At 30.3% G+C, this 1,153,433-nt stretch overlaps 56 protein-coding genes, 5 long non-coding RNA genes, 1 other non-coding gene and 2 pseudogenes across 140 annotated transcripts; 28 read left to right on the plus strand and 36 right to left on the minus strand.

Annotated features, from left to right (window-relative positions):
* Nucleotides 1-2,275: 2,275 nt before the first annotated feature.
* On the plus strand, nucleotides 2,276-16,312 carry LOC107166448 (fatty acid synthase-like). Its single transcript, XM_089227782.1, has 32 exons — nucleotides 2,276-2,423; nucleotides 5,758-5,895; nucleotides 6,053-6,205; nucleotides 6,321-6,494; nucleotides 6,567-6,767; nucleotides 6,854-7,092; nucleotides 7,149-7,379; nucleotides 7,447-7,644; nucleotides 8,378-8,506; nucleotides 8,575-8,811; nucleotides 8,898-9,317; nucleotides 9,433-9,737; nucleotides 9,819-9,963; nucleotides 10,109-10,222; nucleotides 10,360-10,468; nucleotides 10,538-10,786; nucleotides 10,845-11,021; nucleotides 11,091-11,242; nucleotides 11,312-11,467; nucleotides 11,531-11,842; nucleotides 11,904-12,106; nucleotides 12,178-12,399; nucleotides 12,482-12,569; nucleotides 12,638-12,814; nucleotides 12,879-13,058; nucleotides 13,133-13,316; nucleotides 13,514-13,688; nucleotides 13,751-13,875; nucleotides 13,933-14,180; nucleotides 14,253-14,498; nucleotides 14,612-14,852; nucleotides 15,726-16,312. The coding sequence occupies exons 2-32, from the start codon at nucleotides 5,760-5,762 to the stop codon at nucleotides 15,899-15,901; spliced, it is 6,102 nt and encodes a 2,033-aa protein (XP_089083908.1). The 5' UTR covers nucleotides 2,276-2,423; nucleotides 5,758-5,759; the 3' UTR covers nucleotides 15,902-16,312.
* An 18,432-nt stretch (nucleotides 16,313-34,744) lies between these two features.
* Nucleotides 34,745-62,989, plus strand: LOC107166447 (uncharacterized). Of its 4 annotated transcripts, none has more exons than XM_089226350.1 (2): nucleotides 34,745-35,117; nucleotides 59,021-62,989. In XM_089226350.1, exon 2 carries the CDS (start codon nucleotides 59,038-59,040, stop codon nucleotides 60,145-60,147), a length of 1,110 nt encoding a protein of 369 aa, XP_089082476.1. In that variant the 5' UTR covers nucleotides 34,745-35,117; nucleotides 59,021-59,037; the 3' UTR covers nucleotides 60,148-62,989. The 4 variants fall into 4 exon arrangements, with proteins under 4 accessions (XP_089082476.1, XP_089082475.1, XP_089082473.1 ...); XM_089226349.1 differs by having other exon boundaries at nucleotides 34,746-35,117; nucleotides 59,018-62,989; XM_089226347.1 differs by lacking the exon at nucleotides 34,745-35,117 and adding an exon at nucleotides 43,448-43,998 and having other exon boundaries at nucleotides 59,018-62,989.
* A 3,571-nt stretch (nucleotides 62,990-66,560) lies between these two features.
* Amnionless (amnion associated transmembrane protein) lies at nucleotides 66,561-78,820 on the plus strand. 2 transcript variants are annotated; one of them, XM_089226352.1, is made up of 8 exons: nucleotides 66,561-66,585; nucleotides 67,461-67,724; nucleotides 71,848-72,047; nucleotides 73,066-73,315; nucleotides 74,629-74,859; nucleotides 76,540-76,684; nucleotides 77,763-77,931; nucleotides 78,508-78,820. In XM_089226352.1, exons 1-8 carry the CDS (start codon nucleotides 66,576-66,578, stop codon nucleotides 78,607-78,609), a joined length of 1,371 nt encoding a protein of 456 aa, XP_089082478.1. In that variant the 5' UTR covers nucleotides 66,561-66,575; the 3' UTR covers nucleotides 78,610-78,820. The 2 variants fall into 2 exon arrangements, with proteins under 2 accessions (XP_089082478.1, XP_089082477.1); XM_089226351.1 differs by lacking the exon at nucleotides 66,561-66,585 and adding an exon at nucleotides 66,592-66,821.
* An 8,986-nt stretch (nucleotides 78,821-87,806) lies between these two features.
* Nucleotides 87,807-129,965, plus strand: toc (toucan). Of its 4 annotated transcripts, none has more exons than XM_015515122.2 (14): nucleotides 87,807-88,199; nucleotides 100,247-100,912; nucleotides 100,982-102,054; nucleotides 102,121-102,308; nucleotides 108,301-108,408; nucleotides 108,491-108,601; nucleotides 119,477-119,688; nucleotides 123,364-123,445; nucleotides 123,688-123,798; nucleotides 123,904-124,241; nucleotides 124,316-124,533; nucleotides 126,211-126,365; nucleotides 126,443-126,533; nucleotides 127,686-129,965. In XM_015515122.2, the coding sequence occupies exons 1-14, from the start codon at nucleotides 88,191-88,193 to the stop codon at nucleotides 128,203-128,205; spliced, it is 3,882 nt and encodes a 1,293-aa protein (XP_015370608.2). In that variant the 5' UTR covers nucleotides 87,807-88,190; the 3' UTR covers nucleotides 128,206-129,965. The 4 variants fall into 4 exon arrangements, with proteins under 4 accessions (XP_015370608.2, XP_015370609.2, XP_015370611.2 ...); XM_089225408.1 differs by lacking the exon at nucleotides 87,807-88,199 and adding an exon at nucleotides 90,106-90,123; XM_015515123.2 differs by lacking the exon at nucleotides 108,301-108,408.
* A 6,933-nt stretch (nucleotides 129,966-136,898) lies between these two features.
* LOC149055636 (signal recognition particle RNA) lies at nucleotides 136,899-137,200 on the plus strand. Its single transcript, XR_016191830.1, has one exon.
* A 1,023-nt stretch (nucleotides 137,201-138,223) lies between these two features.
* Nucleotides 138,224-145,446, minus strand: LOC107166445 (uncharacterized; annotated as a pseudogene). Its single transcript, XR_016191556.1, has 7 exons — nucleotides 145,142-145,446; nucleotides 144,075-144,295; nucleotides 142,750-142,959; nucleotides 139,194-139,201; nucleotides 139,009-139,100; nucleotides 138,688-138,881; nucleotides 138,224-138,460 (listed from the first exon to the last, which is right to left on the minus strand). The product of XR_016191556.1 is annotated as an uncharacterized LOC107166445 (transcript).
* Nucleotides 145,447-149,459: 4,013 nt separating this feature from the next.
* On the minus strand, nucleotides 149,460-149,996 carry LOC149055637 (histone H2B). Its single transcript, XM_089226677.1, has one exon. It carries the CDS (start codon nucleotides 149,857-149,859, stop codon nucleotides 149,479-149,481), a length of 381 nt encoding a protein of 126 aa, XP_089082803.1. The 5' UTR covers nucleotides 149,860-149,996; the 3' UTR covers nucleotides 149,460-149,478.
* Nucleotides 149,997-150,003: 7 nt separating this feature from the next.
* On the plus strand, nucleotides 150,004-150,940 carry LOC149055638 (histone H2A-like). Its single transcript, XM_089226678.1, has 2 exons — nucleotides 150,004-150,063; nucleotides 150,214-150,940. The coding sequence occupies exon 2, from the start codon at nucleotides 150,282-150,284 to the stop codon at nucleotides 150,657-150,659; it is 378 nt and encodes a 125-aa protein (XP_089082804.1). The 5' UTR covers nucleotides 150,004-150,063; nucleotides 150,214-150,281; the 3' UTR covers nucleotides 150,660-150,940.
* Nucleotides 150,941-154,322: 3,382 nt separating this feature from the next.
* LOC149055639 (E3 SUMO-protein ligase ZBED1-like) lies at nucleotides 154,323-157,684 on the plus strand. The gene is made up of 4 exons (XM_089225832.1): nucleotides 154,323-154,525; nucleotides 155,256-155,361; nucleotides 155,816-157,231; nucleotides 157,311-157,684. Exons 2-4 carry the CDS (start codon nucleotides 155,265-155,267, stop codon nucleotides 157,682-157,684), a joined length of 1,887 nt encoding a protein of 628 aa, XP_089081958.1. The 5' UTR covers nucleotides 154,323-154,525; nucleotides 155,256-155,264.
* A 322-nt stretch (nucleotides 157,685-158,006) lies between these two features.
* LOC149055640 (histone H3) lies at nucleotides 158,007-158,833 on the minus strand. Its single transcript, XM_089226676.1, has one exon. It carries the CDS (start codon nucleotides 158,782-158,784, stop codon nucleotides 158,374-158,376), a length of 411 nt encoding a protein of 136 aa, XP_089082802.1. The 5' UTR covers nucleotides 158,785-158,833; the 3' UTR covers nucleotides 158,007-158,373.
* Nucleotides 158,834-159,047: 214 nt separating this feature from the next.
* Nucleotides 159,048-159,804, plus strand: LOC149055641 (histone H4). Its single transcript, XM_089226139.1, has one exon. It carries the CDS (start codon nucleotides 159,090-159,092, stop codon nucleotides 159,399-159,401), a length of 312 nt encoding a protein of 103 aa, XP_089082265.1. The 5' UTR covers nucleotides 159,048-159,089; the 3' UTR covers nucleotides 159,402-159,804.
* Nucleotides 159,805-162,670: 2,866 nt separating this feature from the next.
* LOC149055642 (histone H1-like) lies at nucleotides 162,671-163,375 on the plus strand. Its single transcript, XM_089226138.1, has one exon. The coding sequence runs from the start codon at nucleotides 162,711-162,713 to the stop codon at nucleotides 163,320-163,322; it is 612 nt and encodes a 203-aa protein (XP_089082264.1). The 5' UTR covers nucleotides 162,671-162,710; the 3' UTR covers nucleotides 163,323-163,375.
* Nucleotides 163,376-164,931: 1,556 nt separating this feature from the next.
* On the minus strand, nucleotides 164,932-165,349 carry LOC149055643 (histone H4). Its single transcript, XM_089225768.1, has one exon. The coding sequence runs from the start codon at nucleotides 165,305-165,307 to the stop codon at nucleotides 164,996-164,998; it is 312 nt and encodes a 103-aa protein (XP_089081894.1). The 5' UTR covers nucleotides 165,308-165,349; the 3' UTR covers nucleotides 164,932-164,995.
* A 219-nt stretch (nucleotides 165,350-165,568) lies between these two features.
* LOC149055644 (histone H3) lies at nucleotides 165,569-166,075 on the plus strand. Its single transcript, XM_089225962.1, has one exon. It carries the CDS (start codon nucleotides 165,613-165,615, stop codon nucleotides 166,021-166,023), a length of 411 nt encoding a protein of 136 aa, XP_089082088.1. The 5' UTR covers nucleotides 165,569-165,612; the 3' UTR covers nucleotides 166,024-166,075.
* Nucleotides 166,076-167,916: 1,841 nt separating this feature from the next.
* On the minus strand, nucleotides 167,917-168,830 carry LOC149055645 (histone H2A-like). The gene is made up of 2 exons (XM_089226246.1): nucleotides 168,775-168,830; nucleotides 167,917-168,624 (listed from the first exon to the last, which is right to left on the minus strand). The coding sequence occupies exon 2, from the start codon at nucleotides 168,554-168,556 to the stop codon at nucleotides 168,179-168,181; it is 378 nt and encodes a 125-aa protein (XP_089082372.1). The 5' UTR covers nucleotides 168,557-168,624; nucleotides 168,775-168,830; the 3' UTR covers nucleotides 167,917-168,178.
* An 84-nt stretch (nucleotides 168,831-168,914) lies between these two features.
* Nucleotides 168,915-169,416, plus strand: LOC149055646 (histone H2B). Its single transcript, XM_089225761.1, has one exon. It carries the CDS (start codon nucleotides 168,979-168,981, stop codon nucleotides 169,357-169,359), a length of 381 nt encoding a protein of 126 aa, XP_089081887.1. The 5' UTR covers nucleotides 168,915-168,978; the 3' UTR covers nucleotides 169,360-169,416.
* A 2,867-nt stretch (nucleotides 169,417-172,283) lies between these two features.
* Nucleotides 172,284-172,974, minus strand: LOC149055647 (histone H1-like). The gene has a single exon (XM_089225753.1). It carries the CDS (start codon nucleotides 172,946-172,948, stop codon nucleotides 172,337-172,339), a length of 612 nt encoding a protein of 203 aa, XP_089081879.1. The 5' UTR covers nucleotides 172,949-172,974; the 3' UTR covers nucleotides 172,284-172,336.
* Nucleotides 172,975-177,531: 4,557 nt separating this feature from the next.
* LOC149055648 (histone H2B) lies at nucleotides 177,532-178,069 on the minus strand. The gene has a single exon (XM_089225762.1). The coding sequence runs from the start codon at nucleotides 177,967-177,969 to the stop codon at nucleotides 177,589-177,591; it is 381 nt and encodes a 126-aa protein (XP_089081888.1). The 5' UTR covers nucleotides 177,970-178,069; the 3' UTR covers nucleotides 177,532-177,588.
* A 4,807-nt stretch (nucleotides 178,070-182,876) lies between these two features.
* LOC149055649 (histone H2A-like) lies at nucleotides 182,877-183,443 on the plus strand. The gene has a single exon (XM_089226294.1). It carries the CDS (start codon nucleotides 182,937-182,939, stop codon nucleotides 183,312-183,314), a length of 378 nt encoding a protein of 125 aa, XP_089082420.1. The 5' UTR covers nucleotides 182,877-182,936; the 3' UTR covers nucleotides 183,315-183,443.
* Nucleotides 183,444-185,415: 1,972 nt separating this feature from the next.
* Nucleotides 185,416-185,922, minus strand: LOC149055650 (histone H3). The gene has a single exon (XM_089225957.1). It carries the CDS (start codon nucleotides 185,876-185,878, stop codon nucleotides 185,468-185,470), a length of 411 nt encoding a protein of 136 aa, XP_089082083.1. The 5' UTR covers nucleotides 185,879-185,922; the 3' UTR covers nucleotides 185,416-185,467.
* A 219-nt stretch (nucleotides 185,923-186,141) lies between these two features.
* On the plus strand, nucleotides 186,142-186,793 carry LOC149055651 (histone H4). The gene has a single exon (XM_089225770.1). It carries the CDS (start codon nucleotides 186,184-186,186, stop codon nucleotides 186,493-186,495), a length of 312 nt encoding a protein of 103 aa, XP_089081896.1. The 5' UTR covers nucleotides 186,142-186,183; the 3' UTR covers nucleotides 186,496-186,793.
* A 2,379-nt stretch (nucleotides 186,794-189,172) lies between these two features.
* LOC149055652 (histone H1-like) lies at nucleotides 189,173-189,877 on the minus strand. Its single transcript, XM_089225751.1, has one exon. The coding sequence runs from the start codon at nucleotides 189,835-189,837 to the stop codon at nucleotides 189,226-189,228; it is 612 nt and encodes a 203-aa protein (XP_089081877.1). The 5' UTR covers nucleotides 189,838-189,877; the 3' UTR covers nucleotides 189,173-189,225.
* A 3,218-nt stretch (nucleotides 189,878-193,095) lies between these two features.
* LOC149055653 (histone H4) lies at nucleotides 193,096-193,513 on the minus strand. The gene has a single exon (XM_089225767.1). It carries the CDS (start codon nucleotides 193,469-193,471, stop codon nucleotides 193,160-193,162), a length of 312 nt encoding a protein of 103 aa, XP_089081893.1. The 5' UTR covers nucleotides 193,472-193,513; the 3' UTR covers nucleotides 193,096-193,159.
* Nucleotides 193,514-193,732: 219 nt separating this feature from the next.
* On the plus strand, nucleotides 193,733-194,239 carry LOC149055654 (histone H3). The gene has a single exon (XM_089225756.1). It carries the CDS (start codon nucleotides 193,777-193,779, stop codon nucleotides 194,185-194,187), a length of 411 nt encoding a protein of 136 aa, XP_089081882.1. The 5' UTR covers nucleotides 193,733-193,776; the 3' UTR covers nucleotides 194,188-194,239.
* Nucleotides 194,240-196,080: 1,841 nt separating this feature from the next.
* On the minus strand, nucleotides 196,081-196,996 carry LOC149055655 (histone H2A-like). The gene is made up of 2 exons (XM_089225764.1): nucleotides 196,939-196,996; nucleotides 196,081-196,788 (listed from the first exon to the last, which is right to left on the minus strand). Exon 2 carries the CDS (start codon nucleotides 196,718-196,720, stop codon nucleotides 196,343-196,345), a length of 378 nt encoding a protein of 125 aa, XP_089081890.1. The 5' UTR covers nucleotides 196,721-196,788; nucleotides 196,939-196,996; the 3' UTR covers nucleotides 196,081-196,342.
* Nucleotides 196,783-197,580, plus strand: LOC149055656 (histone H2B). The gene has a single exon (XM_089225759.1). The coding sequence runs from the start codon at nucleotides 197,143-197,145 to the stop codon at nucleotides 197,521-197,523; it is 381 nt and encodes a 126-aa protein (XP_089081885.1). The 5' UTR covers nucleotides 196,783-197,142; the 3' UTR covers nucleotides 197,524-197,580.
* A 3,951-nt stretch (nucleotides 197,581-201,531) lies between these two features.
* LOC149055657 (histone H1-like) lies at nucleotides 201,532-202,236 on the minus strand. Its single transcript, XM_089225752.1, has one exon. The coding sequence runs from the start codon at nucleotides 202,194-202,196 to the stop codon at nucleotides 201,585-201,587; it is 612 nt and encodes a 203-aa protein (XP_089081878.1). The 5' UTR covers nucleotides 202,197-202,236; the 3' UTR covers nucleotides 201,532-201,584.
* Nucleotides 202,237-205,451: 3,215 nt separating this feature from the next.
* On the minus strand, nucleotides 205,452-205,869 carry LOC149055658 (histone H4). The gene has a single exon (XM_089225769.1). The coding sequence runs from the start codon at nucleotides 205,825-205,827 to the stop codon at nucleotides 205,516-205,518; it is 312 nt and encodes a 103-aa protein (XP_089081895.1). The 5' UTR covers nucleotides 205,828-205,869; the 3' UTR covers nucleotides 205,452-205,515.
* Nucleotides 205,870-210,224: 4,355 nt separating this feature from the next.
* LOC149055659 (histone H3) lies at nucleotides 210,225-210,825 on the plus strand. The gene has a single exon (XM_089225755.1). The coding sequence runs from the start codon at nucleotides 210,363-210,365 to the stop codon at nucleotides 210,771-210,773; it is 411 nt and encodes a 136-aa protein (XP_089081881.1). The 5' UTR covers nucleotides 210,225-210,362; the 3' UTR covers nucleotides 210,774-210,825.
* A 1,841-nt stretch (nucleotides 210,826-212,666) lies between these two features.
* LOC149055660 (histone H2A-like) lies at nucleotides 212,667-213,583 on the minus strand. Its single transcript, XM_089225765.1, has 2 exons — nucleotides 213,525-213,583; nucleotides 212,667-213,374 (listed from the first exon to the last, which is right to left on the minus strand). Exon 2 carries the CDS (start codon nucleotides 213,304-213,306, stop codon nucleotides 212,929-212,931), a length of 378 nt encoding a protein of 125 aa, XP_089081891.1. The 5' UTR covers nucleotides 213,307-213,374; nucleotides 213,525-213,583; the 3' UTR covers nucleotides 212,667-212,928.
* LOC149055661 (histone H2B) lies at nucleotides 213,368-214,166 on the plus strand. Its single transcript, XM_089225758.1, has one exon. The coding sequence runs from the start codon at nucleotides 213,729-213,731 to the stop codon at nucleotides 214,107-214,109; it is 381 nt and encodes a 126-aa protein (XP_089081884.1). The 5' UTR covers nucleotides 213,368-213,728; the 3' UTR covers nucleotides 214,110-214,166.
* Nucleotides 214,167-217,072: 2,906 nt separating this feature from the next.
* On the minus strand, nucleotides 217,073-229,820 carry LOC107169583 (nose resistant to fluoxetine protein 6-like; annotated as a pseudogene). The gene is made up of 12 exons (XR_016191406.1): nucleotides 229,335-229,820; nucleotides 226,670-226,890; nucleotides 225,485-225,703; nucleotides 221,193-221,287; nucleotides 220,894-221,087; nucleotides 220,465-220,634; nucleotides 220,101-220,269; nucleotides 219,699-219,892; nucleotides 218,737-218,878; nucleotides 218,470-218,659; nucleotides 217,525-217,667; nucleotides 217,073-217,390 (listed from the first exon to the last, which is right to left on the minus strand). The product of XR_016191406.1 is annotated as a nose resistant to fluoxetine protein 6-like (transcript).
* Nucleotides 229,821-231,820: 2,000 nt separating this feature from the next.
* On the minus strand, nucleotides 231,821-244,972 carry LOC107169589 (nose resistant to fluoxetine protein 6-like). Of its 4 annotated transcripts, none has more exons than XM_089225742.1 (14): nucleotides 244,844-244,972; nucleotides 244,058-244,571; nucleotides 243,305-243,525; nucleotides 242,358-242,575; nucleotides 241,944-242,038; nucleotides 241,625-241,818; nucleotides 240,312-240,472; nucleotides 239,080-239,248; nucleotides 236,668-236,861; nucleotides 235,146-235,287; nucleotides 234,857-235,046; nucleotides 233,528-233,670; nucleotides 233,251-233,360; nucleotides 231,821-233,186 (listed from the first exon to the last, which is right to left on the minus strand). In XM_089225742.1, exons 2-14 carry the CDS (start codon nucleotides 244,560-244,562, stop codon nucleotides 233,183-233,185), a joined length of 2,346 nt encoding a protein of 781 aa, XP_089081868.1. In that variant the 5' UTR covers nucleotides 244,563-244,571; nucleotides 244,844-244,972; the 3' UTR covers nucleotides 231,821-233,182. The 4 variants fall into 4 exon arrangements, with proteins under 4 accessions (XP_089081868.1, XP_089081867.1, XP_015374863.2 ...); XM_089225741.1 differs by having other exon boundaries at nucleotides 244,737-244,849; XM_015519377.2 differs by lacking the exon at nucleotides 244,844-244,972 and adding an exon at nucleotides 244,625-244,837 and having other exon boundaries at nucleotides 244,058-244,537.
* A 4,542-nt stretch (nucleotides 244,973-249,514) lies between these two features.
* Nucleotides 249,515-258,694, minus strand: LOC107171916 (medium-chain acyl-CoA ligase ACSF2, mitochondrial-like). The gene is made up of 13 exons (XM_089225749.1): nucleotides 258,116-258,694; nucleotides 256,591-256,780; nucleotides 256,235-256,363; nucleotides 255,593-255,816; nucleotides 255,348-255,450; nucleotides 254,729-254,836; nucleotides 254,467-254,621; nucleotides 253,938-254,112; nucleotides 253,710-253,817; nucleotides 252,808-252,956; nucleotides 251,964-252,105; nucleotides 250,825-250,935; nucleotides 249,515-250,737 (listed from the first exon to the last, which is right to left on the minus strand). Exons 1-13 carry the CDS (start codon nucleotides 258,181-258,183, stop codon nucleotides 250,609-250,611), a joined length of 1,791 nt encoding a protein of 596 aa, XP_089081875.1. The 5' UTR covers nucleotides 258,184-258,694; the 3' UTR covers nucleotides 249,515-250,608.
* A 5,366-nt stretch (nucleotides 258,695-264,060) lies between these two features.
* LOC107169584 (medium-chain acyl-CoA ligase ACSF2, mitochondrial-like) lies at nucleotides 264,061-280,146 on the minus strand. 6 transcript variants are annotated; one of them, XM_089225744.1, is made up of 16 exons: nucleotides 280,123-280,146; nucleotides 279,904-280,047; nucleotides 274,601-274,689; nucleotides 274,441-274,529; nucleotides 272,143-272,323; nucleotides 271,791-271,919; nucleotides 270,948-271,171; nucleotides 270,763-270,865; nucleotides 270,198-270,302; nucleotides 269,940-270,094; nucleotides 269,578-269,752; nucleotides 269,353-269,460; nucleotides 268,854-269,002; nucleotides 266,147-266,288; nucleotides 264,864-264,974; nucleotides 264,061-264,759 (listed from the first exon to the last, which is right to left on the minus strand). In XM_089225744.1, the coding sequence occupies exons 4-16, from the start codon at nucleotides 274,506-274,508 to the stop codon at nucleotides 264,619-264,621; spliced, it is 1,791 nt and encodes a 596-aa protein (XP_089081870.1). In that variant the 5' UTR covers nucleotides 274,509-274,529; nucleotides 274,601-274,689; nucleotides 279,904-280,047; nucleotides 280,123-280,146; the 3' UTR covers nucleotides 264,061-264,618. The 6 variants fall into 6 exon arrangements, with proteins under 6 accessions (XP_089081870.1, XP_089081872.1, XP_089081869.1 ...); XM_089225746.1 differs by lacking the exon at nucleotides 280,123-280,146 and having other exon boundaries at nucleotides 279,912-280,107; XM_089225743.1 differs by lacking the exon at nucleotides 280,123-280,146 and having other exon boundaries at nucleotides 279,904-280,107.
* Nucleotides 280,147-283,734: 3,588 nt separating this feature from the next.
* nompC (no mechanoreceptor potential C) lies at nucleotides 283,735-298,854 on the plus strand. 2 transcript variants are annotated; one of them, XM_015519380.2, is made up of 27 exons: nucleotides 283,736-284,422; nucleotides 286,364-286,551; nucleotides 287,502-287,603; nucleotides 287,954-288,055; nucleotides 288,139-288,255; nucleotides 288,360-288,560; nucleotides 288,666-288,771; nucleotides 289,016-289,311; nucleotides 289,626-289,719; nucleotides 289,840-290,048; nucleotides 290,363-290,626; nucleotides 293,244-293,507; nucleotides 293,582-293,688; nucleotides 293,767-294,013; nucleotides 294,083-294,289; nucleotides 294,368-294,512; nucleotides 294,608-294,807; nucleotides 294,914-295,111; nucleotides 295,186-295,392; nucleotides 295,478-295,609; nucleotides 296,419-296,625; nucleotides 296,707-296,967; nucleotides 297,037-297,445; nucleotides 297,532-297,746; nucleotides 297,875-298,010; nucleotides 298,077-298,205; nucleotides 298,302-298,854. In XM_015519380.2, exons 1-27 carry the CDS (start codon nucleotides 284,275-284,277, stop codon nucleotides 298,559-298,561), a joined length of 5,151 nt encoding a protein of 1,716 aa, XP_015374866.2. In that variant the 5' UTR covers nucleotides 283,736-284,274; the 3' UTR covers nucleotides 298,562-298,854. The 2 variants fall into 2 exon arrangements, with proteins under 2 accessions (XP_089081864.1, XP_015374866.2); XM_089225738.1 differs by having other exon boundaries at nucleotides 283,735-284,422; nucleotides 297,875-298,205.
* Nucleotides 298,855-300,692: 1,838 nt separating this feature from the next.
* On the minus strand, nucleotides 300,693-304,751 carry LOC149055662 (PIH1 domain-containing protein 1-like). Its single transcript, XM_089225750.1, has 7 exons — nucleotides 304,432-304,751; nucleotides 304,265-304,346; nucleotides 303,982-304,167; nucleotides 303,389-303,535; nucleotides 302,860-303,089; nucleotides 302,638-302,784; nucleotides 300,693-300,880 (listed from the first exon to the last, which is right to left on the minus strand). The coding sequence occupies exons 1-7, from the start codon at nucleotides 304,492-304,494 to the stop codon at nucleotides 300,842-300,844; spliced, it is 894 nt and encodes a 297-aa protein (XP_089081876.1). The 5' UTR covers nucleotides 304,495-304,751; the 3' UTR covers nucleotides 300,693-300,841.
* A 1,387-nt stretch (nucleotides 304,752-306,138) lies between these two features.
* On the minus strand, nucleotides 306,139-317,006 carry FIG4 (polyphosphoinositide phosphatase FIG4). Its single transcript, XM_089225740.1, has 14 exons — nucleotides 316,629-317,006; nucleotides 316,345-316,540; nucleotides 316,054-316,261; nucleotides 315,700-315,761; nucleotides 315,085-315,332; nucleotides 312,638-312,833; nucleotides 312,246-312,444; nucleotides 311,959-312,184; nucleotides 308,720-308,945; nucleotides 308,500-308,635; nucleotides 307,725-307,928; nucleotides 307,514-307,660; nucleotides 307,232-307,402; nucleotides 306,139-306,631 (listed from the first exon to the last, which is right to left on the minus strand). Exons 1-14 carry the CDS (start codon nucleotides 316,713-316,715, stop codon nucleotides 306,418-306,420), a joined length of 2,520 nt encoding a protein of 839 aa, XP_089081866.1. The 5' UTR covers nucleotides 316,716-317,006; the 3' UTR covers nucleotides 306,139-306,417.
* A 2,050-nt stretch (nucleotides 317,007-319,056) lies between these two features.
* Nucleotides 319,057-339,390, minus strand: Ufd4 (ubiquitin fusion-degradation 4-like). The gene is made up of 37 exons (XM_089225737.1): nucleotides 338,990-339,390; nucleotides 336,284-336,450; nucleotides 335,985-336,219; nucleotides 335,517-335,904; nucleotides 335,304-335,410; nucleotides 335,083-335,141; nucleotides 334,770-334,990; nucleotides 334,405-334,704; nucleotides 334,192-334,339; nucleotides 333,984-334,122; nucleotides 331,984-332,160; nucleotides 331,619-331,832; nucleotides 331,486-331,521; nucleotides 330,933-331,108; nucleotides 330,693-330,863; nucleotides 330,508-330,630; nucleotides 330,100-330,339; nucleotides 329,907-330,038; nucleotides 329,301-329,834; nucleotides 329,004-329,241; nucleotides 328,765-328,941; nucleotides 328,580-328,687; nucleotides 328,022-328,185; nucleotides 327,740-327,902; nucleotides 327,509-327,675; nucleotides 327,270-327,420; nucleotides 326,725-327,009; nucleotides 325,039-325,205; nucleotides 324,826-324,978; nucleotides 324,393-324,713; nucleotides 324,203-324,333; nucleotides 323,328-323,545; nucleotides 321,504-321,717; nucleotides 321,143-321,432; nucleotides 320,801-321,071; nucleotides 320,204-320,731; nucleotides 319,057-319,778 (listed from the first exon to the last, which is right to left on the minus strand). Exons 2-37 carry the CDS (start codon nucleotides 336,421-336,423, stop codon nucleotides 319,496-319,498), a joined length of 7,569 nt encoding a protein of 2,522 aa, XP_089081863.1. The 5' UTR covers nucleotides 336,424-336,450; nucleotides 338,990-339,390; the 3' UTR covers nucleotides 319,057-319,495.
* Nucleotides 339,391-347,339: 7,949 nt separating this feature from the next.
* On the minus strand, nucleotides 347,340-349,327 carry LOC149055663 (histone H3-like). The gene is made up of 2 exons (XM_089225833.1): nucleotides 349,320-349,327; nucleotides 347,340-347,689 (listed from the first exon to the last, which is right to left on the minus strand). The coding sequence occupies exons 1-2, from the start codon at nucleotides 349,325-349,327 to the stop codon at nucleotides 347,392-347,394; spliced, it is 306 nt and encodes a 101-aa protein (XP_089081959.1). The 3' UTR covers nucleotides 347,340-347,391.
* A 1,249-nt stretch (nucleotides 349,328-350,576) lies between these two features.
* Nucleotides 350,577-351,229, plus strand: LOC149055664 (histone H1-like). Its single transcript, XM_089225754.1, has one exon. It carries the CDS (start codon nucleotides 350,618-350,620, stop codon nucleotides 351,227-351,229), a length of 612 nt encoding a protein of 203 aa, XP_089081880.1. The 5' UTR covers nucleotides 350,577-350,617.
* A 3,579-nt stretch (nucleotides 351,230-354,808) lies between these two features.
* Nucleotides 354,809-355,310, minus strand: LOC149055665 (histone H2B). The gene has a single exon (XM_089225763.1). The coding sequence runs from the start codon at nucleotides 355,244-355,246 to the stop codon at nucleotides 354,866-354,868; it is 381 nt and encodes a 126-aa protein (XP_089081889.1). The 5' UTR covers nucleotides 355,247-355,310; the 3' UTR covers nucleotides 354,809-354,865.
* A 114-nt stretch (nucleotides 355,311-355,424) lies between these two features.
* On the plus strand, nucleotides 355,425-356,110 carry LOC149055666 (histone H2A-like). Its single transcript, XM_089225766.1, has 2 exons — nucleotides 355,425-355,450; nucleotides 355,601-356,110. Exon 2 carries the CDS (start codon nucleotides 355,669-355,671, stop codon nucleotides 356,044-356,046), a length of 378 nt encoding a protein of 125 aa, XP_089081892.1. The 5' UTR covers nucleotides 355,425-355,450; nucleotides 355,601-355,668; the 3' UTR covers nucleotides 356,047-356,110.
* Nucleotides 356,111-359,009: 2,899 nt separating this feature from the next.
* Nucleotides 359,010-359,502, minus strand: LOC149055667 (histone H3). The gene has a single exon (XM_089225757.1). The coding sequence runs from the start codon at nucleotides 359,453-359,455 to the stop codon at nucleotides 359,045-359,047; it is 411 nt and encodes a 136-aa protein (XP_089081883.1). The 5' UTR covers nucleotides 359,456-359,502; the 3' UTR covers nucleotides 359,010-359,044.
* A 216-nt stretch (nucleotides 359,503-359,718) lies between these two features.
* LOC149055668 (histone H4) lies at nucleotides 359,719-360,298 on the plus strand. The gene has a single exon (XM_089225771.1). It carries the CDS (start codon nucleotides 359,760-359,762, stop codon nucleotides 360,069-360,071), a length of 312 nt encoding a protein of 103 aa, XP_089081897.1. The 5' UTR covers nucleotides 359,719-359,759; the 3' UTR covers nucleotides 360,072-360,298.
* A 9,541-nt stretch (nucleotides 360,299-369,839) lies between these two features.
* On the plus strand, nucleotides 369,840-434,303 carry Dscam1 (Down syndrome cell adhesion molecule 1). 50 transcript variants are annotated; one of them, XM_089226044.1, is made up of 35 exons: nucleotides 369,840-370,120; nucleotides 380,005-380,186; nucleotides 381,971-382,109; nucleotides 384,989-385,150; nucleotides 392,290-392,439; nucleotides 393,446-393,569; nucleotides 401,478-401,659; nucleotides 402,381-402,638; nucleotides 402,697-402,841; nucleotides 402,896-403,158; nucleotides 403,220-403,381; nucleotides 411,023-411,310; nucleotides 421,822-421,941; nucleotides 422,007-422,189; nucleotides 422,254-422,401; nucleotides 422,520-422,668; nucleotides 422,775-422,906; nucleotides 422,984-423,151; nucleotides 423,208-423,430; nucleotides 423,655-423,896; nucleotides 423,964-424,119; nucleotides 424,187-424,326; nucleotides 424,459-424,615; nucleotides 424,680-424,949; nucleotides 425,011-425,242; nucleotides 425,320-425,496; nucleotides 425,559-425,725; nucleotides 426,075-426,263; nucleotides 426,812-426,973; nucleotides 427,124-427,270; nucleotides 427,833-428,020; nucleotides 428,161-428,326; nucleotides 428,833-428,982; nucleotides 430,225-430,288; nucleotides 431,378-434,303. In XM_089226044.1, the coding sequence occupies exons 1-35, from the start codon at nucleotides 370,066-370,068 to the stop codon at nucleotides 431,448-431,450; spliced, it is 5,913 nt and encodes a 1,970-aa protein (XP_089082170.1). In that variant the 5' UTR covers nucleotides 369,840-370,065; the 3' UTR covers nucleotides 431,451-434,303. The 50 variants fall into 50 exon arrangements, with proteins under 50 accessions (XP_089082170.1, XP_089082199.1, XP_089082185.1 ...); XM_089226073.1 differs by lacking the exons at nucleotides 393,446-393,569; nucleotides 411,023-411,310; nucleotides 426,075-426,263 and adding exons at nucleotides 393,751-393,874; nucleotides 409,929-410,216; nucleotides 425,861-426,040; XM_089226059.1 differs by lacking the exon at nucleotides 393,446-393,569 and adding an exon at nucleotides 393,930-394,047.
* An 862-nt stretch (nucleotides 434,304-435,165) lies between these two features.
* On the minus strand, nucleotides 435,166-523,578 carry LOC149055669 (uncharacterized). 5 transcript variants are annotated; one of them, XR_016191452.1, is made up of 5 exons: nucleotides 523,194-523,578; nucleotides 512,537-512,686; nucleotides 441,566-441,634; nucleotides 435,394-435,554; nucleotides 435,166-435,314 (listed from the first exon to the last, which is right to left on the minus strand). XR_016191452.1 is itself a non-coding variant. In XM_089226080.1 (4 exons), exons 1-4 carry the CDS (start codon nucleotides 459,676-459,678, stop codon nucleotides 435,286-435,288), a joined length of 381 nt encoding a protein of 126 aa, XP_089082206.1. In that variant the 5' UTR covers nucleotides 459,679-459,992; the 3' UTR covers nucleotides 435,166-435,285. The 5 variants fall into 5 exon arrangements, 1 of the variants encoding a protein (XP_089082206.1); XR_016191453.1 differs by lacking the exon at nucleotides 512,537-512,686; XR_016191455.1 differs by lacking the exon at nucleotides 441,566-441,634.
* LOC149055670 (uncharacterized) lies at nucleotides 441,621-453,199 on the plus strand. Its single transcript, XM_089226079.1, has 3 exons — nucleotides 441,621-441,789; nucleotides 451,755-451,984; nucleotides 452,421-453,199. Exons 2-3 carry the CDS (start codon nucleotides 451,778-451,780, stop codon nucleotides 452,658-452,660), a joined length of 447 nt encoding a protein of 148 aa, XP_089082205.1. The 5' UTR covers nucleotides 441,621-441,789; nucleotides 451,755-451,777; the 3' UTR covers nucleotides 452,661-453,199.
* On the plus strand, nucleotides 460,709-538,066 carry Msp300 (Muscle-specific protein 300 kDa). The gene is made up of 94 exons (XM_089226081.1): nucleotides 460,709-461,297; nucleotides 468,484-468,801; nucleotides 473,535-473,596; nucleotides 473,668-473,763; nucleotides 473,831-473,914; nucleotides 474,004-474,096; nucleotides 474,334-474,491; nucleotides 474,579-474,774; nucleotides 474,847-475,044; nucleotides 475,132-475,278; nucleotides 475,352-475,516; nucleotides 475,574-475,735; nucleotides 475,901-476,320; nucleotides 476,392-476,532; nucleotides 476,617-476,781; nucleotides 476,845-476,974; nucleotides 477,559-477,752; nucleotides 477,817-478,002; nucleotides 478,100-478,234; nucleotides 478,301-478,438; nucleotides 478,505-478,666; nucleotides 478,728-479,042; nucleotides 479,109-479,333; nucleotides 479,421-479,948; nucleotides 480,077-480,359; nucleotides 480,572-480,822; nucleotides 480,909-481,211; nucleotides 481,287-481,486; nucleotides 482,102-482,333; nucleotides 482,406-482,698; nucleotides 482,774-485,990; nucleotides 486,046-486,189; nucleotides 486,261-486,400; nucleotides 486,457-486,655; nucleotides 486,729-486,890; nucleotides 486,961-487,125; nucleotides 487,190-487,349; nucleotides 487,421-487,709; nucleotides 488,433-488,753; nucleotides 488,828-489,023; nucleotides 489,121-489,379; nucleotides 489,447-489,624; nucleotides 489,693-489,888; nucleotides 490,047-490,121; nucleotides 490,341-490,487; nucleotides 490,560-491,369; nucleotides 491,445-491,605; nucleotides 492,424-492,586; nucleotides 492,670-492,819; nucleotides 493,055-493,222; nucleotides 493,534-493,704; nucleotides 493,836-493,991; nucleotides 494,932-495,084; nucleotides 495,151-495,472; nucleotides 495,534-495,709; nucleotides 495,811-495,942; nucleotides 496,003-496,197; nucleotides 496,258-496,542; nucleotides 497,635-498,012; nucleotides 498,079-498,261; nucleotides 498,366-498,572; nucleotides 498,913-499,101; nucleotides 499,163-499,390; nucleotides 499,464-499,670; nucleotides 499,737-499,829; nucleotides 499,900-500,546; nucleotides 501,170-501,354; nucleotides 501,503-502,148; nucleotides 502,211-502,523; nucleotides 502,975-503,148; nucleotides 503,377-503,478; nucleotides 503,678-503,959; nucleotides 504,977-505,258; nucleotides 505,426-505,798; nucleotides 505,882-506,060; nucleotides 506,156-506,279; nucleotides 506,360-506,556; nucleotides 506,683-507,012; nucleotides 507,081-507,347; nucleotides 507,412-507,735; nucleotides 508,390-508,701; nucleotides 508,769-509,104; nucleotides 509,178-509,465; nucleotides 509,531-509,682; nucleotides 519,582-519,756; nucleotides 520,262-520,375; nucleotides 527,281-527,475; nucleotides 531,014-531,193; nucleotides 532,213-532,359; nucleotides 532,449-532,607; nucleotides 532,680-532,892; nucleotides 537,081-537,230; nucleotides 537,312-537,422; nucleotides 537,839-538,066. Exons 1-94 carry the CDS (start codon nucleotides 461,144-461,146, stop codon nucleotides 537,947-537,949), a joined length of 23,577 nt encoding a protein of 7,858 aa, XP_089082207.1. The 5' UTR covers nucleotides 460,709-461,143; the 3' UTR covers nucleotides 537,950-538,066.
* Nucleotides 538,067-539,307: 1,241 nt separating this feature from the next.
* LOC107168302 (uncharacterized) lies at nucleotides 539,308-599,511 on the plus strand. Its single transcript, XM_089225836.1, has 31 exons — nucleotides 539,308-539,424; nucleotides 540,179-540,427; nucleotides 540,746-540,904; nucleotides 541,039-541,119; nucleotides 541,211-541,369; nucleotides 542,216-562,723; nucleotides 562,781-577,051; nucleotides 579,498-579,827; nucleotides 579,956-580,264; nucleotides 580,332-580,613; nucleotides 580,732-581,025; nucleotides 581,140-581,412; nucleotides 581,483-581,734; nucleotides 581,806-582,141; nucleotides 588,777-589,292; nucleotides 589,686-589,853; nucleotides 589,916-590,410; nucleotides 590,524-591,086; nucleotides 591,156-591,462; nucleotides 591,521-591,655; nucleotides 591,833-591,978; nucleotides 592,055-592,250; nucleotides 592,319-592,648; nucleotides 592,781-592,987; nucleotides 593,065-593,438; nucleotides 593,520-593,694; nucleotides 593,772-593,972; nucleotides 594,303-594,437; nucleotides 594,544-594,816; nucleotides 595,925-595,980; nucleotides 597,938-599,511. The coding sequence occupies exons 2-31, from the start codon at nucleotides 540,236-540,238 to the stop codon at nucleotides 598,152-598,154; spliced, it is 41,940 nt and encodes a 13,979-aa protein (XP_089081962.1). The 5' UTR covers nucleotides 539,308-539,424; nucleotides 540,179-540,235; the 3' UTR covers nucleotides 598,155-599,511.
* Nucleotides 599,512-603,189: 3,678 nt separating this feature from the next.
* Nucleotides 603,190-609,896, minus strand: LOC107168297 (pancreatic lipase-related protein 2-like). Of its 2 annotated transcripts, none has more exons than XM_089227279.1 (7): nucleotides 609,596-609,896; nucleotides 606,390-606,516; nucleotides 606,130-606,281; nucleotides 605,681-605,929; nucleotides 605,252-605,434; nucleotides 603,955-604,123; nucleotides 603,190-603,416 (listed from the first exon to the last, which is right to left on the minus strand). In XM_089227279.1, exons 1-7 carry the CDS (start codon nucleotides 609,684-609,686, stop codon nucleotides 603,386-603,388), a joined length of 1,002 nt encoding a protein of 333 aa, XP_089083405.1. In that variant the 5' UTR covers nucleotides 609,687-609,896; the 3' UTR covers nucleotides 603,190-603,385. The 2 variants fall into 2 exon arrangements, with proteins under 2 accessions (XP_089083405.1, XP_089083404.1); XM_089227278.1 differs by having other exon boundaries at nucleotides 605,252-605,440; nucleotides 609,596-609,895.
* A 3,886-nt stretch (nucleotides 609,897-613,782) lies between these two features.
* LOC107172368 (pancreatic lipase-related protein 2-like) lies at nucleotides 613,783-626,484 on the minus strand. Of its 3 annotated transcripts, none has more exons than XM_089226478.1 (7): nucleotides 626,242-626,484; nucleotides 618,090-618,213; nucleotides 616,064-616,215; nucleotides 615,196-615,444; nucleotides 614,881-615,069; nucleotides 614,008-614,170; nucleotides 613,783-613,924 (listed from the first exon to the last, which is right to left on the minus strand). In XM_089226478.1, the coding sequence occupies exons 1-7, from the start codon at nucleotides 626,303-626,305 to the stop codon at nucleotides 613,882-613,884; spliced, it is 984 nt and encodes a 327-aa protein (XP_089082604.1). In that variant the 5' UTR covers nucleotides 626,306-626,484; the 3' UTR covers nucleotides 613,783-613,881. The 3 variants fall into 3 exon arrangements, with proteins under 3 accessions (XP_089082604.1, XP_089082603.1, XP_089082605.1); XM_089226477.1 differs by lacking the exon at nucleotides 626,242-626,484 and adding an exon at nucleotides 619,760-620,386; XM_089226479.1 differs by lacking the exons at nucleotides 618,090-618,213; nucleotides 626,242-626,484 and adding an exon at nucleotides 619,760-620,381.
* Nucleotides 626,485-631,518: 5,034 nt separating this feature from the next.
* On the minus strand, nucleotides 631,519-641,342 carry LOC107168299 (pancreatic lipase-related protein 2-like). The gene is made up of 7 exons (XM_015517658.2): nucleotides 641,156-641,342; nucleotides 638,322-638,445; nucleotides 638,086-638,237; nucleotides 632,835-633,083; nucleotides 632,539-632,727; nucleotides 631,804-631,966; nucleotides 631,519-631,720 (listed from the first exon to the last, which is right to left on the minus strand). Exons 1-7 carry the CDS (start codon nucleotides 641,235-641,237, stop codon nucleotides 631,678-631,680), a joined length of 1,002 nt encoding a protein of 333 aa, XP_015373144.2. The 5' UTR covers nucleotides 641,238-641,342; the 3' UTR covers nucleotides 631,519-631,677.
* A 4,066-nt stretch (nucleotides 641,343-645,408) lies between these two features.
* On the minus strand, nucleotides 645,409-650,190 carry LOC107168300 (pancreatic lipase-related protein 2-like). The gene is made up of 7 exons (XM_089226483.1): nucleotides 650,014-650,190; nucleotides 648,583-648,706; nucleotides 647,383-647,534; nucleotides 646,807-647,055; nucleotides 646,504-646,692; nucleotides 645,632-645,794; nucleotides 645,409-645,548 (listed from the first exon to the last, which is right to left on the minus strand). The coding sequence occupies exons 1-7, from the start codon at nucleotides 650,093-650,095 to the stop codon at nucleotides 645,506-645,508; spliced, it is 1,002 nt and encodes a 333-aa protein (XP_089082609.1). The 5' UTR covers nucleotides 650,096-650,190; the 3' UTR covers nucleotides 645,409-645,505.
* Nucleotides 650,191-652,939: 2,749 nt separating this feature from the next.
* Nucleotides 652,940-661,476, minus strand: LOC107168301 (inactive pancreatic lipase-related protein 1-like). Of its 3 annotated transcripts, XM_089226480.1 has the most exons (8): nucleotides 661,243-661,469; nucleotides 658,399-658,494; nucleotides 657,663-657,780; nucleotides 657,423-657,574; nucleotides 654,716-654,964; nucleotides 654,346-654,537; nucleotides 653,510-653,672; nucleotides 652,940-653,429 (listed from the first exon to the last, which is right to left on the minus strand). In XM_089226480.1, exons 1-8 carry the CDS (start codon nucleotides 661,304-661,306, stop codon nucleotides 653,387-653,389), a joined length of 1,077 nt encoding a protein of 358 aa, XP_089082606.1. In that variant the 5' UTR covers nucleotides 661,307-661,469; the 3' UTR covers nucleotides 652,940-653,386. The 3 variants fall into 3 exon arrangements, with proteins under 3 accessions (XP_089082606.1, XP_089082607.1, XP_089082608.1); XM_089226481.1 differs by lacking the exon at nucleotides 658,399-658,494 and having other exon boundaries at nucleotides 661,243-661,459; XM_089226482.1 differs by lacking the exon at nucleotides 652,940-653,429 and having other exon boundaries at nucleotides 653,509-653,672; nucleotides 654,339-654,537; nucleotides 661,243-661,476.
* Nucleotides 661,477-664,867: 3,391 nt separating this feature from the next.
* Nucleotides 664,868-683,314, minus strand: LOC107168298 (pancreatic lipase-related protein 2-like). Its single transcript, XM_015517657.2, has 7 exons — nucleotides 682,988-683,314; nucleotides 673,069-673,192; nucleotides 669,968-670,122; nucleotides 668,834-669,082; nucleotides 666,326-666,514; nucleotides 665,412-665,580; nucleotides 664,868-665,218 (listed from the first exon to the last, which is right to left on the minus strand). The coding sequence occupies exons 1-7, from the start codon at nucleotides 683,049-683,051 to the stop codon at nucleotides 665,185-665,187; spliced, it is 984 nt and encodes a 327-aa protein (XP_015373143.1). The 5' UTR covers nucleotides 683,052-683,314; the 3' UTR covers nucleotides 664,868-665,184.
* Nucleotides 683,315-683,528: 214 nt separating this feature from the next.
* LOC149055671 (uncharacterized) lies at nucleotides 683,529-689,816 on the plus strand. Of its 3 annotated transcripts, XR_016191526.1 has the most exons (4): nucleotides 683,529-683,590; nucleotides 684,526-684,779; nucleotides 684,846-685,060; nucleotides 689,456-689,816. It is a non-coding gene; the product is annotated as an uncharacterized LOC149055671 (long non-coding RNA). The 3 variants fall into 3 exon arrangements; XR_016191525.1 differs by lacking the exons at nucleotides 684,526-684,779; nucleotides 684,846-685,060 and having other exon boundaries at nucleotides 683,542-683,590; nucleotides 689,456-689,632; nucleotides 689,699-689,816; XR_016191524.1 differs by lacking the exons at nucleotides 684,526-684,779; nucleotides 684,846-685,060 and having other exon boundaries at nucleotides 683,542-683,590.
* Nucleotides 689,817-692,042: 2,226 nt separating this feature from the next.
* On the minus strand, nucleotides 692,043-699,204 carry LOC107168303 (uncharacterized). Its single transcript, XM_015517664.2, has 2 exons — nucleotides 698,624-699,204; nucleotides 692,043-695,526 (listed from the first exon to the last, which is right to left on the minus strand). The coding sequence occupies exon 2, from the start codon at nucleotides 695,495-695,497 to the stop codon at nucleotides 694,031-694,033; it is 1,467 nt and encodes a 488-aa protein (XP_015373150.1). The 5' UTR covers nucleotides 695,498-695,526; nucleotides 698,624-699,204; the 3' UTR covers nucleotides 692,043-694,030.
* A 450-nt stretch (nucleotides 699,205-699,654) lies between these two features.
* On the minus strand, nucleotides 699,655-727,520 carry LOC149055672 (uncharacterized). Its single transcript, XR_016191527.1, has 3 exons — nucleotides 727,015-727,520; nucleotides 722,481-722,599; nucleotides 699,655-701,159 (listed from the first exon to the last, which is right to left on the minus strand). It is a non-coding gene; the product is annotated as an uncharacterized LOC149055672 (long non-coding RNA).
* A 23,799-nt stretch (nucleotides 727,521-751,319) lies between these two features.
* Nucleotides 751,320-756,238, minus strand: LOC107168296 (uncharacterized). Its single transcript, XM_089226484.1, has 2 exons — nucleotides 755,061-756,238; nucleotides 751,320-752,913 (listed from the first exon to the last, which is right to left on the minus strand). Exons 1-2 carry the CDS (start codon nucleotides 755,454-755,456, stop codon nucleotides 752,578-752,580), a joined length of 732 nt encoding a protein of 243 aa, XP_089082610.1. The 5' UTR covers nucleotides 755,457-756,238; the 3' UTR covers nucleotides 751,320-752,577.
* Nucleotides 756,239-801,170: 44,932 nt separating this feature from the next.
* LOC149055673 (uncharacterized) lies at nucleotides 801,171-801,608 on the minus strand. The gene is made up of 2 exons (XR_016191707.1): nucleotides 801,397-801,608; nucleotides 801,171-801,338 (listed from the first exon to the last, which is right to left on the minus strand). It is a non-coding gene; the product is annotated as an uncharacterized LOC149055673 (long non-coding RNA).
* Nucleotides 801,609-823,101: 21,493 nt separating this feature from the next.
* On the minus strand, nucleotides 823,102-867,084 carry LOC149055674 (uncharacterized). Its single transcript, XM_089227646.1, has 3 exons — nucleotides 866,551-867,084; nucleotides 824,376-824,532; nucleotides 823,102-824,045 (listed from the first exon to the last, which is right to left on the minus strand). The coding sequence occupies exons 2-3, from the start codon at nucleotides 824,527-824,529 to the stop codon at nucleotides 823,843-823,845; spliced, it is 357 nt and encodes a 118-aa protein (XP_089083772.1). The 5' UTR covers nucleotides 824,530-824,532; nucleotides 866,551-867,084; the 3' UTR covers nucleotides 823,102-823,842.
* Nucleotides 853,714-879,210, plus strand: LOC149055675 (uncharacterized). Its single transcript, XR_016191734.1, has 3 exons — nucleotides 853,714-853,929; nucleotides 878,162-878,328; nucleotides 878,902-879,210. It is a non-coding gene; the product is annotated as an uncharacterized LOC149055675 (long non-coding RNA).
* Nucleotides 879,211-1,037,519: 158,309 nt separating this feature from the next.
* On the plus strand, nucleotides 1,037,520-1,038,096 carry LOC149055676 (uncharacterized). Its single transcript, XR_016191790.1, has 2 exons — nucleotides 1,037,520-1,037,874; nucleotides 1,037,951-1,038,096. It is a non-coding gene; the product is annotated as an uncharacterized LOC149055676 (long non-coding RNA).
* The last annotated feature ends 115,337 nt before the right edge of the window (nucleotides 1,038,097-1,153,433 follow it).

Below are 1,153,433 nucleotides of genomic sequence, written 5' to 3' on the forward strand. Positions count from 1 at the left end.
AACTAACATTGTACAATTAATACGATTTTACACTTTAACATTTGAATTAGTTTTATGAATATTTTACGCATTGATAATAAGATATTATGACGTATAATTGTCGTATATCTACTAATTTATGACCTTTTTGTTAAATTTTTCCCTGTTAATAACAAAATAAACTTAATTTTGAGTTTTTATAAAATATTTTTAACGTCAACTGTTTGGACATTAAGATGATCGATAAAATATTTATTTATACGATACATACATAACTAAAAGTTAATAGGTACTTTTAAGTTATAATCTTATAACATATAAGTTTGTTGAACAATTTCAAATATTTAAAAGTAAGAATATATGATTAGATATCGTCGATATCGATCAAAAAAAGAGAAGAAAAAGTTAGATTTGCAGTTATACATTTTGTTATTAAATAAAAAAATTGTTTATGAAACATTAAAATGTGCATATCATTATTTTTAGTTTTTTACAGTGATATATGTTGTAATAAAGTGAAATTATATTCAATATTCTGCATTAAATATCATGATTAAATGATAAATACAGCTAACGAAATCTATTTCAAACGAAAGGTGCATACTTTTTGACACATATGTATTAGTTACCTCCAGACTCCAATCGCAATATTCTATGAAAAGAAAAATAATATCCAACTAAATATGGCTAAATATAATAATATTACATATCGATTGAAATATCAATTAGATTTCTGTAAATTAAAATTGTTCATGAGATAAGAACTGTTGTTGTGAATGACTAGGGTAAACGACTTTTTAATCAAATGCACGAGTACGTGGTCTTTATTATCGCATTAGAGAAATCCGTAAACACGTTTGTTTTTAATATTTTAGCAATATTAACAGTTTTCCAGATTACAAACCTGAATTTATTTTACTTGGTGAGTTAGGCTGTATGTAAACTGCGGCAAAAAAAAATTAAGATTATACAATCTGCGGCAAAACCGATAAGATACATTATACAAACTGTGGAAATTAATTTTATATACCTTCTATGTGTACTAAATTATATACATATCGTGTATAATATGAATTATGACATCTATTTATCTAGAGACTATTAGAGTATTAGGCGTAAAAATAAAGAAATACCAATTTTCAAAATTGAATATAATTTAAAAAATTTTTATTTATATAATTAATTTTATTACTAATTTTATTTTTAATAATCGCAAAATTGTACTATTTTATTATTAGATGGCATATCTGCAATTAAATCAAAAACAAACGAATCTTCGACTTCGTCAGGGTCAAGGAACGGGAGACCAAAAATATAATTTAAAAATTTTCCTTCATCTGTGTCTCCTTCAATGTAAAGTTTAGATAGACACACATTTTGTAATTTTCTAAACCACTAGTATTGTCAAATGTAAAGGAACCGATATTACCGATATGCTTCGTTAAATCTTAAAAATACATTTGGATTTACCTTACCAATTTGTACGCAAGATAAATTAAACGATTTACGTATATGGTAGGTATATACATAGGTATATACATAGAAGGTATATAAAATAAATTGTCGCCGTTTGTATTATGTATCTTATCGACTTTGCCGCAGATTGTATAGGTATAATCTTAATTTTTTTTTTGCCACAGTTTACATATCGACTTTTAGAAAAAGGTTAATTTTGCCGCAGTTTACCATCTTCCGTGAGTTAATCCCGTACCGATCCTTACTTTCGTAACACCCATCAGTAAGGTACCAAAATATTGGTATACATATAGGTATACGAAATACATGATTACTAACAAATATTTACAGAAATTTCGGGTACAGGTTGATGCAGCTACCTCGACCACCACTAAAAAAAAAACATCCAATCTACTCTCCTAGTCACACCACATCCGACCATCAAATAATTTAAAACGAAATGAGTACGTGAAATTCGCTGATATTTGATCATTGATTAATTGCAACAGATTGGTCAATGGTCGTATAAATGCATATGCAATAAATATAAACCTAATTTATATAAGCACTTATAGAATAATGAAATAATTTTTTTCAGATATGTTGATAATAATTTTATTAAGATAATATTAATATTATATTATAATACCTAATATTATTAAGTTATATAATATATTATGCTTTAGGCCAAAACTAATTAATAGTCAAAGACTAGTGTGACCTTTGTTATCGAATAAAAGAAGTCCATAAATGTTTGTTTCTACAATATAATCATAATACCTATATGTAAAGCGTGAATAGGTGTCAGATAAATCGTATACATTTATTAGTTTTAATTTTTATGTAGATGTGGTTTCTCATTTTAGTGTTCAATCGCCATTTAGACATCAAGTCAGATTTAATTTTTCTAGTAGGTAAGTGTTAATCTCGAGTCGATTTTCAATTCCGTGGCATTTTATTTATAATATATTTTTGAACTACAAATAAAGGTTTGTACAATTTTAATTTCATAACTAACATGACATTTTGACCAAATATATGTATTTTATTTGGCATATCATGGTTTAAAAAAAATAATATTTGGCTCTTATTTTAGAGCAATAATCAGACGTAAGTTTTCAATTTTTTATTTAAGTTGATAATATTATTATTTTTGGGTAAAATTTACCTAGTACTATGTGCTTCGCCACAGTCTTTTTTCAGCTATTTAAAAACATCGATGATACAGATTTATATATATATATATATTTTTTATAAGCGTCTGAAATTCAAATTTTAACAAAATCTCAGGATATCTAAACTTTTAAACGTTAAGTAGGTATACCTATCGTCTTTTTCTGAAATAATTTTAGTTATGTTGTTGTTATTCAAAATATAATATCTTGAAACTTTTCTTCGGAATAACGACTACCACAAACTACATCATTATTTTCTACGCTCAATTAGTTTAAGAAGCACATCCATTTCATGACCTATTAAATTACGATAGGTCATACTACATTACAACCAATGTTTATAATCCTGATAAATAATTTAAATTTGTACATAATTTATGATTAATAATTTATAGTGTGTTTAATATGTATGTTTTAATTTTTTTTTTTGCATAATATTCATAATATATTATATTTATAAATTGCATTCATTAGTACCAAAATTAAGCAGTGCATTGTAATCGATCATTTTCGCGGTTCTGGTGCTGCTTGTAAAATTACAGCTTTGTATATTCAAATACCGATGTATAAAATTCAAACAAATTTTTGTTGGGACTCATAACCATTATTATTTATAGGTCAAAAGATGTAGTTCAGAAAAATATAAATTTTGAAATTATAATTCTAAATATATAATGTATGTAGGTTAGGTTTTTAGATTATTAAACTTCTTATAGAATATTGTTTTAACTCGTAAAATATTACTGATAAAGTGATAAATGATGAATACTATATGTATAATATTATTGAATGAATAGATTGGAATGCAGAAAAGTTCATAAAAATGTTGTTGATAACGTGAAATATTTATTTGTTAAAATTTTTATATTTTATTGTTTAATCATTATTAAACAACTTATCACGAAACTAAAGTAGCCGTAATAAATTCATTAAAAATGACATAACAAATTAAATTTGCAAAATAAAAACGTATTGTAGATTTCGAGTGCATCTATCGTCATTTTAGTGAGTCACTGAAATGAAGTAATTCAAAAACCAAAAAAATATTGCAACCAAAAAGAATTTCTTCTGGATACTGTTCCCGCTTATATATCTAAGGCAATTTTTATCATTTTGAAATCTCTCCATATTTTAACTGCCGTGTAGTTTAGTTTTAATACTGGTATAATTTGTGTAGATCACTAATTGTAACTAAAATATTCCTTACATTTGAACTAAATTCTCAATGTGGTTTCGACTTTGTTTTTAATGCTAATTAAATAAACCTATAGGTTTGTAAAATATGACAACAGATTTAATATTTAATATAAGTTTTTTTTTTAGTATCGTATGTTGTTATGTGTAATCGATCAATAGTAGATCATTATAAATAACGTTATGTAGTTTTGCGTCTCTAATATTACTATACAACATATGAATATGCTTAATAAAAATAAAAATAAATTAATAAAATAACATGTTAGAAATTAAACAAATCATTGAAACAAATTTAATACAAATTACTGATAAATTATGGCCGTTGATATATAAATAATAATAATCTATAATCGGGAATATAAAATAATGCTGAACTCCGGTGGTAAAACGTTCAATGTGAGCGATAACATTGGAAATCTTTTGACGTCACGATATGGCACCAGCTACCGGCAAACTTGAAACTTATAACGGAATTTTCTGAATTAGAGTTAATTCAATAATATTCAATTCTTGGTAAAGTATATTATAAAATAAATATTATACCTTGAAAGATTCGATATGGCTAAAAATTTAGAAAATTTAGTGAAAATGACTAGTCTATAAGGGTGATCTACTTTTCCGCCAAAATCGACCTTTCCGTTTACCGCCAGTACAATAATATATATTTCCTTTTACCGCCACCACAAATTTCAGTTTCTATATTTTGGTAACCCCTTGGTAATGATTTTTTAAATAACAAAAATAATTAGTTAATCAATTTTTAATTAAATATATGATTTTACAAAAACACATTCAAGTGATTACTTGAAATTAAAATTATATAGAATATTGTATAGTATATTACAAAAAAGTCAATATTACGACGTAAAATACAATATCACAGTCAAACATTTATTTATATTATTTATTTATTTCTTATAGTTATACTCTATTGATTAATGTTATAGATATCGTAAAATCTATAAAAGATCAAACCAGACAAGCGTTATATTTATTGTCAGTTGTCGCATAAATTTCGAACATAATCTTATTAATAGAGAAAAACATGATTTTGAACATATTATCTACGTGATAAATATACGTAGGTATATATGTAATGTAATATCTTAACACTTTCAATCATAATTTTAAGTATCACTTGAATGTTTTTTGTAAAATCATATATTTAATTAAAAATTGAGTACTTACCTAATTTTTTCTGTTATTTTAAAAATAATTACCAAGGGGTTAACAAAATGTAGAAACTGAAATTTGTGGTGGCGGTAAAAGGAAATATATATTTTTGTACTGGCGGCGGTAAATGGACTTGGTAGTAAACGGAAAGGTCGATTTTGGTGGAAAATGGTGACGCCCGTCTATAATATTATCATTTTGAAGAGTACTGTGATTCTAGGATGACGTCATGTGGGCACCAGGTATCGATAATTGGAGTAGTTTTAACTTTATGCATATTCCAAAAGCAGATATCGTAGTTAAATTGAATTTCAATATTTTGTGAAATTTTGGTGAATAATTCGTAAATTTGAGGTTTTGTTTTATCTAACTAGCGTGTATATATTAAATTTTAAGTTATTTTTACGACGAAGTATTTATTTGTATTGGTTATATTATCTAATTATCATTAGAATTTGCAAATAGTTATATATGCTTTTGATTTTGATTACAAAACAAAATTGTATGTTAGTTTTTCTCCTCACTCATTCATTAATAATGAATCTGTTATCAAGGGATAAATCAATTAAAAATTAATTATAATATCTAATATAACAGAATTTTTTAAGATGATTAACCTTCACTATAACTATGGCTATCTAATTAATATTAAAAATAAATAAAGATTAAGAAATTATTCTAGGACATAGTTCATCTTAATCTCCATAATTTTTATCAATTAGAATGCGTGTAATAGGTACTATATCAATGTAATTAATTACAATTTATTAATTTGCAGGCATGCCGGAAGCATACGATTTAGTGATATCGGGTATTGCTGGACGATTTCCAGAATGTGTTTCTACTGAAGAATTTAAACAAAAATTGTACAATAACGCTGATTTATTAACTGACGATAACAGAAGATGGTCTCCAGGTAAATTAAATTTCAGATCGTAGTGTTGCTTACACTTCTAAGTACTGTACTATTAACTTGTTCTTTGATAGTGTGATTTTCTCGTATAAACAATTATTTACCATTAAATTTAAGATGAAAGAATTAACAATATATATTAATATGACTTATAACTTAGGAATGTATGGTGTTCCGTCAAGGTCAGGAAAATTAAAGGAAATAAACAAGTTTGACGCAGAATTTTTTGGGATTCATTCAAAACTAGCAAATGCCATGGATGTACAACTTAGGATTTTACTTGAAGTTACCCACGAAGCTATAGTTGATGCAGGTAATTTCATAATTACATATTGTTGTGTAGTACTAGAAAAATATGAAAAATGTATTTTGTAGAAAAAATTTAAGTTTTATTTATGGGCTTATGGCATACAATTTCAAATTAACAGGTGTAAACCCACATGATATACGTGGAACAAGAACGGGAGTGTACGTTGGTATGATGACCAATGAATCAGCAGATTATTTTGAACGTACACCTGAAAAATTGACTGGATATGAAACTATTGGTGTAATAAGATCTATGTTAGCTAACAGACTTTCATTTCAATTCAATTTTAACGGTATTAATAAATTAATACAATTTTAAATTTAATCCAATTTGTTGGTTACAAAGATTTGAATAAATTAAACAGGTCCAAGTGTCGCCGTTGATACAGCATGTTCAAGTGCGCTATTTTGTTTACATGATGCCATAACTGCAATAAAAACGGGCCAATGCGATGCTGCAATTGTTGCGGGAACTAACTTGCTGTTAAAACCAGCGACTTCAGTCATGTACCATCGATATAACATGCTTAGTCCTACCGGGACAAGCAGACCTTTTGACATTGGCGGTTAGTTGAGTTGACGGAATGTACTGAAGTTTATAATGATCTAGAATTTAAAAAAAAACTATACTGTTTATGTGTTTTACATTTAGCTAATGGTTACGTCAGAAGTGAAGCTATTGCTGCACTTTACATAAGAAAATCATCAGACGCAAAACGTATATACGCGACTATTGTAGGAACGTCCACTAATACAGATGGGTTCAAAATCGAAGGAGCCACATATCCATCGCAAGCTGTGCAAAGTAGGCTAATTAAAGATACTTATGCCCGTGTTAATTTAAGTCCTAATGATGTCCATTATGTCGAAACCCATGGAACAGGAACAGGTGTAAGTCAATAAAATTTATATTAACGAATAGTTTTGAAATTATCTCAATAACGTAGGTTGGAGATAAACAAGAATTGAATGCCATATCGGATGTGTTTTGTGTTGGCCGTAAAACTCCTTTGCTAATTGGTTCGGTGAAGTCAAATGCAGGCCACGCTGAACCAGTATCAGGTTTAGTATCAATAGCCAAGGTGATTTATGCATTGGAAACAGGAATTATTCCGGCTAATATTAATTTTGAAACACTAAACCATAATATACCAAAACTTGTTAGTGGAGAACTGAAGGTAACATCACATAAATTGTTTTATTTATTTAGTTAGATTGAATGTTAATTCGTTTAAATGTATTTAGGTTGTTGATAAGCAAACACCATTACCAGGTAATAAGGTTTCTATTAATTCATTCGGCGTTGGAGGTACAAATGTCCATGTGATTCTAAGAGCTAATGATAAAAAAACCCAATCAATATCATTGCCAGCACTCGAAATTCCAAGACTAGTATTTTTGTCAGGACGAACTAGAGAAGCATTGACTGAACAATTTGAGACAGTGAGTTGAATCATACATACCTACTTTACATTTTAATAAATAATTTTTTCGTATGATAAATAAAAATAGTATATTTAAGTTATGCAGGCACTATTTCAATTTAATATAAAAAAGCGAGTAAATTGTGGATGTAACTCTGCTGTACAGTAGGCTACAAGTGGGTTACTGTAATGGGTGGAATTAAATTTGAATCCAATGATATTATATCATTGTATACGAAAAACGATTCTGAGCGGAGACGGTTTATCTGTTATTATAGATTATTAAAAAATTTCAAATCTTGGATTTCAAAAGAAAAAGTCGCTCAAATGTTTTTAAAATTTTGTCTAAGTAAGGCTAATATAATTAAACAAACCAAATTTCAAGTTTTTACAAATGTTTTTAACCGAATTACAACAAAAAAACTCCCAAAATTAAAATGTCTATAAATAGCTCAAAAATGGCTATAATTTTCCGAACTTTTAACAAAATCTAAAATACCTACAACAAGAATATCTTTTGTCATTTTTTATTTGAAGCAATATTTCTGGTAGAAAACGTCGTCCGTAATTATTTAATATACTAAACTCATGAAATCGTTATTGAAAAAGTTTAGAGGGAGAAAAAGTGATTACAGAACAAAAAAGAATAAGGAAAAGAAAAAGAAATAAACATCATTCGCTCCGTTCAGAATCTAAAAGTAAACCGTACAAATAGTATTTTTGATTCAATTTTTTTTAAATTTCTTTTATAGATAGAAAATTATGCGGATAACAATGATCTTTTAACTTTAATTGATGATATTTATAAATCACCAATACCAGGTTATAAGTTTTCTGGATATTCAATTCTTGGGGAAAATCCTCGAAATGTTGAAATAGCTGTAAGTTATTAAGTACATAAAAAAATGAATAAAAACCACAAAATTAAACTCAATTATGATCATTCTAGCAAGGAAATATTTCCGGCGATAAAAGGCCTATCTACTTCATTTTTCCTGGAATGGGAAGTCAATCGATGGATTTAGTCGCAGATTTAGTGAAGTTTAAAGTTTTCAAACAAACTGTAGATAATGCACATTCAATTCTAATTCCATATAACTTTAGTGTTTATGATTTATTTTACAAATCCAATGAAAATACGTTTAGGAGTATAAAGAATGTTATGTTCACAGTTATTATTGTCCAGGTAACTTCAGCTGGCTGCTAATGCAAAGTTTATTATATCTATAATAATTATTTATTGTTTTGCATAAATATTGCAAATGTGTTTAGATAGGTCTTGTTGATATCTTACGCTCGCTTGGTATCAACCCCGATGGTATCATTGGTCATTCAGTCGGTGAACTTGCATGCGCATATGCAGATGGTTGCTTCACTTTGGAAGAAGCATTAATGACGATGTACTGGAGGTCTACGATTTTGAAACAAATTGACGTTCCTGCTGGAGCTATGGTTGCAGTAGGGCTGTCGTGGGAAGAGATTCAAAAAAGACTTCCTGAAGGTATAATAGCTGCTTGCCACAATAGTGCAGACAGTGTAACAATTTCGGGAATAAAAGACATAACATTAAAATTCGCTGAATCTCTAAGACAAGAAGGTATATTTGCTAAGCCCGTAGATTCAATGGGATATGCTTTCCATTCGCCATATCTACCAGGATTTATATCGTCGTTGAAACCATACTATGAAAAGGTACCTTCATTTATATTTGAATCCATGAATATACTTTAATAATTAAATGCTTGTTATCATTGAAGCTGATACATACTGATTTCAATGCTAAAATTAAAGCTAAATATGTTAATAGGTGATGGTTAATCCTAAACCAAGATCCAGTCGTTGGAAGAGTACAACATATCCAGAACACGAATGGAATACACCCGAAGCCCAGTACTCATCAGCAGAATACCATTTACATAATATTAGTTCTCCAGTTCACTTTCATAGTGCAATGAAACATGTACCTGAAAATGCTATAACTATTGAAATTGCTCCCCATTGTTTGTTACAAGCTATTTTGAAGAGATCACTACCCTCTACAGTGACAAATGTTGGTTTGACCAAAAAAACTGTTTCTAATCATGCGAATTTCTTGTTAGAAGCTATTGGAAAGTAAGTGTTTATCAGTAGTCTATCAGGGTTCTAAAATTGTTCAATACTATTTTCATGCTGAAAATGCGATTATATTCTAAGGTTATATATTGCCGGAGCAGAGCCGCAATTGAAAAATTTGTATGGCAATGTTGAGTATCCAGTAGTGAGAGGTACTCCAATGATATCTCCAATGTTAAAGTGGGATCATTCAAACGACTATCTAGTGCCCAATTTTGTAGAAAAAGTATGTAAGAGTCATTAAAATATTAAATGTATATTAAAGTAACTATCTATTCAATTAAATGGATGAAAATAAATAATTAAATATAATTGATTCGAATAAAAACTTAATACTTTATATTAAATATTAACTTAATATTTATTTTTAGAGTTCTGTGTCAGATGATAATCAAATCGAAATTGATATAAAAATAGATCAAGATAAATATTTAATTGGCCATACTGTTGATGGGCGTATACTCTATCCAGCAGCTGGATACATAGTATGAATACAAGATTTTATATTTTCTTGTTAATTATTTTAATATATTGCCTAAAACATAACACGCATTTATTTTATAAAAGGTATTTTTGTTATTATTATTTATTTATTAATATTTGTATTGTTAAATAATTTCAGACATTAGTATGGAAGACTTTTGCTAAATTACAAGGAAAATGGTTTGAAGATGTTCCAGTCATTTTTCAAAATATAAAATTCCTTAAGCCTACTGTCCTAAATTCTGAGGGTATATAAACTCATAATGAATCGATATATTTTAATTAATTTAATACAATAAACTCATTATTACATGTAGGCACTGTTAGGTTCAGTATAAGCATTTTTCATGGATCAGGTGACTTTGAGCTATTAGAAGGAGGGTCATTAACAGTTTCGGGTCGTGTAAAATTATTAACCGAAAACTCTGCAGAAAATCAAATGGAACATCTTACAACCATTTCAGAACAAATGGATTTAAATTCTGACGATTTTTACAAGGAGTTGAGACTTCGTGGATATCAGTATAAGGATGCATTTTTAGGTTTTGTTGAAGCGAACGGCGAAGGTAAATTCTAATAACAATTTGTTTATAATAGAGTTATTACAATTTTTTTGCTTTTCAGGTTCGAAAGGTAAAGTTGCATGGACTGGAAATTGGGTATCGTATATTGATACCCTTTTGCAATTCGAACTTATATCTATCAAAACTAGGGAACTTCGTTTACCAACTTACATTAAAGAAGTTATTATTGACCCAGTGTACCATAAGCAAGTGGTCAATGCATCGGAGAACACTAAAGGTAGTGCTTACAAGGTCAGATCAAAATGATACAGTAATTTTATGATTCTTTTATTCGAATTATGCTTAGAAATTGAAGTAAACTATTTTGGTTATGCAAAAACTACGCAATCGGGTGGAGTTACTATTTCGAATTTGAAAGTGACGCCTGCTCCTTTGAAAAAGAATGCACAACTCCCAGCCACTCTGGAACGTCACACATTTATTCCATACAAGTACACAGTAGGTGTTTAATCAACTCGATAATTCTACGCAAATACAACAAATGTGTTCTCTGTTTTGTTTTATTAGTCAAAAGACTTATCTACGTATGAGGTTCTTTATTCTTTGATTGGTTTGTTCATGGAAAACATAGGGGTACACTATGTTAAAGCAGCAGAAATTCACAACGAGAGCGTATTGGCAGTCGAAATTGTACAAATAATTGAAGCAGAAGCCAATTTTTATGTAAGGAACTACTACAATACGAACGTTTTTAAGTTATATAAATTGTCATTGACGTGGAATTAGGTGGAATACACAGTTCTTTCGAACAAGTCAGTTAACATCGAACAAAGCAAATTATCGTCATTAGATATTGAGATTGTTGACTTCAATATCCAAAATGCTTCGTTACCTGATGGATACCATTTGATCGTTGCCGATGATATTCAGTTCGAAGCTACTTTATTGAGTAAAATTTCAGCGGCCTTAGCTCCAAGAGGATTTGTTCTTTTGGTTGAAAATGCATCTGCAGTAGCATCTTCAACATTGAAATCATTTGATCTACAAATAGTGACTGTTATTGAAAAAGATAATAAGAAATACTTCCTCCTGAAAAGAGTGTGTTAATATTCATAAACATTGTTTAAATTAATTTATTCTAAATCGTATAAAATTTTAGATTTCTCCTAAATATGAGTACACATTTTTGAAAATCGAGGATGAACAGTTTTGTTGGGTGGAGTCATTGAAAAAGGAACTAGCCAATATTAAAGAAAACGCAAACAAAAAAGTTGTGCTTTACAGTGACACAAAAATCAACGGTGTTCTTGGTCTGTCTAAATGTTTAATAGAAGAATTTAGCGGTGAAGAAAATCCTATAAGGTAGTAAATTTATTTCACAACAAAGTTATTTGTTTGCCATCATACATGATAAAATAATATAATTTGATTAGATGTATACTGACAGATCCTGGTAAAAATTATACTTTGAAAGACTTAACCACACTGCTTGAAACCGATTTGTTTTTTAATGTGGAAAAAGATGGGATTTGGGGTTCCTATAGACATTTACCAATTGATGTAAGACTTGCTTCAAATGTTCAAACCACTAATGCTAAAGTGTCCGTACTTTCTAAAGGAGATCTAACAACACTTCAATGGGTTCAATCGTCAAAGTAGATATCTTACGTACTAAATTTTTAACAAAAAACATTTCGTAATCTTTTTTGCTAAATACAATTTTATTCTTATTTTCAGATATTCCAATAGTTATGACAGTAGTGAGTCTATTAAAATATCATATGCTGGTGTGAATAATGTCGATTTAACCGCAATTTCTTCAATGGTAAACGATTTATGATCCAATTTAGTTTTTTGTACGTTTTTATGAAGAAAAAAAAAATGTTTTTTTAGAAAACTGATTTTGGAGTAGAATTTTCCGGTATTAAATCAAATGGCCAAAGGGTAATGGGGTTGGTTAAAACCGGTGCTCTATCAACGTTTGTCAATCAGAATAACGCTATTTTATGGAATGTACCGCCTACTTGGACTTTGAGTCAAGCCGCAACTGTCCCATACTCTTATTATGTGGTAATGTTTCTTGCATTTCAAAATCATATGATTTGAGATAAAATACAATTTCAATATTTATTAGGCCACATACGCTTTAATTCATAAAGGATATTTATCAGAATCCAAAAATGTGTTGGTATTTATAAGTGAAAATAGTATAAATTACGCGGTTATTCCTATAGCACTGTCGCTCAAGTGCAAAGTGTTTGTCGTAGCTGAAACTAATGAACAACTTGAAGTTATTAAAACCAATTACCCAGAAGTGAGTTGTGGAAATGTTTGTTAGAATAAAATTTATTTCTGGGTGTTTAATATTATGTTTTTTATTAAATAAAGGTTAGTCAGGTTTCAACTACAAGGTTTGATTCAAAGTTCATTCACATGATATCAAAGTTGACTCTAAATCAAGGAGTAGATTATGCTATTCTCTCCAAAAATTGTCCCAATCGTCTGCCAGAATTGCTTGCCGATGACGCAAAAATTATCATTACTGAAAATACAGATGTTTCAGTTTTATCAAGTAAATTTCTACATATTTATTTTTTAATTTAGATAACAATTAGCCATGAATATTATATTGATTTTTAATTAACGTTTTATGAATAATAATGATAATAATAATAATTGATGTTTATTTGTGTAGATTTATTTTTCTTGTACAACAATTTGGCATGGGAATATATATTATAAGAATCTAATTTTATTATTATTATTTAGATTCACCAAATGGATTTAGAGTTGTATCAGCTAAATTCGAAGATATTCCTATTTTAAATGATGCATCTATAATTGACAAAATATACTCATTCATAGAGTCTAGAATAAAACTGGGTGTTGTAAAACCGCTACCGTTCACTATTTACCATCATTCTGATGTCGAATCTGCTTTCAGGTAAATTATAATGATATTTAAAATATTTATTCATGATTCGATAAAATATGGTGTTCATATAGATCATACGCCAATAATAAGATTGGAAGTAAGATAATTGTTGAAGTAAATGGGGAGTCTCTGAGCACGAATTTTGCAGCATACCAACGGGTGTACTTTGATCCAAGAAAAAGTTACATACTTTCAGGTAATTCTAAAACAAAGGTATTTAGATTATAAATTTAATGATTGAAATCGATTGTAGGTGGTCTCGGTGGATTCGGTATGGAACTTACCGAGTGGGCTATAGAACGCGGGGCAATGAATATTATTCTCTGTTCTCGGAGTGGAATTCAAACGGGATACCAGAAATATAGAGTAAATATTTGGAAAAACCAAAATATCAAAGTGGAAATCAGCACATTCGACCTCACAACATTGTCGGGAGCCAAGAACACTGTACAATTGGCCCTCACTCTAGGACCACTTGGTGGAATTTTCAACTTAGCCGGGGTACGATTTTTAATAAATTTCATTTCGAGTTTAAAAACATCACTGTCTAAAGAATGAAATTTATAAATTTAGGTATTGAGAGACGGAATCTTTGAAAACCAAACAGTTGCTAACTTCCAGACAGTGTACAACAGTAAAGTCTTAACTACAAAATATTTAGACGAAGCATCGGAAGGCGCTAGCAAGGATCTTGAATATTTCGTCACGTTTTCGTCCATTTCGTGTGGTCGGGGCAACAGGGGGCAAACCAATTACGGTTATGCAAACTCTATTATGGAAAGAATTTCAGAACAAAGACAAAAACGTGGTCTGCCAGCGGTAAGAAAAAATTGTTTCTACACCGCGTTCCATTGTATCCCATGCATTTTCAACATCAGTGCCAAATAGGTGTTGTAGAAACAATATTTCTTTACACATTTTTAATTTTACAGCAATCTATCCAATGGGGAGGCATCGGTGACGTCGGTATGGCTTATCTTTTAACTCGTGGAAACGAAGAAAAAGAAATCAATGGAACTCTTGCACAAAAAATATCGTCTTGCCTAGCGGCGTTGGATACATTATTAACACAAAGTTCAGCCATCGTTGCTTCGCATGTGATACCATCCAAAAGGAGACTGACAGAAAATTCAAAATCAAAATCGCTCACAGAGATCGTTTCCGAAATTATGGGTAACTTCACATATACCATTAATAGTGATAGTTTATATACAATATACCAAGGGTGGCCGACTGGTGGCTCTCGTCATAGTCGTATGCAACTCGCATCTTGTTAAAAAAATCCAATATTTACTAATGAACGATAAAATACCATAAAACTATGTTATATAAAATCGCTCACTGAGATCATTTCTGAAATCATTGGTAATTATTTGTATCATTTTATACATAAATTATTAAAAGCTTCTTCTTTCTTGTTGAATTTTGATCGATAGTAGATAATTATGAAAATTAAATTATAATCTAATTGTCATAAGTGACTCATAAAGTCATTACAATAGTTGTTTTTAAAAATTGTGAGTTATGTTTTATTATTGCTTTAAGCTATAGACATTTTCGACAATATTTTTCCCCCATTTAAACTTTTTTTGAATCTTTATGAGTGGAGAGAGGAGTTACCCGTTTCTGCCAAAATAATATTGGCCGTTTCCGCCATACCCCTTTTCCGCCAAAACGAAAAAGGTACGATTCCCGTTTCTGCCAAAAGACATTTCCGCAAAAAAAAACTTTGGAAACCAATGGTCTTAATTTTTAAGCAATATATACGAGTATGTTGTGGTATATATAAATTAAAATATTTACTTTTTAATGAATGAATTAAAAAAAAATTATAAAATGTATTAGTAAACATTTTGACTTTTGATATCATTGTACGAGTATTTATCCAAGTCCTTCTTGGACGTATTCGTTTTGCCACCCCTGCAATATACTATAAAGATGAACTCTTTTAAATTTAATGTATTATATCGTAATTTAGAATATTACAGTATCGGCAATCTTCCCATCATATTTTGATGCTTCAATTTTTTTTTTTTTATTGTTCAGGTATTCAAGATCCACTCTCAGTTAAACCTTCATCTACCTTAGCTGATTTGGGAATGGATTCCTTGATGGGAGTTGATATAAAACAGACGATTGAACGTATCTTCGAACTCTCTTTGAATAATACCCAAATTCAACAGCTGAAGTTTAGTGAATTAGATAATTTGGGTGCCAAATGAAAACATATTGACAAATTTAACATCTACATTGTTAAAAAACTACATTTTTGATTCGATTCATCATATCTAACCTATATTTTAAGACTATATTTAACTACTTAGTAACTTGAGTGAATATAAAAATGAATAATATGGTTTTTAAATGGGCTTTTTATGGACAATAACATATAATATACAGTATAAAAGTACATAAGTATATAAGTTACCTAAATGATGCGAGATTTGGTGATGAGGGCGCATGGCTGTATACGAAACACAATAGTATTTTATTCTAAGTCAGAAAATATAATTGATACTTTTTTTTATTTTCTATTTTTATATTTACTTACTTACTTTTTGGTTTTTACTGTTTAACATGTATGGTGTATGAAGAAGTTTGTGAATAAATATAAAATCATTTTAATATTAAAAGTTAAACATCAAAAATTATTTATACATCAATAATTGATGAACGATCACTTAATACTTTTCATCCATATTTCCATTTATTATTATTTATTATCATCGTAGTTATTGTATTTAATTTTTTTCACCTGTTTTACTTTTTATTTATATTGATCTTATACTTTTACTTGGACCATTATGACATGAATTGTGTATTTATTTGAATTTTGAGCACCAGTGCGTATACCTACATTATGTAAGGAAATAAGTTTAAAAGTGAATTCTATAAGTATGGCCCTTCAAGCATATTAATAAATTCTACCATCGTTCTACAGAATACTTAAGTAGAAATGATTTAAAGAATATGGGTACAAGATGGTGGATAAAAATATGATAATAGGTAAGTATTTTTGTCATATTATATAATTTTGGTTCCATACCTTGAACCACAAACCACGGACTTCTACGATATATTACTATTTGTAAGAATAGGTAAGTAAGATAAAGCTAGTTAAACCTTATAGAGTGATAATATTACTATAAAATTATTAAAATTAAATATTTAAAAAAAATTATGATTTTTATAGTTATAAATTTCAGTGTTTTAATTTTTTAGGGGGAATATTAAACCGCATATTTCTAATTTTTGGATGCAGAAGTGTATATTTAATGATTTTTTAGAGCATGGAAGTCTTTGCTCTAGTTATCATGTTAATTGCGAGAAAATAGGCTTGATAATACAAAAAAAAACGTGTGTTAGGCGTTAGCCACAGATTAATAGTGACAAACTGATAAAGTTTCTTTACATTACCAATTATCGAATATAACTTTAAAAATATAATACATGATGAAAACAACACTTAAATGATAAGCATTTCAGTAATAGATTATTTATTAAACTAGCTCATATTATCCGAGGTCACTCGATACTTGACGTATTATACGTCCGAAGTCACCCATTTAGTATAGGTACCCTTAGCATTACATGATTGCGAAGAATTATTTCATCTAAAATCAAAGTTTTATGATCAATAACGGTAACAACGATTTTAAAAAAGCGGCTAAGTCCCGGATGTCGCTCTGCTGAATAGGAGCTGGTTACAAGTGGGTTACTTTAATGGATGGAATTAAATTTGAATCCAATAATATTATAATATCATTGTATACGAAAATCGATTCTGAGCGGAGGGGAATTATCTGTCTAGAATATATTATTATAGATTATTCAAAATTTTCAAATCTTAGATTTAAAAAAAATATTTTTTTATGAATTTCTAGCTTAAAATAATTTGCGACTATATATTTATTTTATTTTTCAACTGCTATTGTAACAATATGTTGAGAGTCCTGTATTAAATTTTCAAGCTTTTCTACCTAACAAATAAATTGTTATCGTTATTAATTAAAAAAAAAACTAATAATTATCGAAAATTGCATATACTTATGAATAGTTCAACTGAAGTCGAAAATTTTTGAAAATTGCATGGTGGTTTGGAATATACTTATATATACATTCTGTGAAATTTTCTTGTATTTATGGTCATTTGTTTTAAAGTTACATCAAAAACCAAAATCGATTTATTGAAAACTGATAGTGTGTAAAATTTCCCGTTTTTCCCTTGATTTTTAGTTTGTTTATCCCGATTATTGAGAAAGATATTGAGAATTTTTTACCACCCAAAATACCAACTAGATTCACTTTTTGATCGAACGAGTTACTGAAGTCGAAAATCGAAGCACTTTTACTGCCTCAAAACGTGATGATAAACACAAAAAAAATAATAAAAAATAAGAACACACATAATGGTAAAATCAATACATTCCTCGCTCCGCTCAGAATCCAAAATACCAAATTTCACAATTAGATATTTTTAATATTTGTGAATAGGTAATAATAATTATGTACACTCCCTATCGCCTGATCGTTTTTGTCAGTCACGGTGTTCATTCGTAGGTACCGGATTACAGATTGCGTCTGTTATAAGTTTGTGTGATAGATGTTCTACACTTTCAGCGTTCAATTATTTAGGTGAATGACGTTTGTCACCTGGCAGACGAGCACTTTTCATACGCGCACACACTCCAAATGTACAATAGATTTTTACCATCATCTATACAGTGTACACACGAGCATAATATTGTTATATTATGGACGAGGTGCACGTGAAATCCGAGAGAGGTATTTATCGATGATATAATAACAATAATAATAATAATAATAATAATAAACATAGCTCGTTTTTCATATTATGAGTCATATTTTGCTATCGTGTAGAATGAACACTTGTGTTTTTCAATTTGCAATAACAAATGAGTGTGGTGTCCACGACCTTTCAAACGAGGAACAGATTGGTACCACGAATAATTATCATAATAAAATATCGAGAAGGCCATTCAATATGTGTAATTTTTAAAGTATTTTTATTCGGCGATCCGCCAATAATATAATATTATGATAAACGCCACCGGTCAAAATACGCCGATTAATATTATTTACAGTTCTAATAATTGTTTAATATTTCTAAATTATATAAGTTTATAAATCGCAAATCACAATATAATAACAGTGGTATATATACCACTGTCCGCATACCATAATATATGTATTAAGATAATAGGTCTGCAAAGTATCTGACCCCTAGAACTAAATTTAATGAAAGGATGAATTATTCCGCTTTGAAAAAATTATGCTATTTTACAAAATTATTGTGCGAGTAATAAAAATGATAGTTGGCACTTTACAAAAATATGCCGTTAACATGAATATTATTAAATAATTATAAAAAGTATCAATATTCAACAGTATAGATACTTTTAAATTTAATTATGAATAATTGATTTTTCAGTAATAAAAAAAAATTAAATATCCATCATACAAACTAATAATGTTTAATTTAAAAAAAAGACGGGTAAGTGGATGTCGCTCTGCTGTACAGTAAGTTATAAGTGGGTTACTGTAATGGATGGAATTAAATTTGAATCTAATGATATTATATCATTGTATACGAAAAACGATTCTGAGCGAAGACGGTTTATCTGTCTTGGATATATCATAGATTATTAAAAATTTTCAAATCTTAGATTTAAAATAAATTTTTATGAATTTCTAATTTGAAATAATTTGCGAATTTTCGTGATTTTCGTGATTTTTACATATGTTGTCAAAATTCAAACTTTGAATGCTTGTAAAAAAGTGTTGACTACGCATTTATTTTATTTTTCAGTTGCTATTGTAAAAATATGATAGGAGCCATGTATTAAATTTTTAAATCTTAGATATAAAAGGAAATTTTTTTATGAATTTCTAGCATAAAAAAATTTATGAATTTTCGTGATTTTTACGTATGTTGTCAAAGTTCAAATTTTGAATGCTCGTAAAAAAAAATTGTGACTATGAATTTCTTTTATTTTTCAACTACTATTGTAACAAAATGTTAAGAGCCTTGTATTAAATTTTCAAGCTTTTCTAACCAACAAATAAATGTTTATCGATATTAATTAAAAAAAACTAATAATTATCGAAAATTGCATATACTTATGAATAGTTCAACTGAAGTCGAAAATTTTTGAAAATTGCATGGTGGTTTGGAATATACTTATATATACATTCTGTGAAATTTTCATGTATTTATGGTCATTTGTTTTAAAGTTACATCAAAAACCAAAATCGATTTTGTCGAAAAATGAGTGTGCGTAAAATTTCCCGTTTTTCCATTAATTTTTAGTTTGTTTTTCTCGATTATTTAGAAAAGTATTAAGAATTTTTTACTTTTGACCCCCCCCCCAAAGCACCAACAAGATTAACTTTCTGATCGAACGAGGTACTGAAGTCGAAAATCGAAACACTTTTACTGCCCCAAAACATGATGACAGACACACAAAAAAAAAAAAACACACATCATGGAAAAATCAATACATTCATCGCTCCGCTCAGAATCTAAAACATAAAGCAGGCTGTTGTACTTACAATTTTTCGTACATAAATGTACATATATTGCCATATTAAAACGCCCTAAAATAAGGAATAATGTAGTCGGATTCGCAAATGAAAATAAATTAGATAAAATTATAACTCGAGGATTTAATTAAAAATATCATTTGTTCTATAAGAACAACAATATCGCAGTATTACAAATAGTTGTCGCTTAATCAAATAATTAATATAACATATTACAATTTACACAATTGTATAACAAAACCTATTCAATATATTCAACACAAAAGAAGTATTGCATATTAATTGAAAAAGGACGAAAATATTGTGACATGGTGTGATTATTTTTGTTGATTATTCGTTGGGATAAAATAATGATGCATAAAGCTGTATTATAAATTTTATAACTTTTGATACCAAAACCTTAACAATTAAAACTACTTTAACAGCAGATTTTATGAAGTAATAGGTAGGTATACGTTTGATAAAAAAATATACTTAGTTGAAAATTCCAATTAATTTAATTTTAAAATTATTAAAATAAGTAATAAAAATTATAATTAGCAAGGTGTGAAAAATCATAAATTATTATTGCCATTTATTAGCCATAGCCTATAGATAATATCATCAGTGATCCTTATTAAAAAAATATTTTTCATTTATGTTTAATGTAGATAAATGATAATATAATAGTTCACACTGTAAGTATAAGGTATATTCGTGTTTACATTGGTTGTTACTTGGGAGACGATTGAAATTAAATTTTTCTTAATTTTCGTGCATGCCTTTATAATGGATGTTTTATATTTGAATTTAATGATAAATTATTCATTATTGTACATGAAAAACGATCCTGAGCAGAGACGTTGGGTAATTCAATCATTTTATCAATAATAATATGTGATACTTAAAAAAAAAAATTAATAAAAGTAGAAAATATTTCATAGTTATAAATAGCGTAACCTTACGGTAAATTTTTTTTAAGAATATTTCATAAGAATTTCTATTATAAACTATGTTAAGAGAAATGTTTAAGAATTTCCAACTGAAAAATAATGTATAAAATTAGAAAAATTTCTCATGAAGGCTGATTTTGCTAAAAAATTATCATTTTTTTTGTTTTTCCCGATGTCAAAAATCACTGGGATTTTTCAATGTTAATATTTCAATAAAATTAAGTTAAATTCACTTTTTTATCAGAAAAGATGTCAAAAATCGTGGCATTTTTACTGTCATAAATGTTGGTGTCAGGCGGAGAAAAATACTTATCATTGTATCGCTTCGCTCCATTTCATAATACAATACAGGTACTAGCAGTATACACTACTGCAATATCAATCACAAATTGCTCGGACCATGGACAGTCCATAAAATATATTATTATCCACTTTGTTACCGGATGTAATATGTTACTTTATAAAATAGGTAGGTACATACGGAAATGCGCATCATGGGAGACATAGGATGATTTTAAAATAGTTGAAACAGCTGTGTACAATATTATGGTGATTTCCATTTGTGTACCTTACAGCGGTGGTGGAATGGTATCGTACAACCAAGAGACGACCGCAGTCCGAGAGTGGTCGATGATAAAAAAAAAATAGTAATAATAATAAGTAATAATAAATTTATGAAATAAGTACATGCCCTTTTATATAGAGAAAAAAAATTGTAGAGGAAATCCGCCTCTACGCGATTGTGGCAGCTGTCGTCGCTTATGTATGATATTATTAAGGAAGGAAACTCTATATTATACTCTCTCTCGCCTGCACGCGGTACAGTCCGCAAGATACCGCGGTATACTAATAATAATACGGACATCACCCGGAAATAAAAGGGGGACGGATGAGTATTTTTTTTCTTTTAACACATACACATTACACATCATGGTCGATGTACCGTGGAGTGGCAGAGGGGAACAGGGTTATTATTATTATTGTAGTATAGTCGCGAGCAGAGAAGTTTCGTTCGATTTGATTTACGTGTGCGAGTACCGCGTGTGCTATACGACGCGTTTTGCCGCTGTAAAATATTCGACGGAGTCCTGCAACCATGCAAGACGTTGATGGGCAAGTAAATGAAAATAATGAATCGCGACACTAAGTTAAGCTAAGAATCTAAGAATCGCCTTCAGTTCAAAGGTGACAAAGAAAGAAATTAAACTCGATAAGTTTAAAGTTATGATGGAAAATAAAATAAACTTAATTAGGATAAAATTTTTTCGACGTTTAACACTGTGCATACATACATCCGATGTATTATTTGGTATAATATTATTAGAAAATAAATTGTCAAAATCGATCAGTAGGGTTTGGCTCTGCATGATACGAAAATTAAATCAATTTACCTGCACCATAATGACAGTTAACTATAAAAGTTGAAGTAAAAAAAATAAAAATCTTAACTGAATAAGGTAATAACTTATTTACAAAAATAATTAACTATATAGGTATATATAGTTGAAAAGATAAAAAAAAGTTAAACCTTTTAACTTAGTTAAAATACCCACACCTTTGGTAACTTGCAGTGACCACGATATGACCACTATACGACATGCACAACAATAATGGTAATATTAATAATACTAACAGTGATCGTAATAATAATATTATTGTAACCCGTGATCGACGGTGTCGCCGAAACAGTCGTCTCGGGTCGGTCTGCTCGCGCGACAGACATATATATACGTACGCGCGGATGTCCCAATTAAAAATATAAACAACCTCTGTCCGCGGTGCATATACAGAACTGGTTCAACACAGCCATAAACATATGTATTATATATATTGTTCAGGTATACTTCCGCACTTATATATGTATATAATATATAAACATCGCGGGTACCTATATATAAGAGTATAGGTAAGTTTTAGCCGCCGTGACTTTCGAATGAATTGTCCTTTTCCGTAAGTGCGCGTAGTATTATAAACCTATATACGACGATTTTATATTAAATATTTAATGTGTGTGTGTGTGTGTGTATATCTATATTTGTATCGATGTCGTTTTCTTTTCTTGCCGCGGACGAACGGAAAGAAATTTTTAAACAGATATTGTCATCAAAACCCGGGCAGAACTCTACTATACGTTTCCCGGAAATACGAAACGTCTTAGTAACTTACCTATAATATAGTTAAAAGTTTGAAAGTTTCTTGAAACATTATAAATTTTAGGCGATAAATCATAGAACGTTTTTGAGAAAAAAAAATATGATATTTTTTACTTTTGCTATCGTAATTATTTGTATTCTTATTTTTGGAATGACAAAAATACAAAATACATTTTTCGTTCAATCTTTCCTAGTAGAATCTTTGTTGAGGATTATTTTAACACACGAATATTGAATTAATAATTAGTTATAAGATCGTTCAATCACTTCAACCTGTACTCATATTAATGAATAATACTTACTGTACGCGGTAGAAGCTATCATTTGTTGTCTATAAATTTAAAAAAAAAAGTAAAGCCGCCACTAAGCAGTGGCGTTTATTATAGACATCATTAATAGGACGCCCCACTAGGATATTATTTTTCGTCTTACAAAAGTACAATATGGCAAATTTACGTTCACAATAATACGTTTTACTCTGTAATTTTAAAAATTAGAATGAATTTATCTCTAATTAAATTTAAAACAAGAATATTATCTAAGGCATCTCGGCAGATTTAATTGAAATTATTACTCTTAAGTAAGTTATGGCCCATTTTTAAACTGTTTTTTTTTGTTGTAAATTTTAAAACTATGAAACTTATATAAAAAATAATAATATCAATATGATCCTCCGAGATGACCTAGATGATACTATTTTTGTCTGTACATTTATTAATTTAATTTTAAAATTTATGGACTAAAATGTATTATTATGAACGTTAAACTTGCCACGTTGTACATTTGTAAGACGGAGACAACAAATGCCCGTGAAATGTCCTCTTAAGCAATTCACTTGCGTATTTGAATGAGTGGGTTAATCTCACGCCCATGCCTACCAATAGCTCTTTTTATTTAATAATAATAATTATATATATTATAATCATCAGTTACGAATAGGTTTAATGCTATAATAATTTTACTAGACATTTTATACGGATAAAATATTATGCTTTTATCAACGAGAATATTTTTAAAAGAAAACACGTATTTTGTAATCTCAATTTTGCTAAACCCCCTCCCCGAAATAAACTCTTAATGACGCCACTGGGGATTTCGGCATGTCGGGTCGTTAACATTTAGCGAACGTCTTGCGTCAGCTTTGAAACGTGTTCGCTTTCACTCGTCGGGGCCAAAATCCGTTAAAATAATTCAAAACAATAGCGCGCAGTCATAAACTGACGGTTTTCAATTAATTTTTTGTTTTCGGTCTATAAACATTATCTGACTGTTCGTTAGTACTCAACTCAATTTTGAGAGTGCATGAGGCAATATATCAGATGCATTTATGGACATTTTCTAGGGAGTGCAGCAAATTCAATAAAATATGTTATTATTTTGCGAGAGACAAATTATTCGTACCGCCGACTAATTGACTTCGACATTTTTTGTTCGTGAACAATTTCGTTAACATAAAGTTGTGCTGTTTGGCAAGCAGCACACACTTAAAAAAGCTCAACAGGCGAAAATCAAGTCCAAAAAATGCTGAGAATATAACCCGACAACGTCAACAAATTACTAACAAATTTTTAGGGATGTATTTCATGGATGTCTGATAGTGTTGTACTGCTAAGCTTATGGAGGTTACCTAATATTCGTAATATTGTATCCGTAGTTAGTACCTACACACGATAGACGTTAATCGCGATATTTTTTGTCAATAAACCCATTATGAAAAAAGTTGTCGCCTCAGTACGATTCCAATTTAAAAAAGGACGAGTTTTATAGGGGATGATTCATTCGATTCAAATACTTGAGTACAAGGCAATATGTCGAGAAATAAAATAAATTTTAGAATCGTTTAAATGGCGATTTGTATTATTATTATTATTATTTTTTTTTTATTTCAAATAAAACGTAAGAAATAGTTCTAAACAATATTCATTCTAAAAGATACCGATAGTTTGTGACCGATCAATGTATAATATTAGGTAAATAAATAATAATAATATATTTTCTGATTAACCACCTCATAAACACGTTTTACATCTAAAATATATGATAATACAGGATGATCCATTTAAGTGGGTACACAAATTATCTCAAAAAGTAATAATCTTTTTTTAAATTAATTTTTTAATTTTTTAGGTTTATGTTTTCAAAAACCGTATAATATTTTAATTTTTTTCATCCTTATATTTGTTGGTGACCCACAATCAACTTTTGATGTTCAAATGGTAACATAATATAATTAAAATATCATGAATTAATAAAACCATTTTTTTCGTGAATTCACGTGTTAATATTTTAATTTTTGTTGATTGGTTTGTGAGATACAGCTCCTATCAAAGTATTAGTGATTTTTACTATTTTTCTAATAATTTTTAAGACCAATTCAATAAAAATGGTTTTATTAATTCATGATATTTTAATTATGTTACCATTTGAAAATCAAAAGTTGAAAGTAGTTTCACCAATAAATATAAGGGTGAAAAAAATTAAAATATACGGTTTTACAAAAACATAAACCTAAAAGTTAAAAACAAAATTCAAAAAAAGTTAATATTTTTTGAGATAATTAGTGTATACCCACTTAAATGGACCACCCTGTATTTTATATTCAGGGCTCGGATTTTAAAGCATTGAAAACAACTGTAACATGCGCTGTAATATGACCTAAAAAATCTTAAAATAAACGCTCAAGACATGAAAAATAGCAAAAATCTAAATTTATTCTGTTTGCAATTTATATAAAAATACGTACGAATGTACTACAGAATATTCTACACAATATATATATATATATACTTTATACTATATAGTCATAATTGTTTACTAATTATACTAATTCGCCAGACTACTTTAAAATAGATTTTAGTATGAACAAAAATATGAGTATTTACATTTATCCTATGGACTTAAACAAAATATAATTTTAATAAATAACAAAATTTTTATTTTTCATACCACATAAAATAGACTAGATTCATGAAAATACAAAATAAAATGTTATTTAATGCAAATCAGCAAAAAATAACACTCAAAACTTTAAAAATAGCACTAAAAATCTAAAATACTTCAAATGTGCAAAAACTGCATCAAAAAGTCTTATATATTTGGAGTCCACGATGCATAAACCAAATGTATAGCTCATTCTGATATTTTTATCTGTACGGCTATCCTATAACAATTAGCTAACGCTATAAAATCCGAGCCCTGATTATATTTGATAGTCTTGGGAATACACCCAAATCGAATATGCAATTTGTCTCTCTTCAAATTGTATAATATAGTAATTAAAACATATGCTGGGTATTATGATTATAATATTATTATAGTTATATACAAAAAATACAAAAGTCGATAAATATGTTCCTACTGTTTCATAAAATAACGGAAGATCTCTGAAGACGATGTTTTATCAGGCAGTAGGCATATGACTCATGAATTGTAATAATTGTATATACCTAATACATACCCAGTGGTTATTTATTGCACAATAATAATATATTATTGGGATATTGTCGTAATGCGTGGACGTGTGCAGATGCTATTAGAACGGTGCCTCCTCTATAGTCGGACGGGCACGCGATAATTACCGGTTGCCCGGAGAATATTATAATACATTATATTATACCTAACTGGCATAAAATGAGAATATTATTAAATCCACGACGGCGGCGGCGCACTTAGGTACACACGATATCATTATTATTATTTATACGCATATAATATATTATAAATGAGCTGCAGTGTAGAAAGCGTTCCGGCCGCGGCGACGACGCCGTCGAAAATTATCAAAAACGTGTATAAGAATATAATATGTGTTGTCGGTATACATACAGGGCGATTCGCCAAACAATATGCGCTCACCCCCATTTTTCGTTTCATAATGAATTTACCTAAATTCTAATTTTAGGAATTTTTATAAATACACTTAAAGGCCGTACCTATACAGTTTTAAATTATTGAGATTGTTTGTACACTAGATACCTGAACAATGTCCTTTGCAGGTGATCCAAACTCGCCTCCAAACCCTTCCTGTTATTCTACTGTAAAAATTATTGTGCGGATAGTATTTTGGAAATTTTATTGCACCTGTCTCATTATAAATTAAAATGAGCAGTTTTTTTAATTAATAAAATGTTTGTATCAAAGATAATAGTTTTTTTTTACAAACACAAGAAATATATAGGTATGTAATATTGAATCTAATATTTATTATGCTTGAACTATTTTCATCAATGTAAATATTAATAATGAACTACTTATAAATTACTAAACTTTTCAAATTACCATAACCCCCTCATATCTCTCTCCAACTCATTATAATGAAACTATTATTTTTAGTACACTAAGTTAAATAACTCAAAAGATTATGGTTCGAATTTTGATATTTTAATACGTCAAAATTTTCAGAAAAATTATCTGCTAAAGTGCAAGAAAATGGGAGTTTTCATTTGAAAATCAGAAGTGTCACTTGACAGAACTAAACAATGTCAAGAATTTTATACTACGTTCTTTAAGAATATTCGAAAATTTTAAATTTGCGATTTTGAGTAACTTCATTATTTAAAAAGACGAAAAAGAGGGTGAGAGACTAAGAGTGCATGCTCGCCGCTCGATGAATCAACCTGTATACAGCGCGTGTGCATAATATATTAGGTATATTTCGGTAATCGCGCATAGTACCTATGATTCCACTTATTGTACAGCGAAGGGTAATATTTTTGTTTATAAATTATAATATTATATAGATACTATAGAAATGTGTACGACATAATATATAATGAACATAACGTCTCTGCTTAATATACGATTAACGACGCGCCGAGCTCGTTATAGAGAGGTAAATGTCACGACGATTTCTCTTCTCATCGCCAAAAATTATCCACAATAAATGCGGACGTCGCGGTGTAATTATATATATTATTATATTTCATGTACATTGATATACGTATTTTATTATATATATATATTTATATCGTGCATCTGCAAGCCGCCGCCGCACCGCTGCCACCTCTCATAATAATGTTCTCGATATAGATTTAAGTGAAACTTATTGGCATTGTTTCGATTCGATTCCGGCGAGCGTTAGACAAGCAAATCACGTACCTATATGTATATGATAATAATAATAATAATATAAAAATATATAACGCGTATTGGGCATCGCGTGAAAATAATGTGTTCAGTAATACTAATAATATGTGCATAGGTATCTGTATTATATATATATATAAAATATATACAGTGACAGTGTATAATGTTTTATTATAATATAATATAATATTATAATATATTCTTCGACCAAAAAGAAAATGATATTGTATACGACAGTCGCGTGTTGGTATCGAAACTGCTGCAAATAAATCAATAAACTGCGTGAGGTGAATGCCGATGATACCTACGTGTTATATATATAATGTATGTACTATATGCACAGAATATTATTACAAGTATCGACGGACCTATATTATTATGTGGACATTCTCGTTGGAACGACAATATCATTATAGTACTGCAAAAATCCATTTCACTTTATATAATATATTTTATTATTTCACCCGTTAGCAGCAGGTACGTATCGAATTAAATCCTATTCTAAACATAGAGCTTTGAACGTTATTTTGCTTTATTTGCGTTTTATTTTTACTGAGATATTTTTTATAATTCTCTTGGCTACACTACGCTTATGCACGCACATAACGAAACACTTCCAAAGCAGTCACAGTAATTATAAATAATAAATAAGAATGATAGATTATAGGGGGCCCCTCTATATAATCTAAGTTAATAAACTGGCGATTTTTTAATGATTGCATGTGACGTACATGCCATTTTACAACTTACACTGCAGACTATTGGTATTCAATATACTTCTTATTGTAACTGTGAGTACAGATTTTTAAATTATTTGACATAAAAAAAAAAATATATATATAACAAGTTCATCAGCTTTACTATTAAGGGAATTCAAGGTTTTTTGTACGATATTAGGATCGTATTTTGAGTCTAAAAGTTGACTCTGCTCTTATATTAAAATATTAAATAACTTATATTAAATTTTATGCTAAACAACATTCTAGGAGTTTACAATGTATAATTTGAGTGTATTAAAAGGTTTATTTTTAATAATTTTTACTACTCTCATCGGCCTTCACATAAAAAAATAATAAAATTCTAGATCCATCACTCATGAGTACACAGTACCTAAATATATTAATTAGTACGCCTTGTAGATGTTGTAAATGCATTTTTTTTATTTCAGGTTCCTAGGTGATAAGGAGAAACAAAGTTGCACGAACCTAAGTCTATTATCTTACTTATATCTACTCAGGCACGTACACAGAATACAATTTTAGTGGTATAAATTGTACAACAACATAATAAATCAATTTCTCCCTCCTCACTTATTATTTTTAATGTGACTATTGTTATGCTAAATATCAAAATTTTATGTTGCCATTTGTTCAGAAGTAAGTATATAGGAATATTACTATATTAGGAATATATTTTTATTTTTTGGGGATGGGGGGGGGGGGTTAGAACCCCCAAAATCTCCTTGTATATGTGCCTGAACCTACTACGTTTGTTTCCATATAGTCTATAGTCTCGTATTTTTCATTCTAGACCTTCGCTCGTTTATAAAGTGCTTATTAATTTATTATAATAGAGGAGGAAAGTATATATTTTTATTTTATCGAAAACATTTTATTTTATTTCATATTCAAAAATTAATTACTAAAATCATTTAAAAACATATTATCGGTACATAGATAATAGATATATGTAGATATTATGAATTTATAAATTTCCTTTTTCGGTTTCACTAATTTTATTGTAAAGGAAAGTTCATTAAATTTTGTTTCTAGTAGGTTAACAATCGGATAATTTGTGTTTGAATATACATCTAAAAATCTCGTAGTTGGGCTCAATCGATGGTAACAACTAGTTTAAAAATATCCTGTTCAATGATATTTTAACCTTTAGACAAGTATCTACACTATACGGATTTTAAGAAAAACGTGTTTTTTTTCTTCAAATATCTTGTTTAGTTGTTTAATTAATTCAAGCGAAATCGTATGCAAGTAATGTATTGTCAATACATGATATTTAATATTGATATGAAACTAAATAAATATTTATTGCATAAAATAAACAGCTAATATTTTTTACAGTGTAATTCAAATTTAAAATTTAGTGTTAGGACGTTAGGTACAACAATATCGTTGTAATTAAGTATTTGTATTTTATAATCAATGTATTTTCTTGGTGTGGTGGTGATTAGTTCAAAAATGAATTATTATATTATACTATTGACGAGATTTTGAGAGGAACTTTCGACCACCTAGTAGTTAATACCTACATTTAGTCATTTAGACCCAACTGTTTTACAAAAATTATACATTTAAAAGTTATAATTATATCATATCAATTACACGTCTCTTATTATTACTTGATCCACCACCATAGAGTGCGAAAAAATGTTCTCCGACAAAATATCATACCTCGATATTCCGTCTTATAATTTGACCTTAGAAACACTAGATGATACATGATACCTATACCATTTTTATAGAAATTACACTATGCAGGCACTTTGCCAATGATATCTTATTATAAAAATATTTTTATTTTAAAAACGGTGAAGGTATAGGTACTTTTTTCTGCTATTTACTTAAAAAATAATATGATGTACTTTCATATCATCATCAATCCACAAAATTGCATTATTGGTATATCGGAAAATAATATGTGGCCATGTAGGTAACAAATAAAAAATGATTATATTCACGACAATGATTTCCGAATTAAAACCATCGACAAACTTCAATCAAGTGCCAACAAAACTCTCAACTGCAGCTGGCTTACAAAAACACTTATGAACAATTCGACTAGACGCCTCGAACTCATGAGACATTTTGATCGGGGTTAAACCCGTATTTTGGTCCGCTGCAGTTAGACAGAATTTTTATTTAAGCAACAGTGCCTTGTTTCTGTTATGCTCGCGAGAGTTTTCGCCCATAACTGTCAGCTATTTCCTTTGAAATTCAGTTGTCCATAGAAGCTTTAGGTTGTGGGGAACTACCCTGTACTTATACCTATATTATAATGTAAGTACCTACAAAATAATATAGATGATACGTTTCAAACGTTTGTTCGTTCAAATCAAATACAGCGGCACATTGATTCAATTTTAATGAATATATCATACATGAAGATAGTTGAGTCGTCATTACAGGACGCACAATAGTCGATAATGATTATCTTACTATTTTAATAATTTTTAACTTAAGTACTACAGTTGTGAGTATGTTACATGACATACATATTAACACAATTTTTTTTTTATTGGCTTCTAGTGTAAATATGATAGCTCAACAATTATCAAAACAAAACAATGATAATATAAAGTTACATTACAAAATAATATTTGTGAACATTGTGATTTAGATTGTGATAAAAGAGTGCTAGGTATATAAAATAATAATGGTTCGAAAACCTATGAAAATATACAGTTACAGATAACGTATTCGACAATTAAAATTATTAGAATAAAGTTAATAAATTAATAAACATTGGAATATGGAATAAGTTGTTTGTTTAGAATAGTTGTTATAAGGAGCGTGATTAGAGGATTAATTAATGAAGAAAGTGCAGAAACTTCTCAAACACAGCAAAACGTCTCATTTAAAACTACAAAATCCGAATACTGTATTCTCGTCTCATCATCTCAAAACAATTACTTTTATAAATAAGTCTTTTTTTATTTAACTGTGAAAGTAAAACATAAATGTCGTTTCAAATTAAAACATTGGTGAGTTTCGAAGATTTCACATTCAATACTTTATCGATGGTACGTTTAACGAATTCCAAATTCGGTGTATTTATAAATTACGATTAGTGTTATAATAAAATATAGCTTCTTGATATATTAATATTTAAAGCAATATACAACATAAATATAAATAAAAATAAAAAAAAAAAAAAAATTTATTTAAAGATACCACAAAGTATATGCTGGTACGCTTACTATATGAGTTAGTCAGAATTACGCTTAATAATCTGATAATTTTTGTAGCTAGATAGTTTAATAGTATGTTTCACATTAAAATATTTAGTAAGCGAAATCGGGATTGGTAAATTGAGTCCCGGGGAAAAATTAGTAGTAGGTAAGTTGAGTCCCGGAAAAAATAAGGTAGTAGGTAATTTGAGTCCCAAGGAAAAACGATTTATATGCATTATGCATTCAAAATTTAAAAATATGCACTATAAAATTTTTATTTGTGATTTGTGGACATTCATGACTGCATGTATATGATTTTAAAAATAGCAACATGCATTTTTATTAATTATATAATTACTTTTTTCTCCAACGATAAAATAACGATACACTCTTAACAATACTAAAGCTCTCACAGTCAATAAAAATCGATAACTTTGTAACATCGTACCTTATAGGGAAAAAAACCTAAGAAGGCAAATAACCAAAATACGCCAGTAATGGTATTACCCGATTTGAGTTTATTAAATCAATATCAATGGAGTTTTTACAAAGTACCTACATAGGTATGTATATATATATATATTATTATTATATAATAGTAATAATTTTTTTTGATTAACTTGTAAATAAATGGAGTGTATAATAATGTGATTTAATGTATAATAATAATGACATTTATTTTAATTTAATTTTTATTAATTTATATTTTTAATATTTTTAATCAATATAAATCTAAATATTATTTCTATATATAAATATAGATTAACATAAGTCAAAATATTTACTTACTACTTGTTTTTCCCGGGACTCAATTTACCTAGCCCTAGTGAAATTACCATGATCATAATATATTAGAATATACTAAAAATTTAATAAACATACACCTATTACATAATATACATAGGTTAGGTACGAGAGTACGACGTAATGAATTTATTGTATATTATTTTATACAATAATTGTAAATTATTTGTATTAAATTTGTTATCACTTTTTTTGCTCAGAAAATAAAATAACACTATAAAAATAAAACAAAAAAACCAGTATTTAAGGAGTTTTTCAAAGTAAGCAAATAAATGGTATATAATGAAATACAGGGGTTATTATCAATATGGTTCATCTGTTGCATGAAAACTAGCCTGATATTGGTCGCCTGATCATACTCCACGTGACTATTTTATTTTTGACAGTAAAATGTCAAATATCTAAACAAATTGCTTGTTCCGCGTACAATTATTAGCATAATTGACTCAATTACAACGGGTATGCCGGTTCTAGTGCACAGCATATATCTGACAACGTCGATAATATAATATATATTGTTCGTGTAACTTAGGCAAGGCATGGCATATCATAGAACATATTTTATAAGTGTCACGAATTAAATTAAATTTACAGTAGGTATTATTATTTTATTTTATGTATCAATTATCACTTATCACTTATAACCATTCGTAACTGTTTTTTTTTTGAATAACCCTATATATTATACATATACTGGCAGATAAAAAAATCACATTTAAAATAATTTATTTGTTACAAGATAGTATTTACAATGTAACAACCATTACAGAACATGAGTACTAAACGCTTACCTGACATATATATATACATATATATTATAATTTATAATTTATAATATGCAATATTGCATTAAAATAAGATTTTATTTAATATATTCGCATTGCATCGGCGAACATTGTACAACATAATTTTCGTTATTAATAATAATAATTTTATTGATATATATTATTTGTAGGAAAGTATTTTTTTTATTTTCTTAGTAAATCGTAGAATCGGAAACAGTGACATGACTAACGCTGAATATTATCAACAGTTTCTATATAATAGTGCAACCAGATTAGTGTCTTACAATAATAATAATTAATAGTAAGTAGGTATATCGTATATGATTAAATGCAGTCTATAGCATGATAAAAAACATAATTTATTTTGTTTTTTTATTGTATTATTTGATTTAATTATCTAACTATTTTAAGGTTTGGATTAAGAGTACTTTACCTATTACGTTTTATTACATAAGTATAGTTTCTTATTAATTATTTGATTTTTATATTATACTTAAATGAAGATAATATATGAATAACATATTAATGAGTTTATACATTAAAGTATTAATAAGCTCGCCATGATAATGTTCAATCACAGAATGTTTTTTTTAACTACTTCGTTTCATTTGAATCACTTATCAGTTATCATAGACAATCAATGTTTACAAAAATACTTGTCATGATGTTAGTTTATATAGTAATAAATGATCAAAGCTTTAAAATATTCATTCATTCAACTCGTTAAGAGTTCAACGAACATAATATTATACAACTTTGACAGTAAATTGTTAATATAAATTAACAGTTTTAATTTTTTCACATCTAATTTTCATTTTATAGTTCGATAATTTTTTTTGATTGTCGAAATTCTTTATTATGCCAGACACAGTGGCGACAACCGAGAGTTGTATTTTCGTATTTAAATAACTTGCACAAGTTGTTTCGTTTTTAACATGGTTATTAATGGATTGGTTGGTCGTATCTATCATCTGATTACCAGACCGCTTGGCGCTGATAACCGGTTAGGGTTAGGTATTAAAATATAACAGCATTACAATTCACATTTGAGTGGTACACACGCACAGTTATGTAGGTTACCTCATACTGAGCGATGTTATGCTTTCTATACGCTTCCAAGTAATATTTCATTGACAGACTACCAGTCACGTGCTACTAGGCCCTGGGCTATAAGTGTATTACAATTGATTATTCATTCATCCCGACGTAAGGTAAGAATTATTACCATCTAACTTTTGTAATTTTTTTTTTTTTTTAACTAATAAACATTAACAGTTTGTCTGTTCATATAATATATAATATATGTAGTTAGCTAAATCGTAAGCTTTATTTTAGGTAGTATATAGATATATAATACACATTAAATATATACTAATGTCTAATTGTTTAAATAATTTAGATCAGTTTAATGTTTGAAGTAAAAATATTGTATACAACTTATGTTGAGAACTTAAATATTTTCTTAGATTTTGTACTTTGATCGTATTTCATACTAATGTACAAAATCAACAACCAAATAATTTGGAATTTTAAACATTATTCTCAATGCATATTAGATATAAATAATATTTATTATGACAGTTAGCAGAGGATAATTTTTGAGGACCAATAATTATAATGCGTATGGCCGTGGATTATATTTTAGTGACCGTTAATTAATATTTTTAAACATTATAAAATTTATCATTTTCAACCTAGTAGATTAACGAACTCTCCAACTACCTACCTATATAATTAAAATATATGATAAGCAATAAAAAATATTAAAAATATCGAAATTTATAGATATTGAGTAGGCCACTGTAGTAAACCACATAGTTTGGGAGAATTATTATGTGAATAGGCGTGTCTGAGCTGTTAGAGACATTAACCGTTCTAGTTAATACACAATTTAAAGCGATTGCCGTAAAATTCTAAAATGTATGTTCGAAATAACGTTGTTTTTTTGCAATATATATATATATTATATTATACATTATGTATATACCTATATATAAAACTAATTTGAAAGTTCACATACAAAATTTATTTGCAAGTATATAATTATATTTAATTTAAATTTAAAAATCTCTATACTTATACGAGTTAATCATATAAGTTTGTTCCGACATATCATGTATTCGAGTACTTTAGGAAAATAAATGACTGACTATATAGAACCTAAATGGTCATAGATTATCAATACTTAGTATACAATTAATAATTAGATACCTATAATAATAGTTATCCACTATAAAATGAAACTGCATATTATTATAATATTGTGTACCGGCGTAATAGCGCTAAAATAATATTATTATTATTATTAAACAGCTGTTATAAAATTCATCAATATATATATATATATATATATATAATATAATATAATAATATTATTATTATGATCACTCAACTTCCGTCGTGCTTTCTATGCGCAGCGAAGGCGATGGCGGCATTAACCTTTTAATATTTTACTCGACGCCCGTGCACGTAATTTTTTTTTATGATATTCCGACGTAAACGGCGTATAATATATACGATTCAGATACTTTTTGTTTTGGCCTATTGACATGGTCAAACGGTATGTAGACTACACACACATCATACGTGTGGATGTGTTATTAAATATGTGTTAAAAATACATTTTCTCTTTCTACGGGCGAATAATACCGTTTTGTATAAACCATAATATTCTATAGGTATAGGTACCAAAAGTCTCTCTCACTAGTCGTAGACTTTCGCTTTTCTTTTGTAACCTCAGTCAACAATATATGTAATACATAAACATAATAGGTATATTAAAAGCGCTAACGTTTCCGGCTAGACTGTTGCTAGTTATATTGTACGATTTGTACGTATAATATTTGTATACAAATGTGTAATATAATAATAATAATATATATGCATTATGCACGTATTATACCGTGTTGAATATTTGTAATTTTAATCCGACGTCATTCCTATATCTGCAACTTGCTATTAAATACTGACTAGTTCAGGAATATGTGACATATATAGATACACACGATATTATGTAAATCACGAGTACGATAAAGTATAGTGAAACCTATTAACTTGAGTGGTTAACGATGAAGTTAAGTTTAAGACAAATGCTTTAAGTTATAACTCATATTTTAAAAGTTTACCAAAAAAATAAATTCAACTCGTGATGAATACAACGAAAAGTACTAACTTTGATAAATATCATGTTAAAAATAATACGAATAATACTGAGATTAATACAGAATATTAATATATAATAAATTATAATATTATAATATATAAAATTATAATAATTTTACCATACCAGGTAGATTTGCGGAAACGAACGATGGCGGAATCGGTCACTTCAAATTTTGGCGGAAACGGTACATGCCCGCCATCCGTGGCTTAGGCAATAGGCATATTATAATTGTGTCTATTAAATAATTCACGCTCATATAAATTCCACTGATTGCGACCTTTTAAGCCTTTTCTTCATGTAAATTTATTTTACCAAAAAAAAAAAAAAATGCTAAATCCACTGGTATGTCTTGTTTACCTGAAATAAAAGTATCCAAATCCAATCTAATTAACTAAGACAACATAATTTATTTGGGTACAGATATATTATATAATATATTTATTGTATTAAAATACAATAATTTAAAAAAAAAATGATTTAATAATCAAATAGAAAAAATGGAAATTGTTAATAATAATTAACATTTCGTAGGTAATTCGTACCTACATAATTTATATACAGATTTATTAGTTATACATATTATATTTAGATACTTATATTTTTTTTTACCCAATATTAAAATAAAATATATAATAATCAATTTTGATCACTAGTTAATATATGAGAGTAGTCAGTATATAAGTATATGGTATTATCTGCGGTCTTTAAGATGAAGTTCAGATAAGTCAGTCGAAAGTTGATTCGTAGCTATACTAAAAACAGTGTAATCTGTGGATTTACCATTGGTGGAGTTTACGTGTTTTCAGGTCAAAAATACGTATCGGTGGAATCAAATTTTTTTTTTCAGGTAAAAATATGTATCCGTTAAATTTACATGTTATAAATCCGACTCTAAAATCGACTACCTGTAAATTGGTGGAATTTTCAATCGGCCAATAATTTAATATCAATGAATATTTATTTGTTTATTTGTATAGATAAAACAAGCGTTTATAAACGTGATTGAAAAATAATTGATTAATAAGACTTAATAAAAAATATGTGTTGATGTATAAACATGGTTTTAACTTAACGTATTATTTTTGATATGAATTGGAAAAAGCCAAGTTATTACAATACAATATAGTTTAACTGGGTAGTTAAATTTGAAAGTTTGAAAATAGTTAACTTTTGAACTATTTAGTTAGTGCCCCAATAATAAATATGAAACAATAACATTATGAACTCAATAATTTATCTATACTCTAGCGGTAAACTGGTTGATATTATTAAATTTAGAAAAATTTTCAAAATATAAGCTTGCATACCGTGCACTGAAAATAATGATCTACAACGCGTCTTGTTACATCCGAGATATGAACGGAACCCAAAGTAATCTTCTGTGAATGCCGCCGAAAGCGTTATTTATTCGCTGGTTGTAGGCCTTATACGAGTGGATAGGTATAGATAGCCCAGATTGTGTTGGAGAGGACAAAAGATAAATACTTTGGGTTAGGTTAGGTTGTACGAGGATAGCAGCAGTCGAGAAAACAATGTGGCAATAAAACATTTATAGAACTGACACGCACACTCGATAACGCCATATATAATACCTGCAATACCTGTAACGGAAATAATAATATTCAATTATAATATTGCTATAATATGTATTTTTTTGTTTCGCGCACACACACAGACATAGTGATTAGATATTTTCGGTTATATAGACTTTCATCGTTTACTAATTGTAGTTTAGCGTACATTTAGGAGTGTCTAGAAAAATATTTATTAGTCTAGTAAACTTATATAGTTATATATATATATATATATATATATTACATTATATTATATACCTATACTATATGTGTATAGGTAGGTACATCTAAAGGACCCGCGGGGGCAATCGCTAAAATTTCGGTCGTATTATATTCAGAAATGCAGTTTGACAAGTTTCGTTGCTCGCAAGTCCAAATGTGTTTTTTTTCCCTCTGCCTCAGTCGTGTTACAATTAGCATGTGGATCATCTGCTGCCACTGCTTCTGCAGTTGATGTTGCTGCGGTTATACCTATCGAGAGTCGTATAATATAGGGACGCCGTCACTGAACCCCATGCGCGCGCCCACCACTTTCTCTCCGTGCGAACATTCGGTTTCGTTTACCAATACATATTTTTTAGCCGTTATGCTTTCTCGCTCGAATCCTGTCGGTAGTCGTAATCGTTTTAATGTTTTTTTTTTTTTTTTTGGATACATTTCAGTGCTCTACGATTATCCGGTCATCGGGGTCACGCGATCGAGCTATTAAAATATCCGACGCGTACAAAATGCGTCTGCATATTATGAGGTATTATAGATATATAATATATCTACTCGTTTCGGTTTCGTGGCTGATTATTAATATTATTACTTTAGATTTTTGCGTGACTTACTAAAGCTTATTCGTTGCGTCGAAAAGAAAAACACCTGTCGGTAGGTACCTGTACAGAAATTGTTATCTACGGCGCTTATCGTGAAGCATATGATCCTTATTGGAACTACGTATAAAAAAAATGTATTTTTTGACTACCTATTATGTCTATCTACATAGGTACTTACTTCGCTGTTTTATAAGAACTTTTATTTACGCTTTTGAAACAATTACGTGGTAGCGAATCTATGTTTGTCGATCTCAATACATGATAGCGAACATAGTTTTAGTTTTAATACGACATTTAAATTGTTAACGTTCAAACGTATTTCAAGAAACCTTTTTTTTTTTTCGTATAAAATATTTTAACCTCAAAAGTATATAAATATTGTATAATATTATATAACACACCATTAAATACTGTCTGAATTTTTAGATCGAATTAAAAGATATTTGAGTCAAATTATTATTCTCATCACCTCAGATTATCTTATACAATCGTACAACAAATAACAATATGTACAAAAAAATATTCCTAAGAACATACAACCACGTATTTATACATTTAAGGATTATATAATTACAGTGTTAAGAGCATTTAGTTTTGATTTGTTTACAAAAAAAGTTACATATTATAAATTTTTTAAATTAATTGAAATATTCAAAATACTGTTAAGGTTTTTAATTAAAAGCTTAAAATATCAAAAACTTCTATTAAATGTTAAATGTTAACATAAATATATTTTTTGATTGGATACAACTTTTTTTTTCTAACAAATTTTGAGTAATGGTTTGTTTATTGCCATACAGAAACGCAATTTAACAATACAAACCCATATAGGTAACTCTGATTCCTCGATTTTCCTCGCAGATGAAATATATCCACTAGCATGTTTACTTAGGTACTTTTACTCTATATCTGCTCGTTTAGTCTTCATTATTCGTTGCAGAACTGTTAACCTAAACTAATTGATTGAAGATTAAAAATAAAAAGTATGTAAAATGAATAATTGACTACCACCTATTAGGACAGACGATGAATTTTCTGCCATTGCTAAAATTTCTAGTAAATTTATTTGATATAAAAATCTTTTTACTTTTCTACAATATCCAAAAATGTATTTTAAAAAAAAATTTAAAAAACAACCCACACATCATTATATTATAACGACGGAAAAACCTTCGCTTTACTCAAATCAATAACCTTATAATAGATATTGCAAACTTTTATCGATTGTAAAAATCTTCGTTCTCAAAACTTGTGAAAAAAATTTTATACAAATAAATAGTTTCAACTCTTTTATTGGAATGTAATTGAAAAAAGTACGATACAAAATATCAGGTTTTTTTAGGTCATGCCTCATTAAAATACAGGGGAAAAATACTCAACCACTTATTGACATATCATTATTTTTATTCTGACATCTTTGATGACAGTATAATAAACAAATAATGATCCATTTCACACTTAACAGTGGTTTGGTTATGACTATGAAATTTACGTTTTAGGGTTCTGATTTTCCAAAGCTTTGTTACGCGTGTGTATTTTCGTAATTTAGAACATTACATTTAACGCATAACATATGAACAAATTTAAAGTTGTATCTTCCGATACCATTTCAATATGTGGTTGAACTAGTTCAGCTAGGTAGTTAAAATACTATTTATTATCGGCCAGTCTTTAGATCGAACATTAAGAGTACGCTACAGTGCTACACGACCATTTGTTGTCTCCGTCTTACAAGTGGATAATATAGAAAATTTATGTTTAGCTTCGTTAGTCTAAAAATTAGAGTGAATCGACCTATTATGAAATTTGATATTAAGAACATTAACTGTGTTTGTATGTGGCAAATTAAAAATGCTCATAACTCACTTAAAAACTATGAAATCGTATAAAACCTACATATAAACACAGATAATGTTCTTACCATAAATATTCATAATCGGTCAATTTACTCTAATTATTGAGTCTAATTTTTAAACTAACGGAATTGAACGTGATCTGCTAATCGTAAATCGCTATGTTAGTATGTTACGCACGTGTAAAACGGAGACAACAAATATGTGTGTAGGGTCCTCTCAAGTCAAATATTTTCAATATATACGTACTTATAATACACATTATACTCTGACCAGTATAGAGTATAATTTATACTTCAGTACACTCAATATAACTACATTTTTTTTTTACATATAAAATAAATTGAACTACAACTTTCAAGTTTGACAATAGATGGTTTCATTTTTATTTGATCACTGTCAGAATGATTGACGGTCAAAAATATGTACTTCAAAATAAGGTTTTTCTTAGTCAATATAATTTGAAAATATTATGGTAAGTTGCAATATGCTTTGATCATTAATTTTACAAGAGTCTAGCTGTATGTATGTGTTGCAGTACGTGGGAAATATAGAACAAAGTAATATGACAGTAAAACATATTATCCAAAGTTAATTGTAATTGATTTATTGTTTGAATTTTAGTTCTCAAATAAAATATCTTACTAGAACATATCAAATAAAAAATGATCATAGTCCTAATATCATAAATTCATAAATAGTTTTTTTTTTTTAAATTTATTTAGACGACTACAAAATTGACGGACAAATCAAAAATTTTAAAATTAAAAACAAATCAATTTACTTATGTATTATACGATATATACCTATTTGTACATATAAGAAGTTTTTTTTTTTAATTTTATAATATAAATATATTTACAATCTGTAACATAACAAAACAATAAGTAAATATGAGATTTTTTACCAGGTTTGGAGGCTTGACTGAAGGGTGCGTCCATTGACACTATATTAGAAGTTACAGAGGTTTTAAGTCCATAGCACATAAAATTATTATTTTTAAAACAATGCAATTAATTTTTTAGCTTAAGAGACAAACACCAAAAAATATGCACTTCTAGTGAAGAGATTTGTTATTTTGTCAATGAGTTTTTATGTAGTATTTAAAGATTGTTGTAAAATAAACAGCAATCTATTACCTATATCTACGTTCATCAAGAGTGCGACTCGTATTATTTTCTTACCTAGAATATAGGTATTAAATTCACGAACACAAAGTTATCGTAAAAGTTAACTGACATACATAATATTATTAACTCATTCAAGCTGCATCGTAAAGATTACGAGAAAACGTCATATCAAATAGTAAATATACGCATGTTATGTACCTTATTAACATCACCTACATATTTTGACGTTGAAAATGGCTTATATTATAAATAGAAAAACAGTTATTGTGTTATTGATAATATTATACCTATGTTTTATATAGAATATAATAAAAACGATGCTCGCCGTGGATCATTCATTGAAAAACAAAATAAAAAAACGTTTCTGCTTTCCAACAATATCCATTTTAGTATCAGGCAGAGGTCATGAGTCGGCCGACAGCAGATTCATATACGCACATACCTACAACACACACTCATTCGCATATCTATCACCACATACCGGGTATATACCTAGCTATACGTTCAGCGTGAGTATTATCGTCGCCATATAGAGAAGAGGAGAGGCGAGTAAGTATCGTATCCACGCCAGTAACGATTTCAATTTCTATTAAAAAAAGCACTATACGACTGCGCGTGTGTATTGCAAAACCAGTCCAGCAGAATGATTGAGTGAGTGAGTGAAAGATGTGGAATGAGAGAGAAAGAGAGACGGAGAGAAGGAGACTTAGACGAACGGCAAGACAGACATCATGGAGTGTGTACCGCACTGCAGGAAACGCGGAGAAGAAAGAGAGTCCTCCGCCCGTCGTAACCGGTCGAACGTTCAATTTCATTCACAAATCCGTCGACGTTCCCCCTCTCCCGGGAAAATATGGATCCTCCTCCCACCCTACTACCAAAAACATCACCTCCACCATCACCCGGCCCAGCCAACAGGTTCCCCCCGCAGACGTGTCTGGGAGCTTTACCCCCCCGTCGTGGCGCGCGAGCGAACGATACTCTCCGGGGCCGGACCGAAAGCATTATTCATCATTGCCCGGCAATAAGTGGCTCAGTAGAGGTGTGCGTGAGTGTGTGTATATTTGTGTGTGCGCGCGAAAAATCAAAATCAAAAATGCCGGTAAACCTATCGTGGCAGCACGGCGCCCCGTACGACAGCAATCCTCCACGCGACTCGTGAATAATAATATATTATTATATTATTATGTTGTAACCCTCCGAAAACGATAACAATATAATATATACGGACACCCCGATTCCAAAACAATAATTGTTATTATTTTCGAAATCCGTTTTGTCTCCGAACGTTTATTTATTTCATTGTTGTAACTCGCTCGCCACTAAATCGTATTGGGCATACGACATCAACGTCGCCGTTGCAGACACGTCATAGCAATAATACTATAATATTATATTATAGTAGTCACATCGAATAATATTTCGTTCGCGAGACGATGGCCAAAATGCGGTGCTTATTCGTAGCAGTTAATGTGCTCATGTTGAAAACTATCGTCGGTGCTGCTGAAACTGCATCGGACAGTCAATCACCGTGGATTCATAAGGACACCGGTGAGCCTAACCTATATACTATATTTTAACTGTTTTTAAAACAATTTCTAGTTAACATGTTCTATACAGCGGTCGAGTGTGTAACGAATGAATACATATAATATAAATATAAGTATTATCTGCGTTTTATTATTTTTTATTTACAAACGCGACTATTTTGTAAATTTATGACAAGACATAAACTGCTGTCGTATGCATTTAAATGAAAAAGTGTTACGTTATTTACTGAAAATTTACGATAATGGTACTGTTCAACTATATATGCGTATATAGTAGATAAACTATAGAGAATTAGCGTGGACAAATATGAATACTTGTAGTGAATTAATAGTCAGATTTAGTTGTTACGGAATATAAAAACTGTCAGGACAAACGATTAAAATTTTAGTTGTAAATGTGTAAAATTATGATTATTTCAAGAATTTTTTTTTATTATATAAATTATATTGACACTGCAGCTTAACATTTTCATAAAACCGGTTCATCGATTAGCGTTATAATGTCAACTAGTAGTAAATTTTGTTTAAATTGATCACGGCACGAATATACCTATTTTGTTAATAAAATAACCTATAGGTGGTCTATATACTTCGTGAAATTTTTGAAATCATGGAAAGTATTAATTCTCAACTCATTCGTTATTATTTCAAACAATGATGATCGTAGATCATATTATTATAATTTAATAATATCGATGAGTTGAAAAAATTATATTTTTAATGATCGAAGTTGAATTTTATTTATTTTTTTTATAAAATAATATGTTGAAATAAGATAGAAGCGTTTTTAGAAATTATATACTCGTAGAAGATGAGTACGAATATGAGGTAATATACTAATGCTGATGATTAGATATCTCATCCAAAAAATACTTAATCTCAATATACTATACTCGAATTTGTGGTTGAAAGAAAATGTCTAACCACAGATGAAATTAAATTTTTAATGAACCTACGGGTTCACCGGTGACTTGACCGTCTTTAGTAATTTTATTGCGAATTTCAAACTTGATTTCTCTAAAAACAAATACACTGGCCTGAATTTCAATTCACGAAGAATATTAAATGTAAAAGTTTATCATTACCTTTGTTGTTGAAGCTTTAAATAATAATAATACTAAAGTGCTTATCAAATTGTATGTTATATGTACCTATTATTTTAATTTTATTTTATATTCTAACGTTTTGTGTGATAAAGTTTCAACCTATTTATTTTTACTTTTACTAAATAGATACATATAACTATTTTCTTCATAAATATAAGCAATTTAATATTTAAAAGTGAACATAATATAGTAGGATATTTATAAATTGTATACAATACATCTGTAATATATCTGAAAAATAAAAGATAAATCATGGAGACATGTAATAATTCATAGAAACCATATAAAAAAGTCTCCTTTTTAAAAAGTACTCTTAAGTTTATTAAGATATAATGTCTTTGTGTAATAAATATGTGTCATATAGACTATAGAGTATAGCCGTGTAGGACATAGGTACCTAATAGAACTTAAAATATAATTATTTTGCTTAAATAGGTACTTTGATTATTACGTCGAATTAATAACACATTATTATTATGTATAGGTAACAACATTCATCTATTTCTATTATATTACCTATAAATTGTTATTGAACTTACTTCGTATTTTTTTTTTTTTTTTAATAAGTGAATATAACAAATAATCACATAAATGAGCAGGTATAGAGATTGACTATATCAAATGTTAATTAATTGTATGTGGTTAATTGCTTGAAAATATATTTATGATAAGAAACGTAATTTTTTGTAAGATTTAAAATTATGTATTTATTATTTTTAGATATATATTTTTAGTGACAAATATTTATGTATCTATTGTAACATTATACATAGGTACAACTACGACTAATGATACGCACTTTAGAATATTAATTTATTTATAATATTCACGCAGTATTATGTTATTTAGATGAATCGCTGGATTTTAAATCAATGATGTATAAATGGTACATATCACTATAAATTGTAAATTTTAATATGATTAACTCTCGGGACATTTGAAGTTTAAAAACAAAAAAAAATTATAGAAATTGATTTAAAATATTGAGAATTTAGATTTATACCAACGATTTTTAATAGTCTAAAATATTAATAATATATACTTTTTTTTTTATATAATATTGATAAGCGTAATTCAATTAAAATAAATAGAATATACAACACAATTACCATATAGTACTTATAGTTAAGAAAACGATCTATAACTAAGCTTTTTCATATTATAAATAATGTAAATTGAATGAACTAAATGTCAACTAATATTTTTAATTATACTATATAAACGTGGTGAAATTATTTTGGTACCTACCTATTCGAATATTATTATACTGCTCTAAGCACTAAGCATTTAAAACTCTGTAATAAAGTTACTCTGGAATATTTCAATAACTGTACATGATCGTGTGTAAGGAAAGTGAAAGATCGATGACTACTCTATAAAACTAAATCGTCAAACCAAGAATTTATTAATGAAAATTGAAACTTGTCAAACAACATAATTAATGTTAATTAGGATTTTTTTTAAATTGATTATCTAAACATTCATATTGAACATAAGATACACAATACAATCTAAGATTTGGCATAACTATATAGGACATTCGAGAGTTGAGACCTTTTACTTGGCAACAATTGATATCGATACTTAGAAATGTAAGATAGGTATAAAATACAAGACTCTTATGTAAATATATTACATTACCTAAACGTAGTTATATTCTATTATGATATTTTTATAAACGTATAATGCCTATGGAAAAACGTTTTATTAATATTTTTCGGCTGTTTACGTCGTGATTTATTTGAAATCAGAAATAGGTTAGATTGTCTGTTAAAGTAATTACAGCGATTAGTATTTGTAATAATATTTTTTTTTTATTTTATTACTCAGGTTAGTTAAATTCTATAATATAAGACAAGTCTTATGTCAGTTTTCGGAAAATTCGAGAAACAATCAATCGGACTTTCTAATTCGATTTCGAACTTTTAATGTTCGTTAACACACAGTTTACGGTTAACAACAAGTTATTTTATTAATTTTTCTATTCACAGTTCTATATATGTTATATACATTTTAATATAAACATTACGTCTTATCTGTGTTCGATACAGTTGTATGATTTTAGTTGGGTCACATATACCTACTAACATTAAATTATTATTAGCTTAATTAAATATTTTTTTGATTATTCGTTGGTGAAAAAAAAATATTTATTTTTATTCGAATTAGCCTAGAAAGTAGAAGCCATCTATCAAACCAAAACTAACAACAACAACCAACTATAGGTACTAGATTCCATATAAATGGATGTTTCCCACCATACGAAATGTAAATATTAAAATGTAAACATATTCCGTTAATTTTTTTTATATTATACCTATAGTGCACAGTTTGTTAAATTCTTAAAAAAAAAAAAAGAATAAGTACTCTTAAGACCGTCGGGAAAGAGTGCTAGCGAACTGTGTGTGCACTGCACTGTGCAATGCTATCCAGAGTAATTAAAAAATAATTAAATAATTAAAACAATAAGAATCAATTCTTAAAAAACAAAGAAGGTACCGATATAAATTAAGGAGAGAAAAAAGAGCAAATGCTCATTGCTCGTACGAATATAATAAATATAGACAATATTATAAACAATCGTGATTGGTTTACATTATATATTAAGCTTGTGATCGATAACTAAAAAAATACGCGAGTTATTCGGTCAACATTCTTAATAATAGTTGCTACAGTGAGTGTAGGTACGCACCACGATTGACGACGAATCAATTTCCTGTCATGTATAATTATCATTATTTATAATACGCAAATAGTGCTGCAGGCTCGAATCCTAGTCGGAAGACGATTTCGATCATTTTTCAAAAACATAGGTAAACATAGATGGATACTATACTTAATAAATTACCTATATATACCGACGTGAATCATCGTCTGCAGAGGATATAGATAGATATATTGTTATGCGTATTTTATCGCGTTACGCCTCTATTATTATATGAATAAATTTAATATTATTATTATATCACATTATGGTATGGTGCCTTAATTTTTTTTTTTTTTAGGTTTTCGTCCGTGGGGGGGGGGTGAGGAGGGGCGATTTCGGAAATTTATTGTAAATCGAGTATGCAGCCATCAGACATGATAATAAACCTCTCTAATAATATTATATTGCTATAAAATATCGTAATAAATTGATAGTTTTCGTTTTCACGAAAAAAATTAAAAGGTCACCGTTGTAAAAAATCTGTTAAATTCACAAATTATGACGTCATGTTCTACTCTATGAGTTATTAAAACTTGCCCCCGGGCCCCTATAATAGATATTCTGCTGGCCCCTGTGGGCAATTATCAGTATCTTAGGTTAGGTACCTCTACAGGTACCCGCTATATGATCAATATTAAAATATTTAAAAAATTCTTTTTCGTTTACGCGCTTCGGAACGCGTACGTACGTATAGAATAGCCAATATTGACCGCCACCGTGTAGTTATCGTGGCGGTAAATGACCATCGGTGGTGGGTCACGGGCGGCTTCTTTGACAACTTTCACTGCGAGTGCGAACACGTCCGGTGAATGATTTCGCTGGGATATTACACGCGCGTACCTCTGCAACGTACACACTCGGCAAACACGGATTATACTTATGGCGAATCCGCCGAATATACCGGAAGATAAAGAATCTGAATGTGTGTGTACGATACTGGTGCGCGTTTGATTGAAATTCTAACGAAAATCGATGGTATTATACTCTTGAGTGTTGAATATTATCGTATGATAAAATTTCTATGTAGATACACTATCAAAATATGTGTTTTAATTCACATTGTCAGGTAATACCTATACTTATTTTATAGTGAATAATATCGCCCGCGTATACTAACATTACTGCTCGAACAATGCGTCGGACAATAATATTTTTATCGCCCGCAGATGATATAATGATATAATAATAATTTGTAATTAGTTTATATAAAATTATAACATCCAATTAATAATCGTAATAATTAAATTTTTCTTAGTTTTCTTTTTTTATTCTTCAAAAATATAACTGGAGCTTATAATCATATTATGTTGTTGGTAAAACAATTAATATATGTAACGTTATCAACAATATGCAATTATTAAAAGATTGTATAAAATAAAAGATTTCTTTTATTGGAAATTTTCCATTCCAAAAAATAACTCTCTTTTGGCAAAATAACTATTACAAAAATGTATACGAGAATACTGCCAGAAAATTGTATTTATACAAATTATGATATAATAAATTACAATGACACATATTTATTTTTCATTGGTTCATATAAAGTGTATAATAAAAAATAATAGATAACGAGTGATTTTATTGTACAAAATAATAAATTGAAATACATATAAATGACTGAAAATAAAATATTATCGAGTTGCCATCAAATCGCTAAAAAAGTAATTACATTGCAGTAATTTGTATCTTAAACTGTTATACTCTACACTACAACACTGAATCTTAAAAACGGTTCATGCCGTATAAGCCTACGAGTATTATCATAGATTCTAGATGTGTATAGGTACTGTACAGAATACACGTCATCGTGATTCAGGAGTACATTTTTGTGAAAAACAATACATTTTTTTACAGGATATAATTATCTAATATAATGCAATATTTCTGTAGTTGTTTCTCGCTTTTTTCGTTAAATGAGTGACGCGTATAATATACCAGCTATGTATTATAGTACTACAGTGGTAAATCTGCAATTTTTTTTTCGCTTCAAAAGTCGACCGAAAATCACGCATTACTCAGCTCGTTCGCTGTAAATGGTCCGTTCTGCAAGAAATATAACAAATACACATCATAATAATTATTGATTGAAGGAGCATATAATAATATAATATATAAGTATAGGAATCCCGCGTGTCCCGGGGGATAGTCTCGAAGTGTTGTAAATTATGTGTGTGTGCTTGCAATTGGTCCGTATTGGCCTATAGGTCGTAAACTAGAAATCGGATAGTGGTGCGAATTTCTGTAATTGATAGGTCCTTCACGCAGAGTCTAGACCATAATTCTTCACATGCGTGTATACATATATACATATTTATTATAATATGTAAATTATCATTACTGGCTATTTTTTTGATATATTATTTCGTACTCACGTGATACATATATATATATATTATGTATGTATAAGAGAGGTCCTATTATATTAGATGTATATACGATGTGCGCGAGTGTGAATGTGCTAGATGCGGTGGAGGAGAATTATTGGAGTGTCGGTGAGAAATCCCCGGAGGAGAGGACCTCACAAGTGGGAAAACGAACCACGGTCGACAATAATCATAAAATAAAGTATTATGATAATACGATATTATTTAAATCAGAGCTTATATTTTTGTGTTATATTATTATTATTGATATAATAATATTATGTATGGGTACCAAGACCCAAGACAAGCCGCAAACGGCATACGCAGCAGTGGAAAAGGGAGGGGGTTAGAGTGGCATTTGCCAACCAACCGCCACATTCACGAGGGTTTTATTTTAGACAGGTTTAATAAACTGTACGCATGTCATAGTATTTGTATATTATATAATTTTAATATCCGGATAAATTATATACTCGTAAACCGCATTCATATACTTTATGATTTTACAATTCGATTGAGAATGCCACCGATTTAATTAGCGTAATATATCATACTATCTATTTTTACTTTTTTAACTAGACTTTACTCAGGTACACCGTCACGTTTATTGCCCAGTTAGCTTTTTCCCCCGAAAACCGAGAGCAGAGACTGACCCATTTAGTATAGTCATACAATATTATATTTTCTAGACCAGCGGTTCCCAACCCATGGGCTGCGGCCCACTTGTGGGCCCTGAGCAGCATGGAACTGGGCCGCGAGCCATAGGTATAATATTAAATATTATATATATATATATATATATATAGGTAATATAATTAAGTTTTTTTTAAATTTTTTATTCCTAATAACTGTATATGCATGTATATATGTATATAATATAAATTATAATTTTATAAAATCGTATATAGATATGTTATGGGTGGGCCTCAAATAATTTTTTACAAAATTAATGGTCCGCGAAACTAAAAAGGTTGGGAACCGCTGATCTAGATTCTAGACAATTCTATAGTACCGCGCATTCGAATATCTACCTCACTTATATGCATAGCTGTAATCGGGGGGGGGGGTATTTCCCTCTGAGATATTTATATGGTTGTGAAATATCACCCCTCCCCCCCCCCAATAATTTACCCCAGATTACCCCATGCGTACCTTTATAATACAGTAAATACCTATAATAACTCACTCGGTCTACAAATAAACAAGGATCTTCAAAGCGGTGTTGTACGATTTAGAACGTTTTACCTTTTTAGCAACACGAAATGGGTTGTAAATAAATATTAATTTTTTAAATTTTGATCTTAAAAAAATGCCTTAAGCTGAAAAATAAGTGATAAATGTATTGATTTTACAATGATGTGTGTGCTTATTTTTATTTATCAAATTTAATTCTACGTAAGTTTGCTCTGTAACCAAAAACTCAAAGAAATATAGTAATTGATATCTATTATATCTATCATATATTTTATATTTTTAATTAATGTGGCAACGTTGCATAAAAGTTGGCAGGTAAAAACGTTCTCAATCGTGTTATTAAAAAAGGTACAGCCGATAAGGATCGTTCTCAATCGTGTTCTACCCCTTCAAAGAGCACACACGCAGTATGATGGTTATGATGATCATAATATACATTGTTCGACCCACACGATTCCGCCACTTCAGAGGACGCCACACCCGTTTTGTTGTCTCAGTCTTACAAACGCGTAATATGGCACATTTATATACGGTCAATAGTTTTACTTTGTTAGCTTAAAAATTGGAGTGAAAATAAACTTATTAAGAAACTTGATGGTAAGAACATTATCTGCAGAGTTTTGTTGTAAGTATTTTTACGATAATTCAGTTTCCAAGTGAGGTATGCGCGTATAGTAAATTGAGAATTAAAAATGCTCATAACTCACTTAAAAACTGAATTATCGTAAAAATACTTCGAAACAAGATAACACAGATAATGTTCTTAACATCAAGATTCATAATAATAAGTTGTGTTTACTCTAATTTTTAAGCTAACGGAGTAAAACGTGATCTGCTGAACGTAAATTTGCTGTGTTACGCACTTGTAAGACGGACACAACACATACGGGTGTGGCGTCCTCTCAATATAATATAATTGTCACGTTCGATCGAACACGCATTTGCAGTCATTTGCGCTTCATTTATTTTCACTCCAATGAAAGTAGGCATATGCGCAATAAAATTATTATTTTTAACCATTCGTCATTTTCACTGTCAATACGTTCCGCGTGTCCTGAGTTTTCTTCTCGTATCCTTTCTGGTGCTGTGTCTTCCAATGTCACAGTCGTGATACTAAAATTTCTGAAATGTATAGGGATCTAATGATACCGGCGATCGGATGTAATATAAGAAGGCATATCATAATCAAATGAGATCGATTTTGTGAAAAGTAGATTTGAGGTCCGATATAAAGATATTTTTTTTGTAAAAAAATCCACGTAAAAAAAAAAAAAATAAGATAATATTATACGATTCGGAAAATACAAATATTTACAATCAATAAAAATAAATTAGAAGTTAATCGATGTATTTATGAATAATGATTATATTTAGTGTATAAAAAAATTGTTTAACCAGTGTGTTTCTAATTATTCATAATGAAAAAAATTAACATAGGTAGAAATTCACTATTTTTATATGTCAATTTTTTTAATCGTTTTAGTGGCTCACATAAATTCATAATATGTAAGTACTTATATTTTTACAGAAAAAAAAATTATCTTATTGTAGGTATTGGTGGTTTTTTTTTATGTGCGTAAAATAAGTGATGCATAAGGTGTATAGTATTATCAGAGAAAATAATCGTTATCGCAAACAAAATATGAATAAAATAAAAATGATTTGGATAAATTACTTAGGCCCTCGTTAACATTACACTATATTATATAAACGAATACTTTTATTGTCTGTACTATAATATCATAATATCTTTAAAATGAAAAAATCCAAAAATATTCCAATTAAGTCCAAACCCATTATGTTAATTTTTGTAAAATAAAATTCCAAATCCGTAATAAATTGGTATCATTAATAAATATCAATACTTTATCATGATATAAAATCAGCACATATTTTGTGACTTGCTTAATACATACTTAGTAGGAGTGAAAGCAAATTAATTATATCCTCTCAAATTTGTATTCCTAACACCTTAGCAACTGTAATAGTGTTCACAATCGTAACCAATTTCAATTCTGGACAGATCACACGAATTGATTATAAAACAAATTAGGTGTGGATAGAAACTGAAATCAGGAATTCGGATTTTACTTTTTACCATATCAACAATCATACCGCGATATGTTTGAAATAATATTATTATTTATTTTATTTTATGCGGCGATGTGTTTTTATAGGTTTTGTTTCTGGACTTCTGGTTGCATACCATATTTCATTTATGTTGTTTTTACGATACCTACGTATTTATTGTTCTGTACAATTTTTGCGATGAAAATTACTGTGAAGTACATTAATTTTATGATATTATTATTCAATAGTCGTAATTAGTTATGAATGTATATATATATATAAAATATTGCGTTATTGTTTTATACTATTGTCATTTGTCATATGTTTATGTATTTTATCTTGAAACTTGAATTCATGTTAATAATATTTTACTCGAATTATGTATATTGGTATCAAACTTAGGTACCGCTACTACCTACTTGTGTTTTGTTCGCAGTATTTTTTAATTTCAATAACATTATTGAAATAATTGTGTTTTTTTTTATTGAAACGATCATTATATTATAATTTATAACACGTAATACGCACCTGTATAAATTCTAATTAATACGATAGTAATAATTTTATCATTAAAAATTGTTTGAGCTACAACTACTACTATGAAGAATGGTTTTAAAATGCTAAGACAATAACAGTTTATTTTTATATCAGTAAAAGTAGTAAGGAAATACAAATTAACAAACTCTCTATTTAATACACTTTTTATGTCGAATTTTTTTTTTTAAATATATATTATTTTATATTAGTTTTATGGTATATTGTATATATATTTCGTGCATGTTTTGTGTGTATAATTTTGAACTCGTACATAACTGACATATATGCCAAACCAATAATTATAAATGTAACCACATAAAGTTCATTGTAATTAATCCCAAAATGTTTTCATTCTCGATGATTAGTAGGTACCTATAGCTATGAGGTAGCTGCAGGTATATACTTATAATAGGTACTCAGATATTTCGACGAACGAATTCGATTTGTATTCGGTCGAACGACAGTACCACAATATGTATAGTACATAGCCGTATTAATGAATTATTGCGTTGAAAATAAAACAAAACGTCTCCCGTATAATGCTTGTCTAGTGCGGCGCCACACCAGCTAGACAAAAACATCAACCGATATATGCGAGACAGTCGAATCATCGCCGTGACCGCGCGATTATGTGGGAGTCGTCCGTAACGCGCGCATATTTTTATTATTATTTTTAAATATTTAGAGTTGGACATAACCGAAAATAATTCACCTCGAGGTATACACAGTTGCCACAGATGGTAAAAAAAAAAAATAATAATCGTCTTTCCTGTGTTTCTATTATAGTCATTCTGCAAACGGTAAAAAACTCGTAGTATAGCTGATATTAGGTACTATAAAACAATACGCGCCACACACACACACACACACACACACACTCGTAGCACGTGCACTTAATATAATACGCGACGAGCTGTAACTACGCATAGGACTTGTAATGTTATTAAAAGCGAATCGGTTTGCGATCGGTCAAAAGAAATGCGTTTATTATTATTATTATTATTTTTTTTTTTATCCGCTTGCACTGCTATATATATATATATATATATTATATACGCTCGGCGTATTATGACCGAGAGACGGCGGCTGCAGAGGTATAAGTGGTATATATACCAGATACGCGTATTGAGGTATAGCGCGGTTGCGGCCCCCCGAGGCACTGTCGGTTTTTTAAAAAATATTTTTGGCGGCAGCGATTGCGGACCACCTAATGGGCGTACGGCGCGATCACTAATTTGTGGCGAGCCGGCGGAAACGACGGGAAACTAGTCTCAATATAGTACACACACACACACACGCACATTTATATTATATATTTATGCACATATATGTATATAACTAGGAATAGTTTATATATACAGTACCTATGTATGTATTATATTATATACGCACGCACTATTCAGGTGGTTTATATATATATATATAATATAGGTTTCAACGTGACCGAAAACGTTCGCACACATACACACACGCGTACATATATGTATAGAAAATCGTAAACGCAAACCATGTAACATATAATAACATATAATACGGTATACGTCATATGCGACTTGAAGTGGGCGTGTTGATGGAGAAATAAATCGCATTTTCGTCGTCTCTGCGTCACATATATAATTGCCGCTGCGGTAAAACTATTTATTATATGAGACCGCAGCAGTTCGTTAATTGTTAGAAAATACACTTTTCTTCTTAAAAAATTAAAAAAAATTCTCGGCCGGGGAAAAAACGGCACGACCCCGGAATTTCAATTTCCTCAGCGTTAAATCAAATTTGTATGTTTATGAACCGGTCAAAATCGCGCCAATGTCGGACACGACTGCGTAGGTAATCTCCTTAAAAATTGGGAAATGTTGAAATCGTATAGGTACATTGTCATAGCTGATAACTAATTTAATAAAAATCAAATCCAATGCATCAATAGGTGTACGACTTATAACTAAGCATACACTTCCAACCCGTAATCGAACCGAGGCGATAATTCGCAAAAGTTGAACGTCTATCTGTTATCAATACAACTGTCTATATACGCATAAGACATAATTAAATCCAAAACTATAGCTGTAGTTGTTTATTGGTTACCTATTGCTTGTTATACCTACCTTATATACCGGTATACCAAGTATTATTTCAATCTCCTGTTTTGGCATTTTCCTGCTAATTTCGTATTTTTCGAATTAATGACATCACATAATAATCTACATAAAATATATTATTTTTAATTGTTTTAATAGAAATATTGTTATACAGACACAATCAAGCATCGAAAACTGGAAATAAATTTGAGTTATGTATTTTTTTTTTTTTTGCGTTATTTATACATTGGGTGTATGTATATAGGGATATTTTTTATGAAAACGAAAAACAATTTGAGTAATAAAAATTTGATAGTACCTACTATTTTAAAAATAAATGTGAGCTCCTCCTCTTTACGTATTTATGATATGCATGGTGTTCGGTAATGAATTTTCATTTAAAAAATTATAGAATAACTTGCGTGTGCTTCTTATTAAATAGAATATACTAAATAACAGTTTTCAAAAATGATACTTGCAGTAGTGTTGACCGGAAAACGTCCCAATATCACGCAACACGTCAACCCTGCCAGCCACTACAGTCGTGATGCATATCTCAAATGTTTGACTAAAGCTCGTCCGTCAAATTTTTCATATCCTGCTATTAATTTCGACACAACAGAATTTTAGGACTTTACATTTTTACCTGATATATCTTAACTTATATTATATAATTGTGTAATAAACACGTAGATAGCCTGTGAAATTGTACAATATATGAGTATATAGGTCAAGGATGGCAAATCCATGTCACAAATGCCCGAGGTGGCATGCTATAAGATTTTGAGGGCACGCAAAAAATTTAAATATTTGTATTAATTACAATATTTTAGCTGAATAATATTATTTAAAATTGTTCATGGCACGCTCGAAAAAGAAAAAAAAGGTAATTTTTGGCACGTAGCGTTCAAATAATTTGCCACCCTTATTGCAGGTATTGATGATACACAAAAGATTTACAGTGTACCGTTTATGTACTTTGCGTTTTGATTTACAGTTTTTTAATATTATTGTATTATAATAAGCTAATAATTACAATGAGCATAGTAGGTATTGTAAATTAGTATCAATTGCCATCATAAACTAACGTCAGTCATTAATTCACAGTGCCGCGTGCCGTGGCGGTAATTCTGAATTTTCGAGATACAGATATTATCCTTTCTATCGAAATTTTCGTTAGATATTTTCAAATATTATACTTTCTGAAGACCACATTTACGCAGGTACAGCATCACACATTTAGAAAAATGAGTATGTTGATCAGTCTATATCCTAAAATAGCTCAATCGACTACACCCGTGTCGAAAATCGTTGGCCCAATGGCGAATACGATTCAAAATAGACGAGAAAACCAATTAACAAAAATTTAAAACCAGAAAACCTGTATTATATAATTTTTGGATAAAAATTCTGTGGTTCTAGAAAAAATATCACGCCAACCTAATTTATTTTTTTTATTAATTTAAGCCTAATACATAATGTAGTATTAAATTACCTTTCACTTAGCTTGTAATTAATGTTTATTAACTACCATTTCTTTTACAGTTTTACGCTGCTAAAAACATATTTATTTCAAGTTAAACGATTTTATGATCAAAAAATAAAAATAAAAATACTATTATTATTATTATAACTATCTAAATATATCAGTTATTATGTAATACAATTATTCCTTTTTTTACGTGAGATGATTCTAATGATAAATATTTAAATATTTAAAGTATAGCTTTGGATTCTATTATTTTTCAAATAATAACAATTCAGGTACAAGTGGTACAACACTACTATAGGTACCTATACCTTTTTTTTTTTCATTTTTAACCAATGCCGCCGCAGGAACTGCTTTCTCATTGCTTCCGCGGCGCAGGTACCTATACCTACTCAAACGGATTTTAAGCGTACACATCACATCAAGATAGGAATTAATTTATATTATTATGTTATTTGATATTATTCCAAAGAACTTTACAAACTTATTAATGATATAAGTTATTATAATATTTCATGTGCATTATTCTAATCCGTGTTTAATAATATAATTTGTGTTGAGCAAATAAATTTAAAATAAATAAATATAATTACGTTTCTTCTCACGAAAATAAATTACTTTTATATTATTACTTCATAATGCTCGACTTTTATTAAGTCGCTTTACTTTTGACTTTTTAGCAGTCGAAATATTATAGCCTGTATTTTAACGTGTATATATAGTTGAACTTGTCAAAAAAAAAAAAAAACGTTGACGATGCAGTTAATTGATTATTAATTTATGAATTTATTAATGATAAAATCTAAGTTAGTTTTACTATTAGTTTCATTGATTGTATTCCGTTAAATCGTATACTATCTAGTTAGTCATCATCTAACTGTCGCGGTATACACAAAATGATAAAACCGTTAAAATATATTGTTATATAAATCAAAAATCAATGTATACAAAAAATATGTTTGATATCCAAAACCAATACCGGTCTGGTATACGTCACGACCAACAACGGTACATAATAATAATTAAAAAGTAAGATGCTCTAGTAGACAAAACAATAGAATTTACTTAAGTTAAACCTGGCTATATTTATCACTAACTACCTGCAAGTGGTACATCGCTATTTATAAATAGTATACTTACTGTACTTACTGTTGAAATAATATGTACAACTTCAACAACTTACTCCTACGTCGGGTGGCATATAGAAAATCATTAAGTTTATGGTCTCTAAAACATATAATTTAATTGCCCACGACGAGTAAATTTGTCTATCAAACCTTGTCATATTAATTGAATTTGTGACCTGACATTGTGCAGTCTCTTGTGAAAAATAGAAAAAAAAATCATAATTACATAATTCTCGCCGACACGTTACGTCGTTCGTCTTTACGACAGTACCGATCGATTTTTCTACAGCGATCGGAATATTTATTTAATTTTATAATATTTTATTAATTATTTACGTTGGATCTGTTGCAGCAGCTTCCGCCGGAACGACGATGACGGACGGTCGGAACGTGATCTCGCCACGGATGGATTTCGAAGAGTGGAAGCCGTTGGGCCGCGGCGACCCGCTGAAGAATGACCCAACGTTCGACTACCTGCCGCCGGTGCTGGACAGGGTGCTCTATTGGAAATCTCCGCCGGCGGCCACTAATCGCGCTCACTATTACTCGTCTGCGTCCACGGCGACGCCGACCACGTCACCGTCGCAAGCTGTTCACGGCGGTTACAACCGGCGGTTCTTCCTGACGGACTTTTCCAAAAGGGAACCGGTGCAGGCCGTGGCTTACGCAGCAATTAAGCGGCCGCCGCCCAACAACAGTATACTGCAGCCTCACCATCATCACCCGTACAATCACCACCATCCTCAGCAACAACAACAGCAGCAGCAGCAACAGCAGCAGCAACAAATGCAACACCACCTGCAGACGCTGCAAGCGGTGTCCGCGGCCGGTTACCACTACTCGATGCATCTGGCCGCGCCCGTGCCTAGGACCCCGTTGCCTATGTTAACTCCGCCGCCGTACCAGCAGTGGCCGGTCACTGTGGATGGTCAGGTACAGTCGTCGTCCCCGGACGTGCCGGGAAACGCGGTGGCCGAGAGCAAACAACCGCCGCCGACCATGGTCCGGGCGCCGACGCGGTTCGTCCCGCCCTCGTCCCATCACTCTTCGGTCGTCAAGGCTCTGTTGGACGAAGAAGTTGACCGAACCACGGTCACGACGACCGGCACCCCGGTTACCGGGGCCGTTTGGATGACGACCATGATGACGTCAACACCGCCGTCGCCACCTCCATCGCCGTCAATGCCGACCATCACATCGACTACGCAACCGCCACCCACCGTTTCCGCGGCCGCTCAGACCACATCACCGGTGGCCGTGACGGATCCGCTGTTCTCGCATTACCGGCAGTCCCCGGTCACCGGCCGGCCGATGTACCTTATCATACAGGGCCACTCGAAGGTTAAGACTTACGGACTGGCCAGCAAGTCGGACGATCTGACAGTGGCCGCTGTGATGCAGGACCACAACCACATCGGCAACCAGCCCCCCGACGATTCGAGCCGGAGGAAACGCGACCACTACCACGGTTCAAGCCGATGAAACCGTCGAATTTTTCAACTTTTTTGACTGGCACCAAGAGAAAGGCTCAGGAAAATCTAACGGTCATAATAGGTACACATGATGCGACGTAGTATTAAAATATAATCGAAGGGCGCAGTCCTTTAGAGATACGCTCTAGTCTCTCTTTATCTGCAGTGACGTTTTGACGTAACGCAAATTAAATTCAAACAAGTGGTTTCCTATAGTTATTATACATTATTAGGTACATATTATACTATATTATTAGGTATATAATAATATTGTATGAGATTATATTATTTAATAAGTAGGTAAACTGTTATAAGTGCTCGAAATTAAAAAAAAAAAAAATAACGGAATATTTAACCTGTACTGCTCAGTTAAGGGTACCGATGTACGCATAGTATTATGTGTAGGACTGTGAATTTAATGCACTAAAAAACCTTTAAAAAAATGCATTAAAAATGCAAACAACTAATAAAGCAAAATATGACCTAAAGATGCGAAAAAATGACCTAAAAAAATTAAAAACGTCAAAAAATGCAAAATAAAAGTTTCATAGATGGATTCGTAATTACATAATTCAAATTATATACTTACAAAGCTATATTTTACAATCACCAAAAAAAAATGCTCTTTCTTATAAATTCACAGCCCTGATTATGTCGCTTGAACAATTTTCACAAATTTATCATAAAATCTATTTATTAATCAATTTAAATCATTTATTTACATGTATAGCTTACACATTAAAAACTCAGACGACATAAATGTTGTGCATATTATTGTTGTCCCGAGTTTATAAAATTAATACATCTTATTAGCAATCGCTCGTTCTAATTTCGTTTTCAATACACCCAAATGTTCAAAAAAATCATCTGCTCTAAAATTATTCAACTGTAAAAAAAAAGAAGAGAAAACTTGTTAAAAAACAATGCTTGTATAATTCCATAGATCAAAATATCAATATTCCCATACGTACCTATACTCGATTAAAGGATAAAACGGGGTTTGGTCATGACTGCAGGTGAATCGCCCTGTATATTTATATGACAATCAGTTTCATTGTTTTCAAAATGGACCTCTGCAAATCCGTAGACAATTATTTCGGTGTTGTTTCGATGTAGTAAGACGACATTCCGATGACATTGCTTGGAAATCGTATGACCGGTATATAAGTATCTGATATACAATAGATATATGCAATTCGATTTCGCTATACATTGATCAATTTAATACGTAGGTAGATAAATCCTGACAAAAATATCGTAAATCAAATCGTATCCGACTGAGTATGATGACTACTATATTATACAACGGTTCACTAGGTCTCAGCCAAAACGACAAAATCGTGGTCAAAGGATTTAAAAATGATCTTCATTTGATACAAATGACACAAACGTAAATTTGTAATCAAGTATCTATTTGAATATTCACCGCTATAATACAGCTGGATACTTGCACGCATAAATCAAAAATGAGGTCATCAATTTTAAATTATCCGCGCGATTTTATACAGTATAGTAGGGGTAAGAGGTAATCTTTGGAATATTTTGAATCTCTGGAATCGACACGGTAATTTTGGATGCATTATTTAAAATGTATTGTAAGCATAAACTGTAAATATCGTTATTTTTTAAAGTCAGTTTGAATATTTTTTTTATAATATCTAACGGAATTAAGACGATTTTCGGGCCAAACGCATATTAATTCATATTTAGGAATCACATAATATTATAATACTCCCTAATAATAATTATTGTTTTATAGTCAATTCAGTGTTTTACTTATTATTTATTACCAAACTAATGAATACAAATAATAACATTTTAAGTATTGTAATATTATTATATAATATTTATTAAACGATAATTAATTTTGTCTAGCGCATAGATATTTACCAAAGATTAAAGGAAAGTAACACTATATACAAGTTGATTGTACTTTTTAAAGGTATAGTTAATAGTGTGTTATTAATTTATTGTAATATTATGTTAATCAGTATAATATAATCATTATTATAATATAGTTAACTTATATTTTTATTTAATAAACAATATACGAGATAAGTAAGTTATCAATCGCTTTTTAAAATTATTATTACTATTAAAATGTAGTTTATAGGTATTGGTATTCATAAACCTTAGAATAGTTACCAAAAAGCAATACCTAAATTACACTCTTTGTAACTGTATATATATATTATAAATAATAATAGTATTATATCTAAATTTAATGTGAATGTTATTAAATTATTTGAAGAATTCATCTCGCACAGCGAAATAATAATTTATTTTAATTTAAGGTATTCGCCATTATAAGGTTAATTTATTAATTAGGTATAATTGAAATCTTTCACCTATTTGTAACATAAAAAGTAGACGATAATATTGTTAAATGCTGATCGTGTAAAAATGATCGATATTATATCCATATTTATACGTAATATTTATACCATTTAAGCAAATATATCCTTTTGTTGTTTTGAAAATTGTATGGAAAAAATGCGGAAACCACTTTATAAAGTTTGTATAATGTGTTTTAATTATTTTATCCGAACAGCGTTATTATTATTATTTATTATTTTTATTAATATTATGTGAATGGCGTTAAATACATTTCAATAACATTGTACTTCTTATATTACTCACCAGAGCTACACATAATGCTATTTTATGATTTATCGATTATCCAACATGTTTCAAGTATCCCCCCTCCTTCGCATTTATAAGTTCAATTCATTTTTAGAATTTTTAAGATCAATATTACAACCGTATACATTTAATTTATGTTAAACATATTATTTGAATTTTATTATAATGTTATAAAATGTATGTAATAAAAATATTTGATTCATATTGAACTCGAGTTTTGTTTTATACCAAAGTAACATTATTTATAATATTATTTAGTCATATTTGATAGTAAGATTTTTTGAAAAACCTTTATTACCATGATTGTTTAATTTAATGTGCGTTGTTTAGACAATATAAATTATCAAAAACAAATAAATACGTCACTCAAACAATATTATTATTATATTATGTACATAATGTTTATACTACTCGGGTATTATATTGTTATGTAACAATAAAATGTATAAAATATTTAGAACACAATTTATAATTAAATAATATTCTTATGATGATTCAATACTAGGTATATTTTCAGAGCTTGGCATAATTTCAAATTTTGGATTCATTATTTATTTTGATAAATTCGAGATAAATATTTAATAAGGATTTTTAAAATCGTATAATTGACTAAGAGTTTTGATTTAGATTTGTCAAGTCATCCTTGTAACGATTTTGATTTTCCAGTATCACGATGTTTTCCATGCTATAGATATGTTTCATGTACCCCATGTTATAATCAAAATATTTCTTGTGGCATATTTTGAATTTTTAGCAGATTTTCGGAACATTTTAACATTTTTTTTTAAAAATGTATCAACATTTTAGTAATTTTCGCATGTACTACATAATAATATAAATCATTTTTGTCGATTGTTTAAATTTAAAAGTATTAAAGAAACTATCATTGTATAGGTTGTAATAAATAATAAATTGCATTGCAATTATGCAATGTATATAATTTGTCAAATTAAATTAAATGTTATACTTATTTTTCATATTTATAAACGTATACCTGCACTATTTTTTTTTTAGATTTTAAACGTATTTTTTGAAAGGGAAATTTCTTTTGCATTTTTAGGTCATTTAAATCAAAACTAGCCACTAATAACATACGGCTATGATATAACCCTGCAGCTACTTATTAATAATATAAAGTGCGAGTACAACGACATAACTGCATGCAGCAATCAGTTATTAATGATAGCGTTTGTTGAAAAATGTTGCTGTGGATATTCTCTTAATTTTGTGAAATATGGCTAATAGTAAAACAGTTGGTACACATAGTGTTGTTAAGTATAAAAATGTCAAAATATACAAAAAAAACCGATCGCCCAACGAATATGACTATACAAAAATACAGAAAATATATAATTATGCGGTTCCTGACATCGTACTAATAAGTCGTGCAGCACTGATAACTAGAGCCCGGATTTGTATGTTTTTGCATATTTTTTCTTTTTCACTTTTTAATATTTTTGTTTATAATCTTCACGAATCAAAGTGTAATTAGAATTCACTGCAAAATTTTTATTTTGCATATTTTTGCATATTTTATCGTAAATGCATATTTATTGCATATTATTTCAATGAATGTGTTGTCGCGAAAAAAATTTGATCGGTAGGTTTTTTATTTATAGCTATATGATATAAACATTTGAAATAGTTGAGGTAATCACATCGTTATCATCGAAAACTTATCGATGAATAATACGTTTAATTTAATTTATGGAAAATATACCTTTACCTACTGCCGCGGTAATATCAAAGTGGGGAACATGGATAGCAACTGCGTAGGAATATTTTATAAAATACCAAAAGATAATTGAAAAGCTCGCAGAAGACGACGGACTGTGACAAATTCTCGGAAACCTATTAAAATTGCAACAAACACTTGACGAGGAAAATTATTTCCCTAACATTGGTCTAGCAAAACTTCTGTAAAAACAAAAACATATTTATATATACATGTATACTATAGCTAAACTCGTGCACTTCGTAGCCCGTTAAAAATCCTACCTCTTGTATGTCTCAAATTCGATGTTAAATTCTTTACCTGTATTGACATTTTCTTGAGGCGTAGAACTACCGATCGATCTTTTTTTTTTATAGACATAACTCATAGAAATGGCGTTATTATAACAAAAATATCAATAAAAATTGTAATTCCATCGGTGCACATAATATACCGCGGAAACAAATAATAACAAATTCAGGGATAACAATTTCTTTTGCATAATAATGATTATTATTGAAACTAAAAGCAACCATTTAAAAACAGAAATTTCCATCGTAAATCTCAAAATGTCTGTTTAAGGGAATTTCATCAGATCATAGTATGGTTATGTATTATGCCGTTATATTGTACAAATTTGTAGGTATTTTAATTTTTTAAATACTGCAATATACGTTTGGCCATGTGTTTAACGTCGATGATCAAAATCCTACTACCGTTGTCATTTCCCGACAAGGCGTCGACTGCTGTTGAGGATAAAATATTATAGTCTAATATGACATTTGACATTTTGTTTTTTATCATATGCATACAGCGCGATTGCCGTGATTCGCCAAACATATAATAAACTCACTCCGATTTGAATGATTTGAAAATTAAAACTATCCTTATTTGTATTGATTCAAATTTTGATATTTTATTATAATCAAATGAAAACAGTTTTTTTAATAATTGTAAGCTGCTTTATAGTTCACTACGTTCACTGAGGATAATATATTGGTTTGTGAAAATTGTAGGTATGAAATATATATATATGATGGGGACAAAATTGAAATAAAACAGTTTGTATCATACCAGGACTGTTGCTGGTATGGTATATAAAATCTAATAGTGTTAAAAAATACAGTGATTAATTATGACTAGGACCCGGAATTGTATGCATTTGCACATTTTTAATTATTGAATTAAAATGTAGCTAGGTAAGACACAATTTTGAATCTTAACCTGATTAGTTGGTATGCAAAATTAAGTGATGCATAGTTTTGCATATTTAGAACATTTTTAATTTTTAAACATATCTTAGCAATTTATTAAAATACAATACATATTTATGAAAAAATAGTATCAAGTTATTAAAACTAATACGTAACGTTATGTCCTATATGTAAAATCTACCTGCAATGTGAAAAGAAAAAACTCTGCTAAGAATCGACGTGCATTTTTATTTGAAAATTTATTCAAGTATTTAGTAGTTGACTGTATAACACTCCTGGTAACTTTGAAATATTTTATTATAAAAATCTATTAAATTTTTTTAAATTGATTTTTGTTTATGAGTTTTTATTTAGATGAGTGAATGTTCAAAACGCAACATATGTATACAATTGAATACATCATACAAAATGTAATTAAATTATATCAACTAGCCATTTAATACATTTTTTTTGTTCCATATTATAATTATTTAATGGATTATATACATACTTATACTAAATAAATTTAATTAGAATGCATTTTTGTATTGATGCATATTTTAAGTGTATATCTGAATGAAAATCATTCCATATAATATGCATGTATATTTCGTTCATTTTTAGTGCATTATAATATTCCGGGCCCTAATTATGACGGTATATCTGAAAATAGAATTCAAACGAATGAGTTTCATCAAAATATATGATGAAATGGAGGTGACCGTGATTGGTGAAGCACTCTGTATATCATACTGCAGTGGATCGAGCCCTGTAAAAGTGTGATGCATAATAATAATTGTATGCATTGCCAATTATCGTGTTTTCTACTGCTGCGGGCGCGATCGACACCCACAACTGGTCAGGCTAAAAACCCATGATGATCATAGTATGCCGTTCAGTGAGTGTGTGTTTGAGCCCAAAGCGGCACTATTATAATATTATTTCAATAACGTTCTCGATCCGCGTTCAAATATTACAATATTTTAAATAATCATGTCGTCGTCGTAGCCGTACATATTTTGTTGCATTCTCTGTTGCTGCGTCGCGATCGCAGCATATAGAACAATAATATTATTATGACGTCATCGTCGACGGCAATCGTCGTAGTCGCTGCAGCTCTCCTTTCGTTTTCAGGTTCGCTTCCGTGTATTAGTAGTCCGAAAAATGTAAATCGTCTTACACAAATCGATACTATTATTATTATTATTATTACTATACGTCGTCCACTCTGAAATCCATAAAATGTCAAGTAATAATTGTTTATAGTACACGTCATATACTGCAGTGCTCGGACGTTTTTGAAAGTCAAACTAGATCAAATATGTACATAAATGTAATAAATTAAAAAAAAAACAACAAATTATTCACAATCCATATTCTAAATGATTTACTAGCTATATAATAAAGTATACCATAATAAAAACGTATTTTTTTAAAGTATTCTCCAGGGCAGGTCAATAGGTCATCAGCATTCGAAACCATCTTCTGCAGCACTTACAAGACGTTCAAAATATGAAGCTGTCTAAACGCTTTGGATACTTTTGAACTAAATATAGTTAGGTACCAAGTAATTGCGTATAACCAGCTGCCTAGCATAATTTAGTGTTTTATGAAAACCGTTTAAACGACGTTCCGACCGAAATTAAATTTTTTTTTGACGGAAATCCTATTCGAGTGAGACATTTTACGACGGCCCGTGACGACGATTTGACAATCGATATTTTATAATATATTTGACCTGTTAAAATACTTCTTCACACAAATCGTTTGCAGGCGGCGCCGTGGACGCCGTGGCCAAGCAGTGGACGCCCAACGTAGACTTTGAGGCACCCCGCAACTGGGACGCGGGACACGTCCCCACGCCCGTGGACGTGGCCGCATTCCAGAAGGACACTTTGGTCCCGGTGGTGGTACCGACCACGGGTGTAGACGTGTGCGAGGTCGTGTTGCCGTTCAACGGTCAGCTGATCTTGGAGCCCAATTCCCGCGTTGTCATTTCCTCGTCGTCCCAAGCGATGGGTGGTTGCACGGGACAGAGTGAGTATAATCTCATAATAAATTATGTGCAGTGGTTCTCAAAATTTTGATCTCACGGATACCGAGTTGTACGTTGCGGAACAGCCATCCCAATAACACTTATACATTATACCAAACGATGAATCGTTAACATTATTATGGTCGACGTTTTTTAATTAATATAATATATATTGATTTCTTTCCTGCACCAACGCCGATTTCGGCTTCCCACGTATGAACTTCGAAGTTGAGTCAACATTATCAATATTATGTTAAGCTGTAGATTAATATGATTAGCAAAAAATAAATTTAACTCGAAATGCTCTACTTACTGAACTCAACCTTTAAGTTAGTTGTTTTATTACCACACCTGGGCCACGTCCATAGTGATTATTTATGTTTGTTTTGTTTATTTTGTTTATAGTGAATATTTTTACCTATAACGTATACTATTCCTTTTTATTGCACAAACTATAGCTAACACGACCTGTAGTAGTTTCAAAAACAATTGCTCGTTTGTGTCAACTAAGTTATTAAAAAATAACTATTAATTTGTTTATTTTTATTTCAAATGATTGTGTACTCTGTACATTTAATGGCATGATTTAACAAATAAAAATAATTAATCAGTTCATTTTAACTGCAATTATATCTATACGTATCGACATGATTTAAACTAATTAACTAATAAAAAAAATTAAATTATACAGCGAAGACTTTAAAAATAGTCATATTGTTTAGTTTAGACCAACCTACTATGCCTAATACCTTAGTGGCGGACTACGCAGATGACAAAGCAATAATATCAACAAGCGCATACCCTAGCTGTTTCAGCTTCCACTTATCTTCAAAATCATCTATCTCAAATGGAGGATTAGTACAGGAAATGGTGGCTTAAAGTCAACCAAACCAAATCACTTCATACAACATTCACCCTTAAATAACCCCAATATCCGGCTGTAACTCTCTATGATATCCAAATTCCCTCAAACTCTACGGTTAAATATCTCGGACTCACACTAGATAGCCGTCTCACTTGGGCACACCATATTAAAACTAAACGGTTGCAGCTGAATTCCCGGCTACGCATGCTTAAAACACTCCTCGTTAATAATAAACACACAAACTTAAACACTAAACTACTAATGTACAAATCCCTAGTCAAACCTATATGGACCACGGTATACAACTATGGGGCAAGTCCAAAATCTCAAATCTCAAAAATATCCAAACGTTTCAAAATATTATTCTAAGAAAAATTACAAACTATCCACCATAAATATCAAATCACACCCGTCTAAAAACCGTGCAAGAAGAAGCAAAACACTTCTATAAGCGTTTTCATGATCGTCTAATAGCCCACACAAATCCATTGATTTATGAATTAGCATCAAACGAAATTCCTGAAGGATTACCATGGTAATCCTCACCGACGAAAATGGTGCAGAGACATTCTAAACGACTACAAAACGTTAGTTAAAAAAGAAGTTTGAAAAAAATTTTTTTTTTTAAAGTCAATAGGAAGTGATCACTACTAGGTGGCTTCTTCCAACAACTCATTCATGTCATAAATTAGCCCATATTTTTATTGTGCCGCAGGGTACAGATTGTATATTTCATATAAAAATAAAAATATTGTTTAGTTTTATTAAACTATTAAACTACGAATAGGTACTTAAATCAGTTTTATTGCGTATTTAATTAGTAAACTAATTGAATATTTAAGTTAAAAAATTGATTTTGAATTTTTGAACAACCTAGTTGTTTTCGATACTAACCTTTACATAATATGTTATGAATTTAACTCTTTTGTTTTGAAATTTAGATATATTTTAGTTATAATAAAATATAAATTATACCAAATAAATTGCATTTAGTTATAAATTATTATATAAATAAATTGTAAATTATAACTACAGTAGAACGTGGATTTATATGCATATATTCATTTATTCTGGTTGATATAGTATGATATGTTTATAGTGAGCATAAAACGATTTGAAAAATGAAACTTTTTACTGAATATTCTAATATTAATTTGTCAATTTTTTTATATTTTAAAGGCTTATTTTATCATTTTAATTGCATATTTTATTTTTTAATGCATATTTCGATGTTTATTTTTAAAAAAATTTAAAAAATATTCTATATTAATGTAAGAAAAAAATATTACATTTTTATAGTTTCGATTAATATCAGAATAAATTATTAGTCATATACGTGTTGCCGTTGTAGGTATAAACTACTATAAACGGTTTTCACAAAGACCTTTAATATTTGATCAATAATTGATGAAATAAAATAGGTACGTATACCAAGATAAGAAAATATCTTCTACTATTTTATTTTTCATACATATTTCAAGGTTATATTATATTATAATGGTGCATATTTAAGAATTTTTAGCACATATTTGGTTGGTTTTCAATGTATATATATTTGCGCTCTAGTTACAAATTATAATGCTACATTGCAGGATACTACTCAATACTTATTTGAAAAGTTGAAAATATGGCCATTCGGCTTTCAGTATATAGGTTATATAGGTATTATACTTATTTAAAATTTCCAAGATTCAAAATTTTAACAAACGCATTATTATTTATTAAAAGGTTAAATAATTTTATCAAAAGGTAAAAAAAAAGAAAAGACATGCTTAGCGAATCACCCGGTATATAATGAGTGAGAAATAATATACTGTTACTGTTATAATAATATATTACATAAAAGTTTAAACTTTGTGTTGTAGTAATAATTTATTTTGACCGTAAAGTTTAAAATCAACATTCATAAATTTAGTTTATACTTAATAATTATTCATGTATTCCGTTTTATCCGATTAATTTTTACATAATAAAATGTGGTGTTCATGTGTCATATAAACTTGTTTATCGTTTATGTATATTGTCATTAAAACATATGAGTAATGGCAAATGACAGAAAACACTAATGTTCTAAAATAAATAATAAATAACCTAAAAAATGTATATTTATAATCTAGAAGTCTCCTATTGTAGATAAAGATTAATTAATAGTCGTTAAAAAAAATGTAAATAATCGTTTATAGTATAAACTTTATACGTTGAATTCAGAACATTATATATCTTAATAAAAATAAATTAAATGTGTATCTGCTGCTGCTGATAATGTATTATTATCACATTAGTTTGATAAAATACGTCACGTAATTTTATGTTTAGACATAATAATATAAACAAAAATTTGCAGTAATTAACACAATATTTGTTTGCATTCATGAGCACAATTTACAAGTGCAATAATAATAAGAAAAGGTTGGTCTTCGAATAAAAAAATATCAAATAATTATTATTAGAATCGACATTCGAGAAAAATAAACAAAAATTATGAGGCCAATCATCACGGTTATACCATATGTTTTATATAAATATATTTTTAAATAAAAACGTATAATTATTAAATTACGAACAATAAGCTTAAACGAGATTATTTGAAGAAAAAAAATATGCACCATTAAATAAAATAATATGCAATGTTCTCAAATTTCAAATGTACATAAACATTTTGTGAAATTTGTTTGGTAGTGCACAATAAGTTTATAGTAGTGATAAAAATGTTGACGGAATTTATGAGTTCTTTGCAAAGTAATAATAATAATAAATAGACAATAACAGGAAAAGTAAAATTTGAAATTGAATTCATTGTTGTAGAGAAAACGGTTAAGATCCAATATTTCCATTAATGAATAATTTATGGGTTTTCATGGATTCACATTTTATAACTACGCTGTTTTGAATATGATAACAATAATAATACTTATTTGAATAATGTAATATATTATTATCGTCATTGTTGAATGTGACCAGAGTTCCAATTTTCAAGCAGGTGTCCTGCTAAATAATGTGATCAAATCGGAACCGTAAAATCAAACGACTTTCACTAAGCGTCAAGCTCATGTCCCGAACAAATCGTATTTTTACATGATGTTTAAAAACATGTATAGATTAAGGCACTAACATTATCTAGTTATTACCGAAGTATCTTAATATTATTATTATTATTTATTATTATCATGTAATCAGAATATATATTTTTATTGTATGTCCTGCACTTTGACCCAATCACAGGATTTTTATTTAGTCTCTTTGTTATTATTACATTTCAGCTGTGACGTTTAAGCAAAATGCCCCAATGGAATGGGTTGATCCGGACAACTGGTCAATTGAGAATTTTAACATAGCAACGCCACACGTGGAACGAATACCGTGCGTGCACGATACCGTTGTGTTCAACCCCGGTCATTCGTTTTCAGTCATTGTGCCCGACGATCCGATCACAATCGGATCAATGAAGTACGGAAACCAAGTGAGTTCAATTCGACTACAGCAGTTAATCGTCGTTTAAAAGGACATAATATTTAATACTGACAATCGTTATTCGTACGATATTGCAACATTATTTAGATATAATAATACATGAGTAGCAGTAGTAGCACACAATTTATCATATCGGGTGTGTAGGGATAACCAACATTATTAGTATAAACGCATAGTCTGTGAAGTGGCTAAAAATGAAATTAAAAAAAATTATTCTCCCATCTACCAAGTAATATGATTTTTTTCTCGCACAAAAATACAATCCTTGACATAATATTTAACAAAAATCCTGCAGACCCAATGGTGCAATATCACGGGATCTTATATTAAAAGAAAGCCTAATTTCTTATATAATATTTAAGACGTTTTAACGATGGACACTTTTTCGCTGTCGTGTAACCAGTTGTTTATGGTAATTATTATGATATGTACCTAAGTAAAATTTTATTGATACACCCAAAGTCCCAAATTGATATTATTTTTTGCGGCTCATTATTACACGTAAAAAGTTATGATCTAATTTATTATAATTATAATATATGCATATAACATCCATATTCTACTGCGTGTCTGCGTATATATATAGGTATATAATATATAGCTTTGAATACGTTATTGCAACATCGCGAGATTTTCGGAAGTATATTAATATATTCATAAAATGTATATCGTATCTTTTCGCGGTACTCAACTATACAGGCTCACCATAAAATGGGCGAGCAGTACTTATAACAGTACCTTATTCGTGTTATTTATTCGCGTTATACAACTCGCGCACAATTCGTCGTTATAATTTAAACTATTTATGTCTAATACAATGCATAAGTATAAAAATATGATACAAAATATTGTGTTTGTTTTGAAATAATTTTGATTTTTAACAGCGATAATGTGGTGAATCTGTATTCTGTACACACATAATATTATATTAGATTGGTACACATACTATATACGAATATATATATAATATATTATATTATTATCATATTAATATAATATTATTGCAGACGTTCAGTCAAAACGAATTGAACGAATTTCTTTTGTCGGACGTCGGCGATCAGGAACTGAAGAGTTCTTCCACCGACAACGATGTATCCATTACTCTGACTTCGACTTCCTGCGAAGACAACACAGGATGTGAATGCGGTACCCAACAACTTTTCGACCAAGTATGCAAAGTGGCCTCAAAACGCTGTGATAGTAAATTGGGCTGCATAAGTCCAGTGAAACCGATTGGCCATTGTTGTTGGACTTGTGGTGAGATTTTTAATAAACAATACAATATGATTGTCATACTTTGTACAGTGATACAATTATTTATTCGATTTGAATTAGTTGTGAATTTAATTTGAACGTAATATATTATTATTGCCTATTGCATGTATTATAATATATTATTATTATTATTAGGTAAATTATATATTTATATTATAAGGTTTGTACACAACACAATTCTTTTAAAAGTAAACGCTTTAAAAAGTATTAATTTGTATGAAATATTTGTTTTAGTATCAAAAATGTAATGACAATAAAATATAAAATTTTTTTATTTTTATTTTACACAATATATATACAATCTGTACAATTTTGCACAATTAGCATATTTGATAAGGGTTAAAAATATAATACATGAGTACTTGAGTAAGAAGCCACCCACTAATGGCACTTAACAAAATATAAAAATTAAAATTAGAAAAAGAATAATATATATTTTTTCATTTTTTTTTTGTACTAACTTCATATTTACACTTTATGTAAAAAAAAGATATTTCAATATATTTAATACTCTTTGAGAAAATAATTGTATACCTACCTTTAAAATATAATTGCCGTGATATACAGGTTGATTCTTTTAAGTGAGTGCACTAATTATCTCGAAAAGAATTTACTTTTTTCAAAATATTTTTTTACATGGTTTCAACTTGTTAAAAAACCAACGTTTTTATTAAAAAATTATATTTTTAAATAATTTTTATCCTTATCATTTTTAAAGTTTTTTACTATTTTGAATGACAACATAGAGTTTTAATTTCATATTCCAAAGCAGAATATTTTTCTAAGTATTTTGATTCATAAAAATCGAGTTTAGGATGAGTAGTTTATGAGTTATATGTATTTAAAGTTTGGACAAGCGGAGTTGTGGAAAAACATTTTGCGGGGTAACCCCGTATCACACCACTCTGCCAATCTAAACTTTAAATACTTATAACTCAAAAACTACTAGCCCTAAATTCGATTTTTATGAATCAAAATACTTAGAAAAATATTCTGCTTTGGAATATGAAATTAAAACTCTATGTTGTCATTTAAAAAAGTAAAAAACTTAAAAAATGATAAGGATAAAAAATATTTAAAAATATAATTTTTTAATAAAACCGTTGGGTTTTTAACAACTTGAAACCATGTAAAAAAATATTTTGAAAAAAGTCAATACTTTTCGAGATAATTAGTGTACCCACTTAAAAGAATCGCCTTATATAGGTACTCTAAATATAGTCATATATAGCAGTAGTAATCAATCAATCCTCGTTCAAAAACTATGTTTATTATTGCGTGTGGTTTGATTCCAGGAGCTTATTTTTTAATTAATTACAATCCAAATAATTTTGTCAGTGAACAATTCAGCAAAGAATTCAAAAAAGACGTGGACAAAATGAAACTAGCGTTTGAAAAACATCAACTTTCTTATTATATGAGTAAATTGTTAAACGGAAAAGTACAAATCGTAATGGCCAGTGGCACAAAATATGTGGACGAAATAAATGAAATAGCTAAAACCATACACTCGATGCTATCCACTTGTGAGTAATTATTTATAATTGCTATTCTTATAATATCATATACATATTATATACCTATATAGATATGTAATCACAATTTTAAAAATTGCAATTCTAGTATAAGAATCTTAAACGTAATTATTTGGTAAGACATAATCAAACTATCAAACTATTCAACCATCGAAAATTCAGACAATAATTCATTGATTAATAATAATTAATTGTCCTTTGCACAATAATAATTATAATAATTGTAATAAATTATAAATAAATAAATAATAAATATTATTAAATTATTATAATTATTATAAAAATATTAGCCGTTTAAGAAAATCCGTCACTCTGCAATACATTATGAGTGTCTAGAAGAGTTACTGTAATAGATGTGTTAAATTTTAATTTTAATTCAATGATATACAATTTTATAAAATTATTGTATACGAAAAAGGATTCTGAGTGAAAATTACCTGGTCAATGAGTATATTTTTCGTGATATAATTAAAAAATTTTTTTTGTTAAAAATGTTGCTTCGAGACACTCAATAATTAATAACTTTTTTCTAACTATTGATATTATGAAATATGATTTTGGATATTGTTTTTTTCATTTTTCTAAACTTGAAATAATTGGTTTTTTGCTCTCGCTTTAGTCCTGATATGGAAATCAAATTATTAATTATATATAGGTAGAGTTTATACAAATATAGAGTTACATAAAGTTTGAACTTTATGTAACTGGGTGGAATATTTATACGAGAACGAACGTGATGAAAAACTATGGACCTAATCTACATGTATAATACTATCTACAATATGACGTCAATAACTCAGGCGCCGGAGTTCAAAAAACTGTTTATGACATTGAAACTAGAGCATTATTAAAATTTAAAATACCATCATCTTTTGAATAACAAGTATTTTACACCATAAAATATGTCTTATTTTGTACTATTTAATATTATATAAGAATATATTTCACATTAGCTGATAATGTATTGCTTTTGTAGGACCATTGACTGCTTTTTAAGTGGACTTTTTTCAATTTGAATAAGTAGGACATTTATACATGCCATTTAGCACCACTCTTCAATTTTATCTACGGCATTAGCCACTACAAATAGATGTATCTAATACCTAGTACCTACCTATTATATTATATAGTTGGTACTAGGTAGATTAATTAATAATTTAATCAGATATTTAGTGGAGCTTTCAGTATACAATGTAAAATTGGTCTATACCAGAATTTTAAAATAACAGATTTTTCAACATTTTAGTTATTACAGTATTATTACTTATATTATTAAAATATATCAAAAAACAAAATATTAACTTGATCTAATAATCTAGTCTTTTTTACTTTATTTTTATTTACATATTTGATATGTTTGTCAAATTGTTTAAAATATAAAAAATAAAAATATAACGAAATATTAGTGAAAAATTGAATTGCAAATGTATGTTTATTTCTTTGCAGTTTAGAATTTCTCATCGACAACTGTTTATGTAACCAGATAACCTTTGAAAACGTTTATTGTATATAACAGTGTAGATATATAGGTAATGTTGTACCTACTCCTGTACCTGCATTGTTAATATCACTATACGTCTATATACACGTGTATTATTTGTGTAACTATACCTTTTTAGTGATGTTTGTCTTGTTGTTTACACACTGATGATGACGTGTTATTTTTAACAGACCGGGGCGTGACAGACGTGAAAATGTTCAGCTCAGGACTGTCCTACGACGCGGACGGTATGACATACGGCCAAATAGCCCTAGCCACTTGCATCGTCATCTTTTGCTGCATGTTGGCAATTATGTTATACTACAACAACGACTGGTAAAACACAGTAATATAAAAATAAAATGTTATGTCTTAATACTATCCAATGATTTTTAATGGGCAAACTAACAATGAAAACCCGTCAATGGTCGTGTCGTTTGTCGGAATAATATGTATATAAGTATGCTAGTCGCGAGTCCTATTAAAATACTTTGCAGCCTGCCGGTTTATGGTCAGTGTCTCTCGAACTTTGTGACACCTTTGTATAAATTATTAACGTGTATATTATTATATTGTATATAATTCTTAATTTCGAATGTGATGTATTATGCGACAGCAAAATAAAATTCATATATTCAGTTCTATCGATACGACTTTATGTCGTGCCTATCGGATACGGATGTTGGAATATAGGTACATAGCTAATATAAAATGTTCTTTTTTTTATGCATCGGAATACGTTAAGAACTATCGAACTTATAAGGGAACACTCAATTGTTTTTTCAATAAAAACATACCTTATACCTTATATCTTCTATCCTATAATCTAGATTTTTTTCCTTATCGTCAAATAACACCTGCGTCCTGCAAGCATACAACTGTTTCGGTAAAATATTATATCGGATAAAACAGCAGGAAACGACCACTGGTGGGCATGGATTGCGAGTTGGCGCGCGTTTACTGACTTGTGTCATATTAATATACTATACTTCCCACTCGCATTGAAAGGGTTTGGCGTCACAGAGTCGCTATAAAAATCTGGTAAATATTGGGTCATAAATATAAGTCACAAAGGTCGAGAAACGGCGGCTTAATGGTTTATTTATATGGTGTATATATGCAACATGCGTATACGTAAAGAGGATTATTTAAAGAAGAATATCTAGAGTAAGCCAAGAAATATCTTATGAAATACGAAAAATATTTTGATTTGTAATGTTTGAATGTAATTTAATTTAATGTAATGTTTTACGCGTTTATCTACAAAACTACCAGTATTTGTTCTTAAGATAAAAAATAAAATTTTGTTTTCTAAGATGATGACTGTTTTACTAATAATCATCTTGCATAATAAATCTTATATAATAATGTACTATGCACTAATAATAACAAAAAATTGTATTTTCTTGGATAGGAATACACTATTGTCCGGATCCAGGTCTAGTGCTGGAGCTGTGTTCGTCAAATTCAAAAATGATACCAACGACGCTGTGGAACTAATCGACGAAGACGTCCGATTGCAGCGTAAGACTTCGTTCGACAACCCCACTTATGGAGCTGTGGAGAGTATGAACAAATCGCAGGTAAAAGCTTTATACCACATAATAATGTAGGTACTCAACTACAATGGCGGATTTGGGATTTTTTTCGGGGCGGAGCGTAAATATTTCTCAAAACAATATATTAAATACATATTTATAAAAAAAAACACTCTTATATTAGCTATCAGTACCTAAAGGAATTAAACATTATTAATTACAATGTACAATGAATGTAAATACTTGTAATAGTATGCCATAAAAGACTAATCTTGCAAGTCTGCAACCGTCAACCGATGGTTAATTTAAAAATGAACGAAAATTATATTTTCGAAGAAGTCCTGCCCCGTGCGCAACTTATATAATAATATGGCCTTTCGCATAAAAATGTTTCGGTAAAAAACCATTCCACTTTGAACTCAAAAGCTAATTTACCCGTAACGTAACCCACCAGTTATATTATGTCCTGTACATGGTAGTGACTCAAATAAACTTCACAGTTCACAGTGTCTCTACTCCTCCGATTGAGAGAATATTATTTACCATATCGTCTCATATTATAATAAAAATACATAATTTAATATATGCATTTTTTACCACCCACTTATAATTTGTTTTCAGACGTTTAGGAAAATGCATTCGTATTCGGATCTATCTGTTTCGACGTTAATGAGTAGCGCGATGGATGTTGAACTAAGAGAAACTGCTGGCGAACAAAAGTAATGATGTTATAAATCCGTCAAAATATGACGTGTTCGTTTATTAATAATTGGTTCATTTATTTGTATAAAATAATGTAATAATATTTTATTCTTTAACTTCACTATGTTTATAATTTAATCCATTTGAACCGAATACGGACCAGACTCAAATTATGTTTCAACCATTGTCGTACTTCACGATTATTTAAATAAAACTTTTAATATTATTCAAATCGAATGAAAACTAGTATTAAACACACACACACACACACACACACTAGCGGGCTTAATTTAAATCAAAATAATGATAGATATATACGTTTGCACGTGTATATCTATCAGATCTCCCGACAAACAGTTTTTAATTTGTTTTATTGCCGACATGGTTCAATATTTTATTACAATTCCATTAGGTATTGCTTTATATCGTAGATGCGTGATTACCCCGAGAGACTCGCCATAAGTATTCTAATATACGAATAGAAAAACCATGTAAATATTACGATGAGAACGAAACAACGACGGCAACAACACAGTACACGCCACACGGTGTATGTTTTGCTAAGGTGACACTGTGTGCCTACGACAGTAACTTCCACGATTAACTTATGATATACTTAAAGCAGTAATTGATATTATATTATTGAATTACCACGCGAAAGCACTGTGAAATCATGCAAAGATCAAGAGGAGATTCAAGTGATTTGCTCCACCGCTTTGCATTGAAATTAATCACGATGATTCGAAACTGCAAAATATGTATAGAAAATATATTAGGTTATAATTTTGTAGATTATTGCCAAATATATTACGTTATTCCCTTGTTATAGGTATAATATAATATATAATAATATGTATATTAAATACTCCGTTTTATCTCAAATAAGCAAAAATAAAGAAATATTGAAATAGTCTGTTTTATAATATTTATTAATGTAGCTTTACAGTTTTATAGTCAAACATTTTATTATGCAGATAAAATTACACAAAAGAACTTAGTATTCAACTCGAAAAACATAATATAATTTAGAAAATATACTGCAGCTTATTACTTACAGCTGCAGATCATCAAAGCGATTTTATTATATACAACACACTTATGAAGAATGAGAGTTGAATACATTTAATGTAAACAATTTAAAAAATATAATATTTAATTAGTATGGTGATATATGACGTGTATTGTTCACATTATATTATTTATTAATGCTGTTGGAACGAAACGTACAATTTACACACTATAATACAATTCTTCACAAATAATTCAAACGCTACTTTTTTTGACTTCAAAACGTGTAATTGAAAAACAAAAAATATTGAACATACTTTATTGCTGTGGACTGTGGTTAATTATTTTATTCAGACGAAAACTTAATTAAAAAGTTTTTATCCGATGTACTCACGCAAAGCTCCGACTCGTTGATCATAAGAAAAATAATCATTTTAACACTAATAAGGAACCTCGAGTAGGCAAACATTCTATGCGTGATGTAAATCATTAGCAAAAAGTCAGGCGGAATATTATCGGTAGTAAATCTATTAAAATGCATTATCTATTTAAATAAATAAATGCTTATAATATTATTATACACATACATTTTGCATTATTACTAATTATTTATTTATATACTAATTCACTACTAATATCGTCTCAACTTGAAACAAACTCAATCATTGGCGTAATTACAATTTTTAATTTTACGCAATTCTTTGATTTTAAGTGATAAGTATTTATTTTAATTTAATAAATTTCCGTATTAATGGATAAAAACTAATTGAGAACTGTACACAGTGATCACATGTGCAATAATTAAAGAGCGGGTAAGTGGGTGACACTCTGCTATACAGAAGGTTACAAGTAGTTCACTGTAATAGGTAGATGGGATTACATTTAAACTCAATGATATAATATCATTATACATATATTATACGAACATCTATTCTGCGCGGAAACAGTTTGTCAGCCATGAATATTTTATAATATAAATTTGTATTTTTATTGTTACTTCTGTAATCGGTAGGTGAAATTAATATTATTTGCATCTTATCATATTACATTATAATATACCTAAATAGTTTCAAGTACTCACGAATAATATTTTTAAATTACAAATATACCTATAACTAAAATCGTTATTCTTGGTTATTTTATATGTAATTTAATTCAAATTTGAGTTTAAAATAACTATGCGAAAAAACTGTAATTATATATTTTTTTTTTTAGATTTTTGATTACGGAATGAACTACTTACATAAAACCTTTATTTTTAATTTTAAATTCCCAGCAATAAAAGTTTAAAGAAAATGGTAAAATAAATACTTGGAGTAAATTTGATGTATCTGCAGATATTCGATTTTGAATATCAACAAAATGAAAAAAGTGTATCATGAGAAATTGAGTAAATATCCAATGCTGTAAAACTGTGAACCTAATAAAAATGTTATTTGACTTTCAATTAAATTTTTTTGATAAATATATACAACCTTATGAGGAATCTTGTAATATATTTTTAAACCTTTAGTTATTTAGAAATTCAGATGCTCATAATTTATTGCAAATTTACGCTCAACTAGGATTTATACTAAATGTTAAGATATCGAAAAAATTAAAACAAAGATAATGTTATCAACTATATTGTATATGAATTTGAGGTCTTAACTATCAATACAGCTTGAAAAGTTCGATCCCACATAAAGAGTTTTTACTATGTTCAATGTTGTATACATATTTTGTAAGACGAAAACAACACATGTGGTTTTAAAGCGTCTGCAGAGTGGTTACCTACTTTCCCCATTTTTACGCATATTGTTTAATGTTTACTATAAATGCATTATAATGAACATCGCATCTCAGCCAATTGACATCCATGCATTATTGTATATGCGTATATCCAGTATCGACTCAATAAGAGACAGACGCACAGTATGGAAAACAGTAAAACAAAAATTAGTTATTTTTACTGATTTATTAGTCAATACTTAATGTATTCCACATAATAAATAATATTAAATATCGTTAATGATAACCATTTCTATTTAGTAACCGTCAAAGTTCCGTTCAGTACTTCAAGTACTTATTTTATATAAACATTATAAGCTTATATGCTGTATAATAACAGCACCATAAGATAATATAAACGTAGGTAATATGTACAATAATATAAAGTTAATACAAATCCAGTGCTAAATTAAGTTCTAATTGTTTGTTAATATTTATGGTAAATGTGATTGTACACAACATACTAAAATATAAACATATTTATAGGATATTGTATACTATAAATTATATTATAGATTGTTTTGTATTATCTATTAGTGCTCAGAGCCCAGAGGAGATAATTTTATGCTCAGAGCTAAGTTTTCTAAAGTCTCCTAATTGCACAATTACATTTTAAAGTTAACAATATAAATACAATAAACAAATTATGAAGTACCTACCTAATTGTTTAAATAACATGTTATTACATAATGACGTACCTATTACCTACCTATAAGTAGTAACAGACAACAGTCTACTTATGAACATTCTGTCTTTTATAGCTATGAGTGATATGAAATTACAGCAAATTCGATTAATGTGAACAAAATGTATTCGCTATAATATTATATTATATGAAGTAAATGTGCAGTAAGCCAGTAACAATTTTTTTGTAACCTGCTACAAGAAAATAAATATTGTAGATAAAATATAAATAATCCCATGCCTATAATATGTATATGTATATCATTGTAAATATTTTAGATATCGATTTTATTTTTATAACAAGAGACGGCACGATCAGGTATAACAAGAAATAATTTAATAATACCTAGGAAGGTACATCAAAAGCATCAAATTATCAATTAAATTATTAAATTACACTGCTGTATCGCCTGTATCATAAACGAAAGCTGCAACGGAGGGTACCTAATCTGCCGCAGTCCATTATTTAGTGATCGAGCAATAGGAACAAACATATTTGAATATCCTATAAATATTTTTATTTTATTTTTATACATACGCTTAAGTATATATTGCAATGCAGTCAAAGTCAAATGTTCAACAGAGAAAAGTTTTTTAATGACATATAAAATATAAACTTATTTAAAATCATAATTTAGTGTGTATCAATAAATTATAAAAATATTATTTTTTTAAATATTTATCTGACATTAAGTAAATAATATAAATACATGATTAGTTACACATTACAATATAAATATTTTGTTATACATTACAAATAACATTAGTATTGGTAAATCAATGTTCAATCGATTTTCAAAAACAAATACAATAAACAACAATCTGCAATTGGTAACTGTAGTTAGGTATACGTTCAATATAATAATCAATATACATTTTCTTAAATAAATATTTGATCATTAGCTATTATAAATAATCTTGACTTTACATTTACTAATGTTTATTGATTTTATAATTATATAAGTATTATTTTTTAACAGCACATTTTCAGTATCTAAAAAAATATTAACATTTTTGAAAATATAATTATTCTATACTATAGAGTGACACATAGGTACTTCGTAAAATATCGATCTACTATAGTTCAAATCTAAACATTAACTTTAACCTTTATAAGCTATAAATGAGTTTATAACTTTACTGATTTAAAATTCTATTTTTATGTATTAACATTTTTAGAAAAACATTCTGCCTGTAAAAATATAAAATTAATATATATGCTATCGTTAAAAAAAGTAAAAACTGTAAATGTTGTTTTATTATCAATTCAAAGTATAAATATATATATAAACAGTATATTTTCAAAAATGTTAATACTTATATTTTGAGGAAATGAGATAATGATCATTGTTAAAAGAATCATCCTGTATTAACATTTTTTTTTCTTGAAATATAGTATTATTTTATTTAAATAGCAAATTTAGGCACTATTAATCAAAATATAACTTTAAAGGACATTTAAATGTTATTTTTGGGGAAGCGTATAATGTCACAAGTCATAAATAATGAAGAAACCTTGAAGAGAAATAATATAATACTATTAATACTAATGACTAATGAGTAATGAACTCAGATATTGTAACAATATTTAATGTTTTTTACATAATGTTCATAAACTTCATAAGGGGTAACTATATTATAATATTATATTAATCTAAACATTCTAAACATATAACACTTATTATAAAATTTTTTTCCATATTTTAATGCATTATTTTAAAAACAAAGTAATAATAATATTGTCAGCATTTTAGTTTAAATGCACCTACCTACACAATTTTAAATTATCTTTTCTATTTAGATAATTTTATAATCCGTAATTCTATGTGGATTATGTTTCCTGCTGTATAATATTTAATGTATGATTTATATGGCATATTCTATCACAATATTATAATATAAATCATTGGTACAGAGTGATTAATTAAGCATGTGCATCTCCATTCTTTCTTTTAATAATTTATATTATTTATTTAGTATTATTTTTTTAGAGATTTGAGATTTAAAGTAAACTCAGTAAGGGATTCTATTCCATTCCATATACTTGTTAGCAAATATACGTATACCTTATGACATTTTTAAGTATCGACTATTCCAGTCATGGGATAGAATCTTCTGAACATATTATTTGAATTTTTAATGATGCTTACTTGAAAAATACTTCTCCACTTTTTTTATAAATTGAATTAAATCTTTGAAAATTAGATTTAAAAATTTTAAATTCTATTGAATTCAATATCTAATATTGAAGTAATAATAATGAATTAAAAAATGTAAAAAAGTCGTTTCAATTAAATTTCATGACGAATTCAAATATGTTTTTAGAAATAAATAAGTTAGTTAAAACAATTAGTAAAAGATTGATAATTTTTTTTTCTTAAATATTAGGTAAATATTTTAAAAACAAAATAATATTAATAATTGAAAGTGGTAATACGTTATTGACATGTGTGTGCAATGCTCCGCTATTTATTTTACACATACCTACCTACACAAATTAATAATTATGAATTACTACGCACACAATATATACACGACCTGAAAGAAAACACATAGGAAATTGCCTATATTAAACTCCTTAAAAACTGACGTATCGAATTTCTTTAGTATCTTTAAATATTTAGATTATTTTATATCATCTAAAGAGTGCCATCCTGTGATGATACACCCTTATTTTTCCAAGTAAACCACATATTTCTCGATAAATTGTTAATCAGATAACTGTTGAGAATGTTGATTGAAATTTCAACGATCAAATTTTGAATAGTTTAACTCTGTGTAAGTGTCTACGATATTATAAGACCTATCACCTCAGTTAACCCATAACATAGAAAAATAATAATAGTTTTGGAAGACATGGATTGGGAGCCATGGTAATTTAAAAATTGTTGTAATTAATAGTAATCTATCAATTATTAAATAATTTGTAAAAATGGTCCAAGTTTAATAAATACGATATTCAATATTACTCCTTTTTATATTTTTCTAAAAACATTTAAAATGACAAATATTTTTAGTTTAATAATTTAAATTAATACACGAAATTTGAACTAGGTATTTAAATCAACATTTATAAAAAATAACCACTAATTAATCTACATTTAAAAAAGAGGGTGGTTTTCATTTTCTTAGGTATTGCAAAAATGTTTTAAGAGCTTAAAAATATAATCTTAATAAGTTAAAAATTCAAAAAATCAGATTTTGAAAAACTGTCACTGTGTTTAATATGGTTAATCAATCACCAATAACATATTTTATTTAAGGAAGGTTTTTCAAATGTTAATAAAAATATCTCAAACCGAAGTTAATTGATTATAACATATTTATTTATAATTATTAGGTAGGTATATGATTATTATTAATTACGTTTACAGTTTTATTGCAATTTTAGATACCTAATAATATTTGTTTCAGATTTAATTCGAAACGACTTAATTTTATTATGTTTCAGTAGCTTTTGTGATTTTTTCGTAATACTACTGGGAAATAAAAAATAAATTGAAGTCCCAAGTACTCTCATTAATTTTCTAATCTACTTATTGGATAAGTCTGGAACATTTGAGATACTGGTGGCCACAATATCAGACATAATGTTTCGAATAATGAGATAATATAGTAATTTAAAAAGATTAAAACGCAATAGCAGCTGCTATTCCTCTCTTCAGGATTGCTTTGTATACTGCGAATAAAACTATTGCAATATTATATTATTATATATATTTTTAGTTGAACGCGGTGAAAAAAAAAACGACACAATATTATCATCATGCACGTATAGTGTAGACTGTTGGCTAATAAATAATAATATTCAGAAGAGAAAATAAAAACCAAGTAATAGGTACATAATATTTTCGTGTGGAGCCATGGAGGACGAAGATATCTATAATAATATTATGCTATACGCATTTACCTACTTGTTACATGTACCTACATTATTATTTATTATATACATAACTTATAATATAATATTTTATTAAACACGCGTACATATTGGTAATAATAATTGATCGGCATGAAGGACACCTTACGCGTGGAGTATATAATGATATATATATTATATACCTAGTGCCTACCTATATTATGTGAAAACTAGAGGATAATTTTTTCTTAAATTTTTTCGATTTCTCCGGCGTTTTTTCATATCATATTGTTATACAAATGAATTTAAAAAATGCGACGTTGTCGTCGTTTGCATAACCATCAGTACGCCATAGTAATACGTGTAACTCCTAAAGGTTATTATGCAAAATCATTTGTTGTCAATGTGCCTATAATATAGTACCTCAACGTGAAAAGAAATTTTATTGTAAAATAACGATTGACTGTAATCGTTTAGAGATCGCATAAAATTACTATTGCACCGATTTAAAATAACACGTCTGCAAGTTGCCTATCGCGGACCGCGGTGGTTGTTCACTCGTCGTAACTCCTTAATCGTAAAATCACAACGACGCAAGACGAGACGACAAAAATCGAAAAACGACGGAGTCATAGAATAAATTATTTATAATAGATAGATACATATAAAATATAGTATATAGTATATACTATATTTTATATGTATCTATGTAGGTGTATACTATATACCATACAGACATAATAAATTTATAATTTTATAAATTTATAGCTATTAAAGTATTAACCCATAATATTTTAGACATAAGTATGGTCCTATATACTGTACGCGTCTGTAGTATATGTATCAAATAAATAGTCTGCGTGAAGGGTGGGGGCAAAGCGTTTTGTCCAAGGGCATTTGTCTATAGAGCCTCGTGCATTCAAGGGCCTAGTCGCCTAGTGCTTAAAATTTACATTGAAAACTATTTTACATGGAAACCGTATAGATTATAGGTTAGCGCTGACTATATACTTTTTTGGTTGAATAAGTTTTGCCCAGGGCTTCGCAAAAGGTAGCGCCGGCCCTGCAAATACATTTTGACAAGATATAAATACGCCTGTTCGATTCCATCAGTCATATTATTGTACTAGTGTAGGTCGTTGGATTTGTTGGAGAGTCACTTCATGTTTTTAATTTCCAAATAACTGTAATAAAATTACTTTTTAAGTGATTTATACGCAATATAAGTTTTTAGTAGAATAATGTATTACTAATTGTTGGTTAAATAATATATATTTACATATGAATAAATATATCATAATATATTAATATATACGATTTATATGTTGTAACTCGAAAACAATGTGACTTGTCCATGCAAAAGAGTAGGTAATTTTTGAATAATATTGAATTACGATAATTTTGAACGGTTTTTCCATAATAAATGTGATTCAATTTGGAGAAAAAAAACTAGTTTATCCAATATCACTTCGTTATTGTACTGTTTATGCCGTTTCTAATTGGCAGTTGGCACGTAAATTGCGTCTGTCCAGTGTATTTTGCGCCGGAAGGTTTCTCGTTGGAGCGTGGACCGCGAAAAAGGGACTTGCTTGTCCGCCCACGTCTCGGTTGTCCGCCCGGAGCGCTGATCCCGGATAGTGTTCGGTGCGCGATCTATGACGATCGTTATTATATTGGCGGGAAGAGTTGCGCGAAAAACAGAAAAATAATGTTATCCTATAATAACAATACGTAAAGGTATATTATTATTATAGACGCATACGCTCGGCGCGCGCTAACATCGCCGCCGCCGTTTTATTGATCGTCGAACCAGCGCGCCGCCGCCGACCCGCCCCACCCCGCCGCCGTTCGCTACAGCTACGACGACGGACGCGACACGACGCGAGACGCGACCGCCCTCAGTCTACCGCCGTCAGTGACAGTGTCGATTGTTGTTCTGTGATCCGTTGTTTCCACCTCCGATAGTCATAATTCATAGCTACAGCGCAAAACCTTCCCCGCCATTCTGTTCGCGGATTTTGTTTTTCAATCTGGAATTATTGTGATAAGAAAAACTTTTGTCGTGGCTCACCCGCGGTAGTGCGATATATTTGTCGGTGTTCGTCAAGACAGCTGATTATTTTTTTAATCGCTCCCGTCACGTCGCTTACTGTTTTTTTTTCTCGTATGTTCGCGATCTTAGCCGTCTTCCACCGCGGTTATCCGCAGCGGAGACACCTGCAGTCGTCGTAGTTCGCGAACCGTCGCCTCGCCACGACTTCCATTGCTACACCTCGGCATAATGGCGAAGGTAAGCAAATTGACAAACAATAAAATGCAATATTATAATGGCTAGTTGTGATAAAAAAAAAAAAAAAAAAAAGCGGTTATATGAAAAAAACAAAACAAAATAATGACAATAATTACGTCCGTCCGTCCCATTGTTTTCGAAAATCGAGTCGGATCTATGACGCGACGCCGTGACAAAATGTAATAGGTACCCGTTACAATTTACAATAACGAACGTATGAAATAACGATTGTCGCGACACTTGGTAATAATAATCATAATCATAATACTACGTGCATTGTTATCGTCTCTCGCGCGTGTCGGACGACGACGTCAAAATCGTGTAATTTCAGTAGGTACAGTATTATTACAATAACTCCGGCGTGCTGTCGGCTATTTTTACATATTATTCGGGTCAGGTGTCCGCCGTCCGCGTGCGGTTTTCCGCGCGCAAGAGCTCGTGGTGGCCGGCGCGGCGCGGAGGGGCCCCTCGAGTCGCGCTCACCTGGTGGCCGCTGTTGCAGTAGCGCGGCCGGCGGAGGTGCTTCACCGCTGGAACGTTGCGGATTTTTCGCACGGTTCTCGGAAGCGAAGAGTTCACCGCGGACCGAACCACCAGCGTGTGCCGCATTTGTCGTTCGCTGAAATTATATTTTACTATTCGTTAACCACGAACAGATCGCGACCGTATCGTACGGTTTTGCGGAATCAGATGAACGATTATAATAATATAATTTATGACGTCGATTAAAATTGTATGTACCTACCTACTTAATCAACGATATTAGGTACTATAAGGATGGCTGTCCTCTATGCGGAACAAAAAAGAAAAAAAAAAGTTTATAAACGCTGTTAACGTCATCGCGGTGTACAAATATAACTCCCGATCGTAGGCACTAGGCATTCTAGCTCTCTCTGCGAAAGTCTTATCTTAACAAAACCGTTGGTTTCGGTTTTTCTGTACAAGAATCTAAATTTTACCATTTTATCATCGGATATGTTACATTGTGTGATTCGTGTTCGTCAGTGATGATAACCTTGGTAGAGAGAGCCCGCTCAGCTAGCCATTTCCCAATATATAATTAGTTACCAACGATAATAATAATACACGTACTCAGCTATATAGGTGTAGATATCCAACACCATAATAATTGTCAAACATAATATGTACGTTTTTTTTTTTTTTTAACGTGATACTAATTGACAATAGGTACTCATTATAACAATATTATATGGTTTGTGGTTTGTACTATCGTCTATGCGCAACGTATTATAGCAGCCCGTATGGGTGTTGCTTTTATTTTTTGAATTTATTTATTATTTTTTTGAAATTAGTACCTATACCTAAAATATGTTTAGTATTTACCATCGTAACCTATTTTAAAATTTCGAACAATAAAATATATTCTATGTTATTTATTCTATACTCGAGTAATGTTTACCTGAAACACAAAACCAACAGTTCAAATGTTACGGCATACCCTATTTATTTACTCAGGTGAATCCTCCTGTGTTTGAGTAGGTACACCTGCGTTTGCGAATTGATTATTTATGATAGGTGCCTATTCTTATTTAGGACATTTAGGTAGGTACCTACGATGTTACAGCAAGTACTTATAGCTTATAGTTACCGGTTGTGTTACTTAAAATATGCGTATGGTTTTGAAAGTAATTAAAATCGTTGTTTTAACTTAGATTGCTAAATTTCAAAAATATATTAACCTAATAAACTTATTATAAGCATTACGTATAATACGGTTAATGGTATTCGATTTAGTTTTTAATTTTTTAATTTAATTACTGACAGAAATGTTGAGAATTTTTATAGATTTATAATTGTAAAATATATTTGTATGTTTATCTATTTCTTTCTAGTATTCTCGCTAATGTTTTAGTACTATGATGTGTAGGTCTATAAATTCCATGTTGGTAGTTGATACTAGTGGGTAAGTGAGATCTCACGTAATTATCACGTAACTAGTCTACGGCATTAAATAGATTTCTAACATTATATGTTAGATATATACTATACCTACCTATTAAATGTTTTTAAACAACAAATTATAAATACATTATTATATACCTACTTCAGTTTTTGTATTCTGTTATTTTTCTATCATTTAAATTATTATTTCAATGAATATTTTACGAGATATTTTATTAACAAAGAGTTGCGAATTCATAATTAACTGTAAGCAACAATAGTAAAAACAACATTAATATAAGTGAATTATATTACTACCTAACATCTTGGAAGAGATATTCCCTAATGGCTGAGTTTCGTAAGAAAGTATGTGATCTTGAGTCATGTAACAAGTCTTCAGTTTGACACATTGACACTGATGACTGATATATAGGTAATATGCCGGGTAATATATAAAATAATAGTAGGTAATTAGTTATTTATATTTAAGTTAATTCTAAATCAATTAGACAATAAGACATCGCTATTAAAATATTTACACAAATAGTAGGTTAAGTATCTATTAGGTACCTAGAGACTTAAAATGTTTTCTTTTTTTCGGCAAGTTTATAATGTTTGTACATAAAACGTATTTTATGGTATAGTCTTAAAACTAGTCGATTTTGTTTAAAGCAATTTAACTGAATACTGATCAGTGATCATACAATATTAGGTATAAATCGAGGTATAAATTATATATTAGTTAATATTTTATAAAATACAAATTTCGGTGTAATTTTTTTTTGCGAGCCCGCAGTAACAATTATATTATTGACTGTTATGTTTCCATTAGTTTCGTATTTTTAAAATGTTTATATTATCTTGATTCAACGTTTGAAACTATCATTTAAGTCATTGTCTAGAACCATTTTTTTTTTAAATTTCAATTTGATAATTATTGTCATAGGAGATAGAACTCCTATGTAGTTAATTCATACTTTAAAAACTATTTTCACACGGCCACAATCAATTAATCAGAAATTTATTCCTATTGTATACAACATAATATATTATATAATAACAGCTAGTAGATATATTTTATTCACTCAATATAAAATTTTTCCCCAAACGCACAGTAGTTTTTTTTATATAATACAATTGTTTTCAAACACATTATATTTTGAAAGGTGCGATCAAGTTAAAAGATATTTTTTATGTAATGACACTGGTAGAAAATTCGTTATATTCTTGGTCATTAATTATTTTGTATTACAAAATTATTGATTGTTTTTGAGTAAACCTTAAATATAATTATAACATATATGTTTAATATTATACATAATATTATGATAGGTTAGGTTAGGTTATGTTTAATAATATACCTTGGGCAGTGTTCTATATAGGTTCAACTATGTAATGCATTTAATTTACGTACACCTGAACCAGTATAGTATGCCAATCTAGCTAGTAGGTATAGGTACCTAATTATTTAAATCTTATTCTAATAAGCTGGAATTGAATACTTTTAGATTCTGAGCGGAGCGAGGAATGTATTGATTTTACAATGATGTTTATTTTTTTTATTTTTTATTCTGTAAACACTTTTTCTCCTTCTAAACTTGCTCAAAAGTATCAAGTGTAACATCTTTTCTAATAGGTTATGTTCTTGAACTGGTACTTTTTTTAGCAGGTCATTTTTTGATTTTCGAAACTGTACTCAAAATAAAAGCGGTTAAAGGAGAAAAAGTACGATTTCACGATTTTATAATATTAAATAATTACGGACGACGTTTTCTACCAGAAATATTGCTTCAAATGAAAAATGACAAGAGATCTTTTTGTTGTATTTTTGATTTTGTCCCTTACGGTTTAAAGTTCGGAAAATTTTAGCCATTTCTGAGCTATTTATAGACATTTAAATTTTGGTAGTTTTTTTGTTGTAATTCGGTTAAAAACATTCGTAAAATCTTGAAATTTGGGTTTGTTTACCTATATTAGCCATACCTGGATATTGTAAATTTTTCAAAACATTTGAGCGACTTTTTAAATCTATGATTTGAAATTTTTTAATAATTTATTATAATATATTATCCTAAACAGATAAACCGTCTCCGCTTAGAATCGTTTTTCTTATACAATGATATTACATCATTGAATTCAAATATAATACCATCCATTATTACAGTAACCCACTTGTAACCTACTGTACAGTTGAGTGACATCCACGACTTACCCGACTTAAAAAAATCAATTTTCTTGATTAATTAATGTTTCCTATATAAGTTAAAGGCTAGATGAATCCATTAAAGTACCTATAAAGATTTTCATTTATAAATTTATAGTATAATTTGATTCTTATACGTATAAATCAAATAATAATATCAACTAACGTGTTATTCACGTTCGTATTTATCCGGTTGACTCCAGTATTAGATGCTTAAACTAAAATAATCAAATGGAAAATATATGTAGGAAGTGCAAAATAACTAAAAAATTGAAATATTTTATGGTAGAATATAGGCGTTCCATATTGTTATTACGATTATTTTATCGTAACAAATAATCTAACTTTTAATAACTCTTGAGTCTTGACAGTACGTGTGACCGGTAGGTATTATTAGCAGATAAAATATGTTTGGCCAATTTACATATTTTTGGTACTCTTGTACTATTTAGAATTCGTATAGATAGGTATAACTTAAAGTTTTTACGGTTATTTATATATCGGGTTTAATGTAAATAATCTACGAGAATCTGTGTAAAAACTCCGTGGGTTCATATTACTATTCCTAGCTTCGGCTGGGTTAAGTTTAATGCTGATTAATAAATCATAATATCATTAATATAACTAACATAATACAAAATTCACTCATTAAATAATAGTTGGTACATCGCAGTCAGATTAAATATTAATGTATTTATATTTTTTAAATTTTAAGTTTATTGTAGTAAGAACCCTTGTAAGAACCTCATCTTGTCTGGTATTTACCGAAACTAATTTTGTATCATACTGACTCAATGCACTTTTTACTCGACTTTTTAAGTATGTTCAAAATTAAATGCGCCACTTTTTATACAATTTCCATGGCTTATTTTTTCATACCTATTTTTATTTTATTTCTTCGAAAAATTAGAACCAATAACCTATAATAAGAGCCGATTAGAGCTATTAATCTAAATATAAATGAAGTATTAAATAATATGATTATAATACTCGCTATAATATTATGACAAGTGTCAATGTCGAATAAATCTTTTAAGTAAACAAACTTAGTCTTAAGACTCTTAAGTTTTTGGGTGTAATTAGTGTGGGTAGAGCAATAATTTTTAAAGTTTGGATAACAGAGATAAAGATAACTGTTTATTATTTGACCATATATTTATATAGGTGCATAGACGCATAGTCGGTTGTTGTAAAAGATGATTTCAATTTAATTAAAAACCTACACCAAATACCTTTTGGCTTTTGGTATTATAGTTAAGGAAGACTGCAATAGATTACGAATAATCATAGTTTCTCAAGACAAATATTTATTAAATTTGATTACTATAATCAAGTATTTAATATGGTGCTTACTTATCTAGAGTACATATTAAAATAATCATTTATTTTCAAATGAAATTTATAATATTGAGAATTTAAGCTTGGTTATTTTATTTTCTATTAACAGTACTTGGAAAAGTATATTAGATTTCTGGATATACATATAAGCACCTTTTAGAATATGCATTATTTTGGATAGGTATTGTAAGTATTACCAGTATTACGACTTACGGGTATCAACTGATTTCTTATTATTTAGCGGATACCTATTAGTTTTTTGATAACAATATTGTGAATTGACATTAGATAAATTAACTTATACAATGCCGATATAGTGATATTACGTTAGATTGCTTATGACGTTTGAATTTTGTCTCGTTTTCAATATTTATTTTAGTATTGGTACAAATTCTTTTTAGTCATTTAGATATTCTAGGTAAAAGTTATTATAAACGTCGTGTTCTCTTGTAAGTCCATTTATAAAATATGAAAATTGAATAAATAATTTTAAAATCTTTTTAGGTAGGATATGAGATTTAAAGCAAATTATGCATTTAATTGAGTTGTACCTATAGGTATAATAATTAATTATGTATTTAAAAAATATTATTTATTACAAATATTAACATACAGTTGCTACAACTTTACATTTAGTAAAATAATATAATGGCTAATGTATAAAATTAATACAATTAAACTTAAAAACTTGATACCAATTAATATTAATGACAATATACTCTTCTGTATTAGTTCTGATATTAGTTTATGACAAGTGGTTGGTAGCTCATTAAAAACGTTCTGAATAGCAAATTGTTTCATTGCGTTATAAAACGAATAAAGAGGCTATTTGACGTTTGCTCCTTCATTGAACACGCACAAAGACTTTGGTTATAAAATATAACTGTTAAATATTCGGCCTATTTAGTACGATGATTATTGTTGAATATGAATAGAATATCGTGTTGTACATTGAATATAGTTTAAAATATTTAAGTTCAACTTTTTTCAGACTTGTTTTTTTTCTTTCAATTTATATACTACAAATCTGTTGTTATTTTCATTATAGCTCAATAAATCATGAAATAGTATTATTATTGATATTTATACTTGCCTAATAAAATTGTGTTTAATTATATATCTAGCATTTTTTTTTTTAATTTAACGGTTAGGTTAGGTATAATAGTAATTAGTCCCTTAAAAGAGAACGACTAAGGAACCAACGTCAATGAAATATCGGTTTTGAATTTAGTTAAGTTTAACTATTGTAGGCTGAATGCCAATACCAGGGCGGTTAGAGGCCCCCTATTTGTTTTAATCGTCGATCATCGATGCATATTTCCGTTATAATATTTTTATGCATTTTTAATTTTATTTGTATGCAATAAACGATGTGGCTAGGGTAGGGAGGCAGCAATGGGAATCCATATTTCTCTCCCTATTCACGATTCCAAATCTGAAAAAAAGGTATAATACCTAGTAATTAAAAACTCTTCTTAATTTACTTGTATGGTCACAAGAAATTAGTGTTTCTTTTATTAGTTTTACTGGCCTATTTTTATTGTAACTGAATATAAAATAAAATAAGTACTTTTATTCTCCGTCCTCAGTAAAAAATATCTTTTAGTAATAATCTTCTTCTTCTTTTTCTTCGCCTTCTCTCCCAACTATTGGGGGTCAAATCATCTCTTTTTCGGTCTTCCTCTTCCTCTTTTTTCATCCACACTCATGTTTTTTGTCACTGAAACTATCTCAGTTTTTTCTTTTCTTAAATGTCCTAGCCATCTCAGTCTATTCTCAAACAATTTTTCAACTATATTGGAGCCACTCATCCTATACTACCTCTTATATACTCATTTATATTCTGTCCTCTCTCGTCACTCCACTCATTCACCTTAACATTCTCATCTCCGCAACACTAATTTTCTTCTCCATTGTTTACTCAATCTTTTAGTAATAATCTATTAGTAAAATATATAAATTGTAAATTTCTTGAATTAGAACTTGATAAAAATAAAAATAAATATTAATTTAATACCCAAATTAGAAGGCTATAATTATTATTGAATTATTTGATGTTTGATTCTGAATCAAATTTTACTTCCCCAATATAGTAGTTATAACTATCATAACTTCTATGCTGCTAAGTTATTCCCAAAAACTATCTGTAATATTCTTTAATGTGAATGATGCCTATTTATATGTTTAAATATTTGAATTGTTTTATTTATAGAATTTATAATAGTTTGCAAGAACTATGATTTTTAGAAGTTATTTGAATGAATTTCTCAAAATTCACACCCATGAAATTTAATTTTTTGCATTCCTGAACTGCGTAGGTTTTGTAAACATTTAGATCGTGCTTTATAAGCCATATGTTATTATATAAATGGTTGTTATATGCTTTGATAATTAGTATTTTTATTTTGGCATACTTCCATGCTGTTTTGTGTCTGTTGGTGCACACAGCCACACAGGTATACATCAGTAATTTACATAATACTACAACTTACTATTTCACATTGTATTATAACATTTAGCTTTAATTTATTCAGCTCCCGAGGTGATATGCGTACATACCGTGTGTTATGTGTTGTCGGTACCGTGTTTTTTCCGCTCGAAAACTCGTCCCATTGATATGTATCAATGATGTTTTATCCTTTTAATTTTGATTGGGCGTCACCTAACTATATAGGCATGGTGCGGGTAATGTGTGATGCGATTTGTAATAATATTATATTAGTAAAACGTAATAAGTTGTTGGATATTGCAGTAAGTCATTAGCGAAATTAAAAACTATCATCATATAATGTTATGTTTTACTTTTAAGCAAACCACAAAAAAATGTTTAGACGCAGTAAATTAAGCGAAGTTTGTTTATTTTAGATGTCATGCACATATCCGTGATAAATTGGTGGGCTTTACAAAAGATTATTGTTCCGATTATTGTTATATTTTGTATTTAAACTGTGGAGAACCTATATAATGTAATATACTAGGCATTTTCAAATATTTCATATAGTCTTTCGAATTTGTTTCTTTGTTAGAAATGTTGATTTAAAAATTATTTTGCCCTCAACTTCTGTTCAGTACTTCAGTACCTACATCATCTTTCACAGTTTCTTGATGTACAAGATGACTTGCTCCTATTGTGATTGATGTTAATCTTTATTTTCTTAGCTTGTTCAAACTATATACATTACAGTACGTCAGTACTCCTACTATGCTATAAACATATTACCTACTACATAATGGTATAGATACCATTATAATAAAAAATACATTATCACGGTCCGCTGATGTATATAATGTTACGCTTGCACGATTCGTTGTTGGGGACATTCCAAGGTCTTCTTGGGAAGTTTGGGGTCGGATGTGTATAATAATACAAAGACCAAGCAAAACAATAATAAATTATGATATTTATTTTGATCTACCTATATAATAATATATAATATAATATAATAATATATTTTATACTATAGGTAATAAATAATATTATTTAAAAATGTTTATTTTAAATCGTTTATTATTTGAATTTACGAAGTCTTACCAAGTTAGTTATTTGTGTTATAAACACTAGTAACCTAACAAAAATATGTTCACGAAAATCGGTCATATTAAATTATTGTTTATTTCTTTTTCTTTTTATTCTGTAAAATATACTTTTTCTCCCTCTAAACTTGCTCAAAAGTATCAAGTGTAACATATTTTCTGAAAGGTAATGTTCTTGAGCTAGTACTTTGTTTAGCAGGTCATTTTTCGATTTTCGAAACTGTACTCAAATAAAAGCGGTTAAAGGAGAAAAATACGTACAATTTCACGATTTCTTAATATTAAATAATTATGGATGACTTTTTTTTTTTTTTTTTAATTATAACAATATAATTAATATAGTATAACATATCCTAGACTAATAAACCGTCTCCACTCAGAATCGTTTTTCATATACAATGATATTATATCATTGAATTCAAATTTAATACCATCCATTACAGTAACTCACCTGTAAACTACTGTACTGCAGAGCGACATCCACTTACTCGCTTTTTATACTCAAATTAACAAAAATATTTTTTAGATTTTAAGTGAATGAAAAATTCTTAAAATTATATAACACACTTTCTATCATCGTAATGGAAACTAGAATTACAATCTACCTAAGTGTCCTTCGAAAATTATCTTTAAATTGTTTTAAATATTTATAATTTATTAGTTGTTTGGTATAAAACACTATATTTCCTAATAATTTATAATTTACAATTATTATATCTAGGTACCTACCAATAACCGTGAACATGTTTTAGAAACAAACCTTGAAAATTTGGGTTAAGAGGACCTTAGTGGGGATCTTAATTAGTTACGTATTATATAAACGTATTTTATAGTTATTAATAATTAACTAAGTACCCGCTATCTACAGAAAATAAAGTAAATACTTATTCTAAAAAAAAAAAGATTAATATTCCATTTTACAATTGTATTATTTAGAAAATGTACAAAATGAAAGTAAATTATGCTCTGTACAGTGTACGTATCTACAAATGATTTTTGTATTTGGTAGATTGTGCCTGTACTACTTTCTAATACATCTAGATGGTACTCTATACATTGTTATTATGTTTCATTTTACCACGGAAAATTATTTTAAAAATAATGAATATTATGATGTTATGGTTTATTTCTTATATGTCTTATCATATTCATGTTTTTACTAAAACATTTCACGATATAAGTACTTACACTAATTGGCAACACATAACTGCGGTTTTCCTTTTAAATATTTTACATGACAAAAATTATTAAGTGTCATAAGTTGACTAAATATTGACTAAATACAATGTCGAGTTTTAATTAAAATACCAATCCAAAAAAAAATGTTTCAATAAATGTATAATTATTATTTATTAATAAAATTATTTCGTTATGTAATTAAACATAATTTATTATCAAATGTTTCAAATATTTTTATTTTTTCATTTAAGATTTAACATTTTTATGCTTATGCCCGTGCTTATGTAAAATTGATAATGGTTATTTTTAATGACATTGATATCCGTTTTACCTTCGTAGACTTTCCTTAGGCCCATGAATAATTTGATTGTATAAGTAGGTAGTTGACATGTATTTAGGATTGGTACTTGCTTGTGTATACGGTAACCTATTGTTAGGTAGCAATTGTTGTGAGTAATTTTAAATTGTGATCTCAATTTTTGAGGCCTATAGCCTGAAAAATTAGGTCGGTGAAAAATGAAGCCAACATTTTTTTTTTGGGTTCTAGCCATTTTACAACATTATAAAAACACAAATTAGAGTTATAGTGTTAAAATCTCTATAATCGAGTTGTCTAATCTATTTCTGGTACTAGAAATCTGGCAAAATAAATATTTTATGACATTTTGGTTTTAAAGTACTGTATATTAACTATATTAACTACATTAACTACATTAACTACATTAACTTAATCGCTAAAACTAAAGCTACTAAATGTTAGGTATAAACTATTGTTTTTAATGAATATCATTCCAATGATTGTTCATTTCCTAAATTTATTATTGTAATAGTTCATATTTAATCAATATGTTTTGGTGTTATTTCCAAATTTGAAATTTATTTATAGTATGATTTTTAGTTTTTCTTTCAAAATCATAAAAAAATGTAAATCAATGATGGTTCATATTGTCAGTGATTTTATTTATTTAAAAAAATCATAATTTAAGTACCTATGTTGTTATTTATTGTTGACTTTTTGGCTATTAAAATTATCTAGACTTTATAGGTAATTTAATTGTTTATATTAAATTCAAGACTATATTGTACCATTTTAGCATTTTAGTTTTATATAAAAGACAATTAAATTAATAAAGAGTTGTCATGGTTATGCTGTATATATAAAAATGAAGAGGAAGTGACGCACCTGTTAACAACCAAATGGGATTGTTCACATGTATAGGCACTGTGTTTGTAGACAGTGTAGTTCCTGCTTGCCCCTCTGTGTTCTAAATAAATATGTATTATTTTGTGTAACAACAAAAAAATAGATTTTACCTGTTTAATAAACCAGCTCTATTTTAGTTCATTAACAAATGAATTAAATTCAATGTATACAAATAATTCTAATTTCTAAGCATAATATTCTGACAGTAAACATAATTATTCCAGTAAAATATTAAAGAATTATTATTCTTCCAATCGTAGGTGGTATTAGGTACATTTTTAATATGACACATATTGTATAAAAGGTTTAAAAATATTTAGAACTTTTAGTGAGAAATTATTTATAGGTATATGCGAGCATATGTATTATTTTGTAAATTTAGTGTTCTTGTATGAAAATTGGAAACTATTAATGATGTTTTGTCTTTTGTGTTTTTAATTTTTGATGCTATAATTATGGATTTTACATTATTATTATTTATTAAATTATAAACTAATTGATAGTATACAGGAGATTTCAAAAATATCTAATTTTTTTATGTGGTGGATGAATAGGTTATTCGACATAAACATAATAAATATTCATGGAACACATCATTTTGTATATATCTACTTATGTTATAAAATAAGTAGTTTTTAATTTTATACAATAATATTTTACTAACAATTATATTTATTTATGTTTTAGGCTCCAGGAGAAAGCAAGATACCTGTGCTTCATTCTAACCAACTGAGATCTCGATTTTCTAATATTTCAAGTAAAGTCCGTTCACATCTTGATGGTTCCTATCGCACGTCGTCTCCATCTATGCTGTTTGGACTTTTTAGCAATACTGAAAATAAAGTGCATCCACCCACTCGTCCATCTTCACTTTTTAAGCCTACTAGTCGTACCACAGTGACTGAAAAAGATGTCGGAAGTTATGTTGATTTGACTCGCCATTCGAAAACCGGTATTCTTAGGTATTTTGGTAAAACTGTCCTGGGTCCTGGGGATTGGTGTGGAGTAGAAGTTGAAAATGGACATGGAGTTTGTGATGGATCTATATGTGGAGTAAGATATTTTTCTTGCCGTGATGAATGTGCATTGTTTGTCTTGGCACATTTGGTACGTATATCCAAATGTCAAAATGTTATTGAACACAAAACAGAAGCTGAAATTATGTTTGACAATGGCTGTACCTCCACTTTGGAAAATTTGGATTCAGATATTCTTAAAACAGAATTTCCATTTGAATGCACTGACAGCCTTGATATACTATCACCGGATCAAATGGTTGAATTTAGAGGTGATGAGGCAAATTATGACGTTCCAGGTCTTCTTTTTAAGATGTCACCTCATCAATTAACAGAAGTATGTAAATTAATTTAAAATATTATTCAAAAACATTAACTTAATAATTATATTTGTATTATGTTTCAGTGTATTTCTGACGGAGATGTCACTATGAATGATTTAGAAACGATTTCTATGCCTAAAGATGACGATTTAGTTTCTCCAGTTCTGTCTTCAGAACCCTCTAATCATACTATATCTGAACATGATAGTGCAAGTGCCTATCCAAAACGCTCAACTGTTTCTTTTGGACATGTTTTTTATGATAATTTTACAATTGATCGGACTCCATCGTTAGAAGATTTGCCCATGGATGATTTTTCGTCAAAAACAACAACTGAAGTGGTACCAGTCCCTAGTATTCCTACAATAAACACAGTAGTTACAAGCATAACCAGCGTTAGTAGTCTTGATACTGGTTATCAAGGTGATTGTGAAACTAGTCGTCCTACCAGTCGTGGAGCTATGGTTAAACGAATTGGACCAACCGAACCAATGACAGATTCAGACTTTTTCACTGAGAGTGAAGCAGAAGATCATTGTCATCGTAAAGCTATAGTTATTGATGGTACATTATACTCTGGCGATGGTATCAAACCTGAAACTCAACCAGATAATCAAAACCATCCTGGTCCCACTATTGAGGAAATGGACTCAAGCGGTATTTACTCTGATTTTGACAGAATATTTGAAGAGCCACCTGCGTTCAAAGACAATTCAGAACCAGTTTCTTCAAATAATTCAACTTCTCCCTCATCTGTTAACAGCCAACAAATTCATTCAGTTTCAATTGATCAACCATCTACTTCAACCATATCTGAATGTACAGAAGATGCATCTAGTCCTGCTAGTAAACGTTACAAACGACCTACACCTGTGAAACCAAAAACCTTGGAGGTACGACAAGATCAGGAAAATAGAGCACCAAGAATTAGAAAACCAGCAGGCCGTTGGGATGCTGTAATGAATAAAATAGAAAAAAGTAAAACTGATCAGAAAAGCCGTGTCAATCGGTTGAAGGATGTCAAAAGCAAGATAAATTCTATTAATCCATTAACAGTACCATTTACTAACAGGTTAAAAGATTCTCCCACTAATAGTGAACCATTGCCTGTCAGATCTCATCTTCATAGAGAAAATACACCATTGAAAGCTAAAAGGTATTTAAGTGTATAATAACCTAACTTTTATAATTAATCTAAATAATATTTAATATTATTTTCCAGCCGTAGAACTAGAGGCCGTGGGGGATCAGAATCCAATTTACCAATGTCAGACCAACCACCTAATTCTTCTAGGCAGAGGTGTATTCCTAAGAGTTCTCAAAACAGTTCGAGAGATAGTTCTTTTAGCGATCTCAGTGGAGAAACCAAAATTACTTTGAAACAAGCTACATCACATCCTTCTCTAGCCAGTAAGTAATACATATTATAAATTTGAATGGTAGGTATAAAAAAGTATTAATATATTAATATACAGAGTGTAAAATAAAAAACTCACAAATATAATTAATTACATTTGTATTCATTTTTACCCTAATCAGCGGGAAAAAATTATATAATCATTTTTTCAAATAATTTTATTTAAAGTAAAAGTTAGGTACTTTATGTTTAGTTAATTAATAATTATTTTAATTAGTTTATTCAGTGGCGATTTATATTATGTTATAAAGGACGATATTCTAAACTATTTAAAAAAAAATGAGGATTTGTTGAATAGAGAGAATGAGAAAGAGTGATAAATTTTAAGTTATATTATTTTTATTGTTTGAAAATATATTATTTAAGATTACCTAAAAATTCCTTAACATAAAATAGTAGATAAACTTGATCAACCTTACTATAATATTATCAAAAACAATAATTTAATTTTAGAAAATTGGTTGAAAAAAATTTTAAATTGAAATCATTTATATTTGGCGAAAAATTAATTATTAGCATTAATATTAAAAACATTTACATATTATATTTTATCTTGTTGAATAAACACAATAATAGTTGTTACAAAATTAAAATCTTTCATTTTTATATAAATGCATATAAACTTATGATGTAATATTATTCAAGTAAATTGAATATTGAATGATGGTTATATATTATAATAATATATAAGGTGCTCGTGATGTCTAATTATTAATAAAGGGCAATATGTAATCTCCTTGACGCCGACCGTGGTCTTTGTGTCAGCCGTAAATGATGATTGGTGCACCAATTTTAGTGCAGTTATAAGTAATATTGTGTAGGCAGTAGATATCCTTTTATCTATGCACGCGTGCACAAATAATCACAACTCCACTGCGAACAAAAAAATGAATGAAAATGTTTGTTTATAAAATAGTGTTTGCAAATAAATATACCTGCGCTATAGGCAACCTAACATACTTTAGTAAGCTTTTTGTAGTATATCTTTATTTGTAGTGGAACTTACTATACTACATATTGTATTGTCAATATATTTTATTGAGCGGCTTGCTGCAAGTGACCTATTTTTTTTGCTTAAAAACATACTTTACAAAAAATACTCTTCCGTCTTGTAGAGTGATCTAATTTCAACATTTTTTTTTTTTTGTCAGAAAGAGAAACATTTCTTACAAGGCGCATTGGATTTTCAAAATACTATTACCATATTAAAATACGATTTTGGAGTTGGCCATTTTTCGCAAACTTTTATTATTTTTATCATGTTTGTTTTAAGCAATAAAATTAAAAATTGAAGTTCAATGTCTCCTTAGAAAATTATCCTTTTTTTAACGGAAAAAAATTAATCATACCTGTCTACTTGACGATACGTGGGAATTTTTTTCTGTAAAGCGTGTTTTGAACAAAAAATAATGTATTTCATTTTTGGTTGAAGTTGCTGTTGACTTATATTTGGATGAACAGCGTATGCATAGATATCCACGGTCGGCGGAAACGAAATTGCATATTGCCTAAGTATTGCCCCTCAATAAAGACACATGAGCAGTCTCCTAATTATTAAGCCCAAGTTAATGCGTATAAAAAGTAAAAATATGCACTGAAAATGTTATTGAAAAAAATTGTTAACTCTAGATATAATTTGACATTCATATCAAATGTGAAAAAAATACAAATAATATGTGATAATTTTTAAATTATACTATATAGCTTGTTGTATATGCGGTAAAAGTATTTTTATTTATTCAATTTTAATTAATAAGATACAAAATAAATAACATAGCCTTAATGGCTAAAACGTAAACTCACATTTTTTCAATAATTCATTGATAATTTTTATATTTAAATTATTTCATTTTTAGTTTTAAGCTGATGTGTTTTTATTAAGGGGCAATATTTAGGCAATACTTGTGGTAGTAGTAAATTATTATATTAGTCTGAGTGTAATTTTATTGTATGTGGGTACCTACCGGTACAAGTAGTAAGCTTCGCGTACATACAACATGCAAATGTTAACGGCGCTGCCCACCGAAAATGGCAAGTGTGATTTTTTGTTGAAAACACGTTTTACAATAAAAATTCTAACGCATCATTAATGGTCCGATTCATTAAATTTTTTTCGTTAAAAAGGGGATAATGTTTTGCAGGATGCATTTAAATTAGATTTTAGATTCTGAACGAAGTGATTTACTAGTCGAAAATAATGCTTCGATTTCAAACTTTGGTTTCCGATGTAAAATTGAAGATCCTTGGTGCATTATAGAGGTCAAAAGTAAACATTTTCCAACAGTTTTCAAAAAAATCGAGAAAAACAAAAAAAAAATGACAGAAAAACGGGAATTTTTACGCAAAATCAGTTTTCGACCAAATCGATTTTTTTATATGGTTGTAATCCAAAAACTAATCACTGTAAATACTTGAAATTTTCACCAAATGTTTATGTTAGTGTTATCTATATACAGTTTAATTTTCAAAAAAGCGAGTTAGTCGTGTATGTCGCTCTGCTGTACAGTAGGTTACAAGTGGGTTACTGTAATATGGATGGAATTAAATTTGAATCCAATGATATTATATTATTGTATACGAAAAACGATTCTGAGCGAAGACGATTTATCTGTCTAGGATATATTATAGATTATTAAAAACTTTCAAATCTTAGATTTAAAAAGAAAATTTTTTTATGAATTTCTACCTTCAAATAATTTGTGAATTTTCGTGATTTTTACGTATTTTGTCAAAATTCAAACTTCGAATGCTTATAAAAAAAAGTTGTGACTATGAATTTATTTTATTTTTCAACTGCTATTGTAACAATATGTTAAGAGCCTTGTATAAAATTTTCAAGATTTTCTGCCTAACAAATACATTTTTATCGATATTAATTTTAAAAAAACTAATAATGATCGAAAATTTCAAATGCCTATGAATAGTTCAACTTAATTCGAAATTTTTTGAAAATTGCATGGTGGACAGAATATACTTATATATAAACATTCGGTGAAAATTTCATGTATGGTCATTTGTTTTAAAGTTACATCAAAAACCAAAATCAATTATGTTGAAAAATGAGTGTGCGTAAAATTCCCCGTTTTCCCATTAATTTTTAGTTTGTTTTTCTCGATTATTTAGAAAAGTATTAAGAATTTTTTACTTTTGACCCCCCAAAGTACCAACTAGATTAACTTTCTGATCGAACGAGGTACTGAAGTCAAAAATCGAAGCATTTTTACTGCCCCAAAACGTGATGACAGACACAAAAAAAAAAAATCACATCATGGTAAATTCAATATATTCATCGCTCCTCTCAGAATCTAAACTTTTGACTTTTTTTGAGATATTTATTGACGACTGAAATTTTCAATTTGTCTGAAAATTTTTTTTTGAAGTGTCGATAAAATTTTTATGGCCCTATAAAAATACTTGAAAATTTAATACAGAGTTCCTCATAAGTTATTCTTATAGTGATTAAAAAATTATAAAAATACACAGTTACGATTTTTTTTTATTAGCATTTGAAGTTCAAATATTGACTTAATACATAAAAATTACGGAAATTTTCAAATTATCTTAGATCGAAATTCATAAAAGTTTTTCTTTTTATACCTAAGATTTGAGAATTTAAAATTTAAATACTTGTAAAAAAAAAATGTGACTACATTTCTTGTATTTTTCAACTGCTATTGTAAAAATATTTTAGGAGCCTGGTATTAAATTTTCAAATCTTAGGTATAAAAGGAACATTTTTTATGAATTTCTAGAATAAAATAATTTACGAATTTTCATGATTTTTACGTATGTTGTCTTAATTTTGACAACATGCGTAAAAATCACGAAAATTCGCAAATTATTATAAGCTAGAAATTCATAAAAAATTTTCTTTTTAAATCTAAGATTTGAAAATTTAATACAAGATTCCTTATAAATTTGTCAATCTTTATCACAAAAAAAAAATGTCCACTGGAAATTCAAATTAAATTTTTATTAGCATTTGAATTTCAAATATTGACAAAAATTCGTCAAAACCATGAATATTTTCAAATTATTTTGTAGTTCAAAATTCATAATATTGTTTTTATTTATATCTAAGGTTATAAAATGTAACACCAAGTTTTCCATAAGTTTTGCTTCAAATAGCTATAGAGAAAAGTTGAAGCGTCATTATAGGAAAAATGTTTTGAGCGTTTGATTTTTAAATTTTTATGAAATCGCGTAATGATAACGATTTATCCTCAAACCAGGTATTCGTATATCTAATATAAGGTATTATGAATTATGATAACTACACTAATTTATGAACCATGCCTTATGCAAAATGCGTCTTAATTGAAAAATAAAATATTTGTTTCAAAATAGAATATATGACAATATTTAAATATAATATATCCTAGACTGACAAATCATCTCCGTTCAGAATCGTTTTTCGTATACAATGATACCTATCATTGCATTCAAATTTAATCCCATCTATTACAGTACTTTGCTTAAAGCAAACAAAATACAAATAGTAAAAGCTTGTAAAAATTGGCTAATTCAAAATCGTATTTTACGATTTAGAAATAGAATTTCAAAAATCCAAGTCTAATGTGTCCTGTTAGAAGTGTTTTCTTTCCGAAAAAAAATGATTGAAATTAGATAATTCTACGAGTATTGAAAGTATGTTTTTGAGAAAACATTAGGTCACAAGCAGCCTCCTTAATATTCTTTGTTTAATATTTGATAACAATAAAATATGTTTTATTTGTGAGAAAAGTTATATTATAATTAAATTAACTTTCGTCATAACTTATATATTTAAATATTTAATATAGGTATTATATTGACATCATAATATGATATTATTATTATATACAGGGTGATTTTTTTATCGAAGAACACTCATTATTTAAAAAAGTATGAGTGTATGAGTATGAGTGTTCTTCGATAAAAAAATCACCCTGTATATTATTTTGATCAAATATTTTTATAAATATTTTTTTTGATAAAATAGAATTAGTATGGGAAAATTTCTTAATGTATGAGAAAAATTAACATTTTTTCCATTATTATTTTCACAACTAATTAGTTATTAGTGTTATTACATAATAATGTTTCATATTAGGATAATATATTTTTCCATAGAAAACTAATACTGAGTTGTATTATTTATTCTTTTTACATTCTACTATTAAATTATCATATAGCTGATATATTCAATATTTTGATTATAGGGCAATAATGTGATGTACCTAAAATAGATATATAACAATAATTGTTTGCGGTTAATGTTTTCTTAAACTATAAGTGAAAATAATTACACGATGATAAATCGGTGTGAACATTTAATGGAAAGATTGATTTTACGAAATTACTTATACAAAATACAAATACAATAAATACATAAATTCTTATAATAAATCTGATGACTGATACCATCTTATATATCTTTTCAAAATGTAATTTAATAAAAAAAAAGTTTGTTCTTTAGTATTTATAGGGAAAATATATTTATTTATTTTCTATTTATTGTTTACGGCATCAACAACGAGGTTATTAGCCGACCATACATTTTTTTTTTGAATTTACATTAAAGGGAAATATAATATTATTACCTATATGTTTTGATGAAATTTTTTTATTTTGTCAAACTTTTATCTATTTAATTTTCCTAACAGTTATTTTAATATATTGTTACTATTTCCTTCTTAAAAAAAATTCCACCACAGTGAACCGTATGCAACACTGCATTAGAAAGTAAAATGTGGTTTTCATTTATAATATTTTACTTAAAAAAAAAATGTTTTTTGTTCCCGTCATTCACTCTGCTACACATATCATATTTTATTGAAACTGTTTAATAACCAGTGTCTAATGAAGACGTATTGTAATCTCGTCTATCCGTGTTAGGAGACTTTAGTAAAGTAGTGGTAATAATTTTCATTTTATAAGGAAACCGAGGCCAACTAGAGCGAAAATATAACTTATTCTTCTAATACATTTTTATTTAATTGTTAGTCTTTAAGATGATACGCATACTGCAAGGTATTTTTAGTTTTTTCAACCGAGTGAAAACTCTTATAATTGGAAATTATGGTCACAATTATTTTGAAGAATTATGTTTAGGTTAGTTTTGATTATCTTAATTAATTATACCTATTCTTAAAACGCTTATAACAAAAATATACGATGTGTATTTTTTTTGTAGATAAAAATTTTAATCTGCGCTCATCGTCTGTAAATGTTGTGGTACCATCTGTGCGCAAACATTTGACTACGCCCTCAAAAGGAACTCCTCAAAACCGAAGATTAAACTCAGGTACAAGTTTAAAAAATACATTTTAATTTTTTTAATATATATTTATTATTGTTTATGAGTGTCTGAGTATGTTTATCAAATAATATTAGGTTAGTATTACAAAATTAAGTATACAGTCACTATCATTATTTACGATCAATCTATAGGTAAATAAATTCAGTCAGTCGTACATATATATTACATTGTTTTATTAATATTTCGAAAAATTTATTTTGGTTAATGATAATTAGTTTTTACGTGTGTTGTATTTTTTATACGCATGATACGATGATTTTATTTTTATTTATTTCAATCATCACATTTATCTAACTTTGAATTCTGATACAATTATTTGGTTTATAAAATATAGTTGATTTACATTTTGGCTGGTATAGGGTGGGAGGAGGATTTACACTAGTCACTAATAACCCACTATGCATTTAGTATATTAGTATATAAAGAAATAATATAGACCCTAAAGAAGAATACATTTTGGCTTAGGTATTTTACATTCCAGGCCGATACTGTAACTCATCTGAAAATTGTAACTATTTGAGAAAGCTGTATACGACATATCAACCTGCGCACATTTTTGTGGTTATTGCAGTGTTTATAGCCGTTTAGGTATTGTATACAATATATATAATAGTCATATACAGAATGAACACAGTGGCATTAGTAGACTAATGATATGTAGACTACAATATATGTTATTTTTCTCTTCTATCATCATCTTGCGATTAAAAACAACTTGCAATTATTTTTAACCATAAAAAACTACTACAATTTTAAAAAAGGTTCGCGATGCCAATGAGCGCGTTGAACCAATGAAAATCAATGCCGATAACTAGTTTTACTTGCGGAAGCTCTGTTTTCTGATATACGTGTATACTGTGTAATTCTATCTCTCTGATGTTGTCTCATTCATGTTGGGATTATTATTTAATAGATCTTCTGTTTTATTCTTACACTGATGCATGATATTTTTTTATTCTTTAAAATATATGTTAATTGTTTCTATTATGTATACCATATGAAAATATGATATATATTGATATTTCAGTATAAAAATATGCACAATCAATATTATCATTTAAGTTGTATACCGTGTATTGTCATATACTATAAATTCTTGGACTTTTATGCTGAAAATTTATTGATTTGGTCGAAAAAAAGTTAAAACTGTTATTGATAGGTAACTGCCTTATATTAAATTAGAATACATCATTAATAGTTTAATAATTTAATAAAAGACTGCAATTATTGTAGTTCTAATTTCTAAGTCTGGTAAATAGATTTTTTTGTTTTATTTTAAATTATAATTATATCACTAATATTATTTGTATTGATAGTTCAGTCAGTTTAGATGGTTGTTGGTACAATGGTACCAATATTATCAACTATCTTATTCTTATACGGTTATATATTTTTATAGTATTATGGTTATCGCCTTATAATATAAGACGATATTTTTTTTAACGATATACGTTTTATAGAGCTCTTTGGTGACGAACGCGATAATATATAGGCGCATATAGATCACTCGATGGATTTCTCGACGTATAGTCACGTGGTTCGATTTCGTGGGGGGCCGGACTGTAGGAATATTAGAGTATGATAATAGAAGTGGTGGAGGTCTGTGGGAGTCATTCATCGTGACACCGAAACACGTGCGCGTTACCCGTTTATGTTGTAATAATAATTACGCGCAGGTATATAATGCGTACATCACTATAATTTATAATTTATTATTAACCGTTGTACTATATCGATACGGAGGTCGAATCCTCCGATAGTGTCGACATGCATGCGTATGTGTTCGTTAGTCGTAACGTTTTGTGCGAATCGTATCAACCGAAATTAAAATATAGTAAACAAAAAAATTTTAGCCATCACTGTGTGGGTGACTGGAACGGTTGCCAACGACAGTTCAGCATTCGAAGGTCGGGTACTATAGCGAAGCCGGCCCGTAGCGGAAGTTCTCTTCGAGATGTTACTACTATTAGTTTTAATCCGCCGGTTTTCGTGAGAGCTCGTACGCGCATACGTGTACCGGTGTCTTATCAATAATATCGCCGCTTCATTCGGATCCGTATTTACGCTGTTCTGGAGCAACATTTTTACGCTGTTTGATATTTATTAATAATCTGCATTCATGGATTACATGTCGGTAAGGTAAAATTTCAATATAGGTATTGACTCCCGTCAGAGACTATTAGGAACTCATTGACCTTATTACAACGAACTTGCCCTTTTCTCGTTATACAATGAATACTAGTATAAATATATTCCGCATATTATTTCGTATTATTATAATACAAATAGTACAATATTATTATTATAGTACAATAGCAGGCATAATTTTTTAACAAGTCTCTGTGGTATCACGCTTTTTAAATTTTAAAATTTAGAAATGTATTTAAAATTTATAACTACCGTGTTTTGATATAAATATTTACTGTAATATTAGTGTTAAAACAATATCATTTTAATCTCATGTTTGTTTTGTAATTATGTCAATTTTCGAAATGTGTTTTTAGTTATTGAAAGTGATAAAAATTGAGTAAGAAATAAAACCAATATAAATAATATGATAACAATATAAATTATATTATATTAATATAATCTTCTTTGAACTCGAGATAAAAAGTAGTAAAATTGTTTTCGTCCATCACAAATTAAAATAATAACGACTTAATTGAAAATGAATAATGTCGTTTGGATGTGTCGTGTAGGTAATTTAATATTGATACGTAATTTATATCATATTTTTTTCACTATTAATATAACAGGGAGCACTCAAAGTATAGTTGTGTACAATGTACATACTGTACAACCACTTATAAAGATGATTTTTTTCCTGTACAATCAAAAATTATTTGTCGTCAATTAAAACATGTTGCTATAAATTTGTTCAATTAATTTATTCGAAGCTGCATAAATGTACCTATAATTATAATTATTGTAATATTTCGTCAATAGTTTAAAATATACCATATATATGTAATATATATAATATGTGTACCACAGACACTACTTAAAAATTCCATTAAATCACCTTTAGCCTTTCTCTACATAATACAGCATGTACAATGTACGCATGCTTTCACCTACTTAGAATATTTCACACAAACTTCTGGACCAAAAACCTGTATGTTAAACAGTAATATCGAAAAGTTTTTAAATGTTTTAAGGTTTTGCGTTAGTTTTATATGATATGTATCCCATATCTATCTAATATTCAGATTTGTATTACAGGCTGTTATAATAAATCGTTATTCTTGCTGCAGTATTATATGCGCCTCAGGACGTAGGTAATTACAACGGTGTATCACGATCCCGGGTCAATGATTCCTAATGTGGTTTCAGACGTGAATAATATTTTTTCGTATTTTAGTATTCCATGCATAATTCACATGTGCACCCGTCGTACATAATGTTTCGATTGAATAATGGCTAGAGAAAAAAAAACCGACAAATTCGCGATTTGATAATTAATCGGTTTGAGCAATCGGATTGGATATGATGATTTACTCCTATGGTTGTCTGTGATCGATCGGCCCGATGAAGGAGAGACCGGACGTGGCTTGATTGAAAATACAATTTGGTTATCCGACTATTATTACGAGCACAATAAAATTATGGTAGGCACTTTGGGCAAGTTGACGGCTCTATTTCACGGTAATTCTAGTTCGAAATCGTCTAATCGACGACCGAGTGTGATTTCAACACCACCGACGTCGGTCGTACTCACCGACAAATCGGACGTGCCACATTTGCAGAGATGGTCATCATTACGATTACATAGGCGTAAAGCTCGGCAACAGGGTAAGTAAATAATTTCTTATCCGCGAGCCTTCAAAAAAATTTAAAAAAAAAAACTTCAGTCATGGTTTAAAGAATCGCTACACTTAATAATAATATAATATAGGTATTTTAATGACTCATTAATTATGAGTCTGCATCATTCAATACTCTATAATGAGTATAATATTATATGTTTTGGATTTTAAGTATATACAATACCGAATTTCTTTTAGTTGTGTTGTCCGAGAATGATGTTAATCCGAAATTATATGTAGTATCCTCGACTATCGTATAATGTTTTGAAAATAAAACTTATTAATATTTTAGCACACTATGTAAGGTATATAATATTAACATAATAGGTACCTGCGTATTTGTTCTGGTCTATGATTGTTATAGATGCTTTCTCAATAGTTCACTTAGTCTTATCGTTTTTCTTTATAAATATTAAATACGCTTTTTTTTTAAATTAAAATTATTGCTTTTCCAATGTTTTGCAAAAGTATGTATATTTTCTAAAATCTTGTAACTCAATTTTGCGATTTCGCCAAAGTACAATTAAACGAATAGAGCATAAAAACTAAACTCTCTTATTTTAGCGGGCTTTTTGCCAGAGTGTACGGGTCGACAAATTAAAATTCGGACTTACTCGTCCGAGCGGAGAACTGGGCTAATCGACAGACTGTATCAATATAGATTATTGCTAAAAATACATCTTTGATCTTTGCATTCCGCAATGTTAGTATGAATGTATTGTATAGATTAGATTATAATATTTTATTTAGATTAATTTTGTTTTTGTTCTATGTAATTTTTTTTATATTTGATATACAACAGCATATATCAATGTGTATAATACGTATCATAAAATTAAACGGCTCCTAAATATTATTTTTTTTGGCAACATTACTGACGTTACCAAAAATATACCAACATAATTAAATTGAATAAAAAACAGTATCGTCCATTTAATATTCACAAGTGGGATATACACCTCGTATAAACGTATTATTTATATTATTGTCAATTATAATTTATCATATTTGTTGTTAAAAGCTTATTACTTATCGAAAGTTTTCCAAGAAAATTAATAGGTATTATAGCATTATTTTATAAAATATTCTAATTCATAAGTCATATTGTATACACACTTGAAGTATGGGTTTTTCGGAATCGACAGATCGCTGTTTGCTGCATTGTTTTATTATACTTTTAAATAATTAAGTTTAGGATAAAATCAAAACTAGTAATTTATCATATATTACTCAATTTCAATCGAAAGAGTGACCTATTGCTTCAGTTTGCTTTAAAAACAAATTACATTAAATTTATACAGAAACTTGAGTTATTAATTGATTTTAATTAGGCAATTTTTACAATACCTCATATGGTTTATCGTACATTAAGTAGTTTTCATTTTAATATTTACTGTGTATCACTTATTTGTGTATTGAAACTAATATAAAATATCTGGCATTTTTTTTGTAACACTCAAATTATTAGTACTTACTGATAAAATTATATTGTTTTAATATACTTTTGAGTTTTAGCGGTCGTTGGCATTAATTATTTGCCACGTCTTGGCATAATAGAAATAATTGTTGTTTTGATTCTGAAACGGTCTGTATGATAGTTGCCCCTAGTTGGTCAAAGTTTGGTCAAAAATTTAAAATTAATTTTATCACACACAATATTATAGACTAAGATATAGTTATTTTTTTCAAAAAATTGTAACAAAACAAAAATATCAGACCATGTTCATTGCAAATCATGTCTTTGTGAGGATACCTCTTATTGAAATGTATATAAGTGATTAACTCATATTTATATTGTAGTTCGTAATAACGATAGTCCGGACATACGGCCAATGTTATACGTGTGCGATTTTTAGGTTTTGCCGTCGGGGAACGATGACTGTCCTGCAGTTATCTCATCGTAATTGATCGTATCTATATATATAGATAGATATACGCTTTATAAAATTATATTGTGTCTATGTAGTCGAATTATTTAATATTGTCTTAGACATTATATGTAGAATAACTTCTATTACAGACGTATGAAAATTTAGAATAACAAACTCCAGTAGTCCAACTTAAAACCGCGGGCGAACAAATAATTGTATATGATGCGGGGTGCATCACGCTTTAATTTAGACGAGAATAAGTATAAGTAATATAATAGTCGTGTCGTCTACCTTTAGGTATCTATAAGAACGAATCTATTCGAATTCAATTTTATACGCGTAGTAGGTACCTATATGTACTACATATACAGAAAATGTTTATAGCAGGATTGCACTTGATGGATAACTGCAGCGGCGTGGCTGAGCAGACTCCAATCGCGGCTCGTCTGTGTAAGCTTACAACCGACTCTCAACCTGTCCGTTATGTGACCCGCCGCCGTCCCGCTCCCTTAATAGGAATCACATTACTTTTCTAGTTCCCCGACGATAAAATAATAATATTAAATTGTATTATATTATTATGTCCACCGATAAATTTGTAACGATGTGCTATGCGGTTCGATGCTGGTTGCTGCTCACCACTTCCGCGCCTCACCGTATATACAACTGCAGCCGTCTATTTACCATTCTTGCGCACCAGACCATCGAGTCTTACGTAGTTGTGCGCTCACATATACTCTCAGAATTGTCGAAATAAAACTATATTATAAATTATAATATATCATGAGAGATCCAGCGTTGTCCATCACTGCGCTTCTAAACAGACTGAAATGCTGCAGAGCTCTCACGAGACGCTGCACTTAACGATAATAATAATAATTACCATATTACGACGTGTCTAACAATAAAACAAATTCGTGTGGGTAATGTTCCAGAAGCGAAAAGCTCTTGAGTCTCTTAATGTGGCAATTCGGAAGCAAAAAAAAACAAATTTAATATAAGCTCCTCTACGCACACATCCTCTCCTGGAAGTGTATTTTGGATGTACCGGCGCGGCGGCGGAGGACTCAATACTATACGTATAATATAATGTACTTGTTTTTTTGGCCGACGGCCAGCGGTTGACATGTATTATTTAAAAATAGGAATAATGTCCACTTGGTTATAACCATATATTATATACTTACCTTTTGCAGCCGACTATATTATGTACCCGACGGCCGCGGCACATCATATATTATGTATAATATGGCCGAATACTACTCTTCGACGACGGACGCGTGTGTTTAATTATCCGTGTAATTTTATCGATGTGTTGTGTAAATGCATCGACCGCGATTTAAAGTTTTTATTTTACCGAAGAAACTATGTTTTTAATGGTTTCATATACCTGTTATAATTTTATACGTATAAATAGCATATTTTGCCGATATGACGACATATTTTGTATTTACAAGTCATTTGCAATGCGCATACGATTAATAATCCCGTTTCGATACTATGTACAATTTTTAATGTTTACGTATTAATTAAATATCATTAATTTACTATGCTGATGTATGCACTTCAATCGTTTTCAATGTCGTCGTGTCTACTTCAGGTATAGCATGCTCTTATATGTTATTTTTTATTTTTCAAATTTTAAATCTTTTAAATTTATATATTCGTAAACTAGATATAGGTCATTCATGTATATTATTATGATGCGTAAAAGATCAAAACCTTGAAATATTCTACCTCATGCAAGAATTAACCGGATTCCCTAAGTATACAAAGGCTATATTATATACAATGACCATTTAGCATTCAACCTGTTCTGAACTGTTAATTTTCTATTTATTTTCAAAGTAAATTAAGTAAATTTTTTCAACATTATGTTAGTCATATTTTGTTTAGTATACGAAAAATTTTTTTCAAAAATTAGACACATATTACAATAAATTATCACCCCCTCCCGTTTTGAGAAAATAATTTTCCGTGCGCTATACCGATTATTGGTTTAAAGAGTTCAGCCACTAATATTATAATATTATAGTTATTAGGTATAGTTATTATTCAGCGATACTGCAATTATTATTCATGCTATAATTATATTAGGTATAAATAGTAACTATAGGTATAATATGGTCGAGACGTCGCCCTGTATTTAATCCATTATTATCTACTTCTTCTGGACACGTTTAATAAATACTGGTTTGAAAATGTTTTCTGGTCTATTTACAATTTATGTTATCGTTTCTATCGTTTTAACAGATCTATGACCTGAATTTTACTGTAATAATTTTAGCTGTGTCCGCAATTTGTTCGAGTGAGATTCTTATTTCTAGGTGTGAATATACTCCTTTAATAGGTGTTTTTTAATAAATGTGTGTGGATCAGTTGCTTTTTTTATATAATAGGTATAGTGTTTTAAAATGTCTTAACATATTATACATTATGTGTCCATAATACATGGTTCAACTGTCGAACGTCGTTAATTATGTATTATATTATTGCTAAAAATAAAACTTACACCTTCAACCCTTCAACAGCATACAAATATATATTTTCGATTATTATATGAAATCTATAAAATGATGGAGATATCAAATAATTGGATACATACTATATTATTGTAATTTGAGTGGACCTATCTATAATATTCGGTCTGACACACATGATAAAATATTATGTTGTTGTTTTCATTGAGTAATCTAAAATTTGTATGTACAACTCCTCTTTATATTGATAGGAAACTTAATACGTATATTATACTGTGTAGACAGTCGTGTGATGAAGGGGTCATTTTTCATTTTTCTCAGAAAAAAATTACTGTGAAGAAAATGTAAGACTACTGACTAGGAATTAAGCTCTGACCTATAATAAAATATTTTCTGATTCAATTCAGAATAATTTTAGAGTATTATAATCTTGTTTTTGAATTTTAATATTGTTTTTTGTACATATGTATGCACCATTATTCAAGTTTGATGTATTTTATTTGTATTCTTGCTTACGTTTTAATAATTGATTAAATATGACTTTAAATGATAATTAATATTATATATAATGTTATGTTAATATAATAATTTAAAAATAATTATTCATTGGTATTTATTTTTTATGAAATTCTTGTCAAACGCTTTAATCTATAATATTATAAATAATTTAATTATATTGATCGTTATTATTTTCGATTTTAATATTCAGATAAACAACTGTCATTATTCGTGTTAGTGTTACCTACGTTATATATGATTATTCAATTTATATCCGTTTTTTAATTTATCGATACTAAATTAACAATAAATTATTTTAACACTTCATTAAGATTATATCTCTGATTCAAAACTCATTTCCTTATCAGCCATTACATAAATTTATTTAAATTTAGATACAGTTTATATATAGATTATTCCGTATAATAATAAAATGTATATCTAATGGTAATTTTATTTTTCCCTTTTAATTTGTTTTGACTTTATTGCCAACTATAAATTAATGCTGTAAAAATAATAGCTTTCGAGATGTCTTTTAACTAAATAAAATATGTTTTAACACATTATTATACGATATTTTCAAAATATATTGAAATTATAATCCCCGTGATTATGTATTACGTTTTAAATATTAGATTAATCTTTACTGTCAATTATTATATATTGGGTAGATACCTATATAAAATTTAAAACTTCTGGAAAACTTTTGAGTTATAAACTAAAAACTTATTAATCATAAGTTATTATTTAAATTTTTTAATTTTAAATTTATTAAAATTAGGAATTCCTTGTTTATTGCTTGTCTATCTATATGAACGATAATTGTTTTACTAACTGCAATAAAATAATATAATTATTATTAATAATTATGACGATGAAGTATAGTACTGTTGTAGTAATTAAGTAATTATAAGATTAAACCAAAAGTTATAGTGGTGTTTAAAAAAAATAAAATACCTAATTAGGACGTCCGTGTCTTAGGTGGCATTTTAATATGGGTATTATGTAAACGATAGTGCATTGAACCTGTTGACTTGTTAGTCGATTTAAAAAAATTTTCAGTCAGATTTTAAGTTCTTTACGTTTTGGAATTTTGTGGTCCTTATTTGTATCTTTAAATAGTTAAAATTTGCTATTTATTTGAAAATGTTTATGTACATAGGTCCCAAATAAGACAAGTATAATATGTGTAAGTAGTAGGTGCTGTAGAAGTACATCATGATTGGATCTTGCCTTTATTTTTTTCCTCGATTGCGCTCCATAAAATATAGGTGTTGTGTTTTTCCTAATTTTCCGTCCCAATTTTACAGGCTATAAGGATTGAAAATTAAATTGTTGGCTTGATTAATCTGTTTCTTACATAGATATATTAGAACAAATAATACACTATATAACAAATATATTGGATATATAATATAATATAATATATAGTTTTGCAAACTATGCATGGAAAAAAACTACAAATAACTTTTTTAAATTATAATACATATTTTTCCAAATCAATATCAAATAACTCAATAAAATTACGAAAACTGAAATTCAATTTTATGGCATGAAACTGTGGTTCCATTACTTAAAATATATTTTAGATAGTAGGTACCTATAGATATTTAATTTTGTTGAAGTTTGCATTATAAATTTTAATTTGTCTTCTTGTTCATTTCAAAATCTGATTATATGATTATTTTCAATAGGTAACCTTAATTCTTTTTTCTAAATAAATAAAACTTGTTTAATATAATAGGGAACAATATTGCTATAGGATTTGGTAATGTTGTCAAGCCTGTTAAGGTTTAGATACTAAGTATACAGCCACTAAATTAATCTTTTATCCAATAGCCAATGCTACACCAAGATATTTAACATTCAGTTTCAGTTCTCAAGGAAAGTGCTTGTAGAAAATGAGCGCGGGTGCAGGAACACGGCCCCGTAATCCGTTGTAGATTCATTAATTGTTTTATCAACGCCTATAATATGGCATCAAAAAACGTTATTATTCTAAGCAATAAAACTTTTCGAATTATTGTGTACCCGATAATATGACGTATTATTGCTTTTAACAGTATGTGTTGTACAAGCAATATTATGTATATTTTAAAAGTTAACACTTGTAAAGTCATAGTTCTTCAGATAATCGTAATGAATGTGGATCGACCATCGTTATTAGTGTAACTCAAAATAAATATCATAATTAATCTGTTACAGATCACAGCCAAACGGTAACGAAACCCGATGGCAAAACCACATCGTCACAAGTTGGTAAAGCTGCAGCCCCTGCAGCAGTGACGTCAAAAGTCAAAGAAGTTAAAAGAGATAATGTGGACCGAGAAACACTGCAAATCGTTGAGACACAGCTGGACCATGTCACCAAGGGGTTTGAAGCGGTATCAGTACTCTTCCAGTACCTCGTCAACGACGTGAGTACAACACGTAAACGATTTTGTTACGATCGAGCACGTCCTTGATGATACCTGTATACACATAATAATATAATCGCTATAGACCACACACACACACATATATATATATAAATATTATATATATATATATATTCGATAGTAGTTATAGGTATGTAGTTATACAGTGTGATTCTTTCAACAGAAAATTATTTTTTCTTTCGAAAAGTATAGATTTTGTTTGTGAAATTTTCTTCTAAAAACATTTCCTAAACATTTTATTGCCTTAATTTTATCTCACTATGCTTAAGTTTGTCAGCGAAATCGCCATCACTGTGGACTTTTGATTTTCAAGTGGTAACCACTATATCGCTTATAATATGTACTTATGTATTTTTAATTCTGTGATCTGCAGCAGGCATACTTTTGTAAGCATATCGTCATGTAAATAAATATTGACCGAAATTTATTTTTATTTTTAAGCATTTATATTTTGATAAGCTATGTGTGTGGTATACTTAGCAAAATGTGTGATCAAACTATTAAAACGCTTATATTAACGTATAAAAAAAACAATTTTGAATGTATTAAATAAAATATTATGTTAGCAAGTCTAGAAAAGTATTTTGGTTCGAATTACAAAATTTAATGCATAAAGAGTTATTTGGATACATTTAAGGTAACGCTTAACAATCAAAATTCGTTTGTAGGTTCACCAACTAACGATACTGTACGGTGAAAAATTATCAATGACAATTTAAAATGTTAGAGTTGTGTTTATATTGTACTTATGTATATATTATATCTTAGAGTTCTGATAAAGTTAGTTGCAGTTAATAATAATAATACTAATAATACTTTTCGAAGTAATGAGTAATCGTTGTTTAAAGAATCGCTCTGTATGTATTTACCTACCTATATGGTAATAATGTGGTATAAGTATATTATATATATTTTAATAGTAGGTATAGGTATAGTAGGTATAACCTACCTAACCTTTATAGTATAGTTGTTTTTGTTTTTGTTGTTGTTGAGTTATATGCCACCCCGCCCATTCACTCTTCTACCCGACCACCTCCCACCCCTAACCACAACTTGTTACTCTTGTCCTGACTTCGAAGTACAATGATAATAAGGAAAACGATTCTTTGCTATAACAACTGGATCCCAATGTATAATAAAATATCATAAATTCTTCGGTGAAGATAAGTCGTTTTCTCGTTATTCTTCTTCTTTTGTATAATTTTACAAAAAAAATTCTTGAAAACCTGTCGTGGTATATTATATTTAGCTTTGCGGTCGAGATAAATATAACGGGGCGAGTTATGTTTACCTTTCCTCGCGAAGTGTCGTTGTACCTATATAGTGCTTTATTATTTCTATCTTAGTCGTAAACGGTTTTAATACAATGAAAACCATATCCGCTGTTCTTGTGATAGTCCAATTATTAATTAAAGAACATTTAAAATTTAATCAACATTTTTAAAAAACTAGAAATAATACATACAAGGTATTATGTTGCATAGATTTGAATATTTTATTTTATGTATTCGAATTGTTATACCTAACAAAAGAGTAACCAAATTTACAAATTCTTCAACATAAAATAACTAGAAATAGATTTATAGATATATGAGTGACTGAAAAAGCTAAAAAAAACGTTTTAAGATACATAATATATAATAATAATATATAATACATAATAATAATTATATGGAAGGAAAGGAATTTTAAAATTAGGTATTTTATATTTTTGTTCTATATTTTCAAATATATTGACTTATTACATAATTTATTTTTTTACTGTATTAGTAGGTACTGTCCATTTCACTGGTCATACTATTATTTTATTGAGTTTTACTACTGCTCATTTTCGATAAAATATATCACCATATTGCATGCTTTGGACCTAACCTCTTACATCGACTACATAATATACTCGATCATTTTTTGTTTGTTTTATAGTCACAACAATATTTTGAAGTTTCCCATTTTACAACGTTCGTCGATCGATGTTTTTTTATACACATAAATTATAGCATGTAGAAACATGTATACCGTGTCTTAAACTATATTATTCCATATCATACTAGTTGTGATTCAATTTTTTCAGATATATTAAGTTTTTTGTGTTTCCTGAAACGTTTTAAAACTTGGACATGTGCCCTTTCTGCATTTAGCGATTCATATATTTGTATATAATATATATATATATATATTTTTGTACCGTAATTAATTTGATTCCTATTATAAACGTTCCCTGTTATTGATGAGTTTGACAGTATAATAATATATAACCATCGTTTCTTAAAATATACATAATATAGTCACTAGAAAGGCTGAGTGGTCCCTTTACAATTAAACTATACTGCGGACTATTAGCTTAAACAAATCGGTTGCATCATTGCAGTCATTGGTAAAAGTGTATGTTGTATACAATCAAATATTAATTTTAAAACTACAGTTATTATTAAAATAATATTATCCAAAAATTCTATTATAATTTGTTAGGGTGATTAACCGTTCAATTGAATATTTTTATAATCTGACAAAGATGTTTCTTTAGTATTCTAATAAATTAATTACTGTTCGTTAAACAGTTTTTTTTTACAAGATCATTCAATGGTGATTTTGGAAATCAAAAGTATTAATATTATTATTGTTGTAACGTTGCTTTCAATAGTTTTCGCTGTAATCATAATATATATATTACGAGAAGATAGAAAACGTCGCCTTCAAGTTTTGTACTATTTGGTACACCGTTATATAGCTGTTAAAGCGTCCGTGTTAAATTATTAATGGAACGAATTCGTTGAGGAAACATTTTATGCGGTGTGTGTATATATATATATTATATATAATATGTACATCCGTAAATTTGAGTTATACAAAATAATATGCCCTAACAACTTTTGTTATTATTATTTTTTTTTTCAACATCGCTCGATTGTTTTTTTTCAGTCTTATTATTTTTGGATATGCCGTGCATATATTAGGGGGAGTGAGAAAAAAAATAATTATTAATCTCGTGTATATTCCGGTTACGACGATGGCAGCCCGACTTCCGGGAACTATTTTAAATGTTCATACCGTAAACAACAATAATAATTTTATAATATTATAACCTGAGAAGCACATCACTATGACGGATGTGTCAGTAACACTGGAAGAGAGGGAGTGGGATTCTAGTGGCTTTTTTGAGCTTGTCTCACTGTGCAGTCAATAGGATCGTTCGTTGAGCACGGTACGCGACAATGATGATGGTGGTTTACTATCATCAATATACCGTATTCGTGGTTTCTAATTATATAATCGAACAGCTGTAGCTGTGCCGTCTAACGCCGAGTGGACCTGTACGGCGGTATTTATGTAATATACCTATATACACGCATTAAACGCGTATTAATGTCAATCGGTACAACTTCGAACGAAGTTTAATATTCTCGAACCATCCGATGATAGTCGTTCCGTTTTGATTCGCGGCATTTTATATACTACGCGTACCTACCTTATACCTACTTGCTGCTATTACGACCACGGAGCTTAACGCGAATATTATGTTAAGTTTGTTTGCGTACAGTATTAACATGGTAATTGATTTCGTTAATTTGATTAGTCACGCGTGTGTTTTATATATAATTTATCGTGATATCATAAATACGTCAATACAACGTTATTTCGCATTATTTTTTCCAGATGGACGCTCTGTCCACCACAAGGCTGAAACAACAATTGGACGCAAATCGCAACGAATTAGTATCCACTAAATGTTCATTGGGTTTGTAATTATTTTTCTATGTATCATCCATAACGATGTAAATTTTTGAGTTACGTTACACATAGTTAATAAATTATTATGCATGTTTGACAGACACAAGTTTCCCTATCAACCAATAAAATAGTAAATAGAAATGTATAGCGTAATATACAATACATACTTATAGATAATATTACATCGTTTGTGGTGTTGGCATCCAAAACGTTATAATTCAACGAATTTCAATAATAATATTGTTACAGATGAATCTCGGGAGAAATGTAATCAGTATCAAGAAGAAATTAATAAACTCCAAAAAGAAATCGAAGACTACAAGAAAAATTTAGAAGTTAAAGAAAAACTCGTTGATGAAAGTAAGAACGGTTGCACCCACTTTATTACTAAGTATTTTTACTGTAAAATACGATCTCATATAATGTTATATGTGCAGTTAATTTAAGTAATGTCATGGTTTATAGTTACTTCTCTAAAAGAAACAGAAATCTATGGATTAGAAAAGAAGCTCGAAGTACAGGCTAATAATTTGAGATTGCAATTCGATGAAGAACTCAACAGACACAAGAATGAATCAGATGAGGATAAAATGAAACTGATAATTTCGCATGACCAGCAAATCGTCGAGCTGCAGCAGACCAACAAACTCGAACTGTCCCAGGTGCAAAAATCGGCGACGGAAAAACAGATCGAGCTCACCCAAAGGGTGTTGGTGTTGGAGAACGAACGTGATCTGTTAAAGTCTGAGAGGGACGCACTGAAAGAAGAGAACCAGCGGTTGATCGAGGACAAAAAGCTACAGGTATTTGTTTTGTTCAAAATTGATTTTTGTTGAGTATAAATTAATTTCTATACTTTTATCCTATATTTATATAGAACACAAGTCAGGGTTACCAAAAACTATTAGACGAAGTAGAATCGTTAAGGACTGTACTAGAATTGAAGAGTTCTGAAATGCAAGATCTCCGCAAGCAAAACGAAAAATTGCAGAGAGAAGGCGACGATTTACCAGCGATCTTACAAAAATTAGAAGCGGCCCAGTCTCGAGTTGAAGATTTAAACGTACAGCTACAGAGAAAGTCAGAAATCGAAATGTACGTATGTTATGTGAGGCATATTATTATAGTTTTAAAGTCGTACAAAATTTATTACATATAGTAATTGTTATGACTTATCTCATCGTAAAGAAAAAGTTATATATGTACAAAAACTGTTGATGGGCGTTGGCTTATAAAAATAATAACCTGCAGGGTTTGAGATTTTTAGTGCTAAAACCATTATATTACACCCTAATTAATGTGTGTAAAGAGTAAAAATTTAAACAGTAAAATATTAAATTATAGATATGTTATTTCATAACAATAACAATGAAAAAAATACTAATAATATGTCATAATTTATAAATTATAATATAAAGCTTATCGTTTATGTGAAAAAAGTATTTTTATTTATCAAATTTCAATTAAAAAGAAAATAACTAAACCGTTTTTAATTTCGTTGCTTAAAACAAATATAATATAAATAACAAAGCTTGTGAAAATTAGACGAATTCAAAGTCGTGCATTATATTGAGTAGATTAAAATTTACTTTGTTCATTGCATGTATATATTCATTTAATCTTAACATGAGAAAAAAAAAAAACATAAATATAAATAAATCATGCTAAGTGTTGCCAGTGGGTGGCTTCTTACTCAATTTTTCATGCCATGTATTCTCTTAACACATAAGCTTATTGTACTTTTTTTTGTATAGATTGTTTATTTCTAATAAATATTTAAAAAAAAAAAAATAAAAATATTGAGTAGATATATAATTTTTAAAATCCAAGTCCAATGCACTCTGTAAGAAGTATTCATCTTTCCAATAAAAAAATAGGTCACACGCATGCCTCTTAAGGTTCTTGCAAACTTGTAATTTTTAAGGAGTTATGCTTAGGCAATTAATTTGTTCCTCGCGATTACGGTTTGTCTTTTTTGTGTGTATAGTAAATAATCATTAGTGTGTGTATACTCTCCACCAATCAACCGCATCATACATTACGCATGCGCAAACAAATTTAACTATGTCATAAAATCAAAATAATATTCAAAACCAATTTATAGACGTAATTTACGCCTGACAACAATTTATAAGTACTTTCAAAGGTTCGATTTAAATAAAACGAAAGGTGTTTGATTGCATAAACATGATTACTTTGCTTCATTCAGAACACTTTTTAAATTTTAGCGAATTCTTGATGGTAATAAACATTTTAAATTTTATCATTTTTTTTAATTTTATACGATTTCTGTTCAACACTGTTTTTGATTAAAAACAATAATAACAAAAATACAATACACGCATATTATACATTGTTTGGGAATATTGTAATGATATGAAATGCTATTGAGTTAATTATTTTATATTAAATACCTGCATTAAAAACAATTAAAAATATTGAATTTATGCTACGAAAAGTTATATGCACTGACCCCGTATACGCAAAATATAATCTCTTATTATATTGTACGCTCTAAACTCTGAAACCTATCACTCTGCTGTGGTTTTTGTATATAGATATACGAATCCTGATTTAGGAAGAAACTGTATTAAGCTTTTAAATAATCATAGGCTTATAATATAGTGTTTGCTAGTAGGCTTCATGTATTATAATATATTATATGAACACTTACTGTGGTGTTATTTTCTTAATGAAGAATCGCGTAAATCGATGCTTTTGTAATATCAAAAATGTAATTTTAATAATCGTTGCTGTTTACGTCTTATACAGGCAACTCAGTCAAGAAAAAGATCAAATGGCTCGGGAAATAGACTTGGAGAAACAAAAGAAGAAACGGCTTTCATGTCACAACGAAGAACTGCAGTGGAAACTGAAAAAGAGCACCGAAGTGGCTAACCATTTAGCTGTGTCAACAAAGAGATTGAGTAAGTAATCTGAACTTATCTAAACAATGGTCTGTTTGATTTGAGGTTTTTATAAATAAAAATGTTTTATTTCGCAGGCCAAACGCCTCAAGACCTTGCGGCTATGAGGGAGGCACAAAACAACTACCAGAAACTCTGCAGCAGGGAGAGCTCAAATTCGGAAAACAGGTATTATTATAATGTTATTATAATTTATATGTATGTTTATTATTTGTTCGATGCTTAATGAGCGGTCCTAAGTCCTAGTTTGGCGTGTTTTTAGGGGCGATATCTAAACATCTTTGTAAAGTAATTTTTCTGTAGTGGAAGTTATCCGCGATCGATATTATATTTTCACTCTATCAAATGTTTTCGCAGCGATACCAATTGTACCTACTGTCCTATCTGTAGGAAGTATACTTGTATTTCGAAGACTTTGCATTAACGAGTCTAACAGTTTGGGCGATTTAAATTAGTTTAATTAGTTTAACGTACTATCATTTTAGTTTTTTTATTAACTTAATTTATTTGCCCTTGTGTTATGTCTTAAAGTAACGCGATACATTTCTCAACTGTTCCAATTTTTCATTAGCAAAGATATATCTACATTTTTTATGTTTGTTATCTGAGCGTGAATACTGTTTTATTTTTTAATATCATTGCTTATATGTACTATACTGGTATTAACTGCAGGGCCATATTTAGGAATTTGATACCAAAGAGCAAAAAAAAAAATATACCTCAATCATCATTATACAAAATACAAATTTAAATAATAAAAAAATTAGCCGCCTGGGGCAACAATACCCTAGCTGTAGCGGCTGTAGCTCTCCCCTAAATACGGCACTAGGTATTAAGTGAATTATTTTTTAGTGAAAACTTATCAATGAAAGATGTTAAAATTTCTATTAACTTCAATAAAAATGCTAACTTGCACTGCAGCCTTGTGAATATCGCTCAACATAATATTATATTTCTGAATTTTTCCGATTTACACTACATATTTTAATACCTACGTGCCCGGTGGTAGTCATGTTCAAACCCTCTCCCTCCCTTATAACCTAAGAAGTTTCTAAATGTATTGTATTATATGTAATTAATAACTATTATGATAATCTCATGTACCTATTAATTTCCTGTCTATTACACTAACTATACGTAGGTATATTGTAAAAATCGTGTATTTTTCATGTATTCGAGTACAAAAATATTTATCCAACTTAGCTTTGCCTGCAGCTCTCCCCTCCCTCCAACCTAGTCATCAATTTTACCACGATAAAAATGTCAACGTGTATCATATTATTATGACTAATGATATGCTGTCGGCCGTGTGTTATTCAGCGGTGACGAGGACACGATGATCAGCCAACTGGTGGAGGTAGACTCGGAGGCACCGGCCCGAATACTGGGCGTGATGAAGAAGAACGATTCGTTGTCTTACGTGTTCGAGGTGGAAGAGGAACCATCGGAGATCGCCACCCGGCTGGTGCGCCGGGCCAGCAGCCTGCGGTCGGTGGGCAAGTCGCGGACGCGCGCCCGCGGACCGGCTGGCGGTGAGAAGCGGTCCCGGGCCAGCTCGCAGTCGGGTGGCGGATCGTCCGACAAGTCGGTAGAACTGGACTCGGCTCTCACCCGGAACCTGGACGAGCTGTTCGCACCTGGCCCGACCGACCGGTACATGAGTGACTGTTTCACGTGCAGCTCGGATTCGTCCAACTCGTCGCCGGAACACCACCACCACGTGGTGCAGGCCTACGAACAGAACCACCACGGTCCGTCCTATGTACAGGTGGTCGCCGAGCAGTCTGGTGGCGGCGGCGGTGATAACGCACCCCAGGGTGGTGGGCTGGCCATCGTCTGAAAACATTTTAGTCGTCGTACGCAATGGGTGACGGGGGCATGGAAGGAAAGTCCAAAGCGATATAGATCCTTAAATATCATGTTCGCGCACAATACACATTCTCTGTTAGAATAATTTTTCTCTCGTTAGATTGTGCCAAAAACCATACTGATGTTCTTATTATATCCACAATTCATATTTATATTATAATATTATTATGTGTGTTTAATATAAAAATCAAAATACTTTTTAATTTTTATCGCTAACGTCGTTTTGAATTTTTATTACGATTTTATTTTGTTTTATAAAAGCGCGAGCGTGTGTGTATTTTTTTTTCTCTAGTAACTCTTAAGACTGAATTCTTTAAAAAAAAAATTGACCGAGTCTTGAGGAGAATTTTTTTTTGTTTTGAAAATGTGTCAAGAGAATTTAATAATTATTAATTTTTAATTGTATCGCTTACACAGTGTAACTATGTTTTTATTTTAAGATTTAAATGTTTATAATGAAGTCTAACAAAACCGTTTATTTCTTTTTACTATTTTCTGCGAGATTAAGGTGTAACACATACATTTTTTTTTTAAATTCCCTGTGACAATTATACCATATAACTTAAATCTTGTGACTTATGCGTCTAACTGCGCTGCGTCATTGTTAGTTCTTACTGTTGTAATTTATTTATATTTTTTAAACAATACTGCACAAACGAATCGTGTAAGTTAACTGATCACCTAGCGTTTCATTTGTATTATTTAACATTACTTGTCTGACCAAAATATATGTAATCTGATGCTTGTGTGTCAAACATAATACATTAGTCATGTAAAATGTAAATAATTTAATGTTTCATTCTTTTTTCCCTGACGTTCGAAAACATTTTTTCGAAAAATATGTATGCATTTATCTACACTGTCTATAGATTAAACTATATTTTATATTTTTCTCAAAATACCTTGTACTGTCCTTTTCCTATCTTGTGTACTGTTGAACTCTTTTACCTTTTCTCTTGTACTTAAAATGTTATTTTTATAATTTCAGTTGTAATGTTCATTTACAAACATTGTAGATACCTGTACAATTTGTCCAAAGAGCTTTGACATATTTTTTTTTGTCATTTTGGAGTGTGTATGATTTTTTTTTATTAGTTTTTAGTTTATTTTGTGATATGTTTATAAGTATATTTTATGTATAATTTATATATTATATATTGTGTAATGTATATAAAATGTTTTGTTTGATTATTATTATTATTATTATTTTGTTTGTTTGTTTGTTTGTTTGATTGATTTCTAAAGATTTTGTTACAAAATGTTTATGCCGATAAACCGGGTATGTATTTTAAATTTATCCTATTGAATGTTTATTAATATATTATTATACAAAATGAGAAATCTATTGTAAGCCGACTACATATTTTATTTTTTTTCTGTAAAACAGGTAGTTTGTACACGTCAGTAGGTTTAGCCGTGTCCTTTATAAACACAATGTTTATATCATGTGTATACACATATAAACGTTACATTATATGTATTGTAAGTGGTATCATTTGTGGCTTTGAATGATCTCAAGTATCATAAACATAATGATGTTAACAAATTGAGTAATGTATGTCCAGTAAAAATAAAAATAATATAATTATTATTAATATTAATTGATTTAGTGAAAACCATAAATATTTTATTTTGTTGCTGTTTAAAAGCTATTTTAAATGTGTTTATCGTCAGGTTTTGTGTGTAATAATAAATACGTGTTGGATCCCTAATGGCACGAGAAATATTTTATCTAATTTTTTTTTTCACTTTAATATAGTTAAAAAAAATAGTTTGTTATGAAAAAAATATTTTAAATTTTACAATAACTCATTTGTGAACCATTATGATAATGGGCTGAAGACTCTTATGATATTACATTTATTTACAATTTATAAGTAGATGCATTATGTTAATTCTTGAAAGTATTCTAATATTCATATATTATTACATATACCTTTACTAGAAAGTGGTGGCCATACATTTTAGAAGTATGATAGTAATACAGCTGTTTAAAAAAAAAAAAGCAAACAATAAACATAATACTACCTAGCTATTGTCTAAATGATAGATATATTATGGTACTTCTATATATCTTTGGTACAAATGTACCAAAAATGAGCCCTTCATGGGTTAGTTATTTAGATATGCTTAGCAGCACCAGCTGTAAATAAACACTCATAATTTGTGCCATCAATAGTTCGTATTGGTTTATAATTTTATAAATAATATTTTATTTGTGATTAGGTATTAAAAGGATGATTTGGTGGGCAAAGTTGCTCAATGTGTAATCCATGATTCATTATCATAATACTTTTACTGAACAAATAGAGAGCTTCAGCACCGCCATTTCGGTATTTCACTAGGTATATAAAAATATGAAAAAATAGTTTTTTTTTTTAAAATCTAACGCTCTTTACTCCCTTCTTTTGATATTCTGTAAACTCTGCAGCGGCGTGTATGTGTTATGATCATTAGGCTAAATTATACATTTTCATTCCATATAATATCCAACGACCTAATTATTTCAATTATTCGATTTTTATAATAAAAACAGTTTTGAATGGCTCAAAATGCTTACCTACTCTGAATTCTACTTACACTTTATGTACCTGTATTTACCTAATCAACTAAATGTTTATAAAAGTATTTTGCACATTTGAATATTTTAAAGGTCAAAAATGCTGACAAAAAAATACTAATTTACCTCAATGTGTAATATCCATTTAAAATCTAGATAAATAGTTCAAAGTTAACCATCAATGTAATTTAATCAGAAATTTGATTTATTTAACAGCAGAAATTAATTATGACAATGTTTTATTTTTTTCGTTTCCGGCAGCCTCAAAATCGCGTAGCTACGAAAGTATCGACGTTGATCGACACAATAATCATTATAAACAATATACGATTTTCGAATAAAATTCAGTATTTCACTGACAGTCAGACGGAAACGTTCAAAATGGATTTCAATCTGACGTTTAACTGTGCCTATAAAGTGGTCATGCTAATTTTGTTTGTACAGGGCACCCGACGAAGAGATGACCAAACATCAACCAAATAATATATCTATATCGTTCAATAATAACTGCGAACTATACCTACTTTAAATTTCTAATATCAAATGTTTAATCAATGCTTGCTCTTTACTGAACGCCTTGCACTTACTTTTTGTAGGTTTAACTTGATTCACCAGTATTCGTGTGGAGTACTGTCAACACACCAGACTTATGCGCTATTAGTCAGGTCGTATTGTTTGTTTAGTACCTATCACTTGACCACATCTGTTTTGGTTTAGGACTTTAACTAGTACCTGTGTATATATATATTAAAATATGTGCAGGTCGACCAAAAAAGACATGAACGAACGTTATACAAACACCATGTAATGAAGATATATAATATAAAATATGATGATTGATGAGCAACACGACTTAAATTTTTAAATTTCAAATATTTTTTTAATTGATGTTTGCTTTTTACTAGACGTCATGCATCACACATTTTCTGTAGATTCATCGACTAATGCACGTTGGTCTTCATGTCAACGAACCATAATAAGACTATATATTTTGTCAGGTCGTATATGCAGTTTATTAATTAGTACCGCCTGATAGGAGTTTGCTGACTATAGGATTTTCGATTTTGTATATATATATATATATATATATATATATATATTATCTTATAATAATATTATGTACAGGACAAACAATATATATGACATGGAAAAACGCTATGCAAGTACAATATGATGGATGATGTATGATAACATTGAAGAACAGCGCCACTTGCAGGAGCTTTTAATGTTAAATATTTGGTGTTGATTTTTATCTTAACTTCAGGACGCCACGTGCATAATTTTTTATAAGTTCAGAAGTATTACAAGTAGGCCTCCATGTCTCAACGCAGCATAATATCATACTTGTACACTATACTTGTCTGGAAGTCATCAGGTCGTATAGTTTATTTAGTACCGCCCGATAGAAGTTTGCTGGCTAGGACTTCCAATAAATTTCTTGTTCATACATAGGTATATCTTTTAATATGTACAGGACGACAAATAAAGACTTGGCAAAACGTCATAAAAATAGAACGGAGATTAATGAAGAACGCGACATACATTTTCAATTTCAATTCTAGTTTGGTCGATGTCTACTATTTATTACTGCAGAACGCCTTGCATAATTTTTTTGAATAGGTTATATTGTGTAATTATTGGATTTTCGTATCGCAACGCAACCATAGTAATTACAAAGAACTATTTGTCTGGACGTCAGGTCGTATACAGTTTGTTTAGTACCGCGTGCTAGGAGTTTGGCTATAAGACTTCCAATTTTGAATATCATCGTGTACCTATATATATCTTATAATATGTACCTACAGGACGATCAATTAAGACATGATCAAATGCTATACAGAATAAGAATCATGGATTTATGATGGTTGATGAACAACGCCACTTAGATTTTTAAATTTAAAATATTTGGTGTTGATTTTTGGTCTTAACCGAACTCCATACTCATATTTTTCATATTTTTCAACAATGCAAATGCGGTCTTCATGTCCTTATGCACCATACCTACTTGTCCAATGTTTGCCAAGTCGTATAGTTTATTTTGTATCACCTGACCACAAATTTGATGTAGGACTTCCATTTTTCATTTATATATGTAAATATTATAACATGTGCAGGACGACAACATAAAAACATATTACACAAACTATACAAACATATTAAGTTGAAGATATACCATCTATATGATTAAACTAAAGAAAAACTCGACTTGATGTTCTAGTTTTCAAATATTCTGTTGATGTTTGCTTTTTACTGGACACCTTGCACACCTTTTTTGTAGGTTCAAATGTGTACATGGGTCTTCAACACACCTGCATATACTTATGCAATGATTATCAGGTCGTATAGTTTATTTAACATCGCCATGAGCGCAGTTTTATTAGGGTTAATTTTTAAGACGTATCAAACCTATATATTTATTATATTATATTTATTATGTAAAATATGTGCAGGACATCCAATACAGTCATGACCAAACTCTATACGAGTAGAATGTGTATATGTGTGATCCTAAACAACATCGCGACTTCGCAAAATACTATTTAATTGTCTGGGCGTCAGGTCGTATAGTTAATTTAACACCGTCTGATAAGAGTTTGGCTAGGACTTATATTACTTATAATTTTGGATATATAAAATTTAATATTATTATATTATTATATGCATACTTACGTACAGGACGACAAAATAAAGACAAAGCTTTAAAATAAAACGAAGACGTATAATATTAAGATATAACTATTAAAAAACAATGTCACCTATATTTTAATATGTGAGGGACGTCCAATTAAAGTCTCGTTCAAACGTTAAACAAATAAAACGAAAATAAATAATGCATTATAATTAAAGAGAAACACTATTTAAAGTTTTACATTTGGTTAACGTTTGCACTTTACTGGACGCCCTTCACATATTTTAATTTCAGTAACCGACTTCAGAATGTGCGTGATTCACCGCCTGCAGAAACTGCACTATAATCATGTATTAATTTAATCGCGTGTGATGTATGCGTAGACATTATTTGGTAATAGATATGTGGACAACGGAAGCCCGAATCACTTCCGGTATCGAAATCGTCTTTGACGATTTGTTGAACTTTAAAATTATATTTTGAGATTATTTAAAAAAAATATTTCATTTTCACAGACAGGTGTTTCCTGGAGCACCTCATTGCGTCTCATTCCAACTTCTTGCAGCAGTTTCTGGACGCGCCAACTAGTTGGAAGTCCTTCTGGCTTCCGGTAAATGAATTAATCACACTAATTTTTTAATTTACATACGAGTAAATCTTTGTTTTAATTTGTTTACCGGTGCTGCGATTGTTTTTGACATCGGAAATTGTGAAAAAGGAGACCTACTCGACGCGCAACGTAATGATCAGAGTGCGGACTGTAATCTGACTGGCTGAAACGAGAAAAATTATTTATTAATCTTAAAAGTTTGTAGTCAGCAGATTAAATCATCAAAAACTTACAAGTGTATAATTTGATGGAAGTATTTAATAAAGAAATTTATTTGGTTAAATATATTATTGACATTCTATGACGTATTCGATAAGTATACTTATTGTACATTAATATAACTATTAAAGACGACTTCAACCTGAGTAGTGTCGAAGATTTGGTTAACCACAATATGGTTTGGTTAGTGTTTGATGTTTATTCATCTGCAGTGGTATTCTGTATGTGAACAATTTTACAACCTATAGTTTTAAATTTTTAAATTTTGATTAAAATGAGTTCTAAAAGTATAAAAATGTAATATTAAGATCGCAAATCTAATAATAAATTACATAGCGTTAATGAAAGTTGCCCACAACGATCCGAAACAATAAATAACAAAAAAATTGTTTAACTATTAAAAAGAGATCGGATGTGTTGGGTTCGTTCACTATACATACCTATTTGAATAATTTCCTGAAAAATGGTAGATATATCATCAATTATTAATTGTATAGCTATAGATAATTTGTATATTGTTTTCTACGCTACTTATAGTTAACTTCTACATCCACTTAGTTTTTATTTAGAAACAGTTTTTGATCAATTATTTTTAAACTATAAAAATTGTAAAAGTTGTAAAAAAATTATCTGTATCGATAATTGTTTTCAAAATTCTTGTGGTTCTTAATTTTTAATGTAGGTAAATACTCGAAATTATAACTGTGCGCACGTCCAGGAGATATAATATTATGATGATTAGAGAATTAACGAAACGTGATATTTTCAATTTCAAATTTTTGGTCGATTTTTGCCCTTTATTGGATACTCTGCACACATTTTTTGTTGGTTCAACTGTGTACGTGGATTTGTTCATTTCATATCGCACCATATTTATACACTGTATTTATCAGGTCGTATTATAGTTTGGTTAGTATACCATCTGGGCGTGACTAATATCTAGAACTTTCACATTTATGTAAAATATGTTATATATAATGTATAATATAATATGTACAGTGTATGCCCAGCGCCCAGGGTCGGAGTTATCCTGTAAAACTCAGTGGGACCGTTCAAGACACGAGGGGCTGCGGAACGAAACTATGTTATTAAGAATTAAATAAATGGTGGCTAAATGTTAAACAGGCCATAGTTTATACGGTTGAGGGTTGTTGATATTAAGCTCGTAAGTGGACCGACAAATTACGGAAAATTCGGTGCATCGAATTTGTCCATTCCAGCCCCGAGGACGCTTGATTTAAACATATGGCCAAAGAATAAGGTGGACTTGATTTTTTTGATTCTTAATGTTTATAGTTAATGTTTGCTCTTGGCTGGATGCATTGAATTTATTTTTTGTAGGTTCTAAAAATATATATTAGTCATGTACCTACCTGCAGTGTGATAATATCTCATTATTTCTTAAATATAATATTAAGTCAAAAAATATTTATTTTTTCGCATAATATGAATCCATCTGAACCTATGACCATTGTTTAAAAAAAAACAGGTACATTATACAATCCTACATCACTAACATTTATAAGTTGTTCAGGTACTATTATAATATATGGAATGACAATATACATTTTTATATAGTTTCCTAATAAGAATTCTGTTTTAGAAAGAAAAATTTAAACTTAAAAATCATAACAATAAAATATATTATGGTAAAAAATACAAATTGAAGTGTTAACCACGTTTTACCATTACCATTATTAAAGTACCTAGTATTACAAAATTAAAGTTAAGTTAACGCAAACTTCAAATTAATCAAAACATAAAACCTAAAACTTGATCTATTTCCGATTTTGAATAAATATACTATGCTTTACATTATTGTAACGGATATTGTTTTTGTTCTTCGCATCCAATATTCCACGGATGTCAATATTTATTACAATTTTTCATTTTTCCACATCTCTTTCTTCCGTATCATTGTCAAACTTATTGACTATTATTAGTTAAACTGATTATTAAATTATTAAACACATTATCATTGTATCAGAAACTAACAAATTTATCAATAAATATATTATTATATTATGCATACTTATAATTAATTATAATAGGAATAAATAGAGAGACGTCAAGACAGAATTGTTTTTAACAAAATATTAAAATGTGTTGGGTGTTCGTCGAATTCTTACTTCAAGAGGACGTCACACCCGATGAAGACCGCGTTGTTTCCGTCTTACACACGTACGACATACAAAATATCAGTTTGCTATTTTCAATAGAGTTAATATTGATGTTAGAGTGAATTGACCTATTATAAAACTTTTAGGTAAGAACATTGTGTTCCCCGTACTGTTTTTTACGATATTTTAATTTTTGAGTGAGTCACGAGCATTTTAAAATATTAATATTTCAAAACATGGTTTATCCTCTAAAGACTGCTTTAAACGGCCCACTGCCCCACTATATTATTATAATAATCGTCTGCAATATTTTCTTCCCGTCAATAAATTGAACAAAATATCTAATATAAGTAGTGATATTTTCTCTTTTACGAATAACAAAAAAAAAAAAAAAAATGTGTAAAACGTGAAAAACGTGCGACTTCTATAATATAAGAGTTACAATGATATTAATAATAGACACGACTATGTTGGCACGACGTATAAAGCATCAACTCAAATGGAAGTCATTCGCACCGGCTTATCGACGGGGAGTGGCGGCGCGCTCCTGTAATCCGGCTGCTCGGAGGTCGGACTGCGTGGATGGTTTGAGGTGGGGACAACTGTGACAGGTCGGATCCGCGTTGAACGGACGTCCGCGCTAAGCTTGTCGTCAATATGGTACCCGTGGGGTAGCCCGCGGGACCCAGGTTAGCTAAGGAGAGGCGGACCGGGCCAGGGGGGAAACCCAGCAGCCAAAAAAGTCTCCGCGGTGAGCAGTAGCGGGATAGCGTCTGCGAGTGGGACACCTGTCCGCAGCCCCGCCAACACAATCAGACCGCAGTCTAAAATTTTTTGCATTTTTTCTGAGCTTTTTTTTATTCAATACAGTTCGACATCAATAATTGTCTATATTTAAACATAATATATTGTGTCTGCATAGTGAAATTAACTTTTTTTTTCAATCCAACAATAATTAATGTTATCTGATTAAACCGAATTTCCAAAGAACACAAAACTTTCCGAACATGCATTTCTTGTGTATAAAAAGATACCAAAAAAGTCAAGTTTGAAAACAATGTAAGCTTATGCGTGTTATTGCCGTGACTGTGCGATACATAAAGAAATATAATATTAAACGCATAGTAAATTTATTATTTATTAATTTTACTATTATTTAATAAAATTATGTACATCATATTTGTTTATTGTATAAACGGTCACGATACGCCATCGTCATAATCTAATAATTGCAGATTCCGATAATTTGTAAGTCTGCAGTATAACCAGGGGTAATTTTTACTTCTCGTTTCGGGTTTTTAATCTTATTTAGAAGTTTTATTTAATCATTAGAAAATCTTTTTTTTTCAAAAGAGAAAAAAGTTCTTCAAGAAAAACACAATTTTTATTCTAGCTACTACTATAACGTAAAATTAGTGTTTGAAGTATGAAATATTTCACAAAAACGTGGAAGATTGAAATTTTTTACTGTACAAATAACAATTATTTATCAATAACCTAATCAAAGAAATCTATCCCTATAATGAGTATTTAGTGATTGTTTCCCTAATAATATGAATGTACACTTATCGATAACTTAATATTAATTAACTCAATCAGAATACCATGACTGTTATATTTGATAGATAATTATAAACATATTATGAGTGTCCGTTAATGTGTTAAGCGTTGGGGTTTATATATTATATATTTTATAATATATACTATAATATATTGCATGCATTTCAAACATTCGCTCATCTAAATAAAAACTCATGAGCAAAAATCAATTAAAACAAATTTAGTATATTTTTATGATATAATATTTCAAAGTTACCTAGAGAGTTATACTATAACTACTAAAGACTTGGATATATTTTCAAATGAAAAAAAAAACGTCGATTTTTAGCAAAGTTTCTGCTTTGTATAAATATACCTGATTATTTGTTGGATGATTGGCATCGAGAGAATCTTCCAAACCGATTCGGCCTTTGGTTTTCGAAATTCTCGAGAAATGTTCGAGTACGTCATGATGAAACCACTTATGATGAAAAATGGGTCAATGGCGTTCATACCAGTCAATAATATAGCTGGTCCGTCGAGAAATATCTGTGATTGTTAACATAAATCAATATTGATTATAATAAAAACAAGATAAAATTGTGTCTTTATTCATTTTAATTGAATGTATATTATAAAATATGTTTTTGAACAAGGAGCATAAAACAATATAACATCAAACTGCAGTAGGTACTTGCTGCTTTCACGGGGAATATCAAGGTAGAGCATAATATATTATATGATTTTTATTATTAGCATTATATTTCTCAACTTACATTTTCGATGAACTTGGGATTACTTATAGGATTTGACATCAAAATAAAAAATTTATGTCCAAACAAAATACCAAGCATGGTCATTACTTTTATGGTATAGAGAAAATTTAATTTATTGTCTTTGTCGAATTTGGACAATGTTTTGATTGATTCGATAAATGAAAATTCGTAGAGAAATGATCTTGATACTTCACCTAAATATGGAATAATGATTACTAAATATTATGTACAGGGGTGTAGTTAAAAATATTTACACATTAAAAATAGTCAAACTTTTGGCATACATTATAAGATTGGTAAAAGTATTTGTTTATTACTCACCGTTTTCATTTGTGTTTTTTTGGTACAGTATTTTTATAAAATGGTTTAACGTCGCACCGCAACAAATAAGAACTAGCATTGAGAATATCCACCTGAAAATAGAATTTTATAATTATATTTTATAATATTATGATGATTTACATAATAATGTTAAATATTTTAGTTATAAGAAGTATTTTCAAAGCCATGTAACCTAACCAAACCTAACCTAACCTATATGTAACTACATCACCTTTATGAAATGCTCTATTGCGATTTAAAATTACTTTTTTCGCTTGTTAAGAATATGTTCCTATTCGGGACCAGAACTAAATCAGAATCACATTTTTCTAAGAGCCATAGGTACTAAGCTGAGTTAAAATACGTCTCCGAATCATATAAAATCAAATTCTGAAAGGGCTTATGAATAATTATTATTTGTCTATTTTAATATATTACTTTTATAAATTGGGTCCTAGAGATTTTATGTTCATATAGTATTATGCTTATCACGGAGTGATAGTCGATTTACGCAACGGTGATTGGTTGTACTATATGAAAATATTCCTTATATAATGTGCAGTCTATCGGTTTCAGATACATAGATAATAGCTACGAATTATTTTAATTACATACAAATGAATGTACCTAAGTAAATAAAAAATAAGAGATCTTTTCATGATATATAATTGTGCGAACGATATTATAACATAATATTCCATGTGGAAAGAGTCAGGGAAGTATTTATTGGGGGGGGGGGGGCTTCAACCCCCGAAATCCAGGAATTGTTTATGAAGTCTGCTTATTATGTCCTATCAGATGTAAATGTTCTAACTCATATAGGCTGAATTGAGAATTTCAGTTGGAGAAAATACCACAGCCTCCCCAAAAAAATATCTAAATACGCCCCTGGAAAGAGTTATTTTGACTTTTATTAATGCAGGTACCTATACACGTAACAAAATTAAAACAAAACCAATCAGTTATAATAGGCCTTACAGGCTCGCGCGCGCAGAACAGGATAAGCTTAAGGCACAAATTGAAAAGTAAGAAGTAAATGGAATTATGATAAGAATCCTAGGAGTCATTGGGATTCTCCTGTTAAACTAGTAGATACGAACAAAAAGTAACAGTTCAGGTAAACAAAAATTCAGAATCGTGGTTAGTATCGTTATTTGTTAATTATGTCGACTCTCCTTTGATTTGGACGAGACACGTGTGATGCGGATGTACTTATGAATATTAAAATCTAATGTATGTTTATAGCTAATTCGTGACTTAATTACCAATTTCTTGTTGTATACAATTATAATAGTATATAAAGATAACAATTTATGTATTTTTATTAGGTTATTATTTCATACGTTAATATATTCTATTATTCGTTATGATCGTTTGAATAAGTTCGTAGGGTTCAATGCCTATGACAGATAACTTAATTTGAATTTTTATGCATTTCCTATAATATTTATAGTCCCCATATTATGCCAGCGTGCTTAATTCATAGTGTCTGATATAAATAACTCATCGTATAGGCAGGGCCGTGGCTAGTAATTTTTTATGGGGGGGGGGGGGGTCCATACCTCTTTCATACTGCCTTTTAAAATAATTTCCTAGTAACCACATAGTAAAATGTATTTGATGATTGGAAGTAATTTTTCTCTATTTTGTTTTACTGTTCAAAACTCTTATCAATTATTACAATTAGAGCTTCCTATTTCACGTGTAGGTATACGCTTTCACGTATTCACGTGAAATTAACATCCGAATATATAAAACCGTGTATTTAAAAAATCCGAGTACATGTGTAATTATTGACGTGTACACGAATATTCACGTATTCACGTATTTTAGTGTTTAAATATATACTTTATTATAAGCCATAGAATTTACTTTTAAAAATTTACGAAATTTACAGAAAATTTAACAAAAGCTTACAACAAATAACCGCACAATACAACAATATTAGATATAGGTACCGTATACGGCTGCATACGAGTTGATTCCCGGGTACCTGTTTACCTGCACCAAATTGGTGCCACCAATACCGTTTAGTTGATTACTGGGTCATTAAAGGCGCGTTCTCATGAGTCAAGTTTAGTTGACCGATTATAGTTGAACAACAAAAATTGAATAAAATCTGTAGTGAGAACCTTTGTTTCAATAAAATTGAACAACTAATTAGTTGATCAAAAAAAGTTTGACCCAGTCAAACTTTATCGTTCAAGTAACGAGTTGTTTTCCAATTCCTTTCAAGTTGAAACCCGTCTTGACACGTGGGAACAACCTATCACTACAGTTGATTCAAGTTGAACCTTCAGTTTGTTTTCAACCGGCAGTCACACGTGCATTTTATTTTGTCAGTTGTGTTTTTTTTTTACTTTTTAACGTGTTAAATATTTTTAATTTTAAAAATGAGCCTCAAGTGGTCTGAAAGCGTGATGTTAAAATTCAGTGATATCGTGTCGACCGCGGCTTTTCAACTGAGTTGAAAATAAAATTGAAACATGTTCTGTTGAAATGTGTGAACAAAAACTGATTCGACTTATATTCAATTTTTGTTCTTCAACTATAATCGGTCAACTAAACTTGACTCATGAGAACGCGCCTTAAGAGGTAGTTATGTACGAGTTGATTCCCGGGTCATCAGGAAGAATGTACGAGTTGATTCCCAGATCATTATGTGTTTTATTTAATATTAAGTAAAACATTTTTGAATAAAAATTTAGTTTTTTCATATTTTGAAAATCATTCAATTTTTATTTATTAATTGTATTATATTTATTATTTATTAAAAAATTGATTAGTAAAATATTATTTTAAAAACATTTAGTAATTATAGGTAAAAAAATGTAAAATTTTTAGTAATTTGGTAAAAATGTGTAGCTCACTGTTTTTATAAATTGGTATCTGGTAATCTCATTACCAGTATACCGAGACATCACTTAAAATATACATTATAATATATAAACGTAGATAATAATAATGCATGCGCGTGGTCTCGGTGGACAAGAGCGAGTTGTGTGTGACGGTCGAACTCTTTACTTGTGCGTTGTGCAATCTATTGATAATTAATATACAACAATAGGGAATCAACTTGTACGTCCCTCTTAATGACCCGGAAATCAACTCGTACATACCTAATAATGACCCGGGAATCAACTAATACATAAAATAGGTCTCGGGAATCAACTACGAAAACAGGTTTCTTTATCTATTATTCTAATATATAGCACAAATAGTAATCAGTTAATTCGCTCGACACGTGCAGTTCATAAAGGCTGGTCACCATATAAAATATAATATATATCCGTGAATACGTGAATAACTTTGAAATACGTGAATACTGAGTACGGATATTAAGTTCACGTATATTAAGTATACGTGAATACAAATTTTTCGATCACGTGTACACGGACTTCATGTTCACGTTTCCAATCGAGGCCTCTAATTACAATGCACTACAGGCACTATCAATAAACCTTGGGCACTATACTATGCATTTTCTATAGTATTATATTAAGTATATACATATACTCAGTTAAAAAAAAAAGATATATATAAATAAACATTTTAAATTTTAGAATATACTAGACATTTTTACATTTTAAGTGTGAGGGGGGGAGGGGGTTGAACCCCCTAAACCCTCGGCCCTGCGTGTAGATGCTGTAATTATAAATTATAATATTATAGCTTTGTTGAACGATGTCAAATTTTTATTACCACATTAATCGTGATCAATGATGGCGTAATAATAATCACATTGCTAGTAGTATCGTAGGAATACATGTCTTCGCGAATCCTGCACATTATCGGGTCTACTCTAACGACGGTTTTGAACTGTTCGGCGGGAAACACCTCGTCGAACTCGCTTTGTAGTGACGTCTGAAGGTCTAACGCCGAACAAGCGTCCGGTATACATATTCCCCAATTAAAAATGTTTCGTTGCATTTGGTCCTGGTAATTGGCCCACTGAAGCAGAGTAACATATTAATTTATTATATGGATTAAATTATACAAAAGTTTAAAATGTACAGTAACTGCAGAATACTGCAGAACTATAATAATTGACAAAGGCGGCAATTGCCTAGTAATGTTAATAAGATATTCAATAGCTAAACAACTTATTAAACTCAATCAGCAAGTTTTCTTCTTATTTAGTAATAATTATGAATTTAATAACTCCACTAGTATACGAATCCGTTAAAATATTAACAACTTTCACAGTTAATTAAACAAATTAGTGTACGCGTTCAGTTATAATCATGTTTTTACAGTGTTCGAATTGGGAATTATAAAGTAGAGAAGCTCAATTCAACAACATAAAAACTGCATTCCAAGTTAAAAATTATTTAACAAAGATCCGCGAGAGGGCTTTGCCCCGACGCTCATCCGTCCTATTCCTAAATTTTTAACACTACATTTCAGCTATACCTTTTTTATATTCCAAACACAATATATTTAACCATGTAAAATGTAAATGTGGAATATAAACACGTGAATATGGATTTATATTTTATATTCACCTTATTTTTCAAATTTTTTCTTTCCCAATTACCTACATTTCATACATTTAGTTAGTTATTTAAAAAAAGTCATTTTTTAATATTATTATAATTTCCATTTCATTTCGATGGTAATAATATCTATACATGGTTATATATTCAGTAGGAAATAAAATATTTATAACCATCGGTATCTTAATTTACGGTTCAGACGCATACCGCCGCCGCCTATATGTCTATGTTCAACAACAATAGGTTACAGATATTTGATAATACAATAGTTTATTGCACACATCTGTAATCTATGCACTCTAATAAACTATGAAGTTGTACAATCGTCAATCACCATAATATTATAATTATGTGATCCACGTGCAGGTAATTAAAAATGCAACTGGGGAAGTAACTTTGCTGTGTAACACACCAGTAGTGTACCTCACATATAGTCATATAGAGTACGACAGCGGTATATGTATTGAAAAGTTCACTAAAAATGTGGACAAAAAGAGAGTGATAAAACGGTTAGCTTTATGTAATAGACATAGTTCTTAAAACACGTAACTTTAAACAGTTTAAATTTACCCCGAGTACGGTTTTCCACGCATGGTTGTTACCAAAATCGTCTAAATCTTCCGTTCTTTTGAATCTGTAATCTCTGCCTGCCGGCGGAATTAATTTTATTTCAGCCAAACAATACTGTCCTTTCACTGGTTAACGTATGTCCACACATTCGTCATAGACTCCCATCTGATATGTGTTTCCCGCAAGTAAACCTACTGGATATCGGTCCCAGGATTCTGACACTGAAAATAAATATATTATGCGGTGTTATTGGTCGACACACAAAGATTAATTTATAATTAATAAAAAGTTAATTCATACGATTTTTTTCCAAAGATAATGAAAAATGTTTAGAATCTTAAATTTTAATTAATTGTCAGATTACAAAGTTCATTGGTAATTTAAACAAATTAACAAAGGTATAAAGAATAATTTTGTTTTTCATGCACTATCAGAATTTATTAAACGAACTAAAGTAAACTATTTTGTTGATCGTACATTTTCGGCCATACCTAATCAGCGAAAAAAAAGTATGAAATATATTCTAAAATCAGACAATTTGTCAAAAAAAAACAGTCTGCATATTTAAAGTATCTATACATATAGGTACACACGAAAACGATGAAAATATTATCATCGTCTGCGTGGTAAGTATACATTAAAATAAAATAATATATTATATGTTACGAAATAATATTAGTAATAAATATGATGTACTATACAAGACTTAAAATATTAATATGATGTATATGTGTTTTTGATTTTTATGATTTAAAACATTTTGAACTGTATTTAATACACGCACTAAATGTCTAAATGTGAATAATTATGTAGCTATATAAATAGGTAGTTGAAAATGTATAATTTTCGATATTACATAATGTATTGAAAACTCTCTTGCACCTACAACTACTTGCAGTTCATCAGATGCACGCGGTTGCAACATTTTTATTACAAACTCTCACTTTAGTTCTTATTTTTATTTTTATTTTCAAAGTGAGTTCGAAATCTAAATACACTTCACTGAAAGTGTTTGCAAAATAATATAATTACAGTATAACTCAACATAATATATAATAATCACCCACTTCTGACGGCCCAACTGGTGTGGTTACTCAAATGTCTCTCGTACACGGCGGTTTGGTGGCGGCAAGCCGTGCCACCCGCCCGCCGCAAGGTGAAGTTGGCCAGCGCCCGGTAAAACAGATCGGACAACCAAATACCGGGTATTGGGTCGGTATCATTCCGCTGTAAAATACCGTCACCGACGTCGTCGGTTTCCGCATTGCAGTTGGCCGACTGCAGCAGAACGGTCAGCAACGCCGACGCAAACAAAGCGATCTTCAGCAGCGACGGCCGTGACATACTAATATAATGGGTTTGTATAAAATTTTTATTATTGTATTTGTTAATGTCGTATTTTTACTGAAAATCAAAACGCTCTAACGGAAGGATTGGGGGAAAAAAAAAATCAAATTTATATTTTACACACAACTTTATTCTTATTGTGAGTGTAACACCACAAGTGGTCGCTATAATATACATCCGGAGAGGAGCTCGCGAGTGGTTGAAATTCACAGTTTATGAGTAAATTATAGTTTATACGTTAAATATTATCATCACGATTGCAGAATAATAATATTGTATGGCAGGAAATGCGAATTGTGATCTGTGAAGTAGTATATGGTAATTTTTTTTTAAATTGGGACCTAACTGTTTCTTAAGAATATATTACTTTAAATTATCTAACCTTTGGGTGATGAGTAATCGAAGGTCCGCGAATAATTTATTTTCACACCTTCAAATCAGACGAGGCATTTTTTTTTTTTTTGACCTGGATACATTTGATATTACTCGTACACACACACATATATTTTATATATATATTTTATTTTTTTTTAGTGTCTGTGTACAGCATAACTAGTCGAAATAATGCTTCAATTTCAAACTTTGAGGGTGGTTTCCGATATAAATGTGAATATCTTTGGTGCATTATAGAGGTCAAAAGTTAACATTTTCCAACAGTTTTCAAAAAAATCGAGAAAAACAAAAAAAAAACAGACAGAAAAACGGGAATTTTTACGCAAAACCAGTTTTCGACCAAATCGGTTTTCTTATATGGTTGTAATTCAAAAACAAATCACTGTAAATACTTGAAATTTTCAAAATTAATTTTGAAGTTTAAAAATCATAAAATTTTTTCTGTTTATAACTAAGGATTAAAAATATAACACCAAGTTTTCCTTCAAATAGCTATAGAGAAAAATCGTTATAGGAAAAAAAGTGCGTTTGAATTTTAAATTTTTTCGAAATAGCGTAACGATAATGATATATCCTCAAACGATTTTAAACACTTGTTATTATTCAAAAAGTATAAGTCGTAGATACTTGAAAATTTTACCAGTTATTTAGATTGGCATTTTCTTTGAATGATTTAATTTTCAAAATATTTTGACTTTTTTTGACGTATTTATAGACAACTGAAATTATAAATTTTTCTGAAAAATGTTTTTTTGAAGTGTTGATAAATTTTTTTTGGCCCTATCAAAATACTTGAAAATTTAATACAAAGTTCCTCATAAGTTATTCATATAGTGATTAAAAAATTACAAAAATACATAGGCACGATTTTTTTTTATTAGCATTTGAAGTTCAAATTTTGACTAAATACATTAAAATTACGGCAATGTTCAAATTATCTTAGATCGAAATTCATAAAAGTTTTTCTTTTTAATTCTAATATTTGAGAATTTAATACAAGGCCCATAATATATTTTTACAATAGCAGTTGAAAAATAAAAGATATATATAGCCGCATTTTTTTTTTACATGCATTCAAAGTTTAATTTTGACAACATACTTAAAAATCATGAAAATTCGTAAATTATTTTATCCTAGAAATTCATAAAAAAATTTCCTTTTATACCTAAGATTTGAAAATTTAATACACAAGGCTCCTAAAATATTTTTACAATAGCAGTTGAAAAATAAAAGAAATGTATAGTCACACTTTTTTTTTTACAAGCATTTAAATTTAAATTTTGACAACATACGTGAAAATCGCGAAAATTCGCAAATTATTATAAGCTAGTAATTCATAAAAAATTTTCTTTTTAAATCTAAGATTTGAAAATTTGAGTTTGAGTTTTAAATTTTTATGAAATCGCGTAATGATAACGATTTATCCTCAAACGAGTCAAACGTATTTAAATATTATTTGTTATACTTCAAAAATTATAAGTCGTAGATACTTGAAAATTTCACCAGATATTTAGATCGGAAATTGAAAAATTGAAAATTTGTTCAATAATTGTACCACAGATTATAACACATATATTAGACGAGATGATTATATTGTGATTACGAAATGTTTTCATGGATATTAGAGAAGAATTTGTTTGAAAATTTAATACAAAGTTCCTCATAAGTTATTCTTATATTGATTAAAAAATTATAAGAATACATAGGCACAATTTTTTTTTATAAGCGTTTATAGTTCAAATTTTTTGTGTTTATAACTAAGGATTAAGAATACAACACTAAGTTTTCCTTCAAGTAGCTATAGACAAATCTCGAAGCGTCGTTATAGGAAAAATTTTAAGTGCGTTTAAATTTTAAATTTTTACGAAATAGTGTTACGATAACGATTTATCATGAAACGATTATAAATATTTGTTATTATTCAAAAAGTATAAGTGGTAGATACGTGAAAATTTTATAAATTATTTAGATTGGCATTTTATTTACATGATTTAATTTTAAAAATATTTTGACTTTTTTTGAGATATAAATAGACAACCAACTGAAATTATCAATGTTTCTGAAAAATTTTTTTGAAGTGTTGATAAAATTTTTTTGGCCCTATCAAAATACTTGAAAATTAAATACAAAGTTCCTCGTAAGTTATTCTTATAGTAATTAACAAATTATAAAAATACGTAGGCACAATTTTTTTTTATTAGCATTTGAATTTCAAATATTGACTAAATACGTAAAAATTACGAAAATTCGCAAATTATTTTAAGCTAGAAATTTATACAAAATTTTCTTTTTAAATCAAAGATATGAAATTTTTTAAGTATCTATAATATATTCTAGACTGACAAATCATCTCCGTTTATCGTTTTTCGTATACAATGATACCTATCATTGCATTCAAATCTAACCTACACTAGTCAGAGGACCACTCCTGATGTACCTACCACCTAATGTACAGCAGAGCGACATTCACTTACCAGCTTTTTTTTATCTGACTTTTGCGCTAGACGTTCCTATACTTTAGCCTGAATGGTTTCGTTTTTCTAAATAATTTTCGAATTATTTATTCTGCGGCAGCGATTTTCCAAAAGCCCCTTTCAGGGCCGCTCCCAATTTATATTTCACCACCAAAATATTACTATGTTTTTCATTAGTAATACATTTTGATGAAATCGTAAATCTTGAACGTCTCGCGCTGTCGTACTTTTGGCCACCCCGTCACTAACCACTGTCGTACTTGCGTTACTCGGTTACACTGCAGGGTGTAACTAGAACATTATTTTCAATAAATCACGAACACGTCCGAGTATAAATGGAAACTTACGACCATAATTAAGACTGCGTTAATCAAATCTTTATGTAATTAAAATTCATAATGACTACCTAAACTTGTCTTCGTAAAAGAAAAATCTTACCTGTCTAGTAACATTTTATTTTATTTTTTAATCTCGATGAAATTGTATCGCCACTACTGGAATATGAGTTGTAATAGAAATTTGCGAATATAACGTTGTTTAAAATTTTTTTGGTCCAATGTTTAGTGAAGATTTTAATATGGTCGTGCTTAAAACATATTAAATTAAATGTGCTGTTGCCCATTCTTTCCTTTTCCTCCAACACGCTGTATCGCTCTATTTTTCCATAGTCCAATTGACCGGCCTTCATTTCTGTTGTAAATGACTGGTTAAATTGCCAAAACAATCGCATTTTAAAATATAATTGTGTGTATCGTATCGTCTAACAAATTTTTAATAACTCAAATTATTGAAACATGCAAATCACAATATTTGAATTGGACAACCCATTATTCAGAATTATTTTAGGTATTTAATTGATGAGTTATTTTTACTAAATTTCCCGTCATCGACGGTAATACCCGGACAACGGCTAATAATAACGATATTAATGCCCATCGTGTTTATTGTATACTGCGCAATCATAGGAACAGTTATTTCTAGTATTCTAGTAGTCCTTTAATAAGGGCCTCGCCCAATTTATAATATTTCACCATCAAAACATTACTATGCTAACTTGCACGCCCACTGTAAACACGTCAATATACACACAATGCGACACGCCGCCGGTCTAAAAAAAAAAAATTGAGAGAAAATTGGTGGCCCTGAAAAGGGCCGTTTTAGTTGAATGATATTATTTCAAAACGAGAGACTTATTTGGAGCTGGTGTACTTGGTGACGGCCTTAGTTCCTTCACTGACGGCGTGCTTGGCCAATTCACCGGGCAACAAGAGTCGGACGGCAGTTTGGATTTCCCGGCTGGTGATGGTCGAACGCTTGTTGTAGTGAGCTAAACGACTGGACTCGGCGGCGATGCGCTCGAACAGATCGTTGACGAAACTGTTCATGATGCTCATGGCTTTGGACGACACACCGGTATCGGGATGTACTTGTTTCAACACTTTGTAGATGTAGATGGCGTACGATTCTTTCCTCTTTGGCTTGCGCTTCTTGTCGGACTTGGCGATGTTCTTTTGTGCCTTGCCGGACGACTTCTTCATTGCTTTACCTGCTGATTTTCCTCCTGGAGCCATTTCGAATGATAATGTAGTTATACTCGTGTGGACGACTGTACCGTTGGAAACTGAATGATAAAGTGAACGCGATGACGGTGGGTATATATTCCCAAACGCAAGCGATAAGTCGTTCGTTTATTGGTCAATATAGTACAAAGATGAACAGTATAAGGAGGATCGTCGATTAAGCCACTAGAACTAAAAACGGTAGTGTATCCACGAGTATGTTTCACGATTATGCCGAATGAAAACCACATGGTTGGGTAACGAATGCCGAACAGACGTTGTGACGTAGCATCGTCGTACCGTTTGTTCCTCTGTCCAATCACAGAGTTGTCATTCACATTTTTACTATATATACCGAAATTTCAGGGGTTTTACACATCAGTTTTGTTTAGTACCGAGTTTGAACTAACGATAAACTACCACCAACCACAATCATGAGCGGACGCGGAAAAGCAGGAAAATCCAAGGGAGGCAAATCCAAGACCAGGTCGTCCCGTGCCGGACTCCAGTTCCCGGTCGGTCGTATCCATCGTCTGTTGAGAAAAGGAAACTACGCGGAACGTGTCGGAGCCGGAGCACCGGTATACCTGGCCGCCGTCATGGAGTACTTGGCAGCTGAAGTTTTGGAGTTGGCCGGTAATGCCGCCCGTGACAACAAGAAGTCCCGTATCATCCCCAGACATTTGCAATTGGCCATCAGAAACGACGAGGAGTTGAACAAATTGTTGTCCGGAGTGACAATCGCTCAAGGCGGTGTGTTGCCCAACATCCAGGCCGTTCTCTTGCCCAAGAAGACCGAGAAGAAAGCCTAATCCTCCGGCGATACCATATCCCAAAAATTACAATATTTTAAAACGGCCCTTTTCAGGGCCACCAATATTTATGAATATCATCCCTTCGAATTCCAAAAAATATACTACATGATCTAGATAAATATGTATACCATCAAAATATTGTTCTTATAATCAGATTCACAAATTGGCTATTTTGAAAAAAAACAATTTATTGAATTAAATTTTTTTTTTTTTTATTGTATTTTCAGTACTAACATATAAACAGAGGAAAAATTGGGTCACTTAATGAGCAAGGGAGAAAAATTTTAAATAAATATTAATTTGAACAAAAGTTATTCCAAAGTCAGTTCTATCTGTTACACCTTGTATATTATGTGTGTAATGCAGCCGCCCTGGTTGCTTTGAGGTGATTGTAAACATCGAACATGATATTACAATATACACTTAAAGCGAATAGATACCTCTTAATATTCATTTACAGCCTGATCATCGATAAACGTTCTCACACAACGATGGTTGCACGACAAAATGGGATAAGCGGATTTTTTGTTATTATTAGCTGGTATTAGATTTGCATTTAAGTCAATTAAAATAAATTATCTAGATAGTTTACTTATAGATAACTAGAATTTTATATAGATGAAGATAAATAAAACAGAATTTAAATTTATCTAGATATTTCCCAACACTGCTTATTAGCCCACGAGAAAACGGCGTTGTGGCTGTTAACAATACATTTTTTGCCAATTACCAACCGACTAAAATTGGTGAACAATAAATTATACAATCGTTGTCCTGTGTGAACAGATTTCGCGTGGAAAGTGTTCGGAAATTTCAATGATGGCAAAACAATATTAAGGGAGTCTTGTTAATTTTCAACAAAGGAAAACGTTAACATCCACAAGGGAAAATTTATTTCATCTTTCACCAGTAAAAAATTACAAAGAATATGATTAATTTGCATTAATCACATCCATATCAACAATATAGTATTTTTTTTTTTTTACCGTTCAATAGAATAAAATGTATTATTAAATTGTATTCGAAGAACGTTCACCGTTACCGACTTTTAAATCATTTTAAATTTAAAATCAGTAGTATTACGATCGAATGCGGATATCAGAATCGATCGAAAATACAATTCATTTTTCTTTCGATCGTATTTGTTTTTATCGAAAATTACATTTGACTGGTTTGAGAACAGACACACAGTATTGCAAGATTTTGGTGAACAAAATATAATAATGGATTGACCAACATTGAATTCAATCGAATCAGCATTGTAAAAGTGCTGATTATTCTCATATTTATCAAATGATAATACTAATAGGTACTATACCTAATTTTAGATTATCAAGTTGCATATAAACTCAAACCTTGGATAATTCATTATCTGTTTATATCGCTTAAAATATAAGGATTATTAAATTATAATTCTTATAATTAAACTTCCGTAATTGTAATATTGCACAACTACTCGCTGATTGACTATTCTGAATTAAAGTGACCCACTCCATCTAATTAATATCCACATACTTCGAGGAAGCCGTCACAGCTGGCCTTAGTATCTTACTCCAAAACCCTTCTACAGAATATCAAAATAATCTGACTCGTCATTAAACATTCTAAACGCTCATATTACTCAAACATCGCTACCATGAGAGTATGCAACAACATATCCGGTTCCCCGGGATCCTTTATTCCATATCGATGCCAAATTTAAAATCACCTTACCCACACACAAAGAATTATGGCATACCAGGCCTCGGAGACTCCGAATGGCGTATGCAATCCATACATTATTCAACCGAAAACAAAAAGCCTGTAACTTTCAAAAGTCCAGCGGCCGTCGTGTCGTGGCAATAGTACCTTAATGATAATGACAATCGAAATTCGGGGGAAAAAAAAAATGAAAAGTAATATAATATTCGTTGACGGGTAGTTTAAAAACTGAATAAACCGGGACAAAGTACTTTAAACTTTTCCAACCTAACAATCGTACGCAAAAATCTATTTCAACTTGAAATGGTATTTCTAAACTCGAATAACATGTTTATTAACAATTGATTTTAACCATAACATCCACTCGGACGACTCCATATCATATGGTTAATATATTTGGTGGCCCTGAAAAGGGCCTTTTTAAGGTATAGTATAGGTCACTATTGAGTATTAGAGGTGGGCAAAATACATCGATTTTTTAAAAACATCGATGTTTCTGACCGATACATCGATATTCATCATCGATGTTTTCATTTCAATATATCGAGAAAAAAACCGATTTTTATCCCGATGTCCGATGTTTTTTTTTTTTTTTCAAAAACGTATTTATTTAAATTTTTTAATTATATTCATAGATTGCCGATAATATTGTTATTTTTATTAATTATTTCCATGATGTCCTCGCCTCTCGGGCATAAATTTGGGCTTCTAGTGAATTGGCTAGTAAATTTCTCGGCCTCTTCAGTAAATTTTTCGATGTTATCGTCTGCTGTACAACATCTCCAAAACCACGAAATTATACCTTTATCGTGCATCATTCAATTGAATATATTAACTTTTGTACTACACTACTTCCTAATTCCTATTTCCTATATAAATAAGTACTTAGTAGTTAGTACTTACCTTATACATACATAATATTATTATGTTCCCACTTCCCAGCTATACAAATATTTTGTATTATGAAGTAATTATATTTATCTAATGTCTGTATTATGTACAAATATATTATATAATATGATACAACTTTATAAGTTGTAAGTTATAACATTTCACATATACATAGTTATTTGTGGTACAACAATTAACAATCATTATTATATATTTATACTTTACAGCCGAACATGCTTAATTCAAACTTCTTTCTCGAAATCAAGAAATAAGTGGTGTGGTGGCAAATCTGCCACGGGTCTGTGAGTTCCTCACTTTTTGTGCATCCACAAATTATTTTTTATTATAATTGATTATGACATCATTATAACACTTAATATCGGACATAACTGTTGTTTATACAATATAATATACCTATACGAATGGTTTTTATAATAATAAAATATAATGTAATATGATATAATTTATTGACTAAAATTGCTATATTTTTGTATATAGAACAGTATAGAAAATTATCTATATGGTTATAATAAAATAATAATTTTGTTTTATAATAATTACACAAAGTACACGATATAGGTATTGTCCATTTCATGAAATGGATTTCCAAATAATGTACCTATTTTCGTCAAAATTCATGAACTGGACAAATTTCACTATCTGGATATCCAATTCATGAAATGAGCAGTTTCACTATGTGGATGCGACATATACATATTATTATTAGCTATGCGTAATATTAAGACTTTTAGAATTCCAATTAATAAATACCTGGAACACACGACTGTAATAGACCGCTATTGAATTCTTATAACCGGGTGCGGGTCCAATTATATACGTACTATATAATGTACCTGAAGATTATTGTCCCTTTAATCTTTATTGACTCTTTAGTCTTTTGTCTCATTGTCTCTACTGAAATACTAAGAAGTAAGAATAAGAATATTCTATATAACACTAGTATTACATTTAATTAAGTGGGGTAAATTGTTTCATTATATGCATATTGCATAGTATATTTATTATTTTGTAATTTTATATTTTATAATTCATTTTATCCTTCGACTTCGTAGTTCGTGCAACATGCGTCGCTCAGTAAAAAACGTTTATATTAAATAACATTTAGTATTCGTGATTTCTGTGTGAACTATTTCTAGTTCCAAATACTTTTCAGTTTTTTTCATTTTCTTCAGGCATCAGAGAGAGAGAACACAGTACATTTTTGTTACTACTTATTTGTTATTCTAACAAATTTTGTATAATACCCAAAGGTAAGTAAATAAATAAAAATAATTAAGTTAGTTTAAAGTAAATGAGCACAAGTTCGTTATATTAATTGTTGTATTGGGGTTTACCAAAGATTAGTAGGTGCACTCATTTTTTTTTCTTTATATTAGGCTATTAAAGTTCAAGTACAGGGTCCTTATAACAGTTTTCGCATCAGGGCCCCACAAAACCTAATTAAGGACTTTTCTTGACTTTTATAAATGATGTATGAATGTTGTAGAAGTTAGGCCTGTTAGGGAGTAATTTAATTTATTAATTTAAATAAAGTAAGTAATTTAAATGTAATTTAAGTAATTATTTCTAAATTACTCGTTACTTTTTTTTGGTTTGATACATTTTTAGAACTTAAGCTCCAGTGTTATTTTTGAAGAAATAAAAGAAACTTCTTTTGTAATTGAGATTCTTTTTTAACTCAAAAGTAATGTAACTTGACCAGATAAAAAAGTAACTTAAAAATAATTTAGTTACATTTTGATAAGAAATTAGTAGTGTAATTTAATTACTTACCCGAAATAAGTAACTACTAACTACTAACTTCCTACACTGGAGAATGTAGAATGTATTAATAACAAAACTTAATGTACACTTAATTTAAAATTTAAATATTTAATACAAGGGATGATATATTGTAATGTATAATACAAATCTTAGTTATAATAATTATTTATAAATAATATGTATTTAAAATAATATACATTGTAAAATACTTTTTAGGTAAATAACATGACTAATAGAACTAGCAATGTGTGGAAATTTTTCACTAAAGACAATGATAAAACTGCAACATGTTCACTATGTCAAAAAAAGATCAAAACATCAGGTAAAGTATCTGAATTTTATTGTATAATCAGAAATCTTATGAACACTAAATTCCTGCTTATTTAATAATTTTATGCATTCTTAAATTAATCAATTTACTTTTTTTATCTCAGCTAATCTTTTTTTTTCTATGGAAAAATAATTTACATATTTAAAATAATTTGTATTTTAATAATATTAAATATGTTTATTTATTATACAGATAATTCAGATAAATAGTTATATTTTTTAATTATTCATCAATACCTTCTTGACTTTATAAAACGATTTTTGAATATTATAGAATGTAGACTAAATTAATAGGTAACAACTGTAATTAATTTTTTAATTGAATAATATTATTATAATAATATTCAATTAAATTTTTTAATAAAAAATATCTTTGTTAAAATAATTAGGTATTTGTAAATTATATTATAATGTTTGTAATAAATAATACTGATTAATGATTTTAGGTAACACATCTAATTTGAACGGCCATTTAAAAAGCAAACACAAAAATGCTTTGGCTAATATTGCTAATAAGGATAATCTGGATAATCCTGAACCTGAGGCATCGACTTCTAAGATCCCTGATGTACCTAGTACACCTAGTACTAATGAAAAAACCAAGGACAATCATGTATCAAATGAAACGTTTATGGGCTCATTTAAGCGGCAAAAAACAATTGCTGAATCATTTGGTGTTATGACAAGTTTTAAAGAAGGTGGAGTAAAATCGGATAAACTTATTCATGCTATAATGTATATGATTTGTAAGGACAACCAGCCTATAAGTATTGTTGAGGATGAAGGATTCAAGTACTTAATGAAAACAGTATCTCCAAATTTCAAAATACCTAGTCGAAGATACATTTCCCGCAAAATTTATGACAAATATGATACTATGAAGGAGATTGTTATGACAAAATTCAAAAATATTCAATATTTTACTCTTACAACCGACATTTGGACTGACATTCAAACCAGAAGTTACATTGGTGTAACTATTCATTTTGTTGAAGAATATACACTAAATTCTGCTTTGTTAGGAGTTTATGAATTAGATGAAAGGCATACAAGTGAATACATAGCAACCAAATTAGTGGAGGTCTGTAAAGAATGGAACATTTCCAAACAAAAAATAATTGCTGTGGTTACTGATGGAGCAGCTAATATGTTGAAAGCAATTGATTTATCATATGGAAAAAAACGCCATATATTATGTTTTGCTCACACGTTAAATCTTGTTGCACAGCATGCCATTTCAAGTGTCCCTGAACTCACACATTTAATTTCAGATGTAAAAAACATTGTGAGATGGTTTAAACAAAGTGTTGTAGCAAGTGATGAATTAAGGAAAGCGACCCAAGGTGAGGGAAAATTACTCCAAGAAGTACCTACAAGATGGAATAGTACTTTTTACATGCTTGAACGTTTCATTAGTTTAAGCAACATAGTTAATGATATTGTGCATAGACACATTGCAGCTCCACCTATGATTTCAGCCAAAAAAATTAAAGATATTTCTGAAATAATCGACATTTTAAGACCAATAGAAGCAGCTACCAAACAACTTTGTGGCCAAAAATTTGTGACAACCAGTATGGTTATTCCCATGATCTACATGATGACAAAAAACATTAATCAATTTAAACCTACACAGCAGATAGGTACTCAGCTTAAAGCAGAAATTTTGTACTGCTGTGAACAGAGATTTTGTGCAGTGGAGAATGTTGCTCTTTTAGGCATGTCAACAATTTTAGATCCACGTTTCAAAAAAATTTATTTCAAAGATCCATTAGCTTTATCTAACATGCTAAAATATATTTCTGATGAGATAAAGCAAAACAATTATGTTAGTGAGAGCTCTTCTGATGATGACATCATAGGTATAAAAAATTCAAGTCAAAATAATAAATAAACTGTATTATAATATATTTAATATATAATATATATAATTTTTTTTAGAGCATGATGTGGCAAAACCATTCGATTTGTGGCAAGATCATGAACAAATTGTACAACAATCTTCTGGTCGCAGGGGACAGCGACAGTCAGATGAAATAGGATTCCCAAGCGAACTTAATTTATATTTAAAATCCAGTGTTGCACGGTTATCTGACAACCCTCTCCAAATTTGGAAAGAAATGACAAGCGTCTATCCAATTTTATCAAAAATTGCGATCAAATACTTATCAACAGTAGCTACTTCTGTTCCTAGTGAGAGATTGTTTTCAAAAGCTGGACTGACATTAAATAAACAAAGAAACCGTCTTACTTCCAAACACCTGAATAAATTATTATTTTTGCAATCCATTGATAACGCATTGTGGTCATTATGAATAGGTAATTGTTTTTGTTTCACAAATTAAATAATATAATGTTATAATTTTTTTTTTTATTAAAATGTTTTTGTAATTTTTAATACATTTATGAAAATCAGCTATGTTTTAAATATAATAGTATATTATCTTTAAAAAAAATGTATTTGTGATTTTCTAATAAATTTATATTCAAGAAGTTATATTTTAATCTTTAAAAAAAATTTATTTGTTGTTTTCTCATAAATTTATATTCAACCAGTTATGTTTTAAGTATAATAGTATATTATATTATTATCTTTAAAAAAATGTATATTTTGTTTTCTTATAAATTTATATTCAAGGAGCTATATTTTGAATATTATGTTATATTTTAATCTTAAAAAAAAATGTATTTGTTGTTTACTTATAAATTTATATTCTAAGAGTTAATATTTTGAATGTATGTACTAATATTAATATGAAAATTACAATTAAAATACAAATTTTTCTTTCTTATAAGATGATGACTATTCTTAGAATTTTTAAAATTTAGATGTTCTGTGCATTTTTTATATTAAGTAAAACATCGATGTTATTCCTATGAACATCGATGTTTTCACTATTAGAATCGATTTCAAGAACTAATCGATGTTTTAAATTTCGATATATCGATACATCGAACATCGATGTTCACAAAATGTTGCCCATCTCTATTGAGTATTATCAAGTTAAGCGCGCTCGCCGCGGATACGACGGGCCAACTGGATGTCCTTTGGCATGATCGTGACACGCTTGGCGTGGATGGCGCACAAATTGGTGTCTTCGAAAAGACCGACCAAGTAGGCCTCGCTAGCTTCTTGCAACGCCATAACGGCCGAGCTCTGGAAACGCAGGTCGGTCTTGAAGTCCTGGGCGATTTCACGTACCAGACGTTGGAATGGCAATTTGCGAATCAACAGTTCCGTACTCTTCTGGTAACGACGGATTTCACGGAGAGCGACGGTTCCCGGACGATAACGATGTGGTTTCTTCACTCCTCCGGTGGCGGGCGCACTTTTACGTGCGGCTTTGGTGGCCAACTGTTTCCTGGGCGCCTTTCCGCCGGTCGACTTACGGGCTGTCTGCTTGGTACGTGCCATTGCGTGCTCTACAGTATCGGGATACACTGAGTTGTACTGAAAACGTAAATATCAGACGACTGATGCGGCACGAACGCACTGCCGACCCGTATATATACACAAATCGGTGCTGTATACGTCGTGCTCATTGGTCGATGTTTAACGGTTAGGCTGGTAGTGTGGAGGGGGGGGGGATAACCAGCGATGGTTCCGATTGGTGATTCCGTCGAGCAGAGCGCTTAAAAGGGACATCGTACAGAGGAAAAGTATCAGTCAACGTTCAGTTCACACACAGAACAGGTCGACTACTACTTCGAGAAATCAAAATGACAGGACGAGGCAAAGGAGGAAAAGGTTTGGGAAAAGGAGGCGCCAAACGTCATCGCAAAGTGCTCCGCGATAACATCCAGGGTATCACCAAGCCTGCCATCCGTCGGTTGGCCCGACGCGGTGGTGTCAAACGCATTTCTGGTTTAATTTACGAGGAAACCCGCGGTGTCCTGAAAGTGTTCCTGGAAAACGTGATCCGTGACGCAGTCACATACACCGAGCACGCCAAGAGGAAGACCGTCACCGCCATGGACGTCGTGTACGCTCTTAAACGACAAGGCCGTACTCTGTACGGTTTCGGAGGTTAAGAACCAACGATACTTTACTTGTGAATTTTACATAACATCTTAAAAAGGCCCTTTTCAGGGCCACCATATCGATTTACCTATAACTACAAATATGAAATAGAAAATCACACCTGAACAACCGTCCGAAATTAAACGTGACTGTGTTCCTTGAAAACGTGTTAAAAGAGTATTACACTGGGCCGTTGTAAACAAAACATGTGTAATATTATTAATAGCAGCTGTGCGGGTATTGCCGTCGATAACAAGCTTCTTACTATCGACGAATCAAGAAAAACCATTCTAAAAATAAACTCATTAAATAGAAGTCTCGCAGTTTACTAATAATTCGTTTACGGAACGAGACAATTACTGAGACAAAGTGAAATAGTAAATCGCTACTTTCAAAAAGCAGAGTAATTGATCGCCGAGCTATTCAGCACACTGGGACTTAATCAAATAATAACATAGTACAATATGAACGTTATTCCAACATTATCCGAAAAAAGTTAATGTCTACTTGGAATAAATGCATTTTTTTTTTTTTTTTTGGTAATATTGAATTCAATATCCCGCAATAATATTATGTTATCTCGACGTCTTGCAATGTTATTTTTAGAATATTAATTATTTTATGTTTTGAATTGATTGCATTTAAAATTATGGAAAGAATAATTGTACACATTAAACATATTATAGGTAGAATAATTAAATCGAATATTATTTTAAAAAAAACACGAAACCATTCTGAGCTAAAGCATAGAATCGTCTCGCACAAATGCCGGATAAAAATAAAGTAACGAAAAAAAAAAAAATTCCGGTTATTAAAGGACTACTAGAATACTAGAAATAACTGTTCCTATGATTGCACAGTATACAATAAACACGATGGGCATTAATAGAATTATTATTAGCCGTTGTGCGGGTATTACCGTCGATGACGGGAAATTTGGTAAAAAACATTCTAAAAATAACTCATCAATCGAAAACCTCAAAGCATAATATCGAAAACACTGATAATAATGACGGCCAATATACTATATAGTATAAAATGTAAATGTTGAATTAGTGATTATCGTAACATTGTATAGAAAACAACTGTTGGAATATAAAAACATTAAATATAACGAGTGGTAGTGTAGCGAAATGAAAATATCGATACGTTTATTAATAGTTTGTAGTTCCATCCTACCCGACGTTAAAACCAATTGTTAATACCATGTACTATCAATCTTGACGTGCGATAGTAAAATAAATAACAATAGATTATTAAATAGCCCCTGTACTTCCCGGAAACAGATATCATAATATTAAAATAAATCTTTCTTTTTTTTCAACGCGGTTTGTTTACGATTTTATATTTCAAACACGCCACCCTGAGCGATTGTCACGCCGGACAAGAGCTTGTTCAACTCTTCGTCGTTCCCGATGGGCAATCGCAAACGTCTGGGGATGATATTGGTACTCCTGGGAGTTAATAATTTTACGGGCGTCTGATTAATGGCGCCCCTTTTGAATAACCACTTTATCAAGTATTATAATATTATACAATCTGTCGAAAAATATCTACCTATTATATTATATTACGATATCCGTTTACTGGGCTTACACGAGCTATTTTAGTTGTTCATTCTTATTTGTTTTATTATAGCACGTCAATTTTAATAGTATGTTATGGTATTAATAAATGCATCTATAACGTCGTGGAAGTTGTCGACTTGAAACTATTGATAAACGTATTGTTTTTTCGTTAGTTAATATTTTAATTTGAAATTTAATATCACTCAATTAAAATAATACCACCAGTTATAGTCTCGAAGGCAATGATATTCATATAGCCATTAATAATTCAACTAACACTAACATGTCGATATATTATAATTATTGCCTGTGTCGGCATTTCTATGGAAGCGAATTGTCTCAATATAATATGTTAATGTAGCCATTAACTATTAATAATAGAACATATTTTACGTTTTCTATTTTATCGGATTTCAGTATTTTCAATATGGTTTGAGGTATTAAAATTTTCTATTGATGAGTAATTTTTAAAAATTTTTTTCCTATGTATTTTAATCAACGGTATCACCCCTTACGATTGCTATTAATAATATCGATATTATCCATCGTATGAAATGGCGCCGAAGTCCTAAAAATCTACCAGGGCGAAAAATATTTCAAGAGGCCCAACATCTTAATATCGGAAAAAATGGCATACCGTGGAGAGGAAAATGGTCAATATGAAGCGGCCCTATCTTAAATTTTCAAAATATGTCGGGCCATGGCCCGACCTTAATATAGGGTTCGGCGCCACTCGCCACTACTATCTATTATGTTTGTAAAAAACATAGTACGAACGGTTATCTCAAACAAAATTTCAAAAAAGTATCCCGATCGATCCCAAGTAGACATACGTAATAACGAATTCAAATCAGTTTCCGATAGTCTAACCAAATTATCTGGTCCATCGGTATGTTTGACAAAATATTGGTACATTTTGGTTGAGATAGTTGTCTATTTGCAATCACCTTGAATAAATAACGGTTAGGCGTTTGTTTTCACACAGTAATTTTGTTTTTTAAACAGAAAATCATTTTTTGAATTAACATTATGGCACGCGCCTAAATAGATTATACGCACGCCGTTCAATATCATAAATTATCAGCCACAAAAATAAGTTATACCTATTTGGTTCGTTTCGAATTGAGTGCCGACCGAAATCCTTTAACAATGTGTTTTTATAAGTATTTATCAAAACTAATTAGGTCGAGTATGGTCAATACGAGATTTATTGATAAAGTCTGCCTCGTAAAAGTTTCAGATATGGAAACGACGGTAACGCCGCGCCGTATCGGAGTCCTAAACCCGTCATTTTCGAATAGCCACCGTTCGTCGGAAAATCGATCGATTGGAAATCTGCAAACACTATGGTCTCGGGAAACTCGTGGAGAATTCGTCCAAAATATTTTTGACAGTTTTCAACAAGTTCCAATCATACGGAATAGTTTCTTATACGGACAACGAAAACCCCGTTGGAAGCGTGGAAATGACGGCCTGCGGTGGTTTCGTGTTACAGCGTGTCGATACAACAATCACCGGCGATCGTTGAGAATTTAGTTGGCTTTCAAAAAAGTTCAAAACCAGATTTTTACAACCATTTCCCGTTGAGATATTGTAATAAATGATTGTACAACCATAGCCCAGAGAACGACGCGAATCGCTATGGTTTAATAGTCGGTACGGCGCACAGTATATATGTACAAATGTTCTAGCTCATTCGGCATCACTGAAGTTATCAGTTCAATTTTTTACCAGTACAACGTAGTCCTCGACATGACAGACACCGTCACAACAACTCCGGCTCCAGTAGCCGCGTCGCCGGCCGCGAAGAAGTCACCTGCCAAGAAGAAGTTGGCCGCTAAAGCCGCGAAGCCCGCTGCATCTCATCCGACCACATCCGTGATGGTTACATCGGCCATCAAAGAGCTCAAGGAGAAGAAAGGTTCGTCGTTGCCGGCCATCAAAAAATACTTGGCTGCCAACTACAAAGTCGATCCCGCAAAGTTGGCGCCATTCATCAGAAAGTTTTTGAAAGCCGCCGTCGCCAACGGTACCGTCGTTCAGACAAAAGGCACCGGCGCCTCGGGACACTTCAAGTTGCCCGTCGCCGAGGTAAAACCGAAAAAGGCCGCTGTAGCCAAAAAGAAGAAATCCATCGTCAAAAAAGTCAAAGCCGCCGGAACACCGAAGAAGAAGAAGCTCGCAGCCGCCAAAAAACCCGCGACCGGTGAACCAGCAGCCAAAAAAGCGAAAAAGACCGCTACAACCAAACCCAAGGCGACTACACCAAAGAAGGCAGCAGCTAAAGCGAAGAAGCCGACCGCTGCCAAACCCAAACCGAAGAAAGCTCCTATCAAGAAAACCACAACTCCCAAGAAAAAGTAGATATTCACTCATATTCCCCTTTCTTTAAAACGGTCCTTTTCAGGACCACCAATTTTATTCAACATAGGCGTTTAAAGACTTTCATAAGGATATGCCGTCGAGATAAAGGTGATCCCCGAATATGGGTAGTTGACAATCTTAAATTAATTTACCACGTCTGTCCGTCGTAGGTCATTCGGACGGGCAAGCGTTTGCGGTATTTCACGATAACGAAAACAATTCTAGAACATTACCGCAGCAAACTGCAGAACGCATCACAATATTCTATTGTATTCGCTTTATCCGGAAATACCTGTGAGAAATCTGATATTTTATCAACTGTAGGTATATGTATATCATAATATCACGGATTTTTTAAAAAAGATTTATTTTAATATTATGATATCTGTTTCCGGGAAGTACAGGGGCTATTTAATAATCTATTGTTATTTATTTTACTATCGCACGTCAAGATTGATAGTACATGGTATTAACAATTGGTTTTAACGTCGGGTAGGATGGAACTACAAACTATTAATAAACGTATCGATATTTTCATTTCGCTACACTACCACTCGTTATATTTAATGTTTTTATATTCCAACAGTTGTTTTCTATACAACGTTACGATAATCACTAATTCAACATTTACATTTTATACTATATAGTATATTGGCCGTCATTATTATCAGTGTTTTCGATATTATGCTTTGAGGTTTTCGATTGATGAGTTATTTTTAGAATGTTTTTTTTTTTTACCAAATTTCCCGCCATCGACGGTAATACCCGCACAACGGCTAATAATAATTCTATTAATGCCCATCGTGTTTATTGTATACTGTGCAATCATAGGAACAGTTATTTCTAGTATTCTAGTAGTCCATTAATAACCGGAATTTTTTTTTTTTTTCGTTACTTTATTTTTATCCGGCATTTGCGCGAGACGATTCTATGCTTTAGCTCAGAATGGTTTCGTGTTTTTTTTAAAATAATATTCGATTTAATTATTCTACCTATAATATGTTTAATGTGTACAATTATTCTTTCCATAATTTTAAATGCAATCAATTCAAAACATAAAATAATTAATATTCTAAAAATAACATTGCAAGACGTCGAGATAACATAATATTATTGCGGGATATTGAATTCAATATTACCAAAAAAAAAAAAAAAAAAAAAAATGCATTTATTCCAAGTAGACATTAACTTTTTTCGGATAATGTTGGAATAACGTTCATATTGTACTATGTTATTATTTGATTAAGTCCCAGTGTGCTGAATAGCTCGGCGATCAATTACTCTGCTTTTTGAAAGTAGCGATTTACTATTTCACTTTGTCTCAGTAATTGTCTCGTTCCGTAAACGAATTATTAGTAAACTGCGAGACTTCTATTTAATGAGTTTATTTTTAGAATGGTTTTTCTTGATTCGTCGATAGTAAGAAGCTTGTTATCGACGGCAATACCCGCACAGCTGCTATTAATAATATTACACATGTTTTGTTTACAACGGCCCAGTGTAATACTCTTTTAACACGTTTTCAAGGAACACAGTCACGTTTAATTTCGGACGGTTGTTCAGGTGTGATTTTCTATTTCATATTTGTAGTTATAGGTAAATCGATATGGTGGCCCTGAAAAGGGCCTTTTTAAGATGTTATGTAAAATTCACAAGTAAAGTATCGTTGGTTCTTAACCTCCGAAACCGTACAGAGTACGGCCTTGTCGTTTAAGAGCGTACACGACGTCCATGGCGGTGACGGTCTTCCTCTTGGCGTGCTCGGTGTATGTGACTGCGTCACGGATCACGTTTTCCAGGAACACTTTCAGGACACCGCGGGTTTCCTCGTAAATTAAACCAGAAATGCGTTTGACACCACCGCGTCGGGCCAACCGACGGATGGCAGGCTTGGTGATACCCTGGATGTTATCGCGGAGCACTTTGCGATGACGTTTGGCGCCTCCTTTTCCCAAACCTTTTCCTCCTTTGCCTCGTCCTGTCATTTTGATTTCTCGAAGTAGTAGTCGACCTGTTCTGTGTGTGAACTGAACGTTGACTGATACTTTTCCTCTGTACGATGTCCCTTTTAAGCGCTCTGCTCGACGGAATCACCAATCGGAACCATCGCTGGTTATCCCCCCCCCCTCCACACTACCAGCCTAACCGTTAAACATCGACCAATGAGCACGACGTATACAGCACCGATTTGTGTATATATACGGGTCGGCAGTGCGTTCGTGCCGCATCAGTCGTCTGATATTTACGTTTTCACTACAACTCAGTGTATCCCGATACTGTAGAGCACGCAATGGCACGTACCAAGCAGACAGCCCGTAAGTCGACCGGCGGAAAGGCGCCCAGGAAACAGTTGGCCACCAAAGCCGCACGTAAAAGTGCGCCCGCCACCGGAGGAGTGAAGAAACCACATCGTTATCGTCCGGGAACCGTCGCTCTCCGTGAAATCCGTCGTTACCAGAAGAGCACGGAACTGTTGATCCGCAAATTGCCATTCCAACGTCTGGTACGTGAAATCGCCCAGGACTTCAAGACCGACCTGCGTTTCCAGAGCTCGGCCGTTATGGCGTTGCAAGAAGCTAGCGAGGCCTACTTGGTCGGTCTTTTCGAAGACACCAATTTGTGCGCCATCCACGCCAAGCGTGTCACGATCATGCCAAAGGACATCCAGTTGGCCCGTCGTATCCGCGGCGAGCGCGCTTAACTTGATAATACTCAATAGTGACCTATACTATACCTTAAAAAGGCCCTTTTCAGGGCCACCAAATATATTAACCATATGATATGGAGTCGTCCGAGTGGATGTTATGATTAAAATCAATTGTTAATAAACATGTTATTCGAGTTTAGAAATACCATTTCAAGTTGAAATAGATTTTTGCGTACGATTGGAAAAGTTTAAAGTACTTTGTCCCGGTTTATTCAGTTTTTAAACTACCCGTCAACGAATATTATATTACTTTTCATTTTTTTTTCCCCCGAATTTCGATTGTCATTATCATTAAGGTACTATTGCCACGACACGACGGCCGCTGGACTTTTGAAAGTTCCAGGCTTTTTGTTTTCGGTTGAATAATGTATGGATTGCATACGCCATTCGGAGTCTCCGAGGCCTGGTATGCCATAATTATTTGTGTGTGGGTAAGGTGATTTTAAATTTGGCATCGATATGGAATAAAGGATCCCGGGGAACCGGATATGTTGTTGCATACTCTCATGGTAGCGATGTTTGAGTAATATGAGCGTTTAGAATGTTTAATGACGAGTCAGATTATTTTGATATTCTGTAGAAGGGTTTTGGAGTAAGATACTAAGGCCAGCTGTGACGGCTTCCTCGAAGTATGTGGATATTAATTAGATGGAGTGGGTCACTTTAATTCAGAATAGTCAATCAGCGAGTAGTTGTGCAATATTACAATTACGGAAGTTTAATTATAAGAATTATAATTTAATAATCCTTATATTTTAAGCGATATAAACAGATAATGAATTATCCAAGGTTTGAGTTTATATGCAACTTGATAATCTAAAATTAGGTATAGTACCTATTAGTATTATCATTTGATAAATATGAGAATAATCAGCACTTTTACAATGCTGATTCGATTGAATTCAATGTTGGTCAATCCATTATTATATTTTGTTCACCAAAATCTTGCAATACTGTGTGTCTGTTCTCAAACCAGTCAAATGTAATTTTCGATAAAAACAAATACGATCGAAAGAAAAATGAATTGTATTTTCGATCGATTCTGATATCCGCATTCGATCGTAATACTACTGATTTTAAATTTAAAATGATTTAAAAGTCGGTAACGGTGAACGTTCTTCGAATACAATTTAATAATACATTTTATTCTATTGAACGGTAAAAAAAAAAAATACTATATTGTTGATATGGATGTGATTAATGCAAATTAATCATATTCTTTGTAATTTTTTACTGGTGAAAGATGAAATAAATTTTCCCTTGTGGATGTTAACGTTTTCCTTTGTTGAAAATTAACAAGACTCCCTTAATATTGTTTTGCCATCATTGAAATTTCCGAACACTTTCCACGCGAAATCTGTTCACACAGGACAACGATTGTATGATTTATTGTTCACCAATTTTAGTCGGTTGGTAATTGGCAAAAAATGTATTGTTAACAGCCACAACGCCGTTTTCTCGTGGGCTAATAAGCAGTGTTGGGAAATATCTAGATAAATTTAAATTCTGTTTTATTTATCTTCATCTATATAAAATTCTAGTTATCTATAAGTAAACTATCTAGATAATTTATTTTAATTGACTTAAATGCAAATCTAATACCAGCTAATAATAACAAAAAATCCGCTTATCCCATTTTGTCGTGCAACCATCGTTGTGTGAGAACGTTTATCGATGATCAGGCTGTAAATGAATATTAAGAGGTATCTATTCGCTTTAAGTGTATATTGTAATATCATGTTCGATGTTTACAATCACCTCAAAGCAACCAGGGCGGCTGCATTACACACATAATATACAAGGTGTAACAGATAGAACTGACTTTGGAATAACTTTTGTTCAAATTAATATTTATTTAAAATTTTTCTCCCTTGCTCATTAAGTGACCCAATTTTTCCTCTGTTTATATGTTAGTACTGAAAATACAATAAAAAAAAAAAAAAAATTTAATTCAATAAATTGTTTTTTTTTCAAAATAGCCAATTTGTGAATCTGATTATAAGAACAATATTTTGATGGTATACATATTTATCTAGATCATGTAGTATATTTTTTGGAATTCGAAGGGATGATATTCATAAATATTGGTGGCCCTGAAAAGGGCCGTTTTAAAATATTGTAATTTTTGGGATACGGTATCGCCGGAGGATTAGGCTTTCTTCTCGGTCTTCTTGGGCAAGAGAACGGCCTGGATGTTGGGCAACACACCGCCTTGAGCGATTGTCACTCCGGACAACAATTTGTTCAACTCCTCGTCGTTTCTGATGGCCAATTGCAAATGTCTGGGGATGATACGGGACTTCTTGTTGTCACGGGCGGCATTACCGGCCAACTCCAAAACTTCAGCTGCCAAGTACTCCATGACGGCGGCCAGGTATACCGGTGCTCCGGCTCCGACACGTTCCGCGTAGTTTCCTTTTCTCAACAGACGATGGATACGACCGACCGGGAACTGGAGTCCGGCACGGGACGACCTGGTCTTGGATTTGCCTCCCTTGGATTTTCCTGCTTTTCCGCGTCCGCTCATGATTGTGGTTGGTGGTAGTTTATCGTTAGTTCAAACTCGGTACTAAACAAAACTGATGTGTAAAACCCCTGAAATTTCGGTATATATAGTAAAAATGTGAATGACAACTCTGTGATTGGACAGAGGAACAAACGGTACGACGATGCTACGTCACAACGTCTGTTCGGCATTCGTTACCCAACCATGTGGTTTTCATTCGGCATAATCGTAAAACATACTCGTGGATACACTACCGTTTTTAGTTCTAGTGGCTTAATCGACGATCCTCCTTATACTGTTCATCTTTGTACTATATTGACAAATAAACGAACGACTTATCGCTTGCGTTTGGGAATATATACCCACCGTCATCGCGTTCACTTTATCATTCAGTTTCCAACGGTACAGTCGTCCACACGAGTATAACTACATTATCATTCGAAATGGCTCCAGGAGGAAAATCAGCAGGTAAAGCAATGAAGAAGTCGTCCGGCAAGGCACAAAAGAACATCGCCAAGTCCGACAAGAAGCGCAAGCCAAAGAGGAAAGAATCGTACGCCATCTACATCTACAAAGTGTTGAAACAAGTACATCCCGATACCGGTGTGTCGTCCAAAGCCATGAGCATCATGAACAGTTTCGTCAACGATCTGTTCGAGCGCATCGCCGCCGAGTCCAGTCGTTTAGCTCACTACAACAAGCGTTCGACCATCACCAGCCGGGAAATCCAAACTGCCGTCCGACTCTTGTTGCCCGGTGAATTGGCCAAGCACGCCGTCAGTGAAGGAACCAAGGCCGTCACCAAGTACACCAGCTCCAAATAAGTCTCTCGTTTTGAAATAATATCATTCAACTAAAACGGCCCTTTTCAGGGCCACCAATTTTCTCTCAATTTTTTTTTTTTAGACCGGCGGCGTGTCGCATTGTGTGTATATTGACGTGTTTACAGTGGGCGTGCAAGTTAGCATAGTAATGTTTTGGTGGTGAAATATTATAAATTGGGCGAGGCCCTTATTAAAGGACTACTAGAATACTAGAAATAACTGTTCCTATGATTGCGCAGTATACAATAAACACGATGGGCATTAATATCGTTATTATTAGCCGTTGTCCGGGTATTACCGTCGATGACGGGAAATTTAGTAAAAATAACTCATCAATTAAATACCTAAAATAATTCTGAATAATGGGTTGTCCAATTCAAATATTGTGATTTGCATGTTTCAATAATTTGAGTTATTAAAAATTTGTTAGACGATACGATACACACAATTATATTTTAAAATGCGATTGTTTTGGCAATTTAACCAGTCATTTACAACAGAAATGAAGGCCGGTCAATTGGACTATGGAAAAATAGAGCGATACAGCGTGTTGGAGGAAAAGGAAAGAATGGGCAACAGCACATTTAATTTAATATGTTTTAAGCACGACCATATTAAAATCTTCACTAAACATTGGACCAAAAAAATTTTAAACAACGTTATATTCGCAAATTTCTATTACAACTCATATTCCAGTAGTGGCGATACAATTTCATCGAGATTAAAAAATAAAATAAAATGTTACTAGACAGGTAAGATTTTTCTTTTACGAAGACAAGTTTAGGTAGTCATTATGAATTTTAATTACATAAAGATTTGATTAACGCAGTCTTAATTATGGTCGTAAGTTTCCATTTATACTCGGACGTGTTCGTGATTTATTGAAAATAATGTTCTAGTTACACCCTGCAGTGTAACCGAGTAACGCAAGTACGACAGTGGTTAGTGACGGTGGCCAAAAGTACGACAGCGCGAGACGTTCAAGATTTACGATTTCATCAAAATGTATTACTAATGAAAAACATAGTAATATTTTGGTGGTGAAATATAAATTGGGAGCGGCCCTGAAAGGGGCTTTTGGAAAATCGCTGCCGCAGAATAAATAATTCGAAAATTATTTAGAAAAACGAAACCATTCAGGCTAAAGTATAGGAACGTCTGGCGCAAAAGTCAGATAAAAATAAAGTAACGAAAAAAAATGTTTTCCGGTTATCAAAGTACTACTAAAATACTAGATATAACTGTTCCTATGATTGCACAGTATACACTAAACACGATGGGCATTAATATAATTATTGTTAGCCGTTGTGCGGGTATTACCGTCGACGACGGGAAATTTGGTAAAAAAAAAATCATTCTAAAAATAACACATTATGAAACTCATTGGTTGTAAAACCTATATATACATATATGAAATAGAAAAATACACCTGAACAACCGTCCGAAATTAAACGTAACTGTGTTCGGTACGCTCTGTTCCATGAAAACGTGTTAAAAGAGTATTACACTGGGCCGTTGTAAACAAAACATCTGTAATATTATTAATAGCAGCTGTGCGGGTATTGCCATCGATAACAAGCTTCTTACTATCGACGAGTCAAGAAAAACCATTCTAAAAATAAACTCATTAAATAGAAGTCTCGCAGTTTACTAATAATTCGTTTACGGAACGAGACAAAGTGAAATTGTAAATCGCTACTTTCAAAAAGCAGAGTAATTGAACGCCGAGCTATTCAGCACACTGGGACTTAATCAAATAATAATATAGTACAAAATGAACGTTATTCCAACATTATCCGAAAAAAGTTAATGTCTACTTGGACTATTTCGTAAATGCATTTTTTTTTTTCGGTAATATTGAATTCAATATCCCGCAATAATATTTTGTTATCTCGACGTCTTGCAATGTTATTTTTAGAATATTAATTATTTTATGTTTTGATTTGATTGCATTTAAAATTATGGAAAGAATAATTGTACAGTTTAAACATATTATAGGTAGAATAATATCGAATAGTATTTCAAAAAAAACACGAAACCATTCTGAGCTAAAGCATAGAATCGTCTCGCGCAAATGTCAGATAAAAATAAAGTAACGGAAAGAAAAGTTTTCCGGTTATTAAAGGACTACTAGAATTAACTGTTCCTATGATTGCACAGTATACAATAAACACGATGGGCATTAATAGAATTATTATTAGCCGTTGTGCGGGTATTACCGTCGATGGCGGGAAATTTGGTAAAAAAAAAAAACATTCTAAAAATAACTCATCAATCGAAAACCTCAAAGCATAATATCGAAAACACTGATAATAATGACGGCCAATATACTATATAGTATAAAATGTAAATGTTGAATTAGTGATTATCGTAACGTTGTATAGAAAACAACTGTTGGAATATAAAAACATTAAATATAACGAGTGGTAGTGTAGCGAAATGAAAATATCGATACGTTTATTAATAGTTTGTAGTTCCATCCTACCCGACGTTAAAACCAATTGTTAATACCATGTACTATCAATCTTGACGTGCGATAGTAAAATAAATAACAATAGATTATTAAATAGCCCCTGTACTTCCCGGAAACAGATATCATAATATTAAAATAAATCTTTTTTAAAAAATCCGTGATATTATGATATACATATACCTACAGTTGATAAAATATCAGATTTCTCACAGGTATTTCCGGATAAAGCGAATACAATAGAATATTGTGATGCGTTCTGCAGTTTGCTGCGGTAATGTTCTAGAATTGTTTTCGTTATCGTGAAATACCGCAAACGCTTGCCCGTCCGAATGACCTACGACGGACAGACGTGGTAAATTAATTTAAGATTGTCAACTACCCATATTCGGGGATCACCTTTATATCGACGACATATCCTTATGAAAGTCTTTAAACGCCTATGTTGAATAAAATTGGTGGTCCTGAAAAGGACCGTTTTAAAGAAAGGGGAATATGAGTGAATATCTACTTTTTCTTGGGAGTTGTGGTTTTCTTGATAGGAGCTTTCTTCGGTTTGGGTTTGGCAGCGGTCGGCTTCTTCGCTTTAGCTGCTGCCTTCTTTGGTGTAGTCGCCTTGGGTTTGGTTGTAGCGGTCTTTTTCGCTTTTTTGGCTGCTGGTTCACCGGTCGCGGGTTTTTTGGCGGCTGCGAGCTTCTTCTTCTTCGGTGTTCCGGCGGCTTTGACTTTTTTGACGATGGATTTCTTCTTTTTGGCTACAGCGGCCTTTTTCGGTTTTACCTCGGCGACGGGCAACTTGAAGTGTCCCGAGGCGCCGGTGCCTTTTGTCTGAACGACGGTACCGTTGGCGACGGCGGCTTTCAAAAACTTTCTGATGAATGGCGCCAACTTTGCGGGATCGACTTTGTAGTTGGCAGCCAAGTATTTTTTGATGGCCGGCAACGACGAACCTTTCTTCTCCTTGAGCTCTTTGATGGCCGATGTAACCATCACGGATGTGGTCGGATGAGATGCAGCGGGCTTCGCGGCTTTAGCGGCCAACTTCTTCTTGGCAGGTGACTTCTTCGCGGCCGGCGACGCGGCTACTGGAGCCGGAGTTGTTGTGACGGCGTCTGTCATGTCGAGGACTACGTTGTACTGGTAAAAAATTGAACTGATAACTTCAGTGATGCCGAATGAGCTAGAACATTTGTACATATATACTGTGCGCCGTACCGACTATTAAACCATAGCGATTCGCGTCGTTCTCTGGGCTATGGTTGTACAATCATTTATTACAATATCTCAACGGGAAATGGTTGTAAAAATCTGGTTTTGAACTTTTTTGAAAGCCAACTAAATTCTCAACGATCGCCGGTGATTGTTGTATCGACACGCTGTAACACGAAACCACCGCAGGCCGTCATTTCCACGCTTCCAACGGGGTTTTCGTTGTCCGTATAAGAAACTATTCCGTATGATTGGAACTTGTTGAAAACTGTCAAAAATATTTTGGACGAATTCTCCACGAGTTTCCCGAGACCATAGTGTTTGCAGATTTCCAATCGATCGATTTTCCGACGAACGGTGGCTATTCGAAAATGACGGGTTTAGGACTCCGATACGGCGCGGCGTTACCGTCGTTTCCATATCTGAAACTTTTACGAGGCAGACTTTATCAATAAATCTCGTATTGACCATACTCGACCTAATTAGTTTTGATAAATACTTATAAAAACACATTGTTAAAGGATTTCGGTCGGCACTCAATTCGAAACGAACCAAATAGGTATAACTTATTTTTGTGGCTGATAATTTATGATATTGAACGGCGTGCGTATAATCTATTTAGGCGCGTGCCATAATGTTAATTCAAAAAATGATTTTCTGTTTAAAAAACAAAATTACTGTGTGAAAACAAACGCCTAACCGTTATTTATTCAAGGTGATTGCAAATAGACAACTATCTCAACCAAAATGTACCAATATTTTGTCAAACATACCGATGGACCAGATAATTTGGTTAGACTATCGGAAACTGATTTGAATTCGTTATTACGTATGTCTACTTGGGATCGATCGGGATACTTTTTTGAAATTTTGTTTGAGATAACCGTTCGTACTATGTTTTTTACAAACATAATAGATAGTAGTGGCGAGTGGCGCCGAACCCTATATTAAGGTCGGGCCATGGCCCGACATATTTTGAAAATTTAAGATAGGGCCGCTTCATATTGACCATTTTCCTCTCCACGGTATGCCATTTTTTCCGATATTAAGATGTTGGGCCTCTTGAAATATTTTTCGCCCTGGTAGATTTTTAGGACTTCGGCGCCATTTCATACGATGGATAATATCGATATTATTAATAGCAATCGTAAGGGGTGATACCGTTGATTAAAATACATAGGAAAAAAATTTTTAAAAATTACTCATCAATAGAAAATTTTAATACCTCAAACCATATTGAAAATACTGAAATCCGATAAAATAGAAAACGTAAAATATGTTCTATTATTAATAGTTAATGGCTACATTAACATATTATATTGAGACAATTCGCTTCCATAGAAATGCCGACACAGGCAATAATTATAATATATCGACATGTTAGTGTTAGTTGAATTATTAATGGCTATATGAATATCATTGCCTTCGAGACTATAACTGGTGGTATTATTTTAATTGAGTGATATTAAATTTCAAATTAAAATATTAACTAACGAAAAAACAATACGTTTATCAATAGTTTCAAGTCGACAACTTCCACGACGTTATAGATGCATTTATTAATACCATAACATACTATTAAAATTGACGTGCTATAATAAAACAAATAAGAATGAACAACTAAAATAGCTCGTGTAAGCCCAGTAAACGGATATCGTAATATAATATAATAGGTAGATATTTTTCGACAGATTGTATAATATTATAATACTTGATAAAGTGGTTATTCAAAAGGGGCGCCATTAATCAGACGCCCGTAAAATTATTAACTCCCAGGAGTACCAATATCATCCCCAGACGTTTGCGATTGCCCATCGGGAACGACGAAGAGTTGAACAAGCTCTTGTCCGGCGTGACAATCGCTCAGGGTGGCGTGTTTGAAATATAAAATCGTAAACAAACCGCGTTGAAAAAAAAGAAAGATTTATTTTAATATTATGATATCTGTTTCCGGGAAGTACAGGGGCTATTTAATAATCTATTGTTATTTATTTTACTATCGCACGTCAAGATTGATAGTACATGGTATTAACAATTGGTTTTAACGTCGGGTAGGATGGAACTACAAACTATTAATAAACGTATCGATATTTTCATTTCGCTACACTACCACTCGTTATATTTAATGTTTTTATATTCCAACAGTTGTTTTCTATACAATGTTACGATAATCACTAATTCAACATTTACATTTTATACTATATAGTATATTGGCCGTCATTATTATCAGTGTTTTCGATATTATGCTTTGAGGTTTTCGATTGATGAGTTATTTTTAGAATGTTTTTTACCAAATTTCCCGTCATCGACGGTAATACCCGCACAACGGCTAATAATAATTCTATTAATGCCCATCGTGTTTATTGTATACTGTGCAATCATAGGAACAGTTATTTCTAGTATTCTAGTAGTCCTTTAATAACCGGAATTTTTTTTTTTTTCGTTACTTTATTTTTATCCGGCATTTGCGCGAGACGATTCTATGCTTTAGCTCAGAATGGTTTCGTGTTTTTTTTAAAATAATATTCGATTTAATTATTCTACCTATAATATGTTTAATGTGTACAATTATTCTTTCCATAATTTTAAATGCAATCAATTCAAAACATAAAATAATTAATATTCTAAAAATAACATTGCAAGACGTCGAGATAACATAATATTATTGCGGGATATTGAATTCAATATTACCAAAAAAAAAAAAAAAAAATGCATTTATTCCAAGTAGACATTAACTTTTTTCGGATAATGTTGGAATAACGTTCATATTGTACTATATTATTATTTGATTAAGTCCCAGTGTGCTGAATAGCTCGGCGATCAATTACTCTGCTTTTTGAAAGTAGCGATTTACTATTTCACTTTGTCTCAGTAATTGTCTCGTTCCGTAAACGAATTATTAGTAAACTGCGAGACTTCTATTTAATGAGTTTATTTTTAGAATGGTTTTTCTTGATTCGTCGATAGTAAGAAGCTTGTTATCGACGGCAATACCCGCACAGCTGCTATTAATAATATTACACATGTTTTGTTTACAACGGCCCAGTGTAATACTCTTTTAACGTTTTCATGGAACAGAGCGTACCGAACACAGTTACGTTTAATTTCGGACGGTTGGTCAGGTGTATTTTTCTATTTCATATATGTATATATAGGTTTTACAACCAATGAGTTTCATAATGTGTTATTTTTAGAATGATTTTTTTTTTACCAAATTTCCCGTCGTCGACGGTAATACCCGCACAACGGCTAACAATAATTATATTAATGCCCATCGTGTTTAGTGTATACTGTGCAATCATAGGAACAGTTATATCTAGTATTTTAGTAGTACTTTGATAACCGGAAAACATTTTTTTTCGTTACTTTATTTTTATCTGACTTTTGAGCCAGACGTTCCTATACTTTAGCCTGAATGGTTTCGTTTTTCTAAATAATTTTCGAATTATTTATTCTGCGGCAGCGATTTTCCAAAAGCCCCTTTCAGGGCCGCTCCCAATTTATATTTCACCACCAAAATATTACTATGTTTTTCATTAGTAATACATTTTGATGAAATCGTAAATCTTGAACGTCTCGCGCTGTCGTACTTTTGGCCACCGTCACTAACCACTGTCGTACTTGCGTTACTCGGTTACACTGCAGGGTGTAACTAGAACATTATTTTCAATAAATCACGAACACGTCCGAGTATAAATGGAAACTTACGACCATAATTAAGACTGCGTTAATCAAATCTTTATGTAATTAAAATTCATAATGACTACCTAAACTTGTCTTCGTAAAAGAAAAATCTTACCTGTCTAGTAACATTTTATTTTATTTTTTAATCTCGATGAAATTGTATCGCCACTACTGGAATATGAGTTGTAATAGAAATTTGCGAATATAACGTTGTTTAAAATTTTTTTGGTCCAATGTTTAGTGAAGATTTTAATATGGTCGTGCTTAAAACATATTAAATTAAATGTGCTGTTGTCCATTCTTTCCTTTTCCTCCAACACGCTGTATCGCTCTATTTTTCCATAGTCCAATTGACCGGCCTTCATTTCTGTTGTAAATGACTGGTTAAATTGCCAAAACAATCGCATTTTAAAATATAATTGTGTGTATCGTATCGTCTAACAAATTTTTAATAACTCAAATTATTGAAACATGCAAATCACAATATTTGAATTGGACAACCCATTATTCAGAATTATTTTAGGTATTTAATTGATGAGTTATTTTTACTAAATTTCCCGTCATCGACGGTAATACCCGGACAACGGCTAATAATAACGATATTAATGCCCATCGTGTTTATTGTATACTGCGCAATCATAGGAACAGTTATTTCTAGTATTCTAGTAGTCCTTTAATAAGGGCCTCGCCCAATTTATAATATTTCACCACCAAAACATTACTATGCTAACTTGCACGCCCACTGTAAACACGTCAATATACACACAATGCGACACGCCGCCGGTCTAAAAAAAAAAATTGAGAGAAAATTGGTGGCCCTGAAAAGGGCCGTTTTAGTTGAATGATATTATTTCAAAACGAGAGACTTATTTGGAGCTGGTGTACTTGGTGACGGCCTTGGTTCCTTCACTGACGGCGTGCTTGGCCAATTCACCGGGCAACAAGAGTCGGACGGCAGTTTGGATTTCCCGGCTGGTGATGGTCGAACGCTTGTTGTAGTGAGCTAAACGACTGGACTCGGCGGCGATGCGCTCGAACAGATCGTTGACGAAACTGTTCATGATGCTCATGGCTTTGGACGACACACCGGTATCGGGATGTACTTGTTTCAACACTTTGTAGATGTAGATGGCGTACGATTCTTTCCTCTTTGGCTTGCGCTTCTTGTCGGACTTGGCGATGTTCTTTTGTGCCTTGCCGGACGACTTCTTCATTGCTTTACCTGCTGATTTTCCTCCTGGAGCCATTTCGAATGATAATGTAGTTATACTCGTGTGGACGACTGTACCGTTGGAAACTGAATGATAAAGTGAACGCGATGACGGTGGGTATATATTCCCAAACGCAAGCGATAAGTCGTTCGTTTATTGGTCAATATAGTACAAAGATGAACAGTATAAGGAGGATCGTCGATTAAGCCACTAGAACTCATTCAGTCATCGATCAGCAGCAGTCAGTCAGAAACAGCCAGCCTGTGAACACCTACTCTGCCATTCAACACTGCATCCAGCTTCTGAATCAGTACCTTCAACAGGGCAACAGCGCCCACGGGTCAAACCCGATCGCCAACCGTCAACTGCCGGTTCACTCCAACAGGACATCAGCGTCCAAAACAAGCCGCCGCGGAAGCGTCAGCAACGCAAACAGCCGTTTTCACCGCTCTCAACAGGGCAACAGCGCCCACCAAAGCCGCCGCGGAAGCGACGTCGTAGTCCAAATCAACAGCCGTTTTCACCGCTACTCCGACAGGGCACCAGCGCCCAAGGTAAGCCGTCGCGAAAGCGACGGGTATCCACCTCCCACCGTTTATCTGTCGAGGGGCCGCGCCCTCTCATTGCCGCAGAATCCCATACCTGACCAAACCAAACCCCCCCTAAACCCACCCGTCACACCACCAGAAAATCGCTCTTTTCAGAGCTACAGTGGAAAAACCCTGAGTTTGTTACGGTCTTGCCATGGGCAAAACAGCTAACAAGCGGAAGGGCCCCGCGCATACACCCGGGAGTTCCAAGAAGGGACGTCCACGTGCCTCACCATCCCCACCGTCCACCATCCAAAAAGGTCCACAGAGGGATTCCCCCCCCTCTCCAACTCCGACGACCGACTCATCAATGTCGTCATACTGCTCCTCTTCCGACACCGAGTCAAACAAATCTGCCCAACACTCCGCCCCGACTACTAAACCTCCACCAGCCAAAACATCCGAACAACAAATCCCGACATCAGCCAAACCCAAGCAAATCAGGCCACCCCCCTTAATCTTAAACTCTGCGTCCTGGCGAAAAATCGCACCAACCATCTACAAACTTCCGAACTTCACTCCATCGGCAATTACAGCCAAAACCACATCCAATGGACAAATAACTGTCCAAACTACCGACCCCACCCACTTCCGACAAATTCAGAAAGTCCTAGTTGACAGCAAAACTGAATTCCATACCTTCAGCCTCCCTGAAGATCGTTCCCTTAAGGTCGTTCTAAAGGGCATACCGACCGACATCACCACTGACGATCTAAAATCCGAACTAGAAACCCTAAACTTCCAAACAAAATACATTCGCCGTTTCGGTACTCCCGAAAAACCGATGCCCATGTGCCTCGTACACATTGCGGCAACCCCGAACGCCAAGGATATCTTCCTTCTCAACTCCCTATTTTATCTTACAATCTCGGTAGAAGCCCTTAAACCTTCCGGCCCGGCACAATGTTTTTCGTGCCAACGTTTTGGACACGGTTCCCGTAACTGTGGCCACCTACCCAGATGCGTCAAGTGCGCAGGAAATCACTTGGCATCTGAATGCCAAAAAACTCCCGAGCAAACCCCGACATGCTGCAATTGCGGCGGGCCCCACACGGCTAATTTCCGCGGATGCCCACATCTCTTGACGATAAAACCCAAAATCGCACCACCAACAACCAAACCTCAAACCCTGCCGCCGACAACTCAATCTTTTACACCACCCCCGCCCCCACCAACAACTACAATAAAACCTCAAACCCACTCGTACGCTGCAGCCACCACCGGCCAAGCGCCCCCACCACCACCACCAAAACCGACCAGTCCCGAAGCCCCACAAATTAACCTGTCCCTCATTTTAAACCTCCTGACCAACCTCTTAACAGCCATAGTAAACAACCAGGACCCCAAAACCCTGATACAAACAGCAATACAATCATTCTTAACCATACTATCCCCCCAAAATGGATAACTTAAAAATTCTATTTTGGAACTCAAACGGCATTAACCACAAACTTGACGAACTGCGCTCTTTAGCACTAAAACTGAAAACCGACATAATCCTACTTAACGAAACCCACCTAAAACCCTCTGCCAGACTTCACATTCCTAACTTTTTTACGTACAGGAACGACCTGCCACCCGTGCGGGGCTCGCCCGCCCACGGAGGCACGGCCGTTCTCGTCAACCGACGTATCGTCCACCAACCAGTTACCCTAAACACAACCATCCAAACCTCTTCCATCCTCGTACAACTCAACGGCCACGAAGTACTTATTTCAGCCGTATACAAACCACCCGGAACCCTACTAACGACAAACGACCTTGACCTTTTGACAAAGAGTGCCGAGTGGCAAATTTCGGCAGGCGACTTCAACGCCAAACATCCGCTGTGGTATAGCTACACGACTAACGCTGCCGGCCGTGTCCTCTTTGACCACGTACAACAATCGGACTACTCTGTAACTGCTCCCTCTTCTCCCACACATTTCCCGACATGCACACGATACAGACCTGACATACTCGACATCGCCCTCGTACGACTACCCTATCAAACCCAAATCACTAACCTCAACGAACTATCTTCCGACCACAACCCCATTCTTCTAGATACACTCTGCACTCCGATCTCTTCTTCTCCACCGGTTACGAATCGGTTTATTAACTGGAAAAAATACACGACAACTCTCGCGAACTTACCGAACTCAACCACTCAACCGACCAACGACCGTGAGTCTATCGACCTGGCAATCGAAAACCTCACAAAACATATCCAACAAGCGGTTGAATCCAGCGTATACGTACCGACACGCAATCACCCGTCCACTGTAGTACCAGACTACATTAAACTGGAAATACAAGACAAAAACCGTATACGCCGCGAATGGCAAATAAACCGCGACCCGACAATTAAACGACAACTAAACGCCAAAATATCTCTCATACGTACCTTACTCGCAACGCACAATACTGACCAATGGGACATCTTTCTTAACTCACTAGACCACCAAGACGGTTCAATATACAAACTCAACAAATGTCTCTTACACAAACGTCCAGCATCTCACCCACTAACCGGCCCCGACGGCCTAGTTTTTCCGGCCAACGAACGAGCAGAGCTGATAGCCGACTCGCTCGAACGTCAATTTCAAACAAACCCCGGCCCCGACTTACCAGACGTAACCGCTCACTCCCAGTACCTACAAGGCCTTGACATCACCCGATCTAACCTCTTTACCACTCCCGGCCAGATACAAGACATAATTCGCAACCTTCGCAAAAAGAAAGCCCCAGGTGAAGACCTCATCACCAACACGGCTCTTAAATTCCTACCGAACAACGTTATACTGTCCCTTACTCGGATCATCAACAGCGCCTTCAGAATCTGCTACTTTCCCCTTGCCTGGAAAAAAGCAGTCATCATCTCCATTCCCAAACCAGGCAAAGACCATAAACAACCCGAAAACTATAGACCAATCGCCCTCCTCTCCTCCCTGTCCAAAATTTACGAACGACTCATCCTCACCCACCTACAAGACAAACTCAAAAACAAAATCCGTCCCGAACAGTTCGCCTTCAGACCAGAACACTCGACCACACTACAACTGACCAAACTCACCCACCAACTGAGCGAAAACTTTAACAACGACTTAAACACTGCTTCCGTCTTCCTCGACGTGGAGAAAGCCTTCGACCGCGTCTGGCACGAAGGCCTACTCTACAAACTCTCCAAACTCAACATCTCGTTAGAAATCGTAAAAATCATCCAATCCTTTCTCACCGACCGTACTTTTACCACTAAAATCGAACACTCCTTCTCTACTACCAGACACGTACTCGCAGGAGTCCCTCAGGGCTCCTGTCTCTCACCGACGCTATACTTGACGTACATTAACGACATTCCAACGACTCCTAAAGCCAACCTCTCACTCTTCGCTGACGACACAATGTTCTTTACTAGTAATAAAAACCCCAAACGTGCAACCATACAACTACAACACCAACTCAACCTCGCGTCCAACTGGTTCCACAGGTGGCGAATCAAAATAAACCCGACCAAAACAGTAGGCGTCCTCTTCGGGCGTTCTGATACAACCCACATTCCACCTCTAACCATCGATAACCAACCCGTTAACTGGTCAAAACAGGCCAAATACTTAGGCGTCACGATTGGACGTAAACTTACATTCAACCAACACATTCAAGACGTAACCAAAAAAGCTACCCGCGTCCGTGGTATGCTTTACCCCTTACTTAACCGTACTAGTCCCGTTCCGCTGAAAACAAAACTTAACATACTTAAACTTTACGTGACCCCCATACTTACATATGCTGGCTCTTCCTGGGCACCCTTTATCGGCCCCTCCCATTGGAGACGTATTGAATCCGTCCAAAACATCGGCATACGCACGATAACCGGTATGCCCTCTATCGTTAGAAACTCGGCCCTTTTAAAATCAGCCAACTTCAAATCTATCCAAAATTCCATTTGCTCTCAATCAAAAACAATGTTCTACAATAACTCTTTTTCCGACTACGATCATATCCGCCTCTTAGGTAAAACCCACTCCCCTCCAACCACCAAACGTTTACTCAAACCATACCCATTAAATTGGACTGACTAACATAACTGAACCTACCAATCAACCCCAAAATCCATCCACTAGTAGAGGCACAAGCCTGGAATAGTAAACGGCATAGCCACCCCTCCCAAAGCAAAGCAAAGCCACTAGAACTAAAAACGGTAGTGTATCCACGAGTATGTTTTACGATTATGCCGAATGAAAACCACATGGTTGGGTAACGAATGCCGAACAGACGTTGTGACGTAGCATCGTCGTACCGTTTGTTCCTCTGTCCAATCACAGAGTTGTCATTCACATTTTTACTATATATACCGAAATTTCAGGGGTTTTACACATCAGTTTTGTTTAGTACCGAGTTTGAACTAACGATAAACTACCACCAACCACAATCATGAGCGGACGCGGAAAAGCAGGAAAATCCAAGGGAGGCAAATCCAAGACCAGGTCGTCCCGTGCCGGACTCCAGTTCCCGGTCGGTCGTATCCATCGTCTGTTGAGAAAAGGAAACTACGCGGAACGTGTCGGAGCCGGAGCACCGGTATACCTGGCCGCCGTCATGGAGTACTTGGCAGCTGAAGTTTTGGAGTTGGCCGGTAATGCCGCCCGTGACAACAAGAAGTCCCGTATCATCCCCAGACATTTGCAATTGGCCATCAGAAACGACGAGGAGTTGAACAAATTGTTGTCCGGAGTGACAATCGCTCAAGGCGGTGTGTTGCCCAACATCCAGGCCGTTCTCTTGCCCAAGAAGACCGAGAAGAAAGCCTAATCCTCCGGCGATACCGTATCCCAAAAATTACAATATTTTAAAACGGCCCTTTTCAGGGCCACCAATATTTATGAATATCATCCCTTCGAATTCCAAAAAATATACTACATGATCTAGATAAATATGTATACCATCAAAATATTGTTCTTATAATCAGATTCACAAATTGGCTATTTTGAAAAAAAACAATTTATTGAATTAAATTTTTTTTTTTTTTTATTGTATTTTCAGTACTAACATATAAACAGAGGAAAAATTGGGTCACTTAATGAGCAAGGGAGAAAAATTTTAAATAAATATTAATTTGAACAAAAGTTATTCCAAAGTCAGTTCTATCTGTTACACCTTGTATATTATGTGTGTAATGCAGCCGCCCTGGTTGCTTTGAGGTGATTGTAAACATCGAACATGATATTACAATATACACTTAAAGCGAATAGATACCTCTTAATATTCATTTACAGCCTGATCATCGATAAACGTTCTCACACAACGATGGTTGCACGACAAAATGGGATAAGCGGATTTTTTGTTATTATTAGCTGGTATTAGATTTGCATTTAAGTCAATTAAAATAAATTATCTAGATAGTTTACTTATAGATAACTAGAATTTTATATAGATGAAGATAAATAAAACAGAATTTAAATTTATCTAGATATTTCCCAACACTGCTTATTAGCCCACGAGAAAACGGCGTTGTGGCTGTTAACAATACATTTTTTGCCAATTACCAACCGACTAAAATTGGTGAACAATAAATCATACAATCGTTGTCCTGTGTGAACAGATTTCGCGTGGAAAGTGTTCGGAAATTTCAATGATGGCAAAACAATATTAAGGGAGTCTTGTTAATTTTCAACAAAGGAAAACGTTAACATCCACAAGGGAAAATTTATTTCATCTTTCACCAGTAAAAAATTACAAAGAATATGATTAATTTGCATTAATCACATCCATATCAACAATATAGTATTTTTTTTTTTTACCGTTCAATAGAATAAAATGTATTATTAAATTGTATTCGAAGAACGTTCACCGTTACCGACTTTTAAATCATTTTAAATTTAAAATCAGTAGTATTACGATCGAATGCGGATATCAGAATCGATCGAAAATACAATTCATTTTTCTTTCGATCGTATTTGTTTTTATCGAAAATTACATTTGACTGGTTTGAGAACAGACACACAGTATTGCAAGATTTTGGTGAACAAAATATAATAATGGATTGACCAACATTGAATTCAATCGAATCAGCATTGTAAAAGTGCTGATTATTCTCATATTTATCAAATGATAATACTAATAGGTACTATACCTAATTTTAGATTATCAAGTTGCATATAAACTCAAACCTTGGATAATTCATTATCTGTTTATATCGCTTAAAATATAAGGATTATTAAATTATAATTCTTATAATTAAACTTCCGTAATTGTAATATTGCACAACTACTCGCTGATTGACTATTCTGAATTAAAGTGACCCACTCCATCTAATTAATATCCACATACTTCGAGGAAGCCGTCACAGCTGGCCTTAGTATCTTACTCCAAAACCCTTCTACAGAATATCAAAATAATCTGACTCGTCATTAAACATTCTAAACGCTCATATTACTCAAACATCGCTACCATGAGAGTATGCAACAACATATCCGGTTCCCCGGGATCCTTTATTCCATATCGATGCCAAATTTAAAATCACCTTACCCACACACAAATAATTATGGCATACCAGGCCTCGGAGACTCCGAATGGCGTATGCAATCCATACATTATTCAACCGAAAACAAAAAGCCTGGAACTTTCAAAAGTCCAGCGGCCGTCGTGTCGTGGCAATAGTACCTTAATGATAATGACAATCGAAATTCGGGGGAAAAAAAAATGAAAAGTAATATAATATTCGTTGACGGGTAGTTTAAAAACTGAATAAACCGGGACAAAGTACTTTAAACTTTTCCAATCGTACGCAAAAATCTATTTCAACTTGAAATGGTATTTCTAAACTCGAATAACATGTTTATTAACAATTGATTTTAATCATAACATCCACTCGGACGACTCCATATCATATGGTTAATATATTTGGTGGCCCTGAAAAGGGCCTTTTTAAGGTATAGTATAGGTCACTATTGAGTATTATCAAGTTAAGCGCGCTCGCCGCGGATACGACGGGCCAACTGGATGTCCTTTGGCATGATCGTGACACGCTTGGCGTGGATGGCGCACAAATTGGTGTCTTCGAAAAGACCGACCAAGTAGGCCTCGCTAGCTTCTTGCAACGCCATAACGGCCGAGCTCTGGAAACGCAGGTCGGTCTTGAAGTCCTGGGCGATTTCACGTACCAGACGTTGGAATGGCAATTTGCGGATCAACAGTTCCGTGCTCTTCTGGTAACGACGGATTTCACGGAGAGCGACGGTTCCCGGACGATAACGATGTGGTTTCTTCACTCCTCCGGTGGCGGGCGCACTTTTACGTGCGGCTTTGGTGGCCAACTGTTTCCTGGGCGCCTTTCCGCCGGTCGACTTACGGGCTGTCTGCTTGGTACGTGCCATTGCGTGCTCTACAGTATCGGGATACACTGAGTTGTAGTGAAAACGTAAATATCAGACGACTGATGCGGCACGAACGCACTGCCGACCCGTATATATACACAAATCGGTGCTGTATACGTCGTGCTCATTGGTCGATGTTTAACGGTTAGGCTGGTAGTGTGGAGGGGGGGGGGATAACCAGCGATGGTTCCGATTGGTGATTCCGTCGAGCAGAGCGCTTAAAAGGGACATCGTACAGAGGAAAAGTATCAGTCAACGTTCAGTTCACACACAGAACAGGTCGACTACTACTTCGAGAAATCAAAATGACAGGACGAGGCAAAGGAGGAAAAGGTTTGGGAAAAGGAGGCGCCAAACGTCATCGCAAAGTGCTCCGCGATAACATCCAGGGTATCACCAAGCCTGCCATCCGTCGGTTGGCCCGACGCGGTGGTGTCAAACGCATTTCTGGTTTAATTTACGAGGAAACCCGCGGTGTCCTGAAAGTGTTCCTGGAAAACGTGATCCGTGACGCAGTCACATACACCGAGCACGCCAAGAGGAAGACCGTCACCGCCATGGACGTCGTGTACGCTCTTAAACGACAAGGCCGTACTCTGTACGGTTTCGGAGGTTAAGAACCAACGATACTTTACTTGTGAATTTTACATAACATCTTAAAAAGGCCCTTTTCAGGGCCACCATATCGATTTACCTATAACTACAAATATGAAATAGAAAATCACACCTGAACAACCGTCCGAAATTAAACGTGACTGTGTTCCTTGAAAACGTGTTAAAAGAGTATTACACTGGGCCGTTGTAAACAAAACATGTGTAATATTATTAATAGCAGCTGTGCGGGTATTGCCGTCGATAACAAGCTTCTTACTATCGACGAATCAAGAAAAACCATTCTAAAAATAAACTCATTAAATAGAAGTCTCGCAGTTTACTAATAATTCGTTTACGGAACGAGACAAAGTGAAATTGTAAATCGCTACTTTCAAAAAGCAGAGTAATTGATCGCCGAGCTATTCAGCACACTGGGACTTAATCAAATAATAATATAGTACAAAATGAACGTTATTCCAACATTATCCGAAAAAAGTTAATGTCTACTTGGAATATTTCGTAAATGCATTTTTTTTTTTTCGGTAATATTGAATTCAATATCCCGCAATAATATTTTGTTATCTCGACGTCTTGCAATGTTATTTTTAGAATATTAATTATTTTATGTTTTGAATTGATTGCATTTAAAATTATGGAAAGAATAATTGTACACATTAAACATATTATAGGTAGAATAATTAAATCGAATATTATTTAAAAAAAAACACGAAACCATTCTGAGCTAAAGCATAGAATCGTCTCGCGCAAATGCCGGATAAAAATAAAGTAACGAAAAAAAAAAAAAATTCCGGTTATTAATGGACTACTAGAATACTAGAAATAACTGTTCCTATGATTGCACAGTATACAATAAACACGATGGGCATTAATAGAATTATTATTAGCCGTTGTGCGGGTATTACCGTCGATGGCGGGAAATTTGGTAAAAAAAAAAAACATTCTAAAAATAACTCATCAATCGAAAACCTCAAAGCATAATATCGAAAACACTGATAATAATGACGGCCAATATACTATATAGTATAAAATGTAAATGTTGAATTAGTGATTATCGTAACGTTGTATAGAAAACAACTGTTGGAATATAAAAACATTAAATATAACGAGTGGTAGTGTAGCGAAATGAAAATATCGATACGTTTATTAATAGTTTGTAGTTCCATCCTACCCGACGTTAAAACCAATTGTTAATACCATGTACTATCAATCTTGACGTGCGATAGTAAAATAAATAACAATAGATTATTAAATAGCCCCTGTACTTCCCGGAAACAGATATCATAATATTAAAATAAATCTTTTTTAAAAAATCCGTGATATTATGATATACATATACCTACAGTTGATAAAATATCAGATTTCTCACAGGTATTTCCGGATAAAGCGAATACAATAGAATATTGTGATGCGTTCTGCAGTTTGCTGCGGTAATGTTCTAGAATTGTTTTCGTTATCGCGAAATACCGCAAACGCTTGCCCGTCCGAATGACCTACGACGGACAGACGTGGTAAATTAATTTAAGATTGTCAACTACCCATATTCGGGGAAATACAAAAACTGTTTAGAGACATTCGCTCGAGGAGTGAGTTAGCTAAGTTATCACTTTACATTATGTACCTAGTTAGTAGAATATTAGATGGGTTGATATTTTATAATAGTGAATTGATCTAACCTAAGCTATGTAAGAAACTATAAAAACGCCTGATCTAAAAATAAATTTATAAATTTATCAAACGACTGCAAATATCCTCTCTGGGTGTGCATGTGTATGTAGTTTTTAAATTTAAAAGTAACATTACAAACATACCTTTTAATTATAATGTGTTGTTTCATACATTTACCTTCAATAATTTTAGTTATTATTACTTCTAACTTAAATGCCAAACTATTTTTAAAGATAAATAAAAAATCCCTTGCTTCTTGATTAAGTAAAATTATCTTTGTGATTTTTTAGCATGTCTCGCAATATAACCAATTAAATATGTCAAATATGACAAGTCAATACTATTGTTTATAGAATAATTAGATATTGCCAATATTTTTAATAATTATTTTAACAATGCTTATATTCCATTTACTAATACAAATACATAAACTAATTCTCCCTTTCAAAACATTGTACATTTAAATTTTTACTAAATAAAGAGTGTCCTATTTAAATTTGTGTGTTTTAATGTTAAAATAACTCGAATTGTTAAAATCGTGTTGCTATAGAAATACCGAAACGGGCAATAATACGCCGACGTAATTATTACATATTGTTAAATACAATTCGTTAAATCGTTATAAATAATATTGCATTTGAGAATCACAAAACTGTAAATGTTAGTTTAATTTTCATAAATCACCGAGATCCGTTTAAATCGGCTGTTCCCGGAACAACCGTGATATTATGATATACATATACCTACAGTTGATAAAATATCAGATTTCTCACAGGTATTTCCGGATAAAGCGAATACAATAGAATATTGTGATGCGTTCTGCAGTTTGCTGCGGTAATGTTCTAGAATTGTTTTCGTTATCGTGAAATACCGCAAACGCTTGCCCGTCCGAATGACCTACGACGGACAGACGTGGTAAATTAATTTAAGATTGTCAACTACCCATATTCGGGGATCACCTTTATATCGACGACATATCCTTATGAAAGTCTTTAAACGCCTATGTTGAATAAAATTGGTGGTCCTGAAAAGGACCGTTTTAAAGAAAGGGGAATATGAGTGAATATCTACTTTTTCTTGGGAGTTGTGGTTTTCTTGATAGGAGCTTTCTTCGGTTTGGGTTTGGCAGCGGTCGGCTTCTTCGCTTTAGCTGCTGCCTTCTTTGGTGTAGTCGCCTTGGGTTTGGTTGTAGCGGTCTTTTTCGCTTTTTTGGCTGCTGGTTCACCGGTCGCGGGTTTTTTGGCGGCTGCGAGCTTCTTCTTCTTCGGTGTTCCGGCGGCTTTGACTTTTTTGACGATGGATTTCTTCTTTTTGGCTACAGCGGCCTTTTTCGGTTTTACCTCGGCGACGGGCAACTTGAAGTGTCCCGAGGCGCCGGTGCCTTTTGTCTGAACGACGGTACCGTTGGCGACGGCGGCTTTCAAAAACTTTCTGATGAATGGCGCCAACTTTGCGGGATCGACTTTGTAGTTGGCAGCCAAGTATTTTTTGATGGCCGGCAACGACGAACCTTTCTTCTCCTTGAGCTCTTTGATGGCCGATGTAACCATCACGGATGTGGTCGGATGAGATGCAGCGGGCTTCGCGGCTTTAGCGGCCAACTTCTTCTTGGCAGGTGACTTCTTCGCGGCCGGCGACGCGGCTACTGGAGCCGGAGTTGTTGTGACGGTGTCTGTCATGTCGAGGACTACGTTGTACTGGTAAAAAATTGAACTGATAACTTCAGTGATGCCGAATGAGCTAGAACATTTGTACATATATACTGTGCGCCGTACCGACTATTAAACCATAGCGATTCGCGTCGTTCTCTGGGCTATGGTTGTACAATCATTTATTACAATATCTCAACGGGAAATGGTTGTAAAAATCTGGTTTTGAACTTTTTTGAAAGCCAACTAAATTCTCAACGATCGCCGGTGATTGTTGTATCGACACGCTGTAACACGAAACCACCGCAGGCCGTCATTTCCACGCTTCCAACGGGGTTTTCGTTGTCCGTATAAGAAACTATTCCGTATGATTGGAACTTGTTGAAAACTGTCAAAAATATTTTGGACGAATTCTCCACGAGTTTCCCGAGACCATAGTGTTTGCAGATTTCCAATCGATCGATTTTCCGATGAACGGTGGCTATTCGAAAATGACGGGTTTAGGACTCCGATACGGCGCGGCGTTACCGTCGTTTCCATATCTGAAACTTTTACGAGGCAGACTTTATCAATAAATCTCGTATTGACCATACTCGACCTAATCAGTTTTGATAAATACTTATAAAAACACATTGTTAAAGGATTTCGGTCGGCACTCAATTCGAAACGAACCAAATAGGTATAACTTATTTTTGTGGCTGATAATTTATGATATTGAACGGCGTGCGTATAATCTATTTAGGCGCGTGCCATAATGTTAATTCAAAAAATGATTTTCTGTTTAAAAAACAAAATTACTGTGTGAAAACAAACGCCTAACCGTTATTTATTCAAGGTGATTGCAAATAGACAACTATCTCAACCAAAATGTACCAATATTTTGTCAAACATACCGATGGACCAGATAATTTGGTTAGACTATCGGAAACTGATTTGAATTCGTTATTACGTATGTCTACTTGGGATCGATCGGGATACTTTTTTGAAATTTTGTTTGAGATAACCGTTCGTACTATGTTTTTTACAAACATAATAGATAGTAGTGGCGAGTGGCGCCGAACCCTATATTAAGGTCGGGCCATGGCCCGACATATTTTGAAAATTTAAGATAGGGCCGCTTCATATTGACCATTTTCCTCTCCACGGTATGCCATTTTTTCCGATATTAAGATGTTGGGCCTCTTGAAATATTTTTCGCCCTGGTAGATTTTTAGGACTTCGGCGCCATTTCATACGATGGATAATATCGATATTATTAATAGCAATCGTAAGGGGTGATACCGTTGATTAAAATACATAGGAAAAAAATTTTTAAAAATTACTCATCAATAGAAAATTTTAATACCTCAAACCATATTGAAAATACTGAAATCCGATAAAATAGAAAACGTAAAATATGTTCTATTATTAATAGTTAATGGCTACATTAACATATTATATTGAGACAATTCGCTTCCATAGAAATGCCGACACAGGCAATAATTATAATATATCGACATGTTAGTGTTAGTTGAATTATTAATGGCTATATGAATATCATTGCCTTCGAGACTATAACTGGTGGTATTATTTTAATTGAGTGATATTAAATTTCAAATTAAAATATTAACTAACGAAAAAACAATACGTTTATCAATAGTTTCAAGTCGACAACTTCCACGACGTTATAGATGCATTTATTAATACCATAACATACTATTAAAATTGACGTGCTATAATAAAACAAATAAGAATGAACAACTAAAATAGCTCGTGTAAGCCCAGTAAACGGATATCGTAATATAATATAATAGGTAGATATTTTTCGACAGATTGTATAATATTATAATACTTGATAAAGTGGTTATTCAAAAGGGGCGCCATTAATCAGACGCCCGTAAAATTATTAACTCCCAGGAGTACCAATATCATCCCCAGACGTTTGCGATTGCCCATCGGGAACGACGAAGAGTTGAACAAGCTCTTGTCCGGCGTGACAATCGCTCAGGGTGGCGTGTTTGTAATATAAAATCGTAAACAAACCGCGTTGAAAAAAAAGAAAGATTTATTTTAATATTATGATATCTGTTTCCGGGAAGTACAGGGGCTATTTAATAATCTATTGTTATTTATTTTACTATCGCACGTCAAGATTGATAGTACATGGTATTAACAATTGGTTTTAACGTCGGGTAGGATGGAACTACAAACTATTAATAAACGTATCGATATTTTCATTTCGCTACACTACCACTCGTTATATTTAATGTTTTTATATTCCAACAGTTGTTTTCTATACAACGTTACGATAATCACTAATTCAACATTTACATTTTATACTATATAGTATATTGGCCGTCATTATTATCAGTGTTTTCGATATTATGCTTTGAGGTTTTCGATTGATGAGTTATTTTTAGAATGTTTTTTTTTTTTACCAAATTTCCCGCCATCGACGGTAATACCCGCACAACGGCTAATAATAATTCTATTAATGCCCATCGTGTTTATTGTATACTGTGCAATCATAGGAACAGTTATTTCTAGTATTCTAGTAGTCCATTAATAACCGGAATTTTTTTTTTTTTTCGTTACTTTATTTTTATCCGGCATTTGCGCGAGACGATTCTATGCTTTAGCTCAGAATGGTTTCGTGTTTTTTTTTAAATAATATTCGATTTAATTATTCTACCTATAATATGTTTAATGTGTACAATTATTCTTTCCATAATTTTAAATGCAATCAATTCAAAACATAAAATAATTAATATTCTAAAAATAACATTGCAAGACGTCGAGATAACATAATATTATTGCGGGATATTGAATTCAATATTACCAAAAAAAAAAAAAAAAAAAAAAATGCATTTATTCCAAGTAGACATTAACTTTTTTCGGATAATGTTGGAATAACGTTCATATTGTACTATGTTATTATTTGATTAAGTCCCAGTGTGCTGAATAGCTCGGCGATCAATTACTCTGCTTTTTGAAAGTAGCGATTTACTATTTCACTTTGTCTCAGTAATTGTCTCGTTCCGTAAACGAATTATTAGTAAACTGCGAGACTTCTATTTAATGAGTTTATTTTTAGAATGGTTTTTCTTGATTCGTCGATAGTAAGAAGCTTGTTATCGACGGCAATACCCGCACAGCTGCTATTAATAATATTACACATGTTTTGTTTACAACGGCCCAGTGTAATACTCTTTTAACACGTTTTCAAGGAACACAGTCACGTTTAATTTCGGACGGTTGTTCAGGTGTGATTTTCTATTTCATATTTGTAGTTATAGGTAAATCGATATGGTGGCCCTGAAAAGGGCCTTTTTAAGATGTTATGTAAAATTCACAAGTAAAGTATCGTTGGTTCTTAACCTCCGAAACCGTACAGAGTACGGCCTTGTCGTTTAAGAGCGTACACGACGTCCATGGCGGTGACGGTCTTCCTCTTGGCGTGCTCGGTGTATGTGACTGCGTCACGGATCACGTTTTCCAGGAACACTTTCAGGACACCGCGGGTTTCCTCGTAAATTAAACCAGAAATGCGTTTGACACCACCGCGTCGGGCCAACCGACGGATGGCAGGCTTGGTGATACCCTGGATGTTATCGCGGAGCACTTTGCGATGACGTTTGGCGCCTCCTTTTCCCAAACCTTTTCCTCCTTTGCCTCGTCCTGTCATTTTGATTTCTCGAAGTAGTAGTCGACCTGTTCTGTGTGTGAACTGAACGTTGACTGATACTTTTCCTCTGTACGATGTCCCTTTTAAGCGCTCTGCTCGACGGAATCACCAATCGGAACCATCGCTGGTTATCCCCCCCCCCTCCACACTACCAGCCTAACCGTTAAACATCGACCAATGAGCACGACGTATACAGCACCGATTTGTGTATATATACGGGTCGGCAGTGCGTTCGTGCCGCATCAGTCGTCTGATATTTACGTTTTCACTACAACTCAGTGTATCCCGATACTGTAGAGCACGCAATGGCACGTACCAAGCAGACAGCCCGTAAGTCGACCGGCGGAAAGGCGCCCAGGAAACAGTTGGCCACCAAAGCCGCACGTAAAAGTGCGCCCGCCACCGGAGGAGTGAAGAAACCACATCGTTATCGTCCGGGAACCGTCGCTCTCCGTGAAATCCGTCGTTACCAGAAGAGCACGGAACTGTTGATCCGCAAATTGCCATTCCAACGTCTGGTACGTGAAATCGCCCAGGACTTCAAGACCGACCTGCGTTTCCAGAGCTCGGCCGTTATGGCGTTGCAAGAAGCTAGCGAGGCCTACTTGGTCGGTCTTTTCGAAGACACCAATTTGTGCGCCATCCACGCCAAGCGTGTCACGATCATGCCAAAGGACATCCAGTTGGCCCGTCGTATCCGCGGCGAGCGCGCTTAACTTGATAATACTCAATAGTGACCTATACTATACCTTAAAAAGGCCCTTTTCAGGGCCACCAAATATATTAACCATATGATATGGAGTCGTCCGAGTGGATGTTATGATTAAAATCAATTGTTAATAAACATGTTATTCGAGTTTAGAAATACCATTTCAAGTTGAAATAGATTTTTGCGTACGATTGGAAAAGTTTAAAGTACTTTGTCCCGGTTTATTCAGTTTTTAAACTACCCGTCAACGAATATTATATTACTTTTCATTTTTTTTTCCCCCGAATTTCGATTGTCATTATCATTAAGGTACTATTGCCACGACACGACGGCCGCTGGACTTTTGAAAGTTCCAGGCTTTTTGTTTTCGGTTGAATAATGTATGGATTGCATACGCCATTCGGAGTCTCCGAGGCCTGGTATGCCATAATTATTTGTGTGTGGGTAAGGTGATTTTAAATTTGGCATCGATATGGAATAAAGGATCCCGGGGAACCGGATATGTTGTTGCATACTCTCATGGTAGCGATGTTTGAGTAATATGAGCGTTTAGAATGTTTAATGACGAGTCAGATTATTTTGATATTCTGTAGAAGGGTTTTGGAGTAAGATACTAAGGCCAGCTGTGACGGCTTCCTCGAAGTATGTGGATATTAATTAGATGGAGTGGGTCACTTTAATTCAGAATAGTCAATCAGCGAGTAGTTGTGCAATATTACAATTACGGAAGTTTAATTATAAGAATTATAATTTAATAATCCTTATATTTTAAGCGATATAAACAGATAATGAATTATCCAAGGTTTGAGTTTATATGCAACTTGATAATCTAAAATTAGGTATAGTACCTATTAGTATTATCATTTGATAAATATGAGAATAATCAGCACTTTTACAATGCTGATTCGATTGAATTCAATGTTGGTCAATCCATTATTATATTTTGTTCACCAAAATCTTGCAATACTGTGTGTCTGTTCTCAAACCAGTCAAATGTAATTTTCGATAAAAACAAATACGATCGAAAGAAAAATGAATTGTATTTTCGATCGATTCTGATATCCGCATTCGATCGTAATACTACTGATTTTAAATTTAAAATGATTTAAAAGTCGGTAACGGTGAACGTTCTTCGAATACAATTTAATAATACATTTTATTCTATTGAACGGTAAAAAAAAAAAATACTATATTGTTGATATGGATGTGATTAATGCAAATTAATCATATTCTTTGTAATTTTTTACTGGTGAAAGATGAAATAAATTTTCCCTTGTGGATGTTAACGTTTTCCTTTGTTGAAAATTAACAAGACTCCCTTAATATTGTTTTGCCATCATTGAAATTTCCGAACACTTTCCACGCGAAATCTGTTCACACAGGACAACGATTGTATGATTTATTGTTCACCAATTTTAGTCGGTTGGTAATTGGCAAAAAATGTATTGTTAACAGCCACAACGCCGTTTTCTCGTGGGCTAATAAGCAGTGTTGGGAAATATCTAGATAAATTTAAATTCTGTTTTATTTATCTTCATCTATATAAAATTCTAGTTATCTATAAGTAAACTATCTAGATAATTTATTTTAATTGACTTAAATGCAAATCTAATACCAGCTAATAATAACAAAAAATCCGCTTATCCCATTTTGTCGTGCAACCATCGTTGTGTGAGAACGTTTATCGATGATCAGGCTGTAAATGAATATTAAGAGGTATCTATTCGCTTTAAGTGTATATTGTAATATCATGTTCGATGTTTACAATCACCTCAAAGCAACCAGGGCGGCTGCATTACACACATAATATACAAGGTGTAACAGATAGAACTGACTTTGGAATAACTTTTGTTCAAATTAATATTTATTTAAAATTTTTCTCCCTTGCTCATTAAGTGACCCAATTTTTCCTCTGTTTATATGTTAGTACTGAAAATACAATAAAAAAAAAAAAAAAATTTAATTCAATAAATTGTTTTTTTTTCAAAATAGCCAATTTGTGAATCTGATTATAAGAACAATATTTTGATGGTATACATATTTATCTAGATCATGTAGTATATTTTTTGGAATTCGAAGGGATGATATTCATAAATATTGGTGGCCCTGAAAAGGGCCGTTTTAAAATATTGTAATTTTTGGGATACGGTATCGCCGGAGGATTAGGCTTTCTTCTCGGTCTTCTTGGGCAAGAGAACGGCCTGGATGTTGGGCAACACACCGCCTTGAGCGATTGTCACTCCGGACAACAATTTGTTCAACTCCTCGTCGTTTCTGATGGCCAATTGCAAATGTCTGGGGATGATACGGGACTTCTTGTTGTCACGGGCGGCATTACCGGCCAACTCCAAAACTTCAGCTGCCAAGTACTCCATGACGGCGGCCAGGTATACCGGTGCTCCGGCTCCGACACGTTCCGCGTAGTTTCCTTTTCTCAACAGACGATGGATACGACCGACCGGGAACTGGAGTCCGGCACGGGACGACCTGGTCTTGGATTTGCCTCCCTTGGATTTTCCTGCTTTTCCGCGTCCGCTCATGATTGTGGTTGGTGGTAGTTTATCGTTAGTTCAAACTCGGTACTAAACAAAACTGATGTGTAAAACCCCTGAAATTTCGGTATATATAGTAAAAATGTGAATGACAACTCTGTGATTGGACAGAGGAACAAACGGTACGACGATGCTACGTCACAACGTCTGTTCGGCATTCGTTACCCAACCATGTGGTTTTCATTCGGCATAATCGTAAAACATACTCGTGGATACACTACCGTTTTTAGTTCTAGTGGCTTAATCGACGATCCTCCTTATACTGTTCATCTTTGTACTATATTGACCAATAAACGAACGACTTATCGCTTGCGTTTGGGAATATATACCCACCGTCATCGCGTTCACTTTATCATTCAGTTTCCAACGGTACAGTCGTCCACACGAGTATAACTACATTATCATTCGAAATGGCTCCAGGAGGAAAATCAGCAGGTAAAGCAATGAAGAAGTCGTCCGGCAAGGCACAAAAGAACATCGCCAAGTCCGACAAGAAGCGCAAGCCAAAGAGGAAAGAATCGTACGCCATCTACATCTACAAAGTGTTGAAACAAGTACATCCCGATACCGGTGTGTCGTCCAAAGCCATGAGCATCATGAACAGTTTCGTCAACGATCTGTTCGAGCGCATCGCCGCCGAGTCCAGTCGTTTAGCTCACTACAACAAGCGTTCGACCATCACCAGCCGGGAAATCCAAACTGCCGTCCGACTCTTGTTGCCCGGTGAATTGGCCAAGCACGCCGTCAGTGAAGGAACCAAGGCCGTCACCAAGTACACCAGCTCCAAATAAGTCTCTCGTTTTGAAATAATATCATTCAACTAAAACGGCCCTTTTCAGGGCCACCAATTTTCTCTCAATTTTTTTTTTTTAGACCGGCGGCGTGTCGCATTGTGTGTATATTGACGTGTTTACAGTGGGCGTGCAAGTTAGCATAGTAATGTTTTGGTGGTGAAATATTATAAATTGGGCGAGGCCCTTATTAAAGGACTACTAGAATACTAGAAATAACTGTTCCTATGATTGCGCAGTATACAATAAACACGATGGGCATTAATATCGTTATTATTAGCCGTTGTCCGGGTATTACCGTCGATGACGGGAAATTTAGTAAAAATAACTCATCAATTAAATACCTAAAATAATTCTGAATAATGGGTTGTCCAATTCAAATATTGTGATTTGCATGTTTCAATAATTTGAGTTATTAAAAATTTGTTAGACGATACGATACACACAATTATATTTTAAAATGCGATTGTTTTGGCAATTTAACCAGTCATTTACAACAGAAATGAAGGCCGGTCAATTGGACTATGGAAAAATAGAGCGATACAGCGTGTTGGAGGAAAAGGAAAGAATGGACAACAGCACATTTAATTTAATATGTTTTAAGCACGACCATATTAAAATCTTCACTAAACATTGGACCAAAAAAATTTTAAACAACGTTATATTCGCAAATTTCTATTACAACTCATATTCCAGTAGTGGCGATACAATTTCATCGAGATTAAAAAATAAAATAAAATGTTACTAGACAGGTAAGATTTTTCTTTTACGAAGACAAGTTTAGGTAGTCATTATGAATTTTAATTACATAAAGATTTGATTAACGCAGTCTTAATTATGGTCGTAAGTTTCCATTTATACTCGGACGTGTTCGTGATTTATTGAAAATAATGTTCTAGTTACACCCTGCAGTGTAACCGAGTAACGCAAGTACGACAGTGGTTAGTGACGGTGGCCAAAAGTACGACAGCGCGAGACGTTCAAGATTTACGATTTCATCAAAATGTATTACTAATGAAAAACATAGTAATATTTTGGTGGTGAAATATAAATTGGGAGCGGCCCTGAAAGGGGCTTTTGGAAAATCGCTGCCGCAGAATAAATAATTCGAAAATTATTTAGAAAAACGAAACCATTCAGGCTAAAGTATAGGAACGTCTGGCTCAAAAGTCAGATAAAAATAAAGTAACGAAAAAAAATGTTTTCCGGTTATCAAAGTACTACTAAAATACTAGATATAACTGTTCCTATGATTGCACAGTATACACTAAACACGATGGGCATTAATATAATTATTGTTAGCCGTTGTGCGGGTATTACCGTCGACGACGGGAAATTTGGTAAAAAAAAAATCATTCTAAAAATAACACATTATGAAACTCATTGGTTGTAAAACCTATATATACATATATGAAATAGAAAAATACACCTGAACAACCGTCCGAAATTAAACGTAACTGTGTTCGGTACGCTCTGTTCCATGAAAACGTTAAAAGAGTATTACACTGGGCCGTTGTAAACAAAACATCTGTAATATTATTAATAGCAGCTGTGCGGGTATTGCCATCGATAACAAGCTTCTTACTATCGACGAGTCAAGAAAAACCATTCTAAATATAAACTCATTAAATAGAAGTCTCGCAGTTTACTAATAATTCGTTTACGGAACGAGACAAAGTGAAATTGTAAATCGCTACTTTCAAAAAGCAGAGTAATTGATCGCCGAGCTATTCAGCACACTGGGACTTAATCAAATAATAATATAGTACAAAATGAACGTTATTCCAACATTATCCGAAAAAAGTTAATGTCTACTTGGAATATTTCGTAAATGCATTTTTTTTTTTTCGGTAATATTGAATTCAATATCCCGCAATAATATTTTGTTATCTCGACGTCTTGCAATGTTATTTTTAGAATATTAATTATTTTATGTTTTGAATTGATTGCATTTAAAATTATGGAAAGAATAATTGTACACATTAAACATATTATAGGTAGAATAATTAAATCGAATATTATTTAAAAAAAAACACGAAACCATTCTGAGCTAAAGCATAGAATCGTCTCGCGCAAATGCCGGATAAAAATAAAGTAACGAAAAAAAAAAAAAATTCCGGTTATTAATGGACTACTAGAATACTAGAAATAACTGTTCCTATGATTGCACAGTATACAATAAACACGATGGGCATTAATAGAATTATTATTAGCCGTTGTGCGGGTATTACCGTCGATGGCGGGAAATTTGGTAAAAAAAAAAAACATTCTAAAAATAACTCATCAATCGAAAACCTCAAAGCATAATATCGAAAACACTGATAATAATGACGGCCAATATACTATATAGTATAAAATGTAAATGTTGAATTAGTGATTATCGTAACGTTGTATAGAAAACAACTGTTGGAATATAAAAACATTAAATATAACGAGTGGTAGTGTAGCGAAATGAAAATATCGATACGTTTATTAATAGTTTGTAGTTCCATCCTACCCGACGTTAAAACCAATTGTTAATACCATGTACTATCAATCTTGACGTGCGATAGTAAAATAAATAACAATAGATTATTAAATAGCCCCTGTACTTCCCGGAAACAGATATCATAATATTAAAATAAATCTTTTTTAAAAAATCCGTGATATTATGATATACATATACCTACAGTTGATAAAATATCAGATTTCTCACAGGTATTTCCGGATAAAGCGAATACAATAGAATATTGTGATGCGTTCTGCAGTTTGCTGCGGTAATGTTCTAGAATTGTTTTCGTTATCGCGAAATACCGCAAACGCTTGCCCGTCCGAATGACCTACGACGGACAGACGTGGTAAATTAATTTAAGATTGTCAACTACCCATATTCGGGGAAATACAAAAACTGTTTAGAGACATTCGCTCGAGGAGTGAGTTAGCTAAGTTATCACTTTACATTATGTACCTAGTTAGTAGAATATTAGATGGGTTGATATTTTATAATAGTGAATTGATCTAACCTAAGCTATGTAAGAAACTATAAAAACGCCTGATCTAAAAATAAATTTATAAATTTATCAAACGACTGCAAATATCCTCTCTGGGTGTGCATGTGTATGTAGTTTTTAAATTTAAAAGTAACATTACAAACATACCTTTTAATTATAATGTGTTGTTTCATACATTTACCTTCAATAATTTTAGTTATTATTACTTCTAACTTAAATGCCAAACTATTTTTAAAGATAAATAAAAAATCCCTTGCTTCTTGATTAAGTAAAATTATCTTTGTGATTTTTTAGCATGTCTCGCAATATAACCAATTAAATATGTCAAATATGACAAGTCAATACTATTGTTTATAGAATAATTAGATATTGCCAATATTTTTAATAATTATTTTAACAATGCTTATATTCCATTTACTAATACAAATACATAAACTAATTCTCCCTTTCAAAACATTGTACATTTAAATTTTTACTAAATAAAGAGTGTCCTATTTAAATTTGTGTGTTTTAATGTTAAAATAACTCGAATTGTTAAAATCGTGTTGCTATAGAAATACCGAAACGGGCAATAATACGCCGACGTAATTATTACATATTGTTAAATACAATTCGTTAAATCGTTATAAATAATATTGCATTTGAGAATCACAAAACTGTAAATGTTAGTTTAATTTTCATAAATCACCGAGATCCGTTTAAATCGGCTGTTCCCGGAACAACCGTGATATTATGATATACATATACCTACAGTTGATAAAATATCAGATTTCTCACAGGTATTTCCGGATAAAGCGAATACAATAGAATATTGTGATGCGTTCTGCAGTTTGCTGCGGTAATGTTCTAGAATTGTTTTCGTTATCGTGAAATACCGCAAACGCTTGCCCGTCCGAATGACCTACGACGGACAGACGTGGTAAATTAATTTAAGATTGTCAACTACCCATATTCGGGGATCACCTTTATATCGACGACATATCCTTATGAAAGTCTTTAAACGCCTATGTTGAATAAAATTGGTGGTCCTGAAAAGGACCGTTTTAAAGAAAGGGGAATATGAGTGAATATCTACTTTTTCTTGGGAGTTGTGGTTTTCTTGATAGGAGCTTTCTTCGGTTTGGGTTTGGCAGCGGTCGGCTTCTTCGCTTTAGCTGCTGCCTTCTTTGGTGTAGTCGCCTTGGGTTTGGTTGTAGCGGTCTTTTTCGCTTTTTTGGCTGCTGGTTCACCGGTCGCGGGTTTTTTGGCGGCTGCGAGCTTCTTCTTCTTCGGTGTTCCGGCGGCTTTGACTTTTTTGACGATGGATTTCTTCTTTTTGGCTACAGCGGCCTTTTTCGGTTTTACCTCGGCGACGGGCAACTTGAAGTGTCCCGAGGCGCCGGTGCCTTTTGTCTGAACGACGGTACCGTTGGCGACGGCGGCTTTCAAAAACTTTCTGATGAATGGCGCCAACTTTGCGGGATCGACTTTGTAGTTGGCAGCCAAGTATTTTTTGATGGCCGGCAACGACGAACCTTTCTTCTCCTTGAGCTCTTTGATGGCCGATGTAACCATCACGGATGTGGTCGGATGAGATGCAGCGGGCTTCGCGGCTTTAGCGGCCAACTTCTTCTTGGCAGGTGACTTCTTCGCGGCCGGCGACGCGGCTACTGGAGCCGGAGTTGTTGTGACGGTGTCTGTCATGTCGAGGACTACGTTGTACTGGTAAAAAATTGAACTGATAACTTCAGTGATGCCGAATGAGCTAGAACATTTGTACATATATACTGTGCGCCGTACCGACTATTAAACCATAGCGATTCGCGTCGTTCTCTGGGCTATGGTTGTACAATCATTTATTACAATATCTCAACGGGAAATGGTTGTAAAAATCTGGTTTTGAACTTTTTTGAAAGCCAACTAAATTCTCAACGATCGCCGGTGATTGTTGTATCGACACGCTGTAACACGAAACCACCGCAGGCCGTCATTTCCACGCTTCCAACGGGGTTTTCGTTGTCCGTATAAGAAACTATTCCGTATGATTGGAACTTGTTGAAAACTGTCAAAAATATTTTGGACGAATTCTCCACGAGTTTCCCGAGACCATAGTGTTTGCAGATTTCCAATCGATCGATTTTCCGATGAACGGTGGCTATTCGAAAATGACGGGTTTAGGACTCCGATACGGCGCGGCGTTACCGTCGTTTCCATATCTGAAACTTTTACGAGGCAGACTTTATCAATAAATCTCGTATTGACCATACTCGACCTAATCAGTTTTGATAAATACTTATAAAAACACATTGTTAAAGGATTTCGGTCGGCACTCAATTCGAAACGAACCAAATAGGTATAACTTATTTTTGTGGCTGATAATTTATGATATTGAACGGCGTGCGTATAATCTATTTAGGCGCGTGCCATAATGTTAATTCAAAAAATGATTTTCTGTTTAAAAAACAAAATTACTGTGTGAAAACAAACGCCTAACCGTTATTTATTCAAGGTGATTGCAAATAGACAACTATCTCAACCAAAATGTACCAATATTTTGTCAAACATACCGATGGACCAGATAATTTGGTTAGACTATCGGAAACTGATTTGAATTCGTTATTACGTATGTCTACTTGGGATCGATCGGGATACTTTTTTGAAATTTTGTTTGAGATAACCGTTCGTACTATGTTTTTTACAAACATAATAGATAGTAGTGGCGAGTGGCGCCGAACCCTATATTAAGGTCGGGCCATGGCCCGACATATTTTGAAAATTTAAGATAGGGCCGCTTCATATTGACCATTTTCCTCTCCACGGTATGCCATTTTTTCCGATATTAAGATGTTGGGCCTCTTGAAATATTTTTCGCCCTGGTAGATTTTTAGGACTTCGGCGCCATTTCATACGATGGATAATATCGATATTATTAATAGCAATCGTAAGGGGTGATACCGTTGATTAAAATACATAGGAAAAAAATTTTTAAAAATTACTCATCAATAGAAAATTTTAATACCTCAAACCATATTGAAAATACTGAAATCCGATAAAATAGAAAACGTAAAATATGTTCTATTATTAATAGTTAATGGCTACATTAACATATTATATTGAGACAATTCGCTTCCATAGAAATGCCGACACAGGCAATAATTATAATATATCGACATGTTAGTGTTAGTTGAATTATTAATGGCTATATGAATATCATTGCCTTCGAGACTATAACTGGTGGTATTATTTTAATTGAGTGATATTAAATTTCAAATTAAAATATTAACTAACGAAAAAACAATACGTTTATCAATAGTTTCAAGTCGACAACTTCCACGACGTTATAGATGCATTTATTAATACCATAACATACTATTAAAATTGACGTGCTATAATAAAACAAATAAGAATGAACAACTAAAATAGCTCGTGTAAGCCCAGTAAACGGATATCGTAATATAATATAATAGGTAGATATTTTTCGACAGATTGTATAATATTATAATACTTGATAAAGTGGTTATTCAAAAGGGGCGCCATTAATCAGACGCCCGTAAAATTATTAACTCCCAGGAGTACCAATATCATCCCCAGACGTTTGCGATTGCCCATCGGGAACGACGAAGAGTTGAACAAGCTCTTGTCCGGCGTGACAATCGCTCAGGGTGGCGTGTTTGTAATATAAAATCGTAAACAAACCGCGTTGAAAAAAAAGAAAGATTTATTTTAATATTATGATATCTGTTTCCGGGAAGTACAGGGGCTATTTAATAATCTATTGTTATTTATTTTACTATCGCACGTCAAGATTGATAGTACATGGTATTAACAATTGGTTTTAACGTCGGGTAGGATGGAACTACAAACTATTAATAAACGTATCGATATTTTCATTTCGCTACACTACCACTCGTTATATTTAATGTTTTTATATTCCAACAGTTGTTTTCTATACAACGTTACGATAATCACTAATTCAACATTTACATTTTATACTATATAGTATATTGGCCGTCATTATTATCAGTGTTTTCGATATTATGCTTTGAGGTTTTCGATTGATGAGTTATTTTTAGAATGTTTTTTTTTTTTACCAAATTTCCCGCCATCGACGGTAATACCCGCACAACGGCTAATAATAATTCTATTAATGCCCATCGTGTTTATTGTATACTGTGCAATCATAGGAACAGTTATTTCTAGTATTCTAGTAGTCCATTAATAACCGGAATTTTTTTTTTTTTTCGTTACTTTATTTTTATCCGGCATTTGCGCGAGACGATTCTATGCTTTAGCTCAGAATGGTTTCGTGTTTTTTTTAAAATAATATTCGATTTAATTATTCTACCTATAATATGTTTAATGTGTACAATTATTCTTTCCATAATTTTAAATGCAATCAAATCAAAACATAAAATAATTAATATTCTAAAAATAACATTGCAAGACGTCGAGATAACAAAATATTATTGCGGGATATTGAATTCAATATTACCGAAAAAAAAAAAATGCATTTACGAAATATTCCAAGTAGACATTAACTTTTTTCGGATAATGTTGGAATAACGTTCATATTGTACTATGTTATTATTTGATTAAGTCCCAGTGTGCTGAATAGCTCGGCGATCAATTACTCTGCTTTTTGAAAGTAGCGATTTACCATTTCACTTTGTCTCAGTAATTGTCTCGTTCCGTAAACGAATTATTAGTAAACTGCGAGACTTCTATTTAATGAGTTTATTTTTAGAATGGTTTTTCTTGATTCGTCGATAGTAAGAAGCTTGTTATCGACGGCAATACCCGCACAGCTGCTATTAATAATATTACACATGTTTTGTTTACAACGGCCCAGTGTAATACTCTTTTAACACGTTTTCAAGGAACACAGTCACGTTTAATTTCGGACGGTTGTTCAGGTGTGATTTTCTATTTCATATTTGTAGTTATAGGTAAATCGATATGGTGGCCCTGAAAAGGGCCTTTTTAAGATGTTATGTAAAATTCACAAGTAAAGTATCGTTGGTTCTTAACCTCCGAAACCGTACAGAGTACGGCCTTGTCGTTTAAGAGCGTACACGACGTCCATGGCGGTGACGGTCTTCCTCTTGGCGTGCTCGGTGTATGTGACTGCGTCACGGATCACGTTTTCCAGGAACACTTTCAGGACACCGCGGGTTTCCTCGTAAATTAAACCAGAAATGCGTTTGACACCACCGCGTCGGGCCAACCGACGGATGGCAGGCTTGGTGATACCCTGGATGTTATCGCGGAGCACTTTGCGATGACGTTTGGCGCCTCCTTTTCCCAAACCTTTTCCTCCTTTGCCTCGTCCTGTCATTTTGATTTCTCGAAGTAGTAGTCGACCTGTTCTGTGTGTGAACTGAACGTTGACTGATACTTTTCCTCTGTACGATGTCCCTTTTAAGCGCTCTGCTCGACGGAATCACCAATCGGAACCATCGCTGGTTATCCCCCCCCCCCTCCACACTACCAGCCTAACCGTTAAACATCGACCAATGAGCACGACGTATACAGCACCGATTTGTGTATATATACGGGTCGGCAGTGCGTTCGTGCCGCAGTAATCACTCAACATCAGTATCATCATCATTCATCAGTAATCAGTCAGTCAGAGTCAACGTTCAGCGTTCGAAGCAGCAGCAGCTTACAACGACAATAAAACAGCCGTTCTTACGGCTAACTCAATTCCAACAGGGCAACAGTGCCCACATCAAAACATTGTTCAGTGAAAACGTACCGTCTACCGCCAAAAATCACTGCACACACTCACGTAAGTAGAACAACTCAAAAATCCCCCCAATCTCGACCCCGAGGCAAGTGCACCCGAGTGGTCACGCGGCCGGGTCTCGCTGCGAGCGAAGGTAATCCCAAAAGCTACCACAAACATCAAACACGCACCATGACCAAGAGGAAAAAGAAATCACCAATCCCATCATCAAAAAGAGGTCCTCAACGAACTCAATCTAAATCACCGACTCCACCATCTGAAATTATGAACTCCGAAGACAGCTGGCCCAGCAGCCCAGCATCAACATCACGATCACCGACACCAGACCAACTTCAAAACAAAACAAACAATACCGCTGCTAATGGAATAAAAACGACCCGCATACCTCCCATCTTCGTTCAAACTTGCGCTATATATCCATGGCGGAAGATAGCAAAGACCATGTACACAATACAAGGCCTAGACCAAGTAACTGCGAAAACTACATCAGTACCACTACAAATTCAAATAAACTGCCCTGAAGAATCCTCATTCAGACTCGTCCAACAATTCATGACCACTAACAAAATAAACTTCCATACTTTTCCATTACCAGAAGAACAGTCTCTCAAAATCGTAATAAAAGGTGTTCCACTTGATGTTACTGATGAAGAACTCATGGAAGAACTCCAGGATATGGGGTTCAAACCAAATTTTGTTAGAGCTTTTGTAAAAAATAACAAGAGACTTCCGATCCACATGATTTCCTTAAAGCGCACAGAAAACGTGAAAGAAATTTACGAAACAACCGAACTATTCTACGTCCGAATCAAAGTAGAATCATACAAATCAACAGGTCCTGCGCAATGTTTTTCCTGTCAACGATTCGGCCACTCATCGCTTCAATGTGGTTTCCCACCAAGATGTGTAAAATGCGGAGAAAACCACCATAGCAAAGAATGTAAAAAACCAAAAGAAGAAAACCCAACCTGCTGTAACTGTAATGGTAAACACACTGCTAACTATAGGGGTTGCCTCTACTACGTTAATACTTGCAAAGAAAAGACTGACCACTCCAAAGACATAAGAACCAAATTAATACAAAAATCCATGTCGAAAATACCGCCAACACATGCACCAGTATCCACAGCACACGAAACAATCGACGAAACAAAATTAAAAACATACGCAAGTACAACAAAGCACCAAACAGGAAAAACCGAACCCACGATCAACACATCAAAGCTCTTACAAATAATTAGAGACCTTCTAACTACAGCCCAAAAATTTGAAGACGTCGTATCAAAAAATGCAGTCATCACAACAGTTCAAAAATCATCAGTACCATATCCTATGATGAATGACCTCAAAATCATCTCATGGAATTGCAACGGTATCGGAAACAAAATACCAGAACTCACCGCATTTATAAAACAAAACAAAATCGACATAATCCTACTTGGTGAAACTCGCCTAAACCCCAAAAATACAATATCAATACCAAATTATCATGCATACCGAACTGACCGCCCAAAAGCACCAACCGCTCCCCCTTCAGGAGGTACGGCAATTTTAATACGGAAAAATATAATCCACCAACGTATCACCTTACCCACCACTGTAGAGTCTACCACAATACAATTGAAACTCCAAAACAAAATTACACAAATCACGGCAGTATACAAAAGTCCTAACGCAATTCTTCATCACAATGATCTAAACATCCTAACAAGCCACAATGGACCCTTCATAATAGCTGGAGACTTAAACTCAAAACATCCGAGCTGGAACAGCTTCTCAACTAATACTGCAGGCAAAAAATTACTTCGCCACTCAGAGGCGAACAATTATACGATTGTCGCCCCTGATTCACCGACACATTATCCATATATTCCAGCACATCGACCAGACGTACTTGACATCATACTACTGGATCTACCATCAATTCAATATACGGTAATAAACCACAATGATCTGTCGTCAGACCACAATCCAATCCAACTAAATCTAAACGCATCACCAATCTCAAGCAACCCACCTAAAACACTCAAGAGAACAAACTGGGCCAAATTTAAAGCTGAACTCTCTCAAATAAAAAACGACCGCGTCCACACGCCGGAAGAAATTGACAACAAAATTGACAAATTAACAGCCATCATTCAAAATGCACAAGAAAATGCTTCTTATTCCCTCAAACCAAAACAAATCACATCTCAACTTCCTGATGAAATAATGCTAGAAATAACAACCAAACGTCAACTTCGGAAAATGTGGCAATCCACCAGAGACCCGAGAACAAAACGTCTATACAACGCGCAAATTGCATACGTTAGAAATTTATTAAATGAACACAGACAAACGCAATGGAACGCATTCATAGAAACGTTAAACTTCAAAAACAAATCACTATACCAACTAAATCGTCGGCTCCTCAAAAAGAAAGCAGCAGATACGCCGCTACAAACAACCACTGGCCTCAAAATATTTGAAGCCGACGAAAAAGCAGAACTATTTGCAGACACCATGGAAAGCCAATTCATAGGAAATGCAGGAATCGACTTACAAGAAGTAAACGAAACCATCACAAATATAAATCTAGACCAGACTACATCAAACATCTACATCAATCCCAAGCAAGTCAAAGACATTATTAATAATCTACCGAATGGCAAATCACCAGGATATGATAACATATCGAACACAGCGCTCAAAAACTTACCAAACAACATTATCACACAAATAGCACACATTTTCACGGCATGTCTTCGAATTTCCTACTTCCCTAAAATATGGAAAAAAGCCACAATCGTCATGATTCCAAAACCGGGGAAAAACCACTCTATCCCAGAAAATCACCGCCCAATATCTCTACTCTCAACCATCTCAAAAGTATTGGAAAAGATTATCCTGAAAACACTACGAATATACATAAAACCTCGGGCGGAGCAACACGCATTCAGAGAAGGCCACTCAACTACCACACAACTTGTCCATCTACTCAAAGAAATAAAAAATAACCAAAAACAAAAGAAATACACTGCTGCAACATTCCTAGACATGGAGAAGGCTTTCGACCGCGTGTGGCACGATGGTTTAATCTACAAACTAAAAACAAACTCTGAACTTCCAATAAGTATGATAAAATTAATTAAATCATTCCTGTCAGATCGCTCGTTCCAAGTACGAGTAGTCGACAAAAAATCAACAACAAGACAAATACAAGCAGGAGTACCACAGGGTTCGTGCCTATCACCTCTACTCTACATCCACTATGTAAACGACCTTCCACTTCTTGATAGAATTCAAACATCCATTTTTGCAGACGATACCATGTTTCATACGGCCCATCCAAACAGAAATTACGCAATATGTCAACTACAAAGACAAATGGATCAAACCGTGATCTGGATAGACAAATGGAGACTTAAATTAAACATAGAGAAGACCGAAGCCATTATATTTGGGAAAAGACGGAGAAAACACCTTCGACCAATAAAAATCAGAAGCCAGGAAATCAAATGGAAAAATAAAATAAAATATCTCGGTGTCACGTTGGACACAAAACTGACTATGAACGAGCACATCACTACAACAACGCAAAAAGCAAAAGGGGTCAGAGCTTCACTCTACCCGGTGCTAAATCCGAGGTCACCAATTCCACTGAGAACAAAAATCCAAATTTATACCATCTACATCAAACCGATCCTTCTATATGCATCGGTTGCCTGGGCGCCTCAACTGAGCCAATCAAATTGGCGGAAGTTAGAGGTTGTCCAAAACACCGCATTACGAACCATTACAGGAGCATTCTACCTCACAACAAACGCTGAAATTAGACAGTCAGCTGGTGTACTGTCCATTTCAGAGACAATACGGTTGATAATAAGTTCGTTTATGCATAGGGCGTCTGTGTCCAAGTTTAGTCACATCCGGGCTTTGACACAGTAAACAGCGCTGAATGACAGACCGTCCATAACAGTGAGGGTGTGAGATCAATCTAGAGAGTAAAGGCAAAGCCTGGAGCTCTATATAGGCCATAGGCCGTCAAACAAAGGCAAGTCCAAGTCCAAGTTCGTGCCGCATCAGTCGTCTGATATTTACGTTTTCACTACAACTCAGTGTATCCCGATACTGTAGAGCACGCAATGGCACGTACCAAGCAGACAGCCCGTAAGTCGACCGGCGGAAAGGCGCCCAGGAAACAGTTGGCCACCAAAGCCGCACGTAAAAGTGCGCCCGCCACCGGAGGAGTGAAGAAACCACATCGTTATCGTCCGGGAACCGTCGCTCTCCGTGAAATCCGTCGTTACCAGAAGAGCACGGAACTGTTGATCCGCAAATTGCCATTCCAACGTCTGGTACGTGAAATCGCCCAGGACTTCAAGACCGACCTGCGTTTCCAGAGCTCGGCCGTTATGGCGTTGCAAGAAGCTAGCGAGGCCTACTTGGTCGGTCTTTTCGAAGACACCAATTTGTGCGCCATCCACGCCAAGCGTGTCACGATCATGCCAAAGGACATCCAGTTGGCCCGTCGTATCCGCGGCGAGCGCGCTTAACTTGATAATACTCAATAGTGACCTATACTATACCTTAAAAAGGCCCTTTTCAGGGCCACCAAATATATTAACCATATGATATGGAGTCGTCCGAGTGGATGTTATGATTAAAATCAATTGTTAATAAACATGTTATTCGAGTTTAGAAATACCATTTCAAGTTGAAATAGATTTTTGCGTACGATTGGAAAAGTTTAAAGTACTTTGTCCCGGTTTATTCAGTTTTTAAACTACCCGTCAACGAATATTATATTACTTTTCATTTTTTTTTCCCCCGAATTTCGATTGTCATTATCATTAAGGTACTATTGCCACGACACGACGGCCGCTGGACTTTTGAAAGTTCCAGGCTTTTTGTTTTCGGTTGAATAATGTATGGATTGCATACGCCATTCGGAGTCTCCGAGGCCTGGTATGCCATAATTATTTGTGTGTGGGTAAGGTGATTTTAAATTTGGCATCGATATGGAATAAAGGATCCCGGGGAACCGGATATGTTGTTGCATACTCTCATGGTAGCGATGTTTGAGTAATATGAGCGTTTAGAATGTTTAATGACGAGTCAGATTATTTTGATATTCTGTAGAAGGGTTTTGGAGTAAGATACTAAGGCCAGCTGTGACGGCTTCCTCGAAGTATGTGGATATTAATTAGATGGAGTGGGTCACTTTAATTCAGAATAGTCAATCAGCGAGTAGTTGTGCAATATTACAATTACGGAAGTTTAATTATAAGAATTATAATTTAATAATCCTTATATTTTAAGCGATATAAACAGATAATGAATTATCCAAGGTTTGAGTTTATATGCAACTTGATAATCTAAAATTAGGTATAGTACCTATTAGTATTATCATTTGATAAATATGAGAATAATCAGCACTTTTACAATGCTGATTCGATTGAATTCAATGTTGGTCAATCCATTATTATATTTTGTTCACCAAAATCTTGCAATACTGTGTGTCTGTTCTCAAACCAGTCAAATGTAATTTTCGATAAAAACAAATACGATCGAAAGAAAAATGAATTGTATTTTCGATCGATTCTGATATCCGCATTCGATCGTAATACTACTGATTTTAAATTTAAAATGATTTAAAAGTCGGTAACGGTGAACGTTCTTCGAATACAATTTAATAATACATTTTATTCTATTGAACGGTAAAAAAAAAAAATACTATATTGTTGATATGGATGTGATTAATGCAAATTAATCATATTCTTTGTAATTTTTTACTGGTGAAAGATGAAATAAATTTTCCCTTGTGGATGTTAACGTTTTCCTTTGTTGAAAATTAACAAGACTCCCTTAATATTGTTTTGCCATCATTGAAATTTCCGAACACTTTCCACGCGAAATCTGTTCACACAGGACAACGATTGTATGATTTATTGTTCACCAATTTTAGTCGGTTGGTAATTGGCAAAAAATGTATTGTTAACAGCCACAACGCCGTTTTCTCGTGGGCTAATAAGCAGTGTTGGGAAATATCTAGATAAATTTAAATTCTGTTTTATTTATCTTCATCTATATAAAATTCTAGTTATCTATAAGTAAACTATCTAGATAATTTATTTTAATTGACTTAAATGCAAATCTAATACCAGCTAATAATAACAAAAAATCCGCTTATCCCATTTTGTCGTGCAACCATCGTTGTGTGAGAACGTTTATCGATGATCAGGCTGTAAATGAATATTAAGAGGTATCTATTCGCTTTAAGTGTATATTGTAATATCATGTTCGATGTTTACAATCACCTCAAAGCAACCAGGGCGGCTGCATTACACACATAATATACAAGGTGTAACAGATAGAACTGACTTTGGAATAACTTTTGTTCAAATTAATATTTATTTAAAATTTTTCTCCCTTGCTCATTAAGTGACCCAATTTTTCCTCTGTTTATATGTTAGTACTGAAAATACAATAAAAAAAAAAAAAAAATTTAATTCAATAAATTGTTTTTTTTTCAAAATAGCCAATTTGTGAATCTGATTATAAGAACAATATTTTGATGGTATACATATTTATCTAGATCATGTAGTATATTTTTTGGAATTCGAAGGGATGATATTCATAAATATTGGTGGCCCTGAAAAGGGCCGTTTTAAAATATTGTAATTTTTGGGATACGGTATCGCCGGAGGATTAGGCTTTCTTCTCGGTCTTCTTGGGCAAGAGAACGGCCTGGATGTTGGGCAACACACCGCCTTGAGCGATTGTCACTCCGGACAACAATTTGTTCAACTCCTCGTCGTTTCTGATGGCCAATTGCAAATGTCTGGGGATGATACGGGACTTCTTGTTGTCACGGGCGGCATTACCGGCCAACTCCAAAACTTCAGCTGCCAAGTACTCCATGACGGCGGCCAGGTATACCGGTGCTCCGGCTCCGACACGTTCCGCGTAGTTTCCTTTTCTCAACAGACGATGGATACGACCGACCGGGAACTGGAGTCCGGCACGGGACGACCTGGTCTTGGATTTGCCTCCCTTGGATTTTCCTGCTTTTCCGCGTCCGCTCATGATTGTGGTTGGTGGTAGTTTATCGTTAGTTCAAACTCGGTACTAAACAAAACTGATGTGTAAAACCCCTGAAATTTCGGTATATATAGTAAAAATGTGAATGACAACTCTGTGATTGGACAGAGGAACAAACGGTACGACGATGCTACGTCACAACGTCTGTTCGGCATTCGTTACCCAACCATGTGGTTTTCATTCGGCATAATCGTAAAACATACTCGTGGATACACTACCGTTTTTAGTTCTAGTGGCTTAATCGACGATCCTCCTTATACTGTTCATCTTTGTACTATATTGACCAATAAACGAACGACTTATCGCTTGCGTTTGGGAATATATACCCACCGTCATCGCGTTCACTTTATCATTCAGTTTCCAACGGTACAGTCGTCCACACGAGTATAACTACATTATCATTCGAAATGGCTCCAGGAGGAAAATCAGCAGGTAAAGCAATGAAGAAGTCGTCCGGCAAGGCACAAAAGAACATCGCCAAGTCCGACAAGAAGCGCAAGCCAAAGAGGAAAGAATCGTACGCCATCTACATCTACAAAGTGTTGAAACAAGTACATCCCGATACCGGTGTGTCGTCCAAAGCCATGAGCATCATGAACAGTTTCGTCAACGATCTGTTCGAGCGCATCGCCGCCGAGTCCAGTCGTTTAGCTCACTACAACAAGCGTTCGACCATCACCAGCCGGGAAATCCAAACTGCCGTCCGACTCTTGTTGCCCGGTGAATTGGCCAAGCACGCCGTCAGTGAAGGAACCAAGGCCGTCACCAAGTACACCAGCTCCAAATAAGTCTCTCGTTTTGAAATAATATCATTCAACTAAAACGGCCCTTTTCAGGGCCACCAATTTTCTCTCAATTTTTTTTTTTTAGACCGGCGGCGTGTCGCATTGTGTGTATATTGACGTGTTTACAGTGGGCGTGCAAGTTAGCATAGTAATGTTTTGGTGGTGAAATATTATAAATTGGGCGAGGCCCTTATTAAAGGACTACTAGAATACTAGAAATAACTGTTCCTATGATTGCGCAGTATACAATAAACACGATGGGCATTAATATCGTTATTATTAGCCGTTGTCCGGGTATTACCGTCGATGACGGGAAATTTAGTAAAAATAACTCATCAATTAAATACCTAAAATAATTCTGAATAATGGGTTGTCCAATTCAAATATTGTGATTTGCATGTTTCAATAATTTGAGTTATTAAAAATTTGTTAGACGATACGATACACACAATTATATTTTAAAATGCGATTGTTTTGGCAATTTAACCAGTCATTTACAACAGAAATGAAGGCCGGTCAATTGGACTATGGAAAAATAGAGCGATACAGCGTGTTGGAGGAAAAGGAAAGAATGGACAACAGCACATTTAATTTAATATGTTTTAAGCACGACCATATTAAAATCTTCACTAAACATTGGACCAAAAAAATTTTAAACAACGTTATATTCGCAAATTTCTATTACAACTCATATTCCAGTAGGGGCGATACAATTTCATCGAGATTAAAAAATAAAATAAAATGTTACTAGACAGGTAAGATTTTTCTTTTACGAAGACAAGTTTAGGTAGTCATTATGAATTTTAATTACATAAAGATTTGATTAACGCAGTCTTAATTATGGTCGTAAGTTTCCATTTATACTCGGACGTGTTCGTGATTTATTGAAAATAATGTTCTAGTTACACCCTGCAGTGTAACCGAGTAACGCAAGTACGACAGTGGTTAGTGACGGTGGCCAAAAGTACGACAGCGCGAGACGTTCAAGATTTACGATTTCATCAAAATGTATTACTAATGAAAAACATAGTAATATTTTGGTGGTGAAATATAAATTGGGAGCGGCCCTGAAAGGGGCTTTTGGAAAATCGCTGCCGCAGAATAAATAATTCGAAAATTATTTAGAAAAACGAAACCATTCAGGCTAAAGTATAGGAACGTCTGGCGCAAAAGTCAGATAAAAATATGTATGTCTACTTGGAATATTTCGTAAATGCATTTTTTTTTTTTCGGTAATATTGAATTCAATATCCCGCAATAATATTTTGTTATCTCGACGTCTTGCAATGTTATTTTTAGAATATTAATTATTTTATGTTTTGATTTGATTGCATTTAAAATTATGGAAAGAATAATTGTACAGTTTAAACATATTATAGGTAGAATAATATCGAATAGTATTTCAAAAAAAAACACGAAACCATTCTGAGCTAAAGCATAGAATCGTCTCGCGCAAATGTCAGATAAAAATAAAGTAACGGAAAGAAAAGTTTTCCGGTTATTAAAGGACTACTAGAATTAACTGTTCCTATGATTGCACAGTATACAATAAACACGATGGGCATTAATAGAATTATTATTAGCCGTTGTGCGGGTATACCGTCGATGGCGGGAAATTTGGTAAAAAAAAAAAACATTCTAAAAATAACTCATCAATTATATATTTCAAAGAATACTAAATAAAGAGTGTCGAATTTGAATTTGAATGTTTGCATGTTAAAATAACTTGGTTTGTTAAAATTGTGTGGGTATAGAAATACAAAAACTGTTTAGAGACATTCGCTCGAGGAGCTGAGTTAGCTAAGTTATCACTTTACATTATGTACCGAAAATGGATCGTGTGAAGACGTGAGGTAGATGGAAAGAAAGCGGTTAAATTAATCAAAAAGTTGTTTATTATTAATTGTAATAATTTTTAAATGTTGGAAAAATCAAAAAAAATTATTAGTAGTCATTGGCGTGGAGGGAGATAATTGATCCCAGACACACCCAGAGAAATGTATTATTCTTTACTCTATTCAAAATAAGAAACAGTCGGTGGCGACAAGTTTTCGTTTCCGACGGTCAGGTCAGTTCAGGTCCCATTGCCTACGGTCCGTGGTACATGTATACTGCACGACTACAGATACTATAATATTCAAATATATAGCCGTGATGTAATGAAACTACGCCCATGCGCAGAAGTCGACCGCCGAATATGTATTTCTTATTTTGAATAGAGTATAGCTGCTTGAATTTTGTCGTAGGTATTAATTATACGCGAATTAAAAAAAATTTAAAAAAACCTAATATTACCTACTGATATATGGGAATGGAATCAGTTTTCTCCACCCTAGTGTCCATGACTTATAAATTTCTTTTTTTAATTTTTCAACATTTTCAATTTATTTAACTTCGGGTTAGGCTTTATACGTGTCACCATAGCAATGGTGTTCGCAATGGTAGGGTTCTATGGTTCTGACCTACCCTGAAAATCGTATTTACCACCATTTAAATACACCGAGTCGATCAATTGTTAGTAATTTTTAATAGATATAAAATAAATTGTTAATTTATTATTTATTATAATTTTTATAACTAATTATATAAAAGATGTTTAGCAAAAAATAATATTAATTTTATACTTATGTAAACCTCTAACCGAACTAAAATCCTGCGTACACTACTGCCCCATAGTATATAATATACTGTATATTGTATTCAGAGCTAATATAGTCATATTTATAAATTCTTATTTCTTAACATAGTGCAATATTACACAAAAATGTAAGCTGTTTTTTTTAAACAAAATTTACTGTATTTTCAAATTTACAATTATATAAATGTAAAACAGTGACGCTGAAAATGGTTATTAATAATAACCATTTTCATAATAACTTATTATTAATGATACTGTAAAATTTATATTTTACTTCAACGAGAGTAAATTTTAAGATTCAAAAAAAAAAAAAAGAAAAAATGCATTTCCAACCCGCTTGGTATTTTTATTTTCAATTTTGTAACTAAATGTTTAGATGAACAAAATAAAAAAAATATATATTTTGATATGCATATAATTATGCTTATGCGTATAATCAATTTTTACATATCATCTACCATTAAAAATGTCTGAGTTAACTTTATTAACTAATTTTTTTACAATAGAATAACAGTTATAACACAATAATGTTAACTCTTCGTCAAATCCATGGCTTAACTAATTTAGCGAATGGTGCTTCGACAACCAAGTATAACGCTAAGCCCATCACATAACTCTTAAATGTATCATATATCCAAGCATCGATCTGAAAACGAATGAGTTTCATACCATATATAATTATTATGATTCAACGGTCCGTTATCCAAATATGAGATCTGAGACGGGTTATGATTAAATTTGAACTAATTTATCAATTTTCAATTTCAAATGACAACTTACCACAGATTTTGGTGAAAGATAAACTGGCAATCTCTGTGAACCTTGAGACATCATCATGACTGTGACGTTCACCAAGAAAACGGAGTACGAGAGTCGACCCAGAGTCACAACAATTCTGTTGTTAAATAATTTTAAAAGAGGACCTGTAAAAAAAAATGATTTTATTTGATTTTAGATCCTGCGTGAAGCGATAAATTTATGTAAGAAAGGTGTTGAGGTATTTTATTAAACCAATCATTGAGTAGGTCACTGTAATTGATGTGTTTGATTTAAATATTTTAAATTAATATAATATAATACATTAGTGTAGGTACTAAAAACGGCTATGAGCCTTCATGACTTACTTCAAAGTATACTTGATAATTTTTACGATCTTGTAAATATATCGACTATCATCGTTTTTCATCGTTATTGCAAGCGATGACATAATATGTCAGCTTGAGTGGGAGCTTAGCCCTTTCAACTATAATATAAGGCCACCCCTAAAAATCACACTTGGCCTAACCTATATATTCCTTATAAGGAATATAAGAACTTGCACTTTGTAGAAAATATTTTATAATTTGTCATAATAAAATATGCATTCATATGCATAATTAGTAGGTATAGGTATTATATTATATTTGGTATATTTATCTCACAATAATGCGTATTTTCATTTCTACGCCTGAACACAACTTTTATACCAAGTTAATTCGTTTGCGATTAGTTATAGGACCTGACCTAAATTATTTTATATTCATTTAAACATTAATGCTTATGAAAAAAATAGAGCCTCGGGCTTCAGCGCCTAGAAATACTTTTTGAATGTAATTGTACATACGTTATATAATATACAATTTTAAAACGAGCTCAACTGATTTAGGACATTCTTCGTTCCAACTATTTTACTTTATTTTTGATAATTTTGTAGAGAAAATACTTATTTAATAAAATGTATAATACCATATTCAGACGTGAACAAGCAAATGACAATCCACATGCTTGGAAGTGTCCACGTACAATGACTAGCGATTGAGTACAAAGCATGTTCCAACGAATAATAAGGTAGCCTTCGAATGTAAAATTTTCTACCGTAAAGTTGAGTAGAAATACCAATCATGAAAGCAATGAATGTTCCAATGTAGACTGTCATCTATATACGAAATAAACGAAATTCAAATTTTTTTCATCAATAAATATAATATGAGAGTTTTTAAAGTATGGCGTTACTCGTGAAAATGTAAATTTATTTTCCTTCAACTTTTCCACAACTAAGCTCATGGCTAAACCGGAGAAGAAAGGCGTGGCACGCATGTAACTCAATCTATATGATTTATTTAACGATATGAAAATCCTTAAGTTTTCTAAATATCTGAAATTAGTTTAATAATTAATAGATTCGTTTTTAGTTTATTACATATTAATAGCTGGTATATCTATACCTATAATTGAACAACATTTTTATAGTTATAGTTAAACATATAAATAAAAATATATCATAATATCTAGATTAGATTTTACTATACGTAAATATTAATTTAATATTAAACTAATATTAATGTTGTGTACTATAAAATAGCTAACGTTGGGACACATTTAATGTTCTGTAATAGTTATGCAAATTCACTCTTATATTAAAATTAATAAAACAGAGTTGACTCTGCTAAACGTAAATTTACTATGATGTGTGCGTACATAATAATTATTAGACAAAATTATAATAGATTAGATTTATATGTATTGGATGTCAATAAAAACATTTTTTTTACTATTAGTTTCGACAGTAATTAAAATATTGATTTACTAGATTGATAGTAGGTAATTTTGATAAATAGTACATTATAATATTATTCATATATTGTCGGCCTAATAACTGTAAAGTACTAATGTTTAAAATATTTAAATCTCATTGTTTACTTATCTTGGTAGGTGTATTATTATTTTATAATAGAACGACAGTTGCATAGGTACATACAATTTTTTACGGTGGCAGCTTGCGACGGCTCTAAAATCGTACCGCTGACATTTTATTATTATGAAAATAAATCTTTGATCTCTAGACATTTCATATTTATAAGTACCTATAATAATGTATATATAGGTACTTTTTTAGCACCGATTTCAATTTACGATTTCATAGAGTATTAATCATCTATTACTATTTATTATTATTAATGTAAATTTTTACTAACGGAAAATACATTTTGTCTGTCCCGTCTGTTTTTGACGAAATCGTTACTAGAAATGGCACACATAAACACAAACCCAGTATTATTCCGAGCAGTACAATCCCGTTTTTGGCGTTCTTCGTGTAAACGTAAACGATTATGACTCCAACTATGAAAAACTGAACGTCACATGATACGTACCAGCTTACTATGAGACACTGCATCATTGTATTTAAAATTAGAAATTAGAAAATTAAATACATACAGGTATCAATACATGATTAATAAAATTTAGGTATCTAAGTATCCGTATACCTACTGCTAGCCGATATGAATAATAGTAAAACACGATGGTTCTTAATCTATACAATATAGAAATAATAATAATACTAATCGATAAAAGTAAAATAAATAGTTACGACTTACCGCATATTTTACATCGATTAAGTTGTTTATAAACAACAAGTTGGTCCACCAATACTTTTTGCATATTTCGGCTTCGTTCCACATTTTCTGTGGCCACAGTGGTCCGTCTCCTAGGTGGGGTACGATGTGCGCCGTGATTGCCATCATCGCGCAATACGCCGGTAATATTCTGCAGGACAATTTATAAATATTATTTTACAATACGTCAATTTAGCATTTATAGTCAGTCAGAGACGTATTTGTGAGGCCCCCCTCCCCCCGGGTGATAACAATTTTTTGTCGTGTCTATACCGCGGTTTTCGGGTATATCGTTTACCGTAAATTGTGCATTTTGCGCCCAATTAAATGTATTGTTTTAACTTACCTGATTACTCGATGAATAATTGGTGATGCAATTTTCTTCAAAGCCGATTTACCATTTGATTTTTGAATTGACCTATAAATATTCAGGTGCATGAGGAAACCGCTTATGAAAAAAAACGGGTCGACCATGTTCGTACTAGTCAATATAATACTAGGCCCATTGAGATATATCTGTAATTTTTGAAGTGATTAATTAACTATCCACAATACGAAACATATAATACCAATCATTGTATTTATACATTTTGTAAAATGATTTGCTACAATTCTACCTAATGTAAAAAAAAATTCTTCCAGAACACAAATATCTGAAATAAAGTTCCTATATCTTGGTACTGTCACTGGGACCTATACTGACAAGGATGTTAACATTGTTAACTGACTTAATTCTAACATAATAATTTGTTTCATAAATATTTTTTTGACTTACATTTTCTACGAATTTAGCGTTATTCATAGGATTTCCTATTAAATAAAACAATCGATGACCAAACAAAACGGCAATCATTATAAGAAATTTAAAACCATACAGTGCATTTAATTTGTTGCCCTTATCGAATTTTGACAATGCTTTGCTTGACTCAATAAATGAAAATGTTTTACAAAATGAATTTAAATCTTCATCTGTTGATAAAATAAAATAAATTAACTCGTGACGTGCATTGTATATAAATGTACTGAATAAAAATATAAAAACGAATTTAAAATAAGTAAAGGATAATCACTTACTGGTGGTTGCTTTTGAACTTTTAAGGCATGTCATTCTTATTAAATGATACAACGTCGTGCCAAGACAAATCAAAACAATCAGCAAAAATAAAAAACTGAAACAATATAATAAACAACAGTTTTATTACGAATCATATACTATAAATACCTATTTGAAAAAAAAAAATTGTAAAAATTGTATAGTTTGATGTTGGTAACGTACGTTAATCCTACAGGTGCAGGGGGGAGGAGTAGGGTTCATTACAAGCGCCTATGACACTAAATAATGAAGAGATTGATTTTTAGTTGCTTAAATATGTTCGTCAATAATTAGTTTGAATTACATATTTTATATCTATTAATTAAATATTTAATAGCGATCGGATAAGATTACAAATCAATTTCCTCACAACGAACAGCAAATGATCGATTTGATAGAAATTATTTGATTATTAGAAATAAAGAGACAGGAAGAAAATAAATTTTGTGTAGAAGACCTTCATGCCAGACGTGGTCAAACGCCTGAGATTATTAATATCATACAAAATCTTCTTGCAAATTTCGCACAGACATCTAAAGTCACTATAGAATAGATATTATTATATAAAAATATAAATATATATGAGCGTTCATTTTTTATCACTCGTTATTAATTAACCCAAGGGCTCATTTAGAGCGAAGGGATGCAATGGTTACAACTATTTACTATTTTTTTTTTTTTTAAGATCAATTTTGTATATTGAAAAAATATAATAATAATTTGCGTAGCTTATATAGCTACCTATATAATAGTATTAGTTAAGTACATGTATTGTAATCATACACGGTAATTTAAAATTGCTAACATATCACATTTTTATTTTTTTTTTTGTCATTAATTATTGTCCAGATGTATAAATATGTTCATTAACAACATGTTTAGATAACCAGTAGCGGCTCGCAAATCTAACTTATCCTCTTCTGACAGTAGCCTCTGGAGCAGGGGTCGCCAACCTTTTCAAACAAGTGAGCTACATTTGAAATTTTTAGCCCCAGGTGATCGACATCTAGGAGAATTTAGGTCTTTAGGAAAAGATTTGTTTTATGAGCAAAAAAAAAAGGTCTAAGCTCCAAAGAATAAATATTTATTGTTTCTTCATGATGATAATAATAATAATAATTTAATATATTGATAATATTGATAATAAAAATTACATTATCCGATTATTTATTATTACGCGATCGACCGATAATGGTAAAATTAATTTTTATAACGATCGACCTATATTCCTAGAAAGATCGACCAGTCGATCGCGATCGATTGGTTGGCGACCCCTGCTCTGGAAGGAAACAAATAAACTCTTACAGTACAAATCTAGTTTACTACCACTAACCAAAATTGACAATTCTGTTGCTATAACTGATGAGGACAAGGCTGAAACGTTTCGTCAACATCTAGCGGAAATATTTAACTTTCTAGGAATATAGGTCGATCGTTATAAAAATTAATTTTACCATTATCGGTCGATCGCGTAATAATAAATAATCGGATAATGTAATGTTTATTATCAATATTATCAATATATTAAATTATTATTATTATTATCATCATGAAGAAACAATAAATATTTATTCTTTGGAGCTTAGACCTTTTTTTTTTGCTCATAAAACAAATCTTTTCCTAAAGACCTAAATTCTCCTAGATGTCGATCACCTGGGGCTAAAAATTTCAAATGTAGCTCACTTGTTTGAAAAGGTTGGCGACCCCTGCTCCAGAGGCTACCGTCAGAAGAGGATAAGTTAGATAGCTTTTGTTCGAATATATCTAATTTGTATTTTAGAAGTTGTTTCTTAAGCGAATTAGACAGTTTATTGTAAAGTGCTTTGTGGGAGGGTATACGAGAAGTTTGATAACGTGCCCTAGCTCTCCTTTTATCCGTAATTAATGAACGTATACGTATCGGTAATAATGGAATGCTATTGAAAGTTGGAGTAAACTTAGATTGGGATGCCCATGCAGCCGATTTAGTAAATTTATCCACTGCGTTATCGATATCCTCATGTGTTTTTAATTTAACGTTCAGGGTGATCTCTTGATCTACTAAGTTATGGAACTTAATATGATCTGTTGAAAAGGATAAAATAATTTTGGAGCTGTCATACGCAATGTTGGCGATGCATTTATTGTGAGAAGTACAGATGAGTGGTCAGAGTTTAGATCCAAGATGTTTTCCGAAGTGCAGAATAAATTACTTGGTATTTTGGCAATGAAAATATCAAGGATGTCAGGTTTTTTACGTAATGAAGTTGGCCAGTAAGTTGGACCTGGAGGGGCTAGTATTCAGTATTTTTTCGCATTGACGAAATTGTATAGAACATTGCCACGTGGGTTGCCAGCTCGACAGCCCCAGGTTTGATGCTTCGCATTTATATCTCCACCGACTATGAAATTTGAAGTAAATGATGAGAAATAGTCGAGAAAAAGAGTTGAAGATATGTTGTGTCTTGGGGGGCAATAAACTGCAGAAATGGTAATAGGTATATTATTCAGCTTAATAGATACAGCACAGAATTGAAGATAATCTTGTGAGAAGTTTGGCAGTGGAGCAAAGGACAAAGTAGATTTAATTATGACGGCAACACCACCATGAGCTTTGTTGTCTGGATGATTGGATTTGAGCAGAGTATAGCCTGGGATAAAGACATTGGAGTATTTGGTAAAGTGAGTCTCAGTAATTAAGGCAATATCGATACGTGTTTCATATAGTACAGCTTGTAATTATTCATTGATGCGGTTTTTTAGGCCATTAGCATTGAAAATAACGATGATGATTGATTTTGAGGTGGTCGATTTATTTGTCATTTTTGTTGTTTAAGAGAAAAGAGATAACTTGTGTTAGGAGTGTAATTAAGGGGTTAATTACTGATTTAAATTCATCAAGAAAACTTGACATTTTTTTATCAAAATCTAGTACAGGGGGAGTATGGGTGGTATCTCTTGACTGATTTGAAGTAGCATGGGCATAAGTTCTCTGGGATGAAGAGGGAGGGAGGGTGCTGGGGTTAGTTTTCACAGGCGGGTGGCTTTCTTTTATTGTAGAATTATTATTAGCTCTTCGATTTTTACCTTCGTATGAAGAAGGGAAGATAAATGATATATTTCATAGGAGTGATCGGTGGGCTCCAAGTCAATGAAGAACAATGGGAGTGGGCGTTTAGTAATCTTGTTCAGCACTTTTGTGACTTGCCTAACCTCGTAGAGACGTGTTTCAAGTTCAGATTTAATCAGTTCCGTAGGTGTGGTGGGGTGCAAATTTCGAATAATCACTCTTAATGGTTTGTCCTCTCTCAGTTGGAAGGTGTGGTATTCTGCTTTTTGGTCCTTAGTGATCTATATTATTCGGGGTTTGTAGTCTGTATTTTTAATCGATCGGTAGAAGATTTGCAGTAAAAATCGTCTACTCCGATCAGCTCAATTAGGACAGAGGAAAAACCAGGGAAGTTTAAAACTCCTTTCATGAAGATTGGAGGTGAGAGTTTTTTATGATCAGTGATGATGGATCCTTCGGAGACAGTGTCACCTTCAATTATTGTAGCTTCGGTTATTGTAGAAGAAGGTTCGATTTGAGTAAGCACTTCATAACGATTTGTCGTTATAAATAATTTATTATTTTTTTTTTTTTTTTGAGTTAGGATCGGGAGATTTTGGTTCAGATGAAATTGAATGATTTCTTTTACTTGTCTTTTGTGTCCAACCGGCATTCGTGTTATCAACCTGGAGTGAAGTTGGATCTGTAGAGTTCAGCATAGGATTATTTGTAGAATTTTTGATTAGGCGAGCTACTTGTATATTGTTGCTGTTTCTGATTTTATCTGCATGTTTATTCATTTGTACATTCGGCGATGTGGGTACGCGATTTTTTGTTCGTACAAAGTACGACAATTTTGGACACGAAAATTGGACGGGATCACGAAAATTAAGCGGAGCGTAATTTATACGTGTGCGACGAGCGACGTGCAGACCGCGACTAAAAGCGTATTTTAAAATTTTATATTTCTTGTATATCTCAAAATACTCATAACTCGTTTTAATATTAAAATATAATAAAAAGCCTATTGTGCAGCCCTCGATAATAATGCTACCTTTAATTTTTATAAGAGATCAATTCATTCTAAATTTCAAACTAACGGAGTTAAATGTGATCTGCTGAACGTAAAATTTGCCATGTTACGCACTCGTAATCACTGAGACAACATAGGTAATATGCGGGTGTAATAGTGTCCTCTTAAAGTAAATTATTATCATGATGTTATTAATATTACAATTAAATGACCTGGTCACGTAGTACGCGAAATTGTAGGGGTACATGTCTCCTCTGACCGTGCACAATTATTGGGTCTACTTTGACGACGGCCATAAACTCCTTAGGCGCGAATACCGAGTCCAGTTTGTTTTGCAGCGACGTTTGAAGATCTAATGCCGAGCAAGAATCCGGAATGCATATCCCTAAACTCAAACTGTTTCGTTGCACTTGGTCAGGATAATCACCCCACTGAAACAATATTAGGTAGATATTTAAAATCAATATCGAACAGAGCATTTTTGTGGTCGCGGTCAATAACGTATTATTTTTAAAAGAGAGATAACTAGACTTTTAGGGATATTAGAGATTTACAAAATTATACCCAATAATAATAAAAATTCAAAGTATTTTTAGTCTAGGTACTTAAAATTTAATTACAATAAAAATTTAATTCATTGCTTTTTTGTTTCTTAAAATACTGAGATGATTAACATTGTTCGATATTATTCAATATTGGTATATAATATATTTATGTATAATAGTACCTATAGGTACATACTTCCGGGTAGGTATTATATTATTATATTGACATTATTCGACAGGAAAATATATTTATGAGTCACTAGGAATAATTCCGAAATGTTTAATTCTTTTGTAAAGAAGTTAATTATACATTATAATTTTCATCATTAAACTGAAATTGATGTTAGATTAGATTTATATAGATACAAATTAAATATGTTTTTGAAATTGTCCAAAAATCTTATTATTCTCCTGTAATATTTTTGGGTAGTTATAAAATATTAATTTGTCCTACGGATGGCTTACAAATATAAGCTCAATAAATATTAGACATTGAAACATATAAACATCAATTCAGTAAAATAAAATGTTATGATATTCCCGATAAATTCATGATTTTAATTGGATTAGTTATTATTAGTATTATAAAATAAGCAAACCATGCTGTTCAACTGATAATTCGAAATCATTATCGTCTATAATTTATAAAAACGTTGTATTTAGTGAATTATAATTTCATATACCTACTTATTATTTTAAGTATTATTTTATATTTTATATTTCTAAGTATTATTTTATATTGGCACTTTTAAAAAGTTTAGTTTATAGCACTAAAGCATACTAAATTATGTACTTTAATACTAAAACGTGTTATTTAATATAATACATTTTATAATATTTGATTACACATACTCCGAGTACGGTTTTCCACGCATCTTTGTTCCCGAAATCATCTAAATCTTCCGTTCTATTGAAACTGTAATCTTTGCCCGTCAGTGGAATTAGTTTAATTTTGGACAAGCAGTACTGTCCAATCAACGGATGACGCACGTCTACACATTCGTCGTAAGTTCCCATGTGATATTGGTTGCCCGCTAGTATGCCGGTCGGATATCGGTTCCAGGATTCCGCCACTGAAAAATAATGGTTCAATCAGACGCACGTGAAACTCCTTTACGATGTAATAATATATTTATACGACTTTGAGTCTGAGTGCTACAAAATACCTTACAGTGCAGTGCTTCTAACATTTCCCCCTAACCTGGGGGAAGGCCTTAATTTTTTTACAGTTTTTTAATGAAATAGAATACTTATATCTCCTTTTACTTTATGACAACATTGTTCATAATTAAATGTAGGGAGCAATTATTGCCCCCATTGCTCAATACCACTGGCCACTACGCGCGCGCCGCCTACGCCTCTGATATCTAGTAAACCGTGTTAGAATCTTGCTTTCTTATTCCCTTCGTTAGACGAAAATCCAAATACTATTCCACGTGTTTATACGGTTATTTTACCGGACAAATTTTTATTATTTTTCGATGTTCGTTATGTTTAAAAAATTTCTTATTATTTGTATATATCATCAATTCGTCAACCGTGTATATACATTGCGATAATACTCCCATAAAATAACAGTAATACGATTAGGTAGACACAGATTTAAAAGGATGAGAATTGGACAATCGCCATTAGCACTTATTTCTTTATCAGTGTTATAACTTTAAATTATATAAGATGATATTTTAATACAAATCTTGACTAAAAAATAATGAAGAGAGGCTACAAGCTACAACGAAAACGTTTAAAAAGCTCTGGAAATGATGCTTTAAATTTTATGATATTAATACATATGGTTCACACAAATACGAATTATACTTTTTTTGCAACATAGATAAGACGGAAGTGGTATAAAATACATGGTTTTTTAAATACAAGGTTAGGTATTAAATAACATATATTATTGTATATTCAATGAGTTCTTAATAATATACAAAACGTATATATACTTTATAGTTTCACCAATAATAAACATAATAAAATGCATTTCTGAATGAGAAATTATTCAGTTTAGCTATACAAAACATCATTACATAATATTTTAATGCTAAATACGGCCATGGTAGTTATAGTATTATCATTATTGAAATTTATAACGTTCTGTACTATTATTATTTTCACTAATGAGTTTAAATTTCAAAGTAACAAAAAACTTGCAACACAATATCACAATCAATTGAAATAAAACTCTAGACATTTATACATAAAAATCCTATAATATAATAAAACGTGAAACAGTTTGTTTACTATACAATGTGTGTTTACGTGTGAGTTAGTATTACTACAATATATTGTGCCATTGTTTATTAACCATCCTTTTCACAAGAATTTCGAAAAGATTTAGCCTATTCTATCCTATTGCAGTTGCATACGAAAAATTCTTGACAGGCAAGATAAACATTAGGTATATCGAATTTTATTTGGTGTTCAACATTAGTTAGTTAAAGAACCTTGAAAAAATAATTAAAAGCTATTCTTTTCATCCCAAAAATCTAGTCGTAAAAGGTAAATCGCAATCGAATTTGAAAAATAATTTTAGAAACGTTCAATAACCCATAAATTTGTATGAAAATATCCTATCAAAAAAAAACCTAACCACTTATCTGACAAATGTTTAAAAATCAACTTTTAAGGAGATAAAAAAGTTGTTAATGTAAGCAAAAAATTCATCTATAATATAATAAATATTATAAGGATCAATTTTTTATATAGAATTTACACACGTTCGACGATTATGTTTAGCCACGTTGTTTTTCTTTTTTAATGAATTTTTTCAATTTCTTGAAGTAAATAAATTGCATCCTTATAAAAAAAAATCACAGTCATATTATTAACATTAACGGCCATAAACGGCCCGGGAAACTTCCTATTGACCAATCGCCAGATATTACCTCAACTATTAACAACTTAATTGCTAAATTTAAATCAATCATCAACCCAATCCCTATTGTTCCAACAACAGTCATCATACAACTTCTTAAAAGAAAACAAAGTTAAATAATACTACCGAAAAATCTATTTTTGAAAATGCAACCCAATGAAAGGGGGTCGTGGTCTGATTCTTGATTAATCTTTTAATACATTTCAATCGTCGATGTGTCATCAGTGGACAGCTTCTCTACTCATGTTTCTCTATCTTGTAAATCTATCCTTGGACAATCTATTATTATCATTGCACTAAAATTGCGTAGATAGTAATGGTATATGAATAAAAAAACAATAAAAAATATTATTATTTATTTTGATGGAATGTAAAAATGTAAAAATGCTATCGGCAGTTACAGAGTCGTCACCTTTCAAGGATATAAAGCATTCACTAAATGTAACTGCTAATAAATGTGTTACCATATATTTTTTTTGATAAAAACCTATATAATCTTTTTCTTTAACATAATTAATTGTTGATTATACAATTATCTGTAACACATCTCATAATTTTTTGAACTTTCTCGTTTGGTATTTCTCTTTCCACTTAGATTTGTTTTAATTATGCTTAAATATATAAATAAATACTCACTTCTGACCGCCCAACTGGTATGGTTCCGCAACTGTCTGTCGTACATGTCAGAATGGACCCTACAAGCGGAGTTACCGATGTGCCGAACGGTGAAATTGACCAGTGCCTGGTGGAACAGCTCGGATATCCACAATCCCGACCAATTATCAATGACATCAACTGCAGGAATTCCGGGAATTCGTTCAACTTGTCCGTCGGACGACGATCTGTCGGCCAACTGCGATAATACGAGCAGTCCGACGACGATCACGGTCGACATGTTGCAGCAGACGGTTTCTATAATAGGTATAAATTTGTAGGTATCCGTTTTTGACACCACCGACACCGGCTCCAGCATTATATGTCCTCCTCCGAGGAGGTAGGTAAAATCGTGTGTGACTCCGCGAAATTATCTTCCGTGGCCAACAATATAATATATTTCAACCTGACTTATACCCGCTGATGAAATTAAATATAACATACTATCAAAAATATTCCAATGAATTATGGAACTACATAATAATTAATAATAGATATATAAATCGAAATAATACAAAAATATCTCTGCAGTGAACTGTTTTGAAAAAATTTAAAATTTCCGAAAAAAATGTATAATAATATGATAAGCTAAAAACTTAAAACGCGCCACGGTCGCGACGATAATACCTTCATAACCTTATAATTTACTGTAAAGACATCAACGCTCGTCGTCACTGCACTAGCAGGCGTAGTAGTATAATATGAGAAAATAGGTAACATTGCGCGAGTTTATCAATCGTCTCCGGTGTAATAGCTGATGAGTAGGCGGGGCTTACCACAAACCTCTGGGGGTTGAATATATTCGATACTGCTGATGATGATAAGTCGACTCGATTGCATTTCGAGGATTTGACCTTGGCAAGTTTGCCGTGACATCAGGTACAATCAGGAAGTTTTACGATGATAAACGCTCATTATTTAACATTCGCTGGCATGAATACGATTTTTTCCCAGACTTCCACCTTCTCCTCCCCACTTGGGCTTTAATAGTATATTATTGTTTCACTCTTATACATTTATTTTCATATTTATATGATTTAAAAATATATAAATTGTGCTAAGTATTGAGATATGCATAATAATAAATTGATGGTTGTGATGTATTACGCGAAAATAGGCAATATGACTTGTAAAATACTTTCCTTTTACTGATTAGGTGTACCATTAGAGTCTATAATATATCTATATTTTAAACTAGTTCATAAAAATATGTAATTTCAATAAATTATTGATTGTATAATTATCTATTGCTATTTAATCATTGTAATAGTAGGTAAATTAAATTCTTAATTTATTAGGTACCCAAAATTATAAATAGGGTGCGTAAACATTTCGTACTTCTTTCCTCAATGTATTTATCATTTTATAAGATGGATTGTTAAAATAGTTATGTTGCAATAACAGATATTATTTTGACTGACTTTTGATAAATATTAACAAGTTCTGAAAATCTACGACAGCCGATATACGCTACACAATCATGAAGTGGAGTCAGCTCAAAAAAATGTATCGTCAAGTTCTCAGAGGAAGTTGTAAAAGAAAAGCGCGATTCAATTTTAAATTGACCAGGAAAAGTCCTAATCTGAATATAACACAAAACATTGTGTAACAGGAATAATAATAAATTATTATATTTTACTCTGTATAAATAAATATTCTATAGTTATGGTTACATGTTAGTGTGTTACACACACTTGTATTGATAAATCCTAATCATATCCTATTCATATGAACATTTTAGCAACGTTAGATTAATTTTTTTCGTAAGCGATCGTAATGTTTTTAACGATCAGATCTGGGGTAGATATTTTCTAACTCTCGAAAACAATATATTGCAGTATTAATAAAATTGTTTAGGTACTTAATCAAATAGTCAACTACATCGTTATAATTAGGCCCCGGAATTATATGCACCAAAAATTTATGAAATATGCATGCATATATGCACTGATTTTCATTCAAATATGCACTTAAAATATGCAAAAATATGTGAACAAAAATACATTTTAATTGAATTTATTTAGTTTAAAAATGTATATAATTAATTAAATAATTAATAAGGTATATTAATAACAAAAAATGTATTAAATGCCAATTTTATATAATTTAATTGTATTTTGTATCTTGTATGATATATCCAATAATATGTTGCATTTTGAACATAAACTCATTTAAATAAAAATGCATGAACAAAAATCAAATAAAACAAATTTAGTATATTTTAATAATATTTCAAAATTACACGGAGAGTTACAGTTAACTGCTAAAGACTTGGATACATTTTTAAATAAAATTGCACTTCGATTTTTAGGCAAATTTTTTCTTTACGCATCCATGGATTTTACATATGATATAGTATTAAGTATTAGTATTAATAACATAATAGGTACTATTTTTTCATAAATATGCATTTTATTTTAGAAAAATTCTAAAATATGCGTAAAAATTAAAAATGTTCCAAACATGCAAAAATACGCAGCATTTAATTTTACACACCAAAATATTAGATTAAGATTCAACTTATTGTATCTTACCTAGCTATTTTTTAATTTAATAAATAAAAATATGCAAACGCCTACAATTTCGGGCCCTAGTTATAATAATATAATTTTATAATGGTCGGATTGCGAATACCAATACTACACCACAATATTTCGATACCTACTTAATTAGATATGATCAGCTTAAAAGTAAAACATCTATATTTAACGAAATTACAAGTTTATCTTGAAAAAAATACTGTTCTCGGACAACTCAGCATTGTAATTCATACCAATATAATATATTAGCATACCTAGGTATCTACGTAAATATAAATATACGTAATTATATAAATTAATAGAAAACAATAATATTGGGAAAAAAAAAACATTCACAACAGATATTTTTTAATTCTGTGGCCTTACACTCCTTACAGGTGCTGGGTAAAAGCTTACAAATGATTTTACAAAATCATAAATATATTTTGTGCGCTATTTACATCCTTAATATATAGGATAACTGGATAAATGTAATATATTATAATTATTCCATTAAATAAAACTAATTCTGTATATAAACAAATACCTATATTAAAATCTACGTTTCCCCTACTTCTCCGGCTGATCCTAGGTGGTCGGTGCCTAGCTTTATAGCGTGTCAATAGTCTCCGACCGTAGATGAGTAACCTCACAAAAATTTTTTTTTAACTTAAGTAACACTATAACTAATTGTGTTTAAGTACTCACTATTCATATATTATGGTGATATTTATATATTATATTGTTAATTTTTTACGTGACCTATCACTAATTTAAACCAATAATATGGTTTATAACAGTAATATAATTTGTAGTACCATTATATTATATATTTGCGTAAGTAACTTATACAGTTTATACAATGATATAAAAGTGTTGCCTTAAAAATAAGTTTTAAATCGATAAATTCAAGTAATACAAGTGAAATAATAACATTTGATTTGACTATAAGCTAGCTAGGTAAAACAATACCTATTGATGTATTAAAATAAAGTAAAATTATTTTATCCGAAATACATTTTGATATAAATTACAAATTACTAAAAGCTACATTCAACAGTGAATTATTAATAATTATATTATAAATAATTAACCAAATATAACCGATGATAAAACCATAAATCTAAAAATTTTCAAAATTCTAAACATGAGCAGTACCTATTAACAGTGTAATCAGTTATATGTGATTTTAAAAAAATACATAGCTGCAGCAATTGCTATAAAGTATAAACTAATCGAATAATTTTTTATTGATGACTCGATTTAGGCACTAATAATAAGCTTTATATTTAAGTACTAAGTTTTTCTTCTTTACCTAAAATAAACATTTAATGAAACATTAGTCGTGCATGATACGGAAGAAAAAAAAGTATGTTTACCCTTGTTCAATCCATCGTTTAATAATTTTATTAAATGGTGCTTCAACTACCAAGTATAATGCGAAGGCCACCACATAACTCTTAAATATATCAAATATCCATAAATCCACCTGAAAACACGCACGAAGTACAACATATAAAATCCATGCCATATAATAAATTCATTAATTTATTGTCCATTCGTGAGGATTGGAAAATGAATATAAATTATTATACGGTTTTTAACATTTTGATTAGTTTAAATGTTCTGACACGAAAATGCGTCTTGACGTCTTACCACGGACTTATCCGAAAGATAAAACGGCGATCTCATTGTACTATGAGACATCATAATGACAGTAATATTCACCAAAAAAACTGAGTACGATAGTTTTCCCAAAGCCACAGCAAGTCTGTTATTCATTATGTATTTAAAGGGACCTGTAAAATAGTACAGGGCTTGAACAATATAATATTTCCTATCATACATTATATGTATTATTTATAAACAACGATAATAAAATAATATGAACGAATTGTATAAATTTGATTCGTTTGATCTCTGAAAATGATTAACGTATATTACCGTTTAAGTGTTGAATAGTTAAAGGTTATAAAATATATCTATTTATATATGATGAAATAAAATACGTTTCTGCCTTTAATTCGAATCCTAGACTGATAAACCATCTCCACTCAAACTCGTTTTTCGTATACAATGATATTACATCATTGAATTCAAATTTAATAACATCCATTACAGTAACTCACTTGTAACCTACTGTACTACAGAGCGACATTCACTTACTTATCCTCTTTTTTTATAATCATTTCGAGTTCAAATTATGATAAAAACGACAGTTAATATAATGTGATTTTGATAAAATGTTTGATTTTTATAACTTATTAGTTATTCTTGAATTAAATAATACAAGGTAATTCTTCATTAATAATATTTAATATTAATAGTTGATACCGTGGCCAAAAAATCACTGATCATTTTGGAAAAATCGGTAGCCAAACACAATGTTTTTCGCATAAATTAATAGTTTTATTACTAATAATATTATAAGTAAATTATTACTTTTAGTCTATATACAGTTCGCCTTCCCATATAGATTTGTATTTAGTATACAATAGTTGAATAGTATAATATAATATTATATATTATTATGTATGTTTCATCGAATTATTCCATAATATTTGATTTATGAAGGCTTAGCAATTAAAACATATATGCATTTACGTTATTGTTTATTATACAGTTGAAACTTGATAAATATATTTTAGGAAGATTTAGAAGCCAGTTAGGGTCAGTTAGGGTACCCCCTGCATTGGACAATGTTAGAGACAGTCAACAATCGGTATAACAATAACAAGTAGGTAATAATTTTTAATATTATATTTGAGTAATTCTAAAATATTATTATTATTATTTAATAAATGACTAACGTTTTCCATGTGACAATTAACAGAATCACGAGTAGGTAATGTGCAAAAGTCTACATAGTTTGGTTGTTTTGGTAACGGGTAATATAATAATACGACCATCAACCATTTTTGTACACTACTTATTGTAATAACATTAATACAATTAATTGCAATAATATAATGAAATTTGGATTACCATATCCAGTCGTGAACAAGCAAATGGAACACCACATGCCCCATACCGACCACGTACAATGACTGACAACTGAGTACAAAGCGTGTTCCACCGGGTAATAAGGTCTATGCTGAGAGTAAAATTTTACACCGTATAGCTGTGCGTAAAGACAGACTATGAAAACAATGAGTGTCCCACCGTAGACAGTAATCTATGGGTGGTACACGAAATTAACGAAATTCAGTTATTTTATTTTTAATATTAAAATGTATTGAGAGCGCGAACGTCCGTTAAAAATAAAAGCACTTACATGAGAAAATTTCACTTTGTTTTCCTTCAACTTTTCCACGATAAAGCTCGTGGCTAAACCAGCAAAGAAAGGTGTGGCTCGCATGTAACTTAATCTGTACGACTCATTTACCGTTAAGTAAAACCTTAAACTTTCTAAATATCTGAAAAATGTTTTATTAATTAATTATTTCCTATATAATATAATCATTATATGTATGACAAAAGTATATAATAGATACCTAATCAAATAGTGTTAACTTTAAGTGTATTATTGTTGTACAAAACTACAAAATACAGTTTAATAATTTATTGGCTTCTATACCTGAAATTTCTAACAAAGAATTTGATTAGGATTCCCTGTGCATTTCATTTACATTTTCTTAAAATTAGTTTTTATGACTAAAAATTGAAAATAAGCGGGTAAGTGAATTCAACACATCCATTATGATGATTTTTCAAGACATAGGTATAATGTCCTAAAATATATCATGTTTCAGGGAGTGTTAAAATGACAAAACTTGGATGATTTATTTCTTTAAAAGAAAATTGTATTCAAATTCTGATTTTTAGGCTTTTGAATATACCTTAAGTCTAAATACTATATTTTTAAATCTCTGATATTTTTTTTCTACTTACAAGAGTCCTGTGGCGATAAAAACCTTATATTTTTTATATTCTTCAAATGTGATCCTCCCAATTTATTGCAAATTATTCAGTGAATGAATTTCTTAAAAAATGTTTATTTGTCTTGATTAAAATTATAATAAATAGGTAGTTTTGAGTTATTAAAAACTTATACTTAGAATAACAGTCCTTAAAAATGGTTTTAAAAATATATAAACTATACGCAATACTAGGTATAGTATTTATTATAATTGGATCATATTTACAAAATAATTATATTGATAGTTATTAGGACTTATTACTTATTAGTTATTACAAACTCTCAAATCATCTAAGCCCCTATATCTACTTAATTCATTATTCATTACACTAGGTTGTTATAGTATCATCCTTATTCCTTAGTACATAAAATTAAATAATTAAAAAACTGATTGCTCAAATTTTGATTTAGATACATAAAAATTCTCGACAAAAATAACTGCTTAAAAATTGAAAGTGGAAGTAACTCGGAAGTAACCCGTCTTATTAGAAAAATATAAATTTATATTGTTATATCATCATCCTTAAGTGTTACAAAAAATCTCAAGTATTCGAATAAATATGGTTTGAAAATATATTTGAAAATTCAAAACACCAGAATTTGAATATATGCATAATTTAAGTATACAAATATAGAAAGTATGATTAGAAAATCATCTTGTTGACCTAATGCTAAAATCGTCAGTATTCGTTAAAGTTATGACTTATTCTGGAATCAGGAATTATTTATAAGTTCTAAAATCTTTCAATAACATAGTAAATAAAGTATAATCATCTACAATTTCTGAATATTTCTTATATTTAAGTACACATATGTAGGTAGTTAATTGACTTAATATCTGAGCACTTAATTTTAATAAATTTTAGATTAGACTTACGAAACATAAAATAGGTCAATCCCGTTTCTTTCCATCATAAACGTGACCAGAAACGGCACGGATACCGATAAAGTCAATACTATACCGAGTAATCCGATGCCAAATTTGGAATTTTCCATGTAAACATAAACAATTATCACTCCAACTACAAAGAACTGAACGTCACATGACACATAATAGTTAACCAGGAGGCACTGTAATATTATTAAAATTTATACAGAAGTCAATGGGTATTTATTATACATCTGAATACAATTGTATTACACACATGGTATACAATGATATTATTATAAAGGGACTTTATAAATTATACTTATGTGGAAAAAAAAAAATTATAATAATAATAATAATATTATTATTTATTATTGCTATTAATATTTATTACAATTTTTTTTCGTATCATGTTGTTTTCCGTAACACCTGCTTTCCGAAATTATTAAAAGTTTTTGAAATTGGTCATTAGTTTTATATGCATGTGCTCGATTGTCAATAATTTAAAGAACAATATGGTTTCATCATTAAATACTATATCAATATCATTATTAGAGATATCATAATTAGACATAAAATATGAAAAAAAAAATTACAATAATTAATTAATGTTCGTATTTTACCAGTTAACATTATAGATTGGTGTAAACCAGGGATCGGCAACCTTTTCACCTACACGGGCCATAATTTGTTTCAGTTTTTTATGGGGGGGCCGCACACAAAATTAAAATATTAAAAGATATAATTTTAACATATAATACAAATATATTTACAGATAGCAACAATCATAATATTATGTGTTTAACATTTTGGTTGTCCTTATTAAATAATTTTTAATTAAAAACATTAGTATAGAAAATTTAAAAGTTTAAAAATAATTATTAATTAATTCTTGAGTACATTATAATATATAAATATTAAGTTACTATAGTGTGAACTTTTAAAATTATTATTATTTAAAATTATTTTAATCTGTCTAAGATCACCAGTAAGATTATCAAATTTTAATTTAATATGCTTTGTTCCACAGTGACGTTTAACATCGTACTCTTTTACAGATAAAATGGTTTTTTGGCAAATTAAACATAACAGTATATTATCTTTATATCTTCGATAAAAAAAAACACAAATCCGTTCATGATTCGTTGAATCGTTGAATGAACGATTTTACGTTTTTTTGACATTGAATTGGTAGGTTATTATAAAATAATTGAAATTTAAACTTCACGTTGGAATTGTTTAAGCGAACTGCACTTAGACTTAGCACATAACCAGTTTCGTATTTGTCGTAATCGACGATATACATATACATTATTACGATATCACTCATAGCTTATTGTTCTCGCATTGTTATATAATAGTCGTGATCAAATATTATTTATAACAATTTAAGCTATAAAATTGAAATTTTAAACACCATTAAATATATTTGGAGTGCCGCAGCAAGAAGTCCCGTGGCCGTGGGTATCCGGCGCCTGGTGTAAACGCAAAATTTACCTGACCGATAAAATTTTACTAGGGATATCTTCACTAGTAAATATTTTTATCATTTTAAAAAATCCACCGAATTTAACAAATTTTTATATTTAAAAATAACATATTTGATTTAGGTAAATATATTTTATTTTGTGTTTGAAATATTTATCTTATATATCCGCAATGTAGCCATTAACAAGTTTAAAATATAGGCACGTAGTACATTAATCTTTTACGTTAACTAAATCGAATAATATTTAAAATATATTTGTAAATAACTTTTGAGTTTTTATCTGTCAACTTAGGATAAATGTATATTCAACTATTGCAATATACGTGGATTAAGTCGGTGTCTAATTAATGTTGGATTTTAAGCTGAGAGATGAAAACATTGTTTTACATTATATTTCATCATTTTTATTTTTTGGTGTGTAAAAGATTATTTTTTTAATTAGAAAAAGCTGCAGGGTAAATGGACCTTATTCCTAATTAAATTGATAGATGATATTAATTTATTTAAAAATATTTTAATATTATGTAATGATAAATTTAATTTATAATTGATGATCTAGTGAGTTTTTATCGAGAGTAAATATTTACTATTGAAATTTACAAGATTTAAATCTTATAGGGGTGGGGGAGGGTGAATTATCCTTAGTGGAATATCTATTTGTTAAGTATATTTTATACCCCTAACCTAACCTGTAACCTCTGGTGGGATATTGAATCGCACCCCGTAAATTTACCTATAATATTATATTCATGTTATTTATAAATAATATTTACCCTTCCTCTCTAGTAACTGTAGGATTAAAATTAAAACACACCGTTTAACCGGTTTAAGCAAAGCACAATAAACTACGCTGGTTATAATATAATAATAATTGATTAAATAAAAATTATATTATATATTATATAATAATATATAGTATAGTCACATCTTACTCCGTATTTGTTTTCGAGAAAATTGGTTATGAACAACAAATTCGTCCACCAATAATTTTTACAAATATCAGATTCTTCCCATATAATCTTTGGCCACAGTGGTCCGTCCCCAAGGTGAGGTACGATATGCGCCGTGATCGCCATCATTGAGCAATACGCCGGTAACATTCTACACACAGGTCAACAGTTTATTATTATTATTAGAGCTCGGATGTTTATGAATTAGCATATTTTTTTCTCGAAACCATAATTATACCCGAATATGATACAAATTCTATTCATGAAGTCTAAATTAGGTACTAATATGTAAACTTATTTTGCATATTTGAGCATATAAAATATAAATCCATATATTGATTATTTCTAGATTATTTAGCATAATATATATTATAAATTATAAATTAAATAATAAAAATTATCCATAATTATCATCATTTTTCATTGTTAATTTGTTATATTTCAATAAAAAAAATAAAATCATCACTAATATTATTGAGTTTATGAGTAAACACGCTTATAAAATTAGGAGATTAGAATTAGATATTTATAAACCAGCGGGCAGCGGCGCAGTGGCTCTGGAAACTGAAGACATTGTTGGATTTAAGTTTGCACTGATCAACTTTGTAGACACGGAGCGGTCGTTTTGGATTTATGAAAACATATTATCGGATCGTTGAAAATCTTTTAAATTTTGAAATAACAAAAAAAGTTCTTAAAGTAAGAATAATTGTTTTACAGTGTAATCATGCAGGTTCTTGAAGTACTAAACCTATGTAAAATTTAATTTGAATAGATCAGAAACTAATTAATCATATTATTTTTTTTCGGTACTTTTTATGTTATCCCTACTACCGCGACTCTCAATTCTGTTATTTTGACTACTATAGTATTATCCAGATAGTTACGTATTTTAATACATAATACACGTCATGAATTGCCATTTATGTAATAATGTATATTAGTATAACGCTTACGATTGAGATTCATAAAGAAATATTATTAAAATAATGTATTTGTAATGAACTAAAAAAGGGTGTCAAATATTTCACTCGATAACGCCCCCCTCCCCTCCCAATAAAAAATAAATAATAAATTAATGAATAAAAAAAAAGTACGGTGAGCAGTAAGGCAGTAATCATTGATTTCTCACAAACCATCATCACCTTGTTCTGAAAATGTGTGCAATGAAGTTCTATGCATTTTTGCATTTTTAAATAAATCGTAAGACTCACCTTAATACTCGGTGAATAATTGGCGATGTGATTTTTTTGATTCCAACTTTGTTTTTAGATGACCGAGAGACGTTTAAATACATGATAAAACCACTTATGAAAAAAAATGGGTCGACCAAATTTGCAACAGTCAATAGAAGATCAGGACCATTGTGATATATCTGTAATTGTTGCGGAGATTAAAGTATAAGACGTGATCTTTTTAAAATTTAACTTAAATTTGTTTGCGTATGTATAGTAATAGTGTATTTATACTTATCGTATAAAAGTTGTTAAATAATGCTTTGGTTTTAAACTACGAGGTGGTTTTTAATAGAATATTGAATCTAGTTGGTAGTTTTAAGAGGTTAAAGTAATTTTTAATAAACAAATGTGAAAAAAAAACATTTGTAGTTTTCATCATTGATCACATTTTGGAACAGTAAAAATGTAAAAATGCATAAATTTTCAAATTCCATATCTTTTCTTAAAAAGACATTCAATCTTGTTGATAGTTTTAAAAGAAAAAGAGTCAAAAGTAAATAGTTCCTAGTACCTACTTATTTAATTAAATAATTTTGGAAAAATAAAGCTTGGTAAATATAATCAATAGGTATAAATCCGATTTTTTTTATTTTGATATGTTTTTGAGAAACGAGTAAACAAACAATCGTAGATATATGAGACTTTCACCAAATGTTTATATTATAATTATCTATACTTATTTTATAAATGTATTATTCGCAAAATATTTTGACTTTTTTAGAACTATTTAAAAATATTTTTGAAAATCAAAGCATTATTACAAGTACTTACTATGTAGTATACATATTTACATACACAAAAATAACCTACCAATTTAAAATTTAATCCCATATTAAAACAAATATGTATGTACCTAGGTAGCTTTACGGATTTTTTTCATGAAAATAAAAAAAATCTTATGTGGATATATCTACGGGTTAAACTTTCATTATATTTTAAAGCTTTTTATTGAATATTTTTTTTTTCAATAATTTTCTTTCAATTTGATTTTCAACATTAGTGGTAGTGTCTGATAGAATATTGAATCTATTCTTTGTTCAAAATAAGAAAAGATCTCGGCGGCCGGCTTCTCCGCATGGGCTTTGATCCAAAACACTGCGCTCGAGCGTAGATTTGGTAAGGGAAGTGACTGACAATACGTCTGACCACCGACGAGGAGGTAAGGCTTATCTTGAACAGAGTAGAGATTCATGTTTGGTAGGTTAAAATTTAAAATTCCCCAACACGCAATTACTATATTTCAAATAATTTTTAGGTAATTTAGTTTCAAAAATATATTCGTAACTTACACTTTCTAAATGTTTAGGATTACTCATGGGATTTCCAAACACATAAAATAATCTGTGACCCATTATAACGATTATCATCATTAGTACTTTAAATCCATAGAGTGAATTTAGATTGTTGTCCTTGTCGAATTTTAACAAAGCTTTGGTCGAATCAATGAATGAAAATGTATTGTAAAATGAACCGAAACCTTCACCTTTAAATAATAATATAAAATATATTTTAATAATAAATATTATAATGCACATGTATTTTAACAATAATTGAGCTCAGATTATACAAATAAAAAAAAATAATTTCCGTAAAATCGTTATCACTCACTGGTGGTTTCTCTTGGATTTTTATTGTATGATATTTTTATGTAATGATACAACGTTGTGCCGCAACAAATAAAAACAAGAATTAAAAAAAACATTCTGGAACAATGTAATAACAAACAGATGAATGAGTAGGTAGAATATATTAATATTACACGTAGGTATCTATATAATTTACACTGCAGTATTTATAGGTAATATACACATTTTTAACAGGGTCTTATTATTTTGATAACTTATTGGGTATACATTGATACACTCTAAATCATATTATAATATCTCCAAAAATGTCTGCTAAATCTAAAATATTTCTAGGAAAAGATTTTTACTTGGAATCCAACTATTTTTGATCATCAATGCTAATCATCGGACATTAATAATAAAACTAAAGTCTAAAGTAATAATAATATTGAATGACCTGGTCACGTAGTACGATGTGTTGTAGGGATACATGTCTCCTCTGACCGTGCACTTTATCGGATCCACTTTCACGACAGCTTTGATGTCTTCTGGTGTGAACACCCTGTCCAGTTCGTTTTGCAATGAAGTTTGCAGGTCGAACGCCGAACATGAATCCGGAATGCATATTCCCAAATTCAATTTGTTTCGTTTCACTTTGTCTGGATAATTGCCCCACTGAAACGATTTAAGTAAGTAGTAAACCTCAACTTTTAGTAAGTATGATTTTAATAAAATTTATTTTATCTTTATTTTAGTAAAATGTATTTATAATATTATGGTTAAAGCACTTAAATATGGCTAACAATCAAGGGGTAAATATATTATTACTAAAAAGATGAAAATGTTATTAATAATAATAGCATACATATTAGTTCGATATCTAGAAACATCAATTCTACATACCAATATACAATAAGTTATATATTTTAAGCGCGTATAAGTAGTAAGAGTATGTTTAGTATTTAAGTTTCATATTATACAGGTTTGATTTATGGTCCTCGATATCACATTGCTTTTTAAGATGTTTACTACCTACCTAGCTGTTTTAATATTAATAATAGGACCCGCTATTGTTCAAAATCAAAAATATTTTTTTTAGTCAGCTATCTAAGCTCAAAGTAAAAACCATTAAATCGTTATTTTCGTATTTATTAACTATGAAGTATTCAAAACCGGCTAACATTTTAATATTATGATTTATACTTAGGTTTTTACGTTTATTATAATAATGTCTATACCTTTGTTATAGGTATATATTATTCAAAATTTAAATTCCGTATTTCCGCAATAAAAAAAATGTAGTTGACCAAGCAGTACCTATGATATCATGTGTATAATATGTACATAATTGTTAAATGTTGTACTGTGAATCATTTTATAACTGTAGGATTTGATTGAGCGTACCCCGAGTATCGTATTCCAGGCATTTTTATTCCCAAAATCATCTAGATCATCCGTTGTATTGAAACTGTAATCTCTACCGGTCAATGGACTTAGATTTATTTCGGACAAGCAATACTGTCCTATCACCGGGTGACGTACGTCAACGCATTCGTCGTAAGTTCCCATGTGATATTGGTTGCCCGCTAATATGCCAGTCGGATATCGGTTCCAGGATTCCGCCACTGAAAAATGAAAGTTCAACCAGACACACATAAGAGCAAGACTCCGTTACGATATTAAATGTGTCTATCATAACTTATGAGTCGGCGTAATACCAACATAATATAAATTATAGGTATACTATATATTACTAGTGCACCGAATTAGAATTTTGATTTTTTGTTCGTTCTTTAATTGTGGATAAAAAAAGTCCAACTGTTTAAAAAATCATTTTATTTAAAAAAAATATATATATTTATATTTGATTCAATATATTTAATTAGTTAATCAACTAGAAACACTAAACATGATTAATGAACATTAAAAATACACAAGATATTTTTAAAAAAAAAATGTAAATTATAAAATTAAAGTTCAGTGATTATTTCATAACGAATAATTACTTTAAAAAAATCGAATTTGTTTAAACATGACTATAACGCCAAACAACTATGAATCATTCAACTTACTTTTTGTATACATTTCTATATAGTTGTAATGGTATGGGTATTACAATGTTGGGTAACGTCTAATATAATTGGAGTGGATGCTCACTTCTAACCGCCCAACTGGTGTGGTTCCGCAAATGTCTGTCATACATGTCGGATTGGGTCCGGCAAATGGAGCTGCCGACGTGCTGAATTTTGAAATTGAATAGTGCCTGGTAAAACAGGTCGGATATCCACGGCCCCGGCAGACCATCCTCGATTGCCACTTCGGGGCTTCTGTCGACTTGATCGTCCGCACTCGCCACTGCAAGAATTCGGTTGACACCGTCGTCCACGGCCCTCACTTCAGGAATTTCGTCGACTCGACACTCCGCGACCGCTTCTTTAGGAAACCGTTCATCTTGACAGTTCGGAATCGTCACCGAGAGAAGTTGGTCGACTTGACCATTGGATGATTGGGTGGCCAACAATAGCGCAAGTAATCCAACGACGATCACGGCCGACATATTGATCCCTTTAGCATACGATTTGTTTCTTCTCCACGTCATTGTTCCTCTTTCCACGGTGGGCAATACATTCTTCGTACCTGCCACAGATGCATGGTTATGCATTTTCTTCCGCTTGAAAAAAAAAATTTTAAATGGATATAGTTAAATGTAGTCTGTAGTATTACCCCTTAGATGCTTGTAATAATGTACCTAACTTTGGTTTTTCTTTTGATTCACGACTCAAATTAAAAAAAATAATTGATAATGGACATGAATATTAGTTAAAATTAAACCTACATGCATTTATTGTATTTTATTACATATAATATTATGTAGCTGTACTCTTTACCCATTTTGAGTGTTAAAACTTTACATTAATAAATATTAAATAATAGGTACTTTACTTTAATATATATAATTATAAGTCTTTAATATATTCACAACAACTTTGATGATGCACTATATTACACTATGATCTTCATCTAAACAACTGCTGGGGACTGTTAGGAATTTGTTCATAAAAAAAAAAGCTACTACGTGATAGAACTCGTGAAAATAATATTGCAGTTGCAAAATAAATACCTGATAAGCAAGTGATTTGCATTAAATCCCTACTTAATTGTATTATTTATTGATTGTCATTTGTCACTGGTAAAATATATGAGCTATAGAAAAAGATCATCGGCAATGGCCTCTTACATCTAAATGGCTACATTTATGCTGACAGAAAATTGAGTAAAATTATATAGTATGAACTATCTTATTAATAAACAGGGTAATTCACCTAGCATATTCACACTTTTTTTTCTTAAAATGCAGTTATTTAAAATTTGAATTTTGAAATATTTTTAATGATTATATTTTAAAATTCAAGAGATGTTTTGTATAACTTAAGGAAAATACTCTAAATTATTTTTTTTTTGAAAATATTGACGTATCAGAATCAAAACTTGAACGGGTTGTTTTTGAGTTATTTAATTCAACTATATATTGATACCATATGGTTACTAGTCTGTGATAAATGATAATGGATTTATAAGATATTGGGGATATAGTGATTACTGATTTGAATATTTGTAGTTATTGATATTAATCCATCAACATTAATAATTTGTAAAAATTGTCCTAGTATAATGAATACTAGACCCAATATTACAATATATTATATTTTATATTTTTTAAATAATTTTTAAGGACTATTATCCTTAGCAAAAACATTTTAATAGCTGAGAAACTAGGTACCTGTTCAAATTTTGAATGAGGTATCTCATTAATTTTTAAAAAATATCCACAAACTAAATAATTGACTGTAAAAAAGAGGATTTTAATTTGAAAAACATTAGTTTGTATCACCACATAAATTCATCATCAAATGAAAAAATTGGAGTGAACAATAAATCACCCTATATATTATACGATCAGAAGAGGTAAACCCATAATAGTATTTGAAACCGTTATCGATCACTTAGCACGATTTAATTGGGCTTCTAGTAATAGAAATTGATATTTGATCTCACCAAGGGTCACTGAATAATGTAATATTTTAACAAACTTTTATAATTTACGCTTTTTTGCTCATAGTACATAGTGCCATTAAAGTGAACGATTTTTAAAGTAACACGGAGCTAAATACAACAGGTCGTATTAATATTATACTTTAATATTTATGTTAAGTATATCTATAATATACCTAACGTTCAATAAACGAGCAATAGTAAATTACAATTTATCATATACCTTTATGGCTTTATATAATATATTATATGTATAATGTTGAATATGTTTAATGTACATCGATAATGATTAGGAGTTTTTCAAGTTAATAAATAATTCATTATTATTTAATAGTAAATTCTAATTATATAATACAGTAAGCAGCAGTCCACATTAACCAGTAGAAGAGGTTACGCAATTTTTTCAAAAATTATGCATAAAATATAATTTATTATTTGTCATAGAATATGGTAGCTAATAATTAATGATTTAGAACGATTAAACAAAAAACAATATGTACTGTATACTACCAACATAGTATTTAACTGGCAGTGGTTACTAAAATACCGCTGTGAATAACAACACAAAAAAATAGCAAAAATATGGTTTTGGTATGACACAACTACACCCCAAAGTAATAAAATATGAAATACTAAATAGTATGGCATTAGGTAAGTATTATTATGAATTACATTATGTTGTGTATAAATTACAATAGGTATATTACTATATAACGTCACATAACAAATAAAATAATGTTTGAATAAATGCATTAAAAAATAATAAAATATAATTTATTTCTATAAAATTAATTTTCCGTTTAAACATTATAAATTTCTCTAAACCAACTGAACTGCAGATAGCGCCAGAGTATATTTCTATTTTACCGCTCAGTTTTCCAGGTGTATCATCATTACAGACAAAATTTTAAAATATTATTACTATAACATTCTAATTTTGAAATTTTCGGTCGATGTCCGAGAAAAGAAATCGCAAGGTTAGACGTATACATATATGATATATGATCATTTCCTTGAGATTTTTTAAACAATGGTGAAGACGTCAAATTCAAAATCGGTTTATTGTCGTTTTTATAGTTTATTGAGGACAAACAAAGTATACGTTGTCTAAAATATAATATTTATACATTATAGAAGCACAGATTTCTTGCTGCTCACTTCGATGCGTGATTACTGACAGTAATACATGGCCAACATGGCCGGCTTGGAAAATATCGAATCTATGTGTTAACAGTTTTTTGCAAAACTCCCGGGGCCTCCTTCCATAAAGTAGCCTGTCGGTTACAACTAGCCAAGTTTCTCAAACCTTAGATCAATTCCCTTTTAGATCTAACTAAAACGGATGAACCTATGTGTGAGTATTGTTTTGTTTTTCATATATTATTATATATGATATCAAAATGTTTGTAAAATAAAAATTAATTAACTTGGTATCAAAAACTGTATATGTAATTTGATAAAAAAATGAGAGTGTGTGCGTTACACTCTGGTGAAGTAAAATTTCTTTCATAAATATTGGGTCCGTTAAATCATAAGTGAGATAGGGAAGTAGTGTAAAAAATCAGTACGAAAAAAAACACATAAAATACACACTGAATAACATTTAACCATTCAAGCGATTTCTGTCGCAGTCATACACACGCATTCATACACAGTTACATTTTTTTGTGACGTTTCAATCTTTCGTGGCATTTCATTTTTCGTGACGATTTTTTTCTCCATCCATACCTCAAGAAAGAAGTTTTACTTCAAAAATATTTTGTTAATAAAAAAATGTTAAAATTTGTAATGTCAAAATGTTTAAAAATTGATTTAAAAAAATATGTAACGCAATTTTTTTCTTATTTCAATGATAATAATATGGAAGTAACTCAAGTAAGTCCCCGTAACTATTTATATTCATGAATATATAAATCTATACCATTTCAATGTACAAAAAAATGCGGGATACGAATATTTATAAAAAAAAATGAAACAGATAAGGCAGTAATTAGGCTCAAGCATCGCAATTAATATTTTTGAATATTTTAGGTAATTTCAATATACCATGCCAAATTGATTGAATGGATGTTTATTTGCGAATTAACGATATGTATAATATGGTTTTTACCTTGAAAACAACATACCTACCTATTTTCTCAAACAGCTAAACATTCAACTATAATATTTACTAGGTAGTCAATAATAAATACTTTATGAAAAAAATGCTTCGCAAAAACACCTTTTTATTGAAATATATACTATTGCTGCAATGCCACCTGTGTAGAATAATATGATATAATATGTATATTATGTACCAAAATACGATAACGACGTAATTTAATTAAGAATACATTTTTATTATTTTATCACACTTAATTGCCATTACATGGTTGAAAGGTAATGAAATATATACTGCAATCGTTCGATAACGTTCAATTTATTAGTCTTACAGAAATAAGAATGACGGTAGGTACAATATTTATTGGCATGTATACTATGTATATACGTATTATTATATTAGTGTTCTGTAACAATCGTTGCAGGATGTTTAATGTGATGGTGAATGATGTATCCACTAATATCATTTAAAATATTAATACATAATTTAATATTTTATGAAAAATAAAGGAAAATAAACAAGCGTAATTTTATTTTGAATAATTTAAAAAAATAAAACATACCTTTTTTCAATTTCTTAACTCTTTGGAAACAAAAGTATCTCTGACCTCCCAGTCCCCAAAACTCTACATGAATAGCAAAATACAACATACCTTTGAATACTGTATTCAAACCATGGAAAATCATTAAGTAATGTAGAAGAAAATCCCTTATTTTGTTTTCCTAGCAAACGATAACGTTTGGATACGTTTAAAATTAATAATTATTAATTAAGCACATGAGCTATAACTAGGTTATCAGGTACTAAATATGTTACTTCTAACATTAGTCACCATTTATCACTTATACGTTAGAACTTTATAAGTAAAACATTAAAACTAGTAAGTATAGTAACTACCTATTTTTTTCATAAAAATAAAACATAACTTTCTGTATAATGAGTAATTTTTATGAATAAATTATATGTAAGCATAGCTGTAACTTGCAACGAATTGGACCTATATTTAAAATATTTAAATCAATGATTTCAGATAATAATTTTTATACTTCCGGTAAAACAGGTGGATCATCAGAGTCAACTTCAACGACTGAATTATTTTCAAGCGCTTCATGAGGTTCAATATTGGTACATAATTCATCATTTTCACATAAGGATTGATTTTAAAATTGAAAATACTAAAAACTCTATTTTTAGCCATGTGTTAATATGTATATTTGATAATTTATAAAGGACTCTATACATAAATTAAAATAGTGAAATATACAACAAATAACCCGTATTATTATAAGATAGGCAACTTAATTTACATATCTACCTACCACTGGTTAATTTTAAAGTAGACTGTCGTCAAATGTAATGTCTACCAAGGTCCACCGTTGGTAGATAATCAAGATAAAGATAAGGCGTATTTATATATTTGGGTGGTCGCAATACTGTAGTATGTAATTAATAACTATTAATGCAATCAAATAATCAATGTGTTTAATAAATTAATAAATCCCTAGTAATATAATTACGTTACACAGGTTTAGCAGTTAAAAAAAATATAATTACAATACGTTTATTTAGCCGTTCACCCATTGAACCTTTTAATTCCTGTTTATACCTATATACAGAGTGACGGGTGTCCCCCGAGAATTTACGCATTGCGATATCTCCCGAAATAATGGAGATAACTAAATTCTTGTTTTGTTATAAGACTCTGCAAGTGGATAATAACTACGATTATTTCATATTTAAACTTATTTTAATGTTTTGGTAAAAAAAAGGATATTTTTTTATTTAATAATTTCCAAAAAAAATTATTGACTATAGCCATATTGTAGAGTTTATTTTTATGAAAATATCGGCGTTTCGGCATTTTATTTTCATTAATTTCCTGATTTTAATTTTTTTTTTTAGTTTTGAGAAAAATCGCGAATTATTTTTTTTTCATTTTTTATATTTAAAATGTGTCAACATATTACATGTTATTACAAGTTTATATACAATTTATGCGAATTATTTAACACCATAGTATTATCAAACATGTGGAACGCGCGGCGCGCGTGCTCGTACGACCGGCTGAGCGCTTTCAGTGTGCTTAGTAAGGTATAATCATATTTTATTTCTTCAAAATTAGAAAAAATATTAAAAATCAGGAAATTAATGAAAATAAAAGTATGAAACGTCAATATTTTCAGAAAAATAAACTCTATAAAATGGCTATCTTTAATTTTTTTTTAAATAATTAAATAAAAATATATATTTTTTGCCAAACCATTAAAATAAATTAAAAATTAAGTGATTTTAGTTCTTATCTCTGTGAGTCTTATAACAAAACCAGAATTTTGATATCTCCATTATTTCGTGAGATATTTCAATGGGTAAATTTTCGCGGGACATCCTATATAGTTGCGATATAGTAATATTATGATAAAATACAACTCAGGGTAATAGTCGCAAAAATTATCAACCCCCATGGCATTGAACACATACAACTATACCTATATTGATAATACAATAAAATAATTAAAAATACAATTCATCACAGATTTGTATTATATTATTATAACTAGACAAGGCTGGAAATCCGTTGCATCGCCATTTCTCTTAATCTATACTTCTGCACTTTGCCCGATGCCGTCATCGGGAACGCGTCCTTTTCGATGAATATGTGTTTAGGGATCTTGAAATGGGCGATCTGAAAAAAAAAAAACATAAACATTATACGAAACTGTAGAGGAGTTATCTGTGGCTCCATCAAATGAGCCGCGGCCCGAACACAAACCTTTCCTTTGCTGTACGCTTTTATGTCGGCTTCGGTGACCGTAGCCCCTTTTTTAAGAATTACGCTAGCACACACTTCTTCACCCATCCGATGATCGGGTATACCGTATACCTACGACAAAAAGCGATTATCCATCTATTGTGTTTGTATAAAATATGTGTTAAAAGTATATTGAAATACAACAATAATAATAATAATTATAGCCAGAATAGTAATAGTACATGGTCTCAAATGTATATATCTTGCACTTATTTAGCGTTCGAGTAAAAAGTTCAAACATCACAACAGTTGATAATACAATATTATTTACTGTAATAATGTATTTCATCAAACATGAGCCATGTACCGTGTAACGAGTTAAACATTAACATTTTCAAAATTTTGCTTTACAAAGATAATATTACTGTATTATGTTAGTAACAAGCATCGCTGGATGAAAACACTCAATGATTCTCGATTTTTTTTAAACTGTTGGAAAATGTTTACTTTTGACCTCTATAATGCACCAAGGATCTTCAATTTTACATCAAAAACCACCCCCAAAGTTTGAAATCGAAGCATTATTTCGACTAGTTATGCTGTACACAGACACAAAAAAAAAACACACATCATTGTAAAATCAATACATTCATCACTTCGTTCAGAATCTAAAATGATTAGTGTGTATACTTTAATTTTTAAGTGTGAAAAACTTGTATTTTTAGGTAAATCAATTTTTTGATTGCAAGTAGGGAAAATTTCAAATCTTTATACCTATTAATTTTTGATTTAAAAACAAAATCAACTTTAACGACCACTGATTTTACGAATTCTTTTTGTTCTATGATAATTTTTTTTGTTTTTCCCAATTCGTCAAAAGTATTACTTGAAATTTTAAGCTTTTGACACCCAAATAGCATCAACTATAGTTGTGATGATCTATTCATAAATCCGATTTGCTACCAAAAACGGTAAAACAACCCTAAAAGTTTAAAATAGGAGCATATTTACTGTTCTAAAAGGTGATGACAGATACAATATTTATAAAAATCACTCATTATACTGTAAAATCAATAAATTAATTGCTTCACTCAGAGATTAAAATATAATTTTAACTATACTAACTATACTTTAGTATTTTATCTTTGGTGTGTAATTACTTGAACTTGGGAAATCGACGGATGAGACTCCAAAAAGTATTCTATCTCTTTAGGAAAAAGGTTTTCACCACCACGGATAATCATTTCTTTTAATCTGCCAACGTGATTGCCATATCCGTCTTCATATAAAACGAATTGGTCTCTATAAATAATAAAGCCGTCAACAATATTATAAACATTGTAGTATCATATCACATACTGAGCCTCACATAGATAATATACAATTCCCTTAAATGCATATTATATACAGATTAATTCTTTTATCGATAGCAACTGCAGGGAATGCCGTAAGAATCGACACAACAAAAGACAAGACAAATCTGATTATTAAACGAAGAGGTATTATATAAAATTTATATTATAAATGATATATTATAAACTACAACATTACTGTCTAAGAGACGTGTGGTTTTATATTAGTACAACAACCAGACATCTTTATTTATATTATATTAAAAATGGTTGTGACTGGTTTTGATTTTAGTGCAACAAGATCTTAGACATCTCCAAGTTTTATTTTTTGGTTTTAAGAATATAGGTACATAATTTTATTTTAACAATATTTACACTAACTACCTACCTACTACTTATTCGAATTGAAGTAGGATTTAAATACATTTTTTGTTAATTTTTAAAACATTGTAAAGTGGCTCCTGAACAATTATTGTATTAATAATATATTGGAGATGTATATTGTCGTTACTCTCATAATGTCTTAATTTAAACCCCTACCATACACAAGTCGATTCTTAAGATTCTTTTATCGCAAGTATTTAGGCAATATCACAACGATATACACTACAAAAGAATCACCTTGCAGCAATTCGAATAGACAATAGTTTACCCTGTGTGTAACCACCCGTTCGAATCAATCGTCTCCTTTGTCTTCTCTTCATCATTAAAGTAACCGTTCATGTTCAGGTAACCGCGAATCAACAGTTCTCCGGGAGTTCCGAACGGTACCATATTGCCATTGGTATCGACCACTTTTGCCTAGAAATTAACAACGCACGTGATCGAAATTAAATAGTTCATATATAATAACAATGATCGACTATTGCAGTCTATAGTCGACATTAATACATTCGTTATTGTATGAAAAATTGTGAACTATATATAGTTAAAGAGAGCTATAATAGCAGCTTTAACTTAAGAGGATGTCAGCACACTGTAGTTTGTTTTTTCTCACTGGCCCACGCGTAACATAGACAAAACGCATTTACGCAGAATAATTTTTTTTTATGTTTATGTGTAATCTGAAAGTATAATTTCTGGGTGATCACCGGATGATTTGCACTCATTGCAAAAACTATAAGGAATAATATTTTTTATGACATTTCAATATTTGTCTAAATACTGTCTCAAAACAATTTAAACATAATTTAAATTAAATTTTTTTTTTTCTTTGAAATTCGATTACAAATGTTAATAATAATAATAATAAATATAAAACCAATATGACGCCTTGGTGTTATACCCTCAAAAATATTAACCTTAATGATTTTTGTATAAGGTGTTTTCAATCTAAGATTACTTAAAAATCATTTTAAAAAAACGAAAGCGTTTTATCCATGTTAGGCATGGGTTTGAAAAAGAAAATCAAATTGAATTATAATCCTCATAAATCTAAGACAAACTTCTTGCTGAACAAGGTTAATTATTATTTATTGTTATAATTATAGCTCCTCCGCTATTATGCGTCTGTGTCATAATATGTTTTATTACATTGTTAGAAAGCCTACTGACCTCCACGTGATCTTGTATAAAACCCATCGTCGACTGTACTCGTTCATCTGAATCGCTTAGAAAATTTTGAAACGTACAGGGACTAGTTTCTGTCATCCCAAACAAACTCTAAAACAAATACATTTAATTTAATTATATTAAAAGTAAAAACCGTTTCAACTGTCGAGACTGAATAGCTACGACGAATTCTGAAAAAAGAAAATAATATTCTAATCAATTTTAAAGTACCAATATTTTAGCGTTTGGAAACATGTTCTTGAACTTAGACATCAAAATCGGAGAACACGGGGCACCACCGGTGATTGCGAGCTTAATGTCGTTATCTTGTAATTCTGGTGAAAGTTTTTCGAAAGCGGACATGGTGTCCACATGTACCGTAGGCGTACCAAATATAAATGTACATCTATTATAATATTTACATATTATTTATAAAAATCACTTGAATTATATATAATATACTTATTTTTTCAGATGATATATTTTATGCTAATATTTTGGTATTTAATAATGTATACTGTATAGGTACAAATATTAATAACATACATAATATAACTTTTTTTTGAGATTGTTATAATTATACATTTTACACTTTCTATACCGCAATTCATTCTGTATATAATAATAGCTAACAATAATAATAGGTACACTATATATTAATATTATGTATATTGTATAAATATTTTTATATGCAATGAATAATATATTAATTTATTAAAAATTCATTTGGAATATAAAAATTTAAAATTTGCAGTATTACTTTTCTTTCGTAAGAACATCGACTGTAGCTTTCGGATCGAAATGGGCTGACGGTAAATAAACTGTTGATTTGGTAACCATAGGTGCAACGACGGCAATGGATAAAGCAAAAGCATGAAACAAAGGCATTGGACAGCAGAATTTATGTAATTCACCCTAAACGTAAATGATACTCATAACATATTCACATAGTATCGGATTAGTAAGTAATAATATAATATTTACAACCAAAATGGATGGTAAAATATTTATGATAATATTACTTTATTGATATTATCATCGTAGATCCCTAAACGCTTCATAATAAAGTAGGCGTTGTTAATTAGACCAAAGTGATTCAACATTGCTGCTTTTGGCTTTCCAGTAGTACCCTAAAAATAAAAATAAAATCACCAATGTATTTTGAAATGCATTTTGTTGCACGAACGGTTGACAGAAAGTTTTATTTTATTCACAATATAATTGTTTGTTGATTAATTGTTTAGGTATTTCCAAAAATTCACTTTACGTCTTAACATTAATTAAAATGATTTATATCTTATTCTATTAACTATGAAAGCATTATTAAATGTACAGACTGTTCATAACTTTATAAATTATAACCGTGTATAATGCATATGAAGTAATAAATTTCATTTAATATTATATAACTTGATATATTTTAACTACGAGAGTTGATGTTAAAAAAACACATTGGTTAGTAAAAATAATGTTTTTTTTTTTTTATAACCGAAAAAATTCTATTGCAAACGCTACTTCATGAAAAGTCTGATTATAGAAGCTGTGTTCATGGATTGATAACATATTATATATAATAAAAAAACCAATACTCTAGCATATAATAAAAACCTAAACAGACAAACAGTAAATTGTTTTACTTACTGAAGTAAACTGAATATTGCATCCTTCGTCTGGTTGAACTTTAGGAATACTATAGTTTGTATTTGAACCCAGGTCCAAGAACGTTTGTAAATTAAAGGCACCGCTGGTAACACAAGTTATATGATGATATAAATTATTATTATTAAATCAATTTCAGCTTACTAAGTATTGAATATATGGGACAAATATATATATACTTCAATTATTTATCAAAGTATCAAATGTAATAATATGCAATTGCTAACTTAAAACGGTTTTCGGAATCAAAAATAACCGATTCCAGCGTGGGCAACGTTTTTGACTCAACCCGTGTATTGGGTGGTCGCTTCCAAATGTCCGGATCTACCTTTTCCAATATTTTTGGATAATTTTGAGTCTTAAACTTCTCTAAGGTCACCAGGCACTTCACTTCAGCCAGCGTTAAGCTGTGTTTCAGTTCATCGCTCTGATAAGCTGGATTGACGTTTACCTACAATCATAATAATATACATTCGACTTAAGTGGTATACTATTACCTACTCCGATAACTATAATATATAGGCTCAAGGGGAGAAGGGGGGGCTTTGTGCCTAACTCGCGAATAACGAATTTGTATCCGTTAATATAATTTGAGAACACTGCAGAGTAATAACATATATTATTATAATATATGATATCAAAACTAGCAAAACCGTTACACACAATAAACCCCTTATAACTTGATAGAACTACAGGATCTGTTGGAAATTTTAATTTAAAAACTACTAATTTATAGAAAATTAAAAATATATAAAATACATTAAGACACTGCAGCACCAGTAGCAACAAAAAGCTTAATAAATATTCATATTATACATTTTGTTACAGTTAGGTAGTGAAACAATGACAAAAAATGGATAAATATTTACCAAAATTAGTCCAAGACGAGCTGTTGCGATAATCACCGTATAGTAAAATGCGCAATTTGGCATCCATATTCCGACTCGGTCACCGTGCTTGAGGCCAATGGCATTAAAGCTCCTGCAAAGCTTATCCACCTGCGGGAACAATATGAATCAATTAGCGCGCAAGTTTACAATACCTATACCTATTTAATTAATATTTTTTCAAAATGTCGCAATTATTATTGTGTACCTAGCTACATCAAGGTTATAATGTCGTAAAATATCATAAAAATGGATAGTACAAAAAATCATAATAATTATGTCATAGCTTTCGGCGGCGAAACCATTAATATAATTTTATTTTTTGAGTTTTTGCTGACCTCGGAATCCACGGCAGCGAACGTGTATCGTTTGTTCTCGTGCCGGCTAACGAGAAACTCGCGGTCCGGAGTCTGTTGCACGGCGTCATTGAAAATTCCTCCGATCGTATAAGCTTTGAGCGGATCACTCGAGGCCCCGTTCACGTAACTGTACTTCGACCAGTGATTATTCCTCGAAAATTTGTGATAACTGCAGAAAAACGCGAACGATGAATTAAAAGATACAATATAATTATAATTGTGCGATATATTATTACAAGACTACAATATTATATATTGTGTTACGCATGCATCATGTTTATTACTCGCAGTGTTTAAAATGTTTAAATAAACACGTCTATTATGTATAGGTATGTAGGATTTTTCTGACTTTTTTTCTGAAGTAGATGAATAGATTACTTTTACATAGATTACTGTTAAAATGTATAAAAACCTTAATTTATTTTTGAAGTTAATTTTGCCACCCCCCCCCCTCCGCCGCCCTCCCTAGAAAAATGTCTGGGGATGTCAGCATGGAATACAAACTATAATAGTATACTGCAGTGTATCATCACTGTATTCGAGATAACATTTATCTGAAGCAAGGCAAAGGTATACAGTTCACATAAACGAACTTATATTTTGATATTATACATTACATATATAGTATAATAATATAAAGTTGGAACCCGAGACTATATATTATTATAATTATAATATTTTTATAATTTTTGGACACATTTATTGTTTATCCTTTTACAACGTATATCCTGCAATATGTGAGATACGCCTAACATTGCACGTGTGATTTACGTATTTAACCGTTAAAAAATCAAAGTGGTTTTCATTCATTATACCTACCTATTATTATTATTATTATTATATCATCGCTTTGAATACGCTGTATACCATATTATATTATACACTAGAAGCTCTGTAGGTCATGACTCATGGTCAATCGTTCGAAAATGACCTAGTTGCGTGCTAAACCTGGTTTGCATGCATAAATATATATGTTCATGTAGTTCTTATACTTGTCCAGTTTTTTAGCCTAATAAAATGGCTAAGGCACTAGCAAATATCGGAGGGCGAACGCGTGACAAGTGACCTACCCTCTACAGTCTTTATTACACTTTGTAGTACTGCAGCTTGATATTCGTTTTTGTGTATGCAATTAAAATAGAACAACACGATATGCCCAGTTATTTGCTGATTATCATATTTTCGTATTTTACCATATTATTTTCAACCACTGCAGATACAGTACTGTTTGAATTGATATTTTATAATAACATAAAACGTACAAATCAATCTAATTGCTATATATTATAATAAAATATAAATCATTACGTCTGTGATGATTATAATATTAAAACTAAAACCATTTCTAAATTTTCAAACTCTGAAATGTATATTGCACAAAATATACAAAATAAATATAATGATATTTTGTATTTATTTTATATATCGACGATAATTAATAATGCATATTATAAGTATATATATAAATATGGATAGGTAATTGCAATAATAGGGTAGTACTTACATTTTATGTCCATTGATAGCACGTAGTCCTTTCAGATTATTTATTTTGAACAACGAACCATTTGTCATTTTATATTAATTACAATCACTTAGCTCACGTGAAATAAAATTATTTAAACTGTATAACTGTTATTATATAATAAATAGACGTACTAATACATCAATGCGTTGATTGACAACTGTCAATAGTGTTAAAAAAATCAGAAAATAATGTTATTATCTATATAGGAACCTATTATTTGTGATATTGAGAATTTAAACGCACAACAAATTAAATATGGTTTAACACAGTACACGCAAAGAAAGAACTAAACGAATCCGATCGTGGGAGAGGGACGTGATCGATGAACGCTAATTGTGATTGGTCGTTGACTGAAAATCATATATTTGTATTAAACGATGAAATACATTGGTATAGGTTTACGATACCTATAAGATGTTTATAATATGATACAGAAAAAATAAAAACACAAGCTGTAAAAAATAATTTTATACAGTTCTAACCGAATCATATTTTCAAAACGTTAATCAAAAAGAGTTTAAGCGTACAGGTACAACTTACAACCAGTGTAAAATAAAACATTTTGATTTCAAGATTTATTCATCACCAACGGTGAACGAAAGCAGAATTAAACTTATAATCAGACTTAATTTAAATCACAATATTATTTTTCAGTTAAAATTGAATAATTCATTAAGACTTATTGAAACGTAGCCGTCTATTAATACCCCTTCCCTCGTCGCAGCCAACACAAAAATTATGAGTATGAATATTTATATATCTTGTTACGTGTGCACAGAGCCTATTTATTACATTTACATATTATTATTCCCGGTTCGAATAAGAAAAAAAAAACGAATCATCCAATAAAAATAAGATCTGGCACTATATAAGGATGGTACATTTCTGGGAATGTGTGAAAATTCTCGGGAATCATACAGTAACTGATCTAAAGGATTATTAGTTAGTTTACGCATCATTTGGCAACTTAATGACATTTTTCATTTAAATATTAAAATGCTAAATTGAAATTGAAAAAAATAATTGAAATATGTACCTACCCGCATACTGCAGGTGGCATTAATGCTATATTGGAAGGAAACAATTTGAAAAACTTTAATTATTATTTTTTAAATTACAATTGTAATCATTTAATTTAATAAGATGGTATTGTGTTTGTTTAACATTTAAAAGTATAAATACACATTTTAAATGTTTTCTTTCCATAACAATAGCGTATGCTGTTTAATATTTGTAGCTGTTGAAACTGATAATTACTATAGGATCCAATTAGTATTTATTGCAAGAGGTCGTGAGGGGAGTGACTTTATTTTTGACCTATTTCAGGGGTCGCGACACTAAAAAAGTGGAGAAGCAACGCCCTAGACAATAGTCCATATTATTATTATAGTTACACTTATAAAATATACACTACATTGGCATCCATAACAAGAAAATAGATAAAATTAGTAGAAACTATTTACTTAGTGAACCTATTTCATGATTATTTTGTTGGCGTTTCTAGTGTTCGATAACGTTGAATACCCAATCAATAAAATATTAATTGTTTGACTTTAAAAAAATTGTATTTCCTCATTTCTCTGAGCATTTAAAAAACTATTTAAAAATGGTTTCATCAGTAGTTGAGTATTGAGTATTATATAATATAAGTATACTTATATATTAAACTCTGAACAAAATTACTAATTTTTTAGCATATTATAACTGCATTTAACGATGAAAAACTATCCTAAATGTTCTTTAGCAAGATTGTTATAATACTATATCATAATTTTTATATTATGTGATATACATATTACGTGCAAAAATACTGTGATACTTTAATACAAACAAAATTAGATCAGTATGAGAAATTATTGCGTATGACATTCAATTGTTTTTTTTTTTTTTGTTAGTTTTTGATATTTTTTGTTATTTAGAGGTCTTCAAAGATCTCTTGGGATTTACGGTGGAAATTTAATTTTTTTTTTTCATTTATAAATGGTTTCCATTGGTTACTTGGACACACATGAGGTAAAAGCGTGTATCAAATCGTCACGTTTACATAATATTATGATCTGATTTAAGAAATTATATCTTAAAACTAAATGTATGTGGCCAGTGTATAATATCTATAACAATTCCCAAGTCGTTTCTCACTAATTTAATATTAATACTTAGTAAAAAGTGCTGAAGTTTTTTTTTCTCTGATCAGAATTCAAATAAATTGTTACAAAAAACAGATTTTACATATACGTAACCTACATTAAGTGCTCGAGAATATTACTTACATATTATATAAATTTATTTTTTTCATAACAAAGTTCAACAATAAATTAGCGATATATCTTCAAAGACATAGTCATAGGACCTCCAATATAATAATAAAACATGTAAGAATAAATATAATATAATCATTGAACACTAACCAATAAATAATAATGTATGCTTATTTTTTATCTTAACAGTTTCTTATAAAAGGTTATTTTTTTCATTTTTATATCATTATATTATACTTACATAATGGAGGTTTATTGTTACACTTGAAACTCATTTTATCAAAAAGTAGTGACTTTTTCTAATTTATATTAATTTATAATAAATTACTTTTATTTTATAAAATATTTAACCATCATGGTACATTTTTAAAATAAATATATTTTACAACTTTTTATATTAATTATTTACTTTTTTTTTAACGAAACATACATTTGTATGTATGAACAATTTAAACAAAAATCTAATTCCGTAAAAGTTCATACAGGTATAGTAGATTTATTATAAATTCACAATCATTCAAAGTTTATGGATGAGCAGAGTGGTTGTTGCAATAGGCACAAGTATATTAGACCGGTATCTTTTATGATGAACATTATTATCCCCTCTATACTTCACTCATCTGTACCTACTTTAAATACATATTTGGAATTAGTAGTTTGGAATTTTTAAGAAATTATAGAAAATAATGTGCCTGGTAATATGAAACTATAGATTTAAGTATTTTTTCGTAAAAGTAAAAACTAAAAAAATATGACCAAAAATAGTGAAAAATATAATAAATAACTAATTCTTGTTACGCCAAAAAAACATAATTTTTAAAAATTTTCATACATTTCGAGATAATAAGTTCACTGTTAAACAAAATATAATCCCGTGCATACATTGGAGAATATGTGGCTTATAAGTAGGGCTAGGATTTATTTGTAAATACATATTTTTACTGTGGCTTGATGAATTAATTTAGGTAAGTAATAAATTCGTTTCAAGGGATTTCCATTGTAATGAACTATATTTTATTTTACATAATTTGTCATAAATATACATATTTTTACATATTTCTCAATAATTCCATTTTTCCCTACATATTCGACAATTTACGATTTATTAATAGTTGTATACGATATATTCGATTTCCCATGTTTCAAAAAGTACTTAAACAAAATAATACCTATTACCAAAACAGCGTATTGCATAAAAATCCTGGTTTAGATTGCCTAAAATTAATTAGAGATACACATTGCGAAATGAATAGGGTAATATTTCCGGCTGAACTCACTGCTTTGGACATTGCAAATATGAAATTTGCATCCATTGCCTCGGTGGAAGTCGAACGCTCCTTCAGTCGGTACAAATCTGTGTTACGACCAAACCGTAGATCATTTAACTTTGATAATTTAAGCATGTATATGGTATCTCATTGCTTTCAAGATCAAGATCAAGATGAATAATAGTAGAAATATAAGTAAATCAGATAATTATGTGATTTATATAAAGCTATTTTTATTTTTATTCCATATTTTCATTTTTTAATCACATATAAAGTGATTTATTATTACATATTATATATTTAAATATTTTGGTTTTTTTAATACATATAAATCTGAGCCCTACTTATAAGTTATAACTGAAACTGTGGTTACATTTATTTTTACATATACCTACCAATAAATACCATTTTATACTTCGCTTATTCACTATATTTCATTTTGTATTCAATATTTTTTTTATAAAATATATAATATGTTGTGTACCTTATACATGTTACTAGCATATTGTTCTCATGTCATTCTTTATTATTGGTTTTATGACTTTAAGCAAATCCTGAGATATCTGTAAAAACCGTTTTTTTCTTACGACTTTTTTTTTTTCTATGTACCATTTTTAAGTACACGCGTAAGAATAACTGTAACGTATACTCAAACCATTAGACTTATAACTGTATTGTATACTCAAACCATATAACTTATAACCGTAATCGAACAATAACAGTGCTTGAATTAGCAAACAATTAGAAGAGACTAGAGAGGGAAGTGTAAATGTGTAAAAAGTTATATTTAAATTAAATTTTAGAAACTATTACGATTCTAATCATAATGAACAACAAATATTGTGAACGTAAAATGTGCTATGTTGTACATGAGTCAGAGAGAAAAAATTACGCTGACATTCTATTAAGCATTTATTTTACCAAACCTTGTATGTATGAATATGATAAAGTATAATAAAATATTTGAACCCTCATAAAGTTGATAAAAGGATCTTAACAGACACTGAAAATGAAATAGAAATATCGAACAAATTTGTGGTTGACTTTGCAACTAGTATTGGGTTTAATATTTTAGTCAGAAGAGCTTATTTAACTTTTGTGCTACGTAATAATGTTATAATTCAACAGCTCAACTTAATGTGAGCAACATTTTTCTCGAGTAAAAATTTTACTGCTCGTTTTGTTGAACACTGTTGGAGCAGTTTAATTTACCTATATTCTCTAATACTTGATCAAGCATGATGGTTTTTAACTTTTAATAACTGTTCAACTTATAGATATAGGTACAATATAGTTAATTAATCAAAAGTATATTATTATATTTGTAAATAAAATATAATAATGTTGTATTTATTCAAAGTTTAAACAGCATATTGTATTATTGTATAATCTTCCGGCAAGGGTACGGGTAGTAAAATGAGCTGGTATTTCAATCGTGGCGACGTGTACGGCACGAAAAGAAGGTGAGGGCTACATTTCTTTCAAGACTGAAATTGCCAATTCCCGCACGAGCCACATGTGTTAATAATATTTTTCACACACTTATCATCTTATATAGATAGCAGGTAATACAATTTAATCAAATTAAATAAATAAATAATTATGATAATTTTATTCTAGCTCTATTTAGTATTAAAAATTAAGGTTGTATGTGATCCCTTCTAAGTAACAACGGGATGGTAGTTTCATTGAATTTCTAAAATATAATTGTTAATATAATTTCGTCATAATTCAAATTAATTTTTTTTTTTTGGACTATAAGCTCCCAAGAAATAATTTTTTTCAATCTCGCCTGTTAAAAATATAATTTATTTTACTTGTGGTGCGATCGTACACTCAACTGCGGAAACACTCTGAGTGTACGTACTAGCCAGCGTTGTTGGCTCCCGGATGGGTGAACACCTGGTTTTTTAACACGAGTTCCAAACCAACCATTCCTCCTTATAAAAAAAAAAACAGCTAGTGCCCATAGTTTCTGGACTTATAATTATTATTATTATTATTTTTTTTTATATTATTAAAAAAAAATATTTAACCCAATATTCTTAATTTGTACCTACTTACCTATAACTTATAAGTAGTTATACTTCTTGTAAAATATGATATTCTTGCTTTGAACATGTGCTGAACTTCCAAATATTTATGTGATTATTACTTTTAAGGCCGAATTCAATGCGTGGTTGTCAGCCTTTGATTAAGGCTTAATCAAATAGCTTAATCATAAAACTATTTGTGTGAGGTTTATTTTTTAAAACTCTTATATTTTTACCTTGATCTTATTTTATTGATATTGTACTGCAGGAGATATATTTTACTGGAATTATTACGATGGAGATTTTTTGACGCATCACTTGTAAATATTATCGTAATTTATATTAGTTCAATCAAAAAAACAATCTGTATTATATAACTATATATTATATAAGTATAAAATAAAATAATATATTTTGGATAGTATCTGACTAACATTAGTTGTAAATTTGTAGACGTGTATAGTAAAAGGAATATAATTATTAATGAAAACATTAAAATATACTTTATAGCCATATAGATCTCGGTATGTGTAATTTTTAATCCAATTAAATAATCGATCTGTTTAATGATATAAGTATATAACTAATAACAATACACACGATTAACGTAAAATAAATAATATTAATTAAAAATTATAATATGATTATTTAGCATATTTACCTAATGAACTTTGTAAATATAACTTCCTGTTTACGTATATAGTTACAGTATTTGTTCTATATATTATGATAAAATAAATTTCAGTTGATATTATATAATTTTACAAATTCACAATCACCACAGAAATACATAAAACGATAGATTCGAATGCCTAAAGAATAGAGCTGATTTATCACTGTTTTGTGTAATATTATTCATTGGATAAGAGGCATATATCGGTCGTGATAAAATAAATAAATAAATATTACGATTTATGACTATATTAGGTGGTATTGGTAGTAAGACTTGAAATCCGTTGCATCGCAATTTCTCTTAATCTGTTCTTTTGCACTTTGCCCGTTGCCGTCATCGGGAACCCATCCTTTTCAATGAATATGTATTTAGGTATTTTAAAATGGGAGATCTGAAAATAAAAAAAAATTACAAAAACAAAAACGTAATGAAGTGTATACCTCTGTGGAATGTGGTTCTATCAAATAAAAAACAAGCCACAACCCAAAAACAAACCTTTCCTTTGCTATACGCTTTTATGTCAGCTTCGGTAATTGTAACCCCTTCTTTGACGATGACGCTGGCACACACTTCTTCACCCATCCGATGGTCAGGTATACCGTATACCTGTAATAAACAGTGATTATTCGCATATCTTGTGCGTGTAAAATATGTATTAGAAGAATATTGGAATAATATTAAAAATTTATAAACATTATAATAATAGCCAATAGTACCTATATACAGCAATGGGGTGCGGTTTTTTAGCGTACAATTTTTGAGTTTATACACAGCATTTGACGGTAATATATTTCATCGACCATCATATTTTATCGTAAAGAGTATTAAAAATCAAAAACGATAAAATTTTTAAAGGTATACATTATATTATGAAAGTAGGTACCTACCTAGCAATAAGCAGAGCTAAACCTGAAATACACTTTATATTATTATGATTTATAGGTAAGTAGATATTAAAAAATACATTTATTTATAGTTCACGATTTATTTAAAAAACTGATGAGTTTAAATAAAAATATAAGTTAATTACTAATCTATTAAGATGAAATATTATTATTTTTTAGTTTAATTCTTCACTAAACGTTTTTCTAAAATTGTTTGTATCTCTACGAACATCATATTATAGCTTGTTCGTAATTGGTTCCCATTTTATAATTTATTCATATAGTTAACTAAAAAATTTCCAAAAATTTAACTAATTGTTAAAATATAGATACCTATAAACAAATTAAAATTTAATTCTATAAGTATCCACACAACATTACTAATCAGCATTCTGCTGTTGATTGATGTGAAATACATTTAATCTGTGTGACATCAGGGCTAACAAATCAAAAATTATTCGAATATATTTTGTGGGATGTGTCGAAATCAGAAGAAAAAATCATGTCAAACGTTTTTCGTTCTAGTAAAGTTACAAATATCATCGAGAATACAAATGATCACTGATCAAATTTTGATATTATACGCGATATACTTCAAGAATAAGTCTCCAGGTTTTCAGGTAAACTAAATAGTAAATACTTATGGTTAGGTTCTTCGTAACCGTAATTCTCCCCTCTACAAAAATACTGATAACAAATCTTTGTAAAAAATACGTTGTTAAATTAGTCAAATTACATTGCATTTATAAAAAAAAAATTATAATAGAACCTAGGTACTATGGATGACTGATAATTAACGGATTACATACCTAAATAATAATACTCAATTTATGGAATTTTTATTTTCCCAACTCGTAGTAAATATAATAAGTAGATATATGCATGTATAATTACTTGAACTTGTAAAATCGACGGATGAGATTCCAAAAAGTATTCTATTTCTTTGGGAAATAAGTTTTCACCACCACGGATGATCATTTCTTTTAATCTACCAACGTGATTGGCATATCCATCTTCGTACAAAACGAATTGATCTCTATACAATTATAAATAAAGCCTTAAACAATATAAACAATTTAGTATTTTATCACACTAACACACAGGCGTGGACTGGTAAAAAAGGGCTGACAAAAATGTTTGGGTCAAATTTAATATATATAGATGATGTATAATATGTATATTGAAAATACGTAAAAATCGTAAATATGTACCAAATCACAACAAATATTCAAACAAAATTGTTCAATATTAGATTAAAAACAAATTAGATCAAATATATTTTAGAGCAATGGTGGGCTCTATAGCATCCCAGCATCCCAGCCAGTACGTGCATGTAAACACATATATGTATACAATTGAATACCTGAGAGCAACGACAAAATATCTCCATATTGATCATATTTTGGTCAAAACTAGTATGGTCGTTTGGCATAAAAACCAGAAAAATTATTAAATAAAATTAATTAAAAATAATTAAACCAACTTATTTTATTATTATGTTGGCTGGAATTAAGTAAACAAATTAAAAACTGTGCTGGCTATTATACACATATTTGCATTACCTATTATAACGAAAGTATGTTTATTTTGTTAAGTTTTTTGTGACTTTCGGTTATTGTAATTTTGTACATAGTTATTAATTCTATTTATTTTATACTCATACTTTCAAACATGAATATAATATTTTTATTTAATACTTTTAGAGTCAATTTTTCGTTTAAATAGTTGTTTTAGGAAAATGTATTTTAATGTTTTCTTATTCAGTTATTGCAGGGAATTATTTTTCAGATACAAGAATATATCATAATAAGGCACGATTATATAATTCAGATGTATTGCTTTTTCTAAATATACAAATCATCAAGCTATGGTTTTATTGAAAAAAATTTAACTGGATTAAAAATGGTACGTGAATAAAATTTTAATTATATAAATAACGTTATAAAGCTTTGCAGGATAAAAGAAAAGCAATTGCCAGTTATAATAGTGGTAGTAGCCAGACTAGCCGGTATAGGTAAGCTATAAGTTTAATTTATTTTTAAAAATAATATGCAAGCTCAGCAATTTTGATGAAATCGATTACTCTTTTTTCTCGTCCGGAGCCGAATGCTTCTTTGAGTGAGGTATTATTTATATTTTATTGTGTTCGGGTCTTCTTACACATAAGAAAGAATCTGTGAGTCTAGTTTGTCCAACGCGTACTCTGGTAACCATGATTTCCTCGTGTCGTGTGAACTTTATTACTGAGTTTGATCATTTTTTGGTAGATGATAATTCTATTTGTTTAAGTTTATTGTTATTGTCGGTTTGTTTTTTCCAGGAATAATATTATTAACTGTAATTTACAACAATTAGCTATAAGTAGTATAGCGTAATACTATAGATAAAGTATACAATAATAGTAGCTATACCTACTTTATGTTTTTAATATAATGTATAATCTAAATTATGTATAGGTAGAAATATAATATTGCCGTGTTAAATTCAGTATATAACTAATTATTTATTTTGTGTATATAGAATACATTTATTTTGTAATTATTTTCTTTGGTCTCGCGTTAAGCGTTTTAAGGACTATCGATAACGATATCCACGTTTTGAATTTAATACGGTACAGGGGACATTGGGAGAATTGTGGTTAGCAAAAAGATACATTATTAAATCATCTTTATATGTATATTAATCTGCATTATTATATTGGCTGAAATAATGATATGACATAACACATTTCTTACGGTTTCTCAGTTTGTCTCATTTGAGTTGGCCGGCAGTTCACTCCCATTCTCCTCTTTGTGGAATAGGCCTACATGGGGACACCACAATAAAAAAAACGCGCCTCTTGCAATACCTCATGTGACATTAAATGCGACATATACATTGTCATCGTTTAATAAGCTAAGGTGGTGTGGAAACTTGCAATACATTACATTACAGTCTGCAGTAAATATTATGCTAAAATTACCAAACTAAATATTTATGGTTTTTATTAGAGAACATAATCCTATAATTTATTTTATTGTACAGTCGTTGTAGTAATAATACATACCAACACGACTAACTAGTTTTCTTTAATATAATATAATGTATACACATACACGATTATGTTTTCAGAATTTAGAACCCCTAATACTTCTATGCGTCAAAATATTCAATAATCATGTGCGCAGACTTTGTTTGCACTGTTTGCAGGGTACCTATAGGTATGCGGTTGATAAAATATGCCCCTCTCCCATAGATATAAATGATCCTAAAATTAATGAGAATGATATTTCATCTTACACTTTTGGTTACTTTAATTTGTTGATGTGCTCCCAAGCGTCTGCCTGCAGGGTATGCAAACGCATACCCTGCATACCCCGTGCGCATGCCTGTGGTCTGATATAAATATATTTTTTGTTAATTTTTAAAACGTGGCTCCTGAACAATTATATTAATATGTACTGGAGATATATATTGCCGTTGCTCTCATGCCTTCATTTAAACCCCTACTATACACAGATTGATCCTTTTATCGCAAGTATAGCCAATGCCATAGTGATATATACCATATTATGCACAACAAAAGAACCACCTTACAATATTCGAATAGACAATAGTTTACCCTGTGTGTAGCCACCCGTTCGAATCAATCGTCTCCTTTGTCTTCTCTTCATCGTTAAAGTAACCGTTCATGTTCAGGTACCCGCGAATCAACAATTCTCCAGGAGTTCCGAACGGTACCATATTGCCATTGGTATCGACCACTTTTGCCTAGAAATTAACAACACACGACGGTAATAATATTGTTCACATAATATCAACAATTGAGTAATCAATGATAATCTATTATAGTAGTAGCACGCAGCAAAGTTGAATTCACTGTTAATATGTAAGTTCGCAGTATACGTATCACGTATATAATATTATACCCTCATTGCATGCATGTAGGGTGGAGGAAGTGTGGAGAGACTGCAAACTACAGCAGATAACTAAAATGTAAGACAAACGCCTTCCCAAATGAGGTTAATTAATTATTAATTATAGCCCCTCCCCTATCAAGCGTTTATATCATAAATTTATATAAACATAAAATATAGTTAGTATACAGATATCATACTGACCTCCACGTGATCTTGTATGAAACCCATCGTTGTCTGTACTCGTTCATCTGAATCACTTAAGAAACTTTGAAACGTACATGGACTGGTTTCTGTCATCCCGAACAAACTCTGAAACGAACAAATTATATTATTAATATTAATTAAACCGTTTCAATTGTCGAGACTAAATTTCCACAACAAACTGAAAAAAAAGAAGTTATTTATAATCATTTTAAAATTAAGTACCAATATTTTAGCACGTGGAAACATTTTATTAAACTTAGTCATCAAGATCGGAGAACACGTGGCACCACCAGTTATTCCGTACTTTAAATTGTTGTCTTGTAATTTCGGCGAAAGTTTTTCGAAAACGGACATAATGTCAACGTATACAGTCGGCGTACCAAATAAAATTGTGCATCTAAAATAACAAAGTGGTAATATTCGTGTTAATAGTTAGGTTGGATATTATTATATAATTAAGAATATACCGTTTTATATTATATCCAAATCATGAATAATACTAACTAGAATAATTACAATTAGAAAAATAAAATTTTAAATTAACTAGTATTTTTTAAAACTAAAATAAAATAGCATTTTCTAACTTTTCTTCGGTAAGAACATCGACCGTGGCTTTTGGGTCAAAGTGGGCTGACGGTAAAACAATAGTTGATTTGGTAATCATAGGTCCAAGAGCACCGATTGATAAACCCGAAGCGTGAAATAAAGGCATTGGATTGCAGAATTTATTTATTTTTCCCTATATACGCATATAATATTCACAGTATTAGATGGGTTGGTTGTAATATAATATAATAATCATAATCAGACAAATTTTAAAAATATTTCTCATAATTATATACTTTACTGTTGTCATCGTTGATCCCTAAGCGCTTCATTATAGAGTAGGCGTTGTTCATTAGACCAAAGTGATTTAATAATGCTGCTTTTGGTTTACCAGTGGTACCCTAAAAATAATTTCAATTAATAAATTGAAAAATGCTGTTTTTTTAGGTTTTAAAACGCTTAAACTATATGTGCAATGTGCACTGTTCCAGTCATGAGAATCATATTTAAGATCTATACTGTGCAACAAAATCACTTAGAATGTTTATCTTTTCAATACGTCCCTATAATAAATTTACATTTAAATTAAACACTTTCACAATTGAATTTAATATTAATTTATAATATAATATTATAAATTTTACAAATTATCTACTCAATCTTACTCATTTTTATGATAAGTCTCTTATTTTGGTATGTATTTGTGACGACGATAGATAAAATAACACTGATCGCGCGGGTAAAACTTTATTAATCGATTATTTGTACAAAAAATACCGATGTATCACACAATCATAATAATATCATAGAGTAATAGAATATAGTTTAATATAAACATAAACGGTTAACTGTTTTACTTACTGAAGTAAACTGAATAATACATCCTTCGTCTGGTTGAACATTAGGAATGCTATAATTTGAATTGAAGCCCAAGTCAAAAAATGTTTGTAAATTATAGGCACCGCTATAACAAATTCCATTATATACAATATTAAACATTTTATTGTATATTACGATACTAATTGCTATCATAATTTGACGCTAACTTTATATGGTTTTCTGAATCAAAAATAACTGATTTAAGCGTGGGCAACACTTTCGACTTGATCGGTGTATTAGATGGTCGCTTCCAAATATCCGGATCGACCTTCTCTAATATTTGAGGATAATTTTGGGTCTTGAATTTCTCTAAGACCAATAGACACTTTACGTCAGCCAGTGTTAAAGTATGTTTCACTTCGTCACTCTGATATGCAGGGTTTATGTTTACCTGCAATCATAATAATATAAAATATATATGTATAGACGTTGATCATAAGCAACACAATACCACATTACACCTCTACCAACTATAATTTATTTATTATACTGTTACCTATCAATCAGTGCCGTATCCAGGGGGTGTCTCAGGTGAGATATTTTCATATCATAGTAATAAATAATAGTATGTGTAATGTGTATATATATGTTAATAATTATGAATGTTTAAACCCCCCCCCCCCCCCGAAAACAAATAACAAATCCTGAGTACGGCACTGCTATCAATTTTATGCTATAATATTACTGTAAATATAAACGATAACGTACTAAGGGGTGGAGCTTAGTAAACGGTGGTTAATGAATTGAAATGCCAAAACACCCTAATTTTATTGTTCTAATTTGTAATGGTTTGGCACAACCCCATATTTATTTATTTATATATTTTTGATAGCCTATACTATAAAGTTTTTTTTTTTATTGATTTTAAATATGAACTCCAGATGAGACGTTTTTAGTCTAAGATCAGGCTAAATATTTAATTTCAGTCTAAATTGGAATTTCTATTACCCCGAGGCCCAAAGTGAAGGTCATGAAAAAAAAACTGTTATTTTTTAACAATAAATAACTACCAAAATCAGTCCCAGGCGAGCTGTCGCGATAATCGCCGTTAAGTATAACACACAATTGGGCATCCATATTCCAACCCGGTCCCCGTGATTGAGTCCAATGGCATTAAAGCTCCTGCACAGCTTGTCCACCTGTGAAAAAAAAATATGAATCAATTAACATGCACGCTTACAGTATTATGCGAGTACACATTTTTCTGCGTGTTGAGTGTCGTGCCCAGCTGTATTTAATATAATGGGTGTAAATTGTAAATATATGTAGGTAGGTAACGATAATAATATAATCTAGGACAAATCAAAACTGTCGCTTTCAATGAAACCGATAGTAATATTGTGTTATTTAGTTTACGCTAACCTCGGAAGCCATTGCGGCGAACGTGTATCGTTTGTTCTCATGTCGACTAACTAAGAACTCTCGGTCAGGATTCTGTTGCACGACGTCATTGAAAACTCCTCCAATCGTATAAGCTTTGAGTGGGTCACTGGAGGCCCCGCACACGTAGCTGTACTTCGACCAATGATTATTTCTTGTAAATCTATGATAATTGAAGAAAAACGCAAACGATGAATTAGGAAAAATTATATTGTACAAGATTATTACTGGATTATAATAATTTAATATTATTTTTGTTTAATACACTAAAAATTCCAGATTGCACGAAAAATCAATAAATATTTAACTGAACCAATAGGGAGGTGAAGATGTCTTACATATGAGTTAGTGGTCCATTAAGTTAATTAATTTTCTTATGCAACTCGACATAAGCGGCCGTGTTTATACAACTTGTGTCTACTGCAGTGGCGTAATTAGGAATTTGTCTTAGAGGGGGATAAACATTTTTTTCCACACAAAATATTTGGATTTTCATGTACAATATCTAGGAAAACTATTTCATCAAAAATTCTTAAACTAATATATATGTACACAAAATGTATTAATAAATGTGCTTTAAAATTCTACACAATTTAGTACCTATACAATATTATAATAATTTCTTCAAAATGTACATTTTGAATATATTAGAATTAAAATTTACTTTTAAATTAAATAATAATTTATAGATTTCTTGATATTAATTATATTTAATATATTTCGTCGTGATGTCAGCACGATAAAACATATAATTCCATAAGCTTCAAATTAATATATTATAAATATACACATTATATAGGCTCTAGGGGGGATATATCCCCCTCATCCCCCCCCCCCCTTAATCACGCCCCTGGTCTACTGTAATATTAAGTAGTAAAAAAGATTAAGCCTTTTTTCCGTTATATTACAATTAATGATACAACATCATAATGGATAATTAACTATTAATAAAACCAACTATCATTTTTTTTCTGTTCTGTGTCTTGAGTAAACATGTTTAAATTATTAAGAAGCTCGATCACACTCCTTATTTTAAAACTTTCAGACAAATCACCAAATCTACCTTCTATTTAAGTAATTAATAATTCCTTACGTTACTTGGTACAAATACATTATATCCTTCACGTTTGAACGTTCCCGTCATATCAGTAATACCTGCACTTAAATGTAAATAAATATCTAGCAAAAAAAAAAAAAAAAAAAACACGTGTTGTGATATACCAATTACTAATGCAGTACCTAACCTACGACCATACAGTTCACTCAAATGGCAGATTATTTTTTAATTATATAATAAATTCGAAACTCGCGGCGACAATAATAATAATTTATATTAATAGCAACTATTATTATTATTATTCTATTATCAGCATTATCTATACATTATACAACGCGTTTTACAATGATCATACAATGGTCATACAAGTAGGTATACCTTGAAGGTGTAATACACCTTATTTTAGGGTGGTTTATTTAATCGTTCAAAGATTAAAACTGTTTTCATTCATTATATTATGTTGCACGAAAAAACCATAGACTTAAAGACCTAGAGGTCATGGCCACTCGTTCTAAAATGACCTACTTAGTTGCGTGGTAAACATTATAGACTAGTACATTTAACTGAAAAAAAATCCAATGGTCTAAAAAGTCGGAGGGTGACGCATGATAAGTACTATAATATTATACCCTCTATATTCGGTAACATATTTTAGCAGTTAAACACTTCTGCTTGATATTCGTATTTGCTGGGTTTACAAAAAATTACAATTTGAAATAGAAAACAAATCAACATGCTCAGTTAATAGTTAATAGTACTTATGATGTGCCTACTGCCTACGCGACGTAATGCGTGAGAAATTATGTAACTGATCATATTATTGACTTCACATGAGATTTTGGACATTTGTTGGCAAACTATACTTCTCCTGTCTCCTAAATTGTGTTGTACTGAATTGATACAGTGATTGTATAAAGCGTTTTGTTACGGCTTTAATTATTTTATAGTCGATTGCATAAACGTTATGTTTGAATAATTATTAAACTACAAAAAGCTAATAATAAAAAAAAGAAAAAATTCTTATATATAATATATGTATAATTTTATAGTAAATTATAAACAATTGGCGATTGCAGCGATAATAATAATAACAGTTTTGAGATGTTTTGAAGACTTCGAAACGGATATTGTAATACATATTCAAAATAAATAATAATACTCTGTACATTTGAATATCAACAATTGTAAAATAAATATAATATATAGTTCAATTTAATACTTACATTGTATATCTATTAATAGCACGTAATCCTTTTAGATTCATTATTTTAAACAACGAGCAGTTAGTCATTTTGTCAATGATTCCAAACCCCTACAACGAAAAAAAAATTGTTTGAATGGTATAACTGTACATACAATTTTAAAAACTAATTCGTATTTTACCTCTTTCTATTCCATATAATAATAATATAATGCTGTGTATCTATAGACGTTATGAAATGTATTATCAAGTATCTGTTTTATTTAATAATCTGAAAATAATATACTTTATAATGTTATTATATCATCACTGATATTGAAAAAATATATACTCAATAATAAACATAAGCTGCAGGTTCAACATTAACATTAAGTAGGTAAATGAAAAAAGGACTGAATTAATTTGATCATGGTGAATGCAAGAGGCAAGTAAGTGAAAGTTTTGAGGTTAGTTGATTGACAATATTTTATTGCATAGTATTTTATTAGATACTTAAGTATACTTATAGAATATAATTATACATTTAAGATGTTTTTATGATACCTACAAAAAAATAAAATAAAAATATACATGAACGAAAAAAAAACATATATAGGTGTACAGTTCTGAGTTTCTGACCGAGTTTTACTTTTTAAACGTTCGTGTTCGCGATTTTATCTAAATGAATATACGTGTATACAACTGTAAAATAAAGTGTTTTACTTTTAAGATTTATTCATATATTATAAACAATAGAGAACGAAAGTAGAAATAGTTACATTTATTCAATGAAAATCCAAACGTATTCAGATTGATTTTTATAATATTGCAGGAAGTTAAATTAAACAATTCAAAAGATTTAAAAATGTTCTCTGCCCCCTCCCCCCCTCCATTGACTATATCGAATTGTTAGTAGCAGACTTATCGAAATTAATTTACTATGTAGGAAAGAGGATTAAATGAGATTACATTTTATTTTATTTTCAGTGAAGATATAGCATACTAATACGAGTGCCAATAAAACGTATGGTGTTAACATTTTTCTAGATTTCTATAATACATTATTATTTATTACTGTTATTAGTTATTACTTAGTATAAGTTATCACAAACTTCTTAATTATCGTTTCGATAAATGTGCAACTATTATTTTTAAAGGTTTAATAATTATTGTTGATAGTAAAAACATGAGCTGGTTATCAATCCACATACAAACAATGCTGTACCTAATATTAATAATGTAATATAAACATATTATATAACATTATTATAGAAGGTAGAACGCACTGTATGCACAATTGTTTACTAAAAATACGGTTAGCCGGAAAACGATAAAGAGCTGATTAATATTCCAACTAAAACTTTTACTTATTTATTACTACGGTATGATCCTTAAAAATAAAATATTTAATAATATAAGTTTTTTAAATTATTTTTACTATCGTTATGCGCAAAGATCTAAATTCATCATTAAATAATATTTTATTATCGTTGTTTATGTTAAAATATAGCTATAGCTATAGCCGGTTTAATTACCTACCTATAATATTTTTGATATCTTAACGATTTAAATATTTTTACAGTTCAAAATTCTCAGTGATTTATGTTAATTACATTAATTAATATGCGTGTCAATAATTTATTGGGGGGAAATCATGTTGGTGCAGAAGTTCATTCAGCAATATAATCAAATTTAATTTATGCTAGTGTTTTATATATAATTATAGTTAACATCAGTGTTTTGAAAATCATATTTTACGAACAAAAAATAAGTCTAAGTTAGTAATGCGAGTTATTGTGTTTGAAAATATCCCATTCGAAACTAGTAACATTTGTTACATTATAGGTATCAAATGTGTTAGATGGTTTTGAATAAACGATGATATTGTTAATAGCACCATTATTCGTCGGTATTTAAATTTATTCAATTGTTTCGTATTATGACCAAATTATTTTAATATTATGTAAAGTGGTTCTCAAGAATTTAATTAACAATTTGTAAGCTCGATCAATAATTAGTATAATGTTAGGTGTATAATTAATCTTCACGATTTTTTATTTGTATTTATATGTATTTATTTTTTCTTTTAACTAAGGCCCACAGTATTTCAATAGAATAAAATATTAAAATAAATAATTATATAATATACAGATATTGTTTGTAGTTAAATATAATATACAAGCAATAATTTAAATGATAAATAAAGTATTTTTATTTTAAAGTTTAGTTTTGTCTAAAATCGCTAAATTATAATAAATGTATTAAACTATAAACCTACAGTAACTTAAAATATAATATAGTACAGTTTTGTTATTATTATATCGAAATTGGTAGTTAAGCGGAACAAGTAAAATAATAAACCACACTATAAACAATGAACAAAATACATTATATCTTATAATATTCGTGTTTCCTTACATAAAATCCTTCATCGCACACGTGACGATATTGTATATAGGCGTATATATTATATTATTATCTAGATACCTATAAAATGTAACACAGCTGGGGTGAAAGTTGATCATTTTAAACAATAAAAATAATAATAACAATATAAAGTATGATGGTTGCTCAGGTTTGTAGATCAAATAACAATAAAAGGGTAGTACCTACTACCTATATTATCCTAAAACAAAAACAAAAAAACAGCTCTTATTATAATATTAACTGCTGTATAATAATAGTGTATTGTGATATTGCATTCAGTATTTACGGCTTACGCATTTACCTATACGTTTCAAACTATACACCCGATGTTACACTACTCGTATTATACTTCTATATAAACATTATCTACATTATTGACTATTGTGTAGGTACACTATGCATTTCTGTGCTTTTTGCAGTTAATCGCAGAATACAAGGTCGATAACATCATATATATAAGGGCATGGCATTGAGAGAAATCAATGCGAAAACAATAAACAATAGTTAATAACAATATATATTATGCATAGTTTTATATCATTATAATATTAGGTATTAGGACTATATAATGTTATTGTACCTCCATTACTATATTTATTACATGTTATAATGAGTGGATACACATAGGCAAATAAAGGTGTATAATATTCTAAACGACAGGTAATAATTAGTTCGATTTTATGTACATAAACCATCATAATGTATAGCAAAATTTAAAGCATAAAGTTATTATAATAACATAATAATTGAATGATGTAACCTCTTCGTCTATTCGAGATGTTTTGCTCTATATTATAATATACGAATACTGCACGTGGTTGGGGAGAGGTGCATCCGGTATACACATACAAACCGAACGCAACTATAGAGTATAGGTATAGGACAAGTAGGTATAACTGGTATTATGCGTTATTAAATATTTTTTTATAACACGTCAAATTTTATAAGTATAACACATTCACATATACTATATTATAATATTATATGCGATATACCTACCTACTTAATAAGTAACAACGGTAAAATATTATGTAAATATACGCAAAGAATCGCGATTCGACGTATATAGATATATTATATGTCGTAGATATAATATTATACTCACGAATACGTAATATTATTATTATTATGTATAGGTAGTATGATATTCGACGTACCGACCGGGTAATCGTTTGTTTGAACGCACGAAACGCTTGGGGGTTGTCAAAGTTTAATTTCTTCGGGGGTGCCTTGTGCACACCACGCGCCGTTCGGGTGCATAGCAGGGGATACGCTATGATATACATACATGTGCGTATATATTATAATATATCATATATATATATATATATATATATATTCATAATATAAAAGTGTATGTTATGTATAATGAACATACCAGCTATAACGACAATATATATACGGAATGATATCAAGCTCGGATTATACTTGTAGCTGTCAAACATTGCATGCGTATCGAGGGACGGTTTCCTGTAATTGCATGTTATTAGGCCTTCGAAACAAAAATTATTGACAAAACAACACGTACATTTAAAACACTTTCGTATTTCCGGATGAATTTTCGGATAATACAATAATATTGCAGTTATTGTTAAAAAGTATTATGCATCATACTATTATTATACTATATGACTGCGGCGCCCTAAAAAATTGTTTAAAAAGTAAGGTCCCATTAAGTCACAAAAAACTGGAGCTTAGCATCTCCTTGTTCAAATGTTTACAGTTGCGTCGATGTGACAGTGCAATATTCCACCTATATACCTACCTAATTTATACTGGTTACTTATATTTTTATCAATATAATGTTATAGTTTAGTACGTGTCGATCTAATCACTGCGCGTTCAATACAGATGATGAAATAATCTCGAAAGCAAGGTGATTAGGTCCGCGCCTGTTTTTAGACTCTGTGTGAAACGATTGATGTACTAGTGTGTGTGTATGTTGTTTTATGCCGTTTTATACACACGTACGTTTTAGTATAGAAAAGTGTTTTAATCTTCTACTCCGAGAGTGGTTTCTGGTAAAATATAATTGATAAACTATATTAGGCGACCACCGAAAGTAAAACTACCTAGTACTTTTTGAAATTATTTTGGAAAAACAAAAAGAAAAATGGGAATTTTCACGCTAAACCCATTTTAAGGTTAAATCCCTATCGTAATTGTTTATTAATTTTAATTCATGATTCAAAAACTTTAAGACTTGAAATTTATGAATGATGTGACTATTGCAATAACTCATTTACTTAATGACAAGGTACCGGCTTGACACATACACTATGAAGTGAAGCGAGTTTCCGGATATTTTTTTTAGAACTGGTTGACTGAGATAGCTAATAATATTATCAAACCCAAACCAACGAAAATAGAGGTATAATTGTATAGGCCATTGACCGCAATATTATTTTACAGAAATTAAATATTAAGATAAGTATTATGAAATCGAATATATTATTATAATCCCTATTGTTATACCTATTAAGGTATTACGATAATTATAATTATTAGTTGTAATATTTTTAGTTATGTTATATTTAAATTTATTTAAAAAAAATTTAAATTATTTTTTGTAGTAGTGTTAATTTTAATTTATGATTATTTGATAACAATTGACAATTTTATTCTGAATATTATACCTAAACACGTATACAATATTTCTCCACCTCCGACTAATTTATATTATGTATTCTAATGTGTATATAGATATCACCTTCTAATTCAGTATGTCATTATGATTAATTGAATGAAATGGAACTATGGGAGTAAGCCTTTTTTTCATTTTAAAACTTATATAAATGCGCTAGATTTATCACGCGTGCTGCTTTTTCGCCGAATCTAGCACACGAATATGATAGTCGGACTTATAATCTAGGTATTTATAACAATATAATGTATCCAGTGAAGCAAATTCGATATCATTATGATTTATGGCGATGTATGATGGTTATTAGTTCTAAAAGACTATACACTACTCCTGCCCGGTAATATGTATATTATATATATTTATATATACGAAGCACATGGGAAATTACATAATAAGTAATAACATACATAGCATTATTTATAAGTAGGTACTTACCTAGTTACCTATATCGATCTGCAAAATGTACAATGTTTTTCGTTCGAAAATCCCGTCATTGTTTAATGAAGCATTGTGCACGAACTGATATAGTTGAAATGCACTCATGAAAAATTATTCATATGATAAATTGCTATACTAAATCTGAAACAATTATCAATAAAAAAATGTAAAAATTTATTAGTCTAACCATCAATCATTTATTTATACATGACTGACTAGCGTTTCCTAGTTAAGACATTTAAGTACTTTACCCGTGGTTATACATATCTACTTTTACTAACTATATACTGATTACTGATTAGCTTCAGCCGTCATTTATCAATATAATACACTTACCTATATTAATACGTGCAGTATGAATGTACAGTTTTAATCTAGGTAATATTATTGATAAGAAATAAATAATAATATAAAAAAAGTAATTTTATACTAGTTATTGGAATATAATAGGTGAAAGGATAACATTTCACGAACACCATAGTCCAGAAGTATATTCTTAATTTAATTCAACTACTTACTAGGTACCTATATGGTTTTTATTTCGGTCTATCAATTATCAAGTATACTAACACAAAAAAAAAACAATTAAAAATTAACAAAAATATAAAATTACCTACTATAAAATATGTTCGTTATAATTAGGGGTTAGGATATTTATGCACTAAAAAATGTATAAATATGTATGCAGTAAAAATCAGCTAAATATGCATGAAAAATTTGAAAAATATGCATTCAAAAATAAAGAAATTTTTGGACAAAAAATTCAATAAACATTTATTATTATAGACAAATTGAAAAAACTGAAAAAAATTAAATAAAAAAAAAAAAAATTAAAAAGAGTTTCATTGAATAATTAAAGTTTGTTTTAAATGTTCTACTGTAAATCTTCGTCTGTTTGGTGCTAATACGTTTTTGAATCTATTGAACAAAAAATCTCTATGTAAAAAATTGTATTTATTTAAATTATAATTTAATTTAAATTTATTATTATTTAATTATAATTTATATAATAATTTAATTTAAATAATAATAGTCACCTGGGAAAGCTCCTCTCCACTTCAACAGACGTAATTGGTGAAAACATAAAAAAAACGAAATCCTCCGCTGTTAATTTCTCTTCGATCCCCTCAATGATTTCAAGTTCTCCATTAAGTACTTTCGAAATTTAACTGTTTTGAATCCACCGTTTTTCTATAGAATAAAATTTTAATGGATCGCAGTTTTAAGATAAGTTTTGACTGTGACAATTAACTAGGCTTATCGAAAATTTTATTTAACCTTTACTCCGTATAGGTATAACCATATTGAATTCTCAACAATAAATAAGTGATAAATGATAATAAGTGAAATACAGATTAATCAAACTTATATAAGATTCAGTAAAATATAAAATTACAGTGTTTTTCAGCACTTTGCATCGAAAACCGTCAAATATGCGCTTAAAAAACAGAAAAAAACACAAATTATGCACTTTAAAAAAAAAAATGGTAAAATATGCAATTATATGCAAAATAAAATTTTGATATTTTGAATATAGATATCATGAAACATATTTCTGTATAAGAATGGATGCTATTGGAAAACCTAAAAAAAATATACAAAATCATAAACATCATAAACATCCTAACCCTAAGTTATAATATAGGGCGTATAATAAATATAACGAATCAAACTGCACAGGACATTCATAAATGGAAGCCAGGTACCAAGGTACTAGCCTATATCAAGACCTGGAAGTATTTGAAAATTCCACGAATATGATGGCTGGTTATCGAACATAATTGAATTAGCCCTAACTCTTCAATAACAAACCAAAATGCTGTCATAAGTTGTCTTCTCAACAGTTTTACCATAGCTAAGAAAAATAAGTCAAATTTCATTTCCAAAAATATATACATTCTCAGTCTATACTCAGTAATAACAGTGAACATTACAAAAATCTCAAAAATCTAAAATTCATAACAGTAAAACATTACCAACTCAATAAAATATTGAGTTGGTATCACATTTAAACAACTGAGAATGGCTTCTAATTTTGAGGAACTTACATCTGTCGACTTCAACTGTCGATATCAGGACTGATAAAATAGGCGAACTGAGCATATTAGCTGTTCAGCGTGTAGATCGCCTATTTTTTTAAAAATAAAACCACCTTCTTATTTGTAGACTTTGAACATGTCAAACTATTAAATGGTATTTTCAATTTGAGCTACTTATCTCATACAAAAATGAAAGTCTAGAAACCGCATAAACCACGATAAATTGTCCAATATTTAGGTCTATGGTCTAAGTACCAAGAATATGGCTGCTCAAAATCTTACTATTACTCGGCCTTTTAAATGTCTGCTACTTCTCATCCAATGTCATTGTACATCAAATTTCTCAGGTATAAAAATTAACCTGCTCCATATGGCTGTACAATATACAAAAATATACAACGTATAGACATGTATATGTGTACATTATAACCACGGTAGAAAGTAGATAACTGTGATTGTAACACAAGTAGGTTATACCCCAAGATAGTATCAATAAAAATATAAATAACATTATAGATCAGGTGGTTCCCCAACCTGCAGCTCCGAAGCCGCATACGGCTCTTTAACATATTGTAATCTGTGACTCTTAGAAAAATTCATCAATATATTGAGACTCGTAAAATACAAATTTTATTTTAAAAAATGGTAAAATATTACCTGGATGTTCCTGGATCGAACAACATGTGCGGCTCTCTGGAGATCATGGTTTAGTAACTTTTTAAAAAGGATGGCTATTTCCCACGAAAAGATCCTGACTAATACTCTTATAGATACTGAAGATCGGACAATTATGAGTTGATTACCAAATATTCTCCGAGATTGTGTACAGGTAAAATACAAATTGGTTTCGATGAACTTAAGTAATGGTAATACAACTATGTTAAATTAACTTTTTTAATTACTATGATATACTCAACCAACAATTTACTTCCTGTTTTACACTGATTTCTCCTCTCCAATCAATATTCAAAAAATATATGTTAGAATTGTTTGAATTCTGAATTTATGTCACTGCACGTCTCCCCTTCATACTATTTTTGTCAACAAATAAATAAATAAACCTACATAATATTATATGTTTAATCTAATATCTATAATATGCGCTTTCAACAAATTGTTTTACTTTATACGTAATATATATTATAGATTAGATTGTAATCATTCTGAAGTAAATTAAAAAATAATTCTCTGACAACTTCTGAAAAATATTTAACGAAATGATAATTATAGGGTATAGCATGTATAATACAGTCGTATAGGTTCACATGTTTATGATAATAATACGTGTATGCCTAAACTAGTCAATGACCAATGATAGAATTATTCGAATTAAGAATATTAAACGAGTCGAATCACGCGCACGCAGAAAAAAGTAAACTGAGAAACATATTGTATACATGTACCTATGATGGAAAGCTAAAATGAAAAAAGGGTGTACATTCACTCCTAACCCAAATTAAGTAGAGTTATGTGCTGCAGACGGAAGAAAGGCCGCGTGGATAACACGCGGGTATATAAGTATATAACGTTAGGTTTAGGTATATATATATATGGATCGTGCGGTGACGGAGACGGGAAAAAGCTATCGCGCGGGGGTAGGGGACGGGACCTCACAGCCCCAGCGCCGTGGGTGACTGGCCGGGGGGGGGGGGGGTGTCGTATAAAGGAGCACGTAAGCATGCGAACTTCCATAGGTATACATGCAGGTACGCCACCACCTATTCCGTCCGGACAAGTTTGCTTTCATTGGTCTGCTGCGAGAGACATGCAAATCCCGAGACCACGCCGTAGCGGGTGCACCTATAACAATATTCGTACAGCAGTATACCCTATCGCACTGCACGAGCGCGGTAATAATATTCGTATTATATTATTATTTCGTCGTCGACGTTTGTAATCGTCCAGAGTGCCAGTTACGGGGCAACTCGGGGCGCGGACGACAAAAAAGTTGCTCGCCGCATCGGAGCTCGTAGATTCGCGGCGTCGTCGGCCGACTATACGGTGTGTGTGTATACCATATACCTAAACACGGGTATACGTAGTAACCAATAGTCGTTTATTATTAGGCGCATCTGCAGCAGTCTGCTGTCTTCGGATTCCGATTATCGTCAGCTAGCTGCGTACCAATAATTTGTCGTGATAGTAGAGATCGTCGTCATGTCCGCCCGAACGATCTATCGATCAGCCACGGCTGCCACCGCCGTCGGTGCGCGCGTGTTCGTGAAGAAATTCCGCGTCGATTTCTCGCGTACAGTGCCGTCGTCTGTTGAGATGTAGACCACTCGCGAGCACATCGCCATCGCTGTTGTTGTATCGTCAACGGAAAAACATGATCGGCGGGTCCGGCAAGAGGGGCTCGGCGGCCGGCAACAGCAAGCCTCCGTCGTCCACGGCCACTGCCGTGGCCGCCGATGACAAGTCGGCTGCTGCCACTGGCAGCACGTCGAAAACCGACGACAAAAAAGACGAGACCAAAGGTGAGCTTACACATCCCCTATACCCCGGCATCCCGGGATTTGAGTTTATACGAGATTATAGGTAGGTACTATAAATTATATTATATACTGATATTATGAAACCCAAATAAGATTTTATGAACAATTTATCCTCGACGAATACTGCGACTTTTATACGGCCATTGACCAATAATCTATAATAATTAATAATTATATATACCAGAGAGTGGTGATGGTGCGAGATCTCAAGTCGAAGGTGACTGAATCGAAGAGGTATATATTTTATGTGTTGGGTACTTGAATATATTATATATTAGTATTTAGATATAATATAATGATAACAAAATTCAGAATTTTCTTTTTTATGCTTATCCCGTTGTGTTCATTAAAATAATATTATCATACAGATAAAGTATTTTGATTGTTATTAATTTATTAATAATCTTTGACATAAAATAATTTTTATTGATGGTTTTCCACTTTTTTTGATCGAATTGTACTTTTTTTTATAAATTTTAGTGTTAAAGATTTTGCTTAACGTGTAAATACATTTTATTACTTTATTACGACAATGATTTTAGTTTGCATTACCTATGCTTTTTGAGAAATAATGCTGAGATGATAATATTATATGTACCTAATATACATTATTTATCTAGTATATCTATTCAAATCGTAAGGCCAATAAGTGAAGTATATCAATGTATTATAATTTAATAATTAGAAATTAGCTATATTATAATCAATACAACCTATAATTCATATTTGAATATAAATTAGTTTGTAACAATATATAGGTACTTATCATTGCAATTACATATTTAAAACCTTAACTTAGTATTTCAGTACTGACAGGACTTATTTCTTAATCATAAATATGCTAATTTAAGACTTTAAAAAACCTCTGAATTTTCTATAATTTCTATAAATTAACATTAAATGAAATTAGTATTGAAAAAGATATATGGGCAAAAATTTCAATACAATATAAAGTGTATTATGAATATTTTATTCATAATACTAATTTAGTAGGCACATACTTTGAATATTATTTTTATAATTATTTGAGTATGTTTTTATTACAAAGACTTTTCAAAAGTAATTTGCCCAAGTCAATAAATTTGACGAGTGCCAATAATTTCATTAAAATTAATTTCTATTTTAAATTTAAATACCAACGATAAAACTACATTAATTAAGTATATTATTTTAAAGTAAAAATTTAATTTTTAATTAATGAAAAATCTCAAACAACTAATGTTCGTGAATAAAACGAATAACATGTTTGGACGTTTTAATAATAATTTTGAAAGTAAAAATTATTTAGAATTGATAAAAAATAATCACTGCAGGAACCCAAGTGGATTTATAATATTATATATATTATCTGTATTATACTATATCCATATCCTATTAAAGCTTGTGGAGTATTATTCGTTATAATTGATAAATATTTTGAGATGGAAGTTTATATTGTTATTAATAACATAAAAAGTTCCTATAAATACCGAAATTAAATTGATTTTGTTATAAAAATGAACTAGGTAATAAATCATCGGTAAAATACTAAAATAAATAGAATATGACAAGCAATTTAAACTTTAAAGGTATACTGTTGATTAATATATATGTATTCAGATATATTTTTATAATTATACTTATATCATATATTTGATGTTTGTTTTACATCAATTATAAAGATATAATGTAAAAACAATAACTATTTTATTTGGACTAATTAAAGCCTGTATAATATAATATAAGTAACTGCCATACTCATAAAGAATTACATTGTCTAATCAAAAAAATTATTTATTTTAGAAATCCATAAAATCTAGGTACTAAAAACGTATATTATGTAACTTTCTTTACATTCTCAACAAATTAAAAATGATTACTTAAAAATTAGACCATATTATATTTCATTATTATTATTTATTCGACGATGGATGTTTTTTTCAGATGGAGTTCTACCGACGACTCTTCCTAGTCCAGGATCGTCTATTCGAGATGGAGCACAACGAATTTTGCAATTATGCCAAAAGTCAGAATGGCCACCATTAGATCAGGCCCTAAAGGTGGTCGAAAAATTAGTGGCGGCCGGGGGAGATGATGTGACGTCAACGCCATTAGCCGGTGTAGTGGATCAGGTATAATTACTTTGTTTTTTATGCATTATTGGAATAATAAAATTGTACACATGATGCACAAATATATTTTTTATGGTTTTAAAAAAACCAGGGGTTGATGTCCATTCCAAAATACGCGTGGACGTTGGAAAACTAGCACAACCGGAAAAACGTCATGGTCCGTCGACACGCGATTTACCCTAAAGGCCACAACTTGAACTTAACACATACATTACATGATTAAAGTGAATTGTCTAAATTGGGCTAAACAAAATTAACAAGGAAAAATGATTTGACCTCAACGCGACGAAATGCGAACAATTATAACACATACATGATACTTAATACATTTTATGTATAAGCCATAATGCCATATTATAGAAAATCATCAATATTTTAGGTAGATTTAAAAGTTTAACGCGTACCTATTCAGCCACCTATTAATATATCGATAAAAATAAATAAAAATTATGTCAATAATTATTGTTCCGATTTCAAAACAATAAAAACCATATCAGTTTGAAAATAAAACATTAAATTTAAATTATGCTGCCAGCTAAAACACAAAATATATCATATTGAGTTGATGGCACAAAGGTATATCATTATTTATAATAAAATGTTAGTTTATGCAAACGCATCAAAGAATAATAGTATACCTAGCAATATATATCTTCCCTAATTTGTCCTTTACGAAATATAAACGTTACAATGAAGTCAACAATATAATATTGCAAAATAGTGGAGTCTTTTTTATTGAGGGCTTATTTTATAATATTGAGCAAAGTATTGTGTGCAATGTGCAGTAAAGTCTTATCGATGTGTAAAACTCACCAATAAATGATTGAATAAATAATTTAGCTAAAAAAATATTATTAAAACCAAATAGCATGTAATATTATTATACATTAGTAATAAAATATTTCTTACAGCACGAATTCATTTTATAAAATATTATATTATGTATACAGAGCAATGGAATGACACCCTTAATGTATGCAGTCAAAGAAAGCAAGACTACATTTCTAGAACGTTTGATAGACCTCGGAAGTGATGTTACAATCAGAAACTTGGTAAGCTCTATATCATACAATCATTATTTGCCTATATTGCTTGTAAACGTATTTATTACCATAATCTGAAAACTATTTTTATGTACGACTTACTAAAACTTAACTGATGACTCATGAAGAAGAATTATTACACATAGCGTATAAAACTTATCGTCAGGTTGTAAATTTATTAAGACTGTTGTGTAGATAGTATTTTTTTTATTAATATATTCCGGTCACGCGAAAATACTCGATCGTTTGTCTTCCATAAATTTAATATGACTTGTAAATATACATACAGTAAACTACGCCCCAATTTGGGAGTATTCTGCTATTATTTAGATAATAGCTCATGCGTATAACATTTTCAGGAAAATTTGAATGCGTTGCATTTGGCCGCAACATACTCCAGAGAAGACGTGATAAAAGTGTTACTGCCGAAAAAAGGGGTGGACGTTTACTCTCCAGGAGGTGTATGTTATTTGAACTTTATAATACCATATTAACCTAATATATTGGCAAAACATTTTAACTTACTGAAAACTTGCGTTTAAAGCCAAAACAGCAGACGGCCGTGCACATGGTGGCGAGTAGACAGACGGGTACAGCGACGAGCATACTCCGAGTTCTCCTGGGGTCTTGCGGTAAAGACATTCGTACCATTGCAGACGGGGTATTTTCAATATAATCCATTTTTTTTTTTTTTTTAAATATATTATTTGAAATCCAATCATTAATACTATGTTCGTCGACAACTAATTCCTACGCTCCGTATAGGACGGTAAAATACCACTGTTATTGGCCGTGGAAACAGGTAACCAGTCGATGTGCCGGGAGCTGCTGTCGACCCAAGCAGTGGAACAGCTTAAATTCAAGACAAAGTCCGGGGACATGGCCATTCATTTAGCTGCCAAACGAAAAGACATAGACATGATTAAAATACTAATTGACTATGGTGCTAGCGTAGACAGTCAAAACGTAGGTACCAGTTAAAATTTTGTTTGTCGTTTGACTGTTAATGTAATATCTACACACGCCTATTATATATCATATACTTTCGAATCGATCTTTTGGAAAATATAGGGGCAAGGCCAGACAGCTCTTCATATAGCTTCTGCCGACGGAGACGAAAGTTTGGTTAAATATTTTTACGGCGTACGAGCTAGTGCTTCTATAACAGATAATCAAGGTATACATTACTCTGCTTATTATATTATTAATACCGTTCTACATACTTTATTATAATAATATTTTTTTATAATATCATACACGCTTTATTCCAATAAAAATGGAAAACATTTTTTATTTTAACGTTCGTTCGCATCACTGAATCAGTGCTGTCGAATGTCAATTTGATCTTCTCGTATAATCATATACCTGCAGCTGTAGAGAATCGTTATATATTATTGGTTTTGAATTTTCTTCGTTTACAGACCGAACCCCGATGCATTTGGCTGCTGAAAATGGTCATGCAAATATCATCGAGCTGTTGGTCGACAAGTTCAAGGCTTCCATTTACGAAAGGACTAAGGACGGCAGTACTCTGATGCATATAGCGTCATTAAATGGTCACGCGGACTGTGCTATGATGTTGTTCAAAAAGGGTGTTTATCTTCACATGCCGAACAAGAGTGGCGCCCGAAGTATACACACGGCAGCCAGATACGGGCACGTCGGAATCATCAACACGTTGTTACAGAAAGGCGAAAAAGTTGATGTCACAACCAATGTACGCTCGTTATATCATATCGACATGGGTCAATTACAGATCATGTCATTATAATCAGTGGCATATATAGGGGAGGGGAGATTAGGGTTTCCAACTACACCCGAGAATAAAAGTACCTATACATGTGTGTAGAATTATTATTATTAATTATACTGCAAAAAATTACTACTATAAGTACCTATTTATATCAAGAGGGATGGGGGGGGGGGGTACCTCCCTCCTTTCGAAGCTAAATCTTATTCACGCCACTGATGAAAACATCGTCTAAGTTAATACGTCATAATAATAAATAACTATGATTTTTTAACTATTAGGACAACTATACTCCTCTGCACATAGCGGTCGAATCCGTTAAGCCAGCTGTGATCGAAACATTATTGGGATACGGAGCCGATGTTCACGTAAGAGGTTAGTGTTAGCTATAGGTATACGTAAATGTACAATGGACATATGGATAGAATCGGAGATCTTTTAAGTTTACTCGTATGGTACTAAATTAAAGGTTAAATAGTATTTATTTTTTTACAGGTGGGAAACTGCGGGAAACTCCTTTACACATAGCCGCTAGAGTAAAAGACGGCGACCGCTGTGCTTTAATGCTGCTCAAGTCCGGAGCCGGTCCTAATCTGGCCATGGACGACGGACAAACGCCCGTCCACGTGGCTGCTCAGTACGGAAATCTCATAACACTTCAGCTATTACTAGACGACGGAGGCGATCCTCTTTTTAAGAACAAAGTACGTTATATTATTATACCCGTGACCGACATAAAAAAAAACATCTATATGGCTACAGATGCTCAATATGAAAGCGAAAAATAACTAAATAATAATTATGGTTTGCAAATAGTAATAGTAATACTAATTGACAATTATTGTACATGTGTTTATAAATGGTCGATAAGTGGGTGGGTGGTTGGCGAGTTAATTTTGGGTTATATTAGATTCGTTTCGCCACTGTATGGCGGCAAACGAAGAAACAAAATAAAAATATTTGTCTGTAATTGTTTTTCTCTAATCCAACGTATTGCACTTGACATGGTATATTTTAGGTGGGAGAAACGCCGTTGCACTTGGCTTGTAGAAGTTGTCAAGCCGATATTGTTGGACAACTCGTGGATTTCGTGAAGTCGAAACAAGGAGGTGAAGTAGCTAATTCATACGTAAACAGCGTGAACGAAGACGGCGCGTCCGCTCTACACTATGCCGCAAATATAAAACAAACCGAAGTTAATGTGTCCAAACCGAACAACGACACTAAAGTTATAAAATTACTTTTTGAAGGAGGAGCTGACATCAATTTACGAACGAAACTGGTAATGTTTAATTTTTAATTTGACGTGTTTATTATACTTAAATACCTATTAAATTTTGTTCGTACGCCACTATTAAATTAAATAAAGCGTATTACTAGTATCAGTAATTCATTTGAATATTGATTTATTCTAATTTATTTAGTAACACGATACTTACCTATGCTATTTATATAAATGGTTAATGGTAATTGAACTATTTAGTATTTACTAACATTATACTAACTACACCTACACATAAGTCCTAAATGATAAATTTCCTTTAAACACAATATTAAACTGTTTACTGGCCACAGAATCCGATGTTTTATATAAGATCAATAAAAAAAAAAAAAAACTGTTTACTTTAACTTTAAATTAAGCTTTTATATAGTTACTGATTTGTATTAAAGTGAATAAATTATAATACTATCAAGATGATAGTACTTAAAATATCAAAAACGTATAAAAGGTATTTTTTATAAGTGGACGTCACACAGATAAATCTATCATAATTTATAATCTGTCATAGTGGTACCAAGTCATAATACACACGTTAGTTTGAATGTAATAGGTATGACACAATAAATGAAAATATAGCACTCGAAAAACAGAACATATTCTTCAATATTATGTTTTTATGTTTAAATAAAATAAAATAATTTGTATTAATTCAAATAAATTGCCAGGTATTAAAAAAATAAAACGGCTTCATCACAAATATATATTATGGGCATATAATTGTTATCTATATAAAGATAAAAAAAATAAATATTTTATAATAAACTAGCTGTACCATCCAGCATTATCCACGCCAAATATTTGTTATTTTTTATAAATGCAATCGTAAAAAAAGTATTTTCCATTAATTATTAAAATAATCTAATAAATTTAACCAACGGCAACCATTTATTTAAACAAAAATAATATTATTTTTTCATGAATTGAAAGAAAATTCATATATTGCTTGCCTTTATAAAGTACCTACTTAAAGAGAATGGAAAATAAGCTATAACACACTGCAAGCCTCAAGGATATACATAATTTTTGAAATTGATTGAAAACGATCAAGAGATTTTTGAGTCATCGACTTCGGATAAACCAAAACTATTTTCAACTGTATAATCTGACTTCTCATCGTGCAAATTAAAAAAAATATAAAATGTATTATTGGTGTATGGTATATCTTAGTTTTAGTGTACCTCAGTAAATCAGCGTCAATGTTCGGTGTACCCCGCTTTGTGAACTACTTTGACCGAAGTAAACAATTAGGAAATTGAATATATGATTTAGTATAAATCGAATGTGGTTCAAATTTCTCTCTAAATATCTATAAGACCAATTTTTAATTTTCATAAAATCAGTCAAGTTTTTTATTTGATTGTATAAGCTACGTTCAAACATGATCTATCATATTTATTTTAAGAAACAATTTCTTTATTCGAGGCTATATAACTGTGATAATTTAATACGTGCTTTTACTAAATGCCCGAGTAACCAATGGCAACCATTTATTAATATTTATAAATAAAAATAAAACTTATATTTACCATTACTATTATAATCTGCAATACGTAACCAATGGCAACTATTTATGAACAAAAAAAATGTGTATCGTAAATCCCTAAGGCTAATTGTGAGTACTTACCTACCAATCTACCCCTTTAAAAATGTGAATTTTATAAAACCCTTTCTTAATACACTCTCTACATAATGAGTGGTACGAAGGTTAAAAATGTCAAGTCTCCAGATTTCTTATTTTAGATTCTACATCGATCAGTCAGTCAAAAAGGCACTTTCAGTTTTCCAATGTAATATTTTCGATTACCTTCGTTAAGACTTAAATCAGACTACAGCAAAAAAATGAAAAAAAATGAGACAAATTGATCCAGCTGATTTAATTAACACTATTACCATTTATCAAAAAATAGCATTTCATTTTTATTTATAAGTAAAGACAGATTATTATTATTTTTGATAGGTAATCAAATTAATTTTTCTTAGACATATTATACATTAAAACTTTCCCAGAGATTCGCCAAATCTTTTAGTAACCGCTGTATTAAAATTAGATGAGTACTTTTTGAGATATGTGTGTAAATACAAAAAAAGGGACTTCTATTTCATAATATATATATATATATATATATATGAATTTAAAATTTTTTTAGATGATGTTGGTAACTGGTAAGGGCAAAAAGCGTTTTTAAATTATTTAATAACAACACAACAATCAATAGTAGCACTGACACGAGGACAAATGTAAATTACTTTTTAAACGTATTCTAAATGTTAAATAATTATTATTTTTCATAAAAATATATGTAAATTGCCTATTTAAAACCCTTTCAAACTCATGTGTACACTATAATACACCCATTATTGCTCCTTCTTAAATATACACGATCAAATTAATCATTAAAATGTATCTACAATATATTTTTATAAAATATTTAATCAATACATTAACCATTGGTGATTTAACATTTTTTTTTAATACCTAATCATAATAATAGATAATAATCAACAATTTTAGTATATAAAAAAAAAATCATAGAATTTTTATAGAAATATAAAAAGGATAGGTATAGTGAATAGTGAATACACTTATCACATTAACATAAATCATGTATTATTTTAGCACCATGAAACAGCTTTACACTTTTGTGCTGTAGCTGGTAACAACGATGTACTTACAGCAATGCTGAATGGCATGTCACCAACCGAAATACAACAATCAATGAATCGTCAGTCCAGCGTTGGATGGACCCCTTTGTTAATCGCTTGTCATAGGGGTCATATGAGTTTGGTGAACACCATGTTAAACAACCATGCAAGAGTAGACGTATTCGATAACGAAGGTCGATCTGCACTTCATCTAGCCGCCGAAAGGGGATACCTGAAAGTATAGAAATAAAAAACAACTAATACCTACCCATATATTATTATTTGTTAGCAATAAACATTTTCATTATATAGGTATGTGATGCTCTACTGACACATAAAGCATTCATAAACAGTAAATCAAGAGTTGGCTGGACTGCGCTACATTTAGCGGCTATGAACGGTTTTGCTGATCTTTGCAGGTTGACTACAGATAATTTTTTTTTAATATTAAATACAACTTACCAGTAATATTTGAAACCGATTTTTTTTTACCAAAGGTTTTTGATTCACGATCATAACGCTGTAATCGATATTCTTACACTGAGAAAACAAACGCCTCTGCATTTAGCTGCGTCAGCAGGCCAGCTAGAAGTGTGTCGATTACTGTTAGATTTGGGCGCGAATATAGACGCAACAGATGACCAAGGACAAAAACCCATTCATATTGCAGCACAGAACAATTTTCCAGAAGTTGTTCACCTATTTTTGCAACAACATCCACAATTAGTTTTAGCTAGCACTAAAGTAAATACCTAATATATTACCACCGTAGACCGTAGTTGAATTTACAATTCATTTCAATGTTTTTTTTAGGACGGAAATACTTGCGCTCATATAGCAGCAATGCAAGGTTCAGTTACTGTGATCATTGAACTAATGAAATTCGACAAAAACGGTGTGATCTCTGCTCGAAATCGTATCACAGAAGCTACACCACTTCAGTTAGCAGCCGAAGGTGGCCATGCTCAAGTGGTCAAGGTTTTAGTTAGGGCAGGCGCATCGTGTTCGGACGAAAATAAGGTGATAAAACCAACGAATTATACACTTTTTGTTTTTATTAATCACGTGTCATAAAATTCAACAATTAAAACGTTCCAGGCAGGATTTACAGCAGTTCACTTAGCAGCACAAAATGGCCATTTATCTGTGCTAGAAGTATTACGTTCGTCTCAATCGCTAAAAATTTCAAGCAAAAGGCTTGGTATGACGGCACTTCATATGGCAGCATACTGTGGTCAAACAGGTACTTACCCTATGAACGAACAATTTTACAATAAATTATAAATGTGAATAAAACACTGCGATCATAGTTATGAATTATTTTGTCGTTAATTTTAGATACTGTCCGAGAATTACTGTCTCATATACCAGCAACGGTCAAGTCTGATCCTCCATCTGGTGTCAGTGTATTAGGTGTACTGGGTAACGAATCGGGAATGACACCATTACATTTCGCTGCTTATAGTGGTAATGAAAACGTTGTCCGATTATTGCTCAATTCGGCCGGTGTTCAAGTTGACGCATCTACAGTTGAAAATGTAAGTTTTTAATTAATTATATGAGTTACTTTGATATTATTATGTCCATAGGTATGAAATTGACTTATTAAAATTATTAAACATTCCTATATACATATACTTTTAGGGTTACAACGCACTTCACTTGGCGTGTTTTGGCGGCCACGTGACTGTAGTTGGACTTCTGTTATCAAGAGCGGCCGACTTGTTGCACAGTTCCGATCTTAATGGTAAAACGTGTCTGCACATAGCCGCCTCGTATGGCCATTATGCCATGGTTGAAGTCTTGCTCGGACAGGGTGCCGAAATTAACGCTACAGATAAAGTTTGTGTTATATGAAAAAAAAAACTGAATTCGATTTTTCCATGTTTACAATACGAATAATATAAAATTAACAGAATGGGTGGACGGCGATGCATTGCGCTGCACGTGCTGGGTATTTGGACGTAGTAAAACTTTTAGTCGAATCCGGTGCCTCCCCAAAAGCTGAAACCAACTATGGAGCATCGCCTATATGGTTTGCAGCTCAAGAGGGCCATAACGATGTATTAGAATACTTAATGACAAAAGAACACGACACTTATGGTTTGATGGATGATAGAAGGGTACAAAAAACCAAAATCTAAGCTATATCTACTTAAAAACAATTAGTTGATAAAATATATCAAACATTTTTTTTTTTTTTTTTAGTTTGTCTACAATCTAATGATTTGCAGTAAAAATCATAATAACAAACCAATCGAAGAATTTATTTTAGTATCACCCGCACCAGTAGACACTGCAGCAAAACTTTCCAGTATATACATTAACTTATCAAATAAGGTATACATAGACAATAGAATAAGAGATACAAATTTATTATAATGATTTATGCGAGATTTACAATACGATGCACTTAGTCATATTTAGCGTGGTATGCTTAAGTCAAACTTACCTAAATATTATAATAATAAAAATAATAAAACTAATATGCAACTAGTTAAATTGGTAAATATATATAAGCGAAAATCATTTTGAAGTTGTACATTACGTAAAAGTATGTAACTATAAGTTCTACGCATTATGAAAATTTGGTGGAAATTAGAATTTTTTTTATTCATAAAAGATAAAAAAATATTATTTGCTAATTTTTTTTTTAAATATAAACATAGATACAACTAAACACAGAATATAACAATTTATAAATATGTATAGATTTGTGCTGCATTATTAATTTACTGTGAACAGTTTAATGATCGTTTCATCAACAGAGGTGGATACATGTCTGTAGTTTCATCAGAGTATTTTTTCTTTCAAGACCTAAAAATACTAAGTATTTTGGAATACAAAATATCTATCCCAAGTACGCTACAAACTAGGTATTAGAAGCTAAAAGTAACAAATAATAGTGTACGTTTGGTCAGAAAAACAAATTTTGGAAACACTGGTAATAATAATATATACCAGAGCTAATTATTAAAACGTATATTGTTAATGTTGGTTTAAATATTTAACTCGAGTTGAAGTATTTTTTTACTTCCCATATAATCAGGAGCCGTTTTTTAAATACGATAGGTATTCTATAAATAAGAATTGTTAAAAATACATTTTAATATGATGTGTAATCTTAACTAATACTGTATGATGATTAGGAAAAAGAGAGAGCAAAAGACTTAATAGCTGCGGGAAAACAATGTGAAACTATGGCAACTGAACTTTTAGCCTTAGCTGCAGGTCAAGACTCAGCAGGACGCATCCTAACAGCTTCAGACAGACGAAACACTGAATTTTTAGACGTCCTTATTGAAAACGAGCAAAAAGAAGTAATCGCTCATACTGTTGTTCAAAGGTACTTACAGGTTAGTCATTAATAATTAAAAATATATAATATGTGTATCAGTTAACACGTGTGTCTAAATTTAACATACGTTTAAATGTAGGAACTTTGGCAAGGAAGACTGAATTGGGCAGGTTGGAAAACACTACTCATGTTCTTAGGATTTATTGCTTGTCCTCCATTATGGATAGTGTTTACGTTACCTCTTTGGCACAATTATAGTAAAGTTCCGATTATAAAGTTTATGTCATACTTGACGTCTCATGTTTACTTGATGCTTCTATTACAAATGGTTGCCATCACGCCGTATTATAAAGCAGCGAGGCAAAATTTATTTCCATATTGGTACGAATGGTTACTCTTGGTAAGTCGTTATTCAAAAGTTAAAATATGATTTATGCAAACATTTCACGTGATTATATTGATTTATTAGGTTTGGTTAAGTGGATTGTTACTGTTTGAACTAACTAATCCAAGTGACAAAAGCGGATTGGGCTGGGTGAAGTTGGCTGTTCTCTTATGGAGTGTGATAGGAGTGGCATTTCATTTAGTCGGATTTTGTGGCCTCGTTTCCAATCCATATCTTCCTACCGTCATGTATCTTCGAAATCAAATGTTCGCTATATCATTTTTGATGGCGTGCGTCCAGATTCTGGACTTCCTGTCATTCCATCATCTGTTTGGACCCTGGGCTATAATTATTGGCGATTTGATGAAGGATTTAGCGAGGTTCCTTGTTGTACTGAGCATTTTCGTGTTTGGGTTTTCAATGCAAATTGTCGCAATGAACCATCCTATCACTAAGAAATTAGAAAAAAACAAGCCGGAAGTCTTTACAGAAGGTAATATCAGATGCGAATAAAAAAAAAAAATTATGCACCGTCTAACGAAATTAATTGATTTTTTTTTTTTGTTTTTGTTTATACAGTTCTAATGAGCCCAGTAGATGCATTTGAATTACTTTTTTTCGCTGTATTTGGTATGGCAACACATGGTGACTTGAGACAGGCTTCTAACACGGATCAGCCGCCGTGGACGGTTTATTTATTTAAAGCTGTCTTTGGTATATATATGTTAGTTTCGGTTGTCGTACTAATTAACTTGCTTATTGCTATGATGAGTGATACTTATCAAAGAATTCAGGTAAATTGAGCATGGTAGATAAAATTAGTTGAACAGATAAATAATGTCATCTATTTATATAAATAACCTGTTGACGAAACCAAGTGCACAATAAGATATGATATATAACACATATTAAATAATTATAGGCGCAATCTGACATCGAATGGAAGTTTGGATTGGCAAAATTGATTAGAAATATGCATAGAACAACTACAACACCTTCACCTTTGAACTTAATTACTACTTGGTTCATGTATTTACTAGAGATATGCAAGAAAAGAGGTAAAAATACGCGAAAGAAAAATATTCAGGATACACTTACGAATTTTTCTAAACTGTTAAATACAGTTAGGCAAAAAAAGCGCCCAAGTTTATCACAGATGGTCGATATGAAAACAAAAGGACGAGTAAGTGCCAGGACTCGAATGGGTAACAAATGGCTATCAAAAGTGAAAAAAGCTCAAGTAGTTCCTAGAGGTAAGATAAAACAATTTAATTATTGGTAAAATCAAATGGTAGCGCATAATATTCTATTATTCTGATATCGATTAAACTCAAAAACGTGCCGCGTAGAATCGATATCAGTCAGTGTTGTACACCTGAGTCCGTACGGATCGCAAATAAGCTTTGCGAGCTTGTCCAACCGCATCGAGACCGTCACAGACTGGGATTCCATTGCAAAGAAATATCGAGCACTGCAAGGGGCCAGTGAAAACGACGAGAGAGAAGACACGAAGGCTTCGAACGCGTCGATGGAACGATTAACGAGGAGCAACAGTGAAGCCCAATCAGATCCACAACCGTTCGCAAACAACATAAAGAACATTCCATAACAGATTAAAAAATTTGAAGATGATGAAACCGTGTTAGATATGTCATACGATTTTTTTTTTACATCCATATATTACCTAGGTAAATTTGTATTATATTTATGTAAAAATTATAAATGTACAGATACCTAGACTAAAATATTATAATTAGGTATTATTGATAAACGTATATGATGAATATTATAATTTATATATGGATGGATATATCAATATATATATTATACTAAACTTAAACTAATACATAAAGTAAAATAAAATATGATAAGAAACAAATACATTTATATTATTTTACAAGATATGTTTTGGTATTTTTTTTATATTTTTTTTATTACCTATTTATAGTCGGATAATCATATCGTAACATAAATTACCTATGTAGGATGAAGGTTGTAGGTATACACCTTCAATTCACATTAATTGAGATGCCATTTACACTTTAATGAGATTTTATTATTATAATTTAGGTAGTATACATTATATTATAAATCGGCATAATATTATATATTAAATACTTATTAAGTACAAATTATTTTTCCGATTATTATATAAACGACAATAATAGTTATCCATCATATAAGCTCAATTTTATAAGTACCAACTAAATAGTCTTTTTCAATAATAATAAGATAATATTAAGCCATTCGTCTGACATCGCACATAGAACCACCACATCATATTTTTGGCTCTGGTACAGAACTAAATTTGGGCCCTTCTTAAATACAAAGTAATTTTGAAACATTTTTATAATATATATTGCGAAATAATTATTTACATGAACCCCGGATCCCAGTACCATGGGTCCTTTTGATACCCCACCCCCCTTTTGGGGACCCCAAATTCCCACATAATATTGGACTTATATTGCAGTATTTGCAGTATATCTGTATGGTCGCTTAATTTGTAGTCTGTTCTTTTGTACACACTCGGACACTTCAGGTATAAATCTCATCGTTATTAATAATTTTAAATATTTTATTAGTTTATTATAACTTTTATACAAGATGTAACAGAAATATATGATAAACTAAATATACAAAAAATATGATCTTCTATCATATCTTTGTTACATACTGTATTTCCTAAAATAAAATGTTTATTGAATTGGTTGAATACCAAAACAATAGTTGCCAATTGTGTGTCTGGCAAGTGGCAAGTAATAACAGTTATGGAATTGGTTAGACAATGGGTAAATAGTTCTATTTGTATGGTTTTTCTATCAAAACAGAAGATTGAAGTTGATTTGAAAAAAAATAACATTAATTGTTAGAATGGATGGCAGTTGCTATTAATGTTAAGTTGGATACTTACAAAGTACAAGAGTCACAAAAAAATAAGCAAATCTTTTTTATCTAATTGAATATTTGAATCTTCTTTTCCTTCGCCTTCTCCCAACTATTTGAGGTAAGCCACCCTAGTCCTCAATTTACACTTACTACGATCATTCTTACAACTCTTCACAAATATTTGAATATGTCATTTATATTCAGACCAAGTAAAAGGATAAATTCCCAAAATAATCAAATAAAAATATATAATATTGTTTATTTTTACACACTAAATGTGTCAGAAATATCGAAAAAATTTTATTTATTTAACCACATTATTCCCCATTAGGTATCAAATAATTTGTATATTCATATATATATATATATAAAAAATGTAATCAACAATATTGTACCTGAATTAATACATGAAAATATTTATTAACATGATAAACAATACAATTTTCAGACACTATCACATTAGACGTTTAATGTTTAATTAAATTGAAAGAAACCATCACAAAATGGTATAACATTGAATGCTAATAATTAATTTTAATAAGGATTGTTTGCAAAAATACTTGTTATTGATTAAAATGCATTTAATATATTTTAATGTATATATTTTTCGACAAAATAATTACCTATAAAACATTAATTTTGTCTTTGTTAAATATTTACGTATTCTTAATAATGTATAATATACAAAGTAACATTGTGTGTATATAATAAAAATAATAAACATTTTTCAATTATTCTATAAAAGTATTCAATCACTAAGCTTCAATATAGGTATGGATGTATGAAGTCATAATAAATTACATGATAATTCTTTAGTTGTTTAGAAAAACTAAAAAACTAAATAAAAAAACTTTTTAAAATATTTTTTCTTTATTCAATATAACGATCTTTTAATGTATATAAACAAGAATTATTTGTAGTGCAAAAATAAAATAAAAAATAGTACATAAATTTATAAAAACACTGAACTGAAAAGTATATAACACTTACTGTGAGAAAATCAATTGCTAGGAATAATGGTTGACATTACTGATAAAAACTGAAAAATAAATATTTTATTATATTTTTAAACATATCTGTTAAAAAATTAAATAAATTCTACATGGTAAAAATTTGTATTAATTTATGTGAAATTTACTTGATAATAGTAAAATGATACAACTATTAATTAATAATTATCAGTGGCAAATGATGACTTCTAAGTATAGGGATGATTATTTATTCACAATTATGTATTATAATAATACACATTGATATTAAAATTAATTATTAAAAAAGGTATTACTTTCAATTTATCAGTCAATTTTATTTTGTTTCTAGTAAATTAATAATATACAAATAAGTTTTTGTTTATAATAAGTTTTTAATTTAATACAAATAATAATTTTAATCAAGGTTTAGTACACAATACAGTCAAACACAAATTATATCAATTATTGACTAAGTGCAATTGAATAAGCATCCCCTAGGTGGTTAGTACCACAGCTTCTTGTGAAGCGGGTGTCTTTGAATTGCCGGTATTACACAGCGACAGCAAACATTGAATAGCTGACACATACAGATATTATAATTACTCTGTCAGTAATAGTTATTATAAAATTATAATAGATACAATTTTTTTTATGCATTACAATTTAAAAATATATATATATATATATATATTGATAAAAATAATTTTAGTATTTTTAAAACGTATATTTTCATTCTTAACTATGCCCTGAGAAATTGCCACTGATAATTACAATCATTTATTATATATAACTTTTCATTAACTCTATTTCTATAAACTTTAGATCAATATTTAATAAACAATATTGTCAATTTATAGTCATATTTATGTGTATAAAAATAAACTCGGTATTTAAACATTATTTTATAAGAACCTTATATAATTTAATACTTTAATTTTCCTTGACATAAAATTAAAACATTGAAAAATAAATTTCAAATATTAACTTAAAATTATCTTTGTCTAAACTAATGTATTAGTTTTATAGCTAACAACATTTGGTTTCACATTTCAGCAAGCAGACTTGGGTAAATTACTTTTTAAAAGTATTTAGAATATGTATTTGAATAATTTATGATAATAATATTCCAAAGCATTTGGAATACTTCACAAAAAGTATTCTTAATATTTTTCGAATACTTTTCATTAGTATCAAAAATATTTTTATTTTTTTCAATTCAGGGATTATACATGAAAATTATAATAACCTGGAGAAGGGGGATTATACATATAAAAAAATTAATCAACCGGGGGGGGGGGGATAGCTATTTAATCTTTATTTATTTTTAGCTATTTAACAGAGGTTAGCCCCCCTGGTTGTGCCACTGTTCAAATTAATATTTAAAAAAAAAAATTAATCTTATCGACTGCGCTATCTCGTTGCTATAAAATTGAAAAATATTAAATAGCTTACTGTTCAAATGAAAATAGCAGAAAACAAAATAATATATTTCCATGAAATATTTTGTATAAAAATATACATAAATACAAGTACAACAGCAATTTCTTTGACGGAAAAAGAATGAAATTATTTTTAAAATCTGATTGGACGTTAAAAAAATATTCTGAATACTGTATTCAGAAAACTTGTAAAAAGTATTTGAAATACCGTATTAAATACATAAAAAAAGTATATAAAAAGTATTCGGTATACTACCTACCCAAGACTGTCAGCTAGACACAATTAAGTTTTGTACTATTCTTGTTACAATTATAAATAAATAACAATTAATTACAATAAAACGCAGTTAATTAAAAGAGTTATTATAAATATATAAATTACTTACTTTAGTAATAGTATTAAATGTTACATTAACATCTTTTTGATCAATTGTAAACGGTAAAAAAATATCCAGCTCATATTTTGTTTGTTTGTTTGTAGTTAACAGTAAACAGTCTTCACCACATTTTAAATCAATTTCTTGTGAACTTTGCTGTAGAAAAAAATAAAAATAGTTAGCTAAACACATAATGTTTGTTGTTATTAATGTAAGTTATTATAAAATTACCACATCTGGCATCCAAACATCTAAAATTATATTTTTTGGATTATCTTCTGGTTGCACATAAATCCTATACTCAGGTTTAACATGAATGTCTAACTGAGAAAGTGATGATTTTGAATTTAATTCTTGAATCAGAGGTTTTTTTTTAAACGATGATGGTCTAGGAGGTCGTTGTTGAATTCTGTGTTGCTGCAAAGAACCTATACATTTTCTATTCTTCAACACAATTGGATCTACATCAAAACGTAATAATAATCAAATTAAAAACATGTTATTTAAAGTAGATAAGTATAAGATTGTCACATAAGTTTAGTTTATTAAATTTATTTGTTATCTTCATCTATTCCTCGCTATTTTCATACACGCCTGATAAAAGTCTTACTACTTTATTATGTTTTCAAAATAAATGATTGACTATTAAATCAGACAATACTATAACACTTTAGAATAGAAAAATTGTAAATAAGAGAGCCCCCATAAGACGGTAAGCATTATAATTTATAAATATTAGATAATAAAAGCTAATAAATACTTTCTGCGCTTATATCGATTTTGAACTTTTCAGCAACTCCCTCTATGGAAGCGCAAATAATGAATGTTTGAAACACTTCATCATTTTGACACTTTTTGAAAAATTCTGAATTTACTGCTACATCGTAAACATTAACTTCTGCATTAGCTATAACATAAAAATAAAATAAAAACTATTGATATTCAATGCATTTAGAATGAAACATATTTTATTCCTACCTATATGTAGAACACTTATTAATATTGAATGTATCAATACTTATTAAAATTTAATTTTAATTAAAATATATAAATAACAGTGAAACATTTTCACAAAAAAATTTTCCATTAATTATTATTTGAATAGATTCAACCACTTAGGCAATTAAATTATATTACCCAATAAAAATAAAATAAATGAATTGATAAAAAAATAAAATTGTATCTAGGTTTTCTATTGTTTAATGTACTTACAATAATTGTAATAATATTCAGATAAAAGTAACAAATTACTAGTTAGTATTCAATTTTGAGTTGAAATCAATATTATCTTTACAAGCAGGTTCTATGTCAAAAGTTTAGTTATAATTATAAAAATGAAATGTTTAAACTTACACTTATCAGTTTCTTTGTGTTCTATACCGATACTTAAAGGAACACAGAATTTTTCAGGATCTTTAGAATTGAAAACTTCCACGAGTTCTTCTTTTGTAATATCATCTGGAGGTGGAATATCTGCATGGTGGCAAAGGTTTATGAACACTTTTGACTTATCGGTTTTTAATAATTTTATACAAAGTCCTATAATAAAACAAGATTTAAAAATATTCAATCAAATGTTTAAATGAATGTAAGTAATTTTTGATAATGAAGTAGTAAAAGATAATTAAAGTCGTACCCGGAGCTGGTTTGACCAATTTGCCTGCATCGGGATTAAGGAAGCCATTCACAAACTGTTCGAATTCTCGTTCCTCGTTGTTCTGAAAATTATTTTTATTACGTTACCCACACACATTTGTTTTAAATGCGCAAGTAGATGTTCAAATATATCGCATATGTACGTACTTGAATTAAAAGGTTTTTTTCAATTATCGATTCGTCGACATCTAAAAAATTTTTGGACGACATGATATTAATATTACTTCATATTACCTATACTGAAATGTGTTAGATGAAATGTATCGGAAAATTTAAAAATTCGTAGAGAACAAATAAATTGAAGTAATGGGAACAATAATATTATTAAAGTGAATCAGAAAGCATGAAAGATGAAAGGATGAAACTATGAATCGACAAACTTTTCAACAAACACCACAGAGGGCAGAGGCACTGTCATAGACTCTGTGCATAGACATTAGACTTGGAAATTCGAATGTCTGTAAAAGTGTAAACTTCACTTTTGATAAGAACATGTCTTCTTATCATTGTTCGTTCGGGTTCGGCCAAGGTTAATACAATTAATTGTTATTGTTATATTCTGTGGTTAATATGAATAGATTTATTCTATTAGATCTATTTATATTAATCTTGGGGTTTGGCAACCAGTATATTATTATACTGTATTATCTTTAATCTTTAATAATAATTTATAAATACTAAATCACTTTGTATATCTTTTTAAATATTAATGTAATATGTAAATATACTAATATATAATGTACTGTTACCATCCAATGGCCATAGACGCCGCGGATAGTTGTTTAATAAAAAAAAAAAAAAAAAATATATTATATTATGTTTATCATTATAATTTTCAATATATTTCATATATTCTGTGGTTCCGACGAGCACCATCGCTGGATCGAATCCTGGCCATGGGCGGCATTTCTCTCTGGGCAGGCAACTGTTTGCGACACCCATTCCCCACAACCGAGCATGGTAGAAACCCCACACGGGTCGTGCCTTGTGCCCAATTAATAAAAGAAAACCATATACATGTATGTTTATACATATCAATTTATACCTAATCTAAAATAAATAGGAACAATTTCTCATTGAATGTTTGGTTGCGTGGTAAAAACAATTCTTAATATCTCGTGGAAATCTTTCTTTGATAGTTATGGATGGCATATTGTTAAAAAAAAAATCAATATATCCTTTGATAATTCTTCAGTCAAGCAATTTTTTTTTGGGTGCGTCAAATTTGTCTGAAACATTAAATTATACTTTCATAATAAGGCATAGTTTTTATTTATTTGCATCAATTTTTTTTTTTAATCATTGAGTTAGTTTATTAAGTACCTATCATTTGAGGAAAATTATTATTATTTCTAAAAATCAGAATTTGATCAAATGTATTATATGAAAAGAATATAACGGGAGTGAGAATTTTCAAAAAATCGCTATGTATAGTCATAAGTATTCATCATGATACTAAAATAGGTAGTCTTTTTTTTTATAACAGACATTTTCAATGTTTGTCTATACATATTCAAAAATAAAGTTATTTACTAAAGTATGAGATAGACTAATACTAATCAATGGTATGATGAAAGTCAATAGTATGGCACCTTGAAGATCATTATAAATCATAATAAGGTTAAATATAAAATATACATCAGTACTTTTTAAAACTTATGGTAGTATAAAAGTTGTCAATTCAGGAACAAAAATAAAAACATCGGTTTTTTTTTGAGATTGAGTATTTCATAATTCTTCTAAGACAAAATATGTATTATTATATTACACATACGTAATTTGTTTAACATATTATTTATAAGTATGGGCAACATAATATTTTTACACAGGTATATAAATTTAATAGAGATAAAATAGTATGTACAATTCATTTTATTCAATAAAAGTATAACAAATATAATAGAATATCTAACACCAGAAACAAATTGAAAATCAGTATCTTGGATCTTCTTGATTACCATACATTATATTAGTCTATAAATACTATATATACATAACATATTTATACAGAAAATAATTTAGTTTAGCTCTATATTATGTAATATACGAACACTCTAAATATAATAATACATTTGAAATAAAATTAATAACTTGTTTTTAAAAATAATACATTGATAATGATAGTCTTATGTATTAATTACATTGAATATAATTTTTATACTGATAAATCATTTTGTTACTACAAATTGATTCACCAATTAAACCTTTTTCAATATATGATTCATATAGAGCTATATTATTTGGACTAACTTCTGGAACAGGAATACTAAATGAGCTATTGTATTTGGATTGACTATTTGGAGTTACTGTCAAAACACTTGATGGATTTATTGCCATTAGTATATATCTGTAAAGTTTAATAATACAATTCTAGTTATTTAATCAAATTTAAATAATTGAACAAGATTTATACAATATGTATATGCAGGTACAAATATTTATTTTATTCTACTTTAATAATTGATGATGTAATTTTAGATTTCTAACAAACCAAAGCAATAGTAATGAATTTTTTCATTAATTTTCTTTCTTTCTTTTTTTTTAAGAAGTCAGTTAAACGTTTATTTTGAATTTAGAAATTTAGTTTAATAATAACAAATTGTGTATTTTTTTTTACTATACCTACCGATAAAGATCTGAATAAAGTGATGTAAAAAAGTGTAAGAAAGTAAGAAAGAATTCTTTTAGGATTTTTATATAACTTAAATAATAAAATATATCCATTAAAAATATTTTTTAAGTTATCATTCAAGATCTCATCTGACAGATAAAATACATATTTAATTTTTCTGTAACTTAAATAAAATAATTACAATTTACTTCAAAATATTCTTACAAATAAGGTAAACAGCTATTCAAAATTATCAAAATTATAAAATGATTTTATAATAAACTCATATTAATACTTATGTTTCATTAAATTATTATTATATAATAATGAAATTACTTTTTATAAATAGCGATTTCTGCTGGTTTTGTGACTGATAGATTAATCCCATAGATACTCTGTTCAGCCTGTAGTGGATCAAATGTGATAGAATTATCTTTTGGTGCAATACTCATTGAATCAATACGTTTTGAAAAAGAAATATCTTCATCGCTTTCACCACTACCACAACTTAACAAAAATATAATGTTTAATATTTAGTAAATAAACATACCAATTCATAAGTTGTAAAGTAACAAAGAAATTGAATATGCTTTATTTTTTAATGATTGATATAGGTACCTGCTACTTGTGTTTACTGAATTTGTAGAGCTATGACCTGTCATGGAAGGGTTCCTAGTTTTGTCAGAGATTTGTTCACGTTTTTTACCAGGTCTAATACGCATAGAAAATGGACTGAAATCTGTTACACAGTTTGGCATAAAATCTCTGAATAAACATAGAAATAAAAATTATATTATATGGTTAATGAACTACAAAAACTAAACCTCACCTCACAGAATGGCTAATTTCAAAAGCATAACTTTCAGACATTACACTGAACTCATCTATTTTATAGAAGTGACTAAAACTATCATAGTCATCAATATTTAATGTATTAGCAGGATATATTTCTAAATATTTTTTTTTGCTTTCCATACAAGATAACGGCAAACAGTCCATTACACATTCATCCCACCATCTTGTCAACGGAACACTGAAAAAAAATTAATTGTGTTGTATTTATTAAATTAATTTGAATTTTATTAATGTGGTCAGACTACTTTGCTATAGCAATAAAAAATAATTAAAATTATGTCAGTGCATATTTGTTTTCTCTCTCGGACACACACACATCATAAATAATATGCAATAACACCAAATCATCTTTTTTTAAGTGATCTTTGAGTAAAATTACCTAATACACAAAGAGAGAATAATATTAAGGGTTTAAGGTATAGTTTTATATTTTTATTAGTTAAACAATACATTTGACTTTACACACCTCTTAGAAAATAAAGAGTGACATTTGTAAATTAAAATAGATGATAAATTGGTTTTGAAACAATATTTATTATTTAGATAGTAAATTAATGTCATATCATCAAAAATATTATACTCTATAATTTTTAAGATTTTAAGATTACTTAAAACATAAAAAAAAGTGATTTTGTTCAATGTGCTTGGTCTATACTGCACATGGGCCGAAGAGAGAAAACAAACTTATGTGCTGACATCCTCTTAATACTTAATCATTTAAGGAATTATAAAATACAATCACAATTAACCAGTCATTAGAGAGAAATGATGTTGTTTCTGGATGATGTAAATAGTAATCAAAATTTTGTTCCCAAATGGCAGGTTCATTTTCATTTGGACAAAATAATCCCAAAAATAGATTAATTGCATTTTGTTTTTCAGTATCTATACATGATTAATTTACATTATTGTATAACATGTTAAAACTTAGGTTCAAAATAAGCAATTATCATTTAGTTAAATTCTAACCAGAAAATGTATTGCTATAGTAACGACTCAATGTTTGCATAATGTCGTTGCCTTGTGATGTCCAAGGGGCAGTTTTACGATAAGTTTTTATCCGATGGATTAATTGAGATCCTCCATATTGTAAAGCTAAAGTATCTCCATGGTCTTCATATGATACTTCTAATAATCTAACACAGTCAGTATCATACTCTAAAAATGGTTCATGCAATAACCCTAAATAATATAGCTGAAAAAATAAATTATGATTAATATAATAGAGTGTACTTTCGCTAAATCAAAGTTTATTGCCTTATTAAAAATTTTGAGTTATCAAAAAAAATTTTTTTCTAAAGTTTTAACTAATTTAATAGTCTACGTTAAAGAAGTACCAAAACTTCATATTATACATATTATTTTTAAGGAATTGTTATAAATATAATTGATTATTTTTATTTAAAACATTGTTCTCTATTCTATTTTCTAAATAACCGAATGGTTTAAATAAATCTTCCATACATTTATTGGTTTCAATAAATTTACATAATATGTGTTCGATACATTTGTTCCTAACCAATAAAGTGTTAATCTTTTTTTGCTATGTTTTCCACTTAAATAATATTGGTATTTAAATATGAATATTTTATTCAGGTAAAAATTTAAAAAAAATAATTTTTTTCATTGACATTAGATATATTGTAAGGTGAATAATTTTCGAAGAGTTTTGGTAAACTATTAATCTATACTGAATAATATTTTTGAACATCTACTACTTACTAGTTTTTTTTAACCATAAAACACTGGTCCACGGTGCATATATACAGTTGACAAAGAACTAAAACTTGAATTTATTGTATGGGGTTATCAAGGTTCAACTTAAAAATGGCAAGTAATGGTTCAACCATTATGGTTGGATTTTACGAATAATCATAAGCAAAAAATAATCGTGGTAATAAACTATATAAATTTAATACTAAATTTGGATGAGAAAATTTGAAATATTGAAATATTATTCAATTCATTTTTGAGTTTACTAGATTATTTTAACATCAAGGGTTATTGTTATTTGAAGGGGAATTTTATTTATTTGAGATATCAAGAATTTCAATGTATCTAGGTTAAAGTTACCAAGAGTCGACTGTATAATGCAGCGTTTCTTAAACTGTGTTCCGCGGAACCTTGGGGTTCCACATAGATCACTTCAGGGTTCCGCGAACGAAGCTTAAGAGGACGTTTCACCCGCATGTGTTGTCTCCGTCTTACAAGTGCGTAACATTGCAAAAACTGTTTTGCGCGGGAAAGAACCGAGAAAGATACAGTTATAACTAAGAAACGAAATTTTCACCACATAAAAAGGAGATTTTTTTCTGTGCAATATCGTTTTTATTTTTTCGATATCACTTATACAAAAAAAATTCTTATTGTTTTATAATACATTAATTTTGCGTTTTTTAAGCACGAATAACTTTTTTTGTAGTTCTGATATCGAAAAAATAAAAACGATATTGCACAGACAAAATTCTCCTTTTTATGTGATGAAAATTTCATTTCTTAGTTATAACTGTATCATTCTCGGTTCTTTCCCGCGCGAAACAGTTTTTGCAATGTTACGCACTTGTAAGACGGAGACAACACATGCGGGTGAAACGTCCTCTTAAGAGGACGCCACACCCGCATGTGTTGTCTCCATCGTACAAATGCGTAGCATAGCAAATTTTACGCTCAGCAGATCACGTTTAGCTCCGTTAATTTTAAATTTAGAGTGAATTGACCTATAAATTTATAAAAATTAAAGATTATTACCGAGGGCATCTCATAAGCTTTTTATTTTATTTTAATTTTAAACCGAGTTATGAGTATTTTAAAATTGTAAATTATTTTTATATCTAAAAATACTCATAACTCGGTTTAAAATTAAAATATAATAAAAAGCCTATGAGATGCCCTCGGTAATAATCTTGCCTTTAATTTATATAATAAGTCAATTCACTCTAAATTTTAAATTAACGGAGATAATTGTGATCTGCTGAGCGTAAAATTTGCTATGCTACGCACTTGTACGACGGAGACAACACATGCGGGTGTGGCGTTCTCTTAAGTAATTTTTTTTAAATGTTTAAGAAAATTACTTTAAAATATCCATTATGGAAAATAATACTTGTATATTAAATAATAATGCATATAAGCCATATGGAATAATCTATCAGCTAACTCAATATATTCAATAATCTATACTTCTACTTAATATTATAATTTATTTGCAAATAATCCTAAAAAAAACTAAAAAGAAGTAGGGGTTCCACGATAAAAGTGGACATTAAAAATGGTTCCACGGATAAAATTTTTTAAGAAACGCTGGTATAATGTATTCAAAATAATAATTTCTAACCATATATAAGAATTGTACAAAAAGTAAGGTTACAACAATTTTATAGGCCAAAAATTACATATGTTTTATGAAATGTACAAGGGATGATCATATGTATGTAGTTTTTTCTGCATCACCAATCAAATTTATGCATTACTCATACCTTTACCTAGCACCAGATTTTGTTACTAGAGTTCAAGAACTCATACTTCATTAAGTTTCTTTTCAACTGTTTCTTCAGTATTCAATATCAGCTAAATAATTTTTAATTTAAATCTTCTTGAGCTTTATGAAAATGTAATAAGTGGCAACTAATGGGTACAAAATCCAGAAAGTAAGGGCAGGTATTCCATCCAAGAGGAGATGAAATCCTGGAAAAGGAAGTGTCGTGAGTTCTGACATTTTCTGGAAGATGACTTAATATAACTAGAAATTATTTACCCTTTAATCATTTTTAATTTTCCTTCGCAGTTTCTTAAAAGCTCATAGTAAGTTACAGAATTTTTCCTTACACTATGATTTATCATATTTTTACTAATCTCAAGGATGTTTTTAAGTGAACATTTTTTTTTTTTTTTTTTACGAAGGAGAAGTAAAAGATACAGTTAGAAACTGTTTAAAGAAGAGAGCCTGAGTTAGACATTAGTTAAAAGAATTGGTGCCAATTCTACAAAAATTCATAGATTTAAACGGTGATTATGTACAAAAATAACTATATACTTTTGGTATAATCTATGTAAATCTCATGAAAACATAATAATATGCAGTTATCAATTTGTAAAAAAATGTAATAACTTTACTCTCTGGATGATTCTTATAGTTGCTACTGTAATGCTGGACTGCAATTATTATAAGCCTAATCAGCTAAATTTATTAATACAACATAAATTCATACTTGATAAGCTAGTGCACATTTTCCAATAACAAATTGAGCAGTGTTTGTACGATCTAAACAATCAACACAATTTACTCTAATTATTCCATTTTGAAGTATGATACCATTTTTATCTTGTCCAAAAGTAGGTTTATCTATAATTCGTGGACAATTAATGTACATGCCAGTTTTAAAGATTGCCATACGAGCAATATCATCTAGACGTCTCATAACATTCACATTTTTACTGAAAATACGTACAAATTAAATTTATAGATAACAAAAACAAAAAATTAAAAAATGTTTACCTTTTGTTCATTCTTGCCATATCAAAATGTATGTACTGAATGTGATGAATAGGTGGTAAAAATCTGTTTAAATATTTTACAGCTGATACTAAATGATCACTTAGCTGTGATTCATGAACCTTTTTTTCACGTTTTTTCACAAGATTAATTATAACTGTTGGTGAGCCATATCTTTTATACAAATTATTAAAATGAGCACCTTTAAAATATTAAACCAAACATCTTGATTAGCTAGAATCTATTAATAGCAATTCAATAAAGGCTAACAAATATGAAACATTTCAACACTTTTAATCATCATAATAGATCAAAATTCTAGAACTTGATGATAATCACATAAAATATTTATTTTTTTTAAACATGATACATATTATACAAGGAAAGTTACTCACCAGGTATTTCATGGAATGGATCAATTAATTCAAATGATATTGTAGGTTTTGGTACCATTTTACTTATATCTTGGCTCCATAAACCAGGAACTGAACCTCTCATTTGAAGAAATGAACTTATATACATATTATTTTGACAACTTGCTCCATGATCTTGAACTATTTGTTCGGTTTCGACTTCATTCCCAACCTCTCCCTAAAAAAAAATATTTACATATAAACAATCAATTTACATATTATAAAAAATTGTATTTCAGAAATTTTTATGAAGTTAAAAACAACTCACTTCAAAAATCTTTTCATAGAACATTTGTTTATTAAATCTTTATAATAGACCAAAAAGAAATGTAAATATTGAATATATTCTTGAACTCTTATATGCGCTTGTACATTATATAATTATTAGTATATCAGTACATTGTTTGTTACACTAAGTTTATTTTAAGTAAACACTATGTGTACAGTTTTAATTTGAAATGAAAACTTAATATTTCTATAAATATGGGAATAAGTTTTTGAAAACTTTCTTTAACCTTGTATTACAAGTGCAATTAAATTTCCGAATTTGGTTTTTTTTTTACATACAACTCATAAATTTGTTGAACTATGACTTAATGCAACTAGAACTTCTTGTATTAGACATTTACAAATATTATTTTATACATTTGGTGTTTTTAATCATTATATTCAACACAAATAATAGGTTTAAAGTTATCTCCTTGCCTATTTGACAATTGGTATGTGAAAATATGATGTGGAATAATAATCAGTCAGCAGGAGCAACTATGTTTGTCATGATTCTACAACAGTTCATTGCGCGAAATATTCTCAACGTTTTATCGCATGCTTGTTAATTATGCAGTATTTTATTATGACTATTTCTTCATGGTTATTTTATCGTGATCATTAAGTTACTCGTTTAAGTTCACTGTGCATCATTTAATCGCGTTAATCATCGTCATTGTATGTACTATGTTGAATAGGTGTCTAATCTAGGTAATATTGGTAAGTCTAAAAGAAGGTTTCAGAATCATAAAGGATATATAATTCCATATAATATTATATTATTATCTATAATAACTGATGATAGTTACAACTCAATATCATAATAGAAAATTAGTTATAGGTAGATTACAACAAATAACTTTGGTAGGTAAAGATTTTGTTACAGACATATTTTAGTGACGGTATAACAGTATACATTGTTGTGAGTAACTATTCTGTTCACCTTTGTCAACAAGCCGTTAATTTTAATTATATAACTATTCAAATATCTTTTAAGTAAGTAGATAATTATATAATTTTTGACTAATTTAATATTATATTTAAGTTTTTTTTTACAAATAGTAATATAACTTGATTTGTTGACTCAAAAAATTTAAAATGTAATACAAGGTTTCTCATAGTTGATATAATAGTAGTTAGCAAATTTTGACATATTTATTTAATTGAAAATTTACAAAATATGAGATATGAAAAATAGGGTAAATATTCTTTTGTGTCCAAAATATGCTTTAATATGCAAAATAAATTTTTTCCTACGAAGTTGAGTTAAATTAATTTAATTATTAACGCTAGGTATGAAATTGGAGTTAGAACGTATGTGTGTATACAATAATGATCAATGAATAATGCGATAATGTGTCATGCACGATGATATGCCATGCGATGAAATGTATTCGATAAACTGTTACACGATGAAATGTTTGCGAAGGTGTTAAAAGCGATGAAGTGACACACAATGAATAAGATCGCGATGAAATAACCACAATTAAGTGACGGTGTACCATTTGTTTTACTCGAACTTGCTTCCTGTACTTTAATTAAAATTTGTTATTGCACGCCAAATGTAAAAAAATCAACTTTAAGTTACATTAATATGCTAATGTTTCAAATAACTTTATAATTCGGTTTTACAGGTTTATTAACAATAATATGAAAAGTAAATATAATAGGTGAATTCTGTGTTCACAAAAATATGGAACATAATATAAATACAAAGATTTTTCAAAAACTTTAAATTTTGGACTCAATAACACGATTTTTGGAAAAATTCAAAATTTTGAAGTTTTTTGTTGATAACTTATAAACTAAGTTTGATCGACTTTTTTTAAAGTACCATCAAATTAGGCATGCAAACACACACATTTTGAACAAAAAAAATCTAATAAATTGCTTGGGAGCTAAACTGCATTTGTTTCTAAATATAATATAGATTATAAAAGTATAATTTTGAAATCTTGAATTTGAGTAATTACTTGGTCAAAATAACTGTGCGCATGTAATGAAATTGGATGCGTGTAATGCAGGGTTAAAAACCATAGTATTGGTAAGGTGTTTGTAAACATTGAAAATCAAACCTTAAATTCTCTTTTAATAATTGTAGGAATGACTTAGTGGTATGTATATTTTTATAAACATTAATCATCAAATGAATAACTATTTACATTTTTATTAGCTCCTCTTTTCAAAAATCGTGTACCAGCATATCTATTTGATCTCCGAGCAATTAATGTAATATATATTGGACGTCCAAAAATTGAAACATTTGATTGACTTATAAAACCGTGCATTATATTTAAAATCCAATCTGAATGTAATTTGTCACGTACATCTTTTAATAAATAATCGTTCCAAACAAATATTTTATTTGGACAACTTCTGGTTACAAATAGACATTCTTCATTAGACAAATCTACAACAACAATAAAAATTATATTTACTTTTAAATTAAACATTTAAATAACATGTTTATGAACCAATAAAATTAAAAATATTTTTAAAATCAATTCAAGTTATAAATAGAAAATAGAAAAAATGCGGAGAATTAACTCTTCAAAATTTTTTGAGGTTCAAAAAAAAAATATATGTATATATATATATATCTTAAATACCTATTCGGCTATTCACATTAGTTTTTAAGAAACATATTATTTATAGGTAACTTTTAGTCATCTTAAATAATATATTATTTCAAAATAATTTATCTTTATTTAAAGAAATAAAATAATTATAACAATAGGAATTTGTGAAAAGTTACTTATTTTGAACATTAAACTAACCATTTGGAATTTGTGCAATTGACATATTGACTTGAAGTGTATGCGTAACATCATAACTGTAACTAAAAAATATAAAAATAATAAATAAGTGATTGTTATTATAATTTAAAGGTGGCATAAATATAAAAGGGAAAGAAAGATACTTCCCACAAACCTCCATAAAAATGTATATTAGTGTTCCCAAAATAATTAGATTACTAAATTTAATCAATATTATGATATATATCTACTGTTCATTTTTAAAAAAATACAAAAGATGACAGGTGTCAAACTATCAATCATTGACACTGTTTTATACAGCTGATGAAAAATAATTATACACCATTAAACTACATATTATTTAACGAATCTTACCTGAAGTAAAAATTGCTTGATAAATCTACACTTTGAAATATTTTCAAATAACGTGGTTCATTAACATTAGGAATGCGATAGGCATCATTAGGCAAGTATATCATAGACGTATCTTCAATTTTATATATGATTTCACGTCCTATTACAGCAACACGGCGACGTTTAGTGATTAAAATCATATAATAACCTTCTAGTAGTCTTACAAAACCTTAACATCAATGATAAATGGTCAATGGATGTAGTAGTATAGGTGCATTGATTATTTTAAACATAAAAATCTATTATTTTTACCAACTATGCCGAACGCTGAAGCTATTTTACTTAGACTGGTATTTCTGTGTAATCCAACATTCAAAGAATTTATCATATCTAGTTCAGTGTACTCGACCCGGTCATCCACAATTGTTAAATCATGACCCTCTGTTCGATCAATTTTAAGAATTCGATACTTGGTACGAGCATTATTGGACCCAACAACAAAATATCTCTGAAATAGAAATCAATTCATTTTCCATTAATTTGCGGGTTAGGTTTGATAAACTGAAAAATGTATGATACAATTTTAATAAAATTACATTTTTAGATTCGTACACTCCAATTTTTTGCACGCAATTTATGGCTGGAAGACATTTTATTCGAAACGTAGAATTAGATTTGTCCATACTTGCTCTATCTTAAAATATATGATTTAATAGAAAATTTTAACAATAACAATTAATTAATTTGTATATTGTGAATGAACAATTCATAAATTTTCAACAGTAATAACAACTAAACACTAATATATTATAACTTATATGGCATGAAAATAATCAGTAACCACTTCATAAACTATAGGTAACTCGTAAATAACTTGAATACATTATATTATGTATTAAGCCATTTAGGGATATAGAATAAATGAAATGATTGAAATGCTATTTAGGTATAACACAGTAAAAAAAGCTACAAAATTGTGAATATTAAATTATTTATTAAGTAAACAATATTTAATCATACTTTCATACTCTAGTGAGCAGTGATAACTGATAATGCGATAGAAGTCTATGGCAAGATAGCAACAAAGTGTTAAAATATAGTAGTTTTATAAAAAACCAGATGGTGCACTTTTTATATTATAATCTGTGCTAATGGCGTTTTCCACCTCATTTCACCGGCTGCTCCAGTGCATGTTCCATCCGCAAGATTGATGTGCGCACCGAGTGGACTTTTTTACGTTTCACTTGGGATGCACTACGCCAGTTTTTTGCACCCAGTGCAATGATTATATATAAAAAATAATAATTAATTATCATTATTATGATAATTACCACAATACCAATTAAATATTTTATTATCTTTATACATTAGTGACAAGTTTAGATCACGGCTAAACATGTCAAATATGATGGGTTAGGACTACCTAGTATGCTGCCAGGGAAAAAGTTTGGGATATGTCGTCTAGTCGTCCAGTAGATTAAGTTACAAAGTCAAAATTTCAAATTGTTTTAAACTTTTATTTTAATGACGTGACATATACAATTGTTTTTGCATGCGCCAACACATTTAAAATACAGCAAAATTTCACCAAGATGAAATTGCTTGAGATTGTTTAACCGATATGATAAAATAGGACATTTTAATTAGCTATAACTCCTTAAATAATTATTTCAAAAAGACGATTTTTATACCATCATTTTAACACAAAAAAACTGAAACTTCTGAAGGTCGTGTAAAATGCATTAGTTTCCAATCAATGTTCTGCAGCACCGTAAAATCAAATATTTGCACTTTAACTAACAGTTTGCATACAAATTACAAATCGTCGTTGATGATGTATATACATACAAACTTAATACGTGAAAACACTAACAGCATATATTAGACATGAAAAAACTCTCGGTATTCCTACCCCCGGAATCATCAACAACCCCTGACTTCAATTTACAGTATAATGATGATTAAAATGATAATATTTATTATTTTTTGTTTTTCTTAGATTCTGTACTTAAATTATATTCAGTGATTTTATCATCTCCCACAACTCATAAGACCCAAATCAATGTTAAATGAAAAATGATTCCCTTCTGTTTATTCTGTGATGATATGATAATGTGAATTTAAATTATAAGTGTTAACAAACAGCTGATTCGATAAGCAAGTAACAACATTATTTGCAAACCAAGTTTGAAGTTATTCTGTGAACTAAGTAGTAAGTAGTAAGTACATAAGTCAAAAATACTGAGTAGTGAGTAGGCCGTCTGTCATAGACTCACGTCGTTCAAATGTTATATGCAATAAATATTACAAAATGTTATTTTGTTCATGTTGTTATAAATGTATATTTACAAAAGTAACAATTGAGAACTAATATTTTAATAATATTGTGAAAGTATGAAGTATAGTTTGTTGATGCGTTCCAAAAATTACCGTTCACAAAATTTGGTGGTGGAAGTATACTTAAGTCAGTCCATTAAATAACAATTAATTTATTATTATAATTTAAATTAATTTTATTATGAGCTACACAAATTGATTTTAATTTTTTACACTCAATGGGGAATTATTTATTGTTAGTTATCATTTTTTGTATAAAACATAAATCAATAAATTTAAAATACTTATTATTTTGTTCAAAATCAAAATATAATAAAAATCTCATAAGGCCAAAATTATACTCCCACCTTTAAATGTTATAAAAGATCAATTCACTCTAGTTTAAAAACTAAAGCTAAACAAGTTCTGTTGAGTGTAAGATTTGCTATGTTACACACTTGTAAGACGGAGACAACATATGTTGGTATAACATCTTAGCAAGTAGCAACCAATATAATATTAATGTATACTAAGTTATAAGTATCAAAAAATAAATATAAATTGTTATATTTCAGTAGTATTGGTATTGTTTGCAATTTTTGCTTTAAAATACTATTTGCAATCAACTCACATTCATTTTTGTCTGAGGTTGCAATTGAAAATAATTATATTTAAAAATATGAAAAAAATAATAACAAACAAGACATATTGTATTCTACAAATTAAATTACGCATCATGATTTATATTTTAATAAATGTTTAATAATTCTGCTAACGTTCACAAGACAAACAAAAGTCATCAGTTTAATATTTAATTTCTTAGAACCTTAGATCTATAATTATGACAATACACTTACACTTAAGACTAAAAAAAAATATATATATATTAATATTTAACATCACAAAATCAATATGTATTAGATAAATCATTATACGGAAACAATAAAAAAGAAAATATGATCACACTGGTATAGATGAGTGAACTCCTAAGACTTTAACACTATTTGTTTGTAGCCACAGAAATTTAAAATTATGTATATAAAAAAAGGTGCACAACAAGAAATATAATTTTAAAGATACTATTATGCGAGAAATTTATATAATTATTTAGTTAATGATAATTACATTTTTATCAATAATAGTGTTATTAGTTGAGGTGGAACCCTTTTTCAAGAGTTGCAGCCAATAAGCGTTCTCTCAATGTAAGTTCATCAGGATACTCTGGTAGTTTCAAGTAATGGACGCAAGTGTTCACTGATGGGAAGCTACCTGCACCAGCATCAACTTTACGTACCACAGTTAGCCTTGGATATAAATTGGCGAGACCTCCTGGTGGTAATGATGAACAACCCGTAGTAAATTGTAAGAATGATTTACGTTCTTCAGAATTCATTTGTTCCAAAACATTCACCAAACGTAAGAATCCAGGACTAAAATGATATTTTACCATTGTTAATGTCATTAAAAGTTAAAGGTTTAGTAATAAATTTAAGTTTTTAATAATACAATAATTATATGGTTAATAATAAACACAACAATTTTGATGATTCAGAAATTGATTACCCAAGTTTGTGCATTAGTATATTCTACATAACATAGTTCATTTTAATAAAACTATATTAAGTTAAACGCTTATATGTACTACAATCAGTTATAATTAATTTTAAATATATTTAAACTACATATGCTGGGTTAAGTAAAAAATGAATTAATTTAATGAACAAATCATGCATGAGCCACCGAATCACGTTTAAGGGACTAATAGCTCACTGCTGTTTGTTCAATGTTTAGTGATTGTTCATGCAACCCAAAAATAAAGATTTAATATATATTAATACTTTTTCTAATTTTATACCTTTCTTTATTATATCCTAATTTGGGCTCTGTGTAATTTAATAAATCTTCTCGAGTCCATTCTGGTTCTTGTTGGCCACATAACATTCGTCTAACTTCAAGCGGAGTAAATGCATTTAACTTTTCATTTGAGAATACACGACAAAAACCTGCTTTAAGTGCATCCATTTGTCTCTTGATGCCTGTTTCCAATATAAAATCAGTCAATAAACTAACATACTGCTCTACATTATCCATGTTAACATCATGACTAAGACCCTCATCAACTAAATTAATATAGGTAAATGGAAAGCAGTAAGATGATGGTAAGTAAATCATGCTCAAACTTAGATTTTCTAAGTGCACTTTGCCGGTTTCACCACACTGAAATTGCAAGTTTTTAATTTGTTCGTTTTTATCTTCATCGCTCAATGATTGATCAAGTAAAATTTTTTCTTTTGTCAAAATTAATACTTTCAAATCTTTTATAAACATTGCTTGATCTTCGTCAATGTCAAACAAGTCTGAATCATTCAGAACTCTACCGGATCTAATTAAATAATTGCATCAATTAATATAATTTAAAATTGCATAATGTTATTATTAAGTTATCCCTTACTCATTATTCTTTGCTTTAGTTAAAAGTTTTAGGAATGGCAATGATAATGGAAGATCTATTAAGCGATTATCTTGAAGAACTTTTGCTAGGAACATGCCAAGGAACCAAAAATGTTTTACAACTCTATCACAACAAGGTGAATCTTGAGGTAATGGTGCTGGGTAAAGTCCACCAGGCCGTCTAACATAATAGCCAGGTGGCTTGGATCCTCCTTCAAGCCAAATACATTGACGGGTCTCTTCAGGCATTTCATCATTACACATCCACATGCCTATAAAATTTAAATGTTTATTATTTTTTTTAAATGTGTTTTAATATATTATTAAAATATTCAATACTTACAGAGATCTTTTCGCTGAAACTCGGCAGCGATTAATGAATAAAATTCTAATGTAGGACCTAATCCAGTACCTTCTTCACCCATGAACTCAACCTCCAATACAGTTTGACGATCAATATGAGCACGCATAAGTTGTCTACCCCAAGCAAGTATGTTTTCACCACGCGGTATACGAACACGATCATGTTTTAAACGACCAACTCTGTACTCTTCTTCTCGTCTAAGAGGTAGACTTGAACCAGTGCGATGTCGTTCCACATTCTCTCGTTGAGATTGCAACCATACAATTGATCTTTAACAAATTAATATAAATATATTTTAAATAGGAATTAAAAACACATAAATACTTATACATTTAATTACCTAGATGGCCCAAATGCAGTGCAATTAAAATACAAATGTCTTGTTTCAAATGGAAACAAAAATGAATAAGAAAGATTTAAATGTTCACACCAAGATGGAAGTGCACCTGAACTTAATACCAGAGGATCTTGAATTTGTTGAACAAGTTTGTTAGTCATTTTTTTGCTATTAAATATTTCACTGTTCATCAATTCTCCATCATCTTTAACATGTGCTGAAAATTAGTAAATATTGCAGATTAATAACAAAATCAATTATGGGTAACAAAATTAAAAAGGAGTTAGGTAGATATTTTCCAAATTTCTGGAAGAAAATGTTCTAAAATTTTTCATCTCTAAACACATAATTATAAGCAGGGCTCGAGACTTATAGCACTAAAAAATCATGAAATATGCGCTATTATATGCACCGAAAAAATGTAAAATATGCGCTATATATAATATGCACTCAAAATATGAAAATATGCTTTAAAAATTATTTATTAAAAATTTTTATTTAGACATTTATGAATTTATAATTATTAAAATTTAAAGAAAATTTTTTATATAATTTTCTACAAATAATGACTAAAAACTCTTTCCTGTTCTCATTAATTTGTATGTGTCGAATTTTACTGATTCTTCTTGTTTACGTTTAATTGCTTTTGTATGTTTGTCAGTTTTAAGATGTTGTGTTACATTGAATTTTTTTTCACAATTTACTTTAATTTCACAGTATTTGCAGAAAAGAATAGATGAATCGTGTGAAAACGTATCTGAACCGAATTCTTGTACATAACATCTTAATCGTTGGGCTAGTGATAATTTATCTTTTGGCATGGTATAAAAAATATGTTTTAATGAAACACACAAAGCTGAACAAAGAAAAATTTATAAATTCACAAATTCACTATACGGATAAAAATGTACATACGAGCACAATCAAGTCGACGTATACTAATCGATTACGTTGTTGTAGATCGGAACAGCCTATAATTATTGGGTATATAAGCAAGTATGGTCGAAGTCGATAACAGAAACAACATTAAGATAAAAGATACGATAAACACCACAATATTGTCTTGCATTGGGATATTTTAGGAATATTTTTTTCAATCGACAATGAGTTTTATAATGTCCCAAAACTGTTGATCACTGATGAGTGGCCGAAATATGTATTTTTGCAGGACTGAGTTTTTGATTTTTACATTAATTAGCAATAAATAGCAAAATAGTCGAAAAAATAGCAAAACCACTAGAATATGCAAAAATATGCACTAAAAACTTTTGGTATTGAGTTCATTTTTGTCTGAAATGGATTTATTGCTTACTCTGCTATCTTTTCTTCATAAACTACAAAAAAATATGCAAATGTTACAAGTCTCGAGCCCTGATTATAAGCTAGGAATGCTAAATATGCGATAAAGATTAATTGGTTATGAATTGGGACAAATCACAGATTTATTTAAGTGAAAATTTTGTCGTTTAGTATAGTAATTCAAAATCTAACATTTATCTCTAGAGGCAATGTTTTTTTGCCTCATTTTAACATACAATTTTTAGAACCCTCTCTTCTTGTATTGTTATTTCTACCAGTCAACTTAGGAAAAATATAATTAGCTAAAATTAGCAAAAACATGAAAGAAAATTAAAATAATTGTAGACATTTATAGTATTATACAAAAGATTTTTAGAATGTGTAGAAATAATAAAATGAAAAACTTGTATTTAAATATTTATATTTGTCTTTCCTTCCATCTTATTATACAGATGAAGTTTCACTTGCATTACCCGGCTTTGAAAATAATATATTATAAATAATTAGTTATAACATAAAACTATTTACCTTCAAAAAAGTCATCAGTGTAAGGTTTAAGTAAAGAGATCATTGGATTAATGGAAAGATTATGAAGCTGCCTTAAAAGTTGAAGTACATGATCAACAGTACAACCTGTATTACTTAATTGTGTTCTTGTTGAAAATATAGGTAAATCAGAATCCCATTGATTATCAGGACCCACACTGAGTCTTTGATCTTTGTTGGTCAATTCTTCATATATGATTCTATAAATAAGTATTTTTTTAATAATAATACAACACAGTTATAATCAAAGGTTGGATTATTAGGTTATTAAAAATATAATATGTATAATATATATGTAATGCGTTAGCTTAATATGATCTAGGCCTGACATATCATATTACTAGAATAGTAATAGTTTGAGTTTATCAATAAAAAAAAAAGAAGAAAATTATATGAATTTGAAGTTTAATGTAGGTTTTACACTAAATTTTAAATGAATTTTCATTAATGAATTGTGTAAATGATAAGTCATAAATCAGACTCTAGTTAAAAAGCTAGCAATATAATCAAATAATATATTGTAATAACTTAAATGGACTTAAAATCTGTCTGTTGACAAACATAAATGTGTTGAACTTGGAAGAGATTTATACGGACAGGGCTGGCTTAATATACAATTAATATTTTTGAAGGCACAGGTGCGCCAAAATAAGAAGGAGACATGATTTTCTGTTTATATGTTTAAAAAGAGGGTGAAGGGAATCGAAATAATACTTGCACTGGGTGCTGAAAAAGCTAGAGCTGGCCCTGTATAGAAGCAAGAAATTAGAGTTGACTCGCATCAGAAATATATTCTTATTCCAGAAATGACCAAAACCTTTTAGCGAACAGAGTATAAACTAAAATATTTTGCTCACGTATAAGTAGGTTCCCAAATTCGTCTAGATTTTTCTTGGCGACTACCAAGGTCTGCCAATTGAGCCAACTTTTGAACAGCATGAAAAATTGTCCAATTAGAATCTTTAAGTTCAACTTCAACATCTTTAATCTGTAAATAAAATTACAAATAAATATTTAACAATTTAAAAATTAAGTTGCATATCTTACTCCTGGCAAATTAGGTCCTTTTAGAGTTAACTTAATTCTTGGTAATGATGTTTGATTGTTAGTAATACTTGAGTTTTCAGCGAAAACATCAGGAATTTCATCATTTTCATCATCAGGTGGAGCGATAACTTCTAAATCAGATGTTTGATTGACATTAGTACGCCCAGGTCGAGGATCAAATGCTGGTATTAATGCTGTGAATTCTCTTCTAAGCACATAATCATCATCCCAAGAGCGCCTTTTATATGGATTACCACATCTATCAGCACCCACAATACTTTCAATGGCAGCATGCTGTTGGGCAGCAAATGCTTCATCTTCCTACAAAAAGAAAAAAGTTATATTAATATAAATTAAATATACTAGATATTTTTTCTATATAAATATAATAAAATCAATAATATGATAATGAATCAGCTCATTTACTCCTTACCATACTTAGTAGATTTCTGGAGACCATTACCTCTTCATATTCTTGTTCATCTTCGTTTTCATCATCATCAGGAATATCATCATCTTCAACAATTTCTTCATCATCTTCAAGCTCTGCAAATAAGGCTGGAGCACGAACACTGTCTAAAAAATCCTATAAAAGACAAGATGTCAGTAAATAAAATAAGCCATAATTCAATATACAGACACTAACTTCTAAACTGACTTGTTCACTATCACTTGATGTAGATGCTAAGCTCATAGTTAAAGCTTCACCAACACAAAAGGTTCTATTTGCAATGGTTGTTATAGAACACGAATTATTAGAAGTATTATTAGCCGATAAGCTAGGATAGCTTTGTGCCGTTTGGAGCAAACCACCTAAAACATTAATTTCAAAATTTACTATCCTAGTAATTTAATATTGAAAAATAATCTTGTTTAAATGTATCATAAATTATAATTAATATATATACCTATATACATATATATATATATATAAATAGATTTATTTTTAACATTTACATATTATACAAGACATGGATACATGAAAAGAGAAGTCACCCATCAGTAATACTCAGATTCAAATGATTAAATGGTTAGGATTGTATACTATACGTCTATACATTTTTATTTTATTTTATTTATAATATTTATTTTTTTATAATTGAAATATAAAAATTAAATAAACAAATTATAAATAATGATCATTATTAGAAATGCACTAATAAATGTAATAATATTTGCTTGATACTTATTTTTAATTTAAATCTAAACACCAATTTAAAATATTTTTAATTAGTCTAATTACAGTGGTTCCCAACCTATGGTCCGCGAGCCATACCTACAAAATTTAAAAAATTTTCCTTTGGGGCGTAATACAAAATTTGTAACTGTTTTTTCTGGACTTCCAACGAAGAAAGCAATAACTCATTCTTATTGTATATAATGTCTAATTCGTAAAAGTGAGGCAGTTGATAAATTTTGTGTATTCTTGTTAAAAAAAAGGTCTTCCTAGTTTTCGTAAAATTTAGGTGGTCCGCGACCTATAAAATATAGTCGAAGTGGTATATGGTGGTAAAAAGGTTGGGAACTACTGGTTTAATATAATGAGTGGATGATGATTGGTTTTATTGGAACATTAGAGAGATAAGTTTTTTTTTGTAGTTTTACAATACTAAGGAAAACTAGTTAGTTATTAATAGACCCATAATTGATGTGAATTAAGTTCAGTGAAAAATGTATCATAAAATATATTGTTTTTTAAATGTATGAGTAAAAGTACAATATTGATGGCATTGTATAAGCCTGCTGTATACCAAGTAGTTTTATATAGTTTTCATTGAAGGTTTGATCGATTAAGTGTAATGATCACTGCTATATACTTGGAAAGATAAATTATGTAAATCAATACACTTTTTTTAACATGTTAACTGCCATGCGGCCGTTGGCAGCCTCAAGAATATTTATCATGGATACGCCAAGGACATTTTCCAGTGTCATTATAAATTGGTATTTGTATATAATATACTATTGAATTTAAAAAAATTAAAAATACATAATAAATATTATTATAATATAATAATAATTATTTATTAATACAAAAAAAAATAATAAAAATATGCTCAAAATTATGTTTATTATATAAAAAATTGCAATTATTCCCACTACATCACTGAAAAGTTGATAATATAAATCCAAATTAATTTACGGCAGCCACGGCCGTAAGGGTTTCTATAAATGATATGGAGCAGTAGCCGGCGGTCTAAAAATTATCAATACCTAATTATTTTTATACGGATGCTGGCGGCCGCATGGCAGTCAACACGTTAATTTATTGTATTTTTCTTTTTTTATCCTCGAGTAACTATAACCAGATACTGTTATTAAAATTACTTACTTGGAAAATTAGTAGATAGAGCCAAACGAACAAGACTAGATACTGAAGTTGGTACACGTTGAGGCATATTATGGTTAGTGACTTGAGATTGATTATTATGACTATTGTTTCGATCAAAATTCCTGTACTTTTGATATGGAGCATATGTTTCAGCTAAAGGTTTTTGTAATGGAATATCTCCTTGTGATCTAGGTGGTGCATTAGATGCTAAATTTGGCACACTAACACTCATGTGATTTGAAGAATTATTTCGGTTCTCTTCTTTTTTATTTTCTTTTTCTAAATCTAATGAACAGTTACCAGGTTTTTAAAATAGTTCATCAGTACATTGATATATTCTGTTCACACTAAGAATAAACTGCTTTCGTACACAAAGACTGAGCCGTCAAATACTGCCTGAACACCCAGGCGATCGCTTTGAATAGGTGGTGTCTGTTTTATAGAGGGGACGTATGAACAAGATGAGTTAGTTCATAGCTAGTTTAATGGTATATTCTTAACATGAACAGAGTTTAGTTTTAAGTATTTTTAAATAATAACAATACCTAAATTGTTAGGAATACATATTTCTGTATTAAAAGCTGAATTATTTGCATTGTTTATTAAAGTATCAGTAGATAGATCTTGTGTCTGGGTATTGGAAGCATCTGATGAATTATGATGCATAATTATTATTGGCTTATCTTTTGAATTTGCCTAAAACATAAATTTAATATTGAGCATAATATGTTTAGTTTTAAGTTAAAACAACATACAGAACATTAAAAATAAATAAATAACATACTTTATTGTTAGGAGGTGTATCAATTTGAATGGATTGCAATGTGTGCACTAGACTGGTAACAGAACTACGCCTGTATGTTGGTTTCACTCTTCCCAAAGCAGGTAAAAATTCTTCTTCATAGCAGGTACTGTTTTTCTTATTATTTTCAATATTTTGTTGAGTTTCATCTGAGAAAAAAAAATAATAGGGATAAAATAGCATATTCAAATTATTTATATATCATTTGCAAACCATTTGACGTAGATTCAACAATTGTGGCGAGATCAACAGAAGGAGTTGGATGGACTACTATTCGAAGTGAATTATCTAATGAATTTGAAGTTACTGGGGTAACTGCAGAGGGTTCCATTCTCATAACTGACATTATGCTATCAGTGAATTGTTGAGCAGCTTGCTATAATATATTTAATATTTAATATTTAATTAAATATATAATATATACAATACATTTAAAAAAAAACACAAATAAATTAATATTTAATAGATAAATAATAATTAGTTTCAACAGCATACCTTTACTGCCAAATTCTCTGCAGAAGATATTTGATCTGTACTAGTTACAGAAGCAACAGAGTTATTATCATTAGATGCTTCTGGTAAAATAGGAGTGGAACTTGACATTCTTGTCATGATACTAGATAAGGTTGTATTTGGAATGTTTTTGAACATCTTTGAAGCTATCAAAATAAAAATGTATAGTTAATAATCTGGTATTTAAGATTTTTTTGATGGTTGCAAATAATTTACATGCGGTTAACACAACAGTTTTCTATTAAAGATATATATAAACATTAATATTATGTTCAACAAGTTAGCCTTAACAGTGCTTAATTGGAAAGGTGTATCACTCATTCTATTTTCATATTTTTTTTCTAATTCGAGCACTGGTTATGGTATGGTGCAAACTAAAATCATATTTTAAACAGAGTATATACGCTTATATGATAATCTAAGTTCTAGAGGATACATTTTAACTAAACATTTGTACAAAAGGTTCTGCATGCTTCAAATAAAAACACAAAACTCGCAAAGTTTTTGAGATTATACACAACTATCATATTCATCACATACAGGCAGATGTAGTTTGGGGCTCATTGACTAGCCGTAGATCATACTTTCCTTCAGCACCCATTCTGTATGAGTTTGTAACTCCATGATCCCACACAACATCTATCCAACCTAGCCCCAATAGTAGTCTTAAATTTAAGACTTAAAATTCACATAGTTATAATAAAATAATTGTAAATACAATTTACCATTATGTACATCTCCAGTGACAGTTCCAACACAAGGTGGATTTCCATCTTGATCTCTCCATTTCCAATCAATACCACGCATAACTCGAGCACCAGTCACCATTTGTTTATACATTTGAGCCTTGAACAAACGCCTTTGGCGTTTTAGACTAGCTTCTGCTTCTTTAGCTGCTTTACCTACAGTATATAATTTTATTTTATTTTATGAATAAATAATACTTTGAAATATTAAAACTCACCCAAATCTTCACATATACCAGTAACACTTCCATAGATCTCAAAACCAGATAATGAGAGATAATGTGTTTGACCTGATGCATTTTTACCATTCTGTTGTATTCTAACATGCCGCCAACCCTGAGTCTCTTCTTTATCATTTATTTCTATGGACCAAGTAGCAGTATTTCCTGGTTCATTCAATGTTGTATCATCAGCATGCGTGGATAATGTAGTCCAATTAGTACCATCTTTAGACATCTGTTTAAAATTTATAATAATTAAAAATACTAATATAAAATATAAGATGATTCTCTTACTTGGAATAACCAATTTCGTAGAGCAGAACGGCCATAACCTCTAGCATGCCTAAGAGTATAGTCAGTTGGAATTATAAATAATCCTAAGTCAATAGAAAACCATGCCTTGCTATCATCATTAGTGTGACAGTTAATCGCAACAGAATCTCTACTTAGAATATCTTCTACTTGACCATATGGTAAATTACGACCATCCGAAGACTGAACTAGCATTAATCCATATTGACCAGGGTTAACCCAATCTACCGTAGTTTTTCCGTTTGTTCCAATCCAATATAAGACACCATTTTTATCAAAATCATAATAATGTTTGAACTTCATTGGTATATTATTTTTATCTTTGAGTTTCTTTACATAATTAAATGTGATGCGTTCATGATCATACCACTGTTTTGCAACCATTTTTAATAAATGTTTTTCAAGTTGATGCACAGTTGTTAGTGGCTCCATTCTTAAGCCTCTACCTGTTCGATCAACAAGAGTGGTTTCTTTTACAGCTTTTTCTAAACGAAATTTAATACGTCTTGACAATATCTAAAATAAAAAGGTTTTGACTTCACAATATAATTTTACAAAGATCAGTAGTATTATCTAATATTATCATACTTGTAATCCATGAAAAGCACCAGGTGATTCATACAAGTACACAGGTAATCTTTCAATAGATTCTAAAACAGATATCAGTTTTTGCACTAACACAGAAGCACAAGTCTCTAATCCTTTTTCATTTTTATTTTCCTAGTTAACAATTAAAAATAAGTTAGACCAAATAATTGAAATACATAAAATAATTTTTTACCTTAAAACATTTAACAAAAATGTCGATCCTAAGTTTTTGTAATTCTATAGCTTCATCACCTTGTTCATGATTATTGACTGTTAAAAGTTTCAATAAAACTTCAACTAAACCACTGCTATATATTTCATATGCTGAAACACTGCCTTCATCTTCCATTAATAATTTTTTCAAGTCTATAACTGCCTTGCAAAGAGCTGATGCCCAAAATTCTTTATTGGAGATGTCTTTGATCACAGAAGACTGAGAAATTCAAACATATTATATATTTAACATGGGAAATGAAGAGGTTTGTATTACTAAGTTTTATCAAATTTAGAGGCAAGCACTTAGCATACAAAATTATTATACAAATGCAACTATTTACTAGGGTTTAAAGATTTTCATTTATCAAATAATAAATATACATACTTGATTATGAATAGCTAATTCAATGGCTTTAACAATTTTACTTAATCTTGCAACTACACCTCTTGGCTGAGCCTGGGCTGCTTTGAAAAATGTATCAAATATTTCTTGTGCTTGTTTACGAATCTAAAAAATTAATTTAGCAATTGTTTAAATAAATAAAAATAAAGAGGCTTTAAGTAACTAACCTTTTGTCCAACACTTTCGGCTGTTGCGGCTACTATATTTGCTTTTTTAACTGTTTCCCAACCAGAGGTAAAATCACTTTTAAGTGGTATCAAAGCAGTAAACATGTGTTGATTGCCACGATTAGATTGAAAAGAAAATCCATTGGTTCCATATATTAGTGTTGTAATTTGCTGTACAATTAAATAAATATTGTACTAACATAAATCTTTAATAAACAATTAACTAGAAAATATATTTACCTGCAAACCATCAGAGTTTTGTATGCTTAGTTCACAATCTTTTTTTGAAATAAGAATCCAGTTACCAACTGCTATTCTATTTAAACCAGGAGAACTTAAAATTGGTTGACTTACTGTGTTAAGTTTAACAAACACTTTGGCTTTTAAATATTTTTCAATGAATTCAGTTTTGTTTTCTAAAAATAACAAAAATATAATGTTAATGTAGTCATAAACATTACATAAAGCTGTAGTTATTTTCATATAATCAAAACGATCAATATTATACAATACAAGTTAATATCTATTATTAAAATTTAAAATCAGAACGTTCTCAATATTAAGTAATTACTAAAGTGCAAAATTAAGTTATACCAATGATATCACAATGTATTAATTAAGAACACAAAACAAATGTAAAAAGCAACAGAGAATTAAATTTGATTGCGATTTAAAATTTTACAATTAGTACAAACCATCAATGTTCAAATTGTTAAAGAAAATATTATTAAAATTTTTTTATGATATATGAAATTATTTGAACTTTATAAGGTCAATTAAATTGTATATTTACCATCGAAAGATGGTTGATCAGAAATTCTAGTTTTATCTATATCAAATTTAAGATGAATTTAAAATATATATTATATATACATATTGCCTTATTATAAAGTGTAAAAGAAAATAATTTGTAAGTAAAAATTTACTTGTATCAAGTTGTCCTTCAGGGCTGCCGCTGGAATACATTGTAGACAATTTATCGTTAATCATAAATCTAAACCAACCATTACTGCCATTTGACAACTCCAATACAACATAGTCATTCCATGCATAAAGGCAATCTCGACCACGACAGAAAAACCAATCTTTCCAATGATATGCATGACCTGGCAATATTTCTTTAGCATCCTCAATAGGAAACTGAATAATAAATTAATATAAAATATATTATGTGTAAAAAATTACAGAGCAATATTTGTTTACATAAGACACTAATTTAATTGTTTTTATTAGATTTTTTAATCAAAACAATTAAAAAATTGTTTTTAAGAGATAAAATTAAAACACATACATTTTTTGAATCAATTTGCAGGGCATTATCTTTTTCTGGATTATTATCAGGTCCAATAAGTTGTTGTACTTTACAAAATACTCCTAGACGTGCAAAATGGTCAAGAAATGTATCTTGACACTTATTCAAAAGATCATAAATGGTTTGTAAAGCAATGACATGTCCATCATCATCCTCCTGTTAAAAAATATTTAATTTTTAAATATGCATAATCAAAAGAGTGACATCAAAATTTATTAAACACATTATATTTAAGATAAAAATGCAAGGATTAATATATTGTTAAAGACACTTGCAAATATCTATAAAGGGGATTCGATCCTGGGTATTTTTTTTTATAAAAATAGACTTATACCAATTGTGCAGCATGTAGACTACTTTAGTGGTAAGCAAATAAAACTTTATAAAATTACTTTTGAGATTAAAATTGTTTTAAACCTTTCAGAAATTTTAAGGAATAACTATATTAAGTTAATTAATGCTACAATTGGAAAAATATTGATACGATTACCAAAAATAATGAATATTCATTATGCTATATTGATATGAATGCACACGTATGAGTACTCTGCTAATTCTTTCACACTTTAGACTTAAGAGTTTACATAATATCTATACTTCATTCAGAAAGTGATAATATTTCAATAGCTAACTTTTGCACAGTGTAGTGGCTTAGTTCTAAAACAGTGGCCTCGCAAGTCAAGTTATTGAGGGGAGGGAGAAGGGAGAGCAACTAATATTTAGGGATAAAAACTGGTCACAGAGGAGAAACAATCTTGTTCTGAACAGAATATAATGATCACTTTCTAAGCACACACATACTTAGAAAATAGCCAAAAATAAAATTTTTCAAATCAATTAGCATCGAATTCCCTTACTAAATTATATATTAACACTATTATACTATTAAATATTAGGCATACAAATACTCTTTTATAAATTAAAAACCATAACCATTAATTAAAATAACAATTGGCTTTACGTAAAATTAAAAAATAAACTTTATTTATAGCTGAATTTTATTTCAGTTGAAGTAGCGTTATTGGACACCTTTCATTACAGCTGTCAAATCACTCAAACCTCCTAACTTATTTTATATAAACAGTAAATCTGTTAAATTGTGACATCACATTAAGACAAATATATCCATACGCCCCAATCAAGTGGATTCTACTATTTATTACTTATAGCATTTGATTTAAGACTTAAGATATTTGTTTTATTTTAATAAAAAAAAATCTTTAGTTTCATCAATTTTTTGATACAAGTATACAATTCTGTTAATTCTATAATCAAAATAAATAGGTATAATAGAATTATTGTAGATATTTGAAATAAAAATTTTCTTCCTTCAGAAATTGAGAATTACTAATTTCAATTATTATTAATACACTAGATTACTTTAAAAAAGATTTAATTTTTAAATACAATTAATGGAGTTCAAAGGTCATATTAATCCATATTGGTATTACACTAAAGAATGGGAGGGCAAGGCACTTACATAGTTGCTTTATTTATGTCAGAAAGATATCCCTATAAATATAATTCATTAATATAAATTAAAAACTTTGTATGTAAAATAACCAATTTTAAGATTTACTAAACATAATATTATTATGAAAAATCAATCATTAAATTAAATGTATTATATAATATGCATAGTCCTAAAATTGTCTATGACGCGTGCAAAAAAATTAGTTATTTTACCATCAAAAATTTATAATTTTTTTTAACAATTAACATCTTGTAGAGTTTTCGAGGCAAATATTTCTGGCTCTCACCACTCATGTCACAGTAAAACAGCCAAGTCTTATCCTGGAATAAAGTTAATTTGGCAAAATAAAAGCATTTTAATTTCCTATATAGAATATAAAATAGCTAATAATTTTAAAAAACTAATGAGAATGAATGTAAAAATAAACCAATAAAATATAAAAATATAATATTCGAAAATAAAATATAAATATTGTATATATAACCCAATTTTATTTAAATATTACCTCATTATCAAGAACAGTAGCAAGTACTTCAACCAACAAAGGAGCAAGATTATTTGGACAATCAGGTCTACATATATCCTCAAGCCAATCTGGTTTAATGTAGTGAACCATTTTTTTAATTAAAGAAAGAGAAGTTCTCCTAAAAATTGGTTTGCAAATTTAATGAATTCAAAATAAGATTATTTTTTTATTTATTTAAAAAAAATACCTAATTGACGGAAGCATAGTTGATTGGAAAGTGTGACAAAAAACTGGCATTAAGCGTTTAAGATAAATCGCAGCCATTTCAGGATCACCTTTTGGTTCTTTAGATTCATTTGACAGAACAATTTCATTTTTGGAAGACATCAACCATTCTACAAAAAAATGTTTAGTGTTAATACTATTTAAATAAATGAGAACTAAATATTAAATATCTAACCAGGAGATTCCAATATGGTAGCAACTTCACGATGTCCTTCATCCATTCTTTCTCGTGCCTTATCCAATGGTGTTTTCCCCTCTTCATCGCGAAGTTCTGGATTAGCACCATTTTTTAGAAGAATTTTAGCTATGGATGGCCTTCCAAAACAAGCGGCATAATGCAATGATGATGACCTGAGACCTTTATTGACATCAGCTCCTTTAGAACACAAATATTCAACCATCTCTTGAGTACCAAATGCAGAAGCCCAGTTAAGTAAAGTCTGACCAACTTCATCCACAAAATTTACGTCAATTGCTGAGAATTATTAAAATTATATAATTAATATATAAAAAATCAATTGTAGATTCAATTTGACATACCACCAGAATTTACAGCCTCCATCAATGCTTCCGTGTCTTTACTTCTGATACAATCAATTAAATGACGCTGAGATTTTTCTGCACTAGAATCTAAACGTCGAAGTTTTGGTAATAAAGGATTATTACTTGTACATGCTACTGTACTCCATGATACTGCATCACGTCCTTCAAGAAGTAAGACTAGTAATAAATCAACTAAACGCATTGTATCCAAACAACATCTAAACATAAATTAGTATAAATTATTTATATCAATAAATAAACCAATTGAAAATAATTATTTAGAATAAAAATATAAAATTCAAATAATTACCTTTCATCGCCTTTAAGAGCTTTTTCAATTGCATCAGCTAAGTTAGATCTAAATAAATCCTAAAAAAAAGTTTTTTGTAAACTATCTTTATACTTTTAGAATGTATTATTTATTCAATTTGCATTTTGATGAAATTTAACTTTATTATTGCAACTACTGTTTAAAAGTTAACTGTAAGATAAAATGTGTTTAAAATACAGTTTTTAGAAAATAAGACATACATGCGAAACTGATTTAGATCCACGACAAAGAGTAGTTAACAAGCTTATAACCGTAGATATGGATTGAGAAGATTTAACCTCGGTAGTTGAATTGTTTGCATTTAGACCTGAAAATGGTAAGTACAAATAATTTATTGTTGTTATAAAAAAAAAAAAAATTATAGAGGAATTATTATAATCAAATATTTTTGAATTAATAGAAAAATTATTTACCAGGTGTTCCTATATTTGTTACTGTAGGTCCTGCAGCTGAGGATAATCGAAGTATCAATTCATTTAAAAGTCCATGTTGTGCTAAAGGAGCTGGGTCAATTCCACGACGTGTAAATCTATCAGATAATGAAGCAAAGCATCTCAAAGCTCCATCAGAAACATGAGAGTCGTCATGTTTAAGCATTGTAGACAAAGACTCAACACAAGTTGGTAATGATGCTTCATTAGGTTCCATTTTAGTACATAATCTAGAAACTACAGTCATAGCAGAATGTAGAGTATCTTTGTGCACACAAGATCCGACATCACTAATGAACAATAATACAGAACTTAGGCCACCAGCTTCAAAAACAGCACCTGCTTCACGAGTGCATATTAGTTCCAATACCTAAATTATCAAAAAAAAAAAAAAAAAAAAACATTAAAAAGGATTAAATACTTGGAATTCTCAGTTAAGAATCAACATACTTTGCAACACTGTTCAGCTAAATCTTTATTTGTTCTTGAAAATATATCGGTAATTACTAATCGATTGCAAATTGCTTTTAATGCACCATCAATTGCCACAATACGTCTAGTACATTCAGCAGATACATCTAAATAATAAGTGATTGCTCTAGCAGTTACTTCAAGCACACTATCGGGAGCACTTTCATCAAGAAATATTCGACAAAGTGCTGGCAAAAAAGAGCGAGGTGGACATCTAAAAAATGGTTTTATTAATTAATTAATTTTAATTTTAAATTTAAAAAAAAAAACTGTCTTACACTTCAAAACATCTGTCAACATTATCAGACATCAATAGTAACATACATAACTGTTCTAGTGCTATGAGTTGCATATCTCTTTCATCACCTTGGCCCATGTTAAGCCACTCCAGAAGAGTTTCTGGATCAACATCAGCCATCTTTTATGAACAATCGTACAATCAACTCTAAAATAATTAAGAATATATTTAATAGACAAATAAACAAAGAAAGAAACACATTTCATATTAAAATAAAAACAAAGTATAATGTAATATGGGTAGTTACAGCTATTTGGCAGAGATCTGGGTTCATAGTAAATTTATATACTTTTATATCAAGGTCATGGCAAATAATCAAAAATAACTAAATATTATTTTGAGAAATGTATTTAATCTAAAAAGTATCATTGCATACCTAATCAGTTTTTTTCTCGGTTTTTTTTTTTTGTCTTATATGCAAAAATTGAATTAAGTCAAAAAATTGTAATTAAATAAGTATAATGCTGGAACAAAAAGAATTGTTTTTTGCCTTAAATTTCTAAAATAATAAAAATATTATGATTGTTTAATGTTTATATATAACCATTTATAACTTTAATCCAATACCTAGTATAGTAGACAATAATAATAAACTTGACTTATGGACATCAAATGCTGTTATTTATTTAGATGACATCTTAATTTATAAAAGATAAGCAAATACTTAATTAGATAACTCAAATTTTACATTTAAAAGTATAGGTATAACATTTTTCTACTAAAATCAGTGTACAGTTAATAATAATAAATAATAAAAATACCTATACTCGAGAGTATTAGTTTTAAAATTGTTGAGATTTAAATTTTTTTAATTGATGTGACAAGCTTTTTTTTTTGTAAAACAAAAATGTATTACAATTTTATTATTATCTGCAATTCCTTGAGAAATGTACTTGTATTTTAATATTATAATAATAGACAAAAGCGCCTAGTGGTTATTCAACCACTAAGAAATAAATCAATTTATAAAAAAATTAGGTTACCCAGTATTAAAAGTTCAATAGGAATACTTTTGTTCATGAAATCGTTTAATAAGTTAAATAAAATAAATACCTACTATGTATGTAGGAAATTAAAAATAATAAACATTTCAAAAATAAACTTGTGATCAATGTTATATATAATAATAACTTAGATAATAAGTTAACTACTTATGTTTTCATAATATTATCATACCTTGACCTTATTAAAAAAATCAATACAAAACACTCAGATGATAACAATTTTACTGTATATTATGTACCAACTTTGAATTTATTAAAAAAACAAATTATCTAGGTAGTTATTGAATTATCAAAAAAAAAAATTATGTTTTTATCTACTACAGGTGGATGTTTGTTTGAATTATATGCAGTTTTTTATTTGAGATAGATTCTTACATACATTTTAAATATATTTGTATGTCTTCACAGGGACAGATTAAAACTAGAAAATAAAAAAATTAGTATCAATATTATAAAATGTTCCAGAAAACTTGCTTATACTTTATCCAACGCATAATTATGTGCCTATTGCATCATGTTATAGTAGGTACATACTAACAAAAAATTACCTAATACACCAGGTAATGAATTATTAATTAAAAAACTTTATTACCTACTAAAAACTCACTAAAAATGTATTGGATTTAAAGAAACAAAACTTTTATATATACCTACATATTATATAAATTTACTCTGATTTTCATCTTCTATCTACCTATAGATGTCAAGATAAAATTTAAAATAATCTTATACATACACTAAAAAAACATAAATGCTTTCATTATTTGAAGTCCTTACATCATTAATAGGTATTATCAAAAGGTAATTTCTTACAAAAAAATATAATTCATTTACCTAAAGTAGAAGGTGATTAATATTTTTGGGTGAAAATCGACATAGTTCAAATTTGATATCAGTGAGGACCGAAAACAAAAACAACTTAAATGAAAGCCAAAAGGAATTATTTATTAAGAATCAATAAAAATAATAGGTACCTACTTGTTATTCACATTTGATAATGAAATAGTTGCATTACATTATTAAAATGTTTAATACTATGAATATTAATTTGTTGTCGTATAAATTGAAAAACAATTTCTCCTCTTGTTAAGAATTGTAATAAAACAAAATAATATATTCACTTCCCAATCTCAATTTCAAATATATGTTGGTAGATGTTAAGACGTGTCAAAACAATCATAGGTGTTATCGAAACATAGTAAAGTTCTAAGAGTAATGGAAACAAACGACGAAATTTGAATGGGGAAGAAATTAGTTACATTGAAAAGTAACTAGGTATAATATGATAACTAGCGGCTAGCTGTACCACTTGACGTTAAGTACAGGCGATGCGGGATTAAAGTCCACAGAACTCATATGGTTTACGGTAAGTTATCAGATGTGACGATGATCGGTACACCACGGACACGACAGCAATTGATGGGCAAGTAGGCACGCGTTACCGAGAGGGCTCGAGATCAAAATTCGGTAGGTGACGCGACCTGGGCGTTCTACTCATGTCACGAGGTCGGTACCGGGCCACCGGGGAAATGGCGACCAAACGAAGGCTTAATATTACAACGTTCACGCGCGTAGAACAGGCGGTCGGTTTCGCCTTTTCATTTGTTTGTTTATTTATATTCATTGTTCGTCCCCCATTGCCACAACTCTGATTTCTGCGCTAGGTACGGCGGAATACTCACGTCACAATAGCGTCCAAAATTCGACCAAAATCGTCGAGCTACAACCACCGAACGTCCCACGACGCACAGCGCATATTATTCTGTACACGCTTTAACGCAGTCAGTCGCACACGGTCATAGACGAGAATGGTAGAATGTAATAATTAACACACAATATTGGTATACAACCGTCACCAGAACAGATGTACGTACGCACGCGCACACGAGCACACAACGATCCAGGTCTGGAACTCGAACGAAACTACGCGATAGAAATAGGAATAAGTGGGAAACGAGAAAATACAAAAGTAAGTATTGCGTTATAACTAAATATTCGTTCAGTTATTACGTCTAACAAGTCGCAAAGACGTGCCAACAACGATGAATCATGAATGATGATGGCCGATGGACGATCGGAGTGTCCGGGTGTCCGGGACCTGTGCTCGGCCGGTCGGTGGGTGGGGACTGGTGTTGGAGGTGGTAAATCCAGGAGTGGGGCGGCGGTGACTCGGCGGAATGTGAACTTCCTACTATCACCCAATTGCCATGGTGGTGGGAGGTGGTCGTACCGAATACCGATAACCGGCCAAAACCAAAACAAAGTATATTATGTAGTACATACAGTGGAACCTTATTAATCCGGACTAATAAGGGCTCTAGGTTGTCCGATTTAATGAAAGTCCGGATTAGACAACATAACCAAAAGACATGTATCTGTTATAGATTTAAAAATATTATATTAAACTAATTACTATATATGATATATTGCAAAAATGCAACACAATATTAGATCCAGCAAAAACATTACATATCAACGTAATGCATGTAATCATAATTATTATATATTTAGGAACACTTTCATTATCTGAGTTGAAAAAACTGGTAGTCTTTTGTTGTCTTCCTCTCGCATTTATTTATCGTATTAATAATTTACGCAAATGTCTCAAATGTTCGTGATATACAGATATGTTTTCATCGTCGTTATCTCAACATATTTAAGGACAATATTTAGATGGTCTTTAATTTCACCAAGTTTTAGCTTAGACTTGATACTATCGTCTACTTCATCTTGTTCGTATATTCACCCGTTTCAGAGTTTTCTGCAGTGGTGAGGCTTTCAAAAATCTCATCTTCTGTTAAAATGTGATAACTATTATGTTTATTTTAATCTACGGCATATACTGCGTATTTTTCGTAATATTAGACAACTGTCCGGATTAAGCGAAGTCCGGACGAATGGGGTCCAGATTAATGAGGTTCTACTGTATTATATATTATGTAATATAATATAATATATAATATAATAAAATATAATATATAATATATATATAATATATATTATACATAATATATATAATATATATATAATATTATATAATATAATATATACATAATATAAATATTATATATTATATATTATGATGTGACCTATGACCTAACCTATGAGTCTATGTTCATAATTAATGTTTTTTGCTTCTGTTCAATAATATTATCTTACAAGATATAAATAGTCGATTAAAATATTATAACTGTATAGTTTTTTTTTATTACTTAAAAACTGTCGGTTCTGATTCATTCTATTCGACAAATAGAAATTTCGAACGAATCATGTGACAGTCTTTGATGACGACTACAATCGTTATTCATTATTATAAACTATAATTTTCGTAACTCGAATTCGAATTATGACTATTGATATGCATACATATTATAATATATATCGTATAAAATAATAACTATGCCATGTCATTTGCTACTTTTTGGTGTTTTTTGATCTGTTTTGCGATTCGTACGACGGCTACAATGGATATAGTGACGGCGCGAGGGGGGGGGGCAATCGGGGCAGTTACCCCGGGCCCCGCGATTTAAAAATTATAATCAAGGCCCCGCAGTTCTTAAATGATATTTTATACTGTTCAGAGATTAGTTAGTTTGGATAATATGTAATTATTTCCCGGGGCCCCGCAAATCCTAGCGCCGTTCCTCACAACGGATGACGATAGTAATTATAATCATGGATCTTTTACAGAGTTAAATTAGTGAGAATCTTTAACGGAGGATAAAATTAAAAAAGTAGTAGACTGATAATCTATATGCACTGCGTTTAATACTAATATAGGTAATTTATATTCTGATGTGTTGAAGTCTGTAAATTGTAATACTTTGTGTCTCTGTATAGACAGCATGTACCCGTCGTGAAAGTGCGTATCGAAAACCGACCGCTGAAATATTCAAATTTTGAACCTGAACAGCTGTTTAATGTTATCACTCGTCGACTATCATTCTTATCAGCATTAATCCAATCATAAGTGATGTTTCCAGGCCAATGCAACTCAAGAACACAGATATATATAATAAACTATATATATATATATATATATCTGTGCTCAAGAATTATCGGTATGCTGACAAATAGATCCCGTGTCATCACGATTTAAGATAGTATGGTTGCCCAACGACCCATTAGAAAAATGTTATTACACAGCAACGATTTGAATCAAAAAGTCACGCGATCTGTGACTGTTTCCGCATCTAGCGCTCATAACGGTTAAAATTATAAAAACGAATTAACATTGTTATGATAAACACTTATAAATATATAATAATAATTAATAATCATATAAATCATATAATATTATTATTATTTATTTATATTATAAATTGGTTTTTTAATTATATTATTTTAAATACATTGTAGAATAACTAGAATTTGTTATTAATGTTATTATGTTTGTCTATTAATGATGAATAATATTTATTTCCATGACATAAAAAAGTTTATTATATTATATATACATGTTTATTACTATTTATTAATTAGTTTTTATTTTAATTTATAATGTGTTACGAATTTACGATGGTCATTGGTCGATGATAATTAATAATTGTTGTCATTATCATTATTGATAGTAAAATTACTTATTATATAGTATGTCATAAATACATTAAACAGTATTGACAATTTTAAAATAGTCCACCAAAAGCGCTAGCACCGGCATCAAAATTTAAGTCGTATGCCGTCTTATCATAGCTCGTTGGGCAACCATACTATCTTAAATCGTGCGTGTCATGTGGTATCATCGAGATCCCGGTAACCATTCTGATAAGAATGTATACCAGGTCCGAGACATTCAGATCTCGAGACAATATGGTCCTGCGTTATTTAGATCCACTGACATTTATAGATCCCTGTTTGTTTGACACATCTAGATCCATTTATTAATGGCGGGATTTTTAAAATTCAAGTTAGTAGAGAATTAATAATGCCTATACAGTTTACTCTCCTTGCAACAACAATTAAATAATAACTTTTAACATAGCCAGTGTCAATAATTTAGTTTTTTCTTTCGTATACTTAGCACATAGGTACACACATCACCCTTAAATTCGCTGCCTATTTAATCAAATCTGATGGCATAGCTATAAAACAATCAATGACCATATTACTTTTTGTCACTTTTTTTTTTTGTCTTTTATTTATATTTTAAATATAAAAACATTACAATTGGAGCAGAAAAACGGAAAAAAAAATATGGAATGACAAAATGTTGGTATAATTTATGTTTTAATTTATAGGTCTATGATTGACGGCGATAAGAAACTTTAAAAATAATATATTTCTTGTTGGCTGTTGTGGCTATTAGTTGTAGCTATATGCCTAAAAAATATATTTTAAAATAACAGAAAGAGAATACAATAAGTCTATCGCTGAGTCAATATGCAATACCATCAATATTGAAAAAAAAAGAAATTTCTTGAAAAATTGGCCGTCTTTCAAAATTTGCCGCTGTAGGCACGTGCCTATAGTGCCTGCATATAAATACGCCACTGAGAAGGTACCTACTACCCTACCATAACTTATAAAACTCGAGACTCGAGTTAATGATTATTAATGTCTATATCCATAGTCAATTTATGTGTCACATAAGACATAGTAAACTATATTAAACTTTTAGACATAATCAATACCTACTTCAATATAATATGTTAAAAACTAATAAAAATGTATAATATTATCTGAATCATACTAAATCTTTTTTTTCTTATACATTTATAAAAATAGTTGATTTTGCTTTAACATTAAATAAATATTTTTTACACATTATAAAGGTATTAAGGTATAATGGTAGTACATTGGTAATTTGTATGATCCCTAACGTATTTCACTCTAAGTGACTCTAAGCATATCAAATAGGCAATAGCTGACGCTTGACACCGTCGATGAACGGCTATAGCCTATAAGTAAGGCGACAATCCTATTTAATGCATGCTTGCGGTAAACCAACAGTAGCGTAAGCAGGATTTTAGTTCGGTTAGGGTTTTATCTGAGTAAATAATTTGCATTATTTTTTACTTAACAGTTTTTATATAGGTAACTAATTATAGTTATAGTCTCAAATTTAGTCTACATGTACAGTGTTGAACCTGGTCATCAGCTATAGAGCCTCCTCGGCCCATAATAAACGTGGACACGTGGTAATAATTTGATGAACGATGATACACCATCGATTATGGCAGATCGCAGACGTTATTATAAGTTATGTTCTAAATCAGTCAAAAAAAAAAAAAACAGAAACTATGATTAATCGACGTCTTAGTCATATTCAACAATTTATTTTATATCTACTAAAAATGACCAACAATAGATCTGTGTGTATCAAAATAGTGATAAATAAGTTTAGATAAATTAATAAATACATTTTTTATAGAAAAAAGAAATTTCAGGGGCCTCAGAACCCTGGAACCAGTGGTACAAATAGGAAAAATGTTAAGGGGAGGCTCCAGTCTGTGATAATGATAGTGGAAAAATAAATCACACGCATGCGCAGTATGAGTGTTTAGACGCTCCTTTGTCTAAGAGCCAAGACCCAAGTCCAAGCACCACAAAAACAAGTCAACAACGGTCATTGTATTAGCACCATAGAATCTGTAGTATTAACTATTAGTCTAAGTGACTAAGCCATGAATAATATAATCTTATATTATCTATGGACTTAGCCCTAAGGTTGAAATATACATAATTATTCATGTATTTATTGATGGAAGGTTTACTAATTTTAACATTTGGATAATTTAAATATAGACATAGGTTATGTTAGTCAGTGATATGGACTTAGTAATTTTTTCTTGATTTTATCTCCGGACCCAAAAGCCATACTTCAACTTAAGACATATAATACTTACATAAAAAATAATTTGTAGGTATCGAATGGTATTTTATTTAATTAATGAACACTATTGTACATCAAAGCCTATAAAGCCATAGAAAATTAAAAATATCTTATGATTTAAGCCATTTAAGGAATAAAATTCAATATGTTATATTGTATTAATGATTTATATGTTATACATTATCTGGATGTAAGTAATTAAATACTTTATTTTTTTTTAATACAATTATTAATATTATTAAATAGTAAATACTACCTATAATTTTAAAATTTTCTATTTCAAATATATTATTTAATTCACTAAATTTTTATATATAACTTTTTAAGTGTTACAATAGTCCCCTGACTTAGTACTTAGTACTCTCTGAGCCATCTCAAGCCCTTCCTATAATATGTAACTATATAATTAAAACACTACACACTTTAAAATATTTCTAATCATTATAATAATAAAATATTTTACCTATGATTTGGAACCTAAAAAAATTAATAAAACATACCTACTCAAGGAATCTATTGGAATAAATTTTATCTCAATAAGTTAAGTTGTTCAAAAGTTTACGATTAAAACAGAATAACTCAACTATATAGGATGACATTATTTAAATGTACAATGTTTTAAAAGGGAGAATTAGTATTAGTGTATTATGTATTTGTATTAGTAAATAGAATATAAGCATTGTTAAAATAATTATTAAAAATATTGGCAATATCTAAAAATAAAACAATAGTATTGACTTGTCATATTTGACATATTTAATTGGTTATATTGCGAGACATGCTAAAAAATTTTCAACTTTCAAACATTGGGAAAACTGATATTTATCATTGATGATAAAGCCAAATGATGTAGACATGTACAAAATTTTGATCGCAAAAATAATTTTACTTAAATCAAGAAGCAAGGGATTTTTTATTTATCTTTAAAAATAGTTTGGCATTTAAGTTAAAAATAGTAACTTAATGATAATGACAATCGAAACTCGGGGGGGGGGGGGGAGGAAATACGAAAAGTAATATATTCGTTGAAGGGTAGTTTAAAAACTGAATAAACCGGAACAAAGTACTTTAAACTTTTCCAACCTAACAATCATACGCAAAAATCTATTTCAACTTGAAATGGTATTTCTAAACTCGAATAACATGTTTATTAACAATTGATTTTAATCATAACATCCACTCGGACGACATAATATGCCGCTTATCCCCTTTTGTCGTTCAATCGTCGGTAATAATTGCTTATTAGCACTATTAGCAGTGTTGGGAATAGATAAATAATAATTTATCTAGATAAATATTAAGATAACAGTACTACATTTTATCTAGATCATTGAACTATATATGATAGGTTACATTTTTATCTAGATAAATATCAGATAATTTTGCAAATATTCAATGATAAAGGAATCAATATTAATCATATCAAAAATTGACATGATATAAACGTAGTTTATTTTTTAAGTACAAGTCATTTTCTGATTTAATTTAATAATGATAAAAAGAGGCTATTAGCTAACATTTGAAAAAAAAAAAAAATAATAATAACAGTTTTTAAAATAATAATAAGTCAAAACATGCTTGATCTACAACATAAAATCATTTAAAAAGTTGTATAATTAAACCTATTATGCCTAGGTGTAAAACTTGTATTGTCTTGCTAAATAACCTCTCAACTGTTGCTGAGGATGGAATCGTAGTATTATATTTTAGGAATACCTCTTTAATAATAGGCATACTCGTCATACGGCGGCGGGTAATAGGGATAATAATTATTGTTATCGCATTTGCTATTATTAGTTGTTCTTACTAGTTGCTTACTACATAATATTACTATACTAATTAGGTCTTTTCATTATTTACGATGTAAAACTCGATACTATAAATGAACATTCAATATTGAAATACATGGTATACCTACATACATTTTACCAAACTTTTGTTTTCCGTTTAATAGGTCTGCCGGTATACCTACAGAAAATGACATAAATATTAATATTTTAAATTTTAAAATTTAATATATTTTTTTTAAGTCAATTAAAATAAATTATCTAGATATTTTACTCATAAATAACTAGAATTTTATCTAGATGAAGATAAAATTGAAATTTATCTAGATATTTCCCAACACTGCTTATTAGCCCACGAGAAAACGGCGTTGTGGCTGTTAACAATACATTTTTTGCCAATTACCAACCGACTGAAATTGGTGAACAATAAATTATACAATCGTTGTCCTGTGTGAGCAGATTTCGCGTGGAAAGTGTTCGGAAATTTCAATGATGGCAAAACAATATTAAGGGAGTCTTGTTAATTTTCAACAAAGGAAAACGTTAACATCCACAAGGGAAAATTTATTTCACCAGTAAAAAATTACAAAGAATATGATTAATTTGCAATAATCACATCCATATCAACAATATAGTATTTTTTTTTTTTACCGTTCAATAGAATAAAATTGTATTCGAAGAACGTTCACCGTTACCGACTTTTAAATCATTTTAAATTTAAAATCAGTAGTATTACGATCGAATGCGGACATCAGAATCGATCGAAAATACAATTCATTTTTCTTTCGATCGTATTTGTTTTTATCGAAAATTACATTTGACTGGTTTGAGAACAGACACACAGTATTGCAAGATTTTGGTGAACAAAATATAATAATGGATTGACCAACATTGAATTCAATCGAATCAGCATTGTAAACGTGCTGATTATTCTCATATTTATCAAATGATAATACTAATAGGTACTATACCTAATTTTAGATTATCAAGTTGCATATAAACTCAAACATTGGATAATTCATTATCTGTTTATATCGCTTAAAATATAAGGATTATTAAATTATAATTCTTATAATTAAACTTCCGTAATTGTAATATTGCACAACTACTCGCTGATTGACTATTCTGAATTAAAGTGACCCACTCCATCTAATTAATATCCACATACTTCGAGGAAGCCGTCACAGCTGGCCTTATAGTAATATAATATTCGTTGACGGGTAGTTTAAAAACTGAATAAACCGGGACAAAGTACTTTAAACTTTTCCAACCTAACAATAATCGTACGCAAAAATCTATTTCAACTTGAAATGGTATTTCTAAACTCGAATAACATGTTTATTAACAATTGATTTTAATCATAACATCCACTCGGACGACTCCATATCATATGGTTAATATATTTGGTGGCCCTGAAAAGGGCCTTTTTAAGGTATAGTATAGGTCACTATTGAGTATTATCAAGTTAAGCGCGCTCGCCGCGGATACGACGGGCCAACTGGATGTCCTTTGGCATGATCGTGACACGCTTGGCGTGGATGGCGCACAAATTGGTGTCTTCGAAAAGACCGACCAAGTAGGCCTCGCTAGCTTCTTGCAACGCCATAACGGCCGAGCTCTGGAAACGCAGGTCGGTCTTGAAGTCCTGGGCGATTTCACGTACCAGACGTTGGAATGGCAATTTGCGGATCAACAGTTCCGTGCTCTTCTGGTAACGACGGATTTCACGGAGAGCGACGGTTCCCGGACGATAACGATAGCAGCTGTGCGGGTATTGCCGTCGATAACAAGCTTCTTACTATCGACGAATCAAGAAAACCCATTCTAAAAATAAACTCATTAAATAGAAGTCTCGCAGTTTACTAATAATTCGTTTACGGAACGAGACAACTACTGAGACAAAGTGAAATAGTAAATCGCTACTGAATATTCAAAAAGCAGAGTAATTGATCGCCGAGCTATTCAGCACACTGGGACTTAATCAAATAATAATATAGTACAATATGAACATTATCCGAAAAAAGTTTATGTCTACTCGGAATATTTCGTAAATGCATTTTTTTTTTTTTGTAATATTGAATTCAATATCCCGCAATAATATTTTGTTATCTGGACGTCATGCAATGTTACTTTTAGAATATTAATTATTTTATGTTTTGATTTGATTGCATTTAAAATTATGGAAAGAATAATTGTACAGTTTAAACATATTATAGGTAGAATAATATCGAATAGTATTTAAAAAAAAAAACACGAAACCGTTCTGAGCTAAAGCATAGAATCGTCTCGCGCAAATGTCGGATAAAAATGAAGTAACGAAAAAAAAAAAATTTCCGGTTATTAAAGGACTACTAGAATACTAGAATTAACTGTTCTTATGATTGCACAGTATACAATAAACACGATGGGCATTAATAGAATTATTATTAGCCGTTGTGTGGGTATTACCGTCGATGGCGGGAAATTTGGTAAAAAAAAAAAACATTCTAAAAATAACTCATCAATCGAAAACCTCAAAGCATAATATCGAAAACACTGATAATAATGACGGCCAATATACTATATAGTATAAAATGTAAATGTTGAATTAGTTATTGGCGTAACGTTGTATATAAAACAACTGTTGGAATATAAAAACATTAAATATAACGAGTGGTAGTGTAGCGAAATGAAAATAACAATACGTTTTTTAATAGTTTGTAGTTCCCATCCTACCCGACGTTAAAACCAATTGTTAATACCATGTACTATCAATCTTGATGCGCGATAGTAAAATAAATAACAATAGATTATTAAAATAGCCCGTGTACTCTTCCTGGAAACAGATATCATAATATTAAAATACATCTTTTTTTTTTTTTTCAACGCGGTTTGTTTACGATTTTATATTACAAACACGCCACCCTGAGCGATTGTCACGACGGACAAGAGCTTGTTAAACTCTTCGTCGTTCCCGATGGGCAATCGCAAATGTCTGGGGATGATATTGGTACTCCTGGGATTTAATAATTTTACGGGCGTCTGATGAATGGCGCCCCTATTGAATAACCACTTTATCAAGTATTATAATATTATACAATCTGTCGAAAAATATCTACCCATTATATTATATTACGATATCCGTTTACTGAGATTAAACGAGCTATTTTAGTTGTTCATTATTATTTGTTTTATTATAGCACGGCAATTTTAATAGTATGTTATGGTATTAATAAATGCATCTATAACGTCGTGGAAGTTGTCGACTTGAAACTGTTGATAAACGTATTGTTTTTTCGTTAGTTAATATTTTAATTTGAAATTTAACATCACTCAATTAAAATAATACCACCAGTTATAGTCTCGAAGGCAATGATATTCTTTTAAGTTTTAGCCAATAATAATTCAACTAACACTGACATGTCGATATATTATAATTTTTGCCTGTTTCGGCATTTCTATGGAAGCGAATTGTCTCAATATAATGTGTTACTGTAGCCATTAACTATTAATAATAGAACATATTTTACGTTTTCTATTTTATCGGATTTCAGTATTTTCAATATGGTTTGAGGTTTTAAAATTTCCTATTGATGAGTAATTTTTAAAAAGTTTTTTCCTATGTAATTTAATCAACGGTATCACCCCTTACGATTGCTATTAATAATATCGATATTATCCATCGTATTAAATGTGTACTATTATGTCTGTAAAGAACATCGTACGAACGGTTATCTCGAACAAAATTTCAAAAAAGTATCCCGATCGATCCCGAGTAGACATACGTAATACCGAATTCAAATCAGTTTCCAATAGTCTAACCAAATTATCTGGTCCATCGGTATGTTTGACAAAATATTGGCACATTTTGGCTGAAGTAGTTGTCCGTTTGCAATCACTTTGAATAAATAACGGTTAGGTGTTAGTTTCCACACCGTAATTTTTTTTTTTTTAAAAGAAAATCATTTTTTGAATAAACATTATGGCACGCGCCTAAATAGATTATACGCACGCCGTTCAATATCATAAATTATCAGCCACTAAACGTTAAAATAAGTTATACCTATTTGGTTCGTTTCGAATTGAGTGCCGACCGAAATCCTTTCACAATGTGTTTTTATAAGTATTTATTAAAACTGATTAGGTCGAGTACGATCAATACGAGATTTATTGATAAAGTCTGCCTCGTAAAAGTTTCAGATGTGGAAACGACGGTAACGCCGCGCCGTATCGGAGTCCTAAACCCGTCATTTTCGAATAGCCACTGTTCATCGGAAAATCGATCGATTGGAAATCTGCAAACACTATGGTCTCGGTAAACTCGTGGAGAATTCGTACAAAATATTTTTGACAGTTTTCAACAAGTTCCAATCATACGGAATAGTTTCTTATACGGTCTACGGAAACCCCGTTGGAAGCGTGGAAATGACGGCCTGCGGTGGTTTCGTGTTACAGTGTGTCGATACAACAATCACCGGCGATCGTTGAGAATTTAGTTGGCTTTCAAAAAAGTTTAAAACCAGATTTTTACAACCATTTCCCGTTGAGATATTGTAATAAATGATTGTACAACCATAGCCCAGAGAACGACGCGAATCGCTATGGTTTAATAGTCGGTACGGCGCACAGTATATATGTACAAATGTTCTAGCTCATTCGGCATCACTGAAGTTATCAGTTCAATTTTTTACCAGTACAACGTAGTCCTCGACATGACAGACACCGTCACAACAACTCCGGCTCCAGTAGCCGCGTCGCCGGCCGCGAAGAAGTCTCCGGCCAAGAAGAAGTTGGCCGCTAAAGCCGCGAAGCCCGCTGCATCTCATCCGACCACATCCGTGATGGTTACATCGGCCATCAAAGAGCTCAAGGAGAAGAAAGGTTCGTCGTTGCCGGCCATCAAAAAATACTTGGCTGCCAACTACAAAGTCGATCCCGCAAAGTTGGCGCCATTCATCAGAAAGTTTTTGAAAGCCGCCGTCGCCAACGGTACCGTCGTTCAGACAAAAGGCACCGGCGCCTCGGGACACTTCAAGTTGCCCGTCGCCGAGGTAAAACCGAAAAAGGCCGCTGTAGCCAAAAAGAAGAAATCCATCGTTAAAAAAGTCAAAGCCGCCGGAACACCGAAGAAGAAGAAGCTCGCAGCCGCCAAAAAACCCGCGACCGGTGAACCAGCAGCCAAAAAAGCGAAAAAGACCGCTACAACCAAACCCAAGGCGACTACACCAAATAAGGCTGCAGCTAAAGCGAAGAAGCCGACCGCTGCCAAACCCAAACCGAAGAAAGCTCCTATCAAGAAAACCACAACTCCCAAGAAGAAGTAGATATTCACTCATATCCCCCTTTCTTTAAAACGGTCCTTTTCAGGACCACCAATTTTATTCAACATAGGCGTTTAAAGACTTTCATAAGGATATGCCGTCGAGATAAAGGTGATTCCCGAATATGGGTAGTTGACAATCTTAAATTAATTTACCACGTCTGTCCGTCGTAGGTCATTCGGACGAGCAAGCGTTTGCGGTATTTCGCGATAACGAAAACAATTCTAGAACATTACCGGAGCAAACTGCAGAACGCATCACAATATTCTATTGTATTCCCTTTATCCGGAAATACCTGTGAGAAATCTGATATTTTATCAACTGTAGGTATATGTATATCATATTATCACGGTTGTTCCGGGAACAGCCGATTTAAACGGATCTCGGTGATTTATGAAAATTAAACTAACATTTACAGTTTTGTGATTCTCAAATGCAATATTATTTATAATGATTTAACGAATTGTATTTAACAATATGTAATAATTACGTCGGCGTATTATTGCCCGTTTCGGTATTTCTATAGCAACACGATTTTAACAATTCGAGTTATTTTAACATTAAAACACACAAGTTTAAATAGGACACTCTTTATTTAGTAAAAATTTAAATGTACAATGTTTTGAAAGGGAGAATTAGTTTATGTATTTGTATTAGTAAATGGAATATAAGCATTGTTAATATAATTATTAAAAATATTGGCAATATATAATTATTCTATAAACAATAGTATTGACTTGTCATATTTGACATATTTAATTGGTTATATTGCGAGACATGCTAAAAAATCACAAAGATAATTTTACTTAAATCAAGAAGCAAGGGATTTTTTATTTATCTTTAAAAATAGTTTGGCATTTAAGTTAGAAGTAATAATAACTAAAATTATTGAAGGCAAATGTATGAAACAACACATATAATTAAAAGGTATGTTTGTAATGTTACTTTTAAATTTAAAAACTACATACACATGCACACCCAGAGAGGATATTTGCAGTCGTTTGATAAATTTATAAATTTATTTTTGGAACAGGCGTTTCTATAGTTTCTTACATAGCTTAGGTTAGATAAATTCACTATTATAAAATATCAACCCATCTAATATTCTACTAACTAGGTACATAATGTAAAGTGATAACTTAGCTAACTCACTCCTCGAGCGAATGTCTTTAAACAGTTTTTGTATTCCTATACCCACACAAGTTTAACAAACCAAGTTATTTTAACATGCAAACATTCAAATTCAAATTCGACACTCTTTATTTAGTATTCTTTGAAATATTCAATTGATGAGTTATTTTTAGAATGTTTTTTATTTTACCAAATTTCCCGCCATCGACGGTAATACCCGCACAACGGCTAATAATAATTCTATTAATGCCCATCGTGTTTATTGTATACTGTGCAATCATAGGAACAGTTAATTCTAGTATTCTAGTAGTCCTTTAATAACCGGAAATTTTTTTTTTTTCGTTACTTTATTTTTATCCGACATTTGCGCGAGACGATTCTATGCTTTAGCTCAGAATGGTTTCGTGTTTTTTTTAAAATAATATTCGATTTAATTATTCTACCTATAATATGTTTAAACTGTACAATTATTCTTTCCATAATTTTAAATGCAATCAAATCAAAACATAAAATAATTAATATTCTAAAAATAACATTGCATGACGTCCAGATAACAAAATATTATTGCGGGATATTGAATTCAATATTACCAACAAAAAAAAAATGCATTTACGAAATATTCCGAGTAGACATAAACTTTTTTCGGATAATGTTGGAATAACGTTCATATTGTACTATATTATTATTTGATTAAGTCCCAGTGTGCTGAATAGCTCGGCGATCAATTACTCTGCTTTTTGAATATTCAGTAGCGATTTACTATTTCACTTTGTCTCAGTAGTTGTCTCGTTCCGTAAACGAATTATTAGTAAACTGCGAGACTTCTATTTAATGAGTTTATTTTTAGAATGGTTTTTCAATTTTCTTGACTCGTCGATAGTAAGAAGCTTGTTATCGACGGCAATACCCGCACAGCTGATATTAATAATATTGCAGATGTTTTGTTTACAACGGCCCAGTGTAATACTCTTTTAACGTTTTCATGGAACACAGCGTACCGAACACAGTTACGTTTAATTTCGGACGGTTGTTCAGGTGTATTTTTCTATTTCATATATGTAGTTATAGGTTTTACAACCAATGAGTTTCATAATGTGTTATTTTTAGAATGATTTTTATTTTTTTACCAAATTTCCCGTCATCGACGGTAATACCCGCACAACGGCTAACAATAATTATATTAATGCCCATCGTGTTTAGTGTATACTGTGCAATCATAGGAACAATTATATCTAGTATTCTAGTAGTACTTTGACAACCGGAAAACATTTTTTTTCGTTACTTTATTTTTATCTGACTTTTGCGCTAGACGTTCCTATACTTTAGCCTGAATGGTTTCGTTTTTCTAAATAATTTTCAAATTATTTATTCTGCGGCAACGATTTTCCAAAAGCCCCTTTCAGGGCCGCTCCCAATTTATATTTCACCATCAAAATATTACTATGTTTTTCATTAGTAATACATTTTGATGAAATCGTAAATCTTGAACGTCTCGCGCTGTCGTACTTTTGGCCACCGTCACTAACCACTGTCGTACTTGCGTTACTCGGTTACACTGCAGGGTGTAACTAGAACATTATTTTCAATAAAACACGAACACGTCCGAGTATAAATGGAAACTTACGACCATAATATTAAGACTGCGTTAATCAAATCTTTATGTAATTTCAATTCATGATGACTACCTAAACTTGTCTTTGTAAAAGAAAAATCTTACCTATGACCTCAAACCTGTCTAGTAACATTTTATTTTATTTTTTAATCTCGATGAAATTGTATCGCCACTACTTAAATATGAATTGTAATAGAACTTTGCGAATATAACGTTGTTTAAAATTTTGTTGTCCAATGTTTAGTGAAGATTTTAATATGGTCGTGCTTAAAACATATTAAATTAAATGTGCTGTTGCCCATTATTTCCTTTTCCTCCAACACGCTGCATCGCTCCATTTTTCCATAGTCCAATTGACCGGCCTTCATTTCTGTTGTAAATTGCCAAAACAATAGTATTTTAAAATATAATTGTGTGTATCGTATCGTCTAACAAATTTTTAATAACTCAAGTTATTGAAACATGCAAATCACAATATTTGAATTGGACAACCCATTATTCAGAATTATTTTAGGTATTTAATTGATGAGTTATTTTTACTAAATTTCCCGTCATCGACGGTAATACCCGGACAACGGCTAATAATAACGATATTAATGCCCATCGTGTTTATTGTATACTGCGCAATCATAGGAACAGTTATTTCTGGTATTCTAGTAGTCCTTTAATAAGGGCCTCGCCCAATTTATATTTCACCATCGAAACATTACTATGCTAACTTGCAACTATTTATGTAGCCCCCCATACGGTGGATATATTCTGGATCCGCCCACTGTAAACACGTCAATATACACAATGCGACACGCCGCCGGGCTAAAAAAAAAAAAATTGAGAGAAAATTGGTGGCCCTGAAAAGGGCCGTTTTAGTTGAATGATTTTATTTCAAAACGAGAGACTTATTTGGAGCTGGTGTACTTGGTGACGGCCTTGGTTCCTTCACTGACGGCGTGCTTGGCCAATTCACCGGGCAACAAGAGTCGGACGGCAGTTTGGATTTCCCGGCTGGTGATGGTCGAACGCTTGTTGTAGTGAGCTAAACGACTGGACTCGGCGGCGATGCGCTCGAACAGATCGTTGACGAAACTGTTCATGATGCTCATGGCTTTGGACGACACACCGGTATCGGGATGTACTTGTTTCAACACTTTGTAGATGTAGATGGCGTACGATTCTTTCCTCTTTGGCTTGCGCTTCTTGTCGGACTTGGCGATGTTCTTTTGTGCCTTGCCGGACGACTTCTTCATTGCTTTACCTGCCGATTTTCCTCCTGGAGCCATTTCGAATGATAATGTAGTTATACTCGTGTGGACGACTGTACCGTTGGAAACTGAATGATAAAGTGAACGCGATGACGGTGGGTATATATTCCCAAACGCAAGCGATAAGTCGTTCGTTTATTGGTCAATATAGTACAAAGATGAACAGTATAAGAAGGATCGTCGATTAAGCCACTAGAACTAAAAACGGTAGTGTATCCACGAGTATGTTTCACGATTATGCCGAATGAAAACCACATGGTTGGGTAACGAATGCCGAACAGACGTTGTGACGTAGCATCGTCGTACCGTTTGTTCCTCTGTCCAATCACAGAGTTGTCATTCACATTTTTACTATATATACCGAAATTTCAGGGGTTTTACACATCAGTTTTGTTTAGTACCGAGTTTGAACTAACGATAAACTACCACCAACCACAATCATGAGCGGACGCGGAAAAGCAGGAAAATCCAAGGGAGGCAAATCCAAGACCAGGTCGTCCCGTGCCGGACTCCAGTTCCCGGTCGGTCGTATCCATCGTCTGTTGAGAAAAGGAAACTACGCGGAACGTGTCGGAGCCGGAGCACCGGTATACCTGGCCGCCGTCATGGAGTACTTGGCAGCTGAAGTTTTGGAGTTGGCCGGTAATGCCGCCCGTGACAACAAGAAGTCCCGTATCATCCCCAGACATTTGCAATTGGCCATCAGAAACGACGAGGAGTTGAACAAATTGTTGTCCGGAGTGACAATCGCTCAAGGCGGTGTGTTGCCCAACATCCAGGCCGTTCTCTTGCCCAAGAAGACCGAGAAGAAAGCCTAATCCTCCGGCCATACCATATCCCAAAAATTACAATATTTTATTAAAACGGCCCTTTTCAGGGCCACCAATATTTATGAATATCATCCCTTCGAATCTAGTCGGTAGCGCGCGCGCATACAGAGAATGTAAGAGAAGGACCCAGACCAAAAATAAATTATTCGAATTAAACGTATGACACAAAAATTGTTTACATTATGTGTGGTAAAATTATAATTTATGAAACCAACAAAATATTGAATTTTAAAAAAATTCCAAAAAATATACTACATGATCTAGATAAATATGTATACCATCAAAATATTGTTCTTATAATCAGATTCACAAATTGGCTATTTTGAAAAAAACAATTTATTGAATTAAAATTTTTTTTTATTGTATTTTCAGTACTAACGTATAAACAGAGGAAAAATTGGGTCACTTAATGAGCAAAAGAGAAAAATTTTAAATAAATATTAATTTGAACAAAAGTTATTCCGAAGTCAGTTCTATCTGTTACACCTTGTATATTATGTGTGTAATGCAGCCGCCCTGGTTGCTTTGAGGTGATTGTAAACATCGAACATGATATTACAATATACACTTAAAGCGAATAGATACCTCTTAAAGTTCATTTGCAGGCTGATCATCGATAAACGTTCTCACACAACGATGGTCGCACGACAAAATGGGATAAGCGAATTTTTTGTTATTATTAGCTGGTGGAGATTTGCATGTATCATAATGTGTCACTGGCACATCGGTGTGACCATTTAAGAATGAGTTATCGAATTTTTCAATTTATGATACAAAAGTATATAGTCTAAAACACGGGTCTAAGCAAAATTCCCGGGGCCCAAACGCAAATGCATAAGTTATATGAAAATCGTTTTTTCGTTGTCCTGAAAACCTTGACATAATATGTCGCTTATCCCCTTTTGTCGTTCAATCGTCGGTAATAAGTGCTTATTAGCAGTGTTGGGAATAGATAACTAATAATTTATCTAGATAAATATTAAGATAACAGTACTACATTTTATCTAGATAAAGATAAAAATGATTACATTTTTATCTAGATAAATATCAGATAATTTTGCAAATATTCAATGATAAAGGAATCAATATTAATCATATCAAAAATTGACATGATATAAACGTAGTTTATTTTTTAAGTACAAGTCATTTTCTGATTTAATTTAATAATGATAAAAAGAGGCTATTAGCTAACATTTGAAAAAAAAAAAAAATAATAATAACAGTTTTTAAAATAATAATAAGTCAAAACATGCTTGATCTACAACATAAAATCATTTAAAAAGTTGTATAATTAAACCTATTATGCCTAGGTGTAAAACTTGTATTGTCTTGCTAAATAACCTCTCAACTGTTGCTGAGGATGGAATCGTAGTATTATATTTTAGGAATACCTCTTTAATAATAGGCATACTCGTCATACGGCGGCGGGTAATAGGGATAATAATTATTGTTATCGCATTTGCTATTATTAGTTGTTCTTACTAGTTGCTTACTACATAATATTACTATACTAATTAGGTCTTTTCATTATTTACGATGTAAAACTCGATACTATAAATGAACATTCAATATTGAAATACATGGTATACCTACATACATTTTACCAAACTTTTGTTTTCCGTTTAATAGGTCTGCCGGTATACCTACAGAAAATGACATAAATATTAATATTTTAAATTTTAAAATTTAATATATTTTTTTTAAGTCAATTAAAATAAATTATCTAGATATTTTACTCATAAATAACTAGAATTTTATCTAGATGAAGATAAAATTGAAATTTATCTAGATATTTCCCAACACTGCTTATTAGCCCACGAGAAAACGGCGTTGTGGCTGTTAACAATACATTTTTTGCCAATTACCAACCGACTGAAATTGGTGAACAATAAATTATACAATCGTTGTCCTGTGTGAACAGATTTCGCGTGGAAAGTGTTCGGAAATTTCAATGATGGCAAAACAATATTAAGGGAGTCTCGAAAATTACATTTGACTGGTTTGAGAACAGACACACAGTATTGCAAGATTTTGGTGAACAAAATATAATAATGGATTGACCAACATTGAATTCAATCGAATCAGCATTGTAAACGTGCTGATTATTCTCATATTTATCAAATGATAATACTAATAGGTACTATACCTAATTTTAGATTATCAAGTTGCATATAAACTCAAACATTGGATAATTCATTATCTGTTTATATCGCTTAAAATATAAGGATTATTAAATTATAATTCTTATAATTAAACTTCCGTAATTGTAATATTGCACAACTACTCGCTGATTGACTATTCTGAATTAAAGTGACCCACTCCATCTAATTAATATCCACATACTTCGAGGAAGCCGTCACAGCTGGCCTTAGTATCTTACTCCAAAACCCTTCTACAGAATATCAAAATAATCTGACTCGTCATTAAACATTCTAAACGCTCATATTACTCAAACATCGCTACCGTGAGAGTATGCAACAACATATCCGGTTCCCCGGGATCCTTTATTCCATATCGATGCCAAATTAAAAATCACCTTACCCACACACAAAGAATTATGGCATACCAGGCCTCGGAGACTCCGAATGGCGTATGCAATCCATACATTATTCAACCGAAAACAAAAAGCCTGGAACTTTCAAAAGTCCAGCGGCCGTCGTGTCGTGGCAATAGTAACTTAATGATAATGACAATCGAAATTCGGGGGGAAAAAAAATGAAAAGTAATATAATATTCGTTGACGGGTAGTTTAAAAACTGAATAAATCGGGACAAAGTACTTTAAACTTTTCCAACCTAACAATCGTACGCAAAAATCTATTTCCACTTGAAATGGTATTTCTAAACTCGAATAACATGTTTATTAACAATTGATTTTAATCTTAACATCCACTCGGACGACTCCATATCATATGGTTCATATATTTGGTGGCCCTGAAAAGGGCCTTTTTAAGGTATAGTATAGGTCACTATTGATTATTATCAAGTTAAGCGCGCTCGCCGCGGATACGACGGGCCAACTGGATGTCCTTTGGCATGATCGTGACACGCTTGGCGTGGATGGCGCACAAATTGGTGTCTTCGAAAAGACCGACCAAGTAGGCCTCGCTAGCTTCTTGCAACGCCATAACGGCCGAGCTCTGGAAACGCAGGTCGGTCTTGAAGTCCTGGGCGATTTCACGTACCAGACGTTGGAATGGCAATTTGCGGATCAACAGTTCCGTGCTCTTCTGGTAACGACGGATTTCACGGAGAGCGACGGTTCCCGGACGATAACGATGTGGTTTCTTCACTCCTCCGGTGGCGGGTGCACTTTTACGTGCGGCTTTGGTGGCCAACTGTTTCCTGGGCGCCTTTCCGCCGGTCGACTTACGGGCTGTCTGCTTGGTACGTGCCATTGTGATGCTACAGTATCGGGATACACTGAGTTGTACTGAAAAAAGTAAATATCAGACGACTGATGCGGCACGAACGCACTGCCGACCCGTATATATACACAAATCGGTGCTGTATACGTCGTGCTCATTGGTCGATGTTTAACGGTTAGACTGGTAGTGTGGAGGGGGGGGGATAACCAGCGATGGTTCCGATTGGTGATTCCGTCGAGCAGAGCGCTTAAAAGGGACATCGTACAGAGGAAAAGTATCAGTCAACGTTCAGTTCACACACAGAACAGGTCGATTACTACTTCGAGAAATCAAAATGACAGGACGAGGCAAAGGAGGAAAAGGTTTGGGAAAAGGAGGCGCCAAACGTCATCGCAAAGTGCTCCGCGATAACATCCAGGGAATCACCAAGCCTGCCATCCGTCGGTTGGCCCGACGTGGTGGTGTCAAACGCATTTCTGGTTTAATTTACGAGGAAACCCGCGGTGTCCTGAAAGTGTTCCTGGAAAACGTGATCCGTGACGCAGTCACATACACCGAGCACGCCAAGAGGAAGACCGTCACCGCCATGGACGTCGTGTACGCTCTTAAACGACAAGGCCGTACTCTGTACGGTTTCGGAGGTTAAGAACCAACGATACTTTACTTGTGGATTTTACATAACATCTTAAAAAGGCCCTTTTCAGGGCCACCATATCGATTTACCTATAACTACAAATATGAAATAGAAAATCACACCTGAACAACCGTCCGAAATTAAACGTGACTGTGTTCCTTGAAAACGTGTTAAAAGAGTATTACACTGGGCCGTTGTAAACAAAACATGTGTAATATTATTAATAGCAGCTGTGCGGGTATTGCCGTCGATAACAAGCTTCTTACTATCGACGAATCAAGAAAACCCATTCTAAAAATAAACTCATTAAATAGAAGTCTCGCAGTTTACTAATAATTCGTTTACGGAACGAGAAAACTACTGAGACAAAGTGAAATAGTAAATCGCTACTTTCAAAAAGCAGAGTAATTGATCGCCGAGCTATTCAGCACACTGGGACTTAATCAAATAATAATATAGTACAATATGAACATTATCCGAAAAAAGTTTATGTCTACTCGGAATATTTCGTAAATGCATTTTTTTTTTGTTGGTAATATTTAATTCAATATCCCGCAATAATATTTTGTTATCTGGACGTCATGCAATGTTATTTTTAGAATATTAATTATTTTATGTTTTGATTTGATTGCATTTAAAATTATGGAAAGAATAATTGTACAGTTTAAACATATTATAGGTAGAATAATTAAATCGAATATTATTTTTAAAAAAACACGAAACCATTCTGAGCTAAAGCATAGAATCGTCTCGCGCAAATGTCGGATAAAAATAAAGTAACGAAAAAAAAAAAATTTCCGGTTATTAAAGGACTACTAGAATACTAGAATTAACTGTTCCTATGATTGCACAGTATACAATAAACACGATGGGCATTAATAGAATTATTATTAGCCGTTGTGCGGGTATTACCGTCGATGGCGGGAAATTTGGTAAAATAAAAAACATTCTAAAAATAACTCATCAATTGAATATTTCAAAGAATACTAAATAAAGAGTGTCGAATTTGAATTTGAATGTTTGCATGTTAAAATAACTTGGTTTGTTAAACTTGTGTGGGTATAGAAATACAAAAACTGTTTAAAGACATTCGCTCGAGGAGTGAGTTAGCTAAGTTATCACTTTACATTATGTACCTAGTTAGTAGAATATTAGATGGGTTGATATTTTATAATAGTGAATTTATCTAACCTAAGCTATGTAAGAAACTATAGAAACGCCTGTTCCAAAAATAAATTTATAAATTTATCAAACGACTGCAAATATCCTCTCTGGGTGTGCATGTGTATGTAGTTTTTAAATTTAAAAGTAACATTACAAACATACCTTTTAATTATATGTGTTGTTTCATACATTTGCCTTCAATAATTTTAGTTATTATTACTTCTAACTTAAATGCCAAACTATTTTTAAAGATAAATAAAAAATCCCTTGCTTCTTGATTTAAGTAAAATTATCTTTGTGATTTTTTAGCATGTCTCGCAATATAACCAATTAAATATGTCAAATATGACAAGTCAATACTATTGTTTATAGAATAATTATATATTGCCAATATTTTTAATAATTATATTAACAATGCTTATATTCCATTTACTAATACAAATACATAAACTAATTCTCCCTTTCAAAACATTGTACATTTAAATTTTTACTAAATAAAGAGTGTCCTATTTAAACTTGTGTGTTTTAATGTTAAAATAACTCGAATTGTTAAAATCGTGTTGCTATAGAAATACCGAAACGGGCAATAATACGCCGACGTAATTATTACATATTGTTAAATACAATTCGTTAAATCATTATAAATAATATTGCATTTGAGAATCACAAAACTGTAAATGTTAGTTTAATTTTCATAAATCACCGAGATCCGTTTAAATCGGCTGTTCCCGGAACAACCGTGATAATATGATATACATATACCTACAGTTGATAAAATATCAGATTTCTCACAGGTATTTCCGGATAAAGGGAATACAATAGAATATTGTGATGCGTTCTGCAGTTTGCTCCGGTAATGTTCTAGAATTGTTTTCGTTATCGCGAAATACCGCAAACGCTTGCTCGTCCGAATGACCTACGACGGACAGACGTGGTAAATTAATTTAAGATTGTCAACTACCCATATTCGGGAATCACCTTTATCTCGACGGCATATCCTTATGAAAGTCTTTAAACGCCTATGTTGAATAAAATTGGTGGTCCTGAAAAGGACCGTTTTAAAGAAAGGGGGATATGAGTGAATATCTACTTCTTCTTGGGAGTTGTGGTTTTCTTGATAGGAGCTTTCTTCGGTTTGGGTTTGGCAGCGGTCGGCTTCTTCGCTTTAGCTGCAGCCTTCTTTGGTGTAGTCGCCTTGGGTTTGGTTGTAGCGGTCTTTTTCGCTTTTTTGGCTGCTGGTTCACCGGTCGCGGGTTTTTTGGCGGCTGCGAGCTTCTTCTTCTTCGGTGTTCCGGCGGCTTTGACTTTTTTAACGATGGATTTCTTCTTTTTGGCTACAGCGGCCTTTTTGGTATGAGTAGGTTGGTATGAGTGGGGATGCAAATAATGAATTTTCAAATAGTTAACACTTAACTAAGATCCCCCATAGTAGTTTAATAAGTATAGATATAGCTAGTTATGCGTTTGCAGCAAATATTACACAAATTATAATAAATTGTTATGTCAATGTCTTACTTATTACCTACGTTCATTAAACACCGAAAGTAATTTAAAATTGTCTTTAAATCTTAGGAAAGGCTGAAGCAGCCTCCTACGCCTCTTATTCTGTAGTCTATCTTCTGTTTTCCAAGGATTACGTGTAAGGTGAGTACAAAGCGTCAATATGATATCATCATCAGTGTTAAAACATTCAATAAAATTACTTTATTAATTAATCTAACTAAAGGTATATACACGTTTTGATTATTTTTAAACGTATGTTTAATTGTTTACTCACCATTGATCGATATAATTAACTCTTGAACTCTAACAAGATAATGTCTGTGGTTGATAATGTACGATTCTTAACGGCGTAATCATAATTCATAATTATTGTGAAGCGAGGTTCTTTGTTTGAGTATTGTGTATTCAAGTTTCAACAAAAATCAAAACCTCAACAGACTTGATGCTAAACCTGACATGAAAATTAAACTTTTATCAAAGCCCATTCTTTTTGTTATTTTAAGAACTTTTGATACATTTTGAAAATATTTTGTTTTGAATTGAATGCATTTTATCATTATTTAAAATATTTGTTATTTCTCTTACAAATAATCTTTATACAGGATGATGCATTGAAACTAGATATTTAAAAGAGTAGGGATTCCATAATAAAATTAGGAATTAAAAAAGTACCTACCACTGATAAAAAAAAAGCAATAAGAAATTATTAAGAAATTCTAGCCATCAGGTATCTATATAATCAAAGATTTGTTGGTGTGGGAAAAAAGATAAAATATGCCCTACAACCATATGACTGGCGTAGTGGGGTTGGATGTACCAATTTTATTGTACTTACTTACCTACATGCTGATAAATTATATAATATGTTACGATATATATAAATCAAATTAAAGCTTTTATAAATAGTATAGATTCTTAAATGTTTGTAAAAATGTATAATACTTTATTCGAAAGTGAGCATTACATAAAAACATCAAACGATCAAACCTTAAAATGTCTTTTATATAAATGGGAAGTATGCAAATTATTTCAAACACATTTTCTACGTTTTATAATAATCATATAAATTGTAAGTGTTAAAATAACGGAAGTAAAATCTCAATTAAACGTAAAATTAAAATCACCAGCTATATTTGATGTATTAATGTCTATAAATGTTTTTTGAAGTGTCGATAAAAATTTTTGGCCCTATAAAAATACTTGAAAATTTAATACAAAGTTCCTCATAAGTTATTCTTATAGTGATTAAAAAATTATAAGAATACATAGGCACAATTTTTTTTTATTAGCATTTGAAGTTCAAATATTTGCAAAAATTCGTCAAAACCATGAATATTTGCAAATTAGTTTTAAGTTGAAAAATCATAAAATTTTTTGCATTTATAACTAAGGATTAAAAATACAAAACTAAGTTTTCCATAAGTTTTCCTTCAAGTAGCTATAGAGAAAACTCGAAGTATCATTATAGGAAAAATTTTAAGTGCGTTTGAATTTTAAATTTTTACGAAATAGCGTAACGATAACGATTTATCCTCAAACGATTTTAATAATTTGTTATTATTCAAAAAGTATAAGTCATAGATACTTGAAAAATTTTACCAGTTATTTAGATTGGCATTTTCTTTACATTATTTAATTTTCAAAATATTTTGACTTTTTTGAGGTATTTATAAACAACTGAAATTTTCAATTTTTCTGAAAATATTTTTTTTAAAGTGTCGATAAAATTTTTATGGCCCTATCAAAATACTTGAAAATTTAATGCAAAGTTCCTCATAAATTATTCTTATAGTAATTAAAATATTATAAAAATACATAGGCACGATTTTTTTTTATTAGGATTTGAATTTCAAATATTGACTTAATACGTAAAAATTACGGCAATTTTCAAATTATCTTAGATCGAAATTCATAAAAGTTTTTCTTTTTAATTCTAAGATTTGAAAATTTAATACAAGGCTCGTAATATATTTTTACAATAGCAGTTGAAAAATAAAATAAATGTATAGCCACAATTTTTTTTTACATGTATTCAAATTTTAATTTTGACAACATACGTAAAAATCACAAAAATTCCGTAAATTATTTTATCCTAGAAATTCATAAAAATTTTTCTTTTAAACCTAAGATTTGAAAATTTAATACAAGGCTCCCAAAATATTTTTACAATTGCAGTTGTAAAATCAAGAATTCTATAGTCACATTTTTTTTTTATAAGCATTTAAAGTTCAAATTTTGTCTAAATACGTAAAAATTACGAAAATTCGCAAATTATTATAAGCTAGAAATTCATAAAAAAAAAAAAAAATTTTCTTTTTAAATCTAAGCTTTGAAAATTTAATACAAGGTTCCTTACAAATTTGTCAATCTTTATCACAAAAAAAATTTCCACCGGAAATTCAAATTAAATTTTTATTAGTATTTGAATTTCAAATATTGACAAAAATTCGTCAAAACCATAAATATTTGCAAATTATTTTGTAGTTCAAAATTCATAATATTGTTTGTATTTATATCTAAGGTTATAAAATTTAACACCAAGTTTTCCATAAGTTTTGCTTCAAATAGCTATAGAGAAAATTTGAAGCGTCATTATAGGAAAAATGTTTTGAGCGTTTGAGTTTTAAATTTTTATGAAATCGCGTAATGATAACGATTTATCCTCAAACCAGTTATTCGTATATCTATGCTAATATAAGGTATTATGATAATTACATGATAACTACACTAATTGATTAACCATGCCATATGCAAAATGTGTGTTAATTGAAATATAAAATATTTGTTTCAAAATAGAATATATGACATTATTTAAATATAATATATCCTAGACTGACAAATCATCTCCATTCAGAATCGTTTTTCGTATACAATGATACCTATCATTGCATTCAAATTTAATCCCATCCATTACAGTAACCTACAGTACAGCAGAGCGACATCCACGACTTACCCGCTTTTTATAGCTGAGGATTGAAAATTTAAAACGATGATTTTTGTAAATAGTTCTTACAGTATCGGAAAAAATCAAAAAAAAATTTAAACGTAATTATTTTTTACAGATATTTTAAATTCATACTTGGACGGCATTTCATATTAAATACAAGAATAACGATTTTGTTTTTATTTAAAAATATTATTAGTGGTTATATAATATTATGAAGCTTTTAGAGTTTATTATTATTTCATATACACAATGAAATTTTCAAATGTAATTTTTTAACAAAAATGAACTTAACCTGCTGTAGTGCTAAGCCTAATAGTAAAATAAATGACTTTGATAACAATTCCATCATTAGAATCGCATTTTGCATACAATGATTTTATATTTACATCATTGAATTCAAGTTTAACACATCCATTACATTACAGTGACTTTTAGTCACCTTATGTACAACAGATCATTACCGATCATTTACTAGTTTTTATTTTTTTTTAATTCCAGTTAAATTTTACACGGAATTCATCAAAATCACGAATATTTACGAATTCCAAATTCCATATCACTAATATTTTCACTTATAAGTTATAGGCGACAGTGGCGTGCGCAGGAATTTGGTATGGGGGGGGGATGTCATAAATAAAAATGTATTATGTTTATGTTGATGAACTAGAGATCCAAAATCCACTCGTTAGAAGACTAAAAAAAAGCCCATGGGGGGATATATCCCCTATCATCCCCCCCCTGCGCACGCCACTGATAGGCGATACCAAGATTTTTTGGTTGTGAATTAATTTAAAATACTTAATTTAAAATTTGAATCTATATATACAATACAAAAAACATTGTAAAACAGATTATTTAAATATGATTTTTTAATTTATAATTATTTTAGGCCATTAAAGTCAGCAAGAGTGCTGTAGTATAGTTTCAGATTATAATTTTGTAAGAATTAAAATTTAGTGCATTTATACTCTGAATAAATGTTGAAACATTTAAGTGCACTAAACTAGATGTATCTATTTTGCAATATTATTGATTATTATAAAATCAGTACAATGAAATTGGAATGACGACCTTTACATAGTAAAATATAGGTACCTATATAAGTTTTTATCATAATAAAAAATGACCTTTGCTGTAAATGATTCATTTATTGAATATTTTTATTAACTTTTTATTCAATATTTTACTAACGGCAATTTTCAAATTATCTTAGATCGAAATTCATAAAAGTTTTTCTTTTTAATTCTAAGATTTGAGAATTTAATACAAGGCTCATAATATATTCTTACAATAGCAGTTGAAAAATAAAATAAATGTATAGCCACAATTTTTTTTACATGTATTCAAATTTTAATTTTGACAACATACGTAAAAAAGTATCTGCATATAATATAAATAAATAATAAATCTGTACATAAATTATGTAGGTACGTATTACTTACGTAATGTTAATAATTATATATTTTTCTATTATTTCTATTTGATTTTTATATGATATTTTTTAAACTATTGTATTTGAATACAATAGATATACCTATTATAATTAGGGCCCGGATTTAAATATACTCAATACCATACAAATATGCTCTAAAAAATAGCCAAAATTGTCCTTAAAAAATGCATTTTACCTCAAAAAATGACCTTAAAAATGCCTTTTATATTTATTTTTTATACAATTTGTTATTTTAATTTGGAATTTATTATTAAAATAAATTTATTACTTTATTGAAAAAAAAAAATTGGAAAAATCGACTTGATGCTGCTATGAAAAAACATACCGATGGAGTTTACATTTTTTTTTTCAGGTAAAAAATATGTACCGGTGGAGTTTACATTTTTTTTTCAGGTAAAATAAACGTACCGGTGGAATTTACATGAAAAAATATCGCAATCGGTGGAGTTTACATGCGCCCGCCCATATTATACACTAGTTGCCTCCGTTAACCAGAGAGACGGTAGTTATAACCTCTCAAGAATTTTCAAATATCTGTTGTCTCATAAGATACGTTAGTATGCTCAATATTATGATGAGTTATGACTTTATGAGTATGCTTATACCATAATGTACCATCAGGATTGTAAATTATTTGAGTAAATGTATATTTAAATACTTTTATAGTATTTTATATACTTTTTAGCTTAAATATATGGAAAGTATTTAAATACTGTCTTGTATGTATTTGTATTAGAAATCAAATATTTTTGAACATTCAAACACGAGTTATTTGTCAATTGTCACATATTTTTTATTTTTTTGAAAATTATTATAGTATTTTATTTTTAATATTTTTTCGTTCATAAATGTGGAGAACTCCGGTTTCCCATTGCCAATGTCTGGTTCGTGTGATTATTACAAAATTGTAATATTTCATTAACAAGTGTTTACTTAATAATTAAATAATTGCTATAATATAACTATTTTTATTTATTTTTATTTTTCAGTGTACATTTAAGAACATGGTGCAAAAATTAACTCTAATAATACCTATACCTAATGGCTAATTGAATGTAACATAATGACAATTTTAAATTAGTAATTATATAATTTAAATATAAATTAATTAAATAAATAACAAATATTATGAATAATATTAATTTGGTGAACTGACTAGTAGAAAAGTTAAATAAAAAAAAAGTATTTGAAAAGTATTTAAATATATTCGAAGTATTTGTATTTGCATCTTACTTATGTATCAATACTTTTTATTGAAAATATTTGAAATGTATTTGAAATACTTTCTGAATGAATGTATTTGTATCTGTATTTAATACAATTTTAAAAGCATCTTTTACAAGACTCGTAGCCATTTTTAGATATTACATGTACAGCATTATATCTTTCATACTGTGTAGGTTCTAAAATTACAAATGGTTAGGAAATTCATACTTGGCAGCAAAAACAAGAGTTATTGTAGGTGTACTTCAGTAAAAATGTAATATTATAGTATATTATAGTAGTATGGTCACTATAATATATTTGGTACCTTATATCGGTGAGACGGTGACATACCACTAATTTATATTCAAAGTATCATCCGTTTTAAATTAATTATGTATGAATGGATGCACACGCGATACAAATAGTATAACTGCTACAGTGGTATCTGAGTAATACATAATAAGATGTCAAGCAGTGGTCTCGAATCTCGATTGCTGGTTAGCAATGTCGGGCAAAAACCTCAATATATCTACAATAATAGCAGTTAGCATTAGTCATTATGATTTAAGCTTATAAAGTTGTGAAAGTAAAAGTTCAAAAACTTGATACATTTTTAAACACTCTTGAAAATTGTCGGTACTAAAGCTTATATAAGTTCACCTAGATATAATAATATAATATCAATGTAAAGATAAATATTATTTACCCAGCTATAAAAAAACAAGTTAATAAAGTTAATAATAATTAATATTGTTTAGCTTTATTTGTATTAGCTAAAAATAAATTTTAAATGTCTATTATATTATAATACTGACTCGTATAAAAGGTAGGTACCTACCTAGGTACCTATTGGAAAATATCCTATACAATTCATGAATTTTAATAATTTACAAGAGAGGTTAAACATAATCCATAATATAAAATTGAAATCATGAGCTGATTGTTGAAACACTGTCATTCGCAAATGCTTAATGTGGTAAAAATATTTGAAAAGCGATTATTACCTGGATTACAAAATAAGTTATTAAGTAAATACCAAAAACATAATTTTAGGTATGGATTAATGAATAGTCGATTAAATCATAATATTATATAGTTACATATTATATAATCATCTAACTACCTATCTGGTTATCTGTTTATTTTATGGGAATAGCTATAGTAGCTACGCGTCGTTATTAGCGTAAAATATTATACGAACATAATATAAGTAATTAGTATCTAATATATATACATACACGTAAACGCATAACAGTAGTAGCTCAAGTGCAGAGTTGTAGGTAAGGCTAACTCAAAGTTCAAAAAAAGCATATTTTTTATGATTTGATCATATTAAATAATAATAATAATAATATATATATATATATATATATAATAATATTAAAATAAAAAATGTGTACACATACACCGTGCTGGTGGTCACACTGTGAACCCGTTCATCACCGCGCCCGCCGCTCGAGCGTAGTGGTAGACGGTATGTACTATGTAGTGTTTTGAGCCTTAATGCCGGCAGTCCGTGTTTTGGTGTTCGCCGTGTTTGGCGTGCGTGTGTCGCGTTTGTTACGGTGTTTCATTTGTGTGGTGCATATTATTGTTTTTCTTCATAATATAATTAATTTATATTGTGTGTTTTCCAACTTTAAGAACACTGTCGGATTATTGATTTGTGTCGAAAAATAAACTTGTGATCAAAGTTTGCCAGCTCGGCTCGAGTGGCGTGCAGAGTCCTTAAGATGGGGTCTTGCGGAAAGCTTCTGCTGGCCCTTATCTTTACGTTCGCCACAAAGGGTGAGTTTTATTATGTTACTCGTAATAGTATTTATGTAAGACAATATGTCTCGACTACAGTTAGCGAACGAGAGTCAACAGACAATTCTACTGTATGTAGTAAGTTTATTACCGAAATACTTTGATCCTCGAAACTTAAATGTTGTGCTGTAAAGAACTCTGTACTACCGTAGTGTTTCGTAAATATAGGTAGGTACTTACATATTTTTGAAAAATCAATAATAGGTACTTATAATAGGAACTTATAATAGTGGACGTTTATGTAATACAAAAATCTTAACTATCATCTAGCGTTGGTAAACTATTAAAATAAAATTGTTTGATTTAATTTTTTACGCCCGTGTCGACAGGAAGTCCCTTTTGTGCGCACAATGAACGGGGGTGAAGGAATGAGTCATGGACGTCGTCGAAATGGGGGCGTTCTGTTCTGATGCACATCATTGTCGTGTAATAGGCATTCGTGGATTCCTATATAGGTACTTCCTTCGTCAGATCTCGAAATAAATCTATACCAGTAGAATCTTATTCGGATCTTATACCATTTCTTACGCATCGATACACAAGAACGCAACTTTATACCATTGCCTATTGGCTATTCTAGGGGCTACTGTAGTTATATCTATGTAAATATAATTTTACTTTTAAAAACCACAATTGACTATAAGTTGGTATTCTCAACTAAAATATTAATTCTGTTTCAAATAATTGAATATTTCATTTTAAAATCTGTACCTAGATAATATATTATTTAAAAATTGTGTGTTAGAGAAATTTCGGATGGCCTAGTTCGAATTTTCTAAATTACATTCAATCTCTATGTATAAAAATATATATAGGTATATATTTAACGAGTAGCCCGAATGAGTTATGTTTTTATTATTTGTAAGTTTTAAAAAATTGTTAGTTACCATTTATTATTTATTTATTTTAAAGACTATAGTTGATGATAATAGGACTTTTATTATACGTATTATATTTATATAACCGTATTTATTTATTTAATATATCGATTTACCCAATGATTTATTATGACGTATTGTGAATCGGATATAGCGCCATACTGTAACGTGACCATATTTTTTTTCCTTCAAAGCGGGACATCTGTACATTTTAATAAGAAAACCATATAATTTTGCGTAAAATAACAATTTTTTTTATTGAATAAAAAACATTAATTGTTTATATGAAAAATGCGAATATTATATTAATCATAATAGTCTCCGGTTAGGTTGCACCCCTTACTTTTAAAATGTTACCATTGGCCTGCTCCTTGCTGAAGCCTAAAATAATGCACTAGCCACGAATGCACAATTATTTATATGATTAAAATCAAATTGTAATAACCGGTCTATAATGTATGGAATAATTGAATGCAGGATAATATACATATACTTATGTATATCTATTTTTATATGGCCTGGTGAAATTTCAAAATGGCCTGCTTGAAACTTCGCACACCCGAAAAAAAATCTGAAATGACGCCCCTAGATACAGTATAAATGTATGATTGTGATATGTGATCAATAATTAATACCTACCACATGTCAACTTTTCTTAAAACGGGACATTTTTAGGTTCTTTGGGGACGACGGGACACTCGAAAGCGGGACGTATGGACCGTATGGTCACGTTAGCCATACAGCATAATTCATTCAATTGTTTTATAACAATTTAGACATCTCATACAAATAAATTATAAATTATAATTCAGAAGATTACTTACATTATTCAAACTTCATATCATTAAAAACTTAAAGTATTCACTGAGTATTCATAATAATAATATGCTTATTATTATAAGAACATAATTATTCTGGAGGTAATTAATTTATGTTAATTGATATGATTTCCAAGAAACATTCACAATCATATATTTTATTTGTCTAACATCGTCACAATTTATTATTGTATATTATGATCTCAATTATTCGGGTTAATAGAATTTGACCTCTCTATAGTTTTGTAGCTGTAAAAAAAAAAAAAAACTTTAATTCTATAATAATATTTGATTATGATATAGATAGGTACATTTTCTCAAAAATTTTCTAATACTATTTTTTTCTTTTATAAAAATGTATTTTATGGGTTCTAACATGAAGACAGGAAATAATTATTGTTGTCTAATGACTACATAATATTCAAAGGATATCTGTTGTCTTATCGGCGCTACTGGTTACCGGTTACCTATCACAATTTACTATTAAATTAGGTACCAAGGTCTCTTTTTTAACCTTTATTTTGTACAGATATCTAACGTACTGTTTACCTAGGCTTTTTCAAAACGGCTGTTTCAAGGAAACTGTGTGTTTAAATTATGTACTCCGATGAAATAAATTATCTTATAGGTAGTAGTTATATTACAATAATTAAAACATGGCTGTATATTTGTTCAAAAATATATTTGCTTAAATTATTTGAATAGGTATACATATTTTAAATAGTGTGCATGTAAAATATTTTGTATCATGTATGACGTATAAGTACGAATACAACGAAAGGAGTAAAGAATATCATTATACTTATTAGTTATTTACGGTATTGTAATAGAATATAATTTTAAAATAGAAAGGAAACGATTTTCTGATAGGTAATCAGTAAAATAAATAATGATTATAAAAGTATGTATTTTTAAAACAGACCGGGATAGGCCTATTTTTAATAAATACAGTTATATTCATATCAATAATTATATAGAGTAAAAGATGTACGATTTAAAAATACTCATTATAAAAGCATGGCCTTCTTCGTTAAGCAAATATAAAAACGATAAAATTGTCTTGTTTTTTTTTTTTTAATACATTAGTCGTAACTCATAAGTCTCATAATCTTAAAAAAGGTCATATTAAAAATAGAGTATTACATTTTTATGCATGTATTTAATGTGGGTACTTAACTAAATAGGTATAGAATATATATTTTGATGATCCTCTAAAAGGTATCTACTTTGGACGATTGGTATTATTAATTTTACTTATCTTAAATAATAATTAAAATAAAATTGTACTTATTTATCTCTTAAATGAGAAACACGTTTCTGTTTGTATAATTGTTCGTCACAAAAAATGCCAACACGACCTTCTTAGGATCAAAGTTAAATTTTTACTCCAGTCATTGTTCTCGCATCGAACAAGTTTCATTTAATCAATAAAGAAAGTAAATTTATCATGAATGATGAGATTTGTTGTATTAAAATTATTAGACAATATGATGTTATTACTTGTATAATATTTTTAGTTACTAATTATAACTTAAAATATCTATTTATAATATAATTGAGTGGTAATTTTAACTAATTGATGTTGTTTAACAATTAATTTAATTATTGTTTTTGATTAATTGTGTGCTATTATTCCGATTGTTACTTATAAATTATAATAATGTATTTTGTTCTAAATCCAACTAAAATATGTATGAACAAGTTTTCAAACATTTTCTTTGATATGAAATTTTACATTACCTCAATATTATTTTGAATTATATTTGTTTGTAGTTAAAAAACAAAAGAAAGTGCGTTATATAATGTCAGAAATAATAATTAAATATTAGTGTTACGTATGTATCCCTCTCATCGATCTACGCTTTTAACGTGACTGCACCTTCTACTCGTCCTATAACCCTGTCTGGCAGCACACGCGGATTCATTGGGCCTCCCGTGTGTTGCCATGGCGACTACTGAAATCCTGTTGCCGTCCAAACAATACTCGTAAGTACTCAATAGCAGCGTCCTTTACGTCGAGGAAATCTATTTGTGCACGTGGCCGAGCTATAAACTGATGTTTCCAATATTATAAAATATTTTAGTTTGATAATTATTATAATTATTTGATAAATCGTGTGAACTTGTTTTTGATTTCCGGCTATACCCGACTAGGTACTCGTATTTGATCATTTTATTAATAACAAATGAGACATAATGACCCAGAGAGGTATCGCATATTTCCTTTACGTACGGATGTCGTTGAATATCCGGGAAATTATTTCCAATGCTTACCTACAGTTTTAATAAAATTACGGATATTAGTTTACAATTACAATTATTTTGATCTGGTAACGTCGAAGATTAATCATGAAATACGTATACTTACAAATTTAAAAAAAAATACCTTATCTTATTAAATAATAATCGTTTAATCATATTTAGGTAGATAATTTGTTAAAATCTACGTATCTATTGGTTATTAGTTATTCTTGTTAGCCTATTCAAGATTTTCTCACGTTTTGTTTTTACTTTAACTTTCACTCAGTTTTTTTGAACGGGGGTTGAGGAAAACGTGGTCGTGTTGAGCAAGGATTGGTCGCCGAGAATCCGGGAGTCAGCAACTCTTAAGATGCTTGACCTAAGCACAAATTAAGGATCAGTAGCCAACCATCACGACACACCAATACCTCTTTTTCTATGCATATATGATTACATATTGACATATTATGTAAAATGCGCCTTAGTCCTTAATTATTTATATTAATTTAAGGGAAAAATAAGAGTATACAAAAGTTTCAATTTTCTAGGCATAGTTTCTTTAATGGTCTCTCTAAAAGTAGGGTAGTTCCCATATTCCTAAAAGAACTATTGACAATACCATCAAAACATTTCTAAGAAATACCTATGAACTCCAGTGAAACCGTGAACACGAATTTTTTACCAAGTGTTAAATAAAATTATCAAATATATTATTTGTTTTAGTGAGTTGTAAGTCTGATTATCGTATGTTTAATTTAAAATTAATTATTTCATAAATTGTAATTGACTGTTAAATGTCTTGTCATGGCCCAAATTTGGACCTATTGTTTGATGACTTCTAAAGTTCTTAAAAAATGTTACAAACCTACTATTTTTAATTTCTAATTTTTTAATCGCCAACAGCATATAATTATACTAGATACTACTGTTTCTTATGTTTAAAACTAAGTGATATATACAAACTCGTAAACAAATATTTAAAAATTATTTACTACTATAAAAATAAAAACTACTTTTTTCATAATTATGCATACAGGTAGTTTTAGTGTAACCAGAATAATATTACGGTGACTGGTTGTACATTTTATATACCTTTATGACATCGTATGTGTTATACTGAGAAATGTATGTAAATACACTGTGCACTTACGCAAGCGCATTTTGGAGGGAATAACAGTTATCTGAAAGAACTTTGCCCGCGAAATAGCATCCGCCCAAATAACAGATCGATCATGTTTGTGTGGCGTAACCGTTTGTGTACCTACAGTGTACAGCCTAGTGCGTTACCACCCACGACACCCACATAACTTTACTACTAAAAATTAAATAAAAAATTAGTACCTATATTATATAACCAATGAAATAGGTTACAGGTTTAGTTAAAGGTATATATTATTTTAATTATAAGATGGAAATTTCAAGAAAATTAAAAATCCACTTCTAAATATAAATAAAAGATTCAAACCGTTTCGTTTACAACTGTGTGTGTTCAACATATATATCATAAATTACGTTATGCTCGACCGCGTTTCATGTAATCACTTGGTTTATTGTTCTTAGAATGGTTTTACGTTTACTAAAAAAAATATCGTCGTCCACGTACATTTAAATAATAACAGTAATTAGTTTCAACGACGATGCCCGTGTTACTATTTGACTTTCAAATTTGATGGAACAATAGATATTCTGGGGGAGGAGAATGAGTCTGTGAGTCAGTCGTTAGTAATTTCTCGTTAGATGATGGTAATATACTAATGTATAGTTCATATCGAACATGATATTTAAATATAGGCTGAATATTCTAAATAAAGTATGTTGGTATTCAACTTTTCTAAACTTTAAGATGTTATTAAATTATTATTCATTACAATAAGTGAAATATTAAAATATATTATTTGATAGCAAAATTTACAATCAAGGATTTTAAGTATACAACACAAACTACCATGATGCTAGGTCTGACATTGTGTACAGACTGAAATTGACTTAAAAATTAAAATATCATCGTTGTAAAAATCGATAGTTAATAATTATAAGCTTTAAGTTAAACTCCTAATATACAACAATAATATACTTGATAATATAGTTTTACCCTAAACCGAGGTGACTTTATACTTGTTGAGCCACCAAAAGAAGACTAGACGAACTTGATAAACGCCAACACTCGGTCAATTTACTTTTTTACAGAATAGTATTACTTGTCTCGTTTTTGTCACTTTTTTCTATATTTCTACGAGTATATTTTATAACAATAACACAATTTTATTTCTAGATATTTAATTTAAAAGATAAATTCATGATTCATGTATGTAATAAGTTTGCTCAAAGATTTCCCTGCAATTTGTATTCATAATATTATGAACCTAGCTGATAAATTATTTTGGTTTATTAGAACTTTGAAATTAAAATATTGTCATCAAATCATCTGTTAAAATAAACAATGTATTATATGTAATAATAACTAATAAAGTAATAACTAATAAGTAAAAATAATATTAAACATAATATGTATATTTCATAAATTATTTTTTAATATAAAATGTTATTGGTTCTATAAATAATAAAGATGTAGTATTATAATATAAACTTGGCAGTAAACATCAATATTATTAAATATAATATTATTATGCTAAATAATTATTTCTTAAAATGTCTGCTGTATAATATACTATTATAATAATATGTAACTCGCTGCATGTACCCTTACATAATAAGTACTATAATATTATATAGGTGTAATCTATTGGTTATTTGTGTTGTTTGATATATTTGGAACATCATATATATCATTTATTGTTTTTTTTTACTTTTGTTTTGAAAACTTATAACGTTTTAAAAATACTATTCGTACCTATATATTTTTTGATGACGGTGGAAAAAAATATTATTCTATTCGATAGTTTTCTTTTTATCGGTGGTTATAACTTATAAACACATTGAGATCTAAACCGTGACAGATGTTGTAAGGCTTTGCAGCTGCCACACACGTTCTTCCATCGGTATACGTGACGAGAGCCGGCCGGTAGCCAGGTGTTATTTTTTCGGCGCATGTACATGTACATTACACACCCGTGTGGCTCTTAAAATGTACTCTAAAATCTCGCTGTAGGAAATCGCAGTAATAAAATGTTTGTACCTGTTAAGTTTTTCCCACCTGACTTGGTCGTACAGCCATATTTAAAAAAATATGTTTATGTATTTTAAAACACAAAAATTGCGAAATTTTGTATAAAAGACTGTACGAACATGACTTGGTTGTGCAGTGATTATCATGTGCCTGTGCTTTGGTGTGGAAATTGTGATCGTGGGAACACCACCAACATGTTGAGTGAGGTCAATGCTAAGCGCGTTGTCATTTAATTCATCTTCATTGTGCATTTTAATTTGTCACTCGTTTGGTTAACCGTTAACAAGTGTATTGAACACAGGGTACCTAAATTATATTAAATTATTTAGTCATACATTTTATATTTGAACGTATTTATCTATAAATGTATTAATATTTAATAAAAATTAAATTTTATTAAATTATATAATATAATATATATTATTTAACCCTACATCACTACTTTGTTAATAGTAAGTACATTCAAGTAATAATATTGACACTCCATCAATAAACTTCTAATTTAAAATAAAAATTATAAATAGGTAAATAATATATTATTATACTTATAACATCCGAAAGAATCTGATGAGATTTTAATTGTATCCTAACCCTTGAATAATTTTCCACTGACCACATTTATTAATTTTAATAATTGATTTAACACTTATCTACAATATGTATATTCATTTGACAGTCGTAACAGTAAATTCCGACGTTCAATAATACGAAATTATAATATTTCAAGTCACTATATATATATGTTTTACTTATGTTCTTATGAAATATATATTAAAAATGCTTGCATTGTGAATACTATTTAATTTGTTTTTAGCCCTCGGTATAGACTACAGAGACATGCATACATACATACATATTACATAGATTATTTAAGATAGAATCCACACATAATATTATGTTGCTTTCCGTACACTTACTCTTAAACCATTCTACATTAATCATGCTTCGTGTACTAACGTCAGCACAACCTTGAAAATTACTAAATAATACCCACATAACTTTTAGATAGTATACCTATAAATTAACGTTATTAAACAATTTACTATATTTTATCAATCTATCCGCTATATTTTAAACAATAATACAATAGCTGAAAGACACATACGACATACCTATTAGTAATATGTCTGAACTTTTAAAGGCATATTTCAATGCATATTTTCCCAGCTTTTAGTGCATAAGTGCATACTTATTTAGGCACTTTTTAGAGCATGAACTCACGCGCTAGCCCTGCCTATTACTATTTCATATATTTAAATTAATATATCAATACATGAAATTATTATGAAAATTATTGTTTTTTTTTTTAATTCGTTTGATAATATTAACTTAACAATTAATTAACATGATGTAAATAATGAGTAAAACTAATTACTAATGTCTATAACTTAGATTACTAAATACAAAGTCTTAAATAATTTTAAGTTGTCTATAAAAATAATGTCGATTTTTTGATCAGAATAAGACGTGTAGTTCATTTGTATTTAAAACACGTGTTATTTCCATGTGTTTGTTACCTCATACAGAGAACATTTTTTCATAGTAATTTAATTCAATTATGATTTATGACTGGTTATATTATAATGTAACGCGCTATGGTTTTTATTTATATTTTGTTGGTACCTATTCGTTATCAATTATCATTATACTTAAATGTTTAGTTATTAGTTCGTTAAATTTATTTTTTTAAGCTAATATTTGTTATTATTTTATAGGTAGCAATAAAATATAATTTATTTTTGACAAAATTTTCAATTTTATTTCTATTAAACTTTGAAAGTTGAAGGTATTATAATTTTTATCTAATTGGTTATCTATTATTTAGTAATTTTGAAAATTTTTGTGAACAAGAGTTTTAAAATTGTTTAATTATTTACATTCGAGTATGTAACACCCAGAAGATATCACGAATACGATAAATATAGTATTTTTACCGTTATAAATTAAATTATATACCTAATAGTATTATTGTATTAAGCCACATAATTAAGTGTGTATTAGGCTATAATACCGGTGGGCGGTGATACACAGTATCCCTCAGTATACACTTATTAAGTATCAATTATAAAACTTGAAAACCTTGATAACTCGAATTTTTTTTTAAGTTATTCATATTCTCCTTAAAATTCGAGCTATTGGTACTTGGCTGTATATTATAGGACATCTTGTAATTCATTTAATTTATGTTTAAAAAACAACATAGAAAAGTAAAAAAATAAATATTGTATGATCGTTGAATCACATAATCAATTTTTTTGTCATAAATCATAATGTATTGAAAAATATTTAAATATAGTCATAGATTATAGTTTGATAAACGAGGTTAAAAAATTATATAGTTTAAGATTTAACTTCCTCCTTATGAATCAAATCAAAAAACTTAACAAAGTCATATAAATGTAATTTATAGTACATCATTACTAAAAGATCCCATTGTATTGACTATTATAGTACTGAACATACTAGTTCTTTGTTGTAATTCATTTATAACTTTCATAATACTTCAATATCGCAATGTCGGATGTTTTAAACAGTGGCGTACCCGAAATGGGTAGAGGGTAAGTATAAATTAAACCAAGTTTTTGACAGTTTTCGTGTATAAATTATGCATTTATTAGGAGGAAAATTTCGATCGGGGGGGGGGGGAAGGCGGTAAACGCCTAAACTCTCCTAGCTACACCACTGTTTGTAAAAATAGTTAAAAGCATACTTATAATTATTTTATGTTTTATTCTACTCATTTAAAATGAACAACAATTTTACGAAACTAATTTTTTTCTTATTTTATATTTCTAATAGTCTTGTGCGAAGATGATACAACCATGGGACCAATGTTCATCAAAGAACCCGAGAACAGAGTAGATTTTTCAAATACTACTGGAGCTATTGTTGAGTGTACTGCTAGAGGGAGTCCAAGGCCTGAAATTATTTGGATACGTGCTGATGGTACTGCTGTCGGAGACGTGCCTGGTTTACGACAAGTAAGAATTCTTATTTAACAAACTATTTAATTATATAATGTATGATAAAACAATTATAATCTGAACATTTTTAGTTTGCATGTGTCTACACCCATGGTTTGATAGGACGAGTAGATAGAAATCAGATATTTTCCTGGACTTTTTAGTCTTGTGTACATATATGCAATGAAGTATTTTTTGTTGAAACACTCCATAAGATAACAAAATGATCCCTAATATGCATAATCATAAACTGGAGGTTGCATAGGATTGCACTGACTTTTGAAAATAATATGTGTAATTTTTAAAAAATTAAAATGTATTTAATTAAAAAATTAAAAAACCAATGTATAAAAGTGTGTTGGTATACCTCAATATATTTTCGTGTATCTCCGTTCAGTATGATAATCATAAATGAACCATGGCCTATCCATTCTAAAATCTAGGTAACTATAATATAATAGATAACCCTCTATTTAATTGTATATGGTGTATTGGTGTATATTCTGATATTCATATTATAATGCATTAAATACTAATGTCTAATGTATATAGGTATATTAATATTAGTGCATTATTATGCATTTTAGCATTTAATAATAAAATAATATTGTTGTGATTGTGTACCTACTTCAATGTCAAATTTAGAATAATATCATATAAATATATGATTAAATCATGTGTAGGCTTTGGGGAAGAGAGGGCTAATCCCTCACAAGTTTTTTTTGCCTACAACCTTTCCGCAACACTAACAGTTAAGTCCAATTTACACCACTGCATATATATTCATTCTAGAATGATACTGGTAGGCAGTAGGCTATATTTTATCTTTTTTTGCTATTTATAGGCATAATACATTTCCCCTTCTAATAAGTATTTCTAATAATTGCTGTTATAAATTTTTTATCCAAAAAACTTGAAAATGCTTCTTAAGGACCTTTATTATAGTTGTGAGTGTAATTAAAAAAAAAGTTGAAATTAACAATAATTATTGTTTATGAGTAAAGTTTTTTTTAATCTAAAATTCGAAAATGTAATACAACATTTTTTAATAATTATATTTACTTTTACTTACAGCCTGTCTTCACTCAAAATTACTTTTTGTTTACAATGATTTTATATCAACAAATTTAAATTTAACAGATCAATTTCAGTAACCCACACGACACCTATAAATGTACAACAGGGCAGTAACCACTTTCTTACATAGGCAACATTTATAGAGTTAAAATTACTATCGAAGGTTATTTACACATACTCATTACTCAACTAAAAATTAAAAAATCGTAAAAAACCGATGATTGAACACGCAGTCACACATACAATTTTCTTACTTAAAAGTTTGACGATAAGTCAATTAATTCTAATATCAAAACTAAACAGCCCACTTTTAAACTGCTAAACGGAAATTTCGGTGAAATTTTCATTTATTTATAGATATTTTTAATTTTTTTTTGTATGAATGTCAACATACAATATTATAATATTGTATGTTGGGTTGAAATACTTGAAATTGATATTTGTAAAATCGATTTAGTATTATGTATTTTTCTGATACCAATCTGAATTATAGACATCTTAGTTAAAGTATTAATATCGTCGAGATATTTTGAAATAAAATAATATAATATAATCCATAATACATTGTATATATAATTAACAATGAAATTGTATTACAATTACTATATTTATTGACTATTCTAAAAAATATTGGTTGTGTGATAAACCGATTGTATTGATTGGTTACTGCCGTTCTCGATATGAACCAAATATAAATTTTAATTGATTGTCTAATATTTGTGTAGGTCAAAGGAGATGGAAATTTGGTATTTCCACCTTTTCGAGCAGAAGATTATAAGCAAGAAGTACATGCTCAAGTTTATATATGTATGGCTAAGAATCGTGTCGGTGTAATACATTCTAGAGATGTAAATGTTCGAGCTGGTATGTTAACTGAAATTTATTTTTCTAAACAATATAATTGATATTATTTATCTTAAATTAGATTAAGTATTTGAAATAAATTAAATACAACATTACAGTATTTAATGATGACATGCAATAAAATATTATATTACGTACAGGTATACATTCAACTAAATATAAATACGTATTAGATATTTAAAAATAAAATAATAATATTAATATAAAAATGTTTGGAGTTAAAATATATTTTACAGAATAATTAGTGCGTTTTAATTAATGCAAATAATTTTAATATTTTTAATGTTGATATTTTTTTAACTAATCCGATTCTTCTTACAAATTTGAACATCTATCTGCTGTTTAAATTTAATTTCTTTTTTGTTAATGATATAAAATTATTAAATACTAATATATTTTTCTATTTAAAATATTTTACAAAGGGATATACCTAATATTAAAACTATAAAGAAATTATTCATAAGAAATTTGATATAATATATATCATACATTTTTTAAATTTGTGTTTCTAATTGTTATTATTAAATCGTGTTTTTTATAGCACTTAAGACTTTATTGCAATTAAAGTTAATGTATTAAATGTTAATATGTGAGGTTAGTAAACATTTAGTTGATATATTGAGAGCTTGATAACTATGAATTATTTTTTTGTTTTCTCTTTTCTGGAATTGGGAACATTTCCAAAACTATTCACAGAGTTATTTTCGACTCGTTCAATGTTTTTAAAAAGTACCATTTTAATATATAAATTAATATTAACCTATAAACATTAATGTGTATGGATGAGACAGCGTGTTTTTTTCACGAATTTTCAGCTATATATAACTAAGTTAATGATTATATGAATACTATGAGTTGTAGACAAAAAAGTTAAGCGACTTTTCAAGAAAAAAAAACGAAAGTAATATTTTCTGATATTAAATAGCGGTATAATATACCTAATAATTAACATATAATAACAAATAATAATTAAATACATGCTATGAAATGAATTTAATGGAGCAAATCCATAAAAACTATAAATGTAAATATGTGCCAGTAAAGTAATATTATGCTCATAATTTACCAATGTACTCAGTTGCGTGATCAGGATTTATTTCGAAGATGGGAGCTATATACATATAATATTTTACGGAACCGTTTGGACTTTTTTTGATATTGTATTTTAATTGTTGACGTGCTAATTATAGTAAAAATGTATTTTAAATATATTTTTTAATTTTAATATTTTATATAATGAATTATTTGTACTTTTAAATATCTTATAATAATTTTTGACGTATAATAAATATAAATAGATTATTGGGGGTGGAGGGGCTAAGCGGACTAAGGCGTCGGTTGTGACCCGCGCCGTCGTCGGTTCGAATCTCGGTCACGGACGGCATCGCTCTTCGGGCATTTCACGTTGTCTGGAGAGAGTGGCCGCCGCGCGCTCCCCCCCCCCCCCCCCCAACAGGGCATGGCAGAAACCTACGTTTGCCCATTAAAAAATCTGCCAAAAACCTACGTGTTAAAATCTACAGTACCTTCCCCTACAGTTCCCCAGGCAAATGACCTCGAAGCCTATTAACCCTAAAAAAAATAAAAAATAAAATTGATTAAATATATTTTTTTTTCACGTCCAATTGTCCCCACGTCCATTTGTCCTAGATCGAATATTTTATTGTTAGGGTATTATTTTGGCTTATCACATTAAAATATAAGTGGTTTTATTTAAATGATTTCAAATTTCAAAAACTCTCATAATTTAAGCTACCTATGAAAAGTTATAATATTACCTTTTTGTTATTTTTCATTCTTAATTTAAACATATTTTTAAAAAAAATACATGATTTGTTTTTACTGTTGTTTACAATATGTTTTATTTCTTATATCCTGTTACCAAAATTCAATTTTTAAAGCCGATTTGTGTCCACGACTCAATTTCAAATTGATATTTTTTTGCAAGCGGGGGGTCTGAAGCGTTGAATGGTAAATTATGTGACTCATCAAATGATAACGATGTTTCAAGAGATATTCTATTATGTCGCTTAGCTAGTTTTGTCTTTTACTATACTCGAAATAAATCTTATATAAAGAGACAGAGACTTAAATATTCATATTTATAAATATTATATTTGTTACATTATATGTAACATGTGTTTCAATTTTGTTATAAAAAACATATGTGAATAGAAATAGAATACTAATAAAACCAAAAAATTATTTTATTCATAATGTAATATGTATCTATTTGATCTTTATATTTGATAATATTAATAATATATTATATCCTGTTAACATTAATATTACTTTTTATTTACAGCTAATGATATAGATACCTAACTATTGATTTTTAAATATACTTAATGTACTATTATTATAGTTATATCGTATTTTGTTAGTTGTCGCACAGAATTATGAAATCGATGTAATTAAAGAATTTGCTATTAAAGGCAACTCAGCTGTAATGAAATGTCAAGTACCTTCGTATGTATCTGATTTCGTACATGTTATATCATGGATAACCGAAGATTCAGAATATATTCTAGGATCTGATTATGGTGGGAAGATTAGCGTGTTATAAGTTCGAATGTGTTTTTCCTACATTCATGTCCAAATATTGATTACATTTTACGAATTTTCAGTCTATTTAAAGTTACTTTTAATGTGTGTTCGCGATGTTCTAAATCTGAGAGGAATAATTTCCAGCGTTACAGCGACATAAGTACTTCATAGTTCATATTATATATGTCAAGTATCCAGATTAATAAATATGAATGGCCACTCATATTTTTACACTGTCCAAACACGTTTAAAATTGTTCACCCCTCAATATTTAAAAAATATATTATATTAGATACCTACCTACTCTGATATATTTACTGTTTTTTATATAGTTGTTACACAGTTTTATGACACTGATGTAAATAAAGCTTACGCAATTCGTGGAAATTCTGTGATTATGAAATGTGAAACTCCGTCATATGTCGCAGACTTCTTAACTGTTTTATCATGGCATACTGATAATGGCAATGTATATTATCCAGGCGATGATTATGGTATTATATTTGGTGGCATGCATCTAATGGATTTAAATCTAACTAAAATTGGTTATATAATTGACATTGCCAGTGTTTCCTATCTAACCTTTCATACAATTACACCCAATAATAAACCCGAGTTCAATTATGTTTTTTTGTATAGTAGATGCACTTACTACAGTGTTTTAATTATTTATTTTGGAATAGCTGTAAGTCAATATTATGAAGTTGACGTGAATAAAGAACCAGTGATAAAAGGCAATTCGGTTGTAATGAAATGTGGTATTCCATCATTTGTTGCCGATTTTGTTATTGTATTATCATGGAGTACTGATAAGGGTGACAATTTTTACCCTGGAATAGATTATGGTATTTTATGGTCATATAACTTTATAATAGTATCTAGTATGATATAAAAAGTTTCCTAACGCATTTTTTATGAAATCCTATTAAAATAATATTCTCTTAGTTTGTAACTTCTTCATATTATATTGTCTATTTAGTAATAGAAGAACCGTACAGAAGTGAAGTGAATAATGAATACGTTATACGGGGTAACTCGGTTGTATTAAAATGTAGCATACCGCCATTTATCGCAGATTTTGTCGCTGTTGTATCTTGGCAGGATAATAGTGGGAATGTATACGAACTATTATTAATAGAAGAAAAACTCGTAAACTCATTAAACAATCATGGTATTTAATTTGATGGTTTTGTTGTGAATTGAACGATTATCGAAACTTACATCCTAGTATTTTAAGTGTGACGAATTTCTTTTCTATCCACTAATGGTTTGTTATAATAAAATTAATGATCTTAGTTATCGGAGAACCGTATAGAAGTGATGTTAGCCCAGAATATGCGATCAGGGGAAACTCATTATTATTCAAATGCAGTATTCCGCCTTTTGTAGCAGATTTTGTTAGTGTTATTTCTTGGATCGATGATGCTGGTAATAATTACTATAACATCAATGAAAATGGAGCTATCGATTATGGTATCTACAAAAAGTTTTAAATTTATACGATTGTTTGAGTCAAAATCTGTAATCCTTTTCAAAATCCTAAACATTTGTTCTACTTAAAATTGTTTGTATTTTTCAAGTTATCAAACACACTAATAATTTATAAATTATAGAGATTTTAATAACTATTTAGTGAATGATATTATATTATTTACTATTGCAGTATTGCTAGTTTATAAAATAAATAATAATCATTTTAGTGGTACAAGAATCATACAGAAGTGATGTCAGCTTGGAGTATGTCATTAGAGGCAATTCCGTAGTATTAAAATGTGGTATACCGCCTTTCATTGCCGATTTTGTGTCTGTTATATCATGGCAAGACGATGCCGGAAATGTGTTCCCCTCTATGTCAACCCATTATACCCGTGGTATTTGCAAATTAGACCATTATGTGTGTATGAAAAGAATATGTATCATACAATCTAAATTATTGTATTGCTACTAAATCTTCCACTCCCTATCATACTCCAGATTGTCGTTCTTTATTTTACATAGTATACTGAACAAACACTTTATACAAATTCCCTCGTTAATAATTTTCACGCAACTTTTTAATCTCTTAATATTTTACCATCCAAGTTGGCACTTCGATTAAAATCTAAATGTGGATATTATTATACTATTGTCTGATATCTTTTTTTTTACGATCAGTGGTCACGCAAAATTATGTGGTAGAGGTAAATAATGAACATGTGATCAGGGGTAATTCAGCTGTTATAAAGTGCTGTATACCATCATTTGTAGCCGATTTTGTGACAGTTTTATCGTGGAACGATAATACAGAAAACGAGTATATATTTCATCATGAATATACTCAAGGTATATTTATTAGAAAGATTTTGATGAATTTTATAAGTCACATAAATTAATTTTCTAATTATGTCCTTGTATAGACTATAAACGTACCTTTGTGATAAACATTTAAATGCTTTTTCTGGAGTAAGTAATATTGGTTTAGTTATTGAGCATTTTGAAGTTTTATTATATTTACGAACATCATAGAATAAAGTAAAATATTAAACCGTTTATTGTATTTCCATGTAATTTTATTAATTTATTCTTTTGAACTAATTTCTTTGCATGTAATGGATTTATTTTTTCTTAAGTTGTTAACCAGATGTATGCTTCAGAAGTGGTAACGGAGTATGTAATACGTGGTAATACAGCTATATTGAAATGCACTATTCCTTCGTTTGTAGCGGATTTCGTTGTTGTAAATTCTTGGATATCCTCTGATGGTCAAGAATATCATAATTTAAATGACAATTATGGTAGGTAGGGTTTGATAGACGATTCCCAAACGACTTTATACATATATTTAACTCCATCAATTCCTCAAACCCAACATCTATAAGCTTAAGAAATGTCTTCAATTGTTTATTTTTATTTTGATGAGTTTACATTTTAAACCATAATAATTTGGTATTATTTATTATTTTTAAATTTTTTTTTTTTTTTCAAAGAATTATAAACAAGAAAAATTTTGCCCATTAAATAGTGGAATTTTTAAATGGTTATAGTCTATAGTTTAGACTTGTTTTTTGTGAGTATAAAAAGAAGGAAAATTATATTTATGTAATTACGTCGAACGTTATTTAGGTATCGTTATAATTTATTCTTATCGAAAAAATCAATCAAATAATATTGATTATTTCCAGGATTATTTTTATTTCGCATTTATTGGAAATATAATTTTTCATATATAAAGCGTTATATTTTTATAGTTGTATTGCAAAATTATATTACTGGAGCTGAAGATGAATATGTAATACTTGGTAACACTGCAGTTATTAAATGCAAAGTGCCTAGTTTTGTAACAGATTTCGTTTTAATTGAATCTTGGATATCTTCTGATGGTCAAGAATACCGCCATTTAAATGATAGATATGGTACTTATTGTAATTTAAACATAGTATTTTATGAGTGTATTGCGTTCTAATGTTTACTAAAAACTCCTTTATATGTTGGAATCCGTCGGCTTTATATTTGGGTACACATTTGTCATTATTTTTATATTTATGTTTCATTGTTTTCAAAAATAGTTGTGAATCAGAACTATGAGTCCGAATTGATGCCTACAGAATATGTAATACGAGGAAACTCGGCTATACTTAAATGTAGTGTACCGTCGTTTGTAGCCGATTTTATTACTGTCGAATCTTGGGTAACGAGTGAAGGTCAAACGTTTACTAGAGATTCAACTGAAAGTAAACAAATATCTAGATGAAAAATCTTAGAAAGAGATTATACTTTTTAAATGTCTGTATAATAGTTTTCCTTATTTATGATCCAAAATATTTCAGATTTTATTATCCTTGTACCTCGTATAGTAAACACAATTACTTTTTGCTTATCTTGCTTAAGTGTTGAGTATTTTACAGTGGTAATCCAACATTATGTCACTGAAGCTGAAAATGAGTATGTAATACGTGGTAACACCGCGATAGTTAAATGTAAAATCCCAAGTTTTGTTGCCGATTTTGTCTCAGTGGATGCTTGGATAGCAGACAATGATACTACTTTTACTGCTCTCACGTTATACAATGCGAATAATAATAATTGTAAGAGCCTGTTACAATATGATAGAGATTAATATTCCGAACGTTTGTCTATATCCTGATTAACTTCCATGCATAATATGCAATATTTGTTGGAATAATTATTCGTACTATTCGTAGTCAAAGCCTTTATTTTTATTTTCTCTAAAAATTTTAAAATCGAATTGTCGTATGTTTGCTAATAATGCTTGTGTTAATTACTGACGTATATTATATTTTTGTCAGTTGTTCATCAGTCATATGAAGTCGAGGCTGATAACGAGTACGTCATCAGAGGTAATAGTGTCATTATGAAATGCGAAATACCAAGTTTTGTTGCCGATTTTGTTTCGGTCACTCATTGGGTTGACTCCACTGGAAAATCGTATTACCAGGATAATCATGATTATGGTACCTTTAAGACATAATAATATGAAAGGATGTCTGGCTAAATAAATTGTTTGTAATTACGCCTGTTATGTATATATTTCTATCCTATCTTGAATTTATTTCAATAATTTTGATTAAGTATGAATAATCGTTATTCTTTATTTTATAATATTTTTGTAAATAATGTGCTAAAAAACTATAAACCCATCTATATTATTTTGTTCGTGTATGCCTATTTATATATTTATATTTTTTTCCATATTTATACAGTGGTAAATCAGCTCTATCAAACTAGAGTTATTGACGAATACGTGCTGTTAGGAAATTCCGTTGTCTTAAAATGCCTCGTTCCGAGTTTTGTAGCAGATTTTATTCATGTGTTAGGATGGGTGGATGATAGTGGAAACAATATCGGATCAAATGTCGATAAACAGGGTACAATACCTTTTTAAATTCGAATACTCGATGTTTTTTGTATGATTGAAATATGAATGATTTTGAATTTAAATATTATAGTTCCCATCCAATTTATTATATCGATATCAGTACAAAATAATAATTGTATAGCTTAACTTTTAAATTGATAGAAACAAAATATTTACTATTAATTAAATATGAATTTAGTTGTGGAACAATCATATCAACTTCGGGTTAATGACGAGTTTGTACTCAAAGGAAATACAGCAATATTAAAATGTATAGTACCAAGTTTTGTTGGAGATTTTCTTGAAATTATAGAATGGGTGTCTGAGTCTGGAGAATCGTACATTATTAATCAACTATATAAGGGTTTGTCTTAACAATGATTGTTAAATTTTGGAATGTATGGTTTAAATTTAAAAAAAAAAATTATTTTCCATCTACTATCCTGAACCAATGAATGAGTTTTCTCAAAACCATAAAAGTTCAACATGTATATTATACTTACATAACATAAATCTATACACATTTTTCAGTTGTAAGTCAGTATTATGAAGCTCAAGTTTATGATATGTTCGTAATAAGAGGAAATACAGCTATTTTTAAATGTTCTGTACCCTCATTTGTGTCTGACTATGTTAATGTTGATTCATGGGAAGCTTCTAACGGTGAAACTTATTTTACTCCAAATGCAGATCATGGTAGTTATGTTTGATATCATGATGAATTATAATTATTGGTATACTTTTTCTATGATGTTTGTATTGAATGCATTTATATTTCCTGTCTAAATATTATTGCCACAATGTGTTTCTATACAAATTTTATTATGATATATTTGTTTTCTAATCAAGACATTTCATTATACGAGTATTTATACAATATAATTTGTTTAAAATAAAATTTTTAATAATCATATTTTAAAAAGTTTGCTGTCTGTTTCATATAATTTTAGTCGCTTCAAGCTTCAATTTTTATCTGTAAATACCTATTTAATAACAATATTTCCATTATGTATCCCTACTTTGATGTAGAAAACGTAATATTAAATTGATTTATTTCAGCTGTAAATCAATATTATGAAGCAATTTTATATGATATGTTTGTCATCAAGGGTAATACTGCAGTTTTTAAGTGTATTGTTCCATCATTTGTTGCTGATTATGTTTCTGTTGTTTCTTGGGAAGATACTATTGGAAACAAATATTTTGTGTCATCCGATAAAATCTTTGGTATTAATGTCTATTATTGTAGACTTTATAAAATAATTTTCCTTTTTGTTCTCGTCCTGCATTCATAATATTTAATTTCATCGTTGAAAATTTCACAAAAATGTAGTATACCTACAGTACCTACCAACTATTGGTATACTTTTCTCTGTTATTGTTTACCATACATTGATTTCTAATACATATCTTTATATTTTTCAAACATTTTCTGACTGTTTATTCCGATTTATTATCTTTTTTTAGTGGTCAATCAACTTTACACTGTTAATGTAATGGATGAATCTGTTCTTCGTGGAAATACTGCTATATTGAAATGTCATATCCCTAGTTTTGTTGCCGATTATGTATTTGTGTCTAGTTGGACTTCAGACAGTGGTGATGAGTATTCAATTAATGCAAATCATGCTTACGGTATTGAAATTAAAAAAATATTCTTAACTGTTTATAGTTTTATTATTAGGTTCAAATATTTTCATAAGATTCTGGTTTTTCCAATATTAAATAGGCAAGGGTACGTTGCGGTTTTCCTTTTTTTGTATCCCAATATTTTCATCGTATTTCTTTATGTTCCTCTGAATCCTGGATGAATGTGATGAATGAATGTGTTACGTAGTTAGTTAACACTGAACAATTTGATACTTTATATTTAATAGACTTATACCTAAACATAATAATTTTACATTTTGGTATGGTTTAATTAATTAATATATTTTTTTATTTTGATTTTTAACTATCTAAACAGTATATCAATATAAAGGTTCAATTATTGTTCAGTTGTTCATCGCTTTTGCTTTTTAATGAGAATAATCGATGCAAAATTATATTTAACTTTATACATACAATATAATGAATCTGTAAACTTTATACACTGTTATCAATATTAAGATTGTGCTACATGTATCATATTTCACTAACTACACAAATTCCATGAAAACCAAATTACTTGAGGTATATGAAAATTTATTTTATGCTATAACAGTTTCATGTTTGTTGCGGACATACATTTTTGAAAACTCATATTTTTTTTCTCATTATATTTATTTAAAAAAATGTAATGCTTCTAATATTGGAAGTATATATTTATCTAGTATTGGTATTTTGTTTTATAACTATATGGTTATGTTCTAAATGTTTTTTTTCTGCTGTGAATTGTGTTAACTCAATAATGATAAAACAAGTGGAGTACATTTATAGGAGACAAACTGCTATAATTTTCATACAATAATCTCTAATTTTAATTTAATTTAAATAAGTTTTTATATTGATCTTTTTAAAATTTCATGTATAGTGAAAATTGTTACTGTTGCACTTTCTTAATATCATATATTTTTATTTGGCATCGATTATGAGAGATTTCATTACTATAAATTATTACTAATTTAAACAAAATAAAATATTGATAACAGTTAAAAGTAATTTGCCTTAACAATTTATATCTATTTTTATTGTTTTATATTTATTTAATTGTTTGAAATCTCTTAAATTTTCACTAAGCTTCTGCAAAATAAATGTCTACAAATCAATTCTAATTTTATTTTATTTTTAATATTCAAGATGGTAAATATTTGGTTTTGCCTTCTGGTGAATTACATATTCGTGATGTCACACCAGAAGATGGGACTAAGTCTTATCAATGCCGAACTAAACATAGATTAACTGGAGAAACAAGGCTTAGTGCTACTAAAGGAAGATTAGTTATTACAGGTTAGTAAAATATTATTTAATTAGATATCTACTTATTCACTAAAAAGTATATTGGTAAAATATAATATAGTTAAATATTTTATGTCAAAAAGCTATTTGATGATCATAATTTTCTAAACATAAACCAAATATTTTGGGTGTGATTAAATTTTTTTAATTTTTTTTATGTTTCATATTAAATATTTTTATTAATATTTATACTAAATACATTATATGCAGTCTTCAAACAAATTTAATGAATTATACATTTAACTGACAACTTTTGGTAAATATTTTTACACATAACACATACAATTCTAGTGTTTCTAATTTTTTTAACATCTTTTAAGATTTTTTCAATACAATTTACCAATATATTTTTCTTAGTGGAATCCCAATAGCTAAATTATTATTCTTTCTTAATTTTGAAAATTAAAAGTAATAATAACAAATAGCATTTTTAATTTCAAATTAATCCAAGTACCTACTTATAAACTATTTTATAATATTTGGTTTTTTTTAAGAATTTTAATTTAGCTATTTGGTGAAATAAATCATGTATAATATTAAGATCATTGTTGCATTTATTTTAATTTTTTTATGTAAATACAATTTTATTAAAGTCAAAAATGTGTTAACATATTTTTAATTTTCAATGTTAAATGCATTAATGGTCTAAGTAAAAAATTACTTTTTTATTATTATATTTTTAAATTAATAATGTATTCAAACACATATTATTTAGTTTATCCTTTTTTAAGTCAATTTATTTATTTATTTAACATAATAATATTTTTATTGCATACAAAAAAATATGAAATATTTTATTTCATCAAAATGTAAATAAATTTGCTTACCACTGAAAAATATGTGTTTGAAAATGAAGCCTGAATGTTGGGATAGGGTACCCCTGCGACACATTAAAGCTGTGCAAAGTATTAAATCAAATAAATCAATGATACAAGTTATGTTATTTCATTTTTCTATTATCCTGACATTAGAAAATACTTACTTAATCACTTCTTAGACCCCGTTGGTAGTTCATCTCCAAAATTTGCTTCTTTGGAAACTGGTAAAAGTTATCAGTTCAGATCTGAACAAAGTCTTGTGTTAACTTGTTCTGCTCAAAGTCATCCAGTACCAACATACAGGTAAGGACTAGAATTTTAATAGAATAAATGCATTAAAATATATTGGTATAAACGATAAGCAATCAAGTTAAATATAATTAAAATTAAATTATGAATATTATATATCAAACTTTCAATGTATTTTTACAATAATTTCCGCTCTATGTATTATATACCCATAGTCTTACATATTTTATTTTAGATCCCATTACTAGTATTGCTCCAAAATTCTCGTCAACAACAAATATTCAAGGATTTAAGATTCAACGTTTTAGTTCATTTGATATGCTCTGTCCTTCACAAGGGTACCCTGTACCAATTTCAAGGTGGGTAGGACATTGTAATGATCTAAATTACATTTTTCTTTTAAAAATACACTAGAACCAGTAAGTTCGACTGCACCTAAATTTCCTATGATGGCAGAATCTTTCAAATCAAGGTTATTTCTAACTGTAGACATGTTGTGTCCCGCCCAAGGCTATCCAGTTCCCGCATATAGGTATGAAACTTGAAACTTGAAATAATTTATAATATTTGATTTATAAAGTGCATTAGTCTTAAGCTTTAATACGATTAACAGAGACCCCTGTTTGAACAATTTTGTAATTTGTTTCATTTCAAACATTATTAATACTAGTATAATGACATTTCTTGGTTTCTATTATAGAACCTATTGGCTTAAAAGCTCCAAGTTTTCCATCAGAAGCTAAATCTGTTACTTACATAAAAAAAATGGATCAAAGTATTAGTTTATTATGTTTGGCACAGGGATATGGTGTACCAACATTCAGGTAACATATTTTATCCACTTACTCTTTATATATTTTGGCATAAACAGAACCTGTAGGATTCAAGTCTCCTACATTTCCATCTTCTTCAAAGTCTAGTTGGTTTGTTAAAAGTGTATTGAAACATCTTTCTTTACTTTGTTCGGCACAAGGGTACCCAGTCCCAGATTACAGGTAACAAAATTTAGAAATTTCAACGTCTTAATATAATTTTAGAGAAATATAGAATATAATATATAAATTATAGTATACTAAAATTATCATTTAATAATTTATAGTTTAAATAATGAATAATAATAAAAATGAAAAATCTAGACAGTTTCGAAATTGAATTTATCTCTTCCAGAACCTTATAGTCTTAAAGCACCTACATTTCCATCTGAGGATGAAACATCCAGATTCAAGAAAAAAAGTTTATTCAGTATAAGTTTACTCTGTGAAGCTCAAGGCTATCCTATCCCTTCATTCAGGTACAGTTAGGTATATATAATAAAAATGTTGGTATAATTTATAGAACCAGTAGGTCTAAAGTCCCCAGTATTTTCATCTGATGCAGAAAGTGCAAGGTATAGAAAACGGTCTAATAATGATTTATCAGTATTATGTTCAGCACAAGGGTACCCTGCCCCAAGTTTCAGGTAAGGTTATTCCACAATGTTAATACATATAATGAAAATATTTTAATTGTTTTAACCCAAATTAAATATTTTAAAACATTTCTATTTTTTAAATGTTCTAATCACAAAATGTGGACTTACTTTATTCTCACATTTTGGCTGAAGATAAACTGTTTGTTCTCACTTGTATTTCCATTGTAAATTTTGTTTATCCAATCATTTTTAGATCCGGTTGGCATAAAATCACCTGCTTTTTCATCTGATTCAAAAGGAACTATATTTAATCGTAGGTCTAAATCTGATATTGTATTGTTGTGTGAATCACAGGGGTATCCAGTTCCTGATCATAGGTGAGAGAATGCTATAGATTTATTTCTATGTAGTGTGTTGAAAGGTTTATTTTTTAATGGACTACATTATAGTTGCATGGGTAAATCTATCACTGACATTTGGGCTCAAAGAAAATAATATTTAATTTCTTTAAAGATACAAAATTAACATAACCTACCTACTGAATTTTCAGAACCTGTTGGTTATAAAGCACCTACATTATCTTCAGATTTTTCTAGTACAGGGTTAAAAAAACGAGTTAAAGGACCAATTGTTTTATTGTGTCAATCACAAGGATATCCCGTACCCGATTTTAGGTGAGAACTACATTTAAATCTTATAATTTTGAATTTTAAACTAGAGGTTATTCATTGGCATACTGTGATAAATTTATATAGAGGGCTATAGACTTTTTTTTAAATAAAAAAATGTTTCTGTTCTCACAAATTGACAGAATTCTGGGGGGCTATAGCCCCCTTGACTACCCTTCACCCCTTTTCTATGTCTATAAAGTTATTGTTAAAATAAAATTATTATAGCAGTCAAAATTATAAAACAAATGTAAAGGATAATATTTTTATGACAGTTAAAGTATCCTAGAATTAAATATTTAGACATCACATGTATAAGGAAATAAAATAAAAACATATTTTGTTAAAAAAATGTTTGTATTTTTATTTTTTAAATAAGGCAAATTAATTATCACTTTTAGGTGTTATATTATATACTAATATACTATATAGGATTATGATTGAGTTATTGGTAAAAATTATAGTTATCTAATTATACATAGGTAGTATACCTATTATACATTTTTTTTTCTTTTTCATTTCTTAGGAACTATATTTTTTGTCTATTAGAATATAATAAATAAAATGTATTATTACATTATTATTTTTGTATTCAATTATTTTTAACTTGGATTATTTTATCCTTAAAATGCTTATAAATTAAATTATGAATCTATTTGTTTTCAAATAAAAAACAACTTACCTTGCTTCCAACATTCAGATTTTAACTTGATTTATATAAATAATCATTCAAGTATTTTTTTTTAAATTTGTATCCAGAACCCATAGGATTTAAATCTCCTACTCTATCTTCAGAGTTTGAAGGTACTCGCTTAAAGAAAAGTTCTAAGAATGCTATTGTTTTACTGTGTCAATCTCAGGGATATCCTGTCCCAGAATTCAGGTGAGACCATTATTCAATATTTAAAAAATGTATTTTTATGTTGTACCTTTTAGAGCCTGTTGGCTTAAAATCTCCCGCGTTTTCCGCCAAATCAGAAACATATAAATTTAAAATGAAGTCTTTTGCTGACTTGGATCTATTGTGTGATGCACAAGGATATCCTATCCCATCATTCAGGTTTGAAATAATATAATATTGATAGGTAGTGCTTTTCATTAAAGTTATCCTTATTTTCCATATATTTGGTTGGTATAAAACTTTTCCACTGTCATCTGATATAAAATTTAGTTGGATAGAACAACAAATTAATAAAGGGATTGGTACATTATTTCTAACCTAAAATTTTCCGGTTCCTTTATCTTAGTAAGGCAAAATCATAAATATACATAGGCTTATCATTGAGCTAATATATAATTTTTAACATTGTGGAATAACATTATTTTTAGGAATTATGTTTTGATCTGATAAAATAACTCCTCTTTAGACACTGTTGGTGTTAAAGCCCCTACTGCACCAGATGATAAAAGCAGAACAATCATACGCCATTCAGGGCAATATATAACACTTTTTTGCCAGACTCAGGCTTTTCCTATACCGTCTTTCAGGTCGGTAGTATTTAAAAAATATTTATTTTTTTAATGTATAGCAATTTTTTTTTTTAAAGTACCAATGCAAAAAAAATATAGATATATTTTAGGCTTTGACTAAAGTTAGATGAGGTGTAACAAAATACATTAATAATATATAATAATAATATAATATCAATTTACTAGTTAATTTAAGACAGATTTAATTATACTAGATTAATTTAAATCTATTTTTAAACTGTATAATACAGAACCTTTGGGTGCCAAACCTCCATCATTAGCTTTGGATGAAAAAAGTCGTTTTGCATTTAGATATGTGAATGAAGACGTGTCGTTGTGGTGTCAACTACAAGCGTACCCTATACCCGCATACAGGTTCGTTTAGTTGGGCTTAAAATTATTATTAAATGAGTATCCAAACAATTCCAGAACCTGTTGGTGTTAAAAAACCCACATTTGCAAGTGATGATAAAATTCATTCTTTTGAACGAGTACAATATTCTAACATAGCTCTTTTATGTGAAGTCCAAGCATACCCAATTGCAACTATACGGTATAGTAATTGATTATAATATTAGTCACAATAAAAAAATTGTATTCTTCATAAGAGTATATTTATTTATTAGAATCACATTAGTTTGCCAACTCAAAGCATAAAAAAAGGTTATAATTATTTATTAAATGTATAATAAAACAGATTATATATATATATACTTATATAAATTACACAACCTTAGTCCTCAAATAAACCTTTTCCACAACAAATAATGAAATATAAAATTATAGTAATTTGTTTTTATAATGTTAAAATAATTAAAATTCCAACTACACTTAGACCAATGTTGTTAACCTGTATAAATAAAGTTTATTTAGCTGTATTTAAAACAATTTTTTTTTTTTTTTTTTGAAGTTCATAACTATAATAAATTTGTATTATTTTATCTGTTACAAATATTATTCAGAACCAATTGGGATGAAATCTCCTAGTTTTTCAACTGATACGAAAATTTCAGCATACATTCGATCATTAAATACTAATATTGGTCTACAGTGTCAAGCCCAAGGTTTCCCAGTTCCTAATTTTCGGTAAATATTACTCAAATCTGTTATTAGATAAATTATTTTTCTATTTAATAACACTGCTCATATTAAAAACTTAGTTTTGAAAACAGATAAAGGAAAATAAATGCATATATTGAATATGATACTATTAATTAACTATTCAAGGTAAATTGATTAATTGGGTTTAAGTATAATCATTGTAGCTATTTCATTGTCTACATTTTTTTTTGTTAAAATTAAGATTGCTTAAAAAACTTTAAAAAACATTATTCGCATTATTCATAGAATATTGGTTACTTTGTAATTTCATTTTCCCAATATTTAGGTATAATATTTAATTATTTTATTAATTAGGAGTATGACGTGGTGTTTTAAAATATTAACCACTATAAACCCAAAAATAATGTTTAAAATTATAAATTTATTTAGTATCTAAACTCTACAGTATTTTATACAGTAATAATATACAGGGTGTCTCGTGAGGATTTACCCATTGTTATATCTCCCAAAATAATGATGATATCAAAATTCTGTTTACTTTTTAATTTACTTTTGTATTATTAGTTTTATCAGTATTAAATAACATTGTAACATATTAATAAATAAATAGGTAGGTAATAAGAAGATCTAAAGAAATCCTTAATAGACCCCAAACCCCATGTTTTTAGCACTCGCTTGTCACATACACCTTCACAAAAAATTATATTTGTGTATTATCAATTATCATTACCTATAAATTTGAATGAGTTGATGAATCATATTTAAAATAGGTATAATAATTAAACCATTCTAAGGAGCTCGGTTTATTACGTTACAGAACTATTAAAATAATAAATGATTAGGTACAGTAAAAATGTATAACTTACTTTATTTTACAGTTTTTAATCGCAATACCCAAAGTTTTAAAGGTTATAAAAAGTACTTAAAAAAAATAAAAAAATGAACTATTATTTAAACTTATGATTTCTTTAACACGTTTTTGACTAATGATTTTTAATTTCCCTTTTATAATTTTTTTTTCCTTGTGGTTACAATGTTTTTAAGTAATATACCTATTTGAAATTATTTCAATGTGTACGATACTACCATCAAATACAGTGCACATCAAATAAATAAAAATATTAAACCAAATGAATGGTTTTTTTGAACAGATCCAATAGGAACAATGATTCCTAAAGTACCAACAAAATCAAAATTTGACCATGTTGACGGGGTTTTTGGACAAAATATTGTATTATCATGTGAAACTCAAGGTCATCCAGTACCTGTTTTCAGGTAGATTTATAGAACTAAATTGTATCACTAACTATAAACTAATTTTAAAATGACAACAAATAATAATGTATTAATTATATTTCGGGCTTCATTAAGATATTGATGACAACTATATTTATTTCATCAGATAATTTCTTTATATTCTCATATCCATACATGTCATTTTCTTAGATCCCCAAACAAGTATTTCACCAAAAATTAAAAAAGAAGAACTTGCCATTTTAATTGGAAAACCATTTTTGATTGAAACTCATATAACAATGGTTTGTTCAGCTCAGGGATTCCCTGTTCCTTATTTTCGGTATGTAAACTGAGTATAATATTTGTGTGTGGTGTAACCAATATATGGTTAAGTGAAATGCCAATCACTGTATTATCACATTTAAATTCTATATTTTACATTAGATTCTCTGCAATTTAATATGTATATTGTATAAATAATTAGGGTTAACCCTACGCCTAAACAAAAAATTATATTATATTTATGTATTAATTAAATAGCGAGATTATATTGAGCTTATAAAACTAAAAAAAACCTAACATTTTGGTTTTTGTAATCTTTAATTTTATTTTTATTTCCTATTCTATAAAAATCACTTCGTTTAAATAAATTTACAGAACCTACAGGAAATTTATCTCCAAAAGCTCCTGGTGAAAAATATGAAGGAGGAAAATTAATAACAACAGGTTTTAAAAAAAATGTCTTTATTGTTTGCAATGTGATTGGGTTTCCCATTCCTATATTTCGGTATGTAATAATATTTATTTTAAAAGGGTACCTATAAAATAGTTGAAATTAGTCTTGGTACTATTAAGAGCAATATTACATATTGTACAAATTCTTCTAAAATCCATGTGTTTTAATGTGTTCATAATTATTTGATTGGGGTTCCCTTTCCTAATATTTCATACATAAAAATATTCAAATAAAAAGCCCAAAATTACAGAACCACGTTCAAATATTGCTGGAAAAGTTTCTAAAGAACGTTTTGAAGGTAATCATTTTATTGCTAATGGACAAGCCGTACTCTTGTGCCCTGGTCAAGGTTTTCCCATTCCCAAATATGAGTAAGTTATAAATTGTGTTCAAATATACTTTATGTCTTTATTTCTATTCAAATGTTCAGTGATAAATTGGTAATTATCCTACTGGAGTGGTAGAGTTACAAGCAGAAGTTCTTAATCGAATAATTCACATAAAATATGTAAGTGACTAGTGTTTGATATAATTCAGCAGTTCTATCCCATTCAAGAATACCCAGTTCCTTAAGTCTATGTTGTGTAGTGATTGATATTTGATACTTATTCTTTTAAGTAATTCAGTTGGCAAATGGAAATTTATATAAAATATAGGTATTAACAGACATTACACAATATGTAGGTTTATAAAAAAATGTATGAGATTTCTCCACATTTAATATTTATTTTGTTTTATTTAATAGTGTATGATTGTTACATTTCAATAATGCAAACAAATAATTTTTATTTAAAAAAAAAATAGTAATATAAACTTGTTTGTAATTATCGGTTTATTTATTCTATAAATTAAAAATTGATAAATTATGTTTATTATTTTACATTTTTTAACCGTAATGATCACACAAATCAAAATTCTAACTAAGTTAATTTTGTATAATTGTCAAGCTGTCGTTGTCTCTGACTTAGCTAAAAAAAAAAAAATGAAAAAAACCAAGTTAATGAATTTTATTTATTTATTTAGATAATTTTAATTTTAACATATTAAGTTTTAAAAAAAACTTATATTAATTATTTATAAAAGTTTTTAATAAATTATCATAATTCTAAATACCTAAAAGTTCATATCAATATTAATCTTAATTATTAATTTGTGTGAAAAATCCATTTCAAACCAATATTTTATAAACTGCCCTTTTTTATTTAAACAAGAAAGAAATGTGACTTTTAAATATTTACCAATTACTAATTTAAATATTTTAAAATTTAAAACCAGAATTCAATCAATATTAATCAGTTAATTTTTTTAAAAAGTCACACTTCTAAAATATACTATGATACAACACACAGTTATTTAATAATGTGTGTATTTGTGAACAGATGGTACAAGTTTATTGAAGGATCAAACAAAAAGCAAGCCGTGATATTGGATGATAGAATTAAACAAGTTTCTGGAACATTGATAATACGAGAAGCTAAGGTAGATGATTCAGGCAAATATTTGTGTGTTGTCAATAACTCTGTTGGTGGTGAAAGTGTAGAAACTGTACTGACAGTTACAGGTAAGTTTAGTTTTGAATTATATTTAACTTTTTAATTGCGTTTTTAAATTTTATTTTCATTGCATTCCGATATTTATAATTTAGTAAGCAAGTAAAAGTCCGGTATAATATTATATTATCAAAAAAAATCAATGATAATTATTATAATATATAAATAAATATAAAATAGAATTATATATTAAAATTATTTCTTAATCAAATTAAGTATTTATTATCGTCATATGAAATATAATATATTAATATTTAACAAAAAGTCGGAGATAAAAATAAGTCCTGTATAATATTATATTTAAAAAAAATTCAATGATAATAATAAATTATAATATATATAAAAATTCAATAATTTTAATTATCTAGGCCTTGTTCTGATATTATGACCAACTTTATCTAAAAATTCTACAAAATTCAATGATAATAATTATAATATATAAATAAATATAAAACAATAAAAATAATTAATCATACAAATAAAATATAATTATATATTAAAATTATTTCTTAATTAAATTAAGTATTAACTTTTCCTTTTACCTAATTATATGACGTACCTATATCGGACTTTTTATATCTCGGACTTTTTGACCACGGACTTTTTATACCTCGGACTTTTTAAACACGGACTTTTTTACTCGGACTTTTTTTCTTAGAATTTTTTTACCTCGGACTTTTTGGTAGTCTACCTTGAATATAATAATTAAAATGTATAACTTTTAAATTGCAGCTCCATTAAATGCAATTGTTGAACCTACCATTCAAACTGTGGATTTTGGACGACCTGCTACTCTGACTTGCAATTATGAAGGGAATCCAGTAAAAACTATTTCTTGGTTAAAGGATGGTAAACGGTTGAGTTCTCATGATGGAAGAGTATTAAGAATTGATTCTGTACGCAAGGAAGATAAAGGAATGTATCAGTGCTTTGTAAGGAATGAACAAGAGAGTGCTCAAGGAAGTGCTGAACTCAAATTAGGAGGAAGATGTATGTTGTCTTTTAATATAGGCTTTTTTATTTTTTTGATATTTTAATATTTCAACAGTTGAGCCACCCCATATCAAAGAATATTTTAATGATAACACTATGCAGCCAGGAGTCTCTTTGCACTTAAAATGTATTGCATCAGGAAATCCCACTCCTGAAATTAACTGGGAATTAGATTCCAAACGACTTAGCAGCACAGAAAGGTCCGTAGAAGGAAAATTTTAATAAATTGTATTCTACTTAATTAGTATGTTTAGGCTTCGTATTGGGCAACATATTACAATGGCAGGAGAAGTAGTTTCGTATCTCAATATCTCATCAGTTCACACTAATGATGGAGGTCACTATAGATGTGTAGCCGTATCTAAAGTTGGTACTGCTGAACATACTGCACATCTCAATGTTTACGGTCTTCCTTTTATTAGACCGATGGATAAGAAAAATATAGTGTCAGGAGAGAACCTTTTTGTTACTTGCCCAGTTGCTGGATACCCATTGGAATCGATCACTTGGGAAAGAGGTAAATACACTAAATACGCTATTAATCAATATTCAACATACTATGTTAATTTAATTATTAGATAATCGACAGCTTCCTATTAACCGTAAACAAAAAGTATTCCCAAATGGCACTTTGATTATTGAAAATGTTGAAAGATCTTCAGATCAGGCTACTTATACATGTGTTGCTCGAAATGCCCAAGGACATACTGCTAAAGGAAATCTAGAAGTGCAAGTGATGGGTATGTTAAATTGTTAACATTTTTTTACTAATTGTATACATCATTTACTCTATCTGTTCTTCATATCTATTAAAAAGAACTTTTTTTACTATACAATTTTTATATTTGATGAATTTTAAATTTCATTTTGGATTTGTATTTTATATTAATTTTTTTAAACAATTTAAAGTCACTTTGTTATATTTTTACAAATCAAGTCACCAAACTTAAGGTCACAATTTTTTTTTTCATCCAACATAACTTGAGTAAAAGCATTTTAAAGAATAAAACAACAAAACCTATTTGAGAACAAAATTAAAAATGCTTGATGGTAAAATAACTATTTAAATATGAAAAATAGATTTTAGAGTATAATTTATTGTTTCAGAAATTGTAATAATTATCTTTAACTTATAAAAACAAAATAATTTATAGGGTATGAAAATATATGAAAGTGGATCTTTCGCTTTCATTAAAAATGTATGATTCATTAATAATAATTAATGATTCCTAGTTAATTTATTGTAGATGTATTATACAGTTAGTACTTTCCAAAACACTAAAATTTAAATAAATACTATACATTTTTATTTTTGATATACCGAATAATAATATACAATAGAAATAAAAAAAAAACTCATATCAATATGAATTATTGTATATATTTAAAAAATGAAATAGTGGAATTTTTGTAGGTTTAATATCAATACATACATTATATTATTAAGTTTAAATTAATAAATTATAATTTCATAATTTGACGATAATCCAATTAAGTAAGTCTTAACACTATTAGTTTATTTTTTTACATCCAGGTAAGTGAATTTTGATTGTTTCATAAAATTAATCCAATAAGGTACAAAGTTTATAATGATTCTGATGATATAACGGGCACAATATACAATATGATTTTAGTTCCGCCTGTTATATTACCTTTTGCATTTGATGGAGAAACCAATGCTGGTGATAATGCCCAGTTAACTTGTCATGTGAGCAAAGGTGATATGCCACTTGAATTATTTTGGACATTTTTGGATGTCAACAATCATTCAGTTCCACTTCCTGAACTTACTACTATAAATAGGATAGGAAAGAAAATAGCTGTACTTGAGATACCTGTGGTGACACAGTTTCATCGTGGTACATATGTGTGTACCGCAAATAATCGAGCAGATCGAGTTTCACAATCTGCTGTTTTATCTGTGAATGGTAAACAATTAAGGAGGAAAAATAAAAAAAATAATGTACCTAGCATGTCTGCTGTACTTACTTACTCTTAACTGTTGGCAATATGGCACTAAAAGTTATTTTTTTAGATCAAAACAATACATAATTCCTCTTCATATTTTTCCTACAATATTAAAAACAATATACTTGTTATTAGAACCACCATCAATGAAACCATTTTCGTTCGAGGGTGAATCGAATGTTGGTGAAACTGCTCAGCTCACTTGTCATGTAATAAAAGGTGACACACCATTAGAAATAACATGGGTGTTTCAAGGCCCAGATGGTCGTATACAACCTATGCCACAACCAATAATAGAAAATAGAATTGGAAAAAAAATAACAATGTTAGAAATACCTACAGTAACAGAATATCATCGAGGAAGCTACTCATGTATAGCAAAAAATAGAGCAGGAGTTGTCAATCAAACTGCTCTGTTGATGGTTAATGGTATACGGAGTAGCATATTTTGAAAATTCAACTGTAACAACATTAGCACTAGCACATTATGCTTCTTATTTATATAATTCCCATTTCCCATGCATTCTTAACAATAATTGAACAATTATGTTATAATACTCAATGCTAAATATAACTTTTGATTTATTCATGAAATCTTTTCTCGCAATTTTTAGTACCCCCTTCAATAATGCCTTTTTCTGTTGATGGCGAGTTAAGTGTTGGTGATAACGCTCAATTAACATGTCATGTAGCACGAGGTGATATGCCAATTAACATATCTTGGACATTTCATAGTGCTGATGGTGGAACCGTGGGATCATTGCCTGAACCTATATTGCTTAATCGAATAGGGAAAAAAATTGTCATGCTAGAAATACCCTCAGTAACTGAATATCATAGAGGCTTTTATACATGCATAGCAACAAATCGAGCTGGTGTTATCGAACATACAGCAGAATTAATGGTCAACGGTAAAGATCTGCACAAAAGTAATATTATTAAGCTTCTAGCACATCTGCATGTCCAGATTATTGTTGCCTTGTTAGGTATTAAAGTTTTTTCCGTCCTATTATTATATTTATACCATAAAATTATTTCAATAAATTTGTTCGTATTTTCAAAGAATATTGTTTATAAAAATCTTCTTTTTGGAAAAACTATTTAATTATGAGTTTTAAAATGATTATATATCAAAGAATTGTGGTTAATTATTAGTTATTAATAATATATAAAATTAATATCCTCTTAGACAAATTAAAATCTTTTAACAATCATCTAAGATCCTTGATAATTCAAAACATAATGAGAACAAACTATTTAAGTACTGTTTTTCAACTAAAAAAATGTTTGAATTACTAGGGTACAGAATACTATTTTTTTTTTTTTTATTATATACTTTAGATATAATACAGTTTGTACTTTTATTGAATTTTTTAACTACTGTTGCAGTTGAAAAAAAAATCCATACCTGTCTTTTAAATTAGATTTTGAAACCCTCATCATTAATGACTGTTAAAAATTATCTGGATTGTTTGCTCAATATTATTGGATTTATTAATAATAATATAATATAGTGAGACAATTTTTCAGAGTATGTAAAAAAAACTATTTAATCATTTAAAAATCAATTAAATATTTTATAATTATTCTTTATTACCAACAATTTTGTCATTTTTAATCGACTTCAATGTTATTCCTGTTTTCAAATATTTCAGTATCAGTGTATCACGTCCAATATTGATATTAAGACATATTTAAGGTATAAACATTAAATCAAGACTTTTCTTCAATATTCTGTGATTTCTAAATATTATTTTGGTTTTGCTATATTTTTATTGAATTTAGTGGATATGCCTCAATTTTTAACTTCCTGAGGTGTAAAATATTTACAGTACTTCCACGCATCAGACCATTTGAGTTTGAATCAGCAGTATTCGCTGGTGAACCGGTGCAACTAACATGTTTTGTCACTAAGGGCGATAAGCCATTGCGAATATCATGGTATTTACACAGCAGAGAATTGACATCTCAAACTGGAATTACAACTAACACAATGGGAGATAGAGCAAGTAGTTTATCTATTGCTTCTGCTGGTCTTTCCAATGCTGGAAATTATACTTGTGTAGCTCAAAATGCCGTTGGAATGGATTATTATTCTGCATATTTGGAAGTGAATGGTATAAAATCGGATATTGATTTTTTATTCAAAATCTTTGTAACAAGTTAAAAGCTTTCTTTCATTGTTTATTTGGAACCACTATAATAATTTTGATGCAACTGATTAAGGCATTTGGATTTTGATGTTCTTGTAGTTAGTTTGTGAAATACCTATGCAAAATATTCCTTCATTATTTATTCCCATACATTTATTTTGTGATACTATTTATTTTATAATTAATATAATCTTAAAAGAGAATACTTATACGAACAATTATCTAATTTGTTAAAGGCTATTTTAACTTTGATCAATTACTCTTAATTAGTTGTGGATGTTAGATTATCAGTTTAAAATAATAAGACAACACATTGAAAATTCTAGTACCTCCACGTATCAGGCCATTTGAATTTGAGTCGGCTGTCTATGCTGGTGAACCAGTTCAGTTGACTTGTTTAGTGACAAAAGGTGATAAACCTTTAAGGATATCATGGTACTTGCAAAGCAAAGAATTAACAATTCCTCAAACTGGTATAGTAACTAATTATTTGGGTGATCGAGCCAATAGTTTGTCAATTTCCTCGGCTGGTATTTCCAATCGTGGAAATTATACGTGTGTAGCTCAAAATGCTGTTGGAATGGACTCGTATTCTGCATATTTGGAAGTAAATGGTACAATATAGAATGTTATGAAATAATTAATTGTATTCCTATAAACATTAAGTAATTTATTTACATTTATGCTTATCGCAATACATGTATTATTCATTCTTAATTTCCTTATAATTTCTGTTAGAGTATCTACCTATATTCCTTATAATCCTATTATTAATCATACAAATTATGAACAGTAATTATTGATAAAATTATCAATGTTTATAATATTATATTATACTCATGTAAGTTTGTAATAGAAATTAGTTATTAAAATCATGATACTCTTAGCTGAAATTGATTTTAACGGTTTCCAGTGCCTCCTCGAATAAGACCGTTTGAATTTGAATCAGCAGTTTTTGCTGGTGAACCAGTACAAATAACGTGTCTTGTGACTAAAGGCGATAAGCCTTTAAGAATATCATGGTATTTCCACACCACAGAACTTACGTCATCTCAGACTGGAGTTTTTACAAGCTCTATGGGTGATAGATCAAATATTTTATCTATTCCTTCTGCTGGTCTTCCTAATGGTGGAAATTATACATGTGTGGCACAAAATGCCGTAGGAATGGATTATTATTCTGCATATTTGGAAGTGAATGGTACAATATTATTAGGTTTAAATAAAAATGTTAGTTATTGTATGATTATATAACTTAATGACGGCATATATTATAGTTAGTAGTTTGTTTTTCAATGGATAATGGCCACACTATTTTCCTTCTTATCCTTTATAAAAATACTAAGTTAACAAGAAATTTACAACACTAAAAATTTTTTATTAAACTTAGGCTTCTTAGTCCATTGCAGTACAGAATATTTGGTTATGTATCCCAGTTAAAATGATTAAAATTATAATTGTTGAGTTATTTTGTATTGCAGATATAGGATAATTTGTTGTTGAACAATATAAGATAATAAATATTATCAATATTATATAGACAAATTATGAATTATTTATAGCACAAATGCACAATATCTGAGCATTTGTATTTAGTTAGGTACCTATTGTCGATGAGCATTCTTGTTAAGTATTCAAACACTTAATTAGTAGGTTTTTTTTTCAAACAACATGATTATTCTGTTGTTAATAGGTACATATTAAATTATTTAAACTTTATAATTTTTAATTATACTGACACACTGCGCAATTTTGTTTATTGCCATAATTTATTATTATTAACAACTCACTTAAACATTAGTAGCTATTTCTAATAATAATACCTATTAAAATATTTAGAAAATAAGTACTTGTCCGTCTAATACTTTAATGTATGTTATCTTTTAACTTTCAAAATATAAACCAAATTATGTATACTAAAAAAAAAAATCTTATTTTAAATTCAATACATTTAAATAGTATTCCTAACAAGATGGAGAATTATTCAAAAGTAAATTGTTTTTTATATTTATTTATATATATGAGAAGACTGATGAATCTATTATAATATATTTAGAAATCATTATCTTGATAAATTTTTTGAACGATTTACAGTATGCCCAAAAATCTTACCATTTTCATTTGGTGAAACACCAAGCAATGCTGGTGATTCAGTGCAAGTCGTCTGCACTGTTGTTAAAGGTGATAAACCTTTACGTATTAGTTGGAATTTTTATGGGGAAGAATTATCGTCTAATATGGGTATTACAACAACGCCTGTAAGTGATTCGATGAATGTCTTATCTATACCTTCTGTGGGGACTACAAATCGAGGAAACTATACTTGTGTATCTAAAAATTCAGCTGGATATGACTCGTATACAGCTCAACTGTTGGTTAATGGTAGCATTTTTAAATAAAATTAGTATGCTTACTGTAGATGATGCAGCACTCCTCTTCCAATAGATGTCTATCCTTGAGGTAACTTGACAATAAGTTTACTTCATTTTTTTTCGTCAATTTATTAAAGAAGTAGTAGAGTAATCACCTAAATATTCAAAATTATAAATATCTTTTTTTTTATCCGGTGGTAGAATCATAAATCGGTTTCGTTGATCATCATTACTATAACATTCAAGTTATAATAAATTAACACGTACGTTTGCAGTTCGACCACAAATCTTGCCATTTTCATTTGGAGATAATCCCAATAATGCAGGTGATAAAGTTCAAGTTGGATGTACGGTTGCAAAAGGTGACCAACCGTTGCGTATAAATTGGAATTTTTATGGCGAAGAACTATCATCGAACATGGGCATTAGCACCATGGCTGTTGGAGATTCAATGAATGTTTTGTTTATTCCATCTGTTGCTCCTTCGAATCGAGGAAATTATACTTGTGTCGCAAAAAATCCTGCCGGATATGATTCATATACGGCTCAACTTTTGGTTAATGGTATACATTATACCTAAATTCTTTAGTCTATATTATAAACACACGCAACTTTCGTTTAGTAGTGCAACAGTTCTGAATCCTATTTAATCCTTTTATCGTTTGAAAAAATATATTAACAGTATATTTAGGTACCTACTAAATAAAACAACACAACTAAATGATACTATAATTTATTGAATTAGAATTGTAATGCTGAAAAAAAATGCGCACATATTTTTACTTTCTATATAGTGCGTCCAAAAATATTACCATTTTCTTTTGGTGATATACCTAGCAATGCTGGAAATACTGTTCAAGTTGCATGTACAGTCTCAGAAGGTGATAAACCGTTACGTATTAGCTGGAATTTTTATGGCGAAGAATTATCATCAAACATGGGTGTTAGTACTATGCCGGTTGGAGAATCGATGAACGCTTTGTTTATCTCATCTGTTGCTCCCTCAAACAGAGGAAACTACACTTGTGTGGCACAAAATTCAGCTGGGCTTGATTCATATACAACTCAACTTTTAGTTAACGGTATCCATTATTACTGGATTTTAACTATTTTTTATATGCGTATACCTATAGTGCAGCACTTGTTATCCTACCCCTATCCTGATACCGTTTAAAATTTAATTTATAAGTATTAAGCTTGCATTGAAAATATAACAATTTTTTCATTGAATAGTAAAACATATATAAATATATAATTATGTACCTACAATTAATAATATTTAATTTTAAAAATTATAAAAAAAAATGTAAAATGTAATATAAATAAGCCATTTGGCAATATTACCTATATATTAATTCTTGCAGTACGTCCTAAAATATTACCATTCTCTTTTGGTGATTTACCAACCAATGCTGGAAATCCTGTGCAAGTCGGGTGCACTGTTATGGAGGGTGATAAACCTTTACGTATTACTTGGAATTTTTATGGCGAAGAGTTATCATCTAACATGGGTGTTAGTACTATGCCCGTTGGTGATTCGATGAATGTTTTGATTATACCATCGGTGGCCCCTTCTAACCGCGGGAATTACACTTGTTTAGCAAAAAATTCAGCAGGAAATGATTCTTTTACTGCTCAGCTCTTAGTAAATGGTAGTGATTTTACTCCTCAATTTAGAGTAACTATTAGATTTACTATAATATGATATGCATATACTTTTACCTAACCTAAACCTGTAGTAATTATTTATTATTTATGCATTTATTTCCTCATTTAATTCTGTTAAATCATAGTTGAAAAATCCTTTAAAATTATTAAAAATAAAATTGATTTGGGTTATAGCACATGTCGAACATTTAAATTTATTACTAAGAAAAACCTATTTCAGTATTACCAAAAATCGTACCTTTTTCGTTTGGAGACGGGCCAGTAAATTCTGGCGAATCTATTCAAGTCGTGTGTTCGGTATCAAAGGGCGATCGTCCATTGTCAATAACTTGGAGTTTTTATGGTGAAGCGTTATCGTCCGATATGGGTGTGACCACACAAATGTTGGGAGATACGACTAATTTTTTGTCTATTCCTTCGGCTGGTCCTTCAAATCAAGGAAACTATACTTGCATCGCTAAGAACAATGCTGGACTTGACACGTATACTTCACAACTCGTGGTCTACGGTATTTAATATACAAACACAAAAAAAAAAAATGGGAATAATTTTCACGTAAAAAAACTAGCAGCATGGTTAATGCATAAAAGATTATCGTTTATCACGAAAACACTAACAATAGCACTGCAGCTTAATATTCCTATTATAATAACAATAATTAGAGGTATTCATTATAAATATTTATAATCGTATAAACCATTTCATATTAAGTATATTAGTTTAGACGTAAATGTGTCTTTATAGGTACTATCATACTATATAATACTAACTGTAAAACTGAATTAATATTCATATTCTCGCCATCACTCACCTCCTTACTTGTATTATATTTATTATTTATAAAAAATGGGTTTTTGGACGTTATTGGTAATAATTTTTAGTATTACCTAAAATTTTGCCGTTTTCCTTCGGAGACGGGCCCGTCAATGCCGGGGAGTCTGTCCAACTGTCTTGCTCGGTGGCCAAAGGCGATAAACCTATGTCGATAACTTGGAATTTTTACGGCGAAGAACTGTCTTCTCACATGGGTGTCACCACGCAAATGTTTGGTGACACGACGAATTTTTTATCGATTCCTTCAGTCAGTGGCTCGAATCGGGGAAATTACACTTGTGTCGCTAAAAACTCGGTTGGGCTTGACTCGTTTACATCTCAACTAATGGTCAATGGTACAATAATGAGTTATTTTTATATCCATCGCATGTCCCGTACATAGTAAACCATAATATTTTATTATTCTCAGCACAATGCATACAAAAGGTGGTTAGATTTGTTTCCTGTAATATATCCAACTTAACAAATATACGCAATATTGTCCTCGTGATAATAATTAACGTTTTATATATACATTTGATATTGTAGACTCTAGCATTATGAAACCTTACTATACTCTACTAGTTCATTGCATATATATTTTTATATCAATATCCTTTATCCAACGGTTATTAGAATTCGAAGACAATGTCGGTTTTTTTATTTTTTCCCCCGTAAAATAATAATGTAATATATTATCATCGGTGTATATATTTTTATGTTTGACAAACTTTTTCATCTGATCAGGTCGTTTTGTTTTTCAAAATTATTGTTTTCTGTATTTATAAATTATTATTTTATGGTTTTATAGTCTTACCACATATCGTCCCATTTTCTGTTGACGAGAAAGTAAGGTCTGGCGATAGCATACAGTTAAACTGTCACGTCTCGAAGGGGGATAAACCTCTAGAACTCAACTGGTTATTCAACGACGACGAGCTATCCTCGGAACTGGGCGTGACGACAACCAAGCTCGGTTCAAGTTCTAGTGTACTTACCATCGGTACCGTGTCTGCAGCACACACGGGGAAATATACATGTATAGCTTCTAATCGAATCGGATCTTATGACTATTCAACGTACATAAACGTCGATGGTACACGTTTTAATTTTAACAAAAGTTTTGCTTGTGGTTTATAGCTAGCATTGCTCCGTAATGATGTTACCCTTAATACTTAACGTCTGATATTTTATTTGTCATCTAACTTATTCATAGCTGATAATACTAGCATATGTACTGTTTATAGTTTTTACGTAACCGTTTAATCTAGATGACTCCTTAAATAATACCAATTATTTTGATCGATAAATTTGTAGGCTATAACACATAGGTACCGAATGTATACTCAAAGGTAACCGACACATAGGTTATGTGGATTCAAATTTCAAAGTATATAAAACATTGAGAAACATTGATAATAAATGAATGATTACCTACAAAACGTTAATTTCGGAAAACAATTGTTTAAAATTTTAAAATTACATATTTTACTTACATTATTGTTTAATATTGTCCACACTTATTACGTAATGTAAAATAATTGTCTTGCAATTTGTACACATGAACAATTCCATTTCAAAGTCCCTCCCAAGATGACGCCTTTTACATTCGGTGATGATATTCCCGAGGCCGGTGAAACGATTTCTATCCAGTGCACCGTGTCTTCCGGTGATATTCCCATCGAGTTCGCGTGGACGTTCAATGGTAAATCGACCAGTGACTTGGCTAATGTTTTCGTATCGAAAATCGGACGTCGAGTCAGTACGTTAACTGTGGAATCGCTGACGGAGAAGAACGTCGGAAACTATTCGTGTCTTGCCAGAAATATGGCTGGTGAAACAGGCCATACCGCGTCGTTGTACGTGAACGGTAACTACCCGCTGATAAAAATCCAGACGGCAGGGTCGTCGTAAATGTATATCATAAATCGGTACATAAACCTAGCATGCGCAATAGTATGGCAGAAATATTTATACAGATAATTTTCATCATATCGTTTGTGGACGATCCTTTTGATTACCTACTGCGAGGGTTACAATGATTTTGAATGAAAAACCTCTTTCTTTTTTTGTACTGTTGGTAGTTGTTTCAATATTTTTTTAAATCATTCGATCGGAAGAAAAATAACATTTTCTTAAGTTGTTGATACATTTAAATATATCAAATATACTAAATATAATATAATTTATCTAATATATAACTGCAAATTTAAAGATGAGTTAACAGAAACATTTTCAGGATTGAATCGCCCGGTGCTAATTTTCCACTATTCTATTAACTTTGAATTTTGATACTACTCATTGATAAATAAAAATAACAACTTTAATTACAATTCAAAGTTCATTTAATCGAAAAAAATGTTATTCTACTTCCGACTACGAAATCAAAAATATAGTAAAAATAAGTTTTATTATTTCAATAACTCACAAAATTCTGCTTAGTCCAATTAGTGTAGTCTTCGGTTAAATCGATCATCCCTTATATTACGCCTACTTCCCGACTTGTATAGAACATTTTTTGCAACGATACATTACTTAGTCATAAACATAATATTATGGAGCGATTCTTATATCGTAGAACACTCGGTATTCGTTAACTTGACATAACCTTAATTACCCTTAACGGATCAACTAGTAGTTAGACCAATAAAGACCGATACCTCGAATTTAATTTATTATATTATACCAACACGATTCCGCACTATATTTTTATGCAATGTTGACGTTAAATTTATTAGATCTTGTTATCATAAATTAATTTAAAAATAAAAAATGACGAAATTCCTACTAAAACCTAACCTAACCGATGGTTTCCCAAAAATGCCGAGAAAACGTGTCTAGTATCTTATAAAGTTATAGTACATAACATTAAATTAATAATTTGAAAGTAAATTAATAGTAGTAGGTAATAGTATTTTTTAAGTTTTTTAACTACTTATTATTGTCATGAAATAATAGTTTACTGTTCTTTTTATAAATAGTAGGTATATAGATGATAATACTAGTATCTTACGAAAAAACACGATATTTTAGTATTAAATTAAAAATTAATATGAAAGTTTCTACAAAATTTTTATTCCAAAATACATCTCTAATCATTATGAAATATAGTGTTTTGTTCAAAAGTGTTGTTTTCGAAACAGTCACTGTAGTCGTCTATACGAAAAACTATAGTACCTATGTGCCTATATATATGTTACAACAATATTTATGTTTTGTTTAGGTAGGTACCTACGTCATGTTTTTCGGTATGGCAACGTGGCATTTAAAACCATGCGGAATCGTGTGCATAAAATTATTATAATTTGAGGGAACGTGTATATATTGTTATGCAAATAAATGACTATTGATTATTGAAATCTACACGATTTCGCTATTTTGTGGAATCGTGTCGCAGCCGGGTTGAACAAATGAGGTTCGCTCGAACTCTTCTTAGGTTACGTTGGGTCGAAAAATATTGAGTGAAGAGTGAATCGATAGAAGACAATAATAATATGCAGTGCGCTATCACATGGTTACGCACATTAAAGTACACACACACATATGGGCATTATAATATTATTTTGTTTATGTTATTCTGATGGACTTACGGTGGTCCGTTTCTTTTTTTTTCTGTTCCTATCCGTCACCTATAATACACAATATTATTGTTGTTTATGTTTTTCATTGTTTTGTTGGTCTGTCCACCTGCAGTTTTGCCGAAAATAAAACCGTTCACGTTCGGTGACACGCCGGTGTTCGCCGGGCAGTCCGCTCAAGTGGCCTGTTCGGTTTCTGAGGGAGACTCTCCGCTCGAGTTGTCGTGGACATTTGACGGGCCCCGGGACGTGTTCGGTCTGGGCGTGTCCGTGCTGAACGTCGGCACGAAAACCAGTCTGTTGTCGATCGACAACACCGACTCCGTCCACAGGGGAAATTACACTTGCCGCGTTACGAATCGCGCAGGCCGCACGTCCTATACGGCCGGTTTGAACGTGCACGGTACCTACTCACACCTACCTCCTGCATACTTACGATTGGACCGCATTTCACCCGGGTGGCGGGTCGCTATACGTTTTTCAGCATGTGGCTAATAATAAAATACTTGTCAGCTGCAAGTTGCAACCATATACCTAATATATTGTATAAAATATTTAAATATACTATTATAATAAATAATATTATATTGAAGCTAACCTTAGACCGAACAACCCGCATAAGCCCTTATCATCTGCCCGTGGTTCGGGGCTGCAGTTGAACTTTTACCGTACTTGCAGTTTGTTTTACATTTCATCGATATTTCATTCCAACGACAATAATATATTACGTATAATACCTACCATCGTGATTATAGAGTCCAGATTCTTATGTATATTTTTTATACATTTATTTTTTGTTTTTTTTGTTTTGTTTTTAGGAGAAATTTAAAGTTTTCCACTTTGAATTAAATTTACCGGAGAATCCGATCCTGTTTTCCCTCATTTTCCTCAGTTCAGTAATTATTTAATTTAACGATTATTTGATTGGTCATTTCCTTCCCCTATATAAATGGTTTCCACCACCTACACTCTTCTTACAACGCGCGACCGCTATACCCTCAGAAACGCGGTATTTTATTAAGTTCAATTTTGAGCATTTATTTTTTAGCACGTATCAATCCCCGGGCTTTACAGTATAATTATAGGTAATTGTTTACTCATTGTTTACTTTTAAGAGTTTCCTTGAGGACCTATCATCATAACGAACATGAAACCTTATAGTCGTTTTTTTTACCGTTACGATTAGGATTTTTTTTTTTTAGTACCTCCTCGTATCGTCCCGTTCGCATTTGATGAGCCTATATATTCCGGCCAGTCTGCGCAAATCACATGCTTGGTGTCCGAAGGTGACGCCCCTTTGAATATATCCTGGTGGTTTCGCAAACCCGACGAGTCCGAACTGAGACCGTTGCCCAGTGGCATATCAGTGAACAAAATGGGTAGTAAATTGTCCATGCTATTCATTGAGTCCACGTCTTCATATTTTGCCGGAAATTACGCGTGTGTCGTTGACAATCGAGCCGGAAGTTCTAAACACACATCCGCGTTGAATGTCCACGGTAAAACGACGACTACCTATATTAGCCTGATATCTATACAGCTCCGCGGCTTGAATGAATGCTTTTTTGTAATTGGAATGCGTATAAGATCCGTTATATCTACCTATATATCATATAACAGGGATTGGCAACTAGCGGTCCACTCAGCGAGTTTGAAATCTATAAGAAAATGTGTACATAAAATATCTCATCACATAAAAAAAAGTGATTCGAATGTTATTTTCTTTGGTTTATTTCCATGATGCAAAAATATTTACGAATACATATTATTTAATTAATTATTATAAATTGAAAACAATAATAAAATCCGAAATTTTTATTTTAAATGTGTATCATAATAATGACGTAGGTCTCTATAACACAAAACAAATAATTAATCAATTACATTTAAATCCTTAGATTTTCAGTATGACATTTATTTTTATTTATGTTTTGAAAATGATTTCCATATACATATACGTAGGTATAATGAATCAAATAACTAAAATAATAATATGTTTTTATAATTTTTATAAGAAAATTAGCGAAAGAATAAAAATTAAAAATTCGCATTCAAATATACATTAAACGTAGATACAACCAACGAGCTTGGAAGGTTTTAAAACTGTCGCTTTGGTAAGTTTTTGGGTTGCCCGTCCCTGTTGTTGTTATATGATATACCATTATGTTATTGCGTCCAGCTGCAGTCTTTTCCGCGCGCGCGCATATCACTCTGTATTCACGACGCATAATCCGCGCTCTCGGTGTATATACACACATACACACTCAAAAACGTTGGTTTTCATCCCGTCCTCGACGCGTGAGTGGGCATTGATTTTTTTTGTTCTGTAAAATACGATTTTAATTTCGACCGTAAACCGTTTATTTTTTTTTCAAAATTCGCCATAATTTTTATTATTAGTTCCTTATGGTAGGCAGTCATTGCATCAAGGCGATCGGAAACTACAAAATCTCGTGCGAGATGATTTAAGTATAAATACCTACTTACTGGAAATATTTTGTTATTTGTATGTTCAAAATATAAAAACTATCTATCTATAAACAATATTTAGGTACTGCTAAAATTTAAAAAAAATCCACGGGGGGGAGGGGTGTCTGGAACCCTGAACCTCTACCACGGTTACGGCCTTGACTGCAGAGTGCACAGTACTGTATGACGGCCGACCGCTTGTGTTTCAGTTGCCCCCCGAATAGAGCCGTTCAGTTTCGGCGATCCCGTGTACGACGGACAGTCGACGCAGGTAACGTGCTTCGTTTCGGAGGGCGATCCGCCGTTAGACTTGTTCTGGACGTTCAGCGGCCGCGCCGGCCCGGCCGCCTCATCGCTCCGAGGCGGCGTTTCCGTTAACAAAATGGGAACCAAGGTGTCCATGCTTTACATCGACGCCGCCTCGTCGTCCCGTCACGCCGGCAACTATACGTGCGTCGCCCGCAACCGGGCCGGTCGCGCTGACCGCACGGCCACGTTAAACGTCCACGGTAAAACTGCACGGCGGTCACTATATTATACCAATCACCCTTACCGCGGTTACGTACGACCGGTTGCCATCCGCCTACTTATTGTTTAATAAAATATTATTATCATATATAGCATTATATAATACGATCTTTAGACAAATGTTTGTCCTCGATGGCTGCAGAATCCCGTTTTATTTGAACGTGTGCCCGCAGTTGTGCTTTTGTAGACGTTGTTTACGATATTATGATGACTTCATTTTCCATTTTTTCCCCTATCGTTTCGGGAAACACATCGCCACGGCCGTACTTTTCGAATTATGCTCACCCTCCCCAATCACTATACTATTACATGGTTGATTGACTTATTATATATTAAATATCTCTTAACGACTCTGCCTAGAAATACATTTATTTCGTTACGGATTGAGGTCCCATTTTGTTCTGCGACAAGAAATTTACTAGTCAAATCCGTTTAACACAATAGGTTTAGCTTAAATGCGTGTAGTTTTCATTAAAAACAATATACAATATTATATGTTTAATTTTATATATTTTTATTAAATCAACAATAAAATAGTTGTTGCGATAATTTTTCTCTCTCGAAGATCGATTAAATTGTCATAACATTTTCATGATATATTTCTAGTAATTATTTTTAAAAAACATAACTATCTGAATACACCTAATCTAATATGCTACATTATAGTTATTTATTCAACTTTAAAAAAAATATATTATTCTTTAATGGTAGAGGTAAACTAATATTTCTTGACAAGATTGCAATACAATTATTTTACATGAATGTCATGAATATAATTTCACGTATAGGTACCGATTTAGTGTAGTCGCACCTATTCATCTGTGTGCACTTCAATATTTACGACTATTAGGATAGAGAATAATATTGTACATAATATAGGTATAGGTATCATACTGTATTCGATTCTCGGTCGGCGGAAGCATTTTTCGGTGTCATTCCAATGCAAGAACGTGCAACGCGACGGCTTCGATGTCTTTAAATAGTATTTTCGTCGTCTTTCTTCGGTTTTTTTTTTTTTTGTTTTTTTTTATACAGTATCGTATCGTATGCAATAGAGTTTAATGTTACCGTCTACATTTTTATCTTGTTTTATGATGTCCTCTGACGGTGGTTTTTTCGTGCGCGTGTGTATGTGTTGCAGTCAAACCGGAAGTCGAACCGTTCTCGATTACCGATAGTACGTTAAACGAAGGGGGATCGACGAAAATCTTGTGTTCCGCGTCGTCCGGAGACACGCCGATGTACTTCTCGTGGACCGTCGACGGCCGTCGGTTGGCGGACGCTACTAACGGTGACCGTATCAAAGTGCAGCGGTTGGACGAATTGACTTCGTTGCTTTCGTTGACCAAAGCCGCACCGGAAAACACCGGAAACTATAGCTGCGTCGCACGAAACGAAGCTGGTTCCGCCTCGCGTACCGCTACTCTGAAAGTCATGGGTAAACCAATAATACGACTGCCTATTTATGGCCGTTGCCATTTTCCTCGAAAAAATGAGATTTAGTGTATTTATCCGCATTGTTCATTTTCCTCCACAAAACAAAACAAATTTTGACCATTTTCTTCCTCTATTTTCCACTGGCATCCCTCGGCCCTACCCTATTATTTAAATAATAAATTGAAACACTCATTTCAACTATAATGGATCCATATAGTTGTCAAACTAATAGTTTGTTCCATGTTATTTTTATTCATTTATGTAAACACATCAAATATGAAATTAAATAAAGTAAAATATTTATGTTTTTTTATGATAATTAAAATATAGTAAACAAATTCATTTTTTTTTTTACTTCCATTTTACCAATAATATGTTTAATAATACAATGAGTGTTTTGAATTCACTTATACAAATTAACTAATTTGTGTCATCATTTCGCACGCATGAAACAAATAAAATGAATAATTTTAATATTTAAAAAATGAATTGAAAATGAAAAAAAAAACAATGCGTGGATGAAAATGAAAGTCGCCTTTCCCTTTGTTGGAGGAAAATTGACAGTGTAGAAAAATGATAGGTATCTCATTTTTTTTTTTGAAGAAAATGGTCCGCCCACCTATTTATATAAAACTCACGATATTGTATTTGGGTACTTCTCGCAAGTTCTTCGTCGCGTATTTATTTTGTGGTTTTTAATTGTTTCTTGTTTGTTTTGGTTTTCTACTGTATAATTAACGGTCGTTTGACGTACACAAAACAATACTGTGCCGTAAGCCACCTGCAGTCTTCTCGCCTGATTTACGCGCGCGCAATGATGTTCGTCGAGTTTTTCGATAGGGATTTGGCGCTGAAAGACTTAATAATATTCTATGTAGAGCCACGTTGTACTATTACGGATGGGAATTGTAAATTACACCCATGTGGTATACCGTATACATATATGTGTGGCGTGTGTGTACGAATTTCGGATTTTTTTTAAGTCGCAAGTACCTATACATTATAAAATAATACCTACTTTATTAGAAATAGTGTTCATCTATACAATATATCGAAATTAGCAGGAGTTATCGCGCCCATATCACTTTTTTAATGATCGCGTATTTAAAATTTAAAAGAATACTTTTCCTAAATATTGAATCCAGCCGTCATTATCCATCCTACTACACCATCCTTTATGTTGCTTATAGTGTAGTCGCTTGAATTTATCTTGATAATAATTGCATGCAATTAATACCTACAATGTATAATAACGTTATTGTTTTACGGTTTTTAATAACACTTTTGTTTTGTTCGAAAACAATTTTTAATGTGTAGACATATTTTTCAAATCATGTATTAACCCCGCAAAGCCACAATTACGTTTTTTTTTCTTAGAACAGTACACTGAACAGCGTGAAGATCATATTACTGTTTATTTAATTTTTACCTATCTATCAAATTATATAATGTCCGTGTCTTTATGTTTCTTTAATTTAAAATTATTTGCTTCTTTGACGTTTTTCAATTGATTAATTGAAACTATATTTGAAATTCACATATTATGTTCAAAATATTGTTATTGCAGACATTTTTTTTTTCAAATTTCTCCTTTGCGGGTAAATTTTACTTCACTTGAGTACATTTCTGACGTTAGTAATTATAGTATAATGTAATCTGTCTACACATTTGTATTATTTTTTTGCTGATTAATATACATAGTTAGTACCTACAGTTTTACTATTGCATTTTAATTCCTAGCACGCTTTAACGCACTAAAAATTAAGTTTATCTGTGTGATGATGAATTCAAAGTCATTAAAAGCATAATATATTAATTTTATATAATAAATACTGTTTGTTTAATGGTATGTGTATTTTAATTTTTTTTATTCATAAAAAGTAATATTTTAACTTCATCACCAGAAAAACTTTACTTTAAAAACTATTAACATCAAGTAGCAAGAGTTTTAAATTTTGTTTTTTTAGTCGTCACTACACATTTCAGATGAAAACTGTCTTGTATACTTAATCATTCATTTATTAAATATATATCAATTTATAAACAACACATACACTATGTATATAATATATTTGTATATACCTATAATGTATGTTCATTAATATTAAATTAGTATTGAACACAAATAGACTCTTGCTACTCCATTACTTTAAGTCCAAGTTCATCATCTACATAGTTATGTTTTTCTATTTAGTTCCTCCCAGGTGGATACTTGAACCTACTGACAAAGCCTTTGCACAAGGTGGTGATGCAAAAATTGAATGTAAAGCTGATGGATTCCCTAAGCCTCAAGTGACATGGAAAAAAGCTATTGGTAAATATTAAATTTACTATTTTATGACTAACAATTATTTTATTTAATATATTTACTTACTGTAGGTAATTCTCCGGGAGATTATAAGGACATTAAAGATTTAAAACCAGGCAGTGATGACATTAAAGTTGATGAAGGAACTTTATCTATCCATAATATTCAAAAAAATCATGAAGGCCACTACTTGTGTGAAGCGGTTAACGGAATTGGTTCTGGACTGTCTGCAGTGATCACTATCAGTGTACAAGGTGAGTGGTAAAAATAAAAGCATAATGGACATATTTATTTAATAACTTTGGCATTTGAATTAAGCTCCACCACATTTTGAGATAAAGGCAAGAAATCAAACTTCTGAAAAGGGACAGCCTGCTGTTTTGGAATGTATGGCAAAAGGAGAAAAACCTATTGGAATTGTTTGGAATATGAATAACAAACGACTAGATGCTAAGGAAGAAGAAAGGTATTGTATTTTCATCTGAATGTTTACAAAGAATCTTTTAGAATTAAGTGATAAAAATATCAATTACAATATTATTTTGTTGAAATAAATACACCTTTTTTTTTGCTATTTTATTTAGGTACACAATACGTGAAGAAATATTAACAGATGGAGTAAAATCGGACCTAAGCATCAAAAGATCTGAACGAATTGATACTGCTGTTTTCACATGTGTCGCTACTAATTCATTTGGAAGTGATGATTCAAGTGTTCAACTTATTGTTCAAGGTTAATAGTATACATTATTTAATCAGTTATTACTAATTGTTGTAAATTAATTTTTGTATCTATCTAAATCTATCTATCTAAATGTTGTTTTATTCAATTATTATAGAGGTTCCTGAGGTCCCTTTTGGATTAAAAGTATTGGATAAGTCAGGCCGAACCGTTCAACTGTCTTGGTTAGCTCCTTATGATGGCAATTCCCCTATCACACGTTACATTGTTGAATACAAATTATTGAAAAGTAATTATTAAACTATTAAATGTCTAAATGCCTAATTAAAATTGTTTTTCACACTAATATTATAATTTAATCATCAGACACATGGGAAACAGATATTGAAAAAGTTGAAGCTACAGGAGATAAGACTGAAATGAGTGTAGTCAGTCTTCATCCAGCTACAACATACCATTTTAGAATAGTTGCGGAAAATGGAGTTGGTCTTTCTAAACCTTCTGATCCTGTTACCATAATTACGTCAGAAGAAGGTAAATACTTTTATACATTATTTTCTGTGATTACTGATAAATAAATTGTTTTGCAGCTCCTGGTGGAAAGCCAACTAACATTCACGTTGATCCTATTGATGAAAATACTTTAAAAGTAATGTGGAAAGCTCCTGAACGTAGTGATTGGAATGGTGAAATTCAAGGATATTATGTTGGATATAAACAATCGTCATTAGTTGATAACAAATTTGTCTTTGAAACCGTCGAGTTCAGTAAAGAAGAAGGAAAAGAACATTATTTGGAAATATTCAATCTAAAGTAAGTTAATAGCTAGGTACTTATAATATGTTGTTGTTGTTTTTTTTTAAATATTTCTTATAATTTTTAATTAATGTAATATAATATTTAAGTATACAATATTCATATAGATAAATACTATGCTTGCATATTTCACATATAACATTTACCTTCTCTATGTACCTATATTTAAAACTGATATTTAATACTTAATGATAATATTACTTTTATTTTACTGTGTTTAGAACATATACTCAGTATACAATAGTAGTGCAAGCTTTTAACAAATTGGGTGCTGGACCAATGTCTGATGAGATTAAACAATACACTTCTGAAGGTGTACCAGAACAACCACCACATGATACAACATGTACAACTTTGACTTCTCAAACTATTAGAATTTCTTGGGTATCACCACCTCTAAGTACAGCTAATGGAGTTATTAAAGGTTACAAAGTAATCTATGGACCTAGTGATTCTTGGTTTAGTAAGTATTATCATTTTATTCCACAAATTTGTATATAATTTATTTATATTTTTTTCTATAAATTTAGATGAAAGTACAAAAGACACAAAGATAACAGTGTCAAGTGAAACTATTTTACATGGTCTTAAGAAGTTTACAAATTACAGTATGGAAGTTTTAGCGTTCACTGCTGGTGGAGATGGTGTCCGTGCTCCTAGAATATATTGTCAAACTGAACAAGATGGTAAAGACTTATGCAGTAAAATATACATGATGAGGATTTAGCAATATTTTGTGTATATTTATTATAGTTCCTGAAGCACCAGCCGCTCTCAAAGCTTTGGTTATGTCTACAGAGTCGGTTTTAGTTAGTTGGAAACCTCCAGCAGAGCCTAATGGAGATGTCAATCAGTACACTGTTTACATTAAACCAAGTGGTGATAATAAAGATGTATGAATGAATAATATTGAAAATGTTTTTATTTATTCAATTAAAAATTTTTGAATTTAATTAAAATAATAAAACCAATAATAATATTAAAGTTGTACAATTTCCTTTTTTGAAATTATTTTTTTATTGTAGAAAGAACCATTGGCACATAAAGTTGCTCCAAATCAAATGAGTTTTGAAGCATCTGGTCTTATTAAGCAAGATCCTTATGAATTTTGGGTTACAGCATCTACAAATATTGGTGAAGGACAACCTACCAAATCAATTGTCATTGCACCTAGTACTCGAGGTATTTACTAATTAGGTATATATAGCTTAAACAGTAGATCAATAATATTTTTATTTATTTTAAGTTCCCGCAATGATTGCATCTTTTGATGATTCATTTGTCGCAACATACCGTGAAGATGTAAAACTTCCATGTTTAACTGTGGGTGTACCAGCCCCAGAAATTTCATGGAAAGTTAAAGGTGCACCCCTTGAGAGCAATGATCGTATTCGTCAGCTACCAGAAGGTTCCCTATTAATTAGATCCGTCACTAGAACTGATGCTGGAGAATATTCCTGCTTTGTAGAAAATTCATTTGGAAAAGATAAAATCACACATCACATTGTTGTCTTAGGTATTTTACAAAGTAGGTGCATAATGTGAGTATAATAATTTATGTAAAATATATTTTACAGCGCCACCTCACAAACCAGAAGTATCTGTTGGAGCAACAACATCCAATACAATAACATTAAATCTTAAACCTCATGCTGCTGATAAAGAACCTATTCATGGATATACAATCAAATATAAACCAGAATTTGGTGATTGGCAAACAGCTCAAGTAGCAGCAAAGGCTGATAAATTTACATTAGAAAATTTATGGTGTGGTTCACGGTATCAAATAGCTGTAACTGCATATAACTTGTAAGGATATATTTTATGACTACTATAGTACAAGCTTTAGACTGAATCAATTAAATTACTCAAAACGTATATTTTAGAATCGGCACAGGTGATGAATCAGATTTATTGAATACAAAAACCACAGGTTCAAAACCTAAAATTCCAGAAGCAAGTAAATTTATTGAAGTATCAGCAACAAGTGTAACACTACATTTAAATGCTTGGTTGGATGGTGGTTGTCCGATGCTATACTTTGTAGTGGAACATAAAAAAAAGTAATATTTAATAAAAAAATTTTTGAATAATTAATATTATTTATACTTGTGTTACTATTAAGATTGCAATCAGAATGGACTCAAGTTTCAAATAATGTAAGACCTGGAGGAAATTTTGTAGTACTTGATTTAGATCCTGCCTCATGGTATCATTTAAGAGTAACTGCTCATAATAATGCTGGATTTTCTGTGGCTGAATATGAATTTGCATCACTAACATTAAGTGGAGGTAAATAATATTTTTTACAATATTTCCTTTCTTCCAAAACCGTTTGCTCACTAGATGGTGCTTAATTAGTACTTGGAACAATTTCTTTGAATTGAAAATATTATAAATAAATGCATTCCTATTTCCTTGTTCCAGGTACTATTGCCCCAGCTCGTGAGGTTCATCACAACGGTTTTGGTTCAGCTACTGATACTGCTATACGTATCATATTGGCAAATTTGAATCTAGTTATACCAGTCACATCAGCTTTATTAGTTATTATTGTGGCCATAATCTTCTTGTGTTACTTAAAGAAAAGAGGAGTGGATATCAAAGGTTAGTTGTATTTTTTTATTTTTTTTTTTTTAAGGTACTATTGCTCCCCCTGCACAAGATGTCACATCTATTTATACATACTTACCATGGATACCAAAATGGATTGATTTAAATGTTGTGGTGCCGACTGCTGCAACAATTATTGTCATTATTGTTGGTATAATTGTGGTTTGTTTTGCTTGGTCTCGTAGAGTTCATGAAAATGGACAAACTAGATTGAGAGGTACATAATATTAACTTCAACTAGATAAATTATAAATAAAAAGTATTTTCTATTTATGTAATTTATAATATACACATAATAAAAGCGGTATATTGGTATGTATATACCTGAAGTGGCTAACATGAAGATGTCTGCACCAAAAAATGTTATATAAGTAATAGTTATAAAGAATGTAAATCTTACTGATCAGCATGACAACTTAATGACACCTTTGATAATAACTGACTTAAAAATAAATATTTTTTATAAACTATTTAAAAAAATATACAAAAACACATAATTTAAATTTCAAATTATACTTAGAGAAATATAATGCATCTTTTTAATGCTGTTAGCTAATATAATCTTGGTGAGTATGTTTAGTATTGTGTGCATAAATAATATCAATGAATTTAAAGATAAAATTATGATATTTGTGCGCACTACTTTGTCAATATTTAAATGTTTGACTTGCAAAAATTATCTACATATAAACTTGGATAATTTTAAAATATCACATATTGTTAATTGTTGTGTATTGATATATTAAAATATGTAATTATTATTAGATGATATGACTGTTTATAATCAATCAATGATTATGGGAGGCAACACACTTGACAAGAGACACGCAGATTTCAATGACGAACTTGGTTACATAGCACCTCCCAATCGCAAACTTCCGCCTGTCCCTGGTTCCAATTACAATACATGTGACAGGATTAAAAGAGGTACATTGTTGTAGTTAACTAATTAAATATTTTACTGTCCATTTTTGTTTTATATTATTTTGCTTTTTATTATAATTTGAGTCCGCTCGATTTTGTTTTTATTTTGCGTTTAACTATATTATTTTTGTTCTCGTCACGTTTATCAATCAGGTTTTCCCGGCCCTTACCACGGTCACGGTACATGGAACCCTAGAGCACGTCATATGTATGAAGAACTAAATGGTAGTAATCCTAGGTGTAGGGGGCATTTGCCACCATGTCCAGGGTCCGACGAGACAATGTACACAAGGTGTAGAGGTAAAAAAGATGACAAAAGAACGATCAACTATTGCACGGCAGCTTTATTATTTAATATCAGCAGTGTGAGAGTTTCATTAACCATTTAAAAATGAATTTAGAACAGTGTGGAAGCTTAAAGCTACAAATATATTATCGAAAGCTATGTTTCAAAATAAAGCTGGTATTAATTGATATAGATTATAAATTAACACTATTGGTGTAAGCAGTAACTGTTGCAGTTAAAATATTAGTTTTGAAATAATAATTTTATATAGCAATATATTTTCTATTGAATATTCTTCAATAGTTACAAATTATTGAATAATATATTACTACCTATTTATAAAATGTTAACAATTTATGAATAGTTATATTATATCTCTGAATATGATAATTGACAATTATTGTTATTATGATATTTAAATATTAATATTATCATAATGCATATTGTGTATTAATATACATATTATACTATTATGTGCCTTCTTTCGCTGTCGCGAGTTGCTTTGGGTTTTTTAAAAAAAATTACATTTGAATTAAAAATGTATTTTTATATGGTTAAAACTGTAAATAATTTTAGGAATAGATGGTGAAGACATCTGTCCTTATGCTACATTCCACTTACTTGGTTTTCGCGAAGAAATGGATCCGTCAAAAATGCCGTTCCAAACTTTCCCGCATCCTAATGGACATTGTGGTACAATTGGACCAGGTGGAACTATAGCTAGTAATGGTCTTATGCATCAATGCCCAGGAACTCAAACTATGGTAAAATTATACAATGTTTATTTTATAAGAAAAAATTTTAGTTTATGCTTCAACTAAAATATTAATTATATACTAGTTTAAAAGTATTGAGATACCTATGGGAATTGTAATTGTTTAATTGTATAAATATTTGGTTTCAGCCTCGAAATGGACGTTATTCTCGTGTTGGTGGTGCTAATTCCATGTTTTCACCAGAGTATGATGATCCTGCCAACATGGGAGATGAATATGGTAGTCAGTATGGACAGTATGGAGCTCCTTATGAACAGTATGAAAGTCGTGTATCAATGGCTGGACGTAGTATTGGTACTAAATTATCATACTTCTTAACACAAAATTAATGTTAAATTGTTCTTCATTTTTTTATACACATACAATATACATAATATTATATACATCAAAAATTAGTACCCACATAGGTAACATATTATTTATGTTTATACTGTTTGTCAGTGCCGGATAGACAAGGTATCGGCTCACCGAGTTTTAGTTTTTTAACCGGCCCTAAAAAGGGGCCTTTTTCAAATAAAAATGTATAAATTGATCTAGATTTGACGTAGTGCACGGAGTTAAATAAATGTATTCAAATTTGTGTTATGAAATAATTGCCCAAACACTTACGATCGACTTTTTTTTTGAGCGGCCCACCGAGATTTTCTCGGTAGCTCGCCTAACCAATCCGGCCCTGCTGTTTATAGTCTAGCCTATTATAAAACTATTTTTCATGCACTTTAAATTAATAACTTAAACATTAATCAGATCAAAATTCTTTATTTTCAATATAATTAAATTTAAACATTATATGATTACAGGTAGCCCAGAACCCCCTCCACCTCCGCCTCGTAACCATGATCCTAATGTTAGTAATACAAGTAATGAAGCTAATGATTCCAAAGACAGCAACCAAATTTCTGAAGCAGAATGTGATCAGCATCAACAATCAACTCCTCAGAATTATGGTGGTAAGCTTGAAAGCTATTTCAGCATTTAGTGATTGTATTATTGATAACGCTTTTTAGAATAGTTGCAACAATGTTTTAATAGTTAATATTATGGATGTATGTAAAATAAATTATCTTTATTAAGTTAATTGCCGATGACTTGCCGATTTAAGATTATCACAAACTTGTTTTACATTAGTTATTGGTATTGTTAATCTTAATTGCATTTGTTTTTCTTTTTACACAATATTAAAACTAGGCAAACGTTTGCGGCCACATCCCACTGCAAGAGGTATTTTGGTATGAAAGGTAAATAAATTCACTATTACAATAGGCTTAACGGTGATTCATTTACATTATTCTTAAACAAAATTATCTACATAATGTTATTAATGATTTCAAAATTGACTAATACTATAATATATTTTGTTTAACCTTATTTTTTAAACTTTATTTACACTCAGGAATCCTGAAACAGAAATTAATTTAATATAATCTATAGACCTTAGGAATAAGATACCTAATACAATAATACATACCTATTAATTCATTTTGTTCCTAATCTATTGTACTTAATATTAATTTTGTAAACCACTAACAAATTAAAACAAGAAATTAGAACAAATTAATCAAATTAATAGGTTTATACTTAAACAATTTGATTGTTTCTTTGAGTATATTTATATTTATTGTTTAAAACTACTAGTTACCGAATATTACCATTACCTTTCTATATAACCAAAACTTAATACAATGTTTATGCACCAATAATTGCAATAATTATTTATAATCATAATATGCATGAATTCTATTATTATTGAAAAATTTAGATAGTTTTGCATGCACAAGGCCTAAAAGGTAAGGTTTACTATTTAAATTCAATAAACAGTTATCAATTTGATTTAATGCTGATAAATAAATAACAATCACCCACCTATAGCTATTTTAAGATCATTCCTCAACTCAAGTTGAGATTAACATTTAATTAAAATTATCATATGCTTTTATGTATGTATTAATTTTTCATCTGTATTAAATCCTAACAATTTTTGCTATTTATGCTTTCAAATTAAAAAAAAACATGTACATAGTATTTTAACATATAAATAACTGAATAGTGATAAACTAACATGGACTTGTCTGCATTATGAAAAGCATATTCTGCTTACGGTGCTTCAACACATTTCACGTTGCTTCGACAGCCATTATTTAAACTCAACATCTGAATACCAATGAAAGTAGCCTGTTAATTTTGATTTTCAGCGCATTTGAAGGGCAATACCAAGGATGGTATGACCACAGAAGAACTTCGAAAACTCATAGAAAGGTCAGTGAAATAGGCCTGTACTACATGTTCCGAATATTCTAATGCATACTGATGTACAAATAAATAACTTAATATAAGCTTAGTATTTTAAAATTATTTAAACTAATCAAAATTACTTAATAAACCTACTAAAATCAAATAAATCACTAAAATGTAATTTAAAATATATTTTGGGATTGTTAAAATTATTTATACTATACAATATTACTGTGAAGATATCGTTAGATTTTAGCCTTTAGATTTACAGTGCTTGGAAGGAATGTGTTCAAAGGAATTAGATGAGAACATTGTTCCTTTTTTGTATGAAGGAACATAATGGAATTTCATTCATTTTTTAGAGGAACATGAATGATTTTATTTATTTTCTTTTTGTTTGTTTATTCTTAAATAAAGGGTATTTAAATAATTCTAATGGTAATTTTTTTTTTTAGAAATTTAGTCTATAATATCATAATGAGCTATATTATACTACATAATGTATGCAATAAACCAATTAAACATTTTAAGAACAAAAAAATTACTTAATTAAACAATTCATTACTTTAAATTATATGGATACAATTTTAAAAAACTATTTAGTTCCTGTTTAACAACATTAACAAATTTATTTTTTAAAGAAACTTTTCAAGCACTGTAGATTTTACAATCATTTGTTAACTTGTTGTTTAATATTATGTGTGTTTAATGCATTGGTCATAACTTAGGAAACCGTAAGTATTTATTATTATTATTGCTAAATAACTATAGTGCTCTAATAAATAAATAATATTAATAATATCAAATTATCGTGCATTGTGAGTTTTATAAGTAAAAGTAGAACTGTGTGATGTGAGTTTTTAAGTAGTATACATAGAAAACAATATTATGGCATTTTAATTTGTAAGACACAGTACATGCAAACTGTCATTTTAACATTTGAGATTTAGATATAAATTATCTACTTCTACTTATTATTAAAACAATATTATTTTTAATAAAATATCTTTTTTTTTACTAATTATCTTAATAATTAATTTATTAGGTACTTCAAAAATTGTAAATATTTTATTTTATTATAGAATACTCACATATTGTTTGATTTTTTTATAGAAACGAAGCCCCAGCAGGACAGCAACGCCTCCAAAGCGGAGGGCTCACAACCTACGATACTGTGGCAGTGTAACCTCTAGTCAGCATACAACCAAAATATTACTATTTCAAATAATCTCGAAAAACAAAAATCCTGTCCCCAAAATATTTGATCTGCACTTTAAACCATACCTATTGCATTTTTAACAGATTTACTTATGCACATAATTGCGAGTAAAACAATATTAGATTTCAATAACATTATCCCAATTATGAGTGTTTTATACAATAAGAATCCTAAGTGTTGTGTCTTTTTTTGCTTTAGTGGTTTAGATATTAAAAATAATGTCCTATTTTAAAATTTAATTATAATATGTAATGATCTGTGAATATTAGGTTTATTTTATGTATTTTAGTAGACATCTTTAGATTAATGTCATTAGTTTACCAAAAAAAAAAATTAATTTATAATAATAACATTATTAGGAATTTTATAATTCCATTAAATATATTCCGCTAAAAATGTTTTTTTGAGTTCCTTTTATGCGAGTACAAAAGTATTGATGCGCCATTTATGATGTTTCAGATAAATATTAGATTTGGACTATACTACAGTAATCAATTCACTATATTTTATGTAGTTAAAATGTATACTGTTTAAATACATTCAAGTATAGTACACTATTATTATTATTTCTAAAATTCATAATAGTAAATTCTCTCTTCCCATTGTCTATGTTTTTGATATATTATTTTTAATTAAGATTTTCTACCTTTGAGAAGAATTTATTAGTGCCTAATTCGAAATTATGTCACTTAACTTCCTTTATGCTCTTCCACTTTATCAAAATTCAAACCACTAAGCGTGAGATGATTAAAATTGTGCTTCTCTGTATTCTTTGAACTGTTCAAATTTTAGACATTTATCATTAAGAATCTAATATTATTTTAGTTAACATATAAACAATAGTTATTTTAATTTTGTTAAAACTTTATTTTAATGGTGCATACAATATTATAGTTTTGTAAACGTAATTCTTCATAAACTTATAATTACCAATTTATATAATATAATATTAAGTAACCTGATATTTTATTAATTTTACTTCAGCTTTGTGTCATTGTTTTATTTTTATAATTTAAGTTTGGTGTTTATGTTGATTGTGTTGTTCGCAAAAAAAAAAAACATATGTAGTCATAATATTATATTGTGTAAGATTTCGTTGCATTTGTGGCAACCTAATGATTAAATAAGTAGTTCAGAAACATACATAAGAAATAACATTCATATTACTTGTTTGAATACTTTTCAAAACTCTAAGAGATAAATAATAATATGCAGTTTACTAATGTATAACTAGTACTTTTTTTTTTACCAAATGTTGCTCAAATTTTTTTCTTTACTCCACTCAAAATTACTTTAACAATAACAATTAAATCCTGTTTTCACACAAACATTTTTCTCTAATAATTTTATCCTTTTAACAAAATTATACTTTACTTTAGATTTTATAAATTAAAATATTAAATAAAACCTAGTGCCAAAATTTGCTTTATGATTGAAATATTTACAATTTAAAAATCTTTAAATTTATAATATAATAAGTAATAGACGAAAATTAAAAACTTATGTATTATTATAATAGTAATGAATACATTTTATATCAACTTACATTATTTGTGTGATTTTAGTATATTATTATTATTATTATTATTAGGGAGCAGATATTTTTTAAGTTAATCTATAAAATATTCAATAGATTTAAAAAAAAATATGTTATATTATATCTTGTAATAACAATAAAGTGACACTTAAGCTTAACTAAGTTTAAGAGTGCCTCTAGAGCCTTTTTAGGAGGGGGTCAAGTTAATTTCATAAAAACTTGTACCAAAAAGATTATTTATTGAATAAGTTTATATCAATTCTTATCAAGATAATATTCTTATTACTTCCTGTTATCCGTACAGAAATGTGTTCTACTGCGTAACTCATGTTTTGAACATAATAAAATAGTAATATCATAGTATATTAATATACTTTATTTATAGCCTTATAAGTCCTTTATAATATAGAAAGCAGGTAAATCATATATACCGTCATACCTCTATGGCTAAATCTACATACTTGTGTGTGTCGTGTAATAGTCAATATTATAAGATGCTTTTTTTTGTAATTTTTTTTTTAACAATCAAAATTTTTTTTTTTAAATACAGTCTTGGAGGGCCCCCCTCAGAGCCACCCATGTCTAAGTTAACCCTTAAGTGACAAGTAAAATTCAACTATTGTGTTCTAGAAAAACTATCGTGTTTAGTTGTATCTTAGAGATCATAAACTTATTCAGTGGGTTGAAAATATATTAATAAAAACTGTTATTGTGCTAGAAAAATATCTGTTCCCGAATTATTATATTTATTATTATTATAATCTTAAATAATTAAAAATTTTAAATTATACAACAACATTAAAATAATATAAACTACAGATATTATTACTACAATAAACTTTAATAAAATATGTAGATTTTGAAAAATAACATTATTTTAAATCATAAAATAATTTAAAAAAAAAAAATTGATTTTCTAATAAGTACAGAAATAATAGATGTTAAACCATATAAATTAAAGGTTTTAGAAAATGAAATTGTTTTTTTATTATACAGTAGTTAGCAATGCCATACGTAATTTTTCTCTGATAGGTATTATAATATCTCATGTTTATTATTAATTATTATTAACATAAATTTAAGATAAAACATTTTAAATAATACTTATTATTATTTATATGTATTTTTTTTTTTTTTTTTGTAAATTGTACCTAATACTCAGCTTTATCGATATATAATAATAACTACTGTATTAACTACATATTATATTAATATTATATTCGTAACTATTTGTAATGCTATTTTACTGTATGTCTATCATAATAAAATGATTATTCCATAAATTTTTTAGTATTTTTATTATTATTTATTAAAAAAAAAATTTAAAAATTATTTATGTACAATGTATTTAATATTTTAATAATATAATGGGATGAATATTGTCATGTCATATCGAGTTTAAGGATGGCATCAGATTTTCCAATGAACAAAAAATATTAATTTGAAATTGATTAATTTGGTATATCTTAAAAAAATTGTTATCTGTGGATAGTTGGCTCGATAATAAAATAAATAAATATTTTAAGTTTAAATGTTCAAAATAAAATTTTTAAGAGTTACTGTTATTAAAAAATAAAACATTATTCTTACTTATTATTTATTAAATTATAAGTATGGGATAGGGAATAAGGTAGATATTTTAAAAGATTTAGTTGATTTAGAACTGAATACAATTTTATAATTATTATTTCCTCAACTTTTCAACAAATCTCTGTAAATATTATTGTAATGAAAAATAATGCGTACTATTCATTTTTAAATAAACCACAGGGGATTGTTGAATAAGAAGTGACAAATATGTCTAACGAATTTGTTGTATGATTGATAATTTGTTAGGTCTGTCTCTAAAAACAGATACCCTGGAATAATTAAGAAATTCCATGAATAAAGTATAAAATATGGAGCATCAATGCAATACTACTTGTGATTTTTTCTAACCAACACTTCATATTTATTCCCAAAATTGTTATCATAATATCATATTAAATGCACCTATCCCAATATTAGCTTATAAAAATCTTGAAATCAAGAAAACCTTTTTTTTAAATTTAACTTTTGTTAGTTATAATATTATATTATTAATATATAATATACATAGGTATATATATATATATATATATATATATATATATATAATTTATGATATTTTGTTATTATCATAACATATAATTTTGGTTTAGTGACACGCTGGTGATTATTACTATAAACAGTAGATATTATTTCATAAAATTGCTGTTACATAGATACATCTCCAGCCTCCAGCAATCAAAGTAATTGGATTATCATATTGGTACCTGTATAGTATATATAAAAATACTATTAAAATCAAAATTAATAAATCAACATCCATTGGTTGGCTTTTTGTCAGTATACCTGCTTGCTTAAACTCTTTGGATATTTTATTGTATTGAATACCATAGGCGTGTCTACGGGGGTGGCAGGGTAGGCACCGGCCTCCCCAGTGACTTGATTCTTGGCCTCTTGGCGTATAATCTGCAGTGGTTGAAACACAGACTTCTATATGGTTAATAGTGCTATATAATTGCCATACAAAAAAAAAAAAAGTCACAAATATAAATTATAAAATACTGATCGTTGAGTAAGTAAAAAATTTTAATTTTATAAATGCCCCCCCCCCAGCCATGGAGATCTGGACACGCCTATGTTGAATACCTAATTTCTGATTACATATTAATATATTATTACATAACACGAAGCTCGTGCAGTGTCGTATTCAAGGGTTATGGCCTTATGGGAACTAGTAATGAATACTAAGTTTCGGTTAAAATACAAGATAGGTCCAAAAATTGAATTTTTTTTTTCTTAAATTTTATGGAAACTTTAAAAAAATGAAATTGTTTGGATTTTACAAGAACCATTTATAGTTCTTGTATAAATAGAATGTCACGAATTTATCCTACGCGTGAAAGATGATGGTATTTAATATTTAAATCTATAGGTATTGATTATCATAAATCTTGGCTTTACATTTTATTTTGGCAAAAGAGTTCTAAATTTCGTATTTCACCCCCTTCCTCACTCTTAGCAATTTTATGGGATCCCTAACAACTTAACTGTCATTATGAATTATGATATAAACCAATCAGAAAGATAGATTAGAGCGATGAAGATTTCTCCGATATGCTACCCATATTCTTGTTAAAATGAGCATCCAAAGAACACTGCTATTATAAGTCTATAACCGACCATCAGTAAGCCACTATTGTCAGTTAGGAATATCTTTCCTTGTAGGTGGAAAATATTATGCAAAATAAAAATTTTTACTAAATTTTTCGCACTGACTTTATTAACACCCAAAACGTTTATCCTTAATTAGCATTCCTAACAACAAAGCGATCCTTAATCATTAACATTCATTTTGACATATTCGGCCAACTATACCAAAGTTCAACGATGAGCTCAAATGTCTACAAATCGAGTTGTCGATTACTCGAAAGTATGTGTTAGCCTTTGCATTTCTATAAAAACCTATTTACATAGGCGTGCGCAGACCTTGCTGACCGGGGGGGGGGGGAGGGGCAGAATGTATATTGTATACATTATATACAGTAGTATTATAATAATATAATTGAATATTATTTTGGTTATTAGTATTATTGCCGCATATCTATTAACACATAATATCTACGCTGTACCTATCGCTTGTGGATTGAACAAAGTTGGACCTTTGACAACACGAAATTATCGTGCACCGTTTACTCAATATTCACAATATATTATTCATTGACTCAATGTAATATAAAATCATATTATAATGTTTTTTTCTTAAAGCTATATTTGGGAGAAAAAAAGTAGCCCGCAAGAGGGGCAGCTGCCCACCCTGCCTAGGTGCACGCCTATGCCTATTTATATTAATTATGGGTAGGTACCTAACTGAAATTTTTTTTTTGTCTTCGACCTATTCGAGTTATTAAGATTTCGTGCTGTATACAGTGTGTTTCCTTTTAATGGTAACACTAAATAATTCTGTCCAGTGACATCGGATTAATATACAGATTTCGGGAGAGGATAGGGAATACATAAACACACATTTCTTGATGATTTTTACATTTTTAGATTTATCCGTGTGCGCATGCGCAATACAACTTGCATTTTTTTAAATGGCAACAGGTTTTTTGAATACCAAATTCGGATAGACCGAATTTTTTTAAGTCGGTTTGGTCCTTTTTACCATAGCTCTAAAATCAAAATTGACTAAATGGCAACCAGTCAAAGTTTCGATTAATATTATTGAATTTTTCACCAATCATACTAGAATTTTATGAATTATTATGAAATTTTATTTATTATTTTTGTATCCGTAGGTTTGCAGATATTATTAAATAATTCAATAATATTAATCGAAACTTTGACTGGTTGCCATTTAGTCAATTTTGATTTTAGAGCTATGGTAAAAAGGACCAAATCGACTTAAAAAAATTCGGTCTATCCGAATTTGGTATTCAAAACACCTGTTGCCATTTAAAAAAATGCAAGTTGTACTGCGCATGCGCACACGGATAGATCTAAAAATGTAAAAATCGTCAAGAAATGTGTATTTATATATTCCCTATTCCCTCCCGAAATCCGCATATTAATCCGATGTCACTGGACAGAATTATTTAGTGTTACCTTTAAAAGGAAACACACTGTATATACTTAAATACCTACTCACAATTCATTTCTATTTTTCTAAATTAATTTATGTAATATAATATGTAAATGTAATTATTATTTATTAGTATTGGTAGAGTAACCTGCCTGGAGTATAATGGCGTTAGAGGTAAATAGTTTAATATTTGTCATCTGGTCAAACTTTTTTGTTATTATAATTTTTTTTATCAAAGGCAAACCTGATAAAAACATTTTCTCGGCATTAACTAACTGCCGATTAAATAACTGGTGTAATTTTAGCGGCAATATGTGATAAAGATAAGTTCTTTTTATGTAATATTTGAGTATTTTAAAAATTGACAAGCAAAGACGTAATCTATTGATGGTGGAGCAACTGCCCCCTCAAATATTTAACTGAATGGGCTGTAATAGTATCATTCTAGTTTATAGATCTCTAGTTTTACCAGTGTCCACCCCTATAGAATTTATCACAGATTACACCTACATCATGGTCAAGAAGAAATATTTATTAGTTAACAACACGCGTTGCTTTCATTTACTTTAGTTTAGCGCAAATAGGTGTTTATACTTTAATAAAATTAAAATATTATTATGAAAGCAACTTAATATACTACAAAATACTATTGATTAGTAAATTCATGTTGAGGCAAATATTTGTGCTCTAATTATAATTTCTCGTCTATAGCTTAATAACATTTTACTAGTCGAGTTATTTTTAAGTTGATAATTTTCTGTTTATCATATTTAAAAAAAAGTTGTATTATTGGTTTGATTTGTTTATTTTTATTTTTTGTCTTACAATTAAAGTTTTTACTAAACATTTTACATAATTTATTTTTATTGGTCATATTTTTCTGTTTCTTATTTACGAAGACGATATTGTTGAATTTTAATTCATTATTTTTAATCGCCAAGCGAATAATGAAAACAATATGATATAATCTGGTGATCATAGGCGTAACTAGACCTTAAAGTTAGGGGGGGGGCTGAAGCCCTAACATATTTAATATATATAACAAATGTGGGGGGCTCTGCCCCCCACACCCCCTATACTTATTCCTTAAATCATAACATTATTTTATTATTATAATTTTTGTAGTGTGTATCGTGTATGGCATGTATAAAACAAATTATAAAAATGTGGTATTGTGGTAGGTTAACATTAAAATAGTAACATATTATTATTATAACATTTTTTATTACATTTTATTAAAACATATATTATTCATAAAATTTAAGTTTTTGACAGGGGGGGCAAAAATATGTTTTGGGGGTGCTTAGCCCCCCCCAAGCCCCCCCCCCCTAGTTACGTCTATGCTGGTGATTAATATAATATTACTATGGTGGCCAGCAAGTTTGAAATCGTAAAATAAATAATGATATATGTGACAACTGACAAGGGAATTTACGGAGTTGGATTTTGAGAAAATTCAATCGTTATAGACTATTATATATTATGGCTAACTAGTAAAATAAAATAATTGAGTTTTAACTTTTAACGACTGTGTATTTATTGAATCAGCAACACAATGCTTTGCCATAACATAAACCTACGCAGAGTGCGATTATTACCTATTATAAGGACATAATAAGGTAATAAAGTTTTTTATATTTCAGTAAAAGTGTAAAACAGCGAATGCGACCACAAACTCGTTTGTGTTCCGATTCGATTGTGATTACTGAATATTATTAATTAATAATTATCATAGTAATAATAATATCCTATATATATATAATATATTTTTATGATCACAGTGGTCCGTCGATAATAATAATTTATAACTTCCGCGCGTGTAGGGTATCCTGTACGATACCTATAATAATGTTATACTTCGTACAATAATTCTTGCAAGATGACATATTATTAATACAAGACCAACCATTTCTGATCACCTAATTTTTGTAATGTCTATTTTATTTTATTTTTTCATCACCTGTTAAATATGCAATGCCGTGTTGCTCTAACTAAATAAATAATTTTGAGTATTACATAAAGGCATATGCTAGATACCTATAAAACTATGATGTGAAAAATTATATTTGTTCACAATATTTTAATACCAACGATTGGACATAAATGGTATAGACATTTATAGTTTTGCTGGAAAATATTATGCTAGGTAGCCTAGGTGTGCCCCACCTAAAAATTTTGTCTGACTATACAGGCCTGATTTTGCCGTTGTGATATAGGTACATAATGTCTGATATCGAACTATAACGTTAATGATAATTAATTTTGTTGTCTATATGCGTATGTGTATACCTAGGTATATAACTATTAATTAATTTACATACATCGTAAGTAACCTACTAACCTGCGGTTTGAAGGATTAGCCGCCGTAAGTAATACAGTTAAATGTCTTATCATAATTTTTTTCTTATGTATATAATATTATTATATGCATAGAAGATGGGTATGCTGGTGTACAGACAAATATTAAACTATCAGATACATATATGATATTAAGTTCAGACTATACACATTTTGAAATCAAAGACTCCCACAATGGCACAAACAGTAAAAACTTTATTTTGATCATCATACTATACACATTACAATATATAATATAATACTTAATGTATAGCCATCACATAGGTTTTATATATTTTAATATTTAGCATTTATTTTAACTTTATTGCACCGAAGTAAAGACGCGATTTGTACTGTTTATATTCGTCGTTTAGACAGCATGAATTTATGACAGATGTCTTGTGTACACGCGAATGTGCGATATATTATGAATCATGTACATGTGAATGTTTTATGTGGAACATAATTTTAGTTAATAGTTAACTCGCATTATATTCTAATTTTTGTACTGATATAAAATGTATCAACGTTATTTTAAATGTTTTACGTGATCCACCGATCCCTACTGAGAGTATCCAATATTTTGAGGGGTTATAAAAAACGTACAGTAAATAAATATACATATAAGATACGTCATAATAGTGTAAAGCTTGAAAATTGCTAATGAATTAAAAAAAACTCCAAATTTTAATAACCAACATTATGGTAATTATCTGCAGAATAAATGACGTAATCTTATTTCTTTATATAGGTAGTACATAAAATGATATTGTTAGTGCGTAACTAGAATAAAATAAGAGAACGGCCAATAAAAAAAAACATAATAAAAATTAAATTTGTATCTTGCACTATAGAGATAACTTTTTACCTACATATTATTATGCTATATAACCAGACATAATAAATTAAGCTTACTGAAATAATTACTTTTATTTTATTTTATTTTATTACAAATTTTTATTTTTATTAATTTATTACCAACAATTTACATCTTGATAGGGTATATTATTATAATAATATTATGTCTATTTAATATTTAAGACTCGTTGTAGTGGATGAAAAAATATTTCTTTTTCTAAACATTGTCATATTTTTTAAAATTACTAGCAATGGATGAAGGGGCTTGGCTCCATTGTCCCTCCGGGCTACACCACTGGATGATCTATGGTTATGGTTAAACACTGAAAACCGTCATATATGTACAGGAGTTATAAACACCTCGTCACCTCCTATTATATAACGTACTTGTGCATAATATTTATACATAATATACATATAGGTACAGTAATTATCGGTAACTCGAATCGCATGAGAAATAAAAATTAATTCTACTTTTCCGTGACATATACTATATACCCCTCAAACACAACTTAAAATACTTCAAGAGGTTAGACAACAATTATTTATCGAGACTCGAATGTATTACATAATAAGTATGTATAGAGATTTCGTAGTAATTTAATGTATACAGTTGTGCGTATAATGTATAAAATAATATAATATAGTATGTATGTATGTGTACACGCACGAAAAAAGATCGGTCGCCCGCCGAAGGGCCACGTCAGTGCCAAATGCTATATTTAAAAAAAATCAACTCACGGCTGGCAGTAACCGTGCGCGTTAAATCTTTTTTCAGTATCCTCGTGGTCTTCAGCACAATCCCCTATCCTGAAACAAACCGTCCCCGGTGTGAAACGTGTTCGTTTTAGTGCATCTTATAAAATACAATAATATATACATAATATAGTGTTTCGAGTTGATATCTTATATAGTTTTGTGATAGCGAACGATCACTGGATTATTACTTATCCCCTTATAAACTGGTGAGTAGAATATGCATTTAAAAAAAAAATATATATAATATTATTTATTATTACCTATTTAATGGAAGTCAGAAGACAATGATAATATGTATTACAAGGGAAACATTTAAAATAATTAAAAGTAATTACCCATTTTATTTGATTGTTAAGTACCTATACATTAATTGCCTGCTTATTCGTTCTAGAGGACATCATATAATTTTTTGATGTGTTGAAATAACTATTTTACCACAGTACCTACCTACTTGTACATTTTTATGATGTTATAACGGATTATGTGTAATTGATAAAAAAAGAACAATTTTTTAATAAATGTCTCCGTGCTTATAGTGGATCAAATTCTGATAACATTATGTAGTTAAAAAAAATATATACATTTTTGAGTTGGTACCTATTAGGTGGAATTGCATAAATATATTATATTCATATGACACTTACATGTTGCATTACCGTGTTCATTAAATAACATTGACAATACTATTATTTATACAATTCTACCTCTATAAAAATAAATACGTCCTAAATAAATACCTATATATAGAGATGATTAAATGAAATTTGGTAAAATATAAAAACATATTTTTTTTACCAATTATGTATTAGTGTTCAATAGATTTAAGCTTTAATGTTCTTTTAATATTTTGATTAAATGTCTAAAATATGTATAGGTTAGGTTAACTAATAATTAACTAATAATATAATCGTATTATATATAGGTACCTAAATAGTACATACGAGATATTATATATACCTATTTAAGCAGATTTTAAGACACTTATGCTTATTAATTTAAATCGCACAAATTATGTAGGTACATTCTAATTATAAGCATTGTATATATGATTATGTGATTGAAAATACGTATCGTTTTTATAATTTACGTTTATACCCTCTAAAACCCATCTGGAGCTGCTCTAGCTCCGGGGTAGTGCAAAAAATCAAACATACATAAAATTCAAACATTTCAAAACATCCCCTAAGAAAAATAACTAATGCCCCTCCCTTTGTTTCCAATCTTACACTTCATAATTATCTAAAAATAGCTACCGAACTTGATGGAGCAAAATGCTACTACAAAAGATTTCACAGCAAACTACTTTTTCATTCTAATACTATCATGGAAAAATCATCAACCTTGTCCATTTCAGGTAATCCCCCAAGACGACCTAAGCTAAGATGGTGTCGAGACCTACTATCACAAATTTCAAATATCTTAACTTATTTAACCAGAAAAAAAATTTAAAAAAAAAAACAAGTAGTGCCACTAATGGGTGGCTTCTTCTCTCAAAATATTCATGTTAATTACTTTGTGCACATTTGCTTATTGTTCTTGATAAGAACAGATTGATAATTTCTTATAAAAAAAAAAATAAAACATATAAACCTGTCAAGATGAAAAATTGACAAGGATAACATCAACGTTATAGGGGTGCCTTATTTTTTTATAATAATAATGTTCATATGTTTGTAGTATTACATGTATAATAATGATAGTTGAATCAGAAAATATAATGTAGGTAGTATGATTTTTTTTGCCCTGAGTAACAAACATTAATCTACTTAGTTTATTAAAAAATATATATAACTTATACTTAGTTTATCTTACTTGTCTAATTTATACAGTATATATACTTATCTTCTGTAATGTTATTCAGAACACGCGTAATAAAACGCTTATAATATATAATATATATTATGTAGATATATAGATAATATTGCTAAGGTATATAAATCTAAGCCTATCTAATTAATAATATCATTACAATGACGATACACTTAAAAATTCTTGTAATAGTAATTGAATAATAATACATTAATTTGAAATTTGAAACAATATGATACAATTTGTATAAATTCTCAGATGCTTTATTTATATTTACTATATGAGGTATTTGTGAATAATACACTGTCTGTTAAGATTTGGAAAGGTTTTTTCTATAGGTGCCATATAGACATGATTCTTTTATTTAAACTGATTAGGGTTTGAAAATTATTTGTTTATGAAAAATTTTACAATAGATAAAACTTATAAAGTTCATTAACTTAATTGCTTATACTGATGATTTCAAAATTGTGTACCCATATTAAAATTATCTATCAAATCTTATATCTTAGACAACTTCATCATCGATTAGTTACTACAATCGTTGATTATACAATAGTAGGTATGTATATTACCACATTTAAGTACTGTTAAAGTATTTAATCAATGCTGTTATGAACATTTTAGCTATAAATATATTTTAAATATTTTACTGAAATAAAATAGGAATAATTCTAGATTACATTTATGTCATAAAACCATTTTCTTTCCAGTATACTAATTACTTATAGTGGGTACAGTGTGTCATATTCTCATCACTCTATTTTTATGATCATTACTCACGTTTCATATCGAGGTCACTATATAAAAGCACCATCAGCGCTATATTTTTAAGTGATTTTTTTCGTACTCAACTTGGCACAAATTACGAATTAATTATTATTTTTACTACCATTAATTGACCTTATAATATTTATATTTATAAAAATATAAAGAACTAATTTTAAGTTATATTGTGTACCCAATTAAAAGAAAATAAGTATCTTAATGTTTAAAAAAAAAACATGTCCAAATATGATATAATACTACATTATATTTACTATTTATGGGATTGAAAGTGGATATTATCTGTCATCTAACACATGCGCAATACATGGGAATTTAAATATATTGTTTAAATAATATCTCCACTGTATATCAATTGATCTAGTAAAACGTCAAAATCAGAATTTTGAACACAAATTTGAATAAGTCAATAATTTTGAGAAAGTTGATCTCGATAGTAGATTGTACAATAAATTTAAATGTACTTAAAGTAATCTACTTAGAGTAAGTTATTCTCGCTTCACTATATAACTGTATATGTATAACGTATTCACTACAATACGTTAGAAATAGAATACATCTAAATTCCTATATTGTGCGTGTATATTAAATACAAAGACAGAAAACTATAACTTTCAATTCCCTTAAAATAATAATTCTCCATTGTTGGAGTATTTTTCTAAAATAAAATTTCTTATCAAAAAATATAGTCCTAAATTTTTATTGAATTTATTAATCATTATCCAAAATTAAGTTGTTTGAAAATTGAAATAAATCCATAAATTATGAGAAGAATAACATATATTTTAAAGAAATAATATTTCTTAATATCTAGGAAGTATGTTAGGCAATAGGTTAATATTTTTTATTTAGAATAAAGGTACACTCTACAAATTATTCAGTTTAAGTATATTTAATTATTGTGTACCTACTAATTGTATGTATTATTTATTGGGATTGAAATAAATATATTGCTGTGGAAGTGTGGAATAATTACAAAATTACTAAAGTTATAAGAGCATTGTCAGAAAAAATGAAAAACAGCTGGATACGTCCCGAATACGACCAGTTAAGCTATATTGGGATAAATCTCAAGCATTTCAAAATTGACTGAAATAAGTTTAAAGATTTGTTATAATTAGTTTTGAAAACATAAAAATTTTAAATGTATACCAATCAAAGAAATTTAACGAGAGACGAAGAAATAATAAGATAGTGATACGGACATGTTTTAAATTATCAGAAAAATAATATTGCAATGGAAATGCTTGGAAAACCAAGCTGGTGCTACGCACATTGATGAAATAGAATACTGTAGGAAAAATATCTTTAAAAATACCAATAATGCCATGGAACTAGGTATACAAAAAAAACTAAAAAGAATGCCGAACGTTTGGAGGCTGGTTCTAATTGGAGGAACTTTATAGAGTACAGAGAAGGATGGAGGCATAACAAGTGGCGTATTTTCAATAATTTCTTGGGGGAAGTTTTAACATTTTTAAAAATCATATGATAAAACTTATTTGTTTCATCTTATTTAAAACGCAGCGATACTCTACAACAAAATAACGCAACTGTCTATTTCGTTTAACTGACATTTCAAAAAAACCGTAATGGTAGTTTTAAAAACTATATTTTTAAAAATCAATTTAAATAGTGATGACACGGAACATTACATTTTAATATTTTAAAATATAAGTTATTTAAAAATGTATTTTATCATATGATATATTATTAGGTATATGTATATATGTATATATTAACTTCAATTTTGTTTTCATACGCAACAGATGGTTTTCCAGTTCGTAGGTGGTATAATAGTATAGTGGGTGTTGGATTTTTTCTTACATTTTTCAATTTATCAATGTAGTAATTAATGTAAATTAAACAAATATTTTGTCAATTTCTATACGGAAAATATTAATTTTTTTCACAATTTATAATATTTTTATTTAAGGAACAGCGCATAATATAAATGATATAATTTAACAACATTATTATACAACTTTATAGCGTGTTCGTTTATAAGTTTGAATATGTTATGTACATATAAAATACGAATATAAAACTAGTTGCCAAAGATCATATCTACTTTTTTCATAAGATAAAATACAAAATTAGAATATAATATTATATATATAAACTCGAGAAACACATTTTATAGACTTAAAGTTTTATAGTTTTATTTGTATTTGAATTGTATTTTTTTATTTATAGTTATATACGATTTTTATACATATTGTATATAATACCATATCGTATTATCGTAATAATTTTAACGAATTACATAATATGTCAATATTTAAAATTAATGTGCCTAAAATTACTTGGAAAAAATCGTTTACCCGTTTAGGTAACGATTGTAACATCACTTTTTCATACATGGTAGATTATTATTATTTAATTAATCTTAATTAATTATTTTTAATTTTTAGTTTATAAATATAACAGCAGGGACAAGGAATATGATGTATTAACTTGGGATTATTTTGTAATTTAGAACCTATAAAGACTACCTACGCGGCTGAGCATAGTCTGTTGTATTTACCATGTATTCTCGTTTAAAACATTTGAAAAGTGTAATATATTACACGTACATTTTCTTTAAGTCTTTAGACAATATTAATCTTATTATAATATGATTTAATGATATTATGTATGAAATTATACACTGAAAAATTACTATAATACAATTAATACTCACGTATTTTGGCAATGCAATTCATTTTAGATACTGTTTGTACATCATTAGATGACATAAATATGAAGTAGTTAAAGAAAAAATCTAAATCTTTTGTTCTATATCATATTATGTTTTGGATTTAACAAATTGCTCGTGATCATTCTAGTCTTTTAGAGCTATAACTTTATTAAGTTATAAAACTAACCATCACTCCGTATAGACTATAAATACATTTTAATGAATTGTCGGTAACAGAGTTTCAAAGATTTGCATAGGAAATCATTGCACGATTAACAGTACATCCTACATTACCACACTGTGGCTTATATTTTTTTCAACAAACGTTTGCCAACCACTTCAGGTATTATAAATTACTAAAAATTAAAAAAAAAATAGAAGCATAATTTTACTTTCAAACTTGACTTTAAGATTTAAGATTTCAATTAAATTTATAACGGTATATTTATTGCGCGTGTTAATGTTTAACTTAACAAAAGTTTTGGAAAAGAAAGGAATACATAAGTCTATTAAATATTTATAAATACATATAGGTTGGTTTCCAAAAAATTTACCTTGATTTATTTACCTAAATATAATACTATTTCAATTATTTTTTACTATACGCACTACAAACAGATAGAATTGATTCAAAACAATTAATATTTATATGCAAATGCATCAGGTATATTATATTTAAAAATGTATTGTATAAAAAAAATGAAAATGAAATCAGATTGCATGACAAACAATAATACCATAAAACACGATAGGTACACTATTATAGGTTAAAAGATCCTCTATTCAAACATTATAAGCAATTTAAAATAAAATTATTATTATTTATTTTGTCATGATTTGTATTTTAATTTTTATAACATAATATTATAAAACGTTCTTTAATTTATTATATTATGGTCACCCTCGTTATTCAACGAAGCTATAAAAAACTGTCACTCGAAATTGAATCATTTGCCAAACAACTAGGTTGACTTCGGGAAATCCCTTTGAAAAATATTATAAGTGAAAGATTTGGCTCATAAATCACTTGTTTACAATTTTAAACATTTATATATATTATATGTATATATTAATGAATAGAGCTATTAACAATTTTCTGAAAATTCTTTATGTTTGATGATTTTACATAAATTATAATAATAATGAAAATAATAAAATATCTTATAAATTATGAAAAACAGATTTAAATGAATTAATTTACAAATATATTTGCTTGTTAATATTTTTACTGATTCCGTTAAATTTATCTGTTTATAATGTTGATACAATTAAAAATTTAAAATACCTACTAAGCTTTGTATTAAACATTATTTTTACAATGTACAATATGTATGTAGCACCATTGTAGTTGGATAGTTTGAATATAGGCCTATAAATGCCAGTTTAATTGTTTATTTTTATTTACTTTCACGTTAATAATGTGATACACTGATACCATAATTTATAAACTATGTTCATTTAAAATGAAATGTATTAAATGACTTTACGGTCATCATTAAAGATAATATTTTTACGATATTTAATTTAAATATAATATATATGTACCTACACGATTGTAGAAAGAATTGTTTGAGGTATGTAGGTTGTAGGTATATGGTATATGGGTGATAAATGAGTACTTATCTAACAAATAATAGCTTATAATAGCTGTTCACTATAATGTTGATTGGTGTTGTATTATTACGAATCACAGTAAATAAAGGTTATTTAAAAATAATGAGTCTCATAACTATGTCTATTTCTGGATAAAACCATTAAAACAAATGCGGATACGAAATATTGCAAGTAACAATAATAGTTATGGAAAATGATCGTCAAGTAAAGCACATTTTATATACCTAATTTAAAATTTATAATTTATATTTATAATTAATATGCAATACCTATACATAGATACATAAATATTAAATACATTATAAATTATTTCGATGTAAATGTGTGTACATGATTTCATAATCTAGTCATTTAGTTATTATATTCTGTTCAGCGAAAGAACAGCTATATAGGCCACGCGCTGACTAAAACTGCAGGTCCCCCCACACGCAACATCATTCCATAGGAAATCGGTTTCAAAAAAAGGGCGACGAAGGGATGCGCAGAAACGTTGTGTTCATTCGTTGACCAGAGTATAGGCCTATTATATTATACAGAGTGTCCCACGGAGATCTAACATTTTGACAAATAAAATAATTTGTTCTAATCAATATAAAAAAAATGTTTTATTATAATGCATAGATAGGTATTTGCGTTACATTTTATTTTTTAATACTGAAAATAAAATACTTAAAAATTGATTAAAAAGATTTCCGAAACATCAATGTAGCCAATTTGTAAATCTTGTTTCGAGAAAAATGTATTTAAGTCAAATGGCTGATTTTTTACAATTTTTTCAAATATCAATATTTTTGTTAAGTAAATTACGATCTAGTTTAATATGTTAGAAATATTATAATTTCAAAAGATATAAATTTATCTAGGTGCTTAGGGTATTTAAAAATGTTCATATAAAATATTTAAAATTAAATTTGTAGAAATAAATAAACATCTATATTTAATTTGAAAAAAAAAAACGGTTTATTAATTACATGAGACTGAACAGATACAGAACAACTGAGGTCCGAGACTACTCGTTGTACATATGTGATAACAGTGTTATCATAACACTGATAACACAATATATTGATAATACAACAATTAATACCTATTAAGGTTAGATTACAGTGCCTACAAATTAAACTTTTTAAAATTATAATGTTTCTAACATAAACGATCGTACACCTAATTTACTTTTAAATCAGTTATAATGACAATATTGATATTTAAAAAAATCAGTAATTTGACTAAAATACATTTTTTTAGCATAGACATTTCTCTAAAAATAAGATTTATAAATTGAATATATTGAATGTTTTGGAAATTTTTTATCGATTTTTAAGTTTTTATTTTCAGTATTAAAAATAAAACATAAAAAATGTATACCGACAATGTAGCGCAAGTGTCTATGAATTATATTAAAAAATTTTTTTTTTAAATATTGATTTGAACAAAAATTATTTCATTTGTCATAATTTCAGATCTCTGTGGGACACTGTACCTATACCGGTTATACCTATATCGTAGGTTAACTAGTGACTACAAAAAAGTGTATGAAATTAATAAAAATTTAGTTTTAAGACTATAAACGCTTTAAAAACTATTCTAACTGTAATAATATATTTCAATATTTTTAAATGGAGTAAAAATAATTTATTAGGAACCCGGTATTTAATTATAAAGATTTTTTACCAAAAAATAACCTATACAAGTCAACATTTTTAAATATCTAGGAATATAGATAAGCGCAAAATTAGCCAAAATATCTTGAAATAATATCAAGTCCAAAATATGCGTATATCATATGAATAATTCAAGTCCTTACAGCTTAGTATTCATTTTTGAAAAATAGCTACAAAAAAATTACAAAATCTATTTTGTTTAAATATATCAGCCTTTTCATAATATTTATTTTTATTTTCCCCGATTTTTATAGTAGGTTAGGCACTCTTAATTTTTATTTTCGTTCCTTCAAAGTAGCGACCAAATCCTATATTCTACCAAAAATACACGCTTATAAAGAGAAACTTAAAGCTATACTACTGCTCCAATTAGTTAAAAATATATAAAATATGGTGAGTGATAAGTGACATGACAAAAAAATTAAAAAAAAAAATCATTGTTATAAACACTAAACAAATATTGCTTATTCGCTCCGCTAAGAATCTAAAACTTAACGATTAAACTAAATATTATAGATATATGTGACATGTACTCAATGATAACAGGGGTGTATTTTAGGGGGGCGAAGGGGGCGATCGCCCCCCCCTGAATCCTTATTTAAGAAATCGATTGTATGTGAAATATACAGTTAAAATTTTTTAATATGGATAATTGTATAACGAATATTGAGTTATCAATTTTGATTTTCTCTAAAAATGTTTGTTATAAAATACGAATTAGGGATAAGAAAAATTACTGTAAATGTAAATGTATATGTATATGTATATGTATATGTATATGTATATGTATATGTATATGTATATGTATATGTATATGTATATGTATATGTATATGTATATATTACTGTATATGTCTATGAGTAAAACATAATATTGAAATATAATTGAAGGCGAACGGATGCGTAATGCGTATGATTCAGAATGTATGTATTATTTAATGAATATCCATCAAGATATATTTATTGATGTAAATAAAATAATTGATCGTTTTTCAAAAAAAAAAAAGAAATCTTGATTTTGTAATTTAATAAATATATATAATTGTAAACTTTTGTTTGTTAATTCTTTAAAAATCTTTTTGATAAAATACATTAACAGGATACTATAGTTGTACCTATGATAATTATAGGTATGTTAATTTGCAAAAATTTAAAAAAGTACATATTTTAACAATATTACGAAAATAAAGTGTAGTAGTATGTTTTGGCAACACTGAAAAAATTATTGCATAATATTACTTGATATCGTATAATAATTATTCATATGGAAGACCAGATACTTATACACAATATCCACAGAGTTCTATTATTATTATTATTATTATAATAATTATAATTATAATTATTTTATTATCACATAATAACATGATTTAAGATAGTTGTTATATCATAAATCGTAGTTAATACCGTTATTACTGTATATTATAATTATATCCATTTCACGACCACGCATTTTTACTTGTAAAATTTGAGCTTGAATTAAAGAAAAAAAACGAGTCGCCCCCCCCCCCCCCCTAGAAGTTAGTCTAAATACGCCCCTGAATGATAATGATAGTACCTAATAATATATTATTAAAGTATCAGATGATAAATTATTAATTATTATTATATCACTGTTTTAGGTTAATTTCAACCACTCTGCGTAATGTCGAGGCCTCCAGCACATCCTAAAGGCTGGGCACCGGCACCATCCGTGACTTCTCCGCCTGTGTCTTTCCGACCTGCGACTCCAACACGACATTCGCCGATCCACCGTCTCCCGCCACCGTACATTCCGTGCCCAAAACCGATGAGACCCACATCATCTCCATTGCCTACTGCTGTGCCACAACCTTATAGATACCCATCACCGGTAAATTTCTCATTATCTTACATTAACTTCAGAGTACTTTTTGCATTTAATTTTTTATAATATGAAGTTATGATATCACAATCGTATGTTAGATTATAAATAAGAAAACTAACGTCATGTGTCACGCAGCATCGTTATAAAATTACATATTGTAATATTTTCCTCGGTCATTTTTTGATTACTCAGTAGTTTTCAATAAAACAATACATAAAAATGATACAATATAGTAGACCATAGAACGGTAGATACAGTTTTTAAGAAAAATAAAATGTTGTATATTTTTAATTAGCATTGTTCTAAATTGTTTCAAATATAAAATTATACATCGTGCTTTTAGATTTAAAAATCATTAATATCTTAGAGACCCATTGATGAACTACGTATAGTATCTACCTACTAGTCACCACACTTTTTTAATTAACTTTTATAATTTAAGTGTCCGTCACCGCAAGTATATGAATCGCCTTCATTGATGCCGTCATATAGACCTCGAGAATTTGTGGTGCTTGAAGCTCCATCACCACAACAGTGGTCAGACGAAGATAACACGACCGACGGCCGTTCAACTGCAGAAATAATTGCTCAACAATCTCAGGATTACGTTGATGAAAAATTGGCTGAGTATCAGGCTACGATTTATATGCTACAAGGTAATAATGATAAAAAAATAATATAGTACATTTCATACATGAACTGGTGAAAAAAATTTCGTGTGTACAACTAAACCCTTAAGAATACTGAATAGTCTTTAAATAATTTATACAGCAATAGAAAACAAACCTCTTGAGTATTTTTAAAAACAATTATGTACTCTTCTTACAATAATTATCCATTACTCATTATAGTCATTATAGTAATATTTTCGGAATAGGTACATTAACTAAGTGAGTCGTGACTGCTTAAAGTGCTAAATAAAAAAAATGGAAATGGTTGACAACAATGACTGTAATAATATGACATAAACGTTCTTGAGACGTTTACTAATAAATATTATGTTGATTCATTTAAATCGCGTATATACACAAATTCAAATGTGTTCTACAAAGTTTTTTAAACGCATATATCTAAATGAGCAAATTGCATAGTCTATATAATAATGCGTGAAGTACCTATTATAAAAACTAACAAAAGGTTATCAACAATTATTAATGAAACAGAATTCATGCAGACTTTATAATCTTATTTTCATATTTTAGGCCATTATACATAACATTTATTTTTAGGTCATAAGAAATATATTTAGTAATGATATATCTGAGGGAAGAGTATAAAAATGTATCTACCCCTTACCCTTTACTATGGAATCACGTATGTTTCAATTTATTTTCTTGAATTTATATAAGTAAAAAAAAAAACTAAAATATTAATGGTAAAAATGTTTTTATTTTAAGAAAAATAAAGATATTTTGTATCGCAATATATAAAAAGTATGTTATTATAACAAGATTAATTTGGTTTCAATAACTTAAGTCTATAGTAATATAATATAGTAACATTATAAATAATAAATAAATAATATAACAAATTAAGAAATTAAAGATTATGCCATTGTGGTATACACATAGTTTTAGAAATGTAGAATTATTTATTTACCACATGCTTTTAAATTTCTTTGGTACGTTAAAATGATATAAGTATATAGGTAACCATACTGATTATATATAATTACTTGAGTGATCTGTGATCTGCAGTGTGCAGAATATCTATATGACTATATATGTTTTATAATCGAGGTAATTATAAGATTTTTAACATTTCATATGTGCTTTTACAAAAAAAGAAATTTATAAATCCACCACTAATATTTTGATTAATAATAACTGGAAAAATAGTATAGGTACTTAAATATATTTTATATTTAGATGTACAATGCAGCTAGTAGTTTATATTTATTACAAAACAATTTTTATAATTCATCAATTAAATGGTAATTTAATAAATATTAAATTTTATTTTATTTTATTAAAAGATTATTTCCATATAATATGCGTACAATATACTGCATCTATTATTTTTCTAGTAACTATCTACATATAAACTTAATTTTTTTAAATTATTTTTTACTAATTTCATAGTTATATAATTTAATTTTTTTTTATTATTTGAAAGAAAACATGGAATTTTAATTTCTTATTCTAAAGAAGAATATGTTGTGGAATACTTCGATGAGCATGAATCATATTTCCTTAAAGTTTTGATCGGATTAGATTGAGGGTATCCTACAAAATGGTGGGTTAAACTTATCAAAAGTCGTCGGGACTTCAAATCATTTTAAGTTATAAGTTTATACTTAACTAATAAACGCTTGTTCGAAATTTGATTTTTATAAGTCCAGATACTTCAAATAATATTCTGCGTAGGAATATGGAAATTTTTTACAAATATGTTGTTTTGTGACGAATTCAAATTATTTGAAAAAAATATTTCCAATAACGACTGTTTTCCGAAATAATTAGTTTCTAGTATTAAATGGCTCCCCGCATATAATATATAAGCATGATATTCAATTAATTATTTTACTTAATCTACTGTCCACCTTAATCATAACTGTATAACATATAAGCACTCAAAGTGTAATAAAAGAACGAATTATGACAGTCCTTCAATTTATCTAATCTATTCTAACTTCGTAAATAGATAGGTACCAAGGTACCTATCAAAAACATATCAATATATCATGATTACATTTGTTTTGGTTAACTTGTTTCTCTGTCTATTTTTTATTTTGTTGCAACATTTTAAGATAATCATCGTAATAAAATTACAAAAAATATTAAAATTATCAACCTTTTAAATGATAAATAATCAATAGCAATATTAAACAATATCGAGTGCTTTCTGATTAGTTATAAATTTATTATGTTCAGATAGCAATACAATTTATATTCATAGTTAATGTTAAATTACTTTAGAAATATGTCCACACTCCGTAATATATTATTAGTAAACAATGAGTTAAAATTATTCTAAGTTTGATAAATTTTATAACCATGAAATGTATAATATACAATAAAGAATACCTAATATAAAATAATTAAAATAAATGATGTAATTCAATAAAACTTTATTTTTCAAATATATTATATTATCATGGTTTATCGTTTAAACTACATTTTTTATTTTAATAGCAATTGGTTATTTTTATGAAGTATGTATAAGTGGTGTGTTACTTAAAATTTTTTCAGTTAAAAATGTATATGTATAATTCAGAATTCTATATGAAACAAAAATAGTGTTTTAAGTTTTAAACACGTAATTACTCGATTTTTTTTATATTTCTTGAAAATGTTAGTAATCTAAAGTTCAGAAATGTAAGTAAGTATTTTAATAAATCTTCCCAGAATCGTGTTATCGTCAGTCTAGCTTATGCAATGATATGAATTTATTTTTTCATATTTATATAGGGTATGCTTTATTTTTTTATTTAGTTTGACCTAATAACGAAAATCGAATAAAACATTTGGGGAATAAAACAATTGTATTAATATATTGTATCTAAAACACGAACAATACAAATTGTTCCCCTACCAACGGTTTTTATACCGGTTGGGCTATACGGTACACCAAACACAAGGTTGTTAGTACGAATACTCCCACGTTTACAAAGTCTTATTCATTGAGCACAACAGCAATTCGGCGTCAGCTGTGGCATGATTATTACACCGCAGGCTATGTGTGAGAGACAAACTGCAGAGGCCACACAATCGTCTGTCGCATTGGCGAAGGACATACATAATTATATTATGCTATATATAGCAATATATACATATTAAATTTTATTATTATTCGTCAATACCAATATCAGAATAGCTGATACCTGTATCGGCTATACCTATGTATAATATATAATATATTCATATTAAATTTCATTAAATAACCACACTGGATATTTTATAATATTCCAAGACTGTTGGATATATTTTTAAGGTAATAAAGAGACATTTTTAAAAGAAAAGCAGAAGTTTGAAATTTTAAGGGAATTAAAAAAAAAAACTATTACTTTATTCTTTCCATACGCAATAATTATTGACCATTAAAAAAGTTAAATATGTATTCTTACCAAAACAATAAATTGCATAGCTATATAATGTTTTAATTGATTTAACATAAAAATCATATTCCCATTCCCTATTATTTAAAAGAGTTAAATTTCAATAATCTTACTAAATTGAAAGTAGGTATTTGTGATTTAACCAAAGTTCAAAATAATCTTAGATTTATACTTCGAAAAAATTGATCTAATTTTTAATAAATTTGTAGAATCAAATATTATTATAATATTATGATTTACTACAAAATATGGAACTTAATATTATGACTGTTTTAAAATTAAACTAGTATATATCTAAATATAGGAAAACATAATATAATTGGTTTATAATAAGTTGGTATTTTATAGTAGATAGGTAAGTTTTTTGAAACAGTAAAACAAAATCAATAATTAAAATATTTAGTATTTGAATCAGAAAGCTTGTCATAATTTTAAAATAATCAAAATTTTGTTGTCATTTAAAGTAATTATTCAATTATTGTATAAACCTAGTGATGATTTATAATCATAAAAAAACTATTAAAGTTTGTAATAACTGCTATTAAATTATATAAATATTATTTTATTTAACAATGGACTTACAAATTATCTATATGATGTATGTTTAATACTTTTTAACTGCATTTACAATTCAAAATATAATTTGTTTACAATGACTAGGTTTACTAGCCAAGCTATACTACTGTACTAAAAGTTTAATTGTCTGGATAATGCATTACATACAATTTTCGATGGATCTTATTATATAAGAGAACTGTAAATTTTGACGTCAACCACCGCAATTAGCTGTAGTATTACAATACAATCAATACATTCACCTTTTTTACAAAACATTCTAACAAGATTTAGTAATGAAAATTACAGAAATTATAATTAAAAAATTAATTGAAAATATATCCTTTATATAGCATCCCCTAACCTAACCATTACATATCTATAAATTAAATAACCCTTATTATTATTGTACTGATGTTCTAAACATTATGTATAGATCGTATAATTATCTAAAATTAAATGTAAAATTATTTATAATAATTACATCATATATTTATTTGATAAAAATATCAAGTAGGATACTAATACATTTTTTAAATATACCTATGTAGCCTTATAATATTATATACATATGTAACAAAATTCATTATTACTTAATACTTATGTGATGGTATCTTATACTACCTTTAATAATATAATCACAACGTTATAATAGTAATTGAGACTTCATAACATAGTAACATACCTTTAACTTTAACCTAACAAATAATTATAATACTTACTCAATAAAATCATTAAAAATTAAAAATTTTAAACTCCTACAATAAATTAGAAAACACGTGTTTTTGACCAAAATCTGCTGTTTTTTAAGAGTACATTATTATAAATATAATAGAACATTTTACTTTCTCTTCTTTTGAAATTTTAAATTAAAAGTGAAAAAACGTATGTTCGTAGATTAAAAAATTTACCTATGTATTAAAATTTGTATTCAGTTGGTAAATAGTATAGGAAATATAAATAAGGCACTTTTAAAATTTAAAATAAATATGATTTTTTTTTTTAATTAGGTACTTAGAAGTTAGGACGTATATAATAATAATATATAAGGGTTTTCTAATATTATATTATCAACTCCAAAACTTTAAATAAATATTGTATATTATGAATAATTTTTAATCATATTATAGTCGACATAAAAACTATGATATATTAATTTATAAAAAAATACAATTTGACTTTTTTTTTACAACATTGTGTATTTATTTAAATACCTACATTAATTGTAAATTTTTAAAAAATAATAATAATATATTACATTATCTACGTCGTATCCGAAATCCTACTTATTATATTATATCTATGTTGTGAACTATTCTCAGTTATTTGTAATTAATGAACTATAGATAAATTATTAAAAAAATGAATTATTAAATAATTATAAAGATCTGATTGTCGAGTGATATTCTTTTATGAACCACTACTGTCAACAAATGATATTATTATCATTATTAAATAATCCAACGATTTAACACAACATCACGTCACCACGATCGCGAATAGTACGAGGTCAAAAAAATAAATATCATAGATTCATAGAGCTATAATATCATAATCATTATAATAATATAGTTTAATTTTTAATAATTTAATATCTACATCTACCAAGCGCATTGTTTACCACAATTTTTGCTGAAATAATAAATTTAGTTCTATAATATAAGACGTTATCTTTAAACCTTAAAAGATCCTAATGAATTTTCGAAAATATTCAAGTTTTGATTTATAGATGCGTCAAAATGTTCGAAAATATCATCAGACACAAATAATGAATACTAAAAAAATAGTGATACTTATTTTAATTAATAAGTTTCTATCACTACAGAATGTAATTTAAACTATTTGCACATACATACAAATTTATAAATCTGAGTGAGAATTTGAGAATATTTTTATAATTTCTTATTATACTATTATAGATTTTTTAAAATTACAAACTTCAGAATTTGAGTAAATGTACTATTAAAGAAAATCGTTAGGGGATCATTCTGGTGAATTCCCCTTTTAAATAAGCCCAAGTTTATTTTTTTCTATTAAAATTATAATTTTGGCTAAAGATTACTCGAACTCGTGTACGTATCATAATATACGCACGAACACTTCCGACAGACTAAATAGGTATAGCAACACAAAACAAAAATAATTATTCTTATCAAATCCGTCAAAACGCACACTATACTTTTTTAATCACCAAAAGTTATTATGTAATACCTATGTAATATTATATTATGTAGGCAAAAATTATACAAAATGACGTCGCGTAGATACCTACAATAAAATTAGGTCAAGTCTTCGTACGTAATACGTGCGCGTATCATAATGGGCATAGACGCATAGTATAATATAACCTAACATGAACTCTTCGTTCGTATTAAATTACTCGTAGTGTATTATATATGGCTACGGTAGGTATAAATACTTTTTAGATAAATAAACAAACAAAAATACGCGCACTGACACTTAAATCGTGAACACTATAGTTTAATTACTCCGCGGACACGTTTAGCACCGTCGTAGTGATAACAGAGTCGAATGTTTACCAGATCGATATCAAATAGTAACATTGTAATGATACAAAATATGCGTTGTGTACTTTACGAGTTATGCCTGAAGTAGGCCTATCGTTTTTTGGGGTCATTATATGCACCGCAAACACGTGTTTCGACGGCGGCGTCGGCGTCGACGACGGCGGTCCTGCGCTTCGCCTCGACGAAAGTGAAACTTTTATTGACGTTACGCCGGCTTTCGGCCAGGCAGTGTGTACACGAACGACAACGGTATATTATCCGTGCAAAAACACGCAACCCACGAGATCACAAACTAAACGTGTGCTAGTCGAAATGTCTCGATCGAAAATATTACAACACGAACCGAGTACTGTGCTAGACGGTGGTAGAAAATAAAAACAAAAAAAACGTTTGCAATTTTTACAGTATAGTGTAAACGGGTTTATATGTTATACATACCGCTCAACGTAGTGTTTACAATAGTTTCGATTCGACAACAAACATTTCTGCGTCCGGACTCCGGAGGCCCGTGAGTAGTCGACCTTGTGTGATTGATAACACAAACACGTCTGTATCATCATAATAATTAGATATTACTAAATCACGGACCCAACGTTTTCACCATTATTTATTAATTTTTTGATCGTTAAAGATGATGGCGTTTAACTATTATCGTAATATTATTATGTATTTCATAGTTTCAAATTCCCCCGTTATCGACCCCTACATAGCAATCGAAAAACATATTGATTCTTTTTTATGAGTAGGACACGGTAGTTTGGTTCGTCATACCTCCTCGGTTGAAGTAATCACTCTAAGTTTCCCGTTTAAAAACGAAATGGATTCGGTTAATTTTCGGCAAATTAGAATTGCCTTCAGTTTCGGACTAATCGGTATACGGTCATGCTCTAATTAATACCATCGCCCTCACTACAATTGGTCACATTTCAAGCAAATGTAGAAATTACGCTATCATTTTTACTTTAAATATAAATTTCAGGAAAATACATACATAATATCATATTATACAAATAATTATTATACTTGTACTAGTGTGTAGGTACATTCAACATTCGTTTAGAATTATTTAATAAGTAATTAAATGACATATTTCTTTGTAACTAGGTAATCGCTGGAAACTTTTACGAAGACTATTATTTTCTACACGTCAAAAAAATATTAATTGAAAGTTCCTAAAAAAATGTCATTGACTTTGTTTTTCTAGTACAAAACATTTTATTAAATCAATATATGTAGGTATGCAATATAATATGATGAAAGATATTTGTTGAAGTATTCGTATCTATTCGGTGTTAGGATTTTTCACACAATTTCGCCTATTAAAAACAAATCATAATGATATTATAGTGTCATCACATTGTATTACTATTATTATTATATTGTTATTACTATACACTGGTTGATAGGCGCTAACGGTGGGAATATAGTGTGATGTAAGTATGATAATATGAAAAGAAAAGATAATAAATATCATTAATATTACGATTATCCCGAATCCGCGATCATAACAAACGTCGTCGAGTACACGTCGATCAGCAATGCATCAGCTGCTGCTGTGCTAGACATTTTGTATTTTCGTCTGTTATTATTATTATTATTTTGATGAATCTGATTAATGGGGCAACACTGTGCAAAACATAATATTGTGTATAACCGGCGTTTTACCTACACTTTGAACCGGTTCTATGGCAGATTGGCAGTCTGGCGATCCGGCTGGCGGCAATCAGACATTCAGTCGACAGTGAGTCGTTGCGTACCTACTGTAGTACTACGGGTCGCGGTTAGTGTGTAACGACGCGTTGTCAGTTTGTTTATGATATCCACATAAATATTATATTATAATAAAATTCATTAATGATTTGATACTATCGATTTTTACACCATACCTACGTTTTAATATTGTTATAAACTGTGGGGAGTTTGGGTTTGAAAACCTTATTGAGTGCAGTTGATATAACATATTATTGAAGTCATAATATTATGTCAAATATGTGCTGAGGTCGACGAAGGGGACGAGCCTTTAACATGGACAGGCCCAAGAGGCCTTTTTTTTCGTTAAAAACAACGAAAAAAGATGAACCATCGTCACAAGATAAGGTGCCTACGAAAAAATCTTTCAAGGATAAAGTAGATTTTTTCGAAAAGAGCACCGATTCTAAAGATATTCTGCAGGATGCTGGTAAATTTCGGATTATTTTTTTATATATAAATATCTAACTCTTGTCTGCTGCAGAACGGCTGTGATCAAACGTTGTATTGGTATCTATATCATTTATTGTGATATCTATATTAAATTAAATGTAAGACATACCCATCATATTTTTCTTAATATTGTCATATCAACATATTTTATATTCTGTTGAGTGGACCGAAAAAATTAATATAATTACTAAGTAGTTAGGTACTTAACATTTTTTTAGCGGTGTGTATATATTTTGAATGGAACTTTCATGCAACTCTCACCTATATTGTATAGAAAAATGTACATAAATCGTACATCTCTATAGACAGTATAGACTTAATAAAAATATCAACCCTGTAACCCTGTATTCCAGAAAATGTTGATAAACTTGAAAAACGAAATTAATGTATTATGGTATAGGACGTGGACAGTCTTAATTTAACACGGCCGTCTGTTATTCAGCTGTTGTAATTTAGAAAGTTAAAGAGACTAGAAATTTACACCGACTATTCATTTTAGTATTGTTTATATAGTAGACGTGATATAATTTCTTGCACAATTTTAAATGATTTTGGGCTAAGAAATAACAACTTTTATTGGGTAAAACAAATTGTATGCTAACAACTACTAGTTCTACTGATTGCAAGATGAGACACTATGACATAATCAAATCACTTTTATCACGATTTTTGTTGCATAATAAAAATAATAATATCAAAATTATATTAATAATAATATGTAATGAATAATGATGATTTTGAAAAAAACAAATATATCAATAGTATAAGTTTGGTTAATAAACCAATGAGCTTAGAATTTTAGATAATATTAAATCTTAAATGGCATTCATACGTAGATCGTATTAGATAAAGATAGGTATGGTATAATATTACACAAATTAATAATATAAATGAAATACCGCCAGTATTATCTTTGTTATTATCCATTTCATAAAAAATAATTAGTTGAATAATATTTTTAAAAATATTTAACTATTAATAGGTAATGTATTTATAGTAATAGTTGAAATGATGTTACAAAGCTACAAAATACTAAGTAATAAACTGTCTATCATTAAATTATGATAGAGTACCTATAATTATGTTTAATTATATGTTATACTTCTAATTAATACCTACAGATAAATATTTAATATTAAATGTGTTAGGTACACATTATCTGTAGGTATGTCATTTTACTAGCAATACATAATATTATTAAATTAATTCCAAAGAATGAACACAAATTGATTTTTTTTAACGATAGTTACCAATCAGCAATTTCTATTTTGAAAGGATTGATTTTTAGTTTTCAAAGAATTGAATGGGCTTTGAAGTATAAAAATAAATATTTTAAAATACATTTTAATAAATACATAATTCTAAAAAACTGAAAAACAGATATAACTTATATATACGATCATCATGGATTGAGTTTTGCGATAAATGATTTTTATCTTATTTTAGTCTATAAAATTGTCGTTAACAATATGTAATATTATCCTTTTAATCTATGTCAGGCAATAATTTTAGATTCTGAGCAAAGCGAGGAATGTATTGATTTTACAATGATGTGTGTTTTTTTGTGACTGTCATCACGTTTTGGGGCAGTAAAAATGCTTAGATTTTCGACTTCAGTACCTTGTTAGATTGAAAAGTGAATCTAGTTTATACTTTGTTTTTTTTTTTTTTGGGGGGGGGGGGGGTCAAAAGTAAAAAACTTCTGAATAATCGGGATAAACAAACTAAAAATTAAGGACAATCAGTTTTCGAAAAAATCGATTTTGGTTTTTGATGTAACTTAAAAAAAAAGATCATAGATACATGAAATTTTCACCTAATGCTTTTATAAAATTATAAGTATATTCTATCCACCATACAATTCTCAAAAAATGTTGACTTAAGTTGAACTATTTATAGGCATATGCAATTTTCGATAATTATTAGTTTTTTTTTTAAATTAATATCGATAAAAATTTATTTTTTGGGTAAAAAAGCTTGAAAATTTAATACAAGGTTCTTAACATATTGTTACAATAGCAGTTGAAAAATAAAAGAAATACACATTTACAATTTTTTTTATAAGCATTCAAAGTTTGAATTTTGACAAAATACGTAAAATCACTAATATTTGCAAATTATTTTAAAATAGAAATTCACAAAAAATTCTCTTTTCAAATCTAAGATTTAAAAATGTAATACAAGATTTCTAATAAGTATGTCTACCTTTATCAAAAAAAAAATAAAGTCCACCGGAAAGTCAAATATTTTAATAAGTAATAATAATCTCTAATTTATCCTTGACAGATAAACCGTCCCCGCTCAGAATTGTTTTTCATATACAATGATTTAATATCATTGGATTCAAATTTAATTCCATCCATTACAGTAACCCACTTGTAACCTATTGTACAGCAGAACAACATCCACTTTCCCGCTTTTTATATTTAGAAACACCAACAATAATATAACAACACTTTCACATTATTGGCAATATATTTTAAGAGGTCCTGATTTTAAAACAGCTATTTTAATATATAATTTTTTTTTAATTAGCCTACTTGTAAATGATATAATTATAGCTCAGTGATAAATAGTTTTAAGTTGGGTATTTTGAGTTAAAAAATACATTTTTGAAGAATTCTAAAAATATGGTTTTTTTTAAATTTATAATTACCAGGTATAAATTATTTTGTAATAATTCGCATATTTAAACTACTTTAAGTACCGTTAGGACGTTAGGTTCGTTATTGATCAATAAATATCGATTATAGAATAATATAGTATGAACCGTTTTGCAAAAGAGAAGAAATCATATTACCTATTATAATGACGCATAAATCATATACCGGTTAATAAGCCGTTATTAACCGGTTACAGATATTTACTTTTTTGTCTGCATAGAAGATATTGGAAACTATCAGGTAGGTATTTTACAATTCGCACTGGATGGTCTTTTTTGCAATTGCAAATTTGAAATTTTCATTTATTATCGTTGTCAAAACGTCAACAAATCGTTATTGTTTTTGAGTTAAACCCTACAAATACAAGACTCTCTATCGTTAACTCATTATTTTCATTTGGAAAATGTAGGATTACTATAATTAGTTAACCTAGTTAAATTAGTGCAGGAGTACAAAATTTGATGTTAGAAGCCCATTTTTTTTTATATATATATTATTATTAGCTTTTGAGCCAATACTAAATATTTATAAAAGTATTAGGCATTTTGTACTTTTCTACCCTAACACACACATACACACATTGTAGAATCAATATGTAGGTACACTCATTGCTCCGCTCAAAATCTAAAAGTCAGTATACAATTATTTCATATCATATTTAAGTATGATAAAATAGAGGTAAGAAGTCGAACGTATGTGGTATATTAGGTTTTAGGTATATAAAATACACATTCTGCAAATTTTGAAGCTGTTCTCTAAATCAGTAATTACACACGTACGTTAATCTATATGATAATCAACTGAATATATGTATATTATATTGAGTATAAAAGCACGCATTGTTTTGAATATTTTTTAATTGTTTAATTTGTGAGACTTACTTTATAATAACTAATCGAAAATTTTTTGTACCTACTCACTTTTATGTATTTCATTGGAAACGCATTACATTTAGTGATCAACATTCAACGCAACGATGCGTATTATATATACATAACCAATTTTTTTCACAAAAAATATACATAAATATTATGAAATAGTAAAAAAAATCTGACCTTTCTTAAATTTATGAACAATTTCAAAGTATATACCTTGATACATTTTTCGTGTACAAGGTACCTTAACCAATCAGCGGTGGTTAAATGATATTATCATGATTGGAGGGGACATAGTTAATTTTCTAACATGCACTATTTAATTAATAATTTATTTATTTATTGATGTCGCTTTGCTGTACAGTAGATTACAAGTGGGTTACTGTACGTAATGGATGAAATTAAATTTGAAACCAATGATTATATTATATCATTGTATACAAAAAACGATTCTGAGTGGAGACGGTTTATCTGTCTAGGATATATTATAGATTATTAAAAATTATGAATTTCTATCTAAGATAATTTGAACATTGCCGTATTTTTTACGTATTTAGTCAAAATTTGAACTTTAATAAATGCTTATAAAAAAAATCATGCCTATGTATTTTTAATATTTTTCAACTGCTATTGTTACAATGTGTTAGAAACCTTGTATTAAATATTCATGCTTTTCTACCCAACAAATAAATTTTTATCGATATTTATAGAAAAAAAACTAAAAAAGTTGAAAAATTAAAATGTAAGTAAACAGCTCGAAACAACATCAAAATTTTTGAAAATTGTATCAAATATAGAAAATGCCTATATAAGCATTCAGTGAAAATTTCAAGTACCTGCGGTAATTTGTTTTGAGTTACACCAAAATAAGAAAATCGCTAAATGTGAAATCCAGTGAAAATCTAATGTTGTAAAAATTTAAATGTCAAATGCTCATAAAAATTTAATTTGAATTTCCGGTGGACTTTTTTTCAATTATAAAACTTGACAAACTTGTAAGGAATCTTGTATTAAATTTTCAAATTTTAGATTTAAAAAGAAAACTTTTTATGAATTTCTAGCTTAAAATAATTTGCGAATTTTGGTGATTTTTACGTATTTTGTTAAAATTCAAACTTTGAATGCTTATAAAAAAAAATGTGACTATGAATTTATTTTATTTTTCAACTGCTATTGTAAAAATATATTAAGAGCCTTGTATTACATTTTTAAGTTTTTCACCCAACAAATAAATTTTTATCTATATTAATTTTTAAAAAAAAACTAATAATTATCGAAAATTGCATATGCCTATAAATAGTTCAACTTAAGTCGAACATTTTTGAAAATTGCATGGTGTATAGAATATACTTAAATAAACATTCGGTGAGAATTTCATGTATCTAAGATCATTTGTTTTAATGTTACATTAAAAACCAAAATCGATTTTGTCGAAAACGACGAAAACTGATTGTGTGTAAAATTTCCCGCTTTTCCCTTAATTTTTAGTTTATTTCGATTATTTAGAAAAATATTAAGAATTTTTTACTTTTGACTTCCTAAAATACCAACTAGATTCACTTTCTGATCGAATGAGATACTGAAGTCAAAAATCGAAGCACTTTTACTACCACAAAACGTGATAGATTGACAGACACACAAAAAAAAAATAAAAACACACATCATGGTAAAATCAATACATAAATATAAAAATAAAAACGTTTTCATTAGGAACCAATACTTTTAAGTTTTAATAGCACAATTTTTACTCTTAAATTTTAATAAATTGATCGTAATTGATCGCTCCGCTCAGAATCTTAAACATAAATTATGGTTATTAAATATTAAACATTGAAAGAAGGTCATGGGGGATTTATCCCCTTCACCCCCATATCGTTTGACTGCTATTGCTTCTAACATTGTACACGTTTTTCACTTATCAGTTGTTACTTATTAGCTATAAGGCCCGTTACTATATAATAGGTATATTTTTACTCTACACTAAAAAATACGAAATTTTTAAGACAATGTACAACTGCAGTTATGCCTATCATAACAGTTATTGTAAATTTGTAGAACTCCGAAAAGTGATTTACGAGGTTTGTGGAAACAAGGTTCTGTAGCACGTATTGGGTATAGATCACAACATTCAGCTTATTATTATAATATTATTAATTACACTGATTGCACTATTTCATTTTGTTTAAACTTATATTTGCGCATGCGGTATCTACACTATTGCTCCATTATTAGATTTTTCTTTTCGATTTTTAACACCCAGATAAACATTCATCCTTCAATTTGCAATTCAAATTTAGTCTACATATTTAGTCCGTATAAAGTTTAGTTTGCAGTTTAATACCTATTATGTTCAAATATTTTAGGCATCAGCTGGGCACTACATAATATAATATGTTATACATCTCCTTAATTCATTATACGTTTATATACGTACTTATAATTTCTAACCAACTAATTAGGTATTATTTATCGTACTGTTCGATTATCTGGCTGTAAAAAGTATAGATATTTCAATTTTATTGAACCCAAAGAATAGTACCATAATGTATTATGCTTAATTGGCTGGATAGGCTACCACTGAAATTGTATAAACAGAGTGCATACTTATCTTGTATCCACATTATTTTTATTTCGTTCTTGTAGGGAAGTTATTCTAACGTAGATGATCATTGCAGTAGTGTGCATTGTGCGTCTACTGTGTCTTAAGTTAAATTCATTGAAAGTATTATTGTCACTTAAGTGTGTCATTACTTAAGTATTCAATTGTGTTTCTTAAAGCTATAAAACAATTTCATCTTTAAAATAGGAGATAATATTTGAAATAAAAATTTAATTTCAAAAGAGCTTAACAAGAAACTTCATTGCATTTTGTTGAAAAATCATAAATCATTATTTTATTTCAAAACTATTAATAGTTATTTTATGAGTATTTTGTATCCAATATTTATAAATACATATTTTTTCTCAGAAAATTACTATAGTCCCTACCTATAAAAAAATTCTCTATTAATCTTAAATGCCAAAAAATAAATCTAACAATCGATTTTATAGGAAAAGTATTTTTATCATATAGGATAGGTAAAATATGAGTAAATATAAGATTAGAAGTTTAAATTATTATTAAAACTCGAGATTATGATATAGGCATTTAAAATTTCATTGTTCAAATGTATATTATTTGTTATGTTATAAGGCGTTTAATATAGATAACACAACTACACAAGTGCAGCTCTGTATCATTAAACACTAAACAGTATTATCAACAAGATTTTATGAAAATATTTCAAATTTATTTATGTTGTATAATTAATCATGAATCATGATATACGATATAATATGTATTTTAAATATGTTGAAAAATCTACAGGCTTGCATGTTTTGGGAGATCAAAGATCTAAGATCATTAAGAGTAAAAATTGTGCTATTAAAACTTAAAAGTATTGGTTCCTAATGATATAGTTTTTATTTTTATATTTACAAAAAATTGTATTTATTATACAAAAATACTTTGATGTTTGTCAAAATATGTACTTATATAGGTATCATATATATAACCAACCAACGATCACAGTCGTAATATTAAAAGAGAAATAAAATAAAATTTATGTAAACTTTCACCAAGTAGCTGTTGGTGGCGAGGGATTGCGTGATGGATCGGGTGATGAAACGTTTGAACAAGTACTCGAAGAACGCGATGTATATACAAAAGATGGTCGGAAAAAGGGCAAAATGGTCATTGTGAATATGGTAACAGTACACAAAAGTGTAAAAACTATTAGTAGCCCGGAAGCAAATCCCGTTGCCAAACATTCGTTATCATTTACCCGAGAAGGTTCAATGAGTAGATCTTCATCCAGAGATAGTCTCTCGTCTCCGAATACTTGGAGAAAATCATTCGTTGGTACTCAATCACAATTTGACTTGCATATTGAAGAAATAAAAAGTAAGCAATGTTCTCAAATATTAGATGTTAAAAAAAGTTATTAAAACTATTTTCTTAACACATTTTATTCTATCCACAGCTGTATACATGCCACATGGTATGGTCAATTAAAACGCAATATTAAATAATATGCATTGCACAATAAAAATACCTATATAATATAAGATAATGATATATTTCTAACATTTTGGTGGAATACCACATACTACATAGTAATAAAGGTTTTTAACAAAATAGACTTCAATGTGACTTGAGCTAATTCTTCATAAGTACCTACTGGTTTTCGAAATTTATAAAACACTCGTTAATATATTTTTACAAATTCATATTAATGTGTTAGACATAATATATTCTATTATTCTATAATGATATCGCTAGTATTAAAATGTCAACGTAATTATTACACCATTTAACATTCGTGGTTTATTCATTCTGTAATCGAGATATATCATTCATGTGTTAGAGTTTATTGTTATAGAATTTTTTTTTTTTTTTTAAATTAATTTCAGTCCATTTCCCGTCGATTTATCTAACAAACAGAACATTAGAATATAATCCATATAATGACCGCCTGATTAAAAATCCAACCGCACAACAATCTATTTATAGAGGCTGACATTAAAATAGCATCAAAAAAGTTTAATCAATTTCAGTGGACTTTCAGAAAGTACATTTTGTGCAGTTTTATATATTATCTTATTTATAGCCATTAGCCGCTATCCCGGGATGAAATATATAGGCTATTGTGAAATCATTTTCAGTCTTATTATTAATTTGCTGTCTTTAAATAATATAAAAAGTAAAAACCTGTATATTAATGGAAAATATTATTAAAAATAAAAATCATTATTTAATTTTAAATTATAATTATAATTATAATTAGCCTCGGTAAAATATAAATTACTTAGGTTATTACCTAAAAATTCATTTATTTTTTAAAATTAATCTTAAAGAGATACTTAAACGAAACGTTTTTAAAACATGTCGATGGTCCAATTTAAATTTTGTCGCTTATTACCAGATCAATTAAAATAATATTTCTATGAAGTTTCATAAACATATAACTATTTGATTGTCTAATATAACTTAATAGGTAATAACTATGATTTTAAGTCACGCGATGTCAAAATAGTGCTTTTTTAATAAATAAAACTGTTAAGGCTATAATATGGGTTTCTTGTAAAACTTATTCTGCATATCCAATTATTTATGTAGGTGGGTACCTATTTTATTACTCCAAGTCTGTATCCCATAAAACAGATTACAATATTGACGGAGAACTATTATAGTAATAAAAATTACAATTCAAAAGGTTAATTTTTAGATATTATATGTTTTTAAGATTTTTACTTTTTATAAAAAATAAATTTATATGTATATGACAGATTTTTTATGTATATCATCAATAATATAAAACATAATCAATTAGCTATATAATTTAATATCAAATAAACAAATAATATATTTTAATGTGTTCTTAAATGATACCTATTCATAAATATTAATAAGGGTTTTGTGTAGTATATACCTATGTATATTACACTATTTTTACACTGCATTAAAATTAAAATTTTTTGTTTTTTCTGCAGATGTGGAGCAAAACAAATTTCTGGGTTTTTTTTTTTAATTGACTGGCCTAATATTAAGTTTTTTCTTCTCAAATTGACTGATTGTTAGTTTCAGTTGCCATGAGCTTGTTTCAAAAAAATCATACAAAATTACATGGATATGGTGATTTTTGTAAAATCTTAGGTAGACATTTGAAAAAATCGCAATAAAACGATTTGCAGAAAATATTGAAATATTAACTCACTCTCAATCAGTTATTTTTAAAGATGATAAAAAAACTTAACATGTCAACTGTCTTATACCTAATACTTAAAATCGAGTATTTTAGATAAAAAAAAATTTTTTCTATTCATACATTCTTGAAAAATGATTAAAAATCTGAATTTATATTAAAAATTAATGTATAGTATAATACATAGTAAGTCTTTTATATGTAGTGAGTCCTTTATGTAATAAAAAATAACCTATTAAACTTTGAGGTCAAGCGTTCGAAATATTTCGTGTTACCATTATCGTTGAACACGCCATAATAATATGGACATAGATAAACTTAAATATTAAAAGTTAAAATATTATTTTATCTTATGTTAATATATTATTATATTAACTATTAATTTACATTTACTTTACGTATCGACTTAAACGTGTAATTATACCTTACCACCATTTAAACCTGTTTTGATTATAATAGTTACATACCTATTCCTATTCAATAATTTACCTACTGGCTACTACCTACCTACTGTGAAGTCGTTACACTGGTTAATTTTTGTCAGTTTAAAATGTACCTATACGAAATCTTGCAGTAATCACTGCAAAGGATTACAATGATGTTATTATAAGATCTAATATTAAATTATTGTATGCTCTACAGTCTACTTGATTGGTAAATTTTTATTTTTCACAAGTAACATCAATCTAATTTCTTGCTTAAACAAAAAGTTATATATTTGTAAATGTTGATTGCATTTATAATAATACTTGATGGTATAAGAAAGCGGAAAGCCGCCTCTTATTAAATTGTATTTATTCAGATATCCTAAAATATAAAATCGGTGTAGAACTTACAATAGTTTATGGTAAATGTACCTACCGTTTTTTTTATTTTTATTATTATTATTTTCATACCGTCTTTCCGTCGTTATTGAATGTAACATACGTATGCATGTCTTTGACTCATTCCTTATTGGTTTATTGTTGAAAAAAAGTTTTCAAACATTAAACTACCACCATTTATCTAATTAAAACATGTATTAAAAGCTTAAAGCATTATCATAAAATATATGTATGTGTAATGTGTATATTATATGTGCATGCGTTAAAGTTAAATTTCTATACTAACATTGATTCAGTGGCGGAACTACGATCATTGAGGCCTGTGGATACAATTTTTTTGGAGGCCCTATATCTGTAATTTAAATTTCTAAACATTGGGCTGTTTATTTGTGTGCAATAAAAAAAATATATACATTTATAGTAAATTAATAATTTTTTGAATTATAATTTTGGAAAGAGTAATAATAATATTTTATTTACAATGAAAATGATTTTTTTCTACTACGGTTTTGAGCAAACGTCTTCACCAATAACGATAATAATAATATGTAGTGATTCTTGATGGAGGTAAATAATATTAAATGTGAGTCAAGGAAAATAGTCAAGCCTCCGTTAAAAATATGAATAAAATGCATTTCACGAAAATCCCGCCTTCAATCATATGTAGTTCCGCCACTGCATTGATTCTAATCCAAACAATACACGTAGGTTGTGACTTAATTGTGGGTAGGGAGGTTTAAAACAATTTAGTTAAAATATCAAAATATTCAAACTATTTTTCTTTATCACTTTTGAGATTTATCTATACGCTCATTTTTCAAGATTTATTCAACATGGCAATATGTTTACATATAACAACGGGTTGCTTTTCAATTAATATCAGATGGGGGTCTACAATACCTCCAGGCCACCAACATTTTAGTCCTAGTTACGCCACTGCCCTACATATTATAATCGTTTTATTTATTTTACAGAATTTATTAATGATTATATTAATTAATAAGTCTATGACACTTGTATAAAACCTTCATAATTCGAAAATCCAAAACCTGAATAATTTTTTCCTTAAATGCCTGAATTTATCAATATATTTACCATCTAACCTATTTAATATTTGCAATGTATAAAGTTTAAATAAATAGATTTAATGGGTTCTGTTTATCGTTATCGAAATAAGAAAGTACTAAATACTAATTTGCAAATTGACTTTAAAATAATTTAGCTAACTAAAAAAATAATCAGTAATATCTCTTATACTTATTAAAAACTACTACATATTATTTTATAAGCAATTAAACCATATATCATATTATACTTTTATAAAAATGTATAAAAATATATCCAATTAGATTTAAAATTATCTAGGTAAGTATATAAGATTTATAATAATGTATTATTTTACACAGTCTTATCAATATTCTAGGAAATTTAATGGTGACCTTATTTTTATTTTTAACTATAACTTTTAAAAATTCTGTATCAATCGTATGTCGTATAATGAAAATTTAATAATTATTCTTATTTTTCCTTATTATTTATTTAGTAGACTAACGGCATTTTAGTTTTGATTTTTGCACACAAATTTTGCTAAATGTTTCAATGGTTACTATATTCTTTTTATCGTAGTATTTTTTTAACTGCTGTTCATTGTATAATGAACATATTTTTATTACATTTAAAAACTATTATTCACATATTAATGTGACATTCTATCTATGATGGTTTATGACAACAATGATGATGATTGTATCAGTAACAGTCTGGTTGATTATTTGATTTTTGTCGTTACGTAAGACTTTTAGAAATGAAATTGCAGTGCGATATTCCTAAGCCGTTTAATATATAATAGTATCGATTAAACATTTGTCCCTCTTTGCATTATTATTATGTCAGTTCAAATACAGGCACGGTGACAACCTGAAATAAAAACAAGTGATCTACTGTCCTATATATTTCATGTTTTTGAAACAATATTACAAATTACAATTGCACACGAAATCTTTATGAGTTCATTGTGTTATTATTTATTTATTTTTTCGAATAAAACAGCCTTAAGGTGCATGTAACTAATATATTGATATGGTGTTCGTGTGTTTTGTATCGTATAGACGAACAGGAGAGAGTGCAAAAGAAAACCTTTGTTAACTGGATAAACTCGTATCTGAGTCAAGTACGTTACACATAATATTAAAATAATGTACGTATATTCTTTGTATTTTTTTAATCATTGTTGTGTTGTAGAGGATACCGCCACTGAAAATTGACGATTTGATCGAAGATCTTAAAGATGGTACTAAGCTACTTGCATTGTTGGAAGTTTTATCAGGAGAAAGACTGGTAAAATATTAATTAAAAATTCACAGTTAAAGTAAAATCGTTATTTTGAAAATACAAATTGTTTAAGGCTATCGAGCGTGGTCGTAACATGAGGAGACCTCATTTTTTGAGTAACGTAAACTCTGCTATACAATTTTTACAAAGTAAACGGGTAAGTAACACACCTTATGATTAAATAATATCAATTAAAGATTTCAAAATTTGTTTATATAATAATTTATGTGTGTATACATATTTTAGATCAAATTAGTAAATATAAATTCTGCTGACATTGTGGATGGGCGACCTCCAATAGTTTTAGGGCTTATTTGGACTATAATTTTATATTTTCAGGTAATTAATTATAATATACATTTTATATTAAAAAATTACCTATTGTAAAATTAAATTCTAAGCTTCGTAAAACTGGAATTACCGTAACAAATAATGAAGTGAGTATAGATAAACATTTCGAACATTATTCACAATTAAAAAAAAAAAAAAAAAGGTCGCAACTTGTAGAATGTTAATAAATAAATTATGAATTATATTCTGATCTGTTTTTTAAACTTCATTATTGATGTCTAACAGATTGAAGAAAATACAAAAGGACTCTCGTCATTGAATTACTCTTTTAGTGGAAGCACGAGTAGCCTGGAAAGCATTCGATCTCCCACGATGGAAATTAATCGAAAAGCTGATGGTGCTAAAAAGACATTGTTAAAGTGGGTTGGAACCGTAATACCAAAGTACGTATTTGATTAGTATTGATAATAATTATACTGTTGAAATATTCTTTAGATAATTAAATTTTAATATATATTTTTTTAATTTAGGGAGAGTAATATAAAAGTAAAAGATTTTGGACCAAGTTGGAGGGATGGCATAGCTTTCCTCACTATTATAGATACTATACAAACAAATTTAATTGATATAACTACTTTGAGAAATGAAACAAACCGTACCAGACTAGAAACTGCATTTAATGTCGCTGAACAAGATTTAGGAATCACTCGTTTACTGGATCCAGAAGTATGTTTAAGATTGGTTACAATATTTTAATGTAGTTTATACTCGTGGTATTTATCTGAAATCTATTTTTAGGATGTCGATGTTGATCGGCCGGACGAAAGATCGGTTATGACTTATGTAGCGCAATTTGTGCATAAGTATCCTGAAGTTCGAAGTGAAAGTGGTGAATCAATCGATAAAATTCAAAAAGACTATAATCTTCTTTTAACATGGTTAACTGAAAAAACTCAATACCTATCTTGGTCACAAAATTTATCTCAAGATTATTTGGTGAGTAATTATAAAAATAACAAATAAAAGTATTTTTCTACCATTTTAGTGTAGAACTGAATAATATTACTTATACAATTTTATTAGGAATTTTCAACTGCCCAAGAAGAAATCGTTTCTATGAGTCATTTATATAACAGACTAAAGAAAATTTGTAATTCTGGTTCGTCAATTAGTATTTCAGCACAATCATGGAAAGAATTAGAAAAGCTTTGGACGTTATTAGATAATCTTGTAAAGGAAATTCCAGTTATTATTTAATGATGTTTAGTATCGTAATATTTATCATAGGTACCTATTCTTACAGATGAAAAATTGGCAATGGCAGTTAGACCTCTGTTTACCAGAGCCATTTAAAGTAATTGGGGAATGGATTACAAAAGCTGAGCAGCTCATAAACGACAACAATATCCCATCTATCATGAACGAAGAAACTGCGATTATAATTAGTAGAAAACTGGAAGATCATAAAGTATAAATTTATTTATATTTTAAAGACGTTTTAATTTAAACATCATCAATTATATAGACATTTTTTGCTGATTTGCCTGAAGTTCAACAAAAATTCAACGAGCTGTTGGTTAAAACTAAAAACCAAAACAAAGAAGTGCATGAACTATCAAGACGTCTCAATAACATTGAAATAGATTCACACAAACGGCGAACCTATCTAAAATTTTTAGAACACAAGGTAGGTACCTACTTTTTATAACTTATAAACCAACTAAAATAATATTTTATTGATAAAAAAAATCAAGTTAAAATTCTTGCAAGCATTAAAGCATAAATTTGATTGACTAAAATGTAACTAAAAGCATGTACCTTGTAAAAATGACAGAAAGTTTATTTATTTTAGTGTTGTTTGATTGCATTTTTAAATTTGACCGAAAATAAACTAAAAGCATGGACTGTTAAATATGGCCGTCATCAGGATGTTTTACTGCTTCTCGAGAAATACAACAATTTCGTTATAGGAAATAATATATTTCAAGAATTTAATAAGGCGTTCATAGATATGCAAAACGTTGTACAAGAGTATAAACATGAATGTCGTATAGAGTATAAAGAAATGATTGCAATTGAAAAATTCATGAGACAAACTGCTGAACAATGGAAAAGTATTGCAATGGAGCTGAGATGTGCACAGAGTATGCTTGAAGAAGTAATATCATACTGGAGACGGTGGAAATCATTATCTGAAGATATGAAAGCATGGTTTGTGGATGCTGTTGAAAAATTGAACTTGCCACACGAGCAACGGATTGATTTTTTTCAGGTATTTAAGTTAACTTTAGTTTATTTATAAATTATGAAATTGAAACTAAATGAATTATGCTTTGTCTATAGGATATTGGTGTCTGGAAGGAAAAATATGAATTACTTAATGATACTGTAAGCTTTTTAATTGCAACATGTGAAGATTCAATTTGTGCTGAATTAAAACACGAGTTCCAAAGTATTACAGCTATGTGGGAAAGTATATTTTTGGTAAATAGAATAAAATCAAATAAGTCAAATAAGTAACTTAGAAAAATTAATAGAAATTACAATATAAACAATGTTTTTTTATAGAAAGCTAAAGATTACATGCACTCTGGTGACATGATTAGAAATCGTAAAGAATATTTAGAAGGTTTGGACACATTACATAAATGGAATATACGAGCAGAACAAATTTTGTCGTCAATACATTTGAGTTCATCCCAAAAAATTAAAGATTACTTATGTGACATCCAAGTATAAAAAATATTTAATATAATAATCAGAATATTATTGTAATTTAAATAAAATGTTTTGTAGGGTCTTCAATCTCAATTGGACCAAATGGATGATCTTTTTAAAGCAATCAGTAAAAAATTTCAAGTGTTAATAAAAGATTTAACAAGGGACGAAGTCAATGAGATGATGTTAAGCGTTAAAAGAGAAAAAGGCAAGTCAATTTAATATAAATGTATAAGACATACAAAATATATTTCATTATTTTATATTTTGAACAAAAAAGAAAGATATTATGGTTTTAAAATTTTTATTGACCTGTTTCTTTTTTTAATTTAACTGGTGTTAAATAGAACTAGCTGTTCAAGGTTTATTTTTCATAACCATTTCTATGTTAAATTTACAATTTATAGAGGTACTGGTGGTAGTGGGCCTAGATTAAGACTTACATTGCTAGTAGACTATGAAAAATTTGGTTTCCCAATTTTAATTTAAAAAAAAAAAAAACATTGTGAAGACTACCCCTAAATTTCACCTTAATCCAGACATAGACTTTTAAAACTTTTTTTTCCGTTTCAAAATGTATTTTACTAATATAATATCATTGCAATTGTAATATTGTGCATTAAAGAGCACATAATTGTGTACATATTATGCAATTTTTATAAACATTTTAACTTATAAGGTATAAATGTAAGGAAAAAAAATAATAACATGACAAATTAAAAATATTTTATCACATTTACATATTGTATACCTTTATCAGTTTTTGATTTATTCTGTACCTACTGTTTATAGAATCTCTTGTCAATATTAGAGCAAGCATACCTGTACATTTAAATGCTCTTCATCATATGCTTGTTCAATATGACGCTCTTGAAACAGGCCAACAAGAAATAAATCATTGGTTAAACAATTGTGAAGAATTTTTGTCCACATTAAAACTAAGTAAAAGTCAAAAAGAATTACATGAAGATATTGAATACTTAAAGGTAAGTTGTGCTTATAGTTTATAATTATATTAAAATTTAATTCAATGTTCTATTTTAATTTTAGAGCATTTTAGTACGCATGTCGTATTATCAGTCTATGTTATCGAGCAAGAATAAAATATTCCAAAGCATTATTAAATCAATTCAACCAGAGAAAGATCAAGGAAATAATTCAGAGTTTGTACAAACAATGGCTGATCTGAACGCTAAATTTTCTAGAATAACTCAAGAATGTCAACAATGGGATATGGTATGATATGATATGGTTATATTTAAAATAGAAAATATAATATTGTAATATTTTTAGTTGTTAAAAAAAAAAATATCTACACTTTTTTTTATTTTAGAAATTACAACAAACTTTGAGATGTTGGCATAATTTTATTGAAATAGAAAAAGTTATGCTAGATTGGATTGAAACTAGTAACCAAATATTTTTAGAGGAACAAACAAGTTCAAGACAAAATTTAGAATCCCAAAAAGTAAGTTTAATTAAAAATACATTTTATCCAATGTTAGATGATGTTTATAAAAACTGTATTTTTTAGGGGTATTTTGAGTATTCAAATAATAATAAATGGATTACTGAGTTAGAAAATGTTGAAGGCGAATTACTTAGATGTATCTTACCAAGTGAACAAGAAATAATAAGAAATAGATCTAAAGAAATAAAGTTAAAATATCAAGTACCTAATATTGCATTATAGTCATTATACAACCAATTAGCAAATGTTGATTTATATTGTTTATAGGAATGTTTAAGTATGGTCCCAGCATACATGAAAAGAATTGAATTTAAAATAAACGAAATTACATTCAATCAATGTATAAATGAAGCAGAAAAAGAACTTAACATTGAGCAACAAATGATTAATAGAAATGAAAATGTAAACTTGATACTCAAAAGGAGCATTGTAAGTGGAATTTACTGTATTATTTTATGATCGATCATTAATTTTGTTAAATGGTATTTAGGAATATTTTGATAATGGTATGATAGTTAAAGAACTTAAAACATGTTTAAATAATATGTTTGTCGAAAGTAAAAAAATATCAAATCCATCTATTGATTCAAGTCTAAAGAAATCAATTAATCGAATTGAAAGCATAGAAAAAAGAACTTCAGAAATAAGACAAAAGTGTAAACAAATACCTAATCAACTTCAAGATTATAAATCTAAATTTAATAATCTAGAAAAATGGATGAATGCAGTTGATTTAAGTGTTGAAAGATTATTAAAAGGACTTTTAAATGACGAAGAGTTTGAAAAAGAAAAATCTATATTCCAAGTAAATGTTAAATTTAATTAATATTTTATTACTTTTTTTTATATGTAAAATAAATTTTGTTTTCAGGAAATTTGTCGCGATGTAGATAGTAAACGTGATGATATGAAATGGATGGTTCAAGTACTAGATAGCCTATTACCTTATGTATCTGGAGAACAGCAACAAGTAGAACAAAAAAATCTTGAAGAATTAATTGGTCGATATAAACATTTAATACCAACTATAGACATGACGATTACTAAAACTGAGATGTTCACTAAATGCTTTATATACAAAAAAGAGGTTACAGAAGTTAGTAAATTTATATATTTTATATATTTTTTATATAGGTATGTATTCAAAATTTAATTTATTTATTTACATTAATTTTGTTATTAGATTGGAAAAATTTTAGAAAATGCCAAACATGAACAATTTGCTAATAAAGGAGAATCGTTGGATGATTTAAGTGAACTCATTAAAAATCAGGAACAAATAATTGACGTACTCAATAAACAACGAACGATTGTAATGTCTACATTGCAACGAGGAAAACAATTAGTGAAAAATTCATCTTGTGTTCCAAATTTTATTCCTCAACTAGTTTCCAAATTGGAAACAGATTGGAGTCTTGTATATAACAATTCTATTGATAAATTCAATAAATTAAAAAATGCTCAAAAGCTATTAATAGAATATACAAAAACTAAAAATGAAGTTATGGAAATAATTAAAAAAGCTGAAAATGAATTAAAGACAGTATCTGATGATGATAAACATAATTCACAAGAAATTTCAATGCAATTGAGAAGTAAACAAGAACTGAGTCTTGCCTTACGGGAAGCAGCCGAAAATATGTTAAATAAATTGAGAGATATATCACAAAACTTATATATTCCTGAAAAAGAATTTGCAATTGAAAATGAAGTAATTTTATATAATCTTTTAATAATTGTTACTGTTAAATTTAATTTAAATTCATTTATTAACTAGTTTTGAATTAAATATTATTTATTGTACCTACATTTTATTTTGTTTTTGTTTTTATTTTACAGATTAGTATGATAGAAAATAAATTAACTGAAACAATTCAAACAGTAGATAAAGAAACACAAAGATTAGAAAAACTCTCAATGAAATTATGTGAACTTGATTCAGGATTAAACAAAATTCATGTCTGGTCTGTTGAATCTGCTCCTGCTGTTATAGAAAGAATACAACAAGACCAAACAAATCCTGAAGTTAAGGCTCGGGGAATTGAAGAAGTTCAAGATGAACTCCAAAAACAGCGAAATAGCTTAGAACGCTTAACAGAAGATTTACATAGTTTTGAGAAAGGTAAATTATTTTAAATGTTGATTAAGACAGATGATTGTTAAAAGTACTTTATTGATTTATAATTTTTAAATAACAACTTATATTATTAATTTCATAACCTACAGCCCATGCATATTTAAAAAGGTTTGCAAAAATATTAAGCCTCATACTACACATCAACCATTTTGAAAATAAAAACTTAATTATGAATTTATTTTATTAATTATTTTTAGAAAGTGATACTAATGAAACACAAAAACTCAGACAAGATTTGGATGAAGTAAGAATGTCAATTTTAAATTTGGAGTGCAATACTAATCGTAAGAATGAAGAAATTAATATTGATCTTAATGAATGGCAAGTTCATAAAGCAAAGTTAGAAGAAATTAGACATTGGTTAGAAAATGCTGAAAAAATAATAAATACTGATCAGATAAAACCAATTACATTGCAAATGGCTAATGATTGGCTACAAGATACACAAGTATGTCATGCTAAAATCAAAGATAGTCTTTAGATATAAGTCTAAAGATAAACTTTGAGTTCTAATATAATTTTGATATTTTTTAGTTGATCAATTTGGAGTGCCAAGAAAAAATTGAAAATCTTAAAACCATTACTTCTGAGAACAAGACACCAGTTATTTTAAATGAAGTAGATGCAATTCAGTCTCGTTGTATATCTGTACAGTCATCGGCAGTACAACAAATTACTCGTCTACAAAGATTGTTATCTAACTGGAATGAATTAAATGAAAAAGCTCAAAAAATAGAAGAAAAATTAAACCAACCGCTGTTATCTGAATTGAAGGAATTAAATTTAAATCAATCAATTTCAAAAGATTCACTCGAAAAAAAATTAATGGAACATAAGGTTTGAACTAATGATTATTTATTTTATTTTCTACCTTAAATGAATATACTTATGTACATTATGTGTTAATTCTAGGCATTAACACAAGAACTTAATGAATGTCTTAGTGACATTTCTGGTCTCTCACAAACCCTTAATGGATTAAACCAAAATTTTTCACTTGAAACTACCAGTGATATTAAGGAAAAATTGTCTACGTTAAAGGCCAAAAATAATGAATATTTAAAGCTAATGCATGAACAAATGCAAACAATTTCCAAAATTATTTCAAACAAGTACATAAATTGAATTTTTTTATATTTAATAACTTTTCTAATATTATAATGTAAAAATGATATTATGGTTAACTTAAGATTGGTATCTATATTATTATTGTTTTTTACTAAAACCTAATTCACATTATATCTGCATGTATACTGTATGTACAATATTATCTATGATAGATCTATATACATTTAATATATAATTTTAGTTAGTTCATTGTGGATAATATAAGTTTTTATTAATAAGTAATAATTTACCTAAATTATAGTTTTTTTTAAAAATAATTATTTACTCAGCATAATTTTATAATTGTTTTAAATAACTATAATTATTTATACTATCATTCTGTTATAGCTTTATTAAATGTATTTTTGAAAAATAAGATAAATTCTGGATGCTTCTGGAATTACAAATAGTATGTCCAAAGCTTTTCATAATTAAAGCTAATTATTGTGCATTCATTATTCCCTAACATAGATAGTAGATATGCTTATAACCTAATGAGGAAGAATCATTGGATTTTTTTGCCTCAATAATTAACTATTTTTTAACTTTAGTACTTTAATTATTATAACCTATATTCTGTACTCTATGGTATCGAGAAATGGAAATGTTTATATTTTTAGAAAAGAACATAAAATCAAAATAAACACATTTTGTGAATGGTTAACTGAATTGGATTCAAAAGTAAATAAATGCAATGTTGTTCCAAGTACTTCAATTGAAGAAATTTTGAAAAAGCTTCACACGTTTACTGAAGAACACTTGGAAAAACAGTCATTATTTACTGAAATTGAAGAAGATTTTAAAGATTTTGATGATAGTGATTCAGTAAAGCAATTGATTATGCAATTTAAAGTAAGTTCTATATAATTAATTTTATAATATTCTCTTAACTATTAATTTATACTTTTTATTTTTATTTTGTAGGAACTTCAAGATTTAATGCAAAAGAAAAAAATTTTACTTGAAAAAGCAAATGAATTTTTAATTTGGAATGAAACATTATTAGGAAAATTGAAGCATGTTGAATTTCAGTTTGATACAAATCAAGATAAAATTAATCTAATAAGTGATATAAGCGCATGTTCTAAGGAAGTAGAGATATGGAAAAATAATATAATTTCAATTGAACAATTATTACAACAAAGTAAAACTACTATTCCTGGATTATCATTTGCAGATCAATTTGAACAGTTGCAATTGAAATTGGAACAAATTCAGTAAGTAAAATATATTATGTTATAAGATATTAAAAAAAATATTATATTTCAATATGTATTTAATAACTATTTCAGGGGGAAACTCAAATCAAAAGAAGAAAATGAACAGAAAGTAAAGGATTGTCAAAAAATAGTCAGTGAAATAAATGATGATTTGGTGAAAAAAATTAAAATAGTAGACAGTAAAGTTAATGATCACGTATTGACATTAAAATCGTGGAAAGATATTGCTCTTGTAATTCCAAAACTACAGAAATTAAAAGACACAAGTGAACTATTTAAACAGCTTAAGACTTTGGAAAAAGAAGGTGAAATTCTAATTCAGCTAGACAAAAGTAATTCGATATTTGTGCAAAATAATTTATTGGATGTAAACTCAGAGTTGATTGATTTAAAAACTAAGATTGAACAGTCAATTGCAAATTTAACAGAATTGAACGATAATTGGTTAAATATGAACAATGTTTTAAATAAAATAAAGACAACTAAAGAAGAATGTAAAAATATTTTAGAATCGATAGAAACACCAAATGATTTAACTGAGGCTCAGGTAATAGAAGATAAATATAACAAAGCATTAAAACAATGTACAGCCTTACTGGATGTATTACCTGTAACTGAAGAAACTGTGCAAAAAATGTTGACATTAGCTGAAAATTATCCACAGTTAAATGTTAAAAAATTTAATCAAATCTACAAAAAAGACATAGAGAGTTTGGAAAAACATCATGCTGACCTTAAAGAAAAAGCTGAAATTGCACATTCTCAACAAGTAATTTGGAAACAAGTAAATCAAACCAAAGATAGTATTTTACAATGGTTATCGGATGTAAACATTGAACTTTTAGATTGCACAAACAATTTAGATGACATTGAAAAAATTAAAAACAAGCTCGTTAAATACTCAGAAGAAAAAAACCTGAATTTGGATTTAAAAAATAATCTTAATGAAAAAATAAGTAAATTACAAAAACTTAATGGAAATAAACCTATTATAACATTAGATTCATTAAGAGTATTGATTAATGATCAATTTGATGACGTTGAAAGTATTGCTTGTAATTTAGTTCGTCTAATTACTACTTTTTCTCAACGAGAAGAAGCAATAAGAGCTGAAATTAAGAAACGTACTTTTGAAATTAATCAAATACGAGAAAATGTTAATAAGTGTGATAACTTAAACAATGAATTAGATACATTATTGAATAATTTAAAATCTTGTCAAAAATGCAAAAATGAATTGATTAAAATGAATTTGAACATAGACACTGTTAACCATTCAGTATCAGAAATGACTGAAACTTTTCCTATAATTGTTGAATCAACAGCAATTAAGGAATTAAAAAGTCTTAAGAAACGATATGAAAGTGTTGTTCAACAGGTTGATAAAGTTGAAACAACATTAATGACATATTTAAAAAAACATTTGAAAGATGATTTGAATAATCTTTTACATTCGATAAAAGGTATTGATGAAAAGCTAACATGGTGTAAGCCTGAAGAAGAAATTGAGAAAGAACAAATAGAAGTTAAACTTGAATCTGTTGAGGGTATCAAAGGAAACTTATCAGTGATTAAAGAACAAAAATCTAAAATAGATCATGTCTTAGAATACCTCAATCAATATTCATCATCAGATATAGACTTGGAAGAATTAAACAACAAAGATGAGCTATTAAGTGTTAACCTCGAAAGCACTGAAAAACAAATAAACAAAGTAAAGGATACTCTTAAAAAAATTATAAATTTATGGGTTGAATATCAAAAATGTCTGGATAATATCCTTCCATTAGTAAATGTTTTAGAAAATGATATAAAAATGTCTGTAGAAATTCCTATTGACATGAATTCGTTAAATGTTATTGAAGAATATGTAAATAAATTCCAGTTCAATGTTGATACAGCTAAACAATTTTTGAATGAACTTGAAACTTGTGTCAAAAATATCAAATGCATTGATAGTAAGTCAACGTTAGATAATCAAGCTATAAAAATTAAACGAAAGTTAGAATCTTATCAAAATAGCATCAGTAAATGTTTGGAAAGAATAAAACATTTAAAAGAAATGAAAATAGAATTTAATGTTTCGTTTGAAAAAGCTAATAAGTTAACAGAAGAATTAAATAATAAATTGAAATCAATTGAAACCACTCAATCTTCTGGTAAAAAATCTATTCAAAATGCCCAATCAAATTTAGGAATTATGAAAAATCTTAATAAACAACTTGAAGAAAGTCAACAATTAGTAAATGATACAGTATCGAAAGGTGAATGTATGTACCCTGATATAACTATGGAAAATCGGGATGAAATACGATCCAAAGTTAAGCAATTAAGATTAGCTTGTGAAAATTTAAATGATGAATGTGGAAATATAACAAAAAAAATTGAAAACATTTTAGTACAAAAATCATCTTTTGATGAAAGCTGTAGTCAAATTCAAAATTGGCTTCATGAAACAGAAGAAAAATTCAATGATTGTAAAAAATTAAAGAAAAACAATGTTATAGACAAAAAAACTAACTGCCATAATTTAAAAACATTGAAACAAGATTTGATTACATATAAAGATAATATTAATCAATTGAAAGAAAAGGTAACTCAATTAAATGAACCAGACATAGATCTAAAACTGAAAGATTTTTTGAAAAAATATGACAATATTGAATTAGGAGTAAATAAATGTTTGAAATTAAACGAAACACATTTAAAAAATCATGAATCGTATTTAGAAAATGTAGAAATTTTTAAGAATTATCTCAAGGTGTTACAAGACGAATATTCAGTTACAGTGAACAATGTTTCAGAAACTGATTCTGGTGTGTTTATGAATATAATTTCACATAAATCTGAAGGAGAGTTACTACTAGAAAAATGTAGACAAATTGGAAGTACTGTATTAAAAGAAACTGATGTAGATGGTAAGACTGCAATACAGAATGAACTTGATGAAATTAAAATTAGCTGGGAAAGCTTAATGTTAAATTGTGAAAATACTTCAAAAATGTTAAACCAAAAACAAAATCAAAATGATAAAATGTTAACAAAAATTGAAAATCTGGATAAATATTTAAAATCAATTGAAACACAAATCAAAGATAGAAGCCTAAAAAATGCATTAGCAAGTAAACAACAATATTTAGAAAAATTGAAACAATTTGACGAAGATATTACAAAAAAACACAAGGAGATTTTAGAAATACAATCTGAAACTATTGAAGTTTCACCCAATGTTAACAGTGCGATTACTAATTTAATAAAAACTTATCAGAATGTTAAAACCAGAACAAAGGTATTAATGTAATAAAAGTAATGGAATTAAATAATAAAATAACAATTTATTTTAGGAATCAATATTAAAGTATGAAAATTTTGTAAGAGAACACAAGCATTTTGATTCAAGTTATGAAGAGTTTATTGAATTAGTTAAATGTTTAACAGAAGAACTAAACAATTACAGTGAAGTTGTTGGCGATTTAGGACTTCTACAAGTAAATCATAATGAAATATAATTTTTAAACTTTTAAATTTAAATTATTTTATTATTATTATTATTATTAAGGCAAGACAAAAGAAACTGTTGTCACTATCAGACTCAAAATGCCAACAAAGTGTGCATTATGAGTCTCTTATTAATATGGCGGAAAAATTATATGCCCAAACTTCTCCAGACGGAAGAGAAGTAATTCGCCAAAATATGAAGTACTGATGTAATTTTTAAACTATTAGCGAAAAATACTAATTAATTTTGATTTTAGGGATTTGAGAAATGCATGGGAATTAGTGTCAGAGACTTTGCAATCCAGCTTAAACAAACTTGATAATTGTTTATTGCAATTTGCTGAATTTTCTCTATCACAAGAACAACTGACAAAATGGCTGAAAAATATTGAGCATGCAATGCAACAACATACTGAAACAAAAGCTACTTTACAAGAAAAGAAAGCTCAACTTCAGGTATATGCTTTATGTTTAAATTCAAACTAAGATATTAACAAATATTAACCATTTAATTAATTGTTTAAATTAGAACCATATTGTTATCAACCAAGAAATATTGTCTCACCAAAATCTTGTACAATCAGTGTGTGACAAAGCTCAAGAACTCGTGAATCAAACTAAAGATAACACTTTAAACACATATTTAGAATCAATCAAAAATCTTTATGAAAAAATTGTTACTAAGTCTAAGGTAAATAGAAAAATTAATTAAAATTTTACCATTATGATAATTTAATTTGAATCTATATATTTATATTTAGGAGTTGATGAATTCACTAGAGCTTTCTGTTCAAAATCATTCTGAATTCAATCAAGTTTGTCAGAAACTTAAATTGATTTTAAAAGAACAGCGTGATAAAATTCGCGAAAATGATAGTATTGCTGCAGAAAAAGACAATATTGTTAAGAAACTTAATATATTTAAAGTAAATATATGCAAATTAATGACCTAATCATTTCCATTAATAATTTTAATATTTCTAACTATAGGAAATGAAAACAATAAATACAACTGAAAATGAATTACGAAATCATCTTGGAGAGGTATTTCAATTGGTTAGCAAAACAACCACAAAGAAAGGAATTAATGTTATGTCAAAAGAAATATCAAGAATAGATAGTGATAAATCACAATTAATAATACAGCTTGGTAATTTTTTTTATAAGTTAAAATATACCCAATATTTAAATTTATTAGTAATAAAATATATTTTATTCTAGATACCATCATTGAAAAGATGGAAGAAATACTGATTCAATGGACTGATTTTGAAAGTGAATTTGATGAGATTACAAACTGGTTTAGATTAACAGAATCAATTATTAAAGATCAACAATTACAATCAACGTTTGAAAATAAAGAAAATAAATTGAAACTTTTTGTGGATAAACGAAACGAAATATTAAGTTATGAGCCCAAAATAGAAAAGTTTATTGATAATTCAAATAACTTGTTACATACAAGTGGAGTAGAACGTCTAAAGCCACTTATACTCCAAGTTGGAAACCGGTAAGAACAATATACAAATAAAATAATTCCATTTTATTTATGCCTTATAACTAAGTCCAGGATTTCATTCCAAAGTTCATACTTTTTTGGTTGATCTTATACAATGCTTTCTAAGTACATAATTTGTTTCATTCAATGAATTTATCTTGCATTTTTGCATTTTTTGCATATTTCGATGTTTTTTTTTATTTTTTGTTTGTTAAATATACTATATAAATTTAACCTATTATAATACTGTATATTTTGGTAATTTTAGAATAAATAATATTGCCCCAAAATATCATTGCACCATCTACTCAATTTTTCTAATTTTCAGTTTTATTTTTTTAATAAAGTAATAAATAATTATTATATCTGATTTATAAATTACAAATTAAAATACCAAACTGTGTGAACAAAAAAATATAATATAGCATTTTCAGGCCATTTCTTTGGTAAAATTCATTTGTTAAGGGCATTTTTGGCTATTTTTTAGAGCATATTTGTATGGTCAGTGGCGGTCCTGGATGGAGGGATCGCCCCCCTTAGTTAAATATAAAATTATTAGATGAAATAAATTTTTTAATGACTTCTATTTTTGAGTACTTAGTAGTACTTTAGTACTTACTTTAATGTGAAAAATATTTTGCTCTCCCCTCCCCTGGAATTGGTCAAGGACCGCCACTGTGTATGGTAATATTAGTGCATTTAAATAAGAATCCTACTCATATCAATTTGTTACAGGTACCAATTAATTCTAGTTTTAAGTAAAGAAATTGTGGCTAAATGGCAAAATATTACTGATGATCATAAAAATTTCAATAACAAATTTGCTGAATTCAAGTCATGGTTAGAAACTTTAGAAAGCAAACCTGCCCAAATCCTGGATAATGATGATTTAGATTTAAATAAAAAACTATCACAATTACTAAATATTTATGGTAGTTCTGATCAAATGTCGGCAAAAATATCATTATTAACGTCTCTTGGTGAAAGTTTATACCCTGATACATCTGCTGCTGGGCGAGAAACTATTCGTCAACAACTCAAAGACATCCGGGAAAGGTATAAATAATTTAATCATTACATAGGTTTAGGTATAAAAATATATGTAATACCTTATAATTTGTGTCATATAGATGGGACACATTAGATGAAAAAGTAAAGACAGCTCAAAAAACACTAGGATTCCAATCACAACAATGGAATAGTTATCAAGAAACTCTTTTACAAACTATTAATTGGTTGGAAAGTATGGAAAAAGTAATTGCATCTAACCAGTCTCCCATTTGGTCTTCTCCACAAGAAATTAGGTTAAAACTTTTGAAGCAAAAGGTATTGACAGAAAGTAGTAAATGAATACTAGAAAATTAGTTTCCAATTTAATTTTAAAAGTTATTTACTTAATATCTAACATTTCATAACGTTATAGGCAACAATGCAAGAAATAAATTCACATAGTCGTATGATAGAAACAATAATGGAGAAAGGGAAAACAATAAAGAAGCCTAAAAACGAATCTGATTCATATATGTCATTGAAGGAAAGATATGATTTGTTGCGTGAAAAAATGAATAATTCTATTTCACTACTTGAAAACTACTTAGAAACTTACCAACAATATCAGGACTTATACAAATCATACCAAGATACTCAAAAACAGCTTTGGGACCAACTCTCAATATATACAGGTATATTCAAACTTGCTATTATATTGACTTTGTTTTATAATAATACTAATACTATACATCATTTTAGATTATTCAGGGAACAAACAAATTTTAGAGTCACGATTAAATAAAGTTAATGTTATACAAACTACTTTCAATAACAATAAAACAACTTTATTGACAATGGAACGTTTTGTAGAAAACTCTAAAGATACAGTTCCACAAAAAGCAATTGATACAATGTTGAGAGATCATACAAATTTACAGTAAAATATTTAAATTATTTATTATAAAATGATCTCAATCGGTATAACTATAATCAATTATGTTATAGATTTGAACAAGAAAAGTTCCAATCATTGTTAAATGATTTATTAGAAGGTTTACAAAGTCGAATAAATCAATGGGTTGAGTTTGAAAACTTAATGGAACAATTAATTTCTTGGCACAATGATACTGAAAAAAAATTACAAAACTATTCAGAAAAGGGTACTCTTGAAGAAAAAACTCAGCAATATAATAAATTTCAAGTAATTACTTTTTAATTAAATATCATTTATAAAAGTATAAAATTCTTTAATACAAGGTAACTTTTATTTGGTACCTACATGAAAGTCATAATTTAAAAATATTTAACAAAAAACAAATGAAAATTTAGAATAATATTCTGTCTTTTAAACATATCTAGGATTTAGAAAAAGAAATTAAAGGAAAATCTAATTTGGTGAAAGATTTAATTGCATTTGGTGATCATCTTCAACAAGTAAGACATATTTATGTGTGTATAAACAAATATTACATGAACTATGTAATTAACTAACATTGTTATGAAGTAAAATAAATATATAAAAATATACAGATAAATGTTTGATAATTAATATTATATTAAGTAAATTATAAAATATAATTTTGTTATATGATTATTAAAATTATTAAAACATATTACTTAATTTAAATTGATAATTTTCCATAAACATTTTAGTCGTTAATGGATGATATGAAAAAGAAAGTTTTAGATGTAGACAAACTTGATAAATCAAATGAGTATGAATCTACTGGAGAAAAACGACTGTCAACCAAAGTACAACAAATATCATCTCGTTATCAATCAATGCAAACTACAATAAAGGTAAAATATATAATAAATCATTTAATAACTGAAATTAATTTGTATTATATTTTATTATAATTATATCTAAAGGACATACTAAATAAATGTAATGAATCAATTAAAATCCATCAAGAATATGTGGATAAATACAACGAATGTTCAATTCAACTTTCAAATGTTCAAAGTCAATTTAAAAACTTAAATAAACACCTATTTCCATCACAAGCTCATCAATATTTAATTCAGAAAAATGGAAAATTAAATGAATTATTGGATACAAAGTCAAATGTAACATGTTTATTGAATAGCTGTATGGAATTAGGAGAAAAATTATATTTGAGTACATCTACATCTGGAAGAGAAAATATAAAAGGTCAATTGGATGAACTTCAAAATGTATTCGACACTGTGTACGATGATCTTTTGAACACCAACAGAGAAGTTAAAGATCAACTTACCAAATGGGGTGGATTTGAAGAATTGTACAATGAACTAAACCAATGGTTCAACAATACAAAAAAACTATTAAATAAGAATTTAGTGCTCAAATCTACATTGGACGAAAAGAAAATGCAGTTACAAATATACAGAGATATGCTCCAAGCCACATTAAAGAGGAAGCAAGATATTGTAAAATTACAGGACTTAATTGACAACATGCAAATGCAAGAAAATAATGATATTCTTTTATCATCCATGAGTAAACAACATGATGACATTTTAAAACAAATTCAAGATTTTGTAGACAAATATGAAGCAATTGTAAATGACCATGAACAGTATACTAAATCTGTAATGGAAATGCAAGAATGGCTTGATGCAACACATAATACATTGATGCTCTGGGGTGATACAAATTTAGAAAAGATATCTTTATTGAGCAACTTGGACAGAATTAAGGTATATAGAAATTTTTAAGACTTTTTAAACATGTTATACCTACTAAATTATTGATTATATAATCATATTGTTTAGAATTTGTTATTAAGCCTTACTGAAGAAGAAAATAGGATTTATAATATACAAAAACTAGCAGAAAAAGTTATTCCTGGTACCATTGAAAATGGTCAAGTAAATATTAGGGCTCAAATTGACTCTTCACAACAAGATTGGGAAGGACTCGTGACAACAGTAAAGTGAGTATATATAATATTATAATATACTATTATAATAAAACGCTTTTCAATAAATTAGATTTTTCGTTATAATTTGGTGAATTGGCATTTTTTTTTTTAACAAAATTATATATTACAGATAAAGAGACAGAGCTCTTATTGTGGGTATTTTAAATAATGTTTTAGAATATTTATGTTTAATTTAAAATCTGTATATTATGATTAAGTTTGCGCATTGTTACTTATGGGCTATGGTATAATACTATAATATCAAAAATAATTATCATCATTATTTATTATGTGTAATAGATTCTAATTATTTCTTGTGTACTATGCATTTAAATTTAATGTGAAGGCTTATTGTATATTTAATCAAAAGTTTGATTATTTACCTATTTACCTATTTCATATTTATCGTTATAAATAGTATAATATTATTATTAAATTATACTTATTTATAATTTATTAGCTATTAATTTATGGTTGAAATAAATATATACGTAAAATGTATGCATGATTATATTTGAATTATTTAAAAATTTAAACAATATTGTGCGATAATTTCTATTATAATAAAAAAAGGTTATGCTAAGCTTCCCACATATTTGTATGCATATAAAATATGTATTGTGACAATTAGGATCACCTTTTGAATAATCCAAATATTCTTAATATAAATAAAAAGTATTCTTTACAAAATTTCAACAAACCCTTTTTTTTTAAATTGGGAATGTTTTAGCTTGTTTTCGCACAATTATAAACAAATGACAACTAATTTGCATTTATTTTTAAACAATTATACATTTTAAAATATAGAAAATATTAATTTTATCCTGTAGAACATCAATAGAAGTTTTAGAAAATAAACTTAATAGTTGGAATGAATTTGATGTACTCAAGGAATCATGCTTAACATGGTTACGAGAAACTGATTATAAAATTCATGCTATTGATTTAAAAAACTCATTACAAGAAAAGAAAATTCAGCTTGAAGAACTTAAGGTAAAAATGTTCATAGTGAACACTTTCTATAATTTTTAATATTTTATTATAAATATTTATAACTTTTAAACTTATAATTCTAGGACTTACAAGGAGTGATTCGAGCTAAAGAGTTTGAGATTGATTCAATCACAGAAAAATCACAAAACCTATACACAATGTCAATGTCAACGAAAAATTCTCAGATCACAGAAATAGTTCAAAAATTTCATCAGCTTTCAATGAAAATAAAAGTAAATTTATTCATTGATTATAAACAAATAAATAATAATAATAATAATTTTTTGTTGAGGTTTTAAAATTGCATATTATCATTATAATAAGTTTAGGTATAACTGACAATACCCAATTGGATACTGTTTAATATGAATTTGAACTCTAAATTATTATTATTATTACTTTTTTCTGCATTTATATTTGCATTATTAATTTGTACATTTAATTATTTTAATAATAATAAAAAAAAAGGAATTGGTTGGAAAGTGGCAACTATTTGTAAACAATCACTTGGAATTTGAAAGCAGTTTAAGTGAAGCTGTTATTTGGTTAGATACTGTTGACGATAAATTAACAAGTTGTACAGACTTCAAATCTACCAGTAAAGCTGATTTAGAAGAAAAACTAATTGTTATTCAAGTAAAATCGTAAATTCATTATATTTATTCATATTAGCTTTAAGTCATTAATTAAAATATATAGTTTGGCCGAATCATTGATTTGTAACATACATATTATAATACTAGTATACTACCATATTATCAATGTTTTATACTTAATATATTGTAAAAACTATGTCATATGTTTTAAATTTCTTTCATTAGATTTATTGAATCAGAAATTTATGAAATTTATATATTTAAATTATACTAAAGCTATGGTTTTCAACGTGGAGGTTAGGTTAAAAAATAAAAATATATGGAAAATAATTATTTAATTATTTTTCTTAGGACATATTGTTGTATAAAGACGATGGTTTTAATAAAGTTCAAAATTGCATTGAAATAGCACAAATAGTTTTGGCTAATACCGCACCTGAAGGTCACAAATCAATAAATGAATCTCTTACATCTTTACAAGAACACTGGAGTATTTTAGCAACAAAGATGGTTGAAACTAAGGTATATAATAATATTAGTGTATATTTTTAGTAGTTTTTACTATTTAGTGTAATAGTAAATATATATTAAGTATTACATACTAAATAATCATAAACTTTACTAAACAATACTTGCTTAAATTAATATTATAGACAAATATTGATGAATCAATCCAGCAGTGGTCAGGATTCTTAGAACATGTCAAACAAGTAGGAAAGATAATAGACAAATTTGAGGATGCATTGCCAGAGTTGGAAGAATTTCAAGGAACTATGTCTGAAAAACGAGATCAGTTAGAAAAATTAAAAGTGAATATACTATTTTTTTTTTATATTAATTAAGTTTTAATTATTTATATATATACCTATTTTATAAATACAGTCAAATAATATGCAAGTTTTATATACCATAGGTATTGTATAGATACATGATTATATTACACAAGTTATTTTAAAATTTCTTATTAATTTTACAATGATTTATAATTTATTTTGTAGTATATTTATCACCTTAAGTTTAAAAAAATAATAAAATATCACTTAAAAATTTTCATTTCTGGGATTTAAAAAGAATTAATAAAGCCACACATTAATATAGTCTTATAAGTGATTATAAATAATTTGTAAATAATTTTGTAGCTTTAACTTTAAAATAACTACAATTTTCATAGTTAAATCTTGAAATAAAAGGTTTTTTGTAGAATCCAAAAAATCTTAATACATATTTCAAATGTTGACAAAATTTTATAATTAAATAAAAATAATTACTTTAGATTATTTGGTTTTAATTAAAAATATTATTTGTAGGTACTTAAAACTTATCACTATCACTATTGATTACCTATATATTTTACAATAAATGTTCATTGTTATTATGTTTATTATTATTTACTATGTATAACGAAATTTTCCAAACATTTAGACTAATTTTAAGCTATTTATACCATGAATCTACATTATGTTGATTTGTTTTGGTCAAAAATTAGTTAAACCTACGATATTATTAATATTAAAAATGTACTTATTGCAATATAATTAATAATATGTAACAAAATATTCTCTAGAAATTTACATTGATGACTGTCTCCACTTAGAATCATTTTTCATTAAATATAATTATTTATCATCAAATTCAAATAATTTAACACATTTATTACAGTGTCCTACTCTACAATGTAGTATACTACCTACTATTAAGCAAAATGAGTTTCTTGATTTAAAAAATGTATATTTTTATGAATTGTTTTAGCATTTAGATGAAAAAATCCGTTGTGAAAAGTTAGAAATGGATTCTTTAAAATTAAAAGCACAAGAGATGTTAAAAACAGGGCATCAAAGCAATGCTGTGGCAGAAACACAAGAAGTATTTAATAAGTTTGATCAAATTTCAGATAAAGTCAAGGTAATATATTTGATAATTTTAATCGTTTTTTATGTAATTAAACAATATTTATAATTTAAATTTCAGAAATTACTTAATCAACGTGAGCAACAATATAAAGATCATAAAACTTATAAGGAAGCGTACGAGGAATTATCTAATTTTTTGAATAGATCTCGAGATAAAATACCATCATTGAAAGAACGACCACTAAGTGATAAATTAGCAATTGAAAATGCAATAACACCATTGGAAACCCTATTAAATAAAAGAGCTCAAGGAGAATTGCTTTTAGATAACTTAAACACAATTGGAGGCATTATAATTGCAAGTACCTCTGAAAATGGAGAAAAAATTATAAAACAAGAAATTTCATCCATAGCTGATGAATTGAATAAATTATTTGATGGTATGTTAAAAAAGATAAGTATTTAAAAATATTGGTATTTCATTTTATTTTTTCTACCTAGATATATTAACTCAAAAAGATAATCTCCATGCTATTCATACACATTGGAGAGAATATAAAGATGAATATGAAAAACTATCAGATTGGTTACAACAAATTGATATATCTATGAAGGCTATTAAAAATACACCATTAGCTACTGTATCAGAAAAAACTGATCAAGTAAAACAAATACAGGTATATTGATGAAAATTACTATATTATATTTAATTTATTGTAGATATATTTTTAAATAATTTTTTACAAATAACTGTACTTAATAACTTCTTTTTTTATAGGACGTATTAGATAATTTAGAAAAAGGTAAATCTAATATTGAAAGATTTAATGAAAGTACGGGTCCACTTTTAAAATCACATCTCGAAACTTATGTCAATAATCAGTTAAGACATCTTAACTCCCGTTATGAAGTAATACTTTAAAATGGATTTAATTTTACTATTTAAAACATTGGAAATAAAATATTTTAGGTTCAAGTGAATTTGGCGAAAGATGTTCAAAGGAAAGTAGAGACTAACCTTGAACATCATGTACAGTATGAACATTATTTAGAAAGAGCTAAAACATGGATGAATGGTGCAAAAGAAGCAATTCGGTGTGGAAATGAAACAACAACAGCTAATACTAGTAAAGAAGTCTTGCAATCTCGACTTGATAATATTTTGGTAAAAATCAATTATATTTTGTATTCAGTTTAAAATATATTAAACATTAAAAAATTATAGGAATTATTAAAATCACAAGAAGAAGGTCAATTAATTATTCACTCCACTGTAAATTCTGGTGAAAAAGTTCTGAGAAGTACCAGATCGGATGGGAAAGATCTAATAAATAAGCAACTTAAAGAAATCCAAGTAGAATGGGATAGGATTGTGAAAAAAATAGCAACGTCAAAAGTACATATTGAAACAAGTCTTCTACAATGGGCTGATTATAATTCATCATACTCGCATCTAGAACAATGGATTACAGACCGTGAAGCTAAACTTGACGAAGTTTGTGAACTTAAGGTAAACACATCATCTTAAATTGGCTTTTGAACACAGGGGCAGAAGAGCGTCTGCTTGCTGCGCCCAGGTCGATCTACAAGAAAAATGAAATGCAATATAATTTTTAATAGTATTTCATGCATAATTTATATTATAGTAATATTATAGTATTAAAATCAATAAATGCAGCCAATTAAATTAAGCTCTATAGGGCTCAATAAATTTTTTTCATTGGATTTGTAAGATTTATTAATAACTATATCAAGGATTAAGTTTATCTGTGCAGTATATTATGCATAATTCTATGGAATTCTAAACCTAATTCTATTGTATCTGTGTCACTACACAATTATATATATATATATATATTTTGTAAATGAAGTTTTTGACGCCAATAAAGATAAAAAAAAAAAATAATAATAACATATAGCTATAGTATTGAATAAAATAAAATAAATACCCAAGAAAATAATACAATGTATCATATCTGTTGGTAAAAAATCAATACGTAATATGCATATTAAAAAAAAAAAGTGTATTAATTATTACTTATCAGGACACATAATATAGCTATAATATTATGCACAAAATTAAATTTTTTTTAAAATATAAATATGATAATAATTTTTTCATATTACTTAGAAAAATAGTTTTTGATTGTTATGTGTTATTTAGAAGAAAATCATAAATTTTTTTTATGTATATGAGGTATTGCTTTTTCTATCAACAATAAGTTAAAGTTTTACATAAAATATAATATTTATTAAACTTAAAGATTATAAGTTACAAATAAATAAATAAATAGTTCTATGAGCCGTTTGACAATGTGTTTAAAAAAAGAATTTGGTAAAAATGTTTAAAAAGTGTTTTTAATTTTTTAGTTTTAGTTTTTAATTAGTAACTACTCTATTAATAACTATAAAAAGTAACTAAATATTCTATATATTCATTGATAGTTCATATTCAATTCTGAATTTTACTTAATTATCAATATGATATTTTTAATTTAACAATTTGATAAAAGTGACATACAAGGTTTTGCTGTGAAGCCGACAATATGCTTTCTAAGAATTATGCTGCATACTTAATAATATAAAATTTACTTACTGTTAGGTGACAAAATCAAAAAAAACTCAACTTGGGATTGGATCCCTAAGCATTGGAGAACGTAAAGCAACATTACGTAGAACAAATAGTATCGTTCAAGACATAGTTTCATTTGAACCTATGATTCAAAAAGTGACACTTAAGGCTGAAGATTTGCAACAGGCTATACCTGCAAATGAAATCACAAATAAATATCATACCTTGAGTATCAAAGCAAAAGATCTATATGAAAGACAAAAAGAAACAGTTAGATTACATCAAGAATTCATAGACGCAGGAAATGATTTTGCTGCATGGCTACGGTCAGCTAAAGAACGTATTAGCAAAATATCTGAACCAACAGGAGATAAAGAAATGTTGAGTGCAAAGTCTGTTCAATTCAAGGTACTATCATTATAATAATGATTGTGATTATTGTTTTTACTGTAAAAATGGTTTGTTATGTTTTAGGTATTACAGAGTGAATTACCCACAGGACAAAGCAAATTGGAGATTGCTCTTGAAAGAGCAGAGAAAGCATGTTCCTTTGCTGATGAAGAAGAAAAAGAAATTATTGAGCAAGAAGTGGTAATGCTACAAGAAGAATTTGATATACACAACGACACTCTTCAAAAAACAAAAGCGTTATTAGAAGTAAATAGATAAAATTTAACTAACCAATATTATTAAATATTAATTGATGATTGTAAAATCATCTAGTCATCATAGTTAATTAACTTTTTTTTTTTTAAATTAAGGATGGAATATATAAATGGAATGACTTTGATGATTACTCTAAAGGCGCAACTGAATGGTTAAATAATACTGAACAACTTGTTCAATCATACAATAAACTGCAGCCAAGTTTAGAAGGAAAAAAAGAAGCATTAGAAGAATTTCAAACTCATTTGCAAACATTGTTTGATTGGCAGAAGGAATTGGATATTTTAAATGGAAAAGCACAGGTATTTTAAAAATAAATAAATAAAAGTAATAATGTTCTTTAAATTTAAGTCTATAAATTAAAAATAATCCCAATGTTTATAACCCTATTCAAATTATCTAAAGGTATACGATTACATGTAAGCTTTAAATGCTTATAATTTTATGAATGAGCAAAAAAAGATAGATCTGAAGAATAATTATGAATCTAATAATATTTAAAATTAATACTAAATATCATAAAAATATATTATTGTCACACCAAGATTTAACTTCATCAAAGAATTTATTATAAGCCAATATCAATAAATAATCATAATTGTTATGTATAATATTCTTTTTTTATACTGTGATTTTTGTTAGGTTTTATTGGAAACATGTTCTGATACACGTTTATCAAATTCAATCACTCAGATGACTACCAAATATAATACATTACTTTCTTTAGCTAAAGAAGTAATGCGACGTTTAGAATTACATTACCAAGAACACCAACAACATAATTCACTGTACCAGGAATGTCTGGATTGGCTTGAAAGAACACGAGATAAGGTATTTTCACTTAGAAAATCTCACTAGAAAATCATTAAAAATGTTTATTTGAATTTTGCAGTTAAATGAATGTGAAGAAATACCTAATAGTTTAAATGAAGTGAAGAGTAAGCTTCAAAGCTTAAAGGTGATTAGGCAAACACTTGAGCAAGGTCAAAATCGATTAAGATATATCATGGAATTAAAAGAAAAAGTTGTTTTAAGTACTGAACCTCAAGGTACTGTTAAAATCGAAGAAGACACAGAAAATTTAAGACAAGAATTCGACAAACTTTCTAATAAAATTCAGGTTAGTAAAAAAATACATTAGATATTTAAATTAAATAAATTTAACTACTTTTATAATTTTTATCGTTTTTAAGGTTTGTAACAATAATATGACATTGAAAGTATCACAATTTGAAGAATTAGAGAAATGCATAAAAATATTAAATGAATGCTTGGATGATATAAGTTCTAAAATCAATGGAAATGATCTTGATCAACCATTTAATTATTTAAGTGAAAAAAAATCTGCATTTGAAAAATTGAAGTCCTTGCTTCATGAGCTTACTACTCATAATGATTTAGTATGTATAAATATAAGCGTAAAACTGTATTTCAATAAGTTTTATTATTTAAATTATGATTTACAGGTTAGTCGTTTATCATCCAATATTGATCATAAGTCTTCTTCACCTCAAGAATCAATAAATTGTGTGTCAAGATATAATAGTCTTGTTAATATGGTAATAATTAATATAACAACATTAACTACCATTCATATTGTATGATTATTAATTATTATTTATATTATAGATAACTAATAAACTATCGGCTATGGAAAATCAAGTAGCAGAACACGAAACTTATAGAAATGCGTTTATAAACTTAAATGATTGGTTAAGAAAAACTCGGGTTACTGTTCAGAGTTGTGCTGATACACATGGGGATAATAAAGTTAATGCTTCTAAGATCGCTCAGCTAAAAGATATTGAAGAATCTTCTCATAGTGGTGAAGGAATGATCAAAGATGTTTTAGCACTTATTGAAACTCTAAAAAACAGTACTGGACCAGAAGGTTGTGATAAATTGAACCAAGATAAAAATCAATTGAACAGTGACTGGGACGAGCTGAAGCTTTTTATTAAAGAAGTACAATTGGCATTAAATAAATGTGCTAAGGCATGGGATGATTTTAATATAGTATATAAGGCGTTAAAAGACTGGGAAACAGATTTAATAGATAAAGTCAATACAGCTTCATTGTCTAATGAAGCATATACTCCAGATGATTTAGACCAATACAAATCGTGGTTACAAGAAATCATTAATCAAAATGTATCTATTGAAGAACTTACTGATCGGTGTGAATCGTTAATGGAATTAAGTGCATGTAATTGGGTTAGAGACGACACACTAAAAATACAATCATCATATACAACTTTATTAACTACTACTCAAGGGTTAGAATTTTTTTTTAATGAAAAACTTAGCTACAAGTGTCGTATACTATCTACTGGCGAATGCTATCTACAAAAAATGACTACTTGTGTCATATGTTATCTACATGAAAAAATGTGATTTGAACTTCCTAAAAGATTTTTATTGGAGCTTGTAGTTTTAAAGTTGTTATTGGAATTATAATAATTGTATACCAATGTGTCTTTTATGTCTCTTAAAAAACATTCAAACACTTTGGTTAGATTAGGATCTTATATTATATTTCACTTTTTCGTGTTCCATAAAATCTCAATTGTTTGTTTTTGAGCTTTTAGCAGCACCTTTATAAAAGATCATGGACCTCTTGTTATGGTCAATAGTTTGGTGAAGAAAATTGTGATATTTTAAAATGATTCATTGTTTCCACTCATTTGAATGAATTTTTGATTAACAAAGCATATTGTGCGATTACAACCATAAGACTAGTTGTTAATGTATTAAAAATAGAATGAGAAAATGTGTAAATAACTTTATTAATGTAGTTAGCATACGCCACCAGTAAATTGACTGTAGATAGCATATGACACATGTACCAAAACTTAAAACAAAAATTTTACTGATGTTTTTATTAATTACTGTTTTATAGACTCGTATCAAAAGCAGAGAAGACTTTAACTGATCATACTGAATTTATAGCGGCAAAAGAAAAAGTTGAAGAATGGTTAAATCGTGCTCATGGTACAGTTCAAGATTGCATTGGAGAAGGTGACTTAGATTGGGTAAAAGATAAACTACAAACAGTAAATCTGGTTTCTTCTAGAATAACAGAAGGTAGGTACTATTGGATTATTTATAACAAAAATGTAATTTTTTGAATATGTATTAAAATATTTTATTTTATTTTTTCCGTGCAAATAATACCTAATAATAATGTTGTTATAAAACCAAAGGTCTTAGCAATTGCATATTTAAATTTTAGGTCAGTATTTAATGAATGGTATACAGGAAGTTTTCACTAAAGCATTGAATAACACATTAGCAGCAGAAAGAAATGCTTTAGTTAATTCTATGGAAGAACTAAATAACAGTTGGAATAGTTTAAATATTGATTTAAATTCTGTTATTGCACATTTGAAATCTCTCCAAGCACGCTGGGAAGAAAACAATGAAGCAAAAGATAATCTTGAGAAATGGCTAAGTATGTTAGAATCTAAAATAACTAAAAAGCATGACTTTAGAGCAGATGTCGGAGAGATGAAAACACTTCTCGAAAGATTAAATAACACAATAAATGAGATTGATGAGAAAGAAACCGATTTCAACCATGTTATCACTGAAACTGAAGAACTCTCAAAGTTCTGTAGAAATAATAATCTAAATTCTGATATTAAACAGTTAAAAACAAGGAAAAATATTCTTAAAGAAAAAACATTGAAACGTATAGATAGTCTAGAAAATGAAATATCACAACATTCCAATTATTTACAAGCACTTCAAGAATCTGAAAAATGGTTATTACAAATATCATTTCAGTTGATGGCTCATAACTCGTTGTATATCACCAATAGACAACAGACACAAGAACAAATAAGACATCACCAAGTCTTACTCAATGAAATTATTCAGTAATATATTGTAATCGAAAATATGAAGCATAATTTTATTTATATTTCTTGTTTGTTTATAGGTACCAAGATGTATTAGATGATTTAAAATCTAAGGGAAAAACCCAAATACAACGTTATGTTTCATCTACACCGTCAATTCAGACAATAGTTGATCAGCAACTGAATAATATTCAAGATAGTTATAATTCATTGTTTAATACAGCTCAACAAATCAAAGCTAGACTTGAAGAGTCTCTATTAAAATTCAAACAATATGAAGACATGTTGGAAAGTATTTGGTCAAACTTGGATGATTACCAACCGTTTATGAACAAAACCATAGATGGTAATTGGACTCTTACAGAATCTAAAGAGCAATTAACAATTTACCGGGTAAGAATCCATTATTATAAACTATTTCGGTTAAGTCAGGTAACAAATGTTATACTTTACAATTAAATAATAAAATAATAGAATAGAACAATAGAATCAAAATAAACGACATGAAATAAAATTAAATATTTTTATAAGCTAGGTAATAACATTCATTTAGATTCCTAGGTACCTAATGGTTTATCAATAAATAATAATACAATTAATAAGAAAAATGCAATTTTTGTTTTTTATTTGACTGTGAGGAAATATGTTTTATTTTGTCTGATTTTTCAACCCCTAAATCCCATATAATCTACCTAACATTTTAATATTTTAAATCACTGAATAAACAAAATGCATACAATACCTATAACATCTAATATCATATCGTTAAATAATATCAATTAAAAACTCTAAAATATTATAATTTTATGACATGTTTTTTAAATCATATAATTTATTATTTTAGGATCTCTTGAATAAGTTACAAGGAGAAAAAACTAGGTTGGCTTTAGCTGTACAGGCTTGTGAAGCTGCAGTAGCGAGTATTTCTAGGCCTAGTAGTCCTGTAGAGTCAAGCAACTCTACAATTCCCGAAAAAGAAATTTCCATTCGTTTACGCTTAGAAGAAAACCTTGATCAGGTAACTCATTATGCATACTATAATATACTGTTACAACTATCGGAATGCAATGTTTTGATTTATAATATAATATTATTAATAATTTAATTTAATTTAATTTAATATATAATGTTTATAAATAAAACAAATAATTAGTTGTGTATTGATAAATACTAATGTTTGTAGTTTTAGATTTCATTTAACAAAGTAGTGTTGTTTTTTTTTTGTTTTGTTTTTTATGCTACATAGAAAATCAAACCGACACCAAAACCATCTGAAACACTGTTATCAATGCTTGAACAATTAGAAGACACAGGCATACCTAAAATTTTAATTCCATTTACTGATTATGTATGTAGCTACGTTTTTATTTTGATTGATAATAGTTAGAGTATATACATGTTTATAATAGGTATTTATGTTTCTATTCTTTACGATACTATGTGTTCATACAATACATATTAATATTGATTCAATACCATAACATAAATTATTAGGTACATGAGATTCCTTTTATGAATTTGTTTATAATAGTGATTATTATTTGTAGGTACAAAACTTTGTTGATGAATTGATCAATATGATATCAGTTTTGGAAAATAAACAAAACCAGCGTGAAATCATTTATGAATGGATTGAAGAAGAAATTGTTATTTTGAACAAAATGAAAGAAAAACCAACTAGGATTAACATAGATGCAACTGCTCAGGAAATAACCAATTTAAATGAATTATTACAAAATGTTAATGATAAAAAATTGGAAATAACTGAATTAGTATCAGATGATCCATCAGATAAACTTGTTACTGATTTGGACAACTTGGCAGATATGGTAAATTTAGTACCTAATTACTAGGGTTCAGATTTTATTGCACTGAAAAGTACTAAAATATACACTATAACATAATCAATAGAAACCTTAAAATACAACATAGCAAAAAAAAAAAAAAAAAAAACGGAATAAAAAAATTAATAATACACAATCAAGTAGTAAATGAATATAGTCATTTTCAAACGATATGAAAGACTGATTATATTGAATATTGAACTATGTACAGCAGTATATTCTAGAGTATGAATAATAATAATTTAAAAAATATAAAGACAGGTTACAAATAAGAAGTTATAATTGCACATAGACCTTATACCGTATAAGGTCTATGTAAATGTACAATTTTAAATATTAAATGAAAATGTAGGAATTTTTCTTATAGATTAAGGCGCGGACTGGTAAAAAAGGGCACGGGATGATACATAATTTAAATGGTAAATAACAAAAATGTTTGGGGCAGATTTAAAATTTGTAGATTATGTATAAAATATTGAAAATGCATAAAAATTGTAAATAGGTACCAAGTTAGCACAAATATTCAAACAAAATTCTACAATATTAGATTAAAAACAAATTAGATCAAATTTTAGATCAAATATATTTTAGGGCAAGGAATGCTATAGCATCCTAGCATCCCAGTCAGTCTGCACCTGTATAGATTCACATAGGTAAATAAATATCATTTTTATAAGTATAGGAAAAAGATTTTAAAAATTACAACAAAATAAAGCATTATAATGTTTATATCAACAAAAAATAACATTAAAGATCTAAAATACTTTAAATAATATGCAAAATAAAAGTTCATATTTGGCACATAATATAAATTCATAGCTCACTGATATTTTTATCTGTAACCTATAATAATTAACAAATGCTAAAAAACCTGAATCATGGTAATTACCTATATTAAACAAACTATTTAAATGTCACATAAAAAGTGTCAAACTATAAATTATTATTAAATTTAATGAATAGTATGAATTAAATAATTTTATTGTTCTCTATTTATTATAGATAAATGAAATACTCCTGAAAAAACAATCTGATCAGAACTTATTGTTAGTATTTAAACATAGCGAAACAGATTTACAAAATTGGTTTGATAATTTGTCCAAGTGTATTGAATCTTTGGAAAAAGGCAGTGGAAACACTTGTCAACAAAAACTAGAATTGTTTAATGATGCTAAAGAAAATTATATTAATAATGGAGAAAAGCATATCAATAATTTAAGGTTAAACTGTCAAAATTTAAGAGAAGTAGTCAGTATTTCAGATGCTCAGTTACTTGATGATCAGGTATGTTTGTTACCTATATTTTGTTTTCCTTTATTTTTTACAACTAATTAAATTATAACTTTAACCATGTATATAATAATACATAATTATATGATTACCTATATTATATTAACATTTGTTACTATAAGAACTTAAAAAAAAAATTATATAATATAATTTTTTTGTAGATGAAATCAGCTGATCGCCGTTATAGAGACTTTTGGACAAGAATGGAAAGAAAATATGAAATCTTGGAAAATTCCAAAAAAAATCTATTATATGCCAGATCAAAAATAGAAGAAATTAACAGTTGGATAGATGAAAAATTACAATTGTTGGATGAAAATAATGTAATTAGTTATGATAGTAACAGTATCGAAAAGAAGTTAATCGAATTAAAAAATATTAATAAAGAAGCAGAGACAAAACATATTTTCTTAACTGATTCGCTTACAGTTAAACTCAATGCTATAGAACTTGAATCAGAGCCTGTAGAGTTCAATGACCTTGAAGAAAATTTTTACGAGCCTACAATCAATAAATTGGGCAATTTTAAAACAAGTAAGCTAAATTTATTCTTTACATAATTAAGTCAATCTAATCTTTACAATAATTACAAAATCATAAACTATTGTTTATTCTAGAAATAAACGAAAGTCTATTAAAAATTAAGAATATGCATGAAGCCAGTCAAAAGTTTGAAAATTCACTTAATCAGTGTAATGTATGGTTAGATCGCAGTGAAAAAGATCTTTCTCCTGATAAATATAAACTTGAACCTTTAGAATTGATTGTAGCTGAGAAAAATGTTGAGAAAATATTGGTATGATATGTTTAATTATTTAATACAATGGCATGTATAATGAAGATGATAAATGATGGATAAGCTTATTTAATTAAAATAAATGTTTTTAATAGAATTTAAAAACAGACATTCAATGTTTTAAAAATGGAAAATTATCGGATTTGGAAAAAAGTAGTCAAGTCTTATCTACATTTTGTGATACAGACAATACTTCAGTAATACAATCATTCTTAAATGGTAAATTAATTCTGTTAAATTTAATACAACCGATGTATTTATTCTATTACTAAAATTTAATAAATTTATATTTTTTTTAGATGTTCTGAATAAAACTAAACAAATTGACAAAATGAGTGATTTTGCCGAAGAAAAATCAAAATCTGTTTTGGAAAATAGGAAAAATGTTGAAAATCATATTAATTTATGTCAGCAATGGTTTAGTGAAGTAGAAGTGATCATGTCTGCTGATGTTCGTTTATCAAGTTTAAATATTGTAGAAGATCAATTGAAAAAGGTAAATTATTTATTTTAATTTTGAAAATCATTATTATTATAATTTGTTTTTGAACATATCATAAATTAAATAAATTAAAAATAATAAACAATTTTTTCTTGATATACTCGTATAATATTATTACAGTATGATGATCTTAATAATCGCAGTTCTGAAGTTGATAATACTATAGAAAAACTTAAAATAACTAGTGAACAAATGGTATTATGTGAACCAGATATATTAAAGATTAGCGATCAGATTTTATCATTAGAAAACAGTCAAAAAAGAGCAAAATCAATGATCAAAGATAGAATTGAAATGATTGGGCAATATCTTGAAAAAATGAAAAATATTTCAAAAATCGTAGAAGAAAGTAAGAAAATGATTCATAAAATTCAGTCAAATTTGCAAGAGCTTAATCGTCCAGTTGGAAGTACTGTGGACGATGTTAAAGACATGATAAAGTCATATGAAGTAAATAAATCATAATATATTATGTTTTGAAATTTTAAATAATTGTTTATGATATTCCTTGTTTTCAGATTTTGTTAAAAGAATTAAAAGAATGGAATGATAAATTGAGTGATAATGATAATGAATCACTTAATGAAATCGTTAAACAGCAAGAAGAATTAATCAATACAATTGAAAAACAATTATCAAAACTTAGACAATTGTTGCACCTCCATGAGCAGTTTATGACATTGATTGCAGATATTGTTATGTTCCTAACAAAATATTCTAGTATTGTCAATGAGATTGGAAAATCTGGAAACACTATTCAAAACAAAATCAAACAGTTTGATGAGGTATTTTATTTTTCTTAAATACTATCAATACATTTTTTATTTATTATTGTTTAATACATTACAGGTAACAGTTAAAATTCAAGAGTGCGAAGCAACTCTCTTGTTGGCAACAGATAAAGGCGAAAGAATTGCAGAAGTAGGTTCTGCGTTCGATCATAACAACATAACACAACAGTTGCAATCATTAAAACAACAATTGCTTACTTTGAGAAAAGCTGTAGAAAAAGAAAGACAAAAACTTGAAGCTACCGCAGCCGAACACATAAAACTTGCTGCAGATTTAGAACAAGTTTTAGATTGGATACGTGAAAATGAGGCTCTCATTAAATCCAGACCGCTACTCGAAATAAATATTGAAAGTGTTGAAATCGATCTAAAGGCACATGAGGTAATATTATTTTAAACAATTTGAATAAATTTGAATACATATTCTGAAACTAGGATTAGACCATAACATTAGTTAAAAAGTATTTAATAGAATACTGCTGTTTGAATAAAATCTATTTTAACGATTCATTGTATAGTAATTAAATAAAAACTAATTTTAATGACACAAATTCAATTAAATCACAGCACCACTCTAATTTATGAATATTAATTTAAAATAAATTTCTAGATTAGTGAAAAAGAATGCCTTGGTTTCTATTTCATATATTACGTTTTATCCTATAACAAAATGCATACTTAAAAAGAAAATAACAATAATAGTTAATAGGTCCCAATAAAATGTTAATGGGCATGCCCTTAGTACTACCACTACTACCTACTTAATTGTAGTTAAATTTAAATAGTATTAAATATTGATGTTACATAATATTATAGGTAGATATGTATAAACGTTATGCCTACTCTTGAATAAGATATGCATTCCACTCGAAAGCAATATATTTTATGAATACTTTTTATACATTTTTATATTTAACAAATATAAAAAAAACATATTAATATAAATTATTAAATATATATTATAGTATGACACTGTATATATATATTGAATATAAAATTATAATTGTATAACATTTTAAATGTAATTTTTTTTTAGGAACTAAAAGTAAAAGTTGATGACAATTTGTCTCGATTGAAGACAATACAATCAACAGCCCAAAATGAAAATATTGAAGACAGTACAATGCTTGAATGTTTGAGTGAAGCTAGCTCATTTTTGAATACTATACCAAAAGAATTACAAGACCGACAAACATATTTAAACATAAATAAAGACTATCGTGTAGACTACGAACAATTAAAGGACAAATTTATAATATGGATTAATGAAGCTAAACAAAAATTAAAATCGTTCGAAGAAGACAAAAATGATTATGCGAATATGGTTTCAAATATAGAGCATTTAAAAGTATGTACACGTACAGTAGGTACAAGATGCATGTGTTCAATTTATCTGTTTATTATATTTTTTACAGGCATTTTTTGGTGATCAAACTGCTCATGACTTAGTCACAAAAAAAATCAAACATTCCATAGATAAAATAAGGCCGTCCTTAACTCCTCAGCAAAACGATGTACTGACAGATGAACAACGGGGTTTTATTAAAGACCTCGACGACGTAATAAATTTGGCTAAAGCGGTTCAGAAGAAAATGGATGACGAATTTGGTATTTTTAAAGAGTATAGAAATGCTGTCGACAAAGTAACATCGATTTTAGACCGCTGTAAATACAACGAAGATCCTATTCAGAACTTAGCTGGCTTATATTTCAATGTTGAAAAAATTACATTAGTGCAAAACGATTTACTTGTAAGCGACGTGCATTGTTAAATTATTTTGTAGTCATTAGTTAATAATGGTATCTTATGTTTTGAATTTTTAGCGTCAACAAAACGAACTAGAGTCATTGCTGAATAAATCAAAATTGATTGTTGGCAACAATGAAATCCAATCTAATGCCGATTCGCTAGCGAAACAATGGTCTGAAATAGAAAAACAAATGTCGTCTCGAATAATGCTTGTAACCAACGTGGGTGATAAATGGAAAAATATCGAAGACGAGTATAGGAAAATCGAAACTGAATTTACTCAAATTAAAGATGCTTTAATGAGCGTCGATCAAGTGATTAGATCGAAAGATCAATTAGTGGAGTCTTTAGTTACACTCCGCGTAAGTCTTGCCTGTGTATTTTAATTTTTCTAGTTGTACATTGATGGTTGTGTTTTTTTTTCTAGAAACTTAAAGAAAATTTGAATGTTTGTGGTGATAAACTCAATAGTATTAGGCCGATCGGTGAGAGCGTTCTCAACTTTTTAACTTCCGAATCCCACCCCTCGTCCAGTACATTGAAAGATGACATTAAATCGTATGACAAAAAATACGAATCGTAAGTTATATTATTTTGTATTTCTATATTTAAAAAAATATTATTTTTTTATAGGTATTATTTTTTAAATAACAGTGCTTATGCTAATGACTAATTTATAAATAAATCATTTTTAAACTTAACATATTTGATATATACATAGTTTTTACCTATTAGCTATAATATAATATATATTAATTACATTATTATACCTAATTTAAAATTCCCTTGCAGGAAAATAATTAACAAATTTTAAATTGGCATTAAACAGTTTGTAAATAATCGCAAATGCCGTTTTAGTGCATTTAAAATATAAATGTTTTTTAAGTCATTCGATTAACTCGCACGTTATGTTGACAATATAATTTGTACTATTTAAGTAGATACAAGGACGTAATGTCGTAATCGTATCATTCCTTGTACGAGTAATGTACCTATGTATAATATTATATTGACATAATCTTGGCTCGTAAAACTTTTTCGTTTATTGATATGTTTATGTGAAGTTTTTGTTGGGCAAATATTTATTTAACACAATATTCTCACTGTTTTGGTAAATAATAAATAAAAATTTTTAACGAAAGAAGGTTTCGTTTTTAATAAAAACTTATTTTTGTGATCAATTTGATTCCATTTAGAGCGTTCGCGATATTCATTTTTAATTGACTAAAAAGTTCAATATGAGAAAACGAGCCTTTACTGGGCTTTACATAAATATCTATTTTAAATTATTACCAATTACATTTATGAGTTAATTAGTTTTTACTTTTTAGTTTAAAAAATATCAAAAAGCCACTTCTCTATTAATGTCATTATTTATTAGTTTCATTATCGAATGCATTACATAGATATTCAATGCTATCAGTCACATGTTAGGGTTTTTAAATTTAAAAATAAAATGTAAATTCTTGTTTTTCCACCGTACTCCTTGAATTTTAATCGTTTTTAAATTAATTATTTATTTATAGTTAATAGGTCAATGTTACTTATTTAAACAGTTAAATTGACCTAGGTTTAATAGGTAAGGCTCATTTCAAATTGGATAATGTTATTCTATAATTTTTAACGACATAAATATATTATATATTTATATTGTCCAACGCCACAATGATTATAGCTACTTTTTATTTTATATCCAGGTACCATGAAATATAAAAATAACTTGTTATAATATTACATTAATGAAGCTAGCCAATGTTTCGGCAGATAAGGGATTATTGTTGGCTAACCTAACACTTGTTTTTATTATAAGAGCTTCAGTATATAAACATACTATTAATGTTGTATAGTATAAAAACTAATAAATAATGAACCTGTAAAAATGTATAAAGAGTGTGTAATGTGATGTGTGATGTGGGTGCAACACTATACATTTATATAATTAAGCATAAATAAATTAAAATTAAAAAATAGTTTATATAAAATAATAATTTTTTTGATCCAAACTTATTGAGGAAAAACATTATAATCAATATATTTATGTGTTTGAAATTATAAATTAAAGGTTAAATATCAATTAGTTAATTTTTCATGCATTAAAATAGTATTTATAGTTGCGTATCTATTATTTTACCAATATTTGACTAGATTTATACTAATAAAAAACATATTTAGGTGCTGTATGAGCTAATCGTGCTATAAATATGCATATGTAGGTACTAGGTACACGTTGTGGTAATTTTATGAGCAGTGGACATAATTATAATAATCTTTGAAAATATACTTGGATTTTAATTGGAACAAACAATTTGCTGCCGTTACTTATTGTTTTGGTTATTGGTTACATATTTCATATTTGTATTACTTTGATTTTATGAGATACTTAAAAGGTTATATATTTATATATATATATATATTCTGGAACAATACGTACAAAATATTGCAACTATATGTATAGTATGTTAGCCTTTTTTTCCCCTGTTCATAAACCTGCATGAAGGGGTGGGAACTGTTCATCACAATACTGCCACCTGTTTCTTATATTTTATTAAAATATAAAAATATAAATAAATTTCATTATTTCTTTTTATTTTCTTTATTTTTTATCCCGTTCGTTTATTCACCAACATAGAAATTTATACAGAAGTGGGGGCCTGTGTTGTATGTTAGCCTATATGATATAATATGACTCATCCCACGACCCGCAGTACAAACTATGCTTTCAGTAAAAAAATTTAACTCGTTGGCACGCTGCCAGATAATTAATGTATGACACCACCTAATTGATTATGTCATACTCCTCTAGTCCTCAAAGACAAAGTATTACAGCTTTTATAATTTTATATCCAAATAGTAACATGCACAATTATTCTAGAGATGGTATATATTATGTATATACATATATTATATATTTATATATACATTTTATTATGAATAAAACTCGTGCAATTTCACTAATATTAATAGTACCTATGCAATAAAATAATTTATTGCTATCCTATTAAATTATTTCTGTTTTATTTAAAATTGAATTAAGCGTTATTTCGAGAAAAAAAAATTAATATTGGGAGATAAAAATAAAATTATTAGGTAACAAAATATAAATAAATATTATTATATTGTATTATTGTACCTATATGATAATAATAATTATGAATTAACTGTTCACTGTTGTAAGAAAGTGTTTATTATAAGTTTGATTCGATATGATAATGTTTGTGACCGCACTATATTTACATTACTTATTAATGTTTTAGATTCTGAACGGAGTGATGAATGTATTGATTTTACAATGATGTGTGTTTTTTTTGTGTATCTGTGTACAGCATAACTAGTCAAAATAATGCTTCAAATTTAAACTTTGGGGGTGGTTTCCGATGTAAAAGTGAATATCCTTGGTGCTTTATACTGGTCAAAAGTAAACATTTTATATTACTTGTTGGTATTTATCGAGCTGTGAGAGACTTTCTTCCAAATTATGAGCTTGCTGTTCAACAATTTTGAACAATTTATCTAGCTGAGATAAATTGTCTTTAGATAAATGTTCAATATTTTCACTGCCTCCAAAAACAGCTCGGAAATGAATCTAAAATTCAATATAGATTGATGTATTGATTTAAAGCATAATAAAAATGTATACAATAATATTTTATCTTAAAAATCTTTACAATTTAAAATTTAAATTCACCAACCTAATTTTGGATGTAAAATTATTTATTAAGTTTATCTAGATTTTAGATTCTTAGCGGAGCGAGGAATGTATTGATTTTACCACGATGTGTGTGTGTTTTTTTTTCCTTGTGTCTGTCATCACATTTTGGGGCAGTGAAAGTGCTTCAATTTTCGACTCTAGTACCTCGTTCGATCGGAAAGTGAATATAGTTGGTACTTTGGGCCTTTGGGGGGTAAAAAGTAAAATATTCTTAATATTTTTTAAATAATCGGGATGAACAAACTAAAAATTAAGGAAAAAACGGTAAATTTTACACACAATCAGTTTCGATAAAATCGATTTTGGTTTTTGATGTAACTTTAAAACAAATGACCATATACCTACATAACCGAATGTATATACCTATAAGTATATTCTATTCACCGTGCAATTATTTGTTGGGTAGATTGGGTAAAAAAGTTTGAAAATTGAATACAAGGGTCTTAATATATTGTTACAATAGCAGTTGAAAAATAAAATAAATTCATAGTCACAATTTTTTTTATAAGCATTCAAAGTTTGAATTTTGACAATATACGTAATAATTCACAAATTATTTTAAGCTAAAAATTCATAAAAAATTTTCTTTTTAAATCTAAGGTTAGGTTAGGTAAAAGTAAACATTTTCCAACAGTTTTCAAAAAATCGTGAAAAACAAAAAAAAGTGACAGAAAAACGGGAATTTTTACGCAAAATTAGTTTTCGACCAAATCGATTTTAGATTCTGAGCGGAGCGATGAATGTATTGATTTTACCATGATGTGTGTTTTTATTTATTTATTTTTTTTTGTGTTTGTCATCACATTTTGGGGCAGTTAAAGTGCTTCGATTTTTGACTTCAGTACCTCGTTCGATCAGAAAGTGAATCTAAATGGTACTTTGGGGGGTCAAAAGTGAAAAATTCTTAATACTTTTATAAATAATCGAGAAAAACAAACTAAAAATTAAGGGAAAAACGGGAAATTTAACGCACACTTATTTTTCGATAAAATCGATTTTGGTTTTTGATGTAACTTTAAAACAAATTACCATAGATACATGACATTTTTACCGAATGTTTATATAAGTATATTCTATCCACCGTGCGATTTTTTCAAAAATTTTCGACTTAAGTTGAACTAATCATAAGCATTTGAAATGTTCGATCATTATTAGTTTTTTTTAAATTAATATCGATAAAAATTTATTTGTTAGCTTGAAAATTTAATACAAGGCTCAACATATTGTTACAATAGCAGTTGAAAAATAAAATAAATTCATAGTCACAATTTTTTTTTATAAGCATTCAAAGTTTGAATTTTGACAAAATACGTAAAAATCAAAAAAATTCACAAATTATTTTAAGCTAGAAATTCATAAACATTTTTCTTTTTAAATCTAAGATTTGAAAATGTTTAATAATTTATAATATAACATCCTATTAAGATAAAACTTCTCCGTTCAGAATCGTTTTTCGTATACAATGATATAATATAATTGGATTCAAATTTAATTCCATCCATTACGGTAACCCATTTGTAACCTACTATACAGCAGAGCGACATCCACGACTTACCCGCCTTTTTTTATATGGTTGTCATTCAAAAACTAATCACTGTAAATACTTGAAATTTTTACCAAATGTTTTATGTTAGTGTTATCTATCTACAGTTTGATTTTCAAAATATTTTGATTTTTTTTTTTAGTTATTTATAGACCACTGAAATTTTCGATTTTTAAGAGAATTTTTTTTGAAGTGTCGGTAAAAAAATTTTGGATGACTAAAAAAACTTGAAAATTTAATACAAGGTTCCTTATGAGTTTTTCTTATTGTAGCTAAACAAAATTAAAAATCGTTAGTCACAATTTTTTTTTATAAGTGTTTATAGTTCACATTTTTACGAAATCTGTCGAAAATGCGAAAATTTGCAAGTAATTTTGAAGTTGAAAAATCATAACATTTTTTGTGTTTATAACAAAGGATTAAAAATACAGCACTAAGTTTTCCTTAAAGTAGCTATAGAGAAAACTCAATGCATCATCATAGGAAAAATGGTATGTGCGTTTGAATTTTAAATTTTTAGAAAATAGCGTAACGATAACGATTTATCCTCAAACGATTTTAAATATTTGTTATTATTCAAAAAGTATTAGTCGTAGATACTTGAAAATTTTACCAGTTATTTAGATTGGCATTTTCTTTACATGATTTAATTTTCAAAATATTTTGACTTTTTTTGAGATATTAATTGACAATTGAAATTTTCAATTTTTCTGAAAAATTTTTTTTGAAGGGCTGATAAATTTTTTTTGGTCCCATCAAAATACTTGAAAGTTTAATACAAAATTCCTCATAAGTTATTCTTATAGTGATTAAAAAATTATAAGAATACATAGGCACAATTTGTTTTTATTAGCATTTGAAGTTCAAATATTGACAAAAATTCTTCAAAACCATGAATATTTGCAAATTATTTTGTAGTTCAAAATTCATAAAATTGTTTGTATTTATATCCAAGGTTAAAAAATTCAACACTAAGTTTTGCTTCAAATAGCTATGGAGAAAATTTGAAGCGTCATTATAGGAATAATGTTTTGAGCGTTTGAGTTTTAAATTCTTATGAAATCGCGTAACGATAACGATTTATCCTCAAACCAGGTCTATGTATATCTATGATAATCATCATCATCAGCTTAGTGGTCCATTCAGGACCATTGCTGCCATCAAAATCTCTCTCCACCTCTCTCTCTGATATGCTGTTTCTAATGTTACGTCTTGGTCTATCATTTCTATATCTTTGGCAACTACGTCAATCCATCGGGTTTTGGGCCGTCCTATGGGTCTCGTTCTATTTATTTTATTGATAAGTACATTTTTAATTAGCTGTCCATCTGTCCTCCATGCACGTCCGAACCATTCTAATCTTTTTTATAGTTAAATTTATAATTATCCACTACTATGGAATCTATATTTGGTGATCTTCTCGATACGACCATGTACTTATAGTTTTCCCCTCGTTTAAATGTAATCCTATTCCTTTACTTGCATTTATGAGTTTAGATGTTGAGTTGATGATTTCTTGTTTGGTTTCACCCATCAGCACAATGTCATCTGCGTAGGCTAACATAACTTGTTCATTGCTTATCTCCATCCTTCTTTCATCGTTTGTGCCTCTAATTATTTTTTCTTTGATAATATAAAGTATTATGAATTATTATAACTACATGCAATGTTTTTGGAAAAATTGATTAACCATGCCTTATGCAAATTGCGTCCTAATTGAAAAATAAAATATTTGTTTCAAAATAGAATATATGACAATATTTAAATATAATATATCCTAGACTGACAAATCACCTCCGTTCAGAATCGTTTTTCATATACAATGATACCTATCATTGCATTCAAATTTAACCTACCCTAGTCAGAGGTCCACTCGTCCACCCCAGCCCCTAATGTACAGCAGAGCGACATCCACTTACCCGCTTTTTTTTTTTTAATCATATTTTTGTGAATGTAGTATATTTTTAAAACAGTTCAATTTTGTATCTTTTTAGTCTTTTGGAGTCTCTTAGCAGGCATAACTTAAAAGATACAAAAATAAAAATAAATATTATATAACAATAAAATTAATTTATTATAGATTATTATTATGTCCAACATCGATAACCTGAATGTTTCGTATTCTCAAGATTTTTTTATATCTCATACTATTACTTATCCCATAAGTTTCAGCATAACGAGAGTCTAATGCATAAAATTATATAATATTTAAGAGGACCCCGAATATGGTCCGTTTTTATAAATATTTCAATATAGGTAATATGGAAAATACGGGAGTTTAATAATTATATATATAATTAGATGCTTAAGGTATACATTGATTCTTAAAGAAAATATATATATCAGCACATGTAACCGCACATTATGTATTAATAGATATATTATGTACCTTAAATGTTAAATTGTCACTATACTGTGCTGTAGTAGAAAAAAGTTTTTAATCAGCTTTTTTTCGCTAAATGTAGGTACCTAAACTATAAAAAATTTCATTCTAAAATAAATAATCATCCAAACCCGCTAATTTCTAACCTCTCCTCAAAGACTCTCCCGGATAACCCTCCCCGTCGACTAAAACGAAATTGGCCTCGTGATTTACTTTGCTAAATAAATAAAAAAAAAAACAGTTTGAAGTAGTGTCAATGAACGCACCCTTCACTCAAGCCAACAAACCTTGTAAAAAAATCTTAAATTTACTTATTGTATTATTATATTACAGATTGTAAATACATTTATATTATAAATAAATAAAAAAAAAAATAAGGTACCTTTTTTTTCCTTCGTACCAATTAATCTATATTATTTTGTATATTGAAACTATTCTGAAAACAAAGTTGAATTTTTCTACAATTTTACTTTTCACTGAATTGTTCTTTTCAAAAATTTTTAAAGTTTACTTTAATATTGACCGAGAAATATATATTATTATTTTAATTTTAAACAGTATATATATATATATATTTTTTTTAATAAAGAGAGATAAATTTACAATACCTAGGTAAAAGTCACTTATCTAATTGCATAACGTCAATAATGTCAATAATGCATAACGCATTGAAAAATACCGTAGAATGAGGTACTAAGTCGAACAAAAAATTAGTACATTTGTCATTAAAAGTTGTTTTTAAGAAATATGTATTTTCATTTATGTAAAATAATTATTACCTATATTCTTTCATACAGTCAAGTACCTACTTCCCTATCGATAATTTGAACCTGGATAACTTGATAGCTCCAATTTTTGTTTTACTTATTGGATTGTTTCTAAGTTGTGTTTGAGATATATAACTCAAAAACACAAAAGTCGAATTATTATTATTATTAAGATTCGGATTGTCGAGATTATACTGCATTTAGTATAAAATTATATATTTTCAATGCAAATAATTAAAAAAATATTGATGTAAGTACCTACATTATATCTACATAATATTTCCAAGTCTCAGTATTAACTGGAACTCGATCATTAATAAACTCTTCTGGTTTACCACAGTTATACATTGGGATTAAATTATAAAAACAATTTCAAGATTTAAGTAGGTATTAGATATTACATATTTAATTGACTACCTAACAAAGAATTTCATAAAATTCAGTCTTGCGTTGCTTTATTTTAATTTTGACAGCTTATACAGAGTAATCCATTTAACGTAAATCACTTATTATTTCAATAAGCTTTAATTTTTTAAATTTTTTTTTTAAGTATTGAAATTTAATGACATATCTAAATATAATTAATATTCCTAAAATGTTCACATTTTTGTTATATGATAAATATAAATCAACTTTGGATTTTTATGGTAACACCTATATTTAATACCAAAAAATTATAAAACTATTTTTTTTTTAAGAACTTCTGCGTTTGAATTTTTATTTCATATAATCAATTCAAAATACGATATAGGAGAAACTTTTTGTGTTTGTTTACACTTGTCCTTATTAGTTTTTGGTCAATCTGTAAATCAATCATTTTTTAATCAAAATAATCAGGACGGTGTGTAATATAGATATTAGATAATTAAGACAGGGATATAATGACTTATCGTCTTATCTTATCATTTATTATTAGTATATGAAAAATATATATTTATTATAGATACCTAGGTATTATGGTTATCTATTAACTTGGACAAAATATGTTAACTCCTGTTTTTACAAACGAAAAGTACAATATCACCTACAAAAAACACCTATCTTTAAAGAGCTATATTTTACTAATGGATTATTTAAAAATTAAAATTCTTATATTAAAATTCATAAAAAAAATAATTTTATACATTTCATACATTACCTCCATTATATATATAAGTTTCCATTTAAAAATCAAAAGTTGAATTCAGTGATTTCGCCTACCAAAATAAGGGTTCAAATAATAGGGTTGTGAAAAATGTTAGACTATTAAATATTTTGGTATTAAAAAATAAAAATTTGAAAAACACTTTTTGAAATAATAAGCGTGTTACGTTAAATAGATTCACTAATAGTACTCAGGCACTCACAAATGGGTCTGTTATAGACTCTGAGTTCAGGGAATCAGATATTTTTTTTTTAGAACCTTCAGAATCAGATATTTTAAAAGTTATTATTTCTAATATAAAAAAAAACCTCTAAACCCATATAAAAATGTTGCTACATTTTATGATACAATTGCAGGTACATATTTAACATAGAATTGTAACTTTTTTCTCATTCTTTTGTTTAGTTTTCACATGCAAAAATGTATGAATTGTAATCAGTGTCAAACTCTGATAAAATTACAAACATTTACAGCGTTACATACATTTATATCATAAAATAAAAACGGTTTTTCAAGTATAGTTATATGATAAAATTAACATGTAAATTAATAATACTTCATTGTTATTTACTCTGATGTTTTCCAAACATCGCGTGAGATAATTGTAAATATATTTTGATTTAACAAATCGGCGGTCATAATATACTCAAACTTAATCATATTGTCGAATATTTTAGTGCGAAATGCTACTCAAAACACTCGACTAAAATAAAACATTCGCATCGTTACAATTTAGTCCTAAATAATTGGGTACTGTCCAAAAATTATATGTATAAATATAGCACTGGAATATATGTAACCAGAATTACAATAATAAACTGTTGGTATTTTTTAGTACGCGCCTTCTAGTGTAGTTGTGTCGTAAAAGTGTGTGTTTTTGATCCAGTATATTCCAGTGCGGCAATACGCTTTAAACGTTAATTGTATTTCAGACTCGCACATCAATTGAACACCGAAATCAGTCGATTTGAAGTGAATTTGAATGATTTCACCGAGGTTGAAGCTCGACTTGACAAATTGGAGTCGTCTCTGAATAATCTTAAACCTGAAGTGGAATATTTTTACGTATTTGCACAAAATACGGAACAAACTCAAAAAGAATTTGATGTAAGTTCACAGAAGTACAATAATTTTGTTATGAAATTTATAAATATTTTTTTTCTCACATATATGTCATAAAATGATAGAAATTTATCGATTATTAAAACATTACATTAAGCGGATATACACGACAAGTCATCACGGCTTCACAAATAATCACTTTAGGAATAGTGTTATAGATTTACGTAGGTATATAAATGTATCTAAAAAAATTAAAATACAAGTGGCCTCTTGTAAGACTACCCCTTCAAAATTCAATACCTAGATTAAATTGAGTAAGGCAAGTTGTTAATAGTACCTATTTAAAAGTTGTATATTTATTTAATAACTTATACACTTATACCATTATATTTCCCAAACAAACAATGTTATTTATTATGTACACCTAATAAATTATTAAAAATAAAAAATAAAATTTTTTTGTTCTCAAAATATAAATGTGAAACATATTATTATTGAGATCTGTTAAATTTATGTGGGAATAATTCAATCATTTTCAATCAATTTTTAGGATTTGTCGGAAAAAATTAAAGAAGCCGCTGGTGAACTGAAAAAATTTATTGAATGCACACAAAACAACTACATTTCACTACAAAAATCAGTGCCAAACGATTTGTTAAATAAGGTATGTTATTAACTATTATTTATATTCGTTATATTTTATGTGTATTATTTATGCAAAATTGTATATAAAACTATTTTAATTATCTCAAAGTTAAAAAAAAAATGGACTAAAAAGTGGGTAGGTACCGCTTATTACCGCTCTGATGTATGTTGTCGAGTATGTAATTGTAATGGATGTGTTTTATACATATTTATTTGATTTTTGAAGTTAGGTATGTTTTTTTAAAATAATAATTGCATTAGTTTAAATTTATAAAATAAATTTAGTACTATTGAATGTTTATACTATTAAACGCTAACTAAATATTCATTTAATGTAGAAACCATATTGTATTAAGCTTTAAATATGAATAATTTTTGATACCAACTTACATTCATTATTTGACAAAAGAGGAACTTTATACCATGCAATACGATCTCGTGAATTAGTTGTAAAAAAAACAAGTGTTCAAATGCATATCTTTTTATGAAATGTATACAAGTATATGGTTTCTTTTAAATTAGTATTATTACTATTTGTATTGTGTGCTCAAGAAAGCATAAAATTAAACGAGAGTAAAAAAATTAATTTTACATGTTTGAATGAAATTTTGATTTTATAAGCACGTATTATGTTTTTTTTTTTAAATGTTTGACGAGTTGCAAAGTGGAAATTTATTGTTATATATCGTATACATTGTAAATATCTTATTATAATATGGACTTTTATTTTACACTTAAACTATTCGCAGTGAAGTGATCAGTTTCTTTCCTATGTATATACAAAATGAAACAAATTGAGAATTTATTTATCCTATCATGCATTATAGTATGATAAACAAGTAGGTAGGTAAAACCATTTGATTTAAATGTTGTTAAGTGTCGATAAACTTCCATGGTAAAATTTTATTTTAGTTAAAACAAGTTACCATTTATGATGGCAAACTAAACAATTGTTACCGTATTCTTCTATAGGTAGGTACCTACGAAATTTAATCATAAAAATGTTTCCATACACATTTGGTAATAATTATGATTATTATAAACTCACTATCTATAGTCTTTGGTAATTTCTGTTATAAATATATCTACGTTTTTTATGAATAATATACTATAATTTATAGTGTGTATGACTTAATAAATTAAAAATGTCTAAGTTCAAATACTAACAACGAGAAGAATATTTACCTAATTTAAATTAGATATTAAAATGATTGGTTGGTTTAGTAATTTTACAAGCAATTTATCGACAAACAAATTATTATGAGTATTATCGACCAATTTTATTCGTTTATGATTTTCGATAACAATTTATATTCTATAAATAAATAAAAAATCATATATAGTACCTACATATTTAGATAACGTGTACGTTTTAAGTGAATTTGTTCATCACTACCTTGTTATGTTAATTATGTTCATAATTATAATTAATAATTTATAATTATCAGTGGCGTGAATCAAAAAATAAAAAATAAATTGTGTTGATTAAATAATTTTTGATACCTTCTCCTCCTAATATTTTTTTACTTATTGATAAAATATTCTATTTTCCTTTTGTCAATACCCACCCATATTTAAGGCGTGGCTTGAGCCGGTGATACCCAAAAGTGCAAAACGTCTGAGCAATACTTTTAGATCTTATGTTATACGCCACTGATTATTACAGTCATATATTAATAATTAATATATTATTGCGTTTATAAACAGTAAAAATTACATCCGAATCTAAGAACACAAACGTAATGAATTGTAGTTTGAAGATGGAGCTATCACTAATCAAAATACCATTAATCTATGTTAAAATATAAACCTGTGCTGCAGTGGCTATGTGTTTTATGCAAGTTTTGGCACGTTTTCAAGTCAAATATTTTTATTTTTCGAATGGATTAATCGCTCTAATTAATTGATGAGGGTTTTGTGTCTATAAACAAACGCTGAATTATATTTTGCAATAATGTGAGAAACAATCAGTTATAAAAGTATTAGTTTTAGGTAGTTAAAAAGTTCAGAGTATATCTAAAAAACAATACGTTAATGTCGTTAATTTATGTTTAGTGAACAATTTTTAAATTTAGGTAAACAAAATATTCTATTACAGTTACATAACTAGAAAAATGTAAATGATAATTTTCCCCATGTTTCCTTTTTACTACTGGAGTTATAATGATACGAGTATACAACTATATAATAGTTAATAATCTTAGTTTACTTTGGCAGTAAATATTATGTTCAGATATGTTATAAGTCTCTAGATATTAATTTTATTTTTTGATTAACGCCTGATAGACACTTATTATATGATGATTAATTTAACAAGTATTTGCATTTTATTCCCAAATTCAGATAATATCGGTAATTGAACATTTCATCTTCAAATAATAATTAATCAGGTTGGCGAGAAAAAAAATGAAAAATTTCAAATTATAATTAATAACATTTTGATTTAAATGATAAAATGGAATTTCACAATGGTTGTGGCCTAATTTTAAATGTCTATAATTATGTGTATGGTCAAATTTAAATTGTCAATTTAAGCGATTCTATTATATTATAACTAATACCTAATACATTTAATATAAATATTATGCATTACAATGGCATTTTTTATGAGTTCCGATTAAATTTTTCAACTCTGTTGTCATTTTTTTGGATGAATTAAAACTTCAACATTTTCAAGTCGACATGAATTTTTTTCGTTAACCTGATGGTAAATGTTGTTAATAATTTTCAAATTTTTCTTTACCTATTGTCGAAAACGCTAAAATGCTTAATGTTTTTTTTTAATTCTTCAAAATCTGCTCAACATCATCTTTTAAAAAATATGATAATTTACTTACGATAAGGTAGTTGCTGTCAAGTATTTAATATAAAAATCTTGCACTTTCCAGTATCGAGGTGAGCAAAACGATACGAGTGCTCATTGGTCGTCACTGGAACTTTGTTCAAGTCTTGAATTCTGTTACTTTTTATACATATATCATGTTTCTAAGTGCATTTACTCGAAAAAAGGTGTTAAGAAAATTAAAATATTAATGTTTTGGTAATTATTATTTTATATTTTATTTAATTGATTATTATACATACATTGAAAAACCACGTAAAATAAATTATTCGAATAATAATTGTTTCATTTTACAATGATCTAATTTATATGTATAATATATTAATATAAATTATACTTAATCACATAGTTTTAATGTAATTGAATGTCATGCTTGTACATTGAACACACTAGGTATAGGTTGTAATGTGAACATTATTTCTTGTGTCCCTAAACTATATACTGTTGATAATATATATATATATATATATATATATATATATATATAACTATTTAAATTTGTCCGATAAAAACAAACGTTTAAACGGTGTAGAGTCTGTTTTAAATTATCAACTAATATTGTTATTATGTTTTACTACCATGCTATATAGGTGAATATAATACTATATATGTATATGGTGTATGAAGTTTTTTTTTCATTTATTTATGTACGATACCAGCTAATCTTGTACATTTGATCACGTCCCACTATTGATATATTGTCAGCAAATTGTTTTCAAATTTGGTCGCGCGCGCATATAGTGTTAGGTTAACCTAACCTATCAGTAATCAGGTATTTGTGATCGGAATTTATAGAAGTTTGCTACTTGTACTGCTCGCTCCGGGTATTATTATTTTTTAGTCTAAATTAATTAAATCGGAATTTTTTTCTCGATTGTTCATCGTCGTGTACTCGTGTTTAAAAACGATTCATTCCCAAGGTCTTTCTATTCTACGATGAATAAGGTACAGTACGCGATAGCTACACTATGGCACAACATGTCGTAAAGAGACAAATTACCACGCCTACCTGTAAAATTACGTTTTCTGTCTGGGCGTCTGAACACTGAACTATTATTATTTTTGTTCATTCTGTAACCCTAAATAATCCACTGCTCCACAGTCGACGAACGTTATTAGGCACTTCGTTTACATTTATTTCTGGCCCAACTGATTTTAATAATAATTTTCATACTTTTAATTTGCTAATATTGTTCACCACGAAGACAAAATTCAATTACATCAGCGTAAAAAATGTTATAAGTATTATTAACCTTTTGAACAAAATATTTTTGACTTCTACTCGCGAATGATAATAATCATGTAATTGAACTGATCGAAACCACGGTGAGTAAACTGTTTTTTTCTTGCTTTTTGTTTAGTATTATTAGTCCATCGTTTTAGAGACTAAGAGCGAGCTTCTTTCTATAATTTATTATCTAGTACTCTAGTGTGACCACTGACCATGATACCTTCTCTTTCGTGACCTTCAAAAATATTTCGTCTATCGAACGAGTATTAAATTTGCAGTAATTCTTTTGGTGGATTTTCTTGTTTCTATAAACTATCATTTACTATATAAATAATCTCTTCAAAAATAGTGTGCTAGATCATTGTCAATCAATAATATGGCGCTTATTCCATTTAAAATTTACTTTAAAAAAAGGAATAAGGAAAAATGTTTATTACTATATAATGTTATGCATTATAGTTATAATTGTGTTGTAACGGATACTTCAATAAGGACGCTCGACGTTTCTTTCTGAATAAATTATTTTAATATCACTTTGGTACCTATGATATATTATTTAAACTATAACAATTTTTTTCAATTTAATAAGTATTACAATTTTTGTACGTTAAAAATAGGGACGACTCTAGACACCTACACCAATTTTAGAAAAAACATCATCAATCATATACATCAGATTCTACTATAAAGTTAATGAATGCATACATTTAGATGACAAAACAAGTCTGTGTGTAAATTATTTAGTAATATAATGAAAGTAGGTACATATTTTTATTAAATGAAACCTCTTCAATTAGTCCAATCAACCAGAAAATAATAATAAAGTGGTAACCAATAACGAACGTCGAACATGATATTATGTTAATAAATATAGAGCAGATAGTTTTTCCTCCAATATAAAATAAACTATGTTTTCTAACCTTTCAACAATGAAACTCTCCGAGATAATGATTATTATTGTTTTTTATTTCGTCTCTTCATAGTTTTTATTGCATATTATCATTGAACATCAAGTCTAGAGTAGATCAGATAGATATAATTTATATAGTTTTTATTAAAAGTATATCAATATAATGTATGTAATTAATTTTAATTTGAACTCAATTAAACAATTTTACTACGTGCAAGTTAATATCGGTAATGCAGGTGACTACATATTATGACTGTCAAAAAATGTATGAATTGTATACACTATTTTCATAAATATTATAAAAATTGTTTATTAATCTTATTAGAAATATGAACAATTCTTACAGAATATAATATGAACCTATTATTGTTAAATAAATAAATAATATATTAAATCATTAATTATGGCTTTTGATAATCGCTGACAGTTTCGATAATTTGATCATCAAACAAATAACATATTTTGGGAACGCACTGCATCTTTGTATCATTATATAACGGTGCAAATATTGTTTTAAATATTATAATATATTTTTTTCAGAAATATATTTTACTTAATTATATTTTAAATTTAAATACTTATTGCTTGATGATTATAACGAATCTAAAAAAAAAAACATCCCACTGCAGGTCTTAAAAATTCTATGTACCAACTTATTATAATTTATGTAGATAGAATTCTTCAAGCCAATAAATTATATTATGCCGTAGATAGTCAGATAGGACAGTAGGAACCTACCTTCCTACCTACCTACCTTATAATCTTCACACATTAATAATCAATGTGATTTTTTCATTATTGTGAAAACTTAAAATAAATGACAAGCCTGCTTAGGTGTACACTATGTAGATTTATTTTATGGTAATATATTTAACAGTTTCCTTTTAATTCTATTTTTAACTATAAAAAAATGAGTAACGAGAATAATACGACTATGAGAAAAAATGACACTTATTGCTCGATTCTTTATCATACATTTATTATTCATACCTAAACACCAAATGATATTTCGATTGATGACAAATAACATTCCAATCTATACTAAGTGTTTTTTTTATTAGTTGTTTTTCATAAAAAATAATGTGTCAACCGATCGTTAACAATAAATGTGTTATAATAAGTAGTGGGATATAGGCGTCTATCTCCAAATATAATGTTTGAATAAAAATTGAACAGTATTATCATAATGGATGGTAAAAAGTAAAAATAATAATGTCTGAAGTGTGGGTGAGCAGCATAATATAGTTTGTCTCTTGTATAGTTTTGATTGGTCCATCAATAAAATTACACAATTGGAGGTCAAGCATTCGAAAATTATCTTTTAGGTTTGGTCCGTTTGATATGCGGACCGTCTCAAATGTGTTTGTATATTACCGAAGACTTATAAATAAAACGTCCTTTACTGTTGTTGTTATGATGACTAATATTACTCTTCATGTGCATAAAACCTGTTTGTACAGCATCCATGCGCAACTAAAAACCGTATTCCGTCGCCAGTGCGGTTAAACGTTCCTCCGTTTTATTATAGTTGTTGCAATTTGTTTATCCTGCCGTAAGCGCGTATTCTGTGCCACTCGACTGTTGTACTCAAATACCACAACGTTATAAAAATATAATATCGTATGTTTGTTTCTCGTCTGTGCATTATGCCATGTCGTGTTAAAAAAAATTACCCACACATAATTAATATTATAACAATTTTTTAATTATATGAAAAAATGTAATCGTAATTCTTATACCTACATCTATTTATCTACTAATAAATTAAAAGGTGAAGAAATGTTTATAAATTAATAAATAAAACTAATTATCACGTACCTGCAGCTCACTGTTTGTGGTGATTTTTTTAAAAATTGTATTTATAATTTTATTGTTCCGTTTTTAATTGAATATATTTACTCGTTTTTTTTTTTGTTTCCTTAACCGGCATTATGTTTGCAGTTTAATCCGTTAGAGCTCGTATCCGAAGAATTAACGAGCCTCATGGATTCAAACAGCAGAGGCCTAAAACGGGCCAAAACAGTTCGGACAGAGTATTTGAAGTATGTGGACGACGTGCAGAGATGGCTTCAGGAGGCCGAAGTGAAGGTTCAAGATCGCGGCAGTGAACCAAAAAAAATCAAAGAACATATACAGGTACGACCTACATAATAATTATAATTTTATTATTCTACATGCATTCATATTATACTGTATTGAAAATTATATTCTTATAATCTTATAAGTATGATATTGTTACTCCTAAATTTGTTTTCGAATATTTAAAATAATTTATTGAGAATATTATTATGCACTATATAGTTAGTATAAATACATCATGCAAAAAGAGTTCGTTCTTAATGAATAAATATAATAAATCTGAAGGTAGTTTTAATAATTAATAATGAACTAAACAATTAAAAAAAAAAATGAGGTATAATATATTATCTATATAATTTATACAATATTATCAAGTGTTTAATTAATCAGATATTTATATATTTTTTAATTTAGTTAGACAATCGTGTCTATTTAATTGTTGATATTAGGTATGTAGTAATAGAACGTACAGTATAATATTATAACCAACAATAATATGTTTATTTAATCATTATTTGAATTTCGCATCATAATAAAACTTGACAAGTTACCGGTAGACAGTGGTCACCACTCACCGTCAAAGGCGTTGCGTCCGAATAGCTTTATTTTCTCTTTAAGTAGGGGTATAAAACTCTCCATCTTCTTGTACTAAATACATGGGTGACTTTGAGCCTCTGACTGCGTACTTTCCTAATTTTTGATAATTTATTAAATAATCCATAACAAAATATTATCACAATAATATTATTGATTTCCAAATACTTGTATTGATTTTAAATTATAAAGTACTAATAAGTAATAATATTTATAATTTAAAGAACAAATTGACATTAGACACTAAAAAGATTAAAGTTATTATTTATGTATATAATCAAAATATAATAATTAAAGATTTAACAGTATTTGTATTTTTCTACAGCCTCTGTTTGATCTGGTGCTGTGATAAAATGTATTTATTTTTATGTGTCAGTGTACTATAAATTTTAAATCATATAAAAAGGTTTACTAAAAATTAATTTGGGAAATTATCAAACGGATGAGCGAAAAAAATATATAATTTATCATTTTATCTTGTAATTTCTGCCTAACATATTCCTCCGGGGGCCTATCGATTCCGCCAGTATTGACTCCGCTAGTTCAGGTAGTCTAAAAACAACCTATCGATTCCGCCACCTTCCAATTTTTACCTCAGCCTAGCAACTGCTTAAAAAAAATAATTAAATAATCAATTTTAATATACCTAAATTAGTTTAGTCAAATATATTTTTTATAATAGGTATGATATGATGAAAAACTAATGCAATGTGAATTTATATATATATAAAATAATACAATATAGTTAAATAAATAAAATGTTACAATAATAATAATATAGCTATCTACAAAATAATTCAATAATTAATTTAAATATAAATTAATTTAGTCAAATGTAGTTTTAAGTTATACAATGATATTGTTATAATATGATGATGCAAAACTAATGCAATGTGAATTAATATATATATAAAATAATACAATATAGTTAAATAAATAAAATCGATAGGTTGATTTTAGACTACCTGCACTGGCAGAATCGATGCTGGCGGAATCGATAAACCTTATCCCCAAGTATAAAACGGTCTGGCGGAATCGATGAAACCCCGTTCCTCCAACATAAATTGTTTAAAAAATGTATTAAAAACGTTGTCCAATTGAAAAATATATTGAAAAAAATCAGAACCTGGCACTACTAAACTACCAAATAGTGAGTCTGTGTCAACAGCAAATGATTTAAAGTGTATAAAAAGAATATTATCTGTGAGGTGTATTGATGAACGTGCATATTCAAAGCATTTTTCACAATTGTGGTTCTTTGCTTTTAGTATTAGGTTTCAATGAGCCAAATTTAGGCATTTAACTGAAAAGTACGGTAAAGCAAGTACTTTTCCAACAGGATTCAATTTCCACCTATTTCCATTAACAAATTACGGTTTTTAATAAAATATAATAATAACATATTGAAATTTCTTAGGCTATGACCATTTTATCGTTCAGATCTTATCAAACCAGTAATTTATTATTAGAGGTATACTTTTTTGTCAAATATTCAGTTTAATGAAAAATACCAAATGCACTAATCAGAGACTGATATTTTGGTCTTTATATCGAAAAATAATGTAATAAATGATAAACTTACACAAAACTCGAATAATATATAGGTACATTCCCTTGACTGAAAAATATTATAAATAGGGACTAAAAACGGACGTAAATAGTACTTATACTTGCTTGTTTTTTTTTTTTGTAGGAATATCGTATACCAATGTACCATTTATAGGTACTTACCTTATAAGTTCTTACTTATATTTATCATAGATACTAACTAGTGCTATAAAATTCAAAATTTTTAATTGTATTCATACTTTAATAGCAATATAAAACAATCATATTGAGACAGCTTTTTTAATCAATGGCGTTTAAGGAGAATACATTTAGATTGTTTTTCGGTACGAGAAGGGTTCAGTACTCTACTACGCTATTATTACTCACTTTTAATAGATTTGTAGAGCCTTCATTACTTAATTTAGAACTATTATCAGTAAAACCAAATTGATATGGCACCATTTTATTTTCAATTTCTACCTATTTATCGGGTGTCATAAGTTAAAATCACATTTTATTCGGTTCACAGGAATATTGGCGTTGCATGACAACACTCAGGTTATACGAGTTAAAAAAAAGATATTTTATAGTTATATGAGTTGCAGGTATTTAATGAATTTGGATGTTTAGCATAAGTTGTCTCTTGTCTAACGTATTAACTAGTATAGTTGGTGTAACTAAAGTTACTATATTTTTATGAATTGTCCACGTACCCAAGTATCTATATTATTATCATAAAACTAATTATTAATCATATCTAATTATTAATATATATATATATATATATATATATATATATATAGTGTGTATATAGGAATAAAAGATTTTCCAAAAATAATACTAAAACAGTTTACAAATATTTTGATAAAAAGTAGATTTTATAATTAGGTAGGTACTTATATAATTTAATCATACTTTAGATTAGATTATTGACTATATTTTAAAGATGAAAGAAATTATCAACAATAGACACAAAATATTTAAAAAAAAATTTATAATTAGAAATCAATATAACATATTTTTAATTAGTTAGGTATCTAACAAAATATTTTAATAATTTAATAGTGTATTCTACTAATATTAATTGGCTGCTACAAAACCTCAATAATTTTCTTTTATTTTAACAAATACCTTTTATGTATTTATTGTTATAAAGCATAACTATTTAATTATAATTATGTAATAACGTATGATAGACTTCTATGTTGATATTTAATATTCTTAATTAATTTCAAACTTGTTATTAAGTTATTTTTATTGACATTTTATAATTTTTATTCTGAATGATAATTGTTTTGTACACAAGTTAATTATTTTTATTATGTAAATATTATTTATTTTATATTAAAAGGTGAGTCGACGAGTCATTATTAATGAAATTTAAAAACACGACTTTCTACTTTAAAAATTGTTTTATATTTTGGTAATAAAAGTATTTTATTTTATTTTTCAGGCGATTGAAGATGAAATAAGTGCAATTAATGACAAACTAAATAAAGCTATTAAACACGGTAAAGAGATCATCGAAAAAACAAAAGATGAAGAAGAAAAAGAAATGATTCCAAAAACGATTGAATCATTAGTAGGAAAAATGAGCCAAGTGAAACTTTGGTTGGACGAAAAACGTAATCAAGTTAGTTAAATAGATACATGCATTTATATCATTACATAACAGTTACCTATTTGAAATTATAGGTAATCAGTACGATTATGAAATGAATAAACTATAGAGAGGAAAAATTATTAGGTACTCTATATTAAGTGTGTTGCCCGATTTTTTTATTAAGATGTTTTATATTATACTTAGGTATCCAAAAATGTATGAATTTACTTATATCAACCATATTCAACTTTTTTTTTTTATTTGGACCACATAAAATATTTAAAAATATTATGCTGGTCGCAAGTTGAAATGAACTGGGGTTAAAAAAAAACTAAAAATACTTTTATATATTGTGTTAACATTTGAAAATGTATCTGGTTTGTAATTGCAGCATACTGCTGCCAGTTTAGTGATAAAATAAAATACATCAAAATCCTTATAAAATATAAATAGTGAAAATACCAATAACATAATCATCCTTATCGAAAATGAATAGGACACATTTTTAATGTTCTATTATACCTATTTTATACTTATATTAGTTTTGATATTTTTTTATCAATTCAAGGAGTTCTATTTGGGCCACATATAAACCATTAGGAGGGTGGTAGGTTGAGTATGGCTGACCTATATCCATATAGATATAAATGGAATTCTAATATGTGCCCAAAATGTATATGTATTTCAAATGCAATAGCAATAAAAAATAAATGAAATAAATGATGATAATATAATAATAATAATAATAATAATAATAATAATAATAATAATAATAATAATAATAATAATAATAATAATAATAATAATAATAATAATAATAATAATAATAGTAATAATAATAACAATTTATACATCAAGATACGTACCTAGTTTAAATAAAAAACAAACTTATTAGATTTATATGGTACAATATAACTAGGAATCTCTACCCTTAGTTATATTTTAAATTAAATATCATATTTTTGAGTATAAAAAAATAAATAGTACTATGATTATCTTTTGCATATTATAAATCTCTTTGATCTGGTAAATTGAAAATTTTTTTTTAGATTGGTGACACTTTGGACGCCTGGCAAAAATTCTTATCTGTTTATGACTTGGTAATGGCCTGGTGCCAAAGTAAAACGAAATATTTAGAAGAACCAATAACTCTAAGTTCACTTGAAGTTGTAAAACAAAAAGCCCATGAATTTTCGGTAATAAGCTATTTATATGTTAAATGAAATGAACAAAATTGTTTGTTATGTATTTAATATTAATTTTATAATTTATTCTGTTTAAACAGGCTGCTGTGAAATCAAGCAAACAACAGAGCAAACATCTAGCTGAAATGAGCAAAGAATTGGATATCATTGCTTTGTCTACAGATGTTGGACAGTTGCCTGAAAAACTAGAAGAAGCTAATAATGCTAAAAATGATGTAGAAGGAAAACTCTCAGAAAAGGTAATCAAATTTTAATTAGTAATTTAAAATTATAATTTATTTAAAATATACCTATAAAATATAATTGTATAGAATGCTCTATTGCATGAGACATGCGAAGAATGGGAGCAATTTGAAAGGAAATTAAAAGATGTTAAATCATTTATCGAAAAGTCTCAAAATGCTATTGAATCAACTGCTAACAAAAAAAGAACACTACGTGAGCAACATGATCTGAGAGAAAAGATGTTGGCTGACATTACAATACAAAGAAACAAGATTACACTGTCGACAGAAAAATTGCAGGTTAGACACTTTTATAATATATGGAGCATAATTCGAATCATTTTATACTGTATGTTTGTATTATTTAACAATTTTAAAGTAATAACTTAAGTTTTATTTTAAACAGCTAAACAATAGACTAAATAATTTTAACTAGGTACCTATTTAATACTGAAGTGTTATTATGGTACTTAGTGTAATTTTTCGATATCCACGTTTTAACTAAGTGGAGTTTTCATTAAAAAAATCCTATTGTTAATTTAAAGTGTAATGCAGCCGCAATGATTGCCTTACTTTTTTTTTATCTAATCAGCACTAAAAAATGGAAAATTGTTCTTATTTCTAATTCTCCAGTCTCATGAATAATATAAAAACATATAAATTAAAAATGTTATAATATTTGTACGTATACATTTTAATGACGAGTGATACATATTTTATTTTATTATTTAATTAATAAATTCAAAAAATGTATGATACAATTTAAAAATGTTTTTATTAAACATTTTATTAGTGTCTGATAATTTTCATCGCGAAAAATTTGTAAAAATTAAAATTGATCACAACCGCAAAAATGGTATAAAAATAAGTGTAGACTGTAGATATACAATATAATTACATTTTTTGAAGTTTGAGAACTGGTAGTAGTTATTTTTTAAATTAAATACAGTTAAAATTAATTCATAAACAGATTTAGTTTGTCATATTTACTTAATTTATGTTCGCTTCTTCAAGCAAAAACTATAGCACGATACTTAATATTTTTCCTTTATAAAATAAGTTAATAAGTCACTATGACGATAGAAATGCTACACAAAATTGGCTAGAGTCAGAAAATCAAAATATCTGTATCCAGTCCAAAAATATATTTATATTAACTATTAAGTAATAATGGTATAGCTAAATATTTGTTCGTATGTATTAAGGATTATGTGAAAAATTTACAATGCAAGCTATAAGTAATAACTAGAGAGTGGATCTTTAGGTTTTTACATATTTTGACTGACTTTATGCAACTTTATGAGGATGAAAAATGTGGACAATTTATTCATCACAGAGTTTGTAGGAAAAATGTTTTTTTTGCGTATTAACTCATATTTTAGATAAAAGAGAATATTTAGCCTATTTTTAATACTTTAAAATATATTCTATTATTGTTCATAAAAATGTATTTATTTTGTTAATTTCTCGAATCGTGATTTTTTCTAGCAACAATTTTTTCTAGGACAAAAAAAAAAAAAAAAATTTGATTTAAGAATGATAAAAGAAAAAAAATATTCAATTATTAACATTTTTTATGTTTCAATAATTTACCTGTTATCAAAGGAATGGTACATAATAGTTATTTATTGTTTTTATTTAACTATTTTGAAAAAAATCATATTATCTGCATATTTACAAGTTAAAGGAATATTTAGAAAATATTTTATGGGTTTTTTAGAACATATTAGAATCATTTTTTAAGCATTTATGAACCTGAATATCTGTTCTTTAGTTATAACTAAAGTTTTAATATTGAAATTTATTTTTTAAATATTAAAAACTGTAATATACGTAGGTTTAGATCATAATATTATTTAATTTTAATAATCTTTTACTAGATCTTTTATTTTGATATTCGACTGATTTTAGTGGTTATGCCATTTATTTTGTATTGATGTTGCTAATGGCATGTTGAACTCATTTTTGATGAACAGTAAAAATATATATAAGAGACCCACCCATTACATTTGTCCATTATAACAATACTTCTACCACAACGAAAAAAAAAATTTACAAAATTAACCAACCAGCATATTGCTTATCTGTGTTTTCCTAATAATACAATGATGCAATCAACCGGCAACGACCATCTAAATTGGCATATTAATGTTTACTGCTTACTAATTTAATACTAATTATTAAATTTTTGAACTATAATTAACATGTTTTATGCTTTAGATTGTAGAATGTGTGTTACATATTATAAATAAAACACAAATTATACATAGTATATTTTTATTTGTATAACATACCCAATCACCAAGATGGCCAAGTATTTTGTGGCATGGAGACCACCTATCCACCAATATTTTTGAAGGAGCAATTGCTTCAAAATAATACCTTTGCCACACCACTAGATGTTTCATTAAAATATTTTAATCTCTATATATAGGCATATATTAAGCATATTCCTATAAATACTAGGGATAATTTAAATGAATTCAATGATAATATTTAAGTGAACCACACTTATGACTATTTTTACTTAATTATCATCACTTAAAATTTAACAGCAGTTTAATCATATTATATTCAAATTTATCTATGTCTCAATGCATGAAAATTAACAATCACAGGCTAAGATTAATCTTGAACCACATTACCACAATGACAATTAATTAAATATATAATAATATAAAATTCTAGGTAATGCTGATTGATGTATTTTAAATAAGCGTATAGTTTTGTTTCAATCTTACTATCAAGTAATTTATTATAATAATTGTCGTGACTTCATAAATTTAAAAAGCGGGTAAGTCGTGGATGTCACTCTGCTGTATAGTAGGTTACAAATGGGTTACCGTAATGGATGGAATTAAATTTAAATCCAATTATATTATATCATTGTATACGAAAAACGATTCTGAACGGAGAAGTTTTATCTGTTTTATCTTAATAGGATGTTATATTATAAATTATTAAACATTTTCAAATCTTAGATTTAAAAAGAAAAATGTTTATGAATTTCTAGCTTAAAATAATTTGTGAATTTTTTTGATTTTTACGTATTTTGTCAAAATTCAAACTTTGAATGCTTATAAAAAAAAATTGTGACTATGAATTTATTTTATTTTTCAACTGCTATTGTAACAATATGTTGAGCCTTGTATTAAATTTTCAAGCTAACAAATAAATTTTTATCGATATTAATTTAAAAAAAACTAATAATGATCGAACATTTCAAATGCTTATGATTAGTTCAACTTAAGTCGAAAATTTTTGAAAAAATCGCACGGTGGATAGAATATACTTATATAAACATTCGGTAAAAATGTCATGTATCTATGGTAATTTGTTTTAAAGTTACATCAAAAACCAAAATCGACTTTATCGAAAAATAAGTGTGAGTTAAATTTCCCGTTTTTCCCTTAATTTTTAGTTTGTTTTTCTCGATTATTTATAAAAGTATTAAGAATTTTTCACTTTTGACCTCCAAAGTACCATTTAGATTCACTTTCTGATCGAACGAGGTACTGAAGTCAAAAATCGAAGCACTTTAACTGCCCCAAAATGTGATGACAAACACAAAAAAAAAATAAATAAATAAAAACACACATCATGGTAAAATCAATACATTCATCGCTCCGCTCAGAATCTAAAATCGATTTGGTCGAAAACTAATTTTGCGTAAAAATTCCCGTTTTTCTGTCACTTTTTTTTGTTTTTCACGATTTTTTGAAAACTGTTGGAAAATGTTTACTTTTACCTAACCTAACCTTTAATTTAAAAAGAAAATTTTTTATGAATTTTTAGCTTAAAATAATTTGTGAATTATTACGTATATTGTCAAAATTGAAACTTTGAATGCTTATAAAAAAAATTGTGACTATGAATTTATTTTATTTTTCAACTGCTATTGTAACAATATATTAAGACCCTTGTATTCAATTTTCAAACTTTTTTACCCAATCTACCCAACAAATAATTGCTCGGTGAATAGAATATACTTATAGGTATATACATTCGGTTATGTAGGTATCTATGGTCATTTGTTTTAAAGTTACATCAAAAACCAAAATCGATTTTATCGAAACTGATTGTGTGTAAAATTTACCGTTTTTTCCTTAATTTTTAGTTTGTTCATCCCGATTATTTAGAAAAATATTAAGAATATTTTACTTTTTACCCCCCAAAGGCCCAAAGTACCAACTATATTCACTTTCCGATCGAACGAGGTACTAGAGTCGAAAATTGAAGCACTTTCACTGCCCCAAAATGTGATGACAGACACAAGGAAAAAAAAAACACACACACATCGTGGTAAAATCAATACATTCCTCGCTCCGCTAAGAATCTAAAATCTAGATAAACTTAATAAATAATTTTACATCCAAAATTAGGTTGGTGAATTTAAATTTTAAATTGTAAAGATTTTTAAGATGAAATATTATTGTATACATTTTTATTATGCTTTAAATCAATACATCAATCTATATTGCATTTTAGATTCATTTCCGAGCTGGTTTTGGAGGCAGTGAAAATATTGAACATTTATCTAAAGACAATTTATCTCAGCTAGATAAATTGTTCAAAATTGTTGAACAGCAAGCACATAATTTGGAAGAAAGTCTCTCACAGCTCGATAAATACCAACAAGTAATATAATAATTTTATATATAAAAAAAATTATTTTAATATTTTAATACTATAATATGTTGTTTAATTTGTATAATTTAGGAAATACAACATCTTCGTCAAAAAGTTATTAATGCTGAACAACAATTAAGACTGACACAAAGTCCAACGTATTTACCTCATGATAGACAAAAGGCTTTACAAGAACAAAATGTAAGTACTCTAATAAATTTAAATTTCAAAACTTAGTAATTTCTTACTATTAAAAATAAAACAATAGCGAGAGGGTATTTTTATGTGTTACATAAACATATTGAACTAGTCATGTTGTAAAGTAATATGCCTGTAATTTTACGTGTAAAGAATCGTTTTAGTTCATTTTTAACATCATAAATGGCATTTGGTAAGAAGGGATTGACATAAGCTAGAGAGAGTACATTTTATTGTGTACATAAATTATTTACTAAAGACCGAATAGAGTCTAAAGTCCAAAAGTAAAGTTTTACATCAATTAAGTGTGTGCTGCAGTTAATTTGTAAGACATTTTTGATATTGTAAAAATTAAAAAAAATACTCTTCTGAATGAAAACATTAAAGAAAAAACCGTTCCATTGATTGGAACATTGCAGGCATTCCAAGAACAAATACGAGTGCTACAAAGCAAGATTAATTCAAGAACCGAGCGAATCAAACTGATCATTCAACGAGGCTCCCCGATATCCGACCCATTACTAAATTAATTAGATATTTAAATGCATTTATATTTTATACCTTCGTACTCATTCCAAATTTCTATTTAAGCTAAAAAAAAAAAAAATCCAAAATAAAAATTAGTTTCTAAAGGCATTTATTCGGTCACGCAGGACGTTCGAAACGCACTGGAATCATATCGGCAACGTTTGGATTGTACAATGAATGCTGTACGAACGCATATCGAACATTTTATCGATTCCAATCCTTTGCTGGAATCCACGTCATGTAAAGATCCCGTAAATAATCTTAAAAATCCACCGAAACAATTAAGCTGTAGTATTATTAAAACTCCCCAAATAGTGTTGAATTTAACCGAAACCGACAGGCACCAAACGAAAGTTAGATCACGATCCCCTTCGCCGTTTTGGATAAAAGACCAAACGTCCACGTATTCGGAAGTCCTCAAAACTGGTTGCATATTGTCAAGGGATAACAGTAGGAGCACGACTCCAGAATTGAAAAGTATCGATGTTGAGGGTGGAACACGTATGAGTAGAAAGTCGAGTTTCGATAATTTTCTCCAAACACCACCGTTGACGAGAGCCAGGAGTAAATCACCAAAGGATAGATGGCACCTAAACGATTTAAAAAAAAACACTAATTTACGCGTATCATCGCTTCAGGAATCGTTGACGTCTGTAGAGTCCACTGGGGATGGGCAATTAAAGGAAGACGAGTCGAACCACGTTACTCAAGCGTCGCCAACTTCTAAACACGTAAAACGACGATCTCGGTCCAAGAGGAGCCGAAACATAACCGAAAAAGACTCCGAACGTAAACCAGCTGGAGGTGCTATATCCTCAGCGAACACCAAAGAAACTACTGTTCCACCCGAAGGACACCCAGTGAACACCACGAGTTCGTCGTCGACAGAAAAACCGGAAATCATAGTATCAGACGTGAAAACCAGACGAAACAGCGAAGATAACATCCAATCTCGAATCTCGTACGAGCAAATCTGTGGGACATACCATCCAGTGACTCACAATGGTGATTGTAAACTATTGACCGTCGACGGCGATACTGAGGCAGTACCATTGAACGCCGCATCGGTCATCGGTGACTTTTCAAAATCTCGATTGTCGTTGGATGGTATGCTCAGTAGCGCCAGATGCTCGGACAGCTGCTATGATCTTAACGAACGGTTGAAGGGGATATTTGGTTCGGTCAACCAGAAACACTACAGGCATCAACGTGTCGTCGATCGGCCGCGATCCAAGTCTGATACTCGTGACCTGAATGAACTCACGCAGATATTTACTAGCCCCAATACCGATGATAATAATAAGTACACGTGCCGTTTCGAACGTAGTGCTGGATCGGTAAAAAACTATACCAATAGGGACTCCATTTCCGGTAGACGTTCTTTTGATAATATTATTGTCTTTTCCCCTTTTGGAAACACGCAAATGCAACGGCAGTCAGATGGATTTACTGACAACGAACACGACGAGTCTGTAAGGTTACCTACCTGAGTGTTGACGTTTGTGCCGATTTTAAAATCGTTTTTGTTTGGATTTTTTTAATATATTTGTGTGATAGTTTCGATTAATAATCTCCTATTTAACTGTTTGCCACATTTTTATACATTATAAAAGATAAACATTTTTGGTATTTGAATTAATATTATTATATGACAGTTGACATAATATTTCATTCTGTCAATAATTTTCTTTTGAATATGATTTTTGCATATTACTGCTGTATTTAATAGAGTATACACAGATACATATTTCAATTTTTAATTTTTCTGTTTCCATTTCAAAGTTTTTTATAAAAAAAGGTTTAGTCTAATTTATTTCAAGTAATTTTTTAGGATGTGATAATATTTATAATAATAATAATATTAACAAGTATCAAATTTAAAAAGATCATTATATTTTAAAACAGTATTTGATATTTGTTTGGAAATACATAGTGGCAGGTCACTTATTGTATAATACTAACAAATATGTTTGTGATTGTAATTAGTTAATTTTATCTACTGAGTACTTTACCACTATGTAACAATTATATAATTATATACTCCTAATCCAATAATTTTGAATTCTTTTTAACAATGGTTTATGTGAATTTTATTGTTATTTGTGGCTATTATAATATATGTTGCATACTATAACAACTAATATTATAAGATCAGTAAATCATTCATTAATATAAAAATAATTCTTTGATATTGTAGGTACCTAGTCTAATTATTTGAAAATTGTTTTCAGAGTATTAAATCACATTTACAAGCCCTAAGTGATGAGAGTATACCATTAGAATTAGCAATGAAACCATTTGTGGCATTTAATGAAGGACAGAGTGCAATAAATGAATTAACTTTAACACAAACTATGATTACTTCATTAATCACCGATGATGGTGATCAATCGCAAAATAAGGCAGTTAAAGAACTGAAAACATATATCGAACAATATGAACAAATTTTACTAGAATTAGAATTTAATGAAAATAAATATGTAAGTATTACAAATGAGTTATAATATAGGTACTTATACCTTAAGGGGCTTCGCTACCGCCATCAAATTTTTAGCTCACAAGTCCTTTAGTTTTGAAAAATATAAATTTGCTTACACTGTTTGATTTTTATTCTAAAAAATTAATAATTATCATTCACGACTAAAACATAAATCCAAGTTATCTAAGATGGGATTAGAAATTTCCTGTTGCCTCTTAAATAATAGCTGTATGAGGCCCTTAATTACAATACTGTATAGTGTAGTGTGCACCTATATTATGGTTAAAAAAATAAATACTACATAATATATTTTCTATAGGAGACATATGATATAAATACCAAAATTATAAAATTGAAAGAAATTATAACTAGATATGAAATGTATGAAGAAATAAAAGAATTTCAGATATTAATTATTCGTCTTAGAACTGCTGTCAAAAAACTTGAGAATTTAGTAATGAACAAAAATAAAATTCAGGTAATTAATCTTAAGCAGAGTTTTATTAAATAAATTAAAGTAGTATATTTGAAAATAAAATGAATATTTATACAAATTGATTAATAATTTCATTCTGTGAAATTAGTTATAAAAACTATAATTAATTTGTTTAGAATATATTAAAAGATGCTGATGGTATAATATGTTATTATGAAGACTGGTTATTAACAACTGATGATAGTTTAAAATATGCGGTAATTATATAGTTAATTATATAATTAATCTATTATTAATAGTAAATTATAGATTTACTTTTGACTTATCTTTAATTTTTCAATATTTTAGGATAATATTGAAGAAAAAATTATTGAATTAAAAAATAAAATATATCAATTGAAAACCTATGAAGAAAATGTTGAATATGAGACACGTATTTTAAAACTACAAAATATAATTGAAAAACTTCAAAATATTAAAGATAACTTCACAAAATTGAATCAAAAGGTAGGTTTTTATACTTCTTTGATATACTTAAAAACTTAACAAGTGTAAATTAGTAGAAGTAATTTTTAGACTGTAGATTTTGTATGAAACAGAATTTTAAAATTTGAAATTTAATAAAATTAATATCACATTTTTTTTTTTAATGCATGGTATTATTTAGTTGACTTAAAGCTATAGATACAGTTAGAAGATTATAATAAACATATTAGTATAGTTGTAAATTTTTAATTTGCTGAATAAATTCTTTTGTCTAATGATGTTTAAAACTACAGTTAAAACATATAGACATATCTATAGATGTTAGAATATACAGTGTGATATTAATTAAATGCATATTATTTATTCAAATATCATAATGTTCATAATTTTGAATTTTGAAGATATTATATTATATATCTTAAAAAAATAAATATTGTCTACTATTATAAACAAAAATTAGTAAGTATTCAGAAATTATGTTAATGAAATAAATCTAATAGGATTAAAAAAAACCCCTTAAATAAATTACTGTTCAAATTTTATATATTTTTGAGTAAACAAAAACTTTATGAAGTAAATTAATGTTTAATGAGCTTTAAATAAATTAATTTAGTGAACCAGTGAAATAACATCATTTGATATTTCTAAAGAAAATTATTGTTTAAAATTTAAATTAGGAATATACATATGACATATTATTATGTATAGTTTACAAGTTAAACATGTAGGTAATTTAATCATAATAATCTAAAACAAATTATATTTAATGTGATGTTCATTAATATTGTTTTAACGAGTTCATTAATTTTAAACGCTGAAATCAAAAAGTGTAAATATTTATGTAGATCAAAAATGCTTTATTTTCAGGACACAAATTACAATTTTGAAAGCACATTTAAATCGACTGAATTATCTTGCATGAACTCACCTAAGGATTTATATAATACTAGTGTAGAAAGCATGATGATTCCAAAATTAAATTATTCATTAAATCACCCAAGTAAAGAAACACAGTCACATGAAAAATATGATGTAACTGTCCCGAGCGTCACAATAAACATTGAAAGAGAGAATGAGATAAACAAAGTAAATATACTAAAAGACAGTGAAGCTTTGAGAAGTCCAAAGTTGGTGAGGAAAATAAATCAAACATTACGTGATGAGCATAACTTTGACAAAACTGAAATAAATGTTGATACCAAAAAAATATTAGGCTCTCTAAAAAAAACCGAATTAGACACAATTAATCGTTATGAAATTGAAAAAACATTGGAGAAAAATAAATTAATAGAAGTAGACAACCCAGAAAAAAGAGACGATAAAAAGTCTAAAGGGTTTCTACGTTTTAAAATGCCAAATGTGTTCATGAAAAAATCAAAACAAGGTGAAATTGATAATGAAAGTATATTAAGCAACCCAACAGAACAAAGTGAAGGCATTGAAAAAGATAATGTAAAACTATTAATGTATAAAAGAATGAGTAGTGTAAGTAATGATACCAATATTCTACAACAAAGTGATGAAAATGATAAAACTGATAGAAAAGAAAAAGAAATATCCTATACACAAGAAGATAATAGTAATGCACTAATAAGTATTAATGATAAAGTGGCACGGATAATTGAACAAAATAAATTAAAATATCCATCTGATAAAATAATTCAACAAGTTCAAATATCAAGTAAAAATCAACCTAATATACTTAACCTCGATTTTCCGGTTAAAACTGATACACAAATTATAATGAGTGATCCTGAAGTAGTAATTAACTCTCGCAGGACAGTTAGACGTATAATGGAAATTGATGGTAATGAAATTATAGTAGAAGATATTATTGATGAACCAATGTCTGGTGAATCTGTTAAAAGTATTGTCAGAAAAATTACTAAAAATAATACAGAAGAAATTAAAAACATAAACGATCCAGAAGAAATTGAAAATATATTACGATTATCTAGAACAAACGAAAACATACAGAATACATGTGTTACCATTACTAAAACGCATAAAACAATTTTACGTAAAATTGTTGACGGAGAAGAGTCTGTTATTGAAGAAGTCTTTGATGAAACAGAAAACAAACGAATTTTAAATGAGGGTAAAGAAGAAAAAGTAAATGAAACAAAAGATAATGAACATCTAGAAGATAGTTTTGAGATGATTCCAGCACAAGATTTGGAGGAAAATGTTCAACCAATATCATTCAATAGTTCGATGAATCGCAACCAAACACAGGATGGTGATAGGCAATCACACGAACGAAAATCTATTGAAAATATGGATTTAAATAAATCATTTAAAGAAATTGAAAACTCGCATTCTTTCTTGAGTAAACTAATGCGGAAAGGATTTAAAATATCGACAACGAATAATAATAAAAAATTTAGAGACAATATTAATATTGAACATATAAATACGGACGATAAATTTAAATCAGGATTAAAAGTTTTCATTGAAAAGGAACGGGAAAACAATAAATTGCAACATTCGCTTAAATCAAATGAGCCGTCAAATAATTTAGATATAAATGTAACAAACATCGATAAACAAACTACTAGCTATGATCTTCCAACAGCCAAAGACATTGATAATTTACATTCTATTGATAAATCCCAAAACGAAATAGAAAATGAAAACCATTCAGTTCGAAAAATTCATGCAAACATAAAAACCATAACTGATTCTAGCAAAACATTCAGGAATACTCAAAATGAAGATGGTAAAGTAAAGATAGAGCAGTTAGACAACAATGAACATGAAACGCAACAGGTAAAATCTTCAAGAAAAATGACGGACGATGTTAACAATGATTATGGAAAAATGGAAAAAAAACAGCAACAATCAAAAATCAACGATGAACATAAAAAAACACATGAAAATGTATTAAACACGCAAACACTCCAAACAATTGAGCGTAAAACTTATATAGATGGAAAAGAAAAAACAGAAGTCATGAAAAATTCAGAAATGGAAAATTCAACAACCGAAAACGATACCATTATACAAGAATTAAAAAAAAAACGAATGATCAGAAGAGTAATAATCTCAAACGGAAAAGAAACAGTTATCGAGGAAGAAACAGATGACCCTAAAGAAATAAACAATACCACAAATCTAACAATACAAAATGTAAATGCAAAGGAAAATGAAGATGAATTCAACAAAGATGAAGATCTGTTTGCTACGCAAAATGCTAATTCACCTTCATTCTTAAGTAAATTGCGCAAGGGGTTGAAAATGTCACCATCCAAAACGCACAAAAAAATAAAAAATAAAAAAGACAATGAGGTATCTGAATTTAATACTACAACGAAAACGTTATTGAACGATTTCATCGAAAAAGAACGGGAGAGCACTGTCGTAAATGATTTACCAGGAACTGATGAAAATGTCGGTATCGATATTGGGTTCAATGAAAGTTCCAACGCACCGTTGTCAGGAACCAAATCTATTTTGCCGATCAGTGATGACAAACCAGATGTTTCTGAAATATTAAAACAGTCACCATCAGGAATTCAGATCAATCAAACGGGTGCGGTCACCACTTCGATATCACGAAAAATTGTTAGACGTATCATAATCATCGATGGAAAAGAGATCGAGGTAGAAGAGATCATTGATGAACCTGAACCTGGTGCACCAGTTAAAAGTATTTTGAGAAGAACATTCAGAAACGGCGCGGAAGTAGTTGAGAATATTACCGATCCGGAGGAAATAGAAAAAATCTTACAGTTGTCTGTGCTCAACGATACAGTGAAGGATACCAGTGAAAGTGTGACAACTACAACAACGCGTAGAGTTATTAGACGCAAAATTATTGTTGACGGAAAAGAGTGTGTATTTGAAGACGAAATAGACCAACCGGTTACTGACGAGAGAACAGATAGAGTTATTTTAAAATCGTTCAATGACGGACTGGAGGATGTAGGTCAATTAACAAATCTCGATATGGTTCAAACATTTGACAGTGACGGAAAAACTGACCCTAACTTAATAACAAAAACAATAACGAGGAAATTTATAAAGCGTATAGTAATAGTGGATGGAAAAGAAAAGGTTGTAGATGAGGTAGTAGTTGAACCGGAGAATCATGGTTTTACTAAACCATTGCTGGGAGAAATTCAAAAAGACGGGAAAGAATGTTATGACATTTTTGCGAACCCCAATGATGGTAGTATAAACAGTGACTCTGATTTAATAAACGAAACTCGAACCGATAACATAACAACGATAATCAAAACACGAAGAATAATACGACGAATAATTATTGTTGACGGTAAAGAGACAGTTGTAGAGGAGGAAGTTGATGACCCCGAGGAATATGATGAAACGGATTTGGTTCACAAACAAAAAGATAACGAAAAAGCATTAGAACTATTTGATAACCCGACGGAATTATATAGATCAGAACATGGTAAAACCCAAACAATAACAAGTCGTACGATTAGAAAAATACGAAAAATAATAAAGCGAATTAAAGTAGAAGACGGCAAAGAAAAAGTTTTAGAAGAAATTGTAGAAGAACCAGTAGACGACCACACGATACACAAATTAAATGAATTAAAAGATTCAGACGAAATCCCTGATGATAAACTACTAACTAATATGACTGTTGACATTCCGTCGACATTTACAACATCTGTAAATATCAAAACACCACCAATACCTAAAATGGAAGGGGAAATTAAAATCAAGGATACAGATTTACCATCTATCGATCTATCGGGAGTGAAGGCACCGAAACTTGATGTTAAAAAATCATCTGCAGGTATCAAAACACCCGAAGTTCCTACAATTGGTATTACAACCGACATCAAAACTCCAGATGTAAAGATTAAAAAAGGAAAATTACCGAAAGGATCTGTTGATATTGCAGTCGACATACAAGAAAAGGTTTCCGATCAAATTCCATCGACTGTTGATATCACAGTACCATCCATACCTAAAGTTGAAGGAGAAATTATAATCAAAGACACTGAATTACCATCAATTAATCTACCAACGGTGAAAACACCTAAAGTCGAGGTTAAAACTCCTATGGCCGATATCAAGTCAACCAAATTTGATTTGTCTGACATCAAGATACCGGGATTCAAAAACAAAAAAGATAAAAAATCGAAGCAAACTCCAGATCTGGACATCAATGTTGAAGACCAAATTTCTGTATCGGCTCCAAAAGTTGATATAGGAATGCCGTCTATACCTAAAATGGAAGGAGAAATTCAAATCAAGGATACAGATTTACCATCTATTGATCTATCGGGAGTGAAGGCACCGAAAATTGATGTTAAAAAATCATCTGCAGGTATCAAAACACCCGAAGTTCCTACAATTGGTATTACAACCGACATCAAAACTCCAGATGTTAAGATTAAAAAAGGAAAATTACCGAAAGGATCTGTTGATATTGCAGTCGACATACAAGAAAAGGTTTCCGATCAAATTCCATCGACTGTTGATATCACAGTACCATCCATACCTAAAGTTGAAGGAGAAATTATAATCAAAGACACTGAATTACCATCAATTAATCTACCAACGGTGAAAACACCTAAAGTTGAGGTTAAAACTCCTATGGCCGATATCAAGTCAACCAAATTTGATATGTCTGGCATCAAGATACCGGGATTCAAAAACAAAAAAGATAAAAAATCGAAGCAAACTCCAGATCTGGACATCAATGTTGAAGACCACCTTTCTGTATCGGCTCCAAAAGTTGATATAGGAATGCCGTCTATACCTAAACTGGAAGGAGAAATTCAAATCAAGGATACAGATTTACCATCTATCGATCTATCGGGAGTGAAGGCACCGAAACTTGACGTTAAAAAATCATCTGCATGTATCAAAACACCCGAAGTTCCTACAATTGGTATTACAACCGACATCAAAACTCCAGATGTTAAGATTAAAAAAGGAAAATTACCCAAAGGATCTGTTGATATTGCGGTCGACATACAGGAAAAGGTTTCCGATGAAATTCCATCGACTGTTGATATCACAGTGCCATCGATACCGAAAGTTGAAGGAGAAATTATAATCAAAGACATTGAACTACCATCAATTATTCTACCAACGGTGAAAACACCTAAAGTTGAGCTTAAAACTCCAATAACTGATATCAAGTCAACCGATTCGAAATTCGCCGCGATTCCTAACGTGAAAGATCTCGCAAATCTGTCTGGTTCGGATGTATCAATAATTAATGATTTAACAAAAAATATTCCCGATCTTGATATCGATGAACAAAATCTAGTCCAAGAATCGGATTCTGTTATTGGAAATGTTGAAGGAAGTTTGTCGTCAAATCTAAACGTAAATTCTCCATCGTTTTTAAGTAAATTGCGAAAAGGTCTAAAAATGTCAACATCAAAGACGAACAAGAAATCGAAAGATAAGGGTGTTACGGAAACATTAGAATCCGATGATATAACGAAATCGTTATTGAACGATTTCATCGAAAAAGAACGGGAGAGCACTGTCGTAAATGATTTACCAGGAACTGATGAAAATGTCGGTATTGATATTGGGTTCAATGAAAGTTCCAACGCAACGTTGTCAGGAGCCAAATTTATTTTGCCGATCAGTGATGACAAAACAGATGTTTCTGAGATATTAAAACAGTCACCATCAGGAATTCAGATCAATCAAACGGGTGCGGTCACCACTTCGATATCACGAAAAATTGTTAGACGTATCATAATCATCGATGGAAAAGAGATCGAGGTAGAAGAGATCATTGATGAACCTGAACCTGGTGCACCAGTTAAAAGTATTTTGAGAAGAACATTCAGAAACGGCGCGGAAGTAGTTGAGAATATTACCGATCCGGAGGAAATAGAAAAAATCTTACAGTTGTCTGTGCTCAACGATACAGTGAAGGATACCAGTGAAAGTGTGACAACTACAACAACGCGTAGAGTTATTAGACGCAAAATTATTGTTGACGGAAAAGAGTGTGTATTTGAAGACGAAATAGACCAACCGGTTACTGACGAGAGAACAGATAGAGTTATTTTAAAATCGTTCAATGACGGACTGGGGGATGTAGGTCAATTAACAAATCTCGATATGGTTCAAACATTTGACAGTGACGGAAAAACTGACCCTAACTTAATAACAAAAACAATAACGAGGAAATTTATAAAGCGTATAGTAATAGTGGATGGAAAAGAAAAGGTTGTAGATGAGGTAGTAGTTGAACCGGAGAATCATGGTTTTACTAAACCATTGCTGGGAGAAATTCAAAAAGACGGGAAAGAATGTTATGACATTTTTGCGAACCCCAATGATGGTAGTATAAACAGTGACTCTGATTTAATAAACGAAACTCGAACCGATAACATAACAACGATAATCAAAACACGAAGAATAATACGACGAATAATTATTGTTGACGGTAAAGAGACAGTTGTAGAGGAGGAAGTTGATGACCCCGAGGAATATGATGAAACGGATTTGGTTCACAAACAAAAAGATAACGAAAAAGCATTAGAACTAATTGATAACCCGACGGAATTATATAGATCAGAACATGGTAAAACCCAAACAATAACAAGTCGTACGATTAGAAAAATACGAAAAATAATAAAGCGAATTAAAGTAGAAGACGGCAAAGAAAAAGTTGTAGAAGAAATTGTAGAAGAACCAGTAGACGACCACACGATACACAAATTAAATGAATTAAAAGATTCAGACGAAATCCCTGATGATAAACTACTAACTAATATGACTGTTGACATTCCGTCGACATTTACAACATCTGTAAATATCAAAACACCACCAATACCTAAAATGGAAGGGGAAATTAAAATCAAGGATACAGATTTACCATCTATCGATCTATCGGGAGTGAAGGCACCGAAACTTGATGTTAAAAAATCATCTGCAGGTATCAAAACACCCGAAGTTACTACAATTGGTATTACAACCGACATCAAAACTCCAGATGTTAAGATTAAAAAAGGAAAATTACCGAAAGGATCTGTTGATATTGCAGTCGACATACAAGAAAAGGTTTCCGATCAAATTCCATCGACTGTTGATATCACAGTGCCATCCATACCTAAAGTTGAAGGAGAAATTATAATCAAAGACACTGAATTACCATCAATTAATCTATCAACGGTGAAAACACCTAAAGTTGAGGTTAAAACTCCTATGGCCGATATCAAGTCAACCAAATTTGATTTGTCTGACATCAAGATACCGGGATTCAAAAACAAAAAAGATAAAAAATCGAAGCAAACTCCAGATCTGGACATCAATGTTGAAGACCAAATTTCTGTATCGGCTCCAAAAGTTGATATAGGAATGCCGTCTATACCTAAAATGGAAGGGGAAATTAAAATCAAGGATACAGATTTACCATCTATCGATCTATCGGGAGTGAAGGCACCGAAACTTGATGTTAAAAAATCATCTGCAGGTATCAAAACACCCGAAGTTCCTACAATTGGTATTACAACCGACATCAAAACTCCAGATGTTAAGATTAAAAAAGGAAAATTACCGAAAGGATCTGTTGATATTGCAGTCGACATACAAGAAAAGGTTTCCGATCAAATTCCATCGACTGTTGATATCACAGTACCATCCATACCTAAAGTTGAAGGAGAAATTATAATCAAAGACACTGAATTACCATCAATTAATATACCAACGGTGAAAACAACTACAGTTCAGGTGAAAACTCCAATAACTGATATCAAGTCAACCAAATTTGATTTGTCTGACATCAAGATACCGGGATTCAAAAACAAAAAAGATAAAAAATCGAAGCAAACTCCAGATCTGGACATCAATGTTGAAGACCAAATTTCTGTATCGGCTCCAAAAGTTGATATAGGAATGCCGTCTATACCTAAAATGGAAGGAGAAATTCAAATCAAGGATACAGATTTACCATCTATTGATCTATCGGGAGTGAAGGCACCGAAAATTGATGTTAAAAAATCATCTGCAGGTATCAAAACACCCGAAGTTCCTACAATTGGTATTACAACCGACATCAAAACTCCAGATGTTAAGATTAAAAAAGGAAAATTACCGAAAGGATCTGTTGATATTGCAGTCGACATACAAGAAAAGGTTTCCGATCAAATTCCATCGACTGTTGATATCACAGTACCATCCATACCTAAAGTTGAAGGAGAAATTATAATCAAAGACACTGAATTACCATCAATTAATCTACCAACGGTGAAAACACCTAAAGTTGAGGTTAAAACTCCTATGGCCGATATCAAGTCAACCAAATTTGATATGTCTGGCATCAAGATACCGGGATTCAAAAACAAAAAAGATAAAAAATCGAAGCAAACTCCAGATCTGGACATCAATGTTGAAGACCACCTTTCTGTATCGGCTCCAAAAGTTGATATAGGAATGCCGTCTATACCTAAACTGGAAGGAGAAATTCAAATCAAGGATACAGATTTACCATCTATCGATCTATCGGGAGTGAAGGCACCGAAACTTGACGTTAAAAAATCATCTGCAGGTATCAAAACACCCGAAGTTCCTACAATTGGTATTACAACCGACATCAAAACTCCAGATGTTAAGATTAAAAAAGGAAAATTACCCAAAGGATCTGTTGATATTGCGGTCGACATACAGGAAAAGGTTTCCGATGAAATTCCATCGACTGTTGATATCACAGTGCCATCGATACCGAAAGTTGAAGGAGAAATTATAATCAAAGACATTGAACTACCATCAATTATTCTACCAACGGTGAAAACACCTAAAGTTGAGCTTAAAACTCCAATAACTGATATCAAGTCAACCGATTCGAAATTCGCCGCGATTCCTAACGTGAAAGATCTCGCAAATCTGTCTGGTTCGGATGTATCAATAATTAATGATTTAACAAAAAATATTCCCGATCTTGATATCGATGAACAAAATCTAGTCCAAGAATCGGATTCTGTTATTGGAAATGTTGAAGGAAGTTTGTCGTCAAATCTAAACGTAAATTCTCCATCGTTTTTAAGTAAATTGCGAAAAGGTCTAAAAATGTCAACATCAAAGACGAACAAGAAATCGAAAGATAAGGGTGTTACGGAAACATTAGAATCCGATGATATAACGAAATCGTTATTGAACGATTTCATCGAAAAAGAACGGGAGAGCACTGTCGTAAATGATTTACCAGGAACTGATGAAAATGTCGGTATTGATATTGGGTTCAATGAAAGTTCCAACGCAACGTTGTCAGGAGCCAAATTTATTTTGCCGATCAGTGATGACAAAACAGATGTTTCTGAGATATTAAAACAGTCACCATCAGGAATTCAGATCAATCAAACGGGTGCGGTCACCACTTCGATATCACGAAAAATTGTTAGACGTATCATAATCATCGATGGAAAAGAGATCGAGGTAGAAGAGATCATTGATGAACCTGAACCTGGTGCACCAGTTAAAAGTATTTTGAGAAGAACATTCAGAAACGGCGCGGAAGTAGTTGAGAATATTACCGATCCGGAGGAAATAGAAAAAATCTTACAGTTGTCTGTGCTCAACGATACAGTGAAGGATACCAGTGAAAGTGTGACAACTACAACAACGCGTAGAGTTATTAGACGCAAAATTATTGTTGACGGAAAAGAGTGTGTATTTGAAGACGAAATAGACCAACCGGTTACTGACGAGAGAACAGATAGAGTTATTTTAAAATCGTTCAATGACGGACTGGGGGATGTAGGTCAATTAACAAATCTCGATATGGTTCAAACATTTGACAGTGACGGAAAAACTGACCCTAACTTAATAACAAAAACAATAACGAGGAAATTTATAAAGCGTATAGTAATAGTGGATGGAAAAGAAAAGGTTGTAGATGAGGTAGTAGTTGAACCGGAGAATCATGGTTTTACTAAACCATTGCTGGGAGAAATTCAAAAAGACGGGAAAGAATGTTATGACATTTTTGCGAACCCCAATGATGGTAGTATAAACAGTGACTCTGATTTAATAAACGAAACTCGAACCGATAACATAACAACGATAATCAAAACACGAAGAATAATACGACGAATAATTATTGTTGACGGTAAAGAGACAGTTGTAGAGGAGGAAGTTGATGACCCCGAGGAATATGATGAAACGGATTTGGTTCACAAACAAAAAGATAACGAAAAAGCATTAGAACTATTTGATAACCCGACGGAATTATATAGATCAGAACATGGTAAAACCCAAACAATAACAAGTCGTACGATTAGAAAAATACGAAAAATAATAAAGCGAATTAAAGTAGAAGACGGCAAAGAAAAAGTTGTAGAAGAAATTGTAGAAGAACCAGTAGACGACCACACGATACACAAATTAAATGAATTAAAAGATTCAGACGAAATCCCTGATGATAAACTACTAACTAATATGACTGTTGACATTCCGTCGACATTTACAACATCTGTAAATATCAAAACACCACCAATACCTAAAATGGAAGGGGAAATTAAAATCAAGGATACAGATTTACCATCTATCGATCTATCGGGAGTGAAGGCACCGAAACTTGATGTTAAAAAATCATCTGCAGGTATCAAAACACCCGAAGTTCCTACAATTGGTATTACAACCGACATCAAAACTCCAGATGTAAAGATTAAAAAAGGAAAATTACCGAAAGGATCTGTTGATATTGCAGTCGACATACAAGAAAAGGTTTCCGATCAAATTCCATCGACTGTTGATATCACAGTACCATCCATACCTAAAGTTGAAGGAGAAATTATAATCAAAGACACTGAATTACCATCAATTAATCTACCAACGGTGAAAACACCTAAAGTCGAGGTTAAAACTCCTATGGCCGATATCAAGTCAACCAAATTTGATATGTCTGGCATCAAGATACCGGGATTCAAAAACAAAAAAGATAAAAAATCGAAGCAAACTCCAGATCTGGACATCAATGTTGAAGACCACCTTTCTGTATCGGCTCCAAAAGTTGATATAGGAATGCCGTCTATACCTAAACTGGAAGGAGAAATTCAAATCAAGGATACAGATTTACCATCTATCGATCTATCGGGAGTGAAGGCACCGAAACTTGACGTTAAAAAATCATCTGCAGGTATCAAAACACCCGAAGTTCCTACAATTGGTATTACAACCGACATCAAAACTCCAGATGTTAAGATTAAAAAAGGAAAATTACCCAAAGGATCTGTTGATATTGCGGTCGACATACAGGAAAAGGTTTCCGATGAAATTCCATCGACTGTTGATATCACAGTGCCATCGATACCGAAAGTTGAAGGAGAAATTATAATCAAAGACATTGAACTACCATCAATTATTCTACCAACGGTGAAAACACCTAAAGTTGAGCTTAAAACTCCAATAACTGATATCAAGTCAACCGATTCGAAATTCGCCGCGATTCCTAACGTGAAAGATCTCGCAAATCTGTCTGGTTCGGATGTATCAATAATTAATGATTTAACAAAAAATATTCCCGATCTTGATATCGATGAACAAAATCTAGTCCAAGAATCGGATTCTGTTATTGGAAATGTTGAAGGAAGTTTGTCGTCAAATCTAAACGTAAATTCTCCATCGTTTTTAAGTAAATTGCGAAAAGGTCTAAAAATGTCAACATCAAAGACGAACAAGAAATCGAAAGATAAGGGTGTTACGGAAACATTAGAATCCGATGATATAACGAAATCGTTATTGAACGATTTCATCGAAAAAGAACGGGAGAGCACTGTCGTAAATGATTTACCAGGAACTGATGAAAATGTCGGTATTGATATTGGGTTCAATGAAAGTTCCAACGCAACGTTGTCAGGAGCCAAATTTATTTTGCCGATCAGTGATGACAAAACAGATGTTTCTGAGATATTAAAACAGTCACCATCAGGAATTCAGATCAATCAAACGGGTGCGGTCACCACTTCGATATCACGAAAAATTGTTAGACGTATCATAATCATCGATGGAAAAGAGATCGAGGTAGAAGAGATCATTGATGAACCTGAACCTGGTGCACCAGTTAAAAGTATTTTGAGAAGAACATTCAGAAACGGCGCGGAAGTAGTTGAGAATATTACCGATCCGGAGGAAATAGAAAAAATCTTACAGTTGTCTGTGCTCAACGATACAGTGAAGGATACCAGTGAAAGTGTGACAACTACAACAACGCGTAGAGTTATTAGACGCAAAATTATTGTTGACGGAAAAGAGTGTGTATTTGAAGACGAAATAGACCAACCGGTTACTGACGAGAGAACAGATAGAGTTATTTTAAAATCGTTCAATGACGGACTGGGGGATGTAGGTCAATTAACAAATCTCGATATGGTTCAAACATTTGACAGTGACGGAAAAACTGACCCTAACTTAATAACAAAAACAATAACGAGGAAATTTATAAAGCGTATAGTAATAGTGGATGGAAAAGAAAAGGTTGTAGATGAGGTAGTAGTTGAACCGGAGAATCATGGTTTTACTAAACCATTGCTGGGAGAAATTCAAAAAGACGGGAAAGAATGTTATGACATTTTTGCGAACCCCAATGATGGTAGTATAAACAGTGACTCTGATTTAATAAACGAAACTCGAACCGATAACATAACAACGATAATCAAAACACGAAGAATAATACGACGAATAATTATTGTTGACGGTAAAGAGACAGTTGTAGAGGAGGAAGTTGATGACCCCGAGGAATATGATGAAACGGATTTGGTTCACAAACAAAAAGATAACGAAAAAGCATTAGAACTATTTGATAACCCGACGGAATTATATAGATCAGAACATGGTAAAACCCAAACAATAACAAGTCGTACGATTAGAAAAATACGAAAAATAATAAAGCGAATTAAAGTAGAAGACGGCAAAGAAAAAGTTGTAGAAGAAATTGTAGAAGAACCAGTAGACGACCACACGATACACAAATTAAATGAATTAAAAGATTCAGACGAAATCCCTGATGATAAACTACTAACTAATATGACTGTTGACATTCCGTCGACATTTACAACATCTGTAAATATCAAAACACCACCAATACCTAAAATGGAAGGGGAAATTAAAATCAAGGATACAGATTTACCATCTATCGATCTATCGGGAGTGAAGGCACCGAAACTTGATGTTAAAAAATCATCTGCAGGTATCAAAACACCCGAAGTTCCTACAATTGGTATTACAACCGACATCAAAACTCCAGATGTTAAGATTAAAAAAGGAAAATTACCGAAAGGATCTGTTGATATTGCAGTCGACATACAAGAAAAGGTTTCCGATCAAATTCCATCGACTGTTGATATCACAGTACCATCCATACCTAAAGTTGAAGGAGAAATTATAATCAAAGACACTGAATTACCATCAATTAATCTACCAACGGTGAAAACACCTAAAGTTGAGGTTAAAACTCCTATGGCCGATATCAAGTCAACCAAATTTGATTTGTCTGACATCAAGATACCGGGATTCAAAAACAAAAAAGATAAAAAATCGAAGCAAACTCCAGATCTGGACATCAATGTTGAAGACCAAATTTCTGTATCGGCTCCAAATGTTGATATAGGAATGCCGTCTATACCTAAAATGGAAGGGGAAATTAAAATCAAGGATACAGATTTACCATCTATCGATCTATCGGGAGTGAAGGCACCGAAACTTGATGTTAAAAAATCATCTGCAGGTATCAAAACACCCGAAGTTCCTACAATTGGTATTACAACCGACATCAAAACTCCAGATGTTAAGATTAAAAAAGGAAAATTACCGAAAGGATCTGTTGATATTGCAGTCGACATACAAGAAAAGGTTTCCGATCAAATTCCATCGACTGTTGATATCACAGTACCATCCATACCTAAAGTTGAAGGAGAAATTATAATCAAAGACACTGAATTACCATCAATTAATCTACCAACGGTGAAAACACCTAAAGTTGAGGTTAAAACTCCTATGGCCGATATCAAGTCAACCAAATTTGATATGTCTGGCATCAAGATACCGGGATTCAAAAACAAAAAAGATAAAAAATCGAAGCAAACTCCAGATCTGGACATCAATGTTGAAGACCACCTTTCTGTATCGGCTCCAAAAGTTGATATAGGAATGCCGTCTTTACCTAAAATGGAAGGAGAAATTAAAATCAAGGATACAGATTTACCATCTATCGATCTATCGGGAGTGAAGGCACCGAAACTTGATGTTAAAAAATCATCTGCAGGTATCAAAACACCCGGAGTTCCTACAATTGGTATTGCAACCGACGTAAAAACTCCAGATGTTAAGATTAAAAAAGGAAAATCACCCAAAGGATCTGTTGATATTGCAGTCGACATACAAGAAAAGGTTTCCGATCAAATTCCATCGACTGTTGATATCACAGTACCATCCATACCTAAAGTTGAAGGAGAAATTATAATCAAAGACACTGAATTACCATCAATTAATCTACCAACGGTGAAAACACCTAAAGTTGAGGTTAAAACTCCTATGGCCGATATCAAGTCAACCAAATTTGATTTGTCTGACATCAAGATACCGGGATTCAAAAACAAAAAAGATAAAAAATCGAAGCAAACTCCAGATCTGGACATCAATGTTGAAGACCAAATTTCTGTATCGGCTCCAAAAGTTGATATAGGAATGACGTCTATACCTAAACTGGAAGGAGAAATTAAAATCAAGGATACAGATTTACCATCTATCGATCTATCGGGAGTGAAGGCACCGAAACTTGATGTTAAAAAATCATCTGCAGGTATCAAAACACCCGAAGTTCCTACAATTGGTATTACAACCGACATCAAAACTCCAGATGTTAAGATTAAAAAAGGAAAATTACCCAAAGGATCTGTTGATATTGCGGTCGACATACAGGAAAAGGTTTCCGATGAAATTCCATCGACTGTTGATATCACAGTACCATCCATACATAAAGTTGAAGGAGAAATTATAATCAAAGACACTGAATTACCATCAATTAATCTACCAACGGTGAAAACACCTAAAGTTGAGGTTAAAACTCCTATGGCCGATATCAAGTCAACCAAATTTGATTTGTCTGACATCAAGATACCGGGATTCAAAAACAAAAAAGATAAAAAATCGAAGCAAACTCCAGATCTGGACATCAATGTTGAAGACCAAATTTCTGTATCGGCTCCAAAAGTTGATATAGGTATGCCGTCTATACCTAAACTGGAAGGAGAAATTAAAATCAAGGATACAGATTTACCATCTATCGATCTATCGGGAGTGAAGGCACCGAAACTTGATGTTAAAAAATCATCTGCAGGTATCAAAACACCCGAAGTTCCTACAATTGGTATTACAACCGACATCAAAACTCCAGATGTTAAGATTAAAAAAGGAAAATTACCGAAAGGATCTGTTGATATTGCAGTCGACATACAAGAAAAGGTTTCCGATCAAATTCCATCGACTGTTGATATCACAGTGCCATCCATACCTAAAGTTGAAGGAGAAATTATAATCAAAGACACTGAATTACCATCAATTAATCTACCAACGGTGAAAACACCTAAAGTTGAGGTTAAAACTCCTATGGCCGATATCAAGTCAACCAAATTTGATTTGTCTGACATCAAGATACCGGGATTCAAAAACAAAAAAGATAAAAAATCGAAGCAAACTCCAGATCTGGACATCAATGTTGAAGACCAAATTTCTGTATCGGCTCCAAATGTTGATATAGGAATGCCGTCTATACCTAAAATGGAAGGGGAAATTAAAATCAAGGATACAGATTTACCATCTATCGATCTATCGGGAGTGAAGGCACCGAAACTTGATGTTAAAAAATCATCTGCAGGTATCAAAACACCCGAAGTTCCTACAATTGGTATTACAACCGACATCAAAACTCCAGATGTTAAGATTAAAAAAGGAAAATTACCGAAAGGATCTGTTGATATTGCAGTCGACATACAAGAAAAGGTTTCCGATCAAATTCCATCGACTGTTGATATCACAGTACCATCCATACCTAAAGTTGAAGGAGAAATTATAATCAAAGACACTGAATTACCATCAATTAATCTACCAACGGTGAAAACACCTAAAGTTGAGGTTAAAACTCCTATGGCCGATATCAAGTCAACCAAATTTGATATGTCTGGCATCAAGATACCGGGATTCAAAAACAAAAAAGATAAAAAATCGAAGCAAACTCCAGATCTGGACATCAATGTTGAAGACCACCTTTCTGTATCGGCTCCAAAAGTTGATATAGGAATGCCGTCTTTACCTAAAATGGAAGGAGAAATTAAAATCAAGGATACAGATTTACCATCTATCGATCTATCGGGAGTGAAGGCACCGAAACTTGATGTTAAAAAATCATCTGCAGGTATCAAAACACCCGGAGTTCCTACAATTGGTATTGCAACCGACGTAAAAACTCCAGATGTTAAGATTAAAAAAGGAAAATCACCCAAAGGATCTGTTGATATTGCAGTCGACATACAAGAAAAGGTTTCCGATCAAATTCCATCGACTGTTGATATCACAGTACCATCCATACCTAAAGTTGAAGGAGAAATTATAATCAAAGACACTGAATTACCATCAATTAATCTACCAACGGTGAAAACACCTAAAGTTGAGGTTAAAACTCCTATGGCCGATATCAAGTCAACCAAATTTGATATGTCTGGCATCAAGATACCGGGATTCAAAAACAAAAAAGATAAAAAATCGAAGCAAACTCCAGATCTGGACATCAATGTTGAAGACCACCTTTCTGTATCGGCTCCAAAAGTTGATATAGGAATGCCGTCTTTACCTAAAATGGAAGGAGAAATTAAAATCAAGGATACAGATTTACCATCTATCGATCTATCGGGAGTGAAGGCACCGAAACTTGATGTTAAAAAATCATCTGCAGGTATCAAAACACCCGGAGTTCCTACAATTGGTATTGCAACCGACGTAAAAACTCCAGATGTTAAGATTAAAAAAGGAAAATCACCCAAAGGATCTGTTGATATTGCAGTCGACATACAAGAAAAGGTTTCCGATCAAATTCCATCGACTGTTGATATCACAGTACCATCCATACCTAAAGTTGAAGGAGAAATTATAATCAAAGACACTGAATTACCATCAATTAATCTACCAACGGTGAAAACACCTAAAGTTGAGGTTAAAACTCCTATGGCCGATATCAAGTCAACCAAATTTGATTTGTCTGACATCAAGATACCGGGATTCAAAAACAAAAAAGATAAAAAATCGAAGCAAACTCCAGATCTGGACATCAATGTTGAAGACCAAATTTCTGTATCGGCTCCAAAAGTTGATATAGGAATGACGTCTATACCTAAACTGGAAGGAGAAATTAAAATCAAGGATACAGATTTACCATCTATCGATCTATCGGGAGTGAAGGCACCGAAACTTGATGTTAAAAAATCATCTGCAGGTATCAAAACACCCGAAGTTCCTACAATTGGTATTACAACCGACATCAAAACTCCAGATGTTAAGATTAAAAAAGGAAAATTACCCAAAGGATCTGTTGATATTGCGGTCGACATACAGGAAAAGGTTTCCGATGAAATTCCATCGACTGTTGATATCACAGTACCATCCATACATAAAGTTGAAGGAGAAATTATAATCAAAGACACTGAATTACCATCAATTAATCTACCAACGGTGAAAACACCTAAAGTTGAGGTTAAAACTCCTATGGCCGATATCAAGTCAACCAAATTTGATTTGTCTGACATCAAGATACCGGGATTCAAAAACAAAAAAGATAAAAAATCGAAGCAAACTCCAGATCTGGACATCAATGTTGAAGACCAAATTTCTGTATCGGCTCCAAAAGTTGATATAGGTATGCCGTCTATACCTAAACTGGAAGGAGAAATTAAAATCAAGGATACAGATTTACCATCTATCGATCTATCGGGAGTGAAGGCACCGAAACTTGATGTTAAAAAATCATCTGCAGGTATCAAAACACCCGAAGTTCCTACAATTGGTATTACAACCGACATCAAAACTCCAGATGTTAAGATTAAAAAAGGAAAATTACCGAAAGGATCTGTTGATATTGCAGTCGACATACAAGAAAAGGTTTCCGATCAAATTCCATCGACTGTTGATATCACAGTGCCATCCATACCTAAAGTTGAAGGAGAAATTATAATCAAAGACACTGAATTACCATCAATTAATCTACCAACGGTGAAAACACCTAAAGTTGAGGTTAAAACTCCTATGGCCGATATCAAGTCAACCAAATTTGATTTGTCTGACATCAAGATACCGGGATTCAAAAACAAAAAAGATAAAAAATCGAAGCAAACTCCAGATCTGGACATCAATGTTGAAGACCAAATTTCTGTATCGGCTCCAAATGTTGATATAGGAATGCCGTCTATACCTAAAATGGAAGGGGAAATTAAAATCAAGGATACAGATTTACCATCTATCGATCTATCGGGAGTGAAGGCACCGAAACTTGATGTTAAAAAATCATCTGCAGGTATCAAAACACCCGAAGTTCCTACAATTGGTATTACAACCGACATCAAAACTCCAGATGTTAAGATTAAAAAAGGAAAATTACCGAAAGGATCTGTTGATATTGCAGTCGACATACAAGAAAAGGTTTCCGATCAAATTCCATCGACTGTTGATATCACAGTACCATCCATACCTAAAGTTGAAGGAGAAATTATAATCAAAGACACTGAATTACCATCAATTAATCTACCAACGGTGAAAACACCTAAAGTTGAGGTTAAAACTCCTATGGCCGATATCAAGTCAACCAAATTTGATATGTCTGGCATCAAGATACCGGGATTCAAAAACAAAAAAGATAAAAAATCGAAGCAAACTCCAGATCTGGACATCAATGTTGAAGACCACCTTTCTGTATCGGCTCCAAAAGTTGATATAGGAATGCCGTCTTTACCTAAAATGGAAGGAGAAATTAAAATCAAGGATACAGATTTACCATCTATCGATCTATCGGGAGTGAAGGCACCGAAACTTGATGTTAAAAAATCATCTGCAGGTATCAAAACACCCGGAGTTCCTACAATTGGTATTGCAACCGACGTAAAAACTCCAGATGTTAAGATTAAAAAAGGAAAATCACCCAAAGGATCTGTTGATATTGCAGTCGACATACAAGAAAAGGTTTCCGATCAAATTCCATCGACTGTTGATATCACAGTACCATCCATACCTAAAGTTGAAGGAGAAATTATAATCAAAGACACTGAATTACCATCAATTAATCTACCAACGGTGAAAACACCTAAAGTTGAGGTTAAAACTCCTATGGCCGATATCAAGTCAACCAAATTTGATTTGTCTGACATCAAGATACCGGGATTCAAAAACAAAAAAGATAAAAAATCGAAGCAAACTCCAGATCTGGACATCAATGTTGAAGACCAAATTTCTGTATCGGCTCCAAAAGTTGATATAGGAATGACGTCTATACCTAAACTGGAAGGAGAAATTAAAATCAAGGATACAGATTTACCATCTATCGATCTATCGGGAGTGAAGGCACCGAAACTTGATGTTAAAAAATCATCTGCAGGTATCAAAACACCCGAAGTTCCTACAATTGGTATTACAACCGACATCAAAACTCCAGATGTTAAGATTAAAAAAGGAAAATTACCCAAAGGATCTGTTGATATTGCGGTCGACATACAGGAAAAGGTTTCCGATGAAATTCCATCGACTGTTGATATCACAGTGCCATCGATACCGAAAGTTGAAGGAGAAATTATAATCAAAGACACTGAATTACCATCAATTAATCTACCAACGGTGAAAACACCTAAAGTCGAGGTTAAAACTCCTATGGCCGATATCATGTCAACCAAATTTGATTTGCCTGACATCAAGATACCGGGATTCAAAAACAAAAAAGATAAAAAATCGAAGCAAACTCCAGATTTGGACATCAAAGTTGAAGACCAAATTTCTGTATCGGCTCCAAAAGTTGATATAGGAATGCCGCCTATACCTAAAATGGAAGGGGAAATTAAAATCAAGGATACAGATTTACCATCTATCGATCTATCGGGAGTGAAGGCACCGAAACTTGATGTTAAAAAATCATCTGCAGGTATCAAAACACCCGAAGTTCCTACAATTGGTATTACAACCGACATCAAAACTCCAGATGTTAAGATTAAAAAAGGAAAATTACCGAAAGGATCTGTTGATATTGCAGTCGACATACAAGAAAAGGTTTCCGATCAAATTCCATCGACTGTTGATATCACAGTACCATCCATACATAAAGTTGAAGGAGAAATTATAATCAAAGACACTGAATTACCATCAATTAATCTACCAACGGTGAAAACACCTAAAGTTGAGGTTAAAACTCCTATGGCCGATATCAAGTCAACCAAATTTGATTTGTCTGACATCAAGATACCGGGATTCAAAAACAAAAAAGATAAAAAATCGAAGCAAACTCCAGATCTGGACATCAATGTTGAAGACCAAATTTCTGTATCGGCTCCAAAAGTTGATATAGGTATGCCGTCTATACCTAAACTGGAAGGAGAAATTAAAATCAAGGATACAGATTTACCATCTATCGATCTATCGGGAGTGAAGGCACCGAAACTTGATGTTAAAAAATCATCTGCAGGTATCAAAACACCCGAAGTTCCTACAATTGGTATTACAACCGACATCAAAACTCCAGATGTTAAGATTAAAAAAGGAAAATTACCGAAAGGATCTGTTGATATTGCAGTCGACATACAAGAAAAGGTTTCCGATCAAATTCCATCGACTGTTGATATCACAGTGCCATCCATACCTAAAGTTGAAGGAGAAATTATAATCAAAGACACTGAATTACCATCAATTAATCTACCAACGGTGAAAACACCTAAAGTTGAGGTTAAAACTCCTATGGCCGATATCAAGTCAACCAAATTTGATTTGTCTGACATCAAGATACCGGGATTCAAAAACAAAAAAGATAAAAAATCGAAGCAAACTCCAGATCTGGACATCAATGTTGAAGACCAAATTTCTGTATCGGCTCCAAAAGTTGATATAGGAATGACGTCTATACCTAAACTGGAAGGAGAAATTAAAATCAAGGATACAGATTTACCATCTATCGATCTATCGGGAGTGAAGGCACCGAAACTTGATGTTAAAAAATCATCTGCAGGTATCAAAACACCCGAAGTTCCTACAATTGGTATTACAACCGACATCAAAACTCCAGATGTTAAGATTAAAAAAGGAAAATTACCCAAAGGATCTGTTGATATTGCGGTCGACATACAGGAAAAGGTTTCCGATGAAATTCCATCGACTGTTGATATCACAGTGCCATCGATACCGAAAGTTGAAGGAGAAATTATAATCAAAGACACTGAATTACCATCAATTAATCTACCAACGGTGAAAACACCTAAAGTCGAGGTTAAAACTCCTATGGCCGATATCATGTCAACCAAATTTGATTTGCCTGACATCAAGATACCGGGATTCAAAAACAAAAAAGATAAAAAATCGAAGCAAACTCCAGATTTGGACATCAAAGTTGAAGACCAAATTTCTGTATCGGCTCCAAAAGTTGATATAGGAATGCCGCCTATACCTAAAATGGAAGGGGAAATTAAAATCAAGGATACAGATTTACCATCTATCGATCTATCGGGAGTGAAGGCACCGAAACTTGATGTTAAAAAATCATCTGCAGGTATCAAAACACCCGAAGTTCCTACAATTGGTATTACAACCGACATCAAAACTCCAGATGTTAAGATTAAAAAAGGAAAATTACCGAAAGGATCTGTTGATATTGCAGTCGACATACAAGAAAAGGTTTCCGATCAAATTCCATCGACTGTTGATATCACAGTACCATCCATACATAAAGTTGAAGGAGAAATTATAATCAAAGACACTGAATTACCATCAATTAATCTACCAACGGTGAAAACACCTAAAGTTGAGGTTAAAACTCCTATGGCCGATATCAAGTCAACCAAATTTGATTTGTCTGACATCAAGATACCGGGATTCAAAAACAAAAAAGATAAAAAATCGAAGCAAACTCCAGATCTGGACATCAATGTTGAAGACCAAATTTCTGTATCGGCTCCAAAAGTTGATATAGGAATGCCGTCTATACCTAAACTGGAAGGAGAAATTAAAATCAAGGATACAGATTTACCATCTATCGATCTATCGGGAGTGAAGGCACCGAAACTTGATGTTAAAAAATCATCTGCAGGTATCAAAACACCCGAAGTTCCTACAATTGGTATTACAACCGACATCAAAACTCCAGATGTTAAGATTAAAAAAGGAAAATTACCGAAAGGATCTGTTGATATTGCAGTCGACATACAAGAAAAGGTTTCCGATCAAATTCCATCGACTGTTGATATCACAGTGCCATCCATACCTAAAGTTGAAGGAGAAATTATAATCAAAGACACTGAATTACCATCAATTAATCTATCAACGGTGAAAACACCTAAAGTTGAGGTTAAAACTCCTATGGCCGATATCAAGTCAACCAAATTTGATTTGTCTGCAATCAAGATACCGGGATTCAAAAACAAAAAAGATAAAAAATCGAAGCAAACTCCAGATCTGGACATCAATGTTGAAGACCACCTTTCTGTATCGGCTCCAAAAGTTGATATAGGAATGCCGTCTATACCTAAACTGGAAGGAGAAATTAAAATCAAGGATACAGATTTACCATCTATCGATCTATCGGGAGTGAAGGCACCGAAACTTGACGTTAAAAAATCATCTGCAGGTATCAAAACACCCGAAGTTCCTACAATTGGTATTACAACCGACATCAAAACTCCAGATGTTAAGATTAAAAAAGGAAAATTACCCAAAGGTTCTGTTGATATTGCGGTCGACATACAGGAAAAGGTTTCCGATGAAATTCCATCGACTGTTGATATCACAGTGCCATCGATACCGAAAGTTGAAGGAGAAATTATAATCAAAGACATTGAACTACCATCAATTATTCTACCAACGGTGAAAACACCTAAAGTTGAGCTTAAAACTCCAATAACTGATATCAAGTCAACCGATTCGAAATTCGCCGCGATTCCTAACGTGAAAGATCTCGCAAATCTGTCTGGTTCGGATGTATCAATAATTAATGATTTAACAAAAAATATTCCCGATCTTGATATCGATGAACAAAATCTAGTCCAAGAATCGGATTCTGTTATTGGAAATGTTGAAGGAAGTTTGTCGTCAAATCTAAACGTAAATTCTCCATCGTTTTTAAGTAAATTGCGAAAAGGTCTAAAAATGTCAACATCAAAGACGAACAAGAAATCGAAAGATAAGGGTGTTACGGAAACATTAGAATCCGATGATATAACGAAATCGTTATTGAACGATTTCATCGAAAAAGAACGGGAGAGCACTGTCGTAAATGATTTACCAGGAACTGATGAAAATGTCGGTATTGATATTGGGTTCAATGAAAGTTCCAACGCAACGTTGTCAGGAGCCAAATTTATTTTGCCGATCAGTGATGACAAAACAGATGTTTCTGAGATATTAAAACAGTCACCATCAGGAATTCAGATCAATCAAACGGGTGCGGTCACCATTTCGATATCACGAAAAATTGTTAGACGTATCATAATCATCGATGGAAAAGAGATCGAGGTAGAAGAGATCATTGATGAACCTGAACCTGGTGCACCAGTTAAAAGTATTTTGAGAAGAACATTCAGAAACGGCGCGGAAGTAGTTGAGAATATTACCGATCCGGAGGAAATAGAAAAAATCTTACAGTTGTCTGTGCTCAACGATACAGTGAAGGATACCAGTGAAAGTGTGACAACTACAACAACGCGTAGAGTTATTAGACGCAAAATTATTGTTGACGGAAAAGAGTGTGTATTTGAAGACGAAATAGACCAACCGGTTACTGACGAGAGAACAGATAGAGTTATTTTAAAATCGTTCAATGACGGACTGGGGGATGTAGGTCAATTAACAAATCTCGATATGGTTCAAACATTTGACAGTGACGGAAAAACTGACCCTAACTTAATAACAAAAACAATAACGAGGAAATTTATAAAGCGTATAGTAATAGTGGATGGAAAAGAAAAGGTTGTAGATGAGGTAGTAGTTGAACCGGAGAATCATGGTTTTACTAAACCATTGCTGGGAGAAATTCAAAAAGACGGGAAAGAATGTTATGACATTTTTGCGAACCCCAATGATGGTAGTATAAACAGTGACTCTGATTTAATAAACGAAACTCGAACCGATAACATAACAACGATAATCAAAACACGAAGAATAATACGACGAATAATTATTGTTGACGGTAAAGAGACAGTTGTAGAGGAGGAAGTTGATGACCCCGAGGAATATGATGAAACGGATTTGGTTCACAAACAAAAAGATAACGAAAAAGCATTAGAACTATTTGATAACCCGACGGAATTATATAGATCAGAACATGGTAAAACCCAAACAATAACAAGTCGTACGATTAGAAAAATACGAAAAATAATAAAGCGAATTAAAGTAGAAGACGGCAAAGAAAAAGTTGTAGAAGAAATTGTAGAAGAACCAGTAGACGACCACACGATACACAAATTAAATGAATTAAAAGATTCAGACGAAATCCCTGATGATAAACTACTAACTAATATGACTGTTGACATTCCGTCGACATTTACAACATCTGTAAATATCAAAACACCACCAATACCTAAAATGGAAGGGGAAATTAAAATCAAGGATACAGATTTACCATCTATCGATCTATCGGGAGTGAAGGCACCGAAACTTGATGTTAAAAAATCATCTGCAGGTATCAAAACACCCGAAGTTCCTACAATTGGTATTACAACCGACATCAAAACTCCAGATGTTAAGATTAAAAAAGGAAAATTACCGAAAGGATCTGTTGATATTGCAGTCGACATACAAGAAAAGGTTTCCGATCAAATTCCATCGACTGTTGATATCACAGTGCCATCCATACCTAAAGTTGAAGGAGAAATTATAATCAAAGACACTGAATTACCATCAATTAATCTACCAACGGTGAAAACACCTAAAGTTGAGGTTAAAACTCCTATGGCCGATATCAAGTCAACCAAATTTGATTTGTCTGACATCAAGATACCGGGATTCAAAAACAAAAAAGATAAAAAATCGAAGCAAACTCCAGATCTGGACATCAATGTTGAAGACCAAATTTCTGTATCGGCTCCAAATGTTGATATAGGAATGCCGTCTATACCTAAAATGGAAGGGGAAATTAAAATCAAGGATACAGATTTACCATCTATCGATCTATCGGGAGTGAAGGCACCGAAACTTGATGTTAAAAAATCATCTGCAGGTATCAAAACACCCGAAGTTCCTACAATTGGTATTACAACCGACATCAAAACTCCAGATGTTAAGATTAAAAAAGGAAAATTACCGAAAGGATCTGTTGATATTGCAGTCGACATACAAGAAAAGGTTTCCGATCAAATTCCATCGACTGTTGATATCACAGTACCATCCATACCTAAAGTTGAAGGAGAAATTATAATCAAAGACACTGAATTACCATCAATTAATCTACCAACGGTGAAAACAACTACAGTTCAGGTGAAAACTCCAATAACTGATATCAAGTCAACCAAATTTGATATGTCTGGCATCAAGATACCGGGATTCAAAAACAAAAAAGATAAAAAATCGAAGCAAACTCCAGATCTGGACATCAATGTTGAAGACCACCTTTCTGTATCGGCTCCAAAAGTTGATATAGGAATGCCGTCTTTACCTAAAATGGAAGGAGAAATTAAAATCAAGGATACAGATTTACCATCTATCGATCTATCGGGAGTGAAGGCACCGAAACTTGATGTTAAAAAATCATCTGCAGGTATCAAAACACCCGCAGTTCCTACAATTGGTATTGCAACCGACGTAAAAACTCCAGATGTTAAGATTAAAAAAGGAAAATCACCCAAAGGATCTGTTGATATTGCAGTCGACATACAAGAAAAGGTTTCCGATCAAATTCCATCGACTGTTGATATCACAGTACCATCCATACCTAAAGTTGAAGGAGAAATTATAATCAAAGACACTGAATTACCATCAATTAATCTACCAACGGTGAAAACACCTAAAGTTGAGGTTAAAACTCCTATGGCCGATATCAAGTCAACCAAATTTGATTTGTCTGACATCAAGATACCGGGATTCAAAAACAAAAAAGATAAAAAATCGAAGCAAACTCCAGATCTGGACATCAATGTTGAAGACCAAATTTCTGTATCGGCTCCAAAAGTTGATATAGGAATGACGTCTATACCTAAACTGGAAGGAGAAATTAAAATCAAGGATACAGATTTACCATCTATCGATCTATCGGGAGTGAAGGCACCGAAACTTGATGTTAAAAAATCATCTGCAGGTATCAAAACACCCGAAGTTCCTACAATTGGTATTACAACCGACATCAAAACTCCAGATGTTAAGATTAAAAAAGGAAAATTACCGAAAGGATCTGTTGATATTGCAGTCGACATACAAGAAAAGGTTTCCGATCAAATTCCATCGACTGTTGATATCACAGTACCATCCATACCTAAAGTTGAAGGAGAAATTATAATCAAAGACACTGAATTACCATCAATTAATCTACCAACGGTGAAAACAACTACAGTTCAGGTGAAAACTCCAATAACTGATATCAAGTCAACCAAATTTGATTTGTCTGACATCAAGATACAGGGATTCAAAAACAAAAAAGATAAAAAATCGAAGCAAACTCCAGATCTGGACATCAATGTTGAAGACCAAATTTCTGTATCGGCTCCAAAAGTTGATATAGGAATGCCGTCTATACCTAAAATGGAAGGAGAAATTCAAATCAAGAATACAGATTTACCATCTATCGATCTATCGGGAGTGAAGGCACCGAAAATTGTTGTTAAAAAATCATCTGCAGGTATCAAAACACCCGAAGTTCCTACAATTGGTATTACAACCGACATAAAAACTCCAGATGTTAAGATTAAAAAAGGAAAATTACCGAAAGGATCTGTTGATATTGCAGTCGACATACAAGAAAAGGTTTCCGATCAAATTCCATCGACTGTTGATATCACAGTACCATCCATACCTAAAGTTAAAGGAGAAATTATAATCAAAGACACTGAATTACCATCAATTAATCTACCAACGGTGAAAACACCTAAAGTCGAGGTTAAAACTCCTATGGCCGATATCAAGTCAACCAAATTTGATTTGTCTGACATCAAGATACCGGGATTCAAAAACAAAAAAGATAAAAAATCGAAGCAAACTCCAGATCTGGACATCAATGTTGAAGACCAAATTTCTGTATCGGCTCCAAAAGTTTATATAGGAATGCCGTCTATACCTAAAATGGAAGGGGAAATTAAAATCAAGGATACAGATTTACCATCTATCGATCTATCGGGAGTGAAGGCACCGAAACTTGATGTTAAAAAATCATCTGCAGGTATCAAAACACCCGAAGTTCCTACAATTGGTATTACAACCGACATCAAAACTCCAGATGTTAAGATTAAAAAAGGAAAATTACCGAAAGGATCTGTTGATATTGCAGTCGACATACAAGAAAAGGTTTCCGATCAAATTCCATCGACTGTTGATATCACAGTACCATCCATACCTAAAGTTGAAGGAGAAATTATAATCAAAGACACTGAATTACCATCAATTAATCTACCAACGGTGAAAACACCTAAAGTCGAGGTTAAAACTCCTATGGCCGATATCAAGTCAACCAAATTTGATTTGTCTGACATCAAGATACCGGGATTCAAAAACAAAAAAGATAAAAAATCGAAGCAAACTCCAGATCTGGACATCAATGTTGAAGACCAAATTTCTGTATCGGCTCCAAAAGTTGATATAGGAATGCCGTCTATACCTAAAATGGAAGGGGAAATTAAAATCAAGGATACAGATTTACCATCTATCGATCTATCGGGAGTGAAGGCACCGAAACTTGATGTTAAAAAATCATCTGCAGGTATCAAAACACCCGAAGTTCCTACAATTGGTATTACAACCGACATCAAAACTCCAGATGTTAAGATTAAAAAAGGAAAATTACCGAAAGGATCTGTTGATATTGCAGTCGACATACAAGAAAAGGTTTCCGATCAAATTCCATCGACTGTTGATATCACAGTACCATCCATACCTAAAGTTGAAGGAGAAATTATAATCAAAGACACTGAATTACCATCAATTAATCTACCAACGGTGAAAACACCTAAAGTCGAGGTTAAAACTCCTATGGCCGATATCAAGTCAACCAAATTTGATTTGTCTGACATCAAGATACCGGGATTCAAAAACAAAAAAGATAAAAAATCGAAGCAAACTCCAGATCTGGACATCAATGTTGAAGACCAAATTTCTGTATCGGCTCCAAAAGTTGATATAGGAATGCCGTCTATACCTAAAATGGAAGGGGAAATTAAAATCAAGGATACAGATTTACCATCTATCGATCTATCGGGAGTGAAGGCACCGAAACTTGATGTTAAAAAATCATCTGCAGGTATCAAAACACCCGAAGTTCCTACAATTGGTATTACAACCGACATCAAAACTCCAGATGTTAAGATTAAAAAAGGAAAATTACCGAAAGGATCTGTTGATATTGCAGTCGACATACAAGAAAAGGTTTCCGATCAAATTCCATCGACTGTTGATATCACAGTACCATCCATACCTAAAGTTGAAGGAGAAATTATAATCAAAGACACTGAATTACCATCAATTAATCTACCAACGGTGAAAACAACTACAGTTCAGGTGAAAACTCCAATAACTGATATCAAGTCAACCAAATTTGATTTGTCTGACATCAAGATACCGGGATTCAAAAACAAAAAAGATAAAAAATCGAAGCAAACTCCAGATCTGGACATCAATGTTGAAGACCAAATTTCTGTATCGGCTCCAAAAGTTGATATAGGAATGACGTCTATACCTAAACTGGAAGGAGAAATTAAAATCAAGGATACAGATTTACCATCTATCGATCTATCGGGAGTGAAGGCACCGAAACTTGATGTTAAAAAATCATCTGCAGGTATCAAAACACCCGAAGTTACTACAATTGGTATTACAACTGACATCAAAACTCCAGATGTTAAGATTAAAAAAGAAAAATTACCGAAAAGATCTGTTGATATTGCAGTCGACATACAAGAAAAGGTTTCCGATCAAATTCCATCGACTGTTGATATCACAGTACCATCCATACCTAAAGTTGAAGGAGAAATTATAATCAAAGACACTGAAGTACCATCAATTAATCAACCAACGGTGAAAACACCTAAAGTTGAGGTTAAAACTCCTATGGCCGGTATCAAGTCAACCAAATTTGATTTGTCTGACATCAAGATACCGGGATTCAAAAACAAAAAAGATAAAAAATCGAAGCAAACTCCAGATCTGGACATCAATGTTGAAGACCAAATTTCTGTATCGGCTCCAAAAGTTGATATAGGAATGCAGTCTATACCTAAAATGGAAGGGGAAATTAAAATCAAGGATACAGATTTACCATCTATCGATCTATCGGGAGTGAAGGCACCGAAACTTGATGTTAAAAAATCATCTGCAGGTATCAAAACACCCGAAGTTCCTACAATTGGTATTACAACCGACATCAAAACTCCAGATGTTAAGATTAAAAAAGGAAAATTACCGAAAGGATCTGTTGATATTGCAGTCGACATACAAGAAAAGGTTTCCGATCAAATTCCATCGACTGTTGATATCACAGTACCATCCATACCTAAAGTTGAAGGAGAAATAATAATCAAAGACACTGAATTACCATCAATTAATCTACCAACGGTGGAAACACCTAAAGTCGAGGTTAAAACTCCTATGGCCGATATCAAGTCAACCAAATTTGATTTGTCTGACATCAAGATACCGGGATTCAAAAACAAAAAAGATAAAAAATCGAAGCAAACTCCAGATCTGGACATCAATGTTGAAGACCAAATTTCTGTATCGGCTCCAAAAGTTGATATAGGAATGCCGTCTATACCTAAAATGGAAGGGGAAATTAAAATCAAGGATACAGATTTACCATCTATCGATCTATCGGGAGTGAAGGCACCGAAACTTGATGTTAAAAAATCATCTGCAGGTATCAAAACACCCGAAGTTCCTACAATTGGTATTACAACCGACATCAAAACTCCAGATGTTAAGATTAAAAAAGGAAAATTACCGAAAGGATCTGTTGATATTGCAGTCGACATACAAGAAAAGGTTTCCGATCAAATTCCATCGACTGTTGATATCACAGTACCATCCATACCTAAAGTTGAAGGAGAAATTATAATCAAAGACACTGAATTACCATCAATTAATCTACCAACGGTGAAAACACCTAAAGTTGAGGTTAAAACTCCTATGGCCGATATCAAGCCAACCAAATTTGATTTGTCTGACATCAAGATACCGGGATTCAAAAACAAAAAAGATAAAAAATCGAAGCAAACTCCAGATCTGGACATCAATGTTGAAGACCAAATTTCTGTATCGGCTCCAAAAGTTGATATAGGAATGCCGTCTATACCTAAAATGGAAGGAGAAATTCAAATCAAGGATACAGATTTACCATCTATCGATCTATCGGGAGTGAAGGCACCGAAAATTGTTGTTAAAAAATCATCTGCAGGTATCAAAACACCCGAAGTTCCTACAATTGGTATTACAACCGACATCAAAACTCCAGATGTTAAGATTAAAAAAGGAAAATTACCGAAAGGATCTGTTGATATTGCAGTCGACATACAAGAAAAGGTTTCCGATCAAATTCCATCGACTGTTGATATCACAGTACCATCCATACCTAAAGTTGAAGGAGAAATTATAATCAAAGACACTGAATTACCATCAATTAATCTACCAACGGTGAAAACACCTAAAGTCGAGGTTAAAACTCCTATGGCCGATATCAAGTCAACCAAATTTGATTTGTCTGACATCAAGATACCGGGATTCAAAAACAAAAAAGATAAAAAATCGAAGCAAACTCCAGATCTGGACATCAATGTTGAAGACCAAATTTCTGTATCGGCTCCAAAAGTTGATATAGGAATGCCGTCTATACCTAAAATGGAAGGGGAAATTAAAATCAAGGATACAGATTTACCATCTATCGATCTATCGGGAGTGAAGGCACCGAAACTTGATGTTAAAAAATCATCTGCAGGTATCAAAACACCCGAAGTTCCTACAATTGGTATTACAACCGACATCAATACTCCAGATGTTAAGATTAAAAAAGGAAAATTACCGAAAGGATCTGTTGATATTGCAGTCGACATACAAGAAAAGGTTTCCGATCAAATTCCATCGACTGTTGATATCACAGTACCATCCATACCTAAAGTTGAAGGAGAAATTATAATCAAAGACACTGAATTACCATCAATTAATCTACCAACGGTGAAAACACCTAAAGTCGAGGTTAAAACTCCTATGGCCGATATCAAGTCAACCAAATTTGATTTGTCTGACATCAAGATACCGGGATTCAAAAACAAAAAAGATAAAAAATCGAAGCAAACTCCAGATCTGGACATCAATGTTGAAGACCAAATTTCTGTATCGGCTCCAAAAGTTGATATAGGAATGCCGTCTATACCTAAAATGGAAGGGGAAATTAAAATCAAGGATACAGATTTACCATCTATCGATCTATCGGGAGTGAAGGCACCGAAACTTGATGTTAAAAAATCATCTGCAGGTATCAAAACACCCGAAGTTCCTACAATTGGTATTACAACCGACATCAAAACTCCAGATGTTAAGATTAAAAAAGGAAAATTACCGAAAGGATCTGTTGATATTGCAGTCGACATACAAGAAAAGGTTTCCGATCAAATTCCATCGACTGTTGATATCACAGTACCATCCATACCTAAAGTTGAAGGAGAAATTATAATCAAAGACACTGAATTACCATCAATTAATCTACCAACGGTGAAAACAACTACAGTTCAGGTGAAAACTCCAATAACTGATATCAAGTCAACCAAATTTGATTTGTCTGACATCAAGATACCGGGATTCAAAAACAAAAAAGATAAAAAATCGAAGCAAACTCCAGATCTGGACATCAATGTTGAAGACCAAATTTCTGTATCGGCTCCAAAAGTTGATATAGGAATGACGTCTATACCTAAACTGGAAGGAGAAATTAAAATCAAGGATACAGATTTACCATCTATCGATCTATCGGGAGTGAAGGCACCGAAACTTGATGTTAAAAAATCATCTGCAGGTATCAAAACACCCGAAGTTACTACAATTGGTATTACAACTGACATCAAAACTCCAGATGTTAAGATTAAAAAAGAAAAATTACCGAAAAGATCTGTTGATATTGCAGTCGACATACAAGAAAAGGTTTCCGATCAAATTCCATCGACTGTTGATATCACAGTACCATCCATACCTAAAGTTGAAGGAGAAATTATAATCAAAGACACTGAAGTACCATCAATTAATCAACCAACGGTGAAAACACCTAAAGTTGAGGTTAAAACTCCTATGGCCGGTATCAAGTCAACCAAATTTGATTTGTCTGACATCAAGATACCGGGATTCAAAAACAAAAAAGATAAAAAATCGAAGCAAACTCCAGATCTGGACATCAATGTTGAAGAACACATTTCTGTATCGGCTCCAAAAGTTGATATAGGAATGCCGTCTATACCTAAACTGGAAGGAGAAATTCAAATCAAGGATACAGATTTACCATCTATCGATCTATCGGGAGTGAAGGCACCGAAACTTGATGTTAAAAAATCATCTGCAGGTATCAAAACACCCGAAGTTACTACAATTGGTATTACAACCGACATCAAAACTCCAGATGTTAAGATTAAAAAAGGAAAATTACCGAAAGGATCTGTTGATATTGCAGTCGACATACAAGAAAAGGTTTCCGATCAAATTCCATCGACTGTTGATATCACAGTACCATCCATACCTAAAGTTGAAGGAGAAATTATAATCAAAGACACTGAACTACCACCAATTATTCTACCAACGGTGAAAACACCTAAAGTTGAGCTTAAAACTCCAATAACTGATATCAAGTCAACCGATTCGAAATTCGCAGCGATTCCTAACGTGAATGATCTCGCAAATCTGTCTGGTTCGGATGTATCAATAATTAATGATTTAACAAAAAATATTCCCGATCTTGATATCGATGAACAAAATCTAGTCCAAGAATCGGATTCTGTTATTGGAAATGTTGAAGGAAGTTTGTCGTCAAATCTAAACGTAAATTCTCCATCGTTTTTAAGTAAATTGCGAAAAGGTTTAAAAATGTCAACATCAAAGACGAACAAGAAATCGAAAGATAAGGGTGTTACGGAAACATTAGAATCCGATGATATAACGAAATCGTTATTGAACGATTTCATCGAAAAAGAACGGGAGAGCACTGTCGTAAATGATTTACCAGGAACTGATGAAAATGTCGGTATTGATATTGGGTTCAATGAAAGTTCCAACGCACCGTTGTCAGGAGCCAAATTTATTTTGCCGATCAGTGATGACAAACCAGATGTTTCTGAGATATTAAAACAGTCACCATCAGGAATTCAGATCAATCAAACGGGTGCGGTCACCACTTCGATATCACGAAAAATTGTTAGACGTATCATAATCATCGATGGAAAAGAGATCGAGGTAGAAGAGATCATTGATGAACCTGAACCTGGTGCACCAGTTAAATGTATTTTGAGAAGAACATTCAGAAACGGCGGTGAAGTAGTTGAGAATATTACCGATCCGGAGGAAATAGAAAAAATCTTACAGTTGTCTGTGCTCAACGATACAGTGAAGGATACCAGTGAAAGTGTGACAACTACAACAACGCGTAGAGTTATTAGACGCAAAATTATTGTTGACGGAAAAGAGTGTGTATTTGAAGACGAAATAGACCAACCGGTTACTGACGAGAGAACAGATAGAGTTATTTTAAAATCGTTCAATGACGGACTGGGGGATGTAGGTCAATTAACAAATCTCGATATGGTTCAAACATTTGACAGTGACGGAAAAACTGACCCTAACTTAATAACAAAAACAATAACGAGGAAATTTATAAAGCGTATAGTGATAGTGGACGGAAAAGAAAAGGTTGTAGATGAGGTAGTTGATGATCCTGATTCCGTTGTTTTAAGATCAATGAAGGATGGTATGGAAGTTGTTAAACCTCATCATAGCCCAATCGCTTTTCTTAAATTTGAACGGGACCATAGTAGTTTTGTCGACTTAAGTGAGCATAAGTTTACAAATCCAACATCGGATTCCATTGATACCCCTCTAATTATGTCTTATCCTAAGAATATTATATTGAAAAAGTTGATTGGTGATAGTGGTAGATATCAATTTGTGATAGATAAGGTTGACGATCGACTACCAAGAGTAAACTCGATAATACTTAATGACTTGACTGTTTCAAGTAATCGCCTTAATAGTATTAAAAATAATATTTTGAGATCAGACAGTAAAGACAAATATACTTTGTATTCTGCATTCTTTGAAGAGATTTGGGAGCTATTGGATGTTATCACATTCCACATCTCAAAACATAAAGTAAGTACCCCTTATTTGTATTAGTTGGTCACATATTTAATTCTTTGTAGTTTTATTATTTGTATTTGAAGTATTGATTTTGAGTTTTACATTTTTTATACCAGTCGTTTGTATGTGTCAATTTTTTTTAGTATTTTTATGTATTATGTATTATTTAGTATAATTTTTTATTATTACTAATACTTTCTTTCTTTAAATTGTTTGTTTACATTTTAGTTCCCTAGTTTAGGTTTGGTTAGTTTGTTCAACTGTACAGAATATTTAAGCCTGAAGTTTCCTTTCTATTCTATACTTTATAATATATTTACAGTTTATATTCCTACTATAAACCAATCGGATCTCAACTCATTTGATGATGACACAACAATAATTACGTCAAATATCAAGACTGATATTGCTTCTTAAAATCAACAATTCCATTAAAGTAAAATTGTATCTCTAGGCCAAAATTTTGTAAAGCTAAAATCATTGACGAATAGTCAACTCAGTTGACTGTTTTCTGAACATAATGGAATTCCCCCCTACCAAAGTCCAATAACAATCAAATTCTACTTTATCAGTTAACCAAATATTTATGTATCGCTCTTTACTAAAATATATTAATGTAGTCAACCTTTTACTGAAATAGCCAAAGATACGAGCAACTAAACTCGACCTTTATTTACTTTAACCTCTACTTGAATGTATCTCGAGTCTCTAAAATAATTTACAGCTATACAAAACATTCATCATGTTAGTGTAGGACATTTGTTATCCAAATATCAGGCCAAGCAAAACCCACAGACATTGACCCAAAATTTAAGCCTTTTAATCAATTACCCTTATTTTGAAAAATTGTGAATTATTTAACACCGTAATGTTATCAAAAATGTGACCCGCCGCGCCACACGCATTCCCATAAGGCCGGCCGAATGCTTTCCGTGTTCTTATAGTCCAGGCAAATTAGACTCATTTTTGACAAATAGCGAAAAAAAAAGCTGGAAAGCTGAATTTTGGTATACACCTTTATTGAAGGGTACTAAGTAACATACTAAAAGTCCCCTAAGATTTGATGACCGCTACCTCCGCTAGAGCGCGCTTTGTGCAAGAAAAATCAGTTTTTCTCAAATAACTCGGTTGTTATTAAGATTATAAGAAAAGTACCTAAATACTATATTATAGAAGAGGTAATTACCTATAAAAAATGTACCTACAATATATTTCGTGGGATCAATATTTACCTTGATAATCGGACATCCAATATTATAGAATTGGTAATTTCTGTCTTACGGCGTCCGTAATTGTGACTATAACACAGTTTTTTTTTTGTATTAATTTTGTATAAATGAGCGGTTTATTGTTTTATAATTATTATCTAAACATAAAATAACTATTACATATAGAGGTAACCGGTAGGTATATAATAATAAAAATTAATATTGGTTAATATCGCGATGACACAATTTCGGTTACTACTTGACAAACAAAATATTATTTATTTATTAACTTAAACAAAACTTTATTTATAACATAATCATCTTGATTTTTATGTAATTTTGGTCGTTTTTGAACACTAGTAGTAGGTGTATCATCATCACTGCAATGTACCTATTTGAATAACACGACATCGAAATAATTTATATAGAAAAATAATCTATTATATAGTTATAAATTTATAATCATATTTTATTTCTTCAAAACTATAAAAAATATTAAAAATCAGGAAATTAATGAAAATAACATTTTGAAACGTCAATATTTTCAGAAAAATATTATTTTGTTAGATATCGCAATGGGTAAATCCTCGCGGGACATCCTGTATAGGTATCTATGCAAACAGTTGACAAGCTAAAAACCATTTAAAAAATGTTCATCCTAAATCAACTTACCATTTAAACCCTTTTATTTATAACATATCCACTCTCACATTACCACAAATTTCCAATCGAACAAAAAGAACCTTGTTAAAAAATTTTCTAAAAAAGAAAATATAAATAATAAGAAGTGATGTAAGAGATCATCTTCACACGATTCATGTTTTATATTATATACTTATTATGTGATTCTTATTATTTATTGTTTTTATTTCATAAACAGATGAAATATATTTAAATTACTAATGTATATAATATACCAATTAAATATTCATAAATAAATATATTTTTTTTAGAAGATTTTAAGGTTTGATAATATTTATTTTGTTATGATTTCCAAATTAATTGATGGGCGATCGCGTGTGAGGATATGATTAATTTAATGCAATAAAATCATTTTACTAATTTCAAATAATATTAAATAATTTTCACTAAGAACAAATATTTGTTTTACTTCAGATTTATATTGTAAAACATATTTTTATTCAAAAATAATATCGATAAGGACAATAATTAAAGTTTTTTTTTTTATTGTAGTGCATAGTAGATGGCACTATAGGATATTGATTGATAGTTTTAATATTTTTGTTTAGAAAGTTAGTGGTGCTGGCTTGGAATTTTTCTTGGAAGAACCTATAAACTCAAAACAAATTTTAAATCAAATTGAATCAGTCGTAAAAGAAGTATCAAACATAAAAGAAAAACAAACCAGTACAAATGAAGAATTTGAAAAAATTAAATCAATGATGGAAAAACTCCGAAATAAAACAAAATTAGTTAAACGTGAAATTGATAGTTTCAACGAAGATGTTAATTTGGTGGATTGGCAGAATCAAATATTAGCAATTGAAAATGTTCATAAAAAAATAGAACAATATAAATCAGATTTTGAACAATTAAAAAAAGGAAAATCATCATATCAAGTAAGTTTGTGATTATAATTTTACTAATTTTAAGATCGATGTACACAATTTTAAAAAGAATACTCAACACGTTGTTTAAATATTTTAAATTTGTTTCATTCATACTAGTGTTCCATCTTATTGTTTAGGAAAAACTTAAAAAATTGGAAATATTATTTGTTCATAATCAATTAGTCATTGAAGAATTATTGGATATTATAAGTATTTACAAAGTGAAATATAACTCAAAAAATAAATTACCAGACGACACATATAAATATTTAAGAGCTGCGATCAAACTAGATAAAGAATTGGAAAATACAACTAAATTTTTTATTGATGAAATCGAAGAAGATAAATTTACCAATTTTAACTCTAATCAGTTAGAATCGGTTTGCGGACCCGTGAAAAATTCTAATGAAAATACAATTAAATACTATAACATCAAACATATTATGGTATAGTAAACTTTAAAATATTTACTGTAATTTTTAATGTTAGTTGATGAAAATATTATTGTTATAGGAGGATCTTGACAAATATCACCACATCACTACAAAATTGATCAACATAAAGACTTTATTAGAATCTCAGAAACCTGATAAAAACGCAATAAAATATTTGGATACAGAACTAAATAGATCACAGTTAAATGTAAAAAAACTTCTATCCATTCAGAATGAGTGGACTCGTTTAGAAGATATTTTAACGGCTGAACAAAAATGGTTAGATGAAGTTGGAGTGTCAATTCTTGACCTAACGAAAATTACATCGATAAATTATGTTCAAGCACTGTCTAACACACAAGTAAAAATGTTGAGCAAATAAGCAAATAATTATATTTTGTTCCTAATAATAGCTAGCTTTGTGTTAAATATTTATAATTTAATATATTAATTTGATTTTTTTTCCGACTTTTTCATAGAGTACTATCACAGATGTGACTATTCATTACGACAAACTTATATATTTGAAGGACTCTATAGAAAAACTCCAGAATCAAATTGATGTGAAACCGTTATTGTATATTTGTGAACAGCATACAAATGATACATTCAAACTAAAAAATAATTTGAGAGCTAAGGAAATACGCTTGACAACATTCAAGAAACAATTTGATAAGTACAGTAAACTCAAGAACAACATTGAGTTGAATTTGCCACGCATTACATCAAATTTGGAAAATACTACCTCAAATCAGGAAATCATCGATAACAATGTGAGAATGCGTTACTGTTAATAATGTTTAAATATCTTAATATATAAAATGTTTTGATATCATTAATAATAATTCATACTTTATATTATATTTATTTGTAAAATTTTTAATTAGATAATTCGATATGAGTTGGAGATTGTAGAAGAATCTATTAGAACTTGTTCTGATAGTTTGAATGAATCACTCGATATTCTTGCTATCTCCGATGGACAAGGTGAAATCGAAACTATGGGGTCACTTGCAACAGAATGCAAAGCATTAAGAGATAAACTGAATAAAATAAGGTCTACTGTGGACAATTGTGATGCTTCAAAAATATTTAAACACCTTGAAACTGCTTTAGAAAAACCGAAAGACACATTAGTAGACCATATTAAGACGCTCAAAGTATGTTTACAATAATTAATTAGTTTTAATTGAATTTAAATAAAATTGAATATTTTCGTTTTATTTCCAGGGAGTTTCGTATGAAATAATCGCCATCGGGAATCTTGAAAACAATGGACAAGAGTTAAGCGCCTTCCAAAGTCAATGTAATAGCCAACTAAAATATTATTTGGATTTAAATAGCAAAACTGAAAATATGCTTAACATTATATTCGAGCTTACTAACGACATAAACAATGCTGATTACACTATGTCAGAATTAGAAAATGAATCACATAAAGACAGGCACACTTCCGAAACAGCAATATGCAAAACATATCATGTAAGCTGTAATGTATTTATATTATATTTACTTATTTTTTCAAAAATTATAAACTTTTTTTCAATTTACAGCAAGTTTCAGACAATATGAAAAACATACAACAAACGCTATCATTGACTTCTCAGCAGTTGAAACAATTAAAGGATGGTCTTAAGCCCTTTAAAAAAGACAGAAAATCATTGGAATCCAGTGTGAATGAAGTTGAAAAACGGTATAAACAATTAAAAACAAAACATCAAAATGTACTCAAAACGTTGGAAAATAAATGCAACTATTGGACAATGGTCGACGAGCTATTACTAAAAATTAGAGTAAAAAATAATCATATAATCAATTTAACAATAATTCCACAAGACTCGGACATATTAGCAGGAAAACATTTAGAAGCAATATTGAAACACCTTAAGGTAAATATTTTGAATGTTTTATTTTATAATATGTTGATTCACGATAAAAAAAATAGTATCATTTAGTAAATTCTGTTTGAGCTGATTTTTCAACATTTAGCTGATGGTACCCGGTGTCAATATAATTTTGTCCAAAAAATTACACTCTACGGGAATAATAATCCTATTCTATAAAATTATAAAAATTGATAATATTTTTGTAACTAATAGAGGCTAATATTCTACAGACCGCATTGAACTCTGTTTTTCAATATTTTAATTTAAAACTTTATAATATGTTTTCAAAAATAATACAATTTATAGTTCATTTTACAAAATATGTTATACCATTATTTGGATTAAAATAAAAATATTGGAGTTCAATATAGCTAGTGGGAAATATTTTTCTTTCAGATAAAAAAATAGTTTTTAAAATCCGATAAACCCACAAGGTCTGATTATTAATTATTCTTGTAAATTCATTTTTTCGATTTAACACAACGAATCAATAACCTATATACCAGGCGGCAGACAGTAACTCCGTGGAAAATTATTTAAATTATTGAGGTGTCAACTAAAATATATAATTGTTATAAAATTGCAGGAAATTTAATCCAGATCTTTGTTTGGCTTAATAATAATAATTTTTTAGTAACGAAGATTCAAAATAAATAATTTCATATTTTGATCGTTTACTTTTGATTTTCGAGGATACGAGTTGATCGTTTTTCTTCAAATATATGGATTATGATTTAGTGATAGATATGTAAAATAATAATAAAGATAAAAAATACGTTTGAATTGATAAAATTAAAAAATATCTGATTAAGGAAATGGATGCACCAATGCACGCTGAGGTCTTTAAGGTGATATTTTTTTTACAAATATTCGTCACTCATTCGTAAGAGTTTTATTGTAAAAATAATTGTAATTTAAATAATTTCGATTTTTATCATAATAAAATATCATAGAAATAAATATAATTCATATTCATTGATAAAAAAAATGAATTACGAACTCCTAATAACGGTAAAGAGTTTTTAAGTTAAACTAACAAAAAAGAATATTTTTAAAAATGTCACTAAGACATGACTATGAACTATACATTTTCAATATATCTACAAGATTACAGAGTATGAAGATTTTCTATAATCACGATCTGTATCCAAGTTAAAAAGTTAAACAAGTAAACATGATTCGTAATCAAAAGTATTCTTTTTCTTTACCACATAACTGTGCAAGTGATTCATAGAATGCAATATTTTGAGATTTCCCGTGCAAAACAATAATATCGCCACGATTGATAGTTGTAAATCTTATCGATTACACGCCTATAATTTCAAACTCGACTGCGTTTGAAAAGCACTAAAAAAAAAATTCTATCGCGAACGTTTTCCCCTCGATGCTTGACTTTCAATGCAGCGGATGGTGGCTAACGAATTCCGCCGATTTCCGACGGTCGTATATGTCACATTCCTACGTCGGCCAAGACCAAACGACACGTGCGTACGAAAATAAAACCATTCTATTTCCGGTGTACGTTCCCGTCCCGAGTACATAATATATTTTATAATATTATCGTCGAGCTAAGTGTTTAAGTATTTAGAGCTCGCATGCCGTTCTTCTATCACTATAATTCGGAAGACGGCGACGACAACGCCACTCACAGCGTATACATGAACCGTTGACAGGTCTATTGAACACTTAGTCGCTTTTGGCATCAAATCATCAATACACACCGATAAAGACTTATTTACATCATGAGAAATGTTACGTATATATATTAGTTTTCATAACATTTTTTATTCTTCCGATACACTATAGACTATAGTTGTAGGTCGGTAATAATCATAGTTCTTGATTCAGGGGTACGGGCGCAAGAGACTGAGTATCACATATTGTTCCAATATTTTACCGCATCCATACCTCCTTTTTTTTTAGTTGAATTAATAATATAGTGGCATACTACATAAGCCAATGTGATGATGAAGATACTAAGAATATTGAATGGATATTAAATAATTAACATATAACATAAAACATAATATTAACTCTAAATTATTCATTATAATACGTATATTTTATGTGCTACTAACCATGTTTCATACAACCATAGTTACAAATGAAATTGTATTTAATTAACTGAATATAATTTATATTGTACACCACACAAAATATAATGATTTTGTAGATCAAAAAATTGCATTCTGAATTTAAAATAAATTCGAGACAAATTTGATTCAAGAAATTACCTTGTAATGTAATCTAACATAAATAAAACATTTTAATTTTAATATTATTGTATATTTTAGACATCAGTTGGTACTTACCTATTAGAAAAATTCATACATGTTGTTTTTATTTCGTATTTAAGTGGAAAAGTGATTGATTTCACCGAATTTGTTTTAATATTTAAGCATAAATGAATTGTAGTACATAAGTTAAAATGTAAAGTTTATTTTGCACACTCTTTAAATGTTTTTTTTTATAATATAAATTATATTATATGCTTATTTATTATTTTAATGATATAATAATTATTTGTTTATGAACAAATGTATTATTTTATTCATTACCTTACAACTCCGCTTTTCAAGCCATATACATAATTATAAAAAATGTTATACAATTTATTTTGCAAATTTTAGAAGTATTAGGTACTGTATATTTTTCCTTTTTTGAGCGCATAGATGTATGAAAATTTTACGGGTCCTCAGTTCATTAAATTCACAGCCACTGAATAATTAGTACTAAATAAAGAAGATTGTACCTATTTTAAATTTTAAATTTGTAGAACGATTGGATTTCCATATTGTTGTCGCGTCAACGTATCAGCCATTCGTTTGAAATCCACAGCGAGTTGGTTTGCATTTGGAGAGAATCGATATACTCGAAAACTCAATCCGACGGGAACAATATTTTTTTTAGTTTTTTAAAACGTCTATGATGATTGTAAAAATTGGCGAACGACCGAAAATGTATCGTCAATGTCTATAGTACCTCCGCTGCGCAACACTTACCGGTCACACAGGCGTTTGGGGAGGGAAAAAACGTGGCCTCTCGATGTAATGTTTGCGTACATAGTTAACGCGCCGTTTATCCGGATATTACGACGACGACGACGCTGCAGCCAGCCGTACGCGATAGTATGGCGCAGGCAGTAGTGTACGCTAAACGTGTCGATTTATTTGTTTATTAAATTTGTTGTCGCGATCGCCGACGTAGTGCTTTTATGGAATTCGCGCTCACGCCAGCTGTGCACACTCGAAAGCTGCAGCCTGGTTGTCATAGGGCCGAATAAAAACAATAAGACAAGTGGTAACGGCACTCGTATTATATTAATATACTACGTGACAATGTGACAATATAACAACAACGTTGAATATATTATAATACGAACTATTATTGAAAACCGCTGATAACGGATTCTGTCGTAGAAATTAAATAATTTCACTCGATTTATAGTAGGTATTATCTATATACGTAAAGTTATTATTACACCACCAATATAGGTACTATACCTACTATAAGTTTTTAAGCAAAAGAAAAAAAATATATAATACATGCTTAGTGCTTAATAAATAAAAGTGTACCTTTATTATAACAATGGACAATTTACGTGAGACAGCGGGAGAAATTCCGGTTACTTTTTTTAAACGTTAACTTAATATTCGTTAATTATGACTGTCGTTGTTTTAAATTTTATGTATTTTACCCACTATTGCATAATTATATTTAAAAATTGAGTTAACAACATAACATTTTCACATTAACTATACACGTGAGTAGGTTGATAGTAAAATAATAACTTGTAATTTAAACTAATAAATTAAATATTTTAAATAATAATATTTTGGCGAGTAAAATAAGATTCTTCTTTTGTTATTTTAATATTTCACAAACATTGCTATGCGTTACAAAGTTTTAGTTCCAATGAAAACCGTAATGAATATAGTTCCACAATTTAATGATATTTCAAATTCATTTTTTTGTTAATGTGATCCTAGTTGATAGTTCCAACTATTACCTCATGCTAACACTTCAATAAAATATTTTCAATTTTTTTATTGAAATATGAATAGTATCACCTAAATGTAAAAACTCTTTAAATGACATCGATATTTAGATGTAGATGCTTAAGCATAAAATACAATATTTTTTAGAAGTTTGATAACGTACATTTTAAGATAAATAAACCATAACAAAAATTAATTTAACTTCAAGTCCTTGCAATATTTTAAAAATTATATAATGACAAAATTAGTTTAAAACTGTAATCATTGAAGGTCTCATATTTTGGCATTTCCCAATTCCCAATATAAGGTAAACAAATATTTAACTCGGAGGTCTCATAGAGACTTAGTAATATTTGTTTTACGAAGATTATCTCTAATAGTTATTTATCTTTTCATTAACCTCATTACTTCACATAAATTTCAAGTACAATAATTTATTTATTTTTTACTGTACGATTCTTATAATTGATAATTGATTACGTCACCATAGTTCAAAATCGCTCATTTTATTACTGACATACTAACTTGATAACAATACTACAGAATGATGTGGTGTTGATCGTAAAATAATAACATTTATTGAAATAACTGTTTAATGAAACATGGTTAGGTTAATTAACTATTTTACAAATATTAAAAAATCTTCCAACAAAATACAGATAATTTTATTGTTTGTAATTGTAAGTATAGATTATAGGTAATTCCTTAATAATTAAATCAATGAGTGCAATACAGTGAGTAGTGAGAGATAATATCTATTACTACTCATCTGTATACGACGAAAAATTATTGATTGGTGTACCTTGCTTAATATGTAAATATTAATATATTATTATAAATATAAGAATACACAAATAATATCTCTAAATTCTATTCCTACCTACTTGTTATTCTTTTAATAATCGTGAAATTCACGAAATACCTAACTAATTGCCAATAAAATAATAATAATTAAAATAAATTATTTATATGCGTTCATATTACTTACATTTTTGTAATAAACATTTTAATATTATTTTAACAAAAAAATTAAAAAACTAGAACTAATAATTATAGGGTATGTATTTAAATGTAATATTTTTTTAATTTAAAAGTTTATAGAAAATTGACACCATAATATCTATTTTCTATGATTGTTTTATATTTTCTTATGAACATTTCCATTTGAATTGTTCCTATAATAAAATACAATTCAAATTAACATACATTTGAATAATAGTTGAATTATTTTATTGTAATATATTCAATAAAATTCAAAAATATAAAATATGAAGAAGAACTACTTTAAAAATAATGATTGACATTAATTTATTTTGAATTTATACTTTATAATTTTAATTTTATCGTTCTAAATACTAGGTAGGTAGGTATAAAATATAAATACCTAATAACAATCTTAGACCAGATTAACAGATTTTTTTTTTTTAATTTTGTATATACCAACACTATTTTTTAGGAGCCGTTAAGTATATTACAATAATTTAACAGCAGTCTTATTTTCCATGACTATTCACCACACTTAATAAACTCAATAGCATAGTGAGTGTTTGCAATATAATTTATTTGTTGAAACGAATTCAAACGATAACTTCAGTATATTATACGCACGAAGACCACTAAAATGTATATTATGCATTCTGATCATACTAGACAACATCAGCATAATGAATAGCAAATATAATACTTCTATTTTAACTCATTCAGTGCCGTATGGTCTAACTGTATAAATAACTTGTAGTTTATTTAAGCCATAAAAACGTATAGCCGTATAGGTGCTGCTATATCATATACTTAATAAATATAAAAATAATTCATATATTTCTTAATCTACTCAAACTAAGTTACACAACATAATTTATGATTTTGTATTCCGAGAAAGCTATTTTATTAAGTTAGTAATGATTATTTAATTTTTTTTTTTTATTCAAATTGTCTGTGGTGCCTTCAAATACCAACAAATTTCATTTAGATAATATTTATTACACTATGTGCATTTAACTTCACATATAGAAAGTATATTTTTCAAACTTTACGTTAGTTTTCGAAAAATGGTAAAAATAAAACTGCGAAGACGTTGAAAAATATTGACCAACACTGATTTATAGTAAATATTTTTCATGAATATTTAATGACTTTTGAATGCAAAAAACTATCGGTGCTTATAATATATTATATTTAATGATTTCTGTCTCATCAGTCTACTCACTAATCCTACTGTATCACAATTTTTTTTAGATTTTAACGTTGAACTTAAATAAAAACATTAACAATAGATATAATAAAACATATTATACTCGTAATGTGTATGTTTTAATTAAAATATGTCCATCGACCATCATTACTTTCACTGAGTATTAGTACTTCTAAGAATCTTATAATAGGTAAATTCGCATTATTGTTACAAAATGTGACTGCAATACAGATATGAACAATACAGACATGTCTATAGTGATTAAAGTATTTTATTAAGTATTTACCTACGTATATTTGTGTGCATTGGTTACATGATTTATTTGAATTATTTGACCTCTGCAATAATTGGTCCATTTAATAGAATAAAATACGTGCAAATAATATATAAGTAATTTATATACGTATAATACGTATATATTATAATAATGACCATTGTTATGTTTATAGGATGTACGCAGCTCTTACGAAAAAGATAATAAAGCTATTTTGGCTGACATTGAATCCTTGCGTCGGAAAGGAGATAAAGAAAAAATCGACGAAATAATTAACGGCGATCAAACGCAATGGAATGACACCGGAGTGGCCGTAAAACAAATGGTCGAACGTTATGAAAAGGCATGGAAAACGCTACACAGTTATCAACAGCTAAGAGATTCAACAAATGATTGTTTGAATGCTAAACTTTTGTCAATTGAAACTACCGAAGATGTATCTGCAGATAAGATAAAGTCAATTGATATACAACAAGCAAATCTGATCGAATTACGGAAAATGATAATGGACGTGGGCGAAACCATTGGACTAAATCCAGATGACGTACCACTAAACGAAATCGAAAAACTGAGTTTGAAACTAGAGAAAGTCCAAAAAGTTCTTACCACACTCGGAGATGTTGCGGTCAAAAAGAATAAAATGTCTAACGACATCGAAGATGCGAAACGATTTTTGCATGATATCGAAAAAGTATGTTTTTAATATTTAAATGAATTATAAAATATATTTGATGAAAATGTAATAGGTATATATACAAAAACAATGGGTATCTTTACTACTTATTGATTTGCCCTCTTTACTAATAATCCGATAAAAAGTTTTTAATGGTTCCTAGAAGTAAAAACAAAGGCATTCAATTTTCAACAAAAACAATTTCCAAAAACTTTAAGCACCTTTCTTGTGTTAGGTATTACAAAAGTTTAAACGTAATTACTATTATTCTCATCTTAAAAAAAAAAAGAATGTACTCAATATTTATGTAATATACCTGCTACAATAACATTTTACATTTAAATGTATATTTAATGTTTAAATAATAATATAACTAAGCGTAATTTATAAACGTATTAATTAACTTTTCAGAATTCATCAAAATCCATTAAGAACAATGAAGAAACCCTAAAAGAATTGAGAGTTAAACTGTTAGATTTGAACAAATCGAAAAAAGCGATGGATGAAACTTTTGACATAGATAACTTTGAGATACCTCTAAATGAAAAACGAACATACTCTATAATCGAAGTATTCCAGGTAAAATCGATTAAATGATACTTTTTAATAAAATGAACATGAAAATTAACTTTTTGTTCTAGCTCTGGCAGCAAATATTCAAAGAAACGTTCAATCAATATCGTAGATTGTCATGTACTTTACTTGAAAATGAAAACAATGTCGCTGTATTTGAACTTTGGCACGACTATTTAATGTATATACAAGAATTTTTTAAATCTCCTGTTCCGGGTGACTACCATTCACTAACAAGTCATGAACGACTTTGTCAAGTACATCAAGAAGTATTGGTTAGTCAGATGGATACTATACCCAATTGTATGAATAAGCCAGACATAATATCTGAGCCAGCAGCATTGGAACGATTTACTTCTTTGATGGATTTACATAATGAAACCATGACAAAACTCGAGAGCATTCATCAAGAAGTGTGGACCAAACTAGGCTACTGGAAAGATTACCGAACGAATGTTAAAAAGGTATATGAATGGCTATGGAAGGTTGAAAAAGTACATTCAAATTTAAATCTTAAATTTATCAACACCAGAAGGCTGCCACAACTGAAATCTCAAATAACTGTAAGTTTACAATATTTTAACTTAATATTGTCTCAATTTAAATACAAAAATTATAACTTGTTTAGAACAGTTTTTCGAAATTTTTTTTCATTATTTGATATGATTTTTTTCAGAATCTATTAAATAATTTGTCTGCGGAACGTTCTCAAATAAATGACTTGGAAACACTTCAAAATACCATCTTCGCGTTCTGTGATAAACTTACGGAAACAGGCTACAGAAAAGAACTGATAGCAATTAGCCAACGAGTCAACGAAATCCAGGCATCGTTAGAAGTTTGGAATGGATATCTAGAAAATATAGAAAAACTAACCACCTCTTTTGACGTACAAAGTTCGGAAATTGATCAAGTATTGCAAGATGTGCAAATTAAACTTGATACATTGAAACACGAATTTGGTTCTCACGAGGATATAGTGCCGTCTGATAAACTAAACGCCGAGTCCAATAAATTACAGGAATTGAATAACAACTTGAAACAATTAGATTCGCAACTCTCATTTACTACTGATATACGAGACAAGTTAAAAGATTCATTAGATCCGATAGAAATTCGATCATTTGGACAAAAACTTAGGTTTTTAATATATCACCAAAAGGATTTACAGTATCAATTGTTTTTGTACTCTTGTCAAATAGACAATTTGTTATATAAACCTCAAGAATTCACTCATAGGTAATTTATATTATATAATAATGTATTTACTTGCAGTTTATTATATTGATAATATTTTTTTGTCAATAGATACACTAGATTTAGGAACTGGGCTGTTGATACCGAAACTCAATTGAAAAATTTAACAAAATCTTTGAAATATCCACAATTCGCTATTGATGTGTTGAAACCAGAATTTGAATCTCAGATTAATTCGAAACAAAAAGAATTTAATTGGTTAAACGAAGCTGGTAGTCAACTAATTGAAGCAGAATCGCAACTAAATCCTCAACTAGTACATAATACTGAATCCAACTTAAAAGAAATCAATGAAAGCTGGAATAATTTAAATGGTTCATTGTACAAATATACTGTCGAATTACCTACAACAATTTTGGTAAGTTTAAATTATACATTTTTTTAATTATCTAATTCAATAAAATATTTATTTTTAGAATACAAATAAATTATTAGATAAAATCAACATCTTCAAAGTTTGGATCAGTGACTTTGAATCAAAAATAAACAGTGCGATCGTTTTTAGCGATCGTTCAGAATACAATTTAAAAGAAGAATTGAAATCTTTAGATGTAAGTATTATTTAAATTTTAAATTGTAATTGAACTTATTCCAAATTAAATTAAAAATTGTCTACTCAATTAAAATCAGTAGTATTTTCTGATGGTTCTTAAAATCTATGTATATAATATTATCAAACTATTCAATAAATTATAAATATTTTAATATTTATAAATATAATTTTTAAGGCATTAAATAATATGTATAAAGAAAAACAAAAAGAATATAACGAATTAATGGCTAATTGCAATGAACAGTTAAAAACCGATAAGAACACAATTGATTCTGATACCACTCAAGATTTGCAATGTCCGTCAAAGACATTACCTATCAGGTAAATACTGCAATAATTACAGTTAATTAGATTATTTTGTAACTACTTTAATTATTGGTGATATACCTATTCTCAGCTGGAAGAACCTAGAAAACAAAATTAGTGAAAAACGTGTTCGTTTATTAAATGCATGGGAAGAACTGCAAACCATACTTGGTTTAATTGATGTAGAAACCAAATGGCTGAGTCGGTTAAATATTGCTGTTGAAGAACATAAGAAAAAGAAATTCATAGAACATAAAAGTTTGTCTGGTTTAATCAGCAATTTTGAAGTGAGTAAATTACGAGCCTATAGGTTATTTACTAACAAAATACTATAAAATTATATTTATCATATTAGCAGGAACAACAAACCGCTAAAGACAAATTTTCTAAGTTAGAACTCGCTGTTTCTATATCTCGTGCGACATATAGTGCAAAGTTTATTGACGAAGAAATAGAAATAATTAGTAAAAATCGAAAATCTTTGTTGGAACAAATTGATATGATACTTATCCTCCTTAAAAAATCATTAACGTTGTGGAAAGATTTCATCAATGCACATGGAAGAGCTGTAGTAACCCTGACCCAAGTCGATACCAAACTAATTCAACTCGAGTTATTAGAAAAAGGTGATAATGCTGACGAAGGAAGTGCTCGTATTATGGAAAAAGACCTTGGAAATTTACAGGTACCCGCATATTCATAATAATAAATATAATTTTTTGTTGTAATAATAATTGAAACGATTATATTAAAATTATAAACATCAATACTCGGGTCTATGATGAGATTCCATTAAGTTAAAATTATTGTATTTTAGATATTAGAAATGGAGTTAAAAAAATACGGAGGACTTCTCGAGAAAGCAGATGCATTAGGTCTGCAATTGATGACTAATAGTACTCCTGGTGATATAAAAAATATCCAAGAAATGATTGACGAGTACCAACTTTTATGGAAGGATATCAACAATCGTATTGAAAAATTAAAGGTTGCGTGTGTTCAAGAAACTTCGTGTAGAAAAAAGGTAATAAAAATTTAATATATTTTAAAATATTTATTAATTTTCAATTAATTGACATTAAATAATTGTTTGTCTAACAGCGGTCAGTAAATGAAGAAGTTCAAGTAGAAACATTAAAGTTTGGCAAAGATTCACAAGTGCAAGTCGACACTCTTCCCACAGAATTGCTCAGAAAAGACTCTTTCCAATACGAATTACAAACGGCAATAGCGAACGCCAATACCAACCTAAACGAGTTAGAATTAGCTATACAAAAATCTGACAAGAACTTATCGAAAAACATTGCGACCTGTCAAATGTCCATGGACCTGATCAAACATCTCAGCGTCATATTAAAAACACAGTGTGGAGTGTCGGAGTCCGACATAACCATAGTCAGGTCTGAAGAGTTATTGGCCAAATACGAAGAGCTCCTTGTAAAGTTCCGATCACAACAGCAAGTCGGTCAACCAAAGTGAGTAATCTAAACAGTTTGATTTCTGTACTTTGCACAATTTATCATAAGAATCTTGGTAAACACCATATTTATCTATAGAACTAGCAGTTCGGCGATGTGTCCACTTTGCTCCGAACAAAACTGGTCACAGTTCGAGAACGACATGTGGCGCTTAGAACATTGGATACAGTCAACCGAAGCTAAGCTCAGTGTCCAACCGATGGTACCACCGTCGAAGATCGAACAATTGGAAGATGTCATACAGGAGCACAGGGTACGCGTATTATACAAGAAAATCGAAGAAACGTGGACAATAATTATTAACAATTCTACTATACATTTCGTTCATAGGAACTACTGTTGTATTTGGACAGTCACCGCAATATCGTGCAGTCATTAAACGTAATTGGACACCACCTGGCTGAGCACAGCAACGACGTGGAAAGAGCAGCTCAGATTAAAAACCGTTTATCTGCTACCAACTCCAGATGGGATCGTGTCTGTTTTGCATGCACTGAGTGGCAGACCAAACTGCAAACTGCACTTATGGAGGTATCGGTCGTAACTTTTTATTTTAATCTGATATGCTAATTATATGCCAAAATTATTCGATAAAAACGATAAAAACTGTATCTATATGTATACTATTAATTTAGTATTATTTCAAAAAATTATTCAAGTATTAGAGACGTTGAAACTTGACTTTGTCTCTACATGAATCGTTGACAATAATATCATACAACGAATATCCAACACGTTATAAACGTAGATACTTATGAGTAATAATTTAGTGCTACACAAAACCTGGAAATATTCGTGATCTTAATATCATTGAATTTAACATGCAGTCCGTTCATAAATTTTATTTCACGTTTATTCTAGAACGAAGAGTTTTACGGTGTAATTGACGAACTTGTCAATTGGTTAGACGAAACGGAACGAGCGATCAAGACGACTGAACCGGTAGACCTGGCCGAGGACACGGTTATCATAGTGGACAAATTCAACAAGTTTAAGGTATATTAATATACGTTGAAAATATTGAATTGAATTGAAAAGTCCTAATGTGGAAAACGGCGTCTCTTTTACCGGGTTCTATTGCTTATTTTTATTTTCTTGTCAGAACATGCACACAGAACTGGAGAGGTGCGAACCACGAGTGGTATCGTTGCTCGAGGCCGCCGATTGGTTACGCCAGGCCAACGAAAAAACTGGCATCACGACACACTCAGCCTCCACATCGGATCAGACCATCGTGGACTCTCACGCGAGACTGTCACACCTCAGGGCCCGGCTCACGGTGTTGATAAACATGACGTCCAGTTACGCGACGAAACTTGGCACCACTTTGGGTTATGACATGACGCCAGACAGCGTTTGCGTAAGACTTCACCAGGTACGATGCGCGACGATCAGGCCCGAGCAAAATATTAAACTTTGCGCATGGCATAATAATTATTATTGTAATACATATTATTATACTACCTATACAGAGTACTAATAAAGGCAAAACTATGCATTGTGCGCGGGGGTAATATAGTTTGAGAGAGAGAGAAGGTATTGATTCCGCCCCAATTTTCTTTGCAATTTTTTCACATATCCTCCTCGTACTATTTTCTGCAGCAATCTGCTTTATAGTATTAACATTTAAATGATTTAAGAATAACACATTTGTATAATGTTATGATATACCTCTTCACCACGGCGGTATTTGGGTGTTTGGCTTAAAATTTCTTTAGCCGTCTCATAGTTTGTTCATTACATACCGTTGTGCTTATAATGATATTCTCGTTTTAGACGAGCGCAGTTCAAAAACGTGTGTAATTATATTTATTTTAGTTTTTCGGTCTCGAAGGGTAGTGATGTATACATAACAACATAACCCGACCAGAGCTCTACGATGCAGCAGTCTGTAATATTGTAACTTTTGTTCCCGGTTCACTATCGCGGTACTTTTTATTCGTTTACGATCTCTGCAATTATTAATTATATATGTTATGTAAACTAACTATACCATTATACAGGAATATTTGACTAATTTAAAACAAACATAAGTTATTTGAAAAAAAAAATTATTATTTACATGCATTTCGATGGAACTACGTTTTACACGCGTTCGCTTATATTATTATATTATTATTATTGCTTATTATGTTTGTAATACATACGCCGGACCACCAATAGATTATAATTTTATTACCTATATTATGTATTGATATTTTTCATAGGAAGTGATCTACATATTTTACTGTTGTACGTATATATATATATATATATTATATATATATATATATATATTATATATAAATTATATAGGTATTATACAGTATTTTTATGTAGACCGTAAAGTTGATTTTTTCGTTATATTTTACTATTATTTTTTAAGTATTTTTATATATTTATGTATATTATATATATTTTATTTTTGAAACACATACGACATATACTGTTTTGATTAGTCTGCACTGTTTTTTTTTTTATAATTTGTTGTTCCCGTTTTAAAGGTGGACGATACCAGCACTGCTATGAATCGACCAAACGAAGAAGAACCGACCACAAAGTAAATATCTCTGCACATTATTATTAGTATTTATTTATTATTTATTGATGACACTATTTCATTATTTTTGGCTTATCTTTAGTGTATTTTTTGATGAAAAATAATAATATTAAATACAATACAATAATTAAACTAATTATAAAACTAATATAAATAATGAGTACCTCACCGACTCAAATATGTATTCTTAAATATACTTTTAATTTAGTATGCATGGATACGAATAGAAGGAAAAGTAGTTAAACAATACGTTCAAATACTAAATATAATTCTTAAATTTTTAAAACAACATTTTTTTCTTAATCATTTCTAGTATATTTGTTTAATAGTTAATTGCATTATTACCTTAATGGATCGAATTTAATAATTAAGTGATATGTACAAGATCCATTTGGATGTTGTATCTTGTATACCAAAATTATTGAACAATGAATAGGTATTTTAAAATGTTTATCAATTTTTCACACGTGTTAACTCGGAAGATAGGTACTATGCACTAAGAGAGATACATCTGTAACATGTATAGATGCATGTATATTATGTATCATAGGCTAGACACTTTATTTTTGTGGGGTTGAAAACGTTCTGAATTTAGAATTTGGATGCAATCCAATTTTCTTAATTTAAACTATTTCCATGTTAGTTTCATTTTAGATCAGAATCACTTCAATTCTGTGATTTCTTTCAAATATAGACAATACAGCATTTACATTGTTATTTTTCTGAAAATTAAGTTGTACAATAATTAATAAGAGTATATCTTTCAATCAGTATTCAGTTGCATTAATTAATGAATATCAAATAAAAATAATATAAAACAAAAAACATTTTAAAAAATCACACAGATTTAGTTGTGCATGTGGTGATGACTTTTTTAACCTAGGTATACTTAGTATACATTTATAATACATATATATGTTTTATTTATATTTGCACTTCATAATTTAATCTAGAAAAACTACTGATGCCAATACACAGGTCGGTGTCTATTATAAAGGATTATCGTTGACTAGTATTTAAATTATGATAAGGTTGACCAAAAACCGTGGTCCAGGACCAATTTGGTGTGTTGACAATGGATAAATTAGTTTGGATGGATTTAAAACAAAAATTTTAATAAACCTGATTGGATGACGATTAAAATTAAAATATTCTCCAGTTTCATTTTGCGTGAACTAGATTGGTCAGCGTTTATGAAAATTCGTTAACAGCCAACAATGTAAACTGTTTCCTAATTATTGTATGAAATATCGTATATTATAAGTATAAGTGTTAAATAACAATAATATCTAGTGCCAGATTTAGACTTTTTTACCCAATGCAAAATTTAAAATCACGACCTAAAAAAGTAGGTAGGCGTACACCAACATAGATACACTGTCTTACCTATTAGATCTTTTGAATTTTGACCATGTTTTATTCTATATATTTTGTAATAATGAAATCAATTATTCAAATGTCTTAGACTATTTTGATTTATTGACATTCTTAGTAAAACTCGGTAAAATTTCGATCAACAGAACTTGTTACAGATAAATTTTAGTTATATTTGATAGGAATTAAGATATTGTTTTAAAAATTAGGCAATTGTTCTTTAAACGGTCTTAATTTAGTCGAAAAATTCGGTTAAAAATTATTTTTGTTCAATAATATGTGAGATCATAGAAGATATTTTCTTTATGTTCATCATTCCTGTTTCGTTAATATTAAGATTATCGTAGAAAATCACTTGAGACAAATGTCCCCCCCTACCCATGAATCTGGCGCTGATTAAAAGTCCTATATTATATTATACCTATAATGTTATCATGTATTCATGTGGACGACTTGATGATTGTTTTTCGTACTCTATAAACGACAGTTGCAAAAAGCGTCGTTATGACCTACCGTAACAATTACATAATATAGTTGAATATTATGATTATAATACGTTACGGGTCACGCGGTTTTTCCACAGTGTTGGCGGAGATGAGACGGTGCTGAGACGCGGTTACAGATTCTTCGGACGGGTGATGCGGGCGTCCTTGCCTTTCCAGGTGTTGATGCTGCTGGTCCTGGGCGCAGCCTCTTTGGTGCCAATCGTCGACGAAGAGTTCAGTTGCATGGAGTCCAACAGCATCGCCTGGAGCCTTTACCCGTTGCTCCGCTACCCCGGTGGACCACCACCTGTGTAGAACGACCCCGATGACCACCCCAACAAAAACTCGACAGCCAACTGCCACACAATAATACATGCCCCTCCCCCCTTACCACCACAATCACCCAAATCGATCAATCCTATATTGTTGTCATCATTTTTTTATTATTTTCATTCGTCTTCTTTTTACTATTATTATTGTTATATTTTACTATTATCATTAAACGCACGGATCCAGTTGAAGTCGTTTTTTGCATTATGCTATAAATCATAATTTTATTTTCCGATGTAATATTTGATATTTATGTTGTAATATTGTTCGGGGTATGTACCTCGTTACAGCCGTCTGCGTCTCTGTGTACGACGACGGCGATAAACACCTAACCTTTCCCTTTAGATTATTAATGTATTTTAGACGCACGATAAATATTGTCATGTATAACGAACGCTTTAAACATTTCCCAAGTTCATCCATCCAGTGCAGTTCTTTGGGAACCCTATTTAGTTTCTAAAGTGTATCTGCTTCGGTGGATAGTGATTTTTTTTGCAATTTTTTATTTTTTTGGTAATTTAAAGTGGTGCTTTTGCCAATAATATAATTATATAGTAATATTGACGGTAATTTATTTATTAGATTTTTACACTAATTATCAAGATATATGACGTTAAATCAAAATGAAATTAAGATGATATTATAACAATACGAGACTGTCCAAGTGCAGGGTACGAAAAAAAAATAGTCATTAATTTATTAACGAATGCCTAGTTGAAAACATATACCTATATATATTTTCTGTGTTCATTTTTGAAAAAATATAAATGGAAATCGATTATGAACACATGTGATTTCTACGTTTTAATTTAAAATTACTGTCAATTTATTATTGATTGCAATAAATATTTTATTTCATTTTTTTCGTTTTAAAGTAATAAGCATAATAATTATGTAAAATGCCAATTGCGTCCATAAAAAATACAATCATTAATACCTAATTATTATTGATACAAATGGTTAAAGCGTTGTTGTTCATAAGGTTTACTAAATTATTTAAGCCTATTATCTAGCAATTATATCAACTTAAGTTACGTGCATAATATTAACCCTACTAACTCTCATATTATTCTTGTTTATAAAAATATAAAATATTTTAACTTATGTTTAATTTTAAAATTATTATAGATGTTGTTCTTTATTTTAGCATAATATAAATGAATATATTTGATATTTTATTACATAATATATTATAATATATTATAATATATTATAATATGAATATATGTTTATGATAAAAGTTGTATTTGTGTGTTGATATAAAATGTGTTATTAGTGTTATTACATTTAATGATATATTATGAATTTATGACAAATAAAAAATACAGTTTTTAAAATAAAATTGTTGCTTAAACAACACAGTTTATATATATTATAAATTTATCATTTTTCTAATCTTTATTCAAGTTCAAAGAAGTGATAAATATTATGTTTATTAACCTCGATCGTTTATTATGTCTAAGTTTATTGTGTAGATAAATTTCTGATCAGTAACATACCTGTGAAAGTTAGATTAGAAGTAACAGAATTTTAACAGAATCATTCTAAACCGTTTATTAAATATGCTAATACAATTTGCCTTAATTAAAAATGATTATCAAACATCGAAAAATAATTTCTTACAGTACTTAAAATAAAAAAAAGCGGGTAAGTCGTGGATGTCGCTCTGCTGTACAGTAGGTAATGGATGGGATTAAATTTGAATGCAATGATAGGTATCATTGTATACGAAAAACGATTCTGAACGGAGATGATTTATCAGTCTAGGATATATTATGTTTTAATATTGTCATATATTCTATTTTGAAATAAATATTTTATTTTCAATTAAGTCGCAAATTTAAAACTCAAACGCTCAAAACATTTTTCTTATAATGACACTTCAAATTTTCTCTATAGCTATTTGAAGCAAAACTTATGGAAAACTTGGTGTTAAATTTTATAACCTTAGATCTAAATACAAACAATATTATGAATTTTGAACTACAAAATAATTTGCAAATATTCATGGTTTTGACGAATTTTTGTCAATATTTGAAATTCAAATGCTAATAAAAATTTAATTTGAATTTCCGGTGGACATTTTTTTTGTGATAAAGATTGACGAATTTGTAAGGAATCTTGTATTAAATTTTCAAATCTTAGATTTAAAACGAAATTTTTTTATGAATTTCTAGCTTATAATAATTTGCGAATTTTCGTGATTTTTACGTATGTTGTCAAAATTTAAATTTAAATGCTTGTAAAAAAAAAATGTGACTATACATTTCTTGTATTTTTCAACTGCTATTGTAAAAATATTGTAGGAGCCTTGTATTGAATTTTCAAATCTTAGGTATAAAAAGAAATTTTTTATGAATTTCTAGAATAAAATAATTTACGAATTTTCATGATTTTTACGTATGTTGTAAAAATTAAAATTGGAATGCATGTAATAAAAAAATGTGGCTATATATTTATTTTATTTTTTAACTGCTATTTCAAAACTATATTATGAGCCTTGTATTAAATTCTCAAATCTTAGAATTAAAAAGAAAAACTTTTATGAATTTCGATCTAAGATGATTTGAACATTGCCGTAATTTTTATGTATTTAGTCAAAATTTGAAGTGTAAATGCTTATAAAAAAAATGTGTGACAATATATTTCTTTTATTTTTCAAATGCCATTGTAAAAATATTTTAGGAGCCTTGTATAAAATTTTCAAATCTTAGGTATAAAAGGAAAATTTTTCATGAATTTCTAAGATAAAATAATTTACGAATTTTCGTGATTTTTACGTATGTTGTCAAAATTTAAATTTAAATGCTTGTAAAAAAAAAATGTGACTATACATTTCTTGTATTTTTCAACTGCTATTGTAAAAATATTGTAGGAGCCTTGTATTGAATTTTCAAATCTTAGGTATAAAAAGAAATTTTTTATGAATTTCTAGAATAAAATAATTTACGAATTTTCATGATTTTTACGTATGTTGTAAAAATTAAAATTGGAATGCATGTAATAAAAAAATGTGGCTATATATTTCTTTTATTTTTTAACTGCTATTTCAAAACTATATTATGAGCCTTGTATTAAATTCTCAAATCTTAGAATTAAAAAGAAAAACTTTTATGAATTTCGATCTAAGATGATTTGAACATTGCCGTAATTTTTATGTATTTAGTCAAAATTTGAAGTGTAAATGCTTATAAAAAAAATGTGTGACAATATATTTCTTTTATTTTTCAAATGCCATTGTAAAAATATTTTAGGAGCCTTGTATAAAATTTTCAAATCTTAGGTATAAAAGGAAAATTTTTCATGAATTTCTAAGATAAAATAATTTACGAGTTTTTGTGATTTTTACGTATGTTGTCAAAATTAAAATTTGAATACATGTAAAAAAAAAATTGTGGCTATACATTTATTTTATTTTTCAACTCCTATTGTAAAAATATATTATGAGCCTTGTATTAAATTCTCAAATCTTAGAATTAAAAAGAAAAACTTTTATGAATTTCGATCTAAGATAATTTGAAAATTGCCATAATTTTTACGTATTAAGTCAATATTTGAACTTCAAATACTAATAAAAAAAAAATTGTGCCTATGTATTCTTATAACTTTTTAATCACTATAAGAATAACTTATGAGGAACTTTGTATTAAATTTTCAAGTATTTTGATAGGGCCAAAAAATTTTTATCGACACTTCAAAAAAAAAATTTCAGACAAATTGAAAATTTCAGTCGTCTATAAATATCTCAAAAAAAGTCAAAATATTTTGAAAATTAAATCATGTAAAGAAAATGCCAATCCTAATAACTGGTAAAATTTTCAAGTATCTAGGACTTATACTTTTTGAATAATAACAAATATTTAAAATCGTTTCAGGATAAATCGTTATCGGTACGCTATTTCGTAAAAATTTAAAATTCAAACGCACTAAAAATTTTTCCTATAATGATGCTTCGAGTTTTCTCTATAGCTACTTGAAAGAAAACTTATGGAAAACTTAGTGTTGTATTTTTAATCCTTAGTTATAAACGCAAAAAATTTTATGATTTTTCAACTTCAAAATTACTTGCAAATTTTCGTGGTTTCGACAGATTTCGTAAAATTTTGAACTATAAACGCTTATTAAAAAAAATCGTGACTTACGATTTTTAATTTTTTTTTAGCTAAAATAAGAACAACTCATAAGGAACCTTGTATTAAATTTTCAAGTTTTTTTGGTCCTCCAACATTTTTTTACCGACATTTCAAAAAAAAAGTCGAAAATTTCAGTGGTCTATAAATAAGTCAAAAAAAGTCAAAAAATTTTAAAATTAAACTGTATATAGATAGCACTACCATAAACATTTGGTGAAAATTTCAAGTATTTACAGTGATTAGTTTTTGAATTACAACTATATAAAAATATTGATTTGGTCGAAAACTGATTTTGCGTAAAAATTCCCGTTTTTCTGTCATTTTTTTTTGTTTTTCTCGATTTTTTTGAAAAATGTTGGAAAATGTTTACTTTTGACCTATATAATGCACCAAGGATCTTCACTTTTACATCGGAAACCTACCCCAAAATCGAAGTCGAAATTGAAGCATTATTTCGACTAGTTATGCTGTACACAGACACAAAAACAAAAAACAAAAAAAAAAAAAAACACACATCATTGTAAAATCAATACATTCATCACTTCGTTCAGAATCTATAACATATATTTCTGTAATTTTGTGTATCAAACAACCATAATTATCTTGTATTTATTTCAGTCATTAAATACATGAAATTTCAAATATTTAAAAAATATATTTAATTTCAAATTCTGTATTATCTATAATTGTTATTAAGTATTAAAAATTTTAAGGATAGATAATGAAAACGTTGTTTTCTAATGAATAAAAAAATTCAAATTCGTGCGGGGGTTACAGCTACAGATGAGCTCCAGTCGAAACCAAATTTACCAAGTCCAATCGCGTTTCAATTTGACTCCAATTTCAATCTAATATTAGGTATACACAGATAAAAATAAAAATAAAAATAATATGTAATCACACTGTTTATTAACACTCAACACCGGTTAGTGGTTACGTATTCACGTATGTCGGTTTACAATTGTCGTTACAACCGGTATTTCAATTGCAATGCTTCTATATTATATTTGTTCAGGTCAAAGTGTCTGATCCAACGCGTCCACTGAGTAATAATTATTTATTATGATATAGTACCCAGTTGAATCAGATCGATAAAAAATAACTTCCATTTTGTCTAAAAAAAAAATAAAAGTTCAAACTGATAATATGGTAAGACATTTCCATGTAGGTAGGTATCAATAATTTTATATCTATGTAACATATTATTACGCAATGAAATCCAGTGGTCTTCGAATATCGATAAATTATTTTGACCAGTTTCGGTGTTATTATTTTTTTTTTCGAAACCCATATTATGCAGATATATATATATACTTGATGATAATTGGAATAAATAAAAGTGTCAAATTAACGCACACCTACTCAAAGAATTAATAAGATTTTTTTATTTTAATCTTTTTTAAATATTTATTCTTTTCGTTATTTTGCTGCCAAAAATGTGCTATCATACTATAATAACTTTAAGATAATATTATAAATTTGTTCTTATTATTCAAAGGTCATCAATTCATCATAATATATAGGATATAGGCAGGTATAGAGTGCGTATCTACACACATCACACATCGCGAACCATTGTATAGTTAAAAACCACTGGCGGCATTACGGTTTATATTTTATATTTTTTTTGGAAAATCAAAAAACATACGTACTTTTTGTCCACGTGTTCACCCATGTATGTACTTTCAACAAATTCACCACATTTGTCTTCTTGGTACTCGCTCCATTGAGTACATTTTAGTGCTTTGAAATCGTTTTTAACCAAAATGGAGTGAGCAAAATACTCGAAAGCTTTGGCGTGACTGCAAGCACCACCGGAAGCTAGAAACGATCTCAAAAAATTAATTATTATTTATTGCACTGTTTAAATAGTCTATTTAATAGTTCCATAATTAATATTGATGCGGTATACTACTCAGTAAGTATTGTACCAAAATATATTTGTGATTAAAATTTGTTGATCGTACCTATGAACTATAAGGTATAACGATAACGGTCGAGTTCTTAATATAAGCTCTATACACACCATCATTACTCTCTACTGCGCTGTTTTGGTTTGACATCGTTTGAAAATCGCCTCGAGTTGTAAAGTTATAGGTAACACTGCATGTCAATAAATGGTACGATTTTTTCCCCCAATAACTGTAATGAGGGAAAACGACATTTGAGAAAACCAAATGTTCCATCTTTACTCAGCTATACAAAAATCATGACAACAAGATTGAAACTGATTTAAGACGACTAATCTCAATAGTAATTTACCAATAATATTTTCTACGTTTTACGCATTGTAATACATTATATAATTTACAATAATGTGTGTGTTTTATTATTTTCTCATAGATCATCACGTTTCGGGACAGTAGAAACGATCCGATTTTCTACTTTATCATCTTTTCTGGTAGGAAAATGAATCTATAGTTGATACTATTGGGGCTGGAAAAAACATCATTGAAGTTTTCAAAAATGTTAGGACAAAAAACTAAGAAAAATTGAGATATTTTTACACAAAATCAAATATCAAAAAATCGATTTGTTTTTTCCAATACTTCAAAACAGAAAGAATCAAGAAATCAGTTTTCTCGGAACGGAACATTCCCGCTTGAACAAATTTTTTTACCACGTAAAAGCTGGCTGTGAACATACAAATACATACTACTTCTTTAATATTAATTATTTTAAACAAGCAAATAACTTAACTACTCAACCTAAGTAATAAAGAAGTATTAATAAAATATAAACAGAACATCAAAAACCTTGGAAACAATAATTTTGGTATTACCTATAGCTACGATCAAATCGAATATTAAGTTTTGTATAATTTATTTTTTGGTTGCGTGATCTAAAATTTAGATCCTAAATGGTAACTATTTATTTTCGAATTATTGCAATGATCTATTTTTGCCCTACTGATAATTAACATCACGTTTTACTTAAAACCCCACTTACCTGTATCTACTTTTTTGCATTTCAGTTGTGCTACTCCTCCGTTTGGGTAAAAATCGATATGACCTAGCGGCTTGATCAACCCGAGACTATTTCCGTTTGTATGAATGATGTCTACGAAGTTCGCGTCACTTTTATCGATCATGTACTCTGGACCAATATTTTCGTATTGTGGTCTAACAGGATCTAATCCTTAAACATGTCCAATAAAAACATTTTCTGTATAGTTTAATAACTAAACAAAATCAATTAATATAATCAGAGCCTTTTACGAACTGAACGGTACACTCAAAACTAAAAGAAAATCTAAATTTACGTTTCTCAACACTATGTTTGTCGCAAAAATGCATTATCAACAAATAATGTAGTCAATAAAAGAACGTTTGACTTTTATATTTCTAAAAAAAAAAATATATCAGATAGGCAACCTACCAGTTATTCGAGATATTTTACCGCTTAACTTTTTCCCAGTATAACCAACAATATGGGCTCCCAAACCGTGACCAATCAAATGAATATTTTCAGACCCTACGCTCATGTTGTTTGTTAAAATCTTCAAAACATTAGCTATATCATAACCGATGTATTTAGAATTGATTTTTGCCGATTCATACAAGATATCAAAAGAGAACTGCATCCAATCCACGCAAATCACGTTGTACAGTCCCACCTTAAAATAAGCTGCGAACAAATAGTTATTTAAGTAACAAATTTATAGATTGCCCTAAATAATATGTCGTTTATAGTATGAAAAAAGTGATCTGATTTCACCGTCAGTATATTGCTATTCACTACGATTTACCATAGTCGCATTAAAATTAAATTAAAAAAATAGTCCACTGTAGTATAGATTTACGAGCGTGAATAAACTAAACACAAACCTTTTGCTATATGTGTGCAAAAGCATTCTTTCTGGAAAAAACTTCCAAGCCAATCGTGTACAAGAATTTTCGTTGGATTTTCGGCATTGAAGTTAGTCGATTTTATCATGTTTGGATCACTTCTGTTTAAAAGTTGACCTTTGGTCTGTTCTCTGAAAATTATTAAACGTGTATATGACACAGGCACGAATATTGCTGCATTCCTGCGTTTTTAAAAATATCAAATAATACGTTATTTGACTCATATTATGAAACTTTACCTAGTATAGAGCCAATAAAACACGTGATTTGACATATTGTAGATCTTATATTTGTCGTTTAAAAAATGTACTTTGTTTAATGGTGGATCTCGGTGTTTGACCAAATCATCAACGGCGTGCACCGATTCTAAACATTTATATAAATTTGAATTTTATTGCTTCCTATAATTTATTATTTTCCAACTATTTTCTATCTGTAATAATCTCTGTAGTTAAAATTTAAATACACTGAACAAACATATTTGGTGCGTTTTCCTGCGAATATACGAGCTGTCATTATCATCAGGTGGATAAATGATCTTTCGAGATAAATATTTTTTATAGATTTTATCTTTAAAATATAATAGGTACTAATAAATGACAATACATTATTGTTATATTGTAACGAGTGCCGTGTGGTAGAATTTTGTGATGCCACTGCTGGTGAACCTAAAACATGTCAACTATAAATTTGTCTTGAATAAAACAGAGAGATGGTAAATATTTTGTATAATATAATATTACATATTATATAGCCTTAACAATTTTCAATAGACTAAATGGCACGTGGTGATGCCTTTAAAATTATTAAGATATATGTTAATAATATTATTATATAGCTAGGTAGTTAAAGGGTGGCCGATTTTTAACTCTTCCGAGTCTACTTCAGAGCTACCTGAAAGATTTAATACGTAAACTCTGGCTAACGGTGATTACTTGATAATAATTGTAAAATGTACAAAAATCTGTTAATAAGTAATATATATATATATATATGATGTTGTAAATGTATTGCTTAATTTAAAAAAATTTAAATTATCAATATCACAGAAAAAAGTGATAACAGTGCTGAGCCTCCACTGCCAACTTCATGCCGAACCTCCGGCAAAATGAAAACAAATCGATCAGCCGTTTGACTGTCACTTCTATTATATTATTCTATGCTATTCTATACTCTAGTTAATATATTAGTATAAGGTGAAGAATTATCTATACCAACGTACGGGAGTATTTTTAATTCACGATATCATTATTTATATGCTCTGAACCAGCTTATTATTTCCCCCACGATAATTACACAATAATGTTCAACCGAGAATATTTCCCGCTCAGTGAACAACGTTTTTACTTTGTCACACATCGCGGGAAGATTACACTGCAGTTGTTGTCCACCAGTCTACCACTATTTGCCACTTGCATAAATATTTTCCTCATTCTATTATTATAGGGAGATTTCACCATTTTTGTTCACACATGCTCTGCTTATACAAAATAACTACCGTGTTTTAAAATTACAGGGAGATGTGCACTCAAAATTGGTTTTGCTCCTTTTTCAAAAATATTTACCGTACAATAACCTTTTTTTTTTTTTATTACTATAAACTTTGAAGTATAAATTAAATACAAATTATTAAAGAAAAAGGAGCAAAACCGATGAAGGTCGAAGTTGCAATAAATCAGTGAATGAAAATGTATGATGCAACCATAACACTTTAAAAAAAATTTTAAGAGAACTAATTCAAAAAAATAACTGTCAACGTTAAATAAAATAGTTTTTAACGTAAATATTATGAAGTTAATTTTATTTTGTTATTGGTATGAAGGCATGCTTATGAGGATATCGTATTCACGTAGATTTTATCCGTTTTACTAACACAGAACAAACAGACATTTATTTTTATTATTTCCAGTCTTGTGTTCTTAGCTCAAATATTAAAATAAATTGACCTATTAAAAAATGTAAAGGTAAGAATATTATCGGTGCTCCCTCAATTAGTTTTTACGTTTTTTTTTTTAAGTATGGTATAATGAGCATATAAATATTTATATATAAAAATACTTTATTCAGAAATTATTTAAAAATTACAATACTAAAAAAAAAAAATACAAGACAACAAAATAATGTTCAGACTTTTAAGTTTCATTATTGATCAATTCAGTTTAATTTTAAAGCCAACAACAGAAAAATTGAACTGTTGAACACTAATATTGATGTATTGCTTATTAATTATAAGACGGAAATAATGCAAGCGTATGCGATAGATCTTCTTAAGAAACTTTAAATTTCCGTAAAAAAAAATTCCTTGTGAAAAATTTAAACATGTAATAATAATTAATATGTAAATAATATATGCGTAAACGTATATTTCTTAATTTTTTTTTGAAATTACACTTGTTTTATAATATTGTTATAACACCACGCTTATGTATAAGATATGCGTGTAGGTACTCCGTACAATATAGCATATACATAGATTATTATGTATATTATTTACTGACTGTAGATAATGAAAGTAAGTTTGACTAATTTTCCAACTATGATAAGCTCTATTAGTCTCAATAGTAACAGCGCTATAAAATTAACATAATTCTTATCGGGCAATTTTCTATACTATAAAATGTTTTGACAGTATATTTTGATGTTAATAAATATATCATACATCGATTTATAATATTTGTATGCGTATGGTGGTTAATTCGTTTGGTTGTTTTGAATATTAAAATCCACTATTTATTTTATTATATTGAATTTAAAACGTTAATATCATAATCTTTAATCTATTTGATGTGAAATTATACAGTTTTTACGTTTTATTTTGTCGTAATATTGCCTTGTACAGTTAAAAAATGAAATGTAATAGGGTTACTGATTTTCGCGTAAGTAAACCACGATAATTGATCTGCCACTATAATTTTGACGATTCGAACAAAACTTTATGTTATTATATTATCGAATCGTTGTAATATAAGGCGTAGTATAGTGTTAATTTCGAAATGTTTTCTCGAAATAAAACATAATCCACATGCACGAAAACAAAAAAAATTAAAAATAGTGTACCAGCTGTTGAACATTCTCTAACAATTATTTAAAAATAATATCATAAGAGCAGGATTTAATGTTACCAATAAACGGTTACCTATATCTTAGATCATAAAAAAACAAATGTAAGCACTAGGCAGATCAATCGTAATGAGATTATATTAGAGTCATCGGAACGGTCATTGGCCACATAACAATAATCTTTCATTCAAATCCTTAAACAATTGTCAGCCGTTTTTGAAATGGTGATAAAAAACCTAGCAATAAGACCCATTATACTCGACTGTAAGTCAAATATTTTGCCTTTGAGAAGTTTTTTCTGTGAAAACGGCGTAATAGCGTTTCCGAACGAGGCACGCGACAATTATTATTAACGGCAACTCGGCGTAAATGAAAAGTTACTCACCGCTTTGTAACACGATGCCAAATTTCAGAATAATTATGGCTAACAGCATAACCTCGCTGCAGCTCGCGAAATACTTTGATCCCGTTATCATTTTTACACAATGATATTTCGAAAACGCCAAAAATTAGTGCGTGATATTAATTAAAAGCTTATAACACAAGTGAATTTCTTGTTCTAACACACAAATAAAAGACAAACACTTATACTTATATCTGTACGTATAATAATTATTGTCAAATAGTGTGATACTATTGTACCGATATGCGACACTACACGCGGCCGGTTCGTACACTTATGAATTGTGATGAATCATATTATCTCAAAAACACTTAAACACTTCATATAATTATAAGACATAAGTACCTACGTGTGTGTGTCTCTCTGGATATAAAAATCATTTCATTTTGTTTAAGATGATAATATTGTCAAACGATGTGGCTTAATCGATTTTGGCGAACGACCGTCAACCCCGAAATACCGATCGTCAAAAATTACCACGATAAACATAAGGGTATTTCTATGTCTATACCCAGTTGTACACCAGTTACAAATACATTTTATACACATATTACATTTATTATACATATTATCAGTGTAACGTCATTCGTCAACGATTATTTACATATACAATTATTTCACAACATGTACGTATGTACTCTTTCCTGATGACGCATAACGGTACACTATATAAAATGAACAAATTACTTACACATACCTACTACACCTATAATAATAAACTAATAAAAATTCGATTCGATTGGTTTCGATATAGATGACTTTCTTTATTAAAGCCGTTTTGTTTTTACCTAAATTTAATTACAAAAATCAATTACGTACCTAATACTAAAGGTGCTAATTTTTAGTATATTTTATGATTAAAACTTCGGTAACCGACGACAACTAACTTTTATTCTTATAAACGCCTAAAAGAAAACTTTAAGCCCAATGTTATCCGATAAATTCCGATTAGCTATCATTTTCAATTTTGAAAAATACCAACACAATTAAACACGAATCACATAGGTATATGTTGGATGAAGAGGTTACCGAACGGAGATACTTTATAGTTCATTCATACAGTTCGTATACAATTATTCAACTAAATAACTGGCAAACAATAACTAAGCTAAGACAATATTAATTATTTTTTATATATTATATATTATACTCATGTATTATAGTAATCTTCGTTGTATTTTGTGCGCACTATAGAACAGATTTTATTCAGAAATCGGCAATCAAGCAAATATTTATTACAAGGGTGTATTAATTAGTACAAAAATTAAAAATATCTAATTCTAAATTGTAAAATTTAAAAAATATATAATATTTAGTTAGGACTTTTTTGTACTTATGTATATAATTTTTTAGATTCTGAGCGGAACGATGAATGTATTGATTTTACCATGATGTGTGTTGTTTTTTTTGTGTGTCTGTCATCACGTTTTGGGGCAGTAAAAGTGCTTCAATTTTTGACTTCAGTACCTCGTTCGATCAGAAGGTGAATCTAGTTGGTACTTTGGGGTGTCAAAAGTAAAAAATTCTTAATACTTTTCTAAATAATCGAGAAAATCAAACTAAAAATTAAGGGAAAACGAAAAATTTTACGCACAATCAGTTTTCGACAAAAACGATTTTGGTTTTTGATTTAACATTATAACAAATGACCATAGATACATGGAATTTTCACCGAATGGTCATATAAGTATATTCTATCCACCATGGAATTTTCAAAAATGTTCGACTTAAGTTGAACTATTCATAGGTATTTGCAATTTTCGATTATTATTAGTTTTTTTTTAAATTAATATCGATAAAAATTTATTTGTAAGGCAGAAAAACTTGAAAATTTAATACAAGGCTCCTAACATATTTTTACAATAGCAGTTGAAAAATAACAAAAAGACATGTTCACAATTTTTTTTTACAAGCAACCAAATTTTAATTTTGACAACATACGTATAAATCACGGAAATTCGCAAAATTTTTTAAGCTAGAAATTCATAAAAAAAATTATTTTAAATCTAAGATTTGAAAATTTTTAATAATCTATATTATAGATTCTATAATATATCCTAGACAGATAAACCGTCTTCGCTCAGAATTGTTTTTCGTACACAAAATATAATATCATTGGATTCAAATTTAATTCCATCCATTACAGTAACACCCACTTGTACCCTACTGTACAGCAGAGCGACATCCACTTACCCGCTTTTTATTATTTAGTGGTTTAGTGATATTGTGATAACATATTGAAAACAGTTACTCCATTATTGTACCCGTGATACAAATAAAACTATAATATTAACAACCATTGTATAAATGTATACCATAACATTATCGTACAAAAGTATTGAACAATCGGTTGTAGTTAATTAAATTAAAACCTTTTAGTACTAACATAAAGTTCGTATGTCTTTATTAAGGGACAATATCTAGAAAATATTCAATTTTGTTGCCGCCAACACATGGCGTTTGTTATAATAAATTGCAGTCAATGATGATTAGTATGAATTTAAGACGTGTATGCATTAACTGGGCTATCTACGCATGCGCGCACATGTCCGGGAACTAGTAACGGCCGATGCTTACACACAGATTACGGTTCGGTACTGAATACGACAACACGACGCCTGGCGATTTTTTTTTATTCTATGTTACACAATTTCACCAAATTAACTAATTAATTTTTATTTTACAAACCATATCAGGTAGCACGGGTATATTATACCCACTTGCGTTTTCCTATTTTTACAATTTATTCTATTCTCAATAAGCTCCACTCTAATTACATATTGACCTGTCAATTAAAACTGTGACAGAAGAAGCTTCTTGTTCGTCATGTAGACACACACATTTCTTAATTTTTATAATAAAAATACAGTCGACACGCTATTGAACAAAAATACTGAGGTACTCATTTTCATTGATCTTTTTTAACGTCAACAGAAATTACCTATTAAACAACAGATACTACAAGAACCATTTATCTTATATTAAGTAAACTTGTTGTCGAATACAGCTCATGACTAAATATTTTATAATTTATTAGCTATTAAGATCGTATTATCAATCATCTGTATTCAACTAAAACCAGAGATACTAAATTTCGAGTAGATATTATTTCATGGTTTAAATTTTTTTTAATGTATATAGGAGCTAAACTACTACAAATAAAATTAATTTAAAGAACATTTTTTACTTCGAGTTTCCGATTCTATATTGATATATTGATTCTATAATGAATAATGATAAGTGTTTTTATAACTGTAGATACTTTAAAACTTCACAAAATATATCTGGATATGACTATTTTCATTATTCTATATATTTATATATACACAATTGAACTTCTCCTGATTCACTGACTGATTCATCATCATCAAGCGGGAACCGCAGAAGTTAGAAGTTTAAGCTCAGTAGTTTTTTTTCATGTTGGTGTGTCTCTACATTATGAAACAAAAGTACTAAGAGGACAGATATTCCAAAACTGTAAAAATGGAAAACAATATTTCATGGTCAGATTTTAAAATAAAACTGCCCGGAGTAAATCCAGGTTATTCAGTGTATATGTATAATATTAAAAACGTTTTTTTCATTCACATTTTGATATTTACAAATATTTTTATAATAATTAAATTTTATTATTTATTCATGTATATGCTAAGCTAACTTACAGTCTCAGCTCACAATCATTTTTCATCATCAAATTCAAATTTAACACATCCGCTACAATGACATACCCAACTACTATTGTACAACAGAGTACTTGTTTACATTTTTTAAATTTATATAATTTATAAAATATCTAATTAGTAATTTTATTATATTTATATTTTAAAATAATTTTTTGTGGCCCATGGGTACTTGAACCTTTTTAAATATACAAGGATATTTTAACACAAGAATATTACGATACCACAACAATTTATAAAAATTTATATAAATTGAAATGTAAAAAAGCGGGAAAGTGGATGTCACAAAATGATGACGGACACAAAAAAAAATAAATAAATAAATAAATAATAAAAATACACATCATGGTAAAATCAATACATTCATCGATCCGCTCAGAATCTAAAATATTAAATAGAATTAAATTCATATTCTAATATACTATATGTAAAAATTATAATGGCCCATTGTATTTAAAAAGTAAGCACACAAATCAAATAGAACACATATAGACGTGATTTTTTATTTTTATTAAGTCCAATATATATATATACATATATCAATTAATTTGTCATTTCAGCAAAGCCAAACATCACACGTCCCTCTTCTTAGTCCTTTACGTTAGCGTCTAAATAGTAATCTTTGGTTTGCCTAAGGTAATCAAAAGAAATATTTTAATTTCAAATTTACTAAATTAATTATGATTTAAACTTTTGACAACAAACTATACAAACCTTACATCCACGTGCTCGCCCATAAAAGTGCTGTCGGTGTTGTCACACTTGTGATTTTTATATTCATCCCAACTGGAACATTTATGAGCCACGTAATCTTCCTTAGCCCATATGGAGTGTGCATAGTAATGATAGGCTTTGTCATGGCTACACGAGCCCGTAACTAAAAACGAATACAACCAAAAATTTGTATAACAAATTATATACACAAAATGTATAATTGTATATTACCTACCTAATCTGAACTTAAACCATACCATTTTACTAAAATCAACCTCTGCAATAGGTAAACAGTAATTTAAATCGAATAAAACGTAGTCACTCAGAATATGGCCATGATTTCCGTATAAAATATAAGTGTTTGTCGATCACCGACAAAGAAAGGTGATCATGGCAGTTGAAGCAAATGAAAAATAACATACAATTATTCACCTCTCATTAATTCGATTTATTTCCTTTCCCCCTAATTATTCGAGTGCTATCGGTAGATCGAAAACTTCTATAAATCAAATTTTTAGTTCGGTCACCTGAATTTCAAATTATCGAGTAACAACTGTATTAATGTGAACAATCATAAACAGTTGAAAAATTATTTTAGCATTGAAATGGTCTTTTAAAATATATTTTAGATCTGAGTTGAATATATCAGCAAACAAAGATAAATCTTTTAATTATTCAGTTACAACTTATAATAATGTTCTTTTTCTCATCTATTATATCTTTGGAGCTGCACAAATGCTTTAATATTTAACTTACATGGTGGATTCAAATATAAATTATACGTATATTATGAATTACAATTTAATTTTCAAAATATTTAAATTAATTTTAAGTCATCTAATTGAACCATAAGTCTATTTTAGAAAACATTACCTTTGTCTGAAGATTTGCAACCTGGCTGTGTTTTCCCTCCGTTTGGGAAAAAATCTATGTGTCCAATTGATTTCTCAAAGCCATTTTTGGCACTATTAGTGTGCATAACGTCTACAAAATGCGCATCAGTAATATAGAGTCTGTCTTCTGGGCCTTTGTTTTTGTAACGTGGTTTTGCAGGATCTAATCCTGAAATACATTTTTTTTAAATGCATAAACTATGTATTTATGTAATATGTAATGTGATTATTTGAAAAAAAACATTCTTTGAAAATACATTGTTAAAAACGTTTATACAGTTGTATAAGTATTTACCCGTAATTCGGGGAATCTGATTGGCCAATTCTTTCCCTACGAATCCAACAATATGAGCTCCCATACTATGTCCGATCAAATGCAAGGTATCAACCCCTTCTGTCATGTTATACGTTATCCTTTTCAGGATTTTAGCTATATCGTGAGCGATGTGTTTGGCTCGAATTGTTGCAACTGTGTAGGATAAATCAGTCGAATACTGTTTCCAATCAACACAAATCACATTGTATTTACCCACCTTAAAATACGCTGTGAAATATTTGATTAAATTAAATATTTCTAAAAATGTCATCCAAACTATATACTATACGTATAAAATTATTTTATATAATAAGATTATCCATTACAGACGAATAAATGCAAAATACTAATCAAAAAATCCTTATCAAATTTTATAAAGAAAAATAATTTTTGTAACAAGTAGTTGTCGTAAGTGTCGTAAGTAGAAATTTTAATTAAAACTAATATCACTATATAGAACACGTCATAATATATATATTTTTAATAATTATTTTAATATACAAAAATGACAAACTGAATGGTTCTCTAATATCATAATAATTATGAAATTCAACCAAATGTTATTCGAGTCATCGAAATATCTAACGATTTCATTTAGAATCTATAGGTGCATATATTTTTTAAATAGTCGGAAATTATATTTTTCTAACTATCAATATATAGTAATTAAGAAATATTACCAACTTATACAGTTGATGCAATTTAAATGCAAAATTCTATAAAATCCTAAACCTAATAGTAATTTGTAGATTATGTATAAAATATAAATGTATAAATGCAATTCAATAGTAAGCGTTCGAAAAAAAATCAAAAATTATATTTTTCTAATCACCACTAACTAACTTACATTTTACATTGTACGAACAAACGCCCGATTTTTCTTGAGTGTTACCAAGCCAACCGTGCACTAATACTTTAGTTGGATTTAGAGCATTGTACGTTGTAGATTCAATCATATTTGGTTCACTTCTGTTTAAAAGTTGACCATTGGTATTATCTCTAAAATAAAAAAAAAAGTACAATACAAATTTAATTTGATAAAAGTAGATGTCGTTCTGCTGTACAGTAGCTTACAAATGGGTTACCGTAATGGATGGTATTAAATTTGAATTCAATGATATTTTATCATTTCATACGAAAAACGATAATAAGCGGAGACGGTTTTTCCGTCTAGAACACGGACTAAGATATACCTTAGTCCGTGCCCCGTGGTCTAGAAAATTATACAGTTTTATCAAGGGCGCCCGCAGAGGGGGGCCAAAAGGGCGGCCATTGCCCCTACTGGACATATTTTAAAACTATTGCTAATTTAATGCCACGCATATTAAATACATTGTTAAAAAGCAAAAAAAAAATTATTGAAGATGTTATTTAATCATTTTGTATGCAACCAAGACGCATACAACTTCTATTTGATAATTAATATAAATATAATTAATTTGTAACATCTACATTAACATATATTCAAAAAATATTAATATTGTATTGTAAACCTACACATATAAGGGACTTATGTGATGACATAATGTTTTTTTTTCTATTTAGGTTACCTATGCTATTTTAGAATGTAGACACTAGAAATATAGGGTGTCCCGTGAGGATTTAACCACTGCGATTTCTCCCGAAATAATGGCGATATCGAAATAGGGATAAGAACTACAATTATTTCATATTTTAATTGATTTTAATGTTTTGGTAAAAAGTTAAAAGATATATTTTTTTATTTAATTATTTCCAAAAAAATTAAAGATAGCCATTTTGTAGTTTATTTTTTTGAAAATATTGACGTTTTAAAATTTTATTTTCATTAATTTCCTGATTTTTAATATTTTTTTTAGTTTTGAGAAAAATTGCGAATTATTTAACACCGTAATGTTATCAAACATGTGACCCACCGCGCCGCTCGCATTCCCATACGACCGGCCGAATACTTTCCGTGTTCCTAATAGTTTTAAATTTATAATCATATTTTATTTCTTCAAAACTAAAAAAAATGATAAAAATTAGGAAATTAATTAAAATTAAATTTTGAAACGTCAATATTTTCAGAAAAAATAAACTCAACAAAATGGCTATCTTTAATTTTTTTTAAATAATTAAATAAAAAAATATATTTTTTAACTTTTTTATCGAAACATTAGACTAATATTAGAATATGAAATAATTATAGTTCTTGTGAATCTTATTATAAAACCAGAATTTTGATATATACATTATTTCGTGAGATATCGCAATGGGTAAATCCTCACGGGACACCCTGTATATTAAAATTTAAAATAATCTTTTCGATTTGGTTTTAGAATTTTGATCTTGCTCCGAGAGGGATTTCATATTGCGGGCGTGCTTGAGTTTTATAATATACAAATTACATTGATTTTATTTTTAAAAAAATGTGTTGGTATATAAAATTAATTCCAATGTATCCGACTCACTCATTCATAGTAGATAATATGTACTATTAAGTATTATATAGTATTATGAAGTATTAATATAAGTAATTACCGACATTATAACTATTATTGTCGCAGTAATAGTATATTAGGAGCCTTGTATTTAATTTCGAAGCTGTTTTACCAAAAGAATAATATTTTATGTAATTTATAAAAAAAAAAAATCAAAAATTTAAAATGTCATAAATAACTTCAAAAGAATTGATATACTTTGAAAATATTTTCAAGTATAAACTTTCGGTGAAAATTTCATATGTCTATCATATTTGATTCAAAATTTGAATTCCCGAATGCACCAACTAGATACACTTTCCAATCCAAAAAGCTAGTGAAGTTTAAAATCGAAGCTTTATTCCGACAACTTAACACAAAAAAAAAACACTTCTATCTAAAAAACACTATTAAATTTTTAAAGAATTCAACCTCGTATAAAGCCAGTAAAACACATGTTTCGATGTATGATAATTTCCATAATTTTCAGAATGAAATTCGATATCACCAATGTTTTTTTGTCCATCATAAATTCCGTTAAAATCGGCCAACGAGTCTGTAGACAAATTTCAAGATTGATATTAATTCCACAATCATATTATTATATTTTTATTGTGGTTATATTTGATTCACTAAAAATTTAAGATGGCAGGGGATGCACCGAACCACTGAAAAATGCATACTTTAATTTATAATAATTTAATTTTATATCTATTTTGCATAATTCATACAACTATAACAATGGATATGAATTTAGATCAAATCAAAATCCCTTTTGGTTTCATAATATGTACGAACAAACAGAATATTATGTGTTACATTTTTTTTTTTTTTATTCTCAGTGCGAACGTTGTTTGTACATTTTTAAGTGGTTTGTTGTACTAGCACCTTTTGTAGCCATACAAAACCATAAATATGGGGTGTAGTGGTCGGGCGGATTTAGGCGTCGGTTGTGACGCGTATCGTCGCCTATTCAAATCCCGATCATGGGCGGCATCGCTTTCCGAGAAGTTCACGCTGTCTGGAGAGAGAGGCCGTTGCCCCCCACTCGGGCTTGACAGAAACCTACGGTTGCCCAATAGAAATTCTGCCAAAAACACACACACACGCGTAACAAAAACATACTCAACTTAAAACCTTACAGTACCATCCATAGGCGCAATTAGGGGGGTGCTTGGAGGTGCCGAAGCACCCCCAGATCAAAAACACCAAAAATGGAAAAATTATATAAAAAGTTTTTTTTGTTTTACATAAGGGTCATTAAATATTGAAAGAGATATTGTTAATAAAATTAAAATAAAAGAAAAATAGTAGGTATTAGTATAAAATAATTTAGTATATATTATATATAATATTGGATATTATGTAAACATATTATAGTATTACCTATTACCTAACCTTTGAGATAGATTGTGCCTCATGCAAGTAACTTCTAAAAATGTAAATTGTATAATTATTTTGACATCAGTTATTAAAAAATAAAATGTTATTTACCTGTTTATACTAGGTCATTATTTGAATCACCTATATAATAATATAGGTAATATACCTATTGTATTTATGAGGTGAATATTAGTGTGCTTATGTTTTTATAATGCATTTAAGATTGGCTATAGTAATTATAAAATTTAAGTACGGGTACTTGTGGTGTGGGGGCGTAGCCCCCACGGGTCTGGTTCATCTACATAATTTTAGCACCCCCAGTATTTGGCTTCTAGTAGCGCATATAGTACCCTCCCTACACCAATTACCTATGTTGCCGCAGGTTAACTAAAAATAAATATAAATCATATATATGTAATACATATATATACATATTATGAATATTTGTGTGTGTTTTTTTTAATCAAAATCTTTATGTTATTGGTTATTAGATAAAAATGATTTTTCATATCTATGTGTGTATTCAACGAGCCACTTGATAATTCGTAATTGTAATATAAATTATAGGTAGGTACTAACCTACGTATTAAATTATACATCATCATAATAAGCGATAAAATTATTGTAAAGGAGAATTAATTTATATAAATTAACTCATTGCTTTTTGTAATTCGTATCATAAAAACGTAGACATTATAAAATTAATAAGAAACACTTACCGCTCTTCAATGGAATATCGCGTGCACAAACAAAAACAACCAACAAAGTGTTTATAGAAAAACATTTCAACAAATTATACATTTCTATTCACTTAATTTTCAAAATCACAAATATAAATAATATTGTCAACTACAGAATGTAACTTTCACAGAAACCACTTACAGAAAATACTGATTTCTATCGAATGATGATTTTATACTTTAATTAACACAAATATGTACTTATCATTATGTAAATATAGCACTCACCAATTTATTTAAAAGCCATTTCATCCAATCCCAATAAATTATACAATAAAGATAACACAGTTTGATCAAATACAAATACAAATATTGTATTCTATTTTAATAAACTATGACATTAATATGTTTAAAATTAATTGGCTTCATTTTTAAAAAGGTGAGTATTTGGATGTAGCTCTGCTGTACTGTAGGTTACAAGTGAGTTAGGTACTGTAATGGATGATATGAAATTTAAATTCAATGACAATATATCATTTTAAACGATAAACGATTCTGAGCGGAGACGGTTTGTCAGTCTAGGATATTTTATACCATATTAATTTTAAGATTATTATTTCAAAAGAAAAAATTTAGATACCTATAATATAAATTCAAAATTAATCAAATCATCCAATTCAGAATCATTATATACCCGACTTACTCATTCATTCATATTATATATAATATACCGTAAAATATTAACATAATTCATTAATAACAATATTAATATTTAATATTTAATTTCGTCCAAATTTGAACTTAAATTAACTAAAAAAAAACTGCGCTTATTATATAAAACTGTACTATATTTAGATTTTTTTCATCGCAGAATTAACCACTAAGGTGGAACCTTGTTTTAAAATTTCAATCCTTAGCTATAAAAGTTAAATGTTTTAAAAAATGTTAATAATTAAATTATTTTTATATTTTCAATTTAATAAATTTTATCAACATTTGAACTTTAAATGGTTATAAAAAAAAGTACCTATGTATTTTTAATATTTTCCAACTGTTATTATATACGCGTATGGGGAACCTTGTATTCAATTTTCAAGCTTTTTAACCCAATGAATAAAAATGTTATTGAAATGTATAGAATAAAACACCAACTTCGCATAAAAATTCCCGTTTTTTCCTCAATGCTTTTTTTGTTTTTCCGGCCACTTATGAAAATATCTGGGTATTTTAAATTTTAAATCTCTTCAATGTACCAACAAGATTCACTTTCCCCCGATGGAAAGGCTACTGAATTCGAAAATGATAGCATTTTTTCAACAACTTATCGTGTACACAAGCACAAAATAATAAAAAAATAAATAAACACTCATCATTGTAAAATCAATACATTCACCGCTCTGCTCAGAATCTAAAAATGTATAGTCATACAGTGGCCATACCGAGGGGCGGAGTGGCTGATCTGAAAATGGGAATTTTTCAGATGGCTTAGACTATATATGGCCTAAACGCCCAGATATTTTATTTAAAAATTAATAAACGTGTCTATTTTTGTTTTAAAAACTTTGAAACTATGAAATTATTGTATTTGGTATATTATTAAATATTAATACAAATCGTGTTACATTGTCATATGGGTAATGAGTACGAGGAAGCATATCGGTCATCGGATATAATTGTTTTAATAAACGATGGCGGCCCGAGAATTGGTAATAATATAGTTCCTTCTCCGGTTCTTGGTACCATGATGAAAAAAAATCCATCGGCTATAAAATTACGAAATATTACATAAATACTTTAAGTTTTGAACAATTAAGGAGGTATATAAATATATTATATTGTTACACCAGACATTCGTGTTATTTTAAAACATCGCAGAGTATACAATAACGGAATTAGTAAATCAGCCAAGTATATCATAATGCCCAGGAGCCCAACTCAACATAATTAAGGTTTAAATAAAATTGACTATCAAAATTGATATAAACGGTAAAAAATTAGGAACAAAAATATCATATATGAATTTGTTGGTATCAGAATCAAGTTATGTACTTAATGAAAGGCAATATCTCTTACATATCATAGCAAAAATTCAAAATCTTAGAAAATTCCTAGACCTTACAATAATAGGTAGATTAGGTATAAACAATACACATTAATAAGCGTTAGAAAAAAGTCAAAAATTATATTTTCCTAATCATTATTAAATAAGAAAATGTACGAACTTACATTTTTTTTTACATTATATGAACAAATGCCTGATTTTTCTTGAGTAGTACCAAGCCAACCATGCACTAACACTTTAATCGGATTTTTTTGATCGTACGTCGTTGACTCAGTCATGTGTGGCTCACTTCTGTTTAAAAGTTGACCATTGGTATTGCTTCTAAAATTTGGAGAAAAAACATTCAATCAATTTTATTTAAACATCAAAAAAAAAGTTTTTATTATTATATACTATTTAACAATTAAGCCTCGTGTAAAGCCAGTAAAATTGTTATATAACATGTTTTGCTGTTTCGTATTTCTTGTTATCAGTGTCAAAGTCGTTTTTATATTCTATGTCATCGTATAATCCATCGTTAGAAACGTAGATTAACTCTGAAAAAATGTCAAGGTTAATATTCATTCATAAAATGTATTTAGTATAATACAGTAGAGCCTCGATATCGGATTATTGATTTTTCCGGATTACCGGGGGTTTTTCAAAATTGTCTACTCAAATTACTAAGATTATATTTTTAATTTCACTATCTTTATACTTATTGCATTTTAAATTACAAGAATAATAATTAAATTAAATTAAAACTAAACTAATGAATTACAAAAAAAAATGTTTATAATAATATGTAAAACTTAAGTACCTATATTAGTCGGTAATTTTTTTCTGAATAAAACTTTTAATTTTAATTTCAAAAGCGAGTTTCCTTAATCGACGTACCAACAAAATATCAGTACTATCCATGTTCTCATCTTCCGCCCATTGCAATACAGTATTCAGTGCATTCACAGCTTCTGAAGGAGAAGCTTCGAAAGAAGCATCGGTTTATTATGTACCTACATACATGTATTAGCATTGATTAAATATATATATATATATATGTATATTTAATCAATGTTTAAGCGATAAAAAATCAACTGGATTAGATGATATACCTTCAGTAATACAGAAAACCCTAGACGAAAAACAGAAAAAGACTTATTTGAAATTATCAAGAAATGCAAAAAGGAAGACTCAATTCCGGAAGATTTCATAAAATGTAAAACTATTACTCTACCCAAAACAGGATATGTTACCTATTGCTCAAACTACAGAACCAGTGCTATCTTGTAGAAGGTATGATTTTTTATTCAAACTTTTTTTTAAACTATTTAGATCGTTTGAATTTTTTCATTTTTATTCTATTTGAAGTTTATTATTTTTATGTTATTGTTCTATTTAGGTTTTTAAGTTTTTAATTTTTTTTATTCTATTTCGTTTTTTCATTTCTATTCTAATTGATTTTTTAAAACCATTTTGTTTTGGTCTATTTTAAATTTTTATTTAATTTATTTTTATATTTTTATTCTATTTATGTTTTTTATTCTTAATTTTATTTAAATTCTCTATTCAAAATCCACTATAATAATACTATCGGTAAAAAAATACTGATTTCACACAGCCCACTCCCTTTTGAGCTACGAAAAAATTGATTATGAAAAAACAATTGGAATAAAATAAAAAACCTAAATAGAATAAAAAAATCAAAAATTAAATACCTAAATAGAATAAAAAATTATAAAAAAAAACCCTAAAAAGAATAAAAACCAAAAAAGAATAAAACAAAATGATTTTGAAAATACAATTAGAATAGAAATAAAAAAACGAAGTAGAATAAAAAAATTCAAAATTCAAAACCTAAATAGAATAAAACCCAAAAGAGAATAAAACAAAATGATTTAAAAAATACAATTAAAAAAGAAATAAAAAAACGAAATAAAATTAAAAAATTAAAAATTAAAAACCCATTTGATTAGCGATCGTACTGCGAGCGAAGCGAGTAAAAATTTTTCGGGGCCTCCTTGCATTAATTTTCCGGGTAACATAAAATAGCTCTATCCACCCCTGGAGCTCAGTTAGCATTGAATATTTTATATTGTATTAAATGTTAAAATTATGACAATGAGGATATTATATTAAACTGAATAGCTCCAAGGTGTATGTAATCTTTAAGTCATTCCAACTTAAGAGGATGTCGCTAAAATAATCTGTGTTCTCTCGTTGGTTTTTTATGATATTTTAATTTTTAAGTGAGTTATGAGCATTTTCAAATATTAATGTTTAACATACCTAAAGCGGCTAAAGCTATAGGTACTCATAAATAACTTAAAAATTTAAATATCGTAAAAAACCAACGAGAAAACATAGATAATGCTTAAAGTTACCTAAAAGTATCATTATAGGTAAATTCACTCTAATATCAAAACTCAAAGCACCCCATTGAAACTAGCGAACGCAAATTTGGTATGCTGTACGTGTGAAGACGTAGACAACTCATGAAGGTGAGACGTCCTCTTAAAAGGTGCAAGCGTAGAAGCTTGTTGACAAGCGCATACAATAGACGTAACTTTAAGCGTGTGTCCCTCTAGACGGGTTATACCACGAACATTACAATGTGTTACCTAATAAAATAATACTATTAGTAATAATTTTAAAACAAATTGGTAGCTAGCGGATTTAAAAATAGAGCTGTTATGTAAAACGTGATGTGCGATTTGAAAGAATACCTAGTTATATTATATTATAACCGTAATATTTAAGACTTCCGATGTACATCAAATATGCTAAATACTTACAAAAAAATAAAAAATAAATTATTATTTGAGAACAACTAGGATAAGAATAGTTTTTAAAAGCGCAGGAAAATACAAAATAGATATAATAGTAATATGAAACAATTTTTTTTTTTGCAAGTATGCCTACCGATTTGAAAACTTTTTAATACATTTTTTTCTTTTTTTTTTAATTGAAGATACTAATACTAGTATTAAAATACTTTAAATACTGGGTATTATGTAATTTATGAATACTCACAAAGCATTTGAATACAAAGTATATTTTTTAAATGTTTATATTATCAGTATAGATACTTACCTATTATGTTACTACTTATACCTTAGATTTATGCAATTGAAAAATAGTATAACATGGCTGATATATGTCCTATTACCTAATTACTTATTTAGTTTAATTATATGAATTATATTCTATGAAACCTATACATAATATATACGAATACACTATAATATTATAGAGTATTATTCCTTTATTTAAATAACAATAAAACAATTCATTATTAATTATTAACATTAACACGTATTTTATTAGAAGTGTTTAAATACTTGTATTCGAAAACTTTACAAGACTGAATAGTTACATAAGTGTATGTACCCTTGCGAATTTTTTTTTCTGGTGGAAGGAGGGTCGTTTTCAAATTAGGCGTGCGAATTCGTGCGAAACACGTGCTAAATATGTGTATAGTTTGTTTATAGATTTTCCCTGGGGGGGGGGGGGGGGGGGGGGGGCTGGCCAAACGTACGTGGAAAAATATCCAGAGGAAGATCGCGTTATTCCATCTTTGAAAAAATCCTCAGAAGAAAGGATTGTAAAATTGTAAAATTTAAATTATCCAATTCAAATGCTATGATAATTTATTTCTTCTAACAGTCTAATTTAATGACTCACACACGTACACAAAATGCATTATTTTTTTTTGGAATTGCCTACAATTTAGTTAGCAAACACGATATAATATACCTACACTATATACTTTATTATTTTTATTTTAACAAAATAAGTAGGTACAATTTATAATTATTTTAATTTATTGATAAGATTGAAATTTTATTCCACGGTAGTTATTCTTCTTGAAATAGTATATATTGTAATACTAAAGTATAAATGGAACTCGATTATTATTATGATAATATCATTTAAATCTGTCATTAACTCAGGTTAAAAAATAAAGATGTTAATTACCTGCATAGATAATTATGTGACGGTTTATTTTAAATCATAACATTGTATTATTATAAAATTCTTGTTGTCTAACTAAATTTTTATTATTTAAAATTATACAAATCAATTTAAAGTTTTGATTTTCATTTAATTTTCATTGGACAATGTTAATAATTTAAAATTAATAGAAATTTTTAATGTATGAGTTGTTATTAAATAAATTTTAAGTTTGATTGAAGAGCATGTCGAGATAATATTTTTTTCTTATGGATCGACTACTAATATATAATGTGCTGTCACTGTTTACACAGTTGCAGAATATATCAAATCCAAGTAAAAATTAAATAAATCTTAACAATACTACTTACACGTAATGTGTTTGCATATTCAATTTATTTTAATGACTATAAATGGTTCTTAAGATATTAAATGGTAAAAATATTAATTTTTTAATTACATAAAGTAATAATATCGACCGAATTTTACGATTTATATTATCGTATAATATTATAATAAAACAACTTACCGCTTCTTGATGTCAAATCATAGGTAAAAATAAAAACAGTCAATATGCTAAACAGTATTTTCATTTTAACTGGATAATTTATTTTCTACTATCAGTAAAATTAGACACAGGTGCGTTTTCGCGATGTCTGAATAGCGATTTAATTGAAGTCAACGATAATCGAATATAGCTACAACTGCCATAAATACAACTCAATATTATGCGTCATGAATTTCAATCAAAAAGTTTTTTAAAACGCACTTGTGTTTATGTCAATATTATAAATGTATGTACTAAACCAATTATACGCACCTAAATATTTATAATATATTTTTATTGGATTCTTGCACAATAGATAATATTTAGATAACGTTATTTGATCAAACCAAGAAATATATTAAAATTTATCTTATTAAATAGTTGATAATTACTAATGCGTATTGCGTATAATGTATAAAATAATTAATTTCAAATTCTTTTCACCACAATTATTTTATAATTATGTACGTTTTATTAAGATAAGCATTGTGCATTAGTTTTACTCTACAACTACGGTGGAAAAATAAAGTAGCTAAAAGGTATAGTGGTGTTAACTATTATCATTTTACAGACATGCATCGTAAATGACGTTGCGTTTATTGGTTTGGTACGAATATAATATTCAGAAAAGATTTCCAAAAGAAAATTTGAACTCACGCGTCAGTCGATGATATATAGCCAAAAGATCTCTAAGTTAATGGACTAACCTTTTGTAGAGTTCCTAACCTAACCTGTGCTATTCTAGTCCACTGAAATAAACTTTTTATTTTTATTTTTTTTTTTACACAATAATATATACAATCTGTACAATTATGCACAATTAGCATATTTTATAAGGGTTACATATAATACATGAGTACATGAGTAAGAAGCCACCCACTAATGGCACTTGACTGGAGGTTGTATAAAACTAGCTATGTTTATATATGCTGATTTTTTATTATTTTTTAATTTTTAATTTTTGATATTAGTTCCCTAGCAAGTCACGGCACCAGCTCCTTTTTAATCGACGCTTGGGGTTGCCAGGTAATGTTAGGGTGGATAGGTTTTTAATGAGTGGGTTTTGGTGTGTTTGCAGCCGGGCATAAAATATTTTGCAGAAACGTATAGCTTCTTCTGTCACGGTTTTAATTGACAGGTCATTATGTATAGTGTAATTCGAAACAAAGGGTGGAGCATTAGTAATTTTCCGAAGAGCAATATTCTGAAATTGTTGAATTTTTTAGTATTGGACGCTTTTGCTGTACCCCATAGTTGAAGACCATATGTCCATAGAGGTTTGAGTAATGTTTTATACATAAGAACTTTTATTTTTAAACTGGAGTGTTTGTTATTTGTGAGTAGCGTTCGTAGTCTGCGAAGACGGGCGTTTAAGGCAAGTCTTTTTATACGGATATGGCTATTCCAAGTGAGGCGCTTATCCAAGTTGAGTCCAAGATATCTAACTGAGTCAGACGTGGTGATAAGTATGTTATTTAAATAGACATTAGGACAAATGGAATGGCATAAAGTGAATGTTGTAAGTACTGACTTATTGGGATTAGGTTTAATGCGCCAATCGGTGTACCATTCAGACATTAGGTTAGGAATAGGACAACTTTTTTCGGAAGACATCTAGCAACTTCTGCAGTAATTAGATCAAAGCTGGTGTTTTTTTTGGTGGAATATTTTTGTATTGCTGTTTTTAGTTCATTTGGTGTAAAACACTTTTCAGGGAGATGAAGAGGCATGGGACAATCTAAGTACTGTATTATCTTAGAGGTGAGATTTGGATTATTTATGTCGGGATGTGGCTTAAATATCTCCACTAGATGTTGACGAAACGTCTCAGCCTTGTCCTCATCAGTTATAGCAACAGAATTGTCAATTTTGGTTAGTGGTGGTAAACTAGATTTGTATTTTAAGAGTTTATTTGTTTCCCTCCAGAGGCTACCGTCAGAAGAGTATAAGTTAGATAGCTTTAGTTCGAATATATCTGATTTGTATTTTAGAAGTTGTTTCTTAAGCGAATTAGGCAGTTTATTGTAAAGTGCTTTGTGGGAGGGTAAATGAGAAGTTTGATAACGTGCCCTAGCTCTCCTTTTATCCATAATTAATGAACGTATATGTATCGGTAATAATGGAATGCTATTGAAAGTTGGGGTAAACTTAGATTGGGATGCCCATTGCCCATGCAGCTGATTGAATGATTGAGGTAAATTTATCCACTGCGTTATCGATATCCTCATGTGTTTTTAATTTAACGTTCAAGGTGATCTCTTTATCTACTAAGTTATGGAACTTAATACGATCTGTTGAAGGATAAAATAATTTTGGAGCTGTCATACGCAATGTTGGGGGATGCATTGATTGTGGGAAGTACAGATGAGTGGTCAGAGTTTAGATCCAGGATGTTTTCCGGAGTCCAGAATAAATTACTTGGTACTTTGGCAATAAAAAAAAAAATCAAGGATGTCAGGTTTTTTACGTAATGAAGTTGGCCAGTAAGTTGGACCTGGGGGTGCTAGTATTGAGTATTTTTTCGCATTGTCGGAATTGTATAGAACATTGCCACGTGGGTTACCAGATCGACAGCCCCAGGCTTGATGCTTCGCATTTATATCTCCACTGACTTGAATTAAATGATGATAAATAGTCGAGAAAAAGAGTTGAAGATATGTTGTGTCTTGGGGGGCAATAAACTGCAGCAATGGTGATAGGTATATTATTCAGCTTAATAGATACAGCACAGGATTGAAGATAATCTTGTGAGAAATTTGGTAGTGGAGCAAAGGACAAAGTAGATTTAATTATGAAGGCAACACCAGCATGAGCTTTGTTGTCTGAATGATTGGATTTGAGCAGAGTATAGCCTGGGATAAAGACATTGGAGTATTTGGTAAAGTGAGTCTCAGTAATTAAGGCAATATCGATACGTTTTTCATATAGGACAGTTTGTAATTCATTGATGCGATTTTTTAGGCCATTAGCATTGAAAAGAATGATGATGATTGATTTTGAGGTGGTCGATTTATTTGTCATTTTTGTTATTTAAGAGAGATGAGATAACTTGTGTTAGGAGTGTAATTAAGGGGTTAATTACTGGTTTAAATTCATCAAGAAAACTTGAAATTTTTTTATTAAAATCTAGTACAGGGGGAGAATGGGTGGTATCTCTTGACTGATTTGAAGTAGCATGGGCATAAGTTCTCTGAGATGAAGAGGGAGGGAAGGTGCTAGGGTTAGTTTTCACAGGTGGGTGGCTTTCTTTTATAGTAGAATTATTATTAGTTGACTTAAAATTAACATTGTCATAAGTGCACTATGTAAAAAGTTACTTTTATTATTAGGCTTATTTCAACGTTGAAGTTCTCTATAGACGTTGCATCCTCGGTAGTTGGCTGGGTGGTTGCCTGCACATAGGGCACATTTGGGAGGAGAATCTCTTGGTTTGGTGCAGCCTGAAGAAGATTGCGAGTCTCCACAGCGGACACAACGAGCTGAGTAGCCACAATATGATCGCGTGTGACCTTAGTCTTGACAATTGAGGCATTGACTGACTATCTTTGGTTTGTATGGCTCTTCGATTTTTACCTTCGTATGAAGAAGGGAAGATAAATGGTATATTTCATTGGAGTGATCGGTAGACTCCAAGTCAATGAAGAACAATGGGAGTGGGTGTTTAATAATCTTGTGCAGCACTTTTGTGACTTGCCTAACCTCATAGAGACATGTTTCAAGTTCAGATTTAATCAGTTCCGTAGGTGCGGTAGGGTGCAAATTTCGAATAACCACTCTTAATGGTTTGTCTTCTCTCAGTTGAAAGGTGTGGTATTCTGCTTTTTGGTCCTTTAGATAGCGAATTAGTGATCTATATGATTCGGGGTTTGTAGTCTGTATTTTTAATCGATCGGTGGAAGATTTGTAGTAAAAATTGTCTACTCCGATCAGCTCAATTAGAACTGAGGAAAAACCAGGGAAGTTTAAAACTTCTTTTATGAAGATTGGAGGTGGGGGTTTTTTATGATCAGTGATGATGGATCCTTCGGAGACAGTGTCAGCTTCAATTATTGTAGCTTCGGTTATTGTGGTTATTGTAGAAGCAGGTTCGGTTTGAGTAAGCACTTCATAACGATTTGTCGTTATAAATAATTTATTATTTTTTTTTTTATTTGAGGTAGGATCAGGAGATTTTGGTTCAGATGAATCTGAATGATTTCTTTTACTTGTCTTTTGTGTCCAACCGGCATCCGTGTTAGACCATGCAGACGTGCAGACCGCGACTGAAAATAAACCTAAAATAAGTATCTACCTACTTATAACTAGTACCTACCTAACCAATTAATCCCTTACTCCAACGAAATTTTATTTTTATATGTTTACATAATGCTCAAAAAAATATTCCTCTTCGGATGTTACTATGAAATTATGAAATACGAGACCATAAATGTATAATTATATAAAGTATGCTTTCATTCAAAAATGTAAATACTTAAAAATAATACCAATAAAAAAATGTAAATATATATATTAATTACTACTACTCACTAAAATATGTCGATTATTCATTATGAACTTGCATAAAATATAGTAAGACATTTCCAAGTAGGTAGGTATCAATAATTATATATATATAATATATATATAACATATGGCGTGATGAAATCCAGTCGTTTTCGAATATCGATAAATTATTTTGACCAGTTCGGGTGTTATTATTATTTTTTTTTTCGAAACCCATATTATGCAGACTTGATGATTATTAGAATAAATAATTATTGACGACTGTGTTCTAGGCTATTTAAAATGTTCGAAAATCATTATTCAATAATAAAATAATAAAATGCAAGTTCAACTGTCGATCAAAAATAAAATATTTAATTTATGTAATTATATATTAACTGTTATTGAAATAAAAAAAATTATTCCGATAGAAAAGTGCTGTATTTAAAAATTACGAAAACGAATCAAAGAACAAATCTATCACTCAAGGTGATTTTCTATATTTTCAATTTTCATTATGTCATATATGTATATATATAAATTTATTTGTCCTTTCTTCGCTGACAAGCACGTGTCTCTCTATTTATGCTCTACGTCAGCCACCAAATAATAATCTTTAATAATAATTGCCTAAGGTAAACAAAAGAAATATTTTAAGTATACAAGGATATATTAACACAAAAATAGTACGATACCACAAAAATGTATAAAAACCAATACAAATTGAAATGTAAAAATATTAAATAGAATTAAATTCATATTCTAATATTCCATAAGTAAAAATGATAATAGCACATTATATTTAAATAGTAAGTAACAAAAATCAAATAATAAATCAACGTGATTTTCTATTTTCATTAAGTCCATTATATATATATACAGGTATAACAATTCATTTGTCATTTAAGCACAGCCAAGCATCACACATCCCTCTTCTTAGTCCTCTACGTTAGCGTCCAAATAGTAATCTTTGGTTTGCCTAAGGTAATCAAAAGAAATATTTTAATTTCAAATTCACTAATGTAATTATGATTCAAACTTTTGACAACAAACTATACGAACTTTACATCCACGTGCTCTCCCATAAAAGTGCTGTCAGTGTTGTCACATTTGTGATTTTCATATTCATCCCAACTGGAACATTTATGTGCAACATAATCTTCCTTAGCCCATATAGAGTGTGCGTAATAATGATAGGCTTTGACATGGCTACAGTAACCCGTAACTAAAAATGAATATAATAACAAAATTTATATCTATAAATATTTATTTATTGCATGCTGTAAAAGTTTGAAACTATTACCTAAAATAGGTTGTAAAAGTTGTATTAAAATATTAGGTAATCGACAAACGTATTTTCGATAGAGAAATAATCAAAATTATGTGATTTAATATTAATTTAATTTAATTTTCAATCGCGATATTAATATGAATTGTCGTAAACAGTCGAAACAAAATTTTATAATTAAAATTATCTTTTCAAATATACTTTATATCTGAGATGGTTAGAACAGCAAATTAAGATAAATATATTAGTTTTACCTATAGCTATAACTATAATCAAGTGCCTTTTTTTCGTTTGTATCATCTTTTAGAGCAATACAAATGATTCAATATTCAACTTTCCTGATGGTTTGTGGTAGAATTAATATACGTATATTATAACTTAAGATACATAATTACATTTTTAAATACTATTAGGTACTTATAATTTATAATTATTTAAAATTTAATTTTGGACATATTTAAATTAATTTTAAACTATTTATACCATGAACCTATTATCGAATACATTACCTTTGTCTGAATATTCGCAATTTGGTTGTAACTTCCCTCCGTTTGGGAAGAAATCGATATGTCCAATTGATTTCTCAAAGCCATTGTTGGCAGTATTTGTGTGCATAACGTCTACAAAATGCGCATCAGTAATATCTAGTCTGTCCTCTGGGTCTTTGTCTTCGTACTCTGGCTTCGCCGGATCTAATCCTGAAATACATTTTTTCAAATACAAATATTTATGAATTTTAAAACGGAATATGATTATTTTTAAAATGCATTGCTAAAAATATTTATACAATTGTATAAGTATTTACCCGTAATTCGGGGAATCTGATCAGCCAATTCTTTCCCTACGAATCCAACAATATGAGCTCCCATACTGTGTCCGATCAAATGCAAGGTATCAACCCCTTCTGTCATGTTATACGTTATCCTTTTCAGGACTTTAGCTATATCGTGAGCGATGTGTTTGGCTCGAATTGTTGCAACTGAGTAGGATAAATCAGTCGAATACTGTTTCCAATCCACACAAATCACATTGTATTCACCCACCTTAAAATACGCTGTGAAATATTTCATTGAATCAAATATTTTAAAAAAATGTCATCAATACACTATACGCAAAAAAGCTAATTCATTATAGATGAATACAATCAAAATAGTAACGGAGATACCAAAATTAAGACCTAATTATGAGTTGCACTTGAAAAATGTGTAGTGTGTAGTTTACTTAATCAATGGTTTAACTTTTAATGAATACAAATGTAATTGTTGTAAAAAATGAATATATATTTTGTAACAATTATTTGAATGTAAAAACTGAGTTTACCTGAGTAGTTACTGGTTGTTATGAAATTTCATCTAATGATCTGCATGTAACCATATCGATATTAGTATCAATTGTATTTAGCACCAATAAGTGCCTATACATTTTTAATATTAATTTAATATTATAATATTAAATATAAAAAATTACACGTACACACACATTAATTAGCTCCGTGCTTACTTTTTGTTTTTACCGGTCATAATAGTCAGTTTTTTTTCATTCTTAAGTCCAAAAAATTATAAAAAGTTCGCGTACAGACTGGTGTCGGTGTTGAGTCAGTCTGTTTAATATATTTCCATTAAGGGCCGTTTTCCTTTTGTTCAAGAAGTGAAGGTAAATTTATATTTAATACATCTTATCGACGTTTGCTGCTCATTACAGCACAGTGCACGCGTATACACGATTGTATTATTACTCTCGTTATCTTCATTTCGTCCGCGGCACGTGACAAGGTCATCATAATTACGTTATCGTTTATATTGGAATTAGACTATTTTGCTTTAACTGATTATTCAAGGCGTTTAATTACTACTGCTGTTTGTCTTGCATCTCTTCTCATTTAAGGAGTTTTATCTGCCACAAATTCTACTATGTCTACGGATAATCTTAATTCACCTGTAGTCTCTGACCAGCAAATGTTGCTCAGATCTGCCAAGTCTTCAGTTCCGCCTCCAGTTCCGCCTTCTCCCACCCCACTATCGTCTGAAGAATTTAATCGAGTAATTTCGGTCATGCGTAAAACTCAGGATGCTACTCTTGCTCAATGTAAGGCTCTATCCCTTTCATTAAATAAAAAGTTTTGTGAACTTCAAGCTAGTGTTGACTCACTAGCTTCACAAATTGTTGATGTAAGAGCAGACAATACCTCTCTTCGTAACGAACTTTCTTCTCTCAACAATAGGATCGGTGTTATTGAATCTGACGTGGGTAAATTGCCCTCCTCATCTGGGGACAATATTCCTCAGCTTCTTCAAGAACTATCAGAAAGAGAAAAATGTTCTTTTAATGCCATCGTCCACGGACTTATTGAATCTTCTGCTACTATACCAACTGTACGTTTATCTGATGACCTACAGCATCTGTCTGAGTCCATTCTACCACTTGCTATGTCTCTGCCTGCAGATGTGAAGATGATCAGGTTGGGTCGCACTATTGGTAAGAACCCTCGCCCATTAAAAGTCATATTTTCATCAAAGAACACTTCCCAACAATTCATTAAGGACTTTTTAACCGGTATGCGCTCTCGTGCTGCTACCGACCCACCATTGTTGGTGTCTGTTGTTCGTGATCGTACATTAATGGAACGTCAACAAGTACGTCAGGTTTATGCCGATTTGGAACAGCGTAGGAAGAACGGAGAAAATAATATAATGGTCAGACATTTCAACGGCGTTCCTTCCATTGTCCAGGCAAATAAGGATTTTCAATTAAACCATACTGCTCATCGTCATGTCACCCTTGCAAAAAACTAACCAGCTTGAACCACCCAGGGACCTGTGGTGACGTCAGTCAATCTTCATCATATCTCATCGATCCTCAATGTTTTCATTTGGTACCCCTGGCTTCATGTTATCTTTGTAAATTATCTGTTAATACATCTACTGAATTTTTTGATTTTGTATACCGCTTTAAAAATAATAATCATTTGAATTGTAATCTAAATAGTTTAAACATTTTCTACCAAAATGTCCGTGGGTTAAAAACTAAATTAAGTAATTTTAGAAGTTCTATTCCCCTTTTTATTTGTTATGATGTTATTATCCTCACAGAAACATGGCTCTCTTCTGACGTCCATGACTCTGAACTTGGGCTCATTGGCTATCAAATCTTCAGGGTCGACAGAAATTATCTTAACAGTAACTACTCACGAGGAGGTGGTGTTCTCATTGCAATCAAGTCTTATATTAAAACATCTCTTATCTGTACAAACCTTAACACGCTCGAGCAAGTATATACCCTTCTGTCCATTAATTCATTTAAAATTCTTATAGGTGCAGTTTACTTACCACCTATGTCCGCGCTCCCAGATTTTGAGGCCCATACCAGCTCTATCGAACACTTAATATCATCTACCAACCCTACATCTATTCTTCTCTGTGGTGACTATAATCTACCTCTTATTAAATGGTCTAAAAGCAACCAAGGTCTTTTCGCATCTGGTACCATGTCTAACACTTCTACTCATCTTGTCGATTCTTTCTCGTACTATAATTTTTACCAGCTCAATCAAGTGCCTAATGCCCGTGGATGCCTTCTTGACCTTGTATTTTCTAGTTTTGACACACCTACTGTCCAACTTGCCAACACCCCAATCGTTTCTCCGGATTCTTACCACCCACCTTTGTTTGTATCTTTTCCATTTCCAACTCCGATAACTGCTCAAGACACACATAAATACCGTGATTATAAATCGGCTGATTATAAATCCATGCTCCGTTATCTAGGATCGTTTGATTGGGAAAATACTTTTTCGCTTTATTCGGTCGATGATTCTGCTGTTGTCTTTAACGATGCACTTCTAAGCTCTATTAATAAGTTTGTTCCCATCAAAGTTTTTTCACCTTCTAAATTTCCTCAATGGACATCCACAATTCTCAAAAATCTTATAATAACCAAGAAGAAAGCCCATGCAGTTTATAAGCGAACCAAGTCGATATCTGATTATCTTGTTTTCTCTGAATATAGAGCAAAATGTAAACGCCAATCAAAAGTTGATTACTCTGCTCATATTAGGCATACCGAGGAGGCCCTTTCATCTTCCCCCTCCAAATTCTGGAAATTTGTAAATAATCTAAAACAGAAACCTCCAATTCCGTCATCACTCCATCTCGGTAATATTGCCTCAAATACTCCAACTGAATCAGCTAATCTGTTTTCAACTCATTTCTCCTCGACGTTCAACTCCTCGGCTTTCCAACTTCCACCATTTACTGGCTCATCTGAATACTTATCCTATGAACTTCCTTCCGATATAACGTTTACTGTCGACGATGTTTTTTCCGCTCTTAAATCGTTAAAAAATACTTACTCTAATGGTCCAGATGACATATCCGCTCAATGCTTGTACAATTGTCGTTTTTCTATTGCTTATCCAATTTATTTACTATTCAGGCGTTCATTAGATTTAGGTATTTTTCCTAAGGTTTGGAAAATATCTTCTATAGCACCTGTTCTGAAATCTGGTGACGCTTCTGATATCCAAAACTACAGACCAATTTCTATTATACCACATATTGGTAAATTATTTGAATCAATTGTATACTCCAGAATAAAGCGTAGTCTCAATCATCTTATTATAAGTGAGCAGCATGGTTTTAGATCGCATAAATCAACCGTAACAAGTGGTGTTGCCTTCTCTTCCTATTTATCAGAAGTTATCGAACACAGAGGTCAGGTAGATGTAATCTTTACAGACTTTAATAAAGCATTTGACACAGTGGACCACGATTGCCTAATAATGGTGCTTAAGTCTTTAGGCATTGGGAATCCCCTTCTATCTTGGTTGCACTCTTACATCACAGATAGAAAACAATTCATAAAAATCAAAAATGCTGTTTCGGAGTTAGCTGTGATACCATCTGGAGTCCCTCAAGGAGGCCACCTTAGTCCTCTTTTATTTATTCTGTTTGTAAACTCGATAACCAAATGGATCACTAAGGCTAAACTCCTTCTTTTTGCTGATGACATAAAAATATTCCTTAAAATAGACAATCTTAATCAATGTCATATCCTACAGTCAGAACTAGATATTTTTGCAAGTTGGGCGTACTCCATAGGTCTCAGCCTTAATATAAGCAAATGTCATGTTATGTCGTTTTCTAGGCAGCGATCTCCTATCCACCACAACTATTCTCTAAATGGCACTTCTCTTAACCGTGTCTTCCTCTATAAAGATCTTGGTATTCATTACTCACCAGCATTAAATTTTGAGCACCATATAAATGTCACTGTAGGTAAAGCTTTAAAAGTACTGGGTTTTATTAAACGCAATACTAATCAGTTTTCTTCGGCTCGTTGTCTCTGCACATTGTATTTCTCATTAGTACGTTCTATATTAGAATACGGTGTGGTGGTGTGGCATCCCTACCTAGCTAAAGACGAGCTAAGACTCGAGCGTGTACAAAATAGATTTCTTTCCTACATTGCCTACATAATGAAGATACCTCACCCTACGCATGACTATTCCTTAATTCGTAGTTCATTGGGAATACCAATGCTGTCAACTCGTCGACAAGATGCTGATGAGCACTTTATAACCTCGCTCCTAGGTGGCACCTTAGATGCACCCGATCTCCTCTCTAAAATATGTCTTCGTATCCCTTCCTTCTTCTCCAGAAATCACGCACTCTTCCAAATTCCAACTCACAATACATTATATGGACATAATCACCCCTTGCACAGAATGCTTCGTACTCTGAACAATCCCAATTTTGATTTTAATAAGTAATTAAATAATATAATTGTTATAAATATGTTGTATTATAGTTTTATATTACTAAATTATGGTATTACCATTTAGTTTATATTATGTTGTGTTTTTTTTTTCCATATGTTCTAATTTTGTGTGTATTTGTATTATTATATTTTTGTTATATCTATTAATTTAAACTTAATCTGTTAATTAAAAATTGCCGTTTGGCGTTTATATATTATAAATAAAAAAAATAAATAAATAATCAGATATACTTTCTACCTAACAATCAATAGACAATTAATAAGAAAAATTACCAACTTACAATTGATGTTGCACATACAAAGACTATCCTTTTCTTTAGTAGAACCAAGCCAACCGTGCACTAATACTTTAGTTGGATTTGATGGATTGTACGTTGTAGACTCAATCATGTGTGGTTCACTTCTATTTAAAAGTTGACCATCTGTGTTATCTCTGAAAGAGAAAAAAAAATACAATACGAATTTAATTTAATAATTGAAATAAACTATTAACTATTAGAATTATATAGAATTTAACCTCGTATAAAGCCAGTAAAACACATGTTTTGATGTTTGGTACTTGCCATAATTTTCATCATGAAAGTTAATATCGTCAATGTATTTTTGACCATCATTAAATCCGTTAAAAGTGGCGACTGTGTCTAAAAACAATGTCAAGAATGCTATTTATTCCACGGTAATTGTAGGGAATGCGCAGCACCATTGAAAATTCATACTCAAGATTATATTGAATATACACAATCGGAATTATAATTTGTATAACTAAAAACGTAACCTAATCTAACCTATGAATTAGGTTTAAACCAAAATCCTTTCTGCTTTTATAAATTTTTCCTCAAACGTGTGGTGGAAGTAATTATTAGTATAAATTTCTATTAATAAACCATAGAGAATAAATCACATAGGTAAGTCGTGTTACATATTACATACAAATATATGATGAGTACAAACATATAAATAAGATATTATGCATTGCATTGTTTTAATTCTCAGTATTTTTTGTACTTATTAATGTACTAATTTGATATGGTGTACGCATCTATCTGTTATACGTATACAAAATCATATATAATATGTTACGGTAAAAGTACGAATACCAGTAAATCCTAGATTTCACCGACTACTGTTGTTAAAACATATAGGAAACACAAAATCATTTTGTCAAATCTCGGATGATTTTTGTAGTTCAGACTTTTATAAATGAGATTTGGTAAATCTCAGGATAAACAATTAGTGCTTGTATAGTCCCAAATTTTTTACCAATTATGCTATTAATTATTAATTATTAATAATATTGAAGTATATTAGGTAGTACATTAATGACTAGTAATTAGTATATTAGATACGGTTACCCGGTATTTTGCCCGAATCGAATTTCCCGAATGAATTTTTTCCCGAATGGAATTTTTCCCGAACACCTTTTTCCCGAATCAAAACTCCCGAATGAATTTTTTCTCGAATGGTATTTTACCCGAAAATCCAAAAACCCGAAACCTTTTTTTCCCGAATATAAATTATAATACATATAAAAATAAAAATTAATTAATAAAATTAATAATGATTTAATAAATCAAGTACCTAGTGTAATAGTAAAATATTTTTAAATAATTAAATTATAAAACGTATAAAATATAAACAATATAAACATTAATTAATTTAAATACTATTGTAATAATACATATAAATTGACCAATAATAATAAAACCTTTACAAAAAAAAAAAAACAAAATATAAAATAATTTCACAAAATAATATTATGCGCGATTGCCTTCAGAAATTCTAATTCATGATATACAATCTCTGATAAACGCTGTTCTTGATTTGGACCATGATCATGATCGTCTAACACTGGTTCTCGGACGAAATAATTTTTATTTTCGGAAATATTGAAAGTAGTGATTATTCTGGCTTTGCACTCTTTCCTGCGTACTTTTTGACATTCCCAGTATGTTTTGCCGTTGATTGGTAATTTAGACCGCACGTAAATAAAACTACCATAAACCAATTTTGTTTCACCCAAAATTTTAATTTCAGTCATGATGGTGAAGTAAAATAAAATTATAATAAGCTTATACAATAAAACGCACTGAAAATGAAAATGAAAGAATAGCGACAAGTGATAGTACGTGAATAACGAAACTTTACGATTACAAAAATTACAACGATTTACTTGCTATATTTCGATACAAACGATAATAATCATAATAATATTACAAGAGCGCGATGATAAAATACAAACAATTAAATGTTCATGTAGCAAAGATAGTAATAGTATATATTATAGTATACATATGTCGTTGTAACGACAGTAAATTGCGATAAAGGCAAAATACCCATACTTTTTCGTAAATACTATCTTTATCTAAGGTATCTAAGGTTTATTTAAGTATCTATAGTAGTATAGTTATAGGCATAAAATATAACACATAGAAAATACGCCAGTAGTAACAAAATTTTTAAATTTATAATTTTTTTTAATTCGGGAACAATAACCGTCGGGAAAAAGGTGTTGGGGAAAATAGGTTTCGGGTTTTCGGACTTTCGGGCAAAATACTATTCGGGAAAAAATTCATTCGGGTAATTCGATTCGGGAAAAACGGCGGGTACCATTAGATACACACATTTTTATTATTGCTTTATATTCTGACAACAAATTTATATTATTATTACATATTACAGTGGTGTTAGTAATATATTATAGATACTAAGTGCATTAATTACTAGTATATCATTTTTGTTAGAATTAAATTAATTTTATTATAAAATTATTTATTTGTACAGTATTGACTATTGTGGCATCTCGAGTTACACAATACATTTTTAGATCTGAACTTACATTATTCTGTTAGTCATACATTTTTTCATACAATCACAACTTATTAATTCTTGTTCACCACTCACCAGTCAAAGTTAGTTGCGATACTGCTTGTCGAATACCAATTTCATTATCTGATATAATTGCCAATTCTAAGATGTTTGTATCTAATATACCAATCATTAATGTACTACCTAATATCCTTCAATAATTAATAGCATAATTCATAATTGGTAAAAAAAAGTTAGATTTATGCTAACACTTATTGTTTATCTTAAGATTTACCAAATCTAGTTTATAAATGTCCGAACTACAAAAATCATCCAAGGTTTGACAACATAATTTGTACCTATTTCCAAGTTTTTACCGAAACAAATTGGTAAATGTCTGAATGTTGGACATTTAAAGACAGAAGTCGGTGAAACTAGGATTTACCGGTATATCCTAGGTTTAACCGGTATTCGTACTTTTACCATAACATATATATTTATAGTTCTAAATTTTTTTTAAATTTTTTTTTGAACAAAAAAACTCACCACTTTGCAATGGAACATTATGAGCACAAACAAAAACAATCAACAAAGTATTTATAAAAAAATATTTCAAAACATTAAACATTTCTGAAAATGTATTTTTCAAAATCACGGGTGATATTAATAATAAGTCAACTATCGAATGTAACTATAACAAAAACCACTAACGTAGAACGTCTATTGAATGATGGTTTTATATTTGAATTAACACATTATACTTAAGATCAATTAAACAACATAATATTCTTTAAAAGCTATTTTATTCAATTCCAATAATTTGTGTATTATAGATAACACTGTTTGATCAAATACAACTATTGTATTCTATATCAAAAAAATTCCTAGATATTTTACTTATGCATTTAATTTTAATTGACTTTATTTAAAAAAAAAATTCTATCGTTATACGCGACTATGAACTAAAACAGATAAATTATATATTATATCCAATACCTAATGAAGATATCGAAACAATGACGCATACCTATTATGAAAAATTCAATTGAAGAATAATAATTTTACAAAGTTAACAAGTATTTCGTATTTCTGATAACCATGTAAGTAATTAGTACCTATACAATTATTTACCACTTTGGTTAATTCATTTTTTAAATAAAAATACTTGAATTAATATCATTCGGATTTCTACAAAATATCTTGTCATATGGTTTTATATTTAATAATATTAATATGAAATTGAAGATTGATGGGTGCTGACAATACAATTTAAAGCATATTAATCCCCCCCCCCAGCATATTATATTGGATTATAAATATGACCCCCCACACCCATCCCAAAATGTTGAGACAATTAAAAAAAAATTATGGAAATCGCTAAAATATTTTAAATAGTATTTTTTAAATACATAAAAAGAAAATTCATAGCTATTTTTATTTTTTTTTCTACGTGTGGAAAAGCTTTTACTAGCGTACTTACTTACTTACTAACCTAAACTAACTTAGGTAAACCACCACTATATAAAATTTACTAGCCCCCCCCCCCCCCCGAAGAAAAATCTCACATACGTCACCGCCTAAATTGACTACCGATCTATCAAATCACTCAAAAATGAATAAGAACATCTAATCAATTACCTCTGCCATCCAATTAGCGACCGAAAAATGCTCCTATTCCGCTAATCAACCTAAAGTCACCAGTCCCCTTTTCCCTGAGATCCTACGAGACCACCAACCAGAATTTAAGGAGATATTAGCAACGAATAAGGTCTTCAAAAATAAGTAACCACGAAAATCGACAATATTTTGAGATGGTGCCTAAATCTTCAACCAACAGAAAATGGTATCAGTTCTCATTGGAAACAATGAAAACAGCCACAAAATGCCCAACCGCCAAGTCACCAAATCCGAATACAAGAGAATACAGCTAAACCAACACGCCAAGCCTGATCAGGCGTATTATACCTATTTAACGTTTAAAAATTATTTTTGAATAATTTGATCAGATGACAAAATGACAAATTCATATGAGTGTATAATACGTATGATGCGTGTACTTGGTTAGAAGTATACACATTGAATAGTACTTAATGCACAAATATGAGTAGTGACCGTGATGCACAATTTTTTATCCAAGCTCAACTCTTTAAAACATTAAAAACTTTATTTCAAATATGATGTCATGAATAAAATACGAGTATTTAAATGATATATATAGTATTAAAATTAAATACCTGAAAACTACAACAAGACATCTCAAAATAAGACATTTAAAATAATACTAAAATTAGTAAAAAATTAATTCTATTTATGTCAAATGCAAATTAAAAGTATTAGATAAAGAGAAAAGAAAATAAGAAAAAGCGATAACTTCTCAAATCATAGTTAAGAATAGATACTATTTAAAAGAAAATATTATTACTAGCTGTGCCGACACGGCGATTCCCGCGTATTAGTTTATTTTTTGTCATTTTTGTAAACCGTGTATTAATGTTATGATGTGTGAGAAAATATTTTTATTTTTTTTATTTTTAGTTTATAATTTTTTTTTAGAGATCATAGTGTATAGTAAACTATTGAGCTAGATTAGGTTATATACTTATATGTAATAATTATTCATATAATGTCAATAATAAAGATAAAATCTTTTTGACAGATCAAATAAAACGCGGGATTAAGAATAGAACATTCTTGAGAATTGATTCTTGTTGCACGACTCTGTGCTTCCCTGATTCTTTGATCTGCGTTTCTTGCAACAATTACTTCAATTATTCTTTATGTCTTATAACACGTTTGCGTCGTGCCTCATTGCTATGCGCATTATTGAGCTTAGACCTTTTTGAAGACATTAGTATTTAAGTGATGAATTTAATGGTGATGAACACTGTAACTTTTTTTTTTTCATAATTTTAAGTTGATCAAAATTGAATTTAAAAAAAATGAAACTAATTACACTACAACTAAAGACTACTTCACCACTCATCCGAATAGGCTGACTAGATAGAATATTTTACAACAACAACAATAGCGTTTCTGGAAGTTGTGGTTTTCAGATTACTTTCTAACGTTGCAACACCGTCAGAAATGGAAAAAGCCTCTTTTTAAAGAGGTATTAAGTTGAGGATCTTATTCTAATAAAAAAATGAAAATACACCACCAACCAACTGGCCCTTAGCACGAGTCACTACCGTACACCCAAGTGCACATGATCACTTTGTACGTGTCGTGACGGTCAAGACCCAAAACTCTTCATAATAAGACCCATTACCAAACTTATCCGACTTCCACTGTCTTCTGAGACTGAGCAACTTGGTGTTACTATCACAAGTTACTGAGCATATTAAAATAATCATTTTATTTGTAAATAAGAATTTTCCACTATTTGTATTTGGTACTCATAATATACATAAGTATTATCATGTACTTTATATTTTATTTGTTTGAGATTGTCGCTCAAGGAGGGTGGTGATAAGTAACATGTCGTTATCACTTATTAGTTATTATTAAATATTATTATTACTATCATTAATGTGTTAACCATTGTGTGTTATAACCCTTATAAGGTTATGCAAAAAAAAAATTTTTTTTTACATCTTGTTCGTCATGTAGACACACACATTTTTTAATTTTTATTGAACAAAAATACGGAGGTACTCATTTTCATTGATCTTTTTTAGCGTCAACAGAATTATTAAACAACAGATACTACAAGAACCATTTATCTTATATTAAGTAAACTTTTTGTCGAATACAGCTCATGACTAAATATTTTATAATTTATTAGCTATTAAGATCGTATTATCAAGCATCTGTATTCAACTAAAACCAGAGATACTAAATTTCGAGTAGATATTATTTCATGGTTAAAATGTTTTTTTTATGTATATAGGAGCTAAACTACTAAAAATAAAATAAATTTTAAAAACACTTTTTACTTCGAGTTTCCGATTCTGAGAAAAACGATAAATATATTGATTCTATAATGAATAATGATAAGTGTTTTTATAACTGTAGATACTTTAAAACTTCACAACACATATCTGGATATGACTATTTTCATTATTCTATATATTTATATATATACAATTGAACTTCTCCTGATTCACTGACTGATTCATCATCATCAAGCAGGAACCGCAGAAGTTAGAAGTTTAAGCTCAGTAGTTTTTTTTCATGTTGGTGGGTCTCTACATTATGAAACAAAAATACTAAGAGGACAGATATTCCAAAATTGTAAAAATGGAAAACAATATTTCATGGTTGGATTTTAAAATAAAACTTCCCGGTGTAAATCTAGATTATTCAATGTATATGTATAATATTAAAAACGTTTTTTTCATTCACATTTTGATATTTACAAATTTTAACTAAATTTTATTATTTATTCGTGTATATGCTAAGCTAACTTACAGTCTCAGCTTACAATCATTTTTCATCATCAAATTAAAATTTAACACATCCGCTACAATGACATCATACCCAACTACTATTGTACAACAAAATACTTGTTCACATTTTTTAAATTCAATTAATTTATAAAATATCTAATTAGTTATTTTATTGTATTTTAAAATAATTATTCGTAGCCCATGGGTAATTGAATCTTTTTAAGTGTACAAGGATGTTATAACACAAAAATAGTACGTTGCCCAAAAAAATGTATAAATAACAATATAAATTGAAATGTAAAAATAAAAATATTAAATAGAATTAAATTCATATTCTAATATTCCATAAGTAAAAATGATAATAGCCCATTGTATTTAAAAAGTAAGCACACAAATCAAATAGAATACAAATCAACGTGATTTTCTATTTTTATTAAGTCCAATGTATATACATATATATCAATTAATTTGTCATTTCAGCACAGCCAAACATCACACGTCCCTCTTCTTAGTCCTCTACGTTAGCGTCCAAATAGTAATCTTTGGTTTGCCTAAGGTAATCAAAAGAAATATTTTAATTTCAAATTTAATAAATTAATTATGATTTAAACTTTTGACAACAAACTATACAAACCTTACATCCACGTGCTCGCCCATAAAAGTGCTGTCGGTATTGTCACACTTGTGATTTTTATATTCATCCCAACTGGAACATTTATGAGCCACGTAATCTTCCTTAGCCCATATGGAGTGCGCGTAGTAATGATAAGCTTTGACATGGCTACACGAACCCGTAACTAAAAACGAATACAACCAAAAAATTGTAAAACCGTTGTATACACAAAATGTATAATTGTATATTACCTACCTAATCTGAACTTAAACCGTACCGTTTTACTAAAATCAACCTCTGCAATAGGTAAACAGTAATTTAAATCGAATAAAACGTAGTCACTCAGAATATGGCCATGATTTCCGTATTATATATAAATGTTTGTCGATCACCGACAAAGAAAAGTGATCATGGCAGTTGAAGCAAATGAAAAACAACATACATTTATTCACCTCTCATTAATTCGATTTATTTCCTTTCCCCCTAATTATTCGAGTGCTATCGGTAGATCGAAAACTTCTATAAATCAAATTTTTAGTTCGGTCACCTGAATTTCAAATTATCGAGTAACAACTGTATTAATGTGAACAATCATAAACAGTTGAAAAATTATTTTAGCATTGAAATGGTCTTTTAAAATATATTTTAGATCTGAGTTGAATATATCAGCAAACAAAGATAAATCTTTTAATTATTCAGTTACAACTTATAATAATGTTCTTTTTCTCATCTATTATATCTTTGGAGCTGCACAAATGCTTTAATATTTAACTTACATGGTCAATTCAAATATAAATTATACGTATATTATGATTTACAATTTAATTTTAAAAATATTTAAATTAATTTTAAGTCATCTAATTGAACCATAAGTCTATTTTAGAAAACATTACCTTTGTCTGAAGATTTGCAACCTGGCTGTGTTTTCCCTCCGTTTGGGAAAAAATCTATATGTCCAATTGATTTCTCAAAGCCATTTTTGGCAGTATTTGTGTGCATAACGTCTACAAAATGCGCATCAGTAATATAGAGTCTGTCTTCTGGGCCTTTGTCTTCGTACTCTGGCTTCGCAGGATCTAATCCTGAAATATATTTTTTTAAATACAAACATTTATGTATTTTATAACGGAATATGTAATATGATTATTTTAAAAATGCATTGTTAAAAACGTTTATACAGTTGTATAAGTATTTACCCGTAATTCGGGGAATCTGATTGGTCAACTCTTTCCCTACGAATCCAACAATATGAGCTCCCATACTGTGTCCGATCAAATGCAAAGTATCAATTCCTTCTGTCATGTCATACGTTATCCTTTTCAAGACTTTAGCTATATCGTGAGCGATGTGTTTGGCTCGTACTGTTGCAACTTTGTAGGATATATCAGTCGAATACTGTTTCCAATCCACACAAATCACATTGTATTCACCCACCTTAAAATACGCTGTGAAATATTTCATTGAATCAAATATTTAAAAAAAAATGTCATCCATACTACACTATACGTAAAAAATCTTATCCATTATAGACGAATAAATGCAAAATAGTAATCAAAAAATCCTTATCAAATTTTATGAACAAAAAATAATTTTTGTAACTGGTAGTAATAACCAAATATTATTCGAGTCATCGAAATATCTAACGATTTCATTTAGAATCGATAGGTTTGGTAACCTATAAAAATATAAATGTATAAACGAAATTCAATAGTAAGCGTTCGAAAAAAAGTCAAAGTTATATTTTTCTAATTAGGTACCATTAACAAACTTACATTTTACATTGTACGAACAAACGCCCGATTTTTCTTGAGTGTTACCAAGCCAACCATGCACTAATACTTTAGTTGGATTTAAAGCATTGTACGTTGTAGACTCAATCATATGTGGTTCACTTCTATTTAAAAGTTGACCATCGGTATTATCTCTAAAAAAAAAAAATTCAATATAAATTTAATTTGATAAAATTAGATGTCGTTCTGCTTTACATTAGCTTACAAATGGGTTACTGTAATGGATGGTATTAAATATGAATTCAATAATATTATATCATTACATACGAAAAACGATACTGAGCGGAGACGGTTTGTCCTTCTAGAACATTTTACAGTTTTATACTATACAAATTACATTGCTATTATTTCAAAAAAAGTGTTTATAAAATAAATTCCAAATTAATCAATCAGATTCATTAGTTACCCGACTTACTCAGTCATTCATAAAGTAAGTATGTACAATGTATTATGAAGTATCATATATAAGTATTTTAAGTCATTAACGACATTATCACTATTAATATTAGAATATAAAGTATACTCTAGAAATTTTAAGTACCTAAGAATGATATTTTTAAATTTCAATAAAATAACTCAAATTGTTATTCTTGGTTATTTAGTACCTATGTTATTTAATCCAAATTCGAACTTAAAAAAACTATAAAAAAACTATGTTTGTAAAGTTTTTAGATTTTTTTGGAACCATGTTTTAAATTTTTAATCCTTAGCTTTAAAAATTAAACATATTATAAATTTTTAACAACCAAAGAATTTTAAAATTTTCAATCAAATAAATTTTGTCAAAATTTGAACTTAATATGCTTATTAAAAACAAATTATGTCAATGCATTTTTTATATTTTTTAATTTTCATTGTAACCGTTTATTAGGAGCCATGTATTGAATTTCATATGTCTATAGTAATTTGTTTTAGAGTTATACCAGTATCAAAATTCGATTTTTTCAAAAATTGATTTTGTTCAAAAATCTCATTTTTCCTAAATTTGTTTTTTTGTTTTTTCAAGTGCTTTTGTAAAATACTGAGAAATTCAAAATTTGAATTCCCCAATGCACCAACTAGATTCACTTTCCAATCCGAAAAGCTAGTGAAGTTTAAAATCGAAGCATTATTCCAACAACTTAAGACAAAAAAAAAACACATTTATCTAAAAAACACTATTAAGTTTTTAAATAATTCAACCTCGTATAAAGCCAGTAAAAAACATGTTTCGATGTATGATAATTTCCATCATTTTCAGAATGAAAGTCGATATCACCAATGTTTTTTTGTCCATCATAAATTCCGTTAAAATCGGCGACCGAGTCTGTAGACAAATTTCAAGATTGATATTAATTCCACAATCATATTATTATATTTTTATTGTGGTTATATTTGATTCACTAAAAATTTAAGATTGCAGGGAATGCACCGAACTACTGAAAAATTCATACTTTAATTTATAATAATTTAACTTTATATCTATTTTGCATAATTCATACAACTATAACAATGGATATGAATTTAGATCAAATCAAAATCCCTTTTGGTTTCATAATATGTAGGAACAAAAAGAATATTATGTGTTACATTTTTTTTTTTTATTCTCAGTGCGAACGTTGTTTGTACATTTTTAAGTGGTTTGTTGTACTAGCACCTTTTGTAGCCATACAAAACCATATATATGGGGTGTGTGGTCGGGCGGATTTAGGCGTCGGTTGTGACGCGTATCGTCGCCTATTCAAATCCCAATCATGGGCGGCATCGCTTTCCGAGAAGTTCACGCTGTCTGGAGAGAGAGGCCGTTGCCCCCCACTCGGGCTTGACAGAAACCTACGGTTGCCCAATAGAAATTCTGCCAAAAACACACACACGTGTACCAAAAACATACTCAACATAAAACCTTACAGTACCATCCATAGGCGCAATTAGGAGGGTGCTTGGAGGTGCCGAATCACCCCCAGATCAAAAACACCAAAAATGGAAAAATTATATAAAAAGTTTTTTTTTGTTTTACGTAAGGTTCATTAAATATTGAAAGAGATATTGTTAATAAAATTAACATAAAAGAAAAATAGTATTAGTATAAAATAGTTTAGTATATATTATATATAATATTGTATATTATGTAAACATAATATTACCTATTACCTAACCTTTGAGATAGATTGTGCCTCATGCAAGTAACTTCTAAAAATGCATTTTATAATGCATTTAAGATTGGCTATAGTAATTATAAAATTGAAGTATGGGTACTTGTGGTGGGGGGGGGGGGGGGGGGTGTAGCCCCCACGGGTCTGTTTCATCTACATAATTTTAGCACCCCCAGTATTTGGCCTCTAGTATACATATTATGTATATTTGTGTGTTTTTTTTAATCAATATCTTTATGTTATTGGTTATTAGATAAAAATGATTTTCCTTATCTATGTGTGTATTCAACGAGCCACTTGATAATTCGTAATTGTATTATAAATTATAGGTAGGTACTAACCTACGTATTAAATTATACATCATCATAATAAGCGATAAAATTATTGTAAAGGAGAATTAATTTATATAAATTAACTCATTGCTTTTTGTAATTCGTATCATAAAAACGTAGACATTATAAAATTAATAAGAAACACCTACCGCTTTTCAATGGAATATCGCGTGCACAAACAAAAACAACCAAAAAAGTGTTTATAGAAAAACATTTCAAAAAATTAAACATTTCTATTCACTTAACTTTCAAAATCACAAATATAAATAATATTGTCAACTACAGAATGTAACTTTCACAGAAACCACTAACATAAGACACTGATTTCTATCGAATGATGATTTTATACTTTTATTAACACAAATAGGTACTTATCATTATGTAAATATATCACTCACTAGTTTATTTAAAAGCCATTTCATCCAATCCCAATAAATTATACAATAAAGATAACACAGTTTGATCAAATAAAAATATTGTATTCTATTTTAATAAACTATAACAGTTATATGTTTAATTTTAATTGGCTTCATTTTTAAAAAGGCGAGTAAGTGGATGTCACTCTGCCGTACTGTAGGTTACAATAAATGGGTTAGGTACTGTAATGGATGATATGAAATTTAAATTCAATGGCATTGTAAACGATAAACTATTCTGAGGGGAGACGGTTTGTCAGTCTAGGATATTTTATACAATATTAATTTTAAAATTATTTCAAAAAAAATAAAAATTTAGATACCTATAATATAAATTCCAAATTAATCATTACATACACGACTTACTCTTTCATTCATATTATATAATATATAATATTACAATATACCTATACCATAAAGTTTTAACATAATTCATTAATGACAATATTAATATTTAATATGTTATTTCGTCCAAATTTGAACTTAAATTAACTAAAAAAAACTGTGCGTCTATAGTATTTAGATTTTTCCTGTCGCAGAATTAACTACTAAGGTAGTAGTAACTAAAAGTTAAATGTTTTAAACATTTTTAACAATTAAATTATTTGTATATTTTCAATTTAATAAATTTTATCAACATATAAACTTTAAATGGTTATAAAAAAAAGTACCTATGTGTTTTTAATATTTTCCAACTGTTATTATTTACGCATATGGGGAACCTTGTATTCAATTTTCAAGCTTTTTAACCCAACGAATAAAAATGTTATTGAAATTTAAAGAATAAAAAAAACCAATTTCGCATAAAATTGTCCGTTTTTCCCTTAATGGTTTTTTTGTTTTTCAGGTGGCTTTTGAAAATATCTGGTAATTTTAAATTTTAACCTCTTCAATGTACCAACTAAATTTAGAACTAATTTCTAAGAAATAATAAGCTACAGATTTGACGCATTAACGTGTGTTGAAAACTGAAAGATGTTTATCTTTAGAGTGGTGACGTACATAATAGCAATACGACAATTCGTCAATATCTAATGGCACAATTGAATGATAATTAATAATACATAATTATGTGTTATTAGTCACATTAGTTATTGTTATTTTCATAAATAATATCCGCAGTAGGTACTGGGTTGAAGTATCAGAAGACCGAGATAAAACTACCAATTGGAGGCCATTTAAAAAAAAATTTGCTCGAAATAACACTTAATCTATTTATTTGACCCCTTTACCCCCTCTAAATCCGTCAATAAATATCTGTATTTAACCCAAACAGATCTTCATATGCAGATGTGATGTAATTGAGGCTATTATCACTGTTTTTTTACCGGTGTTGAGTATGTCGTTAATTACTAGTTATTATGATCGTTTGAATTATTTACTGGGTATTATTCTACTGAAAACAGAGCTAAAAATTGTTAAATAGATTCTTACATAATATAGTGTAATATCACTGTTTGAACATCTAAATGATATAGGTACTAATAAACAACTGAAGAATAAAAATAATCAAAAAGACATTTTATATTTCGAGTTTCCGGTGCTGAACGATAAATGTGTTGATTTTACAATGATGTGTGTTTTTATAATTGTAGATTGTTACTTTAAATTTTCAGCAAATATTACTATGAACATTTTCTATGATAAAATGTATATATTATAAAAGAACTTGTCCTAACTGACTGATTGCCTGACTAAAATTGTACACACGAAAAACATTATTTCTTAGTCAGATTTTTCGGAACAAAATCATAGGTAGGTAGAAAAAAAAATTGCAGATGGGTGAACCAGGGTTATTCAACTAATATATATTACATTCAAAATATTTCTTTTAATCGCCTTTTGAGCTATTTATAGTCATGGAAATTTAACGGTTTTTCTTGATTTTATTAAATTTTATTATTTAGTCAAGTATGCGAGGCTGACTAAATGTCTCCGCTCAGAATCAATTTTCGTATACAATTTGATTCATCATAAAATTTAAATTTGATATATCCATTACGATGACATATTCAACAATACTATTGAGCAATAGAGTGAAATCCACTTGTATATATTTTTTAATTTATTTAGTTTCTATACCAATTAATTATTTTGTCTTACTTAAAGAAAGGCCATCAATTTTAAAATATTTCTACGAATTTCCAAACTCAGAGTTAAGTCTTTTTTATTATGGAAAAAATATACGACTAACTTTGTGTGCGGTCTTGTTCTATGTGGATTTTTCACATTTATGTGGTAATGGACGATGCCCGTATAGCGAAGCACAACTCACTTGTCACTTGCCCGCCTTTTTTGAGTTGACTATAACAAGAGGAAGAAAAAACCAGCAAAAAATGCAAAAATTATTGCGTACTTGCTACACACCATACACAGTTTTGCCAAAATCGATGATGAATCTTTTGAGCAAGTAATTAAAAATTACGAATTTTGTGTCACTCCAACCTCAACTATTTATTTTTAATCGAAATTCGATGACATAAATAATTTCGTCAATTATACACGTGATTTATGAGATGTCTTAAATAATCAAATGAATAATTTTAAATGCGTAGAAAAATCATTAATTTTATAAACATTTAAGAATACTTAAGATTTTCTTTTATCTTAGATGTTCTTTTTCAGTTATGAATAAGGTTGTCCGTTTTTAAATACCAAGTTTTAAGTATTTTACATAACAAAAAATTATATATTACATAATATGAATTTATATCTTAGACCCATTTAGTATTGAGTCAACGTTATTACGAGTCTCGATAACGACTCGTAAATATTATATTAACATTCTAAATCATGATTCATTGATTCATTTGTTGTACATAGTATAAGCATGATAATAATTTAGAGTATATATTATAGACTATAGAGTAATGGTGTTCGACAGCAGCGAGTCGATCAAAAATTAAAACTAATTTACCTATAACATTGTAAGTTAAACTAAAATGTTCGATATATATATATACATTATGTATAATATAAATATTTATCATATTACATCTACCGAACATTAATATACAAATCAAATACTTTTTATAATTAATTATAATATAAAAAAATTTCCAAATATCAGAAACAGAGTTGTACGTCGCCTTGTGTATTGTGTCCACTAATCTTGAGTACTAGCATTCAAATAATAATCGCCGTTTTTCCTGAAACGAAACGATTGTATAATACATTTACTACATATTTAAGCAACAGCGTGGAAAATTTGTATGGATAGATCACGAACCCGTTCACGTATACCCATTCGCCCATCAGATTTTTGCTGGCATTGTCACACCGATACGCTTTAAAGTCGTCCCAACTGGGACACCTATATGCAATATAATCCTCTCTGGACCATATCGAGTGTGCGTAGTAATGGTAGGATATAACGTGACTACACGAACCATCTATAAAAACAGAATATATCACTCAACTATAATAACATACGTGACAATTCGCCACCACTGCTATAGCGTCAAGAGGACACCCGCTTTAAAAAAGTTTTATTTATTTTGAGATAAATTAAATTATTGAACCTCAAATATATTATTATATATAAGCTTAAATTCAGAGTTACTTGCGATTTTTCGAGAGTTAATAGAGAAAAATATTACGATAAAAATGTATCCTATTATTAAATAATCCACACTTTTTATAAATTAGATAGACAACTTATTATACCTACGTACTGATTGGGTGAACTTAATGCGTACAACGTGACAGAATATGATGGTGATAGGACTAAGTGTGTATTAAAAAAACATAATCACGAGTCATTGATCTTGGACCGTGAACCTTTTACTGTTTGTAACGTTGAGCATCAAGACACAAATTTAAAAAAAAAACATTGATTGAAATCCAATGATGAGAGGAAACTATTGAATAACATTTGTACACTATAATATAAAACTATTTTAGTATAAAAATGTAACGATCAATCTGCAGTATGGGCATTTTTCAATTTCTAGAGAAAGAAAATCTATGACTGAAAAAAGCTTAACCTATCGGCTTTCAATAGTGTTCATATTAAATTATGGAGTTTTTTTTATAATTATTAACTGATATATTCTAACTAATCACGTTTATCTGAACTTTCACTGCAGTTCGGCTGCTTTGATCCTCCATTTGGGTAAAAATCCATATGACCAATAGATTTGTTAAGCCCATTTTGACCAGCATTAGTATGCATTACATCAACATATATCGCGTCAGTCATATCTAGTCTGTCATCTGGTCCACTATTCTCGTACATCGGTTTTGCGGGATCTAACCCTGAAATAAATTGATAATAAAAACATAAAATACATCCTTGCTTCTGTCGTCGTGGTTCGGGATAGACCGGAAAAAGTAAGTATATGAAATATTCATTGACCAATCGATTTGGAGTGATATTAATTTTTTACAAACACAGATATTTTAAACACACAGCGTGCATCATGTTGTAAGTTACCTGTTATCCGATAAAGGTTGGGCAAATTTTTTCCAACATGTCCGGAAATGTGTGCTCCCATACTGTGTCCTATCACGTGCAAACTGTCATAGCAGCCCTCCGTCATATTATGCGTAATCTTCAACAACACCTTGACGATATCCAGTGCAATGTATTTGGATCTCATCTTCGCTACTGCGTATGATATATCAGTCGAATATTGTTTCCAATCAACGCAGATCAGATTGTATTCTCCCACTTTAAGATATGCTGTAAAATAATTTGGAGAAAAGTATAACTAACAATAATATTATAGTCTGGCGCTATGATTTTAAGCACAAAAATAAACATTTTAAAAAATGTGCATCTGTAAACAGCTAAAATGCTCCATACATTTTTATTAAATTAATTTATGTTTATTTTCACTAATTAAAATATAACAAACAAAATTATATTTTTGTTGCGTCATTATTGATCTTATATTGTTTAGTTAACATTTAATTTAATTTACTATCACATTACAAAATTTAGTGTCCGAGTGTACCAACCAGATTAGTCAATATTTGATATATTTCAACTATTGTTCTCTATGCTTTTTTAAAGAATAAAATATCAACATAATATTATGCAGGTCCATCAAAAATATACGCACAAATAAGCACCAGGCACATACCTAAATAAAATATTTCTAGGGTGACTGACTATAGAGCAAAATAACAAAACAAATAGGATCTCATGCATGGCCAATATTAGATTCTTACACAATAGGTATTTGCGTTACTTTAGTAATAAAAAATTTAGGTAATTTCTGTATATTTACTTGGTTTATTATGAACATTTCTAAATGGATGCCTCCTTCAAAAATGTTTTCGTTTTACATTCATATTTCATTTTAGATTCTTAGCGGAGCGAGTAATGTATTGATTTTACCATTATGTGTGTGTTTTTATTATTAGTAGTAATATCTACATAGTAGCATGGTAATAGTAAATTTATATTTCAAATTGTTGTTTGATAAAATATAAAGGCAGTTTATGTATATTTTATTTTTTCATTTAAAGGAAAATTTGTTAACAATTGTCAATTAGTTTCGATAATTATATGATTACAATAATGCTACATAAAATAATATAAAATTAACGATAGAAAACATATTACAAATAAACTAAATTTTTAAACCAGCATGGTTCAAGAAGTATATAAGTGAGGAATAGTTGCAACAATTGATGAGGAGAGAATAGATTGGGTGTCGAAAAGGACATTAAAAGAGCGAGTTAGGGTGAAAAGGATATTGATTTGGGGAGCCAGAGAGGGACAGTGAAAAAGTATATGAGAAATATCGCAGATGGCGGGGTCGTGGATATGTGACATGCATAAAGGAGAGTAGTCATTGAGAGAAAGTTTATAAGAGTGTGAAGGTAGTAGAGTGTGACCAAACCTTAGGCGTGAAAAAGAAGTAATTATGTTAAGATTTAATCTGAGGTTGTGAAACCAAGGTTGAGAGAGTATAGATGGTGAAATATTTTTGTACCAAGATACATAATTGGGGGCTAGTTCCCATTAGTAGAGCTATAAATTATAAGTATGGGATTTTAATAAGGGACAAAAATCGGTCCAGGGTTGGAGAAGGGCTGCAGTGTAAGGAGATAGATTTTGCAATGGAGTCCGATGATTCATTACCTTTTATGCCAGAGTGACCGCGCACTAAAGGTATTCAACTATAAAATCTAAAAGTGTAAGTTCATATAGGAGTTGCCAGATCCTGATAGAAATAGGATAAGGGCGGGAATTGAAAAAATCGGAGGAGAGGCTGAGAAGACTTAATAAGGAATCGGAAACAATGAGCTACTAGGAGTTAGGGTAGAAATGGTTGAAAGGGCTTCTAATATTGCGAAGCATTCCGTAGTGAGTGAAGAGACAGAAGGTGGTAAATTATTGGACATGGAGATGTGTAAATCGTAACTGGCCGAAAAAGGCGAATGGGAGCCAACGCCCAACGGTATAAATTGAGGTAAAATTGGGGAAATTTAGGGCACCAATAGTTGACTTAAGCAAGAGCTTTGGAGATTATAAATGTTTTATGTGAATAGGAAGCAGAGCCTGATAAAAAGCATCAGTAGTCTAGTTTGGACCTCATTACTGCTTTGTAAATAATAAAGAGCGTAGAGGAGTGAGATCCCCAACACGTATTGGAAATTGATCTAAGAAAAGTGCCCGAAAGAGAGGTAAATTTGGTGAGGTGTTGAAGATGGGAGTCCTTAGTAGAATTTAGAATCTAGTGATAGTACTAAATACTTTAAGTTTTGAACAATTAAGGAGGTATATAAATATATTATATTGTTACACCAGACATTCGTGTTATTTTAAAACATCGCTGAGTATACAATAACGGAATTAGTAAATCAGCCAAGTATATCATAATGCCCAGGAGCCCAACTCAACATAATTAAGGTTTAAATAAAATTGACTATCAAAATTGATATAAACGGTAAAAAATTAGGAACAAAAATATCATATATGAATTTGTTGGTATCAGAATCAAGTTATGTACTTAATGAAAGGCAATATCTCTTACATATCATAGCAAAAATTCAAAATCTTAGAAAATTCCTAGACCTTACAATAATAGGTAGATTAGGTATAAACAATACACATTAATAAGCGTTAGAAAAAAGTCAAAAATTATATTTTCCTAATCATTATTAAATAAGAAAATGTACGAACTTACATTTTACATTATATGAACAAATGCCTGATTTTTCTTGAGTAGTACCAAGCCAACCATGTACTAACACTTTAATCGGATTTTTTGGATCGTACGTCGTCGACTCAGTCATGTGTGGCTCACTTCTGTTTAAAAGTTGACCATTGGTATTGCTTCTAAAATTTGGAGAAAAAACATACAATCAATTTTATTTAAACATCAAAAAAAAAGTTTTTATTATTATATACTATTTAACAATTAAACCTCGTGTAAAGCCAGTAAAATACATGTTTTTCTGTTTCGTATTTCTTGTTATCCGTGTCAAAGTCGTTTTTATATTCTATGTCGTCGTATAATCCATCGTTAGAAACGTAGATTGATTCTGAAAAAATGTCAAGGTTAATATTCATTCATAAAATACGTTTAGTATGAAATACAATATTTTAATATTCAATCATACTATTAAAAAGAAATGAAACGTAGGTGAATTTGTTTCAAATCAAATCCATTTTTGATTTTATCTTTTTATCTTCATAAATATAATTAATTTTATTTCAAATATAAAAATTTGAAAAATTGGAAAAAAGCATAGCAAAAATTATTCAGTTTTGTTAAGTAAACACTCTAACAATATTTCTCCCATATCTCATGTTTATAATTTATATTTAATTTTAAGAATAGAAAGGATCATAGGCGTGCGCAGACTTCGGTTTCAGGGGCAGCAAAAGATTAATTCGGCCCATTCTTCATATTCACCATTAAACCCAGCCCATAGTTTTACATTTTTGTTATTGGGTATCAAAATTAAAGTTGCATTGATTATTTATTATTTGTTTATTTGGATAAATAGGTGTACTTTTCCACAAGCCTATAGCTATAATAATTATAATTTATAAACCATAAAATATAAATAAATATAAATATTTAATGATACTATGATAGAGTTAAATACTTATAATTATGATTCACCTATATAGGTAATAAGTCAAATAAAATTTACCGATTCTATCATTGGATTGCCCAACAGCATTGGTATCATATTTCGATGTAGGTACTTGGGCGTGTTTGAAAGTTTTGAATTTTTTGAAAACATGTCCTTTAAATTAAAACATTTTTGGCTCGCATTCAAAAGCAACAATCTTTTCTTTTCACGGGCTTTTTCAGCTCCACCCTTTCATTTACGGGACATGACACAACAGTTATGTTACAACTTACCTACTTACTACTATATTATAATCTATAATAAATAATAATGTAGGTATTGAGCATTTTAGCAGTGAGCACATCGCACGTAGCAAGTCGAATAATATTAAGATGTGCGACTGTGCGAGTGCAAATGTGCAATACTAGTTACGTAATTGCTAATCGCTATTTAATATCGTCATTCGTCAATCACTAATGTTGTGGCACAGAACAATGTAAAATAGACAGGAGTAGACATTAACAATATGCAAGAAGAATATATCGAGAATGAACAAAACTTGAATCCAGCTATACAAGGTACATAAATTAAAAATGAAGAATTTAATTAAACATTTAGAGATTTAAGCGATAAAAAATCAAGTGGATTACCTTCAGAAATACAGAAAATCCTATACGAAAAACAGAAAAAGACTTATTTGAAATTATCAAGAAATGCAATAAGGAAGGCTTAATTCCAGAAGACTTCATAAAATGTAAAACTATTACTCTACCCAAAACAGAATATGCTACCGATTGCTCAAACTACTGAACCAGTGCTATCTTGTCTCCCTCTTCAAAGATAATTCTGGACATTATAAAGAACAGATTGAAGCATAAAGTGAAAGAAAGACTCGACAATGACAATTTTGGTTGTAGGAAGGGTAAAGAAACACGAGAAGCTATCATAGCTCAGAAACAGCTTCTGGAAAGGATAATTGACGTGAACAAAGCAACGTTTATAGCATTTGAGACCTGGAAAAAGCTTTCGACAAATTAGACTAGAAACTCCTATTTAAAACACTAAGGGAAGCTGGAGTTTATTGGAAAGACAGGCGCTTAATATTGAACTTGTATAAAGGTCGAACTACTGAAATAGATGTAAATAGAAGCAAGAGAGAAGCGATAATTCGTCAAGGAGTAAGTCAAGAATGCCTTTTGTCTCCATACATGTTTAATTCGTTTATTGAACATGCAATAGATGGAATGAAAGACCACACTAGAGAAATATCGATAAATAAACAATTTCACTCCATCCGCTTTGCAGATGATATAGCTCTCCTATATGCGACAGCGAGGAAGAAATGAGTTTGTTGCTTCATATACTTGACTCGTCTCTAGTTAAGTTCAAACTAAAAATTAACTCCAAAAAAACAAAATGTATGGTTATAAATAAAGTTATAACAAATACTAACTTAAAGCTTAACAATGAACAATTACAACAAGTAAGCTATTTCTACTACTTAGGTAGCTTGATAACTAATGACGAAAAATTTACGAAGGAAATAAAAAGACTGATTACATTAGCTCATTAGCACATCACGCATTTGAGAAAAAAGGACACTTCTTACTAATAAACATCTAAGTATATTTTCAAGAAAGAAATTCGTAAAAGCATACATTTAGTGTATATTACTATATGGTTGTGAATCTTGGACAATAGAAAAGTATGAAAAAGATACACTAGAGGCTATGGAAATGTGGATGCTAATTGGGATATCTACTTAGAAATAATAAGTTCATTACTATCATTATGAAAGGAAAAATAGAAAGAAAAAGATCCAAAGGAAAGTCACGTTATTCCATCTTTGAAGAAATCCTCAGACGAACGGGTGTACCTCTTACCAAAATCTCAAGAATGAAGGATGGCATCTAACACACATGATTGACTACAATAACAAGGATTAGCCTTTAGAAGCTGATGATGATGAATAACTAATTACATGGGTTCTTCATATATCGATTATTTACATTCTCCAATGTTTTAGAAAGATTACGAGTGGAAGCGACATTAAAACCTAAATGTAAAATTTAAATTATCCAATTCAAATGCTATGATATTTTATTTCTTCTAATAGTCTAATTTAATGATTCACAAACGTACACAAAATGCATTCTTTTTTTGGAATTGCCTACAATTTAGTAAGAAAACATGATATAATATACATTATATACTTTATTATTTTTATTTTAACAAAATTAGTACAATGTATAATTATTATAATTTATTGATAAGATTGAAATTTTATTCCACGGTAGTTATTCTTCTTGAAATAGTTTATATTGTAATACTAAAGTATAAATGGAACTCGATTATTATTATGATAATATCATTTAAATCTGTCATTAACTCAGGTTAAAAAATAAAGATGTTAATTACCTGCATAGATAATTATGTGACGGTTTATTTTAAATCATAACATTGTATTATTATAAAATTCTTGTGTCTAACTAAATTTTTATTATTTAAAATTATACAAATCAATTTAAAGTTTTGATTTTCATTTAATTTTCATTGGACAATGTTAATAATTTAAAATTAATAGAAATTTTTAATGTATGAGTTGTTATTAAATAAATTTTAAGTTTGATTGAAGAGCATGTCGAGATAATATTTTTTTCTTATGGATCGACTACTAATATATAATGTGCTGTCACTGTTTACACAGTTGCAGAATATATCAAATCCAAGTAAAAATTAAATAAATCTTAACAATACTACTTACACGTAATGTGTTTGCATATTCAATTTATTTTAATGACTATAAATGGTTCTTAAGATATTAAATGGTAAAAATATTAATTTTTTAATTACATAAAGTAATAATATCGACCGAATTTTACGATTTATATTATCGTATAATATTATAATAAAACAACTTACCGCTTCTTGATGTCAAATCATAGGTAAAAATAAAAACAGTCAATATGCTAAACAGTATTTTCATTTTAACTGGATAATTTATTTTCTACTATCAGTAAAATTAGACACAGGTGCGTTTTCGCGATGTCTGAATAGCGATTTAATTGAAGTCGACGATAATCGAATATAGCTACAACTGTCATAAATACAACTCAATATTATGCGTCATGAATTTCAATCAAAAAGTTTTTTAAAACGCACTTGTGTTTATGTCAATATTATAAATTTATGTACTAAACCAATTATACGCACCTAAATATTTTTAATATATTTTTATTGGATTCTTGCACAATAGATAATATTTAGATAACGTTATTTGATCAAACCAAGAAATATATTAAAATTTATCTTATTAAATAGTTGATAATTGCTAATGCGTATTGCGTATAATGTATAAAATAATTAATTTCAAATTCTTTTCACCACAATTATTTTATAATAATGTACGTTTTATTAAGATAAGCATTGTGCATTAGTTTTACTCTACAACTACGGTGGAAAAATAAAGTAGCTAAAAGGTATAGTGGTGTTAACTATTATCATTTTACATACATGCATCGTAAATGACGTTGCGTTTATTGGTTTGGTACGAATATAATATTCATAAAAGATTTCCAAAAGAAAATTTGAACTCACGCGTCAGTCGATGATATATAACCAAAAGATCTCTAAGTTAATGGACCAACCTTTTGTAGAGTTCCTAACCTAACCTGCGCTATTCTAGTCCACTGAAATAAACTTAAAATAAGTATCTACCTACTTATAACTAGTACCTACTTAACCAATTAATCCCTTACTCCAACGAAATTTTATTTTTATATGTTTACATAATGCTCAAAAAAATATTCCTCTTCGGATGTTGCTATGAAATGATGAAATATGAGATCATAAATGTAGAATTATATAAAGTATGCTTTCATTCAAAAATGTAAATACTTAAAAATAATACCAATAAAAAAATGTAAATATATATATTAATTACTTCAAGTTCTATAAAAAGTATTTCCAAAATCTTAAATATTTTTCAAAAAAATTAATACTAGTAAATAGCAACTTTTAAAAAGTCATCTTATATATATATATATATATAGATGAAATAATATTTCTATAGTTTATGCAATAAACAAAAGTGAATGTACACCTATAAATAAAAATATTTAACTACAACTATTAACTACCATTATGGCTAAATAGGTATACCGACTTCATAATTTCTATCATCCATTGGCATAAAATCTAAAGACAGACGTTATAACTTTTAATAATGGATTTATTTATTGAAAGTGGTCATTGGTGAATGGTGAACATCTGGTTCTGTTTTATGATTATTGTCATGAATTTCAAAATATTAAATAGACGTGGTGCTTTATTTTTTAACTGGCAATTTTAATTTTAATCTAAATTCCATATTATCTGTTCATAATCGTTTAAAAACTACGCGTAAAACAACATAAGATATACACCCTGTACCTATATAACGGTAATAGATACTTATACAGTATATGGCATATACAAAATTTCGAAAGCTATTGAAATTCCAGCAACAGAACTATATAGCAGCGTCGATAATACACTATTTTTTGTGATAACACTGCAACACACGCATATAATACCTACACATCACGTTTTTAGAAGTTTAAAATAAAAATTCTATATCACAATCTTTCGTGATCTTATTATCACTCCGTCGATATTATTGTTATATTCTTATATCTCCGGAGTGTTTGCGCCTAATATCATGTAGTAATTTTTGTGTGAAATATAAAAATTTGCGACCCAGATATAACTTACCTGCTAAGTATATGATGTGAATGAAATTTGATTTGGTAGTTTAGTGCAAATCGGAAATTAGTAAGTTTCCAACATATAACTTATCGTATAATTTATTAGTTTCAAAATCACAGCTATGATGTAGACAATTTAAACGATGGTGTGAAAAAAGACAAATAAGTTGGTATTATATAATATTTCGACGGTGTTTTATGGGGAGAAATTTTTGAAACACTCAATTGAATTTGTTAACCTTTTTCCTGCTTAAATGATACTTAGGGAAAATGTTAATTTCTTTAATCAACCTGTTAAATTATGTTATAGGTTATGAATAAATAAGTTATGACTTATGAATAATGAGTATATTTATATATGGCCCTTGCACCGAAAGCAAAGAATGGGCAAAACTATTTTTTTATTATGTATGTGAGAAATTTTTATTATCGTTGGTAAAATATAATTTATTTTTCGAGAGCTTTCTTCTAAAATTTTTGTTTTTAAAAATGTAGATTATTCATTATGAACTTGCATAAAATACATTATGGCATTATGCGTATATAATCATTTATCTCATAGTATGTATATAACTGTATGTAACAGCTATTTATTACCTAGGTACTCACATATTTTAATAATGCCATATAAAATATATATTTTGTTTGCTAAAATTGACCTGACGTTCGAGAGCTGAGTAGAGAAAACAATGCGAAAACATTTTTTATAATGTTTAATTTAATTCCTATGACAAAACGTAAAAAAAATTGTGAATTTAATAAATACGGCAGACAATAGGGCTTGGTCTTTTGCTGAGAATACATAATATAACACACATAGGTACCTATTGCAGAATAAACCGCAGACGAGTTGATGCAGTTGTCTGTCTATAGGGTAAATCACAATATTATAATCATGATGACCTATTGGACCGGTGTCAATTTTTTTTTTATTGTTATACAGTGTACATTGTGACGGACTATATACTACTACTCGTAACTGCTATGGCAGTTCATTATAAAATTATTAAAATTCAATTACTTCTAAAGAAAAAAAGTTCGCATCTTTATATTATTATATACCTAGATAGTTAGAAGCAATACCTACAAATATTTTATCATTGTAAATAAGCCATTTTATTATATAAGTGATGTATAGTCCTCAGTTTGAATCAACAACGGACGAAACGTTGGTAACCAATCGGCCAATCCATCATTTTCATCCGAACTCATCTTTTATATTACGGCTGATACGAAATTAATGACTGTGTCACGAAACCAAAGTATATAAAAATATATTAAGTCATTGACTTTTTAAATAAATAGTAATGAAAACTGAGATTTCACTCACCGTCACCGATGTAAAGTAGGTTTCGAGTGTAGGTAGTATAAGTCACTGTAATGAACGTTTCTATAGTTTCTACATAATATATTTTGGCACTGGGCCGTATTTGGTAAGTCACTACGATATTATTATTCCGTTCTGAATTACAACAAAGAAACAAAATCAATTATACAAATCAAACTTAAAAGGTGTTGCGTATATATTCCCATTTTCCAGCTGTAATTATTTTTTTTTCTCAGTTATTCAGAAAAGTATTAGGATTTTTCTGCTTTTGTACGCTCCCGAAAAAAAAACAAAATTTGATCAAATTGTTTGCTCCAAATCGTGCTGATGACAAACATAAAAAATCATATAATTTAAATCAATAGTATACCTACATCACTGTAATACTGTGGATGTTTATGTTATTTAATATTCTATCGACCGTTAGTTGATTATAATTTATAATATGAACTTGTTGAAATAAATACAAATACTATTATTAATATTTATTTATTTATTTATATGATAAATTTGTTTAGATTATATTAGCAATGCCGATATTATAATTTATAATAATAATAAGATGTTAAATGTTATTATATAAAATCAAAACTATTAGAACACTGAAATTAATTAAAATGTAAACAATATGCTTATAAATTACAAACATTAATGTTGTACATAGTTAAGCTGTTACAGTGACTATGCGTAATATAGATACTATAATTAATACATTACAAACAAATCCAATTTGAAGGAAAAACAAAGCTGAGCAATATTTATACCATATACCGATACCATCAGTTCCACAGCTTACTCGACCGACAAATAATACTTGCCTGAAAAACTGAAAAACATTTTAAAATGTATATGCAGTGAAACTGTGCTAATAAAATGTATTTTATGTGTTAGAAGCAGTCAGAATGAATATTAATTATGTGGTTATTCGTGACAAAAAAAAAAACCGTTTGAAAACCGCAATTCGACAACATGTAAATAATACTATACAATTGTAAACATTATCACTAAAAAACGCTTACTTAGAATTTGCAAACTCGCCCATGTACGTATAATTCTCAGGATCTTCGCATTTGGACTGCTCGTAATCTTTCCACTCGTCGCATTTGATCGATTTGAATTCATCTTTGGACCGGATAGACCGTGCGTAAAACTGATAGGATCTAAAATGACTACACACCTCGCCGTACACTAAAAAATATGTCAAACTCATGGATCATGAATTCATGATAATACACAGATGATTGTTATGGTTTTTTTTATTAATGATTTTTTTAATGTATTAATTATTCGAGTTGTTATTGATTGACGACTATAATAACGTTTGAGCAATTATTTTTCTTCAAATCTGTATCTTATATTCTTTCGCATCTATAGATGTTAATACAATGTTATTTTTTCCCTTAATCACCGTATTTTTAAAATACCTTATTGTATACAAATCAATAAGGTTAGTCTTAAAAATATGATGAAAATGTTGATATTTTATGCGAACAAAGTTTTTTGCAACGCAACAAAGAAAAAATAGTGTAAGAAACATTAAGTACATAAAAAACACAAATACTATCATAAGCCAGGAAAAGTGTACAGGAGAGTTCAAATATATCCAACAATAATAATATATTTATAAACTTTTAGACGCGAAAATATAATAGAATGCCTATAGGTATATAATATATACTTAAGTAGTAGGCAAGTATGAGGTATGTAATAAACCTATTTACGCATATTCAAATTATAAAATTATTTTTGATCGATGAACACACGTAGGTATTTTTAATAGTATTCACCCTCATTTTATTTACCGTTACCAAATAAATGAATTGACGGTATATGATAAACATATATCTTGTATACCTAGTCGTAGTATTGGTTTTAGTTCAATAAAATATATTAATACTATTATTATAATTATTGTTGTTATATGCTTATCTACCGTATTCGTATCCGCAACCCGGTTGTTTCGCATTGCCACCATTCGGATAGAAATCAATATCTCCTATCGGCTTGTGCTGCCCCAACACCAAACTTGTTGTGTGCACTATGTCGACGAATTGTGCATCGGTTCTGTCGAGTCTCTCGGCTGGCCGTTTGCTGGAGAACATCGGTCTAGCGGGGTCCAAGCCTGGAACGTATGTAGGTAGTAAGTACGTCGTAAATAAAACATTTTTTTCGTTCAATTCAAAGAAAATGAACTTCCTGCGTGCACAAAATCGATACGATGCTGCAGGACTAGTCGAATAATGAAAATAATATATAATTTCGTTGGTGGCTATACTTTAGTATATATAATATATAGAGAGGGCAACCAACAATTCAAAGCTTATATTCGTAAATATTCAGAGTAAAATATGTAAGAACTTGAACAAGGTGCATATGCAAGTGTATATTACCTATTTAATTTATGTTTTATATGCGCGGTTTTCGTTTTCTTCATCTCGCGAGCAGCGAAATGAATTTGTTTGAAATAATACGAATACGGTTCCATTAAATACACGACTATCGTTCAAAAATCGTATATAATCATACCATGATATATATATATTATTGTGCAATCGTGAGATTAATAATTCTTAGGTACTTAGTACTGTTCTACGTATATGGAATTTTGATATCGCCCGTCGTCTCTCGTCGAATTGAACGCATTGTCAACGTATAAGTTTTTAAAGTTTGTCGCCTGCGTGCTGCATGTAAATTGCACACTTTATGTCTAACTCCCTTAAAGGGTACAACAACATTTGAGTTTAAACTCCCTTGTCGATCGCAGGCAAATTTATATTTACCCCAATAGCCTCTCTTGAATAGTTAAACCCTACTCTACAGCTCTTTTATTCCATGCCTTTTTTAAAATTCTCTCTCGCTTTTCACTCGCCTATCTGTTCTATATTCTATACGGGGTATAACAGAAAGACCTGACAAAAAAAAATATGGTAATTAAACGTATGAAAAAATTTTTTAGTATTATACCTATGTAAAATAAACGATTTAAAAAATATACTCATGTCAGTAAATTCTCAAAAATCATATTTTTATTTTTATTTATTACGTTCCAAATTAATTTTATCATAAAAATATTGAATTTTGAAAAAATTCTAAAAAATAAACTACCTGACTTAAATAAATCTATTTACCATCAAAATTGTTCTTATAATCAGATTCACAAACGGGCTATTTTGAATTTATCCAAATAATGTTTTATTAAATAAATTTTTTTTTTATTTTCAGTACTAAAAAATAAACATAAAAAAATATATTATACATAATATAGCGTTAGGTTCATTTAATGAAAAAATAAATAAATAAATAAAAATTTGAATTTGAATAAAAGTTATTCCAAAAGTCAGTTCTATCTGTTACACCTTGTATTTTTACTAATTATGAAGATAATGATTTTTATCTCTGGTGTATGTGATTAATTAATTTGGACCCAAATGTACTCGATTTCTATGAATTTTTCTTTTATGACACATTTTTTTCCATCGTCATTTATTATTTTTAATATTTATTTCTGTTGCATTGTTTTATATGACTTATGATATTAATTTAGGTTTGCTGTTGTGCACACCACAGCCTGCTGTAAATTTGTAATCGTTATGTCTTATATTAAATTATTACACACTAATCAATAATAGACTATATTATATGTACCTATAATAATTAATAGTATTTTTTCTTTTTTTTTTTTTTTGAAAGGTCATCGGGTAAGTGGTTATTACCCAGTCGAGTATACTGCAAACATCACCGATATAGACGTACAGTATAGGTATACAATTTCTTAATAAAAGACAAACAATGACTCATTTTGAAAACTTAAGAATAAAAAAAAAACGAACTTTAATGATTAAATATTGTTATATTAAATAATACCAGAACCACTTGTAAACGCAATTCTAAACACAGAACGTGATTTATCCATCAGTAAATTAAATCTACTAATAATTTTATTTGTGTGTATTTATTACGTTCCAATTTAAAATCTTAAACATGTGCAAGAAACCCATCCAAATGGTCTATTGTCTATATGCATCTATGTATACATAAAAATGGCAAATTATAACTATTTGAAAAATATACAGCTTTTTGAAAATTACAATTATAATATGAACATTTTCATTCGAACAAAAAACTAAAAAAATCAAAACATTCAATTCTGTATGGAATTTAACCCGATCTCATACAAAACCCACACTATTTTATACATTCATTTTTTTCTTTCTATTATTCATCATTCTTATTGAGTTGAGCAGTTTATTGATCTTTTGTCGAATTTATCCACTCAATGTATTAATAGTAGTCATGAACAATATTTTTAAGCATTGCAACCATTACACACGCACACGCATTTCGGCACAAAACTTGCTTCGAGTAATCGAGTATATTACTATATTAGTCAAACACGTTCGAATAATAACCGATATTGCATTTATGTATTTTATATTATTACCAGTGATCCTGTGCACTTTTCCCTCAAGTCGTTTACCAGCATAACCGGCGATGTGGGCGCCCATGCTAAAACCGAGTATGTGTACATCGTCGTTGCTCTGTGGCGTGTTTTCCGTCATCGTCATTATCATTTCACCTACATAGTTTCCGATTTCTTTGCACCGCATCCGGGCTGTAAAGTACGGCAAATCCACCGCAAGCATGCTCCAGTCAACGCACACCACATTGTAATCGTACAACGCGAAATACTCTGAAAAAAAAATTGAAGTGCTTCAACATTGTTTGAAAAAAATCGCAACTAAACTGCAACTTGCTGCAAACTGTCGATAATGGATCTAAAAACGTCAATTTCTATTCTATTTTGGATCTATCGCACTGAAAATAAATTATAAAACTCTGCCTCCACTCCCAACATTCCAACCTTCAAACGTACAACGTAATGTCTCATTCACAATATCCGCTTATGATTCTTATACGATGGTCTGAGCGGTACACTAAATTATTCACTGATCGATATTGCTTTGTGCGAATAGATATATTTTATTTTTATTTTTATTTTAATACTTTATATCATAATTATGCTCACCTAATTTCATAAAAAAGAAACTATAATTATGGCTACGTTCGTGCAATGTTCGAATTAAGTTTGACTACTTTTATTTTATAGTGATAAATTGGTCCATAGTGAAAATAATTTCTATATACGACACTGAAACCCAGTAGCTGTACACATCCACACTCCCACCTATCATCATTTACGACTAACACAAATGCAATTGGAGACGGCAACGAAATTCCAAATTGTCTAAATATTGGCCCTAATTAAAAAAAAAAAAAATATATAAACTTACAACAGTATGTACCTATAAAAATTCAACTATTTGATAAATAAAAACTAAGCTAAATTTATATTAGGATATAGAAACTTGTAAGTTGATACTATCGAGATACTATTGAAAACATAATCGATTTTAATTTTGGTGCAAATTACGATTCCTATTTTTTACTACCTACCTAAGGATGATGCAAATTGACTACAGCCAGTATGACTGCACGACACTCTACGAGTTACGGTCAACTAACAATAATTCATGAATTCATGATTAATTAATTTATTTACCCAATAGGTACTTACCAGTCTTCAAAATCCAACAGATGCTGTCTTTGCTTTTACTTTCACCCAACCAACCATGAATCAAGATTTTGGTCGGTTTACCACCGTCGAAGCCCGATGACTTCAAAGACTTCGGATTCTCGGGCACCAATCTGCGACTGTGGTTGGGGCGCTCTCTACGAACAAAATGTAAAGTACATCGTCAAGTACACTGAAGTTTACAACCGCTACTCATAGATGGCGCTAGTCGTTCCGAAAAACACGAAAATAAAATATTCTCCGACGTTCGTCATAATATTGGGCAACATACTTCCAACGTTCGCTTTCTACCAATTTTAAGTATCCGGTGCACTATACTGTCAAAGTTAAGAGATAGTTAGGAGAGACTATAGATTCCCAAAATATAATATTAATATGAATTATTATTTTATTTCCATTCAATCCGCTTCTCTAATATATAATAATTATAAATACTAAATTTAACATAATTCTTAAATATAATTTTTGCTTTTAAATTTAAATTTAGATTTTATACAATCTGTACAAAAAAAAAATACAATAATCATAAATCATGTTTTTTAAAATAATATACATATATGTAAAGCTTGAGTATCTTGAGGGAAGAACCAACCAGCGAAGGCACTTCGGCGTGAATTTACAAATTATTTAGGATTTTTTTTTTTTAATTTATAAGATCTTGAGGCTATTGTCACTTGAATCTTCTAGGGGGTTCCAGGGATGAAGATTATGAAGGTGATTTCTGAATTTAGAGTAAAATAGCTTGGCTGTTTCAGTGACTTTAGGAATATGGAGATCAGAATGAAGGGTGTGATTAGAGATATAAGGAGAAGCATTGGTTATGAGCAGGGCTAGGATTTGTATGCAATAAAAAATTGTAAAATATGCATTTTATTTACAAAAATATGCATTTTAATTTCTATCTTAGATTTTATATTGTACCATAGGATTGTATTTATAAAAATAAAATTTGTGTTTGACAAAAAAACCAAGTTTAATACTTTAATCAGCCGAGATTATAGAATTAAATACGAAATATTAATATTAAATTATAAATATTAATCACGAAATATACTATAAAACATGCATTTTTCGTATTCTTATAATGGAAATATGCAATAATATTAATTTTATTCAATATATGCATTAATATATTAATAAAAACACTACCATTTATCTCATCATGAGGTGATTCGTGGACATTACTGACAAAATCAACAATCAGAAGTCGCAAAAAAAACATGCTGTTGCATACAAATCCTAGCCTTGGTTATGAGTCTGAGGATTTTAGATTGGAAAACTTGTATTTTTTGAATATTCGATTTTTTGGCAGGGCCCCAAAACTGTACACCGTATAACCATATTGACTTAAGGAGGAGATTGTAGATGTGAATTTTGATTCTGACTTTCTGAGGGATAGTTTTGAGAACTTACCAAGGATGGATCTGAGAAAGTAGAGTCGTTTGTTTAATTTTCTTTTTCTTTTATGAATGTGTTTAGCCCACGTTAGACGTTTGTCGAAAATTAAACCTAGATATTTGGCTATGTCGGAATTTGATATAGGTTTGTTGTTTATAGGTACTGGGGGAAGTTGGCTGTGATAGCAAAGGTAGTGTGTACAGATTTGCTTTCATTTATTTTGATGCACCAAAAAGAGAGTACCAGTGTGATAGATCATTCAGATAGTTTTGTAGAGAGATAGAAACTAAGCCCGGGTCTTTGTGGGAGGAGTTTGTTATTTTGTCGTCGGCGTATTCGACAATTTGAGTATTCGGATTGGTGGGTTATTGATCTGCCAAGTAAAGTTAAATAGAATTGGAGATGCAACTGCACCTTGAGGAACGCCAGCTAAGATTGGTGATATACTGGAGAATTATATTCCTGATCTTACAAAGAAGTGTCGCTCGCTTAAATATGATTTAAAGAATAGGTAATATGACGGCGGTAGAAAGGATTTTAATTTGAAAAGAAGGCCAGGGTGCCAGACTTTGTCAAAGGCTTGTGAAATGTGAAGAAACACTGATGAGATGTAACCTTAGCGTCAGGATAGTACTTAAATTGCTATATTTAAAAAAAAATTACCAAGTTTATAATTTTTATTATATATAAAAAAAAAGTGTTCTAAACAAACATATTATATTATTATAATAAGTATTGTGGCTTTGGTGAGGCGTAGCGGACGCAGTTGCTAGATTCCGGATAGTTAGACATTGGAATTTTCATATCCTTGCCACACATACTCAAATACGAGTAACAACCCTATCAACTTAAAAAAAAAACAAATACACAAAAACAACCCCTACCGTACCACCCCACATTCAATGGCCTATATTGCCGCGGGTTTCCCCTAAAAAAAAAGTATATAAATAATAAGTATTGATGTATGATGCAATAATACATGATAATTATATAATAATTTACTATTAATTTAAGTAAGGTAAGTAACTACAATTTCAGATAGATCTACAACCTTATACCAATAACCACAAACTATGAAAGACTATTTATTAGAAAAGAAATGAAAACTTCAATGCTATAAAAGAAACCCATTATCATTTATGGAGTTTATCAAGAACTAATGATGAAGAAAATGTATAAATAATTTATTATATTAATGTCTTTTTACAATGTTAAATGTATTTAATATTTCTGCAGTTGAACGGTTATAACTTATAAACTATGGGCAAAACTCCCGCGTCGTCAATTTAGTCCTTGCAACTAATTATAATTTTAGTTTAATTTTAGTCATTTTAGACAAAAAAAAACTACTTATGATTATTGGCCCATTTAATACCAGTATTACCTCAATATATTACCTATAATAGTCTACCTCTCTTATGCACGCTTATGGTTGAAACTTTTTAATAATGAGTAAAATAAGCCCTATGACATATTAATTAATATTCAGTTATATTAAAACCATACGTTACGTATATTAAATAGCTAGGAACGAGTTTTTTTTTTATCATCAGAGTAACTCGACCATTTATTTTGATAGTCAAGCACTGCTTTGAAATATAATTTTAATCAATTAAATAAAAAAATTAAAAAATAGTTGCCATTGACACAAAACAACGGTTTCATTTCATCCCTATAATCCTTACTTCGTATACAACCAAAACGTCACAGATTTGTTTACGTTGACGAGAGAAGAGTCCATCATAACTTCGTTGTTTCCTGTTTTGCCGTTAAATAAATCGTCGAACGAGTTCACTTGAGTCGATGACACTACAAGAATAAAATAAACATTTCACTGTAATAGTCTCCACAATATAATATACCTCCAGAGCCGTACACTACATGAAATGTCATTTATTGTACTTAGTTAATAATATATATATTATACTATACATTATTATTAGATCGTCTTTACTCTTTAGTATATTGAGAAAATTGTGAGTAAAAATTTAATAATACATATTGCTGCATCGACATAATAAAAACGAACCTCTCGCCTTGTACACAATATAGGTACATTATATTATTATGTATCTCATCGTATAGTAAACGAGTCGTTTAAAACGACACTTGTTGAGTATTGTCGATGTCGCGTTCGATGAATGGTTTGTGCAAATGTGCATAATATGATTTATAAGATATTATGATATATCGGTACTGACAATGCGCTTACCTACATCCGTTCTAGGGATGGCTATTGACAATTCGAATTATATGAATTCAAATCATACACAGATACCCACGTGTATGTGGTATTTTTAAATAGAAAATATTTACAATGTTTTAAACATAATATGCAATGAATATAATAGGTATGTTTCGCTAAAATAAATACCACATAGGTATGCACACGATGATCACATAAATGCAAAGAGCGTTCTTCAACAGTGACACTATACTATATATACGGATAGAACATAAGATTTGATATTGAATTTTTTTTTCCTAATAATTACACGAAAGGGATCTCTAATCTCTTTTGAGGCGACCGGTGCATTTAAAAATGTACACCTCGTACACTGCAATCGTGTCAATAACAACGAAACTAATCGTTAGCTTACCAACCGTTTTATAGAAATACATCGGCGAAGCTTAACGTTTATATTTTGACGATCTCTTCGTGGACAAAACAATAGGATTTAGAGCCTAAGCGAAATAAGTTTTCCTCCCTTGTCAATAGAGGATATATATACACAAGTTTTTATGATGGTGAACGATGTTTACCTTAATTAAAAATATTTATTATGTCATACCTATGTGTATTTGCTGTGATAATTATTCAGACGACGGCACACTATCGAGTAACGCACATGGTTAAACCAGCTTTATTTTTTAATATTGAGGTTAAACGTTTCTGTATTTTCCAGGCCACGATTTTGCGCCGAGTGTTACGACTATATTATTATCTATATAATTATAATATTTAACGGCATATATATTTTATGGTTCGGAAGGTTCAGTCATGACATGATTTTTTTTCTATCAACTGTTTAAAATATGTTAGTTGACAAAATTATTATGATAATATAATATAATTTATGTTTATTTTTTAAACACGATATTCTTTATTTATGGCTTATTATACATACAATAATTCAATATTTTATTACATTTTTTGTAATTGTATAGTTATTATTTAAAACACAAAAGAAGTGAGGAAAACACAATTGTTACAATACTTCCTGGTTTACATAATATGCGTAATATATGTATTAATCTTATACGATAATAAGACTCGTGATCAATCATTAACATCATTTAGCCATTTAGGTATACATATTATGCTATTTCCAAATTGATTCAATACATTCAGTCATTCAGACTATAATAGATTATATTTTAAGCTACCCGAAACGATATAATATACAAATACGATAATAACGATATACATTGATATACAATAACATATTATATTGATAACATAGGCATCGATAAAATGTTCAAGTACATTAATTAATAATTATATTGGCTACCGAGGCGATCTATTCATAAAAAGCCAAATGATAGTAGTAAGTATACATAAAAAACATTACAATGACTCCTCTATATTGTATAAGTGTAAGAGTGTGATTATAAGGGTTGTCACAAGAGATGACTATGGGAATTGAAATCCCCCTAGATACAATTTCAAGGATTATGTCCCGTTTTTATCCGTTAATTTGCCGAAAAAGAATAGTGCAATATGTACTACTCAGATAATAATGCTCTCTATATAATAACAGCACCTAATTCTAAACATTATGTTATAACTTTATAAGTCATCCAATAAACTCATCTTGGTACTCGGCAACAGTTACGGTGGTAAAAACAGCGATCCGAAAACTATATATTATACATTGGCAAAATATCATAATCCAGATGACTATAAGATATAGATATAGAGTGTCAAGATCAACTGGACGGAGAGTTATACCTAGGTATTAGTTTATCACTTGTTAGAAGAAGTATTTGATTAACATGATTTTATCAGACTTAATAACAGGTACCTATAAGCTGCAGACATTTTGTTTTTAGGCCGTTAATGTTTTTTTCCATTCCTACAGCCTACAGTTTGTGTGCTTATATCGAGACAAATATTAAGTCCTATTTTAAAATAATAGATATATCTATATTGGTGGTTTGATCGACAACGGCATTGATGACAACTAACAATAATAATTTCACGTGTGTGATGACGAAAACAACACGACTGGTAAAAATATATTTGATGTGTTACCTATAAAGGTATTACGGTGATAAATGATTGATTATGTCAAGGTCACATACTACCATAATGGATTTACATGTGCCATGTGTGTGTGAAAAAGTGTAGTATTCAATTAACAAGTTTAATATTATGACGAATATCATATATAATATTATTATTGCTTGATATAATTTTATTAACTCACGGTTAAATATTATAGGAAAACTGAGATCAGTTTTTGTACAATTAAAATAAATAATAAGTAACAAATGTTTCAACAGAATCTATAGTAAATGCAAAACATTTTAGTTCGTAAAAAGATAATTATTATATTATTTTAATAACGTTGGTTATTTGCAGCGCGATAATTTTATTTTTGCTTCAACGTGAAATTTATTATTTAGTTCTTTGTTTACGAATCTATAAAAGTGCATATCAAAGTATAATATTGTATACTATATACGACCCTATTATCATAAACGTGCGCACGGGGTAGTCAGTGTAGGCACTTGACTACTCAGCCAACTTTCCCTCTCAATTTTCAATATCATCATAATATCATATTAATCTAAACATTAAGCAATAATGTTATTAGATATACGTACTAAATAAATTGGGTAAACAAATTAATCTTTACAACTTAGCGGCGAATATAAGAATATAGGTATTATATACGTATATTATGTGCGTGTTTTTATGTTATGTAGATGACTACCCTGTCGGTAATATCTGGGCACACTTTTTATGCTTACTAAACCTTATATACGACTATATACCTAACTTGTATATACCTTTATATTTTGTACTTAAATAGCAGCTGGTCATTGACAAAAAGCGAAAAAACACAAAAATTTGACTTTTGAAAATTGGTAGTGTTAAAATTATAAAAGGCCGGTCAAGAATTCCCAGGAATAAAACATTAATTATCGGGTCGAAAAAAATTTCAAAATTTAACCTGCTGACGTAAGTATAAGCATAACACATGTATAAACTAAACAGTACCCATGAGTGGGTACTTAATGGGGCTGCGTACGAGTTGATTCCCGCGGGTACCTATCTACTTTCACCGATGTTGAGTTGATTCCCGGGTCATTATATATTTTTTTCAATGTTTAGTTAAATATTTGGCCTATAAGCATAACTCAAGAAACACCATCACGAGGAGGTTGGCTGACAAATTTCTCAAAAATGTTTTTTTAAGTTTTTTCATACTTTTGAAAACATTCAATTTTTATTTATAAATTATTTTTGTATTATATTACATTATATTTATTATTTACTAAAAAAAATTTGTAATTAGGTAAAAAAAATACAAAACAATTGGACAAACTCAAGTTGAGTCCCAGATTTCAAAAACAGCCCGAGTTGGATCTCGGTATACTTTATACAGTACATTAATTGGGTCCCGGTATATTTTTTGAGGTACATTAGTCGAGTCCCGGTATATTTTTTGGAGTACATGAGTTGGGTCCCGGTATATTTTATGCAAAGGTGGGCAAGTTAATGAAAATAATTAACTAAAATAAATTTAAATTAAAGTTAAGATATAAAATAAAATTAACTTAACTCAGTAAAAAATGTTATACATTCTTTTTCCAAGTCATAATATTCATAAGTCATAAATTGCAAAAGTGTTTTGGTTTGTATAAACATTTACCAAGTTAAACTTTACTGTTGTAAACATAAAACTTAAAATTATTACTATAGTACATACTACATTATTACTATTTACTAGAAAATTATAGGCCACATCTATACAATAATTATAATTAAGACGTTACACAATTTAACTGAATAAGTTTATAAGTTAAAAACAAAAATAACTAACAAGTTAAGTTACTATGCAATATACTATACAATAATATACAATATATTCAGTGCCGGTGGAAGGCGTGTGCGACCGGCACTGACAATATTACCACGGAACCAACTCGTGTTTTTTTAAGGGATCAAATATCTCGGGACCCAACTCGCGTTTTCCCAAACAATTTAGTAATTTAGTGAAAAAATGTAGTAATTTGATAAAAATGTCTATCGCATTATTTTATAAATTGGTATTGTAGGTACCTAATGAAATTATACAACAATAGGGAATCAACTCATACATACCTAATAATGACCCGGGAATCAACTAATACATAAAATAGATCTCGGGAATCAACTCACCTATCTCGCTTAATGACACCGGTATCATTCATTATAGACGTAAGCAATAATATACAGTATACCTACCCGCTTTCCTCTATATTGTATATCGTCCACAGTTTATTGCGTTTTAAAAAGTCGATAAGGCGTTGGGTTACGTGCGCCGGGGTTGCCTATACATTTTTAATGATTTTTTTTTTAGGTGATAAAAAGAAGAGGAAGAGCGAGTTCAGCAGGGTCTCGACGAAAACGATGATATATAAACGAAAGGTAACATTATAAACGCATTCGGAACGGACGTGTGAAATTCCAGGTTTTATAAATAACTATTACGCGTTTAGACGGATGTTGTGTTTTTTTTTTGCGGAAAAAGACGTTTGTCAGATTTTTATCGGTACGCATAGATATAGCCACCGCGCGCTATGTATTAAAATAGTGAAAGCGGTTTCTCATCGCTGGCGCAGAAACCCAAAAAATTGATGAGCGTATAGCTACAACAATATTATATATTATGATGATAATGATGCATGCATACTAATAATTGGCAACTCTACACACATCACATACGATAATGATATTTTTTTACAATTTATGGTCGTGCTCATCACGGTACGAGTACGTTTACCTATATACATATAAATGCAATATTATTATATTATCGTCAACACAGTGATATAGTAATGTATGGAGGTGGCGGATGAGAGAGACGAAGCTTCCGACACTCGTACACCGCTCAGTGTAGATCAATAACGCACACCACACCACGGGCATTCAAATAATGGTACACAACTATCGAAAAATTTTTAACACCGTAATAATATTATTATTATTATCATCATCATAATTCATGGGGACGCGTGTGAACGTGTTGCGCCCGCGGTTGGACGTTTTTATCAATTATAGGTACATTCAATATCGCGGCTGCCGAATTTGTTATTGGATTAGCGAGGTGACGCCGATACCGTGGGCGTGTACACAAAATATAACATAATAATAATAATATACATGACATTAAAATATTTTCAGTGGTGTAGTAAGGGAGAGGGGTCAAAGTAGTCATTGCACCACATCCACCACCCCCCCCAAGTAATAACGAAGGCCCGCGTGCATTATCGAGGAAGTCAAACTGTAGAGACAGAGTTACCACAGATGGGTATGAAATAAGTACAGGAGAGATAAATTAGACACAAGACAATATGACATGCATCTATAATATAACAGTGTACCTATTAGCATAAATTTATATGAATCAAATATTTGTAGATTTTAAAAATCCATAAACATTATAAGTTAAAAGTATATGATACATTGCAGCTACTACACCCATTTCCATTGAAAGAGTTTTCCATTAAAAAAAATATATACATATATAGGGTGTCCCAAAGGGATCTGACATTCTGACAAATGAAATAACTTTTGTTCTAATCAATATTTTTTAAAAATGTCTTTTAAATATAATCCATAGACACCTGCGATACATTTTTATTTTTTATTTTTTAATACTGAAAATAAAAAACTTAACAACTGATAAAAAATTTTTCGAAATATTCAATATAGCCAATTTGTATATCTGATTTTTAGAAAAATGTATATGATAAAAACACTTATTTAAGTCAAATGGCTGATTTTTTACAATTTTTTTAAATATCAATATTTTCGTTAAGTAAATTACGATCTGGTTTATGTTAGAAATCTTGTAATTTCAAATAATAATAAAGTTTTTTTTAAATATTTTATAAGAACATTTTTAAATAAGTGCATGTTAAAATCTAATTATTTTTTTATTGTATTTATTTTAATAATATGTGATGTATAAACTATAAATTACTATAATTTACCTAACGAAAATATTGGTATTTAAAAAAATTTTAAAAAATCGTCATTTTGACTTAAATAAGTGTTTTTACCATATAAATTTTTCTGAAAATCAAATTTACAAATTAGCTATATTGAATATTTCGAGAAAAAAATTTATCAATTTTTAAGTTTTTTATTTTCAGTATTAAAAAATAAAAATAAAAAATGTAGCGCAAGTGTCTATGGATTATATTTAAAAGTAATTTTTAAAAAATATTGATTAGAACAAAAGTTATTTCATTTGTCAGAATGTCAGATCTCTTTGGGACACCCTGCATATAATTCACGATAAGCGCGTATGTCCTTCGAATACTAACACTAAGAATGGTTTCCACGTGTATAAAGCCTTTTACCATTATATTGCAGCTGCAAACACCTATATATTGATGGCTGAAAGTGCCACAACTTCCCCATGGACACACTACTCCAATCTAGTTCTAAGAAAAATATGATTCAAGAATTTAATGATATGAATTTTTATCCAAATTTCATACGTCCATAATAACACGAGCGTATATAATAATTTATAATCGCCTGTTTGAACGTACGAGTTGAATCTTGCCCCAAAATTACCATATAAGATTTGTTTGCCGTTTGAGTGAGATTATAATTTTTACCTTAGAATTACCATAGGTATAGTTTAAGCTTGATTTGTATTTGATTTAAATTGTTTAGCTACTTTATTTGAGCGTGGATTCTTACAATTCATATAAAACAAAGTATATTGTTATGTAAATGAAAAAATAATAACTTACTTCTGTACAGTATATAGATTATAAACTAATTTTTTTTCTATAAATTCTTCGATAAAACTTTTTGATAAAAAATATTATGTTTATTTAATAATTTTAGTTAATTGGCACTTGCCCAATATTAGTTAAACACTTATTCCTGCTGTTACTAAATATACATATAGCTTTTTGCAACATTTCCACCATGTACTTGATAATAGTACTTATGATTAAAATAAATTAATGACAGTTGAAATATTTTTTCTAAACGTAAACTAAACTGATAATAGTATGATAAACGATAAATATACTATAAATTATAATCATTTCCAGAGTGTGTCTAGAAATGACCTTTATTTGATGTCCTCAGAGCTTCTGGAATAAGGTATATATCACCCGAGTGTGTCAAAATATCATATTTTTTACGTAGCCGAAGTGCGTCCCAATTCATTTAACTATTTAAGTTACCCAGGATGAAACCTAACCACTACATTAAAATAGGTAGTTATAATTATTTGTTTAATTATTTTGGCTTGCACACAATTTTTACAAATGTTAAGAACACAACATAGGTAAGCGTATTTGGTAATGTATCATAACATATTTTGTTCATTTGTATAGTACCTACCTATATCCATAAAATGTAATTTAATTAACTTAACATTTTTAAAAATTAAAAACACGTCTATGTTTTAATTAACTAACATCAGTAATACTATACTCGGGAGTCATTCACATTTCACTGCAGCAGTTATTATCGAAGTAAAAATTAAAAACGGTTTCCCCGACATTTCTACAGTCGTTAATTACTTTTAATATAATAAAAATATAGAACATATTATGTATTATCAATTATCATAGTCCATCGTCGGTTCTGTGTCTATAAAAGTTTTGTCTACGGATTGAAGGACCCGCTCACCATATACAAGGTTATGCTCAATAAAAGTTGTCGATAAAACTGCGGTCAAACTCGAACTATGAAAAAGGTGAAAATTAAAAACGTTATGCACTCCGGAGTAAAACGATTTACCCTAAACCTGACATGGCACACACCAATTTATTGGTCGTTGAAATCGCGCTCATATGACTAACGGTTTTATCTAAACACTGCGTTCGACTTCCGTTTATCATGTTGTAAAATTAAGTGTAACAGTTTTTAAATAGGTATAAAACCATATACTTAAACAGGTGTATAAACATAATACGTTTAAATAATACTTAAAAATATGAATTAGTCATTCATAAATTAATTTTTGTCAAAAAATAATAAACAGAATAATCGATCGTTTTGCAAATTATATATTTATATCTACTACTATATTTACGATCGACGTCAATGGATTTTGAAATTAAATAATAAAAACTATCTTAAGTCTAGAAAATTGATACAAATAATAATAATAATTAATTGTACCTACGTAGAAAAAAAAAAGAGAAATTTATTACATGTGATACTGCGAGAGTGCAGGTGCCTAGTACCTACTTACTTGTATGTATAAAGTATACAAAAACGTATGAGGAAAATATAATCTGTGCGTGATCTACATTTTAGATTGATGACCTCTCTCGGATCTACTCGTGCCCTGATTTTTCATACCGCGAATCCCAATCGTTTCAAAATAATTTAACTTAACCCGACAATATAATAATAATAATAATAATATAATATCGTGGAACGTAACGATTGTATACGACTAGCATATCAAATATTACCTGACGCTTATATATATTTACAGTACATTATTATTATTATACACGTGGCTTTTGTGTAAGGTGGACAAAATGGTTTGAAAATGTGACGGAAAATTCACATTTTAAAAAGGTCATGCAATGCACAGTATATGTTTAATCTAGTACCTATGCATATATATAGGTACGTGACTCGCGCGCTTTATTTACTCGTACAACAAACAAACATGATAATCTCCACTCGTTCCTTCGCAGATTTATCTCTCTTCGACGAAAAATATAATATATTAATATTGTGTAACAGTGGTGAAGTAAAAATGTGTCACGCTCATTATAATGACCATGGCGGCATAATAATACATATATATAGATAGGTGATACTGATTTGGTTTCATCGACCTGAGGCGTTGAAAACAATGTCTCGTGTTTGAATTTCGTTCGTTATTGGTGACGACAATCAGGGCCCCCCCAAAAAGGGGGGTCAGAAGAACCCATGGTACTGGGACCCGGACTCTCGAGGGATCCTGCGCTGATGTAAATAAATAATTCAATACATATTAGAAAAATGTTTCAAAATTAATTGTTATTTAAGAAGAGCCCGGATTTAGTTCTGTACCAGTGCCAAAAATATAATGCGAGGGGCCTGACGACAATAATGTTGGTTTATATATTTTTTTGTTTTTAGTGGAAAATCCATATAAGTACATCAATCTCACTTAAGAGTATTTTAACTGCAAATTGTATGAGTATATAGGTATAGGTAAGTAAATTTAAAAAATTAAAAATTAATTGTATTTTCTTTGGAATAAATCGCATGATGACTTTATTGATTATAAAGAAAATCTCACGGTTACCGTTGAAGAATAAAAATAATAAACCTTATATCTTGTTAAATACCGGCAAGTATGTGTGAAGTTAGGAAAGCCAAACTTTACCATCACGCGTGGTTGTACTTACCGTGGTGCGATACCTGCAAGAAAATAAGGAGGAAAAACTGAACGCTGCCGATTGACGACAGCATCTTGCCAACAATTTCGAAGCTGCAGGTTACCAAGGTTGTAAGTGGTCTCCTTTAGAATCGCAACCAGAAAATGATGTATAATATCGTCGGGCGACTCGGTGGTTTTCTCATTCAGACTATTGTACAATCTATTATATATGTATCTATACCTATTGTTCTACCTGCTGCTCGGATCAGCACACTCGAACCGCGAAACGGCACAGATAAAAAGTCAATTAATCAACACATATTATTATACAAATCGATTACGTGTAAAGATTTATTGCCCAAAACACGGAAAATCAATTTACTGTCGCGAGTACGATCCGACGATGACTATATTACGTGTAAAAATATAGGCATGCACGCAATAACAATAATTTCGAGTGAATTTCGAGTGAATCTCGAGCGCGTATCAATGATAACCCATAGGCCATAATTGATATTATTATTATATTGCACACCATAATAGGTACGCATAATATTGTCGCAGATTATCGGCAGACGGCAGAACGGTACGATATGAGCAATCGGAAACCTGAACCACACACTCGGGTCTCGTAAGTTGTTTCATTTTAACGTACTTATAAGTTATTATAACACGATTTATGAACACTGCAGTATGTATAATAATATACAGGGTGTAACAAAAACACCTGTCTATAATATATTTAAAATTAAAAATCGATACAAGTAAAACGTATGAAAAAAAAAAACGGTATAATTTTAATTATATAATTCAAATGTATTTCATATAATGAAAATTATATGAATGATAAACAATTATACGCAGAATTTCACAAAGAAAAAAATATATTTTTAAATGTCATTACGTTTTGAATTACTGTAAATACTTCAAAAAAATATTGATATTTTAAAAATAAAAAAAAAATAAATATTACCTGACTTAAATAAACTTTTTACCATAAAAAAATTTCTAAAACTTAGATTTACAAATTTTCTACTTTAAATAAAATCCAATTTTTTTCAATTCCCAGCTGTACTAAAAGTAAAATAATACTACACTTGTTGTGGAAACATCTATATAAATGAAAAAAAAATCGAATATTGATTAAAAGTTATTTAATTTGTCAGGTAATTCTGTTACACCTTGTGAACTTAAAAGTGTACAGCGTATGCATACTATCAATGTCGCATTCACCGGCCACAATCGTATAACATATTATCTTAATGTTTATTTTGTAGTGCAGTCTTCGCAGAAACATAAATTATAAAAACGAAACGAACTGTACAAGGGATCTAATTTTCTGAGTTCTAAGCACACAAACCTGTGTTTATGTAATCATCGTATAGTAGAGTTTTAAGGCTTAAGATCGCGAGTCGTTAAGTTAAGAGGCAATAAGGCCCATAGACCAGGCCCGGCTCAAGGGGTAGGCGGCATAGGACCACGCCTATGGCGGCATTTTTTAGGGGTGGCATTTAACATTTTTGTAGTCAAATTCTAATGAAATGTTTACATTTTTATTAATTTTAGATTCTGAGCGGAGCGATGAATGTATTGACTTTACCATGATGTGTGTTTTTATTTTTTTGTTTCTCATTACGTTTTGGGGCATTAAAAATGCTTCGATTTTCGACTTCAGTATTTATTAATCTAATTAATTGTTAATTTTATGTAAATAAATAAAATGAACTCAAAATTAAGACTTTTTCAGTATTGTTTATGTAAAAAAAAAAATTTGATGTAGTATTTACATATAAGTGGCGACAAAACTCAAGTTTGCCTAGGTGAGTTTAAGCACTTGAGCCGGGCATGGCATGGACATGGAATAATATAATATTGTCACATTTCAGGAAAATACGACAGCATCATCTGCATGTACATTAATAGTGCAGTTCTACGTTTGTTCTTTGATTCTACTTGCGATGGTACAGGTAAACCAGCTGATAACCAAAGAGTTGGAGCTATAAATAATCATCAAGTGTTTCCGTGTCCTAGACCGGCTAGACGAATAACGTCGCTAACATTGAAACATAACCGCAGACAGACTGATCGGCCCTTCTAAAAAGTAATCTGAAAAATAAAATTTAAGATGAAGCAGGCTACTCCCATATTTTACGTCTCTTACCCATATATGTATATACGAGTATAGGTATAAACATGAAATTATCCAGAAAATATGTTATGTTTTTTCATTCATGTATTCGAATATTTTCCATTTCACTGCACTCCAAATTATACTTCTATACCTATTATACAACTTCAACCGCTGTAGTTCGTCGTAGGTTACAAAATCTGTTTTTTCGATCTGATTTATTTTTTATTTTTTTATCTGTACAGAAAAAAATATCAATATGTTATACACATAGACTATGACTTAGGTATAATATACCTGTTATAAAATGTACGCTATGTCGCTGTAAAAAGTCAACATATAGGTACCATTTACGACTCGATCGTTTCTAAGATGCAATTTTTACCTCCGATTAGAAAATCCTTCGTACATATTGCATATGATGTGATGTACAATATTGTACATGCACTTGTTAATTTTTTTTTTTTATTAAACGAAAATACCTTCGGCGACATAATAGGCCAATGTGTTACAAAATTTTAATTTCATTGGGTTGAGATTACATTATTTACAACTATATTATTTACAATTTTCATATTTTATTTTGTAGTACACTTGTTAATTGTTAAGGTACGTTTATGAAAATCGTTCGTAAAAATATGATAACTAAAATATAGTCAAAAAACTTCTAAATGCCCGATTTGTATGTCTCACCATACGACATTACAAGCGTTAGTATTACGCACTCAAATGTAATTTTCTAAATATATAAATACGTATTATACATATTAAGCTATTGTAAACTAACCGTTTTTTTTTTTTTCGAAAAATAATGTAGTCTAAAAGATTTTATTTACGACCCGAAATTCTTGGCAGCGTAATCTTCAAAGTTTATAAGCTTAAAACACTCGTCATAAATATTTATTCAGTTATTACTTATTTTACCGAATATATTTTTACAACCAGAACGCTGTTTCGAAAATTGTTTTCATAAAAATTTCACGGATTTTTCAGATTATAATATATACTGAAAACCAACTACTCTTTTAAAAGTAATATTTAATAGTTTAAAGGCGCCTCGTAAACGGCATAATCATAAATACCTTATAAAGTTATAAACTAATATTATTATAATTCAGGTTCTATATGTACGAATACTAAGGATAATAGTACCTATTAATAATGATGGTTTTGCAAGAACATTAAATAGATGTTATATTTAGTCAAATATACCTATTATATATATTATACTCAGACGACTTTACAAATATTATATAATATAATAATCACTATAATTTTAAAAACACCATGGAATCCCTATTCTTGTAAACTATAATCTTTAAACCTTAGTATCTACTAAACATTTTACACCTTGAAAGCAACTCGTTAAATACTATCTGTTTAACAATTTAGAATAAAAAAAATAGTGAATAAAAGAAGTGCAGACCCGCCATATTTGGCTTCATTACACTCCTTGAACGATATGAAAATCTAATAATTTGAAAATGTAGTCTTGTGTAGGTATGCCTTAAAAATTCCAACAATTTGAATTTGAATGAAAACAAAATTAAAGAAAAAATCGGAAGTGAGCATAATTAGTGTATCATCCTATACATATAAGTGCGGTACCTGAAGTTATGCAATACGATTCTTGCAATCGAAGATTCGAAACGATAATAATAGGTTCTATTATGTAATATTATAAATGCAATTACTAATAAATTGATTGTTTAAATTATTATTTAAAAAAAAATCAAATTCCCACCAATGTATTTGTGTTATATCGACAACTAACAATTTGACAAAACAGACAGAGGCGCAGACACTATTTTATACACGTTTGTGTACTTGTCCGTGTTTTGTTTGTTCAAATATTAGGTAAAATAGGTATGTTTTTGTTTTTTTTATCATAATTGTACTTGCTTTTATTACGAATTTTTCTAATCAAAAATAAGAAGGAGTAAAAAGGATACATAGAAAGAGAGTTTATAATTTTCAATAAAAAGTGAATTATTTATGGTAATACTGACCATAAAATCGATTAATTAAAAGTTGGTTTAAAAAATAATTATTAGATGATTTTTCGATAAAAATAAGCTAAAATTAGGTTGATTAATCTATATCAGAATAGAATCTTTGAATTTTTCTCGAGTATACTCTCAAAGTCTCAACTCCTTATAATTATTATATTCGCCTCAACGTCGACTTACATCGTATTTAAATATTAATTCGTTTTATTTCGAAAACAATGATAAAAATCTAAAATCAAAAGATCTTAAAGAGGTATTTTCTAATCTCCGCTTTTCCCTTTGTTTTTAAGTCCTTATTGTAGATTTTGCGTTTTCGAGGAAAAAATTTTTCAAGGCAACAATATTATACACAAATACCAAAGGTTGAAACGATACATAAAATTCTCATGTATGATTTATATAAAAACGTTTCAAGTTTTGATGAGCTGGGAACAAGGCGATGTCCGCGGGATGTCATATTTCCTCACACTGACAATAAGTCACAAAACTACCGCCATATAAATTTGCCTAAATTTTTCTCCTTAAAACATGGTCGCCTACAATCCCAAATAATATTGTATTGTATTTTTTTAGTGCTGATGACTAATGCAATTAATCAAAATATTTTTCCAGACTTTATTCATACCTTATATTACTTGGTACGTACAACGAGGATATACCTACACTGTTAAGGGGGCTCCAGCGTATCATGTTTTAAGGAGTAATATTTAGGCAATTCACATAACATGAACATTTTGGCTATGTCTATGTGTGAGTAGTAAATGAACATTAGTGTGTGTAATCCATTATCGCTTGCCACGGACATTCGGTCGTCGACAGTATTACGAATTCCCAGAACTACGTATACCTAATTAAAATGGCAATATATCATGTTCAATTGCGCGCGTTATCTTTTACCACGGTTTAAGATATATCGTATATATTATATATTAGTATTATATATATTAGTATTATATTATTATTATTATATATTAGTATATATTATATATATAGTATATCTTAAACCGTGTCTTTTACTATTATATTACCTACTAACTACTCGGCTTTCGCTGCAATTCGCAAAAATGTACAATTACATTATACTACACAAGAGAATCACTTTGTTATTTCATAGTTATTAACTATTACATTGCTTAACATTTTTATACAAATACAATTATTTAAAAAAGTAGTGTTAGAAACCATCCCCGATAGGAAAAGGAAACTCACGTTCATTTACTAAATCAATTAATTCTAAAACCATATAAAAAAATAAAAAACTTAAAAATTGATACATTTTTTTTCTCGAAATATTCAATATAGCCAATATGTAAATTTGATTTTCAGAAAAATTTATATGGTTAAAACACTTATTTAAGTCAAAAGGCTGATTTTTTAAAAATTTTTTAAATATAAATATTTTCGTTAGGTAAATTATAATTTAATTTATAGTTTATACATCACAAATTATTAAAATAAATACAATAAAAAATTAATAAAATTTAACATGCACTTATTTAAAAATGTTCTTATAAAATATTTTTTAAAAACTTTATTATTATTTGAAATTACAAGGTTTCTAACATAATCTAGATCGTAATTTACATAACGAAAATATTGATAGTGTTATTATACTTTGTATTTCCTTGAAATTTAAATATATGTGGGTTGTATTAAATTTGGAAAAATATAATTATTATTGTCGCCCATTAGTAATGTTCTATACCTATCCAATAATCTTTATCGGCTAATTGTTTCCGACTTCCGAGAATCTATGACGGCCGGTCGGCAGCCGCGAGCCGCCGCAGAAATAAACTCTCGCACGCGCAGGAACATGTCAATACTTTACGAAAAGTGAAATATAATATTCATGTTTGCAATGCTATAAAAACTACTAAAAGCGGTAGTAAATTAAACATACTTCCTGAAGGCCGATTGTAATTTTGAAAAAATGGTTGAATTTATAAACTTCTAGACTATGCTCTTTAGGAATCACTTTTTCGATTTAAAATTAGATGTGCCAAAAATAAATACAAATGTAACGTAATTATTTCATGGAATTTTTGAAAAAAAAATCGTTATTTTAAGGTCTTTTAAAATTGAAAATTGAAAATCGACTTCCTAAATAACCTAGATATTTTGTCAAAGAGTTCATACATGTATAAAAAATTAAAATCGGACATTCCAAAGTATGTGTAATTTACTACCGCTTATTGGTCTAAAACGCTTGAAAAATTCGTCTGCTGCGACCCCCTTAATACCAAACCACGGTAATCTACAGTTGGTAACCGCTTATATGTTTCACTCCATTACATATTCTAATTATCCAACTATAAACACGTTGTGCCTATATTTGATTGTTTGTGTTTTTTGTTTATAGCTCGTTGATTTCTGATCTCGTTTGTTTATTTCCGAATGCCTGCAGAGTATTTAAAACTGATGCGAGTTCATGTGCATGCAAGTCAAAAGGACGTCATCCTGGAATGTTTTGTCCCGGCCCTACAAATGCACAACAACATGAATAACTTTACATTGGGAATTGATTACCATTTAAGGGGTTTGATACGGTCACTTATCTAAATCAAAATGTACCGATGATCTACTGTCAAACATGTGTTCACAGGCGTTAAAGTGGGATGAGCGCATAGTGACTCGGCCTCCAACCTCCGACGGCTGTTAAAAAGCTACGAGTATGCTTAAACAATCACTGTTTACGTTGTTACCTATTAGTAGGTACATGAAAATATATAGGTATACAACTCTTATGAAAACTATATGGAAACTTTGGTTCCCCTGAAATATTTTTTTCCACTTTTGAGTACTAACGGATCTATAGTAAAGCAAATATACATTTTAAAACAGATTTTACTTTGTTGTTATGTCTACTTGAAATCGATATTGTAATTTTATTTCAGATTTCGTACATAAATTCGTAAAAATGTTTAATAATTAAAACAGATGATGTTTATGATTTTGAGTATCCGAAGTTTAAATCAAAAATCTTAAAATGTTGACTGATGATTGACCGGCGTTTTAACGAATTCAAATCAATTTTCAAAAATCTTTTCGGGTTATCAGTTCCATCGATAGGATTTACGAGAAATACATGATATAAATAATAGTGATAAATGAGCATTGAGCAAACATTTGAAACATTGTTTGCCGATCACTCCTTTTCGGCGGTGGTGACTTTTCACTTGAACTATCGTACTACAATCACACGTACTATATAATAATGAACACCTTGTATGCATACAATTACAAGACCCACGTGCACGCACATAACAAATTGCCTATACTGAACTCCTTAAAAACTGTCAATTTTCAATAATTTATTATATTTAATCGAGTGAATTATAAAATTTAAAGGGAAGATTATTGTCTAAGATTTGTTTTGATATTCTGATTTTGAGCTATGTTATGAGTAGGTATTTGGTATACATTTTCTAATGCTCGTGACGTGTGGGATTGACATCCTTCAAACAATTTTCCGCAATGACCGCTCGATATATCAATATTTCAATAATTATTTTATCTATGTCATGAATAGAATGTTTTTTACGTGTATATTTGTAGCACTAAATACATGATGATAATATTATGAAATTTGATTATTGAGCTGAAACTGTTCTTAATAATTTTGAATGTATTATTATTTTACAATATTTATATACTATTTCCCTAAACGTTAAATACACATTTTTCTCTTTCTTGTTCTTGCAGGTCAATGATTTTTTTTTTTGTGCACTATCATTTAATAATACCGTTGGGATTGTCAATCGCGTGTACAACTACGGTATCCGCGAAAACCGCGACGAAGTTATTTTGTTACACGTCGGGAACCAGTAGCGTGGTGAGTGATATTTTTACTCAAAACGTGGTCGGATATTAATTTTATTATAATATTATCGAATAAATATTATTAACCGATGTACCTACTGGCTACTGTGAAGTGGAGTAGATAGATGGTCAATGTTCTAAGGGCAATAAATAAACTAGGCATCTTAACTTATATTATATTTATAAAAATTCAAATATAATTATATACACATATTATTGTGAGGCACAGGGGCACTGCCACACTTGGTCCCTATGCCACTATATAAGTGAGTACAATAATATTTTGACTATTTTAGACAGTATATAATATATATTACTAGGCACAACAATTATGACGTGGACCAAGGACCAACCCTATCCTCGTGCAACACAAGTTATATTTTCCCGTATAGTTCCGGCTAAGTACCCGATTTAGATAGATTCGAGTTTACCACACCATTGCTGCCAGTTATTATGCACATTGCACAATCTCAGATGCTTGTAGTGTGAATTGAACCATTTTTTAAAACCAAAAGTAGAATATAATATATCATCTAAATATATATAGGTACCAAGTATGTGTGACACAAATGTGGCACTATGAAGATTTATATAGCGACGTATTTAATGCATATTGATATAAATTGTTATTTAGGTATCGGTAAAATCAAATATAAAGAAATAAAAAATATATATCTTTTATCAGATACTTTTTACATTCTGCTCAATGGTATTTGATTCGATCGTTCGATTAAAGAGTTGATTTTATTTTAAGCCATTGCAGTGTACAATTAAAATCAAATTTAATAAATCGTCCTCCATAAAGCCCTTATATATTGTTTATACGACTTTCGCACTTGTCTATACACATTACACACTCCCTGGTCCGTATATATCGTGATAATCATGTAATTGCGTAAATATTTTTTCGTTATACCCAAATATAACCTGCAATCACAGATCTCTGCGCCAAGATATCTTTCGTGTTTAAGACCCGTTCAATACCTATATAGGTATGTATAGTAAATATAAGCCAATAATTGACTATATGTCTATTACTAATTACTATGATATAGAGGAGAGGAAAGTCGACGGTTTTTCTCGCCGCCGCGGAAAGGTATAGCAATAAATGAACAAAACGCAACGTCTTTAAGGAATAACAAAATGTATTATATCATTCGCAATATTTTACACAAAAAAAAAGTAATATTCAATCGAAAAAAAACAACTTCTATCAGCGAATACATATGTTTTTTTTCATACATAATCAGTATAATAAAGCTCTAAAAAAAATACAATATAATATTTTTTTATTCGTATCGTAATAATATTAATAAAATATATTCATATAATTTCATTATTATATAAACGTATCTACGGTTTTATCAATTTTTTGTTTTGTTTAAAAAATTGTATCATTTAATTATTTCTTATCACCCGGGTAACATATTTTATACTCATCAATTAATATTGTTGATAATCTCACGTTTAAAAAAAAAAAAATATAATAATAATAAAAATAATAATAATAATAATAAATAAAGGAAGACTTAAGTAACGGAGCCCAGACGAGTATTTTTATTATTTTTTTTGAGAGGGGGCGCCTGTTTCGGATTTGCGAACGTACACTAAACGAACGGATTTATTAATAACACATAATCAAACGATTTAAACAAAATGCGCGAATGACCTATGCACTTTCTCCTGAACGCGAAGTGGGAATAAAGGGTTGGAATAGATGGCGTTTCTGTATTATTTTATTTGAAAAAAAACAAAAAATAAATAGACTAACGTAATACGATATAAATATTAGCCGCCCGGACAGTGTTCATGTTTTGTTTATTTATTTTCGTCTACACGCGTACCTATCACGTCTCGTTTTTATACAAAAATTTTATGCTAGAGTCGCTATTATAGTAAATATATTATTATCACACAGTTAAAAAAAAATTAAGTTTGGAAAAAGTCAGGAAGACTGTTCCTACATAGCTTAAACGTTATAGTCGCACTAAAAAAATGTTGTCTAGTAGCAGCGAAAAACACTATGAAAAAATTTTTAAACAACTCACTTTTATCATATCATATATTATATCGATATATATATAATATTATTATAATTATACAATCATATAATAATATCTGTATATACGTATTTAATAGGAAAACAATGTCTACACGGCCGCTGAATATGAAAACTCACGTAAAGTATTCCCCCTCCCTTGTGCTCCTGATTCTACTCGAAAAAAAAACGAAAACACAAAATAAAAACAATTAGTTAGAATTTATCATTTTTTTTTCTTATTTTTATCATTTTTTTTTTTTTTGTACTATCACTACCGATTAGCCTATACCCCAATCGGTTTTTCTATAAAATTGTCTACTTTAATATAATATATTGTCTATGTTGTTTAATATCATATAATATAATTAAACATTCTCATAATATTATATTTTAATTTTATACATACATATTATAATATAATTTTATACTCTTTTCATTCGATTAAAAAAAAAAGAGACCGATTGGATGAATTTAACACAGCCCTTGTTTGATTATCTACAGTTACGAAAAAACAAAAAATACAATATTCATAATATTAAATTATCATGATTATCTATGTACACGTCATTCATGATACATATGATTATGTGTAAAATGAAGAACATAATCAAATGCATACTTATTCGTATGAACATTGAAAAACGTATTAAAAACAAAACAAAAAAGATACATTTCATATATATTTATAGTAGTTATATAAAGTAATGATAATAATAATAATAATGAAAAAAAAAATAGATACAGAGAGAAAAACGAAAAAAACATTTGCGCGAATTGGTCGTTTATTGCACATAAAAATATAAAAATAAAATAAAATGGTCATTTTTTTGTAATTAATCTCCTGGACTGCATATAAAATAATAACACATATCGCACGTGATCGTGTGCACAAAAACGTAGTAAAAGGATAAGACGTACACCACACAGACGCGTCGTAAAGACAGGTATGTACTCGATTAAATGAAATAAAATATATACTTTAGGAGACAGTCGTATAAGGGAAAACAAAAATTTAATTTTTTGTTAGGTATGCCAACCACCTTTCCGGTCGTCGGAATACGACGGCGATGGCGGTTAAGACTCGAGCGAGGCGATCAGATTTCGGAACATTGCCGACTGCATCTCGCTGAACATGGACGCCTGTCCGCAAGACAGGTTCGTTGGCGACGTGGAACCGGTGGCCGACGACGATGCAGCCACGCCGTAATGCTGATGATGTTCGTCGAGCGTTGGGGGTGGTGGCGGTAGCGACAGCGACAGCGACGAACAGCAGTCTACTGATGTGGAGGTGGTGGTGGAGGTGGTGGTGGGCTGCAGCAGTACGTCCTGATGTTCGACGGCAGACGGCACCTGGCTGCCGTACAGGTCGAGCGAGTCGTCACAACACGCGTCCATCAGCGACCAACAGTCGGGCGAACAGAGGTCAGTGGCCAACGGGGTGGCGTCTGCTGGTGACGGGGTGGTCCCCGACACGACGGCAGCAACTGCGGCAGCGGCGGCCGCGGCGGCTGCCTCATCCGTTCTCAGTCTCTTGGCTGCAGGGTACTCATGCAGGTCCAGGTCCACCACGTTCACGTCCTCCTCCTCGCGCTGGTTGTTGATGAACTGCGACAGCAAGTCGTCCAACGGTTCATCCACGCACCGCTTCCGCTTGTTACGAGGTGACGACGAAGGCAGTTGCATCATTATAGACGCGATCGTGTCGTCATCCACGTCGTCATCATCCACTTCTTCGTCATCAACATCTTCGTCGTCCACTTCGTCATCATACCCATACGGTAACGGTCCACCCGGCGCAGTCACCGACGACTGCTGCTGTTGGTGGTGATGGAGGTGATGGTGTTGTTGTTGTTGTTGCTGTTGTAGTTGATGATGGTGATGATGATGGTGGTGGTTGTTATTGTGGTGGTGGTGTTGTAAGTGGTGGTGGTGTAGTAGGTGGTGGTGGTGGTGGTGGTGGTGGTCGGTCGCCAACAACTGGGACTGCGAATCCGTCAGCGGTTTATTGTTATTGTTGCTACTTAAATTGTTATTGTTGTTATTGTTGTTGTTGGCCAGGGTCTTGCCGGCTGTAACCGCGTTACCGCCAACTCCGACGCTGCCGGTACCGTTGGTGCAGGACGATTCCCTGAGGTTGGTGATGTCCACGAGCTGCGGGTTACCACCCGGGCCGCCGCAGGGTTGCGACTGCTGAGGACCATGGTAACCGTAACCGGCGGACGTCGGCGAAGGTGGAGAGGCGGGCGACGTCCGTCCCGTGGTCCGGTCGTCCCTGGTCTCGGCCTGCAGCCTCTTCACCGTGTTGTTGATCAACACCGACCGACACAGCGAACTCTCGGCGTCGTCGATCTTCTTCATCTTGTTCACAGATATCTTAAGCACCTTACGCCGCTCTTCTTTCAGCCGATACTTGGCACTGATCATCGATGGCCGCGAACCCGAGTTCCAGCCGTAACTCCTCCGGGTGCCTAACAGCTCGTCGATCTCGTCCATAATCGTAATGTTCTCGCTGGACTCAACGGGTCTCATGTCCACAAGCATTTGACGTGATTCACCAATAGCATATCATTCTGAAAACGAAATGGGAAAAAAATTGTTAAATGTCGGTTTAAAATAATATCGTTAGTTTGGAAATATCGTGTTTGTTACGAGACATTCATTCAAGAAACTAAATTTAAAATATTCAATCAGTTGTTGTAGTCGTGGCGGGACTGGGGTTGGGTGAAACAATTTACAAAAAAAAAAAAAAACGACGATCGACAATAATCAATTTTTACATCTCGAAAAGGGTTCGCAAACAGACGGATGGTATATAATATTATTCATTTTTGCCAACGGGTCAGGTATTTTTAATACACATAAATACCCCATCGGCGTCACATTATTGTGTGCCCATGCATGCCGCACCCCTATGTGCGGGAGACGACGACGGTGGTGGTTAGCACCCCTCGAGGAGGGTGTGTGGGAAACAAACCGAAATCGGACGTCCGTAATACAAATATGTAAAGAGAGAGGGAGAGAGAGTGACTACTGCTGCGTCGTGTCAAATAAACACAAGACTCTAATGCGCGCGCTGTGTGTAAATATTGTACAACAATAATAAAGAATAGGTTACATATAGGTACTTGTGACTTTAATACGTAATTTTAAGACTACGAGTAAATGCGCAGCGACGGTTGCAAGGCCTAGTCAATATTGTCGGTCAACATCTGCTGCGAAAAAATACGAAAATAAAAAATACTATGACGTAATAAAGACGGTGTAATAATGTGGTGGAAGGTTTTCTGCGTTGTTTTGTTTTATTATTTAAATCGATCACTTTTCAACTGCATGAAATAATTTCACAAAAATCGCGGCTTCGTGACAGTGATCGAGAGAGAAAATTTAACGCGTAAATATTGGTCGGGAGGTCATCGCATGTCGTCATCGCTGCCACTTGGAGGTTGCCAAGGCAAGGCCGAGACGATGTACACGACTTGCGCTACGCATCACAAACATACGCGTGCAACAAAAATCACCAACTCCGTGAAACAACAACACCATTGCAAGAATTCGTAAATGCCTACGAGTTGTGCACCAAATTGATCTATAAAGTACCCGATGAATATTTTATTTTAAGCCCGTCACCTAATGCAGATTTCCAAAGATATCGATTTAAAACGGAGTATTTCGTCGGTAGAACCGAAGACGACGATATGTTATCATATTATCATATTATATTATTACCTATTTACGGATCGCCAACGAATCAAAATGTCAAAGAAAGTAGTTTGCTGTCGAAACATTAATCGCGTATAAAAAAAAATCTCAATACACACATACGGCATGTTATTATTGTTTTTAGTTGCAAAATGTAAATATACGAATTAACCGGAAAAGCTTTTAATCGACGTTACGATATTATATCTCGGCTTCAAGGTAAACCGTAAAAGGACATGACCGCAAGGTCGTAACGTAATACTGTTCGCGAACGATACACAACTATTGGTAATTGGTACCGAAGACCAGAATATCGTGTTGAGCAAGTACGAATTGTTATTACTTATTAGTTATTACAAACGAACCAATTAGCGCTAAACGAACAGATGACAGACATGATATATTATATAAACCATCATACCCAATACGTTTTGCGCTCTACCGGTGTGGGCGATGATATTGTAAACCTACCACAACCTTATACACGGTACTGTTCGATTCGGAAATCGTTTTGGGACGCGAATTTCACGAGATCTAAATGAATACGGGTGGGCAAGTGGAATGAAAAAACAACAACAACACGGTCGCAAGTCGACAACACTTTCTCTAGTCCGTCCGAGCGGCGCGGCGCTGCGCAGTTGCCATTCCGGCGCGTGACGAATGATCCGAACAAAACGCAAAACCGCAAGTACGTGGCGGCGACAAACCGGTGGCGGTGGTAACGAGTGAAAAATCGAGTAAACGCCAAACGGGTAAACGACCGTCCGACTGACGTTTTAAGCTGCTCCGCACAGGCGTGTTTGTGCGTCTTTTTTACGAAATTCGATGCAATTTAAACACGACTGCGTATAGGTACAATATTATACTACAGGAGAAACAACAACAATAACAGTTTGAACGACACTCACCGCTGAAACGGCCGCGGTAGCCCCCCGCGCGCGACATTGACCCAGATAATAAAATTTGTCATTTTTTCGATTCCCCTTCGCCGCGGAAGGAGGTAGAAGAGGAGTAGGAGGAGGAGATATTCTCTTCTCGCGTGCCATCACTACGACGACCGTGTTGTTATTATTGTCGAATTAATATTTGGACGGATTTCCGCGAAAAACAGTCACCGCGGGGAAAGAACGCATAATATTATTATGACAATATCAAATAGGCACCTGATCTCCGCCAAAAAAGTTGTAAAGATAATATGAAAACACAACGTAATAAAAATTTTGCGGTCCGCGATCCGCGAATTTTTTCCCGCCACGAAAATTGGTCCGAATAAAAAAAATTGGAAAAAGTCAATCGACAAGAGACGTGTCGACGGATCGGTGGCGATTATGTAGGCCACCTCACCGCGGAAGACGCGGTTGACCGCAAGTCGTGACAAGACGGCGTCGTATCCGCGAACGCGGAGGGGCGTCCGGTTTTGTCGGATTACTAGTCTTTGACGGTGGCAGGGGCGGGTACGACAACGACACTGCTTTCCGCAGGCAAGGCCGCCTATTAGGCCGCCGCCGCCCACAGGTGTATTAATATAATAACATAATAATAATCGTATAGATGTCGATTTGGAAAGCGATTATACTTTTATGATTAACAAATTATATTACACCAAGTATGGACGAGGCGCGGGCCAAATTCGAATTATTCGTAATAAAATCGCTACAACGGTCAACGGAAGAAGACATGTTATTAAAATGGTCGAGACGGGAAAAATTAGCCAAAAATTCGTAAACTTGCGAAAACGTCAAATTTGCACATTTCGAGATTTAATGAAAAAAAAATTTTAATTTAAGGCGACTTAAAATTTTCGTGCGAAAAAAAAAATTCGATAGGCCAATCACCGCCACGTGCGGCTGAACTTTGACGGCGTCGGTGTAGGAGACGTCCGATACACGCAGACTCGACGGCGCGATGAACTGGTTGATATGGAAATCGTCGGAAGTGTGGGGTGTTTTAAATAAAAATTCGACTTACCGGTGAATCCGGAGCGGAAGAACGGTAATCCGAAAATGTGTCCGGAACAAACGTGCACCATTAATATCGTCAACGATCTCGGCGCGAACCGGGTATGAACAATATAATATGATTGAATTAAAAAATAAAATTACGCACAACGGCCGGTATTCGAACAAAAAAAATAATGTTTTTTGTAAAAAAAAATTATTCAAACACTGCAACACACGAACAAACAAACACACGGTTTACACAAAAAAAAAAAAACAGTAATATCAATATCAATTAGTCGTATGCGATTTTTAGCGATCGGTTGCTCGGAAACACGAAAACAACGCACCGCAAAACACCAAGACGGGCGGACACGACGACGCACACGGAGTGGCGCGCGAAATTAGACTGGGACAGATTATGGAATCAATTACACACGCGCGCGCTCTCACAGTGGGCGCGGGGCGGGGCAGCGGCGGCGGCGGCGTCGGTGGTCACGGAGCGAACAAGCGAGCGAGTAGCGACGTCGTCGTCGGGCGGCAGCCGTGTGATAAGCGAACGGAACGAGAGCTGGCACTTGTGGCCGGCAGACGGGCAGAAGGCGAACTGGAGAATGTGCGGCGCGCCGTGCGCGCGTCGTGTGCGTTTTTTTCGTTCCCTTCGCCGCCGCCCCGGCCGCCGCACAGCTGTATCCGTCGCCGAACGGTCGGTGGGGGGAACTCCGTTATGTGAGTCGGCCGCCGCCGCCGCCGCTTCGTAAGTTTGTGCATGCGTGTGCGCGCGCGTTACCGTGTGCTCTCGTGACGTCACACCAGCCGCCCGACGATCGGACCGTAATGTGGCGCTGCCCGTCGGAGCGCCCGACAACCAAACGCGACAACGGCAATGACGGGCGGACGGGCGCCGCTCGCTCCTCACCCAACCGTCCGCACCGTCATTACCATCGTCGGCAGGACGCTCGCCAAACGGATCCGGCTCGTCGCGCCAAAGACAATATTAATATATTATATTATAATAATATATTATCTTTTCATTTATTTATAAACGCTGTATGATATAATAATTAATAAATCATGTGATTAATTAATTTTACGAATAATATTTTCGCGGCTTTGCAACACACGGACAGACGTTCCGTGCAAACAATAATTCGTTTTCGTTTTTTCTTCCGTTGTTTTTCGCTGTCGCTCGAAACACGCATCACGTTTTGAAGTCAACTCTTCGTAATGGCCTTAATACGCAGAGTTCCGGGCAGTTGCTCATTCTGGCGTTTAAATTTCAAAATATTGTCTTTTATAAGCTCGTGTGTCACGTGTACAGCACACGGGCTGCTAAAATTTTGCGACCCTAGCACGTAACTATAGTAATCGCATTGTTAGTCGTTATTTCGTTAGTTACTAATAAATAATAACTGTAATAATATTACTCAATATTTAGTTTGCTATATGTTATGAAATTGAATATGATTTGATATCATATTAAGCAAATATAATTTTTTATACATATAAAGTATCATGTCATTATCGTTTAAATTATCTTTTCATTTATTTTCCCTTGTTTTATTATGAAATTTTATTCATATTAATTTCATTTTAATAACCATTTTGAACTATTGCACCCAGCTTAAACTTATGGCTTTTGGGAGAAATCCTCTCTGTGTTTTATATCGTGCAATTTTCTTAAATTCTGTACAATTATTATTATTTTTACGTTTTATCGTTAGTTTGGTAGTTATATTTTTTATACACAAGCGTTTACGACTAATTTAAAACAAAGTAAGACTTACGTTTTAAATTTTCATTTGTATACACAACATATTATCAACGAAAGATTGGCATAATGATGGGACGTCAAATGTAGTGTGTATTTCATCTGCTGCCCGTAGTTGTTTTTAATTTTTAATATGTGGTAATTGGTTGAGTATACATTTGATTTGAGATTTAAATTATCATTATTCATTAGGCATGATACGAGCACACAAATCGCAATACAATAAAATACGACGGCGAATAAAGCAAACACTTCAACGACTACGTACAATTGCACATAATAGGTACCTGGTATTATGTTTAATGTGGGTCTACTTATCTACATGAAATTGTTTTTTTTTTTTTTCAAGTGAAAGAGTCGAATATATTATATAATTATGAATAGCCATACAATAAACCTTTATAATAAAATGTTTCAATACAACAATTTTTCCCATGTATAGTGTAAAAAAAAGTCATTTGTATAAAAATTAATTTAAATTCCTGACGTGTTCGAGAAAATAAAAATTGAACGTGAATAACTGAATTATTCAAACCATATAATATACAGACAACAACAGTTTTAATGGATTTTCGAGATAAAAATCAGACTTATACTTGTTGTAGTTGTTAATCACTAGCTATATGGCGTCGTCGTCGTCATTTACCCAGTTCAATATATAAAAATAAATCTATATACAATAATATACTTACAGTATTTTAAGTATTCCAAAGGAAAAAAACACAATGGAATGCGATTAGTAATATAGCCAAGCCAGTAGTTATTTATCTTTTATCGCAAGTATCTGCGACAGTACCTACAACATAAAATATTATATTATATAATATTATTACATTATTAAATTATATTATATTGTAATCACCGTAATTCAACTAAAAATAATTCGATCGAGATGCATTCGGAAATTAGAATGTGTATTCTTATAGTTATACAATTCATTAACACATAATATACATAATACATATTATATAATAATAATTAATTAATAGTAATATTATGTACGATGCATTACAATAGTTTGTATTGTATTATCATCTAATAAGTAATAATGGTAATATAATATAGTCATATATTGTCATATAATCAAATAGAACGAAGTGTGAACGATAAATTTTGCTCGCGTGATATAAATTATAATATTATATTTATAACTTATAAGTTATTAGTACTTAGCACTAATGTCCTTGCGTTTCAACGGCAACAGTGCAACTTCGATGCGCGAATGATAATTCGGCACCGGTTTTATGGAGGACGGGATGATAACAAATGATGGAATTCGATAACCATTGTGTACTTATAAGCGTTTATCGAATTTTCAAAGACGCATAAAATATTTGTTTCGCTAATAATTTGTACGATGGCAAGGAAAGAAAAACCACAAAATTAGGAGCGGAAAAGCATTTTTTTTTTTCATTTTTCCCGCGCTGTTTTGCGCATCACACTTCCGCCCGACGCCTCGTACGCGGATATAATACGCTCTTTAGTATTTATACACACCCATGTCATTGTGATGATGTTGTTGATGATGATGATAATGATAATAATAATATCATAACGTCATACAATTAATATCCGTCGCTGCGGTGTTATTAGATATTATATTAAACGGGTAAGAAGAAACGAAAACAAAAGACATGCGTCCGACAAACGACAAATATATTATGACACATTTTAATCCTCCTCAGTCGTACATCCATTCGGTGCGTTTATGTGTATTTCTCTTTCTCGCTCTTTCAGGTCTCTAAGTTTCTCTTACACTATCCGTCTCTCTCACTCTCTCTCTCTCGAAGACGACGACGACGACAACGACAGTGTATGTATATAATATTTTTTTTTATAATATTATTCCTGTCGGCTGTCGGTTTTCTTTATTATTTTTGTCGATACACCACACTGTCCACACTTATACATTTTAATGTTAATAATAATATTCCTATTTAATCGACAGCAGCGGCACGGCATAACAACAATAATAAAAATATTATTTTATTATTTTTATTTGGTGGTCTGTCTTTCAGATCACGAAATATACCTACATCGAACACACCATACAAACTTCGATCCAAACGCAAAAAATAAAAGCCGAACGACCGTTTTCATAGACATAATTATGATTTAATATCACAATATTATTAATTTCTGTTATATAATAATATTATTGCGCTCGTGTGTGTGTGTGTGTGTGTGTGTCTGCGTGTGTGTGCACGACCAACCATGCCGCCTGAGGGTAGTCCGCCGCTGTCAGACCGACCGGCGTACACCCCTGTATTATATTATTATTGTTATTACGAAAAATCGACGACGGGTGTCATTGCTGTGGTTGTGATGGAGGGGAGTGGTGACTACACAACAAAGACGACGGCCTCTGCTCCTCTCCGAAGAGTGAATCACGTGTTTACTTTTACGACACCACAAAAAGAAGACCTGCCGCTGATCCCGCTCTTGTACCCATTATTCACGACGACAATTTATAATATTGTATTGGGGCTCGTACATTTTTGTCAGATCGAAAACCAAATTGACGGCCGTAATAGAAATAACAGATTGTGTTATACAATATAAATATCATCCAACGAGAATTAAAAGATTATTATTATTCGTTTTTAACACACATTTACACGATACGTACAACATACAGTCGACAATACCTAATGACGTAAATAATATAATACAATATACGCTTCAACGTAATATATACACAGCCACAGGCGTGTTCGCTGGCATTGCTTGTGTAGCATAATATTATTATAGTGACCGGACATACTACCTGTATGCCTGTATTGTTGGCCAATCTTTTTTTTTATTATTTTATACAGTATACACACGCCTTGTGTTTTATTAATAAAAATATTACAGATTTAGACGAATTTTTAAAGCAACTTTTAATGCAAAGCTTATTTTTTTATTTTTTTTTTAATGTTTTTATAAATAATTGTACGTATTACTAATGATAATTATCGTTTTGCACTAGCTGCGAGATTTTGCAGTGACGGGTAAACAATTTAAATTTCAAGTTATCTGCGTCACGGCCATTTTATAGTTTTTTTTTCATTTGGTCTAACAATATATGAAACTTTACGCGGATGGAAAAATCATACCGTTAGTATATAAAGTCGTTGAAAATATTATTTCGCATCATCGTACGATTTACGTCATGGCGTAATCTCAGTAAACACGCGCGTGCGCGTTTATCGACTCGTTAATATTATATTATATGCCACATAATATACGTTATAGAATAACGAATAGTGGGCGATAGTGTACGTACAATATGAGTAACGAGTGCGGCGCTAATTAAATAAGCCTACATAGGTATACAATATGTACAGTGATAATTATAATCGTATACCAGCAAAATATATAAACAGGTACTTACCAAGTAGATTACTTAGGTACTTGTAGAACATTTTACAAAGAAAATAATATTATAACGTACACAATACAATATACATGTGCATTGTGACATTGTGTGTATCTGTGCGTAGTGTACATTCGAGCTAATGGCCACCATAAATCATTCAAACGTTTTATAAAGCAACTGAAAATAATATGTTGTTCGCACCGCAGTTCGAAATATTATTTTAATATTGTTCGCTGTGCAACGTCCAAATTACGACGATTTAAATGACTTAAATCAAATCGACCATAAAACGTAGTCATTGTGGACACGATTAAAACTCATTCATTACCAATCTACTATTAGAAGTCTACTATTGCGCTGCAATAATAATGTTGTATACACACGTGCGCGATTTTAAACACAGTTTAACAATTATTTTATTATGACCGTTTTATTCCAATAGAATAGTATGATATTATGTCGAATGAAATTTTAATATAAATTCGATCATATTATAATATTATATTATATACGTGCTACGTATTATACGATCAACTTTTATATTATATAATATTATTATAATAATATGTACCTACATAACGGTGCCTGGAAATTAATATTTGCTCCCGTCTGTATGTGTGTTTTTATTGTTTTCCCGTCAAACGTGCGAGTTTGGCTCGGAAAATTAATTACAATAAAAGTAGATAATAATATATTATAATGGGTGCACAGCCTATACCTAGTGTGTGCGTGTACGTGTTAATAAAACTCGTGCGATGCGGTGAAATTTGTCGTCATCGAAGTGTTCGTTTACGAACTACGAACCACATTTAAACAATATTATCATCATACGACTAAAAAACTGAGCGCAAAACAAAATTACAGATCAAAATAAAAATCCATTATAGCGTCTCTCTCCGTGTAGCTGTGAGCCTCATAAAAATGCGACGGCGACAACAGATCAACATAGTTCGAGAGATTATCAAGACACCCTCTTGTAATTATTATTTCTGCTGGAAGACTTATATATGCCACGACGTGGTGGTATAAGGTTTCGGGGTTTATTGAACATAATAAATCAGTTTTTTTTTTTTTTAACGAACATTAAAAATGTATTCATCCAAAAGGAAGTGGTGTTTTATCGACCAACAACGTCGTCATGGTCGCCGTGACTATGGAGCAGTAGGGAAACGACGAACAATATACAAACGTAGCTCCTCCCGATATGATGACCGTCTCTGATTGTTAAAATATTTTTGAGAAAAGAAAAGCTATACAAATATATACATATATATATATAATATATAAATAAGTGATTCTTCTATTGATTCGGATTGGTGTATGTATATACCTAATTATAATCTCTTAACGTTTAAATACCAACTATGTGTCGAAAATTACAACATTTAACCATCAAAAACTTTTTGTTACAAAAAATTGTATTCCTTAAAAAAATATATACATATAATACATATGTATAACTCCTATAACCTATATAATTACGGTTGCAATTTTCAAATCTAAAATCGATACCATGGTGTACCGTTGCCCGTATGAGTGTTTGACACACGTCATATATGAGAATAGACAACGGGATTTCTTTAATGGTATGAAAAAACATCATAAAGCTGCTGTGCAATACATCTAAACAAAATATATAATAATTTAAACGTTTCGGTTAGACATACACATAAAAACGATGATACCCTTCCACATTATGTGTTTATAAAGTACATTATAATATCGAATAAAATATGTGCAATTCTAGTAATTAAACAGGTATTTCTGACGCCTGTTATTTGTATAAAATATTTAAATATGTATGTAGAATGTAATAGAATCTTTGTTAGACATTTTCGTATGTTTATAGAATGAATAAATGCAAAATAATGTAAATTGTTCATCAATAAAAACCATCACCAAACAATAATTAATCTTAATTATGTATTGAAATACCTACGTATTAAATTGATTTTTTGTAATAAAATAAATAAAATATACTTAAGTCATTTTAAACGCCATTACTGTGTTCAAAATTTAGATTATTATTATTATTATTTTTTTTTTTTGACTGTTTTTAGAGCATTTAAATTTTAAACCTTGCCGCCAATACGTAATAAACATATACAAATTCGAATGGGAATAAGTCCTCGGTAAAAAAGCCGCCGCAGTAAAAACCGGTTTTTCGCGTCTTGTACAATTCAACAACTGTATTTAATAATGCTACTAGTTGTATGTAATAGTAAAAAAATAATCCATACTAGTAGTAGTAATAGTAGCGGTATTAGTAGTAGTAATGTATAGCTATATAAAGTAGTAATATTTGATGTATATAGTTTTATAGTACCTGCATAATATCATAATAATTATAAACGAACGCGACACTGCGCGTTATTATATTACATGCCGTCGTGATAACGAATCGGACGGTTTCTAATTTTTTTTCTCGCTCCGTCTTAATTATAATTTATACATGATATATGTAGGTATATCCGAATCGATTAACGCCCTTTATATACGCGTGATAATCGAACAACGCTCGTAATAATAAAGTGTAAACACTGCTGCGGAAAGTGCGAACAAATTTTGCATGCCCGTTACACTTTTACCGATACATGTGTACATATATATATTATTACCCCACGCACGTGAAACCAAGTGTCGCATTGAACAAATATGTACACAATAATTAGCACCCAAAAGAACCTCACACATGCACACTATAATAATATATTATATGTACTTAGTAGGTATATAGACACGTACGTAGTCCATACCTACCTTTTATAATATAAAATGTATACGCCTGTTGTAGACCACCCATTTCGTTCCCGAACTTAATATTATTATACATTAGTTACCTATAGGTAATAATATGACCGACTATGTGCATCGCATTTTTTTTCTCACCATAATTTAATAATGGAAGTATTATAGATTGTTATAATAGGTATTTATGTATTTATATTGTATAATAGACTTTGTAGAAATAAAACATTAAAACAATATTGTATTACATCTTAAAGACTTAAGTATAATAATATGCACAGGTGGTTAGGTATATTGTAGGCATATGGGTTATACATGATTAAATAATATTCTTTATATTCTATCAATATGATGTGAGGCGAGTATTTAACAAAATATTATATACATGCGTGAATTAAAAACAAATATATTTAGTCAGCGTTTTTCTATAAAAATGAAAATAAAATTATCCAATTGACGGGCGTATATGAAAAGTAAAACTGAACGTAAAAAAAATGTTTATGTACGTGTGTATGTGTGTGAGAGAGCGTATACTGTGTGTATATATATTATACATCGTTATATTCGTTGAACAAACTGCGTTTGATGACGAATGGACGACCTACATGCCAAGGTTCACGGTATATACGAGGTTTCGCAATAAATAAAACCTCAGTAGTACCTCACCGAAATGACATAGTCAATCTTATAAATATATCCTTTAATAGATCCCATACTATATAATATAATGTATATATATATATATATGTTGTACACACAAAAACCACCCTAACGAAGTCAATTGTTGTGTTTTGAGATTTCAATGAGTTTATTGCAAAACCAATATTTTTAACGTCATTATAAAAATAACAATAATAATAATAAAGATACTAACAATATGGTGGTTAGACATTACGTTATACAATAAACTATAAGCACATGCATTGAGTGTTTTGCAAGTTTGTAAGCTCGACGAGTGACAACGAATAAGCGCACCCCACATATACATAAACAAAAAACAATAAACCATTATAACAAAATAACATTTTCAACGTGTTTACAAGCACATGTATAAATGTTTTAACAATAAGCTACAACTACGCGCACAAGCCGATCATGAGATAATTTAAATTTAAAACTATAGTTCGGTCTTGATACTGTAGGTATATTGTGATGTATAATATAAATAATATTCAATATAGTATACATGTATACACAGTCACAGGGTTACCTATGTTACTGGAGGGTTTAAAGTCATTTAATATAAAAATTGTAAATAAATGTTTATATGAAAATATAAAATATTTTAAACTTATATATTATGGTATAGGGTATCTGGGTATATACGAGTAGGTGTGCGGTAGTATTGCTGGCATTGGTGTATTTTTTATCAATGATTTGTTATGAAAACATTTGATGATAGTTGGCAATTTGTAGTGGTAGCTTAGAAAAATGATCAGGATCAGTCCCTAGCTATTTTTAAATGGACGTTCAATTTAATATAAAGTGTAAATATAAAAAAATGAAAATTTATAGAAAGTTTTATTTCAATTTAATTAACTTATCGTTTCAACGATACCAAATGTAGTTTCCAAGTTACTAAAAAAGTTAATAATATGTTTGTAAATAGTCTTATTCAACTCATCTCATTCAAAGTTCAAAAAGAATAAAAGAACAATTTTTCTGTGACTAAATTCTCTCTATTATCCCTTTGAAGTCTTATCAAAACTTCTACTGATAAGTGATAAAGTGATAAATAATTTTCTCTACGGAATAACATATGAAATTTATGTTGTTTTTTAACTACCACACAATACATTGATTATACAATTGAATATAAAGAGTTATAAAACAATGTATATTGTAAATAGCAATATATTACTTCAATCATCGTAAAGATATACGAGCTCTATGAGCTGATCATTAATACTGATTATAATTTTATAAGGATGTTTAATGAATGGGCTATGATGAAAATTTTTTTGGAGAACTTATTTTGAAAACAATTTAGTGGCACTTCATCCAAAAAAAAGTTTACCACAATATACATCCCAAATTTTTGGTCACGAAACTATTTTCATAAAATATGTGATGATATATAATAATAAAAAAATAATACACATATTTACTGCAACTTGCAGTCATAATCATTATAATAAATAGGTTACCACCACTGCTTTCGCTGAAACGACAAACGCATTGTACATAACATAGGTATTTATAATATTTTTATAAAATATAGTCATATATTATCCATCAGGTTCATGTTGATATGTTATAATAATGATATAGGTGCATATAACAATAATAATTAATAATTGCATTACGCGATGGTTACGTATTGGTATTATAAATTGTTCGGACGAACAATTAATACAACTATTTAACCAGTAGCAGTTATAGGCCTGACGCAATAGAGGTTTTAGCAGCCTATATATTATACGGTTATATGCGTGTGTATATAATAATACAATTTGCGTGTATATGTACGTACATATTGGGTGTATAATAACTAATAAGGATATAACTATAATTTATTAAGCATATTATTGAGCCAATAATAATCGACGGCGCGTATTCGAAACGTGAGCGAATGAGAGCGGAATGATTGCGGAATACGATCTTTGAATAAAATCCCGTTGGCCATTTGTGCGCAACCCCCTCAGCACCAACCACACAAAAATAAACCCAATTACCCACCGCCGGTAAGGCGGTAACGCAGGAAGAGCGTGGGAAAACGTACTCAACAAATATTATTGTATTTACGCATATAATTATATAATATAGTTATGATACCATATTACCTATATCAACAAAGTTATGTTTAATAATAATTAATAGTTATTGTGGACGATCGAAGCGCGTTTGACAATCTCGAACGTCGCGTGAGCGTTTAAATACGTGGATGCGGTTATTGCGTTAGAAAAATCCATAACGCTCCAACACAATGAAAACTGTTCAAATTCGAACTTTTTCCTCCCCTCGTCCCGCACGTGACACTGCAAGTACTCACCCTCTGTTTCTCGCAACACGCGTATCTCTACCGCTCCTATTCACCCTCCAAAACCAACCACCTCGTCCTTTGCAAGCAGTCGCCGCGACTGTATAGTTCAGTGGCCACATCGCCTGTACCTATAACAAATTGTTGGCGTCTTTTGCTCGCGCTCTCTCTCTCTCTCTCTCTCCCTCCTTCTCTCTCTTTCGGTCTGCCCAATCGTGTATAATATGTACAAACACGTTGGTCGATGATGCTTTATCGTCGGCGATTGAAAAACTTTCACGTATATCACCTAAAAGGAGGTATTTCTATTGAATTTTATTGACGAGGGAATTTGCTCGGAACAGTGTGTTGTCGCCAGTCCCCCGCCAATCACTATCTCTGCGGCGACGACCGTCGAGATTAACACTCCGTTTCATTTCTTCATAGCTGCGACCGGGAAACGGAGAGAGAAACAGAAAGAGAAAGAGAGGGAAAATGTAATTTAGCGAATACCCATGTACGTTTTAAAGCAATATTGAGAAGAACGGTTGTCTGAAATCCACACAGCGGTAGAGAACAATATCGGTATCGTGTATAAGCAGAAAATAAATATTATATTTTTATATCCGCGGAGAAAGTTATACTTCATGTTTTCTGCGAATTTTACGCGTGCGCAGTCAAACTGGGAGCGATTATTATTAGTTTAAAGCTATTTACAACTTCATTACTATACCTATTATATCCATTTTAAGTGCACTACTCGTATCCTAGTGTAATCGTTTTCCATTCGAAATAAATAGTTAATAAAGGTTTAATAAATGTTTGTTTAAAGGATCGGCCAAGATGCACCCGCGCTTAGGTTGAAAAATTAATAGGTCTTTGAAGAATACAATAATTACCATTTTCGATCTGTAAACTTTCCATGTTACGATATAATGAACAATAGTACATATTAGACATTAATATTATATTAGTTGCAACAGACAAGCGTTACGTCATTCCTTTAGAACTCGAATAATATTTTTGTTTTATTATTATTATATTTATTTAATTTATCTTCTAATCATTATTATTGTTTTTCGTGATAACATTGTTGTGCACAATATACATAATCATGGAAATTCACCAGTTTCCACTATTATAGTCGCTAAATCTGACACACTTGCACACACTCGAAAATCGAGTTTTGTGTTTTCCGATCGCACACAATGGCATTATATACGTTATTATAATTTATAATACCGTATACGTATACGTGTAAATAAACTGTGTAATGTAACATAGGTATAATATAAAATTAATATTTATTTTCAAATAAATAAATATTGTTATTACTATAGTATTATACTACCACCGTCATTGTCGGATCCGCAATAATCGCGTTCTCGCGTATTGTTGCATATTAATTTTTGCATTTTTTATACGTCATAAATGCATGAATATAATAATATCATGTATAGTTCACAATCGATGGTAAATAACAATATTACAATAATCGCTGCGGCTCGTCATGCGACCGTAATATGACCATTTGACCGAATGCAAAAATAATAATATCATAACATGACGATCACGACCTCCTAATAATATCATCATCATAGCCGCCGCCGCCACGTGAGTTGTAAGCAAACTATTAGCATTCGTAAGTCTGGTACGGAGGGGGAAGGAGTATCAGCTATATACCAATATACACATACCAACGATTACAAAATATTAGACGATCCACACACACACACACACTGCAGGTTACTTAATCGCGAGTGCAAACGGATGCAGAAAAAAAATCAGTGTAATTCGATGATTGTTTTCCGCAGACGGCGAATATAGTAAAAGGAGAAAAAAAACCATCAGCTATATAACCAGAGCACACAACTACCGATACTTATATGAACTATAATATACGTCCGCCGCCACACGCGCGCGTCGACTCCTCCTCGTTCACCTCTCGCTATTCCTCATCGCTGCCCACAGAGCGTAATAATTTCGCGACGGTTCCACGCGATCGATATGCGTGTACACGCACAAAGGATAGTAGCTTTTGGGAACGAAAATTGTGTATTACATCGCACAGCCGTTTCTGAGGGGAAAAAAAACATGATAACTTTGTCGGAAAACTGCTACGCAAACAGCAGCGAAGAAACGCACGGAAACAAATCAAAAAAAAAACTGTTCACTGGATACGACGATGAGGACGAGAGAAAAAAAAATGTATGTAATTAAAAGGCACTTGCGGGCTCTCTTGAGAGGGAGGGCCACTCGTTAATCCCGGAGAGGGTGATGGGGGGTGGTGTAAACTAACCGTTTCCGGTGTGACCGGCGCGGCGGCGGAATAACGTCGGCCGACTGTTGAGCGTCATTGCTGCAGTAATGGACCGTCGTCGTCGAGCTATTTCGAGGCGGTTTAATAATCGAATCGGCTGGCGCGCCGCCATGGGCCGTCGGCAAAAGTCACGCGCACAATCTGGCCGGCGAAATTCGTGAACGGATTATTGATTTTGCTTGTCATCGACTCCGCCGATCATCGAAATTATAATAATATGTTATTCATATAGGTCCTCGAGCTCTCCGACTCCATACGTACATTTGACCCCATTCGGTCACTCCTCTTTGGTTATACGCACGTTGAACGTTTCATCCTCTCGCGGTGGTCATCGACGGAAGTCCCTCGAGAAAAATATTTATTTAGGAATTTAAATTAATAATAATATTATATTAATATCATTCTGAAAGTTAATAAATTTGAAATAAATGTTGAAAGATGAAATCTTAACTATTATTGCAATCTTGCGGCATATAGTATTGACTTGAATACTTCCAAATGCCCAACATTCTTCTACCATGTATACTTTCGGGAATTTACGTGATAAAGTACCAAGAGGAGGGCATTATTTCGTCGTACGAGACACTGATCCACATTGTGCGGATTGTGTATCGGCCAAATTTACGTTTATCGAAACGTACATCGATGTAATGACACGATATCACATGATATCGTGTTCGGATCGTTCCATATGTTATGTCGTTATGTGACTTTATAATAGCTGCGAGTCTCCCCCAAAAATCGCGGAACACTCAACGAATATTCACCGCTTTGTTCGACCGGGATAATGTTTAACGCGTACCGTAAAGAAATGCGTGAACAACGACAGTGGTGGGAAAATACCGAAAATAAAATAATATGACGTACGGTAACACACGTATTAAAATAGAGTAGTAGTAGTAGTAGTACGTATAAACTATGTGTATAGGTGAATACATTATTAGAATTATGTACCTAAATTACGTTACATGTGAATATGTGATAATATGCATTATAGCGAGTGCAACGGCTCGCAGTGGGAGGCGGTGGGTAGAACGAATGCGTGCGTGCATGTGTATGTGTGTGTGCACGCGCGTCAGTGTTGCACATCGGCGGCGTCGCGACGGCGGAGGGAACACAGACGCATGCACTCACACCATCCATCACGGTAGGTGGAGGGGAGAAACGCGGTGTAAAGTGTAAACTCACTCGGCGCGGCGGCAACGAAAATAATATATAATAATGTAATAAGGCGTCCCCTGGTCGTCGTGTGTAATGGAACAGCCCGATAATGATATGAAACAACCACACACACGCATATACACGCACACGCACACGCAACAAACGCACACACACACGCAACAAACGCACACACACACACAAATGCACTGGCATATAAATGTACACAAGGCGCGAGCGATGGCACGTAGGCGAACGGCGAGACGCAGTTACAGTGCGCCGGAGGAAGAGTTGGAGGGGAACAAACACATCGCCGCGGGTCGTCAAATTTCGACCTTTTTTTTCTGTTTTTTCACTACACTCTGGGTCGTCGTGTGTCTTCTCGGCTCTCATCCTGTTTTTCGGATAAAACGTTTTTATTACTTTTATAACAATATTATATGATTATCATTATTATTATTATTATTACTATTGCTGTTATTATGTTTTTATCATCATTATCTCTCATCGTTGTCAATGTTTATTGTTATTGTGTGACGTTCAACACGCGCCTGCGAGAAATCGTTATCGTCGCGACGAGGACAGTAAAATACATTAGCAAGAAATATCGTTCACCGAACCTAACCTACATTATACAATGGTAAGACATTCTCGCCCGTTTGAGGAGGGTTTATTTTTCGATTGGGAAACAAATTTTCGCCTGATTTAACATCGAGAATATGGGCGTTAAACGTTTTACCTCGATGAACCACTTTTGTGTCCATCGTTCCTCCCCCCCTCACCCTATCAGCTCAAAATAAATATCCACCTGGTCTTATAAACATAGGTTTTTTTATTGGAAATGATGTCGCTTTCGGCAAACGCCGACAAATGTCACAAGGTGCGTCGCGCGTCAGTCGCTGTAGACGACGATTGTGGAAAAAAAGGTCAAACCTCCGCGGACGTTCTCGTAGGAAATCACGTCGACATAACAATGGAATGTCTTCCGAGGAATTACGAGGAAAGAAAATATTATAAGAGAACGAACAAAGTGACATTCCGGCCGAGAGTCGAACACGCAGTAGTGTAGTACAGTGTGTGGTGGATCGTGTCCGATTTCAATTCGAAAACCAGTTCTGCATAAAACAAAACTGCACATACATACACATTACACACCTATATTATTATTATTACCTGCCTACTCAGTCTATACTCGCGATCGATAAGGTCGACCGGTGCAGCGGTGACGACGAAGACGACGTCGCGCGATTCATATTATATTATTTTAATTTCTACATTTCACCGATTAAATAAATTGTGAACAATATTTTTGTGCGCCCCTTGAACAGTATTATTACGACCGAGTAAATAATAATAATAATAATAATTAATATCAATGGCATTAATTACTATTATTATTATTGTTATTGTTATCATTTACACAAGTACGGGGCGGCTAGGCCAGCTACCGCAACGCGGCAACAGCAGAAAACCGTAAAATTACCGTCGACAGGCACAATGCCCCCCGCGACCGGTTTCGCGCGCGACCCCCTTCCCCGCACTGCACCGACCGACAATCGTTCGGCGGCGTTCTCTCTTTCCGTTCTCCCCGCTCTTTACCGACTGTCAATCGAGCCGCAATTTTCCCGTTCGCACGAATAATAATAATGATTACGTCGCGCCCGACCGATTTTTTGACTGCGTTTTTCGTAAAACTCTCTCGCCAGCGATACGGCCTACCAACTACTAATCACTACTAGTATGGTATTGCTATTACGTTTACACTTAAGTCCGATGTGAGTTGTACGCGCCTCATACATTTAAGGTAAAAACTGAAATTGTCTTTTCGTTTCGGCGCGAATTCGAAAACCAATGTTTTTATCCATGACGGCGAGAAGGCCGAGGAGAAGCGTTCGTGACGATTGTCGTGTCAGATCCTGGGCGGTCCGAACTCTAACTGACACGTTGACCTCATTACTAAGAGTGGAAACATCATAGAGACCTTTGCACACAGATTACCAAACGTGTTGCATATTTTTGTACACGAATTGTTGTTCTTCAAGATTTTTAAATACATAATAATATATTCTGCAACTGACCTATGTTATATTATTACATACGTCACGGGTATGTAACTACACAATATTGTATTTTTGTATTTCGGTATAAATTAATGATTCAAGTATCTTTTTCAGTAATGTTGTAGTCCATGGGGATATTTATGTTATCAATCGTATTATTTCAATATATTTCATGCATTTAAAAAAAAGTAAATTTCCTCAGTATAGACGTCAAATTTCCGGAATTTTCATAAGGCTATTGTTACAGATATCAAACAAAGATTTATAGATGATGAGTAATTCAATCTACTAAAACAAAACGACTATAATGAAAAATGCAAAAGTATATTAAACGGTCACTAATTATATCAGGAATTGAAAACCTGTTTAACCATGTAAGGTTTGATTCATTATTTCGTAACGTTAATTATCGAGTTGGTATTACAATAAGGAATGAAAAAAAGAACACGGATTTGATATTATTTTTTAATTCAAAACAAACGGCTGAACTGCTCCACAAAGCATGCAGGCTCTCTAGTAAAATTGAAAAATTACGCCATTATTGACGTGATGCCAACAACGTTTCAATTTTGTACACATTTGATATTGTACAGTCGAACTCTTGAATAAAAACGATATCTCTCACTCGACATTTCGGACGACCTCTCCACGGCGCTTCTTATCAGCAAAACTATTTATATACACACATACACTCACGTATGGACGCCACTCGGTCGTTATTATCACATGAAATATACCATAACATACTTTGTCCGCCACTCAAGCGTTTTGTGCTCACCAAAGTCTGCATAGACTTATTATTCTCGCAATTATTTATAAAAAAAAAAAAAAACGATACTATTTTACACCGTAGACAATGTGGGGGGGTTGTGCTTGGAATTCATAAATTATTTTCATAGGAGTTACAGATTTCGACGTGTGAACGTCCATGCCACGATGGACGTTGAACACACTGCTTCGGTTCTCAAAACCGGACATAACATTAATAATAAATTTGATCAAAAAACGTATATAACGCAATATTATAAAGCATTGTGATACATCATTTGACTTCTTCTCTGAATTATAAATATAAAATGCATTATATATTTATATTACACTCTTTCATCGTTCGGCGTTATCGCAAATTACGTAGAAGTTTTAGCTCGCGGCTCTGTAGTCTGTACTACACACATGATATTCTACGAACGTGCCAAATCCCTGATATCTGCACCAATGTTAATTCGATTTACACACATTAACGAGATGTTTATTTTATTCGTTTGGCGTATGTGTTTGTTACGATTTGATTCGATGATATTCAAAAATAATAAAAATTTATGTTCGATATTATAAAACTATTTTTGCTATTTAAATAATAACACATTCGTCACTACACAAGTCGTTGGAATACTCGATGTTTTGTTTGGTTAAGTATAGTTCCACGGTATAAGAGATAATATAAAATATATACTAACCGTTTTTCGGTAAAATGCCAAATCTGGACGATTTGACAACGACCGAAGCGCGAGACAATGTTTAAAGAGACGTCATGTCAATAAAAAAAAAAAAAAAAAAAAAAAAAAAAAAACACTCGACAACGATTCCGAGTTCATCGTTAAAAATAAAATGGCAAATACCGACAGACTGCGATTCCGTGGAATGACAACGACGGCGTTTTTATAATTATTAATTATTATTGACGTTCGTCGAGGTCCTGCTGTCGCGGCCAACCAGTATGCAATATTTTGATAATCTGCGAATGGGTTGTATTGAATTGTTACACCGTTGTCGTATTTTCGGCTTAAAAATTTGTTTTGTTAGAAATCATTATGAATACCTCGCTATAATAATATATAACGGCGCCAGACGATTCGATTGGTAGCTATTTTCAGACTTGTTATCGAGAGGCGCAATACGTTGTGCTATTATTTTGACGTCGTTATCGCTTGTGGTTTTGGAATAATGCTCATTCGAAAATAAAAATATATAGGTATTTTAATATTTAATTATACAATATTATTATTATTAATATAATATATTATATTAATAAACAAGATAACTTATTACTTAATATTAGTATAGACGCAATCATTAAGGTTAGGATGTCTATGACCTAAAATTACAAATATTGAAATATGTATGCAAATATGCCTAATAAAATGTTGATATAAACTATCAAATATAACATGATAAAATGCATTAAAAAACAGCGGTATATCTTTATTCATTCAATATAGAATAATACCATACGTCCTTACATTTTTAATAGATTATTGGTAGAACACGTTTCACATTTACGTGTTCTTATGAGAGATGTTACACCAACAATGGTAAATATTAGATATCATAATATTATTTATTATTATTATATAGGTATTGTATCTATATCATAGGTAGCCTACAGGCATGTCGGTAAAACTGAAAAACCATGTATGATGGTGTATGTGTAGCGTCAACGAGCACCTGCACACCGTTAATATAATAAATAATAATAAAAGAAATGTTTTTTTTTTTTTAATATTCTTTGAAAACTAAATTCTAAAAAAAATAACCTGTGCTGTATACAATTTACAAAACATTAGCTGGGGTAAATAAAATTATGTAAATATTGTAATAAAATATATAATATGGGTAAAATGCCCGAGGTGTAAAAAATGTGTGAAATAGAATTGTACATGGCTGTTTTACAATTTGACCTGTATTATGCACAACTAATATTAATAATAATAATAATTATAACACGTAAAAGGCTCATATACACCGAAACCATAGTATGTATTATGTCGATAAGAAACGACGATTTAAAAACGAAACGGCAATAGGGCAAAAGAAAAGAACAGTGGCAAAAAAGCGACGAGTGCGTTTTATAATATTATTATTATTATTGTATGTACTGTCGTCGTCGTCATCCTACCCTTCCCCTCTCCAGCAGTTACGGCCCTCGTCCTAATCATCGTCGTCCGGATGAATGACGACGGATTATGATTCGCATACACACAGACCCATAAATACACAGAGACACACACACGCACACGCGCCGCGGGAGACGACGATGACGAAAATGGCTGCTGCTCGGGGAGAGCACATTGAGCACAATACACGTGCACACACACGAGGCCCGCCTGCCATTGCCGTCGATTCGTATAATATCGTGTTATTATTATGACTATTATTATTATTATTATTATTATGTGTTTTAAATAAAAAATATTGTTGCCCGACGACCCGAAACGAGTTCCAACAATATAATATTATACGAATCCTCGGCCAACGTATAAATGGTAATTTTATACGCACGTCCGAGCACTATAATACTTATACTATAGTTACCAGTTACCACTACTACCACTACTTACTACACGGTACACTGTCGTAGTGACTGCCCAACAACAATGTTATTATACCAAGTATACTTTTACACGTACCTATGCAGTATGCAACCTTGTCAGGGGACGCGGACGACTGTAACGACAGATTTTCGAAACCGATTTCCCTCGGTCCGAGAAATTGCCGTTTTTTCGCAGGCACACAAAACGATCGCGTTTCGTCTGTTTGTAAGTTTAACAACTCAACTGACCTATTATCCAACTATCTATTAGACACGAAGAATCGGACTAAACCAGTCACTTGTAGAAACTACTTTGCGTCGTGTGGAGTACTGTAATAATATCATGAAGTAACTAAAAAAATAAATGTGTATAATATTATTAATATTGTTAACATTATTTTAAGCCCATAACCATAGAAGTTGCGGCTCAATTATTAATAAAAATAAAAATCCGTAATGCCGTTTTGTGTTGCCAGCGTGGATGCATTAGTATACAGCGGTACAGATTTTGCCTTGTTAAACTAATATAATTGCTTTCGAATAAAATGTGAGTTTATTGATCTATTTTGTCGAACTTAAAGTTCTAACGATCTAACGTTATCTGTGTTGTTTTTCAACACAGATTCGATTTTTTTTCAAGAGAGTTATGATTACGTAAAAAATATGTATTACCTACAGGCTACAGTGTACTTGACTTTTAAAATGCTTGCGTAGCTCAAATGTCGAACGATGTTTTCGGCCAAGTCTCGGGCCTTATCGTTATTGTGAACCGAACAATCGAACTAAACTGCACTGCACTGCACACGTGTATGGGCCGTATAGGCGATGGCGTTTCGTAGAAATGACACAAAGAGAGCACGTCTTGGGAATCCGTTTGGTTATAAATTATACATTTTTCGAGAATCTCGCGAGTATACACTCGCAGGCCGCGTTACATAAATAAACACGGAACATTGGATCGTGAAAACGTAATCTAATGTAGATTAAGAGTTTACGTAATCGAAAGTTTCCACGGGTACTGGCTCAAAATAAAATTTAATAGCTCTCCGGTCGTATATATTAATAAGCCGTCGTCGTCAGAGACTGAATATAACATGTTGAGCGATTTGCAGTTTATTGCAGGATGGACAAACTCGAGTTGGGTCCCAGATTTCGAAAACAGCACGAGTTGGGTCCCGGTATACTTTATGGAGTACATTAGTTGGGTCCCGGTATATTTTTTGAGGTACACGAGTTGGTTACCGGTATATCTTTTTGGAGCACATGAGTTGGGTCCCGGTATATTTTATGCAAGGTTAAAATACTCAAATACTATAAATTATTACTATTTACCAAAAAGTTATAGGCCACATCTATACACAATAATGATAATTAACTATAAAAAGCTTCAGTTAAAACAATGCACAATTAACTGAATCAGTTTAGCCAGTGGAAGGCGTGTGCGACCGGCACCGACAATATTACCCAATTCGAGTATTATCAAATATTACCGCGGACCCAACTCGTGTTTTTTTTTAAGGGATCAAATATCTCGGGACCCAAATCGCGTTTTCCCTGCAGGATATTAATAAAATCGAGCATACGAAATTTAAAAAAAAAAATCCAAATACAATCATCAAACACATGCATAAACTACTTTACAAGTGAACCGTATTATAATTAAAATCGTTTGCTTAACAAACTTTGCTATAATTTTTGTCCGGTTCGGTTCATTAATGATTATTATTATTATTTGTCGTGGCGGCTCTCACATAACAAATTAGCTCGTCTCGTTCTGCAGAATTCAGGACCAGAGTGGCATTGATTTTTTTAGAGTTTTAAATTTTTCACTGTTTTTGTATTCATGTATTTATGGAGTGAATACAGGAAAAAATGAAAATAAATATAAATAGAGAAACTTTAAAAACAAATATCGTAATAAAAAGCCAATTAGTCTTTTACATCGTTGGTCGTTAGTCAACAGTCGTCCGTCTTTGTACTTTTTATCAACCCGATGGTACAATTTTTATATGACATAACGACTTCTTCATCTTATTATTAGTAATCATTCAGAAACAATGGAATGAAATACGAAATTTTTGTATTGGTCGTACATAAATCGGCGTGAATCCGAAACGGACTTGGCACCGGTGACCGTCAGAGAGGGAATTTGGACCGCTACGGAGAATTCTATTAAACGATTTATACGAATGACCGCGATTACTCCTCCGTGTAATTATTATTTATTATGCTATTAAGACTTTTCGAAGAATTTGAAAAATATGATATTGTACCTATTATTGATTACCGTGGTGATGACTAATTAATATTTATCTTTACCAAGGGCATCGTCGGTATGATAATTGTTATATAAGAAGTATTAAGTACATTATACGCGATATAAGTTATAACTACTCTTCACTGACACACTGTCCGACTCTTCGTCAAACTTCGTTTCTAGTTCGAAATTAATCGATACGTTATATTATTATTATTTATTAATTTATTATCATCCTCGAATACCAAATTTTTTTCGTTTTATGTATTTGTAACAAATGTCAATATAACTTGAACAAGTGATCGTATAAAAATCAACGTCTGCCTAATATCCTTGGCGTGATTTCAATTTTCAGAATTTTTTTTCGTACACTGTTATAGAACGGAGGAACGAACAAAATATTTGAAGTAAAAACACGTAACACTCGCACAGCGCAGACAACTTAAAAAAAACATTAAACAAAATAATATTATTGTAACGATTACGGTCCCGACAGCACGTCGTCGAAACGAACAATATTCGTGTTGCATATTATAACAGTATTAATGTGGACAAATGAGAAAAATGTACGTTAAAACATTGAAAATAATTCGACAACGGTGTGGCGGCGGCGGCGCACCAATAATGATTATAATGCAATCAAAATTATTCAAAAACAAATTGATCCTTGAATTTTTTTTTTAATAATTAAATAGTTATAAGTTTATAACTTATAAATTATATAATAATATTCTCGATTTCGTTTTCGTTTGTTTCTTCGCGGCCGCGGCGCTCGTGTATAATATTATTATATTAATAACACTCCATTACCTTGTGTAACCACTCGAAATTGTAGGTTTAACACTTCATAGTGTATATTATTGTTACACCCAGAACACACACACGCGCGCGCGTGCACGGCGGTCCGTTGGTGTTATGATTTTTTTTATAAAAATACCAGAACAATAAAAAAAAATCGGGTAAATGAGTAAAGCTCTGCTGTACATTAAGTGTCCAGAGAGAGTCGTTGTAATGGGTGTGTGAAATTTGAATTCAATGATAATATTATTGATATTATAAAATCAATGTTATGAAAAACAATTCTGATCGAAGACGGTCGGTCAGTCTATATATAATACATTACCAAGCACATTTTATGGCATAATTTCAATCACAATTACATAGGTAACATAAAAAGTAATTTATTTTACTATTTCTTATTAGGCATTAGTCGATTAAATTAATTGTTGTCAAAAAAAATGTATTGTATTTGAAAACGTCAATGTGTGTTTAAAATATTCTAATATACTCTTAAAGTTTCAAGTACCCAAGAAAAATTTTTTTAAACTACAAAAAAATAACTAAAACCATTAGTGCAAAAAAAGAACAGTTTAATTGACTACACGAGACGGTTCTATATATTATAATATTATTATTAATTACCATATTGTAACCTATAAAAGTTTATTGTTTATACAAATATAGATAGGTGTGGTATTAGTTTGGTCATTAGAAATAAAATCGATATGAAATACCTATAGGATTTGTCTCTTATTTATATACCATGCATTTTATGATAATATAATATTGCCTAAATACAAATAAATTGTGAGTACTGAGTACTACTCAGTGAGTAGTGACACAACTCAAACAAATATATTCCAAGAAAATGATTTGAAAGTTAAAGATCACCTTCACTCAAATGTTTTATCTTTTTTATTGTATAATCTAATACAAATTGAAAATATTCACTTTCTAATAAAAAGAAAAAAAAACATGCAATGTATAAATGCTTGAAAATGTAATCTGTATAATTTTTACAATAAGCAAACATTAAGCTGAATATAAATTATATTTGCACGATAACGTGAAACTAAAAGCAACCCAGCAGTTACACTTTATATTAATGAACTGTGGACTTAATTTAAGTTTAAGTTGGTAAGATTTTATAGATTTTTTTTTTACTTGTCATGAATTAAGATCTGTTCACCGTACTTTAATCTTCTTCGTATTGCATTTGAGTTAAGTTCTAAAACCTAGGGATTTAGTTGGTTATTTGTCAGCCAAAGCCATTATTCATGGACCTATTCAACATACAAATACAAATTTAGTATATATTTTTCAAATTTTCAATTTCTCATAATTTCTAAATTCATCTTAAATTCAACCGTAATAAATTGTGTGTATAGTTATAGCAGATGTGTTATAATTACTTATAACGTTTTAATATGTAAATTCTATAGGTATTCGGATACTCTAATCGATAATCATAAAATTCATCTAGCTCTACAAAAACGGGAAACAGTTTCCTTAAAAATGTTCAAATATCATTGACCTTGAGAAAAATAATTTTAATTTTTCTCATTCCAACGGCGTACAACAACGGTGATAAAAATAATAACATTTACTAATTACAACGTTATCCAAAAATAACAGATCGATGAATACGATGTATTTATATACAATATATATATATTATAAATTGCTGTACAAAGGGCCGTGCCCGTTATTAAATAAATAAATAATTAAATTCATCTAATAATATATCTAAATTGGAGAAAATATAAGTTAAAGCGATAATATTATTATGAATTATTAATTTTTATACATATTTTGGGTACCTTTTTCACAATATCTGGATACTTTTTATCGAAAATAAAATTCAAACAATTTAAAAAGGGTCGACTTGTAGAAAATTAATTAAATTATTATTTTTGATAATCCTCGTGTAATGAAAAAACAAAATTATTTATCTATATACATATATAATGATATGGTATATATTATACGTAATACGTACAACGATCAAATCGTAATACGCGCGTCTTGTTCCATACTTACAAATGTATATAAATCCGAACATAATATTATTATTATGATGGTCACGCGTACAAATTTATTTTATAAACACATATTTTGATATGGGTAGGTCACACACATTGATACATCAGACCATCAGAGCCACTCTCGGCTGTCGGGATTGGATAAACACGGCACACCGGTGTCGCCTGCGGGTGGAACGAACGGGGCTCGTCATCGGTTTATTCTCTCTTCGGCCTCCGTTTTGCAGGTTAGGTTAGGTTAGGTTAGGTTACGCTGTAAGTACATCAATAAAGCCATTCATATAAAATATTATTTTACGTGAAGCATTTGAGCTAGGTTTCCATGGACCTCTATCTAGTTGGTGATCTACCGAAGTCCTTACAATATTGTGTACAAACGCAGCAACCAGCGAGTCTCGACTTTCCGGATCCGCCGATGATGCACATTTGAATCGATCGTCGAATTTCACCGTTAATCGGCACGAACTACATACCGATAAAATCGGATAGTTTTACATGCATAATATTTTTTTACTTTGACGAATAGCATCGTCATACTCTGGGTATTTTTTTCTACGAACCGATTTTTGTGTTAAACCGACGAATTTTATACGCACAAGGTTAGAATATTGCAGTAGGTATATTGCACAATGTTGCAATATCGCATATAAAATGTACTTCCATCACACAACGAGCAAGATAACAAATTTGGACGGACAAAAGCGTCGTCTGTATATTATTCAAAACAAAACTGGTTATTACTTTATCCGTTTTTGTTCGTTATTCGTTTATTATTCTGCAGATCATGTCGTGAAAATCCAAAAACTTCTTGTTAATTGAAAAACGAGTGAACATGTTCAATATTTTTATTCGTTTTTTTCCCCAAAGAATGATAATAACGATCGCGTCACGCAAATCATTATATCAATTATTATATTTAACATGTCACGCAATTTTGTATTTATTTGTTTGTTACCGATACGATGTTATGTTTGTACAGCGATCGACGTATTATAAATTATAATAAAGATATAATATACCCACTTCAATCCGTTCATCGCGTACGGTGTACGGTTTAAAAATAATTCAGTTAAACACGTTAGGTTAGGTTAGGTTAACCAGCCTACGTGTTTTATTGTTCGTACATATTTAATATTATATTGCAGGCGACAAGTGAATATTATGAAGTGTCGGTTTTACATAATAATTCTTCTATACGGCTAGTCGGTATTGAATGTGTGTGTGTGTAGGGGGGGGGGGAAGGAAACTCTCATAATAATATTATTATATCCGACCGAAAAAACATTTTTACGCGTCTATACCAAAACGCGTATCAAATATTATTATTGTATTTTATCGAGACAATTGTTCTTGTTTTTCTACAGCCTCTAAAAGGCGACACTTTAGAGTTAAATTATTAATCGACAGTCGATTGAGCACATGGCACATACGCACTCCGATCGTTTACGTTTGAAGCGGTCGGCGACGGTAGTAGGAATTGACATGTCGTCGCGCCTGCTATCGATTTTTTTTCCTACGTCCACGCGATTCGATTGTAAAAACATTTGCAATGATTACCGCGACCATGTTAATAATAATAATTGTTGTTGTGACACAATAAAAATCCAACAACATAATGGAAAAATGTCGACAATACCTATACCTATATAGCGAACAATGTCAACGAATTCGACGCCGCCGCGCCGGGCGGCTACTGCGGCGGTGGCGGTTACACGAGCGGTGAGCGTGAATATCATTATTATACCGCCACTACGACACGTGATGACTGTTACGAAACCACGATTAATTATGATTATCCCCGCCGCCGTCGCTGAGCTCTGCACCTTGTTCGACATATTATTATTATTATCAAGACCGACTGTAACTTATACTATATGGGTACTGTCGGCGTAGTGCGCCGGAGTAAAAATGAAAACTAATTTTTATTTTATTTCCCATTCAATCACGCTGTTTGTATTTCATTACAATGTAATGTTTTTATTTTATGATGATATCATCATCGTCATTTTTTTCGTCGTTATTAAACGGATTAATATTATTTTCGGTGCGCTACCGTTTTCGCGTTTGAGAAACGGTTCCGGCGCAACGATCACGTTATTATTATTATGTGTACAGGTATTCATGGAATATCGAGACGGTATTTTTTTTGTTCCGCCGACTTCGTGCGTCGCACGCACATAGTTTGCCATTTCAAGTTATTTTATTTAGTACTGTGTGTGTGTGTGTGTGTGTGTGTGTGCCTAATATAATATACCTATAGTAACTACTATAATACACGACCACGTGTGCGTCGGAATGGATTTCGGCTCGATTCGGCCGCGAACGGGCGTTTGATTTCAATTGATCAACCGACAGTTTATTCCCGTGTACCGAAATTAACATAACTCGTTTTCGACTGGTATCGAATAGTAAAATATAATATCAAAATAGTACAAGTATATAATAATACATACATATATATTATAGTATATAATAAGTATGCGGTATGCCGCGATAAAGAAAGGACTTTCTCGCGTTAAAAATAACAATAATAATTCGCGGGGTTTCGACGGCGACCCAAGTCTTTCTTATCTCCGCCGATATAGTACTGTAAACTAATTATTATTAATGTTTATAATAATAATAATAATATGACAAAGAAAATGGATCAGTATTTTTCAACAATTATTTTAACTTTTTTATCAAATTATTGTTATAGCTATTCGAAATGGATATGCCAGGTGGATTGTGATACCGGATGTCCGGTCATTTTTCGTGTACCTATCATGATAATGTTATTATGGTTTTTATGGTAACATAGAAATAATGTAAGCCACCAACTATTGCTACTATTTAGTGTAGTGACGAAAAATTATTGACAATATTATCATTTTGACTTCATACACATAAATACAATTCAGTGTTTTTGAGCCAATCAACCGAATGTTAAAGTTTTAGGAATCACTTAAACTTTTTTTCCATTCTCTTTCTGAAATTCAATAATGTTTAAAATTAAATCATAATTTATAGTTTATACACTGCTAAATAATATTTAAACTTATTGTTTTTAAGTAACAATGTTACTTTAATTGTGTAAAAATAACTTCTAAGCATAATATCTGTACTCTAAATAAATAAATAAAATAAATAGTAGTTGGTCATTCACAATACCCATTAGTGATTAGTGATTACTAATTACACGGTCACTGAGATATAATAATGTATGAGAGTTTAAGACACTTAATATAACATTGTATAGTTTAGAAATATATTTATATATATATATAATTCTACAGTATGTGTGTATGTCACTGAACTCCTCCTAAACAGCTATACCGATTTGAATGATTTTTTTGTATGCGTTTTGAGTGACGCCTTCTGGTTTAGATTCACAAATCAATTCACCTCCCCAACCCCGGGAGGTACTCAAACAGACATTTTGAGATTTACAATCAGTGTGACTAAGATTATTACTAAGTGTATTTAACCACTATCTATCTATAGGTATGAAAAAAAACTTTAAGCACAAGTAATTCAACACACAGTTTGAGACATTTAAGAGGTAAGCTTTTTAACGGGCTACGAAGTGCACGGGTTCAGCTAGTGAATTATATTATAAACTTAAAAGTACTTAAATAGCAATTTATCTCGTGGTAAACTCTATTTATAAATCATACCGGCTCTTAGAAGAATTAGCATTCATTTTAATTTGTTCTCTTGGTCAAATTTTTTCGAATTCAGCATTCGTCAGAGCGACGTGCATTTTGCGAATGCGATAGGTTCACCTCTGCAACAGCAGGCTCGGTCGGGGAGGGGGAATAAGTCAACCGGGTCTGTCGCGCCTCAGGTCGATTAGACTGTGTTATTATTTTTGTCTGGTAATACGTGTAACCAACACGACGCATGGGATAACACATAATATTACCATTATCGTTTATCCGATACGTTGTTATAATATGTGCACCGCGCGGGGCAGATGGCCTGATCGCGCGCGTGTAAAAAGACTCGACCGCACGCGCAACACCAGACACGCGGCGCACGCACAAACACATCTGTCCGAGTACAAACGGCTCTCCGGGACGACGACACCCTCTGGAATCTGATCCCCAGACACCGTCTGCTGCAGGTTTCTTACGTTTTTCTCTTTCTTCTTCCTCTCATTCGTCGTCCCCTCTCGGTTCGATTTTTTCCACACACACAGAAAAAAAAAAAAAACTACTACTTATTATTATAAATTATAATACGCGCAGTACACGCATAACCTATATCACACTCTATATATACGATAATAATATGGCACTAACGCTGACTGTCGGCGGCGGCGGTTATTGTCCTCGCCGATGACGGGTAATGTCTGTGTGTTATTTTAATATTATTCATTGCGGACGCCATCCCGTAAGGTGGTTGGGTTGCATAACGTATCTGCCGGTCGGCCGTCCGACCGATCGGCCGACTAGACCCGACTCGATTCGACCGATTGTGTAGCGCTGCACGGGCGCGTATTGAGTGCGTATAATATTATATGTTTGTGCGTTGTGCGTGCGTGTGGCAGGGAGACGACGAACGCAGACGGTCGACGACGACGACGACGACGACGAGGGTCTCTCTAAAAATACGATAAACACATGTCGGCAGCGGTTCAATAACCGCTTGCGGTGGTCGACCGCGGTGGATTCCCCCGATCCGACGAGAAGTGTATAATACGGTCGGGCGGGCGTTCACGACGGGGTGGCGGCGGTGGCGAGCTCGGATGTTTTATTATTACTTTTTTTTTTCGTTTTTAAACATTTTACCGAAATACCACCGCGGCGTCGGCTGCAGAAAAGGGTGCTGTTTTCGTGGCAGTATTTTTTTTTCTTTTTCAAAAAATTTCATGTCATCCGTCAAACGAGCCACACCGGACGTAAACCGACCGCAAACGGTCGCGGCGCGTGGTACATAAACGATAAACCTACTTAGCGATTGCGATAACCAGCGCTTGATCCTAACCGGATATAACATAAATGTCCATCAGTACGCAATATAAACGGACAATCACCAAACACGATCACGCCCTATTTTCTTCAACAATGCAGTCGTTCAAAAATCGGATTTTTGAAATTTTCGAATATATACACTATACTTTGGGACCAGATTTTCAAATATTTGAGATTTGTTTGTTCTACCTACTCAAGGAGTGTCGTCCTGTATGGCGATCCAACCTTCGGTTTTTTTGAAAAAACATGGTCGGTGAACCAGTGAAGGTGAACCGCACTGTATAGTCGTATAGTGTATAATATATAGTTACCGTATTAAAATGAAAGGTATATTCTATTTTTAGAGTAGGCCTACGGATGAGCGTGGTGCGATAATATTAATAAGAATTAAATGATATCGTTATCGGATTGATAAATCAGTGATAATATACAATATTATTGTATTTTTTCTGGTTGCGCGACGTTAGCTGGTGTTTACAATGCGTAGCATTTCTGAATTAATTTCCAAGTTAAAATCATATTTTTCTACATTTTCCTTGACATACCTAAATGTATTTATGTAAAGCTTGTTCGACACTCTTATACACGATGACGTGCAATGCGATACGTTATGCAGCACATTACGAAAGTCCTACTTCATATTATTTAGCACCGAATTCACCATATTCACACTATAACCTATAATTTAGTATTTTCGTGTCATTTGATTTGAGTGCCGCCAAACCAATAAAATCCTTACGAGTTTTCAATCATATAAATAAATAATGTGCCGATTAACAATTTTACGTTTTGACCGTCGCATCCGGACCCGTAAAATATAATAACCAGATGCCCGCGTGATAACAACGATAAAAAGATATATCATTATTACAAAACACGCCACATCCTTGTTTAAGCGAGTGCGATGGTGTTTTGTCTACATTTTCGTGCAGCGCGTATGACGCGTGTAATAAGTCACGTCGAGTCATTAAAAACTAATGAACATTAAACAACGACATATTATTATTACTATGTATTATCATAATATATGTATACGTGTGTATGTTGCAGACCTCTGGTTACGCCCAGCGCCGTACAAATGCATTTCGCGCGTTTCGAATTAATCATACGACGAATCCTTCAAGTAATATTTCGTAATGCGTTCGTAATATGATAATAATATTTAATAACGATAATAAACTGGAACGCGCGAGCTGCAGCCTGCAGCTGTGTATAGCCTGTAGACACGTCGCACGGTTATAAAGGTCCGAGCAATTATTTTCCCCACAGAATCAGAAAATATTACATTGATCGCAATTCGCAATAATCCATCCATTTGACGGCCTATTCTATTTTTCTCAAATAATTTCTAAGAACGCGCGAAAAATAAATGTCTATATAGGTAGAAAGTATGGAAACGCTCGCGTGTAGGTACACTTGGTACCCACCTGAATTCGGGAGAATCGCATTGTTGTATAACACGATCACGATGTTATGATGACAATTAATAACGTTATTATTATTTTAAACGTGAAGTAGTTATAATATTATCATAATAATATTATATTATGTTGAGGAGCGGCCGCGTTTTGCCACTCTAACGATTGCAGTCGTTTTATGAACTGCTATCGAGCGTTGTTATCACATCGCGTCATAAAACGTTTAGTAATTTAGACTTTCTACGCACGCTGTATATAGCGGTGGGACAGTGAGTGGGATCTAACGACGTGGAGTGCCTCAACCGCGGGTTCAAACACTGTACACGTGCGCATGTGATGTATACCAAACTGTCAGAGTTGTAACCTTATAAACCAGTGACGACAACAACATTTACTGGTTTGACGATATATTACTATTGTATAGTAATTTCCATATTATATCGAAATCGTCGCGTAAAGGGCCGATGGTATTTTAGTCAGCCGGTCACCTGCAGGTTGGCGTAACCGGAAACCTACAGTCGTATAGGCAGTTGTACCGCCTGTTACATTATAGCGGGACTAACGGAAACGGGGTTCGGCGCCCGGAAAATACCGTCACAAAGATTTTTGTCGTTCAAAAAAGGTGCGGCCAACGGTCGAGAAAAAAAGAAAATGCCATCCTCGTACACTGGGCGACTTGTGGGCTCGAGCGAGATTGGTCCGAACGGGTCGTAATTGTTGTTTGAGTGATGGTTCAGTGTGGAACGACTACGAACGAAACGTCCTCTAAAATACCTATCGAAAATAACCGAGAAACGGTGAAGACACCCCGTTTCGCGGTATTCGGTATAAGCTATATTCGATCGAGTAAAACAATTAAATAAAATGAACATATTATTATAGGTACCTCTATTATCGGTTTTAAATCGTCTTGTGGTGTGAATACCACAAGTCCGGCCGCGTGTACAGCAGCTAGCTTGTGCCGTATTCAGGTACATAACATAATGCGGGTAACACAATATACCTAGGTGACCCAGTGACGTGCCACCGCCTCGTATCAATTAAATAGAAATCCGAACAAGGAACGCGACTGCAACCGCAGGTGTGATACACACACAAACACACACACGCGCGCAACAATCGACGACCACCATAGTAATATTATAATGATAATAATATTAATAACGTATCATTAATAATTATTATGAATTACGATTGCGACAAATGATGCGCACAGATGATTGATTCGTGAAATACAGACAAATTAAACACGCCGAGGTGCAGCGGTCATAAAAGTGCCTAGTCGTATGCAAAAATACGTGTGATATGCAACCGATATGGAAATATCATCTTCTCTTATTAATAACTGACGGTATAGAGCGGTTAGCGCTGAGAGTACGACGAGTCCATTAATATATGCTACATCACGGTAAATGATGGTATTATATGGTAACATGTGGTAATATCGGATTTGAAGGCCGGTAACGAGCACGCGGTGTGATTATCATTACGGCGGGTCGTAATATTTATTTATTAACAAAAATTAATTTTTAAAGCGCGGGCCATTCGTTTTCTAGACGCCGCCGCCGCTGTTGGTTTTTAATAATGATTTACGTAAAATATTCATTCGGTGTTGTTACTTGTACAATGTCATCGACACTGCACCGAGTACATTATTACGGCGAGAATTTAGAATTTCAATACACCGTGGGCTGAATTTACGGTTTGTTAGTTCTTTGTTCGGTTTTTATCGTTATCGGCATAGGTCGAGACCTGTATAATAGTTCGATCGGGAAAACATGTTTGCACACACACGCACGCACGCACTATACGCGTACGCAACACACTAATAAAATATAATAATAATAATATTATATGTACTAAAAAGTTAATGCTTGTGTATATACGATTATTGTACGCGACGTGTATTTAAAGTACGTCATTGTAGCATGACGTACATAATATTATGCGGTAATGATGAAAAATAACACTTCAAAATTGCGAAAATATCGATTTATCGTCGTGCGTTTCGATATCACCAACGATCATATATGATAACAATATCAAACACATGCCGAGTCGCATGAAAAGTTTATTAATTTTTAATGGTTCACTAAATCATGTTTAAAGGACCATTAGTCCACCGTTGGTTCGTCTATCATTTAGGAGGCTGTTCATGATGCGACCCAGTAATAGTATTATAATTGTATATTACCATTATTATAAGCATAACATGGAATAATAATATTATAATAAATTTATAAATAGTCGATTATCCGAAGTCTCTCCAAATCACAGTGGCACCGTGCATCTACTATTTTTCTGTTTAATATTTTATTAGAAAAAATAGATACAACGCGACGATTTTGACAGCATAAAATAATTTGACTAAACGGCAAACACCAACGATAGCTATTATTACGCAGTGCGCATGACGATTATTGACGATCCGGTGTACACCGAAAATCTAACGTAGAATTATTTTTCGGTCTTCCGCCATGATTTCAATAATTCTCTTCCGTTCTACCGTCGTCAAATCGACCAAGTATCGCGGAAAACGAAAATAATAAAAAAAAAAAACCGTTTTCACCGGCACACTGCTGCGCAAAAAAAAAAATCACCGGATGGTTGCCGACGGGAGAGGGGACTGGCCTACAATTACATCACGCGACGGTCACTGCAACGATATCGTATATAATAATATATAGGAGAGAGTCAGCTGCGCGAGAGTGGGTGGGAGAGAGGCAGACGCAAACCGTGCTCGGGCATACACAATATTTTAATATCGTATACACAACAATATAATATAATATGTTCTAGCTCGTAACCTTGCCGCGATTTTGGGTGAAAAACAAACGAAATACCTTTATAATATAATATTCGTATAGAACAATATTTTATACAACGTGCGTAACAACTGACAGTGTGTAATATTATATACGAACCAATATCGCGTTGTATCGGATGTTTGTGGTTTCGATCGTTGAAACGAGTCATCGCCGTTGTTACTGCACACATTATAGCTACTTATTTATTACTTACATGTCACGCACCGTTACATGCAGTCGGTACGAATTCTCTGGTTTATTGTTTCCATGATATATTAAATTATAATACATTTATAATATTGGTGTATGTGTAAAAATATACTGTATTATAACGATGACCCTTAATCCGATCACCGTCGAAACGATTGACCACAATTATATATTATATAGGTACACATTACACAATATATTAAATTGCATAGTCATCATCAGAGGTTATACTATATTCAAATCACATATTCCATTCATGGTGATAAAATTTGTTGCCTAAAAGACCATTATTTATCACATCTTTTTTCTTTTTTTTTAAACAACACCGGTAGCCCGTTTCGAGTAAACCCGATCGTTATATTATGTAGGTACGTCCACATGACCGATTACACACTATGCGTTACACACACACAGCCATATACAGCGTTTCACATCGACAATCGAATGAGAAAAAAAAATTAAACCGTTGTCCGATCTTATTACCTACGACGTGATGTGTTGTTTTACGCATGAACAGCGCGCGTTCTTGCGGCAATCGAAATACCAACCTCCAATAACGGATATGGGTACATATTATTATTATCTTAGTATAGTGAATTTAATACGTATACAGATTACAGGATGACCGAGGTAACGGAAGGGTGCGCGGTGGCATCAATGCGGGTGGACGAAGTGGTGTACTCACACAAAATATATTATACATGTATATATATATATATATATATATATGTATATATATATATATATATATATATGTATATATATATGTATAATGGCACAAAAGAGGAACCACCGGCGGCGCACCGGTGTCGGGTGACTTTAATAATATTTTACATTTGTATTTCGGGTCGAAAGTGACGTCCCGAAAAGCCCCCTCGTAACAATGGCGGCGGCCGCGGCAACAACCGTATATACAGCGCATTATTGCAGTATGATGGGAGAAACGCACACTGCACCCTCTCTCGTGGGTCGTTTCATGCTTGTGTGTGTGTGAACGTTCGTGTTTTTTCGTTATTCTGCCCACCAGAGGGGTGACTGGTGAGCGACTTGCGATAATCGTCGCGAAAAGGGAGCAGAGACAGATCCCGCGTGCATAATATTGTATACAATAAACAATATATAGTATATATAATATATATATATACATAAAGTGCCGAAACGACGACGATAATCTAAAAACAATAAGTCTGAGAAGAAAATCATTTCGTCACCACGTGTCCCGAAGCCCCGTTTAACACAGACATAGATTATATAAATAGAATATGGTAAATAACGCGTACCACATAAGCGATAGACGACTACAACCTCTGTCCCAGGAATCAGGACTCGACGAACATTTTCAAAATTTCCTGCAAATGTAAACCCAGAAAGAAGTCAGCTGTAACGACGCCTCAGCGTAGACTTAATCGAATTTCGGTCACGAATTATACGATCCAAGATACCCCTTTATAGTTTCTTACGCGTCTATATTTTGATATTAAAAAATGGAGTACACGTCAAGAATATTGTAAGTATCAAAAGACCTAATTTTATTTTTTTCCATGTCGTCGCATAATTGTTTGCACTCGCTTTGTATATATCGCTAAAGACACTGAAACCGACTTTGTAGCGACGTACCTACATATTCAGCCCTCATCCCTCACATCAACTTTTTGATCATGGTAAAATCGGGACCACCATTATATTTATAACAGTTATACCATAATCTCTACCGTTTTATTTTATTTTTTATTTATAATATAATAAACTAAATATCGGTTTTACAGCTTCTTTATTAGCTGAACATTTATTTAAAATTTCAGTAAATATATAAAATACCTTTAAATGAGTTAAAGACATCACGTAAACACCATTATATTTTTTAATTTATATTAAATTCGCTGCATTAAAATTATAAAATTGTTAAAAAGTAACGTATTATATCAGCGCGAACCTATCATGTGCTAAACATTATTTTATAGTATGTATATTTTTTTTTAAATAATGAGTGTAAGATAGTGGAACTATATTACTTTGTACAATTATTATACTAACACTATGGGGAATTAATATATAGAAAAATTAAATAATGGCCGTATGCCCGTATGTAGGAATAACACATTTTTTTTTTTTTACAACGCTTTCTGATCAACTAGGTAAGTTGCACAATATTTTATTATGTAACTGTATATAATAAGTTCTTAAATAGTAATAGGTATCAAAAAAATAGTTTATTGTCGAAGTCGAGTGAACCCGGCGTCCCAGCCCCGAGTATATTTTTCTGTGTTACTACAAGAGTACAACACATACTATTGGGATTCAATAACATTAATATTTTAATAATAGCTTCGATGGTTAAATTATAACATAATATTAGGTAACGTATGTAGTTTGGTGTAGATTTCATTAGCATAAAAACATTAAAAAGCCAGTCGAATCGAATGTGTGTAAAACACTGAAAAAAAATCAAAAATTCAGCATCCGGCCGTCAAAACGCGGTACAGCGCACCCTCCCCTCAAACACACAAGCCCACGCGCACACACACACGTCACACACATACACACACAAGAGTCTACGACGCCGCCGGTGAGGGGGCGAACACCTTGTTACACGCGCGTAAGTAATCGAGTGGCAGCGGCGCTTGAAAAAACAAGAATTATAGTATATACTTGCGTGTATAATATATATATATATATTACTATTACTATTGTATATAATATATTCAGCTCCTCCGGGGTAGTGTCCCCTGCTATAGGCTAGTTTATATGTACATAAACGTTTTATTGCCGGCTCGTCATCGTTATCGTATATAATACGATACAATATTAAATTCTTAAACGAGCGCGAGCGCATAAATATGCATAAGCGTGTGTGTGTGTGTGTCGTGTTCGTGTGTGTGTGTGTGTGTGTGTGTGTGTAACTGCAACAGCGGTAGTCGCATTATAGTATACGTATCGTATTATATTATATAGTATAAACTATAAAATAATGATAATTTTTTTCTTCCGTCTTCCGTCCCACGTGGCTGCGTGTCGTCCGGTGCGCAGTGGTTTTTTTGATTTCGTTTTATTTTTCCAACACATGCACACAAACTTATATTATATTCGAATACGGGGTCACACTTAAGTGCTCCGAAACCGGAGATTCGTGTGGCGAAATACTTGTCGATATGTAGTATGCATCGTTAAATCATTTGTATCATGTTTATGTATTCATTAATCATTTCCTCGCGCGCGTGGTTCGCCGGCAAACTTGTTCGCACCTCGTTTTTTAGGCCCAGCCAAATGTTGAAACAACGACGTGTCGTCGTATACACCACATATTATTAACGGTTCGTGCAAGTGTATATAATATGTGCAACGTAACAATAACAGAATGCTTTGGTGATGAGAAAAAGCGTACAGGAGAAGCTATGGTGTTAATGTGCGCCGGGAAAAAAAAATAAAAAAATCGTTTTTTTTCCAAACTGCTATTTGGACGACGCACGCAAAGAAACGAATAAGATGTCGTCGACCGAATTTTGTGTCGATGCGAATTAAAAAAAATGTTGAATACTCATAATACGCGAATTTGAACATACATATAAACGATCGCCACTGGACGGGAATTCGGTTTATTTTATAACGCGTCCGTCCTCCTACTGTCTACTTGCTCGCATGATATCGATTTCATTGTTTTCAGCCGGAAGCGGATATCCTGCTGCAGGCGGCCGCCCATCTGCAGTGCGTATCTCGTTCCTAGAGTCTGAAGACCGTGTATATATAGATGGGTCCAGATATTGCGGTTTCCACTTGCAAGTGTGTGAAAAAACGCATTTTTTCCTATCCAAATTAGCGGCAAAATACAAACTGTACAATAATAATATATATATGTATAGTCGTTGCGCCAAACCACACCTATTGCAGCTTCCGATGTGTGTGCAAAATGTTATGAATGATATAAGTATAGGTATTGTGATCGCATCATTCGAGTTATCCTAACGTATTAAAAATATAATTATACTCGATTAGGATGACTGAGACATCCGAACGAAAACTGTATATTATATTATTGTAGTATATATATATATATATATATATATTGCACGTCGTCACCGTTGCAGCAGCGGTATTATGGTACCTACACGTGTTTCGGTGTTTCGGGATATATTTCACTACTTCGTCCACTCCCACACACGACATCATATCGTAAAGACATAATATACTGCGGTAATGGTACTCGGGAACGGGTGTTGGGAGCAAGTTGCCAAGAGTTAATGACTTTGCGCCGTCGTGTAACGGAGACGGCGGCGTCGGCGTCGGAGTAATGCGAGTGTATATTATTGTTTATATTATGTAGATCGGAAATTAAAAAACACGGAACGCGGGCACTTGAAAAACCGTGAACGGATGACTGCTCGGAGCGCCCGTCATCCCCGTAGGTATATATTTTAATTTTATATTACTCGACGATGTAGATGACTCGAGGGGTGGACCGCGGTAGGACCAGAGGAGCCCGCCGCGGTCGAATCGTTTTTCGAGGGCGACAATATTATATTTTAATAGTCGTCTGATAATCATCGAGACATTAACGCTTGTCCCCACCACCGCCCGTCATTTCCCGTCAACCGTTGCGCCTTGCGCGTTAACCAACTACGACACACACACAAACACTACATACCAATACATATTTTAATTTTTATAATGCAGTGTATATATAGAATGCGTACGCATAACATTATTATCATGTGGGTACAGTATGTACTATATACAATAATATATACGTATATATCATGCGTGCCTGTGTATGCTCAGCAAACTCGTTGGGCTTGTCGTTCTCGTCGTCGGTCGATCTTATCGAAGGTTTTACGAGCACGCGCGCGCGTGTGCGTGTGTGGACGACGTATTCATTATAATATTTTTTTTTTTTTTTTTTTTTTTTTTATTCTTGACCTGCGCGCACCCGAGTAAAAACAAAGAAACGACCGGACCGTTAATTGCCGCGACTCGTCCGAGGTTTGTGAACCCATTTCAGTCGTCGTCGCACGACATAGTACGAGTAGTCGTACCTATATTATTATATATTGTGCGACGCTGCAGTACGGCGACGACGACAATATTATGATGTTGTGGTGATGATGGCATTAAACACATTCTCAAACATATAATGCAATAATAATAAAACATTACGATAACGCTCGTTTTGTACCATCCGTCGGAGGAGATCAAAAAGAATTTCCGGACGGCGGCCGCGAGGTAAAAATGTGTTACAACACCGAGGAGGGATCACGTAACAAACAGAGCAAACAAACAACCCATACCACTCGGAAGTCGGAAGGAAAAAAAAATGAGGGCGAAAACGACTAATTATTTTAAACGACTGATTTGGCGGCGTGTCGTTTCGTCATGTTTATTTATGTATTGCACAGTAAAACCGACGAGTGAAAAATTAGCCTCCGGCCGTTCGTGTTTTTTTTCTCGAAAACTCGAATTAGTTGTTTTCTAATTTCGGAGATTAACTTACATACGTATACTTACTTTTTAATTATATACGATTTACATATTATATTATATAATTTACGTGAGTCTACACCCAAATACTCAGATAGGTTAAGTAGCCACTGCAGCACCGGGTGGCGGCCGTGCACGCGACGAAAGCTATTATTTCAAATTTGTAATATGCTATATTATATTTTATATATAATATTACGCGTGAATAATAAAAAACCTCGTAAAACATAATATTGTTATAATATAATTATTATTATATTGTCTGTGTAAAGGAAACGAAAAAAAAAAACAGAAGAAAGAGCGGATGGATGGAAGAAAAAAAGACGTTGTGGCAATAAAACACAATACAACTTTTGGCGAGTTTGGAACCTTTATAATAAATCCAATATACCCCTCGAGGGAATGACTCGGGTACATTTTTGCCGGGCGATGAGCGTGTTTATATCACTTCCTCACCCCTCCTCGCGGACTCTTCGTGTACTTTGTATGTAAATTATTATTGACCCTAGTGGAAAATAATAATGATGATAATATAAAATAAAAAATAAAAAAGGTATACATATTGTATAATATTATAATACACAGAACGCCGCTCGGCGCACATAGGTTGGTACAATATTAAACAGTATAATACACTATATTAAATTACATATTTCGGCGAACGGTTGATTAAACGAAAAACTTATACTATATCTACGTATAACGAAAACGTAAATTATTACTATTATTATTATTACATAAAACAGCCACATGTTTTATATTATACGGATCACGCGTGGTCGACGCAATAATTATTTAGCGGTAAACGTTTTACGGACATCGCCCCTATGGAGCACCGGCGAGGGGGTGTGTGTAGCTGCTAATTGCTGTATAATAGGCTCCGTGCGGGGTCGGCGTTATTATAATAATAATACTTAATAACGCGTACTGCGTAGGTGCCCATAACATTATAATAGGTATAAGATTTATGGTAATAATATATACGGCGCATGATCGAAAGTTTAAACCATATTTGGTAGTTTTTGGATGAATAACAAAAAAACGACGGTGCAGCGGATCATCGCGGCTCGGATGTTTTGCGATCGTTGCGCGAAAAATGGTTCTCACCACGTTCGTCTGTATCTGAACACGGAACACTGGTGCAAATACTGCTGTATAAATTGTATAATAATAATAGTGACAATATTAACAAAAACATAGTATTGAGACCTGGGTTCAGACGTTTCCCCCCCGAAATCAACCATATTATGTGACGACAAAATATATATAAAATAAATTGTCATAGGTGATTTTAGTAGGTACGAGGGGTTACTTTTGTCATTTTAAATGTGTTATGATAATTGTATTATAGTTAATTGTGAACTTGCAGTCAATAATATTACATAAAAACTATACTTGATGTATAGTAAGGTAATTATAAGAAATAGGTGGGTGTAAAAATTATATTTGGAGATGTCTAATGTTATGAGTACAATTTCAGACTTTGGCGCCACTGAATGTCCACATATAATATTATGTACATCACCAGAAAAATTTGAAAACCAATAAGAGACCCTTCCGGCGTTCGATTTTCGATCCACCCTTTATATCATGTATCATCCCGTTCACCGTTTAGCAGGAAACATTATCACCGGTTTTCTGTAGTTGTGGTACACCGCATAGGTGGAAAAAAACGTTTCCTAAGAAAAAAAGCTGTAGCATAATACGTATATGTACAATGTTGACTATACATAATACTTAAAAACTGCACAAAAATCGGACCAATCGTCTCAGAGTGCAAAAAATATTAACATTTCAGTGTATTTCTGGACACCGGTATATGGGTAAAAAAAATGCATACAAAAATAGAGATGATGGAATGCGAATTGGTATACTTAGCGATGCGGTTTGCCGATTAAAAACACACTCGCCACAAGTTACACATCTGTTTATACTATACAAGATACAACTATATAATATACTATGATCCTGTGCCAATGCCCAATACTCTAACCGAATTAGACGTTTATCTGTTTCTATCGAAATGATAAATATATAGTAAAACGAACAAATATGTCGATGATGATATTATAATAATATGTTATCATAAAAATTATACTTATATACATAAATGGTTAAATATATTTATATATTATATATAGAGAGAGAGTGATGAGTGACAACCGTCGTTGTATATTTTGAGAGTATATGACTATTTTTAAAATGACCTTTAGATCACGATAAAGTCGAATAGGATTGGATTCGCATGTACCGGAGACGTCGACGATCCGCATTATATAATATATTGCACTGCTGCAGTTTTCTATTTAGTCCTTTATAGGTTTGTGCGATTTACAGTGTTCTATATAATAGATCGGTGTTTTTTTTGTCTCGTTTTGTTTTTTTTTTTATCCCGTCCATTTTCGATCGTCAGTCGACCATCTCTCGCTCTCTCTCACTCCTCCTCTACCGCTCTGTGTCTCTCGCCGATGTTGGAATTCGAGATGTCGAAGTGGGCCGCCGCTGCCGTCTTCGGTTCAATAACCATCTCTCGTATTTCGTAATGATATATTTATTATTTATATTATTGTTGTTGTTGTTGTTATCGTTACACCGGCGTCGTCTTTATTGTTATTATTATTATTTTCGATGGTGTTCGAGAGCCAAAGACGACACACCACATATCACTGATACCCGGAAGCTCCGCGTATACGTAGGTGTATATATATACACCGGTGTAGGTATTTTATTATTGCGCGCACGCGTGTAAATAGTATATACAACGTATAGTATATATATATATATATACCTGCAGGTACCTATGGACTAATAATAATATACGAAACAAAAATGTACACGCAATGTCAATTAAACGAAAAAGCCACTTAAACCCGCGGCGCGCGCTGTCCTTTTCCTCTTCGCCGGGTAAATAATTTCACCGGCACTTTACGTCCCCTTCGCGAGCAAGCGCGCGCGTGTGGGTGTGTGGGTGAGTGTGAGTGTGTGTGTTGGCAGTGATGTCCGTGTGCGAGTGAGTCGGCTATACGGGTGTTGTACGTATATATATATATATATATATATATATATATATATATACATATATATATACACGGCGGCGTAGGTACATGTACACCGCACGCCGCCGCCGGATCGATATGCGAATCGTTTTGCCGCCGGGTTGGCCTCTCTCCGCCGCCACCTCCTCCACCAACCACCTCCACCGCCTACACGCCGCACGGCAGCAGCAGCAGAAGCAGAAGCAGCAGCAGCAACCCCTCGCTTTGGGGTGTACTCGGTTCGGACCCCATTGATAAGCCAGATAAACGACCTCGGGGTATGTAACCATCACCGAAGCTACCGCCGTCGTCGTCTCTACGACTCATCTATATACAACACACATGTATACGTATTATACCATATATATATATATATATATATATATATATACATATATTTAATATATATACGACGGGAGAAACGAGTTTGTACTCGGATTTATTGTCGGCACACACACACACACACCGACCGCCCGATGGATATCTTCGACGCGGGCCGAATCCGGTATATTATATTATACAATATAAATATATATGTGTAAGCACCGTGTCTCGTCGCGTGTCTGCAGTATATATATATATATATAACGATATACCTCATATATTATATTATTACTATACGTTGTGCGATCTTATGTTTAGTGAGGGTGAGGGTGAGACGGAGAGACAGAGATCCTCTACATACGACGAGAGGTCTGCAGTATATTAATAATAATGTGTGTGTGTGTGTTTTTTACCCAAACGACCGTTGTTCGCGAGTGTAATAGCCGTCGTTTAATCTAACAATACAAGGGCGCCGGTTCCTCGTCCTGCTGCAGGAGCATCGTCCCTTTTCGACTGCCACCGCCGTGGGTATTACGTGTTTCCGGCGACGTAATTATCGCGTCGGTGCGGTAAAATACATCGAGAAAAACAATAATTCGTTTGAACACCGCACCGTCTGTTCGGCGCCGCGCAAAAAAACATTATATATTAATATAACTATTTAAAAATCGTGACCGACATTCGTCGACGCGATAACAGGTAAAGTAAATCGAAATCGGTTGTTTTCAGTGTTGGTGTTGAACATCAGCGGACGATCCATACATCGATGTCAATATGACCATCATCGACTCCTCGCCACAGTGATTTATATTTTGACCCCTGACGAATGGAACCGCTCAAAAGTATAACAAAAACGATTATTTAAGTCGGTTACTATGTACTTATACATATATGGCTGCGGTTGAACGTGGGTTACATAATATATAGAGAATACTTCGGAGATCGTCAGTGAAAATAATTTGTGCAAAATACTAATCATTCGGCTTGTTTGCTCCGTAATGTAATAAAATATTAAATTTGTCTGTTTTTGGCATCACACTGCAGATTCTCCATTGCAGCAGCGAGCCGTCACGGTCATTTGCGCAATTCCCGGCGGCGCGGCGATGTTGTTTTTTTGGCGACCTACAAGTAAAAAATAACTGTTTAGGTATCGCCACTGGTTTTTTTTTTTTTTTTTGTTCTATGAACGAAGAAAACGGATTGTAAAATTTTGTATTTGTTCAATGTGTTATGTACATCGTGACCGAACTGCAACGCTAAAAACGATTAATCCTTCTGCAGGCGCGAAACGGTTAAATATCTGTCAACGACGATGGCTGTGTATAATATAAATAAATGATTAATAAAGTTTATTTGCGCTGGGTTTTTAAAATGTCAAGCGGCAACCTCCTTCGCGACACACACAAAGTGTACAACACTACACTCGTATATATGCTTCCGCGAGACGATATAACTGAACATATTTTGGGATTTTGTAAGTTTCATTCGTCAACTTCCACGATCCCATCAGGCGAACAAAAAAAAGCCACTTTTATATCAATAAGCGGAAAAGAATAATTCAGAAAACACTATTGTTTCCCGATAATTAAAACGCTAGCCAGCCGTCGGCGTATAATCCTAATTAATTTCAAAGCGATTGAACATAAAAAACGATAGATTAATACAAACTCAATTATTGGGAAATTAAGTACCTATTTTTAGTGTTTCTAATTCTGACCAACGCGTGCTGTTTTTTTATACCGGTAAATCCGCGATGAATGTGCGTGCAAAATAAATAAAATGTTCAGATTTAAACCTTTACTGGGTGGGTTAGTGGGAGGGGGAATGCGGTCCCGGAGCCGCCGCGCATTGCTTGGCGCGCTTAAACAGAAGCGATGTATACGAAAACCGCAGATCGTTATTAATACCGTTTATTAACAGCTACCCATTCTATTGGTTTTATTTACACGATATCCAGCGTTGTTCCCATAAAATTGATTGAGCGTATACTCGCACAGTTTTAACAATTTCAATAAAAATGTTTGAGGCGTTGAACAATACGTTTTCCATAATTTATTATTACCTATAGTATTAAGTTTTAGAATTTTAACTTGGTGTTATGATAATATGATATGATGATAAGGGATGAGAAGTTTAAACGATAGCAAACAAATATTCATTTTCATTATTATTTTTATTTATTTTGTAAAATAAATGCGTAAATAAATACTCACTTAAATGTTGTATATTAATAATGAATTGTTTTAGATACTTATTCTTCCCTTCCGAATATACTGCTTCGAGTCCTTATCACGTAATGCTGCAGAGCATGCCGATCGATGCTCTCGAAGCCATGTCATATTATATCGTATAATTAGGAACGAATACAAAAGTCTTGCACGGATGGATACAGTGGAAAACCTAACATTTAAAATGTCCTAAGAGTAGGAAATTATTGTTTAAAAAAAAGTTTGGCAAGCGACACAAAAACCTTAAATGCAAAAGCCCTGCAGATATGATTATATAATATATACCTTTTGTAGTGTAACCCATCTATATATGTATTGTAATAAAACGTATAATAGGTACGTATTATTAAAGTACATTTTTATTTCAAAATTGTATTCACCTATTAAATTAATGAAATCATGAACCTCAAATTTCTTTCTCATCAATTAAAATTTTAAGTTTAGTTTTGTAACCGATGGTCAAATAAAGAATTATACCAAGAAATTCATCATCTATATATGTGTAAAGATATTACTTTTTTCTTTGGCTGCAGTAAAATAAGTATCGCGTTTTGCTATCCGAAGCTAAACAAATAGTGTTAGAGTTAACAAGTAGTGAGATCGGCAATTAGATCTTTTGTCTTTTTTTATGTTTATACAGGTTATAATTCATTGTACACAGTTTAGACTTTAGACAAAATTATATCATTATACATTTATTATAATACCTACCTATATGGAAATCCATAATAGTAATAAAATATAACTGCTTAGGGGTACATTATTAATTTTATGTACCTACAATCTACATGAATAACAATATTATTCTTTAAAACGTTTACTAAAAAAAATATAGAAACACAATGCCCGCTGGTGTGAATGCATATGTTGTTACCTGTTGGATTTTCTATTACAAATAAACTCACTTAACACATCGCACGCGATACCGTATAAAGAAATCAGGGAAACAAAAAAAAAAAAAAACGATAATAATTTTTAAGAAAACTTCTCTCTGCATTGCAATTGTATTGGGCGTCGATGATATTTAGCGTCATAATAATATAATATACTTATTTATAGGTCATCGTGCTGTACTGTTGTGTATGTGTATACATATTTTGATAATATATATTGCGATTTGCAGCTGCAGAGTCAAGGTTCCTGCGATTATTTGCCGAGTGTCCCCGCACATAACACATTTTGTTATTGTATAGGAATATACGACAACATACTATATCATTATGTGTTTTCAAATAATAATCATAAATTCATAAACACCAAAAACAGTATTCGAATTCCAAATCATATACGTAATAATATAATGGCATACTGAACGGTGCTCAACATTTACGATGAGTTCTTACGACAATGCAATATAATACAGTAATAATAAACTAAAATGAAAATAATAATGATAATATTAGAGCATCCGTTCGATTGGTCAGCCATACATGTACATAATATATTCGTAATTATCAATAATTTAACTCGATAAACGATAAGCGGCGCCTCTAGGACGACGACATCTAGGGACAGCGAGAGATAACTGTTTTAGCGGGGAAAAAAACGTCAAATATTTTCTGCTCGACACCATTGGACCAGACGGTTTTAGCGGTTTATTATATTTTAGAGGTTGTATTTTAAACACAATATTTTTAATTATTCGTTCCAGCGTGATGCGGAATGAGCGGTTGTTGATGAATTTCTAAAGAAAGTGCAGTCTCATCTCTAACAATAGTAAGAACAATCTAAAATTTTCGTCAAAATCGGCCGAGGAGTGTTTGATTCTATACAATTTACAAACATACGGATATTGCTTTTTGGTGTAGGTAGGTATATAGTACATATATGCATTAAAGTAACAAATAATACAACAAAATATTATTTATATTATTTTATTTTATTTAAAGAAAAAAATTCCATATTAAAAGTCAACAAATTGCGTGTCGGCTATATTATAGTCTACATCATTTTTTTTTAAGAATTTTATTTCTGTAAATTATTGCAACCTTAGGTAAGTACCTATATAAACAAAAACAAAAAAATGCGATTTCCGTTAGCCAAAAAAAATACACCTAACCTAATATAGCAACCCCGAATTACAAGGAATATGCGTGTAAAAATTATGGTGTCAATTGGTCCATTAAATAATATTAAAAGATAATCTTAAGATAACATAATATTTCTTTAGGAGTAGATGATGGTCTATAAAAATACAAAATAGTAATGGTAGTAGTTATTTTTAATTACATAATATGAAAGCCGTCAAATAGGTGTCTGCGCTCTACAACTGTATACTGCAGTCAGAATGTATTAATACCTATTTTGACTATTGTCAGTGAGTAGGTCATTATTTCTTGAAACGATTGTGTTTAATTTGAATTCAATGATAAATCATATTATGTACGATGAAAAATGATGCTGAGCTGGTACGGCAAAAATTTTCAGTAACCATAGTCATTAGTCATAACACAATTATTATTTTAATTATATAATATTATAATTTTAACAGAATAACGTATTTTAATTTCTAAACGTATATAGAAATGCACAATAGGGATATAATACAATAATGATCTGTGTTTTTTTTTTGTGTCAGGTGACGCTTTTTCTAATACAAAAAAATGCTTTGATAATCAACTACAATTGAAGTTTCTTGTAACTTATTGGATACTTTTGACGGAAAATTTTTATAATTTTCAGTACATACTTATTATAATAATAGTGTAAAACTGAAAAAAATATATGAAAATTAGATTAAAATAACCTTAGTTACTAAAAATAGTTAGCCCCTCTTTTTTCATAAGCTTTTTTCATCGTATACACAAAGATTTATCATTGAATTCATTAAACACGTCATCCATTACAATGCCTACCACTCATAATGGGAAGTACATTATCGACTCCTACACTGTGCAGCAAAGCGGTTACCTACATTCCCCCTTCTGCTTATATAATATTTTTTCCTGATTATTTAAAAAAGTTCTGAAAAATGTATATATTTGAATTTGCTACCAGAAATTTTCCTTAATGTTATAACAATTTTAGTATAATAGAAAAAGTAACTTCAGAGATAAAACAAAAAACTCACATCATTATACCAAATCAATACATTTATCGCTCCGCTTACGATCTAAAATTATAGCGTCCCAATAACTTTCATAATGCAAAAGTGGAACAGACTTCACGAGCAAAGCGATTGGCTCTAATTTTACTGAACTTTTAGTATAGGTAAATGTATTTTATATCTATATTATTTAAAAAAATCAGAATGATGCCAGTGCAGCATATCAAACTGGTAAAAACGCAATGCAATTAGATACGACACAAAAAACAACAGAACTATTATACGTCGCAGAAAACAAAATACATCTGAAAATATATAATAATATAAATAATAACTATTATATGGTAAAATCGTCGGAGGTCTCACGTCCGTTAAAAATCGAAATGAGAATCATGTCATCGCGGGAGTTCACTTAATGCAAACGTATATTAAGTGATATATTTTCTCAACTAAAATCATAATTTTTCTTTAAGGTATAGGTACAATTTAATCCTTATAAAATCGCACGAACAGGGAGAGAGCTGAAATCTTACATCGATTAAATTAACAAGGTAACTTATTGAGAAAAAAAATAATAATAAATGTCATCCGTGGCATAAAAAGGAAGCGTGTAATTAATATTACATTTTTTCCTTATATTTCCGTAATATTATTCAAAAAAAGCAATTGGACGCTTTTTTGATAAACATCGCGACATTTTAACTCATATTTTTTCTTCACAGAAAACCTTTGAACGTTACGTGAACTATTGCTCTATAGTCTATGATGATATCTTATCTCGCAATTATTTATAGCGCACAAATAATTGAAGACGTATACGAGCTATACTTCTGTAAATGTGTGAAATTATAGGGTGAGAGAATTTTAATAATAACTGACGATGGCTATTAAAAAACTCCAACAGTGGATAAAAATTAAATGATTTCAAAACATATTATATGAATAGCTCGAAATCACACGTAATATGTATACTATGTAGGTGTAATACATATATATGTAAATAATATAATATAATATTGGTATTTTGGTTATTTGCAAATAAAATGCGATAATACTTAAATTTAAAAATCTAAAAAAATAAACCTTAAATTCAAAACGGCCCTATAAAGACATGGGTAGAAATACTGAATTCACACGGTCCGAGAATGAACATAAAAAAAAATTAATTAAAATAATAAAAAACCATTACTCTGTTCGGGCGGCATTGAGTGAAATAAAAATGATCATACAGTTACGTAATCAAATACAACCATGGACGATGAGAAAACGAGATCTAAGCCTGCATTTTACTGGAACTTTATTATTATAAGGTGGGAGTGTAAGTGGTATTGTATATTTTTATGTTGAAAATGACTTATACTCGACGCGCGTCTTTAAGGATGACATACCGAAAAACAAACTTAATTTTGTCCATGCATATCATTTGTTTTTCGGTCAGATACTCGTATCGAGTAGCAGATGTTCCGAAAGTTGTCATTTTAAACTAAAATAAGATTACATAAAACATAGATTGATACGACTGGATTGGCACGACGCTGTTAGGAATTGATATAAATTATTATTGTATACAGATACGCAGTGGCACATAGAATATTATATTATCATAATATGGTAACGACGGAATTAATCTCGATGGTATAAAGTCTATATCAAATATTATATTATTGCAATATAATTTATGGTGTTGTAAAAAATAATGTATTGTTTTTTTTTTTTTTTTTTTGGTTAACTCCGTTCTGCAAGTAAAACATAATACGACCTTATATGCTCGTATTAAGTACATATTATTATGATAATAATACATTACAGGATTATTATACACTTCACACTCATCCGAAAAGAGGCGTCGGAGGGCTTTTCTCCCACTTCCACCTATATTGTAACCACCGGAAACACTGCACTGACAAACTCGGTATGTAAGTGAGATATTTTACGCGTATAGGACATTTTTTAACTGCGTAAACAGCCACTTGATAATTTTATACGTCCAATTTGAAATAACAAAAAAAAAAAAAAGCAATGAACACAATATTACAATATATAATTATCTCTCGAATATCCCATAAAATAATTTTGAAACCAAAGTATAATATCTACAAACAGATTAAAGGACATCAACCATTGACTTTTACGCGGTCGATATAAGATTTCCAGACCTCAGGCAGATGATTGTATAGATATTTTAATATTACATACTGTAAGGTCGGCACTTTAAGTAATGTTCGTGCAGTATTATTAATACGACATGCATGTCATAATTATTTGTGTTATATAATATATATATATATATATATATATATATACGCCTTTACGCGTGTGAGTGCATACGTGATGTTATTAATTATTCGATGGAAAATAAAACTCGATAAACCTGTTGAAAATGAATACAAATAAAATAATAATTTCCTTAAATCAACGTCGAGAAAATAACAAATGATGTGATATGTAAACAACGATTTTCCGAATACTTTATAGGTGGGGCGGGGGGGGGGGCATACTCGACTACAGCGACGGTACTTTTTATTCGACAGCATCATCAAAGGATAATAATAGTATGTAATAATAAAAATAATAATTAGGAAATTATTATTATATAATTATTTGCAAAAGATTGACATTTCGATTATTGAAAACCGAACGGCATATTGAAAATAATACTCAATTTGAAAAAGTCATCTGAAGTCGGCGGTATTATGATAGTTTGTATCGAACACACACGAATGATGAAAAAGTATTTCGGTCTTCCCTGTGCCGTGCGCTATTATAGCTGCAACAGACTTCAGCATCAGCGAAAAACAGTACACTTCCGACACGACTAACGGACGCCACACGAGATTTCGACTACGTCGCGTTCTATATATTATTATATCGGAATCTCATCGCCAGTCAATTATACGGCTATTATTGTTCACATGGGCGTATCGAGCCCTGACGTGTGCCTTCGACGGTGTGACGACCGAGGAGAAGGGAAATTAATCCTGGCAAATTGTCACATATTATTATACACAATTTCGCCGCCCGTTCGTTCGACAAAACAACCGGCAACTATATACATAATATATATGTTGATGATATTATATCGCATAACGAGTGAAATTGTACGAATAATAATATACATACATGTATAGTATCGATACAATACAAGCATACAATATGTGTGATAGTCTTCTATGACGTGGGTGCATACACTTCATAATGCTCTCGAAATTTTCTACACATTTTAATGGTCGGCAAATATCTAGGTAGGTAGAATGTGCACAATAAGAACTCGCGTGGGAGCCAGCCTGCAGTGTATATTTATCGAACACTAGCCGACTATATTATAATAGTGAACAGCAGTTTTTTTTTTAGTTCAAAGCGGTACGCTAAGCTTTTGGCGGAAGGTGTTATAAAAATACAATTTTAAACAAATATTTCTCTAATTCATTGAATAAATCAATTTACTTTTCTTTTCTTTTTTTTAACAAATGTTGGTGATTGTTTGAAGTGTTTATGAAATTGTTCAATCCATATATATATATACAAATTATAGTTGATAATGTAACGTCGATTTTGAAACCAATTTATTACGCAAATTTCCATTTTTAATGAATTTCCCAAAATATTCGCTCGACTGCAGACTAGTATTGTTATCATCTGTAGATACGAAATTGCCGTGTAAAGATGTATAGAAAAATTATCAAATGCACTTCTTGTATAACGTGAAAAATAGCTAGCTCCCTTGCATTTTTGTTTTTATTGTCAAATATTTTATCGAGAATGGGTTGATATAATATGCAATAATCTTGTATATTTCAACATTTTTTTTAGACACACGAAATAGTCCGTTCTCTCGAAAAGTCGAAAATAAATCATAATAATATTACGCAAACACGAATCGGTTTAGATCCTTTAGAACAGAAACACGTGATCTATGCATGTCATATTATGGTAAACAACATCATAATAATTTACACAGACTAGGCACACATCACAAATATACATGATTAACTTTCACTATACCTATAATTTGACGATCGTCGAGATATGTCTAGAATAATATTTCGTCATAAATCATAATTATAATCGTTTGATTTCGGCTGTGGGAAGACAATTGAATGTCATCATTTTGGCGCATTTCTACTGTAAAAGTTATATTCACGAACCATATATAGTTAACTCAAAAACATATAATATAATATGTAAGTTTTGATTGGTTAATAAACCCATAAAAAGCTACATTAATCAGTGACCTATTTTTATTCCAAAATGATACCTACTATATATTATATTTTCGCAGTATTTTTGTGGTGTGAATAATATTACCTTTTATAATAATTGCATAGTTATATATTTGTAGGATAAAATAGCAAAAAAATCGACACATATTGTGTTTGGACCTCTGATGTCATTTTTGTGATTGTTTGAGTGGCTGTAATAATATATCAACGGTTGAGCAATAATTAATAAAATATAAATAAATGACAACATTTAAAAAAATTATATAGTAATGATATAATTTATACATATATATTATATTTAATACAATAGACAATGTATAATTTAGTTATTAAATTAAAATAATATGTAATATGTAATATATATAAAAAAAAAACATCGTCTCGTTTATTTTATTGTCCGTCAATAAATCGAAAGTACAACTACACAACAGTCATAAAAAATATTTACAAACATTTTACGATACACCGCCGGGAAATAAAACAATCGATTTATACCTTTAGCTATACATGTGCCAAGTGTAGGTACGCTGCGATTGATGATGAGCGATGACAACAATATAAAATATCGTTCACCCGTCGTCGTTCGGCGCCGGTCCGATTTCATACAAAACAAAATTCATCTAAAGTTAGGTAGAGCGGTAGAGGGGACGTTGGGGGGGGGGGGGGGGGAGCTCTAGTCGATAACGCGCAGATTCAGCGCCGAGATTACGGTCCCTATCGATTCGAAAGCGTTCGCTTTGAAGTCGGAGCGGCGGCCAATTTGCGTAATGGGTATTTTTAGCGTCGCCTCAAGTCACGTCTCCGCGCGGGTTCGGATGCATGGAAAAAAATTCTTTGAATACTCGGCTCTACTACGCACAATGCGCACTGCACAACTGTGCGCGGTGTGGACTTTGCCGAAGAGAGCGATCGACGATCAACCTTTATAATATTATATATTTATCCGTTGCGAGAAAACGGAAATATAAATATATATATATATATATATATATATATATATATATATGTTATATTGTGCGAACAAAACGATCAGAAATAAAATTACGAGCCCCGCCGAATGATGTGATGCTGAAGAGTGCGTATCCCATCACTGAACGAAACAGTCTGTTCTCGATCGTCAATAGGTTTAAAATCATTGTTAACATTTTCTTGCAACACCTGGCAGGGAGGCTACCTACCAATGAACGACGTGTGGAGCACATTACGCGCGTTCGGCGTTCGAGCAGAAACCGGCTGAACGGCTGCAGAAGCGACGGCGGTTTAAGAAGGTTTATCTTTTTATATTGTATTAACATAATTCGCGCGAAACGTCCGCGGGGACGAAAATTACGTATGGTTTAATATTATCGTTAAATCGAGGAAAATCGACGATCCGTCGTTGATTGGCGGTCGGCGGGAAAACACACACGCACACACACAAATTGTGCACACCCAGGTATACCTTTCGGGACGATTTCATTTCTAAGCGGCGTATACCTAACGACGGACTTGTGGGGGACTGTTGGCGTCATCGCTGTTGGTCCAGTTGGTCGAGTTCCATGAACTTGTACTTGATCAGGACGTCGTGCACTTCCTTTTGAGCGCGCACCGACAGCCGCGGGGGCAGTGCTTCCAGCGAGGTGGCGATGTACCTGGAGAACAGCTCGGCGGACGACTGCTGTCGCTCGTACATCAGCCTCTTGGCGGGCGGCGCTTCGTCCGCCACCGATGACGACGACGAAGGTCTCTTGGTCGGACCGGCCGAGTCGTTGGCGTACGACGAGCTGTAGTCGAACTGGGTGGTGTAGTTGTTGGAACTCGCCGGGCAGCTGCTCTCGTCGCCGCCGTCCGCGTAATCGATGGACTGGACATAAAAAATACGAAACGAGACAATGGCGACGTGAAAACGAGTAATATGTTTGGCTAATAGACGACAAAATAGCGAAGGGCCGCTATAACGTCATGGGGTTATATCAACAATTATCAAAAGTATTCTGCAGTGCATCATCAACACAATAATGTATACGTTGCAACGAACGTTTTTTTTTTTTTTTTGCAGTGCATCGTAATGCAGTTTCATAACAGTGAAATAAAGGTCAACTAAAATACTTTTCAGCGAACGATGGTATTTTTAAAGTTGTCGCTTCTATTATGTTCTATGCTTGGAAGTTAATAAAATATTAATACCAACGCGATAAAGAAACTAGAGCGCACTGGACCATAATATGTTCATAATGGGGCAAAAATAAATAAGATGGTGTTTAAAAATAGATGGTATGATAGACAATTAAAGTAAACCTATAATCAGTCCATTATTTAACATTATTATCGTAAAATAAGATTAAAAATATACGAAATAACAGATCATAATTAATAAACGTATTATTAACTTTCTGTTTTCTGGTATCGTTTATACTGAAATATTAGTATATTACCAGTTTAGGTCTCGATATACGTTTTTAAATATAAAACGTCATTAATGATAAAATTGGATACATCGATTATAAAGTAAATATAGTACTAATATTTTACTTTTTTCTAAAAATATTCAATTTTAACCCAAGTTAACGTTGTTATAGTTTCTTTATTCCATAACATATTATTGATTTATTCAAAATGTCTGGTACATGCTGGAGTTTCAAATTCAACTTAAATATTTAATACATCAGTGGGTTGTATTTAAAAAAAAGCCCTTCTGTCTATAGCTGAATATTGGGAATCTATCAATTTTTTAAATAATATGAATAATTATAATAATATTGTATTAGTATCGTAATATTTACTTATGTTTAAGTCTTAGTTTTTGAATTTTATTTGACTACATTTTGGGATAAAAAGCACTTTATATTATGATTGGGAAAATACTTTATCCTATAGAGAAAGTTGTTTATAAATTGGTTCAACCGTTTCAGAGATTAGGTCAGACAGGCAGACGGACGCTTCAATTGCATTTATGTGCGAATAGATTATATTTAAAAATAAAACACAAACGGAAGCAATAAGTAAGTCATTTTTGATTTTGATTTTCAAATACCTACTTCTAAACTACTTGCATCAACAGAAAGTGCATTATTTATAAATACATTAAATACCAGGGTCATTAATTATTATAATGATTGAATATTTATTATTGAGAAAAAATGTATGTCAGACAATATAGGGGGCCCGCGTGGGTACGTTACTCTTGACAGGAAACCATTTTATTTTACCTGCGAGTCGTCCCATTCCTATATCGCGTGAACAATGGCAGTAGATGTATACGAGTGCACAATAAGTACGCAATGGTCGCTAATATCACACAAAAAAAACCCAGACCACAGGCCAGTGGTTGTAAACATTTGAGTCCTTCCGACAGGGCAGCAGAACCGGATTGGGCGGTAAGAATAAACCTTTAATAGCTTAAAGAATAATTTATAATTGTATGGGCAATTGAAATTAATAATATTCTATACCCAATGACTATGAATACAGTGTTCTATTCGATTTTATTAAACTCTTACAGTAAATTATATACTCAGACACCAATTATTGTTGACTGCAAAAATTATCTCGGCGCCATATACCACCAACCACTCATCAGCAAGCCTATAGCGCACGGAAAACCACCAGTGTAAGGCAGGGCCGCATTAACCTAAGTTTAAAAAGAGTGTTTCCTCCAGGAGAAATATTTTGAGGGACTACAAAATATTTAAACTACCTTTCTGAATAATAAAATGTAACAATGGTTTTTTATCAATATTTTTTTAAATTCCATACCTGAGAAAAATTTTTAAAATTATTTATATATTTCATTATTAACTTTGTATTTTTCACTAAAAAATGTTCTTAAAATTATTTTTATTTGTAACAATTGTTTAGGTTTCTGGGTGTATTGATTATAAATAAGTTATATACTGCTAAAATAGTTTTTAACTGTTATGACGATGGCGGGGGGGGGGAGGGTGAGTAGCCGAAATGTTTTGCTCCATGGCCGCATTGGACCTAAACCCGACTCTGGTTGAGGGTACTCACCAGCATGTCGGCGGTGGAAGGCGACGAGTAGAGGCGTTTGACGGCCGCGCCGCCGATCATCGAGTCCAGTATGGAGAACCAGAGCAGCTTGGGCACGTACGGCGACGAGGCGTCCTCCTCCTCGGACTGGACTAGGTGCCGCTGCGCCGAGTCCTTGATCTTCTTCAGCTCCTGCAGGTACGTGGACCGGATGTTCTTAATCTTGCTGGCCACCTCGGGCACGCCCATCCCCTCGACAGACATTGCGTCGGCGATTCGCCGGTACGCCCGCAACCTCTCCGCCCGCTTGTTGTACGCCTCGTGCTCCTTGTCCCACAGCACCCGCTGGTCGCGGTACAGCTCGACGAACTGCAACGTCATCTTTTCGTTGAGCCGCACGTTGATGACGGACGACATTTTCGGCAGCGATAACCACAATAATTTTATTATATATAATATATTATATCGGGTTTAATATTTTTTTCCAAAATCTCCGTGAAATCTGGGGGGGGGGGTCGAGCGAGCGAGTGATGGTACCGAAAAATAAAACAGCTGAAAAATCTGAAAAAGGACGGAACGCAAAACACACCGGACCGACACCCACGCGCTCTGCGGCCGTACTGACGCCAGTGCCGACGGGGGCGGGCGAGTGCTCGTCGAGCGTCCGTTTTGTGTGCACCTCTCCTACTCGTCTCGGTCGCTGGTTCCGCAGCAGAGCACAGTGTGCGTGTGTGTGTTTGTGTGTATGCGTGTGTGCATGTGTGTGTGTGTGTTGTGTGTGGCGCGCTGCTGCTGCCGCGTCGCCGCCATGGCCGTCCGACAAGAGGAAAAAAGTAATAATGAATACACAGTCGTCGATTATTTACACACTCACACACACATACCCACACACGCACACTCACACACACGCACACTCACATTCACACACACACGCGGGCGCGCGTGCGAGCGCTGCTAACAAAATAATATATCATAACGTTGTAGTAAAAATCGAGTGGATACATCGAGGAGAGCCGCCGCCGCCGGTTGGTTCTTCTCTGGGTTTGGGTTGGGTCGGAAACGGCCGGTGTCGGTTTTCAAAATTATTTTGCTCTCAATCGACGACGTCGTCACACTTCTGTTTTTATGTCGTTTTTTGGAATTAAATCGTTTTTAAGACCGAATTTTCGCGGCCAACGACGACGGCGACTGTAGAGAATGAACACATTATTACAGCGGAACGAGGGGGAAAACTGGTTTCGGCCGCCGTCGCCGCCGCCTTCGTCGTCGTCCAAACGGCGACCGAAATATTATTATTATTATTCTCGTAGACGCGACATTATTTTATTATCATAATATACCATTTTTACAACGAAAATGTAATAATCCTCGTGTCGAGTATAACGCGTCATGTGTGTAAAATTGTAATCAATATTTATTTTAATTTTTTTTTTTTATGTGTTAACAGCACAATAGATTTTTTGGTTCAACGACTGTTTTTGTCCGAAACGTGGCCGCACAGGTATTACATTAAAAAATAATAATATTATTCACTACGATTTCGGAATCATTACAGCAATATTACTATCATTTGCTTTGGCCTCCATTTGACGTTTCGTTATACGAGCGCGCGTACGATGAAATACGAATATGATAAAATTATAATACTATAATACTACGTCGTCGTGTGTACCGATAATATTTATGACCGTCGAATAAATAAAAATATGTGTCGTATAACAAACAGCGAGTATCGATTACACGCACCATCCGAATTTGTGTGTGGTTTATTTTTTTTCTAGTCTTTTTTTCAAATCGAAATTGAATATCATCGTAGATAATACTCCAAAGGTCCGTCTCGGTTGCGAAATAGGTACTGATTTTAAATAATATTGTTTCATAATCCCATCGAACGTGATAATAATATAAAGGCAAAAATATACAAACATATTATTATTATTATACCTCCGTTATATTTGCGTGTGCACTACCCAAGCCTACATTACCGCAGCAGAATATATTCACACAATATCGAGTATACTCTCTACTACTATAAAAAAAAACTTGTATGTTTTCAACTATATTGATTTTAATATTATCGAAAACAATATTATGTAATTTGTATACGATATCGTTTGCGTGAGCGAACGTCTGAAATATTCCGAATATTATGTTATAGTTATCGTACATAATATATTATACCTGTATAAAGGATTGAGAATAATAAAATCATAACACTATTAAATATTTATGTATTTTCTATCAAATTCTCCAACCCACAACTGCGACATGTCGCGATGTACAGGACACAATAAATAAAGCCACAATTATTCTTGGTCATCATAACATTATCCAGAAAACATAAAAATCAAAAAATTTTTGTTCACATCTAGATAATTAAATATTTATGTATATATTATATACATTTATGCATCAAATCGCGTAGTTTGATTTTTAGCAGATACATCTAGTTGGTATAGCCTTTCTCTATTTTTAGTCATATCCAACGTTAATTAATACGAAATGGTTTTAATTGGAGGCCACGTAACATACTAATTATTAATAAATTAATCTCATTAGAGAAAATAATATAGAAAAGTTGAAGAGACATTTTCGATTCATAAACGATTTTATTTAATAACAAGATGTTAAATGTTACACATTTATATATCGTAATATTTTGATTCAACAAAATTGTAAGTGTTTCAACAATACTGTTAACTTTGTACATATTAAAAAGTTTTTACTGTTAGTTATTGCTTACATATCATTATTTTATTTATGATTATATTTTATACTTAACAACTCAGCGCGTTGAATAAATCGTTTCAATACCGGTTCCTGAACAGAAAATATTACTTTGAAATGATCTATCTAAAGGTCTCTGAAGTCAACTTACAAATTACACCAATTGGCCTTTAGACGATCGATTATGTAATATTGCTTCTACAAACCTACAGCGCATGGTTTCAATAAACCTACAAATCATACACAAAGTATTTTTAATATTTAAACAACGAAACACTTTATACTGGCATAACTGAATTGTGCAACTGCAAAATATAATATCATTATAATATTATTATTATATTGCACGGGAAAATGTTTAATGATATCGATAAACCTATACAGGGATTAGAGTTTTTTTTTTTTTAATCGTTGTTTATGATTTTGTATCATTTTATTGATTTAAATAAGCCACAACTCGTGAGACAATTGCAGCGGGCCAAGCTGCAAGTGCAAACAATGTAATATGTATAAGTTTTCTCATTTTATAATGTGTTGTGCACCAAGATAGAGCATTTATTATATTTTATAATCAACGGTATATATCACATTTCACACGCCGTGTATACCGCGAGTTCACCAATTTAGGAAACACTGAATTCCTCGGCCGGATTATGTTGGAATAATTGGAATTTTTTTTACAAGCTAGTAGTAAATAAATACAAATTTTCAGATAAATTCAAAATTTTTAACCCTCTTGGTACGCGTATGCGCAACGCAACTTATTTATTTTTTTAATAGCAACCGATATTGTTGATACCAAATTCGGATGGACTGAATTTTTTTAAGCCATTTTAACCGATTAACCATAGCTCTAAAACCAAAATTGACTGAATGAGAACCATTCAAATTTTAATAAATAATACATTTTTACAATTCATTATAAAATGCATAAAACCATTTATAATTATTTATTATTGGTTACTTTTTGAATATTTTTACGTATACAGTTGTAATCAATTTTAATTAAATAATTCTATATCAGAATTATGTTAATTTTATTTATAAAGCGTATAAAAAAAAAATAACGTAAAAATATTCAAAAAGCAATTTTTGTTAATAAACGGGCCTTTCCTCGCCCTTATCATTCTGTGAGCCGTTCAAGATTCCAGACCGAGTTATGAATTGATAAGAATATAGTATAGGTATGACGAGTATAATTAATTTTTGGGCGCTTTGAAGAGTTTTAAACTTTTTCCACAGAAGGTAGGCGACGGTGGCCATGAGAAGAGAAGAGAAGAGAATTGGATGAAATGTTTTATAGCGGTCGAGAAAAAAAATTGCTTATGGTACACTTACAAACATAAATATATATTTACTAATATACTGCTGTTACTGTTCAAACGTATTTATTTCAGTCACACAAGTTTTGTAATTAAAAAAATAAAAACTAACAATAACAATAAATAAATAATAAACTGGAATAATATAAAGTTTTTATGTACTTTGGCAGCGGGTAAATAAAGGAAAATAAAAACACCGCTACGAAGAATAGTAAATATTGTTTTTTTTGCTTTATACCTACACCAAGCGAGTTAAGAAAAAAAAATGAAGGAAACAATATTGTATCATAATGAAATACATTTGCAAGTAAACGACACAGCGATTAGAAAACCATGAATTATCTTACTCAACCTTTTTTAATTAAATAAATCAGGGTAAGCTTTCATATAATATGCTAGTCCGCAGATAAAACTTCCCATAGACTATTTTAAAAAAAAGGAACGAATTCAAACACGGAACACATAAAAAATTACTCTGCTCCGCCCTCCCCACCCCAAAAACAACGTACGCTGGCTATTTTCGTGTTTAAAAATTGAATTGGACAGTATGTCAAGTACGTCACAAAATCAAATCTTAAATCCACCTAGTCACGTACACAAAAAAAAAAAAATTAAAATTAAATAATATCAGGCACTTGTAACTCAGGTGTTGGCGCTCTTGAACGAGAAAAGCGCGTCCGGCAATGATCGCTACGGTGAGCAGGAGAAACCGGTCCGAGTCGGCTGCGCATGCGCGTTTGAGAGCCCAATGTTATATTATGCGTCGGTCGACATAGCCGTACCACTGTGGTATGGTACCAGTGATTTTTATTCGTTATCGATTTCCGGAATTTCGCTGGTTATCGTTTGCACGCGTACAGGTATACAGTTTCCAAACATAATATTGTAATATAACCGTAACGTCCGTAACACAATAATATAATATCAATAAATCATATTAGTATTATGCGAACTATTTTAATATTATTGTTGAACACACGAAAAATAGCCGCCGCCTGCTGTTGGAAGACTTATCAAAGTCAATCGTCATATTTATACGTCGCCTCTCTCTTTAACATTAGCGTAACATATTATAAAAAATCTACATACCGGATTCTATGTACACGATTTATTTATTGTTAATATATAAGTTAGCAAATTTATTTATAATCAGATTCGTAGAGGAGATTATTAAGTATGAACTGAGCTCGAGCGGCGAGGGTTTTTTTTTACGTTTTATCTTACAGCGATAGTTGTACATAATGTACTTGAATAATTTCGAATTTCGAATTCATATAACTCGTTTTAAAATTTAAAACAAACACATGAAATAAACTCGTCGCTCAAGCACAGTTTATATACATAAAATTCCTCGGAGGAATGACGATTATTGTTGTATCCGTCCGATTTACGCATAACATAGAACATCTTTACGTTTAGAATAAACTCGGACCAACTTGTTTTTTAATATTTTAGAACGAATTCATCAAAATGCATAATGAGGTAAGAATATTATCTATATGTGTCGTATACGGCCAATCATAGGTTGTTTTCATATTTTAGTAATATTATATTGTAGAGCAGGTTATGAAAAATATTTAAAATTGAACAGTTAGTCGCGGGTATGATGTCGAAGGGAAAATTTAATTATTTCAGGTTTGGAGTTTTTTTGAATGGTATATCGTGAAATAAAATCGTATCCCGCAGCCGCAGCTGCTTGGCCGTTTTGAAAAACAAAAATCAAAAATATAAGCACGCGTGTTTCGTTTGTCGTGGAAAACGCAAAAAGAATTCTAATTTTTGGCTGCGATAAACGTACGTTATATATAATAATCGAATGATATATTATTAATAATTAATATGCACCCTTTGGATCTCGTTAAAAAAATATATATATATTGCAATATTACCCGAAGGACGGGTCACAGGACCGCACGAATCGTTTTCGTGGCAAACTACGATCGAGAACCGCGATTCGTTCAAGTGGCCGGTTAGGTTTGTTGTATCAATAAAATACCAAATAATGTGAATATAAATGAAAACGATGTAGAGCAATATTATGATCGTTTCAGCCATACTGTGATATTATTATTGTGATGTCTACGAAAACCGTTCGCGTGCGTCAATAATAAATTACGTCGATTTATAACGCTAAGATATGACGTGAACCTATAAAAACGTAATTTACACAGAAGTGGTTTTGACAATACTATTTTGAACTATAAGGAAGACCTATGGTGAAGAGGGTTTTACCATGGCACAAAAAAATTGCCCTCGTTTTCTCGCAGAGGCTGCCGCCCAAACGTACGCTAGGTACTTTATATGTTTTATTATTTCGTTGGATTTCTAAACTTGTATGCAAAATTCTATGAAACTGTATTACTCGCAGCCTCACCCGCGGGAATAGATGAAACGGAGGTAGGAAATCCACATGTGGTGGATAATATAGAGAATAATCATATCGAAGTGACTTTTTTCCTGTACGTGAAACCGCGATTGCAAACGGAAATAAGCGAACAAGCCTAGTCATGCTTTTGATATTATTAATGGCGAGTCGGCCGTCCTAAAATAACTTTTCCGATCTATAATTATCAAAACATTCTGAACCTTATTTAAATTTAGCCAGGACGAACATCTTCTTTTAAATACAACATATTATATTAACTAAATTATGTCAAAAACTTAAACTGTTAAAAGATACAATTTTTGGCCATAATTATTTTTAATATATGAGATTATTTTTGGCGGCCTCAAAACTGCCACTGTGATATAACACAGTATATAACACTGTGATATTTTGTACAACAAACGATAGCAGATGTAAGTGAGGCAATTTTCGATTGACAATCGAATAGCAAACATATACGAAAACGATTATTATTTATTATTTTATTATTTTCCTACAACATCGTACCTAATGATGTATAGTTTACCGACTATACTGATTTACCTAAATATATGTATCATATAAATATCGACAACGTCGTCGGACCGGTATATAATTGTTCTACAATCGTTATTATTATTTTTTCGACCAAGCGTTTGATTAACATTTAATCCGTTCGTTTTCGTTGTTTAATAATATGAACGCATGATACTTGTATACAATATTTGACTGCGACGATGTCCCGAAATAAAACCGCGAGCTGGTGCCAAAAAACGGATTTCAGCGCAACGTTTTTTTATTGCGCGGTGATTTTCGAGCGATCGCGACTAACCAAAGCGTTTGCCGGAAACGTAATGTTCAGCGTAATATGGTATGCTGCATGTGCAATCCATATAATACTAAACGCGATTTTGCGCCGATTCATTGTTACCGGTCGATTTCTGTGCAACACGATTTTCCTGTTGGTGTATATTGTACTATTATAACTTAATAATAATTAATAATATAACACTTAGCAATTGATACACGCGGGTAGTTACGTTTTCACTACACACACCCCAAAACGGCCGTTTATTATAATACAAATATATGCATCATGTATAATAAATAATAATACTAATATATTATTATCTATGTAGTGCGTACGATTTAACGATTAGATAAAGATCGATTTTATGTGTTTAATTTAAATAATCATCGCATATACGATTACATCATTATCACGTACAATTATTTATTATGGGACGACAACCGTTTTGCGCTGAATATTTGCAATTTACTTCAAAATTGATACCTTTTCCGGTTACCGTTTATACTTTATACACACATCATAATAATTGTAACTCACTATAAATAATACTGTAATTTATTACATATAGCGAAATCTAATTATTATACATTTAATAAAACAATAATTATCTGCAAGTTACGCGCGTATGAAGTTACCGAATGTATAAAATTATTTTAAAACATTTTTATGGTTTATAGGATATAAAATACATATATATATATATATTATATATGTATCCGTAAGAATTATTTGATATCGTTTTATAATAATATATACCTACCTCATAATAAAAATGTAACAAAGTAATTCGTTTAAAAATATAAAATACGTATTAAAAAAAACAACGACCAAACACAGATGATGTGCTTACTTTTAATTTCCATAATAGCGGTCAATTCATTCTCAATATTGAAACTATATCAACACAAAATTGGTTTTGCCAAAACAAAAATATGTCCTATGGTGTACAAACTGTGCGTACGTTTGTAAGACGGAGGCGACACTATGCTGGTGCAACGTCCTCATAAAGTGATTTACACTTGCAGGTACTTACAGACTATAAACTCGACTTATTTAAAATATATATTTTTGCTCGTCCGTCGCTCCTGCGATATCGTTGAACGCCCGCGCCGGTTGTCTGAAAATGTAAAAGTTAAACTATTATTATATAACAAAAAAATGATAATAATAAAAACTGTTGTAGATTATAATAACATATAATATACAGTCTACTACGTATATACCCACGTCGTCGTTTTTAGGTCGAATACTAAATAATTATTTCTCGTGACTCGACGCAATTTGAGAGCGTCCTGCAGAGCCGATCGATTTGGAAAATCGTCGGTTAGAATCAATACACATTAAAATCTATATAATACTATGTATTACAGAATTGCAATAATATAATAAAATATAAGTACGTCGCAGTGTGCGACACGCCGATGAATTTTCCGTACGAAGATTTTGTCCAAAATCTCGACGGCGACCCCTATACAGAAAATAAAAAATAATACGATTTATTCGGACGAATGACGCCAACACGTCGAAGTGAATATTATCTAACTCGAGCTGCAAACGTGTGACGCGCTCCGGACAAACCGAATGATAAGGACGAAAAAAATACGTATAGGCATATACAATACGTTTTGTATGCACATCTTTTATAGAAAAAAAAAACGTCGTCGTAAACTTACTCGTCTGCGTTGATTTTGAGTGGGAAAAAAATCGGAATGGTATTTGTTTGTAGATAAAAAAATAAATAATAATAATAAAAACCCGTTTCTTCGTGTTCTCGCGTCATCGTAATTCACGACGTACGTATATGAAATCGGTCCGAAAACCTTTAAGAGACGTACGCGCTGCTGTATGGTTGTGTTGGTGTGTATATATGCTGCAATATGCACGCCAGCATATATATATATATAATATATATATACATAATGTTATCATGTGTACGAGCAGTACGCCGCTGGGGCCCCCGCTTTGTCATAATCGGAGAATTGAACCGGTCTCTCGTGCGGCGGAACAACCGGTGCGGAACGCATCCGACAACGGCAGCGGTCCGGTATACGTTATTTCGACGTCTTGTTTTGTTATACGCGTATATTATAACGACGCGCCCGCGAGGACGACGACCGGGGCGAAACGTTTCGTCGACTTCCTTCCGACGCTCGGGGTGGCCCGTCAAACCAGCAGTGACCATCGTGACGTCATCCGACATCGTCGCGTGCCATACTGTCGGCGATCGGCGTCATCGCGGGCCGGTGATGCGTTCGAATGACATCCCATATAGTATAATAACTACTGCTTCGGGCTAAAAACGTTCATCTGGAAGTACACCGAATGACCGAATGTGCATCAACAGCCCTGCATGCTCATCCAAGCCAACCCCATCCACCTGCGCAGATCCTGCACCACAAAATGATATCATTTAGATTGGTTATAAAAATGTATGATAATATATTATTAATTGGTCTCAAAATTGTAATACGAGTAGTTATACGACTCGGTCGTTAGACGCACATCGATGAACGAAAAAAATTGTTAATCGTTTTTGATTGTTGTTGTTGTTGTATATAAACGGTATGTTGAGGGTATTATTAAAAATAATTTCGGTTAAGACGACGTAATAATATTATAGTCAACTTGTTAATCCATCCATGGATAAATAAATAGGGTTATATATCAGTTTTGACAAGTCACATTATCTTACAATATAATTTCGAGATTCTTTGCCGAATTTTCCATACGAGAGTTAAGGTTTTCAGATTAGACTCACACACGTCCCTCTAACGTTCGACTTTTTAGAAAAACAGTTGACGTCTCCGAGTAGATGATGAGTAGTACAGGTACATTAATAGCCAGTAGGTATCTATATGCGTCAGCGATTTTTAAACAAAGTAATATTCCCACGGTCAGAAGTCGAAGACGTGGTTTTATTTTTGAAATGGGATGATTTTCGAATCCGTAGATTTTGTTATTTTTGTTATTACGTTATTTTCGGAATTTTTCGAAGGATTACAAACATTGTTGCAGGTAGCGATACCTACATAGAGCGCTATAAACATGGACGCGGGGCCATGCACTTTCTGAAATTAAACGAAACATTATTAGTTATTACCCATTACCCGGACGGACAAATCGCAATTATTCGTTTATCCCGCCCACCCACCCATCACTTCTCCATGGTAATAATAGGAATGTATATATTATATTATCCTACTTTTGGAATCGTGTCATCTAAGCATGCGCATTCCGTTTTGTACGCACCACCGTGGCACTCTTGCTGTACTATCTTCGTATATTATATATAAATATAAATAATATAATTATAATATTGTATCAATGCCACGTGCAGTATTCAACAGTCTGTTGGTAGGGACAAGGTGGCGGGGGGAAAGACGTGTGTTTATACACATCGCGCCCACCAAGTGACGTCATTTTGATCTAATGACATAATTATGCGTACACAAATAATACGATAACTACTATAATATTATAACGTCGTTTGTCCCGGCGAAATCGGCGAGAGTTGACATTATAATATCATAAAACAGGGCCACGCGAACCCGACAAAACGCTTGGACCGGGTGGTGCCCTCGTCCATCACATGCCGCTGCGGTTGTCGTCGATGATAACATATCATTATCGTTATTACACACACATTTACATACAGCAGACCGTTTCGTATACGGCGCGAAGCATAACATTACACACTAATAATTATTATCTGAAAAAAAAACAAAGCGGCGGCAGTCACCCAGATGTCGGATGACGATGATAAAATAATATAATAATATTATACATTTTTTAATGACCCCATCGTCGTCTCCCGGGCCGGCATGATTTACGTACGTATATAGATAATATATTATTATTATTATTATGTGAGCGGTTCGTGTTACAAACGAAAACCAGAATAATGTCGTCGGACCAACAGCATCTTCATCATAGTCCGTGTCGGTGCCGGTGGGCCCGTATATATTATAGTACATGACGGGCGCACGTGTTGGAGGGGGGGGAGGGGCTCGCGATAAGATTATTAGGTATGCTACATTATGTGTTCGGGGCAGGGACAGCGGGCGGGTTTTGGAGCATAAAATTATTTGTAAATCCTACTACGGCGACGATTTAACGACAGCTATCACTGCAGTGTTTTACGCTCGTATACATAATAACCGTCAGTGTCCTCCCCCCCGCGCAATCGTCTGTACAACCATGTACGATCCTTCACATGTGTCCCAAAACATTTTTGGCGATAACGAGAAGAAAGCCCTTTAGCGCGCTCTCGAGCCGACGACAAACACAAAAAATGTTCAACAAATCCGGATTCGGAGTGGTGATGATTTTTTTTTTTTGGGGGGGGAGGGGAGGGGTTACCGGGTGTTCTACAGAAGGCTACAATTACTTAACAACGTCATCACATCTATCTCTAAATTGATGGTAGATCGCATATTATAATATTACGACGCGGCCTGTTGAATAATGAAAAATGTATTGATAATGAATATTTATTCATATAATCTAATTGATTGCAAACGTCGAGTGCAACAGCCGCATTCGTTATTGCACGCGGCAGCGGCGTCGTCAGTAGCGATGACTTCGACGTGTGTCATTATAATCGTTACGATTATGTCGGGAGATTACCGTTTTGATTCGACGCCCCGAATCGTACAAATCCTTAGGACATATTCAAATACTTTCTCGTCAGAATTTCTCATAACCTCAGCCGTGTTTTAAACTAACAACTATTATTGTCGTAGCGGATTACCCATATCAACGCAGAGCTTAAAGTAGGCACTTTTCATAACGTTATAATATGTCCCGATAATTATTACTATGGATAATAACACGACTAACCGATCCATAAGCAATAATGAATAGGTACTGATTGGTGGTGTTACGAACCCCTGTTTATAATTTCTAAGAATTAGCACAATAAGTACAATAAGCACTTTATGTCCGTCGAGGCAATAACGAAATACCGAAAGAGCGTCGCCGGCAGCAGTCGTATTTTATATTACACACGGGACTCATGTGAATTCGTATTCAATAAAAGTATTTAGTTAAGTGAATCAAAGACTATTTATTTATTACCTAATAAGATCCTCCGGGAATCAATCTTAAAGTAATATAGTTGTTTCCACGTCGAAGACGAACCTACAACCCACAACGGACATAACAGAAAAGGGAACACAACAGTGGCGTGCCAACTGTGATCAACCAAAAAATGTTTTGGTTCTATGCACTACTGTCTGTAGTCTATACAAATTACATTATAATTTTTTAGCAAACTATAAATAAAAATTATATGCAAATTGATCACACGCATTAATAAGGTCTTTTGCCCCCTTTTTTTGTGAGGTGCTTTGAAAAAAAAAATTGTCTAACGTTCAATAAGTACTTTTTTCGATTCGAATTCTGAAAAAATAATTTTATCAGTCGATCAGCATTTAATTATTCTAAATTATTGTTTTCACATATCGCGATGCTGTTATTTAAAAATATGTCTAGAGAACGGTACGGTGAATAACAAAATAAAATAATTGTTTGTTGTTGTAATAAACGACTGCGATAACACATGTCCTCGAGATTATGGTATGGGGGCCCATTGTGCAAACAATTACCGAAAATTATTGTCATTGTTTATATCGTCGAACGGACTACCACCGTCAAGAGCTCGAGACGCCGACGACTAAAAATATGAAAACGTTTGCAACCAACATTATTATTATTAACGAAAAAGACGACTACACTCAATTCCAACTGTTTTTACGCACATTTCGACATCAGTCTCAAATGTTTTAGAATGAGTATCGGCGTGGACAACGTCCGTTATAATCGTCAACCTAGGTCGAAGAACCTTTTTATACCATGTTATAGTTTTCCTTGCTATACGTAGGTAATAATATTACCTTTAATCGTGTTAATAGTTACAACTAACGTGTACCGAATGTCAAATACGATGGCCTTGGGGTAGAATTAAAATTTTTAAATCTTAAGCACAATAAAATTATAAAATGGGTCTGTATCAATAATGATAAACGGTGATTTGGAGAGGACACGATATACCCGTAAATACTACTGTCTCCTTCAATAATGTTAGGTGCACAGATGACATGACAGAAATTCAATTACTCCAAATGAAAATCGCTACATTCAAGATAATAAATATCAGAATTTAAAGACTTTTGGGAAAATCTAAAGAGGAAAGTCCTTTTTAAAAAATATCGAACAGTTAGTGTAATATAGTATTATACTTTAGGTATAATAGATTTGTATGGATACTATTAAATTGTAAGTATAAGGAAACGTAAAACGCTGTAACTATATATTTACTGTCGGAGAATATTTTACAAAAAGTAGGCACCTATATTATTATAATTATAAATATTTTTTTATTTTATTTTTAAACGCCATATAGCTTATGACATTATTTTGAAATAATTCTGTTCTTTTACGTTCAAATAGTCGTCATAATTTCGATTTTGCTTAGTGGGATTTCGCTATATTATGCCTCATTAGATACACGCGGAGAAAGTATATTATAATACGATATGCATACTGTAATAATGATGGTAATGGACGACATTGATCCTCTAGAAAAATATTCGAAACGATAGGTACTACCAATATTAGATCTGCCGCGGAGTTTATCCTTCCAATTTTCGTACCGTCGTTGCCAGTTTAGAAATAATGTAATACTTATAGACCAAAGCTAACGGATTTTTAACGGTCGCGATAAACGATGTCACTGAGACTGAAAACAATATTGTTTTTTTTTTTATATATATAAATTTGTCATCGTCGCCGATCCGATGCAACGTACAAGTAATTCCGTGTGCACACATATTGCTTATTCTGATACACCTGAAAACAGCTGACCCAATAACATGTGCCGCCGCAGCATTATTATGAATAATATTATAATGTTTTCATTTCTATTAGTTGTTGGTACGGATCGCGGCAATGTGCAATTCAGACGGTCGAAGGTCCAACACTATAGATCTATTATAAATCGAGACAGACGTACAGATACACACGTACATACTCACAGTCATCGCGGATGACCGAAAATCAGCACCAAGAATATATTTTCTCGTCCACTGTATTATACTTATATATTATTATTATTTGCCGAAAAACATAATTTTACGCCGTCGGCCGGCTGCGCAAACATCGTATAATTCATACCGACAGTTTATTATAAATTTATAATAATTTATTGGTACTTTCGCAATAAGCGGTAGGATCTCGCGAGCACTGAATTGTCGTCGTTATATGCGGTGCACAGTGGCGGCGGCTGTGGGAGCAGTGTACTCGGAGGCGGCGCGCGCTAAATCCGTTTGGCTTGTGTACAAAGCATATTATTATTATTATTGTTTTAAGTACGTCCGTCCGTTGTAATCGACGGCGACGACGACCTTCGGACTTGGACGTGACGATATTATATTATATTTTTCTAGAACGTTTTTACGGAGAAATCATCCTTATGGTCTATAGACGTATTATATTATTATTATATATACATCACGAGAATCGACAACACTAAACGGTCCGAGTGCGACAAAATTCATTATACTATAATATTATTGTTGGCCATTATAATATTATTATGATTATGATTTACGATCAAGGTGTGGCTCCGCATCGAAAATCTTTTAAAACATATAATTGTCCATCATACCATAATATAGGTATTACTATATAGGTACCGAGAGTGTGCGGCGATATATTATGTGCGAACGATCATATTGTACCATCGATATTATCCATATTGTTTTTTGTACTTGTATTATGCCTACTATCTATATTAATTGTTGTTGGCGATGAACGAAAATATGTGTTAGACACTTTGTCACATTATCGTATAAGGCGATGTTACCTGATAATTTTAAGACCAATATTTTGTAATCATTACAGGCCAATGACCTCGGAAGTTGAAGCCTCATTAACCCAATAATAATAATAAAAAAATAATAATATTATTATTATTATAATCACTATCGGAATACAATAATTGTTATATTATATTGCTGTACTATATACGGGTTATTTAGAAGCGTCTGTTTTTGTCGTCGGTAAGACACGAGAGAATTTATAAAAGAAACGAATCGGGGCGGACGTAATTTATTCTTTTCTAATTTCCCGACGACGACATATTATTTTATCGGCGTATAAATAACGGTAATAAATTAATTAACTGTACTGAGGATATACTGCACACCGACACAGCAGCCCCCGGGGGTGTACTGTGCCCATATATATTTATATATATATATATATATATATATATATATATTCGCACTCCACCACCGACTCACAGATCCACCAATGTGTGCCGAGGGGCCGAAGGGGAGGGAGAAGCGAACTCGGAATGCCGTTCGATAATAAGGTTGGTTTTGGGACGCACCGAGGGGATTTTCCACTTTTCCGCGTTCGTCTCGTCCGCGCGTGCGTTTCCGTCAAGTTTGTTGCGCCGCGTGCAATATTACACACACACACACACACGCATACACGCTACACACACACACACACACACACATTGTAAGTATAAGTATGGTAAATGTTGTTCTCTTGAATTATTACAATCCATTTAGCGGCCACCGCGCCACGAACACGAACGCAGACGTTTCTTCTCGACCCGTGGGTAAACTACTATTCATTATAATCATCAGAAGAACGTAATATAATAATAATAATAATAATGTCGTGTCAGCCGGCGATTCGATTCCGCATGCGATATTATAATGCGTTAAATATTATATCTAAGGACACCGAGACCCGTCGGTTTTTTTCGCAAAACAAAATGGGCGCAAACTGCAGGGAATTAAATCGACGGGAGATTGAACCCTGCATGTATAAATAACTTATTATTATTTTTTTATATATATAATAACGGACGCCACACCGACTGCACCGTCCTCCAATCTAGAACAATAACACGATTTTACATATTATATTATTTTGTAGTTCGCTACAAGAAAGCTGCTCTCTATTTATAATAGCTCGCCGTACAGGAAAACCAATGTGCGTTAGAATACCAATACGTATTTTACCATTGATTGCAGATAACGATCAAAATACTCTTGTTCGAGTCATATTATAATGACACTCATAAATATTTATGCAATTTTATGCTCTTTCAATATAATATTATAATAACATGGCGCATAAATAGCACTAAATCGTTCTTAAATGGTTCATTGTTGACCTATTACCCACATAATATACCTATATAATATAATCTCATCCGTCCTGCTGCAATTGCCTGCGATTGGTAGCTGATAACGGCGGGAGGGGGTTGATTCTTACCACTCAGGCAAAGTCGACTCGATCCTACCCTATATTTGCGCATAATATATGTGTATTATTATGGTATATAAAATTGTTATGAATATGATAATAATATAATATGGAAACACTGCAACGTCGTCGGCGGGATGCGTGGCACATACGAAATAATGAATAATAGCACACAACACGTGGACACGCATAGTGTAGTACGAATTATACGACGTTGTAATAATATAATATCGTAATATCTGCGTGTGTAAAATAAAAATAAAAAATAAAATAATGATCGCTTTGGCCGCATTATCGCGTCCGAGCGGAACGTATAATATTGTATTATAAGAGTTGTTAGGTGGTTTCATTGTGCCGCGCATGTGTACAGGTGGGTAATGTGTATACACGATGTGGTTGTATAACATGTAATATTACTGCAGTGAGAGCTGTTTAACTATTATTTTTCCTTGCCGTCAATGTGCTGCAGTGTACATTGGCACGCCGCCGAAGAAATCGACAAAACAGTGATATTATATTATATTATTCTATTTATTATTATTTTCTATTAATTATTGTTGCCATTATTTATTATTGTATCATACCAATGCGTGGTATATATATACAATATTGGTATACTATACATAGACTGCTGCAGTATATTTATATGAGCATATTTTATCGCTCATAAGCACTAATCTCGAAAAAAATGTGCAGCAATAAACCATTAACGAGTTCCTATACAATCACAACGTATTGGTGGGGATATAATAATACATGATATAATATAATATGCTGCATTCGATTCATACGGTTTTATGTATTTCGTAATAGACGTATAATAGTATTGTATCGGTTATCTCCATTTTTTTTTTTTTTTATGCTAGGTGAATAATGATATCAGTATAGGAAATACGTAAAAATAAATTGGAAAAATATATTTATGTTCGTACGTATATATGTATAATATGTTTCCAAATTCGAAAAAATTCTTAAATTAATTACATTTTTAGAAATGTAACGTCACTATATTATAGCCATATTATAAGTCTATAATAATAATTAGCATAATATTACTTGTGTAGACGATAAACTGAACGCTTAAAAAACGAACGGACGTATATAATAATCACGTGAATGATAAATGTATAGTATAATGTTGAATTAATTACGCACCTATACAATTATAAATTAAATATATATTATATAACATGTATTATAGAACAACATAACATCGTCGAGCAAGAATTATTTGAACAAATGAAATCGTTCGTAATTTGTTCCTCGCGGATATTCAGCTTTTTCGTCGACTGTAATACAATATGGTTAACACTATATGATCTAATATGTTTATTCGTTTACATATATTATTAAATATACAACTGAACGGCGGCGGCGAGAGTAAACACGGATAAACGGAAAAAAATTGGTAGGAGGTGTGGTCTATAACAACATTTTAAAATCAATCAACAAATTAATCTTTCGTGACTATATTTAAAATAACATAACATTTTTTTTTTAAACATTTCGTTGAATCCTCCCCCCTCAAACCCGTGTCTGTGCACCCCTGCAAACTGCACCGATACGGTTTTCATCTATTTGCTTTTGTCTTGAAGATACGCATTGCATATTATCAAAATAATACAATAGTACTATATGTTATCGTAAAATTATGTATGTACATTTTTGACGAGTTGTATCCGTCCGGCAGAAATGTTGTACCTACTTAGACCAGTTAAACCGCGTTCGGGTGCAATTTTCAACAGAATAACGCCCATAATAATATATTTTACGCGCCATCATCAGTGTAATACAACTTACGCCGATTCGCCGACTGTAGTTAAATAATTGAGGTTTTTCTAATTTTTTTTTTTTTTATCAAGTTATGATTGAGTTATATACGTATAAGTAAAAGACAGCGAAATGTTTATATTATTGTATTATACCGCACAAACAGATTGTCACAGAATTGCGCGGTTAATTATATATAAAAAGAGGTGTTCCCATAAATGTTTTTGAGAGTATACTATATCATCATTCCATCAAATATAAACATTTGATACAATACAAATATTTTTCTTAAGGTTTATGAGGGTAAAGCCGGTAAAGAGCGTGTCAATAATATGGGAAAAAATGTAATTATTAAAATTATTATCATCACTTTCCGGCTTCCGCGATTAAAATAATAAAACTAATTATTCTATAATATACATATATCATCGGCGTATACACATCGTAATGCGAATGTTTAGCTCCCGTGGGCAGGCTCGAGCCACGCGTTTTCGGTGGACAAACAAACAAAAAAATCTACTCGATAAAAAAACTATTACACTACGCGGCGGCTGATAAATCTATAGACGGTGTTTCTTCGGCTTAACACCTGTTGTCGTCCGTCCGTCTCCATATTATTATACTATTATAACGGCGGTGGTAGATCTTCCAAAAATCGACAATGTGCTGCACGCTGCACACACTCACACACACACATATATATAGTCTTACAGCGCGTACCTAAATAATAATAATAATAATAAATATATAAATGTGTGTGTGTGTACAGTATATACACACCACATTATATCCGCCGATCCGACGACGCACAACAATGTACGAAACAGAAAATATTGTTTTTTTTCTTTTCTTTTCTTTCTTGTTCACATTTTTATTCATCATACAGCTATGATGATGTATCCGTGAACTCTTAAATGCGATACACAAAACGTCGAGACCCCTCCTACATACACACGCACACACATATATATGTATAAATATATCAGTGCTGTGTACGATGATGATGATGATGATGTGCGTATGTGTGTTATATAGCTCTGCTGCTGCTGCTGCGGTACACGCGATAATGTTACGACGGCGGCGGGTTCCCATGAACGTCAAAAGTGAAATCTTCCTCGACGTGGAATACCACATATAGGTATATATGTATATGCATAGTATTATAATAATATTCACTCGTTTCCTCCGGTTTCTAAAATTCAAACACTTTTCGTCAATCGGTTCATCGACCATCGAGCACGCCAAATTAAAACCTGCAACCGATATTCGCTCGGTCATTATAATAATATATTTTATACATAATAGTAATATAGGTAGTATATAAAGCGCTATACATATAATATATGGACGACACTTTCCGTACGACGATAATGTTATATAACACAATACTGACTGACACTTGACAGATTATTATTATCATTTTAGTTCAGAGTTGTCCCGCAGAACATATAAATTATATTATAACATGTACATCACATATTATAATATATACTCTCAACGTATAAACAGGAACCAAATATTACGGGAATATAATATGCGCGTATATAATACGGCACGTCATGATAAACAGTGTAAATATGTAAATATACTATATAACAAAGACTATATGATATACATATACATATATATATATATATAATTTAGGCCGGGTGTCACTGTGCTGTAGTAATAAGTAAGTGTTTGGATCTCGTACAGCGTGTTTACTGAGTTTACTCGTCAATTGTCATTGAGTATAGGTCACTGTCGCAGTGATGGATATGTTAAATATGTATTATATTAAAATGGCGCGTAAATACGGCGAAAAACGATTCTGCGTCAAGATATTTTATAATATATTTAGTAGGATGTTTTTGTTTTATCAGTAATAGTAGGTCGTAATAACTTTTGTCAAAATCAAATCTCATGTTAGTTCACATAATAGTCAATATACTATACTATTGATTAAATATTTAATCAATGATACTTTACTATAGTTGCAACTAATTGGTGATACACTCGACTCACTGTATAACGTGTTAATCTTTTTTGAATGACTACAGTTAGCGCCTTGGGCCCAGAACTTCCTATATAGCTACGGAAAACAACCTTCACAAATCACAGCAAACATTGACGTGATTAAATGCTAAAAATAACTGTTATAATATTATAAACACAGTGCTTATATCCGGACAAATAGCTGTGAGACTTCATAATAATAATATGTTTAGTCAGTAAAAAAAAATATGGGAATAGAAAACGAAATTTTCTATAATTACAGTCAAAATTATTTTTTAATGAAAAACGCGGGTTACTATATAATATGTATAATAATAATAATAATAGGTTGAAAAGCATTGGGTTAATTTTAAGTTAATAAATAATACCACAACGAAGGTCGAAGCACCGACGAATAGGAACAAATAATAATAATGTCAATATATTTTGATGTATGTTAACAGTCGATGTTCAACAAAAACGAATCCATAATTTCCCACAAGAATAATAATGACTAATGAGTAATGAGTATAATGACTATTGTTTTTCAATGCCTGCAAAATGTATTGAATACTGTCCTCGAAAATATTTTATTTTTTTTTGGAATTTTATAAGAATCAATGTTCACAATATAGAACTCTTACGGTACTATATCGACCCACACGTAATCGTCGTTTTTTGTTATTTTCGATTCGCTTTATAATATTTAAATCCTAAGACATTTGTTGTGGGAATGTTCGACCTTCGTATTACAGCAAAACGTTTACAAATTACAATATTACGTTTTATAATTATTTACTAGAAATTCGTTTGTTACTTATTTTGTTTGCATTTTTAAGTAACGAATATAATATATAATGCATAAAGTTTATAGGATTTCTATAAACTTTTTAAGAAGTGCCCTGTACGCATCATGTGATTTATGCACTTTTTTAGATGTTAATATTCGAGGAATCGTTATATTGATTTGAGTAACCTTGACTCGTGTTCTCAGATAAGTGAATTATCTGGTTGTGATTCATTCATATTTTTATCCGGTTTAAAATATGATTTGAATTTTGTATTAATATTTTAAAATAGTGGATTATTAATTGTACTTTTATTTTAATAATGGTAGTCTTTATAAGTCTGTATTAGTGCATTATAGAACGTTTGTGATATTATTATTATTTCTAAAATTTAAATATTACAATTTTTATAATACAAAATATCTACCATTAAAGTTTAGTATGGTTGAGTAGTGAAGTTGAACTAGTAAGTTTTAATTATTTCTATAAGATTTATTAATTTTAAAATCATTTAATTCATTAAAATTTTTTTCTCTACCATATATAGGTAACAATAATTTCCGTTATTATTATTATAGGTAATTTTTTTTAATTATTCAAATTATTGTTGATCACCATGCAATCATTATTTAAATACGATATAATTGGTTAGCAACTAAATAAACGTTTTTCCACAGTTGCAGTTGTTCTAATATGTTCTATATTTCTACTTTAAGAGGATCGAAATTGTGTATACACTATTACGTTTGTTAATAATTGCTCTTTCAGGGGATTTCACTTAACGCAAATTATTTCATAAACCAGAAAATGAATTATTATTCTGTATTCATAAATACAATCAGCGTATAAAAGTCGGGAGGAAGAGCTTCCGAAATAAGATTGATTTTCTCAGATTCCGTCATCTAGAGTGTAATATGATGGACCAACAACTGAAAATCTGCAAAGAATCCCTAGACGCATCATTTTCACTACTATAAAATAAAAACTAAAAAAACACCCACATCATTGCGTAAAACCAATAAGTCATTAAATTAATATTGCTCCGCTCAGCATCTAAAATGACGAAATGCACTGCTCAAAGTAGGTATTATATGAAATTTGATTATCACCTAAAATATTCGAAAACATGTGGAGGAATACCTACAAAAATATATCTATTTATATGGGTGATTAAGGTGTAGCTGGTATATTGTACTAACCTATATATGCGTATATAAAAAATATAGTGTCCACATAATCTGTACGCGCACTTAAATAAATCGTTCACGTGCGACTGCAGTTAGGTATATACGTATACCTAACCTTTAAAGTGCCTTGTATATAGTGGCGTATTATAGTAACACGACTAACACGTACCTATATATAGTACCTTTATAATAATCTAATATAATACTATATTTTATTGTATAATGTATAATCATATAGTAATACTTTCGATATACCCGCGGCAATTGTGATTTCGCCCACAGTATAATAATATTGTATTTTATATATCCTTGTAATTAACTTTTCGAAAACCACCCATGTTAACCACCGACAAACAACCTTCCCCCCGTCTGTTATTACATATTATAGGTTAACACACAAAAGCACATATACACACACAAACGTACGCATATAAACACATGCGCCGTCCGCATACGACCTAATACGAGGATAAAATTCTTTTTATAATATCTCCATCCGCCTGCGTCGTGGAAAAAGGGTTTGGAACAAACGTTCCGATAGAGAAAAAAAATAATGTTATGATGTGTGTGTGTGTGTGTGCGCGCGTGATGGGAAGAAACGAGACGCACGATATAAGACGTACCTACCCGCGGTATCATAGTATCGTATAATGTAATACATTTTATACCCAATATGATGTTATTATTGTATACAGTAAAACTTCGCTAAGATGGACCTTCGGCAAGACGGAAAACCCGGTATTACGGAAAAATTTTTTGGTTCCGCTTAAAATTACATATAATTTTATCCCGCTAAGACGACGGAAACCTCGCGCGCCAAGCCGGAAACGGACACATTTTTGTAATGCAAGTTGACGAAAACCCTCACTAAGACGGAAATATAACATGATTTTCTTGTAATAAATTTATTTTTGTATTTTCGATACCCATGGCTAATCGATATACGAGCGCGTACGATGCTATTAAAAACTAATAAACTTGATATGTATACACTATACAACATTATTATCCGAGTTGCTTGGTTCAATAGCAAATCGTATATCGTTTCGTTCGTGTCGTTCGTAATCTTTAATTTAATTCAATTCAATTTTTTTAACCCCGTCAAGACGGAAACCCTAGCTGTTAACACGGAAAAATGTCATGGCCCCGTACGATTCCGTCTTATCGAGGTTCTACTGTACGTACATAATGTACGGACGCAATACACACGTTTTAATTTTCGTTAGGCCACCGGAAAATGTAAATTTGAAAAAAATAATATTATGTGATGACTAAAACATCAATTGACGCCACGATCAACGTATGAACCTCCTTCGCCCCCTCCCCCCTTAAAATGCACCCATATGTGAAAACGATAGTGATGGCGAAAGAAACACTCGCAACATCCGCGTATAAGTATTATTCGTTCGATTATAATATAATATCCGCCGCCGTGAAATGAACAATAATAATAATAATAATATGACACATCGCGGTCTCGATTCGCTCGGTTATCGGAAGGAAAGAGAAAGTTAATAGGATAAAAACGAAGTGTTTTCTCAAAAGAACCTCTCGACCCGGCTTGGCGTCATTTACTCCGCGTTGTATACATCACCGTGAATATAGCGAATCTGTCGGCAAAATCAAATGGCCGAAAACTTATTTTTCGCGTTATTGTCGTCTCGTATCTCATACCTAACATTATTATTAAAAACAAGCACACGAACGCGCAATATGCGCATATAGGTACCAGCAATACAAACAAACCGCTTTAATTCCGACAAGACTTTTCACAACCCACCGTGTGAGTCACACACACCGTTATCGTTTTGAAAACTTTATCACGACGATGAGTGATGAGGCGGGGGAAAATAGCGAATTAATATTAAATATTAAATAAAACCCTGTCCCGCGTCGAGGACACCACCTACACGCAACAACAATATAATAATATACACTAATAATATTATTATTATATTACGTAGTATGACGTACTATATCTAAATTATTATATCACTGTGCCATCGTGACGACAACGTCGTAGCCGACGATGGCCTCTGCAGAGAGGTAAATAATGTAATAATATAATAATAAGAGTTTCATATAATATTATGTGTGTACCTATGTGTATGTGAGTGTGTGTGTGTGTTTGTGTATGTGTGCTAAGCGTGGTATATATTTCGCCGCGGGGAGGTCGTTTAATGATCGGAAATCTAACACACACACTGCAGCTCAACCCCTCGTCGATTCGTTCCCCCGCGTGTGTGTTCTCAAGGGCGAGCGATGAATGAAACCCTCTTTCGCCACAACGTGAACAATATTTAGTCGGTATTTTTACGTTTGTACGCATTTATATACATACACATATATATGTATGTGTGTATGCGTGTGTGTGTGTGCAGCGTGTGAGTGCATGTGTGCGGGTACAGGCTACACCGCCGCCGCCACTGGGGCAGCAGAAAACACCATTATTGTTTCGTATTGTCCGCGACGGCAACGGCGGCCGTCGCGGAGTAATATAATAATATTTTATTATATACACTCACTGTGTGATGTACGCATGTACGACAATATAATAATATTATGTAGACTGGCTATATCGAATCAATATTTACAGAACGTCGTTTTGGAGGCCGCTCGCGTCACTATATACATATATAATACCTAATATAATAATATCATGTGCAACAGCAGCAGCAGCGCGTTACAGGTACCAGGTACCAGGTATATGCTTACACCACCCGGAATCCGCGAAAATATCAGACCTCACCAACTCCCAACTCCCGTACGTATATATATATATATATATATATATATATATATAAATAGTCTTTTTTCTCGACGCAAGTATTTACAACATGTCACTGGAGCCTGGAGGTCTTTTTCGTGATGCACAATAGGTATATATTGATATACCCCTACGAAGAATAAGCGTTTCATTATTATTATTAATTATTATTATCATTGCTGAATCCATTCGACGCTCACCGCGGACTCACCTAACGAACTACGTCCATCGCCGTCGTCTTTTCGTCCGATGAGTGATTGCTACGACTTGCAGCATTCATCACACCAGCCCAGCCCATTTTAAATTTTACAAAATACATTTTTTCTTATGCAATGCAAGCGATTCGCATTCGTTTGTGCGACAGTTCTATAGCGTTCTATAAAATTGAATTATCCAACGGTCGTACAATTTCGTGATATACGAATCGCGTGATAAATATTATTCGCAAAATTTGAAACGACTGGGGAAACGTATACGTCCGAACGCGTGTTCGCGAGAAATATTATTTCGATACTTTTATGACTTATAATTCGGGAGCATACGTACGCTGTAATATATGACGTGTGCGGGTGGACGAAAAAAAATTGTCCGCTTCGCTGACGTAATAAATTATTTAAATAATTACGGTCGCGACACACGCACCGCGCCGTTCTCGATCGTCACCTTTAAAAATATTATACACAATATTGTTATTATTATTATTATATTGTATATATCGTACGAGTAAAATATAGAAAAAAATGCAAACAATTTTGTTATCGCCACTGTATTAATATAGAATTATGTAATTTATAGTGTTCCGAGAGCATAGTCATTATGTCACTGTTATACAAGCTGTATATTATATTATACATCGTCATAGAGTTTAGATTTTTTTAGTGCCGATTTATGACTGTAATGTTCAATGCACTACGACCTACAGCAGTCGGTATAGTTGTTGTTGGGTCGTTAAACACTTTTTAAAGACAAACGAATTAATTATTTATACAAACGGATTTTATGACGCTATAATGAGTTTTGAATTTCAAAGGTAATTTCTGTTAGGTATGGTTATATATTACATGATATTGTATAATGTTCTGCAGAAGAAAAAAAATGTGTTGATAATAATAATTCCCTTGTTTAAATAATTAAATAATGAAAGTCAAATAAAATCTGATATTGTTGGTCTTATATAAAAAAAATACAAAAATTAATTGAGGTAAAATTCTTGCGAAAAAAAATCACATTAAATATTAATGATATTTACGCAGAATAAATAAATATTGTACAATGCTGCAGATTACAGTTTAACAATGTTTTCACGTTTGGTTGGATTTAATGGAAAATATTAAAGATTTCTATTTTATTACGTTTTAAGTTGAACGTTGTCCCATTATGGCGTTATACTATTATAAAATTCAGCGTCTCGTGTGCAGCACTATTATGATATTATATATAATTACATTGTTCAAAACAATACTTAGTCAACTCGGATGGAGCTGAATCGTGAAAAATAACACAGGCCGGTGTGGTTTAATTTTAATTGTAAAATAAATTTGGCGCGTCAAGCTTGTAAATTGTTTTATTTTTTATGCCGATGAGTAATCATTTAGCAATCAAATCCTTTTACGTTGTCCGTAGCGTTAAAAAACAATATATGAAAAAAGTGTCAACGAATAAATACAATAAAATGACAAACCGTTAGATTATACGACTAATGAGACAAGTGAACTTAATATATTACATTATTATATGCTTACGTCTTGTGACTCATGCACGTGTTACGCGATAATAGGTATACAGCGACACTGCTACACAACATTATTATTATTATATAAAAATATGCGTTTTTAAATGTGAGTAATTATTATTTTTTGTACTCGGAGAAAGCGACAGACAACACAACATTAATACGATACATATAGGTATACACCTATATTATTGCTGCGTTTTCAACACCGAATCGAACGCCATTTAAATCGCATATGTGGTCAAAGCGCGTAAAACTTTTGAAAATCTTATTGCATCATATATTTTATGCTTTACGCGAAGAGTGCGTATGAGGACGAATTTATGCGCATTCATTTCTTCAGGAGATTCGAACGCGTTTATAAATCATAGGTGACACTGCACAGTTTTTTTTTCGAAATTCGTAGGTATATACATATTATAATCGCCGCATTGGCACATATTTGTGTTCCGCATATTAAAATATGGGCCACACCGCCGCCTATAAGTCGCCAGAGAAGTGCAGCGTATTAACGTATATTTTGCTTAGTTATATCATTAGTGCTCATCCGTCTTGTCGCTGCGCTGCAGCACCGATTTAACGTTTTTGATATGATAATCATAATATGACGTATTTTATTTGGCTAGCCGACAAATAATCAAAAACGTTTTAAATCACTTAATGTATTATATATTAATATACATATTATATATTATAATATACGTTACGCCGTTAGATGTGAACAATTGTTCAAACCGATTTCGTTTCGAGAATAATAATATTACACAATAGAGAATATACCAAAATCAATAAGAAAATAGCAAAAAAAAAAAAATCATCGTCACGATTCGTGGACGTATAAATATAACGGCGATCCACATGTAGTAATAATTCCAACAGTAAACTGTAACGCATGCACGAGGCGCATAACTCATGATGCAGATATAAATATATGCATATATTATTATTGTATATTGTGTTATATTACACTTTGCAGCGGCCCAATAACAATGGTCGTGTTATTATTATTTTATAACTAAAACATTAAACGTTTTCATTTATACCTATTATGTTATTTAATTGTGCAGTGTAAAAGGAAAACGGCATCGGTCACTCAGTGGTATTTGCATATTATTTTGGTGTTTAGAAAACTGTCCGGTGTAATATTATAGACGACAACAAACATCTTTTATTGTTGCTATCGTTAATTGTATAATAATATACGTTTCGTGTTTCGCATAATATTTATGTTTTCGCTATTATTATTGTCATTATTTGGTCGATATAGATGCGTGAATATAAAAATATACAATCGTATCCGCGCGAAACACAGCAGAGAAAAAAAAAATAATTAAATAGAACGATAATTTTATTGCAGCTTGTGAAATCGCTGGTGGAAAAATAATTTAATCGTGATAAAACAGTCGGAAATTTGGGTCAACGCTTTTACGCCGGTTGCCGAGCTGCTGCTGTTGCTGTTGTCAAACGCACCGTCGTCGTTCACGGTTAATTATTATTTCGTGCGTTCCGCGAGAGAGCAATAATATTCAATGAAACCTCGACATTCAAATAGTATAAATTAGTGAACGATCGATTCGCTTTTTGGGGGGACGATTAGTGGCACCGTGCACATGCAGCTGATTAAAGGAAGAATATAAGACACATTACTATATTGCATAATATTGTATAGCGATGTAGTAGTGTGTATCTACAGCATGTCTATAAAAATCATAATATTATTATCGTATAACGGTTAAATTTCACGACGGTACAATGTCATCATATTATAATGTATCAGGGTCGTCATTTTAACTTTTTTATTGTTGGTGCCAAAATGTTTGCAGGCCATTTAAAATCAAAACTTTTTTTTTTTTGGGCGGGGGAGGTCAAGTGGGGAGAAAATATTTAGAATATTATTGTATAGAGTATTTGATATGATGTCACATATATGTTATGTTGAAAATATTACAATTATTACTATTTTAGTCTGACTACTTGCACTTTTAATGTATTTATATTTATACTTATTTTGTGGTTACTATAGTGGTATTTATACTTGGTAAATAAATTTACAGGGACCTTAATAATAAAATACCTAACCTTTACATTTTTTTCACGGCACTCAAAATACATACTATGAGCTAGCTTAAAAAAGCCTGTAATTTATTGTGTAAGTATCCTTGCTCACAATGGCACAATAAACAGTTAGGCATATTATTGATAAAATACAACACATTAGCATAATAATTTTTTTTAAATACTGAAAAAATATTAAATATACATAGTAATGTAAAACAATTAGATGTATTAGTGCATGTATTTATTGTTGGCAGGCCAAAGAAAGCGTTATAAAAAGGTCAGTGCAAATGTATACACCCTGCTCAACCCTTCTAACCCCCTCTTCACCTAAAAAATAACTCCCCAGTCCCCTGTATTGTATAGAAGGTACACGTTGCTAAAAAATGGAATATCGGTAACTGTTTTGAAGTCTATTAATTAATTGTTCACCGAGATTGTCAACAACGGTCATAGTTTGATAAGACTCGAGAGGGAGATGAGACGTGCGGTAAACATCAACCGAGAGCGAAGAACATTTTACTCGAACGACATTGTATTAATTCGTTGCGAACGGTACGTTGTCCTGTAAATGACAAATCGATGTTAATATGTTATTATCGATTTAAATTTTTTCAAACAACTTTTTTTTTAATACAAAACGGGAAATTCAGTTGGCGGCCGGCCGCGGGACTATCGTCGGACATTGTAAAATCGTTCGTCGGCATTATTTGTTTCTTTGCTCCACAAAGTCCGCATCGATCGCGGGGTCATCGTGAACCTCCTATAACACATCATTGCTGCTCAATACAGGAGATGAGCTACACCTGCGTAGTACCACACAACATTATTACGTATACGGTCCTGTGATTGACGATCGTTGGCTTCCCATTAGTAGCAATGACTACAACGAATCCGACCGATCATATATTATTATACTTATTAGTCGCTGCTTATTACTAAATGTTATCATAGAACATTTTACAACACTGCAATAATTAATAATTATCATCCATCATATATTTTAAAATATTTCACTGTATTATATTTTCCCACGTGCGTCCCACGCGTGAGTGTTATACCGCCGGTCGATGTACATAATATTATTATAGTGTAATGAACGCATCACAGTTCGTGTTTATATAATAGTGAATTTGTTGTACGCAATATACCTTATTACCGCGTGTATACTTATACTCCTTCATTAAATTGGTAAATAATATTATTAAATGGAGTATTCTTTAAAATGGTCCAAAGACGTATTCGGGGACCCTCCCCTCCACACACACACACTCGAGATACACACGAACGTGCCTATGGAATTTATTGTATGAATTGATATTATAATATTGTACACACGGTTTTATTGTAATAAATTGATGATTTTCGGGCCATCGATTTTCTTTCACAGTGATATCACGTTATAGTTTCAATCGCGCCCATCGAACAACAATAACTAACGTACTTTGTACTTATATTATATGACACATGTCACCCACCAATCCACCCACATGCAATATATATATATATATAACAATCTAGACTCTAGAGGCTTAATTTTGTTATTTTCCGTGCCGCTGTTTTTCTACCGACTAATCGTTGTTATTTATCAGCTATCGCCTCTACACATTATTGATCACTAATGATATTTACGGTGTGTATAGATTATTATCATTATGTATTCACGCGAGTGCAGTGTGCACGACAATATTATAAAGATGCACTATGTAGGTGCAAATGCTAACTATTATAGTATTATATGCACTGATTTAATAATATTACTATTAAATAAATGGTATTACGGTTTTAGATAATGCACATTTTTTTCGGGGGCAAAAAATTGTACTCATGTATTTTATATTTTTTATGGGTTAAAAAATTTGTCTCTATAAAAAAATCGGTGAGGAGGGAAGACGGCGTTAAAAAAATGTGTATCCGAAGGGCGAGGGCAGAAAAATCCTAAATACGGCACTGATGTTATCGTAATATCATAATAATGAATTGAGAGAAAAATTAAGAGCCGTTCGAGAATGCCAGTCTGGCACTCCGGCGGCGGCGGCGGTCCCTCTCCCCGTTCAAACCGTACCCAGCCAACGACGACGATGCCGCCGCCACTTCCTCTACTATATACGACGATTGTGGTTCACAAATTGAAAAAGACTACAAAAAACGTATAAAATACATTATACATGTATGCATAATAGTGTTGTACACACACTCACAAGCGTGCGAGCGCGATTTAATGTCACACACAGAAAAATGTCTCGAGGGCCTCTCCCTCTCTCTCACCGTAATACTACGTTATTTTTTATACGCTTCGGTCGGACGTTTGCCAGTCTATGCACACACACACACACACACACACACACACACACACACACACACACGCACACACCTCACGCACACGCGTACATATTATTATTATATTATTATAAATATAATATATACGTCGTCGTATACCTACACACGCGAAACAACATAATATTAATATCGGCTGAGAGTATATACCTATAATAATACGTATGTACAGAGCAGAGTACAATGAGCGCATTCCGCGGTCGTCGTGTATCTGGAATGAGTGAAACTATAATATTATTATTATTATTATTATTACGACGACGACAAGACAAGTATATTTATTTATTGAATACCTATCTACGGTATATACACACTTATATACATATATATACAGCAGGAGGTATAATAACAACAGCTTCGCGTTATAGAGAGGTATACCTATATCTTATATATTATATGTACTGATCGGGAACGCGTCTCTGCACGTTTTTGGGAGCACATAGTGGTTTTTCCCCAATATTTTTCCCTCGTCGTTGTTGCATAATAATATTATATATACGCGACTACGCGTGTCGAATAGCACCCGACCGATTATTTTCTTTTCTCGAAATCCGCGCATGTTCTTTTTTTTTCATCGCCCGACATATATTTTGTTTTTTATTATACTGCACTTATATCCATCACTGCCTATATATACGCTGCAATAAACGATATTCATATAATATGATGTGAAATATTTTATACGTATTTCATGTAGTAATAAGATGATAAAAATAAAAAAAAAACGCAGCGCGCGTCTGCGACGACAAAATGTACGCGGACTGCACGAGGACGGATGACATAATATTTTGCCGTGCCGACCAGTCGTCGAATTTACGAGAGGGTGGGTGACTGGGTGGGTCGATTGGACAGTGCATCATCAGTGGAACCCGACTGCGTACGATTTACCTCTCACGGTTGCTATGTTTGTATGTATAACGTATATACTATATACCTATGTATATAATTGTGCAGCGCGTGTTAGCGGAATTTCTAGAGAATTTTTCAAGCCATGTTTTCCCGAACACGGCGCCATCGCCCGTCGGAGCCGCGAGTATTTATAAAAGCCTCTGTGGCTCAGCATGACAGCAGAACTCGTCTTCGTTTCGACACGAATTTAAATTTAGAAAAACAAAATTTCCTATCATCGTCAATTGGCGTGGAATTTAAAACAGTTACGGCTATGATGTAACTAATACACGTAACGGACATATTATTTTATTAAAGGAACTTTTGATTTTTGGAGGAAGCATTTTTAACTGCTACTACTATATTATTATACAACTGAAAAATAAAGTAATATAACCAACAAGTAGTTTAAGGCGATATTAACAAAGCGATATTATAAAATATTAACTGATAAAAAAAATAAGTAAAGTAACTATTTTACATATTGCAATTTGTGTAGGTACCTTTTTTAAAAATATATATTATTGGGACAAAAATGAATCAACATTAATATTAATTCCTGTAGGTATACTGCAGAAATTAGAACTCGTCTACCAGGGGGCCGGAAATTTCCCAGTGGGCCCCCTTCTTTTTCATGCTACAGCGCCCTATCGTTTGACGTTTCATGTCAAAAAATCCAAATCCACTTATGTCAAAACTGTTTGCTTTAATGCATGAATTGAATTCATAACGTTTTGTCTTAGATGTTTTGTGGTTTATACTGAATAACATAAGAAATGTGATGTAATTTTGACAGCAAAAACTTTTATTCATTATATAATATTACTTAAATCACCAAGATTTAGGATAAATATTATTAATTATTTTCCACCCAAGCGGTTATCACTATGATTTACACTATAATACTATATAATATATAGTATAATATATGATACAGTTTTTTTTTATTTTAGTCTGTTTTCTTCGATAAAACCACGCATCAGTTAGCAAAAGCATACAAGTTTACGACTGTTGTTATTATGTTTACTGTATTATTATTTGATATAAATTTACCTGCAATTTTTGGTGTTTTATTAAATTTGAAATATACAAAAGAGCAAACAATAAAACAATAAAAAGTTGATAGACACCTTCAAAATCGAAAAGCTATAAGTCGACGTTGTATCAATGTTTCAGTTAATAGTAATTTATAAAAAAATGTTTAATGATTTTTAATTCGTGTTTAATTTTAATATTATCGATCATATTATTCAGGCATACTATTTAAACATTTTTAAATATATATTATTTTCAATATGTTGTTTATTAAAATATTTTTTTCGTGAAAAATCTTTGAATATTTGATAGATATTCACTTACTCACTTATAAGAATAACATTTTGAAAAACGTATCATTATTGCCTATTGGTATGATAAACCATCATGGCATTGTTTAGTATTATAATTGTTATGATTTTTTTTTTTTTTTAGGAAATGGGCCCATTTTAGGGTTATGAGGCCTATTTTTCTTATGGTACACCTTGTGCCGAATTCCTTCGTACGCCTAGGCATGTTTTATATTATTTGCGTCGAAGGCAATTGCGCGTTTTGCACTAATAATGAAACGTCAAGGTCAATTTAACATGGAAATAGATCAAACCGTACGTTTAATGAAAATATCACGATAATACAAGCCACAGTGGAAGTTCTCACTATTTATGCTAACAAAATTATTAATGTGCAACTCAATATTGATTGTATTTTTGAGATTGGTAAGGTTTGTACATTGGAGTCCCCCCAAAATTACATTAATATTTCGCAATAGACATTCCTGAAGTTAATGATGTAGCTTAGAATTATAGTACAATTATCAACTCATATATTGGGTATACTGTGTATATAAAGTAAAAATAAGTTTAAAAAACTGTAATTAACTATAATGATGGTAACTTTAATGAATCAATTGTTTTAATCGTTTTATTTTTCAGAATCTGATGATGGCATTAGCATCTCACGCCGCCTTAATCTCATCTCGCCGAAACGAACCAATAATAATAACAACAACGTTTAAATCTTGGAATAATTAAAATATTTAATTGGTATTGGTTTTTTAATTCTTTTTTATCTGTATATGAAGTGTGTATATCTAACAAAGTACCGGTGATACTCGAAAACTAACAAACGAAAAAAAATCGAAATCTTTCAGTGGCCGTTGTTGTTGTTCTTTAAAACAACCGTAAGAAGCTGTAGTACAGTGTTTTTTTCCGTTTTGTTTCCTCTAGTCGAACACGGTCTACGCACTGCAACGAAATAGATATACATATATAGGTATGGCATCAATAAAATAAGCGACCGTTAGTATTTTTTATTTTCATTCAACTATATTATTATAGTGGTGCTGCGCAGGTATGCGATTTTAGACATTTCTAAAAACGCTGCACTGAAGAATATAATACATATTATATTGTATAGTCAAAGAATTATGAATCGCTGCCGTTCGCAACTATTTACCATAATATTTGAAAAATACATAATATACAGGTCTGCTGCTGCTGTTACGATCGCTTTCGTTATATTATTAGACGTGTCGGACAACGAACAAGTTGCGATGTGCTGAGCAATAATAATATACCTATAGTGTGGTGTGTAATATATATATATATTTTTTACCGATCTATACGGTCGGACTGTTTTTTTTTTCCATAAAATATAATGTATACGATGTACCTATTACATGCAGGTGATGGAAACCCGGACGTCCGCGGTGAAAACAAATAACGCTCCTGTCGTCTTTGTCCAATATATAATAACATTATAATCATATCTCATCGCCGAATGAATGTTGTGTTAATTTATTGTTACACGTATTATTATAATGTTATGATATATAGGTTTACAAAGCGATCACATTTTTCGTAATAACGTGACGGATTAAACGAACACAATTATTATTATTATAATCACCCGATGTCTGCACAACAAATAACTATCCCATGTGTGTGTGTGTGTAGTAGTAGAGACGACGCGACAAACAATATAATATTGATTGTTGAACAATAATAATATTATGTAGAAAATGTTCAGTTTACGTGACCTTGGGTCAGTTCATTAGCACCATTAACGAAGGGGGTTATTTGCAATCACCGTAAACCTATACTAATGATAAAAATAATATCTCCGGTTTATTGTGTAAACATTTTGAGAACCATTGGGTCGACTACATTGTTTTTCACCACGTCGTCGACGACGACACATTTCGTACGAAATAATATTTGTATTTTTTTTTTTTTTTTTTACCTGCAGCAGCGTGAAACGCGTACAGAAACAACGCCATTCGTATTATATATTATAATGTGTTTTTTTTTTCGCTTTTAGACTCGTAGGTATACCTATTTACGCGCCACGTATAGTCGTCGGGGCCGCAATACGCGCATACACATAATATTTATTATTATTATTATGACACACATATACATAATAGGTATTATGGGTAGGTATTATTACTGAGCGATATTTGTGTATATTATAATGTACATAATTTTAAAATATTACGGGGACGGCATAAAATGCAAATATCGTGTACATCATATATACGCTGTTTGTCGTAACAACGTCAATAACAATAATAGTTACAATAATAGTATAAAATTATAACAAACCAATAATAATAATAATAATAATGGATATAATTATTGTAACATTATCGTGAACTAGTTTCGAACGAACTCTGCAGCGCAACGGTATGGGCCGACACGCGGACGACAAGCGTAAAATAATTTATGCGAATTTTTTTCTCATCGTCTTGGCCGCACGTTCACACTATACGTACACATACACAAAGCCTATTCTTCGGTCGACGGCAACAAAATTAAGTATATTATCGGAAATACGAGCAGCTGATTCTATGCAGGTTGAACATGCCTCTTCTTCTTCTTCTTGTATTATTATTATATGTTTATTATATTATTATTATTGTTGTCGAAGACTGCGGGGAGTACGGTCGGGAGGGAGGGGGGAAACGAGAAGACCTAAAAGAGCGCCCACCCTTCGTCTGGCGGCGGCTCCCGAAGGCATTCGTATACAACACACAATAATAATATTAGGTACATATAATATATTATGTTTCTCAAACAACCTACGACGACGACGCGTAAACGCGTTTAGAGTAGGGATCGATAAATCGACAATTTATTTTCGCGGTAATCCGAACGTATACGTAACTCATTATATTATTATACATTTATTAAGCCTCCAAAGGTCACCGGGGTCGTGGACCGTAGTATAGTTTGTTTTTGTGATGGTCATCTGGTCATGACGTGTGATCTGAAACGTATGATGTGTACGCTCAAAAGTAATGCACAGCGAAATAGTAGAAAAAGATAAATGGATAATGACTTTTTAATGACGCTATGTGTATAATCGACATATTATATATATGACTAATACGGAATCGAAAAATTTACTAACCGTTTACACTCGAATTATAACTAATACGGACCCGCTGCCGACTGGTTTTCAGTGCATTAAAACCCGTTTTCCAATAAGATTATAACAATATTATCATAGGCGGGTGTACGTGTTATATTTTTCGTCTCCGTATATTTAGTGTTATTTTTTCGGTGCGGTATTTTACAGATGTAAAAAATTTGTTTTGACAGTAATCGTTTCCGCAGTCGGGACCGCATGCGTCAAACTTGCGAGTGTACATCGATGTTAACATAATATTATATTAATTATTTGTTCCGGCTAACCTGTGTGCTCTTGTGTAATACCTCATACGAACCTACCCACATTTTCTCTCGCGATTTGCCAACCGAGTTCGACACCCTTTAAAGAGCAGCGATGACGACGACCTCCGTCGCACGAAGATCGTCCAAGGCCGGCCATCGACGACACATTATACTACACATACAACCCGTACCGGAAGAAGTCGAAACGAATTTCGTTCAAAAAAAAAAAATAAATAAATAAATAAATAAAATAAAATATTTCTGGTGCACGTAAAAATCGGGAAGCGTATAATTCGAGAATAATAATAATAGTTCTGGTCCACAAATGTGACTTTTGTTGCAGCAGAGAAACGCGTGGCGTGTAATGTAAAATAGAAGCACTCAAACACCTCCGATTATATTATTATAAGGGGATTGCATCAGTCACTTGTATACCAAAATGTGGTCATAAATGTGTTTTGGTCTTTTGGACTTAAAATCGTCATGAGATATTGAGATCATTTTGGTTTAGTGGCGAGGCGAGCTATTTTAACACAAGGAGCAAAGATTTTAGTCTAGGTACCCACCCACCCAATATTTTATCAAATACACAAAAAATCAGATTATTTTGTTGCTTATATTTTATACTATAGTAGGACGTAGTTACATCACTATTACACTAGTATATGATCAATTGTCATACCCACCCACCCAAAATTTGGAAGAGCGGCTGCTCCTCTAGACCCCCCCCCCCTTCACCATGCCACTGCTATATGGTTAAATCGATTTTAATATTTTTAAAACAGATTGTCATTTGATACTCGTCTTGTATGCGTTACCAACACTGAAATTCGCAGTTGTGTGTTATTTTTACCATACTTACGATTTAACTACCTATAAAATTTAATTAAATTGAGACCAACTTTTTATTACTGACAATAATATAATATTCATCGTTGTAAAATTGTATTATATAACGTCTATATTTTCTTAAGGCTTATGTATTAAATTGATTGTAACAGTTTTAGCCTCACATCGCAATAGAATATTAGTATATAAATAATACAGCGACATTGTTTTAGTTTTTTGTACGAAACGAGTAACGAGTTTGTATGTGCGTTAATTGTTGTTTGTTTTAATAGTTTAATAGTTGTTGTTTATACATAAAATATTACACAAATACACAGTTCAAACAAAACATATCGATATTTGCTTTGCTATAGGTACCTACTTCAGTACTTCGTGGAATAATAGTTAACAGTAGATAATAATTTTTAGTAGATTACAGATTACTTGTACATGATGTATAATAATATTATGTTTTGACTGTAAAATATAGCGTTAAACAATGATATTGTTGTTCGAATATTAATATTCGTCCCGATCAAAACACGCGGTAAACGTGTTAAAAATGAATCAAAATCCGTTCCACTTAAGTCCTGTACAATAAAGATAGTTACGTGTGGCGATGAGGTCTAAATACTATACCTTTTTGTACATTGACTGTTTGTACTCTCCGTTCGTTGGCTTATAATATATTACATCATATTATATACGTTTTGATTTTTTTTTTTTTTTTTTAGCGGCTTATTACAAAAGGAGAGGGGATGGATCACGACAAATAGCCGACAACAAAAGGGCCGACAGTCGAGAACCGAAATACAAATGAGCCGACAAGTATATCGTCCTATACATGTATATAATATATATATATATATATGGCGGCGCGTATACACTGAGCGAGCGACCAGACACAATGGGCAGACGTCGATAATGTGAAATTATTAGGAACCGCTAACCTCGTATACCTCGTACACAATATTATGGTATAGCGTTTCAATAACCACTCGCGTGGTTAAACCGACCGATGGGCGTTGGTAACGGTGTAAATAGCATTATATATTATTGGTTTTTAAAATAATTTCATCGACCGTATCCCACATAATACCTATAGGCCGTATATAGAGGCTCATACGTCCTCAAACACATAAATAATAATAATATATTATGTAATATCATAATAAATAACAATAATAATAATAATTATTATCATCATCATCATGATTAGCGTCGTTATGTTTATCGAACGGACGGTTTTTCGTCGCCATTCCCTCCCAGCACGCCGTTGCAGAGCGGTGCGCGTTTCTATTCGTTTTTCGATCGCATTGAAATCAATAATACGCGTCATGATATAAATTATAATAATTGTTATCGTCCCATAATAATAGGTAGTACACTTCCAAAGAAAGCCATGTTTTCATCTATACACATTTATCGTACGAGTAGGTATCAAAATTTAATATTTTTGTCTTTTCGAGTTCGAAATGCCGGACTATTCGGCAGATTATTATTGTAACTCGCCGCGTCGGTAAATTAAATTTTATATTTTGTTATATATGCTATATTACGTATATATCTATATACACACGCCCATTATGCCGAGACTGCCCACGCGTCGCTTCCTTTTTAATAACGTTAATACACTTCAACAGCAGTTGTCCGGTTGTCAACCGACTTGTCTCACTTGGCCAAGAACAACACTGTGCAGTAGCAGCAGCCACCGCCGGCGGCGCGACATCATTAGCAATTTATTCTGTGTTTTCGTTTTTCTTCTCATTACGACACTGCAAATGAAAAAAAAAAAAAAAAAAAAAACAACAACAACATGTCAGTTTCCATTTTCATTGCGATAATATTATCATCGTTGCGACAACAGTTTTCCGTGCTCCCGTCAAATAGTGTACCTATAAAGTAATTATAAATAACAACCGATGGCTATACACTTTTGTAAAAATCCTTACAACAGTTTTTACACACGTGACCGTATTGATAATTAATAAATATTATTTTGTCCGTTTATACGACACTATATTTAGTTTAGTTGCAGCTTGACTGATTATAACAATTATTTCATTTTATTTTCTCGTATTCTTGCGCGGCAGTGTGTGTGTGTAAAAGTGCAGAATCCGCTCGATATGATTTTGATGTCTGGCGCGGATCGACGACGATGACGTTTTTAATTTTCTAGGCATATTATTATTCTCATTATATAACTGTGTAGCATTATGGCATTATGATTTGATAATACGACGAGAACTATCGTTTCGTCGAAACAATTGCCGCGGCGCTAGCGCCGCCGTATACAACAAATATTTATTTAATCTTTCGACGAGTCGGTCCCGCGGGCGTATTACAATAATACAAACATCATCGTGTGTACTCTTATAATATTATAGTCTTATCGAAAGCACCACTGCAGCGGTGTATATTGTCGAGAAATCAAGTGGCGTTTATCGTATATAATATAACTATATATATATACACATGGATATACCATCGCATTATTTTATATGACTACCAATGGTTTCATAATATAATTTTATTTATTTATTTTTTATTTAAATTAATACCAAAAGATAAACAATGAAAATAATATCAAAATTATTACTTTCATCGTATAATATCAATAACACACCGGTCCGATCTATAGGTACATATTATTATTGTTATCATCACGTAAACATCTGATATTGGTGTTCACTGTTTATAAATTATGTACACTATAGACACCTATATATATATATATAGGTACTATGATCACGGGTATAATATAATTGATTATTAAGTGTTCATGTAATGGATAATATCCCTCAATATACACACTAATGTCTAATCCTGGTCAAGGCCGAGTTATATGGCTATGTACGACTATAATATTATGCATGTTATGTATATAGGTATAGTATGTTGTGAGTACGATGACTGCAATAACTACGTTTGGCTAAATATGTTATAATATGATTTTTTTTCATTTTCAAACCATAATACTGTGTCCCTCCAATAAATTCGTCGCAGGATCGTTGAATGTTGATTTAACTTAATATGCGATTTAGTTAATATTGCAACTGCACGATGCTAGAGTTTGTTATTTACATATTTCTTTTTTTATTGCATCGTATATACCATTGTGATATATTTATATGAGTAGTAGCGAGTACTCGTGTCGTTTTGTGTGCATATATTATTATCATCGCGCCGATGTGTAAAAATTGCCTGTTTCAAACGGGCTTCACAGCTATACGTGCTCTGCAAGTGTGTATGTATAAATAATTGTATACTTGTGGGTAACTTAAAATATAATTTTTGGGCGGTTGTTCTATTGACGAATATCCGTGAATCGTCGCGAATAGAAAAAACACGAATCACGAATAACGAATATCCACGAATAGTGCGTAGAGTGTTATTCGTAAATATCATAAAAAAAATGTCGAATTTATAAGAATCGCGAACCGCGAACTACGAACAACCAATACGCGCATAGTGTGCATTTAGCTATACCCGACGAACGAACAAATAATAACCAAGTCACACGGCCGTGCCGGTGAACACGCGAGACACATTAATATTACGAGTCGTATTATTATTATTTATTATTATATAATATAATATTATAAACTATGTTAAAATGTACACGGCCGTGGTTGTCCGGACGGCGGTGGCGTATATAATATTATGATATTGAATAACATGACATTACTACCTACTGCGTGTGTAGGCGTCGGCGGGTGGGTTCACGGTCAGCATCCATCGAGAGACCCGCAGCCGTAGGTATTAATCAAGTGCATCGCACACGAACTATATACAGATGATCCCGATTTATATTGTGAGGTCGGCGGTGCGGTGCGCGGGGGCCGCCCGGCGGGTCGTTACACAGTGTTACACCTCCACGGGGCGATAACGTAGTTATATTAGACGGGTTTAAGCTTTACTTATTATTATTATTATGGGGTAGGCACAACTCGGCACTCGCCAAAAAGTGATAATATTATATACATGAAGCGAAAAATATATATATTTTTAATAATAATATGTATGTTTAAAGTCCGACGATTTACATATTTTACGATTACGGGGGTTTTTTTTTCATTTCTTCGCGACATAATATTATTATGTTCAATAGAAAAATATAGAGATGTTATGTGTTGATATGATTTTGAGTGTAGAGTCCAATAAAATGTATATTATATGCATATGTAGGGACGTAGGGACACAAACTTCGCGATGTCTATTAAAATGTATAGCACATTATACTGGAACGCATTATAATATCATAATATGCACCTGCAGTTGTATAAATAAAATAATTGTGCTAGGTATGCGTGTGAATAGTAAATATACCGATTACCGGGTGTATAATATGTCGTGCACCGGATTCAATATTCGGTCGACGGCGATATCTTGACGATGGGATCGTAGAATTTAGCTGAAATACGCGATGACGATAATTATTATATTATACTAACGGAAAATCGTAAAAACACTCGGCTATAGCATACTATAAAATGTGCAGGTTGATTTTTACCGTTCCGGTTACATACCTATTATATATTTATATATACATAAACACTGAGAACGTTGGTCGAATGAGCGTGCCCGGTTGGCAAACAGAAAATTGTAAGAAGAAAAAAAAACTATTTACCGCTGTTGCAGCAACACACACGCGACACGCGGTGTCTATGTCTATGCGATGGCCATCGTCTTCGAAATGTCTGACACGTCGCCAGAACGAGTTAATGTATTATGCAGTGCTCGACTTGTATACAGAAGAAATATAGGTATTAGATATATCATATATGTAGGTAGGTACTTTGATGACACTAACACCATTATTGTGTCCCAATATTATTAGGTACTGGTTGTAATAATATGATAATATACGGAGAATTATAATAACCGTGCAGGAGGTTTCGCCTCCACCTAATACAAAATAATAGTATCGCATAAAACATCAAACATTTCATAAGATATGTTTTAAAAGTTTTAAACATTAATATAAGCGTGCGTTATGAGCGCTAGCACACTTTTGCAGGTAATTGATTAAAAAAAAAAAAATTAAGATAAAAATAATAAGTAGGTAAGTACCTATATTATAATATTGTATAGATTTAAATATATTGCAATTACCTAACTACGTTATTTATTATATGACATTATCGATTTGTATAAAATGTTTTTATGTTGTGGATTGCCAGACGGCTTAAGCGAAGATGGTGTCGGGACCTTCTGTCTCAAGATTAAAATTAGCTTAACTTAAAAATTTAAGAAGACAAAATAAGTAGTGTCACCAATGGGTGGCTTCTTCCCTCAAAAAAATCATATGTAAATACTAAATACCCTATGCACATTTGCTTATTATTCTAGTTAAGAACAGATTGTAAATTTCTTATATATATAAAAAAAAAAAAAAAAAAAATGTTGTGGATAAAATCAGTATACCTATAGGTATGTACTTGCAAATTTTGGTTATAACAAGATACATGTTATAAGGATTAACTTAGGCTCACACCGAGTACTCACAAATGCCGAAACTTTTAACGGAATCATCAAAATAAATTTAAATAAATATGTTTATTAATTTTAATTCGACCAACTCCCCGAATGAGAATATTTCTTCATTTTTACGTATTGGCTTCTATTTTGTTTTAGGACAAAAATATTCTCTGATTTTATCGACCACGATATTACGATATTACGATAGGTTGTAGATCTACCTAGTAGTTAGGTAAACATCGATGGTTAATTATTAAATCTCATTTAAATACTACGATTAAGTATAATTATTATCGTATTATCGCATGTATACCTATCACTGCATCAGATTATACCGAATGCTATTGTATATACATTTTGTAAATATATATTTTTTTTTTAAATATTAATGTTGTATAATATATTGTAAAAAATCCTAAATTAAGCATGCCATGCGTCCTATATGGGTCTTAATTAGAAAAAAAAAATTATAAAGCTATGTAGGTGCTCTAAAACGTCTGTAAAATTAATACTCAGTTCTACACCCCCACCATTACATAAATCAAGCTCTGGATTATTTTTATGATATTAAGACTAGCCGTGGCAACTATAGCAACTATGTATTTGCGAGCAACATAGAATGACCATTTTAATACTCTGACGGATAATGTCATAAAAAACTAGTTTCTGTATGGCTTATACATGTGTGATACATATTATTATCTATATGGAAAAACTGCAGAAGTTAGGTTTCGAATTATTATGTTAATTTTTATATATTAAGTTAAGCTCAGTACTGTTATTTTATGTATACACCTATACTTAGGTTTATAATCTCATAGGGATTTTGTAGTTTTACTAACGTCATAAAAACATAAAAATCACAACTATTAAATCCAGTGCCATTTTCTTTAAAATTATTTATATGTGTTGTTTCCAAATTACTTATTGTATTATGTTATACAGATTGTATATTTTTTCTATTTTAATAAAAAAAAAAAAAAATGTGTTGTTGATGATGTGACCGCGGTGTCCGTCATCATCAGCCCTCCGCAAACAAGGACAATATATAAATATATTAATTGATCGTACTGCAACCAAGTACCCAAGCATACTATATATACCTCCATGATTATATCAACCAGGTATACCAGGCGTCACGACGCGCATGATTTTTCCCATATGTATAATAACACCGTAGCCTCGTTGTTATCCATTATACCTATAATAATAGTATAGCCAATATATATATATATATATAGGTATTGTATTATTATATTATTTTGTTGTCGCCGAGAACAAAAATGGCTTTTGCATATTAACTAATATTATACATATGTATGTAACTTTTTTTTGGTTTCTATTAGTCCAAGTTTATTCATACATAATATGCGACGTGCACCAGTTTTACTTACATGGTATATATATGTTATTAAAATATTTTATTTTATCTTGACGCATATATGGTGCTGTGTGATGAGGATAATTCGCATATTATCTCGGTTGACTTATAATTATGATAATTATTATATATAGAATTTCACGTGCAAACGATATATTATAATATACACTTTGTATATAATATTGCATTATTATACATCGCAACACAAACAACTAAAACCGAATAATATTAACGACGTTGGCATAGGATTTAAAACACTTGAAATTCGATTAAGTAGAGTGAGTGAGTGAGAGAGGGTGAGTGAGTGAGTTAAACATGGTGAGAGAGAAGCTATCGATGCCGACGGCAGTGGCGGTGGCGGCGACGACGGAGGTTTGAGTGGTTATAATATATATATATATATATATATGTGTGTGTGTGTAGATATATATATATATATATGAAAACAATATCGATTTTTTTGTCCGTGGGAAATACTGTGCACACAAACACACGTAGGTAGTCGTATTATACAATTGTACATATTGTAATGAACTTGTTCAAATAAAATCGGCGTGCGGCCTATAACTTCATTTCATACGTTATTAAATATTAATATTAATAATTAATAATATTTATTGTCGTGTACGACCGTCCCATACGTAATACGTTTGATCGACATGCGTGTTGTTGTAGCAGTTTTACACGATAAATATTACCTACACAATATTTATATATATATACCAGTCATTCGAGTGCATTGTCAGTGCGTTTTAAAAACTCCGAACCGTGTAAACCGTCGCCAATTAGTTTTTTTTTTACGTGTGACAGCCCCGCGGGATAATCGGTCGGTCGTAAACGGGGGTGACGAGTTGGGAGTAAAACGGATGGGAAGGAAAGGGGATGTAATAATAATAACAATCACTAAATGTATACAATATTGTGCTCGTCGGATTCGACTAACGCGATCGATGATGATATATAACTGCAGATTAACTTTATGTATATAAGCTAAAATCTGCCACGGTTGGTCGTCGATGAAAAATAAAATGTCGGGTGGATCATTTATATTGTGGTACTATACACATATAACATATGATGTAGTCGAGGTTTCACTTGTATACAGTATTTTAAGTGGTCCGTATATATTAATTTATTACGTTCAGTCACGTGAAAAATAATTTTTAATAAAACACTTTTCAAGGATAATAATATATTATTATATATTATATTTTAACCTATCTCTAATCTCTATGTAGGTAGGTACGTCTCATATTATAACAGTTAAAATGCAAAAAATGTTTACATAATTATGTTTATATTATGTACCAACTACAAATACATGAATTTAGATTACAATATGACACATCAATAGTCGCTGACGAAAATGTCAGCATTAAAAAAAAAAAAATCGTTATTCATAAACAATATATAGGTCATAACTGACCTACATATGAAATTTTATATAATAATAGATAAATAATTACCGTCGCGAAATAGAATTGTTCATTATATTTATATATAATACTAGCTGATCCCGTGCACTTCGTTGCCCGTTAAATGTACCTAACATCTCCATATGACTCAAACTTTATTCAATTTTATTTGTTATTTGTTATTTAATTTAATTTGCATCACCTCCCCGTCACCGTACTCGTCCCGTCGGGGCAAAAAATTCTCCTGAACAGAACCGTCACCCTGGTGATATGACGATGTGAATAAAAAATAATTAAATAAAACATATATAAGCATTTAAAAGTAAGTAATCGCTTTATTGTTAATCATGTCAATCATAATTATTAACAAAAATCAGTTTTATTATCATTGCAGTGCTTTGTGATATACGATGTTTTTTGTTTGATTACCTGGCGCATAGACAAACAAATCTGATGGTTTCGCAACACGGGAACAGGCTGCAACATACAATTGACCATGTGAGAAACATGGGTTTTCCAGATTAATAACACTAACACTCAATGATTGCTCCTGGAATGTGTTCCTATTCCTGAAACCAATGAGTACAATGTGGCTCTGCAGGTGGTGGATCCAATGGTATCAATTTCACTTTACCATATTTGCGCAACACAATCCATTTGCTTCGTTTTTGTATTTCAAAGTCTTACAATATGAGCAAACCGAGTTCATAGGACCAATAACAACACAGTGGTAGTTACTGTAGTCAATTGACACATCGCAACTGAAAGCAGCTCGATTGAAACTTGCGCGATTATTAGTTGAATGTCGCGCTCGCGCTTCACGCGCTTGTGATATCCGAATTCTTTCACGTTCATTTCGGTCGTCACGTTCTTGTGCACTTTGGTTAGATCGGTAATAACCTTGGTTTGTAGCATTTCGGGTTTTCTACCTAAATTGCTTCGTCGTATAGGAGGCATCATATCAAGTATAAATTATTGTGTCACATGCAATAATTAGTGATCATAGATAACTTAACACTCTTCACAAAACACGATATACGAATTTAATTCGTGTATCAGTTGACAAAAGCAAACTCAGTAGAGTAGGACAGAAAATCCAAGAAAAACAACACTTACGACATATTGACAGTTTGCTGATGTTTCAATTTTCAACTTTTTCAGGAAAAATGTACGTCTTTATATAATATACATACAGCACGAATAATGAATAAAAAATGTAGTGGCATTGTAAATTGTTCATCTACCAAATCATTATTATTTTAATCGTTCATTAACAGAGAGCTCACAAATAATCGACCACCATAGATGATGATGTTCTTGATCAGTGATTACATTGCCATGGAAGCAATCAATATTATATTATCCATATTATAGTAAGGGCTGTTTTAAAAAGAAAAGGGCTGTTTTTAGGGTCTTCCCGGCAATTATTCGAATTTTTCTCGCTGTAAAAACCATCCTTGGACTTCAACGAACATTAAAAAAAAATAATTGGCCAAATTGGTCCAGGCGTTGTTGAGTTATGCGCTTACCAACACATTTTTCGATTCGTTTTTATATTATAGATATATGTATATATATACACACAAATATATATATTATATTTTAATTTTTGAATTGTGTCTTTTACAATATCAAACCCCAACCGAATTCCAATGCAACATGGACATATACACTACATACTTATAATATTATTAAATTTATGTTAAATGAGAGACAGGGACCTGCAGCAGCTGCAGCATTATTATAATAATGTGATATAATGTTATGATCTCTATTCGGTGATCGATCAGCGCACGATAAGACTCGGACCCGTTCGATGTCGACGTCGATATTATAATACAATATCAATCTCCGTAGAACTAACATAATATTATACAAAATAATCTTCGAATATTGATAATACGCAGAGGCTATTACAGTATTGTAATACTATATTATAACTCATAAATTTTATGGTACCTACAAAATATAACATATTATAATATTCATATGTAACCAAATCCTGTAAAAGTACTTATTTGGAATTCAATGGTTTGCACATATCAGGAGCCATTTGATTTAAACACGACAGCAATAAAGAAAAATATATATTATACTGAATAGAAAAATCGTTAGGAATTCATCTATTCTAAAACTACGTTTTATTATTACTATACACACACCGCTGTACAACTGAATAAAATAATAATCAAACTTACTTTTTACGAATGATTTTGCGATTGAGCAATTTTAATACTTGCATATTACTTCATAGTGTCATATAGTTGAATAATTTTTTCAGTTTGTGGATATTTTGTGCCACAGTCCACAGATGTGAGATATGATGCTCTATGATGAAAGCGCTGTGCACCGTGGATAATTGAAATAATGAGGTTTGCAGAGAACATGCATATATGGGCATGTAGCATATGATTTTCATCGTTTTGTTATTTTTGTTCGACGGTTAATTCAATTATTTATTGTAACAAATTATAAAAGGTTTTCGTTCCCAAGTGGTTTTTTTTTTTTTTGTCACCCTATAAAATATTTAAATTTTAATTTTTCTCCTTGACACCTGCAACATATAGGAGTAGAGAACACGTTCTGTGATTAATCGTATCAATATAGGTTTATTGTATTTTCCCTTAGGTACGGTTAATATCCGTAAATGTGATCAAATAATATTTTTATTTTTAAGTATATTATATAATATAATACGGTTCAAGCTGGTAGGTATAGTACCTATAGAACACAATGTAATATCATATGACTTTAAAACGTACAAATTAAAACAAAATGTTTGAAAACTTAATAGACATACGAATAATATTGTAACAATAATACGCGTATGTTATATTATATTATATTAAATACAATATAACATTATGCAGTCGTCGGTTAGTGTTTATACACATTGCTATAATATTGTAAATAATCGTAATAAATGTATAGGTACGCGATCTGAACCCGATTTCCCGTGTTTTTTTTTAAACAATTCGATCGACTTATATCGTTCGAGTGCGTTAAAACACAGACGTGCGAATATAATTATCGTGCATATGAATATATAGAATAGACAGAGAGAATTTCAACCGTTTTAAGCTAATCTCTTGACAGTAAGCCGTTCGGATTGTGATGGAATTTATGAGGGTTAAGCACACTTTGTACAACTCCCCTCATTACTGCACACGCGCTTCGGACGTACTTCACATTTATTTTGACAAATGAACTAAAATTATTAACTGTCTTAATTGTGGTAGATATATTATAGGTATACATATATAACGTTTAAAATCTAAATCGTGTGGAAAAAAATTGGCCATCGCGTTCTTCTGTAGACGTCGGAATGGCGGTCAATGATCATCGTAAAGTTTTGCTGCAGAAGATACACAATAAGCTTGTGTCGTGTATATATATTAAAAAATTATAATATTTAATAGTAGCATACCAATACAGCTAAGAATGGAATGTCAAGCGTGATAAAAAAAAATTTAAAAAACCAATGACGGTATACCATCATGGATAGAGTTAGATAGATAGATAGAAGTAGAGATCAAAAAGGTCGTTGATCGTTTATACTAATAATATATACAATGTTTTAAGTATATTATAATATTACGAGTTATACATATATGATTTATGACGAGTACATAATATAATTGTAATAATAAATTTATGGTAATTGCCATTTGGCAAAGATAGTGATTTAAGTATACCCATATATGCAACGAAATAAAACTCCGAGATGAGAGTTCGAAATAACGTAAAAAAATTACGAAAAATCAGCAAATGGATGTATTATCTTAAGCTATACGTCATATAATATGATGTAGAATGCATAATCGACATAATAACGAACGTGCATAACTCTGTTGGCCACAAGTATAATATGATGTTCGACATTGCGACGCGTATTTCTTATTCTGACGTGACGACCCATTTAATATGTTATTGTTGGATTATACATATTATTATATTTATATTCTATTATCATAGTAATTACGATGATTGTAGTTATGTATCACGTGTTCGTGGGTCTGCAGAATAAAATACTACGCGTATAGTCGGTATATAATAATATGTCCCTACTGTTTGCCTTTAGTGTATACATAATATTATATTTATATTATATCTTCACCACCATCTTCGGGGTGGCAGCTACCAACCTATATAATATTTTCTCGCGGTCGTTCGTCTTTTGGTTACGCGCGGCGCGGGCTCTCCCCTTCTAGAAATCCGCGCATTACGCGCCTCCATAAAATAAAATATATTATATACACACACACACACTGTACAGTATCGATGTACTGAGTAGGGGTAGGGGAGGGGAGAAGAAGCAGTGAGCAGCTGCAGATGTCCCGCGAGCATGTGCATCATGTATACGCGCGGTATTTGCACTGCACGTTTGTATAATATTATATATTATTATTATTGTATACGCTTCTTGTACACGCGTCGACGAGACGCGTCTTATTCACTGCAGCACCTATATACAGGGTGCAACACAGAGGCAGCTGTCTTATTACGACCGCATGTCCGTCGGCACACATATACCATTATGTCCGGTACCTGCCTATATGATGTCGGAAAAAGTTGTTACTGGTCATGTATGGTCGGTAGTATTCGACGATGACTTAATAATGTTTTCCTAGCCAAAAACGTGCTCATTATAATAACTGCAGTGCGTACACCAGTCTAACGTTATTTTCCAACTATACAGTATTCAACATATTTTTACCAAATCGAGAGAAAAATTACGACTTTTTTTTGATTCACGTTGAATCTTAATAATTTCAAAACCCAATCATCTTATAATTGAGTTTTAAATCTATTTATTTTACGAATATTTGATTCGTTGAATTTATTAGATCTAAGTATGTATAGATGTCAATATCTATAGTTTTATAACTTTAAAATTTAGTCGTAAAGAGCTATGTTGATGTAGTATAATATTTGTGTTTTTAGGTCATCGATTTCCGAGTCCTGGATAATGTATCGGTCATCAGCTATATGCGATACTATCGCCCGTCTATAATTTACGCCGCATAGCGTTTTCGAGTCAGTTCTACATTGACCAGAATTATTTTTGAAGTTTTTGTATATTACAATACATAATTGGATAAGTCTTGATGACGTTCATTCCACAGGTGATATAAGAGTGATAAGACACAGCGAGCACTTCGTATATATATATATATATATATATATATATATTCAGAGACGGATTTACACAATTGCCGCCCCAGTACGACTTAGTAAAAAAACAAAATAACAAAATATTTAATCTATGGTTAGTATTTAGATAATAGATAATATACGTTCCGGCAGTCGTTCGATTATTTACTTGGACGTTTATTGTTATGCATTAGTATTATAAAATAATGAAGAAATTATATTAACAAGAATATTATGTTATACAAATATTAAACATTTTCATTTTCCATCCTTCAAAGTAATCACCGTACATAAGAAAATCAAAAAGAAACCTAGAGTATATTTTCAATAAAATATTGGCCTTAAATTGCCGCTCCTAAAAATTTGCCGCCCTAGGCAACTGCCTACTTTGCCTGACGCTAAATCCGCCACTGCCTATATTATTATATGTATTGTATACATACAATCGCTGCGGCGCGATGGTTTAAGTCGAATGTTATTATACTAACGTAAATAGGTACGACTTGTACCTATTTAATATTTTCGAATGTTTGAAAACGCCGAGCCTCGTTTACTGCAGCGAAACGATTCGAAGCATCAGCCCAATGTATCGTGATAAACGGTAAAAAAATAATAAATTAGAACTGTTTAAATTTTTTTATCAGTTCTACATAAATCCAAAATTAAAAGAGACGAAATTGTTTTCCATCCAAGACAGTAGTCACGTAATTAGTTTTTAACGATAACACCTATAGTATAATTAACATACAATAAAAAGTGCTTTAATTTTGGCAATTCCATCGTGGGATAAAACATTTGGAATAACCATTCAAAACGGGGGGGGGGGTTGATATGGCTTCTACATACCTTCTATCCCCTTTAACTCCAAAATCATATATAGTTGCGTTCAGGATTTTTTGAAGCAGTGATTAAATATATGTATAATCAGGTTACATACTACTACATATATTATAGGTTATAGGGGACGATGTTGAGGAATAGCAAATCATCCCCGGCGTAGCCTGCACCCCAAAAGATATAATAATATATATTTGTTTGATAATACAGCTAGTATATCATACATGGCTGAATGAATTACTCAAGTCCCGCAAGATTGTCGATGAGAATTTCTTATATTACGGCAGGTAAAACGGGGCTCCACATCATGCTCATCAGACACAACTTACCAATCGTATTTGTTGGCAGGATACTTTGCATCCCAAACGATAATTTCGTGTCAATATGATCTTTATAATAAAATAAATAAGATGAATACCTTGCACATAAGTGCAGCGTCTTAATGAATTGTTATTATAAGAGACTTAATCCTACAATGTTTCGGGTATCTATAATAGATATATTATAATACATATTACATATATTATATTCTAAAAATGGTAACTAAAAAGTTTGAGGAGGAGGATAAACGAAATTCTAGAAGGGCTATAGCCCCCTTAGCCCACCCCCCATTCTACGCCTAAGACCTTGCACCTCCACGGCGATATTTTACATTTTAGAGACATACCTACTTGCAGCTCATCTAATATCCGAATAGTATTTATAGTTCCTTATTATACTCTTTTCATTGTTTTTATTGCAAATCAGATAAAGACCTGAATTATTATACAAAACATCTTAATAGTCTATGGACTATGAATGAAAACTGTTTGAGCCTTCAACTCGAATTTCCAGCGGATTGTATATTAATATATATTATGCTGACTTTCACAAAAAAATCGCTAGTCAAGTGTGCGGTGGCTATAACTACAGCCGACGTCAAAAGATGCGCTGCAGATTTCACCTATAGGTAGGACAGTCGTGAGCGTAGAGGTATATGGCAACACAATATTTATTTGTGGTACAATATTTTAAATGTAATATTTTTCTTTATTGGAATTGCAGTTAACTGATGTTCTTGTATAAATTTAAGCCGAAAGCATATAGCGTGGACTGCACGGATTTAACCGAACGATAATTACTGACCATATTATGCATATGTTATTCGTATATTTAACACAACCTCGTAATGACAACAACGCAGTCAAGACGTATGAGCGACTATTATCCGACGAGGTGTACGCGCATGGTAAATCGAGACGATCGCGACGCAATAAGCGCGTTTCACCTGCAAATGTATCGCCCGCTCGCGTTTTTGGAGGCGTCATCACAATAATATTATACATATAGGTAGGTACCCGTGTAGATCTGTATACGAGACCGTATACCTGGTAGCATGTATCATATTATTATATTGTTCGTTTATAAGTCACAATCGTGTGGATCGTGACGGTATATATATATAGGTCCGTATGTGGCGCGAAAGCCGCAGGACGACGGTCGTAATGTTATATACGTGTACCTATTACGGACTTCTGATTTCGCCTTTCATCGCGATATAATTATTTATATGACTTATACGATACGTGTACCATATATTGTATAATATCATATTGATAATAACGGCAACAGTTATATATATATATATATATATATATGTTACGGTCATGAAGTCGAAATCGGACAAACCTCAGAAATGCCCCTGTCAAAACGCGAACTGCCCACAATCCTTGGGCAAAATGTCATATTTCGGCTTTTGACCGGGCAAACATAGTTATGACCTACCTTATTTGGTAAAAACTGTATACTGACTAGCGACTTATATCGTAAGGGCAAAACAAAATAATCATAAATAATATAAATAATCATAAAATAAATATTATTGTATACAAAATATATAATTGAATACACTTAAATAACAATAAAAATATAATTATATTAATTACTCGTATAAAAATAAGCAAACAATAATACTAGGTACCTACTAACTCTTATAATGTTAAAATAAAGAATTAATACATTTAAAGTTCATTTGATAAAAACCGTAGCGTCTTAAATAAATTCACTAATATTATAAATACAAATAAATAATTATCATAAAACGTTGTAAAAATATAATTGAATAGGTACACATAAATATAATAATGGAAAAATAACATTTTTGTTTATTTGTTGCTACACACGTATTACACGCATTTATAATGATAACAAAATCGTACGATAAAAGTCAGTATACAGTTTTGCCCGGTCAAAAGCCGAAATACGCGACATTTTGCCTTAGGATTGTGGGCAGCTCGCGTTTTGACCAGGCATTTCCGAGGTTTGCCCGATTTCGACTTAATGACCGTAACATATTTATAACTGTTGCCGATATTATACGATATATGGTACACGTATCGTGTAAAACGTATAAATAATTATATCGCGATGAAAGGCGAAATCTGAAGTCCGTAATAGGTATAATCGTATAACGATCTGTGACGATCAAACCTGCAGCTTTGGCGGGCACCGCATGCGAACGTTTAGCGAGACTTGCAGGACAGCTTATTTTTTGAAAAATGAAAATTGCTCTGGTTTTTGTACGACAACGTGCTCGTGTCAAGAATTTATTGTTGTAATACAATAATTATTATGTAGGTAGGTAAAATCATATTATTAATTATAGTAATGGACCTGTACGTATATATAATTTAGGTATTGTTACACTACATGCGTTTGCTTTTGTCCGGCGCCACGCGGGTGTAATATTCTAACGCGACATATATATTATGTGTCTATTATATATATATATTATATATACATATTATACGCGAAGAGTGGACTTCTCTGAGAGTCGTTTATATCAGAAGTTGTGCGGCAGACTGCACGCTGTTTGTTCACGATATGATCGTAATGTATGATAATATATATATATATTTAGGTACTATTGCAGTAAATATTCTCTAAATATAATATGGAGTATATGTACATATATATATATATAAATATTATGTACACATAAAATCTTATCACGGTGAAAATCTGTCGCGTTATATATATATATATATATATATATGTATATGACTAGGTATTTATATATAAGCGCGTATTTCCATTTCGATAACAAAGTTCTATATTTAGTCCGATAGCTATTACGTATATTAACTTTACACATCCACACACGCGTGCAGTGCACACATTCTAATCATTATGTAGTCGGACTGCCAGCTGCAGTAAAACGAAATTTATCGCAAAACTAACGCACCCGTCCCCCTCTACACCGCTGTCCGTATACTGGTAAAAGTCTGTGCCATAAAACGAGGGTAGTTTCGCTGGCAGCACTCAACAATAACCGACCTCTCATTCCGAGCAGTGAGCGTCCCGATTAAAAAAGTGTACACTTGATGGAGTTCTTTTTTTTCTCTTGGATGTGGGGGAGTGGAGGAGAGGTGGGCAAACGACCGCTGGATAACAGATTTTATTTTTTATTTTTTCGGAGGCGCTACAAGTATACCTACCGAGTACCTATCTGTGACCATCAGATACCTTTATACAAGCACACCCCTCACGCACAGCCTACCCACATGAGTTTCTGAGGCTCGCAGACTTGATCGTCTCGCCGCATGACGAGTATATATAATATTATACCTATATAGACTATACTACTATAGCAATATTACAATTGCGTCGCGAAATATTCGTTCGAAGCGAAGACCTCAACGCACACGATACATACACTTATGTGCATCACGTATACGTCTCAAACGACTTACCTACGCTCACATTACATATGGGGGGGGGGGAGGCAAACAGCGTAGCGCATTATACGATATTATATTATTATTCGGCGGCGCATAACCTTCTGTCGCGCGGAGACCTACTTATAATTTTTTAGTCAATAGGAAAACATCACGTGATGGCGGTAACGTATATTATTCTATATAGTTAGAGGCGAGCGCGTGTGCGTGTAGAACCGTAACTCCTGCTTTGTTGTTCTACGTGCGCCTGTGTGTGAGTATATGATATGTACCGAAGTTGGACAGCTGAGAGAGAGAAAAAGAGAAAGAGATGTATATACTGTGTATATATATTTAGAAAGAGAGCCAGAAAAGGAAAAAATGGTTTATAAAGAACAAAATCAAACGCGTCATGCCTACGTACATAGTATAATATACACATTGCATATGTATATGCTGTAATAACACAATACTATAGGTATGTACAGAGAGATTGAACAAGCATAATAATTTTACCCCCATTTTGTCAGTCATTCAAAAACTGAGTGTTTTCAAATTCTTGAGATTTTTTTACTACTTATTGTTGAGTGTCTTCTGTGTAGACACGAATTTTGTTGCTATTTAGCGAATAATTAATTATTGAAGATGTAATCGGTGCGTCGATATATCAAATTTCGAACGATTAGTTTTTGACCTATTTGAGTTCAGATACTAAGGATACGTCCATAGAAGTTTGGTTTGGAAGACAGGTTGGTATGGCAACATTATAGTAATAAGTAATAAAATAATAGTATAGTACGGTATATTAATATTTATAATTTTTCTAGCATAATATTACTAAACATTTTTGTAAAACCATTTTTTTTTTTTTAGGATTTTTATTGGACCAATTGTTGTTTGGTATTTTAACAACTGATAGAAACTAATTTTTTGTATTTTGAATTAGGTATCTAGGATTTTCAAAAAAAAAAAAGATCCTGCAATAAATAATTTGCGGTAAAAACAGGTTATCATTTGAATAGTTTGTACCCTATACATTATTATACATAATAATTGGAAAATGTTATCTTTAAGCGTATAAATAATTTAAAAATTCAAAAAATCGCATTTTGAACAACTGCAGTATATTATAAATGGAAAAAATATTTAAAATGGGGATGAGTATGCTCGGCGAATCACCCTGTATAAAGTGCGTTGTACAATTATGGTGAGTATTAATGTTATTATAATATACTATATAAGTGTAATCGCTGTGCGTCCGCGTAGGTAAATTATAATAGTTACAACAATATAATATGATGTACCTACGCTCTGTCTGTTATACATATATAATAGTAAGTTATGTATATTATCTCAAAGCGGCCACCGGTCGAGTCTGCGAGCACATGGCGTCACCCGCTTCGATATTTATACAATACATAGGAATATTATGACGACCATTTATACTAATATGGTAATAATATATTCCTATTACGTACATTGATTTGTTCGAATGGCATAAACACAATGTACGCAATCGTCCCGTACGCGATACGAAGGAGTGTTCAAGATGAAACACGATGAAATGAGCTGTTACAATAATTATGTGTAAATATTTTTCCCATATTTTGTCGTGGTACGATTATAAATTTATAATACTTGCCTATTATGCGTGGTCAATGGTCATAATACCACGACATTCCGATGACGAGGTAAACACTCAAAACGTATTTTAATGATTTTTAATTCGCATAATAATGCGTATAATATGCATATATTAACTATACAGTTTAAAAACAAAATATTATCTCATATACTGCAGTGTAGCGGGAGAGGCCTCTGCAGCACAAAAAGCAGAAGAAAAAGTCCGCTGCCGATTTTTGCGCTCTCCTCACGTCATCGGATTGTAAAAACATACTGTGAGTATACTGCAGTGATAATATTGTATACGAAAACCTATGCGAACAATGACTTTGTGTCGTGTTGATATATATACATATATATATAATAATTACATATATACCTGTAGCACGTAGCCGGTGGCGTAAAGGTGAGAGCAATTAAAAAATAATTGTACCCGCGACTATCGCGATTGTTCGTACACATATATTACTATATTAGTTATATATATATATATATACATTATCGCGATTTCCTTTATTATATTATTATTATATTATAAGCGCTGGCCAATAAATCGGACAAAGATCCGAAAATTAAAACATCCGTTTTCGGCGGCGGAGGCGATCGAATTAAATCCGTCTCCGTCGTCAGCCCGAAACCCTTCGCCCCACTCGCCGACCCACTGCCCGCAAACTAATCATCCGCCCGATCAGTTCTCACTACCGTTTCTGGTTGACCGCAGCACAATCGGACGCGATCGAAGACGGACAAATAATACACCTCGTTATATATTTTTTTAGGTACCAGCACGGCGCGTGGTATAAAAAAAATTGAAAAAACGAATCGACGGTTTCGAAAAGGTATATAATATTTTAAACATGTATATGCGATGTTCAGAGGCACGTAAGCGTGAAACAAATGTATATATAAGGCCCAATTATTGCAGTTCAGTCAGCACTTTAAGTCGGGTGGGTGGGTTTTGATGGAAAACCAACACCGAATTTGTGTACCTAATCAAGAATTACTATATATAGAAATACCGCGATATTGTATTATAACACTATATAATATACTTTTAGGTTAAAATTGTAGCGAGTTTTTCCAAAGAATGCGTTTAACTATACGATTATACATGGAATAAATCTATTACTATATACTATTTCGCACATTTTCTTATATCGTTCTAGCTAAGAACAGATTGTAAATTTCTTATATTCACACACACACAAAAAAAAAAAGGAATCTATACTATTAATTAACTTAGTGAATCGAACAACATTTATCGGTATAAAACAATATTCTATTTAAGGGACTGAGGAATGCGCCATTTGAGCTATATATATAGCTAACATATGTTAAATCTTTTTCTTTATTCGATAGGACGGTAATACTACGGCGGCGCGTGCTGTTAAAATTATTTACGATTTTCGTGATTATCTAATGCGTTTTTGTTATAAACTAATCAAAGGACGCGCCGATATTACTATTTAAGGACCGCGTTCGATGTAAAATTAAAATAACCGTTTTCAAAATATGGTCTGTGTCGGTTATTACCATCTATCTACATGTAGGTAATCGATCGACGAAATTAGTTCAATAGCGATTATTTGGGAAGTAAAATCAATTAGAAGCTTACTGGCTGTTGTCCCCCTGCACGAGACTATAACCAATTATATTATTCACCACGCACAAACCGTTTGCACACAAGACTTAACTAATGTATATTTATACATAATGTTTTACGCAGTTATTATATTATGCTCTCACCGTCGTCTCGTGGTGTAAAAAAAAAAGGTTAGGTTAGACGGTGCGACGGCGGCTCGACCGCGGCGGTGAATAAATATCGTATTATACCGCTAACAAAGAGAATATAATATTATAATATTTTCTTCGCATGGCTTACAAAGTAGATACATGTTATTATGATTGTGTACGTATAGAAACGAACGGGGACGGGTTCTCCCGTGGATTCTGTAAAACGAAAATTCTATTCTTATTGTTATTATCATAGTAGGTATATTAAATATTTGCTTTGCTTTGTGGCGATTTCTCTGGTTCTAACGCGTGTGTGCTTCCTATACAGAGAGTTAATTGCGAAAAATCGAGAGTGAAGAGTTTTGGGTTTGAATAACTATCGATTATTTTTATATGTAAGCGATTTTTTTTTTTTTTTTTAAGCGTTCATTAGGTGGTATTTTTGTTTGAATGTCCGAGATGATATGTTTTTATTAAAACTCGAATTCAGAATTTACCGACTGAGTGCGGATTTATTTTGAATTAGTGAATCTTTTTATGACTATTGAATACCACGTAAGTATACCTGTTTATATTATAACACGAGAACTCGTTACAATATATTATTACAAATGTACGCGTCGTGCTGTGCGCATGTCGTACAACAAAAAGCAATATAAATAATATTATATAAATTAATATTATATGACTTTGGTGGAAAAAATTAAACATATTATATAATATATATATTAATATCGAATCGGTATGAGCAAAGATATCACGCTTATAATATATTATATTATTGTCATTGTACATATAATAATAAGTTCGTTTGCCGATTGTGCGATGAGTTTGCTTACCGATCGGCCGTCGAGACACAGTGTCGTAAATTGTTTTGAAAAAAAGCGACCGAGTATCTATTATATACGTTCGACAGAAAAATATATAATTAGTAGTATTTTTGTTCTGCATAAAACGCCTCCACTTAAATTCGATTAATACTGTAGGTATAAACTTAATACATTATTACTGCGATCCCAACGATTTTTCAAGAATGTTTTCGTAACCCAATTATTATATAATAGTTATTATTCTGGTAAGATATCATACATAATAATATATCGTCTAACTATACACCGTGCTGCTTGAAAATAATAATAACTATTTGGTTTATTATTTCCCATCATACAAAAAACCGGCATTGCCCGAACGATATGTGCGTATCACAATATAATATATTAAATTATATAAAATTATTAATATTTTAATAATAATTAATAATAACAAGCACACCATCGTTTTGTCTCGATCGATCGATATAAGCTGGTGCGACGTGTATACACCTGGCGTTACGCAAGACTTCCCCGTGCACACTGTACACATGAACATACATCATATATATATATATATATACGTATTGAAGCCGTTCAACTGCCCAATTGTCTATATCATGTATACATCACGTAACATAATATATAATATAAACACATTAAATACAGTGGGCGAACATCGTTTCAAATTTATTGTATAAAGGCGTGCCGTGCATTTAAGGGATGAGGTCAAATTATCTGGTTCACGGGCAGCTTATAAATAATATAAAACGAAAAACGAATTGAACGTTTCACACGACTACTATAGGTACTGCACCAAAAACCTAAATAATCAGTTCTATAACTGCAACAAGCTCTTGACGGGTTTGCCTTCAGCACCGTAGAAATGTAGAACATTCTGCAGCAACGATATTTTATATTAATATTGTATTATATTATCTAAATGTTTATAATACAATACCTACATAAAAACTGTATAACTTCGAAACGTATACATATATATATATATATATATATATTAAATCCGTGCTCGGAAAATAAATAGATATTATAATTAAACGAAATAACAGGTAAGTATAAATAATCATGCACGACGATCTTTTATACGATTCAGCGTGATGAAAATCAAATTTTTTTTATGATTTATTTAGGTATAATGATGTATACATATTTTATTATTTCGAAAAAGACGACGATCTCCGTCTGCCAACCCTCACCCAGTCAAAAACCCTAAAGCAGCAGACACAAGTATAATTATTAATCAGGCATATGTATGCTGACGCCAACGATGTGTGATTTTCGTCAATATGAATGTTTAAATATATAATGACCAACACAACCTCGCGAATGCAGTTTTATGCATAGCATATCACATATCATGTAGTGCATTAATATTTATCTGTATTTATATTCCAAATGTTAAAATGTATACAGACACTTGTAACTAAGACTATACGGGGTCGCTGATGTGAGTACTGACAGGCAGCCCCCCCCCCCCACTCCATTATATTTTTGGCCCTTCTTAAATAACAATTAATTTAGAAATATTTTTCTTGTATAATATATTGTAGTTATTATTTACACGAACGCCGGCCCCCAGTACCGAGGGTCTTTCTGATCTCCCACCCCTAATCGGAGTACTACGGTGTCACTCAGTGCCAGGACAGTGGTCGCGGGAAGTGCAATGCCGCATATATATAGAGAGACGACAGCAATTAATAATTATAAGGTAATAGTCTCCGTGACCCGTATAATAATATAATACGAAATAATGATTGTATAAAAGGCACTTGTAGGTGCTGTATTGTAATATCATATACAAAAGTACAACAATAATTAATAATTCCATCTTTGTAGGCAATTAAAATTATTTTCCCGACGTCCTCGTATACGCTCACATAATCTATTTGGTGTTGGTGGGGAGGGATGAGAGGGGAGGTCATTATCGTAAAAAAATACTATAAGTACTTATAAATACATATATTTATACTCGTTTCATGTTATAAGGGAAAATAGGGATTTGAACTCTCCCCCCCTCATTATTTACGGCCATATATATTATAATATGTATATAGTACAATAATATATGCAAATATAATGTGCCATCTATTTTATGAAACCAGTACGCGTATTTCGTTTACCTATATGTAATACGATGATCCAGTGGTTTTCGGTTGTCTGGTAATTGATATTTTTACGAACTAGCTGATCAAATTTTGAACTTAAAAATGTTCGGCGGGCTACGAGTAAAGTATAATTATCGATTTCGAAAATCTCCAAGTCACCTCTCCGCTAATACTAACGGCAATAAATGTAAAATACAAGTGTAATCTTATGTACTATCCATAGTATATTATATTATTATTTAAATGCAAAAGCGATAGAATATTATCTGGTTACGATTTTGCAAAACTTTAAAACTGGCTGAACCGATCTTGACGAGAATTCGGTGCGGAGATATTTAGGTAGCTTAAATTCTGAGAAATGACATTGGCCACTTATTTTCTAGCTTATACAATATACTTTGTCTACTGATCATCACTAAATTCAAAACATGATTACATATAGTCAGATTTGTGAAGGATGCCGCGGAAATAGGTATAACATATTATATACCTACACCAGCTCTATACATATATATCTAATATATGTACAATGTGTGTCAACATTAAGTTGTAACAAATATACTGCGCCGTTCTTTCAGACCATTCGGTTTAATGATGATGTTAATTACTGTCGATTTGAATGTTGTACAGATTTCTGCCGTCAAACAATATTTGCTTTATTCTTTCAGTGGTCATTACATTTTTTCCCTAAGACATTTGATGCAGGCGGACCGCCCGCGTACGAGCACCGATGTAACGCCCTATAATAATATTATAGGAACAGTCGCCGGGCGGGCTCGAAGGTTGCCGACCATCACTGACATATAAATCATCGTCATACGCGTACAACACATCTGCCGATTGTTGAAAACAGTTTTTTTTTTCCAATACACAAGACATAATAATATGTATATAGGTATTTTTATTATCGTTCGCGCTGGACGGCGGGAAAACTTTGACGCGCGCTCACAATATATATTACCTATACATTATATTCCAAACGCGTCGTACTACACGACATGCGCATATAATTTTACGCACGCATATACATCGTGATCGTAATATTATATGGGTACTCGTATATACATATATCTATATTTATATTGTACAGGTATGGGTCGCCGTATTATCCCGCGGAGATTTGATGTAGGCAGTATAATATACTATATATATGGATAGGTACACACGTGATAGGATGGGTGTATATATATATATAAAATATGTATGTATATATGTATGTATGTATGTATGTGTGTACATGCGGACGTTATGGAAAGCAATTTAGGTTTCCGAAACCGGTCCGGCACAATTATTATTATTGTCGTAATACGTATAATTAACACGTGTATATAATACAACAACATACCTTTTGTCGAACAACTAATCATTATATTATATAGAGGAACGGCTGCGATAATCGGGGGAAAACAAAACAAAAAAATAAAAATAAAAAATAAACGGTGAAAAAAACAAAACGAACGAAAAAAAAAACCGTGAAGAATTATCATCTCACTGTATATACATGCCTATATACGTAGTATATATGTACATGTGTTACCTATGTGTATACACTCTGCAGCAGTGTCGAAAACGTATAAGGTATAACGTACCTTATATACTGCAACACTTCTAGTAGGTATACGCAGGTCTGACATCGCGCGGACACGTCCGAGCACATTTATCTCTTCAGAATATTTTATATTATATACCTATAGTACCTATTATATAATATATGCGTAAAGGTATCTGATAAATATAATAGTGTACATACCTATACCAAGTATGCTCCGTATAGTTTGTACGGATATATTAAAAATTCCGAAATCATCGTCACCGTTGTTTTTTTTTTTTTTTACTTTTGTCCACTGAAAACATTAATTACCCACCTATATGGCTACATTATTGTTATCGTTCGAGACGAACAGTCTATATAAATGCAATGTCTCTGCAGCTTCGCGGAATGCGTATAATGCATATAACATCATATAATAATCGTACCGATGTTATATTATATAAAAAAAAAAATCAATCTATAAGGTATCCACGGCCCGCGGGCACGATCACTTCTCGAGGAGTTATATGCACCGTGTTTGTCGATATCATAATATAATATCATCGTACTATAGCGTTCTGGCACACTCGTCGCTGCAATGTTCTTCGCATCGAATACATCAAAACAAAATACATTCAATTTGGTATCGCGTAAGAAAATAATGTAAAATGGATTTCTATATAGAATATAATACATTATGTAATGACTATAATATTGTTAATATTTATACTATACATCATACAAAACGATAAGTATATTATATTATTTCACTCTTTCGGCGATAATCATCGCGATGATACTGCAGTTACCTAGCTACACTGCAGATTATGGAACGCGAAAGTGATTAAAATTACACGACAAATCTGTAACTGCAATAATTTCCAACCAGGTGAACCGTGCAGATCACATTGAACGTTTTAAGATATTACATTTTTAATGTACCATAACCGAATTTCCATAAATTAAAATTAGGAAAGAAAACTATTTTTGCACAGCGATATAATATCTACAGCAGTAGTCGACGACGTTACCGATTTAGTACATTATATTACTATTGCACCGCGAAATAAAGATTCTGTGCGATTGCGTCGAAAACGTTATGGTCGCTGGTGTAGCCTGCAAGATAGCAAAATATATCATGATGCTCGTGAGGCTATCGATATTTATATTTTTCGCGGATCAGTCATCTGTTCATCTTGTTTATAATGTCGGGCAGTCAGTTCGCATTCGACACGAATAATTGCAGTCCACCGATATTTTGCTGAAATTTTTTAACTAATCGCAGTGCTTACATTTTGTTTATACTCTGCGACGTGAGCGCTGTATGTATATATATATATGTATACATATTATATAATATACATACGTGTATATATATAGGTATATGCGTATTGATTTTACAAACACACGGTGCTTATATTTTTTTTTGTGTTTTATCAGCAAACGCCGATATCGTGGACAGAAGGCCCAGAAGGGGTACTCCAAAAGTCTCGCATTTATGCATGCGCACACATGCGTACGTCGTATCACTGGAAATCTCGATTTGAAGAAGTCATTTTTCTCGACGCCCACCGCTGTTTCACTGAACGTTTTGCAAAACCGCTGACATGATAATCATATATTATATGTCGATGAGACATATTCGACGTGCAAGCATCACTGCGCGCGGCGCAGGTCTTTACGTCACGAGATCGGGATTTATCTTTACAATATTGTCTTTTTGCAAATCACATATTTATTATAACGATACAATCACACGTCCAAGTCTCATCTTATACATACGACAACAAACTGATCGAACTAAATTCGTAAAATCGATGTCAACAGACTATACGGTCTAACTGCAGAGTCGTCTGCACGTGCAATATACCTATCGATAATTGTTCAATTTTTCTTTTCTCCCGTCCCCGGAAGCGGGCAAAGTATATTTATCGAAAACAATTATTTTTGTTGTTCTTCTCTCGTCGTACGGAGGCGCACAGAAAAGTGTTTCAAAAGACGTACCGAATATTCATATCAAATTCATATCATATAATACATTGTATGATACGTCTACATGTAAATGTAAATGTGTACCTATATAATTTTTTTTTTTTTGGTGGAAGGGGGAAATATATTGGCTTTGGACGCTGCTCTGCCGACTTTGCCGAAGTCGTAATATGCGTATACGTGTAAAATAGAATCACACAAAAACATAAAATACTCATGTTGAATGTTGAATACCACAATAAAGTCTGTGTAGTTAATTGTACCGCTACTGCAACGTCGGCGACGACGGGGCGAGGTAGAGAAATTGAGAGTGGAGGTAGAGGGGATAATAATCGAGTCTGGGATTCATAACATTACAACGTAATATTATGTTATAAGACATTATTGTGCTGTTGCTGCAGCGCGTTGCTGTTTAAAGGGAATTTCGACGACCTATTGATCCAACCGTAACAAAAAAGACCTACAAAATCAAAATAGAACTGTTGCAAGTTAACTGGCTATTAACCAGAACGTCTCGAGCACATATTTTAACGGCACAAAGCGATACATACACGCACAAACACACATACACAAATCACAAATGTATACTATGTGTGGATCACAAAAATATCTCCCGATTGCCTTGTCGTCGCACGGGCGTGTACCTACACTACGCGTACTGAAACGAGCCATATGTATTACGCGGTCGAGAGATCGTTAATTTGATAATTTAACAATAATTTGATAATTTAACATCTAAATTTGTTTAAAATAATTGAAGTTTAATAATATAACAATTGTGCCATTCGAATATTGTTTGTTTGCGTAGCGTAGCGTAATAATGAGTCGAAACATGAATAATAACACGGGAATTAGAGAGTAAAATTATTATTTTTTTCCCACTCATTTTATATCCGCAATAAATAAATAATAGTTCCTAAATACCTGTAATAAAACAATAAACGATATTATAATATTATATTTGTATAGTATATTATGTCCTCATATTGACTATTGTGTACACTGCGCATGTATACATTCACGTTAACATAAGTAATAATTTAACAACAATGACAACGAAACGTAAAATCGTGTTGGTACTTATACGACTGCAAATGTATCCATTTATATTAAGACGTATGGGTTAGGTATAGCAAAATCTGACGAATATAATATGCAAAATTTAAAAAATAGCTACTCTCAGACGGTTTGAGAGCAGCTGTCCCTGCGGTCATTATCATAATATTCAATATCATATAATTATTATATTATCACTATAATCTATTATAATATATACTTAATTGGGTTCCTCCGCTTTTCGCTATCGCGTGGAATATAGACATTTTGTTATTATTATTATTTTTTTCACGAAATCGCGATACCCTGTGTATAATATAACTAAAACAACATTGCGTGCACACACGTTGGTGTATAAATAATTCATATCGAAACACTACACATCGTGTACCTATATATATTATATAATAATAACCAACACGTCGGAAATAAGAGCAGCTCTGTATAGAGACGACTGGAGTTCGATACAATATCGCTAAAAATATGTGAAACTAGTATACGAGTATATTGTAGTATGAGAGAAAAAATATAATATATCGCAGCTAATAAACGCTGGTCGAGTGTTATATTATTATTTGGACGGTCACGGTACGCCAGGTTTTTGTGCGAGCACCGCTCGTTTGCGCTAGATAATATAGTCCTAAATTTTCCCGTGATTCCATGGCTCCATCTGCAATGGCTCGTATCGATATTATACTCTCGGTGTGTAATTATAGAAAAATGATATGCTGCAATACGTATATTATAATTATTATTATCGTTTTGTATTATGATATTGGCGCAAAAATATTACGACTATACCTACCTACGATCAGTGTTCGCGCATAAAAATATTTTTATTTATATGCAGTTTCAGTAGGCACGTTGCACACCGTACGAAAACAGCTGATGTCTTCACTCAGCACGAAACGCGCATGCAGCATATATAATATATGACAAAAATTAGACTATAATATGAAAATAATAAAGGTATTGAGTGATAACTTAGACATTGAGTGCCTAAGTCACTGTGTAGGTATGGCGGATAATAGGTGTAAAAAGAATTTAAATAATTGGTTAATTTAATATTGTTTGTGTTCTTCAACGAATTCTCTTTAATAATTTTGGCGATGTCCATTCTTCTTGTTCTCCAAGCAAATGGTCATAGCTGAAATTAAATAATGCTATCTATATGTATTTATTGATGAAAAAGATAGAAATTAATAAATATAGTAAATAATCATACCCATAAAAATAATTTAGGGCCATAATGCTGATTTTTACCTTTGCCTCTTTTTTTGTTGGTGCTGCAAAGTATAAATTAATACCAATAATAACTGATTATTTTATAAACATTTCATCTGAGTTTACATTATATGAAATATTTAAAGGAATGAAAAAAAGTATTAAAATATTAGTTGTTAATAGAATGTTATTAATTGTATGTTACAATATAAAAAAATTACCTCGTGCAACAAAAGCTTTTTTATGTACCGTATACTTACCGTATTAACGGTTTAATTTTGCCCTGGGCGCCAAATCTTAACGGCACAGCCTGGTTACATGCATTTATATCATTCACCAAAGTATCTATTTTATCTAACTAAAATTTAAAACTATGATACGGCACGCACGCTAAATGCGCTGCTGTCTCGTACAAATGAACTCGTTGGTGTTTGGTAAATAATAATCCTTTTATTTCTGTGTAAATATAATATTATATACAAAAATGAGGAATCGGGGACCGATGGCGTAGCGGTCTTCGAAACCTTGAACAAAACATGGGAACAACGTGTTTCAATATATAATAAATACTAGCTCGTGGTATGTACATAAATTGGGCGGGGAACGAGATCTGATCACGTCGGGGCCGCTTATGAAAGTTGCATCCGTTCCGTGAGTCTCATTCGGATAAGTGTGACCTAAACAATATAGAGGTTGTCCTGAAATGGACAATTTTGGTTCCACGGAGACTAGTCCTAATCGGCGTGGGGTATTCGTCGGTTGGCCATTGAGTCGACTTCAGGGTTGTGTGTCGTTGATGTGCAACTGGTTGACAACTGGCGTTCGTCGGGGTTGGGCATCAGAAACGATAACGTGCAGCAAGCCTGCATTTAAGTGGATCGGTCGTAAAGTGGCCGTTATACATGTCACTTGGTGACAATAATATAATAATATATAACAATCGAGGTATTCGCTTCAGGTATGCCGCTGGTGGCACCTGATCGTACTATTATGTTTTGAGTGTTTTGACAGTTGAGGGTTAGGATGAAAGCTGATTTAAGTTTTGTAGCTGCACCGTTATATATAATGCATTTATGGGGAATTCTGGTGCCGGTTGGTTGAGTTTATTAAGAGTGACGAGAGAATGTCGCACTTTTGCAGTGGTGCGGGTTACTTGATTGGTGCGTGCGTTTTTCCCTCATCAGCCTCATGTAACTTATTTCTTTACAAACCACCTTTGTCAGTCAAGTTTCCCTGACAAAAGTGTGAAATTAAATTGTCAACGTGTGGTTTCGTACACACTGTTGGTCTTGAAAAAGACCTTTTTACGCGGTCGTGTGTATGTGCGCCGTTATAACTTTCATTTTCGCAAAAATGTTTCAATACCCAGATGGCAAGCATATTTTTGGCGTCCTTTTTTGAAGAACCTACATAAAAAAAGCAACGATAAAAGTGATTAGTGATTATTGTTGTAACAATTTTAAATATCAATACTTTAATACTGTTATTAATCCAACTAATATTTGTCGTAAATAATCTTTTTTTTTTAATCTTAAATAGACATTTTTTTTTTTAGATTAAGATTATCTTGGCATTAATTCTTTGACAGAAAATCGTTTATATTATTATTGTACATATTAAAGTGATCAAATAAAAATCATACATCACATCTAAGTGAAACTTAAATTAAATATAATATTGAAATTAAATTATAGTTTATATTAAAATTGTCAATATCTACAATATAAAAATATTACTTTGTGCATCAATAGATTGACCATTGATGACACACCCCGCCATTATCACTGGCGGAGAGATCGCTATGACGCTGACTGTGTAGTTAATATATGGATAAATTTCATTTAATAAAAGAACTGGTCGGTACTTCAATTTGTATTCAAAGTGGTTCATCACCTAAAGTAAAAGGGTTTAAGTTATAATATTTACTATTATATCTAGTGTAATAATGAACATTAAACTGTATAATTTTATGAACATTAATGTTGCCAATACAAGCATATTTCGTAATATAAAATCAAACTCAACCAAAATATATTAAAAAATAAAAATATCTAAGTAATTGAAATGTTGTATGTGTGTAAGACGAAGGCAACAATTTTCCATGTGGCGTCTTCTTAACACATGAATGCTTAAGATTATCAATTTTTTTTAATAAAATGTCTTAAAATATTATCCAGTAATTATTAAATCTTAATCGTTCTAAAGGTTTAAGTCACAATATTTTATAAAATCTAATTGCGTATATATTTAAAAGAAATATTAATTAATTATATTCGTATTACTCTATCAGTCGTTATGAGGTTGCGGACGAAGTATGGAGTTAGTTGAGCAGCCGAAGTACTCTGTACGTTTACTAGATCTTGTTCGTTCTAAAAGTCTAAGTCACAATATTTTATAAAACCTAATTTCGTGTATAAATGTATTTAACTTCTACGTTTGTTAAAAAGAATTTATCTTTTCGATTATGCTGACATATTCGGCATAATTATGCGTACCTTTAAAAGTCCTCTTGCTTTTTTGTACAAAAATCGCCTGCTCATCCATACCAATCCTATACCGGCTATTATTGCTCCTAGTGCTATAAATGATTTTGTTTTCATCTTAAAATCCAGACAATTGAAGTTTTCAATAAGCAATAATAATTAACTCGTTCACTATATTTTGTGTATAACACTATAGGTACTATAGAAATAACGTAACGGTCCGTGCAGGCGTTAAATTGCCAAATGAATATTTTAATTGTTACGCAGATAATATATTTTTGGGTACCTAGTGATGTATTTATAAATATTATGCTGTTTATATTTTCATCTAAGTCAGATAACACGATATAATAAAAAAATACCAATGTTAATGAATCTATATTCAACCGATTTTAATAAGATTTTATGTTAAATGTGGTAGCTTTTGTTCGACTTAATGTATATAGGTCATTATTAATTCTTCGTCGGGTGGCCCTTTATTGTTTTTTTGAATACTTAATAATGGATATTGATATCGAAGGAAATTTACTGATGTCGCCTTGTTGAGTAATTTTTACATTTTTATAATTTTTATAAATTATTTTTTTTTATTTACACGAAATATATCCTCTTTGACATAGGCCATTGGGTGACAACATTTAAATTATATTGGGTTGTATTTACATTGAAAACTATATTATTTTGCAGTGTTCATATTTTATTTTGAAGTTCTGCCTAATAACTTAATTTATTATACCACTGTTATTAAATTGACTGCAATTCAAGTTCTGTTCTACACAATTTACTTAATCATATTAAATTTTTGCACATACCATGATTTTTTTTATCAAAATGTGCTCAGGTGTCTACTTCTGACATTTCAAATATTTCCATTAGATCAATTTTGATTTTAAACAGTTTCAATAGTATCAAAACCCATGACATTTTGAGAATTTTTAATAATAGTTAATTATTATATATTCGATTTGTAAGTGTTATTAGTAAAACTTCGTTAAATAAATGTATTTTGTTCTTTCTGAATTTTTTATCAAATCGCATACGTAGAAATATAGAATGTACCATTGCATCGTGCTGACTTTAATTTTATTTAGGTACCTCCACATATCCGTTTGGCGTTAATATTAAATTATTTATAAATTAATAATACCTATGTTATATTAGGTATACCGGGTGATTCTTTTATCATTGAACAATCATTATTTCAAAAATTACTAATGTTTTTGAAAATATTTTTTTACATAGTTTCAAGTTGTTCAAAAACCAACGTTTTTATTAAAAAATTTATTTTAAAATATTTTTTATCCTCATAATTTTTTACTTTTTTGAATGACAACATAGAGTTTTAATTTCATATTCCAAAGCAAAATATTTTTCCAAGTATTTTGATTCATAAAAATTGAATTTAGGACAAGTAGTTTACCCAGCAAAATGTTTGTCCACTACTCCGCTTGTCTAAACTTTAAATACTTATAACTCAAAAACTACTCGTCCTAAATTCGATTTGTATGAATCAAAATTGAAAATACTTAGAAAAATATTCTGCTTTAGGATATGAAATTAAAACTCTATATGTTGTCATTCAAAAAAGTAATACACTTAAAAAATTATAAGGATAAAAAATATTTTAAAATCATTTTTTTTTTAAAAAACGTTGCTTTTTGAACAACTTGAAATTATGTAAAATAATATTTTCTAAAACATCAATAATTTTTGAAATAATGAGTGTTCAATGATAAAAGAATCACCTGGTATAATACTTGTAGGATTTAAAACATTAATACAATTATAAACGTATATTTCGCCAGCCCCCCAAGTCTGATTTTTTAATTTTTTTTTTCTACCATACTGGTTGGGGGGGGGGGCTGGCAAAATGTACGTCAATTATAATATCTTTTACTGTACAATGAATCTAATATATTATTAAAATTATTGGATACTACCGTCTATCAATTACCAACACTACAATATCTACTTCTAGGCCTATGTCACTGAGGGTATATTTCGTTTAGTAAAAAAAAAAATAAAAAAATATCTACTTCTAAAATCAGTCTAATAATATGTTTATACCGAATTCGTTATTTCCTACTTAGTATATGTAGGTAATCGTAATAATGCAAGGTATACCTACACTCACAATTAGACTGGACTAGACATAATTTTTTTTTGATGTTTTAGGCGTATATTTAAAGTACTACGCTTAACTGACGCATATATTATATACACGACCACATGAGTTTTTGTGTCCGATTAAACAGATTTTAGAGCATCACGTTTGATCATACTTTGCCGATCCATCACATCATCGTATGAATTCGAACGCGAGTTCACTCTTTTTCAGTTTTTAAATTCTGTTGCTGTGTCTGTGCCTTCTGGTTTTACTTTTACGCTGAAATCTATCCTTACAGACGTTCCCTCTCCCACGAATCCGCCTCTATTTGTATACACACCAAGCGACCTACTCACGCAACCTTCTCGCGGTACTAATATAATAATGATATTATAATAATGTGGTTGTGCTCGTGAGTACCTATACATATGTGTATGTATCGAATGCCTACTTATACTATACCATAGATATTTCACTTTTTTTTTAACATTATTTATATTTGCCCCATCTTTTACATACATTATTATGATGTATTATAATAAACGTATACCTATACCTATAATAGACGCGCTTGAACAATAAGCTTCGTATGTGCGTAGAAATATAGAATAAACTAAAATGTTATACCTTCGTGAAAAAACTGACCTCCCTTCGATGATGATATACGTATTTGGTGAAATATTTTGTTTTTCGAAATTTTTACCACAAGAAAAACACCCGACAGTGTTAAGTATTATGATTTTTCATAATATCCAAAACACCGGTGTAAATATGTAATATACTTGTAGTATTTATAGCTCACAAAATTTAATACACCACATTTTGCATAAACATTATTAGGAATAACCACGTTTCATTAAATATTCATATTCAGCGTGCATTTTGTATACAAGAACAGTCATTGTGGATGTACACTCCTTTTCGAAATATTCTTTGGATGTTCGGGGTCGTATATTATACCCATACCTAAATTACTATATCCGGTACACCGTACACGAGTTTTATACCGTACACCGATGTGGTTTTTTACATATAGTATTTATTCATTTTATTTCGTAGACATGTGCACAAACCTCAATTTTAGCTTATAAAAGTAGAGGGTTCTACACCAAGACGAGTTCTAAATTATTATGTAGAATGTATATGGGTAGGTATCAATTAATTTTTTTTTCGCATTGTTTTACAACGTACCTACAATATAATATTAATGTATAATAATTTTTATTATAACGTTATATAAAAATTTATAATGAACGAGTGAACAACGTCTATTACTCAAATTATTGAATTCGTGCACTAAATCTTAATCAATTGTTGAAGTCATTCAATGTTCTGTAAGATATAGTGAGTAGTGTTAATAATGATTCAAACGATATTTGCTCGTGTGGTATAAAAATCTATTCAAAACCATTCAATACAATGATTATACAAAAATTTAAAATATTATAGGTACCTACATTGCATTATAACATTTATCAGCAATCCCAACATGGAATAATAATTTTACTGACAATATTTATATATATAACAATTTATTCTAGAAAAATTATATTTAGAAACAACAAATCAAATACTGGTCTCTGGGGGCACAACTTTTAAAGCCCCAATTATAAAATGTCAGGAGGTGACCACATACCAGGTACCTACCCCTCCTGCACACGCCTATATGGATATACAAAATTATGTAGGAGCTTAGAAATACTGGTGTAGGTATATAACTCATGCGCGTTTGTTCAAAATCATTCCTCGCTCCCCTTCGTCGCTTAACACTTGAATCTATACAGATGTTATATATATAATACGGTGCATTGCTGTCATCATCGATAACGCATAACATATACCTTGGACAGAGTTCGAAAAAGTCTCGTTGACGGTTAATTTGTGACACCACCGCCGCATATACAACCGCATTAACAACCACACACACACAAAAACAATATAATTATTATTAATTAATTATCGTTTATTATTTATCATATTTATTGATCATGTGATATCAATCATCAGTTATACGAGTAGGTATTTATTATTATGTGCTCATTGCATGGTGAATATTATTTGTGATCTCTGCGATGGCGTTGTTGATTGTTCTTACGACACGTATACAACCTATATATTATATTATTTATTCGACAACGCCAAACGTTGCTTCTTCACGGTTAGCCTCCACCATTATAGGTATATAGGCATTATAATATACGTAGTAGAAAATCTGCGTAGTCCATTTCAAGTGACCGTTCCCACGATCGCGCCTATTATTGTTTTCTCCGCACAAGCGAATCTATATTTTTCCCGTTATACTCATACAAGTCATACATCATTACGTTTATTAGTATCGTTATTATATAATATTAAACCACCGCGTAGGCGTATCCGACAATTATTTTTATCGAGTTTTGTTTTACGTTTTTTATGCGTGTATATGATGTATACATGCTAGCCCATCGCATATCAATTCCAAGCGTGTTGTTTTGTCGTCACCAATACATTATTATAATAGTATAATGTTGTCTACGGTTTAACTTTGAACGGGGCAAAAAAAAAAAATTGGTCATTACTCTGCAATGCTGCAACACACACCACATGATATTATGTATAGAAATCACTATTGTTATACGCCCACTGTAATATTATTATGATCACGACATTTTTATTTATTTAATTTTTGAAGTTTTTATATTTTGATTTTACTTTCGTTGTCAACAAGCGTTCTTGTCGTACTATTTGTTTATTTATTACTAAAGCGGATAATCAAATCGACTTAACCCGAAGACGGTTGGGTTAGGTTTGAGGTATAACCGGTACCTACTCCAGTTGTTTCCGGTGCTCGGTAGTCACAGCGGCCTGCGCTGCAGCGAACGAAAACAGTTTTACACTACACCCACGGTCGCGGTATGCATGCGTTTTCTTCCGCGTTCAATTTGTTTCGATAAATTTTACCCTACGCACGACACAATGTTGTGTAAAGCTAATAATATTAGCTAACCCTAAGGGTATAGTCGGCTTATGGCCAGTCATACCGACTAGATGTACGCGCGGCGTCGAACAGCCTGCTATTTAAGTATTGAACCGGATGACGATGATAGTAATAATAATAATAATAATAATAATAATAATAATAATAATAATAACAATAATATGTGCATAGAAACAATATGTAGGTCGAAAAAAAAAAAAGTAAACTGATTAGCGTTTAACGCAATTGAAAATTGGCGTTTGACGCGTCCATCGCGGGCGGGGGTGGGTGCGAGATCTCTTCCGCGGTCTAGAAGTGGCGCGCGGAACGCGGAGGGTGGGGCGGCTATTTGTCGCGTGGACGTGCGTGCGCGCGACAGAGAGGAGACAAGACTACGCCCGTGTCCGAGTGAGAACGACGCCGCCGCCACCGGCCCAACGCGTCGCCGTCGTCGTCGTCGGTCGTCGCAGCCGTCTCGGTCGGAGGGGTATTGACTCCTGCCGCCGCCGCCGCCGCGCGCACATTGTCTTCACCGACCGTCATATACGTAACGTCCGGGCGCGCATGCACGACGGATCCCCTTCCGCCCGCCCGCCGCCACCGTTGCCAAATAGAAATTTCACTGCCACTCCGCACTCGTAGAAAAAAACGATATCGTACGGCTTTCTCTCGGGTCATCGTCGCCGCCGCCGTGGCGATTCACACTCGCGTATAATATTGTACCGCGGTCGTGGTATGATATATTATAATATTGCAGTAACACGTCCTGATAATAAATATTATTTATAACATGCAATAGGTACCTAAAATACATAAAACACTATATTATCTTATTGTATTGTGTTTAACAAAACACCTGCAGCGCGTTATGCGCTTGTTGTGCGTATTATCATAAATAGTATTATAATATACGAGAAGAGATTTATCATGTTTTTATATTCGGATTGATGAAAGATCCGTTTTAAGTGTGAAACTGACAATATTATCGTCCAAATATTGACATTTCTAGAAAACATAATATACATAAGGTCTTCCAACGGTTATCGGAGTGGATATTAAAAACTATGCCGTGTAAAGCCGCTCCAGAGATCGAATCCAACGAAATCGTGCCAATCGGAAATCGACCAGTTGTTATATTATGTTATTTATATAATACGCTATATAGGCGATACTGCCGGCCGAACAAACCAAAACCTGTAGACCTTTTGCCAACAGCGTATAAATGAAAATATAATTAAAAAAGTTATATTTAAAAAATTAATATATTTAACGTCTGTATTGTATATCTATATAGCTTTCCATACTATCTATATGCTTTGTGGTTTTAGTTGTTGTAAAGGGAGAGAGGACGCAGCGAGACTCAGTCCCCGAGTCCCCCTATCGGCTATCTCTGTTTGAGCTTATAATAAGGTGTACCTTTTTTAACTCATTCTTCAATCTTTAAACTGTACGTTGCAGGTATGCTTTATCAAAATTCCTTTCTCCGTGAAATTAAATTATTTATTTGAAAAAAATGTATCGTTTTATATTTTTCAATATTTAAAGGTACCTATATACATTTATTTTATTCAAATAAAAATGTGTTGATTAAAGTTATCGGCTTGATGAGCCTCGTAACTTATTAATTATTTTATATTCAAATTTATACGTAATGATTTAAATGTTCCTTTTGGCGTTCTTTTGCTATATTTAACTTGATTAATTTATTGTATTCCAGTACTAAAACACTTTTTTGTAAGATTAAGTCCTACAAGAATAAAAAAAAATATAATAACTATAATATTTGTGTCCATTAAATTAAATTTAATACACAAAGTCGCATTATGATTCTTTATAATATGGATATTTTTGCTATCTATTAACAAAAGTTATTTATATTTCGGGCTTATGTTTTTGGTTCAACAGATTAATTCGTTGTTGTACGGGAAAACATTATACGACAAAACGTTCAAAATAAAATATGAATCATAGTAGCTACCCCTCGCCATTTTGTGCCACTTTAACCCCTGTTTATGTGAGTTGGTAATATCCACTGGGTATGTATATATATATATTGTATACTATAACATTAGGGCTTGGTATTTTTTGAATCCAGTCGTCACAAAACGGAGAAAAAAAATGAAAGAATTCTGTGAGTGGAGGACAATTTTGATATATTATTTTGGCCTGACCTACAGAAAATGTCTAGATTTGCCAGTGGTTATTAATTATGTTAACGGTTAGTAAGCGCAAAATGCATGCGCCATAATAATAATGTAGTTTTATAACGACCGACGACGTTCGTGTAATGCCGAAAACGATCTCCTATAGGTCGTTGCTTCGAACCGCGGCGAGTGCGTATACACTTACGGACAGAAAAAACATCGAAATCGAAAGTGCGTGAAATAATAATAAATAATATCCTGCAACAATAATATCGTAGCATGGACAGTATAGATAGTATTCATGCACACACATACAACGACGATATCGACTGGTCGTATTTACGATATTATTTTATTGTTGTATAGGTACTGCAGTCAAGAGTGGTTCCGACAGCTCAACGGACCACCGCTTTATGTTCCGATTGAATAATGTCTTGAACACAAGAATGGTAAATGATGATGGTAAATACATCAATATCCCTGCAACGAAAAATTAGAACGACAATATTTCAACGAGCAGTTTCACCGCGACGACTCGTTTCATTTTACTCGAGTCGTACACTGCAAAACACGCGATAATATAATTGCAGCGTTTATGTTATTGTGTATTTGTGACAGTCGTCGTAAGACTATTATTTACTCGGTGTAATAATATGCGTCGTTGGACATGAATAAAAACGACAGTGCGATGGATCATAACCGTTTACGTAGGTATACACCGTCGTCCACGACGAGACCAAGATGTAGACGACTTTTGACGGGTATCGAACCAGTTTTTAAAAATCTCTATACATTTCGATCGCCGCCGAGCAGACGTGTATAAATATTATTATGATACACGTACATCACACGTGTTTACCGTTATGAGAAGAAGAAAAAAATCGTTGCCCGTAATATGGTTTCGATTTACGTATTATACATACCATATATAATAATAATATGATTTACGCCAATTATTGGTATCACGGCAACACGTGGCTCGGTTGATATATACGCTTTATAGTTCGCTTCCTTTATTACCGTCACACCATTGCTATATGTATCAGTATGATATAGGTGTTGGTGTGTATACAGTTAACTATGTTCCAATAGTATCATTACAGCCTTTGTCTGGTAAACGTCAAGCGTATAAAATATTATATTATATATTATGTTATGGGCAAAGAGCCCCGCGCCGCCGGCTGCTCGGCGGTGGGTGGGCGTGTGTGTGTGTTTGCGACGAATAAGAGTCTGTCGAATGCGGCAGGAAAAAAAAACACGATTATTTCCGATACATTTGTTCGCGGGTGGAATGGAAAAGTGGCTGTGAAAAACGATACGGATATGCCGCCGACCATTAATTCCGAAGGAAAAATAAAATCCTTTTAGTGCGGCGCGATACCGGTTATAACGCACTATTTCACCGGTGCAACCACACGTATAGGGTCAAACACTCACGAGTCCCAACCGAAATCGTGCATTGACATTTTTACCATCTCTACCGTTTCGAATCGGGCGGATTCACTGAGGGGCGCAGATTATAATTCAAGTGGAGGTACAATAATTGTTCTCAAACTCACAAGATGTCTATTATTATACGCCGCGCGCACACACCCACCGCATATACTATTTACCCCTATATTAAAAGGTCGTTGACTACAACGTGTGCACTTTTTACCACCACCTACTGACGAGTTTTCTCTCACCGTTTCGGATCTATGGGGGAAAAAAAATGTTTGTACAAAATATAAAATACGATCGTATTCGTCGTAATATCGCTCTGCATGGGCGCGATGCAGCAGACGTTGTCGATCGATGATATTTGAAGAATGCGTCGTCGTCGTTACGAGATTTCTCGAATAAATATATACATGATTCGTTGCGGGGGTAAGCAAAAAAAAAAAAAAATCCGTAACTCGTCGATCACAACGACGTGGGGTGGTAGGCACTAGGCAGTAGGGACACGTTTAAGCGAAACCGTTACGTGTGTAAAACCGAAACCGACGACGAAGACGACGACACTATAATATTATAATAATATGATGGGACAACAACGACAATAATGATAATTAATGTCATCGGGTCCGCCGATGGTGGCAGTAATGGTTGTCATTTATTACATATATTATATTATTATTTATTATTTATTATTATTATTACATAGCCATAGTGAAACCGGTATTGTATTGGTGTTCGGCCGCGCGAGCGCTCCATCATTGTCTATCGCTGTCACACTCGCACTACACGTCATCATCTTTCTCTTCTTCTGCAGCCCACCGCTGGCTCAGTCGGGTCACAATAATAATATTATATACATTTCTCGTTCTCGTCTCCGCGATATTGTCACACACAATGGACACGGTGTGTCAGTGTGTATGGGTACAATATATATTATTTATATATATACATTGTATTATATGTACAACGAGTATACGCGACCGTCGTGTGGCCTTCTGCAACACATCATCATGACGACGTATCCGGACCTTGTCTGTCCGCCGCCGCCGTCTCTCTCGCACGCGGCCTCCGCCTGTGCCCGTCGGTCCTCGGCTCGAAGCAGCTGCAGACAAACCGTCTACCGAGTACCGTCCGGCCGCCACAGTGGTGTATACCTGCAGCGGCAGCCACCGCCTTCTGCTACCACCCTCGCACGGTTCTCGGACACTTATTATTATTATTATTATGTGTGTAAGGTCCATGTGTATATAATATACCGAGATATGCCCGCGACCTCTTGTCAACGAAGAAGATCGAATTTTTCCACACAATGCGAATAATACGATATAATAGGTTATATAAGGCATGTCCTGCAACGTGTCCGCAGGCTGCTGCAGTGGCGTAAATTCGTCGATATTTTTCGTTCGTTCGCCTCAGCCCCGCATCGACCCTCATCGGCTCCAGCAGTGAGCACTTCGCGAAGAATTACGACACGTATTTCCAATAAACATAATAACTATAATACAACATATATGTATAGTAAGACCGTAGCGTTTAGTTTGCGGTGATGTTTGTAGCTCTCGTTTATCTCGCTACGGATTCATAAAATTAATCACAACGATAATAAATAAAGTAACGTAATACTTAATATATATTTTATCGGTACTTTTTCTGGAGCAAGAGCCAAAAAAACACTATAAACAAAAATTTTATTTTGCAAAGATTATATTACGTAGTGGTTTGGCGTAAGCTGTGGAATGGCTGTTATTTCTGGCATTAAAAATTAGAAGAAAATATTTTTCTTCACTACAGACGTCCTATAGTCTGTACCTATAAATTGTAGTTATATAATATAGGTATAATACTATAATGTATATATTATATTATGCGAATTACGATTAAAAAAATATTGATCACTACGGTGGCTTATACATTTTTTCGAGTATTTATAAAGTATAAATAAAAATTCAAAATATATTTGGACTTTCACAAAAGCGTGTCTATACTCCTTGAATAAGGCACTCGCTCTAGGTGTAGGTATACATATATATGCAGGTTTTGCGTATTTTTAGAGTTCGTTTTCCAATACGATTCTAAACGGTATCCCGTGGGGTACTTAAACAATATATATACGGTGACTGCATATGTATACATAAAACTCGGTTGTGTTATAATTACATATGTATCTACAGCGACGACGGTCAAAGTGGATTTGACGGGTTTTGGCCGCGCCATCACGCATAAACCACCGAATGTTTTCCCGCACCTTTGTTCAGAGTCAAACACATAAAACGAAATAGTGGAACACTATATATATATACATTCGACGTGGTATAAATATATGGTTGTGTAACAGACGCATAACTATATTCACTGGTATATCGTTGCGTGCGATTGCCGAGTATAATATAATGTAAAATGTACGTTTACAGTGCGTATTTTTGGTAGAAGTTTTACACTACAATCCACATGAATATATCTATATTATAATGGGAATTTTTATTAACCTTGCGACTTTATATTTAATGTAAACGCCAATAAAATAAAGCTCATCGGTATATAATATAATATGATTAGTGATTACCTATTATATAATAGGAAAAACAATAAAATGTTTTTTCAGTCAACTGCAAAGACAAGACGTTATTAAAGGGCATTACTCGAGTACCTACCTAGTACCTAGTAAAAAAAGTAAAAAACCGGCAGAAAAAAAATATTATGGTATAAGACTGCGGCATTATTGAGAATACAGCTGACAACGCATTAATAATTGCCTCGGTCGGCTGCAAACGTGCGCAGACCACCGCCGACGAGGTCTATCAACCCTGCAGTAGCACCCTGAATAAAAGAAAAAAAGAACACTAAATTTAAATTAGGGGTATTTATTTAGGTTATAGATTTCGTTTTCTTTGCACACATTATCACTATACACATAGGTATAGTTGGATTATCCATAAAGATAATGAGTTGTGGTCAACAATTTACAGACTGCTGCAGTTGCGTGTATTAACAGCATAATATATTATTTATGACGTTACTCGTCGCACACAACACAACATAGATATATTATTATATAATATGTGTTATACATTGTATCGTACAGATTTTATAATGTGGACAGCACGTCTATAATATATCAACTACGATATTATAATACACCTATACTACAACACTTAGAAGTAGAATATATATTAGATATAACCGCTTGTGCGCTGTATATATTATAAGACGCGAGATTGACGAGTGTGCGCGTTATTAGCTGACTTGACGTTCTTCAACACTAGACGGACACATTATATTATTATTATTATTATTACCATGTGATATTGGTATATTATGTTACAACGTCGATATTAACACACACACACACATAAGGTAGCGAGAAATAAAATAAAATTGAGTAAAATGTAATACAATAATAATAATAATATTACAAACGTGACGCGTGCATATACGTGAAGGTCGCGCGTCGATACACGCAGTAATATTATTATTATTATTATTATTATTATTCGGGATTATAGGCCGCCCTCTCGTATATACCCACCCCGTCGTGTCGTACTTAAATACATGTGTTATATTTTCATATAACATATAGATGTATATAAGTGAGTATTTATAATAATATATATATACGCCGACAACAATCGAGTTGGTCGGACTCTTCGTCGGTGGATCGAACGCATTCCGCGAGGCTGTGGTATTGTACACAATAATATATATATATATATATACACAAACATATAATAAATGCATACACAGTACACACACAAACACACACAACACGGACGCCACGCGGTTCGTATACTAATAGGTGAACTCGTTTCTCTTGCCCTCTAGTCCCACAGTGGCGGCGGCGGCGGCACACGAACCACCTGGCAATATGCGGCGTATATTATATTACCTACACATTATCCTATATACTTCACATTTATACATATACATGTAGGTATGCTTATAACATAATATGGGAACGCGTAGTGGCGGCTATGTATAATAATAATACTATTCGGTGCGCGCAGGTCTGACATCCGTTTTTTTTCCTATTAATTTGTATTTCTTTTTTCTAAAAATCTAATAATAATATGCTCTTCCTCATCTGTTACTTCCGCCCCCGCACAAACCGCTAAACGTGTTAATCACCGAGAGGTTATCTCGGCTTGGCTTTGAACTATAACCATCGCTCGCCGATAATAATATTATAATATTATACGTCTTATTCCTATATATAGGTGTATAATACGCCACACGTACGCATCGCATAGAGTTTTAAATCTTTTTACCGAAGCATTTTTTATTAAATTTTTTTTTCTGCATAACCAAACAAATAGACTCAGCGGACTTCATCGTTCTACCTATACATGTATACCGTATACGGTGAACTGTAGTTATCGTGGTGGACTAAAACTCTTTGCGTTTGGCCGCCAAACAACATTATAGATGAATCAAAGACGACTGAATTCAATAAATTCGAACGCACTTATAACAGAAACGAACATCTTAACACAGCGTCCGTGATTCATAGATACGCATGTTCATATCGGGTTTTTTATAATTTTCGTTTTGATAATGCGTCTGGTCTTATGGTATCCAAATCTGGAGTCAAGCCAAACCATCTGAGATATGACATCTATAATACAAGCCCTGATTTTGACTAAAATCGAGTTTGCATAAAAATTCCCGTTTTTTCCTTAATTTTTCATTTGTTTTTCACGGCGCTTTTGAAAACTACTCAGAATTTTTTACTTTTGACCCCCCAAAGTACCATATAGGTTCACTTTCCTATCAGAAAAGATACTGTTGAAGAAAATCTAAGTATTTTAACTATCCTAAAACGTGATGACAAACACAAAAAAGTTAAAAAATAAAAAAACACACATCATTGTAAAATCAATACATTCATCGCTCCGCTCAGAATCTAAAAAAAAGTATTTGAATACATATTTATATTATTACATTTATTCGAATACTTAACAATTTTACAAGACTGAACTGCAGTCTGCAAGCATAAAACGTTACTTTCTATTGGGAATAATAAAAATCTAGCCCGTCTGACTAACAGCGCTCGGCAGTTTTATTCTTGCAAATTTAATCAATTATTGATAAAAAAAAAAAATCATAATATTTTAAATAATAATCATCAAGTTATAACGAGTAACGACTATAATTAATTGTGTGTATACAGTCTATGGTGGGGGGGATTGATCCCCTTGATCCCCCCTCGTAAATACGCCACTTGCCGTCGCAGACAATAACTAGAAAAAAATTGATAAAACGAAAACGACAACCATCCCCGCATAGGTAACATTAAAAGATATAGACTACTTTTATTATAATACAATATAGTCATTTCAACGTTTGTTTACATAATAATATTATACCACTGAGCGGAATGTGTTCGATCGATGATGAGGCACGCTCATGAATCGTGTCAATAAGTATAGCTCGGACAAATCACTTTATAAGAACCAAATCCAATTCCATGTATACTGCAAAACGCCGCGATTGATGTACTTGCTACGCGTGTGTGCGTTGTCGAGAATAAAAACGATTGTGTGCACAAATCGTTATGTAATATAGGTCAGGCGTATATATAACTTGTATATGTATAAAATGCGATGATGACGTGATTTATCAAGCAATAAATATTTAATTGAACGGTGCAATTGTCGTTATCGAAAACACGCGAACGCGAATATATAGATAGGTATATATATTATACATTATATATTGTACATAATGTATAAACACTTTACACTTCGGACACGACAAACGCCGTTGAGATTATAAAGAAAAGTAATTTTTATTACGTTAGATATATTCGTGTATACTAGTTACAGTGTAAATGTATATACATATATATATATAGATACTCACGGGTAGGTAGTAAATATTATTACACGACAACTTAATGTTTTATAAGATGATAGTTGTGGCGCGAGGCGCAATTAATTAAACTATTGACAAGGTAAAAAAATACTCGAAAATCTCATTAACAGTGAATAATGAATGATATTATCTAACGAAACAATTATGAACAAGTAGAGCATGTTTTCTTCGTCGATATTAGTATAAAAACAACGGCAATTGTAGGAGAAATAGTATAAATGACTAAAAAGAATAAGTTATAATAATAAAAATAAAAAGTCCGTTCTACCATGTCTTTATTATATTCCATGCGTTGAACCCTATTTTTCCATTTAAACGAATTTGTTCATCGCTTTAATTTTAATTTTTCAGTAAACAAACTATTTTAAATATCATACGGTTAACGGTTTCAAGCCCTTTAATAATCGAAAGGAATTAAATGTTTACTAAAGTACATTACCTAGTACATTACCAACGAATAAATATAATACAACTGCAATGTTACATTAAATCCTGGAAAAGAAAACGATCGTTTCAGCAATTTTAAACTGCAGCTGTATCTAAATAGCATAATAATGCATTAATAATATGGTAGGTATCTACTATGACTACACTGTGGCAGAAACATATGGTGATTCTTATAACATATAAAATGTGATTTATCAATAGTTTATAATTTGTCAATATTAAAATTATTAACTACTGTAGAGTGTGACTTATTTGTCTAGATAAGTATTTAAAAAAAAAAACCATATAGGTCTGCATATGGGTTATATATACGTATATTATATTTGTGTTGAATAATAATAATAAAAAAAAAATGATTTCTAAAATATGTTAATCATCGACTATGGTAAATATTGTATATTAATATAATCATTTTCAAACGTATCCAATAAATGTAATACATAGGTGGCGCGCCAATAAAATGTACCTACCTATATTATCATGTGTTTATAATATAATATCATTACACACATGACTGTATCCGACCTGCGTGATAATAACGACGTACACCACGTAGGCACAGTAAAATACTGAGCCAAAGTAGGTCTGCAAAAAAAACAAAAATAAAAAAATCGAACGAATTACGTAATTCGATTGTTGTTTGGTTTTATTGCCTTCCTCCGTACAACGACGTTCACGGTTGAAGTGTTCAGTGAAGAAAGAGCGTATAAATACGCGTTTCCCTCGCCATGGTCCCCTTTATATGTGTATAGAAATCGGTCCCAAAAGGTCGCTAAACTATAGGTATATATATATATATATATATATATATATATGTGTGTGTGTGTGTGTGTGTGTGTGTGCTGCCGCCATCATACCGACAACAATATGTATATATAATATATAGACATAATATAGTGTACACCAACACCAAAACACCAACGCCACACACACAAACGCATAGAAGAAGTAAAAATGCGTCATACACAGACTACTAAAAATAATTATTTCGAATCACATGTGCAGCATCCTCTCTCCCTCTTCATCGCCATCGAGCAACGTCTCGAGCAGCGGTGGTTGTTGCATTCGCGGCGGAGAGAAAGTACCTATAACAATAATAATAATAATAATAATAATAATATGTATTATTATATTATTATACATCTGATTGATATCACTGCAACGGCGGCGGCGGAGGCCACTTCGTATACAAACGTGATATGTGTTTGGGTTAGGGGAAATTATCATAATAATGTGACGAATAAAAATATAATAACGCAAGGCTATAAGTGCGGAATGCGAGTCGTGACTATAGGCCTACCGAAATTTATGTTCCGTTCAGAGCGGTGTTCCATAATCAGCAGTAAAACTCGAGCGATTATATTGTTATGTATAAATCATTTCTCGAACGACGATTTTAGCGTACACGGCGTGTACGAGGAGCACTTCTTGAAACAAAAACTAAACACAGTGTATATTATGATATATTGTGATAATTAATCCAACAGTTATTTGAATGTGTACAAATAAAATAATAAAACGTCGCTCGACGTAGGTTTTCCTGTCCCTATAATATATAGACTTAAAACATTATAATGCGCCACTGGCTGCGGTGACCGCGGGCTCGTTAGAAAGTAATTATTTTTCGATCGGATGTATCGCCTCGGATGCTGCAATAACGTGCGGGAAAAACGGAAAACGACGACGGGTAAACGTTTTCCCACGAATTCCCCGGGCGTTTCAAAAGAAAACGTAACTGGCGAATCATTATTCGAACGCTGCAGCAGTAATCCATCATCGTGGCCACCACCTGCACGCCACCGCCGCCGACGAGCTACCGCCACGGCAGCGAATCTCTATAATACTATGTGCGTATCCTATTGAATATTTGTGTTATTATTGCCTCCAAAACGGTTTCGATACACACACTTATCGACGAATATTTATACAACCATCGCCCTGAAGTATAGTTATTATGTACACGCAGTGTAGGAATACGGAGACGCGACAAACGCGGCGATCGACGAAATTATGATTTATTTATGTTTCTATACGAACCATTACATAATATTTATTAACATAATATTATGATATAAAAGTGCTCGTAAGATACGTCATGATAATGTTGGATATTAAACACACGAGCGCTGTCGCGAGTCGTTGTTAAAACAATGCACACAGCAGCTAGTCATTATTATAACAAGATATTATGATATTAGTGTGGGTATTAAATTATCCAATGTTGTACGACTATCGACGACAAACGCGCGTGCAATGATATTGTTATACTGTCGTTTGTATAGGGTACGCTAAAACGATAAATTATGATAATAATATGAAGGAATACTACAAGAGCAGTATATAACAATAAAAATCTATTAGGACATAAGTCTCGAAGATTAACAGTTGTTGTTCATTTTATGACTCTATTTCCTTGGATTCAGTGATCTGATGGTATGTGTGTGTTTGGAGGGGAGGGGGCACAGCACCAAAGTCATTAACGGGTGTTGAGATTTTAGAACACACTCAAAACGCGTTTATGGGGCTTAATTATTATTATACACGCACGGTGGAGATCGACAAAGACCATGGGTCCATTTCAATGCGCCCCCCCCTACAAATTTTTTAAATTTGAACTTCTGATCATGCCAATTATTTTTGCATCGTTTGTGCAGAAATGTGCACTAGGTCTCGATGTTTGTGCAAAAAACTTCCACCTCTATCCCAAAAACAAAATGAACGGTTCATTCATTCATCATTATGAACCTACGGATGAGATCACAGCTGACGGCGGTGTCGTACGCCGTCTATATTATAATATTATGTGCTCAATAGATATTATGCGTATTAATATTTTAATATTACGTAAAGAGGACCACCTCCGTACACCGCTGACAATAGTATTTAAACTCCATCGTCGTACGTTTGTGAGCTGATGTTCTCATATAGTATTATGCTATAATAGTGACGTGTTTTATGTCGCCGTGGCTGTCGGTTTATCGCTCACAAAACTGCAAAAGAATTCTATAATATTATGTTACTATAATAATATGTAGGTCGAGGTAAGAAGCGTAACGGACGAGAAAACCGAAAACTGCGCTGTTGCGATATCTACACAAGTGCCTACTACTATACAGTGTACACTGTATACACATAATATATTATTATTATTATTATTATGGTTAGTGGTTACCTATATATTTATACAGTTTGCAGTCGGAAATCGCAAATTTCGCGGCAACGAGAATGCACAATTTTTGTATTATTTTAATAACATATTATATTATACCGTTGACGTTTTCGGAAAGACGGCGGCATCGGCAAACCGATATCACTGTTGCGCGACAGCTTCAGTGTAAAACACAATATCAAACATTAACACTTACCTACAATTGAACAAGGTATCGCGGTCTATATTGGTAAAATAAATAATATTGTTATTCCTAATTTAAGGCAAAGTACATTTTGAAGTAATGAAACAATTTTCAGATTTTTATTCGGGAGTATGCAATAGTTATGACTTATGAATTATGATCAATTGTTTGTAAAAAGAGTTCTTTTGTTCTTTTATAATACAAATTATTTGTCAACCCAACTACGGTACGTAACGAATCGTTATTATTCAATGGCGATTTTTCTAATATAATATTATATTACATAGCTATTAGTTATTACTACGATTCATCGCCGGATGGATCAATGGAATCGTCATGTACATTCTATGTTCCTCGGATATTGAATCCTTATATGTTTCGTATTTTTGTAAAATAAAATGGACGGTCACTGTTAAACAATTATGCTAGGAAGTACCACGTTCTGTGGCGCTTGCCTCAATCGTTTAAAACACACACACACACATATATATATATTATGATATCATCATTATGATGTATTTTATAAAATATACATCAGCTTCGAAACAATAGTCCAAAAATCTGCAGTTAAAGTCGTACAAAATTTCCATAACAGCTATATAATATTATATATAATCCACTTATTAAACAATATACTAGAAACTTACATTCAAATTCAATGCATTTCAGAAAACATTTGTTTATAATTTGTATATACAGCGTTCAGAGTGTTTAGTTTGTAGATACCCCCACTATATTAATAATAGAAAGCTTATTCTTGTATAATCATTTTGTTGGCCACAACATTTGTAAAAACAAAAATTGTTTAAATACAGCCGCTCGACAGTCAACAGATGTCATCGATTTTTTTCACCACCTATATAATATGTATTTTTATAATTACGACACGCGGAATTGAAACTTTAAAGACCTCCCTGAGTTGGGTTATTCTTTGATTTTATAGGTAACATCACTACCATCTTGTTAGACGAAAATTGAAAGTAGGTCCCAAGAGTGATCGCGTTCGACAGCATCGATGAGTGGCATCAATATAAATTTATGTAATTTTATTAAACAAGACATAAGATTGTTTGACGATATCTTATATCTATTTGCTTCTAAATAACCCTACCCTCAAGGCTCCGACCACATAAAACAAATTCAAATGTAATAAAGTGCGTCACTACTGGGTGGCTGATTTTTATGCCCGCGTTTGATGAACCAATAACTATATCATGTTTAGCTCAAATCGGGAAAAAACGTCAAATGTATTTCACTTAAAAATCCCAAAAAATTAATTTTAAATCAACTATCAAGTTATAAAATTATAAATATGTAGTTAAATAATAATAATAAATCATATAAATACAGTATCGCACAAGTATTACGCATTGCAGTAGCTATTAAACATTTGTTTTGTCTTTTTACCCACTTAAATATTTTGTTACTTAACACGTTCAATGCCGCGGTCGACACGTAGTCGACAAATTAGTTATTGACTTTAATGTCTCATAACTTTTGCTGGAGTTGTTTGATTGTATTGAATTTTTCTTCTGGCCATTTGTGATTACATTACTAATTGAATGGTGTATTTGGTTTTATATTTGGTCTAAAAATACACCTGTTATTTCAACTTTTCCCGGAATGTAGAGACGGAGCTCCTTTTATTTGTTTAATACCAACATATATTGCATATCGTCGTCTAATAAAGTAATAAATATTACTTGACATTTTAATTAAAGATATTATTTATAAAATTCAATTTTTCCCGGATGTAGAGACAGAGTGGCTTTTATTACTATTAGTATAATTTACTAAATTATGTCATATTTTTATTGAAATCTAAAAATAAATATTATTTTTAAAATTTTTATTTCCATTCAATTTATAAGTCTATATTTATTTATGATTTATGTTCGATTAGGGAAGTTTTATTCAATGTGTTGTAGTCGAATGTATACATATTTATAAAAATAATAATAAAGCAGAGCGCCGGTGGCCGATGTCGACGCGTAGTCGACCGAGCATAAATTCGTTGCGGCGACGCGGTATCGGAACCACAAATAGGCATCGGCATTGAACGTGTTAAAAATCACAAACGTTAATTTTAAAATCAATTATCAAGCTATGTAAACAGTCTGCAATTATCCACTGATATTTGTGACTTAAAAGTAAAATACATTTGTCGTTTGTTTACCTCATCGTCTTTCACCCTTTCATCGGTTTTCAGCCATGTCGCCGTTCGTTACCTGTCGTTTACATTTTACCTTATAACTCACTCATATACAATGTACAATAGCTATATATATATATATATATTTATATTATAAATAGGTACGTATATTACAGATAATAATATAGGTAATAATAATAATATATAGGTAATGTTTAAAAATAAATGTTAGAAAAAAATACGTAAAAGACATCATGCGCGCGCGCGGATGTAAACCGAATGATTTTACACATACGGTACTATGTGATGTGACTATGTAGTGTATAATACGAATATATATATATATATATAAATGATACTATGTGTGTGTGTGTGCATACGTCGTCGTTACAAATTTAGATCTCCTCGACGACGGCTGCGAGAGATGCTGTATCGGCGGCGAGCGAGAGGAGAGGATAATAATATTGTGTTCCTCTTGTATTATATTATTTTACATTTATTATACGGCGGCCGCGGCGGCTAGCGGAACGTGGTTTGTGCGCGTGCGTGCGAGTGTCCGAGCTGCTGGCTGACATGTAATTATTATTATTATTATACATATATACCGCCGCCTCGCCGCCGCTGCCGCCGCCACCACCTTTTCCTCGCCGAATCCAGCTGCACTATACTATTTACCACAACCATGTATATATTTTATAATATGTTGACCGTGTTATATCATCATGTAGCCTGTAACCATGTAGGCAAGCGGGAGTTTCGGTAATTTCAAAGACTACGCGAAATGTCAAAAATATAAGGGTATTCTATTGTCGTCGTAAATGCGACACAGAGCATTCCTCGATTATACCTACAGGTACGTACCATTGTACCAACATGGTATAATACGTATAACGCTCTGTCTTTACAATTGGACACGATTTATCGACTTATCGTCATCCGAACTCAATATATACATAATATATACCTATTATACGCACCTAACCAGTTATTATAATATTACAGTGCGCTCATCGTCGTACCGTCGCCGTTGTCGTAGATGTATAATATGAGATCGGGCGGATAAAATTGAAAATAACTTTTATTACCACCAAGGTTATACCCAGCCGATATTACAAACGTGCAGCGCGCCCAACACATGACATTGAAATAATATATTCTACACATTATAATAATTTTGTCTAAAATGTAAACACGAATAATCCCAAACAACGGTCGCACGAGTCGGTGGTCAGTCCCTACAAGACGAACCTGCGAGCGATGTACTAAAATAATTTTATATTATATGCTTCAATTATTTGTGTAGACGACTGCCGATGTGCTGGTAGTCCGGTGCGGAATTCTCGGAGGATCACTGCAGGTGACGTGTTCCGTTAGACCGAGTTCGACGCCGCAGTGGCGGCGGGATACAAGATTATTTGAAGCAATTGCTTCATGTCTGAAAGCACTTTGGCCACTGATGCTTTTAAGGGAGGGGGGGGGGGTGGTAAAAATATTTAAAACATACAGTGTGCTTCAAAGCCTCCACAATTTCGTACTATGGACTCGTTTCAGTGACATCGCACTGCATATCACCATTATGGAAAAACGGCGGTTGATCGCGAGTATCCGTCGCCGAAAATGACGACCGACGGAAAACGTTACGACTATTCACCGCTAAGTATAATAATTGAGTCTAAATGAGTCCTTACACCTGAACGGGAAATAAATAATATACTAATTGAGTCCTGGATTAGGAAACTAATAGTATACGAACCGAGTCCAGAATTATTTTAAGTAAAATATAAAATCAACCATCCAGAGTCAAGACACAGCGGAAACTATGTAGCATAGCCGTGCCGCGCGTCAAAAGTCGCTCCAGATATAATATACGTAGATATACGTATCATTTTCATATCATTTTTATTTTTGTGTAATGCTATGTTTTATTCAGCCCATCCGATTATTTACCAATTTATAAACATTACGTTGGATGTACGATGCGAAACGTATATAAAAATTAGAAGTGTTCACGTATAATTAATACAAGAAATTATATAAAAGTAAAAGAAAAAGAAATTAGTGATTAAATATGCAGCTGTTGCAACCGAACACAATAACTATAGATTTGAATATATACAATGTTGATCCCATACATTTTTACCGATTTAAAAATGTTATTTTATCTTTTGCTTTGCTTTGTTGGGGTGGCTATGCCGTTAACTATACCAGGCTTGTGCTTTTACTAGTGGATGGAATTTGGATGGTTAGTAGTTTTATTGATTGATCCACGTAAATGGGTATGGTTTGGGTTTTCCTTTGATAGTTGGAGGGGTATGGAATTTCCTAGAAGTCGAATATGTGTTATTTTATCATATATGTTTATTTAATTTATCAATATGCTTGTAAAACATTTTTAACCATACCTGTAGAATTTTTTGTTACAGACGGTCCTAAATATGTAAAAATGGGAATGAAAATGTTTTTTTTTTTATTTGACGGGACACAGTATTAAAACATGGACTCAATTGGTATATACCTTTACAACTCGAAACTAAATTCGTCATAAAAGGTTATACTAGGACTCAGTTTGTATGCAGCCATATTCACGTAGGCGCGATTTGGGGTGTTGGGAGGGACTTGGATTGTTCCAGCAGCGCCCTCAGTTTTGAGTTCAGAACTTTTACTATTGTTGCCATTTATATAATAATATGATGGCATAGTTCTCATTTTATTTTATTGAACTATTAAGTGAACAGACACATATATATATATACAAATAGTCATTATCAAATGAATACCTATTTGTATATTATGACTATATTGAATCAGTGATGTGCGTAGGGGTAGAGGGAGAATTTACTCATTGTGCAATCCATGATTTTATGACCTGCAACTGAAAAATAGGGGCTTTAGCACCCCCAGAAATTGCACCACTGGTTTTATGGTTACCGTCCGCTGTATCGCGGTAACCACGGCTAACGCGTATACGTCTGCAGGTAACTTACTACCGGAGAGTCGGATTTTTTTCCAGTGATATCAATTATATAATATCATGATGATAATAACGACGTTTTACGATATTATAGACAATAACGTCTCATCGGCATCACTATATGTAATATACTTTTACGGTACCTATAGCCTGCACACAACCGCCACCGTGGAGGGGAGGAGTAAGTTAATTATTATTAAATTCACGAGCAGCGGAGGGACTGGTTTGTATTTTTTTTTACCACGCGTTGTTAATCGGTTTCAGACGCATAAATACTGCACACCGCCTGGCCACACGTTTCCCAACGGGGTTCTATTCGGAATCGCCTCTCAGTGATGTTACATTGTATATAAATATTTTATTTTCAGACCATATTTTTATGAATATTCACAGCCAGAGGGCCGCCACCGTTGTATTGAATCGACACATCGCCGTGGCTATAATGGTACAGTCACGCGATAATAAATCGCGCGGCCGACCTAAAATCTACGAGACTTTTTCAATCATAATACAAACCAAATCATATTATTATCATTGTTATTATTCGCATCCTAATCCTGCAAGCTCGACCGTGTCGTATAATTAATAACCTCCCTTAATAGTTTTAACATTTTAGTTTATATTTTAAACAAACTTTTTATTAAAACACTTTTTTTTCCCATGAAATGACTTAGACATAATAGCTTGATTTTTTTTAACAATTATTTTCCATGGGAAAAACTAAAGAGCAAATGTATGATCAGTAATCATTGATTACTTAAATTAAACATAGACATATTAAAAACGTAGTCATAGATTAAGAAAATTAAGATCACTAGTTAGTAGTACTCTCCAGACACATGTCATAATTAATTAGCTGTATATATATATTTTTTTAAATGACTTCCAAATAATTAGAGCGTATTAAGTCAGATTTCAGGGATTGAAGACCCTATATTGTAAACGTATCATCTACACGAATCTCACCTCGATATCATACGGAAAATCGAAAACGATGACAACAAAAATCAACGATAGTCGTCTTCCTTTTCGATTTATGTTTAGATGTGGATCTCCCGTTGAACAGATATTACACCGTGATTTGTAAAGAAATATAAAATAACTCTGTGTATTTACCCCCTAACGTACACCTATATATAAATCTCTCTGGAGGATTATTTATGGTGTTCTTTCGACAAAAGGACAGCCATCGCTGAGGGATTGAAAAATGTTCTAATCGTGATCGGAATATTTTTGACTACCTTTTACCAGTTAGTAGATACTCGACGAAGAAAAAAAAATATTGTACTCACCCGTCTCACCCGTATAATTTATTCTATACATAAACCGGACGACAAATACTTTATTAAAGTTCTTTGCAGCGCAACAAACTATAAATACAACGTTATATTAAACACAATAATGTCGTGACGCGCGTAGTTGAAATACGCGGTTTTTTTATTGTTTCAAACTATTTTTTATTTTTTTTCAAAACAATTTTATTCGCATTTCATCAGTCTTTGTTTTTGAAAACGAGTTTTTTTTTACACACGTCTAGTCGCAGCGTACCACTCGACAAGTGGAATGTATACGATAAGTTAAAATAAACAAATTGATAAGAAAACTCATGTTCAGCTTACAGTAATCAAACAAACAAAAAACATCGATTGGCGATTTATACAAATTATTCACAACGAGCGCAGAATGCAATGCATGATGTAATATGATGTTCGAGTTACCAGCTGTATTGAATAGGTATTCAGATAAAATTATGGTTTTTACGGTCGCATTACGTATGATTTAGAATCGTTTTATGTAGACTATGAATAATTAATGCAACCTAAACAGCCTTATATCTAAAAAAATAATAATAAACAAATCAAAATAATTGTTCAGTACAAACAAACTCATATAATATAGGTACTACAAACAATTAATTTTCAATTAATTTCGTTACCGACATCATAATCATATGTAAAAACCGATTAGAAACCGATTTGAAAATTTAAAATATACCTACACTACCTAGTGTGTTTAGATTTTTTTTTTGTAAATGTGCAATTAATCGAGTTAGTCATAACTATAATTATCGGTGTTCTATACAGTAATATGGACAATGTGGTATTTACTGACGATTAATAAATATAATAACAGTGATAATAATAATTATTAACACATTGTACACGATCGTCACGATCGCATGCAATACGTAGATTACAAACTTTTTTGTTTTTTTAAAAACATTCACGTTGAAGTACCTGCTTGTTTTATAAATTATTTTCATTTGGTATAAATTACTTTATATTATACTTACTACTGTATAACAATGGGTAAGCCGCTATTATAAGGTCTTTTTGAAACATTAACCCATATCCCTTCGACGAAGAGTCCTTGTGTATCTTTGTATTTTTCGAGTAGATAGATTATTAGTATATAAAGGGACAAAACTATATAGGTAGGTACCAACTAACCATTGAGTATTGAGTATAGGTCATTACTAGTCGTAAGAAAAACTGAAAACAAAAATAAATCCATGTGTAGTAAACCGGTAAGTTTTACGCGTTTTGAAAAAAATAATTTTGATAAAATAATCCACCGTTGTATAGATTTGCATGTAATAATAGTATTATAAGTAATGAATAATGATCAATGTAACGTTGTACGTACATTTTTCTATCGCGAATATATAGATACATAATGCCACGAGTGGCACGAGTGGTTTAGTGCTTAACTGCTATGAGGACGATATGATGTGTCATGAGTTATCGGTGTATGTTATATAATAAATTAATAAATTATTGTACCTGAGATTATGATAAGTTTAGTAGCGTATATATTATTGAGTACCGCACTCACAACCACTATCGAATTCATCAAATAAGAGAAAATCTTCATAACAAACCTATACAAATAAAAAATAAAAATAAAAACGTGCAAGTGAGTGGATGTCGCTTTGCTGTAGGTTACAAGTTGGTTACTGTAATGAAGAATAATATTGAATTTGAATTCAATGATATAATATCATTGTTTACGAAAAACGATTCTGAGGGGAGACGGTTTATCAGTCTAGAAAATATGTTATACTATATTAATTTATTGTATTACTATTATTTAAAAAAAAAAAAAAAAAATGTAGATACCTAAAAGTAAATTTCAAAAAATCAAATCATATTCAGTATATACCCAACAACCCAACTCACTTAGTCATTCATATAGTAGGTATATACAATTTATTATAAAGTATTAATATAAATCATTAACGACATTAGTTATTAATATTATAATATAAAGTATGCTCTAGAAATTTAAGTACTCACGGATAATATTTTTAAATTACAACTATAACTTAAATTGGGTTTCTTGATTATTTAATATGTAATTTTATTCAAATTTAAACTTAAACTTAAAATAACTACAAAAAAAAAACTGTGTTTGAATAGTTTTTAAGTTTTATTGCAGCAGAATTAACTACTTAAGTGGAACCTTGTTTTAAATTTTCAATCCTTAGCTATAAAATTTAAACGTTTTATAAATTTTAAGAAACCAAAGAATTTGTGAATTTTCAATTAAATACATTTTGTCAACATTTGAATTTTAAATGATTATAACAAAAATGTACCTATTTATTTTTAATATTTTCCAACTTTTACTAAATCAACTTAAGGGAAACCTTGTATTAAATTTTCAAGTTTCAAGCTCCACTCAGAATCTAAAACGTTTCAAATAAATACACAAATTTAGTAAAATACAATTGAAATCAAATTCTCTGTGTATTATTGTAAATAATACTTGTATCACAATGACCTAGTCGTGTCGCCGCGATAAAAAAAAAAAAAAAACAATATTGAGTGCATATACCGTCTATAAGTTATATAATTTATAATACTATGAAATTAGCCTAATTTCGTATATTATATACACGCATGCGCGACCGAATAATTACCATCGCATATACACTCCAGTACTGTACACTCCTGTACAGTGTCATAATGATTCGAAAAATAAAATAGTAATGATATCATTTCCGTTTGGACTATTGGAGTAAAAATTATGCGATCGCTGTATATATAGTGTTACGTGAATGCGTGTGGCAAATTTTGCGATTGAATTTGCTTACCGTTGTCGTGACAACGATACCGACATAATAATATTGTGTGCAATACAATTCGGTGTAACCCAAATTTCAAATGCTTAGACGAACGCCGCAGCTGCACTATATATATATATATAATACAATGTTACGATCTTTACGTTAACAAACTGTCGGCGGTGGATGGTGTAAGATTATTTTCTGGAAAACGTTGTCCTAGTTTGAAAATTGTCCCGGGTTGATCGTGGATATATGACGTACCCAAGTAGGACACAATTTTGTTGACCTACATATACGCGGTCAATCGTGATCTGTTTGAACACTATACAATACGTTCGACACCAAATTTCGAGTAAAGTGTATTTGTATAGGTACCAGCTATATATTATATAATATGGATGTAATGCGTTTTATTTGATTTGCAGCGATTCCAGATACTATCAGGTGCACATCCCTGTCATCCGCTCTTTTGTCCACTATACTATATAATAATATGTAGTATAATAACTGGCCAAAGAAGAATGAATAGAATTCTAAAACATATATGTTATTGTGCTTTGTCAAGAAATATAAACATTATTATGAGGATTACATACACAGACGAATCAACCACTTATAATAATTATAATATAGAATTAAAATCTTTAAAAAATAAAACTAACCTTTAAAATTCTAATTTTTCGAAAAAATAATTCAACGTTTTTAATACACTTGACTAGTTTTATAAACACAATTTTTTAGACGTATCTTTATCAATAATATATAGGTACCTACTATAATTAGGTACTGTTTGGGAAATTTTAAAAACGAATAGAATCGTAAGAGATATAATTGGTTTATCGGCCTTCGTGTAGCACAAAAAAATAATCTCGCAGACGTGAATTTTATTGGTGTCACATGCGATAAGTGTTTTTTTCATACGCGCACGCCCAACCTGCAGCTGTACGAGGGTTTTTTACATCGCAATGAAAATGTCGTAGTCGGTGTCAAGTGTTTTATCGCGAACCGCACCAACGCAGAGTGATAAAGAGCCACAAAAATAACGCTCAATTAAACGGGGATGAAACGCATTCAGTCGTCGTCGCCGTCGTCGTCGGGAAATTGGCTCGGACCCAGCAACGGATCACGGTCGCTTTGGTCGATACACATCGATTTATGTACATACAGCACGCATAAAACAGAAAACATACACGCACACCACTCAACCGCTACATTGTTTCGTTTTGTCGTTATTTTTATCTAAGAAAATTTGTTTTCATCAACAACACAACGCGACGAGATTAATTATAATTTATCGAGATAGGTATGTGTATATTTTATTATTACGATTTTGTCGAGACCAAAGATTTCTTTTATTTTTAATAGCCCCCCTCCCCCAACACACACACATAATTCGTACAATAATATTTTTTAGATATAATAATATTTGATAAAATAATATTCATTCTATGATTGTATATATTATTATTAGATCTTTATAATATACGAAATTACTGACCATATTTCTTAGGTATTCATAGCTTCAGCGGTTCCGGCTAGGTGATGATGAATCAGTCAGTCAGGACAAGTTCTTTAATATACCTAAATGTAGACAATACGTATTATTTGAACAATACGATTTTTATTAAGAATAATAACCTTGTAATTTAATCCATAAATTTTATAGGCATGCGTAACGTTTGATATCAGGTGCATCGCAATAATAATGCGTAAATTAATATTATCGATTTCCCGGTTTTTAAATTAGAATGAGAATATTTAAAACAAATTTAATCGAGTAATAATATTGTCTTACTGTGTATGTACATTTTAAGTATATAATGTGTATAGAAATAATTGACCTTCACGGCAATTTTAATTTTTATGTTGCTATACAATATATTGTAGTATTAAAATAAAATCATAATATGTTAAACCTAAACGAATTTAATAGGTTTTCAAACATTATAATATTAAAATTTTAATATATCTGTTATATTTTGAGTTAAGTGTAGATATTTATTCAACACTATAGAAACCCGTTGCTTAGATACATGTGCAATGGCTTAAATTGTCTCGTCAATTTTTGGGAGATAAAAAAACTTATTAATAAAATACAATTTTCAACTATTTGCTTAAAGTATTTTAAAACATGTTTTGTTGATCGAATAACGATTATTATTATAGTAGGTATATATTAATTAATAAATAAATTAATAACTAAATGCCACGATTTGAATTTAAAAGAAATACACTGATTATAAATTTTATATTCAAGTCGTTTTTGAATTTCAGAATGATACCAGTAGAGAAACAAGGGTCGAGGTTTTAAATAGGTTATAACTTTATCAGTAATAAAATAAATATTTTTACATAATATTATAAAGGTAATATAATACATAGTCGTAAATTGTTATGATGTTTATTAATTATTTTAATGTATGATTCTTTCCAAGTGGTGGCAAATAGTAGCAGCTGGAAATTGATTAATTACATACCAAAAACATGGTATGCCTATGTCTAAATTTATCTCAACGCCTGCAGCGTGGCAGGTGCTGATATTTATGTAGGTACCTACAGAGAAAAAAATGTATATAAGATAAAACAACAAGACATTATCATATGAATATTTATTATCAACGATTTTGGTGATCATGCTATATGGCACATAAATGAAGTGATCTAACTTCTCTTTGGACTGGTTAATAACTTGATGACTATTCGTAAATTTCATTTATTTGAACGTTGTGATGAGTTGTAAGGCCCAATGGGGATTCGATTTAACCAAATTATTATTATTTTTTTTTCATCTAATCATCATGAATATTGAACAGTAATTAATGCTATATACACCTAATAAAACAGCGTGCCGAATATAATATCGCACACAAAATTTCAAATTCAGAAACTCAATTTCAGTCATTTGGCGTGCATAAACACATGAGTGTCTATCATTCGCAAATCGTGTCGACGGACCGAATGATTATCGAATGAATTCGTTTTGGTATTGTTCCGTGATTTGGCGCCCAATGGCATTGCAACGGAAGCGATGTGATTGATCGAATATTCTTTCCCGTCGAATCCGAAAACATGCACAGACCACGCCCCCACCATCAGCTGTGACATTTTATTATCGAGACGGTCTTTTCGAACTATTTTTGTTCTGTCTCTCCGATATAATTTTATTTAATCGTTCGTTCATTATATACCGATAATTATATATTCGGTGAAACAGGATCTAAAACCCTCGAAAAAAAAAATAATAAAATAATAATTACAACACACATTTGGAGGTATACAGGTGTTGACCGTGTATAGTGTACCTATAGGTACGTGTTGATTTGGTGATGTGATAAAAAGATAAAAACAGGATTTCTATAATATTGTATGGACGAAAATATGTTTTACGAATCGGATGACAACGTCGTTAAACATACATATAGGTGTACGTACACGCACACACACGCCTCACTCGCCCGTTTACGGGCACATATATTATAGGACCGTAGTATAACGTCACGAGGGTTAAAATATGGTGAATAATAAATAGGTGCGGCGGGCGGACTAGTTGGCGAGACGGTAAGTGGTGGGCCGGAATGGGACTGGCTGCAGGAGGTGAACAAAGTCAATGATAAATATTCTTTGTTGGTGGGTGGGTTCAGAGGGGTTAACCGTTAAGTGAAAGTTTATATATAAGCGCGATAGGGCAGAAGATTACGGGACTATACTAATAAATATCGTGGCGAAATGAAGTAATTGTTTGTTCGCTGCAAAGCGTTGTGTATTATATTTTCGCGTTCTTTCGTTTTGTTTTAATTTTTTATACGACATTAATTGGTTTGAGAAAACTGGATAAAATATTATGCTATCTATTTTTTTTTTTTTTTTTTTTTTTGTCTGGGATGGGGGTGTTGAGATTTCGACAACAAGGGCCACTAGCCTGTGGAACTGTTGGTTTTGGTACTCGTGGATATTTTTGGCAGAATTTCGAATGGGCACCCGTAGGTTTTTGCCATGCACGGGTGGTGGGCTGCGGTCTCTCTTTCCAGACAGCATGAACGGGCCGGAAAGGCGGAAAGCGATGTCGCCCATGACCGGGATTCGAACCTGTGACGGTGCGCGTCGCAACCGACGCCTAATCCGCCCGTCCACTACACCCCCCCCCCCCCCTATATACTTTTATTTACCTTTATTTCCTTTATATATTTCTTTATACATTAAATTGGTTTATATTAAAATTAATTATACTTTGTGTACCTACCAATGCTTTATCATTTTTGTGTTAACGGCATCAACAAATTATAACAATACCCAACTATAAACAGATTTGAACGTTATACTCGTAATAACGTTTTCTCACCATCTCACCTATAGGTTTAACATCATTTTAATTGCCATAGCTGCAGCTGCAGTTAGACAAGTGACTGGTTGTTAGTCATAATTTTAGAAATATGTTTTAAATTCACTTAGGTATAGATGTGTCATATGGTATTGACATTCTATTCGTGACCAATAATTTGTTTTATTCCTCGTTGATTTACATCACATAAATTAATGACACAATTTTTTCAACATTTGAATTCAAATATATCTCAAATTCTCAATGATGGCCAACATTGATCTCTATTTTTCCATAAAAACTAGATGGAAAAATCACAGACTAAGATGTTATTATATAAAAATGTACCGCTTTATAAATCAGTGCCATTCAGTGGTGGACTTCAAATTGATCGGTAGAAACGAGTTCGTGGAGATTTTGAAAGAAATGCAGGATTATCAACGTAGCAATATTATCATCTGTCTTAAGTTATTTTTTATTTTTATTCATGATAAGCGAATAGACGCGACACTTCTTCTGTATTTCCAATAATTACGAAAATTGTATGACGGAAAGACATTCGCCAACTGTATATATTATATTCTCTATATTCCTCTGCGATACCAATCCAATATTTATTATATTTTGCCTACCGTGTATGTGTATACACTCTTTTGAAGCTAGCGAAACACATACGAGGTGACTTATTGTGTAATTTGTCTGCATGCAGATATAACTGCAGTTATCGACAATTCGTGGGCTGCAGATTGATGGTAAAAATATACATGCCTCAAAGTGTGTGCATCAATCATATTTGATTCAAATTATAATGCAGATCGCATCATACAAAGGTATCTATGTATATGTAATGGCTAATACCTATAAATCACCGACCAAATTTCGCAACTTTGTATTATTGATATTTTCTAACCTAACCTATGTATATGTCGATTCCCGAATAACTTAAAATATATAACAGTATAACAGTATTATAATATTAAATATTAAACGCAGCGCACTTCTCCCAATAAATATATTTAAATACGATAATACAAATATATACAGAAGAGACAGTAATATACATGAAATACACAATATGCATATGCATGACATAGGTACCTAAATATACTTATTTTTTTATTGCACTTTCCTTACCTGTGCGATAGCTATAGTAATACACATATACATACACATAATAATGATGTCACTATATCGGATTACGAAAATATGGAAATATTGCACGCGGACATTTTAATCGTAGGAAGGAAACCATTTTGTTTTTGTTTCCTCGGGAACGGAAGGGGTCTTTCACGATTCGAGCACAATATTGAGTTTTTGTTATTTGATTTTAAAAGCTTTTATTTCGTATTTCAGACTTTTTTTTCCGCTCGTTTATATATTTATTGTAAAAGTATAAATATATATATGCATGTATAGGTACCTACTGTTTTTATATTCCTTCTATTATTCTTTCAATACAATAATATCTTATCGGAAATTTCGTCGAAAGAAATTGAAAAATTATCATATAAAAACGCGGCGGAGAGTTTCCAGTTCAAAACGCAATATCCACTGTCGAACATTCGGCCGCACATAGTCTCGACTTTATTATCATTTAATGATTCGAGTTATACACGCATACGCTTTCTATTTATTTTGTTTTTTTTTTTACGAAACGGTAAAAGCCAAAAGCTATATGCGTAGGTATAGAGTGCAGCTTGTGAATCTATGTAGGCGGTCCGTTTCGAAAAATCGCGTGCCCGCGTAACACGGAAAAACGAATCCATAAAACACAATAGGTAACAGACAAGAGGCATCATTATAATCTTTTATTTTTCAATAGCGATACTATGATATATAAATACAGTTAAATATTATAATTGTAATTATTTTTAATATTTTTAAACTTTTTTTTTCTGAACTTAAGCCCGACAATTATACGGCCACATATAAGCTGTTTTTGTAGCGTTTTAGTGACAGGTATGTTTCTGTGATGAGGTTACAGTTGGTTTTCGGACACGATTTTCCACTATATATGATCTTAGATCCCATCACTAAGGAACTATATAGTAGCACTGGTTGGTGCTTACTTTTAGATCGCGTTTTGCGATTGATTGCAATCACCGGCGCCACGCCAAGCCACTGTTACACATTATTATTATTTCAAACGTAAATGTATACAAACTATATATATAAGCGTATATACTATTATTTGTACCTACCTATAACTTACCATACATACATATAAATTATAATTCGGATAAGCATGATCAATCTAATAATGTCCGCTAGATCATTATCGATATACCAGTTACCAGCTACCAATAAACCAACTATACCTATAAGTTTATTTTTGGTTTTAATTAGACCTGCACGTATCTACTTGTATACTATATTCACTTATTCGGCATACCGAAATATTTGATTCAATTCAACCGTCTCTGTCTACAAGCGTTTATATTATGCGATTGAGAATACCTCATCGATAGTCTTTTTTTTTACTTCATTAATACCTAAAAATAATAAACGAGTATAATGAGTAATGCGTTTTTCATACGACGCTTTGACGATAGAAATTATAGTGTTGTAGTGCGATTTATTCAGACTAGGTCGCGTGTAATATATAAATATAGTCGAACGACTAAGTTTTCATAGGAAAAAAAATCGAGTTAAAAAACACCAAACAGAAAAATCCAATTGAACTGCATCCTTGCTCGTTTGTCCTTGTCCATATCATTCTCGTCGTTACTTTTACTTCAGTATAATCTTATTTCGCCGTGAGTTTATTCAGCAATGCATATAAATGTAGATATCTACTATAATTACAATAATAACACTCTATATACACTGTAATCGTCGTATTTGGACCATATTATAGTGCAACAAGAATAACGAGTATAATACTCTGCAGAAACTATGGGTATATGTTTATTGGAAACCTAAGAATATGAGTGAAAAAAAAAATATAACACACAGAAATGAGTAATGACACACAATCCGGGAGTTCCGAATAGCGGGAACTTTGATGTTTTTGTTTTTGCATTTATAACAGATTATGCTTTTGTACGTATAATATTAAGATTGTAAGTTTTCGTAGCACCGAAACGAATGGGACATAATTTTTCTCACAATTATTCTATGACATGTTTCGGAAATAAAAAATATAGTAAGCACGTTATATGGCTGTATTGTGAACAGGAACGTTTTTCGTGAGAGTATAATAATATAATACGCTGCAGTCACCTCATCTGCACACTGATGCAGGTATCATTTTCCTTCGAGGGATAATATAAAATATTAGTAGTAAGTAATAATTGATAATTATTCTCACCGACGATAAAAAAGCGTATTGTTCTACTTAATGTGAGTACCGCACTTTTCCTTGCAACCTGCACCGGTCGACATTATTGTATTGAAAATCGAATTGAAGGCATCAATTACTTGAATTACATTCTGCCATCCTGAATCAACATTGTTACTGAGAGAGGAATGTGATCATTATAAAAAAGGTGGTGTTTATATACCTCATTGACTGGCAACATTTCAAGACTTTGGTTATTAGACATTTATCTCGAAAAGGGATTTAAATATTAAATTCGTAAATAAGTTTACTAGATTTTAAAATATGATACGATTTGAGTGATAGTATTTGTTTTTTCAATTTAAATATCCACAAATGAAACCATATTGAATTTTTATACGCATTAAATATACCTAAGTTTTTGAAATATTCAGAAGCGGGTCGTATATATATTAAAAATCCGTCCAGTACAAATCCTATAGGAATTTTGTCAGACGATACATATTTTAACATAATATGTTTTTTAGTACCTAAACAATATCTATGTAATGACATCACGCCAAGAAGCGAGTACAACGAACTGTGACGGTTGAAGAAAATCGTTTTATGGAAATCCAAAACGAATGAGTAATTCGTGTAATAACATAAACATCGTTGACTGTATTTATGTAGAAAATCGAAGCGTAGTATGTCCTCTGGTCATTTTCATAGGTATTTGGTATAATAATATGTATTGTAGCAATGTAGCTATTACACGACGTAACTACCTGAGATTACAATAATAAAATAAAAATTATGTTTTTTAATTAGGTACCGATGGCGATGCGATGACTGGATCGATATTCTCGCGGGGGAATCTGAAGTTTTCTGTATATTGGTAACCGAGTATTATTCTGTCGTTAAATGTATATGTATTATATTGTATAGAGCTGGTGCGCTAAAAGTCAGTCCGTTATCGGTTCAACAAAATGAAATATCGTAATTTTCAGCCGTTCGTCAGTATATATATATATATATAATAGGTACACGTTTTATACGCGCATACTTAAACATATATATTTATGTACCTATAGGTGTGTGCTGTGTCGTGTGTGTGCGTGTGCATGTATAAAATACACTATATGTGTAGCTATATATGTATAATATACGTCGGATATGCTTTGTAGAGAGAGGGTAGGAAAAGAATAAAAAGAAGAGAAAAAAACGAGAAACGAGAAAAAAGAGATGAATGCACACATCATGCGCGCCGCCGTTTATTAAACAGTGACTCCCACCTGCCCGGCGCCCGTTCACTTTTTTTCTCTCCTAAACAATATTATATATGTTTAAACCGAGTCGTCGTCTGTGAGCCGCCATAAGAGCGAGACAGAGAGAGAGTTAAAGATAGAGTGACGGGACGGCCTGCAGAGAGCCGTACAATGAGTGTGGCGGAGTGAGACCCAACGAGCGGGTGAGTGTAGTGGTACTATATATATACACATAATGGACAGGCCGCAGAAGACTGCACGCGGGCGTTATTCAATCGCGTATATAATATTATAAACTGCCGCCGTTTCGGTGTACCTACCGTTGATTATAATACGACGTCACCAATTCACTATAGCCGCTAAGTATATAACATTATCATACATCATTACAACATAATATTTATATAATAATAATTGTTTATAGTTAATAATAATAATAATGTAGGTGACAATATACATATGCGTCATCGTCGTGCGCATATTATATTATTATAATATATTGTCTGTGTATAGGTACCACCTACATATTGTATACGTGTGTCGTGGTTTATAATTGATACGGTTTTTCGCTTTTCAGCTGCAGTAAGTTACGTATATATCATGCTGTTAACGAATTATTATCAAGAGGGTGATAACTGCTGCTACATAAATATTGTGTTAAAAGTCGGGTGTGTACGATTGAGTGCCCGTTGTATACCCCCTTTTTTTTTTTGGTATATAAGATTGCACGCAGTGCGGGCACATCAATAAGAACATGATTTTGACCCGATTGAGCGTGTGAAAATAAACGCGACGTTGCCAAATTTATTATTCTATATATTGTATTACGTTATTTAATGGTTGTAATTGAATTATACGAGAAACTGTAATAAAAATTATTGAAAAAAAAAATGAGGTACCTATAATGATAAAAAAAATATTCAGTGATTTATTATTACTTTTAATATCATTAACTTGATATAGGAAAGACGATAAAAAAAAAAAATTTAATGCCACGTGATTTCTAATAAAAGCTATATAAATTATAGATATTTGTATACATTTTTGCAATTTTTTTTTCTGCAGTTAATCTTCGCATATTGACATATTGCTGACAAGACGTGTATAAATAAAATTGTTTTCCATATTTTGGTAATGGTTTATTATTCATTATTCCTTTGGAAATGAATTATGAATGTCAATATAATATTGCGGTACCTAGCCGTTTCTGTTTGTGTTCCCATAAGGACATGATATTATTATATTATAGCGACTCACAATGATCACATTGTGAAACTTTCTAGTAGATTTGTCCTTCCGAACATGTATATGTTATACTATTTTGGAGCACCTCCGCATCGAACGCGTATATGATATTATCCATCGTCCCACTGCAGCAGTCTAACGTATAGTGGCATTTCCTCACACCACTAACATAATATATTATTATTCTATTATATTATATATAATTTGTGTAGCGAAAAAAAATTAAATCACTGATACCATAAATTATAGTAGAAATCATGCGTGATCATCGTTGACATTGTGATGCGTATAATGATGGGATTTCACAATATAACTGATAATTCTTTTCTATAATACTGAAGTAAATATGATAAAATTAATTAATAGAATTGTATGTGCACGCTTACCATGTGTGCGAATTTCACAAGTATATAAAAGGTTGTACGAATGTAAAAATTATGTTTAGCTCTAAATTAAAAGGCACATATAGATTAATATATTATCACTGATCTTTACTCACAGTTTCCTATAATATGGAATTCTAACAAAGTCATTGCAAATGCCAGATAGTACCTATACATATACATACATTATATCTATGATTTTATAACTATTAATGAGGATTATTACGAACCCTCCGGTTGGTCCTGCCTCTTCTGTGATGAGGGTTTGTGGTTACCTTTATTGCGATGGCCTCTCTCCAAACCCCTGATGATGTATAAAACCTACCGGTTATTGTCTGTAACCCAACCAGACGATCAGCCATGCCGTACCAACCCTTTTTTCTTTATACACATTTCCGTTTTTATCCTATTATGGGCACGTGAGACACGATTCCAGGGCCCCCAACCAGATAAGGTCCCCGAAAAATTAAAACTACAACTTGAAGTAGTAAGCTATAACGCGTATTATGACCGTCTTATCAATAAAGTGCGTCATAATCATATGAAATAAGTTTTTGATGATTAGTTGTTTAACATTCAACATTTTTTGGTCCTACTAAAAAAAGGCCACCTGCAAACCAATAAATGGCCCTGCTTATGCGTATAAGGTAAAATCAGGCATTTTACTTAATGCCTATAGGCAAATAGTCAAAGAATAGTTACCTATACAATTTAACTAAATGCTTATTTCAAGTCAGACAAATAATAAAAATTAAACATTTTGTTCAAATAATGTTAAATGTTCCGGCAAATGCCACCAAACACATGTACTATAATAAGTAATGACTAAGAATTTACAAACATTTTTAATTATAATTTAACTTTTTTATTCATTTTTTATACTCGTACCCATGAACACATTGTAATGTGAAATATATTTAATATACCTACGTATTTTACATTATCATACCTAATATAATTTTTTATATACAAAATAGCAATATAAAATTAATAAAAAATAGACTTACAGTTAAATTTTTAAAATAATAAAAATGTTTGGTTTTTATTATTTGTCCGACTTGAATAGGCGCCAATGATAATATATAGGCACCAATGGTTTAAAAGCCTGCCCACGTGTATGCCTGTACTTATCTGCATAAGTATATAACCAACATTATACACTCTCGACTGCAGCACCGCAATATGATATGTACCTATAGTATAAGTAACTACAATATTGTCAAGGTTATCAGTTAATTTAATTAATTTACATATCAATATAGATTATCTTCTTTTTTAATTATGTAATATAAAAATAATTATACTTACTTAATCAAGTAAGTATAATAAATAATATGTATGACTTAAGATTTTTATTATTTATTTCATATGGAGAAGTATATAATATTATGTTTTATTATAATATTAAAAAATAACTATAATAGCGAAATAATATTGAACATTTTACCAGTTATTTAGATTATTTAGATTTTTATTTACATGATTTAATTTTCAAAATATTTTGAATTTTTTTGAGATATTTATAGACAGTTGAAATTTTCAATTTTTCTGAATAATATATTTTGAAGTATCGATACAATTTTTTGGCCCAATCAAAATACTTGAACATTTAATGCAAAGTTCCTCATAAGTTATTCTTATAGTGATTAAAAAGTTATAAGAATACATATGCGCAATTTTTTTTTATTAGCATTTGAAGTTCATATATTGACAAAAATTCGTCAAAACCATGAATATTTGCAAATTATTTTGTAGTTCAAAATTCATAAAATTGTTTGTAATTATATCTAAGATTAAAAAATTCAACACTAAGTTTTTCATAAGTTTTGCTTCAAATAAATATAGAGAAAATTGGAAACGCCATAATAGGAAAAATGTTTTGAGAGTTTGAGTTTTAAATTTATATGAAATCGCGTAACGATAACGATTTATCCTCATACAAGGTATATGAACATCTATGATAATATAAGGCAACGGTCGGCAACCAGAGGACCGCGGTCCGAATACGGACCGTAGAACGCAGAAAGCCTTAGGATCGTTGACATGTCTTAAAATTTTTTCTTCATATTATTATATTATAAAAATATAAAGACTTGGCAAACAGTTTTTTCACTGGACTTCATTTATTTATTAATTTAATCTTCCGGACACCAACAGAAATTACTTGCCGACCCCTGATACAAGGTATTATGAATTATGATAACTACATGCAATGTTTTTGGAAGAATTTATTAACCATGATTGAAAAATAAAAAATTTGTTTCAAAATAGAATATACCTATGACAATATTTGAATATTATAATATATCCTAGACTGTCTTTCCTGTCAATAATTTAAAGTCAATAAATGACCCGTTACTAATTATCATATAATATTAAAATTTTAAGTTAATCTACGAGTGTCTTTAATGAATGACTGCTTACTTCAAACATTTACACTCATAGTTATTAAATTATAAATTATTTTAAATTATGTATTTAAATATTAATATTCATAGGCGTGCGCAGACTCTAAAAGCAGGTAGTGCCCATATTAATTATCATCGGCCATTTAGTCAACCGTTTTATATATATATATCTATATATATATATATATTTATATATATAAAAAATCTTAATTTTATATAAGTACCTATTTAATATTATCACACATATTATATTAATTTCCTACATAGTTTAATCTAATAATAATAATAATAATAATAATAATAATAATAAATAATAATAATATAATATAATTTTAAATACCTTATATTAAACGTCATGATAGTTCAAAAAAAAAAAATAAATAAATACTAGTTCTAGTAAATTAGAATAAAGCATAACAAAATATAATAATTATGAATTAAAGATCTAGAAATAGTAGAAATCATAAATGTATTTTATGTCCTTGAAGAAATCTTCTATTAACTCTTAGTCACTCTAAGCAGTTGGAGCGTAAACTGCTATGATATTTATCCTATTTGGAATTGCTTTTAATTGTACTATTGATATTCTATCCGATATCGGTAAGAATCCGCTTAGTGCTTTGTTAATATCCTTATTAAGGATCTGTCTTTATCCTATTAAATTACAAAAACGGAAAATCTTAAAATAAAAGTCTAACGATTTGTTGGTAATAAATACAAGTGTTACCATTAAAAAATTTTGAGTTGATTCATGTATATCATGTATAAAAAATATTAATTATTTGTAGATTTCATTGAATTTCAACATTTCCGAAAAATAAATCTTTTATAAAAGTTAAAGCTTTTCGAAATAATAAGTGTATTACGTTAAATGATTAAAAAAGCATTTTGTAAAGTAGGTACGTGTACTTATAATATATAAATATTTACCATGATACGCCTTGACCTTTTCATACATATTTACAATATAATATGGACATATTATGATATGTATAAAGTACTATAAGAATACTAATTAGAATAACTAATTAATGTTTACATACCTACAGCTGGTGCCTTCAGGTTGCGTTTCTTACTTCGCCAAATGTCACGTAGTTAATCATTGATTTGAAATGAAAATCCAGTCTTTTCAGTGAACCTAAGACGAAGCGGACTATAATTAGTACAACAGCCACGGTCCAGGCGACGTTGTCCACCACCGCGGCTTAAACTGTAATTATGACGTCTAAACAACACGTGTCAGGAGTCTATTGACTCGTACGACAACGTTTCAGACGGACAGCCAATCGAATTATCACCAAGAGGTGACGGTACCGATCGAGTCGCAAAAGAGCGGTATAATCGTGCTACCCAGGTATATACCAAGACGGTTCACCGCTTTGTATATCCTGGTTACCTCTGTAGAACGCGGTGTACATAATAGCGCCCACACGGTGTATAGCTGGTGGTGCCACACGCGATGTTTATCCGTGGGTACACCATAATATGCAACGGCCGGTATACAACGGTGTGCACGATATGTCATTGCTTCTACTGGGAACCGACCAGATACCGTTCGGTGGAAAGACGTTAGTGACGAATCGCCAACCGAATTAACGCCAAGCGGCGATGGTACTGATGGACTCCGAGTTGGGCGGGAGGATCGGTGCAACTGAGTTACACATGCGGGACGGTGCGCCCCGTTGTGTAACGCAATCACCACTGTATAACACGGTGTGCATTGGTGCCCACACGGATAACTCGGTGGTGCACCACGCAACGCATAACCGGCTTCTTCATAGTTATGTACCCGGTTTACAATGGCGTACACTACTCACTCTCTCCAATTGGACAGCGATCGGATACCATTCGGTGAAAAGACGTTTTTGACGAATCACCAACCGAATTAACGCCAAGCGGCGATGGTACTGATCGACTGACAAAAGAGCGGTATAATCGTGCTACCCAGGTATACACCAAGACGGTTCACCGCTTTGTATATCCTGGTTACCTCTGTAGAACGCGGTGTACATAATAGCGCCCACACGGTGTATAGCTGGTGGTGCCACACGCGATGTTTATCCGTGGGTACACCATAATATGCAACGGCCGGTATACAACGGTGTGCACGATATGTCATCGCTTCTACTGGGAACCGACCAGATACCGTTCGGTGGAAAGACGTTAGTGACGAATCGCCAACCGAATTAACGCCAAGCGGCGATGGTACTGATGGACTCCGAGTTGGGCGGGAGGATCGGTGCAACTGAGTTACACATGCGGGACGGTGCGCCCCGTTGTGTAACGCAATCACCACTGTATAACACGGTGTGCATTGGTGCCCACACGGATAACCCGGTGGTGCACCACGCAACGCATAACCGGCTTCTTCATAGTTATGTACCCGGTTTACAATGGCGTACACTACTCACTCTCTCCAATTGGACAGCGATCGGATACCGTTCTGTGGATGTCCGGTCTGATACGTCGTTGATCATCGGGTCATGTAGATTCCTAAACTACGGTTGATTGTTGACGCAATCAGAATGCCAGAATAATTATCCGCGATGGTGGCCAACGTAGCCAAACCGATGTCTGACGGTAATAATATTCAGCTTCGTCTTACTTGTTACGCAGCGATCTCCGCACAATATAGTGTTCAATGTCTGACTGGGATCGATGGAAAAACATGGAAAACCACACCATGTCTTTTGTACATCAATTTGGTATTGTCACGTGTTAATAGTTTAGTAGTACAGACAACAGACAGACATTTGAAAATATTGTCTTTTTAAGTGTACCTTAAATTTCCAAAATTTAGATCTTGAATTAATGTACTATTAAATGATAGCGTGTTAAATAATTTACAATGTATCATCTAATTTAATGTTGGTTTTCAAATATAATATGTCAATGACTATATTTACGTAAAGGTCATAGTGGATATCACGTTTGATATATTTTATAAGAACAATTCCATTTAATGTGATCTATGGTATGAAGCAAGAGTTTCGACAGAAAAGATTTTTATTGTGTTGTGTATTACTGATTATTTTAGGATGGAAGTACGTGTTGAGGAGATAATTTCCTGGTTTGATACAAATAATGGCAATGAAGAGATTGTGCGGACACCAATATTTTGAACGGTTTCAAGTTTGTGCCAGCTTACTTCCGATATTAGTGGTCTTCATGTCTCCATCTCAACTGCCTAAGACAGAAAAGGTTTGACCTACACTTGCGGTATGATACTTTTTTTTGTAATAGTGGATACGGGGCTGTAACGGTTTAGCACTGGGTACAACATTTCACGGACAACGGTGCCTTTCTTGATTGTTGATCTTATGTGCGCGGAAAACGTCTGGTTCCTTAAAATTTTCAAATAATGTTTCTGACTTTTAGCCATTCTCTCGGACGATTTATCAATGTCTGTTAACCGAGCAGAAAATTTTCCTCGGAATTGTGATATACGTAATAAGTAGGTCGTGCATCTAAGTATCCTTTATTTTATTGGCTTCTTCATGTAATTTAATAGACTTTTTTAATTTTTACAACATTTACTTAGTTGAAGTGTGTAGCTAAGCCCTATGAGAGAGACTATAAAGTGGAACAATAAATTGACTGACACATATCTTTTGCCAGGGATTTGGCTTCTCTAGAATTATTCAAGTTTTTCAACTATATAATTAACTAATTTCAAATAATGCATAATAACTTGCATAAAACTCAATAGTTCATGTAGGTATAGTTGCACATAATAAAATGAATAATACTAAATAAAAATATATCTAACGGCAAGCATATAAATGCGGGCAATTACGATATGAGTTGAACGCTATTTGTCATGTCGTAGTTTGACGCCATTTGAGATTACCAAATTCTAAATAGGACAATTCAATGATCCGCAAAACAATGGATTTATTTATTATTATTTTTATATACATTAAAAATAACAGTTTTTTTCTAAACATTTTTACCAATACACATTAATATAGTAAAACTTTTTCTTTTCTTGACATTTAGCGGGCATCGCTCCCATGACTCCCTTTGCATCCGAGCCTGCTTAGTGCCTGGGTATGTTTTGATCGTTTGGATTGCATTTTTATATCTGTTGTTAATTAAAATGTAATCTATTTGATTCCGTACCACATGCATTTTTGTGTCAGCAGGAGATTTCCAAGTGTATAATCGTCTTTTGGGGAGTTTAAAACAAGTATTCATTACTGTCAGTTTCTTTTCTATATACAACTGAAACAGTCTTTCTCCACGGTCATTTCTTACTCCTAACACAAACTGTCCGACTACACGTGGAATTTTACTTTCACCAATTTTGGCATTAAAGTCCCTCATGATTAGAACAGTGTCCCTATCTTTAGTATATATAAGTGCTTTAATTTAGGTCTTCGTAAAAATCTTCTATTAACTCTTAGTCAGTCTAAGCAGTTGGAGCGTAAACTGCTATGATATTTATCCTATTTGGAATTGCTTTTAATTGTACTATTGATATTCTATCCGATATCGGTATGAATCCGCTTAGTGCTTTGTTAATATCCTTATTAAGGATCTGTCTTTATCCTTACTAATATTGCTGTTATTGTAGGGATTTCACTGGTTGAGGACCGAGGAAGTGCCACTTCTACTTCCACTGCCAAATCTGGGGTCCCGACATCCGTGATTAGTAATGTTTTTATCTTAATTATTTGCTAACATGATTTTAACTAGGGAATTTAATGTAGTAGTTTTCCGTTGCTTTCTACATCGCGATATTAATTCTAAGAAGTAACGTGAATAATCACGTCGGACTATCAATACTTGATTTACGCCTCGGTATTCTAGTGAAGTCGTCGCTGCCCAACCGCACTCTCTATTTGGTCCACAGGCGTTTATTGATTATTAACACTTATACTATATATCTAAAGGACATTCGTGTTGGAGTTGAGATGCTCCTGCCTACTGGAATCGTTCTCCTGAAATTTTCCTCGAGAAGGAGCTCGAGGCCCCGGGTTCGTTATAAAATAGTCCGTAGTATAAAATAATTCCCACGAGAGTGGGAAGATCCACAATTAACGTCCGCAAGTAAGTCCACAATTATAAGTTCATTATCACCGATAAGACGTTATGTGTAATGTAATAACTTATAAGTGCATGTGTATGGTTGGACAAAAATTAATAGGAACAAATGAAAAACAGCACAAAAAGTTCCTACTATATCGTATTTCGAAATGGTTACATCTCAAAATATATTGAATTAAATTACAAAAACGGAAAATCTTAAAATAAAAGTCTAACGATTTGTTGGTAATAAATACAAGTGTTACCATTTAAAAATCTAGAGTTGATTCATGTATATCATATATAAAAAATATTAATTATTTGTAGATTTCATTGAATTTCAACATTTCCGAAAAATAAATCTTTTATAAAAGTTAAAGCTTTTCGAAATAATAAGTGTATTACGTTAAATGATTAAAAAAGCATTTTGTAAAGTAGGTACGTGTACTTATAATATATAAATATTTACCATGATACGCCTTGACCTTTTCATACATATTTACAATATAATATGGACATATTATGATATGTATAAAGTACTATAAGAATACTAATTAGAATAACTAATTAATGTTTACATACCTACAGCTGGTGCCTTCAGGTTGCGTTTCTTACTTCGCCAAATGTCACGTAGTTAATCATTGATTTGAAATGAAAATCCAGTCTTTTCAGTGAACCTAAGACGAAGCGGACTATAATTAGTACAACAGCCACGGTCCAGGCGACGTTGTCCACCACCGCGGCTTAAACTGTAATTATGACGTCTAAACAACACGTGTCAGGAGTCTATTGACTCGTACGACAACGTTTCAGACGGACAGCCAATCGAATTATCACCAAGAGGTGACGGTACCGATCGAGTCGCAAAAGAGCGGTATAATCGTGCTACCCAGGTATATACCAAGACGGTTCACCGCTTTGTATATCCTGGTTACCTCTGTAGAACGCGGTGTACATAATAGCGCCCACACGGTGTATAGCTGGTGGTGCCACACGCGATGTTTATCCGTGGGTACACCATAATATGCAACGGCCGGTATACAACGGTGTGCACGATATGTCATTGCTTCTACTGGGAACCGACCAGATACCGTTCGGTGGAAAGACGTTAGTGACGAATCGCCAACCGAATTAACGCCAAGCGGCGATGGTACTGATGGACTCCGAGTTGGGCGGGAGGATCGGTGCAACTGAGTTACACATGCGGGACGGTGCGCCCCGTTGTGTAACGCAATCACCACTGTATAACACGGTGTGCATTGGTGCCCACACGGATAACTCGGTGGTGCACCACGCAACGCATAACCGGCTTCTTCATAGTTATGTACCCGGTTTACAATGGCGTACACTACTCACTCTCTCCAATTGGACAGCGATCGGATACCATTCGGTGAAAAGACGTTTTTGACGAATCACCAACCGAATTAACGCCAAGCGGCGATGGTACTGATCGACTGACAAAAGAGCGGTATAATCGTGCTACCCAGGTATACACCAAGACGGTTCACCGCTTTGTATATCCTGGTTACCTCTGTAGAACGCGGTGTACATAATAGCGCCCACACGGTGTATAGCTGGTGGTGCCACACGCGATGTTTATCCGTGGGTACACCATAATATGCAACGGCCGGTATACAACGGTGTGCACGATATGTCATCGCTTCTACTGGGAACCGACCAGATACCGTTCGGTGGAAAGACGTTAGTGACGAATCGCCAACCGAATTAACGCCAAGCGGCGATGGTACTGATGGACTCCGAGTTGGGCGGGAGGATCGGTGCAACTGAGTTACACATGCGGGACGGTGCGCTCCGTTGTGTAACGCAATCACCACTGTATAACACGGTGTGCATTGGTGCCCACACGGATAACCCGGTGGTGCACCACGCAACGCATAACCGGCTTCTTCATAGTTATGTACCCGGTTTACAATGGCGTACACTACTCACTCTCTCCAATTGGACAGCGATCGGATACCGTTCTGTGGATGTCCGGTCTGATACGTCGTTGATCATCGGGTCATGTAGATTCCTAAACTACGGTTGATTGTTGACGCAATCAGAATGCCAGAATAATTATCCGCGATGGTGGCCAACGTAGCCAAACCGATGTCTGACGGTAATAATATTCAGCTTCGTCTTACTTGTTACGCAGCGATCTCCGCACAATATAGTGTTCAATGTCTGACTGGGATCGATGGAAAGACATGGAAAAACCACCCCATGTTTGTTGTTCATCAAGTAACAGTTTTACCAATACTTGACACAATAATATAATAAATATTTTTCTTTTCTTGTCATTTAGTGGGAATCTCTCCTATTGCTCTTTTTGCATCCGAGTCGGCTGTATAGTTCATTTCGGTATGCAGGGGTTTAATTCTCGCGATTTTTATTTTCAAATAAGTTATTATCAAATTATTTTCAAATCGTGACGAGATTCATATCAGGCATTAAATTAGAAAATTAATCATTATAATGATATTATATCTTATACAGTTCTTAATTTATATTAAATTTTGAGTCGTACACTCCTGTAAAATATTGTAACTATTCGTTTTTTATAGACTTTCGACTGTTTTAAGTTGGAGTATGTGGTATAACTTTTGTTTTACTTTACTTATGTTTCTAAATTCAACAAAAAATGACTTGTACATACTATTTATACATTTTTTTAGAAGATATTAATTTCGTACTAGGTTTATGCATTTTTATATATTTATTTAGACGTATCTACATTTTTACATTGTAAATTAATTTTTTTAAACGTTGTAATTCTGTCTGAAAAGTGTTTAAAATATTTTTTTCATAAACAGTCCTCATATAGTCTTATTTAGTTATTTTATACATCAGTATACTATTTCAAGTTTCCACCATTTGAGTATTCAGTAATAATTCTAGTTAGCATTATTTATTTTATGTTTTATGTATATTGTATATTTATTACTTACTGCTTTTTAATACGCAGTTTTATTAAATATTGTATTATTATAATAATAGATAGATTAAATTATAGTTATAACTTATGATTGTTATGAACATTGCATATTATACTTGTAAAATTTTACTCGTGTGTACATATTTACATTTTTGGACTTCAATTGTTTCAATGAACAGTTATACCAAAATAAAAATAATCTTTTATACGATTAGTGACGTTACATCCACAAGACGAAATCATTTAAATATTAATTTATGCCATAAAAAGCATGAGTAATTATATTTAGTCAATTTTTTGAAGTGTAATTTCTTTACAAAGAGTACAATAAGAAGATATATAGCTAGCTAGTTATTATATATTTTATGAGCACTATTATTATTGGATTTTTAGAAGCAGATATGACAAAAATATGAATAACGAAATGCACTGTTTCATAAGCATAAGTTTTAATATTTACTATGATAACCATTGGTAGTTTTAGCCACTTTTTGAAATAAGATTTTGATATGAATTTATAATCTCATAATTTTTTTAACATAATATAACCTCCCGCTAGTAAATTATTTAACTAAAATTTTGGTTTCGAGCTTCCTTAGTTCACCTATCATTCTACAAAAATATTATAAATATCTCATTCTAGAAATATCACTAATTTCAACTATGTAAAGTAATATTAACGTAAATGAAACAGAATATAGGTAATAACACTAATAACTTAAACTATACTAAATGTACGACCTGCAGCCACAGCTTTTAGGTTGACAGAATATCAATTCACTCTTGAAACTTTGCGTTACTTTGTTGGCAGCTATTCTAAGTCGAGCAGAACAAATCGATTAATTGAATACATTGCATTTCTTTACTTTAAACACTATACAAAAATATAAAAAATAAAAATAAAGTTAAAGAATAAAATTCACTGTCGAAATATTACAATATAAATAAACTTATTAGATTCGATTAAACATTTAAACAGTGTATAGGAACAATCGTCGTCAACAATAAAATAATACACTAACCAGGTTATTATAATAATAATAATAATAATAATAATATTTATAGCCAGCACAATATTGGTGGTAGGTATTGATATATTACACATTAAATTTACATATATGTTTATTTAGATACAACTATACAAGTTACCTACTAGCCAACACAGTATATAATATAAATTTTATATGCGATATAGTTTATACATAATACTATAATAATAACATATTACGTCATTGAAATTTACAAGTAAAAAATACAGCAAAATTATTAAAACACTACCCAAAAAACAAGGTTTGTACCTTCGGGTGGATGAGTTAAATAGAGTCAATACATATAAATTTAACTTTTTACAGATCTTCAAATAAAATATATATAATATGTACCTATATTAATATTTTAATACTTACAATTAACATTTCATTTCTATTAAACAACAGAACATTTATTTTTATTTATATAACATTAGAACAAAAGTGAATGTTACAAAAAATTATTATTGTTTAGATGCAAAGTATATAATATTAATTAATTATCACGGATTTCGTTGTAGATATTGTAATATCAACAATTAATTTCCTACATAAATCTATTCCTATATTAACAGTTACACAACAGATCAGCGCACTCAGCCACTTTCAAGTTCATCACAAATGCAGAACTACAAAACAAAATTTAAACATATTGATATATAAATATTATGTTGATGCAAATAATAACCCTTGTAACCCAATGGCCTATGTCGCAGGGTAAATTTCAAATTTCTAGGATTATTCGTTTTTGATCAACAACAAAATAAGGTTATCGTTACAAGAGAAATTTAGTGAATATCCTGCTACGTTGTAAATTTGTAATTCAAATTCTCTTAATATTCTTCGATGAATGATCACTGCATCTTTGCATCTGTATACCTATAATATAGGTAGGTATATAAAATTATTTTTGTCACATATCTACTTACTGTACTCATTGGTGTGCGCGTCGGTCGTGCCAAGGTTCGTTCTGTGAATTTTTATGGGCCTAAACACCCTATGCCCAATCATATTATTCATATATTTTATGATTCATTATGTACACCGTGTAGTTTAATATATTGTGTTATGTATAAGGGATTACAGGGCTTCAAAAAACGTTATTTATAATGTTATAACTAAAAAAATTTACTTACATTTGTGCTGTATATTTTGTATAATTGTTGATCAAAGGGCCGACGAATTGGCAATGAATAGGCATTTTAGTTGAATTGCATAAAAATTAAATTCTGTGACTATTTGTCTAGGAATTCAGTGAAATGCCCAATTTGACAATATATGCCTACGAAATGTATACATTATATTATATATATATAACATATGTTACAAATTCGTATCGCTAATACAGATATAAGTGCTACAAGTACCTATACTGTTATACTGTATATTTTTACAACTCGGCGACGACCTCGACGGTCAAGAGCACGTAATTATATTATTATTATTATGATATCGTAACATGTCGCACTTTGAATATAATATTATTGCATTTCGTAGGTCGACCAGTATATATGCGTTTTAGTGTGTATGTGTGTGCGTGCGTGTGCCGTGTGCAGATATTATCGCTATACGTATCGTTACAAATATAATAAATTTTTTTTTTTTTTTTTAAGCGTACAGTAGTTTATTCGGTTTCAGAAAATGGGCGTACGACCCATAATACTTCCAACGCGATATTAATATTATCATCATAAATTCATATGATATAATATAATGAACAATACAATGCGTTATTGATGCATGACGGTGATCGTCTGCAGCAGACCGGCTGTGTACATTTTGTATAATAGCGTATGGTCCTGCACTCCTGCCGCCGGTCATTAAATGACGACTTTTTTTTTGTGTGGGTTTCCAAGTTTTTTTCGAAGACGGCCACTAAAACATTTTGTTTTTACCAACTTTTCGAATTCGAAACACGACTAGGTAAATCGTAAAAAATCGTCGGGTAACTCGGTGCCGGCGATTAATAATCGTCGCGTAAACGTGTCGTCGGCTCGTTACAATTATCAATTTCCGGTCAATCCAAAATATGTATAGGTAACTGCACTACTGCAGCTTTATGTATAGGTGCACAGTTATTATACATATAACGTATTTCTGTGTCAAACGTATATAACATAGGTTTTAGATAAAATATTCCGTGGAATGCGGAAGGAATAAGTCGCGAGTGTATTATATATTATATACGCATACCTACATCGCATAATATTATGTGTAAGTAATACTTTTTTGATAAGCGATATAAATTTAGTCTTTCCGCAGTCACGGCTATGTATACTATATTATAATATGATATTGTATTAATAATTTAATTGTGAACACAGGATTGCAAATTTTCTATGGGATATTATTTTGTTTAATTGGTGTGATCTATATTTAGATTTTCAGCATATTATTTAGTATCAGAAAACCTACTGTTTTTCAAATCTAAGTAACGCGTATTAGGTATGCCATAACAATATATTGGAATTGAATGACGCGATATCTAAAAATAACGTCACCCCTTTCATCTCCGCAGTAATGTTTGTTTTGTTTTGTTGGGTACACTATTGTTATGTCACCGCAGAACATGCCGGGTAAACATTTAGTACATATAAAAAAAAATTCTCGTTTTTGAAGATATTTTTTTGATATAATTTGAATTCAATATAAAATAACATTTTTTTTTTAACTAAAACATACATTTTTTATTTCATTTGCTGCAACTGAATACTTTTTTGGGAATTCGTATATGTATCGAATGAGCAGTTTATATATATATTTCAATTCTTGCGTTCATACTACACGCGGCTACATTATACGATTTGGTTTGGAAACGCGATAAGTCTTCGTTTATAATGTTATTGAAGCTAAAATTGTTATTTAAAAGAAAAATAATTGTGCGTACGATATAAGGACACACTTAAAGCTTTAAATAAGCGCACTCGCAGGAAACATTGCGCAGTACTATGGCAATTGAGATCTCTGTACATTGTACTAAAGTGCTGTGGATACACAAACAATAATAATAATATACGATATAAGCCGTTATTGTATACCTACACGGAGTTGTGCCTCACATCACGGCCGAACGCATCATCACCGGACATCGGACCAGATCATAATTTACGAATCGGCCGAAAACAAGTAAAGTGAAATAATGATGGCATTTTTTTATACGCTATATATCCGCCTACCAAATATATTATAATAAACATAATAGTACTATGTTAATATCAATATAATGTACACGCTATTGTGCGCGTAACTAATAATGGTTGAATAGCTTCTTTTTTTTCTTTTTCGTTTTTCCCGGCGCCGCGCTCGCCGACACTGTCACATTATCAACTAGGTAATGATGATTGTTGGGAAACACTACACGTTTATTAGTGTATCATATATTATTGTATAGCTGCTGCAGATATTTCTTTCCGACGGAACGCGGAATGAACGTGAAAAAAACAGCAGCGAAATGTATTTATGACGTCATATCAGAAGAGTATTAATTTTAGAAAAAAATAGTAAAATACAATACCTATATTAATATTATGGCGCAAACGCCGACGATGACGACGAGGTTTGTTGTTCGTTACATTTTATCGTTTACTACCTGTGTAATATAAAATACCATAAATCGTATACCACAATACCACAATACCTGATGTTTTTTTTTTTTTTTTTTAGGAAAAACAACAAGTTCAACACCAGTTCAACGTCATGTTTTCGCGTCATTCCTGTTACATATATTATGATCAAATAATACAATGTTATAGTGAATTTGACCGAGACCCGAGAATAGGTATATTATCATTGCAGCCGTCTTTTGCAGCACTGTCTTCCGTCTTAAATAGGTGGGCACAGCTTTTAATTTAGGTGCCTTCTTCTTCTTTTCCTTCGCCTTCTCTCCCAACTATTTGGGGTCGGCCACCCTGGCCCTCAATGTCCACTAAATTTTGGTACCTTAGTACGTCATTTATTAGATTCTGATCGGAGTGATGAATGTGGTTATTGAATACTAAGCTTCAATTGAAACCAATCGATTTTCAATGATTGTTTGTTTTTTTCCTGTATCTGAAGACATTTTCTCTAGTATAATAATGCTCTGATCCTCAACTTTACGGGGGATCGAATCGATTCTAATAGGTAGGTACTTTTGGACGTCAAAATTTGAAATCTTCACTACTTTTTAAAATTATTTGAAAAACGAAAACAAATACTTATATACGAATATTAATTTCTACAATTTTATTATTATTAATAAAATTGTTTTTTGACCATCATGGCTACAAAAAGTTGTATTCTCCGCTTAGAGTTCAAGACGGTATGTCTTCGTTTTTGTTCTACAATTGTCGTTAAAAAATGTTTCACTCGATTAAAATGTTTGAAAATTTAATAATTATTGTTATTATGTTCCTTATAAGCAGGCCTTATAGCCACTACGAGTCTACATGTTTCGATATGTGTCCTTGGAATTTGAACACGGAACAATCAATCAGCTAATATCTAGGAGGCGCGTGGCATATCGTTACCACGAACATAAAATTATAAGATAATTTATAACTATGTTATCGGTCAAACAAATAATATTCAATATTAATTATTGTAATACCATAATATTATGTGATATTATAATATCTACTAAGTACTAATCACTAATCACTATTCTGTATTTATGTTTTTTTTTCTTAATTCTTATTATTTATCTCGACTAATGAAACAAGCAATGAACAAAAAAAAACAACTAACCAAATCCGTGAACTAAATATTATGTCTTCATGCAAATGAATTTTAAAAGGATAAATTAAATAAACGTTTTAGTCGTGCTCTTTATTAAGATATTTTTGTATAAAATCAGAGAATAAAAGCTTAATTTAAGACATACAAAAATTAAAAGACTGCAAGATTCAGTTTTTAAAAAAAAACCAGATTGCCAGTTGTAAGTGTACGTTGAGACAAAGGTTCTTTTACATCATGTCGTTCTCGTTCTTTTTGAACGAACCTGCAACGATACGATCACAATAATATCATACTTTTAAAGGAAAATCGTGCATATTTACGTTTAGAGATAGATATAAATAATAATAATTGAATTCAGTCGGAATGGCCGTTTAAAGATGGAGGGGGGATTGCATTTTGGGTAGTATTATATAATATACCTGTTTTCGATATTGTACCATATACCTAATAATATGTAGAGACATCAATTAAAATTATTTGATGTATATTTTGTTTCGATATACATGTTTGACCTATAGCTATATCGATGAGTATGGGACTCAGAAAAATGCTGTGAGAACAATAGTGTCGGTGTTAAAATTGCACATAATATGCAATTAAATGACGTGTGCTGCAGACGGGTATATTATTATAACTACTTTAATAGGTTTCATACCAGTACCAAAGACTCATCATATAATATACTCAAAGATGAGCAAGTGTATGAAAATAATTTACCGAGTTAAGTTTTGAGGAAACATAATCGTTCAGTTAAAAGTTAACAGTTGAAGTTGGCTAATAATAAATTTAGCTCGATAAGTTAAAAGTTAATAATATGGAAAAAAATATAAAATCAACTCTGTTTGAAAAAAAGTTGATCTATTTTTTTTTAATTTGTATGTAAATCACATAAAGAGTCAAAGTGTTTATCTAATAAAAAATATCAATATACAAAATTATTTTATCAAGAAAATGAACAGTAACTGTGTTGTTATAGTGTTGGATTATTTTTATCTATATCAATATTCAATCATAAAAGAAATATGTCAAAATGTTTTTTATTTAGTGGATTATTTTTAAATCAACCGACGAATGCTAAATTATTTCAACTGTCATTTAAACTAGTTAAGTCCGTAAGTTGATTAGAAAATAAACTAACTAGTTAAGTTAACTTTAACTTCTTTACTAGTTAATTACTTGCATACACTGTATACGACCAAAAATTGATTTATCGATATTACGATGGTGTTTAATTACAGTCTCATACGGTAATAATAATTATTAGGTACTACAACAATAATAGTTGTTGTCAAGCAATCGAAGCAAACGTGTGGTTACTTTCCGCAGTCGTTCGATTGGAAACGGTTGTTTTTATTTATTTTTGGTGTACGACTCGGCACGGTCCTCGACTCGTGGAGGTCTCTCATCGGCGCCTCCTGTACAAATAAACTGCAGCGGTGCAGTACGCGTTTACCATGATACCACACTATATAACTAGGTATAACATATTGCATGCGTAATGTGCATAGTACTATGATATGCGTTCTTACTGTCGATATGGTATAATATAATATCATCGTCACACGCTCATAATATTATGATAGTTTCAGTGCGATACACATAATATGCTATGCTTTAATATAATACCTACCGAGTGTGTACTCGTTAACGAACGGAATAATTATAACGAAAGAATGAAATACATCACAAATATGATCAAACGCGTTAATCACTTTACGGTCACCGCTCCAACTGAATGCGGTATGCACCATAAATATTATCGCGTAGGTAATACGCTTCTACGACGATACCTATAAACCATTCGCTTAACAATTCACAGGAAATAAGGGTTATTCTTATTTGAAAAAAAAAAACAATTTGCTATACCGTCACTGCAGCAGTACAAGACACGATCTTTGAATATAGTACAAAAATAGGTCTTTAACATTTTGAAGACATGGCACGTACACAACGTACTAAAGGAAGAGTATAGCGAGTGAGCACGATTTGTGAATCATTCTAATATATATATATATATATATATATATCAATCTCTTATCGGTTTACAAGTTTGTATTAAAATTGTTTTTTATTTTATTTTTCTATGCTATATTTATTGTGAATTATAATTAATATTTAAGTATTTATATACCTAAACATTTAATTTTAGTTTGTATATTGCTAAAAACTATTACCTATTCATTCTTAACTATATTTCATTGATAAGATGTTATCTTCAGTGATGGATATAGTAGTAATAAAGCAGTAGTAATTTATGTAAGTACCTACCTATAACCTCTTATGTGTTTGTTATATCCACTCAACTAATCATTACTGTAATAAAAGATTTTTGATTTTAATATTTATTTTTCATTCTAACTACTCAAAAATCTGTCATCAGACGTTATTATATAGTATGATTAAGTTGTAAAATACTGATAAAATCATAACAAATATAATCAATATTTTTTTTGCCTTACATTATATTATTATATAGACTATAGACTATTTTAATGGCAATCTTAACTTTTTAATAAGGTAGATTTGTTTTATTGATTTAAAATATGCAGTCCAAATAAAATTATTTTATAATCACGTATGGTAAAATATTCAATAATGATAATATATATGTAATTATTAGATTATTAAAATTGTTAATAGAGGTATTTGTCTATTTTTATTCTAAATGTTACAGTATAGAACGTTTTGTTTGAACGATTATTAGCTAAAATAATGTTATCTATCGACGATGCGTTTTAACTTATAAATTATAACCGATGATAATTATAACTTAAAATGTTAAAAAGGTAACAGAATAGACACCTTAATTTATTTAAAGATTATTATTTTTATCGATTATTCATAATTTCGCGTGGCACCTGTAAAAGAAAAAAACAATATCAATATCATATTATCAATGGCCACGGCGGAATCTCGCGCGAATTGATTAGTTCATAATTTTAAATTTATATATATATATATATACACACACCAAGATGATGAATGATTTATACTATAATATATAGTAGGTACCTATATAATATATCGACTATACCTACGCGACATTGACGCCTTGTAAATTTTTTATTGTTTTTAATCCATTCGCTCCACCATCCATCGCGAGCGGAAGGTAGGTAAACACTATAATATACTGCCCTGCGATTTAAACGGAAATCGTGAACGGTTCCAAATAAAAACGACAGGCGACAAAGCCCGAAGAAACGGGTTTGCTTCAGAACCGACGCGAGTTGTGTGGGTAAGCGCGACGATGTGATGATGATGGGTAAAATATTGCGCCAGTCGAAGAATCCTCATCGCCTTATTTATGAGGAAACAGAACGATCAAAACTTCTCCATATACGACGAGGACGACATCGCGTCATCGCTGCAGAAGTTGTAAGAGATTCCGATTTCGACACGTACATTAGTGCGTGTTCTGAGACAATATCATTGACAAGACATGACTGAGTTTCGTAATCTAGTGGGACTGCAGCGACAAGAATAATATGGTTATTTATATAAATACATAAATTTATCGTATTGTAATTTATAACCTCTCTATCTACGATCCGCCTTAAACGACGGTGTTCAAAATATTATGACGTTGGTGCATACGTTATTGTTATTAATAATAATACATTGTCACGAATGAACATAATCTGCCCATTTATAATACCTGCGTATTACATTAATATATTACAATCATTTCCTTAAGGTTTCGTCCAAAGGAAATAGTTTGGCGGAGATAGACAAAACACTCGCACACAACATCATATCAACAATTAAAAATTCAACGATAATCATAATAAGTTTGCTTTGGGGGGGGGGGAGGGGGGGTGGCTATGCCGTTAACTATACCAGGCTTGTGCCTCTACTAGCGGGCAGGAGATTGAAGATGGTTAGGTTTATTGGTTAGTCCAAGTAAATGGGTAGGGTTTTGGTTGTTTTTTGGTAGTAGGAGGAGTGTGAATTTTGTCTAGAAGTCGAATGTGGTCATGATCTGAGAAGGAACTTTTGTAGAAAATTGATTTGGATTGGCACTGAATAGAGGTTCGGATGGATTTGAAGTTTGCAGATTTAAGAAGAACCGAGTTTTTGACGATATTGGGCATACCTAATAAGTTTATTGCTATAATTTCTTATAACTATAGATATAGACGTGCATATTTCACCCAGCGAGAAAAAATTATTAGATACCTATAAAATTAATATTTTTAAACCACTCACATATTATATCCAGCAGTTATACAGTTATTGAATTTACAATCTGTATAGGTAGGTACTTATATATTGTTATACAAAATATGCTGCAAATATTGGCTGACATGCTTAGCAACAACAACAATTATTTAATAATAATAGTAATAATAATTAAATTTAGCAATGTTATACTAACTATTGTTTGACTATCAATTTTATTGTTTTTATACATTGTAAAACAATTTTTTATGATAAAATTTGATTATTTAAAACACCTCTTATTCAGTGAATATTTGCTTACCTATTTCATAGTTACTTAGTTGAAACGACTTTTACAAAATAGGTTTACCCAAATGCATACTTAGATAGATGGCTCAATCCAACTTATCGGCCTTTAACATTAATGTTATTAATTGCAGTGATGTAGCGTGAATCTTGGGGCTACTTGAGCCCTAAGGAGTTGAGGTCCTCTTAAACACTGAAATTAAACTATTAACAAGCTAAAATTATACTTAAGCATTTAAAAATTGCTAAAAAAAATGTTAATACAAGTTTTACTACTTACTAAACACTTATCCAAGACCAAGACATAATATTGTTAACTTAAAAATGAACTTTTCGTTTAAAAATAATTTCTTAGTATTGTTTTACGCCGCGATTAAAGTACCGTGGCATCCCAGATGTTATACATGGCCTAAATTCACTCTGCATATATTAAATTTGATTTTTTTTCATAATGAGGCAGGGTCGTAGAGTTCACTACATTATTACACTAACGTTTATTGAGACGGTGAGAGGAATGCGGGAGATTGTCAGGAATTGAAGAAAAAGTTTTTATGTGAGATAAGTGGATTTGAGTGTTATAATCAGTTGAAATGGAATTTTTGTAGTTGATTTTTGTTCAATCGCCGCTATATAGTATCAATATTTAAATCTTTGCGGAGAGTTTATTAAGGAAAAAAACAAGGGCATATGATGTCATTGGACAAATTGATATTGATTGGAAAGCCTTCAGCTGTACAGCTGTATTATTTTTTTTAAATATTTTTAAGTAAGTATAAAAATTAAGGAAAACTATTCCATGATATATTTGTATATTATATAGGAATTCAGTTCGGGAAACGCCTATACTATCGTAGTATCGTACACAATCGTCGTGTCGGCGTCAAGTACCTATTTTGCTCAATAGTAAGACAAAAACCATTTGTGCACTACACATAATCATACAGCACAATATCATTGTTGTATAATATGATATCGACACTCGGCACAATGATCAAACGTGCCAAGGAATAAGGAGCGCGTGTTTCCCTCTTAATTTATAAATTTTATTTTTCTATTTCCCGTATAGTTCATGTTGATATATTGTATGCGAAGCAGGTACGCGCGCGCGCTTTTTCGTGTTTTGACCATCCGGCACATAAATCAAAACGTTACGAGTTGTAAATCTTTACGTTGGTATACACCCCATCCTCTGAAAATAAAAAGAAACTGTTTCTCCGCGCAGAGTTTGAAAAAGTTTTCTTTCTCTATACCTCTCTCTATCTATCTTTTTCTTGAATCGGGTCGCCACTCTCCTCACCACCCAAAACTTTTGTAGCATACCTATAAATACATATATATATATATATATATGTAACTAATTTTCGAGGTGGCATGCAAAGATCCATAAGCAGTCGAATGAAAAAGTGATGTTTCGCCGTCGTTAACCAAATATTTTCGCAGAATTTACACTGCACCTATAAAAAACGTACGATGACGTGGTCGCGACCACGAGGCTCTCTGTTGCACGATTTCTGAAGTAGTTGTATATACCTATGTGCGATTTCTATATATATTATTATAATTACATGATATAATGATATGCAGTGGAACGAAAAAAATTAAAACGACGACGACGACCGAGTACGAATACTAAATTAATATATTATAACACTAAATCATCGACGCCGCGTGTAGGAATATTATTATAGGTATCTTAAATTTTTAATTCGATTGATGGTACATTGTCGGTGGATTGTGCATAGACGATTGTGTCGTGTCGTGTTTTTATATGATTATTTCACGTCTATGATGATGTATATACGTAGGTAGTAATAAGTAGGTACCTATAACACGGTTACGGGGTTTGGTTCTGTTTCGACCGCGAGGGGGGTACGTACATACGAGAACCCATATAGGGAAAGTACCGGCGTGGTATACATAAAACAAACAGTTTACACGTCGTAAAGTCAAAGTAAAACGTCCGTTATATTAAAGTCAGAGTGTTTACGCATATTACGTGCACGTACGCGCATTGAAGCGACAAACGTTTAGCGAGGAAAAATCTTTTGGGTCACAACAGGAAAGTTAATAACAGTACCACTGGATGGTGGCTGGCGTGATCACAGGCTATGTCTAAAATATTTTTACCACATACCATCAATAATACCTAAGTCATAAAATTACTAAATATGCACATTAACCACTCTATAATAACAGATAATTAGTTACTAGTTCGTGCAATTTTATAATAGATGTTGTCTGTAACTTTATTACCTATATTGTGTAAAAGGAATAATTACTGTTTTGAATAGTATAATAATAAAAATAATATTTTATGTTACCTATAAAATTATATGTATATTAAAATTAAATTGTGCTATCTGAAGTGATAAGAAGTTGTTATCTCTTTGTGTAAAATCTACAACGGTTTCATTTTCGAAATTATTAATTTATCGTATGTATAATATATTATATATATATACTTACTCAATCCTATTTTCAGTCAATATTATGGCCTTAAATATTTTTTAAATCGTTTTGGAAAAAGAAAAATATGCTGAGGCAATTATTCAACGGAAGATTATAAAAGTATAGTTTTATAATAGGCGTAATATTTTTTTTAGTCGTTTCTGTTTTATTATGAAAGCACTATGAACTATATGCAATATGCAATCCATCGGCATTCGATATTCTATTAATTTTTCCACCCATCAATAATTCAGCTATTAAAAGATATTAGCAGGTATCTATCTAACAAATGCATTTAATTGAAGTTAATAATTTTCGTACATTTTCACAACAGATAAAATAATTGCTTTGTCATATTATGTATTAAAATTTGACGAAATTAAACTTGTCTTTCTAGTGGTATATAATTTATTTTAATTTTATGTACGTCCCAATGCCACATATTTTACTTTATCTACTTACATATATTATGGGTTTAAATAGAATATAGCATAGTTGGAGTATTTAGTCTATACAAATGTATTATTAATCAGACAAAGTTTTGCAAATTTAAATAAAAGCCTACATTTAAATTATACATATTATATTATAATATGAAATCTTCACAGTCAAAATGTCTCCGAAACGTATTTTTACGGGCAATCGTACTCTACAGTAGGTGCTACTAACAGAGACTTAAACAAGAATTTTAACGACTCGGAAACTACTAAATTTGGTTTTTAAACAAATATTGTAATAAAAATCGTTTATCATTTGATTTGAACAAAGTTTACAGCTTTCTTGGATGCATAAAAACTACGTTTTCGAAAATCTGATTTTTATATGCACATGGGTACTTGTACTTAAAAATTAAAAAAAATCGGAATTCGAACTTAATTTTTGTTAAAAAAAAAAAAAAATACACGATTTGTGAATCACCCAGGAGGTCAGCAGGTTTTGTTTGGTACTGCACACGTGCGTATCTACTATACATAATAAATATTTATATTGCACCGTCGTCGTAGTCGAGTTCGTATAATAATATCGTACGCGCACGCCATTATAACTGTACTTATAATATGTATAGGTAACATATCACACTGTGATATTACACACAGACAGTGGTCGCCGGCCGATTATAATATTATGTTCGTCGATATTACCTACGTTGCGGTGGTAAATCCGACGTAATCTAGTTTTAACTACCACTCGGGATTAATATTACCTACGCTACATTATTATATTAGTGTGTTTATGCGGATTATTGGACGGGAGTTGAGGAAAAAATCACGTGACTGTATATTGTATAATAATAAAATCATAACAATAAAATATATAGCATAGGTATTCAAACTTTTTCATCTAACGGCTCCTCTTTAGTCCTCTGCGTTTGTTCGCTGTATTGCTTTGACGACTATCGGATTATTCCGAAAAAATTGAAACAACCTGCAGGCCTGCAGATACAATAACATGATTAATACCGGCGATGATAACTGCGCGAATTTAGCACTAGGAATAAAACTTCAAGTGTTTTGCGATCGCGCGTTCCCATAATGATTGTACAGATAATGTTTATAAATTATACAATTGTGTTGGTTTCTGGTGCTTTGACGCGGCTCCCTTCGTCAAGTCTCGCGACGCCCTCGGGAGCAGCGACGGATAATTTAAACATACATATATAGGACATAAGTACATCAGTAGTACATGATGTCAGTCAGGGCTTGGCGAGATACCTCAAACAAAGTATCTAAATACAAGATATATTTATCTGAGATACATATAAGATATACTTTACAATACTATACTTATATCTGTAATAAATGTATAAAACGTTGTATAAACCATTATTATTTTAGGTTTTTCTTGATTTCACAAAAAGGGTTAATGTTTTAAAAATCATCAAGAAATCTTGAGAGTCGATGTGTCTATATCATCGGTAGAAAACATTAATTTACTTTAAACTAATAAATTAACATTTTGACATTAATAAATTTGGCTATTGCAAAAACAACAACAATGATCAATTTGGAAAATTGTTATATATACCTATAAATGAAATACCTATGAAACATACAATTTTGAAATTATCTGGTATCTTAATCATAAATAGATTCTATTATAGATACAAGTCAATAGAGTGATTAAATACACGATACGTGATGCATTAAAATTATTATGTTTCTCGATACTGCAAGATATATATACAATTATTGTATCTCAGATATTATGTAGTATCTTAAATATCTAAGACACTTCCCAGTCCTCTGTATAGACTGTATAGTACACGCCTATCGTTTGTATAGCATATATGGTTGATTGATACAATTCGTATTCATAGTAGATGTACTGCGCCCCTCTATGTACGTATATGAATAATATAAGAGCACTGCGTCTTCGTATAGATATTCCCATTCCGGTATCAATCGCGAACGTGTACGAATGGTAAAAAAAAAATCGTAAAAATTATATCATGTGTACGGTTTTCGTTTGCAAGACGAATAACCGATCGTAATGCGACACGCCGTACGTGTATATTATTATATGATTCGTGAGGGGTGCAAGGTAAAGCTAAGATATTGCGAGCCTTTTTCCGGATACGTACTCACACGAAAATGGTTTTACCCAGGTAACGCTTGGTTGTATATTTTTCATCAAACGGAGCTAATTAGAGGTGTAGGAGGAGGTAGGCGATATATGGCAACACGTATTACAGTGTTTACTACCTACATAATATTGCTATAATATATCGCATCAGTCCGTAATTATTATTACTACCCATTTTTATACATCGTCGTAGAGCACCAAATATAATATTTATTATTATATTACATACTTCATAGAACGGTATACCTGAATACTAATTAAATTAAATGTATTGACTATATGAAGGGGCTTAAGTACAAGGGTTAAGGGGGATGTTAGGGTCATTGGTTCACCCCCCCAAAAAACCTCTTTTATCAAATCGTAAGAAACAACATATTTTTAGAAAACGCTTAAAAAATAACGTTGTTGTTCAATGTCCAAATAATGTGTGGTTATAACTTATTATTCATTAAAAATTATATAATATATATTATAATTGGTGCAATATGTATTGTATTTGATAAGCTACATATAACTTACTATATATTAGGCTCGATTAATCTACTTTATATAGTAGGTATGTTATGTACAAAAGATCTAAAAAACACAATTTTCACTATCACTTATAAATTAAAGATAGTTTATCACAATGATTGTAAAATGAGATATTATTACTGCACAACGTAATAGACGAATACTTGGTAAAAAATAAAATAAAATCGAGTCTTATAATTTGATTATTTTGGTAAAAGTTTCTGAAATTTAGTTTGAACGTCTTTTGGTACAATCCAGAAAGGTAATTTAATATACATATAACTTTTTATGAATATAATCGTAAATTGTTACTATAATTTTTTTTAAGGCTTGATATTATAACTATATAGCTAAGAAGTTAAGTAAAAACGTCATGTGGTATAGGTATACCTATATAAATTAAATATAAACAAAGAGGGAGTGTTGTGCAGCACTATAGGTGTCGAGTATTTACCTCGTCATTGAGCAAGTCACAGTAATGGAAATGTTGAATTTTAATTCAATGATGATAAATATTATTGCATACGATTATAATTTATATATTATAGTCTAATTTATTTGCTAATCAAGGTTAGCAGGTAATTATTTAAATGATAACATTACAATTTTAACAAATGTTCTCACTTTATTTTTTCAGATCATTTAAAAAATAACTGAGAATCTCTAAATGCTGACCTAAAAAATGTACAAACTAAATTCAAATTGTTAAGAGGACGTCGCACCCGCATGTGTTGTCTCCGTTTTACACACGTACGACATAGGAAATGTTCGTTCGCTAATTTCAATAGGGTATTGTCAGTTTTGATATTAGAGTAAATTCACCTATTAACAAACTTTTAGGTAGCAACATTATCTGTGTTCTCTCGTTGGTTTTTTACGATATTTTAATTTTTAAGTGAGTTATGGGAATGTAAATGGCTCACTCTAATATCAAAACTGACAATACCCTATTGAAACTATCGAACGAACATTTCCTATGTCGTACGTGTGTAAGACGGAGACAACACATGCGCGGGTGCGGCGTCCTCTTAACGTTCATCGAAGTAGACGATCAAAACACTTTTTCTACTAGAACACTAGAACGTGTTTCTTTAAACATAAAAATAAATTAAATAAAAAACGCTCATCGTAGTAAATCAATGTAATACCATAATCGCTTCACTCTGAATTTAATTTTAAACGTAGTACTAAATGTTTTATTTTCGTTTCCCACAATTATATACGTATAGACTTGCATTCCAAATAATGATAAGTGATAATATATATAATAATGTATGCTCGCTAACGAATATTATGTGCCTACTGCGGTTCAGCGCGATACGAATAGTAATAATAATAATAATAATAATCATTATTAATTATTATTAAACATTCGGTCGATAAATAATTGCAATGTGCAGTTAAAAATCAACGCGTGGCGAATGTTTAAGTGTGTAATTAATAGAGGTGTAAGTGCACGTTTTCAATATCGAGTTGCGATTAATATACATCGGCAAATTTCATTGGGATATTTTTCGAAACCGTTCGGTTACGGCAGCGGCGTAATACCTATATATAATAGTTGCTGTATAAATGTATAATAATATTATAACTGGCGGTTAGACATAAGGTTACTCGGTCACGCCCAATCGTACACAAAAACTCGTTAATAACAGCTGAGTGTACACTGAAGTGTGAAATTTAAAAATAATCACCACTTATAGGACGTATTGTATATACGGTAGGTGTGCGTATGTAAAACACTCAAACGCGCCGCGACAACTTGTATCGTCCTCGTCGTCATCGTCGGTCGCTTAACTTTCCGGAAATATAAAAAATGAAAATACACGAAAATCGATAGCGGACGAGAGGAAAATATATGATAGGTACGTTACGATCGAATTTACGGTCATCACTATACGACGCCGTAGTCGGTCTCTATTTTTATTCAATCTCGCAGCAGTAGCGGTATGTGCGGTTACAATACGGTATAATAATAATAATAATAATATGGTTTGTGCCGCGCGCGTTCTCTCGAAAAACGGTCGTTGTTCTCCGTACGTCGTCATTTACAAAACAATAATATGATATAATGTCGTTATTATACGACTACGGCTCCGGGGGAGATATTGTGTGTTCGCTTTCGAATATTTCTCCCCCCCCCCTGTTTTCGTGTGAGAAACTACCCTCGTTAAAAGCATCGCAACGCGTCAACGTCAATAAAATAACTAATAAGCGTTCAGCACTGTTGTATAATATTATAATATATAGGTATTTGTGTAGACTGCAAGGGAGTCGACGGCACTAGAGAAAATTGAATGGATTTCGGGGAGGAGGTTCAGCTCCCCCCAAAAAATTCTCTAAATCACTTTCAATCACGAGATCGAAATAATTATTAATCGATATTTCCTCGAAAAATTATTGATATATGCATGGTAAAAATGTATACCTATTTTAATCACTTCGGGAAAACTGCAGCTCATATATAGGTAACTCGATGCTTGAACAAAAAATCACTACGAGTCTCGAGAAGTCAAGAGATCATAAATCTTTGCATAAAACAAAAATGCCCAATGTCATGTGTTCTACATTTCACAATTCGCATATTTTGTAAAAGTATTATAACAATATTATGCTTGTTTGGTCGGTTACACTTTTAAAATAGATAATATTTTCTTCAAGTTTAACATACTGGCCAGTAAAAACATTTCATTGACTTCTTCATAATATTGTAGTTTTTTACACAATATAGTACTGTCTTTTGTTTTTTTAAGTATATAGCGTTATTGTTAAGTCCGATGATTGTTTTTAGGATTGCAAGTTTCGAAAGGTTTCTTTCAAAAAATCAATTCTTGTTACCGCTGCATGGTATCGAAAAAATAACCGTAATGCTATTAATATGTTAAAAATTATCTAGGTTGTCTATGAAAACCAGAAAAATCCTGAAAAAGTGTTTGGATTTGTATTGCACAAAAAAAAAAAATGCAAAAATTAAATATGATAAATTAAAATATAATGATTAAAAACGGTAAAAAATATTCATTAGCAGTCGAGAAGTCTTCAGAGTTCAGATAGGGACAGTCACCTATAACATATTACCTATGTAATATCTAGCTACGACACCAACCGAAACTAAGTTTTTCGGAGTCGAAAACCAACTCAAACAACAATATTGGTTTGTTGGTGTGTACAATATGTAATTGTGATGGTAAATATTAAGTACAGGGTGGGCCACGGGAAGAGATCCAACAAATATTACACTATTTTTGGCTCTATTCTCGTGGCCCACCCTGTATATGATGCACTCCGTATTGACTATTGAGCGTGATGAGCTCATAACGGACAATATGCGATCGAACTATATTAGCCTGCAGATACGATGCGAAAAAGAGATACATACAACCAAACGCTATTGTTTAATTTATAACATCATAAACTCACCTTTACTGCACAGTTACGTGCCGATACGCGTTTTCGAGTTTTTTGTCGTTCACTTGGCTAAACGAACAAAAGTGGTTCGATATTTTTTTGTCTACGCAGACACGGTATGGTTAGAGTGGCAAACGGTCGACTATATAGTGGAGGAGGGCGGGAGGATGGCCACGCCACTGAAAGGTGAGAACCGTCCCATTGACCAATACCTATTCTTTTCTTTTTTTTCTTTTTTTAACCCATTACTTTCGTTGAAAAAAATAGTAAGTTGTTACAAAAGAATTGTCTCTCACTCTTAAATACATTACTATTACACACACATATATATATATATATATATTGTCTTGGAAAGTGCTCTAAGGGATTATATCATTTATACAATTTACTTTATTTTTGGTACTTATTTCACAACAATAATTAGTAGGTACTTTAAAATCGATTTCGGTAATCTTCAAAATTGACATTTGAAACAGTCGCCGGAGAGACAATAACTGACTAATGATCAGATCATTGTGCAGATATTTCGATTAGGTATCAATAATTGAAAAAAAAAAAATTTAATTCAACCTGCTATAAAAAAAGTAGAGTGACCATGTGTCTTCACTATTGTATGTATACGTGCGATATATTTAATAAAATGTTTCAAATCTACTTCGAACATTTTATTAACATTACTATTATATACTAACTATTAATAATATATTAATATATTATGTACTCGCAGCTGCGCTCAACTGTCTAAGTGCATCGGTCGGTGGCGGTGGCGGCGGTGCAACGGCTGTAGCCTGTAACACAATATCCTGCTATATGTCTACGTCGTATAATAAATTGTACAAAGTGGTCTGTACTACAATTTTTATTTAAACCGTTTTCGTTTAAAAGATTGTAAAAAAGTAATAATAATATAATAATGAAAAAACAGTGACCGTCATCGTCGTTATGTTATATGTTATATACTTATATCATATATACAATAAGTATGCGTTGTGGTTAAGTATTATACACACACGCAATATATAACACACACACACACAAACGGACCGTTTTGCGGAAGTATATATTAATGTAATATAATATTATATATAAATATATACGTAGTTTTTGTATAGGTACGTTTATGTGCGCACATGATGTAGAAGCAGCTCACTCCGTAGGTGGCCTCCGGAGACCTCTCTCACGCACTCGCCCCGAGCCATTGTATGGGCGCCCTGTTTTTAAAATTTTTTTTTGCTCCCCCGCCTCCTCTCCAATCACTGCTGAACGGATTTACCGGCGACCACGCTAAAGTTATTCCATTAAATAAATATATAAAAAAAAACAATATCACACTGCGCGGTCGTGTGTGTGTGTGTTTTTTTCTTTTATCACTACTAAATACGTAGGCCCACCGGCCACCACTTCTCCATCGGCATAATTAACAGCAGTTCCGGTGGCGGCAGCGGAACACAACTTGCCTACTTCTTATCGACCATTTCGCATCACTCGTATTTTATACGTCATATACACATGGTGATCCAACTAGTGTGCTGCAGTAATATAATAATATGCTTACCCCATTTTTATCCTTCAACAGTGTGTCGACGGTGTTTTTTTAAACGGTGATTTTTGGAACTTTTTCACGTATAAGTACTCATAAAGACCATATTTCCGTTGTCTACAAGGCCGTTATTAAGTTCACAGTTTTAACCATTCAAGGAATAAATAGGCCATGTTGTGGCGATACAAACTTTTTTTTTTTACAAATATAACAATCAAATACTTTAGATCGGAATTCACAACGAGTATAGTTTCTGAGCTTATAATTCTTATGTAAGTACTTAAATATATAGTCCTTAATAATAACCCTTTTCTACTCCACCTATTAATTGTATGCTTAACATAAAGCTTAATAATAATTTAGAAACTACTCGTTCGAATAGTAGGTTCATTAAAAAAAAAAACTCCTTGAAAACTATTACAACTAAAAAGAGTGGTTCTCATTTGATCAAATTATGTTTATATCACCGCTTGAAACTCTTAAGAGTTACTTGTAAACTTAGAAAGTGAGATTCTCGAGTAGATAAACTATAGAAAAACCCAAAATCACATTTCAAATAAATTTATTTTCAAAAGAAAAAAAAAGCGGGATTATCATATGTATGGTGATTCACGATGCATATGTATATTATATGGAATGGGAAATTAACTTTATTATAACATGTTTATTGATTAAATATAACAAAAACTGTTCGAATATTTTAACTCGTTATATATTTTAGATAGGCAGGTACCTAATAGTTATAATAGTATCATATCGATATCCGGCAACGAGTAAAAACTTGAGTGTGTATAATAATTATAATATTATTGCAATTCAATATGATCTACTAGGCAGCGACAGATGTTTTCCTATAAGCGTTTTTATGGCAGTACCTATTTAAAAACAATAAGCAAACGATGATAATATATATATATATATATGTCGTTATCTTTTTTTTTTTAGTGTTATCGACGAGGCTGCCGGAACTGCTTGCGCATTACGTAGACAGAGTCACCATCGTTTATTATATAAAATAAAATTATATGTCGTTATCTAGTCATCAGCACCGTCGTCAGTTTCTGCATAGAATTTTCGCAGTTGTTTGATTATCAAGTGTTTTAATACCGAAAAGTGGATAAAGTCATGTTTCTAGATTTTCAGTATGCTGATGTGTATGTATTATACTGCTCTCGCTGTAGATTATAAATAGGTAGGTACTTATTTAGTGGGTACCCACATAACACGAGTTGGTTACTCGACGTGCACTCGAAATCATATTAAAATAATTATTCGCTATAATTAGTGTTTAGTCTTGTGAAATTACATGATTTTTTTTTTTTAAAACCTCGTGAATATTAATTAACGACTTTATAAATACAATTATCACGAATACTAATAGTTAATACACACGTCTGCTGTTAGTTTATTGCCATGACGTCATATAATTTAGGTGTTGATTATAAGTCATAACAATAATAATTTACGTAACTTGTAGCATTTTATACGTCTTATAGATTAGTACAAAATATGCGCACGTTTGTCTGTAAAAAATTACTAACTATGTATATATTATTATTATTACAACGAACTAAAAACATTTTTCTATTGTTTTATTGGTCTTGAATAAATTTGACCACCGAGGATAACTATAGGACATTGACATGATATAGAATATATTTATGTGTACAATATAACATTTTCTTTCAATATTTATTGTTGTACAGACTGTTTTTGTTGTGTCTCGAAAATCCCGAACGCCGTCGCCACTCGTCGGATTCGATACGACACATTATAATTTAGGTATATACGTATCACGTTTTTGATTTCCCGGAAAGTAGAATCATTAGCCACAATAATTATTGGTCCGGACAATATTATAATCCGGACGACATTATTAGGAGAAAACAATGAAAGCAACGATATTTCATGGGGAATGCGATAATCCCATCATTTTTAGTGGCGCCATCGCAACGCGTTTCGGACGGATTAGACAAATCGGAGGTGGCGTTTGTGTGCGATGATATACATTCTGGTGCCTGTGCCAAGTGATTATGATCAAGCCGTCTCCGCCATAAGGCTTTTGACACGGACGTATTTATCTCTACCGTATATACATGTAGTTTTCCCCCGTCAAACTGTTGTTATTATTATTATAACGCGTCACAGACGTATATCTTGTTGTATGTATATATATATATATATATATATATGTAAAAAAAAAGTATAAATATATTTAAGTGTTATACCGTGTTGTAGACGTAATCGCGATGACTTTTGGTTTGTACAATAATTATTATCATCGACTTCGTCATCACGCCAAGCGGACAGAGGTAATTGTATAAATATTATTACACGCCATATGCGTATTATACTTGTGTTGTGTACCCTGCAGTGACGTATAGAGACCAAACGAATTTTCCTAAGGTCGTTTTAAACGTTTCATAAATGGGTTTTTTTTTTTAAATTTATACATCTATTTAAAATAATCGATATTTTCCGAACCATCATCAATAATCCGTTTGTCTACCTATTTATATTTTTTAAATTTTAACAATGGTTTTTTTTAGTCCTACCCCCTACTCCCACATAACCATACCAATAGTTTTATCATATTAAATCATACTATTTTGCATACACAGTCGTAAAGTGCACAGAAATATACAGATAGATAGATTTATCGTAAGAATAACCACATACAAACACAGCTGATAATGTTCTATACTTTAAGTTTGGCAATGTGTGAATTCGCTGAAACGTTAAATCCGACATGAATGGTTGTTCTAAACGTAAGTTAAAGCGTTATGAATAGGTGGAAAATATGAAATTAAAAATAAGTTGACGTCCTCTTAGAGGTGTAAAATGTATATTAGTCGTCAAGTGATCGACCGAGGGGAAAAAAACTCAGTTGTCCAACGTTCCCGTAAAGTTACGGTTAAAGTTTTAATCACTGCGAATCGCATAAAACCTTTCAACAAGTTCACGTCCAGACATAGATACAATCAGATCGTAATGATCGTGTGTGTGTTTGTGTGTGTATTTACTATTATACTGCAGTCGTGGACGATCGCACCGTTATATTATTTCGAATAACCGATAACTGCTTTCGATTATAACTGCTGCAGTAGCCCATAATATGTAATATACTTTCGTCGTCCAATTCAAACGTCGTTATCTTTACGACTTTAATGCATTTTATCACGTGGAATTGGTTCATTTTACGGTATCATATTATTACGCACACACGCGTAAAAATGAGTCAAGGTGCAGTATATATTGTCGAGTACTATTATTTTCACATCAATACGCAGATCATCCACTAGAACGAATCATCAAAATATCTATATACATGTGCATGTCTTGACTATAACGAATCGTAACATCATAATAATATGTTCGTCAGAAAAAATAAATGCAAAGTAAGGAGAAGAGGACGAAACTTTATTGGCTGGTCGGAAGATATTCCGCAAACTAGACCTAACAAGCAAACGTTTATATATATTCTAACGAAGCGAAAATTAAATAAATATATAATATGGACCTATTATGGACCTATTATTGAATACGAATACCTACCTAACCTTGTGGTCGTGTCAGTTCATGAGTCCAACATTGACACTATTAAACGTTGCAGCTAGAATATCGCTTTTCGTACTATCGTCATCGTAGCATATTATACTACCACAGGTGCCTACATCATAAATCACACCTTCAACCGAGGTTTGACGATGACCTCCGTATATTCATCTGGTGGAGATAATACCAAGTTTGCCCGCAAACACGAGATAAGGCTGGATCAACACACCAATCCAGCGGCAATAATAAATTCGACTAATCGATAACTCTCAATACGTGTATATATGGCGTCCCAAACGCCAAAGATCGTATTATATAATAAGCTATTAATAGTATAAAATATTAAACAATAATAATATATTATGAGATCGGTGCCTCTCCACTGGGAGTGGTAACCCATACATGTTTTTTATATCTATCAAGAATATTAATGTACATCTTTGAAATGTATTGTTAAACATCTTCAATCGTTAAAATAAAAAAGCTTTCGGGCAATTTAAAAAATATATACGTACACACGTGCATATGCCGACTGCAGTCGCAAATGATTGCATCATTATTATTTTGAATAGCCATATCATACAATAACTGCTTTCGATGATAACGTGCAGTTCATATTATAATATAGTAACGTCATCGAAGGCAATATTCAAACTTATCATTTTTATTTAATTGTATTATAATATCACGTTGGACTTGGTTCATATTATATAATAATATTACACTAGCGAGCGCGTATTGAGCCACTTGACCGGTAATGCAGTTGGGAGGTACATAATATATTATTATGATAGTGTTTTATGCGTTTTTTTTTTTATTCACCGTAGGCATACGAGTACGCTTACAGTGTTTTTTTTTTTTTTTTTTTTTTTTTACACTGAGGAGGAATAATTATATTATTGTGCGCGTAAATCATTGTTAACATAACAACACAGGAGGGCAAGGAATTCAGTTTTAAAATAGGGGAGACGGATTTCAGGTGGGTCGAACTACGCATCACCACCCTGTCCACACAGAAGCGACGGTAAAATTCGGGGGGTATCATTCCGATTTTTACACGTGTAGATACGAAATTCATTTACTTAAAGCCTACTTACCACGGTTAATTATTTTTAAGCCTTTTTCGATTACGATTACTATTTTCGGTCAACGCGGTTGTATAGTCATACAGGATAATCTACTGAATAATTGAGATCACTGTCGAAACGTTGGTAGGAATTACAAATGTTGGGAGGATGTCGGCACCATTTGTTCTATCATTCTCTCTCTGAACCACATGCAATATAATGTATTTGTGTCCAACAGAACTTGCAATCATGTGATGGTTGATTCTTTTTTATCAACGATACAGCAAACTCACGATATTCCATATTGTTATAGAGTTATTTTAACTATTTAACAGCATTTTTTTTTTTTTTTTAAGCGTTTTCAATAACAGTATAGTTTCTTAATATTTATGTACAAAACAAATAAAGGAGGAAAACAATTGTGAATCATTAAATTATATTAAATTATAGAGGCCTGTTGACATAAAAAAAAGAATCATCTTTTTGTTTTCCACAGCATTGGGTCCCAATTCGAAATGCGATGTTGAGGGTCGATCCAATCCGGTATTTTGTCGTTTTTGCTGGTATTTTAGGCATTCTGTTATGACGTATTTCACTGATATTTGAAAGGTAAAAATTATTATTAAAGATATTTAGTAATTTGGTAAAAATGTATAACACATTGTTTTTAAAAAGTAGTAATGAAAAGAACACTCAATGTCCCGGGAATCAACTCGTACATAAAGTTGGTCTCCGGAATCAACTCAAATTCGAATTGCAATCAATAAAATAAAAAATATTCAATGAACGTCAATATTAATTAATATTAACATACATATATAATTAAAATTTAATAAATAACTGTTTTAATATTATTCTATATTGCACCAAGTATATACTTTTACAAAAATCTTTATTAGTAAAAAATCTCCTAAAACTTAAGTAGCGCAATCGACCTAAAATAAAAATTTTGTTTCAGGCGCAACTGGTCTATGCCCGCAGTAACATTTTGACCTATTACAAAACAACAAAAGTATCATCTTTGTTGGTTTTTTACGATATTTCTATTTTTATGTAAGTCGAAATTGGGACGTTGCAGTATTTAAAAATGCTTTTTTTATATATGTATATAAATTAAACGGTTTATTGGTAGCATACACTGTATTATAACAATATGGTCACGCTCTGTAGTTTTATTTGTGTAAAACAATCCGAGTAACAATTAAAACATTTTATTACACATATGGTGAATTGCAGCAAGCCACGGATAATGAAAAATAATGTACGAAAATTATAAATATAAGAACTATCATCACAGGGCAAAGGACATGATGAGAAAAAGGTAGAATTTTATTGTTATAGAGGGTATAATAAAACACAGATATTACACATATAATAATACATGGAAAACACAAACAGTGCTTTATTTTCTCACAATAAAGTATGAAGTACATTTTACTCGGCAGTCAGCGGCGGTTAAAATATAATTACTTAACCTTTAAAAACCACTGATTATAATGAAACAATATAGTATAATCAGTATTTCTCTTTTGCCCTCTCGTGGTCGCTACCCCTCGTGTTGTTAATATAAGCGTAGGCATGCCTACAGCATACAACTGCCCTCCACCGCAGCAAAATGTCTGCTACTGTATATTATTTATTGTATTTAATGACTATGGAAAAACATTTTTTTTTTTTATCATACGACTATGCAAAGACTTTTGACTTTTTGAGTATTTTTTAGGTTTTCATTAATCAATCTATAATCTCCATGAAGTTTTAATAGCATTAAACTCCTATTGTGTCTCAATATACCGGTAACTGCTAGTATTGTTTTTGTGTGAGAAGCCTTTCGAGAACTGCGATCGTAAATGCATGACTATAATGTGGGTTAAAAAGGTTGAACGATTATTCCAGTATTGCACCATTGTGTTTATATTATATTTTATCAATAACAAATCAATACAGCATCAATTATATAATGCGATCATTAACATTTTTCAAACTACGCGTGATAACTAATAAGCCTAGTGGAACATAAAAAAAAAAATATTTACTTTAAAAGTTTAATTATTAAAATCTTGTTGTTATAATTATCTTATTTATAAAATAAATCGATTAGAAGTGTTTAAAATGATTTTATAAAAACTGTAGTGAAGGTTGCAGTAAGCGAATAAATGTTTCAACTTCAAGTGATTACACGACAATATATGTATATAGTACCTATCCATACTATTTTTATATTATAGAATAATACGATTTCGATTTTTTATATCAACGATGTTGAATTTAGAGGGTTTGGAGGGATTTAGAGCGGCTGATCCCCGCTCAGTTTCCTCGAGCTATTCACTGCACGCTTCCGGTGGGCTCCTTCCACCATATACCACCTGTCATATGGGAGATTTGCGCATGCCCATGTGTGCCAAGTCTATGTCTATCATATTTAATATTATGTATTATGTAATATTATACATAATGCTCATGCAAGATATGTCCGCCATATTATAATAAAGTATACCTATAATTATGATAATATATAAAATAACGAACGGAATAAGCCGTAGGGTTGTCGATCGACGTTCATCAATAATTAATGTTTACATATATTATTTCGAAATATAAATATATTTCAAACGCGGCTGACGACTGCGCTCGTGACGACGCGAATAAGTCGCCTCGTAATCTGTACACACTCACCGTCATTTAGGTACCGGCACATTTCCCACCCACAACCCCATCGAAATCGTCGGTGGGAAACAAAAAGGCCCGCGGAATATAAATCGGATATCTCCTGCACCGGCCGACGCAGTGCAAGAGCGATCATTAAACGCTGCACCAGATGAGACCGCCTCGTGCCCTTGCAGTGTGACCGCGTGAGCGTGTGTGTGCGCGCGCGTTACGTTTATCGACCTCACAGCCAGCTCGTATACACATACAGGTATGTACTGTACATGTATATATATATATATATAGGTGAGCTGTACATATGTATATAATATATACAAACCCACGACGAGGACGGCGGCGGACCGGGATGGAAGCAATGCGTGCGATGACGATTCTACGGCCACTGTCTGTTATGACACCTGGACCAGGTGACCCGGAGGTGGCATATGCCAAGCAGGGGACCTCCGCCGCCCGAGAACCCGTTTGTGGTTGCACTTATATGGACAAGTCTCGACGACAATGCATATACAATATATGCCTATACATATGCACCTTATATATATTACAATATTTTATTACATACGTGTGCGTACGAACGCATCCAACCTCCGACGCCGCTGCCGCCTTCGTCGGTAGTATAGCACAAAGGAGAAAAAAAAATTACAACCACTATCGTGGTATAAACGAGCGATCTTCGTGCAATATTGTTCGGTATACGCGTGCGTCTTTCCCTGTGTTCGATGTAATATCGCGGTAACGATGATGGAGCGGTACAAATCGCTACCGATCAAAACTCATCATTCGACCTATATCAATTGACTGGGTGGAAAAAAAAATACTTGTCAACCGGCGTACCTATAAAAATATAATACGTATTAATATATATTCTCATTTATGTGTAACACCGTAAGTGGGATGAGGCGTCCAGGGATCTCCTTGACATTTTAAAAAGTAGAAAAATATTAGCTGCGAATATTGTTTATTGACTGTATTGTGTTAAAAATAACTTAAGGTTAGTACTTAGTAGCACTATATAATAACGATAGGATAAAGAGTTTTTATATATCTGAACACCTACAAATAATGAGTATCTCGCAGTATCTATATTTAAAAAATATTGAACACCCTCCTCGCTCCCCTCTTAATATTGGTTTTCAGTTACGGACTCGTTTAGGTGCTTATATAATATTATATATTATGTTTAAAAACATATAGTAACATAGATATAATAACTGCAAGCAATCTCCAACTAAATAAAAAAGATGAAACCTAAATTTAACCGTTTCCTAATTAGCCATACACACCTAACACACAGCTACTTAACGTGTAAAGACGAACCTCCATTATGCGACGTGCTATGGACTAGTGTCCTTCTAGCGGTCAACCACGTCATCATCGAATGCCACAAATACAACCAAAATCGCAACCAATTCCATTTCTCCGAACAAATCTGCCAAGCATTAGGACCAAATTCACAGGACGCAAGAAACATAATTAAAAAAAAAAAAAAACAGAATTGTATATTCTAATTTAATCAGAAAAAAAATGTAATTAATCTTATACTATACTAATGACCCAGTTGTTGACGCATTTTTGTTCGTTGAAAAAAAAATAATAACTGCAAGAGAGAGTCTTTAAGTTTAACCGTTTCGTTAAGTTTTCGTCATTCTAAATAAATGTTTAGGTATTATAGTATTATAGTAATAACGATAATTGTAATATGTATTACAATACTATTATTATAGTGGTGTAAGTACCTACGACGAAATAATAAGTAATCTAAGACGATTGAAATCGTCGTTTCGGGTCGGCGCATCAGAGCACACGATTCGAGTCAGTTTAATATGAAAACTCGCGGTATGCACACGAAACGGATAAAAAACATTAAAACGTAATATATGTATATAATTATGTGAAGTCACTCGTGTACTGATTTTGGACACGGTGTAGTGGTGGTTCTAAGTATACCTAAGTATGTACAGCCATGTCTCTAAGTCCCGGCGCGCGTGGCCAAGGTGATTATAGTGAGCAGTATAATATACCTACATATAACTTATATTATATGCACAGAGGGTTTTCGGATCAGTTTAAGTGCTACGTGGCGACAAACTGTTAATAATTATTTATAATTATATATATATATATGACATATCGTAGGTAAAAAAATTATCAGATGAAGAGGAACAATTTAGAAATCCATTTTGTAACTCGTCGTACTTCCGTGCACTTATTATGATAATGATTTAATAAACAGTGTAATCATAAGCGATTATTCATTTAAAAGTAAACATTTTCCCGATGAGTATTATAGTCTTAAGTTATAGTTTTGTGTTTTTACATAATTTGAAGTCGATACACAGCGTTTCGTGGACAAATGTGATCAGAAAGTCTCTTTCACTTGATTTTATCGTTATCTTATTTTAAAATTTTCGGAGAAATTAAATCTGCATATTATGCTGTAAAACAAAAAAAATCTTAAAATTATATCGATAAAAATAATGACCGAAAAAATATTGTATGGTAATGACTTGATTCGTCCAAAAAAAGTATTTCAAAAATCATTTGTCTACTTTCGAATTATAATAATGAACATCTGGAGTCAAAATAATCATCATTAGTACCTATATATATATATATATATATATATATATATATATATATATATATATATATATATATATATATATATATATATATATATATATATATATATATATATATCATTTATATATACGCGAGAGGAGTCTGTACAATGTACACGATAATAATAATAATAATTAAACGTGGATATATGTATATTATATAAACTACAATCGCTATAGCTTATATATATGTATATGAAATTATGTAAATAATATATTGTATATAAAATACATTGATTTTTTTTTTAACTCGTATCCACGCGTATATTATTCGCGTCGTCCTGAAATAAATAACCGACAGGTCGTCGTCGTACGCTGCAGTTATTATATACATATATAAACGTGTATAATACCTATATGCATACTATACTTATAAGTATAATAACTCCTCAGCACCAGTTCCCCAGTGTAATAAAATAAAATACGATCTCGACGGCGGCGGCGGTACCGTTGAACGGATTCTGGATGCAACTCGAGACTTTGTGCGTGTGTGTGCGTGTGCGACGTCGCGCCGGGGAAGGGGTGTCGTCCCCTCGAGAATACTTGCCACTTCTATATAGGTATTATATATGTATATACTATATATTATGCGTATAATTTATGTTGTATTATAGGCCGTTCCCAGCGTGTCGTCGGATACAAACCGCACATATAAGCAATTATATTTAACATGAAATATTCATTATAAAATAATATACGCGTAGTATAGTAGTAGTGGTAGTAGTAGTAATACGGTCTTAAAATATTATGATAGAAGTACGCTGCAGCAGTGTTTTATTATATCGACAAAAGCCGTCCACGGACCCGATGGTGTTTAATTATATTGTTTTTTTTTCTTCCTTTTTTGTAACGCGTACAATACGATGTACACGACTCTGCGAATCGACAAATGGCCCATGAAAAATGTGTTGGAAGAACAATAATAATAAAATTGCAGTCGTCTGCGAAAGAAGAAAGGCGAAAAATGCACGTCATGTATTACACTATTTATTAATACGATAGGTTGGCATTATTTACTCTTTAGACGATTTTTATGCGATTTGGAGACGAATAATTCCGGTGCAATTGTATTGGCTTCCCAATACAGGTAGTCAATATTTTCCCTTAATAAGTACCCTTTGAATTGGCTCCCGAGAATTTACTATTGAATTGGCTCCCTACTATTTTTTTTTCAAAAATATATTGGTTACCAAAATGTTGTTGATATTTCAAAGTTAGCTAGACATTTTTGTAAAAGTATATTATACTAGATGTAATGTAGAATAATATTATAATAGAAATTTGTTAAATTTTAATTATATTTTTATGTATATTATTATTGAGTATTATTGAAGTTTATTATGTAATTATGTAATTCAATAAATATGTATAGGTGTAAATATAATTATATATAGGTATATCCTGCGCTATACCATATTTGAGAGCAAATTTCCAGGCTATAATAGATTGACGTCTTAAAAGTAAACACTACGTATAATATGAGAACCCCTAGTTAAATAATAATGTTTTACATTTTAGGGAACCAATCCAAACATACATTTTTCAGGACCCAATTTAAAGATCAAATTCATATGTACCCAAAATTGGGAGCCAATTCAATAGAGCCCAATGATTTTACCCGCAAGGTACGTCTATAAGTAATATGTATATATATATATATGTGCGATACACAATTGCGTGACTATTTAAATATACCATATAGGTAAGTACGGCTAAAGACCAATGTTTCACAATGTATACAATATAGCGTATGATCGTGTACGAATAATTGAATCCATTATTTACATTAAAAATAATGTTTGATTTTCGATATTAATATTAATATAATATATTAAACAATAATTTTTTGTACACTTTTTGTTCACTAAAAAGGTCTAAAACCGCCACCATATAATAAGTACAATTATTGTGCATTCGTACGACAATCATATATAGGTAAACCCGACAACTGACCAACGGTATTGTTAATTTTTTCTACTTTAGAGCGTCTGTAACAATCGTGAAACTATTATTTCACCGTTTTTATTAATATATTTAATGCTGCAAGAGCACTACAAATATAACATACGCACAACGGCACAACGCATGTGTTTATTGTATGTATTATATTTTATTATATATATAATATGTATGTGGTGAAAACCATTATTCGACGGGACACAATGTGTACGCTGAGAAAACTTTCATCGCCCTCGCGTGATCGTACGACTTTTGGTTATATACCGATGACGTAAACGGCTTTGCTGCGGAGGGTTGCTGTATATATATATATATATATATATATATATATATGTATTATGTATATCCTTGCAGTACATATAAGTCTGATGTGTGCAAAGGGGGACGACGAATCACCGAGTCGTGATATTTTTCGACCCTCTTGTGTGTACGCGGCGTATTATACTCCATGTCCCGTTTTAAGTGTGTGTGTGTGTGTGTGTGTGTGTGTGTGTGTGTGAGGTCATGAACAAACTATACCATTACAGGTAAAATCGAAAACGCACTCGAATAAAATGTTCATAATATGTGGATCCCGTCAAAAACGTTACGGTTGGTTTGTGACTAGGTCGGTTTTACGCTGATGGCCATTTCGCTTACAATATTGTTGTTGTTGTTTACTGTTTAGGGAAATAAAAAGAGCAAAAATGAAATTACTTAGTGTGGCCGAATCGTCTTTTGACGTAGCACTCGTATAATATTAGAGAGGTATTTAACATGTCCGATTAATCACGTGAAGCGCACGTGTTTTACAATTTTAAGACTATAAAGGTACATTTTACCCATTTGAACGTCGTATTAATATAATATGCTTGCGTATTAAATCAATATTTTTGTACGAAATCTTCGAAAAAAAGTGTCATGGAATATAAGGAGTGTAAAAAAACGAAATAAATAAATAAAAAGGAACAGATGAATATTTTATTTATCGAAGTCAAACTTGAACGGAGAAGGACGAAGAAGAGACTGCGGGTGGCGTATGAGAGAGGGAGAGAGAAACTGCAGGGTTCTTAGCCTTCTCCGCTCCTACCACCCTACCACTAACTCGACTATCCTTCTCCACTATATATTATATAGTTCCCCGTTTTTCCCCGTCACCGTCCTCCAGTGGTAAACCATATATATATATATAAACGTACAGAGGCAGTGTCAAGACTTGCGTAGGGTATATATGATGGTAGTGTTAGTATGGTAGTAGTAGTGGTAGTGGAAGTAGTGGAAGTAGTAGTAGTAGTAGTAGTAGTAGTAGTAGTAGTAGTAGTAGCAGTGGTAGCAGTAGTAGTAATAGTAGTAGTAGCAGTAGTAGTATAGTAGTGGTAGTCGAGTCGACAGCGGTGGCAGCCGGCAAGGGGTGAGAGAGTACACCGTGAAAAGAGAATCAATACCGCCCCTTCGACGCCACCACTATACCTCTGCCGTCACCACTTCCATCACCACCGCCACCGTCGCACCCCCTAGCCGAGTTCGTTCAGAGAATAACTGTGGCGCGGCGCGTAACAAAACGTAGGGTTGCGCCGGAACTGTTTAACGCCGATTTCGGCAAAAACGTGACATCCTTCCCCTACACCTCCTTCGCAACACCGCCTTCGCACCAACTACTTCCGGGTGCGAGATTCTTTTTTACCCCAGTCTCTTCCTCTATTCTTCTCGTCCACCTAGTATAGTGAACTCTGTTTATCTTTTGTCAAAACGAGTTTCTCCTCTTCGCGAGTATACACCCATATACATATATAAATTGTTTGTCCCGTGCTCCTCTCCTGTACGTCCTTCTATCACTTACCCCGCAATCTCTTTCTCTGTCTTACCAACTCACTGTTGCCGTCAAACTTTTTCCGCCTCTTTTACCGTATTTGATAATACATAATATGTTTTATACTATTATTATTATTATGATTATTATTTCATTGAACATTCGATATACGACGTTTTCATTACCAACGCGAATGACAACAATTCGGACACATCACAATCACACGCACGAAAGAAGAGTAGCCAATTATATCGACCGATTAAATCAGCTTTTGTCTCTGCCACTGATTTGTAATGCGATTTGTCGTTCGCCGCGTCGGGCTTACCGTATAATATTATACCGAAGTGTTCATACGACACAAGTGGCTCGTGACCGGCACACGACTGTACGATATGTTATAAATGTATGTATAATATTATACGTACCTACCTATATATATATAATATGTACATACGATTTTCTGTAGCACAACAGAACCGTTTTGACAATTATTTTCTTATGATAATATATGAACCCATTATTTATTTAATATACATAATATTATTAAATATACTCACTGAATCGATGACTGGTGATTAAACGGCGATGGGGTTCGAGGCAGTATCATCTAAGTCTCGGAGGGAGGCTTCCAGTCCGATTCGAAGTTTTTTCAATATTCTAAACATGTTTACAATCTTTTCTGTCATTCTGAATTTCCGTCGTAAATGAGACGTTTATTATCCCGCGGTTTCAATCAAAATATGTTAGAACTCATGGAATAAAACATAGAATGACATAAACCTTATAAAAGTCATAGACTATAATATTTATATGTATAGATATTGGTAAGAATACTATCTTATCAATAATATTAGTGTAATATTACTTATTAGTAAATGATGCGATTGTTATTTCGTCGTCTGATATAATTTGACTTTGAATTGTTATAAATTAAGTTTACGATTTTTTTTTTTGTATTTTATATACAATCAATGTCTGTATAATGATAATATATAGTACACGTGTGATAGCTTTTGAGGTTGCGTCTATTATGAAATTGACTTTGACGTGACTGATGTTGTTTGAAATAGTTACAAAGTTATTGGAAATCGATCGAGAACAATGAAACAATTAAGTTAGAAAATCGATATTAAAATACAGTCTTGTACACAAACTAAATTATTAATTTCCTTCGACCAACCGTAAATACTAATTACAACTTTATACTTTTACCATAAAACATATTAATTGTACGATGATCGAAATGAGTTAAATGATGATCATAAAATTATTCATTAAGTCCAGATATTTTTCGTTTTCAAATGAAACTGAAATTGTACAATATAATCTACTCCATCCCAAAAGAGAATAATCACTTTTCGCGCATGTAGACTGAGCGTTATGGCAGCGCCGAGGCCAACTTTCTCCTACCTAAATCAGCCCAATATTACGGGTAATTGGTGGGAGATGCGCGGAAATGAACGATAACCGGTCGGCCGACTGATAATTCTCTTTTGGAATTGAGTATAGTTACTGAGGTTTAAAGTAGTACGTATTTGTGTAATTACCACCTAATATAATAACAAAACACTTAAGATTAGGGAGAATATATAAATAAGCGAGTTTAAGTTTAGAACAAGAAAGTGATTTACGTTCTATTAGTAGACCAGTAAATTATTATATATATAATATATGGTACCTATAGGTATAATAAATTGTCCTTTCGGAGAATCATTTCAATTGATGTACGAGCAATATCCGAATTAATAAACTGTAGAAGCCTCAAAGGCTTAAAACATTATTTGCGGACAAGTACGTTTACCTCTACATCAGTTTACCCAACTATGCGGTACAATCAGTCAGTTGACAAAAGTCACAAATTGTAAGCTGTTTAAATTTCAGCTACTGCTATTGGGTGCACTCGTAGTACACAACGAAACGTTATAAACGAGCGGCTTAAAATAATGATAAAAATAAAAATAAATAAAAAATGATAATATTATACAAAGAACACTATAAGGTGTACACCCGAGAAACGGCGTGTGACATCGGCCGAGTGCGAAACATGTTAAAACAATATTATCATAAACGCACCACGTTCTCCCATGGTTTTAAATCGTTACGAAGAGAATTATTAGTGACATTATTGTTAAAATAAATAACTTTACGATGATGTGCGTTGCGAAGGAGATCGAAAAGTTATATGGTTATAAGGTGATATTTTCAATCATCTGATGCGATTGTGCGTGTGCCACGCGTATGACTATGGATTTCTTAAGTAATAATATTATATAAAACGATTCGACACTTGAAAGACATATAGTATTATTACATAATTTACATATACAGCACGTTTACATGATGGGGTGGGCTAGAGGGCATATTATTATTATTCTGATTCAAAACCGTTACACCATGCTATTCTAGTGTTTTGGGATCAGGTTAGTTATTTATTTTTGTCCATCTCATATATATATATATATATATATATATATATATATATATATATATTATGTATGATGCATAAAAGGCATACCTACATATAATATAATACAAGGTATAAAAGAAAGAACTGACTTTTGGAATAACTTGTGTTCAAATTAATATTTTTAACTTTTTTTTTTATTTATCATAAAAAGACGCTAAGGCTATATGTAAAATTGATTTTTTTTTGTTAATTTTTTAGTATTGAAAATAAAAATTTAAAATTTGATTTAATTTTTTTTAGATAAACTCAAAATAGCTCATTTGTGAATCTGATTATAAAAATAATTTTGATGGTAAAAAGATTTATCTAAGTCAAGTAGTTTATTTTTTAGAATTTTTTAAAATATCAATATTTTTTTGATAAAATTAATTTGGTACCTAATAACTTTTAAAAAAATATGATTTTCGAGAATTTGCTGAAATGAGAATAGTTCTTAAATTATTTAATCATTATATAATATTAACAATTTTTGTCATAGGTTTAATGAGTATATTTTTTTTTTTTTTTTTAGTCAGTTCTTTCTGTTACACCCTGTATAACCTATATAATATAAGTAAAAAATTCAACGTCCGTGGCAGACAGAAACGGCGGACGAATAAAATTAATTCGGTTGTGAAAACGATTTGCGAGCACCTCTATATGTATGTAGGGTTATCTGGTATTTTTCCACGTCGTACGCGCATGATATCCATATGTATATATAGGACCAACGTACAGGCATCAATAGGGTCCGAACTCGTGAAAAAAGGGTGTTCGTAAATAATTATGGTTAAGGTGGGTACACCACGACGACCTTTGAGCATATATTATTACCTGCAGGACTTGGGACTTAATGCACTGAAAAACGATCATATTATATAATGAATATTATGCACTTGAATACGTACTGCAGTATAAGAGCTGTTGAAAAGTGCAATCGATTATGCGTTCTCGTTAAAACTATGTGCAGTTTAATTAAAATATAAGTTTAAATATATACTCGCGGAGTTAAGGACTCATTATTGACGAAACATATTATGACAACAAATTATTAAAATAAAACAAATTCATTTGTTTTACGCACTATTATTCATTTAATGCACATTATCGATAAAAAGGATCAAAAATATATAATACGGCTCCGTTTTTGGCATCGATATCGTACATGAGGTGTAATTTTTTTTAGAATGTTTTTTTTTTTTTTTATTCCGTTACTAATGCGTATTCTGCACGACTTCTGTCACTTTTTATTTTTTAACAGTCCAGCTGCTTATTGACCTGCAGCCTCGATTTAAAAATAATAATCTTTTAATTCTTCTCTTTACAACGATTCTGCATGATGATCTATCTTCTAATAATAATGTCGCTTCGAAAATTCATTTTAATCGTCGTCTTCCAGAATGATCTAACAACGAACCTCGACGGATCCACTTTTTACGCATTCATTGCGGCATAATAATATTATTATGTCACTCATTTATCATACAATTTATGTTTAGTTATTAAAATCATATTACATTATTGTTGAAATGTAATATTTTTTGTAAACAAATTCTTAGTAAAATAATTATAAACGATCATCGTAATGTATGACCGACACAACTAATTTTATGTATTTTGTTGAACACCTATCTAGGTATAATGAACATTTATCGTGTATGAAAAAACTGCAATAATTATTAACGATGATTCCAATATAGTAATATTATATTGTCCGAAATCGCCTTATCCATCGCACTTCCGCAATCATCGTAATTATAATTATACTTCAGAATTTTTTTTGACTCCATAAACCATCACATGCATGATATTAAGCGTTTTAAATTAATACCCGATACAAATAGTCATATATAGATGCAGATGACGATAATGATGCTAGATCGATCTGCACATTAGTTGATGCACTGCTGCATGCACGGACTTGGGACACGGCTACAGAGTTGTAGTGCTGAAAGGCAGCTTTTCAAATATAAAATGTAAAAAAAATAAAAATAAAATCAGCTTTGGCTCGTCTGCAGCTGCAGTAGGTACTTACCTCCAACGTCTACAGCTACCATTAAACACGCGTGGTTTGTCGTATACGATTTATAATGCAGGCGGCGTAAAGTCTTGTTTGGAATTATTATTATCGATCTTCTCTGCTCTCAGTGTGTAGCGGTCGCGGCGACGAGGCGCACTTTTTTTTTTCAACTGCCAATCTCGAGTTCACCGCATGCAGAGATCCCACACTCGTGACACACATCTTTTCGTGATTTAATAAGTCTTATATGTTATATGTGCCCGATTAGGGTGCAAACAAATACAATTTAGACACCACTGAATCGTGATGGTTATCACTTATCACACATCATCGTCGTATTATTATTATTATTTATTATTTATTATTATAATATAATCGTGAGTGGGTACGAAAAGCGACGATTTTTCCATTCGCTGTTTGCGTGCGACTTTTATTACCCTATATATGTATCTACTGCATTCACATGTCGGAAAAGCTATAAATATATAATATATATTATGTAGTATACAATAATTTTATATTAAATTACATACGCATAGAATATTAAACGTTTTCACACAATATTATTCTCCAAAAACTCGCTTTACCGAGACAACCCATTTGTTGATTGTTCGCGTGTCTGTGATGTGTCTCGAAAAATAAATTTATATAATGCACATAATATTACATCTTTGGGCGCAAAATTATTTCCACAGGGACGATATACTGTACAAGCAATATGCATGTTATATAATGTATACCTACACAGTACACAGCACGCACACGCACACACACACAAAGCCATAAAAAGTGTTTTTGCCACAGTTTATCGTAAAAAACACGGTGCCGGCATCCGTGACATTTTACAGGACTTGAAATATTCTAAAAACGAAATACAATTCTACATGCATAAGTAAAACGCCATATGTGTACAGAGTTCGAATTCAATTGCACCACTTTTTAGTAATTAAAAATATGGGTCAGGTGTAATAATAATTTTAGAAAAGAAAGTTCGGTAAGTCATCGTTAATTAGTATATGCTACAGAAAATAATAGTTAATAGTTGCTTAAAATATTATGCCTACAATATCTAACAGTTTAGAGCATATACATTGATTAAATATACTTAATATATTTAATCAATGGCATATATATATATGGTTGTTAGGGCCGAAGGGGATATTTAATATTAAATCCGTACTTCAGTATAAATTTGTAGACTTTATTGAGTTTAATAATTGATATTCGCAATGTAACGCGTCGAAACGGTGTTGCTTGTTGGATAGCTATGACGCTACTATTACTATAAGTACAATTTAATATAAGATAAATACGATGAAGTCGCTCGCGAGACGTCTTATCGCTCGCAGATTGTCATACCGGTCTACCTACCTTGATAATAATAATTTAATTTTTCCGGCTCCAACAATGGTGAAAAGTATTTAAAACGTAGGTAGGTTTTTTTTTTTTAATAACGTTGGAACTCAAACATTCTTAGTGATTGTGTAGCGCTCAATTTTTATAAAATTATCAAGTATTAAAGCTTTTGTTAAAAATCCATCCAATTAATTTTTATAGCGGCGAAGTGGTTTAGGCAATCGTACGTTTGCGACTTGTGTCAATTAAATTATTAAATAGAAACGTTTTTATTTGCTTATTTTAATTTAAAATCATGTTATGTTTACAATAAACTGAATAAACAAAAAATTAAATTAAAATAATGAATAGCTTTAGAACCTGATCCAGAAGTATGGCATGTACGCACAGATTAATCACATGTATAATTAAATTAACATAACTCTTTCACGTATCATGTTTAAAATTTAATGTATTTCAGAAACGCCAATAACTTTATAGCAGTTGAGCCGTATGTAAAAAAAAAAACAAATAGCTTTAATTACAACTCTATAATTGTAGATATAATATGTCTTGACGTTTTTTAACGTATCAAATGAACTGGAAAATATGTAAAAGTATTGTTGCAATGAGTTATTTTTAAACTAAAACTCAGTTAATAAGTCGATTGGAAATTGAACTATTAAGATTTTTTTTTTTTAATTTGCCTTTTATTGAAATAATTATATGGAAATTAACTATTAAGTTAAAAAATTATTTTTTATGATATTATATATATTTTGCAGAATTGCGCACGCGCGCGTGTGTTGCAATTATGCAATGTTTTTACACATAATGCTGTGCAGGGTACTTATACGAGTTGGAAAACCATTGACCCACGACTATTATTTACTGTTTAGCAATGTTACAACAATGTCTACCTATATAAACATGTTCACGTGCTAACAGTCGCCTATATTGTATCATCATAAAGTATATTATTATATGTTTATAGTTATTACCTGAGTACTTAACAGAGACCTGCGACGAGCGGTCTTCTTATACACTTTATTGAGTGTTAATTGTTATCGTATTACCTCGTATGTCGACAGACAATAGTGTTACATATTATAATACATTATTAATTGTTTTATATATTATACCATAATAATATGTCCGACCTTTTTTTTATCGTCAGAAAATTGCTTTCCAGACACGAAATCGTTATGATGATCATTAACGGGATATCTTCAAAACTTACTTCGCTTACACAAACTCACAAACTCACACACACACACACACAAACACACACAATATTATATATTTTACAAGCCCCGCATAACATGTATGAAGTATATTATATGGACGCCTTCAATCGCAGTTCCCACGTTTATTTTTCCCTACAGTGCCACACGGTGGTCATAATAAAAATAAAGAAAATCTTGAGTCTCCTAATAGGTATATATAATTGACAATGTGCGCGCGCACGCCGACGGCGACCTTTTGTTGACGGAAACAGTTTTCAATAAAATAAGTAATAACAATCATGATCGTCGCACAGCTGCGGGTCAGATCTCAAAAAAAAACACGCGCCAAACTAAATTTTAATATTTTATTTTACTTAGTAATATATTGTCGTTAACACATTAATAGTTTCTACCTGTGATGCTCGAACAAATTTTTACAAACAATAAAATGCTAATATTTAATTACTGTTATTTTAAAATAATCACAGCCCTCGTAATATAGTCATTGAATTTTGTCTTTATTAAATAGGTACAATATTTAAACATACATAAATACATAATATACATAAAGTTTAATAATATAAAATATATAATAATATACACGTTCAAATTTCAATTTAAACGTATAAAAAATCACCTTCTTATCAAATTTCAATAATAAATCCATTTATATATATATATATATATATATGATGGTTCTCATTTAAAAAAAAATTTTTCAGCATGTAAGACATTGTTGAATAATATAAAAAAATTGAACATTTGAAAATATATTCCTTATAAGTATACACTATGTTAAAAATCAAAATTTAAATAAATTCATCATTAAAGGAAATTAAGAGGGTGATCATAACTGGTGAGTTCTGGTCACTCTGAATAAAACAATGATAAATATGTGACCCACTAACGAAATATATAGATTTTTTATACATATTATAAGACATCGCATAGATTAGGTTAGGCTGCATCATATTTGTACAATAATTTTATCGAACTCAATTCGCTAGTGTACTTGTACTTGAAATGGGTGGTGGGTGGATTGGATTTAAAAAAAAATGATTTAACCATTAAAATAAACCAAGAGGTTGACTTAATAAGTAGAACGTCAAGTGTGAATTCTCCGTCTCAAGATTTGTATTAAAAATAAAGTTGAAATTGTGATATAATATTCTTTGTCACAGGGGTGAATTGGTGATATTTTTCTATCCGAGAAATATAAATTAAAGCAGGCCACAATAACCTTGTATATTATATATATATATATTTTTTTTTAATAAAAAATTTTCTTTGGTATTTGTATAATCTTCCAATAATATTATTATTCTATTGTGCATTCGGCTTTGGATAATAATGTAATAAATGCAATACAAGGTTTTAAGTCATAAACTAATTTATAATGCCTACTTATAATTTCATAGGTAGTTAAATACAACAACGCAATGCATAATATCTAACAAATTAACTGTAATGTGATTATTTCGAGGAATTTATTTTTTAAACATCTGCCGCTTAAAAGCTATACATTAATATTAAGTTTCTTGTGTAACAATTTAACTTAACTTTTTGCTAATCGAAAACTTCATAAGGATCTATCATATATTTATATCAATGGATATTTCGGACCAAAACCATAAGCGTAAAGCTTATATAACTATTAACTTTTATTATAAAACCGACCGTAGTTGATTACCATATAGTTATATTATTGATCAAGTGTGATCGTAAAAAAATAATAAAAATAAATAAATCTCTTATCGTCATACGTCAACGTCATTAACCTAAATAGTGGTTGTGAAGACTGAAGACCTGAATGATCCATATTTTCGATATGCCGTCATTCCACCCACCCTCGTCACCGTCGATTAATCCGCTTAATTTCAACAGTGCAGTTACCTGCACTTTCGTCTATATACCTACATGGGAAATACATATATAGAAATAGACATATTGTGATAAAACGCAGTAAAACTGAACGGAAAACCGCAAGACGTGAACAATATCAGAAAAACTGCAGTTGTGTGTTGATATTAAAAATACGACGATATATGAATGAAAATATTATAATAAGCAAAAACGAAACCGTTCGATTGTCGCGCTAAATCGTTTTAACTGTTGCTGCGCGTTAACTTATAAGTAAGTATTATATAACATGATAATGGAGGGTGGTATAGAGACGTCGTACAATAAGAATATATATATATATATAAACGATTCGTTTGTACAGATAAAGTTGTCGTCGATATATAACGCGTATAAAACCTCTATGCCAAGCAAATGTATGTCGGTGGGATGGAAGAAAAAAAACTAAATGGAAAAAGGGTTACCAAAGTAGCGTGTAGTAACATAATATAAAAACATGGGCTCGAAACCCCAAAACGGTACTTCATCTTGTTGTCGTTGTCGTTGTCGTCGTCGTCGTCGTCGCCGCCGCCGTCGTGAGTCGCAAGTCGTCGGGGCAAATGAAGCGCAATAGGGTGAGAGTGTAATCTGCCGTACAATAAACCATAAGCGCGCGCGCGCACGTTCACCTCGCGTCGTCCGTCCCCCCTTTGCCGGCGCGGCGCGCGTAAAAAGGGAATAATAAAAATCTGGCCGGCAATACGACCCTCGTGGATTGGGATTGGGATGGGGACAGTGGACGAGGGTCGCAAGGCGGGTTTACCGCCGCCTCTTGCACATTGTAATGTCATTACCTACTGCAGTTTGCTGCTGCTGCGGCGGCGGCGGCTGCTGATGCCCTCACCCCTGATCACATCACGTAGGTATATACATATTTAGTGGTTATAGTGCGCCGCCCGCCCTGCAGCGAAAATTAATATGTTATATCAATTAATAATAACTACGGTCCTCTTCTACGTGTATATATATATAAAACACGTGTTGTACACGATTTTGTACGCGTGATAAACTGTGCTGCAGGCGTTTGTATGTATATATATATATGTGTGTGTGTGTGTGTGTGTGTGTGTGTGTGTGTGTGTGTGTGTGTGTGTGTGTATGTGTGTGTGTGAATTTATTTTTATTCAATTTTAAATATTACGACGACTATGAGTGTAAAAAAATAAAAACTCGGCGTCGTCATATTACTCGTAAATATTATTCATTTAAACCCGCGGTTATGGCGATTACTATTATTATACTACCTATATAAAATATAATATGTGACAAAGTACACTAAAATAAATTTAAATAAAAACTGTTTGTCGAGTAGATAGGTTTGACGATGATAACCTCAACACCTACAAAATAATCAGCATTTAACATCATCACACAGCTCAATGCGTGTTGTATACCATGCAGGGTGACACGTCTATATAGCATGGCTCAGTGCTCACCCTCGTTTTTTCAGCCAACAATAAATTTATTAAAATTTTGATTTTTGGAATTTAAAAAAAATGATTACACACTATGTGTCCCGAAGTGATTCTTACAAACTTTTGTTTTCAAAACAGAACACTATTTTCTCTCTCCCTTTGTACAGAAAATTATTTAGTGGATACCTAATTGTTGTTTTGGAAATCTTGACGTACTTAATTCAGATTTTGAACTAGTGCAAACTATCAAAATATGTATTTTAAGGATTCCAAGTCTTTAATAATGTGTTTATACAAATATAAAATATATTTAATCTATTACTTGACATACTTAGTCTATTTTAAAAATTTTAAATGCTGATAGGTTAATTAATCTATGGAAAACTAAAGTTTTGAAATCGCTATAACTATCACCACATCTTCCAATCCAGCTATTAGCACGAACCTATCCTCAATACAGGAATTTAAATAACTCAAAAACTATGTACTCGTTTGAATTTTATTCCAACAACATTAAATAAAAAAAAAAAAATTGTAGTTTGCATACAAAATATACTATAGTATATAAGGACTTATATGATTTGGAAAAATAACAGAAAATGTTATCTATCGAAACACTATTAATGCTTATGATTACAAAAATCTTAAATATTTGAAAATATATAATCTTTAAGCATATTTAAAAATTCCAAAAATCAAATTTTGAATAACAGCATTAAAAAAGTGACCTAGCATTATGCTTGGTGAATCATCCTGTATAATATATAATAACATGTTCATATCTATATAAATATATAAATTACATGAATGTATTTTGTTTATGCAAAGTATAATTAAGTATTTGTACAAAGAGATCCGCGTGGTTGTACCTGTCGAGGTATATCTTCGTATTTTTATATGATAATATAAAATAAAAAGCAGAAAAAAACCAATGACGTTAAGATAACGTAAACGCGAGAAGTTATTTTATCTGGGTTCTATGGCCTACTTAAAATATTATCGCCGGTGATGAGTTTCCGAGATAAACTTGTCGCGGGATTATACCACTCGCTCTTAAACTGGGTAACCACAATAATAATAATAATAATAATACAGCCCATAACAATTATTATGTTGAGTTTTATATCCACAAAACAATCGATATTTTATCAACGGGACCAAAACGGACGATAACGATTGCTTTTTAAAATTAAATTGTGCGTATTGCAGTTACAAATTATTTTATTATTATTATTATGTACACTGCTCCATGTAATCGCGGTCATATAGGTAGGTAAGTGTACCAACTACAAAGTACCACAAGATAAATATATTAAAATATAACTGGCACACGTGTAATATTATAATACGACCGTGACCACACACGACCGATTTCGGATCGTTGTGCCGTTGTGCGTAAATCATTCCACTATAGTAATATTATGATCTTAACACAATATTGTCATAATTATAATAATAAAATGTTTTGTATTATATCGAAACTTTGTGGGTACGAGAAGAAAATAAAAATAATAATAATCACATCATCCACACGGATTGGCGAACAACTGCACATAAAGTGCAAACAGTGAGTCCATTATTAATATTGCGACCTCGTGTGCCGCTGCAGCACTTAGGTAAACTATAAATTATATACATATATATATATATATATATATATATATATACGAAGATGCACAACGACGACGTTATACGAACATGTATTTTATATTGATCGAATGAAATTAAATTCACTCGGAAGTCGGAAATGTGTCCTACTTTCGACCTTGTCGGTTGATATTGTTTTACACTTATATAGTTATATAAGTTATTTAAACCACATGTAAACTCTTTAAGGGGGTCAGCGTGACAGCGTCTATATATATATATATATATATATAGTTATATATGCACACATAATTTGTGTTTTATGGATTTTCTCTGTGTTATACTTGCTGTTAAAAAATAGCCATTGAAAAAAAATAAAATTTTCGATCAAATCCCTAATTTTATTCTTTTCATCGGTAACTACCATTTTCAAGTTTTAGCTTTTGTCGAACGACAGCGTACAATTTTTTGAAGAATCATTTAATGTATTCATTTTCAAAGCATTTCAATGTAAACAAAACCATCCTACTCGTAGTATAAACACGAACCCTGTCTGAAATGTTTCACTGTTAATATAATATATTACTAGTACCCATTGGCCATTATCAATTATCATTAAACTTTCCCACCATGCTACAATGTTTAAAAAAAAACAATAAATATAAATATATAATACGACGTACACTATGAAAACATTTAGTTAAAACTAAATAGGTTCATATTATTGTCATCATTATGTGTATCGTACGGCTTATTATTTATTACTATATATTATGCGTTACCAGTAATATTTGGATCGGAAAAAAACCTTATACGTCGTTTCTGTCCGCATTGATATGAAATAAAAAAAAATAAAAATAAAAATCCGAGAACGAAAACGAAACCATGTGCTTTGTATTGGCCACACACACACGTCAACCCCACCATCGTCAGCAGACGAGTAAAACGAGAAGGGTCTCCTGCAGCCTTCGTCATAAAAGCGAAAGGGAGAAAAAAATGGTTGTCGGTGCCCGTAGTAGTATGAGATTATATTATTATTATTATAACTATCATCGATGAGTGCCGCATGGTGATACTCGACGATGAGACCATAATATAGTGGTCCTTACAGCACAGCACCTATAAAATAATAATATTATTATGATGTAGGTACATGCCTAAGACTGACGATAACGCTTCAGTGGTCGTGTTAAAAAAAATAATAATAGTAATCATATACACAATATTACAACAATATAATGATATTTATTGATGACTACTGAATAAAATATAAAGCCGTCGTCAGTTTTGTTGTTAAAATAACATTAATAATAATGTACACAATACTGCACACATATAGGCAGATACGTATACAACACATCGTCGAACCAATACGATAGGGTTTGGCCAACAATAATTAATGTACCTATATCATTATAATATTATATTATAATCCGTAACTAAATAATAATTATGACGCTATAATGACAATATGATATTGAATTGTTTTGTTTTGTGCATTGCCATCATAATCGGCGCGTTTTTCTTGGGCAACACGTGTGTACGTCGAGTTTAGTATCATATAATATAATAATATTGCGTAAAGTGTATGAATTATTAGCATATTTAACGTCGTTGTAAAATGCTCGCGCAGAATGTCGTAAAAAATAAAAATAAAAAATAATCACTCGGTGTTTACGCGCATGAACACAATACGGAAAAACACGGACGGGAAAATATTTTTACATTCGTCGAACGAAATTGATTTACGTACCTACCCTCACGTGTGTACGGTTGCGGTATTATAATATGCACTTTGTCAGTATCGAATATTTGATTCTTTTGACGTAGAAAAAATATATTGTTATGATAATTTGACCCATCAGTATAGGTTATAGGTATTATATAGGTATAGGTTATATGGTCATAGGTAAGAGATAGCCGCTTTATTATATATACTATATGATGTTGATATTATGCAGCGCGTGGAATTAGGTTACAAAATATTTCGTGGTCTATAATGCAGACGAGCAGACGCGTCGTTGACAATGACCTATATATAAAGGAATGATATGTGGAATTACAATCATACTATTTTAGAGTATATAATGTCATAATACAGCGTAAAACTTCCGCAACACATCCAACTTCTTTTTGACAAAGTGATGTGTTTTAATGAAATATTTTTGAGTGCTAAACTATAGTACCAAATGTTTTTCAATCTATTTGACAAACTTCTCCGATACGAATTGTTTTAGTTGTATTACATTTTGTAAATAATATATTATGGAAGTTTCGTCCACGGTATAATATTGTGACACGCTCGCGTGAAATTATTTTAATTGTTTTAAAAATCTTTTGAGACCTATAATTGTATAGTGTATATAGCGCGCATATTTATAAAGTAGATAAACTCAATAATAATTATTTGTCATGGGTCAACCGTGTGCCCATTAATGCAATGTAACGCGATGTAATGAACTCTGATCGAGACAATGGATTCTACATGAGTATACGACGCTGCTGCAGTGCGGTTAAAAAACGCGAAAAATTTCACCGTTAAATGCGTTTTATGTGTATACATTCGCGGCGACGGTAGTCCTTGAGAATATCACTACATGTTATTACTATGTTATTGATCATATTTGTCCACCTGTTCAGCACGATATGTTATAATAATGTTTTACAACAATAATAATAATGTATAAGTACAAATTTTTTTAGATAAATATTATATACATTATACTAAACGGTTTAGAAACAAACTGTTTATTGTTATAATTGAATAACGAGATCGCACAATTGAAATTATGGCACTATTAGATTTTGGCGGTTAGGTTAGAAGATAAAAATTAATTACGATCAGTTTTATAAGTCGTTTGTGTGTTTTAGTCGTATAATATTATGTACTATCATATTATGATTATAACGAGCAATTAATGTCCAATTATCTAGCCAGCGCGATGCACGCGTTCTGCAGTGTGTTCACTCAATCCGCAACAAATGCATTATGCATATATAGCTATATTTAGTTCGATATTTGAATGACGACAAAATGCATTTACCATCTAGGTATATACCGACGCCGCCGGAACGAGAGCGACGAGTGGGAACTACAACTCAAAAACGGTCTCGTGCAATGTGCAAATCAGTTCGGTTATTGTACACATGGTATCATACAACAAACTGTAGTCGCTCAACAGATGTTTATAATCATTATTGTGTGTACAATTACTAACATTGAAACATAATAATATGTGCACTAAAATTATTATCCGCCGAGCTATAGTATCTGTTCGACAATAATATTATGTATGGATTGAAATAATTGTTGTAAAGGCTTCAGATGTAAAAATCGAATGACATACAAACGTATTGATTAAGAAATTACATGGGTAGCGTGTCAAGGTAAAAACACACTTGTTTCCGAATAATATAATCATAATATTTGTGGTCGGTTTTCGCGTGTAAACTTATATAGGAGAAAAAACTGGAACTCTATTACGGTATTTCGCGTAATAGGTTATGTTGATATTATATACATTGTGAACTAATGTACTATTATAAGTCACAACTGTACACTATACAAACTAGTAAAAAGAAATATTTGTGAATTTAAGATACAAAAAAAATTATGTGATATTTTATTGTAACAAAAAATAATGTTTAATAATATTATATGTTGTGGTGTTAAATATTATATCTAGATATTATTACTATTATAATTATTTTTGTATAGGTTCTTAAAAAACATTTTTTTTTTATTTATTATAATATAATATGAAACCTTGAGGTTAGATCATTTTTTTAAAATGATACAATCAGATATATCAGGTATATTATATTTTTATGTTATTTCTTTAGTCATATGAAAAGTAAACAAAAATATTTTCGAACAAAATAAAATTGAGGAATTCGTTTATATCATCTCGTTTGAGCGCATTTTAATATAATTTAAGCCAACTTTAAAACAACTATATATAGGTGTTATCATATTACGTATACACAAACATTATAACAAGACGTATATAAAACAAGATGACGTGCGTGTGTGTAGCGGAAATTCGATTGATTTAATAAATGAGTCGTTTAAACCTATTATACTGCAGGCAAGTGACAAGGTCAACTCCACCTTAAAACACCGGATTTACTGTTATTCGTGTAACAATATTACTTTTGTACGGCCAAGTTGGAAATTAATGTAGGCTTTGTTTCCATTGCGATTTTAGTAGGTATAACGAGTGCATCAAGAAGTTTAATACAATTTAATTGCGTAGTGGATGGCGGAAAAAAAGTATTTACAGAAACCGTTAAAGATAATAGACACTCTTTTCTCCACTTTTTTTGTACTTTTACGAGATTAAAAAGGTCGTGTCGACAAATGAAACGAAAACACCGTAGCGTGTGCATGGGTGTTGTATGCAATTATTTTTTTTATACTTATACCTCTGTTGTTTTTAGACGATTGTAAATTACAATTGCTTTGCAGACACACGCGATTTGATGTTTGTTAAAATGTATTACTTCAACATGCGTCGAGTAAGTAAATGAAAAAAAAAAAATAACATTATACGTGAAAAGAACAAAATGAGACTTGAATATCTTTTTGTTGGAATGCTCGAAAAAAAAATGTTAGCGAAAAAAAAATACAAAATCGTTTGAACAATATAATAATTTAGATGTATAATACATTCTTTATATTGTTACGTTGCCAACGTTAATCGTTGAATGTTGAAGTTCAAACAGGTACCCATAAAAATATGAAATCACAAACTAAAAATAAAATATAAAATCTGTAGAACAATGCAGTTATTCGCAGCCAAAAGGTAAAAAAGCTATCTGCGCTATACCTAGAAATAAAAAAAACAAAAAATAATAAACGACGAAAAAACGACGTTCTTTGAATTTTGGTATAGCTAGGCCACCGCCGGGGCATGGATACATAAATATATTTGAATAAATGTAACAATGAATCGAATCCAAAGCAAATCGAGTCGAATCCGATTGCAATTAGCAAATACAAATATTGTATACCAACCTTAAATATATCACAATTTTCAAATAATATAAAAAAAAGAAGACTGCCTTGTCTGCTAGAATTCTCTGTACCGGGACTAGTGTAAAAGAAACATATTATATTGATTTTTGTTAAAACTTCTATTGTAAGTCAGTGATGCATATGCCCCCCTCCCACAATCCCCGGCCCATCCAGTCGAATCAATGGATAATAAACGTCTCATTACCGAGCCATTCCTTCGGTTTCATCATTGTACGCACGAGCGGAAACACCTCGCCCACGAGGAATTCTTGCAGGCCAAGACGTCGTCGATGGTGCCGCCGACCGTTTTATTGCTGCCATCAGTTTTCAGTTTACTATTATTATTATTATTTTCGGTAGATTGTATGATAAAAAAAAAGCAGAGTATAAGAGTATAAGTATATATATATATATATATATACAAATATAAAGTTTGTATATTGATATTTGTTTATTAGTTTAATAAACTTGCGGTGATGTGGAATATTAAGTTTCTTAGTTTTTCGTGCTTTAAATCATAATAATATACTATAAAAAAAAATTACGAACACCACTTACACATCATAGATATGACTATAAGCACGTGGCCGTAAACAAAGAGGTGTGAGGCGTGCTCCCGAAACCATTATAAAAATATTTTTTACCAAAATCTTCAAAGATCGTGTCGTTGTTAATAGATCGGTGAGTTATTTCCTTAATGTATAATATATATTTAATTTAAATAAATAATCCTCGGCGCCTATGGCCATTAGCATACAAGGAGTTTTAAGGTTAACAATTCCTCAAGATACACATTGTATATAATACATATATTATCATAACGACAAATGGCAATACACGGTTTGTATATAAATAAATACCTAAAAACTATATACATAACATAATATTCTAAAGCGACAATAGTTGCAATCGTTTCGTCTAACATGCCATGGCAATCATTAATAGATACTGTCACCGTAAGGACAATATGAGACAGTAAAATATTGCTATCAGAATTTCATATTATGCATAATATATGTTTATATAAATATATTTTACTTACGTTTTATAATTTATTATTTTATTGGACTTTTGACTTCCGGAACTTGAGTCTTTCACCTGAAATTAATTTTAACTAACCAATCAAAATAAATACACACTAAACGTAAATCTTTATACAGGTGAAAATATTATACTGTGAAAAATTTAGTCTATTATTTATTTTTATCTTTTATTTATTTATTTATTTATTTTATTTTTTTTTATATGCATATATGTTTGAATATTATGGAAATTTGGAAATGCCAATTCAAATTTCTACAGAAATTCAAACAACAAATTATACGGTATATTTTTATATAGTTGGTAATAGTTGGTACGTCCTAGATTAACACATTATACATACCCAGTGTTTCTTTTACCACAAATTATAATATTCGTTAGGTATTTCTTTTGTGAAATTTTAAGACATTGTATAAACAACATTTTTCTACTCAAATAATATTATTATAAGTGTATACCAGTATACCTACTTAATCTATAATAAGTTATATAAAAATGACAACTATATTTTAATACATAAATAAGTGGAGAGATTTTTGTTCGGGAGATCATGTCGTAGATCCTACCTCCTCTATAATATAATGGACTTTTATTTAGTCATTTTAATATTTCTTTTAACCTCCACTCCTTTGCAAATACTAAATCTGTATTCTCATCCGTACAAAAGTAATGCATTATGCATAATATACATATTGTATATTAAATATGCGCCACCGAATGAACTGCAAATTACGCACCGCACGCTAAAGGTAGAAAATTGCACGATTTAAGACGAGCACGCAATAAATAGGGTTTAAAAAACAAAAAAAATTATAATATCTTCAGTTATGATATAGTTATAATATGGTTCAGTCACTGATGCGGTACCTACGTCGTGTATTATATAGACAGCACACCTGTAAAAGTAGCGAGACTAGTATTATGTGTAGTTGTTGTTATTGGAGCGAACGGAGTATAATGTACGACCGCAATGTAATATTATTATATTATAAAAAAATATAATCGCAGACCCGGTGGACGAGTGGTGGTGAGGTGGTGGCGATTGCGGAACTAAATACTACCTACCGCGCCGCCGCACACGTCAAATACCGCTGACTGAGCATTACAATAATATAACAACAATGTGCACACACACGCCACTTTTCGCGATGTACAAACCTGCCTACCTAGTATACCTACATCGAGAATAAAATCATAATATTATAATAATGCCGTACTAGTTTAGAAAAAAAAAATTATAATATAATATATTCGTACCGAAAAAAATCGGTCGGAGTAGATAATGCTGCAGCTATACGTATTGTCACGGCCAATGAAACTATGTATAATATTATATACTTGTCCTGCAGATAATACATATTATACATCGCGACCTTTGGGGACTCATATATATGTATATATATATCACACGGATAAAAATATTATTATGGTGCGTGCGATTTTATTCAATTGTAATAACGCCAATATAAACATATACACGGCGGACAGTATATTATAATAATATCATGACAATATTATTGTTTCAGTAATATATACAGACGGCTCGAGTGTGTACAAAAAACAAATTATCACGACGACTCCATTGTATTTAATAGTAGATACGTTGCACAGAACACATATTATCTACATTTCTTTTGCGGCTATTGTATTATTGTGGTATAGTATATTATACTGCAGCTGGTGTAGTGGCGGTATTATAAATATACGTAGGTATATGGTAATAATAAAACTATAAAAACCAATTAAAATTTGGTATGTATTATTTATATAACACAAACAATGCATGGGTAGGTATAAACAAATGATATACAAATTTAAAATTACGACTAATTGAACTCGATACTTTGGTTCAGATTGCAGTTAACACACTTCATTTCACGCGCAATAAGAATTCTACAATATTATTATATTATCTGACCGACAATATATATTGACGGGAATAATATTAGTGCATCTATGTTTTATAATATAATATAATATAATATTACAATTATTATGCATGTTGTAACAAAATAATTGATGATTTTGAATTAAAATGATATTATGTTATAATAATATTGTGAACTACTTAGTAAAATATTTATATTTAAATTAATAATCGTTCAGCTGATAAATTAATTACTACATACACAATAATATAATATTGTTATAATAAATGACGCATACATCGATACAACTAGTTTTTATTTTTATACCTATCGATAAAGATAATACTGTATGATACTGTACGTATAATGTAAGTAATGGTCAAAACCTAAGCTCAATATTGTTGTGTAGACGTCTCTTATTATTATGAAAACCGTTTTCATCTTTTAAAATATGTATTCGTTGGCCGCAATCACAAGATGACGCAATTATATATATAAATGTTTCATAAATGCTCGATAAAATCATAGAAATGTGGAAAAAAAAAGCTGACCCGAAATAAATTCCAATCCGATCGAGATATTCGTCCGCCGGATAAAAATGTAATAGTTCGTTTAGTATTATATTATTACAAATGTTGGGCCTAAAATGGTGTGCACACACACACAAATACATGATGTTCAACAGCAAATATGAAATTTACAATATTCTCGGTTTTTGGACACTACCCATTCAATTATTTTAAAAATATTTTCGGTGAGTGGAATTAGACGTGCAGTGGCGACATTTGTGAATTTCAGCCACTGATTATTATATTATATTCCACATGAGTGTATTACTCTCATGTATTGAGGATGTTATTTTTCGAATAAATCGTTTGTCAATACGTCATGCGGCCGCCGCGCCGTCGTAAAATAGTTCAATCGGAAACGTATTGAATTGATGTTTTGTGCGTAGTATGTGAAACGGACAAAGAACGCGACAATCGATAAAAAGGGCGAGAAACCCTTTGCGCCGAAGAATTTTTCAGCACCCCAAACCCTACGTGTGACAATCATAATAATATATTATTTCAAACCGTATACATACATACGATAAAAACAACATTATTATTACGGTCCGTATAGGTCCATCACACCTATATAGATACACGCAATACAAAATAATATGTCAACCTATTTAAAACGTCTCGAGTTGAACAATTTTTTAATCTTGGACCGACAAATCATAATATTATTATATGTATATACGTCAGAGTTTTGCTATATTATATAGATTCTATAGCATTATAGTGATGTATATAGAACAAATTGTTTAAGATTAAATCCTTCTGCATACTCTGCTAAGTAATGTGTTCATGACATCATCATAAATATAATACATATTATCATATTATTATTAAATGTCTTATAAAATTCCTCACGAACATTGTTTAAACTTCTACTGTTTATACGGTAGAATACATTTTTTTTTTTTTTTTTTTAATATGATACCGCATTATTCTCGTCATTATTATTTATAGCGTCTTGGCGATTAACTAGCGGTCATAATTCAGTTTGATTATGTCATTTTAATAATCATTGTCAATCCTAACATTATTTTATATTACGCAGCTCGTTGTCCAGCGTACATACCACTGCTGTAGTGTAAAAATTACATTCAATTATAATAATATAATAATAGGTTTTAAAATCAAACGCTATACAAATCTCGTAAACGAATAATACCTACGTATTTACATAACAACGAAACGGCGGCGTCTGGTGGTACTACACACAGCCGCTCCGGATGAAGGATTATGACGGCGAATTAATTTTTATACTCTACGACAAGTTGAATAATAATAATAATAGTGATAATATGCGTCACTAATTTTACGCTGTATATATCTGAAGCGACAAAGTCACAACGACGAACGACCTGATAATGTTTTATGCATTTTTGAAATTTAAAAATACTATGAATATTAAACGATGGAATGGATAGGAAATAAATAACAGTAAAAACAGCTGGCCAATAAAAATCGTTGAAATCGCACACGAAATATTTTTAATGCCTTTTACACATTTTTAATTATTAATTGTTAAATAAGGAAAACACATAAATTATATTAACTTTATTAATTAATTATACTGTTTTTACGGGTTTGCATATTATTATTATTATATTTAGTTAACCAGCAAGAATATTATATATCACTATTAAAAAGTACTATGCAAACGGAAAATAGTTTTATACGTGGCTAATAAATAACTATAATACAACATAATACATGAAGTAGTTGTCTTAACAGTGCAGTCGCTTTGAGTACGTTCGACTTATTCGCACACAACATGGTCAATATTTTTATTGCAATAATGCGCTGTATGCGATTTTAAAATGCATACAACTGCAGCATCGGTTAATGAATTGTGTTTGCATACCGAAAAGGCCTGTTCGAGTGTACGACGTCGTTTTTATATGGCGCTAAACCATAATAATATTATGTACGGACAATAAGCTTTACTTTATACTATTATGGTCATCAATTCTTATTATGATCTGTTTTTTATTCGCACGAGAGTGCAGTAAGAAAATGCATTATCTTCATAGTATTAAATAATATACTTACCTATATAAACGACTATAATACATAATTATTGTTTTTATATTTATACTGAAAAAGGATTTACATATTTTACTAACTTGAACTCTACATAATATATATATATATACATATATATAAAATTAAAACTTCAAAATTCGTTGACAACCTGGCGATAGTTAATACGCGTAGGCAGAGGTGGATGTGTTATACGTATTCACATATATGTAGGTATCTGTTTACACCGTGCTAGTGTGATAGTAATACTTTGATCGTGTAATAATTATATTTTTGTGTATTCTGTTGTATAATATAATGATATGTATATACATCTTAAACATGTGTGTTTTGTTTTTATGTTTTTTTTTTTTGTTTTTTATACATCGGACGACGACGGTTTTCCAATGACGAATAATAATAATATAATACGTTTCTCGGGGACATACGCGTGTAAGCGGTTAAGAGACGGGGAAATACAATGATTAAAAACTGTACAAACACTACCGCCGAGTATAATATATATATATATATATATAGGCGTCGCCTTCTAACGAGTTTTTTAACCGACTCGAGAAGTTTTTATAAGCTGGCTTGTGCGGCCCGTGATTAAACACAAACACCCCAAAAATCTCGCCAGTTTCTATAAATATGTAATACTGCAATATTTTATACATGCACGTATACAACTACAACTGCAGTAGGTAAATATACTTATGTGGTCGGTAAACCGTATAATAATATTTATCGGCCAAGAAATTAAAATTTTTTAGTCCAATTTTTTAGCACATCTCGCACCACTGAGGAAAACCTATTGTCGGTGATGGTATGCAATACTACTAAAATATAAGAATACATTTATAATTTTTGTAATATTTTTGATATTTTCGTAATAGCTATATCATCTTTGACAATAATTCAAAAACATAAATAAACATACCAATTACCAATAGTAGTAATATAATAATAAAAATATAAGTTAAAGTAGTTATACGATAAATGAACGTAATGTAAAAAATTACAACAAAAATGAAATAGATAAATAAATAGACAACATTCTAATATACAATGGTACATTTAGGTACAAAGGATATAGGTCACTAGTATTATTTAACAACCATAGTTTAATGGAGTGTTTATTGTTTATATATTTTATAAGACGTTATACTGTCAATAATTTGCACCGGAGATAACATCCAGTATTCCAGTAATCTCAACCCGCTTATGCGAAAAACATCGACTAGATTTCAATAAACGATTTTATTTGTTTTTTTAGTTATTTATTAGACGTGTGTTATAGGGCATTTCTTTAAAATAATTGTTTAGTTATAAAAACTTTAAATTCATTAAACAGATATTTTTAGTGAGCTATGTTTATTATATATATAAAATTATTTTAATTATTCTTTTTGGAGCTTTAAATATTGTATTGCTTCCTATAATATATCTAAGCCACCCGAAACGGTTATTTCATATTATTGTATAATAGTTTGTGTCAAAGTTATATTAAACGTAGAGCCTGATTATTTAAGAATTGCATAGTGAAGTAATATTTATGAACAGTCGTGTTAAGGCCAATGCGGTCCAAATGGAAAAATATGCGTTAGAGGTAGAAGTCCTCTACAGGATCTTTAATCACGATTCAAGTCAATTTTAGGATACACTGCAGCTGTAGGTTACCAACACTATGGTATACCTATAGTAATATTGGTATTCTGCAGAGTGATGTGCATTGTGCACAGTTTATCGCCCAAAATCAGCTGTTCGGCATAAAAACAACCACGACTAGTGCTCTCGGTGCGTATGTATACCGTATTATAAACGTATTGAATTAAAAATAATATATTCATATATCATAAAAATAATAACACATTATTTATAACTACTTTAATTTCCGCTCGAACGATGCCCTTCTCATTGGCCGTATAATCGGAGATAAACACTGCGGGGCATCAAAAGAAATGCTCTGTTGAGTAACCATTAGTGTAATATCTTATAAATTATGGTACGGTATAGCGGGGGGATTTGGGTGCCGTATCCCCACCGTGACTATTTTTTTTTTTTATCTAAAGAAACTGGCTCACTATGCATTCATGAACTTCTTTAACATTACTTTATTATATTTTTTAGAAATATAAAAAACAAATTCCTTGCTTTAGAGCTAGCTGCAGTACGTCATAATAAGTTATATATTATTTCGTAATAGGCTAGTAAATACATTCATGAGGTACCCTCCCACACAAATAGGGCATTTTATGGCAGGTATAATAGCTAAAATGATCAAAAACTTCATCCTCCGCTCACCCCTATAAACATTAGTAAATTACCAAATTATGCGTCAATACATAAAAAAAATGATATTAATATAAATCCGTTTATAAAATATGATTATTTTTTATTTTTTTTGTTACTTATAATATGTTTTACGATACGACTATAATATTATACGCGCCCATATAGTACTACATATATGCTAACGCCATCGCAGCTAAATGAACTATATCATGCGGACATTCCGCCCCTCCCCTCGAATTCACTACTGACATCGACTGCAATGTCGCAGGAAATGCATCGTTGATGCGTTGTTGCAGTATATACAGAGATCGATCGTTGTTGAACAACACGGATTTTTTTAGATTTTTTTTTACGTTCCGTCGCGCATCATAACATACCTACATAATTATAATGTATTATTATCCGTCGCCGTCGTCTTGGACATCCGATTTCTCACGAGAGTCGCATAGGTATATTGGTGTATGGGTAGTAGGTATACTGCAGTCGAAATCTCGGTCGGCAGTCCGTGCGTGACACGTCGGCGTAGGTATAACGCTACGTGTGTGTTGTAGTACGACGACGGTCGAAAACGAGAGGGAAATGTGCAGCAGCGGTATACCCACAACAGAAACGCACGCGGCCGGGCACAGTGTTTTTATTATTTTTTTACCATTATATGGTTTAAACCGGTCGTGCGACGTCGTCAACGATATTTCAACGGGGTGGGGAGGGGGGGGGGGTTGGTCGAGGAAGTACGAGGACCTCTACACACTTACGGCGCATTATAATGACGTGTCTGTTCACATTACGGTCATTATCCGTCGACCGACGTGGTAAGACACCATCATCGTCATATTATGAGACCTACGACCGAAGCGGGTAAACGACACACACGGTTAGGCTAGGCCGGTGGATGGTTAACAGTGAATAGCGACCGGAGGAGAATTTAACCGAACGAAATAATATTACATAAATATTATGCGCGTGGGTGGTGCGCGAGGATAGGAAACGATTAGCGATCGTATAATATTATTTATTATTATTATTATTGTACGCGCACGATATATATGCCCAAAAACTAAGACATATACACGATTTAATATTTTTTCTTTATTTAAAATACCTAATTCCCTGCTATAGAGTTTAGTGTACAGAATAAAATTATAGTATTTCGTAGTAAACTAAAGGAAACACGTTCATGGGGTTGCCTCCTTCTCCTCCCGACTATGTTCATTCGATTTCGGATCAATCTCAAAATGACGTAACCTTTTAGTAGCTAATTGTAACCGACATAATAGTTGTAACCAAACAGTTTCTGAGAAAAATCAATTTCCATTTTACGGGGTCAACTGCACAAACATTTTGTATAGTACACTGCCCTAGTAATATACAGTATCGCACAAATATTATATTATAATGTTAATAGATATATTGTTGAACAGTGGTACACTGCAGAAGGTGCAGGTTAGTAAATTTTATTTCATTAATTTTTAATAATTTTAATTGTTGTACTGTAGCAACAGCAATTACATTTAAATTAATTACGCATAGGTAGCTGTATATACTTAAATACCTACATATAATTCAATACTGTAACGAATATGGTGTATAATGCGTAGTACCTATACTTACTATTATTTACGTTGACGTCATTACTACCGTTATACATCCGCTACTGTACGGCTGTATATTATAGTAAAATATGATGTAATATTTTTCGTGAACAACACAATCGCTTTTAAAGTAGATTAAACCAAAATAAATCGCGTATTTTTAGATGCGCTTTTGTAAAAATACTTAAAATTTTTTTCCTATTTTTATTATTATATATTTTTTTAAATTTATTAATAAAACAGTTATTGATCAAAACTAAATAAAAATAAATGTAAGTCTATCGACCATAATATTTTATAGTATGACCGTTATTTGCAAACATATAAAAATACGCCCTTACTAAATATTTCAATATACGAGTATTTAGTTGTTTGCAAAATTAATTTTGTAAACTAGATGTCAAGATATTTACATCAAATCAAATTCAAGTTTCACTATTATTTGATTAAAATTAACATCAATGGAACAAACTTTGATGTAAATAGAGTTCCCATAAATAATAAACTTAGGGCATTGTTATTAGTTTTGAAACTAGTTATATTAAACAGTATAATGTTAAAGTATAAAATATAAAACATGCATAAATATAAAAAAAAGTTGGTATAAAAATAGAATAAATAAGGCTAAAGATGAAAAAATAATAAATCGATTTTTACAGTAACAATTACTAAGATGAAATTGCAGTATTTCATAATATAAACATATTGAATTGTGGATAAAACGTTATAATAGACACACAATAAAGAGCAGTCAAGAGATTTACCGTTCAAATTTACAAGTTTCTATACCTTAAATATTTAATTAAAAAACTACAATATAATACAGAAAAATAAGAAACCGGCTAAACAAAATACACAATAATATTGTATATAATTTAAACTAGATGTCCAAAAATCTCATTGTTTTCTGGATATATGCTTTGTATCGCATAGTATATACGTAATTAATCGTTACGGTTTAGTGATTGCAGTGCAGTACCTACGTATATATATATATATATATATATATATATATATATATATATATATATATATATATATATATATATATATATATATATATTATAATTTGTGTTGAAAATTTCACTGGCGTCAACATATAATTTCTTAACCCTGCACAATGACCGCGATTATTGTTCATTTATTTATGCAATTTGTTAATTTGTATGTATGCATAAAAAAAATAATCTGATAAATAAAACTAAAATTGCGTTTATTTTTTTCACAACGTGCTCGTCGTTTATAAATCAAATACAGCAAAACCGTATTGCCGGCGAAAAGTAGAGCGCACGGCGGCGGCGGTGGCAGAAAGAGTTTCAAGTGTCAAGCGCACGCGTTCCTAAAATGGGGCCAAGGGCTCTTTCTCTCCTCTCCTTTATGCCATCACCCTCGCCACCAAGCGACGAACACTGCCATTTCAAATACTGCGGACGATAAGAAGCGCTCAATCGAATTTACGTTGAAAAACGAAATAATAAACCACTTCGGTAACCTGTTTGTATATGGTTAATGCATACGCCTATTAAGCATACCCGGCATACGTTATAATATTATTATTAAATATGCCATCATCATACGTCTTTATAATATTGTATTCATTTTCTGTGTTTAACGAGCTTAATATTATACACGATAACTTTTTTTTTGCCTATCAAAAAATAATATCCGAGAAACAAAAATTATTCACTATGCTGTCTCGAATCGGTCGACTGAAATTATTTTGTAATTTTGGTCTGCACTCGGTGTATACACCACTACGTTCTCGGGAATAATGAAAAAAAAAAATTATATTTGAGAAAAAATCACAACTGTAGAATACTATGATGTATTATGGATGCATTATATCTGCACTGCTATTGCACCACAAGAGTAAAGAATGTTGTATTACTTGTTAGTTGTTGGATAATACATTTAGTTGGTATAAAACAATTGATAATAACTGCTGCAGTAGGTACTTACATATTGTTCGTATTTTACGATACATTGATAAAGAATGCTTTATGCTAAGCTGTTATTAAAAAGGTATAATAAAGCTTATCGACTATAGTCTATTACATAATAATATGCTACGAAGCATAATGCAAACAAATTAAAATTCAATTCTCAAACAATTACTGCAACAGTGCTGCATTATACTCTAGATAAAGGAAATTGTCTAAAATAGAGAAAGTGCTATTGGACTATTAGCCATATTATAATGGTATAATTCAACAATTTATTTGTTATTGTTTTGACCTACGATCGTTTATTGAATTTAGTGAAAAAAAAAATAAAAATAAAAATATGGTACCTATATCCATATAATATTTTTATATTTATATTGACATAAATTAAATAATCGGTCTATGTATTGTGTAATGTCATTTTAGAGAGAAGACAGTAATTAATACCATTGTATTATTTTTATTATAGTAATAATTCAAACAATAACAAAGTGGCTATATCGTTTATACCTTAAACTTCTGGTCTTTAATAACAAGCAATTTAGTTGCACAAACCCTATTTAAATTAGTAAGACTTATTTATATTTACATTATTAAATTATTATATTTTAGTACATAATATGAAAAACAAAATTCGCATACAACTATGTACTAGTAGGTAATCGAAAAAGAAAGTAGAACTAAATGTTATGCAACTACACTATCTAATGGGGAATTTGATTGAATTAGTGCAGTATTCCGTGGCGTATAAATAGAAAAATAATAAACCATTGCTTATATTTTTAAGTACAGATGATCTATATAACATACTTTAGAGATGCATGTTTATATTATATTTCTTATCATGTATTTTTATATTATCAAATTTTTAGATTATGTTTGAAAGGTTATTACTGATTAGCTGGTAGGTAATTAGTGATTGCACTGCACTAGTGCACTATTGCATATTTTACCTATTACTATGTATTTAATTTGTGTGATTTTCATAATCATACCATTATATTAATTAATAATTATATTATTCTTGAATATCATACAGCATAAAAATAAAATGGTAATAATTTTATGAATCGTTTTGAATTTAAAAAACATATTTAAAGCAATCCAATATCACACCTCGTGAAACCCAATGAAACATTAAATAAAATAAAAGTAAATTAAATAATAATCATCTATTATGTATTCGATTCCTTATATATTATATATACGTTTTAAACGAAGTAACTTAGTGAATTCCAATTTGGAAAGTTACTATTTATACGGGTTGTTACTTGTTGGTAAATTATTCGTACGCTATTGATTTGGGAATTTTAACTTTCTACGACAAAAAAGTGTATTCATTTACGAGTTATTGTCAATGAGTTTTCAATGTTGGTTTAGATATTCACGATTAAACCTATACGTTTTATCTGAATTTCAATATTTTCGGAAAAGTGAGAACATATATATTTTTGACCAGTCTGCGATAAAATTAGATCTAACTACTGCCATGTCACCCTTATTATAGACGTGGGCAAAATAAAAAACTCAAAGAATAGATATTAGATATCTTGCATTTTTACCTGGATATTTGGATATTATACAAACTCTCGCCTTATTAAATGCACATTAAGATTCCCCAAACTGCAGTGAGAGATAAATACTCGAAAATACGGAATGAATAGGATTTGATATATTACCTATATATAAAGATACACACAAAAGAGCTAATTTCGAAATTGTTTTAAAACGTAATCAATAGAATTTATCACACAAATGCATAATATTATTAAATAATTTACGTTAAAAGCTTTAAAACAATATACATATAATCACACTAAATGACTAATATAAACATATCATCAAATACAACAGTAAGTTAATACTATAATGTAATAGGTATGTATCTGTTTGATCTTATACAAACGAGAGAGTTGTGCAATCGATCGAGTTGCTTCTAATTTTTGGTTGATCATTGCATAACTCAAATACAACTCTGAATTCATATTGTATATAGGTATAGGAAATCCTGACACTGTCGATGACTCGATTCGCTATTAGCATAAAATCATTCCTGCACGATATATACATAATACTGCACCGATTTCCTGGAAATCCATTTTCCGTATTTTACGCTTAATTATCGATTGACATTGTGTTGCGAAACGAATAATAATAATATACAATCCTATTGTATATACCTATATATAATATGAAATAGTCGTATAAATAATATAACATTACTGTACATTGCATATATATACGAGAACAATGTTGCATCTTATTAAGGAATAACTGTAGTGCAGAATCCTTATTTTCGCACCACGTACTTCTTTATATTATTATTATGAACCGACACTACCCTGTGAAAACGTATATAATAAATAATAATATATATAATAACATAATATAAATGTATTGCGCCGAGGGCAAATATCGCCAAAATTGCGTCCGCCACGTCCTCGGAAATGTACAACATGCATTTAAACATGATATTATGTAAATCACACAAATGCATATTTTATAATAATAGTAGGTATATATATATATATATATATATATATAGGTAAATATACACCGATTGTGTACATTATATTGTATTTCATTACGAAAAAAAAAACGTGGAGAAAATCATAATGCACTGTTGATTCGCGATGAAAATAATAATAATAATAATATATTCAATCGAAAACAAATCGAGTGTCAGTTTCCGTTCGCAAAAAAATGGCGAGTCGATGTTTCATGATATTACCTATATTTATATGACTATTTAAAATTGAAACCTATTTGCTGTTTGCTTCTTAACTCGAACTCAGTATATTATAATAATATAAGTCCATACTTGACACGAACAAATAGGTAATATGTATAGTGTATAGAGTTAAGATATCAAGGTAATATATATATATATATATATATATATATATATAACGTAATATTTTCTGATCACAAACTTAATCAATAATCACCGATTTATATAAATAATATTTATCCCTATGTTGTCGTCAATCCGGAAATCGAGAGATCAATGATATAATCTGTTGGATGGACTACCCGATGATGAATCAAATCCATAATATTTTCTCCACTTATAAAATCGGTAGCTTTCGCATTGTAGTAATATTACATTAAATAATATCTGACTTTAATGTTATGCAAATATGTTACGAACATTTGACTTTATGTATATATAGAAGACAGGCGTTCACTCTTACTATCAAAATTCTTACGGAGCTTCATATTTAATACCCGAGATCCTAAACCATTTTACCAAATTCATACCAATAGAAACTATAATATCCTGAACAATGTCCGCAGGTAATAAATTTGTTTTCGACTATAATTAGCAGTCTTTGAACTCTATGTACTATTTGAATTGTTAAATCTAGTTAACAATCTTTCTAGTACCTATACTATGTATATCATCATTTATTTTGTAATTATTGCACTATACATTACCATATTGTAATAGGACGTATTGTCCGTATATTTAAAATAAATAAATAAAAAATATAGGCACGTTAATATGATATTATACCTACTCATTTCTTTTTCGGCACATTATATTATGTTTATGATAATATTAGATATTTTCGTTAACAATACCATTCAGTAGCTGTTGCGCTATACATCTTATCGTGTACAGTTCAAACAGCTATTATAACGCAGTTTATATTAATATTTTATTCAAATCGCAACATCGAAACGATAAATATATTAACTACCAAACACATTACGCATTGGATATTTCCGATAACGAATCGATAAAAACAATAAAAATTACTCGTTTAAGGAAAGAATAGGATATATTATGAGAAATAATATGAAATTAAAACAACAAAAAAAAAGGTATTAAGGTAAAAAAGAAACTATTATTATTACACATTTGATTTTACAACACTTCAGTTGTACAGCTGCGGATGTATACAGTTGAATAATAATAAAATAAGTGTAACTCATGTATACATGCAATGTCTTGAATCATTGCGTTTTTCAGTGTTATACATATTATATTGTAAAACAGTGACACATCAATGTCTCAACGTTCAATTTAAAATCGCTGTACAATCTATATACTATGTAGGAAATATTAGAAAATCGCAAAACCGTATAATATACAGATATAGTTATTAAATGATCTTGATATCTATAACCTTGAAATATTAAAATTACCAACTCACATTATTAGTCACGGTAGTTCGTTTAGTAGTTTTATGCGTACACAGCATACATCACTTGTTATATATATATATACCTAAACACGCCAATAAACTCATTTATTCGTCTATTCAATTTGCGTTTAGTATGTATTACTTGAAAGCGATTTATTTATCAAAAACCTTTGATTCAGCTTATAAATAATTAATGAATAATCATTTTCATAATGCTGTATGCTATTATTACGCCAAACGCTTTATCATAATATAATACTGTATTTTATCGCCAACAGCTTAGTCAAACTCATATCTAAGTCTCTCCGATATAATGTAGTAAAAATAAAATGTTTGCTCGATACCACGACCACAAATGTTCAGCGATTCACGAGAGGCTATCTAATAAATACATATAAAATAATATTAAAAAATAGTCCATCAATATTTAATGTATATTATTAATACCTACTTTGTTCAAATATTAAGTTGATTCAGAGGAACACTAAAAGCCTATGTAGTTAAAGCTTTTTTCCAAATATATTACATATACATAAGAAAAAAAAAAATCATTAATTTTATGTATAACGATGACGATATTATTATGTTTCCGAGACCTAACAGCGCGCGTGAAAGTATAATATCTAGTCGAAATCTGTCAAAACGGTCGTAGAAAATAACAACTTCGTAATAATATAATAATAATAACATTATGTCGGAATATAATAATAATAATAATAATAATATATATGTATATTATATATCATACGAAAATTCGTGACAAAGAAGGATATAATTTCCCGCACCCCGGAGCCCGCCGCCAAACCTGTATCACACCCACCCCACTCCGCTTGAACCGCGACAACCACTCCACCGCTCCGGTCACGACTTCGTTCAACATAATACAACACACACGTTGTGCACCCTACACGCCTGCAACTATTACTATACAGCAGCAGCTCGCGCCCACATAACCATAAAATAATATTATAATATCATAATATAGGCAATACACACATATACGGGACGAGCTGCTCTGCGACAGTGACGATATCACCTGCACACGCATGCACACACGAGCACACGGCGCCCTTGTAAGCCGACTTGGTCGAAACCGGAAGTGGTATATTCTCCTCATACAACATTATACTGGTAACGTGCGCGCACGCGTGTGCGTATCCGACGACGGCGGCGGCGGCGGCGGCGACGAAAGTGACTGTAATTCATCATAATATTGTCTACGCACACACACGGGCATGGACGACGTGTTGACCTTGTTCCACCGATGATTGTGTACACGTCGACGTTGTAACAATGCGTACCGTGAGTGTGTGTGTTTGTGTGTATTACCTCATTACGAGAGCAAAACTTTTTCACGTAATATTATTATCTATATAATATACAACACCTATAGCCCATGCCGACAAAAATTTAAATAATAATAATAATCGATAACGAAATTAAATATTATTATTATTATTAATAGTAGTAGTAGTAATAGTAGTTTAATAATTGTCGTCGACGTTATCGTGTAGTGAGTACAACACAAAGTATGGAAATTCGAAAACAAATATTTTTTAAGTACCTATTATACATTACTTATAGTATTTAATGTATTATTATTATTATGTTTAGTAGGCATATTATAATAATATTACGCTTAGTATGAATGCGCATTGTCTGTTGATTTTGGACTATTGTGATTAATCGGACTCGAGTGATGTGACTATGAAATGTCAAGATCATTCATCATTCGACAAAATATCCGTCGTAGGTGTACAATACGAACAATAATCGCAACCCGTTGCACATAATAATAAAATGATATTATAATGATTGTTTCGTTTTAAAGATTTGAAATGGACACGGTGCGCCTTATGGATGATATTTTTCATTATGTAAATGTCGTTATTTGCTCGATACTTCGAAGCAAAATTATAGTTCCGCGGAATATTTTTGGTTTATACCTCTACTGGAAAAAAGTAAAATTACAATAAACGACCCAAAACAAGGTACCTGGGCGAAACTTGATTAATCCTAAACGCTATAATTAAATAGTCCGCCGACGAACGTACCTGTATTGTATCATTCTGTGGTAATATTTCAACACGGCATCAACATCAGTTACCTACTAATTATATCAGTGTATCACCTATATACATATTATATATATGACTTATGTAGGTAATTGTTTAGCGCACGCGGTAAAGCACCCATTGCGGGGCAGCAATAAAAATGCATATAATATGTACGTATTGTACATGCACAGAGTATAAGTTATATAATATATATATATTTAGCAATAGGTGTCCATTATATTATACCTTCATAACGCTAAATAGTGTAGGTAGAATATAGACTGCACTGACACTGTTGCCCGAGACTAAGGCTATTAATCTATATTATATCTGACCAATAGGTGCATGTTTAAAACAATAAAGATAATATTATAAAACAAGAGAGCAGACGGCGTTATCATTATATATATATATATATATATTGTATATATACGGCGTGTCCGCGTGTGTGGTGAGGGGGGAGGGGTACATGTGGTGAGGTTATAAGCTAATATTCTTCGTGGGTGCTCAACAAAATGACAACCTTTATTTAATCATACGTTTTTTATTTAAAATACACAATTATTTTTATTCCTCGATATTGTTATTATAATATATTCAATATCGGTCGCGTTTTAACATTATAATAGTTATTTTGAATGTTTCATATTATACTTGCACGGTTCATAAGCCTGCAAGTGCCTACCAGTGTCGTTAAATATTTTTCGACGTCGATACTCGTCGATTGATCGCTTACACTGGCACTCGTGCGGGTATACATGCATTTAAGTCAAGTAGGTATCTAGTATCTACATTCAAGTATACAGTGTTATAATATTATATAGTATAGGTAGGTTGAGGTATTTGTTTATCGCTTTTTAGATTACGCGTACAGGACGTATTATAGCGATATAATATATTATGTACTATGTCGGGGCATTATGTTTTTACAATGTCTTTGCGAATAAAGACCCGTCGTCGTTAAAGCAATCGCATAGTCTGCGGCGTGTTTGCGTTGATTATATTTTAGTCCGGAATGAGTTGCAACCGAATCAACCATTATATTATTTTTATACGATGATCTATATATTCTACACCATTTAATAATTGTTATATGCCAACCTCGTGGTTCCCATAAAAATATTGTAAATTGACCAAAAAGCTGTTGTAGCTTGAATTGGAGTAATTTATTTTGCAAGGAAGAAGAGGAAAGTATAAAAAATATTTTTTACCTACCTACATAAAAACATAATGAGTGAGGAAGAGACTCCCTTCTATCCCTCAAATAATTTGCGTTCTAATCGTATATTGTAAACATCATACATAGCAGCTATTATTGTCCTTAAAAATTATGAATATAATTGTAAAATTACCTAGTGAAAATATATCAAAGTTTGTACTATTCATACTATTTAATGAGCGAAACTCTAAGTGCATCTATAAATGTCATATTACATAAATATTTTAATGATAAATTATTAGTCATTTTAAAAAGTGCACACACAGAAAAACAATATCCAAGTTCAATGAAAAAGGCTTTAAAAAAAAAATGTGTTGTAATATTCAGTAAATAGATAAATAAATAACTATTTGTTCCACTACGCGCGTATGAAATGATTTTTTACACTCTCCTGTCCCATAGAATTTGGTCTCGGGACCCCTACAGCTCACCACTGTAATAATTATATAATTTATGAAAGATAACTATTACAATATTATATTGAAATATCCGACTATATCGTCTATATCACACAATAAAATATACCTCAGGTATAATCACACTTTTCCAAAACGATATAATCTTTTTAACATTTTTATTGAAAGCATCTTGTCTAATATTGTCAGATTTCACAATTATTATACTATACCTATATCGATTTATCGACTTTTTTCTCTTATACTATACAGTATACATACTATTTATTATTTACGCATAATATGAACAGTAAATGTCAAAACAGACTCAACATTTCGTCGTTATCTGGATGATGCAGTACCTATACGGTAGAAGGTTATATTCAATATTGATTTTATAGGACTCGTTTGTTGGAAAAGAAAAAAGGATCGACAGGATATTCTAACAAACCATTGATGCATAAATTAATACTGTATTTATATACAAACAAAATACAGTTAGTTAAAAGTATTCTGGTGTTATCGCCTTATTGGATTTCATAATAAGTAAAACCTAACAAACAATAATAACAGTACTTATACGGAAAATATAAAAAATACATTCATCGCTAGTTCAGAAACTAGTTTGCTTTCAAGTAAAATATCATACATTTGTTGGATAGTATGAAATAGTTATTTTATCTTCAGAGTTTTCAATTATTAGTCACTATTAAATAAATACTAATAATGATGTAATTGATGTATACTATACAATTATTAACTTATTCATAAGTATCTAGTATATTAGTAATATCTATACGTAAATATATATATAAACTTTTCCCACACAAGTTTATAATATATTGAAGTAAGTGTAGGGTATACATATTACGTATACAGTAAATTATAAAATTTGTTTACTTTTTAACAAAACACAACGGTGGCAAACTCATTTTGTCACGAAAATCGTTAGTCGAAACGTCGTCGGCCGGGTGGTGGCTGTTTCCAAACAACAAACGAACGTACCTATTTAATATTTTTTTTTAAACCACTTGAGTGTAAAGTCTCGCTTTCAAGTGGTTTAAAATTGTTTAGGTTAGTAACTGGAATATGTTCTGTTATTATAATATAAAAATATATATATACAGCTAAAGTCTACATACACATTCTCCTTTAATTATTAGGAGAAATGTATTAACCGATTTGTCTTCGAAACGAAATCATCAACATGTTTATAAATTTACCCATTCTATTTAATATTTATAACGCAACGGTACGACTCGTACGATGACTTTTCACATGTGGTGCATTGTACGATGGTTACACACACACACACACACACACACACACACGCGCGCGCGCCGACAACGATGGCAGTTTACACGATTCCGGATGAATTACTGTTCACGCTTACGCAGTCCAAACACAATGAAATCGTAGCTGTGCCTTTGTCGAAACGTGGGTTAAGTCTAGATGAAGACGATATTATTATTATTATTATAAAATAACGGTAGTCATTATTAACGCAAATATAATAATGCCACTGCTGCAGATTGCCGAAGATTGGAAAACAAGAAAAAAATCACAGACGCGCGGGCAATATAATACAATAGAAGTTATTTATATTATGAATATTTTATTTATCGAAAAAAAACATGACTGTTTTCTATTTTAATGGAGTGACAGCAGGATCCTATTCGGCCGACAAGTTCAAGAATAACATATTGTGCCAGATCGTAACGATTATTGTTTAAACGAAACATTCGACACAGAAAACAATAATTGTGTCGTCGTTTAGTAATTATCTCCAGAGGATAAAGTTATATTTTCGAAAAAATTCGTCAATACTATAGGACGACTATACTTAAAATATTATGATATCCATTTCTATGTATGTATAATACATGATATAGCCATAATAATATCTCGTTCCGTTCGGAATTGGCCGACGAAAAATCGTTTAACGTCAGATTTGATATTAAATGCCTATTTCAGCCATGTAGATAAATAGGTACCTATTTGAGACTAATGAGTACAATACCTCAATATAAATTGGCTCAAAGTGAAACGTATATGACGGTGCACTGTACGTCGAGTCGCGAGACACACTCACGAATATAATAAGATACACGCGCACCACTGCCAAAGTGCCAATTATAGTATAATAATAATAATAAATTATTATTTATTATAATATGGCTGCAGTATCATACCACGGTATACATACAACGAAACAACTATATATAGGTAGATTATTATATTCGTATAATATATGGTATATAGGTGCACATACACGCGGTTGTAATTCAATATCGTCGTCGTCTATAGTGACACACACACGCACTAATGCTCATAAATATGTCTTTTTTTTATTAAATTTTACTGTGTGTAGCAAAAGAGAGAGAGAGATAGTTTGGAAACCTTGGACGCACACAATAATGAGAATGACTCGCGAGAGGTTACGATGTATTATGTATAGCGTATTATATATATATACTGTACCTATACAGTCGAGGAGACTTCGTCACCACCATACCTATATATCGTCGTATTGTCGGCAGACAACGCGTACGGGCAGAGGACAAACGTTATTATATTTCGGCACGTTCGTTGAGGTATTGTAGAGAAATATAAACATATTATACTTGTACACACATCACATTTATTTATGAGATTTTCGAACAACGCGCGCGGCAGCGCAGTTAAAGAGAAATACCACACGCGGAAAAGTGGCTTTTTAAACGAAAGTAAAAACAAACATAATATTCTACATGCATATGAAAATGTGTATATTTATGTATATATATATATATGAAGTATATGGTTTTTGCAATGTTTGTTTAGTTGACTGTGTACGCGAGAAGTTTGTGTTGTATATATAATAAAAATAATAGTAATATGTATATAAGCTTGTTTATAAGCCATTTAACGAGCCGAAAACGAATGATTTCCGATCAATATATGTATATATATATATAGGTGTGTGAAGCCGTGAAGGAGTAGCTGATGTGTGCGATGATTACCTCCGCAAAACTTTTGGAGTATACTCGTCCTATCCGGTGACCGAAAGCGTTTACGAAAAAAAAAAAGGTGAAACGAAACAAAAAAACTATAGTTAGGTTACAGAATACTGTAAAACCCATAAAAAATACATTCCTCGCGGGTTCAAAAACCATCTCAAATTATTATAAAATAATAATCGACCACTTTATTTTATTAAATTATTTATTATACTGTACCTATCGGTTTCGCAAATTTAAAAATCAACATCGGATACGCCTTGTTATTTGTTTTCTGTCACATGCCACAATCAAACCGAAGTTATTTTGCAATTAATTCTAACGATATTGTTTATTTTTCGAATTTCACAACTTTTCCAATGCTTATTGAATGCCTTTTTTTTATTAAACTTACATTAATAGTATTATATTGATTTTCATACAATTCGACACGGGCCATTGATTCGAGGCTTAAAAACTAACAACTGTAGATATTAAATAAAGTGATTCGCTTGTCATCGAAGGCCTAATACTATAAACGCTCAGTTTTGCATTAATATTATTTATATATTGGCTAAAATATTATTTCATAAATAATGATAATTATGTAATCGTAATTATCGTAGGTAAAATACCAAATATAACTAATGCTTGGCCGTAGCCCGAAGGTTTATATTACCCACAATCCTACTCGATAGTTTAAACTTTTCGAGTGTACCTATACTATATTGCATACTTTGTAATTATTTATGGTGGCGACAAATGTCAAGTATTTGGATTCAGTGATAAAATACCCATAAGTACAATAAAAAAACAATTCTTACCGAAGAAAAAACATCTGTTTCAAATTATAGTTTAAGTTGTATTATATAATAATAAGTAGTATTTTCTGAATTCGATAAGTTGAACTTATTTTTACCAATCATATATTGAATTTACATCAGGCACTAAATTAATATCGGCGTAGGTATGCTTACCGGCTACCACATAATAGTGTATTGTGTATAATATGATATTTATTAACAGTTCTTGGTAAAAAACCTTTAAATAAATCAAAATATTTTATTAAATTAGTTATTATTTATATGGTTATAAACATTTTAATTGTAGGCTAATAAACCTTTGTATTTGAAGCCTTTAATTAATAATAATAAAAATAAAAAAACATTTTAATCAGCATTAATTCATTCTATAATAGTTTCGAGTCACTTAATATTTCTGGAATTGCCGGAAAATAACTAATATCGATTGAAGAATGTTTGAATACCCAATTTTATCAACATTTAAACTTCCTATGCTGAAAAAAGATAACTATTATTATAACTTTATATTTGTATTTTTTTAAATTGTTTTACATAAATTTCTTACGAACACAAAATGAGGAACGTTGTATAATACATAAACTTTTGGACCGAAATTGAATATTTATTTATCAACAAACAAATTGAAGAAAAGCAGAAAATTCCAAATGTCTATAAATATTAAAGAGCTCTAAAAGGACTAAAACATTTCGAAAATGCTAATTTAAATAATTGGTTAATATTTCAAGTCATTACACTGTTATTTCTTTTTGAATTGCAATGAAAAAAAAAGCAAAATAGATTTAGTTGAAAACTGATGTAGTCGGATAAAATATATTCTCGTCTTCCTTCTGTTTTTGTAACTTTTTCACAATTATTAAATAAAGTAGGTACTTGGAATTTTCTGTTCATGACCACCAAAGTACCACATGTAGTCTAGATCAAATTAGCAACCAGAAAGCATCTCCTGGAAAATTGCAGATTGAACCAAATAATAATTGACTGATACAAAACGTGACGTCACGCACAAACATTTTTATTTAAAAAATAACACTATAGTTCGTTGTAAAACCATATGTGTGTTAGGCTCTGGATCTAAAACAGGAAAATACAATATACCTGTGACTATACCATAAACGAATATTCATTAATTTTAAAACGCCATCATATACCGACAATATTTTATAATACTTTATAGTCATATATAGACATAAAGTAGTAGATATATAATATATTATCTGCATTTAGTTATAAATATAGTAATATCACGTATATATGATATTATTATTATTTACGCGTGTTTAAACAGTAGTGACGAGTCTGGCCGACGCGGTGTGTACAGCTATTGATCATTTTCGCAGATTGAAAATATTAACTCATGGCGGATGTGTTTTGCTGTCGAATAGGCAATACGTGCACTTTGTATGCCGATGGCCAATGTTTATACCGTATACGGTGGTAATATTATCTACATATTTGCTTTGTTACGCGTACGGAAAATTATTTTTTTGTTTTATAATTATTACAATCTACACTTATCGATTTACGAATGCAAACAATATATATATATATATGTACATATATATCATATATATACGTACCTAGCCACCTAGGTAATGTTTGTCTTGTAATTTACGTTTTATTTGTAGTTTAACGAATTGCAGGTAAATGTATAGTTTTAAATATATTACACATGAAAACATAACTGAAGTCTTAAATATATAATATAATATTAGTGATGTATGGTAAGTATCTATATATATTATATACATTGACACATCATATAAGTAATCAATATTATTTTTCTAGGATTGGTTTGAACAATTATCATCACAATTCGATTTAAAATAATATTTCTAAAGCAATATCATTAATTTATGTAACACACAATTAAAAAAATAGTAAATGGTAGTCTCGCAGAAAGCAAAAAAAGAAAACATCAGCTACCTATTGTAATTGAATAAAAACAGAAATGCAATGAATTGTGAGAAATAAAAAAAGAAACATTGTTACTGGTAACTATAAACTGACTCCATTATGTGACACGCGACACGCCTCTTGGTCTTGACGATTTTTAACTTCTTTGGAATGTTGAAAAAAAATTTAAGTGTCCTTTATCACACTTTGTTTTACGTTATTTGTTTTCAAAAGAATAGTTGAACAGTAAATATTTTCTTCGAATGTTTGTTGAATTCATGAAAACAATATTATCATAAATGCATATTATTTATAAACAATGATGATAATAATCGATTTAATTAAAATGATAATTTAACTATAGTAATAATTTAAAATACTCAGATAATATACTGTTTATAATATATTACTAAGATACGACGCAAAACCGCGAAATAAGGACGATTCAGCAAGTAAACAATAAACGCTGTCAATTTATTGAAAATCAAACAAGACATATTTTGACATTGCCCAAGAAACAAAAAAAAAATTTAAAACAACCAACTATAATGTAACGATTATTATCATAATATATAATATTCACGACTACTTAGTTTGGGTGGCTTATAGCGATGAACTCGTTAAACCGCTTGATGCTATCGAACTAGTGCTATCGAACTGATGCTATCGATCTGCATAGGTATATCAGCAGATAGAATTCTGTATAAAATAATATTTTATGGAATAAAGATAACATAAAACATACCGACCATTCTAAATAATAAATAGCCATTAGGTATTCACAAAATTTTGTTCACCCAACATACTATACAAGTATACGATATACAGGTATATAATATGGCTAAATAGCAACGGAAGATTTATTAAAAATAATAATAAATTATTATGTACAGAGTGATTCACCAAGAATGTTCAACTCTATTTTTTCATTTAATAATGCATTTATTAAAATTTATTCTGACTTTTGAAATATTCTAAAATAAACTTTAAGACCATAATATAGTTATTATTTTCGAATTCTCTAGATGTTTTGTACTACTTACTTAAGGATAGTGTCCTGTGGTGATACGAATTTCTGTTTTCTCAAACTATTTTCCTCTTGCTTACTGTAAATTATTTGATAAATATTTTTTTAAACATTTTGATAAATTGTGCCTAATTATAAATTCGAATGAGTAGTTTTCCAGCTGTATTAAAATGTCATAAAAATCCTTAAAAATTTTAAATAAAATATAAGATAGATAATATGTAATACGTGTTGTATAGCGTTAATTATTCTCTTGGACTATGACGCATACAATCAATTATAAAAGTTGATAGTTTGATACTAATTCTAAAATTATTTACAATCGCCATCGCATAGCCCTCATATCTTCCAATTCCAATGGATCTGTATAATAGTACGCAGGATTATTTAATTCAAAAACTACTCGTTCGGAATTTCATTCCGGTTCGTCAATATTTTTAGAAAAATTATCCTTTCAATAGTTTAGAGTAAATTTACTGTAGAAAAGCATCAGATGGGGATTCTCATATGAAAAATTGAAGTTTGTGTTCTTCGCGGGACAATCCGATCGCGTGCAAATCAATCTTATAGGAATTTGATAATAATATTATGTAATATTAATTATGTAATTCCTGCAGTGATTTCTGCAAAATTCAGATTTCAAACAACTGCATTATTGCGGTGGGATATAAATGAATCGCCCTGTATACATATAGTCGTCAGTCATTGGGACAGATGATATTATGCCTACGTATAATAATAATGTCATCCTGGACCGACTATATAGATGATGCGTATGAAACTAAACAGCAGTGTTCTGACGAGGACGTCGGTAAAACGTGTATACGGTGTCCATACAGACGGGTAGTGGTAGTTATAATAATAATAAAAATCCAACAGCGGTGCAATGCGAAGAAAAACACTGATGCGTATTATATACATGTTACACTGCACAAGACGCGCGCAGCATGTATTTGTGTGCCCACACAGTGTAAGTGTTGGCGGCGTTACAGAAAGAGGAGGAGAACGAGCGCACGGAGGAGAAAAAAAGTAATGAGATAATGATAATAAAAAATAAAAAAATAAAAAAATAAGCTAAACGAACCGAATACCGACATACCTACCTATATATATATATATATATATATATATATATAATAGAAACACAGACGGTGACCCTCACGGGGATCGAATTGAACCTGTGGCCGATAAACCTTCAAATAGACGCACCGATATGATATAATATATATAATATAGGTACCTACCTATATATAATATTATTATGTATATTGCGACTACCGCGTTTAATATTATTTTGTGCGTCGATGTATACGCGATGAGAATAATATATACTTTAATACACGGTTAAGTATTTCTACGGGGAGATATTCAAATTGAGAAATACGTCGATTTAAAAAAATGAACGATGCACTTGAAAATAATATACCAGCTGTTATAGCGTTTTAGAGTAAATTCGTACCTACGCCACAAGTGCTTAATTGCTATAAACACTGATATGTAAATCGCTTATTATAATATAGATAATTACGAAATCAACTCGAAACCTATTCTTGCCGGCAGTGGTGTTAAGTACAATAATATCAACGTTGCTTTAAAGTTTGCCGATACGAATTGCATACCCAATATTACACAATATCATCATCAGACTGACTATAGCTTTGGACGAATCATATCATTTTTTTTTCATCGATAAATATATTATATATTACTGTTACCTATTGATTATATTATACTATGTACAGTATATATACAACACAACATCAAAACACAGCATAAAATACTTTTGCTATATCGTTTTCGTTTCTACTAGGTGAAAAAACTGTTAAGTAGTTTCAATGTTTTTCTACCGATGTTGTACGTATTGACCGCCGTTTTTAAACATCGGTCTTATAATATTATCACGATTTTAAATCATGTCCCACGCGCATACATTATATTATAATATATTGGTAGGTATACGCACATTATACCACATTATACGCATATCGTACATAATACACATTATACATTATATAGGTACCCGTGTCTGTCGTCGTGAGGACTATTCAATTTCACACAACTGTAATACGATTGAACCTCAAACTTGAAAATATGTGGTTACCAATTTGAAGGAAAAAAAATGATTGGAGTTCACATAGCGAATATATGAATATTGAATAATACATTACATAATATGGTGGCTCACAAAGACAGGATATTATGTGCATATATATATACACACACTTAGTTTCAGCGTATATACCTGCTTATATATTATATTATATACATTATACTCGTATATATACCACATACATATACCATATAGGTTTCTACTCTGCAGTAAATCATAATGTATAAATGGTACAAAGTTAGAATAACAAACAATAATCAATTCAGTTTAGATGAAAAGGTTTCTGTATTATAGTATAGTTATTTATTATTTATAGAAGACATTTTACATTAAAAAATATTGTGCAGAAATTCTACTTTCAACGTAGTTTTATTATATGTGTGCACTACGTCATTGATGTTGAAATAGCATAAAAAATACAATATTTTCAATAATAAGCTTTGTGAAAACGAATCAATTGTACATTTACAAATTTTAAGCGAACAATAAACCTATTAGAAACCAATATCAAAATATTTTATATTTATAGATTTGTGCGATATGCGTACCTATAATATTACTGTATGATAATATTATATTATAAGTAACCGGAATGGTATATCTGGTATAATAGTTACACATTTCGATTCATCGTGAAAAAACCTGTTAGACGTCAAACGATTTCCATTTCCAAGATTCGTACCTATATTACCTATAAAGTGCATAATATACGGAAAACATAACGCAAAATATTCATGAAACGACCATAATTCGTGTAGGTTTAAATAATTAAGGGTAAAAAGGGGTTGTGTGAAGCACCGTTTACGTAATTTGGATTATCTATGCGAAATCACGGTTTTCTGAGCAAACCATACTGAAATATGACGTTACCCACTGTACCTATACATTATACAGCATGTAGAAATGTTTTTATCATACAAACGCACTATATAATTTAGTTTCTGGGGGACGTACAGTGTTTTACAAACACGAGATAGGATAGAGTAAATATTGACGATGATTGTCTTACATACAATTCTCTTATACTCGTATATACGTTGTACCCGATTGGGAGTAAAAAAATCAAGTTTAATTTTGCAGTTTTCAACGATGTTATACTAGCTATCTAGTCAACTTCTCAATAGCCATCATACCACAATAATATATATGCGGTACATATATATTATGTGGTATATATTATATATGATATATGATAGATGGTAAATATAAAATTGTTAATGTTTAAACTTTCACTTTTCATAAAATATAGTTCAAATTGTATAGGTACATATTATCTATTGTACTATATGTGGGTTACCTACGGCGCGGGATTAATAATAATTGATTCACGATTTTACATTGACTTCGAGGATAAGCGTATCATAAAAAAATGTCGACAGTCAATTTTCTCGGTCTTCTTTCGCACATATATTTCTTTTTATTTTACTTTTTTAAATAAGTACTTACGCAGTATACAGCAGTTTTTTATTATTTAAGTCATTATTGTTAATTATTGCCACGGATTATAAATCTACTCAAAATATGTATCAAAGGCATTTGGCGAGTATTATATACGAAAACAAAAGTACTCATAAAAATAAAAATAAAACATTTTATAGAGTAAAAAAATACGTTTGAAAAAAATAAAAATAAATACTTTCACCGATACTTCATGACCCCGTCGTTAATATACCGTCGCCGCCGCCGTATATAGACGATAATGAGACGTTTTCACTCATGCAAACTATGTTTACCGTGGCGTCGTGACACACATTGATTTGTTTTATTCTGAAGAAAATATAATAACGCGAAATTTGGTTTTATCAAATAAAATAACGATCGATTATTGAATCAAGCTCGGGAATGACCGAAACAGAGTGAATATTATAATCAAAATTATATGTGAAAAAATTGTAACTTGTAGAATATCAGCCATCATGTTGGACGGTTGTTGCAGTATTGATGTTATTATTATTATTATTTATTGTTGCATTTTAATCGACGAAAAAGACCTTGACCGGTTTCAATGGTAGATGATAGTTTTCGTAACTATAATACTACTTTAGTTGTGCGCGTAATATACCTGTGCGTAGTATACGTCACCGTCGACTAAACACAATATGATGGCAATAATAATTTAAAACCAATGTGATTTTATTAATATGGTTATTAACGAATACCTAAAATACGGTTTCGTTGTTATTATAATATCTTGTTTAAACAAAGCAATCAACCAAGCCGCCATTACGAGTCATGTTTTCTGACAGATTATTAAAGCTAGTTGTAGACGTGGGTAACACGACTGAATTAGTTGTATTCTTCTCAATTAATATATCTGCTGAGCCGTTTAAATCAGATAACATTTGGTGTGTGTGTGTGCGTGCGCGAGTGTGTGCGTGCGTGTGTGAATTTAAAACTATCTCGGTGTGTTATGCAATTGAAACGAGGCCAATTCTTTGACGGTAACTAATGTGATTTAATTAGCTTGTCGACGAATCCCAAAAGATAAAAATGATTTGTATGTTTTTCTTTGTCGTTCATTATACGGTAAATAAAATGGCACTTATACAAATTGAGTTTAAATTTTGTTAAATTCGAATCACCGACCGTCCACCACCTCCCAATAGGATATAAGTTTTGAATTCCAAACTATAGTACGCGCTGCAACTAAAAATATTAAATGCATTATACGCATTACCCGTATAATTTAATAGTGTACAACATTTTGAACATCGCGATTGTTGTCTATGAATATTTGGGTCAAGGATTTTGATGAATTTTTTTCATTTGATTATAATCATAGTGCAATATGGAAGAGTTTACTAAAAACATATATATAAACAAATTCATAATATAGCCCTATATAATATTATACAACATAGCTTCCGTTTCTATTTTATCAAAATATTATATAATGTATTTTATGGAGCCAAGTCGAAAAGTTTTACATTACACTATTGCAGTGAATTTTATTCACTTGAAAGTAATAGCGCATTATTGTTCCGAAGGTTTATTATCGCTCTGATACCACGGAGTGTGTATAGTCAAGAATAAAAATACAATTATTGTACACGGTTGATGCATTATTTTTAATTTAATAAACTGACCTATTTAATCCGGACTGAGAAAACGTCTTTATTCAGCAAATATAATTATCATGCTGCTAAAGTCATGTTGTTATTCGGTTCTTTTCAATGTTTAAATATTTATTTTAACTTAAAATGTTGAATTAAGTGTTTATTTACTATAAATCATATTACTTAATGTATAATAATTCATAAAAATGTAAATGTATTTCATACACAGCAGCATATGTAAATCTATATGCAAATAAATTATATTACAGTGCAGCAGGAACGTGTAAATAATACAAGTTTTTTTTTACATAAATAATACTAAAATAAAGCCATGGAATAAAAATAAATTCAATTTCCAAGCAATTTATTTGTCTAACATTCTTCAATTGTATAATTAAAAAATTCCAACTGGTTATTCGTATTCAGTTTTTTTCTTCATAAAAATACGACAATTAATATTAATATACTGTATAAGCTATAGTAATAATACTTGACAGCATAATATACCATTTTCAAGATTCAATTCATTGTGGAAAAGATTTTCAGTAATTCGTATTCACGTTTGTACATCAGACGAATTTATAATTTAAAAATATATTTATATACAATATAGATTGCAGTATAATATAATCTTAAATAACCGTAATGAGTTTGGATTTATTGGAGTTTCAATTCAATGTTTAAAGAACGTTTTATTTATTTATTTTTTTTTACGATGAGAACGTGCAAACAAACTTTTTCGGTAGGTAGTGCACAAACTATATCCCTCCTCCCCATGCGTACATGTAGCCATCGTAAAGTACAATTTTACAATCAGCTTAAACTCCTGCAGTGACTGGAAAACGATAAATACACATTTGGTGGGACGCTTTTGATTGCTAAAAAAAAAAACCTAAAGACAAAAAGAAACTTAACGATAATTAATATTGTAACCTCACTTTTTAATAATATTATTATATAATTGACTGTAAATCGTGGCGTTTTTTTTTTTTTAATCAGGAGAGTGAATCGAGTGGTGATGATAACCACGAAAACAAATTCGTCAAAATTATGATAATGTTGACATATATTAATTATTTATTAATTAATTTTTCAATGGGACGAAAATAACAATTATTAAAAAAAAAAAACTTTCAAATCCCAAACGAGAGACGTGAACATTTTTAGGTTCGCTGTACCAACTATGTGGCGTGGTGAAAACTTTTGCTTGGAATATAATATAAAATATGGTATCCGCCTATATATAACTATACGTGTACCTACTACCTACACGTCCTACACGTACGACGTACATAAACTGCACGCGCACATAATATTATATGTACATGTATAATTTAGTATAAATAAGTACTGTTGTTGACGAAATAATATTAGTGATGCTTTCACCGACAGATACCTATTATGTATAATATGGTATGCGGTGTGTAATATTATATTATATTATGTTTTACGTTAAACTAAAAATTAAATTAATTTCCCGTTCGGGTCGATCCACGCGGTATTATATTATGTTGCCACGCGTATAGCAGATATCCAGTACAATATTATGGCATACGAGTGGTGCACCTCTAATTGAACATTAAATTAATTAACAAATTGGCATGTGCGGCGCGAACACCCGCTACTGCTGCATCAGCCACCACCTCTTCTGTATAGGCGACGTGTGCATTGTCAATGTCTGCAAATTGATTGACTCGCTGTGTTCGTTCTATTTTTCAATATTTTTTTTTTTTCTATTAATTTTTATTATAATAAAGATATCTCGATACGAATAACGAATAGAACAAAAGCGCACGGGATTCTTGAAACGGACCTCCTCGGCAAAGGAGGTATATATAATATACATATCATTATTCATTACATACACATACAATATTTAAAAATAATATCACACCAAACACGGATGTCGCGCACTGCAGACTGCATCACCGCCGCCGCCGATTTAGGCCCAGTGCAGACGGATATTTTTGGAGCTCATTTATCGGCTCAGAGGTACGGGAACAGTACATATATATACATGGAATTTAATTCATTTTTCGTTCGTCCAGCTCGTCATAATATAGGTCATATAATTTAGGCTCACCTGCATCATACGTTATTGTCTGCTGCAGGTCAATATTGAGACTACTGTACGGTGGCTATGCATGTTTTATCAACAAAATAAAATTTAAGTTGTGTCAAAATTATTGTCACAATTTTCAAAGGAGACTAAAAAACAAAATATTGTGTTACGCGTCTATTTCTTATGCGTGTATGATGAAATATTAAGTAAAGTCGAATTTGTGATTTTCCTTATCGTTAATACTGCAATCCTCCACCCACCAATTTCGAATACCCGCCTATGCCACTGCACAGGATTTTGCAGCGCTGTTATACCGAGAATCGTTGCCTACGTTTTCTAAACGGATCGCGAATGTTATAATATTATTATGTATTTCGTACATTATTATTATTTCATAAACAAATCAAACCGAACGGAGTAAGTGGAATGAAGACGATGCTGAATCGCGAACGTTCAATCATAATATTATATTGTAATATATAGTATATACGCGAGCAATATTATTATTTATTTTCATATATTATTATTATCATTGTTCGCGGTGTTATTTCGAATGATTTCGTTCTGTATATAGTCAAAGGAGATCATTTCGTACCACGCGATCACGAAAAATGCCCTACATTCGACTACAAGGTCGTCGAATTCTTGTTTTAGATTACAATGTTATTATAATATGCAGCGTGCCAACATGTATAATATAATATTTTTCATTTGTAAATGTACCATGGAATTCCGGAAAAGTATCGACTTCTGATGTAATTTTTTTTTTTTTCAAACATCAGTTCGGAGAATCAATATTTTACCCGTTTAACCTTTAAGATTGTTGTACATCGTCAGTTTGAATGCAAAATATTCGGAATTCTCTTTATATATACAGAATACCAAAGGCTCGTCTTACAAATTATTTATTAGTAAACGAAAAAATTATATAATATTATTATGTTTCTTTTTAAAGCGGGGTACGATTTTCTTGTAAGCATCTGAAAATATTTAAAAATAAAAACGATATCTTTGATGAATCAAGCTTCGTTACTAATATTATAAATTATGATGCAATTATAATGATATGCTTGACTTAAATTAACTACCTATACCGGCTATAATACCTACCACTGAATTCCGGCGTTTTTTAAGTGGACTTAAATTTTATATTCTCATAATAATTCAGGGAAATCAATAACATAGGTACGATGCTGCATAGGAACCAAATAGGTGATGTGTCTTATATAAAAACAAAAATTAATTTAAAAATGAAAATATTTCGGAAAAATCAATATAAAAACAACAGACAAACAATCGAAATGTTGTTGTGTCCGCAGGTAACTATTAAAATTTGCAGCCATCTTTAATAATAACTATATTACACCTTCTATAATGAAAACATCAAATAATAAGTCGCCAAGCATATCTGGATCAATACATAAATAAATACATATAACGGTATTTTACCTAAACCTAATACGTTTTAATATTTTACTATTTTATTTTTAGAAAGGAAGTTATTTAACTTATTGCGTATTATAAAATGCACTATGCGTTAAAATCGAGAGAAAGCGTGTGGCGGCGGTACGCATCGCATGACCATGACAATGTTTATAAATTTATAATTTTCTACTGCGTGCCAGCCTTTACTATCGTGCACAATGTATTATCTATGTCCTATTCCTACGTGCGTACCTAAGTATTATTGTTGTTATTGTCATTACTATAATATCAATAATATTTCAAATCGGCCTAACGGGATGCATTCAAAGACCATCATCTAATAATAATATGTTTGAATGTTTCTATTTATTGATGGTATATAATAATATATAATACAACTATTTTGTTTTTGATCGATTGCATAAAGCTAATATAACACAACACTGCTATCGCAGCATACATTAATAAATTAATTAATTGATATAAAGAAGTAATAAACCTTTCGACCTTTAGCATGCGTGTTGTGTCTCTGCACTGAGTACAGAATGTTTATAATATTAAATTGCTTACATTAAGTAGGTATTAGTAATTAATGTTATTATTATGTTATATAACAATTATTATTCTAAAAGCCACAATGTTCAATAATTGAACAATAAATAGGTAGTAAAAACTACCATTATTGGGTTGAAGAAATAAAAGGCAAAGATTACATTTTATGTTTAGAAATATTATTGCATACTATTAAACATAATTATGTAAATGGATGGAGCAGAAAGTCGAATTAAAAGTACAATTGAAAACAATAGCAATAATAACTTATAAAATTGATTGATACACAATTGATAAAACAATTTATTGATGAATTCAGGTTAATTAGTTTTTTAGAAAAATATATTGATGTATCCACATTCCACACACTATATAATAAAAACAAAATGGTGTTTGAACAGATGAGTAATAAATTATTACTACAAACTTATTTTTGAATAAAATATTATAAAACTTTTTGTTTAAACTAAAAAATTGTCAATATTATAAAACTATGTCACATTTATTAATGTATACCTACCATGATTAATTTAGACTTTATCATCAAGGCCGGAGAAATTAAAAATATTGTATTTTATCAACATTAAAAAGTCATCTATCAAATAAAAACACTAAATAATTTGACTACAACAAATAAAGACAAATTGAATCCATGATGCGTGAGTGAACTTATTTACCCTAAGTAAGCGAATGACTGTCGAGTTATTTATATTTTATAGGGACACTCCCACACGACTTACAAGTGTATACACATGTCTGTCGGTTGATAAAATATTCGATCGTTTTTCGATTTTTTCAACCGAACAGATGAAAATCATAACAGCACAAGGAAAATATATAAATATAAACTAACAATATTACATAACGATAATAATAATTAAAACATTAAAAATATAGAAAGAATAATAGTTAATAAAGATAGAATTTATCAATTAATTCAATATTGTGCATTTAACGTTTATACAGCAGCAAATTGTCTAATTGCACAGTTATTTATTAATTCAAATTATCTTGAGTATAAAATAAACTATACGTAAAGCAGCTATATCAATTTCGCATTAAAAAATATATATGTTAAGTATCTGTAAATACTAACAACATATTTTACTAATATTTAAAAACATAATATATATTTGTATTCGATAAATGATAATAAATCACTTATTCAGTTTTAATTAGATATTATAAACGTAGTGTGTTTAAAGTTACATGTCGAGTATAATATTATCATTTTATAATACAATATACAGATATGTTTACTAATTGTGCAGAACGTTTGGCCCAGTAACAAAGACTGAAATTAATATTATATACAAGCTACAGGCATACATATATTATTATAATTTATAGTTTATGGAAATTTCAATTAATTTCGACTGGGAATTATATTCTAATTACCTTTAAAAGTAAATCAAAGGATAAATTAAAAGCAATCTGATACCAAATAACATCGGCTGTTTTCATGATAAACTACTAAACTAAGTGGTTTATTTTATGGTTTCAATTAAAATGTAAAAAGCATTAACAATTCCAATTTTATCCACATGATTATTATTTGTACACTGCAGCATTGGCAATTTTTACCATACTTTAAAATGTAGGTAAACAATTCATCTTCTGAATGTTTAACCTTATATAGAAAAAATTAGTGAAATATGTATGTACCTATACAGTTTTCAGAGCTGTAATACATTGTTTTGGTTGATTATATTATTGCGGAAGTTAAAAAAAAAAAAAAACGTTTAGCAAAAACGCATGTATCTACATTAAAACACGTACAGATTATTTTAATAGTGTGTTATTATGTCTCTCGTATAAAAGGAATTCCAAACTGGTTTTCCAAAAATGGATCGACCCTTTTCGAAAACTCTGACAGCCCTGCAGACAAACCACTGAAAATTTCGTATATATGAATGAAATACCACCGTGTACAAAATAAACTATTATAATAAGGGTGGTTACTACTAACACTCCCAAACTCTCACACACGCACACATGTGCATTATTATGTATTATATTATTATATTATATACGTATATTTTCATAAGTAAATGATTTCCACGGTTTCACCTGTTGACATTGTTCACAACAGGTGTCGCGACTGAACAATAGTAGACCTTGGGCTACTAAATTCCAATCAAATTATTTTTTAGTAGGTATGTACCTACATATTCACTTCTTTATAGCCCATTCAAGCGATAATAAGATAGCTCGAAAGTTAATATGCCAATATGTGTGTTGCAGGACAAAAAGGACAAAAAACGATTATTATATTATACAGGGGTTCAGGACTTTTTGAATTAGAATGTTTTTTTTTCCATGATGATTGTTTGATAAAAGATTTTAAATAACATATAAAGTCCATATTATGTTCCTGAGGTATAAATTTGTTTTACATGAAATGGTGATATTAAATATGAAGGTGTTTTGGCAAGTTTATTTATCACAAGTGTGTGATGTGATTTTCTAGATGCCTAACCGAACCTTTAATTGTACATAAATATAAAATATATAAAATTATAAATATTCAACAAATTTAAGCATTTAATATATGGTGATACCGTGTATCCGACATATTTTCACATACATCGTACCGTTTTCTACTGTTTTCCCTGTATAATTTTAGAGTATTTTTGGTAATTTTAATTGCATATTCGCATGTTTATTTCGACCATTTTTATTGCAATAGATGCAAACTATATAGTTTTTTCTGTGCAACTTAGACCATTATATTTTTAAAAAAGACCAATAATTTAACTTCTATTTAAATTCAAAACAGCCAAACCTAACATTACATAAGTTGGTTATTTCTTCCTTTGAGTGCCTAATTAGTCGCGTATGTCTATGCTGTTTTAATGAGATAATTTAAATTTCGACCATTTTTATTGCAATAGATGCAAACTATGTTTTTTTCCTATGCAACTTAGACCATTATATTTTAAAAAAATACCAATAATTTAACTTCTATTTAAATTCCAAACAGCCAAACCTAATACATTACATCAGTTGGTTAGTTCTTCCTTTGAGTACCTAATTAGTCGCGTATGTCTATGCGTTTTAATGAGATAATTCAAATTATATTAGTTCCATCATAAATCAAAGAGCAAATTCATATTATGAGAGTTAAAAAGATGTAATAATCTTATACTGGGTATATACATGTGGATTTGTTCAAAATTATATCATAAGTTGTACCTATTTATACTAATTATATTTTTAATTTAATTAAATTACCTTAACATTTAGTTGATCAAGCAAAATTGGTACTTACAGAATATGAATGGTCGAATTCTAAAGTTTTAAAATTAGGAACGTACTTATATAAATATAACTACACATATGTACTGTTTATTCTTCGAAACTTAATATTTGTATTAACTTGTTGACCATACAAACACTAAACACAGAAAATGTTTTACAATTAAACTAGAAAAAATGAAAAACACAAAAGTACTCACCAACTGAATAGTTTCTGGTAATATAAATATTAGTTTTCTGAAAACTTGAACAGTTGTTATATATACGTAGGTATAGACTCAGGAATACTTTGACAAAATTGTCTTGTTCATAATACAATGCCTTTAGCATAGTGTTGATTAAAAATAAAATAATAATTAGAATTAGATAAAAGTTAAATGTATACATTTATGTATAATCTATATAGGTGTTCCATAAGCAATTCGTATTTCTTACAGTTTGAATAGTTTATTGTATATTGTATAAATAAAATCATTTTCAGCCCATTACTTCATTTAGATTTTATATAATCGTATACGTATAAAAAAAAAACTGTTCATCTAAAGTTTGTCGAGTAAGTATTGGTTAATCAGATAACCTGTACATTGTATAAATGAATAATTTCATCGTATTATATTGAAGTCTAAATGTCTAATACGCTATCAGGCTATCACGATTAAAAGAAAAATCGATTTGTTACTTAGGTAGCTGGGCTAACGAAAACAAAATAAATCTGATGTATGGTATGTATAAATATGTCTGATTACACGTGGATGATATTATGGTAATTAATGTTGATTGTGATATAAAGTATAGGATTTCATTGAATAATATTGTTCAGCGATGCAGCATACAAATATTATTAAATAATATTTCTTTATTGTTTTTCTGTATGATAATTCATTACTCAATGACCAATGTTCGTATGCTTGTTACTAGATTATCATTTTAAAGTATAAACGGAATAATCAATATTATTATGTTTTAATATTTCCAAAATATAGGTAGGTAGTAGGTACCTACCAATATAGGCGCAAATAGTGTTTGAAATTTGGGGCGGTGCACAGGTCAATAAAAACTATACACGGGCAAGTAAGAATGTATTATGTGGTAAAATCATCAGATTTTTTTTGGGTGGGGGGCTTTAATAGTTCTAGAGGGAGATAAGCTCCTCAGCCCCTCTATTTGCGCCTATGCCTACCAACCATAAATATATTAATATATTATTGCTGTTATTTATTGTTTTTAGATTATTTAACAGACTCCAACAATCTCGTTATGTTGTTGGTAAAATATTCTATTATACACTGAAATAAGAAAGCGATTCATTTTTATGAGAACATTTTTGATCGATTTATCACGCGTCATCACTCATCAGCTGCCGCACCGTACAAAACCCACCGATTGTCGTATTATAATGTTGCATTGAACTAACAATAAAATTGATAAATAAATGTATTCTTTTCGATAATTGATTCGTCCACGCCACGAGGAAATTTTCTGCGTGATCAGTATACTGCACGTTATGCACATACGAATTGAGAAAAACAACGATGTGTGCCTAGTGCCTACTCTATGCGACCAATCCATATGCACCTACCCACTAAGACTATTCTGCACACTGAGATCCGAGTAAGAAGTACAGCGATCTATAGGTTAGGTAGTAAGTTAGGTCAGTAACCTATTATAATAATTGTAAAGGCTATTTTAAGACCTTCACAATATTTTATTTTATTTATGTTTTAAAGTATTTTAATTAGTCAAAAATTAACGAACTATGATTTCAGTCCAAGATTTGCTTTTGAAATGAGAACAATGATTAAATTAAATTATATGTTTCACTTGCATCATCTTATTATACTATATTATTCATGTTAGTTTTAAAATTAATTTTTTATTCTAATCGAATAACAAATAGTTTGAAGTACAATAGTATGTCATAGTGTACTTGGTTTTAGTACGTAAGTACTATAATTCGAGTATGTTGCATTGGTTTTAACTTTCAAGTTGTATAAATAAATTATATGCATATTTTTTATTTTTTTTTATCGCAACGAGGTAATTCTCTAAAGAAGTTTGTGATCTTCCTCTCAACTATTTAAAAAACTTTTTCTTTAAATATTAGTCTCTATAATTTCTACTACCCTAACGCGAGTTACGCTTTTTCGCATTGTTCAACCACTCCCCTTTTGTATATTTATAGTTGGATCCTGTGTTGATCCTCATTGTACATCTGGCGGTTTTTTTTTTTATACACACATTACACATAATACCGGCTTTTGTTATTTCCTTTGGTTAATTTTACATATTTTCTGACGGGGTAGCAATTTATAATTTTTTTTTTTTTATTCACTCAATACGTCATCAATCGTTGAATATTAAAGTTTATATCGAGAGAAGATAAATGTTGAAAATATTATGAAAAACAAATATAAATGAAAATGACACATTATAAGGTGTTATTAGATTTTGTGCATTAATTTTAAATTGGTATTTAATACCCATTATCATAATACCATACATATTATACTGCTTAAGCAAATGTTACTTTTATCATATCGAAAATTAAAAGTAAATAAATAAATATAAGCAACAAAATTAAAAAAATATAATGTTTAAGGTAAATGTATATGTTTTGAAACTATATATTATTTATTATTTGTCAAAGATGATAATATCTTTATTTGTGTTGATTTTTGATTTCGTTAAAAGGGGTCAAAAAGTGTCATTGACACTGTTGCAGCTCATCTATTATTTGCGGATGACTCATGGTGAGTTATATTATTTATATGTATATACTTATAAAACTTAAAATTAAATGTTATTGTGTTATAACCGAGTGAACAATATATTATTGTGAATAACATACCAAACATCTATATTTATACTTTTAATTCAAACAGTTGCATGAAAATGTGACACAAATTGATGTTTTATTCTCATTCACTTTAAAACGTCGTTGTAATAATATTATATTATGCTTTGTGTGCACATTAAATTGCCATATTACTGAATTTTTTTTTAACCACTACAACTATGCCGATAATAATCTGTGAATTATTGTTGTAAAATGAGTTTCTATATATATAATAGTACTATCACCCGTTATTTAAATTCCCTACGTGCAGTTTTTGTATATGTGTGGTAAAAACTAAATTGAGATTTCGGTTGCATAAAAATCAGAGGGACTAGAGAGAATGTTCAGATTAAATTTACATATTATAGTATAATTTATTTAACTCTGATTTTATTTATACAGAATTAAGAGAGTGTAAGTGGTGATTCTTCCATATGATATTACGGTTCTTTAAATCATTTAGGTTTTAAACAATAAGCCATCATACCACGTACACTTTCTAACACTAATTACAAAATAAAATTGTGTATATTTCTATTAGTGGTTTTTTGCTGCTTTCCCTGTGTAATATTTCACACGAATGCTAGAACACCGGCAGCTAATTAACATCCTAATTTTGTAGTTGGACTACTTATCTGCTAAAATTTTATTTTATCGCAGTTTAGCAATTTTGTACAACTCAATTGCTCAAATAGGTAATTATAGTTAATAAAAGATGAAATTAAATTTTTTAATATAATGTACTGATGTAGGTATCTAGTTTGGTAGTTTGGTTACGTAAATAGTAAATTATATGATAAAATCATTTTATTAGTTTTATCTTAAAAAGTATTCCTGAATAAATAGGTTTATCCTAATATAGCATTAAATGTATAGGGCTAAAAAATTTAAATTTTAAATCACTTAAAATATGATTTTTGTTATATTCTTTACACATCGTGTAATTTAGAGCACTAAATTATAATATAGACATTATTATCTTGATAATAAAATGCATTCTAATTTTTTATTTAATTTTTAAAAAAAAACATCTTATCAGGTATTTTAATAATTTAACAAAAGGTTCTATTGAACATAAATAAGATCTACAGATAATTATTTAAAAAATATGTCTATGGTCCACCTATCCATCCACTCAAGTGGAAAAAGTATTCAAAACGTAATAGTTTAATTATATTATAATAAATGATACGATTTCCCCATGTGCTCATTATACGCCTATACAGAGTGATTGATTATTTATCATAAAACACTCATTATTTCAAAAAGTATTAACTTTTTTCAAAATATTTTTTTACATGATTTCAAGTTGTCAAAAACGTTTTTATTAAAAAATTATAATTTTAAATATTTTTTATCCTTATCATTTTTTAAGTTTTTTACTTTTTTGAATGACAACATAGAGTTTTAATTTCATATTCCAAAGCAGAATATTTTTCTAAGTATTTTGATACATAAAAATCGATTTTGGGGCTAGTAGTTTATGAGTTATAAGTATTTAAAGTTTTGACAAGCGGAGTAGTGGACAAACATTTTGCGGGGTAACCCCGTACCACTCCACTCTACCAATCTAAACTTTGAATACTTATAACTCATAAACTACTAGCCCCAAATTCGATTTTTATATATCAAAATACTTAGAAAAATATTCTGCTTTGGAATATAAAATTAAAACTCTATGTTTCCATTCAAAAAAGTAAAAACTTAAAAAATGATAAGGATAAAAAATATAATTTTTTAATAAAAACGTTGGTTTTTTAACAACTTTAAATCATGTGAAAAAATATTTTGAAAAAAGTCAATACTTTTTGAAATAATTAGTGTTGTTTGATAAATCAATCACCCTGTATATGACCATTATAATATTATTATATTATTAATTTAGTGTGCACAGTACATAATATATTTAAATATGTACTAATATACGTTATTATAATAGTATATTCAACTAAACAAAATATATTGTCGTATTCATATATATATATGTATATACATATAGGTAACCAGATATTGTAACTGATAAACGACAAGTACAACGGTACTAATCTCGTTTATAGAGGACATGAAAGAAAAACGTGTGATTTTTGTCAGGGACTATAAATGTGTATACTATTTACTACACATAATATATTGTTATTATAAATTGTCATGGCGTACATTGTGTACACAAAATATAAAAAATAATAAAAACTATTGCGGGCGGAGAGATGAGAATAAAAGTTATATAAAGCGCCGTCTTTGTAGTTACCTACATCGCGGTGCGTATAAATACGGAATAAAACAAAACGTACACACCGGAAAAATCGCAGACCGAAAAAAACAACTACTGCCGTCGGATAGATGTTGGCGCGGGGGTAGGCGAAAGGGACAAAATAATACGCGTTTTGCGGGACGAAAACGAATCTAATAATAAAAACCGCAAACAAATAATAATGTTATGGAAGAGGAATCGAATTTGCGGGCTGGCCGCGTGTTTTTGTAATTAACCGTCGAATCGCGTCGATTAACTCTGAATCGTTGTAAAGTGTACAGAAACAATAACGTAACACCCTACGGTCGGAAAATACTCGCGTTCGCTAAGCCTATAATAACAACACGGGTGTGTGTGTGTGTGTGTGCCGATTATAATAGGCCGACAAGGCGAACGATAACACTGACCCCCCCCCCCCCTCACCCCCACCCAATCCACCGTCGCTCACACAACACCCCGCGTGATGCCGTGACCCGCTACCCGTCCCGCCGCGATTCCGGCACCGGTGCACAACAACTGCAACTATATTACACTACACGTCGAATCGAGGTAGCGGTTATTGCGTTGTGCGCATGCGCGTGCGCGTGTGCGTTCGCGTAGAGACGACTGTAGTTGTATATAGATATAGTAGATGTCGGTTGCGCACACCGCTTTTATTTTGTTTATTTTATTTTTTTTTTTCGTTCTGTGTTGTCGATGTCCCCCTCGGCCGACTTCACCTACACGTCCCGTCACACACGCATTTACCACGACCAAAGCTACTGCCGCCGCTGGTATATTATGTTATACTATAATATAATACTGGTCGCATATTATTGTGTTTGCGGGGGCCAGTGATTCTCAATAAAAAAAAAAAAAAAAAAATAGAATAATATCTAATAATAATAACAATAACGGTGGTGAGATATAGTGATAACAACGGCGGCGTTAATGATGCGTCTTAATATAATAATATGATATTATTTTGTAAACGACACTATATGAATAGTAGCGTAGTACTTACGCATTGTATTATTATATAGGTAGGTAGGTAGGTAGGAACCCACAAAATATCTGCACGACATACACTTTCTATTTACTGATAATAATATTATGCGCTCGCCGGCGGTGTGCCTCTTGCTATAACTACTCACGCTCGAGTTCTTTACTAATTATTATTATTGTGTGATAATAATTTCTACTGTTCACCTGCCCGCCGTCACAATGATATCCCGCGAGTAATTACTCGGTCTCTCACTTTTGATCAGCTGTTGATTTACCTCACCGGTCCCGGTAGTCGCGAGCTGGTTGAGAACGAGTCTTGTTCAAATAGGTAATAATTGCTGTGAGGCAGAGATTTAAGTAGTCGTACGGTATTAATTATTATTATCTAGTTTGACTGGTACCGTGGCGAGTTATATAAATATGGCGTTAATAAATTGTGATGCCTCTTCGATTTAAAGGTATTATAATATTGAAAGTAGGTACATTATATTATAGCCGTACAGACTACAGGCAAACTACAGGCACGATATCAATTAATTCGAATTTTTTTTTTAAATATTCTACAAACAATATTATTAATATTAGTAGGTACCTTGGTATTACTTATTCGTAACACGATCTATACAGAGTTTTCTTTATAGCTTTTGAAAATATTAAATAAAACTCGCCATAATTTATTTAATTTTTACATTCGAATATCAAACCTATAGTGCTGGACCCTATGTTAAGATCGGGCCATGGCCTGACACATTTTGAAAAATTTAGGATATAGGGCCGCTTTATGTTGACCATTTTCCTCTTCACGGTATGCCATTTTTTCCGATATTAAGATGTTGGGCCTCTTGAAATATTTTTCGCCCTACTAGATTTTTAGGACTTCGGCGCCACTGGATATATGTATTCACCAATAAGACAATTTCTTACCAATATAGTACATTATAATTTTTTTTTATCATAATTAAAAATAAGTCTATGTGCACTTGGTCATTAAGTAGTAATAAAAAATTGAATAATAATAATAATAATAATAACAAGATATTAGAGTTTTGTTTACGGGTTATATTTTTGTTGCAATAAGAACCTAATCTCTATTTGAATTGTCTTTTATACATTTTAGCTGCACTTGTTTGTTGTCTGTCTCGTTTGTCTTAGGGATTGGTGCAAAAACTAAAGAATATTATAATATTAATTTTAGCAGATTCTGTTGTCTGCATTCGGCGAGAAGGTGTTATAGTGTTATAATATTATGTCATATAACAGTTTAAACCGTAAAATTATAAGTATATACTTGTGAAAAAGGCAAATAGATACAGTTTTTAGTTTTATACTAGCAAAATATGTTTTTAAATATTTAATGCGTGTATATATATATATATTTATATTTTATATAGATAATCTTTTTGATAACATTATATAAAACGTGTTTGTATATGTATATCACACTTTTTTACATTTAAATAAACATTTTAATTTTGAGGTAGCGTAAAACCTCCACAGCAAACGAATTGCGTATACCAAGATGTCTTTTTTACGAGTTGTGTCTCAATGTTATAATATTAGAACTATATTAATTGCGTGCGATGTAATTACATTATTTTATCCTTTCCATTTAAAGCAGACTTAGGAATGTCAGTAGCAATATTGAATATTATATTGCTATAAAGAAGGTTAAAAATATTGCTTTTCATCGTTTCGTTATTTATACATACACATAAAAAATATTTTTTTCAACTTTTTTAGTTATTACGTGTAAAGGCTCTGTATACACATATTAAACGTATACATTTATTTTATAAGTTTCTAAGCACTGTTTAATAGATGATTGTTATAATACTCATGACGATTATGAATTGAGAAAATTGTAGTTTTATATAATTGGGACGCGCAATTATAGTTTATGTCACTTATTATCAAAGTAACATTATATTATTCTCATTACGTCATATTTTTTATACCTGTAGAGATGCAATAATTCGTGTATTCAGCCAAAAGATCAATGGAATAATCACTTTAAAATATATTGTTCATAGGATTTTGCTTTACAGGATTAAAATGTCTTAATTTTCATCTAAGTACCATCGATTATACCAACATCAAATCTATTCGCCGACGGGAAAAGAAAACTATTTTATTTTTATTTTTTTTATTGGTCTTGAAATTTACAAAGAATTTCCGTTTCGACAACTATGGGCCATTAGCGTTGGATTAATTTATATAATTATAGAAAGAAAGAGAAAAAAAAATTGTTAATTTTAATATACAAAATAAATATGTAAATTTTTGGACATTTTGTGTCTTCTAATTATGTACATGTCAAAATCGTTGTTGTTAGAAAACTATTATGGACCATGACACGAGTATGTTTATGGCCACGTATATAATAATTATTACTGTTGAGTGTTGATCCTCGTGACCCCAAGGACAGATAGTAATGTGATACAAATATTTAAATTTAATTTAAAACATATACACTGCGTATTATGTATCTACGAAAACAATTTACAATTGATACTATTATGTTATGTGTAAGTACGTAATTTGCCTAGTTCATACTAGACTCTGATATCCGTTATAAAATTAAGAGTAGTTATACAGGCAAATGATGATTCTCTATGTAGTTTTATAAATCATTTAAGTTTTGAACGATTCATCATAACACGTTAACTTTCTATTATTAATTACAAAATAACATTTTGAGAAGGAACCTACTTAGGTTCTTCTAATTGTTTTTTTTTTTTTTACTTTATTACCTGTGTAATATTTCACACGAATACCTGCAGAATTACACCGGAACTACTAACCATCCAAATTTTTTCAATTACTAATTGGCATGTACTAACGTTAAATTTTATCACTTTTGGTATTTTTTGCAATCCAACTAGGTACTTTAAAATCCATTAGTATTATTATAATATAAGAAAAATAATTATTGTACAATAATATTGTACCTATAATTTATATATACTGTTTTCTTTTTAACTTAATGTTAATTTGGCGTTGATGGTCGAATCTCTCAGATTGCATATAATAGAACGACAATATACTTTTGTTTATTTCACACTTAAGAATGTAAAATGTAATTTTAGTGCACTGCAAAATTTGTAAATGTGCCTAAGGTTCCGCGAGTTACGTACTTTTTTTCTTTTCGCTACCCAACTATGTTTATATTATTTTCTACCAGAAACTATGTTGAAAATCGTAGCATTTTGTTTTACTATGATGTGTTTTCAAACACAAAAACACATCAATTTAAAACCAATGCATTGATCGCTCTGTTCAGAATTTAAAGTATGACATCCGGAAGTGATATATAAATTGTATACTTTTATATTTATAAAATAACATAGTATTATGAATCTGTGGCAGAAAAGATTGTTTTTCAATATCTCCCAACAAATTATAAATTAAATAGATAATCAGATAAAATTGAACATAGTGTAGGTATAAAGACCGAGTATTTAGGTTTTGGATCATCTCAAAGTATAATTGTTATATTTTTAGTTTTAAATAGTTATTGTTTTTTGTGTTGTAATATTTTACAATTTTAATTTATTTTAATATTAAAAAACAATGTTTAGTGAAGTTTGTTCTATTAAAATCTTAATGTGATTTTTGAATGTTCATAAAAGATAAATCCAATGATAAGATGCTCACAGTAATACAATATAATATAATAAAGTGTACTATACTATAATACTGCTCTACGCACTGTCATAAAATACGAGCTATTGTCTGAAATGAAAACCAGTACAATTTACACGACTCGTAATAAATTAATAAATAATCACATAACGGGAAATATTGTTGAATGCATAAAATAGAGTATTCATATTTTATAAATACGTATGCTTTGTAAAATTGCGTACTAATTGTTACCCACTTTCACTAATCAATAAATATTTAAAAATTAAAATTAAATTTTTTTTATGTATTTTAGTTTTTTGAAAGCTATAGTCGATAATAATATTGTATAATGCACTTTAACAAACAAATTCTTGGTCCTTTCATTTTTGTTAAAACTGGTTTTATTACTAAATTAATTGAAACACGTATAAATAGTAAATACATATAGTTTATCACTTAGTTAAACATTACTTAGACATTTTTTACACAGTTAGAATTTCTACCTATGTTTAATACAAGTTTTTACTTATGTGTAAACACTGAACAAATTATAGTGATTATTTTATTTTATTTTTGTTTTTTGTTGTATATAACTTTTTTTTATTATATAATCTGTAAATATAATATTTTACAATAAGTATAAGTGCTGTAAGGATAGAAATATTATAAGAATAAAATAAAATAAAATAAGAGAGACTCATGACTTGAGCGAAGAGTCCATCCAGCGATGGGACTTCTTGAAGTTGTGAATGGGTTTTATTCAGTCAATAGTGATTATTAATATCTATTTTGTATCCTATACTCGTAGGTAGATATTAAATTAATATTCAAAACAACGAAGTTTCAAGATATAATAATAGGTACTGCAGTTTAATTAATATTTGTAATTTTTATCAATAAAACTCGAAATTGATACATTTTGAAATTATGCATAAACCTATCTCTACGTAAGTTACCTCCATCGATATTCGATGGAGAGTTGCTATACAATTGACAGAAACATCATTCTGTAATAACATGTTTTTAACATTCATGTTATTCTATACTTTTTAGTAATTATTTATTATTATAATATATTCTCGGCGACAATTTTCAGGATTATTAACGTATAACTGTTTTTGTTATTTCCCTTAGACATTTATTCGAGTTCTGTGTAATTTTTTTTTTGAATCCTTAATATTTTTTTATCTAAAGAGTCACAAATTATATTTTTAATTATAGTCACCGATATTCAGCAGAATAACGTTTTTATTTGTCTTTGATAAATTATTAACTATTCTGCGAATGATTTGAAATTATACATTCCTTTCATTAAATAATTATAAAACAATTTTATTGTTACGACAGTTAAGATTTTGAGCAGAGCAATGTATATAGTTTGGTTATACGATCATGAGGTTAGTTTTCGTGTCCATCGTTATCGTTTACCTATACTTTTTCTAAAATAAATAAAGATTCGACTTTCAGCATTGAGGGTGGTTTCTGGTAGACAATTATATATAATTGGTACTTTGATGGGTCAAAAGTAAATATCAACAAATATTCCCAACTCCTTAGGTATTTATTACTTTTAAAATCACGAGATTAAACTTAAGTTGTTCTTATAGCAATTTAATAGTGTTGGGGAAATACGGCGATATATTTCATTATTTTTATATACATTTGAAGTTAACCTTTTGTCGAATTTCGTAAAAATCTTGAAAATTATTTTGTAGCTAAAAATTGTATTCCTTATAGAAATAACTAAAAATTTAAAAAATACAAAACATTATTTTTCGTAATGATTCGATACTTTTCGTGACTGCATAATGTTTTATTATTATTTACTATAACTAATGTGTAATACATGGCTTATGGCATTTTTAAAACTTACTTTTTCACTTCGTTTTACGGTACTTTCAATATTTACTTACATCGTTAGCTTGTATAATGATAATATTATATGCAATACTATAATATTTGATATTTGCAATTGGTTTTTGACAAAGATTAGTACAATCTAAAACATTATAAAAATATAAATTAATAATCAATTAAGTAGGTACTAATAAAATTATATAATAGCGTATAATATAAAATATAACAAAAATTATTATTACTCTGTGCAAATATCCTAAACAATATAGGTTGACCGTTTTCGATCAAAATCAGCTTTTGTATGATATGATTTAACATTGAATTTAAACTCAACACAATCATTTAAAATGACGATAGGTTCTTTCGACACCTATCATACGATACACCTATAATATAGTGACTATTTCAGTTTTTTAAATCAATTTAAATTATAATCGTAATTTATTAATTTAATGTTTTTTATTTTTAATATTTTTGTTTTATTAATTAGTATATAATAGTAGTAATTAATTAGTATATTAAACGATACATTATTACTGATTCCCAATTATTTTATTTATACCTATTTTCTTGATCATGATTATTTGATCATTTTTATTAAATAATACAGTTATTATTTATCGTTTGATTGTATTTCATGAATTCATAATAATTATTAGGTCCATTTCAATGGCCCCCCCACTTTAAAAATTTGAACTTCTGACCTAGCCAATCGTTTGTGCATCGTTTGTGCAGAAATGTGCACCAGGTCCCAACGTTTGTGCACAAAAACCCTTGGCGCTATCTCAAAAACAAAATGGGGGGGCTATTGAAACGGTAGCCCCCCCCACCTTTGAAATTTGAACTTCTGACCTAGCCAATCGTTTGTGCATCGTTTGTGCAGAAATGTGCACCAGGTCCCGACGTTTGTGCACAAAAACCCTCGGCGCTATCCCAAAAACAAAATGGGGGGGCAATTGAAACGGCACACCCCCCTTTTGGAAATTTTACATTGTATATGCACCAAACGTTTGTGCATCGTTTGTGCAGAAATGTGCACCAGGTCCCGACGTTTGTGCACAAAAACCCTCGGCGCTATCCCAAAAACAAAATGGGGGGGGGCCATTGAAACGGCACACCCCCCTTTTGGAAATTTGATATATTTTTTATGTTAGTAAATATTATTTAGGTAATACTGCAGGTTACAGGATTTTTATATAACCATCTCATTTCCTAGAAATAAAAGATATATAGTATTTTTTTAAATGTTGTGTTGTATGAATTATATGTTTTAAATATTAGTTTGTTTGAATGGAATATAATATTATTGAAACACTTTATTTATTTATTTGCATTTTTGCTTTTGTATTCTTTTATTAATAAAACTTTAAAAACTGTTCAAATAACCAAAAAATAATAATGAACATAATATACAAAATCTTGTCATATAACATTATAACGTTATTATAAAAAAAATAAAAATAAAATAAAAAAAAATAAAAAAAAAAATAAAAAAAAAAAAAAAAAAATTATACAATATAATAATTATGTTACGAACGTGATAATAAAAAAAAAAAAAAAAAAAATACTCAATAGACTATACATTAATTCAAAAAATAAAATAAAGTTCTTCGTAACTCTTGTTTGTAAATATTATATGTTATATATATTATATATATATACAAAGTACATAATATACAATACGTTATTAATACTATAAGTTATCACAAAGATAAAAACATTATAAAAAATCTTTAAAATTTTAATAATTTTCATAGTTATTTTAATATATAAAAAAGAAATATAATTACCTTAGTAATAAAAACTTAATCTAAGACAAAAAAAAAAATCATATTTTAAATTACTTGGTGTACAATATAATTTGGAGATTCACTTTTGTATTTTCATTTATCTGCTTTACAATGTCTTTAGTGTCGTCATACAATTGCCACGAATTAATCGGATTCCTAAATGTGTGAGCATGATAATGACCAATGCTTTTGTATGATATGGTTGATTGTTGAGTGTCTGGCGTAGTTCCCAATCCTCTCAAGTAATATTGAGACTGCGGTGTTGAAATGTATTGATTTTACAATGATGTGTGTTTTTTTTTTTTTTTTTTTTTTTTTTTTTGTGTCTGTGTACAGCATAACTAGTCGAAATAATGCTTCAATTTTAAACTTCGGGGGTGGTTTCCGATGTAAAAGTGAATATCCTTGGTGCATTATAGAGGTCAAAATTAAACATTTTCCAACAGTTTTCAAAAAAATCGAGAAAAACAAAAAAAAAGTGACGGAAAAATCGGAATTTTTACGCAAAACCAGTTTTCGACCAAATCGATTTTCTTATATGGTTGTAACTCAAAAAATAGTCACTGTAAATACTTGAAATTTTCACCAAATGTTTATATTAGTGTTATCTATATACTGTTAACTTTTCAAAATATTTTGACTTTTTTTGAGCTACTTATAGACCGCTGAAATTTTCGATTTTTCTGAGAACTTTTTTTTGAAATGTCGATAAAAAAAATTTGGATGGCCAAAAAAACTTGAAAATTTAATACAAGGTTCCTTATAAGTGGTTCTTAGTGTAATTAAAAAAAAAATCGAAAATCGTTAGTCACAATTTTTTTTTATAAGCGTTAAAAGTCAAAATTTTTACAAAATATGCCAAAATCGCCAAAATTTGTAAGTAATTTTGAAGTTGAAAAATCATAAAATTTTTTGTGTTTATATCTAAGGATAAAAAATTCAACACTAAGTTTTCCATAAGTTTTCCTTCAAGTAATTATAGAGAAAATTCGAAACGTCATTATAGAAAAAATGTTTTGAGCATTTGAGTTTAAAATTTTTTTTGAAATCATGTAACAATAACGATTTAAACGAGTCAAACAAATCATCTCCGTTCAGAATCGTTTTTCGTATACAATGATACCTATCATTGCATTCAAATTTAATCATATCCATAGTAACCTACTGTACAGCAAAGCGACATCCACGACTTACCCGCTTTTTATTATTTCATTGCCAATTTTTTTTTAAAAATGTTTTCACAAGTTGTAGAATACATCTTGGAAATTGGGTTTGGGACCTCCTTATAATTTTGATTAAAACCCAATGTTACATATTATCTATATTACAAAGTGAAACATACATATATTTCTTAAAAGTAACTATTGAAAAATGAAAATAATATTAATTTATTAGACAAATCAATAAAATAAACTTAAACACCTTTGCTTTTTATTTCAAAACCACATGGCGTTAGATATGAATTGCTTACATACTATACCCACACATAAAAAATTCATTTTTTATTAATAAAAATAGTAAATACCAACTTGTTACTTTCTAAATCCTAGCTCCTACTCACCTACTGCATAGGTAGATGTCTAATAATAAATTGTGAAAAACTCGAAAACCCTGGTGTACCTATTTCCTATTATCGGTCTTATAAATGAGTCAATTTTCAATAGATCTGAGGTCGTAATTCGTATTATTTAGGTTGATAATAATGAAAAAATAGCTGATTATCTCAAAAACAATGAAGCCGGATTGAATCCGAAATCCGGATCAACGGATTGAATCCGAAATCCGGATCAACGGATTGGATCCGAAATTTTGATTAATTAATTGTAATTCGTAATCCGGATTGGTCAAAATAATGCTCAGCAATAGATGAATAGACTCTGAACTTCCGAAAATCATGGAAACGTTTACCACACCTACATGATATTAGAGCTAAGGTCACCCGTATTATGCAAGCGTTTACTGCTTCGTAGGCAGGGTACGCATCACGTGGTCGGCTTGTTTATCGATAACTATTCAGTATTTCACGCCCACCTTGGATCCAGTGTTCAAGGGACGATTAAAGATATAATGGTTGCCTGACGGGCTATGGTGTAAGCGATATCAGATGGCAATTGAAATCACTTTCAGAATCAGCTGTTAAACTAACTTTGTTAGTTCATTGTTTTTCAAAAAATTACAAGGCCCCATATGAAACTGGTATATGCATATTAATATCCTATCCTATCTATTCTTCTATTATTTATGTGTGATGCGTATAGCCACGTGGCTACGTAAACAAAGACCTGTAAAATCGAAAAAAATATCTAAACGAGTGCCATAAAATTCTAAAAAAGCAATATACTCGTAATACAATAAATAATAATAGTAAATAAATAGGTATTTACTTTGACTTAAATATTTTTATTTGTAATTCATTGTTTCTTATTTTATGTTATTTTGATCACATTGCATATTGTACCTCTACAAAACTTTAATAACATTATTAGTACATTATATTCCATTCAAACAAACTAATATTTAAAACATATAATTCATACAACACAACATTTAAAAAAATACTATATATCTTTTATTTCTAGGAAATGAGATGGTTATATAAAAATCCTGTAACCTGCAGTATTACCTAAATAATATTTACTAACATAAAAAATATATCAAATTTCCAAAAGGGGGGTGTGCCGTTTCAATGGCCCCCCCCATTTTGTTTTTGGGATAGCGCCGAGGGTTTTTGTGCACGAACGTCGGGACCTGGTGCACATTTCTGCACAAACGATGCACAAACGTTTGGTGCATATACAATGTAAAATTTCCAATAGGGGGGTGTGCCGTTTCAATTGCCCCCCCATTTTGTTTTTGGGATAGCGCCGAGGGTTTTTGTGCACAAACGTCGGGACCTGGTGCACATTTCTGCACAAACGATGCACAAACGTTTGGTGCATATACAATGTAAAATTTCCAAAAGGGGGGTGTGCCGTTTCAATTGCCCCCCCATTTTGTTTTTGGGATAGCGCCGAGGGTTTTTGTGCACAAACGTCGGGACCTGGTGCACATTTCTGCACAAACGATGCACAAACGATTGGCTAGGTCAGAAGTTCAAATTTCAAAGGTGGGGGGGCTACCGTTTCAATAGCCCCCCCATTTTGTTTTTGAGATAGCGCCAAGGGTTTTTGTGCACAAACGTTGGGACCTGGTGCACATTTCTGCACAAACGATGCACAAACGATTGGCTAGGTCAGAAGTTCAAATTTCAAAGGTGGGGGGGCTACCGTTTCAATAGCCCCCCCATTTTGTTTTTGAGATAGCGCCAAGGGTTTTTGTGCACAAACGTTGGGACCTGGTGCACATTTCTGCACAAACGATGCACAAACGATTGGCTAGATCAGAAGTTCAAATTTTTAAAGTGGGGGGGCCATTGAAATGGACCTATAATTATTTACATTATTATGCTATAACTATTTTATAAGAGATTTTTACTGCTAGACCATTCAGATTGTTAGATTTTTAATTATCTGTACCTATTATAATATTATGATTTATGACACGATCACTTTACAATTATTATCAAAAAAAAAAAAAACTGAGATAATAATAAGTAAATATAATATGTACCTATTTAGTTATTGAAATTTTATTTAAAACTTTATTGCACTTTGTGTAATGAAAAATAAAAATAAATAAAAACAGTTTAATTATACTTACAAAAAAAAAAAAAAAAATAGCTGGTACACCTGTATTAACTGTTGTATTGGATCAAACACATTTAACTCATTATTAATGATAGTCAGGTCTAAATAATTTTTAATTTTTATAGTAGGTACAAGCAATCAATAATAATTATATATTTATTTTTCAATCTATTTAGACTTTTTTCATCATGATACCTGCAGATAGTTTTATCCATATTTATATATAGTTATATTTATACTGTACTAAATAGATTGTATAATAGCAAGTATTTATTACATCGCCATCAGTCATTATTTATAAAATATTTTTTGTTAAGTTGAACAGTAAACATTTTCATATTATATTCATTAAGTTGAGTGCTTTAACTCTAACTAAAACCATTAATACAAGTCAAATAGTCGGGAGTATAATTTAAAACTCATTTTAATACAAACATCAGTATTCAGCAAGCATATCTGATTATTTCATTTGGCTTTGCGTCTTATTATATACCAAACGAGTCTAGCACCTAAATCCAATTAGCGTGTAGTTATATTATCAGAAATTAGTTATTACCTACTTAATATTATTATTATTAAGTGTAACCAAATGCAAACGAAACTATATTATACATTGTCGACAATTCTACATATTATTATGCAGATCTGTAAAAAGTGTATTGTCATTTAAAAAATAAACATCAACATAATATGAGTGTTAATGGTATATTGTATATAATACTCATACATATTATATTCATATACAACACGCATGTAAAATATTTATGTTTATAATAACACCACATGGGATAACTACTAAGATAAATACTATTTGATATTTATGGCATACGCGAACTACCATCTGCAAAGTTATACGACGTCAATAACATTCATGAATTTAATTCGATTCAAATACGTTTGTTGTATAGTATACCTATTTAATATTATTATATACCTAATATATTATGTTATTCTGTTCTCTGATTTATAATTGACAGAGGATGGCCGTCTACGCACTACTGAAATGTTGATTAGGTACCAAGTGTGATAATTAGGTACTGCGTAATCTAAATTGTTATAGAACAAGAAAAAAAATGATAATACTTTATAATTGTCCCGAACGGATTAATCGCATGCCATCTAGCAACTCAAAAAAAATAATTTTATCAATATAATAGTTAGTCAATAAATTAAATCATTATATTTGTATAATATGAGAATAAACTTATGTTTAGGAATTCTGTAATTACAATGAATTTTTAATCTAATTGAAAATGTTATTTCATTTGATATTGTACACATTGATTATAAATTAGTAAAGTAAAATAATAATATATGTAAAATAAATATAAAAATAAAAAAATCCACATTCTTTATGAGAGTCATAGGCACATTTAGTTCGAAAGAGTTAATTATTAATTAAAAAATTAAAATAATTTAATATTTCAATAGTGTCAACTTCTTTCCACTAAAAAATATACTAAAGGTTGTTTCTTTGTTAGGTTGTTATTGGTTTTAAATCTAAGGTTGTGAATTATTTATAACTATTTATTATAGTTCACGCATTATTTATTCGCGTTTTCCCAATATTCATCAACATTTTTGCGCTTCATTATAAGGTTATCACTGCAATTGATTTGATCAGTGTCAGTATCAGTAGGAATTTAGTATTTTTTTTTGGAGGGGAGGAGGAATTATTTGTCTACAGAAAAATTTTTAAGCTACAGTAACCTATATCACTGACACTAAATATAAAAAGTTAGCAGTAAAATAAAAGTTTTGGGGGTCTATCGCCCGCCTCACCGTTCCTTAATTATGCCACCGGACTTGATTAAAATGCCCCCCCCCCCCAAAAAAAAAAAAAAACAAATAAGGGTGGAATGTTATATGATTTTCAAGAACTTCTGTAAAGCGGCAATCCATTTGTACAAGGTTTGAAATATGTTATTGGAACATTACCACCGAACTCTACTGACTTCAAAGTGATCATTAGAGCCGATCGAAAACCATCAAACGAGCACAGAGACCGTTTCAATGATCCACAAGTCAGATGAAGTGGCAATACTAATAATTGTTGGCCAAGAATTTATTAAAAGGGACTATACTTCGGGCAAAATACGATACCTTCCAGAGCGCCAATGAAACTCATCGAGCATATGATGCTCTCCAATACTCATTGATGTTTTGTCGTGGAAAAGATGGATATTGTATCAACATTCCACAAGTCGATCCAAATACAAAGATTCTCCAGGTAAAAAATGTTTCTGCAATAATTTTGTTCGCGTATAGACTAATGAGTAGGAGTAATCCCATCAACGTTCTGCTAAAATATCGAGTTTTTGTAAATTTGTAAGTCCACGGGAATTTGTCACGAGAAGTTTAGAATATGACTAGCCGGGTATTTAACGACGAATTAAACACAAATTTTGAATCGTATGGAGTTGGTATTTTTATCGGGCAACTAAGTACATGGGGATCAGCTAGTGTATACTATATGAAAAGTTTTCATTAAAAACATAAAAAAGGTGTATCTGTGTAGATGGCAAACGGTGTAATAATTTCTATTGTGTCACGGGTCAAGGGGAACCAAACTAAATGTATGCCTATTTTTTGTTAAAGGATAATCCACGTCTGATACTTTTTGGATAAATGAGTAGATGACCAAAACAATGTTCGCGTTCACTCACCCCCTATAACGAGACAGCTCTAACCAAAAATAAAAATCTGTTTTGCTGTTAGACAGCCAACCGTAAAATACCCCATAACGAATCTCTTACAACTGTAATCCCATTTCGGAGTGGTGAAGCTGCGAAGGGGATGCTTAAATAGATAAACAAAAAGGGGAGTAAAACAAAAGTAACTTATTACATATTATAATCACCTAATTTCTTCATTTTATTTTAATTATATGTTATAATAGATTTGTTTCAAGGCGATATGAAGTAGTAAGAACTTACTGTATTATAGTTGATAGAGGGAGGGGCTTTCTCAATTATATTATCATTATTATTATTTTGTGGTTGTGTGATAACTGGAGAGTCCCCTAACCTAACTATTAACTTATGTTATAACTATTATAAGTTACTGTAAAGAAATTACTTTTAAGAAATTTGATGATGTTTTGATTACATTTTGTCGAACAAATAACATAATTTAAGTTACTTTTTTGTAGCTAAATTACTAAATTACTCTATTATATTTAGTATATATTTTTTAAACAATTTAGGAACCAATTGAAATATATCTAAACGTATCATTAAAATATATACGATTTTCTGACAGCAGAATATTTGTAATAACAAAACAAATTGCATTTAATCAAAAACATTTATTTTCAATAAGTTGTTATATCATGGATAATGTATATTGTTATTTAAAATAACATAAAAAATAAAGAAAAACGAAATAAATAATTTTTTTCTGTGGTTTTTAAATTGTTGATTGTCATTACTTAATTAATGTATTGAAAACTTAATTATTCAGCTTCAGTGATATTTTGAAAAATAATAAGCAATTTGATTATAACAAAGTTACTTGTTTTAACTTAAAAGTAATGTAACTTTAAATAAAAAAGTAACTTAGGAATAATTTAACTGTTATATTGAAAGGTAATTTATTATGTAATTTAATAAAATTACCAAAAAATAGTAACTTTGCCGATTCTTAATGGCTATAATTTGGTTTGACACTTACATATATATTATAACTGATATGTTAATACACAGGGTGATGTAACAGAAAAATACAAAAAAAAGTTATGCTAATTAAACTTATGACAAAAATTGTTAATATTATATGATGAGTAAATAATTAAAAAATATACTTGTCTGCAAATTTTCTCAAAAATGTATTATGTTCCAAATTAATTTAACCAAAAAATATTGAATTTTATAAAAATTCTAAAAAGCAAACTACTTGGCTTGGATAAATCTTTTTACCATCAACATTGTTCTTATAATCGAATTCATAGATAGGCTACTTTGAATTTATCAAAAGCAATTTTAATTAATTTTTAAGTTTTTTATTTTCAGTATTAAGAAATAAAGAATTATACCAAAAATGTAAAAAAAGTCTATACATTGTATAGAAAAAAAATTGTTATAATATTGAATATAATTCAATATATAACAAAAGCTATTCCACATATCAGATCATTGTGAGACACTCTGTATATTTTGAAATTCAATAGTTGATTTGTGCACTTTTATAGTTTTTTTTTTTGTTGAAACTACTGAGACTAAATTATGTATTGGTTCATTAATAAAAAAAAAAAAAACAGTTTTCATACAATTAAGTTCGTGATAAAATAATGGCATCCTATTTATAATATCTCTTATGAAATATTCACGTTTAAAAGTTTTCAAATCGCATTATATGCAGTAACGAATGAAAGCGAAAAATAGTTTCAAAGATAATAATTTGTTTCCTCGTTTGAGTGTCTGCCCGTGAAGCCATATTGAAATTCATACGTTATACCAACTGCAGTGTACTAAACGATAACAATTATATTTTAAATTATTTTAGCGTAGAACAGCAGCGTACTAAAATATTAAGTTGATTGGTAGAAGAATAAGAGAATATTTGGATTGAAAATTAATTAATTTGTTTCAATATAAAGTGAAACGATGGATATATTTTGTGTTTTCTTTTAAATGCCCGTTTATATAGTAGCTGGTACCTATGAGTTGGTATAAATCGGAAGTCTTATATATGAATAAGAATTATTCAAATTAATATTCTATTGATAATGTCGGAATAATAAATTATAAAATAAATATTCAATCACAAAAAATGACTGAAAGAAGTTTTGAAGTATAGATAATTATTATTATATTATCTAAACAGAAGTTATACACGGCAGTACTACCTATCTAAAAACTAAAAATGATATTTCATTATTGTATGCTAATATAGGTAAAGTGCGATGTGTGTAATGACTAATAAATCGTGGCAGTACGACGGCGGAGTGGAGTGGAGAATAGAATTCTTGTTTATAAATGACAATGATTGAATGATGTACGTTGTACAGAGTGGTAAATAGTGTGTGTTTCGCACAATATAAATCGTTCTTTCTGTACTGATGGCAGTGATGGCAGTGGTAGCGCGACTCGCTTTATGAATAAACCATGAAAACGCCAAATCGGTTTAGTTCCGCCACAGAGTTTTGTTATTATTTCAAGACCTTTAACCAGCATTAATTTTTATATACACACACACACACACATATATATATATATATTTATAACATAATACAGCACTAATCTATAACCTAAAAAATGTTACGCATATTACCTATGCCCGCATACATGTGTGTGCGCGTGTGGGTGCGTGCGTGCGTATGTGAGTGTGTGTGTACACGTGCCGAAGTCAACCTTTCGAAAAACTATGCTCCACACACGTAGACAAACCGCTCAAAGTCCACATCGATCGATTGCTTTTCCAATTACTCTCTTTTCGCCCACCGCCGCCGCTGCGTGCACCTATTGACCAGGAACTATAAATCTTGTTACGTTTTAGACGTGATGCATTTGAAAAATAGTGAAACCAAGGTGTACCACCGCCTTCGTACAAACCAACCATATTCGAATTTCCCCAGGGAACGATGGAAGTTTGACTTCCGAGCTTAATCTCCTCCACTCCCTTTATCCGACCTATATTTTTCCACAATGGCTTAAAAACGTAACAAACCCCTAAATATGAAAAAAACATATTTGCAAATGTAATAAAACGCTTTATAATATCTATTATAATAGTTTAACACTAAATTTTAATTCATCCGAGAAGTATACTTATACTTACTGCCCTTTAAATTCCACCACGAGGTATTTAATTTTTTTTTTATCAGAAGTTAATTATAGTATAATACGCAATGTGAAAAAACTATACGTGAAAAAATAAAAATTATTGTAATTAATAATTGATATTGGCCATTGGGAATGTAGGAATATTAAAACAAATATAATGTTGTTTCATAAAAGTTAATTAGATTATTTTTACAAATAAATCATTGTATTATTCCATCAACACGTTTAAAAAAAGTTTAAAATTATATATTCCTACATTATCATGTACTTTAACCTAATAGTACTTTAAACACTTTTGATGGTCTAAGAAGTCGTTAACATTAATTTCATCTCTACAATTAGTTTAATTCAGTAAGTATATATTATTATGTATTATAAATAAAACTGAAAAGTGGCTTTCAATGAATGATTTGTCATTTAATTATATACAAATTAAATGTTTTAATTTTTAATAATTAAAACGATATTGTATTGATTTGATTATCAGACATAACACAGAGATATTATTATTAGTACCTACTAATTAGTAATTAGATATATGTATTATAATTTATAGACCACTACATCAGTGTTGTGTGTGTGATGTGTTTTGAAATCAATTATATTATACCAAATTATTATTGTAATCTAAAACTGCAATTATTCTGAGCGATTTCCACGTGATGTAAGTTATAGAGTATAATAAACCTAATAAATATTTTATAACATTCAAAACCCCTCGCGTGGGTTTTATAAACTATATACACCTAATATATTATTATTTCATACTGAATATCAAAATTTAACCACTTTTATCAAATTATAGCTGCGGAGTGTACAGATAAACTCTATTTACTCGCAGTAATTGGCAAGTTGACAAGACTCGAAATGACAGCAAAGCCGTGCGATTACAAATATACATATTATAACTAGTATATTTATATACAAGACACTAAGACAGATGTTACGGTTCTCGTGGTGATGTTGGAAAAACGATAACAAGAGATGATTGGTGAAACGATTTTATGTGGAATGTTTGTGTATATAGTGATTATGTATAATATTATCAATGCCAGACAACCTATTATAAAATATGCACTCTACACTTGTGATGCAGTCGTGTACGCTATATTATATAGGTACACGTGAATTGTTGCAATTTTAATACACTGAAATCTAATTGTTTTAAATGCAAATTAATTCATTTTTATGATGATGATTTCTTTTATATTTTGATTTACAAAAGGTACCGTTGTAAATGGTATCAACTATATTATATTAATGTTATAACCAAATCCTTTTAAACGTCAATCACGATGTAAGCTTATAACAACTACAACTGATAGATGCATTTATATGTTATTAGTATTATAAATGTATATATATGTACAACACATATATATTATAAGACATATTGTAATAGATTAAGGAACAGTTTACGCTTTGTAATCTTACAACTGACCGGAATCAATAGGTCAATCGTTCGAGCAATATAAATTACATTTCAACTTACCGCGCCACCACTGTCGTTGCACTGCGGGCAATAATTTTTTTTCTCATGGTCATAAAAAAAACGGCATACCACCATCGTTATGAACTATAGACTCGTGGTCTCGTGTTTTCAAATGATGTCCATTAAAACTGTAAGGATTTATTGTAAAGACACAATAAAAAAATATTTTATACGCGACAACTGTTTTTATTTTCTTACAGCATCAATTGTATATATATATAAATGAAGATTACTATTTAATAAACATATTATTTGTATAGTAAAAATTGTAAATTATAATAATATAATAGATGTAATGGGTGTAACTTTTCCATTTCAAATGTGATAAAAATGCATTATAAGCTTTGATAGTAAAAATATAATCATTATGCATATATGATAGGCTCTAAAATAATATAGACACTTCTGTGTCGTCCATTTATAGCTAAAAAGATTATTTGTTGAACTTCTGTCGTAGATAGATAGACATTTATATGTTTATTTACCTAATTTGAATAATATGTACAAGACCAATTTAAATGGAACTCGACTATTATTTTTTCTTTTTTACAAAGTCATTTTGAAGCCCTATTTGAAATACACGTTTGAGTACCAAAACATAACGTGTGAGAGTATATTATTAAGCCTCCAAATGATTTTAAAACTTTTGTTCTGAGATTAGTTGAAACTTAGAAATTAGAAACTTGTTTGAAACTTTAATATGAAAAATAAAAAGTCAGTCACACTTTTACAAATTTATAACTTAAAAAACAATGAAAGTATAACAAAGTACTAACAAAATTCATCACCATTGTATAAACATTTAGAAGAAATCAAATAACCCAATCACAAAACAAAATTTAAAGTGAAATTAATTTTATATTTTGAATATTGAATTCATAATTTTGAATCAATTTTTTTAAACCATAAATTTCAGCACAGGTTAACTGTATTATCTCAATAGCTTCTTAAGTATCTATATAATCTTTGGTGTGAAGTGCTTATTACATACTTATTATACGTTTACTGCATTTTCCAATAATTATTAATCACACCTAAGGTATAACACATTAACACGTGTTTAAACTGTGAGTATTTCTATTTAAATTGAACTCTTTAATTTTCGTTAGTATTAAAGTATTATAATTTCTAAATTATCAACTATGTATTTATAGAAGGTAAACTGTAAGATACTAGTAATTAAGTTGAGCGCATACCTACGAATTATAAAATAAACTCTTTTTTTTTTTAAATTAAAACTCAGAATCAATTCAATGTATATAATGAGTGATTTTGTTATAAAAACAAATATCTTTTGCTGATTTTAATTGACAGTATATATCATTTTTTAAATATTTTATTCGAACTCCGCTTCTTTTACGCGTCTATTATGTGTAACTTATTTCGGTATAAATAATGCTATCATGAATAATAAAAACAAGTTAATACCTTAAATTATAAATTAATTTGGTATGTATACAAAGTAAGACTGGAAATTTAAGACTGGACAATTTTATTCAATAAACTTTGTACAAGTTACAAACCGGACATTTGTTTTATGACTTTTATGAAATGTTTATAAAATATTGTCAACGATGATATCGATTGCCTGGAACTGCTTTGAAAACTCTATTTCACGGTTTTTACGATTATTAATACTATATATAGTTACCAACCTACTTTTGAAGTGCCTTTTCACAGAACTGCAGGCAGCAAACTATATAGTAGTTATACGTTGCTCCTTTAAGCTGTATAGACTGCAACCTAGGGGATTTCCACTCATTCAGTGATTCATTCTCTATGGTCTAAAGTGCTGTAAACAATATTTAAATTGTCATTGTTCGTAATATTCTTAATTTCATTTTAAGTAACTGAAATTTGTAACTATACATTTTATTATATCTATTCTGTAAAACAGGCTTAATCCGTAAATAGGAATAGTAAAGTAATACACAAACAAATTTCTAAACATACGTATATAATAATATGACGATGAGTCACTTGTTCTTTGTTCACGGAAACGCTAAAATTAACATAGATAGAGCAAATTGCAAATGAAATTAAAAAATAAAAAGAATTAAACCAAAACCCTCATCCAAATCATAATAATTTTCCCATGCTTGTAAACGATTTGTAAATAAAATTGAAATGGGTTATTTCATATTAAAATTATTTAGTCATACAATTTAAGCCATTTGGATAACATGTATAAATATAGTATAATACAGTTATTTGCATAGACTAATAATTCGTTATTGAATCTAGAAGTATAATAAAAACACGACATCGATTTAATTTACTTTTTTTCAAATAATAAAACTCATGGCTTCATACCTAGTTACAACTCATTAGTTTATATTTTATAAAAAATTAATTTATAAGTATATAGATATATATTTTTTTAATAGGTTACCTATTTTAAAATGTATTAAGTTTATGAGATTAATCCTATTTAAATTTTATTATACGATATAATGTAATATCAAAATACAGTTTTTGAGACTCTGTAGGTATACCTATAATGTTTACATCATATTATTTTTCAACGTTATTGTATCAGTCTTCTTAAATATTAAATTATAAAACGTTCAATTTTAGATGGTATTTATCAGCAGCTGGTAAATTGAATAAATTGATAGGAAATTGGTGCAAATAAAATTATCAGGCGTGATAAAAACTATGCCAGTGTTGTGTTTCTGAGGTTTTGGCATTGAATCAAAAATACGGAAAACAAAATGCATATAGATAGGTATAGGGACAATCGAATGATTACGTGTAAAAAAATCCCAGTGAATATCTTTTGCGACAACAATTTTTTTTTTCGTATCACTTGGGCGTATACTGTACCTATATAGAATACAATAATGTGTAGTTCGATGTGTAAATGTGTATTGCACTGTTGTAGTGCACACACACAAAATCCTCAAGGACACTCACTATGACTATTATATACCTGAAATGCTCGATAAACGTCATACCGTCGTTTTAGAGGTGTTTTTTAAAACCATCTATAGATCACAATTATTGTACTTTTTCATAAGTATTGTTGTATATATAGTATTATATACATAACAATTCATAAAATATTAAAATAACGACCACATACGAAGCAGAAGTCAATCAAGCCGAGTCATCAAAATTGCTACGACTAAAAAATCGACGGGAGCGGGGTGCGGGGCTGTTCTGATTTCATTTCGATTAATGTCGTGTCTAACGAGCAGTATTTTTACGTTTCTTTTTATTATTTGTTTTTTGATATTTTTTATTATATTTAATCCATTCCTTTAAATCAAGTGTTACTGTTTTTCTTTACTCCTATTTTTTTAAGATTATTTTATCTCACTTGTGCATGCGGAGACGTTATGGTGAATAACACTTTTGAAAAAGGTAGTAAGACACTGTAGTAGTACTTGCTTTCTCGTCCAGTACTCGTTATCGTGATCAGTCGAGAAAGAGTAAGACTTTTGTCTAGGTTAAATATATCTCATCCTCGAACATTCAGTACTCGTTATTGTGGTCAGTTGTTGCCTTATTGGGGAGTAAAGTAACCTTAGAGTCGTATAGTATAAATCCTGTTTGGACCTAGTTTAATTATCCTTTTGCGTAGCACATGTTATCGTGGTCACAAAAAGTAGAATTTAAATAAAGCTCATACAGCAGGTATCTATAATTACTCGTTTAACGGTCTGGGAATCGAAAACCGAAATGTATCTGTTATGAACGTCAAGCCTTATCGTGGCGTATACGACAATATATTTACTGATCTTTTATTATAACACATTTGCATTGCTTGTATGACGGCGATGTGCCTATGTACTCGTGTCAGGTGTTAGCCTATGACGAGTTGGATGAATTGATTTGGTTGATATTAGTTAGTTGAGTTGGCCCATAAATAGGGGCGAGCTTTTGGGTATTTTGCTGTTTGATCGGTGACTGACGATGGTAGACCTAACTTGCGGATGTGAGTGAATATTGAAAGTGAGTTGCGGTAGAAAAAATGTTGACTGTTGGATATTACTGATTGCTTTAGGGTGGAGGTACGCGTTGAGGAGAGAATTGTCCTGTTTGACACAAACCATGGGGAGGTGGTGATGGTGCGGAGACCAATGTTTTGGACGGCTTCGAGTTTGCGCCAGTTTGTATCCGATAATAGTGGTCCCCATGCCGGGCCGCCATAGGTCAAAAATGGGTTTGACATACAGTTGGAGTAAGCTGAGTTTTGTAGTGGTCGGAAGGGACTGGATCTGTTAATTTTATTATAACACGATAGCAGTAGCAAAATATACTATATTACGTTAATGAGATGTGTTCAGCGTTCAACAATATGTATTATTATAATTTGATTTGAATACATTATTAGGTTTATTTTTATTTGTAAATCCAATATATGTACTTTTCTTTTATTGCGCATCAAATTAACTTTTAAGTAATATTTTTGATAAATGCTTTACAAAAAAAAAAAAAAAAAAAAAAATGTATTTATGAAAAATATAGATTCATTCAATTTAAAAATATTCAAATCACAATAATATGACACTGCAAAAATGTTAAAATGTTGCTCCTAAAAAAAAAGAAACAGAAATGTAATATAAACTAAATTAAATACTTAAGGAATCCTATTAAGTTAAATTTATTGATACTGTTTTTTTTTTCATTTTTGTATATTAATAACCATATTCAAGAGCTTATTTAATATATTGGTGGAGTCCCAAATGGGAAAAGCAATATTTTCAAGCACCCTCTTCAATAATATAAATGATATTAGCTATATTAGAAAAACAGATTTTACATTTTTACCTACACTATACAAGTATTGACTACTATATATGTATATTGTATTAAATTTATAAAAGAAAAGTGTGTAATTATTAATAATTATGTACGTTAATTACGTAAAGGTACTTACATGCAACAGGTTATAATAAAGCTATATCACATTATAACCAGTGTAGTAAACAGCAATAAGTATCCACTTGTATTACGATTGATAGAGCAATTAATCGTCTTAACTTACGATAGGGAAAAATGTTGCGAATATTTTAGGTCGAACGTAAAACTGTTAATTATAATATGATCACTCGCAATATTATTACTCTGTAGTCACTATTGACCCATAATTGTTTGTAAAATATGATACTTGCAAGTTTGAGTTAAAATATATTTTTTGGCACATATTATGGTATTATTTTTACAGTTCATACAAGTTGTCAGTGTAGTATTAACTTAAATATAGATCAATATATTTCTGCGAACTAAACAACATTTTGTTTAAGAACACAACTATTCATTGCATACTATAGCTAATTTTAGTTAAAGAGATTAATGTTTAAAACTTGATGGAATTCCTGGGATATTTTAATTTAGTTGCGTAAGAATTTTCCTTTATGATGAAAATTTTATTTGTACCTACAGAAAATATATTATAAGCCCTATGTGAGTAGTGACGCCGTACGCAATGGATAATACGTAATTTTTCGTGAAAACAGTTGAATCCTGATATAGGGTAATTATTCTTATAACAATACATGATAATAAATGATAATATGTTTATAAAATATAATAAATAATAATACATTGTAGTGCATTGACAGTATTTTACAAATTATTACAGTATGGGATGATATTATTTGTAGCTAAAACTGTGACATATTTTTATATTTATTATTATTATTAATTAAAGTAGATAATGGAAGACCTAAAGTTATACTATGAAATAAAGTATACGGGAACGTACATTTTATCTTATTAAAGATTAAAGTATTAAGTATTAAGTACTTACTCAAACCTAAGTATGCGCGTATCTACCAATAGCTGTATGATGTTGTATCAATACCGAGAAATTCGGTAGAAAAAAATAAAAATAAAATGATATCACCGAAATTCATATTTTTAAATTTAAATTATTGTATAATGCCTTAAAGAAAACATTTTTATTACGACTTATTATTTGAATATATCATTGTTTTATCTATAAAATTTAAGGTATCGCAAAAATATTTTTTTCAGAGAGTAAGAAGACATCGAGAATTTTAATTCCTTCTACTTAAATTATATATTGGTAGTTAACAGAGTTGAGTATAATTTCCAGTTCTCGATTAGCAACTGCTAAAGTTAAAAGAGGGTACGCTCAAACATTTTAACTGTTTAAATAACGACGGAAGTTCAAAAAGTGTACAAAGTTTTGGTACTCTATATACATATAGCAAGGAACAACAAAAGTTATATTTGAAATTTATATCCCATCGTAGATTTGACCGAACCGAGGAAAAAATTGAGGAGTATATTATTTTAGGATATAAATAGGTACCATTGTGTCCATATAACTTTGTAATTTGTATTATTTTCTACGTTATGTGCACAATAGTCAAATATTAGACGATATTAACAGTATTCTGGGTTCATAATGTAAAACGTATAGTTAAATCTGTCAAAAGATTAATCGACACAGAAACGTTCTAAAACATCAAGGGCACACCGGCCGCCGGAACGTCTTGGAAAATAACGTACAGACGATTCGCACACGGTTTGAATCTCGTGTATAAAATAATAATATTGTATAATAGGTATTAGGTAGACACTGATGCGGCAGAGCTACGAAATTATTAGCAGCAGTGATGAATAAAAATTAAATAATGAAAATTGTTATTCGGAGGTATCAGTCAATTCTATTATAATACGTCATTATAGCAGTATAGCGGGCGCTTGTGTGTCCACACAAACAACTCGTTTCGATACGGTCGCTCGGCTAATTTTAAACGGATGTACAAACATAATATAGTGAGTGCATACTAGAGCCGCCGCCGCCAGTGACGTCTGCCACTGTTTTACACGTACACGACACGACACACACACACGCACACACGCACACCACACGCACGCACGCAACACGCATTCTATTGCGCGCGATATAGAGACAATCATGCAATATGAACCCGTTTTTGTACATGATAATAATATTATGAGCATAGAAAATAATATGAAACTAACCACTATGTTATTAATATATTATATACACCTCTGCCGTTTAAATTTGGTAATTAAAAGTTGTAGGTTATAAGTTAATCAAATAGCTAACGAAGTGCACGCTCGAAAAGTTTTTTGTTTTTTTTTTGTTTAATTCGTCCAAGCGGATTTATTTTAACAAATGATTGTAGTAATATAGTAGGGTCACTGGACGCTTCCTCCCCTCAAAAAAAATAACACATAATTATATTTCGTATCGTTTAAATGATAGCTAATATTATTTTATATATTTTGACTATTGAAATTTAACAACAATTGTACCTAACAATATTTTTGTCATCTAGGTACCTATAATAATACATTACATTTTTAAATTTAAATTCTTCTCTATTGTTTTTTCCTTTCTCCTTTTTCTTTTAGTTATAATATTACGTTATTATGATTATACATGATCGCCTCAATCACTTTTAGTTCATTCCGCACTACAATAGTTGTTATAACAGGTCAGCCATTGTTAATTCAACTAAATATGCGTGTGGCACTTTAACGACGATTATATTTAAACATGTGCAATTTTAAATCATACATAGACACCAGTGTAAAAAAAGGGTCAAGCTCGTGAAAAATAAAAACAATAAGTATTAAGTATATCGATATCCATTATAATACCATAATATAGTTTTATGCATTATTTATCTACACAGAAATAACAATAAACATAACGACAAACAATAGAATGTTATATTTTAAGCCTTAAATTGTTACTCTTTCAAACGTGAAAATCAGTTCATGAGAAATTATCACTGTTCATCCATCATTTGATATACCGTCATAGTAGGTACATCGTACCTGTGCACATCGAAGGTGGACGGAGAGACGGATAGGGTTTGACTAATTTATTGTTATTATTATAAATTATAATATATCAACACGGTAATCAGAATTTATCGGTGCAAGCTGTGGATCGTAGGCTCTGCTGTCGTAGTGATGTGTAGCAAGCATACCTATACCAAGCTGCCTTTATACATAATATATTATATAATATATATATATATATATATATATATATATATATATATATATATATATATATATATATATATATATATATATATATATCTTAGATAAGTACCTATACATAACATGATAATAATATGTACCACCGCGGCCATTGAATGTTATGCGCCCAGCGGGATGTGCAGCCTGCAACCGAGCCGAAAGGAATTCGGATGGGTCAATTTCGGTCGACCGTCTCGAAATGAATAATAACACTAATGTGCATAAGTAATAACCACAGCCTGTGCAGCGGTGTTGGTATGATACGACGTCATGTTCTTAAAACGTTATTCGTTAAAAATATTCGTGTAAAATATTACACATAATATGATTATACTACAAAATCAAATAATGCAGCGCAACAGTGACGATGGATATCATCATCTGCGGACACCTGCTGAGACGTCGAGCTGATTATTTAAAAATAAAAAAATTTTACGTGCAATATGACTATTCGAAGGTGAAACTTTTACACGCACAAAATGTTATGTTCTCAGACGTATCGTCTACGTTTTATTGCGTCGTTGTGTTAAACGTATTTGATTCATATAAAAATCGAATCTATATTATAAATTTATAAAATATTTCTGACGCGTCGTGCGCCACTGTCGGTGCGGTGAATTCGTGTGGGGACACTAATACGGGAACGAGTTAGGCGATTTTTCTCCAGTTATTCTGTACAAGTACGCGGATAATAATGTATCAAGGTATCTATATATTATATTATTTTAGCGTTACTGCTCGCCGATAATAATAATATAAACGAAACGTGACAATGTGACATTGTACTATTATTATTATTATTATTACAGATTTCACTGACAATCGCCGTCGTTTATATTTTATGTGATAGGTATATAGTATTATATAGACGTATTGCTATTATAATATACAAAAATAATGATAATAATATAATATTATTTTATATATAGTCACCCGAATGCCAGCCAGACGACAATGGCAATATTATTATTATTATTATTATTATTTTCATCTGTGACCCACGGCCTTTTCTTGCCCGTTTTCGAAAGAACCAGACGTCGTCGTGTTCCGGGGACTAATGGCGTTTTTCACTCGACTGCGCGTGTCCCCTCCCCAATTTTGTCCCGTCGCCGCCGCCTCTCGGTCGCCTAAACGCTGACGGCCACGGGCAATGCACCAAGAGAGCCGCCGCCGCCGCCGCTGAATACCAACGCAGATGTTAATAAATAATAATAATATATAGGTATCGACGGGAGCATAATAATATTATTAAAAATATTTGCGTCGCTTAATCAGGCCATTGTTGTCGTGTTGGAAAAAAAATCAAAATCACTTATTGCCGCTAATACTTTTATCGGATTTCTCTGTGCGTCCCAACCTCATTTTATGATAATAATAATAATTATTATTTTTAGAATTGCGCAGCTTTATTATGTGGACATAGGTATAAAAAGTAAGTACATTTCGATCTTAATTCAGACTCATCGCCGAGTTTATTGCTATAGGTTTGCCGAGAAAATACATCCGTAAGACGACGATGTTTGTTATCACGTCATTTTACGCATGAATAAATCCATTGGAACATTTTGCTTGAACGATAATAAGCTCGAAGATCGCTAATAGGTTAGGTACTTACCTCATAAAAAATCATTGCTAGCTTATGTTATCCGCAGGAACAGCAAATGACTATAACAATTTCAAGTCCATAACATAAATCCTAATTTCATCATCGTTTTCAACATACTTATTATAGACCTAATGAAAGACTCGATCTCTCCAAAAAAATTTTAAAAATCGGAGAACATTTTTCCGAAAACATCTCATGATTATCATACGACAGTCTAATGAAAATAATAGAGCGTATATTAAGATGTGTGTATAGGGTAACTCTGATATTGGAAAAAATGTTATTATATATTTTCGGGGGAATAAACACAAAGAGGTAATATTATAGTTCATCTTTTTTTTTTAAATTTTAATTTCAAAAATCCTCGATAACATATGGAATAAAAAGTGTTTAATTATTACGAGTAACTAATATAGGTAATTTTATTTCTGAGAGTCTATAAACAATAGGTAATAAAATACTTTTTGTTATAAAATCATCCTCTATCTATTTATTATAATAATATGTATATTATTATATTTATTATTATTTATTTACCTTTCTATTCCTTCAATCGAACTTGTGATGATTACAGTTGTATGTCTCATTGTCTCAACGACTCCGATCAAGACCGTTTGTTGTGTGTACAACGAGTAACGACTTTATCATCGAATTAAAATTGAACACATCCATTACAGTTTGAATACAAAGACGTTTAAAGAGGTAAACTCAAATCCTACTATTATACTGCAGTAGTGTAGCTGAGTGACTTCCCAGGTTAATTTTTATTTGCTCTAGGCCATCTTAAATTCATTTAAAGTAATTCCCAATTGATAGAACTTCAGTGCCTAGTCTATACTTATTCTGACGGTTAATTTATTTTAGATATATATATATATATATATATATACGTAATATCCAGACTACAATAAATTACCTTCCTGTTCGTTTTTAAATTTAAACGAAATTCAGTTTTAGATAAATGTACTAAAACTGTCGTATTTTGAACTCTATAAACGTCATAAAAATTGGTTAAATTCCTCGTTTCTAAAGCATATAAATTTCGTAAAATCGATTTACAATAATCTGATCAAATATTCGAAACATTGATTATCCTTTGAATAAAATATTTATTTAGTAGTAAAACCAGCTGTTTGACAAGTTATTACCAATAACTTTACCAACGAGGCAACATCTACTGGAATGTCCCTATATATATATCTAAATTATTGTAGTACCTACGGCGTATTAGTTAATAATAGTTATCCCAAGGAAAAGTTTGACTATTACTTATCTAAAGGTGCAGGTCAGACCACCTGAAATTCTATAATTCATACTTGTACCTAGAAAATGGAATAAAATCAACAAAATTATACGTTTTGTTATTATCAGTAGTTATCAGTTTTCACTATTTATTACGGTGGTGCAGTGTGGCGGGAGCAAGAAAATATCTTCGAGACATTTAATATTTCGTAGATATATGTGTATACACTTCTGATTAAGTCTGAAATCTGAATATCATCACGATTCAAATAGTGTGATATTATGCAGTCTTGTTGTGTTTACGTTGCTTAGATAGTATGTATGTATTGTAAGTACAACACTATATACAACATTAAAATATGTGTTGCATTTGAATGCTTAAGACGCATTCTGTTGGCTTAAATGGTAAAATTGCAGCAGTAATCAGTTATAATAAGTTATATGGTGTAAAATACTATTAAATATTACATCTATATAGTTATACTATAGTGAGTTTCACTGATTCAAAACGAAAGCTATTAATAAAAACTAGAATTTTATTTTTACTGAATCGTAAAATAATGTTGCGTACCTATCTATGTATATCCAAAGCATCTAGTTACGTAAAATAAAAAGTAGGTTTCTCGTGTACACAAACGCAGCGCAATTTATTAGCTATCTAGTATATTATGTTTAGTTATATCTATAGCTAGGCAGTACAATAAATTAAATTGTAAGGGTCAGAAAATAATGCAGCTCAAGCGGATGAAAAATAAAATAAATCCAAATGATGCAGTCTTGCCTTACTGTGGCCGTGGTTAGATGTAATCTTATATTAGAAATCGAAAATAAAAATTTTAAATATATTATTATCAATCAATGATTGAAAGCCACAATATGTATGATAATAAATCTGAAATTGAAATTTAATTTAAAACTTTAAAAAATTAAAGGGGAGGGTTTTCTTAAGTCATATATATATATATATGGTACATCGTACATACGACATGCGTATACGTTTTGCCATTAAACTACTATAATATTCTTATTGGGTGCGGTGCTGCAGCAGTCACAAGTGTATAGTCAACTACTCTGCAATATAATACAAAATATATAATTACGGTGTTTTTGTTGTAAAAAATAATATTATACACATACATTATTTTATCTCACATAATATTATATTTGTCAAACGAGTAGGCTAGACGCATCATCATAATAATAATATAATATATAATATGAAAAACGTAGTTTTACGTGTACGTTTAAAATTCCGACGACGTTATTAATGAACGACACGCTGAAGATGCTGTCGAGGATAAGTACATACAAATCGTCACGGCTGTATTCACATTTACACACACACACACACACACACGCACACATATATAAATATATATATGCATATTATATTATATATATGTATAGATATACGCACGGGCCGAAGTACCTACCTATTGCTATTAACGTCTACACAAGTGCGCACACACATAAACACACTCACTCGCTCACAGCACAAGATGCATATTGGCGAAAGTATAAGGCGGAAGAGTAGTTCCGGTGTCGCGTCATTCGATTCTCGATGTGGTATGAATGTATACAATAATTAATAATTTATGTATATTGTATAGTGTATATACTTATTATACACCACGTTCGGCGAACAGAAATAAAAGTTCATCAATAACTGCAATCGTAAAAATATGTTTCGATCACTGACTTCGATATTAACATGCGATCATTTTTTAAATATTATTAGAAGAAAACTACTTGGTGTATTGGTTTGATGCGGTGGTGTATACGATTTTATTGAAATCATAATAATAATATGAGAAATGCCTTTTTTGTACTATATGTATGTAATACCTAAATATTATTATAATATATACGAGGAATTTCGACACACATTACATATACATAGCGATATAGCTGTGGCTCATGGATAGGATTTAGGACATAGGTACCTATAATTTTATTATAATATGATAACTAATTTTTCTTTATCATTTCGAAAAAAAACCGTTTATAATAAAAAAAAAAAGTCATTCATAATAAAAACAACAGAAAATCTGAAAATGCCAACGGTGCGTAATACCGTCGAGGTGTTATATCGTAATGATAATATTATTGTTTCAAATCTCATTTACATTTTTTATTAACAATTATAATTTATAACCGTGCAGAGACGTGGAAGTCGTATCGATAGACAGTAGTATATATGGAAAACGTTATCACTGCGAAAATATTTATATTGTATGTAAAAGATATTAAAAAAAATGTATGAATCCAAATTGAAATTTGAATATGTTGTTATCGAGACTTTGTGTTCGATAAATACACTATACCCGGATTGTAGCTTTGGATGATATGGAAACTATATGATGATTTGAATCTCAAAATTTAAAAAAATATTTAATCTTTAATCGTTTTACAATTTTCAATCATTGTCTTTAATATAATACTGTTAAAACTCCTGCAGTTCTAGATTAAACATTATATCTATTTAATATTTTTAAGCACTATATTATAGCCGTTAGTTAGTATACAAATAATTATATATACTTGTATACATTACAATTTAATAACACAGAACCTATTAATTTGAATTTTGATTACCTATTTATACATCAACAATCAACATCAACATTTTCAAAAAAGTCATCTGCTTGACAACATACAATGAAAAATTGCCCCCTCCCCCCCCCAAAAAAAAATTTGATCAAAGTGTATGCATTGTATGTCAGCGCGTGTCACAATATTATATTATGCTTCTCTATTTTTGGTCGGCGTGCGCAGAACCGTCAAAATTTTCAGTTACGGATTCAGAATAACGAACTTAATATAGTCGAGCACTCGACAAATTTTACGAAAAAAAACCTTATAATATACCTAATAAAATATAACAAAACTGAATCCGTACAATATAATATACAGGCGACGGGTATAATATTATACGTGTGAATGCGGGTTTGTAAGCGCCATTTTTAATTTTTTTTTTTACATAGGTCGAGAAACATTTCCGATTTTTTTTCACTGCAATCGACGTCTCGAGTATACGTCGCGACGTTTTACTGTCACGTTAAACAATAGCCGAGTCCATCACGACATCTCAACGCATGTTGTACATATTAGTATATCGGCGCGAGGTGGCGTCACCGCGACGACGTGCGGTGTCAATTTCAAGTCCGATTTCAGTCTCCGAGTCTGTATAAAATTTGCTAAGAATACGTGTGTGTGTGTGATTTTAAACGCCTGTGCGTTATACATTATGTTATAAGAAAAAAAATACGAACGAGTAACACAAATACTCATATTATATTATTATGTACGCGCGCGGGTGTACCTATGTATATATATAATATTATGTGTTTGTGTACGAGATGGGAATACATTATACGTACGTGTACCTGTATGGCTATCGTATACCTATTTAAGTACGGGTAGTGTGTGTGTGTTGGGGGGGGGGGGGGTAAAGTAGTAGGTATATAGCACGTTGAAGATTAATCGAAATCACGCGAGACACTCGCGCAACATTCCATAGTCGGAGTTCATCCAATGGAAACGCGTATATATATATATATATATATATATATATATATATAATATGTTTATTATTATATTATATATATATTGTATACCAATGTATATATCTAGTAAACATATTCTCGTTTCGTCCATGCATAACGCCTACAGTTACTTCACGCATGATTGTCTTCACTGGATGTGGATAGGAAGGACGAGGGGTGGACGCGCTGCACAAAGACCGCGCGTGGAGTTCTATATATTATTATACATGTATATTGTATATGTATATATACACCTACGTTGGAGCTATATAGTCCACTCGTCCGTCTCTCGCGGACAACTCGGCAGTATGATGATAATTATTATAAAAAAAAAAAAAAAACCGTGATAATATATACTTGGCTTTGTTTGACTCGTTTCTAGGGACTCGGACTCAAAGACGAAGGACGCGTATCTTATATGATTCGTTTGCAGGGAGCTTGTATTTAGGTACCTATGTACATATCTGCAGGAGTCGTTTTTCTCCCCGCAATACGGCGTGGGCCAGAGGTAATCAAATCTTTTATATTTTCATTATTCTATGGCTCGCCTTCGTCTCTCTTGCAGACAACATTTTGGAGACTCTCAAATTATTAAGGCCACGGAAAGAAAATGTTGTATTATTATTATTTATAATAAATTAATGTACATCAATATTATATAAAGACAACAAATTTAATAATAATTATGCATAAAAAACTGAATTACATTTTTACGTTTAGAATTTAACAATAATTTCAGCATTAATATATTATTCGTCATCATCGTACTCCCAATTTTTTCCGCTTCTTTGCCACAGGCGGCCTTAACTCCCTTAACAAATACTGGCAATGCCCCTTGAATCGACTCGACTCACAATTTGAATACCTCAGCCTCAGGCCTAAACTATGTTTTGGATGAACACATTTTTTTAACACCGTTTATTAATTATTTGACTTTTTTACCCAGTGTACATGCCTACCTATATATACTAAACGCGAGAATATTAAAAGTGAAGTTATTTGTGAGGGGAATATGTGTTTTAATAATAAAGGGTTCGCAACGAAAATACTAATTCAATAACTTTAGTTACTATCCAACGATTCCGAATTTCCAATAATTGAGTTGAACAAATTAGTTTTATTGATCGTAATTTGTATATTTATATACGACAAATAAGAGAGATTTGTTTGAAAACAAAAACCGAACATGCCATTTTTATTTCTTTATTATTATTACATACCGCTTTATTTTTATGTTTCACTGCACTTCAACATCGCATGCCGTCAGTGGCATAGTATATAATATAATAACTAGTAAGTAAAGCGCACACAGGTAAATCCACGACATTGACTGTACTGCTTTGACAGCTCCGACAGGTGACACGATGGTATTTCATTGTAGCCACTAGTAGCGTACGCAGGATCTGGTTCGGTCAGGGTTTTACATGAGTAAATAATTTGTAATAAACAATTTAAATAATTTGCTTAACAGTTTTTGTGTAATTAGTTATAATAAATTATAATTAATGGTAAATTAACAATTTAATTAATATTTATCAAAAATTACCAACAATTTATAGACTCCGTGTATTGAAATGGTGGTAAATAAGTTTTGTAAAATGAAAAAAATTCATGGGGGTCAGAACTCTAGAACCCTACCCCTGCGTACATAATATAATTTTATAATAATCTTATAATAAGATAACATAATATAGCGAATACGAATATAGTAAATTATACATTTCTGCTTGGATTCCGTTCTTGTCAAAACGATCGTATAATAATATAACGAGTAATAATGCTTTGCACATTTGTTATAATATACCTACTATATACTTGTACCATTCGATACGCATAATCGGCGATTTTATCGACGATCGGTGCATACTGCAGGTCATAATATCGAATACCGTTCATATACCGTTTCCGGTAGACGTATATAATATACAAGACGGTATAAATATTTAATATATATACCTTCGTACTGGGGTGGGTTATGTGGAACTACATTATACAACTATATATTTATATAATACATACCTATATATCGTATATAAAATACAAATTTGCCCAGCTCCACCCATTTCAAAGCTTGCAAATTTTTCAACGTAAATAGTTAGCACGTGATTTCACGCATTAATAATTGTACTATACTGTTTTAAAAATTTGTACGGCACCAGTTTACCAGGAAAAGTTAATTTTCTATTGGTCGTAGGGCTACAGAGAAACATAAAATATATGCGTTTGACACGTTGTAAGAAAGCACGCCGTAACAAGTCCTGACTAATATGCGCACAGGATGTCCAATCGCATGTTATAGGTTCTCTCATACTCGTGGTTTTCAATTTTTCGACTATATTACATTCGTTTAGGGAGGTTGGACTCGATGACATCGTGTAGTATCATATTCTTATAATTATTATTTAGGCTCAAATGCTGTTGCGTGTATACTGCAGGACCAGTGGCGTGCGCAGGGGGGGATAATATATCCCCCCCAATTGGCTTTTTTTTTAGTCTTCAAATATGACTGAATTTTGGGTATCTGCATTTTTTTATTTTTTTTTTTGTATAATAATAAAGATTGAAAATAATACATTTTTATTTACGACATCCCTATACCTCATACGAAATTCCTGGGCACAACACTGTGCAGAACTCCGTGAGCATATATTATGGTGCGCATATCTCCACAATAATAGTATGCCAACATTTCAATTGATTTTATACATACAGTGGCTGAGTGGCATACCTATATTGTATAAATCACTTTTTAAATGTGGTGTGGTCAGAATCAAATCCTAACCGATATACAAAAAATAGGCGGTTTTTTTTTATATATTTTTTTATATCTGGTTAAAGGCTTCAACTACACACAGGTTATTAGCTTATGTTAACTTAGTAACTATACTTTATACTAAAACAATTAAATTAAAATCTCGAATTATAATTATTTATTGTCAATACGTCTGTTACTGTTCCAGCAGCGATATATCGCGTTTTGCTATCATCGTTTGAATCCGGTTTAACAAGCGATGATGCGAGAACGGAAATGAGATCTATTAGGTATTCCATAAATAATACCATATACCTAAGACCTAACTACTAAATATTGTAATATATAGAAAATATGTATTATAATGAATAAACTATATATTTTCAGTTTATGAAATCGATAAACAACAAGATTGTAATTTAATTTCTTATACGCTTTTTCTAAAAAAAAAAAACATTATTTCTTAAAGTATACGAAAAAAAATGCGGACCTGACACCCTCATTCCCCTTTTATTTGTACACGCGCGATGACCCTCAATATAATACGGGCTTTGTTGTATAATATTTTTTCAAATAATTAATGAAAAGCGCAATTCATTAAAGTTAGAAATCGACGATTTGCGAGCACATGAACGGACGCGCCTATAAAGATAGTATTGACACACTCAGTAATGCCAATCTCATATTGTTCACATGCGACAAACTATGTCGTATAAGTGATCTCTGGGGCGATGATTAAATGGGTAGGGTTTTCGTGATAAGATGAACTCCGGGTTCAAACCCTGGGTTGAAGTGTGTGGTGTATAGGTATATATTCTGTTTTAAATAGTAATTGTCTCAACAATATGATATGTATTTCAGATGAAATTAACGCCACACATTCAAACTCATACTATATAGGTACAAAGCGCGCGGTATACCTATATAAAGGATCTGATGCATTATGAACTGATCGTGATTTCAATGAATAAAATCGTTTCAGTCGTTTCCATACACCCTGTATAACCACGAACCCGGAGCACAGTATTATATTATTATATACATATTTGCGCGAAATAGCCGCCGGATATGCGCCGCATCTCTGGAAAACATAACGGTTCGTCGGCGATACATATTTTTTTTTCGGACCCATTGTTTTCCCGGTGTCGACGGTAGCTGTATAACTGCACGCACCACGCGGCCAGTCCGCCTTTCTATGATGTACACACAATGGAACGCTACGTATTATTATTGTTATAGTTTTCCCGCTGTATATAATATATATATATATACATATTAATATACATACTGCTGCTGCTGCCGCAATCAATCGCGTTTAATACGCATATTAAATGTGTGATATTGTGATAATATATTGTTAGTAGTTAAATTATAATATTATTGTTATGAATAATGCGCAGTGAATTTAATGCGTTTGTAACCTGGTTTTCTTTTTTCAATATTTTTTCTGTAAAAATACTAAGGATTAAGGGGGCTAGGTAAATTGAGTCCCGGGAAAAACAGGTAGTATATAGGTAAGTTGAGTCCCAGGAAAAAATTGGTAATAAGTAAATATTTTGACTTATGTTAAGCTATTTATATAAGTATATAATATTTAGATTTTTATTGATTAAAAATATTTAAATTTAAATTAATAAAAAAAATAAAAAATAAATGTCATTATTATTATACATTCCATTTATTTAAGATACCGTGATATAAGTATATATATATATAGTAGGTATATACGTACGAACAAGCCTCTTATTATCGGTATCTTAATTGCGTTTAATCAAAGGTACGATGTTATAAAGTTATCGACTTTTATTGACTGTGAGTGCTTTGGTATTGTTAAGAGTGTATCGTCGGTAAAAAAATAATTATATAATTTATAAAAATGCAATTAAAATGCATGTTGCTAATTTCAAAATCATATATATGCAGTCAATGAATGTCCAAAAATCACATATAAAAATTTTACTGTGCATATTTTTAAATTTTAAATGCATGTAAATCTTTCTACTCAAATATTACCTACTACCTTTATTTTTCCGGGACTCAACTTACCTACTACCTATTTTTCTCCGGGACTCAATTTACCAAGTTAGGGTTATGTGGGACTCAATTTACCAACCCCGGGATTAAGTACCCACCTATGAGTGCGGTAAAAATCTGTTTCACATTATTAATACCTATTATACAATTGTACTGGTGCATGTACTAAATACAACTTTTCATATTTTAAGTTTTAACGGTGCATACCATATAGGTATCTATAGCTAAATTGACAAAATCATTAGTTATTATTGATTATAAAAGTAAATTATTTTTAAAATTTGAAAATGATTCAATATTTTTTTTATATGGGCGGTCATCGTTTCCGCCAAAAAACTCGATTTTCGTTTTAAACGACTGGCGCCCTTTTACATATTTTGATAATTTTTAAGGTTTATTTAATACAAGACACCAGATAGTGTAAAAACGGTGTATATTATTTTTTGAATGTTTTTTCTGCATCTATATATGTTTAGTTAATATTACTTACTATTTATTTATTTACATATTATTATCACATGTTAACTTTTTAGTAATAATAAATTACATTGTGTTTATTGATTTGACTCCAATGTTTATAAATTAACTTACTACATTAGCTACCTATTTTATCGTTTTGTTTTTATTTATAAGTTATTTCATACTGATTTTTCTCGATCCTATAAAAATAATTCATTATTACAAAGATTTTAAACATGTACTTTATCAATGTACTATAATAATGTTCACAAACTGTATAAACATCAATATTAACAAAGAAGTTTGCCAACCATATTTTATCGGTTGTTAACAATATCAATATAGCTATATTAAAATGGTTCATAATATTTTTCCAAACTCGAGTTACAAGCGTATTAACCGATGCTTGTTTATCTTTATTTTAATCAAACATTTCTTCAACTAATTTTATTTATTAATATTTAGTTACCCCCGGGCGTTTGATCAACCGTGATGTCCTTCTAAAACCGTATCGGGATGTGAACATTTAAATACGTTGACTGTAAAATCAAATCAAATCAAATATATTATAATCAAATATGATTAAATTCAAACATTATTATGGCTTCTAGCGATTGCTATCCATTTTTATTGAGATGACCAAAAATTGGACCGTTGAAAATTGGACCGTGGTGTATGTTCGTATAGCATTTGCTGTTTTTTTTTAGTTCCACGTGATTAATGAGCTTCGATTTACGTTCAAAAACGATCTCGTAAGAAAATAAACATTCAATCTGATTATTGGAACGCATAAATTATATAATGTTTGAAAGCATTACGTATATATCGCATGCATAAAGTATCAAAAATCTTCTTCGAAACTAAAATTACCGATTTTATATGAACGCAAACTAGAAAAACAATAAATTTTCAAAATTTTACATATTTCAAATGTATATACATTATACATAGTAGTCATATACGAAACAAAACTTTCAGAGCATTACTGAACACAGTATAATGTATATAAATACAGAACAAACAAAACACACACGCACACATTAATAGGTACATAATATGACACATCGTCGTATAAGATCAGTCTGAAACCAAAAGTTTTCCTCTGTATAGTGTATACTGCAGCGCATCCACATGCGTCGTGGTGTAATTTTTCCGGAAAATTGTATAGCGAAATTGTTAAATCGTACGCGTGAAATGTTTTGAAATCGATTTTCCTGTGTGTAGATGTGCGCATATATTCGCGGTTCTGTAGGAGTTTAAACGATATATAGCTGGTATACCGATGGTATGGCGTCAACTACGTATATATTATAATTCATCGTTCTAGTGAGAAAGTATGAGAGAGAGGGAGAGAGAGAGAGATAGGGAAAGAAAGAGAGAGTGTGTGTGAGTCTTGAGTGCTGCAGCAAGCGATACAACAATAACGGTAACACACTGCATAAACGGTTAAAAATAATAAATAAATATAGAATTTGAAAATTTGTTTTGAGAAGAAGTCGTACGGCACTACAGTTGTAGGCGCCTAAAAAAAACAACTTCCCCCACCACGTCCACACACACCCACGTCGCTATAATAATATAATATATAATATCGTGTATATACTCGTATATATATATATACACACAGGGCGTACTCATCGCGTGTACAATATTATCGTATACTCCGGATATCGTAAATTCAGCAGATACGACGCTATGCGGATGGACTCGCCTGCCTATATATTATATTATTATGGGTAGGCATTTGGCATTTCGTTTTCGGCGCGTAAACACCGTCAACCATGAAATTATTTCTAAATAATTTCTCTGCGTCGATATCTGCAGTCCGTTTAACGTGCGATGCCTTATATTATAATACATACAGTGGGTATGTTATATCCTTATATAAAATGTATATAATAAAAAATTACATCAGGTTGGCTTACATCAGTATATATATATATATATATATAAATAGGTGCCTATTATATACACGCGCCAATAAATCTGCCACGCTTTATAAACGTATTTATCATCAACGGCGCGTATTATCTAACTATTATAGCTACTTATATAGTTATATGTATACATAATATATCCCCAATTTAATCAGTTTATACAATATAATATGCACACACGATGTCGGTAAATCATTGCTAATTATTAATTAATAATTATAGTGATCGCATTACGGTGTCTCTATTAAACCGCTGAACAGTGGTTCGGGATGCGTTGTAATATCTACCTATATTATTAACATATTATATAATGTTGTATTGATGTGCGTGTATATGCGTTTTGTCGATTTCATCATATTGTGGGTATTATGCGCGTACGTGCAGTATTGTACGTTATAAGTGTATTGTAATGTCTGTGACGATATTGGATATCATTATTATTATTATTACCGTGATAATACCTACATTGCATAAAACGTAGTTATTGTGGTGTTGTCGTGATTGGGTTTTCATTTTTCGTTTTCATACTACATTCGAAATATTACTATGACGTTCGCATTCTTCTGTATTTATCATACTTTAATTCCAAGCTGCAGGTTATATTTTTCGAATATTTATACTTTTGAGCTGTTGAAAAATCATTACTTGTAATATAATAATACTGCATCTGTTCACGAATTTATACAGGACCCGAGTGGGAGTTGGTTGTTAAAATCTGTAATTTCTTTGACACGATCAGTTAGAATATAAAACGCCCGTCATCCGACAGTATTGTCTGGGCTGTAAACAAAACAAATAATAATTAATATATATTTTATTTGGTTTGAATGTTCGGTTGAAAAAGAAACTTTCAATCCTCAACTGCAGCATCACACTAAAAAAAATCCTTATATTAGTTTTTGTTGATAAATGTTTTATTTAAAAAACCAAACAAACTCTGCGATATACACTTATGTGTGAGAAATAAAAAAAAAAAAAAAAAAAGGCTCAGAGTGTAACGATAAAATAATAAATGAAATAAATTATGGTGTCAGTCGGTCCCGTTGTGGCAGGAGCGCGCGGAAAGAAAAAAAAACAGAGGAGAACCGACCGGTGCGGCGGCAGCGTTTGACGACGGGACTGGCAATTAATCAGAAAACACCGAGAAAATAATGTGTAAGCAAAATAAACGAAAACCCATTTCTTTCGTTATACGCGTGATATCGAGTTATGGAAATAGTTTATGTTATGATATCTTCCGGAAAACACAGTTGAAAAAAGGAGGTCACATGCATAGCTTAAGATCCTTTACTAAGTAATTGGTATAAGGTTTATGGTCGCATGAAATCTACATTATACCACCACGCTCGTTGCGTGTGAACGATTTATCGATAATCTCTATACTGTCCAGCAATGGTAGGGGAGTTGGATGAGGTATAGAAAGAAGACACGACGACCACAGAAATGATGAATGGTTGATCCGATGAATGACGGACGATTCGGCTTGGTAGTTATCATCATAATAATATACCTACACATTGTATAATTTCACATAATATCATAACATTTAATATGATGTAGGTTAAATAACCATTGCATGTGTATGCAGTATTTTCGCAGTACCTAATTTATACCACAGACTGAAAGTGGGTAATTTAATGAAAAAGTATAGCTCAAGTTAAGTGAACCCAATAATATTGTTAAGTATAAGAAGTTAATCGTAAGTAAATAATAAATTTAACACACATATTTTAATGTTAATATGGACAAAATATCAACTCAACTCAGTTTAAAACAATTGTGACCTAATTAACTTTTTATAATAATTAACTCGTGGACTAGATATATCTAGTTTAAAAAATGTACATTTTTTACCATATATATATATATAGGTATAAAATCATCACAATGAAAATTTTCAAAAACATTTTTAATTTTGAAATCAACTGAAAAAAAAAAACTATGATATTTCAACTTGTCAATTTCACTAACCTAGAGCATTATAAAATTAATTAACTTGAGTTTAGTTAAGTTTAAAAAATATCTTTTTAACTACGTAAGGCCCACCTTTTCTAGCGTCTGTAGATGCATTTTCAAAGTATCTACGATGAACATTATTAACATATTTGGGTATCTGATATACCTTTATTACCGTTTGAGATGCAGGTATTATTTACAACTGTAAAGTAGCTACAGCTACCACGGTTAGAGCAGTGCAACAGACGTAATATTGGTATGCGTCCCCGCCGACGTAAAATATTGTTGTTTGTGTTGATTCTCGGCAGACTGAGGCGGCGGTACAGGAAAGTACCTACCTACCTATGTAGAATAATGTACCTCCATGCGTATAAGTAATATCGTAATAATTGGACGAGTGGTTTGCGATCCGATTTTGTGAACGACTATAATAAATAATAATCTCCGCCTTCTCTCCGCGGGCACACGCTATTTTATTTTCAAATTATTATTATTATTATTAAACGAAATGTATGTGATGTATAAGACGTATATGTGCATGATCGTGTATAGTGCGACACTTGTACCGCCAAACGACGTTTTTTTTCTTCTTTTTTTTTTGTGTGTGGAATAACGAGTAAGGCATATAAAATAAGGCTTAAACTCAGACAATGGAAATGCAAATACACCTCCGCCGTAATTTAATCTTTAGTATATATACGAACAACAGACGAATATTATATATTTATATAGAAATGTTATACTGTGTGCGACCTAACTCGTTAAACTTAAAAATTAACAACATTTTACTAGTACCTAGTATACATATCCATGGCATTGCAATATGCGTCTTTTTAAATAGAATTTAGTAGTTTTAAAAAATAATAATTATAATAGGTAATAACTGTTATAACTAAAATAGATCTATATATAAAAGTAATAACTTATATTGAATGTAGACTAAAACTACCTATTACATTGTTTTTTTTTGTAATTTATAATAACATTTATATGCGTTGTATTGATGGAGTAAATCAATATAAGCAAACATCGACTCGTCAAAAATAAATGTCCTCATATTTTCGATAGCTGGTATAGTTATGTACAGTGGCGTAGAAATGATTTCTGAAAGGAGGGGGATCAAAAAAATAACGACATAGCTTTATGGGAGGGGAAAATTGAAAAATCCCTCCCCCCTAAGACCAGTATTTAATGAGATATTCGTGTGTAAATATTTTCACAGATTGTTAATTATGAAATATGAAGACTCGGTCTACGGTGTGTACCTTATCCGGATATTGCAAATTTTGACGGTTCAATAAAAATTTATTAAAAATCGTACGATATGCTATCGGCTTGAAATTTTCAATGTTGATTGCAAATGTTGTGATCTATAAAATGTATAAGCTATTGTAGTTTCATGTAGAAGGATCAAAGACCCTGTAGGCTACAGTCTGCACTGAGCGGCCAGGCGGAGTTTTACAGATTACGTGGAATCATCTGGCAGCAATGTAAATTTCACTTTTATAAATTAATTAAAAATCGTAGAATAACACTATCGACTTGATGCCTTCACAGATAGTGGGCTACAAGCCCCGACATTTTTATTTTATATTTAACACTTGAGAAGCCCTTAGTACTACAATAGAAGACGGATGATGGAGTTTAATCGAGTACAAGAAATCATCCGACATTTATTGAAAATTTTACGTTTAAAAATTAATTTAAAATGTAAAAATTGATTGTTTTGAAACTTTCATCATTAAATTACACATGTTCTTGGCTATCATATTTGTTAGTTTAATATATAAAGATAATAAACCCTGTCATCAACCACAAATTTATAATAATATGACATACATTACATTATAATAATGCATCCTAAATAATGTAAGCAAAAACAAAAAAAGCCAATGTGAAGGGATCTGTTCCACACAGGGGGGGAGACCCCTTTTATACGACAATGGTTATTTAGTGGATTAAAGTAAATGTGGGGGGGGGGTACATCGACATTTTTCATTTACAAAACCTTCTGAACAGTTGTTGCAGTTATCAATGTTATTCTGTTCTGTTATCTATTTAAATTAATTTAAGGATTGGTACCTTTTATTACAATATAATATAGTCATGTATAAGTAACAGTATAAGTATTGTGAAAACGTCAAAATTGTACATCAGTAACGATCATATGAAGTTTTGATCTACTGATTTTCGGTGTAGAATACTTTGTGTCCGTGTATATTACATGATGTAGGTACATATTGTATATTATATTTAAATTATTTATTACCATGCATTAAAATATTCATTGTTGATTCGACGGTGATTAATAATAAAGTTCGACGGACGTATTAATATATTACATTAATTGTATTAGTTTATGATATATTATAAAACTAATGTTCTTATACTTTTAGGTATACTTTTACGTGTACTGCAGACCGTATAAAAGTTTAATTTTGTTTTTGATATTGTAAAGCGTTCTCATTTTTATAATTTTTTTTTCGTTTACATAATAGTTAATTATAAAGTAAAGTGTTGTCATCGTGTTACAAACAGAAAATCGTGGTTTCTTAGGGTCACGGAAAATCGAATCGCACGTGCCAACCCATACGTTATTTGACGAGTCGTCCCCACGGTACGATCTCGCGGATGAAAAACGCTTCTGATTTGTGAAAACTCTGAAACCTCTAAATATATACCGGATACTAAATTGCGAATCGATGAAATGGGTTTCGGAAGGTTCAATATTCGTATAGAGTGTTCGTGGTGTGTTACCATAATTGCATTCGCAATTTGAGTTTTCGCTGTACTTTGCTAGTGACGTGAATGACCGCACGCGCAAAATAATATAATAAAATCACCATACATGGCATACGTATAATCACATTACGTTATGGACTTAAGACGCAATAGATCTAATACGATAATAATAATAATATTATCAGTCTAATATTCTAATCGCATAATAATATTATTGACACTTGGTCCGCTGATTGCTGGCCCGCAAGTCAAAACTCTGCAGGCGGATTACACGTAGTTGTACCTATTATACCTATATTAATCGATGTACTTGACGCTACCCGTTTTTTCTACACCCTCTTGCCCGCACACCCTCACGAAACGTTCACCCCTCCCGTTTCGCATACGTTTAGAGACTGCAGCTTATATAGTATTATTTTTATTAATAATCTCGGGCGGTGAATCGCCCCTGTCGCGATGGGACGCGCGCTGGTTTGTCACGATGAGGTACCTACCTAAGCGACTAACACTTTCCTAATACTTACACACGTATTCTGATATTCATATGGGTGCGTAATACACTAATAAACATAATATAACGTACCTTCGTACAATAATAATAATATATTATAATATTACACACACACACACATAGTGCCTACGATGTTATTATTATTATTATTATTATTATCGCATTATACAATATAAATATGTCGGTCGGTATTATTACCAGCTCGGCGGCGGCAGTCGGCAGGCCGATGATAATGGCGCGTTCTTCGGCGAACATTACCCTCTTCCACACAAAAACACGGTGCGAGCACACAAACGCAAACACACACAGACGCACACTATACGCGTTATTGATGACCTTTCTGGTCCTTAAACAAAAACCCATTGTCTGGGACCACCCTGTCAGTCAGAGTCGGCCGTTCGGTCGTCGGTTGGTGTCTGTGTGTATGCGCGCGCGCGCGCGCGTGTGTGTGTACACTTTGACTTACGATATTATATCGTATTATATTATATATTATGCCATCCATTAGTCTGTATGTTTTTGAAATTATATATTATATATTATTATTTTAAGGAGCAGCGATATCATCCTTATTTCTAGTAATTTGAGATCGTATATTTTTACAGACGGTTCAAAATATTTGTTTTTACCCGAACGATTATTATTATTATTATTCATAAGCCGTCGCCACATGTGTTTCATAATAATAATACTAATAATACTAATATTATTACAATCACACGACGACGACGCCATAATCGTATACGTCTGCCGTCTGCGAACGACTTCTGACCGTGCCACCGTTCGACAATGGTATCATTATAATGGCTCCGGTCGGGTTATCCGTCGACATTTTGGTCGTGTCGTTAAATTTTGTTGGCTGTTAATTGATTTGATTCGGATTTGACGTTTTGGCGATCGTTTTGATTTTTTTCGGACGTTTTCGAGTTCTCTTGGTACCTCGGCAACAAATAACGTTAATTGATAATCACAGAATATCGCGTACAATACCGAAATGACATAATTGTATATAATATATAAATGGTATGACTTAATAATAATAATTATGATAATACACATAATATCTTATAAAATTGCTATACCTTAATTTAAATTAACCTACTTAGAGTCTGTTATTGTTTATGTCTTCCGTGTAATTTAAGGGGATTGACACTTTGACAGTCATTAAGAGGATGTCAGTACAATATAAGTTTTATTTTACAGATCCATTTCGTACAACATAGATAAAACGCTTTCACATAATTCGCTGTTTTTTTCTATGATTTTTAAGTAATATAAAGTAAAATCATCAATTACAAACATTATAGAGGACAATATTTTTAAGGGCTTAATTTATAGGGTTTACGTTTGATTACTATTTGACATTGTTTTTGGCGTTCAAAATCAAAACAAAATATTGTTTGTATAAATGATTTTTAAATTGTTTTGAGACAAAATTTAAAGAAATCGAAATGTCGTATTTTTAGAAATATTATTCTATATAATTTAAATAATTTTTGCAATGAATAATTTTGCTATAAGGTTATTCAAAAATAATAATTCAGTTTGGTATTCAGCGTGAATGAGTTTTGTTTATGTTTTGTGTGGGCTAAAAAGAGAAAACAAACAGTGTGCTGACATCATCTTTAGCAAAAAGTGTATTATTCGGTGCTGATATAAAACCGTCTTATAGAGGTTGGATTGGTTTTGATTTTGAAAAACCAGATCGATTTTTACTATGTTCATTGTTTTTTCAACTGTAAAATCAAAGAATGCTAAGATTTTTTTTTTCATACCACAAAAAAAAGTGTTTGGAATATTAAAAATTGCTCGAATGTATTATTAGATACGTTTAATTTATATAATTTGTATTTGTAGAACAACCGAAATTCAAAGTATTGAACATTGTGAAGAGTCATTAAGTTTTGATTGCATTTTTTTTATACCAATTTCAATAAGCTTCCATCTCATTGCTGCACTCATTTTAAGACGTTTCGGATCCGTTCGTGTATATAATAACATAGTTTGTCACATATTAATAATTGATAGTATTAATCCTCTCGTCGTAATGGACGGTACGACCAATTAATTAAGACATAATACATAGAAAATGATCGAACAGTTCATCGACTTAATAATCTTAATTACACTTGTATTTTGAATTCAGTAATAGTCTATGACTTATCGTCTCAACGGAACAAGCGGTCTTCGGTCATATGCAGTTAACCCATATCCAATATATGGTATTATATTTTTATTATTGTTTGTGAAATATTCATTAAATATATTTTGTGGGTCTAGCTTATCGCCATCTAATAGTGTTTTCTATCGACCTAATGCGGTCATGTGCGTTTTCCTCTCACCGGTTTGTGTCCTTGACAAATTTTGTATACACACTATTATTGCATGACCTATTATCTATTATTTTAGACTATATGGTATATTTTCAATTATAACGTTAAATGAAATAGGTACCAACCAATCACACTAATTGGCACGAATTATAACAAAATAATTATATATATACATATATAATCATCGCCATCGTGACAGCTAATACTTAATAGTGACAAGGATGTAAACAAATGTTCACCGATAAAATATTATTTTTAATTATTTAATCTGATAGGTATTTTCTATTTTGTATCTCTGGAGCAGTTTATTCTCGTATAGTATACGAAAATGGAGAGATTCTAATCTTCGTTTAATCTCTACTTTTGTATTTGAGAACCTATTTGTACCTATATTTACAGAAAAAAAAATAATATTAATAATACAATACAATCAATGCAATAGAATGGTCAAAGAGTTATAAAAATATATAAAATCGCGTAAATACTTTTATCGGCATTTTTTATATTGAGTCTACACTCATTAAGTAGGAGAATATTTCCATTTACCAATACGCTGCAGTTATATGCACGGATGTAATAAACAGTACGCCTTGGGCCGAACGTGTTTGAACAGTTTAGACTTTACGTTACAAGTTAATATAGCGAGGAACACGAGTGAAAATCTTAAATCCAACGTATCATTATTAATTATATACATTATTATTATAATGGATTATAATGGTAATAAAATTAATAATAATAAATATTAAAACAGTGTTTGCTACAACGTTTAGATTGTATAGGTTAATGCCAATATTATAAATATATTACACGAAATTTGATGATTATCCGTGGACTAATGCAGTATACTATTAAATTACTATAATATGAGCACCTATATATTTACTGATCGTAGGATCGTTCAAATTGCGAAGAAAACCGTCGGAGATTACGATACAGAATTTTATAAGCATTATACTTATTACTTATGGAATCCCAATCGGATTTGTAACGTAAGGCTTAAAACGGTCATGTCGTGTGCCTTATATAGTGCCATTCTACGTTTTATATACATAAACAATAGGTGGGTATACTATACTCGTCGTGTCGTCGTCATGTCGATCGATAAATTAACACGTCCGGGTTTGAGCGTTAATGTCGACTAATAATAATAATATATTATAAAATGTCCGGTTGTTCGTTTCGGAATCGCAACTTCTCTCGTGCATATTGCGCAATAAAAAAAAAAAGCGTACATCACCACAGCGTATGTATAATTAATGTGTATCATAAATTATGCAGTCTGTGATTCAACAATTATGCTCACGCCTCCCTTTTATCCTTTATTAATTATTTAAATTTTGATTTTTGAAATTTTTAAGAATGCCTATATACTTATTATTGATTAGAGAGAATTCTGTGGTGGTCCAAACTTCTCTTTTTCATATGAAAACCACTCTTTTTTTATAAAAAAGATTTAAAGAATTTTTAAAAATATAATATGTCTATTATCTATATAAATTGAAATTCGAACGAACAGTTTCCGAGTTATAAAACTTATTTAGGTACTCAAGTCCATATGATAATAGGTTGAAAAATTAATATTAATGAATTAACGTTTTAAATCTATTTTATTTTCTCTAAAACCATATACTATCTATATTATGGTTTATTATCTTAAGAACTCAAAGTTTGATAATTAAGAAACTACTAAATTTAATTTTAAATTTATTAAAATTTGTAAAAATATGACCTACTTACAACAATCTACAGTTGTAATAAAAAGTTGGTTATAATATGGAAAAAAAATGTATTACCACAGGGCATACTTCTTAAATGATATGAAAAATCTATGTAGGTGTTTGAGAACATATATATTTCTTGAGTGGGAATATATAATTAAAAATTACGGAAATTCAAAATGTTGATAAATTAATATTTAGGCAAAACAATGGAAATGTCATTCATTATATAGGCGAATCACAGCATATATTATTATCTGTATACGCAGTATACCTTACATACGAGTGGCTAAGAAACTTTGGTAAGGCTCTCGTTGAACGGTGTTTATATAATAGAATATAATATGTTCTATTACAATATTATCATGGTAATAAACGCTGTAGGAAAAAAAAATAATAAATGAAAATATAAAATGCAAATTGGGACGCGACGACAAAATTCCGTGACCCCACTCGAGGAAGAGAAAAAAAAAACATAATATTATCTGGACGTTCAATAGCTCCCATTAAAACCGACTTGTGAATAAACAAAAACTCTTTGAGAATTACGGTGGCAATGACGAGGGCTCGGAGCAACAAATTCTCGGCAGCTATATGATATTATATATGTATTACGTATATTGTATATGCGTGGCACTGATTATCCGTCATTGTTCCTATATATTAAAATATTATTGTACACTGTTTTATTATTATTATTAATTGACGTTATGTGTGTTTAGTGTTCGACGATTGTTCGACGTGTTATACCGAATATATGTGAAATACTTGAGTATACATATTATCATTATTATATTGTATCCGAGTGCCTTTTATATTATAGAGAAAACCGGAGAGTGTAATGAATTGTGTGGTAGGCGTTCGACATGGATTTCTCGCGCGCATAATTTTATTCTCTTACGTATGGCACGATGATAATAATTAATATACAATTATTATCAAATTAAAATGATACATTATAGTATAATATAATATTATAGGCCAAGTGAATAATATTTAATAGTTGCATCTGCTCGTCACTATAATTGGTGCTTTGGTTTTGTATTAAAATTTTTTTTTAAATACTGTTGCACCTGCAGCATACCTCTATTGTTTTTTTAGTTGTTTTAATTTAACCACAGTTATGATTTTCACTAAAAAATATCACTACGCCAAGGCTACATCACACCAATATACCATAATGGAACATGTCTGATACGCTTGAGCTTATATATATATAATATATAAAGTAAATAGGTTGCGTCAAAGTTTAATTGGTAGTTTATTTTTTCACTTATACCCATTTATTATTTATGTATATCAACTATAGGTATAGGCGGTTACCTATAAAAGAAAAAAAATGTACTGTATAGCATTTAAAGCATTACCGCGACAATTCCATAATAATGATGGCTAATGAGTAGCACTGTTTGCGTGATGAACGAACGTCTTCAAAAACGAGCTCAGTAAAAAAAACAAAACACATAAACACGTAAGATGGAATTGGTATTCATACTTCGAGTTTCCACGGGACAGCAGATGGCTAGTGCCCGGCAATATTGCAATAGTATATTATGATGAACAAGTGATTGATGCACTGAAACAATTATACGTATATTATTATTGACATCTGGTAAACGTCTTTTAGAAATAAAACTATGTGTCTATAGTAATTATTAATATAATGTTATAATACGTACTCATACAGGGGTGATTCCAATATTCGTTTCGTATGCAGGTAAAATTATAATATTGTGTGCTGTTTAAATACATAAACGTATAACACTTCAGAGTGCACACGACATTGGGATAGAAAATACAAACTTTTTCGACTGTGGCGGCTTGTATGTCTTTTGTTCGGAGGAGGAGAAGGTCCAAACTATATTTGTAATTGTGGTTCTGAGATGTATATAAAAAAAAATTCTCCCATGTTGATTATATACTTATATATATATATATATTTATATAATGATGTAAGCATGTAACCCTATTTTGTAGGTCATCCATAACAATATGTGGATACATCATTTTTAATTGATTACTCTTATGGATACGCGCAATAACATGATGGACATCATTATTTAACTGTTCGAAACAAAGTATAGGTAAATATATTATGATTCATGACCATAACTACGGATTTAGTTGCGATGAATTTCACGCGTTTGCAGCGAGGTAGAAAAAAGTTTAGCCCGTGATATATAACAGATATTATTATTATGTCGGCAACATTTTGATTGATTTAAATTTTCATCGGTCGATTATACATATAGTTGCACCGTTGCCATATTAATATAATATTACTTCAGTATATATTATACATACAGTAGGTATATATATTTATATATAATTTGCGCTTATAAATATAATTATTTAATATTATAATATCATCGGTGGACGGCCGCGGTGGCCAATAATTAATTAATAAAAAAAAAACGCGTTTTAGCGTGTGCAAAGCATAATGTTGTTTTGCCGGCCTATTCGTTTGTGTTTGTATTATAGTACTTCAATATATGTATAGTATAAAACTGTGGAAACCCTTTTCTCGTGAAGGTTTAATGTATTGTGTATGCGGAGAAAGTTTTGCCACTATAATATAATATAATATTAAAACGCGTGTTCGTATTCGTGAAATGTGTATTAACAGATGAAACACACGAGTCACGTAATAGTAATGTATAAATGTTATACTAGGAAAAATAGACACACACCTCGGCCAAGGAAGTCGGAAGTAAAATAATATAGTAGTAATATTCGACACATTAAACGGAATTCCGGCTTTAACATACGTTCGAGCACCTGCATTTATTCGGTATTTCAGGTATATTATATATCTACACGCAACACGCTGATGTATTGAAGACCGAATGTCGGATAGAAAATGCCGTAAACAATGATATATTTTAATGAGGTCTTATATAACAAATAATACAAATAATAAATATTTAACTGTGATAAACATGACTTATTTAAAAACCAAGATCTATATTCTTTTTTTCACGCGCAGACTGTATCATTTTATATTGCAAGTTCTAATAAAAGTTTTCGTGTCTACAATTAAAAATTAAATTTTATCAAAAAAATTTTTATTTTTTTTGTTTAAGATATCCATAATAAATGCTCAATATAAATTTGAAAGATTGACTGAAATATTGTGATAAATGAGACCGGAAATTGCTTCCACCACCACAAATACACCACCAACATTCATACCATACATCATCTGTGTCCATACTTGTTTTACTTATTGTACACGTGCAATATACGAGTATAGTCCATTTTTGGGGCTTACAAAATCGTTGTGGTCTATATCTGCTTGGTCAGGATATTATATTATTATTATTATATAAAAGAATAAAACAATTAAAAACAAAATATTACTAAACGGTATAGGAAAATATAATCTTGAATTCCAAAAGCTCTGTCCCTCGGGGTTGCATATAAACGTTTACGAAAAATTACATAATTTAGGAATTAAAATGGTGTTTTAAGGTTTCGTGGGAGTATCGTGTGAATAGGAGGAGAGGCGTAAACGGACGGAACCCGAATATAAAACGACGTTATTTAATGAATAAAATTATTATGTATTCATGCATATAGTTAATGATAAAAATGTGCTTTTTTTCGTATGAAAGACCTTGAGGACGATTTGAAAATAGTGTTAATTAAAAATAAAAATAATAATGATAATAATAATGTTTATTCACTTGCGTAGTTTTACGATGATTGCACGAAAAGCCTTTGGTATATATACGCAAGTCTTTTTAGTGTTTAGTCAAACACTGTGTCAATAGCACGCTTCTTGTTACACGTTGAGTCAGTGACAATAAATACCAAAAAGAATTTTCTTTAAATAAATAAACTTTTTTGTTACAAAATACTGTCACAGAATACTTACTAACAATTCGGCGGTTATATATATTTTTTTATCATGTCGTGAATCTTTATATACTTTACACAGGCCGTTTGTGTGTGTTTAAATAATACATTAGTATAATGTTCAAAGAATGCGCTTAAATATTATTACCACTGTCTGTCGCCCAATTCGTTTTGATAAATTATGGGATCTCGGGACATTATGTTACATGAATTACACATAGTTATATACCATATAATACCTATATATATTTCATCTACTTCATATACTTTCAGATATTTTCATAAATAATAAAAAAAATATTCAATCGATAACATAATATAAAAATTATAAATGTATATAGATTATAGATATATGCACCAGCAGCTACTCAAAAATTCATTTATATATATATATATATATATATATATATTATGAATTAATATTCCTACCAATTACCATAAACAATATATATGCCATAACTCATAATATGCATATTTATATATTACTAAAAAAAGCCAATTGATTTTTATTAATAACTGTGGTTACCAGTGTGGTTATTAAAGAAAAAAAAGTTGAATGAAATTTTTAAAAACAATTTTTCATTAAACCATATTTTTGGTTATATTTTGTTATAATTTAAAAAATATTAGTCGTATTAGCTACTTGTAACATACGCAATTACTTATACATTATAACAATTTCTATAATAGATGATGAAATTTTCAAATATTTGGACCATTTTTTTAGCTATTATACTCGTATTGCAAAAATGTTATAATGTTTTTAATTAATAAAATACTTAGTTAGGTATGTGTTATCATTATATCAATGATTTAATAATTATTTATTAGTATACCTACTTCTACAGTTCTTTGACGAAAGCGAACAGCGTTTAGTATCATTGATCGATTAAGCCATATTACATTGACGAGTTTTTATGTTTTATTAAAGTGAGTAGACCATGTATATATATTTTATTATATAATGTAGTACGGTAATAAATTAAGTTAACGAGCGATAAAAAAAAAACTCGATCTAAAAGTGATTACCTACGAACAAACATTTTGTTCATATATTGTAAACAATATATTATACTGACCTTATATCCATGCAATACCGTTAATTTGACCATTTATTTTATTAAATGACTTTTAAAAATCTAATAATAATTATACGGAAGGATATATATTATTATGCACAGCGTTGAAAATATTTTAAGCTAGCATTTATACGCCGAAATTGTGTTACAACTGCTTTCATAAATTCAATATTGTATTCATTGTAAGTAGTTTGTAAATTGTTTGAAACATAAGTGGACAATTACGAAGCAGGCAATCATAATATTATTATAAGTTATAAAAACTGAAACAATATATTTACAATTTTGATTCTAATAAAAATCTAACACGGTTTGTCTTTTATTTTTATTAAATTCGTTGTTAAAAATCAGGAAATCGCATTCAATTGTGTTACGATTAAAATGTTAAATGTTAAGTACTCTGATGAGTGATAATTATTGTAACCGACCAACTATATTAAAATAGAATAAGCCAATAGAATAATTCTTAAAATATTAGTTTTTCATTTTAACTTAACAATAAATAATACTTGAGCTAGTAAAAATTAATTAACTCTATGCATACTTAATGTTGTATGTGCATTGCACATTGTGCAATAGGATATTTTCATTTTTTTTTTTTTTTTTTTTTTTTTATTAACATAAAGGCTTCAATTACTAGGATTATTAGCCTAATTTTCATTTTTATTCATTATACAATTTATAGGTTCTGAAGAATAAATAAATTTACAAAATAATTATTATTCTTAAAAATGTTTCTTAAGTATATTATGTTTCTAATCCATGAAGAATCGAAACCTTAGATTTATTAGAAAAATAATAAAAATATATTTATTAATATAAATAAGAAATGTTTATGAATTTATGGCTTTAATGAAAAAAGAATTTCACATAGAGATGTTTATATTTCTTTCACGATAAAGTCATTTATGGTTGGCTGTTACAAATTATATAAGTACAGTGTTATCATCAATATAATAAACTGAAACTCGCAAGCGATAGTCACTCAGCTAATTTATTATGTTTGGAGTTAACCATTTAACTTAACAAATTACTTGAAAGCGTTTAGTAAAAAAAGAAGGGTATAGTGTTTCCTGTGGCGACTCATTATAAGAAGATTTATAACTAGTAACGAATTTATATATATAACCTAATGGTAGAGCATAATTATTTTAATTATTGTTCTAAGACAATAGCTGTATTGTAATTCTCCTATTAACACTTTTATAGACTAGGATTATAAAACACTTCATGAAAATATCTGAGTGCATAGTGAGTGTAATAATATAACTTATGGCTGATTTTCTTATAGGCATAGATACATTAAACTGTTAACGTGGATTAAATTTTAATTAATGCCTGAAACGAGTATATATGAGTATATACGCATTTTCCATTAATAATATTTCCCTTACTGTCTATAGACGTATACATTTTAGAATCCGATTAAAACTTCATACTTACATGCGATAAAATTGGTTTAAATATAATATGTAAGACGAAGATTTTTGATTATTTCTCTTTTCCAGACAGTAAGAATCTGTATATGATAATAATTGTAAACGTTGATATAACAATGTAAAAATCTTTAAGACTCCAACCGCATACATTTTTAACGTAATAAGTATAAAAAGATACATTAGGTACAATCAGTGCTGTAGGGCTTATAACTACCAAGGTTTGAAAACTTTTTATACTGATTAATGATTATAATATGTTAATTTTTCTGTTAAGACTGCTAGAAAATAATTCCTAGCTTTAAAGCCTAAATTCATATTCTAATACCATCGATAATATTTATTTGATTTGATTTTTGCAGTGCATAAAATAAAATCCATATTATCATATAATATTATACTATATTATATAAATATATAATGCACAATGTATTCGGTCAATTTTTATTGTTAAATAACTGCCTCGCCGACTGGGGCCATTGGCTGCATTAAATAATTCCCTGAGTCTCGGTAAATTATATACCGCCTTGAACTTGTTTGCAATCGATTTCAATTCGACTAAATGAGCTGATGAAATTCGGCGAGAGAAGTTTACAAAACAATTTTACTTATTCACGGTATAAAATAAACCGTCAACAAAAAATACAAAAAAAAAAAAAAAATATTAAATCCGTTTTCATCGAAAATATTTTTCTTTTATGGAATGCTCGAGTCAACGAAATGTTTAATCAAAGTTTCTATTAAATATTTTAGCACTTTAGCGTGAATTGTATAATTACGTTATATTGTATGTATAGGTATATGGCATAGATTTATAGGCGTAGGTACCTACTATGTCCACGGAAACGCTTTTTGTGAGCACTCGGTTTTGATTAATGACGGCGGCCAGTCAATGTTTCGATATAAAAATGTACCAACGTCGAGGCGGATCTCCGTGACAACATTGATCAAAATTTATATAATATATAGGTAGGCAACAACCACACCGCAGCAACGCAGCATCAATAACCTTTTGCCTATATATATTATTACATAATACACTTGGTCGGTATAATATGATATATTTTTATTCATAATAATATTATGATTTCGGAAGACAGAATATAACTATACATACTATACATATACCAGGGTTATAGGTCACATATTGAATGAGTTTATAAAACGCGCATACGCATTCACATGAATATCGAAAAACATGATAAACTGCGCATCAGATGTCATAATAACATACTAATATATATACGTATATATGTAACAAATCAATCAAAAAAATGGTGATTGTTGTATAGATTATACTATAAGCTTTTATAACTGCCTATATAATATATTATATTATAATCGTATTGCTTTGTTTGATTATTTTTCTTTTATTATTCACGGTCCAGCAATACAGCATCAACTACTAGGTTATTAGCTTACAACAAAATAAATATAACATATACTAGTTACATATGATTAGATACAATGGTCTGTTTAGATTAATTTGTGCATATCAATAATTTTGTTGTCTACGATTGGCTATTCGTAGGGCTCTTTAAAGGATTTTCAGACATTCCTAATAGGGGTTTTTTGGTTTCTATGTGATTCCGACTGCTAGTAGATAAAGTCGGATTGTGAGACTATGTTTGGTCATTGTTTAATGTTTTATTTAGTTCACTTGAACTTAAACACAATATTTTACTCGTTTTACAAATCGAAGATGTTTGAATATAAACTCAACAATTTTTAAAACTCATAATACTTGGAAATTATTTTATTTAAACTCAAGAAAACCACCTGACATAGGCGTACGCACAAAAAAGAGAGTTGTTGGTCCCTAGGAGCCATATACCAATGTTATTATGCATTACTATGTGAATTATACATTCATAAATGGTACTATTTGGGTTTTTATATTATAACGAAAATAGGAAATCTTAAAAGGTCAAAAATAAAATTGACTCTCGATGATCACAATTATTTATTAATTATCTTGAAAAATAAAGTTATTAAGTTATTTATGATTGGAACTGATGACAAGTTTTAACAAAAGTGCTGGCCCATGAGAGTGATTTATTTTACTCTATACATGGCTACTACTATGTTCCTATAGTTTTAAATCGCATGGGGGTATATGGTTAGGCATGACAATAACACTGTGTAAAACATAAGCAGAAGCTTTAAATTAAATTTAAACCGTTTACCGTAGTAGTAGATAACTGGTAACAATTTATGACAAATTAAAATTAATAATTAACGGTAACCTTTTTTATGTTTTAATTATTTGCCTTGTACTTAGTCACTTTTCGAGTTGTAAAAGGAAAAAAAAAATAAAAAAAATAAGAAAGAAAACTTCAGTAGAAAATAAACTAAAAAAGTTTTTGTTTACCAAAACTATTGAAATTAAAGTAATTTACGCAAAAAATAATAAATATTATCTCATATTTTCATCAACAATGATACTATAAAAAGTAAATTTAAATACCCGAAGAATGGAATTATAAATTGCTAAGTTTTTATTATATTAATTATGTTATCAGTAATCACATTTGTGATAACAAGAGTATAATAGGTATATTATAACATAACGATTTTAAATTGCGAACATTTATTTACTTGTTTTAGATTTAAAATTTAAACTATATGTTGACTAATGTAATAACACATTTCTTATTCGACTTCAAATAATATTAATTTTTTTGTTTTAATCCTCAACTATAATATACATAATGAATGACCAGTAACACTTTAATTTTTTTCCTGAGCATTTTAATCGTCATTGGCTTTGTCCCCTTCCACAAAGCTTTATAAACGCCTGACAAATTTACTACCAACCTACCAACTAGATATCAAATCCGCGCCTTAGGTGGTGAACAATGGAGCAGGTGCCCTAGGGGGTGGCAAAATTTGTAGCATTTTAAAGGGTGGGAAATGTTTAAATATGTATATAGTTGGGTTAGGGTTAGGGTTGCCAAATATTATTTTCCTGTCGCGCCAATGAAGGTTAGTTAAGTACGGTACTGTTGGAGATAATCGTTTGATTTGTACAAAAAGCTCAATGTTATGCATTTTTTTAATAATCGAGGTCTATTTTTTCGATGTTCCGTATGGCGTTTGCACGTGAGATTCGCAATATCTACCGCAAATATTATATTATGTAATATAGGATTACGACACGTTATTCCATATCGATGTTTGAAATAACGATTGCGTATTATCGAATAATAGACAAGTACATGCTGTATTGAAACGTTGTACATGAAGTAACAAATATCCCATTTATGATATTATTATAAATTAAATTAATATGGTGTGTGTGATATATTAGAATATGTGCATAATATTTATTTATTTTTTTATATTTTAAATGAGCCTCAACAACAAAGGTTATTGGCCTTCAACATTAATATTTGTTTACACAAGAATGAATCATTAACCATAATATATACAAAACAAATGTAATAATATGAACAAAAAAGGATTGAGATATATCTAGGTTAAATAATTTGATAATATAGTTTAGTTTGCTTTAAATAACTGATTAATTTTTCAACGTTGCTTGGCTGGGGACTTAGGGCTTCTTCCAGATTGTCTTCTATGTTGAGCTTGGTTCTGATGTCGGTGAATTTACGGCAGTGGCATATTAGATGTTCAACCAATATTTATTTATTATTACATCAAATCGTATTTATCGTACATGGTACATTTGTGTCGAACACTCGCGGATAACCAATAAAACGTTTTAAGTCATCGGCGTAATCATATCTGCGGTAACTACAATAATAATAACGGTACAATAATAAAATGTTACATAAACCTAATGTGGTATTATGTGTATGGGAAAAACAAGAGGTCACGAGGGGTATATAGTTCTTTTATTCACCACTTATAACAACATAATTATGTCTCCCGACATCAATTTTGGTACCTATAATACACCTATTGCACAATATACACTTACATATTATTATATTAAACAGCACTAAATATAAAATAATAATATACATTGTGCTACACGAGATCGTACTCGCATTAATAATAAAGCTACTAATAGCTATAATATTGTAATATTGTTTTTTTTTTTCACTATCGATTTAAAATAATAAAATATCATACTATTATATTATTATTATAATATAGGTGTATATGTATAATATTATATATTTATAAGTAATTGCGAAGGTTAAATGGTTTGTATGAATAAACGGGAACGGAAACTGCTTAATTCCACTAAAGTCAGAGTAAGACCAATTATTGAGATAATGTTTTTGTTTGCTGGAAAAGAGATGATCTTTTATAGGGTGGCTTTTGCCACAATTTTGTAATTGTTTTTCTAAAACCTGAGCATTTTTAAAGATTTGTGAAATATAAAATGTTGAATACGTATCTATAGTTTAGTACAAGGTTTAATAGCTTTATCCTTATCAGAAAGTTACATATCATCAGACTATAACAACAATTTAGTATTATAATTCAAAAAATCTCGTTGTATAATAACTCAGAAATTGAACCCTATATAGTAAACCTAAGGGAATTTTAACGGTTATTATTGTTGCAATGTGTGATGTAAAGGTATATTAGCACCTGTAAGTGCAGCTCATTCAATAATAATAAGTGTCTCCACTTTTCCATTTTCCCGAACGATTATTATTATTAAAGCAGCGATATTCGGGTTTTGCGGCAGATTCAAAGTGAATAGGTTTAAGATTTATTGTAAATTGTCCGGAAGTTAACATAACTTCCGGAAATTGGCGAATAAATTCGAATCGCGACCACGGTGATGACACGGCCAGATGCAATCTTCAGCGTGTGTTCCATGTATAAAAATATTACATGCTTTGCATAAAAATTTTTTATATTGTTTTCCAAAAATATCTCACGCTCGAAAATGTTCGGCTTTGATTAAAATACTAAAATATACACAATGCGTATAATATACGCTATGCGCGGATTGTATTCATATTATGCAGTAGAATATAAAGTGCACGAAAATTAGTTGTGTAATACCCAACAATGAATACAATTTATACCAATCTGACCTATTATCTAAATGGGTCATAATAATATGTAACACTTTATATTATTATATAGGTACAATACGTCGGCGGCAGCGGCAGCGTCGGCGGTGTATTATAGCTGGTTTATATACCTGCACAGGTTATTATATATATTATTATATATACTTAAATGTTTTTCGGGAAAAAAGTAGTTGCTCGTCGGTCAAAAATTAAGTGAATATTATTCATACCTATAATATATAATATGATGCGTAAATGCGCGAAAATAACATAAAAACCGTACAGTCATCGTGGGTGCCGTGTATAAAATAATATTTAGAACAGGTCAGAGTTAATGAACTCTGTGAATTATTATATCGGGTGCGCATTCGGACGACCGGGAGAACAATAAAAAATCGTACGCACAAAAAAAAAAACTAATATAATAAAACCGTATAATTATAATAATATAGTTCTGCCGCCGTAGCAGTCTTTAACCCCAAGGTCCCATGCATCACTTGATCGGGTGCCAATATTTCTCTCCTTCTCACTCTCGCTCACTCTTTCCCACCTCGTCTAATGTATAATACACACACACACACACACACACACGCGCGCGCATGCGGATGTAAGTATTTTTTTTTAGCCATATGATTTTTACTAGCGGATGATAATATGTGTGATAAACCGGATACGGTCGTGACGGCGTCGTTGTCGTTGTCGTCGTCGTCGTCGGCGGCAGCGGTGCCAACGGCAACGGAGGGGAGAAATCGATAGAAAAAAAATGCGTGTGCGTCGCCCCTCTGTATATTTAAATCATTATATATGTATAAAAGTATTATGAAGTGTGTGTGATTTTTTTCTCAGACGGACAATGGACTATACATGGCATATATTATACGAGCTGCCTATAATAATGCGTACGCACAAACAAGGATCATATTATTTTATAGTATTATAATGTGTATAATTTTTTATAAATATTAAATACAAATTTTTTTTCTTCATTTCATTCGTCAGCATTTTGTATCATAATAATTAAAATACTCCGCGGCTGATTGTTGTTAAACCTTTAACGCTTTCGAAATAAATCTGCAGATAAGATCGACAGCAGTCGCCGAACGCCGGCGCGCCGTGTTATATTTCAAATAATACGGTGCACTTGCAACGGTTTGTGATGGAGGGGGGGGGGAATAAACATTTACACCATATGGATTGGATCGTTTTAAATAACGCTCTCGATTACCAGAAAAAAAAAATAACTCGTCATGTTGCATTACACTACACATACCTACGCAGGTATATATTATGTTATATCGTGCATTATACATAAGGATCGAAATGGACGTGCGGATATAATCACGCGTCAAAACTGATATGAATATTTACGAATGAAATAGCAACAGTTTTCGGTATATATATTTTAGCGGTTTTACCAATATAATATTTAGATTTTTTTCGTTTTTAATACTAAATTTCTTGTCTTTTAGATGTTCTGATGCGGCGAGGTCGACGGTTTTAGCGTCTAATATATCATCATGTTGTTTGGAGATTTGCTTATTGATTTTGGATTAGAACACTGCAGCTGTACAGAATTCGTGACCAACAATACTTTGTTAATTCTGTGATAAAAATAAAATTTGCATATTTGTACAGTATACATTGTTGCGCATTGAATGTCGTGTGTTTAGTACATTTCTATAGAGACATTTTAGTCATTTTAGAGATCCAGCACTATATTTCTACATAATATTACCAACCGCATTGCGCACAGGCCACAGGCACTCATAATTTTTTGAGCACGGTTTAACAATGTTATTATCAACAATATTTACTTAATTAATAATAATATGTCAACGTATTGTATAGCGCGACTACAACGCGTTATTAATATATCTATAACGATGACAATTACTTATCACGGTAACAAACAATATATATTTTATAGGTGTTTTTTTGTCGTTATTTACAGCGAACCTATGATCTATATGACGTATAATATTATAAGAAAATCACTAACGGTAACCTAATGAGTAAAAATAACCCCTTACCCCCCACCCCAAAAAAATGCACACCATACTGTACCCTTATCTAGATCAAACACATAATTAGGTACGGAATGTCATACACTTACCAAACTCAAAACAAACGGAATACACTAAATACACTAAATACAACATATACATATTATCGTTCCTAATACTATTTTTATTTATTTATTTATTTTTTTAAGGCATCAACTACGTGGTTATTAGCCAGCGTTAATTTTTGATTTTCTCGTTGGGAATAACAGTTAGAAATTTCATTAAATTACTTAATTACTGCTATATTTTTACATGTATTCTTAGGCAGGTAGGTAATATTAATAAATTATACGATGGAATTTGGTTTCATTGATAAAATTCATTGGTTTTCTGGCCGTCTAGGGAGTAGGTGCAAATATCTGGTACACAAGATCATATTATCTCTCAATTATTACAGTGAAGTCTATTTTGTAAAATAAAACTTATTTCCCAAAGGCCTATCGTTTCGTCATTCGTGGGTATTTTTATTAATAATACGAAAATAAAATAAAATAATTATGACGGAGTATAAGTATATAATATTTGCTCGTACTCGTACATAAAGCTGTACCGCTTCAGCTCTTTATATATTCGCCCGCCCCCTCTTCGCCAGGGTCGCCCCAGGTGAGGGACGTTTCGCCGCGACGAACGCAAACGTGTAATTAAACCGTACTATGCAAATATATACAATAACACAACATAATACAGTAAGTATATATTATATATTTAGTTAGAGTGCTGCACGTTTACCGCCCCTCTTGCACCCGTTTCGCTACGGTTTTATATTCGCGATCCGTCCGCGGAAAACAATCGCGGATACGCATAACCCGTGATGTGCGTGCACACATATTATAATTATGTTTATGTATAGATAGGTACTACATATATATATAATTATATACCATCACATATTATAATGATTACAGAAGTATACCCATAATAGGACAATGTTCAGGTCGGTGGTGCGCATATACAGGTGCAAAGTATTTTCGTAGGGATGGAGCCTGGTGGGGGTGACATTTCGGTCTTAAAATATGAGCTGTCAATAGCGATTTTTAGGCGTGCCAAACGTTTTTGCCTCACCGTAAAAATGATTGAGTAAAACGCAGCATGTGCGTCTCTATACGATTTACAATAACCGTGATACAAAATTATATATATATATATAAGTTGTTATTGAGAGCTTATTCCGATCGCGCTTTAAACTTTACCTTTTCGAATATATTTTTCTTTTATTAAATAAAAAAAATACTCTAATGGAACTGCATTTGAATCATCTCGACTTTGCAGGAACTGTACGTTGTACGACGGAATTGAAGTACAAGAACTATAAAAAATCTAATAAATTTTAACGAAACAGATAAATTATAAATATACATTTGAAACACGTCGCATTGACATACACACGAAAAACCGTAGAGCATATGCCTACTAACCAATTGATTGCGTTCAAAACATTTTGAGGTTGATAGACCAAAATTGCAGTAAGTCATTCTTCGTGTGTGTATATATATATATATATGGATAAAATAGATTTACTAAAAGCCAACCATAACACCATTAAAGGCTGCTCTATTCGCTTTACTCGTTCACATGATCGCTCTTCTTTATTTCAATAATCATTGTATAAGAAATTTAACTTAAAACATATATCTGTGTGTGTGTGGGAGGAGGTGAGCGGCTTGGATCATGTGCGCAAAATGCCCCATTAATTCGGTCATGGGTGTACATAAGTACATAAGTGTGTTACATATATTATTAACCCCAAAATAAAAGATTATAGATACGCCTGCCATACGGTATCATAACAATTATTGGGTACAGGTTTGGTTTAGGAGTAGGTATATTATATGATGATATAAATCGATATGTTGTGATTCAAAAAGTTGCGTATACCTAGTGTAATAAAAAAATGCTATACATTCAATATCGATCGAAGCGTAGCGTATGTATAGCGTATTTGGTAAGTGGATGATAATAATAATTTAAGGTAAAATATATTATAAATAACGGGACGCTATATAGGCGAAAATGGGTGTACGTGGTGGGATAAAACATTTGGCAGCTAAATCCAGCGTGTAATGTCAATTTTGCCCAAATCGATTTTACTTTCGCATAGAGCACATTATTACATGTTTGTATGCACATACGTCATAATATATTATATATTAACGCGTATATTAAATTAGTGTTATTCCTTATAGTATATCCTTATACTCAGATTTTTATCATCCTTTCAATTATTGTTATGTTTACTTAGATAAAATCGTATTTGTGTGGTATTCACCTTATCTATAGTTTTCGTATCAATATGATGGTATATATTGGTCGAGAACAATAATTATGATATATACACCACAGTCAGATTATATCGTGTAAATTGCGAACATCGATCGTCAAAATGCAAAATATTGTAAATCGCATGCGGATGTGCAGAGAATATAATATATATATATATGTATTATTATAATAAATATATGTAGGTACGTGTTCCTATTTAGTTTTCGTATTATTTAATAAACTTGAACACTTGCCTATATTTGCACCTCATACTAGTATTTGATTGTATACTGTAATGTATACACATTAAGAGTGCATTACAACCACCAATCAAATGTTTAATCTTTGGTGAAAAATCTGAAATCGTGTTGAGTGCACCCAAAATGGTTAGGATATACAATATGCATACATGTATATGTACACACGAGGCATATTATAATATATACATACATGATATATCAATACATCATCATTATTATAAATACTTGACCTTCTAGCTGTTGGCAATATTATTACGTTTAATGTCTATCACGTTTTTAATGTTTTTATTGCCCGCGTGCTGCAGCGCTGCACTCAAGAAGGCTGAAAGTGTTACCTACCGGTCGAGTACTCGAGTTGTATAAACGTATAATATTAATATCCCTCTACCTATAATATACCTATAGGTAACGGATAAAATCTCGAGAGAGAGAATTAGCAGCTGCAGCAGTGTAATGAAATCATCGAACGACCAGTTGGATATGAAGGTTTGAATGTCCGTTTTCTTCTATTTAGGCGACCTGCTTTTGATGCAATGAATTTTAATCTAACGCCCGACTGACGAACGGACGAACAGCGTAAATTATATACACCTAGGTACAGAAAATGTTTTTTTTGACCGCTGTATAATGTCAACATATATGTATAGTACTTTAGGTTTGTTTACACGCATTTAACCTACGAGTTTTAACCGTACGAATGAGTATAATGATCATATTATTTTAAATTATATACAGTAAAAACGAATACAATGACGCAAATAGGTTGAAAATTCCATTGCAAATAAGAATTTCGCATGTATAGCTGGTAAAATATTATATTGTTATTTTACGTTTTGTAAAATGTCACGAACGAATGTTAGGAAAGTTTGAGAGAACAAAAATATTATGTTCAGGTTGTGGCAGTTATGATTAATTAAAATAAAAAAGTATATTAACTTTATAATATATATTATAATATAGATTATCGTAGAATATTCACGGAAATATACGCGTCGATTTTTGATAATATTATATTGTTAGTGCGTTAAAGAGCCGACTATTAATTCATGATGTACATGTCGTCTTCAAAACACTTATTAACACAGCATAAAATCAAATAATAAGACGATTTTAATAACAGTTAGTGCCTTTTGATAGGTATATATTTTATTGGACGGAAAAATATAATATTTTACGAGGAAAACAAAATAAAATATTAACACAGTACCGCAGCGGTGGCATATCTTATGAATACTATATGAAGTATGTATGTGAATTGATTTTGAAACTTATTCCGATAACATGTATGGAATTAATGTAACAGTACGCTCATATATATTTGAAATTAAAAATTAATCTCAATATTTCGATAAGCTTTGTAATTTTATATACACAATGATCATTGATGCCCTAACACTTAGCTCTACCAATTCAACTATAGATATCTACTAACTTCCACATATGCAGATGTATAGATTAATAATATATCAAGATGGTCTTAAACCTCTTATAAGAGCAGGACGTCGTAAACCCATGTATAATTGACTCCGTCTTAGTATTTAGTATGACGTTTAGATGGTATAGCAAGTTTTGTTTTAAATCTGATAATTTTTCAAATCACTCGAAGATTAAAATATAACATAGTCAATTGGATATTCCTCATTTAGTTATGACGTCCCCTTATAAATTTACTGAGTTGCAGTTCTAATCAAAATTTGATTCTAATGAAACTGTGTTCCTAAGTTGCTCTTTGATCTCCTACGACCATTGCTATCATGGAAAACCATGTTTGAATCAAAGGTAACCTAACCAATAGCAGTTGGGTTGAAATATTTAGTGCTGCATAATATAATAATATAAGACTTATAGTGACTTACTGTATATTATAATTAAGGTATATACCTCCACAAGCTCGTGATTGTCGCCAAACACGCCTACGGTGGTTGCCGCTCACTATAATAGGTAATATTGTAGGTAGGTATATGTTTAACAACAGATGTCACTACAATTTTTAATCATTTTATTATTTTATTATTGTAGTCTCGAAAACCAATCACGTAAATATATTATTATTTAAATAGATGTAAAATAGTAGATGTATTATTATTATTATTTAGGCATGGCGGCTTGACTATAATACTTCGGCCGCGAGTATATTTAATATGGTTTTTATTAAACAACGGTGATATTATAATAAATATCCATCCGCCACATCACCACGAACGATTATAATATACGTAATACGTATCGATAGAAAACTTGTCACGTACTTATTTATGTACGTTATTATAAAACCAATAAATACGATGTATTATACCTACTTACAATTTCAATGTATAGACGCATAATAACTATCTACAACTAACGATCTTTATGAAGTAGTACATGAATAAAGTCTAATAATTGGACGATCTCTGACATACTACGTAATTAATTTATTATTTTTGTTTGTTTAGACAGTCGGTATCATGGTAAAACTTCAAAGGATACAGCAAGTGTCATTTCATCCAAGGACTCGGATAGTCGGCCAAATGTAAACTCCTACATGAATAATATTTTTACTCGAATCATTATTAAATGTAAGCTCTTACACTAATAACCTTTTAAAATGTTTACCTGAAAATCAAAGATACTGTAATCTCCTACATAGACATTTTTACCTTTAAAAAATATGGCAATATTACTTAAATTCACGATTTTGAAGTTGAAAAGCTCAAAAAACTAAAAATGATCATATTCACTTTGAAATATTGAAGATTTCTCTGTATTTGATTCGTTAGAAAATTATATGCCATCTGACGATTAAGTCCAACAATATTGCGACTATTTATATGAAAATTATATTTTTTCGTTTTCATTATTTCCTCCAAAATTGTGGTCTTCTAATGATACTACTAATACATGTGACTCATTTAATTCAAGATTCAATAGTGGTTTTTATCGTCATCATCCAAATTTCCATTTTTCGTGAAAGTTTTGAAAGATGTACATACCGAAACAGCCATACAACACAACGTACTGACTTAATCAAAAAAATAAATATATACGGGGAGAAATTTCACGTTTAGAGGTTTTCTCCAAAGTATGCCACAAAAATTAATAAAATTAATTTTTGTTTTAAACGAATATGATTATGACTATTGTTTTATTAACATTTTTATTAACTACCATTTCTATATGCAGTTATGATTCCCAAAAAAAGATCGATCGGTAGTTTAAATAAGAAATTAGTAATTTGTTAATAGGTACCAATTTTAAAAATTCTTTCACCTTTACTAAGCAAAAAATGCGAGAAAATATTATGATTGAATATAGTTTAAGTCCTGTATTTTATATGAATGTGTTAAACATATTTAATGGCGATTAACTCTCGGAAGTTCGTCAAGGGAAGTTTTGAACATGGCTGGGTATTAAATAACGAATTAAACACAAATTTTGAGTCGTATAAAGTTGATATTTTTAATGTTCAATGAAGTGCACGGGGATCAGCTAGTAGTCTAATAATTGGACAATCACTGACGTACTAAGTATTGATTTATTTCTATAGCTTATAGAAAGTCCACATCAGGGGGGTATAGAGATGATAAGGAATAGGGAAAATCTGATTGGGTACACCGAGATCAAATCACTTTCTGAAGACCACATTGCCATAAAATATGAGTATTTACTAAGTACAAACTTGTGGTACACTACCAATAAAGTAAGTACTCATCTACATATTATAGTCTAATATTTGGAAAATCACTGAAGTGCTAAGTATTAATTTATTATTGTAGCTTTTAGAAAGTCCACATCACGGTGGCACACAGATGAAAATTAAAAGTGAAAATCTGACCGGGTAAACGGAGATCATATCACTTTCTGAAGACCACAATGTCATAAAGGACGAGTATACGGTAACAGAACCGCTATCTAATACACCAATGTGGTACACAACATGCTGAAGCAAGTACCCGTCTAAATTTTAGAGTCGTAGTTCTAGTGAAGTATACAATTAGACATTATAAGTTATCTTTCATTATTTTCACTATTCTGAACTTAATGCGCACTAAAAATTATTATAATACAAAATTTAAATAGCAATAATTGAAAATACGCTTTCCATGAAATATACCTCCAAAAATCTTCCTTTTTAGTTATAAATATCTATGTCTGTAAAAATACCTTGCATAAGATTATCCAGCGCAGTTTTACTTCCTAATACTTTATGGTATTTTATAACATTGCATGTATATGAAAATTACACACAAATTATATATATATATATATATATATATATATATGGCATAAGAAAATATATCTTTGAAAGTGAAAGACACTTTATTAAACCTGCTAATTATATTATTTTTCTTTTACTATAATAATAAAAATCATTCTGAACTTATTCAAAGCACATTCATATTCCGAGAAATAAGGATCAGTAACTCTCAAACAGTTAGAAAATCCTAACTTTAGTAGGATGGTGGATCAAAATTTTGAGATTATATCACCAACGGCGAGTGGATTATCTACCGAAGAAATAGTCTTGAGAAAAAATCGTGCAGCAATGGCAAAGTGCAGCTATGAGCATGTAGAACATGAAATATGTACCTACAACTTACTTATATTATAGATTATGATAGACACACCTCGTCGTTCAATTTATTTTTCATTATAGTTTATGGTTTTGATTTATTTTTTAACCCTGCTAAAGTGTTAAAAAAAATTAGAAAGATACTAAGATTGCAGTCTTAAGCAAGTAGAAAATTACTTAATTACAATATTGTTCAGGGCTTAATGTGGCACAGAAAATCCTAATAATGCAATGATACACAGTTTAAATTACCAAAATATGCATCTAAAATTGTTTTTATTTTCAAAAAAAAAAACAAACCCATTCTAGAACCTATACGTCATCATTATTAACATGTTAAAACGCCAATAACAATTGAAATGAATGATAATAATAACTGGTGGGATGGGTGTAGGTTGGGTGAAAATTGATTTCGGCCCCAGAAGAAACCATCTCTGATAAGCGATTTTCATGTTCTTTACATTTATAGGTACCTATACGCTTTTCTGAATAAAGATTAAATAATTTAAACATGAATAAATAGTTATAATTTAATATTGTTGTTTGTAAATTTCCAATTTTTAAACTTATACAAAATATAATGTAGGATAACACTTATAATTGTTCAAATGGAAAAAAAATATATGGAAAAAACATTTTATAATCAATATTAGACAGTGAGCTAATTATTCTTATGCACACTATATCACTCTTTTCAAATTACTAAATTAGATATCTCGCTGGGAATACGATGATAGTAAATTGTAATTTGCAGATGACACATCTTGAGTATTCATCTTCAGCATGTATATATTTTTATGTCATGACATTTAAACAACTTGAACATAATTATGTGCTTTTTTTCCATAAAACAATACCTAAGTATATTTTATTAGATAATTTGAATTCAAATATGAAATATCAAATTTTATTAATATACTAAGCTGAATGGAAAATATTTTAAACGTGATATATCACATATACAGATTGTCGATGATGATGATGATGATGAAAATTTGTCAAAAGTCATAGCCTGGAACTGTGATCCAACTTCCTTCATCTCTTACGATTGGAGTATGATGGACATGAAATTCCCGAAATAGAAATTACTACCTTAACTTTTTGATAGTTGTTGTCTTTTTGAGTTCATCGGCGATGATGGACGGCGTTATATTATTATCTAACTGTTGTGCGTATACCAATATTATTTTTAGTAAGTTATATTAATAATAATTTAAGTATGTAGGTATATTTAAAATTTACATAGCTACATTGTACAGGTTTTCGTAACCATTATTACCTAATCTTTTTTACATTAAATGGGAAATAATATTTTGAATATAGAGATTTTCGCTCTACAATTTTTAATTTAACTTCACACGTCCTTCATCAATGGTCACATATTAACATAATACAATATTATTAACAATTATTATAATATATTAACGCTCTCTCGTTAGTTATTTGACCTGTTCATTAATGATTTTTAATTTTTCAACTCTCAACCATAAATTATTTCGAATTATTAAAACCTTAAAAATAATGAAATATTACTTCAAAATAAGTAAATACATTATGTTTGATCATAATTTCTCATTTTGTTTTATGAAATATTATACATACCTATACATTTATGTTTTTGATATGTGTTTGATTTGACGAGCATGGATAAAACATGTTATTTGTGGACTTTGAGACATGAAAATGCAACAGGCCTCAAGGAACATTAAATTATTTTGATGTTATTTACTTATTGTCGATAAAAAAAATAAAGTTTTTATAAAAAAAAAAAAACGTGTACATACATTGTTTTGTAATTTGTTATGTTAAATAATATAATTTAAATAATACAAGTGTATAAGGTCATTTAATGGTGAAAAATTCAATAAAAAAGTGGATACCTATCTTTCTAACCGCTCTAACGAAAAATATGCGTGGAGTTACACTGAAGTATAATTTTAGCAAAAAATATTTCAATCATTATTTTATTAATATTTACTTATTAATATATTACTAGATTATAGTATTAATAATTATTTATTGTCATTGATCTTTGAGTCTGTTCCGTGTGTGTTTGAAATGAGAACGTTGTGGATAGTTTCGTGTTATAGATAGACTATATGATCTTAAAATGAATCTAAGTTCTAAATGTTTTGAAAATAATTGTTCATCGTTTTATGTAAAAAATGTAAAAGTTTCAAATTCAAATCATAATTTTGTTTAAATATCTGATTTTGATAAAATACTTAAAATGTTAAGTGTATACACCTAATTATACGTGTAAATGTCAGTAGTTGTACGTAATTTTTCATTTTTTTTTTCCAATATGAAATATTTATGACTGTTAATGGAGTAATAATATGATGTAATAACGTTTAAAAATTATATATAATTGGTCACAGTGAAACTTCCATACTACGAATTTCCATTTAACGAAATATTCAGTTTAACGAAGTAGGTATGATAAAATACATTTTTTTTTGTATGTCCCTTGATGACACTTGGTAATACATGAAATTTAAATGCTTTATATGTTTGGGTATTCTTTATTGCCATTGTAAGATTGTTACGTCAAAGGTAATATTATGATGGCGGTAGTTGATTTGATCGATCTTTCTTACATACCTATATTATTCGAGCCAAGCGGAAATACAAACACAATATTCTGTGTCTCCTTGCACGTATAAAATTATATCATCGGTAAGAAACTTAACACTTAGGTTCTTACATTATAAACAGTAACGAGTTCATAATCCACTAGAGGAAAACTATTTTATTTGTGCATCTGTGGAGTGTAAAACGGATTTTGACGAAATGTTTAACCAACGCCGTCTAACGTTCAAAATGGCTCCCTCGTGATTTCCACCCCTTATTGGATCAATATTTCACTTTAACCGCTTTAATTTATTGCGAGGGCACTACTGCTCGACAGATTTCACCAAGGCGTACATATATATCTAGTATGAAGGAGATGCATACGAGTTTATTATGATATTACAATTATAGAAGAGCAGCTACGACTGTATATTATTATATAATATTTATTTGTAATGCGCGCGTGTAAACGTCGGAAAATAATATTACGGTATTTGTTGCATCGACCAAAACCCGCCGTGCTGCAAATTGCAACGGAAGTAGCTGATAACTGATGGCATGTTGAATTACTTAAGGTTTCAAAAAAACATTACCGATTAGCATCGAACGATATTCTATAAAAATCATGCAGCGTTTCGCATGTCTCAGTATACCAAAATAATATTCTTTTTAAAATATCTTTATGATTCATCATCAGTGACACGTTGGCGTACTTATGAGACAGGTACCTATACACGCTGCACAGGTAAATAAAATCCTCAAACAAATTTTTTATCTGGAAAAAAAAACTCATCACCGCCTTACGACGTATTGTACACCGTGCAGTTTACGGTTCGTTATTATCGTTATAACCACCGTACACTGTAAACCGACCGTAAACAATATTATTACCATCGAACATCAGCTCTTCATAAATGACAATAGTATTAAATTATTTAACGCATTCGTTAAACTTGTATTATTTTAATTGGTTTCGAACACAAAATATTATGAACACGAATGTTTCGGTGTATACATCGGTGATATTACGCAACGCGAATATGACGTATTATGTACAAACCATTAGTGACGACCTAATAATAAAAATAATAATATTAATATTACCCATTATTACTATTATACCTATCTACCCGTATAAGCGAAAACTGCAGACGCATATTATATGCGCACGGCGACTGTTGTACAGTACACGTCTGGCCGGTAAAAGTGTAAAACGATATTATTATATACGCTTCTTATTGACCTTTAAGATTTTTTTCGACAAGTAATTTGAGTAAAAAAACAGAAAACCAACCGAAATGGGCGAAATGCGAATTCTTTATGATAATAATGATTTTTAACATTGTAATGCTCGCGCCGTTTCCTCGGACTGATGACAAAACTCGGCTGTATAAAAATATTTACCTACATATTATAATCATTATATATACATACGTGCATGGGTACGACGTATATAATAATGTTATAATATATATATAACAACAATGGTAAAGTGGTATATTACAACAGAGTACGGACATGGTATAACATAATATTATTATGTATAGGTACAGAAAAACACCTGGTCTCACCTATGTGCGTATACCTGTGTCCTATATGTATATAATATACAAATACAAGCTGCAGCAGATATCATTGAACGGATCGACCGTTATATTCGTGTCCCCTACCTACTAAAAACGCGTCCAACAAAGACATTTCATTATTATTCGTATTTTTTAGTTTTCGCCGCGCACAATGATAATATTATGTAGGTATAATAGTAAAAATATATACCTACACGCAACATTATGACTGCTGCTGGTTGCTGCACCGAGCGACGGACGGAGACGGTTCGTCGTCTTCAGTGATGTTTAGCGAACACGTTGGCATATACAAAGTGATTCACTGAGCATGGCTGACCTCCCCCTCCACTTTTTCCTTAAACAATGAACTTATATAAATTTATATTTTCGGAATAGTTATAATATTATAATATTAAATAACCATTTAAACTATATTTGAATTCTTGAGATTTTTTTATACTATACTTAAGGAGCGTCCTGTGTGATGAAAATACAAACTCAATTTTTTCAGGAAATTATATTTTACTGAAGATATTTTTTTTTTGAAAATTCTGATTTACCTAATATAATATTTGAACGATAAATTTTTCTACAATGTTTGCGCTAAAAATAATAATATAAAATATTATTTGCAAAATTTTTTAAAACGCCATACCTTTCCCATATCTTACAAACCTATAATATTATGGACGATGGACCTATTATCCTTCGTACCCAAAGTCAAATAACTCAAAAACTATTCATTGGAATTTGAATTTAGATAAGTCAACAATAATTTCAAGATAATTATCCACTAAATAATTTACTGAAGAAAAGGGGAAAAGGATTTCTCATTTGAAAAACAAAAGTTTGTATTTCTACAGAACACTCTTTAAGTATAGTACAAAGAAACTCAGAAATTTCATCATATCGTCTAAAAATTCCAAAAATCAGATTTTCAATAACTGTATCATTTAAGAAAAAATAGGTCGAGTGTACTTGGTAGATCATTCTGTGTATGGTGTATATGTATTATACACAACGTTTTATAAATATTTAAACCATTTCAATGTTAAGAATGTCTGCTCATGCTACAAATTACAATATACTACGAAAAGTGTTCGTTGAAAATATTTTGAGAACTCGGGTATACGTTTCGCTCAATATTATACACACACACACACATATATATAATAAACGCCACAAGGTCTTAGAACAATGCACGCGCTTAAATATTTAACGCAATTTTCAACCGCATTTTTCTGAAATCGTAAAAATACTCATTGATTAACAATAAACCTGTTTATACGTTTTCCATCAAATTATAATATTATTTTATGTATATGAAAGTCATCGGTGAATGGTGATACAATATTATTATTTTACTGTTAGTTAAGTATTTATAAGTTTTGTATTTTACGCTTGTTATTTTTATTTTTGTACGTTGAAAAGTCATGTTTGTGGTTCGTCATATTATGATATGTTCAGCAACAAAGTCGCTATTGGCGTTTGTCATTTGAGAGTGAATAATTTATCATATTGTTTTATAGATAAATAAATTAAATATTATAAGGTACTTACCTATTACCTGTATTGTCACACGTAAAAAATACGAAATGAAAAAACAAACGATCGAGGAACATAAAAATAAAATAATGTCGTGTACGTAATAATCTATAAATATTATTACTCTATATGGCTAAATATTATATTATATTAATTATATAATCTATTACACTCTAAAATCTCTATGTCTTTCTGCATCGTAAATTTTGGATTTATATTTTGCTCTAAACTGCAGTCGTCGCGGGTAAACGGATGTGCCGAGGCAATCTCTAATCGAGAATATATAATAATAATATCGTATTGTGTATTTATGTATTATTGACTTAATTCGTTTCGAACCGTATAACAGTTTAGTTCGAATCGTTCGTAATACCCTCTTTTTTTTCAATACCGTTGCGAATCCGTTTTAACCTAGTTCTGTTGATTTAAATACCGAATTGTTATTATTAAATTATTTGAATTTAGGCTGTAATATGGATACATTGGGTACATAATATTATGATTATAGGAATTAGTGATTAGGTACTTACCAGCCTGACTGTTGTGCCCTCTACAAAGCAGTAAATGGTATTGTTTGTGTGTTGTTCTGTAATATTGCATCGCCATCAATGATTGTCACGTAATCGTGTATAATGATTGAGTAAAGCAATTTTTGTTAACGATAGTTTCGATAAATTATTGCTAAAATCGTCTTGTTAGTTTACCATTTCTTCGATATTTCTGTATATTATTATTGATAATTTAAGATCATCGTGTACCTATAACGCTTAATGCGCTTACAATCCAAACATTAAACGATAAATTAATGTTGTGTTATATCGTTAATCGTTATAATACGCCATGATCCCTAGCGGAACAGATTGGAGTTTTTCGTACTCGATGATAATCGCTTTCAGATTTATTACGATAATATTAACGCACACGCCTCTTATACATCCGTTCACTTGTCCCACCCAAATAAAGTATTGTAGGTAGTCCCTTATCGCCGCGATGATCAAAATGTGTATGTACACGCCAAATGTTATGTTTTTCTTTAAAACACATTAGGCCATCAATAAACGATATAACAATGTACAAATTTAAAAAAATTCAATAAATGATTCATAAAATATCTTATCTCGAGCGTATATAGATGGTCATAAGTCATAACTCATAACTCTTAGACCTATATTAAATAATTATTAATAATACAATAGTACAATACACCTAATAATTTTAGTGATATTTAATTGTCGTTACACTGTCTATATCACCACTTACGCCTGTGCACATAAAATTTAATTAGATTCCAAAGACAATTACTAAATTTTTCTCAATGACATTCTCGGATTAAATGCATGCCTTAAATTATACGTGGTCAAATTGGAAAAAAATAACAGGACTTTTGAAATAAAAAAAAATTATAGCGTCATCCTTAAAAATGTTTTAACTTAACTTAGGTCTCACAAGTCGACTCCCTTCTCCTTCAACTTCCACCAACCATTAATACTTAAACAAATAATTACAATAAAATATCACATATTATATGAGTATACCAGTAACAACAAGAAATTATTTGTACTTATTAATTAATATTGTTTAAAATTATATTATGTAGTAGTATCATCACTACAATAATACGTTTTTTAAAAGTTTGAATATCTTATTTAATACAATTTTGCGAAATAAAAACTACAAAAATTGATTTTAATTGAAAAATATTTTGTAAAAAGAAACATAACGGTTTGTTTACGATAATAATTATTATAGGAGAGGCATCAAAATATAAAAAGAAGAAAAATAGAAGTGGAACATCTTTCAGCATATACCCACCCAATTCAAACATCGATAAGGAGATTTGAGCCTTACACAATACAAAAAAAAAATAAATAAATAAAAAATACGACAATTTAATTTAAAATCTGTTATATTCGAATCGATAGTTTCGGTGGACTTGACCCCGAGATGCGATCGGAGCAGAGCATCCTTATAATAATAGCATGTGTATTGTACAGCTGATATTATATATAAATATAATACCTACATATTTTAATCGACACGGTGTATAATATAATAAAGAGCCGTAGACGACTGAGACGTGTTTATTGTTCCGTATTGAAAATCAAAAACATTTCAGTGGTGGGCAAGCAAATGATACATAATATGGGATATATGCGTATGCACCCACAATATTATATTATCTATATAAACATACATATACGTATTATAGGTATACGACGTAGGTACGTATGACAATACGATATAACTTGGAATTGTTTGCGGTGCTACGCTCGTGTATTCGTTTATTGTAATATATTACATAATACAGGGATTTCGTGAGCGGCAAACGAATAAGGACGGAGATGAAGAAAAAGGGCCAAAAATATTTAGACGTCCGGTCGCAAACGAACAAAACCTCCTCCACCATCGCCAACATCATCGCCACCGCCACTACCACCTCCTCCGCCTACTACAACTCCTATCCCTACTCGAATACCCATGTTATACCTATATTATAACGTACATATAGGACAAAGACCTATTGTGTTCGATTCGAGTTTAGAAAACCGAGGATACTTTATTACGATTGCGCAACAAACGGATCTCGAGCACAATTCGTAAGCCGACAGAAATATAATCGACACGTTTTTCACGGGATATCCTGCACGATCCTGCAGATCAGCTACGCTATTACAACGATGAAGACGACGACGACGACGACCTATCGTCTGCGGCAGTGATACAAATGAAATAAACTGTTTGTTCACCTCTCGTATATTTGTTTCATTTTATAAGGCAATAATTATTATTAATATTCTCATGCACGAATCGTATATATATATTGGGGCCTACACGCGAGCAACTATAATATTTTGTCGGTGTGCGGTCGGTCGGTCGGTTTTGCGACTGTGTGTAGAAAAAAAAGCGGTTTTTTAAAGTAGGTACAATAACATTGAATCCCCGGACATGATATTTCGTGTTCGCATAACAGGCATAATATTATATCGCCAAGGTCGGTTTTTGAACCAAATCGTATTTTATCACCGTTCGCAGTGTCGTTTCGTTTCAACTATGTTACCCATTTAGGTTGGTAGGATGGTAAAGGTACGTATATAATATTATTATGTCGATATTGCTGTGTTGCGGTATTTGCACTCTCTGACGAAAAAACGATCAGACGCATCAAAATTTGAGAATATTATTATTTTAGTCGTAAACTTATTGGTAAACTATTCGTTTGCTATTATTATCGCATATTGGATTTAATATTGAAATTTATACGTCAAGGATCTATACAAAACAAATATGATCACGCAGTTCACGACAACTGCATCAGGATTGTGCCAACTGCAGTGGAAACAGATGCAACAGTAATATATATTATAATATATTAATGTGTAATACCAATGATAAACGCTTAGAATGATAATGTATACGTTATGATTACAGCCGAAGACGAATGTCATCATTCTTATGTTATTATTTTGTTTTTTCCTATATAAGATATATGTCTAATCTCTTATGTAAAGGTTTTTGCTGGCGTGGTATATAAAAAAAAAAATGTGTATAGAAAAGTATCTATTGCGTGAGGTGCAGTGCATAATTTTCCAACAAATGTTTATCGCAAAAATCGATTTTCACGAATACGTTCAAGCAAGTACAATAATACTGCTCGATATTTGTTGGCATTGTATAGTTGTCAAAATGTATATTATATAATATTATTATGGATGTGAACGTGAGTCTTGTGAGATCACATTGCTGATGCAGCATAATATAATATAGGTAGGTAACATTATTATGAGAGTTTCACATTATATTATATTATAGATATGAATACATTACTTCGATCGTAATCGGTCAAGTACTACCTATATTTCCGGTTTTAGATTAGGATCACAAAAATTAAAATGGAATAAAAAATAACTGCAAGCGCGGATATACATAAAAATATCTGCAGCTAGGTATAACAAGGTAAAACCGTAGAAAATGCTTTATAGAGGAAATTAATGTATTTCAGAATTGAATTTTTGCATGAATTGCACATTTTTCTACACGTATAATTGTTGCGTGACTTATAAATTATGTTTATTATGAAATATTATATATATATATATATATATATTCAAGTACTACAATTAAAAAAAAAATAATAATTCCCATTATAAATATATACGCTGATAAATGTATACACTCTGTATATTATAATATTCACTGTCAGTATGGTTTAAATTAGAGCACGTTAATTAGTTTTGTCCAGTTTGTAGGTCAATGGGTGCATATAAAATTTCATTATAATTTACCAGCGATACTAAAGGAAAAATATTTCTGCTGCTTGTGTAACGCGAGTCACTTTGACTTTTATATAAATAATATTATTATAATACCGCGAAGCGTGTGCCGTTGCGGATATAACCGTCGTATACTTAAAAACAGTGTTATTTAAGATATTTATATAATATTATACATTACACTCATCAGACCATCATAAAGGTATGTCTTTGAAAACTCGCAGTAACGAACAGTGGGCCATCACTGTCTACTCTGAAGTCTGGGTTCATAATTATAAAAAATATAAAATATTACATGTAATAATGTACTTTATAGTTAATATTTAAATCGAAAAAAAAAATCGCATAAAAATAGAAATAGGAATAGCTGCTACAATGACATTTTAATGTTTTTTTTAAATAACAACGATGAATTATTTATTGAATCGAAAAAAAACGAATGCATTTAATTACATCGCGGCATTAATTAATTTTACCGATAAAAATCTTCTATATGTCTCAAAAAGGGGGGCATGTATTCCATGTATTTCTTCAACAATTAATATGTTCGAGTCACTTGGTCGCATTCGACAATGGATATACTCATACGCACACAGTTCAGGTACATAATAATATGTAAATAATGTAACGATTTTGATACGCTAGCTGACGTGCTGCAGTTCTACAGTGGCCTACGTGCGAGTCATATAAACCAATACACGTACCTACCTATAATAGTATTCTTCAATGGATGCATAAAATTTCATTGTACTTTAGTAATGACACTAAAATCCACAATATTGCTGATGTGCTTGTGCTGCAAGTCGTCGCTTTGACCTTGATACGATATGCATATATTGCTATTATAAATTATAATACCGCTGCGCGTGTGCCGTTGTGGTTATAAAACGTTGTAATATTACGCTTTAGAACAATGTTGGTTAGAATATTTATATATTATTATACGTTACACTACTGCTTTATCTTGGAAAACCAGTGGCGAACTGACTCCGAAGCGTTTGGTAGGTATATGCTCATGATGATATCATATAACACAAAATACGACCAAAACATCTGCAAATAATTCATTTTGTTTGTTCTGAACCTTTCCTTTTCTGTGTTACAACTATTACACTGTAGAGTGTAGACTAATAATAATAACTCAAGATGTCGAACCATTTATTTCAAACGAATAAATAAAAGAAAAAATAAGATCGAAAATAGGAATGGGTAATACTAAATGTACGACAACACTGTAATATTTGTCAAACAAGACCACGTTTATTGAATGTAAGAAAATCGTATCTATATGTATTTAATTACTCACGATATTAAAAATAACTTATCTATATAATATATAGGTCTTCTTGTTGGCAATATTGTGATGAATAGTTCCCACCTGTTCCTGGTTTTTGAGCGGAAAAAAAAAGGTAGCTGTCTTTTTATTCTTTTTCAATCGATCGTATGTAAATATTGTAACAATTTTAATATATTACACTGACGTACTGCAGTTATGCGCGCTACGTGCTAGTCATATAAAAAAAATATAATATTAAATAATATTTAATAAACATTAATCTGTACATGATAACGCGCGAATGTATTCGAAAACGCAGCAGGTGAAGAAATCAACAGTTTTAAGTGACGATTTAATATTACTGCACGTTCTGGATGAATCATATTTTTTTACGCGACGTGTGAAACACCATCGCACTATTGTGATATTATACTATATTATAGTTGTGGTGTATTATGATGTGCAAAATTTCGACGCATTAACGTTTGAAAGATACTTCAAAGAAAACGAAAATAACCGAGTACTCAAACCGTAAATGTTTACACAAACCGCACACTGCGCAATCTTGCTAAGTTTTTATTTTATACTTAACACGCACATTTTACATGTTTCTTAGCAATTATATTTAATCAACGCGCTTTGATGGTTTATTTACGGTATATAAAGGTTTTCAAAGCAAATATGTATACAAATACCGACATGAAGAAATTCAAATGGAATTTTCAAGTATCATATTAATATATTTATCACACCTTCATACCTAATATAGTTTTAATACAATATGATATTATCATACGTACGCTGTAAATGTTTTAATAATAATATACTAAAACATATTATATTGTTCTCCACTTATGGTTTTTAGTATATTATAGGCATAGTATGTTTATTGTACATTATTATTATAATGTATAATATTATGTTTATACATATCTATATCATGTATGATGTGTAAACATTAAAAACACAAGAACGACACCGAATAACAACACCAAAACGAATGAATAAAATTTGTAATTAGTGACAACATGTGTTCCCCCTCTCCCGCCATCCCGCCGGTAAAACGCGAATGCACCAGAGTGCAATGAATGAGTGAAGGATTATTATTATGTGTGTGTGTGTGTGTGTGTGATATGCAAGAGGGTGGATCGACTCATCCCTAACAATCGACTGAAGTGAGACGGTGGCGTTGATATAAAACCCTCGTGCGTGGTGTGGTTACTCGACCGGATGTATTTTTCGACTGTATAATATAATATCAGCTGCCGTCTATCTATATTATAACAGTCCACACACACACACACATAATAATATCTACCCGTAATAATGTAATATAATGCCCACGCTACGATCATTTCAAAAATCATAAGTAGTTTTTCTCTGCAGGGCTTTGATTAACCGCTATATCGGAACACGTTTTATTTTTCCGTCTCGTTCTGCAAATTAATATTATTGGTCGAGACTAAATGAAAATTAAACCGCGATCCCGTCGAGTATATTAGTAGTAATAATAAAATCCAACGCCGCCGACGCTGTTTGAATTTCTCCGCGAATCGTGTGATGACGTCGCGCGTGATGTATACAGAGAAAATAAATCAACCATTACAATATGTAGGTTATACCTATACTTACACGGTGTTTAGGAACGCCAAAGTTATACTCAATATTATAGATTTATGTACTTCCTATATATCGCAAGCCAATAATTATATAGCAATTGAACAATCTTATAGTTAAAATTTCTCCGTGCACAATTTAATAGTGTAAGACCGAGGATTTAATATATTGTGCGCCTGCGCCTTGCACGGTTGATACTAAAATTACTAATTTTTACTGTCGCATTTTTTTCACTTCCTTTCTCTTTTTGTCACGGCGTGAAATGTGCTTAAAAATGTTTTGCAGTGTACCTAACGCGTGACGTTTTACTATTGTGCAAATGCAGTGTAAATATCTTAAGTACTTATAATTGCTATGGAGATTTGTGTAAGTCATATGCGCGTATCTATTGCGCATTACATATTATCAATATAAAATGTCTTTATTTGTATTTTATATGATTAAAATGTCACGTATTAACCATTTAAAAGTAAATCAAAAATGTAAAGTAGTAACAATAAATTATTTTTGGTAGGTATAAAATATATGATATAATAATAAAATGTATCAATATAGCGAACATAAATAAACGGTTAGACATGTAAATATAAATACACGAAAACATTGCGTATTTTATTATTTCATTATGAAATTGTTTTTTTTTTCAAGTTCAGTAGGTATATAATGTGTTGCGCATTACGTAATTAAAATGTATATAGCTCACTAACGTAATTAAAAATGTGCTCAAGTTCCCGAGGGCTTATGTATACATAATTCATACAGAACGAATCGTTGAAGAGCTATTATATGATGGGAATGATATATATAAGAATTGTTTTAAATATTATGGTTTAATTGCTAGTCTAAATGCTTATAAATTATACAAATAATAGAACATAATGTTATAAGCATAGTATATACGTAGTATGTATTTAAATAAATCTTCAAGACCAGCCAGACAACTAATAAATAATATATATATTATTTCTTTGTTTAGGTATTTTGTATTTAAACAATGTTTAAACAGTTAGTTGCCTAATTTAATACAAAATAATTAAATCGTGCGGAGGCTTAACATTATTTTTTTGGAATTTCGATAAGTCATCATGCCATTACGGCGATCATATATTATATAGCTTTTAGTAGATACCTAATAGTATACGATATTAAGTCTCATTTAAAATCCTCCAATTCCTCAATTAGCATATTATATTGCGATATTGAGATGTTTGCTGAACTTTGTTGGAGTAGGTATGTGTGTACTAATAACACTATTCACCAAAATATAATAAGGTTGAAAATAATATCGGAATATAATATCTTTTAAAATATAGGTATTGTACCTACAGATAATTACATGATTATGATACTTTTTACGTATACTTTCAGGCTCGAGAACTTAAAAAGTAAAAAATATTCAACACGATAAAACATTTTACTTCGATACTTCCATTTTTGTTGACATTTATGTACTCGACATGTCACACGCAAGTACACAACTGGATTGTTATCTATATGCAATTGAATAAAAGTTTGCGCTTTTGACTATTATAGAACTTCCTCAGTGTCTTGAAAATTGTAATAAACTGAGTTTAAACCGAACAAAAGTTGGAAAAAATATTTGTTGATTTGTTGAATTAGTTATTTACTTATTGATCATTAACTCTTCCTTCATCCATTTCATTCAGTAGTTCAGTACCTCAGTTCCATACAGTCGTGTAGTAGTCACCAATTTCGACATAGTCATAATATTATTATAGGTAGGTAAATAATGCGATGACGTATTGCATTAAATTGTTTTGTTTTGGCCACGCGCACAAACGAAAGAGATAGATAGAGTGCGAGAGAAAAAAAAGTAATTTTCATAATTATTTACTTAATAATTATTATTACGATGGTGTTTTGTATAAACTGTTGTCGGGTGCACTATATAATATAATAAATAACTAGGCGTAAATACAAATGTTACAAAATAATAAACTTTGAATACACGTAGGTATAATGTATTATTATTACTATATTATGATTATTGTAATTATATATTGTCGTGTCGTTTGTGAACTAGTGCTCAGGGAATAAACTATAATAATATGTACGGGCGAACGAAGCAAATGAAGTGGCGAAAAGAGGGTGAAAGAGAACGTCGGAAAATATTTTTCCGGTTTATTATCGTCGCGTAGCCATCGGTTTTTGGTGTTTAAATAATTTACCGTCATAATAATATATAGTAGTGTATTCTACACTGGAGCAGCAACAGAAATAGTAGCACTAGTAGTAGTAGTAGTTGTAGTATAGTAAAGCCTTCAGCCCTTAAAATGTATATATATATATATATATATATATATATATATATATATATATATGTATATATATATACCAATAAAAGGGTCTAAGGCGATGGCAATATAACAGCCCTCCTAACTCGAGCGCGCGTGTGCGCACGCGTGTGTATGTATGTGTGTGTGTCCGTAAAAGACCCCTCTTGGAATGGAAGCGTAAAAAAAGGAAAGAGAAATTTAGCAAGAGAGAGAGAAAGAGAGAGAGAGAGATAGAGAGTGAGAGTGAGAGGGAAAGACTATGACAAAGTGAGCAGTGTGCGTCTCATCCCCGACACAAACTCTCACGCGCACGCACACAATCTGTATATGTATAGTATTATTACTATTACTACTATTATTATTATTATTATTACTATTATATAAGCGCTCACACAAAAACCTACCCGTGTAATCGACCACCCTCTATACACACACTAATTGTTGCGCATTTACACATAAATACGCACGCACACACAACTGTGCGCCTCGACCCCACACAAAAAGCTATCGGTCCCTGCCGCGCCGTGTTGATAGGTCACAGCGACGAGTGTTGGACATTTTACGCGCCCGCGGCCAGTTAGGCACCACCTATATATATACAATACACATGCATAATATATATAAAATACATATGCATAGTATTTATATAATACATATGCATAATAATATATATATTTACACGACTTGTACAGTGTCACGACATACTACGTAATACGTATTGTATTATACATCCCGCAGAGGAAGTTCGGTTGATGATGATTTCCAAAAGGGAGATTTTTCCAAGTCCTCCCGCGATCGCTTGTTCTCCATAAATAATGTGTGATGTCATATAAATGCACAGTTTTCCCGAGCACGCATCATACGCCACCGTCACCATTTTTTATGGATTAATTAAATTCTGTGCGATTTTTCTCCGACTCATGATTATATATAGGTAATAAGCGACTACTTACAACGAAGGCGTATAATATATTTTTACAACGAAGACGAATTGTATGGTTTTTGTACAATTAAATAAAACAATTATGAACTAACGACCAAAAAACTCCTCAATTTCGTTAACTCAACAGAACTGCATCAACTGATTTAAATATTCTAACTTAGATTAAAACGTAAATCTTTAAATATAGGCAATAAGTAGAAATTAAGAAATTAATGTAAATTAAATATGTAACGCCGGCTAATAACCATGCAGTTGATGCCTTATACAATTAATAAAAAATTTAAAAAATAAAAAAATATCAACTACCTACTAATTATCTTTACAAGCGTAAGAAATATTAATTTATATACTATACTATTTTAGATAGTTAAGTTGTATTTATTACATTTTTGATTTTTAATTTTGACGAGTGTAATATACAAACATTCCAACCTATAAAAAAATTACACAATAAGCATAACACGTGATAGGTGAATAAAAAGTATGATAGGAAAAAACTCATTAAATAGATGAAAGAAGCCATCCATTGATGAAACTTTCTATATAGAATATAGGTAGTGTATCTCTACTAGTTGTTATTATTGTAGATCACATACCATCATATTTTACGCTTCGGGCGTCTTCGAGTATTACCAAAAATTGATGAAAAGGATAAGTCTTGAATTATTTTTTAGACTTAAATCATAATCCTAAAGAAACGTTCGTTCTCGCCTGCCAAAAATATTACTTAGAGGTATTAGAGGTATTAGTAAGTGATGAAGATAATAAATGTTTAGTTTTCTGCATTAAACCATTCAACGCGTTGTTTAATATTTAAGTGATTTTTCGATGGTTTAACATAACATTTTGATACACTTACTTCAAATGCCACTACCGTTACATTAGGTATATTAAAAGTCAGTTTGAATTTATTCAATTTTAATTTTACGAGGCATAATTAATAGCATTGTTTCATATGGCAACGTTTTCCCCTGGAAATTGTCAGTTAAGCTCGTGCTTTCATACATTTCGACCATTTAACGAGCTCTTGACAATAAGTTTTATTATTACGACTGATATTGTCTAACATCTAAGTAATTAAAGGGTTTCTGTATCAACGAACATATAGTATTACATCGACACACCATATAACACGCTATCCAAGAGGTTTACGCGCCAGTGGATATGTACAATTAATACGCTCTAAAGCTTTGATTAAATATTATCTTTGAATTTGCGAGATGAAATACTTGTAAAGTTGTAAACAATATATACATAAAACTTAGTAACTGCCTATATGTAAAAAAAACATATTTGTGTACTTTGCTATCATCAGACTAAAAAAATGTCTAAATATTTTACTAAGATTTGGATGTTTACAATGTTTAAAAATAATTAAGTAAATGTAAGGTATTCAAATAATTTAATTGAATTAAAAATATTATGCTAACAGCTAATAAAAGTTTAATTTTCAATACAAAAATATGTATTTTGTAAACATGTTTTATATAGAATAGTAGATACCTATTATAGTTTATAGTTCTATACTATAAAATTAGTGAGACCATTTGATTATTATTTATTGACAAATTATTCATAGTATAGAGATCCTATACCCTCTTAGTTTCCAAAATAAATTATCAATACGACAATACCCATGTACTTATATAATTATTTTTATCGATTCTAAATTCAATATTTAATATACTTAATCAAATAATAGCAACATTTTGTTATATATGTGAAATAAAATAAAAAATAAATCTAATTATCTCGCCCGAATTTACATTGTACATATTTTGTGCTTCTGAAAATTTAAAATCGAATCGCTATCATTTTAATTAGGTATAGAACGATATATTATTATATAATATTTATATTAGATGATGGATTGAGCTCTAATGTTTGTCGAGCGAAATAAACAAATATATACAGAATTATCACCATTGACTACTAGCCGTATAAATCATAAGTCATACAAATTTACATAATCATCGTACGGCCTACGACTTAAAAAAGTCCAACAATAGTCATATCATAACATAATAATGAATTTTTATTGTACAAATCACAAATGCATACGTATAATATAATATATAATAATATAGTTCCGTCATATGGTTTGTGAGCATTTTGAGCAAAGAAAAAATTTCATTGGACCACTCAGAATTCAGAAATGTATACCCATCTGCTGTAGTATATAGAACTATATATTGTAGTAAATAGATGTGACCCATATTCCGCCATAGTTATAAAATCTTTTCTATATTTCTATGCAAACATTATTCATAGCTGTGCCGTGATAATGACACCAGATGTAAATTATTGTGTTGTATTGTGGTGTTTTTGAATTATGCAGCCGATGTAACTGTATTCCTATGATATATGAACCTTTATAACAATAATTGTACCTGAATATTATTATGTTTTTAACAATACCAATATACGTATATATATCTATATATAATATGCGTGTATTTAAAACAGAACCATTCAATAGGATCAGGTACGATAATTGATTATAATATTGTTTTTTTTTTTTTTACAGTGACTTTTTGTCTTGTGATGTTTTAACGCGAATAGGTGATTTTATATTGTACCACACACTCTGCAGCAATTTAATAGAGAAATGCGATAGTTTTGTACTTCGATCTAAATATTACGGTTATGCTATAATATTTCCAATCAATTAACATCCGATGATTGCGTATATTATTATATATGTATAAATATAGTATCATCATGTGCCCAGTTTAAATTGATATATTATTACACCATAGGGCAATATGTGCATAAGACTACATTTATAATATAACTAAAAAATGTAAATAAAGATTAATTCTTGTAGACAGTTACGTGCAATTATTAACATTTAATAAAAATACCGCGTTTCTGTAAGTTGAAAAAGTAGACACAGAAAAATGTTAATTTTATTCAAAGCAGATTCGTTTAAAAACTTTTATAAAATATTTTAATGAATCCAGTTTTTATCTTTTTGCATAATATTTAGTAGAAACTTTTGAAACCATCATTGTTTATACCATCATAATATTAAACACTTTGATTTTATAATAAAAGAGGGCATTGGAATAAAAAAAATAAAATAATATAGTTGTTAATTAATGTATATCATAATTTATTAGTTATTTGTGATGTTTATTACCATCTAATACGGTCATTGCAACACTACAATATATATATATATTTACTCCTTATACACTTTAAACCGATTTTAAACAGATTTCTATTATTTCAACATAAAATAATAAATCATTTTTATACAGATACTATGAATTTAATTGCAATATGTGTGCAATGTGCATTAATTGTAATTAAATTAAATTGTATATTTACATGAATGTATTTAAATATTTAAAACCCCGAAATTATGTTTGCTAAATACACGTAATGAATGTAAATTTTGTTTGAATAATGAAACGCTTTTATAACACGTCACATAACTGTAAATAGTATAGAATAAGATAAAATAAATTTAATACGTACCTATAATATATTATTATATTTACTGTTATAGAGCATTAAAACGATGTATTAAATGCGCGCTTATATGTATTTATTTGTTAAGATTAAATTCGAGTGTATATTGTTGATATTTAAAACAAACAAAAGTATATTTTTGGTAGTAAAATTATAGTTTTATTGATTAAACATCGTGCGATTTACGAACAATAGAAAACTCAAGTGGTACTTAATAGTCATACCAATTTTCATCCCTCCAACCGTCTTTGTATTTAATACCATGCAATGTTTAGTAGGTTCAGTGTTAAAAAACACAAAACGGTTGTTCCGATATACTGAGGGGTTATTTGAACTGAGTGTAGTCTAAAAATGACCGAGTTAATGGTTCACCGGGGACCCTCCATGTCTCTCCATAACCAGGAGCCCTCAATACGTCATATAACTGCTTCTATAGGACATTATTAGACTTTTTTTTTCAAAAAGGCACCCTTTTCCATTTTATTTCAAGAATTTTGCTCGAGTCAACAATATTGAAAGTTATTATACAAAACACAAGGTTTTATTCGCTTTGATAATAATATGAATTATTTTTTATTTCACATTTTTATTGTTTTATTTGCAGAGTTCAATCACATAATTTAGGTATAGGTAAAAATCCATGAAGATTAAAAGAAATATTTAAACTAAATCGAGTTAAATTATCAGATTATTACTCTAAACACTTCGATAATCTTCTTGGCAAATGTTTATCTTTCAATATTTAAACAACGCGATACTCAATCTGTTAAAAAATAACTAGCTGGGAGTTCTGCAGCAGAACGATAATTAAAAGAACACGACAAACAAAACGAGAAGTTGTAGAAAAAAATACGAATAAAATAAATAAGGTGATTATAGTACTTTATATTAGCCTTATAGAAACACTATATTTTGGTATATACCTATATATAGCAAATCTACATAATGACACAAACGTCTGCAGACACTGTACACAAGGACTTAGTTTGAAGTGCAAAATACATTTGAAAAAAAATGTGTTTATTTAATTAAATGTTATGATTCTTATTTAAACATGCTGTATGTTAATTATTTTAGTTTTATTTAAATCTATAAGCAATTTATTTAATTACCTATAGCTTAATTATAAAAATTGATTACATTTATATGTATCTATATTTCATTAATTATAAATTATAAATTATAATATATGTATAGACTGTTATTTTACACCTCTATGGAAATTGTATATTTTACTTTATTTTACATTATATTATAGTTGGTAAATATCCAGCGACACGGTAGTGTCGCGAGCTAAGTAAAAAAAAAAGGAAGGCGAAGCACTCGACCGTGTATATATACAGAAACCTAAACATTCCCATTTAATACGTGTTAATATTTTGGTATTCTTTATTAAAGGCTGTAGGTCTAATAAATGAACCAAATAGTTAGAATGAGATATCAATCGATCGAGAAAATCATAGGCTACGTGCTTTTATAATTTTAAATAGAATCGGTTGAATAGTATTTTAGTTATGATCAAAAAACTGTGGATATTTAAGTGATCATTTTATATTACTTTCGCCGCCGGCTGCCGTATTAAACGCGTCATGTTGACGGGACGAGTGAGAGGATTCTTGCGACGGCGGCGTGTGTCTCCCACTACTATTGCTTCCCCCCACCGCTAGACACATACAACATACTAACACGCGAACATGGTCCACAATCGCTTATCAGTTATCGGTATCGGTGCATTCTGTTTTCGTAATTTGAAATTTCGTTCTTTCTTCTTTCGTCTCGCGTCCTGCGTACGAGCTTGTTGTCGGCGTTATTGTCTCGTGTCCATAATATTATTATTCAATGCACGTGGTATCACCAAACCTAACCGTATCGACTATCTATCATTTTCCATTGAGCATTTTATTGTTAAATAATATATAGTCGTTATAATAATAATTATTATTATAACAGTCTTTATTATAATTTATAATACTTTATTGTGACTGTCTTCATATTTGTGTCGAATTGTGTCTACATTAAAAATGGTAACTTAACTCCAAAAGGCGCGAGATATGAGGAAAAAAAATATCAGGAGTCTACTCAATCTAAAATCGTAGTTGAAAGTTATAATAGTACTACTATTAAACAGTGCAGTATTAACACGGTACATGAAGTACCACTAAAAAGAAAGAATCCAAAATCCAAACAGTTATTTCCATTTTATTAAATATTGAAAAATGTACCAATAGATCAATTGGTAAATTAAAAATGCCTCTGGTTCAAGGTAGGTGTACTGCAGATAGAGTATTAAAATGGGTGCTGAAGTATAGGAAACAAAATGTACTTTTGTACAGAACGATATGTTTAAACATCTTAAAAAAATTATAAATAAGACATTACATCATAATAATGGAAAAAAAAATAAAAAATATCTTGACCCTAATAAAACTAATGATATCTCAACAAAAACACTACGTCAACTCCGTGTAAAAAAACGCTAAGTAAAAAAAAAAAATATATATAAATGCAATAAAATGTGTGATATAAGGTGGAATCTAAGTAAATAGTTTAATGAATAAAATGTATGTATAAATAATTAATTCAAATTTAATAAAAATTGGTTATTTATATTAATTTATAATATGAATTATTTTAACTCAAATTGATCCAATTTTGGTTTACTTGGCCGGAAGATTCAGTCTAAAAAATGTATAGCCAAGTACTAATAGTTTATGTAATAAATAATGAAAGCACCATTACAATAAATAAATTGTTTCCGGCTAAGTAAACCAAAATTGGATCAATTTGAGTTAAAATAATTCATATTATAAATTAATATAAATAACCAATTTTTATTAAATTTGAATTAATTATTTATACATACATTTTATTCATTAAACTATTTACTTAGATTCCACCTTATATCACACATTTTATTGCATTTATATATATTTTTTTTTTTTACTTAGCGTTTTTTTACACGGAGTTGACGTAGTGTTTTTGTTGAGATACTTATATAACGCTATAGAAGTTAATTTGTATTTAAAATAAAAATAAAATTTAATTCAGAAAAAATTTAAAATCATATTTTTCATAATATTATATGTAAAATATGTAAAAATCATGATAATCGAGGTTGCGCGTTAGTTCTTCATTCTGTAATCAAAAAATCTAAAAAACTTATAAATACAGTTTTTTTTTTTAAATTCAATTTTGAATGAAATTGCATATTAAATAACCGATTTTATGTAATATTCGTATAGTTGTGATTTACAAATATTATTCGTTGGTACTTGAAACTCTTAAAGTATATTATTTTTTACAAATATGATAATTTGCAAATAATAGTAATCAAACCTACCGGCTACAGTAATAAAAATAACAATATAAATAGTATAATATAAGAAAACCGTCTCCGCTCAGAGTTATTTTTCGTATACAATGACATTATTTCATTAAATTTAAATTTAACACCATCCATTACAGTGACCCACTTGTAACCCACTGTACAACTGAGCGTCACCCCCTTACTCGCTTTTTTACTTTGTCTTCGTCTTCGTGTAATCATGCGAGTAGCAACTACATCATAATATTATTATAACACGGATCGTGCTGCACGGTACCTATGTAGACTCGAATATGAAACAAATATAAAATAATGACTCAAAAAAATAAAAAAATAAAAATAAAAATTAGAAAAACGAAACAATCAAAGCTTCTATAATTTACACCTGTGAACATTTGTATTGTATATAATATAGTCGATAATGAATAAGAAAACGGGCAATATATTATCATGTTCCCCTTTTGACAGTCATCACTTGTTGTCGTGCGCCTCGCAAGCCTCGCTGCAGCGACTTGTGAATATTAAGCCCATTTGTACACATACAGTACGCAAGTGAAGGACGGCTGTGGCGGCGGCGGGTGAGTAATTAAAAAGTTTCACCGTTTTGACGACCACTGCTCGGAAGCTCGGAGCCATTTGCAAATATTATTATTACTATTATTTCTCTCGGGGCTGCTGTTTTTTCATTCTAATTGCTCGCCGACGACGACGACGCCGACGCCGACGCCGCCGCCGCCAAAAGTATGTTTTAGATTTTGCACGAAAACTTCATTGTGTACAGTCAGACACACCAAGTAGCAGTTTCCCGCACACGATTTTCCTCGTGAAAACACGTCGCGCGCAACCGTTTAGTTGCGGATGAATTATGAAGCGTCGAACAACAGTTGCCAGACGAGGGAAAAATCATCAACACCATCCGATCTTGTTATTTGTATACGTTATAATAGCAGAGTCCTTGACAAAGAATAACACGCTCTTATTCCCTATTTAGGAATATGTGTGTTGTATGTATGTGTTATTATATTATATTCCTACCTACCTATATGTAGGAATGGTGCGGATAATACGATATAGAACCTTCAATTATTATTGTCTGATGACAACGTTTGAATCGTTGAATCGTAACACTGTTAATCCGTTTTGTTATGCGCAGTACAATATAATATTATATGTTTACCAACCGCCGTCTGAACGTTGAAAAGCGATTACAACATTATAGAGTTGCACTCCCAGAAAAAGGTCGAAAAAGGTGACTTTTAAATAATAGTAATAATAGCTATTATTATTATTATTTACCAAATAGTTACAATATGATATATTGTATTATAATATTATGAAATGTATATCAATACCATTCGTCTAAATGTTAATTAAATATAGACTAAAAATCAGCCGTGTGTTGAAGCCTTTTCGTCTAATAATAAAACAAAAATATTTATATATATATTTGCATTATGACATTATGTAAAGGACATGAACGAGTTAAGAAAATATTCTGTTTCTAGAGCAAACAGAAACAACCATATTATATTACTTCAAATTTAGAAGTCAAAATCATAACCTTTACGGATTCTATACTTAAAGAACAGAAAAAATGTATGTGTTATTAAACAACAATATTGTTATAATGTTTAAATTAGTTACAATTATTTATTAATCTAAAATCTATTAGATATTTTTACCTCTTGATGATAATACGTTAAAAGAAAAATATTTTACACTGGTAGGTATGGTAAAATTTTTATATTTTCTTAATTACCCAACAATAAAGACATCTTCAATGAATATTTATCTATATTATATAAAGTAAATACGTATATCAATATATGTATTTATACAGCAATTTACATATATTTAGGAAATATTACTAACCTTTTGTTAAAAAGTACTCGGGACAAAACTGACTTGTTTTGGGTCTAACTCGTCAACTCGTGTGTACTGACACGAATAATTAGTTGCATAATAATGAGCCAGAACTACTGCAAAAGTCTAAGCTACACGACTTTTATTTTAGGGAAATATTTTACCCAGGGCACTGATAATGATGAAATTACATCACAAGATACAAAAAAATAATGCCATGGTGCTCCCACCTACCACGGCTACCATCTATTATAATATGGCCGACGATTTTTTTCCATTGTATATATTTTGTATCAGATGATCGGACCAATTGGGTTTTAAAATATTATTATTTCTTTAGCGCGTTCTAAAATAAAACAAAAATTCGATGTTTAAGTGTGAGTTGTTCTGGCACTAAATGCGTTTTAGATATATTTATATAAATTACAGTACAAACAATTATACTTTACACTTATGTACATAGAAGCATTTTTAACCCTTTATGCGTATATTATATAATATGTAGGTATATTGTATTTTTGTAAACATCTGTAAAATGTTTATTGTGTTATCCGATCTAACACGTAGGTAATGTGTGTCACGTGTGTGATATAATATTTCACAAATTATTCATACCCATAAGCGTGTACGTAGGATGTAAAATAATATTATAATGTTTAATGAATAACGGGTTAATTGGCTTGTATTTTATAGTGTATCGTGTTATAACTTGTACGAAAACTAGACGTGTTTGTCTGTTGTTGACGTTGATATCTAAGTATGTCTACCCGGCCCATACTTATAAGGACGTGTGGTGTATTAAATCAATATTACACACATATGCTCACACACAATGAACAGACGTTTTACGGCTACCTATTATATAATATGATCATATTATTCAGTCATGGCATCGTCCATGTTTTCGGGATGATTTGTTCTGTTTGGACGCTTATTGGGATCTAAAATCAAATTCACGATGATAATATAATACCTACACTGTCTGCTGTAGCAGAAGCCATTTGTGAACTCGTGTTGTTAATTTTTGAATAGTGATAATTTACTATGGAAATGGGATCCGTGTACCCGACACACTCCATTTAAAATTTTGGGTCTAAATCCGGGGACATTTATGGAAACGTTTTGATTTCTTTCGGTACCTACTACCCAACTATAAAGTAGGAAGGTACGTTGACGAATGACGTTTCGTAATCGTCTCCGACTGTTCTTTACAGCTGTTATACCATAGTTATGCTATTCACATGGAGTATTATTTTATTATAATTTTATCGTGAATAAAATGTCTAATGAGATTTCAATATTTTTTCAAACAATAATAGATTATCAATATGATTAGAAATTATCGAGTAGTACCTACAATATTATGATGAGCACAATATTATAATAAAGTATTTTCCGTTCGTATGTAGTTAGGAAAACGAACACGACTGAAGCTTACAATGTACAGCAAAATAATATTCATCGTTCACCTTGATGCAGCTAGTAGTATTATACGATATTATTATTAGTAAGCAGTAGCACCACTACACCAGTGGCGTCCTCGAAGGTATGACGTAGTCTAACTCTAGGATGGGACCGCGAATGGTTTCGTCACGAATTTGTGTGGTATAGTTATATTTATAAGTTATATTATATAGAATATATATATATATATATATATATATATATGTATAATATGTTATATTATATATAATAAATTAAAAAGTAATCTAATATTTTATTCATCACTATCAAAACACTATGATGGCATTTTTTAGCATATATAATATAATAACAATCTATTATACTATACGAGTATATAATATCGTGTTATGTTGTATAGGGATATTATTATTAGAACCATAGTAAAAATCAAAAGGATAAAATGTAGAAACGTGAAATATGTTATATTGTTATCGGTTACGGCAATGACTGAAGACTGGGCCTATTTATTTGTTTTATTTGGTAGACAAAAAACAAAAAATAAAAATAAAAATGAACTAAATAAAAACATACGACCATGACGGTCATATTATAATAATATAGATTCACTACACATACACACCCAATCGATATAACAACAGTACGATATTATGCTCAGCAGCAGGTCGGAGACTACAAATCCGTTTTACGATGTCACGAGCTCCCCGTGTGCGTGTATGTGTAAGATACTAACACACAAACAGAAGTAGAGAACGACAAAAGGAGAGAGATATATTATGTGTCCGTGTGTGGGGGAGGAAGCGAGAGAGAGAGAGCGAGTGAGCGTGTGCGCACGCGCTAGTGTGTATACAGATAATTCGTTTTGGTGTACATTTTACTGCCATTGCCGGTTGTCGTTCACGGTATTTTGTAATATTTCACATATGTGTGCGTTTGTATTATATTATATTAGTATAGGATAGTCCGTTAGGTGATATAATATATCATTAATAATTATTCGATTGAGAATGATTTTAGCCAAAAAAATATTTATGCGAATTCTGATTTTTGAAAATTGTCAAGTTTACCCACGTACTAGAATGGCAATTTTTTCAAACACTCAGATTTTTTTACCGTATAGTGTCCTACGCGTGTTTGTACTAGCATCGTTTTTTCAAACGAGAACCGTAATTCTTTTCTGTTGTAAATTAATAAGCAGATGCATTTTTTTTATACATCTAAATCGGAATTCAAACGAGTAGTAGCATGGATGAAGGATAACGGACGGCTATTATGATAAATCGAATTAAGTTTTAAGTGGTTAAGTTAAATGATGTTCCAAGTATAACAAGTACTTGACTACATTTTTATGTCTAATTTACATTTTATTTGAAATCATTACCTTGGTGGCTTAATATATAAATATTTTAACACAGAGAATTGTCGTTTGAATTTTAAAGTGGATGAATTAAAGCTTAAAAAAAATCATCTGCTTTACAATTAATTACAGTAGGTAGGTAGAAAAGTGTGATTCTACCTAGGTATTTAAAAAAGACAACATGGCGTTCCTTAAAAGGTAAAGAGTACCTTCTTTAAAATATGTTGTTCTTCAGCATTTTTAGAAATTCCAAAAACAAGAACCTAATAAAATGCAATATTAATAGATAATGGTGGGACGGGGTGGCAAGTAGTGAGTGCGCTTGGTGAATCACTTCGTTAATGTTTCTAAAAGAAGGTAATTATATCGAAGAACACATCATAAAACCTCCTTAGTATTATTTTAAATATAAAATTATTGGGTAGATGTTTGATTCACAGCGTTATAAACGTATTAAAGTATTATATGCACAGATGTATTTAAATATTGTGGAAAACTCTTGGAAATAAATACTGCGAACTATGGAGTGCATTATTATAGGTGCGTGTTTTCGTGAAGATATAAACGTTCTTCTACCGCGGTTTAATTATATACATATGCTATACAATAATTTATATTTTATACCACAACGGTGTTATGTTTTAAACCGTGTCTTTTTTACTCAATACATTATAATCATTATATAGGTACAGTATAACATTATTATCATTTCATTCATCAGCGCTGCGCCCCATCAAAAACAATCATTTCAACATCGCGATATAGGTTAAAACGTTTAAATGATTTTAGATCTGACCTACGTTTGTATAATACAATTATATTATTATAATAGTGCTGCAGATATCAATGTAGGCGTTGGCGCATTCAACAATTGGATAGGTATTACACTTTATTAAATTGTAAATTTAAACTACACGAGTCAAAATTTGCAATACAGAAACCATACCGTGGCTGAGCTATCGTGGCCGAGCGGGGAAGGGGGGGGGGTAGGGGCACTTGGCGTTATGTATATTATAGCATATTATTATTATTATTATTATTATTATTATGCACATACACGCGCCCGGTTAATGCAATAGTAAAACAACAAAGGCTTCGGGTCGTGATAGGCCTTTGAACTGAAAATTTGGTCGCGTACAATTCGCGTTCATACCTACTGCTGCAGCTACATTATTATATTATCAGCTGTACCTAAACAGTTCATATTATATTATATGGCTTCCGACATCGAATAATGTGGGTAGCAGTTACGATTGTCACCCATTTTAAGATTTTTTTTGCTTTTAAGCCCGACCACCACAAACGGCGTATACGTAGTATAATATTTCAAATCGTGTAAATCGTGTATTATATTTACATTAATTATACAAAGAAACCAATGGTGCAATACGATTTCAAATATTATATACTATTATTATATCTGTGTTTTAGTTTTATCGGCGGTTTAGGCATTGCTTATACATCATACGATCACATATATTTTAATTAAATATATAACTACGACGATACAATAATATTGTAATACACAATATCCGTAATATGTACAGACATGTGTATATATTATAGATATAGGTAGGTACCAGGTGTTAGATTTTCGGAAATAATAACCTCTAAAACGGTATGACTTTGCTGTTATTATATGATTGTATATGATCAAAGGGTATTTATCTTCGGATTATTAAAAATGTTTTTATTTTATTCATTACGAACGAGTTTTGATTTTTAGTAAACTGGCCGACCAGTCGTTTATTGTAAATTTTTCTGGGTCCCTACAACTGTGACTCTAGCGAATCTCTTGATGTCGTAATTCACTTTTTTTCAAACATAACACCATAATTGATAGAGGTGGCCGTAGTCCGCATTCTTTGGCATCAAAATATACTCAGATTAACAAATTGCCTAAGATACATATTAAACCTTTTGTATTTTTACCTTACAGGCATTTAAATTTTACTTTACGTACACTTAATACGAGCAATCAAATTTACTTTCCAACATAACTAATATGCAAGAATTCTGTAATTGTCACCGTCTAAAAAAACAAGTTAGTATATGCGTTTATACTTTGTAGTAAAAGTCTAATATAATAATAATAACAATAATAACATTATAGTGAATGACGTAGTGTCGATTTCGAAATTGCTATAATATACGTGACGCCCATTATGGCTTTTCATCACTGAATTGTTTGTATTACAATAATATTCATTATTCGTATACACTTTGAAAGAAATGCGTGCGCTTCTTCTATACTTCATACACCATACTACTATTATAATTTTAGCAGTTATTTGATTGTGATTTTGTTTTATCAATTTAATATTGTTATACACTGCACAGGCGATGAATGTGTAGAAATGCTTTTGATTAATAAAATGAAATCCGTTTCAGAAGGCACTACGACTATATATACTATAGATAGTATATAGGTATAGATAATCCTGGTATCCTGGTATATATTGTAACAAAAGAAAGAGGTCGTAACACGGAACGCGTACATCGATGGGTGCAACGACCCGAATCATGTGCGTACGTATATATTATTACTGCTGCTCTATAGGTAGGTACTATATTGCTACTATTACTATATTAATACTACTGCGGCCTACCACGCTACTGCACTCTCACGTCACCAGACAACGAAAATGACACGAAAATTTAAAATATTAGTGAACTTGAATGGTAAACAATTAGACGTAAACAATGTGTGATGAGTAATGATTTCCCAATTATTGGACCACTGATAATACGTGGTATATACATACTTGGAGGCTCGCATCAGGGTATACGGAGGGGTTGTAATGGAAATCAGCTGCAGTAGACAGTAAAGAAATGTTCAACTAAAAAATATGTTTTAAGTGTACTTTTATTTGTCTTTGTACGTTTCTACTGCTATTAATACTACTATACTATTGCGATCTACCATATACCAATGGACGTAGGTACTCCACTCGTCGTCAGACAATGAGAACGATACGAAAATTTGTCTAGTAAACAATTAGGCGTAAACACAAATATTAATGAGCAATATTGAACCATTGATAATATAGTATAATATATAGTGTTACCAAGGCTTACAAGGAATTGTGGTATATAAAAGGAGATATTGCAATTTGCAGTACCTGCTGAAAGACAGTAATCAACTGTCAGAAATGTTTAACTAAAAATATTTTACCTACCCAAAGGTATTTTTTTTGTGCGTTTATTATTTTTCAGTAATTTTTATCAATAATCCATTTACGTTGTAGCTTTAATATGTTCATAAGTTTTTTGTGCGTGGGCATATTTTATAATTACCAGAAACAGGCATGAACGATAAAATATATAATAAATGTATCAAAATATGATTTACCTAATTGTTATCATAAATTTGTTTTAAAATATTTAAAACTCGAATTCCATGGAATTTTATTAGATCACAAGTGAGTAACTCACATTGACATACATTGTATAGTTGATAACAATTTTTATTTAATCAAAATTTCATTATACCTTCTGTGTAATATGTTTCGTATAATATATTATTTTCTTTAAAGTTAAAAGGTGTTATATTTTTTTATACTTGTGAAGAGTGAATAGTGTAGTGTAATACACTAATACCTATGTATATATATATATATTTATATACGTCGTAATATATTACGTAAATATATAGTTACTAATCAGTAATCGTTAATATATCTGATATTTAGTTATTTGACCGTAAGCTATAAAAATTAAACGCTTTAAAAAATAATTACCTACCTATAATGGTTAACGATAAACATTGTGTATACTTATAATAGTTCTAATTATCTTCCAAGTCCTAAACTATTATAACTCATTATAGATTCCTCTTAATTGTACCTACATTGGATAAAATACTACACAATATATTTGATATTATTTTCAAGTGAACATTTTTTTATTATATGATGCACTATCTCTGGCCACTATCTATATTGTATACAGCATCAACATTAAATGTGAATACTTCGCGGTATGATTGCTGAGGTGACTTCAAGTAATTTTCACATATTTTCACGATTTTCACGTATGTTTAACAAACATGAATACATCAGAAAGTAGTGCAAATTAGTATGTTTACAGCATCTTTTTACATGGATATTATACACGGCATAATCTTTGTCCGGCAATAGTCCCTAACCTTGATAAATACAACGTTTATGCGTTTTATGATAAAAAAATATATCTTTTAGAGAAACATTCCTCAGTTAACTAAAATCTCCTTGTTCAAAGATACCGCAGTGTACCTACCTATGTACAAATATTATGTATATTACTTTCATCGTAAATTACAGATATCCGTTGGTTTAGGTGATTATTAGATCACAACAACGTAAATCATCCTTCCACTCATTACTGCCATTACTATAATTGTGAGGTTCTTCAGTCTCTCCGGAGAAACCACACATGAAAGTGACAATTATTATAATTGTATAGAGTATTTGTATAGTCTGTATATTATAATAAAAGCTCTCGCTGAATTATTATCATCGTTGTCGACACCTATTTCATGCGCCCACACGGAGCTTATATTCCGCGCGTTCGAGAATACTCAATACGCGATTACCGATTATTTATTGCTTTACAAACGCAATTTTGCGTAGGCAGGTACTTACTTATATATTATACTTGATCAGAACATAGAATTATAAACTATGGCCACGGATAGAGTTTCTGTAGAAAAAAAGGTAATTACAAAAATAAACTGTATTTAAAGCCGCAGCTTGACCTTGAAAAATAATACCATTTTTGTGATAATATCTCTAATAACTTATTATACTGTTGTAATTATTGCACAGTACCTAATGAATAACTGAATATTAATTTCGATTTGAAAACGATCAGAATTAGTTTTTTATTATAATATTAACTCTGTTATCCTTATTAGTTATTGCTTTTACAAACAGTAAGTTGGTATATCGGTATATGTATAAATAAAATTGTAAACCTGATAATTTAATAATAATGAACATTGTACGAAGAGATAGTAAATAAATAAATAATTTTAATTATTATATATACACGAATTTGATTAATTAAAAAACAAAAATAGTTTAGTTTTAATATTTGGTGGTATATAATATAGATGTAAATCTTTTTTAATAATAAATAGGTCCTTGTATAGTAAAAGCTCTGTTTAAATGCGTTTATTGATCAAGCAACAATGTGTGAAAAAATAATAATTTCTTTGTAATTCTAGCATTTAGATTATTTACCAAATTAAAAATAACACGCGCGTGCATATATATTATAATATTTAGATTGTGTCTGTATGAAAAACATCAGTAAAAATATTTCATATGTTACGTACATAATATAAATATAATATAGGTATATATATCAAGAACATGCATACAGCATTATATACATACATTTATGTAATGCATTCTATGCAAAATAATAAAATATACAACACAATAAAATATTGGCCACAATCCAAAGTTCTTAAAGGAACCCCTGAAATAATAATTATTGTCATGAAACCTAAACTCCTAAAATATAATACAACTCTTGATTTTTCAAAGGGACCTTCAATTGGACTTCTTTATGGAATTAAGGTACTTATTGTTACGTGGCAGTTATAGTTCGTAAAATATTATATACAAATGCAATACCAGTAGAGTATAGTATAATACTATTATGTACCTATATACTATAAACTATTATTACATATAATATTGTTTTTATGGCGTATGTATATATAACATTATAATATATATATGCATATGTATTATATTTGTTTTGTGAAATCGTTTAAATCGCGTTCACGTGAGAACTTACTTAACCAATAGAAATCAATTAAAAACCACAGTTCATCGATTCGTACTTATTTAATATTGATCAATGATCATGCATGGATTTATCGTTCATATATTATTCATCCACCAAACAAATTAAGCATAGCATAATGTGCCTACAATATTATGAATTATAATGACGTTCTAATGAAGGACAGAAAAGAAGACTAAAAGACGAATGCAAATCGGTCAGACAAACATTTTCAAAATAGAAATGAAAACATCGACAACGAAAACTACGTCTAGCTGTTTACATAAGTTCTCAATATGTGAATTATTATAGAATTATTCACATACATCTATCTGAAGAAATACAACTCGTCGCGTCCGCAAATATCTGAAATCTGCATCATTTTTAAAATGTACTTACCTAACCACTAAGACAAGAATTTAAATTAAATTTTTTTTTTTTAAAAGCGTATATAATGAAATCGATCATGACGTAAAATAATATTCCTTTATCGATTGTTTATTGTTGTGAATAAATTAACTGTATTAAGCAATTATATATTTGAATACTTGATAAACTACTATAATAACACTTTAATTCGCATAGTAAGTGTAGGCACGTAGTTAGTTATGTGGAATAATCTGCGTGTACTTGCGTATTTAACAACGTCTCGACTTAAACACACATTTCATTCTAACAATATTATACTTAGCATACTCAAGACGCGTATTGTCTAAAACTGTACAATAAACATAAAAATAATTTTTATTTAAATAAATCATGGAGGAATTGTATAATATGGGATAACATTAAGATTTGAATTAAACTACGTGTGACCTTTTTATACGTCTTGATAAGAATCGTCAAACTTGTTCTCCCTTTTATTTTCACGAGCGAATCTTCTTGTATTCTTAAAACAGATGATCGATTTTTTTTTCATGTCATATATTTATTCATTTTTTTTTCTATCTAATAGACACTATCATGAACTGATTTGAGTATGCACTTGCGCTATGGGTCATCATAACGCTGGCAAATTCAGGCATAGATAACTAAAAATGTTTATGCTTATGCTTATTTCAACCTAAGTTTCATTACGATACTATTTAAGAACTGGTGAATAAGTCCAATGAAAATTGAAAATAGTTAAGGTTTAATATTGTTGGACTATTAAAATGTTCACAATTATAAATAACAATATTACTTAAATAATTACTTTTACTTTATTAACTAATTTGTTTATATTTAAAAAAAACTAATATTATTCTTAAAAATATCAATCCGTAATAATATCTAAACATGCTTATAGTTTTTTAAATTAAATCTTTACATACCACGATCATCGCAAAGTAGATTTCGTTTATTTATTGTGGGTCTTGTCAGTGTATAAATAGTGTAATTAAAAGTGGAAATTAATATATTTTTTGTTTTTGAATATATTCTACTATTAGTGTTGTGATATAGAATATTATTATCTTTTAATCACTGATTTCATTGTAATCCTAGCTGGTCGGATTAACTATTAGAATCCAAATATTCCAAATGCAAATTGCATATATTATATAGGTAGTAGCTAGCCTATAGGGCTATTAAACGATACTATAGCTGCTGTGCTCGGCTAACTTTTATGTTTCCAAATTAATAGAAATATAATATATATTATTAGTATAGAGAAATAATTGAATATTCTAAAAAACACTTAATAAAATCTAACATTACACAAATGAAAGTCATCATTTAAATTTAACAGTTGTATATTCTTCTATAATCTAGTTAATATAATACTACCACCTTGTGTATTATAAGATTAATACTGTTATTTCAAAATATAGTAGGTAGGTACAGTGGTTTTTTTTAATATTGTTGAATAATGTGTTTTTTCATACAATTATATATGTATTTGTACTCCTCAACTATGAAGGTTATTGGTAATTCTGGAATGCATTACATTTTAAAGACTTATGCTAAATAGGTATTTTAAGTATGCTACATGAAATGCTTATGCTAATTTAATTACGTGTGATTAATATATTATTTGTTTAAGCATATACAATACATTTACTTTTATTTACATTTAAACACTATACAATTTTGAATTTATAAGTAGATTTTATGTTGATGACTAAAAAAAAAAAATTGAGGTGGACTATCCAAGTAGGTAATCGGGTAATAAACTAATAACTATCTCAGATTCTACCGGAAATTGGAGCCTGTGCATCGTCTATGCTCATGGCGCCAATATTATCGACGTAATATTGTATTATACATACCATCGATAATAATATTTTATAAATGGATTTTCTTGGAGTTTTCAGGAAAAAATGGCAAACTTTATATTATGTTATTAGGGATTTTTACGCTTCAACATACTATAATACATTTTTTTAATGAGTTAAAAATGTAAAATTTTATCATTAAAATATAATAATAAATTAAATACGTGTTGGTACCTACCAATCCTACAATTAATTTATATCCATGAAATAATAAATATACATTAAAAAATTAAGTTATATAATGTATGTATTAATAATCGAACAATTAATATTTCAACTCAACATAATTAATTTAAATTGCTTTGTTGAAAACGATTAAATCTAAGTGAAAAAATATTCATTTTTTTTTTATTGAGTACATTCATTTTGGGCAATTTATTCTGAACCTTTTAAATGAGCCTTATTGGTATATGATCAAACTTAGGTATGATCGCTATGAATTTTTATATTTACCCGCCGTTTTCCGCTATTTTAATTTTAAGGCAAAATACCTATGAGCATTTTAAAAATTGAATGCATCACATAGTCTTATTATTATCTTGCTTTAAATTTAAAATATTGAAATAACTATATAAAAAACAGATAATGTTCTTGCCTTTACGTTTCATACTAGATCAATAATTCCCTAAGATATTGAAACCATCAACACAATTTTGATTGAGTAATTTAATAATGATAATTTATTTAACGGATTTGTAAGCAGAAAATTAGTTCTTTTGGCCAAACATTTCTATTTCCAACCTTTGTTTTTGTGTCCAAAAACTTCTAAACCCAAATTTACTGTTTATTACCTACATCTTTTAAGACACTTGTGAGTATGGCGATGATTACTCTAATGAATATTATACAAATTATCGAAATAAAATACTAAGTACTTATTGTCTATATAACTAACCGTGTAACTATCATATTACAGTAAGTATTATAATTTATACCAATGCTATACTTTCGTCAAGTTTTGATATTTAAAAAAAATAAAGATTTGTCTACAATACGAGTTCCAAAATAGTTTATATATATCGTATACACTTTATACGTCGTATAATGTTGTAATAATAATATGTGTGTTGGGTTGGGAAAATATAAACAAACAAATTTATGAGGCACTGTGCTAGGCACCCAAGGCCCAAGATTATAAACTTAATCAAAAACAATAACAAAAGTTAACACTTGGTATTTTAAAGCATTTAGTGAACGGAAGACGTTTACATTCCGTTGAAAAAAAAAAAAAAAACCATACAGACGTTTACTGCAACGCCTGTCGTATAATGTCAGGACGGCATGACAAATTATTATTGTTACAACACCACTCGTCGTCGACCGTCGTTAATAATATATTACTATACAATATTATAATATTATTACACGTGTTACTTTCAAAACAGTCGACCATCATTTACTGGTGTTTGAAATATTTTGTTATATAAAAAAAGCGAACCATATACGCGGGATTAAAAACATGAAATTTAATAATAATAATAGTAATAATCGTTATTATAATACGCACGGATTTCGTATTCACAGGACCGAAATAATGGGTATAAAACTCGGTTGTCCGGTGAAATGCACACGGCTAAATGTTAAATAACTACGTACGTACGATAGATACCGTATCGCATATACGTGTAGGTAAAGTATTTTATAACATATTATACTATAGGTACCTATGGTGAAATTATAGCGTTGAAAATCGTTTAGGACGCGTATTTACGTATATAGATTTTCAAAGAGACATGTTATAATGTTATACAATATATAAATACATTTGTGCGAGGACGCCACAGTATTATGTGCGTATATATATACACACACGTACAGTATACAATCTGTTCGGCTGTTGGCTGAGAAAATGTAATTGCCGGGAGGGGTCGGTCGTCATCGGATCAAAAAAAAATAAAAAAAATAAAAAATATACGCACCCTCTGTAAGTACAGCGGCGGTGGTAATAAAAACCACCACCACCCCTTGCAGTATACGCCGTGTATAATAATATATGTATATACCGCTGCGGGAGATTCATTGTACGCGCACGCGTGGCCGATAAATACGATATTTTAACGATGACGACGACGATAGCATATTATTATACAGTATTATTATACGGACTCGTAAGCAGAAAATTAGTTCTTTTGGTCATATCATACGACGACGTTATGTATTGTACGTTTCAGCCTTCGTTTTCGTACAAGACAAGCGTGATTGTATGGATGTATAAGTATAATACACGAATAAGCTGCATTTAAAAAAAAAATAAAAATAACGTCATCGGTTTATTGCATACGTATGTATATGCATGTATATGTACACAATATACATAATATTATTATTTATGCGTCGACCGATTAGTATAAAATGGGTTTTGGTTAAATGGCTGTATTGACTGGTTTATGACGAGTGTTAAAGAAAACATCATTATCACATTAAAATATAAGAATTTATAGGAAACGTGCGTCTAAAACGGTTTAATGCGATGCTTCACAATGGTCCCTCTCGTCAGATCGATAACATGATTTATCGACATGAAGCGATTAAATTGTACCACATATTATTATTGTATGTCACCATGTCGTTGTACAACTATAATGCGATGCCGACAAATATATTATTAAATGTACCTATTATACTCAGTACACGCGTTGTAAAAGTACAGCAATATATAGTCGAAATATAATAGTTCCTTATGCGGACTGAAGTTTAAACAAACTATAATAATATTATAATATTATATTGTTATTAAAATTCCAGAACAAAATTGAGTTTATAAAAGTTATAATAAATAGTTTAACTCCAAGGTAAAATAAACAATGTATGATGCCATTGAATAAAATAGTATGATTAGGAAAATATTCTTCTGATTTGAAAAATATTGTTTTATTTTCAGCAAAAAATAAACATAAATATAAATAAGTATTCTAAATAGGTCATATTATTATATTGTACTATATTTTCATTCATAGTGTAGGTATTGCAAATAATATTGATTTTCTATGCATTTTAATAAAAATTTCAATTTCTGTTTCTGTTTCAGTTTACCAGCTAAGAGAAAAAATAATAATGAAAATATTTTACGTAATTTTGTTACAATATTTTGTTAAAGAAAATAAGTAAGAACACTAAAATATAAAACCAATCGTGTTTTATTGAATATCACAATTTACAATAAAATGAATATCTACAACGGCACAGTATTACAGCAATATCGAAATATACATATAATACTATATTCTTCAAAAATTGTGACAGACGAAAGTATTTTTTGTGCCACGATTTACGATTGGATATATTATTTTGTTTTATGATTGAATTTAAATTTCTAAGACAATTGCACATTCATAAGGAACTTGATAACCAAACATTTTAGCGAAGCTTACAAAACATCTCTCTCGGAAACATTTCTCGATTGAGGACGACAATTCGTACCTACCTACACAGAATGTCAAACGATTTATGAAATAGTTTTTCACCTCCACACAACAGAACATGTTTTATCCAACGGCTTATTGTGAGTCATCTTTGAACTTAATATACCTCGACATTGCGTCAAACATAAAACGGGAAACTTATAGCAAAAGTTTGACGACGAAATTTCCATTAAGTCTGGATTAGTATTTTGGGGTCGTGTTTTAGTGTTTTGACGTTTACCGGTTACAACCCCGTGGGAACATAAAGGTTTTTATTCGGCTTTTTATTTTTCACCTATGATTTTCTAGTCCAATAAAACAACTTGTGCGCCTTGCGTGTGTTTAATGATAATAATAACAACAAAAATAATAATAGACTTGCAATACAATAATAATTAATACGCTAATAAAATCGTATAGTTTCATACTACCATGCTAATATTAATTATTGTTAATGAATCGTACAAAACAATTATTAAAGAGGAGTATTTTCAGCCAAAACTAACATAATAGGTATGAAAAATCAATGAAAACTCACTATTGTTTTTGGTTTGGAATGAGCATTATAGAGTATGTAAATATAATATAGTGGCGTAAATAAAAGTTTTAAAAATAACGTACAGAAAGGATGACGTAGAGGTGTATTATATACTACATATATATATATATATATATGTGTGTGACGTGTGTGTGTGTATAATAGATAAGAAAAAGTCTGATTTAGTGAAACTGTGGTTTGTGCTGTCTCTGTCTCACATTCTGTACAATGTGAGCGTGTGTGTGTGTGTGTGGTGTATTTGCAGTGATTTTTCTTTATCTTTCGCTCCGTTCTTTATATATATATATTTTTTTTTTATGATTCGCGTTTAAAAGAAGGATGACGGATTTTTTATCTGCAAAGTATACTTGTAAGTCGTTAAGAATGTTTATACAATGTGTGCTTGAAAGGGAGGGGGCAGAGGAAGAAGTAATGGTCAAATTGACGGTGACGTTGACATTGACCGGATAACGTATCTAGCACAATGGAACTCTATGCACGGCCCAAAAGTTTTCTAAAGCAGAATTTACGACGACATGATAATTTAGTTTTTTCCCCCCTCTGGACAGTCTTCACATTATTATATCGTTGTCAAAAACAACGGTTGTGTGGTTACTATTATATTCGGTGGCTGGTCAAAATATCACGTGTCTTTCTGACTTCGAAAACCTCTGCGTAAACCGAATATCACACAAGATGATTGACCCATAAACATGAGTGATACACTGATGGCTGATGCAATTCTATTATTTATCACTGCACATCATTAATCTGTAACCAGTAAAATGATATTTTTAACCGGTTATTACCTCGTAAAAACGTATGCTTTCTTTCGCTCCGATTGTGACTTAAATGATGACTGTATATTATTAAATAGTTCTATTTTCAGGAATCGTCACAAATTGACATTTTTTGTACCTACCTATTATTATTTCGTTGGTGGTCAGAATGATTCCGACCATAAATACCTAAAGACAAAATAAATTGCAAACCGTAGACGTCATAGTTATTACACAAAGGTAAAATTACATATTTTTATCAAAAATGAACAACATAACAAAACGTTCTCATAAATAAAATAGTTAGGTGTCGACGTATTATATTAGTTTTTATATTTACATATGATGTGTTTGATTATTAGTATTTTTAATTATATGTGTATATATAATTATTATATTATAGCCTAACTAATTTCTATTATTTGGTTCTTAACTATATTATTATAAAAAATAGAGTAATTGTTTTATATTTAGAGTGGATAAATCATAACCATAAAATATAATAACCCATAAATCCTTTAAAAAAATCATATTGAAATTTTTATAAAGTTTTTAATTGTTTAAGTATATTGGTATACCTAATAACAATAGTAAATTTTAAATACTAAATAGTAATGTTATAATTATTTATTTTCATTTATATATTTATTTAATAATTATCTATTATTTCAACACTATATAAATAAATTAAAGATAAAAATAACTTATTTATGATGTTTATAAAATTATTATTACTTAATGAAACATCGATTGAGTTTAATGTTTTACCATAAATTATTTTATTATAATATATTATATATTAAAACAATTTTCTTGTGTAAATGAAATGCACTTGAATTATTATTTTCATTGATGAAAATATTATAAATTAAAATACAAAATTGTTTATTCATATAATTTAACACATACCACATATATTGAAATGTTTACACAAAAATTACATTATGCTTATAGCATATATATTTATTATTTATACATATAAATCATTTGAAGCGGCAGATCAGTAAAGTAAATATGACAACTAGAAAGAAAATTGTATTCATGTCATAACATATTGAAATAGATATATACGTGTGAATGACTTATTGGAATTTGTTAAAATGACTTATTGTAAATCAATATTTTTAATAACTAACTTAAATATTTATTTGATTTATCAAATATCATAAAATATATACAATATACTGATTTAAAGTTTATTAAAATCAACTAAATAGGCTAGGTTTCTCAGTTGAGCAATGAGAGACAATAATATAATATCTTTAAACGAATTTAAATAAAGATTTACTATTTATTTTATACGAATCAATTAATATTAGTAGGTATAAACAGATTTTATAATATATACAGAATTGTATTATTTATATTATATAAGTATAGCTATATTATATTTTTGAATTTGCCTAAAAATTAGTTCATACTAGCGTATAACACATTATAGGTATACAGGTACCTACTGTCTAATAAAAAAATTGAATAGCAGTATAAATACCTATACAATAAAATATTATAATACATATCCTGAAAAATATAGGCTCTGGGTCTACGGTATCTGCTCAGAACCGTTTTTCGTATGCAACATTTAATCATTGAAATCAAATTGAATTTATAAACCTAAATATCTATGCATAAACTCGAAGACTGTAATGCACTTGTAGTTTAAGTCAGACAAAGTATATTTCTCTGGTTGTTTTTACTGTAAGATTATTATAAATAATATATATTAATTTATATAAGTCTATAACAGAGAATGAGAATAATCACCTATGTATATATATATTCGTTTATGAATATTATTTACATATAATAGTGATTAGTCAAACAAAATAATAATTGGATGTGACATCACACCCCATTAAAACATCTGCTATTATAGTAATGCCAGTAGTGGGGTACGGACATCCAGATATTATTTACTTCTTTGTTCTTTCATACATTTCACCATGCATCACCTTATAGTAGTTGTGTTAGGAATTTCCACCCTTGTCCCTTTGGAGTATTGATCAATAAAACATCAAAACCAACACTTTCCTGACGAGATCGATAAAATCAGTAGCACTTGTGCTATTATTATTGAGGGTCAGATACTAGAAATGTGTTGAGGGTACGCAGTGTACATGGCCACACGGTCACACAATCTACTCTCGACGGGACCATTCAAGTTTTAACTTTATTGTTTTTATTTAATTAAATTGAGATTTTGGAATTGTTTGAAAAAAAAAATGATTACAAATAACAGTCTTAATAGATATCATGCATAGTGAATATGCGTATCATATATAGGTAGGTTTAGTATTAATTAAATTAAGTATATCTGAAATAAAGTAGAATACAGTTTAGTTAGAAAAATATAATTTGGAGTTTGGGTTTTTGTTTTATAACCTCAGACAATTTATCAAACCTCGAAGTAGTCAAATTTCCATAGATCTTCTGGTCTAATGTCAAAGTACTGAATACAAAAATTTGTTACATTATTCATAGTTTCCTCCTCAACCATTTTTGTATACTTTTTAAGGGTGCTATATTATTCAGTTTTTATATAATAAATATTAAATAAATTTCAACAGTTATACACTGGTTTGAAAGTCTTAAAATAATATACATGTATATCGTGACATCATAATCGTGAAAATTATTTCATTTCATAGTTATTATTTAAACAATGAATTTATCAAAATTATGTATTTGATCTTAAGGAATAACACATATTGTTAAAAAAAATCACTTTATGGTAAGATTTGGTGATTTATATTTTGCTACAAAACTTTGTAGACAAATATCTTATTTAAATTGTAATAACAATGTACATATGAAGACGATTTAAAAATATATATTATACATAGTTATATATTGTATTTATTACAATAAAAAATTCTTTCTTCGTTGGTCTGATTTATGAGCACGCACATTATTGTTTGAACAATAGGAGCAAAGTAAATTATTTTCTTTTAATTTTAAATGATGATGTAAAGTCACAACCGAGAGAGCAACTGCAGGACTGCAGAGGAAAAAGCAGATGGGACTATGGCGTTCGCGGTATAATAGAAAAATAATACTACTACCGTGGTATATAACGGAAAATAAAAGCCAAGCAAATATTGTTTTTCTTTTTACGTTCGAGCGGCATACGACGTATAGAAATTATACAAAATTTGAAGAGATAAATATAACGTTGAAACTCGGAAAAAATACAGCGAAGTCTAACTGTATCTGTGCGAACATTTGAAATAAATAATGATGTCGAAAAACATGTTTAACTCGTCGAAATATGACGTCTATACAGCATGCCCACCGCCAATCGCACGCACATAATATTACGGGTGTGATATATTGTCGTTTGGTAGATATACATATACACATATATATCAGGTGTAAGTTTACTTACGTCACGACACCTACGCGTAAACGTAAAAATAAAAAAACCACTACAATAATATGTAATCGTAAGTGCATTGGACCACCTACGTAGCAGCGGCTGAACGGTGCGTCGCGTCACAAGGGGAGGAAGCGTAGGCGACAGTGACGTCACGACCGCGTTTCTGACGTCACGGCCATCAACCCCTTCTACCTTTCGTTTGGCGCCGACGACGACGGCGACGATTAAAAATTGCGACCTCCCTTCCTTCCCCTCCCACATGTACAGGACCACTATTAAGCCAGATTATTAGTGTAGGTAACTGCTTTCGCCGCCGTCAGCAGCGACCGCAACCTTTGAGAGCACGCATCCGTCACCTTCACTGCCTCGGTACACCGATAAACACGATATTATTATTATTACTAAAAAAATATGTAACGTGACGGCCGAGGTCACTCAAATAAAACAACAACATATTATAGTTCCGTGCGCGTTGTAATTATTTAATATTATTATTATTATTATTTGTATCAATGGGAGAATAAGAATATACCGTTTGTATTGTTTATCAAATATATAAAATGGAAATATTGTATGGATATTTTTTTGTATAGGTGCCAATACAATTTAAACGTTATAAACATATGTATATCTTATTTTTACACAATCGTCGTTGTGCTGCAGACGACGGGCTGGCAACAGCAACATTGCAGCGTGGCAAAGCCGATGTACGTATACCGGTGCGCATGTGGAAAATTGAAAAATACCTAAAATGTTATAATAATACGAAATTGGTGAGGTAGGTATATTGTACTTTGAAATCGACATCCGAACGGCGGCGTATCATATGTATAATATAAGCGCATGACCAGAACAATAGGGGGGAAAAAAGTAAAACAAAATACACATATTGTGTTACGTAATCAATTATTATGACGTTGTGGTCGAGAGTGTATACCTACGCAGTTGCGGGCCGCGGGGCGTGAGCGAAAAATCTGTCAATCAATCACCAGTGCAGGTGTCAACGTGTGCAACACGCTAATCGTTACGCCATCGAATGGAAAGTCGACTGCAGCATCAATAACTGCAATGGATACAGCGGTGTACCCGTTGACCAATTTCCGGAGGGGGCGGTGGGAGGGAAGGGAAAAATCCCAAACCAAATCCCCCTTCCCCCAACAGGTATGTCATTGAGTGGAAATTAAGTTCGGTTTTCGAGCGGCCCCGGCCGATCGGTGATGGGTAGTCAGTGGATGATCCGTCACTCCGTCACTGATGTGGGATTGTGGGAAGTTTCGCGACAGTTGTTGTACCAACGTGGAAGTGTTTAAGTGTATTATGTACGCTTTTACACAAAATTCGATGTTTTGTCGTCAAAAACATAATATATTATTCATACACTATTACGTGTTTAATATTTTTGGGAAGTGGAATAAATTCGTGTGTATAAAATCAAACACTGATTTCTTGTTACGGGTCGAAATACGATTTAAAATACGACACGTGCGTCATATAAACGCGCGTGTAGGCCGTATCTGTGCGATAGGGATAGGGGGGGGGACTAATGTTTCTTGTATTAAATCATGTTTTATAGACTATTGTTTATTGAGTACCTATACCTATCACGCGATAAAACAAATATTACGTGTTATATAATGACTGCTGCAGTACAATCGTAAAGCTATTATACGAGTACGTATGGTGAAATTTTCAACGCACATAATGTGCACACACTTGTTGGTCAAGGTCTTATAATTATTTAATTCTATATGACGTATAGTTTAATGATTATTGAGGCGTTGCGTTGCGTTACACCTATTATTATAGTTTGTGAATTATAACTATGTAGGTACTGGGTATTAGTACATTGTACCAATAAATTATAATTTATCAATTATTTACCATAGTATTATTACCTATACTGGACACTGGTCATATTAACATCCACGACCACGATCCACCTTATTATTATATAAAATTTTTTTACTACATTATTAATCAATTAACTACTTCTCATGAAAATATTTACTATTAATTTGTGTACATCTATATAGGCACGTACCTAATAATAATACTAATTATTTAAACAATATAAATACAGTGGTACTCAAACTATCGTTCGAGTATCTCCGATGGTGTGCGGGAGATCTAACATTTTTAAATCTTTTGTGTAAATAGATACTAAACACTCCTAAAAAAAAATTAATTTTAATTTTGAATAACTTTATTTTTAGTCATAACTCATAAGTAGTACATGTCTGATTTTCTGATTTGTTATAGGTACTCATTGAGTAGTACGATAATCTTCACTAATAATTTGTTTTTATACGTTATAATATTAAAATATTATTTTCGTGGCAATAACTATATATTATAGTATTAGTTATATAAACTAAAACGATCGTTATAATAGTAATTTTATTTCTAGGAAATAAAATAAAAATAAAAATTCTACTTATAAATTCATATTTATTTTAGATTAAGAGCGTAGAGAGAAACCTCTTGTTTTAAATAATGTATTTCAGTTATATATATCTGTGTACAGTGTACATGTTTTTGTTTTGAGGTGGTTAAGTTTAAAATATATAAGCATACAAAATTCAAGTTTTAATTCAGATTTAATTACTAATATTACACCTGAAATTATCAGTAGGTATCGTAATATTACACAATTGGATAAAAAAAAAACCAATTAAAACGTGCCATTTTTCTTTTAAAATGTAATGTTTTTTTATTATAACAATGTTTATAATATTATATAGTTTTATCGTCAGACTAAAAATATTGCAGTACGTTTTATTTGTAAAAAAATTTAAATGTTGTGTGAAACTGCGTAATATAATAATATTATTTTGCGTAATGTAAGAATTCAGACCTCGGGTATTCGCTATGGACTTCACAACAAGCTCAGTCACGGCCATAATATTATCATCATTATGGATAATTATGCACTTAACAAAACACTAGGTCACACATGCCGCGCGCGCTCGTCTAATCATCGGCCCGAGCTTCCCTTTCCTATTTGTTAACGCCACTATCGCTGCAGGGGTTCCTAAAACGGCTGTTGACAGCGGTTTTACTTTTACTTGATTAATATTTTTTTTTTTTTTGCGATGACTATATATATGAGCTTTTTAATAAATAATTCACAAATAACAATTACCTACATCATAGACATGGCAGCATATAGGTATAGTGGACGTTATTTTAAAGATTTTATCACTTGGTATCCTATGGCTATACACCGTGTATAACATTAGGTTTTATCGAAATGTTTACAATTTATACAGACTATAATTAGCTTAAAAACTCGATTCCATAGGTATTTTGCTGAAACTTAATTTTAAACGATTGGTAATCTTACCAAAATTACAATGACAATCCTAGAATAATTTACTAAAAAATAATTAGTAAAATTGAAAATATTATATACAAGGAGGACCATTTAAGTGTACCTACATAACTTACCTATTCGTTGTTTCGAAAATAATTCAATCACGTGATTTGTCAAAATTTCAAAATATATTTATTTTTCAAACTATTGTTTACAATTTATTTTTATTTTATAATTGTTTTAAGTTTAAGAATACCATTTTTTGAATGAGATAATATACATTTTAAATTTTATATTGTGAAGTAGATAATTGTTTTAGAGGTTTTTAGATACATAAAAAATGAATTTTAAACGAGTTGTTATAGTTATAAATTATAAGAATGTAGGTATTTGAAGTTTAGATTATTAGAGTAGTGAACCAACCTTTTGTAGGGTGCTACTCAACTCCACTCATCTATAATCTTATCATTAATTATAAGTTTTAACTAATTAACTTCTTTTAAAAAATAAATTTTTTGCAAGTAAAAAATGCTCTGAAAAATTCTCTGTGTTCTGCAAAATTAAAAATGTATGTTACAATTTGAAAAAATAAAACTTATATTCATTAACGTTTATGGCAGTTACATCATACATTTGTTAAAATAATATTTCCAAACAAATTAACCTCGACATCATTAGTATATAGACACTGGATCACTCTGTATTTCAATGCAATGTTAATGTAGCTATATATAATATATATAGTGAAAATTGCTGACGACTTGACTCATGTTACTACTTAAAAATGAATTATCTATTTTGTTAGTTGGCTAGTTTACTGCGTGTGTTTGAAATGACTATAGTTTATATATTATATTATATGCGTTGATTACTAAGTAAAAGTAAAAATAAAAATAATTAAATATTTATTGATACGCGTTTTTATTTTATATTAGAAACATTTTTGTGATTAAATTAATATAATAAACCAAGTGTTCGTAAAATGCGGGTTAGAAGTTAGAACTATATATTGAAATATTTCTACCCAATTTAAAATAATAACATGTAATTTTTCATAGATTATAAGTATCGTATGACTTAATATAATAAACGTTCACCTGGTAGTTGAACATAATTATATAATTTAAATTATAGTAAATGATAGTCTTATTTTAAATTAATTACCATGTAGCTCATTTAAATGCAGGCAATTGAAGTTGTTGATAGGTATAACGTATACGGTCATTATTAGTTGTTTTAAATCTAAAAGTTTTTCTTACAGCTAATGTATTTTCAATACTTAAAAATAATTTTGGGATTTCGCTTAGATATAATATGTGTAATTTTAAAAATAATGTCAAACTTTTCACTACATTAATATGTTGATACATTTTAAATATTATGAATTATGATAAATATATATAAATATATAAATAAAAACAATGAATAATGAGGCTTGTGCGAAAATAAATTATGATTTTTAAAAGTTTTAAATATTAATATCACAGACATAAGAAACAAGAGGAAAAAATTAAGTGTAGGTCTAACATATATGAGCATGCCACACCGGCATATTATTCTGTTTTAAAGGTGAAAACATTAGTTTTATTATGGATTTTTTACAATATTTTATACGCTTTATTTTTAAGCAAACTCAAAGAATTTTTCATTTGTATAATTGTTTATTTTACATACTTGACATATAACTTGCTTAAAAATAAAAATATAGTAAGAAATCTATGAAAAACACGGATGATGTTCTTACCCCGAAGTCTTGTAATAACCAATAGGTAATTTCACTTCATTATTAAAAAATTAAAGCCACTCTATTGTGACAAAATCTGGAACTGCTATACACAAATGTTCTATATTATATTTTTGTTTAATATGTGCTTAACATAATATATTGTGTAGGTGTAGTGGCGTCTTTTAATGGTTTATTTAAATTTTAATCTACTCTAGTTTAATGTTTAGTAAAAATACATATAAGTTCATCTGAACATTATTTAAAGAAGTCACAGATTTTATTCATCATTTTTCATGCATGTAGAATTGTACTCTACAGTGCTCTTATATTATAATGTTGGCGCTCTCGGAAATTTCCGGAATCGTCCCAGGAATACTAAAAACTGTCCAAAATTAATTTTTTTGGTTATGATATTTGCAAAGCAGATACTCACTTCTCTTAATTTATATATTTTACATACTTTAATGATTTAAAAATATATTATAAAATCCTACAATAACACGAGAAAATTATATTAGTATTGCTCAGTTAAGTTAATCAATATTTATAGCACAAAAATACTAATTTTGTTTCCAAGAAGTATAGTGTATAAAGTATAAGTATACCTTTATACATATTTATTACTTTTTATGGTTATATCTATTACTCAACTACTCAAGAATTATTTTTAGTTAGTTTTTAGATTTTGAAAGGGATGAGGAGAACATAAAATTAAAGTTACACAAATGTTTTGTTGATTATTTATTGTCATCGTAACACTTAGAACCCAAACAAATTTCCATATGACATAATAGCATTTAAAATGTATTACTCCTAATTTATTTTCTCCATATTTTTTAAATAAAAGCTAAAAGGCTTATCTAGGCCTTAAGACGTGTCTAGAAAATCTTAACCGGAATTTTGATATTAAAATTTAAGATGTATAATAATAATAATGTGCTTTTTTGAATGAAAATTTAGCAAACATTTTAAATTAGTAATAACTAATAATTAGCAATAATAAGTTCGCTATAATTATTTAGCCTTATATGATGCGTAAACTATAATTTGTTTTTTCGATTTTTGTGTTGTGATCCCAAGGATTTATCAATTCACTAATTTTAAACTCAATTAATTACAATACATATTGACTCGAATTTTCAATAACTAGGTATACGGTGATGTTCAAATACCTTTATATTATTAAATCATAGATATTTTAATACTGCAATATCTTATCAATTATTTGGGTGCCAGCTATTATTTCGATTATCTAAATAAGAAAAACAAACGATGATAATGATTATAACTACCGATAACATGATACAAAAACCATTCATGGTCGGTTTGGAATGTATGTAATTTTCAACTACATTCGTATAGACATATTCTAGTAATCAACTCATAATTCAATTTGACGACTTACATGTTTTTTGTAATTCTTTTTTATCTAAAAGATAGTATTTTGTTTCTTAATATATGCACTAAAAACATTTCCTCTATCGATAAAATACATCAGCATATTATTATAAACTGCAAGTTATGTAGGTATATAGAATATGTACACCTGTACACGTCTGTCGGTATATTTCGCACAAATTGTGCGACTACATGATATTAAAACATTAAAAGACAAGCCCTCCAAGATTATATTTTATATTACACCATTTTCGAGCAAGAATTACTTATTTTTTGCACTGCACAACTTGTTGTGTTTATTTATTTACGAGCTACATGCTTATCCGAGTAAAATACATTATGACGTCGTTTCACCTACAGGTTACAGCGTGTTATACAAAAAGTGTATCACCATATGTGATGAAACTATAATATCGCCCGTGTTGAGAGTTTATCCAACATAAATATATTATGTAAAAATAATAAGATGACAATATAACATAGGTAACAATTGAATGAATTGAAAATCAACACTCATATTATACGGTTGCTTTTCTTCTTATTCTCCAGTTTCTATATTGGTTTTCTAATTCAAATTAAGAAATTCAAGTCCCCAGATTTAAGAAAGGTCCATTGACCTGCGAACTACATCTCAGTAAATTACGCTTCACAATACCGACAACTACGACGGATTCGTAGTCATCGGTATAGAGTATAGACTATAGGCTAAAACTAGGGCCATTTTTCTTGGGATGTGGGGGGGGGGTAGTTGATATTTCTTTACTAACATGTGATTGAAAAATTGGGGGGGAGGGGTGGTACAAATAAAACTGGGGCGTGGAGCCAAGAACCTTTAAGTTCCATAATATGGCGTGTCTATGATCAATTGCTACAACCAAACTGCAATAAATGTGACCCAATTTAAACTTAAAGAATTCACTCTAATAATACGTATAAAAAATTATTAGAAGCAATTAGTAAAAAAAAATTAGTGCGTATAATTTGCTTACTAACAAAATAATTCTATAATTGGCGGACGTACGATTTTAACTTAATTAAGTATCTAATCTATAAAAACCACTAAATCTACTATATTTGTTGAAAACTGTTTTCATGAATACGTATATAGGTATAGGTCTAAAAAAAAGAATGGAGATTATTGGATACCTAATCGAAAAACCATCTCTACCTATACCTATACATATATCTATGTATTAACACTATCAAGCCATAAATAATTTATTACTCTGCTTTTTGCGAGGAATTTAAAAAAACTTACTTACCGAAGTAAATCTTTAACCAACGGCTGCTTACTACTGACAAACAGTAACAAAAGTGAAGTTTTATTATCATGAACAATTCATTTTTGTAATAAATTATACATTTATTATGTATTTATAATAGTCGGTCAGTTGTAAAATAGTGTTCTGCAGTTTCCATAAAGTCATACATAAAGACCCAGATGCAGGAAGAGAAAGAAATATGGCGATAAAATATATATATGTGCAAAGGATGTATAAAAGTATATGTAAGCATACAATAATGTGAGTTGGAAGCAGCTGAAACTCCCCTCTGATGACTATGAATAATATATATTATACATATATATATGACAAACGATATTCATATATGACTGTACAGGGGAAGCTCTTGGTGTGCCAGAAATAATAGAATTTATGTGTAAATAAATTTACGAAATTCTCGCCAAACAGCGTCACACTTTCAATGTGTATTAAACGAGTTCTCATTAAAATATATTAAATTTTTGTGGTACACGAAAATCGCATTTTTTTACAGTAATAAACAACTACAGAAAACATATTATTCAACCATCACCCGAAACAGTAATTTTTAATAATAGACATTTTACAACGGTCACTGTCTTGAAGGCTATTGATTATTTTGGTATTTTTTTGTAGGTAGTTTTAATGAATCATCACTTCTAAGTTCTAGGAACATTGCGGTGTCACAACAATGTGGAAATAGTTTATTATTTCATTGATAATAAAATAATAAAATTACAGTTAATACGTATATTATACCTAGAGGATAGAGTTGATAATTCGTACTAAAAATTTAACAAAAATTATTTCTTTTTCAACTATCTCAATTACCACTATTCATCAACTTATGTAATTTATAAAAAAAAAAAAAACAATGAATACCTAAATTACGAGTTTTTGTATGATTAAAAATATACATACATATATTTGGTATTGCCTATAATAGGTACCTAAAGGCTAAAATACATTTTTTAAGATTATTTTCTCGTTTCACTTGAATATTATTCTTTCATGGTCTTAAACGATATGTTTTTGAACTAAATTCTAATACTATTAAATTCATATAATGTATTATATGAATAAATAATCGATAGTGAACCTTTATAGGGGTAACGAACTAATTAATCAATTAATTATTTGATTATACGTACTGTGGTGTATCAGTTTAGCCACAATAATATCGTTACATAATATTGCATAATACTTCGTGTCAATCGATTTATTTTGCTAATAGAATGCATTATTAAGCTTGACTTTACTAATAGATAACCTGCACTCCTATTCAGTTAAATAATGCTATTTTATGATTTAATAAATTATTCATACAAATAATACCGGTAATAACGCCGTGTTATTTAATATTTAAAAGTATAAAAGTATGCACATCAAAAATGAAAATAAAAATATTATATTATGTTATAAAAAATACTATTTAGCGCATTTAAAGCCAATTTTGTCGTTCATCGTCTTTTGATTTTCTTCGCGTAAAACGGTCGTTTATGGACGAAGCAAAAAACAACATAAAAAAATTAAACGATATTTTTTAATGCACATTCGGCAAGTCAACATGGTTTTTGGATAATTTTATTATATTATTATGTTTCCTTTGCTCGTCGTTCTTCACATACCTATTATATATTATTATATTGAACAAGCATCAGTACCTATACACCCACGGTCCTAGGATTCCTATAGCACTGGGTTTTTAAACACTGCAGCCTGCAGCATATGTGTGTGTGAGTGTGTGTGTATACCGGTCAGACTACAATATAATAATGTATGATAATAGTAATAATATAAGACACAGGTGATGTTCGCCTTATTGGACGTAAAGTACACACGTCGCAACGGCGGTGGTTCGGTGTCCTAGTACGGAGAGTTTAATAACATCGTGAAGAGTGGGAGGGGGGCACTAACTGAGGACACGCGCTCCACACGAAGGACAACAACCGTACCTTGAGACTTAAGAGACGAGTGCAACGACTGAATTATCGGTGCAACTCGAATAATAATAATAAGGTGCATACAACCATAATACGACTATATACACAAATTATCAGCGTGTAAGAATAATAATAACCATCCGAAATTGAGGTAGGTTAAGTTGTTCACTTCGACTTTGAATATAATATTATTATGATAGCCTAACACTATCACCACATTATCTATATATTACAATATTATTTTGATGAATGATTTCATTATAGATTTTCACTCGTCATCGTCAATTATTATAATGTACACCGCTGAAACATCGGTAAATATACTTAATAGATTATGATATTATAATATAGTATTGTATGTGTGGCCAAACTCGAGGAATTGCGTCATTGCACAACTGCACAATATTTATATTTGCACGATGAAAAATGTGACCTAATATTTATGGTTGTATTCATCAACGGAGGCAACGACGGCGTATTGCGACGACAACCGTTTTCATAATAATAATAATGTGTTGTAGACTTGTGTAGAACAAATGGGTTGTGAGCTATTGTGGGTGGTGTTATTGGAGTTACGAGTAGCATATTTTTTACCGACAATACCTTGGAATATCTCTAAAAGTATATTATTATCTGAGTATTATAGGTTAGGTATCCTTTATATTATTGTAATATGAGTATTTACGTTAACACTTTTATGAGTTTAGGTACTTCAATCAATATACCTATATTGTAGTAAGGCATTCATAATAGTTATGAATTTTAATGATAATCGATAACAATAGGATCACGATATTATGATAATAATAAATAATAATTATGTCCCGCTTCCGCAGTAACAACAAAATATTATAATTTTTTTATAGGTAGATATTTTTAATTTTCGTAATCAATTGTAATAATAATTATAAAAAATGTAAATACACCTATGTATGAATAATTTACATAATGATGAATTTGTATTAATTATTTACTTAGTAATAGTTCATTGGTAATTAATTTAAAAACTAAGATATCGTCTACTTCAAGTCTTCAAATAGAAATGTTTCATTTTTTTGTATGTTTGATATCAACTAAATTATTATTGATAATTTAGTGTTTTTTGTTTATTTTTAAATACAACGTTACGAGAGTGAGATATGCTGTGAACATGATCATAGGCGCCGACTCCGCGGGGGCAAAGGGGGCGATCGCCCCCGTACATTGATTTAACGGGGGCAAAAGTATTATTTCGCCCCCGTGCCCGTTGTGTACAATAATAATTATTTGGTTAAAATACCAGATTATAACATGAAAATATTCATTAGAACATCGACGATTGTATATTTGTATATTATAACCTAAATATGATCTATAAATACTATGGATCAAGCGACGCTCCCTACTATTTGGTTTTATATTTTGTCTAAAAATACATCTGTCATTTCAATTTTTCCCGAAATATAGAGACGGAACTGATTTTATTAGCATTATAGTATATAAACTAAAAATTTTCAATTCAAATAATATTATTTATAAATTATAAACAAATATATTTATAGCACCCTAGAGGAGTATTAAAATAGAGTTAAGGGACAATTTGGTAATTACTCCTCCCGGTAAGCAAACTACAGCATACTATAGAATTTTTTTCACTTAATAGAAGAGTTTGCCCCCGCGCTAATATCTAAAAGTCGGCGCCTCTGAACATGATCTGTATTTTATTTAATTTTTTCATAAGCCTGTTTTGTTTGACCGCCGTTAGAATATTTTTTGTCAACAAATTAAAACTAATAGGTACCGAATGAATTGTTTTTGGTTTTATGTATCAGTGAATTATTAGTGTAATGCTTAATTTTATTATATTATTGTAAACGGCATTTGATATTTTTATAGTGAAAGTAAAAAAATGGACGCGTGTTTTTTCGTCATTTATACATTGTCTTGTTGATTTAAATAATGTAAAAGTATTTTCCGAATATCCGAATATTATGAAACATTATGTTAACAATGAAGTTGAACTCTATGTTTTCGGTGATTATATAAGAATTATGTAGCTCTGACAAAATCGATCAATATTTTAATATTATTACATTTTTAGTGTGTATACCTTCACTCTTAATTATTATAGAAAACAAATAAATCATTAAAATCTATTATTTTTTTTCAATGGACATGACATATTCAATATTGAAATTCATTTAAAATACATACTTTATAACGTTATTTAAATCAAAACTATATTATTGTATAATAATTTTGAACCAAACAAATTAATATTCGAGCAATAATTGACATTTCTGAGATAGATTTTAACAATACAATTTATAGTACCTGCATATAGAAATACGTTCATAAAAATTGATGAACATTAATTTGTGATTATTAATCAGCGTAAAAATAATATTAAAATTATTAGTCCCGAACGCTAGGTATTTAACCTTAATAAGATGATGTCAGCCCACCATGTTATGTCGTCTTTTTCTGGCCCACGTACATCATGGCTAGTGGAGAGTTTGCTTGAATTGTTAGCTTTAAGCTTTAACGTTAAAGCGAATTGAGATTTGATCTGTAATCAAACTTAAAGATAAGATGTATCTGAAATATATCTGTGTTTGAACATCTTTTTTATGATTATTCAAATTTTCCTGCAATTCTATACATATAAGCATTTTTAAATTGTAAAATTATATAATATATTTAATATGAAAAAAAAACTGTTTTATTATAGCTAAGACTTATAATAGGTATAATATTATACATATATATCTATCTACTCATAATTTGCATACAAATTGAAATATGTACTTTAAAATAGCCAACGTTAACAAATTTAATTTTCGTATTCACATTTAAAAAATACACCTCAATTTGTTTACAATACATATTTCTGTATTTTTAAATTTTACAAGATTCATCAATAATCTTAGTCTATTGCTCATGAGTCATAACTCATAATTTAGGTTACAATTAAATGTCTAAATTAAATATTAACATAAAAGACGTATGTGAGTGAATCGACTTAATCCGCTAAAAGCGTAGTCAGTAGTCACTATATAGTTAGTGGTTATTGATTAAATGTGTATTAAGTACTTTACCTACCTACCTATTAGTTTTGTTTTTCTGTGTATTTAAGTACCTACTTTAATAGTATGGGTATTATTGTATTTTTTTTTATGATTTTAATTGAACTGATTACATTTATTATTACTTTCCATTTGCAATTTGGTGTATAATAAAATTATTATTATAACTGTTAAAATTACCTATACCTTACGGATGTAAAACTCATATTTTATTATGATTTTTAGTTTATACCAAAAATCTTACAAATCTAACAACTATCTTGTATTTTGTTTTGGACTTTTCGAAATGGCTCAATATAATTCGTTGTAATAGGTATATTATGTTATCATTTAAATTGTTGCATAATATAGATAGAAAGATAGGTATAGATTTATAATAGAGTTGAGTGCTGAAGTCATGATTTTTTTCGAGGAAATTCAAATTTGATTGACTACCATTATTATTATTATTATTTATTGTAGCTTATTCTAATGATGATCCCAATGAAAACGCTAACTAATCGTTTCTATTTGGTAGGTTTATGTATTTTCTGACTTGCATATTGTAAAAACTATCCTATAAAGAATATGTCAGTCAAGAAGTATAATATACAATTCATTATCTTATTAGTAACCTTTGTACTTTTTGGCGGTCAACATAGTAAAGCGGTGAACAAAATAAAATAAAACGATAGTCATAATGAATGATTTAAATTGATGGCATGCCATAGAATATTACAGAAAAACAGCGGGGAATTAAATTTAAAAAAAAAACAACTAAAACAAATATTTTTTTATGTATAACATGAACTAAGTTATAAACATACATAGATCCTAGTTCATGATGTATAATAATTGAATTTATGTATGTGATATAAGTAACTGCTATATGTAACTGATATGACTTGGCGTTATCAGTATAAAGTTTCAAAAAACTTCTATTAATTTCATGACAATTTACATGTACATGGTTAAAAATTTGTTTTCCTTAATGATAAATATTTTGCACAAAAACGTAAATCAAAATATATTGAATTCGATTCTAAATTATGATAGTTTGTAAGTGATATCCTTCAAATTATAAATATTTATTTACATTTAAAAAATACATTTTTGAAAACGTAGAACAATAAAATTCATATTTAATTATTGAAAATAACTTTACGGCACTTAATAAGTTAATTTAAAGAAAGGTAACTCTGTTATAACTCTCGACTATGACTAAATGTGTGTTAATTTTTTTGAACTATAAAACTAAATTATTTCCAACATTTCCATATAATATATCTTATACATCAATAGTATTTTTTTTAAGTACCGTTCATTCAACAGTATTATTTGCTATACTCTCCCAAGGCTACTTTTCAGCCTCATTTGTTTTTATTACTGTTAATCAAGGTTAATAATATAATAATTACTCAAGGTTTTTTCGTACGTACATTATTATGCTGTACCGTTGATTTTAGCCAAGTCAACAGTATGTTCCGTGGCGATGTTTTAATATTAATACGTTATATTTTTAATAGTGGTTGGATACTTGGAGGATTATGCGTTATATATTGAATGGTTTTGATAAAATAGATTTTTATAGCAGTGTGATAAATTTTATTATACTATTAATGAAACATTGTAAAACCTTGGTATAAACTCTGCACAAGGTAACGATGACTAAAATTGAACAGATTTTTTAATGAACTCGCTCGTATTTAATTATTTATTTATTTTGATAAATTATTATAAATTATAATAGTGGCCTTATGAACTCTGCATACAAAGTACAATCATCATATTATATAGACATTCTAAAGTTCGATCAATTCGATTTTTTTGATTTATACATTTTGGTTTTATTATCAATTTTTTATAGCATATTTTATAAACAGTTTTTGTCATTTTGCAAATATTTGAGCGCAGATAGTTCATTGAAGTTGGTTTAATATGTAATCGAAAAAAAAAAGAACTTATCGCTCAAACTATGCAGAATATTTCAATATTTTATGAATAATAATTAACTTTATTTGTTACTTAAATATTTTTTTTTCAAGTATTACATCCATATAAAAATGTATTTATTTAATTTGTTGTATAATATATATTGTATAATATATTAAACTATTTTTACTTCTCTATTCTTAGTACTTATAGATATTAACATGATAAATTATATAGAATTCTACAGTTCTATTTCTCTAGATTTCTACTGATTTCCTCATACATTTTAATGCAAATACTAAATAGTAATTTTTATTAAAAACATAAATAATAAATATGTATAATATCGTATACGCATACAGCGACTTTAACTTTCTATAGGTATCATCTATAATCATCACATATCAATATACTTTAGTGCGTATAAAATAAACTATAGTACATACTTAAACAGGATATATTTAATTATATACCTATATATTGTACATAACTAAATTCATATTCCGTATATCAGATAGGTACATGCGTCCTTAGCTCAGAATACGTTATACGTATTATGATAAGCTCTAATCACTATGATTTACTCTAAGTTAATATGTTATTTAATTTAGAATTAGGTATGATCAAATAAATTAAATTAAATTAGAAAATAAATTTTGAAGTTGAAATGAATTTGAATTTAAACTGTTTATAGTGTTTATACTACATAATAATATTGCTTTATTATTTCTGACACGATTTGTTCATTATAATTTAATACTACAGTTTAAATCTTTTAGTTTTTGTAAACTTAATTTTTTTGAATAATATTAAGAAATTTAATTTAATGTTTTCTCTATATAAACTGGATTTTTTATTTATTTATTTTTTATTAGCTTTTAGTCAGAAACTATGACAGCTTGACAATATTATACAATTATAAAATTATACTAGTCAGGCTCATCACAAACATAGGAGAGAAAAACAATACATAATGTAATTAAGACAGTAAAAAGTGGAAAAAATATAAAAATAATATTAACAACATTTCATATGAAAACATGATTTTAATGTGTTTTTTTTTAGAGAGAGTTAGATATTTAATGTGTCAACCAGATTTTCAATCAATATATTCATATGGTTTAATGATTTACATAATGATGAACGACGCGATCAACCGAAATGATTGTTTATTTCTTTCAAGACGTGTCTACAACTAATAGATGCTTACAATATACATCATGTACAACATCTTGTACGTATAGCATCATACAATCAAAAGGTTGAGCCACAGCAATTCAAATTTATTCTAAAATCTAGAGTACAATATAATCATTTATTATACATAGGTTAATATAATTTGTAATAGGTATAGCACAAAATGACACGAGTTGTGAATGATTTTGTATTAAAATAAAATGCATTTGTTTTTATTAGTATTGTCATTATTATTATACTTCTCACAAGGTAGGCCTCATCTAGACTTTGACTCAATATTCCTTTTTAATGCTCTTTATTTTAATCAGGTCGAAGATTCACAGTATACATTTCTAAAATTAATTTGTAGTAAGTTGGACGTTTCTATTGAAGTATTGATCGAGACTCATATAAATTGCAAGTTATTCAAGGGGGTCGAGTTACTCGAACTTATGCGAATTAAGAAGAAAACTTGCAGATTTGATGTTCTTGTTTGATGTATAATTTATATTAATGTTAATTTTGATTTTCCAGAACTGCTTTTAATATTTGGTTTAGTTTTAACAATAATTATAATACAAGGTCAAACAATTTGTTTTACATTTTATAATAATAACTATACCTATAGTTCCGTATCATTAACTCCTAGAATTTTTGCTTTAACAAATAAAATTGTTGATCATGTTGATTTATTTTTTAATTCACGTCATATTTCAAAACACATTGTTTATGTTGCTTCAAGTTTTTATGTCAATTATTCATAATATTTTTTTGTTATATTATCACACTTTGTTAATTCCATAGTGAAATATGTTGATGTTTATGTATAGTCATAAAAGATTTCGTTATGTAATTATTTTCATGTATTATTAACCTGTTTACAAATAAATAAATAACTAAATATTCTAATAGTTTGGATTTTAATTGATCATCGATAATAAAATAAAATAAATTATTATTTTGACTGATTGAATTTAAAATAATTTAAAATGTTTAATAATTTTTGGGATTTATGTTACCTACTTCTATATTATATGCTTGGCACATTCGTGGTAAATACTATTCAATAGTTACCATCGGGTAATGACAAGCATGACTATGCACATGGAATAATATTTTTAAATTAATATATTTTTGGGTCACATTATATATCCATTTTATATTTAAAAACTATACGATTAAATAGAACTTATTATAATATGCTCTATGAAATATACATTAGGATATAATGCATACAATTAGTGTATGATATTAGTGTGTATTGAGTAGGTAGTAATATATATTTATAGTAAAGTACGTTTTATAAGGTCATGACGCCATTAATTATTAAAAGTATCGTTTATTGATATGATTTTTTATCTTACATAATAATTTATTAAATATTACCATTGCAAAATATAATATTCATAAAATATTTAAATTAGATCTATACTGACATTTTTTGATTCTCTGTTGATCAATGAATATTTTTGTCTTACAATAATGTGTAGGTGTACTGTCATGTAGCGTATTATTTTAATTTTGTATTTTTGTGTGTTTATTATGACATTACCTATTATGATTTATGGAGCAGTAAAATTTACTACATTTTCATCATTGAAGATTATGACTGTTTGCTAATTTTTATTAATTTGTGGTTTTGGGTTATGTTAAGTAAAGAGTTGTCATTACTTATCATAAAATAATTGAGAAAATGGAAATATTTTATATAAAACTAGTAAAATACCTCAAAACTACAAAAACTTGTAAATTATTTTATGTTTAAAAATACAAAGAATTTTCAATTTAAATCATCATGGCTTGGAAATTGAACGAAAAGTTTTTCATGAGGTAAAATATTACCGTTACATTAATTAACTGAAAGAAAATGTCTGACACTTAAACTGTTAAAAAATGAAAAAAATATGCTATATTACCTACGCACGGGTGAAGTGAAACTTCTTTGTAAGTAGTGAGTTATATGCTTTAGGTGCTTAAGACATAAAAACATACAAAATCAAGTTGTATTCGAGTCAAAAGAATTGTTTATTATTATTATATACGCACTAACACATTTTCATTTATTTAACAGTAAACATTTTACATTTAATTTAAGGTGTACATTAATTTTAAACAATACTAGTTTTATAAGTTTATTTCTTTAATTTTTATCGATTGAGATGTGAGCTGTTGAATCGATACAACAGATATTGTTGATTTAGGCTGACTAAAATAATAAATAAATAATTGCTATTGTACAGTATCAAGAAACTGTGTGAAAACACCATCTATAGTGTATTATTTATTGTATAAACAAAAATAATCACGGTATTTTAAATTTGAATACCGTTAGTCATAATAATAATAATTATTATTAGTGAAACACACGAATCGGTGACGGTAAATATTTGCGTTCACCCTCGGTGAAGATGTTTTAAAAATACGAATTAAGAGATCTAAATAGGCCTGTTAGCCGACTGTAGGTACTCGATAAAGTTAATCGCAATGGTATTCATTTAAGTACATAATTGGTTGTTAAATAAGTGTGGACACTTAAAAATGAATTTATATTCCGGTTAGCGTCTAGAATATTACCCTTTGTTTATTATTGATTTTGTGTCTCAGTTTTCTTACTATACTATAATACAACATATAGTTGGTAGTCTAACGTGATTAAAATGGAAGGAACAAGATTCCTTTTAACCTAGTGAAATCAGATATAAGAGCATTAAAACTATATAATAAAAATAATAAAATAAAAATTATATATCTGTACTCATTGATAATAATTGTACCATTCTGTAGTTATTTAAACAGAACTGATTTGAAAACTAACAATATTAAATATTGACGTTACTTACAAAATTATAAATATCACGTACATTTAATAAAAATTATTTTTGTACGTAATAGCAAAATATGTGTATAAATAAATCTACTTCCAAGTTTCCTTGATATCCTTCGATAATTCGTAGTAATTCAATACAACAGAATATAATTATCACAATTTATAAGAGTCTTTTCTACTCTTTTTGTTCATTGCAATTGTTCAAGTCTTAAATAAATCGAGATCATAAATACGTAAATTATAAAGACATTTGTTTTAGTAAAATAAAAATTTTACTAGAATTTGTTTATGCATATGAATGTCAGTTATATCTTACAAAATTAATGATTCAAAATATTATTATATTTAATATATAGTTACCTATTACAAAAGAGTGTTTTTTATGAAATTAATTTTTAATTATTATTATTTTTATTTTACGTTTTGCTAGTGAATACCCTCCAAAACCGATCCCGCCTGGCATTAATTAAATTGTTTTTAAATAATTGATGCTATGCGATTCAATGATTTTAAACAAATCGAAGAAACTTTGATTATTTTGTAGGTACCTGTTGTGTTGGTTACAAAATCTAAATAGAAAAAGTATTATTTATTATCAACTCCTAGTAAAAATATATTTGTTATTATTAGTAAAATATATTATACATTCTGTAGATATTTTTTTAATTATTACTCATTTTACAGAAAATAATAATGAAAATTCAAAGAATTGGCTTCCAAAGTGGAAGCTTGAATATATAATTAAAGTTTAAAATAAAAAGTTTTTTAAGTAGAAAATTATTATAAATTTCGAGAAAGAGTGATGATTTTATATCAATGTTTTTTTTTTTTTTTTTAAGTAAAATTATAAGATGAAATATTTCCTATAAAATATTAAACTAATAAACCTTAATTACCATCTACGTGCATATTTCAAAACCATTTTAATGTTTAAACCAATAATTTCAGACTTGATTAGTTTGTGAGTTTGTAAAAAAAATTTATTTTTTATTATTTTAATTATTTTAAATGTTTTTGAAAAATATATATTATGCTAATTGTTATGTGTCTTGAGTTTAATGCCTATGCACATTATAAGTAGGTACTCCTATGCTTCTTAAAAATAAAAAAAAGTTACAGGTTTTAACATATCAATCAGTACGGTACCTAGGTCATTTATTTTTGTCGTGGCGGCACTAGTTGTATATTTGTATATCAAACTAATAATTTGTAGAATCGCAATATAAACGTTTTAGCATTTTAGTAACACAAATTTATTTTTTAAGATAAAATAATGAGTGAATATGTTATTTAAGTTAAAATCAAATAAATAGCTTAGCACCAGAAATTATAATTAAATCGAATAAATTATGATGAGGACAATAATAATAATAAAGTTAAATTTTTAAATCTGAACACTTTTATTTTTTAATGGTGAATTAATTAATATTTATTTTTATGGCCCTTTAATGATATATCATTGTAGTACCAAACCAATTAAAGATTTTTATTAAATTTGTCAAATATGATACTCCTCAGACTAGAGTACTAGAGAATTTTTTTTTCAATTGTAACTGTTGTCATAGGTAAAATGTAATATATTTTTAATAGTTTTAACAATAAGACTGATTAGACTATTTTTCTACAGTCGATAACATTATCATCTCCCACAACGGAAATTCTCTTTTTAATATTGAATTGTATTCTTGTTTTAGTCTATATATAAAAGTTGGTTTAACATCATCATCAAAATGTAGTTACTAATGTACTATGCTTTAGAAGGTAACGAACAAGTCAGTGAAGTTGTTTTGACTATACATCCGTTATGCTTATTGTATTTGTTTTATGTTTAGATTGTATAAGTTCTAGATTAAAAATTAAAAAAGGTAATTTTATTTTATTTTAACCTTTCATTAAAAGATGAAAGAAAGATATTTAAATATCGAAAAAAATGGAAACCCTGTATAGAGAGTGCAACAATTACTTTAAAGAACATTATCATAATTAGTTTTGTTATTTTGAGTTACTACTATTTATGTAACTAGAATGAACGCTTTCGCTACATTTTACCAGCAATATCAAAAACTGATTTAAACTCAACTTAATTTCTTAAATTGTTCAGTCAAATTAGAACAACTACAACTCCAGTGAAATTTTTATCTATAATCCTAGTCGAGATCATTAATTTATCATAATAAAATTGAAAAACAAATAATTAAAAAAAAAAATTCCAGTGTCTCCTGTCTACAACATATTTTTAATTATTTGATAGTTTAATGTGTGAACATAATAAGTAAATGACAATATTATACTTGATAGTTGATTAGATGGTAAATTGTAAATAACGTACCTAATGTATGAAAAAAAAAAAAAAAACTGAATGATAGTAATATTATCAAAACAGAATACATTAGAAATACTGTATTACCATGATGGTGAAGCTGCTAATAATATTCAACAACATTAATAAATACGACGGCGCGGCGTGTTATTTTTTGTGAAGCTGTTTGTTTTGCAGGAGCTTAATTAATGTTTTAAAGTATCTATTCTACGAGTACCTACTACTTACGACGAATTATCACTGTCAACCGATTATTATTTACTATTAGTGAGGTTTAGATATAATATGGTTATTTAAGAAGAATGTATACCTATTTAATTATTAGGTTAGCGTTTGTGTAATATTATGTTACGTGGTGTGATGCACCACAAAGGTGTATCCAAGACAATGTGTATTGCTCTTTCCCGATCATTCGTTCGCTTTTTCATTCGGTAAATATTAGTCTCTTCGATATTACACCTAGGCACACACTATTTTTCGCGTTCCTCTCTTACTCTCTCACGTATTTTTCATTCATTTTATTTTAGCAATGTCGGAGCAGCAAATGTTCGACACTAAAAGAAAGAAGCTGAAGAAAAAAAATGCCAAACATGGGAGTGAGATAGGGGGTAAATCGAGGCCAACACACACACGCGAGAGTACACGTAGTGATTCCCAAACACACGCGGTTACTGTAATCGATTTTGGTCCCGGTATGTCACGAATAGGCGGCACTGGACAAAGAACTCCACCGCTACGCGACCGATGCTCTTAGGTTGATATTATTACTAAACCATAATGATACGCTAATGGATCCGTTGACCGTCGTAATTCTTTATCGATGAATCCGACGGCGTACGGGTATAATAATTTATAGGTATCTACGTATTGTGTTGTTTTTAAACTGTTTTTAATTTAACAATTTATATTATATTCTGTCTTAAGGACTAGGCACTTTTCCTTGTTCACACATCAAATTATACACAAATATATCCAACAGATCCTTAAAGATTTCGGAGAGATTATTGTATCGATCGTAGCTTATACGCTATTGACTTTTTATTTGTTCGTAAACATTATCATGTAGATTTTAATAATTTAATAATTGAACGACTTATACGATAAAAACAATTCTCAGTGAAACCTATTATTATTATTATTATGTGGTAGAGTATTATACATAACGCTATATAGTATACATATAGTGACTTAAAATTAAAATTTAGGATACTAAGGTTTTGGCTACGGGGGTTATTCAAACCAATTACTACAATAGCACGACGAGAAGTGATTTAATACGAAAGAGACATACACTTACTTAGGCACTGTCGAGAAATACAATCACACTGGCAAGATTAGTATTTTTAATATACTTTCTAGTTATAAGTTTTGGACAATAATTTTTTGTGTGGAACTTCATTAATTTGTCTTGTGATTTTGGTGTTCATGGTAAATAACATTATTTGTATGTCATTTACAAATTTCGTTTGAGTAATAAATTAAGACGTAGCAGCTTAGTCTTACAAGAAACTTTATTTTATTTTCAACGAGATTCGTTGATTCTATAATACACAAATAATTCGCAATAATGACTTAAGTCGACAGTTTTTCAAAAACATATTTTATTTAAATTATATACAGCCACAACTTATTATAATATTATTAATATTAAAAACATATCTTGTTTGAAAATAATATTTAAAATAAATATTTTTAAGATCACAACAAAACTTTTAAATGGTTTTATTATGATGAAACCGTTACTAGGTTTTTATAATAACTCGTAAACTTTTTACATCGTAAATAAATTATCCTTGAGCAAATTGATTAAACATTAAAAAAAAAACAAGCAAACGTAATGATATCATGTGTTCTTTCTCGTTATTTTAATTTTTAATCTTAATGCGAGTTATGTTAATTTTTTAAATTTTAATGTTTTAGAATTAAATAACACAGATAATAATATTACTTAAATTGGATAAAAGTTCAATTTACTGTTATATTAAAACGTTTAAAACCAACAACATAAAATGGAATCTGTTAAACAAAAATTTGCGATAATATTGTATACGTTTGTATGAGTATGACAGACCTCGCAGAGACAACACCATACGACGATTCTAACCCTGAGAATCGATATATTTTTAAATATTTTTATTATTTTACAGCACTGACATCGCAGATAAAAATTGGAATAGAGCAGATTTTTCTATGATACTTTAAAAATTGGACTCTGATTTTTACATACAAAATGTATATCGTATTTAATATATATATATATATATATATATAATTTGTTTACACCTAGTTATAATGTAAAGGTGTTGTAAAGAAATGTATTTTATCCCTCGACAAGAAGTCGTCACTGTAGAATGGTATAAAATAACAAATAATATGATTAATGCACTACTGTGAAAATTGCATAAGTAGTACTAAACTACTGACTGGCTATAATTATAATACTTGTTATACTTAATTATGTCAAGTTTTTGTTGATTATAATTAAAAATTGTACAAACTACGAATGTTAACAAATACCTATTAAAAAATTATCAATACAATGATCATATTAATTCATTTCAATGATTTTAATGTTTAAGGCTAAAGTTATAACTATTGAAAACAACTTGACCCAATAGGAAAAGATAATTATCTGCCGATTGTGCAGAGTACGCACAGAAGTGTAATTATCGTTAATCGTGACATAAACAAGTAGGTAGGTACTTTAAAGATTGAGTACTTACCTATGTCATTTCATTATAATATTATAATGTGTATTTATTTTTATTTTTATTATTAAAACGAAATATACCCTCGGCGACATAGGTCATTGGGTTACAAAATTTTAGTTACATTTGGTTGAACTTACATTGACAACTATATTATTTTACAGTGTTCATATTTTATTTTTATAATGTGTATTGTAGACTATAGAATATGGACAACGATTTTTGATTTTTTGCGTCGATCATAAGTCATAACAGTATGCGCTATTGTCTCTAATTACTCCATCATATTATTAGCACCCTAAACTTTAGATCCATTATAATAGCATCATTGTCAACAAACATCACAGCAGAGTTAGAACCTATACACGGCTAAAAAGTTGTATATTTTGTATAAATATTGAATCCATATACATTGAATGATATTAAAACGGCGATAATATTATTTATAATTTTTACCATCATAATAATCGCATAGTCCACTCCACAGTCCACACTATATATTATATATGTTTCGGTTAGCATAAACTCGAAGTTAATGGCTAAAATATATTATGTTTTCACGTTCCTTCAAAATGTTGAGATAAGTTAACTTTCATAGTTAATTTATGTAAATAATTTAAAATTTTAATTACTTATTTACATCATGTATTCAAATTGATTGGTAAGTCTTAAAGTTTAGGCAAGTGGTAGAGGAGAATAACACTATTATGAACTTGATAGTTGAGTGGGTACGTATGAACAATAAACCTGACCATATCTAACGTGTATAGTTTACATATTATTATCCCACTACAGTAATATTATAATATTATACATAATATAAAAAGTTGTATTTTATTTTGATTAGCACGAATTATGCGAATATCTGGTAAAATAATGAAAATATAGACTTGTTGACCCCTCTCTAATTTACATCAAACGGCAAATTCACAACAAAAATCTTATTTGCGTTTTGCATCCATACACCAATAGAGTCCTGTAGCTAAATAACCATATTACCTATAATTACTTTTAGAAACTTTTAAGGAATACCAGAAAATCGAAAAACTATGTAAACTGCAGTTTTGATCCGTATACTTATTACATCTCAGTATTTAGCCTGGGTGTAAAATACAGTTTCAAAAATATATTAGCAAATATTGCTTGTGTGTCGTATTTCCTGACTTTCACAGAGATCACGTACACAATTTCCCTGAATGTCAGTTCTCCTGCAGGTTGATACCAATAATTTCAAAATACCTTTGATTAAAAATTGTTAGATTTTAATCTATGAATATTTTTGTCGTATTACCTACCTCCACTGGGAATCATCTACAGTCTGTCTAATCTGTAATTTAACTTAATTCAATTTTAATTGATTATTCCATCAATTATTCCTATAATGTTATTTTTTGAAACAGATTGAATAAAAAATCTTATGAAACAAAAACAAATTAAATTAAAAAATAAATATTTTTAGCATATAACTATCATTTTTACCGACACGCGCATCGTACATCGATACGTTTTTTTTTTTAACCCAACGGCCAAATGGTGTTAAATATTATGCTGTGGTGCAATATCCGTAAATTATATTTTACCCTAAACATTATTTATTTGTCAATCGATCCAATCGAATAAATAAAAAATAATACATTTACCAATAAGGTACCCATGTTATCATTTTTTGTTCTTATATTTATGCATAAATAGTAAGTAAGTATATCATAATAGAGATTACAACCTACACTCTAAGAACTACATACCAATAATAGACCGATATCTTTATACACATTTTTACTGTACCTATTTAGTTGAATGTTAACATGACGTTATGTGCTTGCGCAAATCCAGTTTAGGGGGAAAGGGTAGAACTAAGTGACTGTAATAATGTCTTCTATTAAAGTTTCCATAAGTTATAAAATTTTTATAACTTTTTATAAATTTTGCATACTAATAATCTAAATATTAAGCGATAACACAATATTATTTTGGGACCAATTTTTTATAATAAAAAAGATATTAAAAGATAATATCTATGAATTAAAATTTAAATGAGTATAACAAATAATTTAAACATAATTAACTACACGAAAATAAAGCTGTTTGGTCGTGTAGTACCTAGTTCCATTCCCATAAATAAATAATAGGTAAAATAGTTCTATGGATATATATTAAAAGTTAAAATCCTACAGTAAAACATTACATTTTGTGATTCCAACTATTAGTTTTGCTCTATGCACCTAATGATTTGTTTGAATGTTTGAATCAATGATTGGATGATTGGACTAAAAACTAATTGGAATTTCGATTGAGTTTTAAATAATCGTGGTGCAATACGCATCCTTTCGAGAATAAATTAAATTACCATTTAACCAAAACCGTGGGGAATCAGAGTTGAGTTTAACTTTTGTAATATGTCTGAGTGTAACATATACAGTATTTATTTAGTATTTTATACTTTTTTACTTTATGTTATGATAACATATTATCCATTATAGTATTTATAGAAAAACTTTAATATTCTATGATAATAACTCTATAATATCTCAAATAAGGTTTTACGGAAAAGAAAATTGGGAAATTTGGGAAAAACTGAAAGCTCTTTTTTCAATGGAATATCCGTCAATAGGTTTAAATAATATAGTTGCCTTTAGTGACATATTGCATAATATTATAATATAGTATTATTAGCAAATCAGTAGAAATTAGAAAATTGTTTTCTTTATAAATAATTGCAACAGCTACAGGTTACATAATATAGTAATATAAGTGATCGGATATAATTATTTAAACTTATATAGTTATGATATTAATTTTGGTCACTATTTATTTTTAACCTAGGTCCATCCGAAGTTAATAGATTAAAAAAAAAACTGGATAGTTATCAATGTAAAGTTATGCCAATAGATTTTTTGAAACGTAGAGGGTGTTAATACTTTATTTGTTCAATCTTTATATAGTAGGTAGCTATAAACGGTTAGGATTAACGCATACATGACATTTTTTTCAGCTCATGAAAAAACTAAAAAATATTTTTATTGTTTATTTATAGAGTTTTCATTAGTTACATATTATTAGATACTATCTTAAATATTGGTATATACATCATTTGTACATATATATTTATAAAAAAAAAACAAACCTTTGATATGAGCAACACCGGATGGTACAGCTAGACCAGCTAGTTATATAATATAGGTAATAGGTAAATGTTATTTTAATGTTTATTTGGTTTTCAGCATGATTTGTTTGTGTAAACGGTTAAAGTCAATTATTATTTTATATAGAACGATTTTAATATATTTTTATTTTTAATTTGCAATAATTAATATTCTTTATACTTATTTTCAAATATAGAAAACCTTAACAATTTTAATTTTTAAACGAAAATAAAAACAATTAGCAGAACTGTTTTCATAAGAATTTAGAGAGTAGCAATTTTTTTCTTATTTTCAACAAGCTATATTGTAAAAATGTAAAGTAAAGTTGTTTAAAGTTCAGACCATAAAAGGAAAGCAATAAAAAAATAAATAAATATTTTTATACATTAGGTATCAAACTATACAGGTGAGACAATTTTTAGTTTTAAGGCTTATTACCAACCAATATTTTTGTCTACACGTTTTTGGTTAATTTTAAATAATAATATTACTAGCTATCAATTTATAAACTAAATAAATTATTAAGCTAAATGCATTAGCTGTTAAGTATCTACATTTTCCTGACAACCCACTACGCCGACTTAACAGAAATTGGTGCCGTGACCTATTAAATTAATGAACAATAAATAAATTACTAGAGGGTACCATCGCTGGATGATTTCCCTCATCATGTGCCTCATGTGTATTTTTATTATGTATATAGTGTCATATCAGTTATCCATTTTACTTATTGTGTCATGTAATACAGATTGTAAATTTTCTAATAAAAAAAAAAATATCTACATACTCGTATATGGTATTAAAGTATTTTTAGTATTTATATACTATATATATATTTGTTATTTTGTTGCATGTTTTCAAAATCCTTGTTGTCTGTTAACAGACGGCTTATTAGCAATTTTAAGTGAATCGACATCAAACTGTTTTAATTAAAAGAAATCATTATTATGTATTTTTCTATTTAGTATTTTGTGTTATATATTATATTGAATTTGTGTAAAATATATAGGTACTAATTTAAATTTCTATTTAATTAATAAGCCCCGAGAGTTTCTGAATTAGTTTTATGAAAAGTCCGAAAAGGTCGTGCAAAGGATACAACTGACTAATTCAAGTTAAATGAAAGATATAATAATATCTGTAATTGTTTGGATATTATGTGATAAAATTAAGATGTCTTTATTTTAAATCCAAACCGTTTGATTCATATATTGAATAACGTTTATTTTACTGCATTATGTTCTTTTACTAATTATTTATCTGATTCTGAATTTATAGTTTTGTCCTATAGGTATCATCTAATAGTTTATACAACTATACAATATGATACACTATATTATAATATCGGTACCTACGTATTCACGTTTTTTATGACTGTTGTGTTTTTGCTTCTAATATTTGAAAAAAAAAATATTTTTAGAATTTAACTTAATAACACTTTAATGTGTTGTCATTTTTTTTTTTTAAACTTTATTTATTTATATTTTAATTTTTAGGAATATTTAAAAAATACGATTTTCTTCAGTTTGCTTAAAATTTTGATTTGTTTAACGTTTCCAAAGATTTACCGTATTTTTATAATCATTTAATAAAACTTTTTAATTATTGTATTGATTAAAATAAAAAATTTAATTACACACAAAAAAATTATCATAAGTTTAGACTTTCGATAACTAAAAAAAAACATTATATTTTTTCATAATAATATATCACTTATTAGTGTAATTATTGTATTGAATAACAAACCTCCGATGCAAGGTTTTTATTGATTGGTCAGTTAGTTAACGGATACTCATATACTCATGAGTGTAGTGAGGGAGGAAATGAGGGTTTAAACGATATATTTTTATAGCGTTTCATTAACGATCATTATTAAATGGATTTATTTAACCTAGTACGCTCTAGCTGGTGTGTATGTGTATTATATATTTAGCGCTTTGGGAATTACGGATTTCAGTGCTCACTTCTGGTTTTATTTATTCAGTATTTATATTTATATTACGATTATAGATCATATTATAATTTTAAACACTCCATACATCTATATATTATTATGTCTTTCACTGACACTACTAAATTTTTATTTTACCAAACAAATGTATTACTTTTGAGCTGTGATAATTTAATTATATTAACCTAATATAATTACCAACTAAACAACTAAATACGAAATATTCCGTTCACAAAGCAAAAAATTATTGAAAGTTTTTATAAGCAGTGACTATACCTTAAAATATTTTAGGCTTTGATGGGGTTTTTTTTTCATTACACTGTAGTAAAATATTTTTTGGTTTTTTTTTTATACATTTAACTTTAACTCAATGATTATTATGTTCAAATTTGCAGCTATTTATTATTTAATAACAAGTCCGAGGTTTCATTAAATAGTTATTTATTATCAAACGTAACTTCTGACTTTATTTAGCATAATAAGGAACATCGTTTTGTTAGCTGGGTCATCTCTGATATAGGTGTAGACTCGCGAGGGCGACAGACAACCGTTTTTTGACCATTGCTGACAAAAACTTGTCAATACACCACACGACTACATTGTATCCTACTACATTCGTATCCCGAGCAGAGTATGATATAATAAAGCTTTATTAGGTCGTATACAGTGGAAACTCTCTATAACGAATCTGAAGGGAACATGTGATTTCTTTCGTTGTTGAGAGTTTTCGTAATAGAGAGTAATTAATTGGTTTTAAATCAAACCAATCATTATAAGTTAACTTAATGTTTACATAATATAGAGTTTTTCGTTTTAACGAGTTTTGTTAAAACGAGTTTTCCCTGTATTTTGATTCTAAATGTGATATTTTTTTAAATATTACTATTCGAATTAAGTAATACGTTTTCATTTAAATACTAAAAATACTAAAAATACTAATAATTCAGTATATGTTTTTATAGAATTAAACAATCGAACAAACATCAATCATTAGTAAACCTACATTTTAGGTCGATAAAAATAAAATTTGTTTCATAAAAAAAAAATAATACATAGGTATTAATATGGTGTTATAATAAATAAATAATAATATTATATGTAGTAACTAGTAGTTAGTACCTTATCCTTAGAATATACTGACACTCGTTTCACATGTCACTTTATAGCTTATAGAATTTTAAATAAAAAATGTATATTTACTGTATTTATACATTTAGGTATTATAAATATTAAATTGATTGACGACAATATGAATTATACACAGTTTCTTTGGGTATAGAATCAATAAATAATAATATATTACGTATATGTGTAAAACAGATAATAATAGCGTAAAATATTATTTTGATATCGAACCGTATGGTGGGATCGTTCAATGACTATAGTTGAGTACATATAAATTATATCATATTTTGTTTCTCGCTCTGATAATTAATAATATTATTATTCTAAGCTAATGATGTAGAAACATACCAACTGTCGATTTCATTGAATTTAATATAATGCGTATATAAAATGTCTAGAACTTTATTAGCCAGACAAAATTGTAAGGCTTGGGGTTCATAGTTTGATTTTTGATGAAGAAGCTTGTCTTATAGTCTTGTTTATGGATTCCGGACGAAACGATTTATGGTATTTGAATCTATCGATAAAATATTGATAGTTAAATAAAACAACATCCTTTATTTGAAGACCTAACTACGTGTACAACTTTTTTGTATACGAAAAGTTACCTCGAACGAAACATAGAAGACTAGAATACAAATTCAGATCAATCCCAAGCTGGCCTAGCTTCACACTTTTTAACGGGTTATTGATTGTTTTACGTGTTTATTTCAACCTGATTCAGTGACCTTAACCGTTAAAATTTTTACATAATAATTTTTTCATTACATTCGTTGTTTTATTCTATAGAGGGAACTACAAAGGAAATACGATAAATGTTAAAAATAATCAAACTTTTACAACTAAATTTAGTTTTCAAAAAAGTTTAGTTTATTACGTTTTATTCTCAAAACTTTATATCGGAAGGTACTTTATAGATATTCAGTTATTTAATTTAATTGTTTTAAACAACAATATTATGGAAATCGTAAAAAAATAAAGTAATATTTTATTATTTTCGAATCTTACTGCTTCAGGAAACTAATAAATTATGCTGAATCGATTTATATTTTATTTGGGTTCATATTATAGTACATATTATATTTTAATATTAATATTATGTACGTCATATTGACGTATGAGTAAATATAAGTGTTTTTATTACATTACGAATATTTTCTTTATTTGAAATTCGACACAATATGATCCTTTTTACAAAACCGTCAGCAGCGAACAAATATTGTTGGATTTACATGAAATACCTATAATATTCACTGCTACCTTTTCAATCAATGAATCATACAATAAATCGTTTTACCTCCGTGAGGATTTTAGATTTTTGTAATCCTTTAATGCATGTATCTGACAAACGAGTAGAAAATACTAGTGCACAAAAATGTATGCATTTAAATGCAAAATAGAATTGACTTACCTAAAAAAGACAATAATATGTGTTGTGTATCCTGCAAAATATTACAGTAAAAATAGCCACTGTAAGTGTAATTATCATAATTCATAATATTATGTTTATAGAGGATTTCTTACGAATATTTTTACGAACTACGCTCAACCTAAAATTTGTAAAATGTGTAAAACGAAGGTTGTCCATTAATTAAGTAAATTTAATTTTGTGCACTTTACAAAAAAAAAATAGATATATATATATTCATATTAGGATTGAGGGATATGCGTAATGTCGAGAGAACTTCACGCTATTCACTAAAAAGTTATTGATCTTTGCAAGTGTCTGCCATGGACACTGTTTGTAGTCTTACATAATAATATATAATAAATATATAGTTTAGATACCATAATATAATAATATTTGACAAACGTACTAAATGCACATAATACTTAATATTAACAGTTTTATAGTTAAATAGAATACGATAGGTATTCCAAAAATTGTTTATGATATAGCTTCAATCATACTTCATCTGATATGTTATTATTCATCGCGCAACTTGGAACTTAAAACTTTGAATGTTATAAATTATTATATTGGTACGAACGCCCTTTGGCTGGTATTAGTTAAAAACATAATTCTTATAATTGCAACATTTTTAGCGAAGTTGGACCTACTCGATGAGCCCCTGAATCCTGGTGTTGTCTGGGACACGAAAACAAATTTGCTCTGGCAATGTTAATAGGTGCATGAATAATAAATAAATAACATAAAATACAAGACGTCATGAATTTTAATTTACTAAACTAAGAACTTTTTGGATCATTCAATCTTGTTTATTTATATTCTGAAAATTTAATTATAATATATAGTATTTAAAATGTATTTTTCTGAAAGTCATGTTAAATATTAATAATTAAAAAACATATTGGCTCATAAATTATTTATCTGTAGGTAATTGATATTAACAAGACTAGAAACATTTTTTTATGCTTAAAATGTTAAATTAGGTAACTAATTAAATTCAGAAAGTTGTTAACATTTAAAGTTTTAGTCATATAATTTCTACTTTAGGTTTCTAAAATATCAATTTGTTTCTTTTTCTTGCCTTGTATTAATTATTACTTTTTTAGTGGTTACCCTAATGGTTAGTAAAAAATGGTTTTTGATTACAGATAATGATTTAAACGTTAAGAAGAACAGATAAAATATTTATTAAGTTATTAAGTATTATTATATTATTTGGTTTTGTTTTATTCAAAGAATTTTGAACTAAATGAAAATTGTTTATAGCTAAGTAACTCACCAATAATATGCATGTTAGATGTTAATATTATAAACGTATATCAATGTTCTTGTCCCATTTTGTAGAATTCTGAATAATAATTTTATTCTGTTTGGCTATTTTCCATGCATAAACTTATTTATAAAAGGTTCTAACACTTTGTCTGACGATATTAAAATCGTTGTGCCGGTTAAATGTTGAACCATCCGTTTTCTACATTATTTTCTTAAATTCAAAAGTTAAAAACTCATCTTTATTTTGAAATAATCGTCCAACATATTACGGTTTTAAGAGATAATTTTTTAAATGTTGGTGACTATTTGAACTAAATTTTTTTCGCACATTTCTAGTAAATGAACTGTTTTTGGGTATACATTCCTCCTCTTCTCTAATTTTTTTTCCTGATTATTTTGACCAGTAAAAAGATTCAAATAGGTACAATAGGTACATATTCAACCACTTCAAAGCAATTTTTTTTCAATAAACAACCGTGTAGACATACAGTTACATTATATTAAGATCAAGTCGTTAATCGCTTCATAATTGAAAATAAAAATGTTACATTATATGATGTAATGGGTTATACTGATCACAATATATAAACATTTGTAAAAGTTTCTTCTCTTTTCAAGTGTGAAACTCCATATAAAACTTGTGTAGTAAGCTTTTTAATGGTTAAAAGATATTTAACTTTAATACAAATAACGTAATTGGGTATATTAGGTTTCGAATAATAATACGGATATATATATATATATATATATATATATATATATATATATATATATATATTTATCTATTTTTCTATATATTTATAATATTATAGATATAATATTTAAAAATTATAATCAATGATCATATCTAACCTTTGCGAGTTGGCGTATTTCAACTACTAATCGTCGTACAATATTAATTTTTGTATTATGTGTATCTCATTAGTCGTTGCATATACTTAATCACTACAAATATTACATCGCTTAGGTATTTATTATCCGTTTGAATATGTTAATTTCGAGTAATTTCATTAAAATAATTTTACAATTTTAAAAGTGTCCTATATGGCTTAAATTTATATAAATTATTAGTACTAAAAACAATAATTTTCTGTTGTTTAAAGATAAATAATAAATTATATTAAAATAAAATAATATTAATAGTATTTTGTTGAATGAGAATTTTCGTTGTTGTACAGACAGCTAATGATACTTAAAAAAAAAAACCATCTGCAAAACGTATTACATTTTTCTCTCATTTTATGAATAATGTTTTCTTTGTTTTTCAAATATTTTCATTCTTTGAGAAATAAGGTATTTATTTTGTGCGGGTATATATCATAATATGTACTACTTCTTCATACCAGTATGTTTTCTTTGTTCAAACAATACTCTCCCGAATTTAATGCAATTTACATTATTTATATCATCGTATACCAACTATAGTACCTACGAGATAGTTTGAACAAGAATTTTTCTATATTCAAACACGAAGATTAATTACGCATCATCGTTCGATTAAAATTTAATCCAGTGTCATCTCCAGCTGTATTTTTCATTTGTTTGATAATGTATGATAATTAGTAACATACACTTTCCGAATCATAAATGTCATAACATTTTTTATCTCAATTTTCAAAATTATTATTTTTATACAACAACGAATTTCAAAATAATTAGAATAATTATTTTAAGCTATTTGTTCACTATGATCCTATATTATTTACACCAATCACCTCTTCTATTGCGTGTCGTGGTATCGACTAAAAATGAATAAGTTATATTCGATATTTTCATTCAAAATCAGTTAAATCTACCAAAATATGAGGGAAATTAAAAATAGTAACAATAAGAGTTAAACATACGTATAGTGCTTAGAAATATAGAGATTATGATCCATCCATCTTTTTTACTCAGAATTGTTTTTTGTAAGCAATGATTTATCATCGAATTCAAGTTTAACATCCACCACTTACAGTTAGTGACTTTTTTAATGACCAGGTACATTCTAAATATAAGCTATATCAACAGAATGAGTGCTCGAGTTTTTAGTTGGTTAATGACGTATATTATAAGTTTCAACTTCTATGCATCAAGGTCATGCAGACACCCAAATTATAAAAAAAAAATATGCCTATGTACCTATCTATTATAATATAAAATAGAATGAATATCAGTTTTAACCTTCAACAAACAATCTTTTTAGATTTATTTCTAGCTGAAAATAAAAAGATTCCGTCATTTCATATTATAATGCGTAAAGCACTATAACCTTGTAAGAAATTAAAGAATTTTAGGAGATTTCATTGTAATCCGTTTAGATATATTGATCAAGCGTTTACGAAATTTAGTTAAATTATAAATGTTACAGTTTTGTTAACACTATTACATTAGAAATATACTACCTATTCAAATGTGGAGATTGTGAAATTTTTCTGTCCCTTAATAAATAGTTATAAAACGAATAGAATCATGAAATTGGTGTTCTTGCTTCCGTTCAAGATTGAAACTACCAATTGTAAAAAAAAATACTTCAGGATATAAAAGTAATTGCAACTATTTTTATTCATGAGATTAAAAGATTTGCAAGTAAACAATATTTATTCACCTTTTCACATTGTCAATCAGTGGTCTGGTTGGGTGTCCCATCATTTCATCGTAAATATTTCATTGAACGATAATTGATAGCAAATAACTTATCGCCAAAATAATTTAACAAAATGAAAATTCAACGATAAAATATCTATCGTTACTTTTAACAGTAAATGTTGTAGTCAGTACGTATAATAGTTTGAAACTTATTAATAATACTTAAATAAACAGTAATGAATAATAACAACGCAATAGTATATCACTTTCAACAGTCATATAGTTATTGATTTTATATTTATATAGGCACGTTTATAATAGAACTAATTAAGGCTGAAGAAACACATCATTTAAAATAATACTAATAATAATAATAATAATAATACGAAAATTAAGCCACAATTAGTTTTAAAATAATATTAATAATAATGCAATCAAGTTTTTCGACTTAAAAGTTATAATAGTACATTCCATTCAAAAATAAATGATATAATATTTGAATAAACTTGCAACTTAAACTTAGAACTGAAAATTGTACGAAAAGTGTCGAGAAAATCCTTTGTAATTGCGTAGTAATATCATGTTGTAATTAGTTCATATTTTATTTTATTTTTTAAATCTTTGTTGCTCAAAGTACTTCTTTTTATAGTTATACAACATGATGTGTACATATATATATATATATATCATCAAATAGATGGATCAGACAATTTATAATATTGACGTGAAACAATTACGTCATCCTATTGTATATCATAATATTATTAGGTATTTGTTGTGACTTAATATTGGATAATTCTTGAAAAATAATTCTATGTACTTTAATTGGACATTTTAGCGGTTTCTTTTTTTCCATCTCAATCTAATTATCCTGAAAAAGTATTTTCAAAATAATCTAACAGTGCCACAATGGTGCAAGTAAGACTCCATTATTTATGTAATAACTTGTGGCACGTATATTGTGAATTATAAGTTTATAATTCATTATTCCGCTTGTTTCGTGGGAATGAAAGCTAAAGCTGGTAGCATTAAAATCCGTGTTCAAGACTCAGGATCTTCAAAATATTAATTTGTAATCTTTATTTTTGGATATGTACATTGCCATATTATATTAAAGAAACAGCTCAGTGTTTTGGTTCATTCAATTATGTTTCAATTGGATTAAAAGTGGATCTTTTGTAATCATTATACCTTTTGGATTTAAATTGAAATTAAAAAAATTCAAAGCTTTGAACAATATGTTTTTTTAATTTTTTGTCTGGTAACAATAGATATACAAACACTATACGAAGCACATTAGAATAACACACCCCTAGCATAATGTATAACTGGTTAAAAATGGAGGGTGATACAGAAAACGTTCCGGCACAAAATCAGTGATCATAAGATCTAAATTGTGTCGAGTTGCAAATATTTTAAAATACGTGATTCACTTGGAAATTTATGTAAAAATAGTTCACCGTTAAATTTAAATGTATACTGATCTGATATGATAAATTCATAGTCACTAGGATTATATTTAAAAGTTACCTCCTCTTTTTTTTTGTGAACATGTTGAATGTTTAATCATTTTTTTTTTTTTTTTTTTTAAGTATTTAGTATTTACACTCGGTATTTCTACGGCTACTAAACTAATTGTTACATAATATCAATATATTTTATGATTAATAGATAATGAACATATTTTTTTTTTTATTATTAAATTCTTTATCAGGCCTAAATAATAGTAATAGTTACTTGACGTGTGAAGATGACTCCCAATGTTATTATAAAATACCTATTAGTTATATTCATGATAATAATATTAATAAATCATAATAGAATTATAATTATATTGGAATGTTATGAATATTTTTGTATTATTTTACAAGCAGCATGTTCACCTGCATTAACGCGTCTTATAAAACCGAATGTATACTGAATGTATTTTGTATTGTGGTTTTTTTTATTGCTATAATAACTTTTTTTTGCTCCAATTTTCACATCAATTGACACATTACTATTCCGCATCATTATAATCGTGATAGTTTGTCATCTACTTATACTAGATGAGCGTGACTTTAACCATCGGCTTTTCGATGTATAAATTAGTTAGATAAGTAATTTTTATTTTTTCCACTTAAAACTTCTATATAGCTATAATTTATTTATTTTATTTACGATTGAAAAAAAAATCAAATAATTGCAAGCAAATAGTCAATACTACGCATACTATTGTAAACATTTAAGTAGTAGTTGCGCAGTTTGTAAGCAGTTTGTCATCATCAGGGCTGTGAATTTAATGCATTTGCATGTTTTTTTTGCTACACCTTATAAAAAAATGGATTCGGCCAAAATTTGTTTTGACTTATTTGTAGTTCAAATACCAAATTTTATTTTGCGTATTTTTGCATATTTCATGGGTTAGGGCATATAAACGCATGTTTTAATAATTTTTTTGTTTAAAATCTTTTTTTCGTAATATTTACATTTTTTTCGGTCAATCGGCCTTATATGACGAAGGCAGGTGATACATTAAAAGTGTTGTATACAAAAATAGTTCATGTAACTTGTACTTCTCATGGATTGCATAGAACTGCCAAACAATTCCTCATTAAATTTCCAAAAGTCGATAAACTGGTCGCAAATGTCAAAAGAGTATTTCAAAAATAAGCGCGTTATCGTGTTCAGAAATTTTATACTGATGCACCACTTATACCACTACCTTCCGAACTTATTTTGACACGTAACACGTTGGGGCACATGGATTTCTGCCGCAATATATTATAGCGAAAACTTCGAAACTGTAAAACAAATTGTCGAATATTTTGATGAAAATGATGCATTCTATATCAAAAATAATCAAAATTATTTTAAAGCTAATCAAATGAAGTAAATTTGGCTTACATACATTTAAATTTCTCGTGTCTTCCTATAGCTATAACGCGTCTATAAAAACAAGGTATTTTCTTATCTGAAGCTATTGAATTTGTACAAGATATTTCGACAAAGTTTAGTCAATTAACAGGTATACGACTAAGACCAAAACTAGTCAAGATCAATAACTCATATTATACTCATACCGAGAAGTAACAATACTAATATTTGAATTAAAATTAATAAAAAAAATTAAAATCAAAGTTAAATTTTGTAGTTTTTTTTGCATATTTTAAGAATTTTTAGAGCATATTTTGTAAGATTTTAGTGCATATATGCATGCATATTTAATAGTTTTTAAGTGCATTAAATTCATAGCCTTAGTCATCACATTTTAAAAATTGGGTATATATGAATATAAATGAATAACGACTTATTCGATAAGATAAATGATAGTTGATATGATTGGTGATTTACGATCAATATTTATGATATATAAATATCACTACTTTCATAACGACCACAACTAATATCTTTTGCGATCAATAATTGTCATTCGGAATAATCATTGCGGTCGATTGTTATATTTTATCATGCGATGAATTATTCACGATCAATTTACATAATATATTTTAATAATGGTTGAACTAAACAATTTTTTATATAATTTTCTTTATGAACTTGCATTTTGTAAAAAGAATCTATTATTTTAAACATTATGTAATCACCACATTCAAATGATAAGACCTTGTTTTTGATTTTTTGTTTCAAATTACCTACTTAGATTTATGTATAAAAAAATGTAACTCCTTCGAAAAAAATATTAGGTACATAAATAAATTTTAATATTTTATACACGTTTTTTAAAAAAAATTAAAAAAGTTAAACGTGTTTTTCATTCTTTTTTAACGATACTAATAAAAAAAAAAATACAGTATAATCAAAAATTTGGATAAGTAAAATAATTTACTGCTAAGAGCATGGGCATATAATATAATAATCTTTGTTTATTGGCAACTGCTTCATCGAATGATTTTTAATATTATTTCGGGTAAACTGTATAATATTGCGTAGGTAATAACAAAACATTTATTTTAAAAATATAATTTGACATTTTTTTTTTTTTATACTACCTAGTATGATATATTAATATTGATCATTTTTATTGATTGTAATATTATAATATGCAAAAACTTCGCCCTAGCTCTTTTTAACTGAAAACAACTGCGTATATATAATATGACATGAGCTAAAACCAACAGGATCAGAGTAGTTGACAGTAGAAAACTATATGACTGGGGGAATGATAAAAGAGTGTAATATTTAAATGGACATATCGTGTTTTGGGCTTAAGTGTCGAACACTTATCCATATTCTGGCAGTCCTGCCGCCACCGCCGCCATCACTGATCGTCTCTTTCGTCGTAACCATCATGTTGTATACTTATATGTATGTATATAATGTGTTTGTGGCCACACCCAGCTCGGCTGACGTTTTCATCCCCTAAAAAACGAGCAATCGGTGACTACAGTGGCAGTGGTTTAGGACTTTAGATGGTATAGTTATATTGCTGCACGTTTCTATTGACATTGTCATTACAAGGGTTAGACGAAAAACGACGCGTTGTGTCACCCGAAAACAATTAAAATATTTTTTATCTTTTGTATGAAACAAGTGATGTTTTTAAAATAATACAAACATCAACAGTTAAACCAATGGTTAGGTACTTCTATTATATTTATATCATAACATATTATTATGGTATTCATTAGATGATAAATTATATAGTTACAACACTTAGGTTCTTAAAATTGATGTTTAAAATAAAAGAATGTCGATATAATAAATGTTGTGTTGAATTTTAGAAAAGTAAAACACAAACATTCTAAAATAATATGTTTATTGGGTTTAAAAAAATGATATTATATTATTTTGTAGAAAATTTACAATCTGTGTTATAGTACCACAATAAACAAATGTGGAAATTTATATGCTTTTTAACCAGTGATGGAACCCAACTTGAAATATAAAAATAAAAATAGTTTAAAAAACACAAGTCCAATTAATATTTTCAACCTCACCAAAAATATGATAGTTATATATTTATACTTCTTACAATCTCTATGAATACTAGGTACATTTTTTAAAATTTCTTCATATAATTTAATTTTAATTTAGAAAATCAAAAATGTTGGCTCGTATTTTAAACTATGCCCCTTGCTGATTTAACTCTTAACTTAAAAAATTCAAAGGAATCGTTATAAAACTGTAGTTATTAGTTTAAATATGTTATATTTCATCAAAAATAAATAACAAATTTAAACTTCGTGTTATGAAATTATTTTAAAACAATGTGGGTTAAGAAGTTAAGATTATTAAGATCAGAATATTTTTTATTTTTTTTAATGGCATAATTTATGAAAATGATCAATTTTTATTTTTATTATTTTTTGTTGTTGAACAAAGTAGGTAGTTAATAACTATATCATAGTATTATATCGCAAAACTAATTACAAAACTAAATGACTTAGTAAAGTTGTAATCACAAAAACTTTTTAAGAACAATTTAAACTAAAACCTAATGAGAAATTGTCAAGGTTATAAAACAATGTTCATAAATAAATTTCTAATAACAAACTTTAAAACAATATTAATATTTTTTTTTATTAAGTACTTAACCATTTTATCCCATTTGAGTGTGTCCTCGTTTGAATAAAATACAAACTATACAAAAATAAGACTATACAATTTTACATTAGGTACCACAGCATTTTATATTATTTTTATTCGTAGTAAAAATATATCGATTTTAAGCAACATGTAATTTTGTCACCAGCAATACAAAATTATTAACCAGATTAAAAATATTTTCAGGTTATAATGTTATGTTTTTAGGTGATATTCAAATTATAATATGATATTTTTTAACTTTTAAGTGATTGCAAAACTATATAGTATTAATTACTTTGATTTTACTGAAATTTTACTTTACTATACGTTTCAATAAGACCGGTGTATTAAAACTTATTATTAAATAAAAGAATTATTTTAGAAATATCACTATTTACCACTTATTTTATAGATAATATGATTGTATGAATCTTATTCATTAAAATAATTAAATTAACTGCAGCATTATTATACATTGACATAGCGTAAAATATTCTTTATAATAATGTAGGTATAGCTTATTGTTTTAAACTGCAGTTATACGTAAGAATGTTTTCTCTTCTAAGCATTCTACTATGTTGCCGTCCACTACAGCTGCTTAACTCAAGTAATCTGGCAGACATAGGGTGAAAGGGTCTAAACATCTTTCTTTTGCAATTGATTGCCATGTAGAAAGATTGATTCCTTTTCACTATACGGCTGCAATTCGATTTAGGGTTGTACAGGCCTGTCAAACATCCCTCATTCTTCTCTCGATTCTTTTACCCCACCTAATTATACTCGTTCCACTTTCACTATCCTTATGGTTAAAGTCTACGTTATTCATTGATAAACATATTATTTTGTTCAAATACATATTTATATAATATATATTATTTACTATTGCTATAATCAGTAGCAGTTATGTAAATGGAAAATAAATAATATATATATATATATATATATATATATAGGTTACTTATATGTATTTAAATATATTAATTTTTAAAATACTATTATTGTCATATACATAAATAATGAAATAACACATAAATGATTTGTATGGCTTTTGATCACTACAACTTACTCACTATAACGGTTTGATCAGAAATCAATTTTATAATATAATATTAGTATTTATAACATATATATGATACGCCATACGCGAAACAGTAAGATTACCTACTATTGACTATATATTTATTTTACTCGACATACTCATACATAATATACTTCAAAAGATATTTATACAATTTTCAGTTAATACCGTTATTGGTTTGTATATGTTACATACAATGTCCGGAATTGTACATTTCGCAATTTGTACAGTGATTTTTGTACACATCGCGAGTTGTACAATTTTGCTGTACAATGTCACTAGATTGTACAAGTTTCATTATACAATTCGCGATATACACAATAATCACTGTACAAATTGCAAAATGTATCTTCACTGTTCAAATCACAAGATTACTGCTAGTTTTAAAGTCTTAATTATTATTAACAAATAAATAGGAATACTGTATATTTTAATATAAAGTTATATAAATTACAATATAATAAGTGGTATGTTTTAAAAATATTTTCTCAACAAATATTACATATTAGTATAACATATAAAAAAAAACTTTAATTAATATTATTTTGAACTTCACTCATTTTGCCCGATTTTATAATAATATAATCACACTAATATAAGTTGAAATATTGCAGCAGTTCCGATTACAATGCACTAGTCCATATTAAAATCTGTTTAAATTATGCTTCTGAACGACTCGACGGCAGTACTTATAGTAAAGTCGTTTGGATAAAATTTATCATTTTTATTGCATTATACCTTTATTAATACGTTAGATTCCACATAACGTTGGAAAAACAACTCATACGAGATGCAATTATACATCTTATTATAAATTCACGTATTTTATTTCATATCACAATGTGTACTGTGTACACTGTACACTCTTTACAGTAATATGTTATTTTACACGATTTGTAATTTTTATAATATGCTTTTAAATTTTGTGATTTGTACAATGAAGGTACATTTCGCAATTTGTACAGTGATTATTGTAGATATTGCGAATTGTATAATGAAACTTGTACAATCTAGTTACTTTGTACAGTAACATTGTACAATTCACGATGAGTACAAAAATCACTGTACAAATTGCGAAATTTACAATTCCGGACATCGTATGTAACATATATAGATGTTTGTAATATATTATATATTTAAATAATTGTATATCAATGTTTAATATTATTATTTTAGTTAATAAATGCATTTCTTTTTTTTACAGCAATGTTTTACGAGTATGTATCTATTAAGTAAAGCTAGTGAGTTTTTTTTATGCCTACTACTTTTGTTTTCCTCTTAAAATATTTAATTTTTGATAGAACAAGTGCATAAAAATGATGTAAAACATAAAATGTTGATTGTAAATTTGATTTAATTGTTATATGTAGTTGAGTCTTATTTTAATTTTACCATTAGTTTTCTTTTTCAAACGTCTACAGAAAATTTTTCGGAAATATGGCTGGTATTTAAATTTAAATAAATAAAAAGAAAACAAATTGTTAGATAGCATGACTGATGAGTAAATCCATCAGTGTACACTGTACATACAAATATGATTATAATAATATATTATGTTATTTTACCTATGCATAATACGTCATTTACATAATTATATTGTATTTGCCTAACCAAAAGTATAGAGGTATCGCGTTGGTTTTATATTTTCTAAATCTCTCCTCGAAAAGCTCGTTTGTATCAAAAACTGCCGTCTTTTAATTATGTTTCCCATTAAAAGTTTGTTTCATAATTAATCTCAAGCTCTCGGGCTCAACGGCAACTCGTTTTGTTTGCGGGTGCTGGACCGGTGGTGGTGGCGGTGTAGACTTGGTGGATGAGGGTGAGTGAGCGTGCAGGGGACGACGAAGCGGTACCGTTTGTATCTACCTCTCTCTTCTTATTCTCATCCTAACCACCACCCCCACCACCACCCCCTGCTTACACCAACCCTCAACCAACCGACCACTCTTTCCCAACCATCACTACTCCTCACGTTCACGGTTACGTCCCTGCACCCGTGTAATATTGCATTTTCTCCCGAATCCTCACCCGTCATCCAACCACCCTCCCCATAAATCCTCATTCACTCAGCTGCCCACCCACGTCCCCTATAGCCACAATCATAATAGAATGAAAAGAAGAGTAAAACTCCGAGAAACAGAAAAAACGTAACACTGACACTCGAGAAAGAGAGTTAAATATATTTGTTACTATGAATATTATTTTGTTTATACATATGTAGTATGTATACGTGTACAAAAAAATGTGTCGATTTACTCTTTTTATTTAATTTCATTGCTTAGTGAATTTTATGTTTTTACTGTTTATTAACATTTATAAATACTTGTGGTTTATAATTGTTTTAATAGCATGGGTTCAAATTTGCTTAATATAATATATAAGTTGGTAATTGCTATTAATTATCACTATTCATAATATACTATATTTGATTTTATATCCATTCAATAACGATTGAATAATTTATTGTGATGAAAAAGGAATGATTTTGAGAAAGGTTTGTTTTATACTGCCTACAGAATATCTGTATTAATGGGGTAAAGTTAAAAATATTATGTCAAGTTGAATAGATTGACTTGTTGCTCATTCATATAAATTAATTGTAACAGATTGTATAAGTAAAAATTATAAATAATATTATGGTATAAGTATACTGTAAGTTTTAAATGATATTGTGTATTTTTAATACTTTTCAGTTTTCAAAATAAAATGTAATAGTATTTCTATATTGGTTCCTAAACTATTTATTTGTATTATATTTAAATATTATATTCAGTATTCTTTTTAAAATTTAAAATGTTTAGCGTAAACTATGAAGCTATCACTGTATTAAAAAATTATGTACATGTATATTGCATAATGTACTGACTAATAAATATACTTGAGTAGCTTATATTAATGCGATTAATATATTATTATTAATTGAAAAAAAATTATATTTAAAAAAAATAATAGATTAAATTTCAATGTTATAACTTCATGTTGAATTAAAATATCTATATTAAAATATTCTAAAGTATTTATGAATGATATTAATATATATTGGTGCCTACCTTAGTAGATATTTTGTCTGTTACGGGTATTTGTTGTTAAAATTCTAATTTTCGTTTGATTAATGTCGTAATCTGGCAAATAATTTATTTAGAATGGACTAAGATTAATAATAAATATATCAGTTAATTTCAATTATTTTTTTTCTTAAATTTATTATACTATATTTACAAGTTTTTTTACAACTAATACAGTTAAGAATTTATTTAGTTCGTTTCTATATTATATCATTTACTTTGATAATAGTAATTTATAATAGCTTGGGTTTTTTTTTATTATGATGACGCCACCAAATTTATCTCTGTCCTACAAACGTAAAATATACATGAAATTTGAGTTTAGCGGAACAAATGTTTTGGTATTAAAGTGAATTTGCCTAGTATTTAACTTTTAAGCAAGATATGAGAATTTTTAGTTTTTGATATTTCGTACTTATTTATTCATTGGAAACAAAAATTTCTAAAAAAAAAATTAAATGATGAATGGATCAGAAATAAATTTTTTTGTCTTTAAATTTTATAATGTTGATCAATTTACTCTAATATTAATCAAGCCAAAAACACAAATAGGTTCTGCTGAACTCCATTTTGATATGCCATACGTTTTTAAGACAAAGACAACATATTACACATGCATGATTTCGTCCTCTCAAGTAATTAAAAATATTATTGGGGAAGACACTTATAATAAAATCTTAAAATTGCATTAAGCAAATTTAACGGTACATGCAAAAATGTCAACATAGAGAACAATCTTGTCTATCGAACTTAAGTCCTAATCTAACCTAGATGTTGTTAGACTTCGTTTTATTATGTTTATTTATTTGATGACCAAGGACACAATTATAATATGTTGACTCGAAAAAATGATAACAGTATATTTAATAGCCATTTTATCGTGTTCGTTTTTTTTTTTTTTTAAAGTAGCTTTAGGGGTCGTTGCATAATATTTTATCAAACTTTATAGTTGAATCAGTCTTTTTTGTTCTTCGAAGTGGAAAAATAATATTAAATAGGTAAGTAAATAATACTATTAAAAAATGATATTATTTGAATATTCAATCACAAATACAAGGAAAACTGTAGAGAATTACCACGGTATTATATTTACTTAGACGAAGGCATTCATGGAAGTTTGATTTTATAAAAATGTGAAACTGTTAATAAACCAAAGTTGTATAACTTTGAAGTTTAGCTAAAACTTTTGCTCCGTCCTTCATGCTGTATTATTGAACGAGACGAGTTAGCGTTAATGTTCTAGATATATATGTATAAGCCCAACAAGTATACGTTAAAGTTAACGTGAAAGTCGCCGTATGAACAGCTATACGGTAGCTCCGTTGATGGCACAGCATCCCCTAAAGTCGAAATAATATCCTTCAGCTCAACAGGATATAATCAATCACGCTGTATGCGTCTGATTTACCGTGGCAGTGCCAGTGCTTTTTCGTTTAGCCCATGATCCATCGGTGCCCACCCTAAAAACTAAAAGCCCCATACACCCGTACCTTATAGACTAGCTCTATTGGTCACACACACTGACTTAATGCGGCTGTAATTCAGTTAATATTATACTGAATATAACTGTAGCGTAGAACAACTCTAAATCATTATCATACAGACAATAAAAAATAAACTAACATAATAAGTTGATATTTGTCGTAAATTTACCGACATCAGAGCTAAGCTCGACATAGAAGACAATCTGGAAGAAGCTCTAATTCCTCAGCCAATCAACATTGAAAAATTAATCAATCATTTAAAACAAACTAAACTATATCAAATTATTTAATCAAGATATATCTCCATTCTTTTTTTTTCATACTATTATTATTATTATGTATATATTATTGTTAATGATTCATTCTTGTGTAAAAAAATATTAATGTTTAAGGCCAATAACCTTAGTTGTTGAGGCTCAATAAAAATAAAAGTTAAAATTAAAAAGTTGATAATTGTGATTACTACGCCTATATCATATACATGAATTAATAAAATTGAAGTGTAGTACTTACATAATAATAATATGATCTAATTATTACTGTTTAAACATAATAATATTATAGTAAGTATTGGTATTGGATAGTTTTTGACATTTATACACTGCATGGTAATCAGTTAAAGGACTTTGGAAATACCAAAATTATCTATTGATACAGGTGTGAAAGTACTGAAAATATATTTAATGAAAATATTATGAGGAAATACAACGTACGCGTCGAACCATGCAAAGAATGTATATTTATGGATATTGTTTTTGAGGAACATATTAAGTACCTTAGTACCTATATTTACAAAGAATATGTCAATATTTAATACATATGTGTGTATACTTAAGACTTTACAAAAAAACATTAGTTAAAAGTTTAAAAATAATAATAATAATTTATAATGGAATATTATAATTGACATAGTTTCAAGTGTTAAAAATGATAAAAATGTGTTCAATAAAAGTAATGGAATGAGAAAATCTTTTTGATAGAATATTTATGATACTAATATAAACTTTGAACTTTCGTTAATTTTCATTTCTTAATGTATCTTTTATGCTGCAATTTCTTTTGTTGAAGTTTTCAGTACATTATTACTCATCACCTTTTAGAACAGTAAAAATGATTTGATCGAGAGTGATTGTTGGTAAAAAATTAAACATTTAGTTTGTAATTGAAGGGGTCAAAAGTAAAACATCGACAAACATAATGACATTTTTAAAATATTTAAATTCATTTTAAGCTGACCTTCAATCAGAATTGTTTTTGGTATGAAATAATTTACTATTGGGTTAAAATTATTGTAAGTACACATCCACATCCATTCTAGTGATCTACTATATGGTGACGAATACTAAACACCTACTTGACAGCATAGTTTTATTTAATAATTATGTATAAATGCATTTTAAAAATAAAAATTAAATAACACAATTTTGACGAAGTATTATCGTAACAATTTGTTATTACAAATTGCTAAGCAATCAACAAACTTGTTGTATCTGTTAACATACATTAATGATACAGCTAGCGTTAAAAATTGAACTTAATAAACTTGGTGAGCAAAAGGTTAAAATAAGATAATGTCTATGATATTATATACGTGTGAAATACTTCGTACTCATAATGCAGTAAGTACATATAAAAAAATAATTCATAATATTAAAAAGTTAAAAAATTTATAATAATAATACAGTGAGCAAGACAACAAAGTTTACACTTAGGTAACTTATACAATATCCATATACTAAGTTTATTGGGAAGATATTTAATGTTAAATATAGTTCTTTGATACCTATGCAATTTATTATATTAATTTTATAGTATGGGAAGATGCGATAGAACAATAATATTTTATTACTATGTTTAATATTTCTAAGGTTATCGTTTTCTCAATACAATTGCACAATACTTGTGTACATTTTTAGTTTATTTTAACGAGCCCATTTAAAATGTTTTTTACGGATTACGAAAAATGAGAAAATTGTAAAGTGTCATGGTTGTCACTGGAAGACGTTCACACTTGTTGATTAACGCATCGTGTCGACGACAAAGAACATCAATAATAAAATAATACTTATGTGCCCGAATCACACGGATCGACACACTGTACCTTATAGGTGGTAATAACCGCTCGTATTAGGTATGAACATAATAATCATGATTGCTTCGGCGGCGGTTATGTAGCTGGATAATCATATTATACATTATCGTTATAATATTGTCTAGACGCGAATCGCCGAGAGTTGCGCGTAGTGGGACGATGGAAGAATTTCAAATCTCAAAAACGTACAATAAAAATATAATGGAATAATAAACAACACAAATAGGCGCTGGCGTGTATATAGAGAGAGGATGAGGAGGTATTTGACGACGACATGAACACATTGGCGGCGGCGGCGCTATGTCGATATAATAACAACAACGGTGGTGGCGGTGTCGGCGGCGGAGTGAGCCACACACACACACACACACACACACACACACACACACACTTACAACATATAATATTATATTAAAGGATCGATTCGGTTTTAACTCCCAAACAGCCAGTGGTTGGTGGCGAGGCCAAAGCGCCAAATGAAATGTCGCGTGTCACCGTCCCATTACGCTCTCTTGACTCCTCCGCGTGTGTATATAATAATAATAATAATATGTGTGTTCTTATGCCTCTTCTTTACCACCCCGTCTCCACCAACCCTTACACAACCATCGACCGTCGTTCTTTGTGCAACTCTCCACCCCGGGCAACACCACACGACCAACTCCTGCATCCCGCCACCGCCTTTCCTATCTCCGCCACCATAAAAGCGTTTAATTAATGTAATTTACAATGTTTAGACGCGTTTGCACGAGCTGGAGAAATTGTGTTTTGTGTGTGTGTGTGTTTTTTTTCGGTAGGTACCTATTTATTTATTTACTAACCGACGAGACGAAACGTGCTGTAGTGCACCTATACTATACTTATAGGTTACCATTATATGACCGCTGCAGCTGCAATCTTTATTAATATAATATTATTATTACGAAGATCACTTTTGCATCACAGAATGAAGAAAAACAAAAATTTGACTTACACGAACGCCTTCACGACGCACTACAATAAGCACCATCGGAGATTGAATTAAAAAATGTTATTGCTTACAGACGATTTTATTACTTAGTTTAAGCAATATTTAAGAGGACGTTACACACATATTTGATGTCTCCGTCTTACAAGCGCGTAACATAACAAATTTGCGTTTAGCAGATCACGTTTAATTCCGTTAGTTTAAAAATTAGAGTAAGTTGACCTATTATGAAATTGGATGGTAAGAACAATATCAGTGTTTGTATGAGGGATTTTTTATGATAACTTAGTTTTCAAGTGAGTTATGAGCATTTTTAATTTACGCATTTTTATAAACGCATAACTAACCTTAAAATTGTGCACTATCGAAAAAAACTTACATACAAACACAGATGATGTTCTTAACAACAAGTTTCATAATAGGTTGATTTACTCTAATTTTTAAACTAACCGAGCTAAACGTGATCTGCTAAGCGTAAATTTGTTATGTTGCGCACTTTTAAGATGGAGACGACAAATATCTGTGTTGCGCCCTCTTAAGCATGTAATAAAATGGTCCTATTATCGAGGTTTTAACTTAATATATACAACAAAAATCCGATTTTCTTCTCATTACCAAGACGCCAGGAAGTAATTTTAAACAGATTATGGATAGGTCACACATGGGTGACCCATAAACACCTTATGAACAGATCAGAACCTGACCAATGTCGAACTTGCGGTGAAACTTCCACGGTTGAACATCTAATATGCCACTGCCGTAAATTCACCGACATCAGAACCAAGCTCAACATAGAAGACAATCTGGAAGAAGCCTTAAGTCCCCAGCCAAGCAACATTGAAAAATTAATCAGTTATTTAAAACAAACTAAACTATATCAAATTATTTAACCTAGATATATCTCAATCCTTTTTTGTTCACACTATTACCCTTGTTTTGTATATATTATTGTTAATGATTCATTCTTGTGTAAAAAAATATTAATGTTAAAGGCCAATAACCTTTGTTGTTGAGGCTCATTTAAAATAATAAAAAAAAAATCCGATTCTTGACATATGGTAATTTGAATAATTCCGACGTCAGAAGGATAAAATCAGCATTAGTCGCATTTATTTTAGGTATAATATATAATATTCTTTGTTTATGAATGTTAAATATCCGGATAATACAAATGTTATATCTTATCAATGTGGCGGCTAATGTCAAAAGTTCTAAGAACGTTACAGTGAAATAACTATTTATTTATTCATCAACGATGAAACTCGCGGTGTAGGTACTACTAGCTTTATTTACTATAACTGCTGCAGCTTTTATATTTAATATTTATATATATTATATATGTAATATATTTTTATGACATTAGCTTATATCACACTAAAATAGCATTTTATAATATTTATTATAGGCTGGGGCCTAGCATCTCCTCCTAAGATATACGAGAGCCTATTATAACTGGGTAACACCATTGATTTTAAATGCTAATATTAATATTTTACCAATTTATATTAAATGCATATAATATTTGTGTTGTTGCTCTCTCTTCACCCCGCCAAAATTATGCTCTATATGGGTCTGTGCCTGATAACAGATGGATAGACGTAATACATAGGTATGTTATGATTTATCGGTAATATTAACATGTTACGGATAAAGTCAAAGTCGTCGACACTTCGGTAGTCGGATAAAACTAACATTATACATTTATTTTGTCTAATATATGTCATATATTCGTCTTTTATAAACAAGAAATATCATTAAGGATAATTTTTTATCAATTTTAAGGATAAAAAACCGTTTTAATGTAATGTTAAAAATGTTAAAGTTATAACGTTAAAAGTTCTATATTCGAAGTTAGTGTAAATCATCTATAGTGTTTTGATATTTGTTTATATTTTGTATATGTGTTTTGTTGATTATGGCTTGAATTTTAATTCTATATTCAAAATAATGTTTCAAAAAATAATTTATTTTAAAATAATCATTTTAATGTTGTATCATTAGTAATTTATTAAAAACTTAATATGATTTAAACTATTATCTCTTATCATTGAAATTCAAAATCAGAGATAGGATTAGAGATGACGGTGTGATCGGTCGCGAGAAATAGGAATTCAGAGAGTCGTAAAATAATAATAAAAAAAAATTTTAGTTGGTATAGCTGGCACAACAATAATTATTGAACATGTTATTTTAATAAATTATTCATAATTTAGGTACATAACACGTAATGCCTAGGTAGATGCACATAATAATACACTGACATTTTATTAACCAACTCAACTCACTCAAATCCCACTATATGTAACATACTTATACATACCTACCTACTTAATATATGCATAAACTATAAACTATAATACGAACAAAGTAAATTGTTTGTAGTGTTGTTCGAAGAGACGTAACGCTCTATAACGTAATATGATATAATATTATACATATCACACATATTATTATGTAAGACGAATAACGAAGGTTGTACAATACACATATTAGGTACCTAGTATCTACTATATAATATATTAATATGTCAAATTAAGAACTATGTTCCACGAATTCCACACATTTGTGTGAAAGGTACATTTATTATTATTGAACAAATCTTATGACGTTGTGTGCTTCTAATCATCCCTTTGATTTTTAAGACAATATTTAAAATTAGAAATATTACAATGTTAACAAAAAAAGTGTCTACTAAGTACATCATTATAGTTTATTATTATTGGTTTACATTGGTTATTTTTTGAAAGTTAATAATAATATTACCAATTTTCATAGAAACTATGGCTCTCAGAAAGAATTTGTATAGCGAAATAACTATCACTTATTAATCAAATTAATATACTCGTATATTATTTTGGATTGTGTACCTATTATCTTTAAAAAAATAATGAACGTATTTGAATTAGCTATAATAATAATAATAATAGTACTGATAAGTAAATAATTGCTTATCATATATATTTTTTTATTAAGACTAACTGTTGGAGAAATGCCAAGTCAAATATTTGACAGTTTATAATAATATATTATAACAGTACAACACCATCAGATGTTGAACCAATTTCTTTTCTTCAGCTTTCGACAATAACCATTAAAGAGTATAATATTATTTACTAATGTCTGTCCACCACTATCGTAGTTATAATAGAGTATAACTATTACTATTGTCCGTGTAGGTACCTATACATGTGTATATATGTGCATTGAGTATTATTATTACTCACATATTTGATATTTTATTATTATAGTATTACATGATTGTTTGCAATATCGTTGAAAATCGTTTTTGTCTAGGACTATAATAGTTGGAAAACTGTTTCCGTTTCCGCACTGACAATACTTTATTTCGTAAAAACCGTCTTCTGTTTTACCGTCAAATAATTCTTCGGGACTTTAGTAGGTACAGTCGTGGTATAGGCGTGCAGTATTTATTACTCGTGCAGAGGCTGCAGTATACTATACTATAGTGCGGGTTTTGTGGAGAAAAACTACCGCCTGGAATGCGACAAACAGCTGCTGCTCTTCGGTATATATATATATATATAGTGCGACGTCGTTGTAAATGTTTCGAGATTAGTATGTGAGAGTAACAACAAAATACTCGCAACAATATATTATTATATAATATGTAATATTATGTGTGTGTGTGTGTGTGTGTACCCCAAAGCTGCCACCGCTGCCTGTTTTTTTTTTCTTTTTTTTTTTCGATAATATTGCAAACAAACGTCAATGGAGCCGTTGCGTGTATCCCCGAAATGTCTTTGTTACATACGTGCTCACCACAATAAACGTGAAAAATCTGATAGGTATAGGAACCTACGCTGCAGGTTATAATGTATAATATAAAAATATTTTTGTACAATGTGTCTGCGAAGAGTGTATTATATTTATTATAATATATATACCTAAATATAGGTAGGTACTTAAGTTGCCGTCGATTTTGCCACATAAATACAAATTTCATCTTATGAGCATTTGATAAAAACCTGCACCAAACACAATACACGTTTTCTCTCATGATATAAACATAATATTAAAAATATGAATCGGCTTGAGATAGATACACCTACCTGCAGGCTGCAGAATACACGTCAATTAAAAAAATATCATCAAAAGACTAAAATATTATTAAGTGCCCTAAAAATGTCTAGATTTTATAGGTTTCCAAGTTTTCGTGTCAATTTTTAATAAGTTATGTAATAATATATAAGTCTGATTTTCGAGATGTTTAGGTGTTATGTATTTTTATCTGATAAGGCTGTAAGAGATTATGTAATTACAATTTATTTAATAGAAATATCTGTACTATTGTATAATATTATAGATTTATTATAAACATTGTTGTGACTTATGATCACAACTTTTAGTTCGACAATTATAGACTGGACTGGTAATAAATAAATAATGTTTTAACTTGGACCTATTATACATTAACAGTTTGAACTTCTGATTGTTATTGACTAATTAAAATCTTAAATATAATTAGGCATCGTCGATATAAGTTGGAATAGCTGTGTGATTTTTAATAAAAATTCAGGTTTGGTGAATTGAAAACGATCCAAAATATTGTAAGTTGTAATTTTCAACCGTTTAGTATGAATCAATGCACACTTATGTATGCGTTAAATGTATAATATATTAGTACATTTCGATTTGAGTATTTTGTAGCTCCCCCCTCACCCCTACAACTAAAGTTACTAAATATTTATTATAACACTACTGGCAAATAATATATTTGTATTTACCCCTGGATATCGTTAAGCTGGATAATATGTATATAAATGCCGTACGTCTCGTGCTCATAATTTTCTTCATTATCGATTTTTCTTGTATTAAAGAAGTACATAAAAACGAAAAGGAAATGCGTCTTGCATGCAAATCGGTCGGGAAAAAAAACGTATAAAGCGACGTTGCTGATGTGCAGAGTCTCAGTCCCACTGCATGCCACCGCCGTCGTGCTAAAAGGCAGCAGTTGGGATTTGAACAAAGGCAATTTTTAGTTCCCCCTGCAGTGGTTGTTACGACGATAATGGAAAAAGAACAAGTGATTTCTGTGGCTTTGGCGGAGGTGAAAAATCGAACACGCGTCTGCCCTAATCCAATCTAATATATGCATGTGTCTACCTATCGTTGTTACGGAGAAAACTATCGTAACAACATTATTATGGTCATGGAAATATTTAACTGTGGTCGGTACTTACGAGATAATATTTTTCAGTATAATTAATTATATTTTTGCAATTCAATCAATCAAAATAAATTCAATAAATCAGATTATAAGTATGATCCAAACTACCAAACTGCTGTATTTACTGTTCATAAAATGTTGATTTTTTATACACCTCATTTTATAAATTAAATCAATTAAATATGTAAGTAATCAAAAAAAAAAAAATATATGCAGGTAATATTGTATAAATTACATTTTTGCACGGTATTTGAGAAAACAGCAGAATGATACATTATAGGTACATGTTTCAAAAAAAAAAAAAAAAAACAAAACAAAACAAAGTACTGAATAATTGAATAATTTATATTTATAAAGTAGAAAAGTAACAGGAAACGTTGGATGATTAAAATTTCGCTGTACGCCGAAAAAGTGGTGCTCTTGAGTTATGAGAAAGAGAAGGACTTTGAAACTTTATATTGCTTGGTGTCCTAATTTTGCCAAGTTTTGTTTTAACGAAAGATTGAGAATATTTCGACCCTAAATAAGATGGCAATGGTAAACCACGGAGAACTCTATGAGATACGCGCATGTATGTATTGTACTTCTATAGTGGTAGAAAAGTTGTGTCAAGCAAAACGATTACGTAGGGTATACCAATTCGAATGTGTAATTTGACAAATTCCCTGCAGAGTTGTCTACATTGCCTTAAAATATAATTATTGGTTTTTGCACTCCCAAATAGAACTCACTATATTCACTAACTTAAACATCTACAGCTTTAATTATTATTTTGTGATATAGCTATTTTTATTATATGAGATTTTAAATTTAAATTTGTTTTTAAACTAATTATGCAGTAAAAATGTAACTCCTCATAACAATAAATTATGGTTATAAATAACGTACATTAAATGTGTCAGAATTGTTCGTAAAATGTGTTTAAAAATGTTTTTTTAATAAGAAAGTTAGTAAAGCGATTATGGGTTTCTTTAATTCTTTATTATATTATAATATTAAATTGATAACGTAGGTAATTTAATATGAGCTTTTGCTAGGTTATTTGTTATGATCATTTTCCTACAGAATAGAAAATCAAAAAAACAAATCCGTTAAAATCATGCACTTAAATATTACCAAAAATTTGCAATGGTAAAATGATCCTACCCAGATAACTAAATAGAGATAACATTGTATAGGTACCTTTAAATATATATTTTGTATCGTCAAAATCATAACAATAGCCTTCGTGGTAAAATGTTTGATTATATTACTATACTTTTTCTCATTCAATTTCTGAGTTTTAGAACTTTGATAAGGTACTGAAGAAGAAATGAAAAATCCGTGGAATAAGAAGTGAATTAAAGTAAAGAATTTGTATATTTATGTATATCGGTTCGAGAGTTTGGTGAAGTTGCTTTAAACAACATGGAATAATGCTTTGATATGTTTTCAACTAAAGATTCTCATTGGGACTAAAAGAAAATCGATGTACAAAAGACGTGCACCTCTAAAATATACAACATTTACCGTATAAATAAGGTAGGTATGTCTTCATATAATAATAATTTAAAAAAAAAAACATTTTTAATAACATTCTTTTATGCTTTCTCGGTCATTCGTACGATTTAAACAATATACAATACAATATTATTTTACTTAAAGTGGCTATATTAAAAGATTATCAAGACCCGTTGAAATAAAAACTGTTAGCATTTCTTACGTTTTTTTTACCCACATATTTTTTTTGATATTATCCTATGTAATCTGATAAATCTATATAAGCTAATAATCTTAGTAATTGAATCTGTAGTATCAAAAATAAATAAAAATTATAATAATCCATAAGTACTACTGATTATTAAGTATTTATATATTTCAGAGCTTAGAGGATGTTAAATAATTTAGGTTTTTTGAAAATGTCAGTAATTTTTTTGCAATCTGTATTTTATTTTATTTTATACCTATCATAACACACTGATACGCCCAATGTTTGAATTTTACCTTGTGTCTGAGCACATTTCTAAACAAACCAAAAAAGTTAAACTGTATTCAACGTAGTTCAAAAATATAATTATAGTAACGTACCTAATATTTTGTTTATAATATAGGTAACAATAAATCAACAAGGTATAAATATTTCAACGGGTTTTGTAAAATAAAATAAATGTATTACATGCTTATAAAATCAATACAGTTGCCGTATTATAAGTTACAACGTTATATTAAAAACATTTTCTAGTGTTTTACAAGTTTTAATAAGCTTCGTGTACTGCAATTTTCCTGATTTGGCTTGAGATCAACAACTAAAAATAAACTTGATTAAGTTTTCTTTAATAATTTATGAGTTTTAACAAAGCTTTTAATATCAAACATTTTGCTATGGATTTGACACTATTGAGAATACATAATGAACTGTTGCAAATAGTAGTGCAAAAACGAATTTAATAGGATTTCAATTAAATCTTCATAGTGGTTATTATAAAACAATTGATTTCATTTGCATAGTGTTTAGCTATAAAATAGTTTAATACGTAAAAAAATGTATATTTTATAACATTATGGTAAACATAGTACATTATAAATCGCAAACTATAAAAAAAATTATGAAGACAAAATGTATGTTTAGCTACACATGTTTTTTTACAGTATTTTTAAACAGGGTAGATAAACGCGATTTCACATTATAGTACTGTATACTATTATTTGCTAATACTAAAAGTTTGATTAGTCTTTATTCATAGATATTAAATAAAAAAATAATATTTTAAAACATTTAAGACAATATTATGAAAAATCTAGGTTGATAGTTTATCATATAAATTAATGTATATCATTTTTTAAACTAATGCTTATTAAAGAAAAACAATATTATATATTTATATCAAAAGATAGACTTTAGTGTTAATGGTTGGTTTAGGTATATTTATTACATAATATATTATGGTCCATGTGTATAATTGTGTTACGTACATAAATAATATTGTATAATAATATGTGTGAGTATGTGTATATTAATCTTATTGGTATAAAATACTATCCATACATGGTAAAAAAAAAGAAATCGAGTATTATGAAGGGTAGTTATAAAAATACATATTTTTCTTTGCTTCATAACGATCCATAGTGTTTCAAACAAGTACCGAGGTAATGATAGCAGGCCACATCAAATAAATTACAGGAATCTGGCTTTATAATCTTATATGAATCAATGTTTTTTTTTTTTTTTTTTAACAATTTTAGTGTTTTAACTTTAAGTTATAATGCATTTAGAGAATTTGCAATCTATAATAGTGTTCACGTTATGTAAAAATTGTCGGTGACGGTGAGATTTGTTTTTGGTTTAAACGTATCAACATATAAATGAGATTGTAAATCGAAAAAAGTCCTATACATTAAAGTTATTATAATAATATTATTATTATTTATTCACTCTTATCGATATCTAATTTAGGCCATCAAGAATAAGTTGGGTTATAAATCAAATTTATGTTATTAAATAATTCATTGCGGTATAATTTACCGTATATTAAATATATAATTTAACTTGTTTTAAGTAAAAAGTTATAGAACACTGTGCAGTCATAGGCACGTATGTCCATATCAAATTTTTTATGAAACAAAGATTAGCAATCCAAAATCCAAACATTTCAAACACAAATTTATCATTTTATTTTGTCTTATAATAAGTATATTATTAATTATAATCGGAAGTAAGACAATAAAGGAAAGAAAAAAATTACTCTAAGTATAATTATGTTTAGTTACATTTCGTATATATTTTTTATTTAATAATAATTATAAATTACAATAACTTGGTTAAGTAAATGTGACTTAATTAAAAGAATATTTTTATAAAAAAAAAACTGTGCATATAATATTTTAAGTAAAAATTAAAATAATAATTCACAGTAAAAATGTTTAAGCTTAACATATTTTTTTTTACAACAACAATATTTTTAAATTATTATATGAATAGAAACCATTTGAAGAAACTCGTCAATATTTATTGACAGTTATTTACTCTATAGTTGCGTTTAAATATTAAATGTAATAGATAAAATATGGTTTTTTTTTATTTACATGTAGGCACACGATGGGTACGCACATTTTTTCGGAATAATAAATATAAGTAACCTATTTTATTTCTTGTTATTTTTAATACGGCATAAACCGTTTACAGTCTATTTTATTTACTTTCTTTTATGTAGGTAAGTGTAATTGTCTTAAGTATATTTATATAATCTTTCTGTTTAAAGTTAAAAGTTCTTATCAAAATAAATATATATATATATATATATATATATATATGTAGATTGTAGGCAATAGGTACTCACATTTCATTATTGTACAATTTAACATTTTCATTAACAGATATTTTTATATTTTATTATTATTATTAAATGCTCCGTATTTTTAATTAAAATGTCTGATGTACCTACATATTATTACAATGTTTCATTATTTTAAGAAATTGAAAAATAAAATAGTTTTTCTGTTCAATGTAGAATTTATTATGTAGGTACCTACATTAAATACTAAATATACAAGAAAAAATGCATAGACCATAAGCATAACGACTTATAACTTATAAAATACATACACATAATAATATATAGGTTATAGTATAGGTTATAGGCTTATTTATTTAATATGCAATAAATCAACTAAATATACAGATATTGCCAAATGAATTCGTAACGAGGTCGAAATTGTTTTCTACCGTTCTGCGTTTAGCTCTATCGTTCGTTCATAATCGATTGAAAACATATTTTAATATGTATGAGCAATGAAATTAAAATGAATCTATTATTTAGACACGTGCTTATTGTAAACAATACTATAGTCGTTCCATTACTAAACGTAAAACATGTAATTGAAAAACACGAATAATTACAGTCATAATATAATTATTACTGATCAATTAAATTTATATTAATTTAATTAATTTAGAACAATAAATAAATACATAAATGTATACGGTATATTTGTAGATGTGATGAATAAAATATTCTCATTAATACACGAATTGTCTTAATTAATAATATACAAGGTGTCAAGTGCCAAACTGCTCTTTTGTTATGTAACAATGAATTTATTCAAATGTTTTTTTTTTTTGAATTTGTATGTTAATACACTTAAAAACAAATGTTCAAATACTTTTCAGCTTTTGAATTGTTTATATAAGTTAGAGAGATATAATAAACAATTTATTTGCCCTATCGCGATATGCAAACGTATTTTTTTAACGAATAACTGCCATGTATCAGTGTATATTAGATTTGTTTTTTTTTTTAATATTGAATATTGAAAGTAGGTATACAGAATACAGATACATACAATGAAATAAAAGATTAGTTAATAGGTAACTAAAATGTATATAATAAATTAATAAATATGTATTATGGTTGTAATTTGAAAATAAGAAATTCGTATCACATATCACACCTAAATTGGCATAAAGAAATCTACCTTCAAAATTTGAATGAATAATAATAATAATAATCTTAATGATTATATTTATTTCTCACCAACGATAATGCGATTAAAATAATAATAGTAAAACAGAAGTAGGTCACCTCCCACCCAATAATTTCTAAATTCGTAGTTGAAGAAGTGAATGAGATTTAACACGTCATGCACTCGGGCAAATCTCTTAATTTACTTAAATACGTGTGAATATAATAATAGTCATTTTTTTATTATAAAAGTTAAAACATGTTTGGATATGAGTTATAATATTATAATCGTTTATGTTACATATTTATTCGAAATATGATTTTACTGATCTTCTATTTAAATTGCGCATAGTTACAATACAAAAATATTTCAAATTAAAAAAAAAAAAAAAAATCTATAGTATAATATAAAGTACAGTATATTATATTATATACAATATATTGCATATTATTATATTATAAATCGTATGTGTGATAACGAAAACTAGGAGTATTTTAAATGTTTAGTGTCGTCATAATACCAATAATAATAATGACCATCAATCATGCAGACCTAATTTTAATCTAATGTTGAATAATGTCATTAATAATATCATGATATAATAGCAGTGCATAGCTTGTTGCTATTATACTATTACAATATTATAATATGCATTATTTGTGATTTATAATCATATCGGTATCGGAAAATAATGTACTATATGTACCTATAATTATTAAATTGTTCATGTTTCACGGATTAGAATGTACGTTTTTCGCGTTCGGTTGAAAAATAGATGAAAAAACAAGTATAATAAACTTATTTTGAATCATAACGATGACAATCATGGATGACGATTTCTATTTTGTCTTCAGTGTTTTCTATAGTAGCAACGAATGAGCGCGTTGGTTCTTTTTGACCGATCGGATTACGGGGGTCGTACGTGATTGACCCTCTAACTAAAATCTGCCGCGTTTTATATTTTTTCCCCACAAAGTTTCGTCAAAGTCCGACGGCCAATTTAACCTTAATCGCCTTTCTTTATGTTTATATATAAATATATATATGTATTTGTATATTATACTATGTACTCGGATGTTCCCTTTTCATCTTCCATCTCTCATTTCCGCCTCCGTTTTGGATTACAACGACAACGGGTGACATATTTTACGAGCAATATGTGGGTTCGAGGTTACTCCTTTCTTTCTATATCGACTGCACCAGTCACCACCTTCACACGATGTATACTATGATTTCCTCTTCTATATGTAGATTTGGCGAAATCTGTAAAATACAATATAATATCATTACATTGTGTTTGGTTTTGAGCGATTTTTTTCCCCTTCATTAATATATGTAATTGGAACAACGGCATTTGGCAGCGATTAACATATTTTTATATTTTTATATAACATTATATTATTTTATTCTGATTCTTCAGTATTGTTCAGATAATATGTTCAAATATTTTATCAGTTGGTATAACATTAAGGTGTTCTATTAAAAGAATTTAGTGCATAATATGCTATAATTTTAAAATTCTAGAATAGACACGTGTGTTATTAATTATATACATACGTATGTTAATAATAAAATTATTATTATATTTAGATTATTAAATACATAATAATTGTCATAGAATTGCTTCGAGTTGACCTAAATAAGTATTTAGATGGCACGTGGAGTATTTCAATTTTCAACCATAATATTATCTAAACAAAAGTTAATAAAAAAAAATACTACTCCGACGGTAATGTATACATTGTGATTTATGATTATTATTTTTTGTTTTGTTTTACATAATATTACAATAAGCGCAATAAAACGTGTAAAAGTGTTCATTTATTTTATATTTATGATGGAGTGCTGTACATTGTATACATTGTATCTATTATCGTATTATACGACAACTACTATGGTTGTGTGTTTAAAAATTAAATATCGTTGTCAAGGATTCATAAACAGGTGACTAGAGAATAAGGACGAACATAATAATAATATTATTATACGATTGCATTTTAATTTGGTTTCATTTAAAGTAATTTCACACGTTGTTCGTATTGTTTGTGCTACAAGAAATATTATAATATATCATATTATTATATTGTAAAAGCGATGTTAAACATTAGGAGACACCTGTTCATAAAACGGAAGTGTTCAAACAATATATCATGTACGAGTTTAATACCTGTGGAACTGTGCACCGTACATCTATAGGTACACCTTGGTCAACTATTAATCATTAATCATTGTGTATATAGATACCATTATTGACGTTATTATATTCAATTCTTATTTAAAGGTAATTAATAGTGTTGCCCTCTAATCATATGCTTATTTTAACGCATAATTTAAGTATGCAATTTAGTACTTAAAAATATAGTAGATTGTGTATATGTTATGTACTTGCAGTGGATAATAAAAAAATAAAAAAAATAGTCAAAATTATTATTCTTGTTGTACATGCGCTACATTGGTGTCGTACAAGCGGTATTATCTCGTTACAGCCCCAGACGATAACCTCGAGTTGTTTTTTTTTTTTGTTAAAAAAATGACACATGTTCGCATAAATTAACGCGCCGTTATACAGCTGCTGACACCTGTTTGGCTAAAGTAAAACGTTAAGGTATTAAAATAATATTATAATGATTGCGCTGCAGGATGTGTAATTATTTATCATATACCATTATTGTACATTTTTATTGCATAAATCGGAAATTTGAAAATTTGCGTTTGATGAACATGATATATTTAACTAAAATGTATCTGTAAATTCGGTTTACAGATCATTCGATAGAATAAAAATATGAATAAAATTGTACGATCAAAAATACATATTATATATTTTGTCTCTGCGTGTATACTGTATATCAATTATTATAATTTATCATTATAATATTTTTCTATTTTTATGCTATTTTATTTTGATTTATAAGTTGTTTGGTATTTGCTGAGTACAAAATTGAATTGGAAACGTTTAATATATTATTACAAATAAGTATACACGATGATTATTAATAAAATGTATGTAAATATTGTCTGCACTTGTTTTTCAAACCTGAATGCAAAAGAGCATAGTTGTATAATGTATAGAAAGAAAAATTAAGTAACATTAAAAAATAAGTCTTAGTTTAGTTATACTAGATGTATATACTTGCCAAGTATTATATTCTAGTTTAGTGACATATATCATTATTTATAAAAAAACTAAAATTATTTATATATAGTTTGATTCCATTTAAAAAATACACCAAATCATAACAGTATATTATCTTTAGCTTGTAAGGCATATCGTTTAATTGTTCACTATTTTTAGTGTTTTACATTTTAAAGGGTAATATTACAATAATCGTAATGATTCTATTATATAGATATTGATCGATATTAGCTAACAAACGAAATCTAGCTACGTTCACAATTATAACATATTGAATTATTATCAATATAATAGGTAACCTTTCCCCCTTTTTCAAATTTTGTGTGAATATTTAAAGAATAAAAATATATGAAAAATGTAAAATGATATTGTATTATTGTTCAAAAAAATATATAATAAAAGTTTTCTTCTGAAAATTCGAGTTTGTGTGGCTGTTATATACGGTAGTTTCTCTATTATTAGTTATCGAACACTAACAATGTAATCAGTAGGTATGCTTGCAAGTGTATTCTTTTTAAACATTGTTTGTTGTACACTCTTTGATTTTCACATCACAGATCAAAAGCTGTTCTCGGTTTTTAATATTAAGCTAATAATAATCATAATAATACAATAATAGTAAGTACTTTCAGTAAATAAATTTTTGATTCAATTCATTATTATACAATGTTGGCATTCTTTTTTCATATCTGTGGTTCTTGCTTGGGGGGAAACGATTACAGCGAAGCTCTGCATAACATCAGTTAAAAGTTTTTTTAAGTTTCTACGCGCATGAGTGTGGAATGTGTGTACGTGTATGTGTGTGCGTGTGTTTGTTTCGACTTTTATGATCTTAATAAGTTAGAGCTTAACGACAAATATAATATTAATGTTGTTACTTGTTTATTATATTATTTGTAACATAAAAAAAAAAAAATAAGTAACAAGTTTAATAATTGTATAATATTGTGTATTATAAAAAAGCCAAAGGGCTTAATCAGGTCGAAGAACTTATCGTCGTCGTCGTCGTATCGTCATCCATCACGCGCACACGACTATATCGCCTCTTCCTATCTCTTTCCTATATGCAAGCATGAAGCTGTCTTGTATAAATGTGTTTATCTAATTTGTCTGCCAGGCCATACTTTACTATAACAACTATTCTGGTTGTTAAGAGGATTTACTTTTCAACAATCTCGATAGAAATCCCCCGGTATGTGTCTGTGTGTAGTCTTCTTCAAATTTCGTCCGCCCACGAGTCTCGGAAGTCGTAACCAATAAGCTTTTTAATAATTATCGTAGGATCGAAGAAGATATATTTATTATATTATTATTTCAAGTTTTAGGATAGTTTGTGCATGAGTGTGTTTCTGCACATACGTACCTATGAATAAACTTTTTTTTACTTACAATAATATAATAATATTGCGCGTTTGTGTGACCATTCAACTATAACTTTCATATCATAACCTTTTTGTAATGGCTTTAATGAATGGATAATACGATTATATCACTCCAGTATATATATATATATATAAAAATGTAACATTTATCAGATGAATAAATTAAATCCTTATTATATTAAACTAGTCTTGAGGCAACGGTATGAATCGCAATATTTCGAATATCAATTAAAATAAAATATTGAACGCATTAATTTAATTTAAAACTTTATACCAAGTTCCTATTTAAGTATACCATAAAAATAGAAAAGAAAACATTTTACTCCGATACTGTTTAGATAATGAAGATTTTTTATACTACATGCATTTATTCCAATTAAATGCGATTGTAAAAATTGTACTTATTTATGAATATATTTTATTCCATGAATACCAATAATGTATGACTTATTGAAATCTATGAATCTATAATAAATTATGCTGTGTTGTAAAAAATGTGATTATGTATTATACATTTATATTATAATCACATAAGTCATAATGAACATTAGCATTTATAATTTATTTATCTACCTCTTATGCCATACATCTTATGTGTGGTTAACGAGATCTTAAATGTTAAAATGCAACCCCTTAAATCGTATATCCGTTTACTTAATGACTGAAATGTACAATAAGGATAAAAAAAATTATATTTACAATATTTTATTACAAGATCGAGGAAAAGATTCATTGTTTATTGTTTTGAAATTCTTAAAATATGTTTTATTAAAAGTGTAAAAAATAACGTTTTCGATTGCATAAACACTTTGTGGCCCCTCTCAACTAAAAGCTAATTTGATTAATTCTGTTAAAAGGGTCTTTTTCTGTCTTGCAACTCTTATTGTGCTTTTATATAAATATATATAATATATATATATATATATATATATTTATAGTGATAGTATATTTTTGTAAATAAATCTGTATCACTTTGCATAAATTAAAATATATTTTTGATAAACACAAAAAATTGTTTAAATATCTAGTTATTATATTATAAGGTAAATATTTTAGAAGTGGTGTGATAAATAAATAATCAGTGATTTGGAAGTTCGAAGATCACTTATTAAACATTTTTTAAGTACTTAGGTCTTTAAACTAACATACATTTTAAAATTGCACAAACGTATTTTCAAGCATTGTAAAATATATTGGGTTTAAACAAAAAGCTTAAATTTTTTTCAAATTTTTTTCTTTTTCATAAATTACGAATACAATACGTTTACGCTATTTATACTCATATATTATGTTATAATGCGTATTATCGTTTATATAACCATAAAAAAGTATAATAAAAATAACCAGCTTGATGAAAAAGAACATAAAATATTTATTAACAAATAGGTCTTGGGATTTTAATTAACACGTATCGTGGTACTTAATTTAAATAGTTTTCAAAATTGATTGTTTTATTAATTAATGGTTCATAAATAAGTATGGTTTCACCAGAGAATAAATGAAATCAATAAAATCAAATAATGCATGTATAATAATATACATACATATGACTATACAAAGAATAATATAAACCCCTATACTATAGGTCAATTATAGAGTTAAGATACGTACATAAATAAATTTTAAATAATTCATTAGTTAGAATAAGTCGAATAACTTAAAAATGATTTTGTTTTGATGCATGGATTTGATTTAATATAATATTTCAACTAGGAGTAATAATGTAACATAAAATTGATGTTGAATTACATAGGAAGGTACTTCACCTAAGCCAAATTTAATATTATTTAAATGATTTTTTTCAAATGTTCAACTAGGATTCATACCACTTATCTAGTCTATTTATATACACGCATAATAATCACAAAATCTCATTTATAGTTTATACGATTTAAATAAATAATAATATAATAATTAATGATATTTTATCATTGTATACGAAAAAAGATTCTGAGCGGAGACGGTTTATCTATCTAGGATATATTATAGATTATAAACATTTTCATATCTTAGATTTAAAAAGAAAAATTTCTATGAATTTCTAGCTTAAAATAATTTGCGAATTGTCGTTATTTTTACGTATGTTGTCAAAATTCAAACTTTTAATACCTACTTGTAAAAAAAAATTGTGGCTATGTATTTCTTTTATTTTTCAACTGCTATTGTAAAAATATGTTAGAGGCCTTGTGTTAAATTTTAAAATCTTAGATTTAAAAAGAAAAACTTTTATAAATTTCTGTCTAAGGTAATTTGAACATTGCCGTAATTTTTACGTATTTAGTCAAAATTTGAACTTTAAATGCTTATAAAAAAAAATTACCTCTTCTAAGTACCACCTCTTTTGAGCAAGTTTAGAGGGAGAAAAAGTGTTTACAGAATAAAAAAGAAAAAGAAAAAGGAATAAACGTCATTGTAAGTCCAATACATTCCTCGCTCCGCTCAGAATCTAAAAAAACATTGATACATTTATTTTTTAATTATTGAGAATAGTGTAAATATTATTCTACCAGCTGTTTAGTATATATAGCTATATAGAATGACGTAATAATTAAATTAAATTAATAAAACAAAATAAATTATGTTACATTGCAATTGTAGAGAATAATGCATTTTTGTGTATACCTATAATAAGTACCTAGCAAAAAATAGTGTTACATAGGTATAATTTTATTGAATAAGATTCTAATTAAATTGTTTAGTAGCTGATAACTTATAAGGAAGGTTTTGAATTTAATTAGCTTAATGATCATGCATTTTTACGTACATATAAAAATTTCATTCAGAAATCATAATTGGGCAATTATTAGTGATAGTGATACATAATGTAAGTAATGTATATTTTTGCATATTTAACATAGGTACATAAGTCATTAGTATATATAATATGTATTACATTACATTAAATTATTATAATAATTGTATTATATAATATACATTATACTTTACATAGTAAATTTAATGATTAGCAGCGAGTGGGGGATTGGCCCGCCGCTGCTAATTGTCGTATGTTTTTGTTTTGAACAATAAACGATGGGGGCTGGAGGAGAAGTACTGGCACCATAGTTCCTCCTCCAGTCCTCGATACCATAAGGAAAAAAAAAAAAAAAAAAAAGTAAATTTAATGATCCCACTATAATTATTGATATATTTATTTTATTATTATTCATTAAAATATATTTTTAAGCCTATTTTTAGGTAGTATAGTTATAGTTATATATTTATATAATTATAGTCCTATGGGTGTCACATGGATGTATTTGTATAACATAGTTCACCAATCAAAATGAAACTATATAACTTAATATTCTATTAGTAATATTGATGAATTATTTCGTATACTTTCAATTTATTATTTATACATTTATTACAGTCAACAGATACAGTGACAACACGTAATATTCAAGCTTTCGTTTTAATGTTTTTAATATTTAAGTGATTGGAAGTGTCATAATAAAGCTTTTATACTTTTGTCAAACACATTTGTTAATTTGTTTGTTTGACGTTTATTCGGCTGTGTTACATGTACGTTTACTGTATTTATAATACTATATAAATTTCGACTAATTTTTGGTAGTTTATTAGTACCTGAACTATCTGTATTAAATAATAAAATATTTAAGATTTGGGTCAAGCCAGATTTATAAATACGTTATCTATCGTATCATGATGCATTTTACCGTGAAGAAAATACTAACATAAAATGTATCTACAGTCATTATTTTGTTGAATTACACATAAATAGGTATTTTAGTGTCTTAATTATTATTAAACTATACATTAAGAAAAAAATTAAGTTAAGAACACAATATGTAATAAATTGTCTATTAGGGCACTAATTCACGTATCAGTTCACTACTCGTATTCAACGATCGTAAGTAAATCGTAGTTAAATTAAAAATAAAGTTGTCAAGAAGTTTAATCAAAGTTAAAAATAAAATTTGGTATCCATCCTGACCTTTTCCTAAGTCGTTGTTGTCAAAATTAATCTTATGATAACTGTATACATATTCGTATTATACTATAGTTGAGCGTTGGTACTGTCTCTTAAAAGTCATATCTACGGAACTGAGGACACATTTGGGATGTTAAAAAAGCAAAATTTAAAAGCGAGACGTCACCGTGAACTAGTGAAGTCTAAGTGAATTACTTAAAGAAAAATAAATATAAAACGGATATTCCGAGTACCTACCTATCTTAAATGTTTTTTTAAAAAGCATTATGTGTACCGATCGGTTAATATCTTGATTTATTCATACCATCGTATTGCACGTCTACACTTATATATAGATACAGTGTTTTGAAATGCCAATTCAATAAACAATATGATAACAAATCGATAGATAAATAATAATAAATTGTCATATTATCATATTTACTTACAAATATAACGTCTGAAATTATACAAACACGTGGAATATTCCTCGACAATATAATATTATTATGATAATTTATGAATAATGCTGAAACTCATAATACTTTTCCACGATGATATTTGTATTCTATAAACAGATATAGGCGGTACCTATATTATAATATTTAAGTGAAATTGTTAATTCCACAATCACGTGGAAGTCATGTGTGGTTTCAGGTTTGCGCAATGCACGTATAAAAAAAAAGACAAAATAAACATTTTATGTTATACAAGTACCTACGTCCTACATATAAACATAACACGTGACGATATATACCATCGTTAATTACTCACTGTAATTGGGTTATAAATATTTACAGGTTAATAATTTTTTTTCGTGACTTGAGTTGAAGGTTTTACGACAAAATTGATTTCGCCGCGTGGTATTTACGACGGACGTTTACGATGGTGGTGGCGTAAAGAAAAAACGGAGAGGTGTGAATAAAATAACACCTACCTAATAATAATGATAAAAAAAAAATTGTTTGATGTAATTTGTCGATACCAATTTATCATAATATTTATCGTACGCGCGCGCAAACGTTCAGGTGTGTGTATATTATTCTACATATATCTACATAATATAATATATAGCTGCTACCGGAATACGTGTTTTTTTTTTTGTGAGAAAGGGTTGCCGGACACCTGCCAGCCGAGGCGTTTCTATTATTATGGCGTCATAGTATATCTATACTATTATAATAATATATAGGTATATGCAATATGCATCTTGTATTTTTTTAGTCGTATGTATCTATACAAAAACTGGTTTCTTGCAGACGTCTTCCTACCCTATAAATAATAACAATTATAATAACGTGTGTTCATGGGGGTCGAAAAAAGATGTTAATATAATATAGTTAGGAGTTACTGTTAAAAATCCTTTAGATAAAAAAATAATAATAATAATAACAACACTCACTTGTCGTCGGGCGCCGTAGACTCCACCGTCCGTCGTTCAATACATAATATTAATTATAATTAATATATTTTAACCAGAAAAAATTGCATATTATCCGTCGAAGATTCTCGTATTATATCAAGACTAGGTCGCAGTATTCCATATTTTCGCGCATACAGATTTGCAGGTGACGTTAATATTTTACTCCGGTGGGCCGCCGAGAAAAAATTAGTATAGAAACTTAGACAATAATAATTACGTTGATTAAAACAATGTACTGGCTACCTAGTTATATAAAGAAATTCAAACAAAAAACAATAATAAGAGGAAAATAAAGAAATAAAATACATTTAAGCATTTTAAGTAATTTGTCAGTCTATACGCCTAGATTAAAAGTGACAGTTTTAAATTATCATCACTGTTAAATTGTTTAATCAAATCTGTAGTATTTATTTTACTCATGATGCAGTCATAGTATTTATCTAATATTTTTTATTTTATAACAATACATATTTCAATGTTTTACTAAATTATATATGATATTCAGAGAGTATTCCGCAGTAACTAGGTAATATATAGTAATACACCTGGTGGAGTAAAATATTGTAATTGACTAACTTGTTGATTATTGGTATTTAGTAGAAAGATTAAAGTATAGGGAAGACAAAAATTAGTTTGGTAAGAGAGTGCTAATTTAAAATCCATATGATTTATAGTTGGTGAGTCACTAATTTGTAATTAGAGTTCAAAAACAACCATTTTGGCATATTTCATAAATAGTATTGAGGACTAAAAAGTTCTGCACAATTTACAATGTTTTTTGTTTGATTCTTATAGATACCGTATATAATATATATATATTATAGATCCGTAAGGCTTAGATTATATGATAAAATAAATTAGTGATAAACTAAAACACACTGTGTCAACTGCACACAATAATAACATGTTAGATAATAGATATTAGTGATTTTTTAACATTCATTATTATCCATAAATTTTATCAGCACAATAAAAATGTTATAATTAATGGTAGGTATCTAACCTAACACCAATCGATATATTATATTTTTGTTTTAAACATCACGTCACATAATATCCTCATTTGCCTAATCAAATTTTGTTTCCCGGCAAACATACATTTAGTTTAGAACATAAAAGTTGTAACTAAGTGAAAATAATATATTCAGTATTCACAAATAAAAGGTTCTCTTTTTCGTTCTTGACTGACATTTTTTACAT

The sequence above is a fragment of the Diuraphis noxia genome, unplaced genomic scaffold (genome assembly GCF_037042655.1).
Source record: "Diuraphis noxia isolate RWA-SAM2 unplaced genomic scaffold, SU_Dnox_SAM2 contig0004, whole genome shotgun sequence".
In the NCBI taxonomy this organism is placed as follows: domain Eukaryota; kingdom Metazoa; phylum Arthropoda; class Insecta; order Hemiptera; family Aphididae; genus Diuraphis; species Diuraphis noxia.

Bases quoted from the DNA above. Each gene is read 5' to 3' on its own strand.
- LOC107168301 (XM_089226480.1), bottom strand. From the start codon at position 661,306: ATGAAAATACTGTTTAGCATATTGACTGTTTTTATTTTTACCTATGAT. The intron at 658,495-661,242 runs GTAAGTTGTTTT...TTTAATTTAAAG, and splicing joins TGATTTGACATCAAGAAGCG to GACATGTTTTCAAAAAATTC. The intron at 654,538-654,715 runs GTAACTTACAAC...AATTTATTTCAG, and splicing joins CAACCTTTATCGGATAACAG to GGTTAGATCCCGCAAAACCG.
- LOC149055654 (XM_089225756.1), top strand. From the start codon at position 193,777: ATGGCACGTACCAAGCAGACAGCCCGTAAGTCGACCGGCGGAAAGGCG.
- LOC107166447 (XM_089226347.1), top strand. From the start codon at position 43,884: ATGGCCAAAATGCGGTGCTTATTCGTAGCAGTTAATGTGCTCATGTTG. The intron at 43,999-59,017 runs GTGAGCCTAACC...GATCTGTTGCAG, and splicing joins GTGGATTCATAAGGACACCG to CAGCTTCCGCCGGAACGACG.
- Dscam1 (XM_089226027.1), top strand. From the start codon at position 370,066: ATGGGGTCTTGCGGAAAGCTTCTGCTGGCCCTTATCTTTACGTTCGCC. The intron at 401,660-402,380 runs GTAAGTTTAGTT...TTTAAATTGCAG, and splicing joins AACTGTACTGACAGTTACAG to CTCCATTAAATGCAATTGTT. The intron at 428,983-430,224 runs GTAAGCTTGAAA...TTTGATTTTCAG, and splicing joins AACTCCTCAGAATTATGGTG to CGCATTTGAAGGGCAATACC.
- Msp300 (XM_089226081.1), top strand. From the start codon at position 461,144: ATGGACAGGCCCAAGAGGCCTTTTTTTTCGTTAAAAACAACGAAAAAA. The intron at 475,517-475,573 runs GTATAAATTTAT...TCAATTATATAG, and splicing joins GAAAACTGGAAGATCATAAA to ACATTTTTTGCTGATTTGCC. The intron at 498,013-498,078 runs GTACTATCATTA...GTTATGTTTTAG, and splicing joins CAAAGTCTGTTCAATTCAAG to GTATTACAGAGTGAATTACC.
- LOC107172368 (XM_089226477.1), bottom strand. From the start codon at position 619,841: ATGTATAATTTGTTGAAATGTTTTTCTATAAACACTTTGTTGGTTGTT. The intron at 618,214-619,759 runs GTAAGTGTTTCT...ATTTGTCTACAG, and splicing joins CGATATTCCATTGAAGAGCG to ACTCGTTGGCCGATTTTAAC. The intron at 616,216-618,089 runs GTTGAATTCTTT...TTTTTATTTTAG, and splicing joins TTTTACTGGCTTTATACGAG to AGATAATACCAATGGTCAAC.
- LOC149055661 (XM_089225758.1), top strand. From the start codon at position 213,729: ATGGCTCCAGGAGGAAAATCAGCAGGTAAAGCAATGAAGAAGTCGTCC.
- LOC149055653 (XM_089225767.1), bottom strand. From the start codon at position 193,471: ATGACAGGACGAGGCAAAGGAGGAAAAGGTTTGGGAAAAGGAGGCGCC.
- LOC149055670 (XM_089226079.1), top strand. From the start codon at position 451,778: ATGTCGAGGCCTCCAGCACATCCTAAAGGCTGGGCACCGGCACCATCC. The intron at 451,985-452,420 runs GTAAATTTCTCA...TTATAATTTAAG, and splicing joins CTTATAGATACCCATCACCG to TGTCCGTCACCGCAAGTATA.
- LOC149055645 (XM_089226246.1), bottom strand. From the start codon at position 168,556: ATGAGCGGACGCGGAAAAGCAGGAAAATCCAAGGGAGGCAAATCCAAG.
- LOC149055643 (XM_089225768.1), bottom strand. From the start codon at position 165,307: ATGACAGGACGAGGCAAAGGAGGAAAAGGTTTGGGAAAAGGAGGCGCC.
- LOC149055669 (XM_089226080.1), bottom strand. From the start codon at position 459,678: ATGATGATACAGACGTGTTTGTGTTATCAATCACACAAGGTCGACTAC. The intron at 435,555-441,565 runs GTGAGTTGATTT...GCAATTATATAG, and splicing joins GCGCACGGTTACTGCCAGCC to CACTATTAACCATATAGAAG. The intron at 435,315-435,393 runs GTATACTGACAA...TATACTATACAG, and splicing joins CAAAGAGTTTAAGCAAGCAG to GTACCAATATGATAATCCAA.
- Ufd4 (XM_089225737.1), bottom strand. From the start codon at position 336,423: ATGGCTGATGTTGATCCAGAAACTCTTCTGGAGTGGCTTAACATGGGC. The intron at 334,123-334,191 runs GTATTTTTTTTA...ACCAATTTTTAG, and splicing joins ACTATGCTTCCGTCAATTAG to GAGAACTTCTCTTTCTTTAA. The intron at 330,631-330,692 runs GTTAGTTACTTA...TTAATTTTTTAG, and splicing joins CCGAAAGTGTTGGACAAAAG to ATTCGTAAACAAGCACAAGA.
- LOC149055668 (XM_089225771.1), top strand. From the start codon at position 359,760: ATGACAGGACGAGGCAAAGGAGGAAAAGGTTTGGGAAAAGGAGGCGCC.
- LOC107168300 (XM_089226483.1), bottom strand. From the start codon at position 650,095: ATGTTTAATTTTTTGAAATGTTTTTCTATAAACACTTTTTTGGTTGTT. The intron at 646,693-646,806 runs GTAAATACTTAT...AATATATTTCAG, and splicing joins TCAGATTCCCCGAATTACGG to GATTAGATCCTGCGAAGCCA. The intron at 645,549-645,631 runs GTTTGTATAGTT...TGATTACCTTAG, and splicing joins GGCGAGCACGTGGATGTAAG to GCAAACCAAAGATTACTATT.
- LOC107168297 (XM_089227278.1), bottom strand. From the start codon at position 609,686: ATGATAACGGGATCAAAGTATTTCGCGAGCTGCAGCGAGGTTATGCTG. The intron at 606,282-606,389 runs GTAAAGTTTCAT...AATAATTTTCAG, and splicing joins TTTTATTGGCTCTATACTAG to AGAACAGACCAAAGGTCAAC. The intron at 604,124-605,251 runs GTAAGTGGGGTT...GATCGTTTCTAG, and splicing joins ATGCAAAAAAGTAGATACAG to CTTCCGGTGGTGCTTGCAGT.
- Amnionless (XM_089226351.1), top strand. From the start codon at position 66,764: ATGACGTCATCGTCGACGGCAATCGTCGTAGTCGCTGCAGCTCTCCTT. The intron at 74,860-76,539 runs GTGAGTAATTAT...TATTTTTAACAG, and splicing joins ACACTCGATGCTATCCACTT to ACCGGGGCGTGACAGACGTG. The intron at 77,932-78,507 runs GTAAAAGCTTTA...ATTTGTTTTCAG, and splicing joins AGAGTATGAACAAATCGCAG to ACGTTTAGGAAAATGCATTC.
- LOC149055640 (XM_089226676.1), bottom strand. From the start codon at position 158,784: ATGGCACGTACCAAGCAGACAGCCCGTAAGTCGACCGGCGGAAAGGCG.
- LOC107168296 (XM_089226484.1), bottom strand. From the start codon at position 755,456: ATGTCGTCCGTCATCAACGTGCGGCTCAACGAAAAGATGACGTTGCAG. The intron at 752,914-755,060 runs GTGAGTACCCTC...TTTTATGTCCAG, and splicing joins CTTCCACCGCCGACATGCTG to TCCATCGATTACGCGGACGG.
- LOC107166448 (XM_089227782.1), top strand. From the start codon at position 5,760: ATGCCGGAAGCATACGATTTAGTGATATCGGGTATTGCTGGACGATTT. The intron at 9,738-9,818 runs GTAAGTGTTTAT...TTATATTCTAAG, and splicing joins TTGTTAGAAGCTATTGGAAA to GTTATATATTGCCGGAGCAG. The intron at 13,059-13,132 runs GTGAGTTGTGGA...TATTAAATAAAG, and splicing joins TTAAAACCAATTACCCAGAA to GTTAGTCAGGTTTCAACTAC.
- LOC107169584 (XM_089225744.1), bottom strand. From the start codon at position 274,508: ATGACTAACTGCTCGTTGTTTAAAATAATGAATCTAAAAGGATTACGT. The intron at 270,303-270,762 runs GTAAGTAAAACA...AATTATTTTTAG, and splicing joins GTATTATTCAGTTTACTTCA to GGTACCACTGGTAAACCAAA. The intron at 266,289-268,853 runs GTAAACTATTGT...ATAATTGTATAG, and splicing joins AACGGGTGGCTACACACAGG to AGATCAATTCGTTTTGTACG.
- LOC149055651 (XM_089225770.1), top strand. From the start codon at position 186,184: ATGACAGGACGAGGCAAAGGAGGAAAAGGTTTGGGAAAAGGAGGCGCC.
- LOC149055642 (XM_089226138.1), top strand. From the start codon at position 162,711: ATGACAGACACCGTCACAACAACTCCGGCTCCAGTAGCCGCGTCGCCG.
- LOC149055657 (XM_089225752.1), bottom strand. From the start codon at position 202,196: ATGACAGACACCGTCACAACAACTCCGGCTCCAGTAGCCGCGTCGCCG.
- nompC (XM_089225738.1), top strand. From the start codon at position 284,275: ATGATCGGCGGGTCCGGCAAGAGGGGCTCGGCGGCCGGCAACAGCAAG. The intron at 296,626-296,706 runs GTTAGTCATTAA...GTTTAAATGTAG, and splicing joins TTGTTCAAAGGTACTTACAG to GAACTTTGGCAAGGAAGACT. The intron at 297,446-297,531 runs GTAATATCAGAT...TTGTTTATACAG, and splicing joins GCCGGAAGTCTTTACAGAAG to TTCTAATGAGCCCAGTAGAT.
- LOC149055658 (XM_089225769.1), bottom strand. From the start codon at position 205,827: ATGACAGGACGAGGCAAAGGAGGAAAAGGTTTGGGAAAAGGAGGCGCC.
- FIG4 (XM_089225740.1), bottom strand. From the start codon at position 316,715: ATGGACAAATCTAATTCTACGTTTCGAATAAAATGTCTTCCAGCCATA. The intron at 312,834-315,084 runs GTAAATAGTTAT...ATTTTTTTTTAG, and splicing joins AAAGAGGAGCTAATAAAAAT to GGAGAGGTTGGGAATGAAGT. The intron at 308,636-308,719 runs GTTAGAATTTAA...AATCATGTATAG, and splicing joins CTATAGCAATACATTTTCTG to ATACTGAAAAACAAAATGCA.
- LOC149055656 (XM_089225759.1), top strand. From the start codon at position 197,143: ATGGCTCCAGGAGGAAAATCAGCAGGTAAAGCAATGAAGAAGTCGTCC.
- LOC149055660 (XM_089225765.1), bottom strand. From the start codon at position 213,306: ATGAGCGGACGCGGAAAAGCAGGAAAATCCAAGGGAGGCAAATCCAAG.
- LOC149055639 (XM_089225832.1), top strand. From the start codon at position 155,265: ATGACTAATAGAACTAGCAATGTGTGGAAATTTTTCACTAAAGACAAT. The intron at 155,362-155,815 runs GTAAAGTATCTG...TAATGATTTTAG, and splicing joins AAAAAAGATCAAAACATCAG to GTAACACATCTAATTTGAAC. The intron at 157,232-157,310 runs GTATAAAAAATT...AATTTTTTTTAG, and splicing joins TTCTGATGATGACATCATAG to AGCATGATGTGGCAAAACCA.
- LOC149055674 (XM_089227646.1), bottom strand. From the start codon at position 824,529: ATGAACCACTTTGAATACAAATTGAAGTACCGACCAGTTCTTTTATTA. The intron at 824,046-824,375 runs GTAATATTTTTA...TTTTTTATGTAG, and splicing joins TCAATCTATTGATGCACAAA to GTTCTTCAAAAAAGGACGCC.
- LOC149055666 (XM_089225766.1), top strand. From the start codon at position 355,669: ATGAGCGGACGCGGAAAAGCAGGAAAATCCAAGGGAGGCAAATCCAAG.
- LOC149055647 (XM_089225753.1), bottom strand. From the start codon at position 172,948: ATGACAGACGCCGTCACAACAACTCCGGCTCCAGTAGCCGCGTCGCCG.
- LOC149055638 (XM_089226678.1), top strand. From the start codon at position 150,282: ATGAGCGGACGCGGAAAAGCAGGAAAATCCAAGGGAGGCAAATCCAAG.
- LOC107169589 (XM_089225741.1), bottom strand. The intron at 240,473-241,624 runs GTAAGTTACGAA...CAACAATTACAG, and splicing joins ATCCTAAACATTTAGAAAGT to ATATATCACAATGGTCCTGA. The intron at 235,288-236,667 runs GTAAGTCTAATC...AACATTTTTCAG, and splicing joins ATTGACCTATTTTATGTTTC to ATATTTAGAAAGTTTAAGGT.
- LOC149055665 (XM_089225763.1), bottom strand. From the start codon at position 355,246: ATGGCTCCAGGAGGAAAATCGGCAGGTAAAGCAATGAAGAAGTCGTCC.
- LOC149055637 (XM_089226677.1), bottom strand. From the start codon at position 149,859: ATGGCTCCAGGAGGAAAATCAGCAGGTAAAGCAATGAAGAAGTCGTCC.
- LOC107168302 (XM_089225836.1), top strand. From the start codon at position 540,236: ATGAAACCATTTGTGGCATTTAATGAAGGACAGAGTGCAATAAATGAA. The intron at 581,026-581,139 runs GTGAGAATGCGT...ATTTTTAATTAG, and splicing joins AGGAAATCATCGATAACAAT to ATAATTCGATATGAGTTGGA. The intron at 590,411-590,523 runs GTAAGTTTACAA...GATTTTTTTCAG, and splicing joins AACTGAAATCTCAAATAACT to AATCTATTAAATAATTTGTC.
- LOC149055659 (XM_089225755.1), top strand. From the start codon at position 210,363: ATGGCACGTACCAAGCAGACAGCCCGTAAGTCGACCGGCGGAAAGGCG.
- LOC107168298 (XM_015517657.2), bottom strand. From the start codon at position 683,051: ATGCTGTCGTCAATCGGCAGCGTTCAGTTTTTCCTCCTTATTTTCTTG. The intron at 673,193-682,987 runs GTAAGTACAACC...TTATTCTTGTAG, and splicing joins CTTGCAGGTATCGCACCACG to TGTCATCGACTCAAGTGAAC. The intron at 666,515-668,833 runs GTAATAATATAA...CATACGTTCCAG, and splicing joins AAAAGTGCACAGGATCACTG to GCTTGGACCCCGCTAGACCG.
- LOC149055648 (XM_089225762.1), bottom strand. From the start codon at position 177,969: ATGGCTCCAGGAGGAAAATCAGCAGGTAAAGCAATGAAGAAGTCGTCC.
- LOC149055649 (XM_089226294.1), top strand. From the start codon at position 182,937: ATGAGCGGACGCGGAAAAGCAGGAAAATCCAAGGGAGGCAAATCCAAG.
- LOC149055641 (XM_089226139.1), top strand. From the start codon at position 159,090: ATGACAGGACGAGGCAAAGGAGGAAAAGGTTTGGGAAAAGGAGGCGCC.
- toc (XM_015515122.2), top strand. The intron at 108,602-119,476 runs GTACAAGTTTAA...AATCTGTTACAG, and splicing joins AAACCGAAGATTAAACTCAG to ATCACAGCCAAACGGTAACG. The intron at 123,446-123,687 runs GTTTGTAATTAT...ATATTGTTACAG, and splicing joins ATCCACTAAATGTTCATTGG to ATGAATCTCGGGAGAAATGT.
- LOC149055662 (XM_089225750.1), bottom strand. From the start codon at position 304,494: ATGTCGTCCAAAAATTTTTTAGATGTCGACGAATCGATAATTGAAAAA. The intron at 303,536-303,981 runs GTAAGTTTAAAC...TTTATGTTATAG, and splicing joins ACACAAAGAAACTGATAAGT to CTAATGCAGAAGTTAATGTT. The intron at 302,785-302,859 runs GTAATTTTATAA...TTTTTTCTACAG, and splicing joins ATGTTTGGATGCCAGATGTG to CAAAGTTCACAAGAAATTGA.
- LOC107171916 (XM_089225749.1), bottom strand. From the start codon at position 258,183: ATGACAAATGGTTCGTTGTTCAAAATAAATAATCTGAAAGGACTACGT. The intron at 252,957-253,709 runs GTCAGTAGGCTT...GTTAATTTCTAG, and splicing joins TTATACAAGATCACGTGGAG to GCAAAAGTGGTCGATACCAA. The intron at 250,936-251,963 runs GTAATTACACAC...TTTTTGTCGTAG, and splicing joins CGTCGATTTCCCAAGTTCAA to GTATACGGTATACCCGATCA.
- LOC149055646 (XM_089225761.1), top strand. From the start codon at position 168,979: ATGGCTCCAGGAGGAAAATCAGCAGGTAAAGCAATGAAGAAGTCGTCC.
- LOC107168299 (XM_015517658.2), bottom strand. From the start codon at position 641,237: ATGTTTAATGTTTTGAAATATTTTTTTATAAATACTTTGTTGATTGTT. The intron at 638,446-641,155 runs GTGAGTTTTTTT...CATTGTTTTTAG, and splicing joins TAATGTTCCATTGCAAAGTG to ACACAGTCGCCACTTTTAAC. The intron at 638,238-638,321 runs GTTAAATTCTAT...TTTCTCTTTCAG, and splicing joins TTTTACTGGCTTTATACGAG to AGATAACACAGATGGTCAAC.
- LOC149055644 (XM_089225962.1), top strand. From the start codon at position 165,613: ATGGCACGTACCAAGCAGACAGCCCGTAAGTCGACCGGCGGAAAGGCG.
- LOC149055655 (XM_089225764.1), bottom strand. From the start codon at position 196,720: ATGAGCGGACGCGGAAAAGCAGGAAAATCCAAGGGAGGCAAATCCAAG.
- LOC149055650 (XM_089225957.1), bottom strand. From the start codon at position 185,878: ATGGCACGTACCAAGCAGACAGCCCGTAAGTCGACCGGCGGAAAGGCG.
- LOC149055667 (XM_089225757.1), bottom strand. From the start codon at position 359,455: ATGGCACGTACCAAGCAGACAGCCCGTAAGTCGACCGGCGGAAAGGCG.
- LOC107168303 (XM_015517664.2), bottom strand. From the start codon at position 695,497: ATGCTTGTGGACATGAGACCCGTTGAGTCCAGCGAGAACATTACGATT.
- LOC149055652 (XM_089225751.1), bottom strand. From the start codon at position 189,837: ATGACAGACACCGTCACAACAACTCCGGCTCCAGTAGCCGCGTCGCCG.
- LOC149055664 (XM_089225754.1), top strand. From the start codon at position 350,618: ATGACAGACACCGTCACAACAACTCCGGCTCCAGTAGCCGCGTCGCCG.